This window comes from Eschrichtius robustus, chromosome 17 (assembly GCF_028021215.1).
Source record: "Eschrichtius robustus isolate mEscRob2 chromosome 17, mEscRob2.pri, whole genome shotgun sequence".
Classification (NCBI taxonomy): Eukaryota; Metazoa; Chordata; class Mammalia; order Artiodactyla; family Eschrichtiidae; genus Eschrichtius; species Eschrichtius robustus.
Window position 1 is genome coordinate 46625122 of NC_090840.1, and position 1153433 is coordinate 47778554.

General features: G+C 41.0%; 6 protein-coding genes, 1 long non-coding RNA gene, 1 other non-coding gene and 1 pseudogene across 11 annotated transcripts; 5 read left to right on the forward strand and 4 right to left on the reverse strand.

Moving 5' to 3' along the window:
- Window positions 1–5709: 5709 nt before the first annotated feature.
- UQCRB (ubiquinol-cytochrome c reductase binding protein) lies at window positions 5710–10289 on the reverse strand. Its single transcript, XM_068525955.1, has 4 exons — window positions 10178–10289; window positions 7612–7683; window positions 6590–6756; window positions 5710–5912 (listed from the first exon to the last, which is right to left on the reverse strand). The coding sequence occupies exons 1-4, from the start codon at window positions 10194–10196 to the stop codon at window positions 5835–5837; spliced, it is 336 nt and encodes a 111-aa protein (XP_068382056.1). The 5' UTR covers window positions 10197–10289; the 3' UTR covers window positions 5710–5834.
- Window positions 10290–14114: 3825 nt separating this feature from the next.
- On the reverse strand, window positions 14115–40079 carry MTERF3 (mitochondrial transcription termination factor 3). Of its 2 annotated transcripts, XM_068525384.1 has the most exons (8): window positions 39951–40079; window positions 37116–37464; window positions 35653–35805; window positions 31118–31307; window positions 26982–27129; window positions 26528–26599; window positions 25180–25341; window positions 14115–14393 (listed from the first exon to the last, which is right to left on the reverse strand). In XM_068525384.1, the coding sequence occupies exons 2-8, from the start codon at window positions 37447–37449 to the stop codon at window positions 14199–14201; spliced, it is 1254 nt and encodes a 417-aa protein (XP_068381485.1). In that variant the 5' UTR covers window positions 37450–37464; window positions 39951–40079; the 3' UTR covers window positions 14115–14198. The 2 variants fall into 2 exon arrangements, with proteins under 2 accessions (XP_068381485.1, XP_068381486.1); XM_068525385.1 differs by lacking the exon at window positions 35653–35805.
- A 271-nt stretch (window positions 40080–40350) lies between these two features.
- Window positions 40351–106732, forward strand: PTDSS1 (phosphatidylserine synthase 1). Its single transcript, XM_068525383.1, has 13 exons — window positions 40351–40667; window positions 52897–52988; window positions 64160–64204; window positions 67005–67129; window positions 77476–77634; window positions 81233–81384; window positions 83394–83535; window positions 85471–85583; window positions 88470–88535; window positions 94818–94917; window positions 102902–102970; window positions 103713–103782; window positions 105632–106732. Exons 1-13 carry the CDS (start codon window positions 40489–40491, stop codon window positions 105739–105741), a joined length of 1422 nt encoding a protein of 473 aa, XP_068381484.1. The 5' UTR covers window positions 40351–40488; the 3' UTR covers window positions 105742–106732.
- Window positions 106733–276525: 169793 nt separating this feature from the next.
- SDC2 (syndecan 2) lies at window positions 276526–385870 on the forward strand. Its single transcript, XM_068525466.1, has 5 exons — window positions 276526–277064; window positions 372028–372139; window positions 380103–380239; window positions 384357–384492; window positions 385633–385870. The coding sequence occupies exons 1-5, from the start codon at window positions 277005–277007 to the stop codon at window positions 385794–385796; spliced, it is 609 nt and encodes a 202-aa protein (XP_068381567.1). The 5' UTR covers window positions 276526–277004; the 3' UTR covers window positions 385797–385870.
- Window positions 385871–422378: 36508 nt separating this feature from the next.
- Window positions 422379–924206, forward strand: CPQ (carboxypeptidase Q). Of its 2 annotated transcripts, XR_011070696.1 has the most exons (9): window positions 422379–422483; window positions 533241–533707; window positions 583864–584071; window positions 654562–654769; window positions 756414–756525; window positions 804758–804849; window positions 846224–846425; window positions 851798–851913; window positions 923688–923786. XR_011070696.1 is itself a non-coding variant. In XM_068525552.1 (8 exons), the coding sequence occupies exons 2-8, from the start codon at window positions 533275–533277 to the stop codon at window positions 923849–923851; spliced, it is 1419 nt and encodes a 472-aa protein (XP_068381653.1). In that variant the 5' UTR covers window positions 422379–422483; window positions 533241–533274; the 3' UTR covers window positions 923852–924206. The 2 variants fall into 2 exon arrangements, 1 of the variants encoding a protein (XP_068381653.1); XM_068525552.1 differs by lacking the exon at window positions 851798–851913 and having other exon boundaries at window positions 923688–924206.
- On the forward strand, window positions 433782–433853 carry TRNAV-UAC (transfer RNA valine (anticodon UAC)). Its single transcript has one exon. It is a non-coding gene; the product is annotated as a tRNA-Val (tRNA).
- Window positions 859233–859977, reverse strand: LOC137751377 (large ribosomal subunit protein uL30-like; annotated as a pseudogene).
- A 125979-nt stretch (window positions 924207–1050185) lies between the features above and the next one.
- Window positions 1050186–1054629, reverse strand: TSPYL5 (TSPY like 5). Of its 2 annotated transcripts, none has more exons than XM_068525993.1 (2): window positions 1052424–1054629; window positions 1050186–1051064 (listed from the first exon to the last, which is right to left on the reverse strand). In XM_068525993.1, exon 1 carries the CDS (start codon window positions 1054547–1054549, stop codon window positions 1053302–1053304), a length of 1248 nt encoding a protein of 415 aa, XP_068382094.1. In that variant the 5' UTR covers window positions 1054550–1054629; the 3' UTR covers window positions 1050186–1051064; window positions 1052424–1053301. The 2 variants fall into 2 exon arrangements, with proteins under 2 accessions (XP_068382094.1, XP_068382093.1); XM_068525992.1 differs by having other exon boundaries at window positions 1052380–1054629.
- A 168-nt stretch (window positions 1054630–1054797) lies between these two features.
- LOC137751285 (uncharacterized) lies at window positions 1054798–1061723 on the forward strand. Its single transcript, XR_011070748.1, has 3 exons — window positions 1054798–1055042; window positions 1060724–1060913; window positions 1061018–1061723. It is a non-coding gene; the product is annotated as an uncharacterized lncRNA (long non-coding RNA).
- Window positions 1061724–1153433: the final 91710 nt, after the last annotated feature.

A 1153433-nucleotide genomic window follows, 5' to 3' on the forward strand; every position in this document is an offset into this window, starting at 1 on the left:
AGCCCTTGGTGCTCCCATGGGAAACCCCCAACTACCTAGGGTTGGGGGATGGAGCCCAGCTCTGTGTGAGTCAAGGTCCTGGGTTGCCTTCAGGTTCCTGCAACCAAGGAACATTCAACGAAGGAACTACTAACAAAGGGCAGGCAGGGTTAAGGGGAACCAGCAAGAGATGGGTGTGGGAGGGAGAATGCTGCAGGAGTCCTGAGAGGGACTGCCAACCTGTAGCCAGGGTGGGCTGGGGGAATACATACCCTAGTCTCTCTGTTTGTCTGCCCTCTTCTGCAGGTGACTTCTCATTGGCCAAGCCCAAGCCGGAAGCCAGAGGGCAAGGGTGCCCGTTGATGCAATCCATACAGGTCAGTCCCTGGGGCTCAGAACGGGATGGAGGTGTGCAGAGAGTGGATCTGGAATGCCCAGCACAGCGAAAAATCTGACAGAATAACAAGCCCACAGAAGGGGCTGATCACCAGCCTGCATCCTGAAGGGATCCCCCTTAGTGGGTCCCCTCCTCACCTTCCTCTCTACTTCCCACCTCCACCCCCTACACATGTAATTGATCAACCAGCCTTGCCAACTGGACCTCCTAGTATCTCTCAAAAATATACTCTGCTCACACCATATACCTAATTCCATAGGGATTAAAGGTTTATGGTTTTACTTCTTATAGCTAAAAGTACTGGATGAAAACCTTGCTGGATATTTATATAACCATGGAGTAAAGGAAGGACTTCTCAAACATGACCTTAAAGGCAAAATCACAGAGGAGAAGACTGATAGACTGTACCACATAAAAATTGGAAACTTCCATTTGACAAAAACCACCATGAACAAAGTTGAAAAGGCATCAAAAAATAACCAAAACAAAATTCAAACAACGAAATAAGAAAATATCATTTCAGCAAATTTAAGTAAAAGGAGTACTGTCTAAATATATAAAGGTCTTATACAAATAGATAAGAATTGACCCAAATTGGGGGGAGAGGGAGGAACTAAGAAGAAAACTAAACAAATAAGGAAAATGCTGTGAAAATAAAAATAGACACATAGGCAAAGGACATGAACAAGATTGATTAAGGAGGAAAAACAACCTGATAACAGCATATGGAAAAATGTTTAACTACCCAGTCCAAGAAATGCAAATTTAAACAAGAAACCCTTTCTCCAACCAAATTCACAAAGGTTGTTCTGAATGAGAATACTCAGTGCAGGCAGGGGTGCATTGAAAAGAGCCCTCGTGAATTGCTCAGAGGAGTATAAATTATTACAGTCTTGAAAAGCAAATTGGCAGCTCAGTATTGAGAAACTTTAAAATTAATCTCCCTTAACCCAACTTGAAAATTCTGGGAATTTTTACTTGCTAGAACCTATTCAAACACTTTCCTGCTCACAAAGTGCAAGCATCTCAATGTGGCATATACCTTCCAAGTTTCATTTCCCCACCTCCCAGCTGACATTTGCCACTCCATCAATGTGAAACCACCCATTCTTCTCTAGGCATATGCCTGCACATCCCTGCCTCTGAGCATTTCCTGTTGATTTCCCTCTGCTTGGCTTGGCTGGCTTTGCTTACTCTTTTGGAATTAGCTAAGCTGTCAGAGGGTCTTCTCTGATCACCTGCCAAGTTGAGTTAGTTTTCCCTTCTCCATGTTTCCATAACACCCAGTGTATATAGGCTTACAGATAATTTACACATTTGTTTACATATATTTACATGTTTATATACCTATTTACATATCACTCTCCACCATCTTGGTTTCTCTCTCTGTATCCCCTGTACTGGTGGTTTTCAACTGGAGGCAATTCTGTCCCCCAGGGGGACATTTAGCAAATGTCTGCAGACATTTTTGGCGGTCATAACTGGGGGAAAACCAGGACGCTGCTAAACACCCTACAATGTACAGGAAAGCCGCCACAACAAAGAACTACCCAGCCCAAATGTCAATAGCGCCAATGTTCAGAAACCCTATCCTACACCTAGCTTCTGCCTGGCATGAAACATAAAAAGCACACACCAAAAAAAATATACATATAATGAACAAGCCCAGTTTCTTATTCCGTACAATGGGTGTAATTATATCTATTCCAGAAGGTTGCAGGGAGGATTAAAAGGGACCACATATGAACAGTGCCTGGTACAAAGTTGATACTCCATCAATATTAGTTCATCCTAACAATAATTGCATAAATTAAAAATACAGACCCAGGATGTTTTGGTCCTGAAATAACGACTCATTTCATAAACCGCTTCATTTTATAGCTGAGGAGCCCGAGCCTTTAAAGGATGACTAGCCTAAACTGTTGGCATCAGATCTGAGTTTCCAGTTTAGTGGCAAACCATACTTTAAATGCATGCATAAGAAAGGAATTAAAAGCTGACTCTTGTAAAACAAATAATTATCTTTTTTTTTTGTTTGACATAAATACAAGTTCATATATATGTATAAAATTTTCTTTAAAATAGTTAGCATACTAATAGAACGATGATTCAATTGAATAATGTTACCAGAAGTTTCACAGGGATTTATTTTGAAATTACATTTTTGGCATTTTATGCAAAAATAGGCAAATGTATTAAAATACAAAGTTAAACAAATAAGACATTCTTTCAACTGTAGGAGAGATATAGTCAGAATCCAGAATAACATTTAAAATAGTTTGCCATAATACATAAGCCACTCAAATATTAACAAGCTTTCTGGAATCTATGCTAAAAATTAACAACCTTGTAATGATTCAGTTCTTCTTCCCTGCTCAGTTGTTAATACATACAATGAAATTTCTTAGCAAAATATAACTCAGAGGCACCATCTGACCTGAGATCTCAGATTCTAACATGTTATGGCTTTTAATATGAATACCAGTATAACCAGAATTTAAACAAATTATGGCAAATAAATTAAAACATATATATTTTAACATCTATAGACTTTATTAGGTGTTCCTTATACAGTCATCTGGTATGTTTAAAGAGTGAGCAACCATATAAAAGGAAATACGGTCAAAACCGATTGAAGTAATAAAATCCTGAAACTAAATAACATCTCATAATTCATTGCACAGCATATATTAGATTTCGTTACATCAGTATATAGCTTAGTAGTAAATCCTCCTGATGGCCATAAACCTCTAAGGTGTTGTCAACTTGAAAAATGAAGGGGAAGGAGTTGGTGGGGGCAGAGAATGGACAAATCTACAGAAGTGCTGGTGCAGTGCACCTCTAAGTAGGAAAGTTGTAGTGCATCACCACCTAGTGGCTGAATTTAGTACCTCATTCTAATAAAGGGACCTTTTTCCTGTTGTATCGTCTCATTCACCCTTTAACTGTATTCATCTCTGTTACTGTGGTTCCTAATATTCATGTCACTCAGATGGGTAAACCCATTTGCATTTCACCCACCAGGCTGTCAAGGATTTGGTTAAGGTTTTATGCTTACCTAACCTTTAAATTCTATTTTGGTTATTTTCAAAGTCACACAATGGGGATGCCTATATTAACAAGATACCGTCGTTTGTGAATAGAGAATTATTATGGCTATAGGAACTCTGGGCTTTGGCCCAGTTTTTATTCTTATTACTGAATCTTTTAGCAAGTCAGAATAGTGCTTACTATGTGCCAAGTACTGTTCTAAGAGCTTGACATACAATGAAGTCAGTTCATTTTCACAACAACCCTTAAAGTAGGTTATCATTAGCCCCATCTTAGGGCTGAGGAAACTGAGCCACAGAGAGGTTAAACCATATTCCTAAAATTACCCGGTAAGTGAATGGATTCAGATCTGGGCCGTGTAACCCAGAATTGGCTCTGACTAATTCTACTACCCTGTCTACAGGATGATGAGCCACCAGCAACGTATGGGATTCAAATTTATTTGAAAAGATCTGAGAAAAGAAAGAAATTGGAGCACTGAAACACTGGGAGGTCCTTGGTTGTCTGAGAATTTATCTTAGTTACCTACTTAGGTCTAATAGGGAAGCATCATGACAGAAGTCAATCAACAGACCCTTAAGCGAACAGTCCCTTAACATCAGCATCTACCTACATCTTCTTGTTTCTCTGTGATTTGCAATACTGCTCCAAAAGTGTAATTCAGATTACAAAATAAAATCACAAATCTTACAAAAATACTAAACATGTTAAAGAACTGCTCTTATCATGATTAAAGCCATTATCAAATGAGGATCTAGGCAACTTGGACAGACCCCGAAAAACTGAGAAGAATGACTTCAGGATAGATGTTTCGAGTATCAAAGAGAAGATAGGCTCTTAGGGAATTTAATGAGGCTTCCTAATATTTTAGCAAACTTTTAAAGACACTATGTACATGTTGCAAAAGTCAGACGTATGTTTGCCAAAATCTTATCACACTCCATGGAAAAAATACATGCCAAATGTACACACCAGCTTTTGATTCTGTTTTAGGAATTTTAACTACAGGCATACCTCCTTTTATTGGGCTTCACAGATATCGTGTTTTTTACAAATTGAAGGTTTGCGGCAACCCTGTGTCCAGCAAGTCTGTTGGCGCCATTTTCCCAACAGCATTTGGAACTTCATGTCTCTGTCACATTTTGGCAGTTCTCGAAATATTTCAAACTTCATTATTATTGTGTTTGTTATGGTGATCAGTGATTTTTGATGTTATTACTACAACTTGCTGAAGGTATACATTGGTTTTTTAGACACAATGCTACTGTACACTTAATTGCAGTTATAAACTTAACTTTTATATGCACTGGGAAACCAAAAACTTCAAGTGACTCACTTTATTTTGGTATCTGCTTTATTGTGGTGGTCTAGAACTGAACCTGCAGTATCTCTCTATAACACAAAACTTGTTCTTCACATTCTGTTGCTTTGTTCTTCAAGGTAAGACCCCAATCAGACGTTCCCACCACACACAGCAGTGGCTTGTGGGACACTGTGTAGACTGCAGGTTCCACACAGCTCCTTCCCCCCTCGCTGTGGGGTTCCATGTTCTCGCTTCCACCAAAAAAACTTTTTAGAATTTAGGGGTGGGAATGATGACGTTATTGAATGGTTCTAACTTATATTAAAAAATTAGACTATCGCCTTAAAACTTTTAAATATTATTACTATCCAACGCTTATTATAGACTTTAATAATCATTTCCAAAGTGGGAAGTCACTAGGATCTGGGAAGAAAGTATGATCTGTCTTTATACTTTTGACTATTTTTCTAATGTCTGTTTTTTATTTTCTAATACACATATGAACACAGGAGCACATATCTATAACTTATACAGACTCATATTGGGGTTGAATACATAATTTTTTTTAAAAGATAGGATGCAAAAGCAATTATATTTGGACAACAGTGGTTGAAAAAAGGCTGTTTCCCAATCCTGGCAAACTAAGGGGTGAATCCTCTCTCCTTTCATTCAGTAACTTTTGAAGTCTGAGAGCCAATCTGCTTGTGCTGTTTGCTTCAGGTAAAATAAACTCACTGGTGCTTGTTTCTTGCTCTATTCCATCCTTGCAAGGGAGGCCCTGCTGGGGTTTCTAAGTATCTTGCTAACAATCCAGATGTGACCATTCTACTTAAACTGATTCAAGTGGCTTCTCTGGGCTCCAGGAGGCAGTTAACCACTAACTGAAAAATATCTTACAAGTTTGGAAAAAACTGTAACAGATAAGTAAATTCAGTAGTTGTTCAGAATAAGGTTTAAAATTCCAAAACTCCAACAATAATTATAATAGAGATTTATTTAAAGTAATACATTTACAGCCCAGATAGTTCTACATTGTACATTTCAGGCTTAACCAACTTCATAAAAATACTTTAGGATAGCTGCATCCAGATTTAGACTACATGATTATTTCTTTGCCCATTCTTCTCTCTCTTTTCTTTCGCGAATAACCTCTTTCAGATATGGTTCAAGGTAGAATTTATCCTAAAGAATGAATAAAAGAAAAATATTATATGCTACCATTACATACTAATATACCCCCAACACTCAATAGGTCTTAAACAACAAAAGAAATCTATCAAAATTAATTTCCAACTTAAGAAAATATATTCTCAAGCAGACTAAAAACTGTCTGCTTTTCTAAAATGCAAAAACCCATAAAGATATTGTAATAAGCTACTCTGATAGGTTATTAGAGAGAAGTCTGTCAGAAAAGAAAAAGGAATGAGAGTCTACAAGCTTTGGCCCAGTTTCAATGCAGTTCAAGGCGTGAGGGTTTGCTTCACAGCGTCCTTCCCAGGAGCTAGAAGGCCACTCAATGGGCCGATCACATGAACACCACCATTTTTTCTTCCGAGCAGAAAGCAGAGTGTAGAAGGAGAACAATGGCCTGGGAGGCAGAACACCTCGATTCTAGTCCTGGATCTCTGTATCAGCGGCCTGCTTAATGATTCTGGAAGTCACTTCATCTCTAAGTCTCAATGTGTTTACCTCTAAAATGGAGCTAACACTTGCTCTACTAACCTCACCAGATTGTCATAAGGATTTTGATTTGACACAACTTTCAGAACTCTAAAGCACTATACAAACGAATGTGTCCTCTGTTTCTAATACTCAATCCTTCACGGCCAACATTATCAGATATAAAAGAGCTGTTCTACCTCCTCATATTTTGTCCACTGCTCTTTAGGCAAGATCTGCTGCCTCATGGTCAGGTCCAGTGCTCTCTTAATGCGAAACACCCTGTCGTTATAAAGGTTCTCAGGAAGCCTTCTTATGGCTTCTTTTACATCTTCATTCTCATATATCGTATCATCTCGCATTAAGCCTATGATAAAAAACAAGAGAGTAAGATTGAATATGCATCTCAAAAATAAGGAATTTCTAAAAAATGAGTAAAATTATGACTTATAACCTAAGTCATTTACTTAACTTGGGTGGTAATATGAAGAGTTAGGTATCATGGAAACTCAATGCATCTCACACACAATAATGGGTTATTTAATGGATTATTTCTTAAATGGTACTGTGGAAACAATATGAGTCTTTTAAAATCCACTGCCACAAAATTCACATTTTATCTACAGCAATTTTAAAATCATTTAAAATGTCTACTTTGTTTTTAAACACATATCAATAGACTATATCTCTACTTTCTTATACTTTAATTCTGAGATCAAGGTATTAAAGAATCTTAAAATGATAGTGTACTAAGGAACCAGTAACATTTAATGATGCTTCCCTCATGCTTCAATTACAAAAGATGAAGTTCATGGCAAAGTATAAAGTTCTAAAAAATAGTTCAGGCATCAAATAACTGTAAAGATGTCAGACAATTTTAACATTTGAAAAATTTCTACTTTCGAAGTTCATACAACTTAAATTTTAAAATGCTAAGCGGAGGAGTTGAGAGAGGGAACATACAATAAGGAAAATGTCCTGCTACCATATTTCAAGAACATAAATCATTTCCAGCTCATACATTTGAGTCAATTCCATCCCTCTCTTCTCATAATAATAAAAACGAAATGGATTTAACAATAAAATGTGACCTAATTTTAAGATTTCTAATGTACACAGGTGCAATTAGTTAACGTATTTTTGGGATCCATGATAACTCTTGCAAAAGCACTACTCTCAGAAAAAGAAAAAAAAAAAAACAGAAGAAAGCCCAAATACTCACCCAGTTTATTGAACCCGGCAGCATTGTAATACCATTTTCGAATACCCTCCAGCCACTTGCTTGATGCTGCAACTGATATTGTCACACTGTTAACTGCTAACAATTCACTTATATAGTACATAAGCAACCAGTTAAAAAATGCAAACACAGGAAGGAATTTCTTTTAAAAGCATATACCCTATATATTGTAGATAAAAATAGCTTATTTTATCTATGAGCAAAAGTATTGCAGGTAAAAAAATTGGGCAATTAAGTCATGGGGAAAAAAGGATAAACTCAAACACTTAATGTACTAAAGCTCTGTAGGTACAATTACAGTCCCTCGATATCCTCAGGGGATTGATTCCAGGACCCCCCTCAGATATCAAAATCCGAGAGGCTCAAGTCCCCTACATAAAATGGTGTAGTGTTTGCATATAACCTAAGCACATCTTCCTGTATACTTTAAATCATCTCTGGATTACTTATAATACTTAATACAATGTAAATGCTATGTGAATAGTTGCCTGAGAGCAACAAATTCAAGTTTTGCTTTTTTAAACTTTGTGGAACTTTTTCCCCAAATATTTTCCATCAGGAGGTCGGCTGGATCCTCGAATGTGGAACCCATGAATTCGGAGGGCCACTCCAGCCTCTCAAAGTCAAGCATCCCATTCCTTTTTGTCCCCCTGCTACCATCAGAATTGAGGGGTGGGGGATGAAAAAGAAACTGGGAACTTCTCCATCATTTGTAGTTTCAGAAATGGGTTACAGGAAATAACTGTAAACTTTTCAAGGGAGTTGGAGTTGTATGAAAAGATGAGATTTCAGCATACGCTGGTAAATCTGAATGACCCCCATCCTCCAAAATTTTTATTCTACATTACCTTTATTTCACTTGGCTACTCTCTTTAAAAATATATGTATTTCTGGGAGGGTTCTGATACCATTAGTCAGTCATTTAATATTAATATGGACTAGTAAAAGAAGCACATTTTCCTACTCCCAAGCAGTTAACTTTCCACTGAGGGAATGGATACTTGAAAATGGATGAGGAAAAATAGGTAATGTTAAAACTCTCTGGGGAACAGGACTGAGAAGGATGGGTTACCCAGTAGGACCTAAGGGCAACATGATAGTGCCTGATGTTTACAGGACACATGTGGTACAGAAGGGGAGGTATGGCAAGTTTAAATTTTCTTTTAAAGTTTTGTCTTAGGGCTAGCCCCTTACCAAAGAAGGAAAACAAACTCTCCTTTTACTTCAACCTCTCCTTAGTACATCACAGCTTTGGTGAATCTCCTTGGAAATTAAGCACTATGTATAACGTTACTTCCGGAAAAACAACTAACCAAAGAGTCAACAATATACAAACATACTTATAGGAGACAAATTATTTGTAAACATATTTACCAGTGATGGTAATAATGATTACTATTCATTGAACACTTACTGTGTGCCAGGCACTATTCTATTTGCTTTACCATCATTAGCTAGTTATTTACAACACGCCTATCCTTGCAGAAGAGGAATAAGGCTTACATAAATTATCCCATCCAAGATCAGAGGCAGCTAGTAATAGGGCTGAGGCCAGGTCTATCTAGTTTCCAAACACAGGGCAGAAGCAGAACGCCTACAGTATTTGCCAAGTTAATGAAATAACGAATTCTTAAATTTCTCCCCCACTCCCCAAAAGCTCAATGTCGTTTAGGTTAACGAATTTTTCTGGCAATCTGATGTTTCCTAATAGCTTCACAATTGCTGGGGGCAGGGAGAAAGGGACCAAAAATTTTTAAAGCTATTCCAATTTATACCGCCAGAGGGGAGGGATTGGCAAAAAACAAAAACAAAAAAAACCCCCCACACAGGGAAAACTGTACTTTTTTCACGTTCTGTTTTAAGTATTCCGGTAATTTCTGCATCCTATTCCATAATAAATACATTTGTTCCAGTGCCTGGAATAAATACAAATTTCTCCAAATCCACAGATCAAGTTGACTTTCCAGATAAGCCAAGGTTAAACTGAAGCTTCGCTGTAACCCTTGCTCAGCTGCCTCTAATTCCCAGTTTGAGAAGCGCGGAAGGTGGAACGAGATTGAGATTTCCAATCCTATTTCCTCCGGTCACTTCGCCTCAGTTATCTTACCAGCCGAAAAGGGAAACTAGCACCATCTTCCTCGCGCTGGCAGGAGAGTTTATCGAGCTAATAACGCACATGACAGCGCTTGGCTCACAGTAAGCACTCAGTTCACCTGGGTTGAAAGTCAGCCACTAATTATCTCCTGGTACCCCTGAACTCTTCTAAGGCCGAGGGGAAGGGCTGCCGAGCTCGAGCAGGCCGGAACGCCAGGGCTGTGGGAGCCACCGCGGGCACCTTCACCAACAGCGGATCCCATCCCCAAACGAGCCAGGCCTGGAGACAGCAAGGGGGTGAGGCCAAGGCCTCCTTCAGGCGGCCTGGAGCCGCCGCCTTCCCTTTTGCCGCAAACCTGGCCATTTAGAGAGAGCAGAGGAAGAAGAGCAAGTTGCTGCGAGAATAAAAGGTTGAGCACGGCGATGCCCGCTAAGCAGGACACCGCTCACTTACCGGCAGGCCTACTCGCCATTTTAACCCGAGACAGAACCGTTGCCTGCTGGGTAAGTCCTAGAGGTCGCGCAAGGCCCAGTGCGCAGGCGTATTACGTCAAAGTCGCGGGGAGGGGCGGGGGTGGGAGAGAGAGGGTGCACCCGCAGGCGCAGTTCTGGCGGCCGGCGTTCGGCACCTGCCCCGCGCCCCTCTCCGCAAGAATTACAGCAGTCCCATAGGCTTGGACCCGCCCCTGGTTCCAAGAGGCATTCCATGTGACAAGATGGAAAAAACACTAGGCAAGGAATTAGGACACCCGGTCTTCAGCCTGGTTCTGTTGCTGACGAGCTTTGAGAGCTTGGGCAGTATAAATTGTGCCCTTTGTGACAAGCAACACGCTAAGCGTTTTATGGACATATTTTCATTTAATTCTAAACCTATAAGATAAATACTATGATTGTACCCATTGTAGAGAAGAGGAAACTGAGGCTCAGGAAGGTTGCATAAATTGTCCAAGGGCACACAAGCTAGGAAGAATCCGGATTCATCTTCCAGCATCTGAGAATCCAGATAAAACTTCGGCACTCCTTAATTCTAGGGCTATATGCTACACCACTAATCCAGAAGGCACTAACCCTCTCTCGCCTTGTTTCCTCCAGGTGAAGTTCTACCTCAAGCCATTATAGTGGAAGGTTAGTTGAAAAAATTTTTAATATTAAATCTGAGATGTATAGCAGAATTTGAATGCAATTTTTAGGTAAAAGTACATTTTTAAGGTCTCAGTCCCAACATGTTAAGTCTAGGTATAAAAACCTAGGGACAGCAATATCACAAATTGTTGAGGGAGGAGAATTTTACTAAAGGATGCAGAACAAAGTAATTGGTTAGTGGCTGAGGCAGGGAGAGGGGACAAGTCAGACCCCCTCTTTACACCTTTCATCAAAATAAACTCCAGGTGTATTAAAGAGATTCAAAAGTTGGGGAAAAAAAAAACCACTTTAGGGACAGAAAACAATCCAAGTTAGTATGACTGATGCTTAGGCAGTTACTGATGAACTTCTGCCACCACTACTGTCTGGGTCAGCTCAGTCTATGGTAACAAAATACCGTAGACCGAGTAGCTTAAAAAACAAATTTATTTTCTCACAGTTCTGGAGGTTAGAAGCATAAGATCAAGATGCCAGCAGGGTCAGTTTTAGTTGAGAACTCTTTCCCTGTGGCTTGTAGAGGGCTGCCTTCTTACTGTGTCCTCCCATGGTAGAGAGAGAGCAAGCTCTTTTGTGTCCTTACAAGGACACTAATACCATCATGAAAGCCCCACCTTTATGACTTTATCTAAACCTATATTATCTCTCAAAGGCCCCATCCAAATGCCATTACATTGGGGGTTAGAGCTTCATTATATGAATTTGGGGGTGGGGGGGTCACAATTCAGTCCATAGCAACTACCCACCAATATCTACTTCTGTTCTTTTCCATCCTGAGACCTGGGACAGTATAGAATGGCTAATTGTAAATCTAATTGCAAGTCCAAAAGGTTTAATGGTCTTAGTCACATTCCAATTCTAAAATTCTGTTGCCTTCTGCCTTTTTCTTTTTCTCTGTGCCACCACAATTTCTCAACATTACTCAGTGCTATATGCAGTACTAAAAGGTGATGAATGGCTGCTCCCAGACTACACTAGCCAAAGTGAAGTTGGAAGATATGAAGAAATGCAGTACATTTGTAACTTGGCACATCGCCTTAGAAGAAGTACTCAGTAGGGACTTCCCTGGTGGCTCAGTGGTTAAGAATCCGCCTGCCAGTGCAGGGGACATGGGTTCGAGCCCTGGTCTGGGCACATCCCACATGCTGCGGAGCAGCTAAGCCCGTGCGCCACAACTACTGAGCCTGCACTCTAAAGCCTGTGAGCCACAACTCCTGAGCCCGAGTGCCACAACTACTGAAGCTCATGCGCCTAGAGCCCGTGCTCTGCAACAAGCCACCGCAATGAGAAGCCCACGCAGTACAACAAAGAGTAGCCCCCGCTCGCCACAACTAGAGAAAGCCCGCGCGCAGCAACGAAGACCCAACACAGCCAAAATAAATAAATTTTAAAGAAATTATTAAATTAAATAAAAAAGAAGTACTCAGTAAACTCTTCTCCCTCCCTCCTTACCCTTCAAGTTTCAGTTTTCTGGTTACAGGGTGAAGGTGGCAAGAAAAGGAAGATCTTGTCAAGGGATTATACCCAGGACTGTCACAAAATCCAGCTCCTACAGGCATTAAGCCTAGAGAGCCTGGATGTTTGCTGGTAGCCATTAGTGTTGATTCAAAAATTATTTTTGGTTTTCCTTCTGGCATATGGCAGGATGGCACTTCTCTACCCCCTTAAAGCTAGGCATGGCCATGTAGTGCATTGGCCAAGAAAAATGTGAGACGTTTTTAAGAGCAATTTTTCACATTCCTTTCCCCTTCCATAGACTGGCTACATTTCAGACATGGTGGAAGCTCCATCAACCTCTGCCACTCAGATGATGTGGAGCAGAAACTTTTTGGCCCCAAGTTGGACATGTATGAAATAAAAACTTCTGGGGTTTTAGGGCTGTTCATTACAGCAGCACAGCTAGCCTGTTCTGAGTGGGTTGATAATAAAGGCAAAATAAGGTTCTGAGCCATAGAAAGACTAGGCAGGATGGTTCCATGCTTTGCCTCCTGATTGAACTTTCTTCCTTGTTCCCTGTTTATTGATCTCATCCATTAGAGAACTCCATGAAGGCACATATCCATGCCACACTCACCACTGTATTCTAGGAACTCAAATGTCTGTTGAGCGAATGAATAAAATACGCCAACAGGAAGGCCCTGACCAATTATGAATTTAGTTTCTCACAAGGTTTCAGGATATCCAGCACACAAAACCCTAATGCACACAAACTTCCGCCAAAGTTAGTGGTTTAAAACACTTTGTTTCTCCCAGTTCTGAATTCGGCCGGGTAGCTCTGCTCCGTGTGGTATCTGCTGAGGCTGGAATATCCAAGACGGCCTCTTCACTCCCTTACCTGGTGCTCAGGTGGCAGAGCCGGAATAGCTGAGGTTTGGTCAGGAGTCTTGTTCCAACTCATTTCTCCAAGAGTCACCAGACCTCTTTCCATTCTGGCTCAGGGTTCCAAGAGGACAAGCAGAGATGCACAAGTGTCCCATGAAGCAGAGTGCACCGGCTGAGTCAGTGTGGGAGGGGGCTACGGTGCGAGCGCAAATACCAGGGGTGGCTCCTTGGGGGCCACCAGTGTTAACAGTCTACTCAATCTCGTGATCCTAAGGCAGGTAAGTGAAGCCAGGATGCCTCACCTTACAAATAATCAGACGCACGGGTTAAATCATTTGCCCAGGATTACATGTCTAAATGGTAAATGGAAAAAACAAAAACAGTATGCATGCTTCAAATCTTTACACACTGGCAAAAAGTCAAAGGTTTGTTATGGCCTTTTACTATGTCTCATTGCTCACCTTCAAACAACTTTCCTCCCTATCCCTTTTCCTTTCCTGATTCTCAGTAGCCAGCTGTGGGCAACTTTGACTATCTTTGCTCAGAAACGTAACAGTGTAGATAATCCAAAATCGAATGTGTTCTGTAGCATAATCTAAGTGAGCAGTAGATATCAGATGGATAATATAGCCTGCTCCAGAAACTCCTAACACTTCAAAGAAAATAGAGCTGTCTTGTGATGAAACCACTTTAAAAGACTTTGAAAATAAAAAGGAAAATCTTCCACTGTTCTCATCTTCACCAGAAGGACAACACACCAGCCTAGTAAACTGACTCTCTTTCTCTAAGCTTGCTATATTTTAATTCTCTTCTTCCCAAGAAGGAAATGATTAAGTCAAAGACGAATTAACTTACCAGGAACTTGTAAGAAACATCTACCAGAAGTGTTCCCAAATTTATAATATTAAGAAATTGTTTCCGATATCAACTGAGGTTTGAGGTATTTATTTTAAAATATATTTATTCATATGTACATTCACTTTACATTATTACATTTTAACATCTATCAAAAACTACAGAGTTTTTAAGAATTTTTCAAAGTCCTGTACTGAGGCCTTGGCCATCTCTTCACAAAATATTTCATCAGGCACAGATACCAATTTGTCCAAAGAGATGTAGTTAGGTTTTGCTGGATCATACTGTGCTCTTCCTAAATAGGCAAGAAACAAATGTCTTTCTTTGACTTTAAACAACCTTGAATTAAACACCTAGAAAAGAAAAAAACAGTTTTTAAACACTGTGCACTGAAAGATGAACTATAAAAATGTTTATCTGGCTAAAAATTTTAATAGGCTAACAAATATAAAGACTTGAGGGGGCGGAGTCAAGATGGCGCACTAGGAGGATGCAGAATTCATGTCTCCTCACAACTAGGGCACCTACCAGGCACCGGTGGGGGACCATGGACACCTAAGGGGATGGGAGGAAACCCCAGTGACCCTGTAGGACATGGGGCATGGGGGGAGTGAAGGGAGAGGAGAAGTGGAGGTGGGATGGGACTGGCGCCCCTGAGGGGCGGCTGGGGGAAGGGAAGGGATCCCACGCCAGAAGCGGGAAATTGGGGAACCACTGGGAGGGCAGAGGATCAAAAGGGAGCATGGCCAGGTTTCCCCCTCCCACTCGGACCCCCAGGAACCTGCTGAGATCCCGGGCCTGATCCTCTGCTCACCAAGGAGGTCCAGCTGCAAGGGTCCTGAGGGAGTGGGAGGGAGGGAAGGGGGAGCAAAAGTAAAGGCTGCACCTCCTGGGCCAGCACCCCTGAGGGGTGGCTGGAGGAGGGGAGGACTTCCTATACCCAGCGGGACCCGCCCACGGTTAGGGGTCCAGCAGCGACGGGGGAGACCCTGGGGGAGTCGGTGGGGGCGGGGGGGTGGCGCAAAGGAATGAAGGGAACGGGGCCAGTGCCTTCCCTGTCCACTTAGGCACCGGGAAGCCTGTTGGGCTCCCAGGCCTAATCCTCTGCCTTCAGAGCCCCCTCCAACGAGATGGGCCTAAACCCCACCCAAACACCCTCACTCAGGGCCCTACCTCCTAACTCGGGAACTCCACACTCCAGAGCCCCTCCTTTCCACATGCTGCCTCTCCCCTTCTGTGCACGTCCTAAGCAGAGGCCCCGCCCCACACTCAAATGTCACCCCCCCACCCGCCTGGGTCCTGCCCCCCAAACCCCGCCCCTGCCTAAGTTCCACCCCCACCTAAACTCCACCCCCATAGCCAAGGCTTTTTTTTTTTTTTTCCTTTTTTCTTTCCTTTTTTCCTCTTTTAGATTGGGGTTCTGTTTTACCTTGTTGATTCTTTTATATTTTTATTTTCCTAATAAATCTTTTATTTTTCTAATTTCATTTTATTCTTTATGGTTTGTTAGTGATCTCTCCTTTTGGCTTGTTGCCCTCCCCCCCCCCCTTTTTTTTTCTTTTTTCTGCTGTGGTTTTATTTTACCTTGTTGCAGTTGTTTCAATTATAGTTTTATTTTTCGTAATATATTTTTTATCTTTCTAATTTTATTTTGTTTTTTATTCCTTGATATTGTACTGCTCCTTTTTCTCTTTCATTCTTCCTTTTTTTTTTTTTTATCCTGCACCACGAAGCTTGCAGGATCTTGGTTTCCAGGCTGGAGGTAGGGCCCGAGCTTCTGTGGTGGGAGCTCCAAGTCCAAACAGCTGGACTACCAGAGAACCTCAGACCCCAGGGAATATCAATCAGAGTGAGGCCTCCCAGAGGTCCTCATCTCAGCATAAAGACCCAGCTCTATCCAACTGCCTGCAAACGCCAGTGCTGGACATCTCAGGCCAAACAACCAGTAAGACAGGAATACAGCACCACCCATCAAAAAAAAAAATAAAACAAAAATGAAACAACAAAAAAATATGTTACAGGGGCTTCCCTGGTGGCGCAGTGGTTAAGAATCTGCCTGCCAATGCAGGGGACACGGGTTTGAGCCCTGGTCTGGGAAGATCCCACATGCCACGGAGCAACTAAGCCCATGAGCCACAATTACTGAGCCTGCACGTCTGGAGCCTGTGCTCTGCAATGGGAGAGGCCGCGACAGTGAGAGGCCCGCACACCGCGATGAAGAGTGGCCCCCGCTCGCCACAGCTGGAAAAGCCCTCACACAGAAACGAAGACCCAACACAGCCAAAAATAAATAAATAAATTAATTAATTAAAAAAAAAAGTTACAAAGGAGCAAGGTAAAAACCTACAAGACCAAACAGATGAAGAAGAAATAGGCAACCTACCTGAAAAATAATTCAGAGTAATGATAGTAAAGATGATCCAAAACCTTGGAAACAGAATGGAAAAAACACAAGAAACATTTAACAAGGATCTAGAAGAACTAAAGAGCAAACAAACAGTGATAAACAACACAATTACTGAAATTAAAAATACTCTAGAAGGAGTCAATAACAGAATAACTGAGGCAGAAGAACGGATAAATGAGCAGAAAGATAAAATGGTGGAAATAACTGCCAGGGAGCAGAATAAAGAAAAAAGAATGAAAAGAATTGAGGAAAGTCTCAGAGACCTCTGGGACAACATTAAACGCACCAACATTCGAATTATAGGGGTCCCAGAAGAAGAGAAAAAGAAACAGTCTGAGAAAATATTTGAACAGATTATAGTCAAAAACTTCCCTAACGTGGGAAAGGAAATAGTCAATCAAGTCCAGGAAGCACAGAGAGTACCATACCAGATAAACCAAAGAGAAACATGCTGAGACACATATTAATCAAACTATCAAAAATTAAATACAAAAAAAAATATTAAAAGCAGCAAGAGAAAAGCAACAAATTTCATACAAGGGAATCCCCATAAGGTTAACAGCTGATTTTTCAGCAGAAAATCTGCAAGCCAGAAGGGAGTGACAGGACATATTTAAAGTGATGAAAGGGAAAAACCTACAACCAAGATTACTCTAACCAGCAAGGATCTCATGCAGATTCCACAGAGAAATTAAAACCTTTACAGATAAGCAAAAGTTAAGAGAATTCAGCACCACCAAACCAATTTTACAACAAATGCTAAAGGAACTTCTCTAGGCAGGAAACACAAGAGAAGGAAAAGACCTACAAAAACAAACCCAAAACAATTAAGAAAATGGTAATAGGAACATACATATTGATAACTACCTTAAATGTAAATGGATTAAATGCTCCAACCAAAAGACACAGACTGGCTAAACGGATACAAAAACAAGACCCATACATATGCTGTCTACAAGAGACCCACATCAGACCTAGGGACACATACAGACTGAAAGTGAGTGGGGGGGAAAAGATATTCCATGCAAATGGAAGTCAAAAGAAAGCTGGAGGAGCAATTCTCATATCAGACAAAATAGACTTTAAAATAAACACTATTACAAGAGACAAAGAAGGACACTACATAACGATCAAGGGATAAATCTAAGAAGAAGATATAACAGTTGTAAATATTTATGCACCCAACATAGGACCACCTCAATACATAAGGCAAATGCTAACAGCCATAAAAGGGGAAATTGACAGTTAACACAAAAATAGTAGGGGGCTTTTAACACCCCACTTTCACCAATGGACAGATCATCCTAAATGAAAATAACTAAGGAAACACAAGTTTTAATGACACATTAAACAAGGTGGACTTAATTGATATTTATAGGACATTCCATACAAAAACAACAGAATACACTTTCTTCTCAAGTGCTCATGGAACATTCTCCAGGATAGATCATATCTTGGGTCACAAATCAAGCCTTGGTAAATTTAAGAAAATTGAAATCGTATCAAGTATCTTTTCCTACCACAACGCTATGAGACTAGATATCAATTACAGGAAAAAAATCTGTAAAAAAGTACAAACACATGGAGGCTAAACAATACACTACTAAATAGCCAAGAGGTCACTGAAGAAATCAAAGAGGAAATCAAAAAATACCTAGAAACAAATGACAATGAAAACACGACGACCCAAAACCTATGGGATGCAGCAAAAGCAGTTCTAAGAGGGCAGTTTATAGCAATACAATCCTACCTCAAGACACAAGAAAATTCTCAAATAAACAACCTAACCTTACACCTAAAGCAAATAGAGAAAGAAGAGCAAAAAAACCCGCAAAGTTAGCAGAAGGAAAGAAATCATAAAGATCATATCAGAAATAAATGAAAAAGAAATGAAGGAAACAATAGCAAACATCAATAAAACTAAAAGCTGGTTCTTTGAGAAGATAAACAAAATTGATAAACCATTAGCCAGACTCAACCAGAAAAAAAGGGAGAAGACTCAAGTCAATAGAATTAGAAATGAAAAAGGAGAAGTAACAACTGACACTGCAAAAATACAAAGGATCATGAGGGATTACTACAAACAACAATATGCCAATAACATGGACATCCTGGAAGAAATGGACAAATTCTTAGAAAACCACAACCTTCCAAGACTGAACCAGGAAGAAATAGAAAATATATACAGACCAATCACAAGCACTGAAATTAAGACTGTGATTAAAAATCTTCCAACAAACAAAAGGCCAGGACCAGATGGCTTCACAGGTGAATTCTATCAAACATTTAGAGAAGAGCTAACACCTATCCTTCTCAAACTCTTCCAAAATATAGCAGAGGGAGGAACACTCCCAAACTCATTCTACGAGGCCATCACCCTGATACCAAAACCAGACAAAGATGTCACAAAAAAAGAAAACTATAGGCCAATATCTCTGATGAACATAGATGCAAAAATCCTCCACAAAATACTAGCAAACAGAATCCAACAGCACATTAAAAGGATCATACACCATGATCAAGTGGGGTTTATCCCAGGAATGCGAGGATTCTTCAATATACGCAAATCAATCAATGTGATACACCATATTAACAAACCAAAGGATAAAAACCATATGATAATCTCAACAGGTGCAGAAATAGCTTTCGACAAAATTCAACACCCATTTATGATAAAAACTCTCAAGAAACTAGGCATAGAGGGAACCTACCTCAACATAATCCAGGCCATATATGACAGACCCACAGCCAACATCGTTCTCAATGGTGAAAAACTGAAACCATTTCCTCTAAGACCAGGAACAAGACAAGGTTGCCCACTCTCACCACTGTTATTCAACATAGTTTTGGAAGTTTTAGCCACAGCAATCAGAGAAGACAAAGAAATAAAAGGAATCCAAATCGGAAAAGAAGAAGTAAAACTGTCACTGTTTGCAGATGATGTGACACTATACATAGAGAATCCTAAAGATGCTACGAGAAAACTATTAGAGCTAATCAATGAATTTGGTAGAGCAGCAGTATACAAAATTAATGCACAGAAATCTCTTGCACTCCTATACACTAATGACGAAAAATCTGAAAGAGAAATTAAGGAAACACTCCCATTTACCACTGCAACAAAAAGAATAAAATACCTAGGAAGAAACCTACCTGAGGAGACAAAAGACCTGTATGCACAAAACTATAAGACACTGATGAAAGAAATTAAAAGTGATACAAACAGATGGAGAGAATCAACATCTTGTTCTTGGACTGGAAGAATCAACATTGTGAAGATGACTATACTACCCAAAGCAATCTACAGATTCAATGCAATCCCTATCAAACTACCAATGGCATTTTTCACAGAACTGGAACAAAAAATTGCACAATTTGTATGGAAACACAAAAGACCCCAGATAGCCAAAACAATCTTGACAAAGAAAAATGGAGCTGGAGGAATCAGGCTCCCTGACTTCAGACTATACTACAAAGCTACAGTAATCCAGACAGTATGGTACTGGCACAAAAACAGAAATATAGATCAATAGAAAACAGGATAGAAAGCCCAGAGATAAACCCACACACATATGGTCACTTTATCTTTAATAAAGGGGGCAAGACTATACAGTGGAGAAAAGACAGCCTCTTCAATAAGTGGTGCTGGGAAAACTGGACAGCTACATGTAAAAGAATGAAATTAGAACACTTCCTGACACCATACACAAAAATAAACTACAAATGGATTAAAGACCTAAATGTAAGGCCAGACACTATAAAACTCTTAGGGGAAAACATAGGCAGAACACTCTATGACATAAATCACAGCAAGGTCCGTTTTGATCCACCTCCTAGAGAAATGGAAATAAAAACAAAAATAAACAAATGGGACCTCATGAAACTTAAAAGCTTTTGCACAGCAAAGGAAACCATAAAAAAGATGAAAAGACAACACTCAGAATGGGAGAAAATATTTGCAAACGAAGCAACTGACAAAGCATTAATATCTAAAATATACAAGCAGCTCATGCAGCTCAATATCAAAAAACAAACAACCCAATCCACATATGGGCAGAAGACCTAAATAGACATTTCTCCAAAGAAGATATACAGATTGCCAACAAACACATGAAAAGATACTCAACATCACTCATCATTACAGAAATGCAAATCAAAACTACAATGAGGTATCACCTCACACCAGTTAGAATGGGCGTCATCAGAAAATCCACAAACAATAAATGCTGGAGAGGGTGTGGAGAAAAGGGAACCCTCTTGCACTGTTGGTGGGAATGTAAATTGATACAGCCACTATGGGGAACAATATGGAGGTTCCGTAAAAAACTAAAAATAGAACTACCGTATGACCCAGCAATCCACTACTGGGCATATACCCTGAGAGAACCATAATTCAAAAAGAGTCATGTGCCACAACGTTCACTGCAGCACTATTTACAATAGCCAGGACATGGAAGCAACCTAAGTGTCCATCGACAGATGAATGGATAAAGAGGATGTGGCACGTATATACAATGGAATATTAGTCAGCCCTAAAAAGAAATGAAATTGAGTTATTTGTAGTGAGGTGGATGGACCTAGAGTCTGTCCTACAGAGTGAAGTAAGTCAGAAAGAGAAAAACAAATACCATATGCTAACACATATATATGGAATCTAAAAAAAAAAAAAAAAAGGTCATGAAGAACCTAAGGGCAAGACGGGAATAAAGACGCAGACCTACTAGAGGATGGACTTGAGGATATGGGGAGGGGGAAGGGGAAGCTGGGACAAAGTGAGAGAGTGGCATGGACATATATACACTACCAAACGTAAAACAGATAGCTAGTGGGAAGCAGCCGCATAGCACAGGGAGATCAGCTCGGTGCTTTGTGACCACCTAGAGGGGTGGGATAGGGAGGGTGGGAGGGAGGGAGACGCAAGAGGGAAGAGATATGGGGACATATGTATATGTATAACTGATTCACTTTGTTATAAAGCAGAAACTAACATACCATTGTAAAGCAATTATACTCCAATAAAGATGTTAAAAATAAAAAAACCCCAAAAATTATTATAAATGCTAGATGGTTTAAACCCTTTGCCTTCTGCTAAGAAATTACGATTTAAAAGGGACTCAAAACTAACAAGCAGAACAATTGTAAAACAATAAAGGGCTACCTTGTAGGCAGAGACCAGACTAGTCCAGGGAGACAAGAGGAGCTGTTGAAAAAGCAAATCCTCTGGCCCCACCCCAAAGCTACCAAATCAGACACTTTGAGAGTGGGACCCACAAGTCCTCCAAGTGATTCTGATGCCTGCCAAGTTGGAGAACCAAAGTCAGAGATCAAAGTTTATGGCATCAAAAATTGTGTACGACTTCATAATCTGTGAAGCTTCCCTATTTTCCTTTCTTTCTTTCTTAATTCCTGTTGCTCCCTCTGACTAGTATCAAAATGAAATGAACCTGGACTTCATGGGTTCAAATGATCCTGCCTTAGGGTTAAACTCCTGAGGAATAGAGTGAATACAGTAACTTTAAAAGGGAGTCAGAAGCAGGCTAAGTCCCTAAAGCCAGCTGCAAGGAAGAAGGGAGAATTGGGGGATCTGGCCAGACTCGAAATAGAGCCCTAAGCTGAAGAGACATCTGTGAGGCTCCCTGGCAAGGCCCAATGAACCCACATTCAGTATTAGGTCTCAGGTCCTTCTCTTGACTGTATGTCAGATACACTGGGGACACTCCACATGGCACATAACCTCCAGGAGTCTTTCTTTATATTCAAGTGGAGACAAAATAATAACAGATCACTTGGAAAGGACATTATGAAAAACAATTGTTGAAAACTAAAGTAATTTGAGAACAGTGACCAAAAAAATATAGTGTGCTAACTCAACGTGGGATTGGCTTGCTTTTGGAACAAAACATCTTTTACTCCCTCTGCAGAAACAAATTATGTGCTGCTCTGCCTTCATTTTGGTAACTAAATTCCCATTACCGCATTATTACTGGTCAAAAGATGTAAGAAGCTTTTAGACGTATTTCTTTAGAAGTATGACGCTTCCAGTGACTCTCGACTTACAAAATTATCATGCAACATACGGACAAGGCCACAAATGATTCTGAAGCTCCCAAGCTATGTTTCCTAAATATAGTAACACTTTGAAGCACTTATACAGCTTATGACCAGATATTACTTTCCCAGTGGTTCAAAGTGACTTTATTATCACAGATTTGTGTGATCTTTCAAGTCCAAAAGTCATGGCTCAGATTGAGTTTCTCTCTCTTTTTTTGTTGTTGTTGACCACCAGGGGCCACTTTGCAATGTCAGAAAAGTTTCATCCTATCAATGATCCATTAAGTTCTCAAGGCTTAAAACAAACAAAAAACACCAAAAAAACCCCTAACTTAAGAATTACTGATTGCCTCCTGTCCTAATGTAGACTCCAGCTCTGCCTTCACAGAAACCCACAGGGAAAGAGGAGAAACAAGGTTTCAGGGGATCCTGAATATAATAGCCTCTTTCCTGAACTAGTGGTTTCCTCATGTTCATTACCCTCACTGCTTTTGTTATCTTTTGCCTACCATGGTCACTGCTTTGAAATGACTAACCGTAGTTTTAAAGTTATAATTGTTTCCCAATTTTTAATTAATCATAAAATTATGTACCAACCAGAACTGTTATCTGCATGAGAAAACTGTTTCACAGCACTAAGGTTTTAAAGTTCCAGCCAAAAATTTTAAGTCTACATCCATTCCCTCACTGTCAGTTAATGTATTTTTCCATTAATGAGGTTTTTTGTTGCTGTTTTTGTTCTTTTTTTTTCTGGCTGTGCCACACAGCTGGTGGGATCTTAGTTCCCGGACCAGGGATCGAACCCAGGCCCCCAGCAGTGAAAGCACTGAGTCCTAACCACTGAACCACCAGGGAATTCTCAATGAGGTTTTTTGTTTTTTTTTTAAAGCAATCCTACCCAGAACCCTAAGAGTCTGAGAATCCTCCCAATATGGAAGCCACAGGTCTATAACCAGGCTTCCCAGAAGCTAGGATTTGGGGAGCCTAAAATCTGTGTTTTTAAACAACTGATTTTGATGCATCCAGTCAAGTTTATAGTTTTCTCTACTTGGAAAGTCTGTCCACCGTTAACCCCAATTCATTCTACTGACAACTCAAATGTCACTTCTTAGAGTGGCAGTATATCTTAGGTAAGAGCATGGGTTTTCAAACTGACTGCCAGAGTTCTAATCCTGGCTCTGGCCCCTGGACAAGTTACTGAATCTTTTTATGCCTAATTTCTTCATTTGGAAAATAGGTCCCTATAACAGTACCTACCTCACATGGTTGTTGTGAAGATTAAATGAATTAATACAAGTAAAGCAGTAAAGACAGAGCTGGCACACAGTAAATGAACAATCAATAACTTATTATTTCTATGATTTTCCTACCTCTCCTAAATTAAATCAATAGCTGTATACAATATCTGTTAAGACTCTAACATTATGTAAAGCAATTACATTTTAAAAACTTGTCTTCCACACTAGATTATGAGTTCCACAAGAATACAGACCATGACTCATTGATTTTTCTATCCTCAAATCATATTCTCTTATCATGCTCTACTGTCACTGAATTATCTATCAACCCAGTGGAAAACTAACTGTCATTGCTTTTTAGTTGAAGATTACTTACTTTACAATGTTTCTATAAGCCAAATCTTCACCACTGCAGGCTTCTAACACTTTTTATAATGAATGCACATGCATTTGATGAAACAGAAAAATGCTCTATTAAGGGCCCATTCAGAGTGAAGTATGATAGGTAAATAAACACTACTATTTGTGAGGGAACTGCACCAAATGCAGTCTAGTTCTGACAGTTATATTAAAGTCATAGTTCTTTGCCCACCTTTACATCAAGAACACATTTGGCAAGTGGAGTAGAGGAATCACTTTAATGAAATTCAATCTTTCATTTATCCAATGAATACTCACTGAGTGTCTATTCACATGCCAAACAGGAAAGAAGGATGACTTTTATGAGATTCAATCAATCATGTGTTCAACAAATATCTATCCAGTGCCTACTAATTGGCCCATTATAGTTCCAGGCTCTGGGAATTCAGCAGTGTATAAATCAGACAAGATCTGCTTTCAAAAAGTTAACATTCTTGTGAACAAGCAGATAATGTCATTCACAGAGTAAAGAACAGGAAAAAGTCTAATTAGCTTAGAAAATATAATTATGGCTTTGGCATGACAGCTAACTGGAACTGTTTTATGCTTTGGTAGGAGATCATCATAACATGGCTTGTTAACTAATGGATTTAGATATACTGTGAATGGAAAAGTACATTTAGAATTGAAAGGACCTTTAAGGGAAGTGATCTATTTCAAATTTAAAGGGAGAAAAGCACAAGAGAGTATGTTAGATTCCAACAGGCAGAATGAGGACTAGGTTACGAACTACAGGGAAACAGATTCATCACTCATTTCTCCTCTGGAGATGTACATGAATGCCCTAGAAGACGTCAACTTTTCACAAGCGATCCATCTACTGCATTTGCTAGATGTGGTCTTGCTAAAAAGACGCGCAAAGAGAAATGTGACCTTAATACGACTCTCAGAACTATACTGCATTTGGCCTGACTCCTTCACAAACAGCAAGGGGTTTTCACGAGCGGACTGTGCACATGGAGAGCAGCTCCGGATGAAGGGCGATGACAGCTCTTACAGAACAGCGGGCTATGCGCTCCTCACCTGCGGGAACTTGACAATGATGTGGTGCGGAACGTGCATCACGTTGTGCACGTAGTCGAAAGTCTCGGTAACTTTCCTTTTATTTGCAGTTAACATCTTCGGGATTTTGGTGATCATATGTTGAATTTCATTATGTTTAAAACCTAGTTCAAGCCGATAAACCTAAAAGAAAGATAGAAATAGTTATTTTGGTAATATGCCAGAGGACACATTGATTCTTTCAAAATTTAAAATACGGACATTAAAATCTGGAGATGGCTATTCCAGTGACCTTAAGGGTTCATAGTTTCCTGCCTCTGGGGTAACCTGAATTTTAAACCCCTCTCCTGAGGATGAGCTAGTCACAGCCTGACGACCATCATGAAGATCACCAAAAGGAGCTAGCATAATTACAGAATAAGAGTTAACGGTGCTCACAGGAGGCCTGGTCAGGTTATCTGTATGGGCCCTACACCACACAGACCAACGGTAAGACTTTCAAAGTGCTTTCTGAGCCTCTGCTCCCAAGCACACTCCTATGCATGTCATCTGGAAAAACTACATGTCAGAATTCTAAACAGAGATGATTGAAAAAAAAACCACTCAAATGTAGGTTAGGTACTCTGTGTGCATTCATAGTATCCCATGCTCCCTCACCAATCCGCTGCTCTCATCCCTCTGCAGGAGATCCCCCCACTGGACGGTAAGCTCCACAACGGCAGGGACTGTCTCCCCAGCACAGGGCATGGGCAGGCGCTCAGTAAACATTTCTTCAACGGCTGAGTATGAAACACTTTCGGCACCTCAGAAAATAGGCTTAATATACTAATTTCAAATACTCCGACAGCTTTGTATACAAACAAGTCAGCTGCCCCTGGTTCTATACTATTCTCTTGGAGGGAGGGCAGTAAAGAGTGTCTGGTATGCTCTGTGATAGATCTAGAGCCGGCAGTTGGCACAGGTTCTAGGAGAGCAATGTGCTGGCTACTACTCTCTTCAAAGAAGCCTTCTGGCTCCAGGCTCCACAGCTCATCTCCCGCCTAGGGGACGAAGACGCAGACCCTCACCCTGGGCAAAGGAAGCAGCTTCCAGGTCCCATCCAGATACCTAACCTGCTCCTCTAGGATTAGGGGTACCAGTGTCTGCAAGGAGACTAACTCAGGTAACACCTGGTTGACATGTGAAAAAATTATAAACTAAGATAAACTGCTTGCTAGAGATTTATTATATCATTTCCTATGTCTATCGTTATAGAAATAACTTCTTTTACAATCTAGTTTTCTTTAAGATGATGGGAGCAAATCTATCTTCTTCAGAGGACTTAACCACTTAAAGAAGCTGATTTCTCAAAAACTAACAGTCATCCTACCTTCATGTTTTCCTTCACAGGCTCCAGACTTCCAGTTAGTAGCCTTGGGAGACGAATTACCAGATCTCTAGTCTACAGTTATAAAACAATCTATTATTAATATGTATGCATATTCAACTAGGTTGGAAAAAACAAGGCATTACTAGGAATACAAAACTAAAATTTAAAATATGACCCAGTAGAGAAATGCTAAGGAACCCAGAAATACATAAACTTAATATTGTTTGAGGAAAAAAAACCAATGCTCAGAATAAAACTGAAGAAACCAACTTGATGGAATTATTACAAAATGATATAGCTATATGATTAACCTAGCAAGGTAATTCATTCTTGTACAGAAAATATCAGGCGTTTATAGAATTCATACAGGCCAAGTATCCGTTAGAAACATGAGATTTAACAGTTACTAAATGTAGCTGACATGGAAACATACAAATTCTCCCCTTCTCTTTACCTTCTTCACACTAAGTTCAAGTTCTTTCTGAAAAAATCCCAATCTGTTATCCAGTCTTTCCACTGAAAAACTCAGCAAAAATGGTGCATTTCTGACCATCTGTGCAATATCCACTTTACGGAAATTTTTTGACAGTAGATAAGCCACCCTAGAGAAACAAACAAAATACATGCACATATGATAAATATTTACTAGTGTCATATTCCCACACCAAAAAAAAAGTTTAAGTAAAAACATTCTATAATAATGGCCCCAAATATGGTTAAAACAAAACAAGCATCCATCCAACTCTAGAATGGTTTCCATTTATAATTGGAAGCAGAAAATATTTCTGAAATCCACTAATAGACAGATTCCCTTTTCAGTTAATCTGACTTATTTTATTAGTTGGTAGAAAAAAATGAAATAGCTTCTGTTTAAGATTTTTTTTTTTTTTTTTTTTGCTAAGAATAGAAAACACACAAATTAAGAAGAGATTTAGAACTCTTTTTACAAAGAAAGACCATCAAGCATGGCTAAGACTGAAAAGAGGAAATTTTTTTTTTGGCTGCGCTCTGCGGCTTGCATGATCTTAGTTCCCCGAGCAGGGATTGAACCCAGGCCCCCGGCAGTGGAAGTGTGGAGTCCTAATCACTGGACTGCCAGGGAATTCCTGGAATTTTTTATTTTAGTACATTTATTGAGAATGTATTTTCATAAATAATTTTTACTGTGGTCCTTCAATATGTATTTTGCTAACAACTGAGAAGTTTCCTGCTAAATTTCTGGGAAACAAAGTAAGGTAGCAATATACAGGAAGTTTGACTATAAAATAACATTATTGATTTTTTAAAATCTATAAACATAGTAAAAGGCAGTTTAAATAAATGCCTAAAATATTCCAGGACATTATCTTGTTTAATTCTCATCAGAGAAACAAAAACAAAAAACAAAAAAACCCCCTGTGAGCCAGGTAAATTTCCCACATTGCATTTGAAAAAACACAGCCTCAGAGGAGTTAAATAACTTGTCTTAGACAACCAGCTAATTAATGACAAAGCTGAAACCTGAACTCAGGCATGCCTACTTCTAATGACTACAATATTTTTATACCATATATTGGAACTTATTATATTTTATACTCAGTGACTATTACGTTACCCCTTTAAAACCAGTCCCTTAGAGGCAATGAGAGAAAAAAATTGATAAATTTAACTACATAAAAATTTAAAATGCAAGGCAAAAAAAAATCATCAACCAAGTCAGACAAGTGACAGTCTGGGAAAATATTTGCAACATGTCACAGAGAAGGAACTAATTTTGTTAATATATAAAAAAATGCTTACCAAAAAAAGAAAAAGGCCCAATTAAGAATAGCAAAGGACACTTATAATTTATAGAAAAGGAAATGTAAACAGAAGTTCGACATAAGAAAAGATCCTCAAAAAAAAGAAAAGATCCTCCAAACATCTGATGCTCCAAACATCATTTCCAAAACAATGAGGCAATGTTTTCATCTATGAAATGAACTGAAATCATAAAGTCTGATGACACTGTATTAGTGTGGATAACAGGGAAATTGGCACTTCTGTACAGTGTTGGTGGGAGTGTAAACTGGAGAACCTGTATGAAGGACAGTTTGTCAATATCGATTAAAATTATAAATGCATATATCCTTTGACCTAGAAATTCTACGCCTAGAAATGTATCCTACAGATATACACCAATATGTGTGACATGATGTATATATAAGAGGAATCACTGCAGCTTCTTTGTGATAGTAAAGCCAGAAACAACCACCATGTTTACCAAAAGGGGACTAGACACATCCATAGTATGAACTATAAAAGGGTTAAAAAGAATAGGCAGAGCCAATAAAAACTATCTCCAACATAGAGTTAAGGTAAGAATGTGAGGTGCAGAATGGTATGCATAAATGCTACAAACTGTATGTACATGTGTTCTTGTGTATGTGTATACACAGATACACATACATGCTTGTATATGATAGAACATTCTTAGCTAGTTGAACAAAAAACTTGATAATAGTAGCTCCCTCCATAGATGGGTCTTGCAAGGCTGATGAGGGATAGGAATATGTAGGTTGGGAAGGAGAATTACCATTTTTTTCCTTTTTTCTGGATACAGGAAAGATCAATATCTGATTAAAATATTATTGAAACTGTTATCTACTGTGATAACTTTTCCAATAAAAAATTAAGATATAAGGCCCAGCCGAAAGAAAATTTCTAATAACTTAAATGCAGATTATTCATTTGAAAATTCTTAAAAAGAATCAACCAACTTTTTAATACATTTCAAATTCTCTTCATTGAAAAGAAAACAAGTATATGCAATCAGTGCTAATATAGAAATTCTAGAAAATAAGACTGCTGTACATACCAGAGCCAGAAGGTAAGTTCAAAAAAGATTATCATACCTTTGCCTCTTCCAGGAGAAGCTTATTTTTCACTGTATACCCTTTTGAGTACATGTGGTAAATTACCTATTAAAAAATTCCAGGTAACTTTTTAAAATGCTCCACTTTAATTTGGCAGTCAGCCAGGTTTAGGAAACATTAGACTATACTATTACATGAGAGTATTCTTTAATTGTTAGGAGCATGTGTGATCTTGAGCAAGTTAACTTAAGCTGCTTTTAAGCTTATGTTTCCTTCATAGAATTAAAAGTAGGGAGACAGTACAGTGTAGTAGCCAGGACCCTGGAGGTAGACTAAGTGGATTTGAATCCCACTGCCACTTATACTAGCTGGGTAATCTTGGGCAAATTATTTAACCTCTCTGTGCCTCTCCTGTAAAATGGGGATATTAATAATAATGGTGCAGTAGGCAGCCTCTGAAACAGTTCCCAATGATCTCCACCTCCTGGTATGTACTCTTTCTTGAACTAAATCTTGAGCAAAAGGGCAAGTTGGTTTTCAAATGGGGAGAGAATGAGTGTTCCAGACAGTCAGGAGGAGCAGAGCTGGACATGTCAGACTGAGTCCCCTAGAATCATCCTTTCCCTCCCCTGTGTTGTAATAGCCTGTCTATATTACACCAGACTGTAAGTCACATGAAGGGAGAGAGTGTGTCTATCTAAGTGCCTTGCATATATAATAAGGGTTCAAACTATTCAATATAAGAAATGTAGTTTTTTTTTGTTCTGTTTTTTTCCCAGTTCAGAGACATTAGACTCTGATAGTTCAAGGAACTGCAAAGCTCTCTGAAACCAGTGTGAGAATAGTCTAGGGGGAGAAGACTAGAGGCAGATTAGTTGGGAGACAGTTGCGGTATTCTTCACGTGAAATGATGGGGACCCGAGGTAAAGTATTCAAAGTGAAGATTAAGAGAAATGCATTGACTGATTTGAGAGCGATAAAAATAGAACCAACAGGCCTCGGTAGGTTATTAGATGTGGATGATAAAAGAAGAGAAGCCAAAGTTAACACCGGTATTTCTGCTCGGGCAGCGGGGTGAACAGCGCTCTCATTCAGGCAATCCGGGAAGACCTAATTTACGTGAGAGGTGGGGGTGATGATAAATCCAAGATGTGAACTTACGAGACACAGACTCTGTCTCACTCTCTGGTGTGCCCAATGCCCGGCAGGATTCTTACCTCACAGATCAATACTATCTCACTGTATCAATTCTCACAGATGCAATAAATTCTTTGAATGTTGAATGAAGTACAAAGATGTTTATAAAAGTGCTATTTAAAGAAGAACAAAAGGAAAAACCGAAATAGACAGAAATGATTAAGCAAATTATACAATATTTGCCAAAACAAGGTCACATGTCTACCATCAAAAATTGTCCAGAAAGAACAACAGAAAACATCAGGCTTTCACAATTTTAAGTGTACCATCCGATAATTTAGCCATTGTTAATGGATTTTTTAACAAACTTATCCCAGTTTCCAAAGGACTGACTTAGCATTAAGTTGAAAACATAAAAATAATAATGGGTAGTTGAACAAAAGAACTGATTTAGATACTTAATTTTGATCAAAGAAGGTCCATAACAAAAAACTAACATTCACATTCATTAACTACCTCAGTAGATCCTTGTGCTGCTGAGACTTAAAAAAATAACTTACCCATATATTTCTTTATAGCCACTTCTGGGATTACGTGAAAATCATTCTAAAAGCCCTACCTGGTCTTAAGATTTTCAAGGTCTTCAGAGAAAATAGCATAGTTTTTCGTCAGGAATGTTCCCAGTTGGTTATCCTCTATGCCCAAATCTTTAAGAAACAGGAGTATCTGCTTAATGTCTTTTTCAAAATCCAGTCGCAGAAGGAGGTTGGCTGCATCCGGATGTTTTTCTATCTTGGATAAATCCACTCCTGGAATAAATTACGAACACCATTTGAAGATAACTGCTTGGCTGAGTCATTAAACTTTATATACAGAAACACAAGAAATTACTGATGGAGATCAACAACCCATCCCAAGGAGACCTGAGACAGGCCAATAGAAACTTCTAAATATTTTTAAACTAATTTGGTTGCAGAAATAAAAATAAATTTTTAAAAAATGTAGTACTTATTTCAAAGCCATGTATAAAGGAAAACAGTGCATTTGGGGCTAAATTTCCACCCAAAACAAATTCACTACGTCATATTGACCTAGGATCATCATCTTTACCAATGGTTTCTTGAATATTGTTTGCAGGATGCTTATGAGCCCCTAATGATCTCCACAGTAACTGCTGAACTGGTAATTCTGCAGGGTAACAAACCCTATGAATTGTTACTTTCTTTGAAGTTTATCATTTCTTTAATTATAAGCATTATTTTAAAAATTTGTTTATGATCGCCTCCACAGAAGGAATAAAAGTTACCCTGTGTCTTACTCATTGTATTCTCCAGGCTTTTAGCATAAAGACAAGTACCTTGAAGGAGCTCAAGAAATGTCTGCATGAAGCAGGTGAACATACACAGCCCTCAAGTACAAAATGAAGCAGAAAGTATACCACCTTCCGCCTTCACATATCCTTAGAATCTTAGGTAATCTAAGTAAATGAGACAAGGGACAGGAGAGATTAAGAAGGGGGAGAAAGCAAGTTGTTATTTGACTTTGGTTATGGATATTATTAGATGTCCACGTTAATTAGGCAGGGAATCAACGTAACCTTTGATTCAAAATTCTCATTAAAACTAAGCATTTTATTCTCTCGCTTTTTTCCTTTTATCTGATTTTAAAAAATTAGACATGAATAGGAAAGGCCTATTCCTTATCTTTAAAATAAACGTTTGAAAATAATGTAAAACTTTAGTTTAGACTTAAATTTTATATTCTTAAAAATATTTCTTCAGGTTAAAATGTAACTCTCAAACCGATTTCTAGATGGAACTTTACAGTCTTAAACATAAAAACAATGAAATAAAAGCACTCTTTTTTAATGGTGTCTACAACCAGAAAAATAAATTATAATTCCATGTATTATTAGATCCAAATATAATTCCAAACTCAAATTTCTTGATATTAAAACAGGTATTGATATAAGATGATCATGAACAGAAAAATAGATTACACAAACACACATACACACAGAATGAAGACACAGAATGAAGACCAAAAACAGATCCAGGATGAACTACAAATCTAGTATACAATAAGGACATTTCAAATCAATGAGGGAAAAGATGGACTATTCATTAAAATATAATGGGACCTCTAGCTATATATTTGAAAAATAATAATTCCTTCGATGTCTGATACAAAAATTAATTTCAGATAGATTAAGAATCTAAATATGTACTAACTCTAAAGCGACTAGAAGAAAACACAGAATTTTAAAAATAATATTAAGTATGACTACATAAGCCATTGTATGGCTTTCTGTAATACATGTATTTGCATAGAAAAAGGTGGGGTAATATATGTACTTGGGTAGAAAATTTGCACTCAACAAATTGGTGACAGTGGTTACCTTTGGAAAGTGGAACTGGAAACGTAGAGATGGTAAGAGTTCTCTCTCCTGTAACAGCCTGCACTTTTAACAACGAGATGTAATTCTTTTATAATTTAAAAATAATACTAATAGAAAAATAAATTATTCGATGGATGGATAAATAAGATAGAAACTAGTTCCAAAAATCTGTGATAAACGTGGGAAGGGATGCTTTGAAAATAACATAAAGGGTTTGGACTCCAAACTTATCTCAATATTACAGCTGACATGTGCTGAAGTGCCCCACTCAGCATGCGCCGTCACACCCTGACTGTGCCGAAATCGAATTCCTGAAAAGCTGCTTCTTAACAGCAACAGGAGAGCAGAATCTCACCAGGAGAGCACACTGCTGTCAGCACAAATACTTGCGCTTACTCACGATTTCATTAACTTGAAAAAATAGTCACTGAATGCCTCTCATGGACCAGGCACTGATGGGGATATAAAAAATGAGTAATACATGATTCTAACTTCTAGGTGACCACAGCCTAAGTTGGCTTTACCCCATCAGTTCAGTAACTATAATTACCACTGTATTCAGTTATGGTTACACATACTTAGTGCATCAATCAGGGTCTGGCAGGCAACAGTAGTTGTCCTAGAAAGTTCAAATGAAAAAAACTTTAATGAAGGGACTCTGTACAGTGGTGTGAGCAGAGTCAAGGGAACAAACAAGGGCATCCCTAGCACTACAGAGACAGGGAGGAAAGAGTGTTATGAGAACCCAGAGGGAGCTGGAAGCTATAAAGAAAGGGCTGCTCAGTAGGAGCTGTTGCCATGGAGCAAGGCAGTTACATGACCCAAGGCTGGGAGGGAAAAGGGAAAAAAAACTCCCATCTGCCCTCCCTCTTCTCCTACAAGTGCCCCCCACTGCTGAAGCTGTCCAGAAGCCAGCTGGCAAAGGAGGCCGAGTGCAGAAGTTAGCCTCCTGGGATAAAGAACAAGCAGAGAAAGGGAGAAAACAGATCTGAGAAGCAGAGAAGAACCAGGACACTTGAGTCCTCAAAAATACTGTTTAACAATGCAATCATGGCTCCTCTAGGGTACTGTTATTTAAGTTACTGCCAAGACGTGCTGTTGAAGTATCAGCATACAGATGAAGGAATGGCTGAAACATATTTCAAAGCTCTAGGTATACTGTGAATTATTTAAATGTAGGGACCACATGGGTCTTACGTTTATCTGGCATTACCCGTAGCACCTCTCACAGGGCTGGGAAAGCCCTGGGCTTTCATGCCTGCAGCAGATGTCATCTTTCTCTCTCCTTTGAACCCACAGAACACTTTATTTGTATCTCTGTGTGGAATTTATCACTTCACCTTTCATTTTTGGATTTCTGTTATTCTTATGTATGTGTATTTAGATGCTCCTGAAGACCTGAAGCTTCTTGAGAACAAAGGCCATTCCCTATACATTTGAGTAACTTGCACAGGGACAGATGAGTAAACAATCATAATAGTGTTATTATTGCCAGGACTGAGGTAAGCAGGGGGTGATGCAAAGAGCCCAGAGGAGGGTCACCCTATCTGGAGGGTCAGAGAAGACATTTGGGAAGTTACTTGAACTTGAGTTAAGTTCTCCAGCTGTCAGACCTGGCCAACAAAAAGGAGGGAAGCGACAAGCAAGTGAAGCTGAAAGGCTAAGCAAGGGCCAGACCAGGAAGAGCTTAGAAGGATTTCACGGAGGTCACTGACATAGGCAGATTTGCATTTTAGAAAGAGCACTAATGTTAGAGAGATTACCAGGGCAGTACTGCTGAAAGGAAGACTATCAAGTTAGGAAGCTCCGAACTTTTCACTGAAAACTAAGGCAGTGACTAAGCAAGGAGAGAAGCAGTGGATTTGAGATAATCCCTTGCCCATCCCGTTCCTCTCAATCCCCCAAAGGAGGTTTCTTATCTGGGAAAATCAAATAAGAGAAGTGCCGGGTCCAGAGATAATGGGAAAAGCAGAAAGTAGCAATAAGGTGCTAGACTGAAAATATTGGTAAGAGGACTGACCTAAGTTTGCAGGGAGATCCCTTGGCTGCCTTCAACCATCCAGAGCTAGGAGCAACCTACCAGCCGACAAGCTAAGATGGTTATGGCGCAGGCCTAGAGAGAAACTGTCCACATCAGGAGGATAGCGGGCTCCAGAAGGAAGGTCAGGGTAGTAGGGAAATGGAAGTAATATATCATCTGATAGGGTTGACTGTAGGAAAAACTGTCCTGAGAGGCCATTGGAAGTTGTGGGAAAATTTAAAGAAAACTAATCAAATGAAAAACAAAGCAATTGTTAACTCCAAGGAAATGAAAGGTTGTAAAGGAAGGAAAACAATCATAGCACACTTTCTAGACGGCCGTTGAGCAATATTTAGAATTATAATGAAATCAGTGACTAACGATTAACCTCAAAATTGTTAATATAGCCTATTGGGAGAATTGAAGAGAATGAGAGGGAAAAGTACGTGTATATATAAGAGATTAACTGATGTCTAAAATTGATGAACCAAGCAACAGCACCGTAAGCAATTACACGAACATTTAGAGGTTAAATACAAACAGAAAGAGCTAGGAAAGTAGATACTCTAGGGAACGGGGTGCGAAGTCAGGAAGGATGAAGCTGGGAGTGCGGTTTTTCACTAGAAGCCTTTTCACACTATTTGACTTCTATGCACGTGTATGTACTTTGATAAAGATTAAAGATGCTAATTTTAAAAGGAAGGCAATAAAAGAAGTGTAGGTTACTGAGACTTACCTAGAAGCACTAACTTCTTCAGAGTCTCAGAATGATCCACATAGTCTCGCAGTGTGAATGAAGATGGGGGCAGTGGAGGGTCTGCAATAATCTGAATGGCCTCCTCCTCAGAAATTGGCTGCAATGGAGACAATGGAGGCAAGTCGTCCAGTCCTTTGCAGCCAGGATATGGAAAAGGAGAAGCGAGTCAGCTCTCCAATCTGTACACTTGAAGCTCCTTCTACAAAGACAGCCACTTGCCTAGTTTGCTTCTTTTTGAATGTTGGCATCATTTCTGAATTAAACATCTCAAAATTGCATATATTTTCTACCTTCTAAGAGGTAAGGTTAAGACTCTTGAGAGATATCAACTACTATTCCTCCAAGATAAGAAATCTGTTGGTGAAGTCCAGTACAAAATTCCTTTCCTTCACTTGTAATCAACAGGTATGAATGCTAAAGACCAACTGACCTCCAAGTACGTTTTGAGAAAGAGATCGAGTTTACCACAGCTTGTTAAGTTGGCCAAAAGTACAACATACCAGCCTGAATTGTATGGGTTCAAGTCATCACATCCTGAAGTGTCTTCACTTTGATCCAATCCCTTCTCCTCCAAGTTATTCTCAAATATGTCTGTAAGAGGACTTCTATGATTCTGCTTCTATCACCTACAATCCTTTGCCAAGGACATGACCTCTCTAGTACAGCCTTGAGTCTGAGGTTTGGTTTGTCTTAAGTCAAACCCTTAAGTATAGAAGATGCTGGTAACTGTAACCTACCTTAGGCTAAGGAATCAGGGCCGTGACTTTTTATTCTATTTTTGGTCTCTAATCACTACCCTTTCTCATTTCTCATAGCCAGCCTCCCCTTCCTGCCCTTACCCCCCAGCTTGCTTGCTTTCATCTTCTACTTAACCTAATATTATCTCATTTAAGGTGAAATATTCCTTGCATAGGAATGTGCCTAGAACAAGAAGCACAGGATGGAGAAGACTAACTAAAAAAAACTACATGAGGGCGCTTTTTGGAGTGTGCTATTTGTTGTTCTTTTTGTTCTATTTGTTGATTGTGGTGGCTGTTACACAACTAAAAGCATTATGTCAAAATTCATAAGACCGTATACCCAAAAAGGAGGACTGTTACTTGGGTAAAACTATACCCTAACTAGGTATATAGAGTAGGGTAAATTAAATCCTAATAAACCTAATTACCACCAGAAAAAAAATTTTTTTAAAGAATCTAAATAACGAACTTAGAAAGTGTTATTCATATAGCTACAAAACGTTCTTATACACATTAATCTCTAAACTTTTTTCTTAGTCAGTAAAATAGAGGCAGAATAGAAGCAAATGAATAGAAGCGGCATTGTTCTTTTTCTTTCCTGGCACAAAGTATGACTTGAAATGGGCTAACAAAATGTAAACAGGTAGTCGTTCAATCTACCGAAGTGGGGCAAAGGGGAGTTTTCTGAAACTTGAAAATTACCTTCTAGAGACAGTTCAGAATCAAAGCTGGGTATCTTTTGTGACTTCTGTGACGGCTCATTCACAGAAGGAAGCAGAGTGCTTTGGGCGCAATTAATCTCTTGTCCACTTGAGTTGGTAGACTGGGAACTATTCCACACAGAGGAAGTCCGATAAGTCTTAAACCCCGACCGGAGAAAGCAATCGTCAGAGGACAGCTGAGGCTGAGCAAAAAAGCCAGGCAACAATGTTTTTCCTGCTCTCGGAAAACATTTTCTGAGTTGCGTAGCAGTAACGGAGCTACTCAACTTAATTGAGTTGAGCCATCTGGGTATCTGTTGGGCTAGCAGGGCCATTTTTCTTAAAGTAGCCTACAAAAGAAATACATAACTATCAAAAAAGAGAAACGTATTTTACTTAAATGTTTAAAACAGTATTCAAACAACAAAAAGATAAACTGGAAATTATTTTTTTCTAGTTAAAAGGTGTTTAATAAATTTAGATCCCTAAAGCAGTCAGATGTTTTTAAGCTCAGGAAAAGCCAAAAACAAGGCAGTTTCAGTTACAAACCAAAAGACAGGAACTTCTGAACTGGAAAAATAAAGATATACTTTGCAATTTAAAAACAAAAAGCAAAATCAGTGGCGTAAGAAAAACAATTAAAACCAAAATCTGTAAATGTTCAAATTACAGCTGAACCTGTTAATATTTAAAGAAAACAGGTGATGCAATTAAGTGCTCTTGAAATTTGGTTTGAAGGACATTTAAGAAGAAGATTGCTGATCAAAATAACACTGAATTATTCGGATGCATTTTATGTACGTACATTAATCACAAAATGAAAACAGGAAGAATTCTACTTAGTCTTAAATGAATCATAAAATATTATCATTGCTATCTAGAAGGTTGTTTCTTGCTTCATTCTCAGGGTTGAGCACTATTATTACACAGATAAAGCCCTTCCTCAAACGAGAACTGAACAAAACCAGTTTTGCCAAATTCTGTTTGACTGTAGGAAAAAAGAAAAAGCCTTTTAAAAAAAGGAGTCAAAACTAATAAGCAAAATGAACAGACAGAAACAATAAGCAACCAGCAATGAATATATATATATTTTGACTGAAAAAGCAGTTGTTTTTAAAGAGACTTTTATCAGAAAAGGACTTTTATATTTAGCCAGCTTAATTAAAGGGTAAATTTGATGCATATTATTTTATATTAAGTAAGACAATCCATATAAAATACAGCATAGAGTCTAGCATATGCAAAATGCCCAACAAATGTTAGCCATCATCATCAATATTATTACTGATTACACAACCAAACATAAACGAATTCTGAATTAACTGTTGCATACAACTTTTTGATTTCTCTCTATTCTGAAATTCAGCTTGTTTTATGCTCTGAGTTAGACCACATAAATGCTTGAGGGTCTAACCTCCTCTTAGAGATCTGTGGTTAAGGGAAGTCTCCTGAAAGGAATTTATAAAAGTGAAATGTCTCACTATCATTCTGAAATGATCTTAGAAAGGAAAAAAGTATTTACAATAAATAGCCTTGTGGGATAGGTGACTTTTGTTAAACTTTGGTGGGAAATGAGCCTCCAAATCTGCCGTGTTTCCCCTCAAACCTACAATATTCATTCTCTGCACAGCAATGTCAGAAGGGCATTGAGCTGGAAGCCAGAAGACCTGTTATGCTGCATTAAGACTAAGTTTCTCACCGCGATCCAGCACAACGACTGGCCCATGATGGGGGGGTTCATTAACCATTCTTTAAATGACAACTCTTAAAAAGGTTATGGGTACAATAAGATGATTCTTAAGCTCCAAAATGTTTTGACTTCTCAGTTTGTCTAAGCAATGTCCTACTTTAAAACAAACTCCTGAAATCCCAAACTCACTCTGAAGCCTCTAGAGTAAGGCTCAAATTAAAACTCCTCTCACATTAGAACGATTTGCTTTTGAATTCTATCCATATTCATTAAAAGATCTTTATGCAAACAAACAACTAATGTTTATCCTTCTGTTTTTATTTACAAGCGCACTATCTTCACTACATCATCATTTCATCGTTGTGTATACCTCTTAACAGTTGATTAATTGTTCGTTCACGAGAGCAGGGCTGGGTCTCATCTCTGGATCCACCCTCCCAGTGACTATTCCCTCTAGCCCAGAGCCTTGCGCTGCTCCAATGTTCTATGGACGGAAATGAATCAGTTGCAACTACGGTTAGCTCATCTGCTTACACAGTATTTAAACCCGGTAAGGCATTTGCGCATGTGTATAAAAACCCTACCCCGTGATCAGCCCTCTAACACGACCCTTTTCATCAGGAAGGTTAAAGTTAAAGAAAAAAACCTGTAATAATTCTTAAGTCCATTAAAATATGTCATATACTAGTTCTCAACTGTGTGCCTTAGTATTTCGTTAGGAATAGGAATTGGCACTTAAATATTCTTTGGCGAGGGTTCAAGATTTCGACCTGTGTAAGGCTAATAAATGAAATCAGGAGATGAAAGGTGGGTGGGAGGATGGCTTCGTAATAACGGGCCTCTCATCTACTGCTTGACGCCCTCCCTAGGCCATTTTAACAAGTCCATTTTAGTTCCCCAACCGAACCTTCCGGAGGAAGGCCGTTGACATGCTGGACCTCCTTCCGCGTCCTCCGCAAAGCGCGCGAATAAACAAACATGATTGCGTTTTCGTTTCATCAGCCAAGAAAACAAAACGAAATTATTCACCCTTAATTGAAGACCTAAAGGCCAAGAGGTCCCCGGGCGCGGCCTACACCAGGATAGGGCCGGACCCGAACCCCAGCAGGGAGCACGCCCCTCGCGCTCCGGCGGCTCCCGCTTTACCTGTGGCGAGGCCTATGCCTCGTGGTCTTTCTCGCAGGGGCCACCAGACTGGCCGGGCCGCGCGGACTGCTTCGCAGCACAGCTACCCCACTTGTGTGCCCGCCCGCCGGTTGCTCCTAGCTCCCTAGCCCACGTGGGCTGAGGACGGAGTGGCCAGACCATCTGCGAGGTTGCGCGGGGGGAGAGCGGGCGGCGTGCGGGGGACAGAGCCGGCCAAGGGCCACAGTTTCCCTTCTCCTGCGCGCCGCCTCCCTCCAGACTCTTCCACTTGGAACCTAAAGCCACTGCGAGTCCCTAGAGGTGCACGTCCCCCAACGCCAGCCGGGGCCCGGCGAGCGGCGCCCCCCGCCAGAGGCTGCGTTGGCGGCGCCGCGACCCCGCCCTCCCGCGCCTGTCCTTCCCTCTGCTTGCTGCCTTTGCTCCTCGCCAGACCCGGTTCCGGCGTCTAGCCGCTTTCTCGCTGCGGCTCGTCACCTCCGGGGTCCCAGCCTCCACGGGCCGGGGCCGCCGCCGCCGCCGCAGGACGGGGAGGCGGGCCATGGCGTCCTGCGTGGGGAGCCGGACCCTGAGCAAAGATGATGTGAACTACAAGATGCATTTCCGGATGATCAACGAGCAGCAAGTGGAGGACATCACCATCGACTTCTTCTACCGGCCACACACCATCACTCTGCTCAGCTTCACCATCGTCAGCCTCATGTACTTTGCCTTCACCAGGTGAGGCGGGCCGGGCTGCGCTGGGGGCGCGCCCTTGGGCGAAGGGAAGGGGCGGATGGGAGGCCGTGGCGGGGAGCATGGCCGGGTGAGGAAGTGGGCTGATTGCTCCACGCACACGCTCTTCCACCGGCGGGCATGTCACCTAGCACACCCAGCTTCCTTCCCGACAGCTCCTCTGGACCGGCGTTCGTCCCTACCCTCCAACCCACCCCCATCCCCACTCCCATCGCCACCGCCACCCCTCTCCATACCACCTTTCCCCATACAGCGCCTCGGGCCACGTCAGGAACACTCGTGGGTCACCTAGCACGATCTCCGCCCCCCCTTCTCCCGCGGCTCTCAGCGTCGCTCCCCACACACATCACGACACTGGCCCCCTCCTCTCCGGCCTCCGTCCCTGCCTAGCACACCGCATGAATCATCTGGTATGCACCACTTTCAGCACATACCTCTTCACACTGAAAACACCCCTGTCCACAGCGTCTTCCACGCACCATCCACGGGCCCAGGACACAACCCAGACCCCTTCCCGCGGAACTCCTCCAGTATTCGGCACTACCCGCGTGCACAAAATGCACACGTGCGGTGCACTCCAGTCTGTATGCATTGCACGCAAATCATCTCGCGTAACCCTTCGCCCAGCCTCAAACACCACTGTCTGTACCACAACAGAAACTGCGGCCGTGGGCACACACATCACAGCGGACATTCCAGCACTGCCACACAGACACCAGCCCACCAGACATCACACAGTGCATGCTCTGTTCTGTTCATCACCTAACATACATGCTGAAATGAGACATTGTCAGGCCATTGTAACAGTGCCTGGTGCATCATAAATGCTATGGAAAGTGTTAAATAAAACGCACAAACCTCACACACTGTAGCACAACTCTCATATCCCCCTGAAAACACACACTCAAAGCACTTCTAATATATACCTGTGCATGGGAGTTAACCCTGCCCAACTTTCGTCAGCCCAGAGCTTATAACTCTACCTCACTGAACATGTGGCCCTTCAACCCCAAGCCAGGGAACTGATTCATGCCTAAATGATAGGCACACCTTGGGTCCTACTTATAAGGATTCATGTTTTCTGAATGAATCTCTTTAAAGCAAGAAAAGGTGTGCCTATACCATGCTTAAAAGACCAACCCAGAGAACTGGAGTTTTGGAGCCACACTGTTGGTCTCAAGACTATTCATGTGACCTTGGTTAAGTTATTTAACCTTTCTCTGAGACTCAGGATTCACCTTTAAAATGGGGATAGAACATGTACTTACCTCATATGGAGTTATAAGGATTAAATGAATATGTGTGAATGCACTTAGCAGAGTACTTGGCACATGATGCATAATTAATGTCAGTTACTTCTCTCCTAGTATATTTATCCAACAATCAATGGTTCTCAGCCCAGATCAGCAGAAACTGCAGGGTTATATTCAGTGGCCACAAGCATTGAGGGAACTTCTGGTATTTAGTGGGTGGAGGTTAAGGATGCTAAATGTTTATAACTCAAGGGATAGCATTGTACGACAAAGAGTTGTCCCTTACACACAGGCACACATGTGCACCTACACTCTAGTATACACACAAGTGCCAATGGTGTCTCCCTTGAGAATCAATGCACTTTTTCAGATTTTCATAAAACTAATAATGTCCTCCTACATCACACTTGTTCCTTATCTCCACAATCCATTTGACTCTTGATTCTTATTTTGTAACTGTTTATCTATTTGCATGACTCTATCTAAAGCCATAAAGCATATAAACAATTACTCTTAATGATTGAGGGAAACAGCTACTATTATTGTAAAATCTTCTGCTAATGCTCTGCAGTGGGGTAAGACCAGATCTTTCCACAGTATCCAACCAAGAACATATTTCTAGCTTTGGAGAGAAATCAGTCTTGTCCCTATTTATGGTTGCCCTCAAATACTTATCATGTCATCTGATTTTACCACCTAGTAGCTGTGTGGCCACTTAATTTTGCTAAGCCTCAGTTTCCTTATCTGTATGTAAAGTGAAAATATCTAGTAATACCTGATAGGATTTTGTTATAAGGGCTCAATTCATTTTTTTAGATAATCTGTATTTAGCTCAATGCATGACAAATAGTAAGTGCTCGGTAAACATTAGCTATTGTTATTATTACATCATTTCATTGTATGCTAATGCCTTCTAAATTATGTTTGTCATTGAGTGAGAGTGTGGTGTGCTCTATAATTAAGAAAAGGGATAAAGACATTGGAAAAATGGACAGTGCTTTGCTCAGGTAACATACATCCCTGTTTCAATATTAACTTCAGTTTCACTTCATCTCGTGTGGTTTGGCAAGAGATGGAATTAGTGCAGGTGTTTCTTTGGAACTTAGAAAAGTAATTATGGCATTTTATTTTAAATAATGAGAAGCAAGAATGAGCAGTTAGTTTCAAACTTTTATCTTTAATATTATTCTAGACCCTTTCAGAACAGATTTCTCTTCCTCTTTTCTAATACAGAAAGTCACATTCTTCTGGAATTTCCCTTTTACAGCATATTCTGCCAAAGCATTCAATAAATTACAGCAGTGAAACTTTAAGAAATGAATATGAATTTTAACAGCTTGTCAAACGTAATAGAAAAGACATAATCTGAACCTCAGGCTATGGCCTTTTCCAAAAATGATAATAATTTTACTTCTTCCACTAATTTCAAAGAGATAGAAGTCACATATTAAAGAACTACTTAATAACAAGTTTCATGTTATAGAAAATCATAAGCACCATTAGTACAATTAGTACTTACTGTGTCTTCCTCATTTTTTGTAATGATTTGTGACCCCTGAAACTGAGACATTACAGTGATAGCTCTGTCTTCTTCCATAAAGACTGAAAGTAATTACTTCTTAAAGTTTGTTTTTCAAAGACTAGTAGTTGAAGAGAGCCAGGGATAGAATACTTTCGGGGTGTCAGATTACCCGTATGTGTGAAACAGTACCTGGGTCATGTCACATGCTGCAGAGACACAGCAAGAATTTAGGATTGGCAAGGATTAGATGCCTGTCACAGAAGTCTGAGACAAGTTTGGACTGATCAAGCAGTTCTTTTGTTAAATAACAACTAGGCCAACTCACTGTTAAATCATAGCGTTTAAGTCTCCAGTCCCTATCACTAACAATAAAGCCAGATGTTATTGAATCATTCCCCCTAAGATTGGAAAAGCTCACTTTGCCACATTTTAGGATAAGTATTTTTAGAAATTAAATGCTTTGGCATATGTCTTATAAGTTTGTTCAGCCAAAGTAGGGCAAGGAGAGCCTTTCTCTTAAGCTTAGAGTGCCTCATATTTACGCTGCTTTCATAGGTTGGTAAACTTGGAAACGTTGAATGGCCTCACTTTCAAACACTCAGGCTTTAGATTTGAAAACACCAAAATTTACGAAATGACGTTCGTAGCAGCTCACTCTCTCCTTAAGAGGCACCTGGCAGTAAAACAGTGGAGTCAGTCTCTCCAGTGACACTTGTCCAGCAAAAAAATCATCACTTACCCAGAAGAGATTGCCTTCCCGCTGCTTCCTGTACCTAAGGGATCATCTGCTTACCTATGGTTTCTCCTTGATATGGGACTGAGGAGGCGGATGAGGGCAGGGAAATAGACAGACTTTTGATTGATTGATTTTTCTTTGTTGGTGATACTGGTTTTTACTTCATTTCCTTTAGTGGCTTTGGAGCTCCAGCTCTTCATCTTATCACGGAGCCATAGTTCCACCTTCTGTGTCTCTTCCCTCCTGGATGCCTGCCAGCCTTCCCTGTTCTTTCCCTGTAGACCATATCAATTCCCATTAGAAAATAACTCCTGATCCTGCCGATTCAGTTGTCTTGAGCCTATTTCCTTTACGTACATCATGTTCTTTCTCTGCCAATAACAGAAGGCCTGGCTGTCCTTGTTCTAGGACACCAGCAATGTTAAATGATCCTCCATGTCGGCTGTGTACTGGGGCTACACCATTGGAGGTGAAGGAGTGCACTGTGTTAGGTGGCGCCATCTAAAGAGGTCCAGTTAACAGCCATCTTTTTTTTTTTAATTTATTTATTTTTGGCTGTGTTGGGTCTTCGGTTCTGTGCAAGGGCTTTCTCTAGTTGCAGCGAGCGGGGGCCCCTCTTCATTGCTGTGCGCGGGCCTCTCACTGTCGTGGCCTCTCTTGTTGCGGAGCACAGGCTCCAGACGCGCAGGCTCAGTAGCTGTGGCTCACGGGCCCAATTGCTCCGCGGCACGTGGGATCCTCCCAAACCAGGGCTCGAACCCGTGTCCCCTGCATTGGCAGGTGGACTCTCAACCACTGCGCCACCAGGGAAGCCCAACAGCCATCTTAACATTTGCCTTCCTCACTTCCTATTTGAATCATATTTTTAATTGGATTTAAATAAGCACCTTTTAGGGACTTCCCCGGCAGTCCAGTGGTTAAGACTCCGTGCTTCCACTGCGGGGGGCGCGGGTTCGATCCCTGGCCAGAGAATTAAGATCCCGCATGCCCCATGGTGCAGCCATAAATAAATAAGCACCTTTTAATTATCCTCTCTCATCCTTATTTCTGGTGTTTTATGTCCTTAATAAGATTATACGTTTATTGAAGGAGAAAATGTGTCATATTTCTTTGGGGTCTTCTGTAGTAAATAAGCATCTGAGTGACTCAAATATTTATTTGGTTTACATGATGCTTACCTCAAAGAGTTTACATGTCTAGTATTGCTGCCTAGTGTTTAGCATTTTAGGTATAATTCTATTACCAAGTGTAATATAGTTTATCTTGTGATATAATCCCTCTAGCCCCAGATTTCTATAGGGAAGTTATCAGCGTTTTAGTCGCAACAAATCTGGAAGCCAGGGACTCGTCCAGGCAGCTAGGACTGCTTTCCTGAGCCCTAGGTCCTGGCATCACATTTAATTTAGTTCAACAGTCCGCCCAGCCCAGGTCTCCGCCATCCTGGAGTTCATCTAGTTTATCTTCACCAGGTCCAGTTGGGCCTTAGTAGCTTTCAGAGCTGTCCTCCTCTGCCCATGCCCAGGCTTTGGCTCGGCAAACCCCCTGATCTCTGGGATAGACACTCCCAGGCCTTGGCTCCATTTCCCTCCGGTCCATCGTCCACACTGCTTTCCTCATGACCTTTTGAAATCAAGATCGTGATCTCATCCGTCCCCTGCTTACACTCTTTCCCTGGATCCCCATCACCTATAGCACGTGCTCGCTGGACCCTAAGCTCTTTCATTACAGAGCCTTACATCTCCCCACACCTGTACACGGCACACACAGCAGGCCCAGACAGCTCCCTGGCTCCGCATCTAATGCCAGGCTGGCACCTCTCTCTGACTGGAGAGCACCTCCTGCTCTCCTGCCATGAGCCCACCGCATCCCTGGCAACGCACCTGGATGGTCCCCCTCCAGCCACCTTTCTTGATTGTTCCAGGAGGCTCAGAGGAAGAAATGTTTATATACTTCCAAACATTTTTTTTTATTTTATTTTTATTTATTTATTTATTTTTAATTTATTTATTTATTTTTGGCTGTGTTGGGTCTTCGTTTCTGTGCGAGGGCTTTCTCTAGTTGTGGCAAGCGGGGGCCACTCTTCATCGCAGTGCGCGGGCCTCTCACTATCGCGGCCTCTCTTGTTGCGGAGCACAGGCTCCAGACGCGCAGGCTCAGTAGTTGTGGCTCACGGGCCTAGCCGCTCCGCGGCATGTGGGATCTTCCCAGACCGGGGCACGAACCCGTGTCCCCTGCATTGGCAGGCGGATTCCTAACCACTGCGCCACCAGGGAAGCCCCTTTTTTTATTATTGTATCTCTCCTGTTGTAGTATTTGTTTCTATATCAATTTCTTGAGGCCAGATATCTTAATCATAACAGAATACACACCCAGTAAATGCTAAATGAATCAAATATAAAAAAAATCATTTATACAACATGAACTTTCAAAAACTATCACTCTTCTCTTTTAGTTGATACGTCAGCTGTAATTCTTAAAAAGAATCCTAACTTTTTATAAAATGAAACGAATGTAGTCTTCAAAGCTAGTTAACATCGGTCCACCTTGTAACCCGGGACTGAGTTTTCCATTGGGAGAGAGGATCCTTAACGGTGACTAGCCTCATAAACATGAGCCTACCTGTGGGTCTCAGTTTCAAGGATTCCTATTAAAGAGATGGAAAGGAGAAGATAGGAGGGGGAGAGGGGACAATCAACTTTGCAGCCTTAGGAGTCAGAATAGAGTTCTTACCTTCCTGGCCCCAGGGAGACAGCCTTGTCTAAAGATTGTCTGTGAGTGAATGGAGTTTGTTTTCCCGGTCTCCTTGCCTGTAGCCTGTTGTTCAAGTTTAAGAATCTGAGTCCAAAACTTTTTGAGTTCAAACCTTTGTTAAAAAAACTCAGGGCTTTCCTTATACTTGTCCTGCTTTTAGGGTCCTCTCCTGGGTAGTTACCTATACTCAAACAGGGGTGACAGAAGGAGTTGAGATGTTTGAGTACTTGATTGGTCAGCACTGGGGCGGGAAGGTGCAGTGGAGCCTGTGGGCCCAGGCCATGACTCCCCCTCATGTTACCTGGGTCTCGGGCCCGCTCAGCCCTGGCCTCTTGCTCTTTCTGGCACCCACCACATTGAGAAGGCCTGCTCTGTGCCAAGCGTTGTGCTGGGCACTGGAGATACAGTGGGTGAATGAGATGGGGCCTGAAATTACAATTTTACTCTAATCCATTCAGTATTTTCACCGTGTATGGTCAGGGCTACGCCAGCGTGCTTCTGGAGCTCCTCCTAAATTTAGCAGAACTTCAGGGAAAAGGACTCTGCCTCCCTAAGCTTGTCGGTATCATACCGGTAAGGGTAGCAGTCTTGACCTAGAGCCAGCATTCCAGAAGCCCTGGCATCTACTTCACTCTGCCTCTATTTGTTGTAACTGTGGGCAAGATAAAGCAAGAGCTTTATTTTCTTCATCCTTCAAGTAGAGATAATACTCCCCCACAGAACTGTGGAGCAGTTCAATCAAATGCCAGCTGGGAAAGGTCTTTGGAAAGTTCAGAGCCCCAGAGACCGAGGCGCTTGTTATTAGAGCCTCAAGAGGACCTAGGAAAGAGGTCAGGGCACTGCCACGGCATCACAGTTGAAAGCTTGAAGTCTTTTTATTTTTTGTGGCTGTAAAGTAAAATGTCTTATTTGAGCAAGAATCCTGAGGCCAGGAAAAGTCAAGATGGGGGTCTGGCAGCCCTGACTGCAGGTTATGAGCTCCCCTGGGAAGTGAGAACTACATTGCCCCCTCAAAGCCTGAGGAGATGGTAACAACCCCACGAACAGGGGCCAGTCTTGTGTGAACAATCGAGGTGGGTTTTTGGTTTTGGGGGTGTTTTATCAGGTTAATCAGAGGCAGTGCCAGCGAATTGAAAACTTTTCTCTCAGGCCAAAGTTATACTAAGATAATAATTTAATTTTTATGTCTTACTCTGCTTTTCATCATGATTCTCGCCAGAATCAGGACCAAGTTTGTTCATCTTTGTCCCCAACGATAGGTGTCAGCTAGCTGACGGAATGGGTGGACAGACATTGTAAACTAATAACTGACAGACCCTCTGTGCCAGGCACTGTTCTAAGTCCATCGCACATGTTATTTTATCCTCACAACAACCCTGTGAGGTAGAACTATTATTACCCTTTGATATACTGAGGAGGAAACCAAGGCACAGAGAGGTTGAGTAATCTGCCCAAGGTCACACAGGCTGATAAGTGTGAAGTCAGAATTCTGGTCCACGCAGTCTGGCCACAAGCCTGTCTTCCTTGTCACTGCACCAAACAGCCTCCTAAAGGGGGAAAAACTTAGACTTTGGAGTCAGTAAAATGCAGATTATGATCATTTCCCCCTTTGAGGGTGTTAGGAAGATTAAGAGAGCTAACATGCAAAGCAGCTAGCTAGCTTTCTGAGTGAGGCACAGATCTAGTGGATGTCCAGAGATAAACCCTTCTTGTCCTCTAATTGAGGGTCTCTGGAGTCAGTAGTGTGGTCTTTGGGGCCTTTGCAGCCAAGTTGCTTTTCATGATTAACTGTGGAAAATGTCTGTGTCCCTCGGCATATGGTTAAGTCTCTGGATTGCTGGGAGCGGAGAGAGAAGAGGCCACACCAGAGCTTACAGAATGGCCCTGTGTGGTCAGCTTGTCAGGAGGCTGGTGGGGTGGGCAGCCTCCTCAGTCATGCATTCCGTTCTTTCTGCACGCCCACCTCTTGCAGGGACTGTGCTGGATGCCGAGGGTACACCCTCTCTACTCTCAGGAAAGCCAGAGGGTGTATCTGGGGCTGCTAGTCTGATAGGACTCAGGATTTCTTCTTTCGCTCACCTGCCTACCCTTCAATCTTCGATCACAGGAGTCTGATCTTCCTGTACTATATATTTTCAGTTTTGCCAAAGATCTTGCTGTCCATCTTTGATACTTTTTGTTTTTCTAATTAGGCAAATATAAAACGGCCAGCTTTTCAGACTCGCTGCTGTTTTATTCAGGTTTAATTGGCCTTTTTTTTTTTACTTCTGAAACTAGGCCATTCTTTTGATCCTGTCTTTCTAATAAAATGGCTCAAAATTTACAAAATTGCAGTTTCATTGTTTTATCACTGATCTCAAGTTCTTACAAATTTAATGTTGATCTATAATTGACTTTTTTGAAACGTAACATATCTACATTGCTTAAAATCCAAAGTACCCCAAAGGGTATATAGTGAAAAGTCTCACCTCACTGTTCTTTTATCCTCTTTGGAGAAAACCAGTGTCACCATATCTCGGATGGATTTCCAGAGACATGCTATGCAGCCACGAGCAGAAGTTACAAGTTATATATACATACACACGCTCTCTTTTTTACATAGAAAGTTGCTTACTATACTCACTGCTCTGCAAATTGCTTTGTTTACTTCATGATCTCTTAAATTATTCTGTATCAGTTAATTAATTAAAAGCTTCATTCTTTTTACAGCTGCCTAGTACTCCATTTTGAGACAGAGCCATAATTTACTTAATCAGTCCCTTTTCGGTAGACATTTAGTTGTTTCCAAGTTTTGCTAATACATATAATGCCACAGTGAACAACCTTGTACATATGTCATTTTTGCATAAATGAAGGTATATCTGTGAGATACATTGTCATACATGGAATTGCTGGGTCACAGGGTATATGCATTTGTAAATTAATATGTTGCCAAATGGCACTCCATAAAGGTGGTATGTGAGAATGCCTGTTTATATATTTCTGCATAGCCTCACCAGCTCAGTCATTAAATTTTACCTTTGTCCATAAGGTAGATAAAAATGGTCTCTTTGTGTTGTTTCCATTTGCCCATCTCTTACCATGAACAAGGTTGAGCATCTTTTTTTTTCACTTGCCGGAGAGCCAATGGATTTTTCTGCTCTGTGAACTGTCCCTTCATATCTTTTGTCCATTTTTCTATTTGCTTTTCTTTGTCCATTTGTTCTTTCTGTTAATTGATTTGGGGGGAGAGCTTTGTAATTAGGGGAATTAACCCTTTGCCTTCATATGAGTTGCAGATATTTTTTCCAAGTTTATGATTTTGTTACTGATTTCTTTGCCATGCAGATTTGTCAGCTTTCTCCTTTATGACTTCGGAGGTTTGTATCGTACTTTCGAAAGGCCTTCCCCACTCTGAGATTGTTGTGTCTTGTTTAGGGGTTTTGGGTTTTTTTTAAATTCTCCCATCATTTCTTCTAGAATTTTGTTTTGGTTTTACTTTTAGTTTCTTGAATCATCCAGAATGTATTTTGGTATAAGTTGTGAGTTATGGGACTCCATCTTCTTTTCCTAGGCCACAGTTATTCATTTTAGCCTTGCTTTTATTTTGTAACTTACAAATTGCATGCCCTGTCAAACTCTCTTATGCCATCCCTGTGCATCTACCATGAGTCAGGTTGATTTAGGATGACAGATAAGTTTTCATGAGGCAGTTTGGCAAGGAGGAAAGATCATCATCTTCAGAGTCTAGCAGGCCTGGTTTTGAATGCTGGCTCTGTAACTTCTTACCTCCACAATCTTGGGCAAGTTACTAAACCTATCTGAGCCTTTGTTACCTCAGATGGTTGATAATAGCCCAATGGGTTGTGACAATTAGAGATAATGTCTAGAAACTGCCTGTTCAGTGCCTGGCACACAGTAGACACTTGATGAACAGGAGCTATTATCGTTGCTGTCATTATTAGCAATATCAGTAGTGTGATTTGGTCTGAATGAGGACACTGTGTTCCTACCCTCACTGTGTGTAGCCATCCTTCGGTAAAAGTTGGTGTTCCTGGAAGTTGGATATGGGGCTTCCCTGCATAAGCCAGAGGGCATGGCAAGTGCCCTGGTAATGGTCGGGCTGGCATTTTTAGGTTGTGTTCATAACCTCTGGGCAGGTTTTTAATTATTAGTATGTCCATTAAAATAAGATTGTACTTTTTAATGCACTTCCTTCCTGCAGAAGGAAGTCTGTCTGATTCTGTAGTTTGGTTTTGTAATCAGATCTCTGAAGTTAACAGCCAAGCATCATTTGTCCAGCATTAGTTTACGGCTACTTGGCCATATGGTGATCTAGGAAACGTTTAAGATCTGTATGATCTCTTATTTCAGAACCTTATGTTCAATCCTGTCATAAGTCTGGAAATCATTTCATTGGGTGCAGAAACTGAGCAGCCTAAACAGAAGTTGGCATCTAAGTTAACTTCTGCTTTTAAACCAACACCCCAGGACCCAGTCCTTAACTAGGTAATTCATTATTGTTTCATTCCTACCTTTTCATGTATGTATTCTGATGGTCTAGAACTTCTTTCTACGCAAACTTGGTTTTCTTCTAAGATTTTTTTTGGCCTGTTTCTTTTCCTTTAGTAATATTTAATCTTAATTTAATATTTGTCTTTTGAAAACTCTTTCACTACAGCCCTTCTCTAGATAAACCCAACTTCTTTTATCATTTTAAGATTTATTGCTACCAGTCTCATCATCTCTAAACTATCTCCTTCCATTCTGTTTCATCTCATATTTTCTGTCTACTCATCCTGCGTCTTTTGAAACTGAAACACTGAACTTCCCTCTCCCAAGCTTCTCAATAATTATCAATACTTCAGAAAATTTTACTGTCGTGTATTTCTGTTTTCCCACTTTTGTTTGCTTGTCTGAGCCCCAGATATGTTACTAGAATCTTCTTTTTTGTTGCAAACTGTCAAAACCTAAATTCTTCACCATCAATGTTAAGACAATTTCCATTTGGGAAATTTTACTTCATTTTAAAACAGTAAATTTTCTTCCATAATCAATAATCAGTCCAGAAATATATTGAGGGCCTATTAGTGAATAATTCCCTGCCATTAGGAGTGTACTTTCTACAGAGAAGATAGACAACATATAAACCAACAAATGTAATCATTTCAGTTACTGGGGTTATAGAGGAGTTAAACACAGTAATACATTAGAAATGACCAGGCAGGAGAGGGGGGAAGCTTATCTCCTATTTACAGTTCTTTTGCTTCTGCTCTGAGTTTAAATCTTGTATTTTGTTTTCTCTTAATTTTTCTTTCTTTTTTTTTAATTAATTTTTATTGGAGTATAGTTGCTTTACAATGTTGTGTTAGTTTCTTGCCGTACAGCAAAGTGAACCAGTCATATTCATACGCTCTTAATTTTTCTTTTAACATTTTTTACTGGTGCTTTCTGATTATGTTACACTGCCCCATTTTTATTCATCCCTTAGATAGCCAACTGCCCATATTTGACAAGCGACTGCATAATCTCATTGCATTATACCCTTATTCCTTATAATCTTATGCTTCCTTTCTGATTCCTGAACAATTTTTCTGCCACAGTCTATGTAGTAAAGGTCATCTTTAGTTAGTCTTAAAACCAAAAGGTATTTCTCCAAAATAAACCTTACCTTTTGACATCCTGGGTATTTTTAATTTTTTTTAAAGAACAGGGATTCTCAAATGCTTGTCTGAGCAGACTGTGTGTTGGGGTGTGAGATTGCCAATTGCCTTCCTCACAAGAACTGGACTTGACTATGACACTGTATTATTTTAGGAAATGATAGTGAATAGTAAATAGTGTGTGTAATGACTTAGCTCAGCAAAATAAAGTTAGCAGTCCCCCAGTTTTAAGAACATGGAACTCTTACTCCTTCTAGGCTGACTATTCAGATCCAAAAATGAATACTCAATGTTCCTTTTCTATTTTCAGGGATGACTCTGTCCCAGAAGACAACATCTGGAGGGGTATCCTCTCCGTAGTTTTCTTCTTTCTTATCATCAGTGTACTAGCGTTCCCCAATGGTAAGTGATGTAATGCTTTATCACATTTCTCCTGTGCATTGTGCCCTTGTTGGTATTTTTGAGATGCATGTCATCTGGAAGATGAAACTAGAGGGTGGAATAAAAAAAGACTCTTGAGTGTTGTATGGTGGTTAGGGGCACAGGCTCTGGAGACAGACTGCCCTTTCTGCCACTTCCTAGCTCTGTCCCTCTTTAAGACATTTCTCTCTGAAATGGAGAGAAGTACAGTTGTAAGGGTTAACTGAATTAAAACAAGTAAAATACTCTGAACAGTGACTGGCAAATTGTAAGCTCTCAATGAATGTCAACTATTGTTCTTGTTGCTGTGTTTGTTACTATCAGCCGAGTCATAAAATACTCAATTACTGTTCAGTTACTCCTTTTTTGCTAAGGACAGGGTCAGTGCTCTAAAGAGTATTACTTAAATAATTGTTGTCTTAACTGTAAACTTTGTTGGGATAAGAATTTTCATTATCAGGTTAAAAAAAATTATTACTGTGAAATTTTCCCCCATCATGATTATAGAGTGAGGCAAAAGCCTTGGTTTAAAAACGAATTTGGTATCTTGCCATACTTAAGATTCATACCTTTCCTCTGAATTGTCCCTTACGAGTTGCTTTATTTTTTCTTATTCCCCTTTAGTACTTTCTCCCTGGAATATTCTCTTATTTATTCTCTGCGAGTGATTTCTAAATTCTCACTTTTTATATCCTGTTTCTTTTTTTTTTTTTAAGTTTTTTTTGTTGTTTTTTTTGTTTTGTTTTTTTGATGTAGACCATTTTTTAAAAGTCTTTATTGAATTTGTTACAATATTGCTTCTTTCTGTCTTATGTTTTGGTTTTTTGGCTGTGAGGCATTCTCCCCAACCAGGGATCGAACCCACACTCCCTGCATTGGAAGGCGAAGTCTTAACCACTGGACCACCAGAGAAGTCCCTACTGTTTCTTCTACACTTAGGATATTTTGTAACTGTTTCAGTCTCTTTTTATGAGTTATGCTTCATGGGCCCTGCTCAGGTTTTAAATATGATGATTTAACATGCGCTTCTTCTCCATCCTCCCATCGTAGAATATAATGTGTAATATTAGGAGCTCATCATGAACGTTACTGATTGTTATCTGAAGCTGCACTGTGGTGATAGGATTCTAATACCCATTCCAGTGTGCGTGGCGGGGGGTTGGTGTCCCCACACCAACAAGCAAGTTGAACATCAGCTGGGTGTCCTACAGTGCCACCCTATTCTGACACTGTCTACCTGGAGGTAGCATCAGATTGCACAGGTTAAGTCCCACAGGGCTGCTCCTGCCCCCGCTGCAGATGCCAATCACAAGTCCAGGGTGTCACCTGTGCTTCTGACCAGACGGCTCTAAATCCTCCTTGGGTTTGGTTAATTTGCCAGAACAGCTCACGGGACTCAGGAAACCAGTGTGCTCACTAGATTACTGAGACCATCAATCAAAAGCCAGATGAAGAGATGCGCAGGGTAAAGTCTGTGGGGAGGGGCGACCAGCGTCCCAGCCCTCTCCAGGCGCGCCACTCTCCCCAAATCTCCACGCCCTCACCAACCCAGAAGCTTTCTAAACCCTATCCTTTTAGTTTTCTATGGAAGTTTCATTACGTCGGTGTGATTGATTAAATCTTTGGCCATTGATTCAACCGCCAGCCCCTCCCTGCTCCCCAGAGCTCAGGGCGGGTGGGACTGAGGGTTCCTACCGTCTAATCCCATTGTTGGCTTCACTGACCCCCATCCTGAGCGGCTTCCCAAAAGTCACCTCATTAACGTAACAAAAGACGCTTCTCACTCTCATCGCTTAGGAACTTCCAAGGAGTTTAGGATTCTGTTCCAGGAAGGGGACAAAGACCAAATACTTACTTCTTATACATCACAGTATCACACATGGCACGTCCTTTAGGCCTTCCAAAATGTTGGCAGTGGAATTTCGTTCTGTATTTTTGTGGGTTCTGCTGGTAGTATAATAATCCAACCAGTAAAACCATGATTCTGAATCCTTCAGAGAGTGGATTGTTCTAGATAGCCAAGTTATTTGGCAGCTGCATTTAGCTCTCTAACCACTCAAGCTTTTAGATTAAATTTTACTTTTATTTTATTTTTATTATTGTTACTATTTTTTTTTTTAGTGAGAACCTTTCAAGATATGAAAACCTCTGTCTTAGTATAGGCCTCTATAGTAGAATACCATAGACTGAGCGGCTTAAACAGCAGAAGATTCATCCCGTGGCAGAATTCTTCTCCAGCTGTGAACCTGTGAAATCAAGCAAGTTCTGTGCTTTCAGAATACAATAGTGGGCCAGGCACAGAGTAGGCATTCCCATTCCCAAAGGAAGAAACAGGAAAGAAGGAAGGGGTGACAAGCCCCAGGCAAGTCCAAAACATAGGAAGGCAAACTCTAGGAGATCTCAAGGCTCGAGAATAATCCTCTTCGGCTTGATGCTTTGCCTTCCAGACCCACTGGAGCAGTAGTCTGCGCCACAGCTTTCCCAGTGGGGGTCGAATCCCCAGGGCTCCGGTCCCCTGCCCCAGCAGAGCCGGGTGTTGGTCTTGCCCTTTGAAACCAAGGTGGAGGCAGTCCTCCTCCCCTCCCCCCATGGCCCTGTGGTGGAAATGACAGCCTGGATGATCTCTGAGCCACCTTGGGGTCCTTCTTCCTATGTCTTAAAGGATAGCAAATGTTCACAGTCAGGTAGCTCTATGGTTAGGCCCTGTAGGGTCCAGGAGGTCCAACAGTCTTCAGCTTCAGGGTTAGAATTTCAACATATGAATTTTGGAGGGACACAGACCTTCAGTGCACAGCACCTGCATACCTTATGCAGGTATGACCAACATAGTTTGGCCTTTCCACAATGATGAAAGTTCTGATAATGCGGAGTGATTGGAGTATGAAGATAAAACATTCAAAATATAGATAGGTCATGGAATGAAGGGGGATTGGTCGCTATGGCATTCGCTTTCTAGGAAAAGTCCCCAGTGTTGAACAGCTTTTCTAGCTATTTGCCAACTTTCTTTTTGCTACCACTTCCTTCACATAAAATCTCAGGATTTTAGGTTTAGGGAGAGCTTGGACCTTATGGAGCCCATCCTTTCTTTCAAGGGTGCTGTGCTGTAGTGCAACTTAAGTGGCCACTTGTGGCATCAAGCCTTTTACACACACTGAAAATACCAGAGGCTATGGGTGGTCCCCCTGAGCTCTAGAACCTGGCTTTACAAAGATGGAGTAAGAATACAGCCCAGAAAGAGGAGATGATGAGCTGCATCTCAGATTTGATACCAACACAAGGTCTATGGCCACCAGAGCCCCTGGGGAAGGTGAGTAGGTGACAGTTCAGGTAGTGGTCACCGTCACCCCCCTCAGCCTTCTACCTTCTGTATCCTGTGAAGTTCTGCTGCTTACTTCCCAGCCATCACTTGATGCCATGAACATTATTGTTCTGTGCCCTCTATTCCTATTTCTCATCTTGTCTGTGCCCTACCATCCTTTTTTTAAATTTTTATTTTTAAATCAGTCAATCAGAACATAGTACATGTGCAGGAAACGGATCAATCCAAAGGTATGTCTGTTCTTCAAGTCTCCAGCTTTCCTTGGCTGTGTGTTAATTGTTTCCTAGTTCTTCACAGCTTCAAAGGTTTCTTTTCTGCTTTTTTAAAAATTTAAACTTGCTATTTCTGAGAGCCATTTTGGAAGTTTGAGGAGTCTCAAAGATCAGTCTCGCCATAGCCATGATTTTACAGATGTCCCTTCTGTGGAGCTTTGGCAGGAGCTGGGCTTTGGGGCTTCATCAGCAGCTGTTTTTCTTAAGGTTCCAAAAGCCCTGAAGGTTGGGGGATTAAATCTGTTGGACGTGACATTTGCATGATTTCTGCTGATTTTTCCTCTCTTCTCTCATGAAGACATCTAATCTTCAATGTCCACTTACCTGGCTGAGTCTCTCATGGTGGGACTGGGCTTTTGTTTTCCTCTTGGAAAGATAAAAGTTGTTTGTTTTATGCTTTTCTTATCCTGGCTGCCCGGACTTTGTGATACACACAAAGTGGGGAGGACCCACAGGGCTCATGTAGTTCAGCCTTCTCCGTTTACGGCTCGGAAAGCTGAACCCAAGGCCATCAGTCACCCCTGAGCTGCCACCCAGGCACTGATGCCAGCCTGATGTTAGGGCTCCGGCTCCCACACATTCCTGTACTCGGCGGAGTCCTGGCCTTTTCTCATACGAGGCCCATCGTGAGGTGTTTCGTCTCTGTCTTCTACATGTTTCTATCTCCCTCTGCTTCTTCTTCTCTCTGTCAGTCTCTGACTTTTCTTTTTCCCAGGAGCGCAGTCTTAGGGCCTGAGTTGGCCTGTGCCTAGTGTGCTTTGGACCCCAGGCCCAGCGGCGGTGGTTGTGCCTTTGCTCCTCTGGATCCCAAATGTCAGCCCGCAGATTGATCTGAACCTTCTGCCACCAAAACCAAGGGCTCAGGTTTAGAAAAGGACAAAGTCCATTCAGCATTCTGTGCAGGAAGGATTAGGATGTTAGGGAAGCAGTGCTTGGAGGGACTGTCTTGCAGCCATGTGTACAAAGCAAACACAGTGTCAGCCTTGTTTTCTAAAGAGCCATTTGCTCACACTTTACATCAGATTAGTAAAACTAAGTTTTCCACGTTAAAGAATGCTGTTATTGAATATTTTTTAAATTGGGGGTGGCCTTGGAGCACGCCATAGAGATGATGGGGGAGCTGGCAGGCACTGGGAAAGGGTACTCCTGGGCATGTGGCTGCCCCCCCCCAGCTGGCATTCAGACTACAGCCTTTGCAGGAGCCATGATGCTAGGTGGATGCTTCTCCGAGTGGAATGGACACGACTCTTCTTGTTCCAATCTCGTCACCTTCTCTTCCTCTCTCCCCACCCTTGGCACAAATTCTCAAATTAAGTAATGGAATGAATGGGAGCAATGGAGCCCAGCATTTGCCTTGTCCTTGAAAGGCAGTTTTGGGGAAGTGCCTGCAGTGGATGGCATTCCCAGAATGGCTCTGTTTTGGCAACTTCAAACGCATTTATCCTTGACCTAGTAAAGGCTGCCCTGAATGTTTAAGTATAGGCCTGAATTTGGTTGTGTCCATATGTCTGGTATGTGTGAGTTTACATATGCTCTGTGTGTGCTAGAATTGATCAGCTCCTACAGGAGGGGGCCCTCTGGTTCTTTTTGTACAGAGTCTAGATAGCAAAGAAGACCCTTGACTTTCTCCATGAGGTTTATGACAGTCAGGATGCTTTTGGCCACAAGTAATACGAAACCCCTTTCAAAATGGCTTAAAGAATAAATAAAATGTTTGCTTTCTTACATTACAAGAAGTTCTGAGATAGAGTGGTTCAGGGTTGACTAATTCAGCAGCTCAGTGATGCGTGAAGACCCAGGTTCTTTACCTGTTTCTGCTCCACCATCTTCAGCAAGATGCCTGTGCTTTGCTGCCCTCATGGTCTTGGGACAGCTGCTGCACTGCTGAAATGTAGTCACAGACAGTGTCCAACAGAAGAGGAGGTCATGTCTTCCCATGCATCTTTTTAAGAGTGAAGAGGCCTTTTCTAGAGACCCCCCAGCACACTTGCCCTCACTCCTCTTTGATTAGGCTTGGGCCACATGCCTCCGCTCCAAGCAGACCTGAGGACAGGCGTTTACAGTGGCTGGAGGACATCAGAGGCAATCATAGATCTCTAGTAGATCTTCACTGACTGAAAGAATAAAAGAGAAACAGGATAACCTCCATTGGCTTAGAATTTACCCCTGAGTTACATGGGGGAGGAGTGGAGACTCAGAATTTCATTTGACAGTCAACAGGGTGAGTGGTGGGGTGAGGTCTAGAGTTCCTTCCTTCAGTCCTACAAACAGACGTGGAGAGAGACCCTGAGGGGAGACCTTGGAGGGAGAGGGTCTGTTACCTACGCCCGCTTCTTTTCTGCTGTCTTCTCTCCCATTCTCTCTCTTTTGGTTCCCTTGAAAAAACTATTTTAAATGCCACGTCCACCTCCTTATAGTAACTGACACTCAAGTGTAAGTGTAATTTTAACTATGCCACTGTGTCATTGGAGTGTAATTACAATTGCATCACTCTGTCACTGGAGTGAAATTTAGAAACCTGTTGCATCTCCAGCTGGCTGTGAGATTTCTTTCAACAGGTGACTTCTGTGTGCTTTTCCAGCTCCTGAGGGCCTCCATGGACTCTTCCTGCCCTTCCCCCATGCCCCGACCCAAACCACCACAGCCTTACCCTGTACCCCCAGTGCCCGGCCCAGAGTGGGCGCTCAGTAAATATATGTTGAATTAAGAATGAATCTGCCAGGAAAAAAGTTCACAGAATTAGCCCTCTCTTTTCCTTTCCTCATCTGCAAGAGGAGCGCCATTCAGCACTTCTTCAAGGTATTTTGAAGAGAGTGAGATAACTAATATTTCTTGATTTTCCTGAGTTTATCCTTCTCTTTGTCCTTCGGCCTCTTCTGATTTCTCTGAGCTGAGATAGTGCGAATCACATCTCCTTGACACATGAAGGTGATAAAAATGAGAAAAAAAAAAGGTACTATGTCCCCCCATTCTCTGTCTCCTGCTCCACTACTTTTTCTTGTAGAAAAATTCTTTCTTAGGTTTGAAATTTGCTTAGAGATAATTTTATTCACCTTTTCTAGGTTTTTCCTAGAGGAATTTAAACTTTCAAATCATACAAATCAAATATCTCGTGATTTTATTTGTCAATTATACCACATAAAGCTGAAAAAGAGATAATAAAGAGAAGAGGCAGCCTGAGAGGACCTGAGGGCACAGACGTGCAGCTGCGAAGATGCAGCTTCTGACTTTGGTTAAAAGGGTCCTGCCTCCCTAGGGTTGGTCCCTGGAACTCCGTTATTCGTGGATATGACATTAGGTTGCTGTCTAGTCAAGCTGAGATCTTATGTTTTGACTTCTGAGGAAGTGTTTTAAATGCTTGCTTTCTCAAGGCAGAGTCGTTTGGTTTCTATTTTCTTTTGAAATAAAACTTGCTCTTAATATCTGATTGAAAATGATGTATTCTAGACATAGGGACTGATGAGAAAGTAAAACATGTAATTTTTCAATGTGCCTTGTAAGAAAACCACCTTTGTAAATAAAACCAGCACTTGTTTCTCCATCACCACCCTGAGACACCTTCTCCATCTCTCCTGCATAACTGAATTGAAGACCCAGACTCTTCCAGGCAGCTTTTACCAAATAAGAAGTATAGACAAGAAGCCCACCGTGAGACGGGTCACCCCTACTGATGTCCTGGCCATAACACTGGGCAGAGGAAGACCACCGAGAAAATAGTTTGCTGGGGAATAAGACCTGTGGGAAGGTACTGGGATGAGGTAAATTTTCCAGGAAGGCTAGACTCACCTGGGCAGGTGGATGCTGTAGGAGGCTTTCAGGGTGACTTGACCAGAGTAACCAAGTGTGGGTGACCTAGTGAGCGTAAGTATCAAGGCTTCTCATACAGGAAAATACCAGCCTCATCCTTGATATTTTAAAAAGCAAAATAGTATTTTCAGCAATATTATTGTCTTTGATGGTGAAGAGGCGACTCTTTGTGAGTAAAGCTACAGGCATGTACTTCTGGAAATACTACATGAAAGCATTCAGAATTTCTTCTCAGAAAGCAGAGGACAGATTGGATGACTGAAGTAAGGCCTGGATTGGGTTTTAAAGTTAGCAACTGAAAGGTCATCTAACATTCCAGGGCCTTATCTTGCCTTTTGTAGGCAAAAGGCCCCAGTGATCTGTTCTCACCACCTGGTTCAGGGCAGAGCTCCTTGGTGCGCTGCTGTCTGTTCTGAAACCCACCGCATCAGATTTCTGAAGCCTTCCTCAGATCAAATGCAGAAAGGACTTTTTTTTAAATTGTATTTTATGAGAAACATTTATGAAGTAATATTATGATGTATAAATGGGATATTGGAGAAGAGAGGAAAAAATTCAATAGCAGCAAGTCAAGATAAGCCTTTAAAAAACCAAACTGCAGTGCAGTAAGATGAAAATTCTCTTTCCAGGCCCTGGAACGTGTGTCTTGTCTCTGGAATCACAGCCGGACAGAGAGAAATACCCTTGGGCTGAAGTAGTTACCTGTTAGGTTAAGGAGAGCTTAAGGCCCCATCAACCCCAAATTCCTCAACCACTCTACCCTCTTATTTACTCTGGAGCACACTGCTTAGGGTTAGATATAAGAAAGGGCTGAGTTCTGTTTTCCAAAGGCCGCTCTTAAAGTAATCACAGGCCGACCACGACTTTGGAGGCCTTTCTACTGGTGGATGTGAGGCGCGGGAACGTGTATCAGTTCCCTGCCCTCTCCCTCACCTTGCTTATCAATTCCACATCGCGGCAGCGCTAAACACCCCTCACTAGCTTGCTTCTCTCTTGCCCCTCTCCTGGCCCCGAGACAGTCCTGGCTCAGACCGTCAACTCCTCCCCTCCCCCCTCCTCCTCCTCCCAAGCTGGCCCAGTTCTGACAGTTGATGGGAAAGTGCACATGGGCTGTCAGACCTGAAGTGGAGTCCTGTGAGCATTGTGACCCTGGGTGAGTTCCTTATGCCCCAGTGTCTTTATCTATAAAATGGGAATGATGGTGGTCCTCTCACCACCCCACTGCCAAGTACCGACTGGGCATGGAATTCTGTTGCGAGCCAAATAATAGATCATAAAATTTCAGAGTTTCACCTTATAAGAAGAAATCATAGAGAAAACTGGGGTCCCACGTTATGTCTGAGGGGTTAATTCAATAGTTTGGATGGTCATACAGAGTGAAGTAAGTCGGAACGAGAAAAACAAATACCATATGCTAACACATATATATGGAATCTAAAAAAAAAAAAGGTTCTGAAGAACCTAGGGGCAGGACAGGAATAAAGACGCAGACGTAGAGAATGGACTTGAGGACATGGGGAGGGGGAAGGGTAAGCTGGGACGAAGTGAGAGAGTGGCATGGACTTATATATACTACCAAATGTAAACTATATAGCTAGTGGGAAGCAGCATAGCACAGAGATCAGCTCAGTGCTTTGTGACCACCTAGAGGGGTGGGATAGGGAGGGTGGGAGGGAGACACAAGAGGGAGGAGATAAAGGGGATATATGTATATGTATAGCTGATACACTTTGTTATAAAGCAGAAACTAACACACCACTGCAAAGCAATTATACTCCAATAAAGATGTTAAAAAAAAAATAGTTTGGATGAAGTAATGCTTGCAAACCAAACTGCTACCATAAGACAAGTCATTCCTGGTGACAAGTCAAACTATTAAAATTACTTAAAAGAAGACAAATTTAGCCATCAGTTTTCCAATAACTTGTGAAGAAATTTAACCAGGTTATGTTACCTGGGAGGGGATTCTGGTTTCTATGCTTTGCTGTGTCTTTTTTGAGAAAACAGCTGATTAAAAAGAATACAGGTGTCCCGTGCTGTCTGAGCCTTTGCTGTCAGAACTCAGAAATCGAACAGGCACAGATAAACTTTCAGACAAATCCCTCACTTATCTGAGCTCTCTCAACTTGCCATCCAAAACTCAGACACCATATTATTTTGAATAAAGTAGAGTCCCTCAAACTTAACTCATCTTCTGATCTCTCCTCATTTAAACTCAGAAACTGAATCAATTTGGAGAGTAGAGGTACTTGTAACTGATATTACTGAAATGAACTTGATTCCTCCAAAGAAAGCAGTTAGAATGTTTCAGTGTAGTCTTTTTAAGAAGAGATGGGCCCTTTAGAATGAGTCCCAGAATAAAATTTACAGTGTAATGTTTGCTGCAGAGAGGATTCCTGGTCATAAGCAATAGAAGCTGACTCTGCTGATGCAAAAGCCTGTTCTCCAATACTGACCGGCTGGAGGAGTCCTAGGAGGGCTAGGAAACCAGGCCCCAGGCTAAGCTTCTAGGATCTGGCGGCACATTACCCAGGCCTGGTCTAATGAGGGAGCCTTGGCTACAGTCTGTCCCAGCATCACGTGTACAGACAACTCTAAATGGAACTGCCTCTGCCACAGTCGCCAGTGCCACCTTCACCAGTGTGAGGAGTGCCACCTTCACCAGTGTGAGGAGTGCCACCTCCCACTAGTGTCCCTGCTGGCCAGGGCCAAAGGGAGAGAGGGAGGGAGAGGAGAGCTCTGCATACTTACCTCCACTGTCACCCACTCCTGATGTTGTCTGGCGTGGGTGCGACTAAAGGACCAGGACCCACTTATAAAAAAGCTGAGCAGCAAGCTCTGGCATCTCTCCTGGAGACGTGGGATCACAATGCTAGAAATCCTCCAAGTGCAGGAGAGCGTGGGCAGCCCCAAATAGGTCAGGTGCCCTCTAGAACAATGGTCAATATTTGCGAGCTGTAACCCTTCAGTCGGTGGTAAATCAGTTTAACAGACCAAGGCCCAGCTTACTTGCGTTCCTCTTCTATTATTATTTTTTAATGAAATAAAACAGAAGACAGAGTGTTGTTGTATCACTTGAGTAAGAGTAAATTTCATCCTGTGAAACTTTGGTTTCCCTCGTGTGGAATCTGCATCTGTGTATCTGAGCTAGTCAAAGGTATTTTGTTACCACAGGTCATCAAAAGCTCCTGCACCAGCGTGTTCCACTGTTCCAAGGGTTTGCTTTCAGTGTCACTCCCCGTTGCACTTGTTTTCCAGGCACGGTATTTCTCTCTTTTATTGTCAGAGCCCCTCAGTGTCTGCTCTCTTTCTCTTTCTCTCTCTCTCTCTCTCACACACACACACACACACACACACAGACACACACGATGTCCACTAGCTCCTGGGGGGCTGTGAGGTTTCTTGTTAATGTCCAGTAAGTATTACATACAGTTAAAGGCTGGCCTGGTGACCTACTCGCTGTTATAACATTGTGTCCACGGGAAATTAGGATCTGAGTTCGGAAGACAAAGCTTTAAAAAAAAAAAGCCTCTGTTGAGATTGGTGCCTGTTACAATTGTGGGGAATGGTTGTTACAACGTGGATAAAACATTTCAACCTAGACTTTTGACCCCAGAGTATTTATGTAGAAAAAAAAATTGAACAGTGGAGAGCTTTTTTTAACCCTTTATCTCTGTGGAAATCAGCATCACTGTCTTTATTTTAGTCTTGGTTTGAAAGCAGTCTGTTCTGACCTTGTAATGTTATCTCTGCAGGTCCGTTTACTCGACCTCATCCGGCCTTGTGGCGAATGGTTTTTGGTGAGTTACCTATTAGTCGGTTTAAAAATCCATTCTACTTGAAGCAAATCTTTTTCTGTATATTGTAGCAGTTTTCCTTACCACTCTACTGTAAAACTTAATAGCTTTTTACTTTTTGGTGTTCCTGATATCAATTTTTTTATTAAAATGCTCTGCCACAAAAAAGTGCTGGTGACAGCTGAAATTCTCAAACATGTGAACTGTTTCAACCCCCCGCCCCTACCCCTCTCACCACCCCGCCCCCATGCTGTTGTCTGTTAATGCACAGGACTTGACATGAGGGAATGTGGCTTGTTCTTCCTGACGTTGCTCTTCGCTAGTGCAAGCTCACGTGCATCGTATGAGCACGTTTGTCTCGTCAGCATCCAGGAGAGACTGAAACCCCAGCAAACTCCCCAGTGTTGTGAATGGGAAAGAACTTAGAAAAGGAGAAGTCTTAGCAAAGAGCCCTGATTTGAACTAAGGTTTAGTGATAAGCATCTCATATAAATGTTGGATCTCTTATGGTTACTTGATTTCTAGTCCAAAGAGTAAAACCACCTGAGTGGATTTAAAGCATATCTTCAGAACTTCAGATATTGGCTTCACCTTACCTAAATAATCATCAAATAAATTATTCAAGGTTCAGAAAATTTAATCTTATGCAAAAGGACCAAAAAATGGACATTTTGCTCAAGTTTGTTTATTTTTCACCCTTCAGAGATCATAGGCAAATCTCTTTGAATTTAGTAATGAATCTTGGTCGTTCGCTCAGCAGGTGTTCACCGAGTCCTTCTGCGTGGGTGGCTGCTCTGGCCCCGAGGCTGCAGGTGGAGGGGCCCCGGGGAATGGAGGGCAGCTATAGCAAACACACTATGAAACAAATCAATAATCAAAAAGTAGCTGATGTCAGGAAGCGCTAGGAAGTTTATTAAAACCACAAGATGCAATAGTGACTAAGTAGCTGCTTTCACTTTCAGGTGAGGGGTGGCTTGAAGGAAGTGTGCTTAAGCAGAAACCCGCCTGCAAAGAAGGATCCAGGCAAAGATGCAGGGAGGAAAGCCAGGCTAAGGGCAAGACTGCCAAAGTGGTCCCCAGCTAGAAGAGGCTTGGTGTGTCCCCAGTCAGTGTGGCCGGAGGGTAGCAGGCCTGGGAGTGGTGAGAGAGGCAGAGTTGGGCACAGATGGGACCCCACAGGGCTTGTGAAGGGCAGGAAGAAGTCATGGGAGGATTTTTTTTTTTTTTTTTGCAGAGAAGTGCATGATTCATTTATATTTCTTAAAAGATAGTCCTGGGTGCATTATACTTATAGCTCATGTACTTAATATTGCTGCTTGAAGTTGTGTCCTTTTTAGCTAGTTGGCTACATCTGAGTTTTTCAGATTTCAAATGGTCCATCATAAGTAATGAGCAGTTTTATTTCTTCCCTGGGATCATGGAACACTTGGATAACCTGATGAGAACTATAGACCCTTTCCCAGTACACAGATGCTCACACACACACACACACACACACACACACACAGAGTTCTGTGTATTATATCTGGGGCTTCAGGGATGTTGAAGACCAACTGTGAACTCTAGGTTAAGAGCCTCCTGCTGCACAAACACTTTCTTTCTGTCTTAAAATAATTATTTCAAGAGGGTGTAGTAGGGGGTGTTTGAAGTGAAAATCAGTAAAAGTAGCTGGTACATAATATATAAGAAGGTTATCGTATAAGTTTGCCTAAAAACACGTGTGCCCTGGGCCCCGGGATGCATGACTGAGTCAGCCGTGCTACTCGCAGGCCCCCCGAGCTCCCTGAGGACCGGGAGAGGCCCCTTCTGAAGGCCTGTGCTGTAGCCGCTATGGAGAATTTCAGCCACGGACATTCTCTCCTCTGGAGCAGCTCCCTGGGAACTGGTGCCAGCCCACTTTGGATGGGGTACTGTGGTCCAAGGTCATTTGTATCACAGCGTCTAGATGTTCTACATACGCATTTTCATTCTAGCAGGAAAAGAAGTGACAAAGCCACTGGTGGCTGGTTCTCAAGTCTTTCTAAAATGTATTTACAGGCTTTTGCCTTCTTAAAGTAGATTATTAACTGTCTTTTTTAAACGATATGGGGTGATTATTAGGATACCAGTTACGATATGATGTGACAGTAATGTGATGCCCACAGGGACTAAGGTGGGGTGTAAGATGGGGATGAGTGACCCTGGGCCACCTCTCGCCTCCACACCTGTCTCTGTCTCTACCCCAAACTGGCCTGTCCACCTGGCTTCGCCCATCTCCCGTCTACTCTGCACCCAGTGACCAGAGTCCATTTCCTGAAATGTTACCTACATCATCTGATTTCCCCATTTGAAACCCGTCAGGTGCTCCTTCTTTGACTTAAGATCAAGTCTGCCGTCTTCGCCGTGGCCCCGAGCCCTGACCATCGCTTCATAGCCGCCTTGCTCCGTGCCCCTCTCTGCCAGCACCCAGCCACGTGCTGGCTCCCAGACCTCATTCCGGGGACCTGCCTGCTCGCCTCTGCCTGCCTTCCCTGCCTGAATGCCGCGTCCACTCCTCCACGCTCTGGCCCGTGGTCCGCCACTCCTCCAGCTCTCAGCATCAGTATCAACCCTTCTCAGAGACGGTTCCTGACTCCTCTCGGTCTGAATTAGGACCGTGTGTCAGACTCTCATCACAGGAAAGACCAGCTTGTCACGGGGGTCTCCACAGCCCATGTTACAGCACCAGTGTCTGCTTTGGGCCATGAGCAATTTGAGTACAGCGTGTGTTGTGCGTCTGACACCGGCTCTCTCCCCGACTTGAGGATGTTTCTATTTCCCTCAGGGCTCAGCGTGCTCTACTTCCTGTTCCTGGTGTTCCTCCTCTTCCTGAACTTTGAGCAGGTTAAATCCCTGATGTACTGGCTAGATCCGAACCTTCGATACGCCACAAGGGAAGCAGATATCATGGTACGTACTTGTCTGCTGTGTCTTAGAGAAACTGGTTGACTCTTGGGTATAGGAGGTAATTGACTTCACGTTTTAAATTGGTCCTTCTCCATACCTCCTACGTAGATATCTAAACACCAGGTCTCTGGGCAGGTTGGTGCAGTGCGTGGTTCCATGAATGATACAGTCCAAGGAAATGAATCCTCTCCTGGCCCAAAGGGGGTGGTAGGAAGATGTGAATATTATCATCCGGCAGCCGTGGGTGGGAATTGGGCCTCTGACACTTGTAAGCTGTAGGACCTTGGGCTACGAACTTATAGCCTATTCCCTCTTTTGTAAAGTGAAATAATACTTATCTTGGAAGTTTATTGTGAACTAAACGAAGGCCTAACACGATGCCTCGCACACACCAGGTCCTCTGAGGGCGGCTACTCCTGCTCCGTCAGTGTCACCCTTGGCCCCTCTGCTCCCTGACCCCGGCCCTGATGCTGTGACTCTTCCCGCTTGCTTGCCATGAAGGGGCCATTTGTAATGATGGAGGCCATTTCATTCATTATTTTTATTAAATAACAATAAATACTTTTATTCTGGGCTAAAACTACTCTGTACTTTGACTTTTAGTGAAGAGACTATTTTATACTGTAATACTGTTCCTTTCCTTTTTCACTTTTTAAAGTGCCTACCATTTAGTGCAGATTGAAGAAACACCTAGTGATGATCAGAATAGGAGAACAGGCATTTGGACCGTAGATGGGTCCTTGTTTAACAAACAAAAAAGCAATACAGAGGGACTTAATAAACTGTCCAAGAAGTGATCATTCCTTATAGCATAGTTGAGATTGGTCAGACCCTTCTTGGAATGGTGTTTCCAGATTTTATCTTTACCTTTTATAAAGGACAAGCTAAAGACAAAAATAAGAATGCCAAAAATTATTTAAAAGTGTCAAGGAGAAAAGTCTGTCTTGGAGTTTCTTCCTCTAAGAAAGAGAATGGTACAGGGTGATGTACAGCTTCTAATGATGCTGTTAATGACAGTTACAGTGAGGTTGACAGCAGTTGCTCATTGTGGATTGTCTGCTCTGCCAGGCAGTGTGCTGGGTGCTTTATATACAGTCTATATGTTACTGTCTCCATTTCACCAAGGAGGAAATAGAAGCTTAATATAAGATCCCTCTGGGTCCAAAACCTACATTTCCCCTTAGGCCTGTGCCTCAAGCATATAGTTATTATAATAACAAGTGTTTGACACTCACAGGCATCTTACAAAATGGAGATCGGGAGAAGGATATCCCAGATTATATTTCTCCCAACAAGTTTCTTGGGTTTTTAAGCAAAATTGGTCATATTACGAAGTAAACTAACTTCAGGTGGATTTGCTGTTGTGTCTCTCAGTCTTGTTCTCACAGTCAGTGGGGGGAGGTTGAATCTAATAATACTATGACATCTACCTTCCTTAGGAATTTGACATCACAGGGACATCCAATTGTCACAATTACCGCCCCAAAAGAGCTGAAACTGGCATTTAAAACTGGTTTTCAAGGATTGGCTAATTCTTTCTTGCCAAACAAAGCGTGAGGCTGTTTTCAACTTCTGCAGTTCCAGGTGGTGGTAGACCAGCCTCAGTCTTCTCCATCTCCAATCCCTTATCACTTTTTACTTCCTTAAAGGAATCTTTTACAGTTCTAAGGACCTGTTCATTGATGGCTCTAGAGAAACGCATTTCCTTGTTAGAACCTGTGGTAAGGAGAAGCGCCTTTATGCAAGACAGAAGCCTTTAGTTGCCTGGCTCCAGGAGCCCTCTGCCTTCCCTATTCTTCAGTTGCCACCTATTCCTAATCCTGGTACCAGGCTCTAGTCCGTGCCTGGTATCACACATTGAAATTCAGACTCCCTTTTCCCTTAAAATTAACATTATAACTTGGAGTTGGGGGGGGGGCAGTCATTGAAATCCTATTAGAGGCAGTCTTTTGTATAATTGGAAACTTTGCTATGTTCCTAAATATTTATTCTATTCAAAAATATGTGTTCTAAGCTTCAGACAAGCTTTGTGAGCACATCCGAATTGGAGATTGGGTGGTCTGCAGCAGCAGTCTTCCATTTAGTAAATACTCACTGAGCTTTTCCTACGTGCTAGACACCGTGCTGGTGGTAGAGGGGAAGAGGGTAGGCCCAATCACTCCCTGTCCCCTTGGAGCTTAGACTCTACAAGAAGGCAAATTAAACAAATTATCATTGGCTCTTTTTCTAAGTGAGTTGTCTAAGACAACTCCAATAATTTTTTAAAATTTTATCAACACAGGCCCAATCTTGTTTCATTCCACCCTCCCCCCGCCACCAACACACACATATCTTGCATTATCAGACATTATATCCAAATATATGGATTTTTTTAAACATAACCACAATGCCATTTTCAGTCACTTAAAGGTAACAGTATGCAGTGTTCACATTTCCCCAGTCACCTCGTAAAGTTTTTTTTTACAGTTGATTTGTTCAAATTAGGATCCAGACAAGGTCCCCATATTGCCTTTGTTGCAGCTCTTAATCTGCAGTCCCTCCATACCGTTTTTCAACCTTGAAGTTTGTTTGTCAAAGAAGCCACATTGTTTATTTTATGTAGCTTCTCGAGTCTGGATTTTGTAGCTTGCATTTCCAGGGTGTCGTTAACGTATCTCTCTGTCCCCCTGTATTTCCTATAAACTGGAAGTTAGATGTAGAGGCTGGATGGGGTCCAGATTCCAGTCCAGTTTCCATGGCAGGGCTGCTCATAGATGTTGCTGTGTATCACACTAAGAGCCACACGGTGTCTAGGTGTCTCTCTTTTATAACATTAAGCTTGATCATAGGGTCAGGAGGTCAGCATCAATTGTAAGATGCACCATCAATTACAAGTATGACTTTGGGAAGGGGAAAAGGGAAACCTTATATTATATGTGCACCAAACATTGTAATATGTTGAAATATCCACCCAATTCTTAAAATGCTAAATGTGAAAAAGATGTGTCCTAGAATCAAGAAAGCACAATGTGGGGGAGAGGAGGGGTTCTGACGCTCGGAAGGGCCCACTCACAGTGAGGGAATCAGCGTGGACAGGGAGAGACCTTCGGGGGGTTGGGGGATCGGAGGGGAACGCAGCCAGCATCTCGCCTGCCTGCTTGGCCCCAGGCCTGAAACTCTGCCCTCCAGGGTCCCCTCTGGCCGCAGAGGTCCTGAGCCTAAGCCCCGCCCCCCAGAGCCTCTTCTGGCCTTTTTATTATTTTTTTTTTCTGTTGTGGTTCTGTTTTGCTTTGTTCTTGTTTCATTTTTATTTTTATTTTTTCTAATGTATGTTTTATTTTTGTAATTTTATTTTATTTTTTATTCTTTGTTATTGTTCTGCTCCTTTTTGTTTGTTGCCCTTTTTTTGTTGTGTTTCTGTGTCACTGTGCGGCTTGCGGGGGGTCTTGGTTCCCAGGCCGGGTGTCAGGCCTGAGCTCCTGTGGGAGGAGCACTGAATCCAAACCACTGGACTAACAGAGAACTTCAGGCCCAGGGAATATTACTCGGTGTGAGCTCTCCTGGAGGTCCTCATTGCGGCACCAAAACCCGGCTCCACCCAACTGCCTGCAAACTCCAGTGCTGGACGCCTCAGGCCAAACAACCAGCAAAACAGGACGCAGCCCCACCCATCAAAAAAAAATGAGATGACAAAAATATATGTTACAGACGAAGGAGTAAGGTAAAAACTTACAAGACCAAATAAATAAAGAGGAAGTAGGCAACCTACCTGAAAAAGAATTCAGAGTGATGATAGTAAAGATGATCCCAAATCTCGGAAATAGAATGGAGGCACGGGTCAAGAAAATACAAGAAATGTTTAACAAGGACCTAGAAGAACTAAAGAACAAACAAAAAGTGATGAACAACACAATAACTGAAATAAAAAATACACTAGAAGGAATCAATAGCAGAATAACTGAGGCAGAAAATATAGCAAATCTGGAGCAAATAAGTGAGCCTGAAGATAGAATGGTGGAAATAACTGTGGAGGAGCAGAAGAAAGAAAAAAGAATGAAAAGAAATGAGGACAATCTCAGAGACCTCTGGAACAATGTTAAACGCACCAACATTTGAATTACAGGGACCCCAGAAGAAGAAAAGAAAGAGAAAGGGTTTGAGAAAATATTTGAAGAGATTATAGTCGAAAACTTCCCTGACATGGGCAAGGAAATAGCCACCCAAGTCCAGGAAGTGCAGAGAGTCCCATATAGGATAAATCCAAGGAGAAACATGCTGAGACACATATTAATCAAACTAACAAAAATTAAATACAAAGAAAAAATATTAAAAGCAGCAAGGGAAATCAACAAATAACATACAAGGAAATCCCCATAAGGTTATCAGCTGATTTTTCAGCAGAAATTCTGCAGGCCAGAGGGAGTGGCAGGATATACTTAAAGTGATGAAAGGGAAAAACCTACAACCAAGATTACTCTACCCAGCAAGGATCTCATTCAGATTCGACAGAGAAATCAAAAGCTTTACAGACAAGCAAAAGCTAAGAGAATTCAGCACCACCAAACCAGCTTTACAACAAATGCTAAAGGAACTTCTCTAGGTGGGAAACACAAGAGAAGAAAAATTCCACAAAGACAAACCCAAAACAATTAAGAAAATGATGATAGGAACATACATATCGATAATTACCTTGAATGTAAATGAATTAAATGCTCCAGCCAAAAGACACAGACTGGCTGATTGGATACAAAAACAAGACCTGTGTATATGCTGTCTACAAGAGACCCACTTCAGACCTAGGGACACATACAGACTGAAAGTGAGGGGATGGAAAAAGATATTCCATGCAAGTGGAAATCAAAAGAAAGCTGGAGTAGCAATACTCATATCAGATAAAACAGACTTTAAAATGAAGACTGTTACAAGAGACAAAGAAGGATACTACATAATGATCAAGGGATCGATCCAAGAAGAAGATATAACAATTATAAAAATTTATGCACCCAACATAGGAGCACCTCAGTATATAAGGCAATACTAACAGCCATGAAAGGGGAAATTGACTAACACAGTAATAGTGGGGGACTTTAACACCCCACTTTCACCAATGGACAGATTATCCAGACAGAAAATAAACAAGGAAATACAAGCTTTAAATTACGCAATAGATCAGATAGACTTAATTGATATTTATAGGGCATTCCACCTGAAAGCAGCAGAATACATTTCTTCTCAAGTGCACACGGAACATTCTCCAGGATAGATCACATCTTGGATTACAAATCAAGCCTTGGTAAATTTAAGAAAATTGAAATTGTATCAAGCATCTTTTCCGACCACGATGCTGTGAGACTAGATATCAATTACAGCAAAAAAACTGTAAAAAACACAAACACATGGAGGCTAAACAATATGCCACTAAATAACCAAGAGATCACTGAAGAAATCAAAGAGGAAATAAAAAAAAAAATACCTAGAAACAAATGACAGTGAAAACATGTTGACCCAAAATCTATGGGACGCAGCAAAAGCAGTTCTAAGAGGGAAGTTTATAGCAATTCAGTCTCACCTCAAGAAACAAGAAAAACCTCGAACAATCTAACCTTACACCTGAAGCAACTAGAGAAAAAGAACAAAAAAAACCCCCCAAAGTTAGTAGAAGGAAAGAAATCATAAATATCAGAGCAGAAATAAATGAAATAGAAAACAACAGCAAAGATTAGTAAAACTAAAAGTTGGTTCTTTGAGAAGATAAACAAAATTGATAAAACTTTAGCCAGACTCATCAAGAAAAAAAGGGACAGGACTCAAATCAGTACAATTAGAAATGAAAAAGAAGAAATTACAACTGACACCACAGAAATACAAAAGATCATAAGAGACTACTACAAGCAACTATATGCCAATCAAGTGGACAACCTGGAAGAAATGGACAAATTCTTAGAAAGGTACAACCTTCCAAAACTGAACCAGGAAGAAATAGAAAATATAAACAGACCAATCCCAAGTAATGAAATTGAAACTATATTTAAAAATCTTCCAACAAACAGAAGTCCAGGGCCAGATGGCTTCACAGGCAAATTCTATCAAACATTTAGAGAAGAGCTAACACCCATCCTTCTCAAACTCTTCCAAAAAGTTGCAAAGGGAGGAACACTCCCAAACTCATTCTACAAAGCCACCATCACCCTGATACCAAAACCAGACAAAGATATCACAAAAAAAGAAAACTACAGGCCAATATCACTGATGAACATAGATGCAAAAATCCTGAACAAAATACTAGCAGACAGAATCCAACAACACATTAAAAGGGTCATATACCATGATCAAGTGGGATTTATCCCAGGGATGCAAGTGATACAGCCACTGTGGAGAACAGTATGGAGGCTCCTTAAAAAACTAAAAATAGAACTACCAATGACCCAGCAATCCCACTACTGGGCATATACCCTGAGAAAACCACAATTCAAAAGGACACATGTACCCCAATGTTCATTGCAGCACTATCTGCAATAGCCAGGACATGGAAGCAACCTAAATGTCCAATGGCAGGGGAATGGATAGAGAAGACGTGGTACCTATATATGGAATATTACTCAGCCATAGAAAGGAATGACATTGGGTCATTTTTAGAGATGTGATTTTTAGAGTCTGTCATACAGAGTGAAGAAAGTCAGAAAGAAAAAAACAAATATCATATATTAACACATATATGTGGAACCTGGAAAAATGGTACAGATGACCCTATTTGCAGGGCAGGAATAGAGATGCAGATGTAGAAAATAGATGTGTGGACACAGGGGGCCTGAGACAGTAGGTGGTGGGACGAATTGGGAGATTAGGATTGACACATACACACTACCATTTGTAAAATTGATAGTGGGAACCTGCTGTGTAGCACAGGGAGCTCAGCTCGGTGCTCCGTGACTACCTAGATGGGTGGGATCGGGTTGGGAGAGTGAGGGCCAAGAAGGAGGGGGTATATGTATACATATAGCTGATTTACTTCATTGTACAGCAGAAACTAACACAACATCGTAAAGCAACTCTTCTGTAATAAAAAAATTAAAAAAAAATAAGAATGAAAGCATAATGATTTCAGTATACAGTGCAGTGCGATAAAGAAAAAGATATGGGTGCTATTAGAACTTATAAAAGAACCCCAGTCTAGTCTGGGAAGGTCAGGGAATGCCTCTGTAAGAGCTGATGTCTAAGTTGACAACTAAAAAATGAGTGGGAATTAGCCAAGCAAAGTGGGAGTAGGGGGCCGAGGCCATTATTCAGGAAGAAGGAACAGCCTGCATGGAGGCCCCAACTTGGGAGCTGGGATCAGTCAAGAGTGAAGGAGAGTAGGAATTAGAGGCAGAGGAGGGCAGTTCCTGAGGCTGGGGAGACCTTGGTGAGGAGTTAGGATTACACTGTGAATGTAATAGAAGACCCTGAAGGTTTATAAGCAGAGGAGGTACACGATCTCCATTGGTGCTTTAGCGGGTCAGTAAACATTACGCCCATCTCCAGTCCAGTGTTGAAACTGGGAAAAAAAGGTGCACAGTATCAGCTGATGTCTTCCTGGTTGAAGCTTAGTGAAGCAGATGGCTTTAGACCTGGGCCACGAGGTTGTGCTAATCCCCCGCCCCGAATTAGGTTTCTGCTCCCCTGTCCCATTGGACAACCACGGGCTTCTTCCCACAAGGCAGAGCCTGACTCACAAAAATTCCTCCAAGGTTGAAAGAACAGATGGGAATCTGTGCTGTCTGTGGGCGAATAATTTCCATAGAGAGGACCCTAAAGAGGGTGGAGTACAGGTGTTCTTTCTGCTTCCAAGGTCACCACCTTCCCCAGGGAGGAAGGAGTGAGAGAGCAGGGCAGGAGGCCCAGAGATCCTTCCACATTGGGAAGGCTGTCTTCCCAGACACCAGCCCCCACCCCAAACACACACACACCCAAAATGGTCTGATTTGTGATCTGCAAAATCATTTTGTATGTAGAGAATCGATTACAGAGAGACCAGTTAAAATCTGCAGTCTTAAGCTAGAGCTGGGTAGTCAGGTGCTTATCGGAGCATCACGTATACATTTCATAGTTTTAGAAAGCTACTGCAGGCATCTAAGCAAGAAATAACAGCGGTGGTGAGATAGATGGAGGCCAAAACACTTGGGGAGGTACAATGAATAGGACTTGGTGTTTGGTTAAGTGTTGGGCAAGCAAGGGAGAGGGTGGAGCCACCCAGATCAGCGAGCCACCAGTTGGGAGGTGGGCAGATTCTGTCCTTACCTACTGCTTACTTCCACCTCCCCAGACTTGGCTTCCCCACCTCTGTGTCCTCATTTCATGCCCTGTCCTCCCGCTTCCAGGGGTTCGTGCCTGCGTGTGCCGCTCCCCATCTGCATTAGACCACGGTGTCCTGCATCCCTCCCAGCACCAGGGTCTCAGGATCTTCCAGATGTGATTATTGGCAGATTTGTTCATAATAATTATATGCCAGTAGACACATTTGGCTCTTTATGGTTTTCAAAGTGCCTTTACATTTGTTGAACACATAAATATTCTCATAGAGAGTAGTAGAAAGGCCTCCAAAGTGGTCTTCAATCCATGATTCCCTTAAGAACAGATTTCTGAAAACAGAACTTAGCCCTTTCTTATCTAACCCTAAGCAGCCCACTCCGGAGTAAATAAGAGGATAGGGTGGGTGAGGAATTTGGGGTTGATGGGGCCTTAAGCTCTCCTTAACCTTTAAGCTCTCCTTAACCTAACATGTTACTGCTTCAGCCCAAGGGTGTTTCTCTCTGTCCGTCTGTGATTCGTGTGACGGGCACGTGCTCCAGAGCCTGGAAAGAGAACTTTCATCTCCTTGCAGTGCAGTTTGGTTTTTTTAAGCCTTATCTTGACTCACCCCTATTGATTTTTTCCTCTTTTCTCTAGATTTCCCACTTACACATCATAATACCACATCAGAATGTTTCTCAAAAAAATACAATTTTTAAAAATGTCCTTTCAGCTTTGCAAATTAAAATGGATTAGGTCTGAGAAAGGCTCCAGAAGTCTGATGCGGTGGGTTTCAGAAGAGACAGAGGGGCACCATGGTGCTCTTTTGGCTCCCTCAGAAAGTATTGCTTCTAAAATTTGAAAATATTATACTTTATAGGAATTCTGTCAGCTGGCTGAAATCTTACTCCTTCCTATCAGATTAATTTGGGGAAAAAAGAATGTGAAATGTAGAGCTTCCTGAGAAATGTTGTCATATGATAATTACTTCATAACAAACACAGAAATATAAGGAAGTTGATTTAAAATTACTTTAAAATATATTAAAAACGAAAAGATTAGAAGTGGAACCTAAATTCTTAAAAGCTTTATAATGTTTTAATATTTAAATTATGTAATATTTGATACATTTTTGGGTGGAGGAGTAATTCTGTTTTCTTCTAATTTCTGAAGTTGGATGTTTCAGCGTTTCTTCTTTCCTAATAAAAACATTTAAGGCTTTATATTTTCCTCTAACTTCTGCTTAACTGCATCTCATCATTTTGATGTGTAATGTTTTCATTATCATTTAATACTGAATATATTTTAAATTCCTATTATGATTTCTTTTTTACTCCATGATATTTAGAGCTACGTTTTAAAATTTCTGAACCTATTGGGTTTCTATTTATTCTTTATTTGTTGGGATTCTATTTATGTTTTTGTTAATGGCTTTAACACAGTTTCCCTATGGGCAAGTGACATGGGCTATATGATACCACTTCTTTTTTTTTTTTTTAATAAATTTATTTATTTATTTATCTTTTTTTTTTTTAATTTTTGGCTGCGTTGGGTCTTCGTTGCTGCACACGGGCTTTCTCTAGTTGCGTCGAGCAGGGGCTACTCTTCGTTGCAGTGGCTTCTCTTGTTGCGGAGCACGGGCTCTAGGCACACGGGCTCAGTAGTTGTGGCATGCAGGCTCAGTAGTTGTGGCTCGCAGACCCAGTAGTTGCGGTGCATAGGCTTAGTTGCTTGGTGGCATGTAGGATCTTCCTGCACCAGGGCTCGAACCCGTGTCCTCTGCATTGGCAGGTGGATTCTTAACCACTGAGCCACCAGGGAAGTCCCGATACCACTTCTTTAAGATGGGTTAAGCCTTTGTAAAATGGTTTTGCTTCCCACTCTAACCAAGCTTTTGCAATTCAGAGCAAAGCAATTCTGGTGTATAAACTCTAATACTTGTCCATTTTTCCTCAAGCATCTTCAGTTACCAAAACTTTTTATTGGGTAGGACATATATTAATTATCAAGATCATATCAGTTCTTTTCATTTTATTGTCCAAATCCTGGAAGCAAGTTGATTTCTAGAATATTACTAATTATTTCCTTTTTATTTTAAACAGGAGTATGCTGTGAACTGCCATGTTATCACCTGGGAGAGGATTATCAGCCATTTTGATATATTTGCCTTTGGACATTTCTGGGGCTGGGCTATGAAGGCCTTGCTGATCCGTAGTTATGGTCTCTGCTGGACAATCAGTATTACCTGGGAGCTGACTGAGGTAAGAAGGGGGTGTGGGCTGCTATCTAGATGCTACAGTGTGGACAGTTTATATGCAGGAAGAAGATGGTCCATCAGTTAAGAGTCAAGTAATCCATTCTGCAGCTCCTGTGGTACAAAACTATTTACATCCCCAAGGGATATTTTATACCTTTGTCAAACAAACTGAGAAACTCCTTGTCAACTTAAGGTCTGCTTTGTCTCACAAGTCTTAAAGAGAAACAAATGGAATCAAGCTAAAGAATGAAGTTAAAATCCTAAGCAAGATAATTCAGTGGCAATGAGGACATCTGCTAAGAAGTTAATAGGTAGTTTACCCACTAACTAGTTTCCAGTTAAATAGAATTGTGGTGTTTAGGAATTATGAGGCCATCCAGGACATTTTGTCACCTAAAAATGGATTCCCAGTATAGCTCAAATACCACGGTCATCAAAAGTTTGTCTCATTCAATGAATGAAAGAGATATATTCTTTTTTTTTTTTTTTTTTTATGGCTGTGTTGGGCCTTCGTTTCTGTGCAAGGGCTTTCTCTAGTTGTGGCAAGCGGGGGCCACTCTTCATCGCGGTGCGCGGGCCTCTCACTATCGCGGCTTCTCTTGTTGCGGAGCACAGGCTCCAGACGCGCAGGCTCAGTAATTGTGGCTCACGGGCCTAGTTGCTCCGCGGCATGTGGGATCTTCCCAGACCAGGGCTCGAACCCATGTCCCCTGCATTGGCAGGCGGATTCTCAACCACTGCGCCACCAGGGAAGCCCAGAGATATATTCTTGAAAAACTATTACCGAAATGATATTTTGGGAACTAATTCATTTATTGTTCAGTTATTATGTTATTCTTAATCATTCCCAGGGGACAAAATTTGGCCAGTTATTTCTTGATACCAGTCATTGTCGTGACCCTAGCTTTTAGCAAAACATGCCAGTTAGATATTCGCTTCTATTAATGTTCCTCTCATGGCCCTGAAGCCCGAGTTCAGGGTGTGGGCAGGGTTGGTTCCTTCAGAACCTGTCCCAAGCCTCTCTTAGGCCTCTGCTCATGGTTTGCTGGTCATCTTTGGTGTTCCTTGGCTTATAGATCACCCCAATCTCCGCCTCCATCTTCACGTGGCCTTCTCCCTGCATACGTTCACATGGCATTCTTTTCATAAGGACACCAGTCATGTTGGATTAGGGGCCGACCTTCTCCAGTACGACCCCTTCTCAACTATTACATCTGCAGTGACTGCATTTCCAAATAAGCTCACATTATAAGGTCCCGGAGCTTAGGACTTCCAACATATGGATTTTGAGGGGGAACGATTCAACCCATAACAGTGCCCAGCACTGTTCATATATCATCCTGAATCTTCACCATAACCCAGAAGGGCAGTGTGTATTCCCAGTGTACCGATGGGAACCAGAGCTCAGAGCCAGGAGTGGATCCAGAGGTGCTTGATGGGGAACGCGGCCCGTGCTCCTGCCCTCGTACCACGGGCTCCCTCTAACTTGCAGGCATCTTCAGGACCTCACCGCCGTGTGACCTGTGCAGGGCACTTGGCCTTCCTCAGCCTCCCTTGCTTCCTCCCCTGCCCGCCCCCCCTCCCCCCCCACTGGGCCTCTTGCGCCTCCCTTTCCTGCTCCTCACATCCTGTCGTCCCCAAGTCCTGGTGACTCTTTTCTCAACACCTCTCCAGTTCACCCCTCTGCTCCGCTCTCCTCTCTCATCTGAATTTCCCATCTCCTCCCTGCACACTGTCTTTGGCCAAAGTGAACCTTTCACCCCTCAGCCCGATCACATCCTTCTACTAAAAACTCTTGCCTGTTGGTCCATTGCTCTTAAGACAAAATCCAGGTGGCTTCTGAACCAGCCCCTGAGGCCTGGTGTTAGCTGGCCCAGCCCACCTCCCCAGCCTCCTTGAACCCTCTCACCTGCCCTCTGCTCCAGCCAGCTTTGCATTCTTCGCTTCAAAGATGCTGCGTCCTTTCCTCCCACGGAGCCTTCCTCTGAGTTCCTCCCTCTCTGCCCTGTCTCTGCACTGGCTGGGCTCATGTTTGTACACCTGGCTCTTCTCCTCTGACACACTCAGCATAGGTTAAATACTTGATAGATGTTTCCTTCTCTGCTAAACGTTATGCCTCAAGAGGGCAGGGCCCATGTCTGCCCGGTCCCAGACCCCAGCGCTCTGCCTCATACGTACAGGCAGACGCTCCCAGATCCCTAGGGAGTGAACAAATGTGGCTCCTTCCAGCTCCCCGACTCCGCTCTCTCTGGGCTGTCTCACCCCCGAATCCGGTACTTTCCAGAAAGGCTCCTCGGGTGGACGTATGTCCTCCACCTCCCCTACCCAGTATTATTTCAGCAAGTCTGTTGTTGGCTTCTGCAGAAGTTTCTCTCTGCCCCGTGTGAGTTAATGCTCCATGTCATGGCCTGGACCTGGGAATGCAGTCCCGGTGGTACGTGGCCCGCTGGGGGTCAGCACACAGCCCCTCGCTGTCACATGCGGGAGCTGTTCAGTATCTCCTCGGAAGCAGGCATATCAGGAAGGCAAACTCCTCATACAATATTTGTATTCTTTTACAATCTATGAAATGCTTTCGTGAACAGTTTTAACTGGTAGCATTTATTATATTACTTCAGAGGTTTATAATCATGGGGTTGCCTCTTTCCAGAGAACCGTCAGGCGTTGTCTTTGTTAATTTCAGACCTTCTTAAAGCGGGCCTTCACACAGCACGCCATGCTGCTCGATACAGCCGATGGGTCCTATGTTTTGGACAAAACTCTTTCCGTAAAAGACTTCTGTTCCACCCTTGATCTCACCGTGCCCTTTTGCTGGAATGTCCTCACCTTCGTCTCCCATCTCTTGAAATCAGTCATTCCTGTCCTTAATGATCCCACTCCACCCTGTCTTCCTTCCAGAAGTCTACCGCCATTGCCGTCTACCAGAATGAATCTCTTAGCGTCCCTGCTGTTTCGATTTACGGCACCATTGTAACACTTGCCACAGCATACCTGATTTTGCGTTCTGAATAAGCGTCTGGCCTCTGCCCTTAAGATCAAGAACCTTGATCCATTTTATCTCACCACCTCGTACATCGTCGGCACTTAATAAAAGATTATCGCTGCAAATCACTTAGTGTGAGATTTCCTATTAAGCGAATTTACCGCTTACTCACTGTTTTTCCCAACTATCTATAGGCCGTTTCTAAAACACGCAGCTTAAATTCTCAAGCTGCTAATTTTGAGGATTCTGCCAGTGTTCTGTAGGCAGTTAGGAACATTTTGCTCTCTTCTCTCTCCTGGGTCCATGTCATGTTGTCATTAGCCAAGGTAAGTTACTGGTAGTATTTTTCAAGATGAGTCATCATTTCCTTAAAGCCCTGTGTCCAGAAAAAAGGGGAGCTGTTTGGAGTAGCAGTATTTGCAGACCATCCACAAAATAAACAAGAACCTGATTACAGACCTCGGTTTTATTTATTTTTTTTAATACATCAGGAAAACCTAAGATGTCAACACGTTTTGCTAAGAGAATGTACTATTAAAAAGGAAAGTTATCTTTCTGCGTGTTACCCCGGGTTTGTTTTTCTCACGTTTGTTTCTTCATCATCGCTTGTGTTTCTCAGCTTTTCTTCATGCACCTTCTGCCCAATTTCGCCGAGTGCTGGTGGGACCAAGTCATTCTGGACATCCTGCTGTGCAACGGTGGTGGCATCTGGCTGGGCATGGTCGTCTGCCGGTTTTTAGAGATGAGGACTTACCACTGGGCAAGCTTCAAGTGAGTCATCTTCCTCCGGGCCCTGAGTCACGGTTTCTCACAATGTAGATTTAACTGCCTCAGTAGCACGCAACGTGAGTACGTTCTCTGATGATAAGGAATAAATTATGCATTAGTAACTGGAACTCAAAAAATGATTATAAACCCAGTTTCAGGCATTGATCCAGAAAATGCTAAATCATTTACGAGTTTCTCAAATCCATCCCCTCCTTTTTATCCATATGCCTCAGCCTGAATTCAGACTCCCATGGCTGGATTGATTCGTCCCTCGTCCCCAGGTTAACCCCTCTAAGCCTTCTGCCACCATTGCTTGCATGATCTTCTTAGGAACGTCACATCCATCATGTCATATCCCTGTGGTGGCTTCTCATGGGCCTTAGGACAAAGTCCATAGGCTTGGCAATTATAAGTCACTTATTTATTCTATCTCAAATTTATTTTGTTATGTGGTATAAGGGGGAGATTTCACAACGTTATTGTATTTGATTAACCAGTTTTCCCCATCCCTTTCATGAATAATCCTTTCTTTGGCCCCTGACTTGAAAGGACACTTTTTAATATATTTCATACGGTATACACTGTAACAGGATCCGTAGCAGTGCTGGGTTTTGCTCCAAGCAAGCTTCATACGCAGTATCTCATTTGAGCCTTACATCAATCCTAGGGATAGACACTGCCATTCTCTTCACTTTAGGGTTGAAGGTACTGAGGGTTCAGTTTAGTAATTTGCCCGAGGACACCCAGCAAGCAAGCAGTAGAGTCTGAGTTTACATCAGGCTGTCTGGGTCCTTAAACACTCCATAATGCTTCCCTATTTTCATACATTTATGCTTCAAATTCAACTTGAGAATCATCCTGTCAAGTTCCCAAGACGTAAGCGCAACTAATGAACAAAAAAGTCCTGTTGGTCTTAAGTTACATTAAACATATGAATGTATATAGATCAGGTTGGATTAACCTTTTTCACTACATTAAGTATTCCAGTTCTCCATCACGCTGTATCTCTGTTTATTCCCATCTTCCTCTACCTCTTTCCGTGACGTTTCACCATTTTTTATATACAGATTCTTCATCATTCTTGTTTATTTTTGGATAGTCTGTTTCTCTGTTGGCCTTGTGCCTCAAATCTTCTTGCTGGGAGATTTTCTCACTGCATGCTTGTTGATGGGTGGGTGAGTGAGTGAAGGAACAAACCTGGTTTCCTTCTACTCCCCCTTCCCATCCCCCCCCTCCCTCCCCAAGAATAAAAGGCCTGGCCTGTTTATCCTTATGCCGTCAGCACTTTAAAACGGTGTCTACGACCTAAAGGTCCTCGATATACATCTTTGTTGAATTAAAAAAATCTTTACCGTTTATTAGATACTATGACCTTGGATTTCGGCTCTCCTGGTCTAGCACAAGAGGACCAGAATCTACCCCCAACTCTGAGGTTTACAAAGTGAGCCGGCGTCAGCCATTCCCTTTTTCGGAGCTTCAGTGTTCTCATCTGTGAACCGTGGGACTATTTGTTTCTATCACAGGAATATGAAACTGAGTGATCTCTAGGATTGAAACTAAGAAAGGTTAAAAATCACCGTCACTCCAAACTGTTCACTTAATTGAGGAAGCTGTAGAGTGAGGAAATGCTGCGGGTCACCTCACATATGCAGCATGTTCTCTGCTTTATCAGGGCGCCCCGGGGGCGGGGGCATGGGTGGGAGTCGTGTCCTTCCTGGCCTAGTTCCAGGTGGCTGTCTTTAATGTACCTCAGCTTCTTTTGTCGCCAGTTCACAAACTGCGGCCTGTGCTGGCGTGGCCAGTCCACTGATGCTCCCCACCTGGCCTGCCGCTCTCAGCGCATCACCTGTGAATAGAGGCCGCTGTTGGAGAGACGTTCAAATAGAAAGGAATCTTTCTGTTCTGAGCATTGGCTGTAAGAGAGTCAATGCATTTTTTACAGTCTTTTGCTTTTTTGTTTCTTCCCCCTCCTATCTCTCTGGATTTTCACCGGAGCTGTTTTCTTCTCACAGGGATATCCACACCACCACCGGCAAAATCAAAAGAGCCGTGCTCCAGTTCACTCCTGCTAGCTGGACCTACGTCCGGTGGTTTGACCCCAAATCTTCATTTCAGAGAGTGGCTGGAATATACCTTTTCATGATCATCTGGCAGGTATTTCTTCAAATGCTCAAAAGTAGGGGAAAACAAAAACAAAATAAAAACCATCCAGGAATTTAGGGTTCATGCTAGTTGACATTACTTATCAGCTCGATGCTTTAGAAGATGCAATATTCTGCAGCTGACAGAGAGAATAATTAAACAAAGAGATGCTGTTACACCTAAGGTCTTGCTTCGTCGTGAAGACGTTTTAAAATATGGATCTTTGAATTACAAATTGGAAACAGATTAAAATTCCCTGTAAAAACTTGGTGCTCGGCATCTATCCCCCAGTGAGTTAGGCATTGGATTACCTTCTCGAATGATCGTTTTCAGGACCACAGCAATAAACGTAAGGCTTTTTCTTACAGTCCAAATTCAGTATTTGAGTTTTAAAATTGTGCCTCAGCTGTTACCACTTTGGGTAATTTGTAGAACGCTAAATACAGAAGCCCTCTGCTGCCTGTGGGGACTGGAGCCCTTTGGGGACCTGGGTCCTCCAGAGTGGCGTCGGCGGTGGAGAGTGGCTCTCGCTCCAAGCAGACTGAAGCGATTCAGACAGCCAGGGGTCTTGGAAAGGGATTACCCAACGACTCTGTTTTCCAGAGGCAGCCTTTTTTACTGTCCCTCCTGCCCCCAGGTTAATTGTTTCACAACTTTGGGAGACTAGCTGAGGGAAACCAGCTTGCACCTGAAGGGTCTTTCAGAATCATCAGACACATTTTGAACACATATGCACAAAATACTCCCAACGTAAGGAGAAAATGGGCATGTGTCGCTTTAAAGATAGACGGTCCTTGTCCACAGAGGGAGAATAATAATGCCCATGTCAATAAATGGAGTTTATGGCTACAGAAGTGTTTGTGAATAGTTACATAGTCACCGTGGTTTGGGGAAGTCAGTGTGTATGCAAATGGAGCGCGATTAAGTTTTACCTTATGGGGCAATGCCAGGGAAGGTAGAGGTTTTCTTTTATTACGAGGACCCAGGAGGAATTTGGATTTGCCCAGGAGAGAGAGCGGAATGTGCTCCTAGAACGGCAGAATTCCACTGGGCCCACTTTCCCCTTGATCGTGAGCACTGTGCAGTGCTCAGCTTTCCTTATGTGGTGATGAGTGAACTGTTTTTATTTTATATCCTTAAACTCAGCCCTGTGGGGAAAGACGCACATTTTATGTCACTGAAATGAACCTGCTGGTCCACGTGATGTGCTCTTAAAGCAGTGACCTTTCCTAATCTCTGCCCCTTGCTTAATCTGGAGGGGAAATGCAGTGGCCTCTGGGCATTGAGCACAGATTTCCTGGTGGCCATCTCTTTTGTGCTGCCAGGACGGGTCATGGGACGAGCGGTACTGGGCGCCGCCCTCAGGGAGCAATCCCACTGCCAGGTGAAGCCTGGGCCAACCCCACACCCACTTTTAAGAGCTGCCTTCGGTTGAGGGTCTGCCCGGTCCCTGGCACGAGCTGACCGAGTCCACAGTCATCTCTCAGTCACGCACACGCGCCTCAAGCTTCTTTTGGTTATTGAAGAGCCTCCTTTGCTGCTGTCAGACTTTTCAACCTGGCCTCATTTCTGTCGGGCTGCGGAGGTGTTCCATGGCACAGATTTGTTTTCATCATTTCGCTCTCAAAGCATCTCTCTCCCGACTGTCCCAGCAGCTCACACACGTGAGCCAGGTGACAGTCACATGAATCTGGCAACACAACAGATGGCTGAAGCCCCCTGTGCCCCTCTCAACACACAGCACCTCCCCTGGACCCCTGCTTGGTTGGTGCCTGTGTTGTACTGGTTGTTACCGGGCTTAAACAGCAACCCTTAGAGACCCGGTATCTTTTCTGGAAATGCTTTGAACATACCAGTTATTTTTAGCTGTAGAATGTCCATTGAAGGAATAGATGTTCATGACTTAGCACGAAGCACCACGTTGACTCACGCCTCCTTCTTTTGCAGCTGACTGAGTTGAATACCTTCTTCCTGAAACACATCTTTGTGTTCCAAGCCGGTCATCCGTTAAGTTGGTGTAGAATTCTCTTTATTGGTGGCATCACGGCTCCCACAGTGAGGTAATTCTGTGTTAGCCTGACCGTCAATTGGCATGTTTACCTGCTTTGTATTCTCCTATGTAGCATAAGGGAAGTCACGTAAACTAGCAGACTTTCCATGAAAATGTCATTCTGAAGAATTATACATCCAGGGGGAAAAAAAAAAAAAGACTTATACATCCAGAATATGAAGAAAACGTTTTGCCTCTCAGACCTCAGTAACATGAAGACCAGCACCACACCATTATTTTCAAACCCCTTTACGATCTTCACTGCTGTTCTTTTTTCCCCCATACCATCCTACTTAAAACAAAATGAGTAACAGAAATGCTAAGGTTTTCTTCCTGAGATTATTGAAAAATAACAACCGTTTTTATGGTGGATTGAAGTAATAAATTATGTTATTTTTAGAATGAGACTTTATTAGTTCTTTTAGAGCCAGTTAAGTTAATTTCCTTTTAAAAATGTCCTTCCTGTGGTCCTCCAGGACAACAGGGACAAGGATGGGTGTCCATGCCATCCTTCTCCTGGATTCATGACTCATGTAGGGCCTTAGAGATGTGGCAGTGTTCAGAGACTGTCCCCGACGTGGACCGATCCCAGTGGACTTCAAAGCAAAACACTTGGCATTGGTTTCATTGTTCCTATTTGGAAATGGTATTGGGGTTTTATATCTAGTATGGAGGACCGGCATTGATCAGTAGAAACACCCAAGATCTCTGCACAGCTGATATAAATACAAACCAAGCAGATAAAAGGGTTTGCTCTTTAGAAGCTGTAGGATAACTTAATTCATTATTTGTAATGGACTTGTGAACTCCACAAGTAGAAGGTCTCACTTGCCAGGGAGAGTGGGTGTTTTCCTTGGTCAGACATAGCTCTCACCCCCAGCTAGCACCTTTTCTTGTCCTCATTCGTTATTACAAATATATTTATTATATATATATATATATATATATATATATATATATATAAACAGGAAAGTAACAGCTGGTAAACCGCAGCCTTTTGTCACTTTATAGACCAGTGGTCCGTCGAAGTAGTTATCTCAGGAATGCAATTTTCCTTTGGTGGGTTGGAGCCTCCCTACTGTATTTAAAATTTGACTTAATTTGAGGCTTCCAGTTATTTTCAGGAAAGATTAGCAGCAGTTTCTTCATAAAATTAGGAGCAATCAACAAAGTCAATAAGCGGGGAAAGAAATGTCTTATAAAACAGAACAGCAAATCACATGTGATTTATCATGAAAATTTCAATATTGTTAAACATTTCACAACAAAAACTAGAGATTAGACCAGAGACTAAAAATCCAGTGTTCAGACTTTTCGAGAGCTCCTTAAAATTTTTGCCAAACCCTATGGGTTTCCACACAATTCTTTTTTGTTTAGAACTTAGCCCCTTTCTGTGTTCCTACACCACTTGAGGCTATTCATATGTAAGGAGATGGTTTGACAAGCTTCTTGGAAAGATGGAAGTACTCTGATGGGTTTTAGGTCCCAATTAGGAAATGCCAGGCCCTAAAAGGGAGAGAAAGCTCATAGGCTTCAGTATAAATCATACATACATGCCAGATCTCCGCTTTCTTCCCTTTTAGACTTTCACATGACTGTGCTTTGAGAAGATATTTGAGTGAACATTCTTTTAATCTAATAATATAATGTGCAGTATAGGACATGGACAGAATTAGTAAAGTAGCTGAACTGGCAAAAGCAAATTAGGTAATGAAAATGGGAAGTTAGAGGAAAACCTGAATTCTTTATAGTTACAATTCTTCACTTTGGGGTACAGAGGCGATAGTTTTTGGATGAGCTTCAGGCATCCGTGAACCCCCGAAGTTTAATGCAAAATTCTGTGTGCATGTTTTATGTGCCTTTATCATAGCTTTCATCAAACCCTCAGAGGAGTCTGTGACCCACCTCCACACACGCCCCCCCCCCCAGAAGATGATGGGTTAAGTTTCAGGGGCAGTAATGAGACTCTAAGCCCGCACTGTCCCACAGGCAGCCTCTCCCACGTGTGGCTACTGAGCACTGGGAGTGTGGCCAGTCACCCTGAAATGTGCTGTACGTGTAGAATACACACTGGACCTTGAAGGCTTAGTGCAAACACAGTATAAAATGCTTCTTTATAATGTTTTCAATATATTGGATTATATATAAATAAATTATTAAAATGAATTTCATCTGTTCCTTTTTTACTTTTTTTTTTTAACATCTTTATTGGAGTATAATTGCTTTACAATGGTGTGTTAGTTTCTGCTTTATAACAAAGTGAATCAGTTATACTTTTTACTTTTTTAACACGGTTATTAGAAAACTTTAAATTGCATTTGAGGCTCATACTGTATTTCTATTGTGTGACTGCTGCACGAAGCCTCTCAACTCCGTGTCATTGCCTCTTTTCTGATCATGTCAGTAACATTCAAAGTTATCGGCCTCAGTGACAGTGAGGCGCAGCTACAGTCCCATTCCAGTTTCTGAGAGCCACAGATGTATATATTTATCTCCTGGTTACGATCAGCAACCTGTTTCCTGGAAAGAGCCAGAGGAGATAGTGACCATACAGGAGACCTTCTGGAATCACCTCCATGGAGAGAGACTGAGGCACCCACCTGGGGTGGCTTTGGCTCAAGGCTGTGGGAGTCTGTGTCTGAATCAAGACCGCCTCTGCCAATAATCTGGCTCTTTAAACCATCCCCCTTCAGCCCAGTCCAAATTCTTAGCCTCTTACAGGAAGGTTTCAACAGGCACCGGCTTCCTATTCCCTTAAATAGAACTAGACCAGGCAGCTCAAGTATGTGGAACAAGGCAGACATTTTTTATACTCACCCTGTCAAAGTGATTTAATTCTATACTGACTTGCTGGTCTTCCAGAAGCTCTCAGTGAATTCCACCTTTGTTCTTTCAGACAGTACTATGCTTACCTCACCGACACACAGTGCAAGCGTGTGGGAACACAGTGCTGGGTGTTTGGGTGAGTAATCTTTTATCGTGGACATATAAAACCACTTTAGCCTCTGAATTTCTTGGGTTATTTCTTAACCCTACATTAAGTGCCTTTCAGCGCAGTTTTGTTTTTGTGTGTCTTTCATTTTTAACATTCCTTTTCTGATTTAAATTTAGAAGAGTTAATTGGCAAGTTACACAAAGAGGGTGTAGAAACTGTTTTTTAAAAAAATATTAGGAAATCAAAAGATAATTCCCATGTAGAACTTGGAGACCTTGTTTCTTGAAATAAATTAGAAAATGAGTTATTTGAATTCCCTGTGAGATTGATGGTGAGTTTGGGACAACATATCGTGATGGGCTTAACCACATTTTACGTTAGTTTCACACCAGAAAGACCCCACAAAGCGGCTGCTTGCTGTCTACCGGGGTCTAATTTTATTGTCCCAAAGAAAACTAACACATGGTGACAATTTATTGTCTCACTACAGATACAAATGCTGTATCTGAATTTACGATTATTTAAATGATTTGAAAGAAAGCAGAGGTCATCCAGTTTAACCCCCAATATTAAATGTGAGATACTCTTCAGTGTCTCAGATAAGTGCTTCTTCTGCTTCAATACCATCAACATCTCACCATGCCATTTAGCCACTGAAGTTCCAGAGACATCCAGCACACCTGTAGGTGAAGTTCAGTCCCTCAGAGAGCTTACATTCAGGACCTAACCTAGGTTCTAAATGGAGTGTGACAGCATAAAGATAATCTGATGAAAACCCCAACAGATTTTTAAACAGAGTAACTTTTTTTTCCCTGTATTACATGCATATTGATAATGTAAAAAAAGAAACTAAACATCATCCAAAGACATCAACTATTTAGAGATACTTGCTGCTTACGTTGCATTGTCATTCCTTCCAAGCGTGCGTGCATGTGTGCATGCGTGTGTGTGTGTGTGTGTGTGTGTGTGTGTCTCTGGAGCTCTCACTCCAGATTCTGGGGAGTTAGTGAAGTTTGATCTAGGCAAGTTTCCCACTGCCTTCTTTCCAAAAGACAAAGGGCCGTTGTCACTGTTTCTCATAAATTCTGTGATGTAAGCTGATTTTCCTACACAAAGTAGCTTAAAGGGTGATAGGATGGATTCGATTTCCATCCTATGGATAGGATGGATTTCCATTGATTACTGATCTGGCGGGATAGAGAATTCACACATCTACCAGATTTCTAATATACTTCTGTCACAGGAAGGAGGAAGATGGGCTACCTTCCTACTGTCTTGTCCAAGGACTGGGGATCTTTCCTGCATTTCCTTCTTCCACCACATGCCTCTTTTCCCACGGGCATTTTTCTCTTCACGTTTACAAGTCCTTGCCACGGTCTTACTCTACGGAGAGTGGGTATATTTGCCACAGAACTCTGTCTACTTACCTGTTGAGGAAAAGGAGATGGCGGATCAGAGAGAGAGGCAGTGTTACAACAAAGTTTTTTTCTAATCAGGCGGTCTGAAAATATAATCCCCGTGGAGGGAGAAATGGCCGAGAGGAGCAAGGCCAGAGAGTGGTGGCAAACGCCACTCCAGAAAGCTGCACCTTGCTGAAAAGTGGTGAAAGAAAGTAAAATGCAAATGATCTGAGATGCAGAGGTCAGTTGGCTAACTTAGGATGCTTTATTATAGAGACTCGAGGACGCCCAGAATGGTGATATCAAGGTTAGTGAACCTTGAGAACTAGTGGGCCATGCTGAAAAATAGCAAGTCCCTCTTCGTAACTCAAGCAGGGCAGACCTGCCTGGTGCATGAACAGGGGCAGGAGCTGCCTCTGGGCGGTCAGCACGATCAGCCCGTGATGGTGAAACAGGAGGCCCGGCCTCCAGTCTCTTCTCTGGTGTTTGCCCCTTGGAGCCCACCACCTCCCACCTTCTGCCCCTTCCTTCCCCAGGCTTCCCTGTTGCCTTCGTTTTGTCTTTTTTTTCATGTTCTATCAAACAGCAACCGCTGAAATGTCTGATTTCCTTTAACACCTAGTCCCTGCTTTATAGTTTTCTTTTCACTAACTTTGGAATGACTTTGGCTCTATCGAGGTGTGGAGATGCGAGGGAACAGAGTAGGAGCCCGTGTAGTGACGGTCGTATTCTGCCTTTGGGGAGCCGGCGGTGGGGAGGTGAGCAGGGCCACCTGAGGCTGCTTGCCCACCATGCCCACACCCCACATTGTGTTCTCCTCAAGAGGGCACTTTCCTCCTCTGTAAACGTTACACCCTCAGAAAGTTGGCATTAACAGCTGCTGATGTAAGGAAGAACAGACTTGCAATGTGGCCTCCTGCAGTTGTGCCGTAGATCTGAACTTTACAGCCTTTTATATTACACTTAACCGTGCCGAGCCCAGCCAAGATAGGACTCTATCCAGCCGGGGAGTGGGAACCCACCGGGGAGAAGCAGGAGTGTGGAAAGTTCAGCTTCTTGTTCCTGCAGCTCCGTAGGCGTGTCAGGGCCAGGGCGAGGTGGACAGATTCCCCAGGTGTGCACCATCTTCATCTTCGCCTTTCTCCCCACTCAGCTCCCGCCAATTATAATTGAGTTTCTGTGCCTCCAAAGGAGAGAACAGGGCTGGTTTATGAAGAAAGGTTGTTGGATCCCTTGGCCCTGGAAGGCAAGCATCCGAGCTTTGGCTGTAACCGGAGTGAGCAGTCACTTTTCCGCCTCTGGAAAGTTGCTGGGCCTCCAGGGCTTGGGTCAGAGTCAGCGGTGCCTGGGGCCCAGTTGCTCTCAGAACCGCCCCTCACCCCACTAGCTTCCTGGCACGTGTTATCCCAGCCCTACTGGTGACCCCTGACAGTAAGCTGCCGCCTCTGCTGCTGTGCCGATTGTCCTGTCCAAGGTCAGCTCCACATCAGCACGTCCTTCTCCACCCTCATCTCTCCTGTCTTCTCCGCGCGGTGTCTGCCATCTTGAAACTGTTCTCTTCCTTCTACAGCAGCTGCCCTGCGGGTTTTCCGCTTCCTTTTCTGCTGCATCTCAGTTTCCTTTGCTGGCTTCCCCTCCACCCCTCTGCTCTCTGCAGCTTCTTGTAATTATGCCGTTGTTCTTCCAGGCTCCTTTTTTATTTTTAAAGGGTAGACACAATGTGAAGCACAGGGTCTTTCTAGGATGAGGGAGTGTTAGAGGGGAACGGACAACCGGAGGAGGCCTCACCCGACCCCTCCAACCTCCCCAGCACACCTGGTCACCGCCATCCTCCCGTTGACCTTTGCTCACAGCCTCTCACGCCGCCTTCCTTCCGGCCCACGCGCCTGTTTCCCACTCTCAGCGCTCACGCTGCAAGGGTAGCTTTGTTGCCAGTTTCCTTTCTCTGGTATCTTCCCCTTCATCCCATCCTCCTCCAGACTGACCACGCTTTTTCCTGCCAGTCTCTGCTCCCTTGCTCAAAAACACCTGCACTGACAGCCCCAAGCCTCTGCGGTAGTCACAAAATTTTTTTTTTAGAAAATCCCTTTCCTCCAAGGACATCTTGCTCCAGACCCTAACATACAGCAAAACAATTGAGCAGAATGGTTCTGGGTGCGCCCCCCAGGACCCTTTGCCTCCTTCTCACCCTCTCCGTCCTGTCCCGGGGGTTCTTAGGCAGTCAGGACGTTCCATGGAGCATGATTGAAAGTGCTTTCTATGTGGTTAAGGCTCAGCTCAGCTATCACTTCCTCAGGGCCAGGGATGATGGTGAGGGGCCATGGCTGGTGGGTAAAGGGTCCACGTGACTGCTGGGTTTGATGCATCCCAGCTCCTGCCGCTTCCCACATCCCCACATCTCCACATCTCCCCCCAGGTCCTCGGCCTGGACTAGAAAAAGCGCCCCTGCACCACTCTGCTCCTTACCGCAGTTCTCAGTTCAGCCGCCAGAACGATCACCTTAAAACGTAGAGTGAATCACATTCAACCCTCTGCTCCAACCCCCCAGGAGCTCCCGTGTCCCTCAGACTAAAAGCCAAGCTCTGGGGTGGCCCTCAAGACCCATGTTACCCTGACCTCGCTCTGCCCCCTCCCCTCACTCCTGGCCCCCTCCCGCCGCCCCCCCCCCCGCCCCAGTCTCTGCTCAAGGTCACCTTCACGGACAACAGCTCAGCTAAGATTCCTCAGCACGTGGGGTCAAGTCATATCCTAAAGTTCCTGACTGAAAAACACTGGTCTTTAGGGCAAACTTCAGGTCGTTATGAAGTCAACAGACTGGGTCCTGAACAGCATTTTCTGAAAATGAAATAGAGTAGGAAGATGTCAGAGCCAGGGGACAGTTGTTTTGTGTGACTTTTGTTTCAGTCGTGTGTGTGTGTGTGTGTGTGTGTGTGTGTGTGTGTGTGTGTGTGTGTGTACTGGGCCACAGTGAAAAATATGCTTCCTGCCGTGGGTCTCAGATCACAGAAGTTGGAGAAACAGCTCTAGCCTGCTGGTCACCAAGCTCTTGAAAGCTGCCTCAGTCGACTTGAATACCCAGAAACCTCTCACAGAAAGCTCTGGGTGTTCTGTCTGGTTAAGGGCAGGTAGGCACACTTCTTTCCTGGGCTTAACAGTTTCTGATGCAGTCCTTCTGCATCCCAGCAAGAGGTCCCAGCAAGAGGCAGCATACGCTCTGTGTGTCCGCTGGCAGGCACCCTTGCCCTCGCTGCTTCCCTGCCTTCTAGTGTCGGCTCGCGACCTCGACTTCAGTGTGACAGTCGACCTCAGCCCTGCTCTCGAACGTGCCGACCTTTGTTGTGGCCGGGAGGTAGGGAGGAGGAGGGGGTGCTCTGTAAAGATTCAGGCGACCACTCCTAACCTTGTTTCGTTGGGGCTGTGGGCCAAGACAGCTCCAGATTCTCTAGAGACGTGTCCAGGAGACTTCCTGCTTTGCACAGGTGGTTCTGACTCTGGGCATTCAGTTGTTTAGAGCCGTCCATCCATTTGACCATGGCAGTGACCTCTGTGTCTGCCAGTAGGGAGGGGACCGGGGGCCTTCTGGGCCCCTTCCTGCCCTTTTAGAGATTATCTGTGCAACAAGACCCGTCCCTCTAGATCCTGTCGTGAGCAAGGCACACCTAAGGTGGCCTTATCTGAAATCGCTGTTCCTGGGCAGTCTTTGGGATCACGTGACCGGCTATGTCACCCTCACCTCATCCGTTCCTACCTTCAAGCTCTGAACCTTAATAAAGGTCTGATTTTAATATTCATAGATGAAGTTGTATTATACAAGATTAGCTTTCTTCTTTCATGTTTTAATTAAAGAGGGAAACATGGAAGGTTTTTTTCCCAACGTTTTTGTATTCAGCAAAATTGCTTACAGATGCAGAGGATAAAGGGTTTTTATCAGCAGCAGAACTGGAGCCTATTAAATCTGGAAATTCTAAGATGGCTGGGAGGGAATGTGATTGCTGCCTTCAAGTTATTGAAAGACTCACCTGGAAGGCTCACACTCCCCTATACGACTGCGGAGGGCAGAGTTAGGACCAGGGGTGGAAGGAGGCAGATACCAGGCAGATACCAGCCTCCTGGCAGATACCAGGAGACAAGGAATGACTTCCCAACAGCTAAAGAGACTGAGCAGCAGAAGCAGCTGCCCACAGAGGTAGTAGGTTCCCTGGCCCTGCAAGGGTCCCAGCCAAGGGGGCGTCTGTCCACCCGTTGTGATAAGCTCCGACTTAGATGATACCAGGCAGCCTCCGGCTATGAAGACGTACGAGTCGAGATTGTAGTCTGTGAGGAAGGAAGATGTAAAGAATATTTGATTATTTCTGGCGACGGATAGAAGGATGAAGAGGTAGAGCACAGAGGGTTTTCAGGGCAGTGAAACCATTCGGTATGACCCTCTAATGGTGGATACCTGTCATTATACATCTGTCCAAACCCATAGAATGTGCATCACCAAGCGTGAACTCTGACATAACCTATGAACTTTGGGTGATGTGTCAACGCAGGTTCGTCACTTGTGACACATGTTGACAGCGGGGGCGGCTGTGCATGTGTCGGGGCAGAGGCTATAGGGACTCTGTACCTTCCCCTCAAGTTTGCTGTGAACCTAAAACTGCTCTAAAAAAAATAGTCTGCAGAAAAGACGAGAGGAGTGACGGTACAATAAACTTTTAATTAAATCTAAATACGTATGTATATATAATAATATATATTATTCCTGAAGAAAGCACAGTGTCATTTTGTTGAGGACCTGCTTCCCGTGTTTGGGGCAGAAATCTTATGACCACTTGAACTTTATGATGGAATTATGCATATTTCTGGTAATGCATAATGCTCTGATAAGATGAATTCGTATTTAACCTCTTGTTCTGTCTAACAGGGTCATTGGTTTCCTGGAAGCTATTGTCTGCATAAAATTTGGACAAGATCTCTTCTCTAAGACCCAAATACTCTATGTTGTGCTTTGGCTTCTTTGTGTGGTAAGTCATTACTTTTTTACCCAAAAGTGTTAGTTAAAGTCCCCATGGTGTCTTCTAAAACAAAACAAAACAAAACACTCTTGTGTACCAAGGTTCCTTAGAAATTTATAGACAGGACATTCTACTGTAGTAACGCAAGACTGGCCACTAGTCTGAAGTTCAAGAATAAATACATAGGACCACATGGCACCTAAAATTGGTCACCTTTGCAGGTTCTGGTCAAATGCCCTCAGCAGGTGTATCATACTCTCATTTATTTCGCTTATGAGAATTCATCTACACTTGCTGAAAATGTCAGGCCTGCCATGAGGGGATAAGGATGGTTACAGTGTCCCGTAACATATGTATTACTGTCCAAGGGTTTATGTACAAAATGACAGACTGTTGTTTATAGGCCATGTGAGGTGTTTTTGGAGGTAATCAGACCATACAGTTTCTTCCCCGTGGGGCTGACATTATAAACCTGTGAAGGATGTGTTTTCCTCTCGGAAGGGAAGAGCCCTGGGGGCCTCCAGCTCCGTTGTCCTGGGACTTTTCCCTCATCTTTCAAATGAAGCAAGATCTTGCCTAGCTTAAAATTCTGTGATTGCGCTTCTCAATTTGTTTTGTTACTTTGGGGAATCATTTAAGATTCTTCCCTTTTACTTACTTGGTCCAGAAAATTGACTCGGGCTTTTTTTTTTTAATGATCATAGAAAATTTCAAACATATGTGGAAGTAGATAGGGGGTCGCTCACCCGTCACGCACCCATCATCCAGTTCCAACGATTATCAACCCATGGCCAGTCTTATGTCCTTATATTCCATACTTATTATCCCCAACCCTGGGTTACTTTGAAGCAGACCCACTTTACTATTTCAGGATGTATCTCTAAAAGAAGATAAGAATGCTTTTTGGTTGGTGCAACCACCGTACCATTATCACACCTGAAAAAGAGTTAATTCCTTCATACTGTCAAATAGCTAATCAAAGTTCACATTTCTAATGTTTCCTTACATTTTGTATTCTTTAGCAGTTTATTTGAATCAACATCCACTGATTGCAATTGGTTGGCATGCCTTTTAATAAAAGGTCTCTCTTAATCTACAGTTTTCCCTCTGTCTCCAGCTCTCAAGCCCTTCTGTTGTCTAGATTTTCCCTCAGTCTGGTTTTACTGACTCCATCCTTACTGTAACTTAACAGATTTCTTTGTCCTCTGTATTTTCTGTAAATTGGTAGCTGGATCTAGAGGCTTAATAAGATTCAGGTCTAATTGGTGGGGAGGGGGAACAAGACTAAACTCTTCTTATTGCCTTTTATGGTGTCTATTTTTAGGGTTACTTGCTAGAAATCCTAACTGTGCCAGGGCACCTTGAGCCTGTTCTGTCCCGTTTTATCTTGAACAACGAAAGGGAATAATGATCTCCTTTGTACTCAGGCTCCGGAATTAACGCTCAGATGTATTTTTTCTGTTGCAGTGTGACTAGATATAAAGATTGGTTAGGGGCAGTGTGTCAGATGGGCCAGAAGATCTCACCATGCGCACCTCACATTTCTGTCTGGCGTGGGCACCCCAGCTCTGTGAATTGTAGCGTGACCTATGGCGGTGGGCAGATGTGGGTGCAGCCCTTACCTGGCGCCGCTGGGACCCCAGGGAGGTTGAGGCAGGCGGGACTCCTGGGACGTGGGCCAAAGGCCCTCCTCACAACGGCCCACTGTGGGCCTCCCCCTGGGGCATCAGCAGCCAGGAAGGTCTCCCCAAGGCCGTGTCCAAGGAGCTGTCTCTGGTCACCCAGCCGGTGGGGCTCCTCCAGCCTCTCTCTAAGTTTTAGAGATTTTCACTCTGTTTTACTGATTAGACCCTTAGCATATGCCTTCTTACGTTGGTGAATTTTGATCTGCCTTGGTGTCTGTATGACGGTAGCTTATTTTGAGGATATGACCCGTTTCTCAGTCTCTGTGTCACTTAGCATAGTCCCTTATAAGTCTGTCATGTTGCCACGTTCTTGTTAGAGCGGCCCTGGTGCTGGAGCCACACAGGCAGGTGATGGTGAAGATTTATTCATGCTTACGAGGTGCCAGACACTGTTTGAAGCACTTTTCATGAATTGCATATTTGATCTTTACACTTTGAGGGGAGGTACTTTATTATCCCTCTTTTATAGATAAAGGCACAGAGAGGTTCACTAACTTACCTAAGGTCACACAGGTAGCATGTGGCAGAGCCAGGGCTCAAACCCAGATAGTCTGGCTGGAGATTTCCTGCTCCCCCTCCACGGGTGTTCCCCCTCAGAGGATCTCCAAGTCCACGTGGGAATTACACATGCAAACTACTTATATTCAAACATCATAAAAGATGTGTGTGTTGTAGTGAGGTGGATGGACCTAGAATCTGTCATATAGAGTGAGGTAAGTCAGAAAGAGAAAAACAAACACCGTATGCTAACACGTATATGTGGAATTTAAAAAAGCGATACTGATGAACCTAGTGACAGGGCAGGAATAAAGATGCAGACGTGGAGAACAGACTTGAGGACACGGGGAGGGGGAAGGGTAAGCTGGGATGAAGTGAGAGAGTGGCATGGACATATATACACTACCAAATGTAAAATAGATAGCTAGTGGGAAGCAGCCGCATAGCGCAGGGAGATCAGCTCAGCTCGGTGCTTTGTGACCACCTAGAGGGGTGGAATAGGGAGGGTGGGAGGGAGACGCAAGAAGGAGGAGATATGGGGATATATGTATACGTATAGTTGATTCACTTTGTTATACAGCAGAAACTGACACACCATTGTCAAGCAATTATACTCCAATAAAGGTGTGAAAAAAAAAAAAAGAAAGATGTGTGTGCACGGAGCTAGAGGAGCCCTGGAGAGAGCAGCAGACAAGCTGGGCGAAGCTCCTGGAGGTGATGTGTGCTCAGGATCACAAAGGATCACAGTGAACGGCTCTCCCGTCCCTCAGGTGCCCCAGCCTAAGACCCAGGCGGCTGCTTCCTCTCCTCTGTCAGCCCCCAAGTCAGCCCTCCGGCTCTACTCATTCACCCGGGTGGCCCAGCTCCATCCCCTCCTCTCTGTTCCCACTGCCTCTGCCCCTGTCTCTAGACACCCATTTTCTCCATCCTGCCCTTCACCTCCATTGCCTACACTGCTGCCAGAGTGATCTTCCAGAATTCCTATCGGAACCCCTTTGCCCTGCGTAGAATCATTTTCCCTATTGTTGGGGCCTAGAGGGCCTAACAGTACAACATTTTCCCCCCACCAGGTTCAGAGCAGTTAGAGATAGTCAGGATGGACGAAGGCTATGGAGACAGAACGGCAGCTTTACTACTGAGGGTCCACATTTTTCAGTATCAGCTTCAGGTGCGTGCCAACAAGGGGCTTCGGAATAGTGAACCCCAGAAGCAGACACGCTTCCTCTGCAGCCCCAGGAAGCAGGCCCCCCGCATTGCGCTGGTGGCCTCGCACCCAGAGGGGCACCCAGAGGGAAAGACGGGAGACGCCCAGCTTCCTTATCTGTTATTCCCTAGGCAGTTAAGATACTCGCCTCCCTGGGGAAGGGGCGAGGGGTGAGGGAAAGCAGGAGTGTTATACCAGGGAAGCTCCCTCTGTGTAGACAGAAACAGCAAGAAGGAAGCCTCATCCCCACCACAGACCTACCAGCTGAAATAGGAAGTCCTGCTTGTGTGTTTAGGGCCGTCATTCTCTGGATCGTTCACCACCCCCACCCCCTGTACCCTGCGCTCGGGCTCCGCCAAACTATTCCTAGTTACCTCAACCCACCGTCCTCCCAGACTTGTCTTGCCTTCACCCAGGAGGCTTCCTCTGCCCGATCTGAGTGCTTTTCCCTGCGTTCTCTACCTGGTGAATCTTAACGCCAAGACCAAACCTATATCCGTGTCCTCCATGAAATACGCTCTAACCTGCAAGGCAGACTAGACAACTCCCTCCTCGGGGGACCAGTCGCATTTGGTACATGTTTCTTTGAGTTCTAGCCCCAGTGTGATGTAATCTGGGGTATTTATGTCGGTCTCCTCAACATGGCACTTCCTGCTCACAAAGAATAAGTTTCCATTGTCCTTTTGTCCCCACGGACACTAGCACAGTGCCTGATGCACAGGAAACACTCGGCAAACGCAGGGAGGAGAAAGGACTGAGGTCAAGGGACAAAGACCGGGAGACACAGAGGCAGGTTGAGAGACAAGCACGTCCAAAGACTCGAAGCCATGCCAGTGCCCGCGTCACAAGAGGACGGCGACCTGTTTGGGGAGCAAGAATGAGAGCGAGTTGGAGGCGGAGGGGATCGTCTGCGTAGGATGGGCTCTGTGTGTCCTGGTTGGAGATTCGAAGGTTTTTCAGAGGAAAGACTGTCTCACGGGGCAGCTGGAGGGTGGGAGAGTATGGGGCGGAGGGGATTGGAGAAGGGGTGAGCCTGAGGGTGTTGGAGGGACCTCAGTGAGAACCTATCCAAGGCAGCGGCATTGAAGATGCAGAGAAAGGCCTGGATCCGAGAGCTAAAGAGCCCAACTCGATAGACGCCGTTTTCTTCCGAGAGCTGGGGAGGGCAACTCCAGGCTTTCCTGTTTGTGCCACTGGTGGCTTTTGGTGCTGGTAACAGGTTGGAGGATATCAGAGAAGCCCCTCGAAAGGAGATGAGTTAGGTGTGAGGGACCCTTAGATTTTACAGGTGAAGGTGTCTTGTGTCACTGGAAATTCTGGTCTGTCCAGTAGCACTGGAGAGACTCGGTCGGCGGTGGAGGTGAAAGAGGTGGGAGGCATCCGTGTGTAGGGTACGGTTGGAGCCGTTGGGTCGGTTAGAGTCGGGGAACATAGTGTGGGAAGGAGAAGCTGGCTGAGAATGGCGTCTGGGGAGCAACCACATTTTAGAGGCCAGGCCAAGGGCAAGAAACAGCCACAGGAAAGAGGACTCTGAAGATAAGCAGAATCCCCCAGTTAGTGTTAGCAGTGATGAATGCCATGGAGGGGGACCTGGCCTGAAAAGAGGCCTTTGGCTGGGATGAGTAGGGGTCCCCACTGCCTTGCACATTTACCAGTTAGAGAAAAAGAGTGGAAATAAGGTCCTGGCATGTTTTTATAATCATGGCCTTTATTAAAGATCAGGATTGGTCTCAATCTTAGGAGTCAGGCAAACATTATTGAGTAAGAGAGCGTTGAGTTACACCAGGCCTCCACACTAAGAGAAACAAAGCCCCCAATTATTCGCCTTGCCTGGTAGGAGAACGTACACAGAATTTGAGATCAGTGTGGAAGTAAAGCTCCCACATGCTGGTTAATAAGCTGCCCCAGCACCAGTTGTCTGATCAGTCTGGGTGAATTTGAGCACACCTTACCATAGTGTGGAAGCCACACCGGGGGGGGTGTGCTGCCTTGGGGCTCTCAGCCCTCACGTTTTTCTCTTTCTTTTTTTCTTCCTTTTATTTAAACAAAATCCGTACAATTGTCATTTTAAATCCAGGCCTTGACATTTTAAGTGTGTACTTGCCTAGATTTCCACAGGTGTGATTGCAAACCCATAAATTACAAGCTTTTGTCTCCTGGGACAAGTGTATAAAAGGGGCCTCTTGTACCCAGGTGAAGTGGTAAACTTGGCAGCTGTGGCAGGCCCTTTGCATGGCGATCGTGATGATAAGCATCTGTCTCCCAGCACCTGCCAGTGTTTGCCTGCCCCGCTGCAAAGCCAGCTCTGCCCAGCTGTCTGCTGCTAGAGCAGCCCCAGCTGCCCTCCTGCCCTCCCCGGGGAAGGGAGGAAGCTGGGGGAGGAAGAGGAAGAGCCCCAGACGCCTGCCCTCTGGTGGGCGGGATGCACAGCGACAGCCAGCCCAGCCCTGACTGCTCCCATGGTCTAGCGCCACCCCCACCCCACCCCCCCACTGCACAGCCACTGACTGGTCCTCGGAGGTGGAACCTGTCCTCCCTGCCCTCCGTGTGAAACCTAGGCCGACCTGTTCTGCTCTTTGTCAAGGAGCTGACATATACGTAGGTTTACACACTGCGGATGCTCTAGTCTTCCCACTCTTGCCATGCCGTGAAAATCGTACATTTAATGGTGGTTGTATATTAGAAATCTGAACAAGTACTGGAATATGTTAAAGGTTAGAAGTAGTTTTCATTCTATAATTTTAATATATTCATTATTGCCTAATTTTTTGATGGGGGGGATATGAGCTTTTTTAAAAATTTTCCTAATTTATACCAGTTTGCATATGGATTTAATATAAAATGAACTAGTGGGTCATCTTATATTTCATGTTACCTCTCCACCATGCCGCTGTTCCCACTTCATTGATGTAGAGGGAGAATGGCCAGCTGGAGCGCTTGGACTCCTTTCTTTCTTGAGACTTAAGGTGACTCTGTGCGCCCAGCAGACACTCAGTGAATGTCACTGACCTGAGGAACTGGGCCAGGGCTAGACTACAAGCTGCGGTGATGAGAACGCACAGCCCGGCCTTCCCTGCGGTCTTGGCTCTACCCTCCAGGCTGTGGGCTGTGCAGAGGGATGGGATGGGACTGGCTCTTCCCATGATGCTTTTTTCCCTCCAGGAATGGATGAGTGGACAGATCAATAGAGATATAAAGAAGTGTAGACATAAAATCAGTATTTATCTCGATAGCCATCCCTGAAATTTGATCCAGGGATATAAAGAGACCTGTGTTCTGGCTTCAGTGTTGCCACACTCTAGCTGTGTGTCTTTGAGAAGGCAGTCGCCTCTCTGAGCCTTCATTCCTCTGCTGTGAAATGAGGGGAATTGAAATTAACGATCTCTGAGGCAATGCCTCTAGATCTACAGTTATGATTCTTAGAAAGAGTTAAAATTATTCAAGAAGAGAAGAGTCCATCATGATTTCACAGCTGTTCCCACGACTGGGTCAAGGTGACAGGTCCCCAAGAGGAAATGCAGTGGAAGAGATGGAGGTTAGGAATCCTTGAGGAGGATTCACTGTCAATGGGTTCCTAAATCAAGGAATTCTGAAGAGATGTCATGACAGGACGGGTAGTTTGGTTTGGTTGGGTTTTGGTGATTCACTTACAGTCGCAAGGGGAAGGGGAGGCCTGGCTGGAGGGCCTGGCCCAACACACTGCTTAGTCCAGGCAGCCAGGAAGTTTTCCCCGACTTGTAGTTTTTTGACACATTTTTAAACTTTGGATTCTTAGGTGCTATTTTTTTCCTTAAATTAGAGTATAATTTAGGGTGCAGGGGGGCCAGTGGGGCACACTCGGGGAGAAACGGAGGTGATCCTGGCCTCTGGGTACCCGTGGACCATGCCCTTCTCTTTCACACCAGGGCTCACAAGACATTTTTATTTTCTGTTTAGTTTCCTATCTACCTAACTGAGAAAAACAAAAGCAGCCAGAACTGGGGTCAGAGCGGGGCCACTGAGACTAAAAAGCAGCACCAAGCCCAGGGCAGCGGTGTCCCGCTGGGGTCTGCCACCTACACGTGGGTGTGTGTCCTCAATGCCCTCCAGCACCACTGTGACCCCAGACTGAATGAAACTGCTTTTTCATTCAGAAATCCTCTTCCCCTCAGAAGCTGACAAGCTAAGTCCTTTTAACTCTTTCCAGTGATGGGCGGCAGGGTGCAGAGGATGGGCTATGAAAATCAGGCCAAAAAGAAAAAAAATAAATACAATGTAGAGGCCTATACGTCCTCTTAGGCAGAACCTGCAGAGCTGTTCAGAAAGTGCATCCCACCTGATCCCACATCTAGAAATGATCTTCACTCTGACAGTAGAGTCACAGTGGTAACTGTGGCCTCATCGGAACTCTTCTTGCCGAAAGCTTTAGGGGTGCCCCCCCTGCTGCCCCCCGGGGTTCACCTCTGCCGCATCCAGCCCTTCTGTAACCGGCATCCCGGGAGAGAAGGCAGAAATGCATCGAGCCATCGTGTATGAATTCCCATTGAAACCCTGAAGTTCCAGGAAATGGGATTTTTTTGTGCACCCTCACTTATAAAATGGTTTTGTGCTTGTTTTTCTCTTCCAGGCTTTCACTACCTTCCTGTGTCTGTACGGCATGGTTTGGTATGCAGAGCACTACGGTCACCGAGAAAAGGTATAGAAGGGAAGGTGGAGATGGTCTTTTATTTAAACTAACCACGTCCTGCTTGGCACTTTAGCCCAGAGCACATTCACATGAGGATGTGGCATGTACGGCACAGTGAGAGCCGGGTGTCAGTCTCCCCACTTTAGAAACGTAGCCAGTTCAGAATTCACTTCCTATCAGTTGCCATCCTTGCTTGTGACTGCCCTATTCAATAGGTCAGGACTTTTATCCTCATTTCTTAAGGGGGTTAAAGCTTAATTATTTGTTTATATATATATATTTTTTAAAATTGCATGGCAAGCCCCAGAGCAGTTTTTGAAAAGCTAGGTCTTTCACTCTGTGCAGGCCTCTTCCTGTATCCCAGCCTGGGGCTCCCATCCGGAAACTCCTGCCCTGCCCACTTCGTAGTAGATGAAGATTAAGGTAGAGGATAGATGTGAGTGGGCTTAAAATGCTATAGCAGTCTTGTCAACTGTAATTTTTTTTTTAAGTAAAAATAACAGCTTTCATCCTTTATTCATACTTTTAGTCTAAGGAGCTAAAGGTGCTTTCTAGAAGATGTATTCTGCATCACCTGGGATATAGCCTTGATCTTATAGCTGAGAGCATAAGCGTGAGGTGGTCCTCCACTTGCTGGTGGGGATCCCCAGCCCGGGAGAGGCCAGGGTTGAGCAGCCTCGCTTGTTTGCTGGCCCCCCCCTCCTCCCGGGAGCACTTGAAATTCCACCACTAAGCCTGCCTCTCTCCCTAGACCTACTCAGAGTGTGAAGATGGCACCTACAGCCCTGACATCTCCTGGCCTCACGGGAAAGGTACAAAAGGTATCTCTCTCTTGCTCATTGTTAAAAACTCTCCTGGGTCCTCTCCCTCCCAAGGCCCAGTAAAGGGATTTAGCATCAATACTTATCTTCCGAATGTTGATAAATATATGCCCTGAAGGGTCTCAAACCTACACATCGCATGTCTCCTGTTACTTATTAAGAAACATGCAAAGTGCTCACAGGTTCTGCCCAAGAAACTTGCTTCGTAAGAAGAGGTGCCACGTGGTTCTGCCTTTTCTGAGACAGGAAAACGTAACGAGATCCCACTGTCTCAGGCATCCTGATCGGGATGTTCTTCCTCTTGACTTTCATCACGAGTGAAAAGCGTTAGGAAGAGTTGTGTGCCAGGAGGAGAAACCTTTCCGAAGAGGTGGATCGACTTAATCGTGTTTATTCAAGAGATAGACCAGCATAAGAGGGATCTCAACAGTGTAGTCAGGGATCTCCCACTGGCCTCTCTCCAAGGAGCATTTTGGAAAGATTTGGGGCCACCTGGTTATCCTAAAGAATTTGACTTGTAGAACAGTGACCCAGAGGAGGCTCCACTGGATAGTAATTCCATGTCAGTTATGAGCTGATTGTGGGCTTGACCGAAGGAAGAGAACTGAATGTCAGAGCCCGTGAATTTTAAGCCACAGAATTGCTCAGAGAAGCGGGGACGAGGGAGGGGAAAGCACTGCTGAGGCAGTTGCTCTCCTGAGTCCTTTTGGGGTGAAGCTCATCACAGCTGTCCCTGGGGAAAACACTAGCGAGTGCTGGTCACCCTGTTTGAGATGGTTTCTCCTGAATCAGCTACCTAATATAGAATGCTGATGGAGGTAGGCACAGGGGTTCCCCAGGGCTCCCTTATTCAGAACCATCCTAGAGATCAGTCCGTGGCAATTCCGGGTTCTCCACTGAAAAGACGAAAAGAAATAAGCAATGGTAGAGATATATTTAAATGAAAGATAGACAGTTTAAAAAAAAATCTGAGCCCTGGAGCAGAGAACCTTTTGGCTTAGCTGCTAAGCCAGAGGCTTTCCACGTGCTCAGCCCGAGGGCAGAGCCAGCCTAATGCCAGAAAATTCCGATGACCTTCCAGGCCTTACACACCCCTACCCAGAATGCCCACCCTCACCCCACCACTACCCTGGCTCCAGCCTCCACCTGGCTGATGCCTGCTGATTGCCCAGCACTCAGCCAATGTAGACGTCTTTCTCTAAGCTCCCACACAAATGATAGAGCGTGACAGACGACACCGTCCCTGCAGACTGTGAGCTTCTTGAGGGCACGTGGCATCTTCAGTGTATGGCTCCGGGGCTGCCTGTCATGAGCAGCGGCAGGGGCCTGATTTGTAAAGGTGGCTTCCAGATCAAACCATTGAGGGCATGTAATATCTTTGATTTTTGCCAAGTCAAGAATCCATTCCAATTTAGGGATTTAGAAACAGTGGTGTGTAGCGGGTCAAGGTGTGGACACCTAGTTGATACGTCCTTTGATTGCTAAGGTAGACTCGACACCCACATGGTTTGTTTTCATTGTCCCTCCTTTGTGCTTCGATGTTATTTGTGCTCTCACTTCTGGTCCCCATCACCATGACCACGATCCACCCTACGGTGTGAATGTAAACATCCTCGGAACGCTCCTGTCTTTGTGGAGCCCTGACTTGCACACCCTGGCCCCGGCTGTGCTAGCTCAGCGCCGGGGTTTCTGTGCCTTGATTCATTGACGAGGCCACTAGATGGCGCACAAGGGTCAGTGGAGGAGCGGTGGGGCGGCCGGCCAGGGAGAGCCGGAATCGGAGGCTTCAGAGGCCCGAGCCGGGAGCCCACAGCCCACGGTGACGGTGTGTCCTGATTCCTTTGGCCAGGTTCTGAAGACGGCCCACCCAAGCATCCAGGCAACAGCGAGAGCCATTCTTCCAGAAGAAGGAATCGACATTCCAAGTCAAAAGTCACCAACGGAGTTGGAAAGAAATGAAAGACCCTGGTTAATCAAAGATGTTCCAGGGAGTGCCTCGAACTGGGAGGGGACGGAATCGGCTGGACCTCCCCGGGGGGAGGTCGAAACGCATAGCGTGAACGGGAAGGAGCGGGGGCTGGGAGGGGTCATTATTTGAGAGCATAAGTCTTGTTGCCCACAGACCCGGCCACACGGGGCAGACCATTGCGGGGTGTCCTTCGCCACTCGGGTGTCTCTTGTAACTTCAGCACTTGGCACGTGGTCACCGGTAGCAGGACAGCGCTCAAAGGAGAGCGTAGCTATTTACTCAGTTGCCAGAAGCAGTTCTGTGCTTGCGTGTGTTGTGGATGCAGTTTAAACGTCTTCACTCAGGCAGGGCACCAGCCAGCCAGTTGACGGACTGGTCACCAGGTTTCATTTTTCTGAATCTGCCTTTCCGTTTGACTGACTGATTTAAGTCCAGGCCACTTATCTGTCTTTTATTTTGTCGTTTCTTATTTCTATGTCAGGATGCTTACAGGCCTTCAGAAGCCACCACTGAAGTTAAATTGGGGGAGGTTTCTCTTTTTTTCTAGAGGAAAAAAAGGGGGGGAGAGTTTGTGTTACACTTTAGCAGCCTTCTCCCCTTTTTAGGACCTGAAACTACACAGCGGTCGGTGGAAACCAGGCTGAGGAAAGGTTAGCTACCCACGTAGGATCCTGGGCTTCAGATCGGGACCTTTTTGTTCCCTTTCCAATGTCGCTTGTCCAGACTTATCCACAGTGCACAGGTGTGGACCTGCCGAGAGGCAGTGCTCACCGCGGCCCCTCCCCGCCAGGTGCCTTTTCCATTTTGTTTGTTTTCCTTCCATGGTGTGTTGCTGACATTGTCTTTTAGTCCCCTGTGAGGTGCTGGTGAGTATTCCCTTTCATCCATCCGTGCCATGCTCTAGAACGTTGACCCTGATAGTTCACCACTTCTGATGGATCCCTGTTTTAAATAAAACGGTTCACGTTAAAGCCCATCAAATTCTGTCTCTGTAAAGTGCTCATTTCTTTGCCTCTTATTGGTATTTTCCACTATTTGTAAGCAATCACTGTATTTTTCAAGTGACTTTAGGATAATATGACTGTGTATGTGTTTTACATAGTGAGAAGAAAAGAAAAGAAAATTTAGAGGGCTTACAGACACATGTCCCTTTTCCTAACCTTCCCAAGTGATCAATAGGAAATGAACAAGATAGTCATTGTTTTCTTACTAGGGTAACGGTTACATCAACCAAGTTGGATTTTTTTCTCTAACAAGTGGCCGGTATCCAGTTGATTTTCCTGCAGATATAAACTTGCTGAAAGCAACGCTTTTGTTCCCTCATTTCACAGAGCACAAAGGTTTCGATGTCTTTTCCCCCTTTAAGGAAGTCTTTACCCATAGAAGTGTCATGTTTTTCTTTTCCTGCAAAAGAATCCCAGGGTGAAGGGGTTAAATGAGTCACGCAAAGCGAGGATCACCTGCTGTGCTCGGGGTGAGGGGTGAGTGTCGCCAGTCACCGGGCTGGTGCGCCCGTGCGGTCCCAGCAGCGGCCCCATCCTTCCCGTGATAGTCCTGAAGAGAGGCAAAGAGGTGCTCGTCCCATAGACCCACGTGCTCTTTTATCACCCATCAGAGAGGCCTTTCTTAAACAGAGGTACAATGTAAAATCTGTTTGGCTTTGAAAGTAGGTGAGTTTGTTTCGTTTTGCTTCACCGAGCACTTCTGTGCTTCACGGACACCGTGTACATCGTCGGCCTCAACTCCGCTTCCTCGTGCTGGGCCACCTCCCTGAGTGTCTCCAAGTTCGTTTTCTGGCGCTTTAACCCTCCTCTGATCGATAGCCGGGTGCAGCTGAAGAAGACGTTTCCTTCTCCAAGGCCGGCCTAGGGGAGGCACCCGCCCACCTGCGATGACTTGGATTTCCTTGGGTCACGTGAAAGCAGCGTGCACGTGAGACAGCCTTTCCTCAGTGGCTTTGTACGGAACGGCCGGGAAAGTCCTCAGCTGCTTTCCGGGTCTTTTCTTTGAGTTTAATCTTTCTTTTTTTCCCTTTCAGTAAGAGCTCTTGACTACAGTGTTTCCAAAACTAGTGCTTTCCTTGGCCAGCCAGATCCGCGGCTGCCATTCCTCCTAGAAACTGTGCTGCTGGGTTTGGTCTACTTTTTCCACTCATTTCTGTGCAAATGGGCTTCAAATTGATGAAAATAGATCAGAGTTGTCATTTAGTATCAGAAACGATTTGATTGCAAGTGATCTCACATTTGCCATTTACAAACTGCCCTCTTAAAAGGCACCATTGTTTTAGAAGTAATGTGCGAAGAATTCTTGACGTATATTTCTCTGTATGTAGCATGGCATGGAGTGTTGAGTACTTTTTCTTTTTTGTCATTCTTGGTCTTTCCATGGCCTTTCCCTGCCTTTCTTGTGTCTGTTTTCACCATTTGTAAAAGCCTTGGCCAAACTGCTCCCACAGCAATGCTAGGACACTTCACTGACCTGTTTTAAGCATTTTGATGATAAAAGACATCCTATAACTGCCAGTCTTATTTTCACCATGACTGCTTCTGTAGTGAGCTCATGAGTAAAGTACTCACCTAGGAGAAGTAAAATAAAATTCTTTACCAAATACATCAGGTTCAGCCCTATTGGTCTCCCGTCTGAAGCCGCTCTGCATCATCTCTAAGTGATACCTCTTTTTGTCAGGGGTCTCCCTTTGGAACTGGACCCTTGGGTTGCCTTATTTGTTGATAATAGCACAGTTAGTCAGGCCCTTACGGGGGAGCTAAATGCAGGGTGGAAAAGAAAAACTTTAACCATTGGAAACCAGGGGAAGTGAGCACTTTAAACGGGGGATTAATTTGTGTTCTCTGTGCTCTTTGAATTATGCTTAGTGTTACCTGCGTGTTCACCAGGTGGGCTTCACTTACAGAGTTCTTATTGCTGTGAAAACCAGGTATCCCCCAGGTAGGTAATTGCAATCCTCAATGTATTTCCCACTTTTATGATTGAGATCAAGATGTGAGGAGAGCCAAGACTTCTGTTCATCAGTGTTTCATTACAGGTGCATCTCTTGCCTTCATTGTGCATGTGCATTGCAAGGGTTATATTTGAGATTTGGTTCTTTGTGAGTTTCAGCATTAGTAATGGCTAAGACCAATGGGCTTCAGAGTCTGGTTGCTAGCCCATAATAGATTTTTACAACATTTCGCTTTATCACATTTTATTCTAAACCTGATGCTAGGACTATCACAGGTGAAGGTTGCATAATTTTTTAATTGAACTCTGTTATTACCTTTGATGCAATAAATACCTACAGCTTTTTTATTTTGCTGTCTTCTGTGAATTTAGAGGAATTATTTATTAATGTCTACCAAAGAAGGGGGAAAATAGTTGGATGTGTATATTTTTGGTTTTTGGTTTTTTAGTGTGTGGGAATGCGGAAATGTAAAATTTTCCTTGTCACCTATGTTTACTAAAGATCACCTTTAATCCCTTTCAGAAATTCATCTGCAATTTTGTCTACCTTGACATTCCCTTTCTTCCATCCCCTTCTCATAAACCCAGTGAGGACAGAAACATCATTTAGAAAATAGAATTTGCCTGAGAGTTTTGCTTTCCCGGCTGATGGCAACCAACCACCCAACCTCCTTAGCCATTCTGGGCTCATGCTTGAACCTCCTGAGCCCCAGGTGTTAATTTCGTTTGCTTGTTTTGTTATTGGAATGCTCTGAAAACGTTCTCCAAGGGCCTGCAAATTGTGGACACCCATATGCCCCAAATGGCAGGAAAGTTTTCTCCGATGTGCCTGGCCTCCTGTCCCTCCACACAGTCTCCCCAGGGCCTCAGATACCAGTGTTCCTGTGTACCCCTTTTCTGGACGCTGAGTAAAGGGGACTCGTGTGGCTTTACAACACAGGAAATAAGGTTTGTTTGCCTTTAAAAGAAAAGTAGATAAGCCTGAGACCAAAGACCTAAAATATTGCATTCTCATGTCTGAAGTATACATATTATAGCCTTAATTACAGTGTCAAATTGCAGGCAGGATTTATGTTACAATCCATACTGGAAAATCTGGACTGTAAACCTTCTTGTTCCCACTTGCCTGACTCATTCTCATCAGTCCAACTGCTTATTCACGGGCTGATTAGGTATTTTATGGATGCATCCTGGGAAAGGCTTCAAAATGTTGAGAATCCTCTACCTTCTCTTAGACTATATGAAATCCAGGGCAAGAACAGAGGGATGAGTTCACTAGGGCCACCGCTAACAAATCTTCCAAAGGCGCTTGAAGGACTGGGATCCTTCGAAAGACCTCTGGATGGGGCTCTGGGAAACCCCTCCCTCCCTCGAGTCTCCCCAGTGGCCACCATAGCACTCAGCTGGCTTTGCTGGAGAGCCAAGTGCCAGAGCAGCACTTCTAATTCCAGGGAAAGGGGGTCCCTGTGACCCCCCCCCCAACACACACACACACCCCTGGGATGTATGTGTGTTCTTCAGTCCTGTGAGTTTGCTGTTAATCCCTGTTTTCCGGGGTCATGAGGCTTAAGTACCTGACCCAAGAGTACACCGCCACTGGGGGACGTCAGATCAACCCAGAGCCTTATGCTTTTTCTCCGACTCCAGGCTCCTTGTCTTAATTCTTGGGCACATGTCTTAAGCCCCATTACTGGACCCGAGTCTCCACCTATTCCCCTGCCTTGCTCCCAGACAGCCCCAACAAACGGCTGATGAGGAACCCCTGGGGGTGCCCACGCCTTTGCCTCCCCTAGCCCTGGTGCTCGCTTTACTAGCGATGGCCAAACCTCCAGGCCACTGCAGATGTTGATTCTCGGTGTGATTTCAGCTGGTTGCACGCTTGGTGGAAGGAATAACTGGTGTCTCAGGCTCCTTGAAGCAGGGTCCCATCTCTCTCCATTTGGGTTCTTCTCCTGGTCTTTCGGTGCATTCTGCAAACTGTCAGAAGGCAATTCCTCCTGCCCGTAGCAGCTCCCTCTGCCCTCAGGAATCTGATTTACGATCTGGCGAGGCCATAAACCTCTGCTCTCCACTTCTGAAAAACAGCAAAAAGTATGGGAAAGAATGTAAATTATAAATACTGAATTCCTATGGTCAGCAATAATGTAACGGCCTGGGTTGTTGTGTTTTGTGTTTTTTTCTTTAAATATGGTATCCATATGGCTTTAATTTCTAAGGGCCTGCGTTCCGCCCCCCCCCCCCCCCCCCCCGCCACCATCACCATATTTCTAAGGAGAACAGATAACAGTGAAATATCCCACTGGGTTAGAGTGTTTTTTCCAAAACGAGAAATAGCATTTTCTGATGACTCACTGGCCCAAGACTGAAATGCCTCTCTTCACGGAGAGGGATAGGACTCTAGGTGACAGTGACACCTCCACAATCATCAGCCTGCCGATCTGGTCGCTCTGCTCCAGACCAACCCCTGGTGTTGTCACTTAGCAAACCCCACCCCCAATTTTGACTTTCCAGGAGGAGGTTTTTCCTGTAAGATGTTTTGAAATTCTCTTCCTGTCCCTCTTAGCAGTCAAGGTCTGCTCACTCACTGGAAACAGACTTCTTACTTCTACTTGCACCGCTGCTGAAAGCAGTGAAAACCGCTGCAAACTCATCCTGAAGACCAAACGGCGGCTGGGTTTGAATTTTCATTCCAGGGGTGGGTCAGCTCCAGGCTGAGATTTCACACGCAGGGTAGAAGCAGCTGCTTGCTCCTCTGAGGCAGGAAGGAGCCGCTGGTCACCAGGTGAATTCCTGCTGCCCTTCTCTGACCACAGAATCCAGTACCTGAGATCATTCTGCTGGCCTTCAGCATTTTTGCCCTTAAACCCAACCTCGTCCCAGTTCAAAATGATGGGTGAAAGCTGCAAAATCACCCAGGGTCCCAAGTTACTGTTAGAACAGCCCAAGTCTGCCAGAGCATCTATTAAAATTGATGGGTCTGTGTTTTTCTTTGTGTGGTCAGGAAGTGTGCTCAGGAAGTGTGCTGACAGCAGAGGAGGGTGCATGAGAACATGATGCTTGAGATCACAGGCGTGTCTACCCACAGAAATATATAGGCTTACAAGTACCTATTCACTCCCACGCTCGCCTTCATGTCTTCCTGTCATTTTCTTTGGACCACATTTGATTCACAAAATGCCAGGCTCAGCTTCAGCATGGGACTAGCCAGACCACACGTAGGGCGTGGAGGAGAGGGCCAAGGTTCTCAGGAATCTCTGAGTGGATGTCGTGTACGTTTTGACTACCAGGATATCCTCAGCTGCAGGTCCATTCCTCAAAATTGTGTCTCTGCCAGAAGGTTCTGTGTATGTACATCTAAGTAATTTCAAGAGAAGGTGAAGATAAGCCCAGTGGTGATGGTCATAGAATATGTACACGTCAACTGATGGGTAATTTTATGTGTCAACTTGACTGGACCAAGGGATGTCCAGACAGCTAGTAAAGCATTATTTCCGGATGTGTCGGTGAGGGTGTCTCCGAAAGAGAGTGGCATTTGAATCAGTAGACAGAGTAAAGCAGATTGCCCTCCCCAGTGTGGGCAGGCCTCATCCAATCTGTTGAGGGCCTGAATAGAACAAAAATGCAGAGGAAGGGGGAATTTGTTCACTCTCTGCTTGATCTGAGACATCCCTCTTCTCCTCCTGGACGTTGTTGCTCCTGGTTTTCAGCTTTCAGACTCAGACTAGGACTTAAACTCCCCCTTTGCCCCACTACACACGCACAGTTAAGCCTTTGGACTTGGACTGAATCACAGCGCCCGCTTTCTTGGTTCTCCAGCTTGCAGACAGCAGGTTGTAGAACTTCTAGGCCTCCATAGCTGTGAAAGACAATTCCTATAATAGCTCTCCTCATATGTATAGACATATATATGTGTGTGTGTGTGTGTGTGTGTGTGTGTGTATCTCTCCTGTTGGTTCTGTTTCTCTGGAGAACCCTGACTAATACAGCCAGGCTTATATTTAGACTAAGGTTTGTAAGTTAAAATTATAAAGGGAAATGAGAAAATTGGAGTCCTTGAGTAATGAATGCTCCAAAATGTGATTGCTGGCCTGTAAAGCAACTTGTATTGCTACTGGTTTTTCAGATAACACTGCCGTGAACAGCAGAATTGCCGTTTAAGTTTAGAACAAGGGCATGCATACACCTTCTGGTACGCTGCTGTGGAGATGGCCAGTGCCGTGAAATCTACCCCAGATGGGTATAATAGAGTGGCCCAAGGACGAAAACAGAAGTCCACATCATACACTGGACTCATTGCCTCAACCTTTCCCACCTGTCCTATTCTGACCCTTGGTTTTTAAAAAATCATTGCACTACAGCCATACCACCCCGAATGCACCCGATCTCGTCTAAAAAATCATTGCAAACAGTTAGTTGTATCTTGTTTTAAAAAAAAATCCTTTAATGAGCAGCTGCTCAGACTGAGAGAGGGGGAAAAGAATGTTTAGTTTTTCCAAATAAATTTCTTTGTATTTAGTGTGTTGGCATCACCCAACTGCTCTTCTGCTGAGACGCTAATGTGACTGGCAGGTAGTGTTTTTGCCCTACGTGGCAAAACAATTAATAGTAAAAACTAACGCTAACTATGTGCTGGGCACCGTGCTCATCCGTCCCTCATGAGATCCTTATTGGAGGACAGACTGGAGAGGCCTTACAGAGAGAAGCAGTGGGGCTGGTACCTGATGAGCAAGGAGTTGTGGGCTTGAACCCACACTCCTTGGCGTCTCACGGATCAGCAAGGTCTGACTCAGCCATGCGTCCAGCATCAGGTCCTGCTCACCCCCTGCCCCCCCTCGTGCCCTCCACCCCCCACTGAGAGCGCTATGGGACCCCCCGCCCGCCATTTCCATGGCCCACCAAGTACACCACATTTCCAGGCTCCACAGTATCTGTGACACGCCTGGAACGTCTGCCCCCGGCACTCTGCCTGGTAAGTTTCATCGTCCTGAAAATCTCAGCTCAGACGCCCTGTGCTCTGTGAAACTCCCCTGATCCCTGATGGGCATGGACGTGCTCCTTCCCTGTGTGCTGTATCCACCTCTGAGTGGCAGTTCTGTCTCAGGTCTCCTGGGCCCAGGCTCCTAGCAGTGTTCATCCCCAACACCCACGCCAGAGCAGGTGCCCAGTAAATGCTCTGAACGAGCACGTGAGTGAGTGGGGCTGTGGGACAGAGGCCAAGGACCACCCCTTTCAGGGTGGACACGAGGTGTGGGCGGCTGTTCCACTTCCCTCTGTTTCCACGGGAATCCCGCATGGAGTCCTCCGGCCCAGCTGCACGTTGGCCTGCAGTTGGGTCTGCAGTTAAGTCCTGCTGCCTCCACTCTTTATTTTTATTTTTTTAAATGATACCATCGTCCATCTCATATGACATTTATTTATTTGCTTGTTTATTTATTTATTTAGCCAGGCTGTGCAGCATGCGGGATCTTAGTTCCCTGACCAGGGATCAAACCCACGTCCCCTGCAGTCCTGCAGTGGAAGCGTGGAGTCCTAACCACTGGACCACCAGGGAATTCCCCCTCTTTATCTTTAAAGAGATTTTTTTTTTAAGAGGAGTTTTTGGTGCACTGAAAAATTGAGCAGAGTATACAGAGAGTTCTCTCATACCCCCTGCCCCTACTCATGCAGAGCCTCCCACATTATCAGATCTGCCACCAGAGTGGGACATTTGTTACAGCTGATAACCTGCATTGATGCATCGATATCACCCAGAGTCCACAGTTTACCTTACAGTTCACGCTTGGTATTGTACACTGTATGGGTTTAGACAGATGTATAATTGACAAATACCTACCATTTTAGTATCATACAGAGTATTTTCACTGCCCTAAAAAGCCTTTGTGCTCTGCCTATTCATCCCTGCCCCCCCACCACCCCAGAATTTCAGGCAACAACTGACCTTTCTACCGTCTCCATAGTTTTGCCTTTTCCAGAATGTCATATAGTTGGAATCATTCAGTATGTAGCCTACTCAGATTGGCTCCTTTCACTTGGTAATATGCATTTAAGATTCCTTCATGCTTATTTATTTTTAGTGCTGAATAATATTCTGTTGTCTCGATGGACCAGTTTGTTTATCCACTCACTTACTGGAGGACATCTTGGTTGCTTCCAAGTTTTGGCAATTATGAATAAAGCTGCTATAAACATTTGTGTGCAGGTTTTTGTGTAGGCATACATTTTCAACTCCTTTGGGTAAATACCAAGCAGTGCTGTTGCTAGATCATATGGTAAGAGTGTATTCTGTTTTGTAAGAAACCACCAAACTGTCTCCCAAAGTGGCCGTACCATTTTGCATTCCCACCAACAAAGAATGAGAGTTCCTGTTGCTCCACATCTTTGCCAGCGTTTTGGTGGTGTCGGTGTTCTGGATTTTGGCCATTCTAATAGGTATTTAGTGGTATCTTGTTGTTGTTTAAATTTGCATTTCCCTGAAGGTGTGATAGACCTGCCTCTACTTCTTCAGCCTGTGCTTTTACCTGTGTGCATTGGGCCCACACCCTGGCATTTTGGAGGGCTGTCTTGTTTACTTTTTTTTTTCTCTTAAACTTCCACCAGCAGTGGAAATTGGCAGAGCCCCTTTGGAGTGTTAATCAGAAAATACCTTGTTTTCAAGTTTCTTAGGACAGCTTTCCTTTGAAGGTGATGACTAGGGACCACTTCTTGATTCTCAGCACAAGGGCTGGGACAGGTACCAAAGGCATCCACTCTCCTGCCCAGCACCCGTTTTGATATTGCAAGGTTCCCCAAAATGCTCTGATTTTCTCCCTTGGTTCCTGATTCATCCAAGTTTGGTGGAGCCCTCCATTTGGGGTTCAAAATTGTAGAGGTCCTTTTGAAGAAAAAATAATATAAAAAGCTCTTACTCTTGAAATTTGATTTTTAAAAAAGCAAATGCCGTATGGCCCCAATGCTAGGCTACCTCCCAGAGGCTTGGAAGAGGCCAAGTGAAAGGGAACTCAAAAGCGTTAAGTGTCACTAACTTTGCAGTGAATCTGCCTCCTCTGGAACCTGGACGAATTGTGATTCACCTGCTGCAGGTTCAAATAAACCACATCTCGGATTCTTCCAATTCATTGCTCAAACTGCAAGATGCCATTATCAGCAGGAAGTGTAGCCTTTCCCCCTGAGTCTTTTTTCCATCCCATCCAAACTCTCCAAGAACATTAGGGATTTGTTCCATGAACTGAGTCCAAGAACTGGGCAGTCCCATCGACCCTGGAGCACTCTGACTCAGGTACTCTGCCTCACAGGGTGGTGAACAACTGTCTACTCGGCCATGACACTTTGTCAGTCCCCACCCCGTAGTAGCAGTGTCCCGGCTTGGGCAGCCAGGTGGCACCATGCCTGAAAGCCGTTCTCAGAGCAGGAGACTGTGCCAGGGACAGGGAGTCTACTAGACATTCAAGTCTCAAATACAGCCTGCCCCAGACCCAACTCTTGTCCCCCTGGAACCCAGTTCACCAGCCAGGCCCCTCTTTCCCTCATGATGAGTCTTCCTTTGCGGCCTCAGCATCCATCACCGCCAGGGCCAACTTAGTCCATCCAGGAGATTCCTATGAGCACTGCCCCAAAAGGAAAGCGTGGAGCTCTCGGCCCCTCTCCTGCCCTCTCTGCAGCTCTGTCCCCTCCTGCTGGGAACAGCTTGCAAATAGAGTGTATTGCAAGTGGGTGCCTTGCCAGGTTGCAGAAGCAGGCCCCCATCCCAGCTCTGTGCTTCTTTCCCCATGAGGAGCTGCCTGGATCTGCCTAGTCATATCTGCCAATATACAGAGGAGTTCCTGCTCCCATATGTGTTGCTTCCTTCCTGACAGCCCCTCTGGTTCTCAGATGGTGACAGTGGTGTTCATGGGGGTTCTTTCCGGAGCCACAGGGTCTGGACTGCCAGGAGCTGCGTCTGCTGTGTGTCTAGGAAAGATGTCCTTCCTTCTGTATCTTGCAAGGCCTGGTGACTGCTTTAATGAGGAAAGGGCCCCAGAGAAAACGCACTTCCATTGGTGGTTCTCCCCAGATTGAAATAATCTTTCAACCAGCTAACTTTATCCTGCTGGGACCAGTTTAGTTTGGGGAATTATTTTTGCTTTTGAATGCAAATGTTCTTCCCCCTCGCATCTGCTCACCACAAGCTTTCCAAACAGGCAATGACAGACCATTGAGTAAAGTGTTTTATCCCCTGAATAAAGCACTTATGTGTTTTTTGAAACTATGTTTCCTCAAGAAAGCCACCCCCATGTAGAGCATCCACCTTTTCTGAGCAAGTGTCTACGTGAATCTGACTTCTCTCTGGGGTTAACTGAGCCAAAAATGCATCACTCACCTGGCTGCAGGGAGAGGGCAACCTTCATTCTGCAAAATTACAATCCCGTGATCAGCCAGCAGAGCCCTTCTGCTAATGGAAACCAAAAGACTGGGATGTATTAAAAGATGGCTGAGGAAATGACCGAGAATAGCACATTTTCACCTCCTTTCCAATCTAAAGAGATTTGCTCCCAGATGTTGTTTCTTCAGTCCAGCTTCTGACTCGCAAACTGTTCAAGAAGGAGGCTGTGGGCTGGATGACACAGGGCCCGCATGACATAACCTTCATGTTGTAACACACACACACAGATAGAGGAAACAGACATTTGGAGAAGGGGCTCAGGGGCAGCCTGTGGTTGTACCCCTACAGTCCACAGGTCAAGGTACCAAGGTCCCCCTCACACCCATCAGGATGGCTACTATCCAAAAAATAAAAACAGAACAAAAACTACCAAGTGTTCGTGAGGATGTGGAGAAATTGCAGCCCTTGTGCACTGTTGGTGGGAATGTAAAATGGTGCAGCTGCTGGAAAACAGTGTGGAGGATCCTCTAAAAAGTGAAAATAGAATGACCATATGCTCCAGGAATTACACTTCTGGGTATACATCCAAAAGAATGGAAAGCAGACTCGAAGAGAGATTTGTACATCCATGTTCACAGCAGCACTATTCATAGTAGCTAAAACACGGAAGCAACCCAAGCGTCCGTTGACAGATGACCAGATTAGCAGAATCTTGGTATGCATGCGATGGAATATTATTCGGCCTTAAAAGGAAGGAATCCTGCAGTATGCTACAACATGGATGAATCTTTTTTTTTTTTTGAATTTTTGAATTTTATTTTATTTATTTTTTATACAGCAGTTTCTTATTAGTTATCTATTTTATACATATTAGTGTACACATGTCAATCCCAATCTCCCAATTCATCACACCACCACCACCACCTCCCCCCGCCGCTTTCCCCCCTTGGTGTCCATACGTTCAACATGGATGAATCTTGAGGACATTATGCCGAATGAAATAAGCCAGTCACAAAAGGACAAATACTGTATGGTTCCAGTTACATGAGATACTAGAGTAGACAAAAAGTCACAGAGACAGAGAGTGGAACAGTGGTTGCCAGGGGCTGAGGGAAAGGGGAAAATGGAGAGTTTAATGGATGCAGAAATTCAGTTTTACAAGATGAAAAGAGTTATGGAGGGGAATGAATGGTGGTGACGGTAACACAACATTCTGAATGTACTTTATCCATTATGGCCGCACCACGCAGCAGGCGGGATCTTAGTTCCCTGACCAGAGATAGAACCCAAGCCCCCTGCGCTGGGAGCACGGAGTCTTAACCACTGGACCACCAGGGAAATCCCAATGAGTGTATTTTAAACCACTGAACTGTATGCTTAAATAATGACCATGGTAAATTTTATGTGTATATTACCACAATTTAGAAAAAACATAGAGAAAAAAGAAAGACACCGAGGCCCAGAGTAGTGAAGCAACTTGGCTAGGGTCACACAGCTGGCTGTACCAGAGCCAGGGATCAGGCTGTCTCTAGATCCCTGCTGCGATGTTCCTGCCCCAGCACACAAGTACCAAAGAAGAAGACGAACCTGTGTGGCTTGTGCAGCTGCTCAGGCCTCATGCATTTAGGGGATTTGTCCTTTCTACCAAACTTTTTTTTCCCCTGCCCCATCACTGCACATTTCTCACCTTCAGAATCCAGCTTCACTCTCTGACGCCTTCTATCACTGACTAACAGGTTCAGAATTTTAAAGGGCATATACAAAAATAGAGTGCTCATAGCCAAGGATGCTTCTAAAAGGGTGGCAACACCCCGTAAAAGTAGAGTATCCAGAGTGGCCAAGGCCTGGGGTGATTGGAGGTGTTTAGAAAGTGCTGAGAGCAATTTTTCAAATGAAGGTGGGGAGCGCTTTTGAAAGTCACATATAGGACAAGAAGGGGAAAACAAAAGAATGGCGTCCACTGTTTGGAAGAAGAGTTCAATCTGATGATTATTCCTGCTGCAGGTCCTTCTGTGATTTCTCTTTACTCTTTATTTTGGCTCATAAGTCAAGTTCAGGCCCTCCTGTGCACTGCCCGCCACCTGCCCCCCCACCACCAATCTCTTTACTTTAGCCATTCTGACCTATTTTCATTACTTGAATATTCATCAAGGGTCTTCCCCATCACATCCCATCCCCGACTATTCCTCTAGTAAATTCATCCATGTCCTTTCATTCTCAATTAGAACATCACTTCGATGAGAGGACCTTCATCAACACCCAACCTAGATTATCCCCTCCATAGCACCATCCATCTCCTTTTGTAACTCTTAGTTCCTGCTCAACAGCTGTCTTCCCTGCCAAGTTATTAACTTCCAGACCGTTTTTGGTTTGTCTGCTCTCAGATATCTAACACCTAGCACCACAGGTACTCAGCAAATATTTTCTGGATGAATGAATTTTTATTTTTAAGATTTTTTGACGTGGACCATTTTTTAAAGTCGTTATTGAATTTGTTACAATGTTGCTTCTGTTTTATGTTTTGGTTTTTTGGCCCCGAGGCATGTGGGATCCTAGCTCCCCCACCAGGGATCGAACCCACACCCCCTGCATTGGAAGGCAAAGTCTTAACCACTGGACTGCCAGGGAAGTCCCCGGATGAATGAATTCTTTAATGAACAGATGATAGAGAAAACAGGACAAGTCAATACAAGCATGACAAAGAAATAAAGGGAGGGAGAGATGTGGTTAGTCAGGAAAGACTTGAATGAAGTGATAGATGGTGCAGCTAGGTTTAGAAGGAAATGATATGAATTAGCTGAGATCCAGGAAGTCAATGGGAAGCATGAAAGTCTGAGGTAGGGTCAGTTAGGAATCTGCCTTGACCATGAGGCTGAGTGATTTATATTTCATTTATATAGTCTCCATCAACAGAATGATATTCAACTTGGAAAAGGCAGAATATGCATTGGTGGGAGGGAATTGAAGCCCAAGATGGCACCTAACTGTGTTAAAAATGTCATCTCTAGGTAAATGTCATGTAAATATCATGGTGCTGAATTTCACAGCCTTGTGTGTTAAGCCCAGAGAAACAAGAAAGTGTCATTAAAACAGCAGGATAGAGGTAGATTTTTGAAAACTGCAGATCAACAAGCTTGGTATTAATGCACAGTAATGTTCTAGAACAGGTTATTAAAGGTGGTCTGTGTCCATACTTACAGAAGAAAGCATTAATCACTGGGTATTAGCAGAGGTTCACTAAACAAGCCATGCAAGGCTGATGTGTCCTTTTTTCACAGGATTACCAGATTGGGAGATCCAAGGAATATCACAAATGAGCAAATCTCAGAGCATAAACCCCACCTAAGCTAAAAAAGAATTCAAAATTTAAAAAATACCCACCTCAGCTTTTTGAAACCCAGTGTGCTATTATAGTTCTTTTCTGAGAGTTACAGTGAACATTAACTCATTAAAGGCTCTGAGAAGTCCTGCACTGAAGAACCTACTTAACATTATCCCATTGAGCAAGTGATCCACAAAACACACTTGGAAAAGGAGGTTTTAGACAAATTTCAGCAAGGTAATTTGCTGAGTTTTTTATTATATCAACTGTGAAGGAGGTAGAGAAATGTGGGTTTAAAAAATAGGTTGTTGGAATCAGAGCTAGGTAGACAACTGTACCTAAAGAGCATTTAGTTAACTGATTAATAGTCACCTATGGGGGGGTCTCTAATGTAATGTCTCAAGGCTCTGCCCTGTCTCCTGGAATGTTCAACATTTCATCACAACATGGAAGACCTACTTTTAAGTTTTTCAGATACCCTAAAGGGAGAGAGGCAGTTAATATGCTATATAACACGCTGAAATATTGTCTTAAAACAAAGAAAGGAATCCAACAGAATCTTACTGAGACTTGTTAGAATCAATAGTATAAATAAAAGATAGATGAACTCTGACTTGAAACTGGCTCATATGATAAAGACCTGGGGTTGCAGCTACATTAAGACCAGCCCAGGCCAAATATGTGATAGGGCTACCATGCTTCCAAAGTCACCCTGGGCACGTACAATGGCCTGGAAGGCAAACAAGTCAGCCAAGGTGGTTTGGCCACACTGGAAATTGTATTCTGGTCTTATGTTCCATTTTGAGAGGTACATTGACAGATAGGAAAATGTTCAAGGAATGACGAACATCAGGAGAATTCTGGAGAACATGTGCCCGGAGGAGAAAATTCTGCAGAAACCAGGGCTATTTAGATGGTCTGTAGAAGAGAAGATAAGGGGCATGTTGATAACTGACTTCGGGAGACAGTGTAGTATAGTGTAAAAGAGATAAGTCTGTGCTCAAATCTCTGCTCTAGTACTTCTGGGCTGTGTGACCTTGGACAAGTTTCTCAACATCTTAGCTTCAGAGCCCTTAGATAAGAAATCATCTTTTCCATTTAGTGGGGTTATTGTGATGGCCCTGGAGCAGAGTAGGTGGTCAATTCATGCTTCTCTTCTCTTTCTCCATGTGAAGAAGGGCAACCATAGCATTTAGAAAGCTGACATTTGATATAGATCCAATGGAAAAACTGAACCAATGGGAGAATTCCCCAAAGGGAGGTATTGGCTGATGAAAAGTAGGAACTTCATAATAATCAAAAGCTAGAAAACAAAGATATTAGCGTGGCTACCTTTAGGTTGGCCATGGAACTACCATAGATTCTATAGGAGATATCTCTGCTTTGGGTGGGAGATGAGATTAGATGACTCCCAGATGCCTTCCAGCTCTGCGATTCCATGATTCAAATTCTCAGCTAGTCTGTTTGTTGATCTCTTCCATAGGTAGTCAACTCATATATATTAAACTCCCATTCATATATATTGAATAGATACTATGTGTACTTTTAAAAAATTATTCTTTGACCATTCCCTATGTATGGGTTCTTTCTCTCTTATTTTATGGCCTCATTACAGCCTAGTTCAGGGATTTGTCCTTATTGGGAACTTAATAGATGTTGATAGACTAGTAAGAGAGGTCTATGATGGTCTGATGACCACACACACTTTGGACTCACACAGGCATGTGTTCAAATCTTGGCTCTACTTCTTGGCCATGTGACCTTGGGCAAGTTACTCTCTTGTAATAATAGCTTTATGAGAGCGAATGAATAGGATATTCTAATTCTTTAGAAAAACAGTTAAATGTATAATAAATAGATATTATTTTTGTAGTTGCTGTCAGAGTGAACTTAAACCTACTTAATACTTAAATAGACGTTTTCTGACTACACAGTAAGAGCCTTAGGCATGAATTGGTTCTTCCTGTACATACTTATTTAAAAATATTTTCTCCTGAACAGTGTTCTTGGTTATCATGCTCCAAAGCCTACTTAAGTCTATTATCCTAGTTTTTGCAATATTCATGATGGGGGGAAAGAGAAATCAACTGGAAATAAGCAAAAGTGAAGACACTGAAGTGGAGGCAATTTAACCTTGGCCAAAAAATCTATGACAAAGTCAGAGCTGGTCTGAGACAGCCTCATGGGGAACCCCTGGTGTGCAGTCAGCCTACACTGGAGACCCAGTGAGCCTCCAGCTGTGGCCACTTGAGAAATGGCCCTGCCTCTTGTTGTTGTGCTCTGCAAACAGGAAGTGTCCATCAGGCACGCCCTGAGACCCCGACAGCATCCCCGACAGGGCCTGCACCTTGGTTAGTTCCTCGCCCATCATGGGCCGTGGCCTAGACTTGGAGATACTCAACCACGAAGGGAGGGAGAAAAAGAAGGAAGGGATGGAGTATGAAGTAAAGGTGCTTTGTAATTTTTTTTTTAATTGTGGTTAAAAATATATAGCAAAAAATTTACCATCTTAACCATTTTTAAGAGTGCAGTTTTGGGGACTTTCCTGGTGGTCCAGTGGTTAAGAATCCCCCTTCCAGTTCAGGGGACACGGGTTCAATCCCTGGCGGGAAACTAATATCCCACATGCCACGGGGCAACTAAGCCCACGCGCTGCAACTACTGAGCCTGCGCACTCTGGAGCCCGCATGCCGCAATGAAGAACCCGCGCACCACTACGAAAGATCCCGCGTGCTGCAACTAAGACCCGATGCAGTCAAATAAATTCTTTTAAAAAAATTTTAAAAGAGTACAGTTTTGTAATGTTAAGTATATTCACAGTTTCGTGCAACAGATATTTTTCATCCTGTGAAACTAAAACTCTCATTGAACAAGTCCCCATTTCCCCCTCCCTCTAGCTCCTGGCAACCACCGTTCTACTTTCTGTTTCTATGAATTTTACAACTTTAGATGCCTCATATAAATGGAACCATATGTGACTGGCTTAATTCAACTAGCATAATGTGCTCAGTATTCCTCCATGTTGCAGCATGGGACAGGATTTCCTTCTTCTTTTTTTTTTTTTTTGGCTGTGCCACATGCCATGCAGGATCTTAGTTCCCCGACCAGGGATCAAACCTGTGCCCTTGGCAGTGAAAGCACAGAGTCCTAACCACTGGACCTCCTGGGAATTCTCAGGATTCCCCTTCTTTTTAAGGATGAATAATATTCCAGTGTGTGCGTGTGTGTGTGCGTGTGTGACAGTCACATTTTGTTAATCTATTCATCTATTGATGGACACTTGGGTTGCTTCCACTTCTGGGCCACTGTGAATAATGTTGCTATGAACATGGGTATACAAATACAGAAATGCTTTTTTTTTTTTTTAATTTATTTATTTATGGCTGTGTTGGGTCTTCGTTTCTGTGCAAGGGCTTTCTCTAGTTGTGACAAGCGGGGGCCACTCTTCATCGTGGTGCGCAAGCCTCTCACTATTGCGGCCTCTCTTGTTGTGGAGCACAGGCTCCAGATGCGCAGGCTCAGTAATTGAGGCTCACGGGCCCAGTTGTTCTGCAGCATGTGGGATCTTCCCAGACCAGGGCTCGAACCCGTGTCCCCTGCATTGGCAGGCAGATTCTCAAACACTGCGCCAACAGGGAAGCCCCAGAAATGCTTTTAAAGGGATACAGAAGTTAAGAGTTTGGACAAGTTTGCTGGGGAGATTTGGGGAAATAAATGTGTGGAACAAAGAAGCAAGTCATACCTAACAATGACAGAAAAAGTCATTAGTCATGGATTGTTGAGGTGTTAGGAACAGAAGCCACTCAAACTAGCTCAAAAAAAGAGGAGCTTATTATGAGAACACAGGGGTGTCTCATGGTACCCGAGATGGGGCCTCAGGAAATACTGGATGCAGAAACTGGAGTTAATCAAAGTTCTTCTCTTTATCTCTACAGAACCCACATTTATTCTGTCAACAGCAGGCACCACTGTTCTAGGCCTTAATGGTACAACTGTACATAAAATAGGCTTTACACTGGGGAAGATGAGTAATAAACAAATAAACAAGAAATTCCAAAGTTTATAAATTGTATGAAGGAAAAAGCAAATGCCGTAAGAAAGAATATAATGGAGGGGGCGGTGAGGGGGTGCCCAACTTTGCCATCGTTGATCATTGATTTCTTCTCTGAGGAGATGACACTGAAGGCACAACTTGAAGGATAAGGAAGTATCAGCCACATAAAATTCCAGGCAGAGGGAAGGGTGTGCTAAGGAAGTGAGAGAAGGCCATGAGCCTGGAGGAGGGTGATCAAGGTGGAAATAACAGCTGGAAAAGAGACGTGTGTAATGGTGGGCATGACCACATGGAAACTTGTTGACCATGGAATGGAGTTTGGATTTCTTTTCTAACACAATGGGAATCCGTTGAGGAGTTTTAGGCTAGGGAGTGGGAGTGACATCAGCTGATTTATATTTCTAGAAGATCCTTCTGGAGGTCAGGTGGAGAGTGGATTGGAGAGGAAGAAGGCAGGCGGGGGGGTGGTGGTGAGACCGGGTGGGATTCCTGCAGACGATGGTTTAGACCAACGTGGAGACAGGAGAGGTGGAGAGAAGGCAGGGTCAAGACATACTTGGGGCACATGAATGTTCATAGCAGCACTCTTCATAATAGCCAAAAGGTGGAAATGGCCCAAAAGCCTAGCAACTGATGGATGGATAAACAAATACGGTATATCCATATAGTAGAATATTATTCAGCCATAAAAAGGATTGAAGTCCTGATATGATGTGGATAAACGTTAAAAACATTATGCTGAATATAAGAAGCCAGTCACAAAAGGCCACATATTATATGATTCCATTCATATGAAAGTCCAGAATAGGAAGATTTATAGAGACAGAAAGTGGATCAGTGGTTGCCTAGGGCTAGGGGGAGGGGATGATGGGAAGAGAGGAGACAACTGTGGGGATTCTTTTTGGGATGATGAAAATATGCTAAAACTGACTGTGATGATGGTTGCACATATCTGGGAATATACTAAAAGCCATTGGATTGTACACTTTAAATGAGTGAATTATATGGTATGTGAATTATATCGCAATAAACCTGTTGTTTGAAAAAAAAGACCCATATTGGGAGGCAAGCCGACAGGACCTGACTCTGGTTTGGAAAAGGAGGAGAAGCCTCTCTATTTGCTCTGTGCCTTTGTTTCATTTCCCTTCCTCTCCATGCACAAGGGAAAAAGGGGCTGTTCTAGGGCTTACACTCCGTTCCATCCAGCCCAGCTCCCGGACAATAGAAATCTCTGTAACCCCATTTCAGATCCCCTGGATGGAGACTCATTTGTCCAGCGTGGGCCAGTGTCAGGGAAGCAGAGCTGCCTAGTCCATAGAGCCAGGCCCACCCCTGAGCGGGGCTGCGTGGGATGAGCAGCTCCCATCCTCAGAGGTCATAGGAGAATATTTTCAGATTTCTCAGACAGAACCAGCATATAATGCACACCTTCGATGTGCCACATCCAGTGTCAACTGCTTTCACATCCCTAATGCCACTTAATCTCTTATCTACACTGTGTGAAAGTTTGTGCTGACTAAAAGAAAGCATTTTCCATCGGGCTCAACTCGTGGTATATGCACAATGTCGAATCAAGGCCACCACTGGTAGAATCATCTACCCAAGGGTAGGAAGAGGCATCCTTGAAATGGGATTGCTGGCCACAGAGGGTGGTTTCCAGAGGGCGGTGTCTTCAGGTCACCAAAACACAGGGCTCAGAGCCCCTCCTGGTGAGTGAGCTGCGCTGGCCAACAGAGAGATATTTCTGAAAAACGCTTTAGAACCCATCTGATGGGAAGAGAATCTGTTACAAAAACTATTTGGCTCTTAAATAGTAATCTGTGAATTGCCTGTTTAAAAATCCTTCCTGGTCTTTATGAAAGCTGATGGTACACTTTAGAAAGAATGATGGCTAATGCCTGAGGCTGAAGGTGGGGAGCGAGACACAGGGAAAATCCATATTCTTCAACTTCATCAGTGTGGAGTAGGCAGAATCAAAATCCAAACCATATTTTCCAAAAAGATTTTTCCTCTTAATTCTGAAATCCATGTGTACTATATGAGAAATCTAATCCGTATGTTTCTTACTCATTTACACATAACTCATCAAAGTGTTTCCTCTGAAGAATTATTTGATGTCCAAGAACACTTCAGAGATATTTTTCTTTTCAAGAAGGCTTTGTTCGTAGAAATAAAGAAGTTGCTGAATTTGTATATGCGAAGAATCAATGAACTCGAACCCCAGAAATGTTCAACTTTGTTTCAAGCAGGTTCTATATTCAGGAGAAACAACTTTAGGAATGAGCTCTTTCTCTTTTAAATTTTTTAAGGCGGGGGGGGGGGGTCTCCAAATGGATGCTTGGATTTTCATGCCAAAACGATTTCTTCTTCAGCTGTTGATAGGCACTATTAGATAGATGAAGTCCATCTTCTTAAGGCACTCTGAAGTGGCCTTCGACTTTTTAGTTAGAAGAGACTGCACCCAGGGAGATCAGCTCGGTGCTTTGTGACCACCTAGAGGGGTGGGATAGGGAGGGTGGGAGGGAGGGAGACGCAAGAGGGAAGAGATATGGGAACATATGTATATGTATAACTGATTCACTTTGTTATAAAGCAGAAACTAACACACCATTGTAAAGCAATTATACTCCAATAAAGATGTTAAAAAAAAAAAAAAAAAGAGACTGCACCTAATTTTGATCCTTCCCTCATAATATGTGGCAAAATCTGCCCAGAGGAGGATGTATCCTTCTGAGATCCCCAGCATGTGTGTTAGAAAGAACAAAGCTCTTGATGAATGAGGTGCCATGGCACCACCGGGGTTGACCACCACCTAAGCCATCCGTCAGGACTGCCTGATAACCTCTCTCATGCCCTGCATGCCGAAATTTCTTCCTTAGTTTGCCAAGATGTATCTTTATCCTTCATTCATATCACATTTATCATGTATCTCTCAGCATAGCTGTGTCCCGGGACTGTGAGGTATGGGAGGAAGCAGAAGGCACTGCCCCTGCTCATGAGACGGGCATCATTTCACCGGGAGACAAAACAACACAAGTGAGAAGTTTATCGGGAGTGTGCTTGCTGGGTATTCCAAGAAAGGAAGGATGCTCATGGACGGACTGAGCAGGAAAAGCGTCCCAGAGCAGGTGGGCCCTTCAGTCCAGGAACAGCAGCCTGAGTATGGACGTGGCCATACCCAGACGAAGAAACAAGGTCCCCTGGGCTGGCGTCAGTTGGACACTCCTTCGAACTGACGAGCTAAAAATATTTGCTTGATGTGTATCTGGAAGAGAGACTGAGGACTCGCTGCAGAGGGTGTCCAGGACCAAGAGGGGCAGGGCTCATGGCCTCTATCGCCTCTGCAATTCCACTCCACCCAAATTCGCCCACCCCACCCAGCAAGCCCAAAGCCATGCAGTTACCTGGTCACCTGCTCAGTGACCTTCAGTTGTAACTTCTCATGTCCCTTGGGAGTCCTACCACCCATCCAAAGTGCTCTTTCTGTGTTCTAGTAAATATAAATTTCTTCATCTCATTGCATTTCTAATGAGGTTTTAGCCCCCTGTGGTCTTTTCTGGGACAACTGCCTGGCTGGGATGATGTGAGAAATAGGCAAATACTTGGCTCGGTGCCTAGAGAAAAGGAACAGGCTAAAGAAGAGAAAATGGGGTCTAGGGACACCGCATTTGTTTATATTTCCTCCTATGTTCCAGGCCAGTGCTTGGTGTCTTACAGGCACACACTCAGGTATTCTCTGTAACAGCACTGCAAGGCAGGTGTTGTGATCCCATTGAATAGATGAAGGAGCTACATAGAGGCTAACACACTTGCCCATAGGCAGCTAATAAGGAGTGGAGCTTGGATAGAGGTGCAGTACAGGGTTAGGATGGATTGCGGGGGAGTGAAGCTTAGAGTCAGGGAGAGCAATGAGGAACCACGAGAAAGCTGGCTACAAGGGAGGGGCAGTGAGCTGGAAACGGGGCACATGAGAGAGAACCACAGGCAAAGAAAGAACAGGCTTTCATGACTCTGCCACCTGCGAGGGTCAGGAGTAATGTTGGAGGGAGAGGAAAAGAAGTTTCTGGTCCTGAGAAAGCATTTGGGGACACTGAAACGTGGATGTCAAGTAGGGGCACGGGTTTGAAGGGAAAGATACTGAGTCTGTTGTGTCTGAGGTTCTGGAAGGACTGCAGTCTAGGCTCCTGGTCCTTGCTGGAGAGTGGCCGGGGCTGGGTCAGAGGACTAGCCTTGTGTTGAGGTACTGAAGGTCATAGATGGGACCTCCAGGCAAGGAAGCAGAGCAATCCACTGGATACTGGACCTTTGGGGCCATCGTCCTGTGTCTCTCACAATACAATACCACTGCAGGGGGGCCTCTGCTGCCTCTGAGGCAGAGCATGGGAGAACAGAAGGGATGTTTTCGGTTGTTCCAGTGACTGGACGAGGCCACCAGTCTTCAATAGGCGTACAGGGTATACGGGGATACAAGATGTCCTACCATGCACGAGACAGTTCTGCACAACGTATATGGACTTGTAAATAGATTTTTCACCTAAATGACTATCCAATGCAATATTTAGAAATCAAGAGGAACCCAGAGTAATTTTTTGGTCTCTGAGCTTAGACTCTAACTACAGTTTCCATATATACATATACTTTTTGTGCCATTTAAATGTATACTCAGTTTCACAAGAGTGAAAATAAAAAATTGTACTTTGTTTTGCTGGCATTTGACTGAGTTGTTCCATTTCAGAAAATCACATCTCTGATGGCCACATGGTTGCTAGAATTTGAGTTAGTTCTCTGCATTAATAGTGATCTCATTAAAGGCAATTCTGCATATGTATTCAAGCATCTGATTATTTTGTCTTCAAGTACTCATGTCTAGCCATAAGTTGAAATACATTTTTTTCCCTGTAGATTCTTTTCTTTTATCCTTCACATTATAGTTAGGCCATTATATTGATTTTTTTTTTACATTATGCATATAGATGAGTTATTTTATCTGTAACTCTCAGGAGAGTGAAGGAGGTATTACAAATTAGTTGTTATAAGGCAGGGTTGGGACTAATGGAGTTAAGAACTACTGGTTCTAAACTAGCACCATCCTAGAAATATAATACAAGCCACAAATTAAATTCTAAGTTTTCTAGCAGCTATCTTAAAAACATTAAAAGGATGGAATATTATGCAGCCTTCAAAAGGAAAGAAATCACGTCACATCCTACAACATGGGTGAACCTTGAGGACATTATGCTAAGTGAAATAAGCCAGTTACAAAAAGAGAAATACTATATGATTCCACTAATATGAGGTATCTAAAGTAGTCAGATTCTTAGAAACAGAAAGTAGAATGGTGGTTGTCAAGGATTAGGGGGGAGAAGGAAAAGAGGAGTTGTTATCTGATGGATATGGAGTTACAGATTTGCCAGATGAAAAAGTTCTGGAGAGCTGTATTTGTGAATATAATTAACACACTGAACTGTACACTTAAAAACAGTTAAGATGATAAATGTGTGTCACGTGTTATGTGTTTTTTACCAAAATTAAAAAAAAATAAAAGGAGAAAGTAAAATTAATTTTTATATTATGTATTTATTTAACCCAGTATATTCCAAAATGCTATTATTTCAACATACAATTGAAATATCAACTTCAGTTAATCAACAGAACAACTATCAATGAGATATTTTATATTCTTTTTCTCCTACAAAGTCTTTGAAATCTGTGTGTACTTTGTACCTACAGCACCTATCAAGCCAGACTAGCCACAGTTCTAGCACTCAATAGCCATATGTGGTTAGTGGTTACCATACTGGACGGCAAAGTCCTAGATAGTAGCTAACACTTGTTGAGCAGACCTTAAGTGCCAGGTACTGCTGCTAATGCTTACCGTGGAATGACTCATTTAATCATCATAACGGCCCTATGAGACAGACACAATTATTGTCCCTGTTACATGTGAGGAAACTGAAGCTCAGAAAGTTTGAGTCGCTGGCCTGAGGTCACACACCACTGTGACCCCGAGCAGAAAGCTGAACGCGGGCATTCTGGCTCCAGAGCCTTGACTTTATTGTTTTTTGGGGGGCTGCATTGGGTCTTTGTTGCTGCGTGCAGGCTTTCTCTAGTTGCGGCGAGCGGGGGCTACTCTTTGTTGCGGTAGCTTCTCTTGTTGTGGAGCACGGGCTCTAGGCGCACGGGCCTCAGTAGTTGTGGCATGCAGGCTCAATAGTTGTGGCTCGCGGGCTCAGTAGTTGTGGCACACGGGCTTAGTTGCTCCGCGGCATGTGGGATCTTCCCGGACCAGGGCTCGAACCCGTGTCTCCTGCATTGGCAGGTGGATTCTTAACCACTGAGCCACCAGGGAAGCCCCCAGAGCCCTGCCTTAACCACTGTGCTACGGGTGCCTTTGTAGGACTTTTCCCTCAGACTCCTTTTCCAGCCACTGGGAGTCTGCACAGCCCTGGCAGGGCTTCAGGTAGCAGGAACCTGGCTGGCCCACCAGGTAGGCTCGTTTTCCCAGCCATTCCTGAGGAGCATGGCCGAGGTGCTGGCCAGCCCTTCTGAGAAGCAGAAAGAAACCTGTGCTTGCTTCACGACCCCTGCAACCTTCTCTTTTCTTCTCTGTATTTCCATTAGGAGAAGTGGTGCGTCTGGCAGAGAAAGACAAATATCATATGATATCACTTACATGTGGAATCTAAAATATGATACAAATGAACTTATTTACAAAGCAGAAACAGACATAGAAAACAAACTTACGGTTACCATAGGGAAAAGGTGGGTAGGGATAAATTAGGAGTCTGGGATTAACAGACACACACTACTATATATAAAATAGAAAACAACAACAACAACAAAGGTCCTACTGTATAGCCAGGGAACTAGAGCCAATATCTTGTAATAAATTAATATGGAAAAGAATATGAAAAAGAACATATATATATATGAGAAACTAAATCACTTTGCTGTACACCAGAAACTAACACAACATTGTAAATCAACTATACTTCAACTAAAAAAAAAAAAAGGAGAAGAAGTGGGTCTGGGCAAGGACAAAACACAGATGGAGCAGAGAGACTGTCCCGACTCATGCATCTAATAAAAACTTGCTACCAGGACCTTGCTGGTGAATTATCTGCATTCCAATAACTTTTTCTCCTGGGTTTTCCTTAATAAAGATAGATTTCTTCATTTCCTGGGACTCCCTCAAGATTATACTGACAACTTCCCCATTAATTACCAAACTACGCCCCATCACAAAATGATTACATTTGCTTCCTACCTAAACACCTCCCCTCATTGATGAAAAGTCTCATTTAAACTAATATGCTTTTAACTTGCTTCATTTCAGCACCTCCATAGAGGCTACTAATGAGCTGACTCCTTGCCCAGTTGGTCCCTCCACCCTTCCTTGTGCTCTGTTCCAAGACCAATTTAGATCTGTCGGAACAGGAAAGGGGAGGGCTCGCCCTTTGAATCATAGGCTTGGCTGGAGCCTTCTTGAGGGATGAGGACACACGACCTTGAGTCTGAGCCCCCCACAAAAGTGAGACTCCACTTGCAGCTTCCAGAAACACGAAAATTGCCTAAGAGTGCGGCCACTGAAGTAAAACGGCCTCCCAGTTTCGACTGAGCAGCTTAATGAGTCAGGTAATTATACCCAGATTCCCTTTACAGGGGCCTCTTAATTATTATTTAATAAAGACATGATTCCAGGCTGTAATCCGCGAGGCTGGCGGCATTATAAGCATCTCACTGGAGAAGTGCCCCCCCCTCAGACGTTGTCCTCCTCTGGCAGGGAGACAGGGTGCTTTGAAAGGACCCCTCATCCCTGCTTTTGAGAATATCGTGTGCCAAGCAACTCCTCTTCCTGGCACCGTCTTCTCTGGGGTGTCAGATGGGTCCCTTCACTGGAGTGCTGTGAATCAGGTCAGTCTGTTCCTCTGAGTAACCCTGATCTCATTCTGCTGGCAGCAGGCAGTAGCCTGAGGCCCTGCTGCCTTCCAAAGGCTGCCCACTCATGTGGGCAGGAAGAGCTCCCCTAGTTCGCACTGTGAGCCAGGTTCCGTTCTAGGTGCTCCAGATGCCTGTCTCCTTAAATGTTCACACAGACCTCTTGATATATATGTCCCTCCCCATTTTACAGATAAGGAAACTGAGACTCACTGGATTGCCCAACGTCATACAACTAATGGAACTGGGAGAGCTGGGATTTGAACCTACGTCTATATTATTCCAGAGCATAAGGGCTTAACTCCTGTACCATACTGCTAGGGGTTAGCCGGCCAGGAAGAAAATTATTTGGACCATGTTTTCTTTGGTAGATTATCAGAGAACTTTGGTAGATTATCTAAGGACATCCATTTTCATCAATATTGATGGTACATCATGCTCTTGGTCCCTAGCCAGGGACATGTATAGTAACCATGGTTTCCCCTTCCCCATCCCAGCAGTATTCATTAGACCAGGGATGGACCCATCATCCTGGCCAGACCAGTAAGAGTTCTTCCCTGGAAATTTTCAAATTGGAATTGAAGAAAAGAGGGGCCTTACCCACTTTAGTGGTACCAGCAACTAGGTAGATATGGGCTCCAAGGGGCCAGGGGTCATGGTCCAGGCTTGTGGAAAAAGGCAAAGACAATGTTGACAATACACAGAGAAAGAGAAAAAATTCCAATGGTATTCAAGCCCCTGATTCAAATATCTGGGACACAACAGGTGTATTTCCCACAATTCAGCTATGTAAATCAATAAATTTCCCCCTTTCGTCCCAAATAGTCCTACTAAAGTTTCTATCATAATAAAACTGCTCTAATACGCCATGCTCTGGAATTTGGTCTGCTAAGGACAATGGGGAGCCTCCTAAGGGTTTAATGTGTAGGGCAGAGAGGCAGCTGTGCCATGGTAGAGAGGAAGGGGATGCTGTGAGCGGGACGCCGGAGAGGAACCTCTTGCAGTGTGGGCAGTGATGGTCCCACGGAGAGATGTTGAGAGCCAGAACCAAGGCGACTGGGGATGGGGTCAAGAGATACTTCGCTGATAGAAGTTTTTAGATTTGATGATTGATTAAAATTGGGAAGATGATATTGGAGATGCCCAAGATGATTCTTAAGTGGATGGTGATGCCATTAGCTGAATGGGAAACACAGGAGACACATTGTACTCAGGGGAGGTGAGTGGTGAAGCAATAGGTAACAAGCGTGACCATGGAGAGTTGACTGGTGTCCAGCTGCATGTGGCTCCTTTAAGAGGCATGATATGTTCTGGCACCATGACAAAGGTGTGCTCTGGCAATCACCTGCTGGTCACAGCCTCAGTCCTGACTTGCTCATTGCTAACCTGTGCCTCACACCCCTTTCCATCCTGCTCTCAGCTCCCAGTCGCCAAGTGGTGTTATTTTTGTCCTTGCATCACCTTCCAGATTTGTCAGAACTGGTGTTGTCTTCCTGATAGAACTTTGGCTCCTTTCCATGGGATTCTGTCCTTCCTGCCGCTCGGTTGAACTGAGCTGCCTTGGATAACTCCCCCGCTGGAGTGGTGGCGAAGGATGGCTAGCACTGTTAAAAACAAACAAAGGAATCGTGCTGCAGGAAACTGACTCCAGCCAATTTGGATCCTGATAATTATTAGGCTTTTTGTGCAGAGTATCTATAGCCTACCATAGTTAAAGGGAGCTGAGGATTATAGATCTCCTCTACCACGACTGCCCAACTAAGGGGTTGGTTGCATTGGGTAGGTTGCCTTGAAAGCAAGACCCAGACCAAATTCTGCTATACGTACAAATATTTACTAATAAGCAGGCACTACAAACATGCACAATCTTTTTTTTCCTAAGTTTGCTCTCTGCCTGACACACACCTTGTATAAAGAGACAATATTCTAGTGGCAGAATTCATCTGGGCTACTGGTCAGAATCAGGCAACAGCCTCATCTGTTAAGTGAGGCACAGAGATTAGGTGGAATCTTAGGCATGGCGAGCCATTATGAAGGGTGTGAGCCCTTGAGCTTGCAACATCCTTACACTCTGTTCATGTAACCGTGGAGAGCCCATATTGTATTTCTAGCTATCCACCATATCTTTTTCACCATTCATTTAAACAATGAAAATTATTTCTAAACCCATTATACAGATGAACAAACTCTCTAGTGAGGATGGAAGATAAAGATTGCTGAAACTCTACCCAGAAATAAACCCACACATATACGGCCAACTAGTTTTTGACAAGGAGGCTAAGAAGACTCAGTGGGGAAAGGATAGTCTCTCCAATAAATGGTGATGGGAAAACTGCATCGTCACATGCAGAAGAATGAAATTGGATCCCTATCTTACACCACTCACAAAAACTAACTCAAAGTGGATTAAAGACTTAAATGCAAGACCCGAAACTATGAAATTGCTAGAGGAAAACATAGGGAGAAAGCCCCTGACATTGGTCTGGGCAAAGATTTTCTTTTTGGATATGACATTAAAAGCACTAGCAACAAAAGCAAAAACAACCAAGTGAGACTATATCAAACTAAAAAGTTTTTGCACGAAAAAGGGAAAAATCATCAAAATACAAAGGAGAACAGGAGAAAATATTTGCAAACCAAATACGGAACAGGAGAAAATATTTGCAAACTGTCTATCTGATAAGGCGTTAATATCCAAAATATAGAAAGAACTCATACAACTCAACAGCAAAAAACCAAACAATCCAATTTAAAAATGGGCAAAGGACTTGAATAGACATTTTTCCAAAGAAGATACACAAATCAAAAATAGAACTACCACATGATCCAGGAACCTTCCTTCTGGGCATGTATCCAAAGAAAATGAAAACTCCAACTCAAAGAGATATTTGTGTCCCCATGTTCATCGCAACATCATTTACAATAGCCAAGACGTGGAAACAACCTAAGTGTCCATATAAAGAGACTATATAAAGAAAATGTGTATATATATCATATATATGATATACATATATATGATATATATGATATACAAACATATATATATATCATATATATATACAAACATTATTTACCCGTAAAAAAGAAGGAAATCCTGCCTTTGCAACAACATGGATGGACCCTGAGGACATTATGCTAAGTGAAGTAAGTCAGATACAGAAAGACATATTTTATGTTCTCACTTATATGAGGAATCTAAAAAAGTCAAACTCATACAAATAGAGAATAGAATGATGGTTGCCAAGGGCCGGGGGTGGGGAAGGTAAGAGGTGTTGGTCAAAGGAACAAACTCCCAGCAATAAGATGAATAAATTCGGGGGATCCAATGTACAGCATGGTGACGATAATTAACCATATCGTATTATATATTTGAAAGTTGTTAATAGAACAGATTTAAAATTTTATCACCCCAAAAAAACAATGGTAATTATGTGAGGGGACGAAGGTGTTAACTAACTTTATTGTAGTCATCATTTTGTAATATATACATGTATCAAATCATCACATTGTACACCTTATACTTACATATATTATAAGTCAGTAATATCTCAATAAAGCTGGAAAGGAAAAAAGATGGCCGAAGCTCTTGTAGAAGGTACCTCTGGAGCGTGACATCCAGTTAGCATCTATCAAAGCTTACAAACACTCTGGAATGTGTATTCCTGAGCAGGGCACTTCAGATGTTAACAAATTGCTCCTAGGATGTAGAATAAAAGTAACAGATCCAAAAAAAAAAGTAACAGATACATCTCTCTGTCTAGGCTGAAGTATTTGAAACTAAATTGTATGTATATAATTCATGCCACGTACTCACCTCAGAACCTTTGCAGAAGTATTCTCTGCATACAATATCTTCACCCCCTTCTCACCCATTTGCCTGGGTAACTCTTACTCAATCTTCAAGATTTAGAATGGCTGTCACCTCCTCCAGGAAGACTTCCCTGATCCTCCACTACCCCCACCAAGGCAAAGTTGAATGACTCTCACATCTCCTGTAGCATCTGTGCTAACTTTTCATCATTGGGAATCAACTGGTCTTTTCCCTATCACTTGACTGTAATCCCCAGTCCTTTTATCCCTAGTACCAAGCAGAATACCTGGCCATTAGCACAAACTCAATTTGTTTGTAAAATTGAATTTAACTCAAACAAGAAAACAATTTTGTTTTTCTGTCTCATTGCTTCCCAGCCATGTATTGGAAAAGGAATCACCAGTGATGATTTGTTGGCCAAAGACAGATAACTGATGAGAAGGAAATGAAGGATAGACCGTAAGTATGAGAATAATTTGGAAGTGACCAAATGTAGAACCATTTTTAGTTTGTTTTTTACTTTAAATGCTCCAAGTCTTCACTGAGTTTGCACTCAGGGTGGGCTCTGGAGCTGCAGTAGCGGCAAATATCTTCTATACTGGCTGATCTCTGATATTTATCCTGAAGAGAAGAAAGCAACCAGGAACCTTAATCACTTGATGCTTCCCTAGGAGTCCTGCAATTCCTAGTGGAGAGGAGGCTGGTGAGTTGCTGTCTGCCAGACAGAAAGCCCATCAGGAGGCTGCTGACCTCATTTTGTCCAAATACACAGACTTGGACTTGACATTTGCCAAGTGCAGCTAAACAAATGGTGGTAAAATGATGCCCCACCTATTCAGCCCACCTCAAAGTGGCTACCTGTGGTTTTCAATGGTAGAAAATAGACCCAGCAGAAATACTGAGATACGGCCCGTTTATTCCTTATAGGGACTCTATTCCTTCGCAGTTGTAGACCTGTGATTTTAAATAAGACCAAGTCTGTACCTCATTGGATATTTTGTCTCATTTAAATAGTGAAGAAGGAGAAAGGATGGCGTGGAATTTACGCATTCAAAATAGGTCAAGTTTACACTTCGGGATTATATGGAAAATACTGTGAGCAAACGACTACTATCCCCAGAGGCTCCAGGAAAGGAACTGGAGGCTGGGGAGGGTCACGATTCCTGTCTCTCTTCAGCACCCACAGCCTCGACATTCTCTCCACCTCAACCCCCTTAGCCCCAAACAACACAAAGTCACGCCAGAATCAGCATTCTGGGCGGGAAAACAATGCAGGACAATTCTGTAACACAGAGTGGAAAACCATGGTGCTGGGAAGTAGACTGGGCAGCAGCCAGCTAGGGTACCCGGCCTGCTTTCAGGTAGAGCTGGATGGGTACGCATGGCCTGGGGCTGGTTATTCTTCCTTGTGGGGAACAAGGGATCCTCTGAAGAACTCTTGGATAAAAGCTCTTTACATGAAAGTCATTCCGTGAACGAAATCTGGTGTGTCTGTGTTCTTTGCTCTGGTAAGTAGCAAAAAATTGTCAGAGATAATAATTAAAGGCCCCCAAGCCCTCATCCGAAATTCAGGATTTCTCAGATCTTAGAAAGGTAACTCAGTAGCTGACACCTCAGGAAATGATCACACGAACATTTCTGCAGCAAATGTATGACTATTCATTCCTCTGTGAAGCTGCAAAGACGACAAAGAGCTCAGGTCAATCTGGGTCAAGTCAGAATGATGAAAAACTTTTGGTATTCCGAGCTGTCTGAATCAAAATGTTTGAATAAGAGATCATGGACCTGTAATAACATTTTCCTGAAGGGCTTAGCTGTCTTGAGAAGAGAGACTCTGCTTTCCACCACCCCATTTAGGGAGCCACGTGGCAGCACACAGCTTCAGGCTCAGAATCCTGACGTCCTTCAGGTGAACCAGTGGCAACTCCCTCCCCCCCTGCGTTTCCCTCCCAGGGATTTTAAGACTCTGCGTGTGTCTTTTCATTTTTTCTTTCTTTCTGCGTTGTGCTTAAGGCAATGTTGGCTTCATTGCTCCCGTGGATACCCACAAAGTGAGGCAAGCCAGGATAATGGTTAAGGGCTAAGACCTTGTAGTCAGAAGGAGCTTGGTTTAAATCCTGCCTCTGACACCTTTTAGCTGTTTGTTGGATACTAGGAGGCTGCTTGACCTCTCTGAACCTCAGCTTATTCAGCTATAAACCCTCGTGCAGGGCTGTTATAAGAATTAAATGAGGCTTTAAGATTGCTGACATTTATGGAATGCTTGCTCTGTACCAAGCACATATTAAGAGTTCTACCTGAAGGGTTATTCTATAAAACAGATACCATCCTTATTTTATAGATGAGAAAACTGAGCCTTGGAAAGCTGGACTAACTGGAGCCATATTGCTATCAAATGGAGAAGCTGGCATTCAACGCTGAGTCGTCTAACCCCTGGTACTCTCAACCACTCTGCTATAATGGCTCATTAGACGGTCGGCGAAATGTTTTGCATGGTTTCTGAAACAGAGTGAACTCTCAGTGTATGATAACTACGATATCATAGTAATGATGATGATGTTAAAGGAGAACTGAGTTTAAGGTGAATCTAGAGGCAGACCATTGAGTGACTTGGTTGTCATTGTCAACGATTACCCATGTGGTGCTCCTGACTTGACAGCCTAGGGATAACCCCCCAGAGTTCTGTCAACATCCTTTTTAAGTAGAGTCTCACATATAACTGGCTCAGGGATTTTTAAAATGTTATCAATCTGTCTTCCATGCCCTCTAGTATAGCACTACTGTCTTAGGTCAGGTTCCTTGGGAAACAGACTCACAGGCAGAAAATTGATTGGCAAGTGCTCTGGTGATCAATGACTATGGGGAATGAAGGCTGAAGGGCTGAGCAGAGAGAAGAATTGCACTGCGGTGCAGTCCCAACAAAGACCTCAGTCTATCCCACCTGGAGCACTGGGGCTAAGATGGTCTGTGGTGGGCAGAAATCTAAGATAGCCCAAGATTCCTGCCCTCTGGTGTACATGCCTTGTGCAATTCCTTTACCTTGAGTGCAGGCAGAAGCTGTGAATATGATGGACTATCACGCCCACGGTTAAGCTACTAATCAACTGACTTGGAGTTAATAAAAAGGGAGATTATCTGGGTGGGCCTGACCTAATCAGATGAGGCCGTAAGTGGATCTGAGCCCTTCCAAGCATGAGAGGGAATATGGGAAGGGCCACATAGCAGGAAATAGCAGGAAGGCCCTAGGAAGCTGAGAATGGTCCCTGGTTGACAGTCAGCCAGGAAATGGGAGAGCAGTCCTAGAGCCACAAGGAACTGAGTTCTGCCAACTCCTGATTGAACTTGGAAGAAGACCCCCAAGCCTCAGATGAGACCCCCAAGCTCTGGCTGGCACCTTGGGTTCAGCCTGGTGAGACCTGAGCAGGAGATCCAGTTGTGCTATGCTTGGACTTCTGACCTGTGAGATGATAAAGGGGTGTGGTTTTTGCTTTATTTTTTTAATTAAACTTTTTATTTTGAGATAATTGTACATTCCTGTGCATTTGTAAGAAACAGTACAGAGAGATCCTTTGTATCCTTTACCCAGTTTCTCCCAAGGGTAACACCTTGCAAAGCTGTAGTATGAGATCGCAACCAGAATATTGACATTGAGACAGTCAAGACACAGAGCAATACCATCACTACATCCTGTAGTCCTTTTATAGCCAGGCCCCCTTGCCTCCTGCATCTCCTTCCCCCATTTATCTTCGACTCTCAGCAATCACTAATCCATTCTGCATTTCTGTAATTTTGTCATTTCAAGAATGTTATGTAAATGTCTTAATATAATATGTAACATTTTGGAATTGGCTTTTTTTCACCCAGCATGACTCCTTGGAGATTCATCCAACTTGTTGTGTGTATCAATGGTACATTCGTTTTTACTGCTGTGAAGTATTCCATGATATGAATGTACCACAGTGTGTTTAGCCGTTCACCTGTTGAAGGACATCTCGGTTGTTTACAGTTTGGGGCTGCTACCAGAAAAGCTGCTTTGAACATTCGTGTACAGCCTTTTGTTTGAACGTGTTTCCATTTCTCTGCAAAAATTTCTCTGGGATTGAAACTCTGGGTCATACGGTAGTTGCATTTTTAGTTATTTAAGAGACTGCCAAACTTTTCCAAAGTGGCTATACCATTTTACCTTCCCACCAGCAATGTATAAGTGATCAGGTTTAATGCCGTCACTATGTTTTATTTTAGATTTTCTGATAGATGTATAGTGATAACTCATTGTGGTTTTAATTTACATTTCCCTAATGGCTAGTGATGTTGAGCATCTTTTCACATACTTATTTACCATCTCTATATCCTCTTCAGCAAAATGTTCCTTCATGCCTTTTCCCCCAAATCTAACTGGTTTTCTTTTATTATTTACTGTTGAATTTTGAGAGATCTTTATGTATTCTAGATGCCATTCCTTTGTCAGAAGTATGGTTTGCAAATTTATTGTCTCACTGTCTGAAGGTTGTCTTTTCATTCTCATAACAGGATACTTACAAAGCAAATTTTTAAATTTAGATGAAACTCAATTTTTTTTTCTTTTATAGATCATGCTTCTGGTGGCAAATCTAAGAACTCTTTGCTTAGCCTTGGATCCCAAAGATTTTTTTCTGATATTTTCTTTTCTAAAAGTTTCGTAGTTTTACATTTTACATTTAAAATGATCCTTTTAAGTTAATTTTTTAATAAGATGTGAGATTTAAGTCGAGGTTCATTGAAAAAGGTAGCCTTCCTCCATTGAACTGCTTTTGTACTTTTGTAAAAAATCAGTTGGGCATATTTGTGTTAATGTGTTTCTGGATTCTCTCTTCTGTTCCATTGGTTTATGTGTCTATCACTCTGTAAACATCACAGCTCTGTCTTGAAATCAGGTAGACTGATTCCTTCCACTGTATAATTCTTTTACAAGACGATGTTAGCTATTCTGGTTCATCTGCATTTCCATATAAATTTTATTTATTTTTATTTTTATTTATTTATTTTTGGCTGCGTTGAGTCTTCGTTGCTGTGCGCGGGCTTTCTCTAGTTGAAGTGAGCGGGGGCTACTCTTCGTTGCAGTGCGCGGGCTTCTCATTGCGGTGGCTTCTCCTGTGGAGCATGGGCTCTAGGCGTGCCGGCTTTAGTAGCTGCAGCACGCTGGCTCAGTAGTTGTGGCTCGTGGGGTCTAGAGCACAGGCTCAGTAGGTGTGACGCATGGGCTTAGCTGCTCCGTGGCATGTGGGATCTTCCCGGGCCAGGGCTCAAACCTGTGTCCCCTACATTGGCAGGCGGATTCTTAACCACTGTGCCACCAGGGAAGTCCCCATATATATTTTAGAATACTTTTGTCTATACCTATAAAAAATCTTGCTGGGATTTTGATAAGAATTGCATTAAACCTGCATTTGGGAGAATTGACCTCTTAATTATGTTAAACCTTCCAATCCATGAGCATGCTATGTCTCCACTTACTTAGATCTTTGGTTTCTTTCAACATTGTTTTCGGTATAGAAGTTCTGTAGATTTACACTTAAGCATTTCTTTTTTTTTTGAGTAATTGAAAATGGCATTGTATTTTGAGTTTTGATGTCCACCTTTTCATTGATATATAGAAATAACAATTGCATATACAATTGTATATCTAGAAATACAAATGTGTACAATTTTTGTATGTTTATCTTGTATATTGCAACTTTGCTGAACTCACTTATTTGTTCCAGGATTTGGGTTGTTTTTGTTTGTATGTTTGTTTGTTTATAGATTCCATGGGATTTACTACATAGACAACCATGTCATTTGCAAATAGGGACAGTTTTATATCTTCCTTTCTGATCTGTATGCATTTCATTTCCTTTTTGTGTCTTATTAATTTGATCAGAACTTCCAATAATATATTGAATAAGAGTGGTGAGAACAAACATCCTTTACCTTGTTCTTGATCTTGGGAGGAAAGTATTCCATCTTTCACCATTAAGTGTAATATTAGCTGTAGGCTTTTGGTAGATACTTTTCAACAAGTTGAGAAAGTTCCCCTCTACTCCTATTTTCTTCTAAGAGTTTTATCATGAATACATGTTGAATTTTGTTAAAATTTTTTTTTTGCATCAGTCGATAAGACCGTGTGATTTTTCTTCTTTAGCTATTAATATGGTGGATACATTGATTGATTTTCAAGTATTGAACAGCTTTGCATTCTTTGAATAAACCTCCTTTGAGAGGGTGAGAAGGACCATTGGGGAATGCTTTGTTGTATTTTAAGCCATCTGAGAACAAATGGTGAGGAGTTCACCAGGCAGTTAAGGAGGGAAAGAACTTCCAGGGTGAGGCATTACAGTTAAAAGGCACTGAGGCATGAAACTGCCTTCTTTGAAAAAATGCAAATATTTCAGGATTTCTCGAGTGTTGAGTCCCAGAGGGAGAGTGGCAGGAGACGAGGCTAAGATGTAGGCAAGGCAGAGCTCCAAGGCTTCGTATGCTGTGCTCAGGACAGTGGGCTTTCACCGAAGGTAATGGAAACCACTGTGAGGCTGGATGTAGGGAATGATCCAGTAAAGTTTGCCTTTTAGAAACCCCATGAAAAGGGAACTGGAGGGCTGAGCCTAGAGAAGGGGAACCAGTAGGAAGAATCCAGGAAAGGAAGGATGGAATCCTGTATTACCACTAACATTGAACTCATTACCTTCCTTCTTCCAATGCTTCCCCTCAGAGCCCCCTGACTCTCCTTATTCATTTGCCCAAGGCCATCTCCAACTCTTCTTTCTTTTGTCTTCTACAGCCAGTCAGTTGGCGGAGCCTCTGTGTCCTCATCCTCTTCTGTCCCTTTGCTCTACTCACTGCCACCAACTCAGTGAAACAGGAGTATTCGTGTTCTCCTCACTGACTCCCTACTTCTGCATTTTCTCCACCTCCAATCCATTCTCCATCCTTGCCCCTCTTTTCACCTTTAAAATTCCCTACTCTAATCAGATCACTTCCATTTCTACAAAAACTTCAGAAAGGGTCTGCTTGGTCTGTATCAAATGGAACAGACTCCTGGCTGCCTGGGGGCACGGACTAGGGTCTTAGAGGAACTGCTTTGGAAGGTCTTTGAGAGAAATCTCCTGTGAATTGTCAGGGGACCTCCAATGCAAAGGCAGCCATCTGCACGGCAGAGCTTTGGTGCCTGAAAAGATACCTTCTCTTTAGCATGCCTGACCTCCACCAAACTGCTCATTTTTTCTTGTAGCCCTCCTCTCCAGCATACTAGCTCAGAACGGGCACACACGGGTACTCAGCATGTACTTGGTGAATTGAACTGAATTGGACGCAGTTCAGCCAGGTTATTGCTTTATTATTATTTACAATCTAATCTGCATTTCTGGGACTTTTCTCCTCCCTGCTCCTACGTACCTCCCTTCTCTGTGTTTTACTGTTCTTGGCTTGGATTTATGGGAGGCAGGAGCCCTGGCTCTCCTATGGCCACTCAGGACCCCTGGACACTGAGTCTGTGCACCAGGATGATCTTGCCAGGCTCTCGGGGCACTTTTTGGTCTAGGTCGTGACAGTCTTAGGGACGGGGACTGACCTGTCTTTGTGATGAGGGTGGGGGGCATGACACTCCACTCCCTGCTAGCCCAGGGACAGAAGAGTTTTTATTTAGTAAATGAGTGCTAATATTTGGTTACATGCGAAGCCCTCAGGAAGTCATTCCAAGAACACAGCGGACATCCCAGCCTTCAAGTTCCCTGATCCAGTCTCTCACAATCCCCAGCCACACACCTGAATGCCAAAGACTGGAGTCTTTACCTTCCTCCACTATCTTCCTTTCCAATCTGCTCCCTAAGCCCTCTCTGAGCCCCTTTTATGTCCCTGCACAGCCCAGGCATCCACTCTTGGCATTATCTCTGCCTGACTTCCCCCTCTTCCCCTCTTCCTGTTCCAGGTCGTTTGTTCAAACCTGCTGTATCTCCATTTATAATAGCTATTAGGGAATTCCTCTCCAATCCCAACCCTCTCTGCCTTTAAGTACTATCTGCTCACCTCTTGATCATGATGACCTTCTGGTCTTGGATCACCCTGCCTCATGTGTCAGGAATAATGGTAGTGGTGTCAATGGTGAGAAGAGTGGCCTCAGGGTGATCCAAGGGAGTTGTGAGGATGTGCTGGATGCTTGATTGAAGGACAAGAGGTCCTCAGAGTGGAGGTTTCTAAGAATCACCGTTGGGAGAGAATAGAAAAACACAATGGCAGATCCCAGATTTAGCTCCCACCCTGTAAAAATCAAACCTCTACTAGTATCACACCCAATCCTCCAAGACTGGCAGTGGAAAAAGAGCCTTTATGTGGATAAGGTGCCTGACTCTCATGGCCACGACTCCCAGGGAAGAGGTCCTCTTTAATTTCCTGCCCAAGCCCTGTCCATAATGCTACTCTCTGTATCCAGTCCATCCAATGAGACCATGTTGGAGAATAGACACCCCTTAACCAGAGCACTTAGACTTCAGACAGCCTGGGCTCCCCTACTGTGTGATCCATAACATCAGCATTTCCCCCAAACAACATAAATGGCCATTTGAGTGTAAATGAGCATAAATGGCTGTCATTGGTCTGCATTCCCTGGACTGTCTCTATGTCACTAATCCCCATATTCTAGATCATAGTTCAGAGACTGCTACAAGATTGATGCCCAATAAATATCTGTTAAATGAATGAATGAATGGATGGGATGGATGGATGGATGGATGAATGAATTTTGCTTATGGCTCAAGGATAGCAAAAGAGAAAACAGACCCAGAAAGCTAGCTGTAACTAAGGAATCTGGCTTACAAAGTGTAACTTACTCATCTCCAGCTTGTGTTCCTCTCCAGGGTCTCCCTGCCTAGCTTCTGGCATATCCCCACATCTTTCTCTCCCTTTGCACTTGGTGCACTCCAGCACAGCTAGACTTCTCAAGACAGACCCACAGGGAGAGAGAGACAGGAGTTCCCTCCCACGGTAGGCTGAATCTGCTAAGTTTCCAGATTCTGTATGAAGGGCTACATCTTCTCTGGATAATAGTCCACTCCTTTAGGGGTGTGTGCTTCCTCTAGGTCAGAAAGGAAAAGAGCTTTCACCTCCCTTGGCAACGTTCATTAGTTTCTCCTAAAGTATTCTACTGAGGATTAGCAAGAAAGAGTAGGTGATCCACTAACGGTGCCTGCCACGGGTGTGGCCAAGAGGAAAGATAGTTTCTATGGTGCATATTTGCCTATGGCCTCAGCAGGACAACCTGTCTTTATAAAACAAATAAATCTAAGATCCACACTTAGGGGGATTATTTCATACTTATCCTTTAAGGAGTTAAGGTTTCCATTGGCAGCCTTCACATGTACTATTCCCCTACAGAGACTTGGGGAGGGACATTTTGTGTGTCCTTTTCTGTTGTGATTTCTTTTTCTTCTGAGATGTAACAGAAGCTGAAGGAAGCAACTGCAACAGGATAGTGTTACTTAAACCCAATTCAGTCATTATTATCTTTGTAAATTTTAGAATTTTATTATGAGCCTTTAATGGGATGCTGTGCTCTTTGGCAAGCATCGTTCCTGAGCTCTGGCAATGGTGATGGGTAAACCAGGGACAGTGCATCCATCCTGCTTCTTGTTCTCCATGGGTCTGAAACACTTCTTCCAATGGGTCCCAAAGGGAGTTTGGCTCAGCATCTACACCAGGACTCTTGATATTGGAGCTTTTCTTGGGAAACCAAGAATTGAGGGCAGCCGCTGGGCTCCTTTCCTTTCAAGAAGTATTTTCCTCACAGCACCCACCCACTAGAGCCGTGGGTGATGGCAGCTAAGGAAGGGCCTGAGCGGGTTTAAGTGGGTTCTAGGATTGAAGCAACACAGACACGTTGAGCAGAGGAGGTGGAGGACAGTCTTTGTTCACCAGCCCCTGGCAGTGAGCTACAGATCCAGAGCAAAAACAGCAAAATGCCGTGGAGGGCAGAATCCAAAGGTGGGGAGACAGACAGCAGTACAGATGAGGGGAAGGAGTCACCAACAGGAAAGAGATGGGGGAGGTGGCAGAGACTGAGCATATGTGCCCAGTGAAGTCGAATATTTTCTTTGGAGGTTCAAGTTATCCCGTGAATTTTTTTCTAGTACTTTTCCATATCTCTGGGACCAAACATGTGCATACGACATGTCTAAAACTGATGTGTTTAAAGCAGTTTTTGGAGAAGCAGATAGAGATAAGCTTCCAACTTTTAAACATGGGAAGGGAGGATTTCTCTCTGACTCAATAATGTGACCAGTTCATTGAAACAAAGCAAGCATCAATGCATCCCCTCACGCAGAATGTTTCAGCTTACCTTCATACACTGTCTCCAGCTGTTTCTCAGACTAAGGACTGTTTATTCTTTTTTAAATTAATTAATTTATTTATTTTAAATTTTTGGCTGCATTGGGTCTTTGTTGCTGCACATGGGCTTTTCTCTAGTTCTGGCGAGCGGGGACTACTCTTTGTTGTGGTGCCCGGGCTTATTGCTGTGGCTTCCCTTGTTGCAGAGCACGGGCTCTAGGCACATGGGTTTCAGCAGTTGTGGCACGTGGGCTCAGTAGTTGTGGCTCGTGGGCTCTAGAGCACAGGCTCAGTAGTTGTGGCACATGGGCTTAGTTGCTCTGCGGCATGTGGGATCTTCCCAGACTAGGGCTCAAGCCCATGTCTCCTGCATTGGCAGGCGGATTCTTAACCACTGAGCCACCAGGGAAGTCCCCAAAATTGGTCATATACTTCTAAATGAATATACTATGTCCATGTAAAAACACACAAAAAATGGGTGTTTTAAAAGTTGAAATTTTATAAGCAAAAATTCCACTACTTTCTCGCACCCCAAAGGATCGCCATAGACACCCCACTTTGGAGAGCCCTGGCAGAGACACAGGTCCTCTGTGGATTCAGAAGAGCAAGGGTTACTACTGACCGTGCCTGCAAGGCGCTGGATAAGTGGACCAGCGTCCCAGTGAAAGATGTTTCCAGAGTACGGAAACACAGAGGGATGTCTGAATGGTGTTGGGGGACAGCGAATGAACCATGGGGCTGGAAGTGACTGAGATTCTGGGCCTCAGTGTTAGAGCTAATAATAGAAGTATGGTAGCCAGGAGAGGAAGCTAGTCTTTGGGGAAAAGATAAATAATGTGAAAAGCAGCCATCTGAGGGGAGCTAACCTTATACAGGGTGAGCAAATGACAGCTGACTCTGGATTTCATGTCAGCGTGGGAGAAGAACATGAGATTTTGGTAGGTGCCACTTAAGGCAGATCTTGTGGTGTGGTTTGAAGAGACAAGTCAGGAGTTCCTGGCTCAAAATCTCCCCCCCAATGACTGTCACACTGCCTGAAATTTCTCTTTTGAAAATTAATCATTGTCAGTTAAAGGGCTGGAAGCCCCAATTAAAACACAATCCCCCCCACAACAGAAGTAAGGTCTTCATTTTTTGTGAGTTAATACCTCAAAGGGGACAGGTTGCTGAGAGGAAAACACTATAGAAATATAATGGGGAAGCTGGAGGTGAGAGAGAGTAGGAACCCCAAGAGGAGAAAAGGTTGTACTAACAGAAGAGGTGAGAGGGCATGGGATCTACTGAAGGGAAATTTATGCTCATAATCTGCACGTGGCATCTTGGATTCTGCACTGAATTTTATATGTATATGTTTATAAATTACATAGCATATAATTAATATATACAATTATATATATTAACCACCTTACGAGAAAACACACACATACATATATTACATAATGCAATCATATATAACACACACATAAAATGTATAATTATATGTAATATGTCTTTTTGAGTATATATAATATATATATTTCTGAATCTTATAATTTTTCTCTTGTGAGAAAACAGGCATACATATATTTGATATATAATATAATTAATATATATAATTCTATTCAGTTGAAATGATAAAAAGAATAACATAATTATTATACTATAATTATAAATATAATTATATGTGTCATATGTGTGTGTTTTCTCACAAGGTGGTTTCCAGCAAGAGAAAAATTATAAGAAAACTCAGAAATAACCATTTTTCTGGATATAAGTAGTTTTAACCATTTATTTTCTAAGCCTAAAAGCAAGAGAAGAAATCATAAGGGAAAGGATCCAATGGATTTAAATAGGTAATTTCAAAATTCTGTAAAAAAGAGAAAACACCACCAAAATTAAGACTGAAAGGCAAACTGAAGAAAACATTTGCAGTAAATACAACAAAGAGTTGCTCTCTTCACTGTATAAAGAAGTCAAGAAATTCAATGAGAAAAACACAAAGAACTCAATATAAACAGTCAAGGGTATTATACAGACAATTCATAAAAGAGGAACTCTCACTAGTCATTGATTACAAGGACCGTGAGGAAGGGACCATGTCTGTGTGTTCACCATTGCAGCCCCAGTGCCTGGGTCAGTGCTGAGTCACCTATTAAGTAAATATTTGTTGAATGATTGATTTAATGAATGAACTAATTAATACAAGAAAAAGTCAATCTTGAGGTAATCAAAGGAATGAAAATTAAATTTTTTTTTGTCCATCACTAGAGCAAATACTTTCTAAATGGAGTAATACCCAATGAGTATAGTAATTAAGTATAGTGAAAGGACTTTCTCATGGGGATCGATGGTGACGTCATAGGAAAGCAATCACCTCCTTCTTAGGCATAGGAAGATCACACCTCCTCACGCTGCCTCACCTCCTTGGAGTCAGAACTAGCTGTGTAACTAGTTCTGCCCATTGGGTTATGGGCAGAGGTGATGTGTGTTACTTCTGGACTGAAGCACTTAGGAGCCTTCCTCTGAAGATGTGATCACAGAAGAGGCCCCCGTTGGGAAGTTGGAGCCAAAAGACTGAACAGCCTGGATTGCTGAATCCACAGAAGGAAGACGGCAGCTTCAGAGGGTAACCTGAACCCAAAGCTGATTTTGTATGTCTAGGAAGTAAATTCTTATTTTGTTAGGCCATTGAGATACTAGAGCTGCTTTTACCATGGCACACCTCACCTATTTTGATTAATATACTTATTTCACTCTGTTCATGAATATCTATTGAGCTAAGCACCTACTATAAGACAGACCCAGAAATTCCATTTATGAGGAATAAGAAAATCATCCTAAATATGGAAAAGGATATTTATACATGAAGATGCTCATTGTAAGGTTATTTTAAAACCCAGCATTTCCATAATAGAACAGCAAGTTGCAAAAGAAAAACATTTCACATGCACTTAGTAGATATTTATAAAGAAGATGTAATAACATGGGAAAATATTTGTGACTGTCATCCTCCTAAATTTCCTATACATATAAAAAAAAGATTGAAAGAAAAAACACTGGAAATGTTGAAGTGTGGTTTTGTTGAGTAATGAAAATTATGATCATTTTTCCTGCTTATTTCTTTCTACAGTTTAAAATTTTCTAAATATTTAAAAATAAATTGGTATCAATTTTCATAATGAAAAGCAATCCTTCTCTCCCAATGTTTAGATTTATAACAAATAGGTCATTTTATTATATCTTATTGTTAAGATTTTTCTTAATTTTGGAAACAAATCTTTCCCAAGTTGCTGTAAAATCCAAATGGTGGGTGATCTTTATATTTTTTTGCTCCTTTTTTGGTGTATATGCAGAAATTGCAAGTTTTAAAGAAAAAAAATTCTATCCATTCATCTCTTTTAAAGGCATTGCAGACTGCTTATTGATGTTTTAAAAATAGAATCTGATCTTGAGCAAGACCCTCCTCCTCTCTGGAGCCCATTGTCTTTGTCTGAACAATGAGAGGCTGGGTCTAATGATCTCTTAGACCCCTGCCAGCTCTAGCAGTCAAGTGAAATAAGAAGTTAATAAGTTCATATGTCAGAGGTGTCATTCAAGCAGGTTTTGGAAAACACTTGTTTCATTAGTTTTGTGAACAGGTATCTATGGAAACAACTTATATTTGTACTCAAGGGAGATAATCATTTATGAATTTATCTCCATACAATCTTCACAAAGATAAGCTGTGCTGGAGCTAAGCTTCTAACAGCCTGTACCGGAAGATGCAGTTTTACACCTTTCTTAGTAGAATCAAGTAAAAATCATCCTGATCAACGAGATATCATCAGAGTTTCAGAGACTGGAAGGTTTCATTTGAAATTAAACCACAAGGATCTGGAGAGTCACAGCATTCACTAGACACAATTTTTTAAAACTTGAGGAAAACAGTCTGGAATGGTGGCAGAACTAGCCAAGTAACCATGGAAAGCAGAAGAGAAAAACTAGATGCAAGCAGCATCATTTTTCATTCAACCTGGGTCATTTTTATCCAGTGATTCTGGAATGACCCACTCACTTCCTAATTAGCTTCTCCTCTCTGGGCCTGAGCTTCTGCATGTAGAAAATGAGGAACCTTAACCAGATGACATCTAAGGTAGCTAATAATACGAAGATTGAGCTAGCGTTTAGTATTTTTGCTATCAGGTGATGACCTTCAGCACTGATTAAAAACAAAACAAAACCCAGGTTATGTGCAAAGAGGTATTTCTATGCTTTGATATTGTCTAACAAGCAGAACTGGTATCTTCCAGTTAACTGTTCTTGACTCCTAGCTGTGTTGTTCAGGACTCTGGCCGCCAATGACAAAAGCTGAACGTGATTTAGCTTAACTGGAAAGGGGGAGCCTTGGCTCATGTAACCAAATCGCTGAAAGAACGTGGGTCAGGTGACAAAGGACAATGGATTCAGGGACTCAAACTCCATCAGGACTCTCCATGCCCTTTGGGTGTCAAGGGCTAGACCAGTTTCACCATGTCGTGAGGAACATGGCTATGGACAGCTCTGGGCTCACATTTCTGCAGCGTAGGACCAGAAAGGAAAATTAGCTCTCTTCTTCAGGTAAGTCAGGTCAAGACACTGACTGCACAGCCTGGGTCACCGCCCGACACCTGAGTCAGTCACCATGCCCAGAGGCAGGAGATATGATGGTCTGCCTCGTCGTTTGCCCAGTCTGTGTTGTCAGGAAGATTTGAGTATATTATTAGGAGTTGAAGGAAAAGATGCTGAACAGGGAAACATAGCTGCTGCACTGGTTTTCTATTTCTTGCCATGCAGCAAGTTATCACAGACTTAACGGCTTAAAACAGCCCTCATCTGTGAGTTCACAGTGCTATAAGTCAGAAGGCTGTGCTCGGCACGACTGGCTTCTCTGCTCAGGATTTCACAAGGTTAAAAGGTGTCCACGAGGTTTTGTTCTCCTTGGTAGCTCAAGGTCATCTTCCAAAGTCACGTGGTTGTAGAGTATTCAGTTCCTTGTGGTGTACACCTGAGGTCCCCATTTCTTTGGTGGCTGCTCTCAGCTCCTAAAGGCCACTCACATCCTTTGCCACACGGTCCCCTCCATCTTCAAGCCAGCCAGTGTTGAATCTGTCTCACTCATCGAGTCTTTTTCACGAGGAAGAGCCCAGGTCCTTTTAAGGGTTCATCTGATTAGATCAGCCCTGGCCCCAGGATAATCTCCTGATCTTAAAGTCAACTGATTTGACACCTTAATTACATCTGCAAAATCCCTTTGCAACAGTACCTAGCTTAGTGTTTGACTGAATAACTAGGAGAAGGTAGATACTGGGGGTGGGGGGGAGGGTGGGGATTGGGGACCCCCGCTTAGAATTCTGCCAACTACCACTGCTACATGAGCTTAGGAAGTTTAAATAATCCGTCTTGAGTAGACCTATTTCAAAAGGCCAATCATTCCAAGACTAAGTCTGCCTAACTCTTGGGCAACTAATTCATTTATCAGACTGGTTGCTTGGCTCATGTAATCAAAATAACTTGATTAAATAGATTTTTTAGTATTAATCTGATTGCCAACTTTAGGAAGATGGAATGTAAACTAAAAAACAGAGCCTACTTACTTAAAAGCATGTTTTAAACACTTTCTGCATGCTCATGCTCTAGAACATGAACTGCTTGATCCCCTAAATGCAATTCAGTCCCCCTGTTATACACCTTCACGGAACCCTATTCTTTTCACTTGCAATGCTCCTCAGTGCTTATTCAACACCAGTCCTACTAGACTATATACTGATGATGCAGAATCTGTGTTTCCTGTTTAATGCATAACATAGCATAGTGCCTGGCACATACGATAAATATTTCTAGAACAAAGAGGAGCGGTGTCATGCCATGCCTCAGTGTGTACTTCTGTGCTTAGGGCCGTGCCAGCACATGGCAGGTGTTCCATCAAAGTGAAAGGAAGGGAGAGAAGAAGGGGAGAGAGGAGGAATGGAGGACACAGCGCTGGGCCTTTCAAGGAAAACAGCTAACTTGTGTCCTTCTGACTTGATCAAACAGTACAATTTCTCAGCATTTTACTTCCAAGAAAAATTGTATGCGGTGATCCAACTATTTCAAACTGTTTTTGAAACTCTCCAAGCCTATGGAGCACAAGGGGCAAAGGGTCCTCACACCAAAGGTTGGCGTCACTGCACCCTGAGGGCGTTAGCGGGGCCGGGCTCCAGACCGGGGGACTGGCCGCCAAACTGTTGGGTCCGTCTGCTTTACCCCGAGCACAGACACTTGCCCACTTCAGGACTCTGCACATGTGGACAGGCCTGGAGTCAAGTTACTCCTGGAGCAAAGCAAATACTCTCCTCCCCAGGCCAACAGCACACAGGCATGAAGGCAACCCTGACTCACGGAACCTGGCACTGATTATAGAAGAGAGTTCTTACCACTCCGGGAGGTCAATCTCACTTATATATTAACTATCCCCCTGGCCCTGGGGATCTGGCTTTGGAGAGGGTCTCAAGATTTCGGACATCTCAGAAAAAAGCATATATTCTGTGTCCAAAATGTTGACTGAAATGTACAAACAGACCGTCTTCGCTGAAGGAAATTTGGGAAGTACCTTCCAGGGTCATTGTCAATGACCTTGTGTTGGTCTTCCCTGCCAGCCCCTCCTCACCCCCTTCTCCCCAGCCTCACTCACAGTTCTGCCCCTCTTTTAACCTTGTGGTTGAAAGTCTAACAGACAAGCGCACACACATCCTCCTATCTAAGTGATGTAAGATGTTCTACCTTTTGTTTCCCTGATGCATCAACGGGAAGGAAGCTATTCATAGACCCAGGAACAAGTGAGGGACCATTGGGAAGGATGGGTTTTCAAATCTCTATCCCAGATCATCCTTCCTCATTCACTTGCTTATTGTGATTGGCTGAATGTTTGTGGCCTGCAAAATTCATCTGATGAAGCCCTAACCACCAAAGTGATGGTATTTAGAGGTGGGTCCAACAAGAGGTGATAGTCATGAAAGTAGGACCCTCAAGATGAGATTAGTGCCCTTTTAAGAGGAGAAAGAGAGAGATCTCAATCTCTCTTCACACGCATGCACAGGGCATAGGCCATGTGAGCACATAGCTAGAAGTGTGTCTGTCTGTCTACAAGCCAACAAGCAGGCTTTCACCAGGACCTGAATCTGCTGGCACCTTGATCTTGGACTTCCCTGCCTCCAGAACTGTGACCAATAAAGCCACCCAGTCTACGGTACTTTGTTATAGCAACCCGAGCTGGCTAAGACACTTATATTGCTGCAATTAATTATTTGTTTGATGACAGATTCCTCCCTTATATTACAGCTCTCCAAGAGCCAGTCTTATTCACCTTTGCCCCTCATGGTGCCTAACCACAGGTACCTGACTGTATAGATGCTTATTAAATGTTTGTTAAACCTTAAATTCTGTGCTAAGGAGTTTGGACTTGAACAACAAAGACAATTGGAGTTTTTGAATGGGGAGTGTTATTAGCTGTGTATTATCAAGCAAATGACTTGTCCTTTGGAATCTCAGGTTTCTGGTAAGAGGAATTAGGTTGCCCAAGGGAAAAAAGATGTGCAAATTCTCTGAACAGCATAATTCATTGCATAACTGTATGAGAGCCATAGCATTTCGTGTTTGCCTTTCTGCACTCCTCACAAGGCAAGAAAATCTGCTAAAAGACCACTCTGTGACGCTCATTTTATTTCTGTTTATTTAAGCTGGACTACCCTGTGACTGAGCAATTCTCTCTAACCGTATGCTGTTGCTGCCTAGGCAGAGAAAGTGTCCAAATGTGGAGGGGATTTGAAACCCTTTATTATGGGAAAAAAATCTCCCATCGTGCCTTGCAACTTTACTCCTAGGCAATAAATGCAGATTCCTTTCTAAATAGTTTAAAATTCACTTTGCAATCCAAAAACTACTGAAGGGGATGAAACCTTGAGTTTAAATGTGTCAAATATGCTTTAGCAGCAAAAAAGGCTATTGAAACACAGACACACACACACCCATGCTTGCTCCTGTTGTTGCCATTCCATCCTGAGGATTACTTAGTTTAGAAAGCCCACAATGCACTAAACAATTCCTATAAAATGTCCTAGCTGGGGAGTTAGCTATGTGATAAGGATTCCCATATATGGGAGTGTGTGTGACTAAGCTCTGAGAGAAAATATGGCAGAGACGGCTGGCTACAAATCTGGGATAATTCCCTGAGAAGGAAAAAAAGAAGAAGGAAGGATAACAAAACCCGCGGTGCACAGGAAATGCCTGGCTCACAGAAGGGTGAGCACATTTGTGTGGGAAAACGCACAATCTGGCCAGCGCCAGTTCCCAGTGGAAAGATGTCTTCAAAATGCTCTCTCCCCATTTGCACCCTTTCAGATGCTTACGAGCCTCTTCGGGGACTTTTGAAAGAGACCCTGGCCCTTCAGGCCAGGACATTTTGAACAGCCTTTCTCACAGGCTTAGCTCTGTGCTCCTTGCAAACTGCTAAATCCCTCAACTCCTAAATTTTGTTTTGAAGTCATAAATTTCTCTCCAGGAGTCTTGGTTTTCAGAAACCAGCACAGCATGTTTCATTTGTGAACAACTGGAAGAAAGCAGATTTATTGACAATTTTTTTTTTAAAAAAGATTTTTTAACTTTCATTGGCTTTTAATTTTACATAAAGGTATGCCCCCTCTGCCAGATGTAGGAAAGTGCAATGGAATTAGAGTAGCTTAATCCTCAGAATTGCACTGGTGTGCTAGTCTAAAAATATCTCGACCGGCTAAAATGTTGGGCTGAATTAACAAAATATAAATGAGGAGAAAGGAATGTAATATCCTTCACTTAGCTTCAAAAATTCAGCGGCACGAGTGCATTTAGGGGTTTATCTACTAGTAAGTCTACTGGTCCCCGCCCGAGTTCCCCGCAGACAGGCCGCTGGGGGTGGGTTCAGGGGGGCCCAGATCACAGCCCCAGCCCTGCCCCTGGCACACATGTATGTTTGGGGCAAGTCACTTCACTGAACCTCAGCGTTCTCACTTGAAAAGTGAGAAAAACAAGAAATCTTTCCCCAGAGATGGGTAAAGATGAAATGAGATGACAAATGTGAAGCACTGATCACTAAGTTCTCACCAAATAAACACCTGTTTTTACTAGGTCATCTGTCTCTGCAAGGGCACCACTTTGGAGGACAAATTGATCAGTGGGCTCCACTCAGCTTTTGGTATTTCTGCTCTAAACTAAATCTGTAAGGGTCAATACATTGAAAATGTTAAAGCCAAAAATGAGTTTCTTTGGAAACTCAACTTAATGCACACAATCTGAAGAACCTTGAAACCACTCACAGGGTTTCAATAATTAACCACATATATTTTTAATATATCAGTCGATATCCTTATATCAATCTTTCTTGTAAGTCCCAGGTTGAGTGTCAAGATCACTGCCCCCATCACCCACCCCCTTGATAGGCTGGTGGCTAGAAGCAGCTCATGGCCCAGGTAGAGCTGCTATCAATCCTCTTCATGTCTGTTTTCTCATTCCTGCTCATGTTAATATGTTAATTCACATTTCTTTCCTTTTCTCCTGTTTTCTCTCTCTCTCTCTCTTGCCCTCTCTCTCTCTGGTACTTAGAGACATTAAGTTTTCAGACTAATGCTGCTACTACTACATTTCCTCTTTATAGTGACTGCTTGGGTTCAAACCCTCTGTTATGTAAATCTTCTAACCTCCCTGTGCCTCCATTTCCCTATCTGTAAAATGACCTGAAGCAAGAAAAGACCTGCTTCCTGACCATGTTAGAAAGGGACATCCATTTGTACTGTGTTCGAGGGCCACGAGGCACAATGGAAAGAGCGAGAGCTTAGACCTGGAGGAGCCTCCTTCAAATCTCAGCTCAACCATTTTCCAGCTGTGTGGACGTGAACAGTTATTTCATGTCTCTTGGCCTGATTTCTCATTTGTAACACAGAGCAGCAGACTGTTGCTGCTTACCCCATATCCATTTCCTGTTTTTTTTTTTTTTAACCAATAAAACCCTGATTTTGTTTGGAGCTGAAAAGTGCCCAGATAAAATTTTTCATTTCCACTCTCCCATCTGATACTGGCCATGAGCTGTAAGGAGAAACCACTGAGTACAGCTGATAGAAGGTTGTCTCTAAAGGACAGCCTGGGCTGCCATGAACTTCTCCCTTTGCCTTTTATCTTCTTTCCCCTAGAACCTGGGTACAATGCCTGGAGGGACAGCAAGCCACCCCGTAACCGTAAGGTGACAAACATGAGGATGAAGCCTATACACTAAGGATGGCTGAACAGAAAGAGGAAAGAACCCTCCTCTAATCGCCTCACAGGGTTCCCAAGCACCGGGCTGCCCACCTCCAAGCTTGCAAAATAAGCTGCAATTCAAATAGATCCCTATCTTTTAAGTCTTTGTTGGTCAGTTTGTCTGTTATTTGCAGTCAGACTCTTCTCAAAACAGGTACCCACAGGAACTAAAATGATACTTGCTTCCCAGGATCCCTGTGACAGTAAAGTAGGTTAGGTACCTAAAGTGTTTAGCGTGATTTCCTGGCACATGGCAGACTTCCAATAACTGTTTATTCCCTTCTTCCCTTTCCCATCATCACATTTTGAATTCTCCTTGATACGGGTAATTATCAGAGCTACTGGGGGGCTGTCTCAGATATTTTGCTCTTAATGTGTCCCTAAGTGTGAGTTGCCCAACTGAACGTGATCCCACAGTCTGATGTCACATCCCGAAGCACATGTTTCTAGGCTGCCTTCCTAGAGCAGAGTCCCAGGAGAAGGGGCACTAAAGGTCAGGCATTCTCTGCATTAGTACAGGGCATTTATGATAAAGTCCAACCTCCATATTTCAGGACTGACGTCCCTACTGAGAAAAGGGTCTGAAAACCACTGTCGTGTTGGTTACCTTTATATGTTTAGCTTAAAAAAGCAAAGGTACAAGGGAAACACGGCAGCTTTCTTCAAATATCACTTAGGCCCCTGGGGAGACTTGGCCAAGTATTAGCTGTGTGGACAGCTTCTGAAAACCCTTCCAGTTCCAGATGAGATGCATTGTGGATCACGGGCTTTGAAAGGATGACCATGATATATTCTCAGCAAGTGTTTAGTGAATTGATTAATTAATTAATGAGTTAGGTATTTAGTCCTGATGTTTCTATGGGTAAATGTAGCTTGAGTCCCAGTACCCAACTTATTGGTGAGAATCTGCCCTGTGTGAAATGGGGGTCACCTGGCTTTGGGGTCATCTGAAATCCAGCCTCTCCCTGATGAGCCCCTTTCTGGGACTGTCCAGGGAAAACCACCTTGAAGGGTCAAGGCCTACAGCCTTCCCCAGCCCAATTTCAAAGGCAGTGACTCTATAACTTAAATTGCAAAGGCCAGAAGGACTGGTTTATGCTCACTTTTCTGAGACAGTTGTTTTATTTCAGCTGAGTTAGCATCACGCATTTTTGGCGTCTCCTCCAAGAAGTCTATTCAGTAGGCCAGAAGCATATGAAACGGAGCCTTTGCCCTCAGAAGTGGCATACTGACTGTACTTAGAGTTATTAAATCTTGAATGAATGGAAGAGAAAATGTCATAATCTTACCAGCGGAGAAGAGAAAGCACACACAAAATCTCCTAATGTGAAGACAGCATGTTGGGATGTGAAGCAAAAGGGAATTTTTCATTACTTGTATCTGGGTTTTATGTTGTAGTGAGAAGTACTGCCTACTACAGTTGGTTTTATGTACACCTCCTCTATAACTACCTAAGGACTCCATTGGGCAAAAATTTAATCAAATATCTTGGTTTCTAGTTAGTAGATCTGTGGCAAGCATCAGTGACCAAAAAAAAAAAAAAAAAAAAATCTGAAGTATTTCCACCTACTTGGACACCGTAAATGTTCCCTTCTCAAATTCAGGTTGAAAAGAAGGAATTCTCTGATGGAAACAAGGGAATGAGTTCTCTCACTTTTTATTTTTTGACTTAGACAACACATTCATTTTATTGAGGACTCAGTATTAAGTTTGAAGTTCCAAACATTGGAACTCATTTTTGAGGTGATATTGGAAAATAGCATCACATTTTTTAAATGAACTTTTTCCACTATCCATAAAAGTCAGCTGAAACTTTTCCCATCATTCTTCATTCCTATGCCCTGCCCCCAATTTACCTTTCTATTCTCAAATTTCAAATAAAACCTTCTTTCACAAATTATGAGAAATTTTGAAAAATGAAATTAAGCCACATGACTTTGGCAATGAGGGGAAGGATGAGGTTTGCCTGTATGCTTTCATTATGACTTATTTGGATCATCTAAAAAGCTCTGCATTTTTTTCTCTTTGTAAAATTTTTTAAAAATTGTTAAAAATTAAAAAAAAATTACAATTTTAAAAGGTTACACTCCATTTATAGTTATTACAAAATATTGGCTATATTCCCCATGTTGTACAATACATCCTTGTAGCCTATATTACACCCAATAGTTTGTACCTCTCACTCCCCCACCCCATATTCCCCCTCTTGCACTGGTAACGACTAGTTTGTTCTCTATATCTGTGAGTCTGCTTCTTTTTTGTTTTATTCACTAGTTTGCTGTATTTTTTAGGTTCCACATGTAAGTGATATCATACAGTATTTGTCTTTCTCTGTGTGACTTATTTCACTTAGCATAATGCCCTCCAAGCCCATCCATGTTGCTGCAAATGGATTCCATTGTATCTGTGTGTGTGTGTGTGTGTGTGTGTGTGTGTGTGTGTGTATACACATATATATATCTCACATCTTCTTTATCCATTCATCTGTTGATGGACACTTAGGTTGCTTCCATACCTTGGCAATTGTAAACGATGCTGCTGTGAACACTGGGGTGCATGCATCTTTTTGAATTACTGTTTTTGTTTTTTTCAGATATACACCCAAGAGTGGAATTGCTGGGTCTATGACTAGAAAACTGGTAGTTCTATTTTTAGTTTTTTGAGAAACCTCCAAACTGTTCTCCACAGTGGCTGCACCAATTTACATTCCCACCAACAGTGTATGAGGGTTCCCTTTTCTCCACATCCTTGCCAACATTTGTTATTTGTGTTCTTTTTGACCCCCCATTCTGATAGGGTCAGGTGATATCTCATTGTGGTTTCGATTTGCATTTCCCTGATGATTAGTGATGTTGAACATCTTTTCATGTGCCTGTTGGCCATCTGCATTTCCTCTTTGGATAAATGTCCATTCAGTCCTTCTGCCCATTTTTTTTTTTTTTTTTTTTTTTTTGGCTGCACTGGGTCTTCATTGCTGCTCGTGGACCTGCCCATTTTTTAACTGATTTGTTTGGGGGTGTTTTGTTTTTTTATTTTTTTTTATACCCACCCCACCGCGGTTTTCCCCCCTTGGTGTCCATACGTTTCTTCTCTACATCTGTGTCTCAACTTCTGCTCTGCAAACCGGTTCATCTGTACCATTTTTCTAGGTTCCACATACATGCGTTAATATACGATATTTGTTTTTCTCTTTCTGACTTACTTCACTCTGTATGACAGTCTCTAGATCCACCCACGTCTCAACAAATGACTCAATTTCGTTCTTTTTTATGGCTGAGTAATATTCCATTGTATATATGTACCACATCTTCTTTATCCATTCGTCTGTCGATGGGCATTTAGGTTGCTTCCATGAGCTGGCTATTGTAAATAGTGCTGCAATGAACATTGGGGTGCATGTGTCTTTTTGAATTATGGTTTTCTCTGGGTATATGCCCAGTAGTGGGATTGCTGGATCATATGGTAATTCTATTTTTAGTTTTTAAAGGAACCTCCATACTGTTCTCCATAGTGGCTGTATCAATTTACATTCCCACCAACAGTGCAAGAGGGTTCCCTTTTCTCCACACCCTCTCCAGCATTTGTTGTTTGTAGATTTTCTGATGACGCCCATTCTAACTGGTGTGAGGTGACACCTCATTGTAGTTTTGATTTGCATTTCTCTAATAATTAGTGATGTTGAGCAGCTTTTCATATGCTTCTTGGCCATCTGTATGTCTTCTTTGGAGAAATGTCTATTTAGGTCTTCTGCCCATTTTTGGATTGGGTTGTTTGTTTAATATTGAGCTGCATGAGCTGTTTATATATTTTGGAGATTAATCCTTTGTCTGTTGATTCGTTTGCGAATATTTTCTCCCATTCTGAGGGTTGTCTTTTTGTCTTGTTTATGGTTTCCTTTGCTGTGCAAAAAAATATTGCTGTGATTTATGTCTAAGAGAGTTCTATCTATGTTTTCCTTTAGGAATTTTAAGAGTATCCAGTCTTACATTTAGGTCTTTAATCCATTTTGAGTTTATTTTTGTATAAGGTGTTAGATAATGTTCTAATTTCATTCTTTTAAATGGAGCTGTCCAGTTTCCCCAGCACCACCTATCGAAGAGACTGTCTTTTCTCCATTGTGTATTCTTGCCTTCTTTGTTGTAGATTAATTGACCATAAGTGCATGGGTTTATTTCTGGGCTCTCTATCCTGTTCCATTGATCTATGTGTCTGTTTTTGTGCCCGTATCATACTCTTTTGATTACTCTATCATTGTAGTATAGTCTGAAGTCAGGGAACATGATTCCTCCAGCTCTGTTCTTCTTTCTGTTCTTTCTTTTTGGCTATACAGGGTCTTATGTGTTTCCATACAAACTTTAAAATTATTTGTTATAGTTCTGTGAAAAATGTCACTGGTTATTTTGATAGGGATTGCACTGAATCTGTAGATTGCCTTGGGTAGTATGGTATTTTTAACAATATTGATTCTTCCAATCCAAGAACACAGCATATCTTTCCAACTTGTGGAAAGATTGTGTAATCTTCAATTTCTTTCATCAACATCTTACAGTTTTTGGAGTACAGGCCTTTTGCCTCCTTAGGTAGGTTTATTCCCAGGTATTTCACCCTTTTTGATGTGATGGTAAATGGGACTGCCTTCTTAATTTCTCTTTCTGATATTCCATTGTTAGTGTATAGGAATGCAACAGATTTCTGTATATGAATTGTGTATCATGCAACTTTACCGAATTCATTGATGAGCTCTAGTAGTTCTTTACTGACATCTTTAGGATTTTCTATATATAGTATCATGTCATCTGCCAACAGTGACAGTTTTACTTCGTGTTCTTCCAATTTGGATCCCTTTTAGATCTTTTTCTTGTCTGATTGCTGTGGCTAGGACTTCCAAAACTATGCTGAATAAAGTTGGTGAGAGTGGACGTCCTTGTTTTGTTCCTGATCTTAGAGGAAATGCTTTCAGCTCTTCACCATTGAGTATGATGTTAGCTGTGGGTTTGTTGTATATGGCCTTTATTATGTTGAGGTATGTTTCCTCTATGCCTGCTTTCTGGAGAGTTTTTATCATAAATGGACGTTGGATTTTATCAGAAGCTTTTTCTGCATCTATTGAGATGATCATATGGTTTTTATTCTTCAGTTTGTTAATGTGGTGTATCACATTGATTGATTTGCAGATATTGAAAAATCCTTGCATCCCTGGGATAAATCCCACTTGATCATGGTGTATGATCCTTTTAATGTATTGTTGGATTCAGTTTGCTAGTATTTTGTTGAGGATTTTTGCGTCTTTGTTCATCAGTGCTATTAATCTTTTTTTGTGATATCTTTGTCTGGTTTTGGTATCAGGGTGATGGTGGCCTCATAGAATGAGTTTGGAAGTATTCAGTCCCCTGCAATTTTTTGGAATATTTTCAGGAAGATAGATGTTAACTCTTCTCTAATTGTTTGGTAGAATTCACCTGTGAAGCCATCTGGTCCCGTATTTAAAAAGCCCTGTATTTTATACATTGTATTTTCTTTAAATCTTGTAAAACTGGGTAGCATGCATCCTTTGGGGAAAGCAGGAGGAGGTCATGTGAAAATGAATTTGTTCCTCAGATGCACATCGGAGCCCTCTGCCAGCCTGGTAGTGTGTGATCTGAACTGTTGCATGCTGCAAGGCAAGCAGTGGAGAGTGGGGACTAAGTAGGAGCTGAGTCCACCATACTTAGGGCTTGTCAGACAGCAGCAGGGGTCTTGCGTTCGTCTTTGAGGGCCACATTTTAGCCCAGGCACTTCAAAACCAGAGAATCTCCAGAGGGGCCGAAGGGCAGAATCCAGCTGAGGTGCTCTTAAAGGAGCGACTGGTGTCCTGCGTTAAGAGACGGCCCAACGGAGGCAGAGTGGCTGCCCCAGTGCTTGAAGCTCTGTCATGAGTGAGAGGCAGTGTGGTCAGGTTTAACATGCAATAGCAACTAGATCAGAGTGGAAGGAAGAAGATATGAGAAGTTGATCTCAGATTGTTGGAGGAGGTCATGGAGAGGATGTGACCACTGGTTGACCCACAAGCTGCACCCAGGTAATCAGAGGCTCCTCACCCCCTCCCCTGTCCTTGGAATGTACATTCTGCCCACCATTCCCACAGTGGAAGCTGTTCCAAGGACATGGCCTTGAAAGAGTAAGGTTTGTTGAGGCCATCTGGATGGGATACATGACTGAGCCCAGTAAGCCCTCTATATAAACTTTAAGATTCTGGTGGGCAGGTGCAGAGATCTATTCATCTGGCAGCCGCCTGAGACAAGCCTTCTAAGTACGTTCCCTTGTTTATTAAACGTGCCGCCTAGCAATCTGGAGCGGTCTGCTCTGTCTTTCCTCTCTCCTTGCTGTACGTGTACAGAGGCCAGTTTGTGAACCAACACACATCAAGATGAAGAAACCCATTCTGACGTGGAGAATTGCCCTGAATGAGTGGACTGCTCTCATCCAAGGATCTGGATGTCATTCTAGTAATGACTTACATCTGTAAATCTCTTTAAAGTCTACAACACACGTGCATATGTATCATCTCAGCTGAGAGGTATTAGCCTTGTTTTACTGAGGAGAAAACAGACATCCTGAGAGATCGAATGACTTTTCCAAAGTCATAGAATCATCCTAGAGCCTTAGAGTTAGAAGAGACAAAGAATGTCATCCAGACAAAGAAGGTAAGTGACAGATCTGAGATTCAAATCAGATCGCCCAGCCTCCTGGTCCAGGCTCATAGATTACATCCTATTTCCTTTCAGCCTGTTTTTTTTTTTTTTTCCCCTGGGAGTTTTCAAATTCTGTCTGGGGGGCCCGCTGGGTCATCCTTCACCCCTCTTTTTCCCACCCTCAACCACAGCTTAACAACTTGAGTGAGTTTCTTAACCTCTCCAAGCTTCAGTTTCATCAGTTACCTGATGGGGATGACAGTAGGACTCATCTCATAGGTCTCACACTGTGAGTTAAATCAGATGATGCACGTACATCTCTGGACATAGAATTAACACCCCGTGGGTTTTCAGCTTGATTTTACCTCTGCCACCATGTAGTCCAGGTCCCTAATTCCTCACTGGGAACCATTTATAATAGCCGCCCAACTAGTCTTCGCACATCCATTCATGCCCAGTCCAGTTGATTCTCCATACTGTAGATGAGGGACCTTTGTAAAATGCAAATCTGATTGTGTCACTCTCTGGCTTAAAAACTGCAGTGGCTTCCACTGATTTTTGGATAAAGGCCAAGACCTTTAACAAGGCCCACAACCCTGAGAGTGGCTGGTCTCCACACGCCTTGCCAGCCTCAGCTCATGGCAACCTCCTCTCATTTGGCGCTGACTACACCAGGCTCCTTCTCACCTCAGGGCCTAGAATATTCTTCCACGCCTTCAGGAAGCAAGGTAGCCCCACCCTACCCTACATACTGTCAGAGCTCCGTTTCCATCCCTTGGTGGCGCTATGCCCACTCACAGCTGTATTATTGTGAGTATTTCACTACAGTCTGTCACTAAACTATAAGTGGCTTGAGGGTTTTGCTCACCACTGTTTCCCAACATCCAGCGCAGGGCCTGTCATTTAGTCGGTGCTCAAAGAACATGCGCTGAATGAATAAAGGCTTTGTAGGGGACTCTTCCATATAGATTTCTGTGTGGCTTAAGCTGGAAGGTAAGACTAGATTTACTCCTAGAGCCCTTCCTTCTCTGGGATTAGATGATTCCATGCTTCCCTGTACATCCTCTCGCCCTGCCCTCTCCAGACACTGTAGCCTTTAGATGAGCCCCCAGGAGTCTTTCTATAATTCCTTTCAAACTTACAGACAAATGACTCAGAGAAGCAGAAAACAAACCTTGAACTGAATTCTGTGCAAATTCTCATCTTGACATTATTTTTACTCCCCCACAGAATGTGAAAAATGCCAACCCTTGTCATTGCTGATGGGAGTGCCCATTGGTACCAATCACTTTTGCAGTCCCTCTGGCAGTATCTTACAAAACTCAAGATGGTCAAACTCTATGACTCAGAGATTCTAGTCCTCAGCAGACATCCGAGACACTCTTGCACCTCTGCCCAGCACAAAGCAATGGCTGGCATAGCAAACAAACAAAAACATAATCACTTAATTGTCCATCAACAGGAACATGAACAAATAAATTGTAATACGGTCATACAATGGAATACACTAGACCAATAAAATAAAGTAAACCAGAACTTCATGTATTAGCATGATATCTTTTTAAAAAAGTTTAGTAATAGAAGCAGATCTCAGAAGGATGTACACCAAATAATCCCGTTTAAAGAAATTTTTAAATAAGTGAAACCACAAAACGTGTTGTGTAGGGATTCTTAACGATGTAATAAAAGTATAAGGACATGAGATGGGATGGTAAACAGCAAAGCCAGCTCAGGGGCTGCCTCCAGAGTGCAGAGAGTTGCATGTGATCTGAACACGGGGTACCCAGGGGCTTCAACCATCCTGGTAATATCTTACTTCTTAAGATGGAGAGTTGGTAAACCACTAGTCATTATAATAATATCTCTGCCTTTTTGTATATCTGAACTATTTCATAATTTAAAAAAAAAACACTTTAAATATATTTGGAGTGGCTGATTCAACTTAAAACAAGAGCGGCCACACTGGGTTTTCTGGCTCATGGTAAATTGGGTTTCCTCTCCCCTTTCTAAGATGAGAGGTGCCAGGTGAATTCCAAGCATCCTTGCTGTGTCCCCAGGTCTCCCCTCTCCCTGGGCATATTCTCTGCTGACCCTAGTGAGTACTCAGGCCAAAAAGTTTGAAAGAAGACGTTTGCCTTTAGCCTGGGGACCAGGTACAAGATCCTTTATGCTCTTGTAGGGACCTAGGAGGAGAAAGGGCTGAAAAGAAAGAATTGGGCAAATAGATCGGAATTTAGCTCTAAGGTAGGTATTAGAGGCAGGTAGACAAGGTAGACAAAGGTAGGTAGACAAATTCTTACTATACTGGCCAGAGGGTTGGTCAAGGCTTTTGGTCTTTACATCAGGGGTACAGATAAAACCAGTTTTCTCCACCAGAGAAGGCCTGCGGGCAAAAGCTGCACAGCCTCCTGTTCCCTTCCATACCACGTAGCATGCACCTGTCTTTAAGCAGCTGCCCAGGGCAGGGGGAGGGCATGTCCTCCTAAATCAGTGGGACATTTTATTTGTCTCCTGCTGATAAGCTGTGTAAAAAGATGTCAACACAAGTTCTGCTCCTGAAATCTACCACCCCATCGGCCCTCTGCTCCTTCTAAGGAAGAGCGTAGGGAGGTTACAGAGCCATCAGAGAAAGCCAGCCGGGCCCAGTGATGAGAGCAGAGGACTCCGTGCTATGAAACTGGCCTGCAAGGGTGCTGTGAGCAGGAAATTTGTTGAGCTCTGTCAGCTTGAACTCCAGACGGAACCACCATTTCTCACAAATAAACCTCAGACACAGCTCTCTGGTTTCCTTACCGTCCTGACTCAACACCTAAAACAGGTCAAATCCACTACATTCTGGCAAAACACTTCATAAGTAACTGAGGTCCAAGGCTTGGGAAAGACGCTCTTAGCGTGGCTGGTTTATCCTCAGGGCTAAGACTGCAGGAGCCCGTGTTGGGGCTGCCGTCCTGCCTTAGACGCACCTCCATGGCTGTGGGAACCACTTCACAGACCTGCCTTCTGCCCTGAGGTTATTGTGGCCTCTGAAAAATACTGTCTCACGGTGAAAATCACGGGAAGTTTGTGTTAACGCGAGCTTTCTGTCTCAGGGCAGCCCTAACTCGAAGGCAAGGCGAGGGGATAGGAAGGAGAGTGACTGGCAAAGGGAAAGAGAAAGGGTTGGACGTTGCAGGGGAGGGAGGGAGGGAGGGAGCCCTGTTCTGCTCTAGGAGCCAGCGCCGCGGGACACAGTGGCAGGGCCCCGTGCTGGAAAGTCACACTGCCCAGCCACTACTGTGTGAGGTGCTCCGGTGACAGGCTCGCAACCTGCCTCTCCTCTCCTCTCTCTGTCTCACACACACACACACACACACACACACACACACACACACACACCCCTATGGCCTGGTGGATGGGAACACAGGCTCTGGCACCACACTCTATGGATTCAGATCCTTGCTACACCACTCTCCAGCTTGATGACCTGGGCCACGTTATCAAGCCACTGGGTGCCTCAGTTTCCTCCTTCCCTCCCAAAGAACATTAATAGAAATGACAGTCCCTGCCTCGTGCACATGGCCAGGAGGATGAAATGAGTTAATATGAGTTATGTACTTAGTACTGGAACAGAGTAAGTCTGAAGTGGGTGTTTGGTCAATCAAACGAGGGGGAAGAGGGGGGGAGAGGGATAAATTGGGAGATTGGGATGGACATATATACATTACTATGTATATTAATGAAATAGATAACTAATAAAGACCTACTGTATAGCACAAGGAACTCTAGTCAATACTCTGTAATGACCTATATGGGGAAAGAATCTAAAGAAGTTGGATATATGTGTATGTATAACTGATTCACTTTGCTGTACAGCAGAAGCTAACACAACATTGTAAATCAACTATAAACACTCCAATACAAATTTTTTAAAAAACTGTGAGGTTTCCCATTCCTCATCCTCTCCCCACTTGTCCTGCCTCAATTCGGCCCCAATAAAACTCTAGAACAGCCAGAGGCCTTCAGGCTGTTGTGCCCACCTCTCCCCTAGGCAGTGAGAAAGGCTGGGGGGCCAGGGAATCAACCACAAAGGTTCAGAACAGTTGGCACCGCTCCAGGAGAAGGTCCAAGGCCCCCCTTGCTCAGTCATCGTGTGTCCTGTATCTTGCTCGGGACCACTGAGGAGGAGGGGACATACGGCGGCTCTTAACCGTGGTTGGTGCCCTCTTGTGCCATAAGCCTGCATTTTGGGGACGCTGGTTAGACACTGTCCTGTTGTCTCTTTCTGGTGTTAGGTGGGGATTATAGAAATGGCGGCATCCCACACTGTCCCTGTCTCTGCCCTGCAGCCCTGATCAGGCCCCTTGCCCTATGTCCCCAGAAATATTGCTAATGTTTTGTTAAATAATTAATGTGTGTCTGGCCCTGGGCTAAACAGAAAACTTTAATGAACCCCGTGAGGTGGGTATAATACTATACTCATTTTCCAAGAGAGGTCAAACATGGGTTAGGGAGTTAAAGCGACATGGCAAGGTCTTAGCTTCCCTTAGACGCTTTGCATTTAGCCCAGAACTGGCTTGACTCTGTTGTTCCTTGTTTGTTCGGGGGCCTCTCCGGCAGGGTGTGGGTGTTAAGGAAAGGTGTGGCTCTTCTCCTGTTCTCTTCTATTTGTCTTGGCTTCCTGAAAGCACGTAGAATGCTTAGCACAGGGCTGAGTATAGAGTAAGCTGTTAACGGATGTTAGCTATTATTATTATGTAATATTTACTGAATACACTGTATTAGGCCCTGGAAGTGGGCCAAGAAAATAGGACACAATTCCTGTCCTCCAAGGGCTTACATTCTAGTGTGGGGTTGGGTGAGATGGGAAAATGAGACTCGTGCCAGAGTAAATTGCAAATGCATCCAGTAACTGCTGAAAGAGAACAGAGGAAGGAGAGATACTCCTGGGCCGAGGTCGTTGGGGAGACGTCCTGGAGGAGGAGGAAGGATGGAGAAGATTTCGGAAAGAACGGAGGTTGTCTACAACAGGATGGAGAGAAGCAGGCCTCGGGGGCTTTGTTCTCAGAACCGCAGCAAGACGAGGGTCAGAGCGGGGAAGGTCTCACAGGCTAGAACTCACCGCTGTGGCCAGAGCCACTGGGCGCCCAGGCCTGGTGATGACAGGACGCAGCGTGTTGCTGTGCCAGAAGCGGGCTGGGAGTCTGCCTGCCCAGTTGACAACGGTGGTGTTTACTGGCTACGTTTCATCAGGCAGAAGTACCACAGTTTATTTAACCATTCATTTTTATTGGGCTTTTAGGTTGTTTTTCCATTTCCCACTACTATAAATAATGCAGCAAGGCAGGATGGTAACAGACACGGACTTGACCATCAGAAAGGCCTGTGTTTTAATACTTTCTCTGCCACTTACTAGTGAAGTGACCACAGGCAAGTTACCTAATGCCTCTAAGCCTCAGTGTCATTATCTATTAAATGAGAATGATAATGCTACCTAACTCACTGAGTTGTTATACATTCAGGGAAACCGCATTAAAGTTAAAAAAATTTATCTCTATGTATTTGACTGTTTATCGTGTGATTATTAGGTGCCCAGCTCTGTTCTTAATAAGGCAGTTGTGAGGATCACATGCTTTATTAAGAAGACACTGTTACTAATAGCTTCATGTTCGATGTAAGTGAAAACTGCGGGAACTTGTCTGAGGTCACCAGCCAGAAGGAGGATGGTATTGAAAGTGAGTAGTCACGTGCCAGAGCCCACATTCTTCACCATGCCTCTGCTCTCCTGCTCAGTAAGTGCTAGCTGCTACTGCATTTATCATTATCATGCTGCTGTTGGCATTGTGACAGGGTGTGGGGAGGCTGAGGGAGGCTCTAAGCCACTTTCAGATTTTTAAGCTCTTGGTAGAAATGAGAAAAGGCCAAACAGTTTTTTTTTTAATGTGGTATATTTTAAATGTTTAGGTTTAACAAATTCACACTAGTAAACGTTTATTAAAAAATATAAAAATGCAATGCCTTCAGGAACAATAGACACAAGAGATAAGCCCGGGTCTGAGTTTCCCTCCGATCCTGCTCTGAAGCTTCTGCGTACCCGACACCCACCCCAGGATCTCACCCAGAGAAGCAGCCTTGGGGTCAAGGGCTGGGAGGAGAGATGTGCTACTTACCTTAGAGCTATGGGACATGAGGTCCCCCCCGCGCCCCACTGGACAGTCTTCTGCAAGGCTGGTTTCTGGGGGAGGATGAACAGGAAAGTGACTGGCAGGGACTTGGCATGCAAAGTAAATGCTGAAAGTTCATTGTGTAAATATTAACATTTTAAGATCCTGGAAGTAATGCCATCCATTTATTTACAAATACACACTCTTGTAGCTGGCAGTTGTTTTAGATTCAAAGCAGGTTTTCTAAATTTTTTGAACAGTTGCCATCCTATTTGTTCTTAGGTACCAATGCTAAAACCACATAGAATGGAACTCAGTATTTATTAGACAAACGCTATTTGCAAAGTCCTGTGCTTGGGGCTGTAACAACAGCAGTGACATTAGCCACGGCATTTACTGAGCACACACTCGGCACGGGTGCAGGCTTAGTGCTTCTCACACATTGTTTTTAGTTAATCCTCATGACCACCCTATGAGGTCAGTGTGTTATTATCATCACCATTTTCAGATGAGGAAATGGAGGTGCAAAGAGAAGTTCTATTAGATTCTACGTCTGTTGGCTTATTGTTGGAAATCTGCTCCTACTGAAAGGCCCAAGTTGAAGTGACAGGTCAGACTGTCCCTTTGTAATTAAGTTTTGTCATCTATAAAATTGGACTAGGTTATTTCAAAGATCACTTCCACATTCTATTGATAGTTTCCTGTCAGAAAGGTAGACACTTCATATAATATGGACATTTTTCTTTCAAATTGTACTTTCGTGTGGACTCCATTTTTCTAACTTCTTTTGAAGTTTATAACCTGCATAGAGAAAAATGTATACATCTTGATGAATGAACAGAATGAACACCCACATGTAACCAGCGCCTAGAAAAGAATCATAGGCTTCTGTTTTAATTTCAGACATCTGGTGTCATTAGCTAATTCTTTCATTTAATTAATATTCATTGAGCATCTACACTGTGCTGAAAAGATGATGCAAGGTCAAGAGAATGAGAAGACACGCCACAGACTGGGGGATAATATTTGCAAAAAACATATTTGATAAAGGACTGGTATCCAAAATATACAAAGAACTCTTAGAACTCAATAATAAGAAAACAAAAAACTCAACTAAAAGATGGGCCAAAGGCTTTAACGAAGAATATATATAGATGGCAAATGAGCACGTGAAGAGATGTTCCACACCATATGTCATCAGGGAAATGCAAATTAAAACAATGAGATACCACTACACACCTATTAGAATGGTGATAATCCAGAACACTGACAACACCAAATGCTGGTGAGGATGTAGAGCAACAGGAATTCTCACTCACTGCTGGTGGAAATGCAAGAAGGTATAGTCACTGTGGAAGACAGTTTGGTAGTTTCTTACAAAACTAAGCATATGCTCTTACTATACAATCCAGCATCACACTCCTAGGTATTTACCCAAAGGAGTTGAAAACTTAGGTCCACGTGAAAACCTGCACACAGATATTTATATCAGCTTTATCCGTCATTTTCAAAACTTGAAAGCAACCAAGATGTCCTTCAGTAGGTGAATGGATAAATAAACCGTGGTACATCCAGACAATTTGGCGTTAAAAAGAAATGAGCAATAAAGCCATGAACAGACGTGGAGAAACCTTAAATGCATATGACTAAGTGAAAGCAGCCCATCTGAAAAGGCTACATTATGTATGATTCCAATTATATGACATTTTTAAAAAAGGCAAAACTATGGAGACGGTAAAAAAAAATCAGTGGTGTCAAGGGTTAGGGGGAGGTGGATAAACGGGTGGAACAGAGAGGTTTTTAGGGCAATGAAACTACTTTGTATGATGCTATAATGGAGGATGCATGTCACAATGTATTTGTCAAAACCCACGGAATATACCTCACCAAGACTGAACCTGAATATAAACTATGGACTTTTGTTGCTAGTGATGTGTCAGTGTAGGTTCATGGACTGTAACAAATGCACCACTCTGTTCATGTTGATAATGAGGGAACATATCGTGAGGGATCAACACGGCTCCCTCAGGTGTGCCCTGAGGTGTCAGACCCAGCTCTGTGATGGCATCAGAGGGGCAAGCATCTGTTTCCATGCCCAGCTTCCTAGCAGGACTCCAAGCTCCCTGACAACACGAAATACATCTTCCTCTGAGCACAGGCTCAGTTTACACTTGTGAATAAAGTCCCTTCACATCAAACTTTACATTGCCGGTAAAACCTGCTTTGTTAGCTTACTGTGGAATACATTTGCTCCCCGTTATGCACAGATCCTGTATTTTCAAATTTTCCTACTCACTGTAATTTATTTGTACCTCACCAGCGCTTTTGCAGCCATTCACAGACATGTGCAGAGCAAAGAAAAAATCGAAGCACTGATGCATACCTGTGTTAGATGAACTTCATTCAGGCATGAGTTTTAGTACTGTTGGCTGTGAGTTCAATATTAATTAATAAACAGTATATACTCAGTAAGGTGTCAACAGTACATATCTATAAGGTTATGTATTGATCAGTTGATGAAAATGTGACCAGGGGCTTGCAGCAACCTAACCCTGCATTTCCCCTAGGAGCCCTGGTTCAGTATTTGCTAATTCAGTGTTTGTGGTGACTCTACAGAATGTAACTACTACGAATAATGACAATCAACTGTATTTGCTTTTTTACAAGGAGAAAAGGATTGACTCTCTTTACAGCAATTCTCTGACCATCACAAACAAGTGAGTTTATTTGGTCAACAAACTAGGTGGAGGGAATGACCAGCCCCCAGACCCCTGAACTCATGGTCCTCCACTGAGTACACACAGTTTACAACAATCTGCTCGGTTGTCCCTGGAACATTTTCCAGAAAAGTAAAAAGAACAACCAAGTATCTTAATGCTTTCCAGCATATGGTTTTACCACGGGAAATCTAAACTTCACAGTAAAGTAAAAGCCAATTGTTTTCAACACTTAACTCTATTAGAAACATCATTATAAGTAATCGGCTTTTTAAACAACTATGAGAAAAACAAAATAACTTCCTACCTAAACCTCAGATCTGCAAAACTCTAAATGCAGACTCTTTATTAAAAAACAAATTAAGTATTAAAATGTAAATTGTACTGAAGTTCTGTAGAACTCATTAAAAGATTAATATTAATCAAAACAACTCTTTACAGCTCAATAAATGCAAATAAAAAGGCATCAAAATTTGTTACTTATAACTTGAATCCTGGGTCCATTAATTTTTTTTTTTAATTTTTTAATTTACTTTTTTTTTTATACAGCAGGTTCTTATTAGTCATCAATTTTATACACATCAGTGTACACATGTCAATCCCAATCTCCCAATTCACCACACCACCACCCCCATCCCCACGGCGTTCCCCCCTTGCTGTCGATACGTTTGTTCTCTATATCTGTGTCTCTATTTTTGCCTTGCAAACCGGTTCATCTGTACCATTTTTCTAGGTTCCACATATATGCGTTAACATACGATATTTGTTTTTCTCTTTCTGACTTACTTCACTCTGTATGACAGTCTCTAGATCCATCCACGTCTCAACAAATGACCCAATTTCTTTCCTTTTTATGGCTGAGTAATATTCCATTGTATATACGTACATCTTCTTTATCCATTCGTCTGTTGATGGGTGTTTAGGTTGCTTCCATGAGCTGGCTATTGTAAATAGTGCTGCAATGAACATTGGGGTGCATGTGTCTTTTTGAATTATGGTTTTCTCTGGGTATATGCCCAGTAGTGGGATTGCTGGATCATATGGTAATTCTATTTTTAGTTTTTTAAGGAACCTCCATACTGTTCTCCATAGTGGCTGTATCAATTTACATTCCCACCAACAGTGCAAGAGGGTTCCCTTTTCTCCACACCCTCTCCAGCATTTGTTGTTTGTAGATTTTCTGATGACGCCCATTCTAACTGGTGTGAGGTGGTACCTCATTGTAGTTTTGATTTGCATTTCTCTAATAATTAGTGATGTTGAGCAGCTTTTCATACACTTCTTGGCCATCTGTATGTCTTCTTTGGAGAAATGTCTATTTAGGTCTTCTGCCCATTTTTGGATTGGGTTGTTTGTTTTTTTTTAATATTGAGCTTCATGAGCTGTTTATATATTTTGGAGATTAATCCTTTGTCCGTTGTTTCATTGGCAAATATTTTCTCCCATTCTGAGGGTTGTCTTTTCATCTTGCTTATGGTTTCCTTTGCTGTGCAAAAGCTTTGAAGTTTCATTAGGTCCCATTTGTTTATTTTTGTTGTTATTTCCATTACTCTAGGAGGTGGATCAAAAAAGATCTTGCTGTGATTTATGTCACAGAGTGTTCTTCCTATGTTTTCCTCTAAGAGTTTTACAGTGTCGGGTCTTAAATTTAGGTCTCTAATCCATTTTGAGTTTATTTTTGTATATGGTGTTAGGGAGTGTTCTAATTTCATTCTTTCACATGTAGCTGTCCAGTTTTCCCAGTACCACTTATTGAAGAGACTGTCTTTTCTCCATTGTGTATCCTTGCCTGCTTGGTCATAGATTAGTTGACCATAGGTGTGTGGGTTTATCTCTGTGCTTTCTATCTCGTTCCATTGATCTATGTTTCTCTTTTTGTGCCAGTACCATATTGTCTTGATTACTGTAGCTTTGTAGTAGAGTCTGAAGTCAGGGAGCCTGATTCCTCCAGCTCCGTTTTCTTCCCTCAAGACTGCTTTGGTTATTCGGAGTCTTCTGTGTCTCCATACAAATTTTAAGATTTTTTGTTCTAGTTCTGTAAAAAATGCCATTGGTAATTTGATAGGGATTGCATTGAATCTGTAGATTGCTTTGGGTAGTAGAGTCATTTTCACAATATTGATTCTTCCAATCCAAGATCATGGTATATCTCTCCATCTGTTGGAATCATCTTTAATTTCTTTCATCAGTGTCTTATACTTCTCTGCATACAGGTCTTTTGTCTTCCTAGGTAGGTTTATTCCTAGTTCTTTTATTCTTTTTCTTGCAATGGTAAATGGGAGTGTTTCCTTAATTTCTCTTTCAGATTTTTCATCATTAGTGTATAGGAATGCAAGAGATTTCTGTGCATTAATTTTGTACCCTGCAACTTTACCAAATTCATTGATTAGCTCTGGTAGTTTTTTGGTGGCATCTTTAGGATTCTCTATGTATACTATCATGTCATCTGCAAACAGTGACAGTTTTACTTCTTCTTTTCCGACTTGCATTCCTTTTATTTCTTTTTCTTCTCTGCTTGCCGAGGCTAGGACTTCCAAAACTATGTTGAATAATAGGGGTGAGAGTGGACAGCCTTGTCTTGTTCCTGATCTTAGAGGAAATGCTTTCAGTTTTTCACCATTGAGAATGATGTTTGCTGTGGGTTTGTCATATATTGCCTTTATTATGTTGAGGTAGGTTCCCTCTATGCCCACTTTCTGGAGAGTTTTTGTCATAAATGGGTGTTGAATTCTGTCAAAAGCTTTTTCTGCATCTATTGAGATGATCATATGGTATTTATTCTTCAATTTGTTAATATGGTGTATCACATTGATTGATTTGCGTATATTGAAGAATCCTTGCATCCCTGGGGTAAATCCCACTTGATCATGGTGTATGATCCTTTTAATGTGTTCTTGCATTCTATTTGCTAGTATTTTGTTGAGGATTTTTGCATCTATATTCATCAGTGATATTGGTCTCTAATTTTCTTTTTTTGTAGTATCTTTGTCTGGTTTTGGTATCAGGGTGATGGCGGCCTCATAGAATGAGTTTGGGAGTTTTCCTTCCTCCACAATTTTTTGGAAGTTTGAGAAGGATGGGTGTTAGCTCTTCTCTAAATGTTTGATAGAATTCACCTGTGAAGCAATCTGGTCCTGGACTTTTGTTTGTTGGAAGATTTTTAATCACAGTTTCAATTTCATTACTTGTGATTGGTCTGTTCATATTTTCTGTTTCTTCCTGGTTCAGTCTTGGAAGGTTATACTTCTCTAAGAATCTGTCCATTTATTCCAGGTTTTCCATTTTATTGGCATAGAGTTGCTCATAGTAGTCTCTTAGAATGCTTTGTATTTCTGCGGTGTCTGTTGTAACTTCTCCTTTTTCATTTCTAATTTTATTGATTTGAGTCCTCTCCCTCTTTTTCTTGGTGAGTCTGGATAATAGTTTACCAATTTTGTTTATCTTCTCAAAGAACCAGCTTTTAGTTTTATTGATCTTTGCTATTGTTTTCTTTGTTTCTTTTTCATTTATTTCTGCTCTGATCTTTATGATTTCTTTCCTTCTGCTAACTTTGGGTTTTGTTTGTTCTTCTTTCTCTAGTGCCTTTATGTGTAAGGTTAGATTGTTTATTTGAGATTTTTCTTGTTTCTTGAGGTAGGCTTGTATAGCTATAAACTTCCCTCTTAGAACTGCTTTTGCTGCATCCCATAGGTTTTGGATCATCGTGCTTTCATTGTCTTTTGTCTCTAGGTATTTTTTGATTTCCTCTTTGATTTCTTCAGTGATCTCTTGGTTATTTAGTAACGTATTGTTTAGCCTCCATGTGTTTGTGTTTTTTACGTTTTCTTCCCTGTAGTTCATTTCTAATCTCATAGCGTTGTAGTCAGAAAAGATGCTTGATATGATTTCAATTTTCTTAAATTTACTGAGGCTTGATTTGTGACCCAAGATGTGATCTATCCTGGGGAATGTTCCATGCGCACTTAAGAAAGTGTAATCTGCTGTGGTTGGATGGAATGTCCTATAAATATCAATTAAATCTATCTGGTCTACTGTGTCATTTAAAGCTTCTGTTTCCTTATTTATTTTCATTTTGGATGATCTGTCCATTGGTGTAAGTGAGGTGTTAAAGTTCCCCACTATTATTGTGTTACTCTCGATTTCCTCTTTTATAGCTGTTAGCAGTTGCCTTATGTATTGAGGTGCTCCTATGTTGGGTGCATATATATTTATAATTGTTATATGTTGGGAACCAGCTGCAAGCTGACACAGTCCTTGCAGCTTAAAGCATGGCAAAGTCCTGCTTAATTCCTGACAGGACCCGAAAGAGTTATTAGAGAAGATATGAGTCTTGGCCCGTGAGGTTGCTTGCGGATTCTCTAACTATAGTTTGTCCTTGGCATATTTTGGTAATCACAGTCTGTTCTCACGCATGTTTATATTCTGGTTCGCAGAATGTTTTGTACTATAACTTCAACATTAAGGAAATACTGTCTGATGATTCTGTCTTGTGATTTTTAACAAAAACATGTATTGCCTACTGCAATCCATAAAAAGAGTTTTGATGGGAAATAAAGTGTGTGTGCTTGTACACCACCCTCCTGACCCCATCTCTTCTTAATGCCCTCACCTGCTCTCAGGACTTGTTCCTCAGTCTAACAGCGACTGACAGTTATATCATCTTCTTGGATTTATCCCTTGATCATTATGTAGTGTCCTTCCTTGTCTCTTGTAACATTCTTTATTTTAAAGTCTATTTTATCTGATATGAGTATTGCTACTCCAGCTTTCTTTTAATTTCCATTTGCATGGAATATCTTTTTCCACCCCCTCACTTTCAGTCTCTATGTTTCCCTAGGTCTGAAGTGGGTCTCTTGTAGACAGCATATATATGGGTCTTGTTTTTGTATCCATTCAGCAAGCCTGTGTCTTTTGGTTGGAGCATTTAATCCATTCACGTTTAAGGTAATTATCAATATGTATGTTCCTATGACCATTTTCTAATTGTTTTGTGTTTGTTTTTGTAGGTTCTTTTCTTCTCTTGTGTTTCCCACTTAGAGAAGTTCCTTCAGCATTTGTTGTAGAGCTGGTTTGGTGGTGCTGAATTCTCTTAGCTTTTGCTTGTCTGTAAAGCTTTTGATTTCTCCAATGAATCTGCATGAGATCCTTTGCTGGGTAGAGTAATCTTCATTGTAGCTTCTTCCTTTCCATCACTTTAAGTATATCATGCCACTCCCTTCTGGCTTGTAGAGTTTCTGCTGAGAAATCAGCTGTTAACCTTATGGGAATTCCCTTGTATATTATTAGTCATTTTTCCCTTGCTGCTTTCAATAATTTTTCTTTGTCTTTAATTTTTGCCAATTTGATTACTATGTGTCTCGGTGTGTTTCTCCTTGGGTTTATCCTGTATGGGACTCTCTGTGCTTCCTGGACTTGGGTGGCTATTTCCTTTCCCATGTTAGGAAGTTTTCGACTATAATCTCTTCAAATATTTTCTCTGGTCCTCTCTCTTCTCCTTCTGGGACCCCTATAATGCGAATGTTGTTCCATTTAATGTTGTCCCAGAGGTCTCTTAGGCTGTCTTCATTTCTTTTCATTCTTTTTTCTTTATTCTGTTCCTCAGCAGTGAATTCCACCATTCTGTCTTCCAGGTCACTTATTCGTTCTTTTGCCTCAGTTATTCTGCTATTGATTCCTTCTAGTGTAGTTTTCATTTCAGTTGTTGTATTGTTCATCTCTGTTTGTTCTTTAATTCTTCTAAGTCTTTGTTAAACATTTCTTGCATCTTCTCGATCTTTGCCTCTAGTCTTTTTCCGAGGTCCTGGATCATCTTCACTATCATTATTGTGAATTCTTTTTCTGGAAGGTTGCCTATCTCCACTTCATTTAGTTGTTTTTCTGGGGTTGTATATTGTTCCTTCATCTGGTACATAGCCCTCTGCCTTTTCATCTTGTCTATCTTTCTGTGAATGTGGTTTTTGTTCCACAGGCTGCAGGATTGTAGTTCTTCTTGCTTCTGCTGTCTGCCCTCTGGTGGATGCAGCTATCTAAGAGGATTGTGCAAACTTCCTGATGGGAGGGACTGGTGGTGGGTAGAGCTGTTGCTCTGGTGGGCAGAGCTCAGTAAAACTTTAATCCACTTGACTGCTGATGAGTGGGGCTGGGTTCCCTCCCTGTTGCTTGTTTGGCCCGAGGCAACCCAACACTGGAGCCACCTGGGCTCTCTGGTGGGGCTAATGGCAGACTCTGGGAGGGCTCACGCCAAGGAGTACTTCCCAGAACTTCTGCTGCCAGTGTCCTTGTCCCCATGGTGAGCCACAGCCACACCCCGCCTCTGCAGGAGACCCTCCAACACTAGCAGGTAGGTCTGGTTCAGTCTCCTATGGGGTCACTGCTCCTTCCCCTGGGTTCCGATGCGCACACTACTTTGTGTGTGCCCTCCAAGAGTGGAGTCTCTGTTTCCCCCAGTCCTGTCAAAGTCCTGCAATCAAATCCCACCAGACTTCAAAATCTGATTCTCTAGGAATTCCTCCTCCCCTTGTCGGACCCCCAGGTTGGGAAGCCTGACGTGGGGCTCAGAACCTTCACTCCACTGGGTGGATTTCTGTGGTATAAGTGTTCTCCAGTCTGTCAGTCACCCACCCAGCAGTTATGGGATTTGATTTTACTGTGATTGCACCCGTCCTACTGTCTCATTGTGGCTTCTCCTTTGTCTTTGGATGTGGGGTATCTCTTTTGGTGAGTTTCAGTGTCCTCCTGTTGATGATTGTCCAACAGCTAGTTGTGATTCTGGTGGTCTCACAAGAGGGAGTGAGAGCACGTCCTTCTACTCCGCCATCTTGGTTCAGGGCCTATACTCGGGTCCATTAATTTCTAATGCTTTTTTTTTTTTCCTAAAAAGACGTAATGAATGAGGGCAATAACTTCAAAAACAAACAGGAAAAATAAAAATTACAAACACAGCTATTGCAGGCATTCAACCAAATAGTTAAGTGGTGTATTAGTTTCCAGTGGCTACTGTAAACACAACTTGGTAGAGAGAAATTTATTCTCTCCCAGTTTGAGAGGACAGAAGTCTAAAACCAGTCTCACTGGGCTGAAATCAAGGTGTCAGCAGGGTCACACTCCCTCTAGAGGAGAAACTATTCTTTGTCTTTTCCAGCTTCTGGTGGCTGATGGCATTCCTTGGCTTGTGACTGCATTACTTTGTGGTCACATTGCTTTCTCCTCTTCTGTGTCAGATCTCCTTCTGCCTCCTTCTTATCAGGATACATGTGATTGCATTTACAGTCCACCTGCATAATCCAGGATTATCTCCCCCCTTAATCACATCTATAAAGTCTCTTTTTTTTTTTTTTTTTTTGCCATTTAAGGTGACATTCACAGGTTCCAGGGATTGGGACATAGCTATCTTTTGGGCTGGGGCATTATTTAGCTTTCCACATGTGGTAAACCTAATATTAATTATATCTATGCACCACTGACCTAACATAATGAAAAACTCAGAGAGGTGCCTATAAGAACACCCACCTCTGTCCCTGAGCCCCCCATACTCCATGGTCAATTGTGATTCTTTTATAATAACGATGATGATAAAACATTTATCAAGAATCTGCCACGTGCCTGCTCCTGTTGTAAGTTCCCATGCATTACCCCCAAAGGATCCTCACAACTACCCAGTGAGGTAGGACCATCATACTTCCACATTTTACACATGTGGAAATGGAGGAGGCTAAATCCATGTTGAGAAGCAGAACCAGGGTGCAAAACTGGGGGCGTCCTCCTCCCATGACCCTGTCTCTGGTTCACTGGGAGTGCACCCAACACCCTGGAAAGGAACGTCTCACGGGCAGGAGCATGTGCCGCTGCTGCAGGTGCCCAGAGAAACCACCGGCTGCAAAACTGGCTTGTGGACTCCAGCTCCAGGAGCGTCACGTTGCCCTAAAATAAAATACTGTACTGAGAGAATGAGAGTGTCCCTTTAAATTTTAACGCTAGCGTAGCTATTCAGGAGATCATTTTAAGTTTACATGAGCATTCAGGTGAATCTTACCTTTCTGAAGGTGAATGTAGCAGATCTAACTAATCACTCCCTTTGATTCTGGATCCTAGGATCCCGGGAATAGCTATCGATGAGCACAGGCGCTAACTGAGCCTGTGGGGGTTAATGATGTTCACGGAACTGAGGGCTGCAGAAGCTGCGGATTCTTTTATATTTTATTTTGGTGGTGCAGGAGCAGGAGGGACCAGGAAAATGCCTGTTATTAAGATAACCAGTGATATAAGCCAGACTTGCTGGTCAAATGGATTAAATGACCTATAAAATGATTTTTCTGAGCCAAACGGTCCACTCAGTGTCCTGGAACACACTATCTCCTAGCCTGTGCTCGCATTGCTCTTCTTGTCTCAATTCCCACCTCCTTTCTGGTCATCCATCATCACATATTGAACACTTAGTATATGCAGGGCATTGTGCTAGGTGCTGCCCATATGAAGGCAATTAAACAGGAGTCCTCCCAACAGTGGAATCTAGAATTAGGTAATGAAAAAAAGGTAGTCAGTTTATTCCAACTCTCTTAAACTGGTTAGAGTTATTCATTCATTTGCTCATTCATTCAACAAATATTTATTGGGCATCTTTTTTGTGCCAGGCATGAAGGAAGTAAAAAATAAAAAGGTATCTAACCCAGCCTGAGAGAGAGGGTAGCTAATGCTTCTAGGAGGAGTTACAGACTTTGTTTAAGCTGAAAGATGGATGGGAATTATCTAGATCCAGTTAGAAGAGGGTTTTTCAGGCAGTGGAGATCCGTAAAGCAGGGTGTGAGGGGAGCAAGTAAGGAGTGGCAATGGATAAGGGTGAGGAGTTAGGGCCAGAACTTGGAGCAGCTGGAAGGTTATGTAAAGATTTCCAGGCTTTATCCCAAGGCGGAAAAGGAGCTCTTGAAAATTTTTTATTTACATTACAAGAAGCACACAGGCTCTGTACAATACATACGAACAGAAGTAAAAAGAGTACATTGTATATCTTCTACTAACTTGACGGTGCAAGAGTTACTGCCTTTTAAGTATATAATGTATCTTAAAAGAAGGAAAACAATAAAATTTTTTAAAAATTAATGCAGATTGTATCAATGTCAATCTCTTGATTGTGATACAAAAATTACCCAAGATATTACCATTGGAAGAAATCAAGTGAAGGGTATTATTATTACTATTATTATTTCTCACAACAGTATGTGAATCTACAAAGATCTCAGAACAAACGTTTTTTTAAAGGCACCACACACAAAAATAAAGGCAAAGACATCTTCACAGGAAGGAGAATATTGATATAGTAGAACACCACAATGGAACCCACTGATAACTTCTGAAAACCAATGAAAGCAATTCATCCTATGGAGCTTTAGAGATGACTAAAGGTTCAGCTGTGGGTCTGTAATCAGCATTTTCATTGCAAAAAAACCCTGGGAGTGCTCAGAGCACTGATACAGGAAGGAAAAATGGAATGGCTCAGATAGCAATGAAATGTTACTAAGAGGAGTAAGATTGTGTGGTTGGGGAAAGAGGTGGCTGCTGGACTATGACTCCTAAGTGGGTTTAGATGTGCCCAACGCCCAGCTTACTAGCAAATAAATTTATGTTCTTTCATTGGCTATTGGAGGATACAGTGCTCACCAGTGGCTTCCTCTCCTGCAGGAACTTCCAGTGATGTTTCTAGCAATGTTCCTTGGATACATATGGACACATGATATAAACCGCATAACGAAATAAACACAAATATGGAGTAGGACATGCTCAGATGCTAATATTCAATTCATAAGACAAAACAGCCTATCACAAACAAGTTAGAGCTTACCAGCCTCTTGAAAGGTTTTTAACAGTGGGAGTGATATAATCAAACTTGTCATTTAGAAGATCCCTCTGGCAGCGGTACAGACAACTTATTGGAGGGGGTGAAGATTCAAGGGGAAACAGTAAGGACTTCCACTAAAGGGACAGGGGCAATGGAGAGGAGATAGGTTCCAGAATTATTAAGGAAGCAAAAATCTCCATCTCAACCATAAGAAATCCCCAGTAGAGCTTGGCCCTTGAATTTGCTGGGGTCAAATTTGGCTGTAAAACAGAAAACTCAAAATAACAATTGTTTAAACAAGATAAATGTTTATTTCTCCTATAAAAAGAAGTCCAGAGATATCAGTTCAGATGTGGTCTGGCGGCTCCAGTGTCACTGTGGAGTCAGGTTCCTCCTGTTCTTCTGATCTACCTTGCAAGTACATAGCTTCTGTCTTTAAAGTTACCTTTTGGTCCGAGATGGCTGCCAGAGCCCATCTAACTGGTCCACATCACTGGTAGTGGAAAGGAAGAAGGGAGAAAGCTGAGCCATCAACTTCTGCAAAGGCTTCTCCATATCTCCACACATACTGATGTTTATATCTCACTGGCCAAAACCAATGGCTATACCTACTAACGAGGATGACAGGAAAATAATATTTTCTAGCCCTGTTAGCATTACCAGAATATCTGGAATGGATATTTGATGGATACTTAGCAGTCTCTGTCATAGCCATCAATCAAGTCCTTCAAGAGAAATAAACATCTATCTTGTTTAAACAATTGTTAGAGACACAGAGACGGTGAGAATATCCTAGCCCTCCAGGGGATGAGTCACGGAGTTTGGTGGACACTGTGATGTGCCACCCAGGTATCCTTCCATGAAGGACTTTTGCCTCAGCTGCAGAGAGCGTTGTCAACAGAGAGCTTTCATCTGCCAGCCCCTTCTGAGAGCCTCCGCACCCAAGGAGCCTAGACAGCTTATGTTCAATGACCTTCAATACAGGAATATAAGATGGACATCTTCATCCAACTGAGGACAACTCAGAAGAACTATGCTAGCTCCAGCTCTTTCCTTGGAGTTGGCTAAGGCTACTGTCGGGTTACACTGTAGTTTGAATTTTCAAGCTGGAATCTAAACTCCACAAAAAAAACAACAAAGTTCCCTTCTCTCGCCACAAATTTCTCTCTTTTCCAGAAGTGACTCCTACTTCCTTGCCCTCCCTTCCACAGCATGGATGCCATGTTCACTCTTTTAATAAACCTCCTGTGTGCCAACCTCCAACTCAAGAGTCCACTTCTCAGGCCAGCCAGTGTGGCAAGGAGGGAGGGTGTATCTACCTGAGGTGCCAGAAACTCTGGAAGGAGGCGAAACGTTCACATTTATTGAAAGTAGAGTGGGCTGAAAAGATGGAGACATGCCGCTGTATGCACATTTCCTTTTTTCTGTCTCTTGCTTGCTTCTCACGGTTGTCAGTGCACATGTCTATGGCATCCGTTACATCGCTTCCAATGTGTAACTATCCATCTAGGTTTGGATAACCAGATCCTCAAACTTGTTAAAACTGTGTGTAAAGAAAAGAAAATGGCTGTTGGGTGAGAGCTGGGTCTTCCTAGATGGAAAGTGCCTGAGTGCCCACATGGTAGGACTTCCAGTATCTCCAGCTACGCTTATTAGAGCCTTTTTTAAATTTTTATTTTTTGGTTTCTTTCTTGGTTCTTGGCTAGGTTCCAGATAGGTGAGATGGGACTCTAAATGCAATAAATAAGAGAGGGAAAAATTACTCTAACTTTGTGGCATTTTTGGTTCTAACTCAGAAGCCAATTTTCCTTACTCTGTCTGGGGCTTATAGAATTTAGCCTAAAACAGCCTGTCATCATAGACACCTCTTCCTCTGGCATTCCATCTGCCCATTTGTGAAAGCTGGTCCACACAAACGTTCACTCAGGATGAAAAGAGACCACCTAGGCACCCAGTTGTGTGTGAGGGGTGCTCATGACCATGGAGGAAAATGTCCCAGAGGGGCCAGAACTGCATCATCACCCAGTTCTCAGGCAGGGAGTCCTACCCCCAAAACACTCACTCTTCACCAGTGTGTACAGGGGACCGGCAAACATTACACTGCACCCAAAACTTCACAGTCAGAAATGTTTTTTCATTTCCATGACTCAGAGCAAACGTTATTCATATAGTGCCTCTGAATACACCCACTTCTGGAAAAAAAGAGAAATTTGTGGCAAGAAAAGATAACTTTGCCATCATTTCTTCCCGGAGTTTAGATTCTGGGTTAGGAAGCATCAGCTGCTAGTGACACAAGCCTGCGTGCTACGTGGCTTTTGAGGTTTGCCTGCTCACAGATCTCTCTGGCTCGTCCCACTTGTCTCTGTCAACAATTGACACTGTGGTCTTTATTTATCTGGATTTTTAAAAATTGAATTTGTGATAGCACCTTTTCTCACAAAAGCACTTTTCAGGCAAGCAGTCCATAGCAGTTTCCTCCCAGTTTATTTTAGGGAAAAGTGCAAGGAGAAGATCCTCTTCCTTTGAAAAACCCTAACTAAACTCACACAAGTCTGTAAATATATTTTCTCAGAGACTTTTATTCGTCTTTGAATCTTCCAGGGTCTGACACCTGGAGTACAATAGACACTAAATGTTTGTTGAATGAATAAATGAATGAGTGAATGAAAGAAACAAATGACAATTACTGAGTGAATAAATGAATGTGAGCTCAAGAAGCTTACTGGTAGGAGGATAAAATTCATTCCTGAAAGGTATAACACAGGAAACACTGGATGCTGTGAGAAGGTGGGAGGGAATGATCACATCAGGTGAGATGAGTGATGTTCAGTCAGGCTGTATCTGGTAGAGTCGCCAGGAGGGCTTTACAAATCCCAGAGCCCAACCTGTTAAATCAGAATCTTTCAGGGTGGACCCAGGCATTGGTGTTTTTTTAAAGCTCCTCAGGAGATACCAATGTTCAGCCAGAGTTGAGAGCCACTGGGACATGAGGATCAGAAAGAGATTCATAAAGGAAGTGGTTTTTTAAAACAACCTTTAAGGATGGATAGAGTTTTGACTTGTAGAAATGAGCAGGAACTAGGGAAGATGTCCTGACCTCCCTTCCCTCCCAACCACAATTCCAGACTGTCTATCCTACCTAATCCATCCAGACAGATGCTGGCAACTGGTAAGGGGGCGCCTGTGCAGTTAAATGACTTTTTCCCCTCTGGGCCATCTAAGAGCCTGGCCACTAGTGTCTGAAGGACTCAGGAAAGGGTCTGAACACTGAGGATCTTGGGGGAGCTGGTCTGAGGGACTGCCCACCCCGGGGCATGTCTGTATCCACTGGTATATTCCAACTCAAGAGCTGAAAAGGGAAGTTAGTGATTTCATCCTTGAGGTTGGGATCTCATGAAAAGATGGGAAACCTAAAGTCTTCCTTCCTGTGGTGCCTTCACAGGGATCTGACAACCCACCGTTTGCTCCCCTTGCAGCCCCTGCAACAGAGACCACAGGGCCTTCCACTACTCTCAGAAGTGATGCTGCAGAAGGCTCTTAGCAACTATACGCAAACCCCAAGGATTAAACAAAGAAAAATAATACATCAGAGAAGGACAACAGCTAGAGAGAGAGAAATAATAAACAAAGCAATCAAAACATAAAAAATAAAGACTTGTAAAATTTTAGAGCTACTGGAGGAGATCGTCTACAAACTATACAACAAAATAACAGTAATAAGAGGTGCTGAGGAGATTTTTAAAACACCTTCAGAAGACAGCCTAGAATTTAAATAGGCAAATGTGATTTTCAAATTAAAACAAATTGAGTTAAGTAAAGAGTAGGATAGTCAGTGTTGAGACTCAATTCAGGGCCTAGAGAATCAAGTGGAAGAAACAACTCAAACCACAGAACTGATGGCTTCCATAGGGAAAAGAGCAATTCCAGAAGGAGAAGGAGGAACAGCTGGAGAGAGGCAACAAACAATGATGCAAGAAAATTTGGTACAGATGAGGAAAGATCAGTACCTGTCTTGCAAGTTTTCACCAAATTCTACACCCAGGTGTATCTTGGTCAATTTCCAAATTCCAAAGGTAAAGCAATAAATCTTTCAGGTTTACGGGTAAAAAGAACAAGAAAGGAGAATCACATTGGCACTCAACTCTGCTGCACTGAAAACTAGGAGAGTAACATTTACGGACTTTTGAGAAAAAGGACTGCAACCTAGGATTCCTCTGCTGGCCACGTTAGCCTTCATCTGTCAGTGAGAAAGAAAGATATTGGGGCGTGCAAGAATTCAGAGAATATATTATTCCCACGCCCTATCTGGGGAAAATACTAAAGAAAGGGCTCTAATTAAACAACAAATGAATCATAGCAGAGACCTCAAGATCAGGAAAAAAGAATAAGTAAAAGGAAAGAGTAGTGAGCTATGATGCTTGCTATTTATATAAATATGTGTAATATCTAAATCCATAACAGTAGGTTGCCCGAGAATGTGTAATATAAATTCTAAATGAGGATTCTTGAAATAGGCAAGGAACATTCCAAGGAAATTCTAATAATAATAATAATCCAGAATGAAAAACTCTTTTGTATCTCAGCAAAACCCAGAGGTGGGAGACAGATGAGGCAACAAAGCAAAAGCGTTTATTATATCTCCTCTGGAGAGAAAAAGGGGAAGGAAGGAGGAAGATAAAGTCTTCTAAAAGAGAATTAGTAAACATGAAAGCAGAGTCAACGAAATAGAAAAGAAAATCATATGAGACACTACTGAACAAATCCAAAGGCTTGTTCTTAAAAATTCAATGAAATTGATAAACCCTTCCCTAGTCTGTTTAAAGAAAAGTGAGAACAAAAAAATAAACAAGAACGCTCCCCAGACATGAGAGCCCAGAGCCACCTGCCCGCCAGCATCTGCCCTGGGACTCAGGGCCTCAGGGACGGGCTGGGTCGGGATGCCCCACCCTTCCCCACACGTCCCGTCCCCCCACATCCCAGATTTGTCTCAGCCACGTAGCCGACGCTGGATCAAAAGCTGCAGATGACATCAATGGTCCCAAGAGCGTTGCTCTAATTAAGAATAATACAATAGGGCTTCCCTGGTGGCGCAGTGGTTGAGAATCTGCCTGCCAATTCAGAGGACACGGGCTCGAGCCCTGGTCTGGGAGGATCCCACATGCCCCGGAGCAACTGGGCCCGTGAGCCACAATTACTGAGCCTGCGCGTCTGGAGCCTGTGCTCCGCAACGAGAGGCCGCGATAGTGAGAGGCCCGCGCACCGCGATGAAGAGTGGCCCCCGCTTGCCACAATTAGAGAAAGCCCTCGCACAGAAACGAAGACCCAACACAGCCATAAATTAATTAATGAATTAATTTTTTAAAAAAAATAATAATACAATAATTTTGGACGATTAAAACATAAATAAATAAATAAAAATAAACAAGAACACCTGAAACACATAATGTTCTGTGTCAATTATACCTCAATTTAAAAAAATAGACAAAATTGGGAGTGAAAAAAGAGCCATATCACAGAAACAGAAGAGATTAAAATAATTATAAGAATTTATTATATGCTAATTCTATGAAAATAAATTTGAAGATCTAGAGGAAATTACCAAAATTAATCCAAGTGAAAACCTGAATGACAATTTTAGTGGGAGGGAAAAGAAAGGTTGTTAAATATCAACCATTAACAAGGGTATCAGGACAGATGGTTTAACAGCTCAGCTTTCTAATCTTCAAAGAATAGATAATATCAGTGTTAATTAATTTATTCTAGACCATGGAAAAAATTGAAAGCTTCTCAATTTATTTTATGAAGCAAGCATGATTTTAATGCTAGATAAAATATTAACAGGGCTTCCCTGGTGGCGCAGTGGTTGAGAATCTGCCTGCTAATGCAGGGGACACAGGTTCGAGCCCTGGTCTGGGAAGATCCCACATGCCGTGGAGCAACTAGGCCCGTGAGCCCCAACTACTGAGCCTGCGCGTCTGGAGCCTATGCTCCGCAACAAGAGAGGCCGCAATAGTGAGAGGCCCACGCACCGTGATGAAGACTGGCTCCCGCTTACCACAACAAGAGAAAGCCCTCGCACAGAAACGAAGACCCAACACAGCCAAAAATAAATAAATAAATTAATTAATTAAAAAAAAAAAAGCCAGTGGACATGACTCATACTATACCCAAATAGCTGAAAGTCACTTTAAAAAAAAAAAAATTAACAAATAGAATCTAGCCATGTGGCAAAAAAAATAATACACTGTAACTAAGCAGAGTTTATTCTAGGATTACAAAGCACAACACCAAGAAATCTATCAACATAAACATTTTCATCAATAAACTAAAAGTGAAAAACCATACCCTATCAATAGTTCCTGAAAAGGCATTTGATAAAATTCAGCAGCCATCCATATTAAAGCTTTAAGGAAAATAAGAATGGAATGATAGTTGTTGTATATAATAAAGTCTCTTTATCAAAAAGCAATAGCCAATATCATTCTCATTGGTCAAACACCAAAAGCACTTCAATTAAAATCAAATCCAGACAAAAATGCCCACTATTGCCACTGCAACTCAACATTTTCTTCAAGATTCAGAGATTGAAACAAATGTCATAAGGTAAGAAAATAAACTGAATAGTACAAGCATGTGAAAGAAGAAATAAAGTATTGGAATATTTCTTTTTGCTCATGGTTTTATCTCTTCTTTTCAGATTTATGCCTGCTGTTAATGTTCCTTTTTAACATTGCCTTGGAGGTTTTTAGAAAATACAATAAGAATATAAAATTAAGTAACTGACATAAATATTTGATAATATTTTCTTCCATTGACCACATGACTGCATTCCTAGAAAACCCAGGAAACTCTAGTTTTAAAAAAACACTCAAATTAATGAAGAATTTGGTTAAGGTGACAAATTTTACAGAAACGCATACAAAAATTAATCACTTCTCTATACTATAGCATGTTCATCTAAAAAGAGAAATGAGAAAAATATTCAATTAATTATAGTGACAAAATCTATAAAATAATTGAGGGATAAATATAAAAGAAACATAAGACTATGGAAAAAAACCTTATGAAAAAAACCAAAACAAAATCTGAAGAAATTTTAACACCAAACAATTTGTTCAGAGGAGTTAATATCTTAACAAATTCCTTCTCCCCGCAAATATAAATGTAATACAATGCCAATTATAATCCCAGTAGTTTGTGGGTTGTTTTTTTTTTTTTGGCTGGGGTTTTAATAGGAACTGCATTATATTTGTATATCACTTTGGGGAGAATTAGTTATCTTTACTATGTTGAGTCTCTCAATCCACAGCCACGGTCCCCCTTTCATTTATTTAGATCTTATTTAGATTTCTCTCCACAGCACCAGTAGATTTTTTGATTGTAAGTAAATTGGTTTTGAAGTATAGTGTACATACAGAAAAGTGCCAAACCTTAAGTGTGTCCATGTAACTAACATCCCCATAAAGAAATAGAACATAACCAGCACTCCTTAAGTTCCCCATCCCGTCCCCTCCAGTGTCCCCCAACACCAAGGAGAAACCACCTACTATCTTGACTTCTAATACCATAGACTTACTTTGCCTCCAACAGGTTTTGTTTTTTAATTGGATAAAATGTGCTTAGAACTTACACAGACAATAAATGTTCAGAAGATAAGAAAAACAGGAAAAAGAATAACAGTAAGAGACGTCTAACCTTATCAGTATCAGAGCACTCCAAAAAGCTATAGTAATTAAATCATTGTGTATTAGTACAGGAAGAGACCAACAGTGAGAGGTACAGAATAGGGGATGAAAAAAATCAATCCCGGTACATGTGAGCATTTAATACAAAGCTGATAATTCAAGATAGCAGGGAAAGAATAGATTATTTAATAAATGATACTAGCTCAACTTACTAGAACAAGTTGAATCCCATCTTATGCTATATACAAAAACAAATTTTAGACATATATAAGACTTGTTACATTTGTATAAAATAAAACAATAAATAGCTTAGAAGAAAATCTAGGTAAATACATGGGTTGAGGAATCTTCTTTTCAGAACAGGAAACCCAGAACCTCTGAAACAAAGACATATTTGACTTAAATTGAAAATGCCACTAAGATAATAGGTAAGTGATAGATTTGGAGGGAAAAAGTTTTACAGATGACAGATAAATGATAAATAACAATACTATAAAAAGAGCTCCTACAAATTGCCCAAACAAAAAATGGGCAAAGACTGTGAATAGATAATTCACAGAAAAGCAAATCCAAATTCTCAACAAACTTGGAAAGATGCTCAAGCTCACCAGTAGTCCACAAACTGCAAATTAAGTTTACAATGAAATATCACTTTACGACGATCTGAATGGAAAATATTAAAACAAGAGTGATAGCGACTGTTGCTAGTAGGGGTGTGGGTAAAGGATTCTCCATATTTTACTACTGAAAATATGATGTTTGGGTCTTTTTGAAAGCAATCTGGAAATATATAATAAATTTTAAAATACACATGCCCTTCAACCTTGGAATCTATTCAGTAGAAGCAAAAGCATCAGTACATAAAGATACAGGCTTAAGAATATTTATTGCTTCACTGTTTGTAGTGACAGAAACGTAAAACAAACAAAAAAATGTCTTTCAAGAGAAAGATAAATAATGGATAAATTATGAAAGAGTCTCATCATGAATTATTATGTAAGCCAACACAAAACGATGAATTAGAACCATACCAGGTGACAGAGGGATTTCCACCAGGTATTTTTGAGTGAGAAATAGAATATGTACAAAATCCATGATCTAATTTTTCCAGAGAAAGCAATAAACTCCCCCACACCCTACATATACAGAGATTGTATCTATTTATCATCTATCATCTATCTGATAGATATATAATCTATATATCTATGTGTATATAATCTTATATCATTATATGAAGATGAAGAAAGTTAAAAGGCTATTAGCACCTGGTCATCTGGGGTAGGGGACTTGGGGAGAGAGCGGGTGGGGTGGATACTTGAGAGGACTAAGAAATGAGAAGTTGCAGGGAATATATGGATGGGAGTGAGTAGTTCCACTTATCTGAAGGGTACCTCAAGGATTCTGGGTATACTCAAAGTCTGAACTCCAAAGCTGCTGGTGGGGGCCTTTCCTGGGGGATACTAAGGCCAGACCCTCCTTAGGGGATGTGGGTACAGGACACATCACAGAGAATGCCTCCTGTCCCTCCCAACATCTGACCCGGTGAAATCATGTCATGACAAATACCAAGGCCACTGTGAGGAACCCATAGTCTGGGATGTGCAGGACCTAATGCTGTGTTTAGGGTGAAGTGTTCCTGCAGGTCTCCTGCCAGGGGGCAATGGGGTAACTGTGGGATCACTGTATGTGTATATGGAACCCAATAACCCCCAGGGACCTTATGGCCTAGTTTGGGTAGGTCAAAGTCCTACCAAAGTCCACAACTCAAGTTATTAAGAACAAACCCCAAGAGATTTTCACTTACTTCTCTTAAAGAACATGAAGGGATCCAATTCCTATTCCATATCGACCATCTTAAACTACCCTTTCTCAGGGTTTTACTTTGAGGTGATGAAAATGTTTCAGAAACAGATAGGTGGTGGTTCCACAACATGGTGAATGTAACTAAACGCCACTGAATTTTTCACTTTAAAAAGGATAATTTTATGTTATGTGAATTTCACCTCAATAAATTATTTAGAAAAAAAATACCTTTTCTCTCCCAGCCTAAAACTTATTTTATATCTTACTCTCAACTCTACCAAAAACGTTCCTGAAAGCCCAGTCCGCAAACCCCTTCACTTTAGTTCCTTTTCCCCTCCCTCTTGTTTCTTTTAGTCCTGTCTGCACCCATCCCTCTATCCCACGACTCAAAATCCCAGGAGGCAGGCTGGCAAACATGGAATTCCACATGTGGGTGAGGAAAGAGGGGAGCTGAGGGGGGAAAAGACACATTTTCCTTTAACAGGTGGTGGGAATGGGCGAGCCGAATGCTGGTATTACTCATTAGTAAGTTTTGCCTCTTTCACATATCGGAGTATAAGGCAATTTGGGTACCAGCCGCCCTCAGCAGCCTGCCTTCCCCCACACTGTGAGTCGCTGCACCCGCCTGTCACGACAGCTTGTTCTCAGCCCCCCAAAGCCAAGGCCCTGTGACTGGGAGCCCCCATCTAAAGGTTACTTTTGGATGGGGATAGGGAACCTCTCTCCTTTGGTGGGAGGGAGTCAGGGAGGGAGGGACGGATGGGAGAGCTCCACTGGGCAGCACGCAGTCTTGCAGAACAGGTGGTTTTGTTTATTTTTCTCCATTCCACTTACAAAATTGTACCCTTTCCTAAAACAGCCTCAGGACTCGAGCACAACAAGTACAGGCACAGTGAGATGGCATTTAATTAAAATACAGAAATATAAGCAGTCAACCCCATGATGGAGCAGCAGAAATCGCCGCGAAGTAAACATCCAAGCAGCCACTGAGAGGACAGGACAGGAGACAGGCATGTCCCAGCTCAGCCCCTCACCCTGCTCACCCAGGGCAGGGCCGACAGGCAGGAACAGGCCAGTCCAGAGGGTCTGGGCCCCCAAGGCTCCAGAATGCACAACTCCAGCCCCTACCTCAAATGAAGTTGGGTTTCCCTGGGCTATTTTATGGGTTAACCATGGTTTTAGGGAATCAATCTGTTAATATTACTAATACCAAAAAAAAAAAAAAAAAAAAAAAAAAAACCACTTCTGAAAGTCATTATGGCACAGCAGAAAGAGCTTTCTACTCCATTAACTCCCACCCACTCCTTTTTTTTTTTTTGAGCCAAGTTAACTTAGGTTCAAATCCTGGCTCTGTCACTTACCAGCTGTGTTGAACTTGCACAAATCACGTAAATTCTCCAGGCTTCTGTTTGCTCATCTCTGGGGCAAGGTCAGAGCAATATCACTGGTTTACTGGGAATCTCAGTTCACTGGGGTCATAAACATGAAACGGTTTATTTTTCCTGAAATTGCTCCCAAACTCTCAAACCCCCCATTTCTCACTGGGTAGTAGCTCCTTTGAGTGACAGATCAGCCCAATTCCACAGTGTTTCAGTCACCTTTTATCATTAAACGGTTATTTTCGTTCCTTAAGATTCTGCCCTGTTCATTTTAAAATTTCAACCTCTGTCCATTTCCAGTACTTTTCCTTCCCTCTTAAAACTGCAGAATGCCAATGAAATTAGAGTTCTAGATAAATAACGTTGTCATCTAAGTACCTCTCATTTTGTTTGCTAAATCTGGCAACCCTCCACCTTCTCCCAAGCACAGGCTTTAGGGAAGCGGTTCCCAATTCAGGCTGCTCATTTAAAATGTCAATGCCTGGGTTCCGTTCCAGACCAGTTAAATCGGAATATCTGGGCATACCAAGCATTTTTTTTTTTTTTTTTTTTTTAAGTTTCCCCGAGGGACCGGAACGTGCGCTCGGGGCTGACGACGGCGCTTCGGAAGGGAGTCCGGCTTCTTCCCGTTCTAGCAACGCCTCCCGCTTCCCAGCATGCACTGCTGCGGCGTGGGGGGCGGAGGACGGAGAGGCCGGTCGCGTTTTACGAGACTGTCGCTTGTAAGCTCGTAACCCTCTCCGCTGGTCACGACAGCGCCTCCACTTGACACCGACGGGCCCTTTGTTCCCAGTGTATGGGCAGGCATCCGAATGCGGGCTCTCCTGTTACGCGCTCTGGAGGGCTCCGTGAGGGTCTTCCTTCTGCCGGCTCCCTGGCGTGGCGACGAGGCTTCGGCTTGCCTCCAAATCAGCCCTCTGCCGGAAGGAACCCCCGCCCCGACAGCTTCCTGCAGCTGAGAGCCCCCCTCCCGCCCCTAGGCGCCCTTCCAAGGGGAGGGTACTGGCAAGATAGCTTAAACCACACTGCCTCCTACAGGCCAAGGTGACCTACAGGGCTCGTCTCAGCAAGCCGGCACTTAGCACCTGTTGTTCTCAGGTGAGGGTCCAATTCCAGCACCTCCCTCTGCACCCACCACCATGTTACCCTCATAATAACTCCTGTTTGTTGAGATTTTCTGGGTGCCTGGCACTGTGCTCAGCTATTTATCTCCTTTAATCCTCGAAAACAGGGTGGGCAGATAGGATTCATTTCCCCACTTTTCCGATAAGAAATTGTGGCTAAGACAGTTTAAGTAATTTGCCGAAGGTCATACAGCTAATAAGAATCAGAGTTCAAATTTGACTCCAAAACCTTGCCTTTACCGCTATAATTTATAATAGTCCTACTGTAATGTAATTTATGAAACTTATCTTGGTTTCTGGTACACAGCAGCCACTCAATAAATACTAGTTCTCTTCCTAGATAACCTCATACTGGAAATCTATCATCAAGTACAGTTTTATAACGTTCAGTCCAAGTTACCTGGAAACAATGTCAAGCTTTGTTTCATCATCCCCATGTATTAATCTATTAACTAATTCACTCTTTTAAAACATATACTATGTGTCGGGTTCTGTGCTAGTACCAAGATAGAGAACAAGAAAAATTTAGTATTAGTTTCTCTTGGCTGCTGCTACAAATTACCGCAAACTCGGTCACTTAACAGAAATTTATTATCTCACAGTTCTAGAACTGGAAGGCTGAAATCAAGATGTTGGCAGGGCCACACTCCCTCTGAAGATTCTAGGGGAACATCTCCTTGCCTCTTGCAGTTTATGGTGGCTCAAGGTGTTCCTTGGATTGTGGCTGCATCACCCAATCTCTGCCTTGGTCTTCACATGACCTTTTCCTTGTGTTTATGTCTTCTCCTCTTGTGTCTATAAGGACACTTGTCATTGGTTCTGGGACCCACCCACGTAATCCAGGATGATCTCATCGCAAGGTACTTAATTACATCTGCGAAGACTCTTTTTACAAATAAGGTCACATTCACAGGTTCCAGGAGTTAGGATGTAGACATATCTTTGGGGGGCGGGGGAGGGTACTATTTAGCTCAATACATAATTATAATGCAGTGTGTTGGAAAGAACTTTTTTGGTCTTTGGAGTGAAAAACACATGTGTTCAAATTCCACCCGTGCCATTAGCTCAGGCAAATTACTCAAATTTTCTGATATGTTAGTTTGGGTCTTCTGAGAAGAAGATGCCACCTGGGATTAGATGTGCAAGAGGTTTATTGGAGGAAATGCCAGTGGGATTCCTCAGGGATCTTCACTTGCATTTCACTGGATAGACTGTTCTGCATGATTATATCTAGCTGCAAGGGAGTCTAGAAAGTTTAAGTTTCCAGGCTTTATTGTACAGATAGGCAAGGGGGAAAGGGGATTTTGAGTATCTGATCCATAATACCTGCCAAGATAATACAATAATAGTGTCCACAGTGTCTGTGGCATGACATTTGGAAACTCCAGTTCCTATCATGGAAGCAAAGTGCCTAAATCCAACTAAATCTGTGTTTGGGGATGAGGCAAAGGTCATCAAAGTGACTCTTGGAAGTGCATTGGTTTGCCAGATGAATGAGGGCATTTCAGGCAGAAGGTGTGCATATGCAGATCTGTGGGTCAGAAGGGCCTGCTGAAGAAATGGCCAGCAATTTGGAAAAGTTAGACCATAACTAATGAGGGAGAGAGTGTTGAAAAATGATGAAAAACACATGTCCCATATCCATGTCCAAAAATCCATAGGCATTTGGATTTTATGCTTTAAGACAGGGATGTCCAACATTTTCATTGTGTAGTTTTATTCAATAAAAATCTTTTTTGGAGGGTACACCCCTAGTGTATATTTATTTATTTATTTACCTATAATTGATATACTGCACTAATATGCCAGGTGGGTTATAAGTTGCACACTAGAGTATAAGCTCCCTGAGGGCAGGGAATTATTCTTTTATTCACTGCCTATCCCCAGTACCTAGATGGCCCCTGGCACAGAAAAATACTTAATAAATACTTATTAATGACGGAATGAAAATTTAATAGAAATTGTAATTCTAGATTTCTTCTTGCACCCCATGGATCATTTGTTACACTTGGGATGCATGCAACCTCCCCTGGATTTCAGCAGTGTGAGTAATAAGAGTTTCTGAAGGGTTTGAAACAGTAACATGATGAGATCTCAGAAATATGATTCTGGAGTGGTGTGGAGGAGACCAGAAGGCAAGTTAGCAGGTAGACTAGAACAGTAGTTCCTGAACCTCTAGGATTTCATGGACCAGTAATGGTAATAACAGTAGTATCATCAACTATTATTTTTTTCAATTTGTCAGCTTTTTTGTTTTTGCTAAATAAGGATTAAGGGGAAAAAGATTATTTGAGATTTTATTTTTAATGAAACACATTTTCATACCAAAAATGTATGAAGGACAATCTCAGATTAGAGGTGAGTTCTTTTTTTAATAGATTTTTTTAAATTGTGGTAAAATATACATAACACAACATTTACCATCTTGACCATTTTTAAGTTTACAATTCTGTGGCGTTACTTAATATTTGCATTGTTCTGTAACCATCACCACCATCCATCTCCAGAATGTTTTCATCTTCTCCAACTGAAAGTCTATACTCCTTAAACACTAACTCCCCTTTCTCCCATCCCTTCATCTCCTGGCGGTCACCATTCTATTTTCTGTCTCTTCTAGGTACCTCATACAAATGGAATCATATAATATTTGTCATTTAGAGACTGGCTTACTTCATTCAGAATAATATCTTCAAAGTTCATCCATGTTGTAGCATGTGTCAGAATTTCCTCCTTTTTTAAGGCTGAATAATATTCCTTTTGTGTATATTCCATATTTTGTCTATTCATTTATCTGTCAGTGGACAGTTTTTTCCCACGGAATTACTGGATCATAATTCCATGTTGATAATTCTATGTTTAATTTTCTGAGGGACCGCCATACTATTCTCCACAGTGGCTGCACAGTTTTACGTTCCCATGGGCAATGCACAAGGGTTCTACTTTCTCCATATCCTTACCAACAGTTGATATTTTGTTTTGTTTTGTTTCATTTTTTATAACTGCCATCTGAATGAATGTGAAGTGATATCTCATTGTGGTTTTAATTTGCATTTCCCTAATGATTAGTGATACTGAGAATCTTTTTATGTGTTTATTGGCCATTTGCATATCTTCTTTGGAAAAATATCTGTTCAAGTCCTTTGCCCATTTTTTAATCTAGTCATTTTGTTGTTGGATTGCAGGACTTCTTTATATATTCTGGATATTACTCTCTTATCAGATAGATGATTTGCAAATATTTTCTCCCATTCCATGGGTTATCTTTTGCTCTCTCAATAGTATCTTTTGATGCACAGAAGGTTTCTATTTTGATGAAGTCCAATTTTTATCGATTTTTTTCCTTTGTTGCCTGTGCTTTTAGAATCATATCCAGGAAATTGTTGCTAAATCTAATGTCATGAAACTTTCCTGTATGTTTTCTTCAAAGAGTTTTCTGGTTTTAGATCTTACATTTAGGCCCTTGATGCATTTTGAATTAATTCTGGTATATATTGTAAGGTAAGAGTCCAGCTTCATTTTTTGAGTTTTTTGATTGGTGCAAACTTCATCAGAGTCTGCGGGATGATATTTGGAAGCCCCAGTCTAGGGAAGAGACAGTGATGGCCTAAACTAGAGCAGCAGAGTGGCGTGGGTGGGGTGAGGTGGGAATGGAGGAGCTCAGCATGGGGGTGTTCTCGGATGCAGAATCAATAGAATGTCATGGCTGATGGGATGTGGAATGTGAAGCCAGGGAAGAAGTCTATGTGCGTGATGGGTAGATAATATTTTCTTTAATTGTCCAGTATAAAAAAAAAATTCTGAAAGCTGGAAGTTACGTTAGAATTCTTCCTAAACAACAAAGAAGTTTTTGTTTAGAAAACTTCGAGTCCTTCTCTAGGAGGTTAAGGGAATAAACATAGGCCTTGATATGAAGAAGAAGTTAGGGCAAAGGAAGTCTGAACTAGTTTGCAAAGGAAATGAAAGTGGTTTAGTTTTTCAGAGTGGGCACAGAGGGAGAGGGTGAGGGACCCAGGAAGATGAGGAGAATAAAGAAGATGCAAGGAAGGTGGACCAGAGGAAGGGGTGTTAAACAAGATGGTGGATGCTGGTACTTAAAAGGAAAAGAGAGCCAGATTGGAAGGATAGCACAGAGACTTTGAAGAATGGGCCAATATCTTACGTTGTTTGTTGTTCTGTGTAGTCTGTAACCACTTCCATTATCCTTAACTTACAGTAACCATCTGTTACATACTCTGTCTTGTGTTACTGGTTCTTTGGGAAGGTAAGTCAAAGGAAAAGGGACTAGGTACCTTTTATTTATTTATTTTTTTCATGCAGACATTTCCTTTTTAATTATCTGCAACATCATTCTTTTTTTTTTTAACCAGTCATCAATTTTATACACATCACTGTATACATGTCAATCCCAATCGCCCAATTCAGCACACCCCATACCCACCCCACTGCAGTTTTCCCCCCTTGGTGTCCATACGTTTGTTCTCTACATCTGTGTCTCAACTTCTGCCCTGCAACCCGGTTCATCTGTACCATTTTTCTAGGTTCCACATACATGCGTTAATATACGATATTTGTTTTTCTCTTTCTGACTTACTTCACTCTGTATGACAGTCTCTAGATCCATCCACGTCTCAACAAATGACTCAATTTCGTTCCTTTTTATGGCTGGGTAATATTCCATTGTATATATGTACCACATCTTCTTTATCCATTCGTCTGTCGATGGGCATTTAGATTGCTTCCATGTCCTGGCTATTGTAAATAGTGCTGCAGTGAACATTGGGGTGCATGTGTCTTTTTGAATTACGGTTTTCTCTGGGTATATGCCCAGTAGTGGGATTGCTGGGTCATATGGTAATTCTATTTTTAGTTTTTTAAGGAACCTCCATATTGTTCCCCATAGTGGCTGTATCAATTTACATTCCCACCAACAGTGCAAGAGGGTTCCCTTTTCTCCACACCCTCTCCAGCATTTGTTGTTTGTAGATTTTCTGATGACGCCCATTCTAACTGGTGTGAGGTGATACCTCATTGTAGTTTTGATTTGCATTTCTCTAATAATTAGTGATGTTGAGCATCTTTTCATGTGCTTCGTGGCCGTCTGTATGTCTTCTTTGGAGAAATGTCTATTTAGGTCTTCTGCCCATTTTTGGATTGGGTTGTTTGTTCCTTTAATATTGAGCTGAATGAGCTGTTTATGTATTTTGGAGATTAATCCTTTGTCCGTTGATTTCGTTTGCAAATATTTTCTCCCATTCTGAGGGTTGTCTTTTCGTCTTGTTTATGGTTTCCTTTGCTGTGCAAAAGCTTTGAAGTTTCATTAGGTCCCATTTGTTTATTTTTGTTTTTATTTCCATTACTCTAGGAGGTGGATCAAAAAAGATCTTGCTGTGATTTATGTCAAAGAGTGTTCTTCCTATGTTTTCCTCTAAGAGTTTTATAGTGTCCAGTCTTACATTTAGGTCTCGAATCCATTTTGAGTTTATTTTTGTGTATGGTGTTAGGGAGTGTTCTAATTTCATTCTTTTACCTGTAGCTGTCCAGTTTTCCCAACACCACAGGGACTAGGTACCTTTTAGATGCAAAGTAGAAAGGAGAAAGGTGAGGTGCAAAAGAGAGCTCTTTTCTTCCCCCATTAGTAAAGTAAATCTGGTACTGTGCAAGATTGACCCAATCCCTGTGGCCATGAAATGCAAAGCACTGATGGGCTTAGAGCTTGGTTACTCCTCATCTCTGAGGCAGAGAGGTAAGGTTATGCTGACACCAACAGGCCTACCCCTGAGGTTGGGGGCAGGGTCAACCCCACTCAAATCAATGGCTTCTATACATGGAGGAAGGGGGGTGGTGCATGGATGCTGGGGAAGCAACCACAGTGTTCACTCTAGGGTTTGAGCCAGTTCTTACGATATTAAAGTAAAAGCAGGAAAACCTGAGGACACTCAGGTTGCTGGTAATTGAGTTACACAGGATAACACAGAAATACTAAAATCCAGTGAAAGAAAAAATGGCGCATTGTCTTGATGCTCTTTGATGATAATGTTTGGGCATTTTTCAAACATCCTAATTTCTGAATATAAACTTTAACATATTCATGGAAGCAAGGTGGTGGTGGTGTTCAAATTCCAGCACTTCCCTTACTATGACTCTGTGACTTAGTCTCCTCATCCATAAAATGACATTAGCAGTAATACCTGCCTTATAGAGTTGGCAGGAGGATTAAGTCACTGAATATGAGTAAACCCCTTAGAACAGTGCCTGACACATGGTAAGTGTTGGTTAAATAAAAAATTGCAAACTAGAGGTTTCTGGGGTCCCTGATGGTCAACTAAATTTTTTCTGCCTTCCAGACACATCTGCATCCTTCCTCTCCTGACCCATGGCAAAGTCTACTAAAATCAGAAGGCAATCAGTTGACTCTCCCTAACTTCCACAACATAGATTCATCTCTGGGGACCAAGAATAGATAATTGGCCTGTTATTGATTAGACTTTGAGGTCACTCCTTCTTTCCAGTGACTGTTGATCTGTTTAGAACAATAAGCAGTCAGTGATTTACAGAATATCATCCTGCGCACGCAGAGGAAGATAGCCCCTCTAGAATGGCAAAGGTAATGGAACAGAGCTCTGGCTGGGGAGAATCCTTCAAGTGATACCGGTATTTAAAATCATGTGAGGATCTATCTTAGATGCTTGGTCATAGCCTTTTTCTTAATCATAAATTTCAATGATTCAATGTACCGTGATATTTATTACAGTGTCGTTTATAGCAATGAAATATTGGAAATGTCCAACACCAGGGGACTGGTAAATAAATTAAAGGCAGCCACATGATAAAATTATTCAGCCACTAAAAGTCATATTTTCAAAAAAGCTTTCAATGACAGTTCAATGTTTACAGTACAATGTTAAGTGAAAAGAGTAAGACACAAAACGGTATAAAGTGTAGGAGGACCTCAACTTCGTGAGAAATACACATACTCACCCACCCTCTCACAGAATATAAGACCGGAGGAATACGTATTAGAAGCATAACAGTGGGTGTCTCTGGGAGGTAAGATATTGGGTGGGTTTCATTTTCTTCTTTATATTTTCCAGTGTTTTCTAAAATCCAGATGAGAGAAGCTGTCCCCACTCCCATTTACCCCAGTGCACACCCCATATGACAAATCTCAACAGAGAAGGTCCGCATTCCCACTACTAAGATCCCGGGGCCACCCCGGATTCTGTACACACTGCATCCTGGTTGTCAAGCTCTCCTTCAGTTTTGCGTGATTACCTTGTCTCCACCCAGTAGTTTTCCCCTTTTGCTTAAGAGGGAAGAGATGGTTTCTATTGCCTGTAAATAAAAGAACTTTAATTAATACTATACCCTAATTGCTTTAGATACATACATTTTTATATCCTCCACTAGATGTTAGCTCTTTGATGCTAAGGACTCTGTCTTTGCTTTCTCTGTACCTCTCAAGAGTACAACTAAGCCAATTCCAGGAACAACAGGAACGCAAATACTGTGGATTTCCCTCAAATAGGTGGGGAGCTCAAGGGGGCACCTAACACTCCTGGATGGTATGTTCGGTAACTGCTAGGCTTAAGGTGTGGGGAAGGTGATAAAAAATAAAGAGGGCCTCCCCTCGCATCGCTGTGGAGGCACAGGACTGGGGCCTTTGAAGAACAGAGCTAGCTTTTAGGAGGAGAAAGATCCTGTTATAAAAACATTCTCTTCACTGCTAGTCATTGGCCAGCAGGCCTAGCTCACCGAGAGAGTGACCAGCCACGTGGGCCCTGAGCAGAATCCAGCCCCATCTAATTAGAAGCCTGGGCTCCTCATCAACAAGGATCCTGGGGACACTTCAAGGGGCCTTTCTGAAGTCAGAAAATGCAGGCTTACGCCTGCTTACAAACTGAGCCCTCCCAACCAGGCTTTTCTTTCTTTCTTTTTTTTTTTTTTGTAATAAAGCAATTTCATAGATGATGTCTCTACGGTGTGATGAGGCTTTGTACAGTATCTTCCCCTCTTCACAAGAGGTAAATTTAGACAGGGGTAAACCTCACTGCCTCTACCCTGAGCGTGGCGGCCTGCCCCTCCCATCTGTGTGTCTCTGTCCCCGTGGGTCTCTGCTGCTTTGTCCCTGACTCCCTTTCAAGTCTCGGCTCTGTTCCCTTTGGCAGGAATGACTGTGCTCAAATTCCCTCCTGCCGTCACCCGCCTACTACCTACCAGTTCTTCTGCTTCGATGCCACCTGCCCCAGGGAACCTTCTCTGACCCCACCCCCAAACCTCACCCGCCTTCTCCCCTCCCGCACCTCTAAGACTGGGTCATACCCACCCACCTGGGTAACACGCCACCCCTGCTCAGGCTCTTCCCAGCACTTTCACACTGAACAGCAACAGTCTGCTTGTCTGTCTCCCCACTAAACTGAAAACTGCATGAGGCCAGGGGCTGGATCTTACTCTCCACTGCAGTCGCTGTGCCGGCACTTGTTATAGAGTTCACGCATTCACTCAGCGAGCATTTGTTGACTGCATCCTGTGTGCCAGGCGCTAGGAACAAATGGTGAACAGAAACACGGTGCACACCACCCCCACGGTCTTGTTGGCACTTCCTACGTACACGGCTGTCTCCTCACGCCCTGGCTTTCTGCTGAATCCCCTTGTCGCAAATCTGCTGTGCAGAATGACATCAGGGAGTCAGACTTTGTTATAAAAGTTCTGTGAAAACGCATGCAGGTGGCTGAAGCCACACTCCTTAAGCAGCAAAAAATGAGTCTGAATCATTTTCTAATTTTGCTCTTAAAAATCTCTCTCCTACCTTACGTAAAGCTGAAGAACTCTTTAAGATGATAACATGAATTTCCTTGAAGGAGCTAACGTAAGGCTTCTCAACCTATCTTATGCTATTGGAACAAACCAGGAAGCTACTCTTTAGCCTGTTTACCTCTTTTTACATGTCTGTTTCATAGATCAAATAATGTCTAGTTGCTAGAATAGGCTCTCATTACTTCTTTGTTTTCCTTTGCGACTCATGGGCTCCTGGGACAATTCATTAAGGTCTAGTGTATGACCCCCACTCCTCACCATCTAGGAAGGTCAGGAAGAGACAGCGCAGGAGAGGAAAGACAACAACAGCCCCCAAACCAAGAGCAAGAGACCTCAGTGACAGAAGTTGCATGTCAAAGGAAACCGGACAGTGAGAAATGTGCCTGGGCCACTAGCCTTTGGGCAGCAGAAGGCTTACACCTGCTACAGGTGGCCCACCCCTGGGGCACCGTGATCAAGTGAAGGCTGGACAGAGATGAGATGGGTTCAATCTAGGCCGAGTTTGAAAGCAGAGACAGGAAAATCAAGGCCATTGGCAATTGAGGAATGAGGACACTGAATGACGACAGGAGAGAACGGGACTTCTCCAAGCCAGAGACCTCACTAAGCAGTTGGCCCCCTGGGGATTTCCTGTGAGGTGTCCTGGATCTTTAAGAAGATATTTTGTAGTTAAGAGACCAGGCTAAAATGACACCACTGAACAGATTGGTGTCTTCGTTTTTTGTAGATGTATTTGTCTGTCATAAAAAGTGGCACATACAGAGGAAAAGCATAGACACAAATAAGCTAATCCCATCACCCAGAGACTCTGGGTCTTTCCCTAAAGTCTTTGTTAATCTGTGCATATAAAAGCACCCTCAAACTTTCCCCCCAGATTAGGAAATCACATGGCATATTCTTTGTTCTAACCTCCTTTTCCTCACTTAAAAATATATAACAATGTTGTTCCATATCAATTTATATAGATTTGTATGACTTTTTATGATTAAATAGTATTCAATCATATGAATTTTGAGTAATTTATTTAATTCCCTCTGGTTTAGAAATTTTTTAATCATTATGAACAATGTTACAGTGATGTCTTTGCCAATAAAACTCAGTCCATAGCCATGATGATTATCTTAGGGTAAATTCCTACAAGTAGAATTACTGGAACAAATGGTATGCATGTTTTTAAAGAATTTGAATAGGATTCCAAATTACCCTTACAGAGGTCATGCCAATTTATACCCCTGGGTCCTGCTGGCAGTGTAAAAGCATTTCCATTTTCTCACATTCTCAATAAAGTGTACCTTACCAGATGTTAATTCAGGAGAACACTGCGATACTAATCAGGCAGATTTGAAGGGAAGTATGCATCAAAACTTTATCATCCCAGTTTCCTTCCATCCTCAGCCCTCTCACACCCCTCTATTCTGTCTCTTTGTTTTCTCCTTGGCACGATTTAGGTACCCATCTCTCTCTTGCATTGTCTTAACAGGTTTGAAGGTAAGGAACATGTCTGATTCAATTTATGTTCTTCTATGCTCTTAGGGCCTAGCACAGAGTTTTGTTGGTGACACATTTGTTAAATAAGCTAAGTTAACTGAATTCAAGTGTATAATTTTGATCCAAAATATCTCAAGAGATAGAAAGTGACATAGTGTAGAAAAATGGCATTTGGTAAATTATGACGAGAATGAAAATGAGTGTTTTATTTTGAAGTCCAAAAGCTGCTTAGCAAAAATCTGTACCCTTGGGTTCCTAAAAGAATCCTTGCCAATGTTGCCCATAGTCAACAGGTTCACTTAGTTATTCATTCTTTTATTCAGACACTTACTAGGGGCCTGTCAAGCACCAAGCACATCAGTGAAATAAACATACTCGATGCACTCAGGGATTTTACAATGGAGCTGGAGAGCGGAAACATACACATTGATTCTGCAAGAGATATCAAGTACTCATGATGTGCCAGGCCCCAGGGATACAGAAATAAATATCTCATCTGTGACCTCTAGGAGCTTATGATCCCGTAGAGAAGAGAAATAATTTCACCATTGTGTGATGAGTGCTATGCGTAATCACTGCACCGCACCAGCAGAAGGCACCATGACGTGGAGGGAAAAGAATGGGCTTCAGGATCAGGCAGATCTACGTTTGAATTTATGATCTGCTTTCTAGCTCTGTGACCCTGGGCAAGCCACTTCTAGTTTCAGTTTCCTTATACCAGGCTTAATGTACAGATTGAAGGAAATAATGTATATGAAGGGCCTTCAATACCTGTAGATGGTAAATGATGTTGTTAGCAGGATGAGGTCAGGGAAGGATTCACAGAGGAGCTGGTGCTAGGACTGGACCAGCAAAACGATGTGACGTTATTGGGCACAAAACATGGAGAAGGACATTTCAAAGGAAAGGGAATAGCATGGGCAAAGTAGAGGCATAAAACCACTTGGTCTGTTTGGAAAATCATGGTTGTTAAGTGATGTTGTACCATACAAAATAAGGAACAAGGAAGGGCAGGAAACAAGGAGCAAGAAGTGAGCAAAATACAGATCACCGTATGTCATATTGAGGAGCATGGGTGGTATCTTCTACAGTTGAGATGTCCAATACAGCAGCTGCTAGCCTCGTGTGGCTATGTAAATGTAAGTGAATGACAGACATAGAAAACAAACTTACTTTTACCAAAGGGGAAAGTGCGGAGGGGGGATAAATTAGGAGTTTGGGATTAGCAGATACAAACTACTACATATAAAATAGATAACCAACAAGGACCTACTGTATAGCACAGGGAACTATACTCAATATCTTGTAATAACCTATAATGAAAAAGAATATATATATGTATAACTGAATATTTTGCTGTGTACCAGAAACTAACACAACATTGTAAATCAACTATACTTCAATAAAAAATAAATTAAAAATAAATAAATGTAAGTGAATAAAAATGAAATAAAATGTAAAATTCAGTTCCTCAGTCACACAAGCCATATTTCAATAGTCACATTTCATTATTCAGTCCCAATAGTCACATGAGGCTAGTGGCCAGCATATTAGACAGTTCGATAGAGAACATTTCCATCATCGTAGGAATTTGTATTGGACGGTTCTCCTCTAGAACCCAGCTACTCAGAGTGGTCAGCAGACCAGAAGCACTGGCCTCATCTGGGAGCTTGTTAGAAATGCAGACCCTCGGGTCCCCAGACCCGGTGAATTAGAATCTGCATTTAACAAGATGCACCCCACTTCCCCACCCCACCTCTGGTGGTTCATGTTGCACATAGAAGTGTGAGACGCACTGCTCTCTAGAACAGGGGTCCTCAACCCCGGGCCACGAGCAAAGCGTCATCTGCCACTCCCCATAGCTCCTCATCGCTCGCATTACCGCCTGAACCATCTCTCCCCACCACCCCCCGTCTGTGGAAAAACTGTCTTCCACAAAACCTGTCCCTGGTGCCAAAAAGGTTGGGGACCGCTACTCTAGAATAGGGAGCCATTGAATGGTTTAAGCAGAAACAGCATGGTCAAACTCACATTTTTTTCTTATTTCCCTTCATTGTTTTATCCAGCTCCCCATCTCCCCATTTCCCCCACTGCCCCACCCCACCCCTCCAGCAAACAGCGTTCTACTCTCTACCTCTATGAGTAGAGATAGAATTGTCTTTTTGTGCCCATCTTATTTCACATAGCATAATGTCCTCCAGGCTCATCCCTGTTGTGGCAAATGACAGGATTTCCTTCTTTTTAAAGGCTGAATATCATATCATATATCATATATTATATATACATGTGATATATATATATATCACATTTTCTTTATCCATTCATCAATCGAGGGACACACTTGGGTTGTTTCCGTTCTTGACTATTGTGAACAATGCTGCAATGTACATGGCAATGCAGATACCTCTTTGAGATACTAATTTTATTTCCTTTGGATACACTATACTCAGAAGTGAGTTGCTGGATCATATGATAGTTCTGTTTTTAATTTTTTGAGGAACCTCCATACTACTTTCCATAATGGCTGAACCAATTTACATTCCCACCAACATTGTACAAGTGTTCCTGTTTCTCCACATCCTTTCCAACATTTATCTTTTGTCTTTTGATAATATCCATTCTAACAGGTTTGAGGTGATATCTCTTTGTGCATTTCCTTGATGACTAATGATGTTGGGCATCTTTTCATATATCTGTTGGTCATTGGTATGTCTTCTTTTGAGAAATGTCTGTTCAAGTCCTTTGCCCATTGTTAATTGGGTTATGTGTTTTCTTGCTATTGGTTATTTGAGTTCCTTGTATATTTTAGATATTAGCCTTTTATCAGATATATGGTTGGCAAATATTTTTCCTATTCCACTAGGTTGTCTCTTCACTCTATTCATTGTTTCCTTTGCTATGCAGAAGGTTTTTTTGTTTGATGAAATCCCATTTGTCTATTTTTGCTTCTGTTTTCTATGCTTTTGGGGTCATCTCCAAAAAATCATTGCCCAGACCAATGTCAAGAAGCTTTTCTCCTATGTTTTCTTCTAGAAGTTTTACAGTTTCAGGTCTTATATTTAAGTCTTTAATTCATTTTAAGTTGACTTTTGTATATGGAGTGAGATGAGGATCTAATTTCATTCTTCTACATATCAATATCCAGTTTTCCCAGGACCATTTACTGAAGAGACTGTCCTTTCCCCATTGTGTGTTCTTGGCACCCTCATAGAAGATCACCTGGCCATATATATGAGGGTTTATTTCTGGGTTCTCTTTTTCTGTTCCTTTGGTCTATATGTCTGTTTTTATGCCAGAAACCATACTGTTTTGATTACTATAGGTTTGTAATATAGTTTGAAATCAGGACGTGTGTTGCCTCCAGCTTTGTTCTTCTTTCTCAAAATTACTTCAGCTATTCAGGGGTTTTGTGATTCTCTGTCAATTTTAGAATTTTTTTTTCTATTTCTGTGAAAAATGCCACTGGAGTTTTGATAGAGATTGCATTGAATCTGTAGATCACTTCGGGTAGTATGGACAGTTTAACAATATTAATTCTTCCAGTTCATAAACACAGAATATCTTTCCATTGATGTGTGTCTTCAATTACTTTCATCAATGTTTTCAAACCTGCATTTTAGAAGTTTACTCTTGAATGAGGATAATGAAAGGAAGGCAAGACCAGAGGAAGTGAGCCCAGTCAGGAGACACTAGCAACAGGGCTGCTGTTGCCACTTTTGAGTAAATTTTTAAAAGGCAACTTTTCTTCATAGAAGCAGCCCAGACAAGCTTGGTGAACAGAGTGTACTAGATTTAAGCCCTGCTTCAGCCCAGGCATCCTTGTGCAATGAACCCTGTGCATGATCATATGAGGAAGTGTATTGGCAGTTGTCCAGGTGAGTGATGAGGAAGGCCTGAACTACACAGCTTGAGGATGTTGATTAACAGCAACAAGCACCACTATATGCAGCATTGCTTTGTAACATACCATGTGCATCTTACACATACAAGGGCAGTGGCAGTTGTGAGAAAGTAAGAATCTGCACTGCAAGGACCAATAAGGAGGGCTGGCCTCTTTACATCATGTGCGAATGGGCAGCCCTGCCCTGTAGAGTCCCTGTTTCATTTCACATCAGGAAAGTGATTAAACTAATTGCCTTACACCAGTGCTGTGTTTCATGTGTATAATACCCATAATTTGAGGTTTGAACACAATTGCAGTAAATTATACTAATCACAGGAAAAGTTCATTAACCTTATATAGGCTTATTGAAAAGTGTGTCGTTTTAAGCAATCAGTATCCCCAAGCTGAAATGTGCTTTCTTGTTTTATAATAAAAGAGATTGTGTACTTCAAAACTCTGTTCATTCGAAGTCTGTTTTTTTTCTAAAATAATGAGAAGTTTTAGAAAATGTTAACCCATTTGGAGAATGGTCACCTTTTAAATCATGGGACATAATGCTACAAAAGATTAGAAAAAAAACCTAAAAGCAACCTTAAGTGGAAAGAGTCTTTAAAACTCAGTTTCTCTCATTTGTAGAGAAAAAATAATTTTTAAAAAAGAAAAATACCCTCAGTTTTCTCTCTATTCTGAATACTTCTGAATTTCTTGGACATGGCAAAGTTTAATTTATGCACTTCCAATGGCTTTAGATAACATGAGTTGGGACAGAGAAAATGTCTACCATTTGCTATACATTGTTGTACACACACACACACACACACACAAATATGCACACACATCCTGTATTGGTCAGGGTTCCCGCAGGCATCCAATTAGCACACTCAGCCAGGGTAATTGAGGATTGTTGAATAAAAGGATCATTCACAGCTGTGTAGATAGGGCTGAAGGGAATCAAGGAGGACTGCAGCAGCACTCTGGGTCTAGCAACGGCTGGGAGCTGTTACCAAACTTGGCCAGAAGAGGAAAGGGGGGAAGGTAGTTTCTGAAACTCTGCCAGAGAAGACTGAGTCCAAACCACTGGACTAACAGAGAACCTCAGACCCTAGGGAATATCAGTTGGAGTGAGGCCTCCCAGGTCCTCATCTCAGCACCAAGACCTGGCTCTATCCAACTGCCTGCAAACTCCAGTACTGGAAGTCTCAGGCCAAACAACCAGTGAGACAGGAATATAGGACCACCCACAAAAAAAAAAATATATGTTACAGACAAAGGAGCAAGGTAAAAACCTACAAGAACAAATAAATGAAAATAGAAATAGGCAACCTACCTGAAAAAGAATTCAGAGTGATGATAGTAAAGATGATCCAAAACCTCAGAAACAGAATGGAGAAAATACAAGAAACATTTAACAAGGATCTAGAAGAACTAAGGAGCAAAACAAACAGTGATGAACAAAACAATTACTGAAATTAAAAATACTCTAGAAGGAATCAATAGCAGAATAACTGAGGCAGAAGAACAGATAAGGGAGCTGGAAGATAAAATGGTGGAAATAACTGCCAGGGAGCAGAATAAAGAAAAAAGAAAGTAAAGAATTGAGGACAGTATCAGAGACCTCTGGGACAACATTGAACACACCAACATTCAAATTATAGGGGTCCCAGAAGAAGAAGAGAAAAAGAAAGGGACTGAGAAAATATTTGAAGAGATTATAGGAGGGAGCTTCAAGATGGTGGAAGAGTAAGACGTGGAGATCACCTTCCTCCCCACAAATACATCAGAAATACATCTACATGTGGAACAACTCCTACAGAACACCTACTGAATGCTGGCAGAAGACCTCAGACCTCCCAAAAGGCAAGAAACTCCCCACGTACCTGGGTAGGGCAAAAGAAAAAAGAAAAAACAGAGACAACAGAATAGGGATGGGACCTGCACCAGTGGGAGGGAGCTGTGAAGGAGGAAAGGTGTCCACACGCTAGGAAGCCCCTTCGTGGGCGGAGATTGTGGGTGGCGGAGGGGGGAAGCTTCGGAGCCACGGAGGAGAGCGCAACAACAGGGGTGCGGAGGGCAAAGCGGAGAGATTCCCGCACAGAGGATCGGTGCTGACCAGCACTCACCAGCCCCAGAGGCTTGTCTGCTCACCCGCCGGGAGAGGCGGGGGCTGGGAGCTGAGGCTCGGGCTTCGGTCGGATCGCAGAGAGAGGACTGGGGTTGGCGGCGTGAACACAGCCTGAAGGGGTTAGCGCACCACAGCTAGCCGGGAGGGAGTCCGGGAGAAAGTCTGGAGCTGCCTAAGAGGTAAGAGACTTTTTCTTGCCTCTTTGTTTCCTGGTGCGCGGGGAGAGGGGATTAAGAGCGCCGCTCAAAGGAGCTCCAGAGACGGGCATGAGCCGCGGCTATCAGCGTGGACCCCAGAGATGGGCATGAGATGCTAAGGCTGCTGCTGCTGCCACCACCAAGAAGCCTGTGTGCGAGCACAGGTCACTATCCACACCGCCCCTCCCAGGAGCCTGTGCAGCCTGCCACTGCCAGGGTCCCGTGATCCAGGGACAACTTCCCTGGGATAACACCAGTGTAGCCCTATCTACACAACCAAGAGCTAGTGACCTGTAAGAAGGTCACTAGCTCTTGGCTGTGTAGATAGGGCTACACTGCGCGCCTCAGGCTGTTGCAACGTCATGCCAGCCTCTGCCGCTGCAGGCTTGCCCCGCATCCGTACCCCTCATTTCCCCCAGCCTGAGTGAGACAGAGCCCCCAATCCAGCTGCTCCTTTAACCCCGTCCTGTCTGAGCGAAGAACAGATGCCCTCAGGCAACCTACACGCAGAGGCAGGGGCAAATCCAAAGCTGAACCCCAGGAGTTGTGCGAACAAAGAAGAGAAAGGGAAATCTCTCCCAGCAGCCTCAGGAGCAGCGGATTAAATCTCCACAATCAACTTGATGTACCCTGCATCTGTGGAATACCTGAACAGACAATGAATCATCCCAAATTGAGGTGGTGGACTTTGGGAGCAATGATATATATATTTTTTTCTCTTTTTGTGAGTGTGTATGTGTATGCTTCTGTGAGTGATTTGTCTGCATAGCTTTGCTTTTACCATTTGTCATAGGGTTCTGTCTGTCCTTTTTTTTTTTTTTTTTTTTTAGTATAGTTTTTAGCACTTGTTATCATTGGTGGATTTCTTTTTTGGTTTGGTTGCTCTCTTCTTTATTTCTTCCTTTTCGTTTTATTTTTTTATTACTTAAAAAAATTTTTTTAACAATTATTTTTTATTTTAATAACTTTTATTTTATTTTATTTTATTTTATTTTATTTTATTTTATTTTATTTTATTTTATTTTATCTTCTTCTTTCTTTTTTTTCTCCCTTTTATTCTGAGCTGTGTGGATGACAGGCTCTTGCTGCTCCAGCCAGGCATCAGGGCTGTGCCTTTGAGGTGGGAGAGCCCACTTCAGGACACTGGTCCACAAGAGACCTCCCAGCTCGATGTAATATCAAATGGCAAAAATCTCCCAGAGACCTCCATCTCAACGCCAAGACCCAACTCCAATCAATGACCAGCAAGCTACAGTGCTGGACACCCTAGGCCAAACAACTAGCAAGACAGGAACACAACCCCATCCATTAGCAGAGAGGCTGCCTAAAATAATAGTAAGGCCACAGACACCCCAAAAACACCACCAGACATGGACCTGCCCAGGAGAAAGACAAGATCCAGCCTCATACACCAGAACACAGGCACTAGTCCCCTCCACCAGGAAGCCTACACAACCCACTGAACCAAACTTAGCCACTGGGGGCAGACACCAAAAACAACAGGAACTACGAACCTGCAGCCTGAGAAAAGGAGACCCCAAACACAGTAAGTTAAGCAAAATGAGAAGACAGAGAAACACACAGCAGATGAAGGAGCAAGGCAAAAACCCACCAGACCTAACAAATGAACAGGAAATAGGCAGTCTACCTGAAAAAGAATTCAGAATAAGGAGAGCAAAGATGATCCAAAATCTTGGAAATAGAATGGAGAAAATACAAGAAACTTTTAACAAGGACCCAGAAGAACTAAAGAGCAAACAAACAGTGATGAACCACACAATAAATGAAATTTAAAACTCTCTAGAAGGGATCAATAGCAAAATAACTGAGGCAGAAGAACGGATAAGTGACCTGGAAGATAAAATAGTGGAAATAACTACTGCAGAGAAGAATAAAGAAGAAAGAATGAAAAGAATTGAGGACAGTCTCATAGACCTCTGGGACATTAAACACACCAACATTCAAATTATAGGGGTCCCATAAGAAGAAGAGAAAAAGAGAGGGACTGAGAAAATATTTGAGGAGATTATAGTTGAAAACTTCCCTAATATGGGAAAGGAAATAGTTAATCAAGTCCAGGAAGCACAGAGAGTCCCATACAGGATAAATCCAAGGAGAAACATGCCAAGACACATATTAAGAAAACTACCAAAAATTAAATAAAAAGAAAAAATATTAAAAGCAGCAAGGGAAAAACAACAAATAACACACAAGGGAATCCCCATAAGATTAACAGCTGATCTTTCAGCAGAAACTCTGCAAGCCAGAAGGGAGTGGCAGACATATTTAAAGTAATGAAGGAGAAAAACCTACAACAAAGATTACTCTACCCAGCAAGGATCTCGTTCAGATTTAACGGAGAAATTAAAACCTTTACACACAAGCAAAGGCTAAGAGAATTCAGCACCACCAAACCAGTTTTACAACAAATGCTAAAGGAACTTCTCTAGGCAGGAAGCACAAGAGAAGGAAAAGACCTGCAGTAAAAAACCCAAAACAATTAAGAAAATGGTAATAGGAACATATATATCGATAATTACCTTGAATGTAAATGGATTAAATGCTCCAACCAAAAGACATAGACTGGCTGAATGGATACAAAAACAAGACCTGTATATATGCTGTCTACAAGAGACCCACCTCAGACCTAGGGACACATACAGACTGAAAGTGAGGGGACGGAAAAAGATATTCCATGCAAATGGAAATCAAAAGAAAGCTAGAGTAGCAATTCTCATATCAGACAAAATAGACTTTAAAACAAAGACTATTACAAGACATAAAGAAGGAAACTACATAATGATCAAGGGATCAATCCAAGAAGAAGATATAACAATTGTAAATATTTATGCACCCAACATAGGAACACCTCAATACATAAGGCAAATACTAACAGCCATAAACGGGGAAATCGACAGTAACACAGTCATAGTAGGGGAATTTGACACCCCACTTTCACCAATGGACAGATCATCCAAAATGAAAATAAACAAGGAAACACAAGCTTTAAATGATACATTAAACAACATGGGCTTAATTGATATTTATAGGACATTCCATCCAAAAACAACAGAATACACATTTTTCTCAAGTGCTCATGGAACATTCTCCAGGATAGATCATATCTTGGGTCACAAATCAAGCCTTGGTAAATTTAAGAAAATTGAAATCATATCAAGTATCTTTTCCAACCACAGTGCTATGAGACTAGATATCAATTACAGGAAAAAATCTGTAAAAAATACAAACACATGGAGGTTAAACAATACACTACTTAATAACCAACAGATCAAAGAAGAAATCAGAGGAAATCAAAAAATACCTATAAACAAATGACAGTGAAAACACGACAAACCAGAACCTATGGGATGCAGCAAAAGCAGTTCTAAGAGGGAAGTTTATAGCAATACAATCCTACCTTAAGAAACAAGAAACATCTCAGATAAACAACCTAACCCTACACCTAAAGCAATTAGAGAAAGAAGAACGAAAAAACCCCAAAGGTAGCAGAAGGAAAGAAATCATAAAGATCAGATCAAAAATAAATGAAAAAGAAATGAAGGAAACAATAGCAAAGATCAATAAAACTAAAAGCTTGTTCTTTGAGAAGATAAACAAAACTGATAAACCTTTAGCCAGATTCATGAAGAAAAAAAGGGAGAAAACTCAAATTAATAGAATTAGAAATGAAAAAGGAGACATAACAACTGACACTGCAGAAATACAAAGGATCATGAGAGATTATTACAACCAACTATATGCCAATAAAATGGACAACATGGAAGAAATGGACAAATTCTTAGAAAAGCACAACCTTCTGAGACTGAACCAGGAAGAAATAAAAAATATATACAGACCAATCACAAGCACTGAAAGTGAAACTGTGATTAAAAATCTTCCAACAAACAAAAGCCCAGGACCAGATGGCTTTGCAGGCGGATTCTATTAAACATTTCGAGAAGAGCTAACAGCTATCCTTCTCAAACTCTTCCAAAATATAGCAGAGGGAGGAACAGTCCCAAACTCATTCTATGAGGCCACCATCACCCTGTTACCAAAACCAGACAAAGATGTCACAAGGAAAGAAAACTACAGGCTAATATCACTGATGAACATAGATGCAAAAATCCTCAACAAAATACTAGCAAACAAAATCCAACAGCACACTAAAAGGATCATACACCATGATCAAGTGGGGTTTATCCCAGGAATGCAAGGATTCTTCAATATACGCATATCAATCAATGTGATACACCATATTAACAAACTGAAGAATAAAAACCATATGATCATCTCAATAGATGCACAGAAAGCTTTCAACAAAATTCAACACCCATTTATGATAAAAACCCTCCAGAAAGTAGGCATAGAGGGAACTTTCCTCAACATAATAAAGGCCATATGCAACAAACCCACAGCCAACATTGTCCTCCATGGTGAAACAGTGAAACCATTTCCACTAAGATCAGGAACAAGACAAGGTTGCCCACTCTCACCACCATTATTCGACATAGTTTTGGAAGTTTTAGCCACAGCAATCAAAGAAGAAAAAGAAATAAAAGGAATCCAAATCGGAAAAGAGGTAAAGCTGTCACTGTTTGCAGATGACATGATAGTATACATAGAGAATCCTAAAGATGCCACCAGAAAACTACTAGAGCTAATCAATGAATTTGGTAAAGTTGCAGGATACAAAATTAATGCACAGAAACCTCTTGCATTCCCATACACTAATGATAAAAAATCTGAAAGAGAAATTAAGAAAACACTCCCATTTACCATTGCAACAAAAAGAATAAAATATCTAGGAATAAACCTACCTAAGGAGACAAAAGATCTGTATGCAGAAAATTATAAGACACTGATGAAAGAAATTAAAGATGATACAAATAAATGGAGAGGTATACCATGTTCTTGGATTGGAAGAATCAACATTGTAAAAATGACTATACTACCCAAAGCAATCTACAGATTCAATGCAATCCCTATCAAACTACCACTGGCATTTTTCACAGAACTAGAACAAAAAATTTCACAATTTGTATGGAAACACAAAAGACCCCGAATAGCCAAAGCAATCTTAAGAAAGAAAAACGGAGCTGGAGGAATCAGGCTCCCTGACTTCAGACTATACTACAAAGCTGCAGTAATCAAAACAGTATGGTACTGGCACAAAAACAGAAATATTGATCAATGGAACAGGATAGAAAGCCCAGAGATAAACCCACGCACATATGGTCACCTTATCTTTGATAAAGGAGGCCAGAATATACAATGGAGAAAAGACAGCCTCTTCAATAAGTGGTGCCGGGAAAACTGGACAGCCACATGTAAAAGAATGAAATTAGAATACTCCCTGACACCATACACAAAAATAAACTCAAAATGGATGAAAGACCTAAATGTAAGGCCAGACACTATCAAACTCTTAGAGGAAAACATAGGCAGAACACTCCATGACATAAATCACAGCAAGATCCTTTTTGACCCACCTCCTAGAGAAATGGAAATAAAAACAAAAATAAATAAATGGGACCTAATGAAACTTAAAAGCTTTTGCACAGCAAAGGAAACCATAAACAAGAAGAAAAGACAACCCTCGGAATGGGAGAAATTATTGGCAAATGAAGCAACTGACAAAGGATTAATCTCCAAAATATACAAGCAGCTCATGCAGCTCAATATCAAAAAACAAACAACCCAATCCAAAAATGGGCAAAAGACCTAAATAGACGTTTCTCCAAAGAAGATATGCAGATTGCCAGCAAACACATGAAAGGATGCTCAACATCACTAATCATTAGAGAAATGCAAATCAAAACTACAATGAGGTATCACCTCACACTGGTCAGAATGGCCATCATCAAAAAATCTACAAACAATAAATGCTGGAGAGGGTGTGGAGGAAAGGGAACCCTCTTGCACTGTTGATGGGAATGTAAATTGATACAGCCACTATGGAGAACAGTATGGAGGTTCCCTAAAAAACTAAAAATAGAACTACCATATGACCCAGCAATCGCACTATTGGGCATATACCCTGAGAAAACTGTAATTCAGAAAGAGTCATGTACCACAATATTCACTGCAGCTCTATTTGCAATAGCCAGGACACAGAAGCAACCTAAGTGTCCATCGACAGATGAATGGATAAAGAAGATGTGGTACATATATACTATGGAATATTACTCAGCCATAAAAAGAAACAAAATGGAGGTATTTGTAGTGAGGTGGATGGACCTAGAATCTGTCTTACAGAGTGAAGTAAGTCAGAAAGAGGAAAACAAATACCGTATTCTAACATACATATATATGGAATCTAAAAAAAAAAAAAAGGTTCCGATGAACCTAGGGGCAGGACAGGAATAAAGACACAGATGTATAGAACGGACTTGAGGACACAGGGAGGGGGAAGGGTAAGCTGGGACGAAGTTAGAGAGTAGCATGGACATATATACACTACCAAATGTAATACAGCTAGTGGGAAGCAGCTGCATAGCACAGGGAGATTAGCTTGGTGCTCTGAGACCACCTAGACGGGTGGGATAAGGAGGGTGGGAGAGAGACGCAAGACGGAGGGGATATGGGGATATATGTATACGTATAGCTGATTCACCTTGTTATACAGCAGAAACTAACACAACGTTGTAAAGCAATTATACTCCAATAAAGATGTTAAAAAAGAAAGAGTGACTGGACTATATCCAGCACTCACACCACAAACACAGACACAGTTAAACACGTATCTTACATGTTCGTATCACCTCACAGTTAGCAAGAAATTCAAAATATCCTTCAAATATGCACCTGACTCATAGCTAATTCTCCATATATATTTATTGAATAAATCAATGAAATATATTGTTTTCAACTGATCTAATTTTTTTCTTATTCCCAATAATTAGGTTTCTTTATATATTTATTTTTTTATTATGGAAAAATATACATAATTTACCGTTTTAGCCATTTTAAAGTGGCATTAAGTACATTCGTGATGTTGCACAACCACCATTATTATTCAGTTCCATTTTCATTATCCCAACTGGACACCCCATACTACAAATTTGTTTTTAAAGTGACAGACTTGTTTTGTGTGCAAAGATTTGTGAAAGATAATTGGTATATAAGAGCTATTAAATGCAAAAAAAAAAAAGAAAGATATTAAATGGTGTGACAATTTTCCTATTAGGAAAGAATAAAGGATAAAAAGACAAACTTCAGTGTGATTCTATCTACAGAAACATAGTGAAATACATGGAGTTACACAGAATTAACACACAGTGTGTAGTTAATTCAAATATAGGACCTGGATATTTACGGAAATAACTTCCCATTCACCACCTTGATGATCAAATTGGCCAGGAAGTCGACCAATTCTTCACTTCACTTTGACTATACAGATGCGAATGCCCTGATAGCACAGCCTTCTTCCTTCTCCAGTGGGGAAACAGCCATTTTCAATTCTCAGACCTTGCCAATGAAACCAAAACGAATTTCTGAAGAGTTTTGAATGAGCATAATTTCACAGTCACAATTGGCCTGTTAGTGGCAAGTGGGAGGTCCAGTCCTGGGTCTGCCGTTCACTAGCTGCACGGATGCAGAACCCACCAACCAGGCCTCCCTTATCTGTAAAATGTCAGGGCTGGACTTTGAGCCCTAAAGCCCCTTGTGACACCAGCCTCTGTCCAAAAACCTCCGAAGCTTTCACGGAAAAACTCTCTCAGTCTAAAGACAGCAAATATCTAAACACACGGTATTTACCCTTCTGATGAAATGGACGGTGTGGAATTTGACCCTTTTGACAAATCATGGATACGAAAGCCAACATTCTGTGAGAGTACAGACAGTGGAGAAATAAGTAAGCCAGATTCACTGACCAACGTACTTTTTAATGGGTATTTTAATGACATGAAGAAGCTAGTTCTGACCTTTTATCTGCAGCACAGCTCTCCCCATGGTGCTGGGAGACTGGCACTGATCCGTCCTCACCTGGTCTCCTTGGTAACCAAGGGCCTAGATCTGTGAGACGTTTGCAGGACATCTGGCCAGGATTAAAATGCAGACGACAGCGATAAGAGATCAAGCCCAGAGCCCTGGCTTTTGAAGACCCCCTGCTAATTAAAGACTCAGCAGCCTCAGGCTGGGATGTGGAGCGCCCAGAACTGCTGGCAGTCAGGTTGGCACAGTGGTTGAGAATGTAGGCTCTGGAATCAGACTGCTTGGGACTAAATACCAATCTGTCTCTCGCTAATGGTGGAACTTTGGACAAGTTTTAATTTGCCTCTCTGGGTCTCAATTTCCTCACTTGTAAAAGGAGTTTACTGAAGTACCTTCTTCATGTAGTTGTTGTCAGGATTAAGTGCATTTAAAGACTGAAAGTACTTAGAGCAAGGGCTCAGCATGAAGTAGCCATCAGTAGTAACAATGAGATGATTATGTAACACCAATAAGAAAAATAGAGCTTTTTTGAGATGACCAAATGCAGCATTGTTTTTGGGAGATCCTAGCAACGGTGGTGGGACTGTAAAAACACAGCTGGAAAAGCCTCTGCTCTGTTCCTTAACAAGTATGCAAGGTTAGACTAGCATGGCAGGGACTTGAACAGCAGGAGAAGATGGTGAAGATTGAAATCGATGATTTTGGCATCAGACAGATCTGAGTTGGGATCCTAGTTCTGCAGATTACTAGATTACTACACCTTCGGAGTGCCCCGTGCACAGGTGTGAGATTACAGAGGAGGACCCAGGTGGGGGATGAGCCTGGTCAGGACTAAAGGAAGCTCCTGGAGGGTCTTGATGGCTGAGGAGAGGCAGTGTGGTCTAGGGGTTAGGTACAGGCCCGTCTCACACGGTCATCATCCCAGATCTGCCCCCACGAGCTCATACGACCTTGGTTAAGTTACTTCATCCCTCCCTGCCTCAGTTTGCTCAGCTGTAAAATGATGAAATGATAATACTTGCAGAATTAAATGAGTTAAAACCCAATGAAGCATGTGGCTTGTAGTAAAAGCTATTGTTACGGTGTGGGTAAGAGAAAGGGAGAATCTTTCAGGCACATAAGATATCAGGAGTTTTGCTTTTTGTTGTTTTGTTTTGAAACTAGACATTGCCCATGTAATGCCACCACTGAACCCCTTGAAGTCTAGAAAGATGGATCCTCTTAGTTTACCCCCAGAAGAACCCAATCTTCCTTGTGGCTTATCTGAAACACATGGGGCTCCTAAAGGCCTGCATAGGTACTTATTTACCTGCCCTGGGGGCCACTTTTCAGCAAGGGCTGGCTCAGTATTATGTGGACACCCGGAAGGCCCTTCTCCTTGGTCACCTACTCTCCCACCATCCACTTTCATCTCCCCAGGGTCCTGGCTTCATCCTGCCATTGGCCCTGAGCTGGAGCTAGTAAATGTCATCTCTCAGGGCCTCCCACAAATCCGTGACTGAGGTCCCGTTTGCCTGTGTTTTAAAATTCTTCAGGGAGGGCACCCACTACATAAGCCAGCCTCTTTCCAGCTAAAAACCAATCACTTCCCATAGAATAATTTGTATTTTATACTAAAGACCCCTTCCCTGCTAAGGTAGAACAGGGAGGGACAATGGGGGTGAACAGTGTTGACCCTACATAAAATATGTGATAAAAGTCGCTACTCAATTCCCCACACTGAAGTCTGGCAGAGAGCACGTTTCGTGGCTTGCTTTATTTATAAGCTCACCCAACGCCAAGCGTAAGCCCCTGAGGTCTAATTTAGGAGGGTTAAGTGTTTAGTGGAGGCTTTGCATTGCTGAAGAGCAGCTGGATAGAAGCATCACCCTCTGCCCAGATCGGGATTCTGATCCCAGCAGCATCCAAAGTCCTGTCACCCCAGTGACTCGGTGAGCAGCCAGGCTCTGTGAGTCACCACGAAGCTTGTCACTGGATGCATTTGTCTGCTCGGGCCAAACAGCAGTTCGGAGGAGCTCTTTTATAGTTTGATGGTCTGGAAACAACTAAGGCTGTCTTCACATTCTGTGTTGTTGGCTCATTTCTGTTTGGGAAGAGCAGATACTGCTAGGGCTTCCCTTGCCCTTGACAGTGCTGAAGGAGCCTTATGGACTGATCCTTTCCCTCGCAGATGGGTAAGGACTGGTAGTTTAGAATCCCTTAATCAACAAGCAGCATTTCTTGAACAACTAATGTAAACACTACAAATGTCTTGGTCCAGTGAGGGAGAGAGGTGAGGAGAACACCAATCACAGTAAAATGGGAAAAGACCAGAGGAGAAAGGTACACGGGAGGCCATGAGAGCGAAGAGAGCCAGAAGTAGCTTCCCAAAACAAGAACAAGTTGAGTCTCAAAAGAAGGGCATAATTTACAGAACACCTGTCCTGGATATTTTACTTACCTCATTTCAATTAATTCTCTCACCGGAGTCACAGAGCTCATAAGTACCGAAACTGGGGTTTGAATTAGGTTGGTTTGTACCCAAACCCATTTGACTTCATCCCACTGCTGAGGAACCAGGTGGGCCTGGGCAGGTGGGTTGCAGGATGGGATCTCAGGTCAAGGGAATCACCTTCCCAGCGGAGGGAAACCTCTGTGGACTCAAGTCAGACAGAAAAGGCCCGTGTAGAAATCCCTTCCCAGGTCTGGGGCAGGCACATGGCATTGTTTGTTGCTGGGCCCTGAAGTGGCCTTAGATTCTTTCCCAGTCTCACACTCCAGGACCACCATGGATCAGATTTGAAACCTATCTGCCACATAGAAGAAGAAAATGGATCTGGAAGAGCCAGAGGAGTTCTAAAGGAACCTCACAGAGCCAGAGGTTCAGCAAGGATGATCTGAATTTTCTCAAGTTTTCGGTTGCCTTGGGGGAAAAAGTTATTGACCTGAAAATTCCACTGCTAAAAAGCTGAGGCTAATGCTTACCTAAGGAAAAGGACCTGAGGTCAGGATGGCTTCTTTTTTTTTTTTTTTTTTTTTCCAGTCTTGTGCTGAAATTTCACCATTACTGCTGGTAAACACTTGTTGACTACCCCAAATTCAGACTCCAGAATGGTACTGAAAGCTTACTAAGAAGTGCCCAAAATTGGGCCTTGGCATAGAAAATTTAACAGCTGAGCAGATTCACACAAGCTGCTTGCTTTGCTTTCCCTAATTAAAGCACTCTTCAGTTAAGGAGAAATGTTAAAGGCTACCCAACTTCGGTCGAAACATATATGTTAGGCTAAACTAACCTGAAACATCACTCTGACTCAGCCAGACTTTGATTTAAAACCTGCCTCGCTTTCTACCTCAAGTTTTTGAGCACTTGGTTGATGTCTGATGCCCAAATAAGGTTAACCTACACATCCCATTAAGAGGAAGAACTATTTCTCAGCTAGGTTTTTTGTTTTTTTTTTCTGGCTGCAATATATTTGTAATATTCTTCCAAGGGCTCCTGTGGACTTAAATATATGACATTCAAAAAATAATAGGTAAATGAATTTCTATCCATTTCACCGAGGGAGTTTTTCCCTCCATTTGTAATCATTTTTTTATTATCTCCTTCTTCTTGCAGGAAACAGAGGTAGAGGTGCATTCGGGCCACATGCGTAACTCTGGGATCAGCTCTCTGTGATGAAACTGGAAGCAAATCCCAGATGAGAGACCCAGCTGTTTCAGATAAACATGGCAAAGCCCCATGCTCCTGACCAAGTTGTCACACACAGAGCAGAACTATGGATGAGAGCCGTACAACATCTGTTGCCTGGGTAACCATCCATCCACTGAGCCAGCCCTGAGTCATAAATGGTGTGGAGAGGAGGTCTGCCAGGATAGAAGGCAGTGCAAACTCCTCTCGTCCTTCCCCGTCTCCAGATATGGCCTAAGGATGCCATACAGGGTTAATAGAAACCTAATAGATCCCTACAGACCTAAAGACCCGTCTTTCCCTAACCCTCATTCAAAGATTCCTGGACCTCCATTAGGCTCATCACAAAAGCTCCGCAGATTCTTATCAGTGCTTAGCACATTACCAATGCTAAGCAACACTGCTCAAAATGCCAGTCCCTGACTGGTGCTACATCGTTCATACGCTGGCACCTGGCTCCCAGCCTGCATTCTGAGTAGGACTAAATTAGAGAACCAACTCCTTAGGACCAATATGGCAGCCCACCAGAGCTCACACACTTACCTATGGGGATGGGAAAACCTACCATATGGTTCTCCTTTCATGTATTCCATCACATCTAAGATGCTGCACACACATTTAGAGAGAAAAATTAATAATATGCCTTCACTGAGTAACTAGTTCCAGTTCTCTAAAAACATTCCTAGGTATATTCCCCAAAGAACTGAAAATAGGTATTCAAACAAAAACTTGTACACAAATGTTCATAGCAGCACTATTCACCATAGCCAAAAGGCGGAAACAGCCCAAATGTCCATCAATGGATGAATGGATAAACAAAATGTGGTATATCCATATAATAGAATATTATTCAGCCATAAAAAGGAATGAAGTACTGATATATATTATGACATGGATAAACCTTGAAAACACTATACTAAGTGAAAAGCCAGGCACAAAATGTCACATGCTGTATGATTTCATTTATATGAAATATCCAGAAAGGTAAATACATAGAGATAGAAAGTAGATCAGTGGTTGCCAGGGACTGGGGGGGGATGGAGAAGTGTGAGGAGGCTGCTTTACAGGTGTAGGGTTTCCTTTTGGGATGATGAAATGTTCTAGAACTACTTAGAAGTGATGGTTGCACAACATTGTGAATGTACTTAAAGCCATTGAATTGTATACTTTAAAAATAGTTAATTTTAGGGAGTTACCTGGCGGTCCAGTGGTTAGAACTCCACACGTCCACTGTAGGGGGCACGGGATCGATCCCTGGTTGGGGAACTAAGACACCACATGCCGCGCAGCCAAAAAAAAAAAGTTTAATTCTATGTTAAGTGAACTTATCTCAATTAAAAAAGAATAGTACAAGAAAATGTATAAAAAAAGAGAAGCAGAAAGAAAAAATATTCCCCAGAGTTGCACCATCCAAAACCAAATACCCTTCGCACTTTGTGCCAGTTTATGTTCCAGTGTAATAATTCATAGTGCATTTATAATTTATATTTTGTTGTCACACTTAATGTTATTTCCAAACTATTGCCTATGGTCCGTATGTTCCATGAGCTTAAACACTGGGTAAAGCTTCCTTTTTTTTTTTTGTATTTCTTTTTTTTTTTTTTTCTATACAGGAGGTTCTTATTAGTCATCAGTTTTATACACAACAGTGTATACATGTCAATACCAATAGCCCAATTCATCACACCCCCAACCCCACCCCCCCGCCGCTTTCCCCCCTTGGTATCCATACGTTTCTTCTCTACATGTGTTTCTAAATTTCTACCCTGCAAACTGGTTCATCTGTACCATTTTTCTAGGTTCCACATATATGCGTTAATATACGATATTTGTTTTTCTCTTTCTGACTTACTTCACTCTGTATGACAGTCTCTAGATCCATCCACGTCTCAACAAATGACCCAATTTCTTTCCTTTTTATGGCTGGGTAATATTCCATTGTATATATGTACCACATCTTCTTCATCCATTCGTCTGTCGATGGGCATTTAGATTGCTTCCATGTCCTGGCTATTGTAAATAGTGCTGCAGTGAACATTGGGGTGCATGTGTCTTTTTGAATTACGGTTTTCTCTGGGTATATGCCCAGTAGTGGGATTGCTGGATCATATGGTAATTCTGTTTTTAGTTTTTTCAGGAACCTCCATACTGTTCTCCATAGTGGCTGTATCAATTTACATTCCCACCAACAGTGCAAGAGGGTTCCCTTTTCTCCACACCCTCTCCAGCATTTGTTGTTTGTAGATTTTCTGAGGATGCCCATTCTAACTGGTGTGAGGTGATACCTCATTGTAGTTTTGATTTGCATTTCTCTAATAATTAGTGATGTTGAGCAGCTTTTCATGTGCTTCTTGGCCGTCTGTATGTCTTCTTTGGAGAAATGTCTATTTAGGTCTTCTGCCCATTTTTGGATTGGGTTGTTTGTTCTTTTAATATTGAGCTGCATGAGCTGTTTATATATTTTGGAGATTAATCCTTTGTCCATTGATTCGTTAGCAAATATTTTCTCCCATTCTGAGGGTTATCTTTTTGTCTTGTTTATGGTTTCCTTTGCTGTGCAAAAGCTTTGAAGTTTCATTAGGTCCCATTTGTTTATTTTTGTTTTTATTTCCATTACTCTAGGAGGTGGATCAAAAAAGATCTTGCTGTGATTTATGTCAAAGAGTGTTCTTCCTATGTTTTCCTCTAAGAGTTTTATAGTGTCCGGTCTTACATTTAGGTCTTTCATCCATTTTGAGTTTATTTTTGTGTATGGTGTTAGGGAGTGTTCTAATTTCATTCTTTTACATGTAGCTGCCCAGTTTTCTCAGCACCACTTATTGAAGAGGCTGTCTTTTCTCCACTGTATATTCTTGCCTCCTTTGTCATAGATTAGTTGACCATAGGTGCGTTGGTTTCCTCTGGGCTTTCTATCTTGTTCCATTGATCTATGTTTCTGCTTTTGTGCCAGTACCATATTGTCTTGATTACTGTAGCTTTGTAGTATAGTCTGAAGTCAAGGAGTCTGATTCCTCCAGCTCCGTTTTTTTCCAACAAGACTGCTTCGGCTATTCAGGGTCTTTTGTGTCTCCATACAAATTTTAAGATTTTTTGTTCTAGTTCCATAAAAAATGCCGTTGGTCATTTGGTAGGGATTGCATTGAATCTGTAGATTGCTTTGGGTGGTATAGGCATTTTCACAATATTGATTCTTCCAATCCAAGAAAATGGTATATCTCTCCATCTGTTGGTATCATCTTTAATTTCTTTCATCAGTGTCTTATACTTCTCTGCATACGGGTCTTTTGTCTCCCTAGGTAGGTTTATCCTAGGTATTTTATTCTTTTTGTTGCAATGGTAAATAGGAGTGTTTCCTTCATTTCTCTTTCTGATTTTTCACCATTAGTGTATAGGAATGCAAGAGATTTCTGTGCATTAATTTTGTATCCTGCAACTTTACCAAATTCATTGATTAGCTCTAGTAGTTTTCTGGTGGCATCTTTAGGATTCTCTATGTATACTATCATGTCATCTGCAAACAGTGACAGTTTTACTTCTTCTTTTCCGATTTGGATTCCTTTTATTCTTTTTCTTCTCTGATTGCCGAGGCTAGGACTTCCAAAACTATGTTGAATAATAGTGGTGAGAGTGGACATCCTTGTCTTGTTCCTGATCTTAGAGGAAATGCTTTCAGTTTTTCACCATTGAGAATGATGTTTGCTGTGGGTTTGTCATATATTGCCTTTATTATGTTGAGGTAGGTTCCCTCTATGCCCACTTTCTGGAGAGTTTTTATCATAAATGGCTGTTGAATTTTGTCAAAAGCTTTTTCTGCATCTATTGAGATGATCATATGGTTTTTATTCTTCAATTTGTTAATATGGTGTATCACATTGATGGATTTGCGTATATTGAAGAATCCTTGCATCCCTGGGATAAATCCCACTTGATCATGGTGTATGATCCTTTTAACGTGTTGTTGGAGTCTGTTTGCTAGTATTTTGTTCAGGATTTTTGCATCTATATTCATCAGTGATATTGATCTCTAATTTTCTTTTCTTTGTTGTATCTTTGTCTGGTTTTGGTATCAGGGTGATGGTGGCCTCATAGAATGAGTTTGGGAGTGTTCCTTCCTCTGCAATTTTTTGGAAGAGTTTGAGAAGGATGGGTGTTAGCTCTTCTCTAAATGTTTGATAGAATTCACCTGTGAAGCCATCTGGTCCTGGACTTTTGTTTGTTGGAAGATTTTTAATCACAGTTTCAATTTCATTACTTGTGATCGGTCTGTTCATGTTTTTTATTTCTTCCTGGTTCAGTCTTGGAAGGTTATACCTTTCTAAGAATTTGTCCATTACTTCCAGGTTGTCCATTTCATTGGCATAGAGTTGCTTGTAGTAGTCTCTTAGGATGCTTTGTATTTCTTCGGTGTCTGTTGTAACTTCTCCTTTTTCATTTCTAATTTTATTGATTTCAGTCCTCTCCCTCTTTTTCTTGATGAGTCTGGCTAATGGCTTATCAATTTTGTTTATCTTCTCAAAGAACCAGCTTTTAGTTTTATTGATCTTTGCTACTGTTTTCTTTGTTTCTATTTCATTTATTTCTGCTCTGATCTTTATGATTTCTTTCCTTCTGCTAACTTTGGGTTTTGTTTGTTCTTCTTTCTCTAGTTCCTTTAGGTGTAAGGTTAGATTGTTTACTTCAGATTTTCCTTGTTTCTTGAGGTAGGCTTGTATAGCTATAAACTTCCCTCTTAGAACTGATTTTGCTGCATCCCATAGTTTTTGGATCATCGTGTTTTCATTGTCATTTGTCTCTAGGTATTTTTTGATTTCCTCTTTGATTTCTTCAGTGATCTCTTGGTTATTTAGTAACGTATTGTTTAGTCTCCATGTGTTTGTGTTTTTTGCATTTTTTCCCTGTAATTCATTTCTAATCTCATAGCGTTGTGGTCAGAAAAGATGCTTGATATGATTTCAATTTTCTTAAATTTACTGAGGCTTGATTTGTGACCCAAGTTGTGATCTATCCTAGGGAATGTTCTGTGCGCACTTGAGAAGAAAGTGTAATCTGCTGTTTTTGGATGGAATGTCGTATAAATATCAATTAAATCATTCTGGTCTATTGTGTCATTTAAAGCTTCTGTTTCCTTATTTATTTTCCTTTTGGATGATCTGTCCATTGGTGTAAGTGAGGTGTTAAAGTTCCCCACTATTATTGTGTTACTGTCCATTTCCTCTTTTACAGCTGTTAGCACTTGCCTTATATATTGAGGTGCTCCTATGTTGGGTGCAAATATAATTGTTATATCTTCTTCTTGGATTGATCTCTTGATCATTATGTGGTGTCCTTCCTTGTCTCTTGTAACATTCTTTATTTTAAAGTCTATTTTATCTGATATGAGTATTGCTACTCCAGCTTTCTTTTGATTTCCATTTGCATGGAATATCTTTTTCCATCCCCTCACTTTCAGTCTGTATGTGTCCCTAGGTCTGAAGTGGGTCTCTTGTAGACAGCATATATATGGGTCTTGTTTTTGTATCCATTCAGCAAGCCTGTGTCTTTTGGTTGGAGCATTTAATCCATTCACGTTTAAGTTAATTATTGACATGTATGTTCCTATGACCATTTTCTTAATTGTTTTGGGTTTGTTTTCGTAGGTCCTTTTCTTCTCCTGTGTTTCCCACTTAGAGAAGTTCCTTTAGCGTTTGTTGTAGAGCTGGTTTGGTGATGCTGAATTCTCTTAGCTTTTGCTTGTCTGTAAAGCTTTTGATTTCTCCATCGAATCTGAATGAGATCCTTGACGGGTAGAGTAATCTTGGTTGTAGCTTCTTCCCTTTCATCACTTTAAATATATCATGCCACTCCCTTCTGGCTTGTAGAGTGTCTGCTGAGAAATCAGCTGTTAACCTTATGGGAGTTCCCTTGTATGTTATTTGTTGTTTTTCCCTTGCTGCTTTCAAGAATTTTTCTTTGTCTTTAATTTTTGCCAGATTGATTACTATGTGTCTCAGCGTATTTCTCCTTGGGTTTATCCTGTATGGGACTCTCTGCACTTCCTGGACTTGGGTGCTATTTCCTTTCCCATGTTAGGGAAGTTTTCAACTATAATCTCTTCAGATATTTTCTTGGGTCCTTTCTCTCTCTCTTTTCCTTCTGGGACCCCTATAATGCGAATGTTGTTGCGTTTAATGTTGTCCCAGAGGTCTCTTAAGCTGCCTTCATTCTTTTTCATTCTTTTTCCTTTATTCTGTTCTGCAGCAGGGAATTCCTCCATTCTGTCTTCCAGGTCGCTTATCCGTTCTTTTGCCTCAGTTATTCTGCTATTGATTCCTTCTAGTGTAGTTTTCATTTCAGTTATTGTATTGTTCATCTCTGTTTGTTTGTTGTTTAATTCTAGTTCTTTGTTAAACATTTCTTGCATCTTCTCGATCTTTGCCTCCATTCTTTTTCCGAGGTCCTGGATCATCTTCACTATCATTATTCTGAATTCTTTTTCTGGAAGGTTGCCTATCTCCACTTCATTTAGTTGTTTTTCTGGGGTTTTATCTTGTTCCTTCATCTGGTATATAGCCCTCTGCCTTTTCATCTTGTCTGTCTTTCTGTGAATGTGGTTTTTGTTCAACAGGCTGCAGGATTGTAGTTCTTCTTGCTTCTGCTGTCTGCCGTCTAGTGGATGAGGCTATCTAAGAGGCTTGTGCAGGTTTCCTGATGTGAGGGACTGGTGATGGGTAGAGCTGGGTGTTGCTCTGGTGGGCAGAGCTCAGTAAAACTTTAATCCGCTTGACTGCTTATGAGTGGGGCTGGATTCCCTCCCTGTTGGTTGTTTGGCGAGGCAACCCAACACTGGAGCCTACCTGGGCTCTTTGGTGGGGCTAATGGCAGACTCTGGGAGGGCTCACGCCAAGGATTATCTCCCAGAACTTCCACTGTCAGTGTTCCCATCCCCACGGTGAGCCACAGCCACACCCCACCTCTGCAGGAGACCCTCCAACACTAGCAGGTAGGTCTGGTTCAGTCTCCCCCAGGGTCACTGCTCCTTCCCCTGGGTCCTGATGCACACACTACTTTGTATGTGCCCTCCAGGAGTGGAGTCTCTGTTTCACCCAGTCCTGTCGAAGTCCTGTAGTCAAATCCCACTAGCCTTCAACGTCTGATTCTCTAGGAATTCTTCCTCCCGTTGTCAGACCCCCAGGTTGGGAAGCCTGACGTGGGGCTCAGAACCTTCACTGCAGTGGGCGGACTTCTGTGGTATAAGTGTTCTCCAGCCTGTGAGTCACCCACCCAGCAGTTATGGGATTTGATTTTGCTGTGATTGCGCCCCTCCTACCATCTCATTGTGGCTTCTCCTTTGTCTTTGGATGTGGGGTATCTTTTTTGGTGAGTTTCAGTGTCTTCCTGTTGATGATTGTCCAGCAGCTAGTTGTGATTCTGGTGTTCTCACAAGAGGGAGTGAGAGCACGTCCTTCTACTCCACCATCTTGGTTCCAATAAAAACTGGGTAAAGCTTCTTGATACATCTTTTTTAAATTGCTTCTTAATATTGTTGTACTAATTTATGCTGACACGTGAAATATATGGAAATATCTATTCCCATACTTCCTTGCCAGCATTGACTGGTCTCCTAAAAAAGAAAAAAAGAGATTAGTGCATGGTTGTTTTAATACTGTTTCATTTGCACAGGCAACTCTACTCAATTCTCTGTAATGTCCTATATGGGAAAAGAATCTAAAAAAAAAAAGAGTAGATACATGTATAAGTGATTCACTTTGTTGTACCCCTGAAACTAACACAACATTGGAAATCAACTCTACTCCAATACAAATTTACAAAATAATACTATTCCATTTGCTTGTTAGTAAGGTTTTCACCCTACGATTTTTTTTTCTGTTTTGAAATAATAAATAAATGTTTAGTAGAGAGTTCTGTCTGCTTTGTCTTTGTCAGAGTAGATACTAGCTAGTTACTATTGTCTGGTGGAGAAGCCAATGGTAAAGGCTTTAAAACATTAGACTAGACTAGACTAGGTAGACACAGTTGTCCCTGAAGAAGGAACTAGAGAATTGGAAGACTGATGCTATCAAATTACCTGAAATGTAACACTAAGCAGAGATAGAAAATATGGAAGAGAAGAACACAGAAGATAAAACTTTACAATTTTGATAAAAATCAAATAGTTTGCATCCATAAAGGCTTTGACCTTGCACGATTGAGGGATGTGGTTAAACACTCTGCAAGGCTATTGTCTTCTGGAATGATGCTGGAATAGCTGCTATTCTAGCCCTGAGAGCTGCCAACAGAGAGTCACATAAAGAACACAGACAAGCACTGGAATAAATCCTGAGATGCAGGCTGTTCAGTCTTATACGTGCTTATCTGGTTATACCTCAAGGTGTGGAGCAGGGGACAGTGACAACAGGAGCTGTGGCTGTGGAGGCCACTTAGTCTTTCTTCCCCAGGAATTAATACATACTAAATTCTAGACCTGAAACTTACAAATAATAGCGATATAAATTTTTAAATATAATCTGGAACGTTACTGTGTGAGATGCTGCCCACCAAGGTCACACTAAAATACTGAGCCTTGTTAATGAGTCATTGCAAGTGAGACATAGGACCACCATATCACTGACTGCCTTTGGACCCTTGCCTGTAGCCTTTCTGCTCCTCAACTTTGCCTCCTTGCTAAGCATCCCTTTTCAGGAATGTGAAGAATGGCTGAAAACCCAGAAATTTTAGGATTACAATGAACATTTCCCAAGGTTAATCTGGTCTCTGCTGTTCTTTAGTAAATCTAGGGGAGAATCTCACAAATTAACAAAGACTTCTGAGGGTGGTAGTCTGTCAAGATGCAGGATGCCCCCTCTCTTTCCAATTTTCGAGTAAAAATAACAAGAAAAAATAGGTTCACCTTTAGTGTGGACAAGGAGAAACTGTTATTGAACTTGAAAAAATCTGTTGAAATAAAGAATGCATGACAGATGGGCTTCACCTCTGGTGAGAAGAAGCTATGTTCTCAGTGGTCACGTCTCAGTCCTTCAAAGCCTAATTGTGATGCATGGCAGTGGTTTTCACCCTCTATCACTCAGAGCATAAAGTCCTACAAGCCAATCCTACAACCAGAGCAACTCTGCTCATGTTCATTTTTATACTGGAGTTGCATTAATATATTGCTTGAAAACACATTCCTAATTTTAAAGTTAGCTTGTAATTCCACTGCCATAAAGGAGGAAACTGTGTATAGTCTATAATCAATTGGTCCCCATTTTAATTTCTACAAGCTCTGCTATCTTAGACTGGCTACTTATTATTTTGCTTCTCAAATTCCTTACCTAAAAAATGAGAATAATACATAATTCTTCACTGAAGGCTATGGGGATCACTATGTGTGGGAAGAATTTTGTAAACTGTGTCACCATGTAAGTGTTAAGAATTATCATCTACTATCAGTGATTGCAGGATTGTCAGGTGAGAAATGAATCTGCTTTCACTGCTGCCACAATATATTGTAAAACACGGTAGTAAATGACTGAGAGGTAACCTTAGCATATATTTCCTATTTTGAAGGATAATACTTCAGGAATTAGCCAGTCAAACAATAAAGAGAGAAAAGATAAAAAATAAAATGAACAGAACCTCAGGGATCAGGGAACCTCAGGGAACCTCAGGACGATACACAAAGGCCTGATGTTTTTGTCATCAGAGTCCCAGAAAGGAAGGAGAAAGAGCATATATGTATATATTTGAAGAAATAGTGGCTGAAAATTTCTCAAATTAGAGTAAACTTGGGATTCAACAGTTACAGGTTCAAGAAGCCCCAAACAGGGTAAGCTCAATCCATGCTCATATGTATTATAGTCAAGCTGCAGAACACTAAAAAGAGTGGGGCAGAATCTTGAAAGAAGTCACAGAAAAATGATACTTTTACTTATAGAGGAACAGGAATTAGAATGACTGTAGCTTTCTCATCAGAGACCATGGAGACCACAAGGAAGCCACAGAACACTTTCAAAGGGCTGAAAGGAAAGAACAGTCAACCTAGAATTCTGTATACAGTGAAAATATCATTCAGGAATGAAAACGAAGTAAAGACATTCTCAGGAAGAGGAAAAGTAAGAGAATTTGTTGCCAGCAGATCTTCTCTAAAAGGAATGCTAAAGGCAGTTCTTGGGATGGAAAGGAAATGATATCAGAGGGAAACGTGAAACTTCATGAAGGAAAGAAAATCAATACACAGAAGTAGTAAATATCTGGGTAAATAGAATAATTGTGAAGTTTAAAATATATGTTACAGTTAAAAGCAAAAATAATAGCACTATTTGATGGTGTTTTCAATGCATATAGATGTTACACACAGGACCACTATAACATAAAGGAGGGGTCTCCAACCCCTGGGCTGCAGACCAGTACTGGTCCATGGCCTGCTAGTAATGGTGCTGCACAGCAAGAGGTGAGCAGTTGATGAGTCAGCGAAGCTTCATCTGCCACTGCCCATCACTCCCTATCACTCCCCATCACTTGCATTATCACCTGAACCATCGCTCGCATTACCACCTGAAACATCTCCCCCCCACAGTGGAAAAATTGTCTTCCACAAAACCAGTCCCTGGTGCCAAAAAGTTTGGGGACTGCTGACATAAAGGGAGGAGAGTAAAGAGACTTATATGATGGTAAGTTTTCTGAACTCCACTTGAAATGCTAAAATATTTATTCTAGGTAGGTTGTGAATGTTAAGTAATATGTTGTGATCTCTAGAGCAACCACTAACAAAATTACTCAAAATATTCAAATAATTAAAAAGATAGCAACAGAGGGGAGAGATCAGGGGAGGTATCAAATAGAAAACAAATAATAAAGTGGAATACTTAATTCAAATACATAAATAATTACAGAAAATTTAAGTAGTCTAACTGCATCTTTTAGGAGAAAGAGAATGTCATAGTAAATAACAGAGAAAGACCTAACTACATGTTGTCTGCAGGAAACCCACTTTAAATACAATGGTATAGGTAGGTTAAAAGTAAAAGGATGGGCAATATAGACCATGCAAACACTAATGCAAAGAGAGCTAGAATGGCTACATTAATAACAGACAAAGTAAATTTCAGAGCAATGAAAGTTACCAGGGGTAACATCAGGCTTCCCAACCAGGGGGAACAGCAATGGGAGGAGGAATTCCTAGAGAATCAGACTTTGAAGGCTAGCGGGATTTAATTGCAGGACTTTGACAGGACTGGGGGAAACAGAGACTCCACTCTTGGAGGGCACACACAAAGTTGTGTGCACATCAGGACCCAGGGAAAGGAGCAGTGACCCTGGGGGAGACTGAACCAGACCTACCTGCTAGTGTTGGAGGGTCTCCTGCAGAGGTGGGGGTTGGCTGTGGCTCACTGTGGGGACAAGGACACTGGCAGCAGAAGTTCTGGGAATTACTCCTTGGCATGAGCCCTCCCGCAGCCCACCATTAGCCCCACCAAAGAGCCCGGTAGTCTCCAGTGCTGGGTCACCTCAGGCCAAACAAGCAACAGGGAGGGAACCCAGCCCCACCCATCAGCAGACAAGCAGATTAAAGTTTTACTGAGCTCTGCTCACCAGAGCAACACCCAGCTCTACCCACCACCAGTCCCTCACATCAGGAAGCTTGCACAAGCCTCTTAGATAGCCTCATCCACCAGAGAGCAGACAGCAGAAGCAAGAAGAACTACAGTTCTGCAGCCTGTGGAACAAAAACCACATTCACAGAAAGAAAGACAAAATGAAAAGGCAGAGGACTATGTACCAGATGAAAGAACAAGATAAAACCCCAGAAAAACAACTAAATGAAGTGGTGATAGGCAACCTTCCAGAAAAAGAATTCAGAATAATGATAGTGAAGATGATCCAGGACCTCAGAAAAAGAATGGAGGCAAAGATCGAGAAGATGCAAGAAATGTTTAACAAAGACCTACAAGAATTAAAGAAAAAACACCTAGAAGAATTAAGGAACAAACAAACAGAGATGAACAACAAAATAAGTGAAATGAAAAATACACTAGAAGGAATCAATAGCAGAATAATAGAGGCAGAAGAACGGATAAGTGACCAAGAAGACAGAATGGTGGAAATCATTGCCATGGAACAGAATAAAGAAAAAAGAATGAAAAGAAATTAAGACAGCCTAACAGACCTCTGGGACAACATTAAAAACAACAACATTTGCATTATAGGGGTTCCAGAAGGAGAAGAGAGAGAGAAATGACCCAAGAAAATATTTAAAGAGATTATAGTCGAAAATTTCCCTAACCTGGGAAAGGAAAGAGCCACCCAAGTCCAGGAAGTGCAGAGAGTCCCAGGCAGGATAAACCCAAGGAGAAACACACCGAGATACACAGTAATCAAACTGACAAAAATTAAAGATGAAAAATTATTGAAAGCAACAAGGGAAAAACAACAAATAACATACAAGGGAACTCCGATAAGGTTAACAGCTGATTTCTCAGCAGAAACTCTACAAGCCAGAAGGGAGTTGCATGATATATTTAAAGTGATGAAAGGGAAGAAGCTACAACCAAGATTACTCTACCCATCAAGGATCTCATTCAGATTCGATGGAGAAATCAAAAGCTTTACAGACAAGCAAAAGCTAAGAGAATTCATCACCACAAAATCATCTCTACAACAAATGCTAAAGGAACTTCTCTAAGTGGGAAACACAAGAGAAGAAAAGGACCTACGAAAACAAACCCAAAACAGTTAAGAAAATGGTCATAGGAATATACCTATCGATAATTACCTTAAAATTGAATGGATTAAATGCTCCAAACAAAAGACACAGGCTCGCAAAATGGATACAAAAACAAGACCAGTATATATGCTGTCTACAAGAGACCCCTTCAGACCTAGGTTCACAGAACAGATACAGAAACAAGACCCATATATATGCTGTCTACAAGAGACCCACTTCAGACCTAGGGACACATACAGACTAAAAGTGAAGGGATGGAAAAAGATATTCCATGCAAATGGAAATCAAAAGAAAGCTGGAGTAGCAATACTCATATCAGATAAAATAGACTTTAAAATAAAGAATGTTACAAGAGACAAGGAAGGACATAATGATCAAGAGATCAATCCAAGAAGAAAATATAACAATTATAAATATATATGCACCCAACATAGGAACATAGGAATTATAAATATATATGCACCCAAATAGGAACATAAGGCAAATGTTAACAGCTATAAAAGAGGAAATCGACAGTAACACAGTAATAGTGGGGGACTTTAACACCTCACTTACACCAATGGACAGATCATCCAGACAGAAAATTCATCAGGAAACACAAGCTTTAAATGACACAGTAGACCAAATAGACTTAATTGATATTTACAGGACATTCTATCTAAAAACAGCAGATTACACTCTCTTCTCAAGTGCACACAGAACATTCTCCAGGATAGATCATATTTTGGGTCACAAATCAAGCCTTGGTAAATTTAAGAAAACTGAAATCATATTAAGCATATTTTCTGACCACAACATTATGAGATTAGAAATCAATTACACGGAAAAAAACATTAAAAGACCAAACACATAGAGGCTAAACAATATGTTACTAAATAACCAAGAGATCACTGAAGAAATAAAAAAATACCTAGAGACAAATGACAACAAAAACATGATGACCCAAAACCTATGGCATACAGCAAAAGCAGGGAAAATGGAAGTTTATAGCAATACAATCCTATCTCAAGAAACAAAAAAAATCTCAAATAAAATCTAACCTTACACCTAAAGGAATTAGAGAAAAAAGAACAAATAAAACCCAAGGTTAGTAGAAGGAAAGAAATCATAAAGATCAGAGCAGAAATAAATGAAATAGAAACAAATAGCAAAGATCAATAAAACTAAAAGCTTGGTTCTTTGAGAAGATAAACAAAATTGATAAACCTTTAGCCAGACTCATCAAGAAAACGAGGGAGAGGACTCAAATCAATAAAGTTAGAAATGAAAAAGGAGAAGTTACAACAGACACGGCAGAAATACAGAGCATCATAAGAGACTACTACAAGCAACTCTATGCCAATAAAATGGACAACCTGGAAGAAATGGACAAATTCTTAGAAAGGTATAACCTTCCAAGACTGAACCAGGAAGAAAAAGAAAATATGAACAGACCAATCACAAGTAATGAAATTGAAACTGTGATTAAAAATCTTCCAACAAACAAAAGTCCAGGACCAGATGGCTTCACAGGTGAATTCTATCAAACATTTAGAGAAGAGCTGACATCCATTCTTCTCAAACTCTTCCAAAAAACAGCAGAGGAAGGAACACATCCAAATTCATTCTATGAGGCCCCCGTCACCCTGATACCAAAACTAGACACATATACTACAAAAAAAGAAAATTACAGAGCAATATCCCTGATGAATATAGATGTAAAAATCCTCAACAAATACTAGCAAAAAGAATCCAACAACACATTGAAAGGACCATAAACCATGATCAAGTGGGATTTATCCCAGGGATGCAAGCAATCTTCAATATACCCAAATCAGTCAATGTGATACACCATATTAACAAACTGAAGAATAAAAACCATATGATCATCACAATAGATGCAGAAAAAGCTTTTGACAAATTACAACACCCATTTATGATAAAAACTCTCCAGAAAGTGGGCATAGAGTGAATCTACCTCAACATAATAATGACCATATACAACAAACCCACAGCAAACACCATTCTCAATGGTGAATAACTGAAAGCATTTCCTCTAAGATCAGGAACAAGACAAGGATGCCCACTCTCGCCACTATTATTCAACATAGTATTGGAAGTTTTAGCCACAGAAATCAGAGAAGATAAAGAAATAAAAGGAATACAAACTGGAAAAGAAATAAAACCGTCACTGTTTGCAGATGACATGATGCTATACATAGAAAATCCTAAAGATGCCACAAGAAAACTGCTATAGCTAATCAATGAATTTGGTAAGGTTGCAGGATACAAAATTAATGCACAGAAATCTCTTACATTCCTTTACTTTAATAATGAAAGATCAGAATGAAAAATTGAGGAAACAGTTTCATTCATCATTGCAACAAAAAGAATAAAATACCTAGGAATAAACCTACCTAAGGAGGTAAAAACCTGTACTCAGAAAACTATAAGACACTGATGAAAGAAATCAAAGATGACACAAACAGATGGAGAGATATACCATGTTCTGGATTGGAAGAATCAAAATTGTGAAAATGACTATACTACCCAAAGCAATCTACAGATTCAATGTAATCCCTATCAAATTTCCAATGGCATTTTTTCAGAACTAGAACAAAAAGTCTTAAAATTTGTATGGAGACACAAAAGACCCCGAATAGCCAAAGCAATCTTGAGAAAGAAAAATGGAGCTGGAGGAATCAGGTTCCCTGACCTCAGACTATACTACAAAGCTACAGTAATCAAGACAGTATAGTACTGGCACAAAAACGGAAAATTAGATCAATGGAACAGGATAGAAAGCCCAGAGATAAACCCATGCACATATGGTCACCTTATCTTTGATAAAGGAGGCAAGAATATACAATGGAGAAAAGACAGACTCTTCAATAAGTGGTGTTGAGAAAATTTGACAGGTACATGTAAAAGAATGAAATTAGAACACTCCCTAACACCATACACAAAAATAAACTCAAAATGGATGAAAGACCAAAATGTAAGACTGGACACTAAAAAACTCTTAGAGGAAAACATAGTAAGAACACTCTTTGACATAAATCACAGCAAGGTCTTTTCTGACCCTAAATCACAGCAAGATCTTTTTTGACACACCTCCTAGAGTAATGGAAATAAAAACAAAAATAAACAAATGGGACCTAATGAAACTTCAAAGCTTTTGCACAGCAAAGGAAACCATAAACAAGACGAAAAGACAACCCTCAGAATGGGAGAAAATATTTGCAAATGAATCAACAAAGGATTAACCTCCAAAATATATAAACAGCTCATGCAGCTCAATATCAAAAAAAAAACAACCTAATCCAAAAATGGGCAGAAAACCTAAATAGACATCTCTCCAAAGAAGACATACAGATGGCCAAGAGGCACATGAAAAGCTGCTTAACATCACTAATTACTAGAGAATGCAAATCAAAACTTCAATGAGGTATCACCTCACACCGGTTAGAATGGGCATCATCAGAAAATCTACAAACAGCAAATGCTGGAGAGGGTGTGGAGAAAAGGGAATCTTCTTGCACTGTTTGTGGGAATGTAAATTGATGCAGCCACTATGGAGAACAGTATGGAGTTTCCTTTAAAAACTAAAAATAAAATTACTATATGACCCTGCAATCCCACTACTGGGCATATACCCATAGAAAACCATAATTCAAAAAGACACATGCACCCCACTGTTCATTGCAGCACTATTTACAATAGCCAGGTCATGGAAGCAACCTAAACGCCCATCGACAGACAAATGGATAAAGAAGATGTGGTACATATATACAATGGAATATTACTCAGCCATAGAAAACAACGAAATTGGGTCATTTGAGACGTGGATGGATCTAGAGACTGTCATACAGAGTGAAGTAAGTCAGAAAGAGAAAGATAAATATCATATATTAACGCATATATGTGGAATCTAGAAAAATGGTACAGATGAACCAGTTTGCAGGGCAGAAATAGAGACACACATGTAGAGAACAAACGTATGGACACCAAGGAGGGAAAGTGGCGGGGTGGGGGATGAATTGGGAGATTGGGACTGAGATATATACACTAATATGTATAAAATAGATAACTAATAAGAACCTGCTGTATAAAAAATAAATTCAAAACAAAAAGAAAAAAAGAAAGTTACCAGGGGTAAAGATGGACATTACAACACAATAAAAGGGTCAATTCATCAGGTAGACATAAGGCTAAATGTGCATGAAACTAGCAACAGTTTCAAAATACATGAAATAAAAGCTGATAGTACTGGAAGGAAAAATGGAAAAATTCACAATTATAGCTGGAGACTTTAATATTCTTCTCTTAGTAGTTGTTAGAACAAGTAGACAGAAAATCCACAAGGATATAGTAGAACTGAACAATACCATCAACTAACTACATCAAATTGACATCTTTCCAACCAGAAAAGCCTGCAGATGGTTTTCAAATACACATTGAATATTCACCAAAACAGATCATATTCTGGGTTCTATTGCAAACCTTAAATCATTTAAAGGAATTAAAAGCATACAGTGTAAGTTCTCTGGCCATAATGGAATTAAATTAGATATCAATAACAAAAATATAACTGAAAATATTCAAATACTTGGAAATTAAAGAATATCCTGCTAAGTAATCCATGTATCAAAGAGCAAGTTTCAAAAGAAATTAGAAAATATTTTGAACTGAATGAAAATAAAACTACAACATTTCAAAATTTGTGAAATAAAGTTAAGTTAGTGTTAGATAAGTCATGATTCTCAATTTTGATTCACATTTGAACCTGGAAAATACTGATCCTTGGACCCCACCCCAGACTAATGACATCAAAATCCCTAGGGGTGGAGTCCAAGCAAGGGTATTTTTGCAAAGCAACCCCAGTGTTTTTACCATACAGCCACAGTTGAGAACTACTGCCTTAAGTGCTACAAAAGTTATAGAAAATGATCTGGGAGCACAGATGGAACAATGAACACAACCAGGGCCATGATGGATGGCTTCAAAGAGGGGGCACTGGGTTTGAAGAATATGCAAGAATTTATCAGGCGGGGAAGGATTAGGAGGAAAGGCATTCAGGCATAGGAACAGCATGTATCAAGCCACAGAGATATGAAAGGGTATTTAGGGAATGAAGTACAAAGTATATCTATTGTGCCGCCTTACAAATACACACACACACACACACACACACACACACACACACATGCTTGTATATATATGTACACGTATAATACCTTAATTCAGATATAAGCTTATTTCTTACCATTAGGGTGAAACTTACAAATGACATAAACTTACACAAAACTCTAAATCAAGAAAGGATAGAAAATATTTGAAGATAGGTTCCTATTGACAAGGAGAAATTTGGGGAGTAAAAACTGCTAAAAAAATTTGTTCATATTTCAGTTTACATATAAGGTTTTCATACTGTACAAAATTGTGGCAGACAAAGTCACCAAATCAATAAATCCCACTGGAATATTACATTTTGCGTTCAGCCTGGACCAGTGTGGGTTTTTTCTTTTGTTCCTTCCCAAGGTTTCTAGTCTCACTTATGACCAATCTCCCTCTGCCCCCCACACCACCTTGTACTTTATTCTTTAATAGCAGAACACTGAACAGATTCACCTCCCTACTTCTTGCTTCTGTACCTTTGCTCATATCACACTCTTTGCCAAGACGGTCTCACTCTTTGCCCCCGACCCCACCCCGGTTAACTCTTATTCATCCTTTACTCTTCAACTCAGATATCACCTCTTCCAGGAAGCCTTCCCTGAATGGGAGTGCTTGGGTTGGGTCTTCAAGATCCTTTTTTGTAAATTCAGGATACTTTGCATTTTTTCTGCATTGTCTTCAGATGTGCAGTAAAGTTTTATAAAGTTTTAAAATTTTATTCTTTCTTAATTTTGAAGCACAGGTCTGAATGAGATTCAACAAGGTTATGTCATTTCTGAGATCAAATGGAGCAGCTGGAATCCTCTATTGTCATTATTTTGCAGGAAGCAGATTTGAAAGATTGTAGCAAACAGGCATTTGTTTTTCTTGGGTATTCCAGAAAACATTGAGGAGGGCTTTAGAAAACAAAACTCTAAGCTGTGGCAGGTGGCGTTATTTCAGAGAAGAAATTAGGCATTAATAAGGTTGGTAACACTAGACCCAGATGAGTATCTCCTCTCGTGTTGGAAATTTGCTGCAAGGATGCCAGGGTGTTCCATGGACACATCCTAGGCTCTCTAAGAGACACAGAATTGCATCCCAAGAGGCCCTTTAAGGTAGGGAGATGTTTGTCAGCTGTAAAGCTTTTAACCGGAAGTGAAAACCCCACATAAACATTAACTCTCCCTCTCCCTGTGGCAGTGGACAGAAAGAGAGAGCACAAAAGACTTAACAGAGTAAGGAAATTAACCTGGCAGTGGAACAGCCATGGGGATGAGAGTTTTTATGATGAGGCATTATGACTATCACTGGGGACAGAACTGCCAACTGCCCTGCTTAAATGATGTGAATGTGTAGGAACAAGACTATGCTTGATCAGATGTTACATGAAAACAAAAGTAAGCTACAGAATACTATATTTAATGTCGTACTAACTCTATTTAAAAATAGGAACACGTGCACCTTACAAAAGCAGTTGTGAGGAATATCTTCGACCTTTCAACAGTGATCGGCTATGGCTATTGAGACTACAGGTAATTTTTAAAAATTCTTTTCCTTTATGGTTTATCATAGGACATTGAATATAATTCTCTATGCTATATAGTGGGACCTTGTTGTGTATCCATTCTCTATATAATAGCTTACATCTGCTTATCCCAACCTCCCACTCCTTCCCTTGTCCAACCCCCTCCCCCTTGGCAACCACAAATCTGTTCTCTACAGGTAATTGTTTTTGCTTGCTTGCAGTTTTTGGTATTTTATCTATTTTCTGTACTGAGCACATATTGCTTTTATAATAGAAAAGCATTAAGTTTATTCAATAATAGTAAATTAAAATATGAGGCTGTGTGCAGGAAGAGGGCACTGGCTGGACCTGAGAATTAGACCAGTCAAGCTGTGAACTTGCAGAGTGAAGGTATGGACAAGGTCATTTCTTATTCTTTGCCAATTTGACAAATGAAAACGATAATAACTCAGTGTCATTAATTTTTCTTATTTTGATACCAGTGTTGTTGAACACTTCTCTTTTGTAAAAAACACTGAGAAATCACTTTGGGAATCTGTCGTACAGTATGTCATCAAAGGGACACCCACAGTATTCTGTGTACACACAAAATTCACATTTCTATCCTTAGTGAACTTTCCTTTAAAGCTGGATGGGCTTTCAATGAATGCATAAATAAGGTTTGCGGAATTCTATGTTCCACCAGGGAATCATTAGCCTCGTGTAGGGACTCCGAACTCAGAGCGGGCCTGTGGATGGTAGGTGAGGTGGGTGGGCTTTGGAGAAAAACTGACAATCCAAAGGGGGGGAAGGTGGTCCAGTGGCTACACTTTCCGTATACAACTGGTACCCAGGTACCTCCATGCCAGCCTTTATGTTCCGCCACTGGGCTAGGGCCAACCATCTGCCATCCAGAGGAAACTGGTGACAACACTGCCCGATCATCAGAAGCAGGGTCAGCCACTGACGAAAAGCCAGGGCTTGATCAGAAAGTGACAAGCAAAAAGGAGATGAATCAAGCCTCACAATTATTTTTGTGGCTTCCACTCTCCCGTGCAGACCCATTGAGAGTTTTTCTAGGAAGCCAAAAGAATCATTTAGTTCCTCAAAGCAACAGTGATGTGTCACTCCAGGGATTCCCCAGGAAGTCCTCACCACATTTTGAGCCATGACTTGCTGACTTTCATGCCAATGGGAAGAGTTAATGTTAATATCTGTTAGGCTCTTCTTACACGTATGAACCATTGAGAAAATGCTCCAGAGCTTCAGAACACCGTTATCATAATCAGCACCATCACTGTCATCATTACTGACTTCAAGTAAATCGACTATGCCATCTTCATAGCAATCGATAGCTATCCTTTGCTGAACCAATTTTCTGAACAAAATCTTCCTAGTCTGACCATGGAACTGAATGACGTTTTAGAACACAGCAAGCATGAGCCTGGTGGTAGGTTTAGCAGGGTGTGGGAAGTGAAAAACAGGAACACTTAAAACAATTAGACAACGATCAGTGCAACTATTATTTACATAACAAACACTCAGTGATATCAGTAACATTAACGACTAATTTTTAAATTAATTTTATTTTTAAAATTCTCATGTAAGGGGGACTTCCCTTGTGGTTCAGTGGTAAAGAATCCACCTTACAATGCAGGGGATGTGGGTTCGATCCCTGGTCAGGGAACTAAGATCCCACATGCCGTGGGACAGCTAAGCTTGCATGCCACAACAAAAGATCCCGAATGCCACAGTGAGAATCCTCCCTGATGCAACTAAGACCCGACACAGCCAAAATAGATAAATAAATTAATAAAATAAAATAAAAAATTTTCTCATGTAGTAAAATCCACCTGTGTGTGTATGTGTATGTGTGTGTGTATACAGTGCTATGCATTTCAGTATATGTAGGGATTCACGTACCCACCACCACAATCAGGGTACAGAACAAATCCATCACCTCAGAAAACTCCCTCATGCTGCCCCTTTGTAGTCACACCCTCCCCGACCCCATCTCCTGGACACTGATCCGTTCTGTATCACTACAGTTTTGTCTTTTAGAGACTGTCATATAAATGGAATAATATGGTATGTAACCTTTTGAGATTTTCTTTCACTCAGAATAATGCCTTGAGATTCATCCAAGTTGTTGCATGTATTAATAGTTGGCTCCTTTTCATTGCTGAGTAGTATTCCATTGCATGCCTCTACCACAGTTTATGCATCATTTGTGGAAGGACATTTGGGTTATTTCCAGTTTCAATTAAGAATAAAGCTTCTGTAAATATTGTGTACAGATTTTTATATGAACACAAGTTTTCATTTCTCTAAGGTAAATGCCCAGGAGTGGGATTGCTGGCTCATACGGTAAAGTTGCTGGCTCATATGGGAAAGTTCCAGAGTGGCTGTACTATTTTTCATTCCCATCAACTATGAATGAGAGTTCCAGTTGCTCTGCATCCTTATCAGCGGGCCGTATTGTCACTAATTTTTATTTTAACCATTCTACTAGACATGCAGTAATATCTCATTGTGACCTCAATTTGCATTTCCCTGATGGTTAATAATGTTGAACATCTTTTCTTATACTTCTTTGCCATCCTTGTATCCTCTCTGGAGAAGTATCTGTTCATCTTTTGCCTGTGTTTTAATTCGTTTGTTTGTTTTCTTACTGTTGAATATTGAGGGTTCTTATATATTCTGGATATAAATCATTTGTAGAATATTTAACTTGCCAATATTTTCTCCCAGTTTGTAGCTCCTATTTTCATTCTCTTAACAATATATTTCACTGACAAAAAATTTTTAATTTTGATGAAATCTAACTTATGATTATAGTCTTTTATGTATCATGCTTTTGTGTCATATCTAAAAACTAACACCAAGTTACAAATATTTTCTCCTGTGTTTTCTTCTAAAAGTTTTATAGTTTTAGATCTATGATCTATTTTGAGTTAAGTTTTGTATAAGGTGTGAACTTAGGTCAAGTTTCTCTTTTTTTTGCCTATGGATGTCCAATCCTTCCAACATAGTTTGCTGAAAAGACCATCCTTTCTCCATTGAACTGCTTTTACACCTTTGTCAAAAATCAATTGGTTGTACCTGTGTGGGTCTATTTCTGAGTTCTTTATTCTCTTCCGTTGACCAGTGTGTCTATATCCCTTCACCAATGCCTCCACTGTCTTGATATCTGTAGTTTTATAGCAAGTCTTAAAATCAAGTAGTGTGATTCCTCTAACTTTATTCTTCTTTCTCAGAATTTCATCAGCCAGTTTTCAATGTGATTTTGCTATGAATCCAACACCATGCCAAGCACCTTATGTGAAAGATCTCATTTAATCTTCACAAAAGACCTCTGAGGATCTGTGTCAGTTCAAGCCTGCCAAGAAGCAGATGTCAACATTGATTTAAAAGTGTAAAAGATTTATTGAGTGCAATTTCTATAGGGGATGAAGGGGAGAGGGAGCAGGAGTTAACAGGGAAAGCCTTCAGGTCATGATGCTGCGAAAGGTCTGACACGGTGAAAGAAGGGGATAAGGAAGGAGGTTTAAGTAGGAGGAGACTCAGACTGTAGCACAGGTCTGAGAAAATCTCAGCCAGGTTTATGGGGGAAATTCTAGAACAAAACTTTCCCGTGAGAGGAGCCCCGTGTTGGGTAGGAATCACGAGGATTCTTATATCCCCACGCCTCACCATACTCAGCTATTGGCTGGGAGCAGTCTTGGAGAGGCTTGGCCTCTCTGTGAATGCTGCAGAAGAATTAATATCCAGAGTGATCTGATTGTAGCTCTTATTATTTCCCCAAATGCAAATTTCATCTCAAGGTTAAATTTAATTGTAATATTACAAACATGTAAAATAATTTGAACCCTCCCCTGCTCAAAAATGAAGATCTCAAGGTTAATAGAGTTAGTTAGAAATTCTACAGCATTTTTCTGCTCAGGCAAAACCCAAATATTAATAGAACTCAATATAATGCATTTCTAATGGCATTTAGATCAATTTCCCTGGCCACAGACACGGAACTGGACTTGGAATCTATCTCTTGCCCTGGCTTCTCATTAACTGATGTTTTTTTCCTTAATATTGTTGCTCCTTCCTCTTCTTCCGTTCTTATCCTTCTGTATAAATTTCTTCAAAGATCACGTCACCATCCACTCATATCCTCCTATCTGGCCAACAGAGGCCAGCCATCTTCTGCTTTATTAAAAACCACATTCAGAATCTCTTTAATCAGTGTTCTCATTTAACATTTGTAATAAAATGCTAAAAATGACAAGGCCTGTAGGCAATGCCTATCACTGACTGGCAAAACTATCACTGCACCTTGATACTCTAGGGCAGGGGTCCCAAACCCCCGGGGCCGCAGACCGATACCGGTCCACAGTCTGTTAGGAACTGGGCCGCACAGCAGGAGGTGAGCGGAGGGCGAGCGAGTGAAGCTTCACCTGCCGCTCTCTGTCGCTCCCCATCACTCGCATTACCTCCTGAACCATGCCCCTGTGTAAGTCCGTGGGAAATTTGTCTTCCACGAAACCAGTCCCTGGTGCCAAAAATGTTGGAGACCGCCACTCTAGGGCACCCCATTTGAGTATTCGAGAGCATATCTAGAGCAAATCACATTTTTAGTGCGATTTAAACATGTATACTGACCAGCAGCTGGCAAATCAAGACGTTTTATCCACTGATTTTTCACCAATCTTTCTATTCTTTAAGAGAAAAAACAGTTACAAATGTAAAATGTATTCTTTTTAGTAACAGCAATGATAATGTCAATGATGTCACTCCCATTTTACAGATGAGAAAAGTGTGGCCCAGAAAGTTAAAGTGACATCCAAAGCAGAACTGTGATGAAAATCTAAGTTTTATGACTCAAATCATGTGCCCTCTTCTCTATACATGAAAGTCTGTATATAGCATCATAATTTGTAAACATAGAAGATAAACAAACCTTTAAAAAGTAAATAGTTGACAGAAGGTTTGGAGTGTTTGTAAACATGGAACATGCTAGGCATCACGTGTTTATGTAGGAGCCCAACCACTGACACTAATGAGAGACTGACCTCAAGAAGTTTCAGAGACAGTTGGATGAATGAATGAATGAATGAGTGAGGGCCTGCCCCAAATCAAGCACTGCCACTGCCAGCATCAGGGTCCAGAGGGTAACCACAGAGTTCCGCCTGTTCCAGAACATCTCTTCTTGTGTCATGATGTCACATTTTCCTCCCATTTGTCCTGAAACCCTCCCAGGCAGCGAATGTAGAGTGTTTTCCCCAGCCCTGGACAAAACATACATTCACGATCTGAGAGGAAATGGAAATGATGGGTCAGCCTTTCCAGAGAGCACATCTGTGCCCATTCAACTCATCCAGAAAATCCTCCTTCTACCCTGCTCCCTGCTACCACCACCACTGTCGTTTAACTCACCGCTTTGTCTATGTGTTTGTCTCCTTCATTGAGTGAGCAAAGTGATTTCAGCAGCATGCTCATTCATCTTTATACCCTACAGCGCCCATCACAGTTCTTGGTATAGTTGACAATCCTTAAGCAATGGTCTAAATGAAGGAATGAGAACTATATGCTCAATATTAGGGCTAGTTTTCTAGCATTATGATGAGGAGGAAGATAATGACAACGACGATGATGATGAGGATGAGGATGATGATATCGGTTAACATTTATCAGCATTTATTATACACCAAGCATTCTGTCACATCTTTTACACACACAATCTTATTTAATTCTCATATCAACCCTTATGAGGTCGTAATTTCTACTGGTCACATACACATCCTAGGAAACTGGGGCTTATTGGGGTTAAATAATCTGTCCAGGACCACCCAATGAGTATGTGGCAGAATTATATCTTTTTGGACTCCAGGGAACATAGCCTTAACTTCTATGTTATTCTGCTGGCCACACTGTCCAATCCAGAAAATGAATGCATGGTCCCGACCATGGTCTCTCAAAGAGATCAGGAAAGATTCCTTGAAAGATCTGGGAACCAAGTCACCTTAGCAACGGGGGGAAAAAATTAAGCAGAAGGCAGGGTCTTCAAGGAGCTTACAGCCATAATAAGGAGATGAGATCAACATACATGTTAATGAGAGAGTGACCCGGACACATGAAACTTACTGTCTAGATATCCACTCATTTATCTAGACAGCCATACCTCTACCAGTTGGTATGTGTGCCCTATATGCCCCACCCTATGTTAAATGCTTTACATCTACTTTTAAAATAATCCTTCCAATGACTTTTAGAAAGTACATATTATCTTCAATTACAGATGAAGAAGTTCTAATTAGGAAAAGTAATTAATTTGTGCTAGACCACAGAGCCAAGAACAAGTTGTGGATTTGGGTTTCTGAGCCAGGTCACAGGACTGCAGAACCAAGATTACAAACCCCCTCCTCCATGTGCTCTGAACCAGGAGTGGTAGAGGTCTGGCAGTTATGTCATAAGAGGAGAATGTGTTTCCAAAATGGTGACATCTTTATGAAAAATGAGGATTCTTAGCAAAGACTTGTAGATCTGGTATAAACAAGTTCTTTCAGATTAGCTAATAATTCAGTTGGGATCTTATGGACATAGGACACAGAACAGATAGATATTTTATCTTCTGCTCAAAGATGGTAGGTCTGTATGAGGGCCACATGAGGCATCTTGAATAGATGGGGTGATGGGACATGAGGGGATAGAAGTACTATAGCCCAAGGACTCTGGTAGTCCGAAGAGTAGCAGGTCTGCAAAGTGAGTAAGGGAATGATGAGGAGCAAGGCCATAATTTCATCAGGGACTGGCCCTGTTTAAGGAAGTGGAAGAATCACGTCTTAGAGACTTATTCTTGGAGATTATTCTGCATATTTTGTTATTCTGCTTATACAAGCAGAATATTGTCTAGTAAAAGAACTAACATTTTGGAGCACTTAATATATGTGCCAGTGTTCTAAGTAAGTTTTACGTGATTTCTAATTAAGTTTTGCATGAGTTATACCTCATTAAATTCTCACAACTAGCTATTAGGCAGTTCGCTCTCAAAAAATATGGGTTGAATAAATGAATACTATATGTATTAATCTGTGGCTTGCTTTTATTTAACTTAACTATATGTTTGGAGCTATTTCCAGATCAGCATATAGTGATCTGCTACATTCTTTTAAATGGACACACATTATTCTATAGTGTTGACGTATGGTGATTTATAGAACCATTCTCTTATCATTGGATGTTTAGGACATTTCTGTTCTCTTTATAATGATACAAACAATAATCCAATGAATATCTTTGTTTATACAACCTTGTATAATTTTGCCAACGTTTCTGTAGGATGGATACCAAAAGTAGAGTGTCATTGTTCTTTTTTAAAAACTGAAAACCCAGGCTTTATTAATTGTTGAGTTGATGAAACAACTCTAACTTCTGACCTAAATTGCCTTTTGAAACATTCTTTTTCTGTTTTAATGTAAAGTTGAAAAACATCTTTTTTAAAGATAGGAGGTATAAATTACAGGCCTTCTATTTTGGATAATAGACCAAAAAGCTATGTGTAATCATAAAAGAGCTATAAAATTCTATTCTGTTCTCCAGCATGAGACAAATAAAAATTTTCAGAGTAATGAATATAATTTGGGGTGTTTTGATGTCAAGTTCAGGCTTTACAGCTTATAGTAATGCCCTTCATTACTCATATTTTCAAGCATTTTTTGTAGATTTGTTTTTTATACATGGAACAACAAAATATAGGGAGAAATGTACTAGTGACTCCTCAAGTACTTTTTTTTAAACATATTTTGCATCTGTACATACTTTGATTCAACTACCATTCCTAAGTCCCTGAATTTGTCATTTCAGAATTAGAATGCAGTTGGTAGGGGTGAGGGAGTGAGAGGTATAAACTACTGGGTGTAGGTAGGCTCAAGGAGGTATTGTACAAAATGGGGAATATAGTCAACATTTTGTAATAACTGTAAATGGAAAGTAACTTTAAAAACTGTATAAAAATTAAAATTTTTTAAAAATAAAGATGAGGCAAAGAAAAAAGAATGCATTTAGTGGCAAGAGTCTGTAGGAGGTGAAGAAATAAAAAGTCAAACTCCAGTGTTGCCTGTGGGGTCCTCCTCCTGTAGAGATGGCTCCTAGACCCTGAAAGAGTTACAGACAAGCAACTCAAATGTGCATCGACAGATGAATGGGTAAACAAAATGTAGGATATACATACAGTGGAATATTACTCAGTCTTAAAAAGGAAGGAAATTCTGACACATGTTAAAACATGGATGAACCTAGAAGATATTTTGTTAATTGAAATAAACCAGTCACAAAAAGATAAATTCTGTATGATTCCACTTATATGAGGCATCTAGAGTAGTTAAACTCATAGAATCAGAATGTAGAATGGTGGTTGTCAGCGGTGTGGGGAGCAGGAAATAGAGAGCCATTATTTAATAGGTATAGAACTTAACTTTTGCAAGATGAAAAAGTTATGGAGATCTCTTTCACAACAATGTGAATATACTCAACACTACTGAACTATACGTGCACTTAAAAATGGTTACGATGGTAAATTTTATGTTATGTGTGTTTTATCACAATTTTTAAAAATTACAGATGATCTAACCCAAATAACAAGGCATCTGCTAGACTTTGAGGAACCTACCCTCTAATGCTCACATTTAAAGTTGCATTTCAAACTTAGTTGTACTAGTTGGAGTAGCCTAGACCCCAACAAGTTGACCTCAAAATGTAAAGCGGCTAAAACATAATAGTAGATCATTTCTTTCATGTAACAGTCTATGGCAGGTGGTAAATAAATGTTTGTTAAATGGATGAATGAATAAGTGTGGTTTATAAGATGTGTATACAAGCCATAGTACCAGGTATGAATATCAGTTTATAAACTCAGATGTGAAAGAAATGTGAGTTTATTCTTCCATAATTAAAATGAAAAAATATATTAAACCTTCCTTCTGCTGGGCTAGGTGGCCAAAACTAAATCTGAGACAGCTCCTTGCCACTCTGTGGTGGGCAGAATAGTGGCCCCCAAAGATGTCCACATCCTAATGCCCAGAACCTATGAATATGCTGATGTTCCTTAGCAAAAGGAACTTTGCAGATATGATTAAGGATCTTGCGATGGGAAGATTATCCTGGATTATCTGTGTGGCCCAATGTAATTACTAAGGGTTCTTATAATTTAAAAGAGGGAGGCTGGAGAGTCAGAGTGAGAGAGAGATTTGCTGATGCTACTTTGATGGCTTTGAAGAAAGAAGAAGAGGCCATGAACCAGGGAATGTAGAAGACTGCTAGAAGCTGGAAAAGGCAAGGAAACAGATTCTCCCCTAAATCCTCCAGAAGGAACCCTGCTGAGCTGATACCTTGAGTTTAGCCCGATGAAACCCCATTTCATACTTCCAGTCTCCTGAACTGTAAAATCATAATTGTGTGTTGTTTTAAGCCACTAAGTTTGTGATAATTTGTTATAGCAGCAATAGGAAACTAATACACACCTTCCCCACTTTGCTCGCATGGTAACTAAATTCTGGAAAGGGGAGGCAACAGTGACACAGAGAGGTGATACAGAGAGGTGATATAGAGCACCTATAGGGACTCAGAGTAGAAACTGCCCAGATTCAAAACTCAGCTCAGTCACCTGTTGGCTTTGTAACCTTAGTGAAGTTATGGAACCTCTCCACGAGTGGCTACTTCCTCATCTGTAAATTAATGTTCTCATCTGTAAATTGGGAATAAGATCAGTGCCTACTTCTTTGGGTTATTGTGAAGAATAAATATGTTCATTTAAGTAAAGGGCTTAGAACAGGGCCTGGCATGCAGTAAACACGATATAACTATTAGCTATTATTGTGGTTACTCTTATTATTATCATCTGGTCTTGGGCCTTGATTAGTCTATGTTGGTTCCTGCCAAGTGAGCCTTCAACCCTAGACCCAGGTCTGTCTGTATTTCAGTTAATTCTGCTCCAGAATGCTCCCGCCATTCTGGAAGCATGATGCTGATTCCCATACCAATTTGAACAGATATCAGACCCTCACCCAGATCCCTTGGAATCCCTTTTACCTGCTGGTTGATGCGCTTGTCCCCCTAGCTTCTGCTGTGGCTTTGGCTAAAGGCTCACCCCTGCAACCTTGTCCAGTGGATTGCCCTTGGGCAATGGAAGCCACCTTGCCCAAAGTTAAGATACCCTCATCCAAGATCAGGAACCCAAGGGAAGGGTATAAAAGTCTTGCTCTCTTGTTTCAAGGTAGGGCAGACTCTACAGTACAACTTATGCTCCAAAGCTTGAGAGGATCTGATGGAAGCCACATGCTTCCCCTTCCCTGTCCCGCTGCCCTCACTACCCTACAGATGCCTCCTGAGAGAACTCCTTCAATGTATCATTTGCACATGAAATTCTGTCTTTGGCTCTGTTTCTAGGGAACTTAATCTAAAATGTGGCCTAAGTTCTCAAGACACTTAGTAGGGGCTGTTTAGGGCACATGATAGGTGACCTGGGAGATGATAATAAGAAGCTGTGGGATTGCAGAGGAAGGAGAGATTTGGGCTGGAGGAGCAGGGAAGGCATCACAGACTGACCTGGGCCAAAATTACGGTTTTACGCACCTAATCAAAAAAGCATCCTTTTAAACCAGGCTTGTGTCCTATGTACGCAGTCATTGTGTCCTATGTACGCAGAATGTGTAACACTATTTTCAATTCAACCTTAGTTGTCACAAAGTCTTTTTTTTTTCTCAAAACAATAATGCTTCTGCCCCTTAGGTCCTCAATGTTAAAAGTAAAACTTAAAAGCTCAAATTTTTGTTGCACCTGGAAACCAAATAAAAAGTTTCTAAGAAAAGTAAAATTAGGTTTGTAGTTTTTCCTGAATAGATTTTTTAAAAAAAAAAGACAAAATAAACCACTAAGTTCTGAGACATCTCAGCGATTCATGCTATGATCTTTTTGTTTTATTTTCCCTTTAGGGGTTATACTGCTTAATATGTAAGCATTTATTGCCATTGTGTCTCAGAATTTTAATTCATTACATTTTCTGTGGTTTACATGCTTCTATTCTTCCTGACATCCCCCGCTACCCAACACAACTCCTGCCCCCATTCAAACTCTTCTCTCACACCATCCATACAGATGCTTCCCACACACACATTTTCTATTTTTAAACAAAAGAACTATGGCCATTGGCAAGCTATTCTGGGAGTCATAAGAATATCATATGAATTCACTGAAAAAGACACTGACTATATATTCCATTGGAGGTGCAGATAACAAATCTAAAGGACAGTGAACGACAAGGTCCTACCGTATAGCACAGAGAACTATATTCAGTATCCTATGATAAACCATAATGGAAAAGAATATTTATAAAAAAGAATGTGTATATATATATATATATAATATATATATATATATATATATATATATATATATATATATATATATATATATATATATAACTGAATCACTTTGCTGTACAGCAGAAATTAATACAACATTGTAAATCAACTATACTCAATAAAAAAAATTAAAGAATCTGAAGGACAGTGTCTTCCCCAGCACATAAGTGTTCACTGAAAGGAACAACCAACAAAGACCAATCATTTGCTGCTGAATAGCACAGAAAAATGGTAATTAGTGACTCTCCACTACACATCTGCTTCTTTATCCCCTTCCTTCTTATCTACCAGCTCCTTACCTTTCCTGGACCATTGCCAGGAACCAAACACAAACCAAACTGAATTGTGGGAACTGGCCCTAAACTGACGCAGTCAGTGACAACACAGCCACTCCAGCCCTGATGGGTAACCACCTGGAGAGCCTGGCGCTGCCAGCGTGGCTGAAAGGCTGCAGGTCTTCCACCCTGGACCAGAGGTGCTTACGTATGAAAGGGGGAGTTAGAAGGGACTCCTCACCTGCCTCTATCTGTCTACTTCTCACGCAGAAACACACTGGCATGTATGTTTTGACGCTCAAATGGAGAGTCCCCAGTGTAATTCTTTGATTTTTGCTTTCTTAGGGTATAAAGTTGAAACTTGGAGGAAAATGACAAAAAAGATGCTTTTACTCCTTCCTCTCATTTCTCTCTTAAAAATATACATTAATATATGCTTTTATAATTATTTGCTTTACTCTTTTTAGTTCTAAACCAAGAATGGAGATACACCAGAATCCAGATGCCTCCTAAATTACTTCAAGGGTAAATGAGGAATTGTGCTAGTGAACATAGCATGTAGTAGTTAAACATACTGAAGTATTTCTATTTCTAACAAAAGCCTTGTAAAACATGTTGGTCATCTCCATTTAATATCGTAACAAAAACAGAATAAAAATAGAATGATTTGTTCAAAACTCATCACATTATGGCAGAGGCAAAGCAAGAAACCAAGAACTCTTTGATCTGAACCCAAAAGAGCTTGCTTACCTTCCACTATAACGGGGGGCGGGGGGGTGGAGTTGTGAGTATACGTCTTTGAACATAAAACAAAAACAGAAATATAACTTCTAGTCCATTTACTAATTCTCAGAGAATGCAGCCTCCAGTTTTAAAGTCTGTTTCAGCATTTGAATGATTTTAGTACAAGCCTCAATTAAGGCTTCATTTAGATTGCTATTAGCAGCATTGCTGTATAAGAGATTTTGTGACCACCTAGAGGGTTGGGATAGGGAGGTCAGTGGGAGGGAGACACAAGAGGGAGGGGATATGGGGATATGGGGATATATGTATACATATAGCTGATTCACTTTGTTATACAGCAGAAACTAACACAACACTGTAAAGCAATTATACTCCAAAAAAGATGTTAAAAAAAAAAAGGAAATTAGATGTTTACATATCATCTCCCTATCCCCACCCCTAAATGTGCATTGCTGTTTCCAATTGTCCATAAAAGCAATAAAGCCATCATCAACAACTTCCACCTAAAACTGATGTGTGCCTTTATGACTCACTTCTTGGGTACCTATCTTGAGAGCACTAAAGCTGTGTAGGAAAACCATAACTCAAACGCTGCCCTTAAAAAAAAGTATGCTTTGTCAGCCAATGACAAAGGATCTGCAGTGAGAACGTTAAAGGCAAACAAACTGAGAGGTACCAAGAAGAATACTTCACCAGGGAAGAAGAGCACTAGAACATAATAGAAAGAGATGAAATAATTTATGGTTTTCTCAGAATTAGCAGGTTGGGGTAAGTTTCCTGGCTTACTTTTATCTTAATTCTTTACAAATATGAAGACAATTATCACTTTTATTACTAGATAAAATATCTATCCAAGAGTATGATCTAGTATTTGAATTGTCAGAAGGGCTTTCTTGTACTATTTTCAGCATGTAATTGGCTAAAATGGAACCACAGCCTATTTAATTATTTCTGCCCCTTGTTTCCCTGTTATCTAAAGAAGTTCCAAAACCTGAGAATTAGGTTTAAACTCATAGTTTGCAGCTTACCTTTCGGTTTTTGTTGCCGTTGTTATCGTGTAAAACAGTTACCATTTCTAACTCTATTCCTGTATTTATTCCCTCCTCTACGAAGGCAAAACTAAATTGAGTTAGACTTAAATAAAATTAAATGGTTGTGATATTTTTCAATTGAAAAAAACCCCACCAATATTCTCTATGCTATTAATGACCCCTGCCATCACCACAGCAGTGCTCTGACTCTTTTGTTGGTCCAAAAGAGAGGCAAATGTTTTATAGGCCGGTGAAAGTTATAATGGACAAGGATTCAAAACCTTTATCTACAATGCTAATTTAAACTAATCTGAGTTTATGATCTTTGGGGAGATTTGTGATCCATGTGCAAATTATTATTACAATAAATTATTTTCCAGTAGGGTTTAGTGTAAAGGAAATGAGCATGATTCTATGACTAGGCAGAGGAGAAGTTTCCTAAGAAAAACAGTCAAGGGTTGGAATGAGAAATAGTTTCCCAGAGATATCTCAAAATGTGAGTCAGATACTAATATGTCCTGAGAGATTTAGTTGAAGCATCTCTGGAGGCTGAGTGATAAATTATATAACTCTGAAGACTCTTCCCATTCCTGCAATCTGATGATAAATCTGGACATTACATTAGATTTGTGTTCTTTCAAATGGGTGACATGGGCTTCTCCCCTTGGACTCCAATGAGAAAAATATCTGTTGCGAGATTTTCTTCTTAGACTTTCTGTCACTCTCCCTACCTGAAAACAATGAAGACAGACTCAATTACCTATAAAGGGAAACTAAGTAAAATTGGATCCCTCCCTCATGCCCAACACAAAAATCAATTTTATCAGTATATGAATTATTTATTTGTCAAATGCAAAACTTTTAGAGTTCTGTAGGTGATTATCTTTCTTACCATAGATCTTTTAAATATATCAAAATGTGCTGGCCATAAAATAAAAGCTTGAGCAATTCAACTACATTAAAACAAAGAACTTCGGCTCATCAAAAGAGACCTTTCAAAAGTGAAAAGATAAGACTGAGGGAAGGTATCTGGAACACATATAACGGACAATATTGTTATTAAGATATACACAGAACTCCTTCAAGTTAATAAGAAAAAGACAAATAATCCAATAGAAAAACAGGAAAAAGAAATGAGTCATTTCACAGAAGAGGTAACATAAATGGCCAATGCAAATCAAGACTGTGAGATACCATTTTATACCAATTTAATCGGCAAAAATTAAGAAATCTGACAATACCAAATATTGGAAAGAATATGAATCAACAGGATCACTTGTACATTGCAAATAGGAGTGTAAATTGATACATTCATTCTGGAAAACACTTTGGCATCATCTTGTAAAGTCATGTCTCACGACACGGTAATTCTACTCCTAGGCATATACTTGTGCATTACATAAACAATCATATTTTGGGGGATAGAAAAAAATGGATGTTCACACTAGAAGAATAGATAAATTATTCTGTGACATGTTCACTCAACAGAATGAGTGAACTACAACTACCCACAACTACATGGATGAATTTTAGTAACATAACATTGAATGAGAAAAGCAAGTCTGAGATATAAAATAAGCAAAACTGGGACTTCCCTGGTGGCACAGTGGTTAAGAATCTGCCTGCCAATACAGGGGACACGGGTACGATCCCTGGTCTGGGAAGATCCCACATGCCGTGGAGCAACAAAGCCTGTGCGCCACAGCTACTGACCCTGCGCTCTAGAGCCCGCGAGCCACAACTACTGAAACCCGCGTGCCTAGAGCCCGTGCTCCGCAACAAGAGAAGCCACTGCAATGAGAAGCCTGTGCACAGCAACGAATAGCCCCGGCTTGCTGCAACTAGAGAAAGCCCGCACACAACAATGAAGACCCAACTCAGCCAAAAATAATTAAAATAAAAAATAAATAATTTTTTTAAAATGCTGCAAATTCAGAACACAATGATAAAACTTATAGAAAAAATAAAACAAGCAAAACTAAACAACATATTGTTTAAGCATATATTTAAAAATGATAAACAAAATTCAGGATAATAGTTTTTTCTGGAGTTGAGGAAGTTAGCACATAGATATGTTTAATTTAGGGATAATTGTAGATCTTAGATTGCATGGCAGGTTCTTAGGTTTTCATTAAATAATTAAAGACATAAATAACTGAAAAGAAAAGATAGTTATGCCCAGACCAAAGAGGACAGTGTTTGTGAACCAAGGATTATGATTAACCCGGTTTTGTATATATAAGGTCCCCCTAAGCATCCAAAAGAAATAAAAAATAAAACAAGTATTTTCACAATTGGTTTATTTGTGCTTTTATGATATTTCAAGTATTATAAAGTATCTGACAAATCTCCATTCACAGATTCTATACTACTTAACAGTATGTTTACCCACTTCTCCCCACTTTATCTCTTCTTAGTGCTTCGTTTTTGGCTTACAGTTGAGAAAATGGGCAGAAAAGAAAATACTTCAATGTTTTTCTCAAAAAACAGTGGTGAGCCTAGAAAAATGACTTCTTAGGCTTTTAGCTTTATACCCAACAGCACACCAGTGCACACTTCCCCTAATTAGCAGCAATGACTTCATAGTTCTTTGAGTTTTTCATTTTTGCTTATGGGTCTACTTTTTTTCTTAATCGATCTTGCTTCAGAGATTAATACTTTCATTAATGTTTTCAAAGAACTGACTTTTTGCTTTGTTACTTTTCTTTACTGTTTGTCTATTTTCTATATTATTATTCCTGACTTTACTATTTTCCTTCTTTCTACCCATTTGAGTTCATTTTGCTTTTTAAGCTGGAAATTTAGGGAGTTGATTTGAAACCTTTCTTTGTTTCTAATATAAGTATTGAAAGTTATACATCTCTCTCTAAACACTGCTTTAGTTATATTTCACAAACCTTAATACAGAATTTTCATTCACTTGAAAAACCTTTCTCATGTATCTTATGATTTCTTCTTTGACTTATTGGTTTAAAATTATGCTGTTTAATTTCCAAAAGTTTGGGCCTTTTCTAAGTATGTGATTGTTATTACTTTTTAATTTGTTATTAGTTTCTGAGTAGTTTCTACTGTGGACAGAGAACATATTCTGCATGATTTAAGTCACTTCTGAAATTTAAGGATACTTACTTTATGTCAAAGGTTATGGTGTACCTTGGTGAATGTCCCTTGAAAAGAATGTATATTCTGTGGTGGTTGGGTATAGTGTTCTGTAAATGTCAATAAGGTTAAGTTGATTGGTAGTTTTGGTCATATCTTCTACCTCCTTACTGATTTTTAAAATCTATTTCTTCTATCAATTACTGATAAAAGAGTGTTAAAATATCCAGCTATGATTGTCTTCCTTTAGTTCTGACAGTTTTGCTTCATGTCTTTTGAAGCTCTGGTACTAGTTGCATAAATATTCAGGATTATTATGTTTTCCTGATTAATTGACACTTCAATATTATGAAAAGTCTTTTTATTTCTTTAAAAAAAATTTTAAACTTTTTATTTTATATTGGAGTATAGCTGATTAACAATGTTGTGATAGTTTGACTCGGCCATACATATACATGTATCCATTCTCCCCCAGACTCCCCTCCCATCCAGGCTGCCACTTAACATTGAGCAGACTTCCCTGTGCTATACAGTAGGTCCTTGTTGGTTATCCATACATGTCAATCCCAAACTCCTTAATTATCCTTTCCCTCCACCCTTCCCCCACTGGTAACCATAAGTTCATTCTGTTAAGTCTGTGAGTCCGTTTCTGTTTTGTAAATACATTCATTTGTATCATTTCTTTTTAGATTCTGCATATAAGCGATATCATATGATATTTCTCTTTCTCTGTCTGACTTAATTCACTCAGAATGACAATCTCTAGGTCCATCCATGTTGCTGCAAATGGCATTATTTCGTTCTTTTTTATGGCTGAGTAATATTCCATTGTATGTATGTACCACATCTTCCTTATCCATTCCTCTGTCGATGGACATTTAGGTTGCTTCCATGTCTTGGCTTTTGTAAACAGTGCTTCAATGAATACCGGGGTACATGAGTCCTTTTGGACCATGTTTTTCTCCAGATATATGCCCAGGAGTGGGATAGTGGGGTCACATGGTAGTTCTATTTTTAGTTTTTTAAGGAACCTCCGTACTGTTCTCCATAGTTGCTGTACCAATTTACATTCCCACCAACAGTGTAGGAGGGTTCCCTTCTCTCCACACCCTCTTCCAGCATTTATTGTTTGTGGATTTTTTGGTGATAGCCATTTTGACTGGTATGAGGTGATATCTCATTGTAGTTTTGATTTGCATTTCTCTAATCATTAGCGATGCTGAACATCATTTCATGTGCCTCTTGGCCATCTGTATGTCTTCCTTGGAAAAATGTCTATTTAGGTCTTCTGCCCATTTTTTGATTGGGTTTTTTGTTTTGATGATATTAAGCCACATGAGCTCTTTGTAGATTTTGGAGACTAATCCCTTGTCAGTCACATCATTTGCAAATATTTTCTCCCAATCTGTGGGTTGTCTTTGCATTTTGTTTATGGTTTCCTTTGCTGTGCAAAAGCTGTTGAGTTTAATGATGTCCCATTTGTTTATTTTTGTTTTTATTTCCATTACTCTGGAAGACGGATAAAAGATATTGCTACAATTTATGTCAGAGAGTGTTCTGCCTATGTTTTCGTCTAGGAATTTTATAGTATCCAGTCTCACATTTAGGTCCTTAATCCATTTTGAGCTTTTTTTTGTGTATGGTGTTAAAGAATGATGTAACTTCATTCTTTTATATTTAGCTGTCCAGTTTTCCCAGCACCATTTGTTGAAGAGACTTTCTTTCCACCATTGTATAGTCCAGCCTCCTTTATCATAGATTAAGTGACCATAGGTGCATGGGTTTACTTCTGGGCTTTCTATCCTGTTCCATTGATCTATAGTTCTATTTTTGTGCCAGTAACATACTGTTTTGATGACTATAGCTTTGTACCATAGTCTGAAGTCAGGGAGCCTGATTCTTCCAGCTGCATTTTTCTTTCTCAAGTTTGCTTTGGCTATTAGGGGTCTTTTGTGTCTCCATACAAATTTAAAGATTTTTTTATCTAGTTCTGTAAAAAATGACATTGGTAATTTGATAGGAATTGCATTGAATCTGCAGATTGCCTTGGGTAGTATAGTCATTTTGACAATATTGATTCTTTCAATCCAAGAACATGGTATATCTTTCCATCTGTTTGTGTCTTCTTCGATTTCTTTCATCAGCGTCCTATAGTTTTCAGAATACAGTTGTACTGTCTCCTGAGGTAGGTTTATTCCTAGGTGTTTTATTCTTTTTGATGCAATGGTAAATGGGATTGTTTCTTGAATTTCTCTTTCTGATCTTTCATTGTTAGCATATAGAAATGCAACAGATTTCTGTGTATTTTGTAGCCTGCAACTTTACCAAATTCATTGATGAGCTCTATAATGTACTGTTGGATTTGAATTGCTAGCATTTTGTTGAGGACTTTTGCACATATGTTCATCAGTGATATTGGTCTGTAATTTTCTTTTTTTGTGATATCTTTGTCTGGTTTTGGTATCAGGGTGATGGTGGCCTTGTAGAATGAGTTTGGGAGTGTTCCTCCCTCTGCAATTTTTTGGAAGAGTTTGAGAAGGATGGGTGTTAGCTGTTCTCTAAATGTTTGATAGAATTTGCCTGTGAAGCCAACTGGCCCTGGACTTTTGTTGTTGGAAGATTTTTAAATACAGTTTCAATTTCATTACTTGGGATTGGTCTGTTTATATTTTCTATTTCTTCCTGGTTCAGTTTTGGAATGTTGGACTTTTCTAAGAATTTGTCCATTTTTCCAGGTTGTCCATTTTATTGGCATATGGTTGCATATAGTAGTCTCTTATGATCCTTTGTAATTCTATGGTGTCAGTTGTAACTTCTTTCTCTTTTCTAATTTTATTGATTTGAGTCCTCTCTCTTTTTTTTAACATCTTTATTGAAGTATAATTGCTTTGCAATGGTGTGTTACTTTCTTCTGTATAACAAAGTGAATCAGCAATACGTATAATTACATCCCCATATCTCCTCCTTCTTGTGTCTCCCTCCCACCCTCCCTATCCGACCCCTCTAGGTGGACACAAAGCACCGAGCTGATCTCCCTGTGCTATGCGGCTGCTTCCCACTAGCTATTTTACATTTGGTAGTGTATATATGTCCATGCCACTCTCTCACTTCGTCCCAGCTTACCTTTCCCCATCCCCATGTCCTCAAGTCCAGTCTCTATGTCTGCATCTTTATTCCTGTCCTGCCCCTAGGTTCTTCAGAACCTTTTTTTTTTTTTTAGCTTCCCTATATGTGTGCTAGCATACGATATTTGTATATCTCTTTCTGACTTACTTCACTCTGTATGACAGTCTCTAGGTCCATCCACTTCACTACAAATAACGCAATTTCGTTTCTTTTTATGGCTGAGTAATATTCCATTGAATATATGTGCCACATCTTCTTTATCCAGTTATCTGTCAATGGACACTTATTTTGCTTCCATGCCTGGCTATTGTAAATAGAGCTGTAAATGAACATTGTGGTACATGACACTTTTTGAATTATGGTTTTCTCTGGGTATATGCACAGCAGTGGGATTGCTGGGTTGTATGGTAGTTCTATTTTTAGTTTTTTGAGGAACCTCCCTACTGCTCTCCATAGTGGCTGTATCAATTTATATTCCTACCAACAGTGCAAGAGGGTTCCCTTTTCTCCTCACCCTCTCCAGCATTGATTGTTTGTAGATTTTTTGATGATGGCCCTTCTGACCAGTGTGAGGTGGTATCTCATTGTAGTTTTGATTTGCATTTCTCTAATGATTAGTGATGTTGAGCATCCTTTCATGTGTTTGTTGGCAATCTCTATATCTTCATTGGAGAAATGTCTGTTTAGGTCTTCTGCCCAGTTTTGGATTGGGTTTTTTGTTTTTTGATATTGAGCTGCATGAGCTGCTTGTATATTTTCGAGATTAATCCTTTGTCAATTGCTTTGTTTGCAAATAATTTCTCCCATTCTGAGGGTTGTCTTTTCTTCTTGTTTATGGTTTCCTTTGCTGTGCAAAAGGTTTGAAGTTTCATTAGGTCCCGTTTGTTTATTTTTGTTTCTATTTCCATTACTCTAGGAGGTGGGTCAAAAAAGATCTTGCTGTGATTTATGTCTTAGAGTGTTCTGCCTATGTTTTCCTCTAAGAGTTTGATAGTTTCTGGTCTTACATTTAGGTCTTTAATCCATTTTGAGTTTATTTTTGTGTATGGTGTTAGAGAATGTTCTAATTTCATTCTTTTACATGTAGCTGTCCATTTTTCCCAGCACCACTTATTGAAGAGGCTGTCTTTTCTGCACTGTATATTCTTGCCTCCTTTATCAAAAATAAGGTGACCACATGTGTGTGGGTTTATCTCTGGGCTTTCTATCCTGTTCCATTGATCTATATTTCTGTTTTTGTGCCAGTACCATACTGTCTTGATTACTGCAGCTTTGTGGTATAGTCTGAAGTCAGGGAGGCTGATTCCTCCAGCTCCATTTTTCTTGCTTTGGCTCTTCAGGGTCTTTTGTGTTTCCATACAAATTGTGAAATTTTTTGTTCTAGTTCTGTGAAAAATGCCATCAGTAGTATGATAGGGATTGCACTGAATCTGTAGATTGCTTTGGGTAGTAGAGTCATTTTCACAATGTTGATTCTTCCAATCCAAGAACATGGAATATCTCTCCATCTGTTTGTATCATCTTTAATTTCTTTCATCAGTGTCTTATAGTTTTCTGCGTACAGGTCTTTTGTCTCCTTAGGTAGGTTTATTCCTAGGTATGTTATTCTTTTTTGTTGCAATGGTAAATGGGAGTGTTTCCTTAATTTCTCTTTAAGATTTTTCATCATTGGTGTATAGGAATGCAAGAGATTTCTGTGCATTAATTTTGTATCCTGCTACTTTATGAAATTCATTGATTAGCTCTAGTAGTTTTCTGGTAACATCTTTAGGATTCTGTATGTATAGTATCATGTCATCTGCAAACAGTGACAGCTTTACTTCTTCTTTTCCGATTTGGATTCCTTTTTTTTTCTTCTTCTTCTCTGATTGCTGTGGCTAAAACTTCCAAAACTATGTTGAATAATAGTAGTGAGAGTGGGCAACCTTGTCTTGTTCCTGATCTTAGTGGAAATGTTTTCAGTTTTTCACCATTGAGGATGATGTTGGCTGTGGGTTTGTCATATATGGCCTTTATTATGTTGAGGTAAGTTCCCTCCATGCCTACTTTCTGGAGTTTTTATGATAAATGGGAGTTGAATTTTGTCGAAAGCTTTTTCTGCATCTATTGAGATGATCATATGGTTTTTCTCCTTCAGATTATTAATATGGTTTATCACATTGATTGATTTGCATATATTGAAGAATCCTTGCATTCCTGGGATAAACCCCACTTGATCATGGTGTATGATCCTTTTAATGTGCTGTTGGATTGTGTTTGCTAGTATTTTGTTGAGGATTTTTGCATCTATGTTCATCAGTGATATTGGCCTATAGTTTTCTTTTTTTGTGGCATCTTTGTCTGGTTTTATCAGGGTGATGGTGGCCTCGTAGAATGAGTTTGGGAGTGTTCCTCCCTCTGCTATACTTTGGAAGAGTTTGAGTAGGATAAGTGTTAGCTCTTCTCTAAAGGTTTGATAGAATTCGCCTGTGAAGCCATCTGGTCCTGGGCTTTTATTTGTTGGACGATTTTTAATCACAGTCTCAATTTCAGTGCTTGTGATTGGTCTGTTTATATTTTCTGTTTCTTCCTGGTTCACTCGTAGAAGGTTGTGCTTTTCTAAGAATTTGTCCATTTCTTCCAAGTTGTCCATTTTATTGGCATATAGTTGCTTGTAGTAATCGCTCATGATCCTTTGTATTTCTGCAATGTCAGTTGTTACTTCTCCATTTTCATTTCTATTTCTATTCATTTGAGTCTTCTCCCTTTTTTTTCTTGATGAGTCTGGCTAATGGTTTATCAATTTTTTTTATCTTCTGAAGGAACCAGGTTTTAGTTTTATTGATCTTTGGTATCGTTTCCTTCATTTCTTTTTCATTTACTTGTTTTTTTACCTTTTCTTTTGTTTTGTTTTGTTTTTTTTTTTTGAGGCAAGGAATATGACTTTATTCAGCTAGCCAGCAGGCCGAGAAGGTGGCAGACTAGTGTCTCTGAAAAACCATCTTCTTTCAGTTATTTCTGATCTGATCTTTATGATTTCTTTCCTTCTGCTAACTTTTGGGGTTTTTTCTTCTTCTTTCTCTAATTGTTTTAGGTGTAAGGTTAGGTTGTTTATTTGAGATGTTTCTTGATTCTTGAGGTAGGATTGTGTTGCTATGAACTTCCCTCTTAGAACTGCTTTTGCTGCATCCTATAGGTTTTGGGTCGTTGTGTTTTGATTGTCATTTGTTTCTAGGTATTTTCTGATTTCTTGTTTGATTTCTCCAGTGATCTCTTGGTTATTTAGTAGTGTATTGTTTAGCTTCCATGTGTTTGTATTTTTTACAGATATTTTCCTGTAGTTCATATCTAGTCTCATAACATTGTGGTCAGAAAAGATACTTGATATGATTTCAATTTTCTTAAATTTACCAGGGCTTGATTTGTGATCCAAGATGTGATCTGTCCTGGAGAATGTTCCATGAGCACTTGAGAAGAAAGTGTAATCTGCTGGTTTTGGATGCAATGTCCTATAAATATCAATTAAGTCTATATTGTTTAATGTATCATTTAAAGCTTGTGTTTCCTTATTTATTTCCATTTTGGATGATCTGTCCATTGGTGAAAGTGGGGTGTTAAATTCCCCTACTATGATTGTGTTACTGTCGATTTCCCCTTTTATGGCTGTTAGCATTTGCCTTATGTATTGAGGTGCTCCTATCTTGGGTGCATAAATAGTTACATTTGTTATATCTTCTTCTTGGCTTGATCCCTTGATCATTATGTAGTGTCCTTCTTTGTCTCTTGTAATAGTCTTTATTTTAAAGTCTATTTTGTCTGATATGAGAATTGCTACTCCAGCTTTCTTTTGATGTCCATTTGTATGGAATATCTTTTTCCATCCCCTCAGTTTCAGTCTGTATGTGTCCCTAGGTCTGAAGTGGGTCTCTTGTAGACAGCATATGTGCGAGTCTTGTTTTTGTATCCATACAGACAGTCCATGTCTTTTGGTTGGAGCATTTAATCCATTTACATTTAAGGTAGTTAACGATATGTATGTTCCTATTACCATTCTCTTAATTGTTTGGGGTTTGTTATTGTAAGTCATTTCCTTCTCTTGTGTTTCCTGCCTAGAGAACTTCCTTTAGCATTTGTTGTAGATGGATTTGGTGGTGCTGGATTCTCTTAGCTTTTTCTTGTATGTAATGGTTTTAATTTCTCTGCCAAGTCTGAATGAGATCCTTGCTGGGTAGAGCAATCTTGGTTGTAGGTTTTTCCCTTTCATCAGTTTAAATATGTCTTGCCACTCCCTTCTGGCTTGCAGAGTTTCTGCTGAAAGATCAGCTGTTAACCTTATGGGGATTCCCTTGTATGTTAAGTGTTGTTTTTCCTTTGTTGCTTTTAATATTTTTTTTTTGTATTTAATTTTTGATAGTTGGATTATTGTGTGTCTTGGCGTGTTACTCCTTGGATTTATCCTGTATGGGACTTTCTGCTCCTCCTGGACTTGATTGACTATTTCCTTACCCATATTAGGGAAGTTTTCAACTATATCTCTTCAAATATTTTCTCAGTCCCTTTTTTTTTCTCTTCTTCTTCTGTGACTCCTATAATTTGAATGTTGGTGCATTTAATGCTGTCCCAGAGGTCTCCGAGTTGTCCTCAATTCTTTTCATTCTTTTTTCTTTATTTTGCTGTGTGGTAGTTATTTCCACCATTTTATCTTCCAGGTCACTTATCCGTTCTCTCTCAGTTATTCTGCTATTGATTCCTTCTAGAAAATTTTTAATTTCATTTATTGTGTTGTTCATCATTGTTTGTTTGCTCTTTAGTTCTTCTAGGTCCTTGTTAAACGTTTCTTGTATTTTTTCCATTCTATTTCCAAGATTTTGGATCATTTTTACTGTTATTACCCTGAATTCTTTTTCAGGTAGACTGCCTATTTCATCTTCATTTGTTTGGTCTGGTGGGTTTTTACCTTGCCTTTTCATCTGCTGTGTATTTCTCTGTCTTCTCATTTTGCTTAACTTACTGTGTTTTGGGTCTCCATTTCGCAGGCTGCAGGTTCGCAGTTCCCATTGTTTTTGGTGTCTGCTCCCAGTGGGTAAGTTTGTTTCAGTGGGTTGTGTAGGCTTCCTGGTGTAGGGGACTGGTGCCTGTGTTCTGGTGGGTGGGGCTGGATCTTGTCCTTCTGGTGGGCAGGGCCAGGTCCAGTGGTGTGTCTTCTGGTGTCTGAGAACTTAGTATGACTTTAGGCAGCCTCTCTGCTAATAGATGGGGTTGTGTTCCTGTCTTGCTAGTTGTTTGGCATGTGGCATCCAGCACTGGAGCTTGCTAGCCATTGGGTGGAGCTGGGTCTTAGTGTTCAGATGGAGATCTCTGGGAGAGCTCTCGCTGATTGATATCATGTGGGGCCAGGAGGTCTCTGGTGATCCAATGTCCTGGACTCGGCTCTCCCACCTCGGAGGCTCAGGCCCGACAGCTAGCTGGAGTACCAAGACCCTGCCAGCCACATTGCTCCAAAGAAAAGAATGAGAAAGAAAAGAAAAAAACGAACAGATAGAATCCCAAAGCAAATGGGAAAAGCAAAACTAAACCAACAAAATCACACAAAGAAACATACACATACACACTCACAAAAACAGAAAAAAGGATTAAATAAAATAAATAAATAAAAGAATAAAAAATTAAAAATTAAAAAAAGGAAGCGAGCAACCAAACCAATAAGCAAATTCAGCAATGATAACAAGCACCAAAAACTAAACTAAGATAAACATAAAACCAGAAACAAATCAGACGCAGAAAGTAAACCCCAAGTCTACAGTTGCTCCCACAGTCCACCGCGTCAATTTTGGGAACATTCTTTGTCTATTCAGGTATTTCACAGATGCAGCATTTATCGAGTTGATTGTGCGGATTTAATCTGCTCCTCCTGAGGCTACACGGAGAAATTTCCCTTTCTCTTCTTTTTTCGCACAGCTTCTGGGGTTCAGCTTTGGTTTTGGTGCTGTCTCTGCATGTAGGCCACCCTCAGGCATCTGTTCTCACCCAGACAGGAGGGTGTTAAAGCAGTGGCTGATTAGGGCTCTCTTGCTCACTCAGGCCAGGCGGAGGGAGGGGTAAGTAGTCATAATTGGAATGTGGGCCAGCCTATGGCGGCAGAGGCAGCATGATATTGCAACAGCCTGAGGTGCGCTGTGTGTTCTCCAGGGGATGTTGTCCCTGGATCACGGGACCCTGGCAGTGGCGGGCTGCACAGGCTCCAGGTGGGGGTGTGGGTAGTGACCTGTGCTCGCACACAGGATTCTTGGTGGCAGTGGCAACAGCCTTAGCGGTTCATGCCTGTCTCTGCTGTCCAAGCTGATAGCCGTGGCTCACACCCATCTCTGGAGTTCACTTAGGCAGTGCTCTGCCTTCTGTGGGCACACGGAGCAGGAATCCCCTCTTCTTGCGCACCCGGAAACAATGGCCTCTTCGGCAGGTCCAGATGTTTTCCCCCACTCCTTCCCAGCTAGTTGTGGCACACTAGCCCCCTTCAGTCTGTGTTCCCGCAGCCAACCCCAGTCCTCTCCCTGGGGTCTGACCTCCGAAGCCCAAGCCTCAGCTCCCAGCCCCCGCCTGCCCCGAAGGGTGAGCAGACAAGCGTCTCAGGCTGGTGAGTGGTGGTCGGCACCGATCCTTTGTGCGGGAATCTCTCCGCTTTGCCCTCTGCACCCCTGTTGCTGTGCTCTCCTCCATGGCTCTGAAGCTTCCCCCCCCGTCCACCCCCTGTCCCCACCAGTGAAGTGGCTTCCTAGTGTGTGGAAACTTTTCCTCCTTTACAGCTCCCGCCCAGAGGTGCAGGTCACGTCCCTATTTTTTGTCCCTGTTTTTTCTTTTTTCTTTTGCTCTACCTAGGTATGTGGGGATTTTCCTGCCTTTTAGGAAGTCTGAGGTCTTCTGCCAGCGTTTAGTAGGTGTTCTGTAAGAGTTGTTCCACATGTAAAAGCATTTTTGATGTATTTATGGGGAGAAAGGTGATCTCCAAGTCTTACTCCTCCGCCGTCTTGAACGTCCCTCTAAAATGGTTTATTTTGTTGTCTAATATATTCTTCGAACTTATATGGATGAAAAAATACCCAAAGATATCCAAAAAAAGTGTGGAAAAGAAAAGAAAACAATGTGATGTTAGGGAGAGTAGCAATAATGGTTTTGGAAATTTCAGAAGGTACTATATCTTCAAGGTAATTAAATGAGTATGGTATGACATAGAAACAGACAAACAGATCAGTGGATAGAATAGAGAATTGGAAATAGATTGTAGTATATATAAAAATATATGTAAGATGGATGAATACCATAGTTGTAGATGGATATATTTATAGCAATCATGCAAGAGCTCTTATAAGAAAAAGGCATGTTACCATGTAGAAAATGGGAAAAGGATATGAACAGATAATTCACAAAAGACCAATTCCAAATATAACAAATACATAAAAAGATGCTCTAATGCACTAGTACTCAGGAAAATGCACGTAACACTAGCAATGAGCTGTCACTTCATACTCATCAAACGGCTAAAAAGAAAGCTAACATCTATTGCGGGCTGTGACACAGAGAAAGGAAAAGGATGATCTCAAGCATCACTGGTGGAAGTGTGAAAACTTTTTGTTGTTGTGAAACTGTCAAACAACATCTCATAAAATTAAAAGTATTTACACTTTCCAACCCAACAATCCCACTCTTGGGAATCTAGCCTTCAGAAAGAAAATCACCATGAATTAAGGAAATATATAGACGGTATTTCCTGTAAGATTGTTTGTAGGAAACAACTGGAAACAGAATGAATGCCTATTATAAGGGAAATGGCTGAATCGAGTAGGAAATACCCACACCAAAGGGAAATATGCAACCATTAAAAAAAAAATGCATGAAAGCTCTGTCAAGTGACTTGAAGGAATTTCTACAAGATGAAAAAGTGTTTAATGGATACTATTTTGTAAAACAGTAAGAACAAAATAAACATAAAAATCTCATGTGTGTGTCATGTATGTGTGTGTGTATCCATACAGGGTTACATGAGAAGGGAGGGAAAGGGAGACATTCAGACTGGGCTGTTCACATAGGTCATCTTGGGGTGTTGGCGTGTGGTGAGTTGGCAAGCATGAAGAGCTGCTTTTACAACGCAACCCTGGAGTGAAATCTGCAGAGAACTTCCCTTCCTTTGCTGCATGAATCACTAACAGCTACAAGAAAAAAGAGGAAAAATTAGACATATTCAGTTCTGACTTTATGGTAGATTGTATTTTTTTCCTTCCCAGAAGCATTTTCCTTATTTCTATCTGAATTCAAAAGCGTGAGATTGTTTTGTTTGTTTTAACAATTCAATTCTCTTTACTTCTATTTCAGAATTTGCAACTTTAGATTTTTACACTCTTTCCCTAGGTTTTTATTCAGGTTTAAACTTGTTATGGTGCCCATTTTTTTAAAGGTAGATTGATGGGTACTCTTGTTTCCTATGTCCTTACTGATGCTATTCAGTTTTTTGTTTGTACTTTTAGCCACAACAGAACATGTTTCTATGAGCAAATTTTATTAATACTCAAATATTCTATACTAGGTTATAATTAATAGGTGAGAATTGTCTTTTAAAAAATTTTCTTTTTTCCTATTTCTTTCTTTATTTTCTTTATTTATTTTTGGCTGCGTTGGCTCTTCATTGCGGCACATGGGCTTTCTCTAGTTGCGGCGAGCGGGGGCTACTCTTCGTTTGGGTGCGCAGGCTTCTCATTGCGGTGGCCTCTCTTGTTGTGGAGCACAGGCTCTAAGCGCACGGGCTTCAGTAGTTGCTGCACACGGGCTCCGTAGTTGTGGCTTGCGGGCTCTAGAGCGCAAGCTCAGCAGTTGTGGTGCACGGGCTTAGTGGCTCCATGGCATATGGGATCTTTCCGGACCAGGAAACAAACCCATGTCCCCTGCATTGGCAGGTGGATTCTTAACCACTGCGCCACCAGGGAAGCCCCGAGAATTAATTGTCTTAAAGGTCTCTTACTCAGTTGAGGTGGATCAGGAAAGGTTACCTGGAGGAGGTGTGTGATACATAATAGGCATTCAAATGTTTGCCAGTGAGGACACTTCTAAACCGACACTGAAGGGGCAAGTAGGAATTAGCCAGAAAATTGGGAGAACAGATAGGTTATTCCAGGCAGAGGAAATACTAACAATGACAACTGCATTTATTGAGACAACCCGCATTTATTGGAAATTCACTATGTACAAAGTAACTCGATAACCTCTTTGATGCATTAGCTCACAGATGCTACACATTAACCCTATATTTCCGATCTACAGATGAGGAAACTGAGGCTTAGGTTCAGTGGCCTGCTCGGGTGTCAAGGCCTCTTAAAACACAGTAAGGGGACTTCCCTGGTGGCGCAGTGGTTAAGAATCTGCCTGCCAATGCAGGGGACACGGCTTCGAGCCCTGGTCCAGGAAGATCCCACATGCCGCAGAGCAACTAAGCCCGTGTGCCACAACTACTGAGCCTGTGCGCCTAGAGCCCGTGCTCCACAACAAGGGAAGCCACCGCAATGAGAACAACGAAGAGTAGCCCCCGCTCGCCGTGACTAGAGAAAGCCTGCGTGCAGCAACGAAGACCCAACGCAGCCAAAAATAAATAAATGGATAAATAATACGAAACACACACACACACACACACACACACACACACAGTAAGGGGTGGAATTGGGATTCAAACTCCAGTCTGTCTGTCGCCAAAGCCTGAGCTATTACCCACTATAGTGTACAGCCTCCCCTAACTGCTGGTGTAATAGGCTGCATTCTGTCTCCTGAATGTATTGGGTTACTTAACAACTCACCCAGGCATGACCATACTACCTTCTTCACATGTCACTACCTGAAAGAATTTTGTAACATTTAACACCTGGATGTTTGTGCACCTTGCCTTCTAGATCTTTTAGAAAAATGTTCAGTGAAGCAATTTCCAGCATTAACCTGCAGGTGGTCCCAGTATTAATACTATTCTATTCAGAGAAGTATCTATGTATTCTATTCTGCTTCTAGAAATTTTAAGATACCTAACTCTACTGAGTGGGGAAAATATTTTCCCTAAGGTAATTCAATAATTTAAACACATTTTTTCCTAATTTTTTTCTGAAAATCTAAATAGTTTTTATAGTAGGTTGTCTTCATTAACTGTTCTTTACTCATATATGTGTATAAAGCACTAAATGAGAAGGATTCTATTCTATTCCAAGTGAAGGTAAGGTAGTCAAAACTGCTTCATTTTCAGCTCTGTCTTTGGGATCGCTTGTTTACCAGGAACAGAAATCCTCTTAAACTAGCTAAAGAAAAAATGAGGAATTTACCTTAAGATACCAGAGTATCTCATAGATCCTGAAGGAATCAAGTTGATTTGGATCTCCAAAGATGCTAGGAAAGGAACTGGAAAAAAAACCAGGAACCTACATTATTCTGGAGTCAAGTGTTCTCTATTTCTGATTCTCTCTGTTCACCTGTTTTATTCTTTCTACTGCAGATCAGCCACTTCTATTTCAGCACACAAGGACCCCCTACCAGTTTTGGATGACTCCCAGGTCAATGTACAATTGAGTTAGACTCTGAGTTCCCTGGTTTAAATGATCTGAAGGTCCGCTGGCCCACTAATAAATTGCTTCCCCCCACATCCAGCCCTGATCTGAATAATCGTGAGCAAGGAAGTGTGGGACCATTTAGTATATAGTATGTAGGGCTCCCCACCAGGGCCTTGGAGAGGATGGATCTCTAAGAATAGTAAAGGGGGTAGGGCTTGCTGCCATTAAAGTAATAGTCTACAGACAGTAGTAACAAGAGGAGTAACATTTTACATAAAATCAGCCAAGATTAGATATTCCTGTCCAGCTGGACATATACAAATGCAATGCAAATAATTTCAAGATGCCTTTATGGAACCTTTCTAAATTCACATATCCAAGTATGGCTCTTAGGAATATGTTGTTTGATGCCCAAGAACGATGTATTCCATAAATAATGCTTTCTTTCAATTTTCATAGGATGAAGTTTGACTTGGACCTTAGTCACAGACCTGTGACTTGAGGAAAACTCTTAGTGTAAAATGTATTAACTCTAATACATTTCGAGAAAATTCATGTTCCTACCCCATGGGTACCTGGCATGTGCCAGGTGATCCATGTATGTTTATCAAATGAGTGAATGTCAAGTTTTGCCAGTCTTTCAAGAACCATGCCACTCTGTTAGGGAAACTGATAAGAGTGTTTTGCCTCCTGTTTTATTAAGGGGACAATTTATGTATCATACAATTTTGACTTTCCTGCCTGTGTCCTGTTGCCCAAAATGTGACAATTTTGTTCAACATTAGCACCGAATCAAATTATAAGACTCAAATCAGCCAACTTCCTTGGCAAAGGGTTGACAGAGGTGAATGGAGAGAACAGTGGAAAGACTGAGGCTAAGAATAGATTTTTTGGATTGCTGGTAGATTTTTATCATGGTCTCCACTCACTTGCCATTATTAGCATGGGTAATTAATAGCTGGCTAGCTGGATTTCCTCTTAGTCTCAGGTTCTATCATAATTCGAGTGAATTTAATCAGGACTGATGCTAATAAATGGATTTCTAGCCTGGACCCCTGGGAACTTTCCAGGGGATGGTGAGTGGAAGAACAACCGAGAACAACCAAGTGGCATCTTTGTCCCTCTGCAGTTTCCTGCTGTGACAGATCACCCTGGAACACACACCTGCTTGTCCACAGTTATAATATGCTATCCTTAGATACCATAATGATAGAATCTAATGTGTCAGGTTGGGTTTAAAAATATGTCTCTAGTAGCTTTCCTTTTTATTATTTCATGTTGTCTGGTTGTCATTATTTCTTATTTTTTACATTTCTGCATCTTAGTCTCTATATTCTGTCCATTTGTTATATTTTCTTCTAAGATTCTTGAGGAAGGGTGTTTATTTTTTAGCAATCAGTGACACTATTTGGGAAGTGATGAGTTTTGCTGTTGTATTTGCTGTGCCCCTCAAAGCACAGTCCTCAAGTGAAGGACTTGAAAACATATATTAGAGAGGAGCCTCTGGCTCTAGTCACAAGCTACACTTAGTGTATTAGATACACTCCGCAAAATTCTACTGAATTTTAGTCCTCATCAGTTTAAAAAAAATTCCAGTTAGCAAAACACACAAATAGGTAACTATAGACCGAATGTCTGTGTCCCCCCCAAAGTACATATGTTGAAACCCTAATCTCCGGTGATGGTATTTGGTGGTGGGGCCTTTTGGGAGGTGTTTAGGTCATGAGCGCATAGCCGTCATGGATAGGACTTGCACCCTTACAAGAGGCTCCAGAGAACTCTCTCACCTCTTTTACCGCATGAGGACACAATGAAAAGACAGCTGTCTATGATGAACCAAGAAGCCTGCTCTCACCAGACACTGAATCTGCCAGTGCCTTGGTCTTAGACTTCCCAGCCTCCAGAACTGTGAGAAATAAATTTTTGTTGTTTATAAGTCACCCAGTCTATGATATTTTTCTTATAGCAGCCCAAACAGACTAAGACACAGACTTGTGACTTGAGGAAAACTCTTAGTGTAAAATGTATTAACTTCATCATTTCCAAGTTTAGCATGCTTCTAACACCGGGGGACAAGGCCCACTCCCACTCAGCATGGGTAACTTTTTTGTAGCCAGCTCTTGCGTAAGTGCTTTCACTGTTCGTGATTTTTACACAGTCAGATTATCCTTTGGCCACAACTGTTCATGCATTTGAGCACAAGATCTTGAATATTTATTTGTTATCATATATCTGATATTCTGTGACTCTCAAACTAGTACCATCGCCTTATTACATAAACTCTCAATGCTACATGACCATTGATAAAAAATACCCAGTCACTGAGAGTCTCATAAACACCAAGAGCCTTGGGGTATGTCTTTAGGTGCACAGCTACATTCCTTCAACAGATGCATCTGCTAATTCATTTTTATCACTGCCTGCCCAAGCTGAATCAGAGAGCAGCCACCGTGTTTCTTGTCAGGTGGATGCCCCAATAAACAGCAATAGCTGTGAAAGCCAGTGGAGAAGTGCATTTTCCCCTTTCACTGGAATTCTAATTTATTTGATGGGTTCTTAACTGCTGGGGAGAAAAGGGGTATGACCTTGCCCAAAGCCTGGAGAGCGGACTAGGTCTCTTTTGGGAGTAGATGTGACATTTTATGGCTTTGTGCATTTCTCTCTCATTGTTCATTGTCCTTTGGAAAACTCCTTTCAGAAGTCTCCCCATCTCAAGACATTCTTCAACCCACAAATAAATTCTACCGAACCCACAGGATCCGAAACCCATAGACCCGGGCTCAGTTTCCCTCCTTAGAAGCTGCTGACTTAGCGTGTGTAGCTGGACCCTTTTCTGCAGCAGGGGCTAAGATTCTTTCATCCAAGTTACAGGATGACAGTGGCCCCTAGTTTGGCAGCCCTGCAGAAGTAGGGACGGCCACGTTCAGCTGTGTTCAACCCACAAAGAATCTATCTTAAAAATATAGTCGTAGTTCATTCTTCCAAAAACCAAGCCAGTCCCACATTGACCCACCCAGGTGCCAGCTCAGTTTCTGTGGAATCAGAAACATCCTGATGTTACAACGCCCAGTCTCCTGATCTTTTTCTTCTTTTCTATCTTTTTTGCCTACTCTTCCATTTTTCCAAATTACCTCTTGGCTGCCAATGACTTAGATTTGCCCTTTGGGAGCCTGGTAGTTGGGACTTAAAACCAAAGAGGCAGACGTCTCAGAGGTTGTGTTCTCTAAAGTTCTCTCCAGTTCTCTAAATTTCTTTCTCTGGTATTTCTTACATGAAAGGTTACTAAGACATTGTAATTCTCACTTAGAATATGACTGTATTTTATTCTAAGTTCAAAAAATCTCAAGGTCTAGTATCTATATATCTATATCTATGTTTCTTAAAAACTCACAACTCTTATGCAGTATAGATTGAGTTTTAGATGAAAGTTTATCCAAGAAATATTTATTGTGTATCTTTATACAGTCGGAATGAGAATACAGTGGTGAACAAGACAGAAAGATCCCTGGTTTCCTAGAGCAGGCATTCTAGGAGCAGAATGGCTCCACAGAATTATCTACTTCAAAGTCAGAGGGAAAAATCGTGCTAGAAACTGAAAGGGAGTATGCATTTGCCATGTTCTGTAGTGTACTATAGACACAGAATTGAAAAAAAAAGATTTCACAGCAAAATATTTCAGGTCGATTACTTCCATTCAGGAAATACATGCTCATTATTTTCTTCAAACTAGAAATTACTTTATTCCTTTTTCCTTTGAAGTTCTCTTAAATCTGTTATTATTCAGGATATCTATCCAATTTCTCATCAAAATGCCCTATTCGTAGCTTCCAAACGTTAACACCTCTATGCTGAAATGGAGCCTATAAAATGCGTTAGGGGCTTAAACTGTGTGTGAGGCAAAAATGGTATTTAAGCCCTTAATGAAATTATGAGCTATGGAAAGTGTTGCATTTTGGGTTTATGGGAGTCTTCTTTCACTTCCTTTTTTGGGGGGGGGGGTTAGGGAGGGTGGGAAATACTCAATACACGTATACTATGTTTATTGTCTTCTCTTTTAAAATACAATTTTCATGAACTAGCCATTTTATGAACACTTCACATTGCTTGAAGGCATCTGTAAACTTCGTGTGTGTGTTTTTCCAACTCTCAAAGCAGTTTCTTCGTACTGGTCTAATTCTCACAGGCAGAAAAGCTAAATATGTCTCTCGTCGCTTCACCGATCTTTCTCCAGAAAAGTGAAAGTGAAGAGAAAAGAAAATAGATAAAAAAGGAGCACGGAGGAGGAGAGAGAAAAAGGGGGGAGAGAGTGGGGGGGAAAGGGAGTCAGAAAATGAAGGAATACTAGAGCCCTGGAGCACAGACTGCGGACGCGCAGACCCAGAGCAGCCACAGCGCGGAGCTGCTGGTGGCCACTGGTCCCCGGAGCTGCCAATCCGGGCGTAATCCTGTAGGAATTTCTCCCGGGTTTAGCTGGGAGTCACACTGCCGCCTCCCCTCCTCGAGACGCCCGGAGAAGCCCGGAGAAGCGGGCTTCGGAGGGAGGGTGGGAGCGGGAGGAGAAGAGGAGGAGGAGGAAGGGAGGAGGAGGAGGAGGAGGAGGAGGAGGACCCTGGGAGGGAGGGGGCGGCGCGGGAGGAGGAGGGGCGCAGCCGCCGAGCCACTAGCTCCGCTCCGACGCGCTTCTCTCCAGATACTCCGGGAGCTCCAGCCGCGCGAATCAGGCGCTCCCACCGCTCTGTACCCAAACTTCAGCTGCAGCTACATTCCAAGCCACCTAATTTATTCCTCAAAAATCAGAAACGGAGCCGCGACACGGGGAAGGAGTCCGCGGAGGAGTAAAACAACAGCAGGGCAAGAAGAGCTCCAGAGAGCTGCCTCACCGGAGCAACAGCTAGGCATCAGTTGTGTAGGAACCAACAAGTGAGAAGGCGCCGCGTTCCCGGGGCGCAGCCGCGGGCGGCGGGAGCAGGCGCAGCAGGAGGAAGCGAGAGCCCGGAGCCCGAGCTCCCGAGCCCGAGCCGCAGTCGCTGCGGCTGCTCTGCTCCGGTCCTTCTGCGCAGGCTGCGCCGGGCGCTGGGCGAGAGACTTCGTTTTTCCCTCGTTGCAAAGCGGCGGCTGGGAGCAGCCGGTCCCCGGGGAATATGCGGCGCGCTTGGATCCTGCTCACCTTGGGCTTGGTGGCCTGCGTGTCGGCGGAGTCGGTGAGTGGGCCAGGCGGGGGACGCGCGCGCCGTTTAGGGTGCAGAGACCGAGCAGAGTCCGCAGAGCCCGCGGGGAATCGGGGAGCGCCACCTGGGGGAGGCCCCCCACTCCCAGACGTGCCCCTCGGCCCCCGGGGATCTGCTGGGACAAATGAGCTCGCTCCTCCACTCCTCTCCCCCTTCGCTTCCCGCAGAAAAGCGCCGCTCGCTGGAGTTGTCCCGAGGTCCCCCGGGATGAGGGCAAGAGTATTGCAGGTTTGTCGAACCGCAGAGGCCCCTGAAGTCACTCCCAACTTCTTCGCAGTCGGAGGGTCTTGCTGCGTGGCCGGGAAGGACCGATGGGGAAGGGTGGCGGGAGAGAGGAAGCCCGGATAGGGCTGCGAGGGAACTGGTCCCCTCCGCGCGCTCCCCGAGACCCGGAGACGCCCTGGAAACTTTGGGGTCCCTTCTCCTGCACACCATACCCCCCCAACCCCCACGCCAGCTTTTCTACTCGATTGAATGCAGGTTCTGGGGAGATGGGGCTCAGCTTTAAGAAACCCGCGAGTGTCCGGAGAGGAAAGTTTGCAGAAAGTTCTTTTGTTTGATGTTCCTCTGGCTGGGGCGAGGGAGCAGACACTACGTGGAAACGCTACCGGCGGAGGCGCAGTCCTCGGTCCCGCGGTGGGTGAGCGGAACGCGCCCGAAAATGCCGGGGTGCGGGCCGCTGGACTCCCCGGTGGTGCGGCGACCCGTGCTTCCTGCGGGGCGGGGGGCAGCTCGCGGGCCCTTAGGGACAGGAGGGCATTTCAGTATGGATTGCACTCGAGTGCAGCAGCGGGCGAGGCGGGGTACTGTGCCACTGCGATCGGCCTCGGGTCGATCGGCCTCGGGTCGCCCGGCCGCTCGGAGACCGAGGCTTCCATCCCGCCATGCTTGCCCTCGTGGGACCCGGCGGGAGTACCCCGAGGCCCGGAGGAGTCTCTTCTCCGGCGGGGCCGGCTGCGGGCACCCAGCCTCCCTCCCCGGCCTCGGCCGTGGGAACTTGGTTTCTCCTCCTCTGGGTCGCGTTTCGGGGGGTTGGAGCTTGTTTCCTTAAGACGCCCAATGAGCGCCCTCTAAAGAGAACTGCCTCCTGGGCTTTCACTTGTGCTTGGTGGCCCCTACCTGGGCGCCCTGAGCTTTGTCCGCGATCCCGTCTGCAGCCTCAGTGCGGTCCGGGGCCTCGGTTAGGGAGTGCGGCTGTTTCTGTCCCTTCCAGTTCCCCGTATCTCCTCCCTTTGCCACCGAATAACTTGTCCATTTCTAATAAACTGAACCGCCTCTTCGAAGACAAATAATGTCATCTTTAGAGGTGGTTTTGTGAGTTTTTCCCCCTTGCCTTTGGCGTGTTATTTCTCCCTTCTCCCCCCACCCCAGCCCCCTTTTTTGAGTTGATGCGATTTAGGATTGGGAAACCTCTTTGGCACTGAGCAGCAGATGGGCATTTTTCATCGGTGTGGGAGCCTCTGTGTGTGCTAGCAGGTGCCCAAACGTTAGGCGAGATTGGAGAGCAAGTAGGATTGTAAACTGAACACAGTAGATGAGAATTTGGGTGCTCCGGCTGTTGAATAGAACTCCGAAACTTACCAGCATTTCTCTTTGGCAAATGATCGTTTTATCCCTTTGGATTGGTAATCTCCCAGCCAGTTATGAATTTCGGCTCTTTGCACACCGAAAGGGAGAGATTCTCTGTTTATTTCAGAAAAACATTATTGCTCATCTTGTTGCAAAACAGGGCAAAGGGAGAACTCCATCTAAAGATTTTCAGGAGAAGCCTGCCTGCCTAAAAAACTGTATAGGGTTAAGGAGGTCCCTTTTTTGCTGAGTCCTGTTCATAAATTTGCTAGAAAGTGTTGATGTTTGGGGATTCTAGAGGAATAATGTCTCCTTGGAGTTTTGCATAAATCTGGCAGTGCTTTTTTTTAACATCTTTATTGGAGTATAATTGCTTTACAATGTTGTGTTAGTTTCTGCTGTATAACAAAGTGAATCAGCTATATGTATACATATATCCCCATTATCCCCTCTCTCCTGCGCCTCTCTGCCACCCTCCCTATCCCACCCCTCTAGGTGGTCAAAAAGCACCGAGCTGATCTCCCTCTGACAGTGCTTTTTTTTTTTTTTTTTTTTAATTTATGGTTGTGTTGGGTCTTCGTTTCTGTGCGAGGGCTTTTCTCTAGTTGCGGCAAGCGGGGGCCCCTCTTCATCGCGGTGCGCGGGCCTCTCACTATCGCGGCCTCTCCCGTTGCGGAGCACAGGCTCCAGACGCGCAGGCTCAGTAATTATGGCTCACGGGCCCAGTTGCTCTGCGGTATGTGGGATCTTCCCAGACCAGGGCTCGAACCCGTGTCCCCTGCATTGGCAAGCAGACTCTCAACCACTGCGCCACCAGGGAAGCCCTGACAGTGCTTCTTAAGGAAGCTTTTTGGCTGAACTATGCCTGTCTTCTCTGGTGACACCTCTACCCCCAGCTCTGTGCCTTTGGGGTTCTAGTATTTCTCATTTCCAACCAGAATTGGATGCTTTCCAAGTGAGCCGTTTCACTGTGGTAGATACTGTTTTCAGTAATTGGAATATCATTCAAAAGGGTGATTAGATATTTTTAAAATGTCAACTTGAAGACTGTAGCAGAGAGTCTTTGTTAGGCAGTGAGTCAATTTTTCTCAATAGAAGCTTTTTCAAGGCGCAGGACAGCCAATAGTCCATTTCAATTACTTTTCAGCCTCTGTTTCACATGTAGCAGCATAAATGTATGCGAAGTTGAAAGACTTCACTTTTCAACATTTAGTCATCAGAGTACATTATTTCCAGTACTTCGAATTTTAATTGGAAAACTGCAACTGTTTTCTGGGAGTTAGAAGTAGTGATCATCTGAGCTTAAAGCCTCTCATTTTTAAAAGGAAAAACATCCGCAGTTAGTGCATTCTTGAGTTTTATACTAAGTTCAAGGGTGGGGGTGGAAAGAGGTTCTCAGCAACCAAGGCTCAAAGCTGTCTGTGGAAAGGAACTGGTGGCCCTGCCTTTCTGGACGCTGGAGGCAGCAGGGCGAGCCTGGTTATGGCGATGCATTTGTACCTCCCACCGGCATGCGAGAGGAAAGGCTGACAGAGTGTGGCAGTAGTGATATGCTGCTGCTTTTCTATCAATTTTTTACATGACTGTTTATCTTCAGAAATAATACATTGCAGACTGCCATAAACACATAATTTGAACTGGAAGTATGTTTAAGAAAAGGAAGCGTTTTGAACTAGTGGAATTTTTTGCACATGCTTAGATGTGTGTAAATTAAAAGAAACTGTCAAGTCATTTGGACCCATGCATTACGTCTCAGTGTATTAGGAAAGGCAGGCATTGGAAAGCTTGCATTTCAAGGAAAAATTAAATTGGAACCATATAACCTTTTGCAGTTCTTTAAAAAAATACATTTTGGCTGCTCTAGTAATGTAGCAAATCATACTTGCTAGGGAATCTTAGAGAAATAAGGGCTCTTTCTCTGTTAGTTGGATATTAGCAGTAGGTAGATGTCACTTGAGAAGGAAAGATCTTATTAAGATCAGGCTTGTGGAAGGTGGGCATCCAGAGGAATTTGAGTACACCCTCCAACTCCTGCTTCTGGGACCTGGAACGTATAATTTTGATGGTGCTTGCCATTTGAGGAACTGTGGAATATGATTACACACAAGGCACCTTGAATAATCATTAGTTTGGAAAGGATTTCAAAAGATCATCTAGTTTTTTTTCCTGGGTAGAACTAGTTCTCAAGTCTCCTAGAAGCCGCCAGAGACCTGACTGGCCAGCTTCAGGGGGCCCGGAGTCTCCTCAGGTTGGCAAAGCCTGAGGCTGACCAAGCCACACGGAGCCCGGCCAGCTCTGTCATTCAGGTGTACGGGGAGTCCGGTGGCTTAACGCCACAGTGCTATCGGCATGTCAGCTGGCAGTGATCTTAGGTCATGTGAGGAATGTCATCTGAGTTTAGATTCTCACGAGATTGTCTCTCCTCGTTTGCCAAAAATCAAACCAAAAGATCTTGCCCATCGTTTTCTTCTTCCCAAGACAGAAGACCTGCTGTTCGTGCCACTGTCGAAGGTACATTCCAGTATTTCAAAACCACCTAATTCTTTCATGTACCAGAAGCCAAAATAAAGTTTTAGAGAAAAGCAAGAAGTAACGAAGAAGAGCTTTCGCTGAAAACAAGCTACTCTTTTTTAGTCACCTCTGCCAGTACCATCATCTTAATTCTAGATTTGAATCGGATTTGAATCTTGAAGTCAGGTCCTTGACCCGTTCATCTTTGTTGACTTTCGTGACCAGTTGGCCACTATATGCACCTACATGTTGTTCATTCCATGATATTTCTTCAGCATCTATTGTACTAAGTGCTCAGGATAAAGGTGTAATCAAACCAGGCAGCCAGGAAGTGTTCCCCTTCAGGTTTCTCTTTGTTGGCACCTTGCCAGCATGTGCCCCATGTCAACAGCCTTGCCATTGCCCTTCCTGGCCCAGATGCTCACCTGCTGTTTGATTTACCCTGTACCACTTGGATTGTGTTTCCTTGTTATCATGGTGTGGAGTCTAAATACCTCTGCCAGATTTATATGATTGTCCAGAATATTGCTCCTTCCTAGTTAGTCCCACCCCCCTGCCCCCATCCCTCTCCATCACATCTCCCCGCCCTCGCCCACTCATCTCACTTCTCCCTGGACATAGCCACCTCTTCAGTGTTTCTCCTTTTAAATTCTGTTGATTCAAATCCAAGCTCCAGACAGCCTTTCATGACTGATCTAGCCATTGTTTTTCTCTTTCTGTAAATAGTAAGGCAGACTGACAATCAGAATCACTGTAAGTATGTAAAACTAGAGATTTCAGGGCCTTCTAACAATCAGAAGCCTAAAGGGGGTGGGGCGATCTGTATTTTTTATAAAGCATCTCAGATTGATGCTAATGAATTAGCCACATTTGGGAACCACTGGTCTAGTCACACACTTTACCTCTTCTACGTGCTATTTTGTGTTAGTCCTGGGGCTCCCAGGGGTAAGAAGCTTTGTGACCCTGAGGGACCAGCGCAGAGATAAAGGGTTTGGGTGGGGGAGATGTTGGTACTTTGCCGCTTACTCCGTGTTAGGACTTGGACAAGATACTGACACTTTGAGTCACTTAAAAAAATACATATGTGTGTGTGCATATAAATTGCACCTGAGAATGCCTTTATAACAGGATTGTTGTGAGGATAAAATGAGGGAGCATGGGAGTGGTACCTGAGGCACAGAAAATAAGTGTGTGTTTTTTTTCCTTCTTCTTTCTTGGGCTGTTTTCTTGACTATGAAATGAGAAAGCCATGTATGATATTCTTGAGGCCCCTTAGCCCTCTGATGTTTTGGAGATTGGCACTATCTGAGGGGAAGGTCCTTGTTTCCATACCTTTGACCCCTGCGGTAAACACCTGTTGGTGCTCCGTACTTAAGGGCAGGTGCCCACGGCTGGGGCAGTCAGGGTCAGTTGGTCCTGCTGAAGTTCCCCTTCGCTCTGGCCACTGAAGACAGTGTGGTCTGGGGTCAGCTGAATCTACCAGCCTGGGGGTGGACCTGGGTTAGTTTGCAAGTTTTGACTCTCGACCTCAGTTTCATCAACATTGTGGTGTTGAAGAATAAAAAGGCAAATCCAGTGCCTCCCATCAGTGTACATTCCTGCTCCCTCCCGTGTCCATGTCCTTTGGCTGAGTTGAGATTCTAGCAGGTCGGAAGGAGAGAGTTACAGCGGCATCGCATGCTTAAGTGCCACTGGGTGTCTAGAATGAGGTGGCACGGGAGGTCAGGGAATGTTGGGGAGCTTTGAGTAGCAATAGGGAGGATTTTTATTTTTTAAGAGTAGAAATGCATGGAAGAATTTCTTCTCTTAGCAATTTGAGATGTGGGTCCTACTATTAAAAATCTCCATTGCATTTTGATGAGTCTGTGTCTAGGGCAACATTAGTTTTAGCAATAAGGCTAGAGGGGTGATTGCCTCTGAGTAGGAAAGGACACTGTTGAAATAGACTGTGTACATCTGTTTTTCTTGGGTATCTCAAAGAATTGGTGGGACTAGGAGAAGGGGAGAAGCCTCAAAGAATTGGTGGGACTAGGAGAAAGTCATTGGAGATTTCCCATTTGAATCAGCAGTGAGGCCAACTGGTACCCCAGTCGGTGATGTGACAGTCAGGTCATGGTGTTGGACTCCACGCTATAGAAAAATATTATTAAAGACAAGATATGTTTTCACATTTGTCTCCTCTGTTGTTGAATCTGTTCTGTGAAAAATGTCACAAAGATGAAGTAAAATGTGTCCTTTACAAAGCATTTTGATGTTTTCTTATCTTTATACAGGTATATTAAATACAAATAGTACAGATGTTTAAGGAATATGTACAATTAATAGAGTTTAGTCTCACGGTAAGAATGACACATGGAGTAAGATATCCAAATATTAAAGGAAAATTATTTTTTTAAAGTTCTTATCAAAAAAAGAGTAAGAGTTAAATATGTATTTTTGTACAATGTATTGTTAAATATAAAGACAGTGAAAATAAATGTACAGTATTGAAGGCAAAAGAGAGGCTTTGCACACATGTAATTAACAATCTTAATCCCTGTGGGACCTCAGCTTTTCCCATCTATAAAATGATAAAATGAACTAGAAGAACTTTCTGTCTTTAATATTTATTTTTTTCTATATGCTTCAGGGTATGATTGGAGCAATGTTAAGATTAACCTAATCAATAAGTAATTATTAAGTTCCTGCCAAATACTTACTATTTTATTACTGGAGCAAGGAATTTATTCACATTACAGAAATGTAATGCTGCTGGTAAAATGCTGGTGGTAATCAGTTAACTTGAGCTAACTATTCATCATGTACTGGGATTATATACATTGCTCTGAATACTCATGATCTAATATCTAGTGTTTTCCCATATATTTTCTGATATAAGCCAATGTAGCAGCAAGAGCAGTTGATGTGATGGAACTCACTTTCATTCTAGAAAGAAGACAACATGCCTTGTTGATGTAATCTGGAGGACTTTTGAAGCATAAGCCACTGAGGGTCTCAGGCTTCTCATTTGGTTTCTGGCCTTGACCTTCATTTCCAGAGAGGGGCCTTTAACTGCCTTCCCTTTGGTTCCTTTCCTTTTGGTTCCTTTCTTTTTTTCCTTTGGGCACCGGAGCCCAGCGTCAGTGCTGTAGAGACCATAGCAAGAGTCTAAATGAGCAGGCAGTATGGTACAGTGGCTCAGAGCCTGGGCACTGGAGTTAAGACTTGCCTGGGTTAGAATCCACTTACTGTGTAAACTTGGGCAAGTTTCTAAACCTCTCTGTGCTCAGTTTTCTCATCTGTAAAATGGAATATCGTCAAATAGATTCTTAGGATTACGTGGGACAGAACACACTGGAGCTTTTAACACAGTGACAGCATCACACTCTGTGTCACATGTTAGTTACTGATATTCTGTTTTCTGCTTCCCTAAAGAGTGGCGGCTTGACACTCTATGGGCTCATCTGATAAGCTCCAGCCCAGAGGGTGGCCCGGAAACTACATGATTGAGCCTGCGTTTTCATAGCTGGGGTTCTTTCCCTGACTTGGGGAGGCCTAGCTCTACTTTGAGATATTGGGGACATTTTTGTATAGGTATACTGGGAGATACTGTGGGCTTGGTTCCAGACCACCACAAAAAAAGCAAAGATTGCAATAAAGCGAATATCACAATAAAGCGAGGCACATGAGTTTTTTGGTTTCCCAGTGCATATAAAAGTATGTTTATACTATACTGTATTCTGTTAAGTGTAGTGTGTTGTGTCTAAAAAAATCAATGGACATTATCATAATTAAGAAATATTTTATTGCTAAAAATGCTAACCGTCATCTGAGCCTTCAGCGAATTGTAATCGTTTTGCAGGCAGAGGGTCTTGTCTGGATGTTGATGGCTGCTGACTGATCAGGGTGGTGGTTACTGAAGGCTGGGGTGGCTGTGGGAATTTCTTAAAATAAGACAACAGTGAAGTTTGCCGCATAGGTTGACTCTTCCTTTCACGATTTCTCTGTAGTATTTGGTGCTGTATGATAATTTTACCCACAGTAGAACTTCTGTCAAAACTGGAGTCGATCCTGTCATACCCTGGTGCTGCTGTATCAGCTTGGTTTATGTCATATTCTAAATCCTTTGTTGTCATTTCAACGATCTTCACCAGGAGTAGATTCTATCTCAAGAAACCACTTTCTTTGCTCGTCCATAAGAAGCAACTCCTCATCCATTCACGTTTTATCATGAAAGTGCAGCAATCCATTCATATCGTCAGGTTCCACTTCTAATTCTAGTTCCCTTGCTATTTTCACCACATCTGCAATTACTTCCTCCACTGAAGTCTTGAACCCCTCAAAGTCATCCCCTCAAAGGGTTGGAATCAACTTCTTCAAACTCCTGTGAATGTTGATATTTTAACAAATGTTCTTAATGGCATCTAGAATGGTGAATCCATTCCAGAAGGTTTTCAATTTGCTTTGTCCAGATACGTCAGAGGAATCACTGTCTATGGCCCTACAAAATGTGTTTTTTAAATAGTAAGACGTGAAAGTTGAAATGATCCATGGGCTGCAAAATGGATGTTGTGCTTGTAGGCATGAAAACAACATTACTCTCTTTGTACATCTTCATCAGAGTTCTTGGGTGACCAGGTGCATTGTCAATGAACAGTAATATTTTGAAAGGAATCTTTTTTTTCTGAGCAGTAGGTCTCAACAGTGGGCTTAAGATTAAGTAAACCATATTGTAAACCGATGTGCTGTCATCCAGGCTTTGTTATTCCACTTACAGAGCACAGGCAGAGTAGATTTAACATAATTCTTAAGGGCTGTAGGATTTTCTGAATGGTAGATGAGCATTGGCTTCAGCTTTAAGTCACCAGCTGCATTAACCCCTAACAAGGGAGTCAGCCTATCCTTTGAAGCTTTGAAACCAGGCATTGACTTCTCCTCTGTAGCTATGAGAGTCCCAGATGGCATCTTCTTCCAATAGAAGGCTGTTTCATTTACATGGAAAATCTGTTGTTTAGTGTAGCCATCTTCATGAATTATCTTAGTTAGATCTTCTGGATAACTTGCTGCAGCTTCTACATCAGCACTTGCTGCTTCACCTTGTACTTTTACGTTACGGAGATGGCTTCTTTTCTTAAACCTCACGAACCAACCTCTGCTAGCTTCAAACTTTTCTTCTGCGGCTTCCTCACCTTTTTCAGCCTTCATAGACTTGAAGAGAGTCAAGACCTTGCTCTGGATTACGCTTTGGCTTAAGGGAATGTTGTGTCTGGTTTGATCTTCTAACCAGACCATTAAACTTTCTCCGTATCAGCAATAAGGCTGTTTTGCTTTGTTATCATTTGTGTGTTCACCTGAGTAGCACTTTCATTTCCTTTAAGAACTTTTCCTTTGCTTTCACAACTTGGCTAACTGTTTGGCACAAGAGGCCTAGCTTTCGGCCTCTCTCGGCTTTTGAGATGCCTTCCTCACTAAGCTTAATCACGTCTAGCCTTTGATTTAAAGTGAGAGACTCTTTCTTTCACTTGAACGTGTAGAGGCCACTGTAGGGTTATTAATTGGCCTAATTTCTATATTGTTATGTCTCAGGGAATAGGGGGGCCCGAGGAGAGGGAGAGAGATGGGGAACTGCTCCGTGGAGCAGTCAGAATACATCCAACAGTTATGAAGTTTGTTGTTTTATATGGCCGAGGTTCGTCCCCAAAACAATTACAACAGTAACATCAAAGATCACTGATCACAGATCACCATAACAAATATAATAATAATGAAAAAGTCTGAATATTGTGAGAATTACCAAAATGTGACACAGAGACACGAAGTGAGCAAAAGCTGGTGGAAAACTGGCGCCGACAGACTTGCGAGACACAGGGTTGCTGCAAACCTTTTAATTTTTAAAAAATGCTATATCTTTGAAGCACAATAAAACAAAGTATGCCTGTACTCACCCTTTTCTCTAAATGTGGGTGATGTGAGAGAATATGTCATCGATTATTTCTGGCCCATGAAAAGTTTCTCCAGTAATTTTATCTCTACAAATCTCTCCAAAGGAAATAATCGTAGCTGGGTAAATGTATTTATTGAAGCCTTACTTATAATAGTTAAAAAAATGGCAACAACCTACGTGTATAATACTAGAGGAATGGTTAAATAAAAGATTCTAAATTATACATTAAATATCATACAACCATTAAAAATGTATTGGAAGAATGTTTATAACTTGGAAACTGTTTTTATAATAGAAAAAAAGTCAGATATAAAACTATGTATAGACAACATTGTAAATCAACTGTACCTTAATAAAAAAACTATAGTAAAACCCTGGTTATATTGAATAAATTTAAATATATCTACACATATATGTATATACTATGTATTTATGTGTCCACAAACCTGTGCATTGATGAAATTGCATAGAACTAAATACACACAGATGCAAACACAAATGAGTACAGGTAAAACTGGGGAAATCTGAATAAGACTGGTCAATTGTATCAATGTCAGTATCCTTGTTTTGATATTTATAAAATGTTACCATTGGGGTAAACTGGGTAAAGGGTACGAGAGAAGTCTCTGTGTTATTTCTTACAACTGCATGTGAATCTACAATTATCTCAACAAAAAATTCCATTTAAAAAAATGGCACCAGGGGACTTCCCTAGCAGTCCAGTGGTTGAGACTTCGCTTTCCAATGCGGAGGGGTGCGGGTTCGATCCCTGGTCAGGGAGCTAAGATCCCACATGCCTCAGGGCTAAAAAAGCCAAAACATAAAACAGAAACAATATTGTAACAAAAATTCAATAAAGGCTTTTAAAAAAATGGTCCACATCAAAAAAAAAAAAAACAAAAAACACCTTAAAATAATGGCACCAGACCCAGATGGTTTTACAAATAAGTTTTGCTGATCCTTCAAGGAACAGATACTTGTTCCAAAGCTTAGAGAACGACAGAAGATTTCAGGAGGTTGGCATTATTCTGTGTCAAAACCAGACAAGGAAAGCACAAGAAAACAAATCTTTAGACCAGTTTCACTTGTGATCATAGATGCCAAAATTTTATTGTATTCATTTATTTTTTAAACATCTTTATTGGAGTATAATTGCTTTACAATGATGTGTTAGTTTCTGCTTTATAACAAAGTGAATCAGCTATACATATACATATATCCCCATATCTCCTCCCCCTTGCATCTCCCTCCCACCCTCCCTATCCCACAATTTTAAATAGAATGTTATCAAACCGAGTACAGCAGCTTATTAAAAGAATAATGATGAGTTCAAGTAGGGTTTATCCAAGGAGTGCTTCAGCCTCAGAAAGCAATGCAGTTATTAACAGTTTAAGGGAGATAACAGTATGGTTATCTCAACAGATTCAGAAAAGCATCTGATAAAAATTTACAAAAATGTTAATATAAAGGTCTAATATCTGGTTAACTGAAGGCTTACTGTATTAGGGTTAGTACATCTGTGCTGAAGACTCAATACATTTGACATGTTTAGGAACCAAAAAGCCACTGTGTACTGAGTTGTTAGGCAACAGTCTCTGCATGGATGACAGGTGTGTGACAGTGCAGTAAATTATGGGTCATAACATATATAGATCCTAATTCACATGAAGTCGTAGTTCTAGCGTTGTCAGGTTTCACTTGTGTGCCCTCCCAAGTTAAGATAACACAGGAGATGATATTGAAGGGTATGATGATGAGTCAGGTATGCTGTAGTTCAGTTTCTGGTATTACCACCTAAAAGCCACATGACCTTGGGGAAGTTTCTTATCATCTCTGAGCTCGTTTTTCTCAGTGTAAAATTGGGAATTATAATATTTTGCTTTTGGGTTAATTTTGAAGATTAGCCTCAATAATGACTGAAAACTTCTAACAAAAAACCTGACCCAAAGTAGGTGTTATAAACTCATTTGATCCTCTTTCCTTTCAGCTTTAAGTTTCGTGATTCCGGAGTGTATTATATACGCACAAATACGTATGCATGTTTCTTGTTTCTTGCTTGCATTCTGACCCTTGGCACCAAGGGACATATATTTTCACACATTTATGACCAGTTTATTTTTCACCAAGCAGGGTGTGATGCTGAATTATATTTTTTCTTTCCTGCATCATCCGTTTCCTGGATTACATTCAAGTGAAGCTCAAAATAGACTTGCATACGGGTTGGAAATTTAGTTGAGATTTGAAAAATCTAACATAGTACTTGGGATTATAATTGTAAAATGCTCAAAGGAGGTCTTATAAACACTGATTTATCTGTTAGGTTTACTAATGAATTAAAATCTTAACTTCATTTATGTCTCACCTCTGAACTCATTTAGATAAGAGTGCAGAGTATTTTGGTTTGAGTATTTTGTTTATTTTTGAGTTGATTAGATTTTGTAATTGTCCTGATTAGTTATTGGATGAAGTTTTATATTTGGTAAGTCAGTTAATAGTTAACTCGTGTTACTGCACATCAACCAAGGGCAAAGCTCTTGCTTGTCTTGCAGGTTAAAAAGAAATGACATGTTACCTACCTTCAAGCAATTATTATCTACCTTTTGATTGTTTAGGGTAATTGCACCTGGGTTGAGCCCATATTTAACATATGCATTCTTTGTAAACTATGGATCAGTTTGTTTTTGTCTGAATCTAGTTAGACGTATCTAGCAATCAAAACTGCGTAAGAACTACAGTTGAGAAGGATAAGAAGAACCCCTTGTAGAAGAGAAGTTACTGCTTTCCTAGAAAAAAGCCTTCCCTGAAGTGGCACAGTGTGTTAGAGAGAAACCAGAATTAGACACTGGATTTTCATACTTTTTAGTTTTCCCCCATCTGCTCTGCAAGCAAAGACTTCCGAATATTAAAATGTACAAAAGATACAAAGAGCAAGAAATTGTTTAGAACCTGAATAGGCTATTGATATTTATATCAGGGGAGAAAGAAATCTTAACATTTCATCCAGTTTAATTCTCCATACTTTATAAGCTTTGGACTCTTAAAGGGGAGAGCTAGACCTTATACTATGTGTTCAGTTGCTCAAATAGTCTTAGCTGATGAATGAAAGAGGTATACAAGTGTTGGGATGATTTTCACTGTGTTCTTTTGGATTCTGCCTTTTCAGTATGTAACAGTGGGTTTTGGAGCTAGAATTGACTTGTCCAAGATCACATAGTTAGTTAGTGGTAGAGTTATAAGTTGGGCCCAGGCTATCTGATTTGTTGCTGTTTTCTTCTTACCATAACACATTCCCTTTTTGGCTCCTTCCTCTCCCTTATTCCCTACACTAATGATTAGCACCTAATACACTTACTTCTGCCACATGTTTGATAAATACATGAAATTCCAAGTGGAACATACATTATGTGTTATATACTCTGCATCAGTGTGTTTTGTGCAAAATGAGTATTTAAAGTGATGTTGAGATAATTTCAGAATTTCCAGCAAAAAATGTGCTCCTGCTAACTTCTTTATTGTCTGTGAACCTTTTGGCTGATTAGGGGAGGAGGGCTGAGAGCACTAGGGTCTGGAAGACCCAGAGAGAGAGAGACTGAAGTCAAGTTGACTTGTAAATCTTGGGAAGATTGTGGAGACTTGCAGGCAGAAAAAGGAGATAAAAACTTCATGGAGATAAGAATCAAAACTGGAAGCAAAATCCTCATGAATTACTACCACATTTTATGTAGGTAGCAAACTGCTGTTGTAGGTTGAGGGGAGAAGAACATTCTTTGGATATTTATACTAAAATTATGTCAGAGCCTTCAGGGAAAAACGTCTGTGGAACTGAGGGCCCAGGTAGAAGCACTTTTTGCCAGCACTGGATGATCTTCTAACATTTTTCTCTTGAGTACTGATGTTGTAAATCTTAGTGTAATAACATGAATATATTTGGGTCCTAGTTTTTCAGAAAATAAGTCTGTGGGATGATATTTTTAAGAATTGAATTTTGTTAAAAGACAATAACATGAGAGATTACTACAGTGATCTCCTACTGTGTGCTTAGAACTATGGTAGGCATTTCCCATTTATTGCCTATAATTGTCTCACAACTGCTAGGCGGTATTACTTGCCATGGCTGTATTTTAGGTGACAGAGCAGAAGTCAGATCCTCAGTTTTTCTAGCTTTAAATAGCCCTGCCTTGATATTGTAATCTTTCAAGAGAGCAGTGAGAGTGTTTAAATGTATAATCACTTTTTAAAGCAGTCTGATGGGTGCAGCCCCCGTTAGTGATGGGTCGGACCCTTCATTTGCATTGTTGGGCTAATATTCTAGGTCACCCATTTCCTGATTTCTTTACCAACATTTAGCACCTTACCTCAAAGGCTTCTCTCCACAAGCTTCTGTCTGTGGAGAGAATGGGGGAACTGAGTGTAGAATGAATAGGAATCTCTTTAAATACCAGATCTGCTGGTGTCTGGCTGTAGGGCTTTCAGCAGGTTACTTAGTCTCTCTGGGCCTCAGTTTTCTCATCTGCGAAAAGAAGGTGAGTGACAGTAGCCTCTCATGGAGATGCGTGTGTTCCTGCACGTCAAGCACTTAGGAGAGTGCCTGGTGTAGAATAGCCGCTAGCCTCCTGTTGAAGCTAATTGAAATGGATGGCTCATTAGGTGTGCTGATCAAAGAAGAAAGCATCCTCTTTTGAGGTTTTGAAACTGAGACAGAGAAGAATGATGGTGCCACTGACCAGATGGGAAAGACAAAAGGAGAGGCTGAATTTTTTTCTTTTCTTTTCTTTTTTTTTTTGGTGGCTGTTGTTTTTTTGGTGCAAAGAGGTGGTGTTTTGCCTCTTCAGCTCTTGTTCTCATCTGGAGAGGGAAGAGCAGGTTCTAGGTCAGTGGTTCTCAGCTTTTCCTGCACATTAAACTCATTCGGGGAGCTTTTCAAAGCTCTCTGTGCCTGGGCCCCACCCAGAACCAATTAAACCAGAATCGCTGGGGATGGGGCCCAGCCAGCTGGAAAGCTCCCCAGGTGATTCTAACTTCTAGAAGATTTGAGAAGAGAGCTGTTCTGGATGCTTTCGTGGTCTCCTCCAGCTCCGAAGGAAGTCGGGCACGCAAGATTTTGTCTTCTTAAACCACGCTCTCCACTGCCTGTGACCCAGCCACGTGGAATACGGTGGCTTCCCAGGGCAGTTCTGCTGCCTGGCACAGGCTAAGCTGTGTAGAATTGGGAAGTGCTCGCTCCGTCTGAGCTTTTCCTCTTTTACCCTTCTCTTCAACACCTCTTTCTCTTGGGTTATACTCTTCTGATAATTATGTCGGTGGATTAGGATGCCATTTGAGAGCTCTTTGGACAGAAGATTATACATGTATGAATGAAATTTATCTAAGGATGTCTTTAAAAATTTGCAATATTTCCCTTGCCTTTTGAAAACTCTCCTTGGTGGAACAAAGGATGCCTGTCCTCTTGGCCTGGTTGCAGAAAAGCATGTTTGGTCAGCTTATTAGATTTGCCTGAGTTCATGCTTTGAGCAGAGAGATGGTGTGTTTTACTGATTGAAAATGTATTCTAGGGCTCGTCTGAATGTACTGGTCATGTATAAGCTGAGCACACGTGTCTTAATGATGGCCCTCTTATTGTAACTGCACTTCAGCTACTTGAACCTGGTTCAAGTCGAATTAATTCCATGGGAATAGACTGTTTCCGGTTGGAGTTGGGAAGAGAGAGTGCTTTAGGCTGTCCTGTGAATAAGACATCTGAGTTGTCTTTAGTTCTTTCTTAAGTAAAAAAGCAGCAGCCCATTATCTAATCTATTCATAGTTTACTTTGTTCAGATATCTAATTTGGGAGCATGTTTGCCCTCACTCAACTCTGAACACAATTTTCCATCCCTTGAATAAAAGGGGATCTCTTTAATTGACTCAGGGGAAAAAACCTTGTTTAAGAATTCTGGAGTTCTCAAAGCTTTTAGAAACAGCTCTGCAGGATAACATTAAAATGCTGACCCTTTAGAAACTACCACTCAACATGTATCTGTCCTACAATACAGATGGAAGAAGTATTATTCTGAGCAAGCTGTTCAAGGGAGCCATTTGCTATGATTCATAGGCTTTTAAACCCAATGAGTCTGTAATATCCAGAAGAAAATTTATCGTTACTGTTTATTATTTTGGCGACAATAGGGTTAAATCTGTCTTTACAAAGTATTAAGCGTGCACAGAGACTAGTCTTAGGAATCAAGGAAGTGGAAATGTGAATTCTACTCCCCTCCCCCAGTGTATCCCCTGATAGATGTTCCGGAGCATTCATAGAATAAAATTGGCAGATAAAGGCATTTGTTCTCAGTGGAAATTGAGGTCTCTTGCAGGAGTCATTAACTCTAGCTTTTGACCAGCGGTTCTTAAAGTGTGGATGGATTGCGGCATCTGTATCACCTAGGATCTTGTCAGAAATGTGGGTTCTGGGCCGAACTCCAGTCCAACCAAATCAGAAATCTGGGGGGTGGGGCCCAGCAATCTGAGTTTTTAAAAGCCCTTCGGGTGATTTTTGTGGCATGCTAGAGTTTGAGAACTACTGAGAAATGGTTCTCATCCCTGACGGTACAGGCACCACTAAAGGAGGGCCCCTAGTGGTGGGGCCCAGATATCAGTGTTTTTTTTTGGTTAAAGCTGCCTCGGTGATTCTACTGTGCAGGCAGGTTGCAGACCACTGCTTTAGGGCGTTACTACTCAAAATGTGGGCACTGGACCAGCAACCTGAGCATCACCTGGGAGCTCATTAGAAATATAGAATCCCAAACCCCATCTGAGACTGCTGACTTCTAATTTGCATTTTAACAAGACTCTCAGTGACTCATAGCCACATTATAGTTGGTAAAACACTACTTTATAGAAATAGTGAGTTTCCTTTAAAGAAGTCAGTCCCTAGAATGCCCTTAATTTACAGTTTTGTGGGGAGGCAGAATAGATGCTTTGGCTTCTGACTGGTGTTGACTCAGGGAAGCAGGCACTGATGAGGAAGAAAGGGACGGCTCAATAGCTACTGCTTAGGAGATCCTGGGACCATTAGGTGTAACAGTAGCCCATAAGCCATCATCATTTAAGCAGTTAAGACACTCCCAAGTGCAAGTAACAAAACTCCCAACTCAGACTGGCATAAGAAATAAAAAGAAACTTTTTGGCTAAGATAATGGAGAAGTCCAGGAGTAGTTTTGTCTTCAGGCTGGGCTGCATCAAGAGGCTTAAGTATCAGGTCTTGGGTTTTACGTGTCTTTCAGTGCAGCTTTCCTTTTCTCAGGTTTACTCCCAGGACTTATACTAATTAAGGTAACAGCTCAGCTGTTGTTAAAAGGAGATTTCCCCAAATATAGTGGCTTAAAATAGCTGTTTTATTTCCCTTTGACATAACAGTCCAAAGACAGGGCTGGTGGGATGGTTTTACCATGTTCACATGCAGCTCTTATCTGTGGCTCCAAGGTGGCTGCTTCATCCTTACTGTCTCCCAGCCAGGAGGAAGAGTCAAAGGGTGGACATGCACATTCCTCTTAAGGCCCCAGCCTGGAAGTGTAGCGTCACTTCCACTTACATCCCATTGGTCAGAGTGTAGTCATATGGCTACACAAGATGCAGTGCAGGTTGGGAAATGTCTCTGCATGGGCAGCCACGTGCCTCGTAAGAATCTGGAGAGGTCGTATTACTAAAAAAGGGAAGATTTTGGATACTGATGACAACCAGGAGAAACCACTCCCCTTGTGGTGGCAAGATGGGGTATGGCAACTTCAGGTTAGCAAACAGCCTGTCTTCTCAGCAGTTGTAGTAGAAAGAGCTTCTCTTTCCCAATTATTCTAGTAGGAATCCGAAAATATCTTGTCATTAACTCTTTTTTTTAAATATAAATTTATTTATTTATTTTATTATTTATTTGGCTGTGTTGGGTCTTCGTTGCTGCGCGCGGGCTTTCTCTAGTTGCAGCAAGCGGGGGCTTCTCTTCGTTGCGGTGCACGGGCTTCTCATGGCGGTGGCTTCTCTTGTTGCAGAGCACGGGCTCTAGGCGCGCGGGCTTCAGCAGTTGTGGCGCACGGGCTTAGTTGCTCCGTGGCATGTGGGATCTTCCCGGACCAGGGCTCGAACCCGTGTCCCCTGCATTGGCAGGCAGCTTCTTAACCACTGCGCCACCAGTGAAGTCCCGTCATTGACTCTTGATTGGCTTGACCTGACTGCCTCTGGCCTGGGTCATATGCATCATCCCTGGAACTACAAGTGGAGCAAGAGCCTGAATCCCCTTGGACCGTGATAGGAAAGGATTGGCTCCCCAGATAAAAATGGAGTGACTGTTACCTGAGGGAGGAGAATGAATGCTGTCAAAATGGGACACCTTTTTTTCCCTTCACCTATGCTCTGGCTCTTACTACAGTAACTTTTCTCTCCTCTTTCAAGCCTGACCTTCATCTTACCTGATTTTGCCAGGATAAGACATTTGACGCACACAACAGTTTGCCTTGGGGCTTACACTCCTGATGACCATATCTTGGAAGTAGGTTCATATCTTGGAAGGGGGGTCATATCTTGGAAGGGGGGTGGTCATAACTGGGAAAGGGGGTCATAACTTGGAAGTGGAAGTCGTAACTTGGATGTGGGTTCAGGCATTGCCCTTCGTCCAGTCAAAAACTCCAGTATCCATCTATTCAGTGACAAATTAAATAGCAGGCATAGTATACAGTGAGCTTACTCTTTTAACTGGTATTTGGACCTAGACAAGAAAGGGAAGTGGAGAACTTGGGGGTGCTAAAGCCAGGGGTGGGGGAGTATTTACTGTCAACTTAGTCGTGTATGGAATATTTGAAGATTATTGGCACATTAGATAAAAGGCATTTAAAAACAAATATTTTGATGAGTTTAATAAACATAGGAGACTGCAGCAATGTACTTTTGATGTCTTATTTTAATGATTGGTAAATATTGATAAAGGAAAAGATAAATTTGTTTATCTTTGACTGATTGGTAAATGGTTTTTTTAAATATTCTAAATGAAATGGATTACATCTTTAACTGCAAAAGATTGTATAAATAGAGGCCATCATCAAACAGTGAGGAGTATTATAAAAATGATGAATTGTGCTGTGTTTACCTCTCATTCTCAAGGTTTTGTTTCCTTTAATATATATATATATATATATATATATATATATATATATATATATATATATATATATATATATTTCTTTTTTTTTTTAAATAACTTACTCATTGCATAGAAGATTTGAGGTGATTTCCAAGACTGCAGACTTTTCCACAAACTTTAGAAGAAATGATATGTGGTTGAATTATATGAAACAGGAGCATTTTAAAAGCATACCATGTTAAAAAAAGTTGTAACAGTTAAATGATAGAAAAATAATGCATAATGTTCAAAATAACATGCTATTTCCAAGCCTCTCAACTGAATGCTTATTGTTTATTGCATTATTGTCCTTTTTAATAAAAATGTGGATTGCAGGCACATCTGATGTAAATGAATTAAAATTTCATTTGCCCAGAACTTTGTGTATTGCGTTAATAAGATTTACCCAAAACACTATTGTTGGTTTAATAAATATTAAGAGATGCCTCCTAGCGTTTGCCATTTTTCTCCCTGGGCATTAACTACTCTTGTGAGTCTTTACCAGACTGCTTTTGTTGTTTTGTGCCTTGAGGTATAAATAGAGACAGAAAACCTAGAAGATTCAAACAAGTTCCATACCATAAAGTATTCGCAGATGTGTTTAATATTCATTCAGGAAAGCCTTTTAATCTTTCTATTTCATGTAAAACTACTTTCTTTTAGCATCTACATGTGCAAGAACTTGTATTTATTTTACTGGAAATTTAAAAAACAATAATAAAAACATTTTCTGGAAAGCATCATCATCTAACAAGCACTAGGAAGATATAATGTGATGACTTACATCTGACCCTTTGCCTTCTTGGATCTTATATTCTTTTGGACAATTAGGAATGAAAGGCGTGGTAGCTTCCAAAGAGACAGATTTTGATTGAATAAAAGGAAGCCCTTTCTAAAAGGCAGGCAGGGATGGAATAGACCACTTCAGAAGTAGTGAGGGCCCCAGCCTGGAGGTAAGTAAGCATGTGCTTGGATGGCCTTTTGGGATTTTTTAGAGGAGAGTCAAAGCATTAGCTGGCTGGGAGATGAGCTGACCTGTATAGCTTCCTTCTAACTTTAGATTCTATTGTTCTTATAATATTTTGAAGTTAAACGCTGAACAACTTAAAACATATTTTATTTCCTGATAACTTGGTCTTAGACTAGACATCATTTGTTGCCTTAGTTGAAGGAGTATGGCACTCTAGGGCCAATCTTCTGTTAAACTGTTGGCAAGATGTCTATTTGCCAACCTGAGGGGACAAGTAACTATTGAAATTTGCCATTGCCTCAAACTTCAAGTGACCCTGACAGGTACTTAAATCAGGCAGAATGGCCAGCTTGACTGTCTGATGTGAGCCAGAGAGGTGTGGACCTGGGAGATGAGGCAAACTCAAGTCACAGCAAGGGGCCAGGACTTGAGGGCAGCGGAAAAGTCTTCAAAGGAGGAGAGGTAGTCGGTCTCCAAGCCAGCATGAAGAGTATCAGGCAAAGAGGCCACTGTCCCAGGATGTCAGGGATGTGGAAGGTAGGCTTAGCCTCCCAAGCATTCATTCCCCCATCACTTAGTGACATGCACCAAGTACCTCTTCTTCGACTGGATGAGATGGTCATACTGTGTCATGATCACCCATGACCCATGGGTCATAGCACAAAGCTTTCCTTATGAGGCTTAAGCAACCACTATGAAAAACACCACTGAAACAAATGATGGGCTGAAGGACTCAAGGTTAGGAACCATTTCTCTACCTCTTTACTCTTGTCCAAATAGCACCCCCTTCATGTTTACTTCTTTATTCTGCATGAAGCAAGAGAATGCTGGCCAGGTAGCCAGAAGACTTGGGTTCTTATAAGCTGGCCTTTCTCTGCCAGTAACCAGCAGTGACCTCTGGCACATCACTCAACCTCTTTTGTCTCATTTTTCCCATTTGTAAAACCCGCTGATCTCTGCCCCCAAATGTGCTGTAGTTCTATAATGGCTGCACTCTTTTTTTTTTTTTAAGGAAATAATTTTTTTTCTCCTTTCTACCTATTGCCTTGGAATGAAGTTTTTAAAATTCCAGTCCACATTTTAACATTTTGCTCTATTCTCTTCTCCTTTGTCAGCCAAGTAAATTGGTTACAGTTGTCATTTAGAATGCTATAATCTTTCATGACTAACCATTTCCTCTCAGGGGTGCCACTCCATCTAGCTGTTATAGCTCAGATTTCTTCCTCCCAGATAGGAGGATGGAGGTTGCTTCTGAGTATGGGAAATAGAAGCTGGAGTAGGAGGTGAAGTTCTCACAGTAGGGAGAATGTTCTCCACCTGTTAGAGACAGGAAACAACTGGGGTGTGAAGGCCAGCTGTCCTTGTTCTGTGGATGGCAATTCCCAGCAGATTCTTTTCCTCATTTTTAGGCTCTGAATATTACGCACTAGATATACAGTTTTGTTGTCCCGGAATCTAATAGTTCTGTTCAAAACTGTGCAAGTGAATGCACTCTAGAAAGATACTGAGACTTTGAGTAGCTCAAGCATGGTATTCTGGGGGTCCCAAGGGGTGACTGAACCTCCTCTTCTAAAGGCGAGCATTTCACCCAGCATGATTTATCCAGAGACTTTCGAATCTATCTCCCAAATGCCTATGAAATTGATGGCAAGTATTAGTATGAAAAATGCTGCCCAACTGTGATCACGACTGGCCCACTGATTTACAGCTCGTTAGCTCCAGGACTGCCCAGAGGAGGCTTTCCAGGTGGATGGCTCTCCTTGCCTAAAGTGCTCTCCTCACACTGCCTGGATTAGAATCATCTTGGGGGAGGGAAAGGGGGGTTTGTTAAAAATGCACGTTCTTGGTTCCCACCCTTGACTCTACATTTTAATGTCTAAACACACTGAAGTTACAGAATGAACTGCTTTTGGCCGAAAAACTAGAAAGCGTCGAAGGACTTTCTGTGGACCCCACCTCTATGCTAATAACCTTTTTGGTGTTTTTAGTTCTGGTCTGAGGTCCTCTACAAAATGCAAAATTTGACACTGAGCTCAAGATCAAAACATACCTTGCATTGTCGGGAAATTATTTAGTTATTTAAAAAATAGTTTATTTGGCTGTGCAATAGGATCACTGGCAAACAGTCTTTCTTTTATGCTCCTTGCAGTTGATGTACATATATACATAGAATTTAAGAGCTTTCTTAAGCTATAACTCACATACCACAAAGTCACCCATTTAACGTGTACAGTTTAGTGATTTTAGTATTTTCACAGTTGTGCAACCTTTGCCCCAATTTGATTTTAGAACATTTGCATCACCTCCAAAGGAAACCCTCTACCCATCAACAGTGACCTCTCGTTCCATCCCCACCAAGTCCTAGGTAACCATTAATCTACCTTCTGTCTTTATAGATTGTCTCTATAGATTTGTCTATTCTGGACATTTTGTGTAAGTGAAGTCATATAATATGTGGTCTTTCGTGACCAATTTCTTTCACTTAGCATAAAATTTTCAAGGTTCATCCGTATTGGTGCCTGGGTGAGTACTGCATCTCTCTTTTATTGCTGAATAATATTCCGTTGTATGGAGGTACCAAATTTTGTTTACCCATTCATCAGTTGATGGACATTTGGGTTGTTTCAACTTTTGGGCAGTTATGAACAATGCTGTTTTGAAAATTCGTGTCTAGGTTTGTGTGTGGACATGTGGTTTTGTTTCCCTTGGCTGTATACCTAGGCGTGGAATTGCTGGGTCATATAGTAACTCTATGTTTAACATTTTGAGGAACTGCCAAACTGTTTTCCAAAGTGGCTGGAATATTTTACCCTCCCACCAGCGGTGCACAAGGGTTCTCTGCGTCTTTGCTAACACTTGTTATTGTCTGTCCTTTTGATCATAGTCACTCTAGTGGGGGTGACATGGTACCTCACTGTGGTTTTGCATTTAATGACTAATGATGTCGACCATCTTTTTGTGTTCCTGTTAACCACTTGTATTTCTTCTTTGGAGTAATGTCTGTTTAAATCCTTTTGCCCATTTAAAAATTGGGTTATTTGTCTTATTATTACTGAGTTTCGAGAGTTCTTTATATGTTCTTAATGCAAGTCCTTTATCAGATATTCAGTTTGTAAATATTTTCTCCCATTCTGCGGATTGTCTTTTCATCCTCTTGGTAGTGTACTTTGAAGCACAGAAGTATTAATTTTTATTAAGTCCTGTTTATCTAATTTTTCATTTGTTGCTTTTGGTGTCATATGTAAGGAACTGTTCCCTCACTGAAGGTTGCAAAGCTTTATTCCTATGTGTTCTAATAGTTTTATGTTTCTAGCTCTTACGTTTAGGTTTGTAATCCATTTTGAGTTAATTATTAATTTTTGCATGTGTTGTGGAGTAGGGGTACAACTTTTTTTTTTTTTTTGCATGTGGTTTCTAGTTGTCCCAACACATTTTATTAAAAAGACTATTCTTTCCCCCATTGAATTGTCTTGGCACCGTTGTCAAAAATCAGTTGACCATAAATGTAAGGGTTTATTTTTGAACTCTTGATTTTATTCCATTTATCTGTATGATCTGTAAGTACTATATGTACATACTTATGTACATAAATATGTGTGTCTCTCTATATAGACACACCTGTGGAAGGGAATCTTCAAACAAACTTGGTTGTGATTGATGTCTTTCCTTTGGTTTTAATTTAGGTGGTTAGGAAATGGGGTGAATTAAAAAGTAGGAATGTAAGACATTAACTATATCAGGAGACTTGGCCATGAGGTCCCTCAAGCCTCGTTGAGCCCACTTGCCAGAGATACAAAGGGTAGGTAGCAGAGTGGTTGGATTGCTGTTAGTTTTTATTCTGTTTTTCTCCCTTCTGAAATGGAATGCATTTCTGAATGTTTGGAGTGGAGCACATTTTAGGTCTCTGGTCCCTGGCTTAGCCTTGCCAGTAAAAACTTGGTTAAGTGACCTTCCTGAGCTCTGACTGCCTCTACCCTGCCTACAGTTTCTGAGCCTGGGTTTCTTCAGCAGTGAAATGAAGGAGCTTGACTAGATTCTGATGCTTCTCCCCAAGTCAGCTTGAAATTGTGTGATTTTTGTGCCTGGCCACCCTTTAAAAAATGGTATGTTTTATCATTGTCGCCTACACATATAATTGAAAGAGTAGAGACGTGTCCTAATGTTCTCGTATTTTATTGGTGATTCTGGTGAGAAGAGGCTGGGAAGCACATAAATGGTGGGATTGAAGTGATCAGTTCTCTTAGTTTAATGGTATAAAAAGCCTAGTCGTGTGCTTTCATAATATTTCTTGGTTATTTTAATTTTTAACGATAAAATGCATGACATAGAAAAAGGAAAAAACAAAATTTTGCTGTGACACTGTGTATTTCTGCCTTGTGGATATAGATAGAGAGACTGCCTTACCTTGAGAGCAGTTAACTTACAGATAGATAGCTGAAACTTCTTTCAGAAATGTCTTAATTTTATTCTTGGGCTCGTGGGAATTTTAGAAATAAAGGCTTTTAATTGTTCACAGCTGGTGCATGAATATAGCGGTAATAATAATTAGGAACAATATGGTTCACCTCTTAAGTTGTTAGTTTTAATCCACTAAATTTTTTTGATCTGAAGTCCGGGAGCGTCTTCCAGTGGAACATTAGGAGGGGGTCCGTCCTAGTTTTCAGTCAGGAAGTGTGCGTGTCTGCCTTGTCTTGCCAATTTGTTAGAATGATTTCCATGGTTTGATTTTAATGTCTTCCACTTAAAAGCACAGACACAAAACCAGCCCATACTCAACAAAATCCATCCAGACGTCCTCACTACAGAGCCCTTGAGCAGATGCAGTGAGCACCGTGAGCCTGGATCAAGCATATCTGGGGAGCTTGCGGCCTCAGACGTGGCCCCTGCAGTTGGACCCTACCTGATGGAGATGGGAGCCTTGTTAGGAGAGGAAGTGAGCTTGAATTAAGCGCTTGTGAATGGGGGCTGAACCCCATTGTGGCGCTCATTACTTTCTTGGGATAAAAAACTCTTCCTAGGGCTTCCCTGGTGGCGCAGTGGTTGAGAATCTGCCTGCCAATGCAGGGGACACGGGTTCGAGCCCTGGTCTGGGAAGATCCCACATGCCGCGGAGCGACTAGGCCCGTGAGCCACAATTGCTGAGCCTGCGCGTCTGGAGCCTGTGCTCCGCAACAAGAGAGGCCGCGATAATGAGAGGCCCCGCGCACCGCGATGAAGAGTGGCCCCCGCTTGCCGCAACTAGAGAAAGCCCTCGCACAGAAACGAAGACCCAACACAGCCATAAATAAATAAATGAATGAATGAATGAATGAATGAATGAATGAAAAAAAGAATACTAGACTGGAGATAACAATCAGGCTTTAAAAAAAAAACAAAAAAACAAAAAAAACTCTTCCTATTCCCTGGATAGTAGACCCAAATCAGAAAGCTGATTTTATAAGTTATTTATCCCTCCCACCTTGCTTTTTGTAAAGTCTTCAAATTCCAAAGTATTAAGACAGTTTATTGGTGGAGTTCATGCTCCATGGCTCCATCTTAGAGAAATATTTCTAAGTGATAAATATTTATTAGAGAATAAGTATTGGACACAGTGGTTAAGACTCTGTGTTTCCACTGCAGGGGGCGCGGTTACATCCCTGGTCAGGGAACTAAGATCCCACATGCCATGAGACGCAGCCACAAAGAAGAAAAAAAGAGAGAGAGAGAGAATAAGTGTTAAAAAACGTGTACTCTTGAACAGTGATTTGGATGGAAGTCGTATTCTGGGAAACTTTAAAGCAACGGCAAAATAGATTTCATATGAGAACATGTAATTACATCAAATTGTTAAAAGATACCTCTTTTACCTTGGATACCTTGGGGAGAAAAAAAAATCTTAAATTTACATTTCATGTCAAAGAAATGTAAATCCTAATTTATGTTATTTTTAGAAGTTAGTGGTAGAACTTTAATTTTATGAACAAATTGATAGCTTCTTATAATTCACACAGACCACTAATTTGGCTGCGGCAGTCCACACTTGTGTTCTGGAACTAAGTGATTCTCATAACACATCCTCTTCACTTTTCCCACAGGACTTCCTGGAACAAGAAAACATTTGCCAGGTAGAGCTGATATAAGAATCCTGCCAAGAAAACTTTGTAATGACAACCCTTCTGCTTTTAAAAGAACACATTGTAAAAAGCTCTCTTGAATCTACAAATAGAACCCATTTTACAAAGCTAAGCTGTTGTTCACATTGTATTTCCAGGGAAGCAAGTTGGAATTGTTTTTACTTCAGAGGGCCATGGAAGTGAAGTGGAGAGAGGTTCTGACTTTGTGGAAACACTAGATCACTATTAGGAATTAGTGTGAGATCCATAAATTTAGCAATTTCTAAATGGGTGATTTTTGTTGATTTAGTCACTTTTACTATTTCATGAAAGATTGTCTGTCCAAGTGAACAGAGGGACAGTAAGAATCCCTTTAATAAGGAGCCCTACCTCCCTGCCCCTCAAAGACTCTCTTTTTTTCATCCCGAGCTGTTTATATATGATGAACGTGTGGACACTGTGCATGCTTATGTCTTTTAAGTATTTGCTTCTGGAGAGCCAGCTTGAAAAAGCAAAACAGAAAAATCCATTGGCATTTTGAGAGTTGAATCCACAGAAGATGTTGTTTGCAATGTGCCGAAAACATAAGGTCCAAACAGCCGGAACAGGCCTGGTGCCAGGCAGTTTCACTGTCAGAGAAAGAGGAGGTCTGAAGTAGTCCTTTTAGGATTATCTCCAACTCCGCAGCTGCTGTCTGAGTTTGATTATGCACATCCTGCTCTGGGAGACCTGCCTTAACCCTTGGGCCCCTGGGGAACGTCAGGGCTGTCTTTTAAATAAAAGACTCTTCCCCTGGACGCCCAAGGGCAAAAGCCAAAACAATATGGAGGTTAAAAGAAGGTGGAGCTTTTGAAGATTGGATTTGAGAAAACAATCTAGGAAGCAAACTGGTGGCAGAAGTTCGGAACTGCACTGTGCCTTTTAAGACCCTTTCATTTTACAGACGAAGGAGCAGAGGCTTGGGGGAGTTAAGTGACTTGCCCAAAGAGAACTAGTCAGGACTGAAATCCAGGTCTCCTCGCCCCCGGATTACAGCTGTTTTGTAGAGCACCACATTCCTAATATGACACGATTCTCACATCAATATACGTAACACGTTGTATATTTTTGAAAATTGAGCCGAAAGAGAAGAGACTTTAAGAAAGCATTTGGAGTTATGAGCTAACCAGCCACATTCAGATTTTTCTTTAAAGCAGTAGTGTTTCCTCAGTGTGTAAATCCTAATAAGTGGACCAGTATATAGATTATTCCAGTAAATTCTGTATATGATTCCTAAGGACAGAACAGGCATATTAGAGAGGTGTTGGGAGGGAAAACTGGAGTCTAGGAAGACTGTTCTGAAAACTAGGAAGGATGTTTACGTAAAGAACTCTTTTGTTCAACAATGGTGGTGTCTGGAGCAGGGCTGCCACCTGTGAGGATTTATGGCCCCCAGTCTGGAGAAGGTAGGTGGGCTCACGTTATCTGTGCTGAAGAATGTGTGTAGGGTCCTTGACCCTCATGGTGTCCAGGTAACAAAAGGCTTCGTCAAAGAAGATGGCTGTCTAGAGTTCTTAGAGAGTAATGTGTGGCTGTTTGTTTCACATTCGTGTTGGGAAGTGAGAATTTTCCCTGCTCTGTAGTTGAAACAAGATCCCCAGTTCTCTTCCTTTTAAAGGTTGGGAAGCGAATTTCTTGTAGGAAATAGTCCATTAAATCCAGGGATGTCACTGAAATGTGAATGCTTTCCCTTCTTGCACAGTTAAAGGATTGAACCGGTAGAGTTTTGTTTGGTATAATGGAACCGGGTATCATTGTTGACCTAAAAGGGTCTTTGACTAAGCCAGAGAGAAAAATCAGGATGATCTTATTCACTAACATGCCAAGTGGATTTGGAACCTTTTTTTTTTTTTTTTTAATATAAATTTATTTATTTATTTTTGGCTGCGTTGGGTCTGTTGCTGAGCGCGGGCTTTCTCTAGTTGCGGCGAACGGGGGCTACTCTTCGTTGCGGTGCACGGGCTTCTCATTGCGGTGGCTTCTCTTGTTGCGGAGCACGGGCTCTAGGCACGCGGGCTTCAGTAGTTGTGGCTCACAGGCTCTAGAGCGCAGGCTCAGTAGTTGTGGCGCAGAGGCTTAGCTGCTCCGCGGCACGTGGGATCTTCCCGGACCAGGGCTCAAACCCGTGTCCCCCACATTGGCAGGCAGATTCTTAACCACTGCACCACCAGAAAAGTCCCTGGAACCTATTTTTATACTTTTTAATAGTGGGGTTTTTAATTACTTCATTCACTTTTGAAGGTTATGTTGCTTGTGAGCTGAGCATCCTTTTCTATGTCTCACCATCCTTTCTGCAAGACTTAGAAGAAAATACTACATTTACGATACCCTACTGAGATACAGTGGAATGTCTTTCTTTGCATTTATTCTCTTTCTAGGATTTTGGTGACGTCTATAGCTGAAAATAAAGGGGTGACGGGAGGTCTGGAGCATATACCAAACAGGCAAATGTGAGAGTCTTCTTTTAGAGCTATGCCTTGGGAATGTCTTTTATTTAGTGGTTTAATTAGGACATGCCTGAGTCGGTTTATTGATTGACAAGCTTTTGAAGTACCTGTTGCCTGCAAGTGAATTTTTCAAGCGGTTACCTGATTTTTTTTTTTTCCCCTCTGACTGGAGGAAAGTTAGGGCACAAGAAGAAGCTATATATTATTTTCCTTGTTCTCCACCAAAGACAGAGTTTGGGGTACTTTGGAAAGAGAAGGTTATCAAAAGGTAATGAATCCTTTCCTCCTTTGTTTCCCTTAATTGATAGCAGTGGCTCTTTGTCCCTTTGAGAAACACTTTCTCAACGCTATTCTAATGCTGTAATGATATCAAAGGAGGCAACTAAAGTGATTTTCTCTGAAGGCAATTATTCCAGTTTATGATATATTATAAAACTTTTTGAAGAGCCATTTAGACTCGTAAGAGAGGGGAAGTAACTTAAGGATCTATGATCTTTATATGAGATAGTTATTAGTCTCTCTAATTGGATATTTTGAGCAAAATGGGCAGTTTCAGGATGTGTAGCATAAGATGAATTTTGTGTATGTACTGCTTCCGAATTGTCACCTTGCCCAGAAGCAACCTTCTTCAGGTGGAAGCTTTCTCTGGGAAGGGGATATATATGTCTATTTCTGGATTAGTTTCACACAAATGAAGTGTCTTTGCCACCTGCTGCTCTTTGCCTAGGGTTGGAATTTTTCCCTTTCACTGCTTGTCACTTGGCCTTTGAATGGAAATGTGTCCTCCCTGTCAGAGCCAGAAGATTCTGTGTAATTCATCAGGAGAAGTTTCTCTGAGGAGTTATTAATTCAGTTGCTCCGTAGCAAATAGCTCACACTGCAATGATAAACCTCTGAATTTGAAGTCTCTTAAAAAAATTTTTTTTCTTTTCTTCCAAAAATGTATACAATGGATTTCCAAGCCGCTAAAAATCCCACATTGCATCGCACTGTCATTGTCTGTAATCTCTTTTTAGAGGATTTAGTGTTGTTTGGCTGCTTCAGCTAAACCACATTAACATGAAGTTCAGGCTTTTGAAGTGTAGAAGCAGTGAAGGAATAATAACGGGAGATCCTTTAGATTTCCTTGAAGAAGGAAGAGGAATGTATGGTGAATATACAAGAATGTCCCATGTTTGAAAATGTGACTTATTAATTTTGGCTGGGAGTTAAACTTGCCCCTGGTGCCTTGGGCCTCTTCCAGGAGTGGTACTCAAGAGTCCTAGGTACTGTTAGAGAGGAGCCTTTCATTCTTGGCGTTCTGGGGGAGATTTACATCTGTAAGCCGGATAAAAATACATGGAAAGGTGATTAGTTTAATTGGCCCACTATTATAATTATTCAGTAGGAGGTGACTGTGGGACGGCTATTCTAGCCCAAAATGCCTGGTAGGAAGGGGAGGAAACTCATTGAAAACAGCAGCAACATTATAAAATGTTGGTTTAAATGTGCATTTAAAAGCAAATTACTCTGGCACTTTAAGAAGGATGGAGGAATTCTTAACTATGTGGGATTAGAATCCACCCTCACCACCCCGCCCAAAAGAGGTGGGCTTTTTTCAAGGAAAATTGTGGGGAATTCTGCTAATGATCTCTCTCCCCTTAAATATTACCAGGGTAACAGGATGGAGTGGATGTAAACTCGTTCCAAGTGTTTGTAACATTCAGATAGCCATTCATTCCCAAGGTGTTGGCACCGACAGGGTGGCCACAAGGGTGGAGATGTTTTGGCTTCTTTCAGAAAAAGCCCAGTCGAAGGGAATGTTGTAAAGCAGAGTATTTTTCTTTCACATCAAAGGGCAGGGAATGTTGTACAGACAGTGAGCTAAGAAGTAGGGAGCAGGCCTTTCAGTGCTCGCTTTGGGAAAGTATGTGTGGAATGTCGTAGTTCACGGACCAGGGCCCCCGCCCCAAGTGAATCCAGGTGCCTGCCCGGGGCTGTTTTCCTGGAGCCCAATGACCAGAGGCAGAAACTGAAGCCAGATGAACCAAAAATAAAATTGATGGCTTTATTGGACATTCTTTTCATGAAATTTAACTTTCTAATGTGCACATATATCACTCGGGGGATGTCATTATCTGTGGCTGACCTTTTGTTGGGGGGAGTTGCAACTCACTGCTGCTCTGCTCAGCTCGGCTTTGATTCGGCCCACATCTGTTGAACATGTGGGGTATATATATATATAAATTTTTTTTTTTTCCTCTGAAGCACACTGACAATTGGCTAAAAAGATTTAATGAAAACCAGTCAGAAGTAATTTCAGTTAGCTATTCCAGTTTAGGGTCTCAGCTCTCCTCGTTTCAGATGTAGACGTCAGGGCTTTCTGCAAGTCACAGCTGGAGGCAGCATCAGGAAGGCTTCTTGGGTGGGGGGACTGGGTGCCTTTGTCTGACCGCCCCCCTCTTCGCCCCTCCCGCCCCCCTCCCCCTTCCCCCTCCCCCCCACCGCCCCGACCCGCTCCCCCCACCCGCTGCCCGGGTTAATGATTGCAGCGCGGCTGGGAATAATGAGCCAGCGCTGCAAGGCTTGTTATCAACGTGCTCGAGAAATATTTAGAAACCATCCCTCCTCCCTCTCCTCCTTTCCAATAGGAGTCAGAGCATGGCTGTGGTTACACCTAATAAATCCCTCCGACTTCACTGGGCTGTTTAATGGGACCTAATGGAGTGTCATGTGCACTTCAGTGGGTGGCGGGTGGTTCTTATTTTCGTGTGGTTTACTGCTCACTCTTGAAAAGCTGTGAGGTCTGAGGACTTTCCAATAATTGCAGTCTTTTATGGGATCAGAATCTGCGGGAGACAAGACTTGGGCCATTATTTAACAAGTCATCCGAATTTCCATACGAGCTTTGGGGATATCGGAGGAATTAGGTCACAATAATGTAAAATTGGACTTTGTCCTTCAGCTTACTCCAGAGAAGTGGCTGGAACGCCTGCTCTCCCTTCTTCAGGCAAATCCCAGTCATGGCTTCTCCCTCTGCCCAAGTGCTCCTGAGCGTTCCTGGCTGCCCGTTCCTTCTCCCCGCGGCATCCTCAGTCTCATCTTTGGCCAATCTGGAGGCGAGCGGTGGTGAGGCTTCTGGTTCGGGTGTGATGCCACTTAGGGCAGGAGATGGTCTTGTCTTGAGCTTGGTCATCCTAGAGAAGCTTCTGCCTCTCGAAGATGCCCTCCTTGGGGTTGATGCGGTCTTCTTTCCGCAGCAGCTCCATGTTCAGCCTCCCACCTGGGCTTGGTTAATACTGGTCGGCCTCGTTCCCTGTAGCACTGGGCGGTCCACTTAGGTCACTGGACAGGTTCCTCGACAGAGCCCCCTTCCTGTTAGAGTGAGGCTGCACCGCCTCCTGCCCCTGCTGTCCTGGTTGGACTGCATTATCTGTGGGCCGCTTAGGGAGCAGGGACAAGGTTCTTCCCCTGGGAGCTAGAAGTCAGGCCCAATTCCTTGAGTCTTTGTCTTCTCCTTAAAGCTTTCTTGTGATAAAATCTTCCTCTGCTGGTCTACGCTCCAGGCAGGTTTGTTGAACTCAGACAGATGAAACCCCGGTACTTGGAAGGGTTAGACTCTTCTAAGATCATACCTTACTACAAACTGGATTCCCCGGTCTTTATTGATTTCTGGGGGCTTTCTCTTGATGTGTTAGATTCCCACCTGCCCTGGAAAAAGCATTGTCTGGCCTTAGTTTCTCCATAAGTAAAATCAGAATAAGACAACTAACTCATGTAACTGAAAGGGGGGCAGTCACAGTGTCTCCAGAGGGAAGGATCTAGATTGTTTTCATGGCTGTTCATAATTTACAGAGCTTTTCTCACACTTATCAAGGTCATTCCTCAGAGTAACCCTGTGGGGTGGGCGTCACTGACCTTGTTTCACAGGTGAGGAAAGCAGTCTCCTCGCGAGGTTGAAGGACAGGCTTAGCAAAACTGAGCACTGGGTCTGAAGTTTGTGAAGCATCAAATGGTAGAGATGGCCTTGGCTCTTGGACATGATGGGTAGTGGGAGGCATGTTTTGCCTTTCTTGATGTTTTGGGCCTGGCAGCCTCCCCAAAGTGGCTTTGTACCTATTTTTGTTTTAGGTCTAAGGAGGTTAGAATTCAGTGAATACATACTGATTATTTGTGATTCCTGATTTTAAGCATAGGAATCTTTAAAGGGGATGCAAACTTTTAAGTCTTATAGAAAATGAAGTATCAAAAATCAGTACAGAGCTGATCTCCTTAAAGCAGTTGCTAAAACCACCCTGTTATTATATAACAATATGTGATTCTTGTTATGCCTTACATGACCAGTAAATGCAGAAATTTCTTCACTCCCTTCCTTGATGTTAAAAAGGTGGAGCAGATGTCTCTAGTCTGTTCTCAATGCTATGGGGGAAATAGAGAAACTTCTTTCTAGATGACAGGAGTGCCAAGAGGGTGGTCTCCTGTTAACAGTGGGTGGATGGTGCCCAGAGAGCTGTGGAAACCACACCCCCATCAAGGGGAGGAGATCAAACAGTGAGCAAAAAGTGGGGAAAAGCCCTTCCTTTTTCTTCATGAGAATTAAGGGCCTTCGTAAGTACTTGGGATACATCACAAAGACAAAATGGTCAAGCGGGGGAATCCAAAACTGGGTTCTGTTTTGATCCCCCTGCATGTAGCCATGGTCGGGGCGCCTGATTTCACTTGTCTCTGTTGATCCATCCGTAAAACCGGGATGGTGATACCGCTTCCAGGAAGGCTTGAAAGGCACTCACAGGGCTCCCGGATCTGCAGGGGGAGGTGGGGGCCTGGAGGGGAGAGGCAGGTGTCCTCTGGAAGATGGTGCCTCCGTGCAGCAGTCTTCCTGATGTCTGGGTGACGCCAGTTCCTAACACTTGGCTCCAGTTCCTAACACTTGGTGTTCGGATGTCAGAGTCATATTCTTCGTTCTCTTGTGACTCCTGCTGATTTTTGGCACTGACCCATCCAGGATTTATTTCAACAGCTAGCATGGCGCCTGACCCATAGTAGGTGCTCAGTGAATACCGGTTGAGCGAATGTACCCCAGTGGGAAGAGGGACAGTGTGCTTATTGACATGTGGGGAGAGACCATGCCTGGGGACAAGTTTCGAGCTTCATTATTTCTGCTTCTGGAGTGTTCAGATGTACCCTACGTAGCAATAGAGGCGATGCTGCAGTGCCATAAATATCACCAAAATCATTCTTTGTTTTCCGTTGCCATTGTCCTGGTCACTGCTTGTCTAGAACAGGTACTGCGGGAGATTCCCAGCTGTTCTTGTGCCTCCGTTGGATGCTTTTACACTAAGCTAGCTGTCCACTCTCACGGCTATCTTTATCCTTCTAAAAGAGAAATCTGATCATGGCACTTTCCTTACTACTTAAGTGCCCTCAGCGGCTTCCTATCGCCCCCGGTGAAGTCCGCACTCCTTGCTGCCGCGGCACAGGGCCCTCTGACCTGTCCTTGGTGCCTCCGTTGTGTGATACCCCAGGGCCTCCTTGGGCAGCCCTGCAGGCTATTTGGTGGGGGGGAGGGGGAGGGGCTCGAATCTACCAGGTGGAATTAGATCTGCTGGGTTTAAAACCAGGGAGTTTTAAAACCTGCTATGTGCTGGATCTCCAAATGAGCTGAGAATCAATATATTTGGGACAAGTCAGCAAAGTACACTAAAAAAAACAAGTCATTGAATGTTTGGAACAGGAGTGCAATAATTCATGTTAAGTGACCAGAGAAAATTGAGATGTTAAGAGTTCTTTGCATATAGTCTTCAAAACTCTATTCAATAAAAAGTGTTTTTCAACTGATCCTATAGTTTATCTGGAAGAATATATATGTTTGTATAGGTACACACATATATACACACACACATATATATATTTTACTTTGGAAAAGGAATGAGATGGAGACTTGTACTACTGGAGAGTAAAACTTACTGTAAAGCTATAATAAAAGAGGATGATGTGGGAGTAAAAATATACAAACAATCAAACAGAATAGCACCTCTCAGAAATTTTCAGTGTGGAATAGCAATTCCACGATAAGTCCTTGGGGGAAGGTACAGATTATCTGGTAAAGGAGGTCGTGAAATTGGATAGTTTAAAAAAAAACACACACAACCTATTTAGATCCTTGCCTCAGGTCATCACCAAAATATATTCATGTGGTTTGGGTTATATATTTTTATATAAAACAGAAGAAAAAAAAAGGATATTTGATCTCTGAACAAGGATATCTTTTAAAGCCTGAAAGCAAGAAACTTAGTGATTGCTCAACTTGAATACAGAAAATTATTCCTTTTACCGAGGAATTACAAATGACAATAATGTTCACTAGTACCAAAAAATACAAACCCAAACAAGTGTTCATTGTTCTATCATATATTAGACAAGCTTTAGAAAATGCAAATACCCAGTACTCATTAGGATACATCCTTTCTAGAAAGAAATGTAATTTAAAATAAATTCTAGATATTTTTAAGCGGTTTGGATTTTACATATACTGGGGGAATGTTACTATTTAAAAACTAGTGTAAATTATTTAAAAATGAAAATCTCTAATTTTAGTTTTATAACCTTGGTTTTTCATCTTAGTTTTGTTGTTGTTTTTTAAAATATCAAAGGCCTTTTGGCCTTTGGGTTGTCCAAAAGAGAGATATCTATAATTTACTTCTATTAATCATTTACTTCTCCATATAAAATATGGCAAAGAGATAAACCATCGGGGAAAACATGCCTTATGAAGGGGATTTATGATCCTTAATATTCTAGAAGACCATAATGAGGCATCCTATGTAAAAAACAAGTCATACTAGACTCCAGTTTCTTAAATGTTCACATTGTTAGTCGCAGGGTGACTTTGTTTTTCGTTTTTTTTTTTTAATTTATTTATATTTGGCTGCATTGGGTCTTCGTTGCTGTGCACGGGCTTTCTCTAGTTGCAGCGAGCGGGGGCTACTCTTCATTGCGGAGCACAGCCTCTAGGCACATGGGCTTCAGTAGTTGTGGCTCGCGGGCTCTAGAGCACAGGGTCAGTAGCTGTGGCGCACAGGCTTTGTTGCTCCACGGCATGCGGGATCTTCCCAGGCCAGGGATCGAACCCGTGTCCCCTGCATTGGCAGGCGGATTCTTAACCACTGCGCCACCAGGGAAGTCCCAGTTTTGCTTATTTTATAGCTCAGACTTGCTTTTCTCATGCAATGTCATGTTACTAAAATTCACCCATGTAGTTGTGGGTAGTTGTAGTTCACTCATTCTGTTGAGTGAACATGTCACAGAATAATTTTTCTATTCTTCTAGTGTGAACATCCATTTTTTCTATCCCCCAAAATATGAGTGTTTGTTTGTGTAATGCACAAGTATATGCCTAGGAGTAGAATTGCTGGGTCATGAGGCATGACTTTACAGGATGATGCCAAACTGTTTTCCAAAATGAATGTAGCAATTTACACTCCTACTTGCAATGTACAAGTGAGCCTGTTCATTCATATCCTTTCCAATATTTGGTATTGTCAGATTTCTTAATTTTTGCCAATTAAATGGGTATAAAATGGTATCTCACAGTCTTGATTTGCATTGGCCATATATGTTACCTCTTCTGTGAAATGACTCTTCATTTCTTTTTCCTGTTTTTCTTATTTATTTATTTATTTATTTATTCAATTTATTTATTTTTGGCTGCGTCGGGTCTCTGTTGCTGTGCGCGGGCTTTCTCTAGTTGCGGCGAGTGGGGGCTACTCTTCGTTGCGGTGTGCGGGCTTCTTATTGCGGTGGCTTCTCTTGTTGCGGAGCACGGGCTCTAGGCGCACGGGCTTCAGTAGTTGTGGCACATGGGCTGAGTAGTTGTGGCGCACGGACTTAGTTGCTCCGCGGCATGTGGGATCTTCCCAGACCAGGGCTCGAACCCGTGTCCCCTGCTTTGGCAGGCAGATTCTTAACTGCTGCGTCACCAGGGAAACCCCACGGGGTGACTTTGAACAAGCTGCTTTACCTCTCTGGGTCTCAGTATCCTCATCTGTAAAAATGCGAGAGTTGGATTAGCTCACAGTTTCCCAGCTGGGATGCCGTGCCACAGCTGTGCCGAGATTCTGATGCCCCTGAGCCCTCAGGGCAGCTGGACAGAGCCTGTGGTGGAGGCCACAGGTCCGTCACCTCCAGCCAAGAGCAGCCATTTCTTTCCCCTAGTGGGTCGTGCAAATACTACCACAAATCACACTTAATGCATCAAACCTGTGTGAAGCAAGTTGTTCTGTTCTTAAATTCAAGAGGTGAAAGCTAGGTGGAGAAGGAGGTAATTTCAAATATCATAATAAACCACTCATCCTTTCCACTCAATATTCAGTAGCGTGTTAAAAAATGAATGGCGGAAAATACATCAGAATGTTATCAGGAATTGTTTCTGGTGGTGGGTAATTTTATTCTCTTATTTATAATGTTCTATATCTTTTAAACTTGCTGTGTTAGGAATGGGTTAAGTTTAAAATAAGAATAGTCTTTAAAAAAAATTCTCCCTGTAGCCGTCCTTATATTCCAAAACTCCATAAGTACAGATGGCCGCTTGTGGCTGTCAGTGTTAAGATTCTAACAAGAGTAAAACACCAAACCTGGACCCATTTCTCTTTATGTAAATATCCCTGGGCATTTTCATCCCAGGGTTTCTTGCTCGGGCTGGTTTAAGGTGTGATAAGTGATCTTTGAGCAGAAGACCTGTCTGTTAAGGGAGTTAGAAGCCTTCTCCTTACTCAAGGGTAGCTCACCAGAAAAGTTTTCTTCCCCATATTCCTTCCCAGATGCTCTCTTCTCTCTCTTTTCCCTTCCCTGGGATCATTACTGAATATTCCTTCTTTCTTTGTTCTTCTTGATCCCCGGTGTGGATATAGTTAGATGTCCCTTGTGCCTGCTCAGCTAAGTGATGGAGATTCTGTTAACTTGTCCTTTATATGGCAGCCCTTCTCGTTCCTTAGTCATTATTGTTTTTCCTCTCCCAGCCCCCTCCTGCTTATTTACGTCTTTCTGGTAGTGAGTTGCCTCGAACTTTCCAACCTATTAGTTTAAATCAGATTGGGGAACGTGGGCTTTTTTTCACCCTTTGTTGGCTTTGCTTTACTTTGAGGATAAACATTATAGACATTAAATCTGTTTAAACCCTATTTTCTCTGGCTTCTTAAACAGGTACTTTTGATTGACTCCAAACATTTTAATTTTCTGAAAAATGTAATTGCTTTGTCTAAGTGATGGGAGTGGCAGGCCCATGGGAAATGAGAAGCGCCATTATAATTCTTAAGCAAAATTTTAGATTGATTAATAGTGAGGCTACTGTGGCATATAGTAATTACTTATAAAGGTTAGAAAATACTATCATGTTGTTTATATTAAAACTATACTAAATATAGATTACTTTCTTTTATATAACACTTTAGGGTCTTACAGGGTGCTTTGACATTCTGAGCAGAGATAACGAACTAAGGAATTAAGTAATAGAAATTTCCAGTCGGTAGAACCCTAGTAAAGAACACTGTAATTATATATTTAATTTTTAAAGTAATGTCGTTTTCTTAAGCGATGCCACTGCAGTTTGAGCCATTGTAACGAATTTGTTGAGTGCTTCCTGATTATACAGCACCATGCTCTGCATTGCAGGTGATAGAATCACTTAGTAGCTGGCCACGGGCAGTAGCTCAGACTTAAAATTTAGAGTTACAAAATGTCAGAGGTAGTATGGACCTTGAGGTCATCTTGTCCAGTGCTTCCCAGCCATTTTCACATCATGGCACACATTGAAAAGGTTTGCACTGCCCACTGCCGGGAAACAAATGGCCGCTTTTGGCCGGAGGTAATGGTTCTGGGGCCTCCAGTGTGGGCTCCGTCCAGCTGCCCTGAGGGCCCAGGGGCATCAGAATCCTGGTACAGCTGTGCCAGCACATCCCAGTTGGGGAACTGTGATCTAAACCAACCCTCCCATTTTACAAATGAGACATCTGTGTTTACACTGAGACCCAGAGAGGTAAAATAGTTGTTCAAGGTCATACAGTGAATTAGTGATGTGTTTGTTATAGTAGACAGAATTTGGAGCATTTCGGAGTCTGAAATGACTTCTTTTTTACATAGAATGGTCTTTTTCAAGATCATTAAGGACCATGAAGACCTTTTATAGGGCATGTTTTCCCAAAAGGTTTATTATCTCTTTGCCCTATTATATAAAAGAGAAGTACATGCTTAAGAGTAGGAAATTATACGAATATTTCTTTTCAACAATCCAAAGAATAAAAGGTTGTTTAAAAAAACAGCAAAATGAAGGTTATGAAACTAAAAACAGTCCAGTATACGTAAAAACCACCAAACCATTTAAAAATATTTTATTTACACAAATCAAAAATGTACTCAACATTTAAAACCTGTAACTTTGGGAGTTATCTTGCTCTTGAAATTCAAGAGATAAAAGTAAGATGGAAAAGGAGGTGAAAAATGTTAATATCATAATGAACCGCCATCACCTCCATCCTTATATTTACTGACCGACTGTTTAATATGACTCAATGATTCTAGTATATTCGTGGCTTGGCTCAGCCTTATGTACATCCACGGGTGTGCCAGTCAAGATGGGCACTGGAACACGGCATCTCATTTTCAGTTCCTTGACTGAACTACAAAGTCTGTGTGCCAATTTAGGACAATTTATGGCATGCTAGAGTTGTGACATCAGATCGAGTTGTTCCATCATTACCTGTAGATGTGTAGCTTTGGACTAGCATCACCTACCACTAACAGCTATATGACCTTGAAGTTCCTTAATCTCTCTCTGACTCCTTTTTCTCATCTATACAGTGGGGGGATAATAGTACCTGTCTGCTGGGCTTGTTGCACAGATTAAATACTTTTTATAAATGCAAAGACTTAAGAATAACATCTGGCACATAGTAAACCCACAATAAATGTTAGTTGTTGTTATTATTTGCCACGATTGTCATTGAGAAGGCAGCAGTTGGGGTCTTCAGGTGTAAGCTAAGAACTACCGTAATTTGTTAGTCTCAGACTTACACCTTTTATATAAATAGTAGTCACCTGACTGAGTGCTTGGGACCCCAGGGAGTGTGACTCTTGCCAGGCACCAACTGGCTGCCTTTTGAGGGGGCTTTTTGTTGGGCTTTCTGCTTTGGGGGGAAAAAAAGAAAGCCTACCTCCCGGGACATGGGTAAATATATTTTTCCCCATAGTTAACATGAAATTCTAGTCATTATTTTGCAGAATATCGTGGAATAAGAAGGAGGGATAGGACTTCCCTGGTGGCGCAGTGGTTGGGAATCCACCTGCCGGTGCAGGGGACACGGGTTTGAGCCCTGGTCCGGGGGGAATCCCACATGCCGTGGAGCGGCTGGGCCCGTGTGCCACAACTACTGAGCCTGCATGCTGCAACTACTGAAGCCCCCGCGCCTAAAGCCCGTGCTCTGCGACAAGAGAAGCCTAAAGCCCGTGCACCTCAATGAGGAGTGCCCCCGCTCGCTGCAACTGGAGAGGGCCCGCACGCAGCAGCGAAGACCCAAAAATAAATATAAATAAAGTAAATAAATTTATAAAAAACAAAAAAAAACAAAAAAAAAACAAAAAAAAAAAAGAAGGAGGGATAAAGATCCCAACTTTTGGCTTTCCGAAGACTGCAAGTACCAATAATCTAGACGGCTGGTACTTTTTGAGTCATGCACTCCCCCAGAGGGTGTGAGGGGAAGAGCTGGAGCGTTGAATTCAGACAAGCTGGCTTTGGCTTCTGGCCCACATATGACTGAGTACATCCTGGGCTGTGCCTTTACCTTCTCTGACAGTCCTCCAGGTGGGAGCCAACTGCTACAGGTGTTGCGAGCCATCAGGGATATGGCGTAAGAGACTAGCTAGGTGCCTGGAATGTAGACTGCATGCCATGAATGTGACTTCTCTTTTCTGAGTTCATTGTTGCCAGAGTGCAACAATGAACTCAGAATGCATTTTTTACCTTTGCCTTTGGGCAGTCTTGTGTGGTGGCCCATGGGAGGCTGTTTCACTCCAGTGGCCTTTCCATGGTGGCTTTCAGTGAATGGTTCTCAGGCTCCTCGTCCTCTGCCCTCTTCCCCCACAAACTTTTTGAGCATCTTTCGAAGTTATTTCAGCCCCTTTAGTTTTGTCACCCAAGTTCTTAGTCCCCTCATCACAGTGTCTAGCCTCACTGCACTTCTTGCTGTCTAACTGTTCTACCCCCTCACCCATAGGGTTGATGGATAAAATACAGGACTCTCAGTTAAAATGTAATTACAGATAAACACCAAATTTTTTTAACTTGAGTACATCCTATGCACTAAGTGGGACATACTTATACTAAAAAGTATTCATTATTTGAAATTCAGATTTAACTGAGCATCCCTTATTCTTAGGGCTGACAACCCTGTGCATACCTGTACCAGTGACACTGTTGTAACTTACTCCTGCAGGGGCATCGTTTGGCTTTAGGAGCATCAGCAGGAATAAGAGAGGCTTCCTAGGCACCTCCCGAGGCCTTGGTTTGACTGCCTTGAAAGGAAAATGGCCGCAGGTTAAGAGGAGAGTCTGACAGTTGTTAGGGGGCTCTGTGATGTCAGGGCATGAGATACATATCTATTACTTTGATTTGGGAGATTGACACTATAAAAAGATGGTCGTTCAACAGTTAAGTGTTACATCAGGCAGTTTTATGAAACGTAGAAAAGGCTTTTTCATGCAGCTCAAAGGCATGATGTCGAAGGGGAAAACCCAAACAGGAATGTTTTGTGTTCATCGACTATGAACACTTATGGAAATGTCCATGGGGAGTACAGAAGTAATCAGAGGACGTGGACTTGCCCCGCAAGGAATCTGATTTATGGGTGAGAAATTTGAAAATAGAATGGCTTATGCCAACTTTTCTTTTTCTTCTTTTTGTTTGTTCCTTTCATTTCCCTCCCGAAAGACAGAACTAGGGGCTGCCACAGCTATGGATAGGAATAATTACGTGAAGGTTGGTTATGGCCAGAATGCTCCCACATAGGGGTTACGCTGATGGCTCTGTGATATTTCCTGAGTACCTGCTGGATGTGGGTGGTCATCGTATTTATTGAGTGCCTTGCGTGTGTCTGGCAGGGCTGTGGGTGCTGGGGTTGCAGCAGCGAGTGACATGGGCACAATCCCAGCTACATGGACCTTGTGCTCCATCAATGTGGGCGCTTTGAGAAATACAGATGTACCAGGTTGGGAGGGAATCCTGGCCTCCAGGAGCCTAATTAGGATTGGTTCCTATGTGCTTTCCCTCTGTTCAATTAGAGAAAGAGTCTGCTGTTGGCCAGAGCACTGGAAATCTGTCTGTGCGTTTGTTGTTTGGGAAGCTCATCAAACCTCAGGTCCCTCGTTGAGAAATTTTATACCAGAATCTTCAGTAGCCAGTCCAAGCTGACAGTGGCAGGCTGTAATAAAATAGCTAGTCAACCAGCCAGTCAGTCTATCTTCATAAACTAATGAAGGAACCCTCCATCTTTTGTCAGATAGCATGCCTCCTAATACTGGTACGTTAGCAGTACTTTTGTAGGGGTCTACTGTTATGAAAAATGGTGGAACTTGATTAATTCTGATGATATTTTGATAAATTTGAGGGGGCTAAAGAGATTGTACTGTGACAGGTTTTTCTTCCTTACCAAGAGAATTTATAAATGGTACAGAGTAACAGAGAAAGTTCGTGGTTCTGGAATTTCTAAATTTTTTTTAAGATAAGAGAAAAAAATAAGCCTTATTTTAAACCCCTTGGAGTTTGAACTCTTGCCTGTATTCTAGAAGCCTCTTGGGCTGCTTGAGATCCCCAGCCTGAAGTTCACAGGATCTCACAGTGTCCAGGTACCTCAGAGATGTCACGAAGTTCTCCAAAAATTCTGAAAACAATATACTTAAGGAATAGATGCACGCAGTGGAGTACTCTTTAGGGCTAGGAGGGTTCTCTGTGGGGGGGAAATAGCAAATCAGGCAAATCTGGTAGTTATCATGTCAAAAAGACTGCATAGAAATCATTGGTTTTAGGTGTTCAGGGAAGTTAAAAGAAACTAATAACTTTTCTTCTGAAAGATTTTTGCTTTGGGATATTTTGTTTATTTTGTACTGGTTTCAAATGCTATTTTAATGAGCCTAGTATTTTGTAGTGGGCCTATAACCTAGCCATGAATTTTAAGGATAATTTAGGGGGGAAAAAGTTCATTCTCCTATTCCTTAAGGGCTAATACACTTAAAAATATGTCTTTAAAATCTTTTTATTTACAAGTGACCCCTGGCTTTAGACCTAATTGGTTCCCGAACGTTTAGTCTTGAGGCATGGCCATAACACAAACTCTTATTTCCTGTAGGCTGTGTTAAATGTAAAGCTTATGTGATGTATTGGGCTTCCATTCCTGGCAGTCGGTTTTATAATACTGAAAATAACAAAATGGATATGAAAATATATCAAAAATACAAATGCACTTTTTAAAAAACAAACATTACATATTTAAATGAAAGATACTAAAGATAGTAAAAAATAAAAAAAAAAGCTTTGCTGTAAATAAATGTTACTTTTGGGGAATTTTTCTGCTTAGGTTGGATTCATTGAAGCTTGTTATTTGAATTTCCCTTAAGCAAATATAGGTATTTTTTCCATTGCTTCAAGGACCTTAAAATTGTATTATATAATAGGGTTGTCTGCCTCAGATTCTGTTGCACATGAAAATTGTTAGAAATGCCACTAAGTTTCTTAATTGCTGAAAGTTGAAGGAGGGGCAGTTGCCATGGCAACTTCTGCAGCCACCCATGCTCTGATATTTCAGAAGGATCTTCTTTGCTGAGCTGTGAATGAAATACTAAGAATTCATTCAAGTCTTCAGAATGAACAATTGCTAAAGAAATTCATTTGCCCTAAGTACAGTTAGAGCAGACAGTTAGCTGGATGTGTGCTGTCCCCAGCTGTGTCAGCCAGGCCAGTTCACTGACCAAGGAAGGCATTGACTTTTGTGGGTCTGATTGCCATCAGTTTTGTTATCCCCGTAAGGATCTTTTAAGAGGAGAGGCAGTTGCAAGTTGAGCTGTCTTTGGGGTTTGCTGCCCAAACATCATTAGGATGTTCTCCTTTAATCTGTGTGTGTTTGTGTCTCAAGAAAGTAAGCAAAACATAAATTTTGGCTAAGAGAACAAATTTATGCTGTAATCATTTGTTGGTTTTCCTTTTAAATAAGAAAACAAAGCAGGGCCTGGCACTACTTGTAATAACCAGCACTGACCATAGAATTTCATGTAGGAGTTCCTGCAGAAATGACATTAAAGGAAGATCTTTTATCTCCCATGTTGTCAAAGATGAAACACATCTAAGTGTGAACGAGATGATATAAAAGTATTTTCTTCAAACATCTTGGGGTACTTATTTTTTCTTACTGATCATCTCATCTAGATTTTGTGCTTTGTAGAGTTGCATACATGGTAAATTACTTAAGAATTTATGGATATGTTGACTCTCACTTTCTGGTAGAATTTTTATTTTTAAAAAATAACTGAATTATGTTAAGAAAGGAAGAGAACCAACAATCTTGCATTATTGCTCATAGTCAAGTAAACATCAATCTATAAATAAACATGTGTTAATCAACAGTAGTTATTTGCCTAGCACTATACCACAGGGATCCAAAGGAGACGTGAGGAATGGTCTCTACTCCCTTGAAGTCGCCTGACCACTTATTAATGATTAAAAAGCAATATGACATGAGTTTAATGAGGTTTTCACTACCAGTGCATTCTACGTCCATTTTTTTCATTCATTCAGTTTGCTTGTGTTAGATAACATTTCTGGTATTCTTAGTCTTATAGGTCACTCCCCTATTTAGGTTTTACAGTTTTCTAAGGTGTCCTTTCTGGATCAAGGTATAATTCAACCCTTTCCTACCCTTTGGGGCATCATATTAGAGGAATGAACAGTAGCAGTTCTGACCAATTAACATGGTTGGGAAAATGAGGCCATATTGACAGGAAGATTTGACAGAAGAAATGTTTCTAAAACAAGTCATTATATTTAGCTTCATTGAGATAATTAGATCAGGCTTCCAAGAAGTTCCAAGGAGTAGGAAGAAAAAGTGTCGGGTTCATTATGAACAGCATCTGTGATTATGCATTTCGGATGTCTGTTTAGAATCTCAAGATGGAGGGAGGAAGGAAGAGGGAAGCCCTTACAGGGGCGGCAGTAAACGCCTTGATGACTCAGAATTGTACACAGTAGCTTTCAGCAGGCCCCCCTGTGCTCACCTGCCCACCTTGGGAGGTCACCCTTGTGGAGACAGTGGCTGCCCAGAGGCCCCTCCCCACACACAGCTTTTTTTTTAAAACTTCTGTGGTTTGTGGAAGTCAGGATTTGAAAAGATTTAGCAATTGTTTATTCATTCTGTAAGCGGCTTTCTCTTTCCAGATGAAGAGGCTACCCTCTTGGCCTTCGTGAAAATAGGTTTTACTCCTGCCATGAAACAGAAGCATTAAAATATAACCTGATAAAAGCAAGGCAGTCTACCAGAAAAATCTCAGTTCACACAGACCAAGTGAGCTATTAAGTCCCGCTTTCTCCTTGAGCGGTAGGTAATAGAAGAGAGCCTCGGGAAGGGAAGCATTTTCTTACCTGATTTTTTTTTTAATTGCCAGTTCATCTCTGTTTCTCTAAGAAATTTCAAATAGTCCGGTCTAAGAAAGAGACTTAGAGCTTCCCTGGTGGTGCAGTGGTTAAGAATCCGCCTGCCAGTGCAGGGGACACGGGTTCGAGCCCTGGTCCGGGAAGATCCCACGTGCTGCGGAGCAACTAAGCCCGTGCGCCACAACTACCGAGCCTGCGCTCTAGAGCCCGCGAGCCACAACTGCTGAGCCCGCGTGCCACAACTGCTGAAGCCCGCACACCTAGAGCCCGTGCTCTGCAACAAGAGAAGCCACCGCAATGAGAAGCCCACGCACCGCAACAAAGAGCAGGCCCCGCTCGCCGCAACTAGAGAAAGCTGGCGCGCAGCAACGAAGACCCAACGCAGCCAAAAATAAAGTTTAAAAAAAGAAAGAAGAAATAGACTTAAAACTCTCTCACATGTGGGGAGACTGTGTTCTAGTCTCTGAGGTACACCTACTTCTATTCAAAAAGTATTTATTACAGAAAAACTGTCCACGCTCTATACATACAATGGGTTATTATTCAGCCTTAAAAAGGGAGGAAATTCTGACACGCGCTGCATGGATGAAACTTGAGGAGATTATGCTAAGTGAAATAAGCCAGTCACAAAAGGCAAGTATAAGTACTGTATGATTCCACTTTCATATGAGGCACCTAGAGCAGTCAGATTTATAGAGACAGAAAGTAGAAGGGTGGTTGCCAAGGACGGAGGGAAGGAGGAATGGGGAGTTGTTTAATGGGTACAGAGTTTCAGTTTTGTAAGATGAAGAGAGTTGTGGAGGTGGATGGCGGTGATGGCTGTAGAACATAATGAATGTAAACACTACTGAACTGTACACTTGAAAATGGCTAAGGTGATACACTTTATGTTCTGCATATTTTACTATGTTTTTTTTTTTAAAAAAGGTATTTATTGAACATCTGTTTTTTGGGTGCCAATTACACTCCAGTGACTGACACAAAAGCCCCCAGGTCTGAGGGTGCTCACGGGAGAGGTGAGGGTGAGATGCTGCTGGGGTGAGGAGCACAGTCGCGTCATGGTTAAGGATGATTTGGTCCTAAACTCAGGTGAACCTGAACCGAGCCATGAAAAAGGACCAGACGTGGTTCTCCGATTCCTACTTCCGCCCAGCTTCCCCTCACAACACGTAGTGCTGCCTTGTTGCTGCATCTCCAAAGCCAGTGCCTTGGGATCTTTTTTTTTTTTTGGCTGTTTTGGATCTCCATTGCTGCACGTGGGGTTTCTCTAGTTGCGGCGAACGGGGGCTACTCTTCGTTGTGGCGCGCAGGCTTCTCATTGCAGTGGCTTCTCTTGTTGCGGAGCACGGGCTCTAGGCCTGTGGGCTTCAGCAGTTGTGGCTCGCGGGCTCTAGAGCGCAGGCTCAGTAGTTGTGGCGCACGGGCTTAGATGCTCCGCGGCGTGTGGGATCTTCCCGGACCAGGGCTCGAACCCGTGTCCCCTGGCGGATTCTTAACCACTGCGCCACCAGGGAAGCCCCCTGGGGATCATTTGAACCAGTTTCTCCTTTAACTGGTTTGCTTTCTGCTCTGTTCCCAAATCCAGCTCTGCTCTTCCTCCTTGGCCTGCATTTTTGTATCCCCTATTTGATGTGTGAGGATCTCTTATTTTATAGCCCATGTCATTTTCCTTCTTGGACTGTAAATTCAGGGAGGATGAGGGCTATGCCCTTTGACCTTTGCAGCACCCAGCACAGTAAACTACACTTAATGAATGTTTTGGATAAGGGTGAGCCTCAGAAGTTGGAAGATGACACTGCTAATGCCTATTTACTTGAAGGTTATTAATGCCTCTTTAACAGTGAAGGATAGTCCTCTGTTTAAACCAGAGGACTATCAAGCTTTTGCCAGTGGTCCCAAAGAATTTGCAGTCAGGTACATTCTGGACTTTGCATCCCAGAAAGGAGGAGAGATGGGGCAGCAGGGCAACTTTCTTTCTTGTGCGTGGTTCAAAGATGGAAATCAGGGCTGGGATGGATCCGAATATTTTTTTTTAAGATAGTCTTTTATTTTTTATTTTTTAAATTTTTATTTATTTATTTATGCATGCATGCATGCGTGCCACACCGTGCAGCTTGCGGGATCTCAGTTCCCTGACCAGGGATCGAACCCAGGCCACAGCAGTGACAGCACTGAGTCCTAACCAGTAGACCACCAGGAAACTCCCGGGTCCGAATATTTACATACTAGTTCAGCCTATTAAATAAGAGATTTCCTTCTCTCCCTCTTCCTGAGTAGACTTTTCCCTCTACCTAGAATAATAGCTGTAGGTAGGGTTACTGTATGTCCCGGTTTTTTATACCTGTTTTTCTGGCTTAATCATTAATAGCTCCCCTCTTTCACGCTCCAAAGTGCCTTGGTTGATGATAAATTTTGTTGCTACTGTGGTAAAAGGAGGAACATGTAGAGAAAATCAGTTATTAAGGGAAGGTGGGGAGAACGAGGGAGGGAAATTTAGGCTGCTAGAGATTCAGGAGGTGAGGAATTTGAGAAATAGCTGTGTAGTCTGGCATGTTAGATAGTCTTTGGATGGAAAAAATTATTTGGCTCTTAAATTATAAGCATGCTAGTCTAATATGTAGAATTTGAAAGTCTTGAGGGCTGCATGGCATCAAATGAAGATTTATTTTAATTAGTCACACTATAGAATCCTTTAGTGCAGGTTAACAGGTTAATATATTTACTTAGAGCTTCAAACATTTTTATGGCTAATGGCAAAAGAGTTCACTGTAATGTACGAGTGGGTATGTATATCTTGCATTTGTTTCTTTAACTATGAAAATGAATTTCCATCTTTTAAAGTTCTGTTTTATATGTGTATGTATTTAACTTAGATAATTGTATATTGGGCATTCATTATTGATTGACCCTAGCTTTTAAAAAAAGTGAAGATGATAATGAAGGAAATTAGGTAGGACCATAGTAATATCTTTTTAGTTATTGAGGGAACAGCATGTAATCTGAACAGAATAAGTGTTTCCTTTTTAAATCCAGTATCATTTAGGATTTTTTTATGTCACAGGTTTCAATTTAAACAAGTTTGAGCTGATTTTCTGTTAAGGAGGTGTCTCTGTTTAAGTAAATGGAAAGACTAGCTGTAGAGTGCTTTCAGGGTTGGTTTTCTAGCAGCCCAACAATTTCAGCACCATCCTGTTTATTTCCATTTTTCTGCTCTGGCATCTCTGGTATCTGCTTCTGCCTGAGCCTAGCGCTCGCCTTGCTGTGGACAGTCATCATGTTATTTGAGGGTCTTTATTTTTATTTTTTTTAATCACGACAATGTGTACTTAAAAATAAAATTTAAAACTTTTCAAAACTTATCCAGTAATATTGCCTTACATTTTGAAAGAGCTTTGTAATTTTACAGAGGACCTTCATTCACATCCATGTTGTTGGAACAGCGCTCTTACTGGGTGGAGAAATTATCATTTGTATTTTGCATGCAAAGAAACAGAGTGTGAGTGACTTACTCCAAGTGTTATAGCTGACAAAATGAACTTGAACTCAAACCCAAGTCTTCTGACTTTACGTCCATTGGTCTAGCCATGATGCTCCCTGGTACTTTTTCTCGCCTAGTTTATTGCAGAATATCGTTTTTTCCCCAGTTTCCTCTCCATGGAGGCTTAATTTGAGGTTGGGCTGCGGTATTGTTAGGAAAGAAAGAACCTGGGTGCCTTTAGGCTAACTGGACATGGTTTACCCATCAGCAAAGTGACTTGACCGTTGTAAAATCATCCCCATCCTACGGGTATACCCAAGAGAGGCCAAGGAGCGTCCGTCCAATTATCCTGTCGACAACTCTGCCTCAACTGCCATCCCATTCCGTTCCTAGCAGAAGGATTTTCCCATCTGTGTTCTTAAGCTCTTGCCCTTCTTGCATGCTGACTGTCCTCTCAATTCTAACCTCAAGAACCAGGTGAACTGCTGCTGCCTCAGTGCTGTTTTCTCTATTCTAGTAATCACTCCCTCTCTCCTCTAGTACCTTGACTTTCTCTCATGGCACTTATCACACACTGCTTTGCACTGTTATTCTTTATTATATTCCTTCCGACAAGATTGTGCTGAGCTCCTCCAGGGCAATTAACCATTTCTCATTCATCTTGGTGTCCCCACCGCACTTAGCACAGTTGCCGCATCCTTAGGAAGCTTTGCTGTTAATTTTTTTTTAATAAATGGATGGGTTTAGCGATGGTTATGCCCACTCATAAGATTTGAGGACTGAAGCTTTTTATAACACATGCATATTCTAGGGAACCTTATTATCGCTATAATTATCACCTGGTTTGTGCATCATTTAAAAAAATAATTGTATATTTTTACGCAGCAGGTCATCATGTGCAGTTTTAAGTCTGCACTACTTTTTATGGGCCTGTTGTGTAATTAAATGGCATAGGCGTTTTTGAGACACTGCTGTGAGGAGGGGGGAGGGGCAGAGTTGAGGTCTTTTCCAGAAGCTCAGTGAGCTGGCTCTTTGTGCTGTCAGTATATCCTGTTAGGCTAAGCCCTGGCACAGCTGTCTCCACCTGACTAGCTTTTCTCTGGTAGCTGGCATCTACTGCATTAGCTGAGAGAGCAGGTTTAAAGACTTTAACTCTTCTCTGCCTGGCCTTGGTTTCAGAAGTATTTCAGAGGACTTCTGGAAAGTAGAAATTTAACAGACAAGATTTTGGTGGTTTTGAGAGTTCTCTCAGTTTTTCGTCTATTATTTCATTTTTTTTAACGTTTACATATTTACATTTCGCTCCATGTTCCACCAATTCTGTAGCACCAGGACTGGACTAATAACTAATATTTTAAGGACTAGGTAATTCTGATGTGTGATGTCAGAGAAAAATTCACCTCGAGAGAGATCAGAATAGATCAGTATCGGGGAAGGAGGGGCTTTGAGATAGACCTTTTGAAATGCGTAAGATTTAGGTAGGTGGAGAATATTTCCATGTAGAGGTAAGAAATAGAATAAAAGTCTAAGGTGAGAATGAGCACATAATATTAGGAGGGAGGCAGGCAAGGAGGATCTTACCCAGGCTTCAATGGTGGATGATTTGTGAGCAACAGTCCACAAACTGTGGGTGCATGAGAAATGTCTATGAGCTCTGTAAACATGCACATTCCTGCACCCCACTCTGAAATTCTGTCAGTTTGGGGTGTTCTGAGATTCAGGGTGTGGCCTGGGCATCTGCATTTCTGACAAACATCCAAATGAGCTTGAACTCCCTGCCGTGGATGGAACCCCTGCTCTGTGGAGTAAAGAGGATAAGCTGACGGGATAGCAGGGACTACATTCTGGCAGCCCTTCCATTTTTGGAAGAGGTTTTGGGGTTTAAGGTGGGGAGACCAGAGCTCTGGCTGGGGGATCGGTTCCAGGGCTGCTGAGTAATCCTGGTGAGGAGTTACAAGCAGGCAGGGGACAGGGAGAGGGGAGAATCAGGAATTAAAGGGCAGAAGTTTAACTCGGAAGAAGATATTAGCTGAAAAAGGAGTTTACTCTGCTGTAAACTGCTCAGAAATTGCAGAGAAATTTTCCATTTCATAATCTGTTGCAATTTTTTAGAAAGGTAAACCTTTTCATCCATCCCTCCAAGGGTCTGTCAGTGGTCCCTCACAGACATCCAAAATAGACTAAGATCAGAGAGTGGTCCAGTCTTGGGGTTTGACTAGGAATCCGTGAATCCTGGACGGACCTAAGGATTTCATGAATCAACTGCCAAAAACTGTAGAATTTTGTGTGGACACACAATTTGGGGGGAGAGGGTCCGTAGTCTCCCTCATGTTCTCAGAGGAGCCCTTACTAGGATTGGGGGTAAGATAGCTTAGTACTTGGCCGATTGGCTGGCTTGCTTTCTGTGTCTTCTCTCTTAAAATATGAAACAAAGTTCCTATTAGTGAAAAAATTAGCCGAGAGAACACAGAAGACTCCAGTCCATAGTATGGAGTGATGGAGGAGCCGTGGACTTCCTTAAAGAAGACCGTCCCTTTGCTTTTGTGTGATGGGAATGCCATCATCATAGTAAACTGGAGGAAAAGGGGAATGGGGAGCTTTTTGTAGAATGTGTGATGAATTTTTCTGTTCCTCATGGAGCAATTTCAGTGGCCTCAGCTGAAGTACAGAGAAAGGGCTATTTTAACGACAGGGAGGTGAATTACTAGTTATTGCTATCAAGTTTGGAACTGAGGGAAAAAGCTGGTGTGTGAAACAGGACTACGTGTGAATGGATTTCTCAAGTGTTTCATTAAAGATTTGTCAGAACGGTTAGCCCTCTAACCAGCTAGAGTCTCGCCTCTGATTCCTTTGCGGAATTAAAAAATGTTTTTGGGAAGAGGGCTTCCACAAGCCTTTTGTTTGAATTTCCATATACTGATTAATGGGCCCAGCAGAGCATCCTGCTGTGAATTCCCTCTGCTGATGGGAACCTTCACAAAGAGCAAAGCTTTTCTGAACTGGCATTTTCCACGCAGCCTGTAGCCTGCTCTATTGGGTGTGACCATTTTTTTAAAAAGCCACCGTGCTAGAATGAAAACGGGCCATTTCTAAATGGCCTATTGATTTGCAAAACCTTTTGGTGTCAGACTGAATGGTCTCATATCTGAGTTGAGGGGAAAACGCAGGCTATTTTCAATTTATTACTGTGTCTCAAAGGTTTGAGTTGATGACATTTAGGCAGTGATGTTCCCCTGCTGTTGAAAGGTCTACTACCATCAGATGCCTTGGATGTACATGTAAAAATCTGGTTCAGTAGCTTATCCTATAAAAGACTCTTGCAGCCCCACTTACAGTGTGAGTCACAGTTGGTAAATATGGATCTAGAAGGTCTAATTATGACTCAAGCTCACCCGTAAACTTGGAGACCACCTCCCCACCAGCACTCTCCACCCACTATTTAGAGAAGAAGCCACCGGCAATTGTCAGGGTCTATATTCATTCGCCGCATCCCAGTATTCAATCTTGAGGCCAGTCTGGGCTCTTCATAAGGTTTGCACATGGTAATACGTGGTGTCAGGGTGTACCTGGGTAAAGTTTTTTTTGTATTATTATTATTTTTTTTTTGCCTGCTGACCGAGGATATCAAAGTGGCTCTTACACAAAACTGTGGGGTCTGGATTTAAAGGATGCTTTGTCTGTCTTGATATCTGGCCTGACCTGAGCGGGTCCTGGTTTGACTTTTTATGCAAATTACACTGCAGCTTTCATGGATGTTTATTACTAACAATAGCAGCAACAACAACAATAGAGGCAGTTGAGATATCCACTATTTGTCTTTCCTCAAACATGAAAGGTCAAGGAGGAAGAAAGTTCTAAGAATCACAGATGCTTTTTGCTGCAGACAGACGTACAACGTGATCCATCTTGATAGAGGGATTCTTCTCACCTTCAGGCAATCTCCCCTGCTGGGAGCGAGCTGCCATCCTTTCACTGTTTTTTAACCTATATTTTACCCCATCATTTCAGTGCTTCCTTTTTTTTCTTTTTGAAGTGACAGGAATATTCATGAAAGGTGAGGAGCTACTGGAAGTAGCTATGACCAGAAATGGACCAATGAAATTCCTGGTCTGAACCTTCTGTTTAAACTGCCAGTTTTAACGGTGAGAATCTGCTTTGCAATGAACACGAAACAGGGAATTTGCAGCTTTGAGGGCATGCAGTTTACTGTCTTGATGTCGGTTTTGGTGGTAAGTAGGGCCACAGCAACAAAAAAGCTCTGATTCCCAACTTTAGAGCGTCCTAGACATCGGTGCGCACACCGAGTAGACATCATTTAATGGGTTTCTGCAGCATATTGTGTGTTGTGTAAAATTCCTTCTTATCACTGTTCTAGCAAATTGAACTCACATGTGCCTGTGTACCTTTTATCTCTTGGATCTCAAATTCTATGTCAGAAACATTTCTTGGGTAGTCATAGTATAGGAATCTAAAAATGGAGTGTTTAACAGAACACTTTATACTGAAATTGAGATCCTTAGTTCTTCAAGAAAACTTAGGGAAGAGCGTTATTTGAAACCAATTTGATGCATTTCTAAACTTTCCCCCCCTTTTTCTCCTTTGCATTCATTTTCCTCCCAAGCAATGGCCTTGACATGGGGAAGAAACAAACGAAAATGTTTTTCCCAATGTTTTCTGGATGTTTCCTGCTCTTGAACCACAATCCCCCTGAACAGCTGGGTGGCTTGAGGCTCTCCTGAAGGGTGTGGTATAAGTGAATAACAAAACGCTTATCTGTAGGTAACCCTGAAAATGGGACTGAAGTCTTTATCTCTCAGAGCTGTCCAGCACCTGCTGTGAACTGAGCAGCCTTTTTAGAAATGAGTGGCTTATGAGTTGTTGGGAAAGGGGAAGTTCAAACCTGACAGCAACACTAGGAAGCTTTAACACAGCTCGTAGATAGACCCAGTTGTCCTTCACGAGTAGGCCCTTTGGAGCCAGTAATTTGGGGAATGTTTATTAATTGGCCCTTTGTTTCCCCTTGTCTGGAGTATCTTCATCAGGCTGTTATCTTGGTGCCTCCTATCAGACACAATATGGTTTTAAAAGCCCTAATATCAGTTTCTCTTCTGAGGGCTATAGTAATAACTCCCATATGTTTGCATACCCGGAAATGCCTTTGTATAGGGGCTCAATAAGTACTGAATATTACTCAAATAATTACTCAAATATTACTGAATTTGATTTTTTTTAATTTAATGAGCGGTGTTTAAAACAAATAACACCTATTTCCTTAGGTTGAACCAGAACCTAGAAACTGTTGTAGTGATTAGTAGTCCTTTAGCTAAAAGAATAGAGTTAGAAGAACTTTTCTGATTCATCAGTTTTGAAATCCAGCTCACTTCTGAGACTGCTCTCTCTCTTTTCGGTTTGAAATTTTACACTTGGGCTTTTGGGGTTTCCCTAGTAGTGTATAGTCCCTCCAAATATGGGCAGCTTAGATAGGCTGGGACCTCTCTGCTCACATGAAAATTTGAACCTTAAATGCTTGTCAGTGATCTCATATTTACAAGTGTGTATAATGTAAAATATAAAAATTGAAATCAAAATGGAGGACGGGATGGTTGCCCCAGTCTCACTGTAGGATTTTTGATAGAATCTAGTGATAATTCAAGCAGTTGATGGAGAATGCTAACAGTCATTCCCAGAGAGAGACAAATTCTACTGAAAAAGAAGGCTTAATGGCCAATAATACTGTCATTATTGGCACCGCACTTGTGTCAGTGGTGCTGGTGAGGAAGGAGTTTTGATACTCCCCACTGTGCGTGTGTAACAAGTGCATTGACTTGGCCTGATTCCCACCCAACACACAGAACCCTAGAACCCTGGGGAAATAACTTAGACAGCCCAAATCAAGTCCCCTGACCTCCCTTCTCTAGGCACGTTTTATTAAAGAATAAAGTGTTCCCTTGAAGTATATTACAGTGATTCTTATTTAAACTGGCCAATCGTAACAGTCCACTGCCCGTCTGTGATTATTCCTCATTGGTGTCTGGAGCCCCCAGGAGCCCCCCCGGGCGGGTCTCGCTTCTGGAGTTACAGGAGTCAAACTACTTCCTGTTGATGGGTGCCCTGATCATTTTTCTAGTAATAATATCATCAGCTCTTGGTTGCTACCCACGGTCTCCGTGATCATCGGTCTGACGAGGTCCCTGGGTTGCACACAGCTCGCAGGTTACTGTAGAGGAGGACTCGGAACTTGCCTCCTGCCCAGCCGGTGATTAGCTCGCTCACCCAAGTTCCACCCGCGAGAGGGCTACTGGAAAAGTAGGTGACTGTCCCTGGGAAGCTCCCGCTTGGTTCTAGCCATTGAGTGCGTTAGCCCGTTCCCCGGGGGAGGCTTTCTTTGGCCCACACCTAGCCCAGGCAGGTAGTGTAGGTGCAGAGAAGACACCTGTCACGTGCTTGTTGTGGGTTGCAACACATTCCTCCTACAAGCCCCAAGAAATTCACCTCTCACCCACTAAATGGGATTAAGAGAGAAAATCTGCCTGTGGTTATAATTTTCCTTATCAAACCCATCTGTTCTTCATAGGACAGTAGAAAACCGACGACTTCGTCAGTAAGTAATTACTAGTAACTAATGCTATGCACTGCTTACTTAGGTGCCAAGCAGCTCTCCTAAGCAGTCTGTGTCTGGAATCCTCACTGCCACTGTGTGAGGCAGGTATACTGTTATCCACCCCAGGTTACAGGTGAGTTAACCAGAGAGACCCGGGGCAGGTAAGTCACTTGCCCAAAGTCACTGTGCTGGTAGAACCAGGAATTAACCCAGCCTATCTAGCTCCAAGGCTTTTAAAAGCTCTTGCACTGCTCGTCATCAAGTGCAAGCTTGTTTTAGGGTGGTTAATTTTGGATTCTAATGGACTTTTCAGGTGACTGAGTTTGATTATTTCTGAGAGTAGGCAGGTCATTTTGAGAATCTACGGAGGAGAGATATCAAGAAAGAAGCCAGTAACAGAAAGAGTTCTTGATCAGCTCAGCGAGTTTGGCAGGCCCAGTGCTCTGAGACTTCTCTCCTTCCGCTCTGATTCCAACCCCCGTGAACTCGGGTGCCTGTTCCTCTTGTGCCCATTTCCTTTTTCTTGGAATAGGTTTTCTTGGATATCTCCATTTCCTTCAGATCTTTTCTTCTCTTCCTCCTTCCTTTTTCTTGAACAAGATCAGCCTGTGTTCACTCTGGGGGGGCAGGGTATGTGCCCCATGAGTCAGGGACTTGATTGGCAGTGCGAGGGGCCAGTTCTTGCTGCCTCCTTGGAGGGCTTGATGTGTCCTGATTTGGGGAAAGTAACCAACTTCAACATTCTTCAAGAGAAGCTGCGACACATTGGTATGTATTTGGCTTGCCTCTGATTTGATGGCGCTCTTCTCCAGCGAGGCTTGGCCAAAACCCCTGCTTCACCCAGACCTTGTTCCAGTGAATGTCTCAGCTTCCAGGTGAAATGAGGAATAAAATACAGATTCTAATACCTAATATAAAACTCTAACTTGTTTTTACTCTGAGCTCCATCTTGGGACTCTGTTCTATCCAGAGGCCCCGAGGACCTTCTTTCCCTCTTTTGTTTTGATATATTAAATTTCTTGAATTATATTCCATGTTATTGATCCTGGCAAATGGGGGTTTCAAAATTGAGAGAGGTAAATGGTGCCGTGTCGTTACCATGCATTTGTTTCAATTCTATCCAACATCTAAAAGGAAGGAATTCTATCCAGCCACTGTCTTTTGACATAAAATCAGTTTGCAATTTGGATTGATTCACTCAATACATTTGGTGTTTGCCGTATCTAAGAGTTATTCTGATTCAATGTCATTGTAAAGTCCTAAATTTTACTTAGGACAAAATTTTCTAATAGTCCTACCTATAGGCAGTCTTCCTCTGCTTTCGAGGCTAAAAGGGACAAAGGAGTTTTTAGGCTTTTGTCACTAACTTTTAACGTATAATTAAAAGTATTTTTATACTGTTTTGAAGCCTCTCTGTTTTGTTTTGTGGTTCTGTTTTTCTGTAGAAGGGATACTTTACAATCCTTCAGTGTATTTAGTTAACTTTTCCTAGAGTGTGGTCTCCCCTCCCCCATCCCACGTTGGAAAACTGAATGATGGAATTCCTGTGGAGTCTTGAAGCTTCTTGCCTTTGTTAGCGGGTAATGCTTCTCCAATTCATTAAGCTTATAAGAGTTTTCTGGTATTGAATGAAAAAGTCTTGTAGGTATTTCAGGAATTCCAGAATAGCTATTTTATCATCAGACTGATGAAAAAAAAAAGCAGTTTTAGGCTTGGAGTTAATATGTAATGCAAGGTTCATATTTTTAAAATGATGCAAAAATCTGACACGCTTATTTTATAAAATGCTCTTCTACACTGAGGGAGAAATTGCTAAAAGGCATAAAATAAGTTTCATTTGATAAATATTTGTAAGAAAAATGTGTTTTATGAGGCACACTTTTTAAATAGACTTAACCCCTGTAAACCAGTATTAATTTCAGAAAATAGTAATTACAGGCATTCAGTTTTGGTAACAAATCTATAAGAATACTGTACACATGGGTTGTATGAGAATGCACTTTTATAAAATTTTATACTGTTTTATTATTTTGATTTTTTAAAATAATTTTTTGAAGTTACCTACAGCAGTTGTAACTGTAAAGGACCTAGAAGTTTACACTGTTTAATATGCAAATAGCCTAAACAGTTGAGGGCTCTGTGTGTGTGTGTGTGTGTGTGTGTGTGTGTGTGTGTGTGTGTGTGTGTGTCTACTGAGTCATTCCTCTTGCTAAAGTTTGATTGCTTTAATGTTTTCCTTTTAGGAAGAGATAAGGGTAATGGGAAGCTGTAGAGATAAGCTAACCTTATACCAACATCAGTTTAGAGCACCTTGCTTTTTTTTTCTTGCTTGCTCTCTTTTGGCAGCAAGAACTTCACCCACCAAAAACAGAGTAGATGATACAGCTATTTATCCATTGTAAAGAACCACAGATGTATTCTTTTCCTTCTGCTTTATTGCTCTACTTCAGGATATTGCCTTCAGACCATGAGAGCCACTTGTACTTCAACTTACTTATGTTTAATTGTATACAGGAATAGGTAAGCTCTCTGTCTAGTCTGGCTCCAAGCTCTCTGTGTAATAAGATAATTGATTGATGACATACAATTCTGGATTTATACCAGGGATATTTTTTCTAGGGAGGTTTACATGGTGATTATTTAAGATATAAGATTCTGGTGCATTGAAAGATAATAAATGAATATCCGAACAGCCGGCCATCCATCCGTAAGGGGTCATAGAACAGGTTAACATCCGAAATTTAATAAGGTCTTGAGTTTTGTAAATATCATTTCCTTCAGTGAAGCACAAGTATGAGAGTATTACTCTTAAAATGATTGTATCTTTGGGCACATTTTCCTAATTTGTGATTTTAAAAGGAGAAAGTAGATTTTATGCAAATCCTGGTTTATTTTCCAGCATTTAATTAAAAATAATCTATACTCTTATAATGCTATTAATTTGCCAAACACTTTACAAAGCAATTTCACATCCTTCACCTAATTCATTCCTCACAGGGTGCTCTGAGATAGGTTTTGATATCTTCGTTTGACGCACTGAGTGGGGCAGAGGTCGGTGCCCACCTGATTTTGATCTGGAACTTGGGACTGGGGATCACTTGTCTGATTTGGGATCCAGTACACTTTCTACTGTGCTACATGAAACTTTTGGGGGGTTTTGTTTTTTCTCTTTTTTTATGTTAAGATAAAGATACATCCTTAACTAGATGCTGCAGGTCTGGCCTCTGCCTACTTCTCTGCCCTCTCGACCCGTATTGCCTGCCTTCCTGTCAGTCAGCGGTGTGGGCAGCTTTCAGCTTCTCCTGTGGGCTGCTTCCTCCCTCCAGGGACTTTCGCATTAACTGCTATTTCTGCTTGAAACGTTCTTCTTCCCTGTTTCCTCTTCCTTTTCTTCCTTCTTGCCTTAGTAAAGACCTAGCCTCCTTCAGGCCTCAGGGCAAGTCTTCTTTGACCACCACCCCACCACCCCAAAAAAAAAGCCAGACCCTACACACTTTCACAGCTCTGCTCACCTCTCCTTGGAAGTACTTTTTTCTACAATTTATTTTCATGGTGCTTGATTGTCTCTCATTAGACCAAGCTCCAGAGGATGGGGATTTTGTCCAATTTTGCACCCTGTGTTATCAACGGGGGAGTATGGCCTCCTTGTGGGGTCTTTAAGGATCATCACAAATGGCCACAGAAGTTACCCCTGCGAGAGGCATATGAAATTAAAGGAGTTACTACACTCACAGGTCCCAGAAGAGGGAGGTCCCGCGTGCCACTCAGGGGACCGTGTGAGAGGAGCTCCTGGGAACACACTCAGCCAGGCAGGTGGGGGGCCCAGGGAGAGAGAGGACCCACGGGCAGGTGCCTTTATTGGGCTCAGATGGAGTACACAAGTATAGGACGTGAGGTGAGTTCCTTGGTATGTCTGAATGTCACTAGCTCGCAGTCAGGGAAGGGCAGGAAGGGGAACCTGTGGTAAGACCAGCTATATTGTAGTGGTGCAACTGGTCACCTGGACAAGGTGTTGGCAGCCTATTTGGGGGATGCTGAGGCATAAGAAAAATAAGAAGTTGGAAGAATTTACTAGACACACATTATATTCTCAGCCATTAGCTTGGTGCCCAGCAGATAAGTGGTTTCACATACCTGGATGGGTAGATGGATGGATGGATGACGCAGTCTTGTTTTGTCTCCTTTCTTAGGCCATTAGAATCATGGGGAGCTCATGGGATTCAGTAAGCATCCATTAAGAAAGAGTATCTGGTATGGGAATTCCCTGGCGTCCAGTAGTTAGGACAAGGCGATTTCACTGCGGTGGGCCGGGTTCAGTCCCTGATCTGAAAGCCATGCGGCGAGCCCCCCGCAAACCCCCCAAAAAAAGAGTAGCTGGTATGGCACTTGGCCAGATTTGAACAAATTAGAAATGTTTTGTTTAGTTCCAACTCCAATCAGTTAACCAATATCTATTGAGTATGAGACAGGGTGTGAAGTGTTGTAGCTCTGTTGTCTTTTTGATGTCTCCATCTTAGCATTTACTCACGTTTATAGAGCAATGAGAATGATTCAAGTAGCTGATGGAAGCCACCAGGTAAAACTGTGCAGCTAATAAATACTAGTATTTATTTAAGGGAGCTGTGTAAACATTTAAATGCAAATGTGGAATTTGATAAAGTGGGCTAGATTAAAATTTTTTCCCTTTGGTGTATAATTCTTCATGGTCTTGGAAGTTTTCAGAAAATGAGGCCACTTCTCAGTTACTCCTGACAACACTTACTCTTCCAATTTAATAGCATTTTCTGCACCAATGTGCTTCCTTTGTTCATCTCTCAAACTCCCTTTACTGACCCTGCAAATTGAGGCATCCATACAAATCCACATGCTTAACTTATTTGCCTGTTGCAGAGGTTTGAGATAGTATAAATTTTCTCATGGTCTAAGAATAGTATATATCCAGCTTGAGCCGTAATAAATTGTTAAACTTAGTGAAAGCTGGACCTCTCAACTTCCTCTTGAGCTTGGTTGTTAAAACATAGTTTGTTTGGAGTGAATTCTCAGAATATCACACATACACGTATATTCGAATGTGATTGAGTGACATACTTGGAAGTCCAACTTGAATTAGAAAATTTATGATTTGGATTATTTTTGTAATGTTAGTTCAGATTTTTCACCATTATGTTTCCCTCTCTGGGGCTGATCATTTGAGAGGTTAACTACATGTAAGCCAGCTTTAAGAAATTTTATTATGTTTAAAAGAAAAAGAAACTAAACATGGAAATTATTCCTCCTCTTTAGCCACAATACTGCTCTCACGCCATGGATTTTTAACTTTTAACCAATTTTAAGATTGGATCAACTGAATATTTTGTCATATGTGTGATCCCTCCATATCTTTATATATGGAGTGTTGTTTCTCCATATGTAAAGGTATGTGTTGTTTCTTGCTAAACAATATTTTTGTCTCTTTGATACTTGCCCCAAGCCCCAAAACAAAACAGCTGTGTTGTGTAGTGGAAAGGTGCTAGAATGCCAGGCTGGGATTTTTTTTAAAGAAGATACACAAGTACAAGAGGAGCATAAGTACATTAAACCGATACTGAGGATAGATGCCAGGGCATGTCTAAACCGTGTCTACACTCAGTGTACTTTGTAAATAAAGCCCATACGCATGAGTAGTTAGCAGTTCTAATTGCATGAAACCCGTCTGAGAAGGATCCATTCTGTTCTTGGCAGTTGAGGAGATTATAAGTGTAGGGTAGAGATGTGTGTCATTTAGAAATGGTTTGCTAGGGTTCAGACATGCTGCTTTTCTGGTGGGTGGAGATGGGGTGAGAGGAAAGTAACTGGATTTGCCCTGGTTCTTGGGAGAGAAGAGGATTTGTGATTCAGGCTCAAGATTTGGGTAACCAGGAACAATGCTCAAGCAAAAGAGATGGCGGATGGTGGCATTGGGGCAGGAAGCTGATGGGCCTGCATTGGTAGGGATGTTGCCTGTGTCGGCGCCTGTGTTGGTTGTTGTCTTCAACTGCATCCTTGATGTGTATGGAGGAAATCTTTTCAAAGTGAATGTAACGATGCTGCACTTCTGAATTTTACCTCTTGAAATTGGCTTGAATTCTGGTGATTAAGTTCCTGACACCTAGTGGGTGCTCTGAAATATTTATTGAATGGAAGAACGGATGTGATTTTTTTTTTTTTAAACTGTTCTTTTTTTTTTTAAATTAATTAATTTATTTATTTTTATTTTTAGCTGTGTTGGGTCTTCGTTTCTGTGCGAGGGCTTTCCCCAGTTGCGGCGAGCGGGGGCCACTCTTCATCGCGGTGCACAGGTCCCTCACTGTCGTGGCCTCTCCTGCTGCGGAGCACAGGCTCCAGACGCGCAGGCTCAGCACTTGTGGCTCACAGGCCCAGCCGCTCCATGGCATGTGGGATCTTCCCAGACCAGGGCTCGAACCCGTGTCCCCTGCATTGGCAGGCAGACTCTCAACCACTGCACCACCAGGGAAGCCCCGGATGTGATTTTTAAATGGGATAAGTCCATATAAATCAACTATCCATTTTTGAAGCATTTCCATAAATCATATGAATTTTTTTTATTACTTTGTAATAAATTAAGTCATATATATGAGTAAAGCACCTCAGTAGAAAACTCTTAAATCACACATTATCTTAAATGTCACTTATAATTTCCAGATTATTTCATGGATTGCTAGTAGAGGAACTGGTCTAAAATATTTTAGACTGTTTTGCATGACTTCCTGGAGTTGGGGAGTAAGTCTACTCATGGTAGTTTAATGACTAAGTTTTCTACCTTATACTCAGTTCTGGTCTAGGTGGTTGTCATGTGGGATCTCCTCCCCAAAGAACGATGGTGGAAACCAGGTTGCCGTATTTGGTACAAGGTCTGGTGGTGACTAGATAGGATGTAATGATGTGAGAGAGGAGAGTCAAGGCTGAATAGCCAAGAAGGAGGTGAGATTTGAGGTGGTGCTTAAAAGATTTAGGAGTTTGAAGGCTAGAGGAGAGAAAGAAAGGGATTACTGGGGACTCTCCACTAATTTGGAGATGGAGTTGAGTGTGAGACTGAGGAGGGTGACCGACCTTGAGGCTATTGTAATAGGTGGGAAATGAGGTGGGGTGTGAGGCCAGGCAGAGGATATGGGATTTAATAAGATAAATAATAAGAGACCATTGAACATTTCTGAAAAGAGAAGTGGAAGAATGAAACTGTGGTTTGAAGATAAGCTTGGTTTGCTATGTTCATGAGTACTTCTCATGACATTAGTATACCTTGCTGTTTCTATACCCCTAGTGACCAGTAATGATTTAGGGATTAAACCTTCCTGAGTACTAGGCTTTTGTCTCCATTTTTATGCCTCTCTAAGTTAGAGTGTAAATAAGTAGTTCAGTCCCCACTCTACAGGAGGGGAGGTAAAGGAAACTCAGGAGTTCTGCAGCCGAATTCTAACCAAGCTGGAATTAATCCAGGAATAGTAAGCCATCTTTTCTCTTCCAGTTACTACTGAACTTCCTAATGTGAAATGAATTGTAAATACTTGGGGAAACAAAGTACCTCTGTGAGTTTTTGAGTTGTATTTACTTTGATCTTAAAGCTGACAAAATATTGAAAATTGATTCCTTCCCTTAGTTTTCAATTGATTTTTTAACAACTTTACTGAGATGTAATTCACATGCCGTATAGTTCATCCATCTAAAAAGTACACAGCTCAGGGGTACAACCATCACCACACTCTAATTTGAGGACTTTTTCATCAGGCCCCTGAAAAAAAACCTGTATTCATTAGCAGTCACTCCCCTCACCTCCCAGCAGTTCTCACCTCTTCTCTCCATCTCCCCCTTCCTCAACTCTAGGCAACCACTAATCAAATTTCGGTCTCTATAGTCCAATTGATATTTTTTAAACTAGTATTTTACAGAATGTTACCACAGATTTTGGCATCAGAAGACCTAGGTTCAGACCCCAGCTTACTAGTACTATGACCTTGAGAAAAAACTTTAACTTTGTAAGTCTGTTTTCATACTTTTGAAACATGAATAATATCTACTTCACAGCTTTTTGTGAAGCTTAAAGGATGTTTATATAAAAGTGTTAAGTGATTTATGTGTTCATTGTTCCACAGGAGGTGTGTAACTGAATTACTAAAGGGTCTCAAATATTGATCCTTTAAAATAGCTGGTGGAACATAATAGATGCATAACAAATGTTTGCATATAAAAGGACAGAGTTTATGTTTTTAAGGCTATAGTTTTATTATTTATGTGACTTTAGGGTTTGACTTTTAAGATGGAAGAAGTGTTTCTGGATTTCCCTGCAGAACCTAGTGTAGTGGTACTTGGGCTATTTTTGGATCACGAACGCCTGTGAGAATTTGATGAAAGCTGTACACATACACTTGATTTTATTTTTTTAAAAATCAGGAGGCTGATGGATCCCTTAAAACCATCCATATACTCCCTGCGTACTAGATTAAGAGCCCTTAGTCTTTTAAAAGAGAGATAAAATAGCTCTTCAAAGCTGGAGTGAACAGTCCCACACATTGGCAGGAAAACACAGCCATCAGTTTGAAGTGTGTTTATCTACCCTCCAAGTTTTAGTATCCGTGTCAAAGTGTGCCCAGTATGTGTTTGGCCAAGCAACGTAGATTTTCTTCTAGGTATAGAAATGTACACACGTTTCACACAGAGAAGAAATGAAGGGTAGTGTCCTTGAAAGAGAGAGCTGGTGAGAAAAAGAAAAAACAACCAGAGCGTCTGTCATATTGTAAGCACCACCCGCCCCGGTCCTGCCCATTTTAGAACCCTTGTATAAACAAGCACTGGATCCCCAAAGGACTGTGGGGAAGTGGGAATTCACAACAGCCTTACTGTGCAAGGTGAGTGGGATGGCCTTGATTGAGTTTATTCTCCAGGTAGCTGCTACTCACGAGCTGCTTGATCATCGTGGTTCCATGGCCCCATGGTGTGGTATCCCTTAGTAGATTTAACAAAGTTCTTCCCATATCGAAAAAGCAAATTTTTTCCTCATCATATCTCTTTTCCCAGTTCCTTCCCTTAGTTGGAAATGTTTATTATTGCGGGAAACTATTTGGGTACCGGCAGTAAAAGGATCTGACTAAGAACAAAGCCCAGAGGGTCGCGATGGGGAGAAAAAAATGAGCAGAAAGCGAATCAATACTAGTAAACACAGAATGGCCAGGTGGCCCCTGTCAAATAAGAAGACCGCTTGCTGCACAAACTTTGGATCACAGTCCTTTATCAGATATACCTTCTGTAAATATTTTCTCCCAGTCTGTGGCTAGTCTTCTCATTTTCTTGGCAGTGTCTTTTACAGGGCGGAAGTTTTAAATTTTAATGAATTATTATCAATTATTTCCTCCTCCATGGACTATGCGTTTGGTGTTGCCTCTAAAAAGTCATTCTCATACACAAAGTCGTTTAGACTTTCTCCTGTGTTATCTTCTAGGAGTTTTTTGTGTTTTACATTTAGGTCTATAATCCATTTTGAGTTAATTTTTGTGAAGGATGTAAGGTCTGTGTCTAGACTTTTTTTTTTTTTTTTTTTTTTTGGGCAGATGCATGTCCAGCTGTTCTAGCACCATTTGTCAAAAAGATGTTTTTTTCTCCATTGTACTGCCTTTGCCTCTTTGTTAAACATCAACTGACTCTACAGTTGACCCTTAAACAACATGGGTTTGAATTGTGCGGGTTCACTTCTACGTGGATTTTTTTCAGTAGTAAAATATAATACTACACTACTGCATGATCCGTGGTAGGTTGAATCGTTGGCGTGACAGGCAGATGCAGAGGCTACTGTCAACAATGGATACGGGGGGGCAGGGATACAGAGGGCCAACTGCAAGTTACAGGTGGATTTTTCAACTGTGAGGAGGGTTGTCGCCCCTAACCCCTGCATTGTTCAAGGGTCAGCTGTGTTTCTGCCGGTCTGTTTCTGGGCCACAACCTTTCGGTGACTTAAAGGTAAGTGACAGAGGTGGTATGTTTGCCGGAGCTGCCTTGCCTCCCTTGCTTGTTCTTGGCAGGCCTTCTGAAGGCAGTGGTTCGTGGGGGAGTCGGGATGGCAGGGGGCTGGCACGGAGGACGCTCCCTGTGGGTCTTGGGAGCTCTGGGAGTTTCTGAGGAAAGGACTGATTGTTACCAGAGGCTCTGCGTCAGTAGAATAACAATGAGTCCAAGCCTCATTCCCTTCTCTTCTGCAGGCTCCCCGTTCAAAGCACACTCATCCTCACTGGTAAGATAATTCTCAGTGAGAATGAGTAACTACTAGAACCAGGGATTCCATTGATACAAATATAATTGGTAGTCCTCACCTTCAATTCTTCATTCTAGTGAAACCTAAAATAAAATTAGGCTTGTTTTCAAGCAGAGCTTTTGTGCTTAAATTACCCCACTTCTCTCTCTGTATCTGCAGGCTGATCTAAATTCCAGATTTCCTGTCTGGGGACTTGGAAGGTTCTCCCACGGAGGTCAAGGTTAATTTGGTGATAGGTTAGTGAATGTAAGAGAGGGGCCAGTTCACTGTAGAGTTCCATTCTTTTTTTTTTTCTCTTTACATTTCCCCCTCCAATATCACTTAAATCTGTGGCTTCACATCATCATTTTCACATGCATGCCTCATCCCTAATTTGTTTTTCTGGCTCTATGCTCTTTTCTCTTTCACTGTTCTAATCACCTGATAGACATTTTCCTGGGACACTCCGTTGGTACCTCAAACACCAAAAGCGACATTGGGTGGTCTTCTCCCAAACTTATCTTTTTCATTGCTTTTTCTATAAATGGTGTCAGTGAGATGTCTCTGTTGCCAAGTCTTACTGAAACTTCCAGTCCTGACACCTTATTAATCCCTCCCTTGTCCATATTTCATTACCTTGGCTCTAGAATCAGTCTTCCTAGCTCTTTCTAACCCACCCTTCTCATGATCTCACTTCCTGCCCCCAAACCTTCAAGAGCTCACAATTCCCAGCTAGAGTTTGGGCTTCCTAGGCTGGCACTCAACCAACTTGAATTTCCTGGCTTTTCTACCTAACTTTCATTTTTATTTCTAGTACATTCCCTCATGCTGTTTGCTACCTAACTAAGCTGAGTGTTCTTTCCGTACCCCTGTTTCCTATAAATATCTTATACTTTTTCACTTTTGTGTCTTCATTCTCTTCTAAGCTAGTGGTCCTCAAACTTCAGTGGGCATCAGACCCACCTGGTAGGCTGGTTACAGCACAGATCACTGCGTCCCACCCTGGAGTTTCTGTTTCAGTAGGTCTGGGGTGGGGTCTGAGAATTTATAGTTCTAACAAGTATCCAGGTGATGTCGATGCTGGTGGTACGGAACTCCACCTTATACCTTGAGAACCGCTCTTCTAAGCAATTTTCAAAGCTGATGTGGAAGTATTACAGTCCATGTTTAATACATTTGGGTTAAAAGATAAATTTAACTGTTAAGAAGGCTGTCAGTTATTCAGATCTGTGCACTGGAGTTTGTTTACAACAGTGCTAGGATTGAGTTTTGAACTTTAAAAAATGTATAATTTAAGCTCTTACTCTGTGCCATCTGACAGGCCCTTTGCCTGTAAAAGCACTGTTGAATTGAGGGTAATACTTCTGTTTCCTCTCTACGTACTGGATGAGGACACTTGTCATCTTTACTCTCAGGCCACCGATGACCTCGCTCTGTCATTATAGACCAACAGGCTCTACAGCCAGTCAACCTCCAATTACCAAACTACAGGCCTGTATACTGAAAGCTTTGCCAGCATCTTGGTTGTTCTTTCTCTTACCAGGCCTAGGCATAATCTTGTAGCTTGGTGGCTTGGTAATTACACCCTGTTAAAGACTCAGGTGTCCTCATCTGTCCTAGTGAGAAGGTTTTACATTTTAGTCTTGTTTTTAAATGTAGGGATCTGTCCTTGTCCCATTTAAAATGGTTGTGTAAGCCGCCTGTACCATCAGTGGGGGTGGGAAAAGAGAGGGGTGGGAAAGCAGTGTGGCCTGCAACCTGTTAAGAGGCACTTTCATGCTTTTTGCAAGGGCAGGTCCAAGGGTGAATGCAGTTTGAGGAGGGTGTTTGGAACTCCTGAAAAGGTCATCAATACCTCATAGATTTCACTCCTCTTCTCATTGCAGTTACATTCTGCAGGTCTAGCCTGCAGTCCCGTAAACGTTGCTTGCCTGTGGCCTGGCTTCACACAGAGAGGTAAAGGACCTCTCATTTAATGGGGCTTCATTTGTGAAGGATTCTAAAGGGAAAGCCTGAAGAGTGCCTGCTGTTGGATGAACGTACCTGAGATGTTTCCCTTACACACCTCTGGACTTTTGATATCTAACCCAAAATAAAACATCCCAAGGAAATGCCATCAGATTCTAGATTTTTTTCTGTGGTTCATCTTACAAGTTTTATTGTTTCCCGTAAGTAAGTGACGAGGTCAGCCCTGCCAGTGCTTTGGGAAAGCGCCTTGCCCATTGCTTTGGGAGTTGAACTTTGTGATCCTTTGGAAAACTGACTTGTCTTCTGTTGCATTTTAGTCTTTCTCTGTCATTCTTCACTCTACTTCATAAACTTTGATAAGTTAGCAAGCTTATCAAAGTGTAGGTAGGTATCTTTTTCTGCCCAGGTGTATTTATTTATTTTTTTAAAATTGTACATTAAGGAAAGGAAAGTCGTTTTTAGGAAAATTACAGTGCGTTAAGCATTACAGTAAAGGCATAAAACGTATCAAGTATTTTAGTTACAGTTTTTTATGAATGAATATTATATGAATGATTATATGAAAGAATAGTATGCATTAATACACTAAGATCTTATTTCTGAAGTTTGTTTTAGAAATGAGATTTTTGTTCAGTAATAGTCTGGCTAAGTGGGTCCATTTGCTCTTTGTAAGTTATCAATTTTTTTAAATTGTCAGAATTTTTTTCTAGAGGTGAAAGTTTTATTAGAGATGCTCAGTCTCTCATTTTATAGTTAAGTGCAGTGAGGTCCTGATAAATCACACTGATTGCTGAAACCACCCTGAATCTGACTTGATCTTTTATTCAGAAGATATCTCAGGTCCTATGGGATCATCATACTGAAAAACATCTTCCTTGTTTCTCTATGCAGAAGAAATGAACTTAGGTTGAGTCTTAGTTTAGTAGGGTTTTGGATAAATAGAGTGTAACATACGTAAATCCTAACACTGTTCTTTTTTTTTTTTTTAAATAAATTTATTTATTTTTGGCTGTGTTGGGTGTTCGTTGCTGCGCACAGGCTTTCTCTAGTTGCGGTGAGTGGGGGCTACTCTTCATTGTGGTGCGCGAGCTTCTCATTGCGGTCGCTTCTCTTGTTGCGGAGCACAGGCTCTAGGCGCACGCTTCAGTAGTTGCGGCACGCGGGCTCAGTAGTTGTGGCTCACGGGCTCTAGAGCACAGGCTCAGTAGTTGTGGCGCATGGGCTCAGTTGCTTCACAGCATGTGGGATCTTCCCAGACCAGGGATCGAACTCGTGTCCCCTGCATTGGCAGGTGGATTCTCAACCACTGCGCCACCAGGGAAGCCCCTAACACTGTGTTCTTATGTGGTCTTGTCCATTAGGGTGAGGACAGGGTGGGCGGCGGTGGGAGAAGGGGAGTCAGAAGTGAACATCTGTGACACCGGCAGGAGCTGCTCCTATGACTGTAGTGTTGAGAGTGTCGCCTTGTGGCTGTGTCTCAGTTTTCCCTGACATCCATCACACCCACATCACACAAAGACTGGGGAAAACTGCATTTCCTTCCACAAACCCTAGGTGTGTCTGATCAAAAAGGCCTCATAGATAACTGCCATGAAGAAATTGGAGACATTTAGAATGTAATGATGTTTCCCCTGGGGGGCGGGAGGTGAAGGGTCCAGGGGTGGAAAATTGAGGAATCAATGACCTAGAAGTTGTGGAGTTGAAGTTCTGCAGCCAGTTGAAATATCTGAGTTGTTACCCCCAGAAGACTCATACTGTGAGTGAAGAATACCATGGGCACGGTGCCCTGAAGACCTGGGCTTGAGTTTGCCTTCTTTCCCACCCCTCATGCCACTTAGTAGCTGTGCGATCTTGAGTAGGACTCTGTAGACTCACATTCTTTTTTTTTTTTTTCCAAACGAAAGGTCTTACGTATTTATTACCAAGCCAGCCCACGAGTACAGAAACATTGAAACGAAGAGAAAAATCACTTTCCCAATAAAGCACATCCGGCTGCCCAGATAGTAGCAATGTTTTCAGTGATTCGTTAAGATACAAGTGACCTTGGTAACAGCGTAAATATGTGTGCCAGCTTATGTGCAACTCCTTATAGACCCAGCTTGGTTCTTCTCCAGTGCCTCCTCTTGGAGTTGTACTTGATTTTATTACGAGTTTTCATCCAAATCCATTGGGGAATTGGGACAATTCTGTTTTGTTTCTTGGCTAGGAATCGCTTGATCCTGAAAATCTTGTAAGTAGACCTGGTGAGGAACAGATTCTACCGCACACACCAGGATGGTGGAGAAAAAGAGAGAGCATCCTTTTTGATGTCGATGACGCCCACTGCCTGGTCTGCCTCATCTGGGTGCTGGGAGCATTGACTACCTCACCTGGGTGTGGGGAGCAGCTCCCTGGATGACGTGAAAGTGTGGCATAGATGTAAAGAAGCCATATGAAATGTCTGGTGTTTATCATGATAATTATCATGGTTATATTATATGTTTATTATGCTGGCTGACTTCACTGTGGGTTTCTTAGATGCTTTCTCTAAAGAAATATGGGATTTTAATTTAAAATCACATTTCATGTAAGAGCATCGGAGTTGACTTTGGTAAATTCATGAACTTAAACACTAAAACTCTTTCCTGGCCTTTAATTATTTCTTGATTATTTAAGAGCATTTAATTCATCCTAATGCTTTGGAGTTATAAAACCATTAATATTATTATGGCTCTGAAAGCAAAGGCTACAGCTAATTCATTAGAATGATAAGGAATATTGTGAAAGGGTTTTCAATCATTCTACTCACAACATTTCTGGGAAAATAATGAAACGTGAACCATAATAGAGTTTATCTGGGCATATTTTACATGTTTAAAGACGCCTTTATAATAACTATTGTACTTATTAGTTTTATGTGAAAGACAATTAATAAGCATATATAACATACCAGAAAATATTTTTGCTGATCTTACTTTCCCTAAGATGTTAGAGGTTTGTTTTATTTTTGTTTTAAAGTCATTCTGACCTTGCAATTTGAGAAGCATGGGCATTATTTTCATACTTTAATTCCTTTGTAAGCATTTATATTTAGGGAGGGAGTCTGTATATGTGTTTGTGTGTGTATGTTCAAGTATATATATCAAATGTCATCAAAGGCTGACTTCAAGAATTCTAGTAGCAAAAAGATAGCGAAGAATTCTCATTTCTCAATTGCAGTTTGAAGAGAAAATGGTGTCCTGTTATGAAAGTCTTAAGTTTTGGCACGTTCTGCCATCTTTAATCTGATTGAGTGTTCACAAACAAGGATAATTTAGTTGTCATAGATATTTTTTCCTAAACTTATTTTTGCCATAAAAGCCTCATTTCCCAACTGTATTCTGAGAAGTGGAGCGGGAGTAACATCTCATGAGTACCTACTATGTGCCAGGCACTGTTAGACACTTTATGTGCAGGTGTCATTTTACCATTGTAGGAGTATAATCTTCACTTTTTAGCAGGGGAAACTCCTGTGAACTCTTGCTGTCATTCAAACGTAGGTCTCCTGCACACTGAATGTCCATATTTTTCCCACTGTTTCCTTGTAGAGACATAAATTGCCAACTCTTTATCTAATATGCCAGTAAAGCTTATTCTACACTTAAAGGAGAATCGTCTCAGTTTTCTTTGCTTTGTCTTAAAAGTTATGTGAGTTAGGGGTCAGGTAAACCCTCTGTCTGCAACGAAGCCTCTGGGTTTTTCCTCTCTTCCTCAGAAGTTCTTAATTACATTTGGCACATCTTATAGTGAAAGAATACGTCTTGTGGGGGTGAAAAATGAAATGGTAACTATAATGAATAAAATTGTTCACCAGTCCAACAAGTTGGTTTAAACAAAAGGGGGGGAAGCACCTCAAACGAATTTGTTTTTCATAATATACCTTTAAAACGTAATCAAAACTTGTTGAAGATACTAAACAATCGTCCAGTTGCTAAAACGGTTGGATTAGTACACGGTGATAGAGCCCTGAAGCTCTGTCTATATTAGCTAGACAAGCAACATGGCTGGAGGGGGTGATGGATCTGGGTCAGAGAGGTTCAATGACTTGCCTGAGGGAAAACCTGGAGGTGCAACTCTCACTTGGTGTTCTTGATTCGTAGGTGAGAAATAAATACCACAGGGATTGAGTTAGAGCCATCTTTTCTTGTATCTGCAGGTTTGTAGAATGTGAACTGGTTTGATACTGTAAACTGAGCACGGGTCTGCTGAAGCCAGGAGCTGGTTGGTGTAGCTCTAGGACCATAGCTCAGGCTGCCATTTTGGAAAAATGGATCTTTACTCATAAGGAAAAATAGGGGAGAAGTGAATTCTTTCAATAAACATTTACTGAATGTTTTCTGTGCTTAGTAGGGAAGCAGGTGACGAGGGGAACTCTTCATCTGTTGAGGTAGGCAGACATAAATCAGAGTGTAATATAAGTAAAAGTCATTATGTGACCAGGGAAAGATGAGGACTTACATGTGGCTGGTGCTTAGGTAGAATGTTCTTTCATTCTCAGTCTCCCGTTTTCCTTCTCATTTTCTCAGCCTAGCATCCTTTCCTCCATGAAGGCCTTTCCCTGACCCCCCCATCCCAGGACTGGGTTAGATTCCCTTGCTGTGGGGTCCTAGAGTACAGTTTACCACCCATAGCAGACATCTACCCCCTGGATTGTAAGTGACTCTTACCTGACTGTAAGCTCCCGTGAGAGAAAGGGCCATGTAGACACAGGGCCCCGCACCTCGTAGGTGCTTAAATATTTGCTAAATGAAGCTATAAAGGTTGGAATTCAGCTGGGGAGGGTCCTGTAATAATAATAGATATTTACTGAATGCTTATTATGTGCCAGGCACTATAAAAGGACTTGGTATGTATTAATGCCTCTAATTGTTCAACAACCCAGAAAGTAGGTACTATTTGTTTTACAGATGGAGAACCTGAGACACAGAAGTTGAATCGGTCCTCACAGGTTGCTTATAAGTGCAGAGCCTGGTGCAACCCTAGTCTTTTGGATCCAGAGTCTTGCCCTCACCCACTTTGCTCCCTGCTTGCCCTGCTTCGGAGTTTAGACGAGCTCCCGGAGCCAGTGGAGGCTCTTAGTGCTCTAAGCAGGGGAGTGTGTGCCCGTGTAAAGTAATCCTGGCACTGTTGTGTAGATGGACTGTGCAAAGGAGGGAGATGCCTGGAGCAGGGCAGTCATCCCTGACACGGCACTGGCAAGACATATCAGCGAGATTTATTGACTTAACAAACAGGCGGAGCGCTTCCTATGTGCCAGGCACTGTTCAAAGTGCTTTACAAATATTAACTGATTTCATGTTCATAGCAACCCTACAGGGTCGGCACTGTTAACTATCATCCCCACTTTATAGATGAGGAACCTGAGCTTCAGGGAGGACTCATAGATGGTAAGTGGCAGGGCCAGACAAGGCTGAGTCCAAGCTCTTAACCATTATCCGTGCTCCCCTGAGTCTTCCTGTAAAGGGAACATTTGATTACTGGTGGTCTCCAGGGCTGCTCCTATTCCAGATAGTAGAGGATCTCGGTGATATTTTGGAGATGGATTCTTCCATTTGTAAAAGCATCTGCTCTAAAGACATTAGTCTAGAAATATTTAAATGATTCTGTTCTATTTAATATATGCTTGGCTTAGAGCAGAAAACAAAACAAAACAAAAAACAGAAGACACAGGCCCTGCCTTGAAGAACTTACATTATGCTGAAGGGAGACAAAAAAGCAGATAGACATATAAAGAAAAAAATAATTTTGGCTAGAGAAAAGTAAGTGAAAAAAGTTAAAAAGGTGATGTGATACACCTATACTATCCACTACGGCAGCCGCTCGCCACGTGCCCATTGAGCACTAGAAAGGTGGCCAGTCCACACTGTGAAGTGCGGTGTAAGATACACACTGCAGTTTAGAGACTTAATATGAAAAGAAAATGATCAATATCTCAATTTTTACATTGATTACATCTTAAAATAAATTGTTTATGTATTAGATTAAATAAAATATACTAAAGAAATGACAGGTGAAATACGCTAGGCCCCAAAGGACAAATATTGTATGTTCCACTTATATGAGGAATAATTGGATTCCTAGAGATAGAAAGTAGAATGATGGTTGCCAGGGGCTGGAGGGGCAAGAAATGGGGAATTATTGTTTGATGGGTACAGAGTTTCAGTTTGGGATGATGAAAAAAGTCTGGAGATGGATGGTAGTGATAGTTACTTGACAATATGAATGTACTTAATGCCACTGACTACTAAAAATTTAAAAATACATGTGTGGTTCGCATTGTATTCTTATTGGACTATGTTGGGATAGAGAGTGGTGGGTAAGATGATCAGGAAAGGCTTTTTTGAGAAGATCTTCAAAAAAAAAAAGAGGAGTCCTCTGAAATGAGAAGGAATTGACCACACAGAAGCATGAGGGAAGAGTTTCAGTCAGATGAAGAGCTGGTGCCAAGGTCCTGGGGTGAAAACAAGTTTGAATGCTTGGGGAGGCAGGTGAGATGAGGATGGAAGTGGGGGTCCCAGGTCATGCAGAGTCTTATGAGCCACAGTGAAGAGTTCAGATACTACTTCTGCTCAACTTGAGATGAGAAACAAAGCAATAAAAAAAATGCAAAGTCTGTATAGAGGAAACCATACAAAATTGCTAATATTTCTGACCTACAAAATGGCAATTTCATCTGATTGAACCTAATATTGGGATTTGTTATGCCCTTTCTGCGGGCAAAGAACGCACTTCATTCTTTCTAATTACTTGTTCTTTGATGGGTGCCTCAGAGGACAGCACCCTGTCCTCTGAGAGCTTGCAGAGCACTATGCCTGATAGTAAATCTGTGTTGAAATGGAAAAAAACCTAGCTGGCCACAAACTGACACTGTCACAAATCATAAAAAATTCTGAAGGCAGTCTCTTGAATGTTTCCTGTTTTATAAACCTTTGTCTTTGTCACCTTTGTGGCTTTTGGAACCTGGAGGGAAAGATAATAGTATCATTAGCACCTTTGGATCTCTTGTCTCTATGAAGTCATTGGGGGCGTTTATTATTATTGCACAGGGAGACTTTTCCTTCTGGAAAGGTCTTGACTCAGGATAAGAAAATTGAAGGGCTGGCCTTCCCCATAGGGGAGGGTTGTTAGGAAGGCAAGTTGGGGTGGTTTATCCATGTATTAAAGGCCGTCGGTGCTGGCTCAAGTCATCTCACGGCCGTGCTCTGCATCCCACACCCACCTTGGTGGCCTCGTTATGTTTTTACCACCTTTCCCGGAGCAGGGGGCCTGGGACAATGAGAGGAGACCCCATGGGAGGTGCTGCGGGACAAATCTTTTTCTTAATAGTCTTTGATACCAGAGCCCCTGGTGGAAAATGTTTGTTCATATTAGAGGGGGAGATGGTTAATACCTAAAATCTTTCATTTGGTGAAAACATTCTCTGGGCTTTGAAACCTCTCTGGCCACCTGCTGGGGACCAGTGGGTCCAGCCAGCAATAATGATTACTGCCTTGGGCTCTGGTCTTCTGTGGAAGTGGTCTGGGTCCTGTTTGAACTCCCCAACCAAACGCTTCTAAGTGGCTCTGGGCATCTCAGGTGGTGTGAGGGGAAGAGGTGAGTGTGGATTCCTCAGGCTATGCGGAGTTTTAAAAGTTGACTGGATGCGTTGTGCTCCCCTGGGATGACTAGACATCTTTTCCTGGTAGCCTAGGTGCTGTGCAAGCCAATTTTCTAAACACAGTAGAGGCATGTTATGTAATTATTGATATCTGAGCCACAAAGCAAAAATCTGTCCCATAATTCCTAGAAGATCTCTCAGCTCTGCATATTGTGATCTGTTTCTGTGGGGTCACTGTGGTGTCATCTTTGTTTACCGTCAAATGGTCAACTAATAGAAGTCATGAACTACATTCATTGACCACTTTCTAACCATATGAGGAACTCCTTATGTGGATAGTTTATATGAAGGTGGAGTTGGGTTTAGAGTAGTAACAGAGCCTTTCCTTTATTCTTCAGTCCTGATCAGCTTCATTTGGTTTGTTTTATGTCAAAGTTAGCCAGATCATTGTGACCCCCAGGCTTCATTATGACACAGACTAAGAAAGCTGTGTGATTCCCCAGAGTGGCTTGAGTTTGAAGAACGGTCACTTTTTTTTTACCAGGGTACCGGATCTGCCTAAAAGAGCAAATGTGTCTACACAATTATACATAATCATGCATTGGGTTTTTACTTTACAGTTTACAGTAGCTGTTTCACACATTGCCTCTCTTTAATCTTCCCATGAAACCTGGGAGACGGGCATTGTTATTTTCTCATCTTACAGGTAAGGAGGCTCAGCCTCCGAGTTTCTGTCCAGGTGCGCTGACTTCAGGTTGGATTCTCTTCAGCCCCTTCTAACTCACATGTTGCCTAACTTTCTGGCACGTGGCCCAGTGGTCTATAAGAATCTGGTCATTCAACATAAGGGGAGGAACCCATCATCCATCAAGTATTTCTGATTCTCTGTCTAGTAACTCCCACTGGCACGTCCCGCTTGCTTGGTCACCAAACTCATCATGTCTCAAACCACCTTGCTGTGTGAGCCGCATGCCTGCTTCTTCCTGTATTTCTGAGTCAGTGAAGGACTCTACCCCTCATTTGACGAAACCTGGGTGTTAGGATTATATGGTGGGTGATGGTGGACACACCATGTGATCGCTAGGGCTCAGGGTTCCACAGCTGTAAAATGGGGCTAATACCTGTCTTATTGGGTGTTGGGAGTATTTGGGGTCATTTACATTTGGCACACAAATGCTCAACAAGGATAGCAGCTACTGTTGTCATTTAAAAAATATCATTATAGCCTCTTTCCCCTCATTCAGTCAATTGGCAGGTCCTGCAGATTCTACCCACATTAATACCATCGACTCTGTCCTTTCCAATCTCTCTGCCTTAGACTTCTTATATAATTGCTGCCATAATTTGACTCATCAACCGTGTCTCCAGTCCAGCCCCTCTAATCCATCATCTGCACTATATCCAGCCTCATTTTTCCAAAAGCACAAATTTGAACTTCTCCTTGAAGTCCTTCATTTGCTTACAGAATAAATATAAATTCTTTAGTTTCTCCCCAAAGGCCCTTCATGACCTGACTCTTTTCATAGCCTCATCTCACTATCATTCCTGTTCCTGGACACACACTACCCTCCACCGTGTAGAACTGGGGCTCCTCTGAGTAATTCCCCATCCTGTCTGGGTCCCCTAAGTGTCTTGGTTCTCTGTCCCCAGTTTCCCCTCTTCCCTCCTGCCCCTCAGACCCCACCTGCTGCCATGCCTAGCTGGTGTCAACCCACCTTCAGCTTCGTGGTCTCAGCACCTCACATAGCATCCTGCACACAGTAGGTGCTCAAGAAGTGAACGAATTAACTCTTGGCTTCAGTGGATACTGCGTGGCCAGCATCTTTAGCCCAGGGTCCTCTCACGTCTCCAGCGTCTCTCGGGGGTTAGCAAGGCTGGACGCAGACTGGATCTTCAGGGGAAGACCCTGGGTTGGTAGCTGAGCCACCAGGAGGCCTGGAGTCTGCCCCTGGGAACTTGGGGTGAAGAAGAGAAATGAGGTCACTGTCACCACAATTCATCTACTTCATCACAGCAAGAAAGCCTACCTGAGGTTCAAGTATATACAGCAGCGGCTGTCCCACCAGGAATTTATCCAGAGTTGCCATTTGACTGTTCAGAATTTACATCATAATTGTCCCTAAATATTCCCTGCAGAAGCAGCCATCCTCCCCCCACCCCCACCCCATCAACAACCAGCTGAGAATGATTATCCATGGTTACCAGGCCTACCATCTCCATCAGCCGAAAAGTGACAAAGCCAGGCCTGCTGGCCCTAAAGGCCATAGGCGCTTACCCTGTTGTGGCTGGAATCACACTTGTCCAGAGTCATCTGACAGCTTTCCACAGAAGGTTGTGAGGCGTTAGTCTAGTCTTATTGTTTTGTGAGAAGGACATTTAACGCTTCCCTCCGTATGTTATGCTCTGGAAAACTCAAGAAGCGTGGAAAACTTATTGCATTACATGTATGTTTGAAACCACTAGAAATCCAAGCCTCTCTCCTTCATGACAACTATGGGGATTTGCTTTGTCCTCCCCCCCAAAAAAAGATGCAAAACCTGCTAAATATGTCCCCAAGCAAGTGTTGACATCTCTGAGTTTCGTGCTCAGATATACAGAAGTGCCTGAAAAAGGACCCCACGATCCACCTGCTATGGATCTTGGAAATGCAGACTTGTCTGAAAGAGAAGGCTGTGACCAGGGAAAAGGATTTATTCTCTAAGACATAGGTTGCTCTCTTTATGCTGGTGTGTTTCAGTCAACTTTTTACTGAAGTATAACGCCATCAGAAAAGGACACAAATCAGAAGTGCACAGCTTGAATTTGCAAGTTGCCCTTTTCATATATTAATATATAACAATTAATAGGATTTGGTGCCACCACCAATTTCTCATTGAATTAAATGAAGGGGTCGGTGAGGATGGAGATGGGAATGAAGTTCTGAATTCCATTCTCTTGACACAGCTGTTTAATAACCTCCCCGTTACTCACATGCTCCAGAAGGCCAAGTTTTGTTTCCTGGTGCTCACAGCCTGTAACTTTTGTCTCCAGTTCTGTCGCTTTAGTCTTCTGAATACACAGATGAATTCCAGTGAAGCCCCCATATATAAAGGTGGCCTGCTCCCATCCTACTTGTTTGTCCGAAGAAAGGACCCCAAAGAGTTTATCTGCACACGTGGTTCTGATAAGGGAGTTCCTTACCTAGATTGGATTTCCCCCCCTTATGACGATGCCTCTCTTACCCCTATGTCTTCCCCTTCTCTGTCTTCAGAGGTGGAAACTCTTTAGGGCTGTAGTTTATCTCTCAAGTTCATGGCCTTCTTTTCTTCTAGAAGATTTGTCTGATCACCTCCCCTCCTCCCATGCCGTCTTCTGTGGGTCCACTTAGTTGAAGCCAACTTAACACAGGCTGGTGCAATTTTCAGTCAAGTGCAGTTCACTCTTCCCCCTTGTTAGGAAAACAGCACTTTCTTGGCCCATTAGTGATGAACTAATACTCCATAATATTTTCTAATATCCAGTCCACATTCAGTTTTCCCCAGTTGTCCTAAGAATGCCTTTTACAATTAAAAAACAAAAACAACAGAGTATACTAGAGTTTTTGTTCCTGGTAGTTTATTAATGCATCAGAGAATATCTGGATGATTGTGATGGCTCAGTGGATAGAACAGTGGTGCAGACATTGTTAATCGTGTAGACAGTTCCCCAGGAGAAGACTGCATTTGCCTGTCTGTTGTTGGCAGTTTCCTTACTTGCTTGATGCAGCAAGTGTAGGCAAAAGTGAATGAATAAGCATGAATGCAGACACCCATCACCACTGTGAATGAGCCACTTATCACTCCTAGAAGTCTGGAAGGTCTCATTTCTTTCATGAACCTAATTGTCATCGGTGTGAGGCAGCCACATACACACGTTGTTAGTACCCAGGAACCACCTCGTGTGTGCTGGTTTGCCAGAAAACGTGTGTTTTTATTCTAGAAAGGAGCATAGCTCAGTACAGGTACATGGGCAGGCCTTAGGAATTCACCAGAGATTTGGACATCATGATAGTTAATAGACTTTATTTTGGGGGAGTACCTGTTAAAATTTACAGAATAATTGAACAGATAGTATATAGTTTTATATATCCCCCAGGCCCCTACCCATTTCCCTTATTATTGCATACATTGGTTACAATTAATGAACCAATATTGCTACATTATCATTAGCTATAGTCCACAGTGTACATTAAGGTTCACACTTCGTGTTGTACATTCTGTTGGTTTTGACAAATGCTTAATGTCATGTATCTACCATTACAGTTTCACACAGGATAGTTTCACTGCCCTAAAAAATCTCACTTTCCGTCTGTTCATCTGTCCCTCCTTCCCCCGAACACCTGATGTTTTACTGTCTCCATAGTTTTGCCTCTTCCAGAATGTCATATAGTTGAAATCGTACAGTGTGTAGCCTTTTCAGACTGGCTTCTTTCACTTAGTAATATGCATGTAAGTTTCCTCCTTGTCTTTTACTGGCTTGATAGCTCATTTTATCTTATCACTGAATACTATTCCACTGTTTGGCTCTACCACACTTTGCTTATCCACAAAGCTTACCGTTTTATTTATTTATTTTTTAAAATACATCTTTATTGGAGTATAATTGCTTCACAATGCTGTGTTAGTTTGTGCTGTACAGCAAAGTGAATCAGCCATATGCATACATATATCCCCATATCCCCTCCCTCTTGAGCCTCCCTCCCACCCTCCCTATCCCAGCCCTCTAGGTCGTCGTTATTTTTAAATAGATGATAGAACATTTCGGCACATAGTAGGTGTTTGGTAAATCAATAGTTATTAAATGACTTAGTTAGATTGAATCCTTACTTTTTCTGACAGGTGTGTAGTGCAAAGGGAGTGTTGTGATGGAAAAGGCAATTCTGTGTTAGGCATTGATTTCTGCTAATATGCAGTTATTGTTTAAGGAGAGAGCATTTAACCCCACAGCGGCTTAGCCCAGCAGCTGCAGACAGCTTTGATATGCCCAGGCTTCCAACAACAGTTTAAACATTCTCCCTAGCACTGCGCTGTCCAATGTAGTAGCCACTAGCCACTAGCCATGTGTGGCTATTTCAATTTCAATTGATTAAAAGTAAATGCAATAAAAAATTCAGTGCCTCTGTTGCACCAGCCACATTTCAATTGCTCGATAGCTGTATGTGACTAGTGGCTCCCATTTTGGACAAGGCATGTCTAGAACATCGTAATCATCACAGACAATTGTATCGGGCAGCCCTGATCTAGAGCATTCAAATAGAAGGAGGGGATTCAAATGAGTTGACCAGGCCGATTCTGCTTTCTCCTTAATGCTTGGCTGTTTCTGAGCTGTAACAATTTTACAATGGAAGAGAGGAAAGCCAGAGATTTGTTTGCTGGAGAAAAGTTGCTTAAAATAACTTGGGATAAAAAGGCTGCCCAGCCCAGTGAAGCTGTGAAATCCTCCTTGTGTGACAACCCCAGGAGGCCTAGCTTGCCAAAGGTTTAGTCCCTTGATCAGCTAGTGTTGCGGAGTTTTACAGAACTCTGAGTTCTTACTTATTTAGTTTGGTGAAAAAGCAGGGGCCTTCTCTAATTTGAGGGGTTGGGTTGGGTGTGGAGAGGGAGTTAAACTTCTCAACTAATAAATCTGCAAATTGTACACCCACCCCTGAGTAAACGCCTATGGTCCTTGGATGCCAGGAATGTGAAACCTGAACAAATATCAGATATTTGCCACAGAAATTGTAGCTCATTCCCTTGAAATTGAGATTACTCTTATTTGGGAGCAAAGCAAATGACAGTTAAGTTTTCTTGGTTTTTTTTCTTTTTTGCCAGCTCTTTGGATGTGATCAGATCTAATTTCATTCACGTGGTAAGTGCCATGCTGACACAAAGTGTTATGGGTTTTTTCAGTCTACTTAGATTTCAATTCTGTATGCATTTTATGTATGGCATTTTAATAAAGTCTTCAGGTTTTTTTCTTCTAAATAGAAGTACAGATAACAGACATTATATGAAATTGTGCTTTTCCTTAATGCTTAATCTGGAAATTGGCTGTTGATGTTGGTGAGGGTTTTTAATATAATTTTCAGCTGAAAACACCAAATTGCTCTGTTTGCACATTGTAGATTTAAATATTGACTTTTCATCTTTTGACATGCTTGGGTTTCTAAGAGGGCCGCATGTGGAAAGGCAAATTTGACAGGATAATATATCTACCAGAATTCCTATGAAAAGACTTAAAATATTCTGGTATTTGGACGTCCATTCAGGATGTTACCACTTGGAATCATGACTGTCTATAAACACAGGCTTAGAATTGATAGTTTTCTCTAAGAATAGGCACAGAGAAAATAGTATATTATCTTGCAAATGAAGAATTGGAAATTCCAGACCTCAAATGAAGACAGATTTCCCTTTAATCTTTCAGCTAGGGTTACCTGCTAAACAACTCTTAGAAGAGTTGCTGAGATTTAATCAGTATTTAATAATTATTGCATTTGTTCAACTGACTTTTCTTTGAAAACAAACACGTTGGCCCTTGAATAAAAGGCAGGATAACGGATGGATTTCTTATATTTACTATGGTTTTCCTTTAATTTTAAAAAGTATATTTTAATTTAGACACTGTTTTGTGTTAGCAAAGTCTCAAGAAATTGATTATGGTTTCTTCGCATGGGATTGTTTTCTTAAAAGCCATGCAAGGGGAAAGAATCAATATTAGGGCTTTCCGAGTGGCAGCTTTTTACAGAGCCCCCCAGCACGATAGATTACAGCTGTTTTTGTAAAGGATTTTAAAAGAACAATCTGTATTAAAAGCCTCCTTCTTTGGTATGAGCTGGAACAGTTCCAAGCGGGTTTCCACGGGGGCTGCGCTGCCGTGTGACCACTTGAATGAAGGGCTTGTGGCCGCACCGGCGTGCCAGGGCAGCCAGGCGGGGAAAGGCTATTAGGTGAGGGGTTGTTGGCCTGCATGCCAAAGAGGTTACCCTGGCAGCTGCCATCAGTCAGCCGAATTCCTCAACCTTCCAAAGCAGGAGGGGCAAGAAGCAAGTGGTTTTTCTACCAGTGGTGTGTAAGCGGCTGGAAGAGAGAGATGGAAGTATCCATATATCTCTGTTCCAGAGCATTGGCCAAAGGCAGGCAGGTCCAGTCCAAGTTAGGAAGGATAGAAACTGATAGCCCCCGAGCTTCCACATCCTCAGCTGTGGCCTGGAGGCCGGTGAGGAGTGGACGCATCTTCCTTGGGTCTCTTACTCTTGAGCCCCAGGAGAGAGTTCTTCTCTGGCTGCCTGCTGATCTTGTACCAATTAAATAATAAACTCTACTCTGTGGGCAGAGGCGCTGTGTGGCAGCGGGGTGCCCGGAGCAGTTACATCTATTCGAAACCGGTCCCATCTCAAAAGGCTGTGACAGGACCCAAGTGAGAGACCATGAATGTGGGCTGGGCTCCCCGGGCTTTAATTCTCAGTAAGACCCTGTGCTCTCTAGGAAATGAAGATGTAACAAGTAGCTCCAGGCAGCTGTCATCCGAAAAGGCGGGGCTTTTTACATAGATCTTGCCATTGGTTGCTTTGCAGAAGGCATCTGCAGGCACGGGGTGGCCCATTAATTTGGGAAGAAGGAAAGATCCTGGGGAATATGGGAATTTTTAGAAAATAATTTAGCACACTTGGGTGCTAAATCACCCCAGAGACTTTTGGTATGGCTTGCTTCAGAACTGATGGAATCAGCTAGTAAGCTGCTTTTATTACTGGATTCACCTGGAGAAAAAAAAAATTCCTTGCGATGATCTGATATGTTTTTGACTCCTAGCTATTTGCTTTTCCTTATCTCCCATATTTTTAGAAAACTAAGTGCTATGTCTCCTATGAAATGGTACTTACGAATGTGTGTTCCAGCTGAGACTTTTAATTATCACTGGCGAATTACCATGAATTGGCCTCATTTGGGTGCAAAAAATAATGACAGACTTTTTTCAATATATTCTCTAAAGAGCTTCTTAAATATTATTTTTTAACTGAGTATGTAATTTTACCATCTTGCAGGCTCTGTTTTTCCCTTCATCTTTGACATCCTCGTATTTTAAGAATAAGAGTTACGATTCCATCAGCAGGATGTCGGAATGTCTTCATAGTAGATTCTGATGGAGGTAGATCAGAAAGACAGGCAGCTCTGGGGTGGATTAGGTTACCTTTTGGATTTTTGAAGGCTTTGCCCACATGTTAGTTTGAACAGCCAATAAAGTGTTTATTGTTTTTGGAAAAAAATATGACTATCCACACATCTCCTTTCCTCTTTCTATGGCAAGACTGTAAATGTTATCTTCAGATAAATAACTCATAAACAACACTTGAGAACACCAACAGGAGCGCTTTCTAAAATGCGTTCGCTTGAGAGATGGCACAGGTCACGTGACTGTAAACAGTCCTTGTGAAACAGGTGCTTTTGTCTGGGAGCTCAGGCTTCATTTCTTGGGAAATTCCATGCAGGGTCCACAGTGGATTTCATAATGGGACTCTAATACCTTTAAACTTTTTCCCGCTTCCTCTATCAAGGAAATCATTTCTTTAAAAGCTGCTTGGCCTTCATTGTTTACTGGTTGGAAAGTTCGGTCAAAGCAATTCCTTTATATAACAAGAAGAAATACAGGGCCAGGGGCTATGTGCCTTGGGCAGAATCAGAGTGCTTTTTCAGTAGATAATCAAGAATGTGAATAATCCTTCGGCACACGGTGCAGCCGCCGCTGTGACTTGGTACTAGGTATTAAAAGCCCACTGTTCATGTACACATTGCTATATTTAAAATAGACAACAAGGACCTACTGTATAGCACAGGGAACTCTGCTCAATGTTCTTTAATAACCTACATGGGAAAAGAATTTGCAAAAGAATAGATACATGTGTATGTATAGCTGAATCACTTTGCTGTACACCTGAAGCTAACACAACATTGTTAATCAACTCTACTCCAATATAAAATAAAAAATTTAGAAAAAGCCCGTGTTCAGAACAACTTGACTCCACTTTTGAAATCCGTGTTCTCATCCCCTTTGGATGTATCCCTTTCTGCGTAGCTTTGTTCCTTTTATTTAGATAAGTGCTGACACATTCTCAATCTTCCAGTGTAAGGAAGTAGCCGCATGTCATTTTCTTCATTGAAAATGTCTCCTAGATCAGGTAGTCACTGTGCCAAATCCAAGGCTGTCTGGAATCAGCAGAAGGAGAGATAGAACAAGAGGCTCCCCTTGCAGACAGACGAGATCAGTGTAACAGGATGGACCCTGAAAACCAGGAACAACGTGAAACATCTTGGGGGCTCACTGGCACATCAGCCCTGGAGGTGTGTCGGGGTCACCGTGCTCCCAGGTCAGGTAGTGGCCACTGCAGGTGGGGACTAAGCTGGAAGGGAGCTTGTTGACTGGGGCACCGGCAGCCTCACCTTGATGTGGAGTGTCTTCCTTGCTTTAAATAACTCAAGAGCAAAGAGTAGCTAATGAGATGGGTAGTTAGACCCAAGACATTTTAGAACCTAGAATCTTGTGATTAAATATCCATTTTACTATACCTTTTGCCTTTATGGCTTCAGTTAAACTGGATCGGAAGTGGCCCAAGCACTGTGGTATGATTCTGTGGCACTTTTCTGAAGTGTGCACTTTTTTTGTTAGTGTTTGTCACTTATACACCCATATACTTCCATGATGCTTTCTTTAGGTTCTTTATATATGTATGTACCTGTCTGTTTGAATGCATTAACTGTTAAAAGTTACTGTTGATGTTTGGAAGCTGGTCCCTGGCCCTTTCCATTGATCTTGTGCTTTCTGTGCCTTTAGCAGCATATATATGTTGGAAAATATAACAATAATATCAATTAGGAGTGAAATCATTCACAAGCCACCACCCTCACCAATTAACTCTCTTCATTTTTCCACTTCCTTTTCAATGCTTAACCAAATGATATGAAATGTTAAGAGTTGTAATATTAGAAAATATTAAAGCAATATATGCTTTTTAAATAGAGTGTGTTGCCTAAACTTTTTCCTCATTGTTCTGTGGTATATGATTTTTAACGGCTGTGTTGAGAAATTAACGTATCATACACAATTGACATAGCTACCCCTCTAGGGTTGCATTTAGGTTGTCTCAGTGAGTTTGCTTTAATGCAGTAGTAAACACCCCACCTCGCCTTCTTTTTAGAATATTTCCTTAGGATAATTCCTGAGAGTAGAAACATCTGGTCAGATGCTAAGAAAGATTTCATATCTTCTTAAAACACATTGCCAGTGTGCTTCCCGAAGGGCTTGTGCCCATTTCTGTTAGTTGGCATCTTTTAAATAGAGCTTCTCTTGACAGGCCCGCAGTAAAGCTTCCCATATTCCTATCAACGTTCAAACTCAGTGCTAGCTTAGACCTGAAACACAGGCTCAGCTGGAAATTCCATCCACCAGCTGCTGCTCTCTGCCAAGCGCAGGTTCATTCTCCAGCATCAGTTGGAGCCTGGAAGGGCGTGGTATGCCCTTTGGACCGGTCTTTCCCATTTTCCTGTCCCGTAGGCGTCCTGTGGCAGTCTGTCGGCTCCCGTATAGGGTGGAGAATATATGTGGTTGTGCCTTGGGGCCTAAAATTGTAGCAGATGAAAAGCCTTTAGAGTGAATTATTAAATCTAAACCAGAGCCTGTTGGCTTCCTGTGCTTGATTTGGAATCTGTTCCATTATGGTAGTTTTTACAAAACACTTCTGAATGAGAAATAAATTCCAAATCTCTTTTTTTCCCCCCTCTCCTGCCAAACGCCACCAGAAAACAGAATCTCGTTATTTCAGTTAGAATATATTAATACTGACCCTCTCCAGCACTTGGGAGTTTTCAGGTTAGGCCCACACGGCTTCTATTTTTACCCTAGTCTAAACTGTGGTCATATGGATGGCAAAATAAATACTGGAATATTCTAGTTTGGGAGGGGGAGAGGCAGCAGTGCTTATAATAACATGGCTGCAAACCTCTTGCTTCCCTCTGTTTGATATTCCAAAAAAGGAAGAAAGCACAACTTGGAACACATCTGTAAGTCATGAACATTTTCCTTTTGTGTGTCATGCATATTCAACATAAATCCCACTCTGCATCCCAGGCGTTGCTTTAATATACATTGCTTCATAGAGCCCTATTTTTGTAGCCGACAAATTTAATTCAAGACAAAGGTGGCTTCCCTTCTCTCTCTGGATCAAGAATCCGAATGCCTTACCACAAACAGAAGTAAGAAGTTTTGGTGTGTTCTGCTTTTGTCCCCCACTACCTACCCCTAACCCCCTACCTCCCGGTTGACTTCCTTGCTCCCGAAGAGGAAGACTGGTTTTTGTTTACTATTAGCAGTAAACCAATCTCAGGAAGAGGATTTAAAAAAAAAAAACAACATATTGATTGAATTTTGTAGTATAGATGTTTCGAAATTCAAAAGTTATGAATGGACGTAAAGTGAAAACTCTCTCCAGGTGAGAGATTTTGCATTTAATTAGTTGTCCCTGTAGTTTCTCTAGGTGACAAAGCATAAAGTATGTCAAGAATTTGGGTGCAAGGTTTAGATTTCTTTCTGCTTGGTTTATTTAGTTGAGGGCTTTTCTTCATGAAATGGTGGCTTATAGAAACTGAGGGCTTTGGAACATGGGGGTTTGTAGAGTGATATGCCAGGGGTATGATTATTGGTAGATGAGCATATTCTCAACGAGTCTGTGTAATCAGGGCTGTTCATTGTTACCAAGGTCTAGATTAAAGAGAAATGGGACTGGGGACCTGCATCCTGCCTGTTCTGTGTGTCGTAATGCTTGGGGGCAGAGGAGGGTTGCATCATTCAGTTAAATAAGCGTACGGGATTTTCTGGGTCCTCCTATCTGAGAGGCTGGTTGAAATTTACCCAACAAACCACTTACTGAGCCAGGTACCGTATTGTAGACTCAACAGACAAACGTTGTAGGGAGAAAAATAATTTTGAAGCTCCAGCTACACCAATATACCTACAGTGAGGCATGTTTGGTGAAAATGATATGGATTCTATTGAATCATAAATATAAATTGAGATGAGTCAAGTAATCCTTTGGCAAGATTATTTTGCTGTTGTTTTTTTTAACATGCTGATTATTGGACTGAGCGTTTTATTAGAGAAAGATTTTATTTGAGCTTTGTTGGCTAGAAAATCTAAGTGCTTTGAACCACATTCAGTTCTTTTTTTTAAACAAAGAGGAAAATTTCTACTGTGAAGTACACTAACTCAGTGTTACTTTTTAAAACACTTTTCAGCCATTTAAATGTTCTCCAGAGACCAGTGTTGTACCCGGCTCATTGGAGGCATTCTTAATGAGTTGGCGGATTCTTCTAAGGTCATACTTATCTTTCTGTTAGTCCTCCTCACAGTAAAAGGCTGAATTGCAGATCTCCCTTTTTAAAAAGAGACCTAGTAAGAGTACATCGGTTGAGTTTTCCTTGATGTGAGGTAACCAGCTAACTTATTTAAAATACATGGTTATTTCCTTTCACCAAATGGCTTAAAGCTTGGGTTTAGCCTTTCAGAAAAATGTGACCTCTCCTACTCTTTGTTGAACCTTTACCGTATGCTGGCTCTAAAGCAGTAGGGGATACAGAAAACATCAGACCTGCTCCTGGTTCCTGGACCTCTTTCAAGGAACGTACATTCTAAGTGGTGAGATAAGATTCCCACTCTGTATGCAGTGTCCAGCAGGAAAATCCGCCATGACTGGTCAATTCCAAATGAGTGGTTTAGACCTGAAGGATTGTAAATAGATACGGTAGGAATTCTGTCATCTGTCGTGCTTTGGTTTGTTTCAAAAGGTTCATGGAACTAGTTGAAATTTTCCATGGTTGCCGATGATTTGACTTTTTTAGAATTTATTTATTTATTTATTTTTTAAGTATTTGTTTATTAATTTATGGCTGTGTTGGGTCTTCGTTTCTGTGTGAGGGCTTTCTCTAGTTGTGGCAAGCGGGGGCCACTCTTCATCGCGGTGCGCGGGCCTCTCAGTGTCGTGGCCTCTCTTGTTGCGGTGCACAGGCTCCAGACGCGCAGGCTCAGTAATTGTGGCTCATGGGCCTAGTTGCTCCGCGGCATGTGGGATCCTCCCGGACCAGGGCTCGAACCCGTGTCCCCTGCATTGGCAGGCAGACTCTCAACCAATGCGCCACCAGGGAAGCCCTAGAATTTATTTTTTGATGCGACATTTTTATGAGCAGCCCAATCATCTTTTTGCCTCATTAACACCCAAATGTGATTCTACCTTCATAAACCTGATTTTTTTCTTTCCAGAATTAGATTTATTTTCCTAATATGCACCAGTAAATAATTTAAACTAACTCCCCACTTTATGGAAGGTATGCTCAAGTGTTTCTTAAAGTTAGAGACTTCAGCAAAAAGCTAAAAGGACTAGTCATTAAGGACTAGACGAGGTGTTTGAAACAGGTCTGAGCTAAAGGTCTTTCTTAAGGATTTCTTAAGTAAGGATTTAAGAATTTGCTTTCATGTGTGACCTCACCTTTGACCTCAGCTTTTGTGGGAATTATATACAGGATAGTAGAATATGCCTAGGACATTGTTAGGTACCAGGTAGTTTTCTGTAAACAAGTGCTTGGTAAATACAATAGCATTTGCCTGGAAATATACAATGCAGTCATATCTCACATATTCAAGGACAGCAGTATCTTTTCCCAACAATAAACATAGGTTTCTTTCCTTCCATTACATCTTTGGTTTGGATGGGACACCTGATAGAGATGAAGGTATTAACTAAAAATGAATGAATGGCATTTGGCGTCCTTCACATGGGCAGTTTGCAAGAAGGTAGGCAGAGAAGAAATTGTTAAGCTAGAATTCTAACTCTTCACACAGATTTTTTCCCCATCTATGATGCCAAGAATACTAGTTCTAAAAGATGTTAAATAGATTTTCGGGGAGGGGGGGGTGGTTGGAGAATTTCCATGGCCAAAGTTTGGAAGTCCTGGATCAAGCAGAGTTCAACAGGACTCTTTATTACAGTTCTTCTCAGGACCTTTATTGTGTGTGAATCACAAGGGGGGCTGGGGAGAGGCACAGCATGGCCAGCACTCTCAATGACCACACACTGTGAAGCCCAGACTTGGAAGTGAACCCCTGCTCCCCACTTCTGAGCTGTCTGTCTTTGGACAAGCCTCAGTTCCTTGGTCGGCAGTGGAGATCGTTGAGATGATTAAATGTGCCAGTGCTTATAAAACACTTAGCACAGAATGCCTGGCACATAATAAACACTTAACCGTTAGCTACAGCTAATCCTTTTGAACCCCAGGCTGACTGGCTCTGATAGCTTCATGTTGTAGGACATTACAGTGCAATAGTAAGAATTAAGTGGCAAAAGTTTTGGGCTCTAGTTTGGCCACCAGCTAGACTGGGTGATTTTAAGTGACTTTGCCACTGTGGTGTTCTGTGTCTTCACTTTTGAAATAAATAGGTCATCTGGATACCTGTAGTGTCCAGTCAAGCTCTAAGATTATATGTTCCTTTGGGCTCTACCTCAGCCAGAATTGGCAAGTTCATCTTAAGGGCAAGTGTATCATCTCTGTGGGACTATGTGGGAGAAAATTTTAACTATTATTTCTTTTACAGTGTGTGTTAGCTAGTAATAAAATAGTTTATTAAGTCACCTCTGGAAAAATAAGCTAAAGTTACAGCCAGTTTGGTGCTTTGTAATCACCATAAAAGTTAATATACATTTGAGTCTAAGTCAGGACTGGATGTGCCTTTATCCTAAAACTAAGAGACACCATCCAGGTGTTTGTTATCTAAGATGTGATTTAGAATGTCATAACAGGCCACATGAATATTTAATTTTTATGTCCAAAGGATAATTTTCTGAAGCTTGGGTCTGGGAGTGGTATCCATAAATAGTTAGGTTTTCTACTTTCTGACTTTGTTATCAACCTAAGTTTCCACCATAAGGTGAATTTAACACCTACTGCTTTGAGCTTTAGTTATCTTGACCACTGTTTATCAGTTGCACTAGTTTAAGGCATTTAGAGGACATTCATCTAGTAGATAAGGCAGTGTATCTTTCAAGGTAGACCTCTAATTTCTAAATAACAGATTTCCACCCTGGCAGTTTGAAACATGATATTTGTTCGATGTCAGCTTTACCTCACAAGAAAAAACCAACAAGTACATTTGTTCAGTTGCTATTCCACGATTTTCTTTGCTGAGAAAGTGGGCAGGTTTGTGATATTGCTTACTAAAATCGAGGTTAGTGCACTTGTGGTCTTCCAGGCACTGAATCAGCATTTTCTCTGTTCATTTTTATTACAAACACCATGTATGTTTGGGCCAAACCATCTTGTCAGAATATTAGTTTTCACCATTCTCAAGTATGTGAGGCCTAGATCACCATTGTTTTCCTCAATTTTCTGTGCTTAGAGGAGTTTATTTCCTCTTAGGGGTTTTGTATAAAGGAAATTGGTGTCACCAGGTCTCTGAGTGGAGTTTTTTTGTCATGGAGCCCAGGGTTTGGGTGGAGGAAGTGGCAGCAGCTGACACTGGAAATGCAGGTGAGGTCATTTGGTATTCTTTCAAGGAAAAGGCATTTTTCTTTCATCCTATAGGTGATAGGGAGCCACTAAAGGGTTTTTTTCAGCAGGGGAGCAATGTGGTCATATTTAAGAATGGTCCCTCAGCAGAGAGTGGATTCAAAGACAACGTCTTGAGGGGTGGCCTCTGTAATGGTCTGGACCCAGCATGATGAGGTTACTGCAGTTCGAAGGCTAGAAAAGAAGGGATGGAGTTGGGAGACAAACGTGTATCTTGCCTGCCTTCCAGGCATGTGGGGATCCAGCACTCAGGCAGTGGGCCTTCTCCTCCAGGGGGAGCTGCTTCCTCTATGACGGCAACTTAGTGCTCAGTTTCCATGGTTGAACCTCCATTTTGTCCTGCAGTCAGTTTTCCTCCTCGTTGTACCCAGTTGCTCTCTGCAACTTCCCTTTGCTCTCCTGCATGCATGTCTTGCATCAGCCAAGGGGGGAAAGGTCTGAAAGACCAGCTTTGTTTTTCTTCCAACTTGTACTCTGAGCCCTGTTAGCCAAGAGTATTGGCGCTGCCTCGTGGAGATGGCTGGTCCCAAATGAAACAAATTCATTAGGAAATCCTACCGTCAGGCTGCATCTCCACACCCTGGGCTGTGCCTCTGCCCATTTCCTCCTGGTTCCTTTCATCCAGTGGCTCTGTCTCATCGAACACGAGAGCGTTCAGTGTGTCTTGGGGTTTTCTGCTTAGTGAGGCACATCGCAGTTGGCTGGTGTAGAAGCAGTAGTCTTGAGTCACCCCTTCTCTTGGCTTTCTAGAGACGCACATCTTGCCCCCAGGGAATGTCAGTGCAGAATTCATTTCCCTCTCCGGGCATGTTAACTGCAGCAATCCTTTCCACAGACTGTGGAGGCTTCACCAAAGGAATTGTCATGTTTGCGAAGGTGTTTTTTGTTTAAAAGGAAAGACAGTGGAGGTGTTTCTTTGAGCATTATCTGCTACCGAGTGAAAAGGAATCTGCTTAAATTGGACTCTATAGAAGGATGGATATTGGTAATTCCTCTTAGGTGCTTGGTGCCCGTGACGTCAGAGCAGGAGTTGACTTTTAGTGTGAGGTCACTCATTATTTGCACCACACCAGATGCTAGAGGAACAAATACTTTTAACTGCCTTTGAGCACATTAAACATCCCGTCAGCCGCAGGACCACCCTGGAGCCCTGCAGAGCCCGAGGGCAAGCCAGCTTCTGTACATGCATCCTGACCCCAAGTCTTATAGTAATTCAGGTCTGACAGCTTCTTCCTAAGGAGCCAGTTGTCCTGGAGAAGTGAGTTGCTTGTCAAGCCACCCCGTGTGGTTGAACTGTGCAGTGGCCAGAATCCTCTGGGAGTCGTTTTTGGCCCATCTGCCTGTGAGTGTGACAGACATGTCCGTCCGACAACTGGGTCACCTAATGAATAGAAATTCAGTTTACAAGGAGGGATTAAATATCTTCGTGTGGCCGGTGCCGCCTCAAACTTCTTTGACAGAGCCAGGAGGAAAAAGGCATTCAGTGTTAAGAAAAGGCAAATGGGTTTCTGCTTTTAAGACTCAAGGTCACTTAAGCCAGGTGCCATGCCATGTGTGTGGGAGGTTTGGGGCCAGTGATCTCCCAGGCTTCAGATGGAAAGATTTCAACTTTAGGGGTCTTGTGACATGTGTTATCTCTGAAGCCTGAGTCAAAGGCCAATTTGTTTTAGGTAATCTCAACTGGCAAATATTTATTGAGTCCCCATGCAGTCTTACAGGCCTGGGGAGCACACACAGGGCATTGAGGCCCTGCCTTCTCCAAGTGTGCTCTGCTGAAGGGCAACAATTTAAAATAACACTGAGGGCTTCCCTGGTGGCACAGTGGTTGAGAATCTGCCTGCCAATGCAGGGGACACGGGTTTAAGCCCTGGTCCGGGAAGACCCCACATACCGCGGAGCAACCAAACCTGTGCGCCGCAACTACTGAGCCTGTCCTCTAGAGCCCGCGCGCCACAACTACTGAGCCTGCGTACCACAACTACTGAAGCCCGTGTGCCTAGAGCCCCTCCTCCCAACAAGAGAAGCCCCCGCAATGAGAAGCCCGCGCACCGCAACCAAGAGTAGCCCCCGCTCGCCGCAACTAGAGAAAGCCCACGCGCAGCAACGAAGACCCAACACAGCCCAAAAAATAAAATAAATAAAATAAAAAACTGTATATATAAAAAAAATAAATAGCACTGAGAGTTTGCCTTAAACTGTTCATAGGCTACAAAATCCAAAATAGTAGTTTGTAACGAGGGGACATGGAAGGACTGGAGAAGTCAGAGCCTGTTTTGTAGACAGGATTTGAGAGAAAGAACGACAGGGTCCTGCAGGTGAAGTTCACAGGACAAAGTTTAATACAAGCAGGACAACAAACGAAACAGCCCAAGCAGTGTTTACTGAGCATGTACTATACGCCAGATACATGATTGTGGGGAGTTGGGGTGGACTGAAGATGTATGAGGTGCCGTCCTCGCCCTCAAAGGAGCTGCCTGCATACTGTGGCTCAGTGACGCTGATGGCGGGGCTGTGGGAACCAGGGGTCCTGATACGGTCGGTTCACAAGCTTGGGAAAACACCGGAGGCCTGGACTGGGGAGAGCCTTGGAGACCCGTGTCACGCAGAATGGCCTCAGAGGGCGGAGTTAAGCTCTGACTGTTCTAGTAGGAAAACTCCAGCACACTCTTGGCTCAGGGTGGTCACTCAGCGCCGCAGGCCAGGCCACTGGGAAACCAGTCCCTGATTGAAGTCTCAGTTCTCAGAATGTGCCGATGTGGCCGCTCACACAGAGTGGGCGCCCATACCTTCCCGTCAGTTGTCCCTGACGCCTGGAGAGCGCGGACTCGGGTTTAGGACACTTCAGCCTCTCCAGCCAGGGAAGACGGTGTTGCTGTGATGGGGGGGCGGGGCCAGCATCCTCCTAGGAAGGTTCCAGTCGCAGTGACAGCTGGAACAGAAGGCTTTAAAGGAAATCTAATGAAAGCCTCTGTAGTGAGGGAAACATTTTTTGTCATTCCTATTAGGAAGAGACATTCCATTTGATTTTTAAAAATAGGACAATAATGAGTGTTGCCTTTTTCCAAACACAGATGTTGTTTAGAAGCTGACAGATTGCTGTATTTGTTTCTGGGCTTTCATGAGATACTGGTGGTAAAATATCAATTTACTGAAACCATTTAAGAAAAAATTATGCATCTACTCGGCCTCCAATTCATGCGAGTTGCTCTCTTGGTAGGATTAGGTTGAATTGTAAGACTAAAATTCTTACCGAAGAGCTAAGAAGCTGTGGAACTGGTCGACTTAGTGAATGATCCCCTCTCCATATTCGGTGTGTGATTCGCTGTTACCAAGTGCCAGGAATATAAAAAGAATGTGCTCCTGTGGGTTTCTCTGCATTTGTCATTAAGGCTCTGCTAAGCCCGTGAGCCCCAGACGTGGCTCACGGTGGGCTGTCGCCCTGGTCCATGAGCCTCGCAGGCCCTGCTCCTCGAGGGGTGTGGTGCTGGCATCTGCATGCGTCTGGGCTGCGGCAGGAAGCCCTGTGACAGCCTGCCCGCCACCACGAGCTTCTGAGTGTGGCCAGGCCTGCAAACATCCAAGGGGCCTTGATGGATCCCTGGGTGGTGATTTTGCCCAAGCACCCTAATACATCCCCAAGAAAGTCTTAAATGATTTGAATGTCTTGTAGCTTTTCCAGTAAAGGAGCCTCACAGTGACTTTGTGACAGCAGGAATGCCTGAGATGGTTCCAACTAGCACTGGGGCCCTGGAACTCAGACAGGTTTAGTGGGATGTAAGGAGATAAGCCCGTGATAGGTGCTTCGGCCTCTGAGCCATCTTCATGTTACTGAGTTAGGTTCTGTAGGCTTCCCTCGGGGACATTTGTCTGTGGTCAGCCCTTGACGTAATATGAGTTGTCAGGGTGTCCTAAGGAGGGGTAGGGCCAGAAATGTGGGTTCCAAGGAACAGGGGAGAGGGACGGGTATCCGCCGAGGTGTAAACCTGCACAGTGAGTTGAATAAGCTCACTTCCTAATTTCTCACCATCCTGAATCCCTTCTCTCTCCTTTCTCAGCGGGCAGAGCTGACATCTGATAAAGACATGTACCTTGACAACAGCTCCATTGAAGAAGCTTCAGGAGTGTATCCTATTGATGACGATGATTATGCTTCTGCATCAGGCTCGGGTAAGGCAGGCTACGTCCACACTCACCTCTGTTCTCTGTGCTTGTGCAAGCACGTGCGTGCGCGCACACACACAACTAGTGGAACTTACTTCGAGGAGACAGGCAGTTATGCACGATGGTTAAGAGTATGCTCTGTGGGGTCACAGCATCTGGGTGTGAATTCTAGCTCCCCGCCACTTGAGCTGTGAGATCTTGGGAATGTATTTAACTTGGCTGAACCTCAGTTTCCTCATTTATAGACTGGAAGGTAATAATAGTCCCTCCCACATAGGTTTGTCGTGAGGCTTAAGGGGTTGACACATCTGTAGCTCTTAGAGTATGCTGCTTGGCATGTAGTCAGTGTTCTGTCAACATCAGCTTTTAATTTTATTATTGAGGCTTTCAGAGCGATGTCATGGAAACCACCCTTAAAGAGATCCCTGAGACACTGGTTTCATACAGCTGCCAACCCTACCTTAAAGATTATAGGTGAGACCAAGAAGAGTTATACTTTCTTACTCCTAGTGTATTGCTCAAACATAGGAGGGAGAACGTAGTAGCCAGGTAAAATGATTGTACAGTGATATCCTCAACTCCATTGGTGTATCAGTTATCTATCACCGCAGTAATGACTCGTAACAAACCACCCCGAAGAGTAGTGGCTAAAAACAACAGTCATTTTATTTAGCTCATTACTCTGCAGGGTGGCAATTTAGGCTGGCCTGACTGGGCTCCCTCACATGTCAATGGTCAGTTGCAGGTTGGGTTTGCAGCTTTGCTGATCTTTCTGGGTTCTGTCATATCTCTGGGGCAATGGGGCAGACTTGGCTCTGGTCATGCGGTCTCTCATCCTCCAGAAGGCCAGCCATTTGTCCACAGGGAGGAGGCAGAGATCCCAAGACAGCAAGCAGGAGTGAGCAAAATCTTTTGAAGCCAAGGCTTAGAACTGGCCCAGTTTCACTGCCATATTTGATGGGTCAGAGCCAGTTATAAGGCCAGGCCAGAGTCTGCCTCTTAATGAAAAAAGCTGCAGGGCCACATTGCAGAGGATGTGGATACAAGGGGGAATAAAGGATCTGGCCAATTTTGCAGTCTACCATACCTGAGAAGTGTTTCACCTGTGCCCGGATTGGTCCCCAGGTAGCAGAGAAAGAAGAAGAGCTTGTGCATATGTTAATGATCCAGTCAGGAACTCGAAGTCAGCAGCATGCTAGGCAAGTCTTATCCAGGATCTTCCTTGACTTGAGTTTTCACTTTATGTTCAACATTTGGTAAAAGTTACGCTGAATGTAGATGTCTCACAATCAGTTCGGCCTGGGCTTCAGAATGACCCAGAGGAAATTAAAATCAGTTGTGTCTTTGGGCGAGCTCTAGCTACATAAGAGTGAGCGTTTTAGGTTGGAAAACAGCAAGTCTGAGAAAGACAAGAGAGGTGGTGTCTGACCTAGTAACAATGAGCTTACAACGCAGTCCTCATGTAAAAATAGCCCTAGTTATTCTGGGGAAAGTGGTATATAACGCACACGCAGGATGAGTGTGAAAAGTTGTTCTCCATAGCCCACAACTCTATTAATACCGTTCACTCATGGCACCTCTTTTTTTTCGTTAGCACCTCAAAAGTGCTTTGTAACTGTCTTCTTGAAAATGTCCCAGGAAATAATAAATATGGATACAATTTGGTCCCCATTTCACAGATCTTAGAATCTAAGAGTTGTTAGAGATTTGTGGAGGTTGTCCAAGTCATTTTGCTGATTTCTGCCAAGATTGTCCCTAAGTTTAATGTAAAGGACACAGGTTCAGTCCTGCTCCTCTGGCAGCACCTCCCCTCCCCCACTCCCCCCATCCAGGTGAAAGGGGATTGGAGTGGGTCATTTGAAATCCTGAACCACTCATCAGACGGATCGTGCTGAGGCTTAAACGTGGGCCCACATTGCTTCTGCCTTGGCTCCAGCCTTAGGCAGATCATTGCTACAAAGAAGTGTATCATTCTGGGTCTTCCCTGGTGGCACAGTGATTAAGAATCCGCCTGCCAATGCAGGGGACACGGGCTCGAGCCCTGGTCCGGTAAGATCCCACATGCCGCGGAACAACTAAGCCTGTGCGCCACAACTACTGAGCCTGCGCTCTAGAGCCCATGAGCCACAACTACCGAGCCCGTGTGCTGCAACTACTGAAGCCCGTGCGTCTAGAGCCTGTGCTCTGCAGCAACAGAAGCCATCGCAATGAGAAGCCCGCGTACCGCAACGAAGAGTAGCCCCCGCTCACCGCAACTAGAGAAAGCCCGCGCGCAGCAACGAAAACCCAACGCAGCCAAAAATAAAATAAATTTTAAAAATAAATAAATTAAAAAAAAAAAAAGAAGCGTATCATTCTGGATTTTGGAAACCTCCTTGCATTGCACTGGGGATGTTGATTTTCAGCTTAAAGGTAATAAAAGCTGTAACTAAAATTTGTAAAGCCCTTACTGCATGTCAGGCACTGTTCCTAGTCTTATAACAGCTCTGTAAAGACAGATTGTATTATCTCTGTTTTTCACATGAAAAAACCTGAGGCTCGGGGATTGAATAACTTGCCTCAGATCACACTGTTGGAAAGAAATGGAGCTGGGATAGGGGCCAGGGAGTTGGGCTTGATAGTGTGTTCTCTTTCACTCCTTTGCTCTACTGCCTCCTTGTGTCTTAAAACTCTACTCCAGAATGAGGAGACCCTGCCTAGCTGATGCCCAGTCCCAGCTGGAGACTGGGATCCCCCGGGTTTCGTTCCCTCTGTCCTCACTCCCGTATGCTATCCAGTGGAAGAGCAAAGGGACTGGAGGAAAATGGCCAAAGGCCTAGAGGGTGCTTCCCACCTGAGAAGATGGTACCAGACTATATATGTGCACTCAGGGGTGGGCATTGGCAGACATGAAAACTTCAACCATTCACTTAAATGTTTCATGGGCATTCACTGTGGACCAGACACTAGGCCATGTTCTTGGGACACAGATGAAAAACTAGGTCCTTGTCCTCAAGGAACCAAGAGTCTGATGAGAAAAATGTAGAAATGAGAAAAAAATAATTGTTATACCATGTCATGGGTGATATAACATAAGAAGGTGCTGTACAACAAAAATGTAAGAGTTAAATGCAGAGTTCTGGTTAAAGATGGGAGATTGAACACACATACCTTTCAATACGCAACTAAACCAACAATAAAGGAATGGGGCCTAAACTCACAAGGACAAACAAAACAGTACAGGAGACAAAGGCCACAATGTTTTGAAAGCTGGGAAGCAGATGGGCTAGTAGTAACAGACTTGGCAGACGTGAGAAAGCTGAGTTAGCCAGTAGTGGGGGTGGGGAGAGCCAAGAGGCAACCACTTTACAGAGTAGAATCCCCGTAGGGCCCCAGAATTCATGGCACTAGATGGAGCGTGAAAATGGTACTAAACTCAGGATGATTGGTTGAAAGTCTGTTCAAGATGCAGGTAGATTCCCTAATTCCTTCCCACCATAACGCAGCCAAGGGACTGATGCTCCCAACCTCAGGAGAAAACTGGAGGTTTATTATCTGGGGAAGATAAAACAGAGGGTCTTTGGACTGGGAGTGTACCAGGCACAGATGGGGCAAGGGACCCCACACTGAAAACAGGAAATACAAGTTCTTAGATGAAGAGTTATTTAATGCGGAGATATTCCCAGTTGTCTTCTCCCAGTCAGTTCCTGGAACACTGACGGGCTGGCCTTTACCCTCTCTAGGAAATTGGACCAACTCAAAGGAGACAACTCCAAGATACTGGCATTGGCAATTTCTCCAGCAAAACACACAAGTCTGTCTAACTGATGATGCTCACATTTGACAGACCTCTCCTGTGTGCTCAGAGCTTCTAGTCAGCTTCTCAGCCTTTCCTTCTTAAATACAAGAAGACAACCAAGGCTCCCCAGACATTTACAGGAGAACTTGTAACTTCTGAAAGATAGAGACCTTCCCACACCCCCGAATGGTAAGAGAACAGAAACTCACAGTGAGAAGAGAACTTACAGAAAAACTTATTACAGTTGGAGAGATAAGACTCTTTAACGTTGAAACAAGAAGAGGATACTTTGAAAAAGGACCATTCTGAGAGTGGAAGAGTCCTTGGAAGGTGGAACTGTCATCTAAGAGATGAAAAACTCATTAGGAGATGAGATGATATGCAGATATTTATTCAATTCATTCCGCAACTATTTAATAATGACCCATAACACGGGGGAACAGACACCATTCTAGGTGCTAGGAACACTTCAGTAAATAAAATCTAATGATGCTTTCTCTGGTGGTGGAATAATTTTATTTATTCCTTCCTGTATTTCTGTTTCCCAATATCATCCATGAAAAATGTATTTTTTAAAAACATGTATTCTTTTTATAAGTAGAAGAAAATGTTATTTTTCAAAAAAGAAGAAACTTAGTGAACAGTGGAAACGTAGAGAAAGAAACAGTTCCACGATGGATGGAAAGAGGATGACACTGATTCTGGGCGTAAAAGTGTAAGCAGGAGTTTCCCAGGTGGAAACGAGCTTTGGGCTCTGGGCTAGGATGTCTCAGGCAAAGCGGGCTGAAAGGGGATCCCCAGTTTTCTGGTTTGGGCAAGAGGGTCAATCTTTTTAATAAAGATAATAAATGCAGTGGAAGAGCCCCTGAAGTGGGTCACTCACCTGTCTCTAATTTAAGAAGTGCCAACTTGAGGGAATTTTCTACTTTACAAAATCTCTTCTCTCACAACAAATTCTTCACACTCCTAATTTGGCAGTTCGTATTTGTAACTCTTGTGAACCAAGGGAGTCTTGAAAGCCCTTAATTGAAAATTTTTCATTTCTCATTGAATTTTTTTTGTAAGAAGCAAATCAATCATATTATGTATAAAACTTTGATGGAAAATCAGGGAGACTGATATGAAAGAGCAGTGTATTTGGAGCCATCATTATTAATGACTTACATTTATGTAACATTTTATGTATACAGAATGCTTTCAAATATACATATTATGTTTGCACCTCTGAGACTTAGTTGTTGTTATCCCCATTTTACAGGTGAAGAAACTGACTCAAGCGTTATTTGCCCAAGGTCACAGAGATAATAAATGCCAGAATCAGTACTAAGTTTGTTTAATGCCAAATCCAATATTTATTCCAATAGACCCTCACCATTTCTTCTCTGTATAACGAGTGTACGTGCCAGAGGCAGTCGATATATTAAAATATTTTTAAAATGAGCCTTATTCATAGCTTTGCACTATTCCCAGTATCTTACCGCTTGCTTTTTGAACCGCTTGTTATTGTAACATGCTTCTGTGAGGAATTTGGGGCTATTCATCATTTGTTCCTGTCCGAGGAAGCAGGTTAGTTTGAGTTACAGACTTTGAGTTTTTTTTCAGTTGTTACAAATTTGACGAATGGTCAGCTTAAAAAGAATGTTATAGTCTGAAGTCCAGGAGGCTGATTTCTCCAGCTCTGTGTTTCTTTCTCAAGATTGCCTAGGGGCAGGACGGGAATAAAGATGCAGACGTAGGGGATGGACTTGAGGACACAGGGAGGGGGAAGGGGAAGCTGGGACAAAGTAAGAAGTGGCATGGACATATATACACTACCAAATGTAAAACAGATAGCTAGTGGGAAGCAGCCGCATAGCACAGGGAGATCAGCTCGGTGCTTTGTGACCACCTAGAGGGGTGGGATAGGGAGGGTGGGAGGGAGACACAGGAGGGAGGGGATATGGGGATATATGTATACGTATAGCTGATTCACTTTGTTATACAGCAGAAACTAACACACCATTGTAAAGCAATTATACTCCAATAAAGATGTTTAAAAAAAAAGAATGTTATATTTGAATGTGAGAAATACTCAAATTCTTCTGATAAAAAAGCAAAACAAACAAACAAAAAAACATAGTGCCCAGCTGGCAGTCAGTGGTCAGTCCTTACTGCACAAATACTGGGTCAGAGTCTGCAGGTGTTGGGACTCTGTTAGGCACTTGGCAAACAATCCCTTGGCCATATGGGGCTTCAGTCTTGTAGGGGAAACTTAAGTCAATCATTACACAAACAAATGCATCATTACAAACTTTTGATAAATGCAATCTTAGGGTAAGAAAGGTGGTGTTAAAAAACCATTTAACGAGGACTCTAATCTAATATGGAAGGGAGGCCTTCTCCAAGCAATGATGTTTGTGCTGAGGTCTGGAGGTGAGTTAGGAATTAACTAGGCAAAGGCTTCTGGCTGAAGATCAGGGACCACAGCTGGAGCACAGGGGACAGCAGGGAAAATGATGCTTGTAGGAAGCTGGAAAGGTAGGCCAGGGCTGGACCACACAAGGCTAGGTTGAGGCATTTTATATTCATCTTGAAATCAGTGGCGTGCCATTGTAATAGCTTTAAACAGGAGGATGATGGGGTCACAGCCAGTGTGTGGACAGTGGACTGAAAGGGAGCTGTTAGGAAGAAGGTAGGTACAGTGACTGATAGGAAGATTACAGTGGTTTGGATGAGGGCGGTGGCCCTGGAACCGTAGAAAGGTGTAAGAGTGGAGACATGATAAAAAGGTAAAATCCACAGAACTGGGTGATGGATTCAATGTGGTGGTAAGGAAGAGGGGAGGGGGCCAGAGCTGTGATTTATAGGAATGGAGGGTTCCATTCACTGCAAGATAATATGGAGAGAAGACCAGGTTTGTAGAAGGGAGAGGCAAGGAGATCATGAGTTCTATTTTTTTTTTAAATTTTATTGAAGTACAGTTGATTTACAATATTGTGTTAATTTCTGCTGTACAGCAAAGTGATTCAGTATATAATTAGATATACACACACACACACATGCTTTTTCAATATTCTTTTCCATTATAGTTTATCACAAGATATTGAATATAGCTCTCTGTGCTATACAGTAGGACCTTGTTGTTTATCCATTCTCTATATAATAGTTTGCATCTGCTAATCCCAAACTCCCAATCCGTCCCTCCCCAACCCCCCGTCCCTTGGCAACCACAAGTCTGTTCCGTGAGTTGTATTTTGAACATGATAGAGATGTATATAGCACCTTTGAGTCATTCAAGTGAAAATGCCAAGTAGGCCAGTGGATATGTAGGTCTACATTTCAGAGGAGTGGTAGAAGCTAATGATGTCAACTTAGGTTTCATTTGTCTTTACATGGTGATTGAAGCCATGGAGAAAGTGTGGAGTAAGAAGCAGCCTAGGGCTCAACCTTAAGGAGCTCTTCATATTTTGTGTCCAGGTAGAAGAGAATGAGCCTGCAAAGGAGACTTAGAAATAGCCAGAGAGGTGAGGGGAGAAAGCCAGGAAGTCAAAGCCATAGAAACCCAAAGGTAGTATATCAAGAAGGAGGTGAGAGTTGACAAGCGTCCAGTGGCGCTAGGAGGTTCAATTAGATGAGGACTCTGGAAAATGCCACTGGATATGGAACGTGGAGGGGAATGGTGACCTTAACAAAACAGTACCAGTAGTGTGGTGACAGGGAATACCTGAGTAGGGGGAGTAGAGCACAGAGCAGAGTAGATGGTGAGGGAAGAGGCCGGTGAGTCTGCACACCACCATTAGAAACATCTGGTGGTAAAAAGGGGAGAGAGGGCAGCAGCTCACACAGATAAAGGGTCAGTGTTCCTTTTTTGTTGTTGTTATGTTTTAAAATGGAAAATGTAGCACCTTTCAGCATAGAAGGGAAGAAATCTCTTGAGTGGGACAGACTGAACATGGAAGTAAAAGAAGGGCTACTTGAGAGCATTCAGGATAATAATAATATAGAAAAAAATGCCGGGCTCTCCACAGATCCACCTTGAAATCACTCTTCATTGCTATGAAGACTGCAGGAAGGTTTGTGCTAAGTTCTTGAGGAGCAGGTATTTTGAAAGAACATGGCTCTGTCATCGTCAGCCGTAGACAATGTTGTCTGATACTGTAGAACTCTGTGTCCTGATTCGTGTGCTTAGGTCATCTTTGCTTATTTTGCCAGGAGCTGATGAGGACGGAGAGAGTCCAGAGCTGACCACGTCTCGACCCCTTCCAAAGCTTCCGTTCACTAGCGCTGCTCCGAGAGTAGAAACCACGACTCTGAACAAGATACAGAATAAGATCCCCGCTCAGACAAAGGTGTGTTTTGTTTTCCATTGCGTTCTCAGGTTATTGTAAATGTGCCTTTTTAAAAAATTGTACAGACTGTGCCTTTTAAGAGGTGCCCTTTAAAACTGTGTAAGGACAAATGGTCTTTTCATTGTATCGTAAATGGCTCCTCCTTACTCTTTATGATCGTTTTGACATTTACCCACCTACTTGCTTTTTTGTTGTTGCTGTTAGATAGACTTTGTTTTTCAGAGCAGGTTTAGGTTCACAGGAAATTGAGCGGGAAGTACGGAGAGTTCCCACAGACTCCCACACAGGCAAAGCCTCCTCCCATCAACATCCTGTGCCAGAGGGGTTCGCTTCTTACAACTGATGCACCTACACTGACAGGTCATAGTCTCCCAGAGTCCAGAGTTTTACCTTAGGGTTCACTCATGGTGATGTACATCCTGTCAGTTCTGACAAATATATAATGGGCACGTACCCACCATTATTGTAGCCTACAGAATAGTTTCACTGTCCTACAATGCTCTATAACCCTACATATTCATCCCTCCTGCCCCAGCCCCTAGAAACCACTCACCTTTTTACTGCCTCCGTAGTTATGCCTTTCCAAAATGTTGCATAGTTAGAATCATGCAGTATGTAGCCTTTTCAGATGGGCTTCTCTCACTTAGTAACGTGCATTTACGGTTCTTCCACATCTGTTTGTGGCTTGGTAGCTAATTGTACCTAGTGCTTTTATCACCCAAGCGTAGCTTATAAACAAATCTTTTTTACAGGGTACTCCTTCTTAAGGAACTCATAGCCCAGTTAAGAAGCAAAACCTTTTCAGTTTATTTGGCTTATGCTAAGAAAATTTGTTTTTATTTCGTAAAGAATTTGTTCTGAGTTAAAACCATTGTGAACTTTTACATCTGCTGAAACAGGTTATGGACTAAGGAGACTCTAGGTACTAGTCTCAATAAGTGTTTTCCCAGAGTATTTTCAGGCCCACCTTCAGTGGTATGTAAACTCTGACCTCTTCCAATGATAACGAGGAATGCGGGTACATCCCTATATTCATTTTGAGAGCTGACTTACTAAGAAATAAGGTATTTGGCCTTAGAACAGAGCAAAGCTACTGGTTAATGGAAACTATGAGACCGATGATTTTGGCCCTATTAGCATGCTGCTGCAAGTAGCTGACTACCCACTCCTAGGTAAGCTATTTAAGTTGGAAAATGCATATTAAAGTCTGAAGAAAGCCTAGGTTTCAAATCCTAGATCTGGTCAAGTTTCTTAGCTTCTCTGAGCCCATTCCTGATGGAGTCCTTGAGAAGATTAAGTGTGAGGGCATGCAGCGTGGCACCTGAGAGCCAGTAAGCATTTTGTAAGCCTTCATTGAATTTGGTTAGAGCAGGAGAGACCGAGGCAGTTCACCAAGTGAGCGTGTGAAGTGACAGCAGCAGGAGACTTTGCAGACGGCCTGTGGGTAGCATGCTGCTTCTGAGAACTTGGAAACACAAGTGCCCCCTTTTGGAGCTCACCCGTCTGCTGGTTAGAAATGAGGTGCTGCTAAGCTTTAGCAGCAGACAGGCTGTGGAAGGCTGTGTCACGAAGGTAGGGACAGGCCTTCTCCCGAGTAAGGAGAGCCCCTCTGCAGGCCGGAACGCACGCAGGCTTCCCGCCCATTGATTCTCCTCCCCTTCCCAGAGTGCAGTTGCTCTTCCCCTCGCCCGCTGTCCTCCCGGTGCATGTGCACGGGGTGGTGAGGGACAGGGCTGGATGGGTTTCTGCAGATGCGGGGCAGCCGGGGCAGCCCTCTCCGGACTGGAGTGCTGTTTGTCGGATGGAGAAGGGTTCGTTACCGTTGGCAGTAGACTGACTTCACGGGCCAGGCAACAGGAAAGGAAGGAGAAGTTCTGAGCACTGAGGCAGACACAGCTGGCTCCGTGCACGGTAGCTGCTCCAGAAATGGATTCAGTTCAGTGAGTGACAGGAAGAAGGGAGAAGAGGAGCGATGAAAAGTAACAGGTGCAGCTGAGGGTAGGTCATCCAGTGTGGCTGCTGAAAGATGCATCTGGCTTTGTTTATTTGACCACTTGTCATAACTGAATCCCTTGAAGTCAGGAACCGTTAGGAACCATTAGGACTCACGAGCGTGAGACAAGAAATTCAGTTTTGGCTTTTCATGGTGGAGTTTATCCTAAGCAAAACCTAGTTTGACGTAGAGCTCTCTGGTCAGTTGACAACAATGAATTGAAAATTGGTTTAAGTTTTTAAGAATTGGTTTTAGGGAAGTAATTGTGTCAGATTAAAATAAAGAAGATAGGTGTTTGGCAGATGAGCTCAGAAATTAAGGACCCCCAAATCTTTTAATGTATTCCTGGTATCATTTGTGTTCGATGTAGTAATAATAAAAATTCATCCATTTGTGGGAGATTTACTGAGTGCTACTCATTGTGTCAAACACTTTTCAAGGTACTTATCATAATAATACTGATAATGAATAATATTAATACTGGTGATTAAATTTTCTATTTTGTCATACATGGCACAGCTAAATTAAACATTGCTTCTAGGATACCATTAAAGTAGACTTTGCTTTTGAATGGGTGTCACTGTGGCATTAATGTCACTGTTATAGATATTCTGTCTAGTTTGTTATAAATTTATGTGACAGAATAAAAAGAACACAGTTGTTTGTTCAAGCAGAGCATTGCTTGTCATCTTTTACTTCCATCACATTTCCATGGCATCCAAACAACCAGACATGGATGTGACAGATCTTTAATTGGCTTAATTTAATTATCTCTGCTGGCTTTTCGTCCTTTCACTTTGTACATCTATACAGGAGTTAAGGTATTTCAGGTTAGTTCTATACTATTGAAAGAATTCTTATTAGTCAAACTCTTACTTTCATACAATAAAACTTTTAAATTTAAAGAGTGAATGTTCCATCCAGAGCACCTGGAAGTTTGTACACTGGTGGACCTTTCCTGTGAGTACGTGGTGGCCCCAGTTCTGTGGAGACCTCCTGTTCCCACACCCGCAGACCCCCTGAAATGCAAGCTCCTTCCTGGCTGCTAGATCAGAAGCCGAGTCAGAGGGAATGTCAATGCTCTCAAATGATTTTAGGGACTGAAAAAACCTGAGGGGACTCATGTGATCTGTCATAATAATGGGACAGAGGTGATACGGATGAGTTAAATTCAGTCTCTAATGTCACAATAGCTACTTATTCTCACCTCATTCGTCACCAGAACTTGCTTTCCTCTTTCCCTAGTCACAAACCTGAGTATTAACCTATTTTTCTCTTCCCTTTCCTAACCCTTCCCTGAGTGCTAATGCATAGTGAAAAGGCTCCTAGATTAGAACCCAGATAATTCATTCTCTCATCTGTCAAGTTGTCTGTCCTTCTACCAGGTATCCAAATAGCGATGGGCTTTCTATGAGAAGAGTGTACTTTAGACTTGCAGAATACTCAGGAACTGAGCGTGCCATTCATTGGACAGATATAGAAAATGAAGTCCAGAAAAGTGGTATGACTTGATCAGGACCACACAGGAGCTACTTGCAGAACCCAGGCCCCCTGAAGTTCTTTGTAATCCAGGGTCTGGTGAAGGTGTTGTAAGAGTGAATAAATAGAGGGGAGCATTACAGATGAAGCCTGGGGGCTGCTCCCCACAGAGTGGTAGCAGGCAGAGCCCTGGGAGAACACTTGGAGAGAATGCCAACAAGGAAGCTGTCCTCACAGTGCCCTGTGTAGCAAAAAGATGATAAAGGAGTGAGGAGAATTGGGGCAGTGCTATTGGGTTGGAGCAGCCAGAGGGGGATGGTGGCCTAAAGTCAGAAGGGTGGTGAGAAAGTTAGAGATCTTACGAAATGTCGACTAAAACAACCTACCCATGTCATTAGGATTATTGTGAACTCACTAACTATCCATTTTGCCTATACATGTGATGGGTGTTACATAAAACCTTGAACAACATGGGTCCACCATAGGACTCACCCACTGGTATGCACATCACACAAAGCAATTATTGCAGGTCTTTCGTAAACTCAGTGTTTGAAAGGAACGAACTTGGGAATGTGCTTATCTACTATTTCTTCTTTCCAGCACATTAAAAGAAAATCTTCATAATCTTTTTTTTTTTTTCCCCAGTCACCTGAAGAAATTGATAAGGAAAAAGTTCACCTCTCTGACTCAGAAAGGAAAATGGACCCAGCTGAAGAGGCTACAAATGTGTATACTGAGAAGCACTCAGACAATCTGTTTAAACGAACAGAAGTCCTGGCAGGTGAGTAGCCCAGTGGGGCTCAGGTGGCAGGTCCTTAAATAGGCCTGTGTTTGCCTAAGTGATATTCAGAGGTATCGGCAAAGCTTGCTGGATGTTACCTTAGTACTGAAAACCATGTTGAGCACCTGTCTCATTCCAGAGTGAGAGGCAAGAGTTAGGCAAATGTTGTCTTTATTTTCTGTCAGTTCCCTCAGCCTACCCCTTGGCCAGCCTTTTGGGCGGGGTGGGGAGAGGCAAGAAGAAGAAAGTTAAGGCCTGAGTTGGTCCAGAACAATGGGGCGTTGGGGGGTGGCAGAATATGAAAATCAGTCAGTCTTGATCCAAGTCATTCATCCTGATTTCAAAACAAATTTAAGAGAAGGAAAGGTTCTTTATGGGGCGGGCCATTGATATAGTGCCCAAGGTATTAAAGGATGTTGTCTCTAATCGTAACTTACTGATGAAAGTATTAACATTTGATTTTAAAGGGGAAGATTTGCAAGATTTTAGAACACTTAATCTTTTTTTAAAAATTTTATTTTATTGAAGTATATTTGATTTACAATGTTGTGTTAGTTTCTGATGTACAGCAAGGCGATTCAGTTATACATATATATAATAGTTAGCACCTGCTAATCCCAAACTCCCACTCCATCCCTCCCCCACTCCCCACCCCCCCTTGGCAACCACAAATCTGTTCTCTATGTCTGTACAACACTTGATCCCTGAAAGAGGATAGTCCCAAATCCAAGACTAGAAAGGAAATTTGCATGCTTTTTTCATATTTATTTTCCTTTACAGAATTTAAGTCGATTATATCATGTTTTGTGTTTTCATTGAAAAAAGCAGTTAGAAGATTAGAGTACAAAATGTGAATACCGAAAAGACTCAAGAGTTTTAAAGTATGGACTTAGTTGAGGTCACAGCCAGATTTTTCTTATTGAGGCTTTTGGGGGATATTATTAATATCAATCAAAGAAAGTATTATACCTCCTGAGGAATGTCAGATTTGCATCATTACCTGGTTGCTTCATTGAATCCAGTTTGGGGGTTTTTAAATTAAGCTTTTTATGAAAGTGTAGATAGATTGGGCTTGACAGAGCTAATTTCTGCCACCCTTGAATCTCTTCTAAGAGTAATCTTCCTTCTGGTGTGTTTCAGCTGTCATTGCTGGCGGAGTGATCGGCTTTCTCTTTGCAATTTTCCTTATCCTGCTGTTGGTGTATCGCATGAGAAAGAAGGATGAAGGAAGTTATGACCTTGGAGAACGCAAGCCATCCAGTACTGCTTATCAGAAGGCACCTACTAAGGAGTTTTATGCGTGAAAACTCCCATTTAGTGTCTCTATTTATGAGATCACTGAACTTTTAAAAATAAAGCTTTGGCATAGAATAATGAAGATCTTTGTTTTTTTGTTTTTTTTCATTAAAGAGCCGTTCTGGCACTTTAATGATAAAATCCCATTGTATTTAAAACTTTTCATGTATTTCTTTAGAACAACATAAAATTCAAATTTAACATCTGCAGTGTTCTGTGAATAGCAGTGGCAAAATATTATGTTATAAAAACCCTCAATGTTCATGGAATCGGTTTAAACTTTTATGTGCAAATATGAAAAGATTGTTTTTATCCTACGGTTTGAAGATGAAAGCTGTTTCGTTTGAGTCTGCATGTCTCAGATTGACCTTACCAAGTTCGTCTTACTTCGTTAATTTATCTGTTGTTCCCCCTCTCCTCTGCTCGCCCCTCTTGTCCCCTTGAAAACAAAACAAAACTCTATGCCTTTTGTAGCTGTTATGGTGCAGTTTGTCTTTGGATATTTCAGATAATGGTAAGTTAGTGTATATGTGATTTTCAAATATATGAACTTTAACCTCCACTTTGTATAAATTTTTAAGTGTCAGACTATCCGTTTTACACTTGCTTTGTTTTTCATTACCTGTAGCTTCAGGCAGATTTGCAACAGCAAATTAATGTGTAAAATTGGATTATCACCACAAAACTGTTTAGTCATGTCTATCTAATCAGATCTTCTTTTGGGAGGATTTGAGTTACTGACAAGCCTCAGCAAACCCAAAGATGATAACAGTATTTTGAGAAGTTGCTGCAGATTCCTTTGGCCACTGTATTTGTTAATTTCTTGCAATCTGAAGGTACGAGTAGGGACTTAAGGAAAAAAATCAGTTTTTGTTCTTAAAAATGCATTTAAGTTGTAAACATCTTTTTAAGCCTTTGAAGTGCCTATGATTCTATGTAACTCGTCGCAGACTGGTGTCAATGAGTATATATAACAGTTAAAAAAAAAAGTTGGTATTTTATAAGCACAGACGATTCTAATGGTAACTTTTGTAGTCTTACGAATAGACGTAAATTGTAATTTGGGAACATAAAAACTACTGAATAAATCACGTGGCCTAATATTGAAAATGTCACTGTTATAAATTTTGTACATTTTCGATCAAATGTACACCTCCCCTTTGCTAACGACCGTCTGCTCTCAAGGATGTTGTGAGTTTGATTTCTGAATGTTCCACAGTGTCTGTAAATCAAAAACCAAAGAGCTCATTGATAAGGCTGTTTATTACCAGATTCACTTCTGAATTGGCCAGAGGAAATCTGAATGTATCATCCTGTGTCTGTTTGAATGTAGATATCGAAAGGCCGCCAGAGAGGGAATTGTGACTTTTGCAACCTTTATGGAGATAGCTGATGGCAATCTTGAGATGAATGCCTGCTCTTGCAAATAACTTTTAGGACCATAAATTCCCAAGGACTAAAGGGGGCTTTCCTGACATCGTGTCTATGGTTTAGTCCTGTAGATTGCTTTACCTTCGAAACTGTGCTCCCAATCTCTCCTGAAGCTTAACCGAAGAGGTCATAGATGGAATACCATAGTTCACACTGTAGGGAAGAAGAGTCAGGCAGGAAGGCTCTGTGCATTAAAAGGAGGGCCTCACTGCTTAGGAATGCAATTGCCGGAAAGCAGCGATGCCTGAGGAATAGCTGGAAATATGAGAGTACCCTGTCTGGGGACTGCCTTCTAACTGAACATTTCCTTTTTCTATTTTACCACCAATTTTGTTTTAAACTGTGAGCGGCCAAAGTAGGAAGACAGCAAAAACAGCAACCTTTCCAACATGTAATTTACTTTTAATGAAGTATGAATCCTTCATTTAGAAAACATTCCCCGGAATTGCCACAGAACTCATTTAAAAAAAAAATTTTTAATGCAGCACTTGGAACAGTGTTTACATCAATTCTTAATGGCCTTAATTCTCAAATTCCTGTCCAGTCACTTGCACAATCAGTCCACTTTGGAGTGATTAAAAGGAAGTGATAGCACCTTCTTAAAGCTGCACAATGTCCCTCGGTTACGGAGGTTAAGAATGTAGTGGGTATACCTCTAACTGTGCAAAGCATAGCGAAATTCAGTTCGTAGAATAACAACTGCTTGGAATATCCATGCCAGGAAAAGGAGATTTCTGGCAAATATTTTGTCACTGCTGTAAAGCAAAATATTTGTTAAAGTGCCAAAATAAAGTCTGTCATGCTGAAAGTAAAAAATCACTGTATAGACTGACATCCAGTTTTCTTCAACTGTACATTTTCTGCTTAGTTATTTTATTTTTAAGAGGCAGTAGATAGTACTATAAGAAGTGTTAGTAATGATTACCAAGTTCAGGAAAATTTTGGTAAAATATAAATATTAAAGCCAATGCGAAAATTTCCTGTTTCCTTAACCACATCTAAATGATTTCCTGCATGTGAGTATGGCTTTGTTTGAGAGACTTGCAATATTCAAACTATCCCATTTTCAGCATGTGGGGGAAATGGTATGAGCTCATTTTTTAAAAGTTTCACCTGCAAGTGCCTAGTACCTGAACTTCAGGATTAGGACATGGTTAATAACATTGAATTTCGTTTGGACAAGATTGCAGAAATTGCCATCTATTAACATTAAAAGTTGATAGTTTGAGATCAAATGTTTACTGAATTGATATTTGCTCTTTTTTTCGGCAAGTTAAACAAAATGCACTTGCTTACTGAGGATACAGCCTGTTTGTCTAGGGTCTAAGAGACTAAGCTAAATAAGTAGAACATAATTAATTTCTGGCTGCCCTAAAGAACCAAAGGGTGCTAGTTCCTGAAAGAACAGATGCAGTAATAACTTTGTAGTGTTTAAGAGTTTATCTCTTCAATATCTCAGACATTTTGAAACCTTAAGGAAAAATTTTAAGTGAGGAGCAAAAATATAAAACCTAAAAATATTGCAGGGTTAATTTTATAATCAGGATCTTCTTTACAGCTCTATTATAATTATATAATGGTATGCTAGGAAAAAATGTTTTAAAATATCTTTAGTTTAAAAAGGCAATGACGTTAAACAAAACAATCTCTAACTTGAGTTTTTACGTTCTGAGCCTCTGGCAGACAACAGTGAGACCCTAAGAGGTTTCCAAATAAAGGGGATCAAGCCAGCTGATAAATGGAGTTGTCTGAATTAAGAAATCACTAAGGTTTTTTTCCATGCCGGTATTTTATGACCAGAATGAAATTGGAGGTTTGGTCATTTCTGGGGAATTAGATTTAGCTGGCATAGAAAACTTTAAAAAAGATAGAACAACTGTCTGCCAAGTAGCATTGGTAAAATAGTATCAAAATGAATTTTGTTCCACTCTGTCTCCTAACTCTGGGCGGCTTCACTCTCATGATTTTATGGTTCCAAGATTTCATTCCTTTTTGTTTACCTGCTGCTTGTGGTCTTTAGCAGAGCTTTTTCTGACTAAGGAATCATGGTGACTTTGGGAAACTTGGTTTCCTGTGAATTGGGAAGGGTGTAACCCAAGCAACTGTCCTAACCGGTCAATAGCAGAGTGAAGCTTTAGGCCTTGATGCTTCAGATGTGCTGAGTACAAGACCCATTCATTCCAGTTGCCTTGGCAAACTAGCACATAAGCCACAAATGCTAGGTGCAAGGCACTGGAGGTTTAATCAACAGATACTTGCCTCGTGACTTGCACTGGGCTCTCTTCTAGAAGCTAGGTAAACAGAGACCCTGCTCTCATGGGGTTTGGAGAGGGGTGCAGAGGGGAAACAAAATTAATGAATAAAACCAGCAAGTAGAAATGATCACTTGGTGGTATTTCCATGATGGCCCTGAAGCAGGCTGATGTAAGGGACTGAGGAACTTTTTCAGCCCAGATGGGCTAGGTATGCTGCGGTCACCATCTCAAAGCCTCAGCAACTTAAAACAGGGAAGATTGACTTCTTGCTCATGCCATGTGTCTGTAGGTTGGCAGAGAGTTCTGCCCTGAACGATCGTCATCCTAAGTCTGGGTCTCAGGCCAGTGGAGGAGCCATTATCTGGTACGCTGCCGGTCTGTGGCCGAAGAAAAATCGTGGTGAAACACACAGTGGCTCGTAGGCTTCCACCCAGTGGTGACGGATATCACTTCCACCCACATTTCATTGGCCAAAGCAAGTCACGTGGCTACAACTAACTGCCCAGGCGCAGAGAAGTGCAGTCCTACTTTGTGCCCCTATGGAGAGAGATGGGATGTTTGTGAACAGCTGTAATTACTACCGCCTGGTCAGGAAAGTTCTCTGAGAGGGTGGGGACTGAATGATGTGGAGCCAGCTGTGCTAACATCAGGACAAGCGTTCCAGGCTGTGGACAGCCTTCAGGAGGGAAGGGGCTTGGCATGTTGCAGGCACAGGGAGAAGGGGAGTGGCTGCCGGGCAAGTGAATAGGTGTGGAAGAGCTGGGGTAAGAGGGCTGAGAAGTGTAACTGCCTCCTAATTAGGCTTCCTTCTTCCACTTTTTGGCCCTTACATTTTATTTCCCACAAAGAAGCTAAGCTGATCTCTTTATGATAAAAATTATTTATGTCGTTCCCTTCAGTGGCTCCTAAAGCACTTAGAATAAAGTCCTGACTCCTTACACTTGCCCCCCAGGCCTTCAGGAACTGACCCCTGGACAATGCGTTGTAAGGAGACAGGGTGGGGAGTTGGGTACCATGGCCAGTTAGGATGTCATTATTGTTCCCTGTCAGAGAAATGATGGTGGCTTGGCCTAAGGTGGTAATAGTAAAGGCACAGAAGACTGGAGAGGTACTGTTTGGGAGACGGAATCAGTGGGTCTTGCTAAAAGGTTGGAAGGAATAGGGAGTAAGGAAAGAAAGGAATCAAAGATCACCCGTATTTCTGGCTGAGCTGGGTGATCCACGTTCTGAGAAGGAGAATATCGGGGGGAGTTGGCTGGTAAAACAAGTTCCTTTGGAACCTTGTTAAGTTAGAACTATTAGACACCCAAGTGGAGGTGTCAGGTGAACAACTGAATGTAAGAATCTGCAGCTCAGAGAAGAGGTCTGAGCTGGAGACGTTAATTTGGGAATAGTGTCCATCATTGCCTGTTGGCACTCTGATTCATTTCCCTCTCTTCCCTGCTCTGCTCTGGATTGAAGTTCGGGTGGGGGTGACCCATGCAAACTACATTTCCCAAGCTTCCCTGCCAACTGGCTCCTGGGAAAATCTGGCCAATGGAAGGTACTGGCAGAACACTGAAGGTCAGGAGGAATGGAAAAGCCAGCGTTCTTTCCCCTCTCCCTGCTTTGGGCAGCAGCTGTAGCATTAATGAGTCTCCTCTATGGTTTGAGATCCCACTGGTCTGACTCTCCTCCAAGTTCCCTGCTCCCACTGTTCCTAAACTCTCATAAACACCACTGTGGCCCTTTTGTCTCTCCAGCCTCAGGGAGGGTCACAACTTCCTGCTGTTGCTCTTCTCTGGGTTATCTCACCCTCCCCGGTTTGCCCACACAGCTTTTCCAACATCTTTGTAACTAATTCCCTGGATAAATTCCTTCCATTGTGTTACCCGGCATGGGTTCTATTTTCCTTCCTGGACCCCAACTGATGACACAGGAGTGAACAGCATGTAGAGGGTGTTAAAAGCCATGGGAATAAATGAGATCATCTGGAGAGGTGCACAGATAGAGAAGGACCGTGGCCCTGGGTCTGCCTGCTCGCACAGTCTTTCTTTGTAGATGAACCACTACCAGATTCACTCTTTAGCACTGGTCACAGGACTGGATTTTCGTTTTGGCAGATGCTTAGCAGAGAACACAATTTTTAATGGCCGGGGGGAAAAAAATCCCCATGAGGCTTGATAGAGAGCTCATTTTTGAGCACATTAATAAGCATGTTCAAGTATCCACTTCTACCAGGTCATTAACAACATACACTATGAACTGTTTTTAAAACTGAAAAAAGTAATTGGGAGGAAGCGTAAGAACTATTTGAATATTCAGGAAATATCTCTATCATCTGTGTTTCCAATAGGAAAATATCAGCAAACAAAACAGCAATTCCCCTACTTGTAGCCTTGTCCTGGGATCATTGAAAGCAGGATTTTGCCTCGTTAATTACATTCTGCTTAGGTAAATACCAGAGTAAGCTGGCGTGTCCTCTGCCCAGACCAATTTCAAGGAAAAGCAGTAAAGTTGGTACAAAATGTAGATGGATTTGGCTCCCTGTCAGACCCAGAACTTGGGGATTATGAAAAGTTTCCTCTTCTGATAACCTCGTATCTCAGTCCTTTCTTTTTTTTATTTTTTAGTATCTGTTACTCTTCTTTTTCGCATTTAGTTCACTTTTTCACGTGTAAAATAAAGATGATAACATACACCGTATGCCTTGTGGGAATTCAGTGAGGCACATTCAATGAGGTGATGCACCTAGAACAATATCTGGCATCTGGTAGGACCTCAATACAGGATCATTTATTCATTCCTTCACCAGCTGTTTCCTGGGCACTCACTATGTACCAGGTACACAGTTCCAGCCCTGAGAATACAGGAGTCAACAAAACAACATCCTGGCTCTCAAGTAACTTACATTCTAGTGGGAAGAGACAGACCATGAATATGTAATGTATCAACAAGAAAGTGACATTTGAGCTGGGGGAAGGTGAGGAGGGATTGAGCCATGATAGGTGGGGTAGGAGGCCTGGGGAATGGGCAACATTCCAGGCCAAAGGAACAGTAAATACCAAGACCTTGAGTATAGCCAAGGAGCAAGTGAGCTAGAGACTAGAGTGATGGGCAGTCAGTGAAAGATCCACAGGCCAGATGGTATATGGATGGCCTTGTAGCTTTGTAACGGCCTTGGAGAGTTGTAGGATTTTGAGCCAAGGAGTGACATTAACTCACCTATGCTTACAATTCGCTCTCAAACCTTAGCACGCATCAGAATCGCCAGGAGCACTTGTTAAAACACAGATTTCTGGACCCTACCTCCAGAGTTTCTGATTCTATAGGTGAAGAGAACCCAAGAATTTGCATTTTCAACAACTTTCCCAGCAAGGACCCCACTTTGAGAACCACTGCTCCAGAAGGATTGCTTTGATTATTGTGTTGAGAATAGATTGGTTGTGGATGATGGATGTAGGGAAAAACACAAGCAGGAAGACTAGCAAGGCTGTTGCAGTCCTCCAGGAGAGATAACCACAGTGGATGGCAGTGGTGAGAAGTGATGTATTCTGGAGAGCCAAGGTGGCTGCAAAGTCTGGAAATCCAAGTGAATACATAATAAATAGTTTATTGACATAATATTATAATACCTGATCACATTATATGATTCATGCTCCCAGACTTCATGGTCACCCCATGTTTCGAAGGTGTAGTCAACAGAAATTGCTAACAAAGCCTGGGTGATGCTCTTCTCCCAGATGGCCGCAAGCTCCTGACTCTTCCCTTCTTAGGATATCAAGAACCACGGTCATGATCCATTCCCCAATCAATCCCACTCCTTTCTTTTCACTCCTGGCACCTTCAACATATACCTTGTTCCAGCCTTGTGTTACATACCTGCTTTTTCCTTCAGCCCTCTGTGTTGGGGACCTAGATCAGGTTTGATTTATTTTGTGGCTTCCCACCCACCCTGAGCACCTAGCCCAGTTCCTAGCATTGGATGATGGATGAATGCCCATAGCATCAGATCTCTTACCAGCTCTTACTCAATTCCTCCCTGAAATTTAGTAAGGCCCCATATGTCTGGGACATTCAGCCAAACCAAACCAAACCAAATAATCTATATCACGTCAAAAATCTAAACAGAATCCAAGCAACTAGGTATTCACAGATATTTGTTAAAACCCTGGGCTTGAACGTCACCCACTTAAAACACAGAATCTGCTCTTGATGAGTTAATGGTTTTCTTGCAGATATATTTTATCATCTTGCAGATAAATATTTAGCATTTATACAGGGAGCTGATTAGTGTTTTCTTGCTTTGTTCTCTCAATATTTCCGTTATTGTGCCATATAATCACGAAGCTGGATCCATGCTGTCCTGAGATCAAAAACTACCCTTTTTATGACCCCCTCTCCCATTTATGTGAAGGAGGCTGGGCTGTAAACATGGTATGAAAAAAAATTCCTATATGCCATCTTGATTGCTAACATCTGTTCAAATTTCCATTCATAAATTTAAAATTCAGGTTTCTACAGCCATCTGTTTTCTTGCAACAATCCGAAAAGAAGAAAAGCCCAAGGCAGATGTGCAGGTGGGAGAGAAGGTTCTGCCTGGCTTGGCCAACTTTTCTGAGTTTTGCTTTGCTTTCTTTTACCTCCCCAGCAGAGGAAGGCATGACTTTCCTTCCTTCAGGGAGGGATTTCAGTCCCTGTGTCAGTTTCCTGCTGTACTGGGAGAAGGCATAAGGAAATGGCCAGCATCTTCTTTTTCTCCCCACTCCTCTTATTAGTTCATTTAATCATGTTAACGCTATCTTCTGGACAATTTGTAAAAAACTGTATGTATGTATGTATGTATGTATGTATGTATGTATGTATGTATGTATGTATTGATTGATTGATTGCCATGTGGCTTGTAGGATCTTAGTTCCCCGACCAGGGATGAATTGAACCTGCGCCCTCAGCAGTGAAAGCATGGCGTCCCAACCACTGGACTACCAGGGAATTCCCTAAAAAAATTTTTTGTTCATTTTATCTTTGTCTTCTAGTGCACTCTCTGTCTCTCCTTGTCTCTTTGTCTGTCTGTCTCTCTCTCTCTCTCACACACACACACGCACACACACTAGGAGTGGAGGGTCCATTTTATGAACAAGAAATCATCCTACTGACTTGCTTAATCAGGTCTGCCTGGCAATCTTGGCAGAAGCTGGAGAACTGGAAGCCACTGCTTGCCTGGATGGTAGGCGATTTTGTAGCTTGCTGGGCCACTGGGCCTCTCATTGGGAATTTTTCTGAGGATGACTTTGGCATGGTGAATGGATATGATTTGGCAGCTGCAGGACCCAGATGCCACGGCCCTTTTTTATTTCGTTCTTGGCACTGTCATCTGTGTCTAAGGGACTGGGCTACTTCTAAAGCTGCTTGGCTTTATTCCAACGGTGCTGTTGCAGCAACTGTGAAATGCCTTCGAAAGCTGGCATGACATTTTGGGGGCCTGCTGGGCTACAGTGCTCTCTCAAATGCAACCTAGCCTGGGACTCACTTTTAGCTTTATATAATTAACTTTTTCTAGTTTATCTTGAGAAATAAGTCCTCAGCAAACCACATGCAAAGTCTATTTCACATTCTAATGTCCCTCTCTGAAAACCTCAGCAGTATGAGCAAGGATCCACCCATCCCAAACCCTAGTTTAACAGCCCCGTACGTAAGCTGGTGGTTTGTGGGATCATCTTGCTGGGTTCTATGTACTCATTTTCATTCTACTCTGACATTGCTTTTATATATAACTCATGACTGATCTCACTGTATGACCTGGAATGAATCATTTAACCATTCTGACAACTTCCTGAAATGCCATGAGAGTAGACAAAGACTTGCCTCCTTTGGGCTTGCCGGTGTGTGGATCACTGGGTTGATGTTTGTGAGTGTGAGGAAGGGCTAGGCCGGCGTGGTTGACACACAAATTTTCAACTTGCAAGTTACCCACAATTCTGAACAGCTGTTGTCACCCCATCAGAGGAGTCTCAGCCACTAGTTTCACCAGGCCCCCCACGCTGTCAACGGAAGTCTCGAGCAGTTTCTGCTCTCAGAATCCCTGCCCTGTCCCTTTCTTCCACTCCCTGGATTCCTCTGGGCTCTAGATTGAGACATATCCAGAGACAGGGTCGAAAGCCTTAACCTTACAGCTTAGTGTCAGGGTGTAAAAGGGTCTGGAGCAGAGATGGCAAATGCCTGGCTTTGGGGCCTCTCTTCCTGCTTCTCCATTCATGGAAGACATCATTAATTGATACTGGTATCCTTTCCTGCTAAGGCCAATCTCAGAATTCTTCCCCAGACAGTGGTCTGAGTTCTGTGCACCCACAGTCATTGATTGGAATTGAGTTGGGAGATAAAACCTATTCACTATCCTTTGCCCAGAGGGACACTGGTCTTGAGGCCATAGTTGTTCTGAATCAGCCATGTTGTTAAAAAAGTTTGGTCTATTTAAATAGGTTGGCCGGGGAACCAAATCTAATTTGCAGTATTGTTTTGGTGGGAAATGCATTCAACTTGAAATACTAGCTTACAAGTGAACTCTTGGAAAGCAACTGGTGCATAAATGTACCAGCAACTCCTGTACTTTGGTTTTGTGGTGGTAAGAGCAGCTACAAGGGTTGAGGTTAAGAGCGTGGACTGCATAGTTCTAATCCTGTCCCTGCCTCTTACTGGCCGTGTGACTTTACACAACTGAACCTCTCTGTGGCTCAATTCCTTCAACTATAAAATGGGGAAGGTAATAGGATTACCCTCCTCATAGGATTATTATGAGGATTAAAAATGTATCATTTGTAAAGCCCTTAGAATAGCGCCTAGCATACAGAAGGTACAATATAAGAGTTCATGAATTAAAATAAACGCCATGTTCCGATCTGAACTGGGAGGCTATATCTGTTTCCTTTTATTCTCTCTATGAAACAAAAAAATGAGATGATCACAAATTTTGTAGTTGTATAAATGAGGTGCTATTGGTATCTATTAGTAATTTATTTAACACTTTACAAATGTATTAACTCATTTAATACTCCCAATAACCTTCTGTGGCAGGGCGTTAGTTCCAATTTTACAGGTGAGATAACTGAAACATTTCTATATGGTATTAAAATGGACTGGTACAGCCAGACACACCCTTAGGCACCTCTCAGACACATGGAGCCGAGGTGATGACCCTATGCCAGAGACAAGGATATACTTCAAGGACTTTGTCCAAACGTCTTCTGTAACATTAACATGTCCCAGAGGATAAAAATGTGGGTTATTCAAAGTTGTATACACTGACCCCATTGATGCTTTCCCCCTAATTCTGTTATTTAAATTTTGCTTAAAAATTATCTTTTACTACCACAGAAAAAAGGGCATAGACATTGTTGTATATTAGAAAATAAAGACAAGCAAAAATAAGAGAATAAAAACGTATTCCCGCCACTCAATGAGTACTAGTACTAAGGTTAGTATTTATCCTTCTAGAACTTTACTTGTATTTCTCTTTTTTCCGCAAAATCAGATCACATGATGCTTACCACTGTTCTATTACCTGCTTTTTTTTTCTTTTCTGGGCAATGATGTCCATTTTTCCATTTCAACACATTTCATCTCATCTAATAGTAAACCATATTTACATTACCCAATCATCTCCAAAATGTGCTTTGTTGCTGTTTATCCAAATTTGAATCTCATCCAAGACCGTGTTTGCATCTGCTCGTCATGTCCCATAAGCCTCTTTTAATCTATCCCTGTTTTCATGACACAGATTCTTTGGAGACTGGGCCAGTTGTCCTGCATCCTTGACCTTTTTTTTTTTTTTTTAAATTTGGAAACAATCGTAAATTTACAGAAAAGTTACAGTACAAATAATTTGTATTTTTTTTCTGAAGTATGTGAGAGTGAGTTGTTGACATGATGCCCCATCACATCCAGACATTTATGTGTATATTTCCTACAAAAAAGACATTTTCCTACATAACCACAATACCCCCATCAAATCAGGAAATTAACATTAATCCATCACTACCATCTAATCTTCAGACCCCCTTCAAGTTTCTTTAATTACCCCAGTAAAGCCTTTCAGATGAAGGATTCAGTCTGGAATAACGTGTGGAGTTTTGGTGTCGCATCTCTTTAGTCTGCTTTGATATGGAATATTTTTCAATCTTTCCTTGACTTTCATGACCTTGACATTGGTGGAGATTGGAGGCTAGTTATTTTGTATAATGTCCCTCCATTTAGATTTGTCTGATGTGTCTTCATGATTAGATTCAGGCTATGCATCTTTGGCAGAAATATCACAGAACTGATGTTGCATTCTTCTCACTACATCCCATCAGGTGTCCTAAGATTTAGATTTGTCCCATTACTGATGCTGTTAACAATAACCATTAATGTAGTGTCTGCCACCCAGGCATCTTTCTCTTTGTAATTAGTCAGTATCTAATGGGCAGGCCCTTTAAGACTAGGGAAATATCTCATTATCCTATTACTTTTTTCTTTTTTTTAATAAATTTATTTATTTATTTATTTATTTTTGGCTGCGTTGGGTCTTTGTTGCTGCGTGCAGGCTTTCTCTAGTTGCAGAGAGCAGGGCCTACTCTTCCTTGCGGTGCATGGGCTTGTCGTTGCGGTGGCTTCTCTTGTTGCGGAACACGGGCTCTAGGCGGGAGGGCTTCAGTAGCTGTGGCGTGCGGGCTCTAGAGCGCAGGCTCAGTAGTTGTGGTGCATGGGCTTAGTTGCTCCGCGGCATGTGGGATCTTCCCGGACCAGGGCTCGAACCCGTGTCCCCTGCATTGGCAGGCGGATTCTTAACCACTGCGCCACCAGGGAAGCCCCTCATTATCCTATTTCTTATCATACTTTAAATTTGTTATTTATTTATGTCAGTATAAGTTCATGAATTCCTCTTTTATTTAATGGGTCATAGCCTATAACTATCTTTATTTTCATGCTTATTATTGTTCCATATTTGCCTAGTGGGAGTCCCTTCAAGTTGGCTTCTGTGTCTTTCTGATGTGACATGTCTCTCAATTCTTTGATCACTTTTTAACTTGCTGCTACAAAAAGCGGTTTCAGGGTTATCTTGTACTTTTCCTAGCCCAACTCTGGCATCAGCCCTTTATCCAAGGATCCCTGGTGTCTTTTAGTGGAGAATAGTGTTTAGAAACCAAAATCTAGGCACTTGGGATGCTCACTGATATTGGAGTATCACTACTCCCAGATCCTCTCAGTGCACAGAGCTAGGGAATGTATATTTATGCATGTACACATTTACATTTTTTATCTATCATCTCTCTATCTATCTGTCTATCAACTATCTATCTATCTTCTATCTATCTGTTTATCCTCTATATATCTGTCTTGAAAACTATGTGTTCACACCATCATCTCCAACTCTAATCCAGCACCACAGGGTTCACTCTAGTCTTCCCTTTTCCATATTCGTAATGTCCTTCTCCAACCATGAGACATCTAGCTTTCCTTGTCCTTAATACATTTTCTTATTTAATCAACCCACCTCTATGTAACCAGTCTCTCATCTGTCCTCCTTACACCATTTGGGCTCCATGTGGATGTCCTATTCACCCAGCTCAAGCCCTGCCACTTCACACCACCTCACCCTTCTGTCTGGCCATCCTCCTCACCCCACTGGGGCTCCAACCCCATACCAGCCTCCCCCCCACCCCCCGCAACGTGGACATCATCCTCACCCATAGCTATCTATCATCATTTATCTTCCTTCCTTTAATGTCTTACACTGGGTTGCACCTCTGTGGGGAAGAGACATCCTTCTCACCTTGTTCTGGCCATGACACCCCACACGGCGGTCACCCTTCCACATGGAGACTTGCCTCACCCCACTCAGCCTTCAACTCCTTACACAGGCAGCTCATCTACATAAATGCCCTCTTCACCCTTCCCGGGCCAGGCTACCCTGTGCTAGGCTTAGCCCTTGTGTGGGTACCCTCCTCCTTCCACTCAGACACTAACGCCCTCCTCTGGGCCACCACAGCTTACCATCCCTCAGGCCCTAAACACACACACATACACACTTTACTTGCTCAGCTCTATCTAATGGCTTTTGCACAAATTGTTCGGGAAGGAGAGAGGAAGGGAAAGAAGACAAGGAAGAGGGGCCACAATTGACTCTGGAGGAAGAGAATACTGTACTATCATCCTCTCCCACCAATGATCAAGACCCCAGATCCACACCTTTATTACTGGCTGGATAAGAAAGAGTTTAGTAGTAATTCCACAAATACCATGGGTTTCTTTCCTGTGGGTATTTTTTGAGAGAGAGAGAGAGCCAGGAAAAGATTTCTGTTGTTCTTTCCCAATGAATTTGGTGAAGAGAGATGCCAGTTTGCTAATAATTAGTAGGGAACTGATTAGTTTGCAAGGGAACCCATAACAAGGTACCACAGACCGGGTGGTTTAAAAAACAGACATTATTTTCTCACTGTTCTGGAGACTAGGAGTTCAAGATGAAGGTGTCTGCAGGGCTGGTCTCTTCTGAGGCCTCTTTCTTTGGCTTAGAGATGGCCGTCTTCTCCCCATGTCTGCACTTTGTCTTCCTTTTGTTTATCTGTCCTAATGGCTTCTTGCAATAAGAACACCAGACATATTGGATTAGGGCCCACCTTAATGACTTCCTTTTAACTTAATTACTTCTTTAAAGATTCTATCTCCAAATACAGTTACATTCTGAGGCACTGGGGATTAGGAAGAAATTCCAGGGGACACAACTGAGTCTACAATAGGAACATACTCCCATAGGCTAAAAGTCTTATGTAAGGCTAAAAGTGGCCAGAGTGCCTTATGCAGTACAGATTTTTAAGACTTCCTTATTTGAATGACTAACCTCTTTGTAAAAACTTATTCTTTCTTATCCTTTCCCATCAAAAATTCCTATTAACAAATCTGGGAAAAATAGTCTGAATGTTTTGTTGAGCTATAGAGGAAGTTTTGACCTTTGGGTTTCCTGGATAACATAAATTAAAGCCAAGGGCAACACCACCAAAAGAAGCGGAACATGTATTAAGGGGACCTGGAAGGTTTGCTCCAGGACCCACGGAAGGAAACAAAGGGCCCACAGAATGGAAACAAAATGACTCAGTGGTTCTCGCTTGTAGAGAGAGGTCTGGCTCAGGGGTCCTGGGCCGGGTGCAGAGGTTGGAGACATTGGCCCATGGGATACAAAGTGTGCAGCCCAGGGTTTTTGGAGGAACTACATTCAGGGTGAGACTGAAATAGGCGGCCAGGCTCAATGTACCATGAAGTGTCAATCCAAAGAGACCCAGGTACCAGACCACAGGACAGAAGTAGAGATAAGGAACCAGAGAAGAAGTTTTAGAGTGGAAAGTACAAAATGGAACCTGGGGCAATTTTCTGAACCAGTGGGACATAACTAGGAGCTGTCTCTATGTCCTCAGCAGTCTCAGCCATGGGTGAGCTTAGCCCTTACACCTGTTAGGGTAATCCAACCAAATCATGTACTCTATGAATCAAGACTCTCTTGGAAGCAAATGGCAGAAACACTAGCTAAAATAAGCTTAAATAAAGGAAGTTATTGGTGCATGTAGCTGAAAGGGGCAAATCTAGCTTCAGGAACAACTGGATCTTGGCGTTCAAATTGTATCAGTACTTTGCAACTGATATTGGCTCAACCCTGCCTCCCTCTTTGGTTTGGCTGCATTTTTTCACCACATATGTCCTTTCTAGGGCTAGGATAGATGTTTTCAAATGGATCAACTTCCACTTTCCTTTATCTGTCTAGAAGAATCCACCCTCTCTCTTCCAGTGTCTGCATTACATTTTAAGGAAGACTCCAGTTCAGTTTGAGTCGTATACCCACTTCCAAACCAGTCACATGGTTAGGAAGATGGCATACTCATTCTGGGTGTGGTGGAGGGGTGGGCACAACTGTATGAAAATCACGTGGAAAGAGAGAGCAGTGGATCCCTAGAAGGGCAGCAAAGTGCTGTTGCCAGAGGAATGGAGCATGGATGCATGGAAGGTGGGCCAAAGCATGCATCCATTCCAGACTGCTCTGCCAAAACCAGGGGGGGACACATTTTACATGCCCAGGTCATCTTACGTCCTGAAGTAGTCTGTGTGCTAGATTATCTCTAATGTGCCTGAGAATGACCTCAGAAGACTAGGTCTGAGGACTCCTAGAGTTTCTTGCTATGGCACTGGCCTCCTTCTGAGTCAGGCCCTGTCTCCACCTGCTAAACCAATGTCCACTCTCATCCACTTTTGCTTGTCATTTTAGTGTCCACAAAGAGATCGGTAAGAGTTATCTTGACTCTAGTACATGTAGTAGGCAAAGTACATCCAGGCTTGGCCAAGCAAAGAAATGAATCTTCAGGTTTCTGGTGAGATGCCTCCTGCCCGAGAGGCCTAGTGAGAGTTTCTGCCTTTAGTAGACAACGTTATAATATACTCACAAATAAGGCAGATAATATCAGGTTGGTTCTCATTGCGTCTCCTTCATTCCATCTATCTATCTATCTATCTAATCTATCTATCTATCTATCATCATTTATCTTCTATCATCTATAACACTTATATAGCACTCACCATGACCCAGGCATCATTTTAAGTGCTTTTTACAAATACCAGCTCCTTTATTCCACATAATCTTCATATCCTAACAGTCCCCTTTGTGTCACAGTTGAGGAAAGAGTTTTTCTTCTGCAGGTTTATGAAAGTCCAAAAATTGATCCTGAACATTTGAAAGTCGAAGTAATCAATAATTAAAACTAACATGGGGGGTGGGTGGGAGGGAGGTCCAAGAGGGAGGGGATATAGGTATACATATAGCTGATTCACTTCATTGTACAGCAGAAACTAACACGACATTGTAAAGCAATTATACTCCAAAAAAAAAAAAAAAAAAACAGCTAACAATGAGAAACTTACCTCAGGGCAAATCAAGTTTACCCTCCCTCCCCTGCCAAAAAAAAAAAAAAAAAATGTTGAATAAATATTCACTGAAGTATTTAGTCCTTGGGTCTTTTGAAAATTATAATTTCAGACAGTCCTCTGAACTACCTTAATGTGATATAAATAAAAGGAATTCAGTCTTCTATGTATTGGATACTATGCTAAAAATATATATACTTATTTATTTGTCCTTAGTGAATGAGTCACAATTCCTGCTCTGATGAAACTTACTCTCTAGTGAATAATAGTCAAATGTGGCAGAGTCTGAGAATTGTCTCCCTGTTTATTCTATCCTTCTTCCTATTAGTAATAGAATTCCCAAAAGTTTTAGCTGTGCCTATGGCTGCCAAGGTAGAAACTACTTTCCCCAGCACCACTGTAACTAAATGTGGCTGTGAAATTATATTTGGGCCAATCAGGTGTGAGCAGAAATAATGCATGCAACTCCCAGGTCAGTTGATTGAAGAATCCCCTTTCTCTCACGATTTTTGTCTCCCTTCCCGTGGATTAGAATGTGCAGATGTGGTGCTGGGGTCCAGCTTCACCCACGGGGTAAGAACCACACTCTAGCAGCCTATCTCAAATGGGGTTCCTGTAAGAGAAATAAACCTTACAGAAAATGATTTAACTTCTTATCTCCATTATTCCAAGGATGGTACAAAGCTATACTATTCCAGATACATAAGAGAAAGGTTAATTCATTACCACAATGGATGCTTTAAAGCATTAATTCTCTCAATCGGGAAGGGCTGCTTGAGGATGTTGAAACAAGAAAATAAAAGAAACCTGCATTCCTGGATGTCCACTTGGACTTCAGCCTCCAGCCCATTTTGACTGCCTGCCCATCTCTGAACAATATGAGAGAGAAATGAATGTCAATATTATTTGAGTTTCTATGTTTTGTGGTGTCTTTTATAAAGCAGCTTAGCCTTTTGCCTATCTAATTTATACTAATAGGAGAAAGAACATTGCAGTGGGATTCAAGAGAACTGGGTCCGAAGAGCTGTGTGATGTTGGGCCAGTTGGTCTCAATCTGAGAAGATAAATAAGAACACTTTGGGTATTGTCTTTGGCACAATGCTTCAGCCAAGGGAAGCCATCTGGACAGAGCAGTATCTACAGACTCAGGGAGAACATCTCTAAAGCAATGCCAGGAGGTGCTTTTTCTACTTGCCTCCTGCCCAACTTTGTCCTAGACATTTCTGGGGTAAATACCCCTCTTATTCATGAACCGAAACTTCAAACTGCCAAGGAATAAAGTGGATGTGTAAAAGAACTGTCAGACCAAACACAAATCATTTGGCTGGCTTTCCTCCAGGAGACACATCTTTCCCCAAAGACAAAAAGTTGTAGTTGCCAGCAGAGAGGGTGTTAATAGTCATCTTAGGGGAATGCTGTATTCTGGGTTCTACTGAATTTTTGTTTCTCTCCAATATGTTGACTTTGCAGCACCAAAGTCAAACCACTGATCTCTCTCCCCAGAGTTCTTATCCATAGAATCATGTCATGCTACATATAACTAGCAGTGGTGCCCAAAATGCAAAGTCCATGGACAATATCACATGCAAGTCTTGCAATCACAAGGTGGGGGAGATACAAATCTAGATTTTATGGATGAGAAAACTGATGTCTAGAGAATTTTTAATAACTTGTAGAAGGCCACAGAGATATTAAATAATAGTCTGTCTGTAGCCTCTAACTATTGAATAAAAATGGCCTCTATTGTGGATTGAATTGTTGACCTCAATTTTTCACCTCTCCTTGTATCTACATTCTATACAAGTGACTTTACAGTGTCTCTCACTAGAGGCACGGTGTACTTCCCTGCCTCTGGACTTTGGACTCAGCTATATGACTTGCTTTGCCCAGAGGAATGTGGGTGGACATCACTATGTTCCTGTTCTGATCCTAGGCCTTAAGAGAATCACAGTTTCTGCCTTCTCTCTGGGGCTTCTGCCATTGCCATGGAAAGAAGATGCCCTGGATGGTCAACTGCACCAAGGAGGATGCGAAGGAGCTCCCGTAGGTAGTACTTCCCCTTTATCCCAGGCCCATGAATTAACACACATGGAGCAGATGTGAGGTCCACGTACAGTGAGGAACTGAGCCCAGACAGACTTGCAGATTGAAGCAGAGAAGCCAGCTAAGCCCAGCCTAGTATAGGCCTGGCCAACCCGAAGACATGTGAGCAAGAATAAATGAGTTGTTTTAAGATGCTAGGATGGTTTGTTATACATCAATAGCTGGCTGAAACAATCTCTTAGAACACTTTTTGTCCACTGTGGAAATATTTCATTGTCCTGAAATTAGGATGTAATTATTCTGCTTATAAAAGCTCCCTGCAGATTTTATGATAAAGTCCACACTCTAACTGATCTCCAAACAGTCTTGGATCTGATCCTTGCCTAACTGTCCATTGTATCTCCTCTGCACACTCATTAGTTGCTTCCCCACATAGGTCGTTGTGTTTCACACCTCCATGTCTTTGTGTACACAGCAGCCTCTTCCTAGAATGTCTTGACTCCTCTGCCTAATTAATTCTAATCATTCTTCAAGATGAAGCAAAACATCGCCTCTTTCAGGAAGCTTTTGCTGCCCTCCAGTATGATTTAGATGCCCCCTTAGATGTGTTCACCTTTAGTCTAGCCCTTGTCACACCATATTAAAACCATCTTTTCACATGCTTGTCTTTTCCACCTGCCTCTAATCTCCTTGAGAGCAGAGACAGTGTTTCATTTGTCCTTGATTCCTGGAATCCAGCACAATGCTAGGCAGAGGACAACCCCCGCAGGAAATGAATACTAAACAAAAGCATGAGATATCAAGCAATCACTTAAAACATGCCCAAACTAAGAAATCCATCTGTATCTTTAAGAAGAGGCTCTTTTCCCTCAATAAGAGAAGGATTTTAACTGTACATGATCCCCAGGCTCCTACCAACTACTTAAGGGCTGCCACTGTTTTTGTTTTTTGAAATTTTAGTTGTCATAAAATGCATATACCACAAAATTTACCATCTTAACCATTTTTAGGTATACAGTTTAATGACACTAAGTACATTCACATTGTTTTACTACCATCATCATCGTTCATCCATAGAACGCTTTTCCTCTTGCAAATCTGAAATTCTATACCCCTTAAACAATAACTCCCCATTCTCCCTTACCCCCATCCCCTAGCAACCACCATTCTACTTTCTGTCTCTATGATCTTGACTACCCTAGGTACTTCATATAAGTGGAATTATACAGTAATTTTCTTTTTATGACTGGCTTATTTTACTCAGCATAATGTCCTTAAGGTTTATCCTTATAGCATGCATCAAATTTTCCTTCTTTCTAAGCCTGAACAATATTTCATTTTATGTATGCAACACGTTTTGTTTATCCATTCATCTGTCAGTGGAGACTTGGGTTGCTTCCAGTTTTTGGCTACTGTGAATAATACCACTATGAATATGGGTATATAAAAATCTACTTTCAATTCTCTTGGGTATAAACTGCAGGGGAGGAAAAAAATCTTTTTCCTCTACCTTCTTTGGTGACTGGGACCCTGAAAATTCAACTGCCAAAAGACAGGTTAACAAGAGAAATGGTTTACTATGTATGCATATAGAGGACTTCATAGAAAAGAAGTGAAGACCCAAAGAAGCAGTTAGACCCAGGGGCTTGTATACTATTTTAACAAAGAGCGATAAATTTGTGGAGACTTGCCAAAATAAAAGAAAAGAGGTTTTGGATTTAGGGGGAGGTAAATTGTAGGAAGGCAAATAGATGCAGGAAGCTAATGGAAGATAAGTATTATTTTAATAAGGTTTGTTTGTGCAGGTTCATCCTAGTGCCATCTCTAGCAATGAAGGTTGTTTTCCTTCTCTTGGTACAGGAGAGGGGAGTGGGGACTTCTTCACAAAGGAAAATTTGTACCCTCCCTTTATGCAGAAAGGGGAGGGTAGAGAGCTTTCCCCTGCACCTGCTGTTTGTCAATTGTCTTCAGTTCAAATTAATCCTTATGCTAAAGTGGCATATTTTTTTTGGTAGCACATTCTTTTCTTTAAAATTTTATTTTATTGAAGTATAGTTGATTTACAATGTTGTATTAGTTTTTGGTGTACAGCAAAGTGATTCAGTTCTACATATACATAAAAGTTTGCAACTGCTTATCCCAAACTCCAAATCCTTCCCTCCCCCTTGGCAACCGCAAATCTGTTCTCTACGTCTATGAGTCTGTTTCTCTTTCATAGATAAGTTCATTTGTGTCATATTTTAGATTCCACAAATAAGTGGTATCATAGGGTATTTGTCCTTGTCTGACTTACTTCACTTAGTATGATAATCTCTAGGTCCATCCATGTTGCTGCAAATGGCATTATTTCATTCTTTTTTATGGCTGAGTAATATTCCATTGTGTATATACATATATATGTATATATATATTCAATTGTATATATATATCTCACATCTTCTTTATCCATTCATCTGTCGATGGACACAGGTTGTTTCCATGTCTTGGCTATTGTAAACAGTGCTGCCATGAACCTAGGAGTGCAGGCATCTTGTCAAATTATAGTTTTGGCCGGATATATGCCCAGGAGTGGGATTGCTGGATCATATGGCAACACTATTTTTAGTTTTTTGAGGAACCTCCATTCTGATCCCCTTGAATACCTGGAAGTAGAATTACTGGATCATATAGTAATTCTATTTTGTAATTTTTTGAAGAGCTACCATACTGTTTTCCGTAATGGCCGTACCATTTTACATTCCCACCAACAGTGCATGAAAGCTTCAATTTCTCCACATTCTTTCTAATATTTTTATTTTTTGACATCCTTCAGGGTATGACGTATGAGGTAGTTGCTACTATGTTTTAAGTAAATTCTTGTTTGGATTCAGGACATACTGTCCATAAGAATTTTCAAAGGAAGCAGAAAAGTATATAAACTCAGCATTGTTTGTTCGACCAGGGTCTAACTGGAATCATTTGCAGAGGTTATAATGAAATCATACAATACGCTTAAAACCAACCAACACAACACCTATCACAGGTTGGGTTTTCCAGGATGCAGACTTTAAGAGAGAAATTACCATGCAGAAAGATTATAAGGGAGGGCTGGAGGGATCAACACCTGTGGAAAGAAAGGGCAGGGAAGAAAGCAGGATAAGATAGAAGCTAACTCTATGGGAAGCTCTGAAGCTAGGATGGCGCTTTCCAGTTTTCCTCCCTAGGAATGTGATCTGGTAAGGCCATCTGTTTTCGAAGTGTGTATTATATTTCTTTGAAGGTGACATAGACCTGTTCCAGAATCCTGGGGGACTATGTTGTGGTTCTTTCATTAGGAATTTCCATAAATTCTCTATGGTGTGTTTTCCCACACTGCTAAACAGTATCATAACGTTTGCCTGGTTGTGTGGCCCAACTTCAGGGCAGTGCTTACTGCAGTCTGGATCTGCTGAAGAGCCTTTTCCTGCTCTGGTCCCGCTCAAACCTGGCAACGTTTTTTGTCCCTCAGTATATGAGTTAGAGAATCCCTAGTTATAGAAATGTTGACTCAAGGAACCAAAGAAGTCTACCAAGCATTGTGCTTTCTTCTCTGTGGTGGGAAATGCAAGATTCAATAATCTGCCTTTTACTTTGGAGGGATGTCCCAGCACACCCCAGACCACTCATCAAATATTTTACTGATGTAGTGGGTCCCTTCATCTTGTTTAGGTTTACTTCCCACTCTCTAGAGCTCATGTGTCTTACAGTATTGCTACCTCTCAGCCTTTTTTGCTCATCCTCTCCAATGAGGATCATGTAATTGCTATAGTGGACCAGTGTAAAGCTCTGTGAGGTGTCCAGCTGGCCTACGTGTTTTTGTACTATATTACGACAGAGGATGGTAGAATTAACATAGCCCTGGGGTAAGACTGTTCATTCTAAATGAACATGACTTTTTTTCTGATCTTCCTTTCTAATGAGAATGGAAGAGAATATATGTATCTGATTAATGGCAGCATACCACATGTCTAAGGCCGTGATAATCTGCTCAAGCAAAGGTACCACATGGAACAGCTGCTTCACTCAGGTTACTATTTGATTGAGTTTACAACAGTGCACTGTCATCCTCTAACTTTATTTAATTTTTGAGGGAACCAGGCTGAAAATTAAATGGAGATACAGTGGGGACCACCACCCTTACATCCTGTAGATCTTTGTGTCACTCTGAGCCTACTGCCACAATTTTACATTTTGATAATTGGACACACCTCCTTCTGACATTTAACTGCAGCTGCCTGACTTCTATTATTTTGGCGTTCTTGCCCCTCTCATCAGCCCATCCTTATTGCTTTGGTAAATGGTTGGCTGGTGGACTTTCTAGCCTTAGGTAATCTATCTAGCATGCCCACCTCTCTGAACCTTTGATCCCTTCCTAAACCATCTGCCTTGGCAGATCTGGCACTTGTAGTGTGGGGCATCACTTGTTCCAAGATTCCCAAAAAGCTAACCTAGCTGCATATTAGTATCCTCTTGTGAGGTCCTTGCCATATGTTAAATCCTATCTCAGGGGAAAGTGCTACCATGTTGACAAACTCTCTCTTATTTATCTCTGTGTTCTGCCTTCCTTGATCCTGCATCATTAGGGACAATACCATATTGATCAAGCTCCTGTTGGTACATAGTAGTCAGATCCTGCCTCAACTTTGGGAATAATCCCTTATTCCTGTACAAGGTCCAGCACAGCCCAACTAGAGTCCTGACCTTTGCATAGGAAACCTGCCTAGGGTGAGAATTTTACCTTCTTCGAAGCTCTTCTCTAATGATTAAGGAGGGTCATCAGCTTTTTCTGCTCTCCTGTGTAGCAATAAAACCTCTTTATATGCCACCAAAGGAGCACTCTTGGCTTTCACACTTATCTTTTGATTAAACATTAATCATTCTCAACCACTGTCTATTGTCTTTGCACAGCCCCTCAATCCCAGTGTTCTTATTATTTCTTCCCTATTTCCCTAATACATCACACCCTCTTTTTGTGCTAAAAAGTAAGGAAGCACTCCATGAATAAGGCAACTGCAACAAAGGAAATGCTGGAAGAGGGCTAACAGCTGCAGGCTGATTGTCTGCCAGCAGTACTTTCAGAAGTTAGGGGAATGAAGGCACAGAGGCCTGGAGTGCTGTGGTATGCTGAACAACTACCAGCAATTCAGAATTGGAGTTGGAGCTGGAACCACACAGCTAAGGGTTAGTAGTAGAGTCAGAATTCATGTCTTTTGAGAGTTAGCTTAGTTATTGTTCTACTGTAACAAGCAATCTCTGTGAAGTCAAATAAGGCAGCTAGATTCCTTGGTGATGTTGGGGAAAAGCCATGTGGTCTCCTTTTCTGCTTCCCAATACCACCACCCCTTGTCACAGGAACAGGACAGAGAGGTTCAGCAAAGGGGCTCTGGCAGGACACTCATAGCTCAGGCCCTATTCCAACGTTTGGGGGATCTTTCAGCACCAGTTACTGATGTTTCCTTGGTGTCCTCTCCTCCCTCTACTCCCAGGTTCAAGGGTTCCTGTACAGCTAGCTCTTCAGGGAGATAAGATCAGTGCCGATGACTAGTGATTGTTCCCTTCCTCTTTCCTAACAGGCAGAGGATGCAAGAAAGCTCTACCTTCCGTTTCTAGGATTGTTACCACCACCTTCCAGTAGAGACTCAATTTTATTAAAGGATGTCCTCTGACTGATCAATCTGTTTGAGGAGGTAAATTTTTTCCAATGTAAAAGTAATAAAAGTTAGTTCTAGAAAAATTAGAAATTTCATACAAGAAAAAAGAAGAAATATACACATTCAACCCATCATACAGAGACAACCATTGTTAACATTTTGGTTCATTTCATTTCCAAGTTTTTCAGGATTTTTTTACACAGTTATAATCATATAAAGCATTTTTCCTGCTTTAATATTATAATAGACTTTAATATTATAACAAAAGCATTTTCCACTGTTTTAATCCTTGTGAATATAATATTAAGTGTAATATTATTAAGTGTAATATTAAGCATAAGTGTATTCATAATATTGATATTATTACACAGCAATGAGAATATTGCCTACTTAATCATATCCTTGTTTGGGGGTAGATGTATGATATATTTATATAATTATAAATATATAATATATTATATATTTATATAATTAAAGCATTGTAAATATGGCCATGTATCAAGCTTTTTAATTTAAAATTATATGCTGATATTTCCCATGTCATGAAAAATTATTTTTTAAGCCTTATTTTTAATTGCTGTATGATATTTCACTTTGTGAATGTACATAAACTTGTGAATTATTCTGGTATTATTAGTCATCCGATATATTGTCAGTGTTTTATTATACTAAATTAATCTGCTGCCTGTATAATCATTTCCTTAGAAGAGGTTTCTAGAAGTGCATTACTGGGCGACAAAGACTGTGAGCTGTTCAGCAAACACATTGCCCCTTCTTCCTGGACACACATCCAGATACATTTCCCGAGCTTCCTTGCAGTGAAGTGTGCCAACGTGACTGAGTTCTGGCCAGAGGAATGAGAGCCACTTCCAGGCCTGGCCATAGAACATTACATGCAGACTCCTATGTATTCTCTCCAACTCTGTAGAATGACTCTCAACATCTCCATTAAATTGGGCCAAGGATCCATGAATTTCCAGGATCTTGAGTGATTGTATGGAACATCTATCTTCCTCTCTCTCTCCCTCTTTCTCTCTCTCTCACACAAACACACACACACACACACACACAACTAAGACCTGAAGCAGTTCAGGAAAATCGTATGAACAGGAAGAAAACTTTTATTTTGTTTGAGCCATTATACATTTTTGGATCAATGTTGTCAGACTAACAAAAAATACACACTTTAAAATATTTTTGTACAGTTTGTTATTTTTGTATATATCTTTAAACTGCTGTCTAAAAGGTACTGATAATACATATTCTCATTTGCAATGTATGAAAAAGCCCACACCATGGTCAACGTTAAAAATATGTTTACCACCTTACTTGCAAAGACTCCTTATTAAATTTGCCTTTTTTGATTACTGGTGAAGTTGAGTATTTTTGTTTATTAATCATTTGCATTTTAGGAAGTTTTTCAAGTATGGAAGTTACATAATTTTTTTAAAGCGCTCAAATATATCTTTCCTTCTTTGATGCACTTCATTGTTCCAATCTACAAGTTTATAGACAATTTGAAATTAATATGCTATTGACCTGGAGAGTCAGACTTAGTTTTCTTGGCTAATATTTTAGAAAATCCTAAACTATCATTATGTTTTAAAGGTATAGTAATATCTCATGACCAACAAGACCAAGAAAAAAAACCCAGCTGGATTTGGTCCTGCAATTTGGGAAAACTAAATTGTTAATCAGATAACTGCAGAATAGCACATTCAAAATAAATATCAAGCAATTCCTTTGAAATTCTGGTGTTGGAAAACAGGGCCACCACCTGGTATATTCTATATTTATTTGGTTTTGGGGAGTGTAATTTGGCTGCGATTCACTATAATTAGGAACAGTATTATAATGAAGTTTAGCTCAACTCATACATTGGCTTTGACTTATGGGACATGTTACCGTTTTGGGTTTCTTACATGAGCTGAATGCTTTATTTCAAGCATGGTTTCTACCATAGTGCTGTACTCTGCTGGGAGTGGAGGAACGGCTGGTGATTAGGATTCTGGAAGTATAATCCATTCCCTTATACTTAATTTTACCTCTCTGTTCTTACATGGCCTGCAAGTCAACTTACGTTACTCTCCCAGTTATCCTGGCCAGCTCAGTCTTAACTATTACTAGGACTTACAACACAAATATTTATTGAGTGCCTACTATGTGTCAGACAGTGGTCTAGGTGCTGGGAATACAGTAGGTAAAAAAGGAAAAAAGGAAAACTCCCTGCCCTTGAGGAATTTTCGGAAGGTATATGATAAACATAACAAATAAATATTATTATATAGTATGTTGGAAAATGATAAGTGCTATGGGAAAAAAAGTAGAGCAGGGTAATGGTGATTGGGGGCTGGTTACTGTATTAAATAGGTGGTCAGGGTTAACCTCATAGAGAAGATGAGATTTGATTCAAAACTTAAAGGAAGTGACCGAGGAGAGTTGTTTAAGTAGATGTCTAGGAAACTAGTGCAAAGTTCCTAATGTGGGAGTGTTTAAGAAGTGGCAAAAAAAGAAAACAGTATGGCTGGAGCAGAGTAACACTGAAGAAAGGAAGTGAGGATGGAGGCTACATCATGCAGCATCTTGTAGGCTGTTATAAGAACCTTTACTCTCCGAGTACAATGGGAAGCCACTGGAGGATTTTGAACAGAATGACATTATCTGACTTTCACTGTTTAGAAGTTCTGTTCCCATTATCTACTGTTGTGACAAACCATCCCAAAATGTAGTGACTTAAAACAATTTATTGTTATCTCTCATGGTTCTATGAATTGACTGGGCTGAGTTGGGCAGTTCTTCCTTGAGTTCTCTCAGTCAGATGACATTTGATTCTCACTGTTGGTTGGGTCCTCAGCTTGAGTATTGACTGGAACACCCACACGTGGCTTCTCCATGTGGCTTGAGTTTCTCAAGCATGGAAGGTAGGTTCCTCGGGGAAGCATCCCAAAGGCAAGACTTCCAAAAGACCAAAGCAGCAAGGGTTCTTATGAACTAGCTGTGGAAATCCCAGAATGTTACTTCTTCCATTGTTCAAGCAAGTCTTTGAGGTCAGCCCAGATTCATAAGAGGTGTTTAGACTCCACTTCTTGTGGGGGACTGGCAAAGCTCACACGGCAAAAGAGTATGTGGGATGGGAGGTATTATTATTTCTATCTTTGGAAAATATAATATGCCTCAGAGTCCCTCTAGCTGTTGCGATGAGAACAGATTGGGTGGTTGGGGGAAGGATGGGAGTGGCAGGTGCCAAAGACAGACTATCTAAGAGGTTAATCTAAGCAAGAGGTGACAGTGGAGTAGACCAGAATGTTAACAGCAGAGATAATAGAAAGTGGTCAGATTCTGAATTTAGTTTGAAAGTAGAGCCATCATTATTTACTGATGCCTTGGATGTGAGTGTGAGAGAAAGAAAGGAGTCAAGATGTTATCAAAGTTTTTGGCCTGGGCAACTAGAAGGATGGAGTTGCTAACAGATGTGAAGAAGGCTGAAGGTAAAGCAGATTTGGATACGATAAGTTCAAGACATCTGTTGAGTATTCAAGTGGAGTAGTTAGCAGTTGGATATACAAACTTACAGTGAGGATACATTAACGCATTCAAAATACATTATGAGTGGTCTCTGAATGCCTTCTAAGCCCTAAAAATCTGGTAGGTTTTTATTTTCCTTGTTTTAAAATGTATGTGTAACACTAATTGCTATAGCCCCAACTAGATACTTCCCAAATGCCCATCAACAGTAGAATAAGTAAATATATTGTGGTATATATATATAATGGAATAGCAATGAGACTGAATGAATCATAGCTATGTACAATAATATGAATGAATCTCCCAAACATACTTACATTTAAAAAGTTTTTTAAATTATGGTAAAAAAACATGTAACAAAATATATTAAGTGTACATTTTAAGTGTACAGTTCAGTAGCGTTAGGTGTATTTGCAATGTTGTGCAATGCATCTCCAGATCTTTTTCATCCTGCAAAACTGAAAAACTGTACCCATTAAACAGCAACTCCCCATTTCCCCTTTCTGCTAGGCCCAGGCAACCATCATTCTACTTTCTGTTTCTATGGATTTGACTACTTTAGATACCTTATATAAGTGGAATCTTACATATATTTGTCTTCTTGTGAGTGGCTTATTTTCACTTAGCATAATGTCCTCAAGGTTCATCCATGTTGTGCATGTGACAGGATTTCTTTCCTTTTCAAGGCTGAATAATATCCATTGGATATATATACTGAATTTTGTTTATTCATTCATCTTGATGGGCACTTGGGTTGCTTCACTTCTTGGCTCTTGTGAACAATGCTGCTATGAACATGGGTGAGCAAATATCTTTTTGAGACTCTACTTTCAATTCTTTTGGATATGTAACCAGAAGTGGGATATCTGGATCCTATGGTAATTCTATTTTTACCATTTTGAGGCACCATCAAACCATTTTCTATAGTGGCTGCACCATTTTACATTCCAACCAACATGGCACAACAGTTCCAATTTCTTCATATCCTTGCCAACACTTGCTATTTTCTGTTTTTTGTTTTTGATTTTTTAAACAGTAGCCATCCTAATGGGTATGAGGTGGAATCTCATTGTGGTTATGTTGAGCATCTTTTCACATGCTTATTGGCCATTTGTACGTTATCTTTGGAGAAATGTTTGTTCAAGTTCTTTGCCCATTTTAAATCCTGCTATTTGTTTTTTTTGTTGTTGTTGTTGTTTTTGAGTTATAGGAGTTTTTGTACATTTTGGGTGTGAGCCCCTTATCAGATATATGATTTGCAAATATTTTCTCCTGTTCTTCAGGGATAAATTTTCACTCTGTTGATTGTGTCTTTCGATGCACAGAAGTTTTAAATTTTGATGAAGTCCAATTCATCTATTTTTGCTACTATTGCCTGTGCTTTTGGTGTCATATCCAAGAAATCACTGCCAAACCCAGTGTCATGAAGTTTTTTCCCTGTGTTTTCTTCTAGGATTTTTATAGCTTTATGTCTTGCATTTAGGTCTTCAATCCATCTTGAGTTAATTTTTGTATATGGTATAAGGTAATAGTCAAATTTTATTCATTTGCATGTGGATGTCCAGGCTCCCAGCACCATTTGTTGAAGAGACTGTCCTTTCCTCATTGCATGGTCTTAGCACCCTTGTCAAAGAACATCTGGCCATATACATGATGATTTATTTCTGGGTTCTCTGTTCTAAGCCATTTGTCTATAAGTCTGTCTCTATGCCATCAAACATTTTCAAATAAAAGGAGTCAGAAAATAATATAAACTGTATGATTCCATTTACATAAAATTCAAAAATAATCTAATTTATGGTGTTAGAAGTCAGGGGGTATCCTTGTGGGTGTGGGTGGTAACTGGAAAGGGCATGAAGGGGGTTTTGGTGTTACTGGTAATACTGTTTCTTGATCTTTGTGTTGATTATACGGGTGTGTTCACTTTGAAAAGTCATTGAGTTATACACAGGTATTTAGCATTCATAATTACCATCAGACTCTTTATACTATTTAATGTAGTCTTATTTAAAAATGATTGCATAGAAACAGAGAACTATGATCAAAATCCATTGATCCTGTACTGCTTTTAATTACTATGACATGAATTTTTTTTTCGCCATTGGATTCTCAGAAGACAAGATAACAGTCTTGGTATAAGTTTCAGCCATTCATATTTAGGTAGACCTCTTTTTTCACATACCTGGGAGAGGAGTGAGTGATGAAAGAGGATAAGCAATGCTTCTTATCGCATTCTTTGAAGAATCAAAACAACATTGACTCTTTTTAGCTGACAGATAGCATTTGATTATAACATCTTCCCTAATTGCAATATTCTGATAATGCCAACTTTGACAAAAAAACACTTTTCCATAATGCCAAGTTGATCAGGACCCACCAAAATAAGGACCCAACAGTTATTCCTGCAAGCCCATGTCAAGGGGAAAAGAAGGTGTAGACCCCTCTTCAGTAGTACCTATACTAGAGCTGCCCAATCTGTGTGCTTTGGCACACTGTATGCTGGGAATGAATTACATGTGTATGGAGGCACGGGTTCTACTCTACCTTCCAGGGTGGTCAAGCCAGGCTTGAAGAGAATGCGATTACTGGGCTGGTCACTCCTACAGTGAGATACCTCAATCCTTCAATCCATTGTTTCCTGCAGATATCATTTTCTCTGTGTGAAGTAATGTACAAAGGGTTGGAAAGTCAGTAATGAGAAAAAATAGTAAGAGACCCCTAGCACACTGAAGAGTTCCACTTATAAATGAGAATTATTCTTAAATCCTGATAGTAACCCAGCTTCCTGGATGGGCAAGAGGAGCCTCTAGGGAAGAAAAGTAAGGTCTAGTGGTTTCCAGGGAAGGCTCTGGAGTCAAAGTACTTGACTTTGAATCATGACTCTACCATTAAGCAACTGTTTTGTAAAGTACTTAAAAAACAAAATGACACTGTTTTGTGCCTCAGTTTCTTCATCTATGATTCATAGAAACCTACCTCAGAGAGTCATATGAAAATTAGCTTAGTGCTTAGCATATAGTAAGTGATTAAGAAATATTAGCTATTGTTAACATTGAGTACCATTGTGTACCATTTATTGAGTACCAGGCTTGAGTGTCAGGCTTGCTAGGAATTTTTATAAAGTTTATTCAATCTAATCCTCAAAGCAGGTTTATTATTTCCCATTTTATAGATCAAAAAATTAACGCTTAGAGAGGTTAAACAACTTGTCCATGGCTAACAGCTAACAAATGGCAGAGCCAGACTTTAACTTCTAGGTCATGTAAAGCCATGGTGTTCAAATGTTTTTGCTAATATATTCCTTGGCACATTAAAAAAAATTACTTCTGTAGTTTTCATTGTAAGTATAGTAGTTACAAAGAATACAATTTCGAGCATTGTGAATATTGGCATTTCAAAATAAAACTGTTATATCACTCTTTTTTTTTTTTAAATAAATTTATTTATTTATTTATTTATTTTTGGGTGTGTTGGGTCTTCGTTTCTGTGCGAGGGCTTTCTCCAGTTGCGGCGAGTGGGGGCCACTCTAAATCGCGGTGCGTGGGCCTCTCACTGTCGCGGCCTCTCTTGTTGCGGAGCACAGGCTCCAGACGCGCAGGCTCAGTAGTTGTGGCTCACGGGCCTAGTTGCTCCGTGGCATGTGGGATCTTCCCAGACCAGGGCTTGAACCTGTGTCCCCTGCATTGGCAGGCAGATTCTCAACCACTGCGCCACCAGGGAAGCCGTATATCGCTCTTCTAAATGTACCCAAAGGTATTTAAATTTCACAGTGATTGGCTACTCACCATAGTCCATTTAAAAAAAATACTTGAAAAAACTCGCAATAGTTATAAATTTATACTGTTCCTTTCCTTCCATGAAGTTATTTTTCCATCTCAATGCCCCTATTCCAGGATTTTATCCCCCTAGTTTTTATGCTTCAAAATATTTTGTTTGTTGTCCTATCATACTTCTGTACAATAATGAATACACTTAAAATTTCCTGTTTAAAAATTATTTTCTGAATAGGTCTTGTTTAAAATTTTTTTTTCTGAATTGAATTATCATTATTAATTACTAGTAGTTCATAATTTATTAAAACATAAATATATTACACATTCAATAATTACTGAACACAAATGTAAGATATTGGAAATGAATCTTCATGAGATAGATGGGGGTCATGGGGATCTATAGAACTCTGATTAAGGGCATCATCAAAATGTCCCTTAGGACTTCCCTGGTGGTGCAGTGGTTAAGAATCTGCCTGACAATGCAGGGTACCCAGGATCAAGCCCTGGTCCGGGAAGATCCCCCATGCTGCGGAGTGACTAGGCCCAAGTGCCACAACTACTGAGCCTGTGCTCTAGGGCCTGCGAGCCACAACTACTGAGCCCATGTGCCACAGCTACTGAAGCCCACGTGCCTAGAGCCTGTGCTCCGAAACAAGAGAAGCCACCGCAATGAGAAGCCCACGCACCACAATGAAGGGTAGCCCCCGCTTGCTGCAACTAGAGAAAGCCCGCACGCAGCAAGAAAGACCCAACACAGCCATAAATAAATAAATAAATAAATAAATGTATATATTAAAAAAAAATGTCCCTTAGCTTGGCCTCTGGGACATCTTTTCCCTCAGGACAATGCACTTTAGGGAGGTGTGGGATATGTGAGAGGAATTCTTTCTTGAGCTTCTGGATCTTAAGACTCCTCATGCCTGTCTGTCCTTTAGAAATTCCTTCAGCACTAAGATGACTACACACTCCAGTTTATGCCTGTTGCCCTGGCGTAATTATTAACAGCACCGTTGTCACTCTCTAAGTATCTCAGTTTGGAGGATATTATTGATCACCCCATCAAGTACCCCTTGTGGTCCCCCAAGGGAACATTATTCAGATTTGAAGACGGCTCTTGTAAACAAAGGGATGACTGACATTTCTTTTTCTCCCGTTAAACTGTAAAAGTATTCATTGTATACTTATGTTCCATGCACTATATTAGTTACTTTGACATATCTTATCATCAGAATTACCATATGAGATGTTTTTATTGTACCCCCTCTTTTTTAACAGATAAGAAAACTGAAAACCCAGAGAGCTTAACTGACCGGTCACAGGTAGTAAGTGACTAAACCAGAACCCAAGCCTTGCTCCCTGTTTCTAAAGCCTGTGCTTATAATCAGATGTAGTCCCTGTGTCTCCAGACTTGTACTGATTCCCTTCCCTGGGGCATGGGGTCCCACCTGTTGAAACTCAGGCTGTAGTGTAGGTCTGCTCACTGCCAGACTGCCCTTTTGCCCAAATCTCCACATCAAAAGCCTCCTACCAGGCTCCCTTTTACAGTTGTCAGCACTTTCTCTTCATCCCTGTCCTGGTTCTGTCCACCAGCATCTCTCCTCTGGGTGACTGCGCAGTGCCCAATCCACTTGGCAAAGGCAGCCAGAGCCATCTCTCCAAAATGCTAACTTCATCGTTCCACTCACCTGCCTAAGCCAGTCTGGTGCTTCCCATAAAGATGAAGTCTGAAACTCTTATCAAGATTTACCAGGATCTTCTCAAATGTACATGTCAGGCCTACCGAACTTTCCCCTTTTTCTTCTCCAGTCCCACCCACTTTGCCACTTATTTGTCCCCCACACACATCCACCTCCCAAACCTGTCTTCTATTCATACTTGAGGTCTTAGTTTAGATCTCCGGGCAGCTTGCCTGGGCTTTGTGAGCCACTCTCTGTCCCACTAACTTTGGTGCCCTTCCAGTGGTGTGCTGGAGCCAGCTGGAACAGGCTCTCAAAGCCGATTGTTCTCATCACGTCCTGGTTTCAGCATTGTGGGACGTAATGTTGGCATCTCGAAATTGGCCATCGTGGGAGTATTTGCATCAGGGAAATTGACAAATAGTACAAACCAGGATTTTTTTTTTTAAACTGATCAATAAACATTTACTGGAACAACACTGTGCCCCTCCTATATTTTAATAACACTTGGAACACCATTTACTTCACTCATTCAATGAATGTTTACCCACTGCCTACTACATGTCAGATATTGTTCATGTCGCTGAGGATATAAAGGTGAGCAAATAAGATAATCCTTGCCATCATGGAGCTGACAGTGTTGAATGGGGGAGACTGACCTTAGTCAAATATCCACATAAACTACATTTAAAATGATAATTATGTTAAGACCTAAAAACGCTGTAAAAATCTATAATAGGATATTTGACCTAGTCTAGGAAGGATTTCCTGAGCTAAAATTGGATGAAGGATAAATTTAGGTTTAGGAAGGAACCAGATGAGGGGACATTCCAGGTCCAGGGAACAACATGTGCTATGGTTGGAGGGAGCCTGACCCCCAGGAGCAGGGGAAATAGGACAAGCGTGGCAGACGGGAACCAGGAAGCTTGCTGGGAGAGGCAGCTGCAGAGTGGAGGCCACACAGAGTTTTGTAGGTCCCACCAAAGAGTTTTGTCTTGATCCTAAGAGCCATGGAAAGTCACTGAAGTGTTTTGAGCAGGAAGAACTCATGGTGCAGTGGAAAATCAGCATAGCATGGCGGTTCAGAAATCACCTCTGGAGCCTGGCTGCCTGGCTTGGAAGGCTGACTCCGTGACTTACTAGCATCTTACTAGTAACTTCTCTGTGCCTCAGTTTCCTCATGGGTTAAATGGTGATAAAATAATACCTACTCTGCCGGACAGTTTATAAAGCATAAAGGAAATTCCAGTTGGAGAAAGCAGCACTGAAAGGTGTGGAGATACACAAACGACACTGATTCAGGAGCTTAAAGCTTAACGCCAGACATCAATAAAAGACACGGGTGCGGGGTGGGGTGGGGGTGGGGAGTCCCTGGCTGTCCAGTGGTTAGGCTTTCACTGCGGGAGCCAGGTTCAATCCCTGGTCGGGGAACTAAGATCCCACAAGCCGCGTGGTGCGGCCAAAAAACCCCCCAAAAACAAAAAACACAAACCAGTGGGGGAAAAATGTTGTAGTAGAGGGACCAAAGGGTGATTCATTTCAACTCCAAAGCAAATGCGGAGGCTTTACGGAGGAGGGCTCACCTCAAGGTTGACAGTATAGGCCTGCTCAGGTCAGAGTGCTAGCTGTGCACCTCACTAGCTTTGTGATTTGACTTCCCTAATCAGTGTCTTCATCTGTAAAGTGGGAATAATAATAATACCTAACTCATAGAGTTGATAAGAATTCACAGTTAATGCATGTAAAGTCTTGGCATAAAGTACCCAATAAATGTGAAGCTATTATTATTATTATAACGTTACGAGTTGAACCTTGAGTGAGAAGAACTTTGATTGGCACTGAAGGAATAAAAGGTCCCAAAGTCAAAAAGCATCTGACACATTTGAAGAACAGCAAGTCAAAAGGCACTTTTAAGTATGGTCATCAGTGTGAATCTATGAACTGTTTTTACTGGCCTGGGATGAGATAAATATAGAAATTGAGAGTAAACACTTAGAAATTAAAAGAACACAAAAATAAATTGACAGTAATTTTATTTTTGTATACCCGTTATATACCTGTAATGAAAATTGGGGCTTGTAGTTTTTTATGTCTTTTTTAACTTTTCCAGCAAGGTTTTAATTTATCTTACAAGAATGGCAGTCTCTAACTTATCGGAAATAATAAAACGTGTCCTTTACCTCAGATAGTTTGAGAAAAAAGTAATTCAATGGAGCTGGATATAGCACCATAGAGTGATCCTGCAAAGGTGGGCCAGGGTCACATTGTGAGGAACTACTTTGAAAGTCTGAGTTCACACTTTATTCGGTGGGCAACGGGGTTACTAAAGTTTAGAGAGATTGTTAACTGAGGGTTAAGTGTATGCAGGTAAATGGACATTGCAAGTTTTGTACTTTTTTAAGATCCCAGTGAGCACGTGTTTTTTCTTTTTTTTTTTAATTAAAAGGTTTTTTGTTTTTGTTTGTTTTTTTTCTGGTTAAAGAGGAGACCTGAATTGCTCCGTGTTTCACAAAGATAACTGTTTGTATTTGATAAGAGTGTGGTTAAACAAAGGAATTCAAATTTATCAAAACAGAAAACATTGAAACTACGTGAGCACACACTTTGTGACCAGCGATGCGAGTGACTCGCTGAGATAAGCTACGCCGGGTAATCAGACGAGTCTCCTTTCTTCTTGGGCACCCTTATAAAATTAACGCATAAACCAAAGAGACAGGACTCTTTCTGATCTCCCAGTTCGGGTCCTCCTGTGCACCTTCCATCATCACCGCCTCTCTAACAATCCTGCCCAGCAGGATGGGACAATAACGGTTTAATAACCACGTATCCTTGGGCGGCGTTTGACAGCTTACAAAGCGTGGGGTTTCCAGAAGCCCTTATGCAGGCGCAGAGACAGAGCAACACCTTTCCCGCTTTCCTTTCAGCTCCACAACCCCTTCCTTCCCTACCCGCACGGCCACTCATTAAAGCACAGGACACCTCGGCCAAGCCCTTCGGCCCACCGGAGGTTACAGCTCTGGAAACCTCCGCCGCCCAGAGACCCGCGAGGGCCTGAGGGCGACGCTCGGGCGCTTTGGCCCCTAAATAAAGAAGCAAGGCCGCGGGGCCCAGGACCCAGGGTGGGACACTGATTTTCTAACGGGAGCCAGAGCCAGAAGGTGAGGCACCAGCTGGTCGGCCCGCGGCCCTCGGGTCTCCCGAGGCGCAGCGAGGCCCGCGGGCGTGGTGGAGGCGGCGCCTCGCCGGGCCCTCCCGCCCGCGCCCAGCGTCTCGCGTCCCGGGCCGCTGCGCCCCGCCTTCCCGCCCAGTGCGCAGAGGGTCGGACCGCGGATACCCGGCAGCGTGACCCTGGGCGCCGCCGCCGCCGCCGCCGCCGCCGCCGCCGCAGCCCGAGCGGCCGACCAGGTGCGTGCGCCGCTGGCCGGGCAGTGCCCGTGGGAGGCTGGGCCCGGCTCCTCCCGGCGGGCGGGCCGAGGCGGTGCTGGCCCCGGTGTGGACTTCCCAAGTCACCCATTCGTGGGAGCGGCTGACGGACGGGGTAGGGAGGCCACCGGGAGACGGGCCGGGCGTGCGGCTTCCGCGACAAGGGCCCAGAAATGGGGAAGCCGCGTGCGGTCGCCGGGATGGAGGGCGATGCTGTGCACGGAGGGCAGCGAGCCGGGCGTGATGGCTCCTTTTCCCTCTTGTCTCGGGGAGGGGAGGTGCCCCGCCCCAAGCCGCGCAGGAACTTCCTTCGCCCGTATCTGGAACCAACACCTAGTTCCCCTGAACTTCCAGGTTGCTTTATCGGGTCTCCTTTGTGGTTCTTTTCGCTTTTACTTTAATTTTTGGTACTTTAATTTTTGGTGTGTACGTCTAGGCTCCACGCAGGCTCTTAAGTTACACGGGGGCAGAGCCCCTGTCGGACTTCTCAGGTACTCGGTAGTACTCAAGTGAGCAATCGAATGAATGAGTGAGTTCCTATGAGGGAGAACTGGTGAATTAATGAATGAGTACACATGAAGTAGAGCTGAATGAAGGAATACATGAATGGATATAAATACACACGACGAGGAGGCAGTGGAGACACAGGCTTACAACTCTTATCTTCTGGTAGTTTCCCAAAAGCTGTGTGAATGTGGCACTCTTGTAAATGGAGTCATTCTGACTGTGGCTACTTAAAAGTTCTATTCTATGCTGTTTTAAAAGAAAATAATCACCAGAAGCACCCCCTCATATTTCCACTCTAAGTAGATTTTCCTATATGCATTGCTTAAAGCAAAGTATGCCTAGGCTTTTTTTTTTTTTTCCTTGAGTTTTGCTTTCTACTTTGGAGAATCATTGTCACTATAATATTATTTAATGTATTTCTGAAAGATAAGGATGAATCTGAAGGTAGTACCACATGACTCTGCTTTTAGTAACTTGTTTGTAAAACCAGATGTTTCTTTGAATTAAGGATTGTGGAGGATCTTGTCTGTCTTCCTGAGACAAGTGCTGGCTGGTTTGTGGGTGACTGAAGAAGGCTGAATATAGTTCAGAGAGGAAAAGAGAGACATTTCTCGGTGTGCAGACACTTTGGAAGTGACATAGGTTGAGACTGCATTAATTTGATTGGTCACTGCGTCACTTCTAGGTTTCCACACCCAGGTTTCAGAAAAGCTGGATGACTTTAGACGTGTTACTTGATTTCTTTAGGTCTCAGTTTCTTAATCTCCAAGATGCAGGAGGTTAGGTAGGGCCCCTTCTTGAGTTAGACTTCTAGGATTCTCTTTTATCGGTTAAAAGGTGAAATTGCAGGTGATTTCATGAAGCCTGCTCACTTCAGCTGCTCTACTTGGGATTCTGTAGAATTTTGGCTCCACTGTTTTCTCTGCAAATTCCAACTCATTTCTCATCCTCTCCACATCTGCTACAAAAGGACCTGGGAGCTTGCGATGAGAATTATAGACTCTGGGCTGGAGGGGAGAAAGAAGGGCAAGATTGTTTTGTGCATTGCCCCAGGTTCCTGGTCCTGGGTCTAACTTGTTTCCAATACAACCAGCCTGACAATGCCATATATTTTCAGTATATCTAGGGAGTTATATCACTATCAATTTGCCTGCATTTGAGATTAGTTATCATAGATCACAACATTTTGGAAACGGAAGGACCTTAGAGATTTTTTAAAGGCACTTAAAAAGTCATTTTACATACGTATTAAAATATTTCTTGCATGCTACATTTCACGAACACAAAGTCCCAAACATGTTAAATGAAGTAAAATTAATGTTACCTACTTCAGTTCTTTCAAGTCTATTGGGAGAAGTGAAGTCAAACATGGTGCTTGGTGAAAAAGACCAACTTTCTCTGATTCTTTTCTCAAAGATCCAATTATGGGGTCACATGTGGTTCCGGCATGGAATGTAACACAGGTGATATTTATGGGGCACTGACCACTCACCAAGCACTGTTATATTTAACCTTTTCACTTGTATTGCCCCATTTATTCCTCGCTATAAACCTACGTGCTAGGTACAATTGTAATCCCTATTCAACCTTCCTAAATGGAAACAGTGCTTGGGAAATGGGAAAGTCAGGCATTCAAAACACAGGCAGATGGAGGCAGGGTTTCTGCCAGAAATATAGACAATCCCTGCTAGGAAAGCCTTGTAATGTTGTCGAATGTGGTCTCTGTGTGTGTTCCAGGTAGTATATTAAACTCTTGGGCATTGTGGGTAAGTAAATTTAGAATGGGAGCTCAGGGTTGGAATGATTAAGACTGAATTATAGAGGATTGTTTGTTGTATCATTTTGAAAATTTTTGAGTTCCATTGGTACTCTAGACTCTGATATTTTGACCTAGATGCATGTGCATCCTAATTTTAAACGTGTTCAGATTTAACCATCCAGGGAGTATAAAAAGGATGACATCAAAAGCTATGTGGGTGAGTGGCACCTAAGGGCTTCAAACTCTGAGTACCAAACAGTGTTGTTTCTTGGGCTAGTTGCTGTCTCCCAACCTAATGACAACTCCTAACAGAGACAAAGTACTACGCCTACCTCAGTGTAATCTAGGGGCAGAAATGCAAGACGAGTTTCCAGCACTCTTATAATTAATTGACAAGAGCAAAAGAGGAAAAGAGAGGCCCATAAAGTAAGTGGGAAATTATTTTGTTTCTTCTTTGTCAGTCAAGTTTAGTCTCATAGAAGGCAGGGACCAGTTGCGGCTGCTTGAAAAACAGAGAGCCAGTGCCAATTTGATTTAGCTCAGGAGGTTGAAACTTTCTGCCCTGAAGGCCGGTGTGATGGAATAGACCTTCCCATTGCTCACAATATTATGAAAAAAACATTAAAGCAACAATTTTTATTACTTGCCCTGGAGCTAGAGCTTTAAAATATACTTTTCTTCGCCCCCTGCCCTCCCTAAACCACTTAGGTTTTAAAAACAAACAACCCATTCATGTGTTTGCTACATCAGATTATTAGTCCTTTTCTTTATCCCTGGGCCCTGTTTCTTTAATGCAGCTAAGAAGGAGGACTGGTGTGCTTCTAGATCTGTGGAATTTTTCTTTAGTTATTCTTTTACTCAGCGCATATTAATTTCAGTAACCATTTAATGAGTGCATACTGTGTGCCAGATAAAGATGCATGAGACACAGAGTTTACGTAGGAAGGTGATCCATCCACAAATAATTGCAGCACAGGGTGATGTGGGAGTAGTGGCCGCTCATTCTCCCAGGAGAGAGGTATGGTCAGAATTTAGGAAGACTTCACAGAGCAGGTGAGTTTTGAACTGGATTTCGAAGCCTGAAGGCCAAGCGGAGGGAGAAGGGTGTTCGTTCTAAGCACAGAGAACTACATGGGCAAAGAAATGGAGGCAGTCTGAGTGTGGCACTCCCAGGGGGAGACAGGGGTTGGGTGCATCTGTAGTAAAGAGGTCCTGTGAGATTGGGGCCAGAGAAGGAAGGTCCTTGAATGTCATGTTATTCAGGCTTTATCACAGCCTAGATAATCTCTAAGAGTTTTTAAGCTGAATTTTTCAGCAGAGGAGTGCTATGATTGGATTTCCTTTAGAAAATAGCTCCAGCAATAGTATTTCAGAGGAACTAGAGAGGGAAAAGCCAGGAGGCCAGAAGAAAATGAGGATGCTGTTGCTGTAGTCCAAATGAAATAGGATAAGGGTCTAAACTAGCGTAAGTTTGAGAGATATTCAGAATATAGGGAAGGCAGAATTGCTTACCTGGGTGGATGGAGATGCCACTAATGAGGGTAATAAACACCAGATGAGGAAGAGCTTTTGGCAGAAAGACAGACAACTTTGGAACATCCATGGGCAATCCCTGGTGTACAGCCTTGACTGTAGCTGTAGTGTGACATCATATAGCCAAGACTGGCCAAACTCTACGACAGGTCCACAGTCTAAAAAGACAAATCAATTCAATAAAACACTTAAAAAGAAGGAAAAAAACCACATTAGACTTAACTAATGACCCTTATATTTCAGGTGAGTTCTTTAGAACTCTAATTATTATGTAAGTTCTAGTGAAGGAAAAAGGTTAGATACTCAGACAATGAGGGGTTATTATAAACCATCAAGAGAAACCAAAACAGAGCAACACAGACAGGAGTGGTTGAAAGGAACAAAGATGAGCAAATGGCAGGAGCGTAGCAGAGAGGACTGGTTGCTTAAAGCACAGGTAGAGGCAGATTTGGAATACAGAGAGGAAATTTGAGCTGGCTCTTCTAAATAACGTATTTCTTTAGTGGTAAGAATCTCACAAGCTTCGGTTTCTCATCTTATTCAGCTTGCCAGGGAGAGACAAATAGATGATTGTTTAGAGGTGCTGTGCAGAGGGTTTGATCTTATTTTGCAGAGAAAGTGTTGGGAGACTTTGAACTAAGGGAAGAATAACAGAAGTAGAGTAAGATAAAATGAAAAGGATAATGATAATGAGATAACGATTAGGGGGAATTTTCAGAACTCTTAACGAATGCTGTGAGAAATAGTTGCTAACAGAGAAAAAGTTAGATTGATGTAGTGTTCTCTTAGGGTCGTGGCATTAGACTTGCTTGGAAAAAAGGATATATTAGCATAGCACCTTATATTTAAAAATAATTTTTATATGAACCCTCAGAAGCATGTGCAGGCAGGCACTATTATCTTTCTTTTATAAACTAAAAATCTGGGTATTAAGGAGGCTGTCGTTTGCCTCAGATCCCATAACTGGCAAGAACTCTAGGCCTTCTGAGTTTCAGCCCACTGCTCTATCCATTGTATCAGAACCTTGCTTTGCCTTGGAACCTTGGCGTTTTACAGTGAGTCCCCTCCACCTCCCACCATGTCCATCATGTAAAAGTAAGAATAAAGCAGATGATATTTGAAGGCCAACAGAGCCAAGATCTCTGGGGAGACAGGCAGTGATGGAAAGGATCCTTAGCACCAACCCTGCTATGTGCAGTAGGGATGGTTATGAAGGGTTGTATATAGAGAATTGCTGTGGAAATCAAATAATACTTAAAATGTAATAGGAGAGTCTGCAATATAAAAAAATCTTATGATTAAATCTTCCAAGAGGCAAATAACCCCTTTACAAAGTGAACTATTAATCATTCCTTAACATATTATCTGGATAAATCCAGACTTTCAATATGGGGTTTGCTTAAAGCAAGATACATCTGCAGTACTGGGCCCGTGAGCCACAACTACTGAGCCTGCGCGTCTGGAGCCTGTGCTCCGCAACAAGAGAGGCCGCGATAGTGAGAGGCCCGCGCACCGCGATGAAGAGTGGCCCCCGCTTGCCACAACTAGAGAAAGCCCTCGCACAGAAACGAAGACCCAACACACCCAAAAATAAATTAAAAAAAAAAACAACAAAAAAACATCTGCAGTAAGCTACGTCTACCTTGATTGTATTATATGTGAAGGCTTTTCCAAGTTGAGTATCAAATAAGAAAATGGGGATCTGGACCTGGATCCCCTAATTATTTGAGGCCATTTACAACACATTGAACATAATGATTTGCAATTAAATCCATCTAGCTACCTTTGCTTCTTATGAAGCACCTACAGGTAGGACGCTGGCCGAAGCTCAGCTGGGAAATGGAGAGATAAGCCCAGCACTGGCACTGCCCCTGGTGGGACCCACAAGAGGCAGTCATGAGTGTAAATCCATCAACATAGTGGGCCGGGGTGGGAAAACCAGAAACCTTTACGGACCTTGAGTTCCACATCATTATTAAAAAGAAACCAAGTGTAATTCAAAGCAAAGAGCATTATACCAGATCTAGAGTTGATAAAAGATAAAATCTATAAGAAAGACAGAATAGTTGTGACTTTTTATGAGCCAGGCATTTAAACATATTTATCTTCAAAGAGTATAAAGGAAATGGTCAGAAGTATGAGAAAATGACAAAAACAATTTTTAAAAATTAATTTTTATTAGAGTATAGTTGATTTACAATGTTTTGTTAGTTTCTGCTGTACAACGAAGTGAATCAGTTATACATATACATGTAGCCACTCTTTTTTTAGATTCTTTTCCCATATAGGTCATTACAGAGTATTGAGTAGAGTTCCCTGTGCTATACAATCGGTCCTTATTGGTTATCTCTTTTATATATAATAGTGTGTATATGTCAATCCCAATCTCACAATTTATCCCTTCCCCCCTTCCCCCTTGGTAACCATAGTTTATTTGCTACATCTGTGACTCTATTTCTGTTTGTAAATAAGTTCACTTGTAGCCTTTTTTTAGATTCCACATATAAGCAATATCATATGATATTTGTCTTTCTCTGTCTGACTTGACCAAAACAATTTATAGGAGACTTTAAGATCTGGTGTTTATATGACATATCAAGCAGAAAAAGCCAAATGGTAACGTACAAAAGACAAATGGTAAGATTTGAATAATATAATTCATGAGGTTGAAGAATATAATTCATAAGGGTGAACAGGGATATAGAAAGTTTCAATAATATGGTGTATTAAATGTTTATCAAAAAATTCTTTGTTATATATGAATATATATGTGTGAGATATATGATTATATATGTATATATATGGTCTCTTATTCACAGAAAATTCATTTCTTCTTCAAACATTTATGAAAGGTTGTAAAAAAAAGTTTAACGAAGAATTCAGTGAATTTGAGAGTCCTGCTGGTCTTGTGCCTTTGATCCTCTGGTTTAGCCCATGTTTTCAATTAGCTTTGTAATTGATTGAAATGGTAAAAAGAAAACATCTTCTCTTTCATGATGCTGTCAAGTGGCTCATATAATTAATCTTCCACCTTCGTATGTCCTTTTTGTTCCCAGAACGTCCGTCGGTTTGAGGTTCTTTTACCATTATCAAAATACTCTGGATCTATGTTATCTGTGACTAATCTGAAGATGCATTTTTACATTTGATTAAATGTTCTAAATCATTAATACCGTGTGTATTGTATTGCAAAATTTACCATCTGAAACATCTGGCTGTTCTTTTATAGGATTTTTCTTTTCATTAGCTTTTCTGAGATAAGACTTACAGAAAACCAGGGGCCTTAGGAAGACTAGGGAGTGAATGGAGGATCACAAACCCCAATTTAGTTCTTTGGGAAGCAGAGGGCAAATCATGGAAGTCAGCACTATTCAGACTTCATTTCACTACTTATTCAGCCTAAATTTTAGGGTTTACCACTTAAACTAACCACTCACTAGCACCCTATGTTCGCTGTAGTTTAACAGTTAAGAAAATAGGCTCTGAAGTCAGTTTCTTGGGTTCAGATTTCAGCTCTGTCACCAACACTTGTGTGACCTTGGACCAATTACATATCCTCTCTTTGCCTCAGTTTCTTCCTTTGTAAAATGGGAAAGATAATTATAACTATCAGTGGTAGGCAGAATAATGTCCTCCCCCAAAGATGCCCATGGCCTAATCCCTGGAACCTGTGAATATGATAGGTTATGTGGCAAAGGAGAATTAAGGCTGTGGATGGAATTAAGATTGCTCATTATCTGACTTGAAATCCATATCCTGGATTATGTGGTGGGCCTAATTAACAGTGGGAGAGGAGGGCAGAAGAGGATCAGAGAGTTAGGGAGATGTGACTATGGAAGAATGGCCAGAGAGATGCAATGTTGCCAGCTTTGAAGATGGAGGAAGGAGGCCATGAGACAAGGAATATGGGTGGCCATTAGGATCTGAAAAAGGCAAAGATCCTTCCCTAGAGCCCCCGGAAGGAATTCAACCCTTCTAACACTTTGATTTTACCTGGTGAGTCCAGTGCTGGATTTCTGACCTACGGAACTGTAAGATAATGACTTTGTATTGTTTAAGCCACCAATTTTGTGGTAATTTGTTACAGCAGCAATAGAAAACCAATGCATTGTCCTATAGGTTTGCTGTAGGGTTAAGAAATATAAACATTTAGGACAGGCCTGCTCAGTCAATATTAGCCACTATCATTATTATTTTTTTCATTGGTATGTTTCCTCCTGTCTTTGCACCTTTGTAATAGCTGTTTTGTGATTACCTGAAATTGTTGGAAATCACCCCCCTCCTTCCCCAAGACTGTGGCCTTAGGAGTTTCTCACTCTCAAGGTAGGCCATACTCAGTCTCCAGCAATTTGTTAAAATTACTGTTTAGATATTCCTAGACTTTATGGGTCCAGTGGCTTCTGCTCCAGATAAGCAGATCTGGGCTGTGACTCTCTGGATTTTTCCTGTCTCTCTAGATTTTAGAGTGGTGGTTTGCTTTGCACCCTCACTTCTCTGCTCCAAGGAGAGTCATTGGTTTTCAGTTTGCTCATTTTATTTGTTGCTGTAAGGACGGGAGTGATGACGGAAGTGAGCTCAGTGCTGTCATTGCCATGTGGCTCTAATGAGCTCCTCTGTTCTCAAGAGATCTCTAGCTCTACACTTGACGTTCTTCTGATTTCTGTTCTCTGGTTTTCAACTCATCAATTTCATTCCCAAATATGCTTTCTGGGTTTTCTATTTTGGTTAATGGCACCTCAGTCTATGAGATAGTAGGTAATGTGATGTATCTGAAATATAGGGTACAAAACAGGATCAAAATCTGGGAGGTTAGCCTTAACTCTTCCCTTTTCCTCATCCTCCCACATTAGTAAGTCACCAAATGCTGTTGTGTCTACCTGTGATAGCACCTGAAATTTTCTGGTTTTTTTATCCCCTCCATCCATTCTGTCATGACTCTAGTCATATCCCTTATCGTCTCTTGCCTTGGCCAGGCAGAATCTTTTAAATTACTTCGTCTTCCACACTGCTTCAAGAGTTGGATCATAGGCTGGATCATATTACTTCCCTTCTCAAAAGACCTACATTTTGAGAAATTGTCTGCAGAATAAAGTCTAAACTAATAAAGTCTAAACTCCTAATATGGCATTTAAGGTTCTTAAAGATTTGGCATTAAAATGTATTTCTCGGTACGTTCCTGGTGCATTCACTTACTGTATTAGTTCGCTAGGCCTGACAAAACAAAATACCACAGAGTGGGTGGCTTAAACAGTAGAAATGTATTTTCTCACAGTTCTAGAGGCTGGACGTCCAAGATCAAGGTGTCAGCAGGTTTGATTTCTTCTGAGGCTTCTCTCCTTGGCTTGCAGATGTCCATCTTCTTGCTGTTTCCTCACATGGTCAATTTTTTTCTGTTCGTGTACATCCCTGGCGTCTCTGTGTGTCCAAATGTCCTCTTCTTATAAGGACCTCAGTCAGATTGTATTAGCCCCACCCCCATGCCCTCATTTTAACTTAATTACCTCTTTAAAGTCCGTATCTCCAAATGTAGTCACATTCTGTGGCACTGGGTAGTAGGGCTTAAACATATGAACTGTGGTGGGGCACAGTTCAGCCCATAACACCTACTAGATCGCTCCATGTATTCTATACGTGTGTGTCAGATCACATCATGAGTGCACATCACGACATGGGAAGATTTGAAAAATACTGATTCCTGGTCCCCACCTAACTCTGTGGGTTCTGAATCACTGTGTCTGAAATGGGACTGGGAATACACTTCTTGTATGCATGTGTATGTTTAAATTTCTCCCTAGTGCTTTATAATACTTCAGCTTTTTATACGCCAGAATTTTTTTTTAAAAATCGTTTCTGGGGAACATATTATAAGTGTTCACATCTTTGCTCATGGTTGTTCTTTAACTGGAAATACCCTTCCCACCATACAACTGTGCAAATTCATCTATCCTGCAAGGCTGAGCTGAAATATCATCCTCTCCGTTATTGCTTCCTTGTTCTCTCCTGTGATAATCCTGCAATACTTTATCATTACAGTTGACCCTTGAACAACTTGGGGGTTAGAGGCACCAACCCCACAGCAGTCGGAAGTCCGAGAGTAACTTTACAGTTGGCCGTCTGCATCTGTGGTTCTGCATCCTCAGATTCAACTAACCTTCGATCCTGTAGTACTGCAGTATTTATTGAAAAAAATCCACATATAAGTGGACAGACACAGTTCATACCCATGTTGCTCAAGGGTCAACTGTACTTTATTGTTAGTACTTGAGAATGTTTCCTTTTGTCTTTGTATCGCAGTCATTTGCCTTCCTCTTTCACTGGCTTCCTAAGGCCTAGGATGACATATTCTTTATTTCTGTATATCTGAAACAGTTGCAGTTGCTCTGAGCATAATAGGTAATCAATCAATGTCTGTAGTATGAATAAATGAATGAACTCATTAATAAATGCTAATAATTTTCTTATGACTTTTTATCCAATGGAGACCATTGGATAAAACAAATAAGCTTATCAAATGTGAAACTAGTGGCAAATTTTTATTCTTGAATTGAGTATCCTTAACATGATACATAACAATAGTCTTCAAGTGTATTTCCAATTTAGAACTTTAAACATGTAAAATTTTTTCTTGAAGAAGGTATTTGAGAATAGGAAGAGGATATAGTGAAGGCATCATAACAATGTGTGATAATGACAATTTTTTTTTTTTTTTTTTGCGTTGCATTTTCAAGGCAGAGTGTGGATGGTTCAATTCTTAAAGATGAATGGATTCCCTAGTGTCCACTTATGGTGTATCCTTGTTTATCCTCCCGATCAAGAACTGCTGCCTTATAGCGGGTATGTTAAGGTGGAATTGTCTGTTAGCTGAGCTAATAATAAGCTGTGGTTTCCTGGGTCAGTGAATAACAGAAACAGTTCTCGAAATAATTACATCAGCTAAGACCCAATTTCCAGGCAGGGATCAAGAGTCTGACTTTTCCTTTGTGTTAGTTTTCCACAAACTACTAAAATTTCTAGAGATGGAGTAATTGCGTCTCAAATGATTTCTCCAAAGCCTTTTCTGAACCAGAGCAGGCAGTAACAGAGATTGGCAGGGGAAGGACTGATGTCTGCTCATGAGGGGAAGAATGACTCTGCCTTGAAAACACAAATGAGCCTTTGGATGTGGAAATTTACAAGTCTCAGAGAGCCCTGAAACATCTTTAGAAACAGCCTAGCGGAATAATGGGAGGCTGTGTTCTGGCTTGGCATGGGAGCCTGTCTGGCACAAACTACACTGTAAACAACTCAAACATTTCAAACATTTGCATCTGCATACATGACATTAGATTCTCAAAATGTCCAATTAAACACTTCCTCAGCTGACCTGGTGTCAGCCTGGCCTTTCTGATGGGGAAGGAGTTTCAGCTGATACTGTTGTACGCTCTTCCTTTCTGGACCCAATCTTGTCCTTCTTGTTCAGACAAAATTCTTCTTAAGGGAATTCCCTGGTGGTCCAGTGGTTAGGACTCAGTGCTTACACTGCCGTGGCCCAGGTTCAATCCCTGGTTGGGGAACTAAGATGCGCAAGCCACGTGGCATGGCCATGTGAGGCTGAACCACACTGACTCCATTTTGTCACCTCCATCTTAGGTCCACAGCCCTACCCCCTCCCCTTTCTGTGTGACTCAGCTTTAGCTTAACTTACAAGGATATGTTCCCCATCAACTTTTACCCTTTTCTTCATCTGATGTGAAAACTGGAAGAATGCCTTATGCTGACACAGATGGTTAATGGTCCTGAGATCCCTGGGGGAGGGGAAAATCCCCGGTCCCCGTCGGTGTGGTCATGCTTCTCACTTGGTAGTCAGATTCCGTGTTTAGCTTTGGCCCCTTTAGATCCCCCGGTACCCCTTTCCGTGGTGCAAAGTGCAGCTGCGAATGCCTCTGGATCATCCCGTCTGCCTGATCCTTCCTGCCTGTGTGTAGGTTACCCACGACAAACTTCATAATTGCACTTTATGGAATTGCCTGCTTTGTTTTTCTGTCTCAAAGTTTCTTGTCAGTTTGGAGGATATTATTCAGTATCTCTGCCTCCCGATAATTGGTACAGTATGGATAGAGAGTTTGGGTTTGGAAAGGAGGGTGGGCAATTCTTTCACTGGGATGTGAGCTGAGAAGAGCTGTATAGATAAAGGGATAGAAGAGTTTTGAGTTGAGGATGAAGAAAGCCAAGTCATCTCATGGTCATAATATCGTATTCTCAGTTACGTAGAAGAGGAGAGCTTTTGCTGAACATGAGGGGAGTAGGGGTTGAATCTGGGGCTTAAGGAGAGTGGAAAAACTTTGTAGCAGCTGCTGTGGGGAATTTGATAGGGGTCAATTGAAGATAAATATAAGGGTTGCTGAGCAATGCAAGGGACCCAGCTGAGATCAGACAGCCTTTAGTTCATATGGAGATATTTGGCATGATTAAGTAAATGTTGGTGATGGTATTATGGAGCATGTACAGAGAAAATTCAAAATTAGTTTTGAAGAATTGGCAGCTTGGGTGAGGAGGAAAAGCAAAGGTATTCTAAGGTGCTAATGAAAGCATTGTTGGAATCATTAATTACCAAGTGAGGTTTTGACCCAAGATTAACCTGAAACGGTGAGTTGGGTGGATAGAAGTACAGTCAGACTGGAGACGGGGAAGTGTCTTAGTTAATTCTGACTGCTGTAACAAAGTGCCATAGACTGGGTGGCTTATGCACAGCAGAAATTTACTTCTCACAGTCTGGAGGCTAGAAATCTGAGTTCAAGGTGCCAGCATGGTCAGGTTCTGCTGAGGACCCTCTTCTGGGTTGCAAACTGCCGCTTTCTCATAGTGTCCTCACATGGCAAAAGAAGAAGGTGCCCTTTTATAAGGGCACTAATTCCATTCATGAGGGCTCTACCCTCATGACCTAATTACCTACCAAAGGTCCCACCTCCTAATACCATCACATTATGGTTAGGATTTCAACATATGCATTTTAGGGGGACACATTCAGTCTATTGCAGGAGGCTCTTCACTTAGCCAGCGTCAATCTAGCTGCTTCTCTGTGCCACACATGTGCTGAGTGGTGGGGATACAAGGATGAAGAAAACACAATTCACTTTAAAAGCTCAAAAGCATTTATTGAGCTTCTAACTGTATACTGGGTGGAAAGACATTGATCTTGCCCTTGAAAAGCTTTAAGACTAGTGAGATAGTCTGGATAATTTCGATTCAGATTGTGGTAAACTGAAGGAGGTAAGCAGAGGGTGCTAGAAAACTGTAGAAGAGGACATTCAACACAACCTGTGAGAAGACAAACCAGGTCAGGAAAAGCATCCTGGAAAAAACTGTGCCTGAGTTGACTCAAGATGATTGAAAGACTATTGTGGCTTAGATAGGAAACAACTCAAGTGTCTGTCAACAGATGGATAAAGAAGATATAATGTATAAGTGTATATATACATTATACATATATACACATATATACATAACACACACACACACACAATGGAATATTATTCAGCCTGAGAAAGAAGGAAATCCTGCCATTTGTGACAGCTTGGATGAACCTTGAAGACATTATGCTAAGTGAAATAAGTCAGACAGAGAAAGGCAAATACTGTATGATATCACTTATATGTGGAATCTAAAAAAGCTGAACTGAGAAAAACAGAGAGTAGAGCCATGGTTCCCAAGGGCTGGGGGGCGGGGGGAAATGGGGAGATATTGAATCAAAGGGTACAAACATTCAGTTACAAGATTAATGAGTTCTGGGGATCTAATGTACAGCATGGTGATTATAGCTGATAATATTGTATTGTATACTTGAAAGTTGCTAAGAGAGGAGATCTTAAATGTTTTCACCATTAAAAAGAAATGGTAATTATGTGACAGGAAAAAAAAAAAAAAAGGATGATTGAAAGAGAGTAGGGGTGGAGAAAAAGGAGAGCGAGAGGATTGCTTTGGCCAGGGCAGATAAAAAAAGGTTTCAGAGAGAAGGTGATCATTGAGATGCGTGATGTATGATACTATTGCCAAGTGAGAGAAATAAAGAAGACCTGAATTAAAGTGGTAAAATTTTTGTTGGTAGGGATAGAAGAAAGAGATGTAAGAGGATAGAATGATGAGATTTAGTGACTGATTGAATATGTGGGAGGATGAATAGATAAGACTGAATGATAGGGACAATTATGTTTTCATTAACAAAAAGAGGGAAATCTCTTTCTGGGTTAGAGAAGATTTTGGGGAAGATGATGAGTTTGGAGATTTTGAATCAGAACATCTGATTATAAGTGAAAGCAATCCAACTAAAATGATATTAAACCAAAAGAGGAAATCTGTAATTTTCATAACTGGGAAGTTCAGAGATACAGCTGGCTTTAGGCATGGCAGGATCCAGGTTACAAATGATGTGATATGGGTCCATCTCTATCCCTGTTGTCTATATCTCTTGGCTTAGCTTGTCCTGCTTAATTTCATTTTGCAGACAGGTTCTCAGCACACAGTAGGCAAAATGGGTACCTATAGCTATAGATTTGCATCCTAGCAATCCCAGAGGAAACAACTTTTTTTTCTAATTTTATACATGAAGACTTTACCTTTTCTCAATTATAATTTTAAAAACAAATTATTTCAAATGTCCAATCTTCAATGTAGTCTGATTGAGGGACAGAAATACTATAATTGTCTTCCAATAATTTGAAGTTAAAGACATTTTTATTTTCCAAATTTATTTTATTTCCATCAATCTAGGAAACTGTTGCTAAATTTTTAACGTCTTTCTACCAAGTTCCTTGAATTTTTACCCCTTTATATATTTATGCCATTCTAATCACACCCCACTCATCAGATTTTTCTGTTAATTTTCACTAATCAGAAGACTCAAGAAAATCCTCCCTTTTAAATATTGTATTTACATTGTCTTCATTTGCCATTGCATTTATTGCAGTCAATGCAATTAAGAAGTAATTCAACCAGCATTTATTGAGCAACTTTTTGATTCCAGACTGAAATGTGGAGGAAATCAGAATACATAGATACATGAAACAAAGCTCTTTTTTTTCAGGACAGTCCATGGTCTAGTGTCAGAGACAATCATGCATACATAATACCCAAAATGATCTGCAGTGATCCTCGGGAGGAAAATGAGCAGAAGACTGAGAGCCACAGAGCAGAGAGGCTTGCTTCTGGTCCAGGAGGGAGGCCCCAAGGGCTGCACAGAGATAGGGCAGAAGCAATGCAGGGACCTATCAATGTGCAGGATTTTGAGGAAGAAAGAAGAAGGGAAGGCTGCCCACCAAGTTCTGAGAATTTATATGAGGAAGGATGGTGTGTTCTATCAGAAATAGGGAATCTAGAAAGGAAAGACGTTGAGGAAAAGGGCTTATGAATTTAGGTAGGCTTTGAAAGCATCAACAGGTTGAGATGCCTCGCAGCCATTTGAGAACGTAGGTTTGGTCTGAGAAGACAAACACAGGCTTTGGGATTAGATTCAAAGAGACACTGAATAAGTTGGGTGAGAAAAGCAATTGGGTAGGAGAATAATAACAAAAAGATTAACTGAGTAGATCTTAGAGGCGTCTAATGTCAGCACAAAAGGAACATTTAGAAAACAAATCCCAGTGATAGAGACATGCCTGAGTTCGTATCATTTAATTGCTAGGAGAGGTTCTTATTTCTTCCTCCCTTCCTCCCTCCCTCCCTCCCTCCCTTCCTTCCTTCCTTCCTTTTCACACTTAAAAAACAAATCGTTCACCCATTTCTCCCACCCTCAAACCCTCGCCTGTGGCAACCACCAATCTATATATCTGTGAGCTTGTTTTTCTTTTTAAATTTAATTTAATTTTTTAAGATTCCACATATAAGAGAGATCATATGGCATTTGTCTTTCTCTGTCTGACTTAGTTCACTTGGCATAATGCCCTCATTTTTTTCTAAATTTCTATTTGTATTTTTATGTATGTGGAAGGTTAGTTATGTTTCTTGACCTTGGAGAAGTGGCCGTCTGTGGGGTATGTCCTATGTCTTCCAGCAGTACACTCCCATCTCCTCACCCAAGGCCCAGGGACCAGCTGGTCCCAGGGTAGGTTATTATTATTATTTTTTAATATATATATATATTTTAAAATTTATTTATTTATTTTATTTTTGGCCGCATTGGGTCTTCGTTGCTGCGTGCGGGCTTTCTCTAGTTGCGGTGAGCGGGGGCTACTCTTCGTTGCAGTGCGCGGGCTTCTCATTGTGGTGGCTTCTCTTGTTGCGGAGCACGGGCTCTAGGCACGCGGGCTTCAGTAGTTGTGGCACGATGGCTCAGTAGTTGTGGCTTGCAGGCTCTAGAGCGCAGGCTCAGTAGTTGTGACGCACGGTCTTAGTTGTTCCGTGGCATGTGGGATCTTCCTGGACCAAGGCTAGAACCCGTGTCCCCTGCATTAGCAGGCGGATTCTTAACCACTGCGCCACCAGGGAAGTCCCCCCAGAGTAGGTTCTGATCTGGGTTTGTGAACTTGGTTTCGCAGGCTGCTGGATCATAGCTTTCTTGCTTCTGGTGTCTGGCTTCCTGGTGGGAGGGGCCGCTGCTTGCCCACTGGTGGGTGGAGCTGGGTCTCGGCCCTCTGGTGGGCAGGGCCGCATCAAGGGGTGTGTCTAGAGGTGACTCCGAGTTCAGGAAGTCTTTAGGTAGACTGACTGCTGGTGGGTGGGGCCGTGTTCCATCCCTGTTGGTTGTTTGGCCTGGGGCACCCCAGCAAGGGAGTCCACAGGTAGTTAGGTGCCACCAGGTCTCGGTGCCAAAATGGCGGCCTGCATGAGAGCTCACGCCTGATTACTCCCTGATATCTCCACCACCAGTGTCCTTGTCCCCACAGTGAGCCACAGCTGCCCCCTGCCTCCCCAGGAGAACCTCCTAGACCAGCAGGTAGGTCTGGCCTAGGCTCCTATGAAGTCATTGCTTTTGCCCTGGGTCCCGGTGCACACAAGACCTTGTGTGTGCCCTCCAAGAGCGGAGTCTCTGTTTCCCCTAGTCCTGTGGAGTTCTTGCAATCAAGCCTTCAAAGCCAAGTGCTCTGGGAGCTCCTTCTCCTGATGCCAGACCCCCAGGCTGGGGAGCCTACTGGGGGTGGTCAGAACTCTCACTCCTGTGGGAGAACTTCTGTGATATAATTCTTCTCCAGTCTGTGGGTCAGTCATGGGGGGAGGCGGGTATGGGATTTGATTATATCATGAGTGCACTTCTCCTACCGTCTTGTTGGGTTTCTTCTTTATGTCTTTGGATGTAAAATATCTTTTTTGGCAGGTTTTAGTCTTTTCTGTCAATGGTTGTTCAGCAGTTAGTTGTGATTTTGGTGTGCTGAAGAGTGAAGGTGAGCTCGAAGTCCTTCTACTCCGCCATCTTGTCCTTCTGTCCACTTGGTGTAATGCCCTTGAGGTCCAAGCATGTTGTCGAAAATGGTAAGATTTCATTCCTTTTTATGGCTGAAGAGTATTCCATTGCGTATAACAATTTCTTTATCCATTTATCCATGGGTGGACAGTTAGGTTGTTTCCAATATATTGGCTATTGTAAATAGTGCCGCAATGAACATGGGAGTGCATATATCAAGTGCTTTTGTTTTCTTCAAATAAATACTCAGAAGTGGAATTGCTGGATCATATGATAGTTCTATTTTTAATTTTTTGAGGAACCTCCATACTGTATTCCATAGTGGCTGCACCAATGTACATTCCTACCAACAGTGCACGCGGGTTTCCTTTTCTCCACATCCTCGCTAACACTTGTTATTTCTAGTCTTTTTGGTAATAGCCATTCTAACAGGCATGAGGTGATATCTCATTGTGGCTTTGATTTGCATTTCCCTGATGAAATGACGTAGAGCATCTTTTGATATACCTATTGGCTATGTGTATGTCTTCCTTGAAAAATACTTATTTAGATCTTCTACCTATTTTTTAATTGGATTGTTTGGTTTTTTGTTATTAAGTTGTATGAGTTATTTATATATTTTGCATATTGCAAATATTTTTCCTATTCAGTAGATTGCCTTTTCATTTTGTTGATGGATTCGTTTGCTGTATAGAAGCTTTTTAGTTTGATGTAGTCCCACTTGTTTATTTTGCTTTTGTTGATTTTGCTTTTGGTGTCAGATATGAAAAATCATTGCTAAGACTTACATCTAGGAGCTTACTGCCTATGTTTTCCTCTAGGGTTTTATGGTTTCATGTCTTATGTTCAAGTTTTTAATCTATTTTGAGTTAATTTTTGTGTATGGTGAAGATAGTGGTTCAGTTTCATTCTTTTGCATGTGGCTGTCCAATTTTCCCAACATTGTTTATTGAAGAGACTGTCCTTTCCTCATTGTATATTTTTGGCTCCTTTGTTGTAAATTAACTGATCATATATGCATGGTTTGATTTTTGAGCTCTCTATTGTGTTCTGTTGATCTATGTGTCTGTTTTTATGCAAATACCATACTGTTTTAATTACTATAGCTTTATAATATGGTTTGAAATCAAAGAGCATGATGCCTCCAGCTTTGTTCTTCATTGTTAAGGTTGCTTTGGCTATTTGAGGTCTTTTTTGGTCCATACAAATTTTAGGATCACTTGTTCTAATTCTGTGAAAAATACCATTGAAATTTTGATAGGGATTGCATTGAATCTGTATATTGCTTTGGGTGGTATGAGCATTTTAACAGTATTAATTCTTTCAATCCATGAACACAAAATATCTTTCCATTTATTTGTGTCTTCTTCAGTTTCTTTCATTAATGTCTTATAGTTTTCAGTATACATGTCTTTCATCTCCTTGGTTAGATTTATTCCTAGGTATTTCATTCTTTTTGATGCAGTTGTAAGTGGGATTGTTTTCTTAAATTATCTCTCTGATATTTCATTATTAGTGTATAGAAATGCAGTAGATTTGTGTGATTCTGTATTTTGCAAATTTACTGAATTTGTTTATTCTAACAGTTGTTTTGATGGAGTCTTTAGGGTTTTCTATGTACAATATCATGTTATCTACAAATAGTGATGGTTTTACTTCTTTTTTCCAATTTGAATGCTTTTCATTTCTTTTTCTTGCCTAATTTCTGTGGCTAGGACTTCCAGTAACAACTTTTATTTGCAACATCTGTATGTTTTAAAATCTATTTTATTATTATTCAGGTATGGTGAGGCCAACAGATCAGGAAAAGATTGCCATTGAAAAGATAGTTTGTTGCTCACAGTTCCCAGGAGGAGGGGCAGGCCATGCCATGCAGGGTCACATAGGGAAGCAGCGGGGTCAGTTAGGAGGCAAAAGGAATGAAGGGAAATCATGAGCAAAAGACTCTATTGTGGTTTTGGCAAGAAAGAATGGGTTAGACTGGGTAAGCAGGCTTAGCATTGGCTAGTGTGAAAAATTTCAGTGGGCTCTCAGGTATTAGAACTATCCCAAGTTGTCTGGTACCTGGCCCTGTGTTGATTAGAGCTGGGAAAAATTGGATTGGCCTGTGAGAATTAGATAAAGGAAGTGATTGAACAGTATGGGCTTTAGATTGGTTGGTTTGCATATGAAAGGAGTGTTCCTTAAGAATTAACTAACCCTGGGAGGGGGCAGTTCTTCCAGTCAGTGAGGTCCAAGATGCCAGAGCATCAAGAATACAGAAAATAAAAAACTGTAGTTGCTATTTTACTGTATGTCAATATCAGGGAAGATTCTGATTGGCCTTGCTTGAGTCATCCTGTTTCTGTAGTTTGGGTATGGAGTGTGGGGTAAGGAATGGTACTGTGATTGGCAGCCAATCTAGACCAGAGGATAAACTTAAAGAAAAAGAAAACAAAGTGGGGAAGTATACTGGGAAGCCAAAAACTATAGCTACTGTAGTCTACTACAAGATGCCTGTAGCCATCGTGGTTGAGCTGAGCAGGTGGCAGTTCAGATGTGGCTCTGGGCTTCTAGACTTCAGAGAAGTTAGGGGTTTGTTTTTGCCTTAGCAGCTCTCACTGCACAACATGCACTGTTCCCTGGCTTGACACCTTTCCTTTATCCTGCATTTCTACAAGCCTATAGAGTTCCTGAAACTCAGTGACCACATGTAAACTCATTATTTATGTTTTCCAATCCTTTTGACTAGGTACCAGTGTTTTCCTCAATGCTTACAACAAAAAGCTTAGCTTTTTCTTGACTCCTTTCCTTCCCCCTCTCTCAAGTCATCTATCCTCTTCTGAATCTCTCCTAGATTTACTCCTTTCTCATGCATATTTGCTGCTGACATTCTAGTTAGGATCTTCATCAGTTTTCTAGTCTCTTCTTTTTAATCCATCTTTCTTCATATTGTCAGATATATCTCACTGGGGAAAAATCACCTCCTACTCCCCAGGATAACCCCTCTACCCCCAGTTATTTGAATATTATATAGAGAGAATGGTGTGTACATGGCACAAGGGTGAATGTCTGAAGATCTAAATTCAAGTCACTTCATGTTCCTCCTCTGCATTTCATTAGAGACATTTTGTGGCTTAAATGAGAAAATGCTTGTTTGAAAAATCTTTATAAACTGTAATGTTCAGATGCTGGTGGTTTCTTTATTTCTCTTTCTGTGCTGTTTGAATTCTAAGTCTTTTCCAAACTCTATAATTTTCAGCCTTATCTCCTCTTTTAAAGTGAATTCCTCTCTATCCCCATGCTTAGCCCACATTTGGTTCTATCTTTCTGTACTGTTCCTAAACCTAAAATGCCCTTCTCTTTTCTCTCCTGGCAACTAAATCCTAACCATTTTTTTTTAAAGGCCTGACTGAAGTCCTGCCTCTTTTATGAAGTCCTTTTTAATTATTCAGGTCACTCATATTCTCTTTTTATTCTTATACTTCATTTTTTACTACTGATTATTTACTCTTTAATTTTTGCTTATCTTTTAGTCTCCACAATGTATTTTATATGTCTGAGGGCAGGAATCCTGACTTTCACTATCTTTGTACCATGTGTAGTTCTGGTCATATAGTTTTAAATAGATAGTTGGTAGTTAATTAATTGTTAATTGGGAAAAAGTGCTAACCTGCAATAATTGCACTTTGGATATGCTTAGTGAGCTTCTCTTTTCCCCATAGGAAGAAATAATTGTGGATTGATTAGACTGTCAGATGTGGAAACAATTTAGTCCAATTTAACAAACACTTATTGAGTTGTGGAACATATGGCAAGTGCTGAATAAATGTTCATTTGTTCACTTGTTCAGTCAACAAATATTTATTGAGTATCCACTATATGCCCCACACTGTGTGAGTTATTGTAATACATGTAACCTATTAGGCATTCAGACATTGAGAATCAAAACATGACTCTGACATGGTTCTCATCCTTTTCTTTAATAAATTTATTTATTTATTTATTTTTGGCTGCATTGGTTCTTCGTTGCTGCTCGCGGGCTTTCTCTAGTTGCGGCAAGTGGGGGCTACTCTTTGTTGCTGTGCATGGGCTTCTCATTGCGGTGGCTTCTCTTGTTGCGGAGCACAGGCTCTAGGCATGCGGGCTTCAGTAGTTGTGGCTCGTGGTCTCTACAGCACAGGCTCAGTAGTTGTGGTGCTCAGGCTTAGTTGCTGCACAGCATGTGGGATCTTCCCGGACCAGGTATTGAACCCGTGTCCCCTACATTGGCAGGTGGATTCTTAACTACTGCGCCACCAGGGAAGTCCACATGGTCCACATCCTTAATTTGCTTTGCTTAAATGACCAACGATGACATCATTGGTTGATTATACGGCATTATAGAAAAGTAAATAGTATGCTGTGGACACACAAAGAAAGGAGCAATTTATTCTGACTTGATAGTTCAGGCAAGGATTCACAGAGGAGATAGCATTCAGGAAAAAAATGAAGTGGGCAGGGAGGTAGCTTTGACACTCTTGTTTGCTTTGTTACAATTTTGTACTTTACACAGTGTGTTGTTAAAAATTAACATGCTGGAGAGTTTCCACTTCTGGGAAGATGGGGTAGATGTACTTTTTCCTATTTATCCCACTAAGTACAACTAAAAAAATCTAAAAACCTATCTGTCTGTATGTCTATCTATCTATCTATCTATCTATCTATCTATCTATCTATCTATCTACCTACCTACCTACCTACCTACCTACTCAAACATAATAAGACTCTGAAAGGTGGAAAGAAGGTAGACCAGCTAGGGACATTGGGACCCGAGTTCCTTGGGTTTTCTTTTTGTGTCATATATCTCAGACTTGGAGCTGAAAAAGCTGGCAACTTGGAAATGCCAATGAGTACAGACAAAAAACAAACAAACAAACAAACAAAAAAACCCAAGAGAAACCTACTCTCTTTAGTCAAAGGACCAGGAAAGGGAGAGTCTAGCAAGACAGAAAACTTTTAGAAAGTAATCACTCTATTCCAGTCAAACATTACAGAAAAAATGTAGCGCACTGTGTGACCCATGTCAACAAAGACTGAGTGGATAGCTTAGGCAGGGTATCCCAACATGCCTCCTGGGTGGTGTCACAGAATATCAAGCAGGGAGTCAGGACTTTCATACCCACCAGCCACTAATGAGCCTCCCCACCCCCAACCCCACCCGTAGAGTAAGTAGAGACCATGTGAGGAGCGGGGACTATGACCCATTTGGCAACAATGTACCCCTCCACTTCCCTGCTGGAATGGTGTCAGAGGGGATATCCTGGAGAGTCAGGACTTTCACCATTGTCAGCAGTAGTGAGACCATCTCACTACATAGTTAGTGAAGACCACATGGGGTATCTGAAACTCCCATCCTCCTTCAGAATTTATAAGGAGACCCTGCTCTTTGAGTGTCTGTGGAGGCCAAGTGGGGAACCTGCACTGCTACCTCCACTGGCAGTGTTGCAGCAGCAACATCTCCTACCCCCTTCCTCCACTGTGGTGGTATCAGAAGAAACCAGCTAAAATATGAGGTTTCAAAAAGATCCAGAGTCTCATATTGCAACAATGTCTGTGTTTCAGTTGAAAATCACTTGTCATAACAAAAGAGCCCGGGAGATCTCAAACTGAATGAAAAAAGAAAATCAATAGATGCCAATACCAAGATGACAGAAATTTTAGAATTATCTGACAAGGACTTTAACACAACCAGATAACAATGCTTTAATGAGCAATTACAAACATGCTTGAAACAGATGAAAAAATAGAAAGCCTCAGGAAAAAATAGAAAGTCTCAGTAAAGAAATAGAAGATATAAAGAAAAATCTAATGGAAATTTTATATATGCAAAATACTATAAGCAAAATAAAAATCTCAGTGAATGGCAGAACAGAGGCAACAGAAGAAGGAATCAGTAAAATGGATGATAGAGCAATAGAAATTGCCCAATCTGAACAACAGAGAAAAAATAGACTGGAAAAAAAAAGGAACAGAGCCTCAGGAGGCCGTTGTACTATAAGAAAGATCTAACATTCATGCTGTCAGTGTTTTAGGAGAGGAGAAAGAAATCAGAATTGAAAAAAACTCTCAAAGAAATAATGGCTGCAAACTTCCCAAATTTGATAAGAGACATAAACCTAGAGATTCAAGAAGCTGAGCAAACTTCCAACAGGATAAACTCTTAAGGGATCTCTGCCAACACACAGCATAATTAAACTTCTGAAAACTAAAGACAAAGAAAAGAACCTTGAAAGCAGCCAGAGCAAAATGACACCTTACCTATAGGGGAAAAATAATTAGAATGAGAGTATATTTCTCACTAGAGACTATGGAGGTCAGAAGATTATGGCACAGTATTTTCTGGGTGCTGAAAGAAAATAACTGTCAACTTAGATATTATATCCAGCAAAAATATCCTTCAGGAATAAAGGGAAAATCAAGACATTCTCAGGTAAAAGAAACAACGTTAAGCAGACCTACCCTAAAAGAATGGCTAAAAGAGGTTCTCTGAACAGAAAGGAAATGCTAAAAGAAGGAATATTAGGAAGGAAAGAAAGAACATGATAAATATATCAGTAAATACAATTGGCTTTTGTTTTCCTCTTGAGTTTTCTTAATTATGTTTGATGATTGAGGTGAAAACTGTTAGCACTCCCTAAATGTGATTCTAAATGTATGTAGAGAAAATATTTAAGAAAATTATATTATAAACATGGAGAAGTAAAGGGACATAATAGGTAAGTTTTCTATACGTCACTCAAACTGGTAAAATATTTTACCAGTGATGATATATATATGATATATATGATATATATATGATGTGTATATATATGATGTTACACCTATTGCAACCACTAAAAAAGCTATGCAAAGAGGTATACTTGAAAACACTACAGATAAGTAAAAATGGAATTCTAAAAAATGTTCAAGTAACCCACAGGCAGGCAGGGGAAAAAAAAAACATAAACAAAAAGCAGAGAGGAAAAATAGAGAACAAAAAGTAAAACAGCAGAGTTAAGTTCTAACATATTAGGAATTACATTAAATGAAAATGGTGTAAATATAGCAATTAAAAAACAGAGACTGGCAGGGACAATTAAAAAAAATGTGCTCCACTGTATACTGTCTACAAGAAACTCATTTCAAATATAACAATATGAGCAGGTTGAAAATAAAAGGATGGGAAATTATAAACAGTTGATTATCATTATTTTTGGTAGCTAATAAAGTTACTATGAATGCTGAATTAGCAAATACTGAACTGCTGCTTCTAAGGGAAATGCAGGGTTAGGTTCCTGTGAGCCTCTGTTCACATTTTTGTCAACTGATCAATACATATTCTTGTTTTATGTGTTTCTGTTTAAAGACACCTTATTGAGTATATATTGTTGATTCATTAACTTTGAACTCACTGCCACCTGCACTGTGATTCATATTTGATCAAAGCTTATCTAGCACACGTTTTCTCTGTAAAGCAAATCATTGCTTCTTTTACTTAGGAAGAGTAGACAGCACTTCAGCACTATGCTTGAGGCCATTTTAACAGTAAAATTACCAACAAAAAGCACAGAAATGAGAAGACACAGATAGCAGTACCAGGAGTGAAGCAAGAAATCACCAACTGCAGACACTAAGAGGTTAGTAAGGGACTACATATTGCAAGCAAATTTACATACATAAATTTGACAGTGTAGATGAAACAAACCACTTCCTTGTAAAACACAAACTACCACAATTTACTCAATATGAAACAAATAATTTGAATAGCCTTATAACTATAAAGGAAATTGAATTGATAATTTAGAAACTCCCAAGAAAGAAATCTCTAGCCCCAGATGGTTTCACTATAGAGAATTCTACCAAATGTTTAAAGAAGGATTCACATCAGTCCCCAAAACAGAAGGGAACATTTCCCAAATCATTTTATGAATCTAGTATTACTGTGATACCAAATGGCAAAAACAGTACAAAAAAGAGAACTACAGACCAATGTCCCTCATGAATATAGACACAAAATCCTTAACAAAATATTAGCAAATAGAATTTAGCAACACAGAAAAAAAAACTGTACATCAATGACCAAGGAAGGTTTATTCCAGGAATCAAGACTGGTTCAGTATTTGAAAATCAATCAGCATTGTGGTGGCTGGAACTATGAGGAATACAATTATAGAAGCATCCAATTTACAGTACATACAAACTGAAGTGTGAGTGAGTGTGTGTGTGTTTGTGAAAAGCATGTGCAAGTATGTCTTAGGGAGTGGACATAATTCTTCTTTTTCAATATTTCTAATGTTCCATTGTAAATTGTAAGAGCTCTACAGTAGTGTAAAGTGACATTTGTAATCCTGTTCAGCTCTTAACTTGCCAAGAAGAATATCCTCTCTCAGGATGTGTAGCTTCACTACATTACTAACCATCGTATTGTCAAATCCATGCGAATTATGCAAAACAAAAGAAAAACAAATGGCCTTGCTAAGGTTTGGCAGCTGCAACAAGGAACCTATCAATTTGAGGTTTATTGTAATGGATTACATTTAAAAGAATTCTTCCAAGTCATTCTAGAGCTTGAAATGAATGAAGAATCTACAACTCATTTCCAAAAATTAGGGAAAAAAAAGAAAATAAAATTCTTGCCAACTTTTTCTTGATTAGTATTTATGGAGTATATGAAAATTTAACATTTTAGATTATTTCCTAATTATTAGTTAATTTTCTTGATCTAGTTAAAACCACTAAGTTTTAGCTAGAATGGTAATTCACTACTCTGGTATTCAGGGATGTGGCAGAAAAATAGATTCTATCAGATCTTATGGTTTAGAGTAATTCTTACAGATTTAGGTGTAATAGATGAAGATTTTTGCTTTTATAGAACCAGATAATTGTTTTTCTATGCAGTATCCAATACCAGCTTACTACATAATAAAAATGAAACCATAAAAGTAAAAAGGAGGCAAAAATAAAGCTCTATGGACAGCTGAAGCCATTTGTGAAAGCTGCTGTGTTACAGATCACAAAGCAGGTAGTTAACAAACTTCAGGTGCCTGGACGGGACTGCACCATTGCGCCACTCCTAGACCATGTGAATGATGTCCTCTGGGGCCATGTATTACATAGTCAGCTCAGTTCTGTGTAGCAGCCCTGGCACCTACCATGTGCCTGATACTGTTCTAGGTAGTGGGGATAGAACAGTGAATAAAACAGATGAAAATCCCTGCCCTCATAGAGTTTCCATTCTAGACTGGGAATATGGACTATAAGCTAAATGGGTAAGTTAATTTTATAGTATGTTGAGAAGTGACATGTTCTATGCAGAAAATAAATTGAGGGAGGAGGAAAAGGACTGCTAAGAGCAGGGAGTCATGGGAATTTTGAATCTGGTGGTCGAGGAAAGATTCACTGAAAAGGGAATTTTGAGCATCGCCTTGAAGGTACTATGTTCCTTCTGGGTAAGAGTGTTCCAGACAGAGGGAACAGTTAGTACCGAGGTTCTGAGGTGGGAACCTTGTACTTTAGCAAGGAGGTCAGAGTGACTGGAGCAGAGGGAGGGAGTAGTAGAGAAGAGGTCTGAAAGTAGCAGGGGCCTTGTCGGCATCCTGAAGACTTTGCCTCTTACTCTGAGCGAGATGGGGAGCAATTTGAGGGCTTTAAGCAAGGGAACATCCTGTTTGACAGCTAGCTTTGGTGTGAGTACCACATTGCCTTGCTAGTAAGGAAGCAGCTCAAATACCACAATGAAGCAACTTAGCAATAAAATGCTAAGTTAGGGCTGCCACTGGGGAAAAGGGTGGTTAGACTGAAAAAAAGAAAAAAAACCCAAAACCACACACACACAACACCTGATGAGACTTTTCTGTTACTTTTAAGATAGTGGAGGTGGAAGAGTCCGAGATAGAGTCTTGTAATGAAAGCAGTCTTGAATCTAAAGTAATTGTTGGAGTAGAAACAATGAAACTGATCATAGGAGATCTATTTTAGTAGGTAAAGCAATAATATACCAACCATTACCATGGTATCTTAAAATTTTCAACATCGCAAAATACCCAAAATACCTGTTACAGCTTGGATTCCTCCCAACTGGAAAAACCAGCTGGAAACAGAAGAGGTTCTGCAAGAGGAAGGAGTCTGAGAAGTAGAAGGGACTGAAATGCATGGATTTTCTGAACTTTCTGTTTTTTCCTTAATGGTGTTGTGTTTAAAACACTTTTGTGGATTTATGGAGATTGTTTAATCTCATTAAAGTCAGATCTACATGGCTGAATAGTACTGTTTTGTAGTCTCTAAGACTTCATGACCCAAGTAAACTTTTATATTACCCTGAATTAGTGGTACCAAGATTATAAGTTTCCTTAAGAAATGTTTGCAGAGACTTTAAAATGATGAAAAACGACCTGTCTTACTTGGCTAAGAATTATTGCATTAGATAACATTTCTCTAGATAAAGGTCTGTCAGCACATCCATGACAGGCACATATTTTCGGGTTGAAACTTGGCATAGCAGTTCTAAAGAAGAAAGAGATTCAAACAAAATGTGAACAAAATCTTTCTTTTCTTTTGTTTGAAGAAGGAGACATTCCCTTTGTACCCTGATACAGCTACATCCCACAAAAGTGGGAATCTTGATTTTTATTTTGTTTTTAGTAAAATAAGGAGTGCCCTTTGAAAAACAGTTTATCTTTGGATGTAAAGGTAGAAAGACACCTTTTGATGTTTGGCAACAGATTTGCTTAAGAACAGAAATGGTTTAAAGGGCTTTTAAAAAAGAGCCAGTATCGTCTTTTTTTTTTTTTTTTTTTTATCCTGGAGATCATAATCAACATTGAAAATTGAAACACTGATACCCTTAAACATGGAATTTATCTGGCCTGTCCCTGGAACAAAACAAGAATACCCACAAAGGTGACACCCTCTTTAGAAGAACAGACACTAAGTGCATATTTGTTGAGAATTTGAGAAGATACATGCCAGATAAAAGAAAGCATATAAAGAAGGCTTTAAATTTTTATAGTTTTTGAGGTAATATATGCAAGTGGAGCACCACTCAAAAAGGGTGTGTAGTGAAATGTCACTTTTCTTCTTCCTCCTGCTCTAAGCTGCTGGGTTACTCTCCAGAGAGGTGCCCCCCTGTTCTAAGAGGTACCCCTTGTTATCAGCGTCTTGTGTATCCTTCAGGAGACAGCATATTCTTTTTTTTTTTGGTAGTTAAATGGTAGCTTACTATACACTTTTTTTCTGTGCCTTGTTTTCTTTTTCTGACATTTCATCTTGAGGCTGTTCAATATTTGTTCAGAGAGAGCATTTCATCCTTTTTAATAGCTTCATGTTTTACCTTACAATGTACCCTAATTTACTTAGTCTACTATACATAGGCATATAGGCTTTTCCAAAAACTTTTGCTATTATAAACTATATAAAAATGAATATCCTTGTGTATAGATCATTTTGTTTGAGTATGTCTATAGGATAATTTCTAGAAGAGGAATTCTTGTGTTAAAAAGTGCATGCTCTCTATAGAAATTGTACCCTCCCAGCAGCAATATGTAACTGTGCCTATTTCCCTATTCCCTTGTCACCACCATGTGTACCAAAACTTATGATGTTTAGCAATCTGATGGAGGGAAATTGTATACTGTTTTGGTTTTTATCTCATCGTGAATGATGTTGAGCATCTTTTCCTAAATTTAAGAGCCATTTGTATTTTCTGTGAACTGTCCATATCTTTTGTCTCTTTTTAAAAGCATTATCATAAACAAAATGAAAAGACAACCCACAGAATGGGAGAAAATATTTGCAAAGGATGCAACCGACAAGGGATTAATCTCCAAAATGTACAAACAGCTCATGCAGCTCAATGTCAAAAAACAAACAACTCAATCAAAAAATGGACAGAAGATCTAAATAGACATTTCTCCAAAGAAGACATACAGATGGCCAAAAAGCACATAAAAATATGCTCAACATTGCTAAGTATTAGAGAAATGCAAATCAAAACTACCATAAGGTATCACCTCACACCGGTCAGAACGGCCATCACCAAAAAGTCTGCAAACAATAAATGCTGGAGAGGGTGTGGAGAAAAGGGAACCCTCCCACCCTATTGGTGGGAATGTAAATTGGTGCAGCCATTATGGAGAACAGTATGGAGGTTCCTTAAAAAACTAAAAATCGAACTACCATATGGTCCAGCAATCCTACTCCTGGGCATATATACTGAGAAAATCAATCATGATCTGAAAGGATACATGCACTCCAATGTTCACTGCAGCACTATTTACGATAGCCAAGACATGGAAGCAACCTAAATGTCCATTGACAGAGGAATGGATAAAGATGTGGTACATCTGTACAGTGGAATATTCCTTAGCCATAAATAAGAATGAAATAATGCCATTTGCAGCAACATGGATGGACCTGGAGATTATCATACTAAGTGAAGTAAGTCAGATAGAGAAAGACAAATAGCATATGATATCACTCATATGTGGAATCTAATTAAAAAAAAAAGATAGAAATGAACTTATTTACAAAACAGAAACAGACCTACCGATATCAAAAACAAACTTATGGTTACCAAAGGGGAAAGGTGGGGGGGGGGGATAAATCAGGACCTTGGGATGAACACACACATACTACTATATATAAGATAGATAACCAACAAGGACCTACTATATACTCAGTATTCTGTGATAACCTATATGAGAAGAGAATCTAAAAAAGAATGAATATATGTATATGTATAACTGAATCACTTTGCTGTACACCTGAAACTAGCTATTTTAACTTTTGGTTGCAATGTACTCTTCTTTTAAAACTCCTATCAGTCTTTTCTGTGTATATGAAGAGTAGTTATGTCACTATATTATGTTTATATTTATCTACTTTAGTGATTTCTCTTATTGATTATATAGTTTTTCAGTTGGTTCTCCAATGTTGTCCCGGTAACTAATCATATTATCCGAAAATAATGATAATTTTACCTTATCCTTTAAAATTTTATACCTAATTATTTTTTATTGTCTAAAAATATTGGATAATATATTTTTATATTTTATTATCCAAGACCCTCTAAAAATTAATAGTGGTCATAGTAGACATCCTTGTCTTCAACTTGACTTTAATAAGAATACTAATAGTGTTTTCATTAAGCATGATATGCTGGCTTTTGAGATGCAATAGGGATGTTTTATCATGTTAAGTGAGAATTCATCTATTCTTAGTATAGTATACAGTAAGAATTTTTGTCAAAAAGGATGTTGAATTTTAGCAAAAACTTTTCTTTCTCCTCCATCCCTCCCTCCATCCCTTCCTTTTCTTCCTTTCTTTTTTTTTTTTGAAGATCTAATTGTCTTTATTCAACAATTCATGAATCTGATGGCATCCCATCTAGCAAACTAGAAGAGCGCTCCCAGGAAAGGTGGGTCAAGGGGAGCTATTAGTAAAAGAAAAGAAAGGATTATTTTTAGGTGAGGATACCTTCTTTTGTGGGGCAAGGGATTGGCAAGGGTTTTGTCATGCAGATTGACTCTTCTTCCTGTGGTGGTGGTGAGAGGTGGATGGGGAAGGGCCCACGTGTGACAGATTACCTCCTTGGTTCTCACAGGAAAATTTCAGACTGGTTGATTAAGATTACATTCCTGGGGAAGGTTGAAACTGCAATTAAATCAGGTATTAAGTCTTGGTTTGCTGACGTGGGCTTTGGCACAAGTAACACCATTTTGGGCCTATGGTTTTCTCTTTAATAATTCCTCCCTTTTGGTCAAACTCTCAGCTTGATTGAGAGATGTGATAAAAAATTAAGGTATTAGCATCACTCTCAGCTACCACTCTGAAGCTTTGTTGATTCTTGGTGTGGCATGGTATTTTTGCTTAATTCCCATGACATCCATAGATCACAGTTCCAGGTTCACGTGTCTTAAGTTGGTCATTCTCTTCATTCCTTTTCCAGTGTTCCAGTCTTGGGGAGATCATTGCCTGGTGGTTAGCGGCCGTGAACCTAGATTTAAAGTTTTTGAGAGAATACAGTGCTCCAGGGAGATTATCATGATTATAATATGAAGGATAATTCCCTATGTTTCTCGTGCACTTTGGAGCCATGGTCCCTAAGACTCAAACCAATCAAAGGAAGACCCTCCTGAAGAAGTCACTCTTTTAAGCCAAGTGGGTTGTTTCATGATCTTACGTAACTGAGTTTCAACTTCCTCAGAAGTGTCAATCCAGGTACGGCAGGTAGTGTTGGCCACAGTGTAGACTCCTCTTTGCTCAGCTAAAAGAGAGGAACAAGGGCTATCTTATTACCAAGAACACCCTTAGCCAGAGTATCTTAAAGATTTTTGTTGGGCAGCTAGTGTCTAGCAACAGAATCTACAATGTCTCTAAGAGTTAAGGAAGGGTTCCTGATCATATTGTCATTTGTATTAACTCCTAACCAGGGAAGTAGGGCTCTACCAAGGTTAGTGAACCTTGAATCATGGAAAGCATCCCAATAGGTCCTTTCTAGAACAGTTAGGGGCACAGCTAGATAACCTAAAAGGCATTGCCCAGCTGTGCACTAACCATCTAGGTTCAAGGAGAATGATAACCACCCCAGACAAAGATAAATCCTGTCAGGGCATAATTGCCCCTTCAAGTCTGGGGTCAGTTAGATTTTCCCTAGCCTGAAATAAAGCATTATCCTAAATTCCAGAGGTTACCCCTCCCCCATCCCCCAGCAATGCCCTGGGAGATACAGATGATGGCATTATTTTTCCAGGTCAGTGCCAGAGTAAAGGAATGAAAAAGAAGAAAGGGTTTCGTGTTTAGTTAAAGTATGAAAATTTGGCCCAGCATCTTGGGTAGAATCAATCTACCTTGATGTCAGCTACTTCTCTTCTTTGTCAGTTTGATTTGGAGGTCTCCAGAGTTTGTACAGGTGTCAGGTGAAGCCTTCTTTAGCTGTGAGATGTGTACCCAAAGATTCTAGTTTCACAGCAGTGTCAGTGGTCATGACCACTAGTTTCACAGCAGTGTCAGTGGTCATGACCACTTGGTAAGGTCCCTTCCAAGGGGGCTCTAGGGCTGCCTTGGTTCAATGGCCCTCCAAACTGGTGAGAAAACAGTGAACTCCAAAGGGTTCTCAGGGCACCATTCCTGTGTTTCTCATTGTCCCGAATGCTGTTAGAAGTTCACTTTGGGTCCTGTTGCTGCTACCAATTCTGCTTGACTACACTGAGCTTTCTTGTTTGGAGCTCCTTTTCCAAGGATTTCCTTTGCACCGCCGTTTGAATGAACACTGGCCCCTCAGTAAAAGCTTTTTCATAGTCTATGGAGATGGTCATTAAATTTTCTTTTTTACTATTAAAATGGAAAATTATTTAATCAATTTTTAATTTTTGAATTATTCTTTTACTTTGGGAATAAACGCCACTTGGTAATGGTATTAATATACTTTAATGTGATCCTGGATTCTGTTTGCAAATATTCATCTAGAAGTTTTCATCAGAATTCATAAATGAGTTTGGGCTGTAGTTTTCTTTTTTCTACACTACCTTTATTGGAGTTTTATATCTTCATAAATATAATTTTGAGGCTTTTCTTCTTTGTCTATGCTCTGAAACACTTTAAATGGCATTGAGGTTATCTGTTTCTTAAGGATTTGGCAGGATTCCCCTTGTGAAACCAGCTGTGTGTTGAACTATCTTGGTAGGAGTAAATGTTTGAACAACTTGTCCTACTTTTTCTATGGACATTAGTCTGTTAAATTTTCATTCCCATCTGGGGTGAGATTTCTTAGAAAATAATCTATTTCATCTTAGTTCTCAAATTTACTCACATGGAATTAGCAAAATGGTGTTTTAGGATTCTTTTAATTTCTTATGTTTTGTGATTTTTCTCATCATTGTTTCTTTCCTCCTAACTAAAAAAATTAGGCAAGTTAAAGGCTTTCTTTTGTATTCCCCCCTTCCCCTTCACCCAAGAAACAGTTCTTTGGTTTACTGGTTAATTCTACCATGTTCTGTTTTTCTAATTCATTAATTTCAATATTTATTTTTATTAATTTCTTCCTACTGTCTTCTCTTTTTTTCCTTTTATTTTACCTTCTTGAGTTGAGTGCATAAATCATCTCTTTCATTCTTCCTTGTTTCTTAATATTTTTAGCTATATCCTCTAAATAATATAGTTATCCTGTTCTCCTATATAGTGTTTTAAATCTGTATAGTTCTTTTTCTGTCATTATCTTCTAGATGTTCTACATCTTCAGTTTTGATTTCATCTTTGATGCAAAAGTTAACAGAATTTTATTTATTTATTTATTTATTTATTTATATTGAAGTATAGTTGATTTACAGTGTTGTACCAATCTCTGCTGTACAGCAAAGTGACTCAGTTTTATACATATATACATTCTTTTTTAATATTCTCTCCTATTATGGTTTATCACAGGATACTGAATATAGTTCCCTGTGCTATACATTAGGACCTTGTTGTTTATTCATTCTAAGTGTAATAGTTTGCATCTACCAACTCCAAACTCCCAGTCCATCCCTCTAGCTCTCCCCCTTCCCCTTGGCAACCACAAGTCTGTTCTCTGTGTCTGAGTCTGTTTCTGTTTTGTAGATAGGTTCTTTTGTGCCATATTTTAGATTCCAAATGTAAGTGATAACCATATGGTATTTGTCTTTCTCTTTCTGACTTACTTCACTTAGTATGATAATCTCTGGTTTCATCCACGTTGCTGCAAATGGTATTATTTCATTCTTTTTTATGGTTGAGTAGTATTCCATTGTATATATGTACCACATCTTCTTTATCCATTCATCTGTCGATGGACATTTAGGTTGTTTCCATGTTTTGGCTACTGTGAACAGTGCTGCTACGAACATAGGGGTGCATGTATCTTTTTGAATTATAGTTTTGTCTGAGTATATTCCCGGTAGTGTGATTGCTGGATCATATGGTAATTCTATTTTTAGTTTTCTGAGGAGCCTCCATACTGTTTTCCGTACTGGCTGTACCAACTTACATTCCCACCTACAGTGTAGGAAGTTTCCAAAAGTTAACAGAATTTTAAAATATGGTAGAGTATTTTCTGTGTTCTAGTTTTGTTATTTTAAAGTTTTACTGCATTGGGATCACAGATGTCTATATTGCTTCTCCTTTTTTGGAACTTGCTAAAGTTTTCTTTGTTTCAAGATAGTCAGTCAGTTTTGTAAATGTATCATGGGAACTTGGAAAGAAGGTGTATTCTCTATTTTCAGAGTATATCACTTAGGAATACATTATCTTATTTATGTTTTCTTTATTCTGAGACATATTTTGTCTGCTTGTTCTGTGATGTACTGAAAGAAAAGAATTTAAGTTTCCTGTTGCTGAGATTATATTTTCTAGTTTAAAACTTGAATTTTTTGTATGTTTTTCTTTATAGCAATGCTATATTGCTGGGTACGTAGATATTTGTAACAATTAGTCTTCATTTTGGATTGTACTGTTTAACATTATAAAGTTTCTTTTTTTCATTTAATGCATTTTATTCCACATTCAGACTCATCTGATATTAATATCATGAACCTTGTTTTCTTTGATTTGCTATGGCCTGTTAGAGCCTTTGCCCTTCCTTTTATTTTCAGCCTCCTCTTATATGCTGCAGACAGTTGGATTTTGCTTTGAGATTCAGTCTGAGTCCTTTTTTTCTTTTAGTAGTTATGTTTGGGCCATGTGTATTTTTGGAAATAAATGTTTGCTTTCAGTTCTGTCATTTTTTGTTTGTTTTTAAATTTACAATATGAACTGTATTTCTGCTTTTATGGGTATTGTGTATTTTATGATAATTTGGAAGATTTGTATTTTTGTTCTAACAGTTACCCTTATGACCATATCTTTACATAGTTCTCTCTCTTCTCACTATGAACATTGATGAATTTGGCAATTTCCACTTCTTTCCACTATCTCTACCCCCAAATTGATGGTATTATATTTCTTTGTGTCAATTTCTTTACATTTAATATAATTCTACATTTAAATACATTTCATACATTTAAAACGTATACTTCTAATGCTTGATTTATCAGTTTTCAATGATATCTTTTGACTGCTAGTATATCAGAATGTTTTCATCAATGAGTAACTGAAAATTCATCTAATGATTGCTTAATCAATAAAGACATTTGTTATCTCAATAATAAATGTCCAGAGGTAGGATAGTTCTAGTATCTCAACAGTGTCTTCAGGACCTAGGTTTTTCCATCTTTCCACTTTGCAGTTCTCAGCATGTAGGCTTTATCTTCATGGTTATCTCTTTTTGGTTCGATTATAGGCATGGGGTAGCTATGAAGCTATGGCAAGAGACAGAAGAATGTGCTGTTTCGGCTTCTCACATTTATTCATAAGAGCAAAGAAACAAATGTCTCCTCATACCTCATTGGCTAGAATTGAATCTCATGTTCATGCTAAAGTGTTATTGTTAAGGCAAATAGACTCACAAAGCCTGGCTTAGATCTGTTCCCTGGATCAGGGGAGAGCCCCTCCTAGCTCTACCAACAAAGAAGCAGGGGAGGAGAGATTTGTGTAGGTGGGACCTACATATTGGTGTCTCCTATCCCTGCCTCTTTAAGATGAGGAAACCAGCAGAAGGATATTACCACTTTCTTGCCCCCTTGTTCTCTTAACTTGTTGATTACAAATTGCTACATATTAGGGCTTATAACTTATTCATTCTATCCTATAACCATACTCTGTATATATTTTTTTGGTCTTAGTTTTTGTGACTTCAGTACTACTATTAGTCATTTTTGCCAGAGTTTTTTCATTTATTTCTTGATTGGCTGAAGTTAATGTACTAGCATTTCTTCTAGGGATGGTGAAGAGGAGGGAGGGAATCAATTATTTGGGTCCTTGCACGCTCAAAAAATGTTTGTCAGCTGTCATTATACTTCAGCAACAGTTTTGTTGGATACAAAATACTTGGTCTTAATGTCTTTCCTTGAGGATTTTTCTCTAGACAGGGAAATAAATATGGATTGACTCCTGTTCCATTGTTTTGGTTATGCTCTTTGGGGACACTATCTATGCATATGTTTGATTCCATTCTTTGAATTCCATATATTTCATTTTAGCTGTAACCATTTATTTTTATTATTGATGTAATTATCTCTAACTTGCATTTACATTTCATTCTGATCACTTTTCTCATTTGTGTCCTTCATGATCCTTACTTTGTTTTCAGCAGTCTCTTTGGGCTGTCTTGAATATGACTTTCATTTCTCTGATGGTTTGATTTTTCTCTTCTATTTATGAATTTATCAATACGTAATTCATCTCTTTCTCTTTCCTTTATTTAACTTGAGCTCTTGTGTATTTACATTGAGTTTTTGTTTCATAGAGGCGTTTGCTTAGTTCTGGTTTTGTGACATTATATTTGGCCACAGTTTTTATCTGTTCTGTGGCAACATTTTTTTTATGTCACTTTTTTTTTTTCCTCCTTTGTGGCTATTATGTAATTTTTTTTTTTTTTTGGCTGTGCTGTGTGGCTTGCAGGATCTTAGTTCCCTGACCAGGGATCGAACCCAGGCCCTGGCAGTGAAAGTGCTGAGTCCTAACCATTGGAATGCCAGGGAATTCCCTTCCCTTCCTTTTTATAGTCATCTTTAAATGAGGCATGTACTTTCTGGATCAGTTATTTGTGTAAGGTTTGTAAGGGAGAGGGACTAATGCCATGTTCCAGGCTAACAACTATTGTCCTTTGTGACATGGGATTTTATGGGTGAGTATGGTTTTTTAGCTTTTACTTTCTTCCCCAGTCCTTCATCTTTAGCTTTCTGAAAATATGGCTTGTATATTTAATTTGTTATTTATTCCCAGCCACCTTCTTTCTTTTGTGCTAAGTTTGGTCCAGGAAATCTGCTGCCACTTAATGCTCCTACTATTCATTCCAAGCAAGAGGTTGTTAGTTTTTTCTATCAGGGTGTGGCACTTTGGAAAGCTGTCCTCTGCTGGTTTTGTCTCAGATTTGTAGCCACAAGTGCTCTCTTTGACATCTTTCTGTACCCCTGTTAGAGCTGTGGCACAGGGTTACATATCTAATGCAAGGGGAATGATGTGTGCCCTGCTTTTTTAGATGCTGTAGTTGTTGACTTGTTCAGACTCTCACGGTCTCTCCTGATAATGGCAGGAATTAGGAAAAGCTGGCTTAGAGTACTCTTCCCACGTATCTTTTAAGAGCCACATTATGACTTCCTGTTCTCATGACATAAATATATGACTATATCTGTGGCCTTTTATGAAACACAAAATAAAATGTCCTGCTAGCAACTGACACCCCAAATCCAGGAGGTAACCGTAATTGCTTTAGGAATATAAACTTTCCCAAGGCAAGATCCATGTGTAAGACATCTTTATGTATCTAAAATGCTAGTGCAGTGTCTATTTTGTATATAACAACCTCTTGAGGAATATTTTTCTAGTGGAAGAATAAATCTGTAGAAGCTGGTTGTATTTCTTTCCTAGAGCTGCTAAATTACCACGAAGTTGGTGACTCAAAAGAACAGAAACTTACTCCTTCATAGTTCTGGAGGGCAGAAGTCTCAAATCAAGGTGTTGGCAGGGCTGTGCTCCCTCTCGAGACTCTAGAGGAGACTCCTCCTGCATGTACCAGCTTTTGGTGGCTCCAGGTATTCCTTAGCTTGTGGCTACATAATTCCCCATCTCTACATCCATCTTCACGTGGCCTTATCCTTTGTGTTCTGCATCTCTTATTCTGTCTCTTATGAGGACACTTGTCATTAAATCTAAGACCCCCCCAAGTAATTCAGGCTGCTTTCGGATCATTAACTTTATATGCACAAAGGTCCTTTTTCCAAGTAAGGTCTCAGTTAGGTTCTGGGTGTTAAGATATGTACAAAACTTTTTGGGGTTTAATCCACTACACTGGTGTTTCTGTTTGCATCACCTCCCTTTGTACGTTCAGACCTTTACAGAATACTACCTTTGTGGATAACACTGTTCTAGAGGTTTCAGAGTGTTTACTATCACTATTAGTATCATTAGTACTACTACTACTACTACTACTAATTACCAGTATTCCTCAAGATGTTTATAATTTAATTGAGGACTTAAGAACTACATTTGAACAATGATACAAGTTAAAAAAATAAGTTAAAAAAGTGGAGCATCTTGGTAACCGGTGTAAGAATTACTTTGCTAGGAGAAATGTGTCTTTTGAGATGATGCTTTGATAAGCTTGGGCAAGAGTTAGGCTCCAAGGCCAGGCTAGTCCTCAGGTTTCTGCAAGAATGAATTCAAAAGGCAGGATGGTCAAGAGGGTCATCGATGGTGGTATGAGAGGTGGCTTTAGGGAGAGGAAAGCCAAATGGGTATTTCTCATGTGAAATTCTGTGTTCTCTGCAATGTGACCCTTCCTTATTCTCTCTCTGTATATTAGTAAAACCATAAAACTCATGATAAAAGTTTGTTGAGTGGATTTCCTTTGGAAACCAGTGAAGGAGCTGGGATTTATAAAAACACACAATTGCATATGATTAAATGTAAGACAGTGATGCTATTAATAAGTCCTGTAATTTTGGAGAAGGGCAAGGTCTCTGTGGTTGGAGTTGTCTCTGGGAAATGAATCTTGAGCTGAATCTGAAAGGAAGGGTGCAATATGACTGAGAAAGAGGGCATTCCAGCAGTGACTATGACATTAGTAAAGGCAGGAATGTACCTAAGACAAGCTTGAAACAACAAATGAATGGTCTGGTCTGGCTGACTCCTTCAGGCTTTCAGTAGAAGTGCAAGATTGCGTACTTACTTGTAAGTGAATATTAGGACTATTCTGAATAAAGTTGTAGTTTTTTGTTGTTGTTGTTGTTGTTGTTTTGGCCACACCGCATGCCATGCAGGATCCTACTTCCTCGACCAGGGATCAAACCCGTGCGCCCTGCAGTGGAAGCCTGGAGTCCCAACCACTGGACCGCCAGGGAAGTCCTGAAGTTGTAGTTCTTAATAAAGGGTGAGCCTTCCATAGCCTGTGAGTTTTTACCATACTTCACAGTGAGAGCCACCATTCATTTTGTTGTGAGACTTGGCCTTAATAGGGTTAAAAAAGGTGGACTGAGGGAAGGAAGGAGACAGGGAGGGGTCTGTTGAGAATACAGAGAAGGAGCCACCAGAGATGGGAGAACCAGGACAGATTGGTGTCATTGGGGTGAAAGTAGGAGAAAATTTTGAGAAGCATGATTGACCCATAAAACCCATAGCTCAGAGAGGTCAGGAGAAGGGCCTTTTGGCAACCTGGAGTTCCTGATGTTTAATAACACATTGCAGCACCGTGGGTGTGTGACTGGTTGGAGGGCCTTGAAAGGCACATTGCGGAGAATTAGGAGGAGGAGGGTGGGGAGGAAATGGAGCCATAGTGAGCAGCATGGCAATGAAAAGAAGGAATGGAATGAATGGCAAGTCCAGCAGGTGGTCCAGTCAAGTAACTCTGTTACCAGGCAGAGAAGATTTGTAGCACCAGGTGAGAGAGTGGAAGGAAACAGTTTGGAGACAGGGCCTAGAGATGTAAGAGTGAGGGGTGCCATGAAACTGGCCAAGGTAGACAGGATCTGGACAAGTAGGGCTGAGTTTACTTGGCAGGAAGAGGGACGTTCTCCCTCTGGATGTCTCCTTCAGGGGTGGTTCCGTGAGCGAGAAGGCCAGAGAAGGGGAGAGCAGAGCCTTGACCCCTAGAACCGGCAAAGTATGGGGTCAGGGTCTTCTGGGCTCCGCTGTATGGAAGAGGTTTAATCTTTCGGGAGATATGATTCTGGTAGAGAATGGAGGCCAAGGAAGATATTGAGGGAAAATATGGGTTGAGTTTATTTGATGACTAGAGTTTTGATGCAAGAATAATTGAGTTAAAAAAAAGCATTTGCAGAGGGAACAGGCAAAGGAGAAGTGCCATGATCTACAAACATCTCTGGGGGCCAGGATAGCACCAGTGACTGAAGAGGGCTGGTCATGAACTGGAGAGCTCCTGCCCAGGCTAAAGGGGAAAGCCACTGCTCGGCTGCTGCAGCTGTCACTGTGTGGAGATGCACGACCAGTATTGCCCATCCTGGGAGATTTGGAGTTTACATGAAACCTCCTGATGAATTGGCACTTGTTTCCAATTTTTGAAAATGCTGTGTGACTCAAACAAAAATGCCTGTTGGCAGTTTTTGGCCCTTGGCCACCAGTCTGCCAGCCCTGTTAAATGAGGGCTGAGGACGCCTTTTGCTGTGGCCGTTTTGGCTTTTTGATGGCTGGCTTTATTTGGGACTACCACTTATGATGGAGATTTGTCTTCATCAGTTTCAATTTGAGTGATATTCTTCTGACTCCACTGGCAAATTGACAACATTAAAATACAGTTTTCACTGAAGTACTAGACTTTCAACATCTTTTGAAATAATCTATAACCACAGCTTCATATTTGTACTCCACTAAATTCGACCAAAATTTGAAAGGCATGGGGCAATTGGTCAGAATTTATGTTGCAATGTATTGAGTGGAACTTTTCCTATTACCTTGGAATCGGTAACTAGGACCCACGTATCAAACACCTCTTATTTTAAAGTGAGACGCAAATAAGTGGAGTCAGACACTTCCCCAGAGCTCAGTAAGAGGTGGCCAAACTGTTCCCATTCTAAACTATCGCCTCATACCTCCCCCATCCCTTCCCAAATGATAAAAGAAGATATGGGGTAGAGAGGAGAAAGTTACAGTTGTGAGTTGCTGACCGAATATCCAAATGTTATGGTGTTTCCCTCCCTTCCCCATGGTGGCTTCCTGCTGACCTCAAAGCCCTGTGAAATGTGGACTACTTCATGAGAGCCTGGGGGTGTCCCAGGAGACTGGCTTCTCACCCTGGCTAGATGGTGCATGAGATGGGGCAGCAGAGGCCCTCCTTGGTGCTGTCATTAGCATGGAGTGGAGCTAAGTGTGGGGAAGGAAGGAGAGAGGCTGGCATGGCTCCCTGAAGCGTAGGGGCATATGTGAACTTGGAGATTGATGGCTGCTTCTTGCCTGGCTCTGGTAGTCTGCCAAAGCTGATAGAGACACCGCAGGGTAAGGTGTCTAAGAAGGCAGAGGAACTCCCCCACCCTACCTGGAAGGCCCGGAAGAGGATTTTCATGGTTCCTGTGGCTTCACAGAAGAAGCATAGAATGCAGAATGGGAGGCATGAGTTTTGGGATGATCAGGTGACATCTAGTTAGGGGATGGGGCAGATGCTTGGGGGCATGGACCTCTGGCAAAGACAACATGGAAACACAGTTGCCCCACTCTCTGAGAGCATTCTCAGTCACGGACGGAGGTGAAGTGAAGCAAGGCATCTCTGCAAGTAAACCACATGCACCTTCTTGGTAGAAACTGCCAAATTAGCGAAGACCACCAGCAGCAGAGAGAACCAGACTCACTAGAGTGGACACTCGAATAGACTCCTGAAGCTGTCCACCTCTCGCAGGCAGCCGGCCTGAGAGGTCAAGCCCTGCCACCTCACGGACCTCACTCTCTCTGCTCTGAAGCACTGGCCGACGGAAGCCTGGGAGGTGGGGAAGGGAGGAGGTACCCCGGACACTGAGCATGTCTCCTCTCTACCAGGAGGGCAGAGAGGGGGGAAGAGCAGACCAGGGCCCCTGCTCCCTCTAAGCCCTTACCTGCCCTGAAGCGGGGCTGGCCCTGGGGAGATGGAAGAGGGAGCGCTTTAAACTGGATGAGAAACAGGAATCTAAAAAATAAATAGGTCTGAATCTTAAAAACTGGAATGAGGCTCTTCTAATAACTGAAAATGATTGGAAAGTTGTGGAATCCACCCAGATGTTACTAAGGGACAGTAAGGTATGGTGCTTTGTAGCACAACTGGCAGGAGGGACTGGGGAAAATAAAACCATCTCAAGTCCGTGTTCCATTGAGTGCAGACCATACAATTACCTGGTTATATACAATATAATACAAAGGATATAGATATTAAAGTCAGGCTGACTTGGGTTTGGGACCTTGCTCAACCACTTACTTTCCACATGATTGTTGGCAAATTACTTTCCGTACAGTTTTCTTAACTGTGAAATGGGGATGGGTTGTAATATCAACCTCCCAGACATTTGGGGGAAGATTTAATGAACTAAGTTCTAGGAAGTGTCTAGCGTGATGGCCACAGCATAGATCCTTGAGAGGTGGTTATTACTATAACTCGAGACAGATGTGATAAGTCAAGAACTAATGGCCAATGTAGCTGTCAAATGTCGTTTGCAGTTAGTTAGACGTGTCGAATCTGCTAAGTGTTTGATGTTTTCTAAATCCCAAACTATCTTTTTCAATGAAGGCAGTACAGTTTCAAAGCACTTTTCTGCTTAATTTGGAAGTTTAAACGTATCTAACTGGAATCTAATACTATGAAAACAGTGAAAAAGGGCCTCTTGTCCTGATCAGAAAGATGAGGAAGCTCCAAAGAGGAGATTTGAGGCGGGGCTTCTGCCAGCCTGCAAATGCGCCACACACGTTTCGCTGGGAAGACGCTCTGAATGACATGCTCTCAGCTTTGCAAGCGTGTTCCTTGGCAACCTTGGCAGGAGGGGGTTTTCATGTTGCCAGCTAAAGCCCTGCCACTTGGGGTGGGCTTGAGTGTCTTTGCTCCCGACCGCTTCCCTATCCCCAACCCAAGGAACTTTTGTTTGTGTGATGGCCATTGTATCTGTTCCCTTCTACTCACTGGCCCTGGCCCAGACTTCCTCTCCACATCCTCTGGCTCAGCCATGCACGTGGGAGGTTTGCTCTGAGAAGGCCCCCGCTTTGGCATTGTCATTCTCACCTGGCTCCTTGTCTCTCTTTACTTTGTCTGGAGCCTGGATTCTTTGGTGACCCACTGAAAACTGAAGTGCTGGCAAGACGGCAATGCTCTAGTCCCTTGCTGGCATGGGAAGGGGCAGTTGCAGAGTTGCGGAGTTCACAAGAAGGCTCCTTCTGCCTGTGGATGGTTGGTTCCTTCCCTTCCCCTCCCTTTCCTTCCCTTTCCTTCTCTCTTCACTCATACTGTAAACAAGTGTCTTTTGTGGTCTATTTCATGCCATATTTTTCACATTTTTGTGCTTTTTTGGGGGGTGATTACACTTTAAAATGGCCCTCAAGTGTAGTGCTGAAGTCCTGTCCAGTGTTCCTAAGTGCAAGGAGGCCTTATGTGGAAAGTACACGTGTTAGATAAGCTTTGTTTAGGCATGAGTTATAGTGCTATTGGCTGTTAAGTTCGATGTTAGTGAATCAATAGGTGTTATATGTGGTGTCTTTAAAAGAAACACACATAAAACAAAGTTGTATATGGATAAGTTGACAAAAACATTGTAACCAGAGGTTCACAGGAACCTAACCCTATATTTCCCTAGGAGCCATGATTCAGTGTGCTATGGTTCAGTGTTTGTGGCGACTTTATAGACCGCAACTACCATGAATAATGAGACTCGATTATATATCTCTTTCTGGCAAAGATTATAACAGATATCTCCTTGCCATCTAAGTTTGGCTAGACATACAGCCATCATTCTAAGCCATGTTGTCAATTTGCTAAACACTGCCACTATGCTATACAGGTTTTGTTTCCTCACTTCATAAAATCCCATACACAATATCTTACATGGTCCCTACCTAGCAAGTGGTTGGTGCTCAGTAAATGCTTATTGAATGAATGAGTGCATAAATGAGTAAGTGAATGCTTCATATCTACAAGATAACCTAGTCTAGTATTCGACATCTTGAGAAATACATGAATTGATCTGGGAATCAATATTTTCTTTCTTTTTAGGTAAGCCATAAAACCTTTAAGTTGCCTTCTAGTTGATTATATACTATTTGTATATAGTGTATAATCCAGTTTCCCAATCTGGCTATTGGCACTTTCTGAATGGAATTTTATGGTTTGCTGTATAGATCGTTTATTTCCCTTAGTCCTGTCTGATAAGATTAAGGTCCATTTGGCTTGGATAAGAGTGCACTATTGACTTACCAAGAGCACTTTGATAAACAAAGAGGTTATCAGCTACTTGTGTGGATACCTTGTAGTCTGTTTGGCTGTTGTTGGGTTCAGAGGTCAAGAATCACTGACTTGGACAGGTAGATTATTTAAGGGATTCTGGCCCATGAAGAACCTTATAAATGCCCAGGGACCTATGGAAGTGGATATTTTTGTTTCATTTATTCATCTATTCAACAAGTATTTTGAACAAGTATTTTGGTGATGTAATTTATAATATAAAAAATGTGACTTCCCTGAGATTGCAGCTGTTCTGTGGCATATTGGAAAATAGTCCTATGTAGAAAGTAATATATTTCATAATTTATTCCTTAAATATTCATTGAGTACCTGTTATGTCCAGGCACTTGGGGTATAGCAACAGACAAAGCCTCTGCCCTTTGAAGTTTACATTCCTTCAGGAAAAGCAGACCCTGAACAATCCGATTAGAGAAGTACTTTCTCCTTTGGCCTTGTTCCTAACCCAGCCAGTTTCTCTCACATCACCTGTTTTATTGTCCCCATATTATTACATAACATTATCTTGCTTTTTGGGGGGTCTGTTTGCTTATTGTCTATCTCTCTTGTCATATAGATATGTAGCTCCAAGAGAGTGGAGACCTTGTTTTCCTGTTGCTGAATCTTCATCACCTAGAATAATGTTTGGTCTAATAGTGGGTGCTTAATAAATGTTTGTTCTTATTTAATTATAATTGTGGTAATGCTATGAAGTGTATTCCTAGAGATTTTGACTTAGTGCAGGGAATCAGGAATGTGTCTTTAAGAAAGTACTGATTGAACTGAACTCTGAAGAAGTAAGAATTGACTGAAGGCGGCAAGGAGGGTATATTCCAGGCAGAGGAATCAGGACAAAGCATGGCATGTTGGAGTGTGTGAGATAAAGTCAACATATCTGAAGTTCAAGAGTAGGAGAATACATGAGAAGAGCCTATAGAGGTAGGAGAGGGCAGGACATTGAGGGACTTCAGGCTGTGTGTAGGGATTTAAAGTTTTATCCTATGAGCAGTGGGAAGCAATTGAAGAACTGTAAACAGGAAATCAATCTTGTGGCTCTATAGATTGGAGGGAGACAAATAAGTGTGACCTTTTGTGGTTCTGAAGATCAGGCATTCAGTTTTGGAAATCTTGAAGTCGAAGTACCTATAAAACATCTCCAGTTGGAGATGTCAGATAGACAATTGTGTATACATACTATTGGGTTCAGAGAAGAGGTCTGAAGTGAATATACACATTTGAGTGACAGCACTGTAGATGGTATTTGAAGTCAAGGGTATTGATGAATTGGTTAGGGAGAGAGTATAGACTTAAAAAAAGAGAGTCTCAGTCTTGGGGAACTTCAACTTTAAAGACTTGACAAAAAGGATGAACAGGGAAGAATCTTAAAAGCAGGGGGGGCTGAGTTATTTACAACAATTTCTATAGCCTCTCTAAACAGTTTTGTTGTCAGTTGCCCAAAGATAGTTGCATCTACCTTGGGCCTAATCTCTCTACGGAATTCAACTTAATTTACCATATTTTAATGATTCATTTTCTTGTCCATTCCTTCTATTGTCCTTGAGAGCCGGGACTTTGTCTTTTAAAACTAGATGCTTGAGACCCTAGCATCTAGCACACTGACAGCTTAGTAGCTAAGGAATATGTCTGTGTTTGAGTGGGAATAAAGATCCTCCTTAGGAAAGATGAGTAAGAACAGAAAGCAGAGTTTTTCTCACATAGCTTCTCTGTATGGCAGCTGTGGACACTTAATTTTAAGAATTTTGGCTATAACTGAAACGGTGACTTTCAGGTATCAGCAAGCATATGGGAAACTTTCTGGGGGCAGAGGGATCCAAATTCTTCATCTATGGTGTCTTTGCATGGATTTGCTCCTACCCTAAGACCTATGGCTGCTAGAAGTTATTTGCAGAGGCTGCTGCATCAGAGTTTGGTATCCACCTCAGCAGCCTGGCCTGCTCAGGTCTACCAGTAGGCCTTTTCTCTCTTTTCCATCTCTCTTTTTTCTTTGGCTGTGCTGCGTGGCTTGAGGGATCTTAGTTCCCCGGACCAGGGATCGAACCCATGCCCCCTGCAGTGAAAGCGCAGAGTCCTAACCACTGGACTGCCAAGGGAAGTCCTCTATCCCCTTCTTGATTGTGTACTGCCACTTTCCCTAACTTTATATGGATCCTTCTTTTTCCTTTGCCCAAAGAATCCCAGGGGTATGTTTCACAATTACAGGCATTATTTTACTCAGGTTTTAATTATATTTTTGTATGGTTAGTGATGCTCTTCTCCATGTTTCATTCTGAAATATATTACTTCATTTCATGCTATTTTTACCTTTGGTAATGAAAGAGGTTTCTGTATTCTCTTTGATAATTGCTCTAATAATGCTAATATGATCGATGTGCGAAGGTCAGTGGGCCATGCTGCCCTCCCATCATTCCTCATTCCTGCGCGGGTGTCTGTGCTAACATAGCCTGCCATGTCCATGTTTGGAGACTGGCTCTTTTTCCTGGGCTGAAGCAACAGCTGTAATACTGAAACCTTGCTGTCAGCTAGTGATCCAGTCCTTGTTGCCTGGACTCTGCTTTAATTCATGATCTTTGCTGCCTGAATTTTCTTTTCTCAAGACTTACTGTTTTGTTCTTAACCTGTGGAATGTTATGCTTACTTGACCTGTGGAATTTTTCTTAAGTCCCTGGTTTTGAACCAATGACTCTGTCCTTTTAAGCCAGCTATGTGGTTTTCAGCCTCTGCCTGCTATCTTTTGTGCTGCCTGTTATATTTCTCATCTCCAGAGTGACTTGGATTATTGGGCATTTTGTTAGCTTTGGGGAAAAGCATCAGCATGACCTGTGTGACTGGAGAAGAGTGGGGCTTAGCTTTTGAGGGTAGAGGGGGTGAGTGTGTGGAGGGTATTGGGATAGAGAGTCTTAGGGGCTACTTTGGAGGGGGACTTTCAACGAAATAAATTTCACTGATTTCAAACCAAGATGAACATGAAGTTCTGTCTACATGAGTGAAGACCAATTTTTAAAACATTTGAAGGCATACATTTAAGATGACAGCCTAATGTTAAAATGGGAAGTTATGATTCATAAGCAGTAGTATAATTTTGAATAACGTGACCTTATTCATCGACACTAACTTGCTTTACATCTTTAGGTTTCATTATATTAGTACTGTGAATAAAACCCAGAAAAGTTATAGAGGAGGATGTGATTTTGATTTGTTTTTATTCAATAGTCATTACTTACATCCCTTTTACATTTTTGCAAATTTTAAATTGCAGTAGTGATCTTGCTACTCAATTTGCCTATTTCTTACAACTGTAACCTTCTGGAATAGCCACAAATATAGGAGAAAACTGAAATAAAAACCTTTGAGCTCAATGAAAATATCTTCCACAAAGCCCATGGTTTGACTCAGTAAAACCAGAATGGCATTTCCTTTTTTGTAATAGGCCCAGAACTTATTTGATTTAGTTATATCTATGACATTTAATTTATTTTCTCCTGGAAACATATAGTTTTTACTTTTGACCTAGGAAACAAAAGGAGGCTTATGGCTTTAAAAATAGCCCTGCACAAAGTTATCGGCCTGAAAGCATAATTGAAGAGAGTCACTGAGGAGATCAGTGCTGTTCAGTAGAACTTTCTGTGATAACAGAAGTGTTTGTCTGCACTGTCCAGTACAGTGGCCACTGGCCATGTGGCTGTTGTGACTGAGAAACTGAATTTTAATTTTTATTTCATTTTAATTAGCTTCAGTAATCACATGTGCATAGTGGCTACTATCTTAGATGGCACAGTTCTAGATCATTGTATTAGTTTCCTACTGCTGCGTTTAAAAAATTATTATAAAATTAGTGGGTTGAACAATACGATTTTATTTTCTTACAGTTCTATAGGCTAGAAGTCTGGCATAGGTCTCATGGGGCTAAAATCAAGGTGCTAGCAAGGCTGCTTTCTTTTCTGGAGGCTCTGGGGAGAATCCATTTCCTTGTTCTTTCAAGCTTTTAACAGCAGCCCACATTCCTTGGTTCATGGCTCCTCCCCTCCATTTTAATGCAACGTTACATCTCTCTGTCCCTTTCTTCCATAGTTCTGTCTCCCTCTGACTCTCTTCTTCTGTCTCTTTCTTCCTCTTTTAAGGACCCTTCTGATTACACTGGGTTCACCTGGATAATCCAGGATAATCTCCCTGTATAAAAGTCAGATGGTTAGCAACCCTAATTCCCCTTTTCTGTGTAACCTAACATATTCATAGGTTTAGAGATTAAGAGTTGGACATCTTCAGGAGTGCTTTATTCTGCGTACCACAACGTCTTGTGAATATGGAGCCATCTAGTGAAAGGGCAGGCTAAGCCCTATACATCTTTTTCATATTATTTGTTGAGCCTATACCTGTTTTTCATTCACCACAGTACAGTTCTCATAATGATTTGAGAACAATAGAAATTTAAGTTTAAAAGGGACCTTATATGATACCTAGCCCAATCTTCTATCCCGTAAAGTATTATTCTATTCTATAGAATCTATAGTTCATTTAATGTCTGTCAATAGTTTCCTATGAAGGGTACTCCCTACTTAGCAACAAAATCAGTTGCACTGTTGTATAGCTTTAATTGTTTTGTCATCCCATCATCTGGTCCTTTATCATCTCTACACAGTAGCCCTCTGGTTCTGACTTTTGGAACAATGTAGACATACTTTTCCTGTGGTGTTACTATCTCAAGAAATGGTGCTATCACCCACACAGTTGTCTGAGCAAAATTTTTCAGAGTCCTGTCTCTCTGTTCACCACTATTAGATATCCTAAAATATACAACTCCTAAAATATCTCTTAGGTCTGTCTACTTTTTTCGTTTTAGTAACTATACTTTTCAGTCCTAGAATTTAAATTTTTTTAATAGCTTCCATTTCTCTACTTATAGTCTCATTTGTTTAATAATGAAAACCATATTTTTTCTTGAATTCTCTGAGCATATATATTTTCTTTTAATTTCTTGAACATGTTTGTAATAATTATTTAAAAGTTTTTGATAAATCCAACACCTGGGCCATCTTGGGGTCAGTTTCTATTGATTACTCTTTTCTTAACTATGGACCACATTTTCCTTTTTCTTTGCAGATCTAGCAATTTTTGATTGTATGCTAGATATTGCAGGTGATACATTTTAGGTATTATGTGGTCTGTTATCGTCCTCTGAAAATATCTTCCTCTGAGGAGTATTTTTTCTTTTTAGAAGGCAGTTGCAGTGTTTTTTTTAGAAGTTACTTGATCACCTTGAACTTGGATAAGCTTGGGTTATGCTTTGCTAGAATGGTTCTTTGGAAAGCTCTATGTGTTACCTAAGCCTCTGTAACTTACTGGGACTTAATTTATAAACTCTGTTTCCTTTGAAGATCTTGTTAAGGTTTAGTTTTAGGCTTTTCTTGGGAAGGTCTAGAGTAGTCTGTACTCTAAGGCAGTGTTTCTCAATCTTTTTTAAACTATTACCCGTCAAGGAGACTTTTTAGACATTTTCACTCCTCCCCCCCGTCATTGACCCTGCCCCCACTTCCCCACTCCTCTTGTGAAGTTTTAATATCACAGATATAACTATATACCTGCTTATGAGCTGTGTAATATCTAAGATGTTTTTCACTCCCCCTCTCCTCCCAGAATTAATTTTCACCCTTTTGATGATATCATCCTTGTTGAGTGTACATGTCCGAGGGTGTGGTCCCTATTCGTAAGGTGAAGCCTTTTTGGTGTTTCTGCTGGATGCCCAGGGGATGTATGAGGTGATAATGAGAATTTTCCTCTCCGGCTGTGCCAGAATGCCAGTGTCTTCCACCAAGGCTCAAACTCTAGTTTTTTTGTTTCTTTTTCAACCCTATGGCAGCCACTCTCTGGGAAGCTTTAGGTAGTCTCACCTGGGCTGTACAGTCCAGCCGTCAGCTAAGGACCTGCAGGGACACCACATGGACTTCCAGGGCCCCTTGTTATACAGCTTCCTCCTCTCTAGTGCCCTGCCTTGCAGATTCCAACTCTTCACATTCAGAACTCTGTTTTCTCAATTCAGTGAGCCTGCTGTGCTCTGCTTGGATTCTAGCTCACTTTGCTGTTTTTGGTTAAGTTGTTCCTAGGCAAAGAGCTGGACAATTGGGGTCACCTTGCAAATTTTTCTTCTCTCAGAGATTGCAGTCTTGCACTGCTTCTTTTCCAATGTCTGAAAGTTGTTGCCCTTGTTCGGTTTTATGGTTCTGTGGCAATGGTGGGAGGGTTAGTCCTGTACCAGTAACTCCAGTCTCTCTGACTTCGATTGGAAGCAGAAATCCTTCCTGTACTTCTTTTTAGTCCCCATCCATAGCTAGCACAGGTGATAATCATTGCCCTAGGATTAAAACAATAGCATCTTAACTAGTCTCCTGGTCTCCTTACTTTCAGCCCCCATACAACTTCTAGAGGGAGCTTTCTAAAACACCAATCTCTTCTGTAATTTCACTGTTGGAAACCCTTCTTAGGAATTCTATTACCCTTAGGATAAAGTTCAGACTCTCTAAAGTGACTCATGGTCCTCCCTCTTTGATTCATCCCCTATCTTCCTCTCCACCTTTGGGTTTTGTTGCCCTATCTTGAACACTTGTATGTGGCACACTGATCTTTTCCAGTTGTCAATTGTGCACTGGTGTCACTTGCCTTTGCATGTTTATTTTCCTGTGTCTGGAATCCCCACATCCCTGACTTCCCACCTTACTTGGCTAACTCCTGGTCTTCCTTTAGGTTGCAGCACAGAATTATCTTTTTCTGGAAGGCCAATATAGGTTTCCTGCTATCTGAAAGCAGAGCGTTCCTATGAAACCTATGAAGCCGAAATGACGTAAAGTGAAAAGGCAGTTACAGCGTATCTTGCTAACAGATGCACAAAGTAAATTGAGATAAAGCACACACGCTCACAGACACGGTTCAAAGCTATGGCGGCTTGATACTGAGATGCTGAGTGCAGTTCCCACGGAAGGAGCTTGGCGCCGCCACTCACTGCTCCGCGTGCGCTGCTTGGGGTGCGCGCTGCCTTTATAACAGTTTGCTGCAAAACAAACGCTGAACCTTTGCTTTTTGCCTTTTCTCATAAAAGTGAAATTCCTCTTTGAATTTCTTTTGGTTAGCAAAAACCGGTACTAATGTAGGTCTTTTGTAAAAGCGAAGTGGTATAAAGTGAACTTTTGAGAAGCGCGAGATACTTGTACCAGGACAGAGCCCCTTCTTTATGCTTCATACACTAGCTTAGTGTAATTATTTAACAGTTCTATTTTTCCTCTTTACTCCCTTAGGAAATATGCTGTATAAAGGCGGGGATTTGATCTGTCTTGTCTGGTGCTGTATCCACAATGCTTATAAAATGCCTGGTGCATGAATAGGCATTCTGTTAATATTTATTTGTTGAATGAATAGATAAACAGATCATGCTTATTTCCTTTTTCATTTGACTGCTCTTCAGATATACAGAATAGCTATTGTGGTTCCTTAATCTTCACTTCTTCAGGCTATGTATCCAGAGATCATAAAAGAAAAGTTTAAATGTCTATAGCAGGGGTTGACAAACTACAGCCAGATTTGGCTGGCTGGCTGTTTTTGTAAATAAAGTTTTATTGAAACACAGCCATGCCCATTCTTTACAGATAGTCCATATCTTTTTTAAAGTAAAGAATTCAATCACTTTCTTTAAAAATGAGGATCTAATGGTTTTTAAAAATTGATTTTATTTAAAAATATTCATTTGACACAATTGTCCAAGAATATGTCAATCATGCATATTAAATGAAGTACAGCAGTGTTTTAAATGACCTGAATGATCTCCCCGACACAGGGTATTGTTTTATAAACCCTTATGTGTACGTCCCAGCTTATGGGGGTTCCACTTATGATTTTTTGACTTTACAGTAGTTTGAAAGCAATATGTATTCAGTAGAAACCATACACTCAGTTTTTAATTCTGATCTTTTCCCGGGTTAGCGATATGTGGACAATATTTTCTGGCGATGCTGGGCAGCGGTAGCGTGGGCAGCTTTCTGTCAGCCATGTGACCACGAGGATAGACAATTGATATTCTTACAGTCATTCTGTTCCCAGACAACCATTCTGTTTTTCACCTTCAGTCCAGTATTCAATAAGGCCATAGAAAATTACCAGTGGCCTGACAGCTTGAGTTTCTTCTCCTCTCCTGAAGTCAGCTCATCTCTCTTGGGGGTAGCAAGAAACCAAATTTGGAATAGACAACTGCAGAGGACCAAGTGTCTTGGGAGAAGCTGATGACAGACATTAGGAGATTAGACTTGGGAAGATGAACACAGCCAAAGAAGAAAGCTTAGTACAGGGAGGGAAACAGTGAGAGGGTCCAGCTCATCTCTTTTCTCCTTCCCCCAAAAGACTGGTGGTTGTCAGAGGGCCTAAAATCTTTCTAATCTTAAAGGTTTTGGAAAACTACTCAATCCTTAGCATTCCTAACCTGGAGCAGGGGATCTGAAACTTGAATGGTATCATGCGGGAAGCTTTAAAAAACTACTGATGCCTGGGTCCCACCGTCAGAAATTCTGATGTAATTTGTCTCAGATGTGGCCATGGCAACAGGATTTTTAAAGGCTCCCCAGGTGATTCTGATGTGCATCTACGTTTGCGACCTACTGACCAAGAGCAATAAACTGTATATACATTAACTTTAAAAAAAGAAAAGACATACTCAATTTTCTCCCCCACCTCCATTAAACTTTATGGAATTCCAATGCATAAAAAAGATAAAAGTGGAGGTTCTTCATCTAAGCTAGTTCTGAAACCTTGCTCATTGGGCACCATTTGCCACCTGCATTACTAATTTTTTCCAAACTCTCATTTCCTCCTTATAGCAGCATCTGCCTAGAACTAAGCTCCAAAGAGGAAGACTGTTCAAAAAAATCACCGATCTAGAGTTTACTGGATTTTAACCATCTAGACCTTGATTTGAACCGTGTCTCTGTCACTTATTAACTGTGTGACTTTGGACAACTATAGCTAAACTCTCTGACCCTCAGTTCCTTTACCTCTTAGTTAGAGATAATACCTGTCTCACAACTTGTTAACGAAAACGAACGTTGGATATAAGCTAGTGTACTCTTAATAGAGGTTGGCTCCTTGGGTAGTTCAGGCTTTCCTCGAAGCCACCATAAGCTTTCAGGTCTGTTCTGGCGTGGGATTGATGGTTTGGTTTAATCTGGGAACTTTGTTACCTTTGTATTGTACTTGTACTGTAGGATGAACACGGATTCCCTCTACATATGATGGGTCCAAAATTCTTGATTGACTTGTAGCATCACGGGACCAGATGGGGTGGGGGAGGAGTTATTCCTTGTTGAATGACAAAGGAGAAGCCAGGAGCTTCCATGAAATGTCTCAGGAAATACTCTGTAACTTGAATGAACTGAGATAATCAGTGGAGAGGGAACCAGGCACAAACCTGTTTTCATGAGAATGAAAATGGTATGAGGGTCTGTAAATGGTGGTTGTGGATGGGCCGTGGGTTGGGAGGTTTGATGTGGGAAGGAGATCTCTGTGGACCAGACAGAGGTGCAGGTTCATGGATGAGGGAGGATTTTTTGATGAAATTTTTTTTTTTTAAAGAACAGTGGAATTTTAAGCAGGTATGTAAAAACACGAACATATTCTTTCCCATTTTGGTATTCCAGTGTGGTTAAACAAAACTCCCAGGTTAATATAGACACCTCAGTGTTGCTAAGAAGTGTAATTGACTGATATGAATTTAACTTCCTCCTCGTGTTCCTTCTTCCCACCCAGACTTTGGTAAGTAGTGAAATGACTGGAGGTGTTCAGGGAGATGACAAAGAAGTCAGAGGCTTGGGGAATTACAAAGTTAGATGATCTGTAATTGAATAATGTTGAGTAGAATACACAAATCAAAAGTGTCTAAAATCTGCTAAAGGAAAAACTCATTTATTTGGGTTTGGCCCTGTCTCAATGACACTGAACTAGTGTTTCAAGTCTCAACATGGCCGTAGGTGGTATTTCCTGTTTATCTTTCACAAGCTGACATCAATTTCCAAATCATGTTCTTTGCACACCCCCGACCTCTACAGAATGAAAAATGCTTTTTAGTTTCCTCAGCGTTCACAGTGAAGAACCTTTTTCTTTCTGGCGTCTGGATAAATAGAGGAATAACACCCTATTAAAATAGGTGTTTGAGCCAGTTAGGATGTTTGGTGGGCTCACTGTGGATTATCTTTAGTCTGTTAAATTTTTTTTTTTAAGAATGGTTAATTTTATTTATTTATTTATTTATTTTTGGCCGTGCCACGCGGCACGTGGAATCTTAGTTCCCCGACCAGGGATCGTACTCGTGCTAGCCACAGTGGAAGCACATAGTCTTAACCACTGGACTGCCAGGGAAAGACCCCTAAAATTTTTTTTTTGAATTATCTTATTGACATGTTATTATCCAAAATATGTAAGTTTGGTTGCTAACCCACTTTAACATAGTAGTTGTATTTTTTTATTTCCGTTCTTAACAGACAGATTACAAAAAACACTTCCAAGAAGTAAAAAGTGGAAAATGCTTATTTGGGACAATAAAATCTTTTGGTAATTTGAAATTGAAACCAAGGCAATTTCTGGCAAAATGTGATGCTGTCTCTACGGCAGCCTCTTCTCATGTTATCCTCCTGTATCCCCCTGCTGTCTGGCACACCTCCACTCACATCCAGGTGCTGAGCAGGGCCCTCATGTGGCTCTGCTGTCAGAGTTCACTTGCCCGTAGTGTCCCAGTGAGAACACCCCCTGCAAGGCGATGTTTTTTTAGCATTTCTCCTTCCAGAGAAAATTATATTTTTTAATGCCTCAATGTTAGTGAGTTGTCTGAGGAAAGAATTTGATGAAGATAGCTCAGATCAAGTTCTATGTGAGATCAATGGTAGGACTCAGTGTTTTATCGTGCTATGAGTGTATACATTTGAAAAGAAGTCCCCTGTAAACCCCAACTAATGCATCTATCTGTTAACAAAGGCATTTTCAGAATTTCAGGTACAGATTTGATGGCTGGGGCAGAGTGGTGTATAGAGTCTTTTATATAGACTTCCGCAAATCTCAGCACAAGACTTCTGTTTCAAACCTATTTTAAAGACAGGACTTAAGTTTTAGCTTAATATCATTAAACTCCCTTTTTGTTATACCTCCTCATTGCCAGGACATTTAAAAGTCCCTTCCATTCCTACCAAAGATAAGACATTGGTGACATCTCAATTTCTGTGCACTTGTGACTATTCTCTGTGTTGGTGAAGAGGTGAAATTTGCGGAGTACAGGGATTTCAGTTCCTCACTTTGCATGCAATTAACAAATGACTTCCTTTATCATGGTCCTGACTTTTCAGTGTGAGGCACATTTTTATTTCCCTTTCACCAGTTTGAACAATGAACTTTTTCAATCCATCATTACTTAATGAAGACATGGATAATAATGAATACGTGGTTCAGATAGTTCTTAGAACAGCCCTGTTCAATAGAAATAGCATGTGAGCTCCATACCTAAGTTTAAATTTTGTAGTAGCCACATTAAAAAAAAAAATAAAAAGAGACAGGTGAAATACATTTTTAGTAATATATTTTATTTAATCCAATGTAAAAATATTATTTCAACATGTAATCAGTATAAATAATTAGTGAGGTATTTCATACTCTTTTTTTTTTCTCTGTACTTAGTCTTTGAAATCTAGGAGGTAGTTTGCAATTATAGCACATCTCAGTTTGCAGTAGCCACATTTCAAGTGCTCAGTAGCTAAATGTAGCTAGTGACTATATTATTCATAGACAAAATTTCTGAGTAAGAATAGTATAGAATTGTGAGCTTAGGTTTAGTTTTAACTAGACTGTATTCTCTGTGAAAAATGTTGAAATATAAACTGATGATTTTTCTCCCCAAGTCTTCTCTGGTGTTCTCCAGTTCAGTAATTGTCACTGACAGGCTTGCTCTGTATGTTTTTACATGTAGGGATACTGTGTACCTCTAAGAGGTACTAATTACAAGGCACACGGCTGTATGCAGTGGTACTGGTTCAATAACACTGCTCAGTTGTCCATGCCAGAAAGGGAGTTATAGGTATGTGCATGTTCAAATTTACCAAATAATTCCAAATTGTTTTCCAGAGTGTAAGAATTCTTCTTTTGTTCCATTATCTCCCATACTTATTATCAGACTTTTGTGTTTTTGCCAGTATTATGGTGTGAATGGTATCTTGTGATTTAAATATACAATTTCCTGATTCCTAATGAAGGTGAACATCTTTTAATTTTTTAATTCACCATTCCTGTTTCCCTTTCTATGAAGTGACTTTTGCCATTTTTCTGTTGGATTGTTCATCTTTTCCTCTTTTGTTCTTTGAGATTCTTCTGTATTCTAGGTCCTAATGCTTTTGATGGTATTTGTATTGCTAATATTTTCTCCCAGTTTGTGGCTTTTTTCCTCCTCAGTCATTCTGTGGTCTTTCTATGAATCAAGATGATTAATTTTAACATAGTAAATTAACTGATCTTTTCCTTTATGGTTTCTGCTTTCTAAAATCTCATTTAAGTACATTCTACACTATTCCAAAGTTATGAATGTCTGTAGCTGCATTTCATGTGTTTTGATCAGTAGTATTTTTGTTATCGTTCAGTTCTATGTATTTTCTAATTTTAATTCTTCTATAACCACTGGGTAATTTAGAAGTGTGTTTTTGGATTTCAAATATGTAATTTCCTTTTATAGTTCTTCTTGCTACTGATTTTTAATTTAACTATTTGCTTTCAGATAACATAGTATGTGAGATAAGAGAATCTGAAATTTGTTGAGATCTATTTTATGGCCTGGAATGTGGTTAATTTTTATAACCATGTGTGCTTGAAGAGAATGTATATTCTCAAGTTGTTGCATGTATTGTCTCATAGGTACACAGTAGATCAAGTTTGTTGTGTTGTTCAGATTTTTATATCATTACTGATTTCGTTGTTGTTTTTGCTTGATATGTCAGTTACTGAGGAGGTATGTTAAAATCTTCCATTATTATGTGGATTTTCCCATTTCTCTGTAGTTCAGACATTTTTTTTGCTCTATATACTTTTGAATCCATGTAATTAAGTGCATATACATGTAAAATTGTTATATATTCCTAGTGAACTGAGCATTTTTGGTAATGATTCTCTTCATATCAATAATCCTTTTGCCTTTAAATCTATTTTGTCTGATATTGATACAGCTTTACCAATTTTTTTTTCAATTAGTGTTTTTTGATATATCTTTTTCATAAACTTTACATTAAATTTATGTGTGTTAAGCTTTAGGTGTGTCCCTCACAAATAACTTAGAGTTGTATTTTATTTTTTACTCCGGTCTGACAATATTTGTCTTTTAACCAGACAGTCAAGTCCATTTACATTGATTGTGATAAACGTTATACAGGCATACCTTGGAGATATTTCAGGTTCTGTTCCAGACCACTGCGATAAAGCAAATATCACAATAAAGCAAGTCACATGAAATTTTTGGCTTTCCAGTGCATGTAGAAGTTAGGTTTACACTATAGTGTAGTCTGTTAAGTGTTCAATAATAGCATTATATCTCCAAAAACAATGTATCTACCTTAATTAAAAATTACTCTATTGCTAAATAATGCTAACCGTCATCTGAGCCTTCATCAGGTTGTAATGTTTTTGCTGGTGTAGGGTCTTGCTTCAGTGTTGGTGGCTGCTGACTGATCAGGGTGGTGGTTACTGAAGGCTGGGGAGGCTGTGGGAATTTCTTAAAATACGACAACAGTGAAGTTTGCTGCATCGATTGACACTTCCTTTCAGGAACGATTTCTCTGTAAAATACAATGCTGTTTGATAGCATTTTACCCACAGTAGAGCTTCTTTCAAAACTGGAGTTGATCCCGTCAAACCGTGCTGCTGCTTTACCAACTTAGTGGATGTAACAGTCTAAATTCTTTGTTGTCGTTTCAACAGTCTTCACAGTATCTTCACCAGGAATAGATTCCATCTCAAGAAACCACTTTCTTTGCTCATCCATAAGAAGCAACTTCTCATCTGTGAAAGTTTTATCGTGAGGTTGCAACCATGTATTCACATCTTCAGGCTGCACTTTTAATTCTAATTCTCTTGCTATTTCCACCACATCTGCAGTTACTTCCTCCACTGAAGTCTTGAGCCTCTCAAAGTCATTCCATGAGGACTGGAATCAACTTCTTCCAAATTCCTGTGAATGTTGATATTTTGACCTCTTCCCATGAATCATGAATGTTCTTAATGTCATCTAGAGTGGTAATCCTTTCCAGAAGGTTTTCAATTTACTTTGCTTAGATCCACCAGAGGAATTACTACCCATGGCAGCTATAACTTTACAATGTATTTCTTAAATAGTTAAGACTTGGAAGTGGAAACGACTCCTCAACCCATAGGCTGCAGAATGGATGTTGTGCTAGCAGACATGAAAACAACATTAATCTTACTATACATCTCCATAAGCGCTCTTGGGTAACCAGGTGCATTGTCAATGAACAGTAATATTTTGAAAGGAATCTTTTTTTCTGAGCAGTAGGTCTCAACAGTGGGCTTAAAATATTCAGTAAACCATGTTGTGAACAGATGTGCTGTCATCCAGGCTTTATTGTTCCATTTAAGGAGCACAGGCAGTATAGATTTAGCATAATTCTTAAGGGCCTTAGGATTTTTGAAATGGTCATTTAAACTTCATTCAACTTCAAGTCACTAGCTTCATTAGCCCCTAATAAGAGAGTCAGCCTGTCCTTTGAAGCTTTTAAATTGGGCATTGACTTCTCTTCTCTAGCTATGCAAGTCCCAGATGGCATCTTCTTCCAATAGAGGGCTGTTTCATCTGCATTAAAAATCTGTTGTTTAGTGTAGCCACCTTCACAAATGATCTTAGTTAGATCTTCCAGCTAACTTCTGCGGCTTCTACATCAGCACTTGCTGCTTCACCTTGTACTTTTATGTTATGGAGATGGCTTCTTTCCATAAATCTCAAGAACCAACTTCTGCTAGCTTCAAACTTTTCTTCTGCAGCTTCCTCACCTTCCTCAGCCTTCACAGAATTGAAGAGAGTTAGGGCCTTAAGGTAATGTTGTGGCTGATACTATCTTCTATCTAGATCACTCAAACTTTCTTCATAACGGCAATAAGGCTATTTCACTTTCTTATCATTGGTATGTTCACTGGAGTAGCACTTTTAATTTCTTTCAAGAACTTTTCCTTTGCATTCTTTCACAACTTGGCTAACTGTTTGGTGCAAGAGGCCTAGCTTTTGACCTCTCTTTGCTTTTGATGTGTCTTCCTCATTAAGCATAATAATCGTTTCTAGCTTTTGATTTACAGTCAGAGATGTGCAGCTCTTCCTGTTACTTGAACAAGTGCTTAGAGGCCATTGTAAGACTATTAATTTGCCTAATTTCAATATTGTTTTGTCTTAGGGAATAAGGAGGCCCAAGGAAAGGGAGAGAGTCTGGAGCGGTGAGAACACACACAACATTTATTGAGCCAGTTTGCCATCTTAAGTGGGTGCAGTTTGTGGTGCCCCAAAACAATTATAACAGTAGCATCAAAGGTCACTGATCACAGATCACCATAACAAATAATAATCGAAAAGTTTGAAATATTATCAGAATTACCAAAATGTGACACAGAGACATGATGTGAGTAAATGCTATTGGAAAAAGGGCACTGATAGAGTTTACTTGATGCAGAGTAACCTTCAATTTTGAAAAATGTAGTGTCTGTGAGGTGCAATAAAGCGAAGCAAAATAAAATGAGTTATGCCTATATTTGGATTTATTTCTTCCGTCTTGTCATGGTTTGAAGTGCTGATCTGGATTGTATCATATCCTTTGGTTGAAAGATGTTCCAAGTCACTGAATAACCCAATCACCTACCTATAGCCCATTATGTTGGACTATCCCTATGACCCCAACAGGGTGGTGACTTGGGATTAAATGGCAACAGAACACAAGGCAGGAACTGGAAATGGTTAAAGACCAGTGTTAGGAAAGAAGAAGTTCACCATCATCATATGTTCACCATCATCATAAGTTCACCATCATCATAAGTTCACCACCATCATACTCATATGCATATAAAAGAGGAATTAAAACATTAGCAGCAAATGACAGAACTAGAACAAATGAGTGGAATAATACTTTGTTCACTGAGCAGCTGTTAAGTGCCATGTACACTGCTAAACACTTTTCACGTATAATTTACTTTTCACATACATAGTTTACTTCACACAAAAAACCACTAAGGTAGGGGGTTATTGTTTTCATTTTATAGGTGAGGAAATCGAGGATCAGAGAGCTTAAAGAAGATACTCAAGATCAAACAACTAGTAAATGGCAGAACTGGGGATTGTACTCAATCCTGTATGACTCTAAAACTCTTGCTTTTTTCATTAAGTTATATTGCAGGGAGGTGAACAGGTAAACAGCAAATAAAAAAATATTATTTTAACTAAAATTGATCAAAAGTGTAATGACCTATCGTTTGGGGTGGTAAGCATCCTATTTTTGGACATTTCCAAGTGGAGAGAGGGTAGTCATAAATTAAGGCTATGGCAGTGGGAGATTTACTTTGAGTGAGAAGTTGTAATTTAGAACAGATGCATGCTGAGAAGATAAAAAAAATTGATAAATCATTAGCCAGACTTATCAAGAAAAAAAAAGGAGAAGACTCAATAGAATTAGAAATGAAGAAGGAGAAGTAACAACTGACACTGCAGAAATACAAAGGATCATGAGAGATTACTACAAGCAACTCTATGCCAATAAAATGGACAACCTGGAACAAATGGACAAATTCTTAGAAATGCACAACCTTCCAAGACTGAACCAGGAAGAAATAGAAAATATGAACAGACCAATCACAAGCACTGAAATTGAAACTGTGATTAAAAACCTTCCAACAAACAAAAGCCCAGGACCAGATGGCTTCACAGGTGAATTCTATCAAACATTTAGAGAAGAGCTAACACCTATCCTTCTCAAACTCTTCCAAAATATAGCAGAGGGAGGAACACTCCCAAACTCATTCTACGAGGCCACCATCACCCTGATACCAAAACCAGAAAAAGATGTCACAAAAAGAGAGAAAACTACAGGCCAATATCACTGAGGAACATAGATGCAAAAATCCTCAACAAAATACTAGCAAACAGAATCCAACAGCACATTAAAAGGATCATACACCATGGTCAAGTGGGGTTTATCCCAGGAATGCAAGGATTCTTCAATATATGCAAATCAAGCAATGTGATACACCATATTAAGAAACTGAAGTATAAAAACCATATGATCATCTCAATAGATGCAGGAAAAGCTTTTGACAGCATTCAGCACCCATTTACGATAAAGACTCTCCAGAAAGTGGGCATAGAGGGAACCTACCTCAACATAATAAAAGCCATATATGACAAACCTACAGCCAACATCATTCTCAATGGTGAAAAACTGAAAGCATTTCCTCTAAGATCAGGAACAAGACAAGGTTGCCCACTCTCACCACTATTATTTAACATATTTTTGGAAGTTTTAGCCACGGCAGTCAGAGAAGAAAAAAAAATGAAATGAATCCAAGTAGGAAAAGAAGAAGTAAAGCTGTCACTGTTTGCAGATGACATGATACTATACATAGAGAATCCTAAAGACTCTACCAGAAAACTACTAGAGCTAATCAATGAATCTGGTAAAGTAGCAAGATACATTGTGAAAATGACTATACTACTCAAAGCAATCTACAGATTCAATGCTATCCCTATCAAACTACCACTGGCATTTTTCACAGAACTAGAACAAAAAATTTCACAATTTGTATGGAAACACAAAAGACCCCGAATAGCCAAAGCAATCTTGAGAAAGAAAAACGGAGCTGGAGGAATCAGGCTCCCTGACTTCAGACTATACTACAAAGCTACAGTAATCAAGTCAGTATGGTACTGGCACAAAAACAGAAACATAGATCAATGGAACAGGATAGAAAGCCCAGAAGTAAACCCACACACATATGGTCACCTTATCTTTGATAAAGGAGGCAAGAATATACAATGGAGAAAAGACAGCCTCTTCAATAAGCGGTGCTGGGAAAACTGGACAGCTACATGTAAAAGAATGAAATTAGAACACTCTCTAATACCATACACAAAAATAAACTCTAAATGGATTAAAGACCTAAATGTAAGGCCAGACACTATCAAACTCTTAGAGGAAAACATAGACAGGACACTCTATGACATAAATCACAGCAAGATCCTTTTTGACCCACCTCCTAGAGAAATAGAAATAAAAACACAAATAAACAAATGGGACCTAATTAAACTTAAAATCTTTTGCACAGCAAAGGAAACCATAAACAAGATGAAAAGACAACCCTCAGAATGGGGGAAAATATTTGCAAATGAAGCAACTGACCAAGGATTAATCTCCAAAATTTACAAGCAGCTCATGCAGCTCAATATCAAAAAAACAAATAACCCAATCCAAAAATGGGCAGAAGACCTAAATAGACATTCTCCAAAGAAGGTATACAAACACATGAAGGAATGCTCAACACCAATAATCATTAGAAAAATGCAAATCAAAACTACAATGAGATATCATCTCACACTGGTCAGAATGGCCATCATCAAAAAATCTACTAACAGTAAATGCTGGAGAGGGTGTGGAGAAAAGGGAACCCTCTTGCACTGTTGGTGGGAATGTAAATTGATACAGCCAGTATGGAGAACAGTATGGAGGTTCCTTAAAAAACTAAAAATAGAACTGCCATACGACCCAGCAATCCCACTACTGGGCATATACCCTGAGAAAACCATAATTCAAAAAGAGTCATATACCAAAATGTTCATTGCAGCTCTATTTACAATAGCCAGGACATGGAAGCAACCTAAGTGTCTATCGACAGATGAATGGATAAGGAAGATGTGGCACATATATACAATGGAATATTACTCAGCCATAAATAGAAACGAAACTGAGTTGTTTGTAGTGAGGTGGATGGAGTTAGAGTCTGTCATACAGAGTGAAGTAAGTCAGAATGAGAAAAACAAATACCATATGCTAACACATATATATGGAATCTAAAAAAAAAAAAAAGGTCATGAAGAACCTAGGGGCAAGACGGGAATAAAGACGCAGACCTACTAGAGAATGGACTTGAGGACATGGGGAGGGGGGAGGGTAAGCTGGGACGAAGTGAGAGAGTGGCATGGACATACATACGCTACCAAATGTCAAATAGATAGCTAGTGAGAAGTAGCCACATAGCACAGGGAGATCAGCTCAGTGCTTTGTGACCACCTAGAGGGGTGGGATAGGGAGAGTGGGAGGGAGGGAGACAAAAGAGGGAAGAGATATGGAGATATATGTATATGTATAACTGATTCACTTTGTTATAAAGCAGAAACTAACACGCCATTGTAAAGCAATTATACTCCAATAAAGGTGTTAAAAAAAAAAAAATTACAGATGCTTGAATTAGATGACCAGTAAGGTCTAGTTCAGTTTCCATCATCTTATTGAAACTGTGCCAAAGCTTAACAAGTGTATGATTTTCAAAACTCTCCTTACTTTTTGGAAGCAGCTGCGATGTGAACTTGTCCTTTCTTCATTCAGGCTCCTTAACTCACTGCAGTGTTATATGATGTGCACAGGAGGTGGCTTAATAAAATGCTGTTTGATGATGACTTGATGAAAGTCGACTTGGCCTGTTTAGATAGGAGAAAAACAAGTCATGTGTATTTTATAGAGTGAAAACATGAGTGCAGCATAAGGTTTGTTGATTTGAAATGCTGGAGACAAGAGATGCAAAAGCTGAGAAACTCCCTTTAATATCAACACACCTCCTCACATTAACACCGTTAACAATCAAGCCAAACCTAATTTTAAATACAATGTTTTAAAAATGAAATATTATCTTATAGATAGCTTTTAGTAAGTAGCCGGAATTAGAGAAAAAATGTCTTTCCTCTGTGTCTTACTTTCTTGGTACATTCTGCCTTATGAAGGCCAAGAGCCCATAGGAATAAAAAAAAAAAAAGTTAATTTCTGTCAGCAGTCTTATCAGACTGCCCACCCTGTGGTCTCTGCTTCTGTCCACCTTATTTTCTTTATCCTCACTGTCACTCCATCAGTAATCACTTCTCCTTCTTATAAAGCCCAGCCAAAAGTAAATTTCTTCCAGATGCTTCTCCTTGTACCTGGACCTCTCAAAGTATCCAATAGTGGCAGCTGAAGTAGACAAGAAAGGATTTTACCTTTTCGCATAGTCCTTTTAAAACTTGTAAAAGCAATTTCACAGCTACCTGCTTCCTACGGCATGTCTCTGAGGTGTGTAGGATAGGTCTCATTATGGCCTTTTGATACGTGAAGAAACTGAGGCATAAGGAGGTTGTGAATTGTAAGTAGTTAGCTGCAGTTGTAGCATCTTTCAGCCCCACAGCTCTAATGGTCAAATGCTATGTTGCAAAATATTTCCCACCAGTTTCTGACTCTTAAAGAGTTTAAGTTATATGACATGGCTGATACCTGGGGTTTGGGGTATTTGCAATTTGCTGAGCTCATTGTTGGAATGGACCAACCAAGTGCTGCCCAAGGCATGGAAAGAAGAATGGCTATGAACAGCCTACCAGAATGTGAACACACTTTGAGAAGGGTCTACTGCTGAGGTGAATGTGCTGTCACCTGCATGCATGAGACCAAAGCCACCCCCCAAAAATTCTTGCTTTCAGAATTTGACCCTGTGTCTCTTATAGATTGGTTATTCCAGTTTCATCTAGTTGGCCCACACTGACTTTGGGTTGTTTGGGGCAGTAAGAGATGTGTAGTGTAAAGATTGCTGGGAATTGGGAACCTAGGGTTTGAATTCTGGAACTTCCCGAGGTTAGATTCATTACTTTTATTGTCCTGGCCTCAGCTTTCTCATCTGGCAGTTGAGGGGCTCGTACCAGATCAATGATTCTCAGAATATGTTCCTTGGATATGTATCAGAATTACTAGGGGGGCTTGTTAAAAGTCGAGATTCCTGGACTCCACACAGGCCTACAGGATTGGAACCTCTGGGGATGGGACTCAGGTATCTTCCTTTTAACAAGCTGACCAAGCATGTGCACTGAAGTTTGAGCACCTCAGAATGAGGTTCCTTCTACCTTTGACGTCCTATGATTTTCTGAGTGAGAAAGACAAAAAAGAAAGATAGCAATTATGGATTTAATTTTGGCAGAGACCTCCTTACTCCTTTTTTTTTGTGTGTACAACTTTTTTTCTGACATACAAAAGCTGAATATATTTAATGTATGCAACTTGGTGGGTTTGGAGATAAGCATACACTTTTGAGACCATCACCGCAGTCAGTGCCATAAATGTATCCCCATCACCTCCAAAAGCTTCCTCTTCCTCTCTCCTTTCCTCCCTTCCCCTCTTCCTTCCTCCCTTCCTCTTTTCCTTCACCCCTCCCTCCTAAGAACACAACATTAGATTACACTCTCAACAAATTTATAAGTATATAATACAGTATTGTTAACTATAGGCACTATGCTGTACAGTAGTAGATCTCTAGGACTTACTCGTCTTGCATAACTGAAACTTTGTCTTCTTGAACCAACATTGCCCCATTTCCTCCTCCCAGCCCCTGGTAACCACAATTTTATTCTCTGCTTCTATGAGTCTGACTATTTTAGATTCTTCATATAAGTAGGATCATGTATTCATTCTTCTGTCTCTGGCTTATTTCACTTAGCATAATGTCCTCCAGGTTTATTTACATTGTTGCAAATGGCAGGATTTCCTTTATATAAGGCTGAATAATATTACATTGACTGTAAATACTACATTTTCTTTATCCCTGGACATTTACGTTGTTTCCATATCTTGGCTATTGTGAAAAATGCTGCAGTGCATGTGAATGCAGATATCTCTTTGAGATCCTGATTTCAATTCTTTCAGATAAATACCCAGAAGTGGAATTCCTAGATCATATGGTAGTTCTGTTTTTAGTTTTTTGAGGAAACTCCATACTGTTTCCATGGTGGCTGCACCAATTTACATTCCCACAACAGTGTACGAAGTTTCTCTTTTCTATACATCCTTGATAACATTTATCTTTGTCTTTTTCGGTAATACCCATCCTAACAGGTGTGAGGTGATATCTCATTTTGGTTTTGATTTGCATTTCACTGATGAGTAGTGATATTGAGCACTTTTTCATGTACCTGTCAGCCATAACTGATCGCTCTTCTTTAATGTCAAAGACACTAGTTGTTTTAAATTTGCCAGAAATCAACTAATTAGTATGTGATGACAGTATATAATTTTCATTATTTATGTCTGTCTCTCCCAACTTATCTGCTTTGGTCCTGTTTTTTTCCTGCATAACTACAGTAACTTTCAATCTCTTCTCATGCAAATTCATCCTTTATGCTATTATCTGCAGGGGTTTTGTTGTCTGTAAAATAACAAACGCAAAGAAGTCCCTCACACAATTGATATGTTATTTCTTTGTGTTATAAAACACAATTTCTCAGCATGGCTTACTAGAACTTTTCAAGTACTGCCTCATACCTTACCTTTGTAGTTTTAACTCCCAAATTTTCACCATTCATCCATCTAGGAATCCTTTGGTTCTCAAACTAGTGCAGGTAGCTGATTACCTAGAGTCAGTCATCCTTTTCCTAATTTTTTTTTAGTATGAAATAGTTTTATATTTTACTTCATCACTGGATCCAGAGACAATCTTATTCATAGAAAATATGCTAAAACATTAAACCATAAGGATTTATTTATAAGAAAGCAAGCACTAGATTTAGTGCTTGCTTTGGCTTTTTAATTTTTTTACTTAATATTTTTGTGTATTTATTTTTACTGTTTGCTACTTCTTGCTATTAGAAAATTGGAAACAAGTACAAAAGAATAGACGAGGAAAATTAACTTCCACAAAAGACCCTGAATAGCCAAAGCAATCTTGAGAAAGAAAAATGGAGCTGGAGGAATTAGGCTCCCTGACTTCAGACTATACTATAAAGTAAATCAAAACAGTATGGCACTGGCACAAAGAAAGACTTATAGATGAATGGAACAGGATAGAAAGTCCAGAAATAAATGCATGAACCTATGGTCAATTAATTGATGACAAAGGAGGCAAGAATATACAAGGGAGAAAAGACAGTCTCTTCAGTAAGTGGTGCTGGGAAAACTGGATAGCGACATGTAAAAGAATGAAATTAGAACACTCTCTAACACCATACACAAAAATAAACTCAAAATGGATTAAAGACCTAAATGTAAAACTGGATACTATAAAACTCTTAGAGGAAAACAGGCAGGATACTCTTTGACATAAATCACAGCAATATCTTTTTGGATCCACTTCCTAGAGTAATGAAAATAAAAAGAAAAATAAACAAATGGGACGTAATGAAACTTAAAAGCTTTTGCACAGCAAAGGAAACTATAAACAAGACGAAAAGACAACCCTCAGAATGGGAGAAAATATTTGCAAACGAATCAATGGACAAAGGATTAACCTCCAAAATATATAAACAGCTCATGCAGCTCAGTATTAAAAAAACAAACAACCCAATCAAAAAATGGGCAGAAGACCTAAACAGACATTTCTCCAAAGAAGATCTGCAGATGTCCAAGAGCAGATGTTGATCTGCTCAACATCACTAATTATTAGAGAAATGCAAATCAAAACTACAAAGAGGTATCACCTCACAGTGGTTAGAATGGGCATCATCAGAGAATTTACAAACAACAAATGCTGGAGAGGGTGTGGAGAAAAGGGAACCCTCTTGCACTGTTGGTGGGAAAGTAAATTGATACAGCCACTATGGAGAACAGTATGGAGGTTCCTTAACTAAAAATAGAATTACCATGTGACCCAGCAATCCCACTACTGGGCATATACCTGGAGAAAATCATAATTCAAAAAGACACATGCACCCCAATGTTCATTGCAGCACTATTTACAATAGCCAGGTCATGGAAGCAACCTAAATGCCCATCGACAGACGAATGGGTAAAGAAGATGTGGTACATATATACCATGGAATATTACTCCGCCATAAAAAGGAATGAAATTGGGTCATTTGTAGAGACGTAGATGGACCTGGAGAATGTCATACAGAGGGAAGTAAGTCAGAAAGAGAAAGACAAATATCCTATGATATCACTTATATGTGGAATCTAAAAAATGATGTAAATGAACTTATTTACAAAACAGAAACAGACTCACAGACTTAAAAAACAAATTTACGGTTACCAAAGGGGAAAGGTGAGGGAGGGATAAATTAGGAGGTTGGGATTAACATATATACACTACTATATATAAAATAGATAATCAGCAAGGACCTACTGCATAGCAGAGGGAACTCTATTCAATACTCTGTAATAATCTTTATGGGAAAAGAATCTGAAAAAGAGTAGATATATGTATATGTATTACTAAGTCACTTTGCTGTACACCTGAAATTAACACAACATTGTAAATCAACTATTTTCCAATATAAAATAGAAATTTAAAAAAACCCTCCAAGTTACAAAATAAATGAGTCATGGAGATAACATGTACAGCATGGAGAGTATAGTACTATACTCAAAGAGTGAGATATTACAAAGAGTATGTAATATCTTTGTATGATGACAGATGGTAACTAGACTTAACATTGGGATCATTCTGAAATGTGCAGAAATATTGAATCACTGTGTTGTGCACCAGGAACTGAGGTCAATTATACTTCAACAAATAAACAAACAAACTCATAGAAAAAGATCAGGTCTGTGATTACCAGAGGTAGAGGGTAGGAGGAGAAGGAATTGGATGAAGGCAGACAAAATGTGTAAATGTCCAGTTATAAGATAAATAAGTGCTAGGGATGTAATGTACGTGATCAATATAATGAACACTGCTGTGTGCTATATGTGAAGGTGGTAAGAGAGTAAATTCTAAGAGTTCTCATCACAAGGAAACGTAGTTTTTCTTTTTCATTTCTTTTGTGTCTGTATTCGATGATGGATTTTCACTAAACTTATTGTGGTAATCATTTCATGGTATGCGTAGTGTCAAATCATTATGCTTAAACTTACACAGTGCTTTATGTCAATTATATTTCAATAAAACTGGAGGAAAAAAGTACCAAAACATTTTCATGCAAGAATAACTTAAAATTAAGAATATCCTATATATTACTTTAGAAAAAAGATTTGTTGTACCAGATTGCCATTCATGGCTTAAACAATAAACTACCTTGATTCAGTTTGTGCAGCACCAGGGTTCTCTGTGAAGTAGCAGGGTCTGTGTCCCTGTGGTTTTTTTCTTTCTGGAATGCCTTTCTCAAGCTTCTCTTCTTGAAGAACTCCTACTCATTGTTCAAGACTCAGTGGATTTGTCACCTTCTCTGTGAAGCCTTTTCTGATGCCTATGGATCCGATGAAGTACTCTCTCCTATATATTTTCCATGTTACTTGGGATATTTGTCTATACTTTTTTATAATTCATATTGAACATAATAACACTAACTATAATTATTATTATTCTGTTTCTGTCTCTCTTGCTAGGTTATGTTTTTTATTCTGCTTTATACCTAAGTGCCTCTATGGGGTCTGGCATAAAGTGATGTTCAATAATTATTAAATGAAAAATTTCTTTTGTCTAAGATATTTTTTCTTCAAGAAATTTATCCTTCTTGCCTTATTTTGTAGTACCTGGAACACAGGATCTTATAGGTACTCACTTGTCAATGATAGACTGGCCAAGTGATCTGACTTCTCTCCTTGCTCTGGGAAATAGTTTAACTCTGTCAAAGAGCAATCAAGAAAAATTCACATATTGAGTGTGATGTGATGATGGCTCTTTGAAAAGCTTGGAACTACCTTCTTAATTTAATAGACTTGTGTCTGTCTCAAGTCTGAATTGGGGCCAGTGTTTGAGTATCCCAATTAGTAAGTATCAGAACTCAGGAATTCATAATCTTTCATTCTGGCCTGAAAAATTGCTGAGATGATTTGTCAGTAAACAGTACAGACCTTCTAGGGGTAGAAGGAAGAGGGAGGAAGCCTACAGCTTGGAAGGGGTGCTTGCTGCCAGTGTGGAACTCAGGAAAGAGGCTTAGTTCAGGTCTGGTAAAGAGCTTGAGAATGAGGGAAATGTAAGGGCACAGTAGTCAAGAAAGTATCTTAGTACTGGGGGTTGGCTTGGGTGTGAGGGAAGAGGCAGTTTACAGTGTTGGTGAGGACAGAAGTGTAAGTTGGTACAGCCTTTCTAGAGTGCGGTTTTGCAGTGTGTGTTAAACATCTTAAGCGTGTTTACACTTACTTTTCTCGCCAATTCCACTTCTAAGAATTTTTCTTTTGCTTTTTTTTTTCCCTAAGGATTTTTCTTAATGGAATAATCTGAGATGTTTGTATAAAGATATTTATTTGGAATCAATCTAAAGGTCCAAAAATAGGGAACTGATCAAATAAATGGATTTATCTATACAGGGGGATGTTACGCAGGCATTTAAGTAATAATATAGAGTTATATTTATTGAAAAGGAAAGAGGTACATGATATATTAAAAAGAGCTGTCCATGGGGACTTCCCTGGTGGTCCAGTGGCTAAGTATCTGCACTCCCAATGCAGAGGGCCCCAGTTTGATCCCTGGTCAGGGAACTAGATCTCGCATGCCGCAAGTAAGAGTTCGCATGCTGCAACTAAAGATCCTGCATGCCACAACAAAGATCCCACAGGCCACAACGAAGATCCCGCGTGCCGCAACTAAGACCCGGCACAGCCAAATAAATAAATAAAATAAATAAATATTAAAAAAAAAGAGCTGTCCATGAAACCATGGGTAGATTATGATTAATTTATTTTTAATTAATTTATTTTTGGCTGTGTTGGGTCTTCATCACTGTGCACAGGCTTTCTTTAGTCATGGCGAGCAGGGGCTACTCTTCCTTGCGGTGCGCGGGCTTCTCATTGCGGTGGCTTCTCTTGTTGCGGAGCACCGGCTCTAGGCGTGAGGGCTTCAGTAGTTGTAGCTTGCGGGCTTCAGTAGTTGTGGCTCGCGGGCTTCAGTAGTTGTGGCTCACGGGCTCTAGAGCACAGGCTCAGTAGTTGTGGCACACAGGCTCAGTAGCTCTGTGGCATGTGGGATCTTCCCGGACCAGGGCTTGAACCCGTGTCCCCTGCATTGACAGGTGGATTCTTAACCACTGTGCCACCAGGGAAGCCTGGATTATGATTAATTTTTGTAAAACATATATATTTATGTATATGTGGACCAAACAATTATGGGGAGTTATACACTGAGAAATTTTTTCTTTTGATTTATCTTCTTTGCTTTTTTTTTTTTTTTGGCCCTGTGGCGCAGCATATGGGATCTTAGTTTCCTGGCCAGGGATGGAACTTTTGCCCCCTGCAGTAGAAGTGCAGAGTCTTAACCACTGGACTGCCAGGGAAGTCCTCTTTCCATTTATCTTAATGTTACAAATTTTCTACAGAGAGCATATAATACTTGTCTTATAAAGAGATAATAATTTTTTTCAAAATTGTTACCTATAGAAAGGATAATTCATTCAGATTAGTATTCTCTGGATTGAATGAATAGTACTTGGAATAGAATAAATGTATCATATGTATTAGCAAATTAAATGAGTGAAAGAGTAGGCAAGCAAGTTTACTCCCAACTTGGCATTATTAGGTAATATCAGGGAGATTTTTCTGAATTTTATTCCTTCATCTTCTTCCAATGGAACTGCTTCTGCAGGACAGCTGTTTTTAGTTTTTCTTGAGATCTTTTCTTCTTCCCTGGTTTTCACTTCTCAGACACCAGTTTATGAGGTTACATGCCTTCCTTAGTGTGAGGTTGTGCCCCTTCCTTTTTCTGGGTGTTGCTGGTGATTTCTGGCTGGCCATTAAATTATTTTTGCTCATTTCATTAAAGGTTTTGAGAGTCAGGTTTCATGATCCCATGTCGTTTCATCATCCTGTGAGCCCTTCCAGTGGCTATAAGGTCTAGAAAATTCTTCCTCTCTAAACTTTGGCAAATATTTATCTATTCTGTTCAAAAATATATTTTCATTTAATTCTAAAATTTATTGGAAATCCATTTTTGTATGGTTTGAAGTGAGACCGTAAGTTGATTTTTTTTATTCCAAAATAGTTAGTTTTACACAAATCACTTATAGAGTAATCCATTTTTTCCATATGGGCTTGTGATGTGTACTTTGTCATATATTAAGTTATAATATATATGACTCTATTTCAGGCCTGTTTGTTTTGTTGCATTGATCTATTGATTCTTACATTAGTATTATACTGTTTTAGTTATTAAAAGATAATAATACAATTTAATATCTGGTTTGGGTACATTTCCACTGATTTTACTTTTTCTTTTTTTACCATAACTATCTTCATGCACAATGTTTGCCCTACTCAATGCTTGGCATTATTCCAGAAATATAAATTTATTTGGGAATAATTGACATTTTCCATTATTTAGTCTACCCTCCAAAACATGTTTGTTTGATTTTCTCTTCTGTTTCATCTCTCAGGGTTTTACTTAAGTAATTCATAGTTTGTAGCTATTGTGAATTAGACCTTCCCCTCATTACATTTTCTAATTGGTTATTGCTAGTATATAGAAAACTGAATCTTGAATATATATTTTATACTTAGCCAGTTTGTTGAGTGTTATTATTAGTTTTAATAGTTTTTTGATTCTCTTATTTTTCTAGAAAAACAGTCATCTTGTGCAAATAATTATAATTTCTATTCTATTTTCAATTTTAGTATATGTGCTGCCGAAGGGAGTGCAATCCCCTTTTCAAATATTTATATATCTTTTTTCTTTTCTTGAATGTTAGTAGTGATCCTGGACATCCTTACCTTCTTCCTGATTTTAATGAGAGCAATTTTAGTAGTTTGCTGGTAAAAGGGATTGGCAGTTGGTCTGAGAGATTAAGAAATACACTTTGCTTCCTAGATCACTAGGAGGCTTAAAAATCAGAAAAAAAGGTGTTGAATTTTATCAAATGATCTTTTGTCCTTTTTGATAATTATGTGCTCTTTCTCATTTGACCTAGTGTTGTTTAATGTGTTATATTAATATACCTTCTAATATTAAATAATCCTTGTATTCCTGAGGTAATCCCTACTTCATTGTGCTGGTCTATTGTTTTAATATACTTGACTTAATTTCACTGGTTCCTCATTTAGAATTTTCACAACTGTATCCATAAATGAATCACGTCTGGAGTACCATTAATTGAAGTGTTTTCTAAAAAGGAATATTATGAGGAAAAAAAAGGGTTCGATGGTCAAACACATTTGAGAAAGACAGATTAAAACATTTAAATGAATTTCTTTGCTTCTGGCCTCTCAGAGACTTTAATATGCTAATACATGCTGTAAATTTCTGAGAGAGTGTTTTCCAAACTAGTCCACAATAGACTTTCCCTCTCAGAAAGTGACGCTAATGTCCACAGAACCCTCTTTGGAATATACTAGTCATTTTCATATTTTGGCATTCGAGTTATGTTAACCTCGTAAAGTGAATTGGGATAGCTTTTCATAATTGTATATGCTCTGGAATAGATTATACAATATGGACGTTAATCAGTCTCTTGAAAACTTTCAAGGTCTTGCCCATAGCACTGTCTGGTTCTAGAGCCAGTTTTGCAAATTATCTCTTGATAACATTTGCAATGTCTTCCATGGATATTCAGCTTTCTTACTCCATTGAATCAATTTTATTAATTCATATTTCTAGAAAATTGTTCACATTATTGAGATTTCTAAATTTGTTAAAATGTAATTATGTGTAGAATTCTTGTTAATTCTTAAGACATGTTTACTTATGTGTTGGTAAATACAATAGAAAGAAATGATCTATACCAAATATTTGAAACACAGTGTATGGCACTTTGTAAACGGTGAATTCTTTTCTTTTCTACTTCCTTTCTAATTTTGTTTCTTTTTTATTTAGGTTTGTCAGAACTTTGTCAATTTTTCCCAACTAATCACCCCTTCTACTTATCTATTTACCCACCTATCTATCCATCTATTTATTTTATTGTTTTAAAATTCCTCAGTTTTCTGCTTAGATTGTTATTTTATTCTTCCTGTGTTTCTTGCAGTTGTTTTTTTCTTTCTTTTCTAGCTTCTTAAGTTGATTGAATAGTTCATTTAAACAGAACTCTTGGTTAGTAATAAAAATATTTGTCTATTAATTTGATTTTAAAATAGTTACATATTTTGTGTTCCTTTATACACATGGTGCAATATTCAAAGTTTACAAAAAGACTTGCAAAGAAAATTGAGTCTCCTTCCTTCCCCTGCCCCAGTAGTCTACTCATCAGGAAACAACTACAGTTCCCAGTTCCTTATGTTTTGTTCCAGAGCTACTCTAAGTGACTTTGTCAGGAATGCATACAATTATAGTTAGTTTTTATTTTCATTAGGTTTAAATAGGATCTACGTTTAAAAAAATTTTTTTTATTGGAGTATAGCTGATTTATAATGTGTTAGTTTCAGGTGAACAGCAAAGTGAATCAGTTATACATATACATGTATCTACTCTTTTTTAGATTCTTTTCCCATATAGGTCATTACAGAGTATTGAGTAGAGTTCCATGTGCTATACAGTAGGTCCTTATTAGTTATCTATTTTGTATATAGTAGTGCGTATACGTCAATCCCAATCTCCCAATTTATTCCCCCTTTCCTTACCCTCTGGTAATGAGAAGTTTGTTTTCTACATCTGTAACTGTATTTCTGTTTTGTAGAGGATCTACTTTTAATTTAATTTTTCATTTAGTACAATAATTGGACTATGGCTTTAAAACTCTTTTTCACAAGATATTAAATTATTTTGTTAATAATTTCTATTTTTATTGCATGATTAGAAAGTATAGTCTAATTTATAGTCTAATTTATAACTATAATTTATACTGTTTGGAAAGTCCTGATATTCATCATGTGATCAATTACATGGTCAATTTTTGTAAATATTTCATAGATATTTTAAATTGTATTGTCTTTAGAGGCCCAAAGTATATAATTATTAATTCAAAACAATTTTTGTTTATTGTGGTTTACTTGATATATTATTATAGAGAGTAGTAAATTACTTTCTTTTTCAAATTGAACTTTTGTCAATTTTTATTTATATTCCTGATAATTTTTGTTTTATATTTTATTCCATATTTGGCACATAAAGCTTAATGATTCTTATATATTTATTCTAGATTCTAACTTTTACTTCTTTAGGAAAATCCTAAAAGTAATACCTTTACCTGGAAATAAGAATTCAAGTAATAGAGAAGGACATCAAATGAAAAGTAAAATATTTTTTCAGAGTCCCCACCCGCAATGTCACACTTAAGTGGTAATTATTTTTGAATATTTTTAGACTATTTTTATTTCTTCTAGTGGTTACTTCCATAACTTTAATGTTTTTATCTTTCATTCTTAATTTAGTACCTGTTGATATTATATATTGATTTTTCAATATAAAAGATTAAGGTTTAAATTATTTATACTACCTTTACCTCTCCTCAAATTCCTCCTAATTTTAATTTTTAAACAACCTTTATAAATAAAAAAACAGTTAAACTGCAACTTCTTGATTCATTAGTTTTAAATATTTTTTGACTCTGTTATTTAAGATGAAGAAATGAATTTCCCAATTTAACTTTCTTTGTGCCTCTCTTTCTCTACCATCCAACTATGTTATCACTTTTATTTGGGGAAGGTTTAGAGCATTTTGTTCTCTAGTTATAATAAACCTTCCATACTTTGTCTGTAGGTTGACTTTGAAAGTTAAAAGTTGATAGATGGCATTTTAATATAATAGTTATGTAAATATCCACTGCATATCTGGTAGAAATATTGAATATGTAGAGAAGACAGTGCAATTCAACATCTACACCCCTTGAAGGGGAATGTTCCAAAGGTCAAGGCTAAATGGATTCTTTCTCTTTTAATATTTCATCTATTACTCAGACTTGTCACTTGTTTCATATGTGGACCATTCTTGGAAAACGTTTTTGCTTTTTCTTTTTGGAGTTTCTAATTGTCTTTTTTCTTAACAAAAGAATCACATGCCTCTCTACCATATACCAGTATCTTGCAACTGTTAGTCATAGTATTTGTTGAATGCTTTAGCATGTGTTGACATATTTTTTAGGTCTGTCATCATGGAATTTTATTTAATTTCACTTCTAGATTTGTTCCACTATTCCTTACATCCTGTATATTCCTCTCTTTTTATTCCATTTCCCCCCCTGCAGTTCATATTCAAGTGATTTGCTTTCTCCAGGAAAGGTACATCAAAGATAAACTTTCTAGGTTCTTGCTTTTCTGAAAATGTCTTTGCTTTGACCTAATGCTTGACTGATATTCTGCTAGGTATAGAATCCTAGATTTAAAATAATTTCTTCTTAGCAATTTGAAAGTATTGCTCCTTTATCTTTTCATTTGTCTTTTAGCATGTACCATTCCTGATAAAAAGTCTGATGCCACTCTGATTATCTTTACTTTCTAGGTAACCTGAATTATTCCTTCTGGAAGTTTCTAATATTTTCTTTTTAACTTCAGTATTGTGAATTTTGTCAAATGTAACTAAGAATTGCTTCTTGTATTTATCCTGGTGAACATTTCTGGATTCTTTTAACCTAAAGACAGATATCTTCAGGTTTGAAAGTTTTTATTCAGTTATTTCTTCAGTTACTTTTTGCTTTTATTTTCTTTTGCACTTTTTGAAATTGTCATTTTAGTGGGCTTGCAGGAGGAAAAAGTGTTATTTGTAAGTAATTAGTCTGCTTTCTGATATGAAAATAAATCTGCATTGTAATTTTTTTCAATATTAAGTGAACTTTTTTCTTTTTTTAAAATTTTTATTGGGGTATAATTGATTTACAATGTTGTATTAGTTTCAGGTATACAGCTAAGTGAACCTATTATACAAATACATATGTCCACTCTTTTTTAGATTCTTTTCCCCTATAGGCCATTACAGAGTATTGAATAGAGTTCCCTGTGCTATACAGGAGTTCCTTATTAGTTATCCATTTTATATATAGTAGTGTGTACATGTCAATCCCAATCTTTCAATTTATCCTTCCCTCCCCTTACCCGCCAGTAACCGTACATTTATTTTCTACATCTGTAACTCTATTTCTGTTTTGTAAATAAGTTCATTTGTACCCTTTTTTTAGATTCCACATATAAGCAATATCTCATGAGTTTTGTCTTTCTCTGTCTGACTTCACTCAGTATGAGAATCTCTAGGTCCAATCCATGTTGCTGCAAATGGTATTATTTTGTTCTTTTTTATGGCTGAGTAATATTCCACTGTATATATGTACCACATCTTTTTTATCCATTCCTCTGTTGATGGACATTTAGGTTGCTTCCATGTCCTGGCCATTGTGAATAGTGCTGAAATGAACATTGGGGTGCATGTATCTTCTTGAATTATGGTTTTCTCCAGATATATGCCCAGGAGTGGGATTCCTGGATCATATGGTAGCTCTATTTTCATTTTTTAAAGGAACCTCCATACTGTTATCCATAGTGGCTGTACCAGTTTGCATTCCCACCAACAGTGTAGGAGGGTTCCCTTTTCTCCATACCCTCTCCAGCATTTACTGTTTGTAGAGTTTTTGATGATGGCCATTCTGACAGGTGTGAGGTGATACCTCATCGTAGTTTTGATTTGCATTTCTCTGATGATTTGCATTTCTCTGATAATTAGTGATGTTGAGCATCTATTCATGTGCTTTTTAACCATCTGTATGTCTGCTTTGGAGAAATGTCTGTTTAGGTCTTCTGCCCATTTTTTGATTGGGTTGTTTGTTTTTTTGATATTGAGCTGCATGAGCTGTTTGTATATTTTGGAGGTTATTCCCTTGTCGGTTGCTTTGTTTGCAAACATTTTCTCTCAGAAAACTATAAGATACTGATGAAAGAAATAAAAGATGACACAAACAGATGGAGAGATATACCATGTTCTTGGATTAGAAGAATCAATATTGTGCAAATCACTATGCTACCCAAAGCAATCTACAGATTCAGTGCAATCCCTATCCAACTACCAATGGCATTTTTCACAGAATTAGAACAAAAAACTTTATAATTTGTATTGAAACACAAAAGACCCCTAATGGCCAAAGCAATCTTGAGAGAGAAAAACAGAGTTGGAGGAATCAGGCTCCCTGACTTCAGATTATACTACAAAGCTACAGTCAGCAAAACATCATGGTACTGGCACAAAAACAGAAATATAGATCAATGGAACAGGATAGAAAGTCCAGAGATAAACTCACGCACCTATGGTCACCTAATCTATGACAAAGGGGGCAAGGATATACATTGGAGAAAAGACAGTCTCTTCAATAAGTGGTGCTGGGAAAACTGGACAGCTACATATAAAAGAATGAAATCAGAGCACACCTAACACCATACAGAAAAATAAACTCAAAATGGATTAAAGACCTAAATGTAAGGCCAGATACTATAAAACTTTTAGAGAAGAACATAGGGAGAACAGTCTCTGACATAAATCACAACAAGATCTTTTTCTATCCACCTCCTAGAATAATGAAAAGAAAAAGAAAAATAAACAAATGGGACCTAATTAAACTTAAAAGCTTTTGCACAGCAAAGGAAACCATATACAAAAAAGAAAAGAAAACCTTCAGAAAGTAACCCTCTTTCTAGTTAATAATTTTTGTCTTGAATTCCTTTATGTATTGTATGTACAATACCATCTTCCCCTTCTCTTTTTCTCCTTTTGCCTGGTATAGCTTTATTCAGCCTATTAGTTTATACCTCATTTTCTTTTAGATTTGTCATTTGTAAGCAGCCTTGAGTTGGATTAATGCTCACTAACAGTCCTTTAATACTGTGACTTTCCTATTAATCAGTTCTTAATTTTGATTAGACCCTTAAGGCAGAATGTCTTTTTTAAAAAAATTAATTAATTTATTTTTGACTCTGTTGGGTCTTTGTTGCTGTGCGTGGGCTTTCTCTAGTTGCAGTGAGGCGGGGGCCACTCCTTGCTGCGGTGCCTGGGCTTCTTATTGCGGTGGCTTCTCTTGTTGCAGAGCACGGGCTTCAGTAGTTGTGGTTCACAGGCTCTAGAGTGCAGGCTCAGTAGTTGTGGCACACGGGCTTGGTTGCTCCGCGGCCTATGGGATCTTCCCGGACCAGGGCTTGAACCCGTGTCCCCTGCATTGGCAGGCGGATTCTTAACCAATGTGCCACCAGGGAAGCCCCAGAATGTCTTTAAGTAGCATTCTCAGGGAGTGTGGATATGTCATATTTTTGCTAAGCATATTCACATCTGAAAATATTGTTCTACTGCTTTGCGACACACACAGTAACTTGTCTGGGTGTCATATTCTTTGGGCACAGTTTTCTTCTCTAAAATCTGTGTGTAAATTGATACCTTTTTTCTTCCTTATATTTAAGGTGGGCAAGTCTGAGAGCAGCCTTTTTCTTCTTTCCTTCCTTTTCCCTCCCTATTTCCCTTTGTAGCAGTTGTTTTGTTGCCTGGCTCTGGTATATTTGTGTGTGTATGTCTGTGTGTGTGTGTGTGTGTGTGTGTGTATGTGTGTGTGTGTTTATGTTTTCACAGTGGAATTCAGAAATTTATTAAGGTATGATTTTTCTCGATGATTTTGGCTCAAACCAGAACACTGTCTTTTTATTTTATCGACTATTCTAAAGTTGATACAAGTTTTATTTGATTATTGCTTTTAATCTTTTTTTTTTTTTTTAATCTAGCATACCTACAGTACCTTGGATATATATTCTGTGTTCGTCCTACCTACCATCTTCCTTTGTGTAGTTTTTTGTTTCTCTGTATTCTGGGAGAATTTTTCAAGCTTCTTCTCTGTATTTTTGCCATGTACCTGGTCTATGCAGCAGCAGTTTCTACATCATCAGGAGCTTGTTAGGAATGCAGAATTTGGGTCCCCCTCCAAAACTGCTGAATCAGAATTTATATTTTAACAAGGCCCTTAAGTGATTCATGAGCACTTGAAAATTTGAGAAGTGCTACTCTATCACAAATTCCATTTTCTGCAATGTCATTCTATTCTTCATTGTTGTTAGTATGTTTTAAAATTCCTGATTGCATTTTGGGTTTCTTATATCTTCATATTTTAGCCAAGTCTTTTGGCAATTTGTTCTCTAATCTGAGAGTTTGTTCTGATCTTGTTTCATAGAGATGGTGACCTTTTATGTCTTTATGAAGATGACAAAATAGGATTTAATTTTTCACTTGTAGAAAACTGTTTTTAGTTTCTCTTTCTTTGCAGTTTTAGGATATTATTCATTTTTTTTGGCTGGAGACTTTTTGTTTTTCATAAGCCCATTACTGGCTCTTTTTCTACTTTTTAAAAAAAATTTATTTATTTAATTTATTTATTTTTGGCTGCATTGGGTCTTCTTTGCTGTGCGTGGGCCCTCTCCAGTTGTGGTGAGTGGGGTCCACTCTTCGTTGAGGTGTGCAGGCTTCTCACTGCAGTGGCTTCTCTTGTTGTGAAGCACGGGCTCTAGGAGCATGGGCTTCAGTAGTCGTGGCTCGCGGGCTCCAGAGTGCAGGCTCAGCAGTTGTGGCGCATGGGCTCAGTTGCTCCACGGCATATGGGATCTTCTCGGACCAGGGCTCGAACGCAAGTCCCTGCATTGACAGGCATATTACTAACCACTGCGCCACCAGGGAAGCCCTCTTTTTCTACTTTTTATTCTTGAATTGTGTGAGATCTAGCTAGCTTTTGTTTTTATTAACAAAAAGAATAGGTGAATCATTTTTCACTCCACTTAACTGTTCACATTGTTCTGCTCAGATTTATTGTAAAAATTTAATTCATGTTTTCTTTATTTCTTATTTTTATTTTTAGCAGGCATTCATCTATCAAGGATTTAGATGGATTACAGTTAATATCCTCTTAATACAACCCTTGCATTTTTTTTAACGATAAGGTTACACGCGATATGCAGTTATTTAAATAGTGTAAAACGTTAAATACTCTTTAACATGCTCTCCCAGAATGTGAACTCTTCCTGTCTTTGCTCCTATTTGTAATACTTTTTCTAAAAAAACTGTGCTTCCACCTATATCTATAATCTTGCTAAGTTAGGAGAGCCGAGGTCTCTTAGCAAAGTAGTGCAGGCAGAGCTGATAGGACGGGAAGACTGGTTTGGGTAGGAGTCCATGACTGCAGAAAAGAGAGTTCTCACAGAACTGAATGCTGTTGCTCGCCATATTTCTGACCACTGAAGCCCCTGTATTCTGAAATTTGGTGCTGACTCTACAGGTGATGGAGGTCTTTGCCTGTGTTCTTTGGGACCATTCTTTCTGTCTGGTTGTGAAGATGAAGCTTGTGATGTACGGTCTAAGGATGTTCTTCCCAACCCACTCCCACTGAGGCTGTATTAAATGGAATTGTTACACCCACAGTGAATGACTCTTCCTTCTGATCTTTGGCTTCTGTACTTTGCCAGTCATTATGTGTTTGTGTGTGTGTGTGTGTGTGTGTGTGTGTGGTTTTTATAATGAGAAGTGAAGAGAAGCCCTATTATGCACATCTAGCCTACTACTACGCTAAGAAGACCAGTCATTAGCCTGTTACTAAATTTTGATGAGTTAGGGATCTCAGGTGGCTTTTGGCTTTCTCTTTAGTTATTATTATTATTGTTACTATTATTAATTGGCTTTTCATATTTTGTATTTATTTTTGTGTTTTTAGTTCATTCTCAGGGGCTGAATTCTCTCTCACTTAACTCATCTTGGGTTATCTTCCCAATTTTTCACACTAGAACTCCTTTATGGGTCTTCCTATTGCTTCCACATCCCGGCTTGTCACTTGCATTGATGATTGTCTCAGGTACTGAATCACCAATTAGGCTGTGAGCTACTTCCTTGAAGGTGAGAGCTAAGTCTTAACTCTCTGTATTTCCCATACAGTAGATGTTCAGTACATACTTACTGATGAGCTTCTTGAAGGGGATGTAAATGAGCTCCTACTCCTCTTTCTCCCACCAAAGCTAAACCCTGGAAAAGGAAAGCTTTGAGTAATGTTTCCTAAGGAGAAGTTGGAACCCAGGCACCTACTGTGGAGGCCTCATCCCCTTGCTTCCTGGTCCTCTGGTGGGGGAACAGTGTGTTGCATTGTCCTGTCTCCTGGGACAAAGCCAGTAAGCGTGCTGCCCCAGGGCTCTGCGGGAGCTCTGCCGGCTCACCTTGCTCCATCCCTGGCCTGCCTTTCATCTGCCTTCACAGGGCTCAGCTTATTCTCTTGTTTCCTTTCTTCTCTTTCCCCCAAGCCTCCAGTGAGAGAAGAAGAGATTTTAGTATTAGAAAAATGGGCTGTTGAATTCCAAAGTCAGAAATGGACCACATAAATATGTAAGAAGCATTAAAACCCTTCTTTGAAGTGTGATTTCCTGACTAATGGTTGCTTCTGGGTTAATTGATTGATTGATTGATTTTTGCGCTCAGTTAAGCCCTATTCAGACCAACTTGCTTTTTGGATGAACTTAAGAACCTTATGATTAGCATCCATTAGCATTTCTATAGCACTTTGTGTGATAATAGCAATAACGTCTAAAATTTCTATACCATATTTTTCCCGGTGCTTTATGGTCATTATTTTATTTGATACTCTGAACAATGCTGTGAAGAACAGTAAGGCGTCTCTTCTCATTCCTATTTTATGGATGAGGAGACTGCCGTGCAGAACAGTTACGTGACTCATCCAGAGTCATGCCGCGAGTAAGGTGGCAGCATGCTGACAAGGAGCCATGTCTCTGGCTGGTATGACAAGGGTGTGCTGCCTATCACTGTTAGTAAAGGAAATGCTCACTAACACTGAGTATTTACAGCAGGCTGGCCACTGTGTTAGACCCTTTATATTCAGGTTGTCATTTAATACTCTTTCTCACCCTGCCGAGCAGACCACTACTATTATCTCCCCAATTACACACAAGGCAACCGCAGTTTAGAGAGGTTCGGTAACTTGGTCAAGGTCACAAAGCTAGTACTGATAGGGCTGCAGCTTGAAACCAGGTTTCTCTGATTTCATAAGCCAAACTCTTAGCCACTTGGCTCCCTTTTAGTTTTATTGGACAGAGCCTGTGAGGATGTTCAACACAGTCTAGCTTTTATTTATTTTATTTATTTATTTTTTGGCTGTGTTGGGTCTTCGTTTCTGTGCGAGGGCTTTCTCTAGTTGCGGCAAGTGGGGGCCACTCTTCATCGCGGTCCGCGGGCCTCTTCACTATCGCGGCCTCTCTTGTTGCGGAGCACAGGCTCCAGACGCACAGGCTCAGTAGTTGTGGCACATGGGCTTCGTTGCTCCGCGGCATGTGGGATCTTCCCGGACCAGGGCTCGAACCCGTGTCCCCTGCATTGGCAGGCAGATCCTCAACCACTACGCCACCGGGGAAGCCCAACACAGTCTAGCTTTTAAAAGGCTGTTCCATTTTTAATGATTTCCGGAGCTGTGATTACAAACTTCATTCTCCTCCCTATGACTCCTGCAGATCTGGAGTCTACTGTCAGGGGTAGAATTGGGAGCTGCGTGTATAAGAAGCGCAGAGAAGGAGAAAGGAGCTAACATTTACTAAGCACTGATTTTATGCCCAGTGTCTGTTAGAAACCTGTGTCACTTCTGAGAACTCTGTAAGTCTGATATTATCATTCTCGCACTGTGAAGGAGGAGACTCAGGTTCAGAGAGGTGAAAGACGTTTGTGCAAGCTTATAAGTGAGGGGTCAGGATTTTTACCCCGGCCTGTCAAGGGCAATGCTCTCAGGGCTAATGAGTGGGAGCGGTATTTCTCAGGGCCCAAAGGAGGACTTTAACCCACAGAGATGAATTTAGCCCCTGCTGGTTATAGGGTTATAGGCGTTAGAATCAATATTCTGGAGACCGACCCATAAAGTGTGCTCTGAGGGAACTCAGAGAATCCAAAGAGAAGAAAAACAGGCAAGTTTTAGGGTAAATTGCTTAGCTTATGTCCTGATGCCAGCAGGCCTTTGCCTGAAATGAAATTCATAAGAACTGGGACTTAACCAGCAAAAACACATTGGTAAACATCATAATGACACACACATTTAGGAAAATGATGTTTTTAATTTTAAATGCTATGCAGCCTTGCCTTACATAGTCAGTGCTGGGAAGTTGTGGTATACCAGGAAATGATTTACATTTTAGCCTTAGGGCAAAAATATGGAACTTGTAATTATGTTGGAGAGAGGCAAAATCTTCTAACAAGAAAAACTAAAGCTGTAAAAGTCTCAGGATGTGTGTTGATTAAACTGTTGTGTGGCTGAGGATTTTGCCTAAAACTTCATAGGGAAGAAGCAGCTGTTAATGACTTTCAGGTAAAAACCTCCCTTCGGAATCTCCAACGCTCTATTGACAAAGTGCAGAAGTCGTGGGTGACAAGCATTTCCCCATTCCTTCTAAGGCCTTTTTTGGTGTGAGGTGGTTTTGAGCAAGGAGGGCTGGCCAGGCTGGGTTTTTGGCTCATGGGAAGAAGGCTGCATGTCTGCTTGATATGCACAAGCCGGCCAGAAGTCTGTGATGCCGTCATATGCAGATAAACTGCCATACAGACAAATTGCCCACAGACGTGACTTCACCACCTCCAGGGGTCAGGGCTGTCTGCACCATCCATCCAGCACCCCTCATTTTCCTCTCCCAGCAGCTCTGGATTGACTTCTCCAATGGGGAGCCCCCTCTGTAGGGTCTGTAGGATGACCAGGGGAGTGATTGCCCTCCCCCAGGGAACTGGAGTGGAGGGACAATGGAGAGGGTGGAGTGCTTTTCTGTTTTCTTTGCTCTTACTCTGCCTGACAGAGGTAGAGTACAGCAGTTGTTCAAAGAACCAGCTCTGCAGTCACAGATCTGGGTGCAAATTGTGACTCTGTTCCTCAGTTACTGTGTGACCTTGACCTCATCATTTGTCCTAAGTCTCTTTACCATCTATAACACTGCATTATTGATGCCTAGCTCACAGAGTTGTGAGAATTAAATGAGATAATGTGATATTAAGTCCTTAGGACTTGATAGGGATTAGATATTGTTTTAACTGTTACCTCTACTAATAGCATCAAACCTAATCAGGGCTCAGTCTCTTTATTCTTTGTGTGATATTAATATATTCATAACCACTCTATCCTACTCGTCTTCTGAACAGAGCACAGTAAACTACCTAGGCTTTTAAACAAATGGAATTTATCGGCTGCAGCCCCCCATGTGCCACTTGCTTGATAGCAGGGAAGGCATGTGTGTGTCTGGGAGAGGGGCTTACCAAAAAACTTTGCCGTATATCACACTATCACGTGCTGATGTGGCTTTATAGGAAGTATATCTGGATGTTTATAATATATTATTTTTAGCTAGAGTTTATTTTTCTAGGGAAATAATTTCATTTTTTAGAATTGACAGTTATTTTGTATAACTGGTTTATGTCCACACAAAGCCCAGGTTCTTATCTTTTATGTTTGATTTCAAGATACTGTGAGGTGCCCCTGAAAGATCATGGACTTGGGGGTCAGAACTGGGTTCAGATTCCAGCTGTGAAACGTACCAGCTCTGAGAGCCTTAATTTTCCTCATGCGTGAATGTAAATAACACCTACCTCATGGGATTAAAAGAGAAAAAATATAAAAAAGCAGCTATCACATTACATAACACATAAATAGCCTCTCAGTAAAAGCTAGTGGTTATTATTTTGGGCAGATGCAAACATCCTGTTAATAAAATCCAGTGGTTTGCACATTTTATTCTTTGGGCCCTGTGTTCTGCAGAGCTGTCTTAGAGACCGCAAAGGAAGGTGATGGAAGGACTAAGGAAACCACCCAGAATCCTTGCCCCCTTCAAAAGCAGCTCTGTTTATACCTGTTCTATATATATAGGTGCTCTGCATAAGACTTTTTAAAGGAAAAATGCTTAAAACGTGGTTGAAATCTAACATCAATTTTTCCTTTATGAATCCTACTTTTTGTATTGTATCTTAGAAATCTTTGTATAACCTGAGGTCACAAATATTTTCTTATAGAAGCTTTTAATAAGTTTTAAGTTTTAAATTTAGGTCTATGACCCATTTTGAGTCAATTTTTGTATAGGGTGAGAGTTATGGTGTTTGTTAAGGCTGCCGTAAGAAAGCACCACAGACTGGGTGGCTTAAACAATAAATTTATTTCCTCACAATTTTGGAGGCCAGAAGTCCAAGGGTGGGGTATGCAGGGTTGGTTTTTTTCTGAGGCCTTTCTCCTTTGCTTGTGGGTGGCTGTCTTCTCCCTGTGTCTTCACATGGTCTTCGCCCTGTGCATATCTGTGAACTAACTTCTTCTAATAAGGACACCAGTCATGTTGGATTAAGGGCCACCCATATGACCTCATTTTAACTTAATTACCCCTCTAAAGACCCTCTCTCTAAATAACAGTCACATCCTGAAGTACTGGGAGTTAGGACTTCAACATATGATTTTTTGGGGGGGAAATAATTGAGCCCATAATATATGGATTGAAGTGGGTTCTTTTTTCCTGTTTTGTGTGTGTGTGTGTGTGTGTGTGTGTGTGTACGTGTATTCAGTTGTTTTAGCATCGTTTGCTGAAAAGAACCTCCTTTCTCTACTGAAATGCCTTTGTACCTTTGTTGAAAAACAACTGTCCATATAAATGTTCATTTCTGTAGTCTTTATTCTGCTCTATTGATCTATTAGTCTTTCTTTACTCTAATACCATACTGTCTTGATTACATTAGCATTATAATAAGTTTTAGGGAAAAATTGATAAATTGGACTTTTTCAAAACTGAAAACTTCTGCTCTTCAGAAGACACTGCTAAGAAAATAAAAAGGCAAATCACAGATGGGGAATATATATATATTTGGAGGTCATAGATCTGATACAGAACTTATATCCAGAATATATAAAGAACTCTGAGATCTAACTAATAAGAAAATAACTCAATAAAAAACAAGCGAAAGATGTGAATAGATACTTCACCAAAAGAGGTATGTGGTTGGCAAATAAGCACATGAAAATATACTCAATATCGTCAGTCACTAGAGAAATATAAAATAAAACCACAATGCCACCATTAGGAAAATAAATAAAGACTGACCATATCAAGTGTGGCAGAGATATGGCGGAACTAGAACACTCATATATCATTAGTGGGAATGTGAAATGGCACAACCACTTTGGGAAACAATTTGGCAGTTTTAAAAAAAGTTAAACATACATATATGGTCCAGCCATTCTGTTACTAGGGCATATATTCACATAAAGACTTTTACACAAATGTTTATGGCAGTTTTATTTGTCATAGCCCTAAACTGGAGACAACCCAAAAATCCATCAACAGATGGTTGGATACCTTAACTGTGGTATATCCCTACAATGGAATTCTACTCAGCAATAAAAAGGAATGAACTATTTGTACATGTTACAACATGGATGGATCTCAAAATAATTATGATGGGTAATAGAAGCCAGACATAAGAAGAATACATACTATATGCTTCCATTTATACAAAATTCTATGAAATGCAAACTAATGTATATTAACAGAAAGCAGATCAGTGGTTTCCTTGGACCAAAGGTAAAAGGGTTCAAGGTGGAGTAGGAGGGAGGGATTATCAGTGGACATGAAGAAACTTTTGGGAGTTTGAATGAATATGTTCATTATCTTAATTGTGGTGATGGTCCCATGAATTTAAACATATGTCAAAACTTATCAAATTGTATATTTTAAATATGTGCAGTTTATAGTATGTTCATTATACCTCAATAAACCTGCTTTAAAAAGTGGCTGAAATCACTTGGACTAATGGTATGAAGACTCAAAGAATAAGGTGAAAAATACAAGAGTATAGCAATCAGCTTTCAGGCCTATTAGAATTTCCACTGTCCCAACAGCATTCGAGTGACTCTTTCTTGTATACTTGAGGAAATACCCAATCCAGGCAGTCAGGAGACTGAGAAGAGACTCCTTATTGTGTTGGTAGCCCTGGAATACAGCATGGAACCACAAAATGCCAAGACAAATTGAGAAAGGTTGAGCTTTTTTCGTAGAGTTCAGTACCTTTGAATTAAATGCATGTTCAGCGTTGGTTCTAGTTGCTAGAGGCTACTTTTTTTAAGTCCACGATTTGCTATTCCCACTGGGTGTGGAATTCAGTAAAACCAGCCTTTGCACATGCCTTTATTAAAGTCTGTATCTAGATGTGTTTGGAACAAAAGAGAAAAGTAACTAGAAGCAGATTTGCTTCAGTCTGAACTTAGTTGTTCGGCTGACCTCTTTTCCCTGGTTTTCTGGGTTGATTAGACTTTACTAGTTGGTGGGGCTTCAGGGGTGATAGCTCAGGCAGAGCCACTCTGCTCTGGACTTGGACTTAGTACATACACACATTCCTGGTGGTCAAGTCATGTATTTTTTACTTTGGAAACAGGCATTGGAATAGGATTGCTGGAACAATTGAATGGGTTCTACAGTGCAGAAACCAGAATGTCTTCCAAAAACATGGGCTAAGGTAATTTGGCTCTCTTCTTGTTTCCATCTCTAAAAGAAAGAACCCACCAAAGTTCAGAGCACATTAAACATTTTGAAGTTGTGATATTGAGTGTGAATGATTGGTGTCTGTGGGACTCCAAGAGTGAAAGCAGGGCTTACCAGTGTTTCTCAGTACTCTACAGAAAAGAACCTGGAAAAAACCTACTGTCAGACATAAACATTTCCACCTAACGTTCATTTTCAACCAGGGAATAGCAAGTACTGCAGTATTGTATAGTCACTTGCATTTAAACACCCTATTCTTTCACAAGTCCATAACCATGTTCCACATAATAGCAGTAGTACCGTTGAGACTATACAGTGGAGCTTGAAAGTAGGACACATTTAGTCTTCGTAACTTCTCTTTTTCATTTTGCTAAGCACTTGGCTAAATTAAAATTCCAGGCAGTATTATTTAGAGACAGCATGGGGTGGGGACTCTCTCATTTCTGGCCAGCATCCCTCAAGCACATGTAGAGCAGGCATTATATTTAGCACTGAGGGACACTGAACCACAGCCTTTGCCTTCGGTGAGCCTTCAGCCTAGAGGTGGAGATTGAGAAACAGGCAATTGTAATGCAGAGTGATGTGTACCATGGAGAAAGTACTTGGAACAGAGTAGCACTGGGACCTGTAGGAGGATCACCCAACCCAAACTTTCAAGTCAGGCAAGGCTTTCCAAAAGTTGAGGCAGAGTTACCTCTTCAGAGAAGCAGAGGAAAAGTTCTGCTTCTTCATACCCAAATGACAATGAGCAAATCACTCAAATCACATAAGCAAATCACTTATGTTCTCTGAACCTCCGTTTTGGAATTAATTATTATTTCCCTCAGTGGTTGCTTATGAGGATTAAATCAGATGATATATATGAAAACACGGAGCCCAGTCATTTGCTAGGGCAAGGGTCAGTATGGTTTTCTTCCTTTCTTCCTCCCTCCTGCCTGCATCAAGTCAGGAGCTTGACTTCCGTAGCAGACCACAGAGAGGTTCTATCTGGAGGGATTTCAGCCATCATCTCTGTCACTTGGTGTTTATCTTCCTGCTTCCAGTTCATTAGGGTCTTTTCCCTCTGATGCTCGTCTGGACCACGCTCATGTACAACGCAAGGTCTTTCTTGTCCTGCCTGGGACACTTCGTTAGGAAAGTGGCTGGCCTCTGAGCAAGTGGTGGTGGCAGAGGGAAGATGGGAAACAAATGTAGAACCGAGGGCTGCGCTGAACAGAACACCAGCTGGGGAGGGCAGGCAGCAGCCATCATCTGTGCTGAGCGTGAGAGGAGATTGCCTTAGGGACAGAGGGGAGAGAACAGAGGCCTGGATGCAGGTCTCAGGGGAGGACAAGCAGAGAGGAGAATCATCTTCGGGTATAACTCAAGTTTACTCTGTTTCTAGGTATCTTGCAAGTAGTACATTATTCCCACTCTTGGCTAGGCCTTAACTGCCATGAAAGTGAATGGTACAACTAACTGTGTTTGTGGGACATTCTGACTGGTGAGCAGGCCTTTCTGATGCGGAAACAGTGCCAAGAACTCCATACCACTGGCACCTTTACTTCTGCTGCTCTGCGTTTTCTCTTGTTCATTTCTCTGTGTGCTCTTCCCATCTGAAGACGCCTTTGCTTTTTCCAAACCCAAACCACCTTCTCATGTTGCAAATCCACCTAACCTTCAGACTTGATTTTCTGCACAGCTGTCACAACAAACTTCCCCTCATCTGCTACTAAATGTATCAGACACTATTGTGCAGGCTGCGAGCTGCCGACTCATTACCCCGGGGGCTTTCCAATAGAATCTGATGTTATCCAAAACTTCTCATCTATTTCAAAGGGTACAATTTCCTGCATCCTCTGGAGGGAAATCAAACGCACTGCATTTAGGAAATAGTCTGATCCTTCACGGATTTAGTAGACCTCCAGGCAATTATGGGCTATTATTCCCAACTTAGTGTTTCCTCACCTCATTTCCCATAACAATGACTTGAGTGACCTGACTATGGGTTTTTCATCATTTGAGTCAGATACCGGGAAGAAATCACCAAAATTGAGACAAGCTGTGTTACCTTTTATTTCTCTGTCCTCCTCCCAAGCTGTTTTCCTCCCTCCCCAGAGGTAACTGGTTCTGTTCTCCCTTTTTCTTCTGCAGTTTCTATCTGGGATCCGAGAATCTTTTCTTTAAGTCTGTCTACATGATCCTTTAAATCATACAGTATCCTGATAAGTGTGATTATCTTTTAAAAAATTACTCTTTGGATTTAGAAATTGCCTGTTAAGGAAAGTCACTCTCAGCTGTTGTCCCATGCCTCTTTATGGTTCTTTTCTCCTCCCTTCTCACCTCTGGACTGGGATATATTTTCCCCACTGTCTTTGTTCCACACTCCAAACTCACCTCTCTCTAAGTGTTTTGCTAATTCCATTTTTTTTATTTTTTAAAACTACCTTTTTAATTTCCTGCTGTCAAACATCTGCTGCATCACCTTGCCTTCTCCACTTTGGAGAAAACTTGTTTTATGAATGTTCTTTCTCCGTAGGATAACTTGGCTGGCTGTGCACTGATGGAGTGCTACAAGAGTTTTATTTTACATTGACCGATTAAGCACTTTGAATAATTGTTTTAGCTCCATTACTGTGAATCTATTTGGCTTAACTCTTTTCTTTTGCCACCTTTGATTAATATCTGACCATTGGGACAGGGAGGGATCTGTGCATTAATTTCCTCTCTACACGACTGAGAGGTGCTCTTTTCCTTTTCCCTGTGCAGGAGCCTGAAGTAACAGATGCTGCATGCTCCCATTGCAGGAGGAGGGAGCACACACTGTTGTCAAGTGTGTGTGTGTATGTGTGTGTGTGTGCACTCTCAGCCTATGTTTGCTGATGGTGCCGTGTGGCAGCCATCTCATAGCAGAGAGCAAATGTTAGGATTTAGGGAAAAGTGTACCGGCAGATCAGATTTTAAAACTGAACGGTGAGTCTCTGTTGAGCTAACAGTGCATAGCTAGATGGTATTTTCTTTTTAAGCTCATGAAACTTAACAGCTGTTTGGCGAAGCCGCGTTTTCATACATGTCTGTTTGACGGGTTTAGTAGCAAATTTTGCAGTAAGTGACTTACTGAACAGGCCTCCCTGGCTTGGGCTGTAATAAGAACTGTGTTTGCAGCAAGATTCAATGAGGGTCTTTCTGCTTTTGTGTTTATGGAATGGGGGAGCCTGGCTAAAGAGAGGGAAACTAAAAGGCATGTTCTGAAGGAAATTACTAATATCTCTACCAGAGTGTTCCTTGGAACTTGTTATTAACTAGTTCAGGGGAAGATACATGGGGGAAACATGCTCTTTAGCAATAAAAACACATTAGTACAGTCAGTTTACTGTAAACCTATATTGGCAAATAGTAATTAAATCTATATATCTCCAGCTTTATAGTTTTCTGAGGCTGAGTCTCTAGAAGACTTCCGTATTCTGTCTAATTCAAGGAGGGCCATATTCTCTCCCTTGCCTCTGGAAGAGGCTGCTGTGCCTTGTAATAGTTTTGTAATATCACCAGATCGAAGACAAATGCTTCACTGGTTTTATTGACAGAAATAAAGCACTTCCTATTATTACTCTTATGTTGGGGGTCCAAGTTCTAGAAAACTAGGACTTTATGAGACTAAAATCCCATGTCCTTTTGTCCCTTTTTTCAGTTCTCTCAGATCATAAGACCTCAGAATTACTTATGTCTGTGGTTACCTACTTTGTATTCGGCCCCAAAGGGTATGAACTGCATTCTTTGTGATTTGTCTGTATTTTTGTTGACTGTATGTGCTTGGTATGGCTGCTGACTGCAGATGTGTGCACTTGTGGCAGTCGCAGATCAGGGACCTCTGTTCTCAAGGGCATCCACCCTCTCTGTCAGCCCAGCATCCTCAGCTAACAAAGGGACCAAGAGCTGTCTCATATCCATTTGGGGTTTCAGTAGGGTTTTGCAAGACAAGAATACGAAGTTTGTCCTAGATTCATGGTTGATTTCAGTTATTGGAATTTTAATCATATTGTTTCACTTAAGTAGCATGTAAGGGAGCTTCATATTTATTTCTCTTAGTCCCATCATGATGTAGGTCAAAAGTCAGTTACATTCGGCTGTGTGACAAAGATGCCTACTTTTGAACAGTAGGAATTTAGGCTTCATTGTTTTATGTATTCAAGAAAGGGACAAAGAAGTCCGGAAAAAGAATTAACAAAGTGAGCCCAACTAATTTTCTTACAGTTTCTCAAAACTGCCCACTGTTAAGCAGTAAAATGTCAGGGACACAAAGTGAGTCAGCCCTCTGGCTTATCCTGGTGGGATGAGACGGGATAAGAGAGAGAGGGTCACTTGACATCTGTAGAGTGGGGCCATGCATATTCGGTGTGGCCAGTGGGAGGAGAAAGATCTACTGGTAGACCTCTCTCAGCAGGTTGTTACTCCCACACCTTCCATCCCAGAGCTCCTGGGATTCCGTCTGCGAACGGGACTGCCAGTCAGTGTACCATTTGCCCTGCTCTAATCACCCACTAACCCACTGTTACTGTACTAACTGCCAGAAGAAAGAGGACTATCATACACTGGGTTCTTTGCACAGCTGTTAGGATTTGTCTCTCTTCCTTCAGTCCCCCTCCCTTGTTTCCTCAATGCCCATACCTTATTCAGGATGACATGTTAAGTGGCAGAGACATTTAATGAAGCCTTATTATCCTGGGTCATGGGAGAAAGCCCTAGGAAATAATAAACTTTAAAGGATAGATGGAAAAAAGGGACCCTACAAAAAAGATTGGGAAGGAGAGTAGAAATATAGAAAGAAGAGTATTTGGAAAAGGAGAGGCTGTCCACAATGTTAAATGTTCCAGATGTTAAGTACGATAGGAACTGAAATGTTGTTATTGGATTTAGGAACAAGGGCATCCTTAATGACCTTTGTGAGTTCAATTTCAGTTGGCTGGTGGGAGGAGACAAAATGGGATAAGGTGACTTATTCATGTGCTAATATAGAGTGTAAAGAAAAGTGTGATTGATATTAAATATTTAAGAAAATCCATGATAGAATGTTAGAGCTGGAATGCAACCCTTTATTTTACACCCTTTATTTTCCCTTTATTTTAAAGAGAGACTTCGAATCAATTGTTCAAGGTCCATGCGTCTAGAGAGGGGCAGCCAGGACCAAGTCCCAGGTCTCTTGACTCCCTTTATGAAAGAAAGTTGTGAATATGCTGTAGTTTAAAGGCGCAAACTAGTGTCTGATGCAGGAAAAGTAATCATTAAAGTGATGAATCAGAGCTGTGTACTTCTGTTGTGAAATATAACTACTTGTTTGATGAATTTATTCATTTATTCTATAAATATTTATTGACAGGTATTGTGCTCTTTGCTTAGTATACAAAACACATTCCTTTCAGAGAACGTGCTTGGTGAATTTTATAAAAGTAAAATATTATTGCTATTAAGTGATGTAAAGTCCAGCAGGGTGACAGACACAAAGACATGTAGCATGCAGTGCACTACTGAAAAGGCAGCAAATGGTTCTGTCTGGAGCTGGGGACAGATGAGCAGGACCTTGGTCATGATCATGATTTCTCCAAGTGGAGAAAAGATGAAAGGGCATTTTTGGCTGAGGGAACAGCATGAGCAAAATTAGGTGTAAAGAGTGTTCTGTGACTTCAAGGAATGGTAAACACCCATTAGGGCTGCATCATCGGGGGGGGGGGGGCGGGGAGGGGAACGACAGGGAAGGATTGTGAAGCAAGCCACATCCAGAACACTGAACAGTAAACGGGGCAACAGATGCTTTCAGCCAAAGAGTCACTCGATTTGGCTCCCTAGATAAAGCTGGTGGCAGTATGAAACACGGATTGGAAAGGGACCTGAGTTTAAGGCAGGGAGATGCATGTGGAAGGGTTTCAGATGAAAGATAATGAGGTTCTGGGCTAGGGAAGTGATGGTAAGTGTGGAGAGGAGGGAAATGGGTCAAGAAAGAATCTGAAGGTGGAGTTACAGGACTTGCCAACTGTTCACCTGTTTCCCTGAGGGAGAGGGAAGAATCCAACAACACACTGCAGTTTCTAACTTACTGACTAGAGGCGGGGAACAAAAGCAGGTTTGGAAGGCAAGATTCTGAGTTTGGTGTTGGATATTTAAGAGTTTAAGGGCACATGGGAAGTCTAGGTAGACCATATGCCGGCTCCTAGGCCTTGCTTATGTTACTGAGTACAAGCTTGTACTGCTCGCCACACTACAGGCCAGTCAACCGAGAAGAGTTGCTGGGGCAAGGACTAGTGACTTTATTTGGAAAGCCAGTAGACCAAGAAGGTGTTGGATTAGTGTCCCAGAGAACCGTCTTACCGGAGTCAGAATTCAGGCTTCTTTATACTCAAGAGGGAGGGGGTGTTGTTGGTTGCTGCAAACTTCTTGGTGTCTGAATTCTTTGTTCTTGCAGCTGCCCTCTTAGGTCAGGTCACAGTGTTCCTGTAAACCTACAACAAGACAAGTGTTATTCTCTGTTCTGCAACTTTTTATCTCTGTGTGAATGGAAAAGAGTTAAACCTTTAAAGGTCAGAACCTTGAGAATGGGCTATCCTGTATATTTCAGGCTATAGGCAACATTCTTAACTTGAAGCAAAAGCAATAGAATACAAAGGTTAAAGTAAAAGAAACAGATCCAATATGGAGTCAGGTTTGTTCTTCTCTATTACACTTATGGTGTTAATAAGTATAAACACTATATTTAATTATGGATCCCCAAGAGGCCCTGAAAGTACTATAGCAGTTGGAAATATAATCACAGCTTGAAGGAATAGAAAATCCAGCTAACAGTGGCAGTAACAAATGGAGTTTATTTTTCTCGTGTAACAGACAAATTGGTGGTGCCCCTGTTGGTTTAGCTGCTCAGTGATGTCAGGACCAGTACTCTTGGACTTGCCCTCATGGTTACAAAGTAGCTGATGCAGCTCTAGAATTGTGGCCGTTTTCTTGTCAGCTGCTTCCGTTCGAGTATCTTTGAGTAGAACTGGGTCACAGGGCCTCCTCCGGCTAAAAGGTTGGCTGGAGGAGTGAGGAAGAGAATTTTTGAATTCACTTAAATCACTAGTTCTCCATCCTATGAGATGCAATGCCTCTTTAAAAAAAAAAAAAAAAAAGCAAAACAAATAATTTATAATGCTTGCTTTATTATCCTGAATTAAGCATCATAGATAATATGCTTCCACATACTTTCAAGTAAATCAGTGTGCTATCCTGTCATGTAAAGGAACCATTAAAGGAAAGTACTTTATAATAAAGTACTTCAAAACATACATTCCCAGGCATGACTGCACTAGATGACGTAATGAAGTAGTCAGATGCTTGCATGGTGAATGTGACAGCAACAAATGCAGACGGGCCCAGGTGACAGTGTGGTGACACTGTGGTGACAGTGTTTCCAGTATCAGGAGTAGCGTCCTCATCGGTGTTTGACTGAAACGATGAACAGCTCTTGGTAAAATCCTGAGCAAAACACGTATAGTCCTCCCTTGATATACATGGTAGCTGCTTTTTGAAAAAGTCAGCTTGCATTAAAACTGCACAGGAACTATTTTTGTTTGTAAGTCTCAAATAATAGGTTTTCACATTAAAAAAAACCTTTATGGAATATAGGAGAGTTCTTAGTGGACAGGATTTTTTCCCCCCATAGCAGTATGTCTAGTGTCCCTGGCCTCTGCCCACTAATTCCTTGTAGGACCTCCACACCTTTGTGACAACCAAAAATGCCCCCCCCCCCCCCCCGCCCCGCCACGCCACGCCACGCCACTGCATATACAGAACATCTCCCAGGACTACTGCCATCCATATTAAGAACAACTGGCCTAGATTAATGGGGCTGGACACTTTGACCCCAAATAAAATCCAGGTTTGGTTAGCAAGAAAAGGGAGGGATGGATATTAAATAATTAACAGTGCCTACTAATAGTAGGAACTGAGTCTTGCTTAATTTTATATCTTCTCCAAATTCTTGCACAGTTCCTGGCAGATAGTAAGTTCTCAGTGAGCTTCCTTGAAGGACTGAATGAATAATTGGGATATATATAAGCTTTGGAAAGTAGAAGCCCACTATTGTTTGAACTTTGAATTTAATAACGGAAAGAATCTTCCTTAAGATGGTTAAAGGGCTAATTATAAATCTAGGAGCGTTAGTGGGAGTCAGGAAGTGAACTTTGATGTGCCAGTGTCTGAGCTAGGATTTGGCATTTCTGGCCATTATATCTGTTACGCAATCTAGGCTGAAGATGAAGAGTTAAATTTATATCGGTGAATCCTTTTCAGCATTGGTAGGTTTAGGGGAAATATCTAAGTCTTCATGTAAGTAGTATATGCAGTCTTTAAAAAAGTGACACAATAAAAAAGTTGATAAAAATCTCAGTTCCTAAATCTTACTCCTTCTGTCTTTCAGCACATTCTCTTTTCATTGTGTTCTTTTCCACTTCACTTAATCTATTCATCCTGGCATTTCTATCATAGCCTGAGACATTTTCAAACAATAATATTTTAGGAAAAAGATTTAGAAATAGAAGCAAAGGGTTTTGTTTTGTTTCCTCAAAATATAAACCTATTATTAGAATGTAATTCACAGCAGACGAAAAGTTGGTTTTGCTTAAGTTTCCTTCCAAATTTAAGTAGAAAAGAATGAAAATGACATTTCAATTTTATCTCTTTTTGTGAAAAAGATAATCTGTAACTGTGGATCATGAACACAATATATGAAAAGAAAGTCTTTTTTTCAAATAGTGCTCCAAAGTTTCCTTTGAATATATAACTTTCTGAATTCAAAGGCATGATACAGCATGAGTTTTAAAAATAGTTGTTTAAGATTTTGAAGAGTATAACATTTAATATTCCCCCAGTTTGAATTCAAGTAAAGGAACAATGACTTCAAACTTCTGTGTATAAAAATAGAGTATTTTTAAAAAATGTTTTACAGTTTACGTTTAGACATTTCAAGTGTCCTATAATTTGCTCAAGAGTGTGCTAGATTTTTTTTTTTTTTTTGGTCAATTGGGTTATTATTAGTATTTTAGGGATTTTAAATAAATAATATCTTGAGTGTTTTTGTAAGTGAAATATTTGACTAATGCATCTTTTGTAACCATGGGTTACTTTTTCCTCTGTGAAAATTCCAAGGAATAACCACATAGGTAATAAGTAGTGGCTTGTTTGGGGATTTTGAGGAACTTCACATGCTGTCCTTGTCCTGATGTGGAATCTGTGTAGATTCTTTGTGCTAAGGAGCAGGTCATAGTGAAGATCAGAAAGAAAACTATCTTTCCTTCCTTCCTTCTTCCCCCCCCCCCCCACCCCCCCGCTTCCCTGTCTCCCTGAATCCCTTCCTTCTTTCCTTTTCCTGGCTGCATGAGGGGTGGGAACTGTTCATTAAGTCCCCTGTTACAGCGCCCTGGGGGTTTGTGTTCCACTTTGAAGCTTCACACAGTAGACCTTTTTAGTCAGACCTTGGGGAATAATTCCTTCCATCATTGCTGTATCTTCCACCATTTACCCCTACTTATCATCCAACTCCTTGCCATTTTCTCCATAGCCCATGTTTTGTAAAGCCTCTGTGTCTTTGCATGGTTTGTTTTTTCTGTTGGGTTATCTTTCCTTCAGTGCCACTCTCTCCTTTTTCACATGCCATCAGGAAACTCCTCCTAATCCCCTCCTCCAGTTTGTTTTCACAGAAGCTTGTAACCACCTCAGTTATAGGGTTTTCACATTATCTGTCTCTTTATTATACTTGGTGGCTCTTTGAGGGTATGGATATTATCTTTAAATTGTGTCTTTGGTGCTTATAGGTAAGGTGCTCAATACATTTTTGTTAAATGACTGGGGAAATGAAGTTATGACCCAAAACAAAGCACCATTTACAATTATAAAGTGGAAATGTTTGAGATCAATAATTCTGTTTGTCTTTGTTGATCACCATAGAATTATTTACTCCCCTTGCAGACTATAGAAAAATACTATAGCTTGCTTAATTTTATTTGACTGAAATGACTGTATAGGGACATTTTCTATCTCTGAGCTAGGGCAGACTAACAGTCTTTCAGATCAGCAAAAACCCTCCTGGTGATCCCATAGGAAACTATACTTAGGTCAGTGTGGTGCCAATATTGTGTGGTAGATTTAAAAGGGTTCAGCTCCAATGACTGTATCATTCATGATTTTATCCAGATCCTCTTTTTTTCTTAGGTAAACTGTTTACATGTTTATCACTTACTGTGTAAAACTGTACATTTTGATTTTCCTAAAATTAGCTCTGAGATACTAGGGCTATCCCCTGGTACAAGTATGAAAAGATTTGGCGAGTAAATCTGTATTCATGTTTTCCAAACCCTTCTTGATTTTATACAACAAAATATTTCTACTTTTGGCCTGTCTTTTCACACTGGGGAGGGCTAGTGTTTTAGTCCTTTCATGCGAATATACTGGTGTCTTTGATCATCCTTCTCACTCAGCTTGACTCCAGTTCTAGAATGAATTTCTTGTTGTATGGTGATCCTAAATCTGTGAATTAGGAGAGAATTTCTTCAAGTTGTCCTTGATTATTGGCTCTTATTTAATCTTATTCTGTCTGTATATTTCACTTTTTAAATTTTTATTATTATCCTCTATTTCTTGCTAGGAATGTACAAATTATGTATCAGATTTGTACAAATTATGTACAAATTATGTATAGTCCCTGTGTTTTTATTTTTTTAATCCTATTGTTATTTTTATTTATTAATTTATTTTTAATTTTTTTTTAACGTCTTTATTGGAGTATAATTGCTTTACAATGGTGTGTTAGTTTCTGCTTTATAACAAAGTGAATCAGTTATACATATACATATGTTCCCATATCTCTTCCCTCTTGCGTCTCCCTCCCTCCCACCCTCCCTGTCCCACCCCTCTAGGTGGTCACAAAGCACTGAGCTGATCTCCCTGTGCTATGCAGCTGCTTCCCACTAGCTATCTATTTTACGTTTGGTAGTGTATATATGTCCATGCCACTCTCTCACTTTGTCACAGTTTACCCTTCCCCCTCCCCATATCCTCAAGTCCATTCTGTAGTAGGTCTGTGTCTTTATTCCCGACTTGCCACTAGGTTCTTCATGACCTTTCTTTTTTTTTTTTTTTCCTTAGATTCCATATATATGTGTTAGCATACTGTATTTGTTTTTCTCTTTCTGACTTACTTCACTCTGTATGACAGACTCTAACTCCATCCACCTCACTACAAATACCTCCATTTTGTTTCTTTTTATGGCTGAGTAATATTCCATTGTATATATGTGCCACATCTTCTTTATCCATTCATCCGATGATGGACACTTAGGTTGCTTCCATGTCCTGACTATTGTAAATAGAGCTGCAATGAACTTTGTGGTACATGACTCTTTTTGAATTATGGTTTTCTCAGGGTATATGCCCAGTAGTGGGATTGCTGGGCCATATGGCAGTTCTATTTTTAGTTTTTTAAGGAACCTCCATACTGTTCTCCATAGTGGATGTATCAATTTACATTCCCACCAACAGTGCAAGAGTGTTCCCTTTTCTCCACACCCTCTCCAGCATTTATTGTTTGTAGATTTTTTGATGATGGCCATTCTGACCAGTGTGAGATGATATCTCATTGTAGTTTTGATTTGCATTTCTCTAATGATTAATGATGTTGAGCATTCTTTCATGTGTCTGTTGGCAATCTGTATATCTTCTTTGGAGAAATGTCTATTTAGGTCTTCTGCCCATTTTTGGACTGGGTTATTTGTTTTTTTGTTATTGAGCTGCATGAGCTGCTTGTAAATCTTGGAGATTAATCCTTTGTCAGTTGCTTCATTTGCAAATATTTTCTCCCATACTGAGGGTTATTTTTTGGTCCTGTTTATGGTTTCCTTTGCTGTGCAAAAGCTTTGAAGTTTCATTAGGTCCCATTTGTTTATTTTGTTTTTATTTCCATTTCTCTAGGAGTTGGGTCAAAGAGGATCTTGCTATGATTTATGTCATAGAGTGTTCTGCCTATGTTTTCCTCTAAGAGTTTGATAGTGTCTGGCCTTACATTTAGGTCTTTAACCCATTTTGAGTTTATTTTTGTGTATGGTGTTAGGGAGTGTTCTAATTTCATACTTTGACATGTACCTGTCCAGTTTTCCCAGCACCACTTATTGAAGAGGCTGTCTTTTCTCCACTGTATATGCTTGCCTCCTTTATCAAAGATAAGGTGACCATATGTGCTTGGGTTTATCTCTGCGCTTTCTATCCTGTTCCACTGATCTATGTTTCTGTTTTTGTGCCAGTACCAAACTGTCTTGATTACTGTAGCTTTGTAATATAGTCTGAAGGCAGGAAGCCTGATTCCTCCAGCTCTATTTTTCGTTCTCAAGATTGCTTTGGCTATTCGGGGTCTTTTGTGTTTCCATACAAATTGTGAAATTTTTTGTTCTAGTTCTGTGAAAAATGCCATTGGCAGTTTGATAGGGATTGCATTGAATCTGTAGATTGCTTTGGGTAGTAGAGTCGTTTTCACAATGTTGATTCTTCCAATCCAAGAACATGGTATGTCTTTCCATCTATTTGTATCATCTTTAATTTCTTTCATCAGTGTCTTATAATTTTCTGCATACAGGTCTTTTGTCTCCTTAGGTAGTTTTATTCCCAGGTATTTTATTCTTTTTGTTGCTTTGGTAAATGGGAGTGTTTCCTTAATTTCTCTTTCAGATTTTTTGGTGGTAGTGTATAGGAATGCAAGAGATTTCTGTGCATTAATTTTGTATCCTGCTACTTTACCAGATTCATTGATTAGCTCTAGGAGTTTTTTGGTAGCATCTTTAGGATTCTCTATGTATAGTATCATGTCATCTGCAAACAGTGACAGCTTTACTTCTTCTTTTCCAATTTGGATTCCTTTTATTTCTTTTTCTTCTCTGATTGCTGTGGCTAAAACTTCCAAAACTATGTTGAATAATAGTGGTGAGAGTGGGCAACCTTGTCTTGTTCCTGATCTTAGTGGAAATGGTTTCAGTTTTTCACCATTGAGGACAATGTTGGCTGTGGGTTTGTCATATATGGCCTTTATTATGTTGAGGAAAGTTCTCTCGATGCCTACTTTCTGGAGGGTTTTTATCATAAATGGGGGTTGAATTTTGTCAAAAACTTTCTGTGCATCTATTGAGATGATCGTATGGTTTTTCTCCTTCAGTTTGTTAATATGATGTATCACGTTGATTGATTTGCGTATATTGAAGAATCCTTGCATTCCTGGAATAAACCCCACTTGATCATGGTGTATAATCCTTTTAATGTGCTGTTGGATTCTGTTTGCTAGTATTTTGTTGAGGATTTTTGCATCTATGTTCATCAGTGATATTGGCCTGTAGTTTTCTTTCTTTGTGACATCTTTGTCTGGTTTTGGTATCAGGGTGATGGTGGCCTCGTAGACTGAGTTGGGGAGTGTTCCTCCCTTTGCAATATTTTGGAAGAGTTTGAGAAGGATAGGTGTTAGCTCTTCTCTAAATGTTTGATAGAATTCGCCTGTGAAGCCGTCTGGTCTTGGGTTTTTGTTTGTTGGAAGATTTTTAATCACAGTTTCAATTTCAGTGGTTGTGATTGGTCTGTTCATATTTTCTATTTCTTCCTGGTTCAGTCTCGGCAGGTTGCGCATTTCTAGGAATTTGTCCATTTCTTCCAGGTTGTCCATTTTATTGGCATAGAGTTGCTTGTAGTTGTCTCTTAGGATGCTTTGTATTTCTGCAGTGTCTGTTGTAACTTCTCCTTTTTCATTTCTAATTTTATTTTTTATTATTTTTTATTTTTTATTTTTTATTTTTAGCGGGGGCCACTCTTCATCGCTGTGCGTGGGCCTCTCACTGTCGCGGCCTCTCTTGTTGCGGAGCACAGGCTCAGTAGTTGTGGCTCACGGGCTCAGTTGCTCCGTGGCATGTGGGATCTTCCCAGACCAGGGCTCGAACCTGTGTCCCCTGCATTGGCAGGCAGATTCTCAACCACTGCGCCACCAGGGAAGCCCTCTAATTTTATTGATTTGAGTCCTCTCCCTCTTTTTCTTGATGAGTCTGGCTAATGGTTTATCAATTTTGTTTATCTTCCCAAAGAACCAGCTTTTAGTTTTATTGATCTTTGCGATCGTTTCCTTCATTTCTTTTTCATTTATTTCTGATTTTATCTTTATGATTTCTTTCCTTCTGCTAACTTTGGGGTTTTTTTGTTCTTCTTTCTCTTATTGCTTTAGGTGCAAGGTTAGGTTGTTTATTCGAGATGTTTCCTGTTTCTTGATGTAAGCTTGTATTGCTATAACTTCCCTCTTAGAACTGCTTTTGCTGCATCCCATAGGTTTTGGGTCGTCGTGTCTCCATTGTCATTTGTTTCTAGGTATTTTTTGATTTCCCCTTTGATTTCTTCAGTGATCACTTCGTTAATAAGTAGTGTATTGTGTAGCCTCCATGTGTTTGTATTTTTTACAGATCTTTTCCTGTAATTGATATCTAGTCTCATAGCGTTGTGGTCGGAAAAGATACTTGATAGGATTTCAATTTTCTTAAATTTACCAAGGCTTGATTTGTGACCCAAGATATGATCTATCCTGGAGAATGTTCCATGAGCACTTGAAAAAAATGTGTATTCTGTTGTTTTTGGGTGGAATGTCCTATAAATATCAATTAAGTCCATCTTGTTTAATGTATCATTTAAAGCTTGTGTTTCCTTATTTATTTTCATTTCGGATGATCTGTTCATTGGTGAAAATGGGGTGTTAAAGTCCCCTACTATGATTGTGGTACTGTCGATTTCCCCATTTATGGCTGTTAGTACCTGCCTTATGTATTGAGGTGCTCCTATGTTGGGTGCATAAATATTTACAATTGTTATAGCTTCCTCTTGGATCGATCCCTTGATCATTATATAGTGTCCTTCTTTGTCTCTTGTAATAGTCTTTATTTTAAAGTCTATTTTGTCTGATATGAGAATTGCTACTCCAGCTTTCTTTTGATTTCCATTTGCATGGAATATCTTTTTCCATCCCCTCACTTTCAGTCTGTATGGGTCCCTAGGTCTGAAGTGGGTCTCTTGTAGACAGCATATATATGGGTCTTGTTTTTGTATCCATTCAGCCAGTCTGTGTCTTTTGGTGGGAGCATTTAATCCATTTACATTTAGGGTAATTATCGATATGTATGTTCCTATTCCCATTTTCTTAAATGTTTTGGGTTTGTTATTGTAGGTGTTTTCCTTCTCTTGTGTTTCTTGCCTAGAGAAGTTCCTTTAGCATTTGTTGTAAAGCTGGTTTGGTGGTGCTGAACTCTCTCAGCTTTTGCTTGTCTGTAAAGGTTTTAATTTCTCCATCGAATCTGAATGAGATCCTTGCTGGGTAGAGTAATCTTGGTTGTAGGTTTTTCTCCTTCATGACTTTAAGTACATCCTGCCACTCCCTTCTGGCTTGCAGAGTTTCTGCTGAAAGATCAGCTGTTAACCTTATGGGGATTCCCTTGTGTGTTATTTGTTGTTTTTCCCTTGCTGCTTTTAATATGTTTTCTTTATATTTAATTTTTGATAGTGTGATTAATGTGAGTCTTGGCGTGTTTCTCCTTGGATTTATCCTGTATGGGACTCTGTGTGCTTCCAGGACTTGATTAACTATTTCCTTTCCCATATTAGGGAAGTTTTCAACTATAATCTCTTCAAATATTTTCTCAGTCCCTTTCTTTTTCTCTTCTTCTTCTGGGACCCTTATAATTCGAACGTTGGTGCGTTTAATGTTGTCCCAGAGGTTTCTGAGACTGTCCTCCATTCTTTTCATTCTTTTTTCTTTATTCTGCTCTGCAGTAGTTATTTCCACTATTTTATCTTCCAGGTCACTTACCCATTCTTCTGCCTCAATTATTCTGCTATTGATCCCATCTAGAGTATTTTTCATTTCATTTATTGTGTTTTTCATTGTTGCTTGGTTCCTCTTTAGTTCTTCTACGTCCTTGTTAAATGTTTCTTGCATTTTGTCTATTCTATTTCCAAGATTTTGGATCATGTTTACTATCATTATTCTGAATTCTTTTTCAGGTAGACTACCTATTTCCTCTTCATTTGTTAGGTCTGGTGTGTTTTGACCCTGCTCCTTCATCTGCTGTGTGTTTTTCTGTCTTCTCATTTTGCTTATCTTACTGTGTTTGGGGTCTCCTTTTCACAGGCTGCAGGTTCGTAGTTCCCGTTGTTTTTGGTATCTGTCCCCAGTGGCTAGGGTTGGTTCAGTGGGTTGTGTAGGCTTCCTGGTGGAGGGGACTAGTGCCTGTGTTCTGGTGGATGAGGCTGGATCTTATCTTTCTGGTGGGCACGTCCACGTCTGGTGGTGTATTTTGGGGTGTCTGTGGCCTTATTATGATTTTAGGCAGCCTCTCTGCTAATGGATGGGGCTGTGTTCCTGTCTTGCAAGTTGTTTGGCAAAGGTGTCCAGCACTCTAGCGTGCTGGTCGCTGAGTGAAGCTGGGTCTTGATGTTGAGATGGAGATCTCTGAGAGATTTTCGCCGTTTGGTATTACATGGAGCTGGGAGGTCTCTTGTGGACCAGTGTCCTGAAGTGGGCTCTCCCACCTCAGAGGCACAGCCCTGATGCCTGGCTGGAGCACCAAGAGCCTTTCATCCACATGGCTCAGAATAAAAGGATGAAAAAATAGAAAGAAAGCAAGAGGATAAAATAAAATAAAACAAAATAAAATAAAGCTATTATAATAAAAAAAAGAAAAAAATTATTAAGAAAATTTTTTTTTAATTTTTAAAAATAAATTTATTAATTTTTATAATGAAAATAAGAAAAAAAATTATTAGGAAAAAAATTTTTTTAAATTTTTTAAAATAAAAAATAAGAAAAATATTATTAAGAAAAAAAATTTTTAAGTAAAAACAAAACAAAACAAAACAAAACGGATGGACCGAACCCTAGGACAAATGGTGAAAGCAAAGCAAAGTTATACAGACAAAATCTCACCCAGAAGCGTACACATATACACTCACAAAAAAAGGAAAAGGGGAAAAACTAATATATCCTGCTCCCCAAGGTCCACCTCCTGAATTTGGGATGATTCGTTGCCTATTCAGGTATTCAACAGATGCAGGTACATCAGGTTGTTTGTGGAGCTTTAATCTGCTGCTTCTGAGGTTGCTGGGAGAAATTTCCCTTTCTCTTCTTTGTTCGTACAGCTCCCGGGGTTCAGCTTTGGATTTGGACCCGCCTCTGCGTGTAGGTCGCCTGAGGGCGTCTGTTCTTCGCTCACACAGGACGGGGTTAAAGGAGCAGCTGCTTCGGGGGCTCTGGCTCATTCAGGCTGGGGGGAGGGAGGGGTACGGATGCGGGGCGAGCCTGTGGCGGCAGAGGCTGGCGTGACGTTGCAGCAGCCTGAGGCGCGCCGTGCATTCTCCCGGGGAAGTTGTCCCTGGATCACGGGAGCCTGGCAGTGGTGGGCTGCACAGGCTCCCGGGAGGGGTGGTGTGGATAGTGACCTGTGCTCGCACACAGGCTTCTTGGTGGTGGCAGCAGCAGCCTTAGCGTCTCATGCCCATCTCTCTGGGGTCTGCGCTGATAGCCGTGGCTCACGCCCGTCTCTGGAGCTCATTTAGGCGGCGCTCTGAATCCCCTCTCCTTGTGCACCAGGAAAGAAAGAGGCAAGAAAAAGTCTCTTGCCTCTTCGGCAGCTGCAGACTTTTTCCCGGACTCCCTCTCGGCTAGCTGTGGCGCACTAGCCCCTTCAGGCTGTGTTCACACCGCCAACCCCAGTCCTCTCCCTGCGATCCGACCGAATCCCGAGCCTCAGCTCCCAGCCCCGCCCGCCTCGGCGGGTGAGCAGACAAGCCTCTTGGGCTGGTGAGTGCTGCTCGGCACCGGTCCTCTGTGCAGGAATCTCTCCGCTTTGCCCTCCGCAGCCCTGTGGCTGCGCTCTCCTCCATGGCTCCGAAGCTTCCCCCCTCTGCCCCCCGCAGTCTCCGCCCACGAAGGGGCTTCCTAGTGTGTGGAAACCTTTCCTACTTCACGGCTCCCTCCCACTGGTGCGGGTCCTGTCCCTATTCTTTTGTCTCTGTTATTTCTTTTTTCTTTTGCCCTACCCAAGTACGTGGGGAGTTTCTTGCCTTTTGGGAGGTCTGACGTCTTCTGCCAGCGTTCAGTGGGTGTTCTGTAGGAGCAGTTCCACGTGTAGATGTATTTCTAATGTATCTGTGGGAAGGAAGGTGATCTCCGTGTCTTACTCTTCCGCCATCTTGCCCAGACCCCCCTGTGTTTTTAAATTACATATTATGTTTTGTTTTTTTCTTGAGTGGAATTTGATATAGCAATATCTTGTTTCACTTTTATTACCTCCTCAAATATAGACTGTTAGTTATAATTATTATTTTCTACTATTTATTACTGAAAACATATCTTAGTTGGACTAATATACCTTTCTAAAAATAATAATAATAAAAAAAGGTTCTTGTAGTGCTCCATTGGAGAGATATATCATTATGCATTCTAGCCAAGAATTACATAGGTAATTTTGAGATTATATTCCAGAGAAAACTAGGTTTAGAGTCAACTAACATGTATTTAGTGTTTACTTGTGTCACGTGTTCTAGGTGATTTCTCATGTAATGCATTGTTTTGTGCCTTTGATCTCAGTAAACTCTATACTCAGGGAAAAACTGATCCATTGAAAGGTAACAAACCATCACCTTTTAAATTAACCTACTTTTAAAAATAAGCACTTATTGCATTTGTGGGATTTGAAGAAACAGTGTAGTTAAGATACTCAGAACAACACTCGCAGATACCGAATTCTGTTTTAAAGTAATTATATCATTTTTTAGTGTCAAAATTACTTTAACTGACCATGTTAAGAAGCATTAAATGTTATTATCAAAATGATGTGTTACGTGTTAATTCAATAGACATATACGCAAAAAGATGTAAAGATGATAGACTCAGGCACTGTTATTTTCTGGACATATCTTTTAACCAGGATGTGACGTACAGATGATGTTCTAGTGGTGCTCTGAGGGATACCATTCACTCTTTTCTGCCTGCAGAGCCATTTCTTGAGCCTGTCCTGAGATGTTATGTCTTCTCTATAGCTTTTCATGATCCCCTTTGTTCTTCTCTTTGTTCCGATGCTACTCTGTATACATATATTTTATTCTAGGTATTCGCTTCTCAGACTGCATTTGGGTATCCTTCATTGAATTTCTATTATATGTAAATGCATATAGTTTCCTAGAAGAAAACTATTCTTAATCCTTTAGAAAGTATATGCTAGCTGGTCCACTTACCTGGTTAATTGTAGTTGCTGGTTTGTCTGCTGCCTGGGAATCACAACGCAGGCCTTGATTAACTTTCTACGAAACAAGGATATGGACTAGGGATCCCTAAGCTCTCCTGTATCTCTACAATGTTGTCATAATATGATTCTAATCCATCACTAGAAATGTATTATGAAATCGTTGATTAATGTTTGCAGAAGACTTAGAGAACTTTTAATGAGAAGTAGATACTTGTGTTTAGTGTCAATTAATAGATGGCTTATTAACCTTTTTTTCTTTTTTTGCCCCAAGAACATTTTCGCAAATATATTTGAAAAATGTACTTTCAAGAATAAATGGCAATCTGGTGAAATATTTTGATTGCTTAATAAAATTTAGCTTTTAAAACAAGCATCAGTATAGTGACTGTAGAAACGAAAAATCTATGCATTGACCCTTGAACAAGGAGGGGTATTGGTTCCAGGATCCTCTGTGGATGCTGAAGTCCCATAGTCAGCGCTCCATATCCGGTTCTGCATCCACGGATTCAGCCAACCTCGGATCTTGTAGTACTGTAGTATTTATGGGAAAAAAACCTGTGTAGAAGTGGACCTGGGAAGTTCAGACCTGTGTCACTCAAGGGTCAACTGTAGTTATAATAAAAAAGAAAGCAGCAGCAATGTATAGTTTTTATAGTTTTTCAAAATACTTTAAATATGATCGCAAGTTTTAAATTCCTACAGCTTCTTTGTGAAAGAGGCAAGATAAGTACTCTTATACTCTACGGAGGTGAGACCTAGAGAGATTAACTGCTTATTCATTCCTTCTTAAAAAGGTATAGAGTGCCTATATATGGGTACAATGATGAATAATTTACCCTATTTGACTTTGAGAGCAGGAGAGACAGATTTATAAACAAATATATCTGTTGATAATATAGTTAATTATGGTAGAAACACAGAAAATGGTGCACGTACCTCTGGGGTATTGTTTGGTGAGGCTTCACAGAAGAGGTGATTTTTAATGCATTCTCATTATAGACGTTTGCCAGGGTGAAGAGAAGGGCCTTGCAATAAAAGGGAATGAACATATGTAGAGACCCAGAGTTATAAAAGGGCCTGGGTATTTGAAGAATAGGGTCCAGTTCAGTGCAGCTAGAACATTACTGTCCAATATAAATATAAATATTATATAAGTTAAAAATTTCTAATAGCTATATTAAAAAGTAAAAAGAAATAGGTGAGATTAATAATAATGTATTTTATTTAATCCAATATATCTGAAATATTTGTGTTTTTTTATACTTAAGTATGAAGTAGTTGATTTTAAAGATCAAATCAGGTGTATATTTTACATGTATAAAACATCTCAATTTGGACTAGCCACATTTCAAGTGCTATGTGTGTGTGCCTGTGAGAGAGAGAGAAAGGGAGAGAGAGGGAGAGAGAGAAGAAATGAGAATGAGAATGAAAATGTGTTCACTCTAGACGGGCAGGTGGAGAGATGAGGTTGAAGTGGCTGTTGGAACCACATTTTGAAAGGCCTTGTATGCTGCCTGAATTTGGAGTTTATACTTATAATATAGTAGTTTATGACCGTGCTTCTCAAATTATCTGTGGTGAAGGACCAGATTTTTAAACTTAGAATTTGTTGCAGACTGATACTTTTGAAAAATATAATAGTGAAGTAGAAAAGTAAAATGAAGCATCAGTTTTTAGTCATTAGATTTGACAAATGTATAGTTGTTCTATCAGTTATCTATAAAGGTGTCTAAGCCAGTGCTATTCAACAGAACTTTCTATATGATAGAAATGTTCTTTCTGTGCTGCCCAATACAACAGCCACTAGCTCATGTGGCTATTGAGCATTTGAAATGCAGTTAGTATGGCTGAGAAGCTGATTATTTAATTTAATTGTAATAACCACATTGGACTGTTGGCTACTGTGTTGCACATTACTGAATATGTTTACTCTTAATCTTTGTGTTTGTCTTTCGTAGACTAGTGAAAAACAATCGTGGACTGGCATGGGTCCACAAACATACTTTTAGCACTGTTTACAACGTGGTCTCTAGAGCTGGAAAGCCTTTGTGTGTCTTTGGCAAGTTACTTAATCTCTTGCTACCCCAGGATCCTCAGTTCTAAAATGAAGGCAATAATAAGAAACTGTTTCATAGAACTGTTGTGAGGATTGAATGTGGAAGGGGTGGGGTTAGGGAGAGCATCAAGAAGAGATGACGTCTCTGAAAGGGCCTCGAAGGATAAGTTCAATAGGCAAACAGGAGAGAGCATATCAGGTAGAGGGAACTCTGAAACACATTTGGATCATACTGTGTTTACAAGAAGGGGTAGCAGATAACACTGCCCTAGCCCTATCACTGCTACGTCTATTTCTTCCTCTCTTTAGTAGTTATCTTCTTATTTTAATCTTTTATCATATTTTAAACTGATTGCTAGGTAACATGTGATTTTGTGGTTTTAATACATGCTACCTTGTCAATAAGGCCAATCATTGCCTCTTTTTTTCTTCATTCCTGGGAGTTATGGTGCCTGAATTTGATGGTAGAAATTGGGCAGCAGTTGAGAAGGGAAGGGGAATTCTGTTTGAAAAGCAGTCCCTGGGTTACGGGCAGATGGCTGTGAGATTCTTTTCCCTTAACACATATTTCTTACTTACCTAGATTATTTTAGGAAGAAAACAGACTGGGAAAAAAAATGAAGTTCCATGTCTTCGTATTTGTTGGTGTTATTCACCTTTTATCCCTGAACTCTGGGAAAGCTGTATATGGGAATGGCATCTCTCAGAGGACTTTTCAAGAAATAAAAGAAGAAATAGCCTGCTATGGAGATGTTGCTAAAGCAATCATCAACCTTGCTGTTTATGGTAAAGCCCAGAACAGATCCTATGAGCGACTGGCACTTCTGGTTGATACTGTTGGACCCAGACTCAGTGGTTCCAAGAGCCTAGAAAAAGCCATACAAATCATGCACCAAAACCTGCAGGAAGATGGGCTGGAGAATGTCCACCTGGAGCCTGTCAAAATACCCCACTGGGAAAGGGGAGAAGAATCTGCTGTGATGCTGGAGCCGAGAATTCACAAGATGGCAGTTTTGGGTCTTGGCGGCAGCATTGGGACGCCCCCAGAAGGTATTATTTGCCTTTTCAAGTCAATTTGCTGTGTTCTTTATTAAAACTAATGCCATGTGACATAACTGATTATAGTGTGCATGATTCATATTATAATTGGGTGATAAAAAGGAAGATATAATCATTTTGCATTCCATTGGCTTGAGTTCTTTACTCTTATACTCCTTTTTTCTTCCTTTTTTTCCTCTCTTTCTTTTCTGAAAGTGTCACTTTTTAAAATGAAGCATCTACAGCTATTGGTCCATGATACTTATGAACTGTATCACTTAATAATTTCTATCTAGTATAACATTAGTATCATTCTGTAGAGAATTGAGATAACCTGAGGTCTCTAATGCAAGGGGTTGTCTAGGGTGGAGTTCTATCTTTACTTATCAGCACTCTGGCTCAGCCTCATCAGACAATATAAATGCTTAGATCAGGGATATAAAACCAGTCAGCAGTGAGCTATCAGTTGGTATTGGACTATTCATGGACTATGCATGTATTCACGGACTATATTCCTATGGCAAAGGAACTACAGTTGGTCCTTGAACAACATGAGAGTTGGGGCACCAACCCTCCATGCAGTTGAAAATCTGTGTATAACTTACAGTCAGCCCTCCATATATACTGTTTGCTTCTTCTGTATCTGTGAGTTTCTGCATCTGCATATTCACTAGCCGTAGGTCATGTAGTACTGTTGTATTTACTGTTGAAAAAAAATCCACGTATAAGTGGACCTGTGCAGTTAAAACCTGCGTTGTTCAAGGGTCAACTTTAGTTTATAAAAAAAAGCTAGTTGAGCTTCTCTAAAAAGTTTATAGAAACTTTTGGCCTTCTCTAATGCCAAGAGAAACACCCAGTAGAGAAGCAGATGGTCAGCTTTTTAAAAACATCTTTATTGAGATATTGGGACTTCTCTGGGGGTCCAGTGGTTAAGACTCTGCCCTTCCACTGCAGGGGGTACGGAAGAGTTCAATCCCTGGTCAGGGAACTAAGATCCCGCATGCCTCGTGGCCCAGCCAAAAAACCCCAAAAATCAAAGAGCAAACCACTTTATTGAGATATAATTCACATACCATAATATTCACCCATTTGAAACGTGCACGTCAGTGGTTTTTAATATATTCACAGAATTGTGCAACCACCACCACTATCTAATCAGACAACATTTCATCACCCCCAAAAGAAACTTTATATTCATTAGCAGTCATGCTCCATCCCTTTCCTACCACCCTCCTAAGCCCTAGGTAGCCACTAATTTGCTTTCTGTCTTTACGGATTTGCCTATTCTGGATATTTCACATGAATGAAATAATACACTATATTTTCTTTGGTGACTGGCTTCTTTCATGTAGCATGTGTTCCAGATTTATCCATGTTGTAGCATGTATCAGTGCTTAATTCATTTTTATTGTTGAATAATTTCCCATTTTACAGATATACCGTATTTTATTTATTCATTGATCAGTTGATGAACATTTGTTTTTTTTTCCCACCTTTTGGCTGTTATGAATAATGCTGCTATAAACATTCATGCATGAGTCTTTGTATGTACATGTATTTTCATTTCTCTTGGGTATATACCAAGGAGTGGAATTGCTTGGTTATATAATAACTCCATGTTTAACTTTCAGAGGAACTGCCAAACTGTTTTCCAAAGTGACTGCACCATTATACATTTTCACTGATGTTTTCTAATTTTTACACATACTTGTCAACACTTGTTATCTGTCTTTTTGGTTACAGCTGCCTTAGTGGGTACGACGTGATATTCATTGTGGTTTTTATTTGCACTTCTCTAATGACTAATGATGTTGAGCATCCTTCCATGTTCTTATTTGTCATTTGTGTATCTTTTTCAGAGAAATGTATACTCAAATCCTTTGGCCAGTTTTTAATTGTGCTATTTGAATTTTTATCATTGAATTGTAAAAGCTCTTCATTATTCTGGTTGCAAGTCTCTTATCAGTGTGATTTACTAAGGTTCTTTCCCATTCTATGGATTTTTTTTTTAAAACTTTCTCGATGGTAGTATTTGCTGCAGAAACGTCTTTAATTTTGATTTAGCGCAATTTATCTAATTTTTTTTCTGTTGCTTGTGCTTTTGGTGTTATATCTAAGAAACCATTGCCTAAACCAAGGTCACAAAGATTTATTCCTAAGAGTTTTATTTATTCTTCTAAGAGTTTTATAATTTTAGCTCTTACATTTAGGTCTGTGAGTTAATTTTAGGTGTGAGGTAGGAATCCAACTTTTTTCTTTTGCTGTGGTCATTCAGTTGTCTCAGCATCATTTGTTGAAAACACTATTCTTTCCCCATTGAACTGGATGTATTTCATTAATTGATTTTCAGATGTTAAACCAACCTTGCATTCCTGGGATAAATCCCATTTGGTTATGGTGTATAATCTTTTTTTATATGTTACTGAATTCAGTTTACTAGTATTTTGTTGAGCAGTTTTACATGTATATTCATAAGGGATGTTGGCCTGTAGTTTTATTTTCTTTGTGTGATGTCTTTGTCTGGTTTGGTGTCAGGGTAATTCTGGCCTCAAAGAATAAGTTGAAAAGTATTATGTTGTCTTCTGTTTTTCAGAAGAGTTTGTGAAAGATTGGTATTAATTCTTTAAGTTTTTGGTAGCATTCACTAGTGAAGCCATCTGGTTCTGGGATTTTCTTTGTGGGAAGATTGTTAATTATTACTTCAATATTTTTCCTTGGTATAGGTCTATTCAGATTTTCTATTTCTTTTTGAGTCAGTTTTAGTAGTTTGTGTCTTTCTAGGAATTTATTAATTTTATATAAATTATGTAATTTTTTTTGGCATACAGTTATTTATAGTATTCACTTACAATTATTTTTTTTTTGTGAGGGTAAGGATTCAAATTATTGTTTGGTGTCATTTGCTTTCTGCCTGAAGAACTCTGTTTAGTTTCTTTGTTTGTTTTTCAAAGCCTGTCCGCTAGCAGAGAATTCTCTAAGCTTTCATCCATATTTAGTTCTTTATTTAATCTTCATTTTTGGAACACAGTTTTACTGGATATAAGATTCTTGATTCACAGCTTTTTACTTCCAACACATTGAATTTGTCATTCCATTGCCCTCTGGCTTCCATTGTTTCTGATGAGAAGTTAGCTGTTAATATTATTGGAATTCCCCTGTACAGGCATACCTTGGAGATATTTTGTTTGGTTCCAGACCACTGTAATACAGTGAATATTGCAGTAAAGCGAGTCACATGAATTTTTTGGTTTCCTAGTGCTTATAGAAGTTATGTTTTCACTATACCGTAGTCTATTAAGTGTGTAATAGCAGTATGTCTAAAACAATGTACATACCTTAATTAAAAAATAATGCTGTTGGGAAAATGGCACCAATAGACTTTCTCAACACAGGGTTGCCACAACCTTCAATTTGTAAAAAACACAATATCTGCAAAGCACAATAAAATGAGGTATGCTCCTTGTGACAAGTCATTTTGCTCTTACTGATTTCAAGATTTTTATCTTTATTTTTCGTTTTCAACATTTTAATGTTGACATATGTAGGTGGGAATTTCTTTGCTTTTATCTTGCTTAGAGGTTGTTGAGCTTCACGTATAGATTAATGTTTTTCATCAATTCGGGAGGCTTTCAGCTTTTTTTTACTATGAATATATTTTCTATCCCTTTTTTGTTCTCTTTTCCTTCTGGTACTTCCATTATGAGTATGTTGGTGCACTTAAGGTTGTCCCACGTTTCTCGGAGGCTCTGCTCATTTTTCTCCACTTTTTTTCTCTCTGTTCTTCAGATTGCATAATCTGTATCAATCTATCTATTAAGCCTAGCTTAATAATATTTTCCCCTGTGTCAGAATAGCTTATTTTTCAGCCAGTATTTGGTTAGAGGTTGTGCTTAAGCCTCTTGTGCCAGTGAGGCTTCTGCCCTTTGTTGATGGATCTGTGTGCAGCTTGGAAAATGTTTTCAATCTGACCCATGTCCGGTTTTTGATTGTTCCTAAGTAGGACCATGTGGATAGCTTTCCCAACCCCCAGGGTTTATTGTGATCCAAGGAGGGTTTTCCTTTGTCGCTTTTTCCTCCCTGGTTCTTTTTGTTAAACTTCTGATTGTTCTGCCATTTTGCTTGTTGTTAGCAGTATCATGAAGCTACCAGTACCCCCTAACTTGTTCTCTACCAAGCTCTCCATCGTTTCCAACAACACCCTTAGGCATGGAATTCTCTATGTTCTGTTCCAAATAAAGTCACTACCCTGGTTAAGAATTGCAAAGCTCTTCATCCTCCTGGGTTGCCTCTTCCCTGGGAGTTCCCAGGAGCTAGGCATAGTGGTAGTGGCCTGCTTCCCCAGAGTGATATCCCTGGCAGGTGCTAGAAGGGGATGGTGGTAGCTACTGGTCTTTTCAGCTTGCCTCTCCCAGCATGGGACCTCTGCCTATGAATGAGCTAAGATAGCAGTGATCAGGGTCCCAGTTTTCTCATGGCTATACTTGGGGTAGGGCTTCTACCATACAAGTAGGGGCTGGGTAGAGGAATAGGGACCTAGTCCTCTTGGAGTGGAGTGGCCATAATAGAGTTTCTATAACATGCAGTTGGGGATGGGAGAAGGAAGCAGGTTATGGCCAAATGCTACAGACTCTCATTATTCTAACTTAGATTTAGTATATTTTCTTGAATGAATGTTTCTCCACTTGCTGTATGCCCTTAGGACAATTTTGAGAGACTGTAAGTGATTTTTAAAAAATATTTTTTCCCAGTTAAATGTTTTGTAGGGAGGAAGATCTGACAAGTTTCTCACTGTACCATTATGGAAGTACCACTGGGATGGCTAGTTTTGGTCTCTCTGAGGCTGTGTGAATAGGTGGTAGAGTCCTCTAAGGTGTTAGGGACCCCTCAGCTTGGGTTCTATATTGTCAACCAGGAGTTTGTTTAATTGCCTTCTGTTGTCACTAATCTGTGTTAGACACCAGCATATATACATATTTATTTCCTTTTTAGCCCTCCTAACTATCAGTATCTTTAAAGGTCTAGGGGTTTTTGTTTGTTTGTTTTGTTTTGGTTTGATTTTAACAAATGAGAAAACCAGACTACAAGAGATTAGGTAATTTGCCCAGGGTTACACAACTAGTGAGAGACCAAGTTCAGGTATGAACAACTGTCAAACTCCAGACTTTGTGCTTTTAGTCATTAGACTACATTGCCTCACATACAGATATTTTAATGTTATTTTCATTTATAAGATTTCCGTTTTTATCCATTTGACTGAAGCAGATCTGTCTCAAAAATTGCTGGCACTTATACTGCAGATTATACTGGTATCTGTACCTTTGGACATTTTTTCTCATTTTCCTTTCTTTCGTATCCTCATTTCTTGTTTCTGTAACTGGGCCTGCTCTTCCCTGGCTATCTGCCTGGGAAAGCTGAGCCAAGTTACTGATTGCTCCTGGGCCCTTCAAAACCCAGGGGAAGTGAATTTTACTCACTGGAATCTATTGTGGTGTCCCAGAACTCACTCTCACCCCATTCTTCATTCCATGGAGCTCAAGGTAGATAAACAGTTGTCTGGCAACTGGGCTATTTTAAGCTCTAAGGAGACTGGAGAGTGAGGCTGGACCAGGTGTGGAAAACTTCCCAGAGGAGATAGGGTAGAGTCTGCATAAAGGGACCTCTAGGTTACAGGTGCAGACCTCATCTCCCGGGAAACCCATGTCATATCCTTGGGTTTAGCCACCTACTAGTTGTGTGACTCTGGCCCAGTTATTTAATCTCTGTGGGCCTTAATTTTGTCACCTATAAAATGAGAGGTGGCTGACACATGAATCCGTAACATCCTTCTAGGTTAGAAAGGCTGTGGTTTTTCTGAGAATCCACAAGGGATCAGTGAAGACGATCACAAGATCACAAGAGCAGTATTCTCCTCGGCATGTGCTGTGGGGCAGATTCCTTTTGTAACCAGAGCGAATGGTTTTCAACTTTCCAATCCGACACTTGAGTATTACAGTGTGTATTAGTTTGTGTGCCCGGGTTAGGGCTCCGTGAGCTCTCTGTGGAGAGCTGGGAGAAGACTTCCTACTTGCACTTCCAAGAACTACTGGATGTCCTGCAAGCCCCACAAATTCAGCATCCTGTCTGTGTTTCTCAGCTTCATTAGTGACATTGCCAACCGCCCAGGTGCTCAGGCTCAGAGCCTCAAAATTCTGCTAGTGCCTGATATGGTATCTTGCTTTCATGTTTTTGTCCCCTGTCAGGAATGCCCTTACTTAAGGATTCAGCTTGAATGTCTCCTCTTCTATGGAGACTTTTCCTATGCTTGCTCATCCCCAAGGAGGTATTGACAACTTCCTCCTTTCTGCTTTTCTTGTACCCTATACTTGCTTACGTCATAAGCATTTCTCTACAGATAATAGGCCTCTTAGAATCAGAGAGCCCAGTTTCAGTGGTTCTCAACTGGGGATAATTTTGCTCCCTAGAGGAAATTTGGCAATGTCTGGACACATTTCTGATGGTCATGACTGAGAGGGGGTGCTACTTGCCTTTAGTGGGTGGAGGTCAGGAATATTGCTAAACATCCCACAGTGTACAGAACAGCCCTCCCCTTCCCCCACCTCAAATAATTATCCATTCTAAAATGTCAGTAGTGCTGAAGTTGAGAAACTCTGCCCTAGCTCTTAACATAATATTTCATACACAGAAAAGTGTTGAGAAATATTCGTTGAATGATTGAGTCTTTCCATTTATCTCACTCCAACATTCAGTTGGTCGCCAAGACTTAAATGTCAAATGACTCCATTTTTCTATTCTCACTCTCACATCAGAGTTCAGGACCTAACATCTCCTGCCTACAGCGTTAGAGTCGCTTCCTAACTGATCCTCCTGACTCCGGTCTCATTTTAATCAATTTCCATACTGCTGCTTCAATTGTCATTGTAAAATGTGGATCTCATTATGTCACTCCCTTACTTAAAGTCTTTTCACTGTTCAGGGTATAGTTCAAATTCTTATGACCTTTAAAAAAGTGACCCCAGGCTCTGCTTCTAGGCTTATGTCTAGTTCCTGCCTAGCCACACACCTTGGTCCTAGCTGCTCTTGCCTGAACATGTTCATACTTCCTTGACTTAAAAACTGCTTCCTGGAGCTCTGCTAACCCAACCCTAATCCCAACCCAACCTAACCCTTCTCTACTTGGAAAATCCCTGCTCATTTTTAAAGACTCTTTTAAAGTGGATCTTTTCTCTAAAGTCTTTCTTGAACCTAAACCTAAATAAATGTAGTTGTTCTTTCATCTCCATTCTCATAGCACTTTGTTTGCCTATATTATACAATGATCACAATTTACTGTAGTTGATTGTTCACATGGTTATCTCTTCTGCGAAACTGTGACCTCCTCCGGGGTAAAAGCCACATCTTATTTATCTTTGTATCTCATTTAGTGCTATACCTAGTAATGTAATACAAATGCATATTAATAGCTATTGACCTGACGGGTAGATTTGTGATAAATATCACACATTTGAAAAGGATATTTAAAAACTTAATTAAAAAACCCACAAGACTTATTCATACTCAAGCTTCCTTTAGCCCCTATGTGATTTCCATAGGTCCTTATGTCCCTGTCATATCCAAATAACAATAAGTTTTGGTTTGCATCTGAAGTGAAGGCACATAGGAAAGAGGAGGATAAATGAACATCAGTCAGATCACAGTGAGGTTGTTTACCAGTCAATTCTTTCTGAAAACTTCAGCAACATGGATCAGAAAGCTACAGCTTAAGCTTATTCCAAAATCTCACTGTATTAATCATATGGAAACCTAAAATAGCCTTCCTGCATACTCCCAGCACATCCACCAAACGAAGACATTCTACAGCCGATACTTTGATCCATTTCTTAGTGAGATGCTAACTAATTTACGCCCAAGGTCCCATCATCAGATAGTTAGTTATTTGTACCTGTCCTCTTTTCCTCCTTTGGTCTCATCAGGAAAACAGCATTTTCACTGTTGTTGTTTTTTTTCAGGGCTTAATCTTTGTCTGATATCTAATTGCAGTATGAGCAGAAGTGCTCTTAGGAGCCTATATCCACAGATGATACTTAGAATTTGGAGGTGTGGGATCAGCTGAAGGATCTGATTCCAAAGTGTCACAGGTTGCAAATTCCCTCTCTCAGCATCAAATCAGGATTGGAAATGAGGAGGAAGGGGGCAAAGGAACTCATTTATCGAGAGCCTGTCTATTATACGCTAGTGATTGTGCAGATTCTTTTACTTACATTGTCTTTTGGGATAGGTGTTGTTCACACTTGACAGATGGCAGGCTCTGGGAGGTTTAGCACTTTGTCCGAGGTAACACAGCATATAATATGTGGCAGAGTCATGTCCTAAGTCATACCTTCCCAATGGCCTTCTTTTTCACCCAGCCTCATGGTGGATCTTTCTGCCCACATCTTGCAGGTATATCTATTTTCCTCTTGGCTGTTTCCTCAAGAATAGGGCCACCACATCTGTCTCCTGTGTGCCTTTACACTCTCACACAAACACAACTTAAAAAGCACAAACCACAAGACGAAGAAGACATTACCAAATTTGATTGCACCAGAATTAAGAATTTCTGTTCAATGAAGGATACCGTGCACAAAGCTGTTAGGCAGATGGAAAAATGGGAGAAGATACTAACACTGTCTAAAATCATTATGAGATTAATATGTAGGCTATGAATTAGTGGAAATCAAAAGAAAAAGGCAGTAACCCTAATAGAAAAATGGATAAAGGCTCTGAATAAGCAGTTTAAGGAAGAGGAAGCCTGAATGCTAACAAGTGTATAAAGAGATCTTAACTCATTAGAAATCAGAACAATGCAAGTTTTAAAAATGAGATCATTTTACAGCAGAGATATAAAATGCATTGGTAGTGCTGCGGTGATATAGGAACCCTTCCTTATACATTTATTGGTGGGCATGAAGCATGGTGCCACAATTCTGGAGAGCAAACTGATAATATTTAGCCCACTTAAATATATTTTCATACCCAATGAACAAATAATTCACTTCCTTAGTATATTTCCCAAAGAAATTGTCACAGAGGTCCCTAAGGGTACATAACAAGGATGATTATTATGGCCTAATTTTTTGGGGTAGTGTCCATCTGGAGGTCCATCACTGGGAGAGTAGACATGTAAAATGTGGTAGATGCTCCTCAGGGTATGTTATACAGAAGTTGGAAGCAGCAAACTAATATATATAGCAAACGAATATATATATATATATATATGTGTATATACATATATATATATATATATATATATATGTATATACACATATATCTCAATGTGGATGTATCTTACATGTATAAAGCTGGGTAATAAAAGTAAAAAATAGAGTGACATACATAATACAGTTGCATACATATACATACAATTTTTGCATGCACTCAGAATTATAGTTCACATTTTACAAGAAGACATATAAGCAAAAAATATCTTAGAATGGTTGCCTACCCAGGACATGGGTTGGGGGTAGGAATGAAGATGGGGATAAAAGAGAATAAATAAATTAAAAACAAGAAAATAAAACAAGATACTTGCCTTGAATAGGCCAATGAAGATGGTATGCTGTGAACTAAGGAGTATAATTAGCCCAGCGCTTTGTATCTGATATTAAAAACAGAAATCCACTTGTCAGTCCATGAGTCATGAGGGTAAGGTAGGTATTTGGGTAATTTGTCATATTCTCCAAGAGGAAAGGAAACCACTTCTCTTTTACTTTTTAAACATTATCCAGTTACCTCTTCGTCCATAATCTTATGATAATCACTTCGATTTATGCTTATGCAATGTAAAATCTTTACTTTTTACTTATATGTTCTTAGTTTTCATGTAATATATATCTTTGTCATTTTTATCCTCTAACTTTCAAAGCTCTGGAAGCAGGGATGATGTCTCTTTTCATTTGCTTTGTGTAGCCTTCAGTATAGTAAGACCTTTAGATCACATTAGTTTAATTTTTTGGAAAATCTTCTAGGAAGAGGTTTTCTTTTTAAATCTAAAAGTATGGATAATGTTCCCTGGAGACTTGATGATGAAATAATGTAGGTTGATAGTACCCAGGTATCCTTTCTAAAAAACACCTTTCTCCAGCTCACATTTCATCCCTTCCTTTCCTTTAGCAAATCTCTGACTCCTTTTTACTAATGGAAAATATCATGGTTTAATAACTGTAGGTTTTTGATAACTGATGTTGTGGGTGAATCTAAGAAATGTGTTCAATAATCAAAAGACTACAATTAGTATTGAACTTCATCATGCAGAACTAGGAAATTTAGATATTTCTTCTCAATAGTTGTGAATCTGTGTCTCTTTATTTCTCTTTCTCTTTGTATCTCTGTTATTTGCTCTGTCTCTCTGTGTGTTTCTTTCTCTGTACCTCTCTGTACTAACCATCTCTGCCCTTCTCTGTTACTCTCTTTATTTCTCTCTTATTCTTTTTTTGTTTTGGACTCTGTCTTTTCATTTTGTCTTTTCGTTTCCTACTTCCTAGTTTCTGGTTCATTGCCTCACCAACAGTCCAAGGCTGATGTCTCTGCAGCTATGTCAGGTTATTGCTCTAGATTTAACTGGAACGTCTATCTTTTTCTTAGTCTGTAAAAGTCCTCTTTGACAGCCTCATTGTATTCTTAGAATTACAGTCACTTGAAGCAAGTTGGTGAGCACATGTTTTGTACTCTTATAACAGTAAAGAAAAAATTTGTGATGCATTTCACATTGAAAGTGATTTCCTAACAATCAGTGCGATTTTCATGGTTGTTGGAAAAATGCATCAATAATATCAGTTAGCTGAAGGCACTTTGATTTCTCCAGGAGCAGTCAATAGACCAAGGCTTGTAGGACTCCTTACATTCTTGATTTTCTTTGTCTGAAAACATTGCATGTGAATTTTCCAGGAAGTTTCAGAACTTTATATCATCAAATTGAAACATTTTCCTGAAGAAATATTAAGACTTGTCCTCTTTAGAAGTAGATGGCTTAAAGGTTTTAGATCAACTACTGGTAAATCATTGGGTCCTCAAGGCCTGATTGACAAAGTGGCTGATAAATAAACCCCTGGGACCAGATGACATCCACCTAGTATTTCTGAAGCAAGTTGAGGGTGAAACTGTCAAAACTTGATTAAATTGCAGTTAATCCCTGTTAGTTGCCACTGAGCCCAAGACTTATCAGCTTTGTGACCACCTTGCTTAGGAATTCTTCCAAGAAGACCTTGAGAAGTACATTTTGTTGGTGATCATAACTTCTTTATTTCATCCTTGTATATGACAAGGTAATGTGTAGGGCACTTATGAAAGGTGCATATAGATGACAGAAGGTGATGTCTGAATAATGGTGGAAACCTAAGATAGGACCAGATCAGATTTATAACCAGTGGGAACTGGTATACACTTATAAATAGGGGAATTTTTGGATGAACATTTTTCAGAAGACATTCTCTTGGCTCTGTGACAAATAGATGGAAAGGAGAAAGATCACAGGGACTTCAGACTTGAGGGACTAATAGTTTGGACTAATGGCCTCAGAAATGGAGACAAGAATTTTTTTTTTTTTTTTTGCCATGCCGTGTGTCTTGTAGGATCTTAGTTCCCTGACCAGGGATTGAACCCAGGCCCCCACAGTGAAAGTGCTGAGTCCTAACAACTGGACTGCCAGAAAATTCCCCCATGAATATTAGTAAATAAAGATCAATGAATGCCTTTTAGATATGAGAGATCAGGAATGGGAGGAATCAAAGATTACAGAGCTTTCAAGTCTGAGTTAGTAGAAAAACCATAGTGATATCACAGAGAGAAAGAGGAGGGCTGGGGAAGGAAGTTGGCTGAAGACAGTGGATAATAGGGTTACTTTTTAATACACTGACCTTTTGAGGTTGATTCCATAGAAGGCATTCATGTCCTCTTATAGAACGTCCCCAGATGCCACAAAATGTTAACAATGGACCAGGGTGGTCACTAATTCCACCCTCGTGACATTTCTTATTTTCTTTCGTTAAATTCTATATACAAACGATTGAATTCTCCGTTGATACTGCCATAACAGTGATTCATGTTTACTTATCTGTCAAATCAATGTATTGTGAGCTTGATTCAGAAAAGAGCTGCCTATAATCTCTGTCTCTCTAGCCCCTAAGGTATAGCACTTCTCACATGGCAGGTGCTCAGTAATTGGTTATTGCATTGGCACCCACTGTATGCCCAGCCCAGGGTTAGGTGGCGATGATACCCAGATGAGTCAAACAAGGAGAAAAGCACTGGTGTAAATAAGATGGGAACATAGAGAAGATGGAGATTAGTTGCATGTGTGGGTTGAACAAGCCTTCAGAGGGACATGACATTGAAGGATGAAGGATTCATTCGGGCTAAGAAGCAAGAAAACATATTCTTAGGACGGGAAAGAAGAGCAGAGGCATGAGGGTGTAAAAGTGTCCAATGAATTTACTGTATGACCGGAGGGGTATGTTTACAGAGAGAAGAAATAAGTGGGTGGTGATAGGACTGGAAAGCTACAAAGGTAGACTGAAGAAAACCTTGCTAAGGTCATCTTATGTATTCTTACCGTTCTTAGGACAGAAATGATTTCTAGGGTGAGGAAAGAAGGGAAGGGAGATTAGATGGTAGCCTAAATTGGTATCTCTTAGTCAAACATAAAGAACTAGCTGTAAAGAGTTTTGAGTTTTAATCTTTGCTACTATATCATGTGACCGGGACAAAGTTAAAAAAAATTCTCTGAACGATTTGGGGTGAGTTTCTTTGGTTATAAATATTACTAGTAGTTGCATAATTTGTATTTGATATGAGAATTCCTGAGTTTTTTTAGTAGGATATCTAGTTTTTTTGGTTTTCAAAAATCTGCTGAACCAAACAATAGCTTATACTCTCTTGATCATACAGGATCAATGAAATAATTTCCAGTCTCACCTTCACAGGCAACTGTTAATCTCATTGTTTACTAAATAAAGTTCGCTTCCTCCTTTACGTTGCCATTTTGTCATATATCTCTGTCAGTCTTACTATGATCTAAATGACTTTAAAGCTAATATGGCTTTTAGTAAAAGAATGCTTTGCAAAGTGTGTGTTTTTATTCAGACTGCCATATTGTGCTGCCTTACCTTTCAAGCGGATTTTCTCTACTTAATTTGGGGGAAATTACCACAAAACATTCAGGGCCTTGTTTTCTGAGAAGGCTGCTGGCTGTCTCTCTCAGTTCATGGAACAGGACATTTGCCGTCAGACTGCATTTATGCATTATTTTCATCCTGAAGAGCATTTACTAAGCACTCATTTGTGGGTACCACAGGTGATACACTGGTCTGAACAAAAACTAAATAGCTAATGATGTGCAATCAGGAAGTGTAAGTTCCATATGGTCTTTTAAAACAGTATTTTCCTGATTTTAAAAGTAATGCATTTCTTTTCAAATGTAGAAATTTGAAAAATAAAGAAAAGCACAAGTAGGAATATAAAATAACATGAAATCCTATTGCCCAAAAGTAAGAGCTAAGAACATTTTGGTCTGTATACATACTCTATTTTTTTTTTCATTTGAATGTTAATATGTGTTTACAGTACATTGTGAACATTTCTCCTCGTTTTAATGTCTGTATAGTATAATTGTTCAGAACCTGGCTTTGAGGTTGTCTCGTGATTCGATTGCTAATTGGCAACATGACCTTTATCAAATTATTTAACCTTCCAAAGGCTCTGTTGTGTTTTCTGCAAAATAGTGTTCACCTCATAGGGTTAGAGTGAGGGTAAAATGAGACAATGCATTTAGAGCATTCAGTGCCTGGCACATAGCATTTTATTATCTGAGTCCTTCATTATTGGATATTTCAGTTGTTTGTAATGTTTATTTCTGTATGTAGTATTTGCTAAGCTACATGACACAATTGTGTTACCAGATTCCTTCTGTGCAGTTATTGATTTGTGTGTCTAGTTCAATTACAAAAAAGAACTGCTGAGCCAGACTCAAGCCCCATTGTAGGTTGTCCCTTGTGGGAGTTTTTCCATGGATTTCTGACACTTGGGACTTCTCTTAGGTGTCCCCCTCATATGGCTTTGGTCACATCACATGACCTCACTTGGTTGGCATGGGGTTTATTTCTGTAGCGATGTTACTCTCTCTCATGCCCTCCACAATAGGGCTTGGTAGGAATGAAACCTGGCTGGATGGGGCTGGTAGCAGAGATGCACTCGGCCTTCCGCATGGGTCTAGAGGCTGGATCTGAGTCACGGCTGGCAATGGGGCCAGTCGTAGGATTTTGAGTGGCCACCAGAGCCCTTGTAAACAGGGTACTGAAGTCTGAGGATGGAACAAAGTTGGGATTTAGGGAGTGGGGTCAGATGTTACCAGCATGAGGTAGGATGGACAAGGGGATGAAGCTAGCATAGCTTTAATGAATTTTGCTTCTGTTTTAGCTGGAGATATTGGCTCAGCAGTGTGTTTGTCTTCTTGTATCTTGGTGGTGTCTTAGAGCCTCACTCTATTCCTCCCCCATTTCCAACTTATATACTTATTGAACGTATAATAAAAATGAGATAATATTTAAGTTTAACAAAATTTTAAAAGTTTGACTCTAGCAAAATGCTCTGGGGCAGCGGAAACTCCAAGTGCTACCAGAGTATGAGTTGCTACTTGAGAACTGCTATGCAAATGAGCAAATCCTGATTCTAGACACACACCCTAAAGAAACTCTCGCACAGTACTTAAGGAGACCTGTACAAGAATGTTTATTGCATTGCTGCTTGTAATAATAAGGAATTATTATTACAGGGGAGTGGGTAAATAAATTGGAGTAGATTTAGACAGTGGAGTACTAGAAAGCAGTTCAAACGGATGAACTAGAGTTACATGTATCAGCCTGAATCAACACTGAATGTTAAAAAGTGAGTTGATGAATTATAGGTATGTATCATACAATTTATAGGAAGGTAGTTAAACACACAAATAATTCTATATTTAAACGTTTATATATAGTGAAGGTTTAAACAAATGTATAGTTTGAACACCACATTTAGATAATAAGCGTTATCTCTGTAGAAAAAAAGTGAATGAGATGGAGATAAAACATTGCAGATTTGTATTCTATGGATATTTATTTAAGGAGAAAAAAGAACTGAAATAAAGATCACAAAATATTAAGATGCAAATATTTTTTATATGATTAACATATTTCATGATTTACTAAAACGGGGGAGGGGGGCAGAGGAAATTAACATATGACCACAATAAAGAGAAATTCCAGCAACACAAGGGAAAGTCTTTATTGAACCCCTGATCTCTGGTTTCTGTTCCCTTTACTAGAGAAAACCACTTAGCTGTTGCCCATGAATCCTTCTTATGACAATCTGTGATATAGAAGCATATTGTGTATTCATTCCCTTTCTACCTGCACAGTTAATGATCTTTGCTCTTTTCACTGAACTGTATATATCTTGGAGATCATTCATCCTATACTTTCTGACAATTTCTTCTCGAGAAACTTGTGCTTCATGAAGGTAGGTACAACCATAGTTTCTTTTTTTTAATTGAAGTATAGTTGATGTATAATATTATATGTTACAGGTGTACAATACAGTGAATCACAAATTTTAAAGTTTACACTCCATTTATAGTTATTATAAAATATTGGCTATATTCCTCATGTTGTACAATATATCCTTGTAGCTTATTTTATACATGGTAGTTTGTATCTCTTAATCCCCTACCCCTATATTGCCCCTCCTCCCTTCCCTCTCCCCACCGGTAACCACTAGTTTGTTCTCTATATCTGTGAGTCTGCTTCTTTCTCGTTATATTCACTAGTTTGTTGTATTTTTTAGATTCCACATATAAGTGATACCATAAAATATTTGTCTTTCTCTGTCTGACTTATTTCATTTATAGCATAATGCCCTCCAAGTCCACCCATGTTGCCGCAAATGGCAAAATTTCATTCTTTTTTATGGTTAAGTAGTATCCCACTGTATGTATATACCACAACCATAGTTTCTTTAAAGTTCAAGTTTGGAATCATTGATCTAGAATACACAGGATCAGTTTTAGATACTAAATTGTAAAGACAGTTTGTGCTCAGACCCAGACCAACCGTGAGAACAAAGTATATTTATATTCACATTTGAAAGTTTCTTTTCCCAGTTTAGTTTGTCAAACAGTTGAATGTATTAAGCTTGGGACCACAGACAATGGCAAGGTGAACATATGTGAGGGATTCACATCCCTCAAGGAAAAGTGCACTTTTTATGGCCTTTGACAAAGTTGGGGTTTGGTACTGTTGTTAATTTTTCAAGTCACTCTACCGAGACCATGACCGCATCTTGGCGTTGCTGTTGAATCCAGATAATGTTAATTTTGCCCTCATTTGTATTCTGTTCAGTTTTACCAAACTGTTTATTAGTTAGTGATTTTTAGGAAGATTGGTAAGATTGTAACAATATAATTCTATTTTAAGAAAATGGGGGGAAAATGCCTTTTAAATTACCTATGTCTTTTTTTGAGCTAAAGAAAGAAAAATAAAATTATGAACAGTGAAGTGGGTCTTGGTAGCTGAGCTGTAGCTGCCAGGTGTCTGGCCTGGCTTTGGGAGAGTTTGTTGTGGGATCGCAATGAGCTTGGACACACACAGCATGGAAAGTCCCTGATCCTTGTCATCACATAGCTTGGCTTAAAGCCCTCTCCTCTCAAACGTGGAGACTTCTAGCATTTCTGATATTGTTTTCTATTCCTGTCCCCCATTAGAGAGAGAAATCCAATGTAGAGTTGAATTTGGGAACTTCAAAAGACAAACTTCTCATGCAAGCCTGTGGGAGGAAAGGCATCCTCTTTATTTAATTATAGTTCAAATATCCCCTAAACCCACCTGTTTACTCCTTTGGGTGCCTATAAGATGTGGAAAGGACAGGAGCTTAGATGATCTAGGTGGGAGCTTGTTGTCCTTATGCTTTTCCAGGGTCTCATGATGGTCAAGATTCTTAACTTCTTTTTTTTTTTTAATTAATTAATTTATTTATTTTGGTTGCGCTGGGTCTTCGTTGCTGCATGCGGGTTTTCTTTAGTTGCATCGAGTGGGGGCTACTCTTTGTTGGGTGCATGGGTTTCAGTAGTTGTGGCACGCGGGCTCAGTAGTTATGGCGCACGGGCTTAGTTGCTCCGCGACATGTGGGATCTTTCCGGACCAGGGCTCGAACCCATGTCCCCTGCGTTGGCAGGCAGATTCTTAACCACTGCGCCACCAGGGAAGCCCAAGATTCTTAACTTCTTTGAGCCTCAGTTTCCTCATCTTCACATGGGGCCCATAGAACCTACTTCAGAAGTGATATTTAAAATATCTGGGACTTCCCTTGTGGCACAGTGGTTAAGAATCCACCTGCCAATGCAGGGTACAGGGGTTCGAGCCCTGGTCCGGGAAGAACCCACATGCCGCGGAGCAACTATAAGCCCGTGCGCCACAACTACTGAGCCTGCGCTCTAGAGCCCGTGAGCCACAACTACTGAGCCCACTGGCCACCACTACTGAAGCCTGCGTGCCTAGAGTCCGTGCTCCGCAACAAGAGAAGCCACGACAATGAGAAGCCCGCGCACCACAACAAAGAGTAGCCCCTGCTCGCCGCAACTAGAGAAAGCCCACATGCAGCAACAAAGACCCAATGCAGCCAATAAATAAATAAATAAATTTATTAAAAAAAAATAAAATAAAATATCTGGCAGCCAGTGTGGCCTGGCTGTGTAGGCCTATCAGACAGATGCCATATACATCTGGTAAGATTGTCTCTGACACTTACCAGCTGAATATCAACCAGGACTATTTTACAGAGCAGCTGTAAGGGTAAAATAGGATCATCCATGTGAATGTACTTTGAAAACTGCAAGTAATAAATCTGTGCTATTAATGCAGAATACATGCATTGGGCAGGACATTTGAGAAGTGCTTTGGGCTGTTTAACCAAAAGATTCTTTAATGAGAATAAATAGTTATTGGCTCCCCGTTTCACTTAGTTAAAAAGCAGTTTCCTATAAAGTTAAACATATGCTTATTATACAACCCAGCAATTCCATTCCTAGGCATTTACCCAAGAGAAATGAAAACATAGGCCCACACAAAGGTTTGTCTGTGAATATTCATCTCAGTTGTATCCATAACAGGTAAAAACTTGCAGTGGCTCACGTGTTCGTCACTGGGTGAACTGAGTAAACACACTGTGGTGCTTCCTTACAGTGGAGCAGTACAAAGGGAGGGTGATGAGTGGACAGCACAACACAGATAAATCACAAAAGCTTTATGCTAAGCGAAGGAAGACAACACAGAACATTACATACCCTATGATTCCATTTGTATAAAATCCTATAAAAGGCAAAAGGTTAGTGACAGAAAGATCAGTGGTGGCCAGGGGCCAAGGATGGGAGAAGGAATGGGAGGCACGAGGGAACTTTCTGTAGTGATGAAAATAATCTATATCTTAATTGTGGTGGTGGTTACATAACTATATATTTGTTAAAACTCATTGAATTACATACTGAAAATTGGCCCATTTTGTTGTATGTAAATTATACCTCAGCAAAAATGTTGATTAAAAATTGAAGTAGTTAAAAAGTTTGCTCATGAAAAAATAGAAAATGTAGTGTTGAAAGAGAAAGGAGGAACATTCTATTACAAATCAAAATATATCCCCTTTATAGTTTATATATTTCCATTTCAGCCTTTCAGTAATACATTTTCTAGCCTCATCTCTTGCGTTGAGCGTTAGTCTCTAGTAATACCAAACTTGCTGTGAAGTCTTCCATACACAAGGTATTGTTTCTCTCTTCTGCTGTCATTTGCTTATGCTGAACACTTGGCTGGAATAGTAAGACTATTGTAAGAGTCTGTAAGACTTTCCTCTCGTGTCCTCCCCTGGGGCTCCTACTTCCGCTCTCCCTCACCCGGCTAACTCCTATCTACCCTTGAAGATTCAGTTTGAAACTCACCTTCTTCAGCAGGCTTTCCTTGATTTTTCCTTACCCCTAAATATTGGGACACCTTGGGGTATCGCCGTCTAACGTTAGCTTTGTCATAACATTTGCCAGATTACACTATAATTAGCTCTTTATGAACTTGACTTCCCTAAAACATGGTACTCTTCTAGAGGTTGGGTACCGTATCTTAGGTGCTTTTACCCCCAGGGCCCAGCATGTTGCTGATGGTCGGTAAACGAGAATGAATGAATGAATGAATGGAAGTATGTCAGGGAAGTGTGGTCAGGCAGTGTGAGACTGTGAAAAGATCGGAAAAGAAGAAAGATCTAGTTCAAACCCAATCTCTCAGTGGTTAGAAGAACTTTGGACAAGTTGTTTAATGTGTCAGCCTTAGCTTTCTGGTACAGAAAATGAGGGAAATAATCCTATCTCCTGAGTAGGATTGCTGAGAGACATGAATAAGAGGATGTATGTGAAAGTACTCTACAGAGTGACACAGTTTGCACACATGAGTTATTTTATTTCATTGGAAGAGCATCATATCTCAGCTCTGGGATATAGTGATGCAAAACCAAATCAAATAGGTAAAGTCTGTTCACCTTCAATGGTTTAAGCTTGGGCTCACTCAGCATCACATTGATTTTTTTACCTGACTCCTTGTGGCATTAGTTAGAACTTCCTCTGCTTGTCAGAGACATCTATAGTCTTGTCAAATCCATTTGCTCTGTTATTTCACACTGAAGCAATTGCCAACCAGTCTGTAAAATTTTTTGAAGACAGGGCTCTTGTTTTATTTATCTTTGGGTCCTCTACAATGCTTAATAGAAAGCAGTGCACCCAGAAATGTTAAAATGACAAACCAAGTAGAGCTTACCATAGAAGTCTAGAGAAATATTATCCAGTTTTCTTTAAGAACGTTAGATTTCAAAATAAAGTTGTAATTATATCTCATTTTTAGTCGTTTAATTAATTTTGCGTTACCACAGAAACCATCCAAGTTTAAGCTAATAAAAATCCCCTGGATCTTTGGATGCCTACTGATGTCTTCATTTGGAACTTTGTAACACTAATGAATTTCACTGTGTCTAAGATCCATTTCCAAAAAGTTTTGAAATCTGAACTACAGTATGTTATCTGTGTGGCATTCTTTCTAGCATTTCATAGACATTTTTATTTGAAAAAATAATATTTTTACCTTGATTATAGAAAGAATGGGGACTATGCCTTATTTGTAGGTAATAGATCAAGCATTAGGCCCTTGACCTACTCTAATTGGATAGATACATCATTTTTAGTTTTTACTAACCTTATTGATATTGCTCTGGAACAAAATGGGAGAAAACCTAATTAGATGTATACATTTTGAGGTATATTAAGAATTCATCAGAATAATATTTTAGATAATATGACTGTTTTCAGACACAGAATTAAAATAAATGAAATTGACAAAATGTGAGAGATGCTGAAATATTTTACTGGTAAAGTATGTTATACAGATACTTAAATTTATGAGATAGAATTATAATAGAAAGCAAAAAATTCTCTGTATTATTGTCATTTTTATTTTATTTTATTTTCCAAAGGAATCTTGTTCTGTAAGAAAATCTTTATTTTTTTTTTAACATCTTTATTGGAATATAATTGCTTTAAAATGTTGTGTTAATTTCTGCTGTATAACAAAGTGAATCAGTTATATGTATACATATATCCCCATAACCCCTCCCTCTTGCATCTCCCTCCCACCCTCCCTTCCCCACCCCTCTGGGTGGTCACAAAGCACTGAGCTGATCTCCCTGTGCAATGCTGCTGCTTCCCACTAGCTATCTATTTTACATTTGGTAGTGTATATATGTCCATGCCACTCTCTCACTTTGTCCCAGCTTACCCTTCCTCCTCCCCATGTCCTCAAGTCCATTCTCTACATCTGCATTTTTATTCCTGTCCTGCCACTAGGTTCATGAGAACCATTTTTTTTTTTTAAGATTCCATATATATGTGTTAGCATTACGGTATTTGTTTTTCTCCTTCTGACTTCACTCTGTATGACAGACTATAGGTCCATCCACCTCACTACAAATAACTCAATTTTGTTTCTTTTTATGGCTGAGTAATATTCCATTGTATATATGTGCCACATCTTCTTTATCCATTCATCTGTTGATGGACACTTAGGTTGATTCCATGTCCTGGCTATTGTAAATAGTGCTGCAATGAACAGTGTGGTACATGTCTCTTTTTGAATTATGGTTTTCTCAGGGTATATGCACAGTAGTGGGATCGCTGGGTCATATGGAAGTTCTATTTTTAGTTTTTTAAGGAACCTCCATACAGTTCTCCATAGTGGCTGTATTAATTTACATTCCCACCAGCAGTGCAAGAGGGTTCCCCTTTCTCCACACCCAGCATTTATTGTTTGTAGATATTTTGATGATGGCCATTCTGACCGGTGTGAGGTGATACCTCATTGTAGTTTTGATTTGCATTTCTCTAATGATTAATGATGCTGAGCATTCTTTCATGTGTTTGTTGGCAATCTGTATATCTTCTTTGGAGAAATGTCTATTTAGGTCTTTGCCCATTTTTGGATTCGGTTGTTTGTGTTTTTGATGTTGAGCTGCATGAGCTGCTTGTATATTTTGGAGATTAATCCTTTGTCAGTTGCTTCATTTGCAAATATTTTCTCCCATTCTGAGGGTTGTCTTTTCATCTTGTTTACGGTTTCCTTTGCTGTGCAAAAGCTTTTAAGTTTCATTAGCTCCCATTTGTTTATTTTTGTTTTTATTTCCATTTCTCTATGAGGTGGGTCAAAAAGGGTCTTCCGGTGATTTATGTCATAGAGTGTTCTGCCTATGTTTTCCTCTAAGAGTTTTATAGTGTCTGGCGTTACATTTAGGTCTTTAATCCATTTTGAGTTTACTTTTGTGTATGGTGTCAGGAAGTGTTCTAATTTCATTCTTTTACATGTAGCTGTCCAGTTTTCCCAGCACCACTTATTGAAGAGGCTGTCTTTTCTCCATTGTATATTCTGGCCTCCTTTATCAAAGATAAGGTGACCATATGTGCGTGGGTTTATCTCTGGGCTTTCTATCCTGTTCCATTGATCTATATTTCTGTTTTTGTGCCATTACCATACTGCCTTGATTACTGTAGCTTTGTAGTATAGTCTGAAGTCCAGGAGCCTGATTCCTGCAGCTCTGTTTTTCTTTCTCAAGATTGCTTTGGCTATTCAGGGTCTTTTGTGTTTCCATACAAATTGTGAAATTTTTTGTTCTAGTTCTGTGAAAAATGCCAGTGGTAGTTTGATAGGGATTGCATTGAATCTGTAGATTGCTTTGGGTAGTATAGTCATTTTCCCAACGTTGATTCTTCCAATCCAGGAACATGGTATATCTCTCCATCTGTTTGTATCGTCTTTAATTTCTTTCATCACCTTTCTGCATACAGGTCTTTTGTCTCCTTAGGTAGTTTTATTCCTAGGTATTTTATTCTTTTTGTTGCTTTGGTAAATGGGAGTGTTTCCTTAATTTCTCTTTCAGAGTTTTTGGTGGTAGTGTATAGGAATGCAAGAGATTTCTGTGCATTAATTTTGTATCCTGCTACTTTACCAAATTCACTGATTAGCTCTAGTAGTTTTCTGGTAGCATCTTTAGGATTCTCTATGTATAGTATCATGTCATCTGCAAACAGTGACAGCTTTACTTTTTCTTTTCTAATTTGGATTCCTTTTTTTTTCTTTTGCTTCTCTGATTGCCATGGCTAAAACTTCCAAAACTATGTTGAAAAATACTGGTGAGAGTGGGCAACCTTGTCTTGTTCCTGATCTCAGAGGAAATGGATTCAGTTTTTCACCATTGAGAACGATGTTGGCTGTGGGTTTGTCATATATGGCCTTTATTATATTGAGGTAAGTTCCCTCTAGGCCTACTTTCTGGAGGGTTTTAATCATAAACGGCTGTTGCATTTTGTCGAAAGCTTTTTCTGCATCTTTTGAGATTATCATATGGTTTTTTTCCTTCAGTTTGTTAATATGGTATATCACATTGATTGATTTGCATATATTGAAGAATCTTTGCATTCCTGGGATAAACCCCACTTGCTCATGGTGTATGATCCTTTACTGTGCTGTTGGATTCTTTTTGTTAGTATTTTGTTGAGGATTTTTGCGTCTATGTTCATCAGTGTTATTGGCCTGTAGTTTTCTTTTTTTGTGACATCTTTGTCTGGTTTTGGTATCAGGATAATGGTGGCCTCATGGAATGAGTTTGGGAGTGTTCCTCCCTCTGCTGTATTTTGGAAGTTTGAGAAGGCCAGGTGTTAGCTCTTCGCTAAAGGTTTGATAGAATTCACCTGTGAAGCCATCTGGTCCTGGGCTTTTGTTTGCTGGAAGATGTTTAATCACAGTCTCAATTTCAGTGCTTGTGATTGGTCTGTTTATATTTTCTATTTCTTCCTGGTTCAGTCTTGGAAGGTTGTGCTTCTCTAAAAATGTGTCCATTTCTTCCAGGTTGCCCATTTTATTGGCATTTAGTTTCTTGTAGTTATCTCTCATGATCCTTTGTATTTCTGCTGTTTCAGTTGTTACTTCTCCTTTTTCGTTTCTAATTCTGTTGATTTGTCTTCTCCCTTTTCTTCTTGATGAGTCTGGCTAATGGTTTATCCATTTTGTTTATCTTCTCAGCGAACCAGCTTTTAGTTTTATTGATCTTTGCTATCATTTCCTTCTTTTTCATTTATTTCTGATCTGGTCTTTATGATTTCTTTCCTTCTGCTAACTTTGAGGTTTTTTTGTTCTTTTCCCTCTAATTGCTTTAGGTGTAAGGTTAGGTTGTTTATTTGAGATTTTTCTTGTTCCTTGAGGTAGGATTGTATTGCTATAAACTTCTGTTTTAGAACTGCTTTTGCTGCATCCCATAGGTTTTGAGTCGTCATGTTTTCATTGTCATTTGTTTCTGTTTTTTGATTTCCTCTTTGATTTCTTCAGTGATCTCTTGGTTATTTAGTAGTGTATTGTTTAGCCTCCATGTGTTTGTATTTTTTACAGTTTTTTTCCTGCAAATGATATCTAGTCTCATAGAGTTGTGGTTGGAAAAGATACTTGATATGATTTCAATTTTTAAAAATTTACCAAGGCTTAATTTGTGACCCAAGGTATGGTCTATCCTGGAGAATGTTCCATGAGCAGTTGAGAAGAATGTGAATTATGTTGTTTTCGGATGGAATGTCCTATAAATATCAGTTAGGTCCATCATGTCTATTGTGTAATTTAAAGCTTGTGTTTCCTTATTTATTTTCAGTTTGGATGATCTCTTCGTTGGTGAAAGTGGGGTGTTAAAGTCCCCTACTTTAGTAGTGTTAGTGTCGATTTCCCGTTTTATGGCTGTTAGCATTTACCTTATGTTTTGTGGTGCTCCTATGTTGGGTGCATAAATATTTACAGTTGTTATATCTTCCTCTTGGATTGACCCCTTGATCATTTTGTAGTGTCCTTCTTTGTCTCTTGTAAGAGTCTTTATTTTAAAGTCTATTTTGTCTGATATGAGAATTGCTCATGCAGCTTTCTTTTGATTTTCATTTGCATGGAATATCTTTTTCCATCCCCTCACTTTCAGTCTGTATGTGTCCCTAGGTCTGAAGTTTGTCTCTGTAGACAACATATATATGGGTTTTGTTTCTGTATCCATTCATCCAGTCTATGTCTTTTGGTTGGAGCATTTAATCCATTTACATTTAAGGTAATTATCGATATGTATGTTCGTATTATGATTTTTTAAATTGTTTTGGGTTTGTTGTTGTAGGTCTTTTCCTTCTCTTGTGTTTCCTGCCTAGAGAAGTTCCTTTAGCATTTGTTGTAAAGCTGGTTTGGTGGTGCTGAATTCTCTTAGCTTTTGCTTGTCTGTAAAGGTTTTAATTTCTCTGTCGAATCTGGATGAGATCCTTGCTGGGTAGAGTCATCTTGGTTGTAGGTTTTCCCCTTTCATCACTTTAAATATGTCCTGCCACTCCCTTCTGCCTTACAGAGTTTCTGCTGAAAGATCAGCTGATAACCTTATGGGGATTCCCTTGTATGTTATTTGTTGCTTTTCCCTTGCTGCTTTTAATATTTTCTCTTTATATTTAATTTTTGATAGTTTGCTTAATATTTGTCCTGGTCTGTTTCTCCTTGGATTTATCCTGTATGGGATTCTTTACACTTCCTCGACTTGGGTGACTGTTTCCTTTCCCATGTTAGGGAAGTTTTCAACTATAATCACTTCAAATATTTTCTCAGACCCTTTCTTTTTCTCTTCTTCTTCCGGGACCCCTATAATTCGAATGTTGGTGTGCTTAATGTTGTCCCAGAGACTGTCCACAATTCTTTTATTCTTTTTTCTTTATTCTGCCCTGTGGCAGTTATTTCCAGTATTTTATCTTCCAGGTCACTTATCCGTTATTTTGCCTCAGTTATTCTGCTATTTATTCCTTCTAGAGAATTTTTCATTTCATTTATTGTGTTGTTCATCATTGTTTGTTTGCTCTTTAGTTCTTCTAGGTCCTTGTGAAATGTTTCATGTGTTTTCTCCATTTTATTTCCAAGATTTTGGATCGTCTTTACTACCATTACTCTGAATTCTTTTTCAGATAGACTGCCTATTTCCTCTTCATTTGTTTAGTCTGGTGGGTTTTTACCTTGCTCCTTCATCTGCTGTGTGTTTCTCTGTCTTCTCATTTTGCTTAACTTACTGTGTTTGGGGTCTCCTTTCCATAGGGTGCAGGTTGGTAGTTCCTGTTGTTTTTGGTGTCTGCCCCCAGTGGATGAGGTTGGTTCAGTGGCTTGTGTAGGCTTCATGGTGGAGGGGACTGCTGCCTGTATTCTGGTGTGTGGGACTGGATCTTGTCTTTCTGGTGGGCAGGGCCATATCTGGTGGTGTGTTTTGGGGTGTTTGTGAACTTAGTATGATTTTAGGCAGCCTGTCTGCTAATGGGTGGGGTTGTGTTCCTGTTTTGCTAGTTGTTTGGCATGGGGTGTCCAGTATTGGAGCTTGCTGGTCGTTGAGTGGAGCTCGGTCTTAGTGTTGAGACGGAGATCTCTGGGAGAGCTCTCGCTGCTTGATATTACATGGGGCTAAGAGGTCTCGTGGTCTAATGTCCTGAACTTGGCTGTCCCACCTCAGAGGCTCAGGCCTCACACCCGGCCGGAGCGCCAATACCCTCTCAGCCACAAGGCTCAGAAGAAAAGTGAGGAAAAAAAGGAAGAAAAAATAAAATAAAATAAAATAAAATAAATAATGAAAAAATAATAAAGTAAAACAAATATTTAAAAAAAAAAGAGAGCAACGAAATCAATAAACAAATCCACCAATGATATCAGGCACTAAAAACTAACTAACATAAACATAAAAATAAGAAACAAATCAGTCACAGATAGCAAACCACAGGTCTACATTTGCTCCCAAAGTCTACTGTCTCAATTTTGGGAACATTCGTTGTCTATTCAGGTATTCGCAGATGCAGGGTTCATCAAGTTGATTGTGGGGATTTAATCTGCTGCTCCTGAGGCTGCACAGAGAAATTTCCCTTTCTCTTCTTTGTTTGCACAACTCCTGGGGTTCAGCTTTGGGTTGGCCCCGCCTCTGCGTGTAGGTCACCCTCAGGTGTCTGTTCCCCGCCCAGACAGGAGGGGGTTAAAGCAGCGGCTGATTAGGGCTCTTTTGGTCTCTCAGGCCAGGGGGAGGTGGGGTACGGTAGTCATAATCGGAATGCAGGGTGAGCCTGCAGTGTGAGAGGCCGGCGTGACATTGCAAGAGCCTGAGGTGCGCTGTGTGTTCTCCTGGGGAAGTTGTCCCTGGATCTTGGGACCCTGGCAGTGGCAGGCTGCACAGGCTCCCAGGGGGAGGGTGGTATGTGGGTCGTGACCTGTGCTTGCTCACAGGATTCTTGGTGGCAGCAGCAGCAGTGTTAGCGTTTCATGCCCATCTCTGGGGTCTGAGCTGATAGCCGTGGCTCGCGCATGTCTCTGGAGCTTGCTTAGACAGTGCTCTGCCTTCTGTGGGCACACAGGGAAGGAATACCCTCTCCTCATGCACCCCAAAACAATGGTCTCTTGCCTCTTAGGCAGGTCCAGACTTTTTCCCGGACTACCTCCCGGCTAGCTGTGGCGCACTAGCCCCCTTCAGACTGTGTTCACACAGTCAACACCAGTCCTCTCCCTGGGATCTGAACTCCGAAGCCCAAGCCTCAGCTCCCAGCCCCCACCCGCCCCGGCGGGTGGGCAGACAAGCTTCTCAGGCTGGTGAGTGCTGGTTGGCACCGATCCTCTGTGCAGGATTCTCTCCACTTTGCCCTCCGCACCCCTGTTGCTGCGCTCTCCTCCGTGGCTCCGAAGCTGCTTCCCCCCCCACCCCCTGTCTCCGCCTGCGAAAGGGCTTCCTAGCATGTGGAAGCTTTTCCTCCTTCACAGCTCCTTCCCAGAGGGGCAGGTCCCGTCGCTATTCTTTTGTCTCTGTTTTTTCTTTTTTCTTTTGCCCTACCCAGGTACGTGGGGAGTTTCTTGCCTTTTGGGAGGTCTGAGGTCTTCTGCCAGCGTTCGGTAGGTGTTCTGTAGGAGTTGTTCCACGTGTAGATGTATTCTTGATGTACTTGTCAGGAGGAAGGTGATCTCCACGTCTTACTCCTCTGCCAACTTGAAGGTCCCCTGTCATTTTTAATAAGTGAATTTTTATTTCAAGGTGATTTAAACCTATGTTCTAATCTTGGTAAGTAATTTAAAATAATTTGCTGACTTGTTGGCTTAACTTTTCAGATATGCCAAGGGCCACAAACTTCTTGTGGCATTTATAGATATTTATCCAAATGTGTTTTTGGTTAGGATGTGAAAATATTTGGGGAATTAATCCAGTACTTGTGCTTATTTGCTTTACATAAATCGGTGTTTCCCATGAGTGACTATATAAATTGGGGGAAGTGGAAAGGAAGAGGAACTTGGATAGAAACCAAATATTTGTTTATGGGCTTTATTTTGAAATCCACATTAGTGACTCTGACAGTTAGGATATTAACTCAATAATTCCTTTTCTTTGTAGATTATTATTTTCATATACGATTATATACTCTTATGAGGCAATTCTCTTTGGAGTACTCAAAGAGAAATATTACATTTTTACTAAATGGGTTATTTTCAGTATTCTAATATGGCAATACAGTTGTCCCTTGGTATCTGTGAAGGGTTGGTTCCGGAACCCCCAATGGATATAGAAATTTGGGATGGTCAAGTGCGTTTAATAAAATGACGTGGTGTTTGCATATAACCTACACACATCCTCCCATATACTTTAAATTATCTCTATATTACTTCTTATACCCAGTACAATGTAAATGCTATGTAAATAGTTGCCAGCACATGGCAAATTCATGTTTTGCCTTTTGGAACTTTCTGCCTTTTTTTTAAAAAAATATTTTTGATCCGTGGTTGGTTGAGTCTGCAGATGTAGAACCCGTGAATATGGAGAGCTGACCGTATTTGCATTTAGGAGCAATGCTTTATGCCAGTATAGCTTTCTTGCACAGGTATTTTCCTGTTCACACCCTCCCCTACCTCCAGAAAAAAAAAGGCTGCATCATAACTTCTCAGAGCTTTGCGTGCTTTCAAGAAGGTTTGGCATCCTTACTGGGTTATGTGCCGTAACAAATATGTTTTCTCAGCCATTCATCTTTAATTACATTTAAATTTACATTAATTTTTAAAAGGATTGAAAGCACCTTCAAAAATGATGTACCTATTCACCGAACAGCATGTATTAATTTATAGCTGTTTATTGAACAAAATGTGGTTAGGCTGTGTCTCTCGCCTCATGCATAATAAAGAACTTCCCTGTTTGAAAGTAATTGCTGTAAAATATTACTGGAGGGATTGAAATGTTAGTGATTGGGAGGTAATATCTTTGCTTGTAGCCAGACTGTTTTGAACATCTCAAGTGCAAACCTAAAACTGGAATAGTATTGTCGAGGTCGAGGAATGACAGGAATGGTTAGAAGAGACCCTTAGGCAATGGAGTCTTTGAGACAGGAATGGGTTTTCTTGATCTTTTGTAAAATCCTTAAGTGCTGGTGCAGCACCAGTCACATAAGGGGAAAGGACGGCATTGCTACTAGACCAGCCAAGAGACAAATAAGAGGTTGTTCTTAGAAAATGCTGAGTCCCCATCAAGATTGTCCTCTCAAGCTGAGCAGATGTCTGGTTCTCTGGCCATATGTTATTGCTTCTCTTTATTAAAAAAAAAAAAACAAAACAACACACCCGTTTTCAAGAAAGCTAAAATGTTTGTTGTCTAGGTTGATAGTGATTTGGGCCCTCACTCAGACTGAGAGACTTCTTCCTGTGATTTTGGTGCTGTGTTTGGTACTGTAGATTAGGTCAGAAGTATGTGGTTATAAAATAAACGGTGATTTCATTTTGTTCATCCCCTACTCAGAAACCTCCAGTGTTGCCCCCTTCCCCACAAGGAAGACAAGAAAAAGTACAAACACTTCAGTGTTGGTGGCAGGTGGAGGCCTTCTAGAATTTGGCTCCAACCTAAGGATAACTTCTACTGCTTTACAAGTTGAGTCTCAATTGTAGCTCAACCATTCTTTCATCTAGTCAAAATATTCTAGGCATCTCTGGTGGGAAGGAGAGAATAAGCTAAGGCTGGAAGGGGGCGAGGCCTGGCAGCTCTAACCGAGATTAGCACTCGGATCACTGAGTCAGAGGGGCATGGAGAACTCGGGGGCTGCCCACTCTGATAACCTTTCCAAGGTGAGGGAACAGTGCTTGTCCAGGTGACTGTGTTCAGATAACGTGACATTTCTCGATGCCAGGCTGTCATTTTACTCACAGATCAGGACATCTGTGAACTGATGTATTCATTTCTAGAAGGAGGAGCCAATCCCAAAAGACAGGTAGGAATTAGGTGAGGAACTCAGGCTACCAGACTGTCACCAGAAATGTCTTCTATTTATTTTTTATTTTCTCTTAAGCACTTCTTGAATGAGTAACACATTTTGGTCATTATTCTGTCTACTTACCTAAATCAAGGGTGAGACCATCAATAAACTCAATTTCATTTAAGTTAGCCTTTGATTTTTTAAACAAATCAATCTATTTGTTTCCTTAAGCTCTCCCTGACCCCCCTCAGTGGAATACAGGGACTCATTATCACTTGGATTAGGGATTGTGAGTGCTGCAAATGCAACAAAGCGCCTTCCGCCACCCCCCCCACCCCCCACCACGATTATTTTGGAAACAACAGATTTTTCACTAGAAAGACTAGAAGCTGGAAAGCCAAAGGCTTTTGGCACAAAACTGTGACGGGACTCTGGATGGATACATGCTCCCGGGGAGTTTTCATTCCAAGTTAAGAAATTCAGGCTCCATTGAAGGAAGTAGTCTATTCGCTTTGGTTAAGATTAGTTTTTAGGGCTATCTAAGGGCTAATGAATAAATATACTAATCTGAATCTAGTTATTTGCGTTTATCTAAATTTTGCCCTCAATATAGAACTTATTTCAATAAATGATTTTTGAACCTCTATCATTCTTTTATTCACTGAATAAACTTTTATTGAACACCTGCTATATGCCAGTTCGGAGCAGATGCTGTTGCTATAGAAATGAGTAATATACAGTTGCTGACATCAGGGGCTTACAGTCCTCACTGGCTTAAAACATACTCTTACTATATGATCCACCATTGTACCTGTTGATATTTACCCAAAGGATTTGAAAACTTATGTCCACATAAAAACCTGCACAGAGGTGTTTATAGTAGCTTTATTCAAAATTGCCAAAACTCTCAATCAACCAAGATTTTCTTCAGTATGTAAGTAGATAAATAAACTATGTTACTTACAAATATTCAGTGCTAAGAAAAATAAAAGCTATCAAACCATGAAAAGACATGGAGAAGATTTAAATGCATATTATTAAGTGAAAGAAGCCAATCTAAAGAGACTAAATACTGTATGATTCCAACTAGATGACATTCTGGATGAATAGGCAGAGCACATTGGATATTTAGGGAAGTTATTCTGTACAATACTATAATGGTGAATACATGTCATTATACATTTGTCAAAACCCATAGAATGTACAACACCAAGAGTGAACCCCAGTGTAAACTGTGGGTTTGGATGATAATGATGTGTCAATGTAGATTCATCAGTTGTAGCAAATGTACCACTGTGGTGTGGGATGTTGATAGTGGGGGAGGTTATTTGTGTGTAGGGGGAGTGAGTATATGGGAATTCTCTGTATTTTACCCTCAATTTTGCTGTGAACCTAAAACTTCTCTAAAAATAAAATTTATTAATTAAAAAAAATGTGTTCAAAAGAAAGAGGTTGTGGCCATTAAAGTGTGTCATCAGGAGTGCCCCAATGGGGAAGGTCTCCTATATGTGGGAAGCACAGAGCCTAGCGTAGGGTTGAGCTCACATATTCAGTCAACATATACTGAGAGCTTAACTATGGAGGTATGGTCCTAGAAGACCCAACAGTAAGTAAAAGTTATGGTCCCTTCTCTCAAGGCATTTCAGTAAATGTATGTCATTGGTTAATTTTGTTTCTATAATAATTTAATCCCTGGATCAAGTTTTATTGCAGATATGAATCAGTATTCTAGAATAATAGTAACATTTGAGTTGCACCTACCATGAATCTTTTTTCTAATTGTTGAGGTCAGAGAACTGTGGATTCTTACACTTGTAAGTGATAGAAAACCCCAGTTGGCTTAAGGAAATTTCCAATTGGCTTAAGGAAGGGTGTTGGCTCATGTGACCAGTAGTAGGGCTGGTCTCACATAGTTCCTGGTTTCTGGCACTGCCCTCCTTCATCTTCAGCATCTGTGTGGTACTCTGCTCCTTCACAGCTGCAGGTTCTCCCATACCGCACAACTTATATACTGCCCAGGGAAAGAGAAAATATCTCTTCCAACAGTTCCCACTGGAAAGACAAACCCCAGGAAACAAGTCTGTTTACGATTCATGGGTTATATGCCCACTCTGAATCCAGTGCTATGGTCTTGGGGATGGGACGTGCTGACTAACTTAAGCCAAGCAAGACCCACCTCTAGACTTAGGTGAGGGACCAATCCCACCCAAATCGTATGGCTGGGAATGGGTGGCCTTCACCCACTCCCAGATAGAGGGGAGATGGATGCCAGGTAACAAACAACAGATGGTCACCACAGAGGATATCTCTTGATATTGCCACAATATGTACACAGTGCTTTTCCCATATTCTGAATTCAATACATGTTTGCTGAGTTGAATTAAATTGACCGTGTTTTCAGGATCCATTTTGGCAGAGTAAAGAGCCTCTCAGGCCATTCATCCCCAACCACTTGAATTCAACAAAATGAATGAGAAGGTTTTGACGAGCTTCTGAAGAGTTACGAATTAATGAAAACCAAGCATCCATTTAACACCATTAATAGTTTATTAATCCATACCAGAAACTTAAGCAGAAATGCTATGGTATTAGAAACATTAATGCAACAGGAACCCATAGCTTGCATGGTTCCCAAGAATTCATGTGGCCCGTTTATAATCCTTGAACCATTTCTAAGAAGCTACTATTCTATACAATCTCATGATGAAAAGTAAAAATTTAAGACTTTCCATCAGATTTTAGGGCTGATGTTTTAAAGAAAAAAAATCAGATATTGTCTATATTCAATTAAAATCCTAGCGATGAAAGGCAATAATTCTTCAGTTCAAAAGATTTGCAAGAAACTAATAACAGGAATAACTGTTATATGCATACTCTGGCCAGGTATCATACAAAGCTCTTCAACATGCTTTATTTCAGGTAAGCCTTATGTCCCTGTGTGGTAAGTATTGCTGTCCCTGTTTACTGAGGTGAAAACTGAGACTTGACCTAGGTCACAGAGTTTGGTGTATTGTAGATACAGATTCAAACTCAGACCTATCTGATGGAGACCTTCTGTCTCTAACATCGAAAAAGGTAGATTGAGAGCAATGGTATTTCTGGTGACTGAATCCTCATCCAGTTAATCAGCCATATGTTTGTACCTACAAGATGCCTAACTACCGGACATATGAAGATGTCTTAGAAGCCATATCTTCCAAGACTTTTAGCATATTATCTTATATAGCACATGCATTTACTCGCTGCTACATAGATTATAATCTACAGATAGAATAATTGTTGATGAGTGGCTGTTAAATATGTAACTTTATCTTTTACCTCTTCATTTAACCTATTTTGAGAGTGTTTATAAGACTATCTCTTCAAGCAGGTTTACTTGATGGTCACTTCAGTAAGGATTCAATTACAATAAAAATACTGAATAAACATTTATATAGTTCTTACAGTGTGCCAGACACTGTTTTAAATGTTTTACTTTAATTAACTCTTGATTCTCTCAACAGCTCTATGATGTAGATACTTTTAATACCCTCATTAAATACAGGGTATTTAATTTATTTATTTATAATTGTATTTTACTTATTTGTTTCCTACTTTATTACCAAAAGACTTTGAAGAGACTTACAAAGATACACTGAAAAAAATAAAAATAAATGAAGAAAGAAAGTAGAGAAAACAGGTGCAATAAAATAAAAATAACGCCAGGATTAATATTACAGAAAAAGATACATATCATAAAGTTTGTGTAGTTGCCAAGGATCACCATAAGTATAGCTACAAAGTGCCTGGCAAACAAAATAAAGAGCGAAACATAATCAGACACACGAGTCACAGTGCCCACGATAGGAAAACAAGCCAGTTGCTCAGGAGTACAAATTTCCTACAAGAAAGTTATTTTGTGGGCCATCATAAAGAAAATGCCATGTGATAATAATAGTCAAGAGTACATTTTACCACAAGTATAACTGTGGGGCCATTGTTCCTTTCCCCCATATCCATTTGCACCCTCTCCTTTTAATATTCTCCCCTTCTCCCTCTTTCTCCTCCTCCCCTTTTCTCCTTCCTCCTCCTCCTCTCTCTCCTTTTAAAAAAACAGCTCTATTAAGACTAAATTCACTTAACATACAATTAACCAATTTAAAGTATACCATTCGGTGATTTTTATTATATTCGTAGAGTTATGCAACCATCACCACAATAAATTTTAGAACATTTCATCACCCTCAAGACAGACACTGTGCCATTAGTAGTCACTCCCCATCTCCAGCCCCTAGCAACCACTAATCTATTTTGTCTCTATGGATTAGCCTATTCTAGATATTTTAAATAAACAGAATCATACAAAATGAGATCTTTTGTGACTGGGTTTTTCTACTTATCCTAATGCTTTTGAGGTTCATCTGTATTTTAGCATGCATCAGTATTTCATTACTTTTTATTGCCAGATGATATTCTATTGTATCAATATACTACTTAAAAAAAAAACAACCCATGCATCAGTTGCTTAACTGTGGAACTGCCTTGCAAAGTGGCTAAACCATTTTTCATTCCCATCAGCAGTGAATGAGAGCTTCTGTTCTTCCATATCATCACCAGCATTTGGTGTTGTCAGTGTTTTGGATTTTGTCCATTTTAATAGGTGTGCAATGGTATCTCATTGTTGTTTTAATTTGCAATTCCCTAATGATATATGATGTTGAACATCTTTTCATGTGCTTACTTGCCATGTATATGTCCTCTTTGGTAAGATTTCTGTTCAGATCTATTGCCCATTTTTTTAATTGGGTCGTTGAACAACCTATATATTTCTTAAGTTGCAAAAAATAAGTGTATGTGTTTATAGTGGCATTCCTCTGTGCCTTGTTCATAGGAGGACAAGATAGAGGATATATGCACAGTGTAGCATCTCCACTCCCCAATTCCCTCAAATGGAGTGAATTTTTAAAATATTTCAAACTTGGAGAGAACTATTCCCTACTAAGATTTAATAATTGTTAATTTGGGGCATATTTGCTTCATACACACAGACACAAACACATTCATATATACTTTTTAAAATAAAGAATAAATAATTTTTTATACAGTTGAGCCCCTTTTGTACTTCTCACCAATTCCTTTTTCTTTCTTTCTTCCCAAGGATAGTAACTATTCTGAAGTTGATGTTTATTTCTCCCCTGCATGTATTTATTCTTTGCTTTTTATGTATGTGTCACAGACTACACATACGATTGTGTTCTGTGTGTTTTTAAATGACACATTAATGGAACAACTTGTTCTGAAAAATGCTTCTCTTAAAAAACTTTTATTCTTATGACTTATCCATATTGATACATGGGGATCTAGTTCATTTATTTCAACAGCTGTATTCTTCTGAATGAATATATAATAATTTACATGTTTTTTCCTATTGATGGACATTTTTGTTCATCTTTTATACTTTTATTTTGTTGTTTACACTTTTATTCGATTAGAAATAATGATAGAATATCTTCGTACCTTATTTACACAGTGCATGTGTGTGATAGTTTCTCTAATTTCTCTAAAGTATTTAAATACTTCAGTGTGAATTGTTGGATATTAGGACTTCTTGAACTTTACTTGAAATTGCTAAATTTCTCTGTAGCATATTTGTACCAATTTACATTACCATTAGCAATATATGAGGATTCTGTTGTCCTCAAATCCTTGCCAACCCTTGGTATTGCCAGACTTTTCAACTTTTCCTCAATTTAATAGATGTGAAATATTATTTCACTGTGGAATAATTAGAGGTTTAATGCCTTTTTGTTTACTGGTCTTTTGGGTTTCTACTTCTATACACATTGCTTATTTATATTTGTTGACCATTTTTCTATAGGATTGTTTGTTTTTTCTTATAGATTTCCATGAGTTCCTTATATAGTTTGGAAACTAATCCTCTATTAGTTGTATGAAGAGCAAATATATTCTCCAAGTCTGTGGCACTTTTACTTTGTTTACTAGGTGTTTTTCAAACAGAAGTTTTTATGTTATTATATTTCACTGTAGTCAAATTTAATAAAATTTTCATTGTGGTTTGCATTTTTTGTGTCTTTTAAAAAATTCCTTTCCTACTCTGATGACATAAGTATTACTATAGTTTCTTCAAAAACTTTTTTTATTGTGGTAAAAACATATAATGTACAATCTATTACCTTAAGCATTTTTAAGTGTATAGTTCAGTAGTGGTAAGTGTATTCACATTATTGTGAAACAAGTATCCAGAATTTTTTATCTTGCAAATCTGAAAAACTAACCCATTAAACAATAACTCCTCTTTTTCTCCTCCCCCCAGCCCCTGATAACTACCATTCTACCTTCTGTTTCTATGAATTTGATCATTTTATATGCCTTATATAAGTGGAATCTTATGATATTTGACTTTTGGGGATGGTTTTATTTCACTTAGCATAATGTACCAAGGTTTATCCATGTAGCATGAGACAGGATTTTCTTCCTTTTTAAGGCTGAATAATATTCCATTGTATGTATATACCATACTTTGTTTATCTATTCATCCATCGATGGGTATTTGGGTTGCTTCCACCTCTTGACTATTGTGAATAGTGCTGCTATGAACATGAGTGTACAAATATCTCTTTGAGGTCCCGCTTTCAATTCTTTTGAATATATACCTACACGTGGGATTTATGGATCATATGGTAGTTCTGTTTTTAATTTTTTGAGGAATGGTGATATGTTTTCTATTTTGGTTGTGCCATCTTACAGTCCCACTAACAGTGAATGGGAGTTCCAGTTTCTCCACATCCTCACCAACACTTGTTATCTTTTGTTTTTGTGATAGTACCCATCTTAATGGGTGTGAGGTAATATCTCATGGTGGTTTTTGTGTATTCAAGTCTTCCCCCATTTTGTAATCAAGTTATTTTATGTTTTGGTGTTATTGTTGTTGAGTTGTAGGAGTCTTTTATATATTCTGGATATTAACCCATTATGATTTGCAAATATTTTCTCCCATTCTATAGGTTGCCTTTTCACTCTGTTGATTGTGCCCTTTGATGCACAGAAGTTTATAAATTTGATGTAGTCCCAGTTGTCTATTTTTGCTTTTGTTGCCTGTCCTTTTAGTAACATACCCTAGAAATCATTGCCAAGTCCGATGTAATCAAGCTTTCTCCCTATGTTTTCTTCTCGGGGTTTTATGGTTTTATGTCTACATTTAGGTCTTTAATCCATTTTGAGTTAATTTTTGTATATGGTGTAATATAAACTTCCAATTTCTCTTTTACATGTGGATATCTAGTTTTCCCAACACCAGTTGATGAAGTTGTCTTGGCACATTTGTCAAAGATCAGTTAACCATACATGCGAGGGTTTTTTTCTGGGCTCTCTATTCTATTTCATTGGCCTATATGTCTGGCTTTATGCCAGTACCACACTGTTTTGATTACAGTGGCTTTCTAATATGGTTTTGAAATCTGAATATGTGAATTCTCCAGCTTTGTTTTTCTTTTTAAATATCGTTTAGGCTGTTTGGAGTCCCTTGAGGTTCTATGTGAATTTTAGAATGAATTTTTCTATTTCTGCAAAACATTTTGTTGGGATTTTGATAGAGATTATGTTGAATTTGAAAAACTTTTAAAGATTTTCATTTGTCATGTCTTTGATCTCTTTATAACTTACTTTTCTATATGTTGGAAGGTAGAGAGAAGTTTTATATTTTTCTAGGATAGTTCATTGAATAAGTTATCATTTCCCCACTGATTTGGAATGCTGTATTCCATATCATCTTGTATCATATACCAAGTTTTCATAGCTGAGTGGGTCTATTTCTGGACTCTATTTTTTCTATTTATTTATTTTTCTTTCCGTGTAGTAATATTACATTTCTTTCATTATTTAAGCTCTGTAATAAGTTTTACTGTCTGGTCATGCCCTCTCTGTGTTTTGTTGTTGTTGTTGAGATATTCCTGGCTATTTTTGGCCTCCATTCTCAATATGGACACAAGAATGGATTCCTTGTTCTCTGATATTTTTACAGTTTTTTAAAGTTAACTTCTGTTGACATTATTAATAACATAATTTTCTCTGTTACATTTTAAAAATCAGGGTTTGCCTGGTATATATGTTGTTTTGATTTGTGTATATTGTGTAAGCAGCATAGCTGATTTCTTTAATATTTTCTTTGTAGATTTTCTCAGATTATCTACAGATGATTATGTCATTCTCAAGTAAGGACAACTTGTTTCTTCCTTTCCAACTTAGCCATTTGATATCTTTTCCTGTCTTGCTTCATTAGTTAAGATTTCCAGTATATTGTTGAATAGAAGTTGTGACAGTGAGCAACCTTTTTTTGTTCTGATTTAATGCCTGAAACATAAACTTACAAGGCCATTGCCACCTTGGATGGAGTCCTATATGATGAAAAATAGAAGATGGATTATTACTGCTCCCACTTAAAACCTTTCAATTATTTCCAACGACTCATTGATAAATACCCAAATTCCTTAGAGTGGCCCTAAAGGTCCTGCCTAAACTGGTTCCTCCCTACCTCTCCATCTTCATCGTGTATCACTCTACCACTCTACCCTGGTATTCCTTCAGTTACTTGGACTTCATCTCACTTCAGAGCTTTTGCGTATGTTATTTAATCAGCTTGGAATATTTTATTTCTCCCTTTCCACTCCTGCTCCATTTAGTTAATGTCTACTCATTTGTCAGTTTCTTAACTCAGTGTTTCCTTTTCTTAGAAGATTTTCAAGATCCTGTCAGACTAGATCAAATCCCAATGATTCCAAGTTTAGAGCATCATGTGTTTCACTTATTAAATTGTAATTATATATTAATATGTTTGCTGGGTACCAGTCCTCCCCATTAGAATGTAATCTTCATTAGTGAAATCACTATATCATTGACTGTATCTTTAGCACTTCGGAATGGCCTGGCATATCAGAAGGGCTCAAATACATTTCTTTTTTCTTTTTTTTTTTTAAAGAGTGCCAATTAAGGCCTGATTTTGCTAAGGATTGTTTTTTAAAAATTATTTAATTATTTATTTATTTTTGGCTGTGTTGGGTCTTCGTTTCTGTGCGAGGGCTTTTCTTTCTAGTTGTGGCAAGCGGGGACCACTCTTCATCGCGGTGCACGGGCCTCTCACTATCGCGGCCTCTCTTGTTGTGGAGCACAGGCTCCAGACGCGCAGGCTCAGTAGTTGTGGCTCATGGGCCTAGTTGCTCCGCGGCATGTGGGATCTTCCCAGACCAGGGCTCGAACCCGTGTCCTCTGCATTGGCAGGCAGATTCTCAACCACTGCACCACCAAGGAAGCCCTCAAATACATTTCTTGAATGAATAAATTATTGTAGGTGAAAATCTCTTTTAAAATGGAAATACACTTCTCCCACCTTAACGTCAGTTATTTAAGTTGAGTCTAGTTTGATTCAACTATTTGCCGAATCAAATAGATATTTGGCTGAGAATAGAAAGATGGGTTATTTGTAAAACAGGTAGGGATAGGGGAGAGGAAGCAGGGAATATGTGACTTTGGGTATCTTGAAGGCAACACAAGATCTCTGAATATTTGAAAAATTAATGATACTTACTGATTTGTGAGCCTTCAGAACATCTTTGCCTTTCCTTTCCACTTTCTAAACCCAGGGGTTTGTGGAATAGGACAGGATGTTGGGATCCTTGGAAGATTACTGGCTGCCTGAGGAGAGAGTCCGAGAAAACATACAAGTACGTGCTGACTTAAGTTCATTAGGAGGGAAGCTATGTGGGATGGGTTGAGAAGAGCATGGATTTGGAGTCCATCTGACCTAGATTCATATTCAAGTGCTGCCACTCTCTAGTTTGATATTTGAACTTTCCTGTACCTTCCTGAAACTTCATATTTTCTCACCTGTTAAATGTGGTTATTGCCCTTGTGCTTAAGTCTCTCCTGCTTAAACTGTATGGTGATGGCTTTGAATTGTAATTGTAATGAGATTGACATTGATAGTTGAGTTTATGTCCTTCCAGCCAACGGACTTTAATAAATGGCATCCAGGAAGTTTTCCTGTGTAATTCATATGGTCCTGATATTTCCATCGTGTCTCTAGCAACTTCTTTTGGAGGCAAATTGCTGTGTCAAACTGAATCATGAAACTGAGCCAGGTTTCTTATTATTGAGGGCAGAAATTCTGTTTGGTTACAGTATTTTTTCCCCCAAGTTTTACTTCTCTAAGAAGAGCATAGGACAGTTAACACTTCAAAACGTAGCTTAAACAAAGCCCATTTTGGAATGCCAGGCTGTCACAGAGTTATTTTCTCTCTCTGATATAACACTACAATAACATTATTTTGTACTTGATACAAACATAAGAACACCAGTTTCTATCGTTTTTGCCCTTGGTTTTTGAAGGTGGAATTTAGAGGGAAAATGCATTTAGATATGAACTATTGAAATCTATCAAAAGTATATAGAATTATTTAACATACAACAGGGCTGCTTGTTTCCTTAGAAGTGACATCAAGTAGGTTAGCTAACTGAGCTGCCAAGGCTGTATTTTAATGATCTCTAGGGTTTATCTCCTATTTAAAATGCTTTGTCATTTAGTCTGCATGTGTTAAATCACTGACTCTTGCTAAATTCTTCTTCAGATTTTTTTTTTTTTTCTACTGTTTGGTGTTACTCATTTGATCACTTTGATGTGTGATAGGAGGGAGACAGTAGTTATGTAATTTTCACTGAACAGTCTTCCCTAAGTTATTAAATATATTTATTCTATATCTTATCTGTCATCAGCTGCAGATTGTGAAATGCCCTGATAGAAACTTTGAATTCAGGGCTCCTGCATTACTCAGCTCTTCCTCAGTAATGCAGGGATAACACACAACCCCCAATCTCTATGGCTTGCAACCACTAAGATTTATGTCATGTGTATATGTATATATATATAGATACATATATATATATGTATATGTATATATGATATACATGTGACATATATGTGTGTGTGTATATATATATGTGTGTGTGTATATGTATGTGTATATATATATATATATATATATATATATATATATATATATATATATATACACACACACATATATATATATAAAGTTGGTAGTGCCTTTGTTTCTGCCTCAGTTATCTCTTTGACTCCAGGATCCAGGCTGAAGGAGAAACCCCCATCTGGAACATGCCATTCTTGTGGCTGAAACATAAAGGGCTCTTAGCGACAGTCAAAACTTGCAATGGCTCTTAAAGTTCCTGCTCAGCTGTGACCACACACACTGGTCATTCACATTCCATTGGCCAGAGTGAGTCTCATGGGCAAGCCCAGTGTCACTGTGTTCCAAGAGAGACCCTGCAGTTTACAAGGCAGTTGATGGGCATGTGTCCTTCTTTTATAGAAAAAGTAGAGAAAATAGTAGAATATAACATAGATGTAAGTTTAGGTAGGGCCAATGGCATCTTTTTCTATAGTGGCCTGTTCTTCTGATGCTACTCAAAAAAGTCCCATCCCTGCTTCTCTCACCTTCTGTACCCTTGGTTGCCAAAGTAGACCCATGAAACATACTCAGCTTCTCTGCACAGCCTTATGTGGGGTCTGCCCAGGTTATTGCTTTAGTCAAAACTGACAAGAAATCACACAGCCTCTGGAGCTGTCTGACCTGATAAAGACTAGCTCTGCTCTGAGCCAAGAGGCTCCATATTTGCTGAAGTCATAGCTACTATTTTTGTTTTATTCCTGGTAATTGCTTGAAATGGAATTTAAAATAAATCATGTATTTATTGCTTATACTTATTCTATATGTGTCCAGAACCCTTGCATACCTACTCTTGTCTTATAATGCTTTATAACACACAGAGCAATTTTCACCTCTATCATCTCATACAATGCTCCCATGAATCCTGGTGGTATCAACGTCATTGTGATTCCCATGTTATAGGCTGGGGAAAGTTAAGCAACTTATTCAGGATCAAAGACTAGTGAGCTTTATAGCCAGGACATAATGATGGACACTTTTTGTTACTGATAAAATACCCTGTTTTAAGTATATCTTGAAGAACGCATAATGTAATATATAAATACTTCTGTTTGTAAAAATGTTTGAGAGTAAGATCCTTGTTTTACCAATAGGGTTCAGCTTATTCAGACAGAGAAAGACAAATATAATATGATACTGCTTATATGTGGAAGCTAAAAAATGGGTACAAATGAACTTGTCTACAAAACGGAAATAGAGTTACAGATGCAGAAAACAAACTTATCATTACCAGGGGGTATGGCGGGGGAGGGATAAATCGGGAGATTGGGTTTGACATATACACACTACTGTGTATAAACAAGGACCTACTGTATAGCACAGGGAACTGTACTCAATACTCTGTAATGACCTATGTGGGAAAAGAATCTAAAAAAGAGTGGATGTATAACTGATTCACTTTGCTGCACACCTGAAATGAGCACAACATTGTAAATCAGCTTTTATTTATTTAATTTATACTCCAATAAAAATTAAAAAACAAAAACAAATTTAAAAATTGTCCTCTTCATTTTGAATGATCTGATCACTAAATTTCAGTTTACGTACAACTTTCCCCAGGAAAACAATCATTATATAGATTGAACAGTATAGTTAGTGGAATGCAAAACACCACGAAATCAGTTTCCCCATCAAAGTAAATGGTGTCCCTTCCATACTATCACTCAAAGTGGTTCACTATTCTTTTTCTCTACTGCCCTGCCTTACTCCAAGCCACTGTCACCTCCCAGCCAGAATGTGGCAGTGGTCCCCTAAATAGCCCTCCTCCAAGCCCACCTCCTTTCTTTACCTCTTCCAAGCCTCCTTCCATCACACTAAGCCTAGTGATATTTTCTAACTGTAAATCTGAATGTGCCTGGCTTCTCTATCCCCACCCAAATTCCTTAGTACAGCTACAGGGCTCCCGTGTGATATCGCCTACACACCACCAGCCTCCTCTCATGCCATTCTCTCCCTCACTCTCTGCTTACTGTAATCTCAGTGCTCTCCTCCCTCCCGCCTCCCCCCAGCCTCCCTGCCAATGCCCCCTAGCCCATTAGCACTCATTTCTGGATCTCACCTTCTCAGCAAAGCTGGCGAGGCCTCCTGGGCCATGGTAACGAGTCCTGTTTCAGTCTACAGAAACTCACCTCTGTATCCCCACTATCACTAAGGCCTGTGGATTTTACTCCTTAAATACCGCTGGAAGCTGACCGAGGTACACAGTACCTTAACAGCTGCTCACTTTACCAGATATATTAGATGACAGTGGTTTTTGCAAAAGCCCTCGCTCACCCACACCAATCCCTGTTACAAGGAAATATCCAGTGTTTGGGGAGAAAGCAACCACTTCAAACATGTTTCAAACAAACCATGTTTCAAAGCAACTGTGTTTCAAACACAATATACCTCATTTTTAGACTATAAATGCTCCCTTTGATAATTGCTAAAATTAATCAAGGTACCCGAAAGTGTGACTGCCTTTCCTGCTGTGGAAGCAGTTTGGATTCTAAGTGATCAAACTGCTAAGGATTGGTCTGTTCCCTGTGCTTGTGGCTGCTGGATGTTGCTGAACTGGATCTCTGGACAACTTGAGTGGCCTACATTACATGTTGACTCAAACATAATGGTCCTAGGGTAGGCACCTCTCCAGCAAATGACCAAGTGTATAAATTCTGTATTTTAGAGGTCAAGGTAGACAAGCTGCCTTGCTTGTGGCTCATCCTCAAGTGTTAGTATGGAAAGACGGCTTTGTGGCATGCTGCTTCGCTGGGCACACGGCTGCCTTTCTAGAGATGATGATAATTTATTGTGTCCGTGGACTGTGATGAAGTCAGATCTGGGCTCGCTCGCAAGGTGGATGGACCAGGTTTGATTTGAGCCCACTCTCAGGAGCCAGTTAGGAGAGGGTGGGTCACAGTCGTTTGCAGCTGTGCTTTTGCCTCTTGCTCTTCTAACTTGGACTCAACTAATAGCTGAGTTTAATCATCTTTTCCTGAAAATTGTTTCAAGGAGACTGTTTTGCTTGCCTTCTTGGAATTCAAAGAATGACAGAATGAATCCATAAATCCATAAATGTCTTGGTTAAAGCTAGAAGATTTTAGAATGCCCCACTGTCTGTTTTGGGGCATGGCAGGAAGCCTCCTATTCACTGTAAAGGAATAGGTGTTTCATCTGTTTTTGTGTTCCCTTCTTTGTTCTTTACCTGGGAATGCCCTTTTCTTTATTATCAGGCTATTAAAATCTTCTAAGACCCACTTAAAGTTTTACCTTATTGGAAACTTTCTAGATTTCCCTCAGTCAGAATTGATACTGATTTATGTCATCTTGTGTGTGTGTGTGTGTGAAATTTTACTTTGTACTTTCATTTAGCACTTGTGACATTCTGTGCTCTTTTTAAAGTTATTGCTTACCTATTTTTCTTCCCCAGATTATACAGTTTTTGAGGATAGGAGTGGAACTGATCAAATTCACATCGTCCCCAGTGCTCAGCACAAAGCCCACCCAGTAGGAGGGCTGTACATTTGTTGAATGACTTTGAATCTTTAAAGCTAGTTCTTCCATGAAAAGGGTGTTGCACAATCATAATACATTCCATAAACAAATGGACGCTCAGAAAGTACTGTTCTGAGGTTCTTTCTTTTATCTGCCTTGCCACGAATTTGCAATTTCCTTACCACTTCAGGTCAAAACACTTGAGTTTCTGAGAACGACTCTTAACCTTTCTCCATAACTGAATTCATGGAAACCAGCCATTGCATTGGACCTAGTTATCTTGTATGGTGCATTTGGCAAAAGACTACGTGGTAAGAGTAAGACACTAGGCTTCCTTCTGGGTGGGGCTGGAGTAACTCCTGCTTGGGGTGAAGTCTTCCGAAATCAGAATCAATTTCCTAAGACTTACCACATTGAATTGAGCCCCAGAGACATGTTTTTCTGTCTGTAGTCTTTTAATAGTAGAAAACATTATAAAATTCTCACTTCACTATCTTCCTATTTCTTAACTGTTCTTGGGAGGAGTCAGGTCAGAAGAGACTGAGATTAGAGTCTGTGTATCACATTCTCCACAGAGTAAATATCCAAGCCAACACCACAGCAGTCAGCATCTGTTGCATAGGGTAAGTCGTTTAAAAAAAAATAAATTGGTCAATTTTGAAAGTTAGGTGTGGAGAATAGAAGGGAACCTGAGAATTTTTATACTGTTTTTTGTGATGTAATCGGCTGTAGCCAAGAGAGTCACTTTATAATATGAATATTTATAGCTTCAGTCTTACATTTTCTTCAGAATGAACTGCCATAATCCTTTTCATTACTCTAAAAGTCTGATGACTCTTGTCTTAGAGTGAAGCATCCCTCCCAAACTCCCCTATGAGTAGATTGGGACCTAGTGTGATAACAGCGCTCTGATTTACGAGCAAGACCCTGAGTAGACTGAGAAAAAAATAACTGAAAACTTAGGCAGGCTTTTGTATACTTATTTATGTTTCTCCTTATTCCTCTTAAAAATGAAAATCCTGAGCTTTTCTTTAGATATATTTTACATCTGTGAAAGAAGATAGCAATGCAGTTAATAGGAGTGTGATCCTTGGGTTCAGACGACCAACAACTCTCAGTTTCAGCACCTCATAGTTGTGTAAACTTACTTCTATGCACTTCAGTGTCGTCCTAATAACTACTTTGCAGAGTTGCTGTGAACACAAGTATAAACATTAGATATTCAAATATGGCTATTATTATTATTATTTTTAATATATTGTTCTAAGTGCTGGAGTTGCTTTATTTATTTTATTTTATTATTATTTTTTAAAAACTTTATTTATTTATTTATTTATTTATTTATGGCTGTGTTGGGTCTTCGTTTCTGTGCGAGGGCTTTCTCTAGTTGCGGCGAGCGGGGGCCACTCTTCATCACGGTGCGCGGGCCTCTCACTATCGCGGCCTCTCTTGTTGCAGAGCACAGGCTCCAGACGCGCAGGCTCAGTAATTGTGGCCCACGGGCCTAGTTGCTCCGCGGCATGTGGGATCTTCCCAGACCAGGGCTCGAACCCGCGTCCCCTGCATTGGCAGGCAGATTCTCAACCACTGCGCCACCAGGGAAGCCCGGCTATTATTATTATTATCAATTATGCTGACCTACAGAAATATCCAAGTTCCTTGGAAGTATACATTTTTGGGAAGTGAGTAGGGATGGGGTATTATTATACTTTTATTTTTGGTTTCTATTTTATTCATTCAGTATATGCATGTGTACATGTGTGTATTTGTGCCTATAAGTGTGTGTGAGTGAATTTCACATATTACATGTCGGGCACCACTTCAGGCACTTTGATAACATTAATGAATAAAACAGACAAGAATTTTCACCGTCCCCCCCATGGAGCTTACATTACTGTAGTGAATGCAGCTGGAAGCTGATAACTGATATTGAAAAATTAAGCCAGAAAAGAGCGATGGGGGTTGGGAGTGGGTTATAATTATTAATAAGGAGGTCGGGGCATCTGATACTGGTTTTGCGTTCTTTGAGGTTTTCACGTACTAGCTTTTGGAAGGGGGGCATTGGAAAAAGGGAGATGAGAGGACAGAAAAGAATAGGAGCCTGCTGACTTGTAGGAGAGCAGAAGCATTTCCTTTGTGTAAAATGTGTCAAAACACAAACTAATATGGAAGAGTGAAGTTTTCCAGATGGCCTGGTTTTATTTTATTCAAATTTGAGTAAAAATCTTCCTTAAATATTTTGTACACACCCTGCCTTCCCAAACAATGGATACTGAATATAGTCTGCCTGGTCTGTGACTGCCACTTCTGTTACTGAACTGTTGTGAAGCAAGTCCCTCAGGGCCAGCAGAGATGCTTTCGGCTGCTTGCCTACATAATGGCTGAACCTGCAGTGATTGTGAGTTCTACATAGCAGCCACTATGTACATATGGCTATTTAAATTTAAATATAAATTAATTAAAATAAATGACATTAAAAATTCAGTTTCTGAGTCACATTAGTCACATTTCAGGTGTTCAATAGCCACATGTGTCTAATGGCTACTGTGTTAGCCCAGATACAGAACATTTCCGACATTGCAAAGAAGTTTGTAAGTATGTATTTGTTATGTTTCATGTTCCCGTCTCTGACATTGTTTTTTGTGGTACTGCTATCAGCTTCCAAACCTATCTCTTCTTTTTGATTTGTTGTATCTTATAGTTCATAGGTTTAAGCACTAGATTTAGAATTTTATATAAAGTAAGGGTAACTAGGCTCTAAGAGCAGAAGAGCTTTCTTATGTTCAAGTATCTGAGTTTTCATACTTGGAATTTGTATTTCTATTCTGACTGCCCCAGGACCTTTTTTTGCTTGGTTATTCTGGTGCAGCTGTGCTCTGGGTGGTCAGAGAGTCAGACTGCTGAGTTATTGTGGGAGAAGCGCTATCAAACTTTAAAGGTAAATTGCACTTTTATGGAAATGCTTTAGACCCAGTCAATGGTCCCTTGTTTGGAGCAGTGCCATTTAAGGAAAGTTTATTGACTGACTTCCTACACATATACCAAGCACTATGCTAGGCCCAGGAGATACAAACAAAAGTGAACATGTCCCCAAACCCTGAGGAGTTCACAGTTTAGGTGGTAGAGAGAGTCATAAATAAACCGTTTCATTGTCTAGTGCCAGGTGCCTCTGAAAGTCCAGAGGAGAGTGGTGCATGAACCAGCCTTCCTGGAGATGGAGGGAGGGGGATGAGACAAGAGGCCAGAGGCCTTGGGAACCCTCCCTAAAGTAGTGATTTTTTTTTTCCATCTATTTCTTTTATTTTTATTTTTTAATTGGAGTATAGTTGATTTACAATGTTATGTTAGTTTCAGGTGTACAGCAAAGTGAATCAGTTATACATCTGCATCTATTCATTCTTTTTTAGATTCTTTTCCCATATAGGTTATTACAGAATATGGAGTAGAGTTGGAGGGAGTGATTCTTAAATGGCATCCTGAGGGATAAATAGGTGTTAGTCACATGACAAAGTTAGGAGAATGGGGTCAACAAGACATGATGTACCACAGCATGAACAAAGATGCTGAGAAGTGGACTGGCGTGGTGCAAGTGGGAACTTTTGAGTTGAGTATTGATAGAATTTAAAATAAAAGGGAACCTGTGTCTATAGAGATAGATAGGCTTTGATTGGTATGTTGAAGTGATGGGTAATCAGCAGAGGGGGTAGGGGGATGGTGACATCGGCTCATCTGACTTTTCAGCAGTTCAAGTTGTTCACCCTGGCAGCTCTGTGGCAGTTAAATTTGAGGGAGTTGGGCTGAAGGCCGGGACACTGGTGGTGGTGGGTGGAGGAGGAGGAATTCGTAGCAGTCCAACAGAGAGATAACCAGGGCCTGATGTGAGAGGGTGTGAATGTGGTGGAGCAGAGGACCTGCTTTTAATCAACACTTAAGGGGTAAGATTATCAGTATTTGAGGACTGATGAGATCTGGAGGATGGAGGAGACAGAGGAATCAGAGATGACGCTAAGCTTTCAGGAAAACAGATTAATTTGAACACTTCTTCCAAGTTCATGGTGATAGGTTTTGACCTATAGCTGCTACTAGTGTTCTGCATTGGCAACTGGTGTCTAGGTTAGGTTTTGGCTCTTTAGGACTCCGTCACTCACATTTGTTAAAAGAACTTGAACCACAAACTATAGTGAAGCTCTACCCTTGTATGACTTTAATTTTGCAGTGGCCTATGAAAATTTATAGAAATTTGGCTTCATTTCTAGTGGCTCCAATCCAGATGCCAAAATTACCCTGTTGCTGGGACACCCCTTGGGTGGACCATTGAATCTGTTATTCATTAGAAACAGCTGAAAACCATCAACAAAATTCCTGTGCTATGCCAACAATAACACCAGTCAAATTTCAAGGTAACTCCAGGTTTCAGAAAGTTATGAATCTCAAAATCTGTCTAGCTGAACCCTTATTTGTATTTTTACACATATTTATCATGTGAAAAAGCTAGTGGCGTCCTTACTTTTCATAATTGTACATTGCTTTCTTTAGATTATAAATTAAATTCTGAGTTCCGAATGTTGGTGGAGACATGCTTATGGATCTGTAGTCAATCACATTAAAGTGAAAGTACAAATTCAGTCCGGATGGTGGAAGTTGGAGAGGAGCCAGCCCAAAGGGTCCATTGTGATGGGGTCCATATTGGAAGCAAGAATTCTCTCATATCTGCAGTGCATTTTAAAAGGATTTTCCAAGTAACAGTTACTATTTTAATGACGTGTGTTAAGCTTCCAGAAGAACCCAGTTCTCTAGTTTGCAAAATTAAAGAAGTATGCCAAATCTATGTTGATACTTGGGTTTTACTGACATATTTCACGACTGCATGGCTAAAGCCATAAAACAGTAGGTGCCTGACACTTTATTTTAGATCGTTATATTTAGCTACTGCATCTGGCCTTTGTTGCTAAATATTTTTTTCTTGTCACACTAACTACTCCATCAAATTGAATCTTCAGTGGTCTGGCAGTTTTTGAATGACTTCTTGCAAGCTGTGAAATCCTGTTCCCTAATCAGGAAGATCTGGGCAAGTCTTGTGGTATGAGGAAATATGCCACATCTTTCTAAGTGAGACAACAGGATTATAGGACAATTATACAACATCTTCAGAATTTTTATCTGAAGACTAGTGATACGTTTGGTGATGAACAAGTACTATAAAGCGAGAGGCATGGGAAGTTTCCACATTCTTTAAAAGGGTTTGGTACCAGGAAGAAAAGAAAACAAGCGGACTTTTTGTGGCTCTTGAGAAAGGTTACATTAACCATTTGTTAAAAGTTGGATTTATGAAGATCATTGGCTTCTAAGAACATTCTTTATAAATTGCCATCATTTGTATGATGTCAGTGAAGGTTGTTTAGCAACATATCAAAATAGTTTTATGAAAAGATAAATATGTGTTTCATTAATCCCAAGGGGAGCTTTCTAAAATGCATTTTTAAAAATAAATAATTAGTGTCATTCTGTGGGAAAGAGGCAAAAAAAGACATCTTTTCAAGCAACTTGTGATTTAATAGCAGCTGGTCAAGTGAGTTGAAAAACCTTACGAGTCGTATATTTTTTGAATGCCTTTTCTCTTTCTTGGGAAACTGGCTAACCCCCAGAATCTTTCTCCCATGGCAAATGGCTCTGAAACTTTGATCTTTGCAAACCAGTTTGCCAGATGTAGTGGATAGAACATGTGTGACCTTTTGTGTGCCAATTCACCCTGGCTGATCGGAAACCATATGTTAACCTTGTATGACTTTTATTTGTAGGCATTACAGCAGAAGTTCTGGTGGTGACCTCTTTCGATGAACTGCAGAGAAGGGCCCCAGAAGCAAGAGGGAAGATTGTCGTTTACAATCAACCTTACACCAACTACTCGAGGGCAGTGCAATACCGCGTCCAGGGGGCGGTGGAAGCTGCCAAAGTGGGGGCTTTGGCATCCCTCATTCGATCGGTGGCTTCCTTCTCCATCTACAGGTTGGTCATTATGTTCATTTGAAATGCTTTCGAAGACCAGGGTTTTCCATCAAAGAGAAGCCCTATTGAAATAAAAACAAACCAGTCAAAAGAAAATACTGATTGTTCATGGAACCTTTCCCCCATTCTACATTTGTTCATTTGTTTGTAATATCTTTTTTGGCCTTTTCAGGATTCCAAGCATCATTTGTGCATTCCTTTACAAAGCTTTCCACATCCACGATGATCCCATAACATTCTATATATAACCAGTGTATTTTATATATTTTCATTGGAGGGAGAACTGAATTCACGTCTGCGTTTCATCAAAGATTCCTGAAGACTTCAGAGGCAGCCAGGCTTTTTTCCATTGTTGCTAGAGAAGTGAAATACAAATAAAGCAGGTTACATGATAGGGGCCATCTGTGGTGTAGTGGAAAGAGTTGAGGCAGTAGAGGACCTTGGATGTAGACCTGCTTCTGCTTCTGAAGAACCGTGAGGCCTTGGGAATGTTCTTTATTTTTTTTAATTGAAGTATAGTTGATTTACAATATTATATTAGTTTCAGGTGTACAGCAAAATGATTCAGTATTTTTGCAGATTACACTCCATTATAAATTATTTCAAGATAATGGCTGTAATTCCCTATGCTATACAATATATTCGTGTTCCATATTTATTTTATACATAGTAGTTTGTATCTGTTAATCTCATACCACCTTGGGAATGTTCTTAAAACTCTTTGCGCCTCAGCATTCTTCTCTATTAATTGGTGATAATTAACAATAATACATTTACAAAATTATTTTAAGATTGAATGAGGTAAACTTATGAAAGATACTTGATATTTATAAAGGTCTATTTTGAGGGCAGCGTAAGTTTTGTCTTTTTCTTTGTATTTCTGATTGAGGTAATTGCAACATGCTTTATTGATCCTCAGTCGTAGGAGGAAATTCGGCATTGCAGTGGATAAAAAGTCCAAAAATTGACCTGCAGACATTGGGCCTAGTTTAATAGCTACATATCGTAGTGTCACATATCAAGGATAAAGTATTTGAGAAACATGGATAAAAGAAGCACCATTTTAGTGTTGTAGCCTGGTCTCTCTAAGATAAAAAAAAAAAAGTAAAAATAATTGCAAATAGGGTTTATTTGAGTCTCAAGGCTAGATCTTTAATATCTTTTGTAAAGGAAGCATTCTTTATTCTGCACAATTGCTCTTTGGAGCTGGAGTCACAGATGCTTGACCTTAAATAATTAGCACCCTATGCCCTTAAAAATAACTGAGGACACATAAGCAACTAGGAAACCCAGTCAGAGGAGTTGTCCAAAAGGGCAGAGAAAAAGAAAGGGACATTTTTCTTTTATGGGGATAAGGTATCATCCCAGGGGAGGAAGGTGGGGCATGCTAAAACCACTTGTTAGAAGTTTTATGAGAGAAAACCTAGCTACACTGATCTCACAGTGCTAAAAATAATGCTCTTTGTAGGGTCTTTAAAGTTTTGGTGACTAGTGAAATAATGACTGGACCGTATTCTTTTGGATGGTTACTCTTCCCAGGAGGGAAGTCCTGAAATGGCTAGCTTATTTACCAGCATACCTCAATCACCCCTTAGAATAACACAGTCAGCAACTTGTGGCCGTTCACCATGATGTCACTGGTCATGAGATCTAAATTATGGAGCTACTCTGTTGCTTTGTGAAACTGGGTGAATGCCAGAAATATTTATTTAACAACTACTACTCTTAAGACTAATAAACTCCCAGATGACTTAATGCACAGCAATCTGCCAGGGTTCATTGACATTTTTTTCCTGGTATAATGAAGACATCTGGAAGCCCAGGCTGTAACCTAGGAACACCAGAAGAATTTCGTCCAGCAAAGGACTTAGAAATCTGTCGTTAGCCTCTAAGATTTGGGGTTGCCAACATGTAGTGTGCATTCAAGACATTTTTCTTAATATTTATAGATCCAGACTGATTATAATTTTTTCATTGATTTGATAGCCAGACATATTTCAGTGGACTCTTAACTTTTATAACTCCATATTTTCAACATTTATGAATACAAAATAACATTGCTCTTTACATAGTACTTTAGAACCTTTCACATACGTCATCTTATTTGTTCTGACAACAATCCAGTGGACCAAGGAGAAGGGGCATTATTATCCCCATTTTAAGATAAAGAAAGAAAAGTTCAGAGAATTCAGCATGTTAACATGTTTAAGTCTTGCATCTTGAAAAATGAAAACCAAAATGAAACAAACTGTCTCTTTGTCCACTTCAGGCTAAATTGTTTTTTAGAGCCAATTTTCCTTAAAGAGTATTCTATATTCCTATCTGTAATTTTTCATCCCTTATTCACTCTCCAGATCACTTTAACCTGGCCCTTCCAAATACTGAAATGGAAGTTGTTAAGGTCACAAATAGCTGCCTAGTTGAATATAATGGACATTTTTCAGGCCATCATCTTATTTCACCACTCTGAAGCATTCCTTATTATTGATTGCTTTTTCAATCTCTTCTTGGCTTCTATGACTTCTTTCTCATAATCTCTCTTTCTCTAGCTTCTGCTCTTTCCCTCTTTCCCACTTTCCCTTTTCTTCCCTGTTCCTCTGGCTTCTCACTGTTAATATTCTACCTGAGCAATCCCATCACGCTTATGACTTCAGCCCTAAGCATGGTGACCCTTTCCAAGCCCACCTCTTCTGTCCACTGCCTGAGCTCTAGGTCCATACATCTAACTACCTGCCGATTTATCTTTTGGGTGTTCCATAGCTATCTCAGTTTCTTTTCTTTTCTTTTCCTTTCTTTTCTCTTCTCTTCCTTTTTTTCAAAATTGAACTCATTCTTTTACCTCTTTCTCCTGCATTTTCTTTCTCAGTGAAGAGAATGCCGTCTGTTCTGCCCTATAAGTGAGATGGTCCTTGATTACTTTTTTCCTCTTCCCTTATCCATCATTTCTAGTAGCTACGACATCTCCTAGATTCTGCTCTTTATCAGTCATTTCAGCCAATGCATATTGAGCAGCTCCACCTCCCAACATCACCCCACACTCTACTAGTCAGGAATCACTAAGACTTCCCCAGTGCACCCCATTCCCTCCAAGTTTCACGACTTTGCAAATGCTTTCTCCTCTGCAACCTTCTATTCCCTTCTTCACTATCTCACACTGTCCTTCAAGATTCATCTTAAGTGTTTCTTCTTCTGGGGAGCCCTGCCTGATATCCAACTCCACCCCAGGTGAGCTGCCTCTTTTGGGTATCCCACGTCATCCTGTGCATACTCTGTATCATAGTATCTTGGAGGTAGTTTGGGTTCATGCTTTGGTAGGGTAGACTAACTGTTGTAGCAAACAACTTAGACACCTAACACAATAGGAATCTCTTTCTTGCTCACATAATAGTTCCAGGAGGGTGTTCAGCAGGTGGACTTTTGCTTCTTTCCATCTGTGGCTCCATCATCTCTAAGAAATCAGAGTCCTCTGCAGGGTCCCCTGCATCCAGCTGGCAAATAAGGAACTGGAGAGGGGGGAGGAGAGAAGATGGTGGAAGAGTAAGACGCGGAGATCACCTTCCTTCCCACAGATACAGTAGAAATACATCTACACGTGGAACTGCTCCTACAGAACACCCACTGAACGCTGGCAGAAAACGTCCGACCTCCAAAAAGGCAAGAAACTCCCCCTGTACTTGGGTAGGGCAAAAGAAAAAAGAAATAACAGAGACAAAAGAATAGGGACGGCACCTGCACCAGTGGGAGGGAGCTGTGAAGGAGGAAAGATTTCCACGCACTAGGAAGCCCCTTCGCGGGCAGAGACTGCGGGTGGCAGAGGGGGGAAGCTTCGGAGCCACGGAGGAGAGCGCAGCCACAGGGGTGCGGAGGGCAAAGCGGAGAGGTTCCCGCACGGAGGAGCGGTGCCGACCAGCACTCTCCAGCCCGAGAGGCTTCTCTGCTCCCCCGCCGGGGCGGGCGGGGCTGGGAGCTGAGGCTCGGGCTTCGGTCGGATCGCAGGGAGAGGACTGGGGTTGTCGGCGTGAACACAGCCTGAAGGGGTTAGTGCACCACAGCTGGCCGGGAGGGAGTCCGGGGAAAAAGTCTGCAGCTGCCAAAGAGGCAAGAGACTTTTTCTTCCCTCTTTGTTTCCTGGTGCGCGAGGAGAGGGGATTCAGAGCGCCGCCTAAACGAACTCCAGAGACGGGCGCGAGCCGCAGCTAACAGCGCGGATCCCACAGCAACAGGGGCGCAGAGGGAAAAACGGAGAGACTCCCGCACAGAGGCTCGGCGCCGAGCAGCGCTCACCAGCCCGGGAGGCTTGTCTGTTCACCCGCCGGGGCGGGCGGGGCTGGGAGCTGAGGCTCAGCCTCGGTCGGATAGCAGGGAGAGGACTGGGGCTGGCGGCGTGAACACAACCTGAAGGGGTTAGCGCACCACAGCTGGCTGGGAGGGAGACCGGGAAAAAGTCTGCAGCTGCCGAAGAGGCAAGAGACTTTTTCTTGCCTCTTTGTTTCGCTGCGCGCAAGGAGAGGGGATTCAGAGCGCCGCCTAAACGAACTCCAGAGAAGGGCGCGAGCCGCGGCGATCAGCGCGGACCCCAGAGACGGGCGTGAGACGCTGGGGCTGCTGCTGCCGCCTCCAAAAAGCCTGTGTGTGAGCACAGGTCACTCTCCACACCGCCCCTCCCGGGAGCCGGTGCAGCCCGCCACTGCCAGGGTCCCATGATCCAGGGACAAATTCCCCGGGAAAACGCACTGCGCGCCTCAGGCTGGTGCAACGTCACGCCGGCCTCTGACGCCGCAGGCTCGCCCCGCCTCCTCTGTACCCCTCCCTCCCCGCGGCCTGAGTGAGCCAGCGCCCCCGAAGCAGCGGCTCCTTTAACCCCGTTCTGTCTGGGCAGGGAATAGACGCCCTCAGGCGACCTACACGCAGAGGCGGGTCCAAATCCAAAGCTGAACCCCAGGAGCTGTGCGAACAGGGAAGAGAAGGGGGAATCTCTCCCAGCAGCCTCAGAAGCAGCGGATTAAAACTCCACAAACAACTTGATGTGCCTGCATCTGTTGAATATCTGAATAGACAACGAATCATCCCAAATTCAGGAGGTGGACTTTGGGAGCAGGATATATTAATTTTTCCCCTTTTCCTTTTTTTTTTGTGAGTGTATATGTATATGCTTCTGGGTGAGATTTTGTCTGTATAGCTTTCCTTTACAATAGCTTTATTTTACTTCACTATATTATAGCCTCTTTCTTTCTTTCTTTCTATTTTTTCTCCCTTTTACTCTGAGCCGTGTGGACGAAAGGCTCTTGGTGCTCCAGCCAGGCATCAGGGCCGTGCCTCTGAGGTGGGAGAGCCAACTTCAGGACACTGGTCCACAAGAGACCTCCCAGCTCCACGTAATACCAAACGGCAAAAATCTCTCAGAGATCTCCATCTCAACATCAAGACCCAGCATCACTCAATGACCAGCAAGCTACAGTGCTGAACACCCTATGCCAAACAACTAGCAAGACAGGAACACAGCCCCATCCATTAGCAGAGAGGCTGCCTAAAATCATAATAAGGCCACAGACACCCCAAAATACACCACCAGACGTGGATGTGCCCACCAGAAAGACAAAATCCAGCCTCATCCACCAGAGCTCAGGCACTAGTTCCCTACACCAGGAAGCCTACACAACCCACTGAACCAACCTTAGCCACTGGGGACAGATACCAAAAACAATGGGAACTACAAACCTGCAGTCTGTGAAAAGGAGACCCCAAACACAGTAAGATAAGCAAAATGAGACGACAGAAAAACACACAGCAGATGAAGGAGCAGGGTCAAAGCACACTAGACTTAACAAATGAAGAGGAAATAGGTAGTCTACCTGAAAAAGAATTCAGAATAATGATAGTAAGGATGATCCAAAATCTTGGAAATAGAATAGACAAAATGCAAGAAACATTTAACAAGGACGTAGAAGAACTAAAGAGGAACAAAGCAACAATGAAAAACACAATAAATGAAATTAAAAATACTCTAGATGGGATCAATAGCAGAATAACTGAGGCAGAAGAAAGGATAAGTGACCTGGGAGATAAAATGGTGGAAATAACTACTGCAGAGCAGGATAAAGAAAAAAGAATGAAAAGAACTGAGGACAGTCTCAGAGACCTCTGGGACAACATTAAACGCACCAACATTCGAATTATAGGGGTCCCAGAAGAAGAAGAGAAAAAGAAAGGGACTGAGAAAATATTTGAAGAGATTATAGTTGAAAACTTCCCTAATATGGGAAAGGAAATAGTTAATCAAGTCCTGGAAGCACAGAGAGTCCCATACAGGATAAACCCAAGGAGAAACACGCCAAGACACATATTAATCAAACTGTCAAAAATTAAATATAAGGAAAACATATTAAAGGCAGCAAGGGAAAAACAACAAATAACACACAAGGGAATCCCCATAAGGTTAACATCTGATCTTTCAGCAGAAACTCTGCAAGCCAGAAGGGAGTGGCAGGATATACTTAAAGTGATGAAGGAGAAAAACCTACAACCAAGATTACTCTACCCAGCAAGGATCTCATTCAGATTCGATGGAGAAATTAAAACCTTTACAGACAAGCAAAAGCTGAGAGAGTTCAGCACCACCAAACCAGCTTTACAACAAATGCTAAAGGAACTTCTCTAGGCAAGAAACACAAGAGAAGGAAAACACCTACAATAACAAACCCAAAACATTTAAGAAAATGGGAATAGGAACATACATATCGATAATTACCTTGAACGTAAATGGATTAAATGCTCCCACCAAAAGACACAGGCTGGCTGAATGGATACAAAAACAAGACCCATATATATGCTGTCTACAAGAGACCCACTTCAGACCTAGAGACCCATACAGACTGAAAGTGAGGGGATGGAAAAAGATATTCCATGCAAATGGAAATCAAAAGAAAGCTGGAGTAGCAATTCTCATATCAGACAAAATAGACTTTAAAATAAAGACTATTACAAGAGACAAAGAAGGACACTATATAATGATCAAGGGATCGATCCAAGAGGAAGCTATAACAATTGTAAATATTTATGCACCCAACATAGGAGCACCTCAATACATAAGGCAAATACTAACAGCCATAAAAGGGGAAATCGACAGCAACACAATCATAGTAGGGGACTTTAACACCCCACTTTCACCAATGGACAGATCATCCAAAATGAAAATAAATAAGGAAACACAAGCTTTAAATGATACATTAAACAAGATGGACTTAATTGATATTTATAGGACATTCCACCCAAAAACAACAGAATACACATTTTTCTCAAGTGCTCATGGAACATTCTCCAGGATAGATCATATCTTGGGTCACAAATCAAGCCTCGGTAAATTTAAGAAAATTGAAATCGTATCAAGTATCTTTTCCGACCACAACGCTATGAGACTAGATATCAATTACAGGAAAAGATCTGTAAAAAATACAAACACATGGAGGCTACACAATACATTACTTAATAACGAAGTGATCACTGAAGAAATCAAAGGGGAAATCAAAAAATACCTAGAAACAAATGACAATGGAGATACGACGACCCAAAACCTATGGGACGCAGCAAAAGCAGTGCTAAGAGGGAAGTTTATAGCAATACAAGCCTACCTCAAGAAACAGGAAACATCTCGAATAAACAACCTAACCTTGCACCTGAAGCAATTAGAGAAAGAAGAACAAAAAAACCCCAAAGCCAGCAGAAGGAAAGAAATTATAAAGATCAGGTCAGAAATAAATGAAAAAGAAATGAAGGAAACAATAGCAAAAATCAATGAAACTAAAAGCTGGTTCTTTGAGAAGATAAACAAAATTGATAAACCATTAGCCAGACTCATCAAGAGAAAAAGGGAGAAGACTCAGATCAATAGAATTAGAAATGAAAAAGGAGAAGTAACCACTGACACTGCAGAAATACAAAAGATCATGAGAGATTACTACAAGCAACTCTATGCCAATAAAATGGACAACCTGGAAGAAATGGACAGATTCTTAGAAATGCACAAACTGCCGAGACTGAACCAGGAAGAAATAGAAAATATGAACAGACCAATCACAAGCACTGAAATTGAAACTGTGATTAAAAACCTTCCAACAAACAAAAGCCCAGGACCAGATGGCTTCACAGGTGAATTCTATCAAACATTTAGAGACGAGCTAACACCTATCCTTCTCAAACTCTTCCAAAATATTGCAGAGGGAGGAACACTCCCAAACTCATTCTACGAGGCCACCATCACCCTGATACCAAAACCAGACAAAGATGTCACAAAGAAAGAAAACTACAGGCCAATATCACTGATGAACATAGATGCAAAAATCCTCAACAAAATACTAGCAAACAGAATCCAAGAGCACATTCAAAGGATCATACACCATGATCAAGTGGGGTTTATCCCAGGAATGCAAGGATTCTTCAATATATGCAAATCAATGTGATACACCATATTAACAAATTGAAGGAGAAAAACCATATGATCATCTCAATAGATGCAGAGAAAGCTTTCGACAAAATTCAACACCCATTTATGATAAAAGCCCTGCAGAAAGTAGGCATAGAGGGAACTTTCCTCAACATAATAAAGGCCATATATGACAAACCCACAGCCAACATTGTCCTCAATGGTGAAAAACTGAAACCATTTCCACTAAGATCAGGAACAAGACAAGGTTGCCCACTCTCACCACTATTATTCAACATAGTTTTGGAAGTGTTAGCCACAGCAATCAGAGAAGACAAAGAAATAAAAGGAATCCAAATCGGAAAAGAAGAAGCAAAGCTGTCACTATTTGCAGATGACATGATACTATACATAGAGAATCCTAAAAATGCTACCAGAAAACTCCTAGAGCTAATCAATGAATTTGGTAAAGTAGCAGGATACAAAATAAATGCACAGAAATCTCTTGCATTTCTATACACTAATGACGAAAAATCTGAAAGTGAAATTAAGAAAACACTCCCATTTACCATTGCAACAAAAAGAATAAAATATCTAGGAATAAACCTGCCTAAGGAGACAAAAGACCTGTATGCAGAAAATTATAAGACACTGATGAAAGAAATTAAAGATGATACAAATAGATGGAGAGATATACCATGTTCCTGGATTGGAAGAATCAACATTGTGAAAATGACTCTACTACCCAAAGCAATCTACAGATTCAATGCAATCCCTATCAAACTACCACTGGCATTTTTCACAGAACTAGAACAAGAAATTTCACAATTTGTATGGAAACACAAAAGACCCCGAATAGCCAAAGCAATCTTGAGAACGAAAAATGGAGCTGGGGGAATCAGGCTCCCTGACTTCAGACTATATTACAAAGCTTCAGTAATCAAGACAGTTTGGTACTGGCACAAAAACAGACATATAGATCAATGGAACAGGATAGAAAGCCCAGAGATAAACCCACACACATATGGTCACCTTATCTTTGATAAAGGAGGCAAGCATATACAGTGGCGAAAAGACAGCCTCTTCAGTAAGTGGTGCTGGGAAAATTGGACAGGTACATGTAAAAGTATGAAATTAGAACACTCCCTGACACCATGCACAAAAATAAACTCAAAATGGATTAAAGACCTAAGTGTAAGGGCAGACACTATCAAACTCTTAGAGGAAAACATAGGCAGAACACTCTATGACATACATCACAGCAAGATTCTTTTTGACCCAGCTCCCAGAGAAATGGAAATAAGAACACAAATAAACAAATGGGACCTAATGAAACTTAAAAGCTTTTGCACAGCAAAGGAAACCATAAACAAGACCAAAAGACAACCATCAGAATGGGAGAAAATATTTGCAAATGAAGCAACTGACAAAGGATTAATCTCCAAGATTTACAAGCAGCTCATGCAGCTCAATAACAAAAAAACCAACGACCCAATCCAAAAATGGGCAGAAGACCTAAATAGACATTTCTCCAAAGAAGATATACAGATGGCCTACAGACACATGAAAGAATGCTCAACATCATTAATCATTAGAGAAATGCAAATCAAAACTACAATGAGATATCATCTCACACCGGTCAGAATGGCCATCATCAAAAAATCTAGAAACAATAAATGCTGGAGAGGGTGTGGAGGAAAGGGAACACTCTTGCACTGTTGGTGGGAATGTAAATTGATACAGCCACTATGGAGAACAGTATGGAGGTTCCTGAAAAAACTACAAATAGAACTACCATACGACCCAGCAATCCCAATACTGGGCATATACCCTGAGAAAACCATAGGTCAAAAAGAGTCATGTACCAAAATGTTCATTGCAGCTCTATTTACAATAGCCAGGACATGGAAGCAACGTAAATGTCCATCGACAGATGAATGGATAAAGAAGATGTGGCACATATATACAATGGAATATTACTCAGCCATAAAAAGAAATGAAATGGAGGTATTTGTAATGAGGTGGATGGAGTTAGAGTCTGTCATACAGAGTGAAGTAAGTCAGAAAGAGAAAAACAAATACAGTATGCTAACACATATATACGGAATCTAAGGAAAAAAAAAAAAAAAAAAAAGGCCATGAAGAACCTAGTGGCAAGACGGGAATAAAGACACAGACCTACTAGAGAATGGACTTGACGATATGGGGAGGGGGTTGGGTGAGATGTGACAGGGTGAGAGAGTGTCATGGACATATATACACTACCAAATGTAAAATAGATAGCTAGTGGGAAGCAGCCGCATAGCACAGGGAGATCAGCTCGGTGCTCTGTGGCCACCTAGAGGGGTGGGATGGGGAGGGTGGGAGGGAGGGAGATGCAAGAGGGAAGAGAAATGGGAACATATTGTATATGTATAACTGATTCACTTTGTTATAAAGCAGAAGCTAACACACCATTGTAAGGCAATTATACTAAAAAAAAAAAAAAAAAAAAAAAAAAGGAGCTGGAGAGAGAAAGTCGATAATCAAGGGGGAGGTTTTCTGTGGCCAGGCCTGGGTATGGCATACCTCACTGCTTACATTCCACCAGCCACAATGCAGTTACGTGGAGGCTGGGAAATTTGGTGTATCTTCATGCTCGCGGTGAAAGGAAAATGAGTTTGGTGAACAACTGTGCAGTCTGTTCCAATTGCCTGACTCAACACTAGACTGTAAGTTCCAGGAAAACATGGATCATACATTTTACCTCTGTGTCCCCATCATCTTGTATGATATTTGATACATGGCGGTTACTCTGGAAACGACTGTTGGAGGAATCCACTTGTCTGAGGTTATGTGCTCAGTCGTGGTAAGGTTCTTACAACAAGCCAGGTGACCCGATTCCTAGTGCTCTCTGACCAGACCGTGTAGCCTCTGTATAGTAAATTGAAATCAGCTTGAACTTTTGGGGCACTTTGCTCTGTATTTGGAGGATAACATCCAGATGCCAATATGCCAGATTATACCCTTTTTTCTGCCACAATATTCACACACAATGATCTTTTGGGTCACCCTTAGCTCTATGGCAATGGGTTATGCTGGATCCTGTTTAGGAAAAACGTAGAAGTCAGCAACACTGGAGAACAGAACAGAAATTTGTCGCTGCTTGATTTCAAAATTAGAGACTCCTAAAGGACAGGAAATGTGTTTTACCAATGTGACTTGACACCTGTCAATGCACTTATCAATATTTGTCAGCCATTTTAGAAGTACAACAGTCACATGCGTACATGACAGATGTCCTCAAAAGGCAGTCCGTTACTTGTTGCCAGCATTATCTCTGGATTCTTTGTCATTATTTCTGTGTATTCCCATTATTAGTGTTTTTGGGCTCAAATTTACTTCAAAGAGAAGATTTTTCCTTCATTGATGTTTTTATAATGCCTTTTCTCTTGTGCAATATTAAGTGTCAAGTGGGGACTATCTAATGGGGACTCCCATTAGATCTTTTTTAGTTTTTCTGTTTGTAAAATACATTTTGCCTTTGTCATAGGAGAATATTTTAAGGATAAATGTAATTGTAAGAGATTTAATTTCTGCAGAGGAAAGCTGCTCTATGGAACCACTTGCCTTACATTATTTCTCAAATTAATCATATTTTTTTAGTAAATATTTATTGAGAGCTTACCAGTTGCTCAGTAGTTGCCAGGTACTAGGGTTGCTAAGATGAATTAGACATGTTTTTGGTTCCTCAGAAATATTCTGTCTGGCTAAAAGAGAGGGTAAGCTTAAAATGTACATGATTAGTGTAATATATTTTATATTTAGTGCTAAATGCATGATTGAGGAAAGGGACAAAGAAAGGAAAATTTTTTAAAAAAATATTTATTTATTTACTTTAATTAATTAATTAATTAATTTTTGGCCGTGTTGTGTCTTCGTTGCTGCATGCGGGCCGTCTCTAGTTGCGGCGAGCGGGCACTGCTCTTCATTGCGGTGTGTGGGCTTCTCATTGCAGTGTCTTCTCTTGTTGTGGAGCACGGCCTCTAGAGCACAGGCTCAGTAGTTGTGGCGCACGGGCTTAGTTGCTCTGCAGCATGTGGGATCTTCCTGGACCAGGGCTCGAACCCGTGTCCCCTGCATTGGCAGGCAGATTCTTAACTACTGCACCACCAGGGAAGTTCCAAGAAAGGAAATTGACATTTATTAAACACCTACTTTGTTTATGCTTCTCCAAAGGCTTAAATAGTTTGTTTCAATTAATTCGTTATGCAACCCAATAGAAATAGATATTGTTATTGCTCTTTTACTGAGGGAGAAACAGGTTCAGAATGGTTAAATGGCTAGTCAAGTTGCACAGCTAATGAAAGAACCAGGATTCATACCCAGAGAGCCTTTGGCTCTAAATGCCATGCGCTTTAGATTTCATGCACTTTAGATTTAGCTGGAGAGCTAATGCTACAGGAGTCTAGAAGAGGTAGCAGAAGTCTGATGGGGGCTGGCTACGTTGAGAATGTAGGTTTTGGGTGTACTCAGTGAAAAGGCTGAACTTGAACAAGAGGCAGGAGGTGGAAAGGTATTCTATACCTGATCAAGACAAGAAAGCGGGAGTGCATCATGCACTGGGTAATACACAAGTAGACCAGTTTGACTGGAGCAAGGTTTCATAGGAGATCAGAGAAATGAAATTTTGAGGTGAGAGGAAGAGACCAGCTTTATGAAGAATCCAAAGTACCAGGTTGGGGAGTTTTAAGTTTAATTAAGTTTAATGTGGAGGAAATGAGGAATCATTGATTGTGTTAGAGTTGGAGGGGGATGTTTTAGTGCATTTTTTCTCTAAGTATGGTCCCCGGAACATGTCACCCTCACCTGGGAGCTTATTGATTTGCAAGTTGTCAGGCCCCACTTGAGACCCATTAAATTAAAACATGCTTGGGGTTGGGGTTTGTGGTTTAAACAGCCCTCCAGGTGATTCTGATGTATGTAAAAGTTTGGGAACTGTTTCAGAAAGATCAGTCTGGTGACTGTAGATGATGTGCTTTGAGAAGGTAAGCCAGGACACTGATCTGATAATGCAGATGTGAAGTAATGAGGACATAGATGATGGCAATGGGGATGGAGAGAAAGAGACAGCAGGAGGGTGTTGGGCTGCACCCAGCAGGCCTTGCAGTTGCCCAGGTGCAAGACTGAAGAAAAAGCCCAGAGACAGCAACAGAGACCACCACAGTTTATTGGATAGGAAGTCTTACAAGTCTGAAGCAAAGTGCTGGAGTGACACCCCACTGTGTACGGCAGACAGCAGGCAGGACAGGGCAGCAGTTTTTTGCTACTTGGGGGAAGAGGAGGCTACCAGTCATAGGGGGACCTGATGTCAGGTTGGCTCATCAGTTACCAGAGAAACCAGAAGCTGGGGCAGGAGGCAAGCACTTAGGCAGTTGCTGATTGAGCCTTATGATTAGGAGAACTGGATAGTCATGTGAGTAGGTGTAGGTGAAGCAGGGACTGGTCGAGCAGGGGATGTACAGAGAGCAAGAGAACAGCCTGAAAAAATTATCAAAACTTGGGGACTGGCTGCATTTGAAGGGAGGAGAGAGGAGGAGTCAAAGTTTACAGTAAGGCAAGGACTGAACACCAAGGGCTGAATCTGCATTCAGTGCAGACCGATATTTAAAAATCATGAGTTTTATGTAAAAATAGTGGTTTGTGGTTTTTAGAGAAAGAACTATAGCTGGGGGTGACGTCTTGTATTTTCTGTAAGGCGAACTTCAGCCTAGTGGATTAGCCACCAAGTCCTTTCTGTTGATGGGATGTGCCTTCTCCAGTCTGCCACAGTTTCCAGGTTTCCCTCTACCCAGTTTGGGGACTAGAGAATGATGAGAGACAGAGGGGTCAGGAGAGGGAGCCCATATGGGGGCAACATGACCAGTTTGGTTTTTAGACATTTGGAGTTTGAGGTGGCTGTGAGATAGTCCCATTAATCTGGCTTTTATATTTTGTAAGGAAAACAGTTGAGCATTTTCATTTCTCTATTATCTACTTTTTGGATCACCCAAGGCAATTTAAAATTCTAGGCTGGCTTCCTTGCAGTGTGGTACACCTTGGGACTTCTGCCTCCTGCTTTCTCAACCTGCGAGCTCAAGAATGCAAGTAATTTTTATATTAGACCAAACAAAATATAATTCAGAAAGTAACTCTACTGAGGCCAAATTGCCTGTTGTACTCCCATTGCCAAATATACATTTTTTTCCTTGTTATTTTCTCCATTGCCCCAGATAATTGAACTCAGACTGTAAGTTGTAATCAGCTAAGGACGCAAAAGGCTCTCCTTTCACTTTACTGTGAAAATTGCATCACCACACTGGGTAAGAATGCATTGAGGTGGGAATGAGCTGTTGATAGAACTTGTCTTTGTAACTACTACTGGTTTATGTCTTATGCCACTTGGCCTTTGTATACTGTATTGATAGATACAATGAAGAGGAGGCATAGAGAAGCAATCCAGTTTGAAGATAAGATCTGATTAAACATTCAGCTGGAGAGAAAGATGAGTGAATCCAGGTGATGTTTATGGAGAATGTTAGACCATCTGGTGAGAGAGCTGTGAGAAAGTATATAAATCAGTCCCTATAATGATACTTAATTAATACAGAGTCGATAAGTGGCATAATTGAAGCAATGGTTGGGCTACATCGTAGAGTTAAATAGCTTCAAAGAGGTTTCTGATTAAAACCATTACAATTTATAACACATTCTTCATCTTAAGAAAGCATCTTGGTGAGATTTTAACATGAACATTTTTGTAATCAGAGGACCAGTTTAAAACATTCAGAGCAGAGGTGAAATGTCTTAAGAGGTCTATTTTAGATGATTTTTAAAAGCCAGTTTATTCTCCGAGAGTAAAAAAGCTTGTCCCCCTCCCCTTGTTTTTTAATGGGAGAGAAATTAACGCTGCTACTTTACACTTAGACTGTCTTGGATCTTTGATGTCCTGGTGGTTTGGTTCTTTGGTGTGACCTTAGCGTAATTAGCTATCAAGCTTGATTTAAGTTGTTTTGAAATATTTTTGCAATTTGGGGGGCATACGTGCCTGCTGGTGATTACAAAATAAGGAAAATATCACTGTGACTCAACATGGTACAACTGGGCTAGCCTTGATTAGTAGGTTCTTTTCCTTCCGTATTTTGTTTTTGCTTAATTCACTCTGAGGCTCATAACAGATGCACAGTAATCAAGCAGAATGCCAATTCTCATCATTTATGCAGGTGGAGGGCCACTGTGCTCCCAAGGGGGGAAACCAGAGAAGACCCACATTGAACACTGCATTTTTTTCTTCTCATCATCCTTTTTTTTTTTTCCTCTCTCTCTGATTTTTTAAAATTAATTCATTTATTTTTGGCTGCATTGGGTCTTTGTTGCTGTGCGTGGGATTTCTCTAGTTGGCGGCGAGCGGGGGCTACTCTTCGTTGCGGTGTGCGGGCTTCTCATTGCGGTGGCTTCCCTTGTTGCAGAGCACGGGCTCTAGGTGTGTGGGCTTCAGTAGTTGTGGCTCGCAGGCTAAGTAGTTGTGGCATATGGGCTTAGTTGCTCCGCGGCATGTGGGGTCTTCCCGGACCAGGGCTCAAACCCGTGTGCCCTGCATTGGCAGGTGGATTCTTAACCACTGCGCCACGAGGGGAGCCCTATCGCTCTCTGATTTTTGAAAGGCAGATTCTTTGTTTAGAAGGCCTTTGTTAGAAATTCCAAAATGTCCTTTAATCACTGAATTATTATTGCTTCAGGTAGTGTGACAGGTATGCAACTTCGTAATGGACACACTCGGGCAGTATACTTCAGAGCCTCAGTTCTGGAGTCACAGTGCCTGGGTCTTTGCTCAGCCTCTTGACAGATGTGTGACCTTGCCATATCATGTAAACTCTCTGAACCTCAGTTTCACCTGTAAAATGGGGTGAGGATTAAGTGTGAGGATTAATCCGGGCATTTTGTGAGGATTAAATGAGATATTATTATTGCCTGACACATAGTAAGTTTTGCATACATGTACTCTTATTATATATTCTTGCTAAGTAATGACTGGATATGCTTATTGAATAAAAGAGGAAGAAAGGGAGGGAAACACGGAGCGAGGGAGGGAGGGAAGGAGAAAGAGAAGAACAGAAGGAAGGAAGGAAGACAGGTAGGAAAGAGGGAGGGAAGAGAGAGAAAGAAGAACTTAATTTACTTAATATCAGTATTGTAATTGCTGCTGCCTGGTTGGGAGACAACCCTTAACATCGTATTGCCATTTTGATCTCCATCTGTTTAGCTTATTCGAACTCTGTTGGGGTTGTGTGTTTACTGGTCTGTTTTTCTTTCTGGATTGGAAGTTCTCCTGGGGACATACTGTGTGTCTTATTCATCTCAGTGTCTCCAGGCTGTGCTCAACGCCTGGCACACAGTATTGCTGGAATGAATGAATAAAAAGAGTTAGAGGCAACCTATCAGGTTTGGCTAACATGTAAATTCAAGGTGTCACCGTTTCACATTCATAAAAGTTGGATAATAATATATATAGATGAGGTGACTAACCTTTTGAATTGCTACTTATCAAAAATAGAATCTATGGAATCTGAAAGGAGACTATATAGTTACGTAAATTTTGGTAAAGAATTGCAAACTGCTATTCCTTTGGTGCTTTGTAAGGCTGCTATAATTAATGTTCTGTTTGCTTTCTTAGGAAGGACTGTCATTTTTCATCTGCTTATAACCTTGATATAAAAATTTATTCTCGGTTGATATTTTGCATTCATAATTTTAAAATATTTATAAATGTTCACCTTCTATTTTCCAGCTTTCTGATTTTCGAAAGCACAAGCTTAAGAACCACATCATGTTTTTCCAAATCTGTAGTGGTAAAAAGAAATTAATGCATTTTGAATTCAGGTTTCAGGATTATGACAATGTTGTTTGCTTATGCAGTGCCCTTTGAAAAATGTCTAGTGTAGCATATGAACCAAAATAATCCCCAGTAGCCTCAAGTCAGCCTTTTACTATTGCATGTGCTTTTGTTCTCTCTCTCTCATCAAAGCTGAAGACCATTCCAAAGGTCCTCTTGCATCCAACTGTCTCTTTGGCTTCTTTAGCCCCCTGGAGAAAGTACCAGTCAGAAGGTACTGCCAGGAAGACTGGAGATTAACAAAGGTAACAATATAGAGAGTGGGATTTGGAATCAGACAGACCTAGATTCAAATGCAGGTTTAGCCAATTAGAGGTTGTTTGAGTTTACATTCATTGTTTAATGTCCGAACCTGTTTGCTCGTCTGTAACATGGGGAGAATACTGTTTACTTCATAGAGTTGTTGAGAGAATTATATAGGATCAAGATGTAGACCCTGACACATGGGAAGCAATCAGTGAATTATATAACTGACATTTTATCTTAATCATGGTTGTTACCATCGTTATTATCATCATTGGATAATGACAGGACTAAGCAGGTAGGTGGACGTGAACTGAAATATCTTAAAAAGCAGCAGCTCTGGAACTCTCCTCACTGTGTGCTCCAGAGACCGTGGTTCTGTTTATCTCCCGATTTCAGGAACCTACTCTTGTAGACTCCCTCAGTCTTTGGCTTAAAACTCTGTTCTGCCTTTTTTATCCTCTTTGACCTCACTTTGAATGCTCCGTACTGTTCTTGCATGTAGTGCCAAAGGTATAGTGACTCAGATCTGTGATCCATGGCCAGCTGACCAACATGCAGAAAGTGTTCTATTTAAACACCATCCAATCTATTTTCCACCTCAGGGCCTTTGCACTCACTAACCCTTCTGTCTGGAATGCTATTTCCCCCAGCTTTCTGTATGGCTGACTCCCTTTCAATCTTCAGATGGGAAGTGAAAATTTCTCCCTGCAGGCCTTTCCTGACTTTCCTGAGTAGAGTAGCACTCTCGCTCAAATTCTGTTACCTCGCACCTCCTCTGTATGCTCAGAGGCCTAATAACATTTGGTAACTTCTCTCTCTCTCTCTCTACTTGTTCAATATGTGTCTCTCCATGAGAATATAAATTCCATGACGACTGGACTATGTCTTTCTTGTACAGCATTATACTCTCAGTACACAGGGGATTGTCAGCCCATGGCAGGTGCTCAAGAGATATTTGTTGAATGAGTTGCTATTAAAAAATCATCTAAGCTCAGAAGAATAGAGAACCAACTATAAATGGACATATACTGACTCATGTCTATTTTCTGAAGCCACATTCTAAAGCATCACAGATTTTTTCCCTCAACTTTTTTTTGGTAAAATACCAATCTGTGGTAAAGTTGAAAGAATATTAGATGACTCATATACTCTGTGTAAGAAATTGCCTAACTTCCTCCTGAGAGGTGGTACCATTTCACATTGCCACGTGCCATGTGTGAGAGTTCAGAGTGCTCCACATTCTCACTGAAATTTGGTGTTGTCAGTCTGTTTAATTTTAGCCATTCTGGTGCGTATGTATTGAATCTCAGTGAAGTGTTGATTTGCATTTCTCCGATGACTGATGATGTTGAACACGCATTCACATGCTGATCTGTCATTTCTGAATCTGTCTTTGTGAATAGTCTGCTCAAATCTTTTCCCTATTTTATAATTGGGTTGTTTTAAAATTATTCAGTAGTAGGAGTTGTCTGTATATTCTGGATGCAAGTCCGTTGTTAGATACATGTTTTGCAAATATTTTCTCTCAGTTGGTGTCTTACCTGTTCTTTTTTGTTTGTTGTTTTTAGCTTAACAGTGTCTTTTGATGAGGAGAAGGTTTAAACGTTGATGAATTTTAACTTATCAATTTTTTTAGTTGCTTTCTGTGTCCACTCATATACCCTTCATCTACATTCATTATTTAACATGTTGCCACATTTGTTCTCTGTCTTTCACTTTCTTAATCAATTTAAAATAAGGTAGGTACAGCCATGAAACATTTAAACCATAATATATGTGCATGTATTTCATAAGAACACGGAGCTTCTCTAACATAATGCAGTATCATTGTCATAGTAGGGAAATTTAACATTGTCATATAAATATTATATAATGTAAATTCCATCCATATTCAGATCCCAATTATCCCCCACTCTCAATAATTAATGTCCCTGCTTTTCAAAAAAAAAATCCAGAACCCAATCAAGGATATTACATTACATTTAGTTTTCATGTATCTTTAGTCTCCTTAAGTCTGGAATTGTTCCCTAGTCTTTTAAATATTTTATTGCATTGACATTTTTGAGGAGTATAGGGCAGCTGTTTTGCACAGTGTCCCTCAGTTTGGAGTTATTTCCTCATTATTAGATTCAAATTAAATATTTTTGGCAAGAATTCTATATGGATGATGTTGTGTCCCTCCTATTGCATTATGTAAGGAAATGAATAACACCAGTTTTCCTTATTAGTGAGGCTAAGTTTGATCACTTGCCTAAGGCAGTATCTCAGGATTTCTTCATTAGAGAGGTACCTTTTCCCCTTTGTAGGGGAAATACATTGTAATTGTGGTGAGATGCTTTGAGACTTTGTGAATCTTATATTCCTCAACAAAATTTCATCCAGTGAAAATTTAGCATGTGTTGATGATCCTTGCCTGAATCAATCATTACATTGCCAGTTACAAGGGTTTTCCTAATTCAGTTATTCCTATTATGTACATTTATTTTTTTTTTTTTATTTTTTATTTTTTTTAAAGGAATTCCTTATTTTTATTATTTATTTATTTATCCATTTATTTTTTGGCTGTGTTGGGTCTTCGTTTCTGTGCGAGGGCTTTCTCCAGTTGCGGCAAGTGGGGGCCACTCTTCATCGCGGTGCGCGGGCCTCTCACTGTCACGGCCTCTCTTGTCGCGGAGCACAGGCTCCAGAGGCGCAGGCTCAGTAGTTGTGGCTCACGGACCTAGTTGCTCTGCGGCATGTGGGATCTTCCCAGACCAGGGCTCGAACCTGTGTCCCCTGCATTGGCAGGCAGATTCTCAACCACTGCGCCACCAGGGAAGCCCCCTATTATGTACATTTATTAACTGGCATGTTTTTGTGACGAAGAGCTTCCACCATTATTCTCTTATTGTTTCTGAGTATCACTTCCTGGATTTTTAAAAGCTTATGTATTAAAATTACTGTCATTCTTTTTGATAAAGCATCAACAATTTCAAAGCATTTAATGTCAAAGCTAATATTTTATGATGAGCTTGAATGTTTGAAACATTGAAAGGAATTCACTCTTTTTTATCCAAAGGAACCCAGACTATCCCAGGTAAGTCAGCTAATTAGCAGGGTGTAATCAATACCATTTCCTCTGAACTTTCTCATTAACAGTGTGAGCTCTAGAGTAATAACTCTGGAAGTTATTTTTAGAGTCTACCATTACCAATGTGTACCATATGTGAATGAAGATCCTTTACCCCATACATCATTGCTGTTAATAGTTGAAATAAATGAGCAAAAATCTCAAATCCAGCAATTGTTTCTCCAGAGTTTCTTCTCTTTTTCTTTTCTCTTTTTTGCTACGTAGTGGTGATGTTCAGGAGTGTGTCCTCAAAGAGCCCTTTCCAGGAGCAATAAGTGTCTCAGTGTGGGTTTGCAGAGGCCTACAAGGATGTGTATTCAGGAGGAGTTTACCTAGTTTCTGTGGTGTAGTACAGAAAACTAAATTATCTACCCACTCCAACTTCCCCACGTCATCAGGGATAGTGAGGGGGTAACCAACCTTGGCTAGTGAGTCAAAGGGTAGTAGCAATAGCTCAATGAATGTCTGTTTCTGCACTGGTTGCTGCTCTATAAATTAAATATTTGACATTTAGGAGAAGAATTTAATTTTTTAAAAAATTGTATTTTATTTATTATTTTAAATAGACCTTTATTGGAGTATAATTGCTTCACAATACTGTGTTAGTTTCTGTTGTACGACAAAGTGAATCAGCCATATGCATACATATATCCCCATATCCTCTCCCTCTTGAGCCTCCCTCCTACCTTCCCTATTCCACCTGTCTAGGTCATCGCAAAGCACCAAGCTGATCTCCCTGTAATGCTGCTGCTTCCCACTAGATATCTATTTTACATTTGGTAGTGTATATATGTCCATGCTACTCTCATTTCACCCCAGCTTCCACCTCCCCCACTCCCACCCTGTGTCCTCAAGTCCATTCTCTATGTCTATTTCTTTATGTCTTTATTGCTGCCTTGCCACTAGGTTCATCAGTACCATTTTTTCTTCTTTATTTTAGATTGCATATATATGTGTTAGCATGTATATCTTTTTCTCTGACTTACTTCACTCTGTATGACAGACTCCAGGTCCATCTGCCTTACTACAAATAACTCAGTTTCATTTCTTTTTATGGCTGAGTAATATTCCACTGTATATATGCACCACATCTTTGTATCCATTCATCTGTTGATGGACATTTAGGTTGCTTCCATGTCCTGGCTATTCTAAATAGTGCTGCACTGGACACTGTGGTACATGTCTCTTTTGAATTATGGTTTTCTCAGGGTATTTGCCCAGCAGTGGGATTGCTGAGTCATATGGTAGTTCTATTTTTAGTTTTTTAAGAAACCTCCGTACTGTTCTCCATAGTGGCTGTATCAATTTACATTCCCACCAACAGAGCAAGAGGTTTGCCTTTTCTCCACACCCTCTCCAGCATTTATTGTTTGTAGATTTTTAAATGATGGCCATTCTGACCGGTGTGAGGTGATACCTCATTGTAGTTTTGATTTGCTTTTCTCTAATGATTAGTAATGTTGAGCATCTTTTCATGTGCCTCTTGGCCATCTGTATGTTTTCTTTGGTGAAATGACTATTTAGGTCTTCTGCCCATTTTTTTTTTTTTTTTTACATCTTTATTGGAGTATAATTGCTCTACAATGGTGTGTTAGTTTCTGCTTTATAACAAAGTGAATCAGCCATACATCAGTATACATATATCCCCATATCTCCTCCCTCTTGCGTCTCCCTCCCACCCTTCCTATCCCATCTCTCTAGGTGGTCACAAAGCACCGAGCTGATCTCCCTGTGCTATGTGGCTGCTTCCCACTAGCTATCGGTTTTACATTTGGTAGTGTATATACGTCCATGCCACTCTCTCACTTCATCCCAGCTTACCCTTCCCCCTCCCCGTGTCCTCAAGTCCATTCTCTATGTCTGCGTCTTTATTCCTGTCCTGCCCCGAGTTCAACAGAGCCGGGTTTTTTTGTTGTTAGACTCCATATATATGTGTTAGCATGTAGTATTTGTTTTTCTCTTTCTGACTTACTTCACCCTGTATGACAGAATCTAGGTCCATCCACCTCACTACAAATAACTCAATTTCGTTTCTTTTTATGGCTGAGTAATATTCCATTGTATATATGCGCCACATCTTCTTTATCCATTCATCTGTCGATGGACACCTAGGTTGATTCCATGTCCTGGCTATTGTAAATAGTGCTGCAATGAACAGTGTGGTACATGTCTCTTTTTGAATTATGGTTTTCTCAGGGTATATGCACAGTAGTGGGATCGCTGGGTCCTATGGAAGTTCTATTTTTAGTTTTTTTAAAGAACCTCCATAGTGTTCTCCATAGTGGCTGTATCAATTTACATTCCCACCAACAGTGCAAGAGGGTTTCCTTTTCTCCACACCCTTTCCAGCATTTATTGTTTGTAGATTTTTTGATGATGGCCATTCTGACTGGTGTGAGGTGACACCTCATGGTAGTTTTGATTTGCTTTTCTCAAATGATTAGTGATGTTGAGCATCCTTTCATGTGTTTGCTGGCAATCTGCATATCTTCTTTGGAGAAATGTCTGTTTAGGTCTTCTGCCCATTTTTGGATTGGGTTGTTTGTGTTTTTGATATTGAGCTGCATGAGCTGCTTGTAAATTTTGGAGATTAATCCTTTGTCAGTTGCTTCATTTGCAAATATTTTCTCCCATTCTGAGGGTTGTCTTTTTGTCTTGTTTATGGTTTCCTTTGCCGTGCAAAAGCTTTTAAGTTTCATTAGGTCCCATTTGTTTATTTTTGTTTTTATTTCCATTCTCTACGAGGTGGGTCATAAAGGATCTTGCTGTGATTTATGTCACAGAGTGTTCTGCCTGTGTTTTCCTCTAACAGTTTTATAGTGTCTGGACTTACATTTAGGTCTTTAATCCATTTTGAGCTTATTTTTGTGTATAGTGTTAGGGATTGTTCTAATTTCATTGTTTTACACGAGCTGTCCAGTTTTCCCAGCACCACTTATTGAAGAGGCTGTCTTTTCTCCATTGTATATTCTTGCCTCCTTTATCAAAAATAAGGTGACCATATGTACGTGGGTTTATCTCTGGGCTTTCTATCCTGTTCCTTTGATCTATATTTCTGTTTTTGTGCCAGTACCATACTGTCTTGATTACTGTAGCTTTGTAGTATAGTTTGAAATCCGGGAGCCTGATTCCTCCAGCTCCGTTTTTCTTTTCTCAAGATTGCTTTGGCCATTGGAGGTCTTTTGTTTTCTTTGTTCTTGTTTTTCTAGTTGCTTTAGGTATAGGGTTAGATTGTTTATTTGAGATTTTTCTTGTTTCTTGAGGTGAGATTGAATTGCTGTAAACTTACCTCTTAGAACTGCTTTTGCTGCATCCCATAGGTTTTGGGTCCTTGTGTTTTCATTGCCATTTGTTTCTATGTATTTTTTTATTTCTGGTTTGATTTCTTCAGTGATCTCTTGGTAATTTATTAGTGCACTGTTTAGCCTCCATGTATTTGTGGTTTTTACGTTTTTTTTCTGTAATTTATTTCTAATCTCATAGCGTTGTGATCAGAAAAGATGCTTGATATGATTTCAGTTTTTTTAAATTTTCTGAGGCTTGATTTGGATCCAAGATGTGATCTTATCCTAGAGAATGTTTTGTGTGCACTTGAGAAGATAGTGTATTCTGCCAACTTTGGGTGAAATGTTCTATAAATATCAATTAAATCTATCTGTTTTGTTGTTTCATTTAAAGCTTGTGTTTCCTTATTTATTTTCTGTCTGGATGATTTGTCCATTGATGTAAGTGGGGTGTGAAAGTCCCCTACTATTATTGTGTTACTGTTGATTTCCCCTTTCATGGCTGTTAGCATTTGCCTTATGTATTGAGGTGCTCCTATGTTGGGTGCATTAACATTTATAATTGTTATATCTTCTTCTTGGATTGATCCCTTGATCATTATGTAGTGTCCTTCCTTATCTCTTGTAAGAGTCTTTAGTTTAAAGTCTATTTTATCTGATACGAGTATTGCCACTCCAGCTTTCTTTGATTTCCATTTGCATGGAATATCTTTTTGCATCCCCTCACTTTCAGTCTGTGTGTGTCCCTAGGTCTGAAGTTGGTCTCTTCTAGACAGCATATATATGGGTCTTGTTTCTGTATCCATTCAGCCAGTGTGTGTCTTTTGGTTGGGGCATTTAATCCATTTACATTCGATGTTATTATTGATATGTATGTTCCTATTACCATTTTCTTCATTGTTTTTGGTTTGTTTTTGTGGTGTCTTTCTGCTTCCCGCCTAGAGAAGTTTCTTTAACATTTGTTGTAAAGCTTGTTTGGTGGTGATAACTTCTCTTAGCTTTTGCTTATCTGTAAAGCTTTTGATTTCTCCGTAGAATCTGAATGAGATCCTTGCTGGGTAGAGTAATCTTGGTTCCAGATTTTTCTCTTTCATCACTTTAAATATATCCTGCCACTCCCTTCTGGCCTGCAGAGTCTCTGTTGAGAAATCAGCTGATAACCTTATGGGGATTCCTTTGTATGTTATTTTTCGTTTTTCCCTTGCTGCTTTTAATATTTTTCTTTGAGTTTAATTTTTGTTAGTTTGATTAATATGTGTCTTGGTATGTTTCTCCTAGGGTTTATCCTGTATGGCACTCTCTGTGTTTCCTGGACTTGGGTGACTATTTCCTTTCCCATGTTAGGGAAGTTTTCCTCTGTAATCCCTTCAAATATTTTCTCAGACCCTTTCTTTTTCTCTTCTTCTTCTGAGACCTCAATATTTTGAATACTGGTGCATTTACTGTTGTCCCACAGGTCACTGAGATTGTCTTCAAATCTTTTCATTCTTTTTTCTTTAGTCTGCTCCTTGGCAGTTATTTCCATTTTGTCTTCCAGCTTACTTATTCGTTCTTCTGCCTCAGTTATTCTGTTATTGATTCCTTCTAGTGTAGTTTTCATTTCAATTTCAGTTATTGTGTTGTTCATCTCTTTTTGTTTGTTCTTTTGTTCTTCTATATCTTTGTTAAACATTTCTTTTAATTTCTTAATCCATGCCTCCATGATATTTCCAAGATTCTGGATCATCTTTACTATCATTACTCTGAATTCTTTTTCAGGTAGATTGCCTGTTTCCTCTTCATTTATTTGGTGTTGTAGGTTTTTACCTTGCTCCTTCACCTGTGACATATTTTTTTGCCATCTCTCTTTTTTTTTCTTTTTCCTTTTTTTTAATGAGTGGTATTGTGTTCCTGTCTTACTGGTTGTTTGGCCTGAGACGTCCAACACTGGGGTTTGTAGGCTGTTGGCTAGAGTTGGGTCTTGGTACTGAGATGAGGACCTCTGGGAGACCTCACTTTGATGAATATTCCCTGGCATCCGAGGTTCTCTGTTAGTCCTGTGGTTCAGACTCAGAGCTCCCACTGCAGGGGCTTCGGTCTGATCCCCAGCTCGTGAACCAAGATCCCGCAAGCCATGTGGGGTGGCAAAAAGGAAAAAAAAAAAAAAAAAGGAGAACTATAACAAAGTAAAAGATAAAATTAGACTAGGAAACTAACAGATATTTTAGAAAAAATATAAAAATAAAAATATAGATGAAACAACAACCAAAAGTTAAAGCAGAACCACAATAGTAAAAAAGAGGAGGAAAAAAAAAAAAGGTGGAAAAGGCTTTGGCTGTGGAGGGTGGGGCCTAAGCAGGGGTGAGGTTTGGGTGGTGGGTGGGGCCTATGCTTAGGACCCACAGGGCTGGACAAGTCCCTGGGAGATGTGTGGGTGGGGCTTAGGCTCAAGGAAGAGAAGGGACTCAGGAGTGCCCCCCCCCACACTGCCTCTGGCCTCAGAGGGTAGGGGACCCCACCTGGGAGCCCAGCATGCTCCCTGGGCTCGAGTAGGCAGGGAAAACATCCTCTGCTCCTCCGGTCCTGGAGGGCCCCTCCCACCTGCCTGTCCTGTTCTCTCCTGGATTCCCTCTTATGGCCCCAGGACCAACCTGGCCCAGAGGGGACCTCTGAGGGCATACAACCCGGCCGGAGAGCCAGGCAGACTTCCCCAGCTGATTGGACAGGGGAAACGCTGGGCGTACTCCCCACTGATCCGAGCCCCTGAGGGTCCCTCCAGGGGTGGGAACCCCTCCCCCCCTCAGCCACCCCTTTGGGGCTTCAGTCCTGTTTGGCCTCCACTTCTCTTCCCCTCTCAGTCCCCCCATGTCCTACCCATTCGCTTGGGGGTTCTTGTCGTCTCCTTGGGCATCGGGTTCCCCTACCAGCATCTGGCAGGCGCCCTAGTTGTGGGGAGATACGAATCCACGTCTTCCCGCACCGTCATCTTGACTCTGCCTCCAAGAATTTAATTTTTGACATTTCCCAAATTTATTCATTCAATAAACATTTATCAAGTGTCTTTTATATGCCAGGCCAGGGAGGACCCAAATTTTTTAGGCCTAGGTGCTTATATAATTTTGGGGTCTCTTTAAGAAAAAGAATACGAAGTTGCAAATACAAATTTAGATATAAAATCAACATTTACTTAGGCTAGCAAATAAATTATAACAAATTACTAATTTAAGAAATCTGCCAAATACTACAAACATTACAAAATTCAGAAAAATATCATAATGTTTTTATTAAATAACTACCTGTCAAGCTTGTGTGTTTCCTCTGCATTTTCTCTTGCATACTCTTTGATTGCTCATTTTCTATAGAGAGAATAAAAAGAAAATTCAGTTTTTCCTCTACCATGCTTGATAGAAATTTAGTGTTTATTATTGATAGTTTGGGAAAGTTTACTTCATCTTTACAGATTTTTGTTGGTAATATCATATACATTTTTACGATTGTCAAATTTTGGAAAGTTGCTATCAAGTTGTTTTCATGTATGAGCTTCAGGACATTACAGATGTTCTTGTACAGTGACAATGAATTGACAGGTTTTTGGATGCATATTTTGACTTTCTGTTACCTTTATATTTGTCACTATTTTGTGTCAAATCAATAAGAAATTTCAATCTTTTTGTAAGGTGATTTATTCTTCATTATTTATATTATTAAATAATCTAAGAGACTATTCATCATGAATACTTGAAGCACATCTCTTCCTCTCATTAAATCATGGTTTTTGTATGTCCTTTGTCTCGTATTGCCAGACTGGTTAGGACAGTTATGTTATATATGCTAACATGCTATTTGGTATGTTGACTCAAATAAAACATGTGACTTCATATATCAGTGTACTCACTGTTTGTAGTACAACTACAGGCTTGTGCCCTACAAAGACAGGGATTCTGACAAATTGCATTTGCATGACTTCCTCAAAAAAGAAAAAGAAAATATAAAATTAGAAGGTACTTTCATAATAGCATATGCTGAATTATTGAATCTATTCTTGACAGTTGAGACTTTCCATTTTAAATAGGCACCAGTGAGAATGGAATCCTTCAATTGCAATTTTACACATCTGATAATTGGAAGAAGTTTTTGAGTGACTAGCTTCTGAATCTCTACCACTCACTCCATACTTTCATTGCCAGGTGTTGCAGGATCTGTTCTCAGCACAATATGACCTCTGGCCCTGCCGCTTTGTGTTATGACAAAGCCATCCTTGTACCAGGATGGAAACTATGGCTGTGAATCCCATAAATACATCCCCATAAACCCAAAGTAATATATCCCCCAATCAACTTCCTGAAAATGTCTGGATTCATTTCTGATGTTGTCCAATATGATGGGAACTATGACAGAAATGGAGTCAGAGTGAATTAAGAGAGTTAAAACCTGTAAAGTGCATGGACTAGTGCTGGGCTCCTAGTAAAGCATCCACAGATGTAGCTGATGACACCATCCTCATCTTCTTCCTCCTTCTCCTCCTCTTCATTTCTATACAAGTTTTAGTGGCCTTTTCAGTTTTTGGTGGTTTGGCACTTGGAATTCTTTATAAGCAGCTTCTTCCTATTTTACTCCCTTTCCCTTTTAGAACCTAGATTTCAAAATGTTAGAGCTGGATGAGACCTGAAAGAACATCTACTCCACCCCTTCATCTTACAGATGAGGACCTTGGGGCTGAAGGTCACTCAGCTAGTTAATGGCAGAACAAGGAGGGACAACATGTCTTTTAGCTCCTGATACCATGTTTCTTTTCTCGCAAGTCTTGTGGGTAGATCTCTATCAGCTACACCCAGCCTCCAAAGATTAAGAGTCAATTAATTTAGATATGCATTGATTTAATCTCTGTGGGGTTCCTCCCCCCACCCCAATAGATATTTTTAAGAGTTAGAATGCTCAGTGTGCTTCTAAAAGGTCACATAATAGGGTTGCTTTGCTCATTTTGATAGGACCTTCAGCAAAGTGCACTGTATCATGAACACTGTCACAGGAAATGGAAACTCACCTTGTGAAGAGGTAAGCTTTCCACGAGCTATGTGTTTTCCTTTCCTCAGCAGGGAAAGAGTCTGTATGTCAGCTGCCTGGCCTTCCTCTGGGGCTTGGTTTTTAATCTCCAGGGAGGCGAGGCCAGCAAAATGTCATCTCTTCTCTTGCTAAGGAAAGAAGCTGTGAAATAGATCTTCATTGCTTATACGCCTTATGTTGCTTAGCACCAGCTGTATCCATAACACCACGGTGAATTTAAAATACTGCTCCGTTGGAATAATTGTTAAAAGGGACTCTGGTGCTCATAAATACCCCAAATAGGCATTGTGAAAGTATACCGATTTTTATCTTTAATTGGATTTATTCCCCTGAGAAAACTTAAGTTTATGGATGTATGCCCAAATAATGCCCATCACTGATGTGGATTTTTCTGCTATAAGTTCTAGGAATCTCTTAATTCAAAGAGGGGAAGAGAAAAGAGCTAACATATATTCAACAGCTTTTAAATATTAGGTGCTTTATCTATCTATCTATCTATCTATCTATCTATCTATCTATCTATCTATCTATCTATAAAATTTCAGCTGAACCCTTATGAGAGCCTTGGGAGGCAGGGAGCTTTAGACTCATTTTACATTTGAGTAACTTGATCAAGATTGTGTCCTAGGACGTTTTGAAAAAGGTTTCTTTGATCATCTGTTTGCCAACTTAAGAACTGACCCTCTTGATGTAACTAAACTGGAAATAGAGAAAATAATATATAGATAAGGGTTTTTGTAAGATCACTTTGGTACAGGTGCAGAAGACACCAAGCCATGTGTTCCAGTTGAGAAGATCAGGTCGAGAGAATGAAAGGAGGAAAATGGCCCACAAATGTACGAACACCAGCATTAACGACAGTGAAGAGGCCTCTGCAGTCCTGGCCCTTTTGCTTTGGAATGTGGATTTTTAAAGACATCGTTGGTCATATTTCTGTGAGGCTCATTTGTTTCCTGCTCTTCCTCTTGTCCCCTTCCTCCTTCTCTTTATTCAATACCTTCTGGCAAATAATAGTTCCTAAATTAGATTCCCTGTTACTTCCCAGCCTGGAGGGCAGAGAGGCACAGGCAGTACCCTCCTGGCAACTGTTTATGATATCTCCCCTTCCAGAGATTTGCTCTGTGGCCGCTTCAGTCCATTACCATCACTCCTTTTGCCCATAATATTGGCAGCTCCCCAAGACCTAGGGAGGAAAAAACACATCTGTAGATATGCAAACCTCAAAATCAAGACTTAGTTAATGAAATCACTTGCCCTTGCCTGTTACTGAATCCTGTTCCAGCTGGGATGGAAAAGAGCATTGGCCATGCTATCAAAAGCAGATCAGATTTCTCCACTGCTGTTTCTTCCTTTCTTAACTAAAAATAAAACACCTCACACAACAATCAGACCAAAAAAAAAAAATGACACTAGGTGACACAAAGGTAGTTTGTACTGTTTTCATATTTCATGTGTTCAATCATATTAGTCTTAACAAATATGATTGGAAGTGGTACTTTTTCTTCTTTTCCCACCTTCTGGCATGAGATTTATAGGTGAAGATAAAAATGCACTGGCCCTCCAAGAAAGGGCTCCCGCTCTGCACGTAACCCTTCTCGTTTCCCTCTTCTTGCTCCTGCTAGCTTTCTCTCTCTCTCTCTGACTCCCTCTTTCTTCAATCAGGGCTTAGAGAAATCTTTCACTCTTCTTTTGACAAGTGTCAGATAGACAGTGTGAGCTCATTTAAGCTGAACTGTCTGGGGGAAACTAAATTTGTTGAGGAGAACAGCCATTTGGATGACAAGTGCCAGGACACACAAGATGGCTCTTATCAGGCTCCCAGCTCACGTTCCAGGTGGCCTTTCTGTCTCTCTCTCCCCTGTTATTACTTGTTCACGGTTGACCCAAATGGAAACCTTGAAATACAAATGAAGTTGTTCTTGGAAGTTGCCAAGAAAAAGCGTTTGATGGTGACTCAGCCTAACAAGTCTATATCCCCCCATTATATACGCTTATTATTACTGATGCTTCCCAGACCCGTTTGGGCACATATTTGAAGAAGCCTCTGTTGTGAGCTCTGCTAGTTGTTTAATAAACAGGCCTATTATCTGAGCTGCAACAATTTTGACATTTTGGGCAATCCCCAACCCTGGCTACGTTTGGCACTTCTTGCCAAGATATGAGCAATATTCTTAAATATTCTTCCCCATTTGCCTCCTAGTAAGACTGATTTTTTTTGGCTCTCACTTGCCAGACAGGGAACCTATGGAGATAATTGTCATGGGAAGGTATTTAGTGGAAGGTGAGATTTTTTTTTGGTCCATGTAAAACATTGTAAAATTCAAGGCCAGGGCACCATGGCAGGCTGTAATCTATGAATCGTTAAATTCTTAACATACCCTGAGAACAGGAAGAGAGAGATTAACCTTTGTAGACACAGGGGGAATTTCTCCTCTGAACACTGGTAATTCATGTGGCATTTGCTGTTTGCTTATGTTTGCAGTGAAATTCTTTCCCTCAACCTTGCACTGCGCTGTTACTGGTCACTTAGGCCTTCTGAGAGAGCAGCACAAGTTGATGTTTTAAGTACACAAACAAAGCAGTTGTTTTTAATGGTGGGCATCAGTTTTGTTTTTTTTTTGTGGTCAATATTTGGTTCACATGAGAACCTTTATTTTTTCCAGCCTGTAAGCTTTGGCTCTGAATTTACATGTTTTGGAGGTTTGATGTTGTTGCTAATTCAGTGATGAAATTTATTCATAGAAAAGGCTTATTGTGAGTGAAGAAATAAAGTACCAAATAGTGTAGACAACCCACACTTTTCTTTATTATTTATTTTTGCACTAAATGATATATCTGCTTGGTATTAGGAACCCCATAGTTGGGGCAAAGGCAGTTGATGGCAATGTCATATTTATTTGGAGGTTGAAGTTTCATTAATAACTTAAGATGGAAATCGGAGAAAAAGGCCTGTGAGCAACCCCATCTAGCTGTCACAACCCCCGTGTGGCAAGATAGTACATTATACTTCTGCTCTTCTCTCCAAGAGCTTTTGGGACTTTAGCACATTATTATTATTATTATTATTATTATTATTAAAGACTTTATTTTTTAAGAGCAGTTTTAGGTTTACAGCAACATTGAGAAGGAGATACAGAGATTTCCCATATACCCACTGCCCCCATGCATGCATAACCCACCCCATGAATGACGTCACTTCCCAGAATGGTAAAAATTTCACCAAGGATTAGCCTACATTGACGCATCATTATCACTCAAAGTCCAGAGTTTACCTTAGGGTTCACTCTTGATATTGTACATTCTGTGAGTTTGGACAAATATATAGTGGCAGATATCCATCATTACAATATCATACAGAATATTTTCACTGCCCTAAAAATCCTCTGTGCTCTGCCTATTCATCTCTCCTTGCCCCTACCCCTGGCAACCATGATCTTTCTAGTATCCCCATAGTTTTGCCTTTTCCTGAATGTCATAAAGTTGGAATCATACAGTATATAGCCTTTTCAGATTGTCTTCTTTCATTTAGTAATATGCATTTAAGTTTTCCCCATGTCTTGTCCTGGCTAAATAGCTTATCCCTTTTTAGTGCTAAATAATGTTTCATTGTCTGTATGTCCCATAGTTTGTTTATCCATTCACCTATTGAAAGAGATCTTGGTTGCTTCCTAGTTTGAGCAGTTATGAATACAACTGCTATAAACATCTGTGTGCAGGTTTATGTATGGATATAAGTTTTCAACTCTTTTGGGTACATACCTTGGGGCGTGATTGCTGGATTGTGTGGTAAGAGTATATTTAGTTTTGTAAGAAACTGCCAAAGTGCCTTCTGAAGTGGTTGTATCGTTTTGCATTTCCACCAGCAGTGAATGAAAGTTCTTGTTGCTCCATATCCTTGCCAGCATTTGATGTTGTCAGTGTTTTAGATTTTGGCCATTCTAATAGGTTTATAGTGTTATCTCACTGTTGTTTTAATTTGCATTTCCCTGATGACATATGATGGTGAGTAGAATCTTTTCATATATTTATATGCCACCTGTATATCTGAGGTGTTTGTTAAGGTCTTTGGCCCATTTTTAAATTGAGTTTTTGTGTTTTTTTTATTGTTGAGTGTTAGGAATTCTTTGTATATTTTGGATAACAATTCTTCATCAGATGTGTCTTTTTTTCCCAATCTGTGTCTTGTCTTATAATTCTCTTGGTATTATCTTTCACAGAGCAGAATTTTTAATTTTAATGAAGTCAAGTTTATCAATTATTTCTTTCATGGATCGTGTCTTTGATGTTGCATCTAAAAACCATAGCTATAACCAAAGTCATGTAGGTTTTCTCCTTTGTTATCTTCTAGGAATTTTAGAGTTTTGCATTTTACATTTAAGTCTATGATCCATTTTGAGTTAACTTTTGTGAAGGGTATAAGGTCTGTGTCTAGATTCATTTTTTTGGTGTGTGGATGTCCAGTTGTTCTAGCTCCTTTTGTTGAAGAGGCTATCTGCTCCATTGTATTGCCTTTGCTTCTTTGTCAAAGATCAGTTGACTATACTTATGAGGCTATTTCTGGGCTCTCTATTTTGTTCCACTGGTCTATTTGTCTGTTCTTGCACTAATACCACACTGTTTGATTACTGTAGCTTTGTAGTAAGTCTTAAAGTTGAGTAGTGTCAGTCTTTCAGCTTTGTTCTCCTTCAATATTATGTTGGTTATTCTTAACACTTCATTTTTGACAAGTTTAGATTTATGGATTTTAAGGACATACCAGATTAACAGATGTAGTAATGATAGAGGACATTTTTGACATTGAGGGAAGAGACAAGAAAACTAAAGTGTAGCCACAAAACTGGATTGCCATACCTACAACAGTGGAAATTCATAAGGATAACATTGAGTCACCCAGAAAAGTTGTATTGTGTCTTCTTTTTAAGAAATGGAGTAGGGGAACTGAAGGCCCAGTAAAAGTGTTGTAGCAAGAAAGGAAGAGGATCAGGGCTCTCCAAAGAAACAGAACTAATAGGATCTATCATCTATCTATCTATCTATCTATCTATCTATCTATCTATCTATCTATCTATCATCTATCGTCATCTGTCTAACCTTATTTAGTACAAGGAATTGGCTAATGCAATTATGGAGGCTGATAAGTCCCAAGAGCTGCAAGCTGGTGACCCAGGGAGTCACGTCTGAAGGGCCAAGAACCAGGAGAGCCAATGATGTAGTTCCAGCCCAAAGGCTGCAGGCTCAAGACCCAGGAGGAGCCAATGTTTCAGTTTAAGTTTGAAGGCAGGAGAAAACTGATGTCCCAGTTTGAAGGCAATCAGGTAGGAGAAATTCTCTCTCACTTGGGGAGAGTCCGTCATTTTATTTTATTTAGAACTTCAACTGATTGGGTGAGACCCGCTCATATTAATCTTATCCAGATACACCCTCACAGAAATACACAGAATAATGTTTGACCAAATATCTGGCACCTCATGGCCCAGTCAAGTTGACACATAAAGTCGACCACCTCAGCCCTCTTTCTCATCATCAGGGATGTCTGATGAGAGAGAGATAGGGAGATGTCTTCCTATCTCTGGACAACAGGTGGCTGCTGAGAAGGTCCAGGAAAAGGAGATGGATGGTATCATGTCATGGGCCCAATAGTCCAGGGCAAAGACAGTAAATCCAGCCCTGATAGGAGAATGCTTGGTTCTGGGAAATAGGTAGATTAGCTTCTAAATTATGTAATTCATTCATTCATTCATTCTTTGTTTTTAAATTCCAGCCTCAATTCATATATTACTTCCTTGGGGGGCTGTCCCTAGACACTGTCTAAAGTAGTCCTTTCAGCTGCTCTCATTTATTCATTCACAAAAATTTATTGAGGGCCTACACTGTGAAAGGCACTGGGGATTCAACAATGACTGTGGGTAACAGACAAGGACCCTGCCCTTGTGCATCTTATACACTAATGGGCCCAGATAGAAACAAATGAACAGATAAAGAATGTAATTTCTGATAGTGTTAAATGCAGTAACAAATAAAATAGGTTGATGCAGTAGAGTGTAGACTTGGGCACAGTGGTGGTTACATTAGCTATACTGGCCAGGGAAGACCTTTCTAGAAGATCACATTCAGCTTGGATTTGAGTGATGAGAAGAAACTGTCCATTCAGAAACCTGGGGGAAGAGACTCTTGGGCAGAGGTAATAACTAGTGTGAAAGCACAACAGGGAGAATCATTTGACCTGTTCTAGACACTGAACAGAAGCTGATGTGCCTGCAACAGAGGGAGCAAGGGGGAGAGAGGTAGGAAGTGGCTCCAGAGAGGTCGGCAGTGCCACATCTTCATAAAAGGTCATAGAGGCCTTGGTTTGGAGCTTGCATTTTACCCTAATGGAAATGGGTTTTTACTAGAAGAGTAGTATAATCTGATTATGCTTTAGCAAATCACTGACCTCTGGGTGGGACATGGATTGTGGGGAGCAGGAATGGAAGTAAGAAGACCAGACATTTAGGAAGCTGTTGCAAGTGTCCAGGTGAGACATTATGATACCTGGATTATGGTAATGGCAGTGGAGATGTTGGGCTGTGGTCCGATTTGGCTATTAAGTAGGCAGAGTCTTCAGGGCTTGCTGATGGATTGGATGTGGGAGGTGAAGAAAATAAGGGATTCACAGGTGAATGTTAGGTTTTAGTTTCTTAATGGCATTTATTTTAATTTGAAATTATCTTGTTTATTTATTTGTATACTTCTTTGCTGTTTTTCTCCTCCCACCAGGCTATAGATACAGTGAAAGAAGGAACCTCACTTATCTTATCAGATACTAAGGAATTGCCTTACCCTCAGCATCTAGAACAGTGCCTGATGCCTTGAATGTGTGCATGTATAAATATTGATTGAATATTTTGTATGGACCAGGCCTGTCTTTAGGCTGAAGTACAAAGGAGAACAAGAAAGAAATGACCTCTACAGACATGTAGCCTGCATTCTGGTGGAAGAGATAGATAACAAACATGTAAACCAAGTTGTTTCAGATTTTGATAAGTGCTGTGTTGAAAAAAGGATAAATAGGGTGGTTAAGGAAACACATCTTCTTTAGTTTTTTTGTTGTTCTCCATATGTTCACTAGATCGTAACTTCCATGAAAGCGAGGTCTAGGTCTTATATTCTTTGTATAGTGCTAAGCAGATAATATGTCCCTAGGAAATACAAGTCATGCCTGGAACCCATGCTTGGTTCCTGGTGTGCCTTAGGTACCTGTTTTGTTATCTGTGCAATGTGACCAGCTAAGGAAAGTGGCCAAGCCTCTCCTTTCTCATGTAGGTCAGCAACACTTAGACCTGTGGATCTCTTCCTGGACAGGCCTGTATATTTATATTAACTGCTCCCCTGGCTTTGGTTGTTACTAGGCATGGGCAGTCCACCTATGGACTCGTGCAGCCACACACAGCCTTGCTGCAAATTTAGCAGAAGGTAGTGCCTCAAGGTCAGTAGGGAAGAATTAAATCTGTAAGGGGAATACACTTAGGCCAGTAAACATGGAGTGCCAGAAAATAGTGCCCAAAGGGATCTGAGGAGCATCTGCATGTTTATTAAAAAGCAAAGAAAACACCTCCACTTCCTCTATTAAAGGAATACACTTAGACATCCTCTTATGAAGTCATTTCCTCTATGGCATCTGCTTTGAACAGAAGATTTTCGAATGAGCTTTGTTTGCCCTTTAGCAATCATTTCCCTCAGATAAGGATGCACAATCAGGGGAAAATTTTCACTGGGTTATTGGTCAGCTATCTAAACGAAAAATGAAAAATCTTCCCTGACTGGAGTAATAAGCATGGAATACTTTGGTAGCACAGCATTTTTCACTTGTCCATTTACAAACTACTGAATTCATTTTAGCCAGAACAGACTTTTTGTTTGTCAGGTAGTCGATAAATATTTACTCATGCTTCCTGTATACTCGTCCTCCACTGGGAAGCATTCCTCACACTTTGCCTCCTTGTTACTCTTGCTGTGCCTGTGTTTTTCATAACTCCAGATCACTGACCCATTTAGTATCTTTAGGAGGAAAGGGAAAGCAAAGCTGATCGGAAAGCAGACTGGGAAGAGGTGAGTCGTGGCAATTCTTATGCTGTGGGAGTGTGAACTTAGCATAATGCTAAGCAGACAGTAGATACTCAATTCATAATTAATGGTTTGATGGTTTCAGTGAATGGTGCCCCGTGGAGTGAATGTTTTCTTGCAAAGCGCTACGATCAGAGGTCTCTTCATTTTGGTTTAGATCATAAACAAGTGTAGAGAACCGACCATGTATGGACACTCTGCTAGAAGTGAGGCAGGATACTGAGATCCACCTGACACACTATCTGTCCTCTGGGGCATCAGTTTTTTTTCTTTGTTTGTTTGTTTTTTTAATAAATTTATTTATTTATTTGTTTATTTTTGGCTGCACTGGGTCTTCATTGCTGCGTGCGGGCTTTCTCTAGTTGTGGCCAGTGGGGGCTGCTCTCCGTTGCAGTGCGTGGGCTTCTCATTGCGGTGGCTTCTCTTGTTGTGGAACACGGGCTCTAGGTGCACGGGCTTCAGTAGTTGTGGCACGCGGGCTCAGCAGTTGTGGTTCACGGGCTCTAGGGCGCAGGCTCAATAGTTGTGGCACACGGGCTTAGTTGCTCCGTGGCATGCGGGATCTTCCCGGGCCAGGGCTTGAAGCCGTGTCCCCTGCATTGGCAGGTGGATTCTTAACCACTGCACCACCAGGCAAGTCCCTAGAAATATTTTTATATCAATACATGTAGTACTACTTTATTGCTTTTATTTTTGCTTTCTTTTCTCTTGTCATTTATGTTTTTCTCTTTGTATGCCTAATAATTTTTGTATGAATGCCAGACGTTTTTATAAAAAGCTATAGAGGCTTCATAGATTTACCTTTCCTCTGCTTGACAGATCAAGCTGAGGGACTGATCTCCTTAATTCAACCACAGACTAAGTTTCATCAGGATAGATTGCAATTTTGTTAAGACTCAGACTACTTCCGGTTCTCTCTGTTTTTAAGCATGGCCCCCTAGGGCTTTCAATCAAAACACTGGTAGACCTTTGACTCCTTAGCTCTGAGAGAATGCAGAATTTCTGGTATGCATTTGAGATATTTTGGCTTAACTGGCTACTTTTATGCCCTGTGCAAATTCAGAATTTGACAAATAACTTGATGGGGAGACCAACTCTGTGGTCAAGGCCCCTCACATCTCCAGTTTTGTCACTGAAGTCCAAATGACTGCCAGAGGATCTGATGGTTTCTCTGTCCTAGTAGCTGTCCTCTGCTTGGGCCTACCCTGAGTCTATCCTCTAGACCCTCTAGAGTGAGCCAGCTCAGGAGTGGCAAATGACCCCCATGGGTAGCTGCTTAAACTGAGGTCACCTCTGAAACCTTTCTTTCTTTCTGGAATTTTACTTTTTCAGTTCTCTTTGCTTCAGTAATGCTCTAATATCTTTAAATATATGATTTTTGTAATTTATTTGATTTTTCTTATTGTTTATAGTGGGAAACGTGGCTTGCTATGAATAACTCATTATACCCAGAAGTAGAATTTCTCCCTCCTTGTTTTTAACTCCTACAGATTATTTCATTGCATGATATACTATCTTCTATAGTTTATTTAACCATCTCCCTGTTTATGGACATGCTTATTATTTCTAGTTTTTCATTGTTACCGTCTTGCAATTAAAACTAAAGTACATGCATCTTTGTGTACTTATTTGTGTATGGCAATTACTAATATCTGGAAATTCTGGATTGAAAAATATGGATTTTTAATTTTGATAGAGATTACCAAATTGTTCTCCAAAACAATTTAAATTAGATTCTCAGAAGCTTTCTGTCAACTAGATCAATACTTTTTAGGTCTGCATCTGATCTAGTACCAAATAGTTCCCCTAGGAACATGGAGAGGCCTGTTAACTCTTTCAGAGACACTGAGCACACTGAGGACCTACATATGTTGCCGCTGCCACTCTGACCCTGATGCTCTCCTGAGGGCACATTCAGAACTTTTACAGTGTGTTAGATGATCATGCAGTGGATTACAATAGTTCAGCATATTCTCTAAGACACCAGGGGAGTGATACCAACACTGAGGAGACAGTCAGCAGAAAAAAACATCACCAAGAATAGCATATTTCTGATACAGGCAATTCCCCAGGTGGAAGGCTTAGCTATTACTGCACGGAGAGGATACTGGCCACTGCTTCAAAGCTGTGGGGACTGCTCTTTATTCATATCAGTGATTTTTTCATGTGCTTGCTGTAAAATCAATCCTTTGGATGGTTCACTCAGTGCATTTGAATACCTTTTCAGATTCCCTAACGCTCCTTGGCCCAGTAGCAGTTCCTTTTCTTGCCAGGGCACAGAGGGTGTGAAGGTAGCTTTTTCTAGGCATTTATTGGTATTGAGCAGTGGGAAGGGTTGGAGCCAGTAAACGTGGGGTGCGCAAATGTGTTCAGCCTGTAGGAGCTCCTCCAGTTCATAGGGTAGATCTGCTGGGATAGTTATCTTGGGTCTCCTTTCACTCCAGGGTAGAATTAAGCTCTTGGCTGAATAGCTAGGAGGTAGGGATAAGTCTCAGGGCTCTGGACACTTAACCTAAAATTCTAAAGGAAAATTCCTTATTCCTTTTTTCCTTTGCAGTAGCTTAGCTTTAGGCGGCATTCATAGACTCTCTATTGTACTGAAATAAGCTGTAGTGCTTATTTTCAAAACTAGCAAATGGATTTTCAACGTGAGATTTCCTGGTAATACACGCTGGGTTATTTTGAATTTAAAAAATTTGGATTTTGATTTCGTGATGTCATTTTAATTCTTTGAAATATAGTGGGGAAGGGGTCAGAAATAAAGCAGTGTCTTTTCTAGACTCATTCATTTATTCACTCTTGGTTAAGCAGTTATTAAAATCCACCTATCCATTAGACATTGGGCTTTGCATTAGTGATAGACAAATGAATAAGGCTGTGATACTTTTGTTGGTGCTGTGTCATAAAACTTGCCTAGATTGAATTCTAAGCCAGCATGAGCATCTTAGAGTGTAGAAAATAGAAACCAAACAAATACTCCATTTGGGATCAAAATTGCACAGCCAGTTGTCTAAGAAAGTGCTCTGCTTTCTACCAGTAATTCAGAATCTTATGACTAACACTAAGCAGAAAACTGAGAAGAACAATAAAAGGGCAAGAAGTTAACGGAGTGGGGACAGAGCTGAGAGGACAAAATTTGAACAGAAGGAGGAAAAACAACAGGGATTGAGGAAGGTTGTTTAGGTCACTAAGCTTACAAGATCTTCTACTTCCCAATTAGTATATTGTGACCCTGAAGACATAAGGGCGTGACAAGGATATCACTGGGGTGTGGTAAATTCTTCACAGTCTCACTTCCCTTTGCTAATCCTGGCATCAGAGTTGTTGCAGAGAACGTGCTCAACAGTGTATGGAGATACATCTTAAACAGGTGTGCTTATTCTTAAGAAAATTTGATATGTTTAAATTCAGATGTATTTACTTTACAAAAATTAGATGATTACCCAGAATGCCTGGCACCCAGTGCTACCCACACTGGGGATGTACATGACAAACACTCTGGTCCAGCACTCTGAGACTAAGAAGCCTCGAGGGAGGGCAGGCTGGGATATAGCCCACCATGATATAAGATAGGATATGATTAAGACTTTAAAGGAAATACGAGCAAAATATTGTGAGTATTCAGGGGAAAAGTACTTCTGGTTGTTAGGTAATTGAGTAGAGAGAGGAAGGCAAAAAAATCAGAGAAGTTTTCATGAAGGAGAGAGTATTTTAACCTCTCATGGAAGATGGTTTAAATGTCAATATGTGATAGCTCTCAACAGGGCTGGAGGATATGGACATTAGGTGTGAAGTAACAGCGGAACAAAGCTTTAGAAGTAGAGCTTGTATGATGACTATTGGTGTGTTATGGGGTGGGGGGTAGGGATGGAGGATGCAGAGAAACAGTGTACTTTGGGGTCACACATGTCTTCAGATCCCTTCTGCTCATAAATATGGGACTATGCTCATGTTACTTAACCTTTCTGAGTCTCAGTTCCCTCATCTTTAAAATGAGGACAGTAATATCGGTTTTTTGGTTTTCTGTGTGTGTTTGAGTTTTTTTTTTTGGTGAAGATTGGTCCTAATCTATGTAAATCTTTGGCTCTCAATAAATGGTAGCAAACATTGGAGAGCCATTGAAAATTTTTGACTAGGTGATATGATTAAAGTTTAGAATTGGAAATTTTATTCTGATAGCAGTGCTGATGCTGGCTTCATTGCAGAGATAAGATGTGAAAGCTTAGCACAATTAGTCATGGAGAATGGTGTCAGACCCTACTAGTCACACCTGAGTTATCTGTTCTTTCCCCTTTCAGTTTTTAGCTGTAAACATGGCCATCTAAAACAAAGACTATATCTTTCCCATCTTTCCTTGTGGCTAGGTGGGGCTGTGTGACTATGTTCTGGCCAGAAGTATCATGCAGTAGTATGCCTAAAAGATGGCTGGCACACATCCTTTTTTTCCATTGCTTCTTCTATTCTGCTACTTAGATCATCTGCCATCTTGGTAGGTCTAGATGCTCATTTGGATCCTAGGAATAGTGGAGAGGTAAACTAGAAGGAGTCTGAGTCCCAGCAGACTTCACAGGCCACAATTGTCATATCAGCCCTAGACTAATTCCACCAGACTTCCACATGAGAGAGGATTAAACTGTCTTATTGAAGCCGCTGAAAATTTGAGATTCTGTTACTTACAGTAGAATCTAATCCTAGCCAACTTAGAGATGGAGGGGAAAATGAATAGGCGTTTACTTTCTAGGAGTTCAAGCCAATGGCAGTTATAGGAATATAAAGGAAACATGTTTGGAACAGGGGAAGGATGATGCTTTTGGTTTAGGGTCCAATCCAGACGGAGATGTCAGATGATTAGAAACCAATGTTAGGAGCCTGGAAGAGTGGTCAGAGTTGGAGATATAGACTTGAAGTGGGAATCAGGCCTCTAAATAGCTCTGATAATTGAATATATGGGAGGGGATGAAATTTCCAAGGAAGAAGAATGTAGAAAGAGTGTAAAATGAGTGCAAAAAACTGAAGGCTGACACTGGACGAGGTCTCTGTTCATGGGGCGGGGGGTGGCAGAGGCAACAGAGATAGGAAAGTTAGGTAGAAGGAGATGCATATTGATGGTTGAGGGTTAAAGGAAGAAGAATTGAGACTGGATGGTGAAGTTTATTTCTTTTGTACATAGCAGGAAATGTGGGAGAGGAAAAGGAATTCCCCGGTTTCTCATAGTCAAGAAGGTACTGATTATATGTGTTTATTTGTAAATGAATAAAATGCTATTTTGTTGAATGTTTCAGAGAGGCCTTTCATTCCAGCCCATGGAGTTGTTTTCTGCTTTTAATACTTGCTTACAGCTTCGGTAGGCTCTTCTCAGGTGAGCAGCTGCATACCAAAATGTCTCACTGACAGAATTGCTAAGGAATTCCATGGAGGATGGATGGTCTTGGTTGGAAAGTTACTTAATGGCTTTTAAAGTAGTGAGCAGATGATCATGCTGCTTAAGCAACAAACCTTGAACGCTGAGAACTCATGAATGTTTTTAGTGTTGGCATCAAATAAAATGAATAACAAATTGTATTTTACACATCGTAATCGTATGCATAATTGTTATCGGTCTTCACGATAACAGGTCATATAGTAACTGGCTGTAACTGGTAGTAGCCAGTATTACTTTTGCCTGGACACACACCAGGCATTTGTGGGGATAGCTGCAAGAGGGATAATATTGAGAAATGTGAGGGAAAGGATGGCTTGTGCCAAGAGAAAGCGTTGGAGGAGGTGGGTACCTTTCCCCTCCTATTTCTTTTTATTTATTTATTTATTTATTTATTTATTTATTTATTTATTTATTTCTGTGTTGGGTCTTCGTTTCTGTGCGAGGGCTTTCTCTAGTTGCGGCAAGTGGGGGCCACTCTTCATCGCGGTGCGCGGGCCTCTCACTATCGCGGCCTCTCTTGTTGCGGAGCACAGGCTCCAGACGCGCAGGCTCAGCAATTGTGGCTCATGGGCCTAGTCGTTCCGCGGCATGTGGAATCTTCCCAGACCAGGGCTCGAACCCGTGTCCCCTGCATTGGCAGGCAGATTCTCAACCACTGCGCCACCAGGGAAGCCCCTCCCTCCTATTTCTTAACCAACTTGTTCTAGAGCTGGAGGCCCAGAGTGCCTTGCCCCCAGTCAAGCCCACCAAAGGACCTAGTGGGTCTACCTGCACTAGACTCCATGTTCCAGGGCCAACCATATTCTCTCAGTTGGAGAAGATGGAAGATATTGCCATCTGTGGTTCCCTGATTTCCTGAAAGTTCTTTGAGACTTTATGTATGACCCCGCCCAAAGCTTTTTTTTTCCTCTCAGCAGGAGAGAAGGAGGCTGCAGACCACAGAAACTTCAGAAATTTGATTATCTGCCCTCATCAGGACTCTAAAGGCGCAGGTCTGTGTGTGTAAAGGTTACAGGAATCGTGGGACAGAGTTTTGGTCTGAGCAGCAGTATCCAAAACAGCTAGTGTTCCATGATTTGAAAGATGAAACAATGCAGAGTTATGAACCGTAAGAAACCCAAAAGGGTTTTTTGATAACAAAATATCACATTTGCTGTTTTATCATCTAAACCCAGAGGAGTGCCTCAATAAGTATTTGTTAAATGAATTTTGGGTAAATATTCTTATTTCAGAAATATTTAAAACTGCATCCTAGATCTACCTGTCCTCTCTGTATTTTCAAACATAAGGAAATGAGCACCAATAGCTAACTGGAGCGACAGGGTGAGGGATGAGGCATAGAATGGGGAGTGAGAGGTAGCGTGTCTTCCTCATATAAATATAGGTATTGGCAAAATCGTGGTTCAAATTTCACTTCCTTTAACTACTAGTTGTGTGATATTGAGCAAATTACTGAACTCTGAGCCAGAGTTTCTCCATTTAAAAAAATTGGAGTAACAATACCTACCTTATATGATTGTTGTGAAAAGTAAAAAAAAATTATGAGGACCTGCTTCCTGCTTAGTAAATTCTAAATGACAGTGCAAATGTTAGATGTTATTGTTGATGCTAACAGCAATGCAATAAAGTACTAACAATCGGAGCACTGCCAAGGAGTAGGATCCATGGAGGAAGGCATGAGTGCAAAGCTTATGTGGAATGTACGGGCTTTGGGCCTCTGGATATGTAGAAAGGCAAGTGGCTCCAAAAAGTAGAATGATAATGATGGCTGCCATTTTACATTACAGTGGGCCAGGAATTTTGTATAGCTATTCTGAAGACTCACTAACACTCTGAGCTAGATATTACCTCCATTTCACAGATGAGAAATCTGAGCCTGAACCTGCTTGTGAAAGCTACTCTAGGTCATACCGTTAGTTAGTGTCAAAGCTGGATTTGACTCTGGTTGCTCTGGTTCATACGTTGACCCTGCCTCTCCAGGATTCAACATGGAATCAACAGTTCCCTGAATGACAGCTGAGCTCTATCCAGTTCGAATGCTTCAAAATGCTCGCTGTCTCACTCAGCAAAACGCTGTGAGTCTGTCCGGAGCAGGTGTTGAGAGTAAGCCACCGTGGCAAGCTAGGTCTATCTTTGGGGAAAGGAGCAGAGAAGGAGGCTCTGCTAGATCTGACTTAGCTTTGAGCAGCACATGGGTGATGTGCTGAGATACCCAGGTATCCCTTTCCTTAACAAGTGCCTCTGAGAGGAGCCAGCAGGTGTGTGGTCGATATGCTGCCCTGTGGAGGGTGGCCATTTATTGAATTCCTATTCCACTCAACTTCAGTTCATTTGACTCTTGAGGGGTTGCAACATGCCCTTGCCTCTTAAGCTGCACTTTCTCTAGAGTTGCTGTGTGACTGATTCTTTGTCAGGCTTAGTTAGAAGTTCAGATGATACTGATTTTAAATAGACCCATGGGGTTTGAGAACAGTTAGAGTACAGATGAGGAGAGGTTAAGTTTTTCCTAAACTCAAGTTGTCAGTAGTAAACTCATCATCCCCTAGTAAGGGACATAATCATGGATATAATAATGTATATTTTTTCATTCATTTATCCATCAAACATTTATTAAAAGCCTACTGTGCATTGCAGTGCATACTAAATGCTAGACATATAGAGATAAATATATAAACAATGCCTGTCCTAGAGGGTGAAGTAGAGAGCCTGAGGGTGGCATTCAGGTTAGTCTGGGAAATAAATGCTCAACGATCTTCTGCAAAAATGTGAAATTTTTTTTTTCTTTAGAGGACATGAATCCAGTTGTATCCTATCTCTATTGCCTTAGCACAGAATTTGGCTTAGCTGAGTACCCAAGACGTTTTGTGAAATGACTTACTAATAATATTTCTCATATTGTATTATTATAATACAATGTTATATTATTAATAATTATTAATAATTATTAATAATTCTAATTACGTGATCAAGTGGCCAGAATGAGTTAATTTAACCTATGAGCTCTTTTTACTCCCTTTAGTGAGTTGGAAAATTTTGGTTGCCAAAGTCAACCTGGTAGCCAAATGTTTAAATTCTGGTAATTAATGATTGTGCTTAGTCACAGGTTTGGTGAATGATTTATTTTTAATAAAAGCAGAAGGCTGTTACAAGCTCAGCAAATCTGTTGGTGGTTTTAAGACATTACACCAGGTTGCTTAGGAAAATTTCCCAGCAAATGAGACCTATTAGGTTATATAATATTCTTGTAAGACAACTAGGAAAACAACTTTAAAAATTACGTCTATCTTTTTATTTAACAGCAGAAGTTACATGAAAAGAGGGAAGATTATGGGAAATGTATTAGCTATTTGATGACTTTTTTATGATTTAAAAGACTAATAGATATTAATTTCTCATAGAAGTTTAATTATAGTTCTAAAAGTAGAAATAATGTTTCTGTTTGATTACTAATTTTTTTAGAATAACTTCCATCTGCTTTTCAATGGTTTTAGTTACCCTTACCTTTAAAATTAAAACTATAAATTTAAGGCTACATACCTCAATGTAGTGTTTATGAAATTGATTAAAATATATGGAATGTTCCAGTGCAGTCTGAAACCATAGCAAGTACCAGAGATTTGATGTTTGAAAAGTGTTTTAATCAGTGATAGATTTGGAATTATTGCCGGCTGATTCCTGAATCTTCAGGCCTAGGCCTTAGGAACACATTATCCAGATGTTTATAAAATGCCATTTTACTAATGTCCTGTTTATACTTCGTGGTAAAAAAAAAAAAAAATCTGTCTACTTCAAAGTACCAGATGAAAGTATTTTACATCAACTAAATATTATACTCGAGCTGCTCTTCAGCCCTTCACTCCCACCCTTCTGCCTTAAAGGGACTTATTCCATATCATCACCTATTTTCTTCATGACATTTGACAAGAATTCAGCCTGTTTTTGTGGAATTTTGTGTGAATGCTAAGTCCTTGGTAATGCTTCTTGTCCCTGCCCTAGCTCTCCTAGTTTACTCAAAATATATTCTCTCTTTGAAAGAAAAGTTGAATTTCCCAATTTCTTAAGCCAGATTATTAATTGAAACTATGTAAAATGAATGGAGGAACACCCATTAATTCCTCAAAACTCAGCAGCATAATCTAATCCTTTGAAAAATCTCTCTGCTCAACTCATCATTGTTAATCAGTTTAAGACAATTTAGAAAGGTATATTGGGAGAAAGAAGTGGAAAAAAGAGGGGAATAAGGCAATATTAAAGCTTACACTTTATATTCAGGTTCAGAGGATAAAAAACTTTTACCTTTTCATCTATTTTTTGAGTCATTTTTTGCTGCGTAAGTTTGCATATATACTGTTGGGGTTAGAGTATATGCACACTTTTGAAACATGTTTTAACCGTTTTCTTGTGTCATTAAATATTCATCAAAATATAGTGTTTAATGGCTGCATAGTTATTTGTCTAATTTTACCATCCTTTATTTGGTTTTTCCTCTCTTCTTATGGTGCCCAGTCTCAGTCCCCTCATGATTCCCATCTACCTTTTGTCTTCCCTTAGTCCCTCTTGGCTCTCTGTGGTATTCAGAGTTGAAAACAATGGTCATGAAGACCCTCACTGAGGTCAGGAGAACAATGCATGAATAAAGTGAGAATTTCTACAGAGATAGAAAATGTAAGAAAATGCCAAACAAATCACAGAGCTGAAGAATACAATAACTCCACTAAAAATTTCTATGTGGGGTTCAATAGCAGACAAGATCAAGCAGAAAAAGGGATCAGTGAACTTGAAGACAGGGCACTGGAATTTATCCAGTCAGAGCAGCAAAAAGAAACAAGAATGAAAAAGAGTGAAGACAGCTTAAGGGGCTTATGGGACACTATCAAGAGGACCAATGTTTGCATTATAGCAGTTCCAGAAAGAGAAGGAAGAGAGAAAAGGGAGGAAAGCTTATTCAAACAAATAATGGCTGAAAACTTCCCTAACCTGGGGAAAGAAACAGACATCCAGTTACAGGAATCCCAGAGAGCTGCTCTGTAGAAGAAGAATCTAAAGAGACCCACACTGGGACACATTATAATCACACTGTCAAAAGTTAAAGCCAAAGAGATAATCTTAAAAGCAGCAAGAAAAAACCAGCTTGTTGTGTACAAGGGAACCCCAATAAGATTAAAGGCAGATTTTTCAGCAGAAACTTCACAAGCCAGAAGGAGCAGCATGATATATTCAAACTTTGGGAAGAAAAAAACCTGTCAACCAAGACTATACTACTTGGTAAAGTTGTCCTTCATAATTGAAGGAGAGATAGGGTTTCTAGACAGGCAAAAGCTGAAAGGGTTCATCATCACTAGACCAGCCTTACTAGAAGTGTTGAAGGGAATTCTTCAAGATGAAATTAAAAGATGCTAATTAGTGACAGGAAAACTTAAGAAAGTATAAATCTCACTGGTAAAGGTAAATATATAGTTAAATTCAGAATACTCCAGTGTTGTAACTGGTGGTGGGCAAATCACTTATAAATCGATTATGAAGGTTAAAAGACAAAAGTAGTAAAATAACTATAACTACAAAAATTGATTAATGTGTACACGAGGTAAAAAGATACAAATTGTGACATCAAAAATAAAATGTGGGTGGGGGGAGAGAGTAAAAATGTAAACCTTTAGTATGTGTTCGAAGTTAAGCTGTTATGAGTTTAAAATAGACTGTTATAAATATAAGATGCTTTATGTAAGCCTCACTGTAACCACAAAGCAAAAACCTGTAGTAGATACATAGAAGATAAAGAAAATGATTCTAAGCATAACATTACTGAGAATCATCAAATCACAAAGGAAGAGAACAAAAGAAGAAGAAAGAAACAAAAGAATTACAAAATAGCCAGAAAACAATTCACAAAATGGCAATAAGTATACCTATAAATAATTACTTTAAATGTAAATGGACTAAACTTTCCAATTAAAATACCTACAGTGGCTGAATGGATAAACAACAAAACAAAACAAAAAGAACAAGACCCAACTATATGCTGCCTAAAAGAGATTCACTTTAGCTTTAATTGAGTGAAAGTGAAGAGGTAGAAAAATATACCTCATGTAAGTGTAAACCAAAAGAAAGCAGAGGTAGCAATACTGATATCAGACAATATAGACTGATATCAGACAATAAGCCAAAGACTGTAATAAGAGATAAATATACAAAAATCAGTTGCATCTCTACACACTAATAAGGAGCTATCAGAAAAAGAAAATAAGAAAACAATCCCATTTACAATTGCATAAAAAAGGACAGAATACCTAGGAATAAATATAACCAAAGAGTTAAATACCTGTTCTCAGAAAACTATAAGACATTGATGAAAGAAATTGAAGAAGACACAAATGAAAGATATTCTTTACTCATGGATTAGAAGAATTAGTATTGTTAAAATGCTCATTCTTTGCAAAGCAGTCTACAGATTCAATGCAGTCCCTCAAAATTTCAATGGCACTTTTCACATAAATAGAAAAAAAATTCCTAAAATTTTTATGTAACCACTAACGACCTTTAATAGCCAAAGCAATCCTGAGAAAGAGGAACAAAGCCTGAGGCATTACATGGCTTGATTTCAAACTACATTACAAAGCTATAGTAATCAAAACAGTACAGTATTGGCATGAAAACAAACACATTGATCACTGGAACAGAATAGAGAGCCCAGAAATCAACCCATGAATGTAAAGTCAATTAATTTACCACAATGGTGCCAAGAATATATGATGGGGAAAGGGTAGTTTTTTTTTCAATAAATAATGTTGGGAAAACTGGACAGCCACATGCAAAAGAATGAAACTGGGTCCCTGTCTTAGACCACATACATAAAAATCAAGTAAAATGGATTAAAGGCTTGAACATAAGACCTGAATCCATAAACTTCTTAGTAGAAAATATAAGCGGTAAGCTCCTGACATTGGTCTTGCCAGTGATTTTTTGGATTGGACACCAAAAGCAAAAGCAACAAAAGCAAAAATAAACAAGTTGGACTACATCAAACTAAAAATCTTCTGCACAGTAAAGGATACCATCAACAAATGAAAAGGCAGTTTACTGAATGGGAGAAAATATTTGCAAATTGTGTATCTGTTAAAGGGTTAATATCCAAAAAACAAATAATTTGATTAAAAATGGGCACTGGAGAAACTGAATAGATTCCTTTCTAAAGAAGACATACATATGGCCAACAGGGAAATGCAAACCAAAACCACAATGAGGTATTGTTAGAATACCTATCATCAAACAGAAAAGAGATGAGTGTTGGTAAGTATATGGAGAAAAGGAACCCTTATTCACTGTTGGTGGGAATGTAAATTGGTGCAGCCACTATGAAAAGCAGTATGGAGATTCCTCATAAAACTAAAAATAAAACTGCCATATGATCCAGCAATTCCACTTCTAGGTATACATCCAGAGGAAATAAAAACAGGATATCAAAGAGATATCTGAAACCACATGTTCATTGCAATAATATTCACAATAGACAAAATATGTAAACAATATATGTGTCTGTTAACAGATAAACGGATAAAGATGTTGATATGTGTATGTATATATGTATTCGTGTGTATATATATATGTGTGTATACACAAACACACACACAATGGGATCTTATTTGGCCATAAGAAAGAGGGAGGTCATGCCATTTGTGACAACACGAATGGATCTTGAGGGCACTATGCTAAGTGAAATAAGGTAGACAAAGAAAGACAAATACTGCACGTGTCACTTTTATATGGAATCTAATAAAAGGTCTAACTGATAGAGTAGAAAAGTGATTGTGAGGGCCCAGGTGTGTGGGGGTGAAGGGGAATGGGAAGAGGTTGGTAAAAGGCTTCAAACCTTCAGCTGTGAGATGAGTAAGGTCTGAGGATCTAATGTAAAGCATGGTGACTGTAAGTGATAACACTATACAGTTGACCCTTGAAGAACTCTGGGGTTAGGGGCACTGACTCTATGCAGTTGAAAATCTGCGTAGAACTTTACAGTTGGCCCTCTATATATGTGATTCCCCATCTGAGGATTCAACCAACTCCTGATTGTGTAGTACTGTAGTACATATTTATTGAAAACTAATCCATGATACAAGTGGACCTGAACATTCAAACCCATATTGTTCAAGGGTCAACGGTATTATATATTTGAAATTTGCTAAGAGAGCAGAATTTAAATGTTCTCACCAAAAAAAAAAAAGGATTAATATGTGAGGTGATGGATATTTTAATTAACTCAAGGGGGAAATCCTTTCACAATGTATACATATGTCAATCATCTTGATGTACTATTTAAATATCTTATGATTTCCTATGTCAATTATATCTTTCAAAAAGGCTGAAATTTAAAAAAAAAATTATCACTTTAATGAATAGAATCTTAGGGGCTGTTTGTTTTCATAGTATAACTTAGCCTATCTTCATCTCAAAGTTCACTATTTCTTACCCAGAGCACCTGAGCTATTCACGAACTCTGTGTTTGTCAGTTCACTTCAGAAATGAGTATAGGGGCACCTATCTCAGAATTGAGATGCAGATTAAATAAGGGTAATGGATGAAATTGCTTAGCTCAGTATGTGTCTTCATATTCAATAGATAGTAGTTATTGCTATTAACAGTAATCATCATTAAAATGATAAATTTTTAAAAATTTCAGCCTTTCATCATCATTGTTACTAGTGTGGTGTGTGGCAAAATAATACAGATTCTATATAGTTTAAGAGGATGGACCTGAGACAGACTGCCAGGGTTCAGTTCTAGCTTTGTCAGCTTCTAGCTGTGAGACTGTGGGCTTTGCCTCTCTGTGCTTCAACTTCCTCATCTGTAAAGTGGGGACAAGTCCTTACTTCATAGGGTTGTAGTGACTGGTAAATGAATTAGCGCATGTAAAACACTCAGCACACTACCAGCCCCATAGCAAGTTCTCAGTAAGTGCTAGCTATTATTATCATTAAGTTCTTTGGAACATTCCCTGGACTGCTCTGTTAGAGAGTTTAACTTCTCTTCATGGTATTTTGTCATTTTTGATAGAAGGGTTTATGTTTTAGGGATCCGTGGAACAAGATCACCTTTCCTGAATACTGTAGGGTTCAAAGCTCCACTACCTATTTGAGTAAATGTCTTTTCATGGTGCCTAAAATAAGGGGAAAAAAGCTGATACCAAAGTAAAGCTTTAAACAAGGCCAAGGGAAGGAAATCTTTAAATCCAAGGGCAGAGCATCCATTTTTATTTCATCAAAATGTATTATTTAAGCAAACTTACTGATAATGATGCATAGATGCTGTTTGTAGACATTATTTTCCTCCTTTGAAGTGACTGAGTGCTGATTTCCTATCTGTGCCAGCGGCCTTTTCAGAATTCATTCTGTGCTCCTCTACATCATTGTGGCATGGAAATCTCATCTATGACTTTTCTAAAGATTAGAAGACTAAAAACGTGTACCTGTTGACTCAGAGGCTGAGAAGATGTACACAAATGTGAATAAACAGTTGAAACACTACCAGATGTACAGGAAGAGCCCTTGAACGCAAATGTGATTGACATCAAGACAAGATTAGCTTAGAAGTTCTGCCTAGATGGCACGTCGATAGACTGGCACTGCAGCAGGATTCAGCTGCAAGGATTTCATGTAATTGATGGTGGAAGAAAAGAACATTTCAACAGATATTTTTCTATTAATTTGCCACAGGTGCTCAAATGCCCGTGACCTAGAATTTCAAGTATTCAAATTGCTACTATGGTAGCTTCAGGCTTTGCTTCCACGTTATTTTACAGACTGTGGCACAGACTTTTAAGGATTTAATTCTGTTTATTGGCAATGCTGCAGTTCACATGATTTCAGTCTAACAGGATGACTAATTTCTCAATGAATCAAGTGACTCTTGACTCAATATATATCAATCTTTATCATGCACATAGTTTTATTTAACTTAACATTATTTTTATCTACATGTTTCCATGTATAGCTTTTGGCCATTTACTTGCCATGCTACCCTTTCATTTTCCTGCTACCTCTCCTGAAGTTCCTCTGCTGGACTGTTTCTAGATTTTCACATTTATACACAGAGGCAGGGAACATCCTAGTATAAACTATTTTTTTTAATTTTATGATATTGCCATGGAGTTTGTTCTCCAAAGCAGAATAACTGAAAAAAAAGTAAGAATTTTTATAGTTCTTGCTACATACTGGGATATCACACTATAGAAATATCAAACTAATTTACAGTACCATTAGCATGGGATATATGTATACTTTCCCTCACCATTTACACAATATTGGATTTTATTTTATTAATAATTTATGTATGTAATGGCTTTAAAAATTAACCATTAACCACACCTAACCATTTTAAGTGTACAATTTAGTGGTATTAAATACATTCATAATGTTGTGCAACCATCAAATCACCCATCTCCATAACTCTTTTTACCTTGTAAATCTCAAACTCTAAACCCATGAAAGAATAACTCCCCAGTGTCCCCTTCCCCCAGCCCCTGGAAACCACCATTCTACTTTCTGCCTCTATGATTTTGACTGTTCTCAGTACCTCATGTAAGTGGAATTATACAATATTTGTCTTTTTTGACTGCCTTACTTCACTTAGCATAATGCCCTCAGTATTTATCCATGTTGTGGAATATGTCAGAATTTCCTTACTTTTTAAGGCTGAATAATATTCCATTGTATGTATACACCACATTTTGTTTATCTAGTCACTTGAGTTCCTAACACATTTTAGCTGTTGTGGATAATGCTGCTATGAACATGGGTGTACAAATATCTCTTTGAGACCCTGCTTTTAATTATTTTGGGAATAAGCCCAGAGGTGGAATTGCCAGTAATATGGTAATTCTATTTTTAATTTTTTGAGGAACAACCATACTGTTTTTCAAAGAGGCTGTACCCTTTCACATTCCCACCAACAGCCCACAAGGGTTCCAGTTTCTCCATGTCCTTACCAATACTTGCCATTTTCTGCTTTTTGATAGTAGACATCCTAATGGGTGTGAGGTAGTATCTCACTGAGGTTTTGATTTGCATTTCCCTAATGATTAGTGAAGTTGAGCATCATTTCTTGTGCTTATTGACCATTTGTATATCTTCTTTGTTGAAATATGTGTTCAAGTCCTTTGCCCATGTTTGAATTGTGTTGTTTGGTTTTTTGTTGTTGAGTTTTCAGAGGTCTCTGTTTATTCTGGATATTAATCTCTTATCAGAGATATGATTTGTAAACATTTTCCCCCATTCTGTGTATTGTCTTTTTACCTGTTGATATTGTCTTTTGATGCACAAAATTTTCTAATATTCATCAAGTTTAATTTGTCTGTTTTTGTTGTTGTTTTACCTTTGGTGTTATATCCAAGAAATCATTGCCAAATCCAATGTCAAGAAGCTTTTGCCCTATGTTTTCTCCTAAGAATTTTATAGCTTTAGGTATTACATTTAAATCTTTGATCCATTTTGAGTTAATTTTTGAATATGATGTTAGGTAAGGGTCTCTTCATTCCTTTGCAAGTGGATATCCAGTTTTCCCAGCACCATTTATTGAAAAGTCTGCCCTTTCCCCATTGAATGGTCTTTGCACACTTGCCCAAAATCCCATCTATGCAAAGGTCTATTTCGAGGCTCTCTATTCTATCTCATTGGTCTACATGCCTGTCTTTATGTAAGCATAACACTGTTTTGACTGTGGTAGTTTTGTAGTAAGTTTTAAAATCAGGAAGCATGAGTTCTTCAGCTTTAATCTTCTTTTTCAAGATTGTTTTGGCTATTCAGGCTCACTGAGATACCATATAAATTTTAGGATGATTTTTTTCTATTTCTGCCCAAAACATCCTTGGAATTTTGATAGAGATTGCATTGAATCTGCTAATGGCTTTGGTAGTATTGACATCTTAACAATATTAAGTCTTCTGATTCATGAACATGGAATGTGTTTCCATTTATTTATGTGTACTTTAATTGCATTCAGCAATGTTTTATAGTTTTTATTGTACAAGTCTTCAACTCTTTGGTTAAGTTAATTCCCAAGTATTCTATTCTTTTTGATGTTATTGTAAGTGGAATTGTTTTTTTCAGCTTGTTCATTGTTTATGTATAGAGATGCAATTGATTTTTGTGTGTTGGTTTTGTATCCTGCTACTTTGCTGAATTCATTTCCAATAGTATTTTTGTGGAATCTTTAGGGTTTTCTACATATAATATGATCTGTGAACAGATATAATTTTACTTCTTTCTTTCTAATTTAGATGCCTTTTATTTATTTATTTATTTTCTTGCCTGGTAGCTCTGGCAAGAACTTCCAGTACTATGTTAAACAGAAATTGCAAGTGTCCTTTTGCCTCGTTCCTGATCTTAGTGAAAAAACTTTCAGTCTTTCACCACTGAGTATGATGTTTGCTGTGGGTTTTTCATATATGGCTTTAGTTATGTTGAAGTAGTTTCCTTCTATTACTATTTTGTTGAGTGTTTTTATCATGAAAGAGCCTTGACATTTGTTAGGTTTTTTCTTCATCAAATAAAGTGATCATGTGGGCTTTTTCTTTCATTCTGTTAATGTGGTATATTACACCGATCGAATTTGTATGTTGAACCATCCTTACATTCTAGGAATAAATCCCATTTGGTCATCGTGCATAATCCTTTTAATATGCTGCTGAATTCTGTTTGCTAGTATTTTGTTGAGGATTTTTGCATCAAAGTTATGAAGGGATATTTGTCGGTAGCTTTCTTTCCTTGTAGTGTCTTTACCTGGCTTTGGTATCAGGGTAATGCTGGCTTCATGGAATGATCTAGGAAGTAGTCCCTCCTCTTAAATTTTTTTGGAAATAGTTTGAGAAGGGTTAGTGTTAGTTCTTCAAATGTTTGGTAGAATCCACCATTGAAGCCATCAGTTGGGAGACGTTTTTGATTACTGATATAATTTTCTTATTAGTTACAGATGTATTCAGATTTTCTGTTTCTTCATGATTCAGTCTTGGTAGGTTTTGTGTTTCTAGAAATTTGTCTGTTTCATCTAGGTTATCCAATTTGTTAACATATAATTGTTCATAGTACTCTCTTAAAATCCTTTTTATTTTTGTGCAATTGGTAGTAATGTCCTCACTTTCATTTCTGATTTTAGAAATTTGATTCTTCTCTCTTTATTTCTTAGTCCAGATAGCTAAAGGTTTGTTAATTTTGTTGATCTTTTCAAAGAACTAACTTTTGGTTTCATTGATTTTCTCTGTTGTTTTTCTGTTCTCTGTTTCATTTATCTCTGCTCTAAACTTTATTTTCTTCCTTCTGCTAGCTTTGGGTTTAGTTTATTTTTTACTTTCTAGTTCCTTAAGTTGTAAAGTTAGGTTGCTTTCTGAGATCTTTCTTGTTTTTTAATGTAAGCATTTATAGCTATAATTTTCCCCCTTAGCACTGCTTTTGCTGTGTCCCATAAGCTTCGGTATGTTGTATTTTTGTTTTCTCTCCTCTCTAAATATTTTATAATTTCCCTTGTGATTTTTTTTCTTTGATCCAATGGTTGGTTAAGAGTGTGTCATTTACTTTCCACAAATTTGTGAATTTTCAAGTTTTCCTTCTGATATTTATTTCTAACTTTATTTTGCTGTGGTATGTGGAACATACTTTGCATATGTATCTTTTTAAAGCTATTGAGACTCAGTTTTTGGACTAACATTTGGTCTACCCTGGAAGACATTTCATGTGGACTTGAGAAGAATGTGTATGCTGTTGTTGTGTAGAGTGGTCTGTATATGTCTGTTAGATCTAGTTTCTTTATTGCATTAAGTCCTCTATTTCCTTACTTATCTTCAGTCTGCTTGTTGTCCATTATTGAGAGTTGAGTATTGAAGTCTAAGACTATTATTTTAGAACTGTCTATTTCTACCTTCAATTCTAATTCTGTCAGTGTTTGTTTCATATATACTGATAGTCTGTCATTAGGTGCATACATGTTCATAATTGCCATATCTTCTTCCTGTATCGACCCTTTTATTAATAAATAATGTCCTTCTTTTTCTCTTATAAACTTTTTTTGATTCAAAGTCTATTTTGTGTGATGTTAGTATAGCCACCCCTGTTCTCTTTTGCTTACTATTTGCAAGGAATATCTTTGTCCATTCTTTCACTTTCAATATGTTTGTGTCTTTGGCTTCAAAGTAAGTCTCTTGTAGATAGGAGATGGTTGAATCACTTAAAAGATCAATTTTTCCAATCTTTGTCTTTTGATTAGAGAGTTTAATCCATTGACATTTATAGTAATTGTTGATAAGTAGGGACTTCTGTCATTTTGCTATTTGCTATCTTTATACCTTTTAGCTTTTTTGTCCCTCATTTCCTGCATTACTATCTTCTTTTATGTTTAGTTTATTATTTTGTAGTGGAATGTTTACATTTCTTTCTCATTTCCTTTTGTTTATATTCTAGAGCTGTTTTCTTTGTGGTTACCATGGGGATTACATTTAACATTCTAAAGTTATAACACTAATTTGAATTTAGATTAGCTTAACTTCAGTGACATATAAAAACTGTGTTCCTTTATAGCTCCTTCCTCAACCTTTTTGGTTGTTGATGTTACAAAATTACATGTTCATATATTATGTGCCCCAATACATAAACTAAAAATTATTTTAAATGCATTAGTCTCTTAAATCATATAAGAAACGGAAAGTGGAGCTACAATCCATTATTACAATAAAAATAGCTCTAATAATTGCCTATTTATTTATCTTTAGTGTGATCTTTATTTCTTTATATAGCTTCAGGTTACTGTCTAGTGTCCTTTCATTTCACCCTGCAGGACTCCCTTGAGCAGTTCTCAAAGGGCAGGTTTACTCTGCCATCTTCCAAGAATCTTCTATAATGGTTTCTTTCAGTAATTTGGATTTATTTACTTGATATGGAGCTTTATGTTTTTAAAAGGAAAGTTTTAATATTTATAATTTTTAAATATGCAATATACTGATTTTTCTACTTTGGTTGTTGCAAATGTTGGGAATATATTTGGCTGCAAATAAAAGTAAATTTATATATGTGTGTGTGTGTGTGTGTGTGTGTGTGTGTGTTCAACAAATATATATACAGAATATATGTATTTGTTGAACACTTAAAAATATGGTAGAAACTATAAATACTTAAAAAGTGGTAGAAGCTACATGTTCTTGCTGTACAAAGAATAATTAGACATGGCTGAGACTCTTGAGGAGCTCATATGTAATAGGGGGTGTTTAAACACATGAAAATAACAATATCATTAGGATTATAAACAGAAGTATAGAGGGGGAAGCAGGGGTACACAGGGGAGTGAGTCTCCAACTCTGCCTTAGTGGTATTCAAAAGTCTTTACAGAGAAAAGGCTATTTGAATTGATCATTGAAGGAAAATGCCCAGGCATTTTCTTGGTCCTCCTTTAAGGAGAGTGAATCAATGTATTTCTGAGATAAGGCTATGCAATGATAAAAGTGTTACAAAAAAAAGGTTCTGTGGTCAATTAAGTTTGGGAATGCTTAGTTAGTCAAACATTTTTCTTAACTATGTTACTTCTCAGAGCCTATCAATAGCCTAATGTGCTTCTTGACTCCTCAAAACAGGGAAATAATGCTCAATGTTTCATGACTGTATTTCACCACGGAATCTTTTGCCCCTTACAAGGTTTCTTAGACCTAGTATTCTGCAGAAAACACCTTGAGAACATGGCTCTAGTGCTTCCTTCAGTACTTAGCTGATGTTTTATTTTAAATTTTTAAATTTTTAATTTTTTTGATTGAAGTATAGTTGACTTACAATATTGTGTTAGTTTCAGGTGTACAGCATAGTGATTCAGTTTTTTTTTCCAGATTGTATTCTATTATATGTTATTATAAGATATTGGTATAATTCCCTATGCTATACAGTAAATCCTTGTTGCTTATCTATTTTGTATATAGTAGTTTGTATCTGTTAATCCCATACCTCTAATTTGTCTCTCCTTCCCTCCACTTTGGTAGCCATAGTTTGTTTTCTATGTCTGTGAGATCTGTTTCTGTTTTGTATATAGAATCATTTGTGTTACTTTTTACATTCCACATGTGAGTGATATCATACAGTGTTTGTCTTTCTCTGACTTATTTCACTAGGTATAATGTTCTGTAGGTCCATCTGCGTTGGTGCAAATGGCAATATTTCATTCTTTTTTATGGCTGAGTAATATTCCATTGTGTATGTATCATTGTATGCACATATTATATATATATACATATATATATATATATATATATATATATATATATATATATATACACACACACACCCCCCACATCTTCTTAAGCCAATTGTCTGTTGGTAGGCGTTTGGGTTGCTTCCATGTGTTAGCTGTTGTAAATACTGCTGCTGTGAACATTGAGGTCCATGTATCTTTTCAAATTAGTGCCTTTGTTTTTTCTGGATGTATACCCAGGAGTGGAGTTTCTGGATCATATGGTAGTTCTATTTTTAGTTTTTTAAGGAACCTCCATACTGTTTTCCATAGTGGCTGCACCAATTTACATTCCCACCAACAGTGTATTCCCTTTTCTCCACATCCTCTCCAAAATTTCTTATTTGTAAACTTTTTGATGATAGCTATTCTGTTGGTGTGAGGTGATACCTCATTGTGGTTTTGATTTGCATTTCTCTAATAATTACCAATGCCCTCCCTCTTTTCTTCTTGCTTAGCCTGGGTAAAAGTTTGTCAATCTTCTTTATCTTTAAAAAAAAAAAAGCAGCTCTTGGTTTCATTGATTTCTTTCTATTGTTTTTCTGATCTCTGTTTTACTTATTTCCTCTCTGATCTTTATTATTTCCTTTATTCTGCTGACTTTAGGGTTCATTTGCTCTCTTTTTGGTAATTATCTTAGGTGGTAGGTTAGGTTGTTTATTTGAGATTTTTCTTTTTCTTGAGGAAAGCCTGTATTGCTATGAACTTCCCTTTTAGAACTGCTTTTGCTGCATCCCATAGATTTTGTGAAGTTGTGTTTTCATTTTCGTTTGTCTTGAGATTTTTTTTTGATTTCTTCTTTGATTTCATCATTGGCCTATTGGTTTTTTAGTAGCATGTTGTTTAGCTTCCACATGTTTGTTCTTTTCTCTTTTTTCTTTCTGTAGTTGATTTTTAGTTTCATACTGTTGTGGTCAGAAAAGATGCTTGGTATAATTTCTATCCTTTTACATTTGTTGAGGCTTGTTTTTTGACTCAGTGTATGGTCTATCCTGGAGAATGTTCCATGCATGCTTTGAAAGAATGTGCCTTCTGTTTTTTGGGGGGGGTGTGATGTCCTGTAGATATCAATTAAGTCCAACTAGTCTATTGTGTCATTTAGGACCTCTCTTACCTTATTGATTTTCTGTCTGGATGATCTGTCCATTGATGTCAGTAAGGTGTTAAAGTCCTACTATTATTGTATTATTGTCAATTTCTCCCTTTATGTCTGTTAGTATTTGCTTTATATACTTAGGTGCTTCTGTACTGGGTGTATGTATGTTAACAAGTGTAATATCTTCTTGTATTGATCCCTTTATCATTATATAATGCCCTTCTAGTCTTTTTTATGGCCTTGGTTTTAAAGTCTATTTTGTCTGATATGAATATTGCTACCCCCTCTTCTTGGCCATTTCCATTTGCATGAAATGTCTTTTTCCATCCTCTCACTTTCAGTCTGCGTGTGTCTTTTGCCCTGAAGTGAGTCTCTTGTAGGCAGCATATTGAAGGTTCTTGCTTTTTTTTTTAATCCACTAAGCCACTCTATATCTTTTGATCAGAACATTTAGTCCATTGACATTTGATGTGATTATTGATAGGTATGTACTATTTTATTCCTTGTTTTCCAGTTGTTTTTGGAGTCTTTCTTTGCTCATTTCTTCTTTTTGTTTTTCCTATTGTGGTTTGATGATTTTCTTTTGTAGTATGCTTCAGTTCCTTTCTTTTTGGTTTTTACAAATTTATTGTGGGTTTGGATTTGTTGTTACCATGGGGTTCATGTATGTTGACTCATAACTATATATAGTTGCTTTAAAGTGATCATCATTTAAGTTCAGACACATTCTCAAAGATCTACATTTTTTACTCCCCTCCTCCACATTTTGTGTTTTGGATGTACTATTTTATATTTTCATGCTTATCCCTTTTACTGTTTATTGTAGTTATAGTCACTTTTACAACTTAAAAAAAAATCTGGCTTACTTAAGTGATCTTCAACCCTTAGTCTGTATTCGCCTTTCCTGTTAGGATTTTTCCTTTCCTATGGGTTCTTGCTTGTTTTCCATTTAGATAAGATCTTTCAACATTTCTTTTAGGGTAGGTTTAGTATTGCTGAATTCTTTTAGATTTTCTTGTCTGAGAAATTCTTTATCTCTTCTTCTCTTCTAAATGATAATCTTGCTGGATAGAATATCCTAGGTTGCAGATTTTTCCCTTTCAGGACTTTGAATATATCATGCCACACCCTTCTGGCCCGCCAAGTTTCTGCAGAGAAATCAGCTGATAGCCTTTATGGGGGTTCCCTTGTAAGTGACACTTTGTTTTTCTCTTGCTGTCTTTAGAATTGTCTCTTTAACTTTTGCTATTTTAATTATGATATGCCTTGGTGTGGGTCTGTTTTGGTTCATCTTGTTTGGGACTTTCTGTTCTTCCTGTACCTGGATATCTGGTTCTTTCTTTAGGTTTAGGAAGTTTCCAGCCATATTATTTTCAAATACATTTTTGATCCCCTTCTCTCTCTCTTCTCCTTCTGGAACCCGTATTATGTGTAAGTTGGCATATTATCCCAGAGATCTTGTATGTTGCTGTTTTTTTTTTTTTTCATTTGTTTTTCTGTCTGCTCTTCTAATTGGGCGATTTCCCTTATTCTATTTTCCAGATCACTTATTTGTTCTTCTGTTCTTCTGTGTCATTTACTCAGCTATTCATTGCTTCTAGATTGCTTTCTAATCTCAGAAATTGAATTATCTGTTTTTGATTGGGTCATCTTTATAGTTTCTAGTTCCTTGTTACAATGATCTACATTTATATTAATAATCTTTCTTAATTCATTTAGCACTTTTATTACCTCCTTTTTGAGTTCAGCGTCTGGTAGACTGATGATCTCTGTTTCATTATTTAGTTTTTCAGTGTTTTCTCTTGCTCTTTTAACTGGGAGTAGTTCCTCTGCCTTTTCATTTTACTCAACTTTCTCTGTCTCTGTGAATTTAGGAGGAATAGTTACCTATTGTGGTCTTGAAGGGGTGTTTTTATGTGGGAGTGTCCCCATGTAGACTGTGTTTATCCAGTGTCTTTGGTGTGAGGGCTGGTTCTGATGTAGACACCAGCCATGTCTTTCCTCAGTGTTTGCTGGCCACCATCACCTTGGTAGGGAGTGTGGTTGGTATTGGAGGATCAAAAGCCTATGCAGCATGTGAGGTGGAACTTTCTCTCTGCTCCATAGCTATTGCTGGCCTGCTGGGGTGGGGTCGGCTCCCCAGCTGCTTGAGCAGAAGTCCTGAGGGTTGGGCTCAAGCAGACCCTGTTCCCTTTGAGTGTGTGTTTTGCCCCAAAGGAGAGTAGTATTGAAGTAAGTGAGGCTTGTGCACTCACAGAGATCTGATGACATTGCCTGTGTAGGTGTCTGCAGGTCCACTCAGACGCAGCCCAAGTTGTGTCCCTTCCCCTGTTGTGGTCATCTAGTACAATGTCATCTAGCATTGTGTGATCTAGGGCAAGGCTGTGGTGTGGAGTGGGTGGGGCTGGAGCATTCACTAGGTGGGGGTTGGGAGTTGGGGCACTGTGGCTGGAGAAGTTGAAGTGGGCTGCTTCATTAGTGCAGACTGAGTTAGCGCCAGCACTGGTTGCTGCTGCCCCACCTGGACCATACCCCACACCCACTAGCCTCCTCTGCATCTCTAGATTGAGTATTCTCCCAGGGCCTGTCTGCCCCAGATCCAGTGCCAAGATGTGGTGTGGAGTGGGCAGGGCTGGGGTGTTCACCCCACTTGGATTCAGGAGAGTGGTGAGATGGCATCCACCATGCAGAGCTCTCTCCACCCTGTTTGTTGGCAAGCCAGCACCCGCACACTCTTTATAAATAGAGTCTAGGCTTCTCCAGCCCTTCTCCAGTTCCTGCGGTTCTCCCAGCAGCCAAGAGGGCTTGTCTCCTCTATGTAGGATATCAAGACTGGGACACCCAGTCTGTCGCTCAACCTACTCAGTCCCCAGGGCGAGGGTCTGCCTGTGAAGACCTTCTTTTTCTTTCAGATCCCTACCAGGGGTGGAGGTCCCAACCCTATGCATTTTTTCCATCCTTACCCAGTTATGTGGAAATCTTTCTTGCAGCTTTGGTTGTATAGGAGTTCTTCTGCCAGTTTCCAGGTAGTTTTCCATGAGAATTTTTCCACATGTAGATGTATTTTTGATGGGTTTGTTGGGGGAGGTGAGCGCCACATCCTCCTACTCTGCCATCTTGTTCTGACCTTTGTATGAGTATCTGATGCTTTGTTTTAAAAATATTTTCTTCATGTCAAGAAAGAAATCAACCATTCCTTTTTTTCCCCCCAGAGTTTTAATCAAGGATGGACATTAGGGACTTCCCTGGTGGTCCAGTGGTTAAGACTTCACCTTCCAATGCAGGAGGTGTGGTTTGACCACCGGTTGAGGAGCTAAGATCCCACATGCCTTGCGGACAAAAAAAAAAACAAACCCAAAACATAAAATATTAGAAGCAATATTGTAAGAAATTCAATAAAGACTTTAAAAATGGTCCACATCAAAAAAAAAAAAAAAAAAGAATGGATATTAAATAATTCAAATGGCTTTATCTTGTTTCCCTTCTGACAAAATATGCTGTCTAGTTTGTTTAGGCTTTTATAAAAAACATACTATAGACTGGGGGGCTTATGAACAACCAATGGTTATTTCTTACAGTTTTGTAGGCTGGGAAGTCCCAAGATCATGGTGCCCGTGCACTCAGTGTCTGGCGAGCACCCACTTCCTAGACGGCTATTTTTTCACTGTAACCTCGTGTGTTGGAAGGAGTGAGGGATCTTTCTGGGGCCTCTTTTATAAGGGTACTAATACCACGCAGGTAGGCTATGTCCTCATGACCTAGTCACTTGCCAAAGACCCCACCTCCTAAAACCATCACCATGTGGGTTAGAATTCCAACATATAAATTTTGGAGGGACACAAACATTCAGTCTATACCATGTGCTATGAGTTACATCTTCAGTTCTGTTCTAATAAGAGGGTGTTGGACTCTGAGGGTAATGAGAGATTAGTATAGTTTAACAGAGTTAATAATAGAAACTTAGGATATTTCTGACTGAGAAGACAGAGATCTTGGGTCAGATGATCTTTAAATACTTTCCAGTCCATTTAATCAGAAATGTTTCCCATTGAGGCTTAAACTCAAAACAATATTTAGTTAGTAAAATGGATAGAGCGTTTTGTTGGTTAAAGTTACCATCTTCATTTATCAGTGATTTCTATGTTGCTCCATATCTTTATCATTATTATCATTTTTATTAAAGAAATTATCTATTGTAACATTTTTGTTATTCCAAGGTAGATTTTCATGTTACTTAATACATAATTCCTTTTAGAAATTGTAAAGATTGGAAGAGCATATAGGAAAAAAACAAATTAAGATGATGAAATAACTGTGCGTTAGCAGAAAATTGTAACTTATACAGAAGAACAAGATCAGAAAGGAAAAAAGGGAACACATATATTTTTGATGATTACTTTAGGTTACAAAGTATCTAATAATAATGAAACTAGTATTTATGCAGTACTTTCTAGGTAACAAAATATTAAGTATAAATTTTTTTTAGGTATATTGAATTCTCTTTTCTATTTATTTTATAGGCAGGTCTTTACATTTTTGTGTCTTAGAGAAATTAGCCGAAAGCCCTTCCTATATGTTGTGGATGTTAAAAAATCACACGGTTTTATTCCTCTAAGCATTCTGACCATCTTCCTTCTGTCTCACAGTCTTGTGGAGCTGGCTGGGTTCCTCTGTTTTGCAAGAAGGTACATCTCTCTGATGCTGTGTCTGTAATAGTCTCCTTACTGAGATCTGCCCATGAATATGATATTAAACATGTTGGTTGAGTTTTGCTCATGTGGAGTCTGTCATTAATATGGAATAGAATTCAAGAATTTGACATTTTCTTCTCTCTCTTCTACCATTTCAACTGAATTACAGAAATTAGGAATGAAATTTAGTCCTACCTCCTCTCTCCTGGTCAGGTTGTTTTTGTTTTTGTTTTTTATTTTTAACCTGTGGGAGTTGGAAATATTTCAGGGTTTCCTTTTTTGAGAAATTATGGTATAAATGAATCCTTTTGCTTTTGTATTTTTCATGACAGTATAAATGCCTGAGATCAATTTACTCTTATTGTTGTTAATGACAGTATAAAAGTCTGAGATGAATTTACTTTTAAAGTACTAGATCTAAAAAAATTTAATAAAGTCAATTGTAATTTTTCCAAGAGAGTTATTTTCAATCAAACTGATTTTTAAAACAAACAAGCCTTTCTGTTAAACAGAATAGGTGCTCTTTTAACCATCCAAATAAGGAAGTTAAAAAAACCCTCTCATAGAAACAAGAGACTATAGCTTCAGAAGCTCCCAGTCCTCACAGTCATTCCCACCTCTAGACTCTTTCTTTAGGAAACATTCCAAGACTTCACTATGTTGTGAATAATTTTTACTTCAGTCAATGTGTTCTATGCCCCTGTGAAAACCTACATATTCCTTAGTAAGGATACATAATTTTCCTCCTGTTGGATATTTAACATCACAAGCTGACACCCAGTTCCAGTGGTTGATTTGAGCTTTGCAAATTTTGAAGTGCTCAGAAACAAAGTGCCTGGTATCTTTTATAAAGAGCTAGTGAAATGTAACTAGCATTAAGGGAGTTTGACTGATGTGTGGTAATCAGGTGGGAAATGTCAAACGTATTTGTTTAAACCTTGCACTTATTTTATGTAGATAAAAGACAATATTCAGCTGACTTCAAATTATATCACTTTACAAAACATACACAAGAAATTTAGTAAAATTTGAAAAGCTTATTAAGGCTTATGGTTTCCATGTTCATTTTATATTTTGGGTATACTCTCTTGCAAGCACAGAGACCCAGCAGGCTTTGTTTTCATACATCTCATAAACCAGAGCCATAGAAGCATGATTTTTGAATGAAAAAGATACCAGGATTTTCCTCTTAAAGAGAAATCTGGAACCTTAAGATTTTTATTTTGAATTTTTACATTAGAAGTTTTATTGGGGTAAATTCACAAACCATACAATTTACCATTTTAACACACACAGTTTGGTGTTTTTTAGTATATTCAAAGAGTTGTGCAAACACCATCACTGTCTAATTTTAGTTTAGAACATTTTCATCATCCTGAAAAGAAATCCCTTACAGTTAGCATTCACTTCCCATTTCCCTGTCCCTTCCAACAGTGCAAGGCAACCTAAAATTTACTTTCTACCTCTGTGAATTTGCCTATTCTGAACATTTCTTATAAGTGGAATTTTACAACATGTGGTCTTGTGTGACTGGCTTCTTTCACTTAGGAAAGAAGTGAAAGAAGGTTCAAGGTTTTCAAGGTTTGTCCATGTTGTAGCATGTTTCAGAACATTATTTTTTTTATTGCTGAATACTATTCCATTGTATAGATATACCAGATTTGTTTATCTACTCATCAGTTGATGGACATTAGGGTTGTTTCCACCTTTGGACTATTCTGAGTAGTGCTATAAACGTATGTGTGCCAGTTTACATTTAGGTCTGTGATTCATTTTGAATTTTTTTGTGTGTGATGTAGGGGTGCGACTTCATTCTTTTTCATGTGGGTATCTGGTTGGCCCCAGCACCATTTGTGGAAACACTGTTTTATCCCCATTGAATTATCTTGGCCCCCTCGTTGAAAATGAATTGACCAATCTTATAAACTTTATTTCTGTATTCTCAATTCTATTTTATTGATCTATGTGTCTATCCTTATACCAGTACCACTTTTGTAATTACTATCGATGTGTAGTATGTTTTTAAATTTAGAAGTGTGAGTCCACCAATTTTGTTCTACTTTTTCAACTTGTGTTGGTTATTTTAAGTCCCTTCCTTTTCCATATGAATTTTAGAATCAGCTTGTAAATTTCTTCAAAAAAGGCAGGTGGAATTTTGAGAAGAATTGCACGGAATCTGTAAATCAATTTGGGGAGCATTACCATCTTAAGAATGTAAAGTCTAATAATCCATAAACATGGGGCACTTTTCAGTACATTAGGATCTTCTTTAATTAAACAACATTTTGTAGTTTTCATTGTACGAATCTTGCACTTTTTTTTTTTTTAAGAAGGAAGCTCCTTTTTTTTTTTTTTTTTTATAATTCTTTATTTTATTTATTTATTTTTGGCTGTGTTGGGTCTTCGTTTCTGCGTGAGGGCTTTCTCCAGTTGCGGCGAGCGGGGGCCCCTCTTCATCGCGGTGCGCGGGCCTCTCACTGTCGCGGCCTCTCTTGTTGCGGAGCACAGGCTCCAGACGCGCAGGCTCAGTAAGTAATTGTGGCTCACGGGCCTAGTTGCTCCGCGGCATGTGGGATCTTCCCAGACCAGGGCTCGAACCCGTGTCCCCTGCATTGGCAGGCAGATTCTCAACCACTGTGCCACCAGGGAAGCCCCTTGCACTTCTTTTGTTAAATTTATTTGTAGTATTTTATTCTTTTTGTTGCTAATGAAAATGCAATTGTTACTTAATTTTCAGATTGTTCATTGCTGCTGTGTTGCTACTACACTGTATTGTTTATTACTGCTGTGCAATTGATTTTTGTGTATCGATATTGTATCCTGCAACTTTGCTGAGCTTGTTAATTAGTTCTAATAGTTTTTTGTGTGTGTGCATGTGGATTCCTTAGGATTTTCTATATACGTGACCATTTGTGGACAGAGATAGTTTTACTTCTGTTTCCAACCTTCATTTCTTTTATTTCTTTTTCTTGTCTGATTTTCCTGGCTCGAACCTCCAGTACAACATTGAATAGAAGTAGGCAGAGCAGACATCCTAGCCTTGTTTCTGATCTCAGGGGAAAAATATTCAGTCTTCTACCACTATGTATGACGTTAGCTGTGGGTTTTTCATAGATACCTTTTATTAGGTTGAGGAAGTTCCCTCCCATTCAAAGTTTGTTGAGTGTTTTTATTATGAAGGAGCGTTAGATTTTGTCAAAGACTTCGTCAGCATCTATCGAGATGATCACGTGGTTTTTGTCCTTTATTATATTATTATAATACACTACACTGATTGATTTTTTGATGTTAAATTAACCTTGCATTTCTGGAATAAATACCACTTGGTGATGGTGTAAAATTCTTTTCATATGTTACTGTATCAATTTGTTTGTATTTTGTTGATTTTGTTTTTTTGCATTTATATTCATAAGAGATATTGGTCTATAGTTTTCTTTTCTTGTGCTGTCTTTGTCTAGTTTTGTTCTTATTAATAGTGGCCTTGTAGAATGAGTTGGAAAGTGTTCCCTCCTCTTGTATTTTTTCGAAGACTTTGTGAAGGATTGGTATTAATCTTTAAATGTTCTTGTTTTGATTTTTTATGGCTTCCTTTGTAGTTTACCATTTGCTATTGTTAAATGCAAGTGGGGCTTGTAAGTGGGGCCAGGAAGGTGATGTTTATGGTGATCATCTCCTGTAGGGCAATTGACAGTAAAAATACAGGACTCTAAATAGAACTGTTGAGTCTTCACTCTGCCTACTTCTACTGAACAATGCTGAATACTCAACCACTGGAGAACATGCTTAATTGTAGAAACAAATTAGAAGCTTTTTATATCTTGAATTCAGAACCACAGTTGGAAAATGCCATTTTCCTCAGTGGAGCCATTGGTGTATGCCTGATTCACTGTCCCCAAATTAAGAAGTCTTACCTGTAACTTATTAGTACCAATTTGTTTAGAAGCATTATTTAAAAGAGCCTATTGAGAGGTGTTACACTGACCTCCTTTTGAGTCAGAGAGCCTGAGAACAAGGAGAGTTTGTTGAATCCTAGACATCACGTAAGGTAATATGAATAATAAATATTTAGATTGTCTTCCTACATGTTTCAAAATACTTTTGGTCATTAACCACTCTACCAACTCAGTGGGGAAAATTAACACTGAAGAAATAATAATAACAACTAATGTTTGCTAAGTAATTCCTATATGCCAAGCACTTTAAAATCCTTTATATATACTATCTCTTATATTCCTCATAGCAATCTTATGAGGTCAATGCTAATATTATTCTCTACTTTTCAGATGTGGAAACTCAGAAACAGAGAGGTAATCTACGTTGCTTGGTGTCAGACAGGTGGAGAATAGTAGAGCCAGGATTTGACCTAGGTTATGTGACTCCATAGCCTACCCTAAACCGGAAGTTAGAGTGGATTAGGCATATTCCAGAACAGGGATTCAGATTCAGGGTTTCTGTTTTATAAGTTTTGAATTGATAAGTCATTTGTCCCTCTCTAATGAAGAATATAATTTTCAGTCAGCAGTTAAGAAATGTCCATAAAGGATGTATTTAGATGGTCTAAGTCTAAGGACTTGAGATTACACACTCTCTCTCTGTGGGGTTAATGTAATAGATAAGTTAGTATAATACATATTTAACATTTATTAAGGGCTTACTATGTTCCAGGGTAAGTTATTTATTTGTATAAGTTAACTAAATTTGCAAAATAACTATGAAATAGGTATTATAATTACCATCGCCAATCATAGCTGAAGCCCCTGAAGCAAAGACGTGTAACTTGCCCAAGGCCAATTAGCAGTAAGTAGCACAGCCCAGATTTGAACCCAGACAGTCTTGCTCCAGAACCTGTATTCTTAATCACTTTGTCATGCAGTTTCTCTAAGTCAGTAAATAGTCACCTGATACACGGTCACAGCAATAACAGTCACACCGAGAAACCAGTGATAAGACTGGATCATTGTGTTTATGCACATGCAGATTGGAGTCACTTGTACAGGAGAGAAATGTGTTATGGCTCAAAGGAGGAAAAAAGGCTTTTCTCTGAATATGAGACAACCTGAAACGAGTATGGAAGTACAAAAGGAAAACTTAATTTGGAAAGGGAGGCTGTTAGCTTGTGCTTCCACAGAAGACGGGAACAGACTGATGGGATATGGTGAGCGCTCAGAAGCTGTGATCCTGAGCGAGTTGTGGTGGTGTGGTTTGGAGTTTCACCTCAGAGGTAAAAGGGGACAGTTTGAAAGAACAGTTTTAGAAAGTGAATTTGATAAACTCAATTAGCATGGGGAGAGGTTGAATCAATAGTAGATTAATATCAACGTCAATTACAAGTGTTTCTAGTGATGTAAGAAGCATCTGGAAATTAGCTGAAAAAACTTGACCATTTGGGGTGGTATTTCCCCCTTAATGCCAAAATCATAATAGTTTTCTTTTTCTTGTGGCAGTGAAATCACAGACCTGGGTTTATCTGGCACTTTTCTTCCTGGGAATCCAAACATTTCCCCAGATGTTGTTCTATGGTTTTCGTACACAGTGTTCTACCCCTATGCAGGGCCACATATGCAGACCTCTGTGTTTGGGTGGGAAGAGAGTAGCTCTCGAGCCAGTCAGTGACCAGAGAGCTGGTTGTACCTGGGCCAGTTTTCTTCCAGACGTGTGGGCCTTCTAGTCTGCAGCCTAAACTTCATGTAATGAAGTAATAAACTTCATGTAATGTTTTCAATGAAATTATTATTAAATTGAAGTTTCTAAGTTATTTTTATCAAAAAGAAAAATTACATTCACATCAAAAGCAAGTAAACCAATATTGCCCACCCTTTCCCTTCCTCACATGAAAACAAAGATCAGTGAAAGTCTTTTAAAAAATACTTTTGGTCCATTTCCACTTTCAAGGTAACCTGGTGGCTTCTTTTCTCAAGCCCTCACACAGGTATTCAGGAATACCAGGATGGTGTGCCAAAGATCCCAACAGCTTGTATTACGGTGGAAGATGCAGAGATGATGTCAAGAATGGCTTCTCGTGGGAGCAGAATTGTCATTCAGCTGAAGATGGGGGCAAAGAACTACCCAGATGCTGATTCCTTCAACACTGTAGCAGAGATCATTGGTAGCAAGTATCCGGAGCAGGTGAGTGAAGGCAAGGGATGGGCTGTCTGGGAATAAGGTGTTGTGGTCAAGTTTTAGTTTTTAGAGACAGTTTAGGAAAGAGAGAATGAGTCTGCAGAGATGGTCTTCATCGACTCCTTAAAGGCAGACACTTTTTTTTTTTCCTTCAAAAGTTTACTACTTTGACCAAAGAAGGGCAGGACTAACTGAAGGGCAGAATATGATCCACTGTGTGGAAATTCAACTCCGAATAGTTGAGGGCAGTATTTGTCCATATGTGTTGTATTTCTTCCATTTGGAGCCAGCTTGGCATTTGAGATCATACCAATAGTTGATAGCATGCTTATCGTTTGACTTATCTTCCTTCATCCTTTCAAAGCTCTGTGAAGTAAGTCTATTTTCTTCATTTTGCAGGTGAGGAAATTAACCTAAAGGAAACTCACTTGCCTAAGGTCCATACAGCTAGTAAATGGCTGAGAAAGGACTCAAACCCAGGACCTTGTGAATATTAATCCAAGCTGTAGACCACAGTTTATGTGAAATCTTTAGAGGGTTTGTTTTTTTTTTTTTTGGAAACTTCAAATAGTCTTAGATGTGTTATTCAAACTGTATACTAGCCAAAGCTTAAATGACTTCAGCAAGTTACTTATTCTCTAAGTCTTAGAGAATTTATCTACAAAGAAGGGGATGGTGTATGTAAGGAACAGGATTACTATGAGGGCTAGACTAGATAATGCATATCTGATAGCCTCCTACTCTAGTGTTTGTCGCATCACATGCACTCATTGAATGTCATGTCAGTTTACTTCCCATGACATCAAGTGTACAAAAGATGGTTTTCATAAGGTTTCTGGTACAAACCTTCTTTATTAGTAGTTATTGAAATTCTGAAAATAGCACTTAAAAATATAGCTGTTTGGGCAGTTCAGACTTGTATTTTGTTTAAGAACGTCAGTGGGATGAAGGAACAGGCACATAGTAATGGAGAAACAGTCCTTCTGCATGTGTCCTGACTCAGGGCCTCTCTCACACTTAAAGGGATGCGCTGCAGTAAAGATGCATTTTACATTTTGGGACCCTTTTCTCCCTTCCTAAATGACCTGCTCCCTGGACCTGGGCATGCATCAGCCCTGGGGTTACGGCCGCAGGGATAATGGAGAAACAAGATCTCAGTAGGACCATGGAGAGTCAGACAGTGTAGAGAAACTGTAGTTCTAAATGTTGAGAAAACAAATAAGCCCAGCCCCTTGTCTCTTTAGGAAACCGAGAACAACAGAAGAGCCAAGAGTCCACGTTTCAGATACTGAGTAGTCAGAACCCTTAGAGTGTAATCCCTAGTCCAGGGTGGGAGGAGGTTAGGATGATATATTATCAGTTGTCTGGATGAGCAGGCTGATTCTGGCCTAAGGGTGGGTGGCAAGGTGAGAGTGAGTTATTGGAACCTTAATCGGAAACAGCCAGTGGGTGTCCCGGTCTGAGGTCAAAGCATTAAAACAGAGGCGTTCTCGGGCTGCAGCAGCTGCAGGGTTGAGGTAGTGCTGGCTCAGAGCTTCCCGGGAACCGCTGGCATCTTCCAGCTGAGCGTGCTCGGCCCTCCTCCTCAGCCCTGCATGACTGTTTTTCTAATCAGTTTTATTGAGGTATAATTTACATAAAATAAACTTACCAAATTTAAGAGTACAATTCGATGAGTGTTGAAAAATGTAATCCAGTAATGTAAGCACAGTCATAGCAGAGAGTGTTTTCATCACCCCAGATGTTCCCTTGTGCCCCTTTGCAGTCCATCTCCTCCTCTACTCCCCTGTCCCCTGGGCACCACTGCTCTGCTTTCTGGAACTATAGCTTTTTCTTCTCTAGAATTTCATATCGGGGGAATCATGTAAGTGGAGTCTTTCGGGCTGGCTTCTCTCACTCAGCGTAATGCTTTTGAGGTTTATCTGTGTTGCTGTATCTGCTGTCCATTCCTTTATACTGCTGGGTAATATTTCACAGCACCACCTCAACCCTCCAGCTGCTGCAGCCCGAGACACATTTCACAGTGTGTTTATCCATTCACCGGTGACGATGGACATTTGGGTGGTTTCTAGTTTTTGACTGTTATGAATAAAGTGTCTGTGAACATTCTTGTATAAAAGTCTTCCTATGGCCGTATGTTTTCATTCCTCCTTGGGTAAGTGCCTAGGGGAGGAATTGTGGGGCTGGACTGAATCTTAAGCACCCTAATCTCTGTCAAGATGCTTCAACCTCTGTATTCGATGGGGGTAGCGCCTTCTCCGGGAGAGTGATGGACAATTTCAGAGCTGTCCCAGGAATCAGGATTAAATTTTTACCTCTATCATAACATTGCACAGCATTCCAAGAGTTAGTTATAAATACCTTGTTGCCTACGTGTAAAAGATAGAAGATTAACAAAAGGTCTCCCACAAAGAAGTTGCAACATCACTTGCCCGGAAGGAACATGGGTGAGTGCAGTGAAGTGAAGTCCATGTGTTTGTGTTTGGGGGGGGAATCTGCCTTACAGCCTGCCTGGAACCACAGGGCATGTCTAGACCATGAAGGGAAGTGGAAAGCGTGTGTTCTCCCCTCCAGGTGTGAGGTGAGTTAATGAACCTTAGTAAGCACCGTCCATCCCTGATAAAGCCTCCTCTGGGAACCCTCCCCTCATCCCCACCATTTTATGCCATTGTTATGCTGTCATCTCCCACCAGAACTTGCAGATGCCCTGAGCATTCTGTTTACCTTCTTTTCTCTTTTTCCCTAATGCCTATCCCAGAACTTGGCGTGCAGTAGCTTCTCAATGCATATTTTAATTCAGTAAAATGAAGAGAAGAATAAAGGAAGAAAACAAGTGGAAGATTTTCTTAATCTCTATTCTCTTTAAATCCAGAAGTTTTCCTGCCCATCTGGAACATTGGTTGTCCATAGGCCCTTTGGACATCACCCATGAATGCAGCTCTGTATGGCTAAACTCGAGTCCATCAACTCCCTCACACCTAACACCTCGCCTTGGTTTCTTGTCTCTGTTAAAGGAACCATATTTACCTATCAGCACATTCAGAAACTTCAAGTTGTTTTTCATTCTCTCCTCTTTGTTACTGTTCTACAGTCAGGAACCATATCCTATTCAGTCTACTTTCAGCCTATTTAAAAAAAAAAAAAAAGGAAATCTGTTCCTGTCTTGTCTTTACTGTCATTACTGTTGTAACTCAGGCCCTTGCTATTTCCCTCCTGACTTTCTTTCCTTCTGTTCTCTTTCTGCTTCTGCACTTTTGCAGTGCAGTTCAGTTATCTTTTAAAACACCGATCTCAAAATGGTGTTTCCATGCTGTCAGGTCCCCTCTCCTGTTCCCTATAAGATAAAGGTTATGATCTAGGTAAATGCTGAGGCAAGTGACCAGAGGTGAAGAAGACGGAAGAAAAGAGACCATGAAGGGGGGCGTTTGGGGGGGTTAAATAGGAGGCAGTTATGATTAAATAATATAGTACAATTTATAAATGAGCAGAAAATTAGAATAAAGAAAGAGGGAAAGGAGCGTATGATGGAGATTCAGTACCAACTGAAAGACCCATTCTTTCATTGGCTAGTGAGTGAGTTCAGCTCTCCTAAACTCTGACAAACTTTTCTAAAATCATTCAACTTTATTTTTAATTATAAGTATGCTGAATGACATAAACGTTGGTCTTGATAGTTTAGGTTGACTAACTCATCCCTGACACGTCCTTGCTACCTTGCTCCTTTTTATACTAAAGAATAGTGCTGAATAATGCTGAGCAAACTAGATGCAGTGGAAATTATTTCTAAAAATGAAGAGGAACCCAGCAATCCCACTCTTAGGCATATAGCCAGAGAAAACCATAATTCAAAAGGATGCATGCACCCTGATGTTCACTGCAGCACTATTTACAATAGCCAGGACATGGAAGCACCTAAATGTCCATCAACAGAGGAGTGGATAAAGAAGGTGTGGTACATATATACAGTGGAATATTAGCCATAAAAAGCAATGATATAGTGACATTTGCAGAGACGTGGATGGGCCTAGAGACTGTCATACAGAGTGAAGTAAGTCAGAAAGAGAACAACAAATATTGTATAATATCACTTATATGTGGAATCTAGAAAAATGGTAGAGATAAACTTATTTGCAAAGCAGAAATAGAGTCACAGATGTAGACAACAAACTTACGGTTGCCAAGGGGGAAAGGGGGGATGGGATGAATTGAGAGATTGGGACTGACATATATACACTACTATATATAAAATAGATAACTAATTAGAACAGACTGTATAGCACAGGGAACTCTACTCGGTGCTCTGTGGTACCCTAAATGGGAAGGAAATCTAAAAAAGAGTGCATATGTGTATACGTATGACTGATTCACTGTGCTGTACAGCAAGAAACTAACACAACATTGTAAAGCAACTGTACTCCAATAAAAATTAATTAAAAAAATTTTTTTAATGTAAAAATAAAAGTGAAGAGGATATGTTGAAATCACCATTATTCCTCCTGCAGCCGAGCGTCCTGGGTGACTTGAAAGTGAGCTAATGCTCAGGCAGTGGCTGATATCTTCGGTGGTGACACCCAGCACAACCCCTTACATGCACAGCACCTTGATGAAAGGGAAGCAGTTAACACATAAAGAATCCTTCTGATTTGGCCTGAGATCCATGGACAACATGTGGTGAATTTCAGCTCTGGAAAAGTGAATATGTGATTAACGAAGCATTAACATATTTCAGAACCCTACTGCCATAATCCAGACATAAGCCTTGACTGAATTAACCACAGGCTTTTAAAAAATGCCAATCATACAAATACTTTATTGGGTTTCAATATGTGAAAAGGCAGAATAAGGGTATTATAGACATAAATCCTACCCTCTTCCTAAAACCCCACGAGCTGGCTCCTCCAGGCATGGAATTCTCTCTCCACCTCTTCTGAAACTGCTCCTCTGTGATTTGGGCATGTTGTGCAGGATTCAGCAGACCTTGAACACTTAGAGGGGGTGCATTTCACTGGGGGAAAGCAGGCCTCTGGAAGCCCTGACGTTAGGCTTTGCAACTCCTTTCTCTCAGACAGCTTTTTCCCTGGGAAATCATTGTATCTGTGAGGCCCATCCATGGTTGAGAATGAGTCTGAGAGGGTGGGAACGAGAGTTCTTTGACTTCTGAGCTGATCCTCCCTGGCACTAAAATTGCCATCTTATTCTACTACCATTTATTAAAGAGCTAATTTGCATTGGAAAATTTATAGGAAACTTGTTGCCATCCGTGAATAGGTTTTATTTTTTATTAAATCAATGGAGGGTATCCTACCTCCTAGAATAGTCTTAGACAGGCAGAGACAGACAGGTAAGGATCTTAGCAATTTAGTACCAATTCCCTGACTTTCAGATGAGGAAACTGAATCTGAGTGACCTGACCAAGGAGACACAACAAATGCCTGATAGGACACATCTGGAATGTGACTCCAGATTTCCTGACTCCCATTTCTTTCTACCTCAAAGATACTCCATTGTGCCTGGGCTCACTTTAGCTGGATGGATAGCGTTTAAATCTGTGGGATTTTGCTGATTCAGGATTCAAGTCGTGCTAACCCTACTAAGTCATTACTTGTGTCTTTCTCTTGTGCTTTTTCCTCTGATATCGCTTTCCTAGGCACGAAGAACTCTCAAATATACTGTCCCTTGTTGTCTCACAGCTTCGTTAGAGCACCCATGAGGGTTGTTACCTGGGAAACCCACCGGTGCTTGGTCCATTCCTCCTACTCATCCTCTCTCCATCAAGTCCAATTTGGGTCTCATTTCTCTTTAGCTCCTTGTCCCTTTGGAAGAGGGTCTGACGGATGCAGCACTTCTTCGGTGTTAGTGACACTTTATGATGCCCTCTTCCCCTGTGCCCCTGTGCATACACCTTCACCGTCACCAATCAGGTAACCAGGTGTTTTCTGTTTTAGCAAAGGACCACAAACAAAGCCAAAATAGATCTACTACCAATCACATCATTTAAAAAACACTTTTTATTTGGAAATAATTTTAGGCTCCCAAGAAGTTGCAAAAATAGTGCAGAAAGCTTGGGTGTATCCTTTGACCAGCTTCCCCAGTGATGACATCTTACGGAACTATGGCACATTAACCCAGTGAGGAAACTCTCAGGAGGCACTCCCAAGAGTGAAAACAGAGGCGTTCTCGGGCTGCAGCAGCTGGAGGGTTGAGGTAGCGCTGGCTTCATTTCCTTTCTTGGAAAGCAGGGGCTGCCTGTGGGCATCCTCCGTGTAGCCCCCAGCGTAGCTGGGGCCCCATCCTGACGTTACCCTAGATAGTCCTTTCCCAGGCTTAGCTTATGATGCTTCCAGGGTCTCTCACTCAAACAAACAAGCGAACACAGAAGGAGGGCTGTGCTCAAACTGACCTGACAAGAGGGGAAATTACCTGGGACCCAGGGGTACAGGGCACCTGTGGGAGAGAGTCTCACTGAGAACAGAGTCTCTCATGCTGGCTTTAGGGCTGGCCCATTGCTATTGCTCCTCAGTGATTTCCTGGGCCTTATTCTGAGGTCTTGCTTAGCAAATGCAATATTTTTAAAATGTTAATATATTCAAGAATTCTTCTGAGGGAATTGTATGGAAAAGAAGAGTGTTTTGGATTTTTTTTTTTTTTTTTTTTTGGTTGATAATATCCAAACCCATTTTCCTAAAGCCTTGATGAGGGGAATTGTTTTTTTTTTTTTATCTAAGCCTTTTTCCAACAGCAGTTATTTTCAGGGATTCAAAGAACAATTTCAGTTTCATATGCCAGTATTATTTCAAATATAATGCAGCACTCTGCAGGCTAGTGGGAAACATTGAAATGGAAGCTCTAGTCTGTTCACCGGAGAGTTTGCTGTTTCTTTTGTTTAGTGTGGGGCAGGGTTTCTCCACATCATCACTATTGATATTTGGGGCCAGATAATTCTTTGTTGTGGGAGGTTATCATGTACACTGTAGAATATTTAGCAGTATCCCCCGCCTCTCCCTTATTCCCCACAGCCGTGACCATCAAAGATGTCTCCAGGCATTGCCAAACGTCCCCTGAGGGACAGAGGTCACTGCACATTGAGAATCACTGGTGTGGAGTGATGGAAAGGGCCCACTGGGTGGGTGTTGACAGGCCTTGGTTCCAGTTTTATTTCTGCCACAAATAAGCTGAGTGACCTTGGGCCACTTAATCCTTCAACTATAGAATGGGGGACTTTGGAAAAGCTCAAAGGTCATTTCCATCCTGAAAATTCCATTATTAACAAAAAATACTTGGAGATTATCATGAGACTGGCGGTGCACACTGTATACTCTTAGATGGGAGCCCTCTCACTCTTTCACAGAGTAGGGGTGTTGGTAGGTGTTCTTTTCTTTCTTTCCTTTTTTTTTTTTTTTTTTTAATTCTCTGTTCAAATACAGTTAGGAACTCTTCTATTGAAAAAAGTTAAACAAATGCCATTTTTTGAGGCACTTCTTAGCCTTTAATGTGCTAATGTGCACTGGAAATCTTTAAGAGGTCGTTTTGCAATATTCCCCAAACTTTCTGAGAAACAGGAGAAAAGAGGCATAAGATCCACTGGATAGTTTATATTTTGGTGTTTTTTATATTCTTTTTTCCCCCCAACTCTTCATTCATTCATTCAATACACATTTATGGAGTGTGGGGTGTGTGTCAGGCACTAGGGTTATAGCAATAGCACTGGGTGGGCAGCACAACACTGGTTAGAAACATAGCCTGTAGAATTCAAATCCTGCTTCTTATCTTATGTTGATAGGTTATTTTGCCTCTCTGACCCTCAATAAATATTAGCCTTCTTTGGAGAGGGGAGAGCTTATGCAAAAGTAAGGAATTGAGAAATAGGAGGGGCGCATCAGGAGGTACTGACCACAGAGGCCTGGCATGCCACTTGAAGGGCCGGGCTTTGTCCTTTGTCCTTTGACAGCAGGGAATCACTGAAAGGTTGGGTTAGCAGTGGATTTTTTGTTTTGGTTCACTCTACCCACTGTATATATTCATAGGGCAAAACTGAAATTCAGCCAGGAGATTAGCTGAGATTGAACTGAGACAGCTGAAATAGTGTTGGAAAAGATGAGAAGGATTCAGGAAGCATTTCGGAAATAAAATTGGCAAGAGTTGTTAAAGTTTGGATAGAAGGAGAAAAAGAAGAAAAAGTGCAGTTTGGGTGATTTGGAGAATTTATTCATTAATTCTACAGGAATTTACTGAGCTCCTACCATATGCTGGTATATTAATTTGCCCTCACAGCACTTGGGGTTTCATGGTAGAGACAGGCAGTTAAACAAGTAACTGCAGTAACAGGTGGTAAGTGCCATAATATGGTAGCAAAGTGGTATGATGGGGATAACCATCCTGGTCAGGGAGGCCAAGGAAGGCTTTCTGGAGAGATCCAACTTATTCCCACAGCACGAGTAGTTATCCATGAAGAGTTAACCTGCTAAAAGTTACAGGGATGGAGTTGGGATGGGGAATATTCCAAGGAGAAGGAGTAATGCATATGAAAGCCCAAAGAGTAACGTTATTCTTCTTTTAAGGAATGTGATGTGACCTCCTATAATTTCCCAATCCATTTGATAATGAACTCTGTATTCATGGAACTGAGCTGTAAAGTAACCTAAAGAAAAATTCATGGCCTAGTTCGTGTATATGTGTTCTTAAAAATACATTATTGAAAAGCTCGGCAATCCCTTTGGAAACTGCCTTGACACTGATGCTGTCAAGAGTCCTGCTGAAGGAATAAACAAAACCTGATTGACCTGGTGGACAAACTCATTCCATACATAATTGAATAGTTAGAGGCTGTGCAGCAAATGCGGCTTTCCTTTCATCTGAATATGTAGTCTGATGATTTGTAAAACCTTCTTAATGGGTACAGCAAGTTATTCTGCCTGGGTGGGAGCCTTTTTACTCACTTAAGCAGCTGTTTAAACTTTCATAAGCAAAGTAATTATTAAATCTTTCATGAACATATTGGAACATTGGTTCACATCTTAACCTTGAGTTGGAAAGTTTTGGGGGCTGGCGTTAGAGTTTTAAACTGGCAAATTTCATTCTTTTTTTTCTTTCTTATTTTAAACTTTTTATGGTTTAGAACCAGCCAACCTAAATCATGGTAGGAAAAATACATGTGTGGCAAGCATGAGACATTTCATTGTTTATTTTTCAAATTTCTGAAATGTGCTCATAGCTGTGCATGCCTCCGGGCTCATGAAGACAGCAAATGGAAATAGCTCAAGCCAGACAGGCTGTTTTAGATAGCCACCCAGGTAGGCAAGGCAAGCCTTAAAGAGTACTCTTTCCTGGACTCAGTGTCATCTTAGTGTGCAAAATGGGACTTGCAAGCAGGAGGATGCCATCGTTCATGGGTTTGAACACCTTTCCCGTATTAATGATGGAGCCATTTCATAATAATCATAATCATATGATGAATAATAACACACATTAATGGAGTACTTACTATGTGACAGGCAGTATTCTGGATGCTTCTCATGTATTCTCTCCTTTGATCTTCATTATGACCTTGTCAAATAATCAGTGCTGTTATCCCCATGTTACAGATGAAGAAACAGGCTTAAAGAGTTCATAGAATTCACAAAGCTTCTGAGTGGCAGAGTTTAACTCAAGACTGTCCCTTCCCAGAATGTGTACTCTTTCTTAACAATTCATTATCCTGTACTTCTTAGTAACTTTCTATTCTAGTTTGTGAAATACTGCTATTTAAAAAGTTTCCTCTGTTTTACCCTAAATGAAAAGAAAACTAGGACAACTGTCAGCATCATAGTGAACAACAACAAATGCTTATTGATTAGCTACTATGTGCAAAACTCTGTGTTATAAGCTTGGAGATATTCTGAGGCAGAGAGGAGAGGAGAGGCGATAAAGGGGCCCTTGCATGGTGGCTGATAAGTAAACTAGGCGGTAAATTCTGGAAGCCAGACTCCGCTAACACAGGGCTTGCAGTACTGACTGCATCCTGGCTGGTTCAGTACTAATGTGATCATACAGTACCTTGCAGTTTGCAGTGGACTCTCACCTGTATTATCCCACTTCATCCTAACAACAGGGCTGATGATTACGATTCCCACTTTAAAGACAAGGGAGCTGAGCTTCAGAGTAAATAACTTGACTGAAATCAGACACACATCTAATAAGTGGGAGATAAAATTCAAAGTTTGAATACTCTATAACTTCCTATAGTCACTGCCCAGATCTCTAGTTTTATTTAGGGTAAAATAAATGCTTTAAGGATGTCCTAAAAAACAACCTAAAAATGAAAGTGTTCAAATGAATAATTATAATGCCATAAGAGCAATCTTGGTGGTTTAAAAATATTCCCGCAAATTCTTTAATCTCCCTCTAAAAGATCGAGCTGGCCTCTCTTCCCCTATGTGTAGGCTGTACTTAGTGATTTACTTCTGATGAATAGAATGTGGCAGAAATAATGGTGTGTGATGTTTGAGATCAGAACATAAAAGCAATGTGGCTTTCTTATTGTTCTTTCTCTTGGATCACTCACTCTGGGAGAAGCCAGCTGCCATGTTGTAAGGATACTCAAGCAGCCTGGGGGAGAGGTCCACTTGGTGAAGAACTGAGGCTTTCTGCTATCAACCAGCCCAAATTAGCCAGCACATAGATCCAACAGCCCCTAGTCAAGCCATCAGATGACTGCAACCCTGGCCAACATCTTGTTCACAATGTTATGAGTCTCTGAGCCAGAACCACCGAGCTAAGCCACTCCCAAATTCTTGACCCACAAAAACTGTGTGATATAATAAATATGTATTGCTTTAAGCCACTAGGTTTTGGGGTTAACTAATATAGCAATCAAGGAGTATAAGGTACACAGAGAGGAATAACTGAGTCTGAGCTGTCAGGAAAGCTGGCTACTGAAAGATGAGAGAGATGAGTAGGAATTTAATAGGTGGACCAAGAATTTATTGGGAGGTGTTCTAGGCAAAGAGAAAATGTGTGTAAAAAAGTATAAAAGTGTGACACTGCAAGGCACATTTTAGAAACTGCAAGTAAAGGACAAAACAAATCTCACAACTCAAAAATCATAGCATTTGGGGTATGAGAATCTCTTGAAGAACTTACTATATTACATGATAATGTAGTAACTAATGTTCCTAAGGGTGAGTCTACAAGAAAGTTCCATATGTACTATTTAAGAAGATAGGAAAGCAATTAAAACATTGAAGTATTTATGTCAAAAATTAAAACAAAAAAGTACTGTATAAATCCTTGGTGAAAGGGGGAGTTCAGGCTATCCAAAATAGGTACCTCCCTATGTTGTAACTTCACTAGAGTATCTGGGTCTGTGTTTTGAAAACTTTAAGCTTAAATATAGGGCCAAGAAATAGCTAATGAAGAACACCTGGATTTTCCCCAGGCTTTTGCTCCTCCAGTTCTGCTACAACAATCAGGTAGAAATTAACATTTTATAACCAATTATGTGTTTTGCTTGGCATCATGCTAACCAACTGAAATTTTATAAAAGGAAATAGCTCAAATCAACTTGTTATTCTATGCTATATCTCATTCATTGACTATTTATTGAGTGCTATCCATGTGTTACCCACTGTGACAGTCTCATAAACCAAACCTTTATATTTGTGTTGCAGAAATCTCTTTGAATCCCAGTTCCAGCTCCACTGTTTTCTAGAGTTAATAGCAGCCCCTGGTAGAAGGACTCCATTTATTGTTTAAGTTGGATTTTAATATAAAATTAATACCTACTTATTTACTGAATGCTAACACATATATATGGAATCTAAAAAAAAAAAAAAAAGTAGTCCTGAAGAACCTAGGGGCAGGACAGGAATGAAGACGCAGACTTAGAGAATGTACTTGAGGACGCGGGGAGGGGGAAGGGTAAACTGGGACGAAGTGAGAGAGTGGCATGGACTAATATATACTACCAAGTGTAAAATAGATAGCTAGTGGGAAGCAGCCGAATAGCACAGGGAGATCTGCTCCGTGCTTTGTGACCACCTAGAGGGGTGGGATAGGGAGGGTGGGAGGGAGACGCAAGAGGGAGGGGATATGGGGATATATGTATATGTATAGCTGATTCACTTTGTTATAAAGCAGAAACTAACACACCACTGTAAAGCAATTATACTCCAATAAAGATGTTAAAAAAAATTAATACCTACTTATTTGAAAAAAAAGAGAAAAATGAAAAAAATTTTACTCAGAAACACACTAACTCAGAAAATTGCTGTCAACATCTTGCTGCATGTCCTTCCCTGTATTTTCTTCTATGAATATTTTATACAGTTATATTTTATAGATGGTGTCAGATCAAACTTTTGTTTAACATCAGGCAAAATACCCCTTGAAATAGAAATTTTTAGTATCTTTTAAGTTATTTAAGTTATTCTAACAAATGGGTATTTTATAATTTACTTAACCTGTTATTAGATGTTTGGTTATACATGAATCTTTCAGTAAAAATGATGTTATAGCTAAATAAGTATGCAGCTAAGGAATTTTGAAGTTGTCTTTTGAACTGTTTATGGGCTTTGCTACCATGGGGTAATTTTAAATAATAATCAATGGGAAGCTTAGGAAAGGATTGACGTGGTTTCCCTCTCTGCCAAAAGAGCTGCCTTCGGAAAGTTCTAAGATGACTGTGTGGCCATGTGTGGAAAGTGCCATCATAGTTATATGATAGGAGGAAGAACGTTATTATTCTATGCACAATCTTGACTCTTAATTTAAGGTTAAACTAACTTAATTTAATGTCATGTGAATTTTTAGCTGCAATTATGGCCAGTTAATGCATGTTCTTCCTTAGTCATGCCTCATCTCTTTGCAAAATTACAATATTTCATTCCAAATTTATTCTGACCAGGTTAGTAAGTAGCACTTTCTCCTATTTTTCCTCACTGTTTATATCAGAAGACTTTTGAGTTTATACTATAAACCACCATTTGTGTATTTTCATAATAAGCCCCTAAGAAGTGGGCCTGGATATGAGAGCACAAGACACAATGCAAAACGAGGTACTGGATCCAGTCTTTTTTTTTTTTTAATCCTTCAGGGGATATTGTGTGGACAATAGAGATGCCATCTTAATATCTCTGTTCTGGTCTTTCTCCTCTCCATCTGTCTGGTATACCGCTACCCAACCAATATTCCTCAAGTATGCCTTTATGCTTATTCCTTAAGTATGTCTCTGTCTACCATCTATTTTAAAAAGTCAATGGCTCCCTAATTCCTGTAAGATAATAGACAATACTCCTTAAATCAGTCACTTAAAACCTTGCACCTACAAGCTATTATACTGGTCATACCTTTTCCCACAGGTAATCTGTGTTCTGGAAGCCCAGAAGATTCTCTTTCCCATGTGTTTTTTATCACTTCCCTGTCTCTTTGCCTTCCCCATACTTACCCCTTTTCTGCGTGCACCCGTTGAAATCTTCTCTACTCTTTCTAATTCACTATTTAATTGAATGATTCAGTAACATTAATTTATTTAATAAATATTTACTGAGCACCAGTTGCATGACAAATACTGTTCAAGGGCCAGCTCAAATACCACCTCCCCAGAAAAGTCTTGCCAGTTAGGATAGTTAATCTCAGCCCTACGCAATGTTTCTCTCTTCAGAACTTCCATTGGTCTTTTTTATGCTTCTCTTTTGTCACAAATCTATACTTCATTGATGTGTATATAGTAAGCACTCAAAAATTCTTTTTGAATTAAAGAAAAAATGAATAGATAGATGAATGAAAGAAAAGTTTTGCCTTCTCTACTAGGAGAAGCTAATGACTAAAATAAAATGGTTGAACTGGGATAGAAATTTAAGATTGTTATGGGTTTCGAGTCTATGAAACACCCCGGTATGGTTTCCATATTGTATCATCCCAACAGAAAAGGGAATGTATGGAATCCCCATCTTATGATTTCCAGATCAGTGCTTTTTTTTCTATCATGCTACCACATTCTACACTATTTAGATATTGTTGTCAAAGGCAGTCTTACACTTTGTCATTGCTTTTCATTATAGGACATAGTGTTTTAAGAACATCACTAAATAGGAAGATTCTACTTTCAGAGGGCCAATAACCTATTTTAGCATTGAAAAAGGCAAATATATTAACCTGAGTGGTGAGAAAAACATAGAAGATTAAGTAATTTGGAAAAACCATTTATTCTGAACAATGAGTAAGAGTTAGGTACCTTGATTAGTTCCTAATAGAAGTGAGCCATCAAAACAATCATCATAACCATCAGCTTGTGTTCACCATGTGTCAGGGATTTTCCTGTCCGGTTTCTCATCTCTTCCCAAAGAAATCTATGAATCGGGTACTTTTTCTCCCCTAATCTTATGGATGGGGACTGGGAATTTTAAAGAGATTAGGCAACTTGTCCATGCCCACTGGATTAGTAAATGTGAGGGGTGGGCAGATTAAACCTTAGCTCTATGACTGATCAATAAGACTCTGGGCTTGATTTTTTTTTGCGGGAAACTATTGAAATCACAGAAAGGGGAAATCTCAAGCAACTGTGCTGTTCCTAGTAGTTGGAGGTTCCACTTTAATCTGTACACCATACTGAAGCAGAGTAGGTAGAGGAGCTAAGAATAAGTAGGGGGCCTCTAGTTAAGGAATTAGAACTTGAGAAAGATGTGTCCGCCCAGGATTCCTTCTTTTGGGAATGGTCCTTCTCCCAACATTCGTGCTTGCGGTGGACTGCCAGCTCCCACTACTAAGAACTGCAAACCTGAGCAGAGACACACAGGGACAGAGGAGGTTGGGGCTGAGTCATCCATGATGTTGCCCTGCACAGTTCAGGATCTCTGGGCCTCAGGTTTTCCTTCTGCAAAATGGGGTTCGTATGCCTCACTGAGTTGTTGGAGGGTTCAGTGAGATATTGTCCTTGAAAGCTTTAACACAGAGTTGTTATTCAATGAATTATGGTTACCACACTTTGAGATTAGTAGTCCTGGGGACAATTCTTTTTTCCTCTAAAGAAGGAAAGGCAAAAGTAGACTCTTTCTACTGAGGAGACAGCATACACAGAATTATTAACGGTGCTTGAGAAGAACATCCAACCATTCACATGATGAGTTAGCAAAAGATGCTCAGGGTGATTGTGAACTGTGGGATGATGCACTGAGGCTTTGTTATAGTACTGCTGTTAAAACTCACAGTGCTTTCTGACTTACTTCACTCTGTATGACAAAGAGAAAAACAAATACAGTATGCTAACACATATATATGGAATCTAAGGGAAAAAAAAAAAAGGTCATGAAGAACCTAGTGGTAAGACGGGAATAAAAAGACACAGATCTACTAGAGAATGGACTTGAGGATATGGGGAGGGGGAAGGGTAAGCTGTGACAAAGTGAGAGAGTGGCATGGACATATATACACTACCAAACTTAGAATAGATAGCTACTGGGAAGCAGCCGCATAGCACAGGGAGATCAGCTCGGTGCTTTGTGATCACCTAGAGGGGTGGGATAGGGAGGGTGGGAGGGAGGGAGATGCAAGAGGGAAGAGATATGGGAACATATGTATATGTATAACTGATTCACTTTGTTGTAGAGCAGAAGCTGACACACCATTGTAAAGCAATTATACACCAATAAAGATGTTAAAAAAAAAAAACTCACAGTGCTTCACTCTTACAAAATCAATGGTCTCTTGGGGATGACGGTTTGGAGGGGGACATGGAGGGAGTAAGAAGGATGGTAGTCTATAAAGGAGTAGTCATCTAGCCATCCAGTGACCAAGACCCTCTTTTAATGAATAGAGTTATGGTGAGACTCCAGCATATTAATCAGCGTTCAGCTATGGGTGGTGAGAACTTCAAAAGGGAAACGGTGCATATTAGATTTGATAAGAATATAGAGAATTATAAATGAGATGTCCAGGAGGCATCTGTGTTAAGGAAACCTAGGATCAAGACTTTGTATATTCCAGCCGATGAAAGGTTGTGGGCAATTTTCGGGTGCTGTGATGGAAAAAGAAAGGATCCTGCTGGCTGGTGGAACACTGATGTGAAGTGATGGGGGAGTTTTGATCAAATGTGTATCTTTGATCTTTAGTATAGGGGCCTGGAGAGAGTATTAGAAGCCATAGGTGCCGCCACATACCTACTTAAAGTGACTTTTTGTTACATTATTTCAGATTTGAACAGTTGCTAATTTACCAGCCATTGTACAAAAAGTAGGCCGTTTGGAATTTCGAATGCATCTCCAATAAACATGAGGCTGAAAATGATTGTTTAATTCATCTTCTAGCATTAGGTGTACCAGAACAAGGTACAAGGGTAAGAGAAAGTCAGTAAGAGAACACAGGGTGATGGAGGAGGAGACTTGCCTCTGTCATCTAGGGACTTTGGGCCAATTCTTGGCAAAAAAAAAAGGAAAAAAAGAAATGATGTTATCTTTGATAGCCCCTCTTTTTTGTCCTCTTCTTCCAGTTCCTGGTAACCTTTCTCACTAACAGAACCCTCCTGTTGCAAAACAACCCAATGAAATAGGTATTATCCCAATGATATAACTGAGAAAAATGAGGCTCAGAGGGGTTTATGTAACTTGCTTATGTCCATATAATAAGTAAATGGGAAAAGTCAGTTTCATAATCAAGTATGTCTTTAAACCTCATGAACTCCAACATTTTTGGCTTGGAATGTCTGAGTTAATAGACCAACATTAACAAAATAAAGGATTGTAGAAGGAATACGGGCTGGAGTGGGGTGTGGGCAAAGGAGAGGTGAGCTTGGTTTTAGATATGCAGCTTTTGAGCTGCCTTGGGATAGCTATGTCCTGCTGTCTGGTCACAAGAGAAATCTTGGTTTGTTGCCCAGTGGTGGAGATGTGTATACTTGGAGTGTTTCATTTGCTGCAGAAGAGTGGAGGATAAATAGGTGGACACATCGACAGAGACAGCTGGCTACCTAGGTAGATATGTAGGTAGATGCATAGATGTTTATTGGTGAATTGGGTGTTTGGAAGTTGGGAAGTATCTGCAGTCACTAGTCAGTATTCCTATTGCTGAGCAACTTTATTTCCTCATGTAGCTATGACAAATAGAACTTTCATATTGATTTTTTGTGCCTAAGGGCTGATAGAGCTGCCTATGAATGATGCATAAGTGACAATTTTGTATTATGAGCATTGCTCTGACTCTTGGAATCAGAGAATCTCAAGGTTGGAAAGGAACTTAATATTCTCTCTTGGATTTGCTCTATATGCAGACTTTGCTTTACATCTGCATGAAATCCTTACTGACACATCCCAGTCCTTGAGATAGCTCTCTCTACATGAAAGATCTCACTTCTGAGGTGAAATCTTCCTACTTGTAAGCAGATACTCACCAGTTGTTCCTAGTTCTATCCGTAGAAGACAAATCCCAATATCTCTTCCACGTGAGAGCTCATCACATATTTGGAAACAGCCTCCATGTCTCTCCTGATTTTCTCTTTGCTGGGCTGAGTTTCTTCTCCAGCTCTTCAGCGTTTCCTTGGGGGACCTCTTCTTTCAGGGAAGATGTTGGCCCAGGTTCTGGGAATGCACTCAGCTGATGGCCTCCAGTGTCATCCCCTTCAGGGATTGTTTCACTGGCAGAGAGCCATTCATCCAAGGTCACACCCTGTCCTGGAGTGGTCCACATCCAGTGACCGATTCATATGAGGGTATGAAAGCCTGGTTATGTCAGTCCAATATGTGGCAATTCTGGCAAGCCATTTTAGTCTTAGGGCTGCCGATGGGGTCAGGTGAGGCCATTGCTGGGCTGCATTACAACTTGACTTCTCCATCCGTTCCTTCATGTGTCCTTCCCCTCCCTTTCTCAGGTGTTCAACCCAAGGGCATAAACAGTCTGCATGCCAAACTCTGGTGCAGTCTGCCTTCTGGGGAACCCAATCTGTAATGTGTGGCTTCAGGTCTTCTCATGAACCATTCCAATTTGTTTATGGACCTAGACACTTTGGTAGGGCTTCTGGAGTGTATGGGTACCTAGCGTAATCTTTTATATGATCATAATACTTTTGGCTTTGAAGAATATTTTAAATTCAGTTTCATTACTATGAATCCAATGTGTAAAGCTGATACAGTAGAGAGAAAAATTTTTCAGTAGACGTGTCTTAACTTAGGTACCCCCTCAAAAGTAGGGCTGGAGACAGGGATTACATGTGAGTAGTTTATTTTGAGAAATTATCCCAAGGAAAAGAAGTGGAAGATTGGAAATAGCAAAAGAGGGAAAGCCAACCTAAGGGCTCATTATTGAGCTACTCACCACTATGGGCAACTGCGGTACACTCTCCCTGTGACCCTCTGAGAAGCAAGGTAGAGTTATCTGCCAGGAGATGAAAGAGGAGAGCATTTATCCACCAGCTCCTGATCCCCATTGGTCAAGACTTGCCCCATGAGGTGTTAACTCCCTTTCAGGTCCAGGTTTGTGAATGTCCCAGAATTGCTGAGAGAGTGCCTGTCACCTTCCCAGGAGGCAAGCACTTGAAGGCCCTGGGCAGAAAGGGAGAGATTCCAGGTGCAGCTGAGGTGAGCTTCTGTCAGGTTACACCTGCACACAACTGGTTGCTGCAGCACTCATGGGTCTAAAAAGTTGGACCGAGAAGATGTGAGACAAGGCACAAGAGGGGACCCATAGAGGGTGGTAGCCACAAGCAATTGCCTTGTGGTTCTGGGATTTCCTTTGTGTGTGGGTTTTATGAAGGACAGAGTACATTGGACTGGATTTTCTCCTAACAAGTTCATAGAACAATTGTCAAGCTTTTCTTCTCTGATCATAAGAGGTAGAGAAACTTTCTCATGAATTGAAAGTAGTGAAGTGGTTGCCTACTCATGATTAGAATAGTGAACTTGGCTAGTTAGACGTATTGACGGTAAAATATCACAGAGAGAAATTACAGTAACCCCTATATAAAGGTCCACATATTCCTCGTGCTTGTCTATCAATAGCGGACATTTATTGCTAGTTATTTTGACAATAGTTTGTCTAAGAGTTCCTTTAATGTCTTTGATTTAGCAGCTCTGTGTCCACTACATTTTGAACGTCACAGAGTTTTGACTCTGATGGTGTTAAGCCATGTAGCAGTTTATTATTAAATCAGGGTAGGAGTAAGGGAATTGGGAGGTAGCTTGGAATCCAAATGAAGATCACCTTTCATTGTGTGGACTAAGGCACTGTTTTAGCATCATATCCTGTATAGGTACTGCTGTCCCTTATGAGTGAATTAGCCACTAGTGACTCAGCTCTGAAATGGTTAGTCACAGTGATCTCCGTCATTTCATAGCTGTAATCCTTCATCGGCAGCTTCCTAATGAGCTCATCTTTGAGGTGTCAAGTGGCAGAGCTGTGGGCTTTCTTCATGAGATTTGAGAGATGTAGTCAGGCAGCCAATTAGCATTTTTATTTACTTTGGGAGAGCTGTGAGTCCCAAGACCTGCATAAGATTGTCCTGGTAGTACTTGCACTGTCTGAAAAAACATGTCAAAAATTTCATACTTGTCATCCCAGGAATTTGGCAGTAACGGAACTGAGCAGACCAGGACTGAGAACCTGGTGACAATGGAGAGGCTGATGAGAGCTATACGTCGACAATACGAGATATCCAAGAAGGGGAAAGGTTAGTTAAGGCAAAGAGAGACAGACCGGGTTAAGTTCATGAAGCTCATCTCAGAACCAGGAAGCTAGCAGGAGACTGAGTGCAAAGAAAGAGATGGGGCCCCAAGCCAGAGGGCCTAGGAAGTCAGATATCCAACTGTGGAACAGATGTCTAGTGACAGCAAATATTTTTTCTGTGTCCCTTATTACGTGTCAGGTGCTGTTCTAATCATTTTGTGCGTGTAAGTAATTTCATTCTCACAGTAAGTCTGTGAGGTAGGTGTGCTTACTATGGTATGAGGTAGGCTTGATCATTTACACCTATTTAGCAGATGAGATAATGGAGGCACAAAGGGGTCAGAAAACTTGTGCAATGTCACATAGCTCTTAAGTGGTTGAACCTGGCTCCAAACCCAGGTAGTCTTTTCCCAAAGTTCGTGCTCTTCCGAATATTGCTTATTGCTTACATACCTGCTTCTGAGGCAGAAGCTTCTTAGATATTATAATTCTCCTTGATGAAAAGCCAAGACTGAATATGTGGGAGGGGAGGAGATGGGTATGTGAGACACACGTTTTCTATGCCTTTTCAGATCCATCTGGGCCAACTGCATCTTGCACTCACAGCCCAGGGAACCACCCAGTCAACTGCCCTGGGAGAAATGGGCCCTTGCCCTTGCTTGTCACCATGCTGCTTGGACAGTCACTACCCTGCTTAGAGTTTCTGGCTCTTGCTGCCACTTCAGGACCTGGATGAGATACCAAACCATGGGGCCTGCGATGAGGCCCCAAGAGCATCAGAAGAATCTGGATGATACAATCCAGAAATGCAGGAGAGTTAACTCCCTGTGGGGTGAAATATGACCAGAGGAAAGCAAGGGACAGGCGGGAGGTGGCCAGATAAATCCCATCACCTTCTTCTGCCCCATCAATGACTCTGAGGCATAGGTTTTTCTTTCTAGAACATCTAGAAAAGTCCCTTGTGTCAAGTGGATTCACCTGCCTGAGGACCTGTGTCACTCTGTGGCTTATGTTGAAGTGATAGTCATACTTCACTTGACATTGCTTGGCATTCTTCCTAGTCCCCCTTTCCTTCTTTGTAACTCTTGCTCTTCTGGGTTTACTGCCTCCCCCCCACCCCCCAAATTATTAAAGCCAAGCTAAGAAAGTGGGCCTGGGCTAAAAAGTGGGAACAAATAGAGAAGTCTCAGCAATACTTCATCGTTCAGTGGCAAAGAGGACATTGAGTCTTTGAAAAACATGTTTAGCATAAACTGGAAGTTGATATTACGACTAACAGTAAGTGTCAGTACTTAGGGAGTTCATTTTACCACAGTGTGAACACTTGCGAAGGAGGAGGGGATCTTAGGGGTGAAGCTATTCTCTCCCTGAATAGGCTGATCAGAGATCACATTTGCTTTACTGTCTGTTACACCTGTCTCCTACTCCTCTTCGTGTTACCAACAGCAGAAATAGCCACCATTTTCTCAACTCTTAAATATATGCCTGACGCCATGCTAAATGGTGCATAGTTTTTCATTTACTCCTTTAAGGTACTCAGAGAAGTGACTGTGGAGCAGCTAATGAGTGCTAGAATCAGAATTCAAACCCAGGGCTGCCAAACTCAGAAGCCTATACTCAAAACTGATACCTTCTGCTGTCTTCTACAAAGTTCCTTATCAAACGAAGTTATTTGAAGCAGGGAAAAGCCACACGGAGAGAAAATATGGTATGGAAGCATCTTATTCCCTTTGTTCTAATTTGCTCCAAAAGCAGCTTCTGGTGAAGCCAGCTGCTAGTGTTTGGGGTGTCCTTGCCTCCCAGGAAGAAGTGCCCATTCCTGGGTAGCAGACTGTTGATACATCTCAAGCCAAGAAGACATCCCATTGTAAAATAGTAAATGGGCCCTATGGCTCCTTGATCATGCTTTTAAGTATTGGATTGGCATGAATCTGTCCTCTAAGTCTGCCTGGCAGAGCCAAACCCTGCACGTGGTGATCTTTTGGAGGTCACCCAGCCCAGAGCAGCCAGGAAACTTCCTCCTCAATACCTTTCTTGATAGGTGTCCTTAGGGGAGCCAAGTTTTCTTTAAAACTATTCCTTTGACTCTAAAGCTCTTACCTCTCAGCTTTCCCTCCTCAATACATCCCCAGAGTTTTGTGTTCATGTGTTAATAGGACCAAGTTTGCAATGGAAGCAAGTTGTGGTACAGAAGATCCACCCAGAGGAGAATACAAATAGCATTTCATATTTTATTTTGAGATGTCTCACCACTTTTTACCCTTCTAGTAATGTTTTTGTTGTTGTTTAGCTTTCCTTTGTTTTTGTTATTTATTGTTGTTTAAATAATGGAGACAAAGGCCCTTGTTGAAAGTCTTGAGATCTGGGACCTGATTGCAGCTCTGGCTTACCAGCTGTGTGTGACTTTGATCTGTCATCTAGTCCTTGGGGGACTCAGTTCATTCACCTCCAAAATGGGAGAGTTGGGTGAGTTATTCCCAAACCATGCTGATCATCAGAATCACCACTGATGCTTTTTAAAAAGGGCCCCATCTTAGACCTATTCACAATTCCAGTAAAGGGAAGAGGAAGGAGAGTGGAGGAGGAGCAGATGCCCAGAATCCATAGTGGCAACAAGCTGCCGAGGTTATTCAGATGCACAGTTGAGGAACAACTTTATGCAGTACTGCGAGTAGCACAACTCCAGGGGTGCCATCTGCCTGTATGAACTCCATGTACCCCGTTCCCATGGACTCGGATGTGACTGGTGCCCCTTAGAGTTGTGCGACGCAGCAGCCCTGTGGGAGCTGATTACTGCAGATGGTCATTTCCAAGCATGGGTATTCTTTGATTTTATGGCATTAGAGAGGAGTGAGGTGTTGAATGGACGGTGGCCCAGAAGCATATTGTTAACCATGGAGGCACAGTAGCTATGACAATAGGATAGGCAAGTGGAAGGCAGCTTAAGAACAGCTAATGAACATTGCCCCACGGGAAGCTGGTTATCAGATTATCTCCCACATTATGTCTGGCACCCATCTGAGATGAAGGATAGATCTGTGAAGAAAGCAGGGTATCGAAGGCAGCTTGGCCAAAAAGGTGGGCCTTGGGTCAGGGTTCACCAAACAGGGTTGAGTTTAGGAAAAGAAGTAAGGCTTTCTCCCAGCTAAGAAAAGCTTTTAGTTGCCAATTAATTTCTCTTCTTTGGGGGTTCTTTGGCTTAGTTTTCCCTTTATGTAGTGTGAAGTTCCTTTTAAAAACATAATCCAGCCTTTTCTTAACCAAATTAAAAAAAAAAAAAAGATTTGTTCACACTTAAGCTTGTATAGAGATATCACAGTAGCTGCCAGAAGCCAGGTTATGTTGGTAAATAATCAGGGACACTAGTGCAAGTTTAAAATTCTGGGGGAAGAAAGTTGGGATTCGGTTTTGATTAGATTAAATGTTATAAATGAATTTTTTTTTTCTCACAAGCTAATAAGATGTTTCTGAGCTGGCTTGAGGTATGTCCATTATCTAGGACAGTATTTTTGCTTAATTTTCATGACAATCAGTTGAGGCACTTGTCAGCAGTGCAGATTCCTGCCAAACCTCTAGCCAATTCTGATTCAGCGGGTATGGAGGGGACATCTGAGCTCTGCATTTCACATGAGCATCCAGGGACCACATTTTGAGAATGCTGTCCTAGACAATGAGAGGAAGGATGGTGACGTCTGTCCCAGAATAGAGATTTGTACTTCTTGGGAATTATATTAACTCCTCTGAGCCTTAGTTTCCTTTCATGTAATAGAAATAGATACTTTCCCCTACTAAAATCACAGGTCTTAGAAAAATATTTCACAATAAACTGTGTAAATAAAAGAGATGGCTAATTACTTAGAAAAGAAGTCTACGTGAGTAAAAGTCTATTTCATGGGCTTCTGTAAACCCACCTCCCACCGCCAGCATTGAGCACAGGAATATGTGTATGGAAGGCACCCTGATCTGATCTAGGTTGCTTAGAAGCCTTTGAAAGATTTCTGGAATATCAAAACGACAAAACTGCTCTTAGTTATATCTGTATGCTATTAGAAAATAGGATCTGCCAAACTAATGTAGAAGGAGAATTTGCCAAGGCAGATTGAGATAGGGAGCTCAGTAGATAAGGAAAACAAACACTGACCAAAGAATTATATTTATACTATATTTTGTATGTGTAATATATTTTGATCCTATTTGGGGAATGTATTAGTTAAAGTCTAGCTGCTGTAAGAAACTCCACAAGGTAGTGGCTCAAATGTCAAAGAGACTCATTTATTGCTCCTGGGGCAGGCCTGGTATGAGTGGTCCATGTCTGCTGAGTAGTTCTGTTCCCCATTGTCATTCAGGGAACAGTTTCCTTCCATCTTGTTGCTCTTTTATAACCTAGGGCCGTGTCATCATCTGTATTATAGCAGCTGGCTTGTCAGCTGGAAAAGGGAAAGAGAATGTGGAATATCTTACGGTTCAGACCTGGAAGTGGCCCATATCAATTCCATTCACAAGCCATTGACCATGCCTAAGTGAAAGGGTGGCTGGGAGATGTAGCCTTGCTGAATAGCAACATACCCAGCTATGCCTCTATTATGAATGCTATAGAAGGAGGGGAGAACAGAGTTGGTGACTATCTAGCAGTATCTGCCACAGGAAAGGTATATGGAACTTTATACCATGAAGTGGAGCCAATCACTGCTCTCCCTGGCTTCACTAGTTGTCTGCTGTGCTGTGGAGTGTCCTCTTTCCTTTGATGTGGTGTCCCCATCCTGTCTAAAACATCACTCCTAGCATCCAGCTATGCCTGTGTACTATTCTGGGCAGTGTGGATGCTGGCATTCCTTTTCCTCAATTTTAGGTTCTCTTCCTGTATCCTATGCAGGTCATGAGAAAAAACTTGTTGAGTCCTGTCGAACAGTTAGTAAATGTGCTGTTGGTTGGAAAATGTTGGCAAAAGCACTGGTTTGAATTGTCTTCCATTTGCTTCTCTGACAGTTGTGACATAATGAATCTCAAGTGTGACTATTGTCACATCATCGGAGGCTCTGAACATTAAGGACGTTTTCTTAAGGATCATCCAAGCAGAAAATGAGTTCACAGTTTTTCAGCATTTTTACCAATGGTTCCCAAGACTGCACCTGTCCCTGCACTGTCTTTGTTCTATACCACCTCCTTATTGAATTTCTCACTCTCTCTCTCTCCCCCTCTCTGTTGGGGGTGGGGCAAAGAAGTTGGGGGAGAGAATGTTCCAACATGACAATATAGTTCAGGATTCTTAGTTTGTTCCTCATTATTTTGTGATGTATAGCACTATTCACAGCAGGAAGGTCTTATAATTAGCTGCCTTGGGATATTCTAAAGGTGAAACCCCTCTGCTGCCATGCACCTTGCAAGATTAGTGACTTAGACTGGAGGCTGGTAGGTGACAGACACTGTTAAGGAGGATGGAAGCAGATTGATGTGAGTGAGAGCTGCTGCCGGGATAGGTATGTTGGTTCAGAGAATGACCTGCTGCCAACGTGGGAACTGGATCCCTGTGAGACTGTGGTGTGACTCCAGTGAGATGAAATTAGTTCAAAGAAGAATCTGAAGGCAGGTTGAGCTGAGAAGTTGTTCAGGAAGCTCAGATTACTAAAGGCAAAAACACTCGTGTATAAATGGAGAATGGGAGATAGATTACTTTCCTAACAGCTAGCTGACATGGTCGTTAAAGCTTGTCTTACTGGAAAAATTATACAGCCATTTCTCCCTTCAGTTTTTACACACACACACACACACACACGCATACACCACATATACACATATATTTTGGGGGAGGGGTGGTTTGTTTTATTTTTGCCCCAGAATTTAATAGCCCCTTATGTTCTCCAGGAGATCTAGACTGCTGGCCATGTTCCCACAGCATTCTGGAATTCTTCCCTCTACCATCAGCCTTCCCTATCCCCCCAGTGATTTTAGTGATTCTCTAGTGCCTTACCAACTGCATTTCCATAACTCGGTGAATGTTCCATCTTGAATTTTATGTTTTGCCACTTGTGATGGCAATTTATAATAAAACCAAGATGTGACCTATTTTGTGTCCAGCAGTGAATGTGTCCAGGAGTCTGCCTGTGCTGTGCAATGTGCCTTCAATGAAGGGGCAGCTGTGATGTGAATGGATTTGTGATGGAAAAAAGGGCCTTAGTTTCTCGGCCTCTTTTCCCATGGATATGAAACTTTGTTATGGTAAACTGAACCTCTGATATCATATACAACTGCTGGCATTCTAGATTGTTTTAATGGCCACTCCTTAGTGCTTAATACTAAGCATTACCATCTGTTTCTTAATTATAAATGCAGCAGGAATTCACAATTACATCAGTAACAGTGGAAATAAAATGGAGTTAGAGGCCTTGTACTTAACACAAGGCAGCCTTCCTGTAACGCCCTTCTTCTGTTGCAGACATTGGTCAGAGAGGAGAATTCCTCAGTGATTTTTCTCTGTTTTCTTCTCAATATACGTACCATGAGCGTATCATGCTATAAATTCAGCAGTTTTCTTTGAGCAAGAGAAAGAGCTGTTTTTCTGTCCATGGAGCTGGGATGTGTGGGCAGATCTTTCTCACAGTATTGGAAGCCAGTGGTACGATTGTTCTGCTGTTATTAGCCTGTGTTTTTGTGAGAAGCTAGCCCAATGACATGAGTCACATCCATCCCCCAGAGAAGAGTTGGGAGTGGACATCTGAGGAGCTTTGATCAGCCCACTAGTAGACAGTTTTCCTGACCCTGAAAAACAAGGGAACATTTGTGGAGGGAGTTCATGTAGGAACTGAAGAGATATTTAACTTTGCATTACTTAGGCTTTTATTTTGAATTAAATGGAAAATCACCAACTTTCAGACTCATGGTATTTTAGAATGAAAAGAAATCCTTAGAAGTCATCTCGATCAAAGCCCTGGTCACTCTACTCTTTCTGCGTGGCACTTGACCAGGTTGAGCATGTGCTTTGGAGCCAGCAGAGCAGGGTTTGAACTGGGAGCCACCAGGTGTGCTCTGTGTTCTTTTCACTAGGTTCTCAGTGTCACCAGTCACTTCATCTGTAACAGTGGCGACCATGATGCGTCTTGTGAAGCCTACCGTTTGGATTAAATGAGAGAGAACAGTAAATCCTAGCCCATTGTGTGGCCCGTAGTTTTCTTCCCTTCTTTCCATTCACATTTATGACAGATGAAGAAGTATTGGTTCAAAGAAGTTAAATGCCTGGCCCAGTGTTGTACATCTGGGGAACCGTGACCCGGAACTGGGAGTAATGTTTTCTAAGACTTTTGCTCACTAGGTCATATCTAGACCTGTTGCTGCCTTTCCCTTCCTTGTCACCCATTGTACTTTTATACAGTGATAACCTTAATCGTTATCACTTGTATGATACTGTTTAATCTGTAAAGTACTTTTTACAATGAATGTTCGCATTGAATTACAGTTGGTGAAGTAGTGTTATAATCCTATCATTGCTCTTACTTTACAGTTGGGGAAACTGATGCTCTGAAAGGCCAGGCATCTTGTTGGGGTGTCCCTGAGGACTGAGTGAGGACTTGAGCCCAGGTCTGTGCAACTTCACTGTGCGGGCTTTGCTCTGTTCTAAGTGGACGCTCACTGTGGTGCCAGTACGTGGAGGAGAGGACTGAGAGATGGAACAAACAGGAATCAATGTTATTATCTATAATTTAGTAGCTGTGGTTAGGATTTTTTAGGATGAGGATGCTGCAAGAAGACCAAAACAGTTTTCTTGAGTTATATTAATGTTTTAGTGACCCATGTGCTTTCGAGCCACCAGACCCCATGGGTAAAATACAGAGGTCAAGCAAGAGACAGTAGGCTTCCATAGGGAGTAATTATCAAACCGAACCAAACCAAAACAAAACATACAAGACAGTAACCAGGAAAGGCCCTTGCTCCGACATGTGAATGAGTAGTTTGCTCCTTCAGAAATGCAGCTCACAAATGAGGACACCATCTGAGTCATTTGTTCCTGCCAAGTTCAGGTTCAGGCCAGTAAGGGTAAAGCTGGTGCATGTTCTCAAAAGGGCACCTGAGAGCTCAGCAGGAGAACAGTCTGCGGGCCTTGTACTTGCCTTTTTGTTCCCGTGCCCTATCAAATGAGAAGTCACTTTGGACTCCTCACTTTGGACTCCTCCTTCACTTTCCCAGTCCCTGGGTCATGTGTTTTGTCTGTCCCTCACACTGTGGTTAATGATTCTTGTTGGTAATGACATGGCAGCGAGTTTCACTTACATCTGGCCTCTTCTGTGTAAGGCCTGTGCTCCCCCATCCTGCTGTCACTGAGCCATCCAGGCCCACCATACAATAAGCAGACTTACTGAAAAGCAGTTCTTTCCGGCAATAAAACGAAATCTTTTAATCTCAGGAACCCTTCTATTGACCATGTGTAGAAAGCCACGCACATTTAAAAAATGTAAATATTGACATTCTGCGGTTTTCCTACGTAACCTGATTTAGTCTGATTTTCCCATTATTTCTGCTATTTCTGTGGGCATTTCCCCGAATCTAGTTTTATAAAGCAGCATAGGGGCAGCATGACTCAGAAGGTAACAGCATGGGCTGTAGAGTCAGCCAGACCTGGGGCCGAGTCTTGGCTCTGCAGCTTAACTGCGATGTCATGTGAGTTCTCTGAGCCTCACTTTCCCCATCTGTAAAGTGACAGTAATGGTCTCCACCACCTGCTGGTGCTGTGAGGATCAAAGGAGCTGCCCCATGCAAAGTGCTGTAATTCAAGAACAGCATTTTGCCTGATCTTGCTGCCCAGAACCAGGTGAATGATTCACTTGTGATGTTTTTTCCTCATTAGGAAGATTTAGCTAGACAAAGGTCATTCAGGATTCTTTGTAACATTTGAAATGCATTCATTGTATGGAAAAGATTAAAAAAATATTCTTTTTAAAGCTTTGTACCTTACTTCAGAAGTCAAGTCTTATAACATCAGTAAGTTTTCACTCCAGGTTACTTTCATTTCTTATCCTTTCACTCTGAGGGAGACAGCAAGAAAGGCATTCTTTCTGTTATCTTGCAAATGAATGTGAAAATATCCTTTATGTGCCAAGTACATCTCTGTGAGCATATTGTTTGTTTTAGTCTAGTTTTTTAATGTCAGAAAAATCTCTAAGTTCCAGTGTAATAATAATAACTAAAAAATGCTTATTAAAAAGTACATTAAATGATAAGGCTATTTTTGAAGACATGGGGACAAATAAACCGGTTACTATTGTTTCATAAATGTATGAAATCAGGCACGTGCCAAATTTGTGACTTTATGTAGGGTTTTCTTTAGGGTTTTACAGAAATAATGCTAAAGTAAAGGAATGTGAATTCCTCTGCCAGTTCTTTGAAGGAAGCGCCAGAATCTGACCTACCTCGAAGGAGTACTAAGAGAAACAACCCAGTTGTATTGCTGCAGGCTTAGAATCTTGAAATAGTCTTAGAGAACAAGTCTGCCTCAGCTACATAGAATGATTCCATATGCTCTGCTCTGAACCCTCCTCTCTATCTGTAAACAGGCTGTTTTAAAGCCCATGTGAGTAGAAGCAGTGGGACAGAGCTCTCTGATGAGGAGAGTGTGCAAGCTGTGCCACACACAGATGGCTCATCTGATCACGACATCCCCGACCCTGCGAGGCCAGGGCCCACTGTCTCCTCCTCCGCTTTCCTCTTGCTCCTCTCCTCCCATAACATACACAAGCTACCATTACTTTCCCATATGAAGAGGACTCTGTATTAAACCCTTTGATTCTACTAAATATGCAGAAGCGTTGAGCAAGGCAATCAGGCAACCACATGTAGCTCCAGATGTACCTTACATACGGGCCATTGTCCACGCTGCTGGCAGGGCTGGCAGCATTTTAAAGAATGGTTATAACACATATGGTCCATTGCTTTTTGCTCTGGCTTTGGAAGTCTTGCTGATCCAACCACATCATCCTTATGTTGTTTCCAGGAGAGCAAATATCTATCTGCTCTCAACTCGTGAACTCCATGTGCTTCTCTAGCACAAAGTGGTGAGAAGTTAATTCCAGATGAGGGGGGGCGGGCAGCGGGCTTTGCCATAACCCTACTCGTGCAAGGAAAAGGGGCATGTGTGGGGTGTCAGAAGAGGAAATTAGGTGGATTGGACTCTCCTCCCTCAACTCAGGGCTTTGGACCCTCACCTGTTATAAGCTTTCAAGCTGTATGGGATGATACTTTCCAATTCCTTTTCTAGTCAAGACTCCGAATTGTGATTTCAGGATGGAGAGTAAATTGTCTGTATTTTGGAAGTGTCCTATTTCCCACCTCTGAGAAGAATTCCTCATCACCTAAAATTTCAAAGAGGCAATTCAAGGGACGTTGTTTTGGTTGTCCAGCTATTTATAAATTATTATTGTTCAGTCTAAAGTCTTGCTGATTGCTGAAGACTTTACCAAAAAAAAAAAAAAAAAAAAAAAACAAGAAAGAAAAAATAACTACCCGGTATTATGGTCATTTACTTCTCAGCCATTACTTTGCTATTTGCACACCCACATGATTTACCTTGAACACCACTGAAAAGAAATCGCAAAATAATGCTTCCTAAATACATGTTAGGTTTACAAAGTGATTATAAATGGCTTTTAAAGAAAAGTACTTTTATTCCTTTCATTGTGTTCAAGCGTCTCTACATAATTGTGCCACGTGTGTGTTGGGGGACCGTGGTGGTAAGTTGGGGTACATAGCCAAGACAAAATTTAATTGTTTTTCAACAGACAAATTGTATTGGTGCTACTTATACTTTCATTTTTAAATTTGACAAACATTTATTGAGTACCTTCAATGTGTCATAAGGAAACTTCACCTCTCGTTGGGTTTGAGGTTTTGGTTTTTGTTTTAATTAGTTTTGTGAAAGGAGACGCCATCCCAAGGACTTTATAGCTATAAAAAGGCAGCTGTAGTTACTCACTACAACCTAGATGTGAGGAAAAAATAGTTTTGATTCATTCTTTGAATGCCCCCTTCACAGAGTGGTTTTTAGCAAGGGTAGTAAGATCGTGAAAGGACTAAAGTAGGGCCCTGTACAGAGCTCTGGAATCCTCTTGTGGTACTTTCAGCAGGTATTGCTGGTAGGAAATTAATAGATATACACACTGCGAGGTTAGCTGGCATTTTATCCATCCTTTGAACAGCTTTAGGAAATATAATTGACTTGTGCTCAGAAATCTGAAATACAATTTTTGCCATAGTAATTTTCCCTGCAGCTTTGCCACTTTATTTTCCATTAAACTTTTTCATTTTCAGTGAGGGGAACATAGCCCTTGGTTCTGCTTTGTCATTTTGGGATGATTTATTTTTAAATTATAGTAAGGGATTTTTGGTCAGAATTCCACCAAGCTAGTTTCAAAGCGACTTTGCTGACTCCAACCAGCCATAAATGATCCCCACCTCCAGCCTACAGAACAGGAGGTGGCATGCTAAGATGCCAGGAATAAGGCGATTGCTCAGATGGAATAACACTTGGCAGATTGGAGGAATTTGTTGATGTAAGCCTGAATTGTGGGTTAGAGACTGACTTGTGGGATGCATTTCTGCCAATTATGGTCCATTGTGCAGTCAAAAATGGGAAAGATTACTTACTGCAGCTGGCTCTTTGGCATTGAAATCACTGATGGAGTAATCGGAGGGAAATGTTCTGAGTTATCAGAAAAGATGGATTGTGACACAGGAGGCTGGTTTCCTGGGTTATCTGCTTTACCTGCCTCACGTAACATAAAAGAGGAAAAGAACTAAAGAGCCAGGAACTGCTGAGTGGTCCTTAGCACTGACTTGCCCAATGATATGTGATGCCTGCAGTGCCCTTTCCATCCTGCCCAGTGCAGGGGCCTATGATTTTTAAGAATCGAGGCCTAAGAGGGTTCTTTTCCAGTATCCCTCCTGCGTGCAAGCCTCTCTGCACACCCGGGAGGTGGAGACAAGCCCCCTGAAGTGTTGGTAACGTCCTTCTCTAGGATCATGCGCATGCTGTACCTAGAAGTCTGCGGCTAAAGGGTGAAATACGAAAATATCTAGAGCTGATCACTGGAAGCATCCCAGTGACTGAATATACTTTTTCTTTGTCATTCATGGATTTGTGCATATTCTAAAAAAAAAAAAAAAAAAAAAAACACTCTAAAAATAAGGTTTGCAAAAGAAGAAATAAGAGAAAACACACCACCCACCCGTGTAGACAAAATGGGCTACTCTCTGCATTGATGAATTGTAAGTCACCTACTTGAGTTTTCCGTACTTATTTCTCATTGAAAGCTCCCTTCCCAGAGGACCTCACAGTTGTTTGACTCTGTCCTCCATCGCTGTGCTGCCAGTGTTGAGGATGGATCTTGAAGATTCCTCTCTCGAGGGCCCCACCTCTCTGCTTTGTAACTTGCCATCTCTGCCCTCTATTTCAGGATGCTTAGGTCCAAATACGCTGTTTGCCTCGACTTTCCCTTTGCATCTTAGGTTCCCTGAAGAAACAACTGTGGTTGGACAGCTGATATTTTGGCCTATGGCACATCTGCTTCCTCTTCTTCTGGAAATAACCTTAGTTACTTGGGAGAACTTACTCTCCCACTTTGCATGCAGGCTAAGTAGCATCCCAATTAAGATATTCTGCTCTACTCCGCCTGAAAGTGGTCACGTGACTCAAATGAGGTCACCCAGACTCTCTCTCTCTGTTCTAAGAATCTGAGCTTTGAGCAGAGTTCCCTTTAGAATGAAAACTCCTTAGAGCTGATTTCTCTCAAGGGAGTTCTCTGAAGAGAAGACAGGAGATCCTGCTGCCTGCCTTCGAGCTGCCTGCTACCTGTCCTTTGTGAAGCCTAGCTGGGTAGCTTTACCTAAGATTCTGTGAGCTGCCCCATATCTTTCCAATAAATCCCTTTATTTTGTCCCAATTGGCCAAAATCGGCTGTTGTTTGCTGACGAACTATCCTGATACATACTGCATCTTCAGTGCCAATTTATGTCATGATAGCATGCAGCATGCTGAAAGCATAGTGTAGGTTGTTGCCTACAGTTAAGAAAGTTTTAGAATTCAAAGGGATCTTGGATATGAATTTAAATAATATTCTCCCTTATGCTGCTTCATTTCTCCCAAGAGTTTTAGAAACTTGTGAGTTTAAAATGGAGAATTAGAGCAGAAATTATGGAAATTTGTGACTATTATCTTTCTTTAATTAAACTTTTTATTTCAGAACAGTTTTAAATTTACAGAATTATTCTGAAAATAGTGCAGAGTTCCCATATAGCCCACACCCAGTTTCCCCTATTATTAACATCTTACATTAGTATGGTACATTTGTCATAATTTGTGAACCAATATTGATGTTGATCTGTACTTCATTCATATTTCTTCAGTTATCCCCTGATGTCCTTTTTCTGTTCCAGGATCTTATCCAGGAATCCACACTACGTTTAGACGTCTCACCTCTTAGACTCCTCTTGGTGTGATTGTTTCTCAGATTTTCCTTGTTTTGGATGTTACAGTTTTTAAGAGTACTGATCGGATATTTTATAGAATGTCCCTCAACTGGAATTTGTCTAATATTTTGCTAATGAATAGACTAGAGTGATGTGTTTTGGGGAGGAAGACCACAGAGGTGAAGTGCCATTCTTATCACACCATATCAAGGGTACATATTAACAACATGACTTATTACTGTTGATGTTGACCTGACTTATTACTGTTGATGTTGATGTTGTTTGACAGTTTTCCCCACTTTAAAGTTATTTTTTTTCCCTTTCCATATTGTATTCTTTGGAAGTCACTATGTGCAGCCCACACTTAAAGATTTGGAGAGTTATGCTGTACCTTCTTAAGGGTGGAACATCTATGTAAATTACTTGTAATTCTTCTGCAAGGAGATTTGACTATTTTTCTATATTTATCTATTTACTTATTTATTCAATCATTTATTTGTGCTAGAATGGATGCATAGATATTTATTCTATACTTTAGGTTATAATTCAATACTACTTTATTTATTTTTTTGCTCATATGGTTACAACTTTGGCCATTGGGAACTCTTTCAGTTGGCTCCTGTGTCCCTTTGACATACTCGCATTATTGTAGTGCGGGTTGTTCTTGTTCTTGTTTTTAGGCACTTCCTTGCTTTCTGACACTACAAGATACTCTAGGCTAATCTTGCATATTTCTTGCCCCAGTTCAAGAATCAGCCATTTCTCCAAGGAACCCTAGTTCTTTTTATTGGAGAATGGAATTAAAAACAAAGATCTGGCCCTAGGTCTGCTTGTTGCTCTTGGGGTGTCATTGGTTCTAGGTCCTCTCAGCTGACAGGGCAAGGAGATATGTGTTTATATACCAAACCATGTGTATATACATATCCATAAATATTTCTGTGCATAAACATCTGTATCTATATTACGCTAAACGTGATTCATACTGATGTCTCCAGCTCTAATCCTTTACCGTGTTCCGGCCGTACCCTCTTGCTTTTCTGTAACCTTCCACCCAACAGTGAGAAAACTGGCTCACTGGTGGCACCAGCCACCATCCATTGAATTAATTGTTCAATTCCAGTGTACATGTTTTGTTGTTTCAGCATTGAAACAACATTCCCTGTAGGAAACAACTTTATCAACTAGAGTACAGTGTTTATAGTGCAGTTCGTTTTACATTATGGACTCTGCTCATTTCCAGAGTTGCTTAGGTGAACACCTATTCCTCCACCTTATGCAGCGGGGTTGTTTCATGCTATTATATGTATATATATGTATTTAATTGAAATATAGTTGACTTACAATATCATGTTAGCTTCAGGGATACAACATAGTGATTTGACATTTAAATACGTTATGAAATATCACCACAATCAGTCTAGAAACCATCTGTCCTCATACAAAGTAATTACATTATTATTGAACATATTCTTTATGCCGTATATAACGTTCCAGTGACATATTTCTTTTGTAACTGGAAGTTTGTACCTCTCAATTCCCTTCACCAGTTTCACCCGTCCCCTCACCCCTTCCCCTCTGGCAACCACCTATTTGTTTTCTGTACCTATGAGTCTGTTTTCGTTTTTTGTTTTGTTTTTCAGATTTCAAATATAAAGTAAGAGCATATGGTATTTGTCTTTTGCTGTCTGACTCATTTCACTTAGCATAATGCCCTTGAAGTCCATTCATGTTGTCATAAATGGCAAGATTTCATTCTTTTTTACAGCTGAGTAGTATTCTAGTGTGTGTGTATGTGTGTGTGTGTGTGAGTGTGTGTATCACACCTTCTTTCTTCATTCACCTATTGATGGACACTTAGGTTGCTTCCATATCGTGGTTACTGTAAGTAATGCTGCAGTGAACATAGGGGTGCATATATTTTTTTGAGTTAGTTTTTTTTTTTGTTTTCTTCAGGTAAATACCCAGAAGTGAAATTCCTAGGTTATATGGTAGTTCTAGTTTTAACTTTTTGAGGAACCACCATACTGTTTTCCATAGTGGCAGCACCAATTTACAATTCTACCGACAAAGCATGAGGTTTCCCATTTTTCCACATCCTTGCCAACACTTGTTATTTGTTGGCTTTTTGATGATTCTGACAGGTGTGAGGTGGTATCTCACTGTGGTTTTGATTTGCCTGATGGTTAGTGATGCTGAGCGTCTTTTCATGTGCCTACTGGCCATCTGTATGTCTTCTTCGGAAAAATGTCTGTTCAGATCCTCTGCCCATGTTTTTAATTGGTTGTTTGTTTTTTTGATCTTGAATTCTATGAGTTCTTTATATATTTTGGATATTAATCCCTTATTGGACATATCATTTGCAACTATGTTCTCCCACTCAGTAGGCTTCCTTTTGGTTTTGTTGAAAGTTTCCTTCACTGTGCGAAAACTTGTTAGATTGATGTAGTCCCATTTGTTTATTTTTGCTTTTGTTTCCCTTGCCAGAGGAGGCATAGCCAAAAAAATATTGCTAAGACCGATGTCAAAGAGTATACTGCCTATGTTCTCTTCTAGGGGTTTTATGATTTTCGGTCTTATATTTAAGTCTTTAATCCACTTTCAGTTTATTTTTGTATATGTTGTGAGAAAGTGGTTCAGTTTCATTTTTTGGCATGTAGCTGTCCAGTCTTCCAAACACGATTTATTAAAGAGGCTATCTTTTCCGCAGTATATATTCTCGTCTCCTTTGTTTTAGATTAATTCTTCCAGTCCCTAATCATGGTATATCTTTCCATTTGCTTGTGTTATCTTCAATTTCTGTCATCAATTGTTATAGTTTTCAGAGTACAGGTCTTTCACCTCCTTGGTTAGATTTATTCCTAGGTATTTTATTCTCTTTGATGCAATTGTAAAGGGGATTATTTTCTTAATTTCTCTTTCTGATAGTTTGTTGTTAAAGTATATAAACACAACAAATTGCTGTATATTAATTTTGTATCCTGCAACTTTACTGAATTCATTTATAAGTTCTAATAGTTTTTTATTGAAGTCTTTAGGGTGTTTTATATATAGTATTATGTCATCTGCAAACAGTGACAGTTTTATTTCTTTCTTTTCAATTTGGATTCCTTTTATTTCTTTTATGGTCCGATTGCTATGGCTAGGATATCCAATACCATGTTGAATAAAAGTAGCAAGAGTGGGCATCCTTATCTTATTTCTGATCTTAGAGGAATTATTTTCAGCTTTACACCATTGACTATGAAATTGGCTGTAGCTTTGTCACATACAGCTCTTATTATGTTGAGGTATGTTCCCTCTCTACCCACTTTGTTAAGAGTTTTTATTCTAAATGGATGCCGAATTTTGTCAGAAGCTTTCCCTGCATCTATTGGGATGAACATATGATTTTTCCCTTCATTTTGTTAATGTAGTGTATCACATAGATTGATTTGAGGATATTCAATCATCCTTGCATCGCTGGGATAGACCCCACTTGATCATGGTGTATGATCCTTTTAATGTATTGTTGAATTCAGATTGCTAATATTTTGTTGAGGATTTTTGCATCCCTGTTTATCCGTGATATTGGTCTATAAGTTTCTTTTTTTCTGTTGAGTGTGTTTATCTGGTTTTGGAATCAAGGTGATGCTGGCCTACTAGAATGAGTTCAGAGCATTCCTTCCTCTTCAGTTTTTTGGGGTAATTTGAAAAGCATAGGTATTAACTCATTATTAAATGTTTGGTAGAATTGTCCTGTGGAGATGTCTGATCCTGAACTTTAGTTTGTTGGGAGTTTTTTGATTACTGATTCAATTTCATTAAGTAATTGGTCTGTTCAGATTTTCCCTTTCATAATTTTCTTATTTCTAAATATGGCCTATTCTTTTCCACTTAGAGAAGTCCCTTTAACATTTCTTTTAAGGCTGGTTTAGTGGTGATAAATTCTTTTAACTTTTGGTAGTCTGTAAAACTCTTTATATCTCCTTCAATTCTGAATGATAACCTTGCCGGGTAGAGTATTCTTGGTTATAGATTTTTTGTTTCATTATTTTAAATATATTGTGTATCTACCTTCTGGCCTGCAAAGTTTCTACTGAAAAGTCAACCAACTGTCTTATAGGAGTTACCTTATATGTAACTAGTCACTTTTCTCTTGGTGCTTTTAAGATTCTCTCTTTCTCATTAATTTCTGACATTTTAATTACAACGTGTCTTGGTGTGGACCTCTGTGGGTTTATCTTGTTTGGGACTCTCTGTGCTTTCTGGACCTGGAAGTTTTCAGCTCTTATTTCTTCAAATAAATTGTCTGCACCTTTCTCTCTCTCTTTTCCTTCTCAGACCCCGATAATGTGAATAGTAGTCCCAGAGGTCCCTTAAACTATCCTCATACAAAAAAGTTATTTTTTCTTTTTTCTTTTCCGTTTGGGTGATTTCCACTACCCTGTCTTCCAGATTGCTCATCTATTCTTCTGTATAATCTAATCAACTGTTGATTCCTTCTAGTGTATTCTTCATTTCAGTTATTATATTTTTCAGCTCTGATTGGTTCTTTTTTATATTTTCTAACTCTGTTGTAGTTCTCACTGTGTTCATCCATTTTTCTTCCAAAATCAGTGAGCATCTTTATGATCATTACCTTGACCTCTTTATTGGGTAGATTGCCTATCTTTGTTCCATTTAGCTCTTTTTCTGAGGTTTTTTTCTTGTTCCTTTGTTTGGAACATATTCCTTTGTCTTCTTGTTTTGCCTAATTCTGTGTGTTTATTTCTATTCCTGATCTTGGAGAAGTGATCTTATGTAGGAGACATCCTATGGGGCCCAGCATCATGCTTCCTTCTGGTTATCAGAGGTAGATTCTCCTGGGGTGTTTCCTATGTGGGCTGTGCGGACCCTTCTTTTGTGGTGGGGCCAGCTATTATAGGCATGCTGGTAGTGAGGCTGGGCCCTCGTTCAGCCAGCTGTGAGGCTCTGCCTCATTCAGCCAGCTGTGAGGCTCTGCAGCTGCTGTGGACCCGCTGGTGGGCGGCACCAGCTCCTAGCATGACTGGCCATGTGGCCCAGCTGTGTGTGGTTGATATGAGTTTGCTGGTGAGCAGGGAAGGCCCCCTCAATAATACTCTGGAAGGAGCATTTCAAAATGGCACTTGCCCATGCCAGTGTCAGCACAGTAGAATGAGATCCCAAAAAATGTCTGCTGCCAGTGTCTCAGTCCCCAAAGGGAGTCTCAGCTGCCTCCTGCCTCTCCAGAAGAATCTCCAAGATCAGCAACCCAGGTGCCTTTCAGATTACTTCCTCTGCATTGGGACTTGGAGTGTGTGAGGTTTTACACGTGCCCTTTAATAGCAGTTTCTATTTCCTATAGCCCCCCAGCTCTCCTGAACATAAGCCCTGGTGGTTTTCAAAGCCAGATGTTCTGGGGCCTCATCTTCCTGGTACAGGGCCCCGGGTTGGGAAGCCCAGTGCAGGGCTCACTCAGCCCCTTTGCTCCTTGGGGAGTGCTGCCCCTCCTACCCATCTCATTGTGGTTCCTTTGTTATATCTTTAGTTGTAGAAAATCTTTTCTGCTGGTCTCCTGGTTGTTCTCATAAAAAGTTGCTCTGTGAGTAGTTGTAGTTTAGGTGTGCCCATGGAAGGAGGTGACTCAGGGTCTTCCTACTCCGCTATCTTGATTCCTTCCCAGCCGCACAATTTTAGAACATAACCTGTTTAAAATTATGTTTTATATTTATCCAAGGACTAAATATATAGCTAAAGATGTCAAATAGTGCTGAAAGGCTTATAATAAAAAATAGCAGTCCCCTCCTCTTACTCCATCTTGACCTGTTTCCCAAGAGCAACACATTGACCTGTTAGCTATTTGTATCCATAATTCTAAATAATGTGCTTTACAGCTATCTATTGAGACATCAATTTTAAACAATATCCACTGATTTCCTATTATTGTAGATGAGGATTTAACTTTATTGCATCTCCTTCCCCTGACCAATTTCTTCATAACATAGTTATTTCACAGTTTTTTAAATTAAATCAGTACTTAGTTTTTACATTATTTATTTTCTTGTTAATTAAAAAAAATCCTAGAATTAGTAATTAATTCATTTTTTGTACCTATAGCTGTCTTCCAGTCTACATTTTTCCCCACGTAATCAAACTTATTAAATAATTTTCCGTTCTTCTTAGCACTCATCCTCACTTCCCAGGACCCTCTGTTTTCTGGGATACTTCATTGAGAATAAGTATGCAGAGCCAGGAATAAGGCCATGGGTATCTGGGAACTGGATGGAAAAGGAAAGTGGGGATCTTACTGTTTTACTTTCTGAGTCACCCTCTGTGAGACTTAACGCTCCTGTTTGCTGGCATTTGGAGAAGGCAGGTTGCAGTTGCTTGAGTGGGCATGAAGGGACTAGAAACCTGGGGGTGTACCAGCTTTTCATAAATACTTTGAAGCAAACTTCTTGCTTTTAATACTACATCTCACCCCTGCTTTAGAGGTACCTGATACTTCTAATTCCTGAAACTTCTGTTGGTTCTCTGCAGTAATGTAGCTTGATTCTCTTAGGTATACTGTCTGCAGGCACATGGGCTCCTCTTGCTTTACTCTGACAAGTCAGTAAGGATTCTATATCTGCTTTACACCTTCGGTTAATGTGTTTCAGTGTTACAGATGTCTTTAAATTTCAGCAAAGATGGAGTTTGTGTTTGTATTTTGTGGGCTATGGGTTGTTTGGTGGGGGGTGATTTTGAATAGAAAAGGGATCCCCAACTTAAACAAGAAGTCTCACACTTGATCTACATTTTCTATGACCCCCTCTAGGCTCAGCTCATGTTATCTCTTTGGAAAAGGTACTCCTGACTCCTCCAAGCAAAATAGATTACTTTGTTCTTGGCTTCCATGGCATTCTGACTGTCTCTCTGTCAGGGCACATGTCATACAGCACTCTGTTGCAATACATCTGTTCATTTTCCCCACTAGACGATGAGCCCAACTAGGGCAGGGACCACGTCTCACTCGGTGTGTACCATGAGCCTTGCACTGGCCTGACTCTGCTAGGTATAGTCAATACCTGCTTATTGAATATAAAAATAAGTGAACAGCACTGTGTTTGCTGCATTAACTGTGAACAGGCACTAAAAGCTCTGAAATACATTATAGTTGCTCAGGCATCATTTGAGAAGTTAAGGGATAATGTTGGGATGTACTAGAATCTTACATTCCCAAATATTAACTCAGATTTATGCCCCCAAACTGTACTGCCTCTGGGAGGTATTCTGGGGTGACCTGGAAGAATTGTAGGAAACTGAGGACACAATAATTGGGGATTGCCAAAAGAACTAGATTTTTCTAATTAGGTAGACACATCTCTCATACTTTAATATCATTTCTCTGTAGGTTTGCTGTGATGTTCGTATGGCCTAACCTTTAGAAAGAATCCCTTCAGCAACAGAATTCCAGTTAGGGCTAAGACAAGAAAGCCACATGAGGTAATTAAGAATATGGGCTCTGGAGTTAGACACACCTAAGTTTGAACCTTAGCTGCTTCCCTGCCCAAATGGGTAAGTCATTAACTTCTCTGAGCCTCAGTTTCTCCACATTAAGGTTGGGGTAATAAGAATACATATTGTTGGTTTATGAGGGTTGTATGAGGATAAAACAAGATAATGCATATAAAACACTTAGCATAATACCTGACGTCATAAGCTTTCAATAAGTATTACCTGTATTTGTTATTATCTATCATGACAGTTAATATAATGCCAAGCAAGTATTGGATAGTTGTCTAAGATTACTTGGAAAAGTTTAGGGAAAAAAATTGGGGGGTGTGGTTTGGGGATGGGGCACTGGAGATTTTGCAGTCTAAGCAGGCAGCGGTACTTGCTTCACTGAACCTTGTTAAATTGAAAGATTGTGTTCTAGCAGCCAAGAAAAAGAGCAGCTATACGAGTCACTTCTTATGATCTGAAGTCCATTAGCTACTCCATTTAGCTGTTAATGTTGTGAAGTCGTTGGTGTAAGTCATTGTGTTATTTGGTAATGAACTTGTTTTCTTAACAATTATAATATATTGTTCTCTCCAAACGCTATCATTTACCTCTGGCATTCTGCTAATTAGTCAGTAGATCAGCCTTCAGTGTTGTTTCAGTATCTCATCCTCTCACCACATTTTTATATTAAAACGTATTTAGTTGGTGTTATGGGCTAAATTCTCTTCCCCCCAAAGACATTGAAGCCCTAACCCCCAGTACCTCAGAAGGTGACCATATCTAGAGATAGGGCCTTTGAAGAGTGATTAAGTTAAAATGAGGCCTTTAGGGTGAGCCCTAATCTAATATAATTGATGTCCTTCTAAGAAGAAGAAATGGGCACACAGAGAGACCAGGGGTGCACGTTCACAGAGGAACAACCGTGTGAAGAGATAGAGAGAAGGAGACCATCTGCAAGCCAAGGAGACTGGCCTCAGGAGGAACCAAACCTGCTGGCACTTTGATCTTACACTCGTAGCCTGTGAGAAAGTGTGAGAAAATAAATTTCTGTGGTTTAAGCCACCTACTCTGTGGTATTGTGTTATGGCAGCCCTAGCCAACTAACACACTTGGCATTGAGGAGCAAAATTCACTCTGGAATTTCTGATTTTATTTTATTCCTTGTAGTTTATAAAGCACTTATCACACACATCATTTGAATCTCAGCCAGCCCTTAAAATAAGTGTTATTATTTACTCCATTTTACAGATGAAGTGCTTGTTCAGAGAGTCTGTACAAACACAGAGCTGCTCGGGGGGCGGGTGGAATTGGAAGGCAGGCTATTCGATTTAAATCTCCTTCTCTTTATCGCTCCCCATTACCATGAGTGTAGAATGTGCACCTGTTTCTTCCTAGTGTAGTTTATGCACTGGATTTGTCATAAGAGAGTTTTGACAGGTTACCACTGGTGGGTTACCACTGGTGACGGTGGATTTCTGCCTAATGCTGGGATTACAGCAAACTTGCCAAATCTGAAAAGAGTATTTTTATTTATTACTCAGCTTCCAGAATCTAATGCCTTTCAATTTTCTGTCATTGTTCCACTGAAAGTGAAGAATGGAATACTGACATACTTTTTTTTGTTTTGTTTCGTTTTGTTTTTGTTTTTGTTTTGCTTTGAAGCCATTCTGTGGTTAGATCAGCTTTTAGCTGTTCATTCATTCCACAAATACGTATTGAGCACCTGTTATGAGCCCCGAGTCTGGATATCCGCTTTTCAAGTAGGAGTTGACGTGTTCGGCGTGGAGGTATGTGGTTGAACAGAAAACAGTTGGCTCTTGAGTCAGGGAGGTTTCTCCTTTTCGTGAGATTACACTGTTGGTTCTTTGCTGTGTTGAAAGTATACCTTCCCCCACCCCAAAACTTTCAACGTTTTCCTTCATTCTCAGAAAGATTTCTATGGAAATTTGAAGAAACTTGCCTCAAAATAATATAGTAAACCATCTGATATTATTGGCCTTATACAGTCTTAGTTTATTGTCATAGTCATTCATCATTAAAGCTGTAACTGTTTGCTCATATGTGGAAGAATCTTGGGGGAGAAAGTGAAGAGACGGAGGGGACATTCAAGTAGCAACTTTGATTTGGGATTTCTTTCCTGTTATTTTTAGGCTACAATTTAAAAGAAGTTTGTGTGCGTTATATTTTTTTCACTAAAAATTTTACCTCAAGAACTGGAGAATGCTTCTGTTTCCTCCCTAAGAGTAGCAATCATTTTTTTTCAATCATATTTTTAAATTAAATTAAAATTTTACATTTCAGAGACCTTTGTTATTCTTGTGTGACAACACAGAGTATGTAACTTTAATTCTCTAGCCATCTAATTAGAAAGATGTTTCCTAACTATGATCAGTATTGGAATTGGTCCAGAGCCCATGTTTATAAAACAGTAACTATGACAACCCATTCTTCCTAACCAGGACCAACCCTTAATATTTTCCCAACTGTCTGTTTTACAAGATGACATAAGTAGTGGGTTTGGGGGAGAAAAAAAAACAACTTTGGATGATAATCAAAATGCTTTTTGCAAACAGAGGCTTTAAATCTGTTTGTTCAGCACCATGTGATTCGGACAGTGGGAGTTCATCAGACAGCAAGGATTAACCCCCTAATTTATTTCTCTTTTTCCTTTTGGAAAGGGATAGACTGCTATGAATTCCATGTACTCAGCCTGAGCTGCCAAACAGAATTGGAGACTGACTAGCAGCCGAAACATGAGGCAGGGATAATCCACTGTTTTTCTCTTCTTCATGACCCTATGCAATAGGGTTTTGTTTTGTTTAAAAAGAAGTAAAAATATATTACAACTTTCAAATCAATGTCTCTCTGAACCTAAAAGGCTTTTAGATATTTCATCCTTTTCTGATTAAACAGGACAATGCTCCTTATCTATCATAATTTTAACCAGATTCCTTATAGTTACCTCCAATGCAGAAACTCCTCTTAAAAAGTGAATACTTAACACAGATCATAATATGCTCAAAAAGCCAATTTCTTTAGATGAATGCATACATGGTTGGTGTTGATTAGGCCACCCCATGGTGTGCAGAGAGCTCAGAGCGCCCAAGGCAGGGTCAGATCAGTCCTCTGGTGCTTGACTGGGTGATGCATCCTATAAGATTAGCTGACCTGCAAAGTTGAGGTAGTAGCAGGGCTATGCAGTTGAGACCACTCCTTAACACTGACCCCTCCCCTCAGTCCATTTCCATATGTCTCAGTGAGGATAAATTCCTTGTAGGGATAGGGGAGTTGGAAGATCTGCCTCTACCAGAGCATCTCCATCTTTTCTTGGGCCAGAAGTAAGTAGAAGGTAGTAGCCTGCAAACTTCTCGATGATATCTCCATGAGCCATTGCCACTGAATGCTGAAGTCATCTTAGCCAAGACTGAGCTACAGGGATAAGGACCTCTCAGTCAAGATCCGACCAGCCCTCTTAGTGGCACAGGGCACACTTAACCAGGTTGACTTTCTAATATTCTTTATTCCCTTGGCTTCTATATTATCCTCACTTGATTTTTTAAAATACCATCTCTCTGCAAATCAGAATTCTAATCTGGAGGCTAAAAGTAATGCATTAAATATTAAACTGAAGCTGTTAAGATTATGATGCAAAGAAGTGTAAGGAAACGGTATAAAATATGAACTTGAATCATCAGTGGTTATACAGTTAAACACATGGTCTGGGTATTAAGAGAGAGTACCTTTTTAATGTCCCCAAGGTAACTATCAACCAATGAAGACAAGAGTCAGCAGATAAACCTCTCAGCTGTGCCCCATGAAATACTCCTTCTCATCCTTACACTGGCACAGCTCTTGCATCAGAATCATTCAACTAGATCCTAGAACCTGGCCAATGGGAACAATTCAGTCTCCTTCTTCAACTTCTGTTTTTCTCTCTTTCCTTCAAATGTTATTGTTTCCCATGGCTCCAGTATTAATCTTCTTATTTTTTCTGTTGTCCCCAATAACATACCCTTGTTTGTCTGTCCATCCACCCATTCGTCTATCCATCCATCTTTCCATTAGTCCATCCATCTAACCATCCACCCACCCATCATTTATTGAATAATGACTGTGTGCATGCAAGGCATATTCTCAAAACATTTTATTTCCCTGGCCAACCTAGGAAGACAATGAAATGTTAGATGCTCTGATCATAGTTTGATTCTTCAAAAGCAGAACCTATAATAAAAAATTGGGTGCAAGTAGTTTATTTGATAGGTGATTCCAGGAAGCCGAAGTGAAGTAAAGAGGGAGAAAGAAAGGGGAAAAAAACCAATAAAGGATGCATTAAGACATGGGTAATTGCTATGGCCAACTGGGCTCAGTCCTGCTGGGGATTTTTTTAGAAACTTTGTAGAACACGCTTCAGAATTATCCTACTGAAAGATGGGAAAGCTGAGAGGTTTATCCATTGACTCTTGTCCTTATTGGTTGAAAGTTACCTTGGGGGCATTAAATCCCTGGCATTTTTTAGGATTCCCTCCTAGTAGGCTTTTAATGCCTGAGAAAGCCCTTGGGTATAAAAGCAGAGAACAGAGGCATGAACAGGTTCTGTTCACCAAGGCTGCCAAGTGAGCCCAGAGGGGAGCCCAGAGGCTGTGGGGTGAGGTATCCATAGCATCTGCCTCAACCTCTGTGGCCACCCTAACTGCCTTAAATAGAAATGCATGAGAGTTTTCCATTTTCCAGTAAAGTTTACCAGAGTGGACATTTACTCAATTTCATGTGCAGAAACACAGCACTATGTTTAGAATTGGACTTACTCATTTCCTGAAAATATATAGCTTCCCTTTTCTCTACAACCTCTTTTCAGCAGATTTATGCAGACAAGAAAAATATTGCAACCGAAAGCACCACTGCAAATTTCCCTGTGCTGACATTAATCATGCCCATTCGATTTATTATCTATCATTTGAAAAGAATATTTCACAACTCTTGTGCGATGATTTTTTTTTTTTTTTTACAAAGGATGGTTACATCCACGTAGCATAACTCTTCTAACGGTTAATGCAGTTTATTTTATCACCCATTCACTCTCCAATTATGGTGTGTTAGTAAGCAGACACTATACATGGAAAGTTGGGAGAGAAATATTTGATTCAGCCCACTTTTCAGAGAAAAAGAGATGGGTATAAAACCAGACTAGATATAATGACTGATTTTTGCATGCTTGGTTTGGTGGGCTTAATTTACCAGGTACCATTGAATTCATTAAATAATAAGGAAACTTCTGTGTTTATTAATACTTTCAAGTGTCAGGGTTTGAATGTCATCTACCTTGGGTCCATTAAAAAGATTTTTACTAATCCTTTGTAATTGAATTGGCCTTGTCATTTTTTTTTTTTTTTAAACACAGCCACCCACCCTTTTGTTTAATCATTTCTACACTGCACATCCCTGGGCTGAGGACAAAAGTAATTGTGAGTAACTAATATAGGGGAAATATTATTGAATGCATGAAAGAAATTCATTTGGAATTTATATCTAAGAACAAATGCCCATGAACTCTAACAAAAATTAGTAAATTAACCTTCTTTTGGCATTCATTTATGAATGCTCTATAGAGCATAAACACACGTTATATATAACATGTTATATATAACACGTTATAACACGTGTTTATCAAACACATATACCAAGTTATACCAGGAATGCCTCTCTTTTCCTCTCCATTTATTCAAATCTTACCCAGCGTTTAAGGCCCAGACATAATTTCTCCTTCTTTAATGAATCTTCTCCAAGTTCTTCCAATTCAGTGCTTCTTATACTTGGATGCATTTGGGGAGCTGTTAAAAATCTTTTTTTCCCAGGCTCCCCCCGCCAGATTACTTAAACCAGAGCTGCTGGGGGTGGGATTCAGGCCTTTGCATTTTTAAAATCTCAGGTGGTTACAATGTGCAGCCAAGATGGAGAACCACCATCCTACCTGGATATGTTTGCTCCCTTCTCTGAAGACCCAGGAAACCTTGTTTATACCTCTTAAAGACAGTTGTAATTGCCCTTGTAGTCTGAATCAAAGTACTTTGAAGATGGACTATCCCAACCACTCTTCCAATTCCTAGATACTTCTGACAACATTCTGGTTGTCCAGCTTGAATACCCCCAGTGACATGGAACTCATTCCCCAGTGCAGGCTAATCCATCTTTGGGCAGCTCTGAACAGTTCAGATCCAGGTCTATCTCTTTGTAGCTTCAAACCGTTCTTCCTGTTTCTACTGCTTTAGGGAAAAGAAACCTTCCCCATAAGTTTTTAAAAATATTTGAACAATCCATTCACTCAAAAATAAATTTAAGGAATGACTACCATGTATCGGGCACTGGGCTACCTCAATGGAAGTAAACGTACAGATTCCTAGGAAGATTTGAAAGTCAATCTTCACTTCTATAAGTAAATTCTGTTTTGTTTTAATATGCCACATTTCTTACATAAAAGGTTATCTAGGATAGAACAGTAAGAAACCAAATGGGCTTAACCTTCAACATGAGAAACTTATGTAGTGGAGTTATGACTATGAAACTTTGGGAACAGTTTACTGAGTAAGGCTGTGGAATCTTTTCTCGAAACTTTAGATATGACATACTTTCATGTGACTCCATTTATATACCGCCTTGAGGGCAGAGGGCAATGTCCTAAGTTACTTCTCAGAGTTCATTCTGAGTCATTTTACGTCCCTAAATGAAGCCAGGCTGAATGATTAAGATACTTGACTTTTGATAATTTGGGGGGAGGGGAAGATGGACAAGATTGCTTCCCCTTGCTTTGTTCCCCGTGATGCCAGCAGCTAGCTGGGGTCTCCCAGGAGAATCTTGGTCCAGCAGTGCTTGGTCATTCCAGTTCCCTAACATTGAAGGTTTTGCTGGGAAACGAAGCACATTAAAGGCAGGTCTGGGTCACACTAGCCTTAAATGGGTTTCCAAGGCTTTTTCAAGGAGAGGAAGGCAGGGCTGCTGAGCCTTGAAGCTCTGGAGGCTCCATTCCCATTGTTGTGACCCCAGTGGGTTGCATTCATAGACATCAGGAGAATGGTGTCCCCAGAGAGTGTCATGAGGTGGCGCTGGCCCTAGGGCACAGTGGAGATGAGCATTCATGAAAGATCTGGTACTGGAGAAGTGTTGAAACTCTATGCTGTCCCGTCAGAGGAAAAGTCAGGGGTCCCAGGGACTCTTTCCTGGGAACCAGAACATGGTTCCACTTAACCCCAACCTAGAAACACATCAGAGAGGCATTTTATACTCCAGAAACCAACCTAGCGAAGATGTTCCCACCATCACCCTCTCTTGCCTGCTTAGACCCCAGGTCCTCCTTTCCTTCAAATAAACCCAGCCCCGAGATGATATGAATTCCTTCTAATTCTGTTTCTCAGTGCAATGAAATTTGCACTCTGGTGATGAATTCTGGCTTATTCCTCCAACCTACTCTGCTTTATCCCATGATATACATCATGCCAGGAGGTAGTTGTGCCCTCCGCAACCGCATTGACCTTAAAACAGACACAGGCAATGAAAACATGTAGGGCCGGATCAGCAAGTCCTGTACAGCTCAAGTTCATCATGGTGTTTTACAACCAACTAATTACTCAATTCATTTTGTGGGTTGACCATACCCATCTCTTTTTCTCAGGAAGCATTTTCTAATATCATAAGACAGGGAGTGAGCGAAAAGTGCTCTTTCAGTTTCAAACCCTGGAGCATTTATGCACTAATAACCTGCCTCCTTTGTGCTTTTGAAAAGAACATAAACCAAAGCAATTAAATTAAATGGAGTTAACATTGGCATGGTAGCATAAATCAGTCGTCAGGAAATTCAATATTCAGGGGTTAACGTTCCTTTCGTATGAGCTGTCTAGTGCTTGCCTACTTTGAATTAAGAATAAGCCAAAAATTAGGTCTTGGTATAAGAGAGGATTACATGAGAGAGAGAGAGAGGTGCTGGCCTTGTGTGTTGCCTCAGATACACAGCCCTGTGATTTGTGGGTGATGCATGTTTATCAGACGTTTATCTGTTGGCCGGCTACAGGTCTCTTAACAGGTTTTCCTGACTATGGCATTCTGAACGGGCAGACATGGGTAAGCAGCTTACCTCTGTACTCTGCAGTTCCTGAGCAGACAGCAAACAGCGCAGTGTTTAGACTGCACCCACCCGGGCTGTGCTCCGAAGAGCCCCCAGGCTCTCTACATCACTGACTCCCCTGCTGAAAAGCAGAAGTCTCTTCACTTTGTTTGTGGGCTGAAAGCTGCTTGCAAGATGGGCTTCTGAAGTTCAGGCCCTGATGAAGGGAAATTATACTCCAAATCCGAGGGCGGCAAGTCAGAAGAAGCAATTTGCTTGGATTGGTGTCTGATTTTAATTTGAGGAGTCCAGGGCCTGAAGGCTTTCTGCTGAGTCTGAAAACAAACAAAAACCAAACTTCAATCCAGGTCGCTTTCAAGGAATTGTGGATTATTTCAAAACCTGTATTTTTCTTATACTTTATTCCCAGTGAGAAGATGCTCTCCTCTTCCAACCTCATTTTGGGGCATGACTTTGTAATGAACTCTTAACAAGCATTTATCTTAGAGCTTGTGCAGCCTTTTGAATGATGGAAGATCATTCTGACCTAAATGAGTGGTAGTTTAAAATCCCAAGTGCGCTCTTTCTTTCTGTTTATTGGGGAGGGACAGGGGACTAAGACTTCCTAGAGAGAACCTTTCCAAGGCAAAGAAATAAAATGTGTAATATTCGTTTTGTTCCCATGAGGAAGGCCTTACTGAGGCGACCTGTTGTATTGGAAGGAGTGTAGCAGGTAGGATGTTTTGCTTTGCTTGAACGTGGCATGTCATTCTGTAAAGAAGTTGTGCTCGGGGCTCTTTTGACCTGCTTTATGAGAGTAAACAAAAATGCTTGTCTTTCTAGGCTTGCTTGTATGCTTCCCCGAATGCCAGTTTCTCAGGTCCTATCCTAGAGAATCGGAATGCAGTCCCCTCTCAGGTTACCCCGCTTTGGCTTAATTTCAGAAATCCAAGTGGATATTCCTGCAGTTTTCTTCAGCATGGTTCAAAGCATGGCTTCTCACCAATTCTGACTCTCTCTCTGAAACATGCTTAATTTTTCCTACATCTGTCTGTACACTGTAGAGTTTGGGTTGAATATGTACTTTCACTCTATTCTCTAATTTTCAGGAGTGTGTGTATAAGCACACAAATGAGTTATACTCAGATACAGTTACTCGTGCTTGCTTCCAACTGAAAGCATCCACTTAAAAATGTGGGTAGAGAATTCACTTAGGTCTGTGTCTCAGAGGCAAAAGTTGCTTTACAAATTGCTATGCTTTGAAAACAGCCTTTTCTGTGTTCTGAGAACTCAAGGGGCACTGTGTTCAGGTCAGGAGGGATATCAAGGAACACCCTCAGCTGGAGTAGTCAAAAACCAAGAGGGGAAAAAGCTTTTCCTTCCCGAACTTCACTGCTACGAGATCAAGAGGGAGATAAGGTTTCCCAAAACGTATTCAGAAACTATAGGGGTTTCTATGACAACAGAAATGAACAGGGAAAATACAGTGTTATCTTCTCTCCTTAAGAGCCTTCAGCTTCACATGAGCCCAAGATCAAGGAATCAAATACATAGAAAGTCACAGAGCAAAGAGGGACATGTATTTCTTTTAGCTCAGCAGATGGCTAGCAATTGGAACTCCTTATATCTTCATTGGATGAGGAGTTAAGAGAACTGTTACATTTTTAAAATATATAGAGGGAGTGATTTTTTTGGACATATTGAAATGTTAATCCTGTTCACTTGTGCAGAGTTTGTTTGGAATAGAGAATCTCTCTCGCTTGCTTGCTCCGCATTGAAGTCCATAGAATTACTGTTTCAGAGGTTTGATTCTTTGCCTAGCTGTTTCTAAAGTGTAAGTTGAACCCTCACAAACACAATTACCAATAAGTTCTATCTCTGGCAGTAAGAATGGTATTCTTTGGAGATTTTTAGTTTTAACCATCTATTTTACTGGAGATATAGCTTGCATGCACCCATTTCCCAGTGGTTAGATGCAAAGCCTTCATTGCCCTCCTGGTTCCCGATGTTGACTGTTCAGGTCTGCAGAATGCAGAGGACAATGCCAGCTCCCTTCACAGGAGCACCAACAGACATGTCATTTGACTATCTGGCCAAAGGGTAGGAATGGAGATCATTATAGTTGGCTGGACTCCAAGATAAGGAAAGAATTCTGATGGGCAGTTAGAATGTCAGACAGATTTATAGTCTCCTTGGACTTGTGTCTGTCAACTCTGTGGGAGGAGGGAGATGTTTGTCCCACAGAGAGACATTCACATGGCAAAGATCAACACCAGTGTGCTAAGTCTTGTAACCTCCTTTGCATCAGCTCCCTGGTGGTAGTCCCCAAACAGTGCTGAACATCCAAGGCAGAGGGACAAGGGGAAAACCAAGAGTGTTCTTTCCCCCTTTCCTGTCAGTGGCTGTGTGCCCACCAGAGGCCACATTAGCCTTTCATCAGACACACATTCAGGCTCTGGCCTCTCTCCCCCTCTTCCCCACAAAGGATTTGTTGAAGCAAAAATCATGTTATTGGCTAGGAGGTGACGGGCTTTCACTTATGGAGTATTCCAGAGATCAAGGCTATTGTCCAACCTTCAGCAATGCTGGTCTGACCTTTTGCCTTATAGCAGCCATGCTGGGTTCAAATTCGAAATAGGTAAAATGACTTCATTGCCATTTTCCTTTCTTTTTGCTTCTCTTTAGCTTTTCTGTTGTGCCACAATGGACAAATGCATCTCCTTCTCATCTAAAGAAGTTCTGGCAAAAGTGAAGTTTTGGTTCTGTAGTTTTATGGTAGCCCCAGAGAAGTTGCCATACACTTTCCACAACACTGTTGTTTTTTGTTGTTGTTGTTTGTTTTTATTATAGTCCCACTCTTTCTTTTGCTCCTGTTTTATTTACCAACTTGTGATCACCTGGGCTGGGTGAAGCTTGGCCTTCAGAGAAGGAACAGACATGTCAGGAGGAATGCATAGGAGGCTGCCACTGGCTTAGCTTGCTTCTGTAAGTCCTCCCTTTCTTCGACTGGAGTCCCTACCTTAAGCACATACAGCTATTCCATAGCTTTGCATCACTGAGCCCTGGGACTAAACTTTAGGACTACTGCTTTTCCCTCTCCCCTGACCCTACACACCCAATTTCTCCCAGCTGCAAAAAGAGTTCCATGAGCACAACCGCTCCAAATAGAAGGTGCCTCGTTTGGTAGAGCTGACAGGAGAAGAGGTACCAGATTGTATCTTGGTATGGTGAAAGGTTTTAGACCTTGGTTGCGTAGACCAAGGTCTTCCTGGTATTAGTTTAGTCCTCTTGCCTTGAATGATATTTATGGATCTCTGTGGACTCTTTCCCTCTAGTTAATCAGTAACTTCTCTGGAGAGGAAACCTGAGATTTTTATTCTGGATTTTCTATTACTCCCTAACTTTTCTCAATGTTTCTTTTTTAAACATTATTTTTAATCAGAATAAATTTCAAACATTTTAGAAAACCACACACACAAAAAAAAAATCAGAAAAAAGACAAGCCACCCATGGATACAGAGGGGTGACTGTACTGTCTTGGTCCAGTTCCCCCTTGGTCCTGCTTTCCAAAAGAACCATTAGTTTATTTGATAAAGGAATTGTCTGTGCTTTGACTCCAGTGAGTGCAAATGGTCTGATGAGCAGCCACTTCCAGGTAAGAGCTCATTTGTGATACCAGGTTTCATCTGTTCACCATTATCTCTCCAGCGTCTAGGAGAGTGCTTGATTCCAAACAGATATGCAGTAACTACTGGTTAGATGAATGACTGCTCATGGTGAAAGGAGGTGTCTGTGGAATAGGGGTTTAAGGCCGTGATTCTGAATGCATGTAAGAGGGTATTAAGGCCTTTCTAAAAATGTTCACACCACCCTCCAGCAACCGCTGATTTCTCGCTGATTGGTGATTGGTTTATTCTTTAAAAATTGCCACAATAGATTAAAGAGATGATTTTTGTCAACTCTTTCAGATTGTAGAGTCCTTCTGCATGGCTCAGTGGGGACCACTGGATGTTTGCAAAGAGCCCCCAAAAGCTCTTGCCATGGGGAATTGGTGGTTTGAAAGGTCTGGCTGAGGTTATGCTCTTTTGCCATCTGTCTCTTGGAAGTAGCTTTGATTTGTCTTTGACTAGGCCCCAGCAAAGTCATGAACACCAGATTTGGTGAGAAAATGCCAATTGTGTAGCCTCAGTCACAGGGAGATAATTTTCCCCTGATGCTGCTGTTCTTGGCAGCCCAGGGCCAGTTTGTTCTTGCTCTGCATGGCAGTGAACGTGCCCTCCTGTAGTGAGTGGGAGGAGGGGCCGGGGTGAAATGGAAAGTGTTCTGTACCATCAGCAGAGGCTTCTTGTCAACTTTTGTCAACCTTATTTATTCAACAATTATCTACTGAATAAACAACTGACAAGACATTGTCCCTGCCTCCAAGTTGCTTTTAATTCAGTGGAGGAGACAGAAAGCTGAGGTTTTCAAGGCAGTAGCTAAATGCTAAAAACAGAGAGGACGCATAGGATGGAAGAGAAGCACTTAGGAGGGACGCTAAGCTCAACTAGAGGTGGTGGTCAGCAGTGGCTTCCTGGAGGAAGTGACTTCATCTGGAAAATAAGATTAATATCCACATGGCAAGGCGGGGAAGTTTTAAAGTAATATCTTTAGCTGCTCTTTGCTAAGTACCAGGGATGCTAATGTGGTGTTGGTGGTGATGATGATGATAGAGAGGGAAAAAAATGGCCTCACAACTAGATAGTCCTAATTTGAAATCCTAGCCCTTCCTGTTCTTAGCTCTGTGATCTTGGACAAGTCACTCAGCCTTACTGTGCCTCGTGTCTGAAATGGGACTGGTGATGTGTACTTCCAGAATGGTTGTGATGATTACAGAAAATGTTCACAAGCAACCTAACACAGTGCCTCGTACACAGGAGGCATTCAGGAAGAAGTTGCAGGGGCAGCAGGGTTGAAGTGAACGTTCAGTGAAAAGGCAACAAGAGGAGGAGAAGGCAGCAGTAGGTGTCACTGGTGGATGTGGAGGGAAGAGCTCTGAATGAGGAGGCTGGGGACCTAAGTTCTCACCCAGCATCTGTCACTGGGGGGCATGTCGTCTCTGGCATCCTCTGGGGTCTCCCATCATTGCAGAAAGGCCCATCCATAAATCAGGTAATTTTTAAGTGAGAGGAACACATAACAAGTGACCTAGGATTAAGGACCACAGAGAGATCACTGCGTGAAGCGACCCTGCAGGGGGCTTCGTGGAGGAGAAGAGCCTTGGGCTGGGTGCCGAAGGTCGGGCAGGCTTCAGACAGGAAGTGCTAGGGGAAGAGGGTGTTCCTGGCAGGGTCTCAGTGGAGCAAAAAGGGCCCAATCCCACATCAGTGTGGCAGCCACAGCCTTCATCTCCTAACCCCTAGGGCAGCCTTACTCCTGGAGGGAATGGTTAATACACAGGTCTTGACTTTGACTCAGAAGTTTCTTTCTTTGATAGTCAGGACTGGTTCAGGCAAAATTGTCAAGTTATTGAAGTTTGTTGCACGATCATTCATTTTCCTGTCAGCAACCCATCTTCCTTGCCTGTGGGTCCCCATTAGCTCAGCTAAACAAGCCCCCGACTCCCACCTCCCTTTGCAAGCATGCAAAGTATGCCTTTCTCTGGTTCTTCTCCCCACTCTCAGAAGTATGTCTGTAATCATGGTATGTCAAAGCTTAAAGGGAGCTTAGAGTTCATCATCATGCGCCCCACCCCATTGTTTTTATGAAGGGACGTGCCCAACGTTAAGTATTTAGGGACAGAGCCAGATCTTTGTGATCTCCAGTTACGTTCTTTTCCTTCCACTCTGCAGCCTGCATTTTTCTCCACCATGCATTCTGATTAGGGCATCAATACCTATGTATGAATCAGAACTCTTGGAGTTTTAAGTTTCAGAAACTTAGTGAGACTGGTTTAATAAGAGGGCAATGTCATGGCTCGTGTAACTAAAGAATTTTTGTAGGGCTGAATCCAGGTTTCTAGAATATATCAGGTGTTTGCTCTACTTTTTTTGGTATGCTTCATTCTCAGGCAAACTGAGAAATGGGGTCCCAAAGGCCTTAATAGCACCAGGCTTATCTTCTACCATTTTAGCATCCTAAAAGAAATGGGGACATTTTTTTTTCTGACAGAAGTCCTGGATAGAACTTGCATTAGTTTGACTTGAGTCATTTGCCTCCTTTCACTGTGATGGGGGGTTGTCGGTCTGCGGTTGTCCAGCACTCGCTAGGGTGCTGTACCGGAGCCAGGGGTCACGGTCGGTTTCACCCACACCATGGACTGAGAGTGGGGAAGAGATGGTTCCCAGGACAAAACCAGGTTTCCGTTTTCAAAAGCAGGGGAGATGGATGTTGAGCCAGCATGTGTGAGCCCACCCATACATCAGCCACATAACCAACCACGGGCTGATAACGGTTTAAGGTTTTATCTCCCTGGTAGAGTTTGCCTTCTTGTGAAGGCCTGTCAGTGTTTTAATGTGTATAACATGGGAATTTTGTGTACCATGGAAAGGGCCGTGAGGGGGTTGGAGAAGATGGAGAGTTTGGATTTTAGGATTTTTCAGGATCTCCCAAATCATAGCACAAAGTAACTATCTACTCCATCCACTTAAAAGTCTTATCCTGATAGTGGCCCAGGAAATCAGCCTGAGATGGAAAGGTCTCCACTGGTTAACCACATGTGGATAACTGAAAGTCGACTGTGCATCCCAGCTTGTTCTACCTCTTTTCTTAGCATGTATTGCTTACCTCTCTAATGAGCATGGCCAATGTCTTATGAACCCAAGTCAAGTAGTGAACATCCAATAGAAAATTATAATTTTGTGTGTGGTTTTTATTCTTTCTCTCCTTTTCATGGTCCTTTGGTACACTTCTCATGTGCTTGGAGAAAACCTTGGACCTGTTTGTTAAGAATGAAGTTCTTGCATTCTCTCTGCCTGATGCATTGTGGCAATGGGTACATATTAGAAGGAGGTAAGGGTGGTGAGGGGCAATCAGAAGGTAGCATTGATCAATGTGGTGGGACTAATGCAGTATTTCTGGATGGAATTGAATAGAATTTTGCCTAAGGTCTTTTAGAAATCATTTTCAAGTCTGTTTTAATTCCTAATGTTCTCGTATGATTTCTGACTTATTTGCCTAAGGGGTTCATTTGTGTTTAAAAAAGGAACACCAAACCTTCATTATTTACTTTTCCTGATGCTTTTCAAATACCACAGAATTCTGTAAAGCCATCAGAAAGACAGAGGGGGGCCAAAGTTCAACATTCATTTTTGTTTCTTTGGCAAAGAATTCTTGAGATAATTTGGCACAGAGGAACCAGTACAGGTCTCTGATAGCTATACCTAATGCTAATTAACTCACAAAATCTCTTGCCTGAAAACTATTATTAGAAATATGCAGAAATATCTAAATACTCCAAAGATCTCAAGAGACCTTTGGAAAATATTTCAGAACATTTAGAAACATCAGAAGTTTGAAAAACAAAATATCCCCACATATGTGCGTGGGGGGGTAGGGGGTGAGTAAGCGTCTATGATCTGTTTTCTTCTCACCATTATATCACTGGCCCCTAGCACAGTAATTGGTGGAAGGGAGGTTCTCAGAAGGATGTGATAAATCAACGACTTCATCTTTACAGGGACTCTTGAATATCCATTGCTTTAAGTCATCAAAGTAGGCAAAACAGGGTGATCTATTTTGCGTTGTCATATCTATGGATCCCGCAGCGTGTGGTTTCTTTTTTTCCTCCCTCCCTCCCTTCCTTCCTTAGTTTCCTCACTCCATCTCTTCCTTCTTCCTTTTTTTTTTTTTTCCCTTCCAGTATTTGCTGAATCCCTACTCTATGTCAGTATCCCTTATGATACAGAGGTGACTAAGACTCAGCCCCTGTCCTCAGAGCTTGTACTTTAGTGAGAGAGACACACAGGTAAATGGGTGATTTCAATATATCGATAGTATAAAAAATATTATGACAGAGGAAGTACACAGTATCTATGGACCATTTAAGAAGGAAAGCACTTAACTCAAATTCAGGGAATCAGGAAAGACTTCTCAGAGGAACTGAGTTTTGAAGGACAATCTGAGTTAACCAGACCTGGTTTTCTATGGCTGAGTGGGCCAGCCTTGGGGGAGCCTGGACCTGGGTTTAATCTCCTTCCTGGCCTCAGACAGGTGTTGGTGGCCACCCGCAGCCTCAGCTGCCCAGATGGCATCCAGTCTAGTGGTCATAGCCTGGTAGCCAAAGGGTTCAACCACAGAGTTCATAGTCCAGAGAAGCATCCAGACCCTGGGTACCAAGAGGGGAGATAGTAGTACTGAAGTCTGTCTGGCCTTGGAGAGACACCTCCATAAGCATGGTTAGGTGCAATTCTCATGCCCAGCTCAGTGCAGAGGGCCTGGGGCCTCAGCCGTGGGCACACCGTGCAGGCCAGGAACCAGGCTCATAGCCCAGTTGTTGCCTGCACCTATAGTCATTGGGGCCCCCATTACCCACGCCTCTAGGAAGCCTGTGTGGAGCTACTCTAGCAGGTGTTTATTCTTTCCCTTTTATTACTTAACTCCATAGAAGCTAACCTTGCTTCTGAGAAATCCTTTAGGTCTAAGGTTCACTGGGTTACAGTGTCAGCACTTCTTATCAGCACCTACTGTGTGGCTGGCACTGTGCTGGGGACCAGGGATGTAGAGATGAAGGGACCTGATTTGGTCCTTTAACTAAACTGCCCAGCTTTGCATTTAAAACATTATTTTTTCTGGTACTCGTAAAATTTGTTTTGCTCAAATACATGAATATTTGCCTCTTAGAAATGTTACACAATACAAAAATATAAAGGCCAAAACCTTAGTGTTTCCTTCTTCCTCTAATTCTAGCTTCTTTCACCAGTGTTAACCACTGATTACCTTTCTTGTGTATATTTCTAGTCCTTTTCCTATGCTTGTATATCCATGTATAATTGTATCAGTTGGGGTCCCAGCAGGAAACAGATGGTGGAATCAAATTAGGATAATTTGAGTTTAATAAAGGGACTATTTACCAAGTGTGAGATGGTGGAGGGAAGCCACAAGAGACAGTGTTGACTATCCCTAGCCCTGAAAGGGCACAGGGAGGGAGTTTCATGGATACCTGGACACAGGGAACGTGCTGCAGAAAGGACCCTCTGATGGTGCGGAGACCTTTGGTGGAGGGATGCGGCCACACCTACAGGGAGGTAGCTGGGAATAAGCACACTGACCTCCCTCTTTTCCCTCCCTCCATTCTTCTGCTGAAGCTCCTTGTTGACTGAACCCTATGGGAAGCAAGGGAGCAGGAAAACTGATTGATGGGGTCCATCTCGGTCAACCTCCTCAGTCAGAGTGCAGGGTGGAGGGTGGGTTGGAGGGCCAAGCAGAAGGTATTCAGTACAAATACATACTCATCACATAGTTATATGAGCTTTTAATATCTTTGCTAACTTGTTACAGAAATGGGAGTGTACTATGGTATTGTTCTGTCTTGGTCTTTTGTTAACCTAAACAACTTGTCTTGATCTTTTCCTATTAGAACATGTGGATCTAATTAACTTATTTTCATGGCTGTGTAGTATTTCATCATATGATATACCAGAATTTAAATATTTTATATATGTCACAGTTGATCTGTACAACAGAATATGTGTCATCCGTGTACACTGTGAAGCCTAATAATGAAACGATCATCTGTATAATGAAACGATCGCAACCTAACATCACTAGTCCCATTGACTCTACCTTGGGCTCCACTCCTAGGGTCTCTCTGTGTCCCCTCACCCTGCAAATGCTAGTCTGGATTTTTTGTGTTAATCCTTTTATGTTTTTTAAAATAGGTTTCCCATATATGTATCTCTAAACAATATATTATATAGTTTTGCTTTTTTAAAAGCTCTATAAAACTAGTTTAATTGTGTGTAGTCTTCCATAATTCGCTTTTTTAAAAGCATAGCATGCATTTTGATGTGTGCAGCTGTGCTTCATTTATTTTCACATTTTATAATACTTCATTGTGTGACTATGCCACAGCTTACCTCCCCATTTGACTGTTGATGGACTTTTGGGTTGATTCCAGTTTTTGCTCTTTCAAACAGTGCAGTTTATGAACATATTTTTGTCCATGTCTCTTGGCACATACGTGCAAAAGTTGCTCTAGGGCATATACCTAGGAGTGGAATTTCTGGGTCAAGGGGTTTACACATATTCAGCTTTGCTAGGTGATGCCAAATTGTTTTCAACGGGATTGTGCCAATTTACATTCCCACCAGAAGTACGTCGAGTTCTGGCTGTTCCCTGTCTTCCCCAATGCTTGGTAATTTCAGGTGTCTTAATTTTTACCACTAATACTTTTTTCAGGGATGCCAAGTGAAAGTGTAATGAGAGTCTGACTCTGTTATCATAATAAATATTTTTAACCTGGCTGTTCTAAAACATGAATTCTACTTTTCTCTGTAAAAAATGTTTTCCCTTTCCTGCCCTATTTGATTTCCCTCATTGTTCCCTGACAGCTACACCGTTTCATACATTGCAAACAAATATCCCAAATGGGTTTTTTAATTCCGCCCAACTCTAAAATGAATGTGATACTGATAGAGCTACACATAAAATTATGGTTCATCAGCCAAAGGTTAGGGTTGGTCCCATATGGAGGACATAGCTCACAAAGAGGGGAAAAAAAGCCAGCAGTTCTCCGTGGTCCCTGTAATACGAAACTCCAGACCACCTTGACTTTCACAGCAAACTAGATGATGTGCTTTTTGAAAGGAATTGTGTCTCCCTCCGTCTCTCTCTCACTCCCTTCCATCTTTCTTTCCTCAAGTGCTCATTAACTGACTGGCTAAAAATCTAGTGGAAAAGACAAAGTAATATTCCTGAGTAGCTTGCAAATGGGATGATAATGAGGGGGCAGATGGCTTCTGGAGTACAAAGGAGGACACTCGACCTCTGTGTTCCTTGAGTCCCTCTCAGTTCCTGGGATGAGGTAGGCTTTACTGAGCATCTGTTGAATGAACGAATGAATACTACAAAGAGTTTTCAGTTCACTCGTAGTTTAGGAAGAACTACAAGAAGTTGAATTTCCATCAACTGGTCCACCTTTAATTACTGGAGTTAGTCTTCTTTTGTAACTTAATACTCAAAGCACCTTACATGATCTCTTGATTGATTCCTTTGGGAGATGTAAAACAGTCTATCAATTTATTTTACTTAAGAAAAAATACCTTTGCATTCTTTCAAGCACTCCATCTTCTTTCCCCAAATCTTGGGAACTGGCCTCCGCTCCTTATAATGTGCCAGCATGCTTTTTCCCCTTTTCATACAAGTAAGAGCTTGTAATCACCCAGCATTTCTCTGACCTAGAAAGGCTGAGAAATTCGCATTAATGAAAACACAGGGACTTACAAAATTGCTCTCAGCCCTCTCCCATAGAAGTATGTCTGGCGCTTGCTAATTAGCTGGATGGAATGTGGGTAGTGGATGGAGTGCGGTGCTGGTGCTGCCTGCCGAAGATGGGCTTATGTAACTTTGAAATCAGGAAGCACATTCAGTGGGGTAGGGGAGAACTGCTTTTAACAAGCTGCTGGGATTGGCTGAACTCGTGCTGGCCTTGCACTCTTACTATTATAACCTTGATACCTTTCTCATTTGTAAACTTTATTTGCATTCCAGAGCTCAGCTGAATTTGCCTCGGTCCCTAGTTTCTTTCCTCTTTTGTCCTGGCTGGCTTGGCATGTAAATCAGCTTCAGACTTGCAGCTGCCTAAATACTCCCCCAGTTTACACTCCGTAACAAGTTCTTTCCCTGTAGGCGCCTGTCCACAGTGTGGCCGTGTACCTTAACGCTGGACAATATGGCTGCCGTTAGTAGTAATGAGTTGGGATTGAGCATCAGCATGGGGTTGAGTCGACGGGGTGACTGACATGCTCGCAACTGAGACTTTCCTGGCCAGCGTGCTGTGGGACGCTGGAGATTTTGCCAAGCCACTCCAGGTCCCCCATTCCACTCCTGCCGGAGGTGACGTTTTCCTTGCCCTACTAGGGACGTCACGAGCATAACTGAGATCCATGATTCTAAAACTACCGGAGTGAAAGTGTACAATACCCTTCTGTGCCCTCACAGTAGTGGAGCAAGCACAGTTTCACACCTATACATGTATTGTGCATCGGATGTCCTCTTCTCATTCCTATGGATCAAATGTAACAATTTAAATTTTTTTTTTTAAATTTTATTTATTTATTTATGGCCGTGTTGGGTCTTCGTTTCTGTGCACAGGCTTTTTCTAGTTGTGGCAATTTTAATTTTTTTTTTTAAATTTTATTTATTTATTTATGGCCGTGTTGGGTCTTCGTTTCTGTGCACAGGCTTTTTCTAGTTGTGGCAAGCGGGGGCCACTCTTCATCGCGGTGCGTGGGCCTCTCACTATCGCGGCCTCTCTGGTTGCGGAGCACAGGCTCCAGACGCGCAGGCTCAGTAATTGTGGCTCACGGGCCCAGTTGCTCCGCGGCATGTGGGATCTTCCCGGACCAGGGCTCGAACCTGTGTCCTCTGCATTGACAGGCAGATCCTCAACCACTGCGCCACCAGGGAAGCCCCTTAATTAAAAAAAAAATACAAATGCAAGAAAACTGAACTGATAAAAAGAGAGAATAAGGTAGCTAACACTTAAAGAGGAAGATGTTTAGCCATTCAAGCTACTATTGAAATATTGAATTTCTTTAATGTTGATATATGTGCTAGAATGCTTTATTATCCTTATCCTTTCCCCTTTTCCTTTTCTGTAGAGAAGATAACTTACTTTGCAATGTCTAAATAGCATAGGAGTATACATATATATATATATATATATATATATATATATATATATATATACTGATTTATAATTTAGAGAAACACTTTGGTTACTCTTGTTAGCAGAACCTCATTCAACACTGTCTTTCGAAAGACTGCCTAACTTGATTTCACAAGTAAACCACAAAAAGCAATTATTTGGTACATTTTCTTTTTTTTCTCTCTCTCTCTTTTTCTTTAATTTTTTTATTTGGTACATTTTCTATATTCCATTTTCTTCTTTCATCCCTATTAGGGAGGAGCTGAATGTTTTTTTTTTCTTTCTTTCTTTGTTTTTGTTTTTTTTTCAAGCCTTACTGTCTTACCGCGAACTTATATGGTTGTTTTTTAAATGGAAATTTGATCATCTTGCCAGAAGCCACATTAAGGAAGGAATGCTACAAAGTCAGTGTTGGGGCCAAGTCCTCAGGATGGCAAGCCCTGCCCATTTGCCTCTTTTGGTCCCAGTTCGATTTGTAGAGTTGGGTTCTCGGTTTGAGGCTGGGATAAGTGCAGGGATGAAGCAAATGAAAGGGACCCTTGGGGTGTAAGAGAGGTAAGCCAGAGCTCAACCAATCCACAGTTCCTCTAGTTGACACAGAAGATCCCTCACCAACAGCACAGATTTATGGCTCAGTCCCACAACCTGAGTCGAATTTCTTGGACTGGTTCTCAAACTTTAGCATGCACAGGGATCATCCAGGTGATTAATAAAAATGTAGATTCCTCAGACCCATGCTCAGATTCAGATTCAGTAGGTCCAGGATGGGACCCAGGAATCTGCATTTTTACAGATGTCATAGATGATTCTGATGCTGGTATTCTGAGGACCACACATAGAGAAATACCAACCTAGTGCCTCTTACCATCTCTTCCCTTCTGCTCTTTCTCTGATTCAGGAAGTAACTTTGAATATGACCCTTTTAATGTCACCACTTGTAGCTGGGACCAGGAATCCCTGTGATGGTACTTTTATCTAACATGGTTGAACTCTATCTGAGAGGGCATTAAATATATTACTTATGGGAGATCTGCTTTCTGGAACTCTCCTACCAGACCCATGTACTGTCCTGTGGTTTGAATGATTGAAAGCTGGAGTCTTCAGTTGAAAGCCGCTAGCCTTCCAGACCTACCCAAATTCTGTTCCTTTGGAAAGCCCTCTAGTACTCCAGTGTAGAATAAGAGATACTCATAGGCTGGAATTTTAAATAGGAGAGCTGAATGACCTGGAAGTAAATTATCAAAAATTTGAAAGTTTGCCCCATATCATGGTTGGACCTATTTTCATATATCTGTATAAACCACTCAAGTAATAAAAGTAATACAAATAATTGATAATTGACTACCATGGACCAGGCTTTGTCCTAAATGATTTGTGTATATTCAGCTAATCCTCATAATAACCAATACTTTGTGTTATTATTATTCTGCTTTTATAGATAAAAAACCAAGGCACGAGAAAGTTAAGGAACGTGTACAACTGGAGAATAGCAGTCTGGCCCTCTTGGTTTGTGTAAGTTAAAATGAAACTGTTAAGGAAACTAGGAATCTGAAGAAGCCTTCTTTTTCAAAAGAGAAAGGAAATAAATACACAAAGGGCATTATAGGGCTACAGCACAACCGCTAGTGAGAAGTGTTGTAGCCTTTTTTTTGAAGTTTTTCAGAAATGTATCTAGGCCACAGATACAGTAACTGCAGCCCTTAATGCATATTGGGGTTAATTCCAGGACTTTTATTGTTACTCAGGATTTGACAATGTAATAGTTATTTGTGTCACTAAGCCTTTTAGGCTGGAGAGTCTTGTACATTAGTAACTGTTAAAGATCTTATTGCAGAAATTACTGTCACGATTATGGAAACCCTAATTTAACCCACATTGATCATATGTTTCTGGCATGGTCAAGAAGTTTTTTCCAGTTCAAGTAGCTTTATAAAGCATATTTAAGGGCTGACTTCAATCTCTCTGTAGTTACACAGCCCTTCTTGTTGGTTCTGCTGAAATCCCTTTTGAGGATTTTTTGTTTGTTTGTTTGTGTGTTTTTGTTTAGTGTTCTGGAAAGAAGAGATAGGAAGACAGTTGACATTGCTAAGTACTGAATTCTGGAGTCCTGTCTATGATCAAAATGCCCCCTGGTCCCACCAGTTGAGTGCTGAGGTGGGCTCATTCATGCCCAGTTTTGCATCCTGTGACCCTTGCTTGAGGAGCCCAGGTCTCTGGGCCTCCCTACAACGTCCCTTCAGGCAGTTCTTGGAGTTCCCCATGGTACCTGCCTTGTTCTCAGTCCCAAGTTTGTTCATGACTACCTGTTTCTGTTTCCTTGTTAGTATATCTGTAGATAAAGAAGTTTGAATATATAATCAGGGATAGTGAGGAACAGAGTCCTGTGCTTTATCATTTCTTTCTGAAGAGAGGTTTTGTAAAAAGAGGACTGGGACAGAATTCCTTCTTCTAGAGATGTGGAGTTTTTCATATGTCAACCGCTGTAACCTTTTGAAGGTTTAATGAAATCAGCAAATATAATCCAACGTACGAGAGTGGATGTGAATCAAGTCTATTATTGTTGAACGAATGGCATTAATTTCCAGTGCACGTGTGGACCTGAGTTTTAAAATATTTGTTTGAAAAATGTCAAGCTGCTCATTGTTTTAGAATATTTGAGCAGCTTCCCAGTATGCTCTTTTTAAACAGTTGTACTTCTGAAAGGTTACAGTGTTCCCGTATTTACTCTTCAACTTTAAAAATTCTTCCAGTGCCATTGGATAGTGGGGAAATACCTCAAATTCCTCTTTTTAATGGTTTAATGGATTGCATTTCCTAGAGGGTATAAAAATTCTCCTTCACTTTCATCAGTAGCCTTAGGCTAAGGGACTCACTTTACATTCCAGTGCTTGTCATTCTGTCACTGGGTGGAGAAGTTCTCTTTAGTGCCCCCCAGAGGTTATAGAATTAGACTGCTTAAAGATAACAGAGAAACTAGTAACACCTATGTCTAGTGTCAGCCCCCCAGGAAGGAAAGGGCTCAAGGGGGAACTAATACTCAATGAGTACTCTACGGTAATGGGGATTATAGGATGAGCAAGGCATCCATGGGCCCTGCCCTCCTGGAGGTCATGGTTGCAGTTCAGCAGAGGTCATTGTGGGCAGAGAGCAAAGAGGTCTCCAAAGTGGGTACAAGGAGGTCCTTGAGGATGTTGGGAAAAAATATAAAACTTAGGTTTATCTCATTTCAAATTTCTACTGTTGTAGATATTTCATAATGCACATAGTATGTTGGTGTTGTGAAGCATTTTTTGTAATATACTTAATTATTTTTTTAACATATTTATTGGAGTATAATTGCTTTACAATGGTGTGTTAGTTTCCGCTTTATAACAAAGTGAGTCAGCTGTACATATACATATATCCCCATATCTCCTCCCTCTTGCGTCTCCCTCCCACCCTCCCTATCCCACCCCTCTAGGTGGTCACAAAGCACCGAGCTGGTCTCCCTGTGCTATGCGGCTGCTTCCCACTAGCTATCTATTTTACATTTGGTAGTATATATAAGTCCATGCCACTCTCTAACTACATCCCAGCTTACCCTTCCCCCTCCCTGTGTCCTCAAGTCCCTTCTCTACATCTATGTCTTCATTCCTGTCCTACCCCTAGGTTCTTCATGACCATATATTTTTTTTTTTTTTAGATTCCATATATATGTGTTAGCATACGGTATTTGGGTATTTGTTTTTCTCTTTCTGACTTACTTCGCTCTGTATGACTGACTCTAGGTCCATCCACCTCACTACAAATAACTCAATTTCGTTTCTTTTTATGGCTGAGTAGTATTCCATTGTATATATGTGCCACATCGTCTTTATCCATTCATCAGTCAGTGGACACTTAGGTTGCTTCCATGTCCTGGCTATTGTAAATAGTGCTGCAATGAACATTGTGGTACATGACTCTTTTTGAATTATGGTTTTCTCAGGGTATATGCCCAGTAGTGGGATTGCTGGGTCATATAGTAGTTCTATTTTTAGTTTTTTAAGGAACCTCCATACCGTTCTCCATAGTGGCTGTATCAGTTTACATTCCCACCAACAGTGCAAGAGGGTTCCCTTTTCTCCACACCCTTTCCAGCATTTATTGTTTGTACATTTTCTGATGATGGCCATTCTGACTGGTGTGAGGTGATAGTGATCAAACTCATTGATCAAACTCATTGTAGTTTTGATTTGCAATTCTCTAATAATTAGGGATGTTGAGCATTCCTTCATTTGTTTGTTGGCAATCTGTATATCTTCTTTGGAGAAATGTCTATTTAGGTCTTCTGCCCATTTTTGGATTGGGTTGTTTGTTTTTTGATATTGAGCTGCATGAGCTGCTTGTAAATTTTGGAGATTAATACGTTGTCAGTTGCTTCATTTGCAAATATTTTCTCCCATTCTGAGGGTTGTCTTTTTGTCTTGTTTATGGTTTCCTTTGCTGTGCAAAAGCTTTTAAGTTTCATTAGGTCCCATTTGTTTATTTTTGTTTTTATTTCCATTTCTCTAGGAGCTGGGTCATAAAGGATCTTTCTGTGATTTATGTCACAGAGTGTTCTGCCTGTGTTTTCCTCTAAGAGTTTGATAGTGTCTGGCCTTACATTTAGGTCTTTAATACATTTTGAGGTTATTTTTTGTATGGTGTTAGGGAGTGTTCTAATTTCATTCTTTTACATGTAGCTGTCCAGTTTTCCCAGCACCACTTATTGAAGAGGCTGTCTTCTCCATTGTATATTCTTGCCTCCTTTATCAAAAATAAGGTGACCATATGTACGTGGGTTTATCTCTGGGCTTTCTATTCTGTTCCATTGATCTATATTTCTGTTTTTGTGCCAGTACCATACTGTCTTGATTACTGTAGCTTTGTAGTATAGTCTGAAGTCCGGGAGCCTGATTCCTCCAGCTCCATTTTTCTTTCTCAAGATTGCTTTGGCTATACGGGGTCTTTTGTGTTTCCATACAAATTGTGAAATTTATTGTTCTAGTTCTGTGAAAAATGCCACTGGTGGCTTGATAGGGATTGCACTGAATCTGTAGATTGCTTTGGGTAGTATAGTCATTTTCACAATGTTGATTCTTCCAATCCAAGAACATGGTATATCTCTCCATCTGTTTGTATCATCTTTAATTTCTTTCATCAGTATCGTACAGTTTTCTACATACAGGTCTTTTGTCTCCTTAGGTAGGTTTATTCCTAGGTATATTATTCTTTTTGTTGCAATGGTAAATGGGAGTGTTTCCTTAATTTCTCTTTCAGATTTTTCATCATTATTGTATAGGAATGCAAGAGATTTCTGTGCATTAATTTTGTATCCTGCTACTTTACCAAATTCATTGATTAGCTCTAGTAGTTTTCTGGTAGTCTTTAGAATTCTCTGTGTATAGTATCATGTCATCTGCAAACAGTGACAGCTTTACTTCTTCTTTTCCGATTTGGATTCCTTTTATTTCTTTTTCTTCTCTGATTGCTGTGGCTAAAAATTCCAAAACTATGTTGAATAATAGTGGTGAGAGTGGGCAGCCTTGTCTTGTTCCTGATCTTAGTGGAAATGGTTTCAGTTTTACACCATTGAGAACGATGTTGGCTGTGGGTTTGTCATATATGGCCCTTATTATGTTGAGGTAAGTTCCCTCATGCCTACTTTCTGGAGGGCTTTTATCATAAATGGGTGTTGAATTTTGTCGAAAGCTTTCTCTGCATCTATTGAGATGATCATATGGTTTTTATCCTTCAGTTTCTTAATATGGTGTATCACATTGATTGATTTGCGTGTATTGAAGAATCCTTGCATTCCTGAGATAAATTGCACTTGATCATGGTGTATGATCCTTTTAGTGTGCTGTTGGATTCTGTTTGCCAGTATTTTGTTGAGGATTTTTGCATCTATGTTCATCAGTGATATTGGCCTGTTGTTTTCTTTCTTTGTGACCTCTTTGTCTGGTTTTTGTATCAGGGTGATGGTGGCCTCGTAGAATGAGTTGGGGAGTGGTCCTCACTCTGCTATATTTTGGAATGGTTTGAGAAGGATAGGTGTTAGCTCTTCTCTAAATGTCTGATAGAATTCTCCTGTGAAGCCATCTGGTCCTGGGCTTCTGTTTGTTGGAAGATTTTTAATCACAATCTCAATATCAGTGCTTGTGATTGGTCTGTTTATGTTTTGTATTTCTTCCTCATTCAGTCTTGGAAGGTTGTGCTTCTCTAAAAATGTGTCCATGTTTTCCATGTTGTCCATTTTATTGGCATATAGTTGCTTGTAGTAATCTCTCATGATCCTTTGTATTTCTGCATTGTCAGTTGTTAGTTCTCCTTTTTCATTTCTAATTCTATTGATTTGAGTCTTCTCCCTTTTTTTTCTTGATGAGTCTGGCTAATGGTTTATCAATTTTGTTTATCTTCTGAAACAACCAGCTTTTAGTTTTATTGATCTTTGCTATTGTTTCCTTCATTTCCTTTTCATTTATTTCTGATCTGATCTTTATGATTTATTTCCTTCTGCTGACTTTGGGGTTTTTTTGTTCTTTCTCTAATTGCTTTAGGTGTAAGGTCAGGTTCTTTATTTGAGATGTTTCTTGTTTCCTGAGGTAGGATTGTATTGCTATAAAGTTCCCTCTTAGAACTGCTTTTGCTGCATCCCATAGGTTTTGAGTCATCGTGTTTTCATTGGCATTTGTTTCTAGGTATTTTTTGATTTCCTCTTTGATTACTTCAGTGATCTCTTGGTTATTTAGTAGTGTATTGTTTAAATGCGGTGTATTTGTATTTTTAACAGATATTTTCCTGTAATTGATATCTAGTCTCATTGTGTTGTGCTCAGAAAAGATACTTGATATGATTTAAATTTTCTTAAATTTACCAAGGCTTGATTTGTGACCCAAGATATGATCTATCCTGGAGAACGTTCCATGAGTACTTGAGAAGAAAGTGTATTCTGTTGTTTTTGGATGTAATGTCCTATAAATATCAATGAAGTCCATCTTGTTTAATGTGTCATTTAAAGCTTGTGTTTCCTAATTTATTTTCATTTTGGATGATCTGTCCATTGGTGAAAGTGGGTGTTAAAGTCCCCTACTATGATTGTGTTACTGTTGATTTCCCCTTTTTATGGCTGTTAGCATTTGCCTTATGTACTGAGGTGCTCCTATTTTGGGTGCATAAATACTTACAATTGTTATATCTCCTTCTTGGATTGATCTCTTGATCATTATGTAGTGTCCTTCTTTGTCTCTTCTAATAGTCTTTATTTTAAAGTCTATTTTGTCTGATATGAGAATTGCTACTCCAGCTTTCTTTGATTTCCATTTGCATGGAATATCTTTTTCCATCCCCTCACTTTCAGTTTGTATGTGTCCCTAGGTCTGAAGTGGGTCTCTTGTAGACAGCATATATATGGGTCTTGTTTCTGTATCCATTCAGCCAGTCTATGTCTTTCGGTTGGAGCATTTAATCCACTTACATTTAAGGTAATATCGATATGTATGTTCCTATTACCATTTTCTTAATTTTTTGGAGTTTGTTTTTGTAGCTCTTTTCCTTTTCTTGTGTTTCCTGGCTAGAGAAGTTCCTTTAGCATTTGTTGTAAAGCTGGTTTGGTGGTGCTGAATTCTCTTAGCTTTTGCTTGTCTGTAAAGGTTTTAATTTCTCCATCGAATCTGAATGAGATCCTTGCTGGGTAGAGTAACCGTGGTTGTAGGTTTTTCCGTACATCACTTTAAGTAGGTCCTGGCACTCCCTTCTGGCTTGCAGAGTTTCTGCTGAAAGATCAGCTGTTAACCTTATGGGGAGTCCCTTGTATGTTATTTTTTGCTTTTCCCTTGCTGCTTTTAATATTTTTTCTTTGTATTTACTTTTTGATAGTTTGATTAATATGTGTCTTTGCGTGTTTCTCCTTGAATTTATCCTGTATGGGACTCTCTACACTTCCTGCACTTGATTAACTATTTCCTTTCCCAATTTGGGAAGTTTTCAACTATAATCTCTTCAAATATTTTTTCATTCCCTTTCTTTTTCTCGGACCCCTATAATTCGAATGTTGGTGCATTTAATGTTGTCCCAGAGGTCTCTGAGACTGTCCTCAATTCTTTTCATTCTTTTTTCTTTATTCTGCTCTGCAGTAGTTATTTCCACTATTTTATCTTCCAGGTCACTTATCTGTTCTTCTGCCTCTGTTTTCTCTTATTGATTCCTTCTAGAGAATTTTTAATTTCATTTATTGTGTTGTTCATCATTGTTTGTTTGCTCTTTAGTTCTTCTAGGTCCTTCTTAAACGTTTCTTGTATTTTGTCCATTCTATTTCCAAGATTTTGGATCATCTTTACTATCATTACTCTGAATTCTTTTTCATGTAGACTGCCTATTTCCTCTTCATTTGTTTGGTCTAGTGGGTTTTTACCTTGCTCCTTCAACTGCTGTGTGTTTCTCTGTCTTCTCATTTTGCTTAACTTAATGTGTTTTGGGGTCTCCTTTTTGCAGGTTGCAGGTTTGTAGTTCCCGTTGTTTTTGGTGTCTGCCCCCAGTGGGTGAGGTTGGTTCAGTGGGTTGTGTAGGCTTCCTGGTGGAGGGAACTGGTCCCTTGTTCTGGAGGATGAGGCTGGATCTTGTCTTTCTGGAGGGCAGGACTGTGTCCAGTGGTGTGTTTTGGGGTGTCTGTGACCTTTTTATGATTTTAGTCAGCCTCTCTGCTAGTGGGTGGGGTTGTGTTCCTGTCTTGCTAGTTGTTTGGCATAGGGTGTCCAGCACTGTAGCTTGCTGCTTGTTGATTGGAGCTGGGTCTTAGCGTTGAGATGGTGATCTCTGGGAGAGCTTTTGCTGTTTAATATTACATGGAGCCGGGAGGTCTCTGGTGGACCAGTGTCCTGAACTCGGCTCTCCCCCATCAGAGGCACAGGTCTGACACCCGGGCAGAGCACCAAGACCCTGTCAGCCACACAGCTCAGAAGAAAAGGGAGAAAAAAGAAAGAAAGAAAGAAAATAATAAAATAAAGTTATTAAAATTAAAAATATAAAATAATTTTCTTTTAAAAATTAAAAGTAATAACAAAAAAGAAAAAAAAAGAAAGAAGAGAGGAAGCACACCAAAAAACAAATCCACCAATGATAACAAGGGCTAAAAACTATAGTTAAAGAAAAAAAACGGACACACAGAACTCTAGGACAAATGGTAAAAGCAAAGCTACACAGAAGAAATCACACAAAGAAGCATATACATACAGACTCACAAAAAGAGAAAAAGGAAAAAAATATATATATCGTTGCTTCCAAAGTCCACCGGCTCAATTTTGGGATGATTTGTTGTCTATTCAGGTATTCCACAGATGCAGGGTACATCACGTTGATTGTGGAGGTTAATCTGCTGCTCCTGAGGCTGCTGGGAGAGATTTCCCTTTCTCTTCTTTGTTTGCACAGCTCCTGGGGTTCAGCTTTGCATTTGTCCCCGCCTCTGCGTTTAGGTCGCCTGAGGGCATCTGTTCTTTGCTCAGACAGGACGGGGTTAAAGGAGCAGCTGATTAGGGGGCTCTGGCTCACTCAGGCCGGGGGGGAGGGAGGGATATGGAATGCGGGGCAAGCCTGTGGCGGCAGAGGCGGTGTGACATCGCACCAGCCTGAGGCGTGCCATGTGTTCTCTTGGGGAAGTTTTCCTTGGATCACGGGACCCTGGCTGTGGTGGGCTGCACAGGCTCCCGACAGGGGAGGTGTGGATAGTGACCTGTGCTTGTACACAGGCTTCTTGGTGGCTGCAGCAGCAGCCTTAGCGTTTCATGCCCGTCTCTGGTGCCTGCGCTGATAGCCGCTGCTCGTGCCCATCTCTGGAGCTCGTTTAGGCGGTGATCCAAATCCCCTTTTCTCGCGCACCCCCAAACAGTGGTCTCTTGCCTCTTAGACAGTTTTAGACTTTTTCCCGGACTCCCTCCTGGCTAGCTGTGGCGCACTAGCCCCCTTCAGGCTCTGCTCACGCCGCCAACCCCAGTCCTCTCCCTGGGATCTGATCTCTGAAGCCCGAGCCTCAGCTCCCAGCCCCCGCCCGCCCTGGCTGGTGAGCAGACAAGCCTCTCGGACTGGTGAGTGCTGGTCTGCACCGACCCTCTGTGCGGGAATCTCTCCGCTTTGCCCTCTGCACCCCTATTGCTGTGCTCTGCTTTGTGGCTCCGAAGCTTCCCCCCTGCCCACCCCCCGTCTCTGCCTGCGAAGGGGCTTCATAGTGTGTGGGAACTTTTCCTCCTTCACAGCTCCCTCCCAGAGGGGCAGGTCCTGTCCTTATTCTTTTGTCTCTGTTTTTTCTTTTTTCGTTTGCCCTACCTAGGTATGTGGGGAGTTTCTTGCCTTTTGGGAAGTGTGAGGTCTTCTGCCAGCGTTCAGTAGGTGTTCTGTAGGAGTTGTTCCACATGTAGGTGTATTTCTGATGTATCTGTGGGAAGGAAGGTGATCTCCACGTCTCACTCTTCCGCCATCTTGAAGGTCTCTCTTGCCAATGGCTCTCGGGAGAGAATGCGGAAGCAGCTGCGACTCCAAAGGCAGCCCCAGGCTGGCTAAAACTGTTCCTGGTGTGGAAAATGAGACCCGCAAGTGCCCAGGCCTAGCCCAACCTCGCTCAGGTGAGAGGGAGGAGGCCTCGCCCCCAGGTAACTGGCTTCTTTCTGAGCCACAGACTTGGCCTCTCCAATATACTTAATTGTTTTGTAGACATACACAGATCTGCTTCAGGACTGTCCTGTTCCACTGATCTTAGCTGATATCTTTAAGAAAGATTGACAACTATATTTTAAAAATTCAATCATGTGTAACCAGGAAATTGATTTAATCGGAACACTGCATTCCATAAATTATTTGATTGAGCGTGTTTTTTTCTCAAGATGAAAGAGTCCACAGCAGCATGGTTATTTTTTTGCACTTAAATCCAATTTAGCACCCCTTTCAAGTTAGATTTGAAATTGGAGGAACTTATATTTCTGAAAGATTAGCTGTTGTAATGGTACGATATTCCATAAAACACAAAACACAACCCTGCTCTTTAACTTGTTCACTTGTCCCCATTTCATCCTATTTGCACTGTGTGAATTCTTCCTTAACTGGTTTCCACGTGTTCTTAACTGTGTCCTCTTCTTGAGGAGGTTCTCCACACTATTAGTTTGCTTTCAGATTCCCCTGAGTTTGCCATCTGTCCATCACTTGTGACACTGTGAATTGCAGTCAGCCCAAGTGGCATCCAGGTGACTTGGCTTGAGCAGTGGCTGCTCATTTCATGCGCTGCTGCTGCCGGGTTGATGCCACCAGTGCCACAGACCATTCCCATTAGGGCTGCTTGCAGTGATGTTGACTTTCCAATTGACTGTGAAACGGTCTATGTCTGCTTAGATCTTCTGTTTATCCAACTCCTCTTCCATTTGATTCCATCTTCAGTGCCCATTCCTTCCCCAGTTTTCCCTGGTGGATAGATTTTTTTCCCAGAAATGATCCTTCCCTCTTTGTTCCCTTCCACAGGACTTCTATGACAATTAGACATTTGCATTACTTTCATTTCCAAAACAAAATTATTTGATGACTGTCTATGATTAGAAAAATAATTCTAGAAAATTTCATTTTAGTTTGCTATATCAAATCTTTCCTGGGACTTCTAGACCTAATATGTTGCATTTCCCTACTTGAAAGGGAATTATTATCATTTCCAGATGGATTTGTTTATGAGCATTTAAGTAATTTCTTTAGTTTCCTAAATCAGCATGCCCATTCATAATTCCTAAATTCAGATTAAACCAGTATTTCTGGTACTTCAAGTATTTCCTAAATGTGGTTCCCTGATTCACTGTTAGCATTCCCTGCTGAATGCTAACAGGTTGTTGTGAAGAAAGACTTAACCACTCAAACTCATTCCAACCCCCAGGTCTTTGCATCAGCTGTTCCCTTTGGCTGGAGTTTTCTTTCCCAGATCTTCACGGAGCCAGCTCTTACTATTCAGGTTTCAATCAAACTCTACTTTCTTGGAGAGGTATTTTTCTGGCCAATGAGCCCCTCACCATTCTTTGACACATCATTCGATTTTATTTTTTCACAGCATATGTCACTGTCTGGGGTTATCTTTGTTCACTTGGTCATCACCTGTCCTTCAACTAGAATGTAAGTTCAGAAGGACAGAGGCCTTATCTGTCAAGTTCATTGCTGTATCCTCACCACATACATAGTATGTTGTCTAGCAGTGGATTGATAAGTGCTTGCTGAATGCATGGATAAAACATTTTGGAAATGGGTAAAGCTAAACAGGTTTCTCTAGAGTGTATAGCATTTTCTAAATATATTTAGATAGATCGATAGATAATTGGGGGAACTCAGAAGGGATGGAATATGCCCAGATTAACCTGGGGTATAATGATTTACTGCACATATACAAGGACATATGGATGGCAGGTATGTAATTTCCTTTTTAGCTTTGCAGTAATTAATGGTCCCTATACTTTTAAGACTGTATTATAGAATAGGTTTAACCAGAGGGTGCAGGAGACCCCTCCCTCCCCTGTCCCTCTCTCTGTGTCCCCCTCATTTATTGCCATCCAATGCAACTCACCCCTCTTGAGTAGGTTTTTGAGCCAATCCAGGTCAAAGGTAAGCTTCTCTCACGTCCGATTACCTATGTTACTTTGACTTAGGAGATGATTTTGAGATAATTATTTGTAACCATTGAAGCAGAGCTGGTTTCTCATGACACATGGCATGAGCCCTAACAACTCTATTCCTGAGGCTGCTTTCCTAAGGAGAAGCCTGTGGGTAGGGCAGGCACTTAGTGCTTCCGGGCTCCTGTCTGGCACAGAAGACAGAATGCAACACAGTCCTACATTTCTGTTTTACTGTTGGCTTTGTTTTCATTTTCAATGGTTGACTATTTCACGGATACTACAATAGCATGTGTATTTGAAATAAAAATATGTAAACTGTGGTGCCGGGGTACTGTGCTGTTAGGCTTTCTAGATGTGGGTAGCGAAGCAGGAGTAAATGAATTAGTGTGCTCATTTTCTGCTCAACTTAATTCTTTAATCTTCAGGCGACAGCCTGGAGTTGGTCATTCCAGATGACATGTCTATGTGAGCAAATCTACAGACCCCACCATGTGTATAATCAGAAGTATTATGGATTTTATTTTTTCATAGAGAATCACTAACTTATATTTCACATTTTGGACCAAAGCTTTATTGTCTTGTTTGTTTTCTAATTTTATCTATTAAAATTGGAGGATGTTTTGCATCATGTTTAATAATTTGTTTAATAATTTTGCATCCTATTCATGAATAAGATTGGTCTATAATTTACTTTATTGTACTGTCCCTGTCTTTTTTTGGTATCAGTGTAACACCTTGATAAATGAGGTGGGTAAGTCTGAGGATGCTCTATTCCTTTTAATTGGGTGAAACTCACCTGTACAACCCATTGAGTCTGGTAGATTAGTTTGTGTGTGTGTGAGAAGGAGAGTACTTTCTGAGTCTTGATTGAATTTCTTAATATTTATTGATATTTCCAGGTTTTCTGTTTCTTCTTGAGTCACTTTCGGTGATTTTTCTTTTTCTAGAAAATTAATCCTTTGATCACCTTAAGTATAATTTTTAAAAATTGTGATACAGTCTTTCCACAAATTAATCTGGAGTGGAGGTTTTATTTCAGTTTCTGATTTTGTTGACATTTTTAGCACTATATATTCCTTCATGTGTTTTAGAATTTGGGCTTGCTGACTTATTTTGAGTAGGATGTTTTAACATTCAGTTTGTATTATTATTTGTATTGTTTTCTCTTCCTCTGGGTTCAGTTCTCTCTCTCGAGGTTTTATGATTGCTTTCACCTGGCCTGCAACGCTGCCAGTGGAGAACCAGGTTTTATGACGTTGTATCAGCCACCCTTGCTAGTGGTGATAAGGAGGATCACACCTTCTGTTACAAAGCCAGCACAGGTGGCTTGATTCAGTGCCTGGTTCTGATTCACGCCTTTGTCCATTTCTCCTCCACAGGCTCAAATGTTTTAGAAAGCTTTACCTCTTGGCATGTTTCTTTTGTTTTCAGCCCCCTCTCCTGAGCTCAACCCTCTTGCTGGCTTCCACACAGTTAGCCTGGCTTAGGTCCCCCGATTTCCAGTGAAGCAATTTTAGATTCTGTCTGCCTACAGGGACAGAGTGCCAGGCAGTCATGGCTGGCTTCTGTATCTGGAGCCCTGCAGGTCCTCTGGCTTCAGACCCACTCACTGCCTTGTGATTCTAATCCATTTCTAGTCCACAGAGACGTGTATCTGGTTTTTGGAGCCAAATTACCACCTTTTGGTTTTCCCTTTTTGTATTTCATCTCTAATTGCCACATGTTTGGAACAGAGGAGGCTCATGAAGATGTGAATTTGCTATACCATGTTGACCAGAAGTCTCATAGTTAACTTTTAAGCATGACTTTATTTCTAGTCCTAGTTTCTTGTCCATAGCTCTGTATGGTTCTGACCTTTGAAGAACACATCAAAGCTTAATCTTTTTTTAATGTGCTCATTGTTTATACTCATCATTGAGAGAAAGGGAGTTACGTTATCCATTATAGGTAGTTGAGAGTAAACTTCTTTAATGAGTTTATGTGACTAAATTGTAAATGTCAAAGTAATTAGTTGGAAATTTGTTTTAATTGTGTATTGATCACAAAAACTAGTATCTTTCTCTGTAAGGGACTGAACTAGCTTGATTCTGAATCACATTTTATTACTAAATAGAAACAAATCAACTGTCGATTTGTTGATTCTCTACCATATTTCAAGCCCTGTGAGAAATACATGTGAAGGATGCAAACTGCCACTAGGAGAGCATAGTGTTTCTTGGCTGAGGGATGGGGATGGAAGGCATACTCCTTCCCTCTCCCCAGTAGAAGTGCATCAGATCAGGGACGGGAGCCTTTTTATTTTCAGACTCTGCACGCTCTTTCCCTTTCCTAGCCCCCTTCCACCAGGGGAGGGTAGTATTCTTTGCCCCCCAACTGCTTGAGAATACCATCAGAGAGAGGCATTTCTACTAAGAACAGACACCATTTCAACAGGACATTTTGATAACAGTTAAACATGTAATTAAATGCTAAGATGAGTGATTAGGAAACTAGATGGATGGAGCATGCACTTGGTGCCTGGAAATGTATTAAGCCCTTTCCTCATGCTTGCTGTTACATCAATGCTGTGGACAGTTGTTAATGTTCGTTTTTAGATACATGGAAATGGGAGATCAAAGAGCCCAAGCAGCTTGCTGAAAGTTCCTGGTGAGTGAGAAAGGTAGACTTCAAATCCCACCCTTCTACCTCTAGAGCCAATGATCTTAACTACTCTGTTGCAAGACGAGGAACAAAGACAACATTGAAACATCGCAGTTTCCTGGAGGAAACATATGGAGATTAAAATTCATAAATTGTTAAGAGTATAGAGTTGAAAGAGATGAAACAATGCTCCTTTGACAAGCCAGTTAGTTCTTTCTTTGATCTTTAAACAATGCTACCCTTCAATTTGTCTACAACAGCGTGAAAAATTGATATCTGCCCTTTGTCATCCACTCCCCATTCTTGGTGATTTTTATACCTTCTCTACAGCGATTATGCTCAAATGTGATGTCAGGATATGCTTTTTCTTCCCAGTGTAAGCTCTCATTTCTACATGAAACATGCCAGACTTTTGATGCTTTCTCTAAGGCTGTATTCTGGACTCTCTCCCTATATTCTAGGCCCTCCTGAGGAGAGAGCTATTGTGCAGCCCATCTTGCCAGCTCTGTAAATGCAGTTGACAGTGGAATCATTCATTCCATTAGCCACTGCCAGGACAAAACTCACCTCTGGTACATAGGGCAGCATCAGTTCAAACACCTGAATTCACTTTCACCCAGTGCTACCTGGTTACCTAGTAACTGCAGAGTTATTTAGAGAGGGCTGCATGTTTGTGACTGCCTGAGCTCTAACTTTTTTTTTCCCCTTTGCAACCTATTATTGAAATGAAAATGTAAGTTAGCTGTTTCATGGCATATGGATGTTTTCAGATGGAGTAAGTTCATGCTGTTTTAAATTAGGCTCACCAGACAACATTTTTAGAATATTTGTCGTATTTCTAAATAACATGCGCTTGTGATTGATACCCCCTCTAATTCAAACTGGCAGCACATAGTACCCTAAACCTGTGCCTGCTGCAGTGGGCTGTGTGAAATCCACTTACGCACTCCAGCTTCCCAACTGAGCCTTTCCTGGAGAGAATTGTTTGCAGCGATTGAGGTCATCTTAAAATAATTACGGCGTAATCAATAATGGCAACCATTCACGGTGTTCATTGCTCTGTGCCAGAGACCATGACAGTGATGAACATGTTATTTCATCTCATTTAATTCTCAGAATACACTCTAAAGGTCTGTATTATTATTCCAACTTTACAGCTAGGGAAACAAGGTTTAGAGAGGTTCAAGAACTTACCCATGTCAAGCTGATCAGGATAAGCTGTTGAATAAACTCATTAGACTATGTGTTAAGGCAAAAAGTAGCAGATTAATTTTTAGCACAGTCAAGTAACAGGTAATGCATTAGAGAAAAGCACTGAGAAGTAGGCTAGGCACTATTTCTTATGAAGCAGGCAGAGGGGTATAATGGAAATAACCCTTGGCTCTGGGTCAGAAGCTCTGGGTTTGATTTTCAGACCCTGCTGCTTGGGCAGATCACTTTACTTCCCTGTGTAAAAACAGAGTGTTGCCCATAATCTTGCTCTAGTAGAGTATGAATGTAGGAGCCTGAAAAGAAAGCCAGAGTCAAGTAGGTTTCTTGATTTGTGTAATTCTAGGCAATTAAAGAGACTAAATTCTGGGAACTATCAGGAAGGTTGTTGTAGTTTCTCTATAATACACAGAAAAAGTTATGGCACCTGTACGTTACAAGTTTGATTGCCGTATCTCCAAACTCCAGTGGAATTGGAGAAAGTTCAGAAGGAACTATCAAAAGGGTATCATGAGACTGCTATAATGAGTGCAGCAATCTTTATACCCTGCAAAGAAAAAAAAATAGCTCATTTAGAAATGTCTACAAAGTCATAGTTTTTATGTATTATGTACTTGAGAAGGTGATCCTTAGGGCAGATAAAGGGAAATACCATGTGGGGTTGATAGACTTATGGAATTTTCTACCCATGGATGCAAAAAATGAAAATAACTTGGAGAAAATGTAATCGAATGAGGAGAGGACGGTCCATCATGGATTATTAAAGGAAACCATAAGAGGTGGGGCTCACCCCAAAGGATGATATTGAGAGTGATCATATTATTATGCCCTCCCACTGTATGCCCCTAGGTTCCAGTGGAAGTCGATGCAGCAAGAAGGCAAATTTTAAAATCATACAAAGTTCTTTTTAGTATGGCATATTTCCTTAATAATAAATGTTACTAGTAATATAATTTTAAATTTTTGTTTTCGATCCAGTCAAAGAAAAAACATGATAATAGAAATTTATAGTACAAAAACATATTAGTATCATAGGACTATATCACTGAATCATGGCCAAGATAAGCCCATTTTTCCTTTTAGAATCATAGAGTCTTGGGGTTTACATTGCCTTTTGGAGATTACCCAGCTCAGTGCCCCCCTCCCACTCTCACCTCAGGCCAGGTATCCATTCTTTACCTGACAGATGTCCCTTCTGCTTCTGCTGGAACACTGCCAGTATTGGCAGCTTACTCCTCTGGGGGATTCTATTCCCTTGTTGGAACACTCAGATCTATTCTTCTGCTGAGCTGAAACCTATCTGCATATGCCCTCCACTCACTGGCCTGGTTTTACCTTGTGGGCAAGTTTGCTCTTCTTGTAGATGAAGCATTTAGCCCTTTGAAGCCTTCTCTTCCTCAGGGTGACGTATTCAGTTGCTCTTCAAACATAAAATCCTGACAGCTCTTCTCTGACCACAGTCTTTTCCAGATCTGCTTAGGTATCTAGGTGGGGAAAAAAGGAGGAAAACTGTTTGATTAACTAGAATAAAGTGTGAGTATTTTACTTCACATAATCAGAATCCGATATTTTTATCAACAAACCCTAAAGTTTTGTTAACTTTTTTCATAGCTGAGACACACTGTTGGCTCAATATGAGTAGGCCCACCTGAATTTTCTGGTTGTCCCCAAATGAATTGCAATCAACCCACCACCTCAAAGTGCAGTGTGCACCTTCATATTTATCCTGCTGAATTATCTTATAGACTATAAACTATTATTTCTGCTTCAGGATATTTTTGGATCTTGATGATTTGACCCAACATATTAATGATTCATCTTATATTCTTATCATCTTAAAATTCATAAGCATGTTTTTAAGGTATTGATGGAAATGTTGAACATGATTGTACCAGTTAAGCAAGTGCTAACATTAAGAGTTTAGTGAGAAATATGTGACTTATATTGATGCTTGTATTTATCTTGCTCTAATTTTATAGCCTATTTAAATATACTGTTTGTGCTAATAAATACAAGTTAAATTAATAAATACTTGTTTTTTTAAGTTTATTAATTTATTTATTTTTGGCTGCATTGGGTCTTTGTTGCTGCGCGTGGGCTTTCTCTAGTTGCGCGGGCAGGGGCTACTCTTCGTTGCAATGTGCTGGCTTTTCATTGCAGTGGCTTCTCTTGTTGTGGAGCACGGGCTCTAGGTGCGCGGGCTTCAGTAGTTGAGGTGCATGGGCTCAGTAGTTGTGGCTTGTGGGCTCTAGGGCATGCAGGCTTCAGTAGTTGTGGCACATGGGCTTAGTTGCTCCGCAGTACGTGGGATCTTCCCAGACCAGGGCTCTAACCCGTGTCCCCTGCATTGGCAGGCAGATTCTTAACCACTGCGCCACCAGGGAAGTCCAAATACTTGTTTTTATTAGCATTTTTGTTTCTTCAGAAAGAGGACAATTCAGGAGAAAGAGTCCATCTTCCCCCCTCCCTCCCTTCCTTCCTTCCTTCCTCCCTGCCTTCTTCCTTTCTGTCCCCAAGGTATATGATTAACTATTCAAACCACATGGCTACAACCAACATTTAACTAATGAGAATATAATCTCATGAGAAGTCAAAATACTTGGGGGCCCATAGATAACCTCATAAGTGTTGACATTAAGAAATCTAGGCCCACAATGTTACAATAATGTCACAATATCCATTTATGGAGAAAGTGAATGTTCTTTTAACATGATGTTCTTTTTTTTTAATTAATTGCATTTTGGAGAGAGAAAAGCTAAACTATTCATTATCCTTTTGTGGCCTCTGTTAAGTTCTGAAAATTACCTTGTATTCTCCTTATGTTCTTTTTTCGATAGGCACTCCTCACGAACTCTCGGACCCTAGGGCCCATTTTTATTCCTGTCTGTTTAGCAGGTCTGCCTTTACCAAACATTATGACATTCAAGCTGCTCCTACTCCTTATCCCTGAAGTTCACTTTAAAGAGGGCAGAGGATAATTTTTCTGTGCTGTGCAAAGTGTGGCCATACTTCAAGTTAGCTTTGGACTTGGAAGAAATCACTTCCAGATAATTCCTTTTGAGTTGTGATGCACAAACATCATAAGGTTAACCCACTTTTTAGCTTTTAATGGCTTTTGATTCTTGTGAAACTAAAATTGTCACTTCTCTTTTTCATGTAGACGTGTTATTTGCCTGTGAATATTGAAATTAAGCTGCGATTTGTTATATTTTAAATGGAAAGGGAGAGTTTTTCAGTTTGGGTAAATATCTATAACATACACTTTTCCCTGGATCTTATAGCATTTATATTAGTTATAATGCTAGTTAAGATGTCTATTCTGGTTTTTTTCCTAGGACATGTAAATTCCAATAAAAGATAAGACAAAATCAGGATTAATGGGCAAAATAGTATTCTTTTGCACAAGGATGCAAGAATATAAAATGTTCAATATTTGCAGCATCTTCCTCCTAAAACAAAATATACCAATGGAAATTTGGCTTCTCCCTAGAGTCTTAACACAGAGATTATTAACTGCAATGACCTAGCTGATAGATTGTGAGGTCAAGTATGATGAGAGGACTAAAGACCAGGAAGTACTACGCTTGGACAGGAAGCCTGTGGCTCATGCAGACATGGAGCCTTTCAAAGTAAGCTTGGCTCCTTGACACTCTGTCCTGAAGCTAAAAACTAGATGACTGAAAAGTCCTCTATTGGGAATTCCCTGGCAGTCCAGTGGTTAGGACTCTGTGCTTCTACTGCAGGGGGCAGGGGACACAGGTTTGATCGCTGATTGGAGAGTTAAGATCCCACAAGCTGCATGGCGAAGCCAAAAAAAAAAAAAAAAAAAAGAAAGAAAGAAAAGAAAAGTCCTCTATTCGGGGTATCTATAACATTATTTGACTGTCTTTTGTTTAAGCTATAATTTATACATCAAAATTAAAGTTGTCTTCGAGTGCTGACATCATAGGAAGCCATGCAGCTACCCCAGAGTTCACTGCCAAGTCTTGGGACACGGGATGGTTAATTCTGATTCCTCCTTACCACTCTGGTCCAGGGACATGTTGGGCAGGAGCCAACAAATAACTTGAATGTTTGAGGTAGAAATACTTCAGGTAACTTTTCTTTAAATTACACAGGCTCTCATGGCTGGGTAGTACTTCCAAAGCCTCCTTCCCACTTCTGAGCTTAGCTAGTCTTAGCAACATCCATGATGACATCAAGCTCCATGATGACATCAAGCCCCGTGCACATCAGAACATGGGGACACATTTTCTCTTAACTTTGTCATGTGAACCTCAGCAACCTGACACAAGCCTGGGTTCACATCTTGACCTGGGTTTACTTTCTCTTTTCTTCCTCTGCCTTTCTGAAAGCTTCTTTGCCATCCACTTCCCTTCTAATCTGTTCTCTACTTCACCTTCTCTTTTGTGCTTGTCACCATTTTGCTTCCTTCTCTTCCTCTGTCCTTTCCTCTCCCCCTCTCCTTCCTTCTTTAATTCATTCCTTCTTTCCTCCCTCCCTTCCTTCCATCCTTCCTTCCTCCTTTCCTTCCTTCCATCCTTCCTTTCCTAATCATCACAATTAAAGTAACTAAAAATCCCCCATCCTCAGACTAAATTTCTTTCTATTAAGGAAAAACTAGACAGAAGTAAATCGATATACTAATCCATGCTAATTTGGCTTTCTCTTTATGGGAACTGGTGGTAGAGAAGGAATTATTGTATAGCCTCCCAGGGACTGTGCTTTTCAGAATGACAACACTCATTTGAATAGGTAAATCCTGGCCTGTTGTTTAGTTTTTTCTCATGGCTCAGAACTGGAGCCTGCAGAGTATTTTATAGACTGAGGCTTTCAGCTGATCTTGCAGACTGACTTCTGTAGAGAATGTTCAGACGATCAGAGAAGGTTCAGTAATTGAGAAAGTTTCCACAATCAATAGACAAACAAGCATCAAAAACAGTACTCTAAGCATAGGCTTCTGGGATTTTAGAAACCATTAGGGGACAAGAAGAATCTTTTAGCTTATAAATCTAAAGGGCCAAAAAAAAAAAAAAAAGGTTAAAAAAGTTTCTTTAAGTAGGAAGCATCTTAGCCTCCACTTTCTATAACGAAAGAGTGATGCTACCTCTATGAACTTGTCTAAGTTGAACCATGAAAGAGTCTGTAGAATATCAGAGTGCCACACGCCTCTGTTCTTTTTTTTTTAATCCTACACACCACGCGTAACAGAATCCTGGAATATAGTGGTGAGTGAATGGTTGTAAGAAAAACGAAGTTCTAGCTGGACACTGTACCATTGGATTAGACCACGGGAAAGATGGTCATTATTGAGATAGAAGTTGCCTAAACTCTCTGTCTCCCTCTCCTCCCCTGAGGAAGTTCAAGTACAATGTTGTAAGTCAACTTTTCTACTCCTCTCATCTTCTTAAGTGAGACAGCTTATCCTGTGGTTGCTTAGACCAAAGGAGAAGGCATGCAGGAGAATAGTTCTTTCACTTAAAAGAATGTCATCTCCAGTTGCAACCAGTCATGACTTCTGGATAAAAACCAGTTGCCTCAAATACACTGCAACCACATTTTCTAAATCTACCAGAGGCTTGGTTTTTGTGAGTCACAGATAAATTAGGCCCTTCTTGTTTTTTTCTCCGATATCAGTGCAGTAATGTGCTCAGAGAATTCAACCAGGATTAGGCATGATCTTCCCTTTATGAAGCCAATCTGAGTGCCCTGCACAAGTAGGGGGGCCCTCTAGGAGTGGAAACAGCCCCTTTCAGGAGCAGCTTTGTGATGCGTGAGCATTTGGACAGATGGCCCATTTTCTTGTGAAAGAAGCATGTATCCCACAAGCTATCAACACCCAACAGCTTCAGTAAATAAGGTTTGATAATAAGAAACCAATTCAAGAGGAGCTCAGATGTTTGCTGTGCTGTCTCTGAACACCCTGTGTGTCAGGAGCCCAGCTGTATTCTGTAGACCACCTACTCTGGTCGTGGTGAGGATGATATTTGTTCAAACATGTCCCCTTTTGTCTGTTCTAGGCAATAGCATGATGCATTCGGCAACTGCCCTCTGAAAGCCAAGGCTTTGTCTCTGACAGGAATCGTGAAACAGATTTCTTAAGAAGTGCCCGTCCACCTGTGTTTAGATTCTAAATTGTGGGAAGATCTAGGAGATGCTCAGGGAAAAGTCTGTTGAGGTTATGGAGACTTTTCAAAGGACAATTTCCCCCTTTAAAGTGGTTTGAATAAAAGAAGAATTCTTGAAAACTGTCATAGAATATTGGACTAGATGGAACCTTGAAAGATTTTTATTTATTCCTTCTCTGTTAGCTTTCCTTCTAAGACCTAAGAATGTGTTCTATTTTAGAAACCCTCCAAGGAATGGAATTTTCCATAACCTTTCCCCTGTTAGCCATTTTTTTAACTCCTACAAAAGCCTTCCATCAGAAAATTCCTGATCGTTTATATGACCCCTAATGCTCACTGCTGCAGCCAAAACCTGGTTCCTATGCCTTATCTTCTGCTGCTCATATCTGCCACAGAAGGGCCCCGTCACAGCTGAAGTCCATTATGAGATCACTTTTTGACTTCTTCTCTAGGCTAAATAATGAAAGATTTTTCCTCCTCTTTTTGTAGGTCATATTTTTCAACTATTTAATGAATTTTATTGTTGAAAATTTGATCGGGGATTTCCTATGTCTGGAAATGCATTAGGTCTTGAACTCTGTAGCCCTAATACTGCTCCCTGCTAGCTCTTTTCTTTTTTTTTTAAACATCTTTATTGGAGTATAATTGCTTTACAGTAGTGTGTTAGTTTCTGCTTTATGAAAAAGTGAATCAGCTATACATATACATATATCCCCATATCTCCTCCCTCTCTCGTCTCCCTCCCACCCTCCCTATCCCACCCCTCTAGGTGGGCACAAAGCACCAAGCTTATCTCCCTGTGCTATGCTGCTGCTTTCCACTAGCTCTTTTACATTTGGTAGTATATATTAGTCCATTAGTCCATGCTACTGTCTCACTTCGTCCCAGCTTCCCCTTCCCCCTCCCCATGTCCTCAAGTCCATTCCCTATATCTGTGTCTTTATTCCTGTCCTGCCCCTAGGTACTTCATAACCATTTTTTTTTTTTTTTAGATTCCATATATATGTGTTAGCACACGGTATTTGTTTTTCTCTTTCTAACTTACTTCACTCTGTATGACAGACTCTAGGTCCATCCACCTCACTACAAATACCTCCATTTCATTTCTTTTTATGGCTGAGTAATATTCCATTGTATATATGTGCCACATCTTCTTTATCCATTCATCTGTATGGACACTTAGGTAGCTCCCATGTCCTGGCTATTGTAAATAGAGCTGCAATGAACATTGTGGTACATGACTCACTTTGAATTATGGTTTTCTCAGGGTATATGCCCAGTAGTGGGATTGCTGGGTCATATGGTAGTTCTATTTTTAGTTTTTTAAGGAACCTCCATACTGTTCTCCATACTGGCTGTATCAATTTATATTCCCATCAACAGTGCAAGAGGGTTCCCTTTTCTCCACACCCTCTCCAGCATTTATTTTTTGTACCTTTTTTGATGATGGCCATTCTGACGGGTGTGAGGTGATACCTCACTGTAGTTTTGATTTGCATTTCTCTAATAATTAGAGATGTTGAGCATTCTTTCATGTGTTTGTTGGTTATCTGTATATCTTCTTTGGAGAAATGTGTATTTAGGTCTTCTGCCCATTTTTGGATTGGGTTGTTTGTTTTTCTGACATTGAGCTGCATGAGCTGCTTGTAAATTTTGGAGATTAATCCTTGTCAGTTACTTCATTGGCAAATATTTTCTCCAATTCTGAGGGTTGTCTTTTCGTCTTGTGTATGGTTTCCTTTGCTGTGCAAAAGCTTTTAAGTTTCATTAGGTCCCATTTGTTTATTTTTGTTTTTATTTCCATTTCTCTAGGAGCTGGGTCAAAAAGGATCTTGCTGTGATTTATGTCAGAAAGTGTTCTGCCTATGTTTTCCTCTAAGAGTTTGATAGTGTCTGGCCTTACATTTAGGTCTTTAATCCATTTTGAGTTTATTTTTGTGTATGGTGTTAGGGAGTGTTCTAATTTCATTCTTTTACATGTAGCTGTCCAGTTTTCCCAGCACCACTTATTGAAGAGGCTGTCTTTTCTCCATTGTGTATTCTTGCCCCTTTAATCAAAGATAAGGTGACCATATGTGCGTGGGTTTATCTCTGGGCTTTCTATCCTGTTCCATTGATCTATATTTCTTTTTGTGCCAGTATCATACTGCCTTGATTACTGTAGCTTTGTAGTATAGTCTGAAGTCCGGGAGCCTGATTCCTCCAGCTCCATTTTTCTTTCTCAAGATTGCTTTGGCTATACGGGGTCTTTTGTGTTTCCATACAAATTGTGAAATTTATTGTTCTAGTTCTGTGAAAAATGCCACTGGTAGCTTTTAGGGATTGCATTGAATCTGTAGATTGCTTTGGGTAGTAGAGTCATTTTCACAATGTTGATTCTTCCAATCCAAGAGCATGGTATATCTCTCCATCTGTTTGTATCATCTTTAATTTCTTTCATCAGTGTCTTATAGTTTTCTGCATACAGGTCTTTTGTCTCCTTAGGTAGGTTTATTCCTAGGTATTTTATTCTTTCTGTTGCAGTGGTAAATGGGAATGTTTCCTTAGTTTCTCTTTCAGATTTTTCATCATTAGTGTATAGGAATGCAAGAGATATCTGTGCATTAATTTTGTATCCTGCTACTTTACCAGATTCATTGATTAGCTCTAGTAGTTTTCTGGTAGCATCTTTAGGATTCTCTATGTATAGTATCATGTCATCTGAAAACCGTGACAGCTTTACTTCTTCTTTCCTGATTTCGATTCCTTCTATTTCTTTTTCTTCTCTGATTGCTGTGGCTAAAACTTCCAAAACTATGTTGAATAATACTGGTGAGAGTGGGCAACCTTGCCTTGTTCCTGATCTTAGTGGAAATGGTTTCAGTTTTTCACCATTGAGAACGATGTTGGCTCTGGGTTTGTCATATATGGCCTTTGTCATGTTGAGGTACGTTCCCTCTATGCTTACTTTCTGGAGGGTTTTTATCATAAATGGGTGTTGAATTTTGTTGAAAGCTTTTTCTGCATCTATTGTGATGATCATATAGTTTTTATCCTTCAATTTGTTAATATGGTGTATCACTTTGATTGATTTGCATATATTGAAGAATCCTTGCATTCCTGGGATAAACCCCACTTTATCGTGGTGCATGAGCCTTTTAATGTGCTGTTGGATTCTGTTTGCTAGTATTTTGTTGAGGATTTTTGCATCTATGTTCATCAGTGATATTGGCCTGTAGTTTTCTTTCTTTGTGACCTCTTTGTCTGGTTTTGTTATCAGGGTGATGGTGGCCTCGTAGAATGAGTTTGGGAGTGTTCCTCCCTCTGCTACATTTTGGAAGACTTTGAGAAGGATAGGTGTTAGCTCTTCTCTAAATGTTTGAAAGAATTCTCCTGTGAAGCCATCTGGTCCTGGGCTTTTGTTTGTTGGAAGATTTTTAATCAGAGTCTCAATATCAGTGCTTGTGATTGGTCTGTTTCTATTTTCTATTTCTTCCTGGTTCAGTCTCGGAAGGTTGTGCTTTTCTAAAAATGTGTCCATGTTTTCCAAGTTGTCCATTTTATTGACGTATAGTTGCTTGTATTAATCTCTCATGATCCTTTGTATTTCTGCAGTGTCATTTGTTACTTCTCCTTTTCCATTTCTAATTCTATTGTTTTGAGTCTTCTCCCTTTTTTTCTTGATGAGTCTGGCTAATGGTTTATCAATTTTGTTTATCTTCTGAAACAACCAGCTTTTAGTTTTATTGATCTTTGCTGTTGTTTCCTTCATTTCTTTTTCATTTATTTCTGATCTGATCTTTATGATTTCTTTCCTTCTGCTAACTTTGGGTTTGTTTTTTTGTTGTTGTTCTTCTTTCTCTAATTGCTTTAGGTGTAAGGTCAGGTTGTTTATTTGAGATGTTTCTTGTTTCTTGAGGTAGGATTGTATTGCTATAAACGTCCCTCTTAGAACTGCTTTTGCTACATCCCATAGGTTTTGGGTCATCATGTTTTCATTGTCATTTGTTTCTAGGTATTTTTTGATTTCCTCTTTGATTTCTTCAATGATCTCTTGGTTATTTAGTAGTGTATTGTTTACCTTCCATGTATTTGTATTTTTTACAGATTTTTTTCCTGTAATTGATATCTAGTCTCATAGCATTGTGGTCAGAAAAGATACTTGATACGATTTCAAATTTCTTAAATTTACCAAGGCTTGATTTGTGACCCAAGATATGATCTATCCTGCAGAATTTTCCATGAGCACTTACGAAGAAAGTGTATTCTGTTGTTTTTGGATGGAATGGCCTGTAAATATCAATGAAATCCATCTTGTTTAATGTATCATTTAAAGCTTGTGTTTCCTAATTTATTTTCATTTTGGATGATCTGTCCATTGGTGAAAGTGGGGTGTTAAAGTCCCCTACTATGATTGTGTTAGTGTCGATTTCCCGTTTTATGGCTGTTAGCATTTGCCTTATGTATTGAGGTGCTCCTATGTTGGGTGCATAAATATTTACAGTTGTTATATCTTCTTCTTGGATTGATCACTTGATCGTTATGTAGTGTCCTTCTTTGTCTCTTGAAATAGTCTTTATTTTAAAGTCTATTTTGTCTGATATGAGAATTGCTACTCCAGCTTTCTTTGATTTCCATTTGCATGGAATATCTTTTTCTGTCCCCTCACTTTCAGTCTGTATGTGTCCCTAGGTCTGAAGTGGGTCTCTTGTAGACAGCATATATACGGGTCTGTTCTTCTGTGTCCATTCAGCCAGTCTATGTCTTTTGGTTGGAGTATATAATCCATTTACATTTAAGGTAATATTGATATGTATGTTCCTATTACCGGTTTCTTAATTGTTTTGGGTTTGTTTTTGTAGCTCTTTTCCTTCTCTTGTGTTTCCTGGCTAGAGAAGTTCCTTTAGCATATGTTGTAAAGGTGGTGTGGTGGGGGTCTTCCCTGGTGGCGCAGTGGTTGAGAATCTGCCTGCCAATGCAGGGGACATGGGTTCGAGCCCTGGTCTGGGAAGATCCCACATGCCGCGGAGTGGCTGGGCCCGTGAGCCACAATTACTGAGCCTGCGTGTCTGGAGCCTCTGCTCCGCCACAAGAGAGGCCGCGATAGTGAGAGGCCCGCACACCGCGATGAAGAGTGGCCCCTGCTTGCCACAACTAGAGAAAGCCCTTGCACAGAAACGAAGACCCAGCACAGCCATAAATAAATAAATAAAAACAAATACTTTAAAAAAAAAAAAAGGTGGTGTGGTGGTGCTGAATCCTCTTAGCTTTTGCTTCTCTGTAAACGTTTTAATTTCTCCATCGAATCTGGATGAGATCCTTGCTGGGTAGAGTCATCTTGGTTGTAGGTTTTCCCCTTTCATCACTTTAAATATGTCCTGCCACTCCCTTCTGGCTTGCAGAGTTTCTGCTGAAAGATCAGCTGTTAACCGTATGGGGATTCCCTTGTGTGTTATTTGTTGTTTTTCCCTTGCTGCTTTTAATATTTTTTCTTTGTTTCTAATTTTTGATAGTTTGATTAGCATGTGTCTTGGTGTGTTTCTCCTTGGTTTTATCCTGTATGGGACTCTCTGCCCCTCCTGGACTTGATTAACTCTTTCCTTTCCCGCTTAGGGAAGTTTTCAACTGTAATCTCTTCAAATATTTTCTCATTTCCTTTCTTTTTCTCTTCTTCTTCTGGGACCCCTATAATTTGAATGTTGGTGCGTTTCATGTTGTCCCAGAGGTTTCTGAGACTGTCCTCAATCCTTTTCATTCTTTTTTCTTTATTCTGATCTGCACTTGTTATTTCCACTGCTTTATCTTTCAGGTCACGCATCTGTTTTTCTGCCTCAGTGTTCTGTTATTGATTCCTTCTAGAGAATTTTAAATTTCATTTATTGTGTTTTTCGTCATTGTTTGTTTGCTCTTTAGTTCTTCTAGGTCCTTGTTAAACGTTTCTTTTATTTTTTCCATTCTATTTCCCAGATTTTGGATCATCTTTACTATCATTACTCTGAATTCTTTTTCATGTAGACTGCCTATTTCCTCTTCATTTGTTTGTTCTAGTGGGTTTTTACATTGCTCCTTCATCTGCTGTGTGTTTCTCTGTCTTCTCATTTTGCTTAACCTACTGTGTTTGGGGTCTCCGTTCACAGGTTGCAGGTTCGTAGTTCCCTTTGTTTTTGGTGTCTACCCCCAGTGGGTGAGGTTGGTTCAGTGGGTTGTGTAGGCTTCCTGGTGGAGGGGACTGGTGCTTGTGCTCTGGAGGATGAGGCTGGATATTGTCTTCTTGGTGGGCAGGACCATATCCAATGTTGTGTTTTGGTGTGTCTGTGACCTTATTATGATTTTGGCAGCCTCTTTGCTAATGAGTGGGGTTGTGTTCCTGTCTTGCTAATTGTTTGGCATAGGGTGTCCAGCGCTGTAGCTTGCTTGTTGTTGAGTGGAGCTGGGTCTTAGCGTTGAGATGGAGATCTCTGGGAGAGCTTTTGCTGTTTGACATTACATGTAACTGGGAGGTCTCTGGTGGACCAGTGTCCTGAACTCGGCTCTCCCCCATCAGAGGCACTGGCCTCACACCCCGCCAGAGCATCAAGACTCTCTCAGCCACACAGCTCAGAAGAAAAGGGAGAGAAAAAGAAAGAAAGAAAGGAAGGAAGGAAGGAAGGAAGAAAGAAAAAGTTATTAAAATAAAAAATAATTTTTAAAAATAACATAATTAAAAAGTAATAAAAAAGAGAAAAAAAGAAAGAAAGAAGAGAGCAACCAAACCAAAAAACAAATCCACCAATGATAACAAGCGGTAGAAACTATACTAAAAAAACAAAACAAAACAAAACAAAAAACGGACAGACAGAACCCTAGGACAATTGGTAAAAGCAAAGCTATACAGACAGAATCACACAAAGAATCATACACATACACACTCACAAAAAGAGAAAAAGGAAAAAAAATGTATGTATATCATTGCTCCCAAAGTCTACCGCCTCAATTTTGGGATGATTTGTTGTCTATTCAGGTATTCCACAGATGCAGGGTACATCAAGTTGATTGTGGAGATTTAATCCGCTGCTCCCGAGGCTGCTGGGAGAGATTTCCCTTTCTCATCTTTGTTCGCACAGCTCCTGGGGTTCAGCTTTGGATTTGTCCCCGCCTCTGCGTGTAGGTCGCCTGAGGGCATCTGTTCTTCACTCCGACAGGATGGGGTTAAAGGAGGAGATGATTAGGGGGCTCCGGCTCACTCAGGCCGGGGGGAAGGAGGGCTACGGAAGGCAGGGTGAGCCTGCAGCAACAGAGGCCGGCGTGACATTGCACCAGCCTGAGGTGCGCCGTGTGTTCTCCTGGGGAAGTTGTCCCTGGATCATGGGGCCCTGGCAGTGGCGGGCTGCACAGGCTCCTGGGAAGGGAGGTGTGGATAGTGACCTGTGCTTGCACACAGGCTTCTTGGTGGCTTCAGCAGCAGCCTTAGTGTCTCATGCCCATCTCTTGGGTCCGTGCTGATAGCCGCACCTTGCACCCGTCTCTGGAGCTCGTTTAGGTGGTGCTCTGAATCCCCTCTCCTTGCACACCCCAAAACAATGGTCTCTTGCCTCTTAGGCAGGTCCAGACTTTTTCCCAACTCCCTCCTGGCTAGCTGTGGTGCACTAGCCCCCTTCAGGCTGTGTTCACACAGCCAACCCCAGTCCTCTCCCTTGGATCTGACCTCCGAAGCCTGAGCCTCAGCTCCCAGCCCCCACCCACCCTGGTGGGTGAGCAGACAAGCCTCTCGGGCTGGTGAGTGCTGGTCGGCTCCGATCCTCTGTGCAGGAATCTCTCCGCTTTGCCCTGTGCACCCCTGTTCCTGCGCTCTCCTCCATGGCTCTGAAGCTTTCCCCTGGCGCCCATCCCCTGTCTCTGCCAGTGAAGGGGCTTCCTAGTGTGTGGAAACCTTTTCTCCTTCACAGCTCCCTCCCAGTGGTGCAGCTCCTGTCCCTATTCTTTTGTCTGTTTTTTCTTTTTTATTTTGCCCTACCCAGGTACGTGGAGAGTTTCTTGCCTTTTGGGAAGTCTGAGGTCTTCTGCCAGCATTCAGTAGCTGTTCTGTAGGAGTTGTCCCCCATGTAGATGTATTTCTGATGTATTTGTGGGGAGGAAGGTGATCTCCACATCTCACTCCTCTGCCATCTTGAAGGTCTCTCCTGCTAGGTCTTAAAATAAACCAAATAAAATGAGGCGAAAAGAATGAAGCAGCTGCAAACAAAACAAAGCATCACAAAAGCAAAAAATAAAGCCACCAGGTAGTTGTGTTTCTGGTTTATGATTGAGCAAGACATTTATAAGATGAAGCATGCTTCAGAGGAAGTGAGCATCTTGTTTATTGAAGATTGATCAACAAGAACTTGGTCAGGTTAGATAAATACGTATACAACTGACAATTTAAAATGCAGACTGTGAAAAGCTAGGCATGCTGAGAAGGTAAGGATGAACCAATACTAGCCCTTTATTAGTACAATTGGCCCTCTTGAGTCTGTGGGTTTCGCCTTCACAGAATCAACCAACTGCAGATTAAAAACATTTGGAAAAATATTCCAGAAAGTTCCAAAAAGCCACACTTGAATTTATTGCAAGCCAGCAACTATTTACATAGCATTTACATTGTATTACGCATTATAAATAATCTAGAGATGATTTAAAATATATGAGAGTTTGTGCATAAGTTAAATGCATATACTACACCATTTTATGTAAGGGACTTGAACATCCATAGATTTTGGTATTTGCTGGGGAGCCCTGGAACCAAACACTCTGAATATATTGAGGGAGGGATGACTGTTTTATCTGTTACATATCTATAACTTCTAGTTAACATGGGCCTTTGGGGACCATTGAGCTGTTACATTGCAATAGCTTTCATTATGCTGCTAGATACAACTATTTTAGATTTTACAATTATATTTTCTTTCTAGTTGGTTTTTAGAAAGGAATACAACCTTTTTCATGTTTTAGTAACAAAATTATGATTTTAAGTAAATGTAGGCATTTTCCATATTTTTCTTTGCTTTGCAACTGTTGAAATAGAATGAGATAAATCTGACCTTTAATGTTTGTTTGAACTCACTTAAAAAACTATCTTTGATAACTCTTGCTATTGTTTAATATAGCATTCATTCAAAAGACTTTAGCATGTATGTACAATCTAAAGAAGAAGAATGAAAAAGTTACATGTGTTCTCTCTCAGTTTCAGAGATAGAATGCTACCAGTGCCCTAGAAGCCCGCTGTGTGCCCCTCTATGATGTTTTCCCCCTCTCTGACCTAAGCCCATCTGATATAAATGATATCCTAATTTTGGTTTACCATTACTTTGCTTTTTCTTCATGGTTTTATCATCTCTGTATGCATTGCTAAAGATTATATTACTTAGCTCACTGAATTTTGAAATTTATATTATGGAATCATACTCTTCTATTTCTTTTGTGATTTGTTCTTGCTTTTTCTTTCATATTTCTGTTTTTATATTCATTTATACATATTTATATATGTAGCTATAGGTAATTTTAACTACTTTATCATATTCCATTGTATGACTGTACCATAGTTTACCCATGTTACTGTTGATAGACATTTGGGTTGGTTGTAGTTTGAGGCCTTATGCTTGTTTCTATATGACCATTTTGGTACATGTCTCCAAGAGCCCAACTGCCAGAATTCTTCTAAATTGCACCTAAAGTGAAATCGTTGGGCTGTGAGATGTAGTCATCCTAAAAGCATATGCCCAATTGTTTTCCTAAATGAGTTTAACAATTTCCTGCTCCTGCCAGCAGTGGATGAGAATTCCTATTGCTCAGCATCCTTGCCACGGCTTCATATTGTCAGATTAAAAACTTTTTACCAATTAGATAGGTGCAAAGTGATATCGAGGATTTAATTTACGTTTCCCTGATCAATAATGAGTTTGGTCATTTCAAATGCTAGATAGCTGTTCATAATTTCTTTTCTGTGAAATGCCTTTTACGTGAATTCTGAGAAAAGTCTTTGTCTGATTGTTTAAATATCTGGGCTATATCTGGGTCTGGTTCTATTGAGTACTCTATTTCTTGATAAAAATTCTTTTTATTTCTTGCTTATTTTATAACACATAATTTTTTATTGGGAGCTGGATATCATCTGTAAGAGAACAGTAGAGCCTGAGGTGAACAGTGTACATGTTCAAAAATGAGAACGCCTCTTCTGTCAAGCCATTAGTGTGAGGGTGGTACAGTCCATCTATTTGGAGTTGAGCTAGGTTTGGATTGTATCATTTCTATTCTTGCTTTTGGTGCTTACATACTTCAGGCTGCTGCTGCTAGTCTGTTTTTAGTGTAGGGGTTGGGTTGTCAGAGCAGTTTTCCCAGTGCCTTGCTTCACCCTCAGCTTTCAGCAGTCTCTGTATGCCTGCACCACAGAAGGGGTCTCTATGTGCCCTTGCCCTTCCCTTGGCTATGAACTGTTACTGCTCTGCTTGTTTCTCACTGGAGGCTCCTGGCAGGGACAGGATGGTTTCTTGGTGCTTCTGCCCCTCAGTCTTAGCCAGGCTTTATGTGCCTGAGCTCAAGAGTGGGGCTTTCTCATTTGTTTATTTTTTGTTTTTATTTTCATTACTCTAGGAGGTGGATCAAAAAAGATATGACTGTGATTTATTTCAAAGAATGTTCTGCCTATGTCTTCCTCTAAGAGTTTTATAGTGTCCAGCCTTACATTTAGGTCTTTGATCCATTTTGAGTTTCTTTTTGTGTATGGTGTTAGAGATTGTTCTAGTTTAATTTTTCTACATGTAGCTGTCCAGTTTTCCCAGCACCACTTATTGAAGAGACTGTCTTTTCTCCATTGTGTATTCTCACCTCCTTTGTCATAGATTAGTTGACCATAGGTGCGTGAGTTTATTTCTGGGCTTTCTATCCTGTTCCATTGATCTATATTTCTGTTTTTGTGCCAGTACCAGACTGTTTTGATTATGGTACTTTGTAGTATAGTCTGAAGTCAGGGAGGCTGATTCCTCCAGCTCCGTTGTTCTTTCTCAGGATTGCTTTGACTATTCTTTAATGAAAATAAAAACAAAAATAAACAAATGGGACCTAATTAAACTTAAAAGCTTCTGCACAGCAAAGGAAACTGTAAACAAAATGAAAAGACAACCCACAGAATTGGAGAAAATATTTGCAAATGAAGTGACCGACAAGGGATTAATCTCCAAAATATACAAACAGCTCATGCGGCTCTATGTCAAAAATCAAACAACCCAATCAAAAAATGGGCAGAAGATCTAAACAGAAATGTCTCCAAAGAAGACATGGCCAAAAAGCACATAAGAAGATGCTCAACATCACTAATTATCAGAGAAATACAAATCAAAACTACAATGAGGTATTACCTCACAAGGTCAGAATGACCATCATCCAAAAGTCTACAAACAATAAATGCTGGAGAGAGTGTGGAGAAAAGGGAACCCTCCTACACTGTTGGTGGGAATGTAAATTGTTACAACCACTATGGAGAACAGTATGGAGGTTCCTTAAAAAACTAAAAATACAGCTACCATATTGATTCAGCATTCCCACTCCTGGGCATATATCTGAAGAAAACCATAATCTGAAAGAATACCTGCACCCCGATGTTCATTGCAGCACTGTTTACGATAGCCAAGACATGGAAGCAACCTAAATGTCTGTTGACAGAGGAATGGATAAAGAAGATGTGGCACATATATACAATGAGATATTACTCAGCCATAAAAAAAATGAATTAATACCATTTGCAGCAACATGGATGGACCTAGAGATTATCATACTAAATGAAGTAAGTCAGACAGAGAAAGACAAATATCATATGATATCGCTTATATGTGTAATCTAAAAAAATGGTACAAATAAACTTATTTATAAAACAAAAATAGAGTCACAGATGTAGAGAACAAACTTATGGTTACCAGAAGGTGGGGGGGAGGAGGGTAAACTGGGAGATTGGGATTGACATATACACACTACTATATATAAAAATAGATAACTAGTAAGGACCTACTGTATAGCACAGGGAACTCTACTCAGTACTCTGTAATGGCCTATATGGGAAAAGAATCCAGAAAAGAGTGGACATATGTATATGTATACTGATTCACTTTGCTGTACAGTAGAAACTAACAACATTGTAAATCAACTATACTCGTATAAAAAAAATTTTTTTTAATTAAAAAAATAAAGAGTGGGTCTTTCTCAGCGTTTCTGCTCCTCCCCCTGTGGAAGCCAAACTCTGCCATGAGTCATGGGGATGCGTACTGCATCCCTTACCCAGGGGCAGCAGAACTCTTTACATCAGTGCAGAATTCTGGGCGTGGGCAAGTTTCCTGCCCTCGCCTGGAGACAGGTGTCAGTGCAGGGTAGGAGCGCAGTTTCTACCCTTTTTCCTGTAACCACCAGCCTTTGCCTAGTACTGCCCTGCAGGACAGTTTTCTGCCTCTCCCCCAGGGGGAGAGGGCCTCGGCTTCGTATGAGAGAAGGGTCCCGGAAGTCGGTGCATTTGCTGCCTGCTCCCAACAGCACCCGGTCATGTATCCCTGCACCACGAGGTGGGCTCTCTTAGGGCTTCTGCCCTGCTCTTTATTTCCTGTGAGCCCCTGATGGAAGCTTGTGGAAAAGATCTGGAAAATAGGTACCTAGAGCCCTTATATGGGAGGTTCCCAGGGATTCTAAACTCTCATGTTAACACACACTCAGCCCTTTAAGAATTTGTTAACATTTCAGTTGTCTTCATTCTTGCTTTTATGACTGTGGCCTCTCCCTCCTGTCGCTGCTAAAGGCAGAAAGTTCATGTGTCCCACCTCTCCTTTGATGAGCTCATTATCCTCTGCAATTCAGTTCCTCTGGTTGAATTACAATATCAGATCTCTGATGGGCCTAAAAAAGTTGCGATTTTCTAGATTATCCAGATTTCTCTTATTGTTAGGGTAGGGGCAGAATTCTCCTGTGGCTATCTACACCCTAGGAGGAAGCTGACTGATTTTTCCTCTCCCTGCCTCTACCCTCTCTATTCCCGTCCTCTGCTTTGTTTTTCTTCATAATACTTAAAACTACCATTACATTATATTTATTTATTGCCCGTCTCCCTCACCAGAATATAAATTCCATTAAGGCAGAATATTTGCTTGTTTTGTCCATTTCTGTATCTCTGGAACATAAGAGAAACTCAGTAAAAGCTGTTGAATAAATGCATGCATAAATGCCCAAGACCATGACATTTTCTCCAGGATCTTGCATTAGCTTGTTTTCATAAGAATGTACTTCTTCTGATGCTGTTCTCTTTCCCTTGTTCTGCCATGTTTTTCATATGTCCCGTTTCGATTGTGTTCTTATTTATCTTTTAATCAAGCAAATCTGTTTGCCTTCAGTATCTCCATATGCCCCAATAACAACGAAGTGGGGGCTTGTCCTTGGGCTGCTCTCTGTCTACCCTTGATTTAGTGTATCTTTGCTCTCAGACCCACAGCTGGCCTGCAGGTGTTTCTGTGCCGCTGCCAGTCTGATTCTTCATCCTCACAGGCTGTCATCCAGTGCATCTCTGCCCTACTGCAGAAGTCCCCCCCCCCACCCCAAGACCTGAGCCTTTGGTGGTCAGGGCTCATGTGTGCCTCACAAATAGCAAACTGTATTTCAGAGCATCAGGGTTCCCTTTCTGCCTTCCTATTTGTTTTGTTGTGTCTGCTCTTGGCTATTGCTGTTGTTTGAATAATTTTTACTCTTTACTGCATTTGGAAGAGATGGTGGTGAGATGGAAGCTGGAGGGCAGGGGATTGTTCAGTGCTCTGCCTGCCTCGGGGAGCAGCGCATAAGGAGGGTAGATGAGGGGGCACCCCACTTCTCTGTTGGTTCTAGGCCATGCTATTGCTCTAGGGGCTGCACATCTGGCAGCAGAACCGGTGCATTCCCTTACCTTTTATAACACGATCCTTTTTCATAAATCTGGAGTTTACTGTGTGTCTGAGTTGTCTGTTTTTGTTTTGTTTGCTTAAATCAGATCCAAATATGTTACAAGTAATGTTCATTTCTGCCTGAGCTTTTGTTATGTTTTTCTGGGTTATCCTTTGTGAGGCTGCATTAAAGCATGCTAGCCAGACACCCTGTTGAATGAGACCTCCTGCACTACTATTTTCGAGGTGTAGGTTGAAGCTTTACCATTAGGAAAATTCAAGTTCATTAAATATGCTACTGAATTAGAAGTAGCTTTTTGTCATCACCTAGTCTTTAAATCAGTTTATATTAAAATTACTACTATCCCATGGTAACCCCCAATATATTCTGTTTTTGTAAAAAAAAAAAAAGTAAAACAAACTCTCTTCCATATCACTGTGCCAAAGACCTCATCCTATGGGATATCATTTAGTTTCCTATCATCAAACCATTTCCATCTTTTAACTGTTTAAGTAATAATTCTGGATTAGAGAACAGAGATATTTCAGAAAACATAAAGAAATATAATTGTAAAACAGCCTCAGTTATTCTGAAGGAAGTCTGAAGGTTAAAACAATAGCTGCCTTGATTTAATTACTCATGTGTTATCTGAGAAAAAGTTGATTAAAACAGATTTTGACACTTTTTATCCAGTGGAACTTTAACTTCATTGGGAAAATGGTTCTGAGGGTGGTGAGAATGTTGACTAATTGGCTTGTTCATCCCACATGGGATTACACCACTTTTTGAATCAGAATTTCCTGCTATTGCAACACGTTTTTTTCTTTTTTCTTTTTTTTCCGTAGAAACAATCTATTTGGATTCATTACATGGCCATTTGTTAGTCTGGGGCATTGTACTTGTTTATGACTACAATGAAGTCATAGTAAGCCGGGTCTGCCTGTGTATACAGAGTCAGTGGGAGATCCTGCAGCTGCTCAGGGAAGGAGGCAGTGCAAGGGGTCACCCTGATATTTTAAACCCAAAATCCTGCTTTCCTGAAGTCCTGGGGCATTTTCATGTTAATCATCAAGAAGATTTGTTCAACTTCGGTTTATTTATTTACTGTATGCTGTACGTAGAATCAATCTGTTGAACTTGGTTTTTTTAAGCTTTTTTTTTTTTTAAGAGATTGGAGTTTATTTATTTATTTATTTATGGCTGTGTTGGGTCTTCGTTTCTGTGCGAGGGCTTTCTCTAGTTGTGGCAAGCGGTTAACGACTTCATCGCGGTGCACGGGCCTCTCACTATCGCGGCCTCTCTTGTTGCGGAGCACAGGCTCCAGACGCGCAGGCTCAGTAGTTGTGGCTCACGGGCCCAGTTGCTCCGCGGCACGTGGGATCCTCCCAGACCAGGGCTCGAACCCGTGTCCCCTGCATCAGCAGGCAGACTCTCAACCACTGCGCCACCAGGGAAGCCCAAGCTTTTTTATTGAAGTGTAATATTCTCAGAGAACACGCACAAATCCTAAGCGTATAACAAGATGAAGTTTTACCAACTGAGTGCACCTGTGTAACCAGTACCCAGAAAAAAGAACGTGACCAGCACCTGGTCAGGAAACAGAACATGACCAGCACCCAGCAGCTCGACTCGTGTCCTTGTCCTGTCACTACCCCTCCTTACCATGGGTAACCACTCTCCTGTTTTGCTTGTTTTTCTATCTCACATAAATGGAATTATACACGATGCATTATTTCTTTCATTCTTCATTATGTTTATGAGATTCGTGTATTTATTGTGTATTGTATTTGTTCATTCACACTGCCGTGCAGCGTTCCATTGATCAATACAACACACTATTCATTCTGCTGTTGACAGGCATTTGAGTAGTTTTCTTTGCGGGGGAGATGGGAGTTATTATGAATACTCTCTGAACGTTCTAGTACATCCCTTCTGGTGAAAGCATTCATATGCATCCATTCCTGTTGGAGTGCAGCTGGGAGTGGAATTGCTGGGTCCTAGGGTGTGTGTATGTTCAGATTTAGTAGATAAGCCAGTTTTCCAGAGCGGTTGTAAGTATCTATACTCACACTTGATGTATGAGAGTTCCAGTTGCTCCACCTCCTCACCAATACTTTCTGTCTTTTTCATTTTAGCTATTCCAGTGGATATGTACTGAATGTGGTTTAATTTATATTTCCTTGATGATAATGAACCTGAGCAACTTTTAATATGATTATTAGTAATTTGTATTGATATATCCTTTTTTTTGTGAATTGTCTGTTCAAGTTTTTTGCCCATTTTTCTATCATTTGACTCTCTTTTTGTTACTGTTTCATAGGAGTTCTTTATATAATCTGGATATGGGACCTCTGTTGAAAATATGTATGGTAAATATTTTCTCCTCTGTGGGTTGGCTTTTCATTCCTGTAATGGAGTCTTTTGATGAACAAATATTCCTAATATTTTTAAAGTCCAATTTATTATTTTTTCTTTTATGGTTTGCACTTTTTTGTCCAGTTTAAGAAATCTTTGCCTACTCTAAGTTGACAAAGCTGTTCTACGCTTTCCTCTAACATCTTTATTTAAATTTGTAATTCATCTGACTTGATATTCGTATACTACATGATCTAGAGATCAAGATACATACTTGCCATGTGGATATCCTATTAACCCAGCGTCATTTTACTTGGTTTTTAACTTGTTTAAAATATGTCCATACACGGGGAGGGGGAAAGGGTAAGCTGAGACAAAGTGAGAGAGTGGCATGGACATATATACACTACCAAATGTAAAATAGATGGCTAGTGGGAAGCAGCCGAATAGCACAGGGAGACCAGCTCGGTGCTTTGTGACCACCTAGATGGGTGGGATAGGGAGGGTGGGAGGGAGACGCAAGAGGGAGGGGATATGGGGATATATGTATACGTATAACTGATTCACTTTGTTATACAGCAGCAACTAACACAACAATGTAAAGCAATTATACTCCAATAAAGATGTTAAAAAAAATAAAAATTAAAACAAAACAAAAAAATAAATAAGTAAAATAAAATATGTCCATAAAATTTAGTTTCACTGAAATATTTTTTATATTTTCCTGGAGAGCATTAGTAATGATTCTTGAAAAAAATTTAAACCTATGGTGATGTAAAATTTATAATATAATCAACAGATTTGTTTAACACATAAATTGAGATATTTCTTAAGGGTTCTTCTGTTTACTTAGACTCCAGTTTGTAACTCCAGCATACTTATTTATTCAACACCAGAATGATTTATAATACACAAAGCACAATAATTAAATAAATTATTCTCACTTTTTCATTTGAATTCAATTCAACACATGTTTATTATTTGCTAGAATTTGGGACAGTTGAGAATATGGTTGAAGTTTTGAGCTCCATTTTTGTGTCATTTAGGTTTTAAGCCATATAATAAAGTTGTCAAACATGTCAGTAATAAACCGTTTTTCTTTAGTATTCAAAATTATATTAATAAAGAGAAGTACAAGGTGAGAAGTTTTATTACTATGAAGATGACCTTACACCTCTATACCAAGTTTTCCACTAGTAATGACACACATCTTTTAAGAAGTAAAAATAGAAAATATAAAAGTTTCATTTCTGTATTTGGAATGCCTGTGACTGCTTCTTCTTTGATATCATTTCTGCTTAGTTTTTTTTTTTTTTTCTCTTTTTATCATTTGTTCTAGGTTGTACTGGTCAGTGGACACCTGGACAGCTGGGATGTCGGGCAGGGTGCGATGGATGATGGTGGAGGAGCCTTTATATCATGGGAAGCACTGTCGCTTATTAAAGATCTTGGTAAATATTTAGTAAGTCGTTAACCAATGTGTGAGAGTGTCAGTGGTGACATGTTTAACTCAACACACAAAATGCTCAACAGATTAGTTATTATGCAATGTTTAAAGATCCTCCTGAGGTCTATATGTTTTTTGTCAGTTGATTTCCAGAAAAAAACTAATTTGTCCCCTTAAAGAAAGAAATTTTTATTCAAGTGTCCACCGGGCAGCCAAAGTATCAAATATGATCAGCCACTGGGGAAAATGAACAAGCAAATAAAACTGTAGCAAATGCCACCACATCAGCTAGAGACTATGTAAGGAAACCATAACCAAGTGGAAAGAAAAATCAGCAGCTCCCCCACTTCCTTTTCCTTGTTTGTCTTTAAAGACATCATCAAGCTGTTAGGATAGCTTTACTGCAGTCGTCCTTCCATGATAGAAGTCAAGGAGCCAAAGTAGGCCTGAAGGAATGATTCTTTTGGCTACAATAAGGAATCTAGGATGAAAAATTGGACCTTCCAGGTTAACCTAGACATGGGACAGGCATCAAAAGGAAAGACTAATTGTGAAAACAGTTTATTTTGATGACCCTATTTACAAACAAAAAACATACATTTCCTCTTTGTGTGCTGGTCAAAAGGTGGATTTTGAGCGAGGTTAGAAATAATGAAACAGTCTGAAATGAGACTTCCGTGTCTGAATCAGACCAGTGGTGGTTTTGAAAATGCCTCGTCAGCAGAACGTTTTATATTGTAACTGTGGAGTAACCTTGGTTTCAGATGTAGTAAAGATCAGAACATTCCTTTTGGTGAAGGCATTCTATTGCTTACTCAAGTACACATGTGTTTAAATTCATGCTTTTCCTCTGGCTTTTAATGAACCCTTCTAATCCTAAATCAGCCCATTAAATAATTGTTCATTTTAGCTAGACTACTGACATTATCGTGGTCGAGGCAAATATTTAGTGTATCGTTTTACTTTATGTCTTACTTGTGTTTTAAAAATGGAGAAATGGGAGGTGATTGTGCATGTTTGTAACTTCTAAAGAGGCCGGTGTCTCTCAACCTTGGCATTATTGACACTTGGGGCCAGATAATTCTTTGTTGTGAGGTGGGTCCCGTACATTGTAGAATGTTTAGCTGCATCCCTGGCCTCTACCTGCTAGATGCCAGTAACACCTTTCTCCCCCAGCCCCTAAGCTGTGACAACCAAAAATGTCTCCAGACATTGCCAAATGTCCCCGGCATGTTGTGGGCGGAGAGAGTGGCACGTAAAATTGACCCACTAAAAGAAGCTATTAAAAATTTTCTAGGAGACCTGAATACAGGGTCGTTTTTTAAAAAATGAAACAAACTAATTGGAAACCTTATATTGTATATACTTATACTTTTAACATCATTTCCATACTGAGCACCTACTATGTGAAAGCATTTTGTAAAAGTTGGGCATACAGAGAGGTTTAAAGCATGTCCTCTGTTCTTAAGACCCTTAGAATATAGTTGAAGACATACATATGCACCTACACACATAGTTATCAATAAAGACATAATATCAAGTCTGCTTTTAGAATTGGGTAAGGTTTGAGAGAGATAAATTGCCCAGCAAATAAAACCGAAAAACACTCATTCCTTCAGAGGAGATCTGGGAGACTCCATTTGTGAATTCTCTCCTCCTCTTCCCTTAAAAAAAATACTCCCTTGGCTATCTGTTCTCTCTGTCCTTAACTTCATTCCAGAATGAAGTGGGTTCTAGAGATGAGGCAGGCAAATATCCAACAGTTTCCTCTTTACAGGGCACAGATATTTATTTTAGAAGTTAATTTTATTCCCAGATGTTCCAACCAGCTTGACAGGAGGCAGAGTGGTAGTGTAAAAAGAGAACTGGACCCACCTCAATTAGATTTTTAGGTCCCTCTGTGCCACAAACTACTTTCTTGGCCTCGGGCAGGTCATTTGAACTCTCTGGACTTCGTTTTCTTCACCTCTGTTCAGCTGTTAGCTTCCAGAGTATTTTTATCTGCTGTAGATTGGCATAAAAATTGTGTCTCCTCTACGCTTTGAATCTTACTTCTTTAGTACTCAGCATGGGACCCTAAATCACTGTTAATTGAGTTGAATTCAATTGCATGAATAAATGTCAAACACCATGCAAAGGTGAATTGAGTATCTTTCTCCAGCTCTGAAAGTATACTGACTTCAGTTGCCTTTGATAGCTAGTAATCAGTCTCCTTCAATTCAGGACTTAACTCTCCTATAGATTTCTGAAAACCTATGTAAACATATGAATGCAACTCTAAAATAAAGACTAATATTTCTTTAGTAGGTGTTAAGAGGCAGCATGGCATACTGTTAAAAAAACACTCTGGAGCCAGACTGCCTGGGTCTATCTCATAAGGTAGCTCTGAAAATTAAATAATCTATTCACATAATGTACTTAAAACAGTGCCTAACTCAACCCAAATACACAATAAATTTTAACTTTTATTATTTAATAAGCATGATCTGACAGTACCATATTTTTTAAAACTCCACACCTGCTTTGCCTCCTAACTTAATATGTTAATTGTACTGATGTAACTCTAGGGCCAGCTGCTATTGTATCCCTAAATATCCTTTCCCTTTACTGTTTAAGTCACCATCTCTTGTATGATGGAAATCCACTGACCCCTTCACTATTTTCCACTTTCATACTAAATTTTCAAGAGTCTAAATTTCTCCTGGCCACTTCCTGCTTAAGTTGAATGCCTAGAATCCGCGCTATACCTCATATCCTATGATTGCACCCGCTGAGTCTTACTCTTTAATTTTAAAATTAAAATTAGATTGTGGATTTCTGTTTGTAGATTGTGTACGTGTTTTAATATGAAGAACTAGGTCTAACGTGTCACATATGCCTTCTAGATGAAAATTAATGATATACTTGAATAAGAAATAGCACTTTGGGCTAGAGGCCAAGAAATGGGTTCATAGTTATATTACTTAATTACATTGACCCCAAACTGTTTAGTTGGTAAAACATGAAAGCTCTATGGCAATCTCTTTTTCCAAGAAAAGTGAGACTCCTTTTGGCTGCTATTCCTTGGACAATATGTCATGCAGAATGCATGTCAAAGTCCCTCAGTGGGGCTTGTTAATTTGAAGTGTTGGTCCAGTGAGACTTTCTGATATTTAGAAATATTGTTCGAAGATTCATCCTTCATGTCTTTTCTCCTTTATTCACTTCTTTCACTACTTTTATAAATTCACTCTTTTGCCCAAGCCATCAGCTAAAACCATATTCAATTAATCTAACAGAAGAGATATTTGTGCTTTGCAAGTATAACCAGTCATTCCTGAGTAACTGTCAACAGAAGGCTATTTGCTGTGAAATGCCATTGAATACTTTTTTGTGTTTGTGGTTTACTGGACTTGAAAGTGTTTATTTGAAATGTCATTTCCTGGAATGTTCTGGTATCAGTGGACAAAGCCTATGGCCAAAGATCTTATGCTTGAAAATGTTCATTTGGCACTTGAATAATAAACCACCATCCATCCCCAAATTCTTCCAACTTTACCATTTTCCATGAAGTTAGAATTTTACGTTTTCAGGCCTAAACAAACGGGAAAAATAATTAACAGTACTACCTGGTTGTTGAAATGTTGGATATGTGTGAAACATCTTTTTAGAGAAATTTAAATGTGAGCATCTTGACTATGATTTTTATGCAGCTTTAAGTCTGTGTGTTAGAAAAAATATTTTATTTATATATTTCTTCACTCATTCACTCAACAAATATTTACTGTATACTGATTGCATGTCAGTGTGCCAGATGCCTTGTAACAAAGAGGAATGAGACTGGTCCTTGAAGTCTTTGAAGTAGGAGAGACATTTAATTCAAAAATTGCAATGAAATTGTTGTAAGCTCTTTAACTGAAATATGTGCAGATTACTTCAGGCACCTGGTAAAGGGAGCGACCAGCATGGCTTGGCTGGGTCAGGGCGCCTTCACAAAAGTGATATTTGAGCTTTCTTTTATAAAGATAAATAGAATTTCCTGAAGCAAACGGGGCACAATGAAGAATTCCCAGCAGATTATAGAGCTTCCAGTCCTGTGTACCATTAAAAATGAGGAGAAAACTGTTGACAATAACAGTCATGGGATTGGGGGGGAAGAGAGGGTTTGCGGAATTGCAGGAGGTACTCATTTTACGTGATATATGTTAGATTTTTGTGCAGTAAGCATGTGTTATTTTAGTAATTAAGAAAAAACTCTCAAAAGCCAAAAAAAAAAAAAAATGACTGGTCTTGCCGTCACCATAAACACTCTGTTAACAGGAACTACAGAGCCAGAGGTAGGAAGTAGGAAGAGTCATGTAGGAGTCACCAAGGCCCAGAAGTACACCAGGCAACACAGCCAAATGCATGCTGAGGCTTTGGTGTAGTTAGAGCTTTATGTAGCCATTTCTAATGCAGTGGGTTCCCTGTTAGGGGTGGGGATCCATCCAGGAAGAGGGTTTTCTTCTCCCAGGCCCTGGTCAAGCCTTCCTTGGAAAAGTCTCAGGAAGTCCAGTCCAGAATAACTGAGTGAAGGAAATGAAAAACTTCTAAGAAATAGAAACCTAACGGATAGAGCTAGAGATAGAGCGTGAAGCCAACTTGGGACTAGTCCAGATCTAGAAAGGAGATCCCATTAGAAAGGACTTCCTCTTATGGTCAAATAAGTTTGGGAAACTCCCTCTTGGTAATTTCTTTATTCATCAAAAAACATTTGTTGGGAAAGTGATTCCATGACTCAAGTGTGCTTTGGGAAACATTGCTCTGGGGCATTACTGGTGTTGGCAGAATTGAGGAAGAATCCAAGAATGCTTGCTGAGGTATATACTTCATGGAACTGAGTACAAATGGCCTTGGATTTATTTTCATTCTAGATTTTCTAGGCTGTCTTTGGGCTCTTGCGGTTGCCAGAATATTGACAAGATAGAACCATGTAATGGTTCCTTAACTGGCATGGTGGAGATTATTCTTATGTTACTTATAAGAATATTCCTGAAGAGCATCTGTACCCACCCAAGTGCAAACTTTACCCAACAAATAACTTCATTTCTGCACTATCTGAGCCTATTTTATTAAGATAAATGTAGTATTATTGGAAATGTTTGACATATGCTAAAGGCTCTCTCTGCCAGGTTTTCCTGTGGCCCCAAATGCCCCAGAATTTGGTAGGATTTATTTTTTCTAGAAGGAATTTTGATCTTAAAACATTCCACAAACTCTTCCCTGCTCCCATTTTGGATGCTCTTCCTCCACAATTATTTTGTGAACACGAGAAGGGAGTCTTACAGCCCTGGGAAAGGTTTCCTATTAAAATCACCTCAATACCTTTAGGAAATAATATGTCTGCTTCTCGAACTGTCCAAGAAATTAACTTGTTTCAAATCTTAGAAAAAAGTGTTTTCGCCAACATTAAATTTTATTTTTATTAATTTGAATTTTGATTTGTAGATGGTTGTTTGCCTTTTTTTTCTGAACAAATTTTGGTCTTGACTTTTTATAATTATATTTAGTGATGCAAATACCTAGAACAATGGAAGAATTAGAAACTAAGAATTTGCTTGCTTTTTCTCTTTTTTTCTAACTTCTAAAAGTAGGTTTATAGTCGGGGGCATTTTTAGCTCCTTCTCATGGTCTTTAGAGGATGATCTTCTCATTTTTTATTTAAATATGTCATTTCCTCTAGTGGCAAGGTATGTAGTGTCTGGCTTTACCTTAAGACCTGTGGCAGATACATATTTTTTCAGCTGGGAATTGCTGAGACCTTTTCTTGAGGTTTGAACACATTGTAAGTCTCACCAAAACACTTTGTATCTTTATATCTCATTCAGCTAACATAGACATTTCCACTGGTGTGTGTAAAAAGACAAACTGTGCGTAGATTGTTCTTCCACATATGTCATGAGATAAAGTAAGATTTGCTACAAATGAATCACTTAGAATGTGTTCTACCTTTTAATTTGGACATGGTAGGGGAGATTCTGTAATCCTTTCAAAGCCTTAGACTACATGAATATTGCTGTTACTATTTTATCATGTAGCTAAAATATACCATTTCTGTGTAAAAGGAGATGAGACCCAGGCCCAGTGGCATTCAGCCTCGCGATTCATTCCTTCCTGTCTGACAGAGTCTGGAGAGGTGGCAGATGAGCGCTGCGAGAGGAAGGGTCTCAGGGGCCCCTCTGTCCATAGCACGCTCAGCTTCCTCCCCGACATCTGCTTTGATTTGGCCTGTATGCCTTAGAAAGTTAAGAAATGTGGTGTTGGTAAAGGAAACGGAAGCTTTAAAAGTTGCTCCTATTTATCCTGGAGAAGAATGGCTATGGAAAGACTTAATAATGGTATCCATAGTGCCCCAGTGGATTTCTTTCCATTCAAGAATGGGATCCATATAAGTCCAGGGCAGGGCTGCCTCGAAAATGTAGGCTACCTCATTAGAATTGTATCATCACAGTATTGTCCAACTTGGCTCACAAGGAGATCTCCTATTTCAATAATAAATATTGAACGCCCGCTTCATGTCCGGCAAATAAAATGGGTAAGACACAGATCCTTCCATCAGAGAGCTCACAGTCAGTCATCAGTAGCTTCACATGGGTGGGAAGCAGGAGAAGAAAGGACACAATTAGAGCTCATGAAAGTACATAGTTTGAGGAGTGGAGGATGTTTCCGTAAATCTAGAGCCATAGGTGAGTGAGGAGTGGTGAGAATTTAGCAGATGAGGGTCAGTTTGTAAAGGGCATTGGACACGAAGCTGAACTTCGGAGCTGGTGCTATAGGCAGTAGGAGCCGCTGAAGATTTTAAGCATGGGATTGACTTCTTCTAAAGATACTGGGTAGGCTATCCGTTTAACTTGTAAGGAAGTGGGATGAATAGAAGGGAGACGCAGGAAAGTGGAGTGGGGAGATTCCAGCTATACAGAGCCTGAAGAACCACAGTTTTGGAGTTACTAAGCAGATTTTATTTGCCATGTGGCTGACAAGCCAGCTAAATATACCAAAGAGGAAGTGACGGGGTTTCCAAGGATGCTGTGTTCTTCGCCTGCACACTTCGCTGCATCATGCTAATGTTGCCTTTTGCAAAAGCTGTGGTCTGCTCAGCTTAGAATGAATTCTGTTCCAGTAAATGTGCCTGAAAACAAAGGTCTGCAAACAAAAAAACAAGAAAATATATTATGAACATCTGACTGGAACTTTATGGTTAACTGGATTTTTTTAAATGGTCCTGGGAGATAAGGATTTAGTTTAGTTCATTTTTAGGCACCACCAGCCCTGTGAACATCCCCAAAAGCAAGCTCTAGAAATGGAGAGTTTCTACTGGGTGTGTGACAGAAATGATAAGCTAAATAAAGTATTAAATGAAGTTGACTATTGTCACATTACTTATTTGTAATCCTGCTAATGCCATCCTCATATTGGATAAATCATCAATGATGAACTCAGCCCATGTTCTTGCTTCACACCAGCATCTCCAGATTGTACCATGTGACCCAGATCTCATGGACTTTTTAACCCATGAACTCCTGCTTCCTTAACCCCTAAATAACTCAAAATCTATAGGCAAATGAGAGGTAGCATGGATAGTAGAATAGCATACACTCCATGTTAGAGTATCTTGGGTTCAAATCCTTCTATGCTACTTAGTATTATGTTGTACAAATTATTTAACCTTTTAAATCTCAGTTTCCTCTTCCTTACAATGGCAACAATTTATCTTGAGTTGTTATAGGATGATTTGAAATAATTTAGACAGTGTCTGGTCCCCACTAGATCATCAGTAATAATAACTCATATTATTAGGTGTTAATTGCCAAAACAACAAGGGTGGATATTCCAGCAGAGGGTATAATCTCAGGATCGACCTTGTCTCTCAAGGCTTGATGTCTGTATCTCTTTGCACAGTTGGGCTTGGTCAAGGCCATCCCTAAAGCAGAGAAGCCTTCATAATAAAAGAACAGTAGCTGGTTCTGATGACCCAGACTCAAGAACCATCACCCCAGTATAGTCACCATTCAAGAGTATATATAGGGACTTCCCTGGTGGCGCAGTGGTTAAGAATCTGCCTGCCAATGCAGGGGACACGGGTTCGAGCCCTGGTCCGGGAAGATCCCACATGCCATGGAGCAACAAAGCCTGTGCGCCACAACTACTGAGCCTGCGCTCTAGGCCCGTGAGCCACAACTACTGAGCCCACGTGCCACAACTACTGAACCCACGTGCCTAGAGCCCATGCTCCGCAACAAGAGAAGCCACCGCAATGAGAAGCCCGCGCACCGCAACGAAGAGGAGCCCCCGCTCGCTGCAACTAAAGAAAGCCCGCGGGCAGCAGCAAAGACCCAATGCAGCCAAAAATAAGTAAATAAATAAATAAATTTATATATTAAAAAGAGTATATATAAGGCTGATTCTCTCCTCATTGCTGCAGAGAAGGGCAGTTGATAGATGCTTCAAAAATGTGACGTGGAATTAAAGTAACACAAGATATGGGGATAGAGAGATCTTCATCTTTTTTGTCCCCTTTTCTCTCTCTGCCAGTGTCCTTAACCTAGTAATGCTGTATTTACAAAGACTTATAATATCCCCAAAGAAAAAAATAGTAAAAACAGGGAATAGCTGTTGAGGGCAACATAATTTACTACAAAGTAAATTGTTTGAAATATAGAAAAAAATCAAGGCAGAGAAAACAAAGAATCAAATCTAGTACTTACTCTTACATTTTACCCTTGTAACTGAGCTCTCAAGAAGTCTTTCTATTTTTTAATATAGTCAAAACCCCACAATTTCCAGGCATTCTCAGAGGATCCTCATGCATAGAAAACTGAGGACAATGACCACTGATGCTTGTATTATTGTTCTTTCTCTGTAATAATGGCATCTTTTAAAAGAAATACATTTAAAATGTAATTGAAAGTATTCCGAGTTATTGCCTTGGTTAATGTGTATAGGAAAATATAAGTCAGGAAGTGTTTCAAATCTATATTTCTGTTCTTGTCACCATAGACCATCTATCCACTTAGCCATCCCATAGTCACTTGTTTCAGGCAGCACATTAGAACAAGGGAAGATGTTATGAAGTGCTTCATACTGGAATTACTCTTTTGTGAAAGATATAAGTGTGAGTTCATCTTTTATAGTTGAATAATTTTAGATGAAATCATTTGAATGTCATTTTTAGCCACAAATGAGGAGTTAGAGGAATTTTCAAATTATTACCTTTCTGGAACTTTACTGTACGTTGTTACAAAAAACAGTGATTAAACTTATAAAGTAGGGATTTTTGATAAAAATGCAAAACATATATCAAAAGAACCCCATATGTTTCCACTTAATATAATAAGACATTAATTAAACAATATATCAGCAAACATTAACTGAACATCTGGGAGAAAAGAGAAGAGAGCCAATATATATATGGGATATCTCCTATGCACCAGTTACTTCACATGGCCTTTTTTAATCCTCAAAAGAGCCCTCTGAGGTATATCTTCTTCTGTCTGGCAGGTCACTGGACCTATCTGAGCCTTAGTTCCATACCAGTAAAATAGATGACAATATGTTTGCAGGACCGTTACGTGAATCAAATACAATGTAAGCAAACGCATATCTATCAGACAAAGATGCAAAATCCATGACACAGATGTTGAAGAAAACTGTAGTGGTAATGCTGCCACTGATGGTTACCATCTCACTGACTTGGAATTCAAATGGAGCACTTTGGCGGAGAAGTGATTTGGGAGGTAGGGATACAAGGTAACCTTAAAGTGGTTATAGTAAGAAAAAACTTCAGTAATGTCCTACAACGTTTTATAACAGTAGCATCATTTTACTAATTACAAATGTGTAATTTTCTTTTTTTTTTTTTTTTAAGAATCAACAGTAGCAGTAAATATTCTTGCTTTAGGACTTAAATGAAGGAGGATCAAAAAAAAAGAAAAAACAAAACGATTTCTTATCCAGGTCTTCCTAGAATGATGTGAAGATGAGAAAAGATGCTTCCTGATTTTAGGATGAAATAATAACAGCATTTAGCATTCTAGAGCACGCTGTTCCAAGCTCTGAGCTACATGCTGGGTATGCAGTTCTCAGAGTCTGGAAGGTAGAAATTACTATTATTCCTTTTACAGAGGAGGGGCCTAAGGCTGATGCTACTTACAAGTTACAAAAGTAGAAAATCTTTTATTTCTTCTTCTTAACGTTTCTCTTCAATTTTTTTCTTTGCCCACCCCTTTTTTAAAAAAAAAAATTCAAATATTTGGAAGCGGACATAGAATAATAAACACTGACAATCCTCCACCCAAATCTCATAAATGTGAACAATGTCAAATATTTGTTAACAGTCCTTAGTTTAAAAGAAGTTAAAAATTACCAGTACAGCTGAAACCTGTTTTGTACCTCTCCACAATCTATCCCCTTCTCCCCTTGCAGTTGTAACCGTGTTCTGATTGTTGTAACGTTGTTCTGTAAGTGTATTTATCCAAAAGCAGTATTATATCATTTTTGTGATTTTGAATTTACATAGATGGTATTATTCTCTTCCATGTGTGGGCTTATTGTGTTTTATTTATTTCTTCTGTCTTCTTCAGGTGAATGTTTAGTCCACTAATGTTCAGTCTTTCTTGTTTTCTAACATTTACATTTAAGGCCATACATCTCTTACTATGCAATGGTTTAGCTACTTTCCACAGGTTTTGAAATACTGTCTTAGTGGCCATCCAATCTAAACATGTTAGGATTTTCATTATGATTCTTCTTTGACTCTTGAATTATTATAACTTTCTTTAAGTTTCCAAAAATATTAGTTACTGAGTTCCAGTTTTGTTGCGTAGTAGTTGTTAAACATGGTTTATGTAATACTGATTCTTTGGTATTTGTTGAGACAAAATTTTGGTTTATTACTTGGTCAATTTTTTAAAAATGTGTTCTTAGGACTTGCAAAGAATATGTAGCCTCCGTTTCTGGGAATAACATTCTACATATTCTTTCATTAGAGAAAATGTATTAATTGTGCTGTTTAAAACTACTATATCATTACTAGTTTTTTATCTGGTTGCTCTATCAGTTTTTGAGAGCAGTATATTAAAATCTCCCACTAAGATTGTGATTTTATAAATTTCTCCTTGAATTTCTATCAGCTTAATTAGCTTTGTGTAATTTGAAGCTTTGTTGCTTTACCTGGTTGAGTCTAAACACCTTCTTTATCCTTAATGTTTTTTCCCTGTAAGTCTATTTTATCTTATATTAGTACTGTATCATGACTACCTCTCTTCTGGTTACTCTTTCTTTTTCTATTCCTTTACTTCCAACTAATCTAGGTCATTGTGTTTTAGTTGATTTTGTTGTAAACAGCGTATAGTTAGATTTTTAAATATTCAATCTCACAATATCAGTTAACGGAGATGTTTGTTCTGCTTCTCTTTATTGTGGTTACCTATATTTTAGTAACTTTCTAACTTTTTTCTATTAGAGCTGCCTTTTTGCTTCTTTTTTCTCCTTTTCTTTTTTTTTGCATTCTATTGGATTCATTGTTTTTTCTTACACTCTCTTCCTATTTTTCCCTCCACTATTTGGAAATTTATTCATTTTCTTCCTATTCTTTTAGTGGTTATTGTTAAAATGTCACATGTATACTTGTTTTAATTAAATAATACAGCAATCATAAATTGCTCCAGTATATGCACTCCCATCATATGTATCATGTATATTCTTGGTGACTAGTGTTTTAGTTATGCCTTGTTTCCAAACCCTCCCCAGATTTATTATTTGGTTATTATTATTTTTTTGGTTTTGTCACTTACTGGCTATATTCCTGTTTAAGTGTGCTATGCCTCAGTTTCTTCATATGTATAATGGGGTTACAATAGCATCTACCTATAGGTTTATTATGATAATTAAATGAGTTAGTTCAGTTTCTGGCATATAATAACTTCTCAGTGAATTTTAGCTGTTATTATTATTTATGGTCAGTATAAGTAATATTAGATTGCCACCATGTTTACTGACATTTTTTATTATCTATTATTCCTTTCTTCTGGTTCAGTTACCTTCTTCCTAAAGGGGGCCCCATGGTAGTTCTTTTTCCTTTTTTCATCTAGTGAAACTGAACTTCTCTACCCATTAAACACTAACTCTTCCTTCTCCACTCCCCTCAACTCCTGGCAACCATTCTACTTTCTGTCTCTTCCACTGAGTTTTTAACTTAAACTAGATATGGGTTAAGTCATAGCTTGTCCCATTTTGTCCTGCAAGAGTCGGGTATGGAGGTGCCAGCACAGCAAATCCGCTCTACTTGGGCTTGATCTCTCTGCATCTCTGAGATCTTACACCAGCCTCCCAGTTACTTTCTCAGCTTGGGGTTCTGAAAACCCCAGGTTACTGCAGTGTCAGCTTTTACTTTCCGTTCTAGCTTAAATTCCCTTTTTGCTTCTGGGATCTGAGGATTTCTGTGTTTTTCTCTTTCTTTTTTTTCCTCTTTCCCTCCCTCCCTTTTTTTTTCCTCCCATCCTTCTCTCCCTCTTTCTCTCTCCCTCCCTTTCTCTTTTTGTGAGTTAATGCTATGCATTAAACAATAGTTTTTTAAATGCATACTTTCTAAGCACTTAATACATATTTATATGAGAAAGGGTCCCTTTGGCATCACCTTGAGCAGCCAGAAGTCCTTTAGTCCTTTTCTAAGAAAGCAAAACACCTTTCATTCAGCCTGGTGCTTGGCATTTGGAAAAAAGAAGAACTGGAAAATCAGGATGGTGACCTGTCTATGGCATTTATTGTCATGGAATAATGAGAAAGGGTCGAGGAGGAAAGCATGGACGGCCAAGGCCTATAGTCCCCAATCATTTTACCATCCAGCTTCCTTTGTGTTTTCATCTTTACTTGCATGCTTTGCAAGGTTTTGAAGAAAAAAAAAAACAAACCTGTTAACTAATAATGATTTATTTTCAAATTTTGTTAATCACGAAACTTTATAACAACCATACTTTTATCATGAGATGACCAGTGTTACTATTATCAAGTTGATATTCTTCCAGCCAAGAGCAAAGAAATTAAATTGTCATTTAACTTACAGAGGGAACCATTTCACATATAAAGGTATAATTTTTCCTCTGTGTTTTTTAGAAATTGGCTTATAGACCCTCTCTCAGTCCTAGGTTTGTGGAAATGCTGGCATAAAGGTACTGGTTAGAGCCCTAGAAAGAGAAAAGTCATTCTTCCCTACCCGCTTCTCTCTCAAGGTTTAGCTACTGCTGGCTGGTCCCGAAACTGCCTCTACAGTCACTGCTAATCCCCTTCTTCACCCAATTCACAGCATCTACAGAGGTTGGAGATGCAGCTCCTAAGTGGTCTAAGCACAGGTGTATATTAGTTTTCAGAGGATGTTATTTGGATCAGCAGGAAGATTATCACACAAAATCATCTCATTGCCACCCTTGAAAAAATGACCCCAACTTTCATATCAGATTATAAAGTCCTGGGCCATTGAAGCAAGTGTGTTCTTATCAGTGATTCTGCCAGCTTTCGTAAATGCAACTTACATAATCAGCTCTCACTTAAAGATTTTCACTGTGGATTTTTGTCTGTTTATTCTTTCAGAATAGTGCCTTAGAAAAATCTATACTGATTTTTCCTGGCAATTATTAAGCAGATCTCCTCCATCCCCCATCTCCCAACCCCCAACGACCATCACTGAAGAAGAAACAAATCCCTAATTCCAAATCTAAGCCACTCATGACATTCACAGCTGAGCTTACTCAGAAGCTGGCCTGTCACTGAAGGACAGTGGGCGAAACACTAGTCCCTGGAGAGCCTGAGGAGACAGTGGGGAGGTGAATCAGGAAGCCACCAGGAGGAGCAGCCATTTCTCTGTTGCTTTATGTAGTTAGAGAGAGCATATTTTTAGAATGGACTTGCTAGTGGGATAAACAATACAGTTCTATTATCCATACTTTTGAATCACACTTCTGGCCTTGTAATTTACCTGATTTGCTTCTCTGTGCCGTTCTTTTTTTCATAGTGAGAAAAGGTCATTCAGTGAGGGATGGGTATATTAGTGAGGACACAAGGCTATACATTTAAACCTGGGGAATATGGATAAAGAGAATGGAATGGAGAGTGATGTTGGTCACTGTTGGTCAGTGGCCCGGAAGGAGTGGGTGTAGGTCCCTGAGCGGGCACAAGTAGGAGTCATGTGGGAAGTGGGAACATGTGCGCCTCCAAGCCCCTCCATGGGGGCTGCTGCCTGCTGTGTATCTTCAAGGGTATTTTATGTGACATCTACTGCAGGTCCCTAAATCTGCCGTACTATTTCACCTCTCCTCCTTCACCCCACCTCCAATACGTTATGTGTACCTATTGTTTCCACTGTCAGATTTGAGCTCTTTAAGCATGACTTTTCATCTTTGCATGTTCCACCCCCAACAGAAGATAATATCAATAATAGTGTCTGTCAGATTTAGCAGAACTGATCCCACTCAAATACTTTGGGCCAGGAAAGTGAGAAGTTCAGAGGAAAGGTTGCTTGGGGAGTAGAGGAGTCAATCCACAGAGGCCCTGGGTCTCTTTCAGAAACAAAAGACTGGCAAGGAAGCCAACTATGACTAAAGGGGAAAGAAAGAAGAGAGAAAGAAGCCAGAGGTGCAACCTAGTAAAAATGTAGCCTGGCTTGGGGAGGCCCAGCAGCATGAAGGAATGAGTTTGGGGTACATATCGTGAAGCCAGGTGGGAAGGCCACATCCACGTCTGTTTGATCTGGGCACCATCATTACACTGTCTCTGGATTTTAGCCTTTTGTTTATCAGTTAGCCTTTGTTTAATCGTTTAATCATTTTTCTTTTGTCCTTCCTAATATTAACTTAGAAAACTTCTTTTAACGTAAGCAGTCTCCCAGGTGAGCTACGTTCAGTCCTTTTTGCTCTACACATGTTTAAAGTGACCATTATTTCCTCTTATGGAAGAAGATAGATTTTATTGAATAATTTTTTCAAGTGGTGAGATTAGTTGTGGTCACAGTGGCAAATTCTTCATAATTCTCCAAGTGCTATAAAAAGTAATGACATGAAGTGAATTCCCATGATGGGAGTTGTCCTGTCATTGTGAATTGCTGTGATCATCTTTGAAGTAATATTTCTTTGCACACTGTCTGTCAGCAACTATGTAGAGTTTGTTTTAGATTCAAAAATGTGTGAGATGAGTTGATCTACATCCAAGAGATTCAGACCTTTTTTGTTGTTGTTTTTGGCTCTGGTTGCTGTTCACTAGTTCAGTTGTGGGGTAGTTTTGTTATGTTTAGCTGTCCTGAAATTTTATGTTCAGTTGCAGCTTTTACATACTCATTTTTTCCCCTTCATTTACTGAAAGATGGCTAGAGAAGAGAAATAATCTTTTATCTTTCCTCAGTGATATTAACTTCATTACATTCACTTTTTTATTTTATAAATTTATTTATTTATTTATTTATTTTTGGCTGTGTTGGGTCTTCGTTTCTGTGCGAGGGCTTTCTCTAGTTGTGGCCACTCTTCATCGCGGTGCGCGGGCCTCTCACTATCGTGGCCTCTCTTGTTGCAGAGCACAGGCTCCAGATGTGCAGGCTCAGTAGTTGTGGCTCACAGGCCTAGTTGCTCCGCGGCATGTGGGATCCTCCCAGACCAGGGCTCGAACCTGTGTCCTCCGCATTAGCAGGCGGACTCTCAACCACTGCACCACCAGGGAAGCCCCTACATTCACTTTTTAAATTAAATCCTGTACCTCCTACTCTACCTAAGTCCTATTTCTAAAATTTTGTTATATATATTACTTAAGACTGATAAGCATTTGCCCCTTTCTACTGCATACACATCCAGGGTTTTTGTTTTCTTTTCAAATCTTTCAGACTGGGAAAAAATGTACTATTTGTGAGCAGATGATTTAATTTCAATAAATGCCTTTTTATTTCTCTTTCCCCATGATTTACTGCTTGAAACCGTGAGAAACATCCAAGTACAGATGCTGTTTTCCAGCTTTGATGAAACCTTGGTTGTTGACCTCACAAACTTGGGAAGATTTATCTCATGTGACTCAGTGGTGGAAGTAGTAATATTAGCAGTTGAAATCTTATAAGACATCACAAAGAAAGGGAAACGTTGGTCATTCTGCTTCTTGTTAAGAACAGCTAGCAATTCAAAAAGCAGTTACTTGCTAAGGGAGGGGGAGATAAAAATGATCAAACAGAAATGCCTCCTCCTTCAGTTAGATATGAACTGAGGATACTGCAGAGTAGTAATAAAATCAAAGTCTTAGAAGATTTCCCTTAATGAGTGTGTGTACATGTGCTTATTTTTATCTGGGCTTCAAAAATGGATTTTCTTATGTATTTATTCTCTTTGAGGGAAATACATCTAGATCAAAACAGTTTGTTTGCACAATCCTTGGTTTATATAGGAGCCTATTTAAGATGTCATGTTTTCCCTGGCTGTGCTGAGACGAAGACAAGATTATCTGCTGTGTGAATTCCGTCTGCGAGAGACAGACCCTCGCCGTGCTCCCCGCACGACGATTCCTCTCTGCGGCCAGGCAGCAGAGGTGATTCCTGTCATTGGTCACTATGAGCCCTGCATACAGAAGGCAGGCCCTCTGTAGGCCCTAGTTCTGAGGCACTAAATGAAAACTGCCACGGTGGCCATTGAATAACTTGTTTGTGAGGAAGCACTTTCAAGAGGAAATGATTCTGAAGAAAGAAATGTGCGTGACCAGTTTTATAGGCTGTGCCTGGTGAAGCATGTCTTACTATCAAAAGCATGTGCAGCAGAAGAGAAAAGAAATGAGTGTGTGAGCTGGATTTCCTCAAACCCCACCACCCCTGGACAGTGGGTCCTGGGAGGAAAAGAATAGTGAGCCTCAGCATCTCCGTGTGGAACCACCCAGACTTCTTCCTTCTGGTTTAAGGAACTCCAGGGGTCTCAACTGTGCTAGAAAGAATAATAAGACATTTTCCTGTTTGTTCTTTGTGGCCTTGGTTCTCTGTCTCCCACTGGACCTTTAGCCAGAGGTAGAGCCCCCATAGCTTTGAAAACCAAAAGATCATAGTTGCTAGAGCTGGAAGGGGATCTTCATCCAGTGGAACAATCTGATTGTTCATGGGAAGCCCAGCGAGAATGCGGCTTGTGCCAGGACACAGACCATGGTTTGTGCCCCAAGCCAGGTTTTCTGACTTGTGGCCCTGGGTGGGCTGTAGTGTACCCACCAGCTGAATCCCATTGCTCTCCAAGACACATCTACTTCGCAGGTGGGCCACTGTGTCCTCCACAAACCCTCCTCACTCCCACCCCTGCACCTTTGCTGATACCATGTGCCCTGCTCAGCCTGCCCTTCTCTTCCAGCTCATCTAGTCAAACTCACCACATCCCGCAACACGTAGTCAATCCCGTCTGAAGCGAAGGCTCCACAGTTCTTCCCGCCCAAACCAACCTCTCCTCTCTCTGGATTCCTTCGGCCCATTTTTATTCTCTGTTTCATGTTTGATTTCAATTTCCTAATCAGACCACACTCTCCAATGTCTAAGTTTTTGTCTTCTGCACAGTAGTGCCCCGCCAGGCTGAGAACACGGTGGACTCCCGGCTTGTTAGCTGGCGTATTGAATAGTCGGTCTCCTGTCGGGCAGGTAGAAGAAGGAAGAAGCACAGCCACACAGAACTCAAGTGCACTCATGTTCAGGTCCTCTTCAGAATCAGTCTCCACTGGTCAAACATTTCCAGCACCTGTCTCAGCAACGATTTTTATTTGTCTCTTTTCTCCAGAGATGGTTCCAAAAAGAGCTAATTCTTATTGTTGAGATGGATGTCTCCCAAAGGCCTTGCCAATAGTATAGTTGTGAGGTTCACAGTTTTGCCTAAAGCTCCTCTTTTAGGAGGGATGGAAACTGCAGGATGAGTATTATGGTAAATGCTCAACATAGACATCTACTGACTGGGTGACAGGTGAGCCCTAGGAAAGTCACAGGTGTCCTGATGATAGAAAGATTTTTTCATGGAAATTAATAAAGACCATAGTTAGCCTAAGCAGAAGTTCTGTGAATCATAGTGCAATTCAGAGACATGCTTTCTGCCTCCTTTTTAAAACCCCTCCTAAAACAAGAGCCCTGTGGTTTAAAGCCAAGAAAGGGGAGGACTCGAGGTCAGCTCCAAAATCACCTGTAATCTATTTACTCTTTTCTCGTGCTAGTTTGTATTCACCGTATTCAGCTTTCAGTAGATTCAAAGTAGGGTGTCTTGATAGAAAGTGGTCCTTAGAGGCAGGCAGCCAGGCAGTATAGCAATATGGAAAGAGCCCTGGATGACAAATGTAAAGGCCCATGTCTGAGGCCTGACTGTGCCACTTACTGGTTTAAAAACGATATTCAAAACCTCTTACAAGTCCCAGCTTCAGTCTTCTTGTCTGTTAAATGTGAGTAAGAATCCCTGCCCTAGGCCTAGGCATGCTGCACACATATAATGATTTCTTGACATTTCCTTCACCGCCGGATTATCAGCTATACATGGGCAAGGTCTATATGTATCTTGTTTACTGCTCTGTCTCCAGAACTTGGTCCGTAGTTGGGTATGTACTATAGTCATTGGTTGGTTGATGAAGTGACAGGGAAAAGTTTAAAGCAATTATAGGCTGTTACTGTGATTCTTGTTATCTTTGATGTTCTTGTCCTGGCTCTGTAGAAAGTGGTAGTTTTTAGTTTGGGTTCCCATTTTCCACTCTGAATGAGAAGGCACAAGACTCACAGCAGATCAACAGACCAACTACTGACCCTTGGTCGTAAGTGAGGACCTTCGAAAGTTCATGATATTTCTTTGTAGATTCTTCCCTAGTCTCAGTACCTGGCACACAGACTAGAGGCATTTGACTTTCACTCAGGTTTGTTGTAGGTCCCTTGATGCATGGATGCCAGCGATCATCAACAGGGGGACGACCCTCTCTGCTTATCAGCAGTGGCCGCTTTTCTTCTGCTGTTTTTCTTCTTTGGTCTTTGATGTATGAGTATGTGTAGTGGCAGAGATAAGCTTCTCATAGTGCTGTACTAAATGCAGCTTCTGCCTGAGGGTGCACACGTGCCTGAGGAGGCTCTAGCTTGTCCAAGCGAGCTCTTATTTCAAAGCCCCTCCTACAGGTGGGCTCTGAGGCCTGGCAGAAAGCAGGCCTTTGGCATCAAGACAGGTGTGCATTTGAAAGCTTCATGTAGCTGATCGTCTAGTAAGGAAGGGAAACGTTAAAGAAATAATTCCAAGTGTGAGGAATGCCCAGATATAGGGTAGGTATTAGCAGATGAGAAAACTGAGGCTGAGAGAGACAAGAAGCTTTGCTCAAAATTTTTGAGACAGTGAGTGACACAGTCAGGCCTCCTTATTAGAAAATAAAGGTAACAGTCATATCTTCTACAAGGGATGTTGTGATGAATCAGTAAGGAAATATGTCTGAAAATATTGGGCACAGAATCTGGCCCAGAGTAAGTATTTAGTAAAGGTGAGTTTCCACTCACTTTCTTTCCCTTCATTTTCTTTTCTATAAATTAACCTGAATGAAAAGTGGCAGAATTAAACTTCAGTCCTGGAATGGCTCACCTGAAGTGCTTACTCTCAATTCATATTTATCTTTCAGATTGCTTGTTGTACCCACATTTCCTGTTAACACAAATTAGAGGGAGTAACATGACCTTCATTTGTTGACAGAGACACAAGTAGGCAGAGTACAGTGATGAATCTCTCAATTCAGGCAGGAATTGAATGTTGCCTGTGGGGTAAGCTAGCTCTGCCACCTGCATTGACTATACATCATCCCTGGAAATTAACCCATCTTCACCATAGTCACCGAGATGGAAACAAGGGCCTGTCCATTGAACATCACCTTCAAATGGAAAGAATGAACGTTTAGCACAGTATATGCATCTACACCTATAATCACACTAACACAAATGTTTTAAGATATTGTGTTGCATGAGTCAGTTTGTGTATGTATTATTTGTTTCTTGATAAGAGTCAAACAGAAGCTAATAGTTTTCTAGGAAAATATAATGATTATGAAATTCAGGAGTCAATGTCCTGTTTCACAACCACTTTTGCTCACTTTAGTACAACCTTATGCATCATCAGGCATGCTGGTATAAGAAAATAATGATATGAGCCCTGGTCTTTACAGGTACAACAGATGCAGTCCTTTATAAATTTCAAAAGCGTTATTATTCACTAAAATAGATCATTTTAATTCAAAGGAATGGTAGATATATGTATAAATAGGTTACATATCAACAAAGTTTTGTTCTCTTCATTTAAGACATTAATGCCAATTTAGTCTTTACTGTTGAATCTATTAATTCAAATAATATCTATCAGTAGGTATATGAGCTAAGCCATAAGCGTGTATGTAAAATTTTGTGTAAGATAATATGCTTGTATACATACACAGCAAAACCAGTAATTACACATTTAGGTGTGGAAACTAATGATCAGTGCCTCTTCATAAACTTAATACATTTAGGTTCTACACTTGTGTATTATTTCATAGTGTATCAATAAGAAGGGCAGACACCACCTCAGACATTTCAAGTAGGAAGGGATTTAATTTAGGGAATTCAAGCCTATGACAGAAAGAGTTAATGCTTACCAAACATTGTATTGTTTTCTCATCCTCTCTTGCTATGAGGTTGGAAACTTATGATAGTCCTGGCCAAAGGACTGTGGAGGAGAGTGAATTAATTTCCCAGGACTAAAATGATTAAGAGCTTGTATGCCTCTTCTAACCCTTACTGCCCCTGGGAGCAACCCTGGAAGCTATATAAGAAGATGGAAATAAAAAGGTGGATGAATCTGGTTGTCTGAATCACCAGATGGAAGAGAGCTCTCATCAACCTGTATTTGGACTTTGCATGAGCAGAAGTCAACATTTACTGGACTAACACATAGAGATTTGAGAGTTTTGGCTGTCTGTTGAGGCAGCTAGGGTTGATTGCCTTACAAATAAAGGGATTTATAAAAGTATTGGAAGGCCTGGGAGAGGGAATATCAGAAATGCAGCTACTAGTATTCAGGAAATCTTGAAGCACAGGAACTACAGGAAACTTTCACCAATGATTTCAGCTCTCCCCTGCATCGAAGTGAGTGATTTGTAGGAAGATGCTTGGAAGCTGTTGGCAAAAGCTCACATATGCTATCTATCAAGGCCCAAGTGACTATCCCCCTCAAAGGAGTAATAGTGGTTTCTATTTTTCTTTTGTCTTTGAAATCTCACATGAATGAAGCTCATTGTTTTCATCTCATCTCATAACCCTGGTGGCATACGTTCCTGGAAATGTAGTTCCCGGACTTCTAATCCCTATAATACCAGGGAGAGTGAAGAAGGAGAAAATGGTGTTGAGTTGCAAAAAACAATTTGGCATACATAAGTAGCCCAATTATTAGGGTGATGATATGTCTCAGTTTATCTGGAACAGTACCAACCTATTCCTGTTGACCCAGAGTAATTATTGATAGTGCCCTGTTTCAATCACAAAACTTTCCCAGTTTGGACACTAAAGTATATGGCCATCCTCCTATTATTAACATGGTGAAAATATTTCACTTGTTTCCTCTGCAGACACTAAAGATATACTAAGTGCTAATCATCATGCTAAGCACTGGGGACATTGATAAACAAAGGCACACATGATTCTGACCTTCATGGAATTTAGAGTCTGGTTTAGTGAATGATAAGGGTGTAAACAGGGCACTACTCTAAGGATGGAGCAGAGTAGACATATTTGAAAGAGGTTGAGGAATTAAACTGTATAGTCTTGATAACTAATCTGCATAGTGGTTAAGACCCTTAGACTCTTGAGTCAGACTGTCTGTATTTGAAAACCAAGTCCACCACTTATTAGCTATGTTAACTTGGGAAGTTACCAACTAATCTCTGCCTCAGTTGACTAATCTATAAAATGGGGTTAATAATAATTGTCGTGAAAATTAAATGAGATAACTTATAAAGCTTATAAGAGTGCTTATCATACAGTAAACACTCAATAAATATTTGTTATTATCACAATAATGAAGAAGAAGGAGGAGGAGGAGAATGAGGTTTTCTTTTGTAATGACTGAATATGAGAGAAGTATCTAAGAAACTCACAGGTTTCTGACTTTGGTGTCTTGATGGATGGTTGTGTAACATAGTAAATGCAAAGAACCAGTTCTTAGTTTCCTGATCTTTTCTAATGTCTTTTTAGTCTCTATTTCATTTTTTTTCTGCTCTATCATTTGTTATTTCCTTCCTTATACTAACTTTGGGATTCATTTGTTCTTCTTCTTATAGTTCCTTAAGATATAAAGTTAGGTTCTTTATCTGAGACTTTTCTTGTTTCCTGAGGTAAGCATTTATTGCTATGAACTTCCCCCTTAGAATGGCTTTTGTTGCATCCCATAAATTTTGGTATGTTGCATTTTCATTTTTATTTAACAAACCTTTAGCTAGACTCACCAAGAAAAGAAGAGAGAGGACTCAAATAAATAAATGAAATGAAAGAGGAGGTGTTACAACTACTACTACAGAAATACAAAGGATCATTACAGACTAATATGAACAATTATACACCAACAAATTGGAAACCTAGAAAAAATGGATAAAAATCTAGAAACCTACAACCTACCAAGACTGAATCATGATGAAACAGAAAATCTAAACAGATCAATTACTAGTAAGGAGATTGAATCACTAATCAACCTGCAACAACCTAATCCCCCAACAAACAAAAGTCCAGGATCAGATGGCCTCACTGGTGAATTCTACCAAACATTCAAAGAAGAATTAATACCAATCCTTCTCAAAGTTTTCCAAAAAATAAAACAGGAGGGAACTCTTCCAAACTCATTTTATGAGGCCAACATTGCCCTGATAGCAAGACCAAAGATTTCACGGGAAAATTACAGGTCAATATCCCTGATGAACACAGATGCAAAAATCCTCAACAAAATATTCACAAACCAAATTCAACAATACACTAAAAGGATCATACAGTATGATCAAGTGGATTTATTTCAAGGATGTAAGGATGGGTCAACATCCAGAAATCATTCCATGTGATAGACCACATTAACAAACTGAAGGATAGAAGTCACATGATCAACTCAATAGATGCGTAAAAAGCATTTAACAAAATTTAACGTCTATTTGTGATAAAAAATTTCAACAAAAGGGATATAGAGGGAACATATTTCAACATAATAAAGGCCGAAGATCAGGTACAAGGCAAGGATGTTCACTCTCATCACTTCTATTGAAAATTTTATTTTTATTGGAAGGCCCAGCCACAGCAGACAAGAAAAACAAACAAACAAACAAACAAAAATGATATCCAGATTGAAAAAGAAGAAGTAAAACTGTCACTATTTGCAGATGACATGATATTATATGTGGAAACCCTAAAGAATCCATCCAAAAAAAAAAAACCTGTTAGAACTAATAAACAAATTCAATAAAGTTGTGGAATACAAAATCAATACTCAAAAATCTGTTGCATTTTTATACACTAATAATGAACTATCAGAAAGAGAAGTTAAGAAAACAGTTCCATTTACAATTGCATCAAGAAGAATAAAATACCTAGGAATAAATTTAACCAATGAAATGAAAGACCTGTATATCAAAAATTACAAGACATTAATGAAAGAAATTGAAGAAGACACAAGTAAATGGAAAGATATTCCATGCTCAAGAATTGGAATTAATATTGTTAAAATGTCCATACTACCCAAAGCAATCTACAGATTCAATGCAATCCCTATCAAAATTCCAATGGCATTTTTCACAGAAATAGAACAAACAATTCTAAAATTTGTATGAAATCACAAAAAGACCCCAAATAGCCAAAGCAATCTTAAGAAAGAACAAAGTTGGCGGCATCATGAGCCCTGATTTCAAACTATATTACAAAGCTATAGTAATCAAAACAGTTCGGTTTTGGCATAAAAACAGGCACATAGATCAATGGAACAGAATAGAGAGCTCAGAAATAAACCCACACGTATAGAGTCAATTAGTTTATGACAAAAGTGCCAAGAATATACAATGGAGAAAGGACAGTTTTTTTAATAGGAAAACTGGACAGCCAAATGAAAAAGAATAAAACTGGACCACTATCTTATGCTTACATACACAGAAATTGCTTGAAATGGATTAAAGACTTGAATATAAGCTCTGAAACCATAACCTAGAAGAAAACATAAGTGGTAAGCTTCTTGACATACGTCTTGGCAACGATTTTTGGAATCTGACACCAAAAGCAAAAGCAACAAAAGCAAAAATAAACAAGTGGGACTATACCAAACTAAAAAGCTTCTGCACAGCAAAGGAAACCATCAACAAAATGAAAAGGCAGCCTACTGAATGGGTGAAAATATTTGTAAATCGTATATCTGATAGGGGGCTAATATCCAAAATATATAAAGCACTCATACAGCTCAATAGAAAAAAAGCAAACAATCCAATTAAAAAATGGGCAGAAGATCCGAATAGACATTTTTTGTGAAGAAGACATACAGATTGCCAACAGGTACATGAAAAGATACTCTACACTGTTAATCATCAAGGAAATACAAATCAAAACTCCAATGAGATATCACCTCACACCTATTAGAATGGCTATTATCAAAAAGACTAGAAATGACAAGTGTTGGCAAGGATGTGGAGAAAAGGAAACCCTCATGCACTGCTGTGGGAATGTAAACTGGTACAAGCCTCTATGGAAAATGGTATGGAGGTTCTGCAAAATATTAAAACTAGAACTGCCATATGATCCAGCAGTTCCACTTCTGGGTATTTATCCAAAGACAATGAAAACACTAACTTGAAAATATATATGCACCCCCATGTCCATCACAGCTTTATTTACAGTTGCCAATATATGGAAACAACCTAAGTGTTCACTGATGTATGAATAAATAAAGAAACTGTCACATACACACACACACACACACACACACACACACACACACACACACAGTGGAATACTACCCAGTCATAAAATAGAATGAAATCTTGCTATTTGCAGCAACATGGATGGACCTTGAGGGCATTATGCTAAGTGAAATAAGTCAGACAAAGAAAGATAAATACCATAACCTCTCTTATATGTGGAATATAAAAGTAAATAAATAAATGAACAAGCTCTTAAAAATAGTAAATGCAGGGGAAGCTGATTTATGTGGGGGAAATAATTCATACAGTTTGGATAAATTACTAAAAGTGTAAATACAGGAAAAGCTAATTTAAGTGGGGGGAAATAATACATTCAGTTTGATTATGTTGAGTTTGAGGGACCTGTGGGGTATCCAAATAACAGTGTGTAATAGGCAGCTGAATATCTAAATCTGGGGCTCAGATAGTTTAGAGTTGAAATCTAGATTTGTGAGTTTTTAGGATCTTAGATGGTGGTTGGAACCAGGGAAATATGGGAGATCAAATAGAGTATTCAGAATGAGAAAAGAAAGGACCATTACTTTGTATCTAGGGTAGGCCAGTATTTGAAGGTCAGAGGATAAAGGCCCTTGAAAAAGACAAGAAGGAATACAGCCAGATATGTAGAGAACCAGCGAGAGGTGTGAAGGAAGAGCAGCATGGGTGACAGTGTTAAGTGCCAAGCACAACTCAAGAAGATAAGAACAGAAATGAGTTCCATGAATCCAGAAAGTGGGGGCTATTGGTGATTTTAGAAAAAATAAATTCAGTGGAGTAGGGAAAGTGGAAGTCTGATCACAAAGAGTAGAGGTGAGAATGAGAAGAGGATGTGGAGGTAATGATGCATTAATCTTTGCTTCAGGTCACTTGACTTTGAAGGAAAAGAAAGGGTCAGCTGGTGGCTGGAGCCTCTTTAAAAACAGGGCCTATGGGATCATTTGGTCCCAGAGCTACACAAAGGATTTGCAGACCAGGAAATGTTTTAAATTACATGACCTTCAAAGTTCTTTCCATCTCAAAGTGTTTATTATTCCGTGATTCTCTACTTAATAAGTTCCCAGGTTCAGCTTTTATTTTCACAAGGTGATACCTGTAGACAAGGCATAAAATCTGTCTTATCCTAACAAGTTTAAGTTAGAATTTAATTTGATCTTATGAGTCTTTTGGGATATATATCTTAGAGTTCAAACAAGTATCCATACCTAGTATATTTATGAATAGAGTTCTCAATTTTTTAGTATCACATTATTTAATTCCTTTACAATCTACTCTTTGTTTCCTCTTTTCAACCAGTTGCTTATGCTTATTTTGCAGTTTATCCTTTTGACCATTATTTTTTCATGCCCATGTTTCCAGCTTTTTGCAAAGAATAATTATTAAATTATTAGGTCATAACATTGGATGAGGTTTACTGAATGATAATTCTTTTCAAAGACTTTAACATTTCCCCCCAGAGCCTTAGTTGGTTTATTGACTAGAGTAAAGCAGTTAGTTTGCTACTAGTGGAATAAGGTAGACTAAGCATCTGGAAATATTCTTCCAGGAGGAGCCAATGGCCTTGTTTTTTTAAAGGTCCCAGGTCTCCCGTCACTCACCTCCAGTCTTGCTAGGGCATAAGAGAATCAGAATTTATGGCTGCGTCATTATTCAGGACTGCTGCCTTTTATCTGAGATCTTCTGTTTGGAAAGTCTCTTCAAATGTTTTCTTAGCCTCAAGGGAAAAGTTTCTCCCAGAGATACCTCAGTTTTGATCAAGAGCATTCAGAAATCCCCTTTTAGTTTTTTCTCTACCAATTAAGTTCCTCTTAAACTCATAAACGTGTTTCCACTCTTTTACTAGAAAGCTCACGTTAGCTAGAAGAGTCAAAGTTGCTCATATGGACAGACCCTAGGGAGCTAGGAAAAGGTTATTTTCCTCCAGAGAGTTCAAGACATATAATTTAATTTTCCTCCGGTTTTGACCAAGCTCATATTTTTGCTGACTTTATATATAACGTAGCCTATCCATTTCAGTTAGGGATTGGTCTCTGTTGTTCCCATTTAATTAGAAATTTCCAAATTGTTGCTATCATTTTCTTTTCATGCAGGTGTATAATGCCTTTTTATAATTATGGTATTAAAATATTCTGTTTCTTTAACTCGAAACAACATTAGTTGAAAGATGCATCTTTTGCTGTAAGAGATTTTCATGAGGAAAAAAAAACCTTCTCAGTGAATGTATACCTTGATCATAATTCTAATTCCCAAAACTTAAATGTTAAAAAATATGCTCTTGTAATTGAAGAGTTATAGTATTAATGATCATTTCACTTGACTGAGCCTTTCCATTTGTGGGATTCATCATTACTTACTATTCATCCATCTATTCTTCATGCATCTATTCAACCCACAGTTATTGAGAGCAATGGTTAAGTCTTAAGCTCTGGCTAAGCAATGGACAATGAATACTACCTCGGGAAAGTTAGCTTTTTGAATTTGTAAAGCAAGTGATTTATCATATGTCTTAAGCTATTGTATTTCTTAAAAGTGTATTCAACACTTTTCTCTCAATATTTTAAAATCCAACTTAAGAAAAATGGAAATTATATGGTGGCTTTCTCACATAATCTCCATCACCTCCATTTGTCTGCTTATGCCATTCCCTCAATCTTACATTCCCTTACATTGTCTAGCAACCTGAGTTTATATCCATTTACAGCATGCTGTGCTACCCCAGTCATCATAGGGTGGCATGATTATGGTGGAAAGACTTGAAGATAAGAAACAAGTATGTCTAAAATCTTCAAAAAATAAAAGAATGAATAGCATCCATTGAAAAAAAAGAACAAGAGTTTATGAAATAACAACTAAATGGTAGAAACTAGAATGAAACTAGAATGTCCAGACACAAAGCAGAGCCAATTATAATTATTGGAAATAAAAATGTATATAGTCATTCAGATTTTTTCTTTAAAAAATCTCAACAGAAGGAATAAATAGTCAAAGAGAGAATGCTGTCAGAGAGAGACTTTATGAATTGGAACACGTAAATTAGAAAATTACCAAATTGCATAAAAGAAAGAAAATTAGAATTGAAAATATTAAAGATTTTGAAATATAACAAATACTCCCAGTAGGAGAGAGCAGAGAGAAAATTGCTGAATATTTTCTAGAAATAAGGCAAGACATGAGTATTCATATTCACAAAAGTTCAAAGAATGCCAAGCAATATTACATTTTTAAAACTTCTTATGTTTACATTATAATGAAGCTAAAGAACATCAAGGGCAAAATGTTTGCTTTTTTGAATGGGGAGATGTGAGATAATTCTGAAGCTTTCCTTGTTACTAGAGGTATATTCTTGCATTGTCTTATGATAAAGCTTTCTTCTATATTTAGTTGTTTGCTTGCCGTCATGTAGTCATTGTACTGTCCTCCAGCTCATTTTACTTTGCTGCTGTTCTTTGCTGTTTATTGGACAACCCAAAAACTATATTTATTAAGAAACTTTCAATAGGTAATAAATAAGAATAGTCTATGGAATAAAAGATTGGCTTTAAAGCAGCACATCATCACACTAGAATAACAATAGCTTATATTTATAGAATGTTTACTATCTATGGGACACTTTTGTAAGACTTTTCTCATATAATCTTCACAATATCCACATGAGGCTAGTACTACTGTATCATCTTCATTTTCCAGATGAGGACCCTGAGGCATAGTTAGAGAAGCTGAGTCATTTGCCCACGGTCATGCAGCTTTAGCTAGTATGGTCAGTGGTGCAATCTAGATTTTAACAAAGTCAGTCTAATTCTAAGCCCATATTCTTTTATGGAAAATATGAGCCTTTCGGAAAACTACGGGCTGTCTTTCTCAGCAGCCTTTCTCCTGTGGGGTTGTATTCTAGAACATTGACATTGATGGAATTCTGATCCCTAGACAAGTGATTGGTTGTTTTATAATAGTTCATTTTTTCAGATCCACATGTGGCCAAGATCATCCAGGCTACATAGTCATAAGTACTGTCCTAGCTGGTCTAGTTACCCCTATGATATGTATTTCTGGGGAACCCTTTAGGCTCGTGAGACATACAAATTACTTGCCTTTTGTTGAGCCCTAAGAATTTTCTGTTGCCAGAACTTGAAAGCCTTCCCAAGCTGCCCAGTAGATTCTAACAGAAAGGCATTTCCTCTCTACTCTCTTATCTCTCTCTTGAAAGCAGATGCTGGTTCTACTTCTGAGTTTTATAAGGTTTGGATGAGAAGACAAGTTGAGTTTTCCATTCAGGTTGCAAGAGAGGCATCCACAGAAGACCAGCAAGGCTAGGAATCATTAATGAGTCGAAGAATTGACTGGTCTTATAGTTTACAGGTCTGACTTTGATTCCCTGTTCTGCAAGCTAAAAGCTCTATGACTGTGGACACCTCAATGAAATTCTCTTATCTTAGCTATTGTATCAGTAAAATTAATATAATCATAGGCACCAAATTTTGGGAAGGATCAACTGAGAAAACTAATGTTAAAATCTTTTGAACCACCTCAGAGCACTGTATATAGTTTAGTTGTTATTAACCTGAAGTTTTTGTTTTAGATGAATATAATTGGTCTGCAATTCTTTGACTTTACTTCCTAGGACTCTACCCACTATATATACTTATACACACCTATATACTCCTCTTGAAGCCTGAGAGCCTTGGCTTCTTCTTCAGCAGTAACCAGCTTTGCTGCACTTTGAGGCCCCATCACTAGATTCCCACTGTTGGGTTACCTCTCTTTCATATCCCTGGCGGCCTGGGCTACATAACTCAATCTGCAGTCATCTACATGCTTTGCCAAGTGAATTTGATGACTAAAGGATTTGGTAAGGACCTGAGATAAGCCTGGATACATATCGACAACTTCTGCTTGGTAGGGGCCTTTAAAATTGCACTGTTCCTCACTATGCCAAACCAAGTGGGGGGAAAATAATTCTCATTGTTAGAGGGGACATTCATGGAGCGTCTACCTTAAACCTTATCACGCTGTGAGATACTATTATGTTATTTTGTTGATGATCATTATCACTGTTATCTAGGATATATGCATCTGTCTTTATTACTCAGACTTAGGAAGGGATTTTGGTATGTGTTGCACAATATTGAATTTATAATGTTAGAGATAGAATTACATTTTGGATTTAACTATCGTGACATCTTTTTCTTTAATTCTCCTAATTCATTTTTATTATGTGATATCCAAAGCCATCCTTTGAAATGTTAGCAGGAAGACTGAAGATTAAGAAGGACAGATAGTGAAATCACAGAACTTAATTCAAAATACACCAAAGAATTCCAATGAAATTATAGCCAGTAATATCCTTAATACATAAAGCATTCAAACAAATCAATAAGAAAGAAGTCCTAGGACTGTAATAAATAAATGAGCAAAGGACCACAATATATAATTCGCAAAAAAGGTTAAAGTGTTAAATCTCAGTAGCAATCAAATACATGTAATTCAAGATAATGAAATAAGATGTTTTGCTTTTTAAAGTAGTGATTTTAAAAAAAAGAATACTGGTAAGAGCACAACAAAAGGCGTTTTTATACCCTGTTTATAGGAATATAATCTGATACCAACTGTTTGGACAGCAATTCAGCAGTATATATCATAGAGGTAAAATTACCCTTTGACTAATCCTACTTCTCATAATCTATCCTCAAAAAAATTCAAATACCTGAAAAAGCTTTATGTTCAAAGATAGTCATTACAATATTATGTATAATATTAAAGTTGGAAATAAATGAAAAGCATAACAAGTGAAGAACAGTTAACTTATGCTTCATCCTTAGAATGAAATATTTTGAAATAGAAATAGCAATTTAGAGAGACTATGAAATAACACAGATAAACATCCAGGTTGTAATGTAAAATGAAAAATGTACATGTGTAATGGATCAACTTAAAGCAATTTAAAAGCATTGTGAAAGAATTGAAGGAAAATACCAAAATGTTAACAAAGATTATCTCTTGTTAATAGAGCTGCGACCATTTTTTTCCACATTTTCCAAACTTTCCATGATTAATGTAATTTCTTCTATTTTAAGAGAAAAAGGAAATTTATTTTTAAAAAAAGAAAAAAATACAATCAAAACAATTTCTATGGTGCTGGAGAAAGGATATCCACAAACATGGTTTGAATGGGAAGGCTTGTGAATTTTTTCTCTAGCAACTGAACATTTATGATCATTTCATGGGATTAATTTAAAATCCATTTTGAATAGCCAGCAAAGACAAGTTCTCCTAAGCTTACACTTAAAAGTGTGAAGAAGATAGCGAGAGAGGAAAGTTTCATCATAGCTTAGATCCTAAACTAAGCTAAGCAGCTTTTTGATGGGCTTTGGCATGTTAACGGCATATAGATGGTACTAATTACAAATGAAGCTTATCTCTTCATTGAAGTGGTTATCAGTTTAATGGGGGTGAAATCTAAATGAGTGAGTAAATAGAGTTGTGCTTTGTTTTTTTTGTTCTGAATATTAAATCTCAGTTTGTAGTTCTTCAGGGCTAATCTCCCCACTCTGGAAGTATTTATCCCCATGTGCATACACTGCTGCAGGAAATAATGGGGAACTTGAAATTTTTTTTAAAAATTGCCTGTTTCATATGGTCCATAAAATGTGCTGACAATAAGCACCAATCTCCCAGGTACGAGGCCTCTGCAGTTTAGAATCCTGAATACTTTCCCCAAAAGTGTATGGTGAGGGAAGCAAAGTCTAAACAAGCCCGACGGTGCCCTAACAGAGGCCTTCAGTTTCAGGCAGTTGAGTCTGTCAACTGGTCTGAAATCCTTGTTCCAGTGGTTTTTTGAGGGGTTATTTGAAGTTGTCAGAAGGCTGCTCTCAGAATTTCAATAGAAGTGAGGAAGCAGTTTTGAAACCAAGAAAAACTGTTACAGTTTGCAGAAGGGATAGAAGTAAGATTGAATAGGAGTGAAAGATTCTAAAAATGAGTTGCCTTTTCCGAATCTCCTCCTGTGTACATGTCCTGCTGTTCCTTAGGTTTACCCAAACCTAATCCAAAAAAAGGTGCCAGGAGCTTGAATACAGCAGACATTCTCATAGGGCTCTGTTAGTCTATCACATCTGTTTAGAGTCAGTGAGTAGGATGGCGGGGAATTGCTCTGCAAGGGAAATGAAACTTATGCAAAGTACATTTGTTGTCTTCTAAATATTTTTGAAAAATTCCAGCTCTGATTTCTTAGACCAAATTGCAGTTCAGCCAAATGTAGCTGCTTCTACCCTATAGGAGTTGGTTATGACCATGTCTCTCCCTTCCTTAGAACCCCTAGGAACAAACAAAAGTAATAAAAACAAAATATTTATTAAAATGTAAATAGCATGGCTGGACCCCTGACGTGTGATGCCGGCAACCTCGCTGGCAGCCCGGGAGGACCCAGGCACACAGTGGTCCGACTTATCTGGTCGCAGAGCAGCGCAGCCTGGAAGCTGACAGGCTCTGAAGGGAGCCTTTTGTTACCTGACCTCTGTGGCAGGTTGCTGGCTCATTCTCCTGCATGGAATAGTTGAAACTTGTCTTGCAGCTAAATAGAGTACATGGGGGCAGAGATGCTTTTTTCCTTTGGCAACCTAAGTATATTAGAAAAAAAAAAAAAGCCGCTACAAAATAGCAGGAAAGCATGAAATATGCTTTATGAAGAAACATAAAAGAAAACCAGAGGAAACCTTGTTCAGCCTTGGTCATTAAAAAGCACACTCCTGCTCGCAATCCTGTCTCCTACCCCCACCAGAGTTTGTTTGTTCAAAGAGTTTCTTCTGTAGAACACCAGACGCGCCCCAAGCATACTGAAGTCTATAACAGCTGGTCCTAGAATGAGAGGGGCTTCTCTTGAGAGAGACAGAATCTTCTGTTTCATTGGGAGTTTTACACAACAGTTTTCTGTGTGGCTTAATTTTTGGCATCCAACTGTTTTGACAGAAGCTGTGTAGTGTTTTTTCAGCCAGATCTTTGAGTGCTAGTGTCTTCCCACGATGCCCCTGGCAGCTGATGAAAGCAGGCCCACCCTGTAGAAATGCCACAGGTACTGCCTGGGATAAAATGACACACGAATGCCTCTGAGAACTTGCTTGCCTCCTGACTCATATTTTATTTTCCATAAAGAGGCTGTTTTCAAAACTGACAGTGTCTGTAGCCTGATAATGGAAGATAATGATTAGCATACCAAAATGGGAGTCATCATGGGGCTATTTGACACTGTCCTTAGAAAAATCCTTTACTTGCTCAAAAGCCAAAGCAAAGAACTATTTCTAAATGACAAATGTGTATAAATTTTCAAAGTGGATTGTGATTTCTGAGGCAGCCAGAACAGAGCTATGCTTTACAGTCTAAGGTGATCTAATTCTTGAAATAAACTTCATTCTGGGCAATGGCATGTATTTTCTAGATGGGAGGAGAAATTGTTATTGCTTGTAATAAAGAACAGGCTGTTTTTCTTACTTGGGAACCTCAGGGGGATGAAGCAAGTTTTAATACTATAAAGAAGTGGGCTGCGAAACACTGGGATAAGTCTTGTTTATTTAACATTTAATGCCTGTAGTCTGTTAGGTGCTGGAGAGATTCACTTTGGTGCTGTTATTTAATGCTGGAACAGTAAAATAGTCTGACTTAGATTAGGCAGTTGACTCAAAGTAATCCAGCTTCAAGGCTCAAAAATGAATAAATTGACATGGTTATCACACAGAGCACATGAACATATGTGTGGCTGGGTGGTGGAGTAGTGAGCCATCCTCCCTCCTTAGGTCCTTGTGAAGTCCAGGCCTTGAGGAAGTGGCCTGACATCTCTATTTTTTTTTAAAACCTCTTTAATGCCAGTTGTCATTTGAAGAATTTAAAGACAAAAGTACTTGCCCAGAACGATTTGATGCTTTGTGCCATTGATTCCCCAGTACGCAAAAATAGATTTAAGCAACATGGTAGTGAGTCAGGCCAAGGAGAACTGGGAAGCTGGATCGATAGCCCAGTAGATCCTGAAATAATATGTCGGTTTATGCTTGGACATTTTAGATTGTCTGCTTATACAAATGTGTACAAATGTACCTTCAGCTTGCAGCCAGTGTGGGCCTAGTGCCGACAGAATAGCTCTTCCTCTGGACTGGGTTCCTCACTTTTCAGTTTTGTGACTGACTGAGCACATATTTTTCTTATTGGAGTCTTGTGAGTGTGTATCGATGATAGCATGTTATCGTCTTCATCAGATGCCTGTGCTGCTTCCCTCAGGACTAATCCCCATGTGAGTGAGCCCCAGCCCACCAGGCTCACTGAAGGGCCCCCATACAGGCTTCAACCATGGGCTTTGGGATCAGAAGGGCCTGGGTTCAAGTCCTGCTTCTGCCATTATTATATATGTGACCACAAGTGAGTTGCTTCCTTCACCTCCCTAAGCCTCAGTTTCCTGATCTGTAAAATAGGAAAAATAATACCTGCATCCTTGTGTTCCTGTGAGGGTCCGTTGAGAAAAATTAAAGGAACTAAAGCACATAAAGTGCTTAGCAGGCTGCCTTAGCACATCGTAGGCACTCAATAAATGCTAGCTTTCTTTTCACTTTTTACTTTACCTCATTAGCAAACATCTCTGTTCTCTAGTTAGTGTTCTCCTGTCCACATCAGGGTGGGCATGACACCATGGAAGTCTGCCTGGTTTGTATTTCGGATGTACAACGTGTTAATTTGATGTTTTTATAGAATACACTGCATACAGAGTTATTGTAAAATATTGGCTATATTCCCTGTGCTGTACGTTACAGCCTCGTAACTTACTTCTTCACACGCTGACCTGGTCGGCTCTGAGGTCCAGGCTGTGGCCCTGGCTTTGGATCTCTTTACAGTCCAGCGTGGAAGCCTCCAAGCCACCGCACACTGGCAGCCAGCCGCTCGGGCGCCCGCAGACCAGCCCCTGGGCACTTGCTCCCCGTGTGCACAGGCTCTGTGCTGGCCTTCCAGCGACCACAGCACACCTTCCAGGCCCTCAGAGAGCCAGGCCAGGTGGGCACCTGCATTTCTGGATTCTTGGAGTCTCTGTTTGACAAATTCCAGCATTCTTTCTACTTGGTCCAGACACTTTCCCCCTCATCTCCTCCATGTCACATCTGACTTTTCCTTATCATAGAGGATGGATGCAGGGTCTTAGGAGTGAGCGTGGCTTGCTGACAGCTGCCCCAACCAGGGTGGTGTTGGCAGAAGGGGCTGGGAGGGACAGAGTAGGGTGTCCACATCTTGAGTTTGTGGCAGTGCTGTTCGTGGTCAGCAGTTTTTATTTAAGGAATTATTTATCTACTAGGGGAAAAAAAAAAAGATGGTCTTTATTCTATATAAAAAGAGACATGGGTTACCATCTGGTTTTCATCTTTTGAAATGGGACTTGAGAATGTCTATATCATATCTGTATCACTATATCCTAGTCATTTCCTTTCTGGATTTTCTTAATTCTTGATTAGTTTTCTTTCTTCTCTTCTTTTATTCTTTTGTTCCTTCATTCATTCATCTGTTCATCCATCCATTAAAGCAGGTGAGAGATCAGGCCCTGCTAAATTATAATAGAAGGTGACGACTTTTCTCAGAGCGCCGTGTGCAGCGTATAGTGGGGGAATAGGGATGGTGGTGGCTTAAATCCTGCAGCTCACAATGTACTCTGTATAATTTCTGTGATTTCTGCAAGCAACAGGCTGGTGGTGTTTGATTTGCTGTTATGCCTTGTGTCTGCCTTTGTACCACTTCTTTCCTTCCCCACACTTTCCATTTATCTCAATCCTTGTTTTTCTGAGGAAGGTTGCACTGGAAACTTGAGGGGTTAGAAGGTGGGGACCTAGTGGAAGTGAATAGAGACTTGAAAACAGGCCTTGTTCTCCACCGTGATGATGCCTGTGACCTAACACTGATGACTCCATACATCGTATTGAAGTTCTGGCCGCTATGGTCTCCCTATGCCTTTAGTATTTGTCCTAAATGATTTTTGTCTTTTGTATGTCAGAGAATGTTCTCAATGTAAGGGAGCCTGGATCAGGGTGGTCTAGTTGATGAGACCCAGACACTGGGTTCATATCAGCCTCTAGCACTTATCAGCTCTGCAACACAGTGCAAGTCACTTACATTCTTTTAGCCTTTGTTTCTTACCTGTAACTTGGGGATAACAGCCCCGGGTATTATAATACTCCCAGGTACTATAGGATTCCTGGGAAAATTAAGTGAGATAATGTCTGGAAAGAACTTAGCATGGTGTTTGGCACAGTGGTTAATACCCAGTAAATCCTGTTTTCCTCTCTCCCCCAGCCTCACCTCCCCACCAGCTGGCCAGCTGTCTCTAACACAGGAGCAGTGGAGCTGCAAATACTTTCACTATGATGGAATCACTCTACACCAATCCACTCCTTGATCACCTTTTTGCCCTCCCTCCAGATCTTCCTATACTCAATTGTCACTCTCCCACTGGTATCATCTTCTTCACAGAAACAGTGAAATCTTGATGTTGAAAAAATAATTTTTTCCTGAGAAGAAATTAAAGCTCCTGCAATGTCCTTGTGAGTTTTTTTTCCAATAGGATATATTGTTGACAACAAAAATTAATATATTTACATCTGGAGCTTATTTTTCACAATAACCTTGACAGTAATATTTTCCAATTTTAGAAAAGCCCTCTGATTTTTGTCTGCAGAGAATGTATTTTGTTAATTTTTCTAAGTGGATGCTAGGCTTTTTTAGATCTTGGATTTCATTTCAATATTTTTGGAGCTCAGGTCCCCAAAATGCAAGTGACTCTTCAGCAACCCACACAGAAGATAAGGTATTCTCTTTCTCGGCCTCCTACCTATTTTGAGTTGGTGATGATTTTTGGACCCAACAGTTCAAGACTTTTGTTATTCCCGTTGCTATAAATCTGGATACTCAAGTGTTGTTCAGCTTCTGCATGTCTTAGTGTCTGATTGCTTATCTCTATCAACCTAGAAGATGTCCTACTTTGCATTGGTCCCCTGGTCCTCACCTCTACTGACCAAACACATTTACCCAACCAACTGTCCATAGCCATATTCTTGCCACTCTGTCTCTTGAAATAGGACAGTTTTAGATGGAATTTGAAGGCACTAATGTGGACCTCTGAGTAATGGGACAGATACAACAATTTTGTTAGAATATATTCTCTAATGTGAGAGTTTCACCTAAAAAAATACAGAAGAAGGCAGAGGTTGCATAGGATGGGTCAGATCTTTCCATGCAGCTTATTGCTTGGGAAGGCAGTAGCCGGATGTGGTTAAGAGCATGGATTGGGCATCAGACAGTCCCAGATTAGAATCCCAGCTCTGCCATTTACCAACTGTATAGTACTGGGCAAGTGACTTAATTTCTGTATCTCTCAGTTTCATTATTTGTAAAAAAGGAAGGCACTATTACTTGCTTTGCAGGATTAAATGAAGTCATGTTTCTGAAATTATATGATACAGTGTCTGGAAACATCTCGGCCCAGTGGCTGGTATGGCACTGGTACTGAGTACCCGTAAATCTTGGTCCCCTCTGCCCCAATCCTGTGCCGAATGTTGGCCATCTCTAAAATCACATTGGTGAAGCTGTGATTGCTTTTACTGCTACGTCACTGCTCTCCTCCAGTTCTTTTCTTCATTACCTTTCTGCCCTATCTCCCAATTTTACCCTTGAACCTAGTTAAGTCTCTCTCTGGTGTAACCTCATTTTCCATCCAGAGCAATGATAACTTAATTTCTAAAAAATCGGTTTTCTTTAGATAAATTCAAAGTACCTACAACAATGATTATGATTAAAGGTGATGGCAATGATGATAAGAATAACGTGGGAATTTCTTATTCACTTTGTCTTCTAGATTGTAAGTTTCAAAGAACATGACTGTCTTTTTCAGCCCTAAACCCCTTACTCCTGGACCAGGAATAGTTGTTGAATAAATGAGTCTGGTATTTCAAGTAGCTTTGACTATGCCATTTAATCTTCTTGATTTCTGCACAGTTAGTCCAAATGAGTATTTGTTGATTTGTATGTTCACTTCTCCTATTACAGAACATTCTTCCTCTATGGAATAGAATTCTTAAACATATGCTTGTGTTGATACCTCCAAAGATGGACCATGCTGATGTGTTTTAATAAGCGTCATATGTGCACATTAAATATCAATAAGTTAGAACATGACAGGAAATAATGTTGTTGAAATGTCGTGGTCTACACAGGGAAAAAGAACTCTAGTAGGTTGATTTTAAGGTTTGAGGACAGGGGGTTCTGGGAAAAGTTCTGAGAATGGAGGCATCACATTCCTTCCCACACTTAGCACATAACTCTGCGTGGGTTTAGTTTCATTTCAGAAGTGAAGTATTCACAGACTCTGAACATGCCTTGTAAGCTGGGCCCTCGGAGGGCAGCAGTTAAACTTGGAGAGTCTTGCTAAGATGACAGTCTGCTGAAGTCTAAAGTAAACTTTCACAAGTGCCTATAAATACTTTAACAGACTATATAAAATTTCTCCCTTACCCTAATGGCTTTTATATGTAAGATGTGACATAATGACCTGGAAAAGGAAGAGGCCCTTGGGGTCAGTAATCCATTACCTTGGCAACGTGAGGTGCATAAATTGCAAAGCATTAATTTCACGTAAATACCCTGAGTCTTCTCTAAGTTTTCTTTTATCTGGAGAATACAAATATGTTCACACTTTTCATAATTGAGGAATGAAAATGTTTGAGATAAACAGCACATCTCCTGTAAGGCCAAAAACTTCTCTAGAAAATATGTCAGTCTCATGTCCCTGTGGGTAGAGTTCAGTATTTGCAGAGTCATCAATTATAATATTCTGGATTTAACAGAGATACAAAGATTCCAGTCTATTTCCATGTTCCAAACCTGTCCAAGCCCAGCTTTATTTCCAGGCTTTACTCTCCCTTAGGCAAATATAACTGATAACTGATTTAATGTTTAAAAATGTCCTCTGTCCAAAAGTTCTTTTTACAGATCTAATCTATATCTGTCTTGTTTCAATTTAAAACAATTTCCATTAGATGTTCTAATGCATTCATCAACAAATATGTATAGGGTTCTTTGATTTACCAGGGGCTGTGTGTGGAAATCAAGAGCAGAAAGTACATTGGTCATGACTAATTGCCAAATGGTTAGTACAGAAAATAGCAACTTTGAGGTTCAGAGGAAGAAGAAAGTGGAGGAGGAGGAATTGGAACTGGATCTTGAAAGATGGTTGGGATATGGGTAAATCAAGAAAAAAAAGGAAAGGCAAAGAGGATGGGAAATAAATGGCGGGAGGAAAAGCACAGAGGTAGGAAGAAAATGAAGAGGCCAATTTACCTGGAAATGAGGCTTTTGGAAGGGGAGTGGAAGAGGCAAGTCTGGAGGAGCAGATTGGAACCAGTCTGCGTAGGTCCTCGAATGCCATACTAAACAGGACAGACTCTGTGCTATAAACTAGTGGCCTCAAAAGCCAGGCGTTATGTTAGGACCATCATCTGGGTACAGGAAAATGTTTATTCTCTATCTAAAAAAAGAAAGGTTAATTTCTTACTAATATTTCTTGCATGTATTGACAATATTGTATATGTGTCGTTTATTCATAAATATACGTACATGGTGATGCATGCCCAAATGTTTTACTGGTAGAGATGCATATTCAAAAAAGTTTAGAGGCAGACTACTTCTATAGATGATGACTGATTAAAAATTTTCACTTAGCCAGTGACATATTCAAAGCAGTATTTTAGGAAGATAATTCTGGCAGCAGTTGTACAGAATCGGAAGAAGCAGTTAGTTGGCAACTGCAGCAATTCAAAGGGCTTAAATAATGGTAGCCACAGTGGGAATGGAAAGAAGGGGGAGAGTACCAGAGACATTTTGATGATCTTGTTCCTTTCATGGTGAGATTTTCCCTTAACAAGAGCAGTCAGCAATCACTTTGGGAGCCAAGGATGGAGCAGTGCTCAAGAAGATGAGTTTTTTGGCTCAAAACCAATTGCAAAAATGTATTGATACTACCAAATGTGTTGTGGTCTGAAAACTGAAACTTAAATGGAACCAAGAATAAAAATTGTGATTAATTTATTGGTCAAAAACAAGTTTAGATAACTTTGCAAATCATTTTATGCACAAGGAAAATCTTTAAAAATGTAGATAACATCCTTTCCACCATAACCCTAAAAAAGAGCACTTGGAAGGGTTAACAGGAGCAGCTTAAAGATGGTGCCTTCATTGTAAAACATCTATGCTTCATATCTGTTGTTCGGTGTTGAGAAGGGATCCCAGAAATGTTCTCACCTCAGTTGCTTGTTGGAGATGCATTGCTTGTTGATAATCTCTGATTCAAGTACAAATACTTTTGTGCTCCCTCAGACAGCACCATCTTCACAAGAAATGCAATTTAGAGGATCATATTGGTGAATGTGAATTTGCAAGAGAGGTCTTGGTACTTGTACTTGATTTATCATCATTTCTTAAAAATTGCACTATTTGTTTAACTTCCCCACTTGATGTTTTTGCAAGGTAGAACTCTTAATGGAAGTGTGATTCAGAGTTCAAATCTATCATTAAGCAGGCTTCTCTGTTACCCCCTTGCAGATAAAAACACTCTAAATAACGATAGGGAAAAAGAAATAGTATGTTTTAAAATTCCAGCTAGATCAAGCTTGTACAGATCCCTACATGATACTAACATTATCTTAGAAATATATTACTGAAAGAGCCCTACTATCAGGCATTTTAAATAAGAAAAACAAATTCACATATTTTAACTCTAGTCAAGCATCAGATACAAACTTAACATTTGTCTCAGTCAAGTTAAACTGGACTACAGATTGAGTGTGCATGTGTGTGGTGTAATTATTTTGGCTGAAAATGAGTAGAATGTAGTATCGAAAAATAAATATAATGTATTGACAGACATAAAAATTAAGGAGATAAGATTAAAAGTTCCACATTAAGTAGAAGTGAATATTCTCATACACTGCTGGTGGGAATATATATTGGTTAGCTTTTTTTAGGGCATTGGTGACATGTTTCAAGAGCCTTAAAAATGTTTATACTATTTAGACTCATTATTTCTACTTTTAAGAACTTGCCCTAAGGATAAAAACCTTAAATATCCAACAATAAGAGAATAGCTAAAAAAATTAAGAATCACTTTCTTGAAGATTATTGATTATTATTATAGATAGAGGCCACATATGCCATGATTTTTAAGTGGAAAATGTAGTATAAAATTATATATAAAAACCACTCTTTATATATGTATACAAATGCATGCATACAAAAATTATAAGGAAATAAAATATGCTTATAGGTTGTTTTTGTTTTCTAATTTTTTTATAGTTTTCCATTTTTTAAAGGATATATTGTTTTATAATCAGAAAAAATATTGAAGTAAAAAATTAAAGAGATGTCAGAGCTTAAAATGCAGATACCTATAATTTAATACAATTCGCTGTTGGAAAGATTTCTGTGACCATAATATATTTATTTAATGACTTGATCAACAGGAGCTATTGATGTAATAATTTTGACTAGATTCGTCTGTGCTACAAAAGTAGGTAAATGTATTAACGACTGAAGCAAATGTAGAAGTTGAAGCACATCTAATTAACTAGGCTACTAGGCTTTGGTTTCACAAAAAGAGCATATCTTAACTTTCTGAACTGAAGAGTCACTAGTATGCTTTATTTATTTATTTATTTTTGATACCATCTTTATTGGAATATAATTGCTTTACATTGTTGTGTTAGTTGCTGCTGTATAACAAAGTGAATGAGCTATATGTATACATATATCCCCTCCCTCTTACGTCTCCCTCCCACCCTCCCTATCCCACCCCTCTAGGTGGTCACAAAGCACCGAGCTGATCTCCCTGCGCTATGCGGCTGCTTCCCACTAGCTATCTATTTTACATTTGGTAGTGTATATATGTCAATGCCACTCTCCGAAAAGGTAGTAGCTGTATTTATACCTATGTAAATATATATATTCACTCATTCATTCATCCAGTCAGTCAATAAACAGTTTTTCAGCACTTGTTACACATCAGGTACTGGACCAGGGTTATGAAAAAGAGAAACGAGTGTCTCAGAAAATTAGTGGTCTAGTGGGGAGATCAACATGTAAGTGTGGTTGAAAATGAACAGAGAGATCCGTGTGAAGTTCTAGAAGAACACTGAGAAAGGAACAACCAACTTTTCCCTAGAGTTAGGGGAGCCTTCCCAGGTAAAGTAATGTTAGTGATGGGCTTTGTCAAATGAATAGGAGTTTGCCAGATGGAAAAGTTGAAGGGGCATTCTAGATAGGAAGAAGAGCATCTACAAAGGACCAGAAATCTGAGATATCATGGCCTCTCAGGTCAGGGACTGGTAGGAAATGTGATGTGGCTGGAGCTTAGGATGAGAGGCAGAAGCAGGATGATAAGAGTGGAAAACTGGGTTAGGGCCAGAAATGGCCTTCACACCATGGTAGTCACAGCATTTCTACTTCAGCGATGATTAATAGTGATTTTCCTGGCTAATAGAATCCTAATCATTATAATGAGGTAGGACTGTTCACTTTGAATTATGGAAATTATAACTGTTATGACCTGCTCCACAAACAGAGGTTATAAAAATGATCACATCCTTCAGTCTCCTTTATAGTTAATCATCCAAGCCGCTACAGGCCTTATTAGCAGGAAGTCTGTTACCTCCTCCTGAGGTCTCTGGGACTTGACTCAGGGCAAATGGGTCAGTCCTCCTCCAGAAACCTGTGGCTGGGTCCACCTGTGAGTACGACTCCTTCTGGCTGCTGCACGGCACTGTTTGCAGCCCTAAGTTACAGTGGTGCCCATTTTGGGGAGCAAGGTTTCAACTCCCTTTGTTGATATTCCCATCCTCAGTTCTCTAAATCATAACCTCTGTTAGGGTGGCTGGATCTGGAGGAGCTCCTGGACTTGGCCACATGCTAGACTACAATTAGCCCTTCCCCTGAATCTTAGGCCACTGTGTTGAGCCCAGGCCAATAACCCAGACTCCTTTCTTCATCAAGATCACTTTATTTTAGTGGTTTCCAGGACCTTCCCTGCCTCGGGACTTTAGTCATTGTCACCCTGACCCAACAGTTCTCTCATCCCCAGTCCTGTATCCAAGGAAGCAGGGGTGAGGACCCTGGGCTTTCCTCCCAGAAGACCCTGGGCTCCTCTTACACTCTGATTTATCTCCTGCCCAGTGGCCAGGTTGTTCCTCCAGATAGCTCAAGAGGAAGCAGCTAGCAAGATGGAGCTTTAAAAAGTTTGTTGCCCTGCCCCAATGCCCGCCAAAACTGTCTAATTGCTTTATATTTACATGGCTAAGAAAGATACAAGTGATTCTTCCAAGAACAAAAGATCTTCCTCCAAGTGATTTTCTGTTCCTGCCTATAAAGAGTAGTAGTTGTAATTTACTTCACTAAAATAATGAATCTTTGTGTAACCATGCCCCCGTTTTAAAAAACATAAGTGATAATGTGCTTATATATTATATAATGAATTATGTAACTTGTCCAAGGTGGAAATAGGTCTCAACCCCAAAACCTGTATGCTTAACCACTATGCTTACTGCCTCATCTCATTCAGTTTATATACTAATATGTCATTATTTATTCTTTAATTCAGATACTGCACTTATACTAGTCAAGCTTATTGCAGTATTAGGCATCTCTAAATGCAGCACTCTTTTGAATTGTTGATAAAGGAGAGCTGGACAACAAGGGTATTTATGAGCTAGTGCATATGCGTGGAAACTGAGTATATTTACTATAAGAGAAAATTGTGTTTTCTCTACACAATTGGTGTCAGAACGGAGAAGAGTACTTATACATAGTTCTGGCAGTACTGAAACGGAGTAGTAAACAGGCATTTGGGTTAATACACTTTGTTAACAAATAGTGTTCTTTAGAATTCATGATTTGGGAAATCTATCTACAAGGCTGGATTAATCTAAGTTTATTTTATTTTGGCCCACTCTTAGTGCAAGTGCAGGACAGTCAGTTGACCTTTTCAGTTTATTGCTTTAACTCTCAGACTAATTTATCTTTGATAATAACAAAAAATAAACTCCAGCCAGATTGTTTTCACCTTTTCTCATAGGCACTATTTTCCCAATAGCATTATTACTCTCGTCAGTAAAATGAAAGTGAAATGCATGTGTCTTATTTCATAAACAAAGACAAAACTCTGACACATTATCTGTAGTTTATGTTCTTTTAGAGAAAAACTGTAATGCCATAAAAGTTTGTTGTGCTATCTGAAGTTCTTAATAAAAATTCCAGGAGGTCAAGAGATCTCTGGGCGGTTTCATTACATTTATGGAGGAACTAATTGCCTATCTTCTGACAAAACCTCAATGAGACCTGACTCCTAGCCAGCTCAGCCCAGGGTCCTCCCTCTCACCTCCAATTCTAAGGTTTATTTCATGTGCTTGCCTTAGGCTGGTGCTGTAAACCACTGAGCCAGGGCCACAGCTGTGAGCTAGGATTCCTACGGAGCTATTCATTTACCCTAGTTTCACTACAAGATGAGATCCCTGCATTTGACCTTGTATCACTTTGTTGTGTTGCTGTCATTATTATTGTTTTATTATTGTTGTTGTTGTTATTTTTGTTACTTTATATACTTAAAATGCCTAGCTTTGAAACCAGTTTGGATTTGAGATACACAATAAATTCTATTATTTAAAAATGATAAATGCAGACATCTTTATATCAACTTTATTCAGTTTTCAGATTTATTAAGCTTTTTTACTTTATCCAGAAACTAAAAATTCTGATTGGCCTTCAATTTTTAAAGTGAGGAAACAATTTCTATTTCTTTGGATTTGGATATGCTCTATGTTGGAATGAGGGCCTATTCCGTGCTGAAAGAGGTTATGTGTTTTTCTGTGAGCTAGATGAAATTTGTGTTTCTCCCTTGGCTGGGTATGCATTATGTATAAACAAAGATGTTCTACGGTTCCTAGGGAAGAGGAATGAGAAAGATGCCTCCTTCCTAGTTCTCTCACAGGATTTCCCAGGAAATCATTGGCACAGACTGAAGTTCATGGAGTGATGTAGAGTGAAGCTAACAGACAATTCTTGAAAGCCTACTATGTGCCAGGAACTGTGCTTCATATGTATTTGCCTGGTCTCATTTAATTTTCTTAACAAAGTCATGAGGCAATTCCCCTTTTCCTTATTGTGTAGATGAGGAAACTGAGGCTCAGAGAGATTGGGCAACTAATCTAAAGTCAAAGAGCCAGAAGTGGCAGAGCAGGGAATCAAACAATGTTTATTGAGATTCCACAGCCAACACCTTTCTGTGCCCCATGCTGCCTGTCTGTGGACTTAGGTGACCTGGGGGCTCTAACTCCACACTAAAGTCAGGGTCTAGCACTGAATGAAGTCCCATGCATTTCTCTTAGGTTCTAGGGACAATCAGAATGTCAGAGTGGAAAAGAGACTTCGCAGCTCAGTCAGGTATTTGCTTAACCACTGGTTTCCTAACCTCTTCTGTTTGGGCCTTAACCTTGAATGTGGAGTAAGATGGGGACTGAACTTCTCCAGGGCTGGGAGGTGGCTCTGTCTCCTCAGGGCCAGCCATGCACCAGCTATGCTGTTGTTGTTTGGAGGCCTTAGCATTCCTCACTTCAAACCGATTACTTTTTTGTTATCTTAGTATAACATCATTGGTTATCTGGCTGATTTGAAATGTGAAGGAGACTAATCCTGTACGGTAATGACTTGCAAGTAGAACACCAAATCTATGGGGCTATTCAGGGCATTGGCTTTTAAAAATTGATTTTTCTCTAACTTGTGCTAACTGTCCCTTGATCCCTATTTAGAGAACTCCATCGTTTTAATAACTTGGTACTGTTTTACTGGTAAATGAGGAGATATGTAAACAGAAAGTTTTTTCCGCTTCTTTATGGATCTAAAAACATGTTCAGAATTTTCATTTGCAGCACTTTATCCTTTTTTATTTTTTTCTATGTTGCAAGCAAAATGTCATTTGATTTAAATTGACACTAAGCACATTTCTGTTAGAGGAGCCAGTGACTATGGTCTTTAGATATAGACTGATTATATTTCTTAATCCAACAACAGTTTAAGTTTGTGCTCTGAGTGTGAGTCGGTGGTTAGACTCTGTGGAGCAGGCAGTGGGTACTTCACGATTCTTCTTCAGCAGGGGCTCAGATGACTTTGGAAGATTGTCCTGAGTATTTAGATGCCCCTTCTCTCTATGGGTAAAAGTGTGTGCTCTGTGCGTGGCTATCCATTATGTAGTTTTATAATTCATTCATTGAATGTCTGTTGCATGGCAGACACAGATTGTCTTCATCACACCTCATTTCATCCTCACAACCACCCGGGGAAGTTGTTATGTTATGAGCATGTAATATTCCCTCCAATCTTTAGATAAGGAAGCTGAAGTTCAGGTAGATCTATTTCCCAGTGGTTACACAGTTAGTGCCTATTAATAGCAGGGCTCACCAGATCTGTCTGCCTTTTTCAACTATAACATTTTGCCTGGAAATGAGCTAGCAGGAAAGTTTTAGGAAATGAGGTTGAGACAGTGGTAGAGGGCTTTGAATTTTACTAGTGAGGCACCACACTTTGGATTCATTTATTCATTCAAGACCTATTTATTGGGCACCTAATATGTGCCAAACAGTCTGGGCACTGGGGGCATCACATTGAATCACAAAGCTTAAATACCTGCCTTTGAGAAGCTTACAGTATGGCTCTTGGAGGTTTTGAATAGAGAAATGACATGCTCTGGTATAAGTTTTACAAGAGTCTTGCTGTCTGCAGTGCAGACCATCAGCTGCAGAGGGGCACAGGCTGAGGCAGGGAGACCAGTTAGGAAGACTGTTTTGCAACAGTCCAGGCAAAAGAAGGTGGGGCTTGGACCAGCGTGGTAGCAGAGGTGAAAAAGTTGGATTCTAGATGGACTTAGAAGAAAACACCAATGGGATTTGCTGAACAATTGGATGTGGACATTGCTTGTCTAGGCTTTAATTGGAACTCAGGTCAGCCTGCCTCCTAAACCTGCGCTCTTTTAATTATGTTAAAATGCTCAAGTGTAAAGTAGCTTCACAATATTCAATTTAGTGAGAAACGTAGCTCCTTTTCAATGCCTTGGCACTAGACTTGTGAAAGGAGAATACTTGTTGGTGTCCAGAGGAGGCAGGACAGAGCTCCATTTCCCAGGAGCATTTATCATCCAGGCTGAAGTCGACCAGCCCGCTCCCTTGAAGAAGGCCACGTGCCTGGGTGGCAGCAGTTGGTTACACTCGACGTCTGTAGTGTGTCCATCTCGGAGCCATTCGAAGTCCTTCCCTATGGTTTCCCTGCAGTGAGGCAAGAGGACAGATCTTATTAATAAGATTTAAGCCCAGCTTCACGTGTTTCTGCCTTTGTTATTTCTCAGAAACCACATCATCAGGTCCAAATCAGAAGTGAGTTTTAAACCTTGGTCAAACAGTGGAACTTTTAGCATACTGTTTGACCATTGTAGTTAGCTTTTACGGAGCGGACACAGTCACTCAAAAATGGTTCTAGATACGCCAGATCTGCTAGTAGCTTTAATAACTGCAGGATACAAGTTTGTATTTCCCAAGTCAATGAAATAGCCACCAAGCTGTTTGTGTGGTAATGAGATGAATAAAATGTCATTCTCATTCAATTCATTTTCATTGACCTTAAGTGAATGACCTTATATTTCCAAGAAGGAGGGGAACATGACCCTGGGTAAACATAAACATTGCATCTGCTTCACAATCATTACATTGCTAAGGATAGCATGGGCAGCTAGCTATACTTGTGGATTTAGACTAAGAAGCAACCCCCAACACACCTTGTCTTGAAGTAGAGGCAAATGATTGGGTTTCAGTTAATCATTGGAAGGCCTCATGATCTGTCTAGAGCCTAACTGCATCTTCTGGATGCAATCTAATATCCCAATGAACTTGGCCATCCATTGGGTCCTACTGGGCAGGTTGTCCAGTTAAGGATATGAATAGAGGCTCTCAATTCCTGGCTGGCATTTATCACAACACCTTTCTTCATTAACCTGCCCTGGAGATCAGCCCTGAGGGTACTCCTTTGCTGTGTCAGCCAAACCCTAAATCAGGCAACCACAAGAGCAAGAGATGAATGCGCATGCCTCTGATTCCCTCCTGCCTCCAGAATGCAGATAAGAGGCCCTGCCATTTTTCAAAAATTCAAAAGCAACTGAAGAATCACTTGTTTGATTTTATTATTTTTCCCAGGGCTGCGTCCAAAGAGGACTCTGCGTTTGGTGCTCTGGACTGCAGAGGAGCAAGGTGGAATCGGTGCCTTGCAGTATTACCAATTACACAAGGTAAGAGAGCAGCCATGGACTGCTGGGCATTTGCACATGTAATATCAGTGTAAATACAGCAAAAGCACTGATGCTTTTAGTTTAAGAATTTCCTCTATTGTCCTGAAGACTCAGCAATACTTTGCGGTAGGCTGGCCCTGGCAAACACCCCTTGCAGAAGTCTTCATCCAGCTCCATAAAGGAGAATGCACTGGTGAGCTGAGGGTGCTGGGATGGAGCTGAGTGATTTTCTATTTCTCCATTAGTCTGTAGCCTTAGGAAAATTCCACCTGCTATGTGGCCATTTTCCTAAACTCTCTAGTTCTGCTATCCTCATGTATGCCAGAGAAATAGTAATAGGTTAACATTCCCTGTTCCTACTGAGTCCACCCCCATTCCCCAATGTCCCAAATCCTCCTGGGAGTGCTGGTATTTGAAAGCCACATCCTGAGACCTTGAGTCAGCCAGGAGCATTGATAATAGCCATGGGAATAGCAGCAACGAGAGGTCTCAGACCTGGGAATGTGGAGGACAGTGTGGTTTGACAGTGACCAATATAAGGCAAAAGTGAAGCTTGAAACAAGAAGGTGATAGTGGAAGATCATAAATAGAAATAAAAGACCACGTTTAAGACAGGGGACAGGGACTCCCAAGGCAAAAGAAATAAAAGCAAAAATAAATAAGTGAGATCTAATCAAACTTGAAAGCTTTTGCACAGCAAAGGAAACCACCAACAAAACAAAAAGGCAATCTACGGAATGGGAGAAAATATTTGCAAATGACCCGATCGACAAAGGATTAATAGCCAAGATACGCAAACAACTCATACAACTCAATGTCAAAAAATGGGCAGAAGACCTAATAAGACATTTCTCCAAAGAAGACATACAGATGGCCAACAGGCACTTGAAAAGATACTCAACATCTCTAATTATTAGAGAAATTCAAATCAGAACCACAATGAGGTATCACCTCACACCAGTCAGAATGACCATCATCAAAATGTCTACAGATAATAAATGCTGGAGAGGGTGTGGAGAAAAGGGAACCCTCGTGCACTGTTAGTGGGAATGTAAATTGGTGCAGCCACTGTGGAAAACAGTATGGAGGTTCCTTAAAAAACTAAAAGTAGAGCTACCATATGATTCAGCAATCCTACTCCTAGGCATATATCTGGAAAAGATGAAAACTCTAATTCGAAAAGATACATGTACCCCAATGTTCACAGCAGCACTATTTACAATAGGCAAGACATGGAAACAACCCAAGTGCCCATCAACAGACTTAAGAAGATGTGGTACATGTATACAATGGAATATTATTACTCAGTCATAAAAAAAGAAATATTGCCATTTGCAGCCACATGGATGGACCTAGTGAATATCATACTAAGTGAAGTAGGTCAGACAGAGAAAGATAAATATTATATGATATCACTTATATGTGGAATCTAAAAATAATACAAAAGAATGTATCAATATATACAAAACAGAAACAGACTCACAGACGTAGAAAACAAACTATGGTTACCAAAGGGGAAAGGGGGTGGGGTCAGGGATAAATTACGGGTACGGCATTAACAGATACAAACTATTATACATAAAATAGGTAAGTAACAAGGATTTACTGTATAGCACAAGATATACAGATATATATAGTATCTTGTAGTAACCTATAATGGAAAATAGTCTGAAAAATATATATATATAACTGAATCACTTTGCTGTCCACCTGAAACTAACACAATATTGTAAATCAACTAAACTTCAATTTAAAAAAAATGGGGGACAAGGAGATTAATATCAAGAACAACCTTTGAGAGAGCGGAGAGAGGGCAAAATGTACAAGCTGAGAAATACTCTGGACCACATCAAATGTTTGTTCAAAGAGGAACTCCCCAATCAGTGGGTGTGCTGCTGAGCAATGAGTGCTGGGCAGGGGAGCAGGGTCTGGTCTGCTGGATTGTTCTCCCTGCATCTCCAGATTAGAAGGAACACATCTTATAAACTTAAATTATCAAAATCTGAGAGAGGTCTGTTGTTCTCTGAGTTGTGTTTATATCCTTTTTGATCATTTGACAAAGTCAGTCTCTATTACCCTATTTCAGTTATTTAGAGCTTAAGAATAATAAGTTTAGTTAGGGTCATGAATTTGGTCACTGAGTATCGTTACTTTCTGTGCAAAGGAGGACCATGCTTTATGCCCAACTCTTTCACCACTTCAATTCTTATGGCCTCAAGTGTTCCTGGGGAATAAGATTATTCCAGATTATGCCCTTTGGTGGGTGGGTCAGTAGCATCATCTTCTCTATGTTGTGGTGGACGAGAACATCAGATAGGAGTCGTTCTTGACCCAGCAACATTCAATTAATATTCTCTGAGCACCTACTGGCTCAGGCACTGTATTCGGCATTAGGTATACTGTCATTAAGAAGATTCACCATGACCTTGCTGAGACTGCCATCTAAAGAAGGACACCAACCACTGAACTTCAATCATAATATAACGTGTTAAGAATGTTCTGATAAAGAACAAACCAGTGATGGCAGAGACAGAAAGTTCATGTAACCTGGCCTTCTGGAGCGGTCAGGATAGACTACATGAGAGAAATGACATCTAAGCAGAGACCTGAGGACTACGCAGAGGCCAGATAAGGAAGAGGAGTTGGCAGAGAGGAGGTGAGTCCATGGTAGTGGGACCTCCATGTACCAAGGCTGGAGGTGAAGAGGTCCCAGCACACAGCGGAAACTGAGAGGCATTCAGAGTGGCTGCTGTGTAGAATGCAAGATGCACAGTGGCAGGAGCAGAGAAGAGAGAGAAGCAAGAGGCTGGACTGGAAGGTACAAACCATGTTTAGAAGTTTGCACTTTGTCCAGAGTGCAAGAGAATAATCGAATTATTTTTAAGAAGGTGCTTTTAGAATCTATACATCTTGGACTCTATAAAAAACATAAAACCCTAAAGGAACTGTTTTGAAGCTCATTCTCTATAATATACTCTACTTCAAGAAAAAAAATGGATTTAGGGCTTCCCTGGTGGCGCAGTGGTTAAGAATCCGCCTGCCAACGCAGGAGACACGGGTTCAAGCCCTGGTCCGGGAAGATCCCACATGCTGCAGAGCAACTAAGCCCGTGCGCCACAACTGCTGAGCCTGCACTCTAGAGCCCACAAGCCACAACTACTGAGCCCGTGCCACAACTACTGAAGCCTGCATGCCTAGAGCCCGTGCTCCGCAACAAGAGAAGCCACTGCAATGAGAAGCCCACACACTACAATGAAGAGTAGCCCCCGCTCGCCACAACTAGAGAAAGCCCGCACGCAGCAACAAAGACCCAACACAGCCAAAAATAAATAAATAAAATAAATAAATTTTTTTAAAAAATGGATTTAAACTGTAATGGCTCCAGCTTGAAATTTCCTCAACCACTGAAATTCCTTAGATCTAGGGGAAAAAAAAAAAGTTTATTTCTCTGAAGATTTTGAGTTTTACCATAGCCTACAAAATACATGGATGAAATCAGAAATTACTTGATTTTAAACTTCTAAGAGGTTGGCAGGCATATATATATATATATATATATATATATATATATATATATATGAATATATACTCAAAGGACATGCAATGACATTAACAGAGCTTGTTTATCTTGAAAATATCCACGTCACCTTCATACAAATGTGTCTATATACTGGTGGCTGGTCTGAATTGCATTTTCAGTGATGGAAAGAAGAAATTCCAGAAAGGGAAAACAAAGGCCTTTTTTTTAGGATAGCTCTTTATCTTACCTTTAAAAAGACATTCTGCATGTTTTACAAGACACAGCCCATTTTGAAGGACTTATTCTATATTCTTATGATTAACATATTGATATAAGCATTGTCAAGAGCATAATCATTTCTGGGTGGCTGAGTTTAACTTTAAAGTAACTATAATAAGGACCTCATCCTTGAGGAGTAAGCGGGTTTGAGTGAGTAGTCAGGAGGGGGTAGAAAAGGGAAAGCCTCTCTCCTTCATATTGATGAGAACTGAGTCCTGATGTGCACCCTTGGCATCCGTATGGGTGATACTGAACAGGAACAGAACTTTTATTTGGGGGAGGACCTATTCTGGTCATTATAAAGATAAAAGATTTGAACTTTTAAAATAACTCTGCTATCATTTTTATGATATAGTTATGGTTATTAGTGATCTATAACAAGGATCAGTAAAATATGGCCTGTGAGCCAAATCCATCTGTTTATGTACAGACCTCAAGACAAGAATGTTTTTACATGTTTTAACTGACTACGTGACTGAGATTTTATGTGGTCTGCAAGCCCCAAAATAATAAGTATCTGATCCTTTACAGAAAAAGTTCGTTGATCCTTAATCTATATGATAAAAATCATAAAATATGTTCATGTTATTTCCATACAGTGATTTATTTATAACTTTGTATTGACTTAAATGATAATTTTATAAGTTTTGCTTGGAGCCAATTATGTAAGTATTTTGCAGGAAGATATTATTTTAATAAATAATATGAATGTACATATACCACTCTTTTTTCTATGCATTCTGATTTGGTGTAGAGTTTAATAGTAAAGTTAGCGATACTTACATAGCATTAATTATTGAGAAAAACAGTATGTAAAAAATTATTATTTCTTCTTTTTGTTGCTCTGAATGTATTCTTTCTTCCTCCTCATAGAATCTTTTCAACAGTAAAAGTTCTATAAAGGCTACTTTAATGAACAGATATAGCTAAACTTTCATGGCAATAAAATTAATATTAACATTCGTTATCCTTTTCTTAGTAAATATATCTTTGTTTATAATTTAATTAATATATTTATAGAAAAATATAAAATTAAAATGATTTTAAATCATATGCTAAAACTTGGACGGCAGAAGCAAGAAGAACTACAATCCTGCAGCCTGTGCAACAAAAACCACATTCACAGAAAGATAGACAAGATGAAAAGGCAGAGGGCTATGTACCAGATGAAGGAACAAGATAAAACCCCAGAAAAACAACTAAATGAAACAGAGATAGGCAATCTTCCAGAAAAAGAATTCAGAATAATGATAGTGAAGATGATCCAGGACCTCGGAAAAAGAATGGAGGCAAGGATTGAGAAGATGCAAGAAATGTTTAACAAAGATCTAGAAGAATTAAAGAACAAACAGAGATGAACAATACAATAACTAAAATGAAATATACACTATAAGGAATCAACAACAGAATAACTGAGACAGAAGAACGGATAAGTGACCTGGAAGACAGAATGGTGGAATTCACTGCTGCAGAACAGAATAAAGAAAAAAGAATGCAAAGAGATGAAGACAGCCGAAGAGACCTCTGGGACAACATTAAACACAACAACATTCGCATTATAGGGGTCCCAGAAGGAGAAGAGAGAGAGAAATGACCCGAGAAAATATTTGAAGAGATTATAGTCGAAAACTTCCCTAACATGGGAAAGGAAATAGCCACCCAAGTCCAGGAAGTGCAGAGAGTCCCATACAGGATAAACGCAAGGAGAAACACACCGAGACACATAGTGATCAAATCAGCAAAAATTAAAGACAAAGAAAAATTATTGAAAGCAGCAAGAGAAAAATGACAAATAACATACAAGGGAACTCCCATAAGGTTAACAGCTGATTTCTCAGCAGAAACTCTACAAGCCAGAAGGGAGTGGCATGATATGCTTAAAGTGATGAAAGGGAAGAAGCTACAACCAAGATTCCTCCACCCAGCAAGGATCTCATTCAGATTCAGTGGAGAAATCAAAAGCTTTACAGACAAGGAAAAGCTAAGAGAATTCAGCACCACCAAACCAGCTCTACAACAAATGCTGAAGGAACTTCTCTAAGTGGGAAACACAAGAGGAGAAAAGGACCTACAAAAGCAAACCCAAAACAATTAAGAAAATGGTAATAGGAACATACATATCGATAATTACCTTAAATGTGAATGGATTAAATGCTCCAACCAAAAGACACAGGCTTGCTGAATGGATACAAAAACAAGATCCATCTATATGCTGTCTACAAGGCACCCACTTCAGACCTAGGTACACATACAGATTGAAAGTGAGGGGATGGAAAAAGATATTCCATGCAAATGGAAATCAAAAGAAAGCTGGAGTAGCAATTTTCATATCAGATAAAAATAGACTTTAAAATAAAGAATGTTACAAGAGACAAGGAAGGACACTACATAATGATCAAGGGATCAATCCAAGAAGAAGATATAACAATTATAAATATCTATGCACCCAACATAGGAGCACCTCAATACATAAGGCAACTGCTAACAGCTATAAAAGAGGAAATCGACAGTAACACAATAATAGTGGGGGACTTTAACACCTCACTTACACCAATGGACAGATCATCCAAAATGAAAATAAATAAGGAAACAGAAGCTTTGAATGACACAATAGACCAGATAGATTTAATTGATATTTGTACGACATTCCATCCAAAAACAGCAGATTACACTTTCTTCTCAAGTGCGCATGGAACATTCTCCAGGATAGATCACATCTTGGGTCACAAATCAAGCCTCAGTAAATTTAAGAAAATTGAAATCATATCAAGCATCTTTTCTGACCACAGCGCTATGAGATTAGAAATGAATTACAGGGAAAAAAACGTAAAAAACACAAACACCTGGAGGCTAAACAATACGTTACTAAATAACCAAGAGCTCACTGAAGAAATCAAAGAGGAAATCAAAAAATACCTAGAGACAAATGACAATGAAAACACGATGATCCAAAACCTATAGGATGCAGCAAAAGCAGTTCTAAGAGGGAAGTTTATATCTATATCTATCAAGCCTACCTCAAGAAACAAGAAAAATCTCAAGTAAACAATCTAACCTTACACCTAAAGGAACTGGAGAAAGAAGAACAAAAAAACCCAAAGTTAGCAGAAGGAAAGAAATCATAAAAATCAGAGCAGAAATAAATGAAATAGAAACAAAGAAAACAATAGCAAAGATCAATAAAACTAAAAGCTGGTTCTTTGAGAAGATAAACAAAATTGATGAACCATTAGCCAGATTCATCAAGAAAAAGAGGAAGAGGACTCAAATCAATAAAATTAGAATTGAAAAAAGAGAAGTTACAACAGACACCGAAGAAATCCAAAGCATCCAAAGAGAATACTACAAGCAACTCTATGCCAATAAAATGGACAACCTGGAATACATGGACACATTTTTAGAGAAGCACAACCTTCCGAGACTGAACCAGGAAGAAACAGAAAACATAAACAGACCAATCACAAGTAATGAAATTGAAACTGTGATTAAAAATCTTCCAACAAACAAAAAGTCCAGGACCAGATGGCTTCACAGGTGAATTCTATCAAACATTTAGAGAAGAGCTAACACCTATACTTCTCAAACTCTTCCAAAAAATTGCAGAGGAAGGAACACTCCCAAACTCATTCTATGAGGCCACCATCACCCTGATACCAAAACCAGACAAAGATACTACAAAAAAAGAAAATTAGAGACCAATATCACTGATGAATATAGATGCAAAAATCCTCAACCAAATACTAGCAAACAGAATCCAACAGCACATTAAAAGGATCATACACCATGATCAAGTGGGGTTTATCCCAGGAATGCGAGGATTCTTCAATATACGCAAATCAATCAGTGTGATACACCATATTAACAAACTGAAGAATAAAAACCATATGATCATCTCAATAGATGCAGAAAACGCTTTTGACAAAATTCAACACCCATTTATGATAAAAACTCTCCAGAAAGTGGGTATAGAGGGAACCTACCTCAACATAATAAAGGCCATATATGACAAACCCACAGCAAACATCATTCTCAATGGTGAAAAACTGAAAGCATTTCCTCTAAGATCAGGAACAAGACAAGGATGTCCACTCTCACCACTATTATTCAACATAGTTTTGGAAGTCCTAGCCATGGCAATCAGAGAAGAAAAAGATATAAAAGGAATACAAATTGGAAAAGAAGAAGTAAAACTGTCACTGTTTGCAGATGATATGATACTCTACATAGAGAATCCTAAAGATGCCACCAGGAAACTACTAGAGCTAATCAATGAATTTGGTGAACTAGCAGGATACAAAATTAATGCACAGAAATCTCTTGCATTCCTATACACTAATGATGAAAAATCTGAAAGAGAAATTAAAGAAACACTCCCATTCACCATTGCAACAAAAAGAATAAAATACCTAGGAATAAACCTACCTAGGGAGACAAAAGACCTGTATGCAGAAAACTGTAAGACACTGATGAAAGAAATTAAAGATGATACCAACAGATGGAGAGATATACAATGTTCTTGGATGGGAAGAATCAATATTGTGAAAATGACTATACTACTGAAAGCAATCTACAGATTCAGTGCAATCCCTATCAAATTACCAATGGCATTTTTTTACAGAACTGGAACAAAAAATCTTAAAATTCGTATGGAGACACAAAAGACCCTGAATAGCCAAAACAGTCTTGAGGGAAAAAAACGGAGCTGGAGGAATCAGACTCCCTGACTTCAGACTATGCTACAAAGCTACAGTAATCAAGACAGTATGGTACTGGCACAACAAAGGAAATATAGATCAATGGAACAGGATAGAAAGCCCAGAGATAAACCCACGCACCTATGGTCAACTAATCTATGACAAAGGAGGCAAGGATATACAATGGAGAAAAGAGAGTCTCTTCAATAAGTGATGCTGGGAAAACTGGACAGCTACATGTAAAAGAATGAAATTAGAACACTCCCTAACATCATACACAAAGATGAACTCAAAATGGATTAGACACCTAAATGTAAGACCAGGCACTATAAAACTCTTAGAGGAAAACATAGGAAGAACACTCTTTGACATAAATCACAGCAAGTTAGTTTTTGATCCACCTTCTAGAGTAATGGAAAGGAAAACAAAAATAAACAAATGGGACCTAATGAAACTTAAAAGCTTTTGTACAGCAAAGGAAACCATAAACGAGACAAAAAGACAACCCTCAGAATGAGAGAAAATATTTGCAAATGAATCCATGGACAAAGGATTAATCTCCAAAATATATAGACAGCTCATGCAGCTCAATATTAAAGAAACAACCCAATCCAAAAATGGGCAGAAGACCTAAATAGACATTTCTCCAAAGAAGACATACAGATGGCCAAGAAGCACATGAAAAGCTGCTGAACATCACTAATTATTCAAGAAATGCAAATCAAAACTACAATGAGGTATCACCTCACACCAGTTAGAATGGGCATCATCAGAAAATCTACAAACAACAAATGCTGGAGAGGGTGTGGAGAAAAGGGAACCCTCTTGCACTGTTGGTGGGAATGTAAATTGATACAGCCACTATGGAGGACAGTATGGAGGTTCCTTAATTAACTAAAAATAGAATTACCATATGACCCAGCAATCCCACTACTGGGCATATACCCAGAGAAAACCATAATTCAAAAAGACACATGCCCCCCAATGTTCATTGCAGCACTCTTTACAATAGCCAGGTCATGGAAGCAACCTAAATGTCCATCGACAGACAATGGATAAAGAAGATGTGGTACATATATACAATGGAATATTACTCAGCCATAAAAAGGAACGAAATTGGGTCATTTGTAGAGATGTGGATGCATCTAGAGACTGTCATACAGAGTGAAGTAAGTCAGAAAGAGGAAAACAAATATCGTATATTAACACATATATATGGAACCTAGAAAACGGTACAGATGATCCGGTTTGCAGAGCAGAAATTGAGACACAGATGTAGAGAACAAACGTATGGATACCAAGGGGGGAAAGCGGCAAGGGGGTGGGGGTGGTGGTGTGATGAATTGGGAGATTGGGATTGACATGTATACACTGATGTGTATAAAATGGTTGACTAATAAGAAAAAATAAATAAATAAAAAATAAACATAAAAAAATAATCATATGCTAAACCTTATTGCCTAACTAATTTTCAAAATTGTAATCAGATTAATAGCTGCCTTTATGTCATAGTTATGCTTATGAAGTATTAGTTCAATTATTATAATAATTGCTAGCCTTACTAAATTGTTCTGAAATATGTGAGACTATTTGTGGTTTGTGTATAAATTTTGAAACTAAAATAGAACTTTATTGTGATATCTAAAACACACTTTCCGAGGAAACAAACTTTGGCTCAAAAAGGTCTATGAGCATTTTGGCAGGCATTACTAAGTAAAATAATTTGAACAGGAAGTACTGAGTTTTTCACTTTACATGTGTAGTATACCTGTACATTTATATTATTTATAACAATAATATCTTCCCGCAAAATACTTATATAATTGGCTCCAAACAAAATTTATAAAATTATCATTTAGGTCATACAAAGTTATAAATAAATTATTGTATGGAAATATATTTTGGAGTCAACTAGAATAGCAATCATTCCTGGTGTCCATCAGTATACCCGTAACAATTCATAGCATAAAGTCCTATAAAGGATGTGTACATATTCTCTTATTTTTTAAAAAAATGCTACTTTGCATATTTTGATAAACTGTAAACTTTTTTCTCCTAGTGTTCACGTTCTTTCCACTGTCTATTCACATTAGCATATGAAGTTGAGAATTATTTATATGTATATTGTTTGTGCTTTATGTTTATTGATTTGTTTATAAGTAACACACTTTTCATGCTAACAGTGTTTTATTGAGGTATAAGTAGCATAGAGTGATAAAATGCACAGATCTTAAGCATACAGTGCAATATATAATTGGCAATTGTATACCGCCGTGTAACCATCACCCAGATCAAGATATAGAGCATTCCTGTTATCCTAGGAAATTTCCCTTTCAGATCAACCTCTGACTCCACCAAAGATAACTATTATACTGATTTTTATTACCACAGATTGGTTATGCCTGTTCTTAAACCTCAGTGATACAGTATATACTCCTAGGCTTCCTGCTATACGTAAACAAGTATAGTTTTGTGATTCTTCTGTGCTGTTGCAAGTAACAGCAGTTTGTCTCTTTCTGTCCAGAGGAGTTTTTTTTTAAATTTTTCTAACATCTTTATTGGAGTATAATTGCTTTACAATGTTGTGTTAGTTTCTGCTGTATAACAAAGTGAATGAGCTATATGTATACATATATCCCCATATCCCCTCCCTCTTGTGTCTCCCTCCCACCCTCCCTATCCCACCCCTCTAGGTGGTCACAAAGCACCAAGCTGATCTCCCTGTGCTGTGCGGCTGCTTCCCACTAGCTATCTGTTTTACATTTGGTAGTGTATATATGTCCATGCCACTCTCTCACTTCGTTCCAGCTTACCCTTCCCCCTCCCTGTGTCCTCAATTCCATTCTTTATGTCTGCGTCTTTATTCCTGTCCTGCCCCTAGGTTCATCAGAACCTTTTTTTTTAGGTTCCATATATATGTGTTAGCATATGATATTTGTTTTTCTCTTTGGGACTTACTTCACTCTGTATGACAGACTCTAGGTCCATCCAACTCACTACAAATAGTTCAATTTCATTTCTTTTTATGGCTGAGTAATATTCCATTGTAAATATGTTCCACATCTTCTTTATCCATTCATCTGTCGATGGACACTTAGGTTGCTTCCTTGTCCTGACTATTGTAAATAGAGCTTCAATGAACATTGTGGTACATGTTTCTTCGAATTATGGTTTTCTCAGGGTATATGCCCAGTAGTGGGATTGCTGGGTCCTATGGTAGTTCTATTTTTAGTTTTTTAAGGAACCTCCATACTGTTCTCCATAGTAGCTGTATCAATTTACATTGCCACCAACAGTGCAAGAGGGTTCCCTTTTCTCCGCACCCTCTCCAGCATTTATTGTTTGTAGATTTTCTGATGATAGCCATTCTGACAGGTGTGAGGTGATACCTCACTGTAGTTTTGATTTGCATTTCTCTAATGATTTATGATGTTGAGCATCCTTTCATGTGTTTGTTGGCGATCTGTATATCTTCTTTGGAGAAACGTCTATTTAGCTCTTCTGCCCATTTTTGGATTGGGTTTTTTTTTTGATATTGAGCTGCATGAGCTGATTGTATATTTTGGAGATTAATCCTTTGTCAGTTGCTTCGTTTGCAAATATTTCTCCCATTCTGATGGTTGTCTTCTCGTCTTGTTTATAGTTTCCTTTGCTGTGCAAAAGCTTTTAAGTTTCATTAGGTCCCATTTGTTTATTTTTGTTTTTATTTCCATTTCTCTAGGAGCTGGGTCAAAAAGGATCTTGCTATGATTTATGTCATAGAGTGTTCTGCCTATGTTTTCCTCTAGGAGTTTTATAGTGTCTGGCCTTACACTTAGGTCTTTAATCCACCCTATACTGTTGCATACTGTGTTAGGGAGTGTTCTAATTTCATTCTTTTACATGTAGCTGTCCAGTTATCCCAGCACCACTTATTGAAGAGGCTTTTTTCCATTGTATATTCTTGCCTCCTTTATCAAAAATAAGGTGACCATATGTGCGTGGGTTTACCTCTGGGCTTTCTATCCTATTCCATTGATCTATATTTCTGTTTTTGTGCCAGTACCATACTGTCTTGATTACTGTAGCTTTGTAGTATAGTCTGACTTACAGGAGCCTGATTCCTCCAGCTCCATTTTTTTTCTCAAGATTGCTTTGGCTGGGGCTGCCCTGGTGGCTCAGTGGTGAAGAATCTGCCTGCCAATGCAGGGGGCACGTGTTCCAGCCCTGGTCTGGGAAGATCCCACATGCCGTGGAACAGGTAAGCCCAGGCACCACAACTACTGAGCCTGTGCTCTAGAGCCCACGAACCACAACCACTGAGCCCGAGTGCCACAACTACTAAAGGCCGCACGCCTAGAGCCTGTGCTCCGCAACAAGAGAAGCCACCGCAATGAGGAGCCCGCACACCACAATGAAGAGTAGCCCCCGCTTGCTGCAACTAGAGAAGGCCCATGCACGGCAACAAAGACCCAATATACCAAAGAATAATTAATTAATTAATTAATTAATTAAAAAGATTGCTCTGGCTATTCAGGGTCTTTTGTGTTTCCATACAAATTGTGAAATTTTTTTTCTAGTTCTATGAAAAATGCCAGTGGTAGTTTGATACGGATTGCATTGAACCTATAGATTGCTTTGGGTAGTATAGTCATTTTCACAATGTTGATTCTTCCAATCCAAGAACATGGTGTATCCCTCCCTCTGTTTGTATCATCTCTAATTTCTTTCATCAGTGTCTTATAGTTTTCTGCATATAGGTCTTTTGTCTCCTTAGGTAGGTTTATTCCTAGGTATTTTATTCTTTTTGTTGCAATGGTAAATGGGAGTGTTTCCTTAATTTCTCTTTCAGATTTTTCATCATTAGTGTACAGGAATGTAAGAGATTTCTGCGTGTTAATTTTGTATCCTGCTACTTTACCAAATTCACTGATTAGTTCTAGTAGTTTTCTGGTAGAGTCTTTAGGATTCTCCATGTATAGTATCATGTCATCTGCAAACAGTGACAGCTTTACTTCTCCTTTTCTGATTTGGATTCCTTTTATTTCTTTTGCTTCTCTGATTGCCATGGCTAAAATTTCCAAAACTATGTTGAATAATAGTGGTGAGAGTGGGCAACCTTATCTTGTTCCTGATCTCAGTGGAAATGATTTCAGTTTTTCACCATTGAGAATGATGTTTGCTGTGGGTTTGTCATATATGGCCTTTATTATGTTAAGGTAAGTTCCCTCTAGGCCTACTTTCTGGAGGGTTTTAATCATAAATGGCTGTTGAATTTTGTCGGAAGCTTTTTCTGCATCTTTTGAGATTATCATATGTTTTTTTTTTCTTCAATTTGTTAATATGGTATATCACATTGATTGATTTGCATCTATTGAAGAATCCTTGCATTCCTGGAATAAACCCCACTTGATCATGGTGTATAATCCTTTTAATGTGCTGTTGGATTCTGTTTGTAGTATTTTGTTGAGGATTCTTGCATCTGTGTTCATCAGTGTTATTGGCCTGTAGTTTTCTTTATTTCTGACATCTTTGTCTGCTTTTGGTATCAGGGTGATGGTGGCCTCGTAGAATGAGTTTGGGAGTGTTTCTCCCTCTGCTATATTTTGGAAGAGTTAGAGAAGGATAGGTGTTAGCTCTTCTCTAAATGTTTGATAGAATTCGCCTGTGAAGTCATCTGGTCCCGGGCTTTTGCTTGTTGGAAGTTTTTAAATCACGGTCTCAATATCACTGCTTGTGATTGGTCTGTTTATGTTTTCTGTTTCTTCCTGGTTCAGTCTCGGAAGGTTGTGCTTCTCTAAAAATGTGTCCATGTTTTCCAGGTTGTCCATTTTATTGGCATATAGTTGCTTGTAGTAATCTCTCATGATCCTTTGTATTTCTGCCATGTCATTTGTTACTTCTCTTTCATTTCTAATTCTGTTGATTTGGGTCTTTTCCCTTTTTTTCTTGATGAGTCTGGCTAATGGTTTATCAATTTTGTTTATCTTCTGAAACAACCAGCTTTTAGTTTTATTGATCTTTGCTATTGTTTACTTCATTTATTTTTCATTTATTTCTGATCTGATCTTTATGATTTCTTTCCTTCTGCTAAGTTTGGGGTTTTTTTGTTCTTTCTCTAATTGCTTTAGGTGTACGGTTAGGTTGTTTATTTGAGATGTTTCTTGTTTCTTAAGGTGGGATTGTATTGCTATACACTTCCCTCTTAGAACTGCTTTTACTGCATCCCATAGGTTTTGGGTCGTTATGTTTTCATTGTCATTTGTTTCTAGATATTTTTTTATTTCCCTTTTGATTTCTCCAGTAATCTCTTGGTTATTTAGTAGTGTATTGTTTAGCCTCCATGTGTTCATATTTTTTACAGTTTTTTTCCTGTAATTGATATCTAGTCTCATAGTGTTGTGGTCAGAAAAGATGCTTGATATGATTTAAATTCTCTTTAAGTTACCAAGTCTTGATTTGTGACTCAAGATATGATCTATTCTGCTGAATCTTCCATGAGCACTTGAGAAGAGTATATTCTGTTGTTTTTGGGTGGAATGTCCTATAAATATCAGTGAAGTCCGTCTTGTTTAATGTGTCATTTAAAACTTGTGATTCCTTATTTATTTTCATTTTGGATGATCTGTCCATTGACGAAAATGGGGTGTTAAAGTCCCCTACTATGATTGTGTTAGTGTCGATTTCCCGTTTCATGGCTGTTAGCATTTGCCTTATCTACTGAGGTACTCCTATATTGGGTGCATAAATATTTACAATTGTTATATCTTCTTGGATTGATCCCTTGATCATTATGTAGTGTCCTTCTTTGTCTCTAGTAATAGTCTTTATTTTAAAGTCTATTTTGTCTGATATGAAAATTGCTACTCCAGCTTTCTTTTGATTTCCATTTGCATGGAACATCTTTTTCCATCCCCTCACTTTCAATCTGTATGTGTCCCTAGGTCTGAAGTGGGTCTCTTGTAGACAGCATATATATGGGTCTTGTTTTTATATCCATTCAGCCAGTCTATGTCTTTTGATTGGAGTATTTAATCCATTTACATTTAAGGTTGTTATTGATATGTATGTTCCTATTACCATTTTCTTAATTGTTTTGGGTTTGTTTTTTGGGTCTTTTCCTTTTCTTGTGTTTCCTGGCTAGAGAAGTTCCTTTAGCATTTGTTGTAAAGCTGGTTTGGTGGTGCTGAATTCTCTTAGCTTTTGCTTGTCTGTAAAGGTTTTAATTTCTCTGTCGAATCTGAATGAGGTCCTTGCTGGCTAGGGTAATTTTGGTTGTAGGTGTTTCCCTTTCATCACTTTAGATATGTCCTGCCACTCCCTTCTGGCTTGCAGAGTTTCTGCTGAAAGATCAGCTGTTAACCTTATGGGGATTCCCTTGTATGTTATTTGTTGCTTTTCCCTTGCTGCCTTTAATATTTTTTCTTTTTATTTAGTTGTTGATAGTTTGATTAATATGTGTCTTGGTGTGTTTCTCCTTGGATTTATCCTGTATCGGACTCTCTGGGCTTCCTGCACTTGATTGACTATTTCCTTTCCCGTGTTAGGGAAGTTTTTGACTCTAATCTCTTCAAATATTTTCTCATTCCCTTTCTTTTTCTCTTCTTCTTCTGGGACCCCTATAATTCGAATGTTGGTGCATTTAATGTTGTCCCAGGCGTCTCTGAGACTGTCCTCAATTCTTTTCATTCTTTTTTCCTTATTTTGCTCTGCAGTAGTTATTTCCACTATTTTATCTTCCAGGTCTCATATGCGTTCTTCTGCCTCAGTTATTCTGCTACTGATTCCTTCTAGAGTATTTTTAATTTCATTTATTTTGTTGTCCATCATTGTTTGTTTGCTCTTTAATTCTTCTATGTTCTTGTTAAACGTTTCTTGTATTTTATCCATTCTATTTCCACGATTTTGGATCATCTTTACTATCGTTACTCTGAATTCTTTTTCAGGTAGACTGCCTATCTTCTCTTCATTTGTTTGGTCTGGTGGGTTTTTACCTTGCTTCTTCATCTGCTGCATATTTCTCTGTCTTCTCATTTTGTTTAACCTACTGTGTTTAGTATCTCCTTTTCACGGGCTGCAGGTTCGTAGTTCCCATTGTTTTTGGTGTCTGCCCCCAGTGGGTGAGATTGGTTCAGTGGCTTGTGTAGGCTTCCTGGTGTAGGGGACTGGTGCCTGTGTTCTGGTGGGTGGGACTGGATCTTGTCTTTTTGGTGGGCAGGGCTGCGTCTGGTGGTGGTTTTTGGGGTGTCTGTGACCTTAGTATGTTTTTAGGCAGCCTCTCTGCTAATGGGTGGGGTTGTGTTCCTGTTTTGCTAATTGTTTGGGATGGGGCGTCCAGCACTGGAACTTGCTGGCGATTGGGTGGAGCTGGGTCTTAGTGTTGAGACGGAGGTCTCTGGGAGAGCTCTTGCCGATTGATATTACATGGGGCCCGGAGATCTCTGGTGGTCCAGTGTCCTGAACTCTGCTGGCCCACCTCATTGGCTCAGGCCTGACCCCCGGCCGGAGCACCAAGACCCTGTTAGCCGCACAGCAGTGAATGTGGCGGTCTCCATTCTGAAGTCAGATTATGAGGGTCTACAATAGCCGTTCAGCTAGAACAGGCTGACTTGGGAGCACTTTGTCTACGAGGCTGTCTCCAGCAGCTGGTGGCTAAAAGAGTAGGTCTCCCCATGTGCTGCCAGAATCTTAAACGTTTGTATAGAGGTCCTCACTGGGTTCAGTCGCGGATTCGGTACAGACTGTCTCAAGAACACCTTACTCTCTCAAGGCTGTGTGCTTGAAACAGCCCTAAGCCTGAGGGTCTACAAGCTGCAGGAAGACGAGACCACCCTAGGCGGCCTGCAAGCCATCATTCTTGCCACGAACCCTGCTGCTGCTGTCGTGGAATCCGGCTTCCCCCGCCGCTGCCAGAAGAAGAAGCTGAAGAGTAGTTTTTTATTGTGTGAATAGTATATACCACAACTTCTTTATCCATTCTCCTATTGATGGTCATTTGGGTTGTTTCTAGTTTTAGCTATGATAAATAAGGCTGATACAACCATTTTCGAACAAATCTTTTGATGAACATATACATTTCTTTTCTTTTCTAGGAGTAGAATTGCTGGGTCATATGGTAGATGAATCTCTAACTTTGTTAGAAACTGTCCAAGTGGTAGGAGGCTGTACCATTCAACATTCCACCAGCAACACATGAGAGTCCTAATTACTCCCCATCCTTCCCAATACTTAGTAGTATTTGTTAGACTTTTTATTTCTGACCATTCTTGTGGGAGTAATATTTTTATATTTTACAAGGTACCAGTCTGAAAAGTCCCAAGACAAGTTCTGACTGCACTTCTGATAGTCATCGTTCTTTCACCCTTTCCTGCTTCCTTGCCTTAAGCCTACCACCTTCATTCTGTATTCTGCCTTATGACTTAGCGAGGTCAAAGGCCTTTTACCCAGCTGTTAATGGTTGGAGTGACCTTATTTCAATTTGGAGGAACAGCTCGGAAGAGCAGGACATAGAAATGCCATCCTCTCATAAGCAACAGCTGACTCCCTGGAGGCAGACTTTGCATGGGCGCTGGGGCTGCTGGAACTCACCTGGAGCCAAAGGGAGCCTGAGGCAAGAAGGAGCCCCAAAAGCGTTTGGGGAGGGAGATTTCCCTTATGCCCAGAAAAGAGGTTATTCTAGAAAGCAGGAAAAAAGATGTCAGAAAATGCTTTGTGTTATTCTTTATTGATAAAATTATTATTTTTTAAAAAATATGAACTGCTTTTTTGGTTGAATTCAGCTTGCATTCACTGAGAAGGAAATGTCACCACATATGGAAGGATATTATTGTGCTCTAGTGATTTTTAAGAGTTCACTTATAGGAGTGGAATTTAACTTTGGAATTAAAAAACATTACAGATGATTTTATTGAATTTTCAAGTCAATGAGGAAAATGAGTATTGTCCAGATGCCATTTGCCTAATCTGCTTTTCATGGGAACAATGTTACTTTCTTCTCTACTCTTGGAAGGAGAGCAGGATGTCATTTCTCATGTCCTGAAACATACAAAGGAGGAAAACCACCCTAGAATAGTTTCAACTGGATTGCTGGCATTTTTTAATATTTTCCATTTTAAACAAAAATATGATCTGGCATAATTATAATGAGTAAGGTAATCTGGCCTTGAGAAAGCCTCATTACACAAAGTAATCAAATAAAATAGAATGATATGTTCTCTTCTGGCATGAAAAATATTTTAACCTTTTCCTGATTTATTGCACAAACTACTGGCAATTGAATTACTGGGATTATGAACACTGCCGTGTCTGGTAGTCATTAATATGGGCAATATTTTAAACAGGCTTTATTAAATGAGGGAAGGGATGTATGATCATTCTAAATACAGTATTTTATCCTAACTCTAACCAACTGTAAAACAGAAAAAGTTAAAATGAATACATATAATATTTTGTCAGAATTTCTGATGTTGCCATGCTGAGGAACAAAACTTCCTCTTTACTTAAGTAAATATACAAAAATGCTAGCTTCTTTTAGTAGTAAAGTTCTTGCCAACTTCCCAGCCCACACTGGGTTCATGTTCCACTCGAAAATAAAGCGATATTTAGAAATGCTTGTGAGAATTCTTCATGTTATCTGGGCAAATGGGTTTACTTTGACATTTTTATTTCGCCAACCCTACTGCCTCTATATAATGTTATTTTAGCTAGATTGACAGTGCTAGAGTGAGCACAGTTTTGTACTCATCTGCAGCTCTGGTTATAAAAATAATAGACCTGATATACTCATTCAGCCTAATTGTGTCTGGACTGTGTCTCCAGAACGGCCTTGCTTGTATCGTTAATGTTCCATGCAGTATAGATGTACTAATCAGAGGTTATTGTTTCAATCATTACTGCTGGGCTTTTATGCATCCCATGTTTTTCTTTCAGTGCCTAGGTATTTGCATTAGTCTGTCAAGCACATCACAAAATTGGTTTAAATTTCATTTATCTCAGCGTGTTCTTGGTCTGGAGCCCCATGTAGTTCCAACATTCACATAGTTTCTACAGCACACCTGGGGGCCCTTTGGGGTCTTATTAGAATCTATGGATTTCATTTTTTATAAAAAGGAAAGGGCTGTCTTTTGTATTTGTTTGCTTTCTCCTGAGAATTCCATTATGACTATGGGACTCCAGAATATTCTGTATGGTATTTATATATAGATGTTATGTCAGCCTGGGAAGAGATGTCAAAATATTCCCTTTGGTATTAGGACAATCACATTATGCCACCTTGTAAATGAACATGAGTAGCCTTTCACTCACCTCTTTCCTTTATCTCTTTAGAAGGGATCCGTCTTAGCTAAGTTTTTATTATTTTTTTCCATATAAGAGAAAAGAAATAAAGTAAGAAGACTGGCTGTGACAATAAGAATGGAATCTTTGACCTTGCCTACTACAGTTGTGGGACAATATTTATCATATAAGGCCTTATGGTTTCAGGTCACAGTGAAGTTGGCTTGGGTATTAGTTTTAGCCCATACATGTAAAGAACCATACCCTGACTTCTCTGCTACCATCACTAACCCAAATAAGCCAACTGCATTTCAAAGTTGGTTCTGAGAACATTGTGCCAAAACACTCAGGTTTACTGTGAGTTCTTGTGGCTGGCATCTTATCTCATTTGTTCTCCATTTGTGAAACCATGAAGGACTTCAGTTTGTATCCAGCCCATTTTGCCAGCTTACTAGAGGTTGCCTACTAGGCACAAGCAGTTTCTGCCTCAGTGCCTCCCTATTGCTAACCAGGTCGTGATCTGACCCAGAAGGACCCGTAGCGTATTTAGTGCATGAACTTCCTAAGGAAATCAGATTGGCACACCAGGATACACAAATCTGAACTGAGGTGTCATGCTTAGGATCACAAATGACCTATGGATCACAAGAGCCTTTGGGACTAAATTGTCTCATCCCCATGCCCTTGGCCCGTAGTACGTAACAGAGTCAATAAACCACTTTCGAACCAGCAGCACTATTTTAATTTGCCTGGGAATGTCGTCTTCCCTTTGTCTTCTAAAAGCAGGGGTTGGCCAGCTTTCTTTACGGTCCAAGTAGTAAATATTTTAGGCTTTCAGGCCATATGATCTCTCTACTCAGTTGTCATTGTAGTGCCAAAGTAGTCATAGACAATACTAAATAAATGAGCAGAGCTGTTTCCCAATAAAATATAAGGAGGAGGAGGAGAAGGAGAAGAAGGAAGAGAAGGAGAAGAGGAGGAGGGGGAGGGGAGGAGGAGGAAGAGGTGGAGAAGGAAGAGGTGGTCGGATTTGGCATGCTGGCCATAATATGATGATTCCTGTTACTGGGAAGAAGTTTTTAGAGAACTTTCTTCTGAAGCCTTTTCCAATCTCATGATCACACCTTTTGGTGGAAGAGCTTTGTAGCACATGATGATATTCTAACATTTAAAGTGTCTTATCTCTAACATTTAGATTTTAATATGACTGTTATTTGTATGCTCAGCACTCAAGAGGTGCAGTTTTTGTCCCTTAGATACTTGGCCAACAGAACACACCATTACCAGGTCAGTCTGTTGCCTTAGTTCTAGCCCAATGAGCCACACAACAGGCATAGTAAGTTGATTGGAGGAAGGGGTTAACATACTTCCTCAATATTTCCTAAAGCAAGAGCAGAACCTTTTATTAAGATAACTAAATGTGATAACATTTGAAAATATATTTTAAATGGCATTTTTTTTTTAAAGTGTACACATGTAGAAGCGTCTTTTAAAGAAATGAACGCTCTAATATATCTGGACAGCTTTCTACTAATCCTTAACAATCGTCATTCACTGTTTAACCACATCCTAGTTTTATCCGTAGCTTTGCCTTCAATTTTTCTTTTTTTAAATCTGAATTATTGTCTGGGAGAGAGGCTCTTCCCAGGAGACCCCAAGAAACTCATGTCTTTTGGTAATCAGTAGCCCTTCTGGAAGTTTGCCCCCTACTCTGGCTGCTGTGGTTTTTGTGCACTTGTGCTAGAATAATACATAATCATTGAAGAATGGTCTGTCGATGATGGCTTGAGGAATGAATGGGCAGAATCAAACCAGCAGGGCTGCCAGCAAGGTCAATGCTAGAAAGCAGATACTGGATGGTGAGTTTACTTCGTACTGTGAGAGAAGTGTCCAGAAGTCACAATAGGTAGTACTAAAACTATGTTGCTTTTAGGGCTGAAGATCAAACAGGGAACTGAGGAGCAGAATTGTGGGACACAGCTGAGAGTGCAACCTGAGTATTGCCCACAGGCCTTTGTCTTTCTCTCTGGGACTCATCCTAATAGGTCATTCCTATAAGTATTAAACCAAGTCCTGTGTTGTCTTAAAGATACCACTTGTCCCCTGATAGAGAAGGTCTTGCTCTGGCTTTCTAACTTCCTTATCAATTAGGGCACATCTATAATTCCTTCTGACTCATCTATTTGTGTTAAAAACATAAAGGCATAATTTTTTCCTAACCAAAAGATTAGAACTCTGATTCCTTATTTTCTTTCAGAAGATCTCACTCTTGCATCCTCTTATCAAATGGTTGTCCTGCATTTACAGTTCTTCATTCTAGAAGCTGAGGTTACCCCGAACAACCAGCAGTTTGTCTAAACTGCTTTGGTTTCAGAGTTCTCTTAAAGGAGAGTTCTCAGAATCAGCTTCTCAAGAGCTTTTGTACCCCACACAGCAAAACATATATAAACAATTCGAATTTTAAAAGCTTAACAAGGCCTTTGAGCAAAGGTTTTAACTGGTTTCATAACATGAGTTATTTTGAGATTAGACAGAATTTTTATTACTAGTTAAAACAGGAGTGTAATTTGCTTTTATAAATTTCTATGGTTTCATTTAATAAAACTCATCCCCGTGAAAGCAGAGGTGATGCTGTGTTAAATACTTGTAAATGTGTTTCCGGAAACTCTCCAGGTATTAACTAAGGCCCGGGAGAATGTATAGCACGCACCCTTCCCCCGACATTGGCGTAACTGGATAGTATTTTCCCCTCCAAAGCTCTGGAATACTTTATCACGCCCCGAAGAGCCAAATGGCTGGCAATGAAGCTGTTTTGTCATTTGAATTAGGAAAGGTCAAAGGGAAGAGAATGTGATAGAAAACAGAGGGAAGAGTGCTTTGTGAAAATTGTCCATTTTTTTTTCATGTAAGGGAAACTACTTTGTTCCTTTTAATAGATCTGGAAATCCAATACTAGAGATTTTTTTGGATAGACTTGTAGAGAGAAAAGAAACAATCAAGAATTTTGAAAGCTCCCATTTCTCAAACAAATATGTACTATGTTCTTACTATTTACAAGGTGTCATTGTAATCTCTTGCATCTATATGATCATTTATAAATATGAATACTTTTTCATAGACATTGATAATAGTCATGACCCTGGTAGTTGCCAGCCCATGGACTGCTTAACTTATTTTATATGTGGAAAAAAAGAAAGAGGTTCAAGAGGTTAAAAATAGATGTACCCAAAGTTGCACAGCACAGATATGAGGTACAGAGCCTGAGCTTGAACCTAGCTTTTCTGTCTCTAGACTTCAGCCATAAGGACTTCTCTGACCATGCACTTCTCTGTATATTTATCTTATACATAGGATTTACCTACATTTATATTGATATGTACATTTATCCACTTGTCATAGTCTGAAGCACATACACACCTATTCAGGCATGGTGGCTACAGTAACACATGAATGGATGAATGGAGAAGTCACTTCCGAGTGCTTAGTTTAAAACACATATAGCACAGAATCATATTCTACCACATTTTGGAGTTTAAGGGCAAGGGATATTGTATAATCATGCAGACATTAGCTGTCACCAATAATTCTCAATGTTTTATGTTCGCACTTTCTCTGAAAAGTATAAAAATATATTTATTTGTCCCTTAAGTTAACTTTTTGTATACTGCTACAATGATTAATTTTTTTTTTAATCTTCACTGTAATTTTCTTCTAATTTGGGGTATTTCCTAAGTAATGTTTTAGCTAGACAATAGATATTTGGTTGGCCAAAATGTTCCTTCGGTTTTTAAGTAAAAATAAAAGACACATTTTTCATTTTCACCAAGAACTTTATTGAACAACATATTCACTGTTTTGTTCCACTACCTTCTGCCATTTTCCAGGCAACTTCATAATTCCGTCTTCCCAAAACTTTTTATCTTTTTGAGCAAAGAACTGTTCCAGGTGCCTTTTACAGTCTTCCAGGGAACTGACATTTTTTCCCTTAAGAGAATTTTGTAAAGACCAAAATAAATGGAAATCCGAAGGTGCAGTGTCTGATGAATACGGCGGATGAATCAGAACTTCCCAGCCAAGCTGCAACAGTTTTTGCCTGGTCATCAAAGAAACGTGTGGTCTTGCATTATCCTGATGGAAGATTATGTATTTTCTGTTGACTAATTCTGGACGCTTTTCGTCGAGTGCTGCTTTCAGTTGGTCTAATTGGAAGCAGTACTTATTGGAATTAATCGTTTGGTTTTCCAGAAGGAGCTCATAATAGAGGACTCCCTTCCAATCACACCATATACACAACATCACCTTCTTTGGACGAAGACCGGCCTTTGGCGTGGTTGGTGGTGGTTCATTTCACTTGCCCCACAATCTCTTTCATTCCACATTATTGTACAGTATCCACTTTTCATCTCCCATCACAATTTGTTTTAAAAACAGAATGTTTGGGCTTCCCTGGTGGCGCGGTGGTTGAGAGTCTGCCTGCCAATGCAGGGGACACGGGTTCGAGCCCTGGTCTGGGAGGATCCCACATGCCGCGGAGCGGCTGGGCCCGTGAGCCACAACTACTGAGCCTGCGCGTCTGGAGCCTGTGCCCCGCAACAAGAGAGGCCGCGACAGTGAGAGGCCCGCGACCGCGATGAAGAGTGGCCCCCGCTCGCCACAACCAAAGAAAGCCCTCACACAGAAACGAAGACCCAACACAGCCATAAATAAATAAATAAATAAATAAATTAATTAATTAATTTAAGAACAGTTTAAAAAAAAAAAAAAAACAGAATGTTTTTGTTACGTTTAAGTAGAGAATCGCATGCGGAAATATGGTCAAGAAAGTTTTTTTCGCTTAACTTATGTGGAATCCAAACATCAGAGCGAGTCACATAACCAAGCTGGTGCAAATGACTTTCAGTGCTTGATTGGGATATTTTGAGTATGTCAACTATCTCCCGCGTGGCATAATGTTGATTGTTCTCAATTCATGTCTCTATTTGATCGCTATCGACTTCAACTGGTCTGCCTGACCGTGGAGCATCGTCCAGCGAGAAATCTCCAGCACGAAACTTCGCAAACCACTTTTGACACGTTCGATCAGTCACAGTACCTTCTCCATACACTGTGCAAATCATTTTTTTGCGTTTCAGTTGCGTTTTTACCTTTCTTGAAATAATAAAGCGTAATGTGTCAAAAACATTGCTTTTTTTCTTCCAGCCTCAGTATTAAAATGGCTACACAAAAATTCACCAGTTTTGATAAGTTTTTTTTTAAACGCACGCTGATATGACAGCTGTTGCAATACAGTCTAACAAAATCGTTTTGAATGAAGTTAAAGACAACTAAGCTCTACTAAAGCCATCATACGGAAAAAAAACGAACGGACTTTTTTGCCAACCCAATAAAATCAAAAAAACATCCAAAGGGAACTTTCAGTGATGTGAAACTCTTCCCACTAATAAATATTAAAATCATTCCACTATTTAGAAGATAGTCTTCAGATCAGAGGCTCTCCTGGATACCACCTTAGGACATCTCCCACTGCCTCTATTCATAAAAGAAAGGAAAATTGAGACGAAAACTCTGATCCTTGAGAGACGGATATAGTATAAGTATTTATCTGTTTACATCTATTCTACATGTGTCGAGCTTAGACACCTAGGAAAATACATCGAGACTCTCCATAAATCTAGTACAGCTTCCTTCTTCCAGAATAGCTGTTCCTGATACACTAAGTACAGAGGATACACCAGGATGGATCCCTACTTATGTTATTTTTAAAGATTTCCAAGGACAGAGATTTCATTGTGTCAATATTTTTTAACATTATTAAACAACAAGCATATTGCACACCGTGTCCACTTAGCAATGTCTTAATTTAAGGATACAACTTAGAATGCCAGAGGAGCAGTTATAAAAGAAGGTAGCCATCAGGTCTCCAAAAGTTAGTGTACCTTAACCTTACCTGCCTTAGTAGTTTCTGTGTAAAACACTAAGGAAGGAAAGGTGAATTGCGGGATGGGGGATGAACTGTGAATTGCAAAAGAGAAATTTAAACATTATTTGCAAACTAAACTCAAAGAACAAATGATTTAACACTAGTTCTGGTTTTTTTTGTTTGTTTGTATTCGTTTTTAAGAAAGTGGACTCTAATTTATTCTTTCCTTGGTGGGGAGATTAAAAAAATTTATACCTTTAATATGTTCTTTTCTTCATATTGGGAACTCAGTTTGTTACTACTCTTGGCAAACTGTTTTCTGAATATGTGGAAAATTGTACCTGCCAGAATGGATTGGTGTTTGCTCTTCTTCAATGAAAGGTGGCTGTGATCAAAAGCTACCTCTCTCGGGTAGTTCAGCCTGCCAAAGTCTAATGCAACAGAAATGGAAAGGAAAAGGAAAATGAAGGACATATTCAAGAGTGTAACAAATAATTGGAACCTAAGACACTAAGTCTATTGGCTTCCACAGGAGCTTGGCAGAAATACTGACCGCCCATGTGATTTTTATCTTCGCATCTTTAAGGCAATTACCTTGACATGGAACACAGTAGTGATGGCTTCCATTGAAAGGCTCTATTTAAACATCTTTTTTCTGAATCGCCGAGAAGAATGGAGCAAATGAAGATGGAAAATATAATCACTTGTATACAAAGCTTCTACCTTCAGTTCTGTAAAACTGTGTTAATGCCTAATTAATGGCATTCCTATTGTACAAGAATATTGAGAATGCAAATATAATTCCCCAGCTAATTATTTCATTATATGGGAGTGACACATGTGAAGTAATAATTTAATGTGGTCTTCATAAAAGCCAGCAATTGTGGACTTTCACTTAAAATGTTCAAGTGGAATGAAATTCACTTTTCTCATAACTACTCTAAGTAAAAAGTGCCTTCTTTTAGCAGATATTTACCATTGAAGTAAGGTAGTGAGACTTATGTGAGTAAATTATTACTGACAGCGAAACCCAAGGAATGTCTAGGGGTACGGCCTCCAGCAGCTGCGAGAGTCTGGACTATTCCTCTCTCTTCTTAAACATGGTTTGAGCAGTTGATGTATGAATAGTGGTGGAAGAAATGTCCTATTACGTTTCCAAAAAAAACCCCCAAAACTCAGCCATTCACACCTCTTGAGCTAGAACAACAGAATGTCAAATACTGTATTCTCAGATTTAAGCTATAAAATAATGGTGGAGCCTGAGAGAGGGGAGAGGAAACTAAGGAGGGACTTTGTGGGATTGGTTGGAAGAGATTCAATTCTCCATTTCTTTGATTTAAGGATTATCAGTTTTAAGGAGTGCAGTTAGGAATAATAAAGCTTTTCAGGAAAAATAAAACTACATTAAATGTACAGTTTTAAAAACTGACAATAATGTACAATATCTCACACTTTTGTAGTCAGAATCAAAGTCTCTCTGAGTCTAAAGATGGCGCTGGATACCTTTTGGTCCTGAGCAGTGAGGCCTTGTGTCGGGGTGAGAGGCCACTTTGTGTAACCTGTGCTCCTTATTTTGACAAGGGCCTAAGGATGCACCTTCAGGGTTGACAGTATGATTATGAGGCATATTGAATATAGGCTTTCCTCTGTATTTCCAGTTGGGCTAAGTTTTGTGTTTTTTTTCCATTAAAAAAATTTTAATATTTCTGAAAGTCATACAGCTTCTTTTGAAATTCTAAGGAAGCTTTCGACAAATTGTTCAGTACCCGAGTAGAGGCCTCCGTGACGCATGTTTGGTGACACCCGTCTTCACTAACCCTGAACACTCTAGGGTCTAGTCTGAGCATCTGGTGATTTCTACTGCCTTTCATTGCTTTGCCTCACACGTGAAAATCAATCTTCTGTGTAAATAAAAACTTATAAAGAATTTTAATCAAAATTAGGGGCTCACATTTAAAATTTAGTGATCTATATCGATACTAATGCAAATAACTTAACCAAAGTGTAAAGTGAAATCCCAGAGACCGTTTGTGTACGAAGACGTTTGTACACAGACAAACAATGACAACTAATATATGGCACGATTTGTTTCTTTGCCTGGAATTTAGCAAGTGTCTTCTGGAATGTATCAATAACAAGGTTCACTCCAATTACCAAAATGCTAAAATAGGAGAAAAATGTGATTCTTATAATCAAGGAAATTTGGTGTTTATCTGTTGAATTTTACAGTGGCAGAAATAGGAGATACAAAAAAAATCAGAAAAGTAGTATTTAAGTAGCTTCTTCGTTCCTGATTTACCTTAGATAGTCCACTCTCCACCCATTGTCCTGCCATAATTATTGATCTTTCACTCTCAAAGCTCTCATCGGTTTGGATGATCATTTATATGGCTGTTTTACTTATTAGGCACTTTTGTTGGTGACACTAACAGTAAAAAGTCTCAAGAGAACTGAATAGTTTGGTATACAATATACCTTTGAATACATGTAATAAAGTCATATGATCCTCTGAAAAGCCCTGTTAAATTGGTCTTTGTTGAAGAGGATATGAAGCTCAGGGAGATTAAATGGCTTGCCAAATTCATTCAGCTGTTAAGTTACAGAACCAAGACTCCAATCTAGATGTCCAGGGCAAACGAATTCTAGTGAGTTTAGTAATAATAATAACAGGAGGAATGATCACCATCATCATCATCATCATCATCATCATCATCATCATCATCACCATCATCACCTTAATGGTGAAGCTACCGCTTACCCAACAGAGGTTCATGACCACTGTTTGTTCCATGCACCACTTTGGCAGTTTGGTAAAGCCTATGGACATCTTCTCAAATAATATTTTTGAATGCATAAAATAAAATGCATAGTATTACAAGGATATGAATTCTATTACAATGCAGTTATCGAAATTTTTAAAATAAATACCTGATATTGGTATGTTTTCTAAATGCATAAAATAATAAGATCTTGCAGTATTATCTATTACTGTAATTTCAAAGTAGTGATGAACATAAGGTTTATTTTGAGATTTCTACAATAAGTCTAATATGATATGAAAATATCTGTGATTTCTATTGGTGACAAAGTGACAGGTTCTGCTAATACTACTGTGGTTTGTTATTTACATACATAATTGAAGGAAATTCTAAATTTCGGTTAGAGGATATTGAAAGTAAAGATGTAATTTTTTCCCATTCAAGTTCACCGACCGCCTCCAAATTTATGAACCACCAAGGGATGCCCGGTTAAGAACTCCTGCTTTGAATAAACTGGCAAAATAACTATTATTATCCCCATCATACAAATGAATAAACTGAGGCCCAGGGTATTAAGTAACTTGCCTAATATTTTTCACCTAATGGCCGAGAAGGGTATCAAGTGATATTAGCATCTGTGCATCACCTCCTCTAACTTCCCAGTGGCAATCACCATTGAAGTGGGAATTGTAGCATCCACTCCACTCTGAGACAGATGACCCCGTAAGGATTATTACCCTAATCACTTGTATCCCCTTCAAACACTAATGATATCCTTGATGAAGATTGCAGATAACCAAAGAGAAATCTGGGGTGAGGTCTGTGTGCCTGACTGACTGTTTATGTTCAACTTGCCTCAAGCGTTTCTAGTGTTTGGTCTCCCCTAAGTGGTCCTCAGGTGGCTTTTCAGAATGATCATTATTTCCAACGTGTTTGATGCTATTTTCTACCATAGCGATTTTCCTCTTCTACCTTTAAGTGATTACTGCTGTTGCTTATTCCTATTCTCAGATGAGGGAAATTGTTTTTCTACACCTCCCCTATCTCAATATACGTACCTATTTGGATTTTTTTCTGTAATTGCTTTAATTCCTTAGCCTCTTTTTATCTAAACTATACCTATTAAATTATCTTAACTCTTCTCAAAGCTAAATTGCCTCATTTGTTTATTATTTTTCCTTCATTTTGTCTGAATACTTTAAAACTTACAAAGTATGCAAAGCAATTGTTAAAGCTCTAAGTAGTCCCAGGATGCACGTATTAGTTTCTGGAATTGAGTCTTCGTGACGACACCACGTATTATTAGCCTCACGTTGTACTAACTCTAGCGTAACAAACCTTAAGGTTTCTTTTCAAAATTATTTAATATTTTAAAAAATCTATGTACATGAGCCCTTGGCAGTTCAGTTGTTAATTGCTCATCCTTTCTCCTCCTGTTAATGGTGGCCATTTTATTTTGGCAAATCTTGCATATTAGGGTTTCTCACCTTTGATAGCGAAATGACCATGACATAGGGATGCTACATAAGGATGTCTTCCAGCCCTGTTTTCACCTGAAAAGGAGATTCCTTTTGCCACACAGCTTTGAGAATAAGAGTATCTTAGTATTTCATTATTGAAGGAATTTTAGAAGTTTCACTTGTATTTAGGTAACTGAAGGGCATTTTTGATTGCTGTCACTTTATACAGCCTTCTAGGAAGGATTTATTTTTAGCACATGTAACAGATGTTGTAAAAACTTGTATATCTGAAGAGCTTTATAAAATATACACTAAAGATTCAGCTTTCAACTTTGGTTGTTGAAACTTATGCTTTCTTGAGAAGATTTTTTAAAAAAACATATTCTGAAAAACTGATGTTGCCTTACCACCAGTAACCACCTCATCATTGTTATCTTCACCACCACCGTCACCCGAAACAGCATCTAGAGATGTGCTTGCAGGGTTTACACATGCATACGTACACATGTATGTGTTTAAACACATACATACATGTATTTATTCATTCACTCAGCAAATGTTTGTTGAGAGCCTTCTAAGTTCCAGGCACTGTTTTAAACTCTGCCCTCCTCTTACTTCCATTCTTGTGCATCGAGGCTGATGATGTGGATAAATAAGTAAAATGATATGAGAACAGCTGAAGAGAAAAACAAGACAGGGGACAGAGATAGGGTATATGTGGAGGGAGTGTTTGAATTTTTGTTGGCGGGAGGCAAGAAAGACTTCACTGGAGTAAGGCTGAGTAAAGGTCTGAAGAAGATAAAGAAGTAGCTCTGTGGGTATCTGGAAGAGAACATTCTAGGGAAGGTGCTGATGGAGTGTGGGGGGCATTCTGGGAACAGCGAGGAAGCCAGCATACCTGAAGTGGTGCAGGGAAGGGATAGTAGCAGGACAGAGGAGCCCAGATCATGTCAGGTCTCATGGGCCATTTTCTCTGAGTGAGACTAGAACTCTTGGAGGCTTTTGAGCAGAGAACTAACCTGATCTGAATTAATAGTCTAAATGGATTGCTCTGGAAGCTGGTTTGAGAATAGACTGAAGGAGGACTAGAACTGAACAAGGCTGAATAATCCAGGTGAGAGATTATGGTAACTTGTGCCAGAATGGTAGCAGTGGATGAAAAGTTGTCAGCCTCCGGATATATGTTAAGGAAAGAGCCAAGAGGATCTGATGATGGATTGTATATAGAGTGTGAGAGGAAGAAAAGAGTCAAGTGTGACTCCACAGTTTGAGGCCTGAGCAAGTTGAATGGGAGGAGTTGGGTAGAGGGGTGTGAAGAGGGGGTCAGGAGCTCAGTTTTGGACATGTCAAGTTTGAGATATCGGACATCCACGTCGAGAGGTCAGGTACACAGCTTGGTTAAAAAAAAAAAAAAAAAAGACTAGAGTTTAGGGGAGAGGTCTAAAGATAGCCATGGTCATGGATTTTTCTCCATATAAATGTTCCATCTATATCGACAATACTACTTTCCTTCTCTCGACACCTCTGCTTCCTGTCCAGTGGAAGCTCAGCTTCTGTGCTTTCAACACTGGGATTGCTATTTTTGCTCTCCAGGGGATATAAGATCCTCTGGTTCCCAGGGTTAGCATTCTCCACAGGTGTCCTGCATCCCATCCTCATGAGACTCATTGGGAGTCACTATCTCTGGGCTGTTCTCTCCCTATTCCTAATTCAGTCTCCATCTCTCCTCTCCTTCCCCCATGGCCATTGTAGCCCCTAAGGGGATTGGATGCACCACCATTCCATTCAATAAGTCAGTTGATTTTGTTTGATTGGAATGGTTTTGTTCAGCCTTCTTTGAGGTTCAATATTCTATAGACAACTTGAGGCCACTTTAATCATAACACCAAATAACTAGTAACTCTTACCCCCAGATTCTTCCTGGCCAAGATCATTTCTTCCATTCTTCTGGTGAAGAATTCTAGAAATTCAACTGAGCAAGTACTTGGGCATTTCATCAGATCCTAAGGTGCTTCTTGAGAATGTTTTTGGCTCTGCTCATAGATATTCTCCTAAACCCATGTCAGCGGAGGAAGGATGATTTAACACATGGGCAAGGTTACAACCAGACTCTTTAATTTTTTAAATTATAAAATTCCAACTTTCCCACATATCCAAATTATATATAAACATATGAATCTTCTTTGAATCAATAATATAGAATATTCACTAATTCAACAAATACTTATTGAGCTCTGTTACATATTCTTGGTGTTGTTTCAGGGAGTTCCCTGTCATTAGGGAGCCTAGATGCTTCCAAATATCACATAGGCCGTACTTATACTAAAAACGTGTTTATTGTTTATCTAAACTTCAAATTTAACTGAGTATCCTGCATTTTATCTGTTCACTGAGGTCATGTGACAGCTTGGCTGGGCTGGATGGTCAAAGATGGCCCAGCTTATGGAAGCTGGGGCAGACTGTCATCTGGGCTGCTCTCCCCATGTGGTACCTCAACTAGCCCAGGCTTCTTTACATGTCAGTCTTAGGGCAGCAAAAGGTCAAGGTGGCAGCTGTAAGGCTTCTTTTGGCTCACGCTCTGAAGTTGCAAGTGGTCGCTTCTGCCAGAGTCTATTGGTCAAATAAAGGCACAGGGCCGGCCTACATTCAGAGGGTGGGGAAAGAGATTGCACCTCTTGATGAAAGGAGTGGCAAATTTACATTGGAAAAGGGAATATATACAGGGAAGGGAAGGATTTATAGCCATTAAATAATCGATCACAAGTAGTAAACACAGCAGAGAAGTCTCTGCCATCAGGGACCAAACACTATTCTAAGAAGAGACAGACAACAAAGATAAACCTTCATTGTTGATACAAAGGAGAAAAAGAAAGCATAATCAGGGGGTTAGGGAGTGTTATCAGGAGTGTTAGGGGAGGTCTTCTTTTATATAAGGTGGGCAGGAAGACTTCCCTAAGAAGAGGACATTCAGCAGAGCCCAGAAGGAAGTGAGACATATCCAGAGGAACGGGGTATCAGAGGAAGTAACAAGTTCATAAGCTTCAGAACCCAAGCATTATTGAGGAACTGAAGGTGGCCGAAACAATGAAAGTGAAGTGGAGAGTAGTAGGAGATGAGGTCAGAGAAGTTATGGAAGGTCAGGCTCAATCTACATCTAGGGCCTTCTAGGCAAATATAAGGGCTTTGCCTGTTAGCTTGTGTGAGCTGGAAGCCACATGCAGAGTCCCAGAAGAGGAGTAGCACCATTTGACTTAGATTTTTTTTTAACAGGGTTACTCTACTCTGGCTTCTGTGTAGGGAATACACTGAAGAGTGGCAAGGGTTGAAATGGTTGGGAAGCTATTGCAATACTGTAGGTGAGGGGTGATAGTGACTTGAACTGGGTGAGAATAGTGGAGCTGGTGAGTTGTTGTTGAACAGTAGGTTTATTTTGAAAATAAAGCCAACAGGATTTGCTGATAGATTGCACTTGGGGTGTAAAAGCAAGAGAGGAGCCAAGAATTTAAGAGGAGTCAAAATTTTTAGACTCAGCAACTAGAAGAATGGATTTGCTGTTTACTGGATTGGACCCTCCTTATAAGAGGGAGGCAAGAACAGCAAAGGCAGAAGAAGGCAACGTGATGACAGAAGCAGGAGGAGAAAAGGCAATGAGATGAGGAGCCATGAACCAAAGAATGGAGGAAGCTTCTAAAGCTGGAAATGGATTCCCCCTTAGAGCCTCCAGAAGGAACCAGCCCTGTCAACACCTTGATTTTAGCCCTATAAGACTCATTTCAGACTTAACGACATCCAGAACTGTAAGAGAATAAATTTATGTTGTTTTAAGCCACCAAATTTGTGGTAATTTGTTACAGCAGCAATAGGAAACTAATACACGATTAGACCTTTAAATAGAGATGCTGAGTAGCTGTTGGTTATGAGTTTGAACTTGGGGAGAGAGGCATAGAATGTGAATTGGAACTCATCACAATATAGGTTTATTTAAAACCATAAAGCTGGATGAGAGCACCAACAGAGTGAGGATAGAGAAATGAAAAACCTTTTGACTGTTTTTGACCACCCCAACATCTAAAGATCAGGAGAGTGAGAAAACCAACCAACAAATGAGAAGCCATATCCAGTGATGCATGAGGAGACCAGAGAGTCTGAGGTCCCAGAAGCCAAGGGAAGAAAGTATTGGCAGGAGTAAGCAAGTGGCAAATTCAGCTCCATCAAATATTCGCAATTTAGTACTAAGTGATCTCAATCTTGAATTTTTCACTAACTTGTACAAAAGTTCTACGAGAGACAATTGATATTTGAGAGTGGGATAGAAAAAGGAGGCACCATTAATAATTATGCCAAGACAAAGGATGTAAATTGGGACTGCCCAGGGCAAACAGGAATGTATGGTCCCCCTATTTGGTTTCTGTCTCAATAACTGTTAAATAAATACAGTTTACTTCCTAAAGAAACATCTTTACTGAAATATGACTTAATATTTTGCTTTTGGGTTTAATTGAGGATCAATATTTAGGAAATAGTGTTAGGAAAGATATTTCTGCCTCTTTTATAAAACTGTTATTGGACACCCTGTTCTTTATTTTGTTCAATGTTCCTCATAGAAAGAACCATGTGGTAATTCCTCTTAGAATGGAATGCTGGAAAAACTGTTGCTTTTTTCAAGGAGCTGGTGTATCCTTTCTTTTCCTAGATAATGAGAGCTTCATAGTACATCATTCTTCCCTCTTACCTTGGTAGCACGAGCTAGAACTGTTATATCTTCAAGTTGCAGTTAGGGTATCATGTCAAGTTTTCCCAGCTGTGACTTTCTTTCTCCTCAAATATTTCTTGAGTACCCACTATGTGCTGAGCTTTGTTATTTAAGCTACAGGTATGGCAGAGATCCGCACAGATTTGATCCCTGCCTTCATGGCATTTTCTTGCTTCTCAAGAGTTTACATACTTTTAAAATATGGTGTTAGTATCTTATAGGAAGCCTTGAATTCTTTCAAGAGCAAAGTAGGTATAAAAGACACATAGAATAAAGTGCAACAGTGCAGTATATTATTTAGATAGGGGTGTGGCGTGTTAGGAATGGAAGGCGAGGGGAGAGGTAGAGCATGAAGCCTTGAGTAGAACCAAAGCCTTGAAGCTCCTCATGTTTTTCATGAGGTTTCAGACCCACTATTGTGATTTTGAGAGAAAAGAAGGCACGTTTAAGGATATAAAATGACTTCTAAAGCTGTGTTTAGCATCCTTACTAATAGTAGTAAAGAGTGCTTGATCAAGTAAAGCATTTGAGGATATTGTCATAATCCAGAAATGCTCTAAGTGCTTATCTACTGGCTATAGAGAAAAGAGAATTAACGACTAATTGTGTTGTAATATGATATGCCCTAGGATTGAGTGAATATTTCAGTTCCAGATTATAAAGTAGCCAATTTTTGCAGGACAAGAAAATAAGTACTATATTTTTAAAAGAAATAAGCTGTCTACTCATAAGAAGAGGAACTCCTTTCAGTTATAACCTTGGCTAGGGATTTAAAGAGGCTACTGTAGTCTTCCCAGTCAAGAGAAGGGGATTGATTAGAAGTCAACCAGAAAGCACTGTCCTGGCTGGTAAGACCCCACCATCAAAAACAAGAAACATGTCTTTATGTTTATTAAGCATGCAACAGTGTCAAAGAAGAAAGGTCAAACGAAGGAAGGGATCCTCTTTTAGACAATTTAGTTCTTACACTTTGATAGCAGCATGATGGGTACAAGAGGAGACGGGGACACCGTGCGATGGAGGAGGTTGAGAGGGATAGAGAATGAAAAAGGCAGAGACAGCTGCTTTCACAAAGCCAGCTGTGTTGGAGATTTCTCTTCTACAACTGCTTATTGAAATGTATATGAAACTAGTAACACGAAACACTTGGGCAACATATTATGTTAAAGGAATCAAAATTTAATTGTGGAGACTTTGAGTCCCACTGATTCCAACTATTGATTATGTTGCTTCAACATGCAGGAATAAAATTAAAAGCTGAGATTGACAACAAGCTGCCATGTAAACCATTTTTTAAGTCTGTCTACCAAATACCCTGGATATTGGGTTGTTTTTATTCCTAAAAGAAATGTAAATACAGTCATAGTTCCTGTATAATATAAATAAAATTCTAATTTCTTTTAGCCTAGGTTTATGCCATATTTTCAGCCTTCTGACTCACTATTCTTGCCATAGTGACATTTATAGAGGGATCGTATGTTTTCCATAAGTTTAAGGGCTATCCACGGACCTTAAGTAGCTCAAGAGGAGAATTCACTGAGATCTAGAGTGCTTCGAACAACGCTGTGAAAATTGGATTGCCTGAAAACACAGGTTTGTCTCACAAGAGAAACCTTCTGTGCACACGCAGAGAATGATAGGGCTGGAAAGGGATCTCCGGAAGCCATTTATTCTGTCCCATCTCCAGGCAGCATGGTGACTAAACCACAATAGGTGTCTGTGATTTTCGTACTAATGTAACTTATCCAAGACTGCCTATTCCCCCGAGCCACAGCCAGTTTAGCTGTCAAACGAAAATAACTTATGGCACTCCACCTTGTCATTTTCCCTTTCCTGGCTCTCCCCTGGGTCCCCAGGGCTGTTCAAAACTGAATGCTGGAGACTGCCGGAAATAAAAGTCTGAACCTCGGGTTAGACCTGACCAGAAAGTAAAACCTATTCTTGGTTTTGCACAGCAGGGAGAAACCTCTTTACCTATATCCCATCATGACAGGGATTTGAGCTAAAGCTCCGTGAAGCAGCCCCGCTCCAGTTACACCCCTTGAAATGGGAATTCCAGGGTCACTGGCAGCACCGGAGAAGATGATTATAGCAACTCAGCACATGGTCTCATAGGATGGTTTCCTTTTGAGAACTCGTTTTGGAGCCTACCACCTGGCCAAATAGCATCACCACCATCGTCTGTAAAATATTAACATTTACCGGAGCGGGAAAATGGTACCGAGACTGATTGCCCTGTGTCGGGGGCGGAGTGGGCGGGAACCGTTTACTTCTTTGAAGATTGAACTGAGGAGGCTACGTGATTAATTCGAATAATTAGGAGTCTCTTTTTCTCGTCAGTTGATTTTTGGGATTGCAATTTTAGTTCAAAACCAAAGACAGGTTACCTAGGTTATGAGAAAATAAAAGCTTTGAAGCAAAAAAGAAGCTGAATTTGGGAGGAAAGGAAATGTTGAACTTGGGTCTGTATTTCCGAAGAAGAATTATCTGGAATTTTATAAAAGCAAAGAGCACAAATATTATCCCTGTGTTTATATTAGGAAGTAAGCATTTGAAAACATGCAATACGTATTTTAAACATTGTTCTACTTTCTAATCTTGCGTTGCTCCCAAAGATTGCTAATGGTTACCAAATTGTTCTTTGGCAGAGTAAGCTGACGCTTAAAAAAAGAAAAAAAGAAGAGAAGTGATAGGATGTGATTCTAGCACAGGACAAAGTTATGAATCCTCAGCCCTGAGAAGATATTAACTAATCCAGCAATCCCAACCTAGAGGTTAGCCAGGAGCATTTCTCTGCATCACATTATGTCCGTTACATGGCAATGAAGGACAGTTTCCATGGCTCCTAATAAAGAGATGTTTCTCTTTATGAAGAGAGCAGAGTGAAGGGTTTACAGATAATATCTGAGCTCGTCACTGAGCTTCTCAGCCTCTTCATCTATATGTTTGCCTCAGTCGGTGCAGGTTATCTCAGCAATAAAGCGTTCAATCTCTAGAAGTAGGTTTCTCCCTACATCCTATAACCAGGAGGATGGATATTTTGTTTTGTGTGCTAAAGTGGGTTGAATGAAACCAGCATGGCTCTGCTCTGCTTTCACTAGCTATAATCAGCTTTTCAAATCTACACCGAGTATGCCCCCAGTGACTGATGGCATAGTGAGGAACACATTTGTGACCACACATTCCTGAGAAGCAGCAGTCCTAACAGCCCAGTGACCCGACTTATTCGTTCCTGTTTCTTTGTGCAGAGACATTTTGTTTTCCAAGCTCTTTGGCCATGTGCTAACGATTAGACAATGACTCCATAAATGAGGAGGAAAAGCGGCGTCATGGACGGTGGGTGGTTTGTTTTCTTAGTTCTTTATTGAAAACATATGGAGATGTTTATATATAAATAGACAACAATAGACTGCTGCCATCATGTTAGCAACAGCTAATAAAATTCTACATGAATAGAGATCAAACTTGTGTCTACCTATGCCAGAATTCTGGTTTACTGAGATCTGCATATCCTGTCTAATTTGGGTTGAAAAGATGTTTTATTGTTTTACTTTTTATTCCTAGTTGGAAGGAAATGGTGGACCAAGGGTTTTGTTCTTGTTTTTGTTTTTGTTTCGTTCTTCTCTTTGCTTAATCAAATTACTTTGTTAGCAGGGACAATAAATTCTGTCCAATCAGACCTTGCATTGTGATCATGCAAAAGTATTTTAAGCTCTATACATTTGTTTCACTACAGTCTTTGTATTTTTGAATTAGAAGTGAGGACTTGTGGCCTGACAGCTGGAAACAAGCATCAGCAAACAGGGCAGTGGAGGAATTGAGAGCACAGGCTTGGGGAGGCAGACCTCCGGGTTTGAATTCTGGCTACTCCACTTGCTAGCTAGGTAACCTTGGGAAAGTTAGTTAACCTGACTAAACCTCAGTTGCTTCATCTGTGAAATGAGAAATGTGGCACTTACAGAATGATTGGGAACATTACATGGGATAAGCTGTAAAGCCTTTCATACAGTGTCTGGCATGTAGGAAGCACTGCAAAAATGCTACATATTATCATTGTAAGCAGCTAACAGAATGGTTTATATGGAGACCATCCTTGAAAATCTGAGAGGTACTGATGTTTAGTGGTAAGACCAGTAACAGCAACTATTGATCAAGTGCTCGTTATACGCTGGGGTCTACATTGCACTCTTTCTTACAACTCCATGAACTGGGTACCAGTATTATCCCCATTTCATGGCAGAAGAAACTGAGGGGTTACACAGACTGCCCAGAGTCACAGAGCCCATGATTGGTTAATCTGATGGTCAAACCCACTCTGAATAATCCCAGAGCGCATACTTGTTATCACTCTGCTAAAAAGGCTGCCACATAGACAGCGTCTGGCACCTTTGAAATCTCCTTTATTTACATTATTCTCAACATTGCCATTAACATCCTGGCATTGCACGGTACCATTCACAAACTGTGGGGTGCCGTGTACCTGGGACATCTGTTCATTTGCAGTTGAAGAGGGTCAAGAAGGCTTTAATGCATATTTTGTTAGGAGCCCTGACAAGTTCAACTCGAACACCACTTTCACTTTTGGTCTACAAATGTCTTTTCTTTGAAGACCCTCAAAGCTCCATATGCCCAGGCTCATTGTTCAAGCCTGGAAAAGAGCATTTGTCCCAGCCTACAGATGGAGAAGCCAGAGGCCAAGGCGACATGACTTGGGGACAGAGGGAGAGGCCAGTCACTCCCCTCAGCAGCCTAGCATGTCAGTTGCTGAGTCAGGAATGGAGTCGGGTGGGTCCAGGGCTGTGTCCATCTCACCAGGCTGATGGCCAAACTACTGGCTAGCTCTACTTTTAACTAAATTGTATATAGTTAGGAGCAAATTGCCTAATTTTCTTGTTGGAAGGATGGGATCTGCCAGAAATATGGGAATCCTCACATACATTACCCAACTGTTTTTATTTGCAGATATATTATGTTATTTCTTTTCTCATTTTTACAGGGCAAGGAGAGAATTTGGGGCGGGGGGGCAGCAGGGCACATAAGGGGACAGGGTTAGGACTGCCAAATTCATGTCAACTTGCTCACCTAGCACCAGTGTGCTAGTTGAACGAGCCCTGAATGTAAGACATTAATGCAAATATTTTGCATGTTATTAACTCTAATGGTGCTACCATCATGCAGTAGCCACAGCTGAAAGCGGAGGTGGTACTTTTTATCATAAATGCCTTGGGTCTTTCTCTGAAAATCACCATGAAGACAGAAATTCCTTAGAAGTGAAAGTGGAAACATGAACAGACTTCTGCTTTGTTAACTTTCTCATCATCATCAACAACAACAAAATGATATCCCAGGGCCATGAAGTTCAGTCCTATAAATGTTGGCAACATCCTCCTTTAGAACCAAAGGGCACTGTTCTTGCCCTTGTAACAACAGTACCCTTCCATGGCAATAGTTAGGAAGTCATTGTAAAAACATATCTGTTTTACAGAAAAAAAAAATTTATGCAACCCTGAAATTGTTATGTTGTAAGTGAAAAATCATTCTAATTCAGGACAAGCATGGCCTACTGCTTACTCCCTCCCATGCTAGTGGTGACAGGGTGGAGTTCTGGAAAGCACAGGATTTCAGACCCAGCTCTCTCATTTGCCAACTGTGTGACTTTGAGCAAATCACTTGACTTCTCTGATCCTCAGTTCCTTTTCTATAAAACAACATCAACCATAAAACTGCTCCGTCTACTTTATGGGTTATGGAAGAAGATCAAAGGAGATTGTAAATATGAAAGCTCTCTGAAAGCACTGTAAAAATATTACTATTGATTTTTACTAGGTGAATAATGAGGATGACAGCTTGGGAATAACTCAACCGAGGTAGTATATGGTCAGTCTGGAAGAAGTGAATGGGTCCTGGGAAATAGATGGCCAGGCCAGTTTGAAGGACCTTAAACTTGCAAGTCTTAGGGCAGTGTGGCAATTTAGCTGTGCAATCTGGTGAGAGGCTCTTATATTCTAAGCTCTTGCTGTGACAATATTGGCTACATGGAATCACTGTGTGCTTTCTTACCAGACTTTATCTGGAAAAAGTTTACACACTAGTGGCCTGGCAGAGTTGCTGGGGTTTAGATGCTACAGCTGTACCCCAGAGAGAACAGCATTTCATGTGTTGTTCTATTACCTCCCTCCCTGGGGATTCAACAGATGGAACAACAGTGGAATCAGAAACCCAAGACAAACCTGTCAGTTTGATGCCTTTAAGCCTTCACAGAATTCACAATCAAAATAAGATAGAATATCCATCTAGGGGGAAGAGATTCAGAGAAATAGGCCCACAGGTTACACCTTTTTTTGTCTAAGCATGGCTAATACTATCCGGAGGTCCCCACCATATAAAAGGAATTGTATCTGGTACAAGATAGACTCTTAAGAAAATTGGTTGAAAGAATATTATCGCTAGTAGCAATAATTGAGTAATTTTAATATGGAGTTTTATATTTATTTTCATTGAATTTAAAAAAAACCTTCCAAGTCGACTCAAATTTGGCAGATTCCAAGATGAGTAATTTTGCATCTCAGAACTATTAGGTAATATGCAGACTGGGTCCTAAGTCGAGCAGAGCAACATGTGCTTTGGCAACAACTGGTGAGGAGATAAAGTATTTGATTATTGTTTTTTTGATAACTTCCAAAGAGAAAGCAGAGAAGCAACAGATATGAACCAAACATTTCTCTCTTTTGTTAAGGCAAATATTTCCAACTACAGCCTCGTGATGGAGTCTGACCTGGGGACCTTCTTACCCTCTGGGCTGCAGTTCACTGGCAGTGACAAGGCCAGGGCCATCGTGGAGGAGGTCATGTGCCTGCTGCAGCCCATCAATGTCACACAGGTCTTTAGAGCTGGAGAAGGGACAGACATTAACTTCTGGATCCAAGCTGGAGTACCTGGTAAGAGCAATAGATGAAATTGGGGTTCTTTACATACTGTTACCAATTTAAAATAAAATTTCTATTCTAACATGCCACAGTAGATACTGGTAGGTCATTTAAAATATGGAAACCCTTAGCTTTGTCCACAAGGTATAATCTGATGATTTCCAATATTGGGATAATAATACTCCTTTTATTTATTTGCCCATCTGTCTTCTCTTTCTGAAGTATAAGTTCCTCACTCCAAGAGATTCTGATTTAATGACTCTGGGATTGTGCCTAGAAATTGTTTTGTTTTGTTTTTTTTTTAAACAGGTGTCTGGTAATTGTAGCACAAATGATCTCCCGACCAAAATTTATGAAATAGAGTAGAAGGCAATTATTACTACTAATATCCTTCTAGTTCTAGCCCTATGCTGCAGAAAGTTCTCTGACCCAAATAATTCCCTACCCAAATCCATGGTATCTGAAATTTTACCATTAGAGATTTATTCTTTGAGGTTGGGTACTTCTTGCTAATCATTTTTTCCTAATGCAGAGACTACTTTAAGAGGTTGGACATAAACTAAGTTACCCTGATCAGTGATTCATCAGGTTGATATTTTTAAGACAAGTCCTGGGCAGGGATGAAATTATGTAATAGGAATAGGCCTGGCAGTTACAGGACTAGAAAGGAGAACAGTCCTAAAGAAGACAAACTTATAGTACTTCGCAAATTTGCCCTAGACTGGCCATGAGAAAGGGTCATTGATGATCTTAGACCTCTATGACCTGGGGTTGTTCCCTCAACACCATTATCTCCATAATCAAAAACACTGTTAAAGAATCTATTTGCAAATTATTCTGTACTTGTATTATGCAAACAGGAAGTCCAGCTTTTGAATAGTTTTAAAATTACGGTTTCCAGAACCATGTCTATGGCTACAAAACATTTCACAGGTTTAAAAAAAAGTCTCTCTAGATCCACCCCACTCCAGCTTTTTTCTTTTAGCCTGCAAAATAGACTTTACCAATAGCATACTATATGGATTTAAACTTTTTAAAAAGCTCATTCTTTAGATATTATAGATTAAAGTATATTTTAGATGTTAAGGTTGCTAATAATCTTTCATAACTAAAAATAGAAGGAGCTCTTCTTTATTCTAAGACAAGAAACTAAATTCTCTCCAATGGTTTGTGTATATTTTAACCATATTGTGAAATATCTTAAAACAACATTTCCATTTTCAGTGCCGTGGGTCATCTAGACAGACGCGAGACCCTCTGCATATACGTTTTTAATCATGATCAAGGTCTAGGGGAAGGGAGTTTGCCCTTTAAGTCCTATAGAACGATTTTGTTTGAATAAAACAAAGGGTTAAGGGTTCTTTTTCCTGACCCTTAACTTTTTCAATAAGAATCTTCCTAAAGTTTCAGAAAAGCTAAGTAAGTTTGCTGGGGATAGAGGTGAGGAAAAGACTGACGGATTGTGGGTGAATTCGAGTGAAGACCGGGGGTGCTTTAAAGGGGACGTGAGGAGCTGAAGCCTAGACCGAAGTAGAACAAAACGTGCGCTGCCTCCTCCCAGCTAGTTTTGCTTCTGCTGCACTGGATCAACAAAACAGAATCGGCTCTAGCTTTACTCCTTCCATATAGATACTGCATAAGAATGGTTCTATTTGGAATTAGCAAGTTGATTTGATGTCTCCACAAAGGTAAGGAGGGCTTCCCCTCTTGCCACAGTGCCGTGGGGAATTTGAGCCCCCTTGTGGTTGCTTCAGCATTAATGCGAGTTCTAATTTACTGAATTCCTAGTTGTCAGACACACGGTGAGGCTTTTTGCAGACACTGTCTGTTTGATCTGTACAACCATCCTAAGAGGTAAGTGCAATTATTCCTCTTCTTCAGATGAAGAAACGGACTCAGAGGGACTAAATGACTTGCCCAAGTCTCTCTGGCTCTTAAGTATAGATGTCACCCTGAGAACAGGCCACTTTGGTTTCAAGGCTGGTGGCCCCTTTCCCACAATATGCAACAACACAGGGGCGTCTGGAATGCTGAGATGGTCTTCCAAATCTATGTCAGTGTCTGAAATGTTTATCTTACTCAGCTCTTGCTTATGCAAAGGATTTCAGTTCATTCCTGCTCCAGAATAATTTACCCCGGGGGAAAGGAGTTTGTTATTGTAAATAACTACTTATTTCTTCTCACATTCTTTGTTCCACTCCCCTCTCTATCTCTGTAGATCAGGAAGGTTTATATAAACTTGGTGGTTCATTTAGACTGCAACTAATGTTTCCTGGAATTCTTTTTTATTTCGTTTAGAGTACTGTAAGATGGAACCAAATTATTGCTGTTTTCCCCTATTATTATTGAGCTATCTTTTGATATTTCAAGTTTGGGCTCTTCCTGGAAGAAATAATGGAACTGTTTATAACTCTTGTTACCCGTTGAAAATTTCAGGGACTTTAGAAAAAAGATGAAGAACCATAGCTAGTCTGAAAAAGAAAATAAAAATATACTAGTTGTGTACTCTGAATTCTTGAAGATATGGTAAGTTACAGTAAGTTAAACCTAAAGATAGGATTCAAGTATGATTTAAATAACTGCTCACCTAACTTTTGAAAAATTAATGACAAATACTTCCACACTCCATTCTTCCTTTCTTCTTTCTCTTTTTCTTTCCTGTCATCCATTGAACTAATAAATATTTATTGAGCCCTTACCATGTCCTTGGCCATTCAAATTTCTGTAGTCTGATGACTGAGCCCCAATTTTTTTAATGTTTCACGTATACTCAATATCAAAATACTAATTAAGAACACAGATAGAATTAAAATTCAACATGATTTTCATAAATTATAGAAGCCAAATAGATAAATTTATGAAAGGATCATCTTTGGAGAGGAGATAGGATATCCTTCATCCATCTAGGTAATGTCCATGATGGACAGGATAACTGTCAACATAAGTATAAGGCTTTGGGGGGGGAAAAGTTAAAAAAATAACAGATGTATTTTCCACATAAACTCTCTGTTCCAGATACCTTTATACTCCAGCCTTCTCCCATTTCTACCCCCTTCCATACGCCTTCCTATTTTCCCCTCCAAATCCTAAATGCTCTTTAAGTCTCACTCCATATTCATTGGTGACCGCAAATCCATCTTTAACAGACCCTGGTGCTGTATTGCCTTTCTGAATTTCTAAAACGCTTCTGTAGCCCCCAGTCTCGCACTTGAATCACACACAAACGTTCTTGGGTTACTAGGAATTTCCGTGCATCCTGCCTCCTGGACTCAGTGATCAATTCTTTGAGATCAAGGTCAATGTTTTCTACTTCTTTACCTCCTCTGTAGCTCTTAGTTTAATTTTGGGAAACATTTAAATTCTTGTATATCTCACAAGAGAAAAAACAGAAACATAGAAGTAATTGCTTTCTCCACAAGCTTTGGGTCCTTCAGCTTAAGATTGTGGAGAAAATAAAGGATGCTGAGAAAAAAGACACAAAGATAGAAAAAACGACAGATGGAAGAACGACATAAATTAAGGAGGCTAGAGCAATTAGGATTATTTATTTACAGGAGTAAAGACTGAGAGAAGATGCTGAGTAATATTTTCTAGTACATTAGTGCAATAATACACGTAGATAATTTACCACATAAAGTGGCAAAATTCTTGTTCCCTGACTCTGTCAAAGGTAATACAAGAACATGACTCAAAGGAGTCCAAGAGGGGTTTAGGTTAGTCTCTATTGGCCCCAGGTAGCAGAGAGACTTTCAACCTTAAACTTTTGCCTGATCCTCCAATTATAAGCTCCAGGTTAGAATGACAGGAATCTATTTCATTCTGAACATGTCAGTAATAAGACATAATTCATGGTTCTCAGAGGTCCTTAATGCATCCTTCTTGAACACCTTTCTTTAGGAACTCTTCTATAAAATATATTGACACATTAATGTAAAAAATGAGATGCTCTCTTAATGTGACCTGAGGCAGTGAGCCCACCATGATTCCATATCTACCAATGAGTTCCTTCCTCTGCTTCAGAATCTGAGAGGCAATCTTTTGCTGATGATCTCGGCAAGTGGTAGACAGTGCGCTGGGAAGAATTAGAGTGTGTGTTCTGGCTTCACAACTTTGAACTTCTCGTGCCATCTTAGGCAAGTGATGTAAGTTTTCTCAGCCTCACACATTGATTATTAAGCATTCTTATTACTCATCTGCTGTATGGCACTTGGGAATCCATAGTAAAGAAGATAGACAAGATCCGTACTCTCACAGTCTATACAGACTAGTGAGTGAGACTTGGTTATCTCATATGCAAAATAGGTATGGTCACCCCCAAGCCCCACATGCATTCCTCCTCCTTCCCTGTCCCCTCTCTCATCGACTGGCACCACCTTCCAGAAACCACACAATCATCCGGAACATAGAACCAAATATTCTCAAGTCCTGTTTACGCCAAATTCCTCCTATTTTTAAAGCCCATTCCCTTCTCTCTACCCCATAAACCTTGTCTCAGGAGTACTCACTGATTTTCCTGTAGCAGCCTCCTACTAACATATCAACCTGCATTCTTAGTTCCCTTCCATCTAACTGGCTCACTGCTTCCAAAGTGAACTTTCTAAATTAAAAGTCAGACTATCAATTGGGATGCTTTGGGCTGCAAAATATCACAGAAGCTGCAACTTAGAACAGTAGTAAGGGGATTTTAAAATTTACTTTAAAAAGAGCTCTCGAGTGGGTGGTTACAGAATTCTTAAGTTAATCATCAACCCCTTCAAAGACCTCGGTTCTTTACATCTTTCCACCGTGCCATCCTCAGCATGTTGATTTCTGTCTTCAGGCTTGTCTCCCCGTGGTCCCTAGATGGCTGCAGCTGTTCCAGGCAACAAATTCTCACACATAGTGCAGTAGTGGAAGAGAGAATGTCTATAATGGCCGGTCCATTTTAACAGTAAGACAATCTCATCCAGAAGCTCCAAAGCAGATTTTTCCTCAATTTCATTGGCCGTGTTTGTGGCAATGAAGTAGAATTACCAAAATTGGATTATATTGATCAAATTTTACTTCCTGGGTCTAGGGTGGAGCTCAGTCTCCCCTGAAAATGTAGCCTCCTGATGTGTGAGAAAAACTGGGATTCTTTAGGAAGAAGATGAGGATTCCCACTGATAAGCAGCTAAGAGCAGTGGCATATCTGATCATCTCTCCTCGTTACTTGAAATCCTTCAGTGTCTCCCCATTGTCTTCAGAATGTCAGGTCTCTGTTTAGCATGGAATTCAAGGTCCTTCTGGTTCCACCCTGGGCTGATGTACAGCCTCACCTCTCGTGGCTGCCCCATTGCTCTCTATCCATCTCTTATTCCTACAAGTGTCATTAATTGAGGTTCCGGTGCACCCTGTGTTCTCAGCTTCCTAGCCATTGGACCTGCCCTGTTCTGGCTTCTTCTCCAGCTAATTCCTACTCATCCATGATTCAGCACCTGTTTCTCCTCTCACAAGCCTTCTTTGATCCCCAGCGGTCTGGGTGAGTGAACCTTGAGTATGTTCCCATAACCCCCTGTTCACCTCTCCTCATGGCACTTACCCTTTTAGAATTGTGATTGATTGTGAATTTCTCATAGCTTCCAGCACCTAAAAAGAAGTGCCTGGCCCTTGACAAAATGTCCTGAATCAAATGCTGAATCAGTAATGTCTAGGTTTGTAGGAAGAGTTAGATGCTATGAGAGAGGTTTGTAAACTGTAATGCCATAACATAAGTTGTGATTACTTTAGTAATAACTTTGCTTCATTGAGCTGTCCTCTTTTCTTATATATTGAATTGTTTTTAAAATCACATTTTAATTTCTTTCATCTTTTCGTAATAGCTCAGACTCCATAGTGAAGTACCAAATATGCAGATTACTCAGAATTTCTCATAATTTCCTTCTTGCTTCTTTCTGATACCTTATATGGCACTAAGCAGAACTAAATTAAAACTTTTCACTTCTGCATCTCCAAAGGCCTTTCTTTTAAAATTTTCCAAGAAAGGAGAAGAGCAGGACACAAGCAGGAGTGTAAAGTAAATTGAAGGTTCAACCTCTGGACCCAGGACTCATATGTTTTCCAGTCACCAGATGGAATAGTGCAATACAGTAGTTCTATGTCCCCTGCTGTCCCTAATTAAAAGATGCCTCATTTATGGTGAAAAAACTCTGTGCTAGTGATGTCGGAGAGATTGATGCTGCACGGTGAGTAGACCTCACCCCACTGGGAACATGAAGAGGCACTTCCTGGTTTGCGACTACAGCCCTTATTTAAATAGCCTAGCAGTTTCATTCAATCAGCAAGCATGTCTTGAGTGCCTACTGTAAACCAGGCACTCTAGACACTGAAGATAGAGCATGAAAAAGACTTACCAGCTCTCTGCCCTTATGGAGTTTACATTGTAGTGGGGAGTGGGGAGAGGACAGTAGGAGGAGACAAACCATAACAAAGAAATCAAGAATGGAGAAAAACATTAGAGAGTGATAAGGGTAATGCAGAGAATTATAGCAAGTGGCTGCCTCTCACCTCTAACTCAGGGGAGTCAGAGCTCTTGCTTTAATATTCATCATCTGCTGTATGCTAGATAGGTGTGTATAACATCCACATCAACGCCACACTATTGGGAATTGCTCATCAGAACAGCTAATAATAACAGCTAACAGAATAAGCTTCTCATGTTCTTTCCTCTTGCAGTAGACCTGCTGCAGCTCCAGAGAAGCCATTGGGTATCTTGACCAAAGCAGGCTGGGCTCATACCCTGTAGTATGACTGCCAGTGGCCTAGAAGGAGAGGGCATTGTTTCTACCATCGGGCAGTTAGTCGTGCACTGCCTTCTCAAGTGTCTTCTGTTGTTGCCCAATCTGTTATTTAAAGCACACACTTTCACTTTAAAGTTAATATACTTTGTATTTTATCTCCTTAACTGTATTGAAAACCAAGAGAGTATTTTATTCACCCTTAAATACCCAATACCTATTATTACCTGGAACATGATAGGTATCCAATAAATGTTTACTGAGTAGATGTATTTGATTTTAAGATGAACATACAAAAGAATTAAGGCACAGTAAAAGGAAGTTTTGGTACAGTACCAAGATAAATAACACATGCAGAAAGCTGTAGGAACTCATAGGGTAGAAGACAGCAAAGGCCTGGAAGAGGTGAACTTGAGCTGGAAACTGAAGGATTTGTAGTGTCAGAAGGGACAGAAGGGGCGAGAAGGGCATTCCTGGTGACAGAAGTCATGTGAACAAAGGCAGTTGTCCCCATTGGGGACAGTGGGGAGAGTGACTTCACAGGGCAGAGGAATCCGCTTGGAGAGCAGTGGGTGGTAGGAACCGTTGAGTACCTCTGGGTCAGATGAAGAAGAGACATAAATTTCTGGTGGAAACTCTTGTAGTTGATGCAAAGTCACCAGACGACTTCAGGAGAAGGTGAGAGCAGGGTTTTAGAAGGGAATCCGTAAAACTCTTGCCAGGGGGTACACTGTCACACTCAAGTAGGAGACTCAAAGTGGGAAGACCTGGTGTGAAAAGGGAGCTTGAGGAAGTAGCACAGGATTAGAAACAATTCCTTTAGAAAATCAGAGGATAGGGCTAAATTATTGCACTATTCTCTGCACTATCGTGACCAAAAAACACTATGACTTAAATTTCTCTATCTACTATTTCCCATGCCTGCTAATAATGTAGCCTAGAAAAGTTTCACTTCCCTGACTGCCCCTTTCAAGATCTCAAGGTTGGTTCTTCCGGGTTCCCTTTCCTATGCATCTGACTTTCCATCAGTTTCACTTAATACTTTACAGATGCTCTAATTGACTCCTTATGTAACACTTCATTCAACAGGTAGCTGTATTATATATAAATGTGGAGGATACAAAAATAAGATATGGCCCCTTTTCTCCAGGAACTCACTATCGAGGGCTGACTGTGATTTGGTTTACTTAATAATCATGAAGGAAGACTTCATCATGGAAAACCAAATAAAGCTACATTGAAATTTTCTAAGAAAAAAATCTAACATTACTTGAAAACCAGTAGAGTACAAGGAAGTAGGATTTCAGAATATGCTTCCTCCTCGTCAGCTATGTGAACTTTGTCTATCCCTACTTTAAGTGATTAAAGCCTGTAAAATTCAGTATGGCCTGGTATATTAGATGCTTTTAAATATGGTATAAAATTTTTATTACAGAAAATTTCAAACACATACAAAAGTAAAGAGAATAGTCTAATGAACTCTCCTGTATACTCATCACTCAGGAATTTTTCATCCTTGGGCAGGCTTACTTCATTTACACCCCAGTCACTCCTCTATGCCAAGATTATTTTGAAGCAAATGCCCAACATCATATCATTTTATATCATCTCCTTTGTAAATATTTTAATGCATCTCTAAAAGGTAAGGAGATATATATATAATATATATATATATATTAGGAGGAATAATAATATTGTAGTCATATATTATTCCTCCTAAAATATTTTACAATAATCTCTTAATATCATATCCAATATATCGCCAGTTTTCAAATGTTTCCAGTTTCCTCCAAGCTGCATTTTCCTCCACAGTTTTCTTGTGTAAAGCAGGATTCCAGTAAGGGTCAAACAATGCAATCGGTGGATGTGGTCGATGTCTCGATTAGAAGTCTCTTCTAATCCATGGGTTCCACCTTCATTTTTCTTCTTTCTGCTCCTTGTTTGTTACAGAAACCAAGTAATTTGTCCCATGGGATTTCCTATAGTCTGGATTTAGGTAATTCCTTTTCTATGGAATCATTTAACATGTTCCCACTCTCTTATATTTCTGTTAATTGGTAGTTAACTCTAGAGGCTTGATCTGATTCAGGTTTGATTATTTTTTTTTAACTTTCGAGGGCAAGAATACTTCTTAGGTATCAATGTTCATTTCCATTATGAGTGATGTCTAGTTTTCTCTCTTTTTATGATATTAACTGTCATTGAAGATTATTGCCGGGATCTATTATTTCATTGGGGGTTGCAAAATGGTAACTTTGATTATTAGTTGAAATAATTCTATAAAAAGAACTCTCCCCCCATTGACTATCTGGTCACTCAGAGGTACTTTTGTGTAAGAAAAGTAGGATATATGTTTCATTCTTTCCCTTTACCTATTTTTTAAATTATTAGTTGATTCCCTAGTACCCTCCGAAGATAACTGATTGGGTTAATTTTTACTGTCATAATTTACTAATGGATTTTAAAAATATAGATGTGCTTCATTCTGTTGTAGTAATTATGCTTATTCATGCTCAAAATTGTCCTATTTTTGGCCAATGAGAGCCTCTTTAAACTGGTTCCTGAGTTCTTTTGAAATGCCCTTGCAGTCACTGATAGTGTCCTAGCTTTCTGATATGACAGTGTTCCAGGCTATCTTGCGTATTTCCTGCCCCAGATGGAATCAGCTATTTCTCCAAAGAGCTCCACTTTCTTCTACTAGGTCACTGTATTTAGAGACCACAGTCTGAACACTTAAGTATGCTTATTGCTACTGGGTTGGTCATTGTTTCTAAGCCTTTTTAGCGGATAGAAGTAGAATTTCTTTTTCTCTTAAGAAAAAAGATATTGTGGGGACTTCCCTGGTGGCGCAGTGGTTAAGAATCCGCCTGCCAATGCAGGCGACACGGGTTCAAGCCCTGGCCCGGGAAGATCCCACATGCCGCAGAGCAACTAATCCCGTGTGTCACAACTACTGAGCCTGTGCTCTAGAGCCCACGAGCCACAACTTACTGAGCCTGCGAGCCACAACTACTGAAGCCCGCGTGCCTAGAGCCCATGCTCCGCAGCAAGAGAAGCCACCGCAATGAGAAGCCCACACACCACAACAAAGACCCAACGCAGCAAAAAAATAATAATAAATAAATTAATTAATTTTTTTAAAAAGGTATTGTGAATTATATATTTCCAGTTCAGGTTGAGGACTCCAAAGCTGCGCTTTACCTCACTGGTGTCATGTCTGTGTCTCCTTCTTCCTTTGCCAGAAATCCTGGTTCTTAGTGCAACAGCATAACCACTCACTTGCTTTCTCCCACAGCACACACAGTAGTCTCAGAATAACAACACCACACAACCAACAACAGCATGATTATTGAAAATGGTTTGTTTATTGCAGGTTCTTTTTATGTCTTTAGGATATGTTATATATTCCACTAGAGATGTACACGTTTCTGTTAACCTATAATGCAAGTTACCCTGAATGAAATATCATTTCCATCTTTCATATTTTTGTCTTAAAATCCGAAACTACTGATTTCTAAAATGTTTAAATGCTTATTTATAATTTTTCTTTATAAAGCGAGAAAAAGGTTACAGATAGGAATAGTTGTAAGACTTATTAAAATAATTACCTTGGAGTGTCATAGTTGGATCCTCAACACATACATTGCCTGTTCTTTCTTATTAGATCTGACTCAGACAATTTCATTCATTCATTCATTCAAGAAATATCTAGTAAGTACTACATGACATTCAGACAAGGGGAATAAAGAGGGAATTTAATATGTGTTGAGCGTCTTTTGTATGTCAAGTATTATTTTAGCTGCTTTACATACATTATCTTATATAATTTTATAAGAACCTTTTAAAGCATACATTAGTAGTCTGTAACCAATTTTCAGATGAGTCAGTTGGAGCTCAGGGAGTTTCCTTTGTCCAAAGTCACAAAGATATTAAATGGAAAAGCCAGAATTAACATATAGGCCTGTTTTAGTCCAATGTCATATACAAGGTTCACTCTCTATCCTCAAGGAGTTAATGGAGGGTTTAGACACAGGAAGAACAAAGCACAATAGGAGTTCAAGCAAGAGGGGAATTAAAATCATGGGGCATCACAAGAGAGGTGGCATTTCACCTGATTTTCCAGAAAGAATAGAATTTTGTTGGATGGAGAGGGACTGCATTGCACGTGAAAAGATGGGGATACACAAAATTGCATAGGCAAGAAAGTTCAACAGGTTCTTGAAATGATGAGTAGTCTGGTTTGGCCAAAGTTTAGTTTAATATGGGGAAATAGAGCTAAAACTGAAAAGGTCCCTTGGGGCCCCAGTTGGACCCTGAATGCGATTCAAAGAATTTGGGACAGCCAGAAACTTTTGAAAGTTTTCAACAGGAGTGAGACATGATGGGGCTCAATCCCAGCCACTGAGTAGGCGCCATCTAACCCACAGCATCCTCCTTTGAGAGACTCAAAACAAAAACCAGTTTTATAGATCTGCACATCTCATGGGTTGGTCTGCATGTCTTCTAGCAATTTCTTGCTAAAATTGCAATTTTTTGGATGTTTTGCTACTTGACGTTTTGCCAAATTAAACTGTACAGTTGGAGAGACTCGGAATAGTCCCATAAGATGTTGCACTGTGATTGGCACGGGTTGCTGGAGTTCGCAGATATTAACAATGAAGTCTTACTGTAATTGGATGTAATCTGCTTGTTGAACCTTCTTTGAGTCAAAGAAGTCTTCAAGTATTGTGACAACTCATCAATTTCTTACAAGAGCTCTACTAAAAATATGCTTATCAATTTAATCAATAAGCATAGGATTATGGAAACAACAGGAAAAGCATCACAATTCAAGAGATTTTGGTAATATTGAGTTCTGATTGGGTAAGGACTTTTTACTATAGAAATGAGTTACATCTCAATTGTGTACAATAGACTCCTTAGTCTGGGTACTTTCATTGGCTTAAGATCCTTCCTTTGCTCAGTATTAAAGTTCAAAAATGACTACTTAACCTGATATTCTTGTACATTCCCCTCATGGGAATTTCTAACACAGTGAATTAAGTCTCCCTATTATCTCGTTTTTATAAGAGAGTGTGAGATTGCATAATTCATGGTAACTAAACTTTCTTTTACAGTATGACATTTGCTATCTTAATTGTCCTTCCAGTTCGTAATGCGTAAATCAAATATGGTTGAGCTCTGTGAAATCTATTAGCTGTGGATCGTTTGTGATCTGGCAAGCTGTTGCCTATAATAGGACTAGTTATGAAGTATGTCCTCAGTATTCTTTCCTTTCTCCCTTCCTTCCTCCCTACTCCCTCCCTTCTCCCTCCTTCCTCCCTTCCCCTTCCTTCCTCCCTTCCCCTTCCTTCCTCTCTCCCTCTATCTGTCCCTCCTTCTCCTTCTCCTTCTTCTTCTTCTTCTTTCTGCTTCTTTCTTTCTTTTTCTTTCTTTCTTTCTTTCCTTCTTTCTTTCTTTCTTTCTTTCTTTCTTTTTCCTTCTTTCTTTCTCTTTCTTCCTCTTTTTCTTTTCTTTCTTTTTCTTTCCTTCCTTCCTTCCTCCCACCCTCCCTCCCCCTTTCTCTTTCTTTCTTTCCTTTCTCTCTCCCTTCCTTCCTTCCTTCCTTTCCTCCTTTCTTTCTTTCTTTCTTTTTTTTTTATGCACTTCTTTCTAATTGTATTCAAGTTCTTTCTAAAACAAGGCCTTTGGATACCCCAGGTTCAATATGCCCCTGGGCCTGGTCCACTGCTGTCTTGTATTCATGTGTGGGTATTCATTCGTTCACCAACATTAAATCCCAGGATAGGTGTGATAAAACATGACTCCCTCCTCCATGGCACAAGTCCTTTGCTGGTTTCAGAGGTGGACTGCAGTCTTTGCAGAAAACACACAGGAACGTTTTCTTGGAACTGAAGTGGGATGAAAAGTGCCTGCCCTGAACATCACCATCTTTTTCCCTGACCCTTCCCCTCCAGTTTCTGAAGATATAGCAGAAAATAATCTTCCTTGAAGATACTGGGTAACAATTCCATAAAACAAAAACACATGCTTCCAATGCACTGTGCTTTCAGATATGTTGGTTTTAGTTCAGCTTCTGGATGAGCTGGTTGATGCGTTCACCTTGATAGCCAGGTGAGCCCACTTCCTTGACGAAGCCCACTCTATTCTTGGTAGCGTGATGGGCCACTGAGAGTTGGAAAGGGTGCAAGAACCCTGAGATCACCTGAAAATTCTTCCCCGGGAAGGCAATTTCGTGAATGAGGTCTTCCAAGCAAATGACACCAAACTTCCCCAGGTGCTCCTCAATCACTGTGTTGTCTGTCAGAGGGATGATTTTATTCTTGACCTTGGCTTGTCCACGTTTCAAGATGAGCTCCCGCACAGACTTCAGATTTGGAAATCCCCAGGTCACATAAGTTTCCACTATACAAAGCGTTTTTATGGTTTGAGGGGTTACTTGCATAAAGACACCACTGAAAATCTTATTCAGGCGAAGTCTTGCAATGGTCCTCTGCACCAGTAAACTCACCCCATTAATCCTTTCGATAGGTACAACAAAGGCCAAGGAATGTTTATCTGGCACTTCCAAGCCATGAGGTTTCACTTCTAGTCGTCTGAGTCGTACCCTGTCACGTAGTTGCCGCCAGGAATCATGTAGGAATCATTCTAGTCGCTTAAACGTGATCTCTTTTCCTTTCCTCTGCTCCTCCCTTTGCAAAAGCACCTGCTTTGCCTGGGTGGCTTTCAGGCCCTGATAAGCCTTCCTCTTTTTCAGGAGATTTTTCTGAAACCAAAGGGGTCTTTTTTCTTGGCTCTTCCTCGGACATCTTTCCAACTCTCTCTTTTTCTTTCTTTCTTTCCTTCCTTCCTTCCTTCTTGTTGTAATGGCTGAAATAGTCTCCTGACAATTGAGAGAACAGAATCCTATGTAGAGATAGGCATGGCTTTCATCAATACCCAAAACTACCCAGTTATGGAAGGTTTAAACCTAAGTGGAAATGTTTGCTGGACACATCTATACAAAATCCACATTTTTTGCAGAAATAGTTTATTAAGTATCACTGATGCCTTATTTAAAGAATGAAGGTACTCATAGATATCATTTTAATATATTTAGTCAACACTATAGTGCAAAGCACAGATGGAGGGGTCAGTGATTCCACACTCACTATTCCTGACAGAAGATTTTTATCTGAGATAACTGTAGTCATTTGGCATGTTAGCTTCAATTGCTGTAATTTCTCATCTTGTATTGGTGTAGACCCAGATACGTGTTCAGGTTACACTTGTGGTTCACACCCTTGACTGAACTTTAAAATCACCTGGGGGCTTCTAAAAATATATCAGCACTGGCACCCCACCTCCAAAGATTCAGATTTAACTGGTCTGGCTGCAGGGTCACAACAGTTGCACAAGTTCAGGGAGTACATTTACCATAGAACATATTCATGCCTCAGGGCCCGCAACCTCCCAGAGCACAAGTCCATTGCGTTCCGTGTGAAAGGTGCCTGCTGTACTTGTGCAAACTTGGGGCCAGAGGGAGGGCTTGAGCACACCCGGTTTTAGAAGCCCCCCAGGAGATTGCAATATACAGCCAGACTTGAAAACCATTTTGAGGTAAAACATAACCTAGATGTTAAGAGCATGGATTTAGGAGTCAAGCAGAAATGGATTCAAAATCTTGCTCTACTACTCTCTAGCTGTGTGACCTTAAGAAAGTCATTTAACCTCTCGGAACTTCAATTTCTTCATAAATAAAAGGGTGATACCCGCCTTGTGTGATTATATTCAAGAAAAAAATAAAGACAATCTGAGTGAAATGCTTGGCACAAAGTTAACTCTCAAGAAGCCACTGTTATTATTTCAGTTATTAAAGCATAATTTCTGTGTTAGTCCAGACTCCTTCAGTACTAAGTGGCAGAAATCTAACTCAGACGACCTGGAGCAAAAATGGAGAATCTGAGCAAGCCACAGGAAGATTAGGGCTGGATCTGGTCTTACGGACTCCAGCAATGGGATGCTGTTAGGACACATACTCTCTATCTCTGGTGCTTATTCCACCTTCTTGGTGCCTTCATTCTCTCAAGCCAGCTGTCCCCTTAGAGGCTGAACTATGGCCTTATGCAGCTCAAAACTCAAGACTTACATCTTTACATCCTGTTAAGCACAGAAGAGCCAAGTAATTCATCAAATCCAACTCAGTTGGGAAAATCACAGTGGCCCAGCCTGGCTCCTTTGTTCATCCCTGTTGTCAAGGTGTGTAATCCTTAAAGTGGGGAGAAGTGGTGATGTGCAAATGAACACAGTAACTATCTTTATTTTCACTGTTGAGACCTGATTCAAAATATATAAAATACATAAAACCTCTGCCATCTAGGATCTATTAGCTGATAAGGAAGGACAGCAGTGAAGTCCCAGAAGCAATTTAAAAAAATACCCTGAATTTATAATACCTATTCTCTCAGCTCTTCATGACCTAAGATGAGTTCAGGGCAAGAAAAGCATTTGTTAGACTTTTCTGGCACAGTTTACCGGAGACACACAGGTGACCAGGCAGATGCGGAGCTGGATAAGTTGATGCCACACTCCCAGCAATCCGCATGATTGAACACCTGAAGTGTTCTCTCCTGCCACCTCCACCCCATGGTCTCTCCTTACCTCTACAAATGGGAAAACTTAGGAGACTTATTTATAGGAACACACTTTACAGATACACTGTGTATTTATCCAAGAAGAAGGCAATGAGGAAGAACGTCACTAAAGACTCAGAGACATCCTTTAACATTTGAATTGTTCTGACCACTTACGTAACATTTGTCTTAGAGAAGCAGCAAGTGTCATAAAAGAGGAACAGGCTTCATAGTTTTATGGCAGTGTGGTTTTGACAAGTCATTTAACTTCTCTGAGCTTCAGTTTCCTGATCTGTGAAATGAGGGCAATAATATTCCACAGGACTATTGTGAGAATTGAATGTATTTGATAAGTGATAATGTATTTGAAAGTCAATTGCACTCTACACAGTTGATCTTCAATAAGTGGTTTCAGTGTTTGGGGGTTAGTTTTATATTTTAAAAAATTACCGAAGAGGCCTTGCTATGAACATGCTTTCGTGTATTTAGACCCAGTAGAGAGGGTGACTGGGCATATGGTTGAATATTCTAGGAAATACTGCAAAAGATGCATGAGCATCATTGCTGCTCACTGACCTTTGGGTCTTAGCATGTTACTTTGTGGTTACATAAATGAGTGACGAAACTGCTGGCATTCACTTCAAGTGACCCTGATACTTTACTGGTTCAGCGGCATTATTTAGGGAAGCACATGACTCACTTCATTCCTACATGGTGAACACTGCAGAGAAGAAAGCAAAGAAGAAAAAAGTCAAATGTTAATACCATTAGTAGCTCTTCTATGTCAAATGATGCTTCTGGGATTTTGAGGCCTCTTTACAGTTCCTATTCAGCCAAAGTAAATTGGTTATGGGTGAATAAGAGTTGGTGGGAGGATCATATAAGTGAATGTGTAAAAGCCAACTGGCTCGTGGCCAAGGACACAGATGGCACTCTCATTGACTCTCTTGGACACCATCAAGCTCTAGATTCTGTGCTGTGGACTGACTAGGTATTCTCTGTGGGCAAAGAGCCTCATCCCAGACAGTGATATTCAGATAGTATGCATCAAAAATATATATAGTAGGCATCTGCTCTGACCTAAAAATGGGGGAATTACCTTTCTAAGCTTATTCTAGTGTTAAGACTCCATAACCTAAAGCCCATATTTTTCCAGAAGTGAAAATTGCTTTTGATATAAAGCAGAGATGATTCAAATGAAGGAGAATGAGATTACCTCTGCCTTTTAGGAGCAAGAGATTAAAGAGCACAGAATCGCCTATATCAAACAAACATGAGTAAAGGTCAGCTATGGATTTTAAATTGTTCAAAATATTGTTACTTTGACATGACTAAAATGCAGGGAGCAAATTGATGAGAATATCTCAGCAGTGAAGGAATGTATTTTCTTAATATTTTTTCACATCCGGTCTTGGTACAATTTTATTTCAATTTCTGCTAATACAACCACATAAATGCCTGATTTAAGTCATTTAAGTATCCCGTGGCAACATGATCTCGTGCTTCTCTCTTTCATTTCCTTCCTGTCCCTCCCCTCCTTTTTTCTTGAGAGAATCAGGAAGAGGTTTCCTATTTCTCAACTCTTGAATCTGTTTATGAAAATTGGAACTAAACAGTTTAGCACAATTAAGCAGGATGCCTCATTCATCAAACCTTCATTTTTCTAAGACTCCCAGCCTGTCAGTCACCAAAAAGCGTGTGTTAAGTGGAAGCTGTGCTTCTACTCTGTTGGCATGCCACATCTGTTGACAATTACAGAGGCACATATGATGCCATTCCTGTCATGGCATGTGCTTCCTTGTGCCTCGGGTCACAGGCCTTCAGGGACATTTACAAAGTGTGTCCTGGAACTAAAGAGTTTAATTTTGCCTGCTAATGGGTTTATGTATCTTGTAAAGGAACTAATCATTCCCTTTTGCTTTCCCTTATTATGGGGTGTATGTGTGTGTGTGTGTGTGTGTGTGTGTGTGCGTGTGTGTGTCTGCACCAGAAAAGAACCATGCCATATAATAAGCATAAAGACCTTTTTCTCATACCCACCAACCTTTCTTGTAAACTGCTGCTTTTATTTTTTTTTATTCTTTTGTCAAATAGCATATTTCTTGGCTTTTCTTGGGTTTTATCTATTTTTGAATACTACTGAATTCTGATTTCATATTTAGTCAAGATTTGGATCCGATTTTTTAAAAATATAATCCATGTAATTATAAGTCACTGGGACGCCCTCTGGAGTTATGCTTTCTTTCTTTTGGATCTCTAATTGACCTGTGAGCATATAGCTTTTTTCATTCTATAAGCCATATTATTCAGGAAGTATCTAGAACCTAGAAAAGTGGAGCTGAATTTACAAGTCATCTATCTAGGTATTTTATTGCTCTAAGCTTAGAACCTAGAATATTTGGCAATATCCATAGTATTGACCTTTTTTCCTGCTTTCATTCAAATATTTAGCACTGGGTATGCATGACTATAGGAATACTAATTTTTTTTTTTTCATTTAAAGGAGAGGTACTGCTTTTGGATATTGTGAGTACCTCATTAATATTATGAACAATTAAATGAATTCTAGTAGAAGAGCTACCTGAAAGAGAGCTAGAAGATAAAGAAGTTCAGACTGAGTTTAAAGCCAATGGTAGTTTCATCCATGGTGGTTAGTGGTGTTTCTTAATCTTTAAATATCAAATGTGTTGTAATGCTTAATTATCCTTAATAGCTAAATGAATTACCACCATATTGGAGAAGAGTGGAAGTGACCTACAGATTCTTTAGTGCTTATTGAAGAGGAGCAGCTTGAAGAGTTTTGAGAATTCTACAGAAGAGAGGAAGCTGTTAGGTCCAAGGTACCACCTTCTTCAAATGGGGAAAACAGGATGCACGAGTGTGCCTCTTCTCCAACATTAAGTTTTGCATCGGTTTGCTATTAAACTCAAGGATTTGTGAAGGAAGCAATTCTAATTGCTTGGCACTTAAAAAACTTGCTCTGTTAGAAGTATTTTGAAAATTTGATTGCATTTTGAGTCACGCAAATTTACCTGGAATAAATTTTTGCTGTACACCTAGATAATCTGTCATTTAAATGCAACTATAGAATTCTCAGAGGGGAAAAGGAAGCTAATATTTATGGAGGATCTACAAGATATTACATTCATTGTTTTATCTTCTCTTAACATCCATGAGTAGATATTGCTGTTTCTGTTTTACCGATGAGGAAACAAGCTAAGACTGCCTAGGAGCATTTTCCTAACTAGCAAGAAGTGTAGTACAATCTGAAACCAGCTCTGTATGATTGCAAAACCTGTTTTCCTTCTCTGCTATCTTCATATCCCTGAGATTTTTTTGAAAACAGTGAAGAGTGGCAGCTTCTTAGTTCATGTAGGCTTTACGATCAGTGCAGCCTGATTTGCCAAAGACGCACACCCAGCCTCACACCTGCAAATCAACTTGAGGACTGATTGACCTGGATTTGAGCCTGAATTATACCATATATTAAATAATGCTATATCCTCTCTCTAGTTTCGCTTTGTAGCCAGCTTAAAATGTCTCAAAACTCACACTGTCCCAGGGGAATACTAAAAATGTTGTCTTATGTTAATTAAGTATATGCTGTGCTGTTTCATATTAATTAAATTCATGGCACCTAAATTAAGAATCCTTCAGGTTGGCTCTTGAAGTGTGCTCTGTCTCTGGTGTGAGAAGAGCCCATTTTGAGATGTTTCTACACAAAAGGAAAGAAAGCAGCCAACATTTATTGTTTCGAGCCCTTTTAACTATATCCCCAGACATAAGAGGAATCTAGTTTCTACGGAAGTTTTTCTTTTCTTTTTTTTAACATCTTTATTGGAGTATAATTGCTTTACAATGGTGTGTTAGTTTCTGCTCTATAACAAAGTGAATCAGCTATACATATACATATATCCCCATATCCCCTCCCTCTTACGTCTCCCTCCCACCCTCCCTATCCCACCCCTCTAGGTGGTCACAAAGCACCGAGCTGATCTCCCTGTGCTATGCGGCTGCTTCCCACTAGCTATCTGTTTTACGTTTGGTAGTGTATATATGTCTATGCCACTCTCTCACTTCGTCCCAGCTTACCCTTCCCCCTCCCCGTGTCCTCAAGTCCATTCTTTAGTAGGTCTGCGTCTTTATTCCTGTCCTGCCCCTAGGTTCTTCAGAAGCACTTTTTTTTCTTTTTTTTCTGAGATTCCATATATATGTGTTAGCATACGGTATTTATTTTTCTCTTTCTGACTTACTTCACTCTGTATGACAAACTCTAGGTTCATCAGCCTCACTAAAATTAACTCAATTTTGTTTCTTTTTATAGCTGGGTAATATTCCATTGTCTATATGTGCCACATCTTCTTTATCCATTCATCTGTTGATGGACACTTAGCTTGCTTCCATGTCCTGGCTATTGTAAATAGAGCTGCAATGAACATTGTGATACATGACACTTTTTGAATTATGGTTTTCTCAGGGTATATGCCCAGTAGTGGGATTGCTGGGTCGTATGGTAGTTCTATTTTCAGTTTTTTAAGGAACCTCCATACTGTTCTCCATAGTGACTGTATCAATTTACATTCCCACCAACAGTGCAAGAGGGTTCCCTTTTCTCCACACCCTCTCCAGCATTTATGGTTTGTAGATTTTTTGATGATAGCCATTCTGACTGGTGTGAGATGATACCTCATTGTAGTTTTGATTTGCATTTCTCTAATGATTAGTGATGTTGAGCATCCTTTGATATGTTTGTTGGCAGCTGTATATCCTCTTTGGAGAAATGTCTATTTAGGTCTTCTGCCCATTTTTGGATTGGGTTGTTTGTTTTTTTGATATTGAGCTGCATGAGCTGCTTGTAAATTTTGGAGATTAATCTTTGTCAGTTGCTTCATTTGCAAACATTTTCTCCCATTCTAAGAGTTGTCTTTTCGTCTTGTGTATGGTTTCCTTTGCTGTGCAAAAGCTTTTAAGATTCATTAGGTCCCATCTGTTTATTTTTGTTTTTATTTCCATTTCTCTAGGAGGTGGGTCAAAAAGGATCTTGCTGTGATGTATGTCATAGAGTGTTCTGCCTATGTTTTCCTCTAAGAGTTTGATAGTGTCCGGCCTTACATTTAGGTCTTTAATCCATTTTGAGTTTATTTTTGTGTATGGTGTTAGGGAGTGTTCTAATTCCATTCTTTTACACGAGCTGTCCAGTTTTCCCAGCACCACTTATTGAAGAGGCTGTCTTTTCTCCATTGTATATTCTGGCCTCTTTTATCAAAGATAAGGTGACCATATGTGCGTGGGTTTATCTCTGGGCTTTCTATCCTGTTCCATTGATCTATATTTCTTTTTGTGCCAGTATCATACTGTCTTGATTACCGTAGCTTTGTAGTATAGTCTGAAGTCTGGGAGCCTGATTCCTCCAGCTCTCTTTTTCTCTCTCAAGATTGCTTTGGCTATATGGGGTCTTTTGTGTTTCCATACAAACTGTGAAATATTTTGTTCTAGTTCTGTGAAAAATGCCATTGGTAGTTTGATAGGGATTGCATTGAATCTGTAGATTGCTTTGGATAGTATAGTCATTTTCACAATGTTGATTCTTCCAATCCAAGAACATGATATAGCTCTCCATCTGTTTGTATCATCTTTAATTTCTTTCATCAGTGTCTTATAATTTTCTGCATACAGGTCTTTTGTCTCCTTAGGCAGGGTTATTCCTAGGTGTTTTATTCTTTTTGTTGCAATGGTAAATGGGAGTGTTTCCTTAATTTCTCTTTCAGATTTTTCATCATTAGTGTATAGGAATGCAAGAGACTTCTGTGCATTAATTTTGTATCCTGCTACTTTACCAAATTCATTGATTAGCTCTAAAAGTTTTCTGGTAGCATCTTTAGGATTCTCTATGTATAGTATCATGTCATCTGCAAACAGTGACAGCTTTACTTCTTCTTTTCTGATTTGGATTCCTTTTATTTCTTTTTCTTCTCTGATTGCTGTGGCTAAAACTTCCAAAACTGTGTTGAGTAATAGTGGTGAGAGTGGGCAACCTTGTCTTGTTCCTGATCTTAGAGGAAATGGTTTCAATTTTTCACCATTGAGAACCATGTTGGCTGTGGGTTTGTCATATATGGCCTTTATTATGTTGAGGTGGGTTCCCTCTATGCCTACTTTCTGGAGAGTTTTTATCATAAATGGGTGTTGACTTTTGTCAAAAGCTTTTTCTGCATCTATTGAGATTGTCATATGGTTTTTATCCTTCAATTTGTTGATACGGTGTATCACATTGATTGATTTGTGTATATTGAAGAATCCTTGCATTCCTGGGATAAACCCCACTTGATCATAGTGTATGATCCTTTTAATGTGCTGTTGGGTTCTGTTTGCTAGTATTTTGTTGAGGATTTTTGCATCTATGTTCATCAGTGATATTGGCCTGTAGTTTTCTTTTTTTGTGACATCTTTTGTCTAGTTTTGGTATCAGGGTGATAGGGGCCTCCTAGAATGAGTTTGGGAGTTTTCCTCCCTCTGCTATATTTTGGAAGAGTTTGAGAAGGATAGGTGTTAGCTCTTCTCTAAATGTTTGATAGAATTCTTCTGTGAAGCGATTTGGTCCTGAGCTTTTGTTTGTTGGAAGATCTTTAATCACAGGCTCAATTTCAGTGCTTGTGATTGGTCTGTTTATATTTTCTATTTCTTCTTGGTTCAGTCTTGGAAAGTTGTGCTTTTCTAAAAATGTGTCAGTTTCTTCCAGGTTGTCCATTTTATTGGCATATAGTTGCTTGTAGTAATCTCTCATGATCCTTTGTATTTCTGCAGTGTCAGTTGTTACTTCTTCTTTTTCATTTCTAATTCTATTGATTTGAGTCTTCTCCCTTTTTTTCTTGAAGAGTCTGGCTAATGGTTTGTCAATTTTGTTTATCTTCTCAAAGAACGAGCTTTTAGTTTTATTGATCTGCTATTGTTTCCTTCATTTCTTTTTCATTTATTTCTGATCCAATCTTTATGATTTCTTTCTTTCTGCTAACTTTGGGGGTTTTTTGTTCTTCTTTCTCTAATTGCTTTAGGTGTAAGGTTAGGTTGTTTATTTGAGATATTTCTTGTTTCTTGAGGTAGTATTGTATTGCTATAAACTTCCCTCTTAGAATTCCTTTGCTGCATCCCATAGGTTTTGGGTCATTGTGTTTTCATTGTCATTTGTTTCTACATATTTTTTGATTTCCTCTTTGATTTCTTCAGTGATCTCTTGGTTATTTAGTATTGTGTTATTTAGCCTCAATCTGTTTGTATTTTTTACAGATTTTTTCCTGTAATTGATATCTAGTCTCATAGTGTTGTGGTCAGAAAAGATACTTGATACGATTTCAATTTTCTTAAAATTACCAAGGCTTGATTTGTGACCCAGGATATCATCTATCCTGGAGAATGTTCCATGAACACTTGAGAAGAAAGTGTATTCTGTTGTTTTTGGATGGAATGTCCTATAAATATCACTTAAGTCCATCTTGTTTAATGTATCATTTAAAGCTTGTGTTTCCTTCTTTATTTTCATTTTGGATGATCTGTCCATTGGTGAATGTGGGGTGTTAAAGTCCCCTACTATGATTGTGTTACTGTCGATTTCCCCTTTTATGGCTGTTAGTATTTGCCTTATGTATTGAGGTGCTCCTATGTTGGGTGCATAAATATTTACAATTGTTATATCTTCTTCTTGGGTTGATCCCTTGATCATTGTGTAGTATCCTTCTTTGTCTCTTGTAATAGTCTTTATTTTAAAGTCTATTTTGTGTGATATGAGTATCGCTACTTCAGCTTTCTTTTGATTTCCATTTGCATGGAATATCTTTTTCCATCCCCTCACTTTCAGTCTGTGTCCCTAGGTCTGAAGTGGGTCTCTTGTAGACAGCATATATATGGGTCTTGTTTCTGTATCCATTCAGCCAGTCTATGTCTTTTGGTTGGAGCATTTAATCCATTTACATTTATGGTAGTTATTGATATATATGTTCCTATTACCGTTTTCTTAATTGTTTTGGGTTTATTATTGTAGGTCTTTTCCTTCTCTTGTGTTTCCTGCCTAGAGAAGTTCCTTTAGCATTTGTTGTAAAGCTGGTTTGGTGGTGCTGAATTCTCTTAGCTTTTGCTTGTCTCTAAAGGTTTTAATTTCTACGTCAAATCTGAATGAGATCCTTGCTGGGTAGAGTCATCTTGGTTGTAGGTTTTTCCCTTTCATCACTTTAAATATGTCCTGCCACTGCCTTTTGGCTTGCAGAGTTTCTGCTGAAAGATCAGCTGGTTAACTTTATGGGGATTCCTTTGTATGTTATTTGTTGTTTTTCCCTTTCTGCTTTTAATATTTTTTCTGTGTATTTAATTTTTAATAGTTTGATTAGTATGTGTCTTGGCGTGTTTCTCCTTGGATTTATCCTGTATGGGACTCTTTGCACTTCCAGGACTTGATTGACTATTTCCTTTAGGGAAGTTTTCAACTATAATCTCTTCAAATATTTTCTCAGTCCCTTTCTTTTTCTCTTCTTCTTCTGGGACCCCTATAATTCGAATGTTGGTGCGTTTAATGTTGTCCCAGTGGTCTGTGAGACTGTCCTCAATTCTTTTCATTCTTTTTTCTTTATTCTGCTCTGCTGTAATTATTTCCACTATTTTATCTTCCAGGTCACTTATCCGTTCTTCTGTCTCAGTTATTGTGCTATTGATTCCTTCTGGAGAATTTTTAGTTTCATTTATTGTGTTGTTCATCATTGTTTGTTTGGTCTTTAGTTCTTCTAGGTCCTTGTTAAACGTTTATTGTATTTTCTCCATTCTATTTCCAAGATTTTGGATCACATTACTGTCATTACTCTGAATTCTTTTTCAGGTAGACTGTGTATTTCCTGTTCATTTGTTTGGTCTGGTGGGTTTTTGCCTTGCTCCTTCATCTGCTGTGTGTTTCTCTGTTTTCTTATTTTGCTTAACTTACTGTGTGTGGGGTCTCCTTTTCGCAGGCTGCAGATTCGTAGTTCCTGTTGTTTTTGGTGTCTGCCCCCAGTGGGTAAGGTTGGTTCGGTGGGTTGTGTAGGCTTCCTGGTGCGGAGGACTGGTGCCTTTGTTCTGGTGGATGTGGCCAGATCTTGTCTTTCTGGTGGGCAGGACCACATCCGGTGGTGTGTTTTGGGATTTCTGTGAACTTATTATGATTTTAGGCAGCCTCTCTGTTAATGGATGGGGTTGTCTTCCTGTCTTGCTAGTTCTTTGGCATAGGATGTCCAACACTGTAGCTTGCTGGTCGTTGAGTGGGGCTGTATCTTAGCATTGAGATGGAGATCTCTGGGAGAGCTTTTGCCATTTGATATTATGTGGAGCTGGGACGTCTCTGGTGGACCAATGTCCTGAACTCGGCTCTCCCACCTCAGAGGCACAGACCTGACACCTGGCCGGAGCACCAAGACCCTGTCAGCCACAAGGCTCAGAAGAAAAGGGAGAAAAAAAGAAAGAAAGAAAAATTAAAATAAAATAAAGTTATTAAAATTTAAAGAATTATTAAAAATTTAAAAAATTAAAAAGTAATAAAAAAAAGAAAGAAGAGAGCAGCCAAACCAAAAAACAAATCCACCGATGATAACAAGCACTAAAAACTCTACTGAAGAAAAAAACAAAAAACGGAGAGACAGAACCCTAGGACAAATGGTAAAAGCAAAGCTATACAGACAAAATCACACAAAGAAGCATACACATACACACTCACAAAAAGAGAAAAAGGAAAAGAATATATATATCTATATTAAAAAAAAAAGGAAGAGAGCAACCAAATCAATAAACAATTCTACCAATGATAATAAACTGTAAACTCTAAATACTAAACTAAGATAAACATAAAACCAGAAGCAAATTAGATGCAGAAAGCAAACCCCAAGTCTACAGTTGCTCCCATGTCCACCGCCTCAATTTTGGGATGATTCGTGTCTATTCAGGTATTCCACAGATGCAGGATACATCAAGTTGTTTGTGGAGATTTAATCTGCTTCTCCTGAGGCTGCTGGGAGAGATTTCCCTTTCTCTTCTTTGTTCACACAGCTCCTGGGGTTCAGCTTTGGATTTGTCCCCACCTCTGCGTGTAGGTCGCCTGAGGGCATCTGTTCTTCACTCAGACAGGACGGGGTTAAAGGAGCAGCTGATTAGGGGGCTCTGGCTCACTCAGGCCGTGGGGAGGGAGGGGTACGGAGGAGGCGGGGCGAGCCTGCGGCGGCAGAGGCCGGCGTGACGTTGCAGCAGCCTGGGGCACCATGCGTTCTCCCGGGGAAGTTGTCCCTGGATCATGGGACCCTGGCAGTGGCGGGCTGCACAGGCTCCCGGGAGGGGCGGTGTGGAGAGTGACCTGTGCTCGCACACAGGCTTCTTGGTGGCGGCAGCAGCAGCCTTAGCGTCTCATGCCCCTCTCTGTGGTCCACGCTGATAGCCGCGGCTCGCGCCCGTCTCTGGAGCTCGTTTAGGCTGCGCTCTGAATCCCCTCTCCTCGCGCACCAGGAAACAAAGAGGCAAGAAAAAGTCTTTTGCCTGTTCGGCAGCTCCAGACCTTTTCCCGGACTCCCTCCCGGCTAGCTGTGGTGCGCTAACCCCTTCAGGCTGTGTTCACGCAGCCAACCCCAGTCCTCTCCCTGCGATCCGACCGAAGCCCGAGCCTCAGCTCCCAGCCCCCGCCCACCCCGGCAGGTGAGCAGACAAGCCTCTCGGGCTCGTGAGTGCTGGTCGGCACTGATCCTCTGTGCGGGAACCTCTCTGCTTTGCCCTCTGCACCCCTGTTGCTGCGCTCTCCTCCGTGGCTCCGAAGCTTCCCCCCGGTGCCCATCCCCTGTCTCTGCCAGTGTCGGGGTTCCTAGTGTGTGGAAACCTTTCCTCCTTCACAGCTCCCTCCCAGAGGTGCAGGTCCCGTCCCTATTCTTTTGTCTCTGTTTTTTTTCCTTCTTTTGCCCTACCCAGGTACGTGGGGAGTTTCTTGCCTTTTGGGAAGTCTGAGGTCTTCTGCAGGCGTTCAGTAGGTGTTCTGTAGGAGTTGTTCCACATGTAGATGTATTTCTGATGTATTTGTGGGAGGAAGGTGATCTCCATGTCTTACCATGTTGGAGCTCTATGGAAGTTTTTAATAAACCTCATTATCTGACAGTTAGTCAAATGTCTTGAATACGACATTCCTTCATTATTTACTTTTCCACTTATGGTTATGTGTTAAGGATCTTTGGATGTTGTTTGCTCCCCAGGTGGTGGTAAATGACCGTGACTGCTAATAGGCTGGCTTCCACAGGCGCTTGTTAACAACTGCCTCATATATTCAACAGGCATTCTGTGCGAAGGGCTGGGAAATTAGATAAGCTGTCAAGTCTTTCCACATCTAATATCTATGATAATGGCTGCAAATTACATGGGACAGAAGGAATGGGCTTGCACTGTGAAAAAAGGAGAGGGAATCAAGATAGCCTATGGCTCCTGGATTGGGCAGGCAGCTTCCTCTGGAGTACACCTCTCCCGGCGCTGGCTGCTGAGGTCAAGGGCTTTCACCCCTGCCTAACGAGCAGTCCTTCCTCAGCAAGTCTTCACCACCCCCCAACGTGGCAGGCTCTTCTCTTTATTTTAATCTTTTGTTATACTGGTAATTAGCGTTATATCTTGAATAGTCAATTAAGACATCCTAAACAGAATTTTAAATTTTAAAAGCTTTTCCACTAGGAAACCAGTTGCATTAATTTTGTGGACTGGAGGCAAGCTAAATTGGCCAAGTTTGTGCATTCATTACCTCATTCTAATCCTCAATATCACAAATGCAGAAGGCTGTCATTAAATTTGAGAACAGACAAGAACGGGGATTTCTTAATATGAGTGTTGAAAGATTAATTCGAAAAGATCTCACTAAAAAACACAAAAGGTTATTGCTAACATGGGATATTTTATATTCATAGTCTGTACCTGGTTTAAAAAATTCCTATTTGCAGCACCCAATTTAAAAAGAGGTTATACATTTAGAGCACTTTATCAAATTTTAAATTGAAATAGTTATAGTTATTATTTTGTTCTGGTGATATGCAAGCACAGTTTATAAGATAATATTGGAAGCTTCTTTTCTCATCAACGGATATTTGACTTCCAGTTATTAAACATTTTACATCCAAACAGAAGTTAAAAACAAAGAGGAAAAAAAATGGAGAAAATGAGGGTTTTTTTATTTCACCTATTTTCTTCATAATATGACTTCAAAAGAGAAAGTACTTACTTCTTTAACAATATTTCATACTTTGTGTTTGCCCTAAAAATATTGATGGCAAAGAGGAAATGGTAGTGATGAAAGCAGTGGTAATAAATTTCAGGTAAGTAGAGTTAATTTATTATTTGCCAAGATGAGAGTGGGGTAAAAATGTAAATATTTCACCTTTGATCAATGGACTTTTAATTTTATAAATAGCTATATACCTTGATTTATACATCTGTAGCACATTTTAAACATCTGTGCTCAAGATGACCATTTGGGAAAAGGAAGCTAAAAGGTTCCTTGACTTCACTTCATACCAGCTGTCTGGTTCTCTATACTGCATTCAGATCCCAAATGAGACCTTTGTAAAGAGAGATTTTACACAGCTTGCTTGCCTTAGTTTAAATTGTGTAACCTAGAATGGCTTTTTAAAATTTAGTAATTTTAGTGATTTTGCTATGAGTTTTCAAACGTTATACAATTGTCGAAGAATTGAAACTTATCAGTTTCAGCAGTGAAAGTGAGAATAATTGAGATTTAAATGCTAAACAGGCTGTTGATCCTCTTAGCTCTGTTACTGCAGGCCCCTCACTCCCTTGTGTTTCCTTTATTAGTTCATGAGAGATTTTTGCATTCAGAACCTAGGGCTTGGTTTAAAAAATGCTGCTTTAGGGTAACAGACTGGTTTGTACCATTATTTTCATCACACTTGGTTAATTTTAGCCATTGATAGCTTAAAAAGCTTGATTAAAACTACTGCATATACAGGAAGAAAAGAAATAGATTGCCTAAAGCATAGCTATAAAATATAAAGTCCAAGCTATGCTTGAAATAACTTTTAGAGGTGACCCTTCTATTTAAAAAATAATAATAATATATAATATTAGACTCCCAAGATTCCTAGGCAGCCATTGCTAATAAGAAAATTGCATTGCTTCTATCTACCCTTACTGTATATTTGTTTCTTTTCTGAAAGCACAGGCCTAGAAGCAATTTTAATAATCCAGAATATATCCTAAGTCCCTGCTTCAATCAAGACCAGACCTAAGGCCACAGGTTCTGCTAATGTCAAAATAGCTACTAGTTCCCGCTATTACTACAGGGGTCATCCCCCTGCCCCATGAGCATAAGAACAGCAGTTTTGTTATAGGAGGATCTGAAAAACCTCTGGATCCCTTTATGCTGGAGATCTATTTATTTTGTAGCCAATACAAATTAAGAGGGGCCCTTCTGAAATTTTTGCTTCGTGACTCCTGAATTAAACATCTGCCACTTTTTCCTTTTCAACACTATTCCTAATGTGTATTGAACTCAACTTAGGATAGGGGCTGGGGGTGGGTGTTGATCTTTTCTTTAACTTTGAGTGGCTTTTTGCAAACACTTGCTTACCCTGGACCAGGAGTATTCAAACAATGTAATTGAGAAGCTCTTGTAAAGCTTATTAAAAGTGCAGGTTCCTGAGTCCCATACCGGAAACACTATTGTAGTAAGTCTGTGGTGGGATCTCGAATCTTCACTTTTCTTAAGTTCCCCTGATGATTAAGATGTAGGGTGTCTGGGAACCATCCTTTGAGGAAGAGGATGGGTTGGGTCCTTACACGTTCAAACAGCAACTACCTACTGTAACCACCTAAGAATTAGATGATCTAAGCAGTGTTTTCCCAGGGTTATTAATGTTATCAGGTTCAGAACCAAAGACTACTTGGCCTGAAAGCAGTTTGGTAGCTACTGAGAGGGCTCTGGGATGGGAAGACCTGGGTGAGTTCCAGGGCCCTGTTGATGAAGCTTTGGCAGCGTTGAGCGACTTATTACTATGACTCAGTTTTCTAGTGTACGAGGGGCGATAATTATCTTTGCCTTCTACCCACCTAATGCTACCAATGCACCTACCAATGCTCTGACAAATGTTGAGGCACAACTTGTGAAAATCAACTAATTCCTACGTGGTACAGTAGTTACATAAGTAACAGATTTCCAGAAACCAAACACCCATAGAAAACCCAGCATTTTCCTTATGTTTTACAATAATTTCCCTCAGTTTTAGATGATGGTTTGTAAGACTGTTTCCTCAGAGACTTTGCCCATAACTTTCAACTTTACCTTCATCCTGTCTCAATTCATTTCTATAAAGATATCGAGATGCCAGATTACATGTCATGTTTCCAAACCATCCTCTAACTGGTACCCTTGGAAATATTACATTTCCCATGCTCAGAACCTAGGAGGTCAACCATATTTGACTCACTGAAAATAGCAAACAGCTGCTGAGCTAGCCTGAGATAATATATGGGATAAAAAGTCAGGTTAAACCACAAAGGCCTTCCCTTCCCAATCATGAGTCAGTGTGTGGGTGCTTCTTTGCAAGACTGCATGCAAAAGAGAAGGAGCTGAGTGAGGGAAATCTCTCAAGTGGTTCTTTGGAATTGGAAATTTTTGAAAGGAAGCATCCTTGCTCCCTCACTAGAGGAACCTCTCTCATTGTTTTACCCACTTCATCCTTTCCAGACATTATGTGCACTTCAGAGCAATGTGCAGCAAGAGTGCCTGTCACCTCTGCTTTGTCAAAGGCCAGGGAGATGCCTGTGGTGGAAAAAGGCGGGTCTATCACTCGTTGCACAGGAACTTTGTTTTAGTCTGGACTTATACAAAACTATGAAGTGGCTTGTTTTGACTCACTTTGTCAGTCAGAACGCCCTTGTCTGACGCTGGTGTTCTGTGAGGTTCTTCATGTGTCCAGCAGGAGAACAAGGTGGCCTGGCTTCTTTAACAGCCCTGCCACCTACCTGTAAGTGTCACACCAGTTCCCGGATGTCAGAGGCTGCTTTCTTCTTTTTCAGAGCAGATGTCCTGGTAGTATAAAATCAGTTTTAGAGCAGTATGATTTTTTTTGTCGTGAACATTTCAGGTTCTCTTCATAGGTGCTGTTTTTTAAAAGTTAATCTTCAGCTTTGCCATGGTTTGTTTATAATCAATTTATCTGTTCTCAAGTTGTTTGTCCCTAGCATTTAGGAACTTATGCGTTTGGGATATTTAGGGACTTAGAAACAGTAAGAAGAGTGAGGAGAGGTTCCTCCCCATGAAGCAGTAGATCAGTAGGGAAATTATAAGGAGGAGCAAGGGGACATAAAATTGTTGCAAGTCTACTGAAGTATGGAAAGATGGGTGCACAGACGGATGGATGGATATAAAATATCAGGCCCATCCGAACTCCTTGCCACCCAGATAAGCTGCAATTATCCTGAATACCTCTAAAACCAATAATCAACAAGGTACATGATTCCTCCCATTTTATGATTTCTTTGTTTATGTATGTACATACATACATATGTATTCCACCTGGTACTGACGCAAAATACTGAAATCCTGGGCTGCTAAAATTATGAGAAAAAGCAGCTAATGTTTCAGGAGGTTTTCTTAACTAAGGGGAAAGTAAGTAGAAAACTGTTTGCAACGTGTGGTTTTAATCCCCATTACCTTTGAAATCTGTCAGAAATCTCTTGTCAACTGTAGTTATCCTCAGAATCATAAGGTTTGAAACCTGTGAAATGTTCATTTTCATAGAAACATAGAATAGAGTCAGGGTGTTAAAGATTCATTCCTTAAAGACACAGACGTAGAGAACGGACTTGAAGGCACAGCAGGGGAACGGGAAGCTGGGATGAAGTGAGAGAGTCGCATTGGCGTGTATACACTACCAAATGTGAAATGGATGGCTAGTGGGAAGCAGCCGCATAGCACAGTGAGATCAGCTCGGTGCTTTGTGACCACCTAGAGGGGTGGGATAGGGAGGGTGGGAGGGAGACGCAAGAGGGAGGGGATATGGGGATGTATGTATACATATAGCCGATTCACTTTGTTGTACAGCAGAAACTAATACAACATTGTAAAGCAATTATACTCCAATAAAGACATTTAAAAAGGAGAGAGAGGGCTTCCCTGGTGGCGCAGTGGTTGGGGGTCTGCCTGCCAATGCAGGGGACATAGGTTCGAGCCCTGGTCTGGGAGGATCCCGCGTGCCGCGGAGCGGCTGGGCCCGTGAGCCACAATTACTGAGCCTGCGCGTCTGGAGCCTGTGCTCCGCAACAAGAGAGGCCGCGATAGTGAGAGGCCCGCGCACCGCGATGAAGAGTGGCCCCCGCTTGCCGCAACTAGAGAAAGCCCTCGCACAGAAACGAAGACCCAACACAGCCATAAATAAATAAATAAATAAATAAATGAATGAATGAATGAATGAATGAATGGAGAGAGAAAAAAAAAGATGCATTCCTTTTCCAACAGGCGCTTCTTTAGAAGCACTCAGTAGATAAATAAATAAATAAATAAATAAATAAATAAATAAATAAATAAATAAATGGAGAGAGAAAAAAAAAGATGCATTCCTTTTCCAACAGGCGCTTCTTTAGAAGCACTCAGTAGAGAGGGATCCTTCCTCAAGAGGTGTGGGAAAGAGCCCAGTGATGCCACATGAGTGGCATCGATAGCTACAGAGGCTGAACTCTCAGTGTTTAGTACCCTGGGCACAGGACAGTGATCTCTCTTCTTTGCTGGATTCTTTGGAAGGGCTGAGCCTACCGAGAGGTTAAACCACCGATCAGAATTTGAAATCTTCAAGGGAAACCATTGGCCTGCAATTTCTTTTCCTTCTACTTTAAAGCCTTGTCACAGCCAATATCTAGAGCCTGTGGCACCATAAGGTATGAGGCTTCATGAACAAAGGTAGGGAGTGTCCTTGGTAAGCCCCTCCTTCTACTGTTGGGGTATGTGAAAGCCTCCTTGCTCCTTTTTTCTTTTCTTTTCTTTTTTTCTTGTATCATACTGAGCATTCTGAAAAGAACAAAATTCTTCTCTGATAACTCTTATAAAACACTTTTGTGCTTGGCTCTCCAAAGATTAAGAATTGGACACATAATTCTCCATTCATTTCTCAAGTGTCAAGAGAGAGTTGAGTTTAAAGGCTCCAATTCCCTTGCAGGTTACCCTGTCGATCTAGATGAATTAGTATTCAACACAGCTTTGGGAAAATCTCAGATGATCTGCAGGTTTGCAAATTGTTCAGACTCATAATGAAATCCCAGGCTGAGGAAATCACTAAACAGTTCATGAGCATGAGCTTTTCCCCGGATGTCTGGACATCTTGGATCAATTCTGTCACTGCCTTCTTTTGCCTCTAGACATCCAAGGGCTGCTTGAGAAAGTCACATACACACCAACTTGGTGCCGCTGCAAACTCATGGCCTCCAACCGTAGCTGGGCCTTCAGTGAGGCCCCCTGCTTCTGCTATGTGTCCTCAGTCACTTCCTCTCCCAAACGGTCTCCACCGACATCCTCCCATTCTCCATTTTCTCCCTCCCTCGCTCAGCAAGGGCGGTCCATCATCCATCCTTTCCCACTCTCCCTTTTGGATACAACAGGGTATGTGTCTCTCTTCTTATCCATGGCTCTATTCTGGGTCCTGTACCCTTCCACACCCTCAAGCACCTCAAACTGACCATTATAGTTTCTATTCTATAGCTTCAGTCCTTTCTCTTCCTTAAAATGTTTCCCTTCAGAATATAAAATATTCTAAAGTCTTTAGCATTAAAAAAAAAAAAAGTAAACACCTTTACATGACTCTGTGCCCTTCCAGCTCTTTTCTTTGCAGCCAAGCTTGTCTCCTCCCATTCATTCTTTTTCACACTACAGTCTGAATTCCACCTGGGGCAGTACACCAAGGCTGCCCTTCCCAGGACTCAGTGGTCCTTTTGCCCAAATTGAACAGGCCCATGCTAGTCCTTTCCTTACTTGATTTTTCTGAAGCATTGGCACTGTTGAGCACTGCCCACATCTTGAAACTGTTTACTTCCTTAGCTTCTATGCACTTCTCTTTCCTAGTTTTTGTACCTCCTTTTCCCCATTCCTTTTCAAGGCCCTCTCCTTGTGCTGGTCTCTTCAGTGTTAGTATGTATAAGGTATCATCCTTAGACTCTTCTTATTCAGTTCACTGTTCCTAGAAGATAACTCTATAGATCCCCAAATCTATATCTCCAGGTGTTAAAATCCATGTAGCCAACATTACCACTTGGATGCCCTATAGGTACTTAATGTCAGCATGCCCAAAACTGAACTTTTATCTCACTCTCACTGCAACACATCTCTAGGAAGAGCAGAGTCTCATCCTAGTCACTCAGTCCTGCAATCTTTGCACTGACGTAGATCTCTCTTCCTCATTCATACCTCTCCATTCAGTCGATCCCCAAGATATGCCAATTCAACCTAAATATAGCCTCTTCTCTGCTCATTGTGCTTTAAGTTAAGGTATTCAAATTTCTCATTACTACATTGTTTCTACCTATTTTCTAAAATGTGGCTTCTCATTGGTTTCTAGGCAAACTCTTGAACAAGGCATATAAGGTCCTTCACGACCTGACACCTGCCAAATTCTCTAGCCTGGTCTCTTACCAGCTTTCCATGTGGACCTTCACTCTGGCCATAACATCCTACTAGAAGTTCCTTAAAAACACTAAATTATTTCACAACTCCTCCTTTTATATACTGCTCCTTCTTTGCTTCTAACATTCTTCCTTTCTAATCCTCCCAGCTAATTTCTAATCTTTTAAGATTCAGCTCAGATACCTTCTTAACATGCTCATTCAGGAAATGTTAGCAATTATTATAGTTGCTGTTTTTGTTATTATACCTCCATTTAGTATGTAAGGCTGTTCGGTACCCCTCCTCTGTATTCTTCTCATAGTAAACCTATAACACAGTGTTATTATATGTACATTGTAATCGGCTACTTGTTTTTCTCATCACCTAGTTCTGAACTTCAACCATCTCACTTTAGTCATCCATTCTACTTTACTTTACTCACTTACATTACCTACCTGGACCCTAAAGGCATTTGGCTTTGCTATCCCTGTTTAAAATAACAAAGACCATCAACAATTTTCTCGTGAAATTCTTCTTGTGGTGGTAATAATTACATTTATTGAGTTCTTACTATGTGCTAGGCACTCTCTAAATGTTTTACATGTGTAATCTTATTATTAATCTCTTTTAATGGGTGAGGGAACTAAAGATGAGAGAGGAAAGTACCTTAGCCGAGTGACACATCTTATAAGCAGTGAAATTTGGATTTGAACACACGGAATAGTAGTTCAGAGCACAGAAAGAAAGGGAAAATATTTTCCATGCCCTGATACTAACCTTACTCGATCCTATGACTTTGTGAGAGAGATACTGGAAAGGTCAATTCAAATGTTTATTATATATCTAATTTGCGATTGAATTGGGTCTTTGAATAACATACAGTTCTGCCCTCAAGTTTGCCACCTGGAAAGGTACATAAGATATGATACCACAATAGCTAGGAAAAAGATTATAAATGGTAAAACTTACAAGTGATGTGGAAATTGAAACCTGAGGAAGTTTAAGCCTGGTTGAGGAAAACTCAGGAAAGTCTTTTTGGACGCGGTGGCATGTGATATGTGCCTAAGTTAGGTCCTAATGGGTGAAGCTGTCCAAGGGGTGAAGAGTGGATGGGATTTCGAGGGTGGTTATAGGGAACAGAGTAGCAGCCTCATATTACCTGGCTTTATGGCAGAGGAGTAAAACGAAGGCAAAAGCCTTCAGCAGAGTCTTTCCCCCTCCATGGAGGGGAAGAGGAGAATGTAATCACTCATGGCTCAGCACCCCTTGGTTGCTGCCCTGCAGGCATCTATGGAAGCAAGGAAATATGCCCCAGCAACTTTAAACTGACATCTGCTTCCCTCCCCCAACTCAGTCCATTCGCACGTTAGTTGGTCTGTCTGTGCCCGCTTCTCTGGACAATGAGGTGAGCTTTTGAAAATGGTATCTTAACATCCCAGGAGAGACTTGAGCTCTCCTGAGGCCTCAAATTTGAACCCTATGGTTCTAGTCTTGAGAAAGGTGTTGGTGCCCTTTTCCCAAGCTATTATGTTATGTCTCTTCTGCCCAGAAAGCAGCCCAGTGGGCTTGGCTCTTCTACTCCGTGGGCTTCTCAGGAGATCCCAAGGACTTTTACTCACTGAGTCTGATTTTTTGTTGTTGTTGAGTAGAGAACTATTTTTTGGATGCATTTTGGATGTATTTTGGATGCATTAGGGAAAATAGTTAATGATCATAGGCAACCTGAAGTTGGTGGTGGCCAACTCTGACATGACTAATTGGTGAATGTCAACCTTAGACTCACTTCTTCTAAGGTCTAAGTACACAAAGAATCATTTTGAAATGCCTTGCTTGCTATTTATTTGATGCCTTGCATATGGAAAATGTTTAATAAATGGCATTTGTGATTCAGTGTACACATATACAAAACCGTACATGATTGTAATGTCTATTTTTGTAGCCCTACTCTCTGTCAGGAATCAGAGGATTCCAGGTCCCTATAACTAACACAGAATTCAATGGCCTTTTGTTAGTCAGGGATGTAATGCTGGCAGCTACAACAAACAACCCCAGCTCTGTGATTTAAAAAATAAACATGTCATTCTTGCTCGTGTCACAGTCCAGTGGGGATCAGTGTTTTTTGGAGGAGACATTGTGCACCACGCAGTTATTTATGTACTCAGACTCCTTCCATCTACTGGCCTCGCTGTGCCCCAAAGCCTCAGACCCTTGAAGTCCTTCACTGAAACCTCCACATCTATTCAGAGAGAGGGAGAGAGGGATAGAGAGAGAGAGAGGGAGAGGGAGAGAAAGAGAGAGAGAGAGGGAAAAAGAGAGAAAGGGAGGGAGAAAGAAGAGAGGAAGGAAGGAAGGAAAGAAGGAAGGGAAGGAGGGAGGGAGGGAGGGAGGAAGGGAGGAAGGGAGAGAGGACATTGACGATTACAAGAGAGGGGTTTGGAGCCAGGCATGGAAGCAACACATTTCACCTCTGCCCACATCCCATTGCCCAGAGCAAGTTACATAGCCCTGTCTAGGTACAAGGAAGCTGGGAAATGTAGCCTTCTTATGTGTTCAGGAGAAAAATAAAGTGGTTTGGTGAACACATAACATTGTCTCTACCACAGTCTGTATCCTCTTCATCATTCTAGTTATTATGTATATTTTGAAAGTTTCAAAGTCTCCCTCCCCCACTCTCAGCTATCAGTAGAACACTGGGAATACACAAATAATACCATTTTCCCAAATTTGCTCTACCTACTTTTTCCTTGATCATGGCTTTCTGCAGCTGCTTCTGATTTAGTTCAGTTCAAAAACATTAGTTAAGGTCTTACCATGAGCCAATCACTGACCTAGGTCCTGGGGAGTCCATCACAAACAAGACAGTCTCTGCTCTCCAGATGCTCAGTCCATTGGAGCCAGCCTTACCATGTCATATCCTAACATCAACTCCAAAAGTCTTTCTCCAGTGCCTTTCTCCCTTTCAGACTGCTTCTAGGTCCTTCAGAGAGAAGGCATAGTCCCCTCTCCACATCAGCTCTAGACCACAGCTCTTTACAGAAAGCCTACTTGTTCCTCCAGGGTTACTCTCTGTTTCAAAAGGTTCAGAAACCTTCTACAAACATCCCTAGAATTAATTTTCAGAGATAAGGGTAGATAGCATAACCCAGTGCCATACGCCTGCTTATTGCTTAGATTTTCTTTCGATTATGTCCTGAGGCATGACACAGATTCACTGTGTTCCCAGGCGCAAGGTGAGCTCTCACACTTATCTGAGTGGATCTGGCTGTCCCAGGGCTGGCGTCACATGCCTCTGGAGGAAGTTTGCTCTAAGGTAGAAAGAAGAGTTGACAGTAGCCCCAAGTTCCCCTTCTCATGTCCTCCCATAGGGAAAAAGGGGTATTTATGCAAATCAGGTCCCACAGACAGCCACTGGTATCTCATGATTCCTCAGAGGAGACGTGTATATGTGTGTGTGTGTGTGTGTGTGTGTGTATGTCTACAAAATTCAGAGAGAAATTTTGTGGAGGAGACTGCCTTAGGCTTTTAAATATGTTTCACATATATTCACACAGCAACCAAGTATCTTTTTAAACCACGTTTTAAAAACATTCAAGATGCCAAATTTTCCAAGATGAATTCTCTGGAAGAAGTCCTAAAACTCCCTCTCTGATCACTTCCTATCAGACTTGGGAGGGAAAAGTGGTGTTTTTTGTTTGTTTGTTTAGTGGGTTCAACTCCACCCTTGTTCATTTTGGTTATAATAAGAAGTCTTAAAATATGTTTTTCTGAGCAAGTGGTTTTTCCTAGTGCTAAGCTCTCACCACCCCTGAAACGCTGTAAGAATAGTTCTAGTTATCCTAAAGGAAAAGATCAAAGAAGGGAAAGACGTTAATGAGCACAATAATTCAAAACCTCTTAAACTGTTGTTCCCAAGTTTGGTGGAAATTCCCAGACATATCTCTGAGAAATAGATATTTTGGATCTTGCTTTAGCATAGACAGAAAACCATCTTCAGGCAGTTTCCTCCTCAAGAATTCCTAAAGTCACTTACTCAACAGTATTATAGATTCCCCAGAGTTAGAATATTATTGGAGAATGGAGTGAGCTGGTATCTCAAGTGAGTTTGCTTGTCTAGTCCCCTGACATTAGCTGGCTATATACTTACACCACCAGGACACCGCTTTATTAGTGATAAGCTATACAGCAGTGAAGTTACGTTGCTCTTTCAGAGACGTAGAGAAAACACAAGCACGGTTACTGTCGTAAAGGAGCTTAAAATCCAGATGTGAACCCTAGAAACAGGAACCCCAGTTGGAACGTAAACTCCATGAGAGGCAGCCTTATTCACTGCTGAATCCCTAGTGCCTAAATAGTACTTGGCAATAGTGGATCCTCCAGGCTTATTTGTTAAATGAATGGAGATGAAACAGCATGGAGGAATACATCAACAAGTATTAAGAATGTCAGCGCTGAAGGAGTTCAGCAAGAATAGCAAAGATATATGAAGATGGTAGAGTTGAGCAGAGCCGTGAAGAATTATAGACTTCAGGTAGGTGGAGGAGAGTCAGGTAGGCAGACCAAGCCAGTAGAAGAGAAGAGAGAAGTAGTAGAAGAGGGAATTACCACAGTGCGGTGGGGAAATGGGCTTAACTCGGGTCAGAGAATCACATGGTGACGTGATAGAAACCAGGCCGACCGGGCATGGAAGTGTGGACTTTGTCACATCATTTGGGTTTCCGTCCTAGTTCTGCCATTTACTCAGTCACCTAATTTAATATCTATTATTTGGGAATAATACTAAAAGACATGAAATAATATTTATTAGATACTAATAAATATAAATATTTATTAAGACATTAATATTAAATAAAAATCAAGGAGATATGACAGGTGAAAAGTTGTAAACTTGAGCTATTTAAAAGATGGTGTTATTTTTGTTATTATTGATGAAAATAACGTTCTGGGTGGCCTTTTGATTCTGCGGGTTCTCTTGGAGTGGGAAAAATTGTTCATAGAAAGGCCCTAGGATGTGTGCCTGGGAAGAAATAGGTAAAAAGATGAAATCTAGTGATTTCTTATTGAATAATTTCAAAATAGGACAAGTGAGAAAATTCTCTTAAGATTCCTAAGTAAGCTTTAGAAGTGATTGTAATGTTAAATTTGTGTAATTAATTTAAATTATTATGAATTGGATATATTCATTTCACAAAGTTATATGTGGGAAGTAAAGATCCATTCATTCACCGAGTAAGTGAAGGAACTTGATTAGAATAATACCCAATCACACTTGTATTGTTAAGGAATGTTAGCCAAAGCTTTATTGTTGTTAATGATTCTTGGCCTATATAACATTCCTTATCTTCAGAGAACTTGACAAACATTGATTTAAACTTCTTTTCAAATACATTCTCAAATTAAAGTCATTGTTTCTGAGTATGCCTAGAAGCAAAAAGTAAGATTCACTGGGTGTCAGTAAAAGAAACTATTGAAGAAGCAGAAGTGAAAACTACGTATTCATAGAGTAGAGATAGTTTCAGAGATGATGGCATTGTCTTAAAACAAATTTGGGCAGTAAGCTCTGCCCACAGTTGATTGCGTGAAAGGTTTCAGCAAATTCGCAGCACTCCTCCAGCTCTCTTATTCTTACTCCAAAGCAGACATCACTAACCAATCACACATTCTTTCCAGCTGAGTCTTGGCTTGGCCAGTAATTCTCTTTGCCATATAGGGTTCTAGAAGCCAGTACCAGTAGGTCAGAGTTGACACAGGCAAAATGAAAACTACTTACTATTCTGGAGTGAAGGATGGCTCTACAAAGTTTCAAATAAAGAAACCCCCTTATCACTCTCAATGGCTTGGAAGTGTGTAAGTGCATATGATTAAAAGGCATAGATGCAGGACTGATAGGAAAGTCATCTCTCAACCTCCCTTCCCACATCTTGCTTTCTTCATTTCTTTGGCTCTTCTTTATTTATTCATTTGACTAATGATCTCCACCCCCAGGTCCCTCTGTTTACTGATAGCTCACCTTATACTGAGTGCTTAAGAGAGAAAAAATGTAATAAGACCATTTCCTGCTCTGGAAGAGTATACAGTACTGTACAGTTAGAGAGACAGCTCAAGCTATGTGAACCAGCCAAATCCTGCTCCCTTTTAAAATGTGATCACTTGAGTTTTTTGTTTGTTTTTAAAATAAAAACACAAACTGAAAAAAAGCAAAAACTATGTGTATCACTCTGAGTTTTCAAAGGCACTTCTGATTTCAGGAAAGCTGCTGGGGGAATTTCTGGTTACCTCAATTCTGATAGAAACTAAGAAGACCTTAGAAGTCAGAACATCTAATTACTAAATTATGCCCGTCCAACCAGCGGTACTGTTTGGCTTAAGCTGCCCTTTTCTAGAAACATAGAGGGGAACAGGGAACAGGTTCTACGGTGGGAGAATCGAGTGAAGACCAGAGCGATTTACGTTCAAAAGGAAGGTTGTGTGTGTTGCTGGTTTCATTCTATTCAGCGTATAATGGAAGGTCAAGGCCGGCTGTTTTGCAACACTGACAATCAGTGTTCTTTCACTTGCCTCCTTTCACTCTCAGTGTCAAGGATTCAGATTTTGGAGTTTTTATTAGGAACATGGCTTTGGGGTCAGAAAAGCCGGAGTTCAGGTATTAGCTTGAGACTCGAGGCAAGTTCTGAACCTCTCTAAGCCTCAGCTTCCTCATCTCTAAAATGAGAAAATTAGAAATAGTTCCTCACTATTTTTATGACGACTGTGAGGCTAGATGGTCCAATATGATGCCCAGAACTCTGCCTAGACATGGTCAGAGCTGAATAAACATTATCTATTATTAGATAACTCTTATCACTAGGAATAAGTATTATCTACTATTGTATTATTATTATTACTGGTAATGTTTAGCGGACTGTGTCAGTTTCCTGTCGCCCCTGTAACAAATCATCACAAACTTGGCTTAAAACGACACAAATTTGTTCTCTTACAATTTGGGGGGTTGCAAGCAAGAAATCAGTTCCATGGAGCTGAAGTTAAGGCGTTAGCAGGGGTGGTTCCTTCTGGAGGGTGTGAGGGAAAACCCATTCCCTTACCTTTTTTGTTTCCTGCTACCTTGTGGCCCCTCCCTCCATCCTCAGAGTGTATCACTCTGATCTCTGCTTTCCTCACTACATTGTCATCTCCTCTGACTCCTTCTAGATCCCTCTTATAAGGACTCTTGTGATTACCTTGTATCCACCCAGATAATCCAGTATAATCTTCCCATCTTAAGACCCTTAATGTAATCACATCTGCAAAGTTCCCTTTTGCGGCATAAGGTAACACAGGTTTGGGGAACTGGAATTGTGGACATCTTTGGGAGCCATTTTTCAACCTCCCACATTGATTGATCAGATCTGTGGACATCATTGTGATAATTTGCCTCAAATCTCTACGATGCAAAGTGGTGAGCATGAACTCTGGGGACGTGAGCGTTTGAGATACTAACCAAACAAATCATTTAGAAATCTCAAGAGCTTTTTCTGAAACATCCATTCTCTCCTTCCACCTCTATCTTATCTCTACTTACTCAGGAAGGAAGAGGTAATTAACTTTGTAGAAGAGCAGTGCGATCCTCAAACATAGATAGTCCTGGGTTCACCCTCCAACTCTGCCACCTGGTGGCTGGCTGGGTTACCTTGGGAAAATTACATGATTGCCCCCAAAGCATCCCCTGAGACAGGGATTTGAGTCAGGTAGTTTCTTTGAAAGGTGATTCCCCAGAAGCAGGATGGGAAGTGAGGAAATGAGTCCAAGAATGGAAGGCAGCTAACAAGCAGCGTGTTGTTGAGCGGGTTACTCCTGTGGGCCACTGGGTGAACTTTGGGGTCTGGGAGACAGTGTAGAACATGCCTCAGAGGGACCTAACCTGGGAGGAGGACGCTTTCCCCATGGCCAAGCGCTGATCTGGAGGCGTTCTCCCCAGGACTCCCAGCCTGCTCCACTCCCCTGGGAGAGTGTTGGCAGCAGGATGCCCACATCTGGTGAGGAATGCCGAGCGCCATGGGGCTGGGAATGGGGCGCTGACCACATCTGTTGGCGTGACCTCTCTGACCTTCAGTCCCTCCTCTGAAGACTGAGGACAATAGTACTCACTTTTCAGGGATTTTGTGAAAATTAGCAATCACGTGTTAAAGTACCTAGCAGTATGCCCCTCACATAATAATTGCTCAATAACTGGTAGCTCTTAAATAGTGACGATATCAAATGTTTCCCTTTAGTTTCTGCTTATGAAATTCATTGGCACTTGGGAAGATCACTCAACATTTCTGAGCCCCAATTTTTTGTCTCTAAAATCAGGAAGGATGGTAAACTAAACAATCCATTGCATATTCCCAGGATTAATAATTCGATTCTTCACGGTTTGGTTTCCCGTGTCCTTTGACACTAGAAGTTTCCTCTGGCCTCTGTGTTTGTGATTGTGAACTGACCTGGGCTGATATAGCCATGTGTGACCCTTAGGTTCTTTTTGGTAAATCATGGTAGCCTCTGAAGAAGTTTCAAGGTAAGAGTTTCCTACTTAGCTGACAGCTTCGCTACTAGGTCATTCTTATGCCCTGGTGGAGCAAGTATGGGGACTGTCTCAAGTATTTCTGCCAATCCACATATGAATATAATGAATACTTTCAATTTCAATAATGAGAGCCCATTTCTAACATTCACCATGCTACATAACAGACTACTAATTTCAACAATTAAAAAAAACATTTCTGACTTTCAGTATGTTAATTGGCATAGCACTGCTTGCAAACTGAGATACAGAAAACAGAAACCTGTGGGAGCTAATTGGAAAGACCACCCCCGCACTGTGCTTTCTTCATTAGAATGCAGCACATTCCAGCACCTGGTTATAGCTTAACCTGAGGAATGGCCCCAGAGTATCACATGGCACATGCTGATAATTTTTGTTTGTTTTGTAGTAAAATATACATAACATAAAACTCACCCTTTTAACCAGTTTTAAGTGTACTCTTCTGTGGCATTAAGTACGTTCACATTGTTACCCGTCACCACGCCATCCATCTTCAGAACTTTTTCATCTTCTCAAACTAAAACTCTGAGCTCTGTACCCAGAAAACAATAATAACAATAACTCCCCATTCTCCCCTCCACCCAGAAATCACCATTCTACTTTCTGTCACTATGAATTTGACTATTCTACGTCTCTCATATACGTGGAATCATACAATATTTTTCCTTTTGTGCCTGCATTATTTTACTTAGCATAATGTCTTCAAGGTTCATCCATGTTGTAGCATGTGTCAGAATTTCATTTCTTTTTAAGGCCAAATAATATTCCATTGTATGTATATACCACGTTTTATTTATTTGTTTATCCATCAATGGACATTTGAGTTGGTTCCACCTTTTGGCTACTGTGAATAATGCTGCTATGAACACGGGTGTACAAATATATGCTGAAGTATTTTAAAGTAAACTAGAGACATGAAAATCTGTTGCTTTGACTAGGAACCTAAGGAACAAAGCAGATAATACAAGGAAAATATTGCCTAATCCTTGGTATTATTGCAGCTTAGTAGAGCACTTTTAACTTCTTCACTACCTTAGAAATACTGGAAGTGCTGGTTTTATAGATCTTCAAAATAAGATTTTGGAAGGAAACAGTTTGAAAATGTTGATTTGGTATTATAATAAGACTGATTCTCTATTTCATCTCCAAAATAGCTTTTAAAATACCATTCACGGAATAGTTATTTAATTTCCTATATGGTATGTTCATTCCACCAAAATCACATAAATTTCCACAACTATTTGGTAATTCTGCTTGGCTTCCAGGATACAATTGCATAAAACCTTATATTCCATGACGTCAACATTTTCATCAGTGATGCTGAAATGTGCCTTCATCCGCCTCACCATTGGGATGGTGCAGTACTTTATAGATTCGTATTAACCTTCCTCTGCAAGACCATGCCTGTGGAGAGTCTCTGCCTTGAATTCTGATGATGGCCACAAATGAGCCGAGTTGGTTACATATTGGCAGAGATTGGAGACTTGGATTCTGTGCGGGAGGGATTATTTGTTTCCTTAGTTTATATGTGTGAGGCACTGTGCTTACTTACAGGGCATGTCTGGCAGAAAGCCCCTGCCCAGACTTCTGGATCTTTCTTTGATATGCTGGGAAAGTGGGCTTCCTATCGATGAGTTCCTGGTTCTACCCCTATCTCTCTTCCAGTGGTAGACTGCAAGGTCTTGGAAAGGTTGGCCTTGGACTTTGATCGTACATTCATTAACACATTTTTATTGACCACCTACTGTGTGTCAGGCACTCTGCTGAGTGTTTAGGTGACCTTGGTGAATGAAACAAAGTTCCCTGCTTTCATGGTACTCAGATTCTGGAGCTGTTCCTGATGGTAGCCACTAGCCACATGTGGCTACTTAAATAAAATATAAATTTAAATTAATTAAAATTAAGTAAAATTTAAAATTCAATTCTAAGTACATTTGAAGTGCTCAATAGCCACATATGGCTGGTGGCTACTATATTGGACAGTGCAGATGTACATCATTTCCATCATGATATAGGAAAGAGAAATATTAAATAAACTATAGACTGTTAGAAGGTAGTAAGTGGTATGGAATAGAGAAAAGCAGAGAAGTGTAAGGGGAATTAGGTGGATGGAGACAGGTTGTGGTATTAAACAGGGTGGTCAGGGTCAGTATTGCTAAGAAGGTGAGATTCAAACAGACTTGAAAGAGGTGTGAATGTTAGTTAAGCAGATAATTGAGAGGGAAGCCTTCCAGCAGACTGACCAGCCAGAGCAACATACTGAGTCAGGAACACACGTGACACATTCCAGGACCTGCAAGGAGACCAGAGTAGCTGAAGCTGAGTGAGCAAGGGAGGGAACACTCAGAGGAGATCAGAGGATATCAGGGTCTAGAGCACATAGGGCTTTGAAGACTATTAATGACTGGTTTTTACTGTGAGTGAAATGGGGAAGGCTTTTACTGTGAGTGAAATGCGGAAACCATTGCAGGATCTTGAGCAGAATGACATGATCTGTCATCCTGGGATGGTATCACACTGAATAGACCGAAAGAGAGACCTGTGAGAAAGCGATTGCAGTAGTCCAAGCAAGAGGTGATTGGAGCTTGGACCAGGGTTGTGGCAGCAGTAGAAGTAGTGAGAAATGGTCATGCTTTGGATATATTTTAAAAGTAGAGCCAATATGGTTTCCTGATAGATTGCAAGAGTAAAAGGTGATTCCAAAAGACTCCAAGGTTTTTGGCCTAAGCAGTTGGAAGATGGAGTTGGCATAAAGTAGAATGTGGAAGGCTGTGACTAGAACAGGTTTGGGAAAGAAGACAGGAGTTTATTTTGGTACATGTGAAGTTTGAGATGCTTGTTAGACATCCAAGTGGAAATGTCAAGTAGAGAGTATAAAACTAAGAAGGAGGTGTGGGTTGGAGAAACCAGTTGGGAATCATGAGCAATCTAGCCATGGGCTGGGTGGCTCATAAGGTAGTGAGGATAGAGAAGAGAAGAGGTACTGAAACTGAGCCCTGGCAATTCCAGCATTAAGAGGTTGGGATAAGATAAAAGAAGGAATCAGCATATATTTTCAATTTATGAAATTTCTATATCAAGCTAGCAAACTATTAAATAAAATATGTTACTTCCATTACATTGACAAATATGTATTTCATAAGAATCTGGAAAACCAGGTTCAGGTTTAGAATTCTTGGACTCTGGAGTTCCACGCCATAACTTGGTGGCACAGGGAAAGGGCCTGTGGCCCACACCCCTTCCCTTCCAGACCCCAGCTTGATCCCATACTAATGAGGGGCTTTGTGTGCTTGGGTGAGGACACCCCAGCCTGCATGTCCAAGCTTTGTCCACACTCCCACAAAGACCATCTCTTGAATATCACCTGAGTCTGGGCGTGTGTAAATTAGCAGCGTGGTCTATCCTAAGGAAGATGGACTCAGAGAAGAGTACTATGAACACCCTATGAGGGGCTAAGGTGTCTATGTGGGCAGAGAATTCTGTGGTGCAGGGTACACAGAGACTGGTTTAGAAAGGGGGGACATCAGCTTTGGGTAAGCACTTCTTGGCCCAACAGACTTCTCACCCCATAGGGAAACCTGTGGCTGGGAAGGACCAGAACATGGCCTTTTAAGGTACAGAGCTAAGGGCAGGGACCCTCTCACTGGCTCCCTGAGCTGGTAGGGAAAGGAGTAGAGAAAAAGATTTTTAAGATAGAGAAATAATGTTTATTTGCTCATGAGAACAGTCTAACAGAGAGGGGGCAATAGATGATGTGGAAAAGAAAAGAATGACGAAAGCAATTCTCTGAGTAGGCAAAAGGGAAGAGGATCTAATGCCAAAATGTGGAAGCTGGCTTTGGGTATAAGCGTGAATGGTCCTTCTATGGTAACAGGCAGGAAGACAGAGCATGTGAGTGCTAATGCTGGTGAGGAAGTAGATATGGGGGTGGGAGGTGTGGAAGTTCTCATCTCATTAATCAGCACTCGTTTCTAGAAGATCCCTGATTAAGAATGCCTTGCCTGAGTGCTGTTTCAGGTCAAAGTTGACTTTTGTTGTTAATTTAATTTCGATTTAAGGACTCACTAACTGTTCACTGTTTTCTTAGTGAATTAAAAATTCCAACCTCGTATAGCTCTTTTACTTGCAGAATTTCTCTGTGAGGAACTCAAGGCACAGAGAGGCAATATTTTGTCAAGAGATACACAGTTAATAAGTAGTAGAAACAATTCTGCTGCCATTTCCTTCTGACTCATGATATACCAAAAAGCTCCCACTGGCCTTTGGAATATATTTCTTGATGTAGGAGTCTGCAAGTCCCTAAATAAGAATTTTGATTTTTAAGGGCTTGAAGGAATTACTCCAATAAAAAAAAAATCAATAAAGAACTGGAAAGATGAATAAGAACAAAACAACTTCTTTCTTCTCATAAATTTTACTTTTTAAGTGTCAAAACATGCAACTTCTTTTCAGACACTGAAACCTACGCTGTTTTGTGCCCTTTGTCTAATGCAATCACTTTCTGAGTAGTCAGGTGATTTCAGCAGTTACTTTTGTGTACCCAAGTCCTACCCCTTCAGTGTGGGGAGGGGCACTGAAGTGAGGCTCCTCGTTCGTTAAAATGAGAATAAAAACCACTTTTCGTGTTACTCCTAGAGACTTGATTAAAATCAGCTTTAAAACATACCCTGAAGCATTTTCAACTTCATAGAATAAAAAGAGTTAAATATAATCAATAACATATTATTTAAAACAGTACTTTGTAATCAAAGTTCGGGTCAACTTCTGCTTCACCTTTGCAGAGAGAACTTGTAGGTGGGAACACTCCACCACGTTTGCTCAAGGACTTCAGCTTTGGCTCAGTTTCCCTTTCCACGTGTCTTCTGCCATCATCCCTGGTGACTCCCCACTTCAGTGCTGAATGGCATCACCATTCAACCCATCCATCATTCAGAAATGCTTTCCTTCAAACATCATGAATCATAACACCGCCTTCACTGATCAGCACTGCCTTATACTTATCAAATTTCTTATGCCTCCAGACTTGCTCCTCTTCTTCCTGGCAGCCAGAACCTTGACCCTTCCGTGATCTCCATGGGCCCTGCCCTCTAGCCACGACCCGTGTCAAGCATGTTCTCGGGAGCCACCATTTGCTTTCATTCTCCATGCCTTGCCAGTCCCCAGCCTGGCCAATGGTCTCTCTTAGCAATCCATGCTGCAGTTCCCAGAATTTGTCCATTCGTCTCAGGATTCTCTTTCAGATTCTCTCTATCACCCTGTTTTGAACTTTTTCTATGCTCCTCGAGCCCCAGCCCTACCTGTTGGTCGCTTCCACTGAAAGTCTGCTGTATTGAGACATTAAAGGACATCTACCATGAGCTCTCATGCTCCCCGCCCTTCACAGTTTTACTCAGGCCTCCACCTCCTCTCCTGACAGAGGTGTAGCAGGTTCTCGTCCTTTCTAAGTGTGAATCACCCACATCTATCAGAACTGTGCTCTGTGAGTGATCTCCTCTCTTCAGTATCTCTTCCGCAGGGATTCAGCCCGTTGGCCTACAAACAAATCCAAAAAACATAATTTCCAAAGCTTTTGAATCCCTTTAATTATTCTATTTCCCTTCTCTTTCTTGCTGAATCTAATGAGATATAGTCCGTGATTTCTGCTCCTACCACCCCACCCACTGTTATGACCTCAGCCCACAATTTCAGGCCTTACCTCCCATGGCCAACATAGCTCTTCCTGAGACCCACAGTACACCCCCCTGGATGGCCTTTGACCCAGCCACTTTATGAGGGTCACTCTCTGAAGCTTGCTCAAGGCAGCATTTCCATGGAGCCGTGCTGTCCTTTACCCAACTCCTATTTTGTTTTATTTTTTTTACTGAGGTATAATTGACATGCAGTAAAATGCACCTGGTTTGATAGTCATGTACACCTGGGTAACCAACGCCCAAATCAAGATATAACATTTCCATCACCCCAGACACTGTCCTCATTCTCCTTTCCAGGCAACCCCCAACCTCACCCCATCTCCAGAGACAACCACTATTCTGATTTTTATCATCTGAGGTTAGTTTTGCCTGTGCTTGAACTTCATATAAATAGAATAAATGCAGGGAATTGTGCCACATTTAGCTAACACTACATCCTGTTTTTGAGGTTCATCCATTTTGTTGCATTTATCAGTAGTTCATTCTTTTTTATTGCTGAGTACTTTCCAACCACAATTTGTTCATCCATTTTCCTGTTAAATACACGTTTAGCTTTTTTTTTCCATTTTTTGGTATTTATGCATAAAGCTACTATGTACATTCTTATACAGATGTTTTTCGTGGATATACATTTTCCCCCACTTGGGAAAATATCTAGGAGTGGAACTGGTAGGTCATAGGGTAGAGGTATGTTTAACTTTGGAAGAAACCGCCAAACTGTTTTCCTAAGTACTGTTACTGTTTCCTATTCTTTACATCCCCACCAGCAGCGGATGAGAGTTCCAGACGCTCCACATCAGTCTCTTCCTTTCGTGTTGTCGTTCACGCTTTTCTTTGACATGTGGCCCTGCATTTTTAGAGCATCTTATCTCTCTCTCCACTTGAGCTTCTTAAGGACTGCAGTTGTGCCTCAGTTGGCTTTGCACGCCCCAGTCCAGCCTTCCTTAGAGCTGGCTCTCTCTAAATCTGTACAGAACGGGATAAAATGGAACCCAGTGAGAGAGGCAGGGACTCTGGGAATTCTGCACAGACAGCCGAGTGGCCCAACAAAATCAATATGATCTGACTCTCGCAGCAGTGTATTACAATACTGCAGCTTGAATGCAGGACTCCTGTGGCCATTTGTTATAGTCTTCAGGCAAGGCTTTTTATCAGATTCATAGCGACAAGTAATACAAATTATTGGGTTTCTTTTCCAACATAAAAAAATAGCTATTTGCAGCCTTTTGAAGCTGGGTAAATGAGCCATTGATCTTACCTGTAGAACACTGCAGGGTATTTTTGTCCTGTCTTAACTTCCAATATTCTATGACGGAAGCCTGCCTCTCCAGCCAAGCTGGTCTAATCCTTATTCCCTAGGCACACCCTGTTCATATCCTCCTCCATGCCTTTTCCCACAGTATGGGGGGAAATTCTTAACTTGGAATGCCCTCTCTTTTTCCCTCCTAGAAGCTAAGTCTTCAAGGCCGGGCACAAATGCCGGTATCTCTATGAAGCTTTCCCCACTGCTTCATCCTTGAGTAACTATTCTCTCCTGTGAATTATTATAACCTCCCCAGGGGAGGGTGATAGCCCCCATCCTGGCTTCCAGGGCTTCTAGACTAATAGGGGCATCCCAGGGCCTCACATGACAAGTGTACCCCAGATATCTGTGGTTGCGTTCCAGAGGGCCAGCTGCTATGCAGAACCTCTTTTTTGGACATCCCTTGCTCAGAATGAGCCACTCCACTTCTAACCAGCACTGTCTGCCTCCTGCCATCATCTTGAAATGATAAATTGCTTCAGACCATGTTTCATCACTCACCAGTCAGTCGAGAGCTTGAGTTGCAGTCAAGAGCGCATGATAAAGCATTCAGTCCTCCGGGCATGTGGGCAGGCACGGAGTTATATGGCTCTGCCTCATACCGTCCATACAGGCTGCTTATTTTCCAAGGGAGACAAAGAAACAGTTGGCTTAAATTTGGCAAATATCTCGACCAAGACAAGAGAGGGGGCCTTACAAGCCTCCAGGTTTTCTTGGCTCTGTTCCCTCTCACTCTCAGAACAAACCAGCACCTTGTCTGTTCCCTCGTAGACTCTGGGCAGTTCTCCCAGACGTCTTCCTGAAAGACAGCCTGGACAGAAGAGTGTTCTCTTTCAATTCCCGTTGACTTTATTGGACTCCAGAAAAATCCTTCATTTTTAATACTGGAAAATGCAAGCGGGAGCACCCAGGAATATTACCTTCCCATACTTCCTTATTCCACCCTTCGGGTCATCTCTTCACCTGGCTAGGCTGCTTCACTTTCTCCTCCCCTCCTAGTCCCTGCAAAGTATGCTTATTCGTTCAAAAATATTTAACACCATTTTAAGTTTTTTAATTTTTTCACTAGACACTATGGTAGGAGTTAAAGTCCAACAAAAGTCAAGATAGAAACAGTGCCTACTTCTGGAGCTTATGTTTACTAGGAGAAACAGATACACAAAGAGACAACTACAAAAATGTGTCCTGACTGCCATCTTATCAAAAGTGCAGGGCACCGTAGGGACACATGGAAGGAGTCCGGGCTCAGGAGGTCTGGGGAGGCTTCAAAGAAGAGGTGACGTTTAAGGCAGTTAACACTTAACCAGAAGTCAGCTGAGGGACGTGAGTGTGGGAGTGGGGTGCTTCACGTAATAAAGGCCATATGTGGGAACACGTAGAAACTGTGAGGGCATGACACAGCAAGGAACTGAAAGAAGTTTGGTATGTTTGGAAAGCAGAATGCAGGAGAGATGGTGAAAAATGAGGCCGAAAATATAATTGCGGGCGTGATCGTAACAGGCCTTTCCTGTAAGTTCTAATAAGGACTAGGGATGTCTCATAGCTAAGGGGAGCCATTCAAAGTCTCAAGTAGAAGAGAGCACCCCTTTTGTGCTTACAGGGGTGCTCTGGCAGAAGCTCTGATAGCGTGGATGGGAGAGGCAAAGCCGGAACAGGCAGGAGGGCCAGACAAGGGTGATGGGGGCTCAACAAGAGGAGAGGCAGGGGCACTGGAGAAGGTGGGTGGGCTGCTGATGTCACGGCCTGGTGGTGTGATGTGAGAGTTAGGGGAGAGGAAAAGGTAAAGGGTGAGTCTAGGGTTCAGGCCTGGATTATCGTCGTCAGTCACAGAAGAAGGAACACAGGAGCTTCAGGCTAGGGCTGTCCCTGAGTCAATTGGATATGTGTCTGGGCCTCAGGAGAGGACTGCGCTAGTGGGGCTGTACGTCATCAGTACTCGATGCTCGTGCTGCCACAGAATGGGTTAGACAGCCCAGGAGAAGGGAGGGCTGCAGACACTAAGGAGGGGCAGAGGAAGAGGAATATATAGAGAAGAGGAAGAGGAATATATAGGAAAAGGGCAGCCAGGGAGTGGGGCAAACCAGGAGAGGGGATCACCCTGACAGGAGGCAACGGAGGAGTCTTTCATGAAGGACAGATGGTCAAACAGGTCTGATGTCCCAGAAAGACACTCTTATACCCATTGGAGTTAACAACCAGAAAGGTGCGGTTGGCAGGTGCAATTTCAGGGGAAGAGTGGGTGTAAAGTGGATTGAACAGTGAGTGGGAAAGGAGGAAATAAAGATGGCAAGAAAGGAAACTCTCTCAAGACAACTGGCTATAAAGGGAGGAGATAGAGCTGTAGCTAGAGAGGGGTATAGGGTAAAAGAATGGATTTTTTTTTTTAAGATGGGAGAAACATAAACAGACTGTAACATGTTTTAGAGTGAGGAAGGAAGATGAAGGCATGAAATCTGTAGTGAGAAGCAATTGTAGGATAGAAAGCAAATAACAGATAGGAGAATATAGGCACTATGTTCACTTGATAAAGACAAAGTGCTCTAAGAGTGCGTCGAGTCCCCAATTTGCAAAAGGGTTGGAGAATCCAGTTCCATGTGGTAGAAGCAGCATAGTGGGCTGGTCCAGGAGCAAACCCACGCGGTGCAGTCCCAGCTGAGGGGGGCTGGGCAACCTACCTAATCTCTCTGCCCAAAGTCGGGATAAGCATACCCACCTCTAGATTCTCATCACCGCAATGAGATAAAACACAGAAGTGCCTGGTACACACGGGCAAGTGCTCAATAATGTTAGCTGTAAGCATCTAAGGAAACCTAACGTTCCAGGGAGAGAACTCACCCAGTGGCTTCTCACCTGGGCTGCTAATGAGTTCGAAAAACACGCCCTGTGCCCTTGTTCTCTAGACTGTTGACGATCAGACCCGTCCTGAAGAGCTGGGCCCCTTGTGCCCATAGAAGCCCTTGACACTGTGTGGCTGGGCTCCAGCCAGAGCTTCAGCAGACGCGCCCGTCGTGAAGGCGGTGCGAGCGCAGCCCAGAAATCTCTTGTGGGTCCCTTCCCTATTTCTTCCCAACGCCTATCCTCTGGCCTTCAAATGAGATTTTCTGTTCAGGAGGGGGCCGAATGCTGGGGATTTCATAATACCCCAACCCCAGGCACCAGATTTGCGTAATTGCAGTGGCGGAGATTTGAATTGTCTTTTTGAAGAGACCGCATACTGTTTGTCTGTCAGATCGTCTGCGTGTTGGTGGAACTGAAATTATAGGAGATGAAGAATGTGAGAATGTGTTCCAAAGTAGCTGGCATATGGTTGGTGATCCTTAAGTGTTGGTTTCCTTTCTGGAAGGTACGGAGACTGTGTTCTCGGGGGGCAGCATGACCGGGTAGAAGTCATGTGGGGTTTGCCCTCGAATTTTGGCTCTGCTGTTGAACAGCTGTATGAACTTGGGTTACTTACATCTTCTTGAGCGTTTTTTCCTCATCTGGGAATGAAGCCACGTAATACTCACTGCACCAGCGTGAGTTAGGGATTAAGTGAGACAGACTAGATGGAAGTACCTGGCACACAATAGGTATTCTGTGTTTTTTCTTCTCCCTTCTTTGTGTGCCTGTTTTGACTGCTAGGTAACCATGTTTACTCTCACAGATCTATTTCTTCACATCTAGTCAATATATCAAGTATTTAGTCACACCTCCACCTGATGCATGGAACTCAGGGTGTGGAAGTTACACCATCACCAGACCCGCCATTGTCTTGTTAGACACAGACAGACCTTTGGGTGGCTGCCATAGAGACATTATTGCCAGTTGTCAGTATTGAAATGATGCTCTCCTTCAGTCTTCAGTGAAATGTGTGCAGGCATTTCTTTCCCCTGGTTGAACATTTTTCAGTCACCTTTAAAAACAATGCCTGCCTCTTGTTTCCTCTGACCTGCCTCTTCTCCTCCCTCCCAGCTTCCTAAACCCCATCTTGTTTCCCCGTATTGTTTGCTTAATGGGCACTTTAATGAGTGTGGTGTTTCCATTTTGAAGTGCACGGAACCCAAGACAGAAATTGGATTTCTTCCTGGACAGTTTCCATCCCTTCTCCTCGTTTACAGCTTTCTCCCTTCTTTTTCATTCTGCAACACAACTGAAATGTGCTGAACCAGAAAGGGGCAGAAGGAGGTGTGAAAAGAGAGGCAATCCGCCTTCTCATCATTTCAGGAAGAGCTTATTAGCGACTTGCTCTCTAGAAGAGACTAAGTGCTGTAAAGATACTCCCAGTGCCTCTTCTGTTTCCACAAAAGCCCAAGGCCTGAGTATACCGAGTATACCGTGCATGACAGAATCTAATTACTGAGATAGTTATGGTTACCTGGACTGCCCAACTGTTGTGTTTTGTAATCAAAAGCAATATTGGCAGGTATGAGTCTGAGCCTGCTGAAAATTCAGGGAAGCTATTGAATGCTTATCAACCTGAAGCAATTTTATTCTAGCCAGTGGGCCTGTGTTACTCAGATTTTATGTTAGCAGAATGTTCAGGGATCTGGAGAATATACCAGAGCACTTCCGCCAACACACAGACATTAGTCCCCCTGTAGGAATATCCTCGGCTGACTCAAGTACTCATGTTTCTGAAACTGGACTTCATAGCAATTTCACAAAGCTCTGTGCCGTTTTTGAATTTGTTCTCTTTAAATAGTGGATCAGTACCTGACTTCAACAGCCTTCATTTGGCATTCAACGAGGACAAATTGATTATTCTTCGGGCCTGGACAGGCTGTAGATATTTGGTGAGTACAGGGTGTGCTACGCTGGATAGAGGTGTGTATTCATACCCCTCGCCACCTGCTTCATAAACATTCTGGCACAGAGCTACAAATTGGCTCTCTGTTCCCCATCTCATTCGGCTCTAATTTATCTCTTTACCTCTCTGCCATAGCATGCCAAGGAAATGGAGTTTCCACTTTCAAAATAAGGTTTGCTAAAAATGAGACAACATGGTAATAATTGGTTTTTTTAATGCTTAAAGGAATCCCAAGTGGAAAACAAATAACAAGTTTGCAAAAGAGGAAGAGAAATTAAATCACAGAGACAAGGACAGTTAAGAAGAGAGAGACAAATAACAAAGAAATGTGGGAGAGGTTGACAGGAGATAAGTTGTTAGAAAGGAAGAAAGGGTCAAGGAAGCAGCAGAAGGGACGACAGGAGAAGGGAAAAGAAATGATGTGGACTTGAGTAATAGACTCGACGAAGGAAATAGAAAAACAGTAAGGATTAAGGAGAAAAAAGTCAGAGACAGCCAGGTCTCTAGAATTGCAGGTTATTGGTGGCCTGGGAGGACATGGATGGGGCTAGATCAATCCCTAGTGAAGTTAGGTGTCTGAATGCCTTAGGACAGTCTGATGGTCAGGGAGACTGTCCCCTGCAGATGCTAACTCAGACTCATTACTGGGTTTGGCCAGCCTGTAATGGCAACAGAATTCACTGATGCATATTTTAATTGAATTTTCTAACCAAGTTCTTAAATAAACAGTCGCCAGATGTAGCTGAAAATTAGAATAAGGCTTTTGGTGGTGAGCGTTTCTATAGGAAGAGTCTGACAACCCTTCACATTGCGTTTTCCAAAGTTTTTAGTAATTTGTGGTTTTTAACCCTGGCTAGTATGGTAGCAACTGTTCCATTTCTGGACTGTGTGAATCCTTCTAGTACTTACTTTTAACATCCTCCAGGGCAGGGAGAGTGGCTGACATCTGTGGTGCGAGTGAATTCCCTTGGCAGGAACATTAACTCTACCAGCAACAAAGGGATCTTTGAGAGACTTGGATTATAATGGGACCATCAGAATCTCCTTTCCCCAAAGTTGGGAAATCCAGAGCAGTTCTTCTCAGCCAGCCCAAATTTGCCAAACCAGAACTGTCAGAGGAAGGTAGAAATGGCAGGAGGCCTGAGAGAAATCTCCAGAAGGTGTCATTTTTGCCTACGGCTTCAGATCCAGAGTTTGGAAACTTGGCATCCCCTCCTGGGCTTGCTGTGGATCCTGCACTGGCAAATGGATATTCTGTTGAGTCTAAGAACTGAGGCTCACCAGTAGCTTGTGGATGGTTTTCCATGTTGAGCAGATGCCTTCTGTTATGGTTGACGCTAAAAGCCCTCTTTGTTTATGTGTTTCTTAGGTTCAGTGACAGATTACACAGTTTTCATCAATGAGTGGGAAATGTAGCAATAATAATCCAGACTGATTTGTATTTGTCAATGGGCTATTCTTTCATCCATACCCTTTGATATTTTAATATAGTTGGGTTTAATATAGTTAGATTTTTCTACAAAATCATGAGGCCCTGTCATGTTCAAGTGTTGCTGAGAAACTGGACAGCCCTCCTGTTCTTATCCCCGGTCCCCTCCAGAGGAGGATCATTACCTCCAGGCATGAAGAGGTACAATTAGTGGTCAATTCATTCAACACATTTGATTTAGCAATCAGGGTGACCATTTGCCTGCGACTTTTCTGGTTTTAGCACTGAAAGCCCTGAATTCCAGGAAACCCCTCAGTCCCAGGCAAACCAGGACAACTGGTCACCTGATCATCTTTCATGTTCTGATAGAGCCAGAAGAGACCCTAGAAATCACAGTGATTTCTTTTAAAATTCTGGTTAAAACCGAGGCCTCTTTATCAATTTATTTTCCTTCTGATTCACACATTCCCTGGATTGGAGGAGATAATTAAGTACTATGATTGAAGATGTAATCATCAGCATTAAAGAATAAAATTAAACAAAAGGTACTGCTGTGTGCCAAAAAAAATTGTATAATCCAGATTGGGATTTGAAAATTAGATAGTCAAAGACATAAAGTGAATCACAAATCATTATTCTCTATCTGGATACTGTTTGGTACCTCAAAGAGACCACTTCTAAAATGGTATCATTTCAGGAAGTTTAAAGAATGAAATACAATGAACATACTATCTTTCTATCTAGTTGTACATTTTTTTTTCTGGAGAATGTTCACAATAATGTAAAGGCTTAGAAGACCAGCCTGGAAGCCAACAGATGGTGGTTCTGGTCCTGGTTCAGTCACTAACAGACAATTGACTGCAGACAAGTCATTCAGCCTCCCCAGGTCCAAGCATTTTCACATCTAAAAATGAAAGTGTAGATAAGAACTTCTCACGGAACAGCTAACAGAGGAGAAATATTAGAAGTCAGGAGACTCATGTCTCCTGCATTTACAAGCATGTGGCCTTGGACAAGTGAGCTAGCCTCTTAGTTTTCTCATATATAAAATGGAAAGTCATTAATAGCCTACATAGCAGGGTTCTTATGAAGACCAAATGATAATGCAAAAGCAAGGACAAATGTCACATTGTACTGTCATGTAGTATCCCTTAGATCCTATGGTAGCATCTAACATGGGTCACAATTTAGTGCAAGTGTTGTTAAACTTTTATATGTGGGCCAAGTCTGGCCCATCACCTGTTGTGTGTGTGTGTGTGTGTGTGTGTGTGTTTGTGTGTGTGTGTTTATACATATATATAGAGAGAGAGAGACAGAGAGAGAGAGAGAGAGAAGAGAGAGTCAGTCATCATAACCAGCCATGCTCATTCATTTACATTTATACACTGTGATAGCTTTCATGATACAACAGCAGAGTTGAATAGTTGTGTTGCCACAGAAACTGTATGGCCCACCCAATCTAAAATATTTAGCCTCTAGCCCCTTACAAAAATACTTTGCTAACCCTGATCTAGCAGAAAGGTTTCAAGATTGGTGTTCCAAGGTCCAGGATTCTCCTAGGTCCTATGTCACTGTATGATATCACACAAATGATTTACTCTCTTGTTCTCTGGTTCTCATACTCTTAAAAAGAGGGGAATACAAATCCAGCCCCTTCTTTCCTCATAGAAACATTGTTAAGGTAGATAAGAAAAAAAAGGCATTGATTTTTTTTTTTTTTTCTGAAGGAAAGATGATTTAAATTCAAAGTATTAGTCATAGGGTGGATGCTGTTAGATGATTCGGGAATGATGACTGGTGTGTTATTACTCTGTGATATTAGTTCTCTCATGTACATCAGTGGGGGATTACTTAGGTCAGTGAGAGCATACAGACCCCTGCACTGTGGTACCACATCAAAAGCTACAGTAATGCACCAGAACCCAATTTAATCACAGTATCCAGTCAAGAGAGAGAGTTTTAATTGCTTCTTTATCCCTTTATCCTCTGAAGACTATCATTAAACATTTACAAGACATGAACTTCAGATCATGCCAACATCTCTGCTGGGGTCACCTAGAGCTGGCTATTTTAATTCAGGACCAAGAGAGAGGGGCCTTCAGGCCCACAAGGAAGGACTACTCCCAAGACAGAAGAGCAGTGGTGGTGGTAACACATGGGCTGGTTTGCAGAGCAAATACCAAAGATATTTGTCTATGTTAAAACTTTAATTCGTATTTGATTCTTGGACACATAACTGATACCCAGGCTGTTTAAGCACATACACAAGTGAGTAACAAACCTTTGCCTAACACATGTAAATATTAGAACCTCCTCTTTCCCAAGAACTCCCTCAAAGCCCCAGGGAGGATCTCCCTAAAGGAGCAGCTCTTATGTCTCAAAGCAGCCAGCTAAGGAGGCCAAGCCTAGTCTTTGAAAGTAACATTGGCTCAGGTGCAGCCCATTACAGACCCTACATACAAAACTCTGGATTTATGGCATAGATAAATTAGTGGGCAATCATTTGCTCTATAAAAGGAGTCTTCACTTTACAAGCAGATTCACTGCCATGTTCCTTTAACTGATCTATTGCCAGTAGTGCATTTCTAATAAAATCTCATTGCTAGAAATGCAGCACACATATGCTTTTTCATTGCTAACCTAAATGGAAATACGAAGAGCAGGGTGCACTTATAGTCCCCTTAGATCTTAATGTGGCTTTTGTCAAGGTCCTTTGTTCTCAGGCTAGGAGCTTGATGTTACTTGTTACTTATGATTGGCTAGGAGAAATGGAGGTCCATGATTCTTTAATATAACAACAATGAAACAATAGCATGTGGTTTTATTGACTAACTTACTCCGATTATCTGCATGAGATTCCAAAAAAGTGAAGGAATCTTCACTTTTTTCACAGGAATAAGCTACCTGGTCTTTTGAAGACAAGTCATTATAATATTAGCAACAGCAGTAATATTAAGCATTATCATATGCCGAGCAGTATTCTAACTCATTGAAGCTCAAACAAACCCAGAAGCTAGGTTATTACCATTCCTATATTATAGATGAGAAAATTAAGGCACAGAGAAGTAAAATACCCTTCCCTGTGTCACAAGCTAATACATGAAGTCAGGATTCAAACTCAGTGAGACTGGCTTTATAATTTGTGCTATTAACACTGTGCTATATTGACAAGTAAAGCAACTGTCAGAGGCTGAAATGTAGGAGCATATGACATATTTTCTACCTTCAAGAAACTAATAAGTATATCTGCTTCCAGCCATAAGAGAGAAACTTGGACTTGCCCTTGCCATAAAAGAAAAAAACTAGAAAACTAGACAAAACATGTCAGACAACTAATTCATCCATTGGACAACAGGAAGGTGAGGACTGTGGTCCCTGGGGTAAGGAAAACAAAAGATGACCTCTGTGATTGCCCCAGTTTTCTGCCTAAAGGCATATTTGGGGTCATGGAGCAGGGAGGGAAAACCCAAGCACAACACAGTAGTCTCACTAAGTTACAGGGATGGAGATTAGAGTTCAGGAAGTCTGAGGCAGCTGTGTTTTGTAGGACAGAGTACCAGAGCAAGGAGCTACATAGAAAAAGAACTCCAGAAGTCTGCATAAGGGTCTCCTTGAGTCTTTGCTGCATACTAAGCTGAGCATGTGTAGGGTAAAATTCCACAAGAATCAGCACAGAACAGCCATCAGGGAGCTGAAGACTGGACAATTCCCAGAGACCTCAGGGCTGGGAAAATTTTGAATTTTGATCAGCCAAAATGGATCAAACTTGTTGAATATGTGGTACATTCAACAGAACAAAGAATAAATGAAACAAATGCAAAACAAATAACAAGATGGTAGACTAAAACGCAAGCATATCAATAATTACATTAACATAAATGGACTAAACCCTCTAATTAAAAGACAGGGATGGTCAAACTGAACAAAAAAATTAGACTTAATTATATGCTATTTGCAAAAAGCACACTTTAAATATAAAGACACAAGTAGATTAGAAGTAAGAGGGTGGATAAAAGATATGCAGCAAATTCTGAACATGTGAAGACCATAATAACTGTACTATCCATAAAAGTAAGTATCAAAATAAAGAATATTATTATAGAGAAAAAGGGACATTTTATAAAGATAAAATAGTCTATTCATCAATAAGGCATGTAAATCTTAAATGTCAATGCTCTCAATAACAGATCTTCAAAAATACATAAAGAAAAAAATGACAGAACTGAAAGAATAGAAAAATCCATAGTTATGGTTGATTTCAACACTCATTTTTTAATGTTAGAACAAGTAGACAGGAAGTCGGTATGGATATGGAAGACTCAAACACACTATCAACCCACATGATCAAATTGATATTATAGAATAATTAATTCAACAACAGCAGAATGCACATTCTCTTTTTAAAGTGCACATGAGCATTCACCATGATAGAGTATATGCTGGGTCATAAGAACAATCTCAATGAATTTAAAGGGATTGAAATCGTATGAAGTACTGGGTTGGCCAAAAAGTTCATTAGGGTTTTTCCGTAACATACAAAACCAGAACGAACTTTTTGGCCAATCTAATATATTTGCTGACCACCATGGAATTAAATAAGAAGTCAAAAGCAGGCAAAATGCCCAAATATATGAAACTAAACAGCACACATGGGTCAAAGAAGAATCACAAGGAAAATTAGAGATTGTTTTGAATCTTCTTGATAATAATAATACAGCATATCGAAATGTGTGGGATGAAGCTAAAGTAGTGCTTTATTGTACAAAGAGATAAGCTGATTCTAAAATCTATGTGGAAATGCTATGGGCCTAGACTATTCAGAACAATTTTGAAAAAGAAGAAAAAAGTTGGAGGACTTAACTCTATCTAATTTTAAATTGTCCTCACTCTATCTGATTTTACATTGTCCTGTCCACAATAATTAAAGCAGTGTGGTATATTGGCATAAGAATAGACAAACAGATCAATAGAACAGAGTAGGGAATCCAAAAATAGATCCATACATATATGGTCACATAAATTTTAACAAACACTACATTCACAAACACAATACATAAATGCCCAATAATTACACAAAAAAAGTGCTTGACATTATTAGTCATCATGGAAATGCAAATTAAAACTAAGATGAGACATTCCTACACATTTAATGACCAAGAAAAAAAAAAAAGAAACAAACTATGCAACAACATAGGTGAATTCCAAAATCATCATGCTGAGTGAAAGAAGCCAAACACAGAAGACTGTGTACTGTATAATTCCATTCATGTGGCATTCTAGGAAAGACAAATCTAATCTACAGTGCCCAGAAGCAAATCAGTGGTTGCCTGACGCTGAAGGTGGGAAGGAATGAACTAAGAAGGGACACGAGGGAACTTTCAACAGCAGTGGGAATGTTCTACAACCTGATTGCTGTGGTAGTCACGCAGGTGTGTACATTTGTCAAAACTTGAAGAATGTGCACTTAAAATGGGTATATTTTATGGTATGCAAGAAGCTAATCATTTGTTGTATAAGCAATATTAGCACTTACTATTATCTCTTTCCCAAGGTTATACAGTACTTTGAATTCCTTTAGTTAATCCGACAAGTAGGAGATTAGCATGGGTTATCTTGTTCTGACTGAACATCACAATTGGAATTGACCTTTACATCCCCTGAGCTTTTACAGAACTTTGGATCTCATGTTTTAGCTCTTGGTGTGCATTTCTTAGCTCCCCTCGTTGGCCTCATAAAGGGCAGGGGCTTGGTACAACTATAACAGCTCTTTACTTGAAACTTTCCCCACAGCTCATTTTGTGAATGTAGTTAATGTTGAATGAACACATTACCGGAGAGCAATTGGGATGGGCTACTTTGGAAAGTCCCGAGTTTCGTGTCAATAGAGGTGTTTAAGAGAAGACTAAACAACTGTATATTAGAAATGTTGTAAAGTGATTCAAACATCAGGTGATATTTGGACTAGAGAAGTTCTTTCCCAGCTCTGATTTATGTTAAAAAAAAAAAGGTTCCAAGGGGATGCAGTGTTTCTCCACAGAGAAAAGAGATTCTAAAAATTAAGAGGGACAGTAGCCTTCCTGACAATCCACTGACCACAGATAGAGTGGAGTTCGCCCTAAACCAACAGAGTGGGATTCAATGCCTGTTACCAAGAATGTGAGGTTGAATTATAAGCAAGGGAAGGATATAATTTTGGAAATGTACAAACCAGGTATTCTATTATGAAATCTAATAGGAGTTTCAAAAAACACGGGTTCATGTGAGAAGTTCCATGGAAAGAAAAGATGGTGGTGATGTGGGCATGAATCACCTGAGGATGGCAGATTCATAGAATTGCCCTTTCACTCCACTCTGTGAGGGCAAGACTACCCACTCCTGAGGACCTTCATCCTTAAGATGAAGGAATGGATTCAGCACAAGGTCTGCACATCCTCTCATCAGACTCCTTTGCTTATAATTGTCATTATAACCTTTAAGTCTAAGTTTACTCATCTGTAAAGTGAGAATAATAATAATTAGAGAGCTATCATGAGGATTTGATAAGATCATGCATGTTTAGTTAAGGCCATGACACATAGAAAGTACTTAGTAAATCCTGGCTACGAAAATGGCCATCATTAAACAATATGTCATTGTACATTGCCAGTTATCCAGAGCCAAAAAGTAGGAGTACCATCTCCAGTCTCTGTACCACGCCCAGAGCGAAACAGCCTGTGCCGCCCTCTAACAAACACGCTCATGAACAATCTTTACTGCGTTAAAATCAGAAACTTGGGGAGAATGAGTCTTTCTCCTTTTTAAGTTTTATCTGTAGAGTCCCAAGCAGTTTTGGATGTAATACTTTATTTTCCAGTCAACCTCATTTCTACAGAGGTGTATTCTACTAGATTGAAAGTTCTATGAAAGTTCTATGATTGAAAGTTTCTACTAGATTGAAAGTTCTACTAGATTGAACGTTCTATGGAAAGTTCTATGAAATTCCGTGAGAGCAGACATCTGTACGTTATACCCATCACTGTTTGCCCAGGGCCTAGCAAGGTACTTGGCACTTAGTAGGAGCTCAGTAGATATCAGATGAATGAATATGATCTCCTTTCCAAAAACCTTATATACAAGTCACGTTTGACAGAACCCCTAAGTGGCTGCCTTGCTGTGCAGCAATGAAGTCAAGGTTCGTACATTGGAAGTGTAACTGTGATCCTACTGAGTAGTCAGTTAACCTCTTTACAGCAACTGGAGGATTGTTTCTCAGCTGTAGGAAATTAACCAAGAAATAATTCATGCTTCATGTTCCCTGTCCTTCATAATGAGGTCTTCTTACTAGTTTAATTAGTTAGTAAAGGACAGCATTCTTTTCTTTTCACCTTTCGTCAAGAATTCTAAAGCCTTTAAGAAAAATGACTCAGGAGGTGAAACAGCAGGACTCCTGGTATTACTTATAAACTCTGCACTGGAAACTGTTTCAGGGTCTGTAGCAGCGAATCTCAAGCACCATTTACCTTGCCCCCTAATGCCGGAGTTTGAGTATAAATGATGGAACAGCTAATGACATGTTGCCCCACAAAGTAGCATTAGCTTCCTTTATCATCATCAGCCTTTTTTTATAAAGAACCCCCAGAAATGTATAAATTGCAGTTTATGTCACCACAGAAGCATTTAATCAAATGTACTGTAATTATATTTTGGGTGGCTGCTGAGAATATTCACTGTTTCTTCATTATAAGGATTGTCCTAAGAATTACATTAATGAGGGTGAATCATAATAGCATTGGGAATTTAGCTACATTTAAATGTTAAATTTACATCTCAGCCTTGTAGATTCCCTATAAATTGATAGCTATGGGCCAGGATCTTTTCATTAGCATTGGCATTTAATGGCTATTCCTTGAACTGATGTTTTACTTTAAGTGAAATGTGTGTTTGCATTAAAAGCATATTCATTTCCCAGTCTCCTTCTTATACATTTGTTTCCTTTGTTTTGGAATCCACAAAGCTTTGCATGTTTAGTTCACTTTTTTCCCTCACTGCATAACGACTTTTAGAAGGTTAAATTTTAAAAGGTTTTGTGTTTAAAAAAGAATTGCATCCCTTTAGCAGGTAGTCAATTAATGGGGCTGCATTTAGCTGCCAAATGGGAACCTGCCAGGTGACCAAGAAAGAAAAAGGCTATTTGCATAAATAAAATGAAAGCATATTAGAATAACTGAGCCAACATTCACCAAATTTTTCACCAGTGTCAACCTCTAACTTTACCTGCTTCATCTTCAGGATTATGGTTTGAAGCCAGGACTATTCACCATGTTTCTGTTTTCCTTGTAGTTCTTTCCTCAGAAGCTGCGGTGGAGGACATTTGACTAATACTTTGCAGCTTTAGCCAAATAGTTTGTGATCTTCTTGTAACCCACTGACTTACACAAAAGCATGGACACACTTATTTTGGATAAATCCATGCTATCTGACACATAAACAAACAACAAAGAATTGAAAGGAGTCTAGAGGCACTCACTCCCAGATCAATTTTCTTCAATGTCCTGAGCTGCCTCTAAATTGATTCACATGGCACCATCCTCATTTTTCTGGCCATGATTACATGTTATTCATTAGTATTACCTTTTATTATATTTGTAATGCTATATCTTTTCAGATGGGATTTTTTTTTTTGTAGTAGTAGTACTTTCTTCTGTATGTTTCCTATTTTCTGTGATACAGCTTCCTGTGACCTTCACACTGTCATATCCAGAAATGAAGAAGCCTATCTTGGTGCAGGCTCTTGGTCCATCTAGCCCATAATTCTACTGCTGACAATGGCCCCCAAAGCCATTTTGTGGCGGACTTGGCTGCCCACCTTGACATGACCCCTAAGATTTTAGGTGCACAGTCTAAAATAATCCCATTTCTCTTTGTAACCTAGTATGGCTTAATCAGCTGTGAATTTAGCTAGATCCCTTTAAAAGGACAATTTTAGCCTGTCCTACCTACTGGGGAGCAGGGGGCGGGGGCGTGGAGGGTAGGTAATGGAGATCCACAGGGTAACTGGAGGGGCCATTGCGGGTTCTCAAGACTGATTTCAGTTCCGAATAGTGATACCAATCCTCAGGTGGACTGCCTTCTAGAGAAATACCCGCTGCTTCTGTTCTTTGTCTCATAGCCAGTTAGTTCTCTGTCCACAGCAAAACATTCCCTTCCATCCTATAGCAACTCAACCTTTTTGATTGTCAGTATAGTTTTATCAGTGTTTCTTTGAATGGGTAAAATACCCCCCCCCCTTCTCCTTGCTTACAACTTTTTAAAACCTTTTTAAAGATTGTAAAGATTGTAAAAACAAGCCAACTCTTCCTTTTATAAGAACAACTATGATCTTTTTTTCCCTATAGACTATGAGCTTAAGTGCTTACTAATAAACCTTTTTTAAAATAAATTTTATAAACCCATCAGCTTGGCCATGTGGCAGTGAGAATCACTAGTCAGAGGTTCATAGAGTCTCCCTTGCAACCTCTCTCGTGGATGGACATCTTCCTATCGACCAGTTGGCCTCCAATACCATAGTCATTTGCAGTGGCTCTCTCCAGCTCCACCATGACCCCCAGGCATTCCTGCAATGCACCTGCCAACCAGCCTTCCAGAATTATTCATAATTCAGTATAGGAAGTAGGTCTAGAACAGCATGTCCATGTAGTACTTCCAACTTGTCTCATTCCTTTGTGTCTGCTTGCCAACAGAATGGGACGTGGCAAGCAGACACAAAGGTTTATATCTATCGATACTAACATCCGCCTTCCACTCACAGCAGCTTTGTAACCTTTATGTATCTGTAGCCAGAAATCAAAATCTGTCCATTTGAACACAATTATAGAAAACCATGTTGATTTTAAGGCTTTCATTATAAACTTCACCCTGGAAACAATCTTTAGAGTCTTTCCAAGTCTGAAGACCCATATGCATGGAATGTTCTCACAGTGTGCTCTGTCAGAGATAGTTTTTACTGATGTTTTCTTAGAAGCATCATTCCCCAGGTATGGAGAGAACTGTCGAAAGGCCTTTACAAGGAGTCAGGCTGGCTCAGATAGGTGGGAGCTTTATTGACAACAGGCCATGAAAGAAGAGTGGGCAATAATTTCTGTATGGACAAAGGGAGAATTATAAATTGGGACTGACATATAAACATGAGTAAGATTCAAAATTCCCCCTCAGAAGAAGTGTCAATATTAGTTTGAGTTACAAAACAAGGTAGAAGGAGAGAGTGGTATAGATGTTTCTTTATAGCTACATATGGAAGCTCTGCTACACATGCACACACATAAAATTATAAACTCAAAGATAAGGAACCAATCATATATGAATGTGATTGTACTTTTAAGGTTTATAGGTGGGTGGTGTTAAATTATAATTTTCTGAAAGGCAAAATCATGACTCTCATATGGAAGGTGTGAGGCAGTTCAGGGGAGAAATTAGGGTATTAAGGGGTGGGTATGTGTTGAAGGCAAGTCCAACTTTATATACACACAGATGCGCATATATATGTTTATATATATATATACACATTCATTTATATTAATGTGTGTATGTGTATAAAATTTGTTTTTATTTTCCCCCTAATCCTCCTCATAACTGGGGACCATCCACTACCCTAAAGGGAGAAGGCAGAAGACCAGCCCTTATGTTGGTGACCAGTTTGCTCAGTGCTATTAGGGTAATCATGGGTAAAATCATGGATGGGGACCATGAATCGCTGAACTTTTGAGAAGCAACATGAATGTGATTATTCCTTTAAGGGTGTAGATGGGTGGTATTGAATTATAGTTTTCCAAAAGCTGAAATCATGATTCTCATGCAAATAAACAATGAGCACATGTCAAAGATTTTATTCAATTCATTCATTTATATGGGAATCAGTAAGATATTCACACCAATTCAAAGAGCATTTGAGAAACTGAGTTTATGTAATTTAATAAATATTAACCTAAGATTGCTAGGTTAGATTAAAACTGCTTAACTGGTTAATGTCTTAGAGGCCAATAAACTGTAACCTTTGGAAACAACTGTTCTATGGGACAGAAATAATTTTCATCTAGAAAAAATGAAATAGACTAAATATCTATGAGTTAACGTATAACGTCACTAAGTCTGGGACCTTTAATCAGTAGTAAGCAGTGAGTCAAACTAAGTACGTTGTCCTAGATAACCTTTGCATAGACTTTGCCCTGAATGACATTGAAAGGATGTGCTGCCTTATTTTCAAGTTGTGGATAATTTCCGTAACAGTGGTGAAAAGTAGAGGAACATACTGAGTAGTACATAATAGAGTGTTTAGATCTCAGCTTATATGTGAAATATCCCATGTTTTTGGTAACAAGAATCTTCTTATCATTCCCCAAGGCAGCGGCTGAGAGAAGAATCCCCAGAAAATAGGATTTACTTAGCAAAATTGCTGTAGAGAGGGAGAATGAAGCCAGTATTTAGCTCTGCTTTTGCCCCATTAGATATTTAACAATTCACTCAGTGATTCAACAAACATTTATTGAGCATCTACTGCCTGCCAGGCTTTGGGGAGTAGAGTGAAAAAGGCAAAGTTCCTTCTAGTGGGAAAGACAAGTAGCAAATAATGAAATCATCACAAGAATAATACAGTTTTAGGTAGTAGAAGAGTGCTATGAAAGGTAGGGGTGGGGAAGAAGCAGGGTAGAGGAAAACAGATGATTAGAGGGGAGGGGTGGGTTTTAGATGGGACGGTTGCAAGCTCTTAGGAGGATTGGCAGGCCCTGTAGTGTGTGGCCCAGCAAGGGCAGGGGACTTGGTGTCAGGAGAGGCTCTGCTGTCCGTCTTCTGATAGGTAGTCCCAGGCTGCCTGAGCCCACTGTCTGAATATGATGACGTCTTCACTCTAGTTCATGGCCCAGGATACCTCCAGTTTGAATTTCCATCTTCTTGTCATGAAGCAAAGTAAGGATGGGGGACCAGAGCTGCAAGTGGAGCGAACAACGCACACAGTTCGCCACTGGGGAGAAAGCTGTTACACATGTCCTGGTTTAAGGCAGGGAGAGAAGGCTCAGAAAACTGGTTAGGAGCATGGTTTTCAGATCAGACACACCTGACGTTGAATCCTATCTCTACTGCTTAGGCCGTGTGACTTTAGTTACTCAAATCCATTTTCCATCAGTTAATGACGCATAATGATCACTCCCTCATGGGGTCACTTGGAAAATTAAATGAAATCATCTCCAAAAAGCCCTAGGCACACAGGAGGCCATCAACAAATAGTATTGTTCCTGTCATTCCCACATTTGGAGAGTCTGTAGTACCATCTTCCTGTAGCAGTAATTAGTCTTATTACAGGCGTACAGTTCTTGAACTTTATGGAAAGATGAATCATTATCACAGAGTTTAGGTACATGTGAACTGGAGGTCCTCCAGATGTGTTGGTGTTGACCCATGTTTTGTGGTCAAAATTATCCCAGCCAACAATCCAAGTTTTCCAAAGAGATGGAAGGTGCGAGGCCTTAGTGGCACACCTGAAACTTTTCAGCACAGGCTTGGAAATTCTTGGGTGAGAATTTAGAAACTGAAATTATAATACTTTTCATGGAGTTTTGATCTGGGATGTTTTTCCATTTCCTGTCTGTCCTTTCCTTTCCTTTGTTTTACTGTTCTTTCCTTTCCCTCTTATAAGTTGCTTTCTCTTCTGGAGAGCTATGGGTTAGGAAGCTATTAATTAGCTGCGTCTGATTTTCAATGAGATTTAATATAGTAGGGATAAAACTGCCCCTTTTGAAAAGAGAGATTAAATGTCTGCAAATTCCTTGAATTGATTTTCTAATTGTTTTGGTAATAATGTTTTTTCATTTGATAATGTTGCTGAAAGAAATAATAATTTTAATTAAACTTTAAATGTAATTTTTTATTTTATATATCCTAAGGAGACTAAGTTTTCTTGCAGGGAATAAGTTAAGACCATAACCTTCTTCTCTAACCTCATAATTATTATGATCAGGAAATGTCTGTAATACATTACATTGTAATTAAATTGCATACCCCAGACTGTGCAAGATCTGTTTATAAAGGACAAATGGATTTTCCACAGCTGCTTGCCTGTGAGTGCATCCTTCATGAAACATTGCGGCAGCCAATGTATGCACGGAAATAACAGACTTGAATTTAAATTTTCAAAGCCTTCAAATGTCTTTCAAAATCTTCTCATAACATGAATTGCTTAATTTGTGTACATGAAAACCCACTGATTACATATGAATGAGAGTCAACCTACAATAAGAGGGGGCTATGAGAATCTTTGTGTATTTACCCACCCATCTCTTCAGGAATTTGCAGGTATTCATTTAATCTTGTTCTGATATCCTGCACAGACTGCGGTCATTACGGGGATCTTTCTGTGAAGATTGGAATCTTCTGTGAACAGTATGGGGCAGGTCAGGTATTTCCTACCATATTCACTGGACCATCTTCACCCAGTCACACAGCTGGAAAATATTTTGTGAGATGAATGTTTACAAAAGAAAAAAAAAAAAAAATAAGGATTCAGAGAGGAGAGAGAAGAAGGGGGAAGAGAAGGATGAGAAGGGAAAATAATCCAAACATGGGTCAAGGCGGGGTCACGTAGAATAGACCTCATGGTCCAATTGTTCCATCTTTAAGAACAATCATCAGAACTTTGATTTATTAAATAAGAATTTTAAATCCTTCAAGTTGTATTTAATTGATCATGCTGTTGTGGATATACTGGGTTAACCTTGTGGATACATAATATCTTAGAGTAAAGTATGAACTGAGTGCTTACTCATGCTCACCAGCATCTTGAACTCGGGTACCATTAGCCCTCACTCATTCATGAGGAAACTGAGGCTGAGTGGCCTTACGTGATTCTCCCAAATTCACCCAGCTATTAAGCAGAGGACTTTGAATTGGAACCCGGTCCTATCTGACTCTAGCCCCTATGTTCTCTCAGCTGTATCTCCCTGTCTAGGCCCAATTTCTCTTTGACTGACAAGCTCAAGGACATGTCTTCACATCCTGAAATTCCAAACCTCCCTTAGAACTGATTTCCTAAAGGTGAACTGTCCTAATCATGCTGTAATTTGTTTCCAAGGGGTGAATATTGGCCTTCAGAGCAGCTTTCTCCTACCTACCAGCTTTCTCCTTCTAAAAATCATTTGATTTGATTCCCTGTTCAGAGCTCATATACCTGTCAGAAGATACTGTGCAATTTATCCCTAAGGACAGTTAATATTTCCCCCGCTGCCCCCCACCTTGTGATGTCAGGTGCTCTCAGAAATTGCAGTGCAGGCTCTCCCTCAGTGATGGTCTTTTCGATCAGTGGCTGTCACTGACAAAATGTCTCCTTGGAACTGCAGAGACAAAGCTGCAAGGCTGCCAGCAGGCCTGCTCTCCTATCTCCTGTGGTTATCAGTGTTCTCACTGGTGGTACCAGATCTTCTGGAGTTGTTTCAGTTTTGTAAAGTGTTCATGGGAACTTAGATGATCTCTGAGGAAATGCTTTCCTTAAGTCACTAGTTTTAAAGGGAGGCAGCCAAATTCCCAGCCATCTGGCAGTCAGTTTCTTTCAGTCTGAGACAGGGAATTTCAGAGGCCTTGAAGAGGGCATGCACAAATATTTCTTGCTTCTATTTTTTCAATATGGAATTTGGAGCTTTGTCTGTCAGCCACCATGCTGTGTCTTTAGGAAACTCTAAATGGGAGGAAATCAGCCCCTAGCAAGCTGCACTTTGTCTCTTGGAATTGAATGTCCTTTTCTGTTTCTTGAAGACCACAATTCTGATTCATCTTCTATCTGCCCTCAGTGACTTCCGTTCTTTGAACTCCTTGACTTCGTCCTTAACTTGTGGATGAATTTGACATCCAGCTGATGCTCTGTGGGATCCAGAGGGCACGTGCTCCTCACCAGCTTCAACTAGTTCTAAAATGTCATGGTTTCTGTTAAAATGCTTCTAGCTCCTACCAAAGTGAACACACAGATCTGTCCCTCTTGGGTTGTGCTGTGAGTTCATGGCGTAAAGTGTCTTCTGGTTTAAAAATGGACCACTGGGCTTTTCACTGGAAGTTTGGTTATCTTTGTCCACATGCTTTCCAGAGAATTTCAGAGGCCGGGATATCATCATCTGGCCCTGGTCTTTGTCACCTGTCCCCCAAACTGTACTTCCTTCCTAGCCGTCTCCTCACCACCATGATTGTTTACACAATTCTACCTCCACATTTTTCTGGAATGTCTCCCTAAGGGGCAGCTCCCGTCTCCCCACCTTCCTGCCCATTGGCCCCCAAAGGCTTCCCATTTATGAACTGTGTTCAGTCTATTTTCAGCCTTATTTAGGAACTTTCAAAGATAACGTTAGTTGCCAACTTTCTCTGCCTGTAATTAACCCAAGTTACCCACACATCGCCCAAACTGGAATGCTCACGTGTTCTATTCACCTGGAATATCCGTGTCCCCATCTCTGTCTGTTGACAGCCTAAGTACTTGTGCTAGATATTCTCTTGTGCCACTCCTTATCAATCCTCACCTTTCTCTACCCTATACTGTGCCCTTGGAGGCTAACGGTTATGGACTGCCCTCTGGCTTATGATTGGGTTTGGCCAAGGGAGGCCTGTAGGATAGGAGAGGCACCAGCAGGGGACTGATTCCCTGGCTTCAAACAACCCCAGCTCCCCTGGTGACCCTCTCCAGCAGATACAATCGCAGCTACAGCTGCTTTCTTCTCTGCTCTTTTAGGCCTAGGGGTGGAAATGGCCTCCCTTGCTTCTCCTTTAGCATCCCTTATTGGTTTTATTTAACCCTGACCACTCTTTGTAAATAATCCTTTCAGTAAATTTTCCAAGTTATCTTCTTGGTGTGTCCCAACTGTTTCCTACAAGGGCTCTGACTGATACAGCACCCCCAAGGCCCAGTTCACTTATACACTTTTCTGATTTCGTTCATTCACTCAACAAATTCACATTCATCATCTGTTTGGTGTTACGTTATAGGCATTGGTGACAGAGTGGAGAACAAAACAGTGGCCTTGCCTTCAGGGAAATTACAATATAGTGGGGAAAACAAATGTGAAACAAGCAGTTATAACAAAGGATGGTGAAGATTACGATAGGAGAAGTATGGAGAGCACACAACAAGGGGACCTAGTCTAGGGGTCAGAGAAGGTCATTCAACTACATAAGGTATCCACTATTTTTTGTCCTTTGCCCATAGCACTCAGTGCATTCTGATTGTGTTATTATTATTTGTGGGCACATTTTCTCTGCCTCTACTGCAGAATAAGCTTTTGAGAGCAGAGACTGTGTTTTTCACCTTTATGTCTTAGCCCACTGCCTAGAATGTGTAGGAACTCAAGTATTTGTCCAGTTGAATTGGATTGAACTTTCTGAACACTTATGAACCTCAGCTCCAGCCCACCCACTGAAGGTTGTACATTATTAGGCTGGATAATGGTGAGATCCCACCCTTTCAGAGCTATTGGAACAACAGAAAACATGTTTTACTAGTTTAAAAACGAAAAATCACTGAAGAGGAAGAAGCTTCTCAACACAGGTGAAGGGTTTGATAGGTGTTATCAACCTAATACACCCTGTTTCGGATATTTGCTGACAGGCGTTGGAGTCATTAATTGTCAGGGTTGAGAGTTGAGCTTTCTTTTATATGTTTATTTTGCATCACTGGCTTGTGTTGTGTTTGATAGCAACATAGCTGAAGTCAGTGTGAAATATGAATGAATGGAGGGAAATCCATATCCTACTCCAGAGCCAGGAGTTTGGGGAGATAAGTAGGGGAAAAGCTTGGTACAAAGTTTTTAAAACTTGGGTCGGTGTAGAGAAAATCTGGACAGCATCCTGAGGCAACAGAGGGCTCAGGAACAAAGAGCAGGAAGTAGAGGATTGGGAGAAGAGAACTCTGGCAATGTGGTAGGCCAGAAGTTCTCAGACACCTAGCTCCGCCTGCCAAAAATAATTGTTGGATAAAACAATAATTCTTTCTATAATACATGGCTTAGTAAGGCAAAGTAAGGGAATTCCTCAGGGGTGAAAAATGATGAAGTGAGACTCTGTAAGAGGTAAGAAAACTCCAGAGCCTTTGTCTAAGGGTATCTGCCAATCCCTGTTCTCCTAGAGCATGGGTTTTAACGAGGCGTGAGTGCGTCTGGGACAGGAGACAAAACTTGGGGCCCTAGTGTCCTTATATAAGGTATTGATCAACTTTAAATAAATATGTAAGCCATATCAATCATCTGAGGTCTCCACTGAGAGAACTGAAATAAAGTGTGTAACTTCCAAATGAGTAGAGTTGGGGTGGGGGAAGGAATGATAGGAGGAGAAAAAAAAAAAATCAACACAAAGGAGAGCAAGAAAGAAAAGGAAAAAAAACAAACTTAGAAAACAAATGAACAAATAGAAAGCAAAAACTAAGATGATATAAATGAGTCCAATTTAACAATAATCACAAGCTACATAAATGAATTATAATCTCCAGTTAAAACTCAAAGATTGTTAGACTAGATTTTAAGAATTCAACTTTAAACTATCCGTAAGAGGAACCCCTATAAATATAAGGACAGAGGCAGATTGCAAGTAAATTGATGGGAAAAGACATACAAAGAATGAGGTTAAAAAAAGGAGATATAGCTATATTAAATATTAGGTAAAACTAGACTTCAAGACAAAAAGCATTACTACAAACGGCGAGGGTGACTACATATTAATAAAGATATTCAAGCTGGGACGAAGTGAGAGAGTAGCATTGACATATATTCACTACCAAATGTAAAATAGATAGCTAGTGGGAAGCAGCCGCATAGCACAGGGAGATCAGCTCTGTGCCTTGCGACCACCTAGAGGGGTGGGATAGGGAGGGTGGGAGGGAGATGCAAGAGGGCGGGGATATGGGGATATATGTATACATATAGCTGATTTTCTCTGTTATACAGCAGAAACTAACAAAACATTGTAAAGCAGTTAGTTATACTCCAATGAAGATGTTAAAATAAATAAAGATGTTCAATTTACCAGGAAGACGTAATTCTAAGTTTATGTGCTCCTAAAAGCATAACTTTGAAATATATAAAAAAGAAATTGCTGGAACTGCAAGAAAAATAAACACGTCCCAAATCACAGGTCATTTTCACACATCTCTCTCAAAATTGATAAAACAAATAGACAATAAATCAGTAAGGAGTTAACAGTTTTGAAGAATACAATTAACAAGCTTGTTTTAATGCACAGACACAATACACTGAAAGCACGTTCTTTTCAACACATGTAACATTTATAAAATGGATCATCCAATAGGCAATGGAGAAAATCTCAGCAAAACTCAAAGAATTTATATCATATAGCCCACATTCTCTAACAGTTAAATTGGAAGTCAAAAATGAAAAAATAACTAAGTAAACCCCATACCTTTGAAAATTAAAAAACACATTCTAACTCATGCGTCAAAGAAGAAAATCAACGTAGGAATTACTAAATATTTAGAACTAAGTGATCATGAAAATACTCATCAGGACTGGTGGGATATAGAGAGCTAAAGCAGTCATAGGGGAATGATTGTAGCCTTACTGCTTATGTCGGTGACAAGGAAAGTGTGCAAAGTAATAAACTGAGCATTCAACTCAAGAAGCTAAAAAAACAGAAGTGAATCAACCTAAGAATAAGGAGGGAAATAATAAATATGAGTAAAAATCAATGAAAGAAGACTGCTATACATTAGAGAATGTCCCCAAAAAACAAGATTGTCTCTCTTTTTTTTGAAAGAGTAACACAGCTGACAAACTGCTGGCAAGACTGATGAACAAAAAAGAGAGAAGACTCTAATAACCAGTATCAGGAATGAAAAAGAGTACTCCCTATAGGTGCTGCAGACATAAACAAAGATAAAAACAGGATATTACTGACAACTTTATGCTGATTATTTTGAATATTTGGAAAACTCACACATTCCTAGAAAAGTGTAATTTCCAAAGTTAATTCAAGAAGAAACATAAAGCCTGAATAACCCAATAACCAGGATAGGAATTGAATCATTAGTTAAAATTCTTACCATAAAGAAAGTATCAGACCTAGATGGTTTTGTAAGGCGTTCTACAAAATGACCAGGAAATGAATCATTCTAATGTTACACAAACTATTCCAGAGTATAGAAAAAGAAGGATCACTTGCCCATTTTATGAATCAGATATATATCCTTGATACTAAAAATGGAAAGCCACAAACAGAAAATGCAAATTTTTTAAAATGTATAATTTACAGTTGCAACAAAAAGTATAAGCCATGGAGGAAAGAAAACTAACAAAAGGCATGCCAAACTGTATTACAAAACTTCAAAGACATTACAGAAGACTTAATAAATAGAAACATATCAACACACCATTTTCATGGATAAAAACACAGTATCCTAATATAAAAGATGCTAGTTCTCCGCAAATTGATACGTAGATTAACACAATTCCCATCAAAAGCCAAAAATATTTCTTGTACAGTTTTAAAATGATCCTAAACTTTATCTGAAAGAGCAAACAGTCAAGAATAGTAAGATATTCCTGAAGGAGGAGAAAGAGAAAGTGAGGGAACTTGCCCTGCCAGATAACAAGAATTAGAATGCAATGGTAGTTAAGATACTGTGATATTGTTTTGGGAATAGACAAACAGACCACTGGAACAGAATTAGAAAGCCCCCAAACAAAGCAACATATATAAGGAAATTTGATATATGCCAAAGTTGATACTGCAGACCAGTGGGGAAAGAGGATGTATTAGTCAAATTTTGCTGGAACAACTAAAAATAAAAATAGAAGCCTACCCTACACCAAAATCAATTCCAATTCTAAATGAATGAAGAACTTAAAAATGAAAAGGAAAACTTTAAAAGTTTTAGAATAAGACCCCAGAGAATATTTTTGTGATATAAGGGTAGGGAGGATTTCTTAAACAAGATATAAGAAATAAAAATCATAAAGGAAAGGATTCATAAATTCAACTATATTAAAAGTGAGAACGTCTATTCATTTAATGCATGATAAACAGAGTGAAAAGAGCCACAAACTGGGAAGTGATTTATATAAACCAACTACCAACAAAAGATTAGTATCTAAAATATATCAAGAACGCCTACAAATCAATAAGAAAAGACAAGCAAATCAATTCAAAAATGGGCAAGGGGCATGAACAGGCATTTTCCAAAAGAGAAAACATAAATGGCAAAAAATGCATATGTGAAAACATGCTCAGTCTCATTAATAATTTAAAAAATTAAAACCTTATGAGGTAAAGTGCTAGAGAGGATGTGAAGCAAGAGAAAGACTCATATACTGACAGTGGGAGGATAAACTGAAAAGGAAAACATGTGGGAACTGCATGATGAAATTAAACACACATGTGGCTCTATAGCCCAGCAATTCCACTCCTACATTTAGAGCCTAGAGAGCGTTGATTATATTTATTTGGTAAAACTATAAAGAAAAGCAATGAGTGGTTAATACGCAAGCAGAACAGGATAGTGGGCGCCTCTGGAGGGAGGAAAGGATCCATGGGGTTGGGTGGGGTGGGTGGGAGGGAACTCATAAGATGGGCTTCAAAGCTACTGGTGATATTCTTGCATTGAATCATGGACATATGTGAACTCTTATCTTGTCACCGTTTATAATATACATTATGTTCCCTACAATCTTATGTATGTATGGTACTATATTTCATAATAAGATAATAAGTAAATAAATAAATTAGTCCAGAGGCTAAAGAACTGTGGTTGGAACCCACAGAATGGGCCGAGTAGGTTCTAAAGGATGACTAGGAGGTGTGAAGATACCTCGAGGCTCTGATCCACGGCTGAAACTAGAGAAAAGCTTCACTGAGTGACAAGGAAGCTCTTAAGTGGGGCGGAGACTCCTGCTGATGCCCTTGGAGGTTGCTGGGAAATTTTATTGGAAGTAAATGAATGATTTGAGAAGAAAAGCTTGAGCAAAGGAGTACTGACTTTCTTTTGTATCCAGGGAGGTAAAAAATTTGCACTCTGCTAATACGAAAAAATACTGTCTCTTTATAAATAAAGAGGGTATTGTAGCACGTGCTTTTCAAATAAAGTTTATTTTCCTTTGGGTAGCAGGAAGTCCAGAAGAAGGCAGTGTAGAGCTTATTCAATGGGCTTGAAATATTTTCTAAATCCAGGCTCCTTCTGTCTTTCCACTCTGCCATTTTTAGTGTGTGGGCTTTTTGCCCCCCTGCAGTTCCAAACTTCTCATCTAATTCAGCATGAGGGCATTTTACTGACTCTTGTCAGCCAAGTAAAGGCTTTCCTAGAACTCTCCCACAGACTGCCACTTCATATCCTAGTAGTCAGAACAGTGTCACATGGCCAGTTCTTGCTGCAAGAGAGGCTGGGAATGTCATTATTTTGCCATCGCAGCCTGTATAATAGGATCAGGGAAGGGGCCAGTGGTTTCTGAACAGCTATTCAGCAATGCCTGTCAAAATACTTCACTAAGAATTCTTCCTCTTTTTTCCCCAGGAGCCAGTCTACTTGATGACCTATATAAATATTTCTCCTTCCATCACTCCCATGGAGACACCATGACTGTCATGGATCCAAAGCAGATGAATATTGCTGCTGCTGTTTGGGCTGTTGTCTCTTATGTCATTGCAGACATGGAAGAAATGCTGCCCAGGTCTTAGCAAGAACAAGAGAGAAGGCACTTTTGTCCTTTCTGGCCAGGAATCCTGCGTCTGCAGCTTCAAGAAGCCCAGCTTCACCTAACAATTTTATGTGATCATTTACAAAGCACAACACTTTTTTATACTTTCTGATATCATCTTTCTTGATACTTTTCCAAATTCTCTGTTCCTAGTGTAAGGAATGAGCCCCACCCCCACAAAGAATCAGCCAATGGTAGGGATCACAGTGGGGGAATTTCTTTACACCACATATTAAAAATACGGTTTCTACTTTGAAAGTAAATACTGGATAAAGCTTTGGAAGACCTCTGGCTTTTATGCGTGTATTTACGAACATTAAATACAGTGACACCAATATTTTGTTAAGTTATTCATTGAAGGAGTAGAGGAGTACACAATTGTAGTACAGTCTTAATTGAATGTATGGAGGCATTTGGCTTTCTAATTTGTACATTTTTATATTATTAGAATTTTTTAATGAGGTTAAAATTTTTTAATTCACAGAAAAAGTCACCATTTGGGGAAAAAATCAAGTATGTAAAATCCAGTTGCCTTATTAAAGATCTATCACCAAACAAATGATAATACTATTTTACATTTATGTTTTATATATTTCACATAATATATCTATGAAGTTGGGGCTTATTCACATTTTGCTGATAACAAGTTTGAGGCTCAGAGAAGCTAAATAATATTCACAGAGCAAAACATTGATCCCCTTCTACTCTGGGAATAATCTCTACTGTTCTTCCACACACAATGTTCAGTATTCAATTTAAAAAATTATAAGACACACCCAAAAATGCAAGAAAAACTCATTGTCAAGAGTTAAAGCAACTAAGAAAACCAGACAAAAGAGATAACTCAGATGTTGGAATATCAGAGAGGAACTTTGACATAACTGTGATTAATATGTTAAATTCTAGTGGGAAAATGGGTCTATATACATGAACAGAAGGAGTATTTCAACAGAAAGTTGAAAACTATAAAATGGAATCAAATGCAAATACTAAAATAAAAAATACAACATCAGAGATGGAGAATTTCCTTGCTGGGCTCATCAGCAGACTGGATGAAACTGAGGAAAGAATCAACAAACTTGAAAACAGATCAATAAAAATTATCCAAACTAAAACACTGAGAAAGAAAAGTGAAGGAAAACAAACACCAGAATGGATCATTAGACTGTGATCTAATATATATGTGGCCTAATATACATGTAACTGAATTCTTAGAAGGAGAAGACAAAGTATCAGTTTTATTAATGGTAATGATTAAAAAGGCCTTTCATTTCTGGCAAGGTTGCCGACTGGTACACTGACTGACCCTTACACTGAAAACTAAAGATGTTGGATAACATCTGAGAAACACTTTCTTAAATATATGAATTAACTGCTTAAAAGGTAAAGAATATTAGACAAAAAACTAAGCGGAGGCATGAACCAAGATTATATATAGCACATTAAACCAGCTTTTCTTTTTGAGAAAATATGCAGAATGTGGTGAACTTAAATTTCTATTTTCACAGCTTTTAGTGGTTCAGGGGACTATAGACAAATCCCATATTAGGGACACTAGAGAACCCCAATGAAATTGGAACCCCAAAGGATTATACCTCAATACAATGGTGAACTAAAAATAACTCTGGGGACCATAAGGAAAATTACTGTTATTATTAAGTAATCGCTGAATGGAGGGTCCAGAGAAATTCCCACAGATTAAGTTACACAGTCAAAAAAATAAAAAACAAAAACAGGAATCAGAGCATTCTGAGCAAGAGCAGTCCAAAAAAGAAAATAGCAGAATTAATTCACAATATCCTCTGATATTGCAATTTGTAAATCAAGAATTTTCTGATCTATGCCTATTATGTTTTGAGGAAGTAAAAGAAGGGATTGAAAATAGAGAGTAAAGGACTATAAAAAGTGACCAAGCATATTGTTAAAAAAAAAAAAAAAAATAGAACTTCTAGAAATGTAAATGGAATTTGAAAATTAGAGGACCAGCTTAACTGCAGATAAGAGAATTCATGAACTAAAAAAAAAATAGTGAAGAAATTAATGAGAATTTAGCACAAAAAGAAAAAGATATGGAAAATATGAATGAGGTTAAAAAATATGAAAGATAGAGTTATATGCCCTAATTTAATCAGGGTTCCAGAAAAGAAGAAATAAGACAAAGAATTATCTGAATAAATAATAAACGAAAAATTTCCAGAAATAATGAAATATACCAATCCACAGAATCAAGAAACCCAATGAATCCCAAACAGAATAAACGAGAGGAAATCGCTAATTTTGCCTAACTACTAGGGCTAAACCCTCTGAATGCTCTTTTGATGCCCCATAAATTATGAGGTTTTCCTCTCTGATGGGCGGAACAAACTATTTCTGTCCTTGTTTGAGCTCCTAGCGCTGTTTCTTCTACCCCTTTCAGTTGGCTGTTCCCAGCCTCTGAGAGTTCCCTCCGACACATGCACCGATCAGTGCGCAGCTGGGGAGGGGTGGGGGACCCTCTGCAGGTGTCTGGCGTCTCATTCTGTGAGGCTCTCCCCTCTCTGAGACTGCGTCCCGTGAACTCTCGCTGCCTTGGCCTCCCCGGACATTCAGAGTCCTCCTTCAACTCATGGTGATTCCCGGGCTATGCTTGGGTTTCCCTTTCCTCAACTGTGACTGGAAACTCTCTCAAGGTAAGCTAGTGCCATCGTAGGACTCACTTCAATTATTTTCTGTCTCTTGGACACCACTGTCCTTCATCTCCTGGTATTCAGTGTCTTAAAAACTCTTGTTTCATATATTTATTTGAGTTTTTAATTATTTCAGACCTAAAAACAAAGCTGATCCCTGTTACTCTTACTTGGTCAGAAATAAGTGTCAAGTCACTATTTTTTGTCCAATGTATACACCCATATTCCTTTTACATTTTGTACATTTTGAATCATTCTTTTCTCACTACTTGATTCCAGTTTGGGGATGTAGATTCTCAAGGATTTCACGAACTGTCCAAAGACTGAGCTAAAATTCATGGCATCAATGAATCATTAGAGTCCAAAGATAATCTATGGCTTAGCTGGTAATCATCTTTAGTTTCAAGGATTATTTTCTAGAAAGAATATGTCCTATACAGATATATATATATATATATATATATATATATATATGTATATATATATATATATTTATTTATTTATTTATTTATTTATATGTAATATCATATATATTACATAAATTTTAAATGATGTATAAATATATATAAATAGATACCTATATAATTATTTATGTAAACTCATAGGCTGCTGGTTGCCTTCTTGTTGCTCCCTAAAATGGAGCAACACTTTATGTCCTATTGGACCGATTTCTTCCATCCCTTCAAGATCAGCAGAGAGGGACTTCTCAGTAGCAACACAGCTACACTCATGGTCCACCTCCCTTTGACTTGCAGCTTCTGTGCCTTTAGCTTGTCACCCTGGGCAGCATCTTTAGATCACCCTCACCGATGGCAGAGCTCAGATATGTCCCGTTTTGTATTCTCCACTCATTGCCACCACCATCCTCCCCACTCACTCCAGAATTTTAAAGTTCAGAGCCACTTTGAAAGAGAAAAACCATCACAAAGTGATATTCTAGCCTCTAGTTCCCACCAGCTGGCGAGACCCCCACCTCCCCCCCACCAACTGCCTTCTGTGTCGCCGTACCCACCCAGCCCCTCCAGGAAACAGGGCCCTTTGTTCCCCCTCCACTTTCTGCATGGGGTGTGGGCTTGTACCTTCCTCGCCTGTATCTTAGAACCGTCTCTGAGGAAGTGATTTTATTCCATCTCTTTGCCTTTCCCCATAAAGTTGTCCCTGAAAAATATTAGGGACAATAATAATAAAAAATATTATTATTTCCCTGAAAAAATAATAATTGCATAGGGCCAGATGAAAGCATGTCCTCCCAGGGCCCTCTACTGCTGCCTTACTGGAGGAGAATGGAGGGACTGGGTTGTGGGACAGTGTGAACGTGTGAGGCAGGGAAGTGTGTTGGTTGGCGGGGTGATAAGTGGCACTGATAGCACAGGAGCTACGGAGAACTACATGGGGTGGGAAAATAGAGGGGGGAGAAGAATTATGAAGAAAGAGAGGGGTCCGTAGAGTTTTTTCTCATGATAACTCCGCTCGCACATCATAATTGCTTAGCTCTCCCAGGCAGCCGTGGAGCCTGGCACGTGCTCTTGAATCACTACAGCTATAGGCACTTTCAAGTACAATTCTCTTATTTTCCATAAATTGAAAAAGGCACTGTTCCTCTGCTAAGAAACCGTGTCTCATTTGAGTGGCAGCCTAGTTCCTGTGCAGGCAGCAGCTTTCCAATTTGACTTTAGGGTCAAGCTGCTTTTCTGATTCATTAGGCTGAGTAGACTTAAGTGCAAATCGAGAAGAGAAACCCATTTAAATATTGTACAATGTGAAAAAGGTGAATTCTGTAAAAGAAAAGGGAGGGGATTAGAGGGAAAGGAGGTCAATTGCCGATTTTTCCCTTGACATTGTTAAGATGTGGTTTTGAGGGTTCTGGTGTGTCTGAATGATTTGGAGTTGAAGTTCCCAGAGTGTTCCAACTTCCTCACAATAATTAACGCTAATGACACCAAGAGTGTTTTGAAAATCTTCATGTGTCTGCACTGCATACATTTCATTGCCACGCAGTCCTATTTGCTCAGTGTGCTCCCCTCATAATAATTTGAGATGCTTCCCACTTACCTTGAGTAAATATCAAACAGATCTTGACATCTATATCTGTCTCATGAAATATACATCCTCTCTAACTGTGCCCAAATGATTAATTTACTGCTATGTGATGATTAGCGTAAAAATCTCATCACGACATGAGATAGAAGTGTTATCAGCTAATTGCCATTTGAAGTGAAGAATGTTTTTGCATAGAAATTAATGATGCATGCTTACTTCTCAATTCTCTGTTAAACCAGAAAACCCAAGACTGTTTTTGAAGCAGAAAGGAATTACCTTTGAAGTTTTTTGTTTTTTTTTTTCTTTCCTCTCCCTTAGATGATCCACAGTTCAGCAAAGGAATGGTGGAAAGCAATGGTTAGCGGAGTTTTGTACGCAAAACTCAGCTCTCACCAAATCAGGTCTTCCAACCAATCAATTACACAATTTCAGCCAAAGACCTTTTTCCTGGACGTTAGAGCCTCTCTGTGGCCCTGAAACTTGACAGAGAAACACTCATATATGTGCAGCCTATCCTAAGCATGCTCATGTCCTTTGGAGAATCTGATGTTCTTATTATCATTGGTGGTCATTCCAGTTCTGCTCAAGCAGCCGTACAACTATCTATGAGTTTGATTTTACCTCAGAAAGCCTTGTTTTATTTTCCAGATTTAAAGAACATTTAGTTGTGCCTTAGATCTTGATGATAAAGTCACACCCTAATCCAATTAGTTCTCTTAATTCTAAGTACCAGCCAGTCTATCCCAGAGATTGTAATGGAACATAAATTTTCCCCAAGCTCTGCCTTGCCATCCAAATCATCATCACCATTATCTAATACCCAGCCTGGGCCAGTTATGCTGCTGGGAACTTTATATGCATTTTCTCATTTAATCCTCACCCACCACAGTGAGGTCAGTCCTATTTTAATCCCCATTTTAGAGATGAGAAAACCTGGATATACAGCTCATACGTTACTTTTCCAAGATCACGGAGCTGATAAAATGTGGCTGAAATCTAGAAAATTCAAACCCGAATATCCCACTCAGACAAACATAAATCCTCTGGATAGTGACCCCTCTAGCCTTCACTGTGTGGACAGATCCAGTCTAACTGGTTCATTTTCATTTCAAGGAATAGAAAGTGGGGCTTGAACAATGCCATTCTTTGGCCCAAGAAAGAGGGGCTTTGTGCTTTTAGAAGACCCCACATGGCACAAACACACACCAACAACAAATTTATTGAGGGTTATATGGGTGCTTCTGTCACCAGCTATCTGGCACTCAGGGCAGGCACAGCAAGACTCATGAGTCTAAACATCCACTTCCAGGCGAATGCCATGTTGGCTCCAAAGAAATGCTGCCCTTGGATCCTGCCTTTGAGAGACAACTGTATCCGAATGTTGTGAACATAGACACTGCCTCAGAACATGAAGAAGATTTGAGGAATAAAAGTACTCAAGAAGAAAATACAAATTCATTAACTTGTCAAATCTTTCCTCTCAGAGAGCAAGAAGGCAATAGTTATTGCATAATTAGGTATTGTTTCCCAGAAGTGTGGAGCGTCCATTTTCTTGATTCTCATCCTGTTCCAATTTGTGGTTCTGAACATACTCATGAATAAGCATGGTGGCATATTGCATTGTTTAATATTTTCAATATTATTTAATATCTAATATCCGTAACTTAAATTGGCAACTAGATGGACATTTCATGCTAGAATTGCAAATAGTTTTATATTTGTAAAATTAATAATACCCAACAAACATTTTAAAATCTAAGTAGAAAATGTTCACTTTAGAGAGTGGCATGGACATATATACACTACCAAATGTAAAATAAATAGCTAGTGGGAAGCAGCCGCATAGCACAGGGAGATCAGCTCGGTGCTTTGTGACCACCTAGAAGGGTGGGATAGGGAGGGTGGGAGGGAAACGCCAAAGGGAGGGGATATGGGGATGTACGTATATGTATAGCTGATTCACTTTGTTATAAAGCAGAAACTAACACACCACTGTAAAGCAATTATACTCCAATAAAGATGTTAAAAAAAAAAGAAAATGTTCACTTTAAATATTTTTATTTAAAAATGTGATATTCATTATAATTTATATTTCTCTTTTATTTAACATTTATTATTTTTAATTGTGGTAAAATATACAGAACATGAAATCCATCATCTTAATCATTTTGAAATGTACAATTCAGTGGCATTAAGTACATCCACATTTTTTTGCACCCATCATCACCATTCATCTTCAGAACTCTTTTCATCTTGTAAAACTAAAACTCTGTACCAATTAACCAATAACACCCCATTACTCTCTGCCTCCAGCCCCTGGCAACCACCTTTCTACTTTCTCTCTCTCTAAATCTGACTACTCTAGGTACCCTGTATAAGTGAAATCATATAGTAGTTGTCCTGTGACTGGCATTTCACTTGTTCTCAAGTTTCATCCACGTAGTAGGATGTGTCAGAATTTCCTTCCTTTTTAAGGCTGAATGATGTTTCATTGTATTTGATACCACATTGTGTTTATCCATTCATCCATCGATGTTGATCTACTCTTGGTGGATCAACCAAGAGAGAATAATGTGAATAACACTGTTATGAATAATGTGAATAATGCTATTGTGAGTAATGCTGCTATGAACATGGGTGTACAAATATCTCTTCCAGATCCTGCTTAAATTCAGAAGTGGAATTCCTGGATCATATGGTAGTTCTGTTTTTCATTTTCTGAGGGAACACTATACTGTTTTCTACAGTGGCTACACCATTTTACACTCCCACCAAGAGTGCATAAGGGTTCTGATTTCTCCACATCCTTACCAACACTTGTTATTTTCCTTTTTCTCCCTGTATTTTTTTTGGGGGGGGGTGTTGTTTTTTGTTTGTTTTCTGTGGCCATCCTAATGGGTGTGAGGTGGTACCTTGTGGTTTTGACTTGCATTTCCCTAATGATTAGTGATGTTGAGCATTTTTTCATGTATTTATTGGTCAGTTGTATATCTTCTTTGGAAAAATGTGTACTCAAGTAGACATTTTTTCCCCATTTTTTAATCAGGTTGTTCTTTGTTACTGAGTTGTAGGAGTTCTTTATATATTCTGGATATTAGCCCCTTATCAGAGATGTGATTTGCAAATATTTTCTCTCATTCCATGGGTTACCATTTCACTCTGTTGATTGTATCCTTTGATGCAGAGAATTTTTAAATTTGGGGGTAGTCCTGTCTATTTTCACTTTTGTTGCCTGTTCCTTTGGTGTTTTTTCCAGGAAACCACTGCCAAATCCAATGTCATGAAGCTTTTCCCCTACTTTTTTTTTCAGAGAGTTTTATAGTTTTAACACTTACATTTAGGCCTTTGATCAATTTTGAGTTAATTTTTATATATGATATAAGGTAAGCATCCAACTTCATTCTTTTTTTTCAGTGTGGATATCCAGTTTTTTCAACAACATTTATTGAAAAGGACTGTCTTTTCCCCCACTGAATGGTCTTGGCACACTTCTCAAAAATAATTTGACCATATAAAATGAAGGGTTCATTTCTAAGTTTTGTATTCTATTCCATTGATCTATATGTCTGTCTTTATTATAGTACCACACTGTTTTGATTTACTGTAACTTTATAATAAGTTTTAAAATAAGTAAGTATAAGACTTCCAACTTTGTTCTTTTTAAAGATTGTTTTGACTATTTGGGGTCCTTTGAGATTCCATATTTAAAATTCATTAAATATGAATTTTAGGATGTATTTTCCATTTCTGCAGAAAACCACTATTGGGATTCTGATAAGAATTGCGCTGAATCTGTTGATCATTTTGAATAGTACTGCCATCTCAACAGTATCCACAAATAAGGGCTGCTGACTTAGCTTGGGCTAATATAACTAAATACCATAGACTGGGTAACTTAAACAACAGACGTTTATTTCTCACAGTTCTGGATTTTGGGAAGTCCAGGATCAAGGTGCCATCAGATTCAGTTCTTGGTGAAGGCCCTCTTCCTGGCTGGTATACAGTCACCTTCACAATGCACGCTTACACGGTCTTTCCTTGGTGTGTGCTCATGGAAAGATCTCAAGTCTCTTCCTCTTTTTATAAGGGCACCACTCTCATCATGAGAGCCTCACCCTCATGTCCTAACCTAACCCTAATTACTCCCCAAAGGCCTCACCTGCAAATACCATCCATGGGAGATTAAGGCTTCAAAAGATGGATTTGGGAGGAACACAAACATTCAGTCCATAGCAAATGTCTTTATCTATTTGTGACTTCAATTTCTTTCAGCAACGATTTGTTGTTTTCAGTGTACAAGTCTTTTACCTCTTTGGTTAAGCTTATTCTTAAGTATTTCATTCTTTTTGATGCTATTGTAAATGGAATTGTTTTCTTAATTCCCTTTTCGAATGGTTCATTGTTAGTGTATAGAAATGCAGCTGATTTTTATATGTTGATTTTGTAACCTGCAACTTCACTGAATTCATTTATTAGTTCTAACAGTTTGTGGAATCTTTAGAGTTTTTTTACATATAAGATCATGTCGTCTGTCAACAGAGATAATTTTACTTCTTCCTTTCCGATTTAAATGCCTTTTATATCTTTTCTTGGCTAGTTGCCCTGGCTTCAGTAGTTAACTTTGAACATTGTAGAAGAATAATAACTTTTTTGAAAACATATACAAAATGTTTTTAATTGTTTACATTCACTTTAATTTATGTCTTTATTAAATATATTCAAATTTTCTAGATTTTGAATACAAATTCATTTTATTTTTTAGTCCTTTAGAACATTATTTTCAGTGGAGTACAAATTAAGTGAAAACCTGGATTATAAGAACACAATTCATGATTTTGCTGAATTGAAGACAAGAAAAATAAAGTTTATGGAATACATGTATAATGATTTGCAAATTATGTATGTCTGATCCAATAACAGAACACCCAAGCATGGACAATAATAATTAAATTCAACCATCTCTGATATTTTTCTGACTTTCAGTCATTATGTATGTATATTTTTCAAAAGAGGATGCTAGAAAACATTTAGTTTAACCGTTTGTTAATTTTCATTTATACTGTTTAAATATTTAGGCATATCTAAAAGTTTCTCTCTCACAATCAAGAAGCCCAAGAATAGCCAGCCCAGGCTGGTCTGCTGCTCTACAGTCTCTTTGCCCAGAGCCTCGTAAATGTTTGATAGGGGCAGACTTGAGTTTGAAAGTGCGAATACAGTAGACTTCTCATCTACGGAAGTTACTCTGATGTGATAACCCCCTCCCCCTCCTGATAACACCACAGCCAGGATGATATTATACATTACAAATCTGATTATGCACTCCCCTGCTTGGAACCCTTTGGTAACTTCTCTTTGCACTTGGGATAAAGTTCACAATATGGAAACCCTGCATGTTCTAGCCCTGTCGTCCTTCCCCATCTCTGTATGTACTGCTCTTCCTCTCTTCACTCTGGCCACACTGGCTTTTATTCTAGTACTTCCAACATATCCCCTCCTGCCCCAAGACCTCTGCACATGCGCTTCCTTCTCCCTATAATGTTCTCCTCACCCCTTTCCGGTCTAGTTAACTCCTGCCTGTCCACTGGACTCATCTCTAAGATCCCTTCTTCCAAGAAGCCTCCTTTGAATCTTTGGACTAGATAGATCCCAATAATATCAAAAATAAAAATTATTTTGATGGTCATGTTTAAATTGACTGTTTGCTCTCCAATAGGCAGAGAGGTAAGCATTTCACATGTATGAACTCCTTTTATTCTTCCAAAAGCCCTCCCCTCCATTTTTACAAATAGAGAAGTCAAGGCTTAGACAAGTTAAGTCACTTGACCACAGTCACATTATTAATAAGAGGTGAGGCAAGATTTTAACCAAGACTGTCCAACCCCAGGGCTTATATATTTAATCCCAGTGCCACAGTGGTTTTCTCTGTAAGGGCCCTCATTCATGATTTGTTCACTCATTGCACATGTTTATGAGGTTTCTGCCAGGTGCCAGGCACTGTGAGGCACTGCGGGTAGAGTGGTGAGCAGCAAGACAGATGATAAGATTCCTGGACTCAAGGAACTTTATTCTAGTCGAGGAGTGAGGCCATAAAAAGTAGAACTAAAGAAATAAACAAAGGATTCTCCTATGGAGGAACCAAACAGGTTCTGTGATAGAGAGTAAGTGAGGATAGCCTGCTACCAAAAGGATGGGCTCAGATGGTCTCTCTAAAGAAGGGACATTTGGGCTGAGTCCTGAAGGATGATGGTGCAGAGCTAGCTACTTGTTCTTCAAAATCCATTCTACCTTTTTTTTATGGTAACAGACCCCCTAAATCTTGGCTAGATTATATCCTGCAACCCACCTCATAACTAGATGTAGCCATGTGATTAAATTCTGGCTAATGGGTTATAACTGGAAGTAGCATGAGAAACTTCCACGAAGTCTCCTTAAGGGGAGCTGGGGGGATAGGCATGCCCTTCTCCTCCCATCCTCTTTCTTGTTGGAAGGTTGAAGAAGCAGCAGCAGACTTGGACCATGAAGTGAACTTGGGGATGGAAGCGCACTCAGCAGAGAAGCAAACAGGAGGGACTATGGGTCCCTGAGACTATGGAGTACGCTATCAGCCCCGGACTGACTCCCTCAGATAAACTTTATTGACGTTGTACTTCCTACTGAAGGGTGACTAAACTTCTTTATGATTCTGAAGATTTAATACTGCTACTTGGGAAGTATAGACTACGCACTTCATGCAAAGCCTTTTAACCACAGTAGTGATTGACTAAACATCCTCAGGAAGTCATTACAGACCCCTTCGGCTGCCTCTGACTCCCAGTCACAGGAAATGGCTGGTTTTCCTTTCTCTCTGGCTTTCCTTTGGAAGGCGTTCGGAGGCGTTTGGCATGCCGGAAGGGCCACCCACTCTATCAGATGGCACCTGTCAAACCGACAAAGATAAAAACCGCCACAATGCAGATCTCTGAGAAATGCCTCCATGGCATATTAGCGATTTCACAAACACATTTAGAAGCTCAGATAAAGCTTTTGATGTTCCTGATCTTTGCACTTCCAAATGGTGGCTGAACAAACAGAAATCAGTCTTCTCTGAAAGCCTTCAAAGCAGTGAAATTGCCTAAATCAGTGTGTTGATTATTCTCTGACTTCCAAAAGTCAGGGAAGGTTTTCTGTTTGTTCCTCCTTCCTGAAACACTTTCACATCTCTCCTCGGTACTTTTGTTCTAGGAAATTTAAATCCATCAATTATCTGTTTGATATACAAGTTTGAATTCCCAATAAAGCCTTGACCATCTTTTCCAAAAACTGAAAGATTTTTTCAAAAACAGTTGTATAAACATTCTATTGGGAAATGGTAAATAGAACTTTACCAGAATGCGGGTAAATGCGTAAGGGCAGGAACTGATCCTTTTATCAACATATTTAAAGCTCATGAAGTCACAAATGTGTCATTACCCCAGAAAATTCTGTGTAGAATCCAGATTTTACAAAATTCTGTGTGCTGAGGTTGTTACGCCACCATCTGTGTGAACTGGGACTTGATCATGGCAGCAAGAGGGATATATGATTTTGTACTTGTTTTTCAAGAATTTTTAACTCAGTAATCAGCATGTAAGGATGATTCTCACTGTAAGGATGACACCATGGAAGTGACCATATGTGGAGATGAGCTAAGAGGCTGGGCCTTGGAGTCTTCACTGCCATGACCCTCGTTATCAGGATTCTATAGGTTACCGGCAGAAATACAGTTTAACTAGCTTCAGCAAAAAAGGTGGGGAGGGATATTAGATGCAATGGAAGAATACTGAGCTGAGCTCAAGGTCTCAGTATAGTGAGGCTCCAGGAATTGAACCAGAGACTTGACTCCTGCTCAGCAATGCTTCCCAGCCTTTTCCACCTGCCAGTATTAGATAAAATGATGATATTTCTATGGCCCATGGGGATAAAATAATGAGGTTGCTCCACACAACGGGAAGTGACTTACTCCTTGGCATACTGATCAGCTACCCATACAGCCCTTTTTCTAGTCTCCCAATTCCCAAGTTCCTAGGAAACAATTATGGCCAACATTTATTGAGCCCTGTATGGCAGGCACTGTTCTAAGCACTGTACGTGCCTTTCATTCACTCATTAAATCTTCACACAATCCTGTAAGTTGGGAATTATATTTTCCCACTTCATGGACAAGAAAACCCAGGACTTAGAGGCTAAGCCACGTACCCAAGGTCACGTGGAAGTCAGTGGAGACAGGGTTTGAATCTACTTTGGCTCGAGTTTGCCCTTAACCCTCAGCTATAGCACCTCTATTGGGCACTAAATCCATCTATAAAAGGAAGTGAAATGATTGGCCGTGCTTGAGGCAGGTGCCCATCCCTGCACCAATCAACGATGAGAAGGGGGTGGGATTACACCGGAAGAAGCAACTTGGTGCTCCTGCTACACCCGTGGAAGAAGGGAGGAAGGGGGGACTTCCCTGGTGGTGCAGTGGTTAGGAATCCGCCTGCCAATGCTGGGGACCCGGGTTCGATCCCTGGTCCAGGAGGATCCCACATGCCGCAGAGCAACTAAGCCTGTGCGCCACAACTGCTGAGCCGGTGCTCTGGAGCCCTCAAGCCACGACTGCTGAGCCCGGGCACCTAGAGCGCGTGCCCCGCAACAAGAGAAGCCACCGTAATGAGAAGCCCGTGCACCTCAAGGAAAAGTAGCCCCCGCTCGACGCAACTAGAGAAAGCCCGCGTGCAGCAACGAAGACCCAACACAGCCAAAAATAAATATATTAAATTAATTAATAAAAAACAAAAAAAAAAAAGAAGGGAGGAAGGGGTAAAACTTAGCAAAGGAGCGCTCCACAGACGTTCCTAAGGATCATCTTCCTCCTCTCCCTCCTCCTCTCTCAGAGGCCCAAGACAGACATAGTTATTCTCTTCAGTTCACAGCACATTATCATCATCATGCTTCTCTTGCTTTATTTCATCTTATCCCTCTTCTCCACTCCTGTTCTCCTCCCGTCCCCGAAGGCAGCCTTTGTACTCTGTTTGAGAGGAATCATTTCATTTATATATGTTTTTGTATAATGTATATATATTGTTTTTGTTCATGCATCTTTACATATATGACATTGGGCTACAGGTCCCATTCTTTGTCTTCCTTTTGCCATTCCGTCTTGTGTTCATAAGGTACATTCATTTTGCCACATTTCCAGACCATTGCTTCCCACCACAAAATACACCCTATGATGTGCCTGCACCCTTTTATAATACTTTTCCCCCAACCCATGTCTGGACTAGTCATGGACTAGGTTCTACAGATCAGTTCATCCAACTTGGGAACACCCTCATCTGGAAAGGCCCCTCCCTGCCTGATGGAGAGTCCCTCCTCTGTGCTCCCACAGTCCTCCATGCTTGCCTCCATCAGGACAGAGGCCACAGAGCAGCTTGGTTAAAAGTGCAGGATTGGGACCCGACTGCCTGGACTCAGAATCCTGTCTCTTTCACTCACAGCTAAGTCATACAGCCTCTCGGTGCCTCCACTTCCATGTCTGCAAAATGATAACCACAGCTACTCATGGGATTGTTGTGAAGATTAAATGAGAGAAATCTATGAAAACTGCTATGAAGAGTGCCTGGTACAAATTAAGTGCTATTTGTACTTCCTATAATAACATATGTTGCATGTATTGGAATGGTCTGTTCACTTGTCTGTCGCCACCACCAGATTATGAAATCCTTGAGTCCCAGGACCTTGGCTTTTCCATCTTTGTGTCCCAGAGGCCCACACACTGCATGAATCCAGGGCATGCTCATTGCATGATACTCTCTCTTACTTACCCTCTGGTTTGACATAGCTGCAGGATTTGTATCTAGAAACCAACTGGGTTGAGGAGAGGCTAGACAGAACAGACTGGAGATGTGGCTTTAAAAAGGAAAACTTTCCTGGAGCTATAATGCTGTGCAATAGAAAATATAGCATTAGCTGCCACATACAGCCAGGAAGGTCAGCAGGTCACCCAAGACTGGACCCAAGAGGACATCCTTACCCAGGCAGATGTATGAACTTGCCTCAAGCATGGCCAAGAGCCAGCTCTTGGTCATATGCCAACATTTTCTGGCTCTGTGTGTATTCACCTCAGTGTCCTCATCTGTAAAATAGGACTAACAGCATTTACTTCATAGGGTTGTCCTGAGGATTATATGAGGGAACCATTATCAACTGCTTAGAATAGTGTCTGGCATGGCCTCAATTGGCAATAAATGTTAGCTCTTCTTCGTGTGATTGTCACCAAATCAGTTACTCTTACAAATAGAGTTGGGAGACGCCACACTCATTTTCTTTCTTGTTTCAAGATCTTGGAATTTTTGTTTGTTCATTTGTATGTTTGTTTCTGTTTCTATTTATTTATTTGGCATTCTGGTGGGAATTATTTCTTAGCAGGTTATCTGTTGGAAGGTTCTAGCCCTTCTTCCCTTAGCCTCAACCTGAACTCACAGGTGGATGGTATAGCTTCCCTATCTTTGAAAGTTTCTTAAGAACAATATCACTCTCAGGCTGGAAGTTCTCTGAAGTCTCAGCTTCCAGCAACCCCCAGTCAGATAGTCCCGGGAATACAAGAGGACACCATTGGCAATCACAGAACACACTTAAATGGGAATGAACTTGATTCTTTCTGTTGTTCAAAAAATGAAGGGGAAGAACAAGGAAATCAAACGCAGGTCCAGTGGAATTGTCCTCGGAGTAATAAAGGCCTTTGCCATGAGCTTTCTAAGCAACTTTTAGGTGCTGCTGGGCCACAGAAGGACTCTTTAAAAATGCTTTGGTTTATACATGGAAAGAAGCCCTCAGGGTGAATTACTGCCCTACATTAGAGGCCTAGCTGTAAGAACCATTAGCTGTAAAAGAGAGATTAATTATGAGGAAAACTGCCTGGCCTACACTGAGGGGTTTTCGTGACTCACAGTGAGGGGGCCACGTTTGGTGACCACAGCCCTCTCCCCGGCAAAGGCTTAATGGGCAGTCTGCCACCACGTGCCACATTTGGGCTTGTGTGGGGACCAGGAAGCCTGATCTTGTTTGGGTTCATTAGCTACGGGGACTGTTGCCCAAAGGGATCATTAACTAGTAGCGGGGCGGGGGGGGGGGGAAGGGGGCAGGAGCAAGACGAGCTGATGAGACGCAGCAAAGTTACTCGTTTTCTAAAATTAGGATCTTGGTGAAACTCCAAACAGACTTTGCCTGGGGCTGGCTCCCTGACCCCTCAGATCAGTAAGTTGGTGGAGACAGCTTTTTCCAGATCTTCCTCCCCACCCTCCTCCATGTCCTGTGCTTCAGCTGTGCCTGAAAACACGCTCAGGTGGGGGACACTTATTTCCAAGAAACTGCGTGAGATATTTTCTTTCAGAAGCCCTTGAAAAACTAAATGTTGTGTTTTGTCAGGAACATTTTATTCTGAGCCAGGAACCCAGTTCCCACCCCACCCATCCCCCTCCAACATTCTGAGGACGAATAGGAAGCCAGGATGGGCAAAATTTAGGGGCTCACCTCCAAAAGGAATATTTTAACAAAATGTATACACACTTCAGATTCCACTGTCATCACTGAGCACCTACTGTATGCCAGACCCTGTGCAAAGTACTTTTCCTGGCCTTTCTCCACCATGCCCACAGCACACGGACCCCTGAGCACACGTGGACGGTCACCAGTTCTGCAGATGACACACTGAGAGTCAGGCTCGCAGACCACAAAAGGCCACCTGATGAGCGCAGAGCTGGCATCTTTACCCAAGTCCTTTGACTGATGTTGGTCCTATGCCACCCCTTGGCCCTATCTCAACAGAATAACCCAGACAGTGATTTTCAATGGAAGTTAAAACCGTTGCCATAAGCATTCAGAAGTACATAGCTTAAGGGAAGGAATGTGAAAATGTCTCCCTCTGCGGGTGACACCCTGTGATCTCACCCACCCTATCTAAGCTTCTGGACCTTTTTTCTTTTCCTTAATATTTCCAACTTTTGAGTACATGAGTAGGCAGACAAGCCTTGTGACAAACACCTGGCAAATCTGGAGTGGTTGCATGTGTCGATACTCCATGTATATTACTGTATGTTTTCAATATTGCTATGGATAAGTAACTATTATTTTCTCCTATCACTTCCAAATCAAATTACCCGTTAAGAATGTCTTCTTCACTGTGCTAGCACTGGATGAAATTCTACCATTCTGCACTTCTACTCTTCATGTCCATTTTGCAATTAAAATAATGATAAAACTTCCTCCTGAAGGATGGTGTCGTTACAGGTTAATATGAATGAATGCATTCTACCGTCACTCTAGTTTCTTATCAACATTCAGCCGAAGCATTTTTAATTTTCAGGTATTTTATATTTAGCAATGTTTCTGAGGCATTTCCACTTGAGTGCGGCCAAGGCAGTGAGCCAATGAGGAGCCGACACTGTTGTGGAAGTGAGCGGAATGCCGTGGCCAGGAGCAGGGTTTGTGGAGCCAGCTCTCCTGAGTTTGAGCTCCAGCTGCTGTTGATATTGAGCAAGTTCCTTCCTCACCTGCATCTTATATCCTTCTCCATTGTAAAAATGAGATTAAAATTGCCCCGGCCTCATAGAGTTGCTGTCAAGCATTAATCTATGTGAAGTGCTTTTAAAAGTGCCTGGAACATGGTAGCTCTATGTATGTGATTGCTGTTATTATCATGACTATCATTATCCCACAAGAACCACAAGTAGGAGCTCAGCCCTTGGGGAGGCAGCCGCCGTGACACCAGGCATCAGGATCGTGCGTGTTCGTTTCCAGAGCTGAAGTGCTTGGAGCACAAAAGCATTTAGTGATATATTTGCCTCTCCTCCCCTAATTCACTGATCAGACTGTGCCCTGTGACGTGCACACTTTTGAGACTCTTCAGTTCTAATAAATAAAGAAGCTTGTAGTTTACAAACATAGGCAAACTATCTTAAGCGGTTTAAATATAAATAAGAAGCTATTAAGCAAAAAGTGTGATAGTCATCGGCAGAATTCATAGGACGTGTTAAGTATAAGTAGTCAACACATAGAACATGTGCATGTTAAACACAGGTAACGAAGGATGGAGGAACCAAGAAATACCTAATCTGTATGATGCATCTGAGTGCTGAATATTCATAGTGTACTACATACACATGAGATTAAATATCAGGAGTTATTAAATATATATGAGCATTTAATATTCATGATCTCCTTATCTGGAAAGATACTGGTTATACGCTTCAGGTCACGTGTCCTCTGCCCAAGAAACTCAAATAGAACTCATAACTGTTCATCAGGCTAATTGGCGAGCAACAGCTTAGGCCAGGCACCCCACAACTCTCTAGTAGGACAAGTGTGTGACATTGGCCCGGGGTACCCGCCATCTGTGGGCCCCTGTGTCAGGGATCCCCAACACTACTCTCAGATCTGATGATTTTCTAGGACTCATAGAACTCAGAAAAGCAATTCAACTCTTGGTTACGCTTATTACAGCAAAAGGATACAGACTAAAATCAACAAAGTAGAAAGGTACATAGAACAGGTACAAGCTTCTAGCTGGGCTCTCTCAGTGAACTCTATGGGCGACACTTCATTCTCCCAACAACAATGTATGACACCAAATATAAAGTGTTGCCAACCTGGAAATTCCATGGAGCCTTGGTGTCCAGCGTTTTTATTGGGGTTCAGTCACATAGGCATAGACTGTCCATGAGACTGACCTTAACTACTCAGCCCCCAGCCCCCAGAGGTCCAGCTGATAGTGTGTGGCCCAAATCCCCTACCATAAATTACACTGTTAGCATAAACTATCTGGCAGGTCCCAAGACCCCAGGTAAACAAAGACATTCTTATCAGGCAGGATATTTCAGGGGCTCAAGGATTATCTCCCAGGAGCAAGTCAAGGGCCAGTCCTTTCTTTGGAATGAACAGAGCTTGAACAGCCCAAGCCAGCTAAGCTAACCCTTTACCACCCAGTTCTCTTGCTCAAACCTCAACTCCGGTCCTAGTGACCACACTACCAGTGGGTAGAGCTGAGCGCAGAGAGAGACATTGTGCACACTGAGTTCAGGTAGTGTGGTCCTTGCACCCCACTTGCACCCTCTCCTGAGTGCATTAACTCACCCCATCTCTCTCCTCTTGCTTCTTGCTGTATGTTTTAAACATATTTAAGTCGTTGTGACTTAAGTATTTTAATTTGTTCTATGAGTCTTTCTGGGATAGCCTGCCTGATGTTGTATTTAGAGGCTACCACTTCATGTATCAGTACTTGGAGGTAATTTCCCACATGACATGTCCCGTCTTCATCATTTATTTGCAGTGGGTGGAGAGAGGTGATCTATTGGTCAGCTTTTGTAGAGCTATGCCATGGGAGCAAATGCTTACAACAGTCATGGTTTGTGATCAATTAGGAACAATAATACAATCTATACAAGTGGGATAAAGAGGAGACGAAAGATAAGAAGGCAGATGCATGAGCATATAGGTGTGGCTATGATCTCATTCATTGCCTTCAGACAGTGCTGACCACAATTTGCCTCTAGCTTGTATTTATTGAATGCTCATTGCAGACCAGGTGCCATGCTAAACACTCTAGCTGAATTAGCTTATCCTTACAAGCCAGAGGTAGGCACTATTTATCCCTCCACCACTTTGTAGATGAGTAAATGAGGGCACGAAGGAACTTGTGTGAGGTCACCCACTGTCCGTGGTGGAGCCAGAATTCAAATACGGTGACAGAGTTTACACTCAACCACTCTACTAGGCTGCTTGGCTTCTGAAACTGGTTTGTCTTGGTCTCAGGGCCCAGCACAGAGCGGACAGAACTCTTTCATTTGCAAGTAACAGAAACCCAAGGCAAAATGTGAAAAGGGATATATATTCACTCACAAGCGTGAAAATTTTAGGGAATAGAACTGAAACAGCTGGATCCATGGGCTCATCCAGGCAGGGAGGATTTGCCTGCCCATCTATCATCTCTCAGTTCTATTTCTTCACTACTTCACTACTGTCAGCTCTAAGCTGACATTCCTGTAGCTTGGCAATCAACTCTATGAGAGATTCTACTTCCCAAGGGTTCCAGCCACAGACCAATGAGTTAGACTGACTCTGATTTGCCCTGCTAATCCTGTCACTGATGAGGGGCAGTGGCCAGGCCTGGGTGATATATGCACCCTTGCTGCCGGCTGTAGGGTCAGTCCCATTTGAACCACACGGATTGAAAATGAATGAGAACATTTTCCTAAAGGAAAATGGGGTTGTTGCCAAGAGAAGAGGGAACATCTCTGGGCAGGCAAAAACAACTAATAGTTTCATGAGTTCAGTAAATGCATGAATGTCGGATAGATGGATGGATGGATGGATGGGTGGGTGGATGGATGGATGTGTGAATGAATGCAAAAATGCAATGCCCAGGGCAAGGGTCTGTATGATGAGAAACTTACAAGAAAAATACTTTCTTACATATCTGAACTGTGAGAGCACTCAAGATTAGCAATTCCTTTGGTTCTCTTCCACAAAAAAGAGACCAGGAGATTTGAGGGAAGTGGTTGGGGGAAGACTACTGAAAAATAGGTACTTGAAACAAAGAATGAACACATGGGGAGGAATTTCTCTAATGGAGAACGTTACAGTTCTAATAGGAAATCTGCCTCCAACAGTGTGGGTTTCTGGTTGCTGCTTTTGTTGGCATATCTCTTCTTCTTGGTGTAGTAAGAAGACTGCAATTGTCATGGGCAATTACAGCCCAGTGCACAAAGTGGTATGTCCCATCTGGAGAGACCGGTCACCTCAACTGGCACAAGCCATCAGAGTCCTCAGGAAATATGAGCTTGCTCTGTAGGGATGCTTAGAGTCTCTTTAACTTCCAGACTCAGGCCGTTCCTGTAGGTTGATCCCTAGGTTTCAGCCACATTTGTGTCCCTGTGAAGCTGCCATTTGGAAAGCTGATTCTCAGAATGGGATTTGGCTGAGCAAATAGAGCCCCATTTGGGAGAGTACATCTACCCTGCAGAGAAGGTTATGAAAAAGGACAGGACGATAGATTCCAGCAGCAGGTTCAGGAAGAGGAAAAAAGCCACGCACGCCCTCGCATACATAAGCACCAGGACTGCCTTTGTGCACAGCATGAGATCAGGGAGACCTCAGCATATTTCAGTCCCAAATCCTTGTCTTATTTTATTTTTCACTGTGTGCTCCATTTCAGGGAAAACGTAATGTGCATCTTTCTAATTTGCCTGCACTTCAATTTTGCCCTTAAGATTTATTAACCCATTTTTTTATGTATTAACTCATATAGCTGCTCTTGTGTGACATCCTGTCTTCTAGGGCTAAATAGACATTCATATCTTTTGTGTTTAAATCAGGGATTTGGAGGGAGTTTTACGCCTCCAAGAAATTGAAGTTTCTTTTTCAATCTAGAAGTTTCTAAGTGTCATGGGCATCTGGGCTCCCAGGCTAGAGAGCTTAAGTCCAAGGTGCCTTTTGAGGTGTGATGTTGCATGCTTTTAGCTCTGATAGGGGACTGAGCTTGCCTGCCATCTGGAACCTAACATCCTGACCTTTTTCCTCCAGTGTCAGGCCTTGAATGCCAATCTCAAGTGAATTAGAGTTGAATGTAAGAAGATGTTTTGATTAGAGAATGTAATCGCCAACCTAGAGTTATACCAAAACTGAAATCTGAGGGAAGAGAGAGCAAAGTGGCGTCCCTTTTACAAACTGGGCTGAATGAGGCACGAAAGCTGGTTTTACGCACTGCACCTCGGTGAGGCAGAGGAACAGAGTCCTGCAGGAGTCCCAGAGTCACTGTCACAGAATTAAGCCCTATAGACCCTGCTCGGGCCCTAGCCTGGCCAGGCTCTCTGCCTCCTCTGGGGAGGGTTCTTTTTCGAGCTGTCGAATAAGAAAACCTAAGCTGAGATGGACACAGCATAAACTTTATTCAGTGGGCAAAGAATGGAGAAGCAGGAACTAAGTTCACAGATCAATTAAATCTCACCTGGCCAGAGGGATTTAATTTTAAAGAGTAAAGACAAAGGGAGGAGGAGTGAGGCTTGTGATGGGGAGGCATATGCATTAGTCTACCGGGGAAGGGGCAGGGCTTTTCCCAGGGTGTGAGATGCCACCCCCTTTTTATTCTTTTTTGGTCCTTAATGTCCTGTCATGGTCACCGATAGGTGTGCCATATAATATGCTCCCGTAGTAAAATCAGCTGATAATGAGACTCAGGCTCCGTTGGAGGTCGGATTCATCACCACCTTGGTCCCAGCTGGTTCCATCTGGGTGTCTGTTTGTAGCTTCCTTTCTTATCTCTGGACGCTTTAACTTAAAGATTTATGTTAACTCTGCTAAAGATGGGGGTTGACGGGTTTTGAGCAAAGACCTGGAGCAGCTCTGGCAACATCACCTCCTTAAGAACCAGAGGAAATGAAGACTCTTAATTTCATCTGAGAGGAACCTGAGCCCAGCGAGGCTGAGGCATTTGGCCAGTGGGGGTGAGAAGCCCAGAAGTCAGGCCTCCCCATAGAGCACGCTTCCCTGCCTGAACCAAACACAATTATGGAAAAGCAACAGCTTCCCTCAAGTATTTATGCTTTTCTTAAATGCATTGTTTCCACCCTGGCCATCCATTAGAATCAACGGGGAAAGCTGAAAAAAACAGAACAGAAAACTGAACATCTGGGCCCACCCAGACCAATTAAATCAGGCTCTCAGGGGGTGACAGGGCCCTGGACATCAGTGTTTTGTTTTGTTTTGTTTTGTTTTGTTTTGTTTTATTTAAGGGTGATTTATTTTACTTAAGGGTGGCGGTGGGACTAGTCATAGATTTCTAAGACAAACCAAATACAAAAATCAAACAACCATAAGAATAATGAAAATCTACAGTGTTTTGTTTTTGTTTTTTAAATTTCCCTGGGCGATTTTAATGCGTGGACAACTTGAGAACCAAAGTACTTATCTGGGCTGGAATGGACCTACCTGAGTGTTGTCAGCCAAACTGAGCCAAGAGAACACGCTGCTGATGGGGCGGGGAGGGTGTCTAGTGATGTATCACACAGGTGGAGAGAAAGGATGCAGCCCGATGCTGTGGAATGACCCCGACAAGCTTGCCCCTGGGGGAATGAGAGGAGAGGACACAGGGACCAGTTACCTGAAAAGTGTCTCCTGCCCTGAGAGACAGTTTTGTCCTCCTGACCTCCGGCAGCCTGGATTCCTTGCACAGGTAATTCCAAGCCTGCCCTTTCCCAGCACTGGTGGAGGTCTTCTGCAAGATTTTCTGCCTTGTCTTATTTTATTACCAATCTATCGCCACTCGTTCCAGGTTTGAACAGATGTAATTAATGGCAACAAGGGCTTTCCAGTCTACAAAATCAATACGGAAATGGCTGAAATAGTGTCTTGATGACAGACGGAAGGAACAGCTCCTTATACATAATTCACCATGCAAACAGGCTGCTACAACCATAACTGCTCCTTTACACATGCAAATCTAGGAGGGGATTTGATTTATGATCTTAACTGGGCCTCTTTAGGAAAGGTCACATCTGAACTTGGCTTCGGGAGAGTCTACCCCCATTCACCTTAATACCTAAGGTCGAACTAATATTTTTAAGTGAATGCTGGACTGTATTTCTGTTCTCCTCCCCAACCGCATGCCCCCCGCTACAATTTCGTTTGAATTCAGCTCTCATAGTCCAGGCATTAATACTGACAACTCACCTGACTGTTTAAAATAAATTTTTAAAAAGGAGACAATTTCTCACACGCTGCAACAGATAACCCACTTTCCCAGACTTGATGATTTCAATGCATAACTTAGTCTTAGAGAGGATGGAGCCGGTAGCTCCGAGCGGTGAGAAGTCAGGTGGCACGGCAGACTGATTAAGGGCTAAGGCCTTGCTAAGACCTTTGGATTGGAGGCTTGGAGGCGGGAAGTGACGTGTGATTTGAATTAATTCTTCATCTTTTTGTTTTATCATTGCTTTTTAAAATTAGGATTCAAATTCTACTCAAGAAGCTCTTTAAAAAGGGAGGAAGGGGCTTCCCTGGTGGCGCAGTGGTTGGGAATCTGCCTGCTAATGCAGGGGACACGGGTTCGAGCCCTGGTCCGGGAAGATCCCACATGCCGCGGAGCAGCTGGGCCCGTGAGCCACAACTACTGAGCCTGCGCGTCTGGAGCCTGCGCTCCGCAACAAGAGAGGCCGCGATAGTGAAGAGGCCTGCGCACCGCGACGAAGAGTGGCGCCCGCTTGCCGCAACTAGAGGAAGCCCTCGCACAGAAACAAAGACCCAACGCAGCCAAAAATAAATATAAAAATAAATAAAAGATTACTGTTAAAAAAAAAAAAGAACCTCTGCTGAACCCAGGGGCGCTTTCCTAACTGAAGCACCATACTGCCTTCAAAAAAAAAAAAAAAAAAAAAAAAAGGGAGGAAATTGCCAAGTCCAAAAGCACCAGGTGTCACCATTCAGGAGGCTGGTCAGTTACAGAGGGCAGTCAGGAGCTGCCATCTCACTGACCACCCTTCTCCTCTACAGATGGAGCCGTCCACCTTCCACCAAGCACCTTGCCGCAGAGGGAGAAGTTCTGAGTAAAGTCAACATTTGACTCATATCATTCTTTTATCCATAAATGACTAAATAATATCATTTCTTTTCTTTATGATGTAACTTGATAGACTTTAGGAGTTGTGCACCCAGGTGAATCTAAGCTGCCCTTGGCCGCCCTGGCTTCAGCCTATGCCTTGCAATGCTTTGTCATTGAAAGGTCCTGGCTGACCTTGGTCAAGTCACCCCCTTTGTTGGACTCACTTCCCTCTCGGGTACATGAGCCCCACAGGATGAGCGCTGGGACATTTCCACTTTGTCCTCTCCTAATTCTGGGTCTCCACCTTTAATCTACATTTCCGTTTAAGTGACTGATCTGTGAATGATCCAGAAGGAGGTTCTAAAGAGTGGTTCTAACCATCTCCTGCTTTATTATCCAGAAGGGGCATCACATCAGTTGCTTCCCGAGGTAGAATACTTAATGCAACCACTAAGGATTTGCCTTCTTGCCTATTTCCTCAGCTGAGGTCTGCACCCTGCCTTCCTTGTGTGCCTTCCATCATAATTATCTTCTACTCCCCACATTCAACTGCAGCAATAGTTCATTCTCTTGATAAACATCCATGGACATGTCTACATACCTGGCATGGCAAGGCCCCTATTTCTGACCTTCAGAGAAGGAAAGATAGTGACCAAAGCCTAGATATCAAGACAGAAAATTCAGAAGAAAAGGAGGTCACACTGTATAAAGATTTTTTCCCCAGGGAAGCAAACAGGAGAAGCTGGGAAAGGAGAAGGAGAAACTCACAGAAATAGCCTCAGGACACCTTTACCTGAGAAGGTTCCAGAAGTGATATCTGGCTTTGCTCTGACTCAGGTTTGGTTTCTTACCTCTGGTAAAACTGGGAGGCTTGTGAAACCAGATTTCAAAGCACCACTCACTCTTCACTTCCAGAAACCGGCCTCTGGTCTCCACATATAGACACATCTCTGGCAAGGATCTGCCTTTCAGGGGATGGGAAAGAAATGAGACATTAGAGCCTGTTCTGAAGGGAAGAAGACGCGACAGCTAGTGAAATAATGATCAACCATAATACATAATATTGGACCCTAAACATGTAACCCCGCATCTGGAGCACAAAATGATGCATTCCCACACAGACTGAATCTTTACAAATATTTAAGCTGGAAAGGGAGGAAGCAAAAAAATCCTCATTTTTATATCTGCAGGAAATATCTGAGTTTTGGCCTGGGTGATGCTGGGGCCTTCCAGGGTGAGAAATGATGCCTTGAACAATTATAGTTCCAGCTGCTGCCCTTTGAGCAAGCAGACCGTTCCCTGTCCATCCTGAAGTTATGGTCACTGATGTGTTGCTGTCTACTCTGTTCTTGTCTACACGAATTTCCCCAGCCTAAGAAAAGGGGGCTTGCAGCTGGACACTGCTCACTAGTTCTTTGGAGCACATTCTTTATACTGTGTTCATGCCATCTAATAAAGTGGGGACCACGCCATTGGCATCGACTCACTGGGGAGCTTGTTAAAATGCAGCCTTAGCCCTCACCCAGAACCTCTAAATTTGAGTCTGTGTCTGAAGTTATCTGTTTATTTGTACACTTACTTGTTTGTCTGTTTTGTTCACCGCTCTATCTTCAGCTCCCAGAAAAGTTTTAGGAACAAAGTAGATGCTTAATAAGTATGTGTTGAACAAATGAATGAAACAGCTTATTGCAGGCCCTTGGCAATGGTGGTTGGTTTAGGAAACATGACCAACATGACCCAAGCCATTCCGTTCAAGACTGGATTCAAGTTCTAGGACTTGGGAATGGGAAGTTCTTTTATTGCTGGGATCAACACAAGAACTGTGGTTTTGCCCAAGATTAAAGCTAACAAGGAGGAAAGTGGAGCCAAGAGATTGAGTGAGGGAGACCAGGGCCCGATGACACTGACCCTCTGGATCCAGCTGTCATCTTGTCCATGATGAGAGACAGTAAGTTGCTCTCTGCTGAGGCCACGCTGGTGTGGGCTCTGTCACTCATGGCTGAAAGAGACCTGCCTGAAAAGCCCTGAGGTCCAGGCTTCACTAGTGGTTCACCATCAGGATCACATGCTCAGTCTAGACTGCAGCTTTTAAGAGCAGAGATTGTGTCTTTTATTCTTTCTATATCTCTCCTGCTCCTCCTCTCTGCCCTTGAGACTTGAATGCAGGGTGGAACTATCTTTGCATCACTAAAATTGTTATGATTTTTGTGAGATATTTTTGAAAATGACTTAAGAACTTACAAATCCTTCTGTGTCCGTTATCTCAACAACCCGTAAGTCTGGAAGATTGGGGAAGTACAATCCTCCTCCAGTTCATAGATGGGGAAACTGACCCTGGAGGAGACGGAGGCACCAACCCTGGCATCAGATGGCTAATAACATGGCAGGGGCCAACCAGGACTCTCACCCAGGTGCTCCGATCACAAAGCCTTCTTTTTCCTCATCGTCTTTATGCTTCCTTTTCATGAAAAAATAATAGACCTAAAGTTCAGTGAGTTTTCCCTAGTGGATCCAAGAACCCCAGCCATAAAGGGCACTTCAGATTCCCTGGCCTGTCAGAATGCTGCCAAGCCCCACTACTGGACTTTTTGTCCACTGAGCACATCTCCAGCAGGATGAAGTGCAGACGCGGGGTACTCGCTGGGGCTTCAAGACACCTTATGATGGGACATCAATTGAGTTCATGTCTACAGCGTCTTCCCAGTCGATTTCCTGGTACACGCCGTGTGGATCAAGACTGCAAGATCGTGATGAGTGTGTTACTGACCAGGGCTCTTGGCATCCTTAATCAACAGAAATTGATCAGAGGCCAGACAAGAAACTTAGGCAAGGCTTTATTGCGGCCCCTGCTGCAGCAGCGGGGAACGAGAACAAACAACACGTTCCCTTGCTTGCTTGCTCCCCGAATGGGGGTGAGCTGGTTCCTTATATGGGGTGAGGGCAGGGGTGTGTCCAGGGGTCGGGCTGGAGGGGTGGCTTAGGTAGTTTGCTCGCCCTTTTGGTGGTGATGTGTGCAGGGGTCATGCACAGTACCCCGCTTTTGCTCCCGACACCCTGATTTTGCTCCCGGCTCTTCAGAAGTGGCAGTTGGGCTTTTTGGTCTTTTTGTATCTGTTTGTCCATAATTTGCCTCAACTGCACAGGCACGGAGTTATTTTTAGTCCCTTATATACTTTCTTTGTATTTTGTTACTCGAGGAGAGTTTTGGGCAGGTGCAAGCATTGCAGCAAAGGGTCCCAGGTCCCAGGTCTCTGCCTGTCCCAATTGTGCTCTCAGTGTGTTTCACTGAGAATGGCGTATTTTGGGACTTGTGCCCAGACAACATCCCAAGGCACAAGAGATGATTCTGCCTCAAGACACCACTCCCCTTCACAAATACCTATGCTCACTGTTCAGAAGCTGTGCCGACTTAAGCCTAGACACACACACACTTATCATTTATTTATTAGGCTTTTAAAAACTGTGTCCTTTAGGAAATGACTGTGGATACAAACCAGGAATAAGCTATCAATAAAAAAGCAAATATAACTATGATACTAATTAAAACTTTAGCAGGATATAAAGATCTGCCTAAAACACCACCTTGTTGAGAAGAATCAGTTTAAAGACACAAGTCAGAATATAAATGTTGGCAAAAAGAGGTTGTCCTTAAGGAGGTTAAGAATTCCAGAGAGTCCTTCATAGATTTGAAACTTGCCATAGAATCAGAGCAACACTCACAGACTATACCTTGAAATGATTAGTAGTAGTAGTAGGAAAAATGATGATGATAAATATGTTATCTGAAATAAACAATGAAAAATGCTTTTTAGTTAGCAAAGAACTCACTCTCCACGTATCATCTCATTTGATGGAATCCTGGAACTCCTCACAGGTATTTCAGAGGCAACCCTGTGTATTATCAGCTGATGTTCCAAATTGTAGGCTCTCAGAATAAGGAATCATTGAGCCCAACTAGATTGTCCTACAGATGTTAACAGTAGCCTGTGTTTGTGGAGTCAGGTCCAGTGCTACACACTTTATATTAGTTATCTCATTAAATCCTCACAATCTTCATCCTCAGGTAACTTGTGAGGAGACTGAGGCTTAGCAAGTTTAAGCCACTTACTCGTGGTTACTCAACTAGCAAGTGAGAGAGCCAGGCTCTGTGGCTGGAAGGTGCTGCTGTGACATCCCAAGGTCCCCGTCCTGCACAAGCCCACATTTTTTCGAGCAGAGAGCCAAGGGAAAGACAGATTTCCTGCCTTGGAAGCAGAGGGTCCAAAAGAAGACAAGGGGTGACAGAGGACCTGTATTAACCAGCTGTTTGAGCTTTTGAAAATCAGACTCCTACGGCCTCATTTTCACCTTCTGTTAAGACAAGTTGCTTAGACTAAATGCTCTCTGAAGAATCACCCAGCATTAACATTCAATGACACCATGAAATATGTCACGTCTGCTGCCAGGCAAGCTATTAACAAAAAGAAAGGAGAGCAACAACCATAGCCCCTTCTGCATTCTAGAGAAGCAGCAGAATTCCTCCCAGGGAAGGTTAGAAATGCACCTTATTGAGCCTTTGGTTTTTAGCATATTTCTTATAGGAGAGTCTTATAAGTCCTCTGGTGCCCATAACTTACTGAATCACAGTGCTTCAGAATCCTTCTCAACACAGTGCCCCAGGCAACCAACAAATGATCAAAGTGGACACGCAAGATAAAATGCATTTTATATCCCTCCCATACAGGAGTTATCTGGGTTAAAAAAAAAAAAAAAAGGATGTACTTATAGACGTGTCAAGGTTATACTGTGGTCAAATGGTGGATAGGCGGCAGCCTCTGGAACAAGTGCAAGTCTGCTCAACACATTTGCAGGGGCAAAATTAAAATGCAGCCGGGAGAGCCCAAGCTGTGATCGTCCAGCAGACCTGACAGTCACATTCATAAACTCTCAGTATTAGAGCTTAATTAACACCACCGAGCATAGGAATCCGTCCATTCATTTTCAGTCACGAGAGAGAAGGAGCATCTCAGGGAGAGTCCACACCCACACCGTCAGATTCTCTCTGGGAGAACGAGAACTGCTCTCAGAATGCCGACTGCCACCGGGCTCAGGGACAAAACACACAGATTCTCGTATCAATCTATTTCACGTCTTTTTCCTTTGGGAGTGAAGCCGGGCCTGTGGGATCAGGGCAGCAGGCTGTAAATAATGGTCGGAGGGAGAGATGGAGGATGAGAGAGCGTACAGGCAGGCGCCTTGCTGCTATTGCATCCCAGCTCTGCCTGCTTCGGTGACCACCCAATCTCCACTCAGAGATGCCCCCAGGAAGGAGTGTGTGTCCTCCCAGCTTCTATTTCTGACTGCCCTTTGCCTACCCACTCGTGCTGCCTTTTCTCTGTGAAAAGTTGAATGATACAGCCAGAGCCGAGGAAAAACACAGCCTGCAAATCCAGGTTTCTTCTCAAAAACCAGGCAGTCCCATGAGACCCTTTTATGTGCTGTGTGTGTGTTTTTTTTTTTTTTTTTTCGTTTTTTAATTAATTAATTAATTAATTCTTGGCTGTGTTGGGTCTTCGTTTCTGTGCGAGGGCTTTTCTCCAGTTGCGGCAAGCGGGGGCCCCTCTTCATCGCGGTGCGCGGGCCTCTCACCATCGCGGCCTCTCTTGTTGCAGAACACAGGCTCCAGACGCGCAGGCTCAGTAGTTGTGGCTCACGGGCCTAGTCGCTCCGCGGCATGTGGGGTCTTCCCAGACCAGGGCTCGAACCCGTGTCCCCTGCATTGGCAGGCAGATTCTCAACCACTGCGCCACCAGGGAAGCCCCGGTGTGGGTGTTTTTGATGAGAAAAGAAAAGGTATCTCTAGAGAACCTGGTTGGTGGTCAGTCAACACCCGTGCGCTGAGTAGCCACTGAGTGCTGGGCACAAGGGGACATGGGAGAAAGTAAGAGGGTGAGGTCTTACTTCATGGAGCCAACAGTCTAGATGGGAAGCTGGTAAAATGCATAATTAAAATCATAACTGGAGTAACTGTCATGGCTCAAGTGCTATGAGGATGACAGTGGGCTACGGGAGCCTGGTTAATTACCTAATCTGGGCACTAAGCAGTGAAGAGCACCTGCTCCCACTAACGTACACATGTGCACAGAGCCTTGTCGCCATAGCTACACCCTCAGCTTCACTCCTCCTCTGCGTCATGCTCAGGCACCTCCCTGAGAAAGCAGCCCAATCCAGGATAAGTCATGCTTTCTAACTTCCTGAAGCAGCAGCAGCAGCAGCAGTGGCTGTGGTCGTACTGGGGGTCCATGCAGTGAAGACTACAGCCGCCTCTCTGGCCACTCAACTCTCTGCCCTTTGCTCCCTAGCGGCCTCCCGCAGCTACTAATCTTTGGTTTCCCTTACCCTTTCCTTGTGCTATTCAGGATTTTTTCAATAAATTCCCTGATTGATTTCAGATTCTGTTTCAAATCTCTGGTAGGTTTCAGCTTTGCCGATTGGACACTGACTGACTCGGGGCACAAAGATGTCCAAGAGATGGCCCTGCCTTCAAGGTCGGCTGGGGTCAAGCCCTTGTCCTTCAAGAACAAGAACACTCGATCCCACTACTGGGCATATACCCAGAGAAAACCATGATTCAAAAAGGCACGTGCACCCCAATGTTCATTGCAGCACTATTTACAATAGCCAGCTCATGGAAGCAACCTAAATGTCCATCGACAGATGAATGGATAAAGAATATGTGGTACAACCTCCAAGAGAAATGGAAATAAAAACAAAAATAAACAAATGGGATCTAATGAAACTTAAAAGCTTTTGCACAGCAAAGGAAACCATAAACAAGATGAAAAGACAGCCCTCAGAACGGGAGAAAATATTTGCAAATGAAACAACAGACAAAGGATTAATCTCCAAAGTATACAAGCAGCTCATGCAGCTCAATATCAAAAAAACAAACAACGCAATCCAAAAATAGGCAGAAGACTTAAATAGACATTTCTCCAAAGAAGACATACAGGTGGCCAACAAACACATGAAAGGATGCTCAACATCACTAATCATTTGAGAAATGCAAATCAAAACCACAATGATGTATCACCTCACACTGGTCAGAATGGCCATCATCAAAAAATCTACAAAGGGTTAATGCTGGAGAGGGTGTGGAGAAAAGGGAACCCTCTTGCACTGTTGGTGGGAATGTAAATTGATACAGCCACTGTGGAGAACAGTATGGAGTTCCTTAAAAAAATAAAAATAGAACTACCATACGACCCAGCAATCCCACTACTGGGCAAATACCATGAGAAAACCATAATTCAAAAAGAGTCATGTACCAAAATGTTCATTGCAGCTCTATTTACAACAGCCAGTACATGGAAGCAACCTAAGCGTCCATCAACAGATGAATGGATAAAGAAGATGTGGTACATATATACAATGGAATATTATTCAGCCATAAAAAGAAATTGAGTTATTTGTAGTGAGGAGGATGGCCCTAGAGTCTGTCCTACAGAGTGAAGTAAGTCAGAAAGAGAAAAACAAATATCGTCTATTAATGCATATAGGTGCCACCAGTGGGAAGCAAGTTTATACTTTCATGTATTACCTTCCTGTGGCAGCTGTAACAAATAACCACAGCTTGGTTTAAAACACATAAATTTATTCTCACAGCTCTGGAGGCCAGAAGTCCTGAATCAAGCTGTCATCAGGACCACCCTCTCTCCAGAGGTCTAGGGGAGAATCCATTCTCTGCCTCTTCCAACTTCTGGTGGTTGTCAGTGTTCCTTGGCCAGTGGTTGCATCACTCCAGTCTCTGCCACCATCGGCACATGGCCTTCTTCTCCATGAGTGTGAAATCTCCCTCTGCCTTTCTCTTGCAAGGACACTTGTGATGGCGTTTAGAGCCTGGATAATCCGGGATCATCTCCTCATCTCCAGATCCTTAACTTACATCTACATATACACTTTTTCCAAATAGAGTAATATTTACAGTTTCCAGGAATCAGGACCTGATACCTCTGGCTTCCCGGGGGAGACTGATGGAGTTCACAACATCCCCTGGGTAAGAGCAAAAGTCAGCAAAAGCCACAGCCCCTCTGATAGAAAGAGATGCTGTCCCCCTGGGCACCTGAGAGAGCCACTCCCAGACCCGAAGGATAAATGGGGCATGTTTGTTGAGTGGAGACACCCTCTCGCTACACAAGACTGACTCTCGGATGCCTTCCAAGAGCTTAGCTGGTATTGAAAGAGGACTTGGCTGGGCTCATGCTTCTGGGGAAATGGGTGGAGAGCGGAACGGCAGCGTTGGCCGCAGCAGAGGTTTATACTGGCCCAGGAATTCATTTGGGGAAAACGGTCCCACTACTAGACCACTTAAAAGGAGGACTCAGAGGTTCTGTTTTCCCTAATCTGTGGAGTTTTTCATGCCAACAAAAGCAGCTTAATTTTTTTGATATGGCAAACTTTTTCTCCCATGTCCAGCTCCACTCTCGAGAAGAGAACCATCTATCTTCGTATCCAGCACAGTACTTGGCATGAGAACAGGGAAGACTTGAACTATCAGGCTCAATGGACAATATCCAGTTTTCCTTTGTCACAGGAATGGGCAACTGGCAAGAACATTCTAGAACTCAGTTTTTCAGCTCTGGTCCTCAGGCTGACACCTCTGGTCTTGCCTGAATTTGCTTTTTGTTTTGTAGTCATCCTCTCGCTCTACAGCATTCGTCTCTCTTTCTCCTTGCTCCCACCCACCCCCTGCTTGTTTAGCCAGGGACATGTGTACATGGAAAGCCATAACCCTTAGACCTTCACTTCCGAGATGCATCTTTGGAAGGTGCCCAGCTGAGATGCTGTCAGTGCCCTGGCCGTATCCCCTCAGCATTCACCCCTGCCATACACGCCAGCCCAACTCCTGCCACCAGCGAGCACCTGTGAGGCTCACCCAAGGGCCCCCTCTGGCTGCAAAAGCCCCCTGTGCCTGCTGTGCCCACTGCAGCCCGCCAGGGGTCAAGGCTCACGCACCATGTGGGAAAAGGCCCTTGACCAGCCGCCGACCGGCGATGGACAAACGCCCGGCTCCCTCTCTCCTCGGGCGGGATAATTCCAAAGCCCACGTTCCACACTGGCCCCCAGCGTTTCTGGTGGGATTAAGCTCAGTTTGTCCACGTTGGAGGATGGACCACCGTGGTGGACTTGCTAGAGGATGTACACTTATGTGGCTGCCTTCCCGTCTGTCTCTCTTCCCCAACCCCTCACTGCTTCCCACAATCACCTCCGCCAAAGCTATTTGCACTCAAATACTTGTCTCAGAGTCTGCCCTGGGGAGCAGCCCAAGCTAGGACATCCTCTTGTCATCAGTTTGGGTCCGCCTGTGTTTCCCACACACCCTTGGGCAGGATGCCCCAGAGAAGCAAATTTTCCACTCCACTGTGGCAGGTTCACACCCTGAAATCTGGTCCCTTTGGTCATAGTATGAGAAAACGGATGTGGCATCTCCACACTTCCTTACTGTTCTCGGTCAGACAAAACTGTCCCCTCCTGCTTGCTTATTATCTCGTGTTACACCCTAGTTTAGCTTCTCCCACAACAAACACACGTTCTTCCTTTCAGAAGCTATTCCAAGGCCAGTTAGTGGTAAACCTCAAGCTTTTCTTGCTATTTTCCTTGTGTCTCAGTTTTTACCCGTTTTTTCCTGTCTGTGTGTGTGTGTGTTTCCTCAGAAGAGACCTGATAACGGCCTCTAGAACAATTCAAGTTGGTCGTTTGACCCCCTTCCTCTACTCTCAAGCCAACTAAGAGCGAATGGCTCTTGTCAGGGACCTTCTCATCACCTCCCCCCACTGCAACTCTGTCAGATCAGAAACTGGTCTTCCCGACTCAGCCCCTTCCAGAGCTGTTAATATTCATCTTTCTGGTCTCTGAATTCCTTCAGTTTAATTGGCATCCTTTGATACAGACAGCCTTGAACTACGTCCAGGGCAGCTCAGCCTCCTTGACCTGTTCCGTCCGTGACCAGACCCCGGCGTCAGCCTTGCCCCACAGGGATCTTTTGCCTCAGTAATTTTTGCTCCTCTACTGGGTGTCTCTCACTGTGTGTGGCCGTTGACTCCCGGCTAATAGTCATTCCTGCTCACGTGATTAAAAACCAAAACCGAATATGAGCAGCTATTTCAGTTGCTGGTCATTTGATCAAACTTCCTCAGTGTTACCACAACAGAACCCAAGTCTCTGGAAAAACCCTTGACTTGGGTTTTAAAAAGGGAGGTCATGGGTCAACACAGCCCTGCCGTTGCAGCTCTCTGCTCCCCCATGAGTTTGTACATGATCACGAGGTTGGTGGTGAAGGGAGGCTACGAAAGCCAGTGCAAAGCGCCTGGGCTTTGACAGTGCACAATCCTCAGCTAAATCTTGGTTCTAACACTTCCTCACGTGTGACCCTGGACAAGTTATCAGCCACTCTGAACCTCTGTTTCCCCAGTGGCAAAATTGGGGTGATAAAATCTACCTTGCAGTGTTGAGTAAAGATGAAAAAAGATAATGTACATCTTATTTATTGGTCACTTATGGGAAGGAGAGTGTTGAAACCTTTCATTATAATGGTGGATTTGTTGATTTCTCCTTGAAATCCTGATAATGTGAACCTAACCCAGGGCAGGCCCAAAGTCCACATTCAAAAAACGCACACATTTAATAGGAAGAAAGCTAAAGCCAGCAGACTCCCTCGTATTATCTTTAACAAGACATCATTCTAGACAAGGGGTCAGCAAAACAACGTGTGAGCCAAATAGCCCACTACCTCTTTTTGTATGGCTCGTTTTTTATATTTTAAAATGTCATTTTAAAAAATAAAAGGGAGGGGGAGGAGAGAAGATGGCGGAAGAGTAAGACGCGGAGATCACCTTCCTTCCCACAGATACAGTAGAAATACATCTACACGTGGAACTGCTCCTACAGAACACCCACTGAACGCTGGCAGAAAACGTCCGACCTCCAAAAAGGCAAGAAACTCCCCCCGTACTTGGGTAGGGCAAAAGAGAAAAAAGAAATAACAGAGACAAAAGAATAGGGACGGCACCTGCGCCAGTGGGAGGGAGCTGTGAAGGAGGAAAGATTTCCACGCACTAGGAAGCCCCTTCGCGGGCAGAGACTGCGGGTGGCAGAAGGGGGAAGCTTCGGAGCCACGGAGGAGAGCGCAGCCACAGGGGTGCGGAGGGCAAAGCGGAGAGGCTCCCGCACGGAGGAGCGGTGCCGACCAGCACTCACCAGCCCGAGAGGCTTGTCTGCTCCCCCGCCGGGGCGGGCGGGGGCTGGGAGCTGAGGCTCGGGCTTCAGTCGGATCGCAGGGAGAGGACTGGGATTGGCGGCGTGAACACAGCCTGAAGGGGTTAGCGCACCACAGCTAGCCGGGAGGGAGTCCGAGAAAAAGTCTGCAGCTGCCGAAGAGGCAAGAGACTTTTTCTTCCCTCTTTGTTTCCTGGTGCGCGAGGAGAGGGGATTCAGAGCGCCGCCTAAACGAACTTCAGAGACGGGCGCGAGCCGCAGCTAACAGCGCGGATCCCACAGCAACAGGGGCGCAGAGGAAAAAGCGGAGAGACTCCCGCACAGAGGCTCGGCGCCGAGCAGCGCTCACCAGCCCGAGAGGCTTGTCTGCTCCCCCGCCGGGGCGGGCGGGGCTGGGAGCTGAGGCTCGGGCTTCGGTCGGATCTCGGATCGCAGGGAGAGGACTGGGGTTGGCGGCGTGAACACAGCCTGAAGGGTTTAGCGCACCACAGCTGGCTGGGAGGGAGACCGGGAAAAAGTCTGCAGCTGCCGAAGAGGCAAGAGGCTTTTTCTTGCCTCTTTGTTTCGCTGCGCGCAAGGAGAGGGGATTCAGAGCGCCGCCTAAACGAACTCCAGAGAAAGGCGCGAGCCGCGGCGATCAGCGCGGACCCCAGAGACAGGCGTGAGACGCTGGGGCTGCTGCTGCCGCCTCCAAAAAGCCTGTGTGTGAGCACAGGTCACTCTCCACACCGCCCCTCCCGGGAGCCGGTGCAGCCCGCCACTGCCAGGGTCCCGTGATCCCCGGACAAATTCCCCGGGAGAACGCACTGCGCGCCTCAGGCTGGTGCAACGTCACGCCGGCCTCTGACGCCGCAGGCTCGCCCCGCCTCCTCCGTACCCCTCCCTCCCCGCGGCCTGAGTGAGCCAGCGCCCCCGAAGCAGCTGCTCCTTTAACCCCGTTCTGTCTGGGCGGGGAATAGACGCCCTCAGGTGACCTACACGCAGAGGCGGGTCCAAATCCAAAGCTGAACCCCAGGAGCTGTGTGAACAGGGAAGAGAAGGGGAAATCTCTCCCAGCAGCCTCAGAAGTAGCGGATTAAAACTCCACAAACAACTTGATGTGCCTGCATCTGCTGAATACCTGAATAGACAACGAATCATCCCAAATTCAGGAGGTGGACTTTGGGAGCAGGATATATTAATTTTTCCCCTGTTCCTTTTTTTGTGTGTGTGTGTGAGTGTATATGTATATGCTTCTGGGTGAGATTTTGTCTGTATAGCTTTGCTTTACAATAGCTTTATTTTGCTTCACTATATTATAGCCTCTTTCTTTCTTTCTTTCTTTCTTTCTTTCTTTCTTTCTTTCTTTCTTTCTTTCTTTCTTTCTTTCTTTCTTTCCTCCCTCCCTCCCTCCCTCCCTCCCTCCCTCCCTCCCTCCCTCCCTCCTTTCTTTCTTTCTTTCTTTCTTTCTTTCTTTCTTTCTTTCTTTCTTTCTTTCTTTCTTTCTATTTTTTCTCCCTTTTACTCTGAGCCGTGTGGACGAAAGGCTCTTGGTGCTCCAGCCAGGCATCAGGGCCGTGCCTCTGAGGTGGGAGAGCCAACTTCAGGACACTGGTCCACAAGAGACCTCCCAGCTCCACGTAATACCAAACGGTAAAAATCTCTCAGAGATCTCCATCTCAACATCAAGACCCAGCATCACTCAATGACCAGCAAGCTACAGTGCTGAACACCCTATGCCAAACAACTAGCAAGACAGGAACACAGCCCCATCCATTAGCAGAGAGGCTGCCTAAAATCATAATAAGGCCACAGACACCCCCAAAATACACCACCAGACGTGGATGTGCCCACCAGAAAGACAAGATCCAGCCTCATCCACCAGAGCTCAGGCACTAGTTCCCTACACCAGGAAGCCTACACAACCCACTGAACCAAACTTAGCCACTGGGGACAGATACCAAAAACAACGGGAACTACAAACCTGCAGTCTGTGAAAAGGAGACCCCAAACACAGTAAGATAAGCAAAATGAGACGACAAAAAAACACACAGCAGATGAAGGAGCAGGGTCAAAGCACACTAGACTTAACAAATGAAGAGGAAATAGGTAGTCTACCTGAAAAAGAATTCAGAATAATGATAGTAAGGATGATCCAAAATCTTGGCAATAGAATAGACAAAATGCAAGAAACATTTAACAAGGACGTAGAAGAACTAAAGAGGAACCAAGCAATGATGAAAAACACAATAAATGAAATTAAAAATACTCTAGATGGGATCAATAGCAGAATAACTGAGGCAGAAGAAAGGATAAGTGACCTGGAAGATAAAATGGTGGAAATAACTACTACAGAGCAGGATAAAGAAAAAAGAATGAAAAGAACTGAGGACAGTCTCAGAGACCTCTGGGACAACATTAAACGCACCAACATTCGAATTATAGGGGTCCCAGAAGAAGAAGAGAAAAAGAAAGGGACTGAGAAAATATTTGAAGAGATTATAGTTGAAAACTTCCCTAATATGGGAAAGGAAATAGTTAATCAAGTCCTGGAAGCACAGAGAGTCCCATACAGGATAAACCCAAGGAGAAACACGCCAAGACACATATTAATCAAACTGTCAAAAATTAAATATAAGGAAAACATATTAAAGGCAGCAAGGGAAAAAAAACAAATAACACACAAGGGAATCCCCATAAGGTTAACATCTGATCTTTCAGCAGAAACTCTGCAAGCCAGAAGGGAGTGGCAGGATATACTTAAAGTGATGAAGGAGAAAAACCTACAACCAAGATTACTCTACCCAGCAAGGATCTCATTCAGATTCGATGGAGAAATTAAAACCTTTACAGACAAGCAAAAGCTGAGAGAGTTCAGCACCACCAAACCAGCTTTACAACAAATGCTAAAGGAACTTCTCTAGGCAAGAAACACAAGAGAAGGAAAACACCTACAATAACAAACCCAAAACATTTAAGAAAATGGGAATAGGAACATACATATCGATAATTACCTTGAATGTAAATGGATTAAATGCTCCCACCAAAAGACACAGGCTGGCTGAATGGATACAAAAACAAAACCCATATATATGCTGTCTACAAGAGACCCACTTCAGACCTAGAGACACATACAGACTGAAAGTGAGGGGATGGAAAAAGATATTCCATGCAAATGGAAATCAAAAGAAAGCTGGAGTAGCAATTCTCATATCAGACAAAATAGACTTTAAAATAAAGACTATTACAAGAGACAAAGAAGGACACTATATAATGATCAAGGGATTGATCCAAGAGGAAGCTATAACAATTGTAAATATTTATGCACCCAACATAGGAGCACCTCAATACATAAGGCAAATACTAACAGCCATAAAAGGGGAAATCGACAGCAACACAATCATAGTAGGGGACTTTAACACCCCACTTTCACCAATGGACAGATCATCCAAAATGAAAATAAATAAGGAAACACAAGCTTTAAATGATACATTAAACAAGATGGACTTAATTGATATTTATAGGACATTCTACCCAAAAACAACAGAATACACATTTTTCTCAAGTGCTCATGGAACATTCTCCAGGATAGATCATATCTTGGGTCACAAATCAAGCCTTGGTAAATTTAAGAAAATTGAAATTGTATCAAGTATCTTTTCCGACCACAACGCTATGAGACTAGATATCAATTACAGGAAAAGATCTGTAAAAAATACAAACACATGGAGGCTACACAATACACTACTTAATAACGAAGTGATCACTGAAGTAATCAAAGGGGAAATCAAAAAATACCTAGAAACAAATGACAATGGAGATACGACGACCCAAAACCTATGGGACGCAGCAAAAGCAGTGCTAAGAGGGAAGTTTATAGCAATACAAGCCTACCTCAAGAAACAGGAAACATCTCGAATAAACAACCTAACCTTGCACCTGAAGCAATTAGAGAAAGAAGAACAAAAAAACCCCAAAGCCAGCAGAAGGAAAGAAATTATAAAGATCAGGTCAGAAATAAATGAAAAAGAAATGAAGGAAACAATAGCAAAAATCAATGAAACTAAAAGCTGGTTCTTTGAGAAGATAAACAAAATTGATAAACCATTAGCCAGACTCATCAAGAGAAAAAGGGAGAAGACTCAAATCAATAGAATTAGAAATGAAAAAGGAGAAGTAACCACTGACACTGCAGAAATACAAAAGATCATGAGAGATTACTACAAGCAACTCTATGCCAATAAAATGGACAACCTGGAAGAAATGGACAGATTCTTAGAAATGCACAAACTGCCGAGACTGAACCAGGAAGAAATAGAAAATATGAACAGACCAATCACAAGCACTGAAATTGAAACTGTGATTAAAAACCTTCCAACAAACAAAAGCCCAGGACCAGATGGCTTCACAGGTGAATTCTATCAAACATTTAGAGAAGAGCTAACACCTATCCTTCTCAAACTCTTCCAAAATATTGCAGAGGGAGGAACACTCCCAAACTCATTCTACGAGGCCACCATCACCCTGATACCAAAACCAGACAAAGATGTCACAAAGAAAGAAAACTACAGGCCAATATCACTGATGAACATAGATGCAAAAATCCTCAACAAAATACTAGCAAACAGAATCCAACAGCACATTAAAAGGATCATACACCATGATCAAGTGGGGTTTATCCCAGGAATGCAAGGATTCTTCAATATACGCAAATCAATCAATGTGATACACCATATTAACAAATTGAAGGAGAAAAACCATATGATCATCTCAATAGATGCAGAGAAAGCTTTCGACAAAATTCAACATCCATTTATGATAAAAGCCCTGCAGAAAGCAGGCATAGAGGGAACTTTCCTCAACATAATAAAGGCCATATATGACAAACCCACAGCCAACATTGTCCTCAATGGTGAAAAACTGAAACCATTTCCACTAAGATCAGGAACAAGACAAGGTTGCCCACTCTCACCACTATTATTCAACATAGTTTTGGAAGTGCTAGCCACAGCAATCAGAGAAGACAAAGAAATAAAAGGAATCCAAATCGGAAAAGAAGAAGTAAAGCTGTCACTATTTGCAGATGACATGATACTATACATAGAGAATCCTAAAGATGCTACCAGAAAACTCCTAGAGCTAATCAATGAATTTGGTAAAGTAGCAGGATACAAAATAAATGCACAGAAATCTCTTGCATTTCTATACACTAATGACGAAAAATCTGAAAGTGAAATTAAGAAAACACTCCCATTTACCATTGCAACAAAAAGAATAAAATATCTAGGAATAAACCTACCTAAGGAGACAAAAGACCTGTATGCAGAAAATTATAAGACACTGATGAAAGAAATTAAAGATGATACAAATAGATGGAGAGATATACCATGTTCCTGGATTGGAAGAATCAACATTGTGAAAATGACTCTACTACCCAAAGCAATCTACAGATTCAATGCAGTCCCTATCAAACTACCACTGGCATTTTTCACAGAACTAGAACAAAAAATTTCACAATTTGTATGGAAACACAAAAGACCCCGAATAGCCAAAGCAATCTTGAGAACGAAAAATGGAGCTGGGGGAATCAGGCTCCCTGACTTCAGACTATATTACAAAGCTTCAGTAATCAAGACAGTTTGGTACTGGCACAAAAACAGAAATATAGATCAATGGAACAGGATAGAAAGCCCAGAGATAAACCCACACACATATGGTCACCTTATCTTTGATAAAGGTGGCAAGAATATACAGTGGAGAAAAGACAGCCTCTTCAATAAGTGGTGCTGGGAAAATTGGACAGGTACATGTAAAAGTATGAAATTAGAACACTCCCTGACACCATGCACAAAAATAAACTCAAAATGGATTAAAGACCTAAGTGTAAGGGCAGACACTATCAAACTCTTAGAGGAAAACATAGGCAGAACACTCTATGACATACATCACAGCAAGATTCTTTTTGACCCAGCTCCCAGAGAAATGGAAATAAGAACACAAATAAACAAATGGGACCTAATGAAACTTAAAAGCTTTTGCACAGCAAAGGAAACCATAAACAAGACCAAAAGACAACCCTCAGAATGGGAGAAAATATTTGCAAATGAAGCAACTGACAAAGGATTAATCTCCAAGATTTACAAGCAGCTCATGCAGCTCAATAACAAAAAAACCAACAACCCAATCCAAAAATGGGCAGAAGACCTAAATAGACATTTCTCCAAAGAAGATATACAGATGGCCTACAGACACATGAAAGAATGCTCAACATCATTAATCATTAGAGAAATGCAAATCAAAACTACAATGAGATATCATCTCACACCGGTCAGAATGGCCATCATCAAAAAATCTAGAAACAATAAATGCTGGAGAGGGTGTGGAGGAAAGGGAACACTCTTGCACTGTTGGTGGGAATGTAAATTGATACAGCCACTATGGAGAACAGTATGGAGGTTCCTGAAAAAACTACAAATAGAACTACCATACGACCCAGCAATCCCAATACTGGGCATATACCCTGAGAAAACCATAGGTCAAAAAGAGTCATGTACCAAAATGTTCATTGCAGCTCTATTTACAATAGCCAGGACATGGAAGCAACCTAAATGTCCATCGACAGATGAATGGATAAAGAAGATGTGGCACATATATACAATGGAATATTACTCAGCCATAAAAAGAAATGAAATGGAGGTATTTGTAATGAGGTGGATGGAGTTAGAGTCTGTCATACAGAGTGAAGTAAGTCAGAAAGAGAAAAACAAATACAGTATGCTAACACATATATACGGAATCTAAGGAAAAAAAAAAAAAAAAAAAAGGCCATGAAGAACCTAGTGGCAAGACGGGAATAAAGACACAGACCTACTAGAGAATGGACTTGAGGATATGGGGAGGGGGTGGGGTGAGATGTGACAGGGTAAGAGAGTGTCATGGACATATATACACTACCAAATGTAAAATAGATAACTAGTGGGAAGCAGCCGCATAGCACAGGGAGATCAGCTGGGTGCTTTTTGACCACCTAGAGGGGTGGGATGGGGAGGGTGGGAGGGAGGGAGATGCAAGAGGGAAGAGAAATGGGAACATATTGTATATGTATAACTGATTCACTTTGTTATAAAGCAGAAGCTAACACACCATTGTAAGGCAATTATACTTCAATAAAGATGTTTTAAAAAAAAAATAAAAAATAAAATAAAATAAAATAAAAGGGAGAATATTTTATGATCCATGAAAATTGTATGCAATTCAAATTTCAGTGTCTACAAATAAAGTTTTATTAGAACTCAGCCACACCCATTCATTCACGTGTAGTGCGTGATTGCTTTCATGCTACAAAGATGGAGTCACTGCAGCGGAGACCACATGGGCCACATATCCTAAAATATTTTCTATCTGCCTCTTTACAGGAAAAGTTTTCTAACACCTAATCTCTGATCCTGAATTATTTAAGCTACGTTAACTCTAAAGAATGCCTCCAAGTTGCCTCAGGTAATGGGAGTTTATTATAAAGCCACAACCTTCCACAGAAAAGCTGGGGTGACAGTAAAGTGAGGTGCTGGCACATGGCATCTGTGACCCTTGACCTGATGTCCCCCTGCACATGGACCACAATGCTGTGGTTGCCCTCACAATCAACTTAAGGGCGATGAGAAGAGGCACCAAGTAAGAGCAGGAGTCTCCAAGCCTAAATTAGACTGGAAACTCTGTCTTCCATACTCCAGGTCTTTCAAAAGCCTGGCCCGTTTTCACTTCTTTACCTTCTGCTGTCTGTTGGGTACTGTCCATCTGGTGCTGCGTAAATACTTTTGTCTCCCTGAATCTCCTCAACAGCCCTAGGAGGTCAGTGTCATCATCTCATTTTATGGGTGAATAATCTGAGGCTGAGGGAGGTGAAACACTATGCCTGAGGTCACTCAGCTAAGAAGCCTGGAGTTAAGGATTTCAATTGAGTTTTTCTGACTTCAAGAGCCCTTGGTTCTACCCATTCACATATGGAATTCACATATGAATTTCATTCTAAGAAATGGAAAGTAAAAGCATATATATTTTAAGGTAAAGTCTGAGCTCTTGTCTGCTTTCCACTTTACCAGGGGTACAGAGTGGGATGCCCTGCCCCTGCTGTGCGATCTTCAGTACAGTTGGGCAATCACACTTGAAAGGACAAATTGCCTGAATGGACCTTTATTTCACATCTACCGGTATGCACTATATCTCCCGAGATGTCCAGGGACTAACTTCTCACACACCTGGGATTTAGGAACTTAAGCTGAAAGTGAGTGGCTCGATGATCCTCTAAATTAGACTGTGATGTGACTTTTCCCCCAACAGTGAAAAGCATCACTAAGACTTGATTACCATGTAGGGATTTCTGATTGGATGAGAGGACATACCAAAGGACCAATCACACTGTCGAGGAAGCAGAGGTGACCCGGATGTCCGCTTGAAGCAGACCCCTGGCTGCTCCCCTGAGATCTTGGGAAGCCAGCCTGTTGCAGAAGATGGTGGACCCAGAGGAGAGGACAGCGGGATCACCCCAACATTCCCACAAAGAACCTGAAATGAGCCACTTTTATAAAGAAAATTATTGTTTTTGGAAAGCAACTTAAAGCAAGATTTGAGGTCCTTAGGACATCCTAATAAGAATTCTGTTTAAAAATACTGAAAGTCATCTTTTAGTACAGATGCTCCAAAAACATATTTTAAAATTAAATGTAAAAAATGAAAAGCATATTTTAATGTTATAAAACTTTATTTTTAATAAAACTGGAAAAAAATTGTGGTCTGTTTTTGAGATCTCATTCAAAACATACTAACTCCAAAAGCAGTCATTAAAATAAGAGTAAAGAAATGAAACCGTTACTGTGGAATTTACATAATAAATATTACTTTGGGGGAAAAAATGAAGTATAGAACCACATATTAGGGAAGAGCTTAATCTATTTTTTTTAAAGAACTAGCATAAAATATGTCAAACACAAATACCAAAAAAGACACAAAAAGATGAAAAAAACCTAAAAACCAAATAATTGACTAAAATTAATGGTTATAGAATGCTGATCTATGCTTAATGACCAGTGTAGAATTCAATCACAGATCAGTTCGAGGACAAACAGTTCCCTTCATGGATGCTTGTTTGGAGCTGCCAGGGAAACAGACCAGGCTGACAGAGGGACTCAGTAGAGGGAGGGATGGGCAGGGGGTCCAGAGTCTGGAAAACCAAGAATGAAAACAAGAGTCTGCAAGTGGCAGGTGCCTCCAAAAGACAAGCACGGCTCACACTCCTGTAACTGGTACATAGGCAGAGGGGAGTCTCTCATTTCTCTGTTCCACACTCACATTCATTCCGTTCCCCTCAACTCCATCCCCAGTTACAGGCCTTTCCAAACACCATCAAGACTCAGGTCACTAAAACCATCTTTGTGAGCCTTGTTATTACAATCCTCCCTCTTCAATGAAAAATGGTGACTATTGCCAACAACCACTTCCTATTATCTGCTACATGTTGGTATCGTGCTTCCCTGGAATAGCTCCCAGGACTTGGGCCCGAGTCGTGCCGTGAAGTGGGCACACTCTGGCCCTGCCAGGTGCAACATGATGTGTAATTTCCACTGGGAAAGCAAGTCAGCTGGGGAGGAAGAGCAGGTGAGAATTCAGGTGATTCTCCTGATTGCACCTGGCAACTCTGGACACAGAGTGAGGCTGGGTGGCCAGGAAGTGGTGAATTTTTCTAAGGTGGGGAGACAATGGCACATCTCTCCCACATGGTGGAACCACATTAAGGACCCTCACCTGTGAGGAGTGAGGGACACCCAGGCTAACTAAATGCGCTGCACCTGAGGGCAGCCCTCCACTGCCGGGAATGGGCTGGGTAGCCATTCTCAATAACTCAATCCCATCCACCATCCACCCTTGAACACTTGTTATGTTCCATCACCAGCCTCAGCAGAACGTATGCAAAGGTAAGGAAGAGTACACACCACACAAGGTGGGTGCCCACAAATGTTTGTTGAATGGCTGAATGAATGAATGAATGAAGACATCTCTGCCCTCAAGGGTTTTCACACTCCCATAGAGGAGACACAAGCATAGAAAATGTAGTGCTAAAACAACCAAAGTATGAACTGGGCACCTTACTCAGACATGGGAGTAATCATGACTTCTATTTTCGTGGGTCAAGGAGCATTGGGTCTGGAATTGGAAAGATGAGCACAAGCTCTCCAGTTGTAACCCAAGCAGAGAAAATAGCACATGCAAAAGGATGGATCTGTAAAACAGCACGGTGCACTCAGGGATCTGGAGTTGTTCAATGCAGCTGGAGAATTGAGTATAATTCCTGTGTTATCCCAGGCAGTGTGAACTACCGGCAGGAGAAACTGAGTTCAGGCAGAACCTTCCAGCAAGTTTTGAGGAGACACACACACAAACTCCCCTGTCATTTCAGACCAGAAGAACCTGGTCGCAGGTCGTGACTAAGGTGCCTCTCCCCTCTGGGGGCTGGAGAGTAGGAGCGGGGCACCTGTCCTCTGGCTCCCCTTTGTCACCAGAAATTGTGTGTGCAGTGGTGGTTGGCGCTTGGCGGGGCCATGCTGGGTCTTCACGCTGGCTCCACACTTCTCTCATATTCGGTCTTGCCTCAAGACAAGGCCAAATGGAAATAAACTGTTGTGGTTGGCCCCTTTCCCAGAGAAACTATATTTAGCCCCCTGAAGCAGTAGGCTTCAAAATGGTGTGGTGATCTGGGCTAAAAATGGCCATCCGGAAGGAGGTGGATGCTGAAAGGGATCCAGGGATGAGGAACGGGCCAACTAAAGGATGGCTATGTGCTGCACGGTGTCCTATGCGCAAGTCCTCACGGGCTGAGCCAAACTAAAACAGATGGGCACATGACACTGGATGATCAGAAGCAACCATAAGAGGGGCTTTTCTCTATGGCTCCAGGCCCAGAGCCAAGGCTAGCCGGAGCAAATGTTGTCCAGCTCCAAAATTAAGCTCTACCACACAGATAGCGTTTACCATGACATAATATTAAAGGCCTTTTAGAGCGAAGGATATGAACGGGCACTATACAAAGGGAGTAATAATAGTGGCAAGCATTTGTTTTTTAAAGTTCAACTTTTACAAGTGAATGAAATATAAAATGATACCATTTTTCAAAAATAATTATAGACAATATTAGTGAATTTTGGAAATAGGTACTCTCATACAATGCTAGTAGGAAGTAAATTGGTTCACCTATTCAGAGTTTTGTCTTGAAGAGAGCATTGAGAGCACAGCAGACAGATGGATTGGAAGGGGCAAAACTCAAGACAAGGAGACCACTTGGGGACAGGACTGCAGGCAGATGGGAGGGTGGCCTGAATAGAGTAGTGGCAGCAGGATGGAGAAAGTAAACAAAATTGATAGGCTTCACAAGTCTTGGGAATTGATTGGACTAACTAGATAGACAATGTCATTCACTAAAATAAGAGTCTGTCGTCACCATCACCGTCACCATCATCGCTAACCTTTATGGATCACTGAGTATGGGTAAGGCATGTTCTGAGCACTTTACAAGTAATAGTACATTTAATCCTCACAGCAGCTCTATGAGGCAGGGGCTAAATACCTGTCCCCATATGACAGATGAGGAAACTGAGGCACAAGAGTTGAAAACCTGCCCAAGCTTCATACATTGAGATTATTCTCTTTAACTTTGTGTTTTTTAAAACGGAAATAACTTCAAAATACAGTAAGGACTGAGTATATAAATGGTGGTACAGTCATACGGTGAAGTGTATACTTTAGAAGAATATTTGATGAATGGAAAAAACATACAATATAAGTGGGGAAAAATCAGTTACAGAATTTGGGGGATGGGGGGGTGTATATAAGATTCTCATGATCTGATGGGAAAAGGCCACTTACAGTAAATCCACTTAAAACATAAGCAAGTGTTATAATGAATAGCAAGAAACGGATCGATGAGCGATGTATCTTGAAAAATTAAACTAAAAATTATAAAATGTTCATTCATTGTATATTTAATACTATATAGGTTATAATTAAAACTTTGAGCTAATACTTAGAACCCAGACTGAAAGGAGGGTTGGATAGAATCTTTCTGACAAACTGAGTCAAGGACTCGTGTGCTGCTCTTTGAATCAGTTGGAGATCCCAGTTCTGTGGCTGAGGGGCACGGAGTAGAAGAGAAGAAGGAACGCAACGTAGTGTGTGCATTGTCAAGGTCACTCCTGGGGGCAAACAAGGGCGTCGTCTCACCAGTGACCTTCCAAGGAGGGCAGACTTGTCCACCTGGGCATTGACCATGAGACTACTTCTCCCCCAGCTCCCGGTTCCACATTGCCTGTAGGCTGTTCCTGGGGCCACCAATGCTCCCAGCACTTCTGGGCTATTTGTGTGTGTTGGAAGCTGCACCAGTGCTGACACATCAAAGAAGCCCAGGAAGGAAGTGAAGGGTAGGAGCCCTTAGTGTGGATGTCCACAGAGAAGCTTCTTCTGTCCTAAAGCCCTGGCTGTGGTCAAGGTGAGGCCAAGAGCAAGGTCGTGAGTCTAGCCATCACAATTGACCGATACAATAACACGTATAACGTGACATGAAAGCATTCAGATTTGATTTGCAACACAGTCATAATGAAGACCGCTGCAGAAGCATTGCACAGATACTTGAGATCTTCATCATTTTCCCCAAAGACCTTTCTTATCCTTTAATGTTCTTCTCTTTTAAACCACCTTTCATAACCTCCTCTTGCTTAGTTTCTCTTCATCCATTGTTAACTGTCCTGACCCTGCCAAACAACATTTGTCAATCGCTTTGTATGTGATTCCAGCAATTCTCCAACACAACTTCACAAAACAATGCATCTTTTCCAAGATACAGGATTCCTCCTTGCAGTGAACTTATAATGTGTTTGCAGTTAGCAGAGAGCACAGCCATCAGGTGACAACATCCTCAGAGGGCACGGCGTTCCTCTACTACATCTGAGGACAGAGGGAGGGTTAGCCCGAACCCCTGGATGGCTGCATCTAACTCAGTGGAGCCCCAGAAGATGAACGGGATCTCAGAACTGTATTAGCAAGTGCCAGAAACATCGTTGACAAATGGGCTTTTGCAGGGGATAGAAGACAGAAATGTCCTGCCACTAAAATCCTGGGTACAACCAACCACCCCATGACACGCATTACCCCGAGTCACAGCCCTTGCTTTTGACCAGCCAGGTCTGTGGCTCCCTCTGCAGGGAGAACATGCAAGAGGATGGGAGGTGGGGGAAGGGTGAGGAAGTCTCCAAAAGCCCTAACTGGAGGCAAGAAGGCAACGGCACAGGGAGTGATAAGGATCCGAATAAGACAGGAGCTGTGTCACTTCATTTTTCAAGAGTGATGTTGGGAAATCTGATTGGCCTCAGAGCTCAGGTGTCGGGGCTCAGTGGGTATTCATTTCATAACCTGAGCCCCTAAGCGTTCATCTGAGTCGGGCTGTAATTGAGTACCACCAGGCGTGCTGCCAAGCAGCTCCTCCAACAAAAGCCCCTCTCGCTTCTCTGAGCTGGGAAAGGCACAGGTGAAACCCACAGGGCCTGGGCCCGCTGGAGATGGAGCTCCCTCTATAGGGGCCAGCCTTGATTTTGTAAAGGGTGGTGATTACCAGTTGATCTGACCCATGCAGTGTTGTTCCAGGGCAAAGGGAAGCCACTTCCAAGGGAATTGATGCCAGGGCCAGTACAAGTGGGTGGTCACTGCCCACTTTTGCTGATGCAGCCCTTCTGCCTGCCAACTCCCTTCCCACCTCTGCAGCTGGGAGTGACTCACTGACACACCCATTTCCGAGGCCTAGCAGGCCAGCCCTGCTTCCCAGCAGACGATGTGTCCAGGCACAGTTGAGGGTTCACCTCATGACTAATCACAAATAATGAATTGTGGTGCTTCTGAAGAGTGGCCAGAGTGGGCTAGGGGAGGAGGATCTCTGTGCTGGGGCCAAAGAATCCAGGCCAGGGGCGTGTCTGAGCCGCCCACCCTTTCCCTAGGTGGTTCTTGGAACTCTGCGAAAAACTCCAGCCATATCCAGGGATTCAGGGTGGCAGACCACAGCCCCCTGGCATCAGGCCTCTGAGTTGTGACCACTTAGGGGGCTCCGGGGTTGTCCAAATGACCCAGCTGAAAGCCGGCCCCTCGGCTCAGCGGAGAGGAAGAAGTTCAGACACAGTGGTTCAGTCCTGGGCACCTGAGCCCGCCCGCCCGAGTTCTTACTTGCTCTGCACCCAGTAAGGACTCTCTAACAAGCTGCTATTAAGGTATGGGGACCTGCATCTGGCCCCGGAATTAGGGGCCAAGGGAACAAAATGACACAAATGCACGTAGTGGTGACCTTCGGAAGCTCCACACTGTGTTCTGGGCCATCAGTCGACTCCCCTCGTGTGCGGGGAAAGATCTAGCGGTCCCCACCTCCCCTCGACCCCAGAGGGGATAGGGAAGAATTAGTGAGTCAGGCCCCACCCTTTGACATCGGTGGCAGGTCTCAGCCCTGAAGGGAAAAAGGGAAACCAGTGTGTGACAGGGCCCGTGGGCCCAGCCCACTCATGTGTCCTCATTCCTCAGCACCAGCCCTTCGGTACCAAGTCCAGAGCCCTTGCCAGTGGGCTAAGGCTCGGCTGTCCTGACCAGGTCGGGTTAGGTCGGCTCTGGAAGTAAACTTGACCATGCCTTTGGGGGAGGTGTCACCACCTTAGCTGAAACTCTGGGCTACTTGTTCTGACCTCAGGAGACCCTAGGGCCCTTTGCCCAGCCCCGATCATGTGTCTGGAGGAATTAGTTACCTGTCTGCTGAGGGAGGGTTGGAAATCATCACACCACAAAATCACCGATTTTTTTATGCACGCCTTCACCTGTAGATTCTAAAAAACTACTAAATTCCTACCATGCCAGCTTCTTTGCTGGACACTGAGGGTAAAACAAAGCCCTCTTGGAATTTACAGTCTATTAGGAGAGACCCAACTAAATGAGCAATTACAATAAACGAGCATGACAAATGCTGCGATGGGACCAGGGAGGGTGCCACAGGGATAGAGTAGGAGCAGCCAATCCAGCTGGCCAGAGTGGCTTCCTGGAAGAAGTGGCACTTCAACCATGAGAAGGGAGTAGTAATAATGCTCCCTTATTCTTAAACTTGAGATACTATATATGCCCCCCAAATAAGCTGAGCTCTTTTTTTCCTTGCAAAAATTACCTTTCAAAAAAACAAAAGGGAGAGGAGAGATGTTCTTATCTGAGCCTTTACAAAGTTTCATTTCTCATAGCAAAAAGCCTTTTCTCTAAGACTTTATCTGGATCAGCAAAGGTCTGTTTAGACAAAGCACATTAGGCTGACATGACCTCTTGTCGATACTAGTTTACAGAGATGCTAGTTATGGGGATGTTTATAGAGATGACCATATAAATTTGGCTAAAAATAAAGAAGGTAAAGGAATATGGCACAGCTTTAGTTATTATTCCTGGGATGGTAGCCTCCCAGTTTTGTTAGATATTGTGAACAAGCATGCCAAAGGGCCCTCAGGATACAGTACAAGAGATCCCCTTGAAATAACATCAGATTAGCAATGGGTTGTTTCCTGTTCATCTTACATGGATTCAGAAGGGCTGCAGCTCAACAGCTGAGAGGGAAGTAAAAAAAATGGATGTGCTCTGGTAAGAGAAAGACACTGGTGCCAAAGACATCCGTAGTAAAATAAAGTATTTTAATGAAATGAAAATAAAATACTTTATGTGCTATGTAATTTTAAATATATGTGTATCCCTAACAAGTTAACTTATATCCTAGGGTTTTTATAATCAGGTTGGCAAAAAGCAAAACACTTCTGGGGAAACCTTCTCATTGAGCAGGTGGAAGCTTGCCTTGTCTTCGAGGCTGCCTTCTCGGTGGGCAAAACGAGAAGTCTCTTCAGAACTTGGTCAACCTACAAGAATGTACTGAGAACCTAACTGGGTATTGTGGTGGCCATGAAAAGGAAACCAGGGCCCTCGCAACCAGGAGTTTGCACACTAACTCTGGAAACCAGACACGAGGGTGGGAAACTATTAGAGGAGAGGAGATGGCGGGGCAGGGTAGACGAGTCTTCCGTGGCACTGGAATGGCCCCCTTGTCAAAGCATGTTCTCCAAATTCAGGTCCACTGTGCCTTGAACTTGGAGGCATCTTGTGTCCATGGGCACCCATCGATAGGAACCAGAGGCAAGGCAAAAGGACCAAATTAACCCAGAGGTGCCCCGTCTTGCCAGTGCAGCCCCCAGGGAAATGGAGAGGTTGACACAGTGGTCCCTGATAAATCAATACCTGGCAGGCAAGGCAAGGGATCACAGAGAGTCCTCCACATTGGGACCCCCGTCTGCTATGTCGCCAGACCCCAGCCATCCTTCTGAGACCATGAGGTCCTCCCCAGGGCGCAATCTGGCTCTCTTCAGGCAGTCTAATGGTACCAGGCACCCTCTGTGCCCCAGCTCCTGTACATCTGTGGCTGCAGAAATGCCACAGATCAGAGCAAGTGCCCCAGAAACGCAAATCAAAACTACAGTGAGTTATCACCTCACACAGGTCAGAATGGCCATTATCAAAAAATCTAGAAACAATAAATGCTGGAGAGGGTGTGGTGAAAAGGGAACCCTCTTGTATTGTTGGTGGGAATGTAAATTGTAGCATCGACATATATACACTACCAAATGTAAAATAGCTGCAAATCAGCTGCTCCCTTTCCCTGTGCCCACAAGCCCTCAGCTCTCTGCCAGCAGCCCTCTAATACCATGATGCCTCATCCTGAGCTCACCAATCAGGCACAAGTGTGGCTGATCTGGTCATGAGAGGCAAGCACCTAGGCAGAGCAGGAAGAAACAAATTTGTTTGATAGCCACTACCTTGAAGGTGACACTCATTCCTTTTCCAAAGCGTGCACCATTGGCGACTTCTATGTGAGATTTATGGAACATTATTTGGCAAATCACATGCTGACATACTTATCTTGTTAGCCGTCAAGATGAGTAAGTATGCACGTAGACTGCCATCATTCAGCCTGCACAGAAAAACACTACCACTCAAGAAATCTGACACAATAAATACATTTCCTAACATGATTTGTTAGATTTATATTAATCCTTTGTTCAGAGCTTGTCATAATTGACCTTAAATAGACCTCAATGACCCACAGACTAGAGGCCTCGAGTTGTCACTTGCCCCACATATAAAGCCACAAGCTGCCAGCACCACCTGCAGAGATGTGTGATGGAGAAGCTACCCAGCCTGCATCCGTATATTTTACTTGTCTTTTGGTATCTAATTACCCTGAAGGAGCCACTGAAAACCATAGGTTTAGGCCTTGCCACCAATGCAAGCAGAAAGCCAAGGGGCAGGTAAAGTAATTGCCATATTTCTCTCTATTTTTTTTAATGGATCTTTATTGGAGTATAATTGCTTCACAATACTGTGTTAGCTTCTGTTGCACAACAAAGCGAATCAGCCATATGCATACACATGTCTCCATATCCCCTCCCTCTTAAGCCTCCCTCCCCCCATCCTCCCTATCCCACCCCTCTAGGTCATCGCAAAGCACCGAGCCGATCTCCCTGTGCTATGCAGTTGTTCCCCACCAGCCAACTATTTTACATTCGGTAGTGTATACATGTCGATGCTACTCTCACTTTGCCCCAGCTTCGCCCTCCCACCCCATGTCCTCAAGTCCATTTTCTACATCTACCTCTTTATTCCTGCCCTGCAACTACGTTCATCAGTACCATTTTTTTAAATTTTAGATTCCATATATATGCGTTAGCATATGGTATTTGTTTTTCTCTTTCTGACTTACTTCACTCTAGTATGACAGACTCTAGGTCCATCTACCTCACTACAAATAACTCAGTTTCATTTCTTTTTATGGCTGAATAATATTCCATTGTATATATGTGCCACATCTTCTTTATCCATTCATCTGTTGATGGACATTTAGGTTGCTTCCATGTCCTGGCTACTGTAAATAGTGCTGCAGTGAACATTGTGGTGCATGTCTCTCTTTGAATTATGGTTTTCTCAGGGTATATGCCCAGTAGTGGGATTGCTGGGTCATATGGTAGCTCTATTTTTAGTATTTTAAGGAACCTCCATACTGTTTTCCATAGTGGTTGTATCAATTTACATTCCCACCAACAATACAAGAGGGTTCCCTTTTCACCACACCCTCTCCAGCATTTGTTGTTTCTAGATTTTTTGATAATGGCTATTCTGACCCGTGTGAGGTGATACCTCACTGTAGTTTTGATTTGCATTTCTCTAATAATTAGTGATGTTGAGCATCTTTTCATGTGCTTCTTGGCCATCTGTATGTCTTCCTTGGTGAAATGTCTATTTAGGTCTTCCGCTCATTTTTTAACTGGGTTGTTTGTTTTTTTGATATTGAGCTCCATGAGCTATTTGTATATTTTGGAGATTAATCCTGTGTCTGTTGCTTCATTTGCAAATATTTTGTCCCATTCTGAGGGTTGTCTTTTTGTCTTGTTTATGGTTTCCTTTGCTGTGCGAAAGCATTTAAGTTTAATTAAGTCCCATTTCTTTATTTTTGTTTTTATGTCCATTACTCTAGGAAGTGGGTCAAAAAAGATCTTGCTGTGGTTTATGTCAAAGAGTGTATTATTTCCTATGTTTTCCTCTAAGAGTTTTATAGTGTCTGGTCTTACATTTAAGTCTTTAATCCACTTGCAGTTTATTTTTGTGTATGGTGTTACGTAGTGCTCTAATTTCATTCTTTTACATGTAGCTGTCCAGTTTTCCCAGAACTACTTACTGAAGAAGCTGTCTTTTCTCCATTGTATGTTCTTGCCTCCTTTGTCATGAATTAGGTGCCCATATGTGTGTGGGTTTATCTCTGAGCATTCTATCCTGTACCATTGATCTACATTTCTGTTTTTGTGCCAGTACCATACTGTCTTGATTATTGTAGCTTTGTGGTATAGTTTGAAGTAAGGGACCCTAATTCCTCCAACTCTGTTTTTCTTTCTCGAGATTGCTTTGACAATTCGGGGTCTTTTTTGTTTCCATACGAATTGTAAAATTTTTTGTTCTAATTCTGTGAAGAATGCCATTGGTAGTTTGATAGGGATTGCGTTGAATCTGTAGATTGCTTTGGGTAGTATAGTCATTTTCACAATATTGAGTCTTCCAATCCAAGAACGTGGTATATTTCTCCATCTGTTTATGTCATCTTTAATTTCTTTCATCAGTGTTTTATAGTTTTCTGAGTACAAGTCTTTCACCTCCTTAGGTAGGTTTATTCCGAAGTATTTTATTCCTTTTGCTGAAATGGTAAATAGGAGTGTTTCCTTAATTTCTCTTTCTGATTTTTCATTGTTGGTGTATAGGAATGCCAGAGATTTCTGTGCATTAATTTTGTATCCTGCAACCTTACCAACTTCATTGATTAGTTCTAGTATTTTTCTGGTGGCATCTTTAGGATTTTCTATGTAGAGTAGCATGTCATCTGTAAACACTGACAGTTTTACTTCTTCTTTTCCAATTTGTACTCCATTTATTTCTTTTTCTTCTCTGATTGCTGTGGCTAGGACTTCCAAAACTATGTTGAATAAGAGTGGTGAGAGTGGACATCATTGTCTTGTTCCTGATCTTAGTGGAAATGCTTTCAGTTTTTCACCATTGATACTTGCTGTGGGTTTGTCATATATGGCCTTTATTATGTTGAGGTAGGTTCCCTCTATGCCCATTTTCTGAAGAGTTTTTATCATAAATGGATGTTGAAATTTGTCAAAACCTTTTTCTGCATCTATTTAGATGATCATATGGTTTTTATTCCTTAATTTGTTAATATGGTGTATCACATTGATTGATTTGCATATATTGAAGAATCCTTGCCTCCCTGGGATAAATCCCACTTGACCATGGTGTATGATCCTTTTAATGTGCTGTTGGATTCTGTTTGCTAGTATTTTGTTGAGGATTTTTGCATCTATGTTCATCAGTGATATTGGTCTATGATTTTCTTTTTTTGTGATATCTTTTTCTGGTTTTGGTATCAGGGTGATGGTGGCTTGGTAGAGTGAATTTGGGAGTGTTTCTCCCTCTGCAATTTTTTGGAAGGGTTTGAGAAGGATCGGTGTTAGCTCTTCTCTAAATATCTGATTTATATCCATTACTCTAGGAGGCGGGTCAAAAAATATCTTGCTGTGGTTTATGTCAAAGAATGTATTTCCTATGTTTTCCTCTAAGAGTTTTATAGTGTCTGGTCTTACATTTAAGTCTTTAATCCATTTGGAGTTTATTTTTTTGTTTTGTGTTAGGTAGTGTTCTAATTTCATTCTTTTACATGTAGCTGTCCAGTTTTCCCAGCACCACTTACTGAAGAGGCTGTGAAGCCATCTGGTCCTGGACTTTTGTTTGTTGGAAGATTTTTAATTACAGTTTCAATTTCATTACTTGTGATAGGTCTCTTTATATTTCCTAATTCTTCCTGGTTCAGTCTTGGAAAATTGTACCTTTCCACGAATTTGTCCATTTCTTCATGGTTGTCCACTTTATTGGCATATAGTTGTTTGTAGTAGTCTTATAATCCTTTGTATTTCTGCAGTGTCGGTTGTGATTTCTCCTTTTTCATTTCTAATTTTATTGATTTGTGTCCTCTCCCTTTTTTTCTTGATGAGTCTGGCTAAGTGTTTATCAATTTTGTTTATCTTCTCAAAGAACTGGCTTTTAGTTTTATTGATCTTTGCTATTGTTTTCTTTGTTTCTATTTCATTTATCTCTGCTCTGATCTTTATGATTTCTTTCCTTCTACTGACTTTGGGTTTTCTTTGTTCTTCTTTCCCTAGTTGTTTTAAGTGTAGGGTTAGATTGTTTATTTGAGATTTTTCTTTTTTCTTGAGGTGAGATTTTATTGCTATAAACTTCCCTCTTAGAACTGTTTTTGCTGCATCCCATAGGTTTTGGGTCATCGTGTTTTCATTGTCATTTGTTTCTATGTATTTTTTAGTTTCTTCTTTGATTTCTTCAGTGATCTCTTGGTTATTTAGTAGTGCACTGTTTAGCCTCCACGTATTTGTGATTTTTACAGTTTTTTTCTTGTAATTGATTTCCAATCTCATAGCGCTGTGGTCAGAAAGGATGCTTGACAGGATTTCAATTTTCTTAAATTGAGTCTTCCAAGGCTTGATTTGTGACCCAAGATGTGATCTATCTTGGAGAATGTTCCATGTGCACTTGAGAAGAAAGTGTATTCTGCCACTTTTGGGTGGAATGTTCTATAAATATCAATGAGATCTATCTGGTCTAGTGTGTCATTTAAAGCTTGTGTTTCCTTGTTTATTTTCTGTTTAGATTATCTGTCCATTGGTGATAGTGGGGTGTTGAAGTCCCCTACTATTATTGTGTTACTGCCGATTTCCCCTTTTATAGCTGTTAGCATTTGCCTTATGTGTTGAGGTGCTCCTATGTTGGGTGCATAAACATTTATAATTGTTATATCTTCTTCTTGGATTGATCCTTTGATCATTATGTAGTGTCCCTCCTTATCTCTTGTAACAGTCCTTATTTCAAAGTCTATTTTGTCTGATATGAGTATTGCTACTCCAGTTTTCTTTTGATTTCCATCTGCATGGAATATTTTTTTCCATCCCTCCACTTTCAGCCTCTATGTGTTCCTAGGTCTGATGTGGATCTCTTGTAGACAGCATATATATGGGTCTTGTTTTGTATCCATTCAGCCAGTCTGTGTCTTTTGGTTGGGACATTTAATCCATTTACATTCAAGGTTATTATTGATATGTATGTTCCTATTACCATTTTCTTAATTGTTTTGGGTTTGTTTTGTGGGTCTTTTTCTTCTCTTGTGTTTCCCACTTAGAGAAATTTCTTTAGCATTTGTTATAAAGCTGGTTTGGTGGTGCTGAATTCTCTTCGCTTTTGCTTGTCTGAAAAGCTTTTGACTTCTCCATCGAATCCGAATGAGACCCTTGCTGGGTAGAGTAATCTTGGTTGTAGGTTTTTCTCTTTCATCACTTTAAGTATATCTTGCCACTCCCTTCTGGCCTGCAGAGTTTCCGCTGAAAATTCAGCTGATAACCTTATGGGGATTCTTTGTATGTTATTTTTTGTTTTTCCCTTGCTCTTTTAATATTTTTTCTTTGAATTTTATTTTTGTTAGTTTGATTAATATGAATCTTGGTGTGTTTTTCCTAGGGTTTATCCTGTATGGGACTCTCTGTGCTTCCTAGACTTAGGTGACTATTTCCTTTCCCATGTTAGGGACGTTTTTAACTATAATCTCTTCAAGTATTTTCTGAGACCTTTTCTTTTTCTCTTCTTCTTCTGGGACCCCTATAATTCAAATGTTGGTACATTTAGTGTTGTCCCAGAGGTCTCTGAAGATTGTCTTCAATTCTTTTCATTCTTTTTTCTTTATTCTGCTCCTTGGCAGTTATTTCCACCATTTTGTCTTCCAGCTCACTTATTTGTTCTTCTGCCTCAGTCATTCTGTTATTGATTCTTCTAGTGTATTTTTCATTTCAGTTATTGTGTTGTTCACCTCTATTTGTTTGTTCTTTAGTTCTTCTAGATCTTTGTTAAACATTTCTTGTATTTTCTCAATCCATGCCTCCATTTATTTCCGAGATTCTGGATCATCTTTACTATCATTACTCTGAATTCTTTTTCAGATAGATTGACATTTCCTCTTCATTTATTTGGTCTTGTAGGTTTTTACCTTGCTCCTTCATCTGTGACATATTTTTTTTGCTGTCTCTCTCTTTTTTTTAATGAGTGAGATTGTGTTCCTGTCTTACTAGTTGTTAGACCTGAGGCTTCCAACACTGGCGTTTGTAGGCTCTTGGGTAGAGCTGGGTCTTGGTGCTGAGATGAGGAACTCCATGAGACCTCACTCCGATGAATATTCCCTGGGGTCTGAGGTTCTCTGTTAGTCCAGTGCTTCAGACTGGAAGCTCCCACCGCAGGAGCTTCGGCCCGACCCGGGGCTCAGGAACCAAGATCCCACAAGCTGCCAGTTCACTTTGGTGTTCCTCCCATCTCCTTGGGCATCAGAGTCCCCCACCAGTGGCCGGCAGGCACCCTAGTTGTGGGGAGACGCTAACTCCACATCTTCCCACACCGTCATCTTGACTCTGCCCTGCCATATTTCTTAACAGTCCTGTCCACCTTTCCAGAGGCCAGAGTGCAGCCCTGAAGTGAGTTCAAATGCAGGGGAAATAAGAGCATGGATTCTGGGGAGACAGAAATTTCAGTGTATTGAAGGACTTCAGAGTAGAGAAATGAATAAAACCACCCCTACCCTTCCCCATTGGATCAGCTCTGCTCAGGCCTCAAGCAGCAGACTAATTGCTGCTTCATTGGTGATAGTTTAGGAGTCTAAAAGAGAGGACATCCTACACTGTTGGTGGGAATGTAAATTGGTACAGCCTTTACAGAGAACAGTATGGATGTTCCTCAAAATCTAAAAATAGAACTACCATATGATCCAGCAATCCCACTCCTGGGCACATATCTGGAGAAAACCATAATTTGAAAAGATAAATGCACATGTACATAGCAGCACTATTTACCATAGTCAAGACATGGAAGTAGCCTAAATGTCCATTGGCAGAGGAATGGATAAAGAAGATGTGGTATATACACACAACAGAATGTTACTCAGCCATAAAAAAGAATGAAATAATGCCATTTACTGCAACATGGATAGACTTAGAGATTGTCATACTAAGTGAAGTAAGTCAGACAGAGAAAGACAAATACCATATGATATCACTTATATGTGGAAACTAAAATACGACACAAATGAACTTACTTACAAAACAGAAACAGACTCACAGGCATAGAGAACAGACTTGTGGTTGCCAAGGGGGAGGGGAGGTCAGGGAGGGAAGGATTGGGAGTTTGGGATTAGCAGATGCAAACTATTTTATATAGGATGGATAAATAAGGCCCTACCATATAGTACAGGGAACTATATTCAATATCCTGTGATACACTATAATGGAAAAGAATATGAAAAAGAACATGTATATATATAACTGAATCACTTTGTTGTACAGCAGAAATTAACACAACATTGTAAATCAACTATACCTGAATAGAACACATTTTTTTAAAATTAATTTAATAAATAAATAAATGAATGAGAGGGCAAACCCTGCCCCCCCGCCATGTCCTAAGGGTATAGTTCCTCTGAGTGAGATAAGGGGTCCAAGACTCTGTATTGTTAGAGCCGTGCAGAGAGAGGACAGATATGCAGGCCTGAAGCCACCTACTCCCCACCCCACCAAAGGAGGGTGAGCGTCCAGTCCCGTGCCTGGGAGCTCTGGAATCAAGTTCAGAAAGGGCAAAACAGACATTGAAAACACAATTTTATTTTCTCCAAAGGGTCTGTCTTATCTTTAAATGTGTAAAATATTTACATGGCGCGCTTGCTCTGTTAAGATAATCAAAATTCAAAACTTCTTCCCAACTCTCTGAATAAAACTGATTTTCCAGAAAAAGGGAAGTACCCAATTTGTTTCCATATGGCTTTCTGTCCTAACCACCGCTAGAATTTCTGGAGCACTTCGTAAGTGTCAAGGACTAGAGCTTTACCCAAATCACTTAAATCTCACGATCGCTCTCTGAGGGACTATCGCAATCCACGTTTTGCAGATGAGGAAACTGAGGCTTGGTGAGATGACAGGAAATCTCACACAGCCAGAAAGACACAGAGGTGGGATTTGTGTTTAGTTTTGTCTGACGCCCAAACTGGTGCCCTTGGCCATCATGAATCATAGCCTTCAGGCCTGAGAAGCACAGTCCTGGGCTAGAGACTCTTTTCCTCCTGATGGAGGATGGACTGGGAATGACACTCCCACAGAAGTGACAATAATGACAGCAACAACCAACAATGGTGTGTGTGAGGCCAGGCAGTGAGTGTGTGGAGGGACCAGAACCCAGCGCTCCTTCCTCAAGTCAGGCCCCACCAGCCATTCCGCAGAGAGAAAGTCTGGAGGTGACAGCCCACGTGAGAGCCAAGGCCTCACAGCAGGCCAGGCGGCCTCCTCTCGGGGGGCGCTGTGGGGAGCCACACGCAGAGACACAGCCGTCCAGAAGGCTCTGCACCCACTGGGCGCCCTGGGTTTGCTCTTGTTCTGAAAATGTGTGTGCTTTCAAAGGGCTCTTCTCAAAAGAAGTTTTGGTGCCTGCCTTCACCAGACACTCTTCCTCAAATTATACTTCCTTGCAGGTTCCCTCTGACAACATAATATGGGGAAATGCCTCTCGTCACCCTGAAAAGGGAGACACCCTAAAGGGCCTTCTCAAGATGCTGACTTGAATGTGTAGCTCAGCAGAGGACGAGAAAACTGAATGTTAACCAACATGGAGCACAGTGAACAGGGAATACGCGTCCCTTGACTCAGACTGCAGCTTGGCCGCTCATTCTTTGGTTCATGGGATATTTATTGAGCACCTACTAGGTGCCATGTGCTGTAGTTAGTGCTGTGCATACGTAGATATACAGGATGTAGTTCCTGCTTTTCAAAGTCAAGTAGAGAAAAGTGACAAAGATATCTGTCTCCACTTAAGAGTGCAGAAAATAAGAACTAATGGACACATGGCAATATATAATATGAGCTCACAGTTGCTGAGCACATCTATGTGCCCGACGCTGTCTGGACTAAACCACTGGCATGTATTACCCTGTTTAAACTTTATAAATCCCTTAGGTCCAATTAGCATCCCATTTTAAGGATGAGGGTACTGAAGCTTAGCAATATGAAGTCATTTGCTTGTATCATACAACTAGGGCATTTCAGACCAAGCTTCTCAGGATTTGATCCAGAGCCGTGACCTAAAGGGGCCTGGGTTCCAGTCTGGCGTGGCCAGAAGCAGCCATAGAGCAACCTCTGATTCACAGGGTTGCTGAGGATTAAAGGTTTAAGGCCTCTGGGGTGTTTACACCCACTTTAGTCATCAGCCCTGAATGTGAAGGTCTTTGCTTCTACATAATGGGGTCTGGACTAAGTGCAGTGCCTCTTTGCTACCTTTGGGTCAGGTGACAATCAGTCAGGCAAGGTTTCAGAGAGGTGACCTTTAATAGGATTTTGAAGGAGCTGTACAAGTTTGCCAGACTCTGTGTTATGGGGACAGAGGGGAGAAGGACACAGATATTCTAGGCAGCGTGGGAACAACGTGGGTAAAGGTGGAAGCGGTTACGGACAGCTGGAGGTGAGCACAGGGTTGGGTTGGGGAAAATAAAAAGAAGAGGCCAAAAAGGTGGGCAGGGGCCAGATCTGGAGACCATGAATGTCTTGCTACCAAATTACACTTGACCCTGAAGATGATGGAGAGTGCAGTGGAAAGGTCACTTGGCAATGATAAGGTGGATCTGGGGGAGACCTAAGCGGCAGCAGGAAGCCCAGTTAGAACACCGTGGACACAGCCCAGTGAGAGGGTCATACATTCATTTGTTCATTCATTCATTCAGTCAGCCAGTCAATCAGCAAATATTTAGACTGTCCATAGAGTAGTTCTTAAAGTATGATCTGGGGACCCCAGGGAGTGGTCAGATCTATTTTCATAGTACTGCTAAAACATTATTTACCTTTTTCACCCTCATTCTCTTACAAATGTCCCATGGAGATTTCCAGAGGCTATGTGACCAGGGAAAACACAACAGATTCAAGGCACAAGCAGGTATGAGAATCTCTTGGCCTTTTAATTAAGTCAGACGTAAAGAGATTTGCATTTGACTTAATAAAACAAGGACATTACTAAATTTCTCGCTTTGGGAAAACATAATCATTTTTCATAAAACAATTTACTTATGCTAATATGTAGTGGGTTTATTATTTTCTGAATGAACTAATAAATATTTTAAAATTACGGGTTTTTAAAAATTTTCTGCTTTAATTTTCAATATGGTAAATATTGACACACACAGCCCATATAAAACACTAGGCAGTATTCAGGACTCTAGGAAGAAAGCAATGCACAGGTCTTCATCCCTGCCCTCAGAAGGCTGTTGTCCTACTCAAGTGAGATAAATGGGTCAACAAACTGAGACATTTCAGGAAACCACGACTGTTTGGGGGACATAGAGCCGGTAATGAATGGAGGGTGGCAGGTGGTGAGGTAGCAGCTGATCCGTGTGCGGGCAGCAAACTTACCCTCTTCTCTTGCTCTCACTGAATGCCACTGTCCCCAAGGGCACCATGACCCATGACGGCCTCTCCCATGATGCCATTTGTCCCTCCCACACCGCTCGTGGTACAAGCAGACCTGGAGTTGGTGCCCGCTTCGCCTCCTCCAATCCCCCTCCCTCCTTCCTGCTCAGGCATTGATATTTTGTTGAAAGCTTCCCAGAACCAGTCCAGGATCCCTGGACACTCACACCATTCTTCTCATAGATGAATTTTTCACACTCTTTCCTCCTCAAACGACTCTTCCCTATCCTCACTCACAGCTTCCTAATGCACTGAGAAAATGAAACAATCCAAAAAGAAGCTGCACATTTCCCTGTCACCCCACGCAGCCCCACCGCGTGGGCGCTCAGATGCCGGGACTTTCTGTTCCCACCGCCCCTGGCACTGGAGATGCGCCCCGCCCCCCGCTCCCGAGCCACGCCCATCCCGAGCCCCGCCCCCTCCCAAGCCCCACTTCCTGGGGACCCCCTTCCCGCCCCATCGAGACCACCTGCTCCCGGCAGCAGTCTTCCTCTCTCGTGCTTCATTCATTTTCTCTCTTTACTGGAACTTTCCCGTTAGCACACAAATATCATTTCTCCCATTAAAAAACTCCTTTTACCTCACATCCCCCTCCCCCCTTCTACTGCCCTATTTCTCTGCTCTCTCTTTTACAGCAAAATTCTTCAAAAGTGTTTTCTCTCCTCCCAGTCTCCAGTTCTTCCCTTCTCATTCATTCCTGAACTCGCTCCAGTCATAATGTGGCTCCCGCCCTCCCCCTGAAACAGTATCCTGATGATGCCCGAGTCCCTGAATCAGTCCCTGCTCCATCCTCACCTTGTCTGCCCCTTTCAACGCTTTTCACCCAGAGGATCACATGCTCCTCTTCCAAACACTTTCTTTACCTGTCTTTCAGAACACCACCCTCCCCGGCTTCCTTCCCTCAGGAGCTCCCCGTTCTTAGTCTCCTTTGCTGGTTCCTCCTCACCTCCCCGAATTCTGAGTCCCTAGGTTCAGTCGTCAAATCTTCAGTCTCAATGCTTTAAATACCATCTATCTGCTGCTGATTTCCAGATTTATATCTCCCGCCTGGACCTCTCTTCCCTTAAATACAGACTCATAAATCCAAACTTTGGCTATTAATAGCCATCTCAAACTTCACAGTATCCAGAAATAAAGCCCTACTCCCACGCCCCAAAACCTATTCCTTCCAAAGTCTCTCTCCCATCTCCATAAATGGCAACTCCATCCTTTCAGCTCTCAGACCAAAAGTCTTGGATTAACTTTGAATCCTGGACTTCCCTGGTGGCGCAGTGGTTAAGAATCCACCTGCCAATGCAGGGGACATGGGTTCTGAGCCCTGGTCTGGGAAGATCCCACATGCCATGGAGGAACGAACTCAACTACTGAGCCCACGTGCCTAGAGCCCGTGCTCCGCAACAAGAGAAGCCACCACAATGAGAAGCCCGCGCGCCGCAACGAAGAGTAGCCCCTGCTCCCTGCAACTAGAGAAAGCCCGCGCAGCAACGAAGACCCAACGCAGCCAAAATTAATTAATTTTAATTTTTAAAAAAAGAAAAAACCTTGAATCCTGTCCAGGGAGGTTGAGCTATTCGGTGCAGGCACACATGAGGGGGAGAATTAGACTTAATCAAGGCGGAGGTTTTGCCACACAAGTATCGTAGAGGGAGGCAAGGAGGACAGGACGTCCCCACAGACTCCAAGCTAGAATAGGAAGGAACTGAGGACACAGTGATTGGTGGTAACTGAGAAGTTGGTTGGGTCCATGGGCTGGCAGTCCCCATGGAGTCAAGGTTGCTGGGGCAGTAAACGAGGTAGTGGTCTGAATAAGATACTTGAAAACAAGATTTCAGCTATTGTGCACTTGTTTTCTATGGCGCCATACAAACAGTACAGCCAAGGGAGCAAGTCATTGAGGTGGGATGCAGGGAAACATCTCGGCAGTGAGGCTGTGTCCTGAGCGACACAGGATCGCCTCCCCGGATGTTGAAGAGGAAAATCGCCACAGTTCTTTGAGCATCCTTTATCTCTCCTTTTTTGTTTACATGTCTGCCTCCCAGACTAGAAAGCAAATCCTGTGCCTACCACAGACCTTGGTATACTGGAGGTGCTACATAAACGTAGTTGATTCTTTTTTAAATCAAAGGGGCAGAGAGGAGATCACCAGATGTAGGCCCTTCACCTTATGAAAGAGCTGATTATTAAAATCTTCTGAAACCAAGTCTTGAGGCTGGTGGCCACATCTCCTGCAGTGTGAGCTAGGTCCTCTCAACTCTGTGTGGTCACCATCTCAAACTGCGGCTTATTTAACCATTTAAGAAGATAAGCCGGTGAGCTCCACCCTACATGGGTCAGCTATTTTCTTCCTAGGATGCCAGATCCAATTCCTTTTGAATCCACACATCTTTATCTAGCAGCTACCATGTGCCAGACTCTGAAGTGCTGGGGACAGACCAGCTCACATCCCTCGCCCTTCATCTCATGGAGCCTGGGAAACTCAGTTTCCAGCAGAAGGATCGTGCTTCTCTTCCAAGAATAATTGCCTGGGAATAACTTCTTGTTCTGGAATTGGGAGAACGCCTCTTTAAAACTCTAAAAGTAAGCACAGCACTTTTCTGAATTTCTGTAAATGGGTCCAGCACTGCCTTGTTAGTCAGGATTTTACCTTCCTAAGCTGGGTTCCCACTAGTTTTTTTTTTTTTTTTAGTTATTGCAGCAGAACTGGCTCACAGGGAATGCTTTCTTCCATGTAAGACTGATCTCTTAAATATTGAGTCTAATGCACAGCCACTTGACATAATGAACATAATGACAGGCTTTTCCTTCACATTGTCACTGGTCACTATAGAATCCAGGCTGCCCAGGACTCCCTAGAAATCAGAGAGACAGGGGCTTCCCTGGTGGCTCAGTGGTTGAGAATCTGCCTGCCAATGCAGGGGACATGGGTTCTGAGCCCTGGTCTGGGAAGATCCCACATGCCGCGGAGCTACTGGGCCCGTGAGCCACAACTACTGAGCCTGCGCGTCTGGAGCCTGTGCTCCGCAACAAGAGAGGCCGCGATAGTGAGAGGCCCGCGCACCGCGATGAAGAGTGGCCCCCACTTGCCGCAACTAGAGAAAGCCCTCGCACAGAAACGAAGACCCAACACAGCCAAAAAAATTAAAAAAAAAAAAAAAGAAAAGAAATCAGAGAGACAACCCTCTCCCCCCAACCCTATATTACTGGTCAAGCATGGGTTAAAGGTATCAGCCTATTCTCACATATTCTCTCACAAACCTGAGTGTATTACCACCCACATCTCAAAGACAGTATTCCAAATCCCAAGTCTATCACCATCTTTATTCAGCGTTCCAACAATTTTAGCTAAACCTACCTACCCACCGTGTCTTCTCTTAACTCCTGAAATTTGAAAAAGGAATACCATTCAATATATTAACTCCATTTATCGATTATTTATTCACTCATTCATCATTTCTGTGCCAGGCACAGTACAAACGGTCAAGCAGGCAGGCAGACATGCGAAGCAAGAATTGCGATGCTGATGACAACTGCCAGCGTGGAGGCATTACCAAGCTGAGCATCTGCTGTTCCGTGCCATGTTTCTCTCTGTTTGACATAACAAAAGAGCAGAGCACTTAGTAAAATGCCAAGTGCAGAGCACAAGTAATATGCCAAGTGCAGAGCACAAGTAATATGCCAAGTGCAGAGCACAAGTGATATGCCAAGTGCAGAGCACTTAGTAATATGCCAAGTGCAGAGCACAAGTGATATGCCAAGTGCAGAGCACAAGTGATATGCCAAGTGCAGAGCACTTAGTAATATGCCAAGTGCAGAGCACAAGTAATATGCCAAGTGCAGAGCACTTAGTAATATGCCATGTGCAGAGCACAAGTGATATGCCAAGTGCAGAGCACAAGTGATATGCCAAGTGCAGAGCACAAGTGATATGCCAAGTGCAGAGCACAAGTAATATGCCAAGTGCAGAGCACTTAGTAATATGCCAAGGGCAGAGCACTTAGTGATATGCCAAGTGCAGAGCACAAGTGATATGCCAAGTGCAGAGCACTTAGTAATATGCCAAGTGCAGAGCACAAGTGATATGCCGAGTGCAGAGCACAAGTGATATGCCGAGTGCAGAGCACAAGTGATATGCCAAGTGCAGAGCACTTAGTAATATGCCAAGTGCAGAGCACAAGTGATATGCCGAGTGCAGAGCACAAGTGATATGCCGAGTGCAGAGCACAAGTGATATGCCGAGTGCAGAGCACAAGTAATATGCCAAGTGCAGAGCACTTAGTAATATGCCACGTGCAGAGCACAAGTGATATGCCAAGTGCAGAGCACTTAGTAATATGCCAAGAACCGTGCACAATTTAATTTTCCTCAGAACTGAATGTGATAGCTACTTAACATCTTTTTGCCTCAGTTTCCTCATCAAAAAAGATTATTGAAGAGTTCTTAACTTGCTAGGTAGGCATAAACATCACACGATTTTCTTTCTTCAGTAAGTGCAGGCAACTACACTCTGCTACTTTTAGGCATTCCGTTGTTTGTTCCCTCCAGTAGGACTTGAGGCTGTCTATTTTTAAAGTGGCAGCTCATGTCTATTTCCAAGTTCTTCTCCAGCTGGCCCTCCGGTTCTGACTTGATGTGTGGCTCCTATGGTTTGGGGCCATGGGCAGGGGTGGGTCCGAATCTGCTTTCTCATCACCCTCCCTTTGATGTGTCTTCCAGGCACTCACCTGGTGTCAGGCAGGGAGGAGGAAGGGGGAGGGCACCTCCTAGCTGACACCCGTGGTAAGGCGGTTGTCTATTTTAATGGCCGCAGCTCCAATCCAACTCCCTCTAGACTTGGCAGGGATGGAGTGCCATACAAACCCTGCTGACAAGCCTCTCATCCCACACAACTCCTTAGGCATCAACTGGTCACTTTTGAGATTCTTCTGGCAGAAGCCCCACTGCATTCCTCTTTGCCCCTTCCCGGGGAAGCCTCCACTGAACCGAAGCCCCCATCTCATCTCTCCTCTGCAGCCTCAACTGCGGAGTTTTGGGGGTGACTGCTACCCCCTCTCCACCTGACTGTGTCTTCTGACATCCCAGTTCTCTACTGAGTTGGAGGAGCAAGGACACGAACCCACACTGGACTGGGCAGTGACCAAATCATGAGGTCTAGAATGGTCTACGATGGAGTAGTGTTTGTGCTTTAAGAAAGGGAGAGCCCCTGAGAATTCTGGACAGGGAGATGGCATGATTAGATTTGTATTTTATTATAGTCATTCTCAGAGCACAGTAGAGAATGGATAGGAGCGTGAGACCAGCAGCAGGGACACTAGGAAGGAGCCGATGCCATGTTTTCCAGCTTACGATTGTTTGCGAACATGGCCAATCTTGGTCAATCTTTTTTGCTTTATGACATGGTCTAAAACTTGTTCAACAAGCTTTGGGCACATTGATCTTGTCTACCTATGGATGACTGTAGTAGATTGAATGTGTCCCCCAGAAAGATATGTTGAAGTCCTAACTGCCAGTACCTGTGAATGTGACCTTATTTGGAGATAAGGTCTTTGCGGATGTGATCAAGTCAATGTCATTAAGATTAGGGTGAGTCCTAAATAGGGTCAATGACTGGTGACCTTATAAGGACAAGGATAATTGAAGACACAGATACACGCACAGAAAAGAAGGCCATGTGAAGACGGAGGCAGGATTGGAGTGATGAGCTACAAGGCAAGGAACTTCAAAGACTATTGATAGCCACTAGGCACTAGGAAAGGCCAGGAAGGATTCTACCCACAGTCTCAGAGGCAGCATGGCCCTGGCGACACCTTGATTTCTAGAACTGCGAGTCAGTAAATTTCCATTGTTTCAAGCCACCACATTTGTGGCATCCCTAGGAAACAAATACAAGGGCCAAATAATTACAAAACATTAAAGCCATCTAGACCTATCAGAGGAGGAAGCTGAGGTCCAGAGACCTGACTTGGCTTCCAAATGTCCACAGAGAGTCCATGGCAAGGACGGTGTACTGGAAGGAACCAGTACAGTCCACCCTGGCTGTCATTTCTGACACTTCTGTGGCTATCCACTTTTGACTTCAGCTCCTCTGCTCCTGCCCAAACTCATACCGTACTTGTATAAGTCAGCTCGGGCTACTATAACAAAATGCCATAGACTGGGTGGCTTAAACAATAAAAATTTACTATCTCACAATTCTGGAGGTGGAAAGTCTGAGATCAGGGTTCCAGCAGAGTTGGGTTTGTTGGTGAAGTCTCTCTTCCGGGCTTGTAGATGGCCGCCTTCTCACTTTGTCCTCACCTGGCCTTTCCTCAGTGTGTGCAGAGAGGGAGATACCTCTCTCTCTTCCTCCTCTTATAAGACCATAGTCCTATCAGATTAGGGCCCCCTCCTCATTTAACTTTAATTTCCTCCAAATACAGTCACACTGGGAGTTAGAGCTTCAACATGAATTTTGGGGGTGCCTCAGTCAGTTCAAGCTGCTATAACAAAGTACTGTAGACTGGGTAGTTTATAAACAACAGACATTTATTTTCTTACAGTTCTGGAGGCTTGAAGACTGAGATGGGTGTGCCAACAAGGTTGAGTTCTGGTGAGAGCCGTCTTCCAGGTGGTAGACTGCCGACTTCTCATGGTATCCTCACATGGCAAAGAGCAGAGAAAAGCAGGCTCTCTGGGGACCCTTACAAAGGCACCAGTCTCCTTCACGAGGGCTCCTCCCTCCTGACCTCATCTAATCCTAATCACCTCCAAAAGCCCCACCTCCTAATTCCATCACATTGGGAGATAGGGTTTCAACATATGCATTTGTGGGGACACCAATATTTTGTCCATAACATGGGGACACACTTCTCTCCATAGCTTAAGGCAGGTTTATGTCATTCCTCAAGTGTCTCTTTCCTGCTATTAGACTACAAGCTCCAAAAAGGGAACCCTCTTACACTGTTGGTGGAATGTAAATTGATACAGCCACTGTGGAGAACAGTATGAAGGTTCCTCAAAAAACTAAAAATAGAACTACCATATGACCCAGCAATCCCACTCCTGGGCATATAGCCAGAGAAAACTATAATTCGAAGAGACACATGCACCCCATGTTCACAGCAGCACTATTTACAATAGCCAATATATATATATATATATATATATATATATTACTCAGCCATTAAAAAGAACAAAATAATGTCATTTGCAGCAACATGGATGGACCTAGAGATTATCATACTAAGTGAAATAAGTAAGAAAGGGAAATAAAAATGCATATGATGTCACTTATATGTGGAATCTAAAACACGACATAAATGAACATATCTATGAAATGAAAACAGACACACAAATATAGAGAACACACTTGGAGTTGCCAAGGAGGAGGGCAGGGTGAGAGAGGGAAGGACTGGGAGATTGGAGTTAGCAGATGCAAACTATTATATACAGGATAAATAAACAACAAGGTCCTACTGTGTAGCACAGGGAACTGTATTCAATACCCTGTGATAAACCATAATGGAAAAGAATATGAAAAAGAATATATATATATATATATATATGTATAACTGAGTCACTTTGCTGTACAGCAGAAATTAAACACAACAATGTAAATCAACTATACTTCAATAAAATTAAAAAAAAAAAAAAAGACTACAAGCTCCTTAAAGAAAGAAACCACGGATTTCTACTAATTTAACTTTTTTATACCCAGTGTAGTACCTGGTCCAGGGTGAGCGCTTAAAGAATATTCACTGACCTGATTGAGTCATTTCTTTGCAAGCTGCCCAACTGTCTCAACCCTATGGTCAGTTCCCATCCTATACAAAAGTATATGTAGAAATAGATATTGCAAAGTTGCCAGCAATTAATGAGTATTCCATGAAAAGAAAATATTTCATGTTCAAGTAAGTTTGGGGGGGTGCTAGGTTATAAAAAGTTAAACTTTTTTCTTTCTGTCAGAACTGCCAGGGGTCTTTAATAGGCTAATACTCGACTCCCCAAGATGAGTATCAGTAGAAATCGCTCTTCCTTCAGACCCACCCAACACCTCACTTGTACCAGGTATCCCTCCTTTTCCGCTGAAGGATATTTTGGATTCCTAGTGGATTTCCATTTTGTTTTTAAGCAGAACATGAGCCAAAGGCATCCTCTTGTCACCTATAAGTCTGTGTCAGCTCTGCTTGGAGATGCTGACATGGCCTTAAATGTCACCACACGCATATTAATATTTCCAGGTTCTCTCTGCTCCGCAGCGCCTCTGGGGTCTCTGGCTAGAGCCCTTTACAGGGGAGAACAGGCACAAGAAGTAGATTACCATGGCGCTGCATGGCAGTCACCTAGGAGACCAGCTGTGCCTTTCCATTCTGGACGCAGCCCCAAATAAATGAGGTGCCTATGCATCCTAGCTGAGCAGGAGAACCGCCCACCTGGCATGATGGCCTGGGGAGCATGGACACACTTGGAGCTCACCCCCTGCCCCTGCCATTTTAGAGAAGAGGAAACAGGGCCCAGGGAGGTGCTGTGGCTTTCCCAGCAACAGAGCTGATGAGTTTTTTTTTTAACATTTATTTTCTAAAATAAAATACACATAAACATAGTGTCAAGAGTCTAATAATTTCAGAAGTTTGTTACTTAAACAGCAGCCCCTTCCCTCCCATTTACTGCTTCCCAGATAGCCAATGCTTTTCTCATAATTCTCCTCCTGGGTTAAAATTGTAACTCAACCACCAACCATTATAAGGTGCTACATTTTTTTCTAATTACTTCAGAAATAAATAGATGCTGTCCAGGGTGTTAGCTCAGGGGAGGGGAAGAAGGGAAGCGACGAAGGCAGCCATCACTGCCACTGAGACTGCAAGGCGTCCCCAGGGAGAGGCCGAGAATGTGTGCTTTCTCTTCCCAAGTTCTCCACTGCCCACACTCCTGCCTTTCACGGGCTCCTGGAGGTTCGCTGAGTAGTTGGGATGGGCAACCCCGGGACTTGGGAGAGAATCGTCCCTTCCCAGAGGCTTCTGACCCCAGTTTCCGAAGCTCCTGCAGAGAAGGGTGTTCACAGCCAGCAGTTATTCTGGAGGGGGAGCCGTGGACACCTCTCCCTCCTCTCTGAGAGCCTCTCCCTTCCCAACATTGAACCTGCAACAGCAAGCCCACCCGAACCCCCTGTCAGAGGTCTGGTCCCTGTTTGGGGACGTTGGCATTAAACAGGGAACTCCGCCCTGGGGGTGCAAGGAGAAGAAAAGCAACACCTTGTCCTCCGCCTGGAATGGCTTGCCGTCCCATGGGAGAGACTGAGAAAGGGTAGCGACGCTTGTTCTCCCACCCTCCGCTCCCACTCAGTATCCGTGCACCTTTCCTGACAGCACCCTGATTTCCTTCTGGTTTGGGGAAAGGTGGGAGGGTAAAGCCGCTTGCCTCCCCTCCGAATAGAGAAAATAGAGAAATCAGACCCTCCTCCCTCGGTGCCCAGTGCCACAGGGGCCAGGCAGGACTAAGCTCAGGAAACGGATGCTTTCCCCCATTTCTGAGTCTTGAGTGAGTGTCCCAAGGATCCGTGATATGGTCCCTCTGCCCCTGTAGTGGCATCCCAAGTGCACAGTCCTGATAAAGCATGACTCCTTGGATTCCCTTTCCCGCCCCTCTCAAGGCCGCCTGGTGCTCCAGCAGTCCTGTTCGTTCTGAGTGCCTGATCTACCTCCCGATAATCCCCGCCCCCAGCACCTGCTAATCAGAGTCATTTTCTGTTGCTTGCAATCAAGGAACCGTAAAGGATTAAAAAAAAAAAAAAGAGAGAGGCACAGATAATCCTCAGCAGGTGTGGTAAATTCTAACGGCGTCACCAAGTGCCACCAGGAGAGGGAAAAGTATACAGGAGGAGGTGGGGATCATATGGGCAGAGACCCAGGACACCTGCAACAGGCCCTGCAGCTGCCCCAGGTGCCACCTCTGCTGCTGCTTCTGTGTGACAACCACAGCCAGGTGGCCCCGCTGAGTCTCCTCCCAGAACTGAAGTCTGACCCAGCGGATGCAGCACCCCTCCTTCCATGTCTGGGCAGGGGCCCCTGGGAAAGGGAGCAGGGTCCCTAGTGGTAGCAGCGGAGCCAGGTCAAGGAGGGCATGCTGGCAGCCTTGCATCCCCCCTGGCAGTCTCTCCTGAGTGCCCAAGCCCAAACCTTCCACTGATCATGACTTGGGGCCACGGTCCCTTTGAGTTCTGGCACCATCCAGCCCTCTGCCTCAACCCTAGCTCGCTGAAAAACTCCGTTCTTCGTGTTTACCATTCTCTGTTTCCCACAGGGCCATATTGGTCCACGTCTAAGTTTTATTGCTTTCATGGGGACTGTGTTTATCATGTTCTGGATCAGTCATTTCCATAGAGATGCTAGCACAACAACAAATCCAAGTGAATCAACTCTGACAAAACTCTCGCCAAAAAAAGGGAAGAGGGCCAGTCGCATATTATAGTCTTCAAGCCCCAAACTCCCCACTAATCTGGTGTTCCCCAGAGTCAGGGACAAAGGAAAGATAAGCCTGACCCTCCTGCGTGCCTGCCGCCTTTTTAATGAGGGCGTTGGAAATGAGGTCTGGGAACCACTGGTTCAAGGTTTCAGCTGTTGGCTCCCAGACAAGGAAGGATCTTGGGGGAAAACATTATAATGTAATTGTGACGAAAATCTCTTTTCAGTAGAAGATTTTCAGAACATTAAACACTATCCACAGACAGTTTCAGACGGAGTCCCGAGTGGCAGAGGACTGAAAGGCTTTTGAATCTGAGTTTCCCCCTTGCTCTATGTGAAACATCTCCTTCCACTTGGGATGTTGTGTTTGAGGTTTGGCAATGAGGTGGCATATCCTTAAAAGGGAAAGAAAATACCTATTTTGGTGGCCATGGCTCAGGTAGCCTGTGTTCCCAGGGGAAACAAAAGTCTTTGCAAGGAATGTTTCCCTTATTCGGTATAAATAATGTTGGTTTGTTTATGTCTTAACCCCTGTTTGGTGATTAATGAGAAAAATATATCTTCTGAGACTCAGAGCACACTGGATCCTTTTTAGTGGGCCACTCTAGGATAAATAAAGATGAAAAGAAGAGAGAGCCATTGTGACTCTAATGAAATACAGTCTTCTTAGTTAATCTGAAGTTTGGATGACCCAGACTGTTCTTAGGGAAAATATTGTCTCTTTCAATGGTATTCTTCTTTCTTTCTTTTTTTTTTTTTCTATTTGCAAATCATGACTCCTGGAAATTTTAAATTATTTCTTTGTGTTTGGAAAATTAGGTAATTACATGATTTAGTTTGGGCACTGCATGATGTGGTAGGATTGGGCATCAGTTAAGTTCCCTGATTTGATGTCAGAACCAGCTCCAGGAGGTACTGGCTATTGGATCTTAGGAAAGCCGTTTTGCCCTTCAAATTCTCAGTTACTGCAGGCGTGAAGTGGGGTGAAAATACCCACATCACCTCCTAGGGCTGTTATGCAGATCAAAGCAGATAATGAATTGCAAGTGCTTTGGGAATTGCAAAGCATGTCGCAATTGTAAGAGAGAAGGAAAAGGAAGCCAAGGTTTATTGTGCACCCAATGCGCACCAGGCACTTTGCAAATCGACTCTGGCACTGAGCACGCTACACCTCCAATCTTGCTGCCCCCTCCCCAATCCTTCCCCCAGTGGCAGCCAAAATGACATAGATCATGTCATTCTCAGTTTTAAATGTTTTCCCATTGCAATTAGAATGAACGTGCAGATAAACAGCAAGGGTTTACTATATAGCACAGGGAACTATATTTAATATCTTGTAATAACCTATAATGGAAAAGAATCAAAAAAAAGAATAGAAATATATACATATACATGTATGAGTGAATCACTTTGCTGTACACCTGAAACTAACACAGTATTGTAAATCCACTACACTTCAATTTAAAAGAGAGAATAGCCTGCAAACTCCCTGCAATGGCCTGAGAGACCCTGCCTGATCCTTCTCCTCCAGGCACAGTGCCCACCACTCTGTCCCTCGTGCTCTCTGCTGTAATCACACGGGTCTCCCTCCATCCTCTGGCCATGCTCAGCTCCTTTCTGTCTCAAGGCTTTTGCACATGTCAAGCCCTCTTTCTGGGAGGCCCTTCCTCCTTTCTTCACCTAGTCAATCTTTTACATCCTTTTCAGTTGACATGTTATTTCTTCCCTATCAGCCAAGACTACTGTTTTGACCAGACAGGTTATAGAATACACAACTCCAGCGGGCGCCATTCACATAGACTACAGTTCGCACAGCAACAAAGCACATGGTGACCTTGTTCTCAACCTCCTCCACTAGTTCCATGATACCCTTGATTTGCACCGTGCTTCTCCTTCACAGCAATTTGAACATGTATAAACGTTTATTTGTTAAACGTCCGTCTTCTCCACTAGACCATCAAGATAGGGACCGTGACTCTCCCGTTCACCTCAGAATCCTCAGCACCTAGAACACTGCCTGCACACAGAAGGTACTCAATAAATGTGTATGGACTGACTTTATATGAAGTATGATGAAGCCATTCTGTCTCAATCCAACGGCACTGAGTAAGCATGAGCATTGAGGCTCAACAAGTGTCTCCGCAGCTGCCCATTGGCCACCTCCATCTCCAGGGCTGGCATGGACCGGGAAGCTAAGAGGTCCAGATAAGCCACAGGCCAGGTTCAGAGGACCCCAGAGGAAGAAGGACATCAGGGCAGCTGAGAACCGAGCCCTACCTTCTGCTGCTAAGAGACGCATCTCTGCCCGCTAGAAGGGTTTAGCTTCTTTCTCCAGAAATGAATTATTGCCAAGGAAAGTATATGACAGCAGAGACTGAAGTCCTAAAGATCTGAATTTTAATCCTTCCCTATCACAGGCTAGCTGGTAATTACTCACAAGTGATTATAAAATGTGCTGTCCTTTATCCTTGCTAGAATATTTTTAAATTAAGCAAAGCACTTTATAAGCTCTAAAGGATGGCTCTAACGATGTGATGTGGCATTATTATTTGCAGTTGATTATAAACCTCTTCAAGAATGCGGTCACCGTTGCTTCCCTCTCACCTGCTTCTTAGGATGCAGCTATCTTTAGCTATAACTTGTTGATTAGCCAATCACAAAAGCATTAGGAGCAGAAGATAATGCCCGCTCTGTATTTTGCATGATATTAAAATAAATAACACTAGCAAACTCAGCGCTGTTGTTTGGTGAGCCCTCACTCATTTGTTGATTCTTGGAGCAAGCATTTATAAATGCCTTCTCCGAACCAGGGCTGTGTTATGTGTTAGAAAGCGTGTGTTTCCTGTCTTGGAGCAACTCACCAGATAGGGCAAGGGGTGGGGTAAGTGGGAGACACAATGTTCAACTAGAGGGAAGTCTATTCTGATGGAGGTACCAACAGCGTCCCAGGGCAGCATGCAGGGAGGCTGATCAACCCTGCCTGGGTGAGGAAATGATTCTCAGGGACGCCTTCTTGCAAGGCCACCCTGGGTTTGGCAGGACGCAGAGAAACATCTGCAAGGGAGGGGAGGGACAGGAGCCTTCTGGAACTATTCCTAGGCAGTGGGAACCAACTCGATCCCTTCTGCCTTTCAGTTATCTGCTTAAAAACTCAATTTCCTGTCATCAGCCCCAGAAGGAAGACAAATGGGAGAATGTTTGCAGAGCACCAGCCCCTCCTGGTCTCCGAGGCCCAGGCCCTCCCAGGTGGGCTTGTTTGTAGGCGGCCTGTGGGCAGCAAACCAACTCCAAATTCCCATTGAATATGTAAGGTTTGGTAGGGGGGCACTTTGCCTGGTGCATTTTACTTCAGTTTTTATAAACTTGTATATTTCAGAGGAAATATCAGTCTTGGGTTTCTGACTCATTTACATTCCTCAAAATGTCATTCTTTATTCATGATACAAGAAACCTCTATAAACCCTTTTTAAAATTCCCCCAAAAGGCTCGATTTTTGGATCCCCAATGCCCAGAGTGTGGTCTTCAAATCTAAACCTAAAAAGAAGAGAAAGTTTGGGTGAGACCCCTTCCCACTTCTGACACCTGGGCTTTCACAGGGCTGGTGGTGAGACTGTGGAGGGTGGGAGGGAGCTGTGGGCCGTGATCTTGACCCTGAGCTGAAAGCATGGTCCTGCTGATATTGCCATGCCTGGTCAGTCAGGGGCTGGCTTTGTTGACCTACTGAAGCACCGTGGAACTTTGGAGGGGCTGGTAATAAGACGTCTGGAGGAAAGATGAATGTCCAAGTAAACAAACGAGATGGCTAAATGTTCCATGTTAAAAATGTGCAGAAACTTAGGGATAAAGGGAAAAGACAGGAGGGAAGATGGGGGCAGAAGAGGTGAGGACTAAGCAGTGTGGAGGTGGCCAGAAACTTGAGAAACAGGATTGCATGACACTGTGTTGCACGTCATTTCTGATGCTACAATGGAATTCCCTTCATCCTCCCCAACCTTCAGTAAAGTCACCTGCACTCTGTGTGAGAGGTTTGTTTGGGGGAAGGTAAGGGAAATGACTGAGTTGCACATTTGGGTTGAACAAACCAAGTGGGCGGTGAGACAGTGGCTGAAATGACTAGTTTAGCGGCAGCAGGAGCTCACAGCATAAGGTGACCGCAAGGCTGTGAGCTGCTCAGAAATTTCCATGACTCTTGAGAAAATAATTAGATGTTCCACTACCTGCAGGCTGAGGGTTTGAACAATCTCATCTAGCCCTTAAGGGACTCCAGCTAACATCTAGGCTTTACACTTTTATTATCTCCCTTGGTCGCACAATAAACAGATATAATCACCCTCATCTTCCAAAGGAAAAGGCCAGAGGGGATAAGTCATTTCCCTGAGTCCCATACCTAATAAGTAACAAATCCAGAATTTGAACCCAAGTCTTCAGCTGCAATTTTGCTTAATGTTTTATTTTGAAATGTCCAGGAAGTTGCAAAAATAGTTCAGAGAAGCCCAGCTTCCCCAACTTCTGCCACAGTCTGTTCTTCCCACCATCCGCTGAAACTAGGGATAAAGAATTGAACTGCAGAGACTGCAGGTTTGTGCGAAAGCAGGCTTTTTAGGTTTACAGATCATCAGGCACAGCATCTCTTTCTGGAAACCAGAAAGTAAGCATAAAAGAGTTCAGCCTAAAAAAGACCAAGCCCTGGGGCAGTGGTTTGCAACCCTGGATGCACATTCAAATCACCTGGTGGGCTTTTTAGAAATACCTGTGCCTATCCCAGCCTAACAGGTTCTAATCTAATCAGTAAGGTCTGGGGCTTAAGAGTCAGTAGTTCTGCAAGCCCCTCGGGGGGGGGGGTCTAAGCAGCCAGTATTGAGAACCACAGCTGTAAAACTACGCCATAGGTATCAAGAGGCTCTGAAGTGAACCCACCCTTTTGTCAGACCCAGGTGTCAAGCTACCCTCCTTCATGGGTCCCATCACTGTGGCCTGAGATGCCTGTAAGAGTAGCCTGTGAATGAGAGGATCCTCAGGTGACCTGGCAGGGAAACTTTCTCTGTTGTGCTTAAAACAAAGCTTTGTGGTCCTGCCATTCAGAGCTGTGCCTCCCTTTCTGAAAAAGTAAATCAGCTCCGGGTACATCAAAGGAGATTATCATTCCTCTGGCACTGGCTTTGTTCTCCGATACATCTAAGGGAAGCAGGTCCACTTATCTCCAGAATACTTTCCCAGAAAGCTCGGTCTCCTGCTGTGTGAGGTCACAGGTCCACAATTTGCATCCATCACACCTTGTACGGAGGCAGGGAGGAATTGGCTTGCTTTGTTTTCCAGCACTAGGGAAACAGATTTCTTCTTAAGCTTCACACAATAAATTGTATTAAATCCTTTCAGCAGGGTTTCCATGGCTATGTGAAAGCAAAATCATACAATAATTGTTTTAAATAATACAACAAGGCGAGCTAGAGAGTACATCTTAACTTTTGTCATCTGTCCTGTGTTTCTGTTTGTATGGAAATGTGCCCGAGGCAGGGGAAAGGTTTCTGCATTCACTGGGAGTTGCTTGGCAAATGTAGCGCAAGGTCAAATACAAACTGAAATAAACAGACCTACCAAATCCCTCGGCCCCCTGCTCTGTCCATGTGAGCTCCGGGGCTGGTTTGCTTATTTTAAGTGGGAATTAGGATGGTGTTTATCTCTTCCCTGCTTGGGCGCCAAAACCCATCTTCCCACTGCATACGCCTGGCTCCTGCTTCCCTAGGGAGAGAGTTGGAAGTATACCCTAGACAAAGGTGACACCTGACAGGAACCACACCCCACCCCCGAGTATCGATTTGTCCTCTGGTACCGGGGACACTCTCCAGTAGTCTTAGCCCAGGATCCACAAGAAAATGTCATGGATAAGAATCAGTCTTCAAAACTGATCATCCTACGTTCCGGTTCAAGCCCCATCAACCAGGCTATTGCAAGTTGCTTCAACTCTGAGATTCCATTTCTTCATCTATCAAGTGAGGGCAATGACACTTACACACCAGAGCTTCTGAGTCGCAAATGAGGTCACGCGTGGAAAGTGCTTGTCCTCGTAGCTGACACGGTGTTGGGGCTCATTAAATGGTATTCATTTTTAAGTGATTATTACCATTATCGTTATTATTCTTTGACTGTAGAAAAGTCCTCCTGATAATATGGTGAATCTTAGAGCTATTGTCTGCCTGGGTGATATCCGGGTTGAATTCCACAAACACTCCTGACCCCTTCCAGATGTCAGAGAGCCGGTTGGGTGCTGGAAAATGGGGAAGGAAGGTCTGGTTCCTGCCCTCCAGGAGCTCCCAGACCAGGACTGGGACCCTTACCAACTGAGGCTCATGAACATTACACTCGGATTGTGCTTGGCCATGGCTGCTGCCCACATTGTGTTATTACTCCAGGGAGGAATCGATTCTTGACGATCAATTGGATAAAGAAGGAGAGAGTTCTACACCGTCACTGACAAAAATGTCATCTTGGGTCCCGATCCCATGCGGGCAATTCAACTTCCAAATACAGATACAAGTAAAGTCCCTCAGCCAAGCCCTGAAGAGAGTTCAGGGTAGACTTCGCCCCAGGTCGTAGTCTTTGACCACAGCTGATGTTCATGAGAACCTCACGTGGGTGGGAACTGGGGGAGGTGACAGGAAGGAGAGGATGGGAGTGGGGCAGCCCAGCCTCACCAAGTATGTATGAGATCACTTGGCTGACAAGCCAACGTTGGAAGGGAAAGGACGTTGGCTCTAACCACAGTCTGCCATTTTGAACTCTGTGGAAGTTTATTTTAGCTTTTTGTTTTTTTAATGTTTTAGATCATGGACAGTAAATAGTAAGAGAACACACGAAGAAAAAGATTTGCCCACACAGAAGTTGTCTTTGGAGCCAAAACGAAGACATACTTGAGATGCTTTGCGTTCCGTCTGTGCCTGAGTGAGATGTTCCCTCTCTGCAGGTCCCCTGGGAGGCTTGGAATAAACCCACCAGATTCCAGGAGCTGAGCCTCAGAGGGGCCAGGCTACGGCCCCCAGGAGGTCAGGGGTGGCTTGTCCTTTGGTGCCTCTGGCCTGTTTGTAGCCTCTGCCTGAAATTCATTCTTTGTCTGTGCTGACCCTGTCCTTTTTTCCAGACACAGCTCATGCCCTACTTGCTGTTCCTCTCAGAGCTTTGTCACAGGTGGGACAGATTTGATTCCAAGACCGGGGGCCCCTCTTCTGTGCTCTCACATCACCTCTCCTGTGGTACTGACCCTCTGGTTATACTTCCTTTTTACTCATCTGTCTCCCCCACTAGACTATGACCTCTTGGGGAGGGACTGTCTCTTATGCATCATGGGTCTCCAGAGCATACCAGCCAGTCTGGTGCATAGAGATATGCAATGAATAGGTGTTGAATGCGTGAATGACTATATGAATGAATGGATGACCAAAATGTGACTGAACACATCAGTATGCTGATGCACTGAACCTCAGTATGATGTTCCTTTAGCTCTCTCTGCTGGAGCCCAGCGTCTTTACGCTTGCCCTCACCCACTCTGAATTCCAACAGCTACCCCCTACTCCCACGCTTCCCTCGACATACATGCACACACACTGGACGACGGCACCATCCTAGGCCCCAGGGGACTTTAAGCCTCCTCTGCCGGGAAGCCCACAGATCTCGCTATGACAAGGATCAGGTCTGCTCAACTCCCCCGTTATGCCCTTTGTGACCCAGGTCTGCTCAGCTCATATGTTGGTAGTAAGACCCATCTATGGGATCATAGCAACAACATTTTCAAAGGCCAAGTGGTACTATTTCTTCTGACCTCAGATTTTCTTTGGAAAATTTCTCCAGTGACTCAAAATGCCCTCTTGGCTTGTGGGAAAAAACAGAAAGCAATGCAAAGGTGTTAATGACCTAATCTTACTCTCAGGGCATTAGCAAAAGACCAGACTCTTAAAGGAATTCCTCCCACATGCCCCAAGCTCTTCATCTACCTTTTGCACAAGAGCACATGATTTACACTGATTTACTAACTACAGTAGCTACCCACTGACCCATTCACTAAGACCCTCTCACTGTGCTTGTTGCTTTTCATACTTTATCTCTCTTAATCCCCAATAAATCCATTAGGTAAGTCCTGTTGTGACTCTCACTTGACAGAGATGGAAATGAAGTTCAGAAATTTCAGGTGATTTCAGGTGATTTGTCCACATTCCCATATCTAATAAATGAGGAACTTGAGATTTGAAATCTTATCTGCTTATCTATTGCTGTATAGCAAACCACCCCTAAAATGTAATGGCTTTAAACAATTTACCATTACCTCTCATGGGTCTGTGGGCTGACTGGGCTTAGGTGGGAAGTCTTCACTGATGCTCTCTCCTATGGCTGCGGTCATCTGAAGCCTCAACTGGGCTGGACGTTCAAGATGACAACTCATATAAGCTGACTGTCACTGTTGGCTGTGGGCCAGGAGCTCTTCTGGGACTACCGATTGAGCACTAATGATTTTCTGAGACTCTTGGCTCCGTTCACTGGGGCATTGATTCTGGGCTCTGAATCATCCTTCCTTTTCCATAAGAGGTGGCCATGTTTGCAGCTTAGTAGGCTACTTCTCCTGTTTCCCACTCATAGAAGGCTCTTTGCACTTTGAACTACCTCTGTCTTTTTCCATTCCAGCTGATGGTGTTTCCTCATTCATAATGCTCTTAAATTGTTGTGAGCTTCCTAAGGACTCTTTTGAGTTCACACCGTTAGTCAAAATACACACCAACATATCTCTTTGAGACAGGCCCCCTTTCTGCCTTGGGCTGAGAGTCAGATGGGTGGAACAATGCCCATCAGATTCCTTTGAAACTTTTCTGTCTAGTTGAGAAGGTCTACGAGGCATACTCCTAAAACTTTCTGAAAGCTTAACAAGTGTCTTAGAGCCATGCCTTTGAAATGATCAATACCCTCATATCATGTCTTACTTTGAGAACCTTTTTCCAACTGGAGAGGCTGGGAATAAGAATCAGCTTTATTTCTAAACCCAGCTAGTCTGCTTCTTTATATTTCATCTAAGTTTACTTGAAACTGAATAGTTCAGTTTTCAGCTCACCTCTCTATGCCCATACCTGCCTAAAAGAAAACAGTAGGCCCTTTCAACATTCTATCTGGATGTCTCCTTAGCCAAATCTGCTATGTCACAGGTATATTTTCTGTTGTTTGCATTATCATAAACAACAGAGTACCAAATTATCCATCATTACAAAATAAAGGATGCCTTTCTCCAGCCTCCAGTAACAGTTTCCTCCTTTTCCTTCCCATTTTTCAGGAACAGTTTCCTCAATCACTTCCTGGCTTCTTCTTGCTGCTTGGTCCCAAAGCCAATGTTGCACAGTTTAAGTTTTTATCATAGCAGCATTCCACTTCCAGGTACCGAATTCTATTCTAATTATCTGTGACTGCATAGCAAGCCACCCAAACCTTAATGGCTTACAACAACCATGTATTGTTTCTCATGGCTTTATGGGTGGACTGACCTCAGCTGGGTGTTCTCACTTGAGCTTTCTCATACACTTGCTGTCAGATGTCGGCTGGGGCTGCGTTTATCCGAAGGCTTGGCTGTGGAAGATGTTCAGGAGGGCTCGCTCAAGCAGCGGGCAGCTGATGCTGGCCTGGGCTTCTGACAGCCTGGCACCTGGCTCCAAGATGGACCATTCTGAGAGTGAGTGTTCCAGGAGCCCTAGGCAGAAGCTGCAACACTTCTTATGACCTAACCTCAGAAATCCCAGAACATCATTTTCACTATATTTTATTAGTTAAGTAAGACACTATGGCCAGATTCAAAGAGAGAGAGCAATTAGATCTCATCTCTCAATGGGAGGAGGGTAAAAGGATTTTATTTAATTTTTGGTCATATTTAATTTTCTACAAAGCTCCTAAGATCTGGGTCTTCTCATTAAAAGTGATGGTCTATGAAAATTACAGTTCAGCTCTGCATACCTGGTAACTCATTCCCCTAAATGTTGATGTTGATTCTGCCCCAAGGCCATCTTGTTGTCTCTTATCTTACAAAAATATATACACATCCTAGAAATATGTGGACCCAATTCGCCATTCTTCTGGGTCTGACATCTGCAAAACATCTGCTGAATCTGACACATGAATGCTAAAATTGGCAGTGGCTCTGTCAAACAGTCATCCATGGGAAAACTGGATCAGGAATATTGCTTCTCTCCAGACAATTTCTTCTCCAGGAGTGATTAGGGTGAGCTGCCTGAAGCAAAGGGGGAAATACCCAGATCAAACACATTTATAACCCTCCTTTAATCACTGCTAAGTGGCAGACCGCGGTATAAGTCGATGTCCAATTACACACCTTATGGACCATCAGTTTGATGGTTAATAGCCATCGGCCCCGTTTTGCTATCTTCATCCCTCGGCATGGCTGCTTTATGTGGCCGAAAGTGAGTGACCATTGCCCACTCAGACTCCCTCTGCCTCCAGGTGCAAGCATGGCAGGAGGGCTGAGATGGCTGGAGAGGGAGGTGAGAGGGATAAAATGCAGCCTGGGTCTTTGCAATTTTATAAAAATGTTGGGGGACAAAAGTAGATATCCTATGCTGCCTAAACAGCCACGTGGCAACATCCTCTCCCCCTGCTGAGAGGCGGTACAGGTGGGTGAGAAAGGCCACAAGCTCTGGAGTCAGGCAGCCTGGCCCCTCCACTTAACGTGCCACAACGGACAGGTTATTCACCCTTTTGTGCCTCCTTTCCTCAGTTCTCAATATCTATCTTACTTCTCCTGGTAGTAGCGTGTAAACACCTGAAGAATGACTACGGAATCAAGGGGAGCCGACTGAAGACTGGGCGATCAGGGGAGGCACATCTGAGGAGGTGGCATTTAAGCTGAGCCTTGAATGACAGGAAGAACCAGCAGACTTGTAATAATCGCGACAGGTGCATTAGTTTCCTGTGGCTTCTGTAACAAATTCCCATAAACGAGGTGGCTTGAAACTACAGAAATGGAATCTCTCACAGTTCTGGAAGCAGAAGTCCAAAATCAAGGTGGCAGGGCCATATTCCCTCCCAAGGCTTTAGGGGAGAATCCTTCCATTTGCCTCTTCCAGCTTCCGGTGGCTCCAAGCATTCTTTGGCTTGTGGCTGCATCACTCCCATCTCTACTTCCGTGGTCACATCACCTCCTCCTAGTCTCTGTGTGTCTTCTCTGTGTGTCTGTGCTATAAGGATGCAAATGATTGCATTTACGGCCCACCTGGATAATCCAGGATAAGCTTCTCCTGTCAAGATCCTTAACCACTTATTTTGCCATACAAGGCAACATTTAATTTTTTTTCCATATAAGGTAACGATCACAGATTCCAGAGATTAGTATACGGATGTATCTTTTGGGGGCCACCATTCAACCCACTACAGTGTGGTCAAAGAATAAAGAGAAAGACTGTGTAGGGCCTTTTCAGCCTGGTAAGGGGTTTAGTAAGAAGCCATAGGAGGTCTCAGGCCTCCAAGGTTGTGCCGAGGTGTGTACCGAGACACGCTTTATAGTGATCAGTCTTGCTGCACTGTGAAGAATGGATTTGTGGGGAGGGCAGGAGAGTGGTGGCAGGGAGACCAGTTCAGAGGCTGTTGTCAACCTGAGAACTTAAGTATGGGGCAAATCTGCCATTCTCTCTAATCTAAGGATTATAGGCAAATAATTCTTTGTCAAAGCCTGGAATACAGAATTGCTAGTAAAAAACGGTCTTTTGACAAAGCAAATTCTAATTCTAAACGCTGCAAAATAAGACTGTGTCCGAGCTCCACTTTATTTTACCTGAAACCCAAATGATTGACTTTCACTATTAGCTGAAATGAACTCATGCTCTCTCTGCCACAGCATTTGGGGACGTTCTCCATTATACTGTTGGCATGGTTTTATGGCCTGGAACTCAGAGTGGCCTTGAGAAGAAGCAGAAACATTTGTTAACTACGGTCAGAAAGAACAATCTCACATCAGCTATGCTGAAGGGACAATACTTGCCGTGGAGGGCAAGAAGGTAATCCACAGACGGAGTTCCTCTTCTGCCGCCACCCTTCCTCGCGGGCCTCTCCCTCATCCCTTGCAGCCAACGCAGTTGGTGAGGCCACTAACTTACAGACATGCTCAGAAATGGGCTTTATGCAAAGATGAGACAGCCTTCTTGTTTTTGTTTTTTATAAAAAAGGGTAGAACTTTGTCAACTTCCAGGCCAAAATTGTCTCTTTCATGCATAATGCACAGATCTCTCAGGTCTTAACCAAGTCCGCTTTCTTGCATGTGCTTAAACTGGCCTCAAAGTTCTATTTCAGACATAAATTTTGGCTCTACTAGCAGCTACCCTTGTGACTGCCGTCTGGCCTTGCTGTGCCTCATAGGGAAAAGGGAGGGAGGACCAGCATTTACTGGAGACCCACTCTGTGCAACACACCTTCACTCTTGCTCCTGTGGCCTGAGACCACCAAAATTCATTCTTCCCCCCACCCCACCTCAGTAATGGGACCCTTGATTTTTTTAAAATAAATTTATTTATTTATTCATTTATTTATTTATTTTTGGCTGCTTTGGGTCTTCGTTGCTGCAAGTGGGCTTCCTCTAGTTGCAGCGAGCAGGGGCAACTCTTCGTTGCGGTGCGCGGGCTTCTCATTGTGGTGTCTTATCTTGCTGCGGAGCACAGGCTCGAGGCGCGTGGGCTTCAGTAGCTGTGGCACGTGGGCTCAGTAGTTGTGGCTCATGGGCTTTGTTGCTCCAAGGCATGTGGGATCTTCCCGGACCAGGGCTCGAAACCGTGTCCCCTGCATTGGCAGGTGGATTCTTAACCACTGAGCCACCAGGGAAGTCCTGGGACCCTTGATTTTTAACTGGCCTAGAGTTGCCAGATAAAATACAGGACTCTCAGTTAAATTTGAATTCCAGATAAACAATGGAAATGTTCTTATTAAAAGTATGTCTCAAATACTGCACTGGGGACACTTAGCTAAAAAAAAAAAAATTCATTATTTATCCAAAATTCTAATTTAACTGGATGTCCTGTATTTTTGTTGGTTTTGTTAAATCTGGCACTTTATTCAGGCTACCCTGAATAAAGATGACATTTCTCAATTTCCCTGAAGTTAGGTGAGACTATGTGACAAAATTCTGGCCAAAGGGATGCAAATAAGATTACAGCTATAGATGCAGAAATAAATGTCACAATCTATGAGTGTGCAAAGAAGAGAGCTCGTTATAGTGGGAAAAGCATAATTTTAGAACCAGAAGGATCAGGATTCAAATCATAGCTCTACCATATAATCAGGGATTTGATATTGGTTTCTTTCATTTATTTTCTCCTTCTTTAAAATGAGGCTAATAACGTCAGCCTTCTAAAGCTCTTGTAGGGGTCAATTGAAAGAAGGTATGTAAGAGTCCTAGTACATCATCTAGCTCACCATTCACACAGATAGCAGATGCAGGGTCTGGAATTTGACCAAGCTGTCTGCTTTCTAGAAGCTCTCTTCCTTGCATACACTCACATACTGTGACAGTTCTGAATCAAGAATAATTCTCTTCCCTTCTGGTCATCCTAACCACTCCTTGGAAATTTAGCCAAGATCTTACTTCATGAAGATTTCTTTTCTAGGGATTCTATTTCATTTATGGTTAGTACTACAAACTTTATGAGTTTCATGTTTTATATATTCATTTTTTGTCTCCTAAGAGCCCTAGATTTTAAAAATTCTTTCCTGCATCTTAAAACAATAGCTAAGCACATAATAAATGCTCAATAAAAAAAAAAAAAGAAATGGTGTGCCCCTCTACCTTTCTCCTTCCTGCCCACCTGCTGGAATGTAAAGGTAATGCTGGAGCTCCAGCAGCCATTTTGGACTATGAGGTGATCTGAGAAATGGAAGCCACTCATGGTAGAACAAAAAGCTACGAGACCTGTCTGCAACAAGAAGAAGGTCCTTGGTCTAGAACAAAAACAAGAAATTAATTTCTATCTTATTTGAGCCACTGCTATTTGGGTTTTTGTTTGTTGTTTGTTTTTTGCTGCTTGTAGATAAAACTAATGGTAACAAATACACTATGTCAGCTAATTTTCACTCAACCTTTAAAGTAAGGCATATTATCCACATTTTGGCAAAGAGAATCCCAAGGCTGAGAGACATTAAGTAGCTTAGCCAACATAGCCACATAGCAATTGTTGAGCCAAGTTTTGAGACCCAGTCTATCTGAAGAGTATCCAGGCTCTTATTTTTGTATACTACGTTGCTTGTCTGGGTGAGAATTTTTATCAAATTCTTAAGGTTTCTATAACATTGTATCAAATTTGCTTCTGCATGTCTGGTATCTAAAGCATTTGGCTCTCTCCCTCATCACAAGTACAGAGTATGGACATTTCTGGCATTTGTTAGTGTTCTATGATCTAGAAGTCCATCCATAGATCTAATATTGGAGAGGACTGAAACAAAGGACATGTTATTTACTTATTTATTTCTCTAAAGAAATTCATCCGGCCTGTATTTGAATATTTTCCTGCAGATATGTCTTAACTGAGTTATGATTCAATATGAAGTCCTCAGCTTTTACAGAGAATCAGTATTAAAAGGTCTGTTTGAAGAACGTTTCTGGATTTTTGGAAGCATTATTGTGCTGCTTGCTGCTCCTTGTAAAATACAATTTTCATGCAATAAATTTCATATACAATCTAGTGCCGAAAAAAAAATGAAAAACGTCTACTCAGGTGCGATCCTGTTTCCTTTTTTTTTTTTTTTTTTTTTTTGGCCAAACATCGAAAGAATAAGAGAACCTAACAATTACTCTTTTGCTTTGGTTTCCAGGAATCTTGGAGCTAAATCTTATGGTTATTTGCAGTGTTTCAATTAGCTCAGATACTAAAATATTTATTTCTGTTTTGTCTTTCTTTTTTTTAAATCTATTTTTTCTGTTTCTCTACTATTTTTTCTTTCATATCTCCAATTACCCATTTTAGGATACATTTTTGTTATTATAGGGTCACCTCCAGTCTGCCTTCAGTTATTGAACAAACGATTTTATTGATTCCCTTGCACGTAGCACTTGACGGAAGGAGATGCTACAGGCTATAAATTCCTAGCTGAGCCTTTGCTTGTAACTCACGAGCAACTACTTTCTTTTGAAAGGGGCTCACAAACCTCTACGAAATAATCTATTCCAGAATTCAGGTGAGGATCAACAGTAAACCCAGTATTTCTTCAAATTCACTTTTTTCTTCCCGTTTTGGAAAACCAAGGTATTATCCCCATCAAGCCAATCCTCTGACAGAAGACACCCATGAATCTCAGGCACCCGTTAATAGGACCAGCCCTAGAGGAAATTGGAAGAGAGTAGCATTTTAACAGCAGCCTTTCTGCTCCCCTTCTCTTTTGCCAGGGGGCCCTTCCCTGGGTTTCCAAACAATAAGTACAGTTGGGCCCTCTTCTCACCCTCCTCCAGCTCCCAACATCCTTCTCAAAGGATGCTCACGCATTGTTTATGTCTCTGCGGGAAAGTCACCCTCCTCTTTTCCTGGGGACAATGGAATCTTAGCCCTTATAGCAAATTAGGGGACAAAAGCCTTTATCTTCATTAAAGGAAATGTACACACCAGTGAACAGACCCCCAAAATGGGAAAAGCAAGCCCCAAAAGCCTTGAAGAAAGTAAGAAATGGGGGCCTTCCTGGTGTCTGAAATCGGCCCACGGAGTTGGGCATCCTCGATGCCTGGGTTGTCCTGCTCCAGGAAGCACCGGCAGGTTCACATCTCTATGGTGACGCAGCCTGGCTTGTCAAATATTCCTGAGCCTCCAGAGAATCGGGGACAAAAACAGAAAACAAAACAAACCACCAAGTGGACAAATTGGGCTTTTTGCTAGGCCAGGGAAGTGGGATTGGAATTTTGAGTCTTGACTCCCATCCCTGGAAACGGTTGACACCATCACCTGGGAGAGCCTGCATTTTCTGCTATTTGAGGCTGAAAGGAGAAACCAGCAATGGCCCATATTCCTACTGCTTCCCCTGAGCTCACTGCCCTCTTCACAGAAGGCGGATCCTGATCCGGCCCCTCCCAGCCTCACAGGGTACCTCACCCGCAGTGACACGTGGTGGTTTTTAAAGCACTTGCACGCCAAGTGCAAGTATATAGTTTTATAAGCTCTGCTGGACTGTTGAGGAAGCCAGCTCAGGAAAATTTAGTGACTGGCTTAAGGTAAAAAAGCAACAGAGTTGGGACTAAACAGCCAGAGCCTTAACTCCCAGATAAGAGTTATTTTCAGTTCTCTTCAGTTAACTGTCCTCTGGGAGCTGAGCAGGCTGGCCAGGCTGGCCCCCTACCTCTCGGGAGCCTCACCCGGCAGATCCTCACCTCCCTCCATCCCTCCCGCCCCCACGCTTTGCCCACACTTCTCACATCCTCATAAGCAGTTTGGGGTCCTCTGTCCCTGGCCTGTGAGAGTGTCAATGGCAGGGACAGTGTCTGGTTCAACTCTGACTACCCTCTGCCTAACGTCATAAATGAATAATAACTAATAAACAAACCAATGAACTTGGGAATGGCCCTCGGTGCTGTCTCACCCACACGCTAAGAGCACCCTGGTCCGAGTTGCAGCCGGGACCCTGGAATAACGTCTGCCTCATCAAGTCCACGTCAGAAAATCAAACAAACCAGAATATGATCTTTTATTCTGTTTTTGTCTTAACAGCTTTGGAATTGTGGCCAGTGGAAACAGCATCATTCTCAATAAAAATATCCCTGGCCAGCCAAGTGACACATCTGGTCAGTCGTGACGAGGGAGAGAACGAGCTCTTTCATTCCTTGGCAGCCTGGGAGGAGGCAACTGGGCAGGTCTACCTTGAGAATGTTTGCGAAGTGTCACTCCAGTAACTCCAGGAGAGCTGGGATGATGAATTTCATAACTGAAATCAGAAATCTTGTCCAGAATAAAGTTTGGATGGTTTTATGAAATCATGGAGCAGAAGAGATCCTAAGTGAGAATAATTAATCTATCCCTCCACTGCTCTGCAGGACAACACCGAATTTATCCTACCAAATTCTCTATGTTTCTTCTTTAATCTGCAGAACAGGAAACTCTTGAAACCTCTCTGGATAACCCCTTTAAATACCTCACAACCTTCATGGGAAGAAAGTTTTCCTTCTTTCTAACCTAAATCCCTCTTGCTGAAATTCAAATTCATTCCCTTTTGCTTAGGGGTCAACCAAGAATTTAATGCCTTGATCAATTTGCATCAATACATGAAATAAAATTAATGTTTTTTTAAGATGTGAAGTATATCTATTAGCAAGTTCCAAATACCGAACTCAGTGGCTAAATAAAGATCCTTTAAGCTGAGGATGCACTGTCTAGAAATTGGGTCCCATAAACAGCTAACTAGGACATGAGAATCATGAGCAAAGCACTGGGAGAGTGAAGGAGATGGAGCTGAGGCTCTCGATCCCCACAAATGGTAAGTACAGAGGTAAGTTGAGCTTTGGCACCTTAATAATGTCAGTAAGGGCTTGGTTTCTTTTCTCTTTTCTACTCTGATTTCCACAGGGTCAGTCATTTGAAAGACTTTCCCCCTCCTTGTGCCAAAATAGCTGCAGCAGCTCCAGCCCTCATATTCTTACAGCACACCATCCCTTAAAGCCACAGGCCTGAAATCCCCTTAGATGATATCAGCCTGGATCATGAGTCCACACTTAAACCAGGAAGTTGAATGTAGTGATTGGCTTGATTTAATCAGGGCCCACCTCTGGACCTAGGGGTGGCAGGTGTGGGGTGGGTGTGGTGTCAGCTTCCTAGAAGCACTTGTGATTTGTGGGGAAGAAGAAGAAAATGGACTGAAAATCTGAGTACTGTTAGGGTGGGCAATTGGATGCAGGGTCATTGTGAAAACAACCTTCCCCCTCCCAAGATTCAAAAGCATGATATGATTTTCTGCACGTAAGACATCTGCTCAGACCTGTGGCTTGTCCACTTACAGACAGGTCCACGCTCCCTGGTGATGAGGATCACCTTGGGCACTTGTTAAAGATGCAGTCCTCAGGTTCCTCCCCTGAAGCTTCTATTCAATGGGTCTGGGATGGAGCCTGAGAATTTTTAATCCAACACATTCTCCAGGTGATGTTTGTGAGACCACCTCAGCCCACGACCAATCCCAGCGCCTGTTCTTCCCACTCCTGAAAGCGAGGGAGTACATCGTGTCTGCAAAGGTCTTCAAGGTGAGGGAGACATACTCAAATCATGGATGCACAGTAGATTTCAGAAGGGTATTTCTGAACCTGGTCACTGTGAGTACTGGTCAGGAGTCTATGAAGATAATTGATAACCCTTGTTGAGCATGAAATCTGTGAAGGATGCTGAGTGCTTCACATAAATTTTCTCCTGTAAGTGACGCATCTCCTTTGTAGAGACTTTTCAGGCAAAGCAGAGACCACCATCCTTCTAAAACATTCTTATTAAGAATTCAGAGCAACATCGATGCAACTAGAGATTATCATACTCAGTGAAGTAAGTCAGAAAGAGAAAGACAGATAACATATGCTATCACTTATATGTGGAATCTGAAATATGACACAAATGAACCTATCTATGAAACAGAAACAGAATCATGGGCATAGAGAACAGACTGGTGGTTACCAAGGGGGAGGGGATTGGGAAAGGGATGGAGTGGGAGGTTGGGGTGAGCAGATGTAACATTTTATGTATAAAATGTATAAACAAGGTCCTACTGTATAGCACAGAGAAGTATATTCAGTATCCTATGATAAACCACAATGGAAGAGAATATGAAAAAAAAGAATGTATATATATGTATAACTGAATCACTTTGCCTTACAGCAGAAATGAACACATTGTAAATCAACTATACTTCAATTAAATAAATATATACATATATATACATACATATATATATATATATATATATATATATATATATATAAACTGGGAAAAAAATTCAGGCACCTTTATAATATATAAAAATCAGGATCCCCACATAATAACAGTTTTATTTAGTATCTACTGTATGAGGAAATATATAATATCAAGAAATCACTATTTTGTCAGTGCTTCTTTGGTTGAGGTTACCTTAATCACTTTTTAATGTATTGGAAAGATTCCTGGGACAGCCAGGAGCATCCAAGCCTCTGGGAAGAGAAAGGCAGTATCTGGAGAGTGTTCGGTATTCAGCTGTGGCTGCCTCGATTTCTGCTTCTCTCCATGTGTTTGCAGCACTTCTCGCCCAACGCCCCCTTTTTCCACGCTTAAAACAAGAAGATGATGCCGGCCCACAGTTGCCAGTTACGGGTTACCTCTGTGCCAGACACCTGCACCCAAAATTGATTAAATCTCAAGTTCAAGTTCTAGAAGGGAGACTGTGGTCAGCTACGCATAGACAAGGCACCAGCCCGGGTCCAGTTAGCTGTGACTGGGAAGGGGGCAAGGGTGATGCGAACATGGGCCAGGGGCCATTTTCTGTTGGGAGAAGGAAATTAGTTCTCAGAGAAAAAGAGTCTTTGGAAGCTGAAAAGATGCCCCTCATAAAGCTGCTGATATAATTTATTTTATTCATCCCAGAGGCATCTGAAAACATTGGAAAAATTGCAGTGCGATACAGTGCTGGATGCACTTATGGCTGCCCAGACCTACTGCAATGACCCCTCAGTTCTCCCAAGTCCAAGGCCAGCACACGGGAGCCAGTGTTTCCGAGGAAGAAGAATAAGCTGGATGATTCTCAGGAGTCCTTGACCTCTCTGGTCACATCCTTGGAAAGAAATGGGAAAAAGAATGCTTCGCCCTCTAGAAGTGATTTGAGGAAGAGAGACTGGTTCCTTCCCCCTCTGATTCCCCCAGAACCCTCCCAAGGGCCACCTCCCCATCCCTGGCCTGCCTTGAAGCTGACCTGGCCACTGTGCCTCTGTGGCTAGTTGTAACAGGTCAGCCTTGGCTGGCAGCGGACTGCCCACTTCCTGGCAGCTCCAAACTGCAGGAGACTAATAAAACGAGAGCCCTAATGAATGGCCAGCTCTGCAGTCATATTGAACTCTTGGATTTATTCTTGTTGATAATTTGAGTGGAGTAGACCAAAGGGTCTCTTAGTGTCATAACTAGGAGATAAAATTCTGATGAATGAAGCATTACCTTGTTGCATAATTAAGAGGGTTGTTGACCCTAATTTAAATGATGTTGCCAAGGTGAACCAAATAGCAATTCTGGACCAGAGAGAGAGTTTCTTGCTCACAGTAGACTCTTCTGCAAGCAGAGGACCTAACTTTGATTTTGGCAAAGTTTAGAAATGAGCTTTGTTAATGGGGCTTTTTAACCTGGGTATGGAGATAGATCTGAAGAGTGTTAGGTGTCAGATTCTGCCTTGTGCAGGCCTCCTGGCTAAGCAGAAGGGACCAGGACAGAATCAGGGGTCTGTGCATTCTAGGCCTCCTTTCAGTATCTGCTGTTGCTCTGCTGGGTGGCCAAGTGAGCAGGGCCAGATGAAGAACTTCCAGAGAATGTCAGCACCAAAAACATACAGCCCCCCACAGTACATAATTTAAAATATATGTAGTAGTAAACCTTAAAATTAATTCAAGGAATTTTAAAGATGTGCTGATTTTTTTCTACTATAACTTCGATGCATCTTTTAGAAATATCAAAGTTCCCCTCTTGGGTAAACCAGCACTGTGAATGAGCGAGAGAAAGAGCCAGGACTGACAACCAACAGCCCTGAGTTCCAGCCCTGGCTCTGCTTCTCTAGCACCTGTGGGACCTTGGGCAAGTCACGTAATTTTTATGGCTCTCAGAAAGGTCATCCAGAAAATAGTGGTTCGTCTCTGGGCAGTTGTGAGGCTCAAATGAAATGTCAAAGTGCTTCATAAACTTTGAAATGCTCTACACATACACAGAGGAGGCCTTGCATGATATTCATCAGGCAAGTGCCTGAAACGGGGAGTGGCACCAGAAAGTGAAAGGTTTCATACCCCAAAACTATCCACTGCTGAGGTATAGGACTTGAAAAATCCATCCCCACTCCAAACCACCTTACAATGAATATAAGCACTCCTTCCTGCCAAAAGGGGAAGGTCTGCCCCTTCCTGAGGGTCTGATGCCCACAACAGCTGACCATATTTGCAAATTCAATGCAAAGAGATAGCAAAATGAAATTGCAAATCTTGCAATGAATGAGGGATTTCATGAAGTCAATGAAAGTGATGTTGGAGACCGCTCAGTTCAGTTAGCTAAGCCACTGACCAAGGCGTATAGGCAGTTACCAACAAAGAGAGAAAAAGCGCAAGGTTAGTGATGCATCAGAGAAAACCATTTGAGTAGCAAAGCTTTTTAAGGGGCTCTTGGGGAAATGATAAAAGCTCAAGTATTTTGTAAAAATTACTCCTTTTTGGATTGTGCTACAAAACTTAAATGTGAAGAATTTAGTATCAGACAATCATGTAATTTTGCTGGAAATTTTTCACATGTAAAAAATGTTTATTTTATTCATTCTTTGAGAATTAATTAATAGTTGGTATTATGACCCTAAATTTGTTTGATAGAAAATAAACTAATTTTTATACAAGTGTTTATAAAATGTTTCATTTTCTAGGCAAAAATCACATTCAAGGATTTTGTTTTTTGATTTTTTTAAAATCATTTTACTATGATCTTTTGGATTCACTTTCAAGTAGCTTTTTTTTTTTTTTTTTTTTACTGATATCAATCATTCTCAGATAATGAGGACTTTTTATAATTATTGAAATGAAATTTGCTAATTTCATTATTTCCCAGTCTCCCTCAATGGACATGATGCTGACAGTTTCCTCAAGCCCAAGGGAGGGAAAGGAACAAGCTTCCAGCCCTTTGGAAGTGGAAAGGCCCAGCGTGTCCCTCTTTCAGAGATAAAGCCAAAATGTCTTGGAACCAATACAGTGAGAAGTGAGCCCAATTTTCTGGGCAGAATTGACGCTGGCATGCCAGGCTGGGTGCAGAGCGCACTGGGAGAGGATGTGGCCGGGACTGGCTGTGAGGCATGAACGCCAATGGCCTCTGTACCCCTTGGACCACCAGCCTGGACTCGGCTACTCCAGCTGGCCAAGCAGGTGCTCCTACATCTTCTCCACTGGCTCCACTGCTCCCTCCTCAAACCTCAGTCAAAAGAGTCAGGTTTCCAGGACACCCCTGATGACCCCTCACTGAGGACTTAACTTAGATGCGCTCATCAGTACCCTTGGAAACAATAAGCCTCCACCTTACAAGCAGGCTGATTGAGGAACTCAACATGCCAGAGTCCTTGGTACATTACCCCTACAGTTCTGGGCCAGCATTCAGAGATGTGCAGCCAGAAAGCAAGATCTCAGGTGCTGCTAGGCGGACCTGTGTCCACATCACAATTCTACCACCTTACTAGCTGTATGACCTCAGGCAAATTACTTGACCTGTCTAAACTTCGATTTTCCCTCTATAAAATAGTAAAGCATTTAAAAATAGGTCTGCCTCATGCGGTTTCAGGTATATCTTAGGTCAGACTCCCCAGAAGCAGACCCCGAGAGGAGGATTCACGTGCAGTGGTTTATTTAGAACATGCTGCCATCACAGGACTTGAGGAAGCAGGTGGGGACGGAGAAAAGTCAAAGTAAGGTATGGTTTCCCAGCCTGATCTTCCCAGGCACTTGCAAGGATGCTATACGTCAGACTGTCCCACTCACAAGGAAGTGTGGGTTTCATGTACCTGCACTGGTCATTCAGGGGCTGAGAGCATGCAGGAGATACATTCCAGGTGCTTGGGCACTCTGCCCTGCGGGCAAACCGGCCTCAGGAGCCCTTAGTCAGACCTCTGATGAGATTCACATGTGCAAGCCCTGGAAGCATCGCTATGGTAAAAGAGCCCCCAGGATCTGGCAAAGGACGAATGGCATCTAACACCGCTAGGGCTGAATGAGAGGACTTGTGAAAAACACCTCGCACAGTGCCTGTGCAGAAGAGTCGCAGGGTCCACGCCCCCTCTTATTGTTGCCGGTGCCTCTGTGGTTGTAATTACGAAACTGTGATTGTCATCCTCTTAGGCATTCCGCCAGGGAATGTGTCATGGGCCTCAGCCAAGGAGCTGGTGGTCAAAGCCTCCATGCAGGTAGATAGTGCATTCTAATGCACAGGAAAGAAAAGGGCGGCAACATTTATTGAACACCTACTACTCAAGTGTCAGGCACTGTGCTGAGTGCTTTCATAAGCCATCTCATCCACTCCTTATAGCAGTCCCATTAGGTAGGATTAATATCTTCATTGTTATGGCTAAAGAAACTGATCCAGAAAATCAAAGTAAGTTACCCCTTATCACACAGTTATGTCTAGGTTCTAAAGCAGTATTCTTTTGACCTAAACTTCAGAGGCTGCCCTTGAAAGATGATATGACAGAGCCTGCCTGTTGCCTGCCCAATATATTCTGAGCAGCCATGTACCCAGCTAAAATAATATATAGCTCAGCTTCCCCTGCAACTGAGGACGGCCAATAAAAGTGGGGCTCCTTTAAAAAATGGATTCCATCAGAAGGCATTCTTTTTGCCCTTCCCTCTTCCTTCTCCTGCTTAGAATACAGATGTGATGGCTGGTGCTCCAGAAGCCATCGTGGACCATGGAAGCTAGAGCTTTGAACTTATTCTAGGTATTTGGACTTAGTTTATACGAGAGAAAATAAACGTCTGTATTACTGAAGCCACTTTTATTTCCTTTGTCTGTTTCTAGCAGCTGGTCCTAATCCTAACAGATACAGACTGTATGATATTTATGAGTTCTTTTAAGGACGACTTTACTATCTTGAATCAAAGTAAACTACCCACTTGTCCCAGGCCCTCTGTCCTGAAAAATACTGACGCATCTCTATGCTATAAAATTGAACCCATCAAGTCTAAACACAACAGAAAATGTCAGGTAAACTGCCAGCAGCCTGAGGTTTCAGAATTTTCAGGGCAGGTATAAGTTCTTACCTTTTGAAACTGTGGAAACCGGGCACCTGCTGAGAGACAAAGCCCTGATCTGACAGGGGTCCCTGAAACCCTGGCCTCAAAACAATGACCACATCACCCTTTCTTGGTCTCCCATAAAAGCAGCAACCGGCATGTCCCCAGGGAAGCAACAGCATTTTGCCCTGTATCTTGCAACCCCTTAAACTGCCCACTATTCAGCAGCCTGTTTCTCTGAGTGCAGCTCCAGGAGATGGTGCCTGACTCAAGACCTGACCATGACGTCCATCTATATTCTGCCATTTGCAGGAAGAGTTGATCAGAAGCTCCAGTCAATAGGGGAAGCCCCGTGGTCCAGAGCACAGAGGGAGCCTTACATAATCGGGGATGGTTTGTCAAAGCACATTTCACATGCAGCTGATTCTATCACCTTGGGACTTGCTGGTGGAATAGATAATCACCGTACACATTTTGTTAGCTACGCCTCATTAGAGATGGGTTTTTGGAAATGGCATCGTGAAGGCTGCTTATCTGTCAGTGCTCCTTTTAAGTATGGTGAGTGTTCCAGATAGGCTTTTCTAAAAAATTAGACGTCGCCATGGCCAGATGCAGCTCGTCATGGTTACTGGAGTTGAGGGAGCCAAGGGGAGGGATACGACAGCCTGAGCTCACCTTCAGAGCTTGCAGCTTCAAGTGCTGGAGGAAAGCTGGGGAGAAGTTTCTCTGCAAAGTGAGAGCTTGATCAGAACTCTTCCAAAGAAGCGTCTTGACTTCAGTGTGACAAAATTCCAGCTTGAAGTCACTAGGAATTTTTACACTTTCTTCTGTGGGTCTCCTGCCTCTCCTGCTCCTCAGGATATGTTTGACTAGCTGCTAGGACCACCTCAATACAACAAAAATACATCGGTGGAAGATGGCTCCGTCCTTGATGGGCCACGCCCAAGTCAGAAGGTGGAGAATTACTCCTTATCGAATCCAGGCAGGGCTCTGACAGGGGCCCTCCCTTATTGGCCGAGTGAGGGCAGGGGCAGGTCACTGAGTTCTGCATTCCCCGGGCACAGTACAGCGCCTGGTACACGGTAGGTGCTCAGTACACAAGTTAAACTGGACCGGATTGTCACACCCTCAGTTTGGGCTTCTCTTCACTGTGAATAGTTCCTCTAACATGAGAACTGCTTGCTGGGCCCTCTCACACACACTGTAATCTATCCTCACTGTTCCAGGACAGGAGCCTTCCAGCCAACATCAGCGAAAGGCCACAGACAGAATGGAAACTGCTGACGATATCGGTAGTAGGCAGGGGGCCTAACAGCTCCTGTTCAGCCTAGCAAGTTAACACCTCGCAATTGTCCTGTCAGGGGATGATGAGGAGTATCAGTATCATGTTATGGGTGAGAAAACAAAGACATGGAGCAGTTACTTAATCCAAGGTTTCACCCGATGTCCAAATATAGAGATTCTCATGGATTGTGAAGATCTAGATTTATCATAAAAGGCAAGTTAAGAAATGCTAACTTGCTTCACAAAAGGATTTCTTTACTTTTCCTTAAGCATGCCACTTGTCTTTGTGTTTGTAATATGCAGTTGTTAACACACAAAAAATTTTATATACAACTTTCAGCACCACGTTTGGTCCACAAAGCAAAGTTGTGTGTCCAATGGAGCTTTGTCCTAGTCAATCTGTATTCATGAGGTTAGAATGCAGATTATTCCCACACATTTCTAAATAGGAGCCTGGGGTTAACCGGGTGTCATCAAAGGGCCTTCAGCCCCATTCCTTTGGGTGAAAAACAAGGGACACAAGTCCTGAGCCCCGGTGGGAATGGCCCTGCCTTCAGTGGGCCCTACTTAGCCACAGCTGTGATACTAAGCTGAATAACTATTGGCTATTTTGTTCATATTTCTGGGCTTTGTTTCCTCAGGGGAAATAAATAAGGGATTAGATAAGGCAGTCTCATGCTTTGTCAGACCTGAGATTCTAGGATTCTAAATCTGGAGGAGCAGAGGCAGAGGGGTGGGCTGGGTTAGAATGGGCAGGAACAGTCACCTGATTCAAGAATAAAGAGGATGAAGACCTTTTATTCAAATTCCCACCAATGCCCTACGAGTCACTGCAAGAATATCCGTAAGAACACACCGGCCAAGTGCATTCCATCCAAGCTCTCCTTGAACTTGGGAAGGGTGGTGTTTGTGAAGGGTCTGTTTCTCAGCATCCACCAGGGAAGTGTTTCCATTATCTCTGTGGCTTCTAAGGCATCAAGGGGAGAGCTTCCTGTTTCAGGGGAATCAGCTCTGAGGCTGTGAATCAGGAGAACTTTCAAGTTCTCTCCAGAAGTGAAGTTGCAGTAGTTAACTGTCCTCTCGGCAGAGGCCGGCCTGCTGGCATTCAACAAGATGAACAGTGACAGAGTGCAGTGCTCAGAGAGCTAGCAGCTACCGCGGCAGCCCTTGGCTTACGCACTCTCCCCCTAAAAAACAAAGGCGTTAAGTTTATGGGTGTGTTCGTGAGTGAGAAGGCGCCTGCAAAGAAAGCTTTTGGGACATAAGTAATGTCCAGTGACAGAAGGGGCTTCAGGGATTCCTAACAAATTAGTGCTTCCCGCGTTTCAATCTGTCTGTTCAGCCCGTGGTCAGCTGCCCAGATCTGTCCAGCTTCTCTAGGAACAGAGAGAGAGAGCTGTGTCTTCCCCGAGGCTCGGAGCCCCCAGCCTGCAAGGAAGGAAGGATGATTTGTGGAGGGCTCAGCCCGGGGGTCTCCTCTCTCATGATGCCATCTCTTTCCCTCTCCCTGTGATGACTGCACAGCCCTTATGTCCTGAGTAGGATCTCATTGAACAGAAAGCAGGATAACAACCCTCACAGTTCTATCCTGCTTTCCATGTTTCTATGAGTCCAAGAGATATGGCAGGGCGGTGACCATGTTGCACAACCTTGCACAGTGGAGCCTTTGAGGGCTCCATTCACACAAAGGCACCACTATGTGGTTTGGGGGCTTTATTTTTAACCTCACTTGGCACCTGGTATGTCATTGAACCACAACCTACATTTTCAATCTTAAAACCTAGATTTGTTACCTGTGTACTCAGTATTTTTTTCTGCTCAAATTCTAATAATGTCGGATACAGTTCTTGTTTCCTAAGTCACACCAGCCTCAAGAAAAATCAAACTCTTGGGCTAATTAACATGGTCACTGGCTCCACACCCACCCAATTTTGTTACCAGGCTAACTACCCTTACCTCACTTTCAAGTCATGACCCCACCCCACTCATGTCACATGAAAAGCCTTAGAGGTCCTAGACCACTCCTACATCATGTCAAATATATTACAATATACCCACAGTGCTCATGGATGAATAACTAGATAGAATCATATATATAATATATGTTTATAGTCTATATTTTTGCTCTACATTTTTGAAAGGACGTTTAATTTTCATAAATTTGAGTTTGCGAAGAATAAACCCTTGTTTTAGTTTTATGATCCAAACTTTTTACATTTATGTATAACTATATGAAACCTATACATAATCCATTATTAGATGACCCAGGGTTACATTTTACATACACTTATTCATGTATTCACCTTAGCTTTGAAATTCTCTTTACGTATTTTTAGCTAATAAATATTTTCAGAAGTCCTGAAAAAGCTGTAGGCCTACATATAGGGACTAATGTATGAACAGTCCCATACGGGTCCCCATCCCCACGCTGCCCCAACCAGCCCAAATTCTTTTCTAGTGGATCCCAGGTAACCCCCACATCCTGGCCACGGGGTAGGTGCTGCAGCTGGGTTCATCTTTCTGTTGCACTGGGCCCTGTGGTTACCTAAGATGACCACAGCCCCCAAAGTTGCTGTTCTTCCTGCTCTACTAAGGAGTAAGTCTCTATCTTATGGAGAGTTTATATTAAGTTCCCTAAACACTGGGCCCCGAGGTTACTCGTATGGCTTTTCCCTGGGCCACTCTCCTCCCTGCCCGGAGCCTGTGTCTCGAGAGGGACACGAGAACTTGACTCTGCCCTGCGTAAGAGGGAATTCCTGGCTCCCCAGGGCAGCCTTCACCTCCTTACCTGGCACCATGAGCAACCCCAGTATCTGGGAGTCTGACCACGTCCCAGTGCGCTTACTCTCCAAAGGGTCTTAGAAGTCTCTCGCAGCATCTCAGAGTGACCCATGCTCACATTTTTAGAGCATTTTACGTTCTTCAAAAACTCCTTATGGAAAGATAAAAGATGTTTTCACTCAGGAAGATGCTGTGTCGTGAAGATGTTTTGACTCCTAAGAATACGACCATTTAAACCACAACTATATCTTTGTGGATACGTTTTTGTACCGGAAGTATTTTCTGGAACAAACTCCACTCAGTCAATTTAATTCCTTGATCAATTGTTTTTAAATAGTCCAGTTAAATCCCTTCCAAGTCTTTCCACACAAAAGTTATTTTCATTGGGATTCTTTCCCATGCAAATTTTACAGTAAACCTTTGACCCATCAATAAGTGTGCTTTGTTTATATCAAATACTATGATTGTAATGTCTGCCTTTGAATAGTTCCTTTATAGACATTATTTCTACAAAGTTCAATGTTCCCGAGTCAGGCTTCACAGATTAGAATTTTATATTGTACAGATTTTAAACATGATTGGCTTTCATTTCTGTCAATCCTCTCTTCCAGTGATATTCAGAATGAACTGTATAGAAAACTGAGACTGTGTCTCTTTCATGACAAAGCCACAGGTTGTTGTGGGCTTGTGCCCCTACATCTCCCAGAGCAAACCTATCGTTTAGGGCCGGGTTGTGTACAATGAGTGGATAAAGCATAAGCACTGGAATGAGATCATCTGGGTTAAATTGGGCAAATTATTTAATCTCTCAGTTTTCCCATTTGTAAAATGGGGTCATTATTAGTAACTAAATCACAGGGTTCTTGTGAAAATTAAAGCATTAGCATTCAAAGTGTTTCACATAGTACACAGCATACAGAAACCATCCAAAACTTGATAGCTCTTGTTATTACTCCAATCACCTTAAAAACTCTATCAGTTATCTATTACTATAGTAACAAGCAACCCCAAACTGAATGGCTTAAAAGAACACTAACTTATAGCTAAATAACATTCCACTGTATTTATATACCACAATCTATTTATCCATTCATCCGTTGACTGACATTTAGGTTGTTTTCACTTTCTGGATATTGTGAATAGTGCTGCTGTGAATATCCACAATGATTTGAGTACAAAAAAAGAATGAAGTACTGACAACTGCTAAAACATGGATGAATATGGAAAAGATTATGCTAAATGAAAAGAAGCCAGTCACAAAAGGTCTGTCTCCATAGAGACAGAAAGCAGATTGGTGGCTGCCAGGAGCTAGAGGGAAGGGGACAGGGGAGTGCCTACTTAAAGGGCACAGGCCTTGCTTCTGGGGTGATGAAAATGTTTTGGAACTAGAAGGAGGCGGTGGGTGAACAACACTGTGAATGTGCTAAATGCTACTGGATTGTACACTTTAAAATGGTTAACTGTATGCTATGTGAATTTCACTTCAATTAAAAAATAATGTAATAACAGCAATTTATTCTTTCTTGTGATTCTGTGGGACAGCTGGGGGGCTCTGCTGGCTTCACCTAGGCTCCGTTCAGCGGGAGGGCTGCCTGGGAGGGCAGGGCCTCTCTTTCCACCTAGTCTTTCATCCTCAAGGAGTCGAGTCCAAACCTCAGCAAATCCCAGTGCCCCAGCACCTACCAAGCCTCAGCTAGGAAAGATGTCCCATTGGCCAAAACAAGTCACATGGCCAAGCCCAGAGCCAACGTGGGAGAGAACCACACCGGGGTGAATACCAGGAGGCATGATTCACTGGGGGCCGTCACTGTGACAGTCTTCTACAGGCATCCTTCTAATTATCTACCCCAACTCAGACTTGGGTCTGAAATGACTCTTAGATCCTGACTGATGCAGAATAGAAAGCTTTATGCTTTATGCTTTTAGAACAGGGAGATGCAAGCCTTAAATATATTCAGAGATCTCAGAATGGAACGGAACTCAGCTTCCTTCAGCATTCCTCTTTTCTGGACTTCCTCCACATTTTAATTTCACCGGTTTTGATCAGAAACCATCTTGCTCTGAACCTGGACTGCCATTCAGTGTGAAACATCCGAATGAAGGAGCAGCAGAGATTCAATAAAATGGTCATCTTCACAGCGTCCAACTCTGCAGGCTCTGGATTTACCACTCCTGACATTCGCAGCGGGTTAATCCTATCAGGAAGGGCTGGTCAGCTGGGTGACTTACCCAGGCCTTTCTCCCAGGGCAGCTCTGCCAGGAAGGGCTCCCACGTCCAGGGCTGCCTGGCAGGGAGAGTGCCCTTAGTGCCCATAGAGGTGACTGATGTCAGTTTACAAAGGACATGCACACACATTGTCTAACTTAAACCCTACGCGGTTGGTACTGTTACCATCCCCATTATGCAGATGGAGAACGTGATGGAGCAGAAGACACAGGCCCAGACCCTGCTCTGGGGAAGGACTAGTTGCTTCCAGCTTCCAGCTCCTTCTGGGCATGACTGGCTGCGGAGAGCTGCTTCATCCGGGGGCAGGCCTTTACTTTCCAGGCAGCCCACGCACAACTGACAGTGTGGGGACATAAAGGCCCCGGCATTCCAGCCCACGATAGGACCACTCTGACATGCTGTGTAGGCTCCAGAGCTCCCCATGGGGGCTGCTGATCGACTCCTCCCCCTGCCCAATTCTACTCCTTCCACACACGTTGATCCATTATAAACATCCTGGAGGCCAAATTCCATCTCCGCATCTGCTTCCAGAAATCCCACCCGCTACAAAGAACTCAAGGCTCTCAACACCCAACATCCAAAACCTGGAAGTCAGAACTGCTGGTGCCAAAGCCTGAGCTCCTTTCACCAAATCCCACTGCCTTGTAATCATTGTGCCTCTGGGCAAGAGGCAGGCCCATTTCACTGCAGAGAGTATGGGTGACCAGCTGTATAGGGAATGGTTTAGACACAGCAGGACGGTCACCCCAGACCACCTCCATATCCCACAGAAGCACGATGTTGCTCGGTAGTTCTGACCGCCATGAAAATAATGGGTCTGGAGAGCCTTCCTTGAGAGCAGGTTTTGAGGGGAGCAGGAGAAGATGAACACGTGGCTAGCAGGGCCTACTATGGGGGTGGGAGGGAGGTGCCTGACCAGCATCACAATGCGTGGAGGTGGGGGGAAGAGTGAAGAAAGAGAAGGTGGAGGAGGGCACTCGAGACGAACCTCAATCGCTGGAAATGACCGGTTCCCTGCTTCCCTATAGGCCCCGGGAAGCCAAGCCGGGGGCAGAATGCAGGCTGCACTCAGAATGCCCCCTGGGATGCTCTGAGGGCTTGTGCAAACCGCCCCAGTGCCCCCCCGTGAGCATGCACCCTACCGCCCTGCGCGCAGCCCGTGACAGGCTGAGCGGGACTTGGAGCCAGGAAACCTGCTGCCTCAGATAGGAGAAGGTTCAAGTGTGAGAAACAGGGACCCAAAGTGGCGGTGGCTGAAACAACATAGCAGCTTATTTCTCTCACACGTAAAAATGCGGAGGAAACCAGTCCACAACTGGTATGGCGACTCCACATGCTCTTGGGGAGCCCAGGCCCCTTTGGGCTCACAACTTGGCCATTCCTGGGATGCAGACCACATCCACATAACAGACGGGAGGACAGAGGGAGGGGTAAGGACAAAGGGAGAAAAGGGTGGGCACCAGCGGTCTTTAAGGAGGGCTCCTGGAAGCTGCCCCCAACATCCCCACCGATGCTGAACGAAACTGCATCACACCCTACAAATAGAGGCAGAAGGATTTGGAACTCTGAGCAATCTTGGAGGACAGGAGTGGAGAGATGTGAGGAGAAAAACCAGAAAGAAGACGGGAAGCCGCTGGGTCCTTGTCCTCAGATCATCCATAAAGTACGCCAGACGTGCAAAGCGCTTGCTGGGAGAGGGTTTTGTGGAAAGTGCTGAAGGACCTGAGTGTTGAATGTGGGCTGATAGAGAGGCAAGACAGAGGCTGTGGTGTCAACTGGAAGCTGGAGCAGAGAAGTCCACTAGAGCATAAGCCTCGTTTCAGGAGAAGGATGGAATTTTCATAAACCACAGCCTATAGGTCTGAGCCCAAGGCATTGATTTCAAAATCACACAATATATTGTGGGGCATGAGAGGTCCTAAGACTTTATCTACAGGACACATTATTATCACTGTAAAAAAAAAAAAAAAAAATTCAAGAAATTGGCCCTCAGAGAGGTCAAGCAACTAGCCCAAAGTCACACAGCCAGTATGTCCCAGGGCTGAGATTCAAATCCACTCCTGTCTTGTTGCAGGGCCAGTGCTCCCAATCACTACCTCTACTGTCCTCGTCCACCTCATCCCCGCACCACTCACACACACCACCCTGCCAAGCAAGGCTTTCCCTCAGGTCCAAGTCCAGCTGAGGGGCTGAGCTGCCAGCCTGCAGGAGACCACCGCTGAGGTATAAGGTATGGTGTCCAGAGGACAAGTCCCTCGGGTGCTGGCTGCGGCTTCACCTTTTACTTCAGCTTCCAGTGGGTCCCACGCCCTCCCTGCCCACAGCTGCGCTTCCTCTCCTGCAGGTAGACAGAGAGAAAATCCCCCCCAGATGAGGCAGGTGGAAAGCAACAGCGCTTTCTTTCAAAGGCAAAGGGAGCTCGTGGCAGATGCCCAGGACCAATCTGCAGGGAGAGCCCTCCAGCAGGGGAGCCAGAGCAGGGCTGGGTGGGAGGAGGAGGGGCTCGCTCCCCGGAGGCAGGGAGGGCGGGGAGCTGAGGACCACACTCCCCAAGAGCGCCGCTCCCGGGGCTGCGTCCTGCCTTCAAATAAACAGCATCATAGCACTGCCCAGGTCCAGGGCCACGGAGCCAGGGGCTGCCAACATTTCCACTAGAAAGCCCTCATCTTTCAGGCTGAAAATGCGGCTTTCAGAGTTTATTCTGAATTGAGACTTTTCCAAGTAATCTTGGGACCCAATTTTTACTTTTCATTGGTTTGGATTCTGCAGGGATGGAAAGCCCCCTAAGCAGCTCCCCCAAGCCCCCAAATAACCAAAACTAAGCCCCTAGCTGTCTAAAATGGTTTTACTTTTTGTTTTAGGCTTCTTTTTTCTTCTGTGCTATGGAAATTGAAATAAAGCTTCAGAGAATGAATAGTTCCTCTAGGCTGGGCTGGAGCCTGGAGAGCTTTGTAAGTGTGGGTGGGAGCAGAGGGGGCTGAGCTCACAGTGGCCCTCACGCAGGACGGGAACCAGGACACAAACCCTGCCCGGCTAAGGGCAGGTGAGGCCCCCGAGGTTGAAGGGGCCTACAGAGGGCATCCTGTAATACTGCTAGGCCTCTCCAGTCCGTACGTGGCCACCACCACCCCAGCGTCAGGAGGAAGAGGAGACTTCTCTGTCCACCGCCTCAGTCCTGAGACCCAGGCCGCCCCCGCCGCATCACTTCATCACCCCGTCCTCCCACGCCTGTCCTCACACAGCTGCTCAAGCGCAGAGCACAGCTTACCCACAGATGAAGAAAACAGAGGTGTTCCAAGGTCCGAAATAGCCATGCACAGTCTCCCAGGTCCCCCCACTCTGGGACAGGAGAGGGTCCCCCTTCCGGGTGGTCCCTGCTCCCTTCACTCTAAACCCTCTTCCTCAGAGCAAAGCTTCCCTCCTTCCCATTTCTCACTCTGGCCCAAGGCTGGGCATTTCCTCTGGGCACTGTTTTATCTCTGAAGGAGGAAATGTCTTCCCTGCTTGGCTCCCAGGGTGAATTTATCTAGCCACTCACCCACCCCAACCTAATTAGCCACGCCCCTTCTGTGTCCTGCCTTCTCTTCTCTTATTCCCGCATTTTGTGCAACTCATCTAAGACTCTCTCAGTTCTCTCACCCACCTCCTCCCTCCTGCAGCCCGGCCTGGAGGGAAGTGCACAGAGCCCACTGCCACCAGGGAGAGTTTATCTTTCCCCAGCTGAGTTTCTTGTTATCAGTTTGTGTGGAACATTTCTTGTGAACAGTTTTTTTTCACATTATTATAAACTCATTCTAATTCTGGCCTGCCCTACGGCCGAAGGTAAATCCTGCCATGTCTCTGGCCTCAGGGACTTCACCTGTGTGGCTAGTCTTCCGCCCATCCCTTCACTGGCCCTGCTCAGTGTTGGAAGATGCTGACCTGCCTGTGTCTCCCTGAACCACCCACATTCCCGAGGGGTGACCTGTGACGGCTTATCCCTCATCGTGTAGAGGAGACAAGAGGGAGCCACAGAAATGTAAGCCCCGGAGTGGGAGCCATGAGGAAGGATGAAGGGCAAGCCGCTGGCCTGGGAAAGGGAGAGCGAAAAACTCCTAAACCTCTGTGAGGTACATGGAAAGTCCCAAGGGTCCCAGGAAGTCCCATAACCCCTCGCCAGATTCTCTGAGACCCCAGCCTGTATCATCTGGCTCCAAAGTGCCGCAGGTGAGAAGCCCCGTGCCCCTGCCCTCTGAAGGAGCCCTCCTCACCTACCAGTAGTAGCTGCTGACCGCCTTCCCAGACTCATGTGGCTACAGTCAGCAGTCACGGTCTGGATTATCCGTAGCCAAGAGTCACACCAGAAAACACAGAGGAAAAGCACCAAAACCTGGAGAGAATAATGATAATGGAGAAGAGAAGGAGGTGGGGGGGTGGGGCAGAGCTGCAGCAGCAACAGCAAGGCTTGATGCCCTGAGAGCTTAAAGCAACACGGGTTGTACGCCACATTCAAGCTGCAACCAGATTTCCATAGTAGAAAGGCTGTCATGCTGTGAAGAAAGGTAGGGAGTTGTTGGTCCCTGGTCCTTACAAATGACAGCAGTGTTTTTGTTCCTGCCTTCCCACTTCCTTATTAACAAGGATGGCCCAGGAATGGACTTCTGCTCAGTGGGCATCTATTGTTTTTCAGGCCCAGCATCCATCCCCGCTCCCTCTGGTACAGACACCATCATTTGGAAAAAATTATCCCTTCCCTATTGTCAGTCTTGCAGCTTGGGTGGGGCTGACCCCATTCTGGGCTCCAGGGCTGGGCAGTGACCCAGTTCTTAGTAACTGGTTCGAGTGTATGTAATGACTTCATGAACCAAGAGAGTCAATCTCAGGGCTTTTTTTCGGGGGGACTGCAAGGGAAGAAATATTTTTTGTCTTCATTAGGGTTGCTGAAAGAGTAATATTTGTGGGTCTAGAACATCAAGCAGCCAGCTTGCCACCAGAAGAGAAGAACCTGCCTGAGAATGAAGTTAATACAGAGCAAAGAAAAGCTGATATGGTTTGATCCCCTGGATCAAGCCCTATCTGAAGCCCAGACTGCCCCTGGACTTTCCAGTTCTACATACTAATAATTTTTTTTTATTCCATTAATTTGAGTCTGGTTTTTAATGACTTTCACCTAACTCAGAACTTTTGTCTCTATAGAGAAGAAAACTGGGGCTTAGAGATGCTAAATAACCTACTAAGTTGGCACACACTGATTAGTAACTGTCAGAGTTTGGATATGAACCCAGATATGCCTCATTCCAAGCCTTAGCTGTCATACTGTCCAGCCTCCCATTATATTCCTTCCCCCACTCTCTAGGTCCCTGACCTAACTCTGGTAAACATTTAGCAGTCAACCATTCTGGAACATCTGGCATCTCCACCAAGTACCCAGAGTAGTGGCTCCAGGCAGCTTTACTTAGACCACAGTCTATGCCCGCTGCTCTTTGTTGGTTCCAACTGGCATTCTAGCTTTGGTTTGAAGGCCATGGCTTTCAAACGCAGACCTGAAGCCAGCTCTAAGGTGAGCATGTTCTGCAACCTGCATCTTACCCTTTGTCTTTAGCACGAGATCCACCACATTTTGTCCAATTGCTCATTGGCCCCAGTTGCAACTGGAGTGCTCAAGGGCACAGAACTACCGTGACTGTTTGGCAGAACCGTTTCTTGTTAGATTGGCATGGGTCACCATTGCTCTAGCTCAGCTAGGGCTGAGGAACAGTTAAAATAGCCAACAGGGTGGGGTGAGGTAGCAAAGCACTTACTCCCCACTCTAATTAGAACAGTCCCTGAAAAGAGGGATGAGAAATGCCATGCTGGGCATGCCCCTCCCTGCTCTCTCCAACCCCCAACCAAGAAGAGGCTGGAAAAAATAAGGTTAGCATCTCTGGGGGTGGGGGGGTGGGGGGGGTGACATAACAAAAGCCCTAAAATAAAAAGGCGGGGAGGTCTCCCAGATGGTGATCTTACCAGAGTGACTGGGCTACAGGGAAGGTTCTCCGACTAGAGCTCTAGAGAAATAAGAGCCCAGATTCTGGATCACCCTTTTGGGTTTCAAATGATAATAATTCCTAAACCAATTTATTATAGGTCAACACAATTATCAGCAAAGTATGTGTTTGTGTTTATCTGTTCAATGGGTTACTCTAGGAACTGAGGCCAGATTGAGAAGACTGCCTTTAATCAGAGGCCAAATTAAAGTTTTGGCCGCTGCTATGGCATTTTTTAAAGCATTATTCAAATGCCTGTAACGTAACTGTTGATATGAATGTTCATGCTTAATTTGAATACTGCTTAGATCCACAGGGAACCCCCAGAAAGAAAAAAAAATCATAAAATGTCAGGCTTACACAGTAAAGCTACCAGGGCTGATGCTTAAATTTAAGAGTGGTTCAGATCTCCTGCTGAAGCACCAAATATTTTTTCTGGGAAGCCAGCAATATTGTGTTTAACACCTACAAATAATTTCCTTGGCCCAAATATCCTTAAATCATTGAATAATTTATGCATTTTCTTTGGATGGAAATAACAAAAACCCGGCAGAGGATATAAAAATGAATCGGGCCGATTGAAAATAGTTTTTAAAGTGCTTCCAGGAGGACCTTCAAGATGGCAGAGGAGTAAGCCGTGGAGATCGCCTTTCTCTCCACAGATACATCAGAAATACATCTACATGTGGAACAACTCCTACAGAACACCTACTGAACGCTGGCAGAAGACCTCAGACTTCCCAAAAGGCAAGAAACTCCCCACGTACCTGGGTAGGGCAAAAGAAAAAAGAAATAACAGAGACAAAAGAATAGGGATGGGACCTGTACATCTGGCAGGGAGCTGTGAAGGAGGAAAAGTTTCCACATACTAGGAAGCCCCTTCACTGGTGGAGTCAGGGGGTGGCTGGGTGGGGGGAAGCTTTGGAGCCACGGAGGAGAGCGCAGCAACAGGGGGGCAGAGGGCAAAGCGGAGAGATTCCCGCACAGAGGATCACTGCCGACCAGCACTCACCTGCCTGAGAGGCTTGTCTGCTCACCCGCCAGGGCGGACAAGGGCTGGGAGCTGAGGCTCGGGCTTCGGAGGTCAGATCCCAGGGAGAGGACTGGAGTTGGCTGCGTGAACACAGCCTGAAAGGGGGCTAGTGCCCCACAGCTGGCCGGGAGGGAGTCCAGGAAAAAGTCTGGACCTGCCAAAGAGGCAAGAGACCACTGTTTCGGGGTGCGCGAGGAGAGGGGATTCAGAGCACCGCCTAAGTGAGCTCCAGAGACGGGCGTGAGCCGCAGCTATCAGCGCGGACACCAGAGACAGGCTTGAGATGCTAAGGCTGCTGCTGCCGCCACCAAGAAGCCTGTGTGCAAACACAGGTCACTATCCACACCTCCCCTCCCGGGAGTCTGTGCAGCCCGCCACTGCCAGGGTCCCATGATCCAGGGACAACTTCCCAGAGAGAACACACGGTGCGCCTCAGGCTGTTGCAATATCATGCCGGCCTCTGCCACTGCAGGCTCACCCCACATTCCGTACCCCTCCCTCTCCCTGGCCTGAGTGAGCCAGAGCCCCCTAATTAGCCGAACCTTTAACCCCGTCCTGTCTGGGTGGGGAACAGACGCCAGAGGACGACCTACATGCAGAGATGGGGCCAAATCCAAAGCTGAATCCCAGGAGCTGTGCGAACAAAGAAGAGAAAGGGAAATCTCTCCCAGCAGCCTCAGGAGCAGCGGATTAAATCTCCACAATCAACTTGATGTACCCTGCATTTGTGGAATACGTGAAGAGACATGAATCATCCCAAAATTGAGGCGGTGGACTTCGGGAGCAACTGTAGCCTTCGGGTGTGCTGTATGCGACTGACTAGTTTCTGATTTTTATGTTTATCTTAGTATAGTTTTTAGCACTTGTTATCACTGGAGGTTTGTTTATTGGTTTGGTTGCTCTCTTCTTTTTTTTTTATTACTTTTTAAATTTTTTTATTTTAATATGTTTTTATTTTAATAACATGTTATTTTATTTTACTTTATTTTTTCTCTCTTTCTTCTTTTTCTCCCTTTTTTTCTGAGCCGTGTGTCTGACAGTGTCTTGGTGCTCCGGCTGGATGTCAGGCCTGAGCCTCTGAGGTGGGAGAACTCTGAGCCTCCGAGTTCAGGACATTGGACCACCAGAGACCTCCCAGCTCCACGTATTAATCAGTGAGAGCTCTCCCAGAGGTCTCCGTCTCAACACTAAGACGCAGCTCCACTCAATGACCAGTAAGATCCAATGCTGGACACCCCTTGCCAAACAACTAGCAAGACAGGAACACAACCCCACCCATTAGTGGAGAGGCTGCCTAAAATCATAAGTTCACAGAGACCCCAAAACACACCACCGGACATGGTCCTGACCACCAGAAAGAGAAGATCCAGCCTCATCCACCAGAACACAGGAACCAGACCCTCCACCAGGAAGCCTACACAAGCCACTGAACCAACCTTACCCACTGGGGGCACAGACCAAAAAAAAAATGAGAACTACGAACCTGCAGCCTGCAAAAAGGAGACCCCAAACATAGTAAATTAAGCAAAATGAGAAGACAAAGAAATACACAGCAGATGAAGGAGCAAAGTAAAAACCCACCAGACCAAACAAATGAAGAGGAAACAGGCAGTCTACCTGAAAAAGAATTCAGAGTAATAATACTAAAGATGATCCAAAATCTTGGAAATAGAATGGAGAAAATACAAGAAATGTTTAACAAGGCCCTAGAAGAACTAAAGAGCAAACAAACAATGATGAACAACACAATAAGTGTGATTAAAAATTCTCTGGCAGGAATCAATAGCAGAATAACTGAGGCAGAAGAACGGATAAGTGACTTGGAAGATAAAATACTGGAAATAACTACTGCAGAGCAGACTAAAGACAAAAGAATGAAAATAATTGAGGACAGTCTCAGAGACCTCTCAGACAACATTAAATGCACCAACATTCGAATTATAGGGGTCCCAGAAGAAGAAGAGAAAAAGAAAGGGACTGAGAAAATATTTGAAGAGATTATAGTTGAAGACTTCCCTAATACGGTAGAGGAAATAGTCAATCAAGTCCTGGAAGTGCAAAGAGTCCCATACAGGATAAATCCAAGGAGAAACACGCCAAGACACATATTAATCAAACTATTAAAAATTAAATACACAGAAAAAATATTAAAAGCAGAAAGGGAAAAACAACAAATAACATACAAAGGAATCCCCATAAGGTTAACAGCTGATCTTTCAGCAGAAACACTGCAAGCCAAAAGGCAGTGGCAGGACATATTTAAAGTGATGAAAGGGAAAAACCTACAACCAAGATGACTCTACCCAGCAAAGATCTCATTCAGATTTGACGTAGAAATTAAAACCTTTAGAGACAGCAAAAGCTAAGAGAATTCAGCACCACCAAACCAGCTTTACAACAAATGCTAAAGGAACTTCTCTAGGCAGGAAACACAAGAGAAGGAAAAGACCTACAATAACAAACCCAAAATAATTAAGAAAAGGGAACATACATATCGATAATTACCTTAAATGTAAATGGATTATGCTTCAACCAAAAGACATAGACTGGCTGAATGGATACATAAACAAGACCCAAATATATGCCATCTACAAGAAACCCACTTCAGGGACACATACGGACTGAAAGTGAGGGGATGGAAAAAGATATTCCATGCAAATGGAAATCAAAAGAAAGCTGGAGTATTAATTCTCATATCAGAAAAAATAGACCCTAAAATAAAGACTATTACAAGAGCCAAAGAAGGACACTACATAATGATCAAGGGATCAATCCAAGAGGAAGATATAACAATTGTAAATATTTATGCACCCAACATAGGAGCACCTCAGTACATAAGGCAAATGCTAACAACCATAAAAGGGGAAATTGACAGTAACACAATCATAGTAGGGGATTTTAACACCCCATTTTCACCAATGGACAGATCATCCAAAATGAAAATAAATAAGGAAACGCAAGCTTTAAATGACGCATTAAACAAGATGGACTTAATTGATATTTATACACCATTCCACCCCAAAACAACAGAATACACTTTCTTCTCAAGTCCTCATGGAACATGCCCTAGGATAGATCATATCTTGGGTCATAAATCAAGCCTTGGTAAATTTAAGAAAATTGAAATCGTATCAAGTATCTTTTCCGAACACAATGCTATGAGACTAGATATCAATTACAGGAAAAAAAAAAACTGTAAAAAATACAAATGCATGGAGGCTAAACAATACACTACTAAATAACCAAGAGATCACAGAAGAAATCAAAAAGGAAATCAAAAAATACCTAGAAACAAAGGACAATGAAAACATGATGACCCAAAACCTATGGGATGCAGCAAAAGCAGTTCTGAGAGGGAAGTTTATAGCAATACAATCCTACCTCAAGAAACAAGAAACATTTCAAATAAACAACCTAACCTTACACCTGAAGCAATTAGAGAAAGAAGAACAAAAAAACCCCAAAGTCAGCAGAAGGCAAGAAATCATAAAGACCAGATCAGAAATAAATGAAAAATAAATGAAGGAAACAATAGCAAAGATCAATAAAACTAAAAGCTGGTTCTTTGAGAAGATAAACAAAATTGATAAACCATTAGCCAGACTCATCAAGAAAAAAAGGGAAAAGACTCAAATCAACAGAATTAGAAATGAAAAAGGAGAAGTAATAACGGACAGTGCAGAAATACAAAGAATCATGAGAGATTACTACAAGCAACTATAAGCCAATAAAATGGACAACCTGGAAGAAATGGACAAATTCTTAGAAAAGCACAACCTTCCGAGACTGAACCAGGAAGAATTAGAAAATATAAACAGACCTATCACAAGTAATGAAATTGAAACCGTAAATAAAAATCTTCGAACAAACAAAAGTCCAGGACCAGATGACTTCACAGGCGAATTCTATCAAATGGTATTTGTTGGGAGATATTTGACAGCTATTAAATTCTATCTATCTCCATTTAGAGAAGAGCTAACACCTATCCTTCTCAAACTCTTCCGAAAAATTGTAGAGGAGAAACACTCCCAAATTCATTCTACGAAGCCACCATAACCCTGATACCAAGACCAGAAAAAGATATCACAAAAAAAGAAAATTATAGACCAATATCACTGATGAACATAGATGCAAAAATCCTCAACAAAATACTAGCAAACAGAATCCAATAGCACATTAAAAGTATCATACACCATGATCAAGTGGGGTTTATCCCAGGAATGCAAGGATCCTTCAATATATGCAAATCAATCAATGTGATACATCATAATAACAAATTGAAGGATAAAAACCATATGATAATCTCAGTAGATGCAGAAAGAGCTTTCTACAAATTTCAACACCCATTTACAAAAAAAACCCTCTAGAAAGTAGGCATAGAGGGAACTTACCCCAACATAATAAAGGCCATATATGACAAACCCACAGAAAACATCGTTCTCAATGGTGAAAAACTGAAACCATTTCCTCTAAGACCAGGAACAAGACAAGGTTGCCCACTCTCACCACTATTATTCAACATAGTTTTGGAAGTTTTAGCCACAGCAATCAGAGAAGAAAAAGGAATAAAATGAATCCAAATTGGAAAAGAAGAAGTAAAGCTGTCACTGTTTGCAGATGACATGATACTATCCATAGAGAATCCTAAAGATGCTACCAGAAAACTACTAGAGCTAATCAATGAATTTGGTAAAGTAGCAGGATACAAAATTAATGCACAGAAATCTCTTGCATTCCTATACACTAATGATGAAAAATCTGAAAGAGAAATTAAGGAAACACTCCCATTTACCATTGCAACAAAAACAACAAAATACCTAGGGATAAACCTACCTAAGGAGACAAAAGACCTGTATGCAGAAAACTATAAGACACTGATGAAAGAAATTAAAGATGATATAAACAGATGGAGAGATATACCATGTTCTTGGATTGGAAGAATCAAAATTGTGGAAATGACTATACTACCCAAAGCAATCTACAGATTCAATGCAATCCCTATCAAACTACCAATGGCATTTTTCACAGAACTAGAACAAAAAATTTCACAATTTGTATGGAAACACAAAAGACCCCGAATAGCCAAAGCAATCTTGAGAAAGAAAAACAGAGCTGGAGGAATCAGGCTCCCTGACTTCAGACTATACTACAAAGCTACAGTAATCAAGACAGTATGGTACTGACACAAAAGCAGAAATATAGATCAACGGAACAGGATAGAAAGCCCAGAGATAAACCCACATACATATGGTCACCTTATCTTTGATAAAGGAGGTAAGAATATACAATGGAGACAAGTCATCTTCTTCAATAAGTGGTGCTGGGAAAACTGGACAGCTACATGTAAAAGAATGAAATTAGAACACTCTGTAACACCATACACAAAAATAAACTCAAAATGGATTAAAGACCTAAATGTAAGGCCAGACACTATAAAACTCTTAGAGGAAAACATAGGCAGAACAGTCTATGACATAAATCACAGTAAGATCAGTTTTGACCCACCACCTAGAGAAACGGAAATAAAAACAAAAATAAACAAATGGGACCTAATGAAACTTAAAAGCTTTTGCACAGCAAAGGAAACCATAAACAAGATGAAAAGACAACTCCCAGATGGGAGAAAATATTTGCAAATGAAGCAACTGACAAAGGATTCATCTCCAAAATTTACAAGCAGCTCATGCAGCTCAATATCAGAAAAACAAACAACCCAATCCAAAAATGGGCAGAAGATCTAAATAGACATTTCTCCAAAGAAGATATACAGATTGCCAACAAACACATGAAAGGATGCTCAACATCACTAATCATCAGAGAACTGCAAAGCAAAACTACAATGAGGTATCAACTCACACCGGTCAGAATGGCCATCATCAAAAAATCTACAAACAATAAATACTGGAGAGGGTGTGGAGAATAGGGAACCCTCTTGCACTGTTGGTGGGAATGTAAATTGATACAGCCACTATGGAGAACAGTATGGAGGTTCCTTAAAAAACTAAAAATAGAACTACCATACAACCCAGCAATCCCACTACTGGGCATCTACCCTGAGAAAACCGTAATTCAAAAAGAGTCATGTACCACAATGTTCATTGCAGCTCCGTTTACAATAGCTAGGACATGGAAGCAACCTAAGTGTCCATCCACAGATGAATGGATAAAGAAGATGTGGCACATATATACAATGGAATATTACTCAGCCATAAAAAGAAACGAAATTGAGTTACTTGTAGTGAGGTGGATGGACCTGGAGTCTGTCATACAGAGTGAAGTAAGTCAGAAAGAAAAACAAATACTGTATGCTAACACATATATATGGAATCTAAAAAAAAAATATGGTTCTGAAGAACCTAAGGGCAGGACAGGAATAAAGACGCAGATGTAGAGAATGGACTTGAGGACACGGGGAGGGGAAAGGGTAAGCTGGGACTAAGTGATAGTGTGGCAGTGACATATATACATGATCAAATGTGAAAGAGATAGTTAGTGGGAAGCAGCCGCATAGCACAGGGAGACCAGCTCGGTGCTTTGTGACCACCTAGAGGGGTGGGATAGGGAGGGTGAGTGGAGATGCAAGAGGGAGGGGATATGGGGATATATGTATCCATATAGCTGATTCACTTTATTATACAGCAGAAACTAGCACAACATTGTAAAGCAATTATACTCCAATAAAGATGTTGAAAGTAAAATAAAATTAAAATAAAGTGCTTCCATCCAGTAATGAGTAAGACAAAGAAATCACAAAATACTTTCAAGAACAATATGCTGAATTGCCCTCTGACCCAGAGACCATTTGATCCTATGTTGGCTTTTGCTAAATATTTGTTTCATGCTTTTATTTAACTGTTCACTGATACTTAACTCCTCCCTCGTTTAGATTATAAAGCATGTTGCAGGACTATATCCTATGGTTCTTTCAACACACCAGGGTGCCTCGCTCATGCCTGAGATAAGAGAGGGTACTAAACAAGCATGCTGTCCAAATCTATGAATAAATAGTGAATGTCCTCAGTCCTCTCAATTATTCCATTCTGGCTATGCCAATCACAGAGCCTGATGAGCCCTTGCCTTTAGTATCACGTGGCAAGTGCACACCCAACAGCCATGCTCCCTTCTTCCCTGCAGGCTGTGTGCCTAGCCCCTGGGAACTAATCCTGCTTGGTCTAAGCCAGTCATGGCAGTAACATTCCTCTTGCCTAGGAATTGGTCTAAGAGGGGATACATATGTATATGAGACTTATGTCGGGCCAATGAGATGAATGAGGTGTTAAGGGAAAGTGCACTAGAGATTTTAGGATAGATTTTCCTCCCCTGTAAAAGAGACGGTTCTACAGGGGAAGCCCCTGTTTGCCCCCTTGGTTACTTTTCTATTTTAGACACTGTCTTTGAGAATATGATGTTTGGAACTGAAGCAGCCATCTTGAGACCATGAGACAAGTTTGAAGACAAAAAGTCCTTGCTGAGTCTATGCCAAGGATGTTAGGAGGATGGAAAGAGTCTGGGGACTTGATAAAATAACTGAGCAGCTAAGCCGAGCGTGGGATCACTTGCCTCCACATTCCTTATTATAAAAACAGAAACTGCCCTTACTCTTGGACCTCTTCGGTCAGAGTTGCTGTTACTTATACCTGAAAGCATTCTATCTGATTCATATTACTCTCATGAAAATTAGAAGTAATTATGTCTCCTCTCTTCTTCCAGGAAGGGCCATATGATATAATGGAGAGAACCTCTGTTTTGGAGCCAAAGACCATTTTGGCTTTGTCAGAATTCCAGTTTGAGAATTCTAATTTGTCAGAATTCCAATTTGTCAGTCAGAATTCCAGCTGAGTAACCCTGAGCAAGTTTTTTAACTTTCAGAGTTTCAGTTGCATCATTAACTGTAAAATGCAGATAGTAATGCAGATTTCATAAGCTTACTATTATAGAAAGTAAAAAATAATTTGCACATAAGTTACTCAGTCTGGCACACAGTAGGTGCTCAATAAATGCTAACTGCCTTGCTTCCTTTCCCTCCATGTGAGCCCTGTGTGAAGTAGAAGATTCAGTGAAGTTTGTGTACATAGGGAAGCACACCCCTATGGAAATGTCAAGAAGGAATGATTTCTCACTGTCTTTCTCATTTGAAGACAAGAGCAGGGATAGGGACGGCTGTCTGTGTGGGAGAGAGGCTGCAGCTCAAAGAACTGCTTATGACGAGCAGGCCGATCTATGCTGCCTGCACACAAACAAATCCCCAAATTTCGTAGCTGCAACACCCTTTTGTTGAGTCTGGTGCCTCCTGCGACTCAGCTTCCCTGTAAAACGTCTGCTCAAGGCCTCAATAGAGGCCCGCTCTTCTGAGCGGCTTCAGGCCAGGAGAGACTGTTCCCCAAACTGCCCACAGCTGGGAGCCTCTGAAGTGTGGACTCCACTGCTCGCTTGGCAGTGATCCTGAGTGAGCGTGTGTGCCTGGCAGCCTCGGGGTGCCACGGGCCTGCAGACAAGCAGCAGGCAGTCTGCAGGCCGTGTTCCAAAGCCAACTTCGGACACACACCTGGACACACCCAGGACACATGCCCTCCCTGGACACACACCCAGATATGGCCCCCCACACACGTACACACCAACACACACACACTTCCCAACCCTGGGGAGTAGGCACAGTGACAGTCACCCTCTGGAGGGCTGGAAGCCTATCTGGGACCACACACCCTCTTCCCTCCCTCCTGAAGTCGGGAGACAATGTTAGTCTAACTCACCAACCCACCTGCAAACCCCAGCCTGAGAGGCAGGGCAGAATGGTGGTTAAGGGGCTCTACCCCCAGCTCCAGGAATTACAACTTACGTGACATTGAACCAGTTATCCAAACTTTCTTGGGCTCTTTTATCTCATCTGGAAAATGCAGATAATAATAGAATTGTTGTGATGATGTGTTTAAATGTCCTAGCGCTGTGTTTGGTGTGTGGCATGTGCTCAGCAAAATAGACTAAGTCCCAAAGCATACTTAGGAAGAGACAGCTCCTTCCACCAGAAGACCACTCCAAGGTACAGCCCATCCAACCTGCCACCTTAACAGGCCAGAGCTCACGAGACTAACACGTCCACCAGCCCAAACTACTTGTCAAACACCTCCTACGTGTACGCACTTGGGATTCAACAGTGAACAAAGGTCCTTGAAAGCTTACAGTCCAAAGGAAGAAACAAACTCAAAGACAAACTCATAGCCTTGAATTGTGGTAAGTACTATGAGGGAAAAGAAGGAACACAGTGAGCCGTGGGGGTGGGGGTACCATTTTATCAGGAAGTCAGATAAGACCTCCTGCTGAGAGAATGACACGTGGCCATGGAGGAGCTCAGTGTCCCTCCAATGCTGGTTGGATGAGTAAATGCCCCCTACCCCAGAGGTGGCTCTGAGAGTAAGATGAGTTCTCAGGGCAGAAGATGAAGAGCTCTCATAATGACACACTCAGGCCCTACAACCTCACTTCCTGAGGGACAGTCAGCCCGGTCTCGCTCCTCTCTCCCCCTACATGTTCTGAATGTTCTCATAAGGTATCTGGTGCCATAGCAGGCACTATGATATGACTTAGGCAATGCAGGAGCGGGCTTTGATGATCATATGTGTCCTAGAATCTTAGAATTTAGGCTACTTAACACTGAAGCTCAAGGCACCCCTCCCCTAGATCCGCCCCTTGGATTCCATTCTGCATGTCACTCTCTTGTCCAGCTTCTTTTCAGTGACATCATTCTTTTAGAGACTGACTTTGTTCTAACCCAATTTTTTGAAGTCATTTGAATTCAAGGGACCTCTTAGGAGATCTCAGACTATTATACACATTCATGTATAAAGAGAGAGAAAGATCCCAGGAAAGTCATTACCAGAATAACATCGGCTTGGCTTTTTGTTTTCTATTATAGACCTGTGTGCTGTGGAATATTACTAAAGCAGAGCATACCTAGTACATTTCCAACATTCTTCACTTGCTTTCCAGCTCACTTCCATTTTCCTACTTTATTTCCAGTATGTTGTGAGAGGAATTTAGTGCACTTTTTGCCTGAGGCTTTGTGCAGGTAATAGCTTCCTTCCCCCACTATCCTTTAATCCATTTGTATTAGCTTCATGCTTCTCCTTCACTTGAAATTATTCCCAGTCTCTGCTCCTGGGCACTTCCAACCTCTCTGTAATTTGTCACCAATGCCTTCATGAATCATTAAGGACCATTCATTTGCTCACTTGTTCAGTACTTCATGAGCACCTACTATGTGTAAGCCCTTGAGCTATGGGAATGCAAAAATGATTAAGACACACTGTTAATTACTCTTCTGTGGTCTCAAGGATCTCATAGTCTCTGGTGGGAGCAGACAGGGAAACAGACAAGAACAAGTCACTCCATTAGGTACTATGAATCAAAGTATGAACAAAATATTGTGGAAATAAAGAGAAGGGAGGGACTAATTCAGCCTCGAAAGATTAAAAACTACAGCCCAGACAAAAATATCTGCACCGTACCTCAGCACCCGAGAGGGTCCACGAGGGTGTTCCCCCTAGCAAATGGTGTGTGCAAATGTGCAAGGCGTGAAGCAGCACCATGGTGTCCACAGAACCCACAGTGGTTCACGCTGGCTGGTGCGCAGCACACGGGGCAATGGGAGAAAATCAGGGACAAAGATGAGAGGGGTGTGCTGCACGTGAGTTTGGAGCAAAATGCGGGTCAATTATGTAGCCAAGTGAAAGATGACTGTAATTGACTGTAAGACATTAAATAAATAAAATTCCACAAGTCCACAGTGACAGTAAAGAGAAAATAAAGACAAACATGTCCTTATTTGAAAGCATTAGAGGTGATTATTATATGCCAACTTCTGATTCTGAAAACTGATAACTAAAGGGAACAAGTTAAGCATTTATACTGCCTTTTCAGAAGGAAGTAGAGTTCATCGCCAGATGATGAGGGTAAGGTCTTCCTTATAGAATACCAGCTAAGATATGTAAAGGAAGTGCCAAATTTAGAAAATCACTATTTTGTAACCCACAGAGGAAGATCTGATTTGGGCAAAAATCATCAATGTCTGCTAAAACCTTGGGATGAAAATTTAAGAGAACAGGATATTCTCACAGTGACCAAGTACCATCTCAGAGATTACCTGCTGATTGGAAGGGGAAAACCTATCTTTACAAAGGAAAGATCTAGTGATCACCATCTTAACTAAGAGATCAAACTAACAGCATGATAGCGGGACAACCTGTCATGTATCTTCTGAAGTGACGCCTTATTAAGTACACACCTCATTTACGCAGTATTCTTGCCAAAGGTGTTTAATCCAAATCCTCAGTTTTCAAGAAGTACAGGAGACAGAGAAAACAGTTAAATTACACCAAGAAGAAGCAATCAGACAAATCCAGAATGTGGAACAGCCTATAAGACAACTGGCCTAACTTGTTTAGAAGTTCAACGTCATGGGAGAAAAAAACTGAGTGGATTATTCTTGTTTTAAAAAGAATGAAAAACAGCAAAATGCAATGCCTGAACATTATTAGATCTTGCTTTTAAAACTAATACTATAAGATAATCTTGGGAGCAATGGAAAATTCTAAATACAGACTGGATACTAGATGTTATTCGGGAACGGTAACTTTCTGCAGTCTGTTCACGGTTTTGTGATTGTGTAGGAGAGCATCCTTATTTTTTTTTGAGATACATGCTCAAAAGGGGTGAAACATCAAATTATTTTCAAGTGGCTCAGCAAAATATAAACATACAGACACATGAATAAACAAATGTGGCAAAACGTTTAAAATTACTGAACTTAAATGGTAGGTATATAGGTGATCACTGTACTTTTCTATCAACTTTTATGTGAATTTTCATAATAAAGAAGTTCGAAAGAAAAAAATGTAGGGTCAGATAATGAAGGGCCAGTCATGAGCTTGTTAGGATTTTGGACCTTACTCCTGAAGGCTTTGAACAGGTGATTGACAGGATCAAATTTACACCTTAGAAAGATTATTGGCTTAATGCATTCACTCAACTAGCATTTACTGACCACCTACACCAAGCGTTGAGTGAACCCTGATCTAGGTGCTGTGGGAGATAGGAGCACCAAAAAGGCATTGCTGGCCAGAAAAGCATTTACCATAAACAGAGGTGAGACACAAAACACGGAGCACGGGTAGAGCTTTCTTGTCCTAAGAGGTGACGGGGAGAGCTGGGGAAAGCGCAGATGCACGCCCCTCCAGGTATTAGGTGGTGTTCCAGGTCACCGGCACAGCCACACCACCCCAAAAAGGATGAACCTACAAGTGACTAAGATCTCCCAGCAATTCTAGACTTCTGATCTCTTATTCCTTGATGGCGGAACCCCACTCCCAGGAGAGATGCTGAAAAGTGCTAGATCTCCTTGAAGCAGAGTGTGGGAGTGTGACCCATTTCTGGCCCAAGGGACCTGACTCAGGTCCCCTGAAATCCACCAGGGACTTCCAGCAAAGATTTTCTTCCCTGATAAAGACAGAGAGGACCCCCTTCCCCTCCTTTCTGCCTCTAAGTGCAGCTGGATGAGGATGTGGTGCTTGGAGCTAGGGAACCATGAGGGGAAACCCAAGAGAAGAGAAGCAGAGAGGGGGACCCAGAGCCCTAATATTCCTGTGCTACTGAAGCAGGCCTGCAACTTCCTATCACCCGACTTCTTGTTATGGGAGAACTTCTTGTTATCTTTTTTTCAAATCACTCATATTTAAGTATTGATACTTACAGCCCCAAACCTCCTCACTCAGCCTCCATCTGCAGCCATGTGTGTCTAGAACCAATCCTGACCCTGGGACAGAGCAGTTAAAGGAAGCCTCGGCCACAGTCTAGGTCACCCAGGCCATCAAGTCACTGCCCCTAGTTGAGCTCCAACAGCAGCTGCAGTAGGGGACGGTCAGGAAGGTTCACATTCACACGTCACCTCTGATTGATTGGCAGTGACTAATGTGCTATGCGGAGGGTTCTGATGCACCGTGTGAAGGGTGAAATACAGGTCCTGTGCAAAGAAGTGCCTAGATTCCTGTGCCAGATACCTGCCCTGGCCTCATGTTTATCATCGCATGTATGGAAGGAGTTTGGAAGCAGAAGACCTGAGTTTGAGCCCTGGCTCTATTGCTTACTGGCTTTGTGATTTTGGTCAAGTCACTTAACCTCCTCGAGCCATCTTATGGGATAATTGTTATCACTGAGATGATGAAAGTGAATGTGCTTTGTAAACCATGAAGCGCCATGTGTGGGAGTTATTTCATCTTATATTTGTCAAACCTCAACTGAGGACCAGGTTGATAGGAGGTAGGGAGAGGAGGAAGGAATTCAAGGTTCCAGCCTTGGACACCTCACCAGACGGTGCTGATCTGGGGTAAAGAAGCAGGACTAACACAAGGTCAGAGTTTCAGGTGAAGGTGAATCAGCAGAAGTGAGTTGTGAGCCTAAATGGTGAAATATAGTTGGAGAAGATGCCAAAAGCAGAAGTGAAGATGCTAAGGACAAAGAGATAGAAACCACAGACTGGAGATGGGATCTCTGCTTTTTTTTTTTTTTTTTTTTTTACTGCTTCGGCACCGGAGGGATATGTCCCCACCCAGCGGTTAACAGTCGCTCCCCAAGGCTGAGGACCTCAAGGGGTAAGAAGGTAGAAGGGGTTTCCAAAATCTTCAGAGGGGCAAAGGGGGGTGAAGTCCCCTCCCTAGGTGAAGCCACCCCAGGGCAGCGTGCCTCCTTCCCTTGGAGCAAATCAGTGCAGTAAGACCAGAAGGGGAAGCGCAAAGTGTAAGGAGAGACAGTCAGAAGTAGACAGACTTTCGGTAAGCTACAGGTAGCAAGACCATTTATTTTTCTTTCCCCCCTCCCCTATGGGATAGCACAAACTCACTACATTCCAAAAAAGCCCAGCAAGTAACAAGTTAAGAAATCAGAAGGCCTTTTGCAATAAAACCAGGTGAGAAAGGGGTAAGGGACTCTGAACAAGAATTACTCCAAGAAGCCCTTACTCTTCAGGTTATTAAAAGCCTAAACTGCCTTGTGAAGTCTGACCTAGAGGCCAGAGGATGATCCCCCATATGGATCTAAAACACTCGCCAGCCCCATGCAGGAAAAGGGAAAAAAAAAAAAAAGATTGACTGACAATTCCAAGCAAAAGCTGAGAGGAAGCTGAAACCCAGAACGGGGGCAGAGTTCAAAGCTGTATTTGTCCATCACTGTATCTCTAATGTCTACAACAGAGATGATGAATGAATGGGCCCCTGGGGCGGTGAGCAGCCCCAGATCGGATGGGCTCTGCAAGGTAGTGAAGAGAGGGGTGTGGAAGGGGCCTGGGAAGTGGAGGCTCCACACCTGTGAAGAAGCAAGTGTGTGAGAGGAACCGGGCAGAGCCCCTCCAGTTTGTAGCCCCAGAGGACTCTGCACGGGTCTCAAGAGGACGCTCACGCCTGAAGGACAGGCTGCCCTCCATACCCTTTTGCACTCCACCTATGACTAATAGCGAGGCTCTGGGTGTTGAATGTTTTAGTTGAAAACACTCAAAATTGGAAGATTCTACATATTCGGATTCCCCCCATGCCTTTTTGAAGATGGAGCGACACTAGGCCTGCGGGCCCCCAGGTAAATGATCTGGCACTGCAGAACAGCTGCCCCGATTTACACACAATACCCACCTCTGCCCACTGCTCCCAGACACACACACAGGTAAGGCTGTGAAAACACAGAGAAGACAACCACCTATAAGCCCAGGAGAGAGGCCTTCCGAAGAAACTAACCCTGCCGACACCTTGATCTCAGACTTCTAGCCTCCAGAACCGGAAATAAATTTCTGTTAAGTCATCCAGTCTGTGGTATTTTGTTATGGAAGCCCTAATGAATTAATACATACATCCTTATGAAACAAATATGGGCCGCTTCACAAATTTAATTACCAGCCTAGCCCTAAGGCATTTGAAAATACACTATGTTTTAAATTCATTCTTTCATGCAACATTTGAGCACCTACTATGCCCTGAACACTGCACATATATTGATTCAAGCCCAGTATCTTATAAACCAATTTTATTTTCTTGTCATTTAACAAGCCACTTCCGATTTTTTCCAACCATATTCTGCTGGGCAGCTTCATATGGCATTTGGTTGTCTGCTGCTGGTTCTCCTGATTAATGGAAAATGGTCTTTTTTACGAATCTGTTATGAACAGTATCAGAAATCCAAGTTCTCAACTCCGGCTAGACATCAGAATCATCTGGGATGTTTTTAAAATACCTACACCTGGATCAATCCCTCCCTCCATTCTGATTTAGTTGGTATTTGTGAGGACCTCTGCCAGTACGTGTATATTTCTTTAAGCTTCCCAGATAATTCTGATATGCAACCAAGACTGAGCATTGTTATTCTAGTTTGAAAGGTCCTTGAAGGTCACCTCCTTTGCTACTCAGAGTGCAGTTCGCAAACTGCCAGCACCGGCATCACCTGGGTTTGTTAGAATCGCAGAATCTCAGGTTCCACCCTGGACTACTGCATCAAAATTCATATTTTAACAGGATTCCCCACAAAATTCAGAGGTACTCTAAAATTTGAGAAGCACTGGATTTCCACTAGAATTACCTGGAAAGCTTGTTAAGAACAAGACTGCCTGGCTTCTTCCCAGAAACACAGAATCGCAATCTCTGGCATGGGCTTGGGAATCAGAATTTTATATATTGTTATGTAGCTAGTCACACAAGGGCCTGAGGCTTAGGAATCACTCATGTATGCCACAGTATACATCCCCTCAACTACCCAGCCTCTGCTTAACCTTCCAATTCTTTTTTAAAGATAAAAAAATATAACAGAGATACAGGCTTTTATTTTTTCCATCATGCATGCAAGGTTACAACTATTTATACTGTTTTGGAACAAAGAAATAATTGCATTATTACCAGGGTGTCAATTACCAAGTAAGACAACCAGTTACTGATTACTTTTGGGAGGTTATTATCACAGAACACAGCAACAATTTCCAAATTATACTTTCAAGCCCAGAGTTATATTATGAGACCAGGACAAGCTGATAATTCTAATAGTCACGCAAGTCTCCATCTTACACAGGAAAAAAGACTGATGTTCTGGTGAAAGATCTCAAGTAAGCACCTTATCAAAGACTGGTAAGTCTTTATCAACAAACAGTCTCTCTTTCCTTTTGTGGATGCAGGGAAAAGGCAGCAACCCCTTCATCTCTTTTTGAGACTTCTTGTTAATTCCGAAGACTTTCATTCTAAGGCCCACCACTGGAACTTCATTAGTTAACACGAAAAGCAAAAAACAGACCTGATGTGATAATGATAGTGCACCCCACCACTATCACCACCAACAGAGAGTCCCAATCTCCCAAAGCAGTCCTGGTTGAACTGGCACAGGCTCTTGGACTTTTGATAAACAATACAGGCAGGGAGAGGGAGACACAGATGAAACCAGGTTGATCATAATTGATAACTGATGTAGCTAGGTGATGGGCACACGGGGTCCAGAGACCATCCTCTCCACTTCTGTGCATGTCTGAAAATGTCCATAATAAAGAGGAAAAAGCTTAAAAAAAAAAAAAAAAAAAAAGCAGACCTGTACAGCTCTATTTTCCCATCAGGCAAAAAATGAGGAAAGTGGTTAGATTTACTTAGAGACAAAATAAGCAGCATATACATTTATCTTCCACATATGCAAGGCCACACCTAGAACAAAAGAGAAAGCATCCAAAGTAACATTATTCTGTTTTTGTTTGTTTCTATGATTTATAAAATCCACTAATGATGAGAGGCAGATTGGACAAAACTTTGGGCATACCCTCACCTAGGCATCGCATTTGCCCACGGCCCTTTACTTCTCCCGTCCCCACCATGGGGAAGGTCCCTCCCCATCCGCTCCAACACTGAGAGTCAGGCGTGTTCTCCCTGAGGCTCCTCTAGCCATTTCTATCTGCTCTTCCAGGCCCGCTCCACACCAGACTCATTCCCACTCTGTGTTTTTGCCCCAACTCCCCTGCCCAACACACCCTCTCAACAGCTCTGAGTCAAGACCTCCCTAGCCCTTGGGGAATTCAGAACAAGGTCTTCCATAAGGAAAGGGAAGTTAGTGGGTGGAGGGCAAGTGTAGACACAGTCCTACTTTCCTACCCTCAGGGATAAGGGGGAAAGAGGGCACAGGTAAGCCTGGGCAGGGAGGGCCCAGATCAGCTTTTACACCCACAGGAAATGAGCCTTGGAGATTCAGAACAGGTTCTGCCCACCCCCGTCCCCATGCCCCAGGAGAGAGCCTTGGGATCCCCCATACTGGAAACTAAAGCCTACTTCTACGGGTATTTGAGGGTAGAAGCCAAGAGAGCAAAGGACTGCTAAGGGTGGGAAAGCTGGGGAATGAGGTTCCAGAGGGCGAGAGGCTACCACAGAGGAGGAAACAGCAGGAGGCAACTGGGTCTTAAGGGACAGAGGAAAAGGTCGTAACAGGAGTAACCCTGGTTCACAACACTGCTGCCTGGGGGGGGTTATCATTCTAGCAGATGCACAGCCATGAAAAGAATTTTCAACATCAGAATTATAGCGTGAACCCAGGAGTCGGGAGCAGGGTCTGAACCCAGACCCACTTGGCCTTCTGGCTTCCTCTACCCTCTTCCAGCCCAGTGTGTGCGTGTGTATAGCAAGTCCCCAGCTATCTCGCTACCTGTATGTAGAAAACCCTGGTTTTACAATTGTTTTGTTTTCTCTTTCTGAGATGTGGTACTACTGAAACAAAGAAAAAAGGAAGGGAGGGAGGAGTGGGAGACAGGACAGGGAGAGAGGGAAGGGAGAGAGGGAAAGGAGGAAGAGAGGGAGGGAAGGAAGAGAGAGGAAGGAGGCGTGGAGGTGTGAGATGAAGTAGCCACAGGCCCACAGATCAGAAATACCTCTTCCCCAGCAACCCCACTATAGCACTCTGGTCATGTGTGAGGAAGGGATGAGGGGAGCTGATAAAGATACCTAGATTATAGGTGAGTCCAGTCCCCACCCTCACCTGGAGGCACAGCTTGATGACAGTGAGCACATCTCCATACATACCAGCCCGCCCATCAGTCTGGCAGCCAGGAGGGTTCCTGGAAGGCTGGGGAGGGTAGGTGTGTGTCTCATGCACCGGCAGGGGGCCTGGGTCCACAAGCAGATCTTGAGGTCCTTGTTGACCAGGAAGCCAACTGGGGCCAATAGCAACCTGGACAAAACTCAATGGCCTAATAGTGATGGGGCATGGTGCAGACCCTGATGAAGGTTCACCAGGAGAAAGGCCCAGAGGCAGGAAGAGACGCATGATGGTACAGAGCACACAGCATACTGCTTCTCACCCTTAACCTCATCTGTGTCCAGGAGGGCAGCATGGGCCCCTGGCCAAAGCCAGAGATCTTGTAGATGGCACCTTGGCTGGTGACCCCAGAGCCACGGAACAATCAGTTTTGGCTGATGGCCAATACCATGTGCACCAGCTTCATTTTGCAGTGGCAACAGAAAAGCTTGCCATAGATGGCATGCATGGTCACATGAACCAGCCCAGCAAGTCATGGACCCTGAAGTAGCAGAGCTTAAGGATGCACTGGTCCTCTTGTTGGATGACTCATGAGTGTCCACGTTAAAGACAGGTGGGAAAGGCCAGAGCCAAGAACAGGGTCCAGGCAATGTAGATAAAGGCAGCACACATCTGGATCATGTGTGTTTAACATATAAACAGTAGGGGTGAGATCACGTAACATGTGACACTAACGTAAAAAAGCAAGAATGCCATGGGGAGGCAAAAGAACATGATCATAAACACCATATTCTTGTAACTGAAGTCCAAAGGGAATACAGTGCACAGAGGTCAACATGAAGAGAAGGCAGACAGCCAAACACATGTGGTCAGCCAGCCAGGCACGGGTCCAGCAGGAGGTAGTAGGGAGACTTGTGCAGAATCAGTTGGACTTGTTTACCCCAGGCTCTGGGGTCTCCACTGGCTGCCTTGCTGGACATGGCCTGCCCTCCTTTCCTTTCTCTGCTCGGGCCCCTTCACTCATAAGGTAGTACTGCAGGGGATTGGGCCACAACTCCTCGTTGATTATCTCCACAATCTTGTCAGACTCAATGGAGCTGTGGTTTGAAAACCACCCAAAGAAGCTCCGGGTGTTGTCTGGGTTCCCCTGGCTTAGGGACTGAAGATCGTGCCCTGGGAGCCACTGGATTGGAGTAGAACGAGACACCACCTGACCGGAAGGACCACACCCATATTCCTTGATGAGCACCTTATTTTGGAAGTAGGGGTTGCGCCCAAAGTAGAACTTGATCTTGTAGCCCAATCTGGCGAGACCAAGCTCTTCCACCTCCAGGCTGTTCAAGTAGCTGAGTACCTCTTTATCTTGGTTGTTCAGAAAGGATGAGAGCTGGGGGTGGTTCTGAAAAGCCTGCCCCCAGAAGCCCGGGATATTCTGGATAAGGAGGTTCCTGCGCTCTAAGTGGTGCAGTCGCAACTGCCCAAACTTGCGGGAGAGCCGCAGGTAGGCCCTGTCCGCCTGGGCGTTCATGGTCTCCAGCTTCAGCTGGACGTTCTCCAGTGTATCCATGCTGCCATCTGTTGCCGGGGGCCCTGACCCTGCATCCTTCTCTACTTTCTTTTCCTCTACCACTGGAACGGAGGCAGACTCCCCAGTGGTCCCTTTCTTCGGTTTCCCAACAGCGACGGCCGGAGACCCCCTCCCCACTGCGCTACAGGTAACTGGGGCCTTCTTCCCAGCGGGGCAGCGCCGATTTCCAACGCGGGGGACATTTTTCGGCCTTCCCACGGTCCCCGCGGTTCCCACGAAGACAGTGTCTGTCGCCAGGCGCTCCGAGAGTGTTGTGGCCTTCCCCGGGCCGGGCCTGGTTGCGGCCTGCCCGCGATCCCCCGCAGCCCGGGCCCGGAGCGCGAGGCCACAGTCCAGGGGGAGCCGGCAGGCACCCTCTTCCCCGGGCCGGCGGGGCGGCGCAGGCGCAGCGGTTTCCAGGCCACCCCAACCCGCGCCAGCCTGCACCTGTGCCGCCTTGGTCTCCTCCCCGAGCCTCTGGCACTGTGGAGGGTCCGGGTCGCGTGGGGCGTCGCCAGGAGTAGCGTGGACTCGGCCTTTGGCGCGGCCTTTGCCACGGTTTTTGGCGCGGGAGGACTTTCTACCCCTACCTCGGCCGCTCATGATGGTAACGGACTCAACTTCAAAGGCACGCTCCGGCCCTGCGGCCCGTGGCGCCAGCTCGCTGTCCCTACCGAGAGGGCCTCTCCTTGGCAACCGCCGACGTCACGACTGCGCGACTGTACCGTAGCGCGAGGACTGGATGCGCCCGCTGATTGGCTCCACTGCCGCAGCTGCGCACCAGCCGACCCTCACAGACGCCCCCACCCCCATCTCCCCCCAACTCGCTTTCACTGTTAGAGAGGGCTGTGCTTTCGTTTAGTTTCTAACCGTTGGCCTCAGTTGTGCCCTCGGGGTCCTCTTATATAAGACACCCTCAAGACAGCCATCATGTCAGTTCCCCTATCATATACTTTCTAAACTAAATATCTAAAGTTCCTTCAATTAGCTTCTGTGACATCTATCATGATGAAACTGCTCCTAGTCTCTATGTCTCATCTTTGAAAGCCTTTGCTGAGGGATTTGCCCGGGTACCTTAACTCCAGGGACTTTAAAGGTAGGTACCGTAAAGCCAGGCCACAAAGCGATGTGATACGTGGTGGGTTGTTAGTAGTAACTACTTAACAGCAACAAAAAAAAAATAGCAACTACTATTTTATGAGTATCATTATGTGTCAGGCACTTTACCATGTGCTTTATATGCATTTTCTCAATATGTGAAGGAGGTATTATCATTCTCATTTTCCAGATGAGAAAACTGTGGCTCAGAGATGCCGAGGAACATTCCTGAGATAACGCAATAAGGCATGGAAGCACAATTCTAACCCAATTCTGACTCATAACCTTTATTTTATATTCACAAGTGTCTAATCCTTCCAGACCTGCTCAGCTGTAAATGACTACGTTAGCACGTAAGAAGGCCAGCCTTGCCTGTTAAACCAGCATCAGCCGGGCACCTCTTCATCCTGGGACCATGACCTGAGTCCTCTAGCTGCCTCAGGCCTAATTTACAGAGCTGGGCTATCACGCAAGGTATAGGGCCAGGAGTGTAGGATACAAGTCAGAATTCCTATAACTGGAGTAAGACGGGAATGTGGTCAGAGAATTATTTAATTATCATTCAAGGAGTGGAGCAGGGCTTCCCAGGTTAAGGTTCAGAAGCAGGCCCTCCATAGTGGCAGCGAGGAGGCCCTAGAAACTTCTTAGAGACTGCAGAGAAACAGCCAGACAACCTATTTCGTGTTCACAAGAGAGCCCTGGACCATGCTTTTACTAGCCAGGTGAAAGGACCATGAAACAGTGAAGCCAGTGACGAGGTTATGACCAGTATGAAAGTTTTCAGGTTGTCTCTTTAAGTTCAAAGGGAACAAGAAGGCCCTTGCAACCAGCTAATGGAGAGGTAAGCCCCAGCGTCTCTGGGTTCTCAATACCTCTTCACACTTACTACTCTCGTGTGGTTGTAGACTGGCAGCCTGGCATCACCTGGAAGCTTGTTAAAAATGCAGAATTTCAGGCCCTACCCCAGACCAGCTAAATCAGAATTTGACTTTTAACAAGATCTCAGTTGGTTTGTATCCGCATTAAAATTAAAGTATAGGAGACAAGGAAAAAGAGGGATTGTTTGATACAGTTGGGCCTTACTTTAAACCAGCCCGATACAAACGACTCTGCTGACTTTCCCAAAGGCTCTACAGTAGCTTGCAAGGCTCTCTGTGATCTGCCAAGTTCCCTCCCTGCCACTGCCCCACTTACCTCTCTGACCTCATCCTCTTGTCTCTCCCACCCCCTTCCAACTACACTGGCCTACTTACTGTTCTTCAAAATACTGGGGAGGCTCCCGCCTCAGGGTCTTTGCACTGGCTCTTCCTTCTGCCTTAAGTGCTCTTCCCCCAGATATGGTTTACCACCTTGGCTGGCTGCCTTCACACTTTGCTCAAATGTAACCTTCTCAATGACCATCCTATTTAAAGTTGCCACCCAGCTCCATCCTTCTAACTCTGCACTACTTTTTTTTATTCCTTAGCACTTGTCACCTTCTAACACACTACCAATTATTTATTATGTTTATTATTTAACTGTCGCTCCTCGCTAGAATGTCAGCTCCGTGAGGGCAGGGATCTTTGTTTTGTTCACTTGTGACTACAACAGTGTCTGATACATGAAAAGCACTCCATAATTGATTGTCTGGAAACCTATTAACCTCATAATTTAGCTAAAAAAGCATCTTTTGATATGAGCACCATTCAGGGACAATCTTAGGTAAAAAATACAGAGTGACACATTTAAAAATTAAATTAGGGGAATTCATATTTGACTTAAAAGGGATTAAGCCAAGGGTTACCTTAAACTCTTGTTGAGGGCCCTTTCATAATCACTTCTTCCCAAGGCCTTCCATGATCACTCCAGACCACGGTAAGCAGCCCTGTCCTTGATCTTACGGAGAAGTTGTTAACTGTAATATATTCATTTAGCAATCACACATGCAGTTTTTGTGCCAGTCCTTGTACAGAATTACCTCTTAAACCAGATAACCACAGTCTGGAATTCTCTGTAATCTCAGGGGGAAAAAAATTAGCTGAAGCAGCCACTACCCCTCTGTAAACTGCAGAAATTGATAGATTGGCCCACTTCTCAGAGCATTAACAGTTGGACCAACGTCTGTTGTCAAGAGCCTTAATCCAGCATCAGCATCTGCGTCATGTAACGCTCACCCATGACTAAACCACTGCAGGATTAACGTAGGCTGGCCGCTGCAAACAGTGTTTATTGTACAATCTGCTTGAGCCTGTTTCCATCATGTCAAAGAGATAAGCATCAGGTAAAGGGAAACAAATGTGAGACTAGCACCTTATATAAAGATACTCCTCTTCTCCTTGAGAAGCTGGCCTGTGCTACTGAACTGAACTGTTGGTTTTCTTCCGAGGTATTGATATTTAATTTATATGAGACTATATCTTGGGTTCCCAGTTAGATGGTAAACTGTATAAGGGTAGAGACCGTGTCTCTTTCTTTTATGCCTCAAAGCACCTAGCATGGCCCTTGCACATACTAGTAATTATAACAAAAGTTCACAATTTATTTTGTACTTTATACTGTACCATGTTCTAATTCACTGAATCCCTACAACCATGCCATGGGACAGGTGCAGTTATTTCTCCCATCTTAGACATGAGGTTACTGCTGTACAAAAAGGTTCTGTACCTTGCCCAAGGTCACACAGCTAACAAATGGTTTTAGCCAGGCAATCGAACTCCTGCACCCACGCTCTTAACCACTATTCCATGATGTAAAATTATGGTTTGATAGATTGAAATATCAAACTCTCTCTAGTGGGTAAAAACACCTTTCAATTTTCAAAAATTATATGTATATATATATTTAATATAATTATACATACACATACATGTACATTCACATTCATATATAGATAAACTAATACCTATATATATCAATTAGTCATGAATCATTTTCTGTGGGGTGTATATGTGGCATGATGATACTAAACAGAAGTGAGTTTCATTTCAACAGTCCAGGTTGAGAATAAAGCATCTTCATTTGCACTGTATTTGTCATAAGCATTCTATGACTATTATGAAGGAAATACGTATTTACTCTCATGAACTCAGAAATCTGGAAGCATTTTGACCTTTTCCCAAAAATTAGGCATTAAATCCACAGTAATATAAGCATTTAATTGATTCTTTTAGATAGTTGATCATTAGCAAATATTTATTAAAAACTCATAAAAATGCTTTTCAAAATATTAGAATAACTAGTCATCACTTTTGTTCTCTGAAAATTGTACTTCATCCATTCTTTTTAAGGTCTGATTTCCTCCAATCATAGAAATTAACAGGCTGGGAAAAGACATTCCAGTCATCCAACCTACGGCGCAGCCAAGAGAACAACATTCCCCACCGTCTCCCTGCCGAAGGGCTTTAAGATCCCAGATGACATTTTTTAGCCACAAAGGTTTTCTCTTCCCCCAAGGAGATAGTTTGAGTCTGTTAGATCAAACAGTGAGTAGTGCTTACTATAAGACATTTTACCAACTAACCCTCCCAGATTTGGAGGATCATAGAAAAGGAGTGACACAGGGAATATTTTTCAAAGCCAAGGAGGGAGAGAAAAATCTGCCTCTTAATGGTAAATTTCAAAAACTATTTGAACTTAACATCTTGAATAATGTGCCTAGCTTCTTCCCAGTTCCCACTCGCCGCCAAAGACCAAAATTTTACAGCACCTAAGTTATTCAGTTCACGTCATATAAGTAGCTGTAAAATATTTTTAAATATTGACAGGTGTAGTCTTCCTTCCTGGCATTTTCTTTTTACCCTACAACATTTTCACCATAAAAATTAGGATGGGGGTGGGGAAGTGAATCCTCTTATATCACCCAGCACATCTCACACACCAGCCAGGTAGCTATAGGGGTGAGAAGAACCCCCTCCCCTTATCAAACAAGCCATCAGTTTTCGTGAAGCTAGGAATTTTCATCAAAGACATGGGGAAAATGAACAAAGAATATTAAATTGAATTTTAAATTAATAGGCAAACATTCTGCAGTTAAAATGTTCAATTATATGTTGCAACCAACTAGCACCCATAAGCATGAGGTTTCATTGTTCCATTTCCTTTTACCTGGACTAATTTAACTGAAGATACTCCTTGTCTTCTGGAATGCCTGCTTCGGTTATTCGGTCTGTGTTTGTGTAATATCTGACAGCAGTAAGATATTTTAAAAAGCACTCAAAATTAATAGTCAAGAAAAAGAGTAAAAGAAAATAAAGAACTCAAAAATTAAGAAAAGAAAACAGAGTGAAATACAGTCACCCCTCAGTATCATGGGGGATTGATTTCGTGATCTCACCTTAGACAAGAAAATCCAAAGAAGCTTGGGTCCCTTACATAAAATGGTGTAGTATTTGCATATAACCTAGGCATGTCCTCCCATATACTTTAAATCATCTCCAGCTTACTTATAATATCTAATACAAGTAAATGCTATGTAAATAGTTGCTGGTGTGCAACAAGTTCAAGTTTGCTTTTGAAACTTTCTGGAATTTTTTTAAATACTTTCCATCTGAGGTTGGTTGAATCCACAGATGCAGAACCTGCACATAATGGAGGGTCAACTGTCCCCAAATGTGTCCCAGTCCGTTGTGTCTCCTACACTTGCTAGAAGCTGGGCACAGATTTGATTCTGACCTTTTATCTACCAGTGCAAAGAGAGAAATCAGATGTGGTGTAACGTTCATAATGTTTGTAATATTAAAAAACAAACAACAACAAAACAGGTTCTCAGAGAAAATACACTGATTCTCAATGCTGAATCCAGAGAGGAATATCAGGATTCAAAGTCCCAGTAGTATCCTGACACTGAGTCCAGCACCGTGGTACCTACAGCACCGCCTTATAGGCTGGTGAGCAGCCAGACAAAGAGCCATGTTGTAAATGCAGTTCCATGGTGGTTCAGGTCCAGAACTGGAAGGCTTAATCCAAGGAGACAGTGTGTAGAATTTTGAGGAGAAGCTGGATGTGTGTCTTGAAGTCAGCCTCTGCAGTCCGGCCTCCTCGGCTGACAGTGTGCCTGGAGCCTGGATACGGCCTGGTAGGCATCACATGAAGAGTGGGCTGGTGAATTTCATTCTGCTCCTTGCTACCACATGGGCCCAGACCTTTCCTGAGAGCCGTGCCCTCCTCTCCCATTCCTTCGTCTTTTTTCCTGTCTCCCCTCTCTTTCTTTTCTTTCCTTCCCCCGTACACTGATGTGTTTAGAGAAACCATTCCAGCTGCTTCAAAGACTATTTCCTGATCCAGGTTGTCCCCCATCCACATGCAGACTAAGCCAGGTCCCTGAGAAATGAAGCCATGTTTCCCTCTCAGAGTGACTTTGTACCTCAGTGTCTCCACAGTGTCAGAGGTGTCAGTTGGGGTCAGGGTTCAGGTACAGGACCAGGCACGTGGCATAGGTGAGTGAAGCAGGCCCAGTACAAGCCTTTAGGGAACTGAAGAGGGAGCTATGCCCCATCTCAGGCTGGCAATTGCCACTCCACTCCAGCTGATTGTAGCCATGGAGAAATCTATTTTTATGTGAAATTTCTCACTTTAAAAATCCTGTGAGAAAAAAAAAAAAAAAAAAATCCTGTGAGAGCCAAACAAGACAATTCTGCTTGTAGGCTCTAATTTGCTACCCCTGTTCTACATCCTTGGTTTGTTTTTTTTTTTTAAACTCAGTTTTTAAGTGAAATCATGAAGGAATGTCTGGAAATTATTTGAATTCCTCCAAAGAAGAGCAGTTTTTGTGGTTGTCACTCGAGAAAAGCCTATGAACGTAAAGAGAGGTAATATGATCAAGCTGGACTCCACCTTACGTGGTTAGGGCAAGTGAGGAATTGATGGCAACTGGGAGCCAGCTTTACTCAAGGTGAGCCCAAGTAAGGGATTATATTTTTGTCAAGATTTTTATCCTTTTTCATTTTAAACTGCAAAGATGATGATCATTATTTTTAATTGGTTTTATTTTTTCAGACGTTAAGGCTCTGTGCTACCTCTGATTTCTTAACATGTGTAACTTAGACTCCAAAACTGTTTTCGTCTCGCTACAATATGAAGGCTTTGCAAGATCAGCTCAGAGACACATCCATACTGCTCTCTGCACCCAGCAGCCACGTCTGGACAGCTCTACTGAACAACTAATGCAGTTCTGACACAAGTGGTAGATTTGAGTGACTAACGCTGCCTCTCTGTTGTTTTTTTCCTCCCCTTCTTAATCAATACCCGTATAATTGATCAGGTAGGCCATATGGCCCCTGTGATTCCCACATTAAGACAATTAGGACAGCAGCCAGGTCATTGCTCAAGCTGGCATTCTTCATAACTAAGACAAGAAAACCTAACTCTTTGTCTTCCTCAGAAAAAGCCAACTCCACCCGCTCGTGGGTATGATTCAGTACGAATTCATGTAATATCTAGCTAAAAAGGAGTACAGCCACACTTAGAAAAAATATCGCCTAAAAGTGAATTGTATGCCAGTAAGTTTCCCCCTGCAGAATCCAGACTGAAATGTGATAGTAAAAATCTAATGTGATAGTGAAACTCTAACTAACTCAAGAAGAGTGAGTATACAGTGTAGACGAAGATCTTACACACATTCTGAGAGAGAGCTGCTGGTCACTGGAGAGTAGGTAGACTCTCCTACTCTAGGACCGAGTGTCAGAGAGGAGGCGTTCGGAGACTGGGGGATTCTCACAGCTGTGAGCTCTAAAATGATGGGGGGGGGGGAGGACTTAGAAATGCAAGGCCAAGTGTAAGGAAAGATAAAAGGTCTATTTTCTGGCATCAGGATTTATAGAGGGAACCGCTCCCACACTGCAACCCTCTTTTAATAAGAGAAAGTAACAAGCTAAACAGCATGTCATAGCTGAGATTTCTGGAAAGTCAGCCATTCTCAGCATCATGGAATCTGTGAATCGGGAGCCAATGGGAAGCAAAACAAGTAGCAGTTTGAACATAGAATTATTATTTTATTTAGAACAGAAAGAGAAAATTTACTAAATATATTTACTAAACATAGGCTAAACATATGACCTATTGGCCAGGAGACTTATGCTTCCCTACGTGATATGTTCTCTTAACTCCAACCCCCAACCCCCAAGCAGGAGCAGTGGAGGAAGCAAGAACCACCACAGTAGGGTTAGTCCTGGAAACGACATTGTGCACCAGCAGACTTCTTGCAGAAGGTTTCCAAGCATAAGAGAGACCCCTGAAGTACCTGGGCAGCCCACCCACTACTGAAACAAGACAAAAATGCCTCTGGGAAGGAGATGACAAATATTCCTCTTGTCCTCTTGTCTTCCGTCACTCAAACCAATTAAAAAGTAGAACAAAAGTACCTAAAAAGAGGCAAACAACAGCAATCAATTCTCCCCAGTTTATAATCAAACAGGATTTCAGCAACCAATGTTGTTAAAAAAATTTTTCTACCATATGCCTCATGTGTTACTCTAGTAAATGAATTCTTTCATCATCAAGAGAGTTTATATGACATTCTCTTGATGATGAAAGAATTTATTTCCTAGAACAAAACTCTGGAAAAAGTCATGTTAAGAATCATGCTGGCAAGATTCTTTTTGACCCAGCTCCTAGAGAAATGGAAATAAAAACAAAAATAAACAAATGGGACCTAATGAAGCTTAAAAGCTTTTTGCACAGCAAAGGAAACCATAAACAAGACCAAAAGACAACCCTCAGAATGGGAGAAAATATTTGCAAATGAAGCAACTGACAAAGGATTAATCTCCAAGATTTACAAGCAGCTCATGCAGCTCAATAACAAAAAAACAAACAACCCAATCCAAAAATGGGCAGAAGACCTAAATAGACATTTCTCCAAAGAAGATATACAGATTGCCAACAAACACATGAAAGAATGCTCAACATCATTAATCATTAGAGAAATGCAAATCAAAATTACAATGAGATATCATCTCACGCCGGTCAGAATGGCCGTCATCAAAAAATCTAGAAACAATAAATGCTGGAGAGGGTGTGGAGAAAAGGGAACACTCTTGCACTGCTGGTGGGAATGTAAATTGATACAGCCACTATGGAGAACAGTATGGAGGTTCCTTAAAAAACTAAAAGTAGAATTACCATATGACCCAGCAATGCCACTACTGGGCATATACCCTGAGAAAACCATAATTCAAAAAGAGTCATGTACCAAAATGTTCATTGCAACTCTACTTACAATAGGCAGGACATGGAAGCAACCTAAGTGTCCATCATCGCATGAATGGATAAAGAAGATGTGGCACATGTATACAATGGAATATTACTCAGCCATAAAAAGAAACGAAATGGAGGTATTTGTAGTGAGGTGGATGGAGTTAGAGTCTGTCATACAGAGTGAAGTAAGCCAGAAAGAGAAGAACAAATACAGTATGCTAACACATATATACGGAATCTAAGAAAAAAAAAAAAAAAGTCATGAAGAACCTAGTGGCAAGACGGGAATAAAGACACAGACCTACTAGAGAATGGACTTAGGGATATGGGGAGGGGGAAGGGTAATATGTGACAGAGTGAGAGAGTGGCATGGACATATATACACTACCAAATGTAAAATAGCTAGTGGGAAGCAGTCGCATAGCACAGGGAGATCAGCTCGGTGCTTTGTGACCACCTAGAGGGGTGGGATGGGAGGGTGGGAGGGAGGGAGACGCAAGAGGGCAGAGATATGGGAACATATGTATATGTATAACTGACTCACTTTGTTATAAAGCAGAAACTAACACACCATTGTAAAACAATTATGCTCCAATAAAGATGTTAAAAAAAAACATGCAATACAGGATAAAAAAAAAAAGGAAATTGGGGCAAAGGGCAAATAAGGGTAGAAAAAATAAATGAAACCAGGGGAGAGGTTAGTACACAGAATGCCTGGCATCTCATTTTAAAAATAAAACAGTACAGCTCACTTTCCTAAAAAAAAAAAAAAAAAAAAAAAAAAGAATCATGCTGGCATAAGTCAGGTGTATCTAAGGGCCTGGCCTCTGGCCTAAATTTTATCATTCAGTCACGACTGGAAAATATTCCAAACCACCCCCTAAAACTACACACAGTTAACAAAGAAACATGTCATTTAAAGATTAAAATAGAAAACTCCTCTTATGATTTTGAGATTGTGTACATGGGATGGGATAGGATGGGGTCACATGGGATGGGGGAGGGAGTTGGCAGGAAAGGGCGGCCACAGGCAGTAGCTCACTTATGACTCAACATGTGTTAGGGTCTAAAGAAATCCTACCCAGATCTTTATGATTTTGAACTCAGATAAATGAGGCTACCTGTTGGCAAGAAGCAGCAATGCTGAAATAAGAGAAAGAGGCCTGAATTCATTTCCTATTGCTTCTGTAACAAATTACCACAAATTTAGTGGCTTCATGCAACATAAATTATTTTCCAGTTCTGGAGGTCAAAAATTCAAAATGGCCACAACTGGACTGAAATCCAGGTGTTGGCAGGATTGTGGTCCTGACAGAGGTTCTAGAGGAGAATCCATTCTGATGTTTCTCCATCTTCTGGAGGCTGTCTGTTCCATGGCTCTTCCAGACAGCAGTTGTATCACTCCTACCTCTGCCTCTGTCCTCACATCTCCATCCCGCCAGCCTCCCTCTTTCACTTATAAGGCCCCTCCTGATTACAACAGCCCTACCTGACTTACCCAGGATAAATTCCATATCAAAATCCTTAACTTAATCGTATTTGCAAAGTCCCTTTTGCCATGTGAGCTAACATATTGACAGGTTCTGAAGGTTAGGATTTGGACATCTTTGGGGGCCATTATGCTTCCTAACATAGGGCCATAAGTATTGAGTATTGTTTTTAAAAGTTAAGTGTTAGAAGACTTACGATCAGCTGTCCTGCTTTATAATTGTTCATCCCTTTCATATACACCCATCATTTTATTTCTGTGCCCTAAATCTAGTTTATTATAATAATAATAATAACAGGTAACATTTATTGTTTTCTAAGTACCAGGTACTGTGCTAAGGAACTTTCATTTTCATATTTACTCCTCAACAGCCCAGTGAGATAAGTGCCATTATCATCCCCATTTCATGGATGATAAAATTGAGGCTTAGAGAGGTTAAGTAATTTGTCTAAGATTAAACAGCTGAACTTCAAGGCGAGGTCTGTCTGGCTCCTAACCCATAAGAAACAGCTCAACTAGATTGAGGCTTGTAACAGAAAGGTGTATTTTTTTTTCTGTAAGATTTATTTATTTATGGCTGCGTTGGGTCTCTGTTGCTGCACGCGGGCTTTCTCTAGGTGTGGCAAGCGGGGGCTACTCTTTGTTGCGGTGCATGGGCTTCGCGTTGCAGTGCCTTCTCTTATTGCGGAGCATGGGCTATAGGCGTGCAGGCTTTTGTAGTTGTGGCACGTGGGCTCAGTAGTTGTGGCTTGTGGGCTCTAGAGCGCAGGCTCAGTAGTTGTGGCACACGGGCTTAGTTGCTCCACAACGTGTGGGATCTTCCCCGACCGGGGCTCGAACCCGTGTCCCCTGCACTGATAGGCAGATTTTTAACCACTGCACCACCAGGGAAGTCCGAAAGGTGTATTTCTTTCTCATGCTCCATACCCATTACAGGTCTGTCTTGGGTCTGCTGCATCTTCACATCTTCATCATTCTGAGACCCAAGATGAAAAAGCAGCCCCATCTGGGATATTGCCCTTCTGGGATATTGCCCTTGGTTAGAAGAGAGGAAAGAGAGAGATAGAATCTCCCATAGGCTTTTAGAGTGTTATCTTGAGGTGACATAATCACTTCTGCTCACCTTTCATTGGCTAAAGCAAATCAGTGGCTCAGCCGAACATCCATGTAACCAGGAGGTTTAATCTATTGCCAAGTAGTGCAGCAAATATTTGGAAAGAATTATACAATCTATAACAGCTTTAAGTATGGTGCTGTCCCACTCATTGAAGATGAGAGGAAAAGTAATAGTTTATCCACAGTCAAGATGACGTGGGACCTCCCTTGGTGGCACAGCGCTGGTCTCTCAGCCAGCTGGACTGCTGGGTCTATGTGAGAAGTCACCTGTATGGAGGGAAATTCTCAGATACTGAAATTTTCCTTCATCCATCAGCCCAAAGTGCCTAATGCTCCACCATTAGAGAGAGAATTGTGCCACCTGAGGATGGCTGTGTGGTACTAGGAGTTATGAACTGTTCTCCAAGGGAACTTTCTCCCAACTGGTGGAATCTAGATGGATGCAGGCCTCCCTCAAAGTATCAGGTGAGAAAGAGTGCGGGTCTCCAAAGGTCCTCTCTAGTCCATAGACTTCCTAGGATTCTAATCCAGGTGGAGAAGAATACTCTTCTCTGAGGACAGTCCTTAGGACCCAAGGATTAGGAGTGATGGTTGCTTCTTGTGCAGTGGCCCTCAAACTGTGCTCCAAGGAGCCCTTGAGGTTCTATAAAATTGTCTCAGAAATGGCCAAACAGAGGGACACACACCCAGACATGTCCTTGCCCTCATTCCTGGGGCTTGCCACACAGACTAGGGCTGGGATAAAAAATGTGGCTTTCATAATGAGACTCGAGGTGGATGGAGAGAGAGAAGAGTTCCTTTTGATACAACAATTCACAGAAAATCTGCGAAGCGAGGCTCCATCTTAGTAGTCTGGAAGATTCGTCTGCCCAGTATTTGTTTCACCCAAGGTTATAAATGTCCTGCCCCACCCCTACTCCGCGTGGCCCATTCAGAGAGGCTGGGACTGAACGGCTGACCATCCCTGCGGGAAGCTCAGGAGAAGTGGGTGATAGTGGGGAGGGTGCGGTGGAGGACATTAAGGAGACGGGGCCAGGGGAGGAACAAGGAAGGGAGTGTCAAAGGGGAAGATTTGTTCCCCATGCTACTGAGGAGGGTGGCCCTGTGGCCGAGCCCACGGCTCTCAAGGCACGGAAGGGCGCATGCTGGATGGTGCACCTCGATGCCCCGCCTCCCTCGGAACTCCGTGGGGTCCAGCACGCCCGGGGATGGCTGTCAGTGAGGCCACTCAGCAAAACGCTGTTAGGACCACTTCATCTCATGGTAGTATTGAGCACACACACAGAAAAGGCTTCCACTTAAGATTTAGTTTGAATTTTTAAAACAAAAGCTTAAAAACCCCACAATTTAATGCAGTCTTCTCACTTCATGGGAAAGGAAATAGGAACTCATTAAAAGGCTTGTCCAAGGGGCTTCTCTGTTGACGCAGTGGTTGAGAATCTGCCTGCCAATGCAGGGGACACGGGTTCGAGCCCTGGTCTGGGAGGATCCCACATGCCACGGCGCGACTAGGCCCGTGAGCCACAGTTACTGAGCCTGCGCGTCTGGAGCCTGTGCTCCGCAACAAGAGAGGCCACGATAATGAGAGGCCCGCGCACCGTGATGAAGAGTGGCCCCCGCTTGCCGCAACTAGAGAAAGCCCTCGCACAGAAACCAAGACCCAACACAGCCATAAATAAAATAAATGAATAAATAAAAAAAAAAAGAAACTAGAACTTTAAACAAACAAACAAAAAGGCTTGTCCAAGGTCAGAGAGAGAACCAGTAGAAAGTCAGAACCAGAACCAGGATTTTTGGCTCCCAATCCATTGTCGCTCCCAGGCAGCCCTAAATTCCTCAAATCCTGGGCGCGCATCTTTGATGCTCACAGCCCTGTCACTTAGGGGCGATGACCATTTGCTTTAACTGGGTAACCTCACTTCCAATTCACTGATGGAGGAGAATGAGTTATTTGGATTTTGCAGCAAAGCCCCTGCTTCAAAAGGAACCAAACCTTATTCTTCTAGTGTTACTAGGTTCCTCTAAAAGCCACGGCATGGGAGTGTGAGCTTCTGGCTCCCCCTGGGTCCCCACTGCCCCCCACATCCCCTCCCTCGGCCTTCTCACGCTCCGGGGAAACGCCGCCCTGACTTGTCGGGATGCTGCAGCCTAAGGGCTGGCTGCCAGTCGGAGTTTTCGCAAGTTTGCCACGTTGCAGTGACAGGACTGTGTCGAGGCCCAGATGCTTCGGCGTAAATAAATAGCACATCTGGGACCTGGAAGGGGTCCAGCTGCGTATGACAGAAGAAACTGGGGTGGAAACAGAGCCAAGTGATACACAGCTGGAAACCGTTAAGTTAGGAGCGAGGTGGAGGAGCAGTTGAAGTAGAGAGAGGAAGAAAGAAATGGAAAGGGGGGAAAAGATCAAACCAGCGATGACTGTAGTCTGAAGTCTCTGAATTATAACTGCCGAGAAACAGACCTGTGGTTTACACACAGCTGAATTAAGAGCATTCCTACAAAATGATAGTTTATAATCATTGACCTCAAAGCAGAGAGACCGAGCAGGGGAACTTGACTCCTGAATGTCTGGCTGCCTTGGATGTGTCGGTTTGGTCACCTCCTAGCTATTTGCATCTATAAATGGCCTCGTGGTGAGCAGGGTGAAGGAGTTCAGACCTGCATCGATGAGCACCCCGGGGCTCCCTTCCCAGGGTCATTGGCATTTGGGGAGCTCACTGAGTTCCCAGACTCCAGGGCAGCCTCAGCTGAACGTGCCTGTCGCGAACGCGCAGAGGATTAAAGCGGAGGCTGTGGTGGGGGTGGAGGGACAGTGACATCACTGTCTCCCAGCCGGGAGGCCCCAGCAGATGAGTCAACGAGATGAATCAGCGATGGCTGCAGAGGGAGCTGCACACCCACAGCCCCACCAGAGACTAAAAGCTACCATGGCATCACCAAGCAGAGGAGAGGGGGTTTGAGTACAGGGAAAATTAGGACACAAAGAAGAGACAGGAACAAAATCCGTTCCTCTCTTAATGGAAATCAAATGCATGGATTACCTTCTCAATGATGGCTTGATTTAATCTCCTGGATTAAAAATACCCCAAATGAAGCCATCGTCAAGAGATGCCAGAATGCAGGCTTTCTAAGCAAAGCACAGTATCGCAGGGCAAAGCTTTTCTAGATCCTTCCAGCCCCTCCCACTTCATCCTTGTCTTGTAGCAGGTGATAGCAGGCAAATCCCACCATCCTAGAGAGGATCCAAGGCTCCTTCCAACTTACTTGGTGCTGAACGTTGATGGCCATAAGATGCAGGCTTGTCGTCTTTCAAGGAAAGCAGATGACTAAACAGAATGGACCGTATGACAACTCTTACACTTGGTTTGGTTGAGATTCCAGGTTTTCTGCATTCACAGGGAATCTGAAAGGATAAATGACTTTCTTTGGGTCTTGGTTGGCAAAGTTTCTAATTGGCAATGATTGCACTTTGGAGAATTCTCAAAATGATTGAACCACAACAGAAAGACTAATCTTGGAAGCTAATTCTTAGTTTGTAGGTTCCCAGCATTCCAGTGAAGGGAGGAAACCAGTCAACCTTCACAATCTCATTTATAGTGATTCTGAAAGCTCATAGTAACACATATTTAGGGAATATGCTTGGAAGTTGGTATGATTCAGTTATGGATCTATGCATTATTTTAAAACCTTTGTTCATTCATTCAAGAAATATTTACTGAGCACTTTCTAAGAGCCAGGCATTATGCTGGAAGCTGGAGATAAGTTGTTGAATGAGACACAGCCCCTGTTCTCAGGGAGCTTATAGTCGGGCAGCCAGAGTTCCTGCAACCACTGTGACTGTGAAAACACAGCTGTTCATTGTATTCAAAATTAACTTCTTAGAGCATCAGTCAATTCTAAAGTAAGAGAAAAGAAGTCTGCACAGCACTGGAAGTATCCCATGCCTCAAAATAAAAATAGGATTGTATTTAGAAAAATCTTAATTTTGTGGTATTCCAAGAAACAGAAACTGCATAAAGGGAGGTAAGCCAGAATTCTTTCTATAGCCTGGTAATTAATTTGCAGCTTAAAATCTCCTACAAGAGACTTCAAACCAAAGTACTATTTTGGGGAAGAAGACGAATTCGGGAGTTGATGGAAGGCATGTTTCCTAAAGCATCTCATAATTCAAAGTCCACACAATTCAAAAGCAATCCTGACCACGGATAGATCATTTGGAGGACTCGGGGGGCGTGAGTGCTATTTACCAGCTGAAATGGCATGGCCATGTGGCAACAGCAGAAACACTATTTACAGTTTGTTTCTCTGCTGGTTTGAAATTATATCATGCTTGGCTTATTTTTTGGTTTCGTTTGGCGGCCCTCCAGATGTTTCTCCATCCTGTTCCCCCCAGGAAGTCAGTCTGTATGGACTACAGCAATGAGTCTCCTTGCCCTCTGGCTTCCAGGCAGGTCCCACCAGTGGGCAGCACCCACTGAAATCAGGGTGATGGAGGAGAGAGGTTAGGGTATCTATTCCCAGAACCCTCTGCCAGGCCACAGAAGATCAGCTGTGTCCCTTTACCAAAGCCCCCAGCCCCTGTCAGGTGACCCTCTCCACCGAGCTACCCCCGGAAGGGGTTCAGTAATTGCTTATTCCCCTCGTGCCTTCAGGTCAGGAGGGAAGATTTGTACTGTTCCTTGCAGTTTCCCTACACCCTGCCCACGCCTTTGTCAATAGCTCTTTAATCCAGTTTAAGTGTGCCATCTATTTGCTGCTGGGACCATGGCAAACCCAGGGGATTTATATTATCTCAAATGTTGTACCTAAAGGGAGGCTTTATTATTATTTTCATATTACATGATTTCAAATTTGCTTGGTTCAAACTTGCATGAAAAAGCAATAAATTTCAAAATATCCACAGGCCCACCTGCATCAGTAACAGTGTTGAAAATCAAAGTTTACGACAACCTGACTTAGATTTCCCTCTGTAGCTTAACCTATTATCCTTTATGACTTTGGGGACCTTCCTCTTCTGCTTTATTTTTAGCTTAAATGGTAGACATTAGGTCATCTAACAATTCCTTCTGACCTAGCTTCATTCATTTCTAGGCAAGGAGACAAAAAGACTTTACCGACAATGCATTAAGGCAATCACCCCTCTGCCTTTCCAGTCATTGGAATTCCATTCCCAGGCAACGATAATCTCTGAAATATTCAGAAACACACATGTGACATCTCTCCTTCCACTGCAGCAATGAATGGGGGTGGATTTTTATTTGGCTTCATTTTTTCATAATTTCAGCCCCTTTTGTTGGGTCACTGATTCAGTGGTAGGCAATTCGGCTTCCACTGCAGCTCAGAGAAGCCAAAGCAGACAGTTTGGCTGCGGGGAAAATGGGTGTCTGTCACCAAGAACCATGCCACATCTGCTGATTTATGGACACAACCCATCGTTTCATTTGCCACCTCCATCTGGAACTCCGCATCCATCCATTCATTCTTACTCATTGGTGCCATTTCCACTTCATCACTTGCAAGGAAACGCTTTCTGGAAGCATTGTGGGAAAGGGCAGTCAACAATTTCCTGAGATTCATGTCCGAGGAATATGGATTTAAATGAAAAGGCAGGGATGGACGGTGACCGCCCTTGTAACGGGCAGACCATGTAGTACACAAACTGACAGCACTGACTTTAGAATCAGATCTGAATTTTTTTTTTTTATGGGTTTCTTTTTTTTTTTTTTTTTTACACTTTATTTATTTATTTATTTATTTTTGGCTGTGTTGGGTCTTCGTTTCTGTGCGAGGGCTTTCTCTAGTTGCGGCGAGTGGGGGCCACTCTTCATCGCGGTGCGCAGGCCTCTCACTGTCGCGGCCTCTCTTGTTGCAGAGCATAGGCTCCAGACGTGCAGGCTCAGTAGTTGTGGCTCACGGTCCTAGTTGCTCTGCGGCATGTGGGATCTTCCCACACCAGGGCTCGAACCCGTGTCCCCTGCATTGGCAGGCAGGCTCTCAACCACTGCGCCACCAGGGAAGCCCCAGATCTGAATTTTAATCCTACTTTCACCTCCTATTAGCTAAGTAACATGGGTTAGTTGCTTAACCTTTCCAATTCTTACTTTTTTTCTCTGTTAACTGTGGATATTATTAATACTTACTTCAATGGCTGTTGTGGAAATTAAATGAAAGAGTATCAGTAAAGCTCTTAGCACATTGTATGGCACAGGGAGCACTCACTAAATGAGGGTTTTCATCCGGGAGCCCCTTGGTGGTTTTCTACTGCTCCACGAACCCCTTCAAATTCAACACACACTCCCCCTTCCACTGCCTAACTACTAACACGTAGAAACAGAATTTCTCCCCTTGTTGGTATGTCTAGATTTGCCAATCACAGGGGTTACATCTTCCTGTCTGACAAAGATCTCAGACGTATAAACCCACCATTACGGAAAAGGGCAGTGTCATAGGCACACAAGGTTTTGCGCTTTTCAAAGCATTGGTTTTGGGGGTGGGTAGGTGTGAAAGGTTAGGCTGAGCTGGGCTTCTCTGATGCCTCTCTGAATGATGGAAAGCCAGAAAAACACCATTCAACCCATAAAACTATCTAGCTACTAACCCTTCCTACCTACCTACAACTCCTCTATTGGAATCATGTTTATTATTTACCCCTTGTCTCCCCAAAAGCTATGATATGTAAATTTAATTCTTTAGATGAATGGATATCATTGAAGAATTTTTTTTAAATTTTATTGCATTTTTATTTGTTTATTTTATTTATTTATTTTTATATTTATTTTTGGCTGTGTTGGGTCTTTGTTTCTGTGCGAGGGCTTTCTCCAGTTGTGGCAAGCGGAGGCCACTCTTCATCGCGGTGTGCGGGCCTCTCACCGTCGCGGCCTCTCTTGTTGCAGAGCACAGGCTCCAGACGTGCAGGCTCAGCAGTTGTGGCGCACGGGCCTAGTTGCTCCGCGGCACGTGGGATCCTCCCAGACCAGGGCTCGAACCCATGTCCCCTGCATTCGCAGGCAGACTCTCAACCACTGCACCACCAGGGAAGCCCTCATTGAAGAATTTTAAGCAAAGAGTGTTTAGACTTAGATCTTCAAAGAGCATTCTGGGAGCCGCATAAAGGATGGGGAGGAGGGGGCATAACTAGCTCAGTGTTTCTGGAATGTTTCAGTGAGTCTGATCACCTGGTGATCTTGTGAAAATGCAAATTCTTATTTGCAGGAGGCTTGGGGTGGAGCCGAGATTCCACAGTTCTAATCAGTGCAGCTGGTCCATGGCCATACTTTGAGTACCAAGAAGCCAGACCATTTAGTCCCACCTCTGATGGTCCAAGTTTGATAAAGGTTAGTGCCCATACAGTGTACAGAGCTGTATCTTGCTCTGTACAGCTCCTAGCATTGGGTCCAGTATAATTATCGTGTTTAATAACTGCTCTCTGACAATGCTGATGTTGATCGATGACCATGAAAAATAAAAAGAAATTGAATTATTGAAAATGTGTCCCAAAGATTTCCAAATGCTGGGTTTTTGTTTGAGAGTGAAGGAAAATAACCCAAGGTTTACCAATCTTAGTTGAGGTTTTGCTTTCCACCAATTTCAGGCTTTCTAAGGGACCAGCAAATCAATTTTTTTTTTCAAATGAATGTTTTTAGTTTAATGAAATAATGGGTTTTTTAGTTTGATGAAATGAAAAAATACCTCTCACCATGGTTCTGTAATATTGGGTTGACCAAAAAGTTTGTTTGGGTTTTTCTGTAAGATGTTATGGAAAAACCCGAACAAACTTTTTGGCCAACCCAATAATATTTACAGATCAATCCAATGCCCCTTGTAAAGAAGGACTGAGTGTCAGAGTGGTAAAAATCCTTTTTGTCAGTCACCCCTTCTCTCCCTGGTCTGTTGTGAAAACAAAGCCATTGGGACTGCATTCCCCGTTCTGTCACTCACACATCTCCACGTCACTCAAACCACAAGCAGTTTGCTCATCCAGGCAAAGAATGACTGCTCTACCTCTTGGAGGAGACCTACATTCTCATAGATCAGAGGTTCTCAGTGAGGTTCCTGGGCCAGCAGTACCAACGTCACCTAGGGACTCGGTAGAAGTGCAGACTCTCAGGCAAAACCCCAGACCTCCTCAGATTCTGGGGGTGACCCAGTGATCTGTGTTTCAGCATGCCCTTCAGGTGATCAAGCTGAGAACGCTGTCCTGCATTTGGGTTTTCAGGTGAAGGAACTTGAGCTGAGTGACCCTCCTGATTATTTTCCCTACCCTTTGGAGAGGATCTGTGTCTAATTGGTGAGTCTAGGAGAAGGAGTTGAGCGTTTGGGGTCAGCCACTGCTGGAATCTCTGATTCTGATCTTCCTTCCCACAGAGGATGCACTCTGCCAGGGGGCAGGAACTGGGGGTGCAGAATCTTCTCATTCTTCCTACTCGTAAACAATGACTGTGATGGCCTTTGAGGCTGAACTTGATCTGACCTTGCAGGAGCCCTTCATGCCTGAGCAGGCACAGCTGTGACATAAATTTCATTCTAGGAAAAATAGAACGTTTTAGACCTAGTTAAAACTAATCCTAAAATTGGCAGTAGCATATGTGCTTTTTATGCATTGGATTTGGGAAATTTTTTTCTACTTGGATTATGTCTCTCCATCGTTTCTAGAGGCCAGGTGTTTAAACTACAAAGGCAGCTAAGTTCTTCCTGGCTGCAGAGCACCAGTGTGAGTTTCATGCCAGACCTTAATCTAGATCAACTACTCAATGTTCTGTTCCTTTCTGCATTGTTAGGAACTGCATTCAGGGACAAGGAAGAGAAGTGTGGAAGTAGGGGGATGATCACCAGACCTCAAGTTTATCCTGAGTTTGTTCATTATGTAAATTCTGGCCCTAGCTTTACATCCCAGGGGCACTGACACTCCCAAAAGATGGTAGATTTCACTAATGAATACATCAAAGGAACAGGAGCCACTGTTTTTATAAAGAATATCCCATCTTCTTGGGAAAACAAAACAACCCCTCCCCCTAAAAAAGCTCAGTGAAATTATTATCAGCCCCAAAGCTAAGAAGACAATTTAGGAGGCCTGAGCCTAAAACAGCGTATCTGGAAGCAGGTTTGCTCAGAAACTCAGGGAGGAACTGGATTGGCTGTCAAAATGTACTTCTGCCTTATTATCTCAATAGGAGCAGGGAGAGAATGAAAGACAAATAAAAGCAGGTGGGCTGATTAAACAGGAGGAAGAGAAAGATTTCCTTAGAAGGTTTAGGGTTTTAGAGACAAGGTAGATGGATATAAAGGGGATCAGGAAACATACCCAGCTCCAGCTACTCATAAAGAGAAGATTAGGAAGAAAAGTGAGGAAATCTAACAGAGCCAGCCAGAACGACCCCTCCCCCATCCCCACCTGCAAAGGGATCCCAAGTTTAGGAAACCGTTGAGAGAGGCATGCCCTTACAGCTACAGGAAGAGAGTCCATAATGAGAGCAATCAGAAACCACATGCAGGGGACTGCGGCAGCAGTGGTTACAGAAATCTTAGATTTGAGAAGGGAGGATCCATCTAAAATATTCAGAAGAAATACTGGGTTAGTTTCAAGGTGGAACTGTTATCATAAGTGAAGATGCAGATAATACCTATGACCTGAAAGAAATGCCCAAGAAATCCATGGAATTCACACAAAGAAAAGCACAGTGAAAAATGAGACCTTTTAAGAAGAAGGCAAGCAAGACAAAGGTAGATCAGGCGCAGACCTCAGGTTACATATCGGTTTAATGGAACTACACCCCTTAGGTTGGATTATCCCACTCATGAGATGAAGATGGAAAACCTCTTTGTGAACAATGGATGCTGGAAAGATCCAGAAATCTTTGATTTCTTAGCTCTCAGTATGAGGTACCCTCAAGAGAAAAATCTAGAAATAGAAATAGAAAAACAATCCTGAAGTTTCTAAATTTTAATTAGCTTCATGGGAGAGAAATAGACCTTGAATTAGGCTTGGTGACTGGGGCTGTCACTGCTGTAAATTTCTGAACTTGGCAAGAAAGGAACGTCCAGTCTCTAATGAAGGCAGTGGCATTTTCATGTGGATTTCCCTTCCACATGCCCACCCACCCCAAGTATGTTAAACGAGTGCCATAAGTAACCTCATTATGAAAGTTGTCTCCCAACCGAGTTTAAGTTCATAGGTTCATAGTTTAAGTTCATAGATTATGGAAAAGTGCCCTGGATAAACTGGATGGCATTCTGAAAAAGGTGAAACCGAAAGTTTTCCTGTCTATCCTCTCTCTCACAGCCTTTATTATGATCTTCAGGATGCTAAAAATAGAGTGATGGAGATAGAATTTGGCCAGGCAGGGATACCTGTGCTAGAAGATGGACATTTGATTACGTTCCTCTAGAAGATGGTAATTTTCTCTAAAAGAAAGTAACATCATTTTAGGTGTCTTATTAAGTCTTTAGAATTATTAAACTAAGAGACTTTGGGTTGCATTAATTCACTTCAAAGACACCAAAGGAATCACACATCTTTCACTTGAAGGAACCCCACCTACAAGAACCTCTGAGAATCTTTTTGGCCCAGCCTGAGGCAAATATACCTGAATAGTACTGCTCCAGCCACTGTACCAAAGATGCCCCAGCAAACCTTCAAAGCATATTTTGTCTTATGCTTTCCTGCTTTCCAACTCTCCTCCCCATTCTCCTGTTTCTGGCCACTTTCTACTGACTCCTGGCTCCCCAAGGCTCCCCCAAATGTGGTACCTCCTCCCCGTTTCTCCCCCTTCCTCTTTGCCTCCCTCTGTGACAACAGGCACAGATCCGTACTGTCCAATATGGTAACCACATGTGGCTACTAGACACTTGAAGTGTGGCTCCTCTGAATTGAGATTTGTGATAAGATTAAAATACATGCTGGATTTTGAAGACAGCATGAAAAAATATGTAAAATATGTCACTAATTATTTTGATTATATATTGAAATAATATTTTTGATGTATTGGTTAGATATAATATATTCAAATTAATTTCATCTGTTTCCTCTACCTTTTTCAATGTGGCTACTAGAATTTTTTTTTTAATTTATTTATTTTTGGCTGTGTTGGGTCTTCATTGCTGCGCGAGGGCTTTCTCTAGTTGCGGCGAGCGGGGGCTACTCTTCGTTGCGGTGCGCGGGCTTCTCATTGTGGTGGCTTCTCTTGTTGCAGAGCACAGTCTCTAGGCGCACGGGCTTCAGTAGTTGTGGGCCGTGGGCTCAGTAGTTGTGGCACACGGGCTTAGGTGCTCCAAGGCATGTGGGATCTTCCCGGCCCAGACCTCGAACCCATGCCCCTGCATTGGCAGGGGATTCTTAACCACTGTGCCACCAGGGAAGCCCTAGACATTTTTAAATTACTTATGTGATTCACATATTTCTAATACAGATCTAGTGCCCTGGGCCCTGAGCATCTCACTGCACCTTGTCTTACTCCTGATCTTCTAAAGTACCCAAACCAATCTAACTTTTCTTCTTCTTGATAAGCACAGGTTTCAGTGTTCTTAGTTGGAGAATTATTTTATAAATGCACCATATGGTGCTAAGGGTTGACTATGGCCTAGCATAGTCATACGCTGGGGCTCTCACATGTATTTATTGAACATCTACCATGTGTATAGATTGTACTTGAACCAAGCGGGCATACTAAGGAAGCATCAACAGCTTCAATCAACAGCCATCCAACAGCTAACAGTCTAGTTGGGTATCACCATTTGATGACAGTAATCTGAAATATTGACATATCTTCCCCTAAAGGAATGAATCAAATAGGAATTCTACGCACAGTGGTAGAATAATGGAAACTACTTGTATTATGGTTATAGAGGAAGTTTCATGGAGCCATTCAATTCATACCACATATGTCTGCATACTTCCAGCCCACTGCATTGTCAAGCAGTTGGAGAATTTTTTATCTTTTTGTCCCTGACAAGAATTACAGACTATGTGTTTCTCTGGTGTAAACAGCATCCTGAAGAAAGGTAAGTGACTTGAGCCAAGTCAGAAAAATAAAAACAGAATGTCAAAATACTTTCTACTTTGTCTCTTCTGTTTGAAGACACAGGAGTCTGGGGCCTGTGCCTTGACTGGTCTACCCTGCAACCTCTTCTCAATTCCTACTCACAGAAAAATCAGACCAAAACCAATTAAATAGGAGCCCCACTCAGAGAGGAAATGATTCTTGCTTCTCTTTTTTCGTTTCATGGAGGAAGCCAATCACGTCAGTTCAAGAGGCCAAGGATAATTTCATTTACAAATCATACATTTTGACTACATGGATTTTGACACAAATTAGGGGTGGGATTTAGTTTCAATTCTCTTTCCATTGAATTTGATTATTTTAAAAGAGGAGTGTTTTCCTTGAAGCAGTTAGTATTTGCAGGCCAAACATTTGCTGTCTACAGGGTTGCCTTTGGATATAAATGTTCCTAATAGATCACAGTTTGGGGCTTAAAGTGTCCATGTTTATCCCAAAAGGTTTATTTTCTTTCTCATTCTACAGACACTATAGTCAATTTCTTTTCCAACCCTTTTTTATCTCAAAGAAAATAAGTTTTATCATTTGAAAGTGTATCTTATGCCATAAAACCAGGTCAATATTAAGAGAAGGGTGTAATCACATAGATCAGTATCAGACACAAAATGCAGGATTTAGAGTGGAAAAAGGTGAGATCTTATCAACCACAGAAATTAATTACAAAGAACAGAGAAAGCAGAGCCCACGCTTCAGCGTGGAGATCTTATTTAGTGGGATCTGTGCACTGGGACGGGCTTCCCTCCATCCAGGAGCAGAAAGAACTCTACTCTCTCCACCTTAAGGTGCCATAGTTAAGTTTGAGTCCCAGGTTCTGATTATAATCAATCATTGATTTATTTTCCATGTCATGACAGACGTTCCCAGCCCTGAACACACCCCCGCTTTCTCATGTCTCCTTGTTTTTATGGTCTACACTCTGCTCTCTGCCTAGTACGCTTCTCCTCACACCGCTTCCATCCTCCCCCATTTCCTGACTCAGACATGCCTGCCACCCCACATGTCCTCCCATCTCCCAACTCAAGCGGAACCTCCTCTGAGGAGCCTTCCCTGATGCACCTTCCAACCGCCCACACCCTGGCCCCCAGGCAGAGGGAAGTGCCCCATCATCAGACCCCACTGTAGAACTTCTCACTGGTTTGGTTATTATTTGCCTCTAGGTCTGTCTCCTCTCTGGTAAACTCGTGAGGTGAGGAACTGGATCTTGTTTAACGTGTTATCAATAGGGCCTGGCGCAGCACCTGGAACCAGCCCTGCTCAGCCAATATTTTTTGAATGAATAAAGTCAACATTTAATTCATTCTTTCTTATGTGCTCAGGACTGTGATAATACCAAGGGCAATTCAAGAAAGCAGTTAGTCAAAATCTGCTCCCTATGGAGTCCAGAATCACAAGAAGTTGTACCTAGCCAGCATCATGATGGAGCAGGTGATGATTAAGTTCTAGAGTGGGAGGGATATTGCTGCAGGGTTGAGAGCAGGTGGCTGAGAATAACAGCCAAAGCACAATGTGAATATTCATTCATTCATTCATTCAATAAATATTTATTGTGGGCCAGATGCTAATTTAGGGGTTGTGGATACATCAGAGAATGAAACAGACAATTCCCTGCCCTCATGGAGCTTACTTTCTATTAAGGGGAGACAGACCAACAAGTTCAAACAACCCCCAAGAAGACACATGCTAGCCCAATAAGGGGAACAGAGACACTGGTGTTGTTAATCTGCTTCTTTCTGCTACTTGTACGTTATGAGCTAGCTGGTCTGTTCAGCTAACATAAAAAAATGGAAGACCCGGGACGTCTCTGGTGGCACAGTGGTTAAGGCACCGCGCTCCCAATGCAGGGGGCCTGGGTTCCATCCCTGGTCAGGGAACTAAATCCCACATGCATGCCGCAACTAAGAGTTCATATGCCACAACTAAGGAGCCCATGAGCTGCAACTAAGGAGCCCACCTGCCGCAACTAAGACCTGGCACAACCAAATAAATAAATAATTTTTTTTTTTAAATGGAAGACCCATTTGCAAATGCCTTTGTGCTCACATTATTTGGAATTATCCTTGCATCATTCACACTCCCAAACAGCTACTTCCCACTCCAACTCTCCTTCCCTTCTCCAGTGAGTAGCCCAGGTCAATTCACAGGCAGTAATGGGGTTTGGGCCACACAGTGGTCACTGGTCTTCATGTGCAGTTTCTAGGGTCTGTAGCATTGAGGAATCAAGTAAGAAGAGGATGTGGTATGATGCTTGTGGCAGGCTTCTGTCTTCTTACTTCTTTTGACATATTTCTGAGCATCCTAGTGATTGCCGCCGAGCACACCAAGGTAAATAAATAAAACCACCCATTCATTCAACAGATATTTAATGAGCACCTACTAGAGTCCAGGCAATAAGTCTATCACTGGAGATTCAATGGTGAGCAAAAGAGATGAGGGCCCCTCCCCAATGGTACTTGGCAGTGTAGTCAGAGGGACAGGCATAAACAAGAAAATAAGTCCATTCATCACACAAATGACAGCTCACTGGCCCTTGAGCAGTGGTACAATGAAACCAATCTTCCCTGCTTTCATTGTACCATTTTCTCCTTACTTTTCTTCTGTTTCTCTGGTTTATGTCTCTTTGCCTTCTTTGTCCCACTCTTTCTTACTTTTTCCTCTTCTTTGTTTCTAAAGCTTGAGTGTCTCTAGAAGCAGCCTTCCCGTCCCATTCTACACGTTGTACATCCACTCACAAGGTTTCAACAGCATCTCTCTGCTGAGGACCCTCAGATCTCTCCAGGTGAGGTCTCTCCTGGGAGCACTTGGCTTCAGTCCTACATATGAAACTGCTCACTAGAAATCCCCACTTGTTTGTCTTCAAAATTCGTAATGTAATACATTGAAGTTGAATTTATTATCCCCATGCTACCCCCAACCCATAACAGGCTTACCAGCTATTTCCCCCAGTCTCGGAACCAAATTGTTAATTTCCTATCTCAATGGCAAGAACCACTTTCCCCCTAGACACCCACCAGAAAGCGAAGGGTTGGCCTTTTCACCTGCCTCTGCCTTCCCCCCACATTTGATCAGGTTTCAAGTCCTATGGAGTCTGCTTCCCTAACATCTCCTAAACCTACCCCTCCTCTGTTTCCCCTTCACCACCACCCTTTCCAGGTCTTGTAGGGATTATCCTACATGCTCTCCATTTCATCCCAAACACCCTGACCTGCCTTTCTGTGGCCACCAGAGTCATCTTTGTACAATGCAAATCTAAGCAAAATCTTCAGTGGTCCCCAGGTTATTTTAGGATACATTTATAAGCTTCTTCTCATGGCACATAAGGTTTTGCATTTCTCTCCGGCCCCATCTCTTGCTATAGCCATGCTTAAGCACTTTGGTTCCCCAAACGTGCTACTCTCTGTCCTCGAAAGAGTGGCTTTTATACCCCTATCTGCCAGGAACATCCTTCACCCACTTCTTTGTCTGATTAAGTCTTACACACTCTTCAAGACTCAGCTCAGAACTTCCTTCAGGAAGACTTTTGCATCAGCTTGTACGTTTTCAGCTTCAACTAACAAAATATCAAACTAGATATTTATTACAGTATAATTTAGAGGTTATTACTCCCCTGCAATTTCAGAGCTAGTTAATTTAGCAGCTGAGCTCTAGGCTGCCTTTTCTTTGTCTTGGCTTTCCCCAAATGTATACCTGGCCTCCAAACATCAAATCCACACAAAACCACACCCAAAGACAGAAAAAAATAAGAGCTTCCCCTCGGACATCTCTCTTTTTTATCAGAGAAGAAAATCTTTCCCAGAAGACTTCTCTTCTGGTCCCATTGAGTAGGTCCAGGTCACTAGCTCACCCTAAACCAATCATTGGCAAAGGGAGAAGGATTACTATGGTTTATCTGTGACTGGTGGAGAAGCCCCTCTACTCTGAGTGCCTTCTGCCTCATACAGAACAAAGTTAAGGTTCTGTTGGCAAGAATGAATGAAGGAACTGGTGGTGAATGAATGAAGGAAATGGTGGTTAGGTAGGTTACTGACAGTTTTGGCCATGCTTCCTCTCCTAGAGTTCTTTGCTCACCACTCCCTCACCAGAATGAATTAGGTTCTTGTCAAGTACTCTGTCATTGTGCTTTCCAAACTGTTTTGCAGCGTTGATTTAGTTACCTGTCTCCTTATACTGACCTCCATACAGTTTATTCATAGTTGAGTCCTCAACACCCAGCAAAGGCCTAGTGTGGTGCTCAATAAAAATTAATGTTTGAATGATGGAGTGATTGAATTAATTAATTAGTAAGGTATCCAGGACAATTTCCACATGGTTTCATTAATCCTAATAATTTGACCCATCTATATAGTGATAGAAAAGAAAAAAAAACAGACTGACATATGACCATACAGTTTGTGCTGTTTGCTCCATGCAAGTTCTATTGTTTTATTGCTTTTGTAGCTCAACCTTATGGTTGGTTACCTTCTGTTCCCTCTGCAGCAGCAACCAGACGACCACTTTCTTCATTAAATAGAGTCAATGTCTTGTGGCTCCCAAAAGGACCATGCTGGGGCCGAGTCATTTTCTTCTGTTACTCTGTTAGCGTATGCCAAGCCAGCAATAATCAACACCATCTATCAGCTTACCATCTTTGGGGTGGAACTTCAAAGGCAGGGTTTCTTTTTCTGGGTCAAGTTGACCTGTAACTTTCATCTTCTTCATACTAACCCTCCATCTGTAGAACTGCATCATCTCTGCAAAGTGGCCAACGGCGTCTCATCCAGTGCCTTAGCAAATATTTATTGAGGGAGCTAGCCTTAGCAAATATTTATTGAGGGAGCTAGTGAGTGAATCATTTAACTGACTTATATGTAATCTTCAAAAACAGCCATAGCAGACAAGAGTTCTTATTTAAAAGGTACGTGCCACAGTAGAAACACGTTTAAAAATAACCAAATTAGCACCTTTTATCAATGTTGGCATTCTGTTCGCAAACTAATTACCAGCTTATGTAACTGACCTTATTAAGGGATGTTGACACCTTCTTAAGTCATCTTTGGAAACCAAAGTCAAACCCAAATACAATTATGATCTTTCCAGGTTCAAAAACTGCCATTTTGATGTGGCCAGAATTCCCTATTGAGTTCAGAAATCCAACTCCAATCCTTAAGTTGGAAGAAGGAGGGATGTGAATCAAATCAATAAATGAATTATGAATAAAATGGCCATTAATTAACTTAGGCAAGAAAATAAAAATAGAAGCGTCAACTGAAGCATGCACTGGTAATATTCTAACGTAGGAAAAACATTAGTTGGTTGGTGGAAAATTTGTTTTTGGTATTTATATGGAAGATGGCTCCTTAGCAAACCAAAGAACTACAGAGCAATGTCATGTCAATATGCCATGTGACGATAAACATTTTCCCTGTGGCAGGAATCACAGCCAGTGTACCGGGGGATCCCCTCAGCATGGTCAAAACATCAAATAGAATGCTCTGTTAGAAGTTAGGGTCCATGAAAGCAAAGTCATGGACTCATGCCCCAGGCTGCCAGGCAGGAGTATATCTTGACGCAGGTCCCGTGAGCAGGACTTGCCAGAGTTTCAGTGAGACCCAGATGTCAGTCTAGCCATTAGGTGTGGTAACTCCCGCTGGAAGAAGAACAGCATCCTCGTGAGGACGTGCGCAGGCACAGCTTCAACAATTCAGCAACTGGAAGTGGGGCTTATTTGGCACAAGATGTAAACCAACCTATGAAACAAAGGAACAGAACTACCAGCAAACATTGCCTATCACAACAAACCAAAGGCTAATCTTAGCTCACCAAGGTCATAAACTCCTAGAGAGCGGAAACGGCTAGAGGGTGACAAATATCATTCACAAATAATATTAAGGTTGGGCTGACTCTGAAATACATGTTCAGAAAATTGTCGTGTGAGATGCAAGCTATTATACGTAGAATGGATTAACAACAAGGTCCTACTGTATAGCACAGGGAACTATTTTCAATATCCTGTGATAAACCATAATGGAAAAGCCTATGAAAAAGAATGTGTGTGTATATATATATATATACACACACATATATATATGTATAACTGAATCACTTTGCTGTACAGCAGAAATTAACACAACATTGTAAATCAACTATACTTCAATAAAATAAACTTTAAAAAAGAGAAAATTGTCCCACAAAGATGAGCTTTAGAACTTGTTTAATCCAAACTCCTCACTTAAGAAATCAAGTTGTAAAGAGGGGAGATGACTTGCCTAATCTCATACGGCTTTCTCTGGGAGCGTTAGGACTGGATTCCTGGACCCCTAACTCCAACTGAGGGCTCTTCCCACTTTAACTCTGCACCCTAAAGCTCCTACCACAGTGCCCTGCGTGCAGTTGGCTTTCAACCAAACTCGATGAACAAACCATGTCAATCATGATTGTGTGTTAGCAGGGGCAGATCCTGGTTATATGGGGCTTAACACATAAAATTTGGAGGAAGGGACTTCTTTAAGAAAAATAATACAAAATGAGGAATATAAAATTTGGTACAAAGGTGAATATTTCTTCAGATTGAGAGAAGAAAGTATAACAAATTACAAATATAACAAAGTTAACTAATAACACAAGTGTTACAAAATCCATAAATGTAAGATAATATTCTTATGAATGAATTGCCTGGCACGTCTCTATAATACTGTCTTGCCCAATAGTTTCTGGCTCCATACTCTCTGGTTAACTCTTCATATAATAACAATTGTGTAATCTTCTCCAGAGAGAGAATAGAAAATTTACTCTTTCTTCTAACAGAAAAAAAAAATTGTATTTATTGTTAACAGTTTAGAACAGTTACTTTGAGCTTCACAAGTTCTTACTGGCAATTTGACATTAATTTTTAAGGTTTTCAAACCTGGGAAAACTCTAATCTAGTTGCTTTCATAAAAGAGCTGCAGGATTTCAGGACATTTCTTGGCTAATCTTAAATACTTTTAGAATTCATGACACATATTCATCAGAGAAAATGCACTTTAAAATGGCTGCTATATTTCAATGAGCTACATAATTGTACAATAAATTAGTCGTATGCTACACAATGATTCAAAGATGAATATGTGTAGTTTTGTTCAAGGGGTACACTTGTTTCTTCAGCCTGTTTCTTGCATGCCTGTTTCTTCTGGAATCGCCAGACTTCATCAGGACAATTTATATTAGATTCACAAAAACATGATCTGACATGCATGCAGAAAACACAACTTTGCATTCAGAATGGACTCAACATTTACAACATTGCTACAGGTTTGGGTCCCACAGACATAAGAATTCAGATGAAATTCTACTTTATGAGACTCCCATTACAATATTTAAAAATGTAAGGAGTGTTTATTGGTGTACACCCTACATTATCAAAGTATAGCTCTGACAGAAGAGAACTTCCTTTTTGACAAAGAGTTGATGAGCATCAAAGTCTCCAATTACAATTTTACACATCTGGTGATTCAAAGACTTCTTCACAGACTAGCGTCAGGATACACTTCAAACCTTGTTTCTTTTCACCTTCCTCCTAGTGTCAGGACTGGGCACTGAAGGACACACGTGTGACATGGGGCAGCCTCTGGCACAGTGAGCGGGGGGGAGAATTTCAGAAAGTCATCTACACTAAGAGATCTAGCAATAACTTCACTATACATGCAAGTGACTGAAGACCACAGAAATATATGCCACTAAACCAAACTAAATTTGGTTTAGTGGCATATATTTCACTTCACTAAAGTGAAGGCCCTTGAAGTGTAAGCTTTATGAATTTCATGGTCCTTGTGCCTCTGTGTGCCGGCCTTTGTATCATCCCCGTGCAGGGGCAGGAAGACGATCAGCAGAGTCAGCTTTAAATGTGAAGGACAGGATTGATCACGTGGTCTGATGGGAAGTATATTCCTTTTGTAGGGCTGCCATAACAGTACTGCGCACTAAGTGTCTTAAAATGACAGGAATTGCTTGTCTCACTCTTCTGGAGGCTAGAAGTTTGAGATCGAGGTGTCAGCAGGACTGTGTTCTCTCCAACAGCTCTAGGGAAGAATCCTTCCTTGCCTCTTCCGTCTTCTGGTGGTTCCTGGGAACCCTTGGCATGCTTGCCTTGTAGATACACCACTTCAGTCTCTGCCTGCAACGTTGTGTGTGTCTGTGTGTCTCTGTGTCCTTTCTCCTCTTCTCATAAAGACACCAGTCGTATTGGCCGAGGAGCCCACCCTAATCCAACGTGACTTCATCTTACCTAATTACATCTGCAACATCCTTACTTCCAAATCAGGTCACGTTCTGAGGGACTGGGAGTTAGGACTTCGACATATCTTCTTTGGGGGACACAATCAACCCGGAACAGAAAGGAAACAGCACTCTCTTCACTATGCATTAACCAGCTGTGTGGTCCCAAGCAACTCAAACTTGTGATTCAACAAACATCAGTTAGCACCGAGCACGTGCTAGGGATCCCCAGAAAGGAACGATCAGGCAGCCACTGTTACTGAGCTCCCAGCCTGGGAGAGAGACACGTGAACTAGCAACACCACAAGCTTATGGTCGCTATACTGCAGGCACGTATGCCTGGTGAGATCAGCCCTCTGAGGAGACAGCCCGCAAGCACGAAGGTTGGATGGTTTCTGCAGAATGCGGTCTATTTGAATTGTCTTTAAGAATGACTGGATGGACATTCACCAAATGGACAAGAGAGGGGAAGAAATTCCAGGCAGGAGTAATGGTGCATGAAAAGGCTTGGGTTAATGGGAAAGCATATGTTCAGGGAGAGCTTTGTGTAATTTTGTACGGTTGGAAGCAAAGCAGTACTTGACAGAGCGGCAGATTAGGTCAGAAAAGTAGAGGGAGCTGGCATGAAAGCCTTATAAACCATGATAAGGAGTCTGATCTTTATTGTTTAGAGGGGAACAGGAGAGGTGTGGGAAGGAAAATAAAGTGATTGGATTTGCATTTCAGAGAGATTGCTGTGGCATCAGTGTGGAGGCTGGGTGAGACAGAAGAGGATGGAGACCCTTCTGGGGATATGCAGGTTCACATCTTCTTTAATCTCCTCAACAACACTTGAAAGCTGTAGGAACTGGAGCCCAGAGAGGGGAAGGAACCCTCACAGCGCAGCAGCAGGCTAATGCATGCTTGGTCCATAGGCTCAAACCACAGCTGTGGTCCAAGGAAGAGGCAACCAGAGCCTGATCCAAGGCAGGAAGAAGCATGATAAGGAGGAGAGGACAGACTCAAAGGGTGCTTAGAACTAGATTCCCATATAGGTGTGGAGTAAGAGAAAAAGGGGAGAAGTCCACTGCCTCTTTGAGTCTTATTTGCTCATTTCTCATGGTCCTTACAACCTGAAGTCAAGTGATCACCTATGACAGAACACCTTGAGGAGATGGGAATGCACGAGACCACCTGAGCATCCGCTTGAAGGAGCGGTTTGGTTTTGTCTCCTTGGCTTCTCCTCCTGGAGTCCTCACACCATAATAGAACTAAACGGATCATTCCAGGGATCAGCAAGGAAAAGGGGAAATTCCAGGGAGGAAGGATGAGGGCAGGAAGTAGTCCAGTGCCTTGGAAACAGGGGTGTGTGTGTGTGTGTGTGTGTGTGTGTGTGTGTGTGCACGCACACGTGAACCAGAGTTAAGAGAATCAAGGCTTTTCTTTTCTCTTTGGCTTTCCTTGTGCTTTTTGTTTTTCTTTTCCTTTCCTTTTTTACCTTTTTTTCTTTTCTTTTCTTCTCTTTTCTTTCTTTTCTTTCCTCAGGTCTATTCCTTTGTGGGGCATTCTCTAAAAGACCTTGGGTGAAGTATCTTCCCAGACACTAGTCTGAGTGTGAAGGATCAGGGTCCCCACATCCCATAAGGTAGGGAGGACCTCAGGGAGTGGGCTAGGTCTCCTACTGGCCCTACCTTTGGAGCTGCTTAACATTTACACCTTATTAATTATCTATTCCCATACATATGTAACATGCATCAGATTAACCCTATTATAAGGTTTATTAAATTGTGGTAATCAATCATCTTCACAAATCCTCAGTCTTTGTATTTGTTGCTCAAAGATTCATCTACTCACAAATGTTAAGAACTGGGGAACTTCCGTTTTTATCCTGCCTTTTCATTCCTTCATGCATCTATACATCATTCTTCATTTATCAAATGTGTATTAAGAAACTTCTGTGTGCTATCCTAAGATTATGAAAATAAAACCATACTATAAAATAGCATCAAATGTGAATTTAGTAGAACATTCATCCTCCTCTATAAATGTGTGTTAGGCGTTACTGTGTCTTCTCTTTTATATGCAAAGATGAGATCACTAGCCTGCCATCAGTGATATATATACTTTGAGCTGCTTTCTGGGTACGGCATAGGGTGCCGGAAACCACCCCTTCCATGCCTCAGGTTCTTTGTGATCCTGTGCAGTGATTGTATTCTGAGACTCCATTCACTCATATACTCCAGGCTTGAGTCTCCACATTTAGTGGTTCTGATGACTTCTAATTCATGTAAATGTTAGGGTTGTCTCCTTCTATTCTGCAAAAAGTACCTAAAATACCTTTCTTTTAACCATAATGGTCAACCGGTAGTGTATGCTGAAACCATTGATTTTCCAAATATAGTGCCTGCATTTAGCACTGAGAATAGCCCTTTAATTACTACAAAACCATGCAATATTGGGAGAAGCCTGCACATTGGGGTGCAGCAGATGCTGGGGCAGAGGGACTCTGGGTGCAGGTCCAGCGTAGCAGGCAGACCCTCGGCATGTGGAGGACTAGACCCAGACAACAGGGGAGTCAGCACACTGATGCATAGCCAAAGCACAGGAAAAAGGCATCTCAAAATAGACAACACTCGAAAACAGGCAAGCAGTGGGGCTGAACGAAAGCTTTCTGCAGGGGCAAGAGGCAGACCTTCAGGTGGGAGGGAAAGGACAGCTCGCATCAGGGGGACAGAAGAGGGCAGCGATAAGAAGGGTTGACTCTGGCAGACAGACCTGGGTTTGAATCCTGGTCCAGCCACTACGTAACTAGGAGAAGACTGCTGGCGGATTCCATACCTGACTCTCTTCTTTCTGAGCACGCGTCCTTTGCAGGTAGTTGTGGCCATGGGACTGCATTCTTGCCAATGCACCGTGAATGGAAGCCATTTGGATTGGTACCTTAACATTTCCCACACCCAGTCCTCCATTCTGCCACCCCCTTGGAGTGACCTTGGTATTGAGAGGGAACACTCTGAGATGGATGGGGCCTCTGAATCCCTACTTGGAGGAAAGGTCTGGCCAGTCAGGAACACCTGCTCTGGATTTCAGGTGAGCAAGAAATACATTTCTACCTTAACTAGTACAACTTAGACAAGTTATGCAGCCTCTCTAAAACTCATCTGAAACCTAAGAGGAATATTAATTAAATGATTTCCTATCATCCTGCCCAACCTGGACACTCCTTCCCAGCCATCTTCCTGTGCCATTTCTTCACTCCACACAGGTGCGCTCACACATGACTGCTACCTGGGAGGGGTGCACCTTGGCCATCCTATTTCATCCTATTTTCATGCCACCCACCACCATTTTTCTTCTAAATTTACTTCCCCCACCTCAAGTTCCTTTGACAGATGTGTATACCCACCTCCTGCTTTAATTTTCTTCTTGGCATTTATTACTATCTGATTTGTTTGGTTGTTTGTTTATAATATCTCCACCATTAAAATAAAGGCTCCACTATAATATAAATATATAACTATATAAATGTAATGTAAAATAAGTATATAAATATATGTATTATATTGTAAATAATATAAATATATATTATCAATAAACATAAAATACGATATAAACACTGTATCTCTTGGGTTTAGAATAGTATCTGATCTACAGGAGGCCCTCAGGCAATATTTGTTGGATAGATGGATAGACGGATGAAGCAGAGCCCAGCTATAAGAATAGGAATACAAAGTCAGGGACAGACTAAGCAGCATGGGTGACTTCATGTGGAGCTAGAGTCCTAGGTTGGCTCTCTTTACGGTCTTCTACACCCAACTGGTCCAAGAGTAGGGAAGCCAAATATGTTCCTGCCTGCATGCCAATCCTCGGCCATTGGGTAGAGCTGCCTGGAACACTGAGTCAAGTGGGATTCTAAGGCTGCAGCTGTCTGGGCTTAGCAGAAATGAAGGTGATGGTCCATTAATGGTGTCTATCTCAGAAAGGGAAGTAGGAAGTAGTGGTAAGCATATTTGCAGTCCTTTTCCTGGAAGCTACTATGGGGCTGAACCTGCTGGTGTGGGTCAAATTATCTCAACTGTAGAAGGAAGCAAGCCACAGAGGCTGGGGAAAGGCAGGACCTGACAGCATTTTTGAAACGCCATTTACCACCTGTGCTGGCTGTGATTACACCAAGGCTGACAGTCATGTGACTAAACGTGCTGAGATGATTAGTCTGAATGGGCTTTGGGCTCCTGGCTTTCTTCCCATTGATTTTCAATGGGTAATAATAACACACTGATAAATTCTACACAGGGAAAGGATGCAAGGGCACAAGAGGACTTTCACGCCCGCCTTAACCAGGCTTGTGTTCTCCTGCGACAATGGCCACATTTCACTAAATTAGTAGTTGTGCTAGCCCCCTTTTCATCCCTGCAGTATGATTTTTTTTCCAGTGGATGGCTTGGCTTGAAGCAAAGCACCCAAAGCCTGATGAAGCCTCGTCTGACAGTAATTGAAGATAAAGACTAAGCCTTCAAGTTTTGAAGCATGTTGCAAGTAATTCAGCCTTGTTATAGCAAACCGTAAAGCTAAGGGGTCTGTTATTACCATAAAATATATCTTGCAAAATCATTTTCTATTTGCCCAAGACCAATCTTCTCTTTCTCTCTTAGAAAGGAGAGAGCCACTTTTCTCCAGTCAGTTTTAAAGCCAGGATGCTGCCTAGTATTCTATAAGGCTTTAGGATTTGCATAGCTCAGAGGCTGAAACAACAATATAAATGAGTTGTTTAACTTCTCACAGCTTCCCCCTCAAAGGTCACAGAGTCTCTCTGCTGTCCAAGCTTCTCCCTGGAAGAAAGTCAAGAACCCAGCGGTCCTTATTTTGCACACCTTTAATGTATTCAGTGGCCTTGCTTGGGGATACTATCATATCTGTCATTGCCAGGATGACACCCAGACCCAAGCTGGTGTCCTGTGTATGTGTATTCATATCCATATCCATTTTTAGGTCTTTTAACTATTCTCAATACATTTTTATTATAGTTTCCATAAAAGCTTTGTATATACTTTTTGTATCTATTTCTAGGTATCTCATTTTTGGAGGTGACTATGATTTTTTTATTTCATTTTTTAAATGTATTGCTGATAGATAAAAATTCAGTTGCATTGTTGTTCTTGTTTTTGTTGGTTGTTTATCCAGCCACTTTACTAAACTTTCTTATTAAGTCTAATAATTTATCTGTAGATGCCTTTGGATTTTCTACGCAATTTTTAATTCTGTTACTATGACTCTTAGGACCCTTGCATTCCAATCTTACTTCTTTATTAAACTAGTTAGGACTACTACTACAGCATGAAATAGAACTGGAGATGGTAAGCCCTCTAGTCTTATTCCTGATGTTAAAGGGAATATTTTCAATACTTCTCCATTTCTTATAATATTTGCTGTTGGAGTGCTTTTGTAGATTTTTTTGAAGTTAATGAGGGTTCTTCCTATTGAGCATTCTTCCTAGTTGCTAAGAGTTTATATATGAACACATGTTGAAATTTAGCAATCCATTTTCTGTAACTATTAATTGTATACTTTTCCCCCTTTAATTTTTTTTTTTTTGACCGTGCCACGCGGCTTGCAGGATCTTAGTCCCCGACCAGGGATTGAACAGGGGCCACTGCAGTGAAAGCACTGAGTCCTAACCACCGGACCGCCAGGGAATTCCCATCCCCCTTTAATTTATTAATGCAGTGAATCATATTAATTGATTTTCTAAGGTTTAACTTTACATCTTTGGGATGAATCCAATTTACTGACATATTATATTCCTACATCGCTGAATTCAGTTTGCTAATATTTTTGTGTAGAATGTTTGCACCCATGTTCATAAATGACACTAGACTGTAATTCGCTTTTCTTGTACTATTCTTACCAAGTTTGGTATTATGATTATGCTAGACTCATATATTCTGAAATAATTTTTATAAAATCGAGATTATTTATTCCTTGAATGTTTGATAGCACTTAGTAAAACTGTAAAATTGTTTTTAAAAACACAGTAAACTGTGAAAAAATATTATTTTGTGGGAATATTTCATATTACTGATTGAATATTTTTATTATAAAACAATTTTATTTATTATAAAAAATTTTTTTTTAATTATTATATTTTTATTTCCTCTTGAATCAGTTTTGGTCAGTTATATTTTTCTGTCAATTTTATCTAAATTTTCCAATTTATTGGCATTAGGTTGTTCAAAGACCATATTTTCTTTTTAATATATGCAGCATCTATAGTCATATCTTTTATATTTCTAATGTTGTTAATTTTTGCCTCTTCTCTCTCGCTCTTTTTCATTAATTTTGCAGAGGGTTTCAATTTTATTAGCCTTTAAAAAAAAACTTTGGCTTTGTAGGTCTTCTTTATTATGTGTTCATTTTCTGCTTTAATCTTGTGTTATTTTCTTCTACTTTTTTGAGTTTATTTTACTGCTCTTTTCTAAGGATACTTAGTTCATTAGTTTTCTACCATAATCCTTGTCTGACTGTTCTTTAGACTATAAATTTCTCTCTAAGTACAGCCTTAGTGGAAATCTAAAATTTTTGATAAGTAATATCTTCAGTACCATTCCATTCTAAACATTCTTTTAATTCTCCTTGTTATTTCTCCTTTGGCCTTGGAATGTTCAGAAGTATGCTTTTTAATTTGTAAATAATTGGAAAATTTTAGTCATATTTTTGTTTTTTATTTGTAGCTTAATTAAGCTGTGGTTAGAGAATATGACCTATATGATAAAATTCATTTAGAATAAAGCCTTGATTTGTAGACTAATACGTGGTTGATTTTCACTGATGTTCTTTGTCTAAAAAAAATGAGTTTTTTATAGCTGATTGATGTGGTTTTATGGAAATGATCTATGATTAAGTGAAACATGTTCATTGTATTATGCAAATCTTATTCATCCTTAATGATATTTTTTAGCCTGCTTGTCTTATTACCCCCTTAGGATAGTGGATTTGCCTATTTTCCCTTGTAGTTCCGTAAATTTTTACTTTATCTATTTTGAGGCTACATTATTAAGTCCATATAATCTTGGGATTATTTTATCTTTCTGTTGAATTGAACCTTCTATAAAATAAAGATATTCTTTCACTAGAAATACTCTTTGCCTGTGGTTTATTTTGATATTAATATAGCTAGGCCAATTTTATTTTACTTAGCATTTGACTAATGTATCTTTTCGGTATTGCTGGATAACAAACTACCCCAAATCCTGGTGGCTTAAAACAGTAATCCTTTATTATTGCTCATATGTCTGCTGATCTGGAATTTAGCTGACCTGGTCTGGGATTATATGTGTGGATTGGATTGACTATGGTGGTTCTGCTCCTCGTCTCATCTACCTTGGACCAGTGGGCTAGCCAGGGCCCGTTCTTCTCATGGCAATGACAGGGATACAAGAGCACAAATGGACACTAGTAAAGCCCTTTACAGCCTAAGCTTAGAATTGGCACATTATCACTTCTCTCCATAGACCACTGGTCAATGAAAGTCACATTACAAGTCCAAAGTCAAAGTGTAGGGAAGTATACTGTACCCATAATAAGACCAGGAAAAGGGAGATGGAGGGAAGGGTGAAGAATTAGAAGCAAATATTCAATCTATCACACCATCTTTTTTCTATCAATCTTTCTGTGTCCTTAGGCTTTTATATGTCTCATGTAAATAGGATAAACTGGATGTTATTTCCTGTTCAGTGTGATCATATTTGTCTTTTTCTCATGTATTATAATTGCTGATATATTTGGATTTATTTCTAGTCATTTTAATTCCATCTTCCATAATCTTAACCTCTCTTTTATCTTTTCCATCTCTTTGTCTGTCTCTGATAATTTCTCTCTCTCATCTTCCAGTTCATTAATTCTGTTCAGCTATATTTAATGTATTAATAAACACATATAATTCATATGTTAATTTCAATTATTGTGTTTATCATTTTGAGTTGTATTTTATTTTGTTTCAAATTTGCTTGCCTATTCTTCATAGATTCTCTCCAATGCTCATATTTTCAAAGTTGTCTCTCACTTCTTTAAATATATTAACCATAGTTAAGAATATCTAAAGTATTTATAGGTCTGTTTCTAAAGTCTTTTTTTTTTTCTTCTGGTGCCTTATATACTCATGATTTTTACTATAAGTTGCTCATTTTTCTTGGAAATTTATCTCCGAAAATCTTGGGGGATCTGGGATGAAGATGGGTTCCTGCAGAGGTGATTTACATTGGTGCCTGTTGTGCTCCGGGAGGCTCTGTTATTTTAAGCTTAACTGTAAATTAAATTCTTGGTTCAATGTTTTTGAGTTGCCAGTTCCATATGAATTCAGGCTTCAAATGAACATGAAGCCCCGTTTATGGCTAAAAATTCTGAGAGGATTTCTTTTTCCCCTGATTAGCACCAAGTTTTGAGACAAGTAATTTCCTCTTTGGTCTAGGGTGAGAGAAAGGAAGAGACCAGGTGGCCCTTTAGTTCTCTGCCTTGAACATACCCTGAGTTTTCTGGTGTCTCCTTTTTCCGTGAATCCATGAAAAAAACAAACAAACAAACATTAAGTTCTCCAGGATCAGCAACTCTACACAAAACATCATAAGCCCTATTGTTTTCCTAATAAGTAAAACCACATCACCTTGTGCTTTTACAGTTCCGGTATTGAATACCTGAGGAGGTCAGAGATGGTTTAGCATTACCTCTTCAGTTCAGTGATTTGACTCAAATTCAAAGATGGTACACCCGTTTCAATAATTAAACCACCACTTCAAGGGCTTTATCATTAAGCCTAAAGAAATAGGAACTAATGAGAGTTGGAGGCGGGGATAATACTGTGTGATACTAGCAATATGCTTGGCAATGTCATAGAAGAGAAAAGCTTAGACTCTAGTTATCTCAAATAAAGCCTTTTCATTTCACACACGAGGAAACTAATGATCAGAGATGCAATGTCATATAGCAGATCACACAGCTAATAAATGTCAGAATCAGAATCAGAGATAGTCTAACTTCTACCTTAGCCTTCTTTCCTCTTAAACCAGTGTCTTCCAAACTATAATATCTGGAATAATAGTTTCTCCATGAGTTGCTCCCCAAAGGGTTCTTTGATCAAATACGTTTAGGAAATTCTGCATGCCGTTAACTCTCTTTCGTAGACTTAGAAGGCATATAGCATAACCAAGGCTCAGGGACATTGTGAAGTAAGAAATCTTTTTAACAATCATTTCCCAAATTAATTTAACCAAAAAATCTTTTCCTACAGAACACCTGTTAAAACTGTGCAGAACATTTATGTTCCCCAAAGCAATTTAGGAAATGGTCTCCTGATAAAAAATCATCTCTGCCATTTTCTAAGTAGCATAAAACTCTGTGCAGTCATTAAATCCCCAACAAAACAAAGGGGATCCTGTGGCACATATTGTTTTATTACATCTGAAGTTGTCATGTCTGGAGATATACATCAAAAATTTCATCATTGATTTGAACCTTCAGTTATATAAATAAAAAATCTTAATCTTTGAAAAATGGACTAGAGAGGACTCCCACTTCCAACTATGATGGGGTATCCTTTATCAGACAATTCCTCCTGCTACGAACAATTATGAATGCTGAATAAAATATTGAAAAACAGCTGCTTAAAGATATCAGCAATCAATCAAGGCAACCAAAAGCTGATTGGCCAAGACCCCAGAGAGAGGAGAAGGACACTTCAGTGAGCCTGACCTTCTCCACTGACAATTTGTAAATAAAGTGGGGTCAAGAGGCCAAGCAGAAAGTAACTTCTCAGAGCTTTTGATAGTTCCGTGGGGCTGCAGAAATAAAAGTTGGAGTTTTAGGTGACCCAAAGTCAGTACCTGAAGTCTTAAGATACTGGAGAAAAGGAAACTACAGATAAGTGGGCCCAATATTCTGTCTGTGTGGCTTTTCTCATTGAGGAATTTTCTGATTCTCAAGACACATCAGACACAAAGCAACAGCTAAGAGGTGAAAAGCCAAGCAGAACTTTTAGGATTCTCACCATTCTGGGGAACTAACGCTACAAGTATTAGAATTATCAGATATAGACTTTACAATAACCATGTTTAATACTTCATGAAAATAGACGACAAAAGGAAAATTTGACCAAAGAATTCAAATCCATAAAAAAGGGTCAAATGATAATTTTAGAACTAAAAAGTACAATAACTGAAAATAAAAACCCAATGGTGGATATAACAGCAGGCTAGAGATAGCAAAAAAGAGGATCAGGAAATGAATGATAGGTCAGTAGAAAATATATTACTGAAGTACAACTAGGAAAAAGTGTAAAAAATTACTAAAAGAAGCTAAGAAACATGGGATGTGATAAAAGGTCAACTTACTGTAATGCACCTCCCAGAAGAAGATAGGACAAAGCAGTACTCACAGAGATAATGACAGCACCATCTGAAACAAATTCAAGTCATCAAACCACAGATTTTTAAAGCTCTACAAATTCCAAGTAGCATAAATATAAAGAAAGCCATGCCTAAGCTCATCATAGGAAAACTATGAAAACCAAAAGTAAATAGGGTATCTTAAAACCACCCAGGGAAAAAAGACATATTACTTTCAAAGGTAATACTGGCAACTAACTACCCAGAAGAAATAATGGAAGTCAGAAGGCAATGCAATGACATCTTTAAAACGTTGAATGAAAATAACTGCCAATATCCAGTGAAAATCTCCTTCAAAAATGAAAGCAAGATATAAACATTTCCAGGCAAAGAGAGAGAGAGAGAGAGAGTGAGAGAGAGAGAGTTTGTCACCAGCAGACCACTCTAAAAGAAATACTAAAGAGAGTTCTTGAGACAGAAAAATTTATCTTAGCTGAAACCTGCAAATATAGGAAAGAATATCAGTGAGAAAGGTAACTATATGGATAAATCTGAAGAAAAATTAACTGTAAAAAATAATAACAAAAATAATAATTAATAATAATAACAATGATGCTTTGTTCCATTTTAAATATATGTATAATTAAAATGCATGACAAAATACAGCAAAAGTAGAAAAGGTTAAAAATAATTAAAGTGTACTAAGATTCCTGCATTCTCTGAAAAGTGGTAAAAGTACTCCTTTAGAATGCACCCTTGTAACTCAAGATCACATGTTGTCATCTATAGGGTAATTGTAAATAGAATAGTAAAAACAGATAATACATATAGAGAACAATAGTAAGATACACAGGACAAATAATACAAATATATCAATAATTACATTAATTATGAATATATAAAATATTTTATTTAAAAAAATAAAAATTGTCAGACTATTGTAAAAAGAAACAAGTACATGCTGATGATGAGACACACATTAAGTGGAGGAAAAAATTTGAGAGTAAAAGCACAGAAAAAGATACACTACACAAACACTAAACTATAAATAAACAAATAGATAAGGCAAATGTAGTTCTTTTCTTGTCAAACAATGTTAAACTTTAAGGCAAAAACATTACTAGAGGTAAATAGGGACATTTTATAATGATAAAAATGTCAATCCACTAAAAAGATGTAGCAATCCCAAATTTGTATGCATCTTATAACATAGCCTCGAAATATAGAAAGCAAATTTTAAAACCTCAAGGATAAATTTTTAAATTCTCAGTTACACTGAGGTGCTTTAATACATCTCTTTTAGTAACTAATAGAACAAACAGACAATGAATCAGTAAAAATATGAAAGATTTGAACAACACAATTAACTAGTCTGACCAAATTGTTACATTTAGAACACTCCATCCCAAAACTGCAGAAAATACATAACATTTAACCAAATTGACCATAAGCTGGGCTGAAAGGCAAGTTTCAATAAATTTTGAAGAATTGAATTATACAAAGTATATTTTCTGACTGCAGCCAAAGCAAGCTATAAACTAATAACAAAAATATAATTAGAATATCTTTATATATTTCAAAAATTTTTTATATATTTATAAGTAACCCATGGGGTCAAGGAGAAATAAAAATGGAAACTGGAAAATAACTTCTAACTGATTAATAATAAAAATACAATATATCAAAACTTGTGAGATGCAGCTAAAGCTGTATTTAAAGGAAAATAGATACTTTTAAATGCATGTATTAGAAAAGAAGAAAGCTGAAATTTAATGATCTAAGTGTCTATCTCAAAAAATTTTTCAGTCATCAAGAGCAGAAATTAATGAAATAGAAAACAAATACACAATAGAGAAAAAGTACAGAGACAAAAGTTGATTCTTCGAATTTAAGTTTACGAACTCTATAAACCCCTAGCAGTACTGAGAGAGAGAAAAAAAAGAAAACACAAATTACCAATATCAAGAATGAAAAGAGAGACATCACTACAGATCTTGCAGATATTTAAAAGATAATGAGAGCAGATTATGAACAACTTTATGCCAATACAAGTGAAAATTTGGATAGAAAGGACAAAGTCTTTGAAATTTTTAACTGGGAACTGACCCCCAATACAAGAATTGTATTATATTGTATCGTATCGTATCGTATTGTATTCTTGTAGAAATACAAGAATAGAAATATGAATATTCCTGTATTTATTAAAGAAACTGAGTCCGTAATAATAACCTTCCCGCTAAAACACACACATACACACACACACACACACACATACACACAACACTAGGCCCAGATAGCTTCACCAATAAATATTTCCAAACATTTAACAATAACACTAATTTTATACATACTCGTCCAGATAATAAAAAAAAAAATAGTGTATACATCACAACTTGTGTCATGAGCGCAGCATAACCTTGATACCAAAGCTGACAGAGAACAATTTCAGACAAAATCACTCTTGTGATACTAACACAGTATTAGCAAATCCAATCCAGCAAAAGGTAAAACGTATTATCTAACATAATCAAGTGAAACTTATTTCAGGAATAGAAGGTTTATTTAACATTCCAAATCAATCTGTAATTCACTAAACAAATAGAATACAGGGGAAAATTATACATTTATTTCAATAGGTACAGAGAAAGCATTTAATAAAAATCAACACTCATTCACTATAAATACTCTTCATAACTAGGCATAGATGTAAATTTCCTGTAAAGTGGATTTACCTGATAAAGGTATATGCAAAAAACTTACAGCAAGTGCCACAATTAGTTTTAGATTATTAAGCTATTTGATAATTATTAAGCTTCAAACCCACCCTTCTTTTTACTTCATTTTGTGTTTTGGGAGCTGGCACTCTGCAGTTCACATTTTTGCTTTGCCAGCAAGCTTCCTGTTAGGCTTTAGGGAACATGAGACAGAGGCTGCAAAGCTGGAGGAGGAAGAAGGGACTTTCCTGCTTTCTTCGCACTTGTTTGTGTTAATGCATCCAGAGTTCTTCATCCTGGAAGTGACAGTTGTTTCCAAGAGCAGCAGTTGTTTCCAGTTTGCAGCTTTTTCATACTTCGGAATCTGTCTCACCATGCCCCGTCAGAGATAACAATGCCAGCCCTTGTTGCCCCCTCCTCACAGCTCTGAAACCAGCTCCAAGGGGCCCTCTTCAGGAGCACCTTCAGCTCCAAGGTCCTCAGGCGCTGGTCAGGCAATGTCCTGTCCCCAGGAGACTGCAACCCAAATCCATGGAGTCTCTCATCTAAGCTTTTAAGTTTTACTAATATCAACCCCTTTCCTTTGTTTCCTAGCACCAGGGTAGTAGCTGCTTCCTGTGGTTACAATCTCTGTGATGCTTAATGCCATCTCTTTGCTTTTTCTCTTCTCCAAAACATGGATGATAATTCTTTAAATTAAATTCTCTTTCTTAAAATAACTAATATGGTTTCTGTATTCTAACTGACCCTGACTGATATAATACCTAATGGTAAAGTAGTGGAAGCCTCTCCCAGAGACTTGTAATTAACAAGGACATCTGCTGACATCTCATCTATAAAACATCATACTGGAGGACCTAGCCAGTGCAGTAAGAAAAGAAAAAGAAGTAAAAGGCATAACAATCAGAAAGGAAGAAATAACATTATTTTGACTATATAATTGTATACATAGAAAACACAAAAGAAAGTACTTAGAAATTATGAAATATATTATATATATATATATATATATATATCAATGTCAATATTTTAAAAATTATATTTCCAAATACACTGACAACAAAGTATTAGAAAATGGAATTTTTTAAAAAGATAACTCTTACGACAGTATCAAAATCCCCCAATATCTGTAAATTTAGCAAAAGATCTACAAACCATTACTGACAAAAATTTTAAAAGACTTAAATAAACTAAAGGATTCCTACCCACTGACCAGGAATACCTGCTTTATATTTACACTGCTGAGGTTAGAAAATAAACTTCTACTGTGCTAAGCCAATGAAATTTAGGGATTTATTTGTTACAGTAGCTGGTGTTATCCTAAGTTAAATGTTTGGGCTGAAAATGCATGCCAATGTGATATGATTTTCTCAAAGGTTAATTAAGTGTACAACCCCTAAAAATAAGATTTTTATTAGGTTCCATATCAAAAAGTTTTAATTAAAAATTAGCCTCTCTTTATTCAGCTTTCACTCTGCCCATTTCAGAGGCCAAGAGGCTTTTCTATTTGTTAGGCCTCAGAGCCGTGTTGGGCCAAACTGATCCCAAGACCATTCTCATGTCCAAGGGAGGAAGCCCTGGAAAGAACACCTCTTTCATCATCTCTCTTTCCTTGATCACTAATACAGTCTTATTAAAAGCTAGCGTATCAGAGGTAAATTCACCATCCTTGCCCACTGGTGCTTTTTTTAGAATATATCTGCTCTAATCTCAGCTTCTTGTGGATGTGTGAGCTGAAGTCTTAATCCTTCCCCCTCCCCCAGCAGGTGGGCATGTGATTGAAACCCAGCTGATGTACTGATCTGTCAGGGACAAATCAGTTTCTGGAGCTGGAAGATCATTCAGATCCATTTTAAGCCACGTTCATGCTGATAAGTAAACAGGGAAACCAGTATATAACCAGTATATAAAGAAGCCAGAAAGCAGTGTTCATTCCTGGAGAGAATCAGGGGCCAGAGAGCATTTGGAGTGAAAGAACCAGAGACTAACTGACCGTTTTGCACTCCCTTGGAAGCTTCGCTATACTTCCTGCAAATGAGTCTCATGAGACTCCTATAGGCTTCCAATAAGTCCCTTCTTCATTTCGATTTTTCAGGTTGGCTTCTGTTGTTTGTAACAAATAGACCCTGATTGAGACAGAGAGTGTTATGACAGTATTTAGCCAGGAGTCTGAAGAAGAGATGAATCCTGTCTTCTCCTGGTTATTCTTGTGTTAGAGTATCATTCTCAGAATATTAAAAACCTGATTTTCATATAGATAGATAAGTAAGCCCATATCATAGTTTTATTCAGTTCATTAATGAGGGGACCAGCAGGATGACAATGTTGTATCAAAGGAGGATATGAGAAAACAGGACTTGTGCAGTGAGTGGGGGATGAAAAGACGGCTGAGGTAAGATCGCAAATCCAGAAACAAAACTGGTTAATATCCAAGAGAGCAGCAAAACTGTAATATTTAGGGTTATCTTCTCTATTGGACAGAAGATAAAATCATCATCATCTCACCAGTACTGTAAAAGGTCCGAGGCCAAATCAGCGGTATAAACTATGTGGCATTCCCCAAAAGAGTGAGAGGGCCCCAGGCAAGCTTCTCTGACCAATGCTTCTCAGACTATATGAAAATACAGATTTCTGGACCCTGCCCCCCCAGAAATTCTGATTTAATTAGGTCTTGGGCTGGGCCGGAGAATTTGCATTTTAACAAGTTCACAGGTGCCACTCTTAGTCAGCAAACCACACTTTCAGTAACATGGCCTTAGATGACATTAAAAGGTCATGAAATAATCTTTTTGCTTTTTTCCAAGTTTTGAGTAACTTTTCTCAACACTCCACTCAAAGTCCCCAAAGGAGATCTAAGCCTCTGGATGAAGAAAAGCAAAGTAAGGCAAACAGCACTTTACTCTTGGCTGAAGATTTGAGCTCAAAACTGAGTGAAGGGCTTAGATGAACAAAGCTAGGTCATATGGAGGAGTCCTTCTTTTCTGTGCTAGGTACGCCACAGTCACACTGAACCAAAGCAGGCCATTTTCCCCCAGACTCATATTTGAGTCTCTGGTATTAGGATTGCAGTGCAGGGAAAAGCTTATTTAAGCCACACTGGCCAGTGTCAGAGGAGAAGTAACTAAAGAGAGAGGGAGAAAGTAAATTCCTTTCAAAATCAGGAACCAGGCTGGTCTAGGCTGCCTTCCTGGGAGGCCTCCTTTTGCTGCCACAGTAGAGAAGAGAGCTTCAGATGGGAGAGGAGAGAGAATCAGGCCTTCTCCCAAGGGAGCAGTCCTGACCTTGCTTACTCTTCTGGCTCCAAGGGATAATGCTGCCAGATAAATTACAGGACAATTGACTAAATTTGAATTTCAGATAAACAATGAGAAACTTTTAGTGTAAGTATGTCTCAAATATTGCGTAGGACTTACTTACACTAAAAAAAAATATCATTTATCTGATATTCACATTTAACTGGGCATCCCATATTTTTATTTGGTATTATAATAACACCAACTTTATAAGGCTATCGTGAGGATTAAATGAGATAATGAATGTAAAATATTTAAAACATAGGAAGTGTTTGACACGTGTTAGTTGTTAACATCTTTCCGGTTGTACAGAAGGTAAGTAAGGCTTGGAGAGAGAAAGTAATCTGCCAATACTGGACAGCAGGTGTTAGAAGCCAAATTGTGTCCTCCCATGCCCCCAACACCCGCCAAAATGCATATGTTGAGTCCTAACTCCCAGTACCTCAGAACGTGACTGTTCGGAGATAAGACCTTTATTTTTTTTGTATATATCTTTATTGGAGTATAATTGCTTTACAATGTTGTGTTAGTTTCTGCTGTATCACAAAGTGAATCAGAGCTATACATATACATATAGCCCCATCTCCCCTCCCTCTTGCGGCTCCCTCCCACCCTCCCTATCCCACCCCTCTAGGTGGAGATAAGACCTTTAAAGACGTGACTAAGTTAAAATGAGGCTATTAAGATGAATCCTAATGCAGTCTGACTGGTGTCTGTACAAGAAGAAGAAATCTGGACACAAAAAAGAGGCACTAAGGATTCATTCACACAGAGAAAAGATCAGGTGAGGACACCGAGAGAAGGTGGCCATCTGCAAACTAAGGAAAGAGGTCTCAGGAGAAACCAAACCTGCTGACACCTTTACCTTGGACTTCCAGCCTCCAGAACTGGGAGAAAATAAATTTCTGTTGTTGAAGACACCAAGCGTGTGGTATTTTGTAATGACAGCCCTAGCAAACTAACAGAGCAGGTAAGGGGTCAAGCTGGGTTCAAACTCAAGAGATTGGGCCCCAGTGATTAAGCAGTGCTTAACCATTAGCCAAGACTACCTACACTGTGACGTCGGCATGGATTCATCCCAGCACCTAAAGTAACTGTCCGTTGTGACAATAAATCCATCTGTTACCACCATCCCTGCCATCCACCCACCACCATCTCCTCCAAGGCTCACACTCACTGTCCTGGTTGATTCTAGTTTATCTAATAATCTAGATCATTCTCTAGTTCACCTTCCACCTCCCTTAACATTCCTGGTTGCCAAGAACCCCTTACTGAGAACTACTGGCGTTATCGTCTGATGGATGCAGTCACACAGAGTAGCACTCAGTTAACGGTCACGGCACTGCTACTGTGGCTGTTGAATGCAGGGGTGTTGAATGAACATGTGAGCGACTGAATGCATGGTGTCCACCTGGCTCTTGCTCCCAGACTCTTCCACGACCTACCTATCCTCCTGTTCTCCTGCTTGGACTGCCATGCTGTTCCTACCCAGCCCCCACCAGAGTGAAAGCTCTGTGGTTGGCCCTGATTGCTTGTAGAACTCTCTGAGCTTTGTGACTGAGTGTGAGTGTGTGTGTGTGTGTGTGTGTGTGTGTGTGTGTGTGTGTGTGTAATAGAAGCGGTGGGGGGAGAATAAGGGGAGGGCCCATATTCTCGTCTGATTGCTCAGTTTTTTATACAGCACAAGCTGTAACAGGCAACAACATGGACTGGTTTTTTTCCCCTAGCCTTACCAGTGTAAATACATCTAAAGGCTAGTCATGAAACATTTCCAATTAAAGTTGTAAATAAATGTCTCACTAGAATGTTGAATGCTTTCAGTTCTTGAACTGAAAACCAGAGTAAAAGCTAAAACTGGAATAGAAAACAACAAATTACTTGGCTCTGCTCATAATTTAGGAAACGTGTTGTCCAAGAGAACAGCCATTTGGCTGCTAGCTGACCCCTCACTTGTCCAAAGTACCTATTATGGGTTGAACTGCAACCTCCCGCCAAGAAAATATGTTCACATGCTGACCCCTAGTACCTCAGAATGTGACCTTATTTGGAATAGACTTAATTAGTTGAGATGAGGTCATACTGCAGTAGGGTGGGCCCTTAATACAATACAACTGGGTCTTTGTATGAAAAGGAGAAAGGGTGCTGGGCCCCCATCAGTACTGACCTTCTCTTCTCCTCTGTCTACAGGAACCTCCCCTCTCTCAACTACACAAAGCCCTGGGGTACTATTATTTCCTCCGGAGCATTGCAGACCATTCCCCACCCCTGTCGCAGCTCTCTGTCTGCCAGGACAGCAGCCCCCCACCTTCAGGAGCCCTCAGGCCCCAGAGCAGAACTTCTGGCTTCTTCTGTGGTCTTTCTGGTTTGTGTAGGTCAGTATAATTTTCAGTGTTGAAAGTGGTAGATGATTACTTTTTGCTAATGATTTTCTGCCTGGCCTCCTAGATTCCTTTCAGTAACTCCCACCAGAATTTCAGCAATCAATGAGTCAGTGCTTCACTTGTTTGCCTAAGGAACTCCCTGCCTGCTTATCGATGTGGCTCACTGGGACCTCCCTTTGTCCTTACCTCATTTCCCTCTCTTCTTCCCTGACAAGTTTTTGTTTTTTCCCCCACTTTTTTTTCTTAATTTTTAAAAAATTTTTATTGGAGTGTAGCTGATTTACCATGTTGTGTTAGTTTCAGGTGTACAGCAAAGTGAACCAGTTATACATATACATACATCCACTCTTTTTTAGATTCTTTTCCCATATAGGTCATTACAGAGTGTTGAGTAGAGTTCCCTGTGCTATACAGTAGGTCCTTATTTGTTGTCAATTTTATATATAGTAGTGTGTATATGTCAATCCCAATCTCCCAATTTATCCCTCCCCCTCCCTTACCCCTGGTAACCATAAGTTTGTCTCTACTTCTGTAACTCTATTTCTATTTTGTAGATAAGTTCATTTGTACCCTTTTTGAGATTCCACATATAAGTGATATCATATGGTATTTGTCTTTCTCTGTCTGACTTATTTCACTCAGTATGATAATCTTCAGGTCCATCCATGTTGCTACAAATGGCATTGCTTCATTCTTTTTTATGGCTGAGTAATATTCCATTGTATAGATGTACCACATCGTCTTTATCCATTCCTCTCTTGATGGACATTTAGGTTGCTTCCGTGTAGTGTTTCTGAGCCTTCTGCTCTGGCCTCCAGCACTGCCCATGTTCCTGCTCCATGTGCCATCCCCACCCACTGGAGTCAAATAAGACTGGACTAATAAAAAGAAAGTCTAATGTCTCCAAAGAAAACATACAGGTGACCAACAGGCACATGAAAAGATGTTCAACATCGCTAATTATCAGAAAAATGCAAATCAAAACTACAGTGAGGTATCACCTCATTCCAGTCAGAATGGCCATCATTAAAAAGTCTACAAATAACAAATGCTGGAGAGGGTGTGGAGAAAAGGGAAGCCTCCTACACTGTTGGTGGAAATGTAAATTGGTGCAACCCCTATGGAAAACAGTATGGAGGTTCCTTAAAAAACTAAGAATAGAATTGCTATATGATCCAGCAACCCACTCCTGGGCATATATCCAGAGAAAACTCTAATTTGAAAAGATACATGCACCCCAATGTTCATAGCAGTACTATTCCCCAATAGCCAAGACATAGAAGCAACCTAAATGTCCATCGACAGATGAATGGATAAAGAAGATGTGGTATATATACACAATAGAATGCTACTCAGCCATAAAAGAGAATGAATTAATGCCATTTGCAGCAATATGGAATGACCTAGAGATTATCATATTAAGTGAAGTAAATCAGAAAGAGAAAGGCCAATATCATATGATATCACTTATATGTGGAATCTAAAATATGACACTAATGAACTTATCTACAAAACAGAAACAGACTCACAGACATAGTAAACAAATTTATGGTTACCGAAGGGGAAAAGGGATGAGGGAGGGATAAATTAGGAGTTTGGGATTAGCAGGTACAAACTACTATAAATAAAATAGATAACCAACCAGGATCTACTGTATAGCACAGGGAACTATACTCAATATCTTGTAATAACCTATAATGGAAAAGAATCTGAAAAAGAATATGTGTGTGTGTGTGTGTGTGTAGCTCACTTTGCTGTACACCTGAAACTAATGCAACATTGTAAATTAACTACACTTCAATTTAAAAAAACTACTATATATAAAATAGATAGACAACAAGGACCTACTGTGTACCACAGGGAACAATATTCAATATCCTGTGGTAAACCATAATGGAAAAGAATATGCAAAAGAATATATATATATTACTGAATCACTTTTCTGTATACCAGAAACTAATACAACATTCTAAATCATCTATACTTCAATTAAAAATAAATTAAATTAAAAATAAAAAGAAAGTCTAATTCTTCTATCTTCGCATGCTTCATGAATCCCTGTCAATAACTAGCAATTTAACAGGCGTCACTTTTCCTAAAGGTCATCTTTGCCAGTTCTCTTTCCCCCAGCTGGGTTCTCTGGATGGCCCTTGATAAGTACATGTGAGAAGGTGTCATTCCTCCTGTCATATCTGCAGGGCTTGTTTACCTTACTCAGCCATGAATGACACTTGGGTCTTAGGAAACAGACCCAGGTGTGTCCTGAAGCTTCGCACGGCATGGCCAAACTGAAGGGTTCCCCACTGTTTCCACACGTTGTCGGGGTTATCGCTGCAGAACGCAGACCTTCAACTTGAGTTCACAGCTACATTTTGTCTTGCTAACCATGAAACAACACGATGCTGTCCTGCTTCCCCTTCATTTGGCAATTGCCATGTTATGGGAGCCAGCATTACTATCTGAAAAGTCATCTCCTTCTCTCACACTCAGACCCCCAGATACCTGTAGCTACATTGAGAGATGCATGAGCTAACTGAAAGATAGAGAATCTCCAAGGGTAAAATTTACAGAGGAGAGTTAGCGCCTGACACCAACACACTTTACTCTGACTCTTGAGCCAGTCCGAGTCCTTTTTCCCACGTGTTTCTGTTTGTCCATAAAGCAAAGGGAAGCCTGATGAGTAATGGAGAACCTGAGAGTCTATTCAAAGCCTTCTACCGAGAGCATGACCGATGTTAAAAGCGAGTTCTAAATTGGCATCTGGCCAAAGACTGTCAATGTTATTGTGAGATGATCATCTTATTGGTCATTTAAGACTGGCAGTGTATTTGGTTTCATGAACTCCAAATCAAGGTGAGCAGTTTCTAAATTATTTTCCCGCAGTAAACAAACACGTCTCTAGGAAAAAAAATTAAGGATTTGTGTGGATGAAGAAATGTCCCTGGGCAGGAAAGTACAAACAGATCATGCTTATATGACGCTGAATAAACGGTCAGAAAGGACCAAATCTATTTGGAGTGATGACTAGTCATCTGATGTCAGACTGCCTGAAACAGCTGAATAAAGTGGGATTTTTATTTACCCTGTAACTGATTCTGGCCCATTAAAAACATGACTTGTTTTGCCTCTCTGTAGCCTCTTCTTCCAAGTTCTGCTTACGTGGCCCACCCTAGACTATTAGACATTCATTATTCTATCAGTTTATTCCAAAAACATTTATTGAGCACTTATATTCCATTCATAGCACTGCATGGGACTCAGCAGAAATGTAGAGGTAAAAAAGCTAGCCTGTACTTTCAAAAATGTTAGAGCAACCGGAGAGATATACAAGTGGACAAATAACTAAAAGACAAGAAAGAAGGTTATCATTGTCATTAAAGAGCTACAAGAAAGAACGAAGGAAGCAGTTAACTCTGACTTAATGTTGCTTGTTTTGACCTAAATCGTGTTAAAGTTAGTTGCCTAACAGGGGCACTGTGATTTTCCAAGAGGGAGTTAACAGTATGCTATGTCCCCGCAACTCACGTTCATGTCGTACGGTGCCTTCATTTAAGGCAAACTGGTGAACCTCTCCCTGCACTCAATTTGTAAAATGCTGGGGAAAGACATCTATTGTGCAGAGGAAGCTGTGTTTGGAAAGGGAGGCTGGGGTGTGATGGGAAGGGGCCTGGAAATTCCCTGCTCCAAGGAAACTGGCTTAGCCTTCTTGGCTACACTGGGTTTTTCTGAGGCAAAAATAGTTGTCCGGTTGGGGCCTGCTGGCGTGATTCATATGAGGCAGAATTGGTTCCTCAGGGGTTTAACCCAGCCTGGCTGCAGCTGGAGGGCCCCTCTCAAGACCCTTTGCATTCTTTAGCCAGTAAGTGTGTTTACCCACATGTCAACGGGCCCAAAACAAATGTTTAAAGCCAAAATTTACTAACAACGAATTGCAAAGGCAAAACTACCATGTCCTATGCTAAAGAATTCATCTGTAAAGGACATGTTTCCCATCTGAAAATCCAAACAAGCAGATCACAAATGTGAACAAAAACAGTTCAGGCGAAAAACAAGGCATTCTACCCCTTTGACAGAATATATGTCCCAGATAATAAAAAGTAAAAATTTTCAGAATATTGCTTTTTCTATGAAATTAGTTCATGAATTTTATTTACAATCCAAACATATTTTCTAAATCTGAGTTGTGTCAAAACATGCCTGGTTGAGTAATAGGCCACTTAGGAAGAATGACCATCATGGGCTTGTTTCCACCAGCGTTCCTAAGAGTCATGTTTACATCGTGTTTGCAGTTTTCCAAGCACTTTTGTATCTATGACCTTGCTTAATCCTCACAGAGAGGCTATAAGAAAATTCAGACAACTATTTTACTTTCACTTGTGGCGTGAGAAAACCAAGGTCTGAGCACAGAAAGCATGGCCCGTGAGCCTCAGAGCGGCCCTAACTATCTAGCTCAGCATCCTTTCCATTCCCCTACACTATTTCCTGGGACAAGTACCAGCCATCCCAAGGGGACAAGGGATCTCTCAACTGTCTCATTAATTCAGTTATTTATTCATTCATTTAACAAACCCTCACTGAGTGTCGCTGGGCACAGGAGATAAAGTGGTGACACAGTACAGCCCCAGCCTCACCCAGTTCAGAGTCAACTGCAGAAGACACACAACTAAACAAACCTTAATAATATAGTGACACTGTGACAGGGCAGCCAGGAACTCACTGCCCCGTTGTGTGTAGCATTCAGCTGTCTCTGGGCTTTGCTGCCTTTCAGAAAATAATAACAACAACCATTTACGAAGTGCCTACTATGTGCCAGGCACTGCATTTGGCTTAGACACATTCTCTCATTGAATTCTTGCTGTAACTCCTGCACGTAGGTATTGGGATTCCATTTTATAGAGGACACCGGAACTCCGGGAAAGTAACTTGATGTATTGATATTTGTTCTGGATTGCCGCATAAAAAATTCCCCCCAAACCTGCTGGCTGAAAACAACCACATGTATTATCTCACAGCTTCTGAGTCAGGACTCTTAGCACGTCCCCGGGGTCCTCTGGCTCAGGGTCCCCAGAAGGCTGCAATCAAGGTATCAGCTGAAGCCCCAGTCATGGCAGAGCTCCACGAGGGAAGAATCTCACAGCTCACTCACCGGGTTACTTGGGGCTTCAGTTCCTGGTGCGCTGTTGGACTGAGGGCCCCATTCCACATCAGTTGGCTGGAGGCCACCCCCAGTCCCCTGTCACATGAGCCTCTCCATAAAGAAGCTCGTGACACGGCAGCAGGCTTCATCAGAGGCAGAGCTAGGGAGGGGGCCAGCACAACAGAAATCACTGTCTTTTACAAGCTAATCTCCAAAGTGACGTCACTTTTGCCGGATTCTATTCATTCGGGTCACCCGGTCCAGGCCACCCACACAGAAAAGGAGGGAGTTGCACAAGGGAGGACATCCAGGGGGCGAGAGTCATTTTAGAACGAGCTTACCATTCTTACCAACAGCTAATTTCTTGTCTATCCAGAGCCCAAATCCATGTGTGTCTGACTTATACAGTTCACGCTCAATGCACCACCTGGTCCAGCCTCACAGGTTTCCAACATGTACATAGTTAATCATATTACAGTTTTCAAAGCATTAGTACACATGTGATCTGTTTCATTCAAGATACGCGCAGGCAGATATTTTAATTTTCATTCTATAAAGGAGAAAACTGAAATTCATAGAGCATAAATGACTCATGGATTTGTGTGAGTCATTATAATTTTTAGTGTCAACATTTAATGACATTTTAGTGTTGGAGCTTAAATGATTTTCCCAAGCTCACCCCAGATGGAGCCTGGATTCTGGTTTTCTGCCTGCAAATCCCAAGAAGCCCAATGCTGTGATTATCCTTTTTACTGACTTCCACCTATTTCTATTTCTATTTCTATTTCTATGAAGTCCTCAGTTGCAGCTCCTTATCCCCACTCATCTGTGGGAGGCATTGTCAGAAGACCTTAAGGCCTCCTAAATCCCATCAGAGGGGTCCTCAGCCCCCATCCCCCAGTTTCCCAGTGTGACTGCAGCACCAAGGCCACCATGACGGTAAGATTGGGGATAAGGCGAGAAGAGAAGCTCCCAGAACTTTAGGATGGTCCCTGTGTTGGAGGCACATCTCACTGCCCCACCCATGGGTCACAAGGTGGCTTTTGAAAACAGTTAGAAGCGGAAACGTGTCTACCCAATACTCAAAGCCAGCATCAATCTTACGTTCACTCTTATGCAGATAGCTTTGGCCCTTCTTCCTCTCTGGTCCTCAATCACAATCAACCACTAAGAACGCCCCCATTATGTTTCAAACCCACACTCTGTCGCTTGGTTAACATAACAGCCTCCTTACTAAGTGGTTTCCTTGCCCTAGTTTCCACCCTTAAATTCATTCTCCATGGCATCCAAAGTAAGCTTTCTGAACTCAGATCTGATATTGAAACTCTTCTGCTTGAAAATTTCAATTCATTCCCATCACTCTCAACATCAAGTGATATTCCTTATCCTAGAAGGCAAGGCCCTGTTGATCAGAATCCTCTCCTTTCCTCGCCAGCCTCCCATCATCACTTCTGCTCCAGCCACACTGACGTGGCATGGCCAGTGTCTCTTGCGCACCACGCACTCTCTCATTTTCTGACCGTTCCTGCCCCCATCCTCTTCCACCCTTTACCTAGTCAAGACTTCCAACTCACCCCTCATACGGCCATTCTTCACGAAGCTTTCCCTGACTGCTTCCAAGTCTGAATTTGGTATCCTTCCTTTGTCATCTCAAGGTATGCCTTGTGCCTGTCAATTGTGCTGTTATTGTGTCAGTGCCAGGAGGACAGAGCCTGGATTTGCCTTGTCTTTTATATCCACCGTGGCCAGCATAGCATCAGAACCCATAGTAGTGACTTAAAAATTTATTGAAGGAATGAGTGAATGAATGTGCCCCCTGCTCCCATGTTCCCAGGATTAAAGGTCTCCAGCTGCTTACTCATCACCCCACAGGTCACCGAGGTTCATTTGGTCCTGATGCCTTCAGGGAGGTTGTCCAGTGATTGGTGGGGACCTCCCACAACTTGAGGCAACCTATTCATTCATTTGTTCCATCAACAAACATTTGTGCCAGGTATGTTCTGGGTTCTGGAATAGAGTCAAAGATGAGTTAAGCACCTAAAAATTCAGACCAAAATGAGTTCTTAGTCTGGTGTCTGGAGCTTATGCTATTTCAGACAGTTCCTCAGGGAAATAATAGGCTCATGTTTATAAAGTACCTTAATAAAGACACTACCTTGGCACTACTATTCTTTCTCAAATACATCTGGTCTTTAGTCACCGTAACATTACCAGCCTGTGCTAAAATAGCATCATCGTCTACTGTTCCATTTTGTTTTATTGCTTAAGTTTTGGAGTATGTGGCCTGTAGCTAGCAATACCCCCTCTGAACTGATGACAGCATACACACCAGCTGCAACGTTATTGTTTGGAATTGTTTTTGAGATGGTAATAATTTTAGGAGTTAATAACTTTACTGTTTAAAAGTAATATAGGTCAGTAATATAGTCAGTAATATACTTTAACATTTTATGACCCTTCCTCCATTCTCTTCTCGTTAAAATATAAAAAATAAATATTCTTCTCAGAGGCTTATGGGTTTGTGAGCTTCTACAGGATTTTAAGCCATCTTCATTAGAGTTTATACAGTTTATTCTCTACTCTGACTCAGCCCATGGGAGCAGAGGAAATGTCCCAGCAAAACAAGACTGACTTTTTCTCCTCCAACAGATACATTAATTTATTCAAGTAGTTATTTATTCTCTTACTAGTTCTAATACTAACAATAGCAGTAATTACATAACACTGATTCAGTGTAGTTGGCTCCCATATCCCTTGATGCAGAACTGACAGATACGGAGGGATGAATGTACTACATCATTTTACATAACGGACTTGAGCATCCAAGGACTTTGGTGTCCGAGGGGGGTCCTGGAACCAATTCCTTGCGATACCAAGGGATGAGTGTACTTACTATCTGCCAGGCACTGCATTAAATGCTTTTACATTTACTAGCCGCAACAGCCTTTAAAAATTAGTGCTCTTGTTATCCCATTTTACATATGAGAATGCTGAGACTGAACAAGGTCAGAGAAGTTACCCAGAGTCACAAAAGTCCTAAATGGCAGGGCAGCAATTCAACTTCAGATCATTCTGATCCAAGAGCTCACATTTTTAATCAGTGCACCCTTCTCAATTTCCTTTATTTCAGAAATATCTGAGGTGACTTAGAGTCACACATTCAGTACACGAGATAACAAATCAGTGAAGTAAAGAGATAAAGAGGAAATTTAAGGTAGAGACAAATAAGATGAAGTTGGAATTAGCATATAAACTATACACCCATAGAGTCCTGTGTACTTTGGAGAAGAAAGCAGCAAATTGGGCTCTACATTTCTCAGTCAAAGAGGGATGTGTATTCATTTACATACTTTACAGTATTCATAAAATGAAAAACAAACTAGGTGCTTGGGGAGGGGGGAAGTCTCTATCCTGCTATTGAGACTTACAGAAAATTTCTCACTTGAGTCTCTTAAAAAGGACTGTGTGATGTAATGATAGACAGACTGTCACCTGCCACAGCATCCCGGCAACGGTTCTGTGAGGCCGGTTCATAGATCCGTTCATAATATATCTCGGTGCAGTGAAACAGCTTAACCTCAAAGCCCAGGTGAAAAGAGCCAAGTCCAGATTTTACAGCTTTCCAACGGCCCAGCTCCCAGGAGGCAGGACTCCATAAACACATTCTCTAACACCAAGGGTGCAGGCATTTCACAGCATTGGCTAAAGCCAAGCCCATGTCCTTCCATTGGGTGTGTATGTACTGGCACTCTTCTATGGAGAACAAGAAGCGTTTTGAGGATGGACACATGGTACATGCATCCCATCCCACCCCTGTGCAGAGCCAGACACAGGAGAACCCCCAGAATATGGCTCAGATTCTCTCTGAAAATGATTTTGGGTACATCAGGCTAACCTGGGTGACTGAGCCCCCAAAACCTTACTCCATAGAGTGTAGCTGTGAACATTTCAGCCTAGAAGAAAAAAATCAATCAGCTGTTAAACTCCAGGCACAGTCATTTTTAAAAAACCAATAAATACACTGATTAAAGCAGATCTTGAACATCTAAGTTTAAGCAATGTCACTTCCTGGCAAACTCTCCAAGATAAACCAGTAACTAAATACACTGACTTGTTGTAGAGGGCTGTCAGGACAAGTTAGTTAGATGCTGGAAGATATTTAAGATACGGTCAGTGGGACTCAATCCCAGCATCTTGAATAATTTTTTTCCCACCTGCTTTGAAAGCAGCTGCCATGATCCAGGACTGGCATCCTAGAGCCTTAGAGCCAATTTTACCACCTGAACAGGACAGCCTCATTCCTGGGCACAAGCAGGCATCTACCTACACCCTCAGTGGGAGTAGGGGGCAGGCTGTGCTGTTGGGTTTTAAAGTACTGAGTGGCCTCAGAACTCTTTGGTCCTATACCCAATCAGTAAAGTATTTTATATTTTATTTATATATAGTACATATGTGTGTATGTAGGTATATGGTACTAGATTATATGTAACAATTACTGTAGGTTATATGTATCAATTACCATACTAATGTTCTACAAGCAGTAGAAAACATTCATTAAAAGAGACATTAAGCAATCCCACTCCTGGGCATATATCCAGAAAAAACTCTAATTCAAAAAGATACATGTACCCCAATGTTCACAGTAGCACTATTCACAATAGCCAAGACACGGAAGCAACCTAAGTGTCCCTCAACAGATGAATGGATAAAGATGTGGTATATATCCACAATGGAATACTACTCAGCCATAAAAAAGAATGAAATAATGCCATTTGCAGCAACATGGATGGACCTAGAGATTATCATACTAAGTAAAGTAAGTCAGACAAAGACAAATAACATGATATCACTTATATATAGAATCTGAAAAAAAATGATGCAAATGAACTTATTTACAGAACAGAAATAGACTCACAGACACAGAAAACAAACTTATGGTTACCAAAGGGGAAAGGGGGAGAGAGGGAGGGATAAATTAGGAGTTTGGGATTAAAATATATACACTACTATATATGGAGTAGATAACCAACAAGGACCTACTGTATAGCACAGGGAACTATACTCAATATCTTGTAATAACATCAAATGGAAAAGAATCTAAAAAAGAATCTAATAAAGAATACATATGTATGCATAACTAAATCACTTCGCTGTACACATGAAACAAACACAACATTATAAATCAACTATATTTCATTAAAAAACAGAGACTTTGGGAGGAATGAGATACAAAATGAGTAGAGACAAAAGTTCTCCAGAAGTTCTAATATTTTCTCCCCATCCCCCATTATATAGTCTCACACACTCCTCTTTAGGGGCCACCATCTAAGAGTAAGGAGCTAGGCCTTTGCTGGACGGATTCCTGGCACCTCAGGCAAGGTTTCCATGGTCCATCCCTGGCCCATCTCCCCAGCCTCATCCCTATTAGGGCTCTTCTACCCACACTCAGTTCTCCACATGGATACCCACAGCGTTTCCTACATGCACAAGGCACTCTGCATTTTTTGGGGGGGATCATGTCATCCCTTCAGTCCAAACGCCTTTCCCTCTTTCTCCAGTTATCACACTTTCAAGATCAAGCTCAAGTTCCATCTCCACCCTGTAATTTACCTAGATCCCTTCTCAAATAGGAATCACTTTCTTCCATTATAATAATTCCCACAATTATCCTTTCTCTTCTCCCCAATATTGCTGCAAACTATTATTATCTGTTTTGCAGATGGGGAAACTGAGGTTTACGGAGGTTGCATAATCCACCCAAGATCACATCCCTAGTGACTGACAGGAACAGCATTTGAATTACAAAGCTTTCTCTCCTTCATGCACTGGCATCCCATGACAGAAAGTGTATTTTACATATATTCTCTTGTTGCATCTTCAATTAGCCCTGGGAGGACATGCCATCATCCCTAGATTGGAGCTAAGAAAACAGAGCCTCAGAGAGGTAAAGTGATTTGCTTAAGGTCACACAGCTAACAAACAGCAGTAATGGTTTCAACCCAGATCAATCTTTCTGCTTTGCCTTGCAGGTACATCCATTCTTCTCACTACTTGTTACTTCCACCTCACTTTATCTTTCAGTTATTTTGCCTCAGATTAAATATCAATTTCAGTATTTCTTTCCTTCATTGTTCACAGGACAGAAAATGTGTTTTACTCAACTCTCTGGTGGCCAAGACCTACACATAGAAAGTATGTTTGTAAATATTAAATGAAACCCTACAGGCAGAATAACTGCAAAGAAATCTCAAGTCACTGTACTGCCCCATCTCCAGACCTTTTGCACCTATTGGCTGTCAACACAGGATTCAAATAATATGAAAAGGAAATTGGAAAAGGTGGAAGAGAGTACCGCCTCCTGCTATCCCCTAAAAGATCATACTTAATAAACCATGGTTGTCCTTGGAAACTGGTAAGAGACATTTTTCTGTCAGCTGTGAGCAGAGTGCTGGAACATCTCCTGTAAGATACCGGAGGTTCAGGTAGCCATCCAGACAGCAAGACATGCCTGGGGACAAGGAGAGAAGTTGCTGATATTACAGTGTCCAGGGGATGGTCCATAACACTCCTCTGCTCTCCAACACGCCTATCTTTGGTGGGATTTTAGGGGACAACACACATGGCTAAGGAGAGACATGGTGTAATTCAGTCTATTTTGCAAGTATCTAAAAGCCCTAGTGTAGGGGGCTGAATAGTGGCTCCCCAAAGATATCAGATTCTAATCCCTGCAACCTGTGAATGTTATTTTATATGGTAAACTCTTTGCAGATGTGACTACATTAAAGATCTTAAGGTGGTTAAGAGTATCCTGGATTATCCAGGTGGGCCCTGAATATGGTCCTATATATATAGCTATATAGATAGATAGTATACTGATATATATCTATATAGACATATGGAGAGATATATATCTTTATATTGTATCTTTATAGTTTCCTTACACATATCTAAATAGATAGATAGATATGAAGCTGCCCTGAAAATTATACACACACACACACACACACACACACAATGGAATATTACTCAGCCATACAAAAGAACAAAATTTTTCCATTTGCAACAACATGGGTGGACCTGGAGGGTATTATGCTTAGTGAAGTAAGTCAGAGAAAGACAAATACTGTATGTTTTCCATTTACACATGGAATCTAAAAAATAAATGAACAAAAATAACAAAACAGAAACAGATGCACAGATACAGAGGACAAGCTAGTGGTTACCAGAAGGGAGAGGGGTGGGGGAGGGGTGAAATAGGTGAAGAGGATTAAGTTATAAAATAAATAAGTCGCAGCAATGTAATATACAGCACAGAGAAAATAGTCAATATTCTATAATGACTTCGTATGTGTGTAATCTGTAAAAATATTGGATCACTATTTTGTAAACCTGAAACTAATATAATATATATCAACTATACTTCATTAAAAAAAAATTCCTATATTCCAATAATTCAGTTAAACATGAATGTAGGTACTGCTGTGAAGGTACTCTGCAGATAGAATTAAGGTTAGTAATCAACTGATCTTCAAATAGGGAGAGTATCCTGGATTATCCAGGTGGACCCAATGTAGTCACTTCTGCCCTTAAAAGAAGAGTCAGAGAGATACTGCAGGAGAGATGGGGCGGAAGGGAAAGTCAGAGAGCTTCAGAGTGTGAGAAGGACTTAGGCCACCACTGCTGGCTTTGAAAGGGTCCATGAACCAAGAAATGTGAGTAGCCTCTACAGTATAAGAATAACTCCCAGCTGGCAAGGAATCTGCCCACAACCTGAATGAGCCTGGAAATGGATTCTCTCCTAGAGCTTCCAGCAAGGCAACTTGACTTCACACTTGTGTGACTCTGAGCAAAGAACCAGCTCAGCCATGCTGAGCCCAGACTCCTGACCTACAGAAACTGTGAGGTAGAACATGGGTGTTGTTTTAAGATGATAAATTTGTGGTAATTTGTACAGCAGTCGTAGAAAAGGAATACACTTTCTAACAGCTCTTTGTCTACCCCTTTGTGGGCCTTTCTTACTCTCCTTGTTCCTTAAACACTGATTCGCATTCTACTCATTCTCCCTGAGTAGTATTCTTAGCTTCATGGCTTCAATTTCCATCTATATTCTACTAAATCCCTAAGCCATAACTCTACATCAGATGTCTTTGCAGAGTTCCAAACCCGTAGATCCAGCTGTCTGCTCAATATCTCCATTCCTATGTCATCTGAAACTCAACATGGCCAAATATGAGATCATTTTCGTCCCCTAAATCTGCTCCTACCTCTGAGATCTCTGTGAGAAATGGTGTCACAGTCATACGGCTGCCAGAGTCTAAACCTGATCCTCTTCCTCATCTCCTCCCTCTTCCTCAGTCCCCAAGCCCCAAATCCTGTCTGTTCCAGCTCCTAATCTGCTCTAACCCAGCTACTTCTCTCCATTTCCCAGTACAAGTCACTGTTATCTCTCATCCATGCTACTGCAAAAACTCCTGACTTGGCAGTTCATTAGGAGTAGTAGCCCATTCTCCTAGCTGCAGCCAAAAGATCATTCCTAAGATAAAATCTCTATCTGTGAGGAGAATATAACAAAGTGGATATGACTGGAGACCAGTTACCACCCTGAAGGATGAGGTCAAGGATATCATCCATAACTAGGGCAAAAAGATAAGTAGAAATATAAGAGGGAAAAAATAAGAGACATGGAGAACCACATCATGAGGCCCAATATCACCTATGAAAAGAGGGAGTGTCCATCAACAGATGAATGGATAAAGCCAATGTGGTATGTACTATACATACAGGGAATACTGTCCAGCCTTAAAAAGGAAATCCTACCATTTGCAACAACATGGATGAACCAAGATGACATTATGCTAAGTGAAATAAGACAGTCACAGAAGGACAAATACTGCATGATTCTATTTTGTGGACTCTAAAATAGACAGGCTCGGGCTTCCCTGGTGGCGCAGTGGTTGAGAATCTGCCTGCCAGTGCGGGGGACACGGGTTCGAGCCCTGGTCTGGGAAGATTCCACATGCTGCAGAGCAACTAGGCCCGTGAGCCACAATTGCTGAGCCTGCGCGTCTGGAGCCTGTGCTCCGCAACAAGAGAGGCCGCGATAGTGAGAGGCCCGCGCACCATGATGAAGAGTGGCCCCCGCTTGCCGCAACTGGAGAAAGCCCTTGTACAGAAACGAAGACCCAACACAGCCAAAAATAAATAAATAAAAATTAAAAAAAAAAAAAGATAGAAAAACGTGGTCAAGTACTTTAAAAAAAATAAAAAATAAAAATAAAATAAAATAGACAGGCTCATAACAGCGGAGAGTAAAATAGTGGCTGCCAGGAGCTGGGGGCAGGGGAAAATGGAGAATTGTTGCTCAATAGGTATAAACTTTCAGTTATACAAGATGAATAATTATAGATATATGCTATACAACATAGTGCCTTTAGTTAACTACACAGTATTATAAACTTTAAAATGTTAAGAGGACGGATAAGATGTTAAGTGTTCTTACCACCAAAAAGCCCAAAAAAACCCAAAAGAAATTTTGGAGGTGATGGGTACGCTCAGTACCTTGGTTGTGGTGATGGTATCATGGGTATTTGCATATATCCAAATACATAAAAATATAAACATTAAAAACGTGCAATTTTTATATATCAGTTATACTTCAATCAAGTTTTAAAAATAAAAATTGAAAGGTGAGAATGGGATATCCCAAAGTTCTAGAAAGCAATTTCCAAGTGCCCAAGAGTATTAATGAAAAAGACCTCTGCCCAAGCATATCCTAATAAAATTTTTCATTGGTAAGACTGGATGCCTAAAGACAAAGGAGAAATATATAAAACTTTCTAATGGAAAATTATTTTATTTTATTTTTTAAATATTTTTAAAATTTATTTATTTTTATTTTTTATTTATTATTTATTTTTGGCTGTGTTGGGTCTTTGTTGCTGCACGTGGGCTTTCTCTAGTTGCGGCGAGCGGGGGCTATTCTTCATTGTGGTGGGCACCCTTCTCATTGCAGTGGCTTCTCTTGTTGTGGAGCACGGGCTGTAGGCATGCAGGCTCCATAGTTGTGGCACGTGGGCTCAGTAGTTGTGGCTCACGGGTTCTAGAGCACAGGCTCAGTAGTTGTGGTGCATGGGCTTAGTTGCTCTGCGACATGTGGGATCTTCCCAAACCAGGGTTCGAACCCGTGTCCCCTGCACTGACAGGTGGATTCTTAACCACTGTGCCACTAGGGAAGTCCCCTGGAAAATTATTTTAAATGTAGAATCATATTCTCAGCCAAACTAACTTCATATGAGAAGGCAAAATAAAGATTTTTTTCAGATATACGTAAAGAGTTCCAACTCTCTAAATGAATTGTCTGTGATGTACACTGAGCAAGTATCTCAACTGGCCTCCTGCAAATCAAAAAGTCAAGTTGCCTCTGACAGATCTGATCCAGACAAAACAAAATTCATCCTACCACAACTGGTAAACAGAGAAACCAGGAGAACTTGTAGTTAAATCTAAATAAGTTGGCACATGTTTTACAGTTAACCAAATTTTAGAATTTTGCTGTCTCTGGGATAGATTATTCTGAATTCTTTGAATCATGAGATAAATTTCAGAACGTCAAGAGACAGGCTGATTTCACAGCCCTTTATCCACTGTTGTATGTAATGCTTAAATGATATTTAGATACTGCCCTCATCAATTTCAGCCCTCTGCTCAAACAATGAAAATACCAATTTTGCAAACAGTCCCAGGACCCAGATCTGGGATTGCTTGCACAGTGCTTAAGGGTGGAGTATGCAAGAAATGCCAGGAGCCTAATGCCAAGCCCTCCAGGGAATTTTCAGGGTATAATTCCAGCAAGCAGATTATAGAGCTATGGTGAAATTTACTTAAAACCACCACCCAGGGGGAAATCCATTATGCACTCTGGCCATGACAAAATCCCTTACAACTTTCTTCTGATACAAACAAAAGAGCAAGCCGTCAAGAATCCTAAATAAAAAGCTTCAAGCAAATATTTTTTCTCCCTTTTTGCAGATACTGCAAGATAGGGGCAGTGAGCCTTTGGCCCATATTGCTGAAAAACAATGGCCACAATTAGCATCTTCTGTCTATTGCAGGGTTTTGTTTTATTATTAGCTGTAGGCAAGGTTATACCAAAGGCTGCCTAGACTACTTAGTGACACACTAAAGACCTTTTTAAAGTTATGAACTCATGCTGATGTTTCAACTTAACTCTAATTTTATTAACTCTTTTCTCATCTGATTTTATATAAGCATTTCCTGATTCATTTTTTTCTCTAAAATGCCAGCTTTTCTCCTATCTTCTGTATACAACACATTCTTACCAATTTTAATACTCTCTTATTATATATTGTCATATATATATATACTATATATTGTTACCAGGGGTTTAAATTATAATATTCTTCAAAACTTTAAAAATATTAATTTTTTCCATAAAACAATTAACAAAATCACTAAGACGTTAATAAAACGTATTAGAAATTCACAATTAAAGAAAAGAATCTCTGAGGTAGGGTGGATAATACCCTCCTAAATTATCCACATCTTGATCTCCAGAACCTGTAAATATGTTACTTTGTATGGCTAAGAGCACTTTCCAGAAGTGATTAACTTAATGATCTTGAGATGAGGGGATTATCCTGGATTATCCAGGTGGCCCAATGATGTAATCACAAGTATTCTTGTAAGAAGGAAGCAGAGGGAGATACTACTACAGAAGAGAAGGCAATGTGATGACAAAGGTGGAGATTGGAGTGATGAATTTTGAAGAAGAAGGAAGAGCCACAACCAAGGAACACAGGCAGCAACCAAAAGATGAAAAAGGCAAACAAACTGATTCTCCCCTCAGGCCTCCAGAAGGAACCAGCCATGCCAACACCTTGACATAAGCCTAGTGATACTGATTCCATACTCTGACCTCCAGAACTGGAGGGGAAAAAATTTGTGTTAAGTCACTAAATTTGTGGTAATTTATTACAACATCAATAAGAAACTAATATCATCTCCCATCAAAAAAAATTTTTTTTAACCTGGAAATTGAAAAGCATTCAAAATAACTATTTAATTAGAAGAGTAATTACAAACTATTTAGAAAGGAATGAGTGTACTACATATTGAAGGCTAAGATATTTGGCCATAGTGGTAGCAAAAGGAAAAATGTATAACCTCATAGGCATTTATTAGAAAACAGAATAATTAAAAGTAAATTTAGCATTCAATTCTAGAAGCTAAATAAAAAACAAAAGAATAAACCCAAATAAAAAGCAGTAACTAATAACCAAAAGGCAGACATTAATGCATTAGAATACAAAATAAAAAATAGCAGACAAACACTAAAACTAAAAGTTGGTTCTTTAGAAAGATCAATAAAATAAACTTTGGCAAGTCTTGTTAAGAAAGAAGAGAGGGGACAAAAAACAATATTAGAAATTCAAAAGATAATAGAACCATAGATACAGAAAAGACTATTTTAAACATGAAAAATATTCTATACAACTTTATACCAATAAATTTGAATGTTTACACGAATTGCATGTTTTTCTATGAATATCTATGGCTCCAGAAGAAACAGGAAAACAGTGGAACGATAACCAGTTAATAAATTTTTTTAATTGTCAAAGATACATCCTGAAAATGATAGTAAGCTCAGATGATTTTAAAGGCAAATTCTAGCAAGCACACAAACCCTGTGTTATGTAAAATAATACAGAGCATGGGAGGCATATGAGGCTGGCATAACCCTGAAACCAAGATGGAAAAGATAAAATAAATCTAGGAAACTATAGGCTAATCTTTCTTAGGTAAAAAACATAAAAGTCAAAAAAAGAAAAAAAAAAAGAACATAAAAGTCACAAATAAAAAAGCAGCAAATGGAATACAGTAGTAACTTTTTAGAATATACAGCATGGTCAAGTTGAGTTTATCATAATTATGCAAGAATGTCTCAGTAATAATATACCTATTAATTTAATTCAACACATTATCAAGTTACAGATGAAAAATAATAAAATCCAACATATTCTAAAAGAACACTGGATTTAAAAAAAAAAAGAAAACCTTATCCTGATTTAGGAGGGAAAAAAATCTTAGCAAGCTAAGACTAGAAGCAAACTTACTTAATACAATAAAATTATCTGAAATCGCTAACAAACCTATATTAAAAGCATTCCAATTAAAATCAGGTATAAGACAAAGAAGTCTACTATCATTCTGTAGGAGATCTAGTCAATCCAATAAGACAAGAAAAAGAAACAAGAGGTATTATTTGCAAGATTCGAAAGTACCAAAAGAGCTGCATTCAACACCTGATCTATGCAAAGCTTACAAAGGAAGAGGGAGAAGATGGGACAAAGAGCCAAAACCAGGTCAAGACATAGAATGTTGGGCAATACTATTTTGAGGATGCTAGATAAGCTCAAGGCAGTAGTTCCTAGGTCAGGTAAATTAGTATGTTAGAGTCTTAGCCTTTCCCCCCCTTCTTTTGTTTCTCTATATCATCCAAATGTGAGGTTTTGGAGGAAATCTATCATACATACATACACACCCATAGAAACAAATGTCATTATTTGTATTGGATAATGATACCTTCTAAGAAATACCAAGATAACTTTATTAATGAAAACTTGTAATGGATTCATCAAAGGAGCTGAATACATGATCAGCAAAACCAATCTTTTTCCAAAATTAATCAATTAGAAAATTTCATGGGAAGGGGAGCCCCATTCACTATCACAGGATAAAAATATCTAGGGGGGAAAGTTATAGACAATACTCAGAAAAAAATATGGAGAAAACTTTGGAAAAAATATATTGAAGGATATTTTTTTAAAGACCAGGCTAAATAGCTATCTATGTTCCTGAATTGAAATGTTTATTATAAGGACTCTAATTCCCTCCAAATAAAATATAAATCAATATAATTATGATCAAAATTCCAAAGGACTTTTAAGCTATTTAACAAGTTGATTCTAAAGTTTCATCTGGAATAAAGAACACATTAGAATACTCAAGTAAATTTTGAAAAAGAACAGTGAAGAGGAATGTGCTCTACGAGCTTTCAAATCACGTTATAAAGATAATATAATTTAAAGTGGGATATTGGAGCAAGAGTAGATAAATAGATCAAAGAAAATAGAGAGTACAGACACAGTCTAATGTACACATGGAAATTTAGTATATAATAAGGGGCAATTGTTGTTTTTCCAAATCTTTGGTGAAATAAAAATGGTATGTAACTACCCATTCAAAAACAAACTTATATCCCTGTATAACATGATTTACAAAAACTAAATCTAGATACATTGAAGAATTAAACATAAGAAACAAAACCATAAAATTTTTACATAAAAATATTGGAAAACTCAAAATCCATAAAGGAAAAAATTGAAATATTCAGTACATAAAAATTTTAAATTGCTATGTGGTAAAAGATGTCATAATAGATTAAAAGCTAATATGAAAAATATGAAAAAATATTTGCAATAAATATGGAGACTATTTATTAGGATTAATATCCAGACTGTGCAAAGAGATTCTACAAGTCAGTAAGACAACAACAGTTTATTTTTTAAAAAATAGATCAAGGGATATAAATAGACATTTCACAGAAGAAAAGATACAAATGGCCAATTAAGAGATTAAAAGATAACAAAACTCACTAATGAACAAGAAATCCCAAATTAAAACAACTATGAGATATATTTTTATCCATTATATTTGCACTAATTCTTAAGTATGAAAATCCAATACTAGGAGAGGTTATGAAAAAGAGCACTCTCAACCACTTTTTATCAGATGGTAAATTAGTAATGCTTTTTGTATCAAAATTAAACTACACCTACTCTTCAACCCAGAATTTCCAATTATAGGTATCTACCTGAGAGACATGCCCACATATGTGCACAGAGACACATGCTCATTGCAGCATGATTTGTAAGAGAAAATCTTGTGGGGAAAAAACCGAATTTTCAATAAAAAGGAAATGGCTGAATAATTTGTGGAAGGGTAATATAAGTAGCTAGGTTTCTAGACCAACTCTTTCACTAAAAACAACTAAAGGCTGCGGGAATACGAGGAATATCTTAAAGGCAAAGAGAGCTGAAAAATAATTAAGAATTACTAACGTCAGATCATAACTGAGGGTGGGAACCTCAAAAGATAAGCAGAGCACAGAAGTTCACTTTCACCTGAGGGTATTTGCCAAACCTAGTGTACTTGTATTTCATTTTTATAGTCTGAGGAAGGCCAAGACCCACCAAAAGTGGGAGGACTAATAGAAAATTCTCATCCCCTAAAGCTGTATTCTCAGAAGGAGAAAAACAAACAAACAGAATCCTATAAGTTATACCCACAAGCCATTCCTCACTCCAATTTATTGCCTAAATTCATAGTGTCTGAGGTGGTTTAAAAAAATTCTCAAAATGAGTATTTAGTTTAAGTTTTCCTGAACTTGAACTTGTAATGCTCTCAGATGCATTGCAAAGGCAAATATTCACTGGAAGAATTCACCTTCATTCCTGCCTCAAGAATTTTCATGTGCAAACACACACACATACACGATGAAAGTATTTGAGCTTTTCACAAGAAGTCCTGTCACCAAGTTTGAGAAGCAGCTGAAACAATAGACAGCAAAAACAGACCCCAAAGGAATTTAGATATGTGAATTATCAGTCAAAAACATGTAAAATAGATCTGCTTACTATGACCAAAAAAAGAAAACAGAAGCTTGAAAAATATGTGCAATAAATAAGAAACTATTAAAAAAAAGACCAAGAAGGGACTTCCCTGTTGGTTCAGTGGTTAAGAATCTTCCTTCCAATGCAGGGGACACGAGTTCTATCCCTGGTCGGGGAACTAAGATCCCACATGCCGTGGAGCAACTCAGCCCACGTGCCACAATTACTGAGCCTGCACTCTAGAGCCTGAGAGCCACAACTAGATAAAGCCCGGGCAGTGCAACGAAGAGCCCACTCGCCTCCACAGAAGATGCCACGTGACGCAACGAAGATCCCGCATGCCGCAACTAAGACCCGATGCAGCCAAATAAATAAATAAATATTTTTTAAAAAAAGACCAAGAAGATTTTTATAAAACCAAACAGATATAACTAGGCCTGAAAAAAATCATAATTAGTATTTAAAACTCTATAGGTAGATTTAACAGCAGAATAGATTCAACAGAAGAGACAATAAACTGGAAGAAAGATTAAAAGAAAGTATCCAGAATGAAGAAGTAAAGAGAGGAATAGACAGAAAAGATGAGCAAGTTAATAAGAGACACAGAGGATAGATTTAACATATATCTAATGGGAGTTTCAGAAGGAGAGAGGAGAAGGGACAGCGGAGGAAATATTTGAAAAGATAATGGCCAAGAATTTTCCAATAGTCTTACGAGACACCAATCTGTAGACTCAAGACACACAAAGATTGTGAAACAGAAAAAATAAATTCATATATATATACATATACATATATAACCATGAACACAAAGAGGGTCTCTATGTTAAAAAAGAGAAAAAAGATAGATTACCTCCTATCGGTTGGGCTGAAAGCTGAAATGCTAACAGCCACAATGAAAGCCAGAAGTCAACCTTCAACAAAATGAGAGAAAATCACTGTCAACCCAGAATGTTATACCCAGAAAAAAATTTTTATAATATATCCATAATATGTATTATGTGCAGCATGTAAAAAGAATGTGGTATAGCTATATGTGCTGAAAAGAAAAAATTCTGTAAGGCATATCATCATGGGGAAAAATCATGTTGCAGAAAATAGAGTATAATTCAATGTATACAAAATATAGACTATGTTTGCATGTGTTTCTATATTATATAAATATATTAAAGGAAAAGGCTGGGAAGGAGCTATTAAATAGTAAATAATGATTACCTTGGAGGGGGAATGATTTCTCTGACTATTGAGACAGGGAAATGAGGCAGGAATATGTGTGGCTCCACCTGGCTCTTCCGTGCTCTAGAGTTTGGACCAGGCTGACTGCAGGACACACGTGTTCTTCCTTCCTCCAGGTAACAAACACCAGGCCAGACTCTGCCTCACACCAGACACAGGGCCCTGGGCCTGCCAGTGCCCTACTGCTCCATCCTGACATCGATTGACAAGTTCAACTCAAATGGGGAAGAAGCATGTGGTCTATTTTGCCCTTGGGTCAAAGTAGCATTTTCTAATCCTGTTTTGTCAGAGAGAAAATTCATATTTTGATCCCAATTTGACATCTGTGTCTTTTCTCTCAATATGCTCAACACCTGGACAAGAATTGACATGAATAATTGGCCACTTCAAAACTCCAACAATGAGAATGTATTTATGTATTAACTTGGAGAGTCCTCGCCCATAACGTGATTTCAAAACATAGAAAACCAAAGTTAGTTGTATTGAAAAAGAAGCAGATTGTCTTCGATTCAGTTCAGTTCAACAACCCAGATATTATAAACACCGACTATATGCAACCAAACCACTATTTTTGGTAGCTACTCGGATGTGTAAGACAAGGTCTAACCTCAGAGGGCATTACAATGTAGGGTAGGGGAGGGCATGCAGCAAACAACCTTTAACACAAAGCAGAAAGAAAACAAATGCTCAAATAGAGGTAGAATCAAAATTCTATGGGAACAAAAAGAACGGTCAGTTAGTTCCACAGGGAGTCTGAGTAGACTTCACACAAGAGAAGGCATTTGAGATGATCAGAAAGATGAGTAAAGCTGTGATGGAGAAAGAAGGGCCGAGAGAACAGTAGACACAAAAGCATAAGGTGGGAAAACGCATTCCAGGTTGGTAGAACTCTGAGTTGCATGACACAGTTGGAAGAAAATAAAAGAGAGAGAGGAAGTGACAAAAGAAGACTGTAGTCAGATTAAAGGAGGTGATGAATGTTGGGTTCAAGAATTTTTTTTTTTTGGAATTAAAATAATCTCACTTTATTGCCCCCAGCCACAGACAGACACAGGCAGGAGAGAACAGCCTGCTAACTGGTTCTTTGAAGAGGCAAAGACTCTTGTACCCAAAAGCTATTTGTCCTCCCTAAATGGGATTTCAGAAACAGAGCTGAAAGGGGAGGCGATGGCCTCAAGAGCCTAAGCTTGTATTATACATTAGACAGATATTTAAAAATAAATAGCGATTAAAAGGAGAGCCGTGAACGACAGCAGAGAGCTCCAGACCCTCCAAGGCCTTCATGCAAATGTCTCACTGCTCTCTCAGCACTGGAAATCTGGGCCAAACTGTAATCATTTCTCTGATTTTTAAAAAAATGTTGTCACCCAGCTGCTTTGAGGGGCTATGCTCTGGTCCAGGTCCAGACCGAGTCTGCGGAGAAGCCTCTGAGCGAGATCCCAGGGCCACACCCTCACCAAGGAGGCCTGTGCGCATGCTCGGGGCTCAGCTTCGTGTTCCCGGGTCTGGGAGGCTCCCTCGCCCATCACTCCAGGTAGGTCTGTGCAACCATTCCCAACACTCAGCACACCCTGTGCCAAGGCCTGTTTCCTCGCCAGTCTCCCCAGCAGCCGTGACCTCCAGGGGTCAGGAACCATGTCCCACACAGTAAGATTTCCTGATGGGCAGTCTGCCGTGATACACCTGTTAAGAGGTATGCCAGGAAGGAGGGCAAAGTCCAGGCCAATAAACACCTGCCTTAGTAGGTCTAAATTTTCCTTGTCAGTTACCACTGTTATTATTGTTACTGTTGGTACCATCTTCATTAGCATCAGCGTCAGTCATGGTTGGAATCCCAGCCCTCATCTAAAGACTTCAATCATTGTGAATACCTCTTTGAGACAATCATATGCTCAGCTTTTCTCAGTTGCTCCCTTTTCGGAGAAAATGAGTTTAGATCCTTTTGTTTTAGCTGCACTAAAACTTTTTCAGATTTACTTTTTTCAGATTTTATTAGTTTTGATCTGATGTCCGTTTCCTGTTCCAGGATCCCATCCAGGATATTACTTCGCATTTAGTCATCCTCTTGGTCCCCTCTCAGCAGTGCAAGTTTCTCTGATTTCCTGGTTTTTGATCACCTTGACAGTTTTGAGGGGTACTGGTCAGATACTGTGTCGGATGTTACTCTACTGGAATTTGTCTGATCTTCTTCTTCTTTTTTTTTTTTTTTTTTTAACTGACAGAAAAATTATATTTCAATAAATTTAACCAGAACAAACATAACATAGGGGTTGGGTTCAGGAATTTAATATTATTCTGTAGACAGTGGGAAGCCATGGTGGATTTTTGACATGATCAGGTCTGTGCTCCAGAAAAACAACTTTGGTGTGAAGGACGGATTGGAGAAAGAAGAGAGGGCATCCAGTGAGGAATTCTGTAATGATGATCCACGTAAAAGACTCGAGGGGTCATTTCTCCAAAGAAGATACACAGATTGCCAACAAACACATGAAAGGATGCTCAACATCATTAAGCATTAGAGAAATGCAAATCAAAACTACAATGAGGTATCTCACACCGGTCAGAATGGCCATCATCAAAAAATCTACAAACAATAAATGCTGGAGAGGGTGTGGAGAAAAGGGAACACTCTTGCACTGTTGGTGGGAATGTAAATTGATACAGCCACTATGGAGAACACTATGGAGGTTCCTTAAAAAACTAAAAATAGAACTACCATACGACCCAGCAATCCCACTACTGGGCATATACCCTGAGAAAACCATAATTCAAAAAGAGTCATGTACCACAATGTTCATTGCAGCACTATTTACAATAGCCAGGACATTGAAGCAACCTAAGTGTCCATCGACCAATGAATGGATAAAGAAGATGTGGCACATATATACAATGGAATATTATTCAGCCATAAAAAGAAAGGAGGTTGAGTTATTTGTAGTGAGGTGGATGGACCTAGATTCTGTCATACAGAGTGAAGTAAGTCAGAAAGAGAAAAACAAATGCCGTATGCTAACACATATATATGGAATCTAAAAAAAAAAAAAAACGGTCATGAAGAACCTAGGGGCAAGACGGGAATAAAGACACAGACCTACTAGAGAATGGACTTGAGGATACGGGGAGGGGGAAGGGTAAGCTGGGACAAAGTGAGAGAGTGGCATCGACATATATACACTACCAAACATAAAACAGATAGCTAGTGGGAAGCAGTCGCATAGCACAGGGAGATCAGCTCCGTGCTTTGTGACCACCTAGTGGGGTTGGATAGGGAGTTTGGGAGGGAGGGAGACGCAAGAGGGAAGAGATATGGGGACATATGTATATGCATAACTGATTCACTTTGTTATAAAGCAGAAACTAACACACCATTGTAAAGCAATTATACTCCAATAAAGATGTTAAAAAAAAAAAAAAAAGACTGGAGGGGTCTGAGCTGCAGCATTGTCACAGTTAAATGTAAAGGAAAGTCATGGTGAGGGCAGACCTTAGGGCATCATGTGAGATGTGGGGAAAAGAGAACCGTTTCAGGCTCAAGCAAGCCGCTTTGAAGCAGGGGAGGAGAGAGTCCTCTCCAGATGCAGCCTGGCCAACCAGGAGCAAGAGACATTGCCAGGAACCCAACAGCCATCAGGAAACCTGGTTTCTGGAACAGGCTGAAAAGATGTCACCACAGAGTAAAGTGAAACCTTAAGGAAGTTGCAAAGTAACCCCAGAGCCCAAGAGCAGAAGCCAAGTGACTTACTTTTAAGATTTTCCTTTCTAAACAGAGGGCCTCTGGTGCTATGGCCCTGGGACAGGGTCTACCCCTGGGACAGGTTCTACCCCTGGGGCCTCGGTTGGTCTGGCGGGCTTCTGCTTTCTGAAGAGAGCACCTGTGCAAGTCTTGCAGCAGAGGAATGGGCCTGGGGCATGGCTGGATTTGGGGGTGCAGCACCCCTTTCTCCTGAGCCACATGAGAGCAAGTGGGAGGGCAGAGGAAAGTTCTCTGAGGGGAGGTCTGCCATCTCTGGCAACACCTGGCCACACTGGGGTAATCTGGGACCAGAGAGATACGAACAACTCGGTCTGATGCTCCCTGATTTTTCTTCAGTTTCACTGTTGTTAAGTCTGGACAAAATAAGCCTCATTAGGTATCTCCAAGATCTCTGGAACACATATGCTGAGAGCTTTCCAGCAGAGGCTTCGTTGATCCCTATAAAGGACTTTAATTATGCAAAGATCTGAATCTCTTGATTAATTTTCAATATGCACAGAAGCTGTTCATTTCCATCAAGCCAAAATACTTTTCAGAAGCCCGAATGGCCCCTATCTTTACAATTTATCACCATCATTTTATTACCACCATCTTTGGGGACACCAAACTCCAAGCTTTAAGGTGGGAGCTTTTAAAAAATAAGGACCTTTTTCACATTTCTGTGGCTGCCACACAAGATCCAGCCTCCATAGTCCCCCCCAACCCTGGCGCTCTGGGCTCCCCACTCTGTTGAGCACCCAACCCACAGATGCGCTGGGAGAGGGCCAGACCACAGCTGGGGAAGGTTGGCTGCGTACGCCTGACCTTGGCGGCTGGGGATCCGTGTGCTGCTCAGGAGGGCCTCTGTTATAGCAGCCTCAGTATTGGAGGAGAACATGCCAGCAGAGGGCTGAACAAAGGGTCGCTGTGTGAGCTGGACCTCTTTGCCGCTGTTTCTGTTAGCTGGCTGCCCCGGCCATCAGATCCTCCAGCTCTCACTCCATCCCATTCTTTCTTCTCCCAAGGATTGCTTTGGCGGTACCCCAACACCAGTGCCTCTTCCAGACTCCTGCTGTTCTTAGGACCAGGGCTACATGATGGTTCCCAGGACCACAGAGAGCAACCACCACAGCAATGTAAATAGAGTAGCTCATATTTATTGAGCACCTACTATGTGTGAGCCAGATATGCTTTTGCTCATGGAATCCACACCACAAGCCTAGGAGGTGGATTCCATAGACTGCACGTGTTACAGATAAGGAAGCTGGAGCTTGGAGCGCTCCATTCATTTACACTGCACTGCACCATGAGCCAGTAGAGGCTGGAGCCCCCGGCTGCTGACTCCCCTCCTAGAGCTTGTAACGGCCACTCTGTACTTCTGAGATGGTTGCTTGAGCTTCCTGTTTCTCCATTTATATTCTCCATCCACTAACCTTCCAGAGAGGCCAAGGGAAAACAAAAGCTACCTACTGGTATTGAGATTCCTTCAACTTTGGCCAAGGTGCAAATTTGGGCGAGGCATGGAATAGACGGCCTCACTGAGCCAGAGACCAACATTAGCAGGGTGGGGTTAGAATAATGGGCAGAATCTAACATGATGAAGTTTCACAAGGACAGAGTCCCACACTGGACCCCTAAACACCACATGGGTACATCCGGATGCCTATACGCACATCATGTAAGAAACACCCAAGCCCACACTGGTGCTTGAAGCAATATTAATAATGATGGTGCTAACAGCTAACTTTTATTGAACATGTCATAGATTCCAGTACCGTGGGGACTAATTTAGTCCCCATTTAAAACAAACATATAAATTTAGGAGGTTAGGGCCACTAGCATTCCCACAGAAGAGGAAACTGAAGCTCTGAATGTTCTTGAAGTGATTTCCCATAATCCCCTGACTAGCAAGTGGCCACGCCAGGATTAGGATCCAGGCAGCCTGGTTAAATTCTGCTCTAGCACCCTCTCATCTTTACAGAAGTTCATTAAATAATCCGGTGCAATCGTACACTGCGTGCACTGTAGTTTTTAGAATGAGGGAAGTGTGTCGGTGCCGGCACGTGCCACGCCAGGCCAGACACAGAGTATTATTGCATCCAGCCCAGGAGGCCATGCTTTAAAGTAAAGACGATCTAGCGAGGAGCTCATCAGAAGTAAGTGGTCAGGATGGCAAAGGAGCCAGAACTACATCCCACCAGGAAAACTAAAGGAGTTGGCCAGAGTTCCCTGAAGAAGCCGCTTCTTCAAATTCTTCAGATACCGAAAGGGCTTGTTAGTGGAAAAGGGACTGGATTAATTTTCGATGGCCTCAGGGGTTGGAACTGACACCAGAGGCGGGGACGTTACAGGGAGAAAGCCTTCAGCTCAGCATTGTGTCAGCTCTGGGGGAAGCGGGAGGGACAGACTCTCACAGGCTGGACCACTGCGTGGCAGGGTGTGCTCACGGGGGCCCAAGCAGCAGACTTGCAGCTAGACAAGGCACAGAAGCCTGCCTGTATGTGATGTTTCTCTGATCTCTGAGGATGACCTGCCCCCACCTCTCACTCTCAGACACGGCCCATCTAGAACCACTGGGTAGCGCCTGAGCCCTCTCTCAGCCCCTGCCCCTGGCCCAGCCACAGATGATCGGAACAGAGGCAGGTGCCCGGTCCAAACGCGGCCATCAGATGCCCCATCCTGGGGATCTGGGCTTAGGAACGGACAGCAGTGGGCCACATGCAAGTGGCTGACCCTGTATCATGTACGCTTGGTCGTTTTAGGGCAGCCGTGTTCTGCCAAGCGGCCAGAGGAGCAGGAAGATCAGTCTGTATAAGCGAAGGAGGGTACGCACCAGAGCCTCCCGGGTCTGTGTGCCAGGCGCCAGCTGAGGCCGGCCCCTCCTCGCCCCCAACTGCAGGGACAAACCCTCACCTCCTTTTACAAAATATTCCCCAGGGACCTTGTGACGCTTGTAACCAAAAGAATCCTGAAAGAGATAGCGGCTGGCCGGGCAGGTACCTTCCACGGAGGGTCTGTGACTGGAGAGCCTGTCCCAGCGCAGCCCTGTGAAGTCAGTTCCTGAGCAGTAGCATGTGTACTGAGGTAAGATCCTGAAATAGGAAACTTGGGGCTTGTTCTTTCTTCCCTCACTTGCTGACCTTGAAGGGAAGGGAACAGAAGGCCCTGAGTGGAGCAGAACTTCTAGAATGCGCCATAACAAAGATTAGGGACAGCCACTTCCCCATCATCGGGCCCCGGGTAGCTCAAGTCCTTGAGCTGCAGGGACACAGAAGAGAGGAAAGAGCTAATAGTCAGACTCCTTTACTTCCAGACTCTTGGGAATCCCGAGAAAGCCCTGAGCGGAAGAGAACACAGACAGAGTTAATTCTGTAATAAAGACTAAAAAGTCATGGAGGAGGAAGAAGCAGCCAAGAGACCCTCTCCCCTCCTTGGGAGACAAGGTGAGGGTCACCAGGACTGGAGGAGGGGACTAGCATGGTGGGACCATGACCTTGGGGGGCTCTACACTCAGAGACAAGAGGACTAGAGCTGGCGTGGGGTACAGGGATGACTCTCAGGGAGGGGAGTCTGTGTTGAGAGGCATCTGAGCCCCTCATGAGCCCATCAAGTGGCTGGAGATCACTCCAGCCCTTCAAGGGAGCAGCTCCAGTGCAGAAGTCATGTCCACCAATCACTTCCGTCAAGGCAGCCTGCACAGCCCCTGGCTCGTCTGGCAGCCTGTGCTGCCAGGATTGCTGAGCCCCAACCAGAATGGCCCCAGGTAGCTCCTCCCCTATCAACTGCCCTAAATGTCCTAATGCCCCTAAAACAGAAAGTGGGGCCTTAGCCCCGGGGAGCCATGGTGATATGTAAGCAAAGCTCCAGCCCCGGGGTTGGGTGGTACAGTGCAAGGGCGGGAGGGTGGGAACCCCACCTCAACCCCTGGTACACACAATTCACAGCATCCAGTGACTGGAATTAGAGACCGTTTGGGCTCTGTCTCCAGGGAAGGTCACAAAGGAGGGACCTTGAAGGGCGTGGATACTGAGGAAAAGAATGAGTCAATTGCCCATTTTCGTGTTTATGAGCAATGCACAAACATCCGTTGCTTTTCTCAGTTTACAGGGTAGGAGACTGAGGCTCACTGAAAGGAAAGAAGCAAGAAGGGAAGCAGGTTTGTTGAAAGCCCACAGAGTGGTAGAGGCTGTGCTAGGCATGTCCTGCCCAAGTTGGTTCCCTTGGGTCACGTCAGCTCCTGTCCTCAGTTTCTGTCATTCTTGGCACCTCTATCATCACGGAGGCTCTCACCTTGCCATCCCATGGCTCTCTACTGCTTCCCTCCACCTCCGCTTCCGCTCCTTTAGACCTGCTGCCCACCGCTAACAGATCCACCCCGCAGAGTGTCCTCAGCCATGCCCGGCTCTCCACAGGGCCTTTCCCTCTGCCTCCTCTCAGATCAGGCTGTTCCTCTCCCTTTGCCCCAGGGGAGGCAGTATCAGTATCCCGGTGATGTTTCTAAACCTCTTTGACTCCCCTCTCTCTCCACAGAAAACCTTCTCCCTGGAAGCTCGCAGCCCTCTATGCGCCCCCCCCCCACCGTCATTACACCTGTCACTCTCCTTCAGCCCCCAGAGTCACTAACTCTGACATCTGATTTATCGTCTTCCCACTCCGCCCACAGCCTCTCCACCTTTCCCGGGATCTCAGCTTCCTGCGTCCTATGCCTCACATTTCTGGATTACCTCCACCTGCTCCATTTCCACAAACCCGTCCCGTGAGCACACCCTGGCTCAACCCATAGCCGCTCCTCCGCTTACATCTTAAACTCTATCATTTAAAATGTGAACCTTTTTTCCTCTACTGCAAACACCTTAACCTCCATCATGCTGCTCGTGGAGGAGTGTCGACTGACATTCCTAGGTTTGACCCAGGCCTTTTGATGACATGCTACGACCCCAGCTCCTGGACACAGATGGGTAGTCTCCGAACATAGATTCATACAACAGTGGACAGACTCCCGGGTGAGTCTGATGGGGAATTACAGTGTTTCCAACGCTCCTGACGCTGGGAAGCGCCATTCGCCCAGAAAGGCAGTCTTCAGATGGAGGTTTGCAGCAATCCTGAGAAGCTCCTTCAACTCCTATAGTCTGCCTGAGCACAACTTCCCTTGATAATTTTTTTAAATCTTATTTTCAGTGAATGCATATCACATTCTAAACACTAAGTATTTTACATGTACCGTATATAGCAACTCAATTAGTCCTCATAATAATCCTCTGAGCTCAATACTATTATCCCCATTTTACAAAGGAGAAAACTGAAGCACAAAAAGGTTAAGCAACCTGCACACAGCTGGCAAGTGGCAGAACCAAGATTCAGCGGCCGTGCCCCAAAGCTCATGCACTTCAGCCCTTCACTCTACTGCTGCTATTGTCAAGCCAATGGCATCTGGGGCCACCATTTCCCTTAAGATAAGATCAACTCAAATTTCCATCCCTATTTTGGGAAAACTGCAATGCCCTTCCCAAGTTCTGAACCTTCTCAAGAGGTCAAGGTTCTCATGGTCACTCTGGCACTAATTGGGTGACTCCACTAAACTTGACATAATTCCTATTCTTGATGCTACATCTCATGGATACTAATCTATCTTCACACTGTCATTGACCAAATGGGGAAACTCAGCCCCTTTCACTGACCGAGTGTTTTTCAAACTGCAGGCCCCATCCATTGGTGGATCATAAAATCAAAGGTCACAACCAGCGTTTTTTTTTAATTAATTAGAAAATATCAGAGAGGAGCTTCAAGATAGCAGAAGAGTAAGACGTGGAGATCACCTTCCTCCCCACAAATACATCAGAAATACATCTACATGTGGAACAACTCCTACAGAACACCTACTGAAAGCTGGCAGAAGACCTCAGACCTCACAAAAGGCAAGAAACTCCCCCACGTACCTGGGTAGGGCAAAAGAAAAAAGAAAGAAACACAGACAAAAGAATAGGGAAGGGACCTGCGCCAGTGAGAGGGAGCCGTGAAGGAGGAAAGATTTCCACACACTAGGAAGCCCCTTCGTGGGCAGAGACTGCGGGGGGCAGAGGGGGGAAGCTTCAGAGCCACGGAGGAGAGCACAGCCACAGGGGTGCGGAGGGCAAAGCAGAGAGATTCCCCCACGGAGGAGCGGTGCCGAGCAGCACTCAGCAGCCCGAGAGGCTTGTCTGCTCAGCCGCCGGGGTGGGCAGGGGCTGGGAGCTGAGGCTCGGGCTTCGGTCGGATCGCAGGGAGAGGACTGGGGTTGGCGGCGTGAACACAGCCTGAAGGGGTTAGCGCACCACAGCTAGCCGGGAGGCAGTCTGGGAAAAGGTCTGGAGCTGCCGAAGAGACAAGAGACTTTTTCTTGCCTCTTTGTTTCGTGGCGCGCAAGGAGAGGGGATTCAGAGCGCCGCCTAAACGAGCTCCAGAGACGGGCGCGAGCCGCGGATATCAGCGCGGACCCCAGAGACGGGCATGAGACGCTAAGGCTGCTGCTGCCGCCACCAAGAAGCCTGTGTGCGAGCACAGGTCACTCTCCACACCGCCCCTCCCGGGAGCCTGTGCAGCCCGCCACTGCCAGCGTCCCGTGATCCGGGGACAACTTCGCCGGGAGAACGCACTGCGTGCCTCAGGCTGGTGCAACGTCACGCCGGCCTCTGACGCCGCAGGCTCGCCCCGCCTCCTCCGTACCCCTCCCTCCCCGCGGCCTGGGTGAGCCAGAACCCCCGAAGCAGCTGCTCCTTTAACCCTGTCCTGTCTGGGCGGGGAACAGACGCCCTCAGGCAACCTACACGCAGAGGCGGGTCCAAATCCAAAGCTGAACCCCAGGAGCTGTGCAAACAAAGAAGAGAAAGGGAAATCCCTCCCAGCAGCCTCAGGAGCAGCGGATTAAATCTCCACAATCAACTTGATGTACCTGCATCTGTTGAATACCTGAATAGACAACGAATCATCCCAAATTCAGGAGGTGGACGTTGGGAGCAAGGATATATATTTTTTAATCCCTTTTTCTCTTTTTGTGAGTGTGTATGTGTATGCTTCTGGGTGAGATTTTGTCTGTATAGCTTTGCCTTTACCATTTGTTCTAGGGTCCTATCTGTCCAGTTTTCTTGTCGCTGTTGTTGTTTTTAGTACAGTTTTTAGCACTTGTTATCATTGGTGGATTTGTTTTTTGGTTTGGTTGCTCTCTTCTTTCTTTCTTTTTTAAAAATTAATTTATAATTAAAAAATTTTTTTAATAATTATTTTTTATTTTATTAACTTTTTTATTTTATTTTACTTTATTTTATTTTATTTTATATTTATTTTTATTTTTTTTAAAGGAACTCTTTTATTTATTTATGGCTGTGTTGGGTCTTCGTTCCTGTGCGAGGGCTTTCTCTAGTTGCGGCAAGCGGGGGTCACTCTTCATCGCGGTGCGCGGGCCTCTCACTATCGTGGCCTCTCTTGTTGCAGAGCACAGGCTGCAGATGCGCAGGCTCAGTAGCTGTGGCTCACTGGCCTACTTGCTCTGCGGCATGTGAGATCTTCCCAGACCAGGGCTCGAAACCGTGTCTCCTGCATTGGCAGGCAGATTCTCAACCACTGCGCCACCAGGGAAGCCCTATTTTATTTTATTTTATCTTCTTCTTTCTTTCTTTCCATTTTTCCTCCCTTTTATTCTGAGCCGTGTGGATGACAGGCTCTTGGTGCTCCAGCCAGGAGTCAGGGCTGTGCCTCTGAGGTGGGAGAGCCAACGTCAGGACACTGGTCCACAAGAGACCTCCCAGCTCCACGTAATATCAAATGGCAAAAATCTCCCAGAGATCTCCATCTCAATGCCTAGACCCAGCTCCACTCAATGACCAGGAAGCTACAGTGCTAGACACCCTATACCAAACAACTAGCAAGACAGAAACACAACCCTATCGATTAGCAGACAGGCCGCCTAAAATCAAAATAAGGCCACAGACACCCCAAAACACACGACCAGACATGGACCTGCCCAGGAGAAAGACAAGATCCAACCTCATCCACCAGAACACAGGCACTAGTCCCCTCCACCAGGAAGCCTACACAACCCACTGAACCAAACTTAGCCACTGGGGACAGACACCAAAAACAACGGAAACTACGAACCTGCAACTTGTGAAAAGTAGACCCCAAACACAGTAAGTTAAGGAAAATGAGAAACACACAGCAGATGAAGGAGCAAGGCAAAAACCCACCAGACCAAACAAATGAAGAGGAAATAGGCAGTCTACCTGACAAAGAATTCAGAGTAATAATAGTAAAGATAATCCAAAATCTTGGAAATAGAATGGAGAAAATACAAGAAATGTTTAACAAGGACCTAGAAGAACTAAAGAGCAAACAAACAGTGATGAACAACACAATAAATGAAATTAAAAATTCTCTAGAAGGGATCAATAGCAGAATAACTGAGGTAGAAGAACGGATAAGTGACCTGGAAGATAAAATAGTGGAAATAACTACTGCAGAGCAGAATAAAGAAAAAAGAATGAAAAGAATAGAGGACAGTCTCAGAGACCTCTGGAGCAACATTAAATGCACCAACATTCGAATTATAGGGGTCCCAGAAGAAGAAGAGGAAAAGAAAGGGAATGAGAAAATATTTGAAGAGATTACAGTTGAAAACTTCCCTAAGTGGGAAAGGAAAGAGTTAATCAAGTTCAGGAGGGCAGAGAGTCCCATACAGGATAAATCCAAGGAGAAACACGCCAAGACACATGTTAATCAAACTATCAAAAATTAAATACAAAGAAAAAATATTACAAGCAGCAAGGGAAAAACAACAAATAACATGTAAGGGAATCCCCATAAGGTTAACAGCTGATCTTTCAGCAGAAACTCTGCAAGCCAGAAGGGAGTGGCAGGGCATATTTAAAGTGACGAAAGGGAAAAGCCTACAACCAAGATTACTCTACCCAGCAAGGATCTCATTCAGATTCGATGGAGAAATTAAAACCTTCACAGACAAGCAAAAGTTAAGAGAATTCAGCACAACCAAACCAGCTTTACAACAAATGCTAAAGGAACTTCTCCAGGCAGAAAACACAAGAGAAGGAAAAGACCTACAAAAACAAACCCAAAACAATTAAGAAAATGATAATAGGAACATACATATCGATAATTACCTTAAATGTAAATGGATTAAATGCTCCCACCAAAAGACATAGACTGGCTGAATGGATACAAAAACAAGACCCATATATATGCTGTCTACGAGAGACCCACTTCAGACCTAGGGACCCATACAGACTGAAAGTGAGGGGATGGAAAAAGATATTCCATGCAAATGGAAATCAAAAGAAAGCTGGAGTAGCAATTCTTATATCAGACAAAATAGACTTTAAAATAAAGACTATTACAAGACACAAAGAAGGACACTACATAATGATCAAGGGATCGATCCAAGAAGAAGATAAAACAATTGCAAATATTTATGCACCCAACATAGGAGCACCTCAATATATAAGGCAAATACTAACAGCCATAAAATGGGAAATCGACAGTAACACAATCATAGTAGGGGACTTTAACACCTCACTTTCATCAATGGACAGATCATCCAAAATGAAAATAAATAAGGAAACACAAGCTTTAAATGATACATTAAACAAGATGGACTTAATTGATATTTATAGGACATTCCATCCAAAAACAACAAAATACACTTTCTTCTCAGGTGCTCATGGAACATGCCCCAGGATAGATCGTATCTTGGATCACAAATCAACCCTTGGTAAATTTAAGAAAATTGAAATCATATCAAGTATCTTTTCTGACCACAACACTATGAGAGTAGATATCAATTACAGGGAAAAATCTGTAAAAAATACAAACATATGGAGGCTACACAATACACTACCTAATAACCAAGACATCACTGAAGAAATCAAAGAGGAAATCAAAAAATACCTAGAATCAAATGACAATTAAAACACGATGACCCAAAACCTATGGGATGCAGCAAAAGCAGTTCTAAGAGGTAAGTTTATAGCATTACAATCCTACCTTAAGAAACAAGAAACATCTCAAATAAACAACCTAACCTTACACCTAAAGCAATTAGAGAAAGAAGAACAAAAAAACCCCATAGTTAGCAGAAGAAAAGAAATCATAAAGATCATATCAGAATTAAATGAAAAAGATATGAAGGAAACGATAGCAAAGATCAATAAAACTAAAACCTTGTTATTTGAGAAGATAAACAAAATTGATAAACCGTTAGCCAGACTCATCAAGAAAAAAAGGGAGAAGACTCAAATCAATGGAATTAGAAATGAAAAAGGAGAAGTAACAACTGACACTGCAGAAATACAAAGATCATGAGAGATTAGGACAAGCAACTATATGCCAATAAAATGGACAACCTGGAAGAAATGGACAAATTCATAGAAATGAACAACCTTCCGAGACTGAACAAGGAAGAAATAGAAAATATGAGCAGACCAATCACAAGCACTAAAATTGAAACTGTGATTAAAAATCTTCAACAAACAAAAGCCCAGGACAAGATGGCTTCACAGGCGAATTTTGTCAAACATTTAGAGAAGAGCTAACACCTATCCTTTTCAAACTCTTCCAAGATATAGCAGAGGGAGAAACCCTCCCAAACTCATTCTACGAGGCCACCATCACCCTGATACCAAAACCAGACAAAGATGTCACAAAGAAAAAAAACTACAGGCCAATATCACTGATGAACATAGATGCAAAAATCCTCAACAAAATACTAGCAAACAGAATCCAACAGCACATTAAAAGGATCACACACCATGATCAAGTGGGGTTTATCCTAGGAATGCAAGGATTCTTCAATATATGCAAATCAATTAATCTGATACACCATATTAACAAATTCAAGGAGGAAAACCATATGATCATCTCAATAGATCCAGAGAAAGCTTTCGACAAAATTCAACAGCCATTTATGATAAAAACCCTCTAGAGAACGGAGCCCGTGTTTCCACAGAGCTGGAACTCCCGGCTCGGGCTCTCTTCCCTCCGCCGTCACGGAACTGCCCCGGAGCCCAAGGGGAGGGCAGCCTCACTGAGGCTGCCGGCTCTGGAGGGGCCCCGGCGGCCGAAACCTCGACAGTCCTGGGGACCGCAGGCCGGCCATGTGGATGAAAGGCTCTTGGTGCACCAGCCAGGCATCAGGGCTGTGCCTCTGAGGTGGGAGAGCCAACGTCAGGACACTGGTCCACAAGAGACCTCCCAGCTCCACGTAATACCAAACGGCGAAAATCTCTCAGAGATCTGCATCTCAACATCAAGACCCAGCTTCACTCAACGACCAGCAAGCTACAGTGCTGAACACCCTATGCCAAACAACTAGCAAGACAGGAACACAGCCCCATCCATTAGCAGAGAGGCTGCCTAAAATCATAATAAGGCCACAGACACCCCCAAAATACACCACCAGACGTGGATGTGCCCACCAGAAAGACAAGATCCAGCCTCATCCACCAGAGCTCAGGCACTAGTTCCCTCCACCAGGAAGCCTACACAACCCACTGAACCAACCTTAGCCACTGGGAACAGATACCAAAAACAACGGGAACTACGAACCTGCAGCCTGTGAAAAGGAGACCCCAAACACAGTAAGATAAGCAAAATGAGACGACAGAAAAACACACAGCAGATGAAGGAACAGGGTCAAAACACACCAGACCTAACAAATGAAGAGGAAATAGGCAGTCTACCTGAAAAAGAATTCAGAATAATGATAGTAAGGATGATCCAAAATCTTGGAAATAGAATAGACAAAATGCAAGAAATATTTAACAAGGACGTAGAAGAACGAAAGAGGAACCAAGCAACGATGAAAAACACAATAAATGAAATTAAAAGTACTCTAGATGGGATCAATAGCAGAAAAACTGAGGCAGAAGAACGGATAAGTGACCTGGAAGATAAAATGGTGGAAATAACTACTGCAGAGCAGAATAAAGAAAAAAGAATGAAAAGAACTGAGGACAGTCTCAGACACCTCTGGGACAACATTAAACGCACCAACATTCGAATTATAGGGGTCCCAGAAGAAGAAGAGGAAAAGAAAGGGAATGAGAAAATATTTGAACAGATTACAGTTGAAAACTTCCCTAATATGGGAAAGGAAATAGTTAATCACGTCCTGGAAGCACAGAGAGTCCCATACAGGATAAATCCAAGGAGAAACACGCCAAGACACATATTAATCAAACTATCAAAAATTAAATATAAAGAAAACATATTAAAAGCAGCAAGGGAAAAACAACAAATAACACACAAGGGAATTCCCATAAGGTTAACAGCTGATCTTTCAGCAGAAACGCTGCAAGCCAGAAGGGAGTGGCAGGATATACTTAAAGTGATGAAGGAGAAAAACCTACAACCAAGATTACTCTAACCAGCAAGGATCTCATTCAGATTTGATGGAGAAATTAAAACCTTTACAGACAAGCAAAAGCTGAGAGAGTTCAGCACCACCAAACCAGCTTTACAACAAATGCTAAAGGAACTTCTCCAGGCAGAAAACACAAGAGAAGGAAAAGACCTACAAAAACAAACCCAAAACATTTAAGAAAATGATAATAGGAACATACATATCGATAATTACCTTAAATGTAAATGATTAAATGCTCCCACCAAAAGACACAGACTGGCTGAATGGATACAAAAACAAGACCCGTATATATGCTGTCTACGAGAGACCCACTTCAGACCTAGGGACCCATACAGACTGAAAGTGAGGGGATGGAAAAAGATATTCCATGCAAATGGAAATCAAAAGAAAGCTGGAGTAGCAATTCTCATATCAGACAAAATAGACTTTAAAATAAAGACTATCACAAGACATAAAGAAGGACACTATATAATGATCAAGGGATTGATCCAAGAGGAAGCTATAACAATTGTAAATATTTATGCACCCAACATAGGAGCACCTCAATACATAAGGCAAATACTAACAGCCATAAAAGGGGAAATCGACAGCAACACAATCATAGTAGGGGACTTTAACACCCCACTTTCACCAATGGACAGATCATCCAAAATGAAAATAAATAAGGAAGCACAAGCTTTAAATGATACATTAAACAAGATGGACTTAATTGATATTTATAGGACATTCCACTCAAAAATAACAGAATACACATTTTTCTCAAGTGCTCATGGAACATTCTCCAGGATAGATCATATCTTGGGTCACAAATTAAGCCTTGGTAAATTTAAGAAAATTGAAATCGTATCAAGTATCTTTTCCGACCACAACGCTATGAGACTAGATATCAATGACAAGAAAACATCTGTAAAAAATACAAACACATGGAGGTTACACAATACACTACTTAATAACGAAGTGATCACTGAAGAAATCAAAGGGGAAATCAAAAAATACCTAGAAACAAATGACAATGGAGACACGACGTCCCAAAACCTATGGGATGCAGCAAAAGCAGTGCTAAGAGGGAAGTTTATAGCAATACAAGCCTACCTCAAGAAACAAGAAACATCTCGAATAAACAACCTAACCTTGCACCTAAAGCAATTAGAGAAAGAAGAACAAAATAACCCCAAAACTAGCAGAAGGAAAGAAATCATAAAGATCGGATGAGAAATAAATGAAAAAGAAATGAAGGAGACAATAACGAAGATCAATAAAACTAAAAGGTGGTTCTTTGAGAAGATAAACAAAACTGATAAACCATTAGCCAGACTCATCAAGAGAAAAATGGAGAAGACTCAAATCAATAAAATTAGAAATGAAAAAGGAGAAGTAACCACTGACACTGCAGAAATACAAACGATCATGAGAGATTACGACAAGCAACTCTATGCCAATAAAATGTACAACCTGGAAGAAATGGACAAATTCTTAGAAATGCACAACCTGCTGAGACTGAACCAGGAAGAAATAGAAAATATGAACAGACCAATCACAAGCACTGAAATTGAAACTGTGATTAAAAATCTTCCAACAAACAAAAGCCCAGGACCAGATGGCTTCACAGACGAATTCTATCAAACATTTAGAGAAGAGCTAACACCTATCCTTCTCAAACTCTTCCAAAATATTGCAGAGGGAGGAACACTCCCAAACTCATTCTACGAGGCCACCATCACCCTGATACCAAAACCAGGCAAAGATGTCACAAAGAAAAAAAACTACAGGCCAATATCACTGATGAACATAGATGCAAAAATCCTCAACAAAATACTAGCAAACAGAATCCAACAGCACATTAAAAGGATCACACACCATGATAAAGTGGGTTTATCCTAGGAATGCAAGGATTCTTCAATATATGCAAATCAATCAATGTGATACACCATAATAACAAATTGAAGGAGGAAAACCATATGATCATCTCAGTAGGTGCAGAGAAAGCTTTCGACAAAATTCAACACCCATTTATGATAAAAACCCTCCAGAAAGTAGGCATGGAGGGAACTTTCCTCAACATAATAAAGGCCATATGTAACAAACCCACAGCCAACATTGTCCTCAGTGGTGAAAAACTGAAACCATGTCCACTAAGATCAGGAACAAGACAAGGTTGCCCACTCTCACCACTATTGTTCAACATAGTTTTGGAAGTGTTAGCCACAGCAATCAGAGAAGAAAAAGAAATAAAATGAATCCAAATCAGAAAAGAAGAAGTAAAGCTGTCACTGTTTGCAGATGACATGATACTATACATAGAGAATCCTAAAGATGCTACCAGAAAACTACTAGAGCTAATCAATGAATTTGGTAAAGTAGCAGGATACAAAATTAATGCACAGAAATCTCTTGCATTTCTATACACTAATGATGAAAAATCTGAAAGTGAAATTAAGAAAACACTCTCATTTACCATTGCAACAAAAAGAATAAAATATCTAGGAATAAACCTACCTAAGGAGACAAAAGACCTGTATGCAGAAAATTATAAGACACTGATGAAAGAAATTAAAGATGATACAAATAGATGGAGAGATATACCATGTTCCTGGATTGGAAGAATCAACATTGTGAAAATGACTCTACTACCCAAAGCAATCTACAGATTCAATGCAATCCCTATCAAACTACCACTGGCATTTTTCACAGAACTAGAACAAAAAATTTCACAATTTGTATGGAAACACAAAAGACCCCGAATAGCCAAAGCAATCTTGAGAAGGAAAAATGGAGCTGGAGGAATCAGGCTCCCTGACTTCAGACTATATTACAAAGCTACAGTAATCAAGACAGTTTGGTACTGGCACAAAAACAGAAATATAGATCAATGGAACAGGATAGAAAGCCCAGAGATAAACCCATGCACATACGGTCACCTTATCTTTGATAAAGGAGGCAAGCATGTACAGTGGGGAAAAGACAGCCTCTTCAATAAGTGGTGTTGGGAAAATTGGACAGATACATGTAAAAGTATGAAATTAGAACACTCCCTGACACCATACGCAAAAATAAACTCAAAATGGATTAAAGACCTAAGTGTAAGGCCAGACGCTATCAAACTCTTAGAGGAAAACATAGGCAGAACACTCTATGACATAAATCACAGCACGATCCTTTTCGACCCAGCTCCTAGAGAAATGGAAATAAAAACAAAAATAAACAAATGGAACCTAATGAAACTTAAAAGCTTTTGCACAGCAAAGGAAACCATAAACAAGACCAAAAGACAACCCTCAGAATGGGAGAAAATATTTGCAAATGAAGCAACTGACAAAGGATTAATCTCTAACATTTACAAGCAGCTCATGCAGCTCAATAACAATAAAACAAACAACCCAATCCAAAAATGAGCAGAAGACCTAAATAGACATTTCTCCAAAGAAGATATACAGATTGCCAACAGACACATGAAAGAATACTCAACATCATTAATCATTAGAGAAATGCAAATCAAAACTACAATGAGATATCATCTCACACCAGTCAGAATGGCCACCATCGAAAAATTTAGAAACAATAAACGCTGGAGAGGGTGTGGAGAAAAGGGAACACTCTTGCACTGTTGGTGGGAATGTAAATTGATACAGCCACTATGGAGAACAGTATGGAGGTTCCTTAAAAAACTAAAAATAGAACTACCATACGACCCAGCCATCCCACTACTGGGCATATACCCTGAGAAAACCATAATTCAAAAAGAGTCATGTACCAAAATGTTCATTGCAGCTCTATTTACAATAGCCAGGACATGGAAGCAACCTAAGTGTCCATCATCGGATGAATGGATAAAGAAGATGTGGCACATATATACAATGGAATATTACTCAGCCATAAAAAGAAATGAAATGGAGGTATTTGTAGGGAGGTGGATGGAGTTAGAGTCTGTCATACAGAGTGAAGTTAAGTCAGAAAGAGAAAAACAAATACAGCATGCTAACACATATATATGGAATCCAAGGGAAAATGAAGGTCATGAAGAACCTAGTGGCAAGACGGGAATAAAGACACAGACCTACAAGAGAATGGACTTGAGGATATGGGGAGGGGGAGGGGTGAGATGTGACAGGGTGAGAGAGTGTCATGGACATTTATACACTACCAAATGTAAAATAGATAGCTAGTGGGAAGCAGCCACATAGCACAGGGAGATCAGCTCGGTGCTTTGTGACCACCTAGAGAGGTGGGATAGGGAGGGTGGGAGAGAGGGAGATGCAAGAGGGAAGAGATATGGGAACATATGTATATGTATAACTGATTCACTTTGTTATAAAGCAGAAACTAACACACCATTGTGAAGCAATTATACTCCAATAAAGATTTAAAAAAAAAAAAACCCTCCAGAAAGTAAGGATAGAGGGAACTTTCCTCAACATAATAAAGGCCATATATGACAAACAAACAGCCAACATCGTCCTCAATGGTGAAAAACTGAAAACATTTCCACTAATATCAGGAACAAACAAGGTTGCCCACTCTCACAACTATTATTCAACATAGTTTTGGAAGTTTTAGCCACAGCAATCAGAGAAGAAAAAGAAATAAAATGAATCCAAATCAGAAAAGAAGAAGTAAAGCTGTCACTGTTTGCAGATGACATGATACTATCCATAGAGAATCCCAAAGATGCTACCAGATAACTACTAGAGTTAATCAATGAATTTGGTAAAGTAGCACGATACAAAATTAATGCACAGAAATCTTGCATTCCTATATACTAATGATGAAAAATCTGAAAGTGAAATTAAGAAAACACTCCCATTTACCACTGCAACAAAAAGAATAAAATATCTAGGAATAAACCTACCTAAGGAGACAAAAGACCTGTATGCAGAAAACTATAAGACACTGATTAAAGAAACTATAGATGATACAAATAGATGAAGAGATATACCATGTTCTTGGACCGGAGGAATCAACATTGTGAAAATGACTCTACTACCCAAAGCAATCTACAGATTCAATGCAATCCCTATCAAACTACCAATGGCATTTTTCACAGAACTAGAACAAAAATTTTCACAATTTGTATGGAAACACAAAAGACCCCAAATAGCCAAAGCAATCTTGAGAAAGAAAAACAGAGCTGGAGGAATCAGGCTCCCTGACTTCAGACTATACTACAAAGCTACAGTAATCAAGACAATATGGTACTGGCACAAAAGCAGAAATATAGATCAATGGAACAGGATAGAAAGCCCAGAGAAACCCATGCACATATGGTCACCTTAACTTTGATAAAGGAGGCAAGAATATACAGTGGAGAAAAGACAACCTCTTCAATAAGTGGTGCTGGGAAAACTGGACAGCTACATGTAAAAGAATGAAATTAGAACACTCTCTAATACCATACACAAAAATAAACTCAAAATGGATTAAAAACCTAAATGTAAGGCCAGACACTATCAAACTCTTAGAGGAAAACATAGGCAGAACACTCTATGACATAAATCACAGTAAGATTCTTTTTGACCCAGCTCCTAAAGAAATGGAAATAAAAACAAAAATAAACAAATGGAACCTAGTGAAACTTAAAAGCTTTTGCACAGCAAAGGAAACCATAAACAAGATGAAAAGACAACCCTCAGAATGGAGAAAGTATTTGCAAATGAAACAACTGACAAAGGATTAATCTCCAAAATTTACAAGCAGCTCATGAAGCTCAATATCAAAAAAACAAACAACCCAATCCAAAAATGGGCGGAAGACCTAAATAGACATTTCTCCAAAGAAGATATACAGATTGCCAACAAACACATGAAAGGATGCTCAACATCATTAATCATTAGAGAAATGCAAATCAAAACTATAATGAGATATCATCTCACACCAGTCAGAATGGCCATCATCAAAAAATCTAGAAACAACAAATGCTGGAGAGGGTGTGGAGAAAAGGGAACCCTCTTGCACTGTTGGTGGGAATGTAAATTGATACAGCCACTATGGAGAACAGTATGGAGGTTCCTGAAAAAACTACAAATAGAACTACCATACGACCCAGCAATCCCACTACTGGGCATATACCCAGAGAAAACCATAATTCAAAAAGACACATGCACCCCAATGTTCATTGCAGCACTATTTACAATAGCCAGGTCATGGAAGCAACCTAAATGCCCATCGACAGACGAATGGATAAAGAAGTAGTGGTACATATATACAATGGAATATTACTCAGCCATAAAAAGGAACGAAATTGAGTCATTTGTTGAGACATGGATGGATCTAGAGACTGTCATACAGAGTGAAGTAAGTCAGAAAGAGAAAAACAAATATTGTATATTAACGCATGTATGTGGAACCTAGAAAAATGGTACAGATGAACCGGTTTGCAGGGCAGAAGTTGAGACACAGATGTAGAGAACAAACGTATGGACACCAAGGGGGGAAAACCATGGTGGGGTGGGGATGGTGGTGTGCTGAATTGGGCGATTGGGATTGACATGTATACACTGATGTGTATAAAATTGATGACTAATAAGAAACTGCAGTATAAAAAAACAAACAAACAAACAAAAAACAACTAATACTAAACTTTCTTTAGGCTATTTGTATGGAAATATGTTAATATAAATGTTTCAGATATTACATGAAATTTCTAAAAATCTTATATGTTCTGGTATAATGTTATAAGTCATAATTCTAGTTATTACTTTAAAATGTATATCTCAGAAATAACTAAATTTCCTTGCCAATTGCATTATTATGAACTTTCATCAAATCTTTAACCATGGTCATTTTTAAGTCTTTTGTCATTTACAGAGAGTTCTGGGTGTACTCTGATGCTTTTGCAAATATGTTCCTATAAAAGGGTTTCATCTTCAAGAATTTCATGGAAAAGATTCTGACAAGTACAGGTTTCTGGTAACTGACTGTGCTGCTGAACTGAATGAATAAGCATTTTCAGAACTCTAATGAAAAACTGACAAACTCATAAAAGTGCTAACAAAAGATCAAGATGAAAAAAAATTAATTACATGGGACTGAGTGAACTGATGAGGATGAGTATAATTTTTGTGACTTTCTGTTTGAATTAAAAAAAAAATCCCACAAGGACTCAGAGGCAAAGAATATACAAATCAGTTTTCACTGCAAAGTAAAGGAGCTGTTACAGTGGAGAACTACTGGACTGAATGTCAATATTATGACATAGTATGAGTGTGTTTCATGTTTGGTAATTGCAATCATTGCTGCTTTTGTTGTGGTCATCCATTTACAATGCTTGGTGTCAGTTTATTTATCTCTTGTAAAAATAAAATACAGTGTGTGTGTGTCTGAAAAAAAAAAAGAAAAGATTGCTTTGGCTATTCGGGGTCTTTTGTGTCTCCATACAAATTGTGAAATTTTTTGTTCTAGTTCTGTGAAAAATGCCAGTGGTAGTTTGATAGGGATTGCATTGAATCTGTAGATTGCTTTGGGTAGTAGAGTCATTTTCACAATGTTGATTCTTCCAATCCAGGAACATGGTATATCTCTCCATCTATTTGTATCATCTTTAATTTCTTTCATCAGTGTCTTATAATTTTCTGCATACAGGTCTTTTGTCTCCTTAGGTAGGTTTATTCCTAGATATTTTATTCTTTTTGTTGCAATGGTAAATGAGAGTGTTTTCTTAATTTCACTTTCAGATTTTTCATCATTAGTGTATAGAAATGCAAGAGATTTCTGTGCATTAATTTTGTATCCTGCTACTTTACCAAATTCATTGATTAGCTCTAGTAGTTTTCTGGTAGCATCTTTAGGATTCTCTATGTATAGTATCATGTCATCTGCAAACAGTGACAGCTTTACTTCTTCTTTTCTGATTTGGATTCATTTTATTTCTTTTTCTTCTCTGATTGCTGTGGCTAACACTTCCAAAACTATGTTGAACAATAGTGGTGAGAGTGGGCAACCTTGTCTTGTTCCTGATCTTAGTGGACATGGTTTCAGTTTTTCACCACTGAGGACAATGTTGGCTGTGGGTTTGTTACATATGGCCTTTATTATGTTGAGGAAAGTTCCCTCCATGCCTACTTTCTGGAGGGTTTTTATCATAAATGGGTGTTGAATTTTGTCGAAAGCTTTCTCTGCATCTACTGAGATGATCATATGGTTTTTCTCCTTCAATTTGTTATTATGGTGTATCACGTTGATTGATTTGCATATATTGAAGAATCCTTGCATTCCTAGGATAAACCCACTTTATCATGGTGTGTGATCCTTTTAATGTGCTGTTGGATTCTGTTTGCTAGTATTTTGTTGAGGATTTTTGCATCTATGTTCATCAGTGATATTGGCCTGTAGTTTTTTTTCTTTGTGACATCTTTGCCTGGTTTTGGTATCAGGGTGATGGTGGCCTCGTAGAAGGAGTTTGGGAGTGTTCCTCCCTCCACTATATTTTGGAAGAGTTTGGGAAGGATAGGTATTAGCTCTTCTCTAAATGTTTGATAGAATTTGCCTGTGAAGCCATCTGGTCCTGGGCTTTTGTTTGCTGGAAGATTTTTAATCACAGTTTCAACTTCAGTGTTTGTGATTGGTCTGTTTATATTTTCTATTTCTTCCTGGTTCAGTCTCAGAAGGTTGTGTTTTCTAAGAATTTGTCCCTTTCTTTTCTAAGAATTTGTCCATTTCTTCCATTTGTGCTTTTGTAAGAATTTGTCCATTTCTTCTTCTGTCCATTTCTAAGAATTTGTCCATTTCTTGCAGGTTGTCCATTTTATTGGCATATACTTGCTTGTAGTAATCTCTCTTGATCCTTCCTATTTCGGCAGTGTCAGTTGTTACTTCTCCTTTTTCATTTCTAATTCTATTGATTTGAGTCTTCTTTTTTCTTGATGAATCTGGCTAACAGTTTAACAGTTTTGTTTATCTTCTCAAAGAACCAGCTTTTAGTTTTATTGATCTTTGCTATTGTTTCCTTCATATCTTTTTCATTTATTTCTGATCTGATCATTATGTTTTCTTTCCTTCTGCTAACTTTGGGGTTTTTCTGTTCTTCTTTCTCTGATTGCTTTAGGTATAATGTTAGGTTGTTTATTTGAGATGTTTCTTGTTTCTTGAGGTAGGATTGTATTGCTATAAACTTCCCTCTTAGAACTCCTTTTGCTGCATCCCATAGGTTTTGGGTCTCGTGTTTCATTGTCATTTGTTTCTAGGTATTTTTTGATTTCCTCTTTGATTTCTTCAGTGATCTCTTGGTTATTAAGTAGTGTATTGTTTAGCCTCCATGTGTTTGTATTTTTTACAGATATTTTCCTGTAATTGATATCTAGTCCCATAACGTTGTGGTCAGAAAAGATACTTCATAGGATTTCAATTTTCCTAAATTTACCAAGGCTCGATGTGTGACCCAAGATATAATCTATCCTGGAGAATGTTCCACGAGCACTTGGGAACAAAGTGTATTCTGTTGCTTTTGGATGGAATGTCCTATAAATATCAATAAGTCCATCTTGTTTAATGTACCATTTAAAGCTTGTGTTTCCTTATGTATTTTCATTTTGGATGATCTGTCCATTGGCGAAAGTGGGGTGTTAAAGTCCCCTACTATGATTGTGTTGCTGTCGATTTCCCCTTTTATGGCTCTTAGTATTTGCCTTATGTATTGAGGTGCTCCTATGTTGGGTGCATAAATATTTACAATTGTTATATCTTCTTCTTGGATTGATCCCTTGGTCATTATGTAGTGTCCTTCTTTGTGTCTTGTGATAGTCATTATTTTAAAGTCTATTTTGTCTGATATAAGAATTGCTACTCCAGCTTTCTTTTGATTTCCATTTGCATGGAATATCTTTTTCCATCCCCTCACTTTCAGTCTGTATGGGTCCCTAGGTCTGAAGTGGGTCTCTCGTAGACAGCATATATATGGGTCTTGTTTTTGTATCCATTCAGCCAGTCTATGTCTTTTGGTGGGAGCATTTAATCCATTTACATTTAAGGTAATTATCGATATGTATGTTCCTATTATCATTTTCTTAATTGTTTTGGGTTTGTTTTTGTAGGTCTTTTCCTTCTCTTGTGTTTTCTGCCTGGAGAATTTCCTTTAGCATTTGTTGTAAAGCTGGTTTGGTTGTGCTGAATTCTCTTAACTTTTGCTTGTCTGTAAAGGTTTTAATTTCTCCATCGAATCTGAATGAGATCCTTGCTGGGTAGAGTAATCTTGGTTGTAGGCTTTTCCCTTTCATCACTTTAAATATGCCCTGCCACTCCCTTCTGGCTTGCAGAGTTTCTGCTGAAAGATCAGCTGTTAACCTTATGGGGATTCTCTTACATGTTATTTGTTGTTTTTCCCTTGCTGCTTTTAATATTTTTTCTGTGTATTTAATTTTTGATAGTTTGATTAATATGTGTCTTAGTGTGTTTCTC

What these genes read in the sequence shown, in the direction of transcription:
- UQCRB (XM_068525955.1), bottom strand. An exon ending in TGCCGGGTTCAATAAACTGG is followed by an intron (nt 6,757 to 7,611) that starts GTGAGTATTTGG and finishes TTTTTATCATAG; the next exon opens with GCTTAATGCGAGATGATACG. An exon ending in AGTGGACAAAATATGAGGAG is followed by an intron (nt 5,913 to 6,589) that starts GTAGAACAGCTC and finishes TTCATTCTTTAG; the next exon opens with GATAAATTCTACCTTGAACC.
- MTERF3 (XM_068525384.1), bottom strand. Translation starts at nt 37,449, where the DNA reads ATGGCCCTGCTAGCCCAACAGATACCCAGATGGCTCAACTCAATTAAG. An exon ending in TTCTGAACTGTCTCTAGAAG is followed by an intron (nt 35,806 to 37,115) that starts GTAATTTTCAAG and finishes CTGGCTGCAAAG; the next exon opens with GACTGGACGACTTGCCTCCA. An exon ending in TTGAACTTAGTGTGAAGAAG is followed by an intron (nt 26,600 to 26,981) that starts GTAAAGAGAAGG and finishes TTATAACTGTAG; the next exon opens with ACTAGAGATCTGGTAATTCG.
- PTDSS1 (XM_068525383.1), top strand. Translation starts at nt 40,489, where the DNA reads ATGGCGTCCTGCGTGGGGAGCCGGACCCTGAGCAAAGATGATGTGAAC. An exon ending in CAAGGGAAGCAGATATCATG is followed by an intron (nt 67,130 to 77,475) that starts GTACGTACTTGT and finishes TATTTTAAACAG; the next exon opens with GAGTATGCTGTGAACTGCCA. An exon ending in TTTTCATGATCATCTGGCAG is followed by an intron (nt 83,536 to 85,470) that starts GTATTTCTTCAA and finishes CTTCTTTTGCAG; the next exon opens with CTGACTGAGTTGAATACCTT.
- SDC2 (XM_068525466.1), top strand. Translation starts at nt 277,005, where the DNA reads ATGCGGCGCGCTTGGATCCTGCTCACCTTGGGCTTGGTGGCCTGCGTG. An exon ending in AGATCCCCGCTCAGACAAAG is followed by an intron (nt 380,240 to 384,356) that starts GTGTGTTTTGTT and finishes TTTTTTCCCCAG; the next exon opens with TCACCTGAAGAAATTGATAA. An exon ending in ACGAACAGAAGTCCTGGCAG is followed by an intron (nt 384,493 to 385,632) that starts GTGAGTAGCCCA and finishes GGTGTGTTTCAG; the next exon opens with CTGTCATTGCTGGCGGAGTG.
- CPQ (XM_068525552.1), top strand. Translation starts at nt 533,275, where the DNA reads ATGAAGTTCCATGTCTTCGTATTTGTTGGTGTTATTCACCTTTTATCC. An exon ending in GCTTCCTTCTCCATCTACAG is followed by an intron (nt 584,072 to 654,561) that starts GTTGGTCATTAT and finishes TCTTTTCTCAAG; the next exon opens with CCCTCACACAGGTATTCAGG. An exon ending in GATCCAAGCTGGAGTACCTG is followed by an intron (nt 846,426 to 923,687) that starts GTAAGAGCAATA and finishes TTTTTTCCCCAG; the next exon opens with GAGCCAGTCTACTTGATGAC.
- TSPYL5 (XM_068525993.1), bottom strand. Translation starts at nt 1,054,549, where the DNA reads ATGAGCGGCCGAGGTAGGGGTAGAAAGTCCTCCCGCGCCAAAAACCGT.